The sequence below is a fragment of the Cydia amplana genome, chromosome 23 (assembly GCF_948474715.1).
Source record: "Cydia amplana chromosome 23, ilCydAmpl1.1, whole genome shotgun sequence".
Taxonomy (NCBI): domain Eukaryota; kingdom Metazoa; phylum Arthropoda; class Insecta; order Lepidoptera; family Tortricidae; genus Cydia; species Cydia amplana.
This window is the reverse complement of record NC_086091.1, coordinates 8556196-9633156: the sequence shown is the minus strand read 5'-3', so window position 1 is coordinate 9633156 and position 1076961 is coordinate 8556196. Positions and strand designations below refer to the sequence as shown.

The 1076961-nt window shown below is 38.1% G+C and overlaps 23 protein-coding genes, 5 long non-coding RNA genes, 12 other non-coding genes and 1 pseudogene across 53 annotated transcripts; 21 read left to right on the top strand and 20 right to left on the bottom strand.

Moving 5' to 3' along the window:
- The first annotated feature begins 31510 nt into the window (after positions 1–31510).
- On the top strand, positions 31511–35621 carry LOC134658607 (uncharacterized protein K02A2.6-like; annotated as a pseudogene).
- Positions 35622–64065: 28444 nt separating this feature from the next.
- On the top strand, positions 64066–66287 carry LOC134658902 (uncharacterized). Its single transcript, XR_010097770.1, has 3 exons — positions 64066–64146; positions 65187–65393; positions 66089–66287. It is a non-coding gene; the product is annotated as an uncharacterized LOC134658902 (long non-coding RNA).
- Positions 66288–69713: 3426 nt separating this feature from the next.
- Positions 69714–73614, bottom strand: LOC134658885 (uncharacterized). Its single transcript, XR_010097762.1, has 3 exons — positions 73576–73614; positions 71252–71417; positions 69714–69764 (listed from the first exon to the last, which is right to left on the bottom strand). It is a non-coding gene; the product is annotated as an uncharacterized LOC134658885 (long non-coding RNA).
- Positions 73615–163003: 89389 nt separating this feature from the next.
- Positions 163004–168198, top strand: LOC134658877 (uncharacterized). The gene is made up of 7 exons (XR_010097754.1): positions 163004–163116; positions 163741–163797; positions 164263–164296; positions 165353–165373; positions 166487–166549; positions 166758–166790; positions 168178–168198. It is a non-coding gene; the product is annotated as an uncharacterized LOC134658877 (long non-coding RNA).
- An 18058-nt stretch (positions 168199–186256) lies between these two features.
- On the bottom strand, positions 186257–187182 carry LOC134658738 (spherulin-2A-like). The gene is made up of 2 exons (XM_063514385.1): positions 186987–187182; positions 186257–186652 (listed from the first exon to the last, which is right to left on the bottom strand). The coding sequence occupies exons 1-2, from the start codon at positions 187128–187130 to the stop codon at positions 186257–186259; spliced, it is 540 nt and encodes a 179-aa protein (XP_063370455.1). The 5' UTR covers positions 187131–187182.
- Positions 187183–193946: 6764 nt separating this feature from the next.
- On the bottom strand, positions 193947–206512 carry LOC134658606 (ADP-ribosylation factor-like protein 13B). The gene is made up of 9 exons (XM_063514259.1): positions 205980–206512; positions 204699–204798; positions 202019–202257; positions 201549–201726; positions 199236–199356; positions 198015–198141; positions 196952–197095; positions 195356–195461; positions 193947–193991 (listed from the first exon to the last, which is right to left on the bottom strand). The coding sequence occupies exons 1-8, from the start codon at positions 206329–206331 to the stop codon at positions 195361–195363; spliced, it is 1362 nt and encodes a 453-aa protein (XP_063370329.1). The 5' UTR covers positions 206332–206512; the 3' UTR covers positions 193947–193991; positions 195356–195360.
- A 2734-nt stretch (positions 206513–209246) lies between these two features.
- On the bottom strand, positions 209247–217211 carry LOC134658736 (tubulin-specific chaperone E). The gene is made up of 7 exons (XM_063514383.1): positions 216770–217211; positions 215972–216078; positions 214423–214602; positions 212651–213065; positions 211095–211226; positions 210578–210734; positions 209247–209707 (listed from the first exon to the last, which is right to left on the bottom strand). Exons 1-7 carry the CDS (start codon positions 217115–217117, stop codon positions 209394–209396), a joined length of 1653 nt encoding a protein of 550 aa, XP_063370453.1. The 5' UTR covers positions 217118–217211; the 3' UTR covers positions 209247–209393.
- Positions 217212–264810: 47599 nt separating this feature from the next.
- On the top strand, positions 264811–306582 carry LOC134658666 (protein enabled). The gene is made up of 14 exons (XM_063514319.1): positions 264811–265491; positions 280858–281023; positions 281518–281673; positions 282265–282383; positions 283918–284029; positions 285354–285505; positions 286566–286662; positions 287144–287194; positions 288658–288837; positions 290894–291070; positions 298678–298780; positions 300624–300715; positions 302950–303073; positions 306435–306582. The coding sequence occupies exons 1-14, from the start codon at positions 264971–264973 to the stop codon at positions 306461–306463; spliced, it is 2079 nt and encodes a 692-aa protein (XP_063370389.1). The 5' UTR covers positions 264811–264970; the 3' UTR covers positions 306464–306582.
- A 9521-nt stretch (positions 306583–316103) lies between these two features.
- Positions 316104–394122, bottom strand: LOC134658792 (uncharacterized). 9 transcript variants are annotated; one of them, XM_063514440.1, is made up of 22 exons: positions 393893–394122; positions 365787–366568; positions 339565–339657; positions 336951–337054; positions 336329–336478; positions 335411–335537; positions 334645–334756; positions 333341–333458; positions 332608–332697; positions 331857–331980; positions 330861–330990; positions 330036–330139; positions 328706–328726; positions 327836–328030; positions 326797–326891; positions 324592–324695; positions 323828–323915; positions 322294–322506; positions 321619–321771; positions 319538–319567; positions 318761–318857; positions 316111–316252 (listed from the first exon to the last, which is right to left on the bottom strand). In XM_063514440.1, the coding sequence occupies exons 2-21, from the start codon at positions 366399–366401 to the stop codon at positions 318830–318832; spliced, it is 2694 nt and encodes an 897-aa protein (XP_063370510.1). In that variant the 5' UTR covers positions 366402–366568; positions 393893–394122; the 3' UTR covers positions 316111–316252; positions 318761–318829. The 9 variants fall into 9 exon arrangements, with proteins under 9 accessions (XP_063370511.1, XP_063370510.1, XP_063370515.1 ...); XM_063514438.1 differs by having other exon boundaries at positions 316113–316252; positions 318771–318857; XM_063514442.1 differs by having other exon boundaries at positions 316113–316252; positions 318771–318857; positions 322294–322494.
- Trnac-gca (transfer RNA cysteine (anticodon GCA)) lies at positions 325419–325490 on the top strand. The gene has a single exon. It is a non-coding gene; the product is annotated as a tRNA-Cys (tRNA).
- Positions 325600–325671, top strand: Trnac-gca (transfer RNA cysteine (anticodon GCA)). The gene has a single exon. It is a non-coding gene; the product is annotated as a tRNA-Cys (tRNA).
- On the top strand, positions 325779–325850 carry Trnac-gca (transfer RNA cysteine (anticodon GCA)). Its single transcript has one exon. It is a non-coding gene; the product is annotated as a tRNA-Cys (tRNA).
- Trnac-gca (transfer RNA cysteine (anticodon GCA)) lies at positions 325958–326029 on the top strand. The gene has a single exon. It is a non-coding gene; the product is annotated as a tRNA-Cys (tRNA).
- On the top strand, positions 338137–338208 carry Trnac-gca (transfer RNA cysteine (anticodon GCA)). Its single transcript has one exon. It is a non-coding gene; the product is annotated as a tRNA-Cys (tRNA).
- On the top strand, positions 338304–338375 carry Trnac-gca (transfer RNA cysteine (anticodon GCA)). Its single transcript has one exon. It is a non-coding gene; the product is annotated as a tRNA-Cys (tRNA).
- Positions 394123–396800: 2678 nt separating the features above from the next.
- On the top strand, positions 396801–397324 carry LOC134658696 (DNA polymerase epsilon subunit 3). Its single transcript, XM_063514350.1, has one exon. The coding sequence runs from the start codon at positions 396863–396865 to the stop codon at positions 397214–397216; it is 354 nt and encodes a 117-aa protein (XP_063370420.1). The 5' UTR covers positions 396801–396862; the 3' UTR covers positions 397217–397324.
- An 8131-nt stretch (positions 397325–405455) lies between these two features.
- LOC134658858 (mitogen-activated protein kinase kinase kinase kinase 5) lies at positions 405456–486171 on the bottom strand. Its single transcript, XM_063514529.1, has 21 exons — positions 485925–486171; positions 451444–451647; positions 449940–450046; positions 449309–449447; positions 448200–448463; positions 446077–446184; positions 443662–443820; positions 440709–440748; positions 439506–439623; positions 438371–438409; positions 433916–434760; positions 430900–431024; positions 426847–426928; positions 425124–425246; positions 424232–424366; positions 422760–422884; positions 421428–421560; positions 419273–419388; positions 418171–418306; positions 414417–414543; positions 405456–405555 (listed from the first exon to the last, which is right to left on the bottom strand). The coding sequence occupies exons 1-21, from the start codon at positions 486033–486035 to the stop codon at positions 405456–405458; spliced, it is 3336 nt and encodes a 1111-aa protein (XP_063370599.1). The 5' UTR covers positions 486036–486171.
- On the bottom strand, positions 416596–416788 carry LOC134658911 (U2 spliceosomal RNA). Its single transcript, XR_010097777.1, has one exon. It is a non-coding gene; the product is annotated as a U2 spliceosomal RNA (small nuclear RNA).
- LOC134658678 (uncharacterized) lies at positions 471202–475679 on the top strand. The gene is made up of 2 exons (XM_063514331.1): positions 471202–472136; positions 474341–475679. Coding segments are annotated over exons 1-2 (873 nt in total). The 5' UTR covers positions 471202–471265; the 3' UTR covers positions 474343–475679.
- A 5093-nt stretch (positions 486172–491264) lies between the features above and the next one.
- Positions 491265–514190, bottom strand: LOC134658665 (ribosomal protein S6 kinase alpha-4-like). Its single transcript, XM_063514318.1, has 14 exons — positions 514116–514190; positions 513903–514066; positions 512767–512848; positions 511383–511545; positions 511054–511166; positions 510543–510662; positions 506603–506707; positions 505446–505613; positions 504406–504524; positions 501774–501873; positions 500142–500244; positions 497135–497277; positions 494156–494377; positions 491265–491978 (listed from the first exon to the last, which is right to left on the bottom strand). The coding sequence occupies exons 1-14, from the start codon at positions 514188–514190 to the stop codon at positions 491295–491297; spliced, it is 2361 nt and encodes a 786-aa protein (XP_063370388.1). The 3' UTR covers positions 491265–491294.
- Positions 514191–514709: 519 nt separating this feature from the next.
- On the bottom strand, positions 514710–630778 carry LOC134658816 (ribosomal protein S6 kinase alpha-1-like). Of its 2 annotated transcripts, XM_063514479.1 has the most exons (8): positions 630009–630778; positions 616396–616464; positions 587469–587602; positions 586256–586340; positions 568424–568539; positions 564585–565150; positions 564358–564390; positions 514710–514898 (listed from the first exon to the last, which is right to left on the bottom strand). In XM_063514479.1, exons 1-6 carry the CDS (start codon positions 630718–630720, stop codon positions 564941–564943), a joined length of 1326 nt encoding a protein of 441 aa, XP_063370549.1. In that variant the 5' UTR covers positions 630721–630778; the 3' UTR covers positions 514710–514898; positions 564358–564390; positions 564585–564940. The 2 variants fall into 2 exon arrangements, with proteins under 2 accessions (XP_063370549.1, XP_063370550.1); XM_063514480.1 differs by lacking the exon at positions 564358–564390 and having other exon boundaries at positions 564552–565150.
- Positions 542143–542215, bottom strand: Trnaa-agc (transfer RNA alanine (anticodon AGC)). The gene has a single exon. It is a non-coding gene; the product is annotated as a tRNA-Ala (tRNA).
- Positions 630779–631897: 1119 nt separating the features above from the next.
- Positions 631898–656222, bottom strand: LOC134658860 (CCAAT/enhancer-binding protein zeta). Its single transcript, XM_063514531.1, has 21 exons — positions 655958–656222; positions 655716–655827; positions 655443–655543; positions 654983–655070; positions 653490–653663; positions 651888–651997; positions 650497–650642; positions 649063–649198; positions 648265–648470; positions 647308–647482; positions 645748–645843; positions 644521–644662; positions 641659–641858; positions 639834–639969; positions 637584–637757; positions 636338–636422; positions 634888–635003; positions 633366–633527; positions 632640–632708; positions 632360–632449; positions 631898–632217 (listed from the first exon to the last, which is right to left on the bottom strand). The coding sequence occupies exons 1-21, from the start codon at positions 656114–656116 to the stop codon at positions 631898–631900; spliced, it is 2997 nt and encodes a 998-aa protein (XP_063370601.1). The 5' UTR covers positions 656117–656222.
- A 471-nt stretch (positions 656223–656693) lies between these two features.
- LOC134658866 (actin-related protein 2) lies at positions 656694–680666 on the top strand. The gene is made up of 10 exons (XM_063514536.1): positions 656694–656865; positions 656963–657073; positions 659401–659472; positions 660616–660759; positions 663901–664110; positions 666310–666459; positions 673376–673501; positions 675505–675657; positions 678948–679076; positions 680262–680666. Exons 1-10 carry the CDS (start codon positions 656818–656820, stop codon positions 680301–680303), a joined length of 1185 nt encoding a protein of 394 aa, XP_063370606.1. The 5' UTR covers positions 656694–656817; the 3' UTR covers positions 680304–680666.
- LOC134658912 (U2 spliceosomal RNA) lies at positions 675839–676031 on the top strand. The gene has a single exon (XR_010097778.1). It is a non-coding gene; the product is annotated as a U2 spliceosomal RNA (small nuclear RNA).
- A 3707-nt stretch (positions 680667–684373) lies between the features above and the next one.
- Positions 684374–718343, bottom strand: LOC134658804 (transmembrane channel-like protein 7). 3 transcript variants are annotated; one of them, XM_063514462.1, is made up of 5 exons: positions 718065–718343; positions 704965–705159; positions 703466–703573; positions 695984–696084; positions 684374–686390 (listed from the first exon to the last, which is right to left on the bottom strand). In XM_063514462.1, the coding sequence occupies exons 2-5, from the start codon at positions 705140–705142 to the stop codon at positions 684384–684386; spliced, it is 2394 nt and encodes a 797-aa protein (XP_063370532.1). In that variant the 5' UTR covers positions 705143–705159; positions 718065–718343; the 3' UTR covers positions 684374–684383. The 3 variants fall into 3 exon arrangements, with proteins under 3 accessions (XP_063370532.1, XP_063370531.1, XP_063370530.1); XM_063514461.1 differs by lacking the exons at positions 704965–705159; positions 718065–718343 and adding an exon at positions 704273–704380; XM_063514460.1 differs by lacking the exons at positions 704965–705159; positions 718065–718343 and adding an exon at positions 704100–704207.
- On the bottom strand, positions 687475–687667 carry LOC134658910 (U2 spliceosomal RNA). The gene has a single exon (XR_010097776.1). It is a non-coding gene; the product is annotated as a U2 spliceosomal RNA (small nuclear RNA).
- Positions 718344–718731: 388 nt separating the features above from the next.
- Positions 718732–774096, top strand: LOC134658664 (tyrosine-protein kinase receptor-like). The gene is made up of 29 exons (XM_063514316.1): positions 718732–719897; positions 738251–738339; positions 738843–738958; positions 740139–740343; positions 741032–741113; positions 741391–741457; positions 741863–742172; positions 742865–743031; positions 743533–743720; positions 744517–744661; positions 745294–745441; positions 746182–746325; positions 747457–747616; positions 748153–748388; positions 749536–749721; positions 751192–751303; positions 752767–752868; positions 753536–753752; positions 756163–756375; positions 758701–758868; positions 759933–760127; positions 761119–761237; positions 762287–762393; positions 763870–763953; positions 766618–766682; positions 768456–768550; positions 769034–769163; positions 769822–769942; positions 773420–774096. Exons 1-29 carry the CDS (start codon positions 719336–719338, stop codon positions 774065–774067), a joined length of 5181 nt encoding a protein of 1726 aa, XP_063370386.1. The 5' UTR covers positions 718732–719335; the 3' UTR covers positions 774068–774096.
- A 7705-nt stretch (positions 774097–781801) lies between these two features.
- Positions 781802–862840, bottom strand: LOC134658857 (uncharacterized). The gene is made up of 10 exons (XM_063514528.1): positions 860819–862840; positions 851320–851390; positions 799133–800261; positions 791362–791536; positions 789371–789602; positions 788160–788485; positions 785916–785967; positions 784949–785096; positions 784125–784236; positions 781802–782450 (listed from the first exon to the last, which is right to left on the bottom strand). The coding sequence occupies exons 1-10, from the start codon at positions 862599–862601 to the stop codon at positions 782339–782341; spliced, it is 4140 nt and encodes a 1379-aa protein (XP_063370598.1). The 5' UTR covers positions 862602–862840; the 3' UTR covers positions 781802–782338.
- Positions 797152–797255, bottom strand: LOC134658908 (U6 spliceosomal RNA). The gene has a single exon (XR_010097774.1). It is a non-coding gene; the product is annotated as a U6 spliceosomal RNA (small nuclear RNA).
- An 18656-nt stretch (positions 862841–881496) lies between the features above and the next one.
- LOC134658663 (WD repeat-containing protein 43) lies at positions 881497–894372 on the top strand. Its single transcript, XM_063514315.1, has 12 exons — positions 881497–881679; positions 881859–882188; positions 883260–883426; positions 884510–884648; positions 885677–885825; positions 886448–886595; positions 888111–888287; positions 889610–889731; positions 890590–890718; positions 893248–893370; positions 894054–894166; positions 894287–894372. Exons 1-12 carry the CDS (start codon positions 881506–881508, stop codon positions 894370–894372), a joined length of 1857 nt encoding a protein of 618 aa, XP_063370385.1. The 5' UTR covers positions 881497–881505.
- Positions 894373–898639: 4267 nt separating this feature from the next.
- LOC134658713 (rRNA 2'-O-methyltransferase fibrillarin) lies at positions 898640–906955 on the bottom strand. Its single transcript, XM_063514368.1, has 8 exons — positions 906798–906955; positions 905665–905823; positions 904841–904916; positions 904392–904494; positions 902282–902452; positions 901126–901247; positions 900066–900189; positions 898640–898810 (listed from the first exon to the last, which is right to left on the bottom strand). Exons 1-8 carry the CDS (start codon positions 906808–906810, stop codon positions 898640–898642), a joined length of 939 nt encoding a protein of 312 aa, XP_063370438.1. The 5' UTR covers positions 906811–906955.
- Positions 906956–907280: 325 nt separating this feature from the next.
- LOC134658845 (uncharacterized) lies at positions 907281–908910 on the top strand. Its single transcript, XM_063514516.1, has 3 exons — positions 907281–907584; positions 907986–908142; positions 908660–908910. The coding sequence occupies exons 1-3, from the start codon at positions 907384–907386 to the stop codon at positions 908899–908901; spliced, it is 600 nt and encodes a 199-aa protein (XP_063370586.1). The 5' UTR covers positions 907281–907383; the 3' UTR covers positions 908902–908910.
- A 2654-nt stretch (positions 908911–911564) lies between these two features.
- Positions 911565–948187, bottom strand: LOC134658821 (uncharacterized). 2 transcript variants are annotated; one of them, XM_063514484.1, is made up of 6 exons: positions 947870–948187; positions 915369–915525; positions 914463–914991; positions 912808–912870; positions 912236–912397; positions 911565–911744 (listed from the first exon to the last, which is right to left on the bottom strand). In XM_063514484.1, the coding sequence occupies exons 1-6, from the start codon at positions 948063–948065 to the stop codon at positions 911643–911645; spliced, it is 1209 nt and encodes a 402-aa protein (XP_063370554.1). In that variant the 5' UTR covers positions 948066–948187; the 3' UTR covers positions 911565–911642. The 2 variants fall into 2 exon arrangements, with proteins under 2 accessions (XP_063370554.1, XP_063370555.1); XM_063514485.1 differs by lacking the exon at positions 947870–948187 and adding an exon at positions 927934–928188 and having other exon boundaries at positions 911580–911744.
- On the top strand, positions 929748–931486 carry LOC134658740 (uncharacterized). The gene is made up of 2 exons (XR_010097723.1): positions 929748–930128; positions 931278–931486. It is a non-coding gene; the product is annotated as an uncharacterized LOC134658740 (long non-coding RNA).
- Positions 948188–961815: 13628 nt separating the features above from the next.
- LOC134658844 (methylosome subunit pICln-like) lies at positions 961816–968670 on the top strand. Its single transcript, XM_063514515.1, has 6 exons — positions 961816–962113; positions 962993–963133; positions 963934–964029; positions 964537–964667; positions 966238–966345; positions 968516–968670. The coding sequence occupies exons 1-6, from the start codon at positions 961992–961994 to the stop codon at positions 968542–968544; spliced, it is 627 nt and encodes a 208-aa protein (XP_063370585.1). The 5' UTR covers positions 961816–961991; the 3' UTR covers positions 968545–968670.
- A 5112-nt stretch (positions 968671–973782) lies between these two features.
- Positions 973783–973975, bottom strand: LOC134658906 (U2 spliceosomal RNA). Its single transcript, XR_010097772.1, has one exon. It is a non-coding gene; the product is annotated as a U2 spliceosomal RNA (small nuclear RNA).
- Positions 973976–978793: 4818 nt separating this feature from the next.
- Positions 978794–1009814, bottom strand: LOC134658865 (regulator of chromosome condensation). Its single transcript, XM_063514535.1, has 14 exons — positions 1009654–1009814; positions 1009286–1009381; positions 1007983–1008094; positions 1006334–1006421; positions 1002666–1002845; positions 1001856–1001987; positions 996160–996256; positions 994359–994496; positions 992411–992573; positions 990278–990399; positions 985775–985926; positions 983140–983334; positions 979848–979899; positions 978794–979148 (listed from the first exon to the last, which is right to left on the bottom strand). The coding sequence occupies exons 2-14, from the start codon at positions 1009374–1009376 to the stop codon at positions 978850–978852; spliced, it is 1821 nt and encodes a 606-aa protein (XP_063370605.1). The 5' UTR covers positions 1009377–1009381; positions 1009654–1009814; the 3' UTR covers positions 978794–978849.
- A 15111-nt stretch (positions 1009815–1024925) lies between these two features.
- LOC134658839 (homeobox protein SIX1-like) lies at positions 1024926–1052482 on the top strand. The gene is made up of 7 exons (XM_063514511.1): positions 1024926–1025601; positions 1034588–1035257; positions 1040567–1040777; positions 1041798–1041925; positions 1043956–1044060; positions 1045823–1045881; positions 1052263–1052482. Exons 2-7 carry the CDS (start codon positions 1035153–1035155, stop codon positions 1052405–1052407), a joined length of 753 nt encoding a protein of 250 aa, XP_063370581.1. The 5' UTR covers positions 1024926–1025601; positions 1034588–1035152; the 3' UTR covers positions 1052408–1052482.
- A 3548-nt stretch (positions 1052483–1056030) lies between these two features.
- On the top strand, positions 1056031–1060382 carry LOC134658662 (uncharacterized). Its single transcript, XM_063514314.1, has 4 exons — positions 1056031–1056153; positions 1057167–1057385; positions 1060049–1060078; positions 1060347–1060382. Exons 1-4 carry the CDS (start codon positions 1056079–1056081, stop codon positions 1060380–1060382), a joined length of 360 nt encoding a protein of 119 aa, XP_063370384.1. The 5' UTR covers positions 1056031–1056078.
- An 11020-nt stretch (positions 1060383–1071402) lies between these two features.
- LOC134658770 (uncharacterized) lies at positions 1071403–1076139 on the bottom strand. Of its 2 annotated transcripts, none has more exons than XR_010097729.1 (6): positions 1076111–1076139; positions 1075515–1075582; positions 1074898–1074975; positions 1074360–1074410; positions 1072295–1072368; positions 1071403–1071491 (listed from the first exon to the last, which is right to left on the bottom strand). It is a non-coding gene; the product is annotated as an uncharacterized LOC134658770 (long non-coding RNA). The 2 variants fall into 2 exon arrangements; XR_010097730.1 differs by having other exon boundaries at positions 1075515–1075577.
- Between the last annotated feature and the right edge of the window lie 822 nt (positions 1076140–1076961).

Genomic DNA, 1076961 nt, shown 5'->3' with positions numbered 1-1076961 from the left:
AAGTTTCAAAATTTAAGTTTTTTTTTTACTTCCAAAAACGATAAAAGTAAGGGTACCATTCGATTCCTTACATTTCATCCAAAAAAATATTGTACAGCAACTATATACATAAACGCAATATTTCACGGACAAAAACGCAATTTTCTTGTTTTGTCCATACTACAAGATGGGCAATGACGTCACGGCCCCTGGCCGTTTTGTATAGGGCGTTTCGCGAGTGAAGTGCGACTGTCGGCATTTGACTACAATTTCTGACTTTTGTGTTACTTTAATGCAATGGGTCCCATATAGACATTTGATCCTAAAAACAAACCCGATCGATTGATACCATAAATGAAAATTAGTCATGTAGCCTATTATTGCTGTCTGCCTAACAACACTGGAAATATAATGTTATTCAAAAAATTTACAACCTTATAACTAAATATAAAGATTAAGGATACTATATGCTAGGGTAGGGTAGGGTAGGGTAAATGTGCCTAGCACGCTGCTGGCGTTGCTCTTTGAATGGCCAGCGAAATATGCTGGATGCGCCGGACCTGGCGGCCTAGCCAAGGTGACAATCGCTATCGCTTCGCCATCGAATCGCTTTGTGTCTCTCTATCACTCTTCCATATTAGTGCGACAGTGACAGTTACGTTTCGTTCGTTACGTTTCGTTAGCGATTGGCATGTTGTCTAAGGGGCCTGCATGGGGTCGCCGCTTTTTTCTCGGAGGCGTTGACCTAACTTTCTTATATATTTGTTTGCATCAGCACATTTTATTCTAATGTCTAACATAATAATATCATATATTGGTATCGATAAACTATTAAAGGTTATGCGACTTTCCTGTGGACACCATAAAATAAAGTGACTGGAAAGCCAAATTTTCTCACGGAACCTTATTAAGTATATGTGCCACTTGCGCATTCTAGGGTTAGCCAACTAGAGTTAGTTGGCTAGCCCTAGAACGCGCAACGAGAACCCTACGTTGGCTATAATAAACGGTTAACTCAGAGTAGTTAACCGTTTATACAGTAGGTACAGTTTAACCCTGTGTCGGTTAATGCTCAGTTCACATCTATTCCGAGGTCCCTATTCTTCTAACTGTCAGATTTCGCGTCCACTTCAATTTAACAGTGGAATGAATCGCATGTTCATCAAGTGCGGATAATATCATTTGATACAACCAAAAATCAACTTTGGTAATACTACTTTAAGGTTTATACTACTTAAATACGAGACTTCTCTATAACGGTTTGGTTTGGTTGTCACCTAACTGTGGATTGCTAATGTCAAATTTTGACACAGGATTGTTCCGATTCAACGGGAATTCTACACGATACGTCAAACGTCGCTTGTCGAATTTTCTAGTAATCATTCCAGTCCAGTGACTGAAATGAGGGTCTACATTTGATTCCAGCTGGCCCAATCCAGCGCCACTGGAATAATGTAGACCCTCAATCCAGTGCTGGATTAAAGGTAAAACTAACACGTTATGGACTTTCTTCGAATGGATGTTTTTAGTGTACCGCACAAACTTTGTTCGCGGTACACTTATGGGATCACATCGGTCTTGCAAATCAGTTAAATGTGTTTTTCTCAAAAACCGTTTGACGTAGATAGCTGAAATTTGGAACAGTTATAGCAATTACCATCACTGAAATTATAATTAAGTCGAAACCGCTTACTTATTGTTTTAGGGGAAAATTTGGGGGTTGAAAGGGGTCAGCTGAAAATATTTTTTATTTGTAAGTATCGTGTCGGGAACCATTAGAAAGCTTGCAAAAAATTGAGCCGGTGGACTGATTTTGACTTCATTTTAGAGTGCAGTGGTTTCGCTAAAAAATGCTTTTAAAGTTGCAAGTTTTCATACAAAAAAATTTCACCTCTGTCCTGGCGATTTACGCGAAAACTATAGCTAACAGGCAGCTGACCAGTCAATACCCAACTAAACCAAACATGAGGACGGCGGGAAAATTATCACCTTAACTTTATCTTTATTACTTTTTCAACTGCAGCCTGATCTTTGGTTGCTTATGGTTAAGGTTACTAGCCAACACTGGTCATTTCATATAAAGAAGTAGTTTTAGCGAGAAAGATCCTTACTTCTAACTTTGGCATTTACAATTTATGACTTATGTGCTTGATACAAAGTTTAATTCTCCTTGCCTATTTTTGTGGGATATAAATGATATAATTTTTTTTCTGAATAGTCTAATATAAGTATGAGTGAGAAAAAGATCTACAAAATACAACCTTGTTAAAATGCTAATAAGTTTAAATTTCGAACGGGCTTTCCAACCAAAAGACTACCTCAATGTGCTGAGTAAGAATCCTAATTATTATTGGAGTTTATTTGTAAAATTTTAAATTAAGAATTTTGTTCTTCACTGTCGTTGTGTTTTGTCTTTTCACAATAAAGGACATAGAGTTAGTAAGGCGTATAGTATAGAGATAACAAAGTCTAGACTTTGAACGAGCAATTCTTGTATATTTATATATTTCGGGGATCTCGGAAACGGCTCTACTGATTTTGATGAAATTTGCTATATGGGGGTTTTCGGGGGCGAAAAATCGATCTAGCTAGGTTTTATCTCTGGGAAAACGCAGAATTTTGAGTTTTTATATGTTTTCCGAGCAAAGCTCGGTCTCCCAGATATTTTAACCTATGAATGCATTTTATATTGCATTAGAAGTACATTATAAAAACTGAATTACCAAAACTCGTACTGAATTCAGTATCAATTAAACGTAGTTTAGCGAAAAGAAATCATCCATAAAATGTCATATAAATACATTTTTGCTTACACTCTCTCACTTTATTAGCTTAAACGAAACGAACTCTACATTTTAACAGTTCTATATAATATTTAAGTCTATGTATACATATATGGTATGGAACTAGAAACAAAATCAAATCAAAATAATAAGTACTAAATTTAATTCAAATTGAAGCAGTATAGAATACCGAGCTAAATGGTGAACCGTAGAATACTAAGGACCTATCGAATCTGAGCGCTTCGATGTAACGCTGCACTGTAGTTTTGCCATTTTGACTCCTATAACTCCTACTAGCGACCCGCCCCGGCTTTGCACGGGTTAACAAATTATACGTAAACCTTCCTCTTGAATTACTCTACTCGTATCTATTTAAAAAACCGCATCAAAATCCGTTGCGTAGTTTAAAAGATCTAAGCATACATACAGACAGACAGCGGGAAGCGATTTTGTTTTATACTATGTAGCGACAAATTATCTCCTAGGTTGTTGTCGGATATGTGTAAGTATCTAAAAACAGGGAAACAATCTCTGTAAAATATAATGATGCGTGCGGTACACTAAATGCCACGAGCTATGACTCGGGCTTGGCCAATTTTTTTTTATTTGATATGATATATCGAAAATTCAGTTTCATGACTAATTAAACAGACAGCTGTAACACTGCTAACCAATTTTGTGTTCTTAGATATATAATAATATACATAGGTATACCTTTTTGGTACGGAACCCTAAAAAGAAGCCATATCTAATTAAAGATAATTTAATCAGAAATATTGAGTTTATTATGTCGGAACCAATATGTTATTATATTGTTGATGACGTGAAACATCCTTTAGTCTACCCATGAAGGTGAGGTTCATTTGTAGCCCCAGTACGATCATAATCAGCGTCATCGGCAACAGCGTCATCGGCAACAGCGTCATCGGCAACAGCGTCATCGGCAACACGTTCATTGGTAACGTCATCGGCAACGCCATCGGCAACGCCGTCATCGGGCGGGTTGAGCTCTTCCTGCAGGTCCGACCTGGAATGAGAAATAGTAGATTGTGTCACTAGGGAACAAAATGAGTTAAGTGACATATTTACGGCGTGGACGTACATTCGCCATCAGATAAATCGGAGCGGCTAAAGCGCTAACAAATATCTAAACACGCCTCTATTGTCAGGGACCATGGTCTAATAAAACATGGTCTTCTCTTCCCAGAGTGTCACTTGCCTACGTCACAATAATATTGCCACTTTATTTCAACATAACATGTTACATGGGTACGTTATATCTATGGTTAATAAGTTAAAATATTTCTTTATAATTTTATAATTTTCATTTATATGTATTTTATCTTAAATTTTACAATAACACGTCATTTTTAATTATTCGTTAGCAATATCTTCCGATTCACGAAAGAAATTTCAGACGTTCGGGTAATTCTGTTTACACTACTGGCAACACAGGATAGCGCTGTCACATTTGACAATCCGCCATGTTGTCCCTGACCGTCATCCTTGTCGAACGCGTGTTAATTGTTATTTCCTTCTCGCTCAGTGTCAGCAGTCGCAGTGTTTTCCAAACTTTTCACGTCGTAAGCTTGGTAATTAATGTTTTGTTACGAAAATGGTTGGCTGTTCTATTCGGAACTGTAAGAGTAGGAGTGAAAAGGGCAGTATAGATTTGTTTTATTTTACTATGTTTCTACATGAATAACTTAAAATTAATGCCGTTAAAATAATTTTCACCGTTAGTTAAAATTCTCCCACATTTTAAAGTTTGAGAACCTGTAAACAGCATGATGACGTAGGCAAGTGACAGTTAGGTCATTCGCGAATCTCGGAAGAGAGTACCAGGCGGAGTATATTATTATACCATGTCAGGGACGTTAGAGTGCGTGTTCAGATATTGTGAACAACTTAGCCACTCCGATATAATATATTATCTGATGGCATTTGTAGAAATAGAAATATCGTTTATTATTAATACCAAACTAAGTTCATTATTTAAAAAAAAAAACATTTATCCATCAGCCAATGTCGAAGTTTACGTAAAAACTGATTTTTAGGTAACAGTCTTAACTCTAAAGGGATATTGTTATATACTTTCCCTGACATCATGAAACAGTTTTTGTTGTACAGGGCTAAATTAACACTCTGCTATTTTACTCGACATACATCTCTGTCCCTGAGTCTTGGATTTTAGGATCGTTTTTCAAACAACTCAGGATTGCTTAATACGAATTTCGCTTGCTCGTAAATATAAATACAAGGCAAGGTCAGGGCATTAAACTTTTTAAAAAGAGGTCTACAGACAGACAGCAGCTGCCCATCCCCCCTGTGCCTGCCTACGCCCATGGCAAAGAGGATGATGACCAACCTGGATGAGTCCTTCGACTGAACTACGCAGTACTCCTTGGGTGGGGAGAAGATGCACAGCGTCTTCTTTGACGACGGTTTCCCGTATACTCTGTCAATGAGCCCTTCCTGATAAATGGGCCCCCTATTGTCTATCCGACCTTTTAATTGCGGTTTCTATGAACATACAATATAATAGTTATTTGTTTTACAAGGGGGCAAAGATGTTGTTTAACCGCTCGTGCTATTGATACCCGAGCAAGCGAAAGATTCTAAAATAGATTCGAAAAATGGAATCTTGAGCGTTGCGAGGGCTTCAAAGCGCGAGGGTTAAACAAAATTTTCCCCCGAGTGAAACACAACATTTTTCACCACACCAACCCGAAGCAAATATTAAAATAAATATCAAACAAAATAAAATTCAAATGAATGGTATTAAATATGTGTCATCCAAATCCATGATTTAAAAGTCAATTCTACCAGCAAACATAAGAAAACAACTCAAAATTTGCATTTAATTAGTTTGCCTCACATGTAAATTACTAATATAGCAAAGAGCAACATGGCTATCCGTTTTTGAAGTGCAAAGTAAGCCTTTCCGAGCTGGTGTGGTGAAAAAATTAATGTAATGTGCCCAGCAATGTGGGACACTGAATTAGGCTAAAAAAAGTTAATATGACATTACAGTACAAGTGCTAAAAGTAGTGAATTCGCAAATTACCTCTTCGCCCGTGTAATGTACAACGTTTCACAGTATTAAGTACACATGGTCCTTTAAATTTTCGACATTAGCACGTATGTAGGTAATAACTGCACTAGGGCGGTAAAGTAGCACCATAATGTAGTAGCTTAGGTACTGTCATCTATAGGTATAGTAAGAGGGCTAGCTATTATCAAAATAACAATTCTTACATTATTTGATGCTGCTTCTAGTTTTGCAACTCCAGTCTTGGATACTTCCTGAAAGCGCAAGTACAGAAAATACAAAATTGTGACATTATCTATGAAAAGGGACCTTATTGTCGATGGCGCTTACGCCGCACAGCGTCGCGCGGCATTCTATTTATATCGGAGTATCGTTAATAATGGCGTAAGCGCCATCGACAATAAGGTCCCTTTTCATAGATAACGTCATAATTGCGAAAACATACTTTCTATAATGTTAATAGTCAGAGAGGAAAATGGTAAGTAATATAGTTTATATGGAGCAGCAGTGGTCCCCGTTCATCAGTTTTACAGTGGCCTTTTGTTTCTCATATAGTTTTAAGTCATAATGTATTGTTTGTCATATACTCAACACTACATATGTAGTATAAAACAAAGTCGTTTCTCGCTGTCTGTCTGTCCCTATGTATGCTTAAATCTTTAAAAGTATGCAACGGATTCTTATGCGGTTTTTTTAAATAGATAGAGTTATTCAAGAGGAAGGTTTAAGTTTTTTTTTACCCGTGTGAAGCCAAGGGGGGTCGCTAGTTAGTCATAAAACTGAAACCGTTCACTTTTCAGGATTTTCGTCAGGTTATCCTATAGAAGGGTTCGGTTAGGTTAGGTTTGTTTTATAGCAATCCTGAAACGTGACGCGTTTGTGAACCAAATAAATTATGACTAACGAAAATGCGGGCAAACAATACAATTACGACTTTAAACTATTTGGGAAACAATAGAGACCCTTCTACAGTGCTTTGGGGATGTTTACAGAAGCTCAGGGGCCTTAAAATTGTTGCCCGAGCAATTTAATGACAAACCAATGCAAAGTATATTATCTAGTTCAGCCATACTCTAAGTGTGTTCCGCGGAACCCTAGAGGGTTCCGCGACACCCCTGCAGGGGTTCCGCAAGGATTTAGAATTATGTTTATTAATAAAAAAATATACTTCTAAAAACTATTGTTTTATTGTAGGGTTCCATCAAGTATTTCGCTTTCCAAAAGGGTTCCTTCAAAAATAAAGATTGAGAACCGCTGATCTAGTTTATTTTATAATATCGAGTGTTTGTTTTTTGGAATTTTTAGTCGGTTCAATTCCTGGGAGGAGACAAGCGAATATAAAAAATCTTTGAATGTAGTTTTGTTTCTTTTTAAAAATGAAAGGATATTTTATTTTTGAGTAAAATGAGCTAACTTAGGGTTTTAAGGCACTTTCCCTCCAGGGCCCTTATTTGTCCCATAATGTATAATGTAATAGGTAGATAATTATCAAGTACGAGTAGGTTTATGACAACGAGGCGAGGGCACGGCACTTTGTTTACTCGTAGTTTAATTTAAATTATTACCTACTTAAATAAATAAAAAAAAACTTCAGCTTTAGGCTTGAAGATACTAGTTTATTATTAATAATATTAATTAATATTATACTTACATTCGCAGTTACTTCTGCCACCTACAATATAATAAATTATATATAAAACTTTAATAAATTATTGATCACAGCTAAACCATGGAATGTGTATTTCCAGACCGATTCGACCTTCAAAAACTTTCAATAAAAGAGCGTAGGTATTCGCATCTTAAATGCCGGCAACGCACTTATAATGGACACCCGCAACACCCCTATGGTGTTGCGGGTGTCCATGGGCGACGGTAATCGCTTACCATCAGGCGATCCGTCTGCTCGTTTGCCTTTTACTATATCATAAAAAAACATGCGTAAAAATAATAAGTTTATTTGTTTTATAATTTTTTTAGGGTTCCGTACCCATAGGGTAAAAACGGGACACTATTACTAAGACTCCTTTGTCCGTCTGTCTGTCTGTCACCAGGCTGTATTTCATGAACCGTGATAGCTACTAGCTAAACAGTTGAAATTTTGCACAGATGATGTATTTCTGTTGCCACTATAACAACAAATATTAAAAAGTGCGGAACCCTTGGTGGGCCGTGTCCGACTCGCACTTATCCGGGTTTTTTAGGGAATTATTTGCAGAAAATAAATAAAATTTACAAACCAACTGAAAAACAAATTTTATTATTAGTATTAGACAAAAGAAATTAGTATTAGTAAAAATTCCCCCTATTTATTGTCACTATTGCCAGTAGGTATGTTAATTGCAAAAAATTGTAGATCAACAAATTATTTTATGTTTTATGTAAGATTAAAATAGGGTAATTCGCCAGTAACTGGCCACTGGCCAATAACTGGCCACCCTAAACTAAAAATGAATTCTATTTACCTATAAACAGAATTCATTTTAGTATAAGGTTTCAATAACTGGCCAGCCTTCAATAACTAGCCACCTTATACTAAAATGAATTCTGTTTATAGGTGAATATAATTCATTTGTAGTTTAGGGTGGCCAGTTACTGGCGAATTACTACCTATTACCAAAATACAATAGCAAATCATGGCGCCTCGAGGCCGATCCAGATTTCAGATTCAAAATTACCTCGACCATAGAGAAAAAAATACATAGAGTGCTCACTCCATACATCAGTTTTAGTACCAAAAAGACTATTAGCATCTAGCATCGAGTAGCGGAACTATCAGTACTGCTACTTGACAATAGATGTCGCCACCGACCGGAAAGTCTTATGCTATTGAGATAAGACTTTCCGGTCGGTGCTAATACATCTATTGTCAAGTAGCAGTACTGATAGTTCCGCTACTCGATGCTAGATGTAGATACTGAAATTAATAGTCTGAACTGATGTATGGAGTGAGCACTCTATGTATTTTTTTCTCTATGCCTCGACACGCTCTTATTCTTTTAACAATAAAGTCGCGTCAAGATCATTTTGAACACCTGCCCCGCTTAACAACTTCTGCTGCTGAGTAATGTTTTGTTAAAGAAATATAGGTATACCTGTAACACTTCAGGCTCTACACCTTTTCCCTTCTGTAATGTAAAATAATGGTACAGTGGTTAGTAAATAAATATACTTAGTTTGGCCCTGGACTGCGTCATTTCTAAGGCTCGGAAAAACGCCCGCCATTTTGAAAACATGACCATAATTTAGAGTCCATTTATGAGTAGAAAATGTTCGTTTTTTTATTCCATTATAGTTTGAAATTTATTTCTATTATTTTAGAAAAGCATCGATACTTATGAAGTTATAAAAACATAAATTGTAAAATAAAGATAATATTATTGCATAAAAACAAAAGCACGCACAGACTCCAAGCTTTGCCAAATTTAAGCTGTATAAACGATTTTTTTTATAATTTTTTCAGTCAAAATATATTTCCGCGTTTAATAACTTACCAATTTTTGAGACAGCTTTTTGTGAATAAATGTTTCTAACTTCATCCCAGTGCCCTGAAAATGAAAAAGTAATCAAAAAGGAATCCAATTTAGTCTAGGTAAAAGCTGTGGTGGCGGTGGTGGTGTGGTAAAACTGTCCAAAAATTACACGATTATCTTGGTTTAGGTGTTATTAGACATCAAAACTTGCCAAGACAAATGCAACTTTGATTTGCCAATTTAAGGACTCAAATTAAAATGGAACGGGAGATCTTTTTATAGGACTTTGGGCGGCTAGTGGATATAAAGGCATCGTTCGGTTTCTGGACTATACCAGCATTAACGCAGCAGTATTGCAGCGCGATATTACTGCCGACTGTATTGCTACCGCAAATGTCAAAAATCCGAGCAGTCTCGTTTTATGGATGCCTAAATATAATTAAATTTTCTATGAATAGAAATCTACCAACCTCAGTTGCCACTTGACTGAGCTAAAATAAGACGTATTCATAAATTTAAAAATAAAGATAAGATAATAGTATGTATTTTATGCAACAGGTACATAATGAGGGTTCTTAAAATTCAAGAGCCGAAGTTTTCTTTTGATAATGTTGTCATTCTTTTAGTAATAATCTAAATATTACTAACCGCGTGTATTTTTAATACGACCTCAAGGGTAGAGTACCAGGGGGTAAGGGGGGAAGGGGGATATTCAAGGGTAGAATTAAAATTAGAAAATATTTTAGGGTAGTTAGTATAGGTAGGTCATGATTAATTAACTTTTATATGACTATAGTTTGCGTATAAATACATATTGTATTTGCAATTTTGCATCGTCTTTATTAACAATGACTTCATTTTATTATAATATTAGAAAATCAATATCAACCTTTTTAGAACTCTGAAATATGACATGGAAACAATAAGTTAATAATTGAAGTAGGTAAGCAATGGTAGATTGATGTTTTTGTTATGTAAGCAAAGTACGTGCTCAGCAAAAATATTGTCAATGAATGCATATAGGTTGCTGCAACGGGCTCATTTAGACGGTGCGAGAACTCGCATGCGAGTTTCATTACATTGCGTCATTTGATCGGTCGGCTGAATTGATGTAACCTCAATGGTCCGCAATGTAACTAAAATCGTATACGAGTTCGCGCGCCGTCTAAATGAGCCCTATGTACAGCACTGACTGATCAATTTAAAAAATCCACTCTATCTGTATTAGTAGGAGGTATAAACATTCGAAAGATACACGCTGCTTTTTACATTCGTTTTTACAGTCGGGGACCTGTGAATGGAAAAATTTCAATATATCAAGGTCCCCGACTGCAATCGAAATAAAATATGCAGGTACAGTCACGATCCTAAATGAGCCTAAACTTTTCCGATTGCTGTTTATGACCCTGACTGAACACTTATATTCTATTTTACATTCATTATGTTGAGTACCTAACATAACTAAAAATTATTTCTAGCTTTTCAGTTCGCTTTTAAACTGCAGTCGTGTTTTTAATTTTTAATTTATTTATTTTATTTTATACATTTTAGTGACCATACAAACCAACCACATTTTTTATGATTTAAGACAATTCAGTTGCTTCAAGGAGATTTCATCACGTTGATCTTTGATATGTTAGCATAAAACGTGCTTAAAAACCTAACTAGGTCTGACCCAAAAACCAGACGTATTGAAAAGTGCTATATGGCTTAATATCTCTGCAACTACATAATTATTTCCTATTAGTTGGCTTTCGGCCTTCGCAATTAAGATACTTGGGGAAGCTGCAGAAAGCGTGCATCTTTCTTACGCTCCGGGCCTTCGGCCTTCGCAATTAAGATGCTTGGGGAAGCTGCAAAAAGCGTGCACCTTTCTTACGCTCCGGGCCTTCGGCCCTACGCGAAGCTCGGCCTTCGGTCTTCCCAATTAGTATACTTGGGGAAGTTACAGGAAGCACGCACCTGCCTTACGCTTCGGACCGTCGGCCCTAAGCGAAGGTCGGCCTTCGGCCTTTGTAATTAAAATACTCGGGGAAGTTGCAGGAAGAGCCCATCTGTCTTAAGTTTTACTTACGTACGTACTACGTACGGACACAGTTATACTACAGAATGAGAGATGAATATCATTATCTCATTCTAACAAATAGCTTTGTCCCTACATACGTAAGTAAAACTTAGAAGTGTATCTCGAGCTTTATATAAAAATACGTATAAAAAGATACGGTTATAATTACACTTTCACACTTTGTTCCGTCAAAGTCGATGCAGAGTTGTATCTGAAGACGGACTCTACAATCTCAGACTCTCTACAAATAACTTATTTACACTTTTCTATTCCCTTAGCGCAATTTAGAACATATTGGCTTGGTTTGAAAACAAGTAAAATATGATTAATATAATACCTATGTATAATTTTTTTTTTTATGATCAGCGGTCAAACCACTTCCTTTTAATATCCCAACAATAGGATAATATTTGGTTTTATGACATTAGCTTTTCTTAATATATTTTGTAAATTTTTACTTTCTTAAAATTGAACTTAAACCCTCATATTGTATATATATTATTGATCGTCTTTCAAAGCGCTTCATTTTGATGCCCTACTCGATGGGTTTGCAAGAAATTTTTTTCTTAAGGTTGTGTAATATGGCGTATGAAGTCCGCCATATTGATTTTGTAATGACGTCACATAGCCTATGTCACCCGGGATGACGTAAGGATTCTAATGATGTATCATACATCTAAATCGGTTAAGGCATTCTGAAGTTATCGTGGAATAAAGAAACTCACATACATCATACAAACATGAACGCTGAAAACAATACACTCTTTTTTTTGGGCAGTCGTGTAACAATACACTCTTTTTTTTGGGCAGTCGTGTAAAAAAAGATGCGAAATTCAAATTTTCTATATCTCATCGCGCCTACATTATTCAAATTTGCCGCCTTCTTCTACTGACAAGATCTGCTTGACCAGCTATATTATCTTAGTAGAACGTATCTGAAATTAATGTACCTACCGGATATGGTAAGTATGATGGAAAGGTTTTTTTTTCAGTCTTGGTTATTCTAATAGTGATAAAAAGTTGCATTTGTGTTCAATTTAAAAAGTTATTACCGCATCTATTCAATCAGACAATCACAAATAGTTAGGTAACTGCCCGCGCAAAGCCAATGAACTTTCTTATAAAAAAAAATTGCCCCTAATTTTTTATCCCCATTCAGTATTATATTTTTCAGTTTCTTTCATATATTATTTTATTAAAAAAAATTATGGGATATTAACCTCCATAAGTTGAAACAGCTGGAAGCCATATTGCTAAAAACTCTAAAAAGCGCACGAAATTACTAGCGTACTGAAAAATAAATTACCCGCCACGTTTTATACTGACTTTGTAAGGCGACTTTTGAACTTGAAAACTGTGATTCGTAATATCAAAATAAGATCAAACCTGTAATAAATTGTTTATTTAGAGTCGGGCTCCATGAGTGCAATATTTGCTTGTAGTAGAAATACCTTATTAGCAGACTTATTTAAGCAATTATCGGTCTTCCAGTCTAGGTATAAAAATGCAAATACTGACGACAGAAATAACATTAATAAAATACCTTTTTGCCCCCGATAAGTGTCGTAGGCTAAAAAAAAGTGTATTGAAATTAAAAACTAGTAAGGTACATGCACTAAGAAAGGAACATCGTTATTTTTATTTTTTATTTTTGTTATGTTTAATATGAAATGCAAATTTGTCTATGGTACTAGCGAGTATGGACGTAAAATTAAAACCCATTCACAATAGTTATAAAAGTAAAGTATTAAATTTAGAAATTAGGCAAGCCGAGCCTTCTTTGGCGCAGGTATTAAAGATAAAGTATTCAAACATGTATATAGGTTTTTATAGTGGTACCTTTTCTATAAAAGGACCAAGCATATATAGAAAAAAAAGGTACCACAATTAAATACAACCCTATTTATATCTTTGCGCGGATTCGTAACCTAATGTAAAGGTTGGCCATTGCTATCCAACGTGGTAATGCGCCAAATGGGATGGGCACCTTTGCACCCGGTACAGCTCGCGGAGGTCTTTTTAAATAGTTTAATTGTAGTTTATTTATTAATTTTAGTTTTTCATTAAGGATTGTAAGGTTGTGTTTCATAAAATATGGTGAATAAATGATTTTTTTCATTTACATCTTTTGATACTTTTTGGTTTATATAAGAAAAAATATGAATAAGTTAGATACTAGATACTTACTCCTCTATTCACAGCGCCAGATAATTTAGATATTATTTGAACTTCGCCTCCCTGAAAAAAAATTTAAATATAAAAGCATCCTACATTCTAAATCCAAAAAGCAATCGACGCCAAATTCATTTTGTTTCCAAAAAACGTACCGGTATTTACATCATCTTTATATTCCGCCAAACTGTGCTCAATTTTTATATTATTAGCAATTTTATTAGCAATCTTGAGGCCTTTCTGTAGTAACTTCATCGACTCGAAACCTGATCTCTTGACTTTCGCTCAATAAAAAAAATCACGAAAATTTGTAACAATTTTTGCACAAAAGCTGAAAATATGAAAATTGGTTCTAAAAATGCGCTATTTCATTTTTAATCGAATACATTGATTACTTTTTTTAAACTTAAAAAAAAACTTTGAAAAACATGATATCCGTGATCCAGGGCACGCATAGCCACATTTACCTCGCTCACATTTACACTCAGTGAGAGTGAAAGAAGAACTGGAATGTGTTGGTTATTTAATTTTTTAAGGCCTAAGTGTAACTGTTATCTAAATTTTGTGGTTCTGAGGCAAAATATTGTTATAAATGGAAGAAATAACTCAGACAAAACCAAAAAGGACATTGGTGTTCTAATTTAATTATTTATTGAAGTTGTGGATTAAAGTTGCAGTACTTTACTGGACTTTAGGTTGGGTGGTTTAACGGTACTGTCAAACATTTGGCGATATATTATATTAAATTTTTTCTCTATTCTTTATTTCATTGTAGTCATGTTCGTAATACAGTAAGGTGTTACAAGCATAAAAAGATAGGTACATGACACCCTGTAAGGGCACACAATATTATTGTCCTTAAGACTAAAAACATACCTACTTACATTAATCATCATGTGGTGCACAATAAAGAATATATTATTATTATACACTTTATTTATTTCTGATCTTAGGTTAGGTTATTTTATAATATGGATATAAAAATAAAATACAAAAACACTTACAAAAACAATACAAAATACATATAAACACATTATAAAAAACCTAACCTAGGGTGCCGCCAGCAGCGGGGCAAGGCCCAAGCTACCGGTGGTCAGGGCTGCAGAGACAGGAACCGGCGGACTATCCGCGCCGTGTCCAAGATCACCGCCTTCTGCATCTGGCCCTTGATCCAACCACCTAGCGAGAGTCTCTCAAGATGTTGGTCGAGACTCTTCGCTATTAGACCGTTCGCTGAAACAACTATCGGAACAATGATCGTCGAATCAACATCCCACATGGCGGTTATCTCGTGAGCCAAGTCTAGGTACTTACTGGACTTGTCCTTCTCGGCTTTCACGAGATTCTCATCATGGGGGATGGTGATGTCAACGAGCACGGCCCGGCGTTGCGCTCGATCTATTATCACAATGTCAGGCTTATTGGCTACAATAGTCCTGTCAGTGATGATAGATCGATCCCAATAGAGCGTGGCACGACCATTCTCGAGAACTGGCGCAGGTGAATACTTGTAGTACGGTACTTCGCGGTCCACAAGGCCGTATAGGAGAGCAAGCTGCTGGTGAATAATCCTGGCTACGAGATTATGTCTGTGCAAGTACTCGCCGTTAGCAAGATGAGAACAACCGGAAATGATATGCCTGAGTGACTCTCCGGGACGGCGGCATGCCCGACAAATGTCGACCGTACCGTCCTTCAGGATATATTTCCGATAGTTGTTCGTCATCATTACTTCGTCCGCAATTGCACAGGCAAAACCCTCGGTTTCTCCGAAGAGGTCCCCGAATCGTAACCAGTTCACCGACGCGAGCAGGTCCACATCGGGTCCCGTGAGGGCCTTGTAGAACCGCCCGTGTAGCACCTTACTCTCCCATGCCGCCTTGCGATCCGCAGTACTTAGTACCACAGGTTTGCGCCAGTTCTCGTTTGCCAAGGAGAGCGGCGTGAGGTTCCTGTCTACTGCCACCACATCACGATGCATCCCACACTCGTTGTTAAGGAAATAATTCCTGAGATTGTACACCTCGCGGTTGTGGAGATCCTTGGCGTTTAGGAAGCCTCGGCCTCCACATTTCCGTGGAATGTACAATCTCATAACTGACGAGCGTGGGTGTAGCATGCGATGTGCGGTGAGCAGTGATCGGACTCTCCGATCCAGGGCATCCAACTCGGTCTGAGTCCACCTTAGTATGCCAAAGGAGTATGTGAGTAGGGGCATTACCCAGGCGTTGAAGGCGCGCACTTTGTTGCCTCCTGACAAAAGACTGTTAAGGACTTTTGTGAGCCGACTGAAAAAGCGCTCCTTCACCGACCGTCTAATACCCTCGTCCTCAAAACCCAACGACTGTGACATACCAAGGTATTTATAGGTTTCTGATTCAGAGATAGATCTGAAAGACATTGTCTCAGAAGGTTGTAAATTTGTTGAATTTACAACCCTCCCCCGCTGTACATGCATAACCGCACATTTATCGACACCAAACTCCATGTTGATGGCACTACTGAAGACTTCGGTGGTTTTCAGTAGCTCCTTCAGGTCTTGGTTATTTGGTGCAAATAATTTGAGGTCATCCATGTACAGAAGGTGAGAAATGACTTCACCCTCTCTCCGAAGCCGGCAACCTAGTCCCAAATCCTTCAGCAGGGTGCTGAGGGGATTCAGAGCTAGGCAGAACCATAGGGGACTCAGACTATCACCCTGAAATATTCCTCGCTCAATCCTTATGAAATCCTGCGGGCCAGGGCGGTCATCTCCGCTTCCTGGTTGACGAAGGACTGTGGTCCACTGCCTCATACACGCGCTTAGAAAGGCTCTCAAAGCTGCATCAACTTTATACAGCTCTAAGACCCTCCCCAGCCATGAATGAGGCACCGAATCATAGGCCTTCTTATAGTCAATCCAAGCGGCTGAGAGGGCCTCCTTGTTCCGCCGGATTTGTTGGCAAATGGTCATGTCTATGAGGAGGAGCTCTTTAGTACCACGGGACCCAACCCTACATCCATTTTGAGCGGGGGCCAAAATATTGTTAGCGATAATGTGCGCGTTGATTTTTGTCCTCAAAATGGATGTAAGGAGCTTATAGAGTGTAGGTAAGCACGTGATGGGTCTGTAATTCTTCGCTTCCGTGGTACTACCGGACTTATAGAGCAGGAAGGTAACACCAGTTGTTAAGGAAGGTGGGAGAGAACCAAGCTCGAGGGCTTGTTGAAATTGTGCTGCCAAGCACGAGTGCGAGCATCGGAACCATTTTAGCCAGAAGTTGTGCAATCCATCCGGCCCAGGACTTTTCCAGTTCTGGGACGTGCGGATGGCACAACTTACGTCATCGGGGGTGATAGTGACTACCCCCATAGGTTCGATGGACTCGCACTCACGCTCGACAACATTCATCCAACTCCCCTCGGTGTGTCCGACAGGCACCGACCAGATGCTACGCCAAAAGTCAGTCATGACAGTAGGATCCGGCGGCTGCATGTCGGACACACGAAGGTTGGTTTCCTCCCACCTTCGGTACACCTTCCTTTGGTCACTCTGGAAAAGACGATTCTGCTGGAATCGATCCACACGCTCTCTGTAGCGGCGAATACGGTTTGCCCATGCATAGACTTTCTGCTTTAGAAAGTCGATACGCTCCATAACGTTGGCCATGTAGTCGCGGGGCCTGATATCCGTCCCCGCGAACGCCTGGTTTACAAAGCGCATTACTCGGGGGCGATTGTTGCCCCCCCTGAAGCAGATCAGCTTTGCGATAAGAGTCCTAAAGGAGCTGATACGTCGCTCGATCCGTATTTGCCATGCGGGGGCACCTCCGGCGGTCCTAGGTGCACGTTCAGAGTCCGGAAACTTGACTCGTGCAACACGGCACGCCGCGATGGCTCCGCAATACATGATCGCGTGCGTATCATCTAAATCTTTACTAGTCCGTAGATATGGCTCTAGTAAAGCATTTAGGGCTCCCATTAGCGCTAGATTGCGTCTATTCATAGGCAAACGTGGTAATCGTGGCCTAGTGTTGGGAGTGGAGCGATACTGCGTAATCGCCTCATCCAGAGTCCTCCTCAGATGCTCATTGGCTGTACTACTCTCACTCTGCGCGATCTCCTCCTCGTCGGCGTTGAGATCCACCCGCGCTACCCCCGGCGCCCGGTCGGGTGTGGGTACCGGATTCGGCGACGTCGCGGGCGGGTCCTGCGCCGAGGTGGAGGCCGCGCAAGCAGAGAGAGCCTCCAGGCGAAGCCGATCAAGTGTCGAGTCATCCAACCGCTTTAGCCGCTGAATGACGCGCACCTGATCCGATAATCGTTGCTCCGACACGGTGATGGTTGGTTCAAGTGCCTGAAACAGTGGAAGCATTCGGACACGATAGGCGCATAAGTTGGTTCCCCCCTCTGTAGCCCCATAGTTATTATTAATTTGTTTTAATTTTATTTTAAATTTTATGTACATAATAATTTTAAATAAGTATCTTATAAGTAGCATGAAAGTGATTAATATAAGTATAGTTGCTAAAAGATCATAAAGCTATTCATACTTTACCTGGTCTGCTAGGAGTCTGTCTATTTCCTAATGTAACAAAAATTGTATAAACATATTAGTATTTTTGAACTGCTTCATATTATTATAAGTAATGAAACAATAAAATTGATCTTCGCACTAATTTCTAAGACAGGAAAAATACAAAATAGTTGTACTGACATATATTATAACTAAACTAGTACCAAAATCTCGGACTTTATGTAATCTTGTTATGCACCAGAAATTTATTAATCATTATTTACGTAAAATATAATGCTTTAATTATTTACTGAATGTGTACTTACCATCTAAATAAATGAAAAATCATGCCATTAATATATTTATAAAATTATAAATTAAATATTCGAATACAAATAAATTACCTACTTTAATAATATATATTGATCAAAACTACAATTTTGTCGGAGGGGGCTGACCTGCAGTGCTTTTTGGCAAAAAAAAAACATTTTTGATACAAGCTTTGTTAACTATAATTATGTCTAGTTATTGATATTACGTTTAATTTTCATCTTCGAAATCATCATCATTGATTCATAAGTAAATAAATTTTCATTTACTTACATCCACCTGAAATCAGTATTTTATGTCAAATGAAATAACTTTAAAATATAGAGATTGAGATTGAGATTGAGATTGAGATTGAGATTGAGATATTTATTTATAAAATCATAAATAATTTTACACGTCACAAAGCTATATACATAATTATCAATTTATCACTAAATTAAATAATATCATTTTTGGACATCGGCAGTTCTCAACATAAATTCACTTATAGTGTAACAAGCCAAACCAATTAACATTTTCTTAAGTCTACTTACAAATATTGCCTCACTAGCTGAGTTAATGACCTCTTTCGGAAGTGTGTTATAAATTTTTACACCCATGACACCGAGTGATTTCCGCACCTTGGCCAGTCGGCAGCGCGGGACTAGCAGAAGGTGCTCGCCGCGCGTGTTGCGGCCGTGGTTCTGCCCACGAGTTGTATATAGCCCCAGATTAGACCTTACATATTTGCAGGCTGTTAGTATGTAAACACATGGTAGCGTAAGTATTTTGTGTTCTATGAATAATGACTTAGCTGGATAATCATAGGGTTTCTTTGAGATTATCCTTAGGGCACGTTTTTGTAATCTAAATAGTCTATCACATTCAGCTGCAGTAGCCCATAGTTCTACACCTTGAGTTAAAATTGAGTGGAAGTACCCATAGTATGCTATTCTGAGGTTTTGAGGCGTTAGGGATGGCGCGAGTCTGCCAAGGGCGAAGCACGCTGACGCTAGCCTGTCAGAGACCACATCTATATGGGGGGTCCAGGTTAGTCCCGAGTCTATAGTAAAACCCAGATATTTTGCTTGCTCAACCTGGGGGAGTTTTACATTGTTTACGACTATATCTAGTGGACATATACCAATTTTACGAAGTTGAAAATGCATAATATTTGTTTTATCAATATTAAGTAGCATGCCGTTTGACGAGAACCACTTGGCAATGTTATTAATTACTTTATTCGTTTTTATTTTTAGGTTGTCAAAATTATCTGCGTTAACTATTATGCACGTGTCATCTGCGAACATAATATATTCAGGCTCAGGGCACGCCGTCATAATATCGTTAACTAGTATCAAAAAAAGGTTATTGCCCATCATCGATCCTTGCGGTACCGCACAAGCCCCTACGGGTTCGAGGTTTGACTTCACGCCAAGAACAACGGTGCTTTGCTGTCGATTGCTGAGAAAAGAGGCAATCGTGTTGAGAAAGTTGCCCTCGAAGCCGTAGCGTGCCAATTTCGAGAGGAGCAATGAGTGGTCGATCATCTCAAAGGCGCGCGAAAGGTCGCAGAATATCGCTGCGACCTGCCGCCCGCCCTCGAGATGCACCATCACTCGCGCGACCACATCGCGCGCCGCATCAGTCGTCGAACGACCTGTCTGGTAGGCATACTGCTGGCTATTCAAAAGATTATTTGATATAATATGATGCATCATCCGCGTACTTAATAGGCGCTCAAAGACCTTGGATATTGTAGGTATAAGGGATATCAGCGACGATATTTTATATACATAGCACAATTTTATTTGAACGTGACTGAAACGATTTGATACGATCGGAATCGATTCGGTCGATAAGTAGAGTCAAACTCTATTTATTGCAATTAAGATCCGTTTTACATAATGAAACAACAATATTAAAATTTCTCTTTTTATTTTAATAATATAATAATATATGTTTTGGAAATATGTGTCTTATATAATGAGATATTCTAAGTTACGAAGATACTTATGTATTTTTTCTCCTAAAGGAATCTAACTTATTTTTGTTAAAAAAGGATCGGTCTGAAACGTCAGTGGCATGAAAAAAAAAAAGCAAACCCTTCGCGTTTAAAAAATAATGAGGAGAGTATTTTCAAAAGGGCTTATTTATCTATGAACACCATACAAAAATAAGCCCTTTTGAAAAGACACTTCTCATATTACTCGACCTCCTTTCTGCTCAGAGAACAAAAAAAATCCGGTCGAACCAAACAAAAAAAAATATTTTTAATAAGGCACCTTATTTTCATGCATGAACGCGACGGCTTTCTGAAAAAAAAACGTTATTTATCATGTACCTATCGTTAATTTGTTATAATTTACATTACAATATACACACTTGTTACATTATAATATACCTACTACTGAATGGGTATGAAATTTGCTTAAGTTACCTACTTCAAATAAAAAAGGATTCCGTGATAAGGCCAACCTTCACTAATCTGCCTTCCGGATGAAATATTTATTTTATGAAATAATAGTTATATACGATACAAGTGCGGAAAAGAGGAAATTCGAAACGAGTGGCGATAAATTAAAACACGACCGAACGAAGGGAGTGTTTTAAATCGACACGAGTTGCGAATTACCTATTCGCACGTGTATCGTACAACGTTTTACAGTACGTAATTTACTTTAAACTTTAAACTTTCGACGTACGCACGGAAAGTGCTATTTCCTGCACTAGTTCGGGAAAGTAGCACCATATGTATGTACTGTAAAACTTGTTCCTGAACGTAGGTAGGGTTGCCTACAAAAATATAAAAAAAAATCTTCAAATTATACTTACTGACTTGCCTACCGAACGAACTAAGTTCCAATGGAAAGTATACGAGTACAACATACATAATTAATGAATCAGTTAGGTTGCCTATGTTTTTCCGGTCACTATTGCCTGGTTGCCCTGTTCAAACAGGTGAGTTGATATCAAAAATTGCCCTACTCATTCATCTTTGTCCCGGCATTTTGCCACGGCTCATGGGAGCCTGGGGTCCGCTTGGCAACTAATCCCAGGAATTGGCGTGGGCACTAGCTTCTACGAAAGCGACGTGCCATCTGACCTAAAAATTGCCCTATATGGACTAGGAACAAAATATCCGTGCTCATCTTAAATATAATATGCCGTCACCGGGATTTGAACCTTGGACATCCAGAGGGCCTACCGCGAACCACGTTCGACGTGTTGCCTCTCTGTCGCACTTGTAAATTCGTACTTAAGGTGACAGGGAGGCAACACGTCGGACGTGGTTCGCGGTAGACCCTCCGCTTCGTAGCAGGGTCACTATGAACTAGGTTAAGATAAGATAAGATAATTTATTGACCATGATACATTTCATTTTTGCAAGGAAAATAAAAAAAAAACATGTTTTTTTTCTACCGGATGGGACCAAACTTTGGGCTAAGAATCCGAACTATGAGTCAAAATTTGAATTGGATACATACCGTTGCTACTTCTTGGACCTCTTCTGCCTATAAAGCCAATATTAAGAATAAGAATAAATTCAGTGGAAAGGTACCCTTAGCGAGGTTAGAGGTAATGGTTTTGATGGGACTTATCAGAAATCGTTTATTGCGAACCATGGTACTTATTAGGTACTTACAATAAAAATATAGAATCACATGGCATCCTATAAAGGGTATATTCGCTATGTGCACGACCGTGCTGCCCTCATTTTGTCGGACGTTCTACGTTAAATCTTATGGAGTAAAATTAGTTCAAGCGGCTGCCGCTAGTACTCATGTCGGACATTCCATAAGATTACCTGTGTTTGTGACGATCAGCGCCCCTTCCCCCTCCACCGACTTCGCACCTTTCCAATAGCAATTAAGTATTCTTCATGGTCTAATAAAACATGGTCTTCTCTTCCCAGAGTGTCACTTGCCTACGTCACAATAACATTGCCACTTTATTTCAACATAACATGTTACATGGGTACATTATATCTATGGTTAATAAGTTAAAATATTTCTTTATAATTTTATAATTTTCATTTATTTGTATTTTATTTTAAATTTTACAATAACACGTCATTTTTAATTATTCGTTAGCAATATCTTCCGATTCACGAAATAAATTTCAGACGTTCGGGTAATTCTGTTTACACTACTGGCAAGACAGGATAGCGCTGTCACATTTGACAATACGTCATTTTGTCCCTGACCGTCATCCTTGTCGAACGCGTGTTAATTGTTATTTCCTTCTCGCTCAGTGTCAACAGTCGCAGTGTTTTCCAAACTTTTCACGTCGTAAGCTTGGAAATTAATGTTTTGTTACGAAAATGGTTGGCTGTTCTATTCGGAACTGTAAGAGTAGGGGTGAAAAGGGCAGTATAGATTTGTTTTAGTTTACTATGTTTCTACATGAATAACTTAAAATTAATGCCGTTAAAATAATTTTCACCGTTGGTTAAAATTCTCCCACATTTTAAAGTTTGAGAACCTGTAAACAGCATGATGACGTAGACAAGTGACAGTTAGGTCATTCGCGAATCTCGGAAGAGAGTACCAGGCGGAGTATATTATTATACCATGGTATTCTTATAGCTAGGTAGGATTACTTTGTATTGGATCGAAGCGTCGCGACCTTTCGCCTCCCTTTGTATTTTAACCGACTTCAAAAGTATTTTTCTTTTTTTTTTTTAAAGGTCATTTAACTATACACAAGAAGCTGGGCCCTCGACCTTCGTTCGTAGTACTTACCGCTCATGCATAAAAAAACCGGACAAGTGCGAGTCGGACTTGCCCGCCGAGGGTTCCGTACTTTTTAGTATTTGTTGTTATATGTAGCAACGGAAATACATCAGTGAAATTTTCAACTGTCTAGCTATCACGGTTCACAGCTTTGTGACAGACAGACAGACGGACAGACGGACAGACGGACAGACGGACAGACGGACAGACGGACAGACGGACAGACGGACAGACGGACAGACAGACAGACAGACGGACAGACGGACAGACGGACAAACGGACAGACGGACAGACAGACAGACGGACAAACGGACAGACGGACAGACAGACAGACAAACGGACAGAGGAGTCTTAGTAATAGGGTCCCGTTTTTACCCTTTGGGTACGAAACCCTAAAAGCCTTCAGAATGGGCATTAGCCATTTTTTTTTATCCATGAAGAGTGGATGCAAAACAACTACAGCTAGTACTTACAGTTCTTCCTGGCATTTCTTGTGGATTTGCCTAAAACATACAAAATTATGTTAGGTATACATACATTCTTATCTTATATTATCTTATCTTATGTTATTCCAGCATCGCTCTTTCACTTACACATTATTACGTTACACTACATTTTTCTAGCACACGGAGTGGAAGTGTTACTTTTAAACGTCAAACTTCTATGAAATGTGACTTTCTCAATCAAAAGGTACCACATGTAAGTATCACGCACGTATAAATAATGCACTGCGTGTGCTATCAAAATCGTTGCAGACTTATCTTGGTCTAACTCTAACTATAACGTGACGTGGAATTACAAAAATTTAAGGGCGATATTCAGACCCAAACTCGAAGTGTTATCCATAACGTAAACTACTTTTAAAAAACTAATTCTCCTTTACTGACAAATAAATAATTAAATCTATCGATGGCAAAGACATCGCCGCTGCTACACACATCACTAACGCTCGCCATAAGCCCCATGAGTGCGAGCGAGAGAGACCGATAAAAATGATTTATGGCCCGGATGCTCAGTTCGTATGGTCTTTACTATAGGGTCGTCATGTGAAACAGGCAACCCGTTATAGGCCAGTCAAATTAGATTTTTTGGAGGAATTAATTCCCAGCAAGCTGGAAATCGTCGTAATACCTTCATTTGGTTCTAAATTAGTGTAATCCGAGTTTGCGCCGTTCCAGGAGTTGTAGATTTTTTTTTTGCTATTGTCAGTTTTTTGCTTGTCATTCAAAAACGGTACGTCGGACGGAAAATTTGCTCCAATCATGATAAAAATTGATATCTGAGGAACCGAAAGATTTCTTAATATGAAATCGTGGTCAAAGACTGTAAAAAATGGCCGCCACTTAGAATTTCTTTTTGGTGCAATCGTGCTAAAATCCGATTTTTTTCACCGGTGTCTGATCCACAATAACCTTGCTGGTAGTGACATTGTTCATTGCTATTGATGGTGGGTTCCTTCTACAACGAGCGGTTTGGTTAATCCAAAGTAAAATGTATCTCCTAAGGCTCCCAAAATTTATCCACACCTCCTGGGATGGAGCAAACTCGGATTATACGCATTTAGGACCAAATGAAAGAATAAAAATGATTTCCAGCTTGCTGGGAATTAATTCCTTAAACGCTTTTTTGGGGCTAATTTAACTGGCCTATTAGAATAAATAGGACCAGACCAGCTATCATGGTCGCATTTTTATCACCTGTCATGCTATGCGTTACTTTCGCACTTACATATTTGTTAGAACGTGACAGCCATAGTGACAAATGATAAAGAGCCGGCCATCTTAGTCCTACGGTTTGATGTTTTGGGGTTCTTGGGTTATATTTATTTATAACGATTTAGTTAAATACTCACGGCCAGCTAAAAAAATAATCGATTGAATAACAGTCACAATTTTAATCTCCTGTAAATCACATTACAACTCAAAAACAGAGGGTATTATTGAACCTACATAAGACTAAAACAATAGTTGATTATTATAGGGTTTTAATGCACATAGCACAAAAAAAAGTTCATGCCAAATCGGGACACATAATTATTTTTGCCATCCGGCAGGAAAAAGTCAACTTTCGGCCCACTGTGCTAGTTACCGCTTTATGGCTCCGTTGAACAGAAAGATTGTTATACGAAAATTCCATACGTGTTCTAGCACTACGCACACCGCACGACCCTGAAAACATAAAATAAATCAGATGACTTCTGAATATATTATCTTGCACATAAAAGCTGCCGTATGCCGTACAGCTAAAGCTGGTCAAGCAGATCTTGTCAGTAGAAAAAGGCGGCAAATTTGAAGAATGTAGGTCCCATAGAAAATTTGAATTTCGCGCCTTTTGCTTTGCTTGACCAGCTATAATATGATAGTTGGTATCCATTGTTCGTGCAGGCGCACCTTGCATGTGCATGCTAAAAAAAGTGACGTACTCAGAAAGTGTCGTACTCAGAAAGTGACGTACTCAGAAAGTGACGTACTCCGAATCCGAATGTGACGTCCTCAGAATGTGTCGTTCTCAGAAAGTGTCGTACTCAGAATGTGACGATCTCAGAAAGTGACAAACTCAGAATGTGACGTACTCAGAACGTGACCTAACTCGAAAGTGACCTCCTAAGTGTAAGGCCTGAGTGGACGCTCGAAGCGGAGCGTTCGGCGGGGCATGCAGCGTGGCGTCGAGCTCCCAAGGGATTTGAGCAGCGTGCACTAAGGCCGCTCCTATACGTTTGCATTTGTTTAACATGCACGCCGCACGCCCCGCCCCGCTGCACGCCCAACTCGAGCGTCCACTCAGGCCTTACACTAAGAAAGTTACATACTCCGCCTAAACCCCGATCTCCCCTACTTAGATTAGAAAGTAAAAATACTTACAGTACCACCCCTCCGGGCAAGAGCACAGGCAAATAACAAACACACAAGCAGCCGTTTGAACATAATGGCAGTCAAATATTGTGTAGGAACGTATTCTGCCTCTATATACTCTTATTATAATCGCGCCAAAATTTTATAATTGCCATGGAATCAATTTTAGGCATGTTATTCGTTTTGAAATTTAATTAATCAAGCAGTGTAAGAATGTTAGGCATACCTATAACTAGATTTTTCATACTTAGTTAATTTTTAATTCATAAATATAAAAAAATGATTTATTTGCGAGACGGCCCAATTCGAAAAATGCTTATAAGATGTCACACCTATACGATACTGATCTGTCAGTGTCAAAAGTGTTTAATCTTAGAAGCATTATTAGAATTGTCTCAACTTTAAATATAAGTTTATCAAGTCTCCCCAAGTCCCCAGTTTCCCCTACGCCATTTTTATTATCAATCTAGGAGATACAGTCGGCCAAGGTGCTTAACAATATCTTAACCTCCTAAGGGCCAAGGTCCTACCTATAGTACCTATTCAGTTCGATGTAATTTAAACCATGTTCAATTGGAACAGGGTCGCTTTTGCTTTGTTTCGTACAATTTTCAAACAACGCAAAATCAACTCTATTTCCTACATTTTAGGTTCAAATTTCAGTGGCAACTTTTATGTTAGGTTTGTATGGTCGGGCCTTAGGAGATTAACAAGCACTTACAACGCCCTGACAATACAGGCGTGTTCAGATTATTTGTGAGCGAGCGCTTTGGCCGCTCCGTAACATATAAGTGCCTAGCCAAGGTGACAATCGCTTGCGCTACGACAACGAAACGCTTTCTCTGTAACTTTTCCATATAAGTGCGACAGTGACAGTTGCGTTTCGTTCGCTACGGAGCGTAAACGATTGGCATGTTGGCTATGCACCCTAAAGGCGACTGTTCAAGTGAACTGTGCTTTAAAAGTAGCATTTTCTAAAGTAATTAATTGCTAGTATTGAACCCTACTTTGTAGCCAAAGTCGATATTATGCATGTGTTTTATTGGTATTATTGTGATTATGTTCGAAGCCAATTTTTAATTATAAGCGTGGATTTATTGTTAATTTAAGTTCATGAAATTCCTTTCGTAATGGGATACAACGTGAAGAATTACAATTAACAAACTTGTTAATTACTAAGTATTTTGGAACAATAAGCAATTTTTTTTTATGCAGGCTTAGACCTAGCCCGGGAGACAAAGGCTCGGCCCTAATTATAATACCTATGCTTTTACAGTACATCCTGCGGGCTTAGCACGGTTCCATTTTTATCGACTATCACTATGCCCGTCACTTTCGCACTTACATACTTGTTAGAACGTGACAGGCATGGTGATAAACGATAAAAATGCGACCGTGCTACTAGGGCTGGTGCTACATTAGGATACCGGTACTATAATAAGCACATTACGTAACTACAAGGGCCATATGTACTGCAAAACGTTGTACGATACACGCGCGAATAGAATTTCCCTATTTTTCGCCTAAATAACTATTCGGTATCTAGCACAATATCGACACTATGCTGTACCTATTCGGTTTTAAGTGAATAAATATTTAAATTTTTATTTTTTTTGTTTTCTTTTTACATTGTTATTTTACATTTCACACTCGTATTTTAATGCCTTTCATTACGTAACAGTTACAGAAACTACTACTCAAGTGCGAATAGGAGAATTAAAACAGTATTTAAATCCAGACACACGTTTATTAGAGACGTGTTTGTACTTGACGCGGCGAATAAAGATCCCTATGACAGTTCATTTTTGTATTGAGTAAAAGGTACTTTTGGTACTTAAACACGTTTGTTTACTTAGAAATTTAACAATAAGGTAACAAAAATACGGCATAGACCATTTCTTAATTTTTTTTTCTAATTCACTTTATTGTTAACCTTTTGTAGGCAAAGAGTATCCAACAGTTCAAATCTAGACTTAAAAAGTTGTACATGAATAATCAAAAATAGTTTGAGAATATACACGTGACCAGCCCCGTGAGGGATGCGTTCATAAAGTTAACTTTTAGGTAAATACTAACCACACGAAACATATGCTATACTGTTCCTGTATTAAGTACCCCGTAAGGAGACTATTGTTACATACTAATGTTTTGTTTTTTTTTTTTTATTGTGAATTTCATAATTTAAAAATTATTTAATCTTAATACCATTCCAATTAGCTGACCAAGGGCGGGTTTAAATTCAGCAAGCTGTACCCGCACCTTTTTCATTACTTACACAATTTGTTGCACAATTTTTAGATAAATACTTACCTACTTACTTCATATACCTAAGATGGACTAATTACCTACCTAACCCTTATATTATACCTAAGAACTGATGTAAAAAGTAATGAAATAAATGCATTTGTATTTGTATTTGTATAATAAAGGCTAGGAACAAATTACCCTCCAAAGTTGTGAACTCTACTAGTGCGAATCAATTTAAAGATAGACTTGACATACTAATCTAATCAGTGTCTAATTCTAAACAGTGGAATCGTACCAGCATCAGCTGCCTGTCTAATGGCTCCTCTACACGATGGGCCAACGCCGGCCACTCCAAGGGACGTATTTATGCGTTAGAGGGAGCAAGTGATATTGCTATCTCATTCTACCGCATGGCTGCGTCCCTTGGAGTGGCCGGCGTTGGCCCATCGTGTAGAGGAGCCATAAAACGGCATAATAAAAAAATAAAATTAGGTCCATCCAAAAGCTAAGAGGAACTGTCATTTGGGTCATCATTAGCCTCGTCACGATGTTGCGGTTTCTATAGATGACGCCCTCTGCTCGACGCCTTCCAACCGGTGTGGGGCTGAAAAAAAAATGACTAGACTAAAGCATGTCTAAGGAATAAAAAGGCGGGTAAAGTAGTGTAAATACATATTTCATAGGTACCTAAATAGCTAAATTAGGTGGTGCAGACCTATCAATGGCTCCTCTACACGATGGTCCATTATACTGGCCCACTAAGATGGGCCAGCGTGTAGAGAGGGGATGGCTTATGGGCCATAAGCCATAAGTTATGGCGCGGCGGGATGGCGATGGGATGGCCGCGGTATCGGTTTTTCGTCCGCACATCAAAGGGAGAGGGCCAGCGATGGCGCGTACGCATCTACACGTGGCCCGTTCCATAGTGCGTTCTCTCAACCATCGCATGGCCATCGCGCTGGTCCAGCGCTGGGCCACCGTGTAGAGGAGCTATAACCATCGCATGGCCATCTCGCTGGTCCAGAGTTGGGCCATCGTGTAGAGGAGCCATAATAGATTCAACTGGACGTTGATAATTTGGCACGTTTCTGGTAAGTCTATCAACAAGCATAGGTACTTAAAAGTAGGAACCGTAAAAGTATAAAACTTTGCCCATCGCATCACAGTTCAGTAAAAGCGAGATACACTTTCTTCACTTTCTTCAGAAAGTAACATAAAAAAAAGGAACTAAACTAGAGTGAAATAATTTAAAAGTAGTTACAGATACACTTTCTAAAGAAAGTCAAGAAAGTGTATCTGTAACTGCTTTCACTGAACTGTGATGCAGTGGGCAATGTTATGTTATAGGGTAAAGTTTTATACTTTTACGGTATAGTTGTAAAAATATTTTTCGACAAATAACATCTAAAATAATCTAGTTCTAGATACTTACAAATTTATCCAGACGATTCATGTTCAGAGCTCTCGATGAGCCTGGAAGGATTTATAAATATTTATTTTACTTTGGGTCATTTATCTAAAAGATGTGGATCATTCACAATTTTAACAGAAATATTATAGTAACACTAGCTTTTGCTCGCGACTTCGTCTGCGTGGAATCAATAACATCAGCTAGAGTAAGAATAGCGCCTGGATAAAATGTAATAGCAATCCTTCAATTTGAGCATTGCTTGCACCAATCAACAGGCAATTCTTTAATTCTCTCCTTTCCAACCCCACTTTTCACAAAAACTATCCCATGACCTTCCCCGGGACTCAAACTATCTATTCTCTATGCCTTTAAACTAAATCCGTTCAGCGGTTTAAGCGTGAAGAGGTAACAGACAGATAGACAGACACACTTTCGCATTTATTCGCATTGCTTGTATGTAAATTCAATGTTGACGTGTAAAAGTGCCCTTGTGGCCTATTTGCTGAATAAATGTTGAAGTTGAAGTTGAAGTATAATATTAGTATGGATTTATTATTATACTAGCTTATGCCCGCGACTTCGTCTGCGTGGAATTAGTTCCAGCAGTTAAAGTATAGCGCCTGGATAAAATCTAATAGCAATAATTTTGAGAATAATGCTTTATTGCTTACACCAATTAACAGGCAATTCATTTGTTTTCTCACTTCCACACCCTCGTTATAGAGGCTTCCGACATAAAAACTACCCCATGTCCTTCCCCGGGACTCAAACTATCTCTATGCCAAATTTCAACTAAATCGTGCACCAGCGCCGGTGTTACACCGCACGGGCGAGACAGTTCCTATCGACAAAGTTTGTTATGCAGTTGTTGTTAAGTCCCCATACAAAATTTCATCCCTTTAAGTCATGACTTCTGGGATAAAAACTATCATATGTAATTTTCATCTAAATCGATTCAGCGGTTTAAGCGTGAAGAGCTAACAGACAGACAGGCAGACTTCCTTTTATAATATTAATAAAATAATATATTTAATATATTAGTATGTATTAGTATGGATATACTTGAGTCGATTGTCAGATGGGAAGTTCTCAATAATTAGAAAACTATTCTGCAACAAGGTAATAATGTCTGCAACTTTCCTTACCTGCTGGTATCAGGGATCTCCCCTGGTTCAAAGCTTTGATTAGGGGCCTGAGTTTTGGTAGTTCTTGGACGTTTGGTAGGCGTGGGACGTTTGGGTGGTTTGGGGGATTTGGGGGGTTTTGGGGGTTTGGGGGGTTTGCGGGGTTTGGGAGTTTTTCTCGGTTTGGTAGGTCTTCTTTTTTTAAATCTGTAAATAATAAACAAACAAAATAGAGCTTCGATAACGATACGGAGTTCTAGAACAATGAGTTGATTATGATTAGAGACTTCCGCGTCTGTTACAGTAGACATCAAAATTTTCCATAATTTTTGCTACAGTATTTTATTGCTGTTAATGTCAATTAGTTAACTTAGGATATTTTCTTATGTTCCTTATAACGGCATTAATCGTTCCCTATAATAATCAAGCCCTATAACATTATAGAATATATCAATCAAATAATGCAAAACAAATAAACAATCTCATGTTTTATTGTTATGGACGTTATGGTACTCGCTTGGTTTCCACAACTCTACCACAGAATAAATAACTGTACTCGGTACAGAATATTCACTCTAACAAAACGCGTCTATTACGACAGATATGGCCGCTAGGTGTCGCAAGCGCGAGCAGTCGTCCGTTCAGTAGCGGTGCACGGCAACTACTATGGCTAGACTGTTCTGTATGCTAGTTTTGTGATCTACCTACCGAGTTAGTAATAAATCAGACGTCAATGCAAACGGTCGTTTTACTTGCTATCGCCCCGGTTCCATATATATCATCTGGCTAACGAGGATAATTCGCGCGTTTAAATCATGTCGCAGTCGTATTTAGGAAATTTGCCTATCTTCGATCATAAGACTACCGAGTGGGCGATATTCAAGAGCCGGTTAACGAAGTTTTTTCTAGTGAACAGTATATCGGAAGCAGATAAAAAAAAGTGCTATAACGATTACACATTTGTCGGATGAAAGTTATCGGTTAGTGCGCAATTTAGCTTATCCGAAGGAAATAGATTCCTTAACGTATGACGCGCTGGTTTTATTACTCGACGAACATTTCAAACAAAAGCAGTGTACTTTTGCGGATAAGGCGAAATTTTTCGGAGCGATGAAGAGTGCAGGCGAAACGCTGAGCGAATGGGCGGCAAGACTAAGAGGTCTGGCAAGTTATTGCGATTTTGGTACTGCCCTGGAGACGAACCTCAGGGATCGTTTCGTGCTCGGTCTGGGCTCAGGTTCCGTGCGCGATAAACTATTCGAGCAAAAGCCATCATCATTAACCTTTGCCAAGGCTTTAGAGTTGGCAGAACAGACGGAGAGTGCCCGAGAAGCGAAATTAACTACAATTAAGGAGGAGCCAGTTTTTCGAGCGCAAACGGAGGGTGGATATCGCGGTGGCGCGAGAGGCGCGCGCGGTCGCGCGAGCGGCAGCGGTCAGCGGGATCCACGTTCGACGCCCGAGCAGTGTGCGGTTTGCGGAATGAAAAATCATACGGAGATCAATTGTCGTTATAAATCGTACAAGTGTCAAAAGTGCGGCAAAAAGGGTCACTTAAAGAAAGTTTGTGGTGAAAGTGCGCGAGTGCATAACGTTTCCGTTGGCGAATCGTCGTCGTTGAATCGCAGCGAGGTAGATGACTGTGAGGAATGTCAAATGTTTAACTTAAGGTATGTAATTACTAAGCCGATAGAATTAAATGTATTAATTGGAAATAAACAATTACAAATGGAACTTGATTGCGGGTCTGCTACCTGTGTTATGTCAGAAGAGTTATATAATCACATGTTTTCCGAGTATAAATTGTTAGATAGTGATATTAGGATGTGTTTGTATGACGGACATAAAATTCAACCTCTGGGATGTTTTTTATGTCACTTGACCTATAATGGGCAGAAAAAGGAATTAAGGGTTTTTGTAGTCAAAAACGGAGGCCCGCCCCTATTAGGAAGGGATTTTATGTCCGCATTTAACTTGACATTAACGCAAAATGTAAACAATAAAAACTTATCAGCTGACGGCGATGTGGCTACATTATTGGAACAATATCCTGAGTTGTGGCAAGACGAGTTAGGAACGTTTAATAAATTAAAAGTACATTTACAATTAAAGCCTAACAGTGTTCCGAAATTTTTTAAGCCTCGCGCAGTTCCATTTGCATTAAAAGGGCAAGTTGAACGTGAGTTGGACAGATTGGTCAGTTTAGGTATTTTGGTACCGGTTAGCTATTCACAATATGCCACCCCTATCGTACCGGTATTGAAAGAAAACGGAAAAGTTAGGATTGCTGGCGATTTCTCGGTGACTCTTAACAAAGACCTGATTATCGATAAGTATCCCCTACCGAAAATAGAGGAAGTATTTGCAAAACTAGGAGGAGGGGAGCATTATAGCAAAATAGATCTAAAAAACGCGTATAATCAATTTGTACTAAGTGACGAGTCACAAGAGCTCACGACCATCAATACACAGAAAGGTTTGTATAAATATACTCGTCTTGTGTATGGATTGGCCAATGCGCCTGCTATATTTCAAAAGTCTATGGAGATGTTACTTTCAGGTATCGATGGAGTAAGTTGTTGGCTCGACGACATCTGTATTACCGGGCCCAATAAAATAACACATCTGGATCGGTTACAAAAAGTATTGCATAGGTTAAATGAAGCAGGGCTTAGATTGCAAAAGGAAAAGTGCGAGTTTTTCCAAAATTCTGTAACTTATCTCGGCTACTCAATTAGTAAAAGTGGTTTGCAAAGTAGTTTCGCTAAAGTCAAGGCCATATTGGACTCGCCTGATCCTACCAATGTTGCAGAGGTTAGGCGTTTGGTAGGGATGATTAATTATTATAGGAATTTCATCCCTAATGCGTCTAGTTTGTTGCGGCCCTTATACGATCTGCTCGGAGCGAAGGCTCAGTGGGAGTGGGGCGTGCGTCAGCGAGAGGCTGCGCAACGCGTAAAACGTGAGTTGGCTTCGGAAAGAGTCCTGGCCCATTTTGACCCCACAGCACAACTCGTTTTGGGGGTAGATGCGGGACCCTCAGGCTTGGGAGCGGTACTTAGTCAACGTGACGTCACCGGAGTCGAGCGGCCGCTCGCTTTCGCGTCAAGGTCACTTTCGGCTAGTGAAAAAAATTATAGTCAACTTCACAAAGAAGCGACGGCTATAATATTTGGAGTAAAAAAATTTCATCAGTATTTGTACGGTCGAAGCGATCCATTTATTTTGAAAACTGACCACAAGCCGTTGATATCTATATTTAATAATAAAACGGGAATTTCAATGACGACAGCGCTGCGGTTGCAAAGGTACGCAATAATTTTATCCGCTTACAATTACAATGTGCAGTACACGTCGGGCGATAACAATGTAGTGGCCGATTATTTTTCCCGCGCACCATTAGCGGATACTTGTTGCAAAAGTGACCATGAGCATGATACCTATTCTTCATTAAAGTTTTTGAATTCATGTTCACCGGCTGTTTTACATAAAGACATTCAGCAAGCGACCGAAACTGATAATGTATTACAAACCGTTATTAAGTACATGCAACGGGGGTGGCCTAGGAAAATCATATGTACATCGATACTTCCTTATTTTCGTAATAAGGCAGATTTACAGTATGAAAATGGGTGCTTATTGCGGGGCCACAAGGTCGTAGTTCCCGCAGCACTCAGGGTACGCGTATTAGATGAATTGCACAGTTCCCATCTGGGAATTGTAAAGATGAAAAGTAATGCACGAAGTAGGATGTGGTGGCCAGGTATAGATAACGATATTGAGCAGAGGGCCGGCTCGTGCGCGACGTGCGCCGTTATGCGCGCCGCGCCGGCGCGAGCGCCGCCAGCGTCGTGGCCGCGCCCGGGCGCACCCTTCCAACGCGTTCACATCGACTATATGGTAATCGGTTCTCGAACGTATTTGATACTGGTAGATGCGTACAGTAAATGGATAGAGTGTTGTCATATGGAAAATGGAACGGCAACTAAGGCGTTAATTGGCAAGTTAAAGCAAATATTTTCATGTTTTGGCATCCCTAACTTGCTTGTATCTGACAATGACGTAAAAATTGCTTCCGCGGAATTTAGAGAATTTTGTTCCAGTAATGGTATTAAACACATGACGTCACCTATCTATCACCCGTGTAGTAACGGCCAGGCGGAAATAAGTGTAAAAATTTGTAAAAATATCCTAAAATCGATATTAAAAGAAAATTTGCCAATACAAACTGTACATGACTCTTTACGAGAATATTTGTTTACATACCGAAATACTGTACATACTTCTACTGGGGCGACACCTGCAAAATTAATGTTTGGTCGCGAATTAAGGACACGATTAGACTTATTACTGCCAAAAGATAGTGACCCAACATTTTTGTTGCAGGAAGCCTCTAATATTAGTCGGGAATTTTGCACCGGCGATTTAGTATGGGTTAGATGGTATATTGATAGAAAAGAAAGTTGGGTAAAAGGAAAAGTGCTAAATTCAATAGGCCGCAGAATGTATAACGTATTTGTAGCTGATTATAATACCGAATGTATTCGTCATGTTGACCAAATGTTTAAGCGTCAGGAAACAGAACCCGATTTAATAAGTGAAACCGTTATGTCACGGTCACAATCAATTTCACCCCCACCTGCTCCACCTTCGGCTACCATTGAACCTGAACCGAGCAGAGAGCTTCCAGAAATTGAGTTAAGTGAGAATAATGAACCCGCAGAGGGCAGGGAGGAGTGGAATGACTGTGAGGACGCTGACACAGAGGGTGAACGAGAAATGCCTCATGTGCCGCCAGCGGAGGCTCCACCTCTGCCGCAGGCAGCCGCCGGTTCTGATAACACGGCTGATCATAATGAGGATTTGCCGTCCGCCCAACAACGCTTGCGTCCCAGGGTCAACGTAGATTTTAAGAAGTATTTTTAAGTTTAAGCACCTGTTAATTAGTGTGTTTGTTTGTTTAACAGGTTCCCAAATTAATGTTGGAGGGATGTTCTGTATGCTAGTTTTGTGATCTACCTACCGAGTTAGTAATAAATCAGACGTCAATGCAAACGGTCGTTTTACTTGCTATCGCCCCGGTTCCATATATATCCAACCAAAAACCCACCAAAATTTCTGAATAATTTAGATGTAGGTTAAAAGATGTAGGTTACTTACAGACTTTTCAGTTCCATGTCTTGATCCTCCGTATAAACGGGACCAACCCCGAGAATGTGACCTATAATTCTGCCATCTAGCAAGGACCTTCTGATCTGGGCCCCAGAATTTTCTAGAGCCTCTGATTGTGCCAAGTTATCTTGTAGATGCCTGTGAATCAGAATCCGTAGTGCAGTTTTAACCCAATGTTTATAAATAATAAATTGTCAAGTATATCTCAACTGGCCTTACGTGCAATAAGAATGGGGCACGAATGGGGCCAGTACAGCGGTGTGACATCGCTACAACGCGATTGGTTGATGGGTTCGAATCACGCGCGTAATTGGTCGCAACTAGTTGCGTTAGACTGCACGATTGGCTCGAATTCCAGTGACACCGCCGAACTAGTACCACTTTTAGCGCCCGTAAGGCCCGTCCTGAGATTATAGATTAGTACGCCGACAAAGCCACCATGAGAAACATCTAACCTAATTACTTACCAGGGGGCACACTGTAATGATAAAATATTGATTTTATTAATATGAAAACCGATTTCTTTTCTCATCTTAGCGTTTTATCTGTTGTATTCTAAAGGATCTCAACGATGCGAGGGACGACATACGTGCATTGGTCTCACGAACTCTGAAAACTGTATATTATTCTATTCTATATTATTCTATTCCATTCCATTCCATTCCATTCCATTCCATTCCATTCTATTCTATTCTATTCCATTCCATTTTATTCTATTCTATACCTACTATTCTATTCTATTATATTCTGTACTCGCATGGGCACGCTAAAGATAGAGAGTATACCGAGTGGCCCGGTGGCCGAGTGGCAACAGGCACCTGCCGCGATAGCAGAGGACGCTGGTTCGATTCCAGCCTGGAGCACTGGAGGTCTGGGTCACTTTTTCTTATTATATGAAATTTATTAGAGTATACGTATGTGAAATATGTATCCTTACCTGTATACCAACAGCTAGCAGCACAATTAAAACCAGGGGTCTATCCATGGTCGTCGCCAAATATAAAGTGGGTGACGAACTCACGGACCCGAACGTCAAGCTCAGAGTGACTATAATCGCCTTTAATTCCGTTCAAGCCTGATCAATCAACAAATTAACTTTTGGTTTAATTGAAGAATCACTTGAGATATGTTTTTTAATTAAAATTGATACCTACGGCAAATTTATGACGCACGGTTGATATCGCTACCTACTTACATCTTCTGTAATAGCATAGAGAAATATAGTAAGACAAGAGTGCTCACTCCATACATCAGTTAGACTATTAATTTCAGTGTCTACATCTAGCATCGAGTAGCGGAACTATCAGAACTGTACTTGACAATAGATGTAGTACCGACCGGAAAGTCTTATCTCAACAGCATAAGACTTTCCGGTCGGTGCTACATCTATTGTCAAGTAGCAGTACTGATAGTTCCGCTACTCGATGCTAGATGCTAATAGTCTTTTTGGTACTAAAACTGATGTGTGGAGTGAGCAATCTATGTATTTTTTTCTCTATGGTAATAGGTACCGACCGTATTTTAATCAGTTGGTTTGATAGAGCCTAAATATTACGTTACTCACCCGCTTCCCCTTTTCGGATATTAGCGGAACCAAATATCTTGACACAGAAAAGGTCCTGTTTGAAGATAGAGGGGGCCAAAAGATAGTACTTACTCTCTCAAAGCGGGTGCTATGCCTGAGAACCAAAGTCCAATGTGTTATGTGCCATTTCGTGGCACTTTATCCTTATATATTTCTCTGTTATGTATAATTTTCTATTTTGTGTTTGTGCTCATGAATAAAATTATCTTATTTCTATTCTCAATGAGAGTTGGTCGAGAGTTTTATTTATAGTAACTGACTCCGTAAGCGTGATGTAGAACATGCTAACGCCATCTGTTACAATCTTGTGGCACGACGTTGTCGGTGACAGAGGACACGTCACAGTCTCACTATTAGGCGAATTCTAACACCCATGTCTAGCCCTTAAAATTCGTACAAACTGTACAAAGGTGTTTTCTACTAGTTTTTACGAAAGCGACTGCCATCTGACCTTTCAACCCAGAGGGTAAACTAGGGCTTATTGGGATTAGTCCGGTTTCCTCACGATGTTTTCCTTCTCCGAAAAGCGAATGGTAAATATCAAATGATATTATATTTCGTACCTACATGAGTTCCGAAAACCTTATTAGTACGAGTCGGGGTTTGAACCCGGAACCTCCGGATTGCAAGTAGCACGCTACCGCCAGGCCCCCAAAAGGTTAACAAACTATAGATAAACCTTCCTCTTGAATCTGTCTATCTATTAAAAAAAACCGCATCTAAATCCGTTGCGTAGTTTTAAAGATCTAAGCTTACATAGGGACAGACAGCGTCACTTCCGACTTTGTTGTATTACTATGTACTGAGGCTTAATTAATCTGTTTTTTTTTTAAACACATGTGACGTTTGACGCACGCTTAGAGATGGGTCGCGGGTATTTACCCAATTTACCCACCCAGGTAAATACCCGGTAAATACCCATCTACCCGGTATTTACCCGTATCTACCCAAATGGACGGGTAGATTCATTTCTTATTGCACATGTCGATTTGTGTTAAAGTGGAGATATAAACCGAGTTAATGGTTGTAATTAATGTGTGTCATTTAAAATGAAAAGGTTTAGTGAAACCTGCAGTTGTAACTAAGGAATTTTTAGTACACTTTTGATAAATATTAAAAAAAGACCGTCATAAGAGTATTTTTTTTAGATTTTAGTAAATTATCATACTTATACGTTGATAATACACATTCGAACTTCAGTCGGCGGGGGGTGTGGTTGGGGGGAGGGGGGTAAAAGTGAACTTTTTTTCAAATATTTATAGTATCTACAAATACAAATACATATAAATACATATATATAAATATATACGTATTTCATACATACATCGACTGGCGCTGCACTGGTCGTTCATTACTGTAGGTTTATTTAAGGTTCTGACGGAAGATCAGCGCTGCGGTCTCCGCAGTATCTATGCTGAGTCAGCGCCTATTCTTTACCACAACACATGACCCTCTACTTAGGTAAAATAAATATGTAAATTGCTATTACTGCTATTAGTGTCAAATTGTATGTTGCTTTCTTCTTTTTGTCTCTTGTCAACTTTCTTTTTGCCTCTTGTTATTTATTTATTGTGTCACAAAACATGTAAGTTGTGGTTGAATAAAGATTTTATCTATCTATCTATCTATCTATCTATCTAACTTTTTAATATTTCTTGGAATCTCTCATTAATATCGAAAAGTGTTGTATGTACAAACTAAAGTACACAGAATTTCCTACAAAAAAGGTTATATACATTTTTGTCCTAAAACTAACTGTATTTGACTTATGAGCTTCCCAAGTTGTGACACTGCACAATTTTTTTTTCTTATCATTCATAAGTAGTCTTTATTTTCATCTTTCTAATGTATATTAAAAGCGTTATAAAACATTTCCGGAAGCCATGGAATGATTTTACACGATATTCATAATTTGACTTACCTATATGTTAAAATCGAACTTTACCTCATAGCAACCTTTTCGTAATTAGTTTGAACATACATTTTATGTAGCATTATAAAAAATTACCTTAATTAATCTTATTTATACTCACATACCATTAAACACATCAAATTTAGAAGAAAAACGAAAATACCCGCGTATTTACCCGCGGGTAGGTAAATATCGGGTATATACCGGGTAAATACCCACTCTCAGGTATTTACCCGGGTAGTTACCCATCTTTACGCACGCTGGTAGGTAGATAGATTATAACAGTATTTAAATTCAGAAACACGTTTAATAGACGTTAGTTGTAGGTAGATGACGCCCCCTGCTCGACGCTTCCCAACCCATGTCCAACTGAAAAATAAATAAGCATAGACTAAGTGTAAGGCCTGAGTGGACGCTCGAGTTAGGCGTGCAGCGGGGCGGGGCGTGCGGCGTGCATGTTAAACAAATGCAAACGTATAGGAGCGGCCTTAGTGCACGCTGCTCAAATCACTTGTTAGCCCGACGCCACGCTGCACGCCCCGCCGAACGCTCAGCTTCGAGCGTCCACTCAGGCCTTACACTAAGGAATAATAATAGTGCAAAATGTATGTCATAGGTAGGTATCTTCTGAATTAGTGTTTTCACATTTGTCACTGTTTTAAATCGACACGAGTTTCGAATTACCTATTCGTACATGTTTACAGTACGTATGGCAATTTAAATTCTCGAAATAGTTACGTACTTAATGTGCTAATAATTGTCGCACTAGTGCGGTAAATTAGTACCTTATGTACTGTAAAGATACTTACAATTTTATTTTAATGAATAACTTTCACTTTCAGTAGTAGTTTCTTTTGAATCCAATTTTGAAACTTCAACATTGACTTCGACAGTAACACCGATTCTGTAATTCGAAAAATATTATAACAGCATAATTAATTAATTATTTTTTCATGAAACAAAAATTTGATAAGTAAACGGATTAATTATAAGTATTACAAGGTGTTACACCAGCCACTGAAAGTGGGATGGGTACAGTTGTATAAGTCATATCGAGCAACTTTTACTATGGGATCAACCGCGAAATCGCGAAAAAATATGGACCCATACATTTTGGCTGGCTGATGTTGATAGCAGATCTTGTATGGGAATGACAATTTTCTTATCGCAAATTCGGGGTTTAAAATAATCGTTGCAGACTTATCTTGGTCTGACTATAAATATATTTTTCATCCCCCGTTGACAACGAACGCTTTAAATTAATCGTAAGTGTAAGGCCTGAGTGGACGCTCGAAGCGGAGCGTTCGGCGGGGCGTGCAACGTGCTCCTATACGCTTGCATTTGTTTAACATGCACGCCGCACGCCCCGCCCGCTGCACGCCCAACTCGAGCGTCCACTCAGGCCTTACACTATACTTCGTTTTTTTTTAGGATTAGAAATTTGCTAAACAATCTTGATGTGTCTTTTAATTGAAAAACACTTTTTAAAAATCAATAACTATTACTTATGAAAGCAGAAGACTATAAAAGATCGTATTAGATTCATAATTGTTACATATTTACCGTAACTTATTTTTAAAATGTGTTTTTCAATTATTAAAAGACACATCAAGATTGTTTACCAAATTTCTAATCCTAAAAAAAACGAAGTATAAGTGATATAATCCGTTTTATTAGAAATATCTATAGGTATCTGCACTTAAACCATTTTGTTTCATTTTATATTATTTAGTAGTAGTGTTTAGTTTTAAGAGTAGGTACCTATAGTTGATTTTAATGTAATTTTTATATTAAATAAATGTTATTAATATTATGCTTAACGTAAGCAAATTAGCTCTTACGATACATTAATGTGATCTCATATATATAATGTTATGTAAGTCAGAAGAAACTACTGTAGTACTTAGTTTGTTATTTATTTATAAGATTGCTGCGCCCTTGCAGGGTCCATATTATGTATAGGTACCTACCTAATATTATGTAATATGTTTGCAATAAATGCTTTTGACTTTTGACTTTTACACAAGTAACCTGAAAGTACCTTAAAAATAAACCTTGATTTATCAAAGTCCTGGGCCCGTGGGGCTCCGAGTGCCATCAAATCCAGCTTGAATTAACTTTTAAATTTAGGTTTAAATCAAATTACCTTAGGTTCATTTGAATGAATATATTTTTGCCTTGTAGTTGATGCAAGACAATATTAGTATTATTTTATTTATTTACTTTATTTTATATTAACACTAGCGGCCCGCCCCGGCTTCGCACGGGTTGACATTATACATAAACCTTCCTCTTGAATCACTCTATCTATTAAAAAAACCGCATCAAAATCCGTTGCGTAGTGTTAAAGATCTAAGCATACACACAGACAGACAGCGGGAAGCGACTTTGTTTTATACTATGAACGCTAATGGTTGGAAGTCAAAACATGAAATTGCAGCGTTTCATGATTTGACGGATTTTACGATCGGCCGCCGCCAACATACATATAGGTACTTAAGTCGATTGTCAGATTAGAAGTTCTTAAATTAGAAAAGATATCTGAGGGTCTACCGCGAACCACTTTCGACGTGTTGCCTCCCTGTCACACTTACGTACGAAATCACAAGTGTGACAGAGAGGCGACACGCAAGACGTCGAAGTTGGTTAGCGGTAGGCCCTCTACGTGTTTCCTTACGAGTTTTTCTTTGTTGTTTTCCCATCACTTGCTTCTTTGGGCGGTTTGGTAGTTCTCCTTCTGGTGGTTTTAGTTTTGGTTTTGGTGGTTTTGGTTTTGGTTTTGGTCGGGCCTGGTCTTTTAAGTCTGTAAATATAATAATCGTATTAAACTTGAGCTCCGATAGAAATACAGATAAAAAAAAATAAGTTTGTTATGCAGTTGTTGTTAAGTCCCCATATAAAATTCCACACCTTTAAGGGATGATTTCTGGGATAAAAATTATCATGTCCTTCCTCGGGACTCAAACAATCTCTAAGTGTGCCAAATTTCATCTAAATCGGGTTTAAGCGTGAAGAGGTAACAGGCAGACTTCCTTTTATAATATTATTAGTATGGATAGTATGGATAGTGGGCTGGCTGAGATGCAGGATCAGTATCGCTGTTATACGCGCATGTGCATCCGAGGCACACGCCACCGGTTTAAGACGAAACAGGAGCTGAGATTAAAATATTTTAGGTAAATATACCCGTCTCGCTAACGGAAGCGGCTCCTAAAACTAGTGCGATAAGGACAAGGCGAAAAATCCTTCGTAAAATTCTCAAAAATCGAGGTTTCGTACTCGACTGTTTCCTCCTCCAAAACTTACCCAATCGTAACCAAATTTGGAAATCTAAATGATTATGAAATTATCTGTGTCGGACCGTTTTGCTTTTTTGGCTAATTGATATCAGTTTTGAATACCACGCCTCTCATTGCGGCATAGTCAATTAAGCAATTTTGGCCATTTTTGAAGGGCACTAGCGCCTTATAAAACAGATATATCAAAAAAAGCAAAACGGTTCGACACAGATATTGACAATATTAATCTGTGTTGAAAAAATCATTGCTCTTGCTTCAAAACCCACGGAGGAAACAGTCGAGTACGTTTGTATGGAGAAATGACCACTCCTGTTGGCTCTTAAGTCCACAGCCAGGTGGCTTGGATTCAACGCCGCGCCGGTGCCGCCCTGCCACACATCGATTGACACCTATTTTCTACCCTACTATGTATTATCTACCCCTTTGCTTATGTAATTGGATTACAGATTATTACAAAAAGTGTTACACACAAATGTATCTCCGTGGTAGGCTCTCCCGTATATACGGGATCGACACCAAGCACGTGGCCTGCATTACCATACTGCAGCCTCCTTCTGTGGGGATCAACATTCTCTAAAGCATCTGACCGTGCCAAGTTATCTTGTTGAGGCCTGTGAACCGAAGAAACAAGTCATATGGTGCTACTTTCCCGAACTAGTGCGGGAAATAGCACTTTCCGTGCGTATGTCGAAAATTCAAAGCGCCATATGTACTGTAAAACGTTGTACGATACACGTGCGAACAGGTATTAATTCGCAACTCGTCCCTTCGGTCGTGTTTTAATTTATCGCCACTCGTTTCGAATTTCCTCTATTTCGCATTTGTATCGTAATAGTTATTTTCGATACAAGTGCGAAAAAGAGGAAATTCGAAAAGAGTGGCGATAAATTAAAACACGACCGAAGGGAGTGTTTTAAATCGACACGAGTTGCGAATTACCTATTCGCACGTGTATCGAACAACGTTTTACAGTACATATGGCACTTTAAAGTTTCGACATACGCACGAAAAGTGCTATTTTACGCACTAGTGCGGAAAAGTAGCCCCATATGTACTGTAAATAACTATTTCATTTCTCATGCTCTGAAAGAGGGTCATTGTTGTTCTAAAAACTGTGCAGAAACTGATACGGTTCTGCACTAGAGCATTTTACGTTCCAAGTACGATTTTTTTACGATAAGGAATTGAAATTTGGGTTTGAATGGATTTGTTACACAATTTCCATTCTGATATTTAACTCCCCATTCCATTGTATTTATGTAGTTGAAAGTAGCCACCCTCAAGAAATACTATAAATATTTATATTTAGGGCTCATTTAGACGGCGCGCGAACTCGTATAATGATTTTAGTTACATTGCGGACAATTGAGGTGACATCAATTCAGCCGACCGATCAAATAACGCAGTGTAATGAAACTCGCGAGCTCTCCACGGCAAAATGTCTTGTAGGTTTGTAGAGTCACCTGCGCCCGTACCATGAGTCATTGACAGTGTCAAAACTGACATATACGCTATCGAAAAGGTATTTTACTTTCTATATATCAAGCTCGCACTAATATGCGAATACGAGCGAGATGCATAGAAAGTAAATTACGTTCTCGATGCCGTTTATGTCAGTGCCTAACTGGTGGTATACTGTACGGCTACCATCAGTTTGGCACTGACATAAACGCTATCGAGAAGGTAATTCACTTTCTATACATCTCGCTCGTACTCGCATGTTAGTGCGTATATGTCAGTTTTGACACTGTCAGTGACTCATGGTACGGGTTCTGCAATAATAATTATGTTACATAACGAGGGCCGCAAAAATATCTGACGCAATCATATTTGTAGAGCCATAAGAGCGTGTCACATATTTTTGCGACCTTCGAAGGATAACATATTATTATACAGATAACTATACTGTTTCTTTTTCTGTTTATCTTATTGTTTGTTTTTTTATTTTTTTATCTCTATAGGTTACATTTTTGAGGCAGAGCATATTATTAATGTTAGTTAAATAGTATGCCGAGGCAATATCGGCACCATTGAGAAAATCCTAAATTAAATGATTATACTTACAATGGCGCACACTGTAACGAAAAATTGTTGTTTATAACCCCATTTATCTATACATTTATTTAATTCATTGATTTCATATAAGCAAACACCGTTATCAGTGTTGCAGTAATTGAGAAATAGGTGTTCTACATCTAACATCAAACATCAACATTAAACATCAAAATAAATTTTATTCAGCAAATAGGCCACAAGGAGGCCACAAGGGCACTTTTACGTCAACATAGAATTTACATACAAGCAAAAAACACATCAGCAATTATAAAATGCATCTAAACCGCAAATATCATAGAGATGTATAAAGTCTCTAAATGTCGATGTACAAAAAAACTATAATAATAAAAAAAAAACACAAACATACCTACAAAACAAAAATCTAAAATTTTACGCTGATTAACGCTGAAAGAAAACGTTATCTATGAAAAGGGACCTTATTGTCGATGGCGCTTACGCCACTATTAACGATGCTCTGATATAAATACAATGCCGCGCGCCGCTGTGCGGCGTAAGCGCCATCGACAGAAAGGTCCCTTTTCATAGATAATGCCCCATATTCATATATAATATTGTACCTGTGCGCTAATGACAGCAGCTACCAGCACCATTAAAACTAACGGCGTATACATTGTCAAAATAGTTTTTAAGATGTTGCAGAATTAACGGACCCTAGTGTTAAGCTCGAAGTGACTACGTGAACTTTAATCATGTTCTCACTTGATCAATCGTAGCAAATTGATTTACGACAAGATATTGCTTTGATTGAAGAATCATTTGCGAGATATTTTTAGGGTTCCGTACCCAAAGAGTAAAAACGGGACCCTATTACTAAGACTCCGCTGTCCGTCCGTCCGTCCGTCCGTCCGACCGTCCGTCCGTCCGTCTGTCAGTTGAAATTCTCACAGATGATGTATTTCTGTTGCCGCTATAACAACAAATACTAAAAACAGAATAAAATAAAGATTTAAGTAGGGCTCCCATACAACAAACGTGATTTTTGACCGAAGTTAAGCAACGTCGGGCGGGGTCAGTACTTGGATGGGTGACCGTTTTTTTGCTTGTTTTGCTCTATTTTTTGTTGATGGTGCGGAACCCTCCGTGCGCGAGTTCGACTCGCACTTGGCCGGTTTTTTATTTATTAAAGTAGCTAAAAGCAATTACTGTGATTACCTTTTGGATACATGATTGATATCGCCGTCTACGTTTACCCAGATATTGTTAAATTCACAATACCGTGCATCACCATGAAATGTAGTATTAAAAGTATACAATAATACTTTGTGTGTTTTAGGGGGTCTTAAAATGATATAATAAAGGGGCCCACTGATTAACAGTCCGGCGGACGGTATCGGCCTGTCAGTTGTTCGGAACTGTCAACTTTTTGTTCTAACTGATAGGCCGGTACCGTCCGCCGAACTGTTAACCTTTTCGACGCTGTGTCAAAAACAAAAGCTGTCACGCTGACGCCACGTCACCGAAGTGTCAAAACTGAAATTGAACTTTATGTATATGCACGTAGGTCTATGTTGCTCTGTGATCTGTGACCGATTAATCGGTCTTTGGCGTTGAACCTACGGTGCGGATATATCGGTCATTGGCGTCCAAAAGGTTAATCAGTGGGCCCCTTTATTATGAACTTAGGCCATTTGTCAAGCACGACATCTTTCGACAACCAGATTTACCGCATAATCCGCATAATGAGCCTTACAGCGCCCTCTATCTACATTTAGACATAAAATTCGAAGCACGAAATTGTCCTAATTGTGTAAAGTACACATGTAATTTTATTATTCTAACATTGGGTGTGTCAAAACTGATATCTATAGCCATGCCAGCATATTCACTACTTGATTTGTTATTTTATTGTGTTTTATCTCTGCATCAGCGTCATTTTAATTTGACACGTAAAAAAATGCATTTAGCGCATTTAAGTACATAATAAATTTACACATCGGTAACTCGTGGCATTTAGGTTAAAAGATTAGTGATGAGCACACATCGGTAACTCGTGGCACTTAGGTAGCACTTGACAGTTTCTAACAGACTAGTGATGTGACAATGTTCTTCCTATACGAGTCGAGAAAAAGAAACCACTAAATAAAGGAATTAATTAAACTAATCTTTTAAGTGCTACCTAAATGCCACGAGTTATCGATGTGTAATATTCGATATTTTGACCAACTTATCGATGATTTAGATTTTTCTCCTCGTAATATTAAATCATACAAAATGTGTCCCGACCCCGGTCGTCCTGCCATCATTATTTTGATCTGCCTCTCTACATTCATTAATTTGTATAAGGTCAATGTGGCTAACTCCGTCATAGGGACTATTCCATCCATTAGTGTTTTCTCTCGAACAACGAACATAATTGATAAACTCATCGACTAAGCACCGATTGCTTTTAGTTTCAGCAATCAAAAGCAAATGGATTTTTCCTAAGATTAAAAATCAAAGAAATATACGCTCGTGGACGGAATAGGTAGCCCCTGAATTAGCTACATTGACTTAAATATTACTTTTTTTAGGATTTGCTTCAAACTATACAGTACTAGCTGTTGCCCGCGACTTCGTACGCGTGGATTTGTATATTGGTGGTTATATATTCTACATTAGCTTAGAACATTATGCAGCAAAATATTGCAGTAGGACGGTTAATCATTTGTTAATTATTAATATTATACAACGCATGAGACTTGTCTTTCACAACCTACGAAGTTTCCAGCCCCTAACTGAATAAAATTGTTCTCAACATAATCCCTCTCAAACCCCTTAGAAGATTTTCATGTCCTCTATTTACCTAACTACCTATTTTCGAAGTTTGAAGTAAATAAAATTTGAACCCTATATATATATTTTTTTTCCACACTTACAACTATCTTTACAGGTAAACCTAAGACAATAGTGTAACTATTAACCATACATATCTAAAGTAAGCCATTACGTCTATAACATAATATATTTAATGTTGATATTGTCAACTGAATATAAACTTTCAACCCCTTTTAAACCATTTTAGGGGATGAATTTTAAAAAACGTTGAAATTATTTTTCTTGTATTCTAATAATATGCCTCTGTACAAAGATTCAAGCCCGTTCTCACAAAAATGTTTGAACTCCATACAAACTTTCAACCCCTTTTTCACCACCTTGAGATATAAATTTTCAAAAACGCTGAAATAATTTTTTTTCCGTTTTAAAATAATACCTTTTTATGAAGTTTCAAGTTCCTAGCTTAAAATAAAATTTGTACCCTGTACAAATTTTCAACCCCTTTTTAAACCTGTTAGGGGATGAATTTTACAAAACGCTGAAATTACTTGTATTGTCTTCTAATAATATTCCCAAATACAAAGATTCAAGTCCCGCGCTCAAAATAATTTTTTTATATCCATACAAACTTTCAACCCCTTTCTCGTCACCTTAGGGGGTGAATTTTCAAAAACGCTGAAAATAGTTTTCTTGTGTTTAAATTTAATATCTTTTTGCAAAATTTTCAAGTTCCTACGTTAAAATAAAATTTGCTCCCCAAGACGAACTTTCATCCCCTTTTTAAATCCCTTAGGGGTTGAATTTCCAAAAACGTTGCAATTACTTTATTTTGTAATCGGCTATTATGCCTTTCTAAGAAGTTTCAAAGCATTTGTTATGGATTCAAACTTTCAACCCCTTTTTAACCCTGTTAGGGGATGAATTTTCAAAAACGCTGAAATTACTTTTCCTGTCTTTTAATAATATCCCCAAATACAAAGATTCAAGTCCCGCGTTCGAAAAAATGTTTGATATCCATACAAACTTTCAACCCCTTTTTTACCAACTTACGGGATGAATTTTCAAAAACGCAGAAATTAGTTTTCTTGTATTTTAATAATATATCTTTTTACGAACTTTCAAGTACCTAGCTTAAAATAAAATTTGAACCACATACAAATTTTCAACCTCTTTTTAACCCTGTTAGGGGATGAATTTTACAAAACGCTGAAATTACTTTTCCTGTCTTTTAATAATATCCTCAAATACAAAAATTCAAGTCCCGCGTTCGAAAAAATGTTTGATATCCATACAAACTTTCAACCCCTTTTTTACCACCTTACGGGATGAATTTTCAAAAACGCAGAAATTAGTTTTCTTGTATTTTAATATTATATATTTTTACGAACTTTCAATTACCTAGCTTAAAATAAAATTTGAACCACATACAAACTTTCAACCTCTTTTTAACCCTGTTAGGGGATGAATTTTACAAAACGCTGAAATTACTTTTCCTGTCTTTTAATAATATCCCCAAATACAAAGATTCAAGTCCCGCGCTCGAGAAAATGTTTGATATCCATACAAACTTTCAACCCTTTTTTCACCACCTTAGGGGATGAATTTTCAAAAACGCTGAAATTAGTTTTCTTGTATTTAAATTTAATATCTATTTGCAAAGTTTCAAGTTCCTAGCTTAAAATGAAATTTGCACCCCAAGACGAACTTTCATCCCCTTTTTAAGCCCCTTAGGGGTTGAATTTCCAAAAACGTCGCAATTACTTTATTTTGTAATCGGCTATTATGCCTTTCTAAGAAGTTTCAAAGCATTTGTAATGGATTCAATCTTTCAACCCCTTTTTAACCCTGTTAGGGGATGAATTTTACAAAACGCTGAAATTACTTTTCCTGTCTTTTAATAATATCCCCAAATACAAAGATTCAAGTCCCGCGTTCGAAAAAATGTTTGATATCCATACAAACTTTCAACCCCTTTTTTACCACCTTACGGGATGAATTTTCAAAAACGCAGAAATTAGTTTTCTTGTATTTTAATATTATATATTTTTACGAACTTTCAATTACCTAGCTTAAAATAAAATTTGAACCACATACAAACTTTCAACCTCTTTTTAACCCTGTTAGGGGATGAATTTTACAAAACGCTGAAATTACTTTACCTGTCTTTTAATAATATCCCCAAATACAAAGATTCAAGTCCCGCGCTCGAAAAAATGTTTGATATCCATACAAACTTTCAACCCTTTTTTCACCACCTTAGGGGATGAATTTTCAAAACCGTTGAAATTAGTTTTCTTGTATTTAAATTTAATATCTATTTGCAAAGTTTCAAGTTCCTAGCTTAAAATGAAATTTGCACCCCAAGACGAACTTTCATCCCCTTTTTAAGCCCCTTAGGGGTTGAATTTCCAAAAACGTCGCAATCACTTTATTTTGTAATCGGCTATTATGCCTTTCTAAGAAGTTTCAAAGCATTTGTAATGGATTCAATCTTTCAACCCCTTTTTAACCCTGTTAGGGGATGAATTTTCAAAAACGCTGAAATTACTTTTCTTGTCTTATAATAATATCCCCATATACAAAGTTTCAAGTCCCACACTCACAAAAATATTTGATCTACATACAAACTTTCAACCCCTTTTTCACCACCTTGGGGGATGAATTTTCAAAAACGCTGAAATTAGTTTTCTTGTTTTTTAATATAATACATTTTTACAAAGTTTCAAATTCCTAGCTTAAAATAAATCTTGTACCCCATACAACCTTTCATCCCCTTTTTAACCCCCTTAGGGGTTGAATTTTTCAAAATCGCTTCTTATCTCTTGTACACTTTATAAATGCAACCTAGTGTGCAAATTTCAACTTTCTAGCTTTTGTAGTTTCGGCTCTGCGTTGATGAATCAGTCAGTCAGTCAGTCAGTCAGTCAGTCAGTCAGGACACTTGCATTTATATATATAGATAACCCAAAAATATTAATAAAACTCGGTATAGTGCATTGGGGTAAACCCGAAGACGGGATAATTTTGAAAATGGCAAATATCTACTAAACTAGAGAGACTTTCTACTGTAGCAACAGTACGCAAGATGCCATGTAAGCGTTACAGTGGCTTAGGTGTTGCTATTTGCTAAAGTATGAAGTGGTTCTAGTTTAGTAGATATTTGCCATTTTCAAAATTATCCCGTGTTCGGATTTACCCCAATGCACATCCAAAATATATTTCTTGTTTAATTATTTATTTGTTTTAACTGCTCTACACAATATTCTCGTACCGGAGATAAAATACACAATTTCTTCTTGGTCGGTAAAGTCATTATTCTCGGAACTAAGTCAGCAGCCTCCTCAGTTTTACTATCATCCCAATATGAAGCGCCGATTAATGTTTCAGCTGAATTTTCGGAAGATGTCTGTAAAGATAGAAGATAAAATAAGATATAGTTTAACCAAGTAGGCATATTACAATGCGTTTAAGAACGTCAAATAAAGCTACACCGGCTCCAACCCTACACCTCTGCCTCAAGATTTAAATCCCTCCTCAATTGGAGGAGGGTATCCCAATATTCCCAATATGGGACCGGCAACACACTCGGCGGGACACATCTTTTCAAAACATTACATCTTCTAATTAACATGCATTACGAGTAAATAAGAAAAATACATTTTAAATTACTATTATCGTGAAAGTTTAAAGGCAGGGACACACTTATCCCACGTACGCAACGTATGCAATGCATTATGACAATCTGAACCCTGAAAGTTGTATGCTTAGAAACATACTTGTCATGCGTTGCGTTGCGTATGACAAGTATATGTTTCTAAGCATACAACTTTCAGGGTTCAGATTGTCATAATGCATTGCATAGGGGAGGGTGGGGAGGGTCGATCCCTAGGGGACACTTGGTAAACTTCATTTTTTATTAAACCAAACGAAATATTTTTTTTTACGCTAGTAACACTCATTCATTCGTTCCTAACTTCACGTTCTGTCATGGCGCTGTATCGAAGAAGTCAGTGGTTTAAAAATGGCGGACGGTGAAAGATTTTCTGCGTATTATATTCAATTTTCGGTAAGCTTTACGTGGATTTTTTTTTTATTTTTTTTTTTATTTGGAAATTTAATTCAGGCAACAAGGCCCATATTACAAATACCTTACAGACTAACATACATATGTATTTTATAAACTTAAAACTAAACACTAGCTATTTAGTCGATAAAACGGCGTGGCTCCGTTGCATCGGCTGCTCCTGTGTCGGATTCGGCAGTTTGCCCCGGAACCTCCGAAACACGACACCCTTCGGCCAGAAGTCGGCGCACTCGATGGTCCCCTGCAGCGGTCGCGGCACGCGCACCACAAAAGAGTTGAAGTGCACGTAGTGGCGCGATCGAAGCGGGAACACCCTCAGCGTGTAACCGGTCTTCTGGTGCACATACTCCACCAGTTCAGCAGCCGTGGCGGTGTAATGCAAGCGCGATACGTATAGCGTCTTACTCGGTGTAGCAACCCGCAAGCCAGAATTAGCCGGTTCGGCGGTACCACACTGAGTCTTACGAGGCGCCGTGCGCGCCTTCTTCTTTCTTGATACCAGTGTGAAATCCTCCTCATCCACACTGGCAACAAGGAGCTTCTCCTTGGGAGCCGCTCGCTCTTCAGTACCCTTTACAGGTACACTAACCCGGTTCGATGCGACTTTCGGACCGGCGACGACATCCGCGTAAACACGATGACGAGATGATGATTTGGAGGAGGCGGGGGGAGGGCGCGCGCGCGGGAGGATCGCGCGCGGCGACACAGCTGAGGCGACACATTTTACAGTGTCAGCAACTCGCAAACTGACCGACTCAGCGCTCGTGGTTTGCCGGTCATCGCACTTGAAATTCGACGCCGCCGACCGAGTAAGGGCAATGTTTCGCAAACTGATGACTTCGTTGCGTAACTCGGTTATAGTGACCTGGGCCGCATCAAACTTCGAAATGACACCCGCTGGACTTGTTTTTAGGGCCACGATTTCCTTCAACAAGCAGCTAACGTCGACATGATCCGGAATATAGGACGGCAGGCTGGAGGCACCCGTCGTCGCAAACTCCGGAATCCGGTCTTCATTCTCCCTTAGAACTCTGATGATGTCCTCTAGGGTCTTCTTCCCGGTTTCATCTCCTCTCCGGTGAGGTACATACGTGCCGGCGATCCCGAGGGCCTCGTGCAGCACCTTCTTTGCTGCACAGATATCTTCGACGGAAAAACTCGACGAACAGATCTGGACAGCAGAAACCGTATCCATCACTCCTTCCAGCAGCAGCTTCTGTTGCAGAAAGGCGAGGAGCTCGTTCACAATGGGTGCACTCTGTCCGGTGGCACTCATCGCGTTACTTCGCTAGCTGCGGCCGAGCCGCGCTAATTTCGCAAATAATTAAATTAATTGGTCATCAATGCGTCTATGTCGCTGCGCGCATTGGACACGACTCGATTTTATAGCATGGGATGGAAATGATGTTAGTGAGTGTGCTTATTTTATTTGTTGTTTATTGAAGTGATGATTAACTTGGATTACATTGAAATACGCGAACACAAGTTTCGAGTACGGCACGTTTTATAATCTTGCTATGTTTGGGGAGACTTAGTCCTTTTCTCCAGGGGAGATAATGATTCCGGGATCCTTACATAATATAAATGCCTAATATCTTGGTAACGTAGTTTAGACCGGTGTACAACCAGTGTACCTCAACAGACTCAGAGTCTTCTAACGGTTCTTCTAAAACCTCTTTAGTAGTGTCATCGTAATAGTCCCGGGAAATAAAAGGTTTTATCTCTCCAGATATCTGTAAGGCAACAAAAAAAACGTTAAACTTTCAGGCTAATAAGTCAGTTCAGCTATCGTGCATTTCGCTCGTACTTATACGTACATGTATTGGCGCGGGTGAGATGCAAGATAACTTAATAGCGTGATTCAAATTAATATCATTCTGATGTCAGTGTATGTTTGAGTTTGCCTGTTTCTCCATCTCAGTATTGTTTTAAAAACCGTACCTACTAAATATTTCATAAAACACACTTGTTTTATGAAATATTTACCGCTGTGTGTGTTCCCCATCACTATGGGGATGAACGTTTTAGAGCCACCCCCCACAGTGTCTGCCGAGTCACCTCCACTAGTCAACTCTATCTTTGTGCCGCCCACCATACAAAATTATAGCCAACGGAGTTTGAATCTTGTTGTGTTTTCAATTGGGTTGAATTTCATTTGTTCGAAAATTTTACGAAATAAATGAAATGCTATCTACTTTGCTTTTAATTAAGGTTGACATTCCATCGAAACTGAGTGTACATCCTAATGTACATTGGGCGGCACGAGGCTATGGCTGCTGCATGGCGCAACGTTGGCGGAACTGCGCAGCAACGCCATTTTCCATAGCGCTGACTAGACGCCGACGCTCATAAGACGCTAGCGTGACGCTAATATGACAACCAATTTATTAAGGAAACTGATAACGACATCGCCCAAGTCCCTCTGCAGCGTGTGCTGCAATGCTGCACTATAAGCAACGCAGCTGCACTCACAATAAGAATGTAGTCTTTATGGTGGTATTCGGATTGCGACCGCAGAACGTTAATGTTGCAGCGTCACTGTTGCGGCGATGACGCAGGCGATGCTATAGTCAATCGTCTTGATGAAATGAGTAACAGCTACAATTTATCTAGGAAATAGTTGCTGCAGTTGCAATAAGAATGTAACCTTGAAATAAAACTATTAAAACGGATTATATCGCGTATATAGAATTTATACTACATCCCGACGTTTCGAACCCTTTACAGCGTTGGTGGTCAACGGGTGACTGAGGAAAAACTACACTGTGCAAAAGTACCCATTTACAAAATAATGAACCATCATAAACTATAAACTTTAAGGCCAGTACTATACATGCAAAATTGGTTCATAAGACTAGTTCTACATTACAACTATTTTCAAGTAAAGATAAAGATACGCGATAAAGCTACGCCGGCTCTAACCCTACAACTCTGACCAGAGAAGATTAAGGCTTGATTTAGACGGCGCGCGAACTCGCATGAGATTTTAGTTACATTGCGGACTGTTGGTTACGTCCAATTCAACCCAACGATTAAAACCCGCAATGTCATGAAACTCGCATGCGAGTTCTCGCATCGTCTAAATGAGCCCTTAATTTCCTCATAAATTGTAGGAGGGTAGGTATCCCAATATGGGATACGAACGCTGTAAAGGGTTCGAAACGTCGGGATGTAGTATAAATTCAATATACGCGATATAATCCGTTTTAATACAGTTTTATTTAATGAGTAACTATCGCGGTAACCGAAGACAATGTTAAGAATGTAACCTTTAAGACCTTTTGTTACGCGCAACTACAAATTGGATTAAATATATCATCTTAGAATGTACCTCACACACACTAGCAACGAACAAACTCATGAGTAATCCTGTGTTATACATGGTGGCAATCAAAACACTATAAGATGAAGATGCCTATACATTACTAGAATGCGTCTAGGAATCAATTATAAGCGTAGCTTTAAGCGATGTTTACAAAAAAAACAGTAGGTTAAGTAAATATTTACATGTCAGTTAAAAAAAATCAGTTTTGTAACGCATTTTCACATACATTATGTATGGACCGTTACAAAACTGATACCCAAAATTTGTATAAAAAACTGGGGACACTTTTTTCTTTGTCTCATTCAACAGTAATCGTGATTCTGAGTATAAATAACCCAAAAATAGATGGTTTTTCGAAAAAAAAGTCCCATTTTTTCTGAAAACCCCCAAACTACGACTATAAGCGCTCCGTTTTGCCATTGCCTCCTGGAGCCCTAAAATAGGTTTATTGATAATTTGTATGGAAGCGCTGGTGACCTAACGGTAAGAGCGTGCGACTTGCAATCCGGAGGTCGCGGGTTCAAACCCCGGCTCGTACCAATGAGTTTTTCGGAACTTATGTACGAAATATGATTTGATATTTACCAGTCGCTTTTCTGTGAAGGAAAACATCGTGAGGAAACCGGACTAATCCCAATAAGGGCCTAGTTTACCCTCTGGGTTAGAAGGTCAGATGGCAGTCGCTTTCGTAAAAACTAGTGCCCACGCCAATTCCTGGGATTAGTTGCCAAGGAAGGAAGAAGATGATTTGTATACACCTCAATAGGAGGAGGAAGAAGATGATTTGTAATATACACCTCAATAGAAATAAAAACCTACAGCACGTGTGACAGTAGCTGAACAAATTCACCCCAGAAGTTAATTATGATAGTCATCGGTTCAATTCGTCCTGCCATGGAAACAGAATTACAAAGTATTTGTTTCTTGATGTAGGTATTAGGAAAATGAAATCCTGCCATTATGTTGCCGTATTCTGCGTAAGTTTTTCGTATAGGTAGGTAGTTAATATAGGCCCTAATCTTATACCTTTAAACACGAGCAATTCTTGTATATTTATTTATATATATTTTGAGGATCTCGGAAACGGCTCTAACGATTTCGATGAAATTTGCTATATGGGGATTTTCGGGGGCAAAAAGTCGATCTAGGTCTTATCTCTGGAAAACGCGCATTTCTGAGATTTTTATATGTTTCGGCTCGGCTCGGTTTCCCATATTGCTTAAAATAAGACTTTTATATTTTTCATCAAATAAATCAGAAAGCAATGTACCTATCAGTTTGTTATTATTTATTCAAAACGCACTTACTGACGCGACGTCACAATCAATCTGATTCTATTATTCAACATTGTTTTTGCTATTAGTATACGTTACCTATATACCTATAGGTAGTACCTATACAATTTAATTTATTTTATAGAAGCACTAGCGACCCGCCCCGCCTTCGCACGGGTTAACAAATTATACAAAAACCTTCCTCTTGAATCTTGAATCACTCTATCTATTTAAAAAACCGCATCAAAATCCATTGCATAGTTTTTAAGATCTAAGCATACAGACAGACAGACAGACAGCGGGAAGCGACTTTGTTTTATACTATGTAGTGATTGTCAAATTAGCATAGGTACCTACAAAAGAATGACCACTTATTATTAATTATAAATACTTACATACACATTTTTAGTAATCGCTTATTTTGAAACGGAGTCGAATTAGCCAACGACGGCGTTTTCTAATAAAAACGACAATTCAGTTGCAGATGATGATTATAGTCGCGGCTTTTGGGTATCCAGGAGAAATAACTGAAAGTAAGTATAGTTGGTCAAACTAATTTGTCAGTAAATAAGAACCAAAAAAATACTATACTCATCCTTTTCTTTTGGATGCTAAAAGAGAAAGATAGTATGATTATCTCTGTCTATGTTTGAAATGAGACAGTCCTTTGACAAACTAAAGTACTGTTATACTTATTATACGTACATTAACACAGTTTTAGAAAGCATTTTTCTAAAAAAATGTTTGTATTAGGTACTATACTTTATTTTCTGGTACCATGATATTTTTTACTTCTCGACTATGATGATAGTACAAATGATGATGGTTCTGACTAAAAAGTAACAGATATAACAGTTCGTTAATGTTATCTACATTTTAATACATTCGCTATATACTAATACAAATTCCCAGTTGCTCCAGAAGAAGAAGAACCTATATATGCTTCCGACGAGAACAATAATCAAAAAAGAAACATTACAAATCTAGAAAATGTAACTAACAGCGCTAATCTAACTGAAACTGATGCCGCAGTCACTTCAGAAAACGTCACTGACAATAGTACATCAGTAGACAGCAATTACACTTCAGAATATTCTAATGACAATATTACATCAGTAGAAAGTAATTATACTACTGAGTATGGACATGAAAACAATGACGATGTAGAATCAGCAACATCGCAAGAATATGAAGAGGAAGAGGAAAATGAGAATGAAAACAATGACAAAGTTGAATCAGTGACACCGCATGTTGACGAGGCGGAATATCTGAGTTCAGAAAAGCATAAAGTAAATGATGAAGTAGTAGTGATACCCGAGGAGCGACGGAAAAAGCGTAAAGGTAAATTGAGTCAAGTAATATAAAATATCTGGGAGACAGAGCTTTCGCCCCCAAAAACCCCCATATAGCAAATTTCATCAAAATCGTTAGAGCCGTTTTCAAGATACCCGAAATATATATTTAAATGTAAATAAATAAATAAATGTACAAGAATTGCTCGTTAAAGGTATTAAGATGTGAGGCAAAGTAATGAAATGCAAATTTGGAGTTGTTTTCATAAGTTTGCTGGTACAATTGTCTTTTTAAATGATGATTTTGAATGATAAATATATTTAATAACATTCATTCATTCATTTGGATTTAATTTGGTTCGATTTTGTTTGATATCTTACAGTTAATAGTTTCTTCGGGTTGCATGGTGTGGTAAAAAAAATTGTGTTTCACTCGGGAGCAAATTTTGTTTAACCCTCGTGCTCTCGTGCTTTGAAACCGTCGCAACGTTCAAGATTAAATTTTTCGAATATTTTGCTTGTTCGGGTATCACTATTAGCACGAGCGGTTAAACAACAACTTTGCCCCCGAGTGAAACAAATAACTATTATCACAGATTTTGTCTCGAAATGCGTGTACACCAGATACGTGCGGATTCAAGATGAGTACGGCTGCGAGATGTGCACGTGTATCTACGAGAAGTCGATAATGCTGTGCTCGCCGTTCGAGTGCAAGGACCACGGGTTACTGGCCCAAGAACTCGACCCGATCACCTATAACGATTATGTTTTAGGCGTTGAGACGCATTTTAGTGGTGAGTTTTATGTTAGTGTAAGGCCTGAGTGTACGCTCGGAGCGTAGCGTTGGGCGGGGCGAGCAGCGTGGCGTCGGGCTCACAAGTAATTTGAGCAGCATGCACTAAGGCCGCTCCTATACGCTTGCATTTGTTTAACATGCACGCCGCACGCCCCGCCCCGCTGCACGCCCAACTCGAGCGTCCACTGAGGCCTTACACTTAGTGATGGTTCAGTAGCTGCCCAAATTAACCGTAACCGAGTAGCATACGTGAAAGAGATTATCGCATCGCGAAAGCTGAAGATATAGACTCGAATCGGGCCTTGATCTCCTGATCACTGGAGGGCGTAAAATATTAACCCTTTATTAAATTTAACCCTATCACAACGAAACGAAGTTCAAAAGTGCGAAATATATCCCTCTGCCTTATTAAGACTTCGTTATATGTTAACACCTGTTTCAGAATACAAATGCGACCCCGGAGAAGTGATTCAAGCCAGGCCTCTCTGCGAGTGCAAGTGCGTTGGGAAGGACATTCTATCCTGCCCGCTGTCGTGCCAAGTCGGCAGACCGCTCAACTAGTGCGCCAACCAGATCGCTCGACCAGTCCGAGTTCAATAGGGATAATGGCAGGACATTGATTTTTTAGAAATCCTAGTGAAATTAATAGAAAATGAGCAATTTGTCACACTGTATTGGACATTAATAAAAGTGTTCAAGTTAAGTTAAAGTTTTTTTTACATCCAGAAATGAAAAAAATAATATAATGGTAGAATTAGATTCATAGAAAAATAGATTACAACTATATACGAGTAAACGCATTATTTCACTGTATAAAACGGAATTTTCTTGTTTTCCGTACTTCAATGCGACTTCTCAAAGTCAACGTGACGTCACGATCACTTGCCGTTTTGTTAGGGGCGCTTGATGAGTAGAAATGATTATGTATGTATGTATGTCACTTTATTGCACTTTATATATATATACATACAAAGTATTCAGTTCTAACTACATCAGAAGTCTAATAACCTCAACTTTTTCAACCTCTCCTCATGAGTGAGGCAACAGATTGCGATTTCCTTACGTCCACTGGTAGATCGTTCCACAGCTTAACTGAGACTTTGCTGATTTTGCTTTGCTTTGCTGATTATCAGACTTTAACGATGATTTATGTTTATGACCTTTTTATTGCTTTCATGCAATGGGTCCCATACAGACATTTGATTCTCAAATTAAACCTGAGCGACTGATACCATTAATAGAAACTTGTCATCTAGCCTATAACTACATACAGAATACAGATGCGACCCCGGACAGGTCATTGGAGGTGAGCCTGACCTGCGAGTGTACGTGCGTACGGCGGGACATCCTGTCCTGCCCGCTTACGTGCTAGTGCCAGCCAGGTCGGCAGACCGCTCAACTAGACTAGTTGAGCGGTCTGCCGCACACTAAGTGTGCGAACATGGCGCTCGAGCGGTGCCATTACCATGTTAAACGCAAACCTTCCTTTTAACAGTAAGAAATACCTCATCGCCTCCTTAAAGTCCTAAACATTCTACATAAGAAAAAACACAAAGAGATGATATTATAGGTATTTTTTTCAAAATACGCAAATTGCAAAAAATGCGCGGACGTGGCATGCCCAGACAGAGATGGCGGGACGACTTAGACGCCTTCACCAGTAACTGGCCGGAAATAGCACAACAACGGGAGCTGTGGAGATCAAGGGGAGAGGCCTTTGCCCAGCAGTGGGACACTGAAACGGGCTATTAAAAAAAAACAAAAGAAAACGCAAATTGCGGGGATCTTTTTCTTTTACTTCAATTAAGGCGTAATCTGTGTGACAGAGAAAGATGCCCTCAAATTGCGAACTTCGATTTTCGCGGTTATAGCCTGTGGTGTGTGTGGTACACCACGTGACCAAAACGTCGTAAGCGCCGTAAAATTCATGGCGCATACGCGTTTCGTCGCGAAATTCACGCTCCGCTTCTATGGTTTGTTGTCAAAACAACAACTAATGGCGCAATATACTGGTTCTCTGTGCCTGTGTAAGGCCTGAGTGGACGCTCGGAGCGGAGCGTTGGGCGGGGTGCAGCGTGGCGTCGGGCTCACAAGTAATTTGAGCAGCGTGCACTAAGGCCGCTCCTATACGCTTGCATTTGTTTCACATGCACGCCGCACGCCCCGCCCCGCTGCACGCCCAACTCGAGCGTCCACTCAGGTCTTACACTTACTCGTATTGTATTAGTTAAATATACATTTATCGTAAAAATTGAAAACGAATTATCTGGCCAAAATAATAGCTTTGAAATCAATTTAATTCGCTCAAACGATTATTTCAGAGTCGTAATAAAGTGGATTGTGCGCATTTTGACGGCCACCCGTAAAGATGAAATCTATAATCATCTTAATTTTCTCCCGTGTAAGTAATAAGTATAATAATAACATAGTTAATAATTGTTTATTCAAAAATGTAGAATCTCAATAGCATAACACACTTATACAAATTAAAACTAAACTACAACTAGCTTAACCTATGGGGTCTACATATAATATGTACAAATATCTCCTATACCTAGGTATGTATAGCTGGCACTTGGGAGTGTGCCCACAAGACTGGCCGCGTTTCCTCGCTGGATGGCAGTGCCAATGCGCTGAGCGAGGAACGAGCCGTAATATATTGTATTGTATATTGGACGTCTTATTATATGTTGTAGAGGTTGGCCCAAAAACACGTTGACAACGTTTTTAACTTATGAATCCGGGAAAATTAGCAGTGGTGCAAGATAATTTTCCCGAATTCATAAGTTCAAAAGAGTGGCCACCCTACTCGCCTGATCTAAATCCAATGGATTATAGTTTGTGGTCAATCTTAGGGACACAGGTATATGCTACTAAACACAAAAGTTTAAATGCTCTAATAGCAACACTTACCAAAAAATATCCTTTGAGGTGCTGCGGCATATCGTTGAAAATTTTAACAAACGTTTGCGTTTGTGTATCATAGCGAAAGGAGGCTATTTTTATGACAGTTAATTTTTGTTGCATAAAAATACTGTATATCTTATATTGTACGTCCCACTGCTGGGCACAGGCCACTTTACATGCGCGAGAGGCCACGCTGTAGGTACGCCGGCCCAATGCGGGTTGGGGACTTCACAATACACCTTTGCATTTCTTTGCGGATAAATTTATGCAAGCGGATTTCTCACGATGATTTCCTTCCTATTTGATATTCACCACTACCCCCTTATTCATAAAACTTTACGGGCCCGATTTAGTTAAACTATGTTTTATCCCTTTCTTACGAATAATTGCTAATAAAATTGAGGTTTGTAGCACGTTTATGAATAAGGTAAAGGTACTGGTGCTTGACGCACGGTGGGACAGCAGAGTGACATCTATTGGGCATAAGCATGTCGAGCGTCGAGCACTAGTACGTTTACCTTATATGTTTATTTTTTATTTCAGGTATTATTAACTGGCGCCTTGCCCTATTTTTATAGAAAGGGCAATTACGATTGGTTTTGGGACAAAGGTTCGTATAAACGCGAGTTATTCCTGTATCACAATTTTTCATTATTGACTATTGTAATAAAAAAAAGCCTAACTAGTGCCTCTGTGAGTTGTAGACCTCGCAACGTGCGTAAAAGATTTACATAAACATACATAAAGAATACTTGAATGAGTCATTATCACAACGAACTCACATTTTAGTCTTAGTGTAAGGCGTGAGTGGACGCTCGAGGTGGGCGTGCAGCGGCGCGGGGCGTGCGTCGTGCATGTTAAACAAATGCAAACGTATAGGAGCGGCCTTAGTGCACGCTGCTCAAATCACTTGTGAGCCCGACGCCACGCTGCACGCCCCGCCGAACGCTGCGCTTCGAGCGTCCACTCAGGCCTTACACTTAAGCGCCATCACCTAATATTATTAGTGATTTTACAAACAAAATCACGAATATTATTAGCTTGTATTTTATTAACATGATTAACATTTTATTTCAGATGCCAAGGATAATACAGAACACGACACTGACCGTAAATTAACACTATTTATATTATTTTTAACTAAGTAACTAATGTTGTACCTATAATATTTCTACCTGAAAACTAATGTTGTATAATGTTTCATATGGTGGAAATATTAGCTGTCCTTGGGTGAGGTCTTGGTAGCTCAGATGGCAGAGCATTGGGCTCGTGATCCAATCGTCGTGAGTTCAAGGCTCACCCGAGGCAGTAAATTTTTCCACTTTTTGAATTTACACAGCTTGATAGCGTCGTTTGTGGACGTTTCTGCTTATCACAACATTAATTCCACAGCGGCTAGAGAATTCTTTAGGAGGAGCACTACACGTCGCTCTCGTGAAGTTGTCACACAGAAACCAGATTACGACCACACTGCCGGACCAGAGTATACCACACAAGGCGGTAATATTTCTGTACTTGGCCCATTGAGTTATTATTACTATAGATAAGCCATACCACACAATGAAATTGTCGCAATCACAACCTGTACCACGCGACCGAAACGTCGTAAGCGCCGTAAAATTCATGGCGCTTACGCGTTTAGGTCGCGAGATTTACGCTCCGCTTCTAGGGTTTGTTGTCAAAACAACTCGTGCCGCAATATACTGGTTCTCGGTGCCGGTTCTATACGTAGTAATAATACCTAGTTCAATGAATCACAATGGTCTCTATTGTTTCCCAAAAAGTTTTAAGTCATAATGTACTTATTGTTTGCCCGCATTTTCGTTAGTCATAATTTACTTGGTTCAGAAACGCGTTACTTTTCAGGGCTGCCATAAAACAAACCTAACCTAACCTATCTATAGGAAATACACCTTACGAAAATCCTGAAAAGGTAACGGTTTCAGTTTTAGGACTAATGATAATATGACAAACAATACATTATGACTTACAACCTCATGGGAAACAAAGGGATCCATCACAATAACTCTTTTGTTTCGTTGTAGTTGAGTAAAAAAACTAACTTAGTATAAACTCTAATATGGTAGACTTTCAAAATTAACCTACGTTTCTTTACATTTTTAGGGTTCCGTACCCAAAGGGTAAAAACGGGACCCTATTACTAAGACTCCGCTGTCCGTCCGTCCGTCCGTCCGTCCGTCTGTCACCAGGCTGTATCTCACGAACCGTGATAGCTAGACAGTTGAATTTTTCACAGATGATGTATTTCTGTTACCTCTATAACAACAAATACTAAAAACAGAATAAAATAAAGATTTAAGTGGGGCTCCCATACAACAAACGTGATTTTTGACCGAAGTTAAGCAACGTCGGGCGGGGTCAGTACTTGGATGGGTGACCGTTTTTTTGCTTGTTTTGCTCTATTTTTTGTTGATGGTGCGGAACCCTCCGTGCGCGAGTCCGAATCGCCCTTGGCCGGCTTTTGGTTCCATTCTCCAACGTTATCCTTCATTTTCTGTAACTCTAACCGATAGTTTTTTTATGTTTTTCAAGAATATAATTATCACAAATACAAATAATTACAGATCTTACATCATATTATTATACCACAGAGGAATATACAACAGAACCGTATTATAATCCAGAAGAAACTTCATACGCACCACACTATAACACGGAGGCACCAGTGACAGAATTCAATTATGATAACACAGAGGCACCGGTGACAGAACCCGATTATTATAACAAAGAGACACCTAAAAAACCCGAATATGATAACACAGAGGATCCAGTGACAGAACCCGATTATTATAACAAAGATACACCTAAAGAACCCGATAATTATAAGACAGAGGATCCATTAGTCACAGAACCTGATTATCATAATACAGCCCAACCAGACTATGAAATCACTACAGTACCAGATAACGAAGATGTAGACATACGAAACAAAGCGTATTATGAAAAACGCAAAAGTAACTGTAATATAGCCATTATAGCCCATTGAAATGTTAGATTTCACTCTATGAATTTTAAGCTAGAGTTAGACCAAGAAAAGTCTGCAGCGATTTTGATAGCCCACGCAGTGCAAGTGTTATTTACACGTCAAAAATTCATAAAAGTTTGACGTTTCAAATGACACTTGCACTGCGTGGGCTATCAAAATCGCTGCAGACTTTTCTCGGTCTGACTCTATTGAATATTTACACCTCAAGTGTCATTCTATGGAACTTGCTAACTACTCGTATGTAAACAAAAGTCACTAGTAAATTGATCATTTTTGACAATTTTAATATGGGGGTTTGTTTACATAGTTAGCAAGTTCCATAGAATGACACTTTAATAATATAATTAATATCTAAAAAAAAACGGAGTTACCTGCATACTTTATTCATGAAAATTATATTGTAAAGCGACTTATTAACACTTTATAAAGCGTATAAAGTAGGTATACTGGGTCAACCAAATCTTGTCAGTAAATAGGAACAAAAAAAACTATACTCATCCTTTTCTTTTGGGTGCTAGTACTAGTGTAAGACAAAGATAGTATGATTCTCTCTGTCTATGTTTGAAATCAAACAGACCTTTGACACACTATAACTTTACGTAATTTGTTCTGCTTTTAGCATAAATATAAATCCATATTGGCTAATCGTTTGATGAATTTGATTTGTCAATTAAATACCTTATTTTAATAATCTTCATATAGTCTGTCAAGCCGGATATGTCAGTAGCAATGTAAAGCAAACTAAAGTATGGTATCCCTAGGAAACGAACAAAAAGCAGCAATGTACATCGAACAACGATGAAAATGTAAACAAAACAGAAGAACTGGTTCCACAGATAAAATATAAATGACACGCGATTTTAGAAAAATTCAAACGTAGTGTTGCTAACCCGCGATTTTTCAAATTTGCCGCATTTTTCTACTGACAAGATTTGATTGACCAAGTATAGTTATGTGATATACTTTTATAATAATACTGTAAATATAATTTTCATTTGACATTTACAGAACAGGCCCTAAGCTGTAAAGGCAACGAACACGTGACGTTCAAGATGGATAAAATCGGCAGACCGGATTGTCAATTTTGTACGTGTAACGGTGAAGGAATATTGCTATGCTCCAGTGTCCCGTGCTCGGATGGTGGTTTAGATGTTGGGGAGCGACATGAAAGATTATTGCACAACTCTGATAGCACGCTCAGTCTGATCTTGCGCGGTAAATTGCAATTTCATACTTATTTTGTACTTATTTTTTAATTTATTTACAAACAAGATATATACAGAGTATTACTAAAAGAAATTAAAAACTTATTTTTAATTTTCTGTTTTGAATATTCGGTGAAACAAAATTCGGTTAGTCATAACTGATAACATCATTTTTTTTAATATAACATTATTCTTAGGGAAATGTATAATATCTTATACCTTTAAACGAGCAATTCTTGTATATTTATTTATTTAAGATAATATGTAGGTATGTAATACCTAATTACTGGGAAAATGCTGACAGGGTCGAGTGGGGTAAACGGGTGGCACTTGCCCAGCAGTGGGACACCAAAGTAGGCTAATAAAAAAAAGTTATATACGATTATACGTAAAATAACGTGATGTTAGTTAGTGCCGACCCGTGGCTCAATATGCATAAGTATATTATTTTTTAATTACTATAATTTTTTTCTTTATTTTTCCCATAATCTATACAACATTACCTGTTTATTTCAATTTATTAGGAAATTATACAAAAAAAATCATGCATTTAAGGGTTAAAGATGTTGCGAATGTCCTGGTAAAAGTATTTTCCGAATTATGGCCCTAGCATGGTCACATTTTCGAATTTGGCGTGCTTTAGCGTGTTCGGACTATTTATATGTAGTCCAACCTTTTTATTTAAATCATAATTCTACTTGACAGAATACGCGACTGACTGTAAGCCAGGGGCAACCGTGCACGCTCAACAATGTACTTGTTCGTGCGTCCTTCCGAGCGTCATGTCTTGCCCGAAAGAATGTTTCTACGCGGGCACCGACGACGCTACCGCCGCTAGTGACGTCATAGGTTACGGGATGACAATTATTTAGGAAGAAGAAGTGTTTAATGGTGTCCACGGAAAGCGAAATTTTTCGTACTACAGCGTAAAAACGCCATTTTTTATTATTTGGGAGTCGTTTTTTTTTCATTTTAGTTCCTTATTCTGTACAACATAAACGCAATTTCACTGTACATGTACTCGTACTACAAAAACTTCCACTGAGTTACAGAAAAAAACTCTACCAATTTTTATCAAAATCTGACAAAAAAATAAAAACGACAAAAAAAATGTCCCAAAATACGATCGACTATATATGTGCGCACAATCTGCAATTAAATTGGTTTGTGTCCGTCTACGGTCTTTTTTTTTACCCTAATTATAAGTACAATAAATCCAATATGGGTAAATACATAAATACCTATCAATCTCTACAGGTAGGTACCTACATATCTTAAGTGTAAATTTAGCCTTGGTTTAGCAATTAAACAGTAAACATTTGTACATGAAATTCAAGTACAATTTGAAGAAAGGCTTGATTAAGCTGCCCACGTGTATAACGAATATGCCGTAGCCAATTAAAACTAATTAGATATTTCGAATAGTTTATTTTTATCGCTTGTCACCATGCCTGTCATTTCGCAAGTTTACATACTTGTTAGAACAGACCAGCTATCATGGTCGCATTTTTATCACCTGTCATGCTATGCGTCACTTTCGCACTTACATATTTGTTAGAACGTGACAGGCATGGGGACAGGTGATTAAAATGCGCGCAGAGCAAGCGTAACATTTCAAAATTAGTACCTACTACGAGCGTAGCGAGCCTATCCTCTAAAAATCCAGTATAAAAATTTTGAAATATCGATCCGTTATTCCGGTATTTTGTGATTTCGGAATTTTGATATTCATTCCTTAGTCGGCAAACTTTTTAGGGATCTTAAATAGCCGCAAAGGTTGTTTTCTGTGGTCTACGAACTGATATGTTGGTCCCTTGAAGAGCCGCAATCATAGTTCTAAAGCAGCGATTTGCCGACCCCTGCCCAAGTCTGTACAGGAAATTCCTAATACACGTGTTAAAAAACTGTAGGTATATACATTTAGTTCTACACATTTGGCAAGACACAAACGTGAGAAAATTAAAAATTGTTTATTTCTAAGTTATCTTAGTAACTCTACTGTATTTAGCTGGTAGCTGCGCGCAACTACGCTCCCTACAGGTGTTCACGGAAGACCAGCGTCAGGTACTACTCCAGTAGGACCCGGCATCATGCTGAGTGTTCACCTTTTTCAGTGTAGTAACAGTGTACAAGTTAGTTAAAAGTCTTTTCTTTCTTCCTGTGTCATCATCTTCCTCGCGTTGTCCCGGCATTTTGCCACGGCTCATGGGAGCCTGGGGTCCGCTTGGCAACTAATCCCAGTAATTGGCGTGGGCACTAGTTTTTACGAAAGCGACTGCCATCTGACCTTCCAACCCAGAGGGTAAACTAGGCCCGTATTGGGATTAGTCCGGTTTCCTCACGATGTTTTCCTTCACCGAAAAGCGACTGGTAAATATCAAATGATATTTCATACATACGAGTAAGTTCCGAAAAACTCATTGGTACGAGCCAGGGTTCGAACCCGCGACCTCCGGATTGCAAGTCGCACGCTCTTACCGCTAGGCCACCAGCGCTTTTTTTCTCTCAACTCAATTTCAAACAAATCTAAATTTTGAAAGCCTTTATCTCGGAAACTATTCAATCTACACAGACAGTTCTAATCGAATATTGTAGCAAATTTAGTCTTCTTAAAAAATGTCTAAGGTAGGTACTATCAAAAACTAGTCCTTTAGGGTTAGAATCGCTCAAAACTAAAAAAAAACTAAATTTTCGCGGTTTTTTCGATTTTTGTCAAAGTTGCGTTCGGCGCTCGAGGTCACAAACTTGGATTATTCATTGGGCCAACATCATAAATAAATCTGCAAAAAATCAGAACTAACGGATTTGACGCAAACGCTAAATGTATAAATTTACTGTAGTATTAGTTAGTATTAGTTCCAGCTCAGTTCGTAATATATAGTAAGCTCAATGTGGCTAATTCAGTCATAGGGACTATTGCGTCTAGCGTTCCGTTAGCGTTTTCGTCTAGCGTTTTTCTCGAACAACGAACAAAATTGATAATTTCATCGACTAAGCGGCGATTGCTTAAGTATAGTTTCAGCAATCTTTTGAGAATTGTCCTTAAAAGTCACCTTCTGTGTATGAAAAAGAAGTAGACGGCCTAGCCAAGGTGACAATCGCTTTCGCTTCGCCATCGAATCGCTTTGTGTCTCTCTATTACTCTTCCATATTAGTGTGACAGTGACAGTCGCGATTCGTTCCCTACGGAGCGATAGCGACTGGCATGTTGGCTACGGGGTAGCTTCATTTGATATCTTCTTGAGCAGCTGAGGCGTGTTTATGCCAGGGATCGGAGCCGGATTTATTGACAAAAACTTCGAAATAACAAATTTTCAGTTCTTTTTAAATAGGTACTCGAAATGTAAAACTCTGTTGTATTTAATAGGTATATGTAACGACTTCGTATTATTAGATTGCCCAATTAGAAATGAAATAATTAGCATAGAACGAAAAAATACCGTTTTCGTTCCCATATACAAAATAACCGGTATCCGATCCCTGGTTCATACCTTGTAAAAGCACCGTTCTGATTCAGACTACACCGATTCCTACAGTCGAGTATGACATTTGCGGTTAAACCGTTAACCCAGTGTGTAATTTTTCTGGTAACCATGGTTACTCCAGGTTTAACCAGTGGTGCAAGTGGCTGTAAGTATATGTCGTGCCGCATTACTGCAGCAGTAATGCTGGTGCAGTCTAAATTCGAACATCACCTTTTGAACAATTTTGTTCAGGCTTCTTTAGGATGCAACCAGGAATAGGAAAATGAGGACGGATTTTTTCTGAGTTAATGATAAAAAGCGGCCAAGTGCGAGTCGGACTCACCCATGAAGGGTTCCGTATTTAGGGGATTTATGACATTAAAAAAAAAACTACTTACTAGATCTCGTTCAAACCAATTTTCGGTGGAAGTTTGCATGGTAATGAACATCATATTTTTTTTTAGTTTTATCATTCTCTTATTTTAGATGTTACGGGGGGGGGGGGGACATTTTACCAATTTGGAAGTGTCTCTCGCGCAAACTATTCAGTTTAGAAAAAAATGATATTAGTAAAAATTTTTGAGTTTCAGTTTTAAGTATGGGGAACCCCCAAAATTTATTGTTTTTTTTTTTTTCTATTTTTGTGTGAAAATCTTAATGCGGTTCACAAAATACATCTACTTACCAAGTTTCAACTGTAGTTCTTATAAGTGGCTGTGACATACGGACGGACAGACAGACGGACAGACGGACAGACGGACAGACAGACAGACAGACATGACGAATCCATAAGGGTTCCGTTTTTTGCCATTTGGCTACGGAATCCTAAAAATGGGTTATAAAAAAACGAAATAGACACGAAAATGTTTATTAGTTTTAAAATTGGATGCTGGACATGTTGATGATGTCATCAGGCACTGAAACAAAATTATATTTGTATTAAAACTTCTACTCGCTCTTATTTCATTTAAAACGAGAACTTTGATTGTATGGGAGCGGTTTTTTGGTGGTAGGTTCGTGTGACTCTTAATGCCCGTCAAACACCAGATCTATCAGATTTTACAGACATATACAACCCTAGCTAGATCGGGCCTAAAAATAGCTTATATCTGATGATACATGTTAACTCAAAGGTTGTCCAGAAAAGTGTTTTAGCGATAATATCGCCTGTTGTTACGTAGGTAGTTATATTTTTTTAATATAATCTTTAATAGAAAAAACCGACGTCTCTAACTACTAACCTAACCCACTTAACGGCGCCTCTACTTTATTTGGTAATATATATACGCATGCCTTTAAGATTGGAGGAGTTCCCTCGATTCCTCATGGGACCCAACATCAAAACTCGAGCTTGACAAAAATGTGGCTTAAAAACTTAACTTGCTTAACAAACATAACGAAGAGGACAAATCGCCAAACTTGAACTATACGTCGTTAAAGAGTTCCGTTCTGATCATCATCAACAGTTCCACTTCCTCAAATGTTACTTTTTTGAATATATATGCTTGACAGTAATGACGGAGATATGGAGTAACAAACATTTAAACAACCGCCTCGCATATTAGCCGCACAATGCGGTCTGCAGGAGCGGCTGCTGAGCACGCGGCGTCCCTTAAAAAAGATAAATACTCGGCGCTGAGCGGGTATCTGTTCGTTCCCCTCGCCGTGGAGACCTCAGGTTGCTGGTGCGCGGAGGGTAAGACCTTCCTCCGCGAGCTGGGTCGTCGCCTGAGTGAAAGGGGCCTTGACCCCCGCTCCGGGTTCTTCCTGATGCAAAGGCTGTCCATCGCGATACAACGCGGCAACGCAGCGAGCGTGATGGGCACCTTTGCGTCAGGGACAGCCCGGGACGGGTTTTAGTAAGTATTTATTTTTTATATTTTTAGTTTGTATTTATATTTAAGTTTTTGCAATAAATGTTCTTCTTCAATTGATAACCTCCTCCTTTTGAGATTTGGAAGTCGGTTAAAAACTATTGTAACAGATTATATAGCGCATAATGTATTTAAAATATATCCCGACGTTTCGAGCCCTTCACAGCTGCGTTTCATGAGTTCCCGAAGACATTAGTTTTTTGTTTAATTTTGTTTGTTGTTTTACATATAAAAAGTTGTATGTCAAAAATTACATTTTTGATACAAGCTTTTATCGCTGACTACTTTTCATTCAACAGGCAACTAATTGATACTAATCGAGACAATTGTAACAAACCCAAACACAATTAAGGTTCGTTGTTTTATCACATAATATATCCTATTATGGTGACATCCTGCGTACATAATGTCGAATATCTGTGAGGAATAATGGGAAGTTGTCTAATTTAGCTTGGAAGATTTAACCCGAAAAACATTGCAAGGTAAATAAAAGCTTGTTATTGGTGTAATAGAAATATTAACTTACTTACTCAATACTCATAGCTCCTTTGCCTGACTAACGCAGTACTGTAGATTATCTGGGGCGTAGATGCACAGCTTCTTTTTGGTCCCCTTTCCATTTCCATTTCCTTTCCCCATTGTCATCGGTTCTGAACCAGCATCGTCGTTTAATGATGCCTCGTCATCATCAACACCCTTGGAGAAATAAAGTGTTACTTATTAGCTGGGATAAAAAAGTTGGCATTTGATCAAAAAGTTCAATAAAGGATTTAAAAACGATATAAACGGATTATGTCGCCGTTCGTGGTGAGCGGAAGACTGGAGTAAAATATAAATTCTCCTCTATCAAAATCATAGTTTGCAAAACTACCCAGCTAGCTAAGTACATTCATAAATCTATAGTTTGTGTATTTTTTTCTACATTGTAACTTTGACAGAGGTGTAGTATTTATGCTTTTCTTCAAAAACGAACGCTTGAAAGGGTTCAAAACATAAATGTTGCTGATTGTAATTGAAGACTACCTATGTTTTTTTTTAATTAAGGAGGTAAAAACAAATAAATAAAAACAAATTAGCTACCTGGTCACCGTCTGCGTTCAACTAAAATATGGAAATAGTTATTTGTTTTAAAAAGTTGTTGTTTACCCTTTCGTGCTAATATTGATAATACTACCTAATTGTATAATTTCATACAAAATCAAAGAAAATCAATTTAAAATGAATGTTACTAAATATTTATCATTCAAAATCATCATTTTAAAGTCAATTCTACCAGCCAACATAAGGAAACAACTCATGCATTTAGAAAGAAAGAAAAAAGAAAAGAAAGAAAAATCATTTATTCGATAAATCACACATACTTTCATACACAGGACAAAAGATGAAAAACAAAGCAAAAGAAAAGGGTAACAACAATAATACATAGACAGCAGACAAAGTAATATTCACACAGACATAAAAAATTATTACACTTGAGTCCAGCAATGTGTGCCATAAGGAAAGGATTTGAATCAGCATATTGTCGCAATTTGCAAGAGAGGCAAAATTACAACGCTGTTATTTTGCCAAGGCCTGAGGGAGTGACTTTATTAATATGAAGTGGAGTGACTTAGTAAATTTAGTAATAAGTACATTTAATTACTTTGCCCCACATGTACTCGTAGTTAAAGTGCAACTTAGATAAAATAAGTAGATAATACCAAATCTTAAGACGAATTAATTTACCTGATCCACCGCGTCGTCCTCGCTGACACCCTAAAATTAAGTAATAAGAAATAGTTATACATTGGTACAGTATATGCGTTATTATTTTTTATAATGTGATATTGTCACAGCTGTATCTGTGGGCAGGGGCACCCCAGTACCAGATTCTTCCTCTAAACCGCATCCAACGGAGAGCGACTCGAACTATCGGCTGCCAGCGTATTTCAGATCGGCTTGACTCCTTGGCGCCGCGTAGAGATGTACCCTCGCCACCGGGCGGACACGCCATACATCAAAAATCATTTATATGCGTGCACGGCACGTCTGTACACGCGTCATTGTGTATGTGTGGGTAAGTCGCTTTACTGAGAGGACGCCAGAAGTCTGCCAGATTCATGTCGCGGCCAGTCGCGGGGCGAGGTAATGCGAGTCGGGGCGGGGCGGTGCGTGGCCGTTCTGTATGATAATACTATTACTTATTCTGTGCCCTCGCTCTCCATTTTCGGGGAGTGCTTGGACAATACAAATTCCATACCCATTTTTAAAAGCTTCCAACTCTTGTATTTATGTAAGGGGTCATCCATTAATTACGTCACACGTTTAGGGGGAGGGAGGGGGTGAAGAAAATGTGACATGTTGTGACATGGGGGAGGGGGGAGTCACAAACATTGTGATGTCACTTTAACTTCATCAGTAACCGAAAATTAATTTATATTTTTTTATTCGCTGTACAGTTAAATAATGAGATTTTGGATGTAACTTTCGTTGTGTTATACAATTACTAATATTCATATATCAAAATTTTTTTTCATTAAAAAAATAATGCCGAGTTAATATTGTCGATTTCGTTGAAAACAAAATTGCCTAAAATGTGACCTCACACCAGGGGGGGAGGGATTTGCAAAACGTGACCAAGTGTGACAAGGAGGGGGGGAGGGGTAAAAAAAACCTAGAAATTCGTGTGACGTAATTAATGGATGATCCCTAATAATCAACATCAAAAAAAAATGGCATAGCTGTTGCTAATATGCGTAAAAATATATTCTATAATGCTAATTTTAAGACGGACGGTCATCAAATACGTTTGTATGGAGAAACGGTAGCGTGACTTCGTCCCCTTTTGTCTTAAAAAATAATACATTGTTAATACCTCGGCATCGTCTGCGTCTGGACCGTCCTCTGGGCCCTTGAAACAAAAGAATAATTTCATACATTTTGTAATTAAACATTATTTACAACACGTGCGCGCGCATGCGTGAATGTATAGGTATGCATGTGAATGTAAGGTTTTCAGAAAAAGTGTACTTACTTATTATTTTTTACATGAGGACTATTGATTACAAATTTAAAAAAAAATGTAGTGTCCCCAGTTTTCCTTACAAATTGTAGGAGTCAGTTTTGTGACAGTCCTTAAAAATGTATGTGAAAATGCGGCATGAAACTGTCAATATCCTCCGGACACTTTCTCGTATAAAAAAAGCAATAAAAATGTTTTCGACCGGCTACGCAACGGATTTTGATGCGGTTTTGTTAAATAGATAGAATGATTCAAGAGGAAGGTTTATTATGTATAATTTGTTAACCCGTGCGAAGCCGGGGCGGGTTGCTAGTAACTTATAAATCACATGTTCAAACGGTGTAAAAATTACATACCTAAAGCAAAATCAGAAAAATAATTACCTACTTTATTATTTTGGTCTTTGAGCACTCTTTTCTAGTAGAGGTAAAATTACAATCTAGGTGTATTTATTATCAACATAATAAGTGTAACAAAATAAGGGGTCTTCTAGCTAAAGTTTGAGATTTTTTCCCATACAAACGTGAACCACCTTTACATAGGTACCATGGATAAATATTTGTGGTGTTACCTCAGTTACTCGTTTTCTGACTTCCTGTAAAAGACAACCATTTCTTAAGCAGGTTACGAGTAAGCAGCAACATTTTGGAAGGACTATTATATATTTATATAATCCTCTATTTTAAAGACTTAATTTTTTTTAGATTACATTACAAAATACAAAATACAAATACAAAATCGTTTATTTGTCCAACATAGGTATGAATAGTACATAAGTACAGATCTTATAATATTACTGTATCACTATGTTGTGCCGTGAGGCGTACAATTTTTATTATCATTAATGGATATTTATCATTAATCTGATATAGAGATTTTTTCCGACTAAGGAACAAAAAAAGATTCAATTAATTTTATATATCATCAATATGCATTTGGAATGTAAAAATTTCAAACATTTCCAACATGCCATACCTATGACCTTAGTATGTTTGAAAATTTCTTGCGTGCAGACTCCTGTTTTTAAATTTATTTGAAGGAAAAATATATATAATCTGAAGATAGTAAGCCACTCAATAGCAAAAGAATAAAGTGCTCTATCATTTCGTACCTATATCAATTGCTTTGAGTATAATTTTAATAAGAAACCAAAATTGTAAACTACTAAAGTTGGGCTTTCTAAAGTGTATACAATGTACCTACTGAAATCATAATCAAATATTTATATTTGTTAGCCTAATTTCGCGTCCAACTGGTGGACAACTTTCTACCTCCCCTTGTGTCCTCGACCCTGTTGTTTGTAGTTTCCCGCCAATCCGGATAAAATGCGTTCATGTAGTCCCGACATCTCCTTTTCGGCCTGCCCCCACTCGGTAACCATTTTGGCCCAATTTAATAATTATACCTATAATTATTAATATTTCTCAAATACCCTACCGCCTTGATTACTTCACCCAATTTCTGAAATGTTTAAAAAATTAATTTGATTTTCACTTATCTTGCTCGTAAAGTTCGACTATTCGGTCTTAGTGGACGCTCGGAGCGGAGCGTTCGGGGGGGTGTGCAGCGTGGCGTCGGGCTAACAAGTGATTTGAGCAGCGTGTACTAAGGCCGCTCCTATACGCTTGCATTTGTTTTGTTTAACATGCACGCCGCACGCCCCGCCCCGCTGCACGCCCAACATGAGCGTCCACTCAGGCCTTACACCTTACTTACGCCTTAGGGTCGGTTGCACCAAACTGTTCATATCGTTAAAGTATTCGCTAAATTTTTATGTATGGAAAGTTTCATAGTAAATACCCGGGGCGCGCCGACTGACGTTGATCGGTCTGTCAAATGTGATTGGTGCAACTGGCTTTATGTCGTGCGTAGATGACATAAAGTTGCTTATTATATTCTAATGCATAAAGTATTGCGACCCTTATTGACTTAGCATTAGAGTCCAAAATCAGCCATACAGCCCCTGCCGGCGCGAACCTGACCGAGTGGCCCGAGTACAATTTTCTTTAGTCTTGAATAAATACTACTTTTAATAGTTTTATTTCATGAGTAACTATCGCGGTAACCGAAGACAATCTTGAATAAATGGTACGTTAAAATAACCTAAAATATTGGATGTTTTTGTATGTAGGTATATTTTACTCATAATCGAAGTGAAAAGCAGCTCAGGCATAAATTTTCTCTGATAAAAATGAATTACTTTATACCCTTGTTATCCAATCTACTATTATATTTAGGTTTATTTTAGAACAAATATATGTAGTAGAAAAAACACAAAAATAGACATGGATTCCGCCATAATGTGCATTATTTTTGCATTTTGTCAATCTTGTACAATACAGGTCCAAACTATAGAACAACTATAATAATGTATTCCAAAAATATGAATATCATACCATTGTTAGAACTTGCGCGAGCTATTGATAACAAAAAGAAACGAATTAGAATCTATTTTAAACATTTTTATACGTAAAAGTTGTTGTACTTTTGAAATTTTGTGTAGATAGGTAGATACATTCCTAACAACAAAACTTCCCTGAGACACACTGCCGTATTCGAACTTCAAGATATTCACAAGAGACGACACGTACAAGATCCATTCTAGATACGTTATAGTTTAGATTTCAACTAGTTCTCTTTTGCAGCGCAATTCGGGCAACCAATGTCACTTTTACGATAGATCGTGTTAGATATCTATTAGATGTCTAAGTAATATCTTGTGGAAATCGTTCAAGAGTATCTCCAGAATCGCGGAAATGTCAAATTTGACAGATTAGATCTGAAACATATCGTTATCGTATCTTGACGATGTCTAAAAAATATCTAATAGATATCTATTCCAAAATCCGAATCGGGCCCACAGACCTGTTAAAAGCCCATCAACGTGCACAGTTAGCGCCACTGCTAAATAGTCGTGATTATTTAGATTTAACGACAGGTATTTAAGAAAGAAGGCTGCTACGTACTGTATCTTGTTTTACAGTACACTAGTGCGTAAAATAGCACTTTTCGTGCGTATGTCGAAACTTTAAAGTGCCATATGTACTGTAAAACGTTGTTCGATACACGTGCGAATAGGTAATTCGCAACTCGTGTCGATTTAAAACACTCCCTTCGGTCGTGTTTTAATTTATCGCCACTCGTTTGGAATTTCCTCTTTTTCGCACTTGTATCGAAAATAACTATTAAAGTACCTTTTGAATACATCAAACAAGTTTTTATGTTGGGGGCTGTTCAAAAATGACGTCATCTATTTTTGACGATTTTTGACCCCCGAATGACCCCGTTTCCTCCTACGTCATGCTACCATCATCCGATATCCAGATCCCAACGTTTTGATATGACGTAATTTATGAATAGCCCTTTGCTGGATTTGTCGATATATGAACTCAAAACAAAAACGGCCGTTTTAACTTTGGACGCATAGATTGAAGAATCCAGCAACATAAAAACTAGTTTGATGTAGGTATTCAAAAGGTACATTTGAATATTTCTTAAAGTCTCAATTTTTTTTAGATTACATTAATCTGATAAGGATATTTTTTTCCGACTAAAGAACAAAACAAGATTAAATTAATTTTAATCAAAAGTTACAAACCAGCTGTAAAAAATATATTCGTTAGCACAACGTTCTGATAAAAGCGTGAAATTTATAACTAGAGAGTTTATGCAGTAGGTTCAGCCACCAGTTTTTGAAAGATTGGAGCGCTTTTTTAAATCATATTTAATACGGTGGCCAAACATTTTATTAGCAATTTTAAGGATTTTCTCTAGTGAGCGCTTTTACAAGAAAAGTTGAAATAGTGCAAAATTGAGAAAAAAAAATAAAAATTGCTTCAAAAAATTCCCAATTTTATTTAAGATCGAAATCGTCGATATTTTTTTTGGGTTAAATTTCCAAATACTAATTAAAATTCAAAAACATGATAACGCCATTGGGTGAAACAGCATGATTGGTGGTTGACTTGACAGCGCCGTTTCGAGTGTGCTGTTTTGCTATATGTATATCATTTTTAGGGTTCCGTACCCAAAGGGTAAAAACGGGACCCTATTACTAAGACTCCGCTGTCCGTCCGTCCGTCCGTCCGTCCGTCCGTCTGTCACCAGGCTGTATCTCACGAACCGTGATAGCTAGAGAGTTGAAATTTTCACAAATGATGTATTTCTGTTGCCGCTATAACAACAAATACTAAAAACAGAATAAAATAAAGATTTAAGTGGGGCTCCCATACAACAAACGTGATTTTTGACCGAAGTTAAGCAACGTCGGGCGGGGTTAGTACTTGGATGGGTGACCGTTTTTTTGCTTGTTTTGCTCTATTTTTTGTTGATGGTGCGGAACCCTCCGTGCGCGAGTCCGATTCGCACTTGGCCGGTTTTTTTCTGTCACACTACTTAATAATTATTTTATAAACGAGACAAAGTTTTCAGGAATAATATAATATAATATTGTTGGCAACACCAAGTCTACCCCACCCCGCATAGGGTATAAAAACCGGTGCAAACTGTTGCTCTGGACATTTTGCCTTCGGCCGCCGTCGTGTTCGAGTGAGCTATTTTGGGTATCGTTCCATTTTCTAATTTATGTTTCTTTATGCAATATAAAATGCGTGATTTGTTCCTTTGCTTATGTGATATTTAATAAAAAGTTTAATAAAATTATTGTGATTAGTTATTCTGATTGTTTGGTTCTAAAATCCACCCTGAGACCTTAAATCAGAAGTTGGATAAAGAACGTCGCAGCCCACATTAAAAAGGAACAAATTTTGCATTTCACTACTTTTATGGTGTATTAGTTAATACGCGTGCCATTTTTATGCGTTGTTTACGAGGTAATTCCGATTACGTGCGGGTAATTTTAAAAAGCATTCCGTTGCATTCGGCGTCGTATTTCGGCAAATCGTTATCACTCGTAGTTTTGTCGTTCCGTAGTCTTAGATATCGTTTGTGTGCGGTTACCAAAAGCGAGTTCGTTTAAATTGATTGTTGATTAGACGCATTGGACCGACTAGTGTTGTTTTTTGGTTAAGTGATTAAGGGTCATCCCTGCGACATTGGGGAAGTTGCGCGATGTCACGAAGTAGATCGTCATGTTCCTATGTGTAGTAGTAGTTCCCGAATTGGCTCACGCGTTCGTTCTCGGCATCAATTTTATTGCAATCTGACTCGCAGGAACGCAACTATTCGCGTACTAGGCGTTCTAGATCGCGTCTTCGTCGTGATTACTAGCGTGTTCGATCGCGTTACCGGTCTTGGAGTGCGCATCATAGTCTGTCTCCGCGATCTTATCGATATTCTCGTAGCAGGTCTCCAGACGATCATAATAGACCTCCAAGACGTTCGCATAGTTCTCGCGCTGGCAGCAGTTCTCGCACACGTAGGCGCAAACGAGACGAAAGCAGATTTGCTTATTTGAGGTGATTACCTCAACGACCTTTTCAGGATGACGCTAATCGTAATGAGCCTAAATGCTACGGTTGTAATCAAAGGGGACACTTAAGTCCTAATTGTTCTAAAAGGCCTAATCAGGCCTCGAACTGTGTTTCACCTTCAAAACCGGGTAGTCAATACTGCGGCCGTATACTGACTGATAATCAAATGAGGTCCTACGTTGCTTCATAGATTGCCGGAAACACGATTTATTGCATCAAACTTCGGAAGTGCTCTTTCCTGGTAATTGAGGTCGCATACCTAGGCAGGTTAAGGTCAAGGTCAGGTTAGGCCGAGCCCATGTAAAGTAAAGCCCTCGCTAAATCCTTGCCACCGTAAAACTTAATGTAAGTACGTCAGTTCCATGGCCCTACTGACATGGCGTTCGTCGCCTACTGATATGGCGTTCGTCGCCTACTGACATTGACATGGCGTTCGTCGCCTACTAACGTTGACATGGCGTTCGTCGCCTACTGACATTGACATGGCGTTCGTCGCCTACTGACATTGGCATGGCGTTCGTCGCCTACTGACATCGACATGACGTTTGTCGCCTACTGACATGGCGTTTGTCTCCAACTGACATCGACATGGCGTTTGTCGCCAACTGACATGGCGTTTGTCTCCAACTGACATCGACATGGCGTTTGTCGCCAACTGACATCGACATGGCGTTTGTCGCCAACTGACATTGACATGGCGTTTGTCGCCAACTGACATTGACATGGCGTTCGTCGCCTACTGACATGGCGTTCGTCGCCTACTGACATGGCGTTCGTCGCCTACTGACATGGCCTTCGTCGCCTACTGACATGGCGTCCATCGCCTACCTACTGACATGGCGTTCACCGCTTACCTACTGACATGACGTTCACCGCTTACCTACTGACATGGCGTTCGTCACCTACTGACATGGTGTTCGTCGCTTACTGATCATGCGTTCGTCGCTGGTCTAGCTCGTACGTCGAGCCTATCCGTTCGTCGGAGTACACCCGAACAAGCATACATTTGTTATTGCGTTTGGGCATGCCACAGGTGGGTAAAGACTTGATGTACGTCATCGTCTTGCCTAAAGGTCCTGTGTAGGTGTTCGTCACCTGGCTATGTGTTCGTCACTGTCTAACTTGTAGGTCGAGTTAAACTGTTCGTCGGTTACCCTGTGCATTCCGTCATTTAGATCAAGCTCCATACCCGGCGGATGCTGCTCTGAAGGAGTCGTAAGGTGAAGATCTGATGGAGCTCGCACCTGAAGCCCGTACGAGCTGCTTGGAACCGGCAGCACCAGCCCATCTGACCCGGCGCGAGCGGAGTACAGCTATCCTTCAGCCGTCTACTGCGGGCAGCACCACAGGCTCCGTCGATGTTACCCAAGAGGTCGTGGACGACCTCAAGTCAGGAGAAGCCGTGTTGGCAACACCAAGTCTACCCCACCCCGCATAGGGTATAAAAACCGGTGCAAACTGTTGCTCTGGACATTTTGCCTTCGGCCGCCGTCGTGTTCGAGTGAGCTATTTTGGGTATCGTTCCATTTTCTAATTTATGTTTCTTTATGCAATATAAAATGCGTGATTTGTTCCTTTGCTTATGTGATATTTAATAAAAAGTTTAATAAAATTATTGTGATTAGTTATTCTGATTGTTTGGTTCTAAAATCCACCCTGAGACCTTAAAATATATATTGTGAACATACAGCATCACATAATTAAGTTTATTAAAAGAAGGAAGAGGAGGAATATCTTTCAATTGAACTGTTAGAAGAAATTCACCTTTGTAGGTACCTATTGTTTATTCTGTATAATATTAGAGAGACTTAATTATTGTTTAATAAATATTAGTTACTTGTTATTTACTTTTTATTATATTATATTATTTCTGATGTATGGGTGTGAGGCTTGGACACTAACTCTCAAGGAGGAGAATATAGTCTTGTAGTCACAGAACGTAAGATGTTAAGGAAGATTCTGGGACCCGTCATAAGAGACGATGGCAGTTGGAGGATCCCAAAGGATGCCGAAATAGAACAGCTAATAGCCGAGCCGAACATAATAGGTGAAACCAAAGCGCATCGTCTCCGGTGGCTTGGCCATCTCGAAAGGATGGATGAGGATCGGGCAGCCAAAAGGGCCTGCTTGGGTCGACCAACGGGACGCCGTCCTGTTGGTCATCCTAAATATCGTTGGGCGGACAGAGTGGAGGCAGGTCTCCGTGAGCTCGGCGTCGGCGAAAGCTGTCGTGATACCGCTCTGAACCGAACAAAGTGGCGTGCTCTTGTGTTGGAGACCAAGACTCATTTTGGGTCATCGCGCCAGCCAAGTAAGTATTTTAAAAAGGTTCTAATAATATAAGCGTACCATTTTTGCTGGCATAGGAGCATTTTCTTTATCCTGAAAGGTAAAGATTTTTTTATAAAGCAATATTTATAAAATAGTTAAATATATAGATATTTAACTATTTTATAAATATTGAATTGAACTGAAGGTTTTTGTTGCTAGAAATTGTACGAGTAGAAGTGTTACATACAAATAAGTACACAATAGGTGTTCGTTTGACTCTAAAACTTAATTGTATTTATTCCGCCAAAATGTACGTACTTATTTATCAGCAATTCTCTAAAACCTCTTCAACCAGCTGCAAAAATCATGGCCTCTTTATGAATGAATTCATTCATAATATGATCATGACATTTTGCAACTCGCTGTACTGATGTACAGCTATTAAACTTACCAATATTTTCATGAACCTTTCTTGCAAAACCTCCGTCGACTTCACTGCCTCATTTGTTATTCCCTGAAATGTTTTATTATATTCAGGTGTTGTAAAAATTTGGTATTCGTAAAAAATAAAGTTAAAAGACATTTTAATGACATGAGTGTTTTATTAGAATATTAAAATAGAAATAGAAAACTTAAAAAACATTTACTGTACAAAAGAGGTTATAAACGACAACAGCAACCCTTAATCAAAGTTCAACACAAAACAAAAACTTAAATTTCTAATCCTTAGTTAAGTATACGTACACCGTTTATGTACTCTCCAAAGATCCAAAAGATTTAACACAGCTTTTAGCCGAATATTTTTTGATTTTAATGGACCATATGTTTATAATATATTTATTTATTATTTATTTATTTAAACTTTATTGCATAAAAGAAAAACTTATCGTACAAAAGGCGGACTTAATGCCAAAAGCATTTTCTACCAGTCAACCTTAAGGCAAAGCAAAGAGATTGCTATATTGATATACTTAATAACTAAATATTTATAATACAACTAAAAGAGAATGTCACAGACTGGCTATTGTTACAGACTGATTTTTAGATCAAAATTACGGAAATACGGAAGAAATTCTGAACATAATTACTTAACTAACATTTTAGTCAATTTTTCTGCATATATTCAAGCCGATAATTGGCAGGAAACGGCGCAGGATGGGGAAAAGTGGTGGGCTCTCGTTTACGAGGCCAAGATCCTCTTTGGGTCGCTGAGCCGTACCTAATAGTTAGTTAAGACTTTTCTTCTCTACCACAGATAATCTTCTAATGTAATAATTATTTTTTATACATACCTCGACGAGCAGATGATTTATCTACAGAAAAATTGTTAAATTACAAATAAATATTCATAATATGTACCTACAGATCTAGTACATAATAAATTTTCATTATTTTTTCACGGAAACATACGAACGTGTCTTGCTATTTAAGTTAGTCTCGCTACAAAAAGTACATTGTGTGGATCATGGAATGCTTAATTAGAAATTAGATCACTATATGGTCTGTCAGAAAATGCCCTAAACTTTATGTCTTCTTACCTTAGCAATAGAACACAAACAGTTGTTGTAAACAAAATCCAGTCTAGCGGAGCTGTAGTCCAATTAGGAGTGCCACAAGGTTCTATTTTGAGTCCATTCCTGTTTTTGGTTTATATAAATGATTTGCCATGTGTAGTAGAAAATCTTTGTGAAATACACATCACTAGGTACTTTTTAAGGTTGATTGGAAATCTACCGATTACAGTGTAATTAACAGCACACTCATTGATGTACTTAACTGGTTTACTAATTACAATTTGCTTCTAGAAGGGCGGCACCGTCGTCGAACCCAAGCCACCTGGCAGTGGACTTAAACCGGTGGCGTGTGCCTCGGATGCACATGCTGGTGGCGCGTATAACGGCGATACTGACCCTGCATCTCAGCCAGCCCAGTATGGTGCTTAGTGAGCGGTTCCACCGTTGAGATATAGTTTGTGCCATATGTTTGTTAAAGGAGGATATTTGGGGTGCATAGACGCTATCAACAGATGTTATATTAACATTACAAGTGGGGTGAACATAAAAATAAAATAAAACACTAAAATAAAATAAATAGATACTTTTGAATAATGAATGCTTAGAGGTGGTAGATAAAGCACCTATGATCGATAAACAAAGAATTTGTATTTTTATTATTGTTTTTTTGATGTGATAAATAAACAATTTGTCTAATAACCGGTTGTGTCCTAACCAGGATTTGAATCCGGGACCATCGGCTTCATAGTCAGGGTAACTAACTAGGCCATGGCCACCAGACATTCCAGACAGGTCTTCAAAATATAATTAGTACCTAAACTACTACATATTATCATTGTAGGTAATAAATAATCTTACAATCTGGCACCGTGTATAAGTTGGTCCCACTCTTGTGGTGCAAAATACACATGAGAAAAACATAGTGTCACATTTTTCTGCCTCTTTACGAATCGATATTTTTGAACATCAGTGCACTAATTTGTATTTGTGTTCCTTCCTACTAATTGGGTATTCTGTTTTTAAAATTTGGTAAGGAACACAGATACAAAATAGTACACTCGAGTTCAAAAATATCGATTTGGCAAAAGGCCAAAAAATTTAAGCAAAAATTAGGGCTGGCGCTTATCTCGCCCACCGTATATTGCTGGCAATATAGAAACGTAACGCAGCCAGCGTTTTGGGTTCAATGCTGCAGGAGGAGGTTTTAGAACGGGTTACATGCATTCTTTATATAACTTCTTTTTTTTAATTTATTTTATTTTATATTATATTACCTACTTTAATTTTTAACGAGTTTTATTTAAATTTTAGTTTATAGTTAGTTTTAATGTTTTTTGTACTTATTAGTTAGGTATTAGCGTGTTTTTAACTCTGAAAATAAATGTTTTAATATTATATTAAAATCAAAAAAATTTCCTCAAGTGTATTTTGCACCATAAGAGTGGGATCAAGCTAATTTTTCATATACATATTACATGGTGAGAGGGTGTGAAAGTGTAATAAACGCGAGCTCATATCAAAAGATGTGACATGATCGCTCGCGCTTAGGGTTTGCACGTCGGATCCGAAATGTATGGGAAGATCCGCGGATCCGGATCCAGATCCGGATAATTTCATACATTTCGGATCCGGATTGCAAACCCTACTCGCGCTCATTGTGTCACGCACACAATTATTTGGTCATGTTCATGGTCATTGTTTGGTCATCAAGGTCATGTTGTAAAAAAATATATGCGAAATACGTACCAGCTGAAATAAAATAAGTATATTTAGTCATTTTACTATCGAAAAGTTATTTTGCAAAGTTTACCTGTATCAGAAGAAGAAAAAAATATTAGAGTCAAGCCACTCTAACTCTGCAACATATTTTATAGCACCAAGTGTATAAGTATTGGGTATTTCAAACGTCCTAATTTTATAGAAGTTTGACGTTTATTATGATAACATTTCCACAATCTGTGCTATCAAAATAAGCTGCAAAGTTTGCGTAGCCCGATCCTGATTATCATAGGTACTTTTAATATAATGTAAACAAGCAAAAATTAAAGTTCGAAAAGCACGTGGAAAGTTAAAATGGAAAAAAAATACAAATAGATCTCGAACTTCAATCCGATCGCTCTTAATTAACTGAGCTACAGAAGCTTATTAGGTACTAGAAGCGCGCGAATCTTTCCATTCCTTCCATTTTTAGGGTTCCGTACCCAAAGGGTAAAAACGGGACCCTTTTACTAAGACTCCGCTGTCCGTCCGTCCGTCCGTCTGTCACCAGGCTGTATCTCACGAACCGTGATAGCTAGACAGTTGAAATTTTCACAGATGATGTATTTCTGTTGCCGCTATAACAACAAATACTAAAAACAGAATAAAATAAAGATTTAAGTGGGGCCCCCATACAACAAACGTGATTTTTGACCGAAGTTAAGCAACGTCGGGCGGGGTCAGTACTTGGATGGGTGACCGTTTTTTTGCTTCTTTTGCTCTATTTTTTGTTGATGGCGCGGAACCCTCCGTTCGCGAGTCCGACTCGCACTTGGCCGGTTTTTTTTATACGCCTTAGGTAGGCGCATAGCTCCATCCACCTACTGTAAGAATTTTCTATCTTAACTGGAATGGAGTCCCAAGTTATATTGAAATTTTATCAGTAATAAGGTGCTTACTCACAGTAAAGTAATTTTTATCCAGCTGATACGTCTACTAGCGATAATACAAATAACAGCTGCTACACAACTAGTTACTTAATAACTCTAAATAAATACCTTTTTTTCCCCGTTGTTTAATCGGTCCATCTGAAGATTAAGCAATAAGATTAGTTATTTTAGAAGATTTGCTTTTATATGTAGGTTTATTCTGGTGTCTGTCTGTAATCACATCCTACATGTCTTATCATCATCCCGGTTCTCTGAACCCATGTAACTTCACCTTGACCACACTAACCCGAAGCAAATATTAAATGTAAAATATCAAACAAAATCAAACCAAATCAAATCCAAATCAATGTTATTAAATATTTATCATCCAAAATCATCATTTCATTACTTTGCCTCATATGTGTATAAAATGCAACTTTGCTATCGGTTTTTGAAGTGCAAAGTAAGCCTTTCCGAGCTGGTGTGGTGAAAAAGGCTTTTTTATTTTATTCTATACATAAAAACCATTTTTTTTTCATCCGTTTTGAAGTCGGTTTACTTATTTTTGTAAAAAAAAAATATTGAACTTAGCCTTGTAATTTGAAATTGTATCTGTCTACCCTAAAATAGAAAAGTTACAAACGAAATATACTTACATTAAGTTTTGATCCGATCGAACTAAGTCTGTTATTATATATAATCTACAACAAAAAAAACATTAAATTTATTTCTCATTCAAAACTAAGTTTTGTAACGATTACATATTGCAATTAATACTCCACCGTAAATTAACAAAAAGGATTATATTTGAGAAACGAAATCGGGCAGCTTAAAGGGTTCTGTAATGGAGATACAGAACCCTTTAAGCTGCCCGATTTCGTTTTAAGCTGCAACGAAAAAAAATTTGCAAGTAAAAACAATTATAGATCGACGCTGGGAAGGAGAAATGAGATAAACGATACGCAGCTAACTTTACAGGGAGCCAAAAAACTGCAATACTATCTAAAAAAATCAAATTCGGAATGAAGACGAATTTAATATTTAAAACTTGTGCGGTTTGAACACATATTAACTCACATTTATAGACGGGTCTATCGCGAAATGTATCCTTTAACTTATGTCGAAACAATATCGGTAAATAAAGGAAATAAAATAAATTTCGCGCTAGACCCGTCTATAAATGTGAGTATACTTATGAAGATGAATTTTTTAAATGAACAACTTTATATGGTTGTAAGTAGTGATATGAGTAGTATCTACATTATCATATATATTATTAATTTACCTTGAAATAAATAAATTAACAGGTAAATGTACAATCTGTCAGCTCCCAGTGGCTCTTATATGAGCCAGAACGCTTATGGGTGACGTCATATCGTGGGATTCGACAGGTTAATAAAGAAATAAACTAACATAACTAAATAAAACTAAAAACTAATACTAAATAAAATTAAAATAATGTATGTTATGTGTGTACCTTCGGTATGTGTTTTAAATAAAATTAAATTTACCTTTAAATGAGTTATTTTACAATTTAGTTTCGCTTAAGCAAAATAATCGTAACAATAAACTTAGGTAGTTACAGTCAGTCAAAAATGTGGTCGACCAACCTACGGTTGAGGTTCGTTTGGACGTCATGAGACAACAAGGTCGATTTAATATTATGTCAGTGACAATTGTCAACCTTAGCGATCGTTAGATCTCGCAGAAACTTTTGTCAAAACTGGTAGACTACTTTCTTGGCCCACGTACAATATAATATATATTTAGGTACATAATCAATTTCCGACGCTGGCCGAAATTGGCTGCGATATTTTATATTTAAGGTTTTTTTAAGATTGTTTAAAATGTGTTTCGTGGAAAGTATCTATTCATTTTTTTTACTCAATTGTTTTCATAACTTTTGTACTTAACTCCCAGTTCAAAAGTTAGAGAGGGGGTACCTACAGTATTGTGGACTATCAAAGAGATTATTTTCAAAATCAATTATTTTTTTAGAAACACCTGAAAGTTATTTTAAAATATCAACTACGGAATGATGTTCTCCTACCAACATCGGCATGACGTTGACGATTATTTTTTCACATTTGTTATTAGTTTGTATGAAGTGAATAACCACACACTTACACGAATGAATACTTACGTTGTTATAATTTCCTTGTACGAAAAGATTCTGAAATTAATTATGTTTATATTACGTCATAAATTTAGAAACAACGAGTAAATAACAGTTTTAAATTATTCACGGTTAGTCTATAACACTGACACCCACCCGCGCATCTTCAGCTACCCGTGAACAAGATGCATGTAACTGCGTCGAAATATCGGGAGCTCGAAAGAGACAAACAAAAGATAATCACGGTTCGTATCCCGGTCGATATAAGTCTAACGTGTAAATACATATACATATACAACTCGTATGTGTTAACAATAATATTCCATTTTGTAACTCAAGTGGGTTATGAAAATACATATTTAGAACATTTATGTACGTCGTAACTATATGGACAGGAACTTCGCCTGATGTGTATCAAGTAGGCAAATAGCCTATTAATCGAAAGACTCAGATGATAATGATTATTTTTTATATAAGAGTTGAATCTAACTTTAAAAAACCAGACAAGTGCGAGTCGGACTCGCAGAATGACCTTTGCAAGACTACTGGACTCTGATATTACCTAGTTGGTTAGGTACTAAGTTCCGTTACCAAAGTTTTCACGGAATAAAAGGAAATAGGTAGCGATTTTTAATTATTCGTGTATACAATTGTAAAGCTTATTTATTAATGATAAGCTTACAATACAACCTAATAAACATATTTGTTCTGGTTTTGCAGAATTCCTTATAGAACTCGGAAAAATGGCGTAAAAAAAACCGTCAAAAGTACGCTCCCTGTTCGTGTCGTTTTTACATGCTATTTATTTCTAATCATATTAATAATGTATCAGCTTTGCACAATTCGATAGCTTGATTATTCATCTTTAATTTAACACATAGTTTACGTGGGTTTCTTTGATTAAACACATAGTCTATTGAGTTTTCCAAGCCTGCTTCCTGCACAATTGTCTAAATCTATACGTTTTCGTGCGAAACTGAAAAATATACAATGTTTGGAGGGGAATATCTTAGGGTATAAACTAGTAAAAAAATAAACGGTCATCACAAAATTTACGGTAACTTAGAGGTCTCATTAAAATAAGCAATTGAATCTTCTGGCAAAGTTGCAAGATTGCATTAGACACACTTCTGTAAAGTATAATTTTCATAAATTGACCGCGTGTTTACGCCTTCACGTAATCTGGAGCTTTCCAAGGATTCCCATGAATTCTCCAACTGAATTTTATAATATTATATCATGTTTTAATCGTTACAAAATAAGCTATCAAACTGTGCCTAACTTTTTTTATTTTAAGCTTTATTTAATATTTAATGAGTTGGAAAGGAGGTTTTAGAACGGGTTACATGCATTCTTTATATAACTTCTTTTTTTTAATTTATTTTATTTTATATTATATTACCTACTTTAATTTTTAACGAGTTTTATTTAAATTTTAGTTTATAGTTAGTTTTAATGTTTTTTGTACTTATTAGTTAGGTATTAGCGTGTTTTTAACTCTGAAAATAAATGTTTTAATATTATATTAAAATCAAAAAAAAATTCCTCAAGTGTATTTTGCACCATAAGAGTGGGATCAAGCTAATTTTTCATATACATATTACATGGTGAGAGGGTGTGAAAGTGTAATAAACGCGAGCTCATATCAAAAGATGTGACATGATCGCTCGCGCTTAGGGTTTGCACGACGGATCCGAAATGTATGGGAAGATCCGCGGATCCGGATCCAGATCCGGATAATTTCATACATTTCGGATCCGGATTGCAAACCCTACTCGCGCTCATTGTGTCACGCACACAATTATTTGTGATTCATGTCAAGGTCATGTTGTAAAAAAATATATGCGAAATACGTACCAGCTGAAATAAAATAAGTATATTTAGTCATTTTACTATCGAAAAATTATTTTGCAAAGTTTACCTGTATCAGAAGAAGAAAAAAATATTAGAGTCAAGCCACTCTAACTCTGCAACATATTTTATAGCACCAAGTGTATAAGTATTGGGTATTTCAAACGTCCTAATTTTATAGAAGTTTGACGTTTATTATGATAACATTTCCACAATCTGTGCTATCAAAATAAGCTGCAAAGTTTGCGTAGCCCGATCCTGATTATCATAGGTACTTTTAATATAATGTAAACAAGCAAAAATTAAAGTTCGAAAAGCACGTGGAAAGTTAAAATGGAAAAAAAATACAAATAGATCTCGAACTTCAATCCGATCGCTCTTAATTAACTGAGCTACAGAAGCTTATTAGGTACTAGAAGCGCGCGAATCTTTCCATTCCTTCCTTTTTTAGGGTTCCGTACCCAAAGGGTAAAAACGGGACCCTTTTACTAAGACTCCGCTGTCCGTCCGTCCGTCCGTCTGTCACCAGGCTGTATCTCACGAACCGTGATAGCTAGACAGTTGAAATTTTCACAGATGATGTATTTCTGTTGCCGCTATAACAACAAATACTAAAAACAGACTAAAATAAAGATTTAAGTGGGGCCCCCATACAACAAACGTGATTTTTGACCGAAGTTAAGCAACGTCGGGCGGGGTCAGTACTTGGATGGGTGACCGTTTTTTTGCTTCTTTTGCTCTATTTTTTGTTGATGGCGCGGAACCCTCCGTTCGCGAGTCCGACTCGCACTTGGCCGGTTTTTTTTATACGCCTTAGGTAGGCGCATAGCTCCATCCACCTACTGTAAGAATTTTCTATCTTAACTGGAATGGAGTCCCAAGTTATATTGAAATTTTATCAGTAATAAGGTGCTTACTCACAGTAAAGTAATTTTTATCCAGCTGATACGTCTACTAGCGATAATACAAATAACAGCTGCTACACAACTAGTTACTTAATAACTCTAAATAAATACCTTTTTTTCCCCGTTGTTTAATCGGTCCATCTGAAGATTAAGCAATAAGATTAGTTATTTTAGAAGATTTGCTTTTATATGTAGGTTTATTCTGGTGTCTGTCTGTAATCACATCCTACATGTCTTATCATCATCCCGGTTCTCTGAACCCATGTAACTTCACCTTGACCACATAATATTCCATTTTGTTACTCAAGTGGGTTATGAAAATACATATTTAGAACATTTATGTACGTCGTAACTATATGGACAGGAACTTCGCCTGATGTGTATCAAGTAGGCAAATAGCCTATTAATCGAAAGACTCAGATGATAATGATTATTTTTTATATAAGAGTTGAATCTAACTTTAAAAAACCAGACAAGTGCGAGTCGGACTCGCAGAATGACCTTTGCAAGACTACTGGACTCTGATATTACCTAGTTGGTTAGGTACTAAGTTCCGTTACCAAAGTTTTCACGGAATAAAAGGAAATAGGTAGCGATTTTTAATTATTCGTGTATACAATTGTAAAGCTTATTTATTAATGATAAGCTTACAATACAACCTAATAAACATATTTGTTCTGGTTTTGCAGAATTCCTTATAGAACTCGGAAAAATGGCGTAAAAAAAACCGTCAAAAGTACGCTCCCTGTTCGTGTCGTTTTTACATGCTATTTATTTCTAATCATATTAATAATGTATCAGCTTTGCACAATTCGATAGCTTGATTATTCATCTTTAATTTAACACATAGTTTACGTGGGTTTCTTTGATTAAACACATAGTCTATTGAGTTTTCCAAGCCTGCTTCCTGCACAATTGTCTAAATCTATACGTTTTCGTGCGAAACTGAAAAATATACAATGTTTGGAGGGGAATATCTTAGGGTATAAACTAGTAAAAAAATAAACGGTCATCACAAAATTTACGGTAACTTAGAGGTCTCATTAAAATAAGCAATTGAATCTTCTGGCAAAGTTGCAAGATTGCATTAGACACACTTCTGTAAAGTATAATTTTCATAAATTGACCGCGTGTTTACGCCTTCACGTAATCTGGAGCTTTCCAAGGATTCCCATGAATTCTCCAACTGAATTTTATAATATTATATCATGTTTTAATCGTTACAAAATAAGCTATCAAACTGTGCCTAACTTTTTTTATTTTAAGCTTTATTTAATATTTAATGAGTTGGAAACCTTGTAACAAAACTTAGTAACCGACTAGGTACAAGTCCTGCGGCGATGGAGTGCTGGCAGTGGCATTGTTGCGAGCCATATATGTGCTCATCAGAGAAAAAAGTAAAGGATGCCGTTGTCGGATACCTACGACACGAAAAGGCTCATTCATTTTTTCCACAATGTATAGGCACAATAGTAGGCAGTCGATAGATGTTATCAATGGATTTGTTTTTTATATAAGAGACGGAAAAGTTACCAATTATGTTCTAAACATAACAATCAATCAATCCATTTTTATTATCTAACAAGAAATGAACACGTAAAAATTAAAACAAAAAATGACTTACATCGGGACCCTGAAAAAACAAAGGTTTTTTTTTATTATAAATGTATTTGTTACGTCATTCCGAAAAAAAAAAGTTAGCTTGCCTAGGAGGTTGAGGAGGGTCAAAACAATACGAGTAGGTACATTATGAATTTTATGACTTAAAACTTTATGTGAAACAAAGGGATTCCGATCTAGGAAAGTAACATAAAGGCTGCCATAAAATAGAATTAAAAAAAACGTGGCTCTATCTGTATATGATGGCGAATCATATAAAGAAATCGTCATATTATACTTCTTCAGAAAAATCCTCTCATCGATAAAGCATTTATGGTGGGTGCAAGTATTACATTGACGCAGTAGCGGAACCGACGCGGATTGCGCACAGTACCGCGTATCTGGGAATGCACAGAACGTTATGAGCTACGTCACATTGCCGAAGCGCGGCACCGCGTTCAATCCGCTCTCGATAGGTACGCCGACCGAATGCGGAACCGACGCTGAGCGTTCGCGGGGCGGAAGCGGCACGGTCGCGGTCACTCGCCCGTCACATTGGCGCGGATTGAAGGCATGGTGGTCTGTGCTGCCTGCGCCCGCCTACCCGCAGCCGTAGGTAACGTACAACGTGGTTGCAACGCGGTTTCGCGATCAAAACGCTTTCCATCCACCGACCCCGCTCAATGTGACATCACCGCCGTGCTACCGCGCCGCTCCACGGCCTTTCCGGAACGCTTCCGCGTCAATGTGACGAAGCCTTCAAACTTTTTTTTTTGATTCCCGGGTGTTAAATCAATTATAAATTTGTTTTCCCCACCCTTCAATTTAATACAAATTTGATAATAAAACCTTTAAATCCCTTCCTGTCAAGGAAGGGTATACTCGTACCTACTCATATTTAAATGGAGACCCAGGCTCTCAGAAATATTTTGCGCGAGTGATAAATAAAATACGTAAGGTGCAGGGGGGCAATTTTGACGGGGGGATAATTTCAACTTATTGAAATATCTTCCATGTTTTACATTATTAAGGGGCTACCTGCGGTTTTCATCGATTTTTGACAAGTTTTGAATCGTATCTGCTACTTTTGCACCACAGATAGAATTATAACGCTACGGCTTACGTAGGCGAACAACGCGCGAACTCGGCGCGGCGCGGCGCGGCGAGGCGAGGATGAAACAAACCGTTGATACGTATAGGTATGTCCTACTCGTACGTGAGCGATTTAGACGCGAAGCGGCGCGGCGGCCGCGCCGCGTTCGCGCGTTGTTCGCCTACGTAAGCCGTAGCGTAAGACAAAACGGCTATCAGCCCTAGTAGCACGGTCGCAGTTTTATCATTTATCACCATGCCTGTCACGTTCTAACAAGTATGTAAGTGCGAAAGTGACGGGCTTAGTGATAGTGGATAAAAATGGAACCGTGCTGAGCCCGCAGTTCTTCAATATTTTATCTCCATTTTTGCCGACCGGATTTTGAAAAAAATGAATGTTTATTTTTTTAATGATTTTATTAAACATTGTCTAAAAAAGCTCTTTTTTCGTACCTATTTAGTTTGCTGTGAAAGATCTTAAATATACGAAATGTACATATTTGGGTTCATTGACCGAATCGTAGCGAAGGTCTACGTTTTGACTCGGGAATTTTGCTTTTGTATGTCCGGATGTTCTCCTCTACAGGTCGCAATTCTTAACCGATTTTCGTGAAATTTTGTGACCGAATTCTACGACTAAATAATTTTTTTTTGTCGATCCGGTTTTTGGAAATTTTTCAAAATGGCGGAGTCGTGATAGCTCCCGCCTAAACAAATAGTCGTATCGGTATCATAAGAGTTTTTTCTTTTTGAGATATGTTTATAGATTAAATGGCCAAAAATTCACAAAATTTGTATCGCTGGTTTTGGCGGTATTTAGATATTTAGTTTTTACTTGAGAATGAGTAGCTAAATTTCGTCAGCTTTAGTAAGAACTATAATGGCGTATTTTCCAAACGTTCGCTTTTTTTGTTTGCATCGGCAGGTCCCTGGTTCCATCCCCAGTAATTGTATACTGCTACATAACCTTTTGTTTTTTTTTTATACTTAAATTTCGTATACCTAGTTGTTTTTTATTTTATATTTTTATTTTGGAAAAATTAAAAATTTCGTATTTTTTATTTATCAAGCGCGGGTTAAGCGTATTCGTTTAATTTTTGTTTGTAACTTTATGTATTTTTAATTTTTTTGTTTATATTACATGTACTATACCTATATTTTAATAAATATTTTTGCCATAAATTTATTCAGTTTTAAGCTCTGCTCGCGAGGTCTACAACAGCTCACAGAGCCACTAGTCTTTAACGTCTCGAAAAACGAGGATTTTAATTTTAAACTAATTACCTACTTAACACAAAAGTTATGGCCAGAAACCAGTTTTTGGCCTAAAATTTGATGCCAAATATCTCGACATCTATGAACTTTGAAGTAAATATGGGATACTATATTGCTTAAAGCCGTTGCTGTTTATATTCATATTTATTTATTGCAACCATGGTATTTTTATAGATATTACAATGTTTGGGTAGTTCCACATGGACCCTGGGAGGGCATAGCAAACATACATGCTTAGGATCTAATCTTAAATCTATGTGTATAATATAAAAGTAAGTATATAAGTATATAAATCTATGATTAAGTAAGTATATGATTATTATAAGCCTATACAGTGTCCCACTGCTGGGCAAAGGGCTCCCCCCTCGATCTCCACTCGTCTCGGTCTTGAGCAATCTCCGGCCAATCGTTGAGATATGCGTCCAGGTCGTCCCGCCATCTCCGTCTGGGCCTACCAGATCCTCGCCCGTCTTGCGGCACCCATAATGTGGCTATTTTGGCACACCTCTGTGGGTGCATACGGCAGACATGGCCGGCCCAGTTCCACTTCAGCTTGTCGGTCTTAGCTCCAACATCAGTAATGCGCGTTTTTGAGCGCAGCGTAGAGTTACGGATTCGGTCAATCCGTTTTACTCCTAGTATGCTGCGCTCCATATCTCTTTGGCAAACCTTCAATTTGGTCTTTTGCGCTTCGGTGAGTGACCACGTTTGAGCACCGTAGGTTAGGACAGGCAGAATGCACATGTCGACGAGTTTCCGCTTTAAGGTCAGAGGAAAAAAAAAAGAAACTAAGGTCACCCTTCATCAGCTTCTTCATAGATCAATAGCTCCTCCAGGCGTCTTGGATCCGTCTTTCGATTTCTTTATCCTGTCTTTGGCTGAAGGAGACTAATTGGCCATACGGGTACTCGTCGACATAATCTATTATTGTCTGCCCGTCTACCTCAACCCCACGTTTTGTGCTGTTGGTCATTATTTGCGTCTTGGTCCTGTTCATTTTAAGACCAACTTGGATGCTTGCTGAGCTTAGGTCTTGAAGCATTACTTGGAGTTCTCGGGCTAATGAGGACAACAGTACAATATCATCGGCGAAGCGAAGATTTGTTAGTCTTCGGTCGTCGATGTCAATGCCCTTGTTTTCCCAAAGGACCGCCAAGCTTCTGAATACGTGTTCAAGGGTGCTTGTGAAGAGCTTTGGGGATAACGGGTCTCCCTGTTTTACGCCTCTCTATTTTGAACGGCTGACCGGAGGATTGTAGTTTTATATTAATTAGCGGTACTGTTGTTGTAAATGGAATTTAGTAGATCTATATATGTGGACTCGATTTCTTGATGGCGAAGTGCTGTAAATATAGAATCGTGGATAATGCCGTCGAAAGCCTTTGTATAGTCTACAAAGGCTAGATACAGGGGTCTATTGAATTTGTGGGACTTTTCTATGATCTGATTTAACGTGTGTAGGTGATCGGTTGTTGAGAACCCGGGACGGAATCCGGCCTGTTCAGGGGGTTGGTGTTTGTCTAGTTGGCCAGCCATGAGATGCTCTATTATTTTAATGAATGCTTTGTATAGGTGTGACACTAGGCGTATAGGTCGATAATTATTAATATTGCTCTTGTCCCCCTTTTTTTTGTATGAAGCAATATTATGTTGGCGTGGGTCATTTCTTTATAGTTGCGGAAGAGTACTTCGGCGTTCCTGGGATTTGTTTAGAGATTTTTCCGGTTTGTAATATATTATTAAATAAGCCAAGACAAATCCTTTATAATTTCAGGATTTTCTACACAGCACAGAACTTGGCACCCATATAGATCTCAATTCTTTTGTCGGCGAGTCAACAACGACACATATTCTTAATGCCTATTGAACTTGGCTTCATTGGTTCAAAAGTTGAGGGAATTAAAGAGGAAAACACAACTTTTTCTTTCAGATCGATTATTCCCAAAAATATGAAGTTGATCAAAATATGATTCTTGAAGACCCTTATTCGTTTTAAAAGACCTGTCCAACGATACCCCACACTATAGGGTGGAAGCGAAAAAAAAATTTCCTCTCCACTTTAATGTAGGGCACAGCCACCATAAAAAAATATTTTTCCAGTTTTTAACTGGAAAAAAAAATTTAGGGTGGCTTCCCTACATTAAAGTGGGGATGATTTTTTTTTTCGCTTCAACCCTAAAGTGTGGGGTTCGTTGGATAGATCTTTTAAAATGATTAAGGGTCTTTAAAGACCATTTTTTGATCAACTTAATATTTTCGGAAATAATCGATCTGAAAGAAAAAAAGTTGTGTTTTCCACATTAGTTCCCCTAACATTTGAACCATGGGTCCAAAATATAAGAAAAAAATCTTGAAAGTAAAACTTAGTAAATACTTTTAAGGAAAAATATAACGAACCTAATCGATCTAGCAGTTTTTGAGTTTTTGCAAATAGTCTATTTTGACGGACGGGTAACTACGGAACCCTACACTGAGCATGGCCCGACATGCTCTTGACCGGTTTTTTTATATTATATCAGCAGGTCGCTTAGCTTGCTTATTCTAAACTATTTTATTTATTTATGATGAACAATTACGAAACAACGATTTTTTTTACTCTTATCTAATCTATCTAATACCTTTAAACGAGCAATTCTTGTTTATTTATTTATTTATTTATTTATATATATATTTCGGGGATCTCGGAAACGGCTCTAACGATTTCGATGAAATTTGATATATGGGGGTTTTCGGGGGCGATAAATCGATCTAGCTAGGTCTTATCTCTTGGAAAACGCTAATTTTTGAGATTTTATATGTTTCCTGTGTCTCCCAGATATTTTAACTTTAACAGCCTGTAGCTCCTAAAGTATTGATCGCAGAGTAAAAATAAACATGGAAATTTTATGATAAAACTTTTGTCCGAAGTAATTATAATGCTATTCGTATAGGCATTCGAGATATTAGCAAAAATATGGTACCTTCAACCCATTAGAAAACTAAGGGATTCAGATCGAAGGTCATTGGCGTGGGGGATCACCTTAACTAGAGTCACACAGAACACACACAACACATATTTTTCGCTATCTGGACATACATATAGGTATGGCACTCTAGTTAATAATGTAAAACATGGAAGATATTTTGACTAGTTGAAATTATCCCGCAGTCGAAGTTGACCCTTTCGTTAAATGGGTCAAAAATCTTTTCGTTTTCTTATTTTTGTCCCCAAAAAATGTGACGGAGTAGAACTTTTTGTATGACTTGAAATTTTGCTGTTAATTTTTTTCATGTAAAATATATTATAATTAGCTACAGTTACAAAGTCAAGCTCTCGACATTTTTTAAATTATTTCATAGAATACAGAAAAACAAGCGTAGCCGGTTAGTAGATACAAGACGACGAAAAGAATTTTGGCTCAAAATCAACATTCGACGAGATATGATTTAAATAAAGCTTAAAGCTTTTATTTTATACGTACACACAGCTGCAATAAATATTCATAAGAGTAAATTGATTGTATTATTATGTCTGTTGTACCTAAATTATTAGTCTACTTTTTCAATATTTTGTACTATCAGCATTAATAATTGATCGTTCTAATGGTGACAGTAATGCGGTAAGGATATAAAATAGCAGTAATATTCTGCAGTTATCATCAGAATGTCATCTGTATTATAAAATGTCGGACGTTCGTACTAAAAAAACTACCTATTTTTTCTCATTTAAAATGGTTAGTTTTTAGAAAATTATTTTATTCTCCGCCACTCGCTTGCCACTATGCCTGCCATTCTTGAACCTGCGGGCATTGCGAGAGACGATAGCAAACGACCTGATGGAGCAACAGTGGTGCTAGGTAGGCCTTTGATGTGGGACGCCACATGCGGATACCTTTGCGCAGTCCCACATCCAGGCTACCCACGGCTGTTGCCGACCAGACCCAACTACTCAAGCGCCGCAAATACTCATCTTTACTGCAAGACTATCGGCCATATTCGAACTTTAAGATACGTCAAATACTAGGGATTGAAACGATATGGAATGGATATGTCAGTGTCAAACAAGTGTCAAAAGTGACGTTTCTTGAAACAAACGCGACACTTTTGACACTTGTTTGACACTGACATATCCAATCCATATCGTTTCAATCTCTAGTATTTGACGTATCTTAAAGTTCGAATATGGCCGTATGAATTTGCGGCGCTTGCAGTGGAGACAATGGGACCTTGGTCGGCGGACATGAAAGTGTTTATGAGGGCCCTGCATGTCGACACTGCTGGCGGTCTAGCATGAGTTGCGTTCTCGCGCGCGACTCAATACATCTAGTGTAATGTGGGTATGGTCACCCTACAATGCCTTGTGCTACGCCTCTGTGCGTTCACAAATACATGGGAATCGTTCCCTAGGGCATGGTCACCCTTTAAAAAAAAAAACACGGCATATCAGGCCTGTCCTTTAGGGATATCCTGTACCTAGGCACATCTACATCTATATATGGTTTCGAGCGGGTGATGGGAGTAGAAGTCAAACACCTTATGTGTGATAGTATAAGAACATTCTGAACCTTTATTCTCTAAATGCCTATTGTTTAATACACGTTAGGTTGCGCTGACACAAGCAATATGCGTTTATGTCGCAGTAAACTAAAGCGTTACTGCTAAACACTAAAAGTGGACATTCACCACATTACACCTCCCCCGAAAGTTCCTCTCACTAGTGCGACTTCAAGTATGGACTCGCGCGCGAGAACGCAAGTCATGCTAGACCACAGAACAAGTAGAACGGCGATGCGAGCAGGGTACGTGTCGCCGCCGGTTATGAGCAAACGCTCGCATGCTAGTACTCGCCCGCGCTGACCGAAAAACGTAAACATGCCTTTTGCGCCACAATAACATTCAGATTAAGAAGCCAGACATCAAAATCTGTCTAAAGGAGGCGTATCCATTCACCAGGCACATAAGTTTTTACTACCGTTGCGCGAGAAATGTGGAAATGTGGAGAGGAACGAGCGGCGACACCGGTTTCGATACTAAGTGCGCGCGATAGCCGTTCTAACCTCTTTAATATTTTCTGTGTGCTAGACCGTCTGGTCGACGCTTCAGACCATAGGGCTGGCGCTTACCTCTTACAGTCAGGGTTATGGGATCAATGCCGCAGGCGGAGCTTTTGGACGGGGTGTTCTTTTTATAACTTTGGTAAATTTTTTAGGGTTCCGTACCTAAAGGGTATAAAACCGGACCCTACTACTAAGACTTCGCTGTCCGTCCGTCACCAGGCTGTATCTCAAGAACCGCGATAGCTAGACAGTTGAAATTTTCACAAATGATTTATTTATTTTATTTATTTTATGATGTTGCCGCTATAACAACAAATACTAAAAATAAAATAAATATTTAAGGGGGGCTCCCATACAACAAACACGATTTTTTGCTCTATTTTTTGTTGATGGTGCGGAACCCTCCGTGCGCGAGTCCGACTCGTACTTGGCCGGTTTTTTTGTATATCTTAGAGTTCTTCTTTTTATATTTTTTTCCTGCTAGCTCTATTTTAATTTTAATATAGTTTTATTTGAGGTTCATTTAATTTTTGAAGTAGGTAGTTAGGTATACATATATATATGTATACTAGCTGTTGCCCGCGACTTCGTACGCGTGGATTTGTATATTGGTGGTTACATATTCTACATTAGCTTAGAACATTATGCAGCAAAAGATAGCAGTAGGGACTGTTAATCATTTGTTAATTATTATACACAACCTGGCTACGAAGTTTCAAGCCCCTAACTGAATAAAATTGTTCTCGATATAATCCCTCTCAACCTCCAGCGTATTTTCAAGTCCACTATTTAGTAAAACCTACTACCTAACTACCTATTTACGAAGTTTGAAGTTCCTAGCTTTAAATAAAATTTGATCTCTCTACCAACTTTCAACCCCTTCTTAAACCTTTTAGGGGATGAATTTTTAAAAAAGCTGAAATTACTTTTCATGTATTCTAATAATATGCCTTTATACAACGATTTGAATCATGCCGCACTCAAATAAATGTTTGACCTCCATACAAATTTTCAACCCCTTTTTTACCAGCTTGAGGAATGAATTTTCAAAAATGCCGAAATCACTTTTTTTGTATTCTTATAATATGCCCTTATACAAAGATTCAAAAAAATATTTGATGTGCATACAAACTTTCAACCCCTTTTTCACCACCTTGAGAGATGAATTTTCAAAAACGCTGAAATAACTTTTCTTGTATTCTTATAATATGCCTTTATACAAAGATTCAAGTCCCGCACTCAAAAAAATATTTGATGTGCATACAAACTTTCAACCCCTTTTTCACCACCTTGGGGGACGAATTTTCAAAAACGCTGAAATTAGTTTTTTCTCTTTTATTATAATACCTTTTTAGCTCAAAATAAAACTTGAACCCCATACAAACTTTGGACCCCTATTTCAACCCTTTAGGGGATGAATTTTGAAAAATCCTTTCTTAGTGGACCCCTAGACCTTATAAGGAACCCACTTGCCAAATTTGGACTTTCTAGTCCCAGCGGTTTGGGCTGTGCGTTGATTTAAGTCAGTCAGTCAGTCAGTCAGTCAGGTCTTTCACGTTTATATATATAGATTATATGAATTAGTAATTTTAAAACTAATCTAAATTACAATTAAAATTAAATAACATAAAACTTAATAATTAACTTAATTATAAATTATAAAAAGAACACCCCATCCAACAGGTCAGCCTGTGGCATGGACCCCATTATATTGTTTATTTAGTTTTTATTCGCGTCTTGTAAACATTATGTGTCTATAAAAGCACTTTTCCAGCTTAGATACTATAGATAAAATCATAATAAAATAAAATAGTTAAATTAAAAACACACAAATATGAACATTGCTCTAGGTCAGCGGTCGGCAACCTTTTAGCAGCCAAGGGCCACATAGTAGTTACCTAACGAAGTTGACGCGGGCCGCATATCTATATATATAAATGCAAGTGTCCTGACTGACTGACTGACTGACTGACTGACTGACTGATTCATCAACGCAGAGCCGAAACTACAAAAGCTAGAAAGTTGAAATTTGCACACTAGGTTGCATTTATAAAGTGTACAAGAGATAAGAAGCGATTTTGAAAAATTCAACCCCTAAGGGGGTTAAAAAGGGGATGAAAGGTTGTATGGGGTACAAGATTTATTTTAAGCTAGGAATTTGAAACTTTGTAAAAATGTATTATATTAAAAAACAAGAAAACTAATTTCAGCGTTTTTGAAAATTCATCCCCCAAGGTGGTGAAAAAGGGGTTGAAAGTTTGTATGTAGATCAAATATTTTTGTGAGTGTGGGACTTGAAACTTTGTATATGGGGATATTATTATAAGACAAGAAAAGTAATTTCAGCGTTTTTGAAAATTCATCCCCTAACAGGGTTAAAAAGGGGTTGAAAGATTGAATCCATTACAAATGCTTTGAAACTTCTTAGAAAGGCATAATAGCCGATTACAAAATAAAGTGATTGCGACGTTTTTGGAAATTCAACCCCTAAGGGGCTTAAAAAGGGGATGAAAGTTCGTCTTGGGGTGCAAATTTCATTTTAAGCTAGGAACTTGAAACTTTGCAAATAGATATTAAATTTAAATACAAGAAAACTAATTTCAACGGTTTTGAAAATTCATCCCCTAAGGTGGTGAAAAAAGGGTTGAAAGTTTGTATGGATATCAAACATTTTTTCGAGCGCGGGACTTGAATCTTTGTATTTGGGGATATTATTAAAAGACAGGTAAAGTAATTTCAGCGTTTTGTAAAATTCATCCCCTAACAGGGTTAAAAAGAGGTTGAAAGTTTGTATGTGGTTCAAATTTTATTTTAAGCTAGGTAATTGAAAGTTCGTAAAAATATATAATATTAAAATACAAGAAAACTAATTTCTGCGTTTTTGAAAATTCATCCCGTAAGGTGGTAAAAAAGGGGTTGAAAGTTTGTATGGATATCAAACATTTTTTCGAACGCGGGACTTGAATCTTTGTATTTGGGGATATTATTAAAAGACAGGAAAAGTAATTTCAGCGTTTTGTAAAATTCATCCCCTAACAGGGTTAAAAAGGGGTTGAAAGATTGAATCCATTACAAATGCTTTGAAACTTCTTAGAAAGGCATAATAGCCGATTACAAAATAAAGTAATTGCGACGTTTTTGGAAATTCAACCCCTAAGGGGCTTAAAAAGGGGATGAAAGTTCGTCTTGGGGTGCAAATTTCATTTTAAGCTAGGAACTTGAAACTTTGCAAATAGATATTAAATTTAAATACAAGAAAACTAATTTCAGCGTTTTTGAAAATTCATCCCCTAAGGTGGTGAAAAAAGGGTTGAAAGTTTGTATGGATATCAAACATTTTCTCGAGCGCGGGACTTGAATCTTTGTATTTGGGGATATTATTAAAAGACAGGAAAAGTAATTTCAGCGTTTTGTAAAATTCATCCCCTAACAGGGTTAAAAAGAGGTTGAAAGTTTGTATGTGGTTCAAATTTTATTTTAAGCTAGGTAATTGAAAGTTCGTAAAAATATATAATATTAAAATACAAGAAAACTAATTTCTGCGTTTTTGAAAATTCATCCCGTAAGGTGGTAAAAAAGGGGTTGAAAGTTTGTATGGATATCAAACATTTTTTCGAACGCGGGACTTGAATTTTTGTATTTGAGGATATTATTAAAAGACAGGAAAAGTAATTTCAGCGTTTTGTAAAATTCATCCCCTAACAGGGTTAAAAAGAGGTTGAAAATTTGTATGTGGTTCAAATTTTATTTTAAGCTAGGTACTTGAAAGTTCGTAAAAAGATATATTATTAAAATACAAGAAAACTAATTTCTGCGTTTTTGAAAATTCATCCCGTAAGTTGGTAAAAAAGGGGTTGAAAGTTTGTATGGATATCAAACATTTTTTCGAACGCGGGACTTGAATCTTTGTATTTGGGGATATTATTAAAAGACAGGAAAAGTAATTTCAGCGTTTTTGAAAATTCATCCCCTAACAGGGTTAAAAAGGGGTTGAAAGTTTGAATCCATAACAAATGCTTTGAAACTTCTTAGAAAGGCATAATAGCCGATTACAAAATAAAGTAATTGCAACGTTTTTGGAAATTCAACCCCTAAGGGATTTAAAAAGGGGATGAAAGTTCGTCTTGGGGAGCAAATTTTATTTTAACGTAGGAACTTGAAAATTTTGCAAAAAGATATTAAATTTAAACACAAGAAAACTATTTTCAGCGTTTTTGAAAATTCACCCCCTAAGGTGACGAGAAAGGGGTTGAAAGTTTGTATGGATATAAAAAATTTATTTTGAGCGCGGGACTTGAATCTTTGTATTTGGGAATATTATTAGAAGACAATACAAGTAATTTCAGCGTTTTGTAAAATTCATCCCCTAACAGGTTTAAAAAGGGGTTGAAAATTTGTACAGGGTACAAATTTTATTTTAAGCTAGGAACTTGAAACTTCATAAAAAGGTATTATTTTAAAACGGAAAAAAAATTATTTCAGCGTTTTTGAAAATTTATATCTCAAGGTGGTGAAAAAGGGGTTGAAAGTTTGTATGGAGTTCAAACATTTTTGTGAGAACGGGCTTGAATCTTTGTACAGAGGCATATTATTAGAATACAAGAAAAATAATTTCAACGTTTTTTAAAATTCATCCCCTAAAATGGTTTAAAAGGGGTTGAAAGTTTATATTCAGTTGACAATATCAACATTAAATATATTATGTTATAGACGTAATGGCTTACTTTAGATATGTATGGTTAATAGTTACACTATTGTCTTAGGTTTACCTGTAAAGATAGTTGTAAGTGTGGAAAAAAAATATATATATAGGGTTCAAATTTTATTTACTTCAAACTTCGAAAATAGGTAGTTAGGTAAATAGAGGACATGAAAATCTTCTAAGGGGTTTGAGAGGGATTATGTTGAGAACAATTTTATTCAGTTAGGGGCTGGAAACTTCGTAGGTTGTGAAAGACAAGTCTCATGCGTTGTATAATATTAATAATTAACAAATGATTAACCGTCCTACTGCAATATTTTGCTGCATAATGTTCTAAGCTAATGTAGAATATATAACCACCAATATACAAATCCACGCGTACGAAGTCGCGGGCAACAGCTAGTTGTTAATATTTATGACTTTATCAGACATTGTCGTTTGTCAATACATATTACATACAAAATAGCCAGGGAGGCTCGCGGGCCGCAGGTTGCCGACCACTGCCCTAGGTCATGAGGTCGTTTTGTTTTCATAACGGGACATATGTAAGGTATAATTATATTATATTTATATACATGTTAAATATAATTAGCTAAGTAGGTGACTACCTTCTTTTTAGTTTTGCTTAAAAGTTTTTTGGCCGCCTGAAAAACAAAAAAAAAATAAAGTTAAATAAATGTTGTTCAATTGCGTGTTTTTTTTTTTTAAATTATGTATTAGTGTCAGAGACCAGTGTTCGTACCATGAGTCACTGACAGTGTATAAACTTTGTGTACTATTGGCGTTATTCATAAACGACTGCTAAGTTAATCAGTAGTTATGCCATAGAGAGGGACAAACGACGATCATCAGCTGATTAACTTAGCAATCGTTTATGAATAACGCAGTAAGTCAATACACCTACGCTAACGTCTACGTAATTTACTTTCTATACATCTCGCTCTAATATGCGAATAAGACCGAGATGCATAATTAAGTTACGTTCTCGATATCGTTTATGTCCGTACCAATGCCAAACTGGTGTTAGCCGCACTGTTCTGAGCGAGCAAAATTAGTTCGTTTGGAAATTTTAAACACTTGCTCAAATGGTAAGAGCAAATATTTGCTCAAAACAAAATATTTGCTCAGAAAACTAAGTGAAAACGTGGCTTTAGTAATCAAGTAGAAGTAGCCTTACCACGACTGCCATATCAGTGTCAAACTGACATGTTCGCTAGCGTCTGCGTAACTTACTTTCTTTTAGTCCATCTCGCACTAATGAGCGAGAGCAAGCGAGATGCACAGAAAGTAAATTACGCACACGCTAGCGAAGATGTCAGTGCCAAACTGGTGGTAGCCGTTGTGGTGATCTGGCCTCCTTTTAGCTCTTTGGTTGTGGAAACATTTAAATTCAATGTCATTATTCTTATGATTGTCAAACAGATGGTATATACAAAATACATGCATGATTATTATAAATTGAGTATATTTCAGCCGTATAGACATATAGGAACATATAGGCATATGTTATCTATTATGCTCCGATTGCATTCATACTAAGATTTGTTGACATAAAAGTACTTAATTAATTTAATATTAATGAAATCCCCATGATATTAAGCACATGAAATAAATATTCAAAACCGTAAAAAGAATGCAAAACTATATTTTTTGACCCCAGGCCGCGTAGCCAACATGCCAATTGCTTTCGCTCCGTGGCGAACAAAACGCAACTGTCACTGTCGCACTAATATGGTAGAGTGATAGAGAGACACAAAGCGTTTCGTTGTCGCAGCGATAGCAATTGTCACCTTGGCTAGTCTAGCAGCGGTAGTTGTATTATAGGTACAAGTTATTAAAAAAAAAATTTAAAGTAAACACTAGAACGATATTAAATCGAGTGCATTAAAGTAGACAGACAGACAGACAGAAAGCGTGCCGCCGCGACGCGTCGCAGAGTGCTTGACAGTAGCAACAGTATCCTGAGTGTGATAGCGGGTAGGCTCGATAGTAGCTATATGCAGCACTGGTCGAACCTGCACCGTTCCTTAGCTCCCTATGAAATGTAGTAGGTAGATAGGGTAATCAGTTAATTTTAAGATTTTAAGTACTAACATAGTATAAATTACAAGTTCCTGCATGTACATGTTCGACTAACATATTATGGATTTTTTGTGGTCCGAAATAAATGTTTTTTTTTTTTTAAGTAACATGCAGTGAGGTAAGACAAAGGGCCCGCTTCGGATTTTGAACTAGATATCTATTAGATATCTATTAGACATCACCAAGATACGACAACGATATTATGTAAGATCTAATCTGTCAAATTTGACATTTCCGCGATTCTGGAGATACTCTTGAACGATTTCCACAATGTCTAAAACGTGTCGTTATGTATTTTTAGATGACAAAACGATTTTGAAACGATCTTACTACGATAATTTAACGTAAAAGTGACATTGGTTGCCCGAATTGAGCTGCAAAAGATATCTAGTTGAAATCTAAACTACCAGACGGTCTAGCATGAGTTGCGTTCTCGCGCGCGACTCCATACAGCAAGCGCGACTTCAAGTATATACTAATGTCACTCAGGAATCGCTTAATAAACTAGACCGTCTTCTCAATAACTGCATTAGATTTATATTTGGTCTTCGTAAATACGATCATGTCTCCTTTTACCGCCGGCAGCTCAACTGGCTTTCCATCCGTCGTCGTAAGTCCTTCCGGATCCTTTGTGTCCTATTTTCGATCCTGTTTGAGCCTTCTGCTCCAGGATATCTCAAAAGTAAATTCGTGTTCGACACTCCGCGCCCAGGATGTGAGCTGCGTACCTCCCGCATTCTCAAACTGACCATACCTTCTCACCGTACTGGTTTCATGACTCATTCTTTCGCCGTCCAGGCTAGCCGTCTTTGGAATTCACTCCCTCTAAATATTAGACAAGCTACTAGTAAGTTTTCTTTCAAGCGGATGTTACGTAAGCATTTGCTAAAGCAAGAGTTCGAATAATATCCATCATTATTATATTTATAGTATGTATTTTATAAATATGTGGTAGTTTATATATATTTAATTTATTTATGTAATTTATAAGTATAGTTTGCTTTTTTTTAACTCACTCAATATATTTTCTCTCTCTGCACCAATTGAAGGTATCTCTGTTTGGCCCTATGGTTGACTGGTAGAGAATGCCATTTGGCATTAAGTCCGCCATTTGTACATTGTTGTATATATTTTGTGCAATAAAGTTTAAATAAAATAAATATATGGATTATGGACTCGCGCGCGAGAACGCAACTTATGCTAGACCGCCAGGTATCTAGTACATATCGTATCGTTATCTTCTCTAGAACGGATCTTGTTTTCCGAATACCGCGGTAGTCTTACCCCACCTTACCTTAATACTTACCACTGCAGTATCTTTTGATTCTCGCAGCGTCTAGAAACAGAAATGCAATGACACTATTATAAACCTCTGGTATAGTTTGTAGCTTTCTAATAGACCCCGAAGGCTAATCCTATTGTCTATTGTTAAGAAAAACCGCTCGTGCCACGTGCCACAACCACCTGCATAAAAAATCGGTACTTCGGTTACTGAGTGCCGGCGAGTCGAACGCTACAGAACCAGTCTAAAATGTGTCATCGAGATGCGTAACAAAGGCGCGTTATCGGAGAGCGCACCTACACTGGTTTTTTGAGCGTTGGACTAGCCCGCGCTAAGGTGCCAAATAGAATAATTAGGACCCTTTTTTGCAGGTAAGTAGCACGTGCGGTTTTACTGAACAATAGACAATAGGATAAGCCTTCGGGGTCTACTAGAAAGCTACAAACTATAATAACAATATGAAGTAACACTAATGGAGGTTTGATTAGATTCAACGTTGAGTTATTATTACTACTTATAGAAGCCAAACAATGAAATTGTCGTAGAGTCTGTGCGGAAAGAGAAGAGTCGTGGGATTTGAGGGCGCGCCAGTGCTATTTTATGGTTTTTGCTATGCTGACAACACTGGTCACGTGATTATAGTACGACACTAAAGGTCATGATACTAGAATCCCTTTTGTTCCGGTTTTTTGCCACGGCTTACTAAACGGAGCCTGGCGGTGGTGTCGGTGGTCGGCTCGTCAACTCAATCCTCTGATTTAGCGCAGGCACTAGTTTTCTTTTTAAAACACACTCTTGTTTTTATGTCTCAGATACTAAAAAGTGACAGTGCGATTGACAAAAATGCTAAAACTAGTTAAGAATCTGCCCAATACAATAAAACTGTCATTTTAGTACCAAACAAGATAGTCTCATTTATGTACTACCTAATCTGTGCAGTCCAACAGTTATTTTAATATAAAACCAGGTAGATCGCGGGTAGAAATTGGGCAATTAGAACTGTAATTTTACTATCTGGGATATAAAAATAGTGCATAAGTAGGTAGGGCTTATTGGGATATGTCCGGTTCTCTCATCTCACGATATTTTACTTCGCCGAAAAGTCACTGCTAAATATGAAATATAATTTCGTAACTAACAGAGTCTAGTTAAACGAACTTACAAATAAAGAAATATTTTATTAGAAAAAGTTTTATTATTTCTAATCGAAGTCTGAATTAAAATATTCAATGTCACTTATGTTTGATCTAGCTTCAGAACAACCAGGGACACTCATAGAACTATCTTCATCTGATTTGGATGTGCTTGAATCCGGCACGTAGATTACAAATTCTTGCATATCACCTACATAGCGGTCTTTTAGATACCATAGGTACTTTTACTCAATACTGAAAAAAAACATAAATAGGTATGCATAAAATGGCAAGTATCAAGACTATTTGTCAGTTATTTTAAAGATCATGAATGACCACCATATTTATGAAAATGAATATATTTTGAATGAATATACTTACCGATTATGTACCGGAGACAAGTTACTTAGGGGGCTTATTAAATAGGTAATTATTTAATATTAAATACAACATCAATACCCGTGAATAGCGGAAACACGTTCCGCGACTTTTTGTAAGTCGATAGTCGGCTTTTAGCCGTTTTCTTCCCGCTGACAAAACCGAACAATGTTAAATATAATTTTCCTTGTGGTTTTATGTACGGTTTTATCGTGTTTTGGAAATATTTCATACATAAAACTTGCGGTTATTGTTAATAAAAATATACAATGACAGAAGTTTGTTTACTTTTTACAAGACAGGTGTCAAAGGTTTGATTGCCATATAAAATTGAAAATGTTAGTTCCCGTTTCTGCCACGACTCTTCTCTTTCCGCACAGACTCTAATCGCAACCTGTACCACATGATCGAAACGTCGTAAGCGCCGTTAAATTCATGGCGTGGCGTGGCTTACGTGTTTACTGTTTAGGTCGATAGATTCACGCTGGTTTGTTGTCAACATAACAAATACTCATGGAGCAAAATACCTACTTGTTCTCTGTGCCGGTTCTATACGTCACGACCAGCTTTTTTTTTCATAATAGCAGCTTAAGTATTATCTGACAAAGTATCAATCGGGAGGCGACGACAAACATCTTTTTTACATACGGCAAGAAGACTAAACTATATCATTTGAAGTGCTCAAAAGCAACGAAATAATGACCAAAGATACATATAATATGTATAATATGTAAGTAACTCCATATACTCTATGTTCTTCACGTCTACTCAATTCAATATATTACCTTTGCGTTTTCCGATCCTGTCAAAAGTTGTGGTTTGCGCTGTAAAGTGAAACAAACGAATAAAATGAATTATAGAATAAAATGCAAAATACCTACATACCATGTACACAACTTATTTAAATTAATAATGTGTACCGGTCGATGAGAGATGTGGGAGAATTAAAAATGCAGCGTTCATGCAGATAGGCAGTGGAAGACTTTATTTAAGTAAACAAGTATGCTTGATCACTTTTAGGACCCGTAAAGTCATCTATTCGAAGCAGGGATATGTATCCCTGCTTCGAATATGACATATGTTGCGGATGCCGATTTTTTGACATCCGCGGATGCGGATGCGGATTTTTAAAGGCTCACATCCGCGGATGCGGATGTCAAGATAGGTACATAAAGAACGTCAAATATTACATTTTAGTAATTTTTATTTAAAAATACCGGCCTAGTGCGAGTCGGACTCGCGTTCCAAGGGTTCCGTATATTAAGTCCCACTCACGCTTGACTGCTAATTTCTAATAGGTTTTTTGGCTAATGACTATAAATTACCTAGCAGTCTAGCACTTACGCCGATGCTAAGACGTTCCTGTACCGACCTGTTCCACATCCGCATCCGCATTAAATCCGCATCGATTTTATGCGGATGCGGATGCAGATGCGGATGTTGAAAATAATGCGGAAGTTACGCGGTTGCGGATATTCGCAACATCCCTGATTCAAAGTAATGAGTGTTATTACATAAGATTTATACGTTCAATGGTTCACATGCAAAATTAGGACTTTAAAATTATTGTGAATACATAGTAGATGGCGTAAACGACTAATAGTATTAATTAATTTGAACAATGGCAAATAGGTACCTATGCATAATTAGAGTTACATAAATTAAGTTCTTAGTTCATGTACGTATTTGTAACTAAAGTAAGCAACTAGCGTTAAATTAGTAAGTACTTACATAACGACAGAAGTGCGAAGATTAGGAAATTCGCAACGAGTGGCGATAAATTGAAACACGACCGAAGGGAGTGTTTTAAATCGAGACGAGTTGCGATTCGTTAGAGCCTGTACTGTAAAAACTATTTTACTCATATGTAACATAGGTTATAGGTACCTCTAGTTTTCGAACAACGTAAATAGTACCTATAAGACTATACAATTGTTGTCATTTTTAAATATATAGTACTATGTTTGTATCAATACTAGCAGAATTCTTACCGCCAACTGTAAAATGGAAATATATTAAATTTAATCAGATGTTGATTAAAGGGGCCCACTGATTAACAGTCCGTAACAGGAAGTCATCCAAGAAGTAGCAAAGAATGGACGTACCGGGCGGGAAAAGAATGAATGAAATAAAAAAAACATGTCTATTATGACTCATCTGTCAGAGATGACAATTAAAATTAGGTTGGCAACAATGTATTTCATACATAATTTTTTAAGTGGTCATTACACGAAGTATCGTAAAAGGGCCAAAAAGATACTGTGTGTATGCACAAATACTTTTTTGGGGAATAGACTAAAGACTTGTCTTGACAACTATAAGATAGGGGTTTAAAGGTGTGAGCACGACCCTTTAAATGACAAATAAAAGTACGGGAGTAGTAAAATTATTATATATTATATTATAGTAGGTACCTACTATTTTGTTATTATATAACTTACTCTATCGAGTTGGTTCTCACATGCCTCAACTGCTGCTAATGTAAGTTTTCTTATGTAAGCTGCATCGTCTTTTCCTCCCTACACAGACAAAAATATTTAGGCATAAGTATATTATAATTCAGCATATATACGCCCCACTTCTGGCCACAGGCCTCCTCTCACGCGCGAGATGGCTTGGGCTAATATGTATAGTCCCCACGCGGGCCCAATGCTGCTTGGGGACTACACATTTAAATTTCTTCGCAAATGTGCACAGGTTTCCTCGGGATGTTTTCCTTCACCGAGAAGCTAAAACAAAATAAGTATGTGACGTTATCTATGAAAAGGTACCTTATTGTCGATGGCGCTTACGCCATTATTAACGATGCTCCGATATAAATACAATGCCGCGCGCCGCTGTGCGGTGTAAGCGCCATCAACAATACGGTCCCTTTTCATAGATAATGCCCCATATTTGTATACTGATACTTCAAATGTAAGCCAAACAACGAGATACAGTGTAATCCATCTGACCGTTTCTAAGTTATTATAATTTGGTAGGATTTCATTTATTTCATAATAATAAATTACACTGTCAACACGAATTTATATTATGGTCGTCAATATCGTAACAACAATTATAATTCGCCTAATATAGGTACAATAAAAATGACAAAAATTAAAAGGAATACAATATATTATAAATATAAAACAAAATTCTAACGATTTCGATAACATTTGCTATATGGGGGTTTTCGGGGGATTATCTCTGAAAAACGCACATTTTTGAGTTTTTATAATACCTATACTAGCGACCGGCCCCGGCTTCGCACAGGCATAGAGAAAAAAATACATAGAGTGCTCACTCCATACATCAGTTTTAGTACCAAAAAGACTATTAGCATCTAGCATCGAGTAGCGGAACTATCAGTACTGCTACTTGACAATAGATGTAGCACCGACCGGAAAGTCTTATGCTGTTGAGATAACACTTTCCGGTCGGTGCTACATCTATTGTCAAGTAGCAGTACTGATAGTTCCGCTACTCGATGCTAGATGTAGACACTGAAATTAATAGTCTGAACTGATGGTATGGAGTGAGCACTCTTGTCTTACTATATTCTCTATGGCACAGGTTAACAAATTATACATAAACCTTCCTCTCGAATCACTCTAGGTATCGATTAAAAAAACCGCATCAAAACCCGTTGAGGAGTTTTAAAGATCTAAGCATACAAAGGGACAGATTGACAACGGGAAGCTACTTTGTTTTATATTATGTAGTGATGTTTTCAGAGGAAAGCTCGGTCTCCCAGATATTAATAATAGGTAGGTACTAATTTAGGTGGTGTAACGAAGTAGGTAATGTGTAAAATAATTAGCTATTAGGGTATATTTAAAACATGTAAACGTAAAACTAACAAAGTATCTTATAATTTATTGTTTAGATTATTATTCTATTAATTATTATTATTGATATTGTGTTGTGACGATCTTTTTGTGAATGCATTTTATTTTGACATGCAAAATTTAATGTTTATTTTCAATAAGAAATAAATGAATCTAATCTAATGATCGTTAGGTATATTAACCAAGAGCAATAAAGATTACGCATAATAATTCACAGAAGAAGTTTTTTGGAACTTGGATTTCACGTCGCTTTATCCGAAAGGTCGCTACAAGCAAGGTGGTAATAAATGAAACCCACTGTATTAAATTTTAAAATATGTAGTAGGTACTATGTTTATATCAAAAACAGCAATATACTTACAATCAACTGTAAAGTAAAATAGATATAATTTAATCAGATCCCCTCGTGTACATTTCATTCGATAACGTGACGAGCGTTCGCGTTTGTATTATGTCTATTTTAGCGTCTAGGTATCTACAATTAGGTCACTCTTATTACCTACATTACAAGCTTTTATTTAACTTGCAATATAATTCAACTTAAAGGGTTAGTACTGGAAAACTCCTAGAATGCACGTCATTGGTCAGATTCACTAGATATGAAATAGTAAAGATATGTGACGTTCCACTGCAAAAGGTACCATTGCCCCGGCTGAATATTGGAGCGGCGTTAATAATAGCGTAAGCGCCTGCCGCCATAAGGTACCTTTTGCCGTGGAACGTCACATATATTACTATTTCATATCTAGTGAATCTCTAATTCATATCCCGAATCGCGCCGAAGTGCGCAGCATGCGCATATGATGGGTTTACATGGCATTTAAATTTTAGTCAACATCTGTCTTCGTACGGTGAGGACGCGTTTTAGTGCTCTTCTTTTATTTTCTTTTGACAGGCCCCAATTTCACCACGGTGACAGGTGCGACAATTGTAAAACATCACTGTTGCTGACGTCACTGGCATCCATGGGCTACGGTTACCGCTTACCATCGGGCGGGCCGTATTCCTGTTTGCCACCATCAGTGTATTATTTAAAAAAAAACTTTATTATATGGGAAAAAACAGACATTTCTCTTACCAAGTTTCTGACAATTGTCACAAGAAACACAAAAATTGTCACATAATTCCGACACAGAACTCATTTCCTGTCAAGAATTGCCGACAATTCTTTTAAATCTTGGACAATTGTCAGAAACTTGGTAAGAGAAATGTCTGTTTTTTTCCCATATAATAATGTTTTTTTTTTAATAATACACTGATGGTGGCAAACAGGAATACGGCCCGCCCGATGGTAAGCGGTAACCGTAGCCCATGGATGCCTGTGACGTCAGCAACAGTGATGTTTTACAATTGTCGCACCTGTCACCGTGGTGAAATTTGGGCCAGGCTCTATTATTGTAATTGTACTACTATTATCCAAACGACAGCCGGGACTGCTGGTGAGGTGCGATGGTTCACGCCCATTGACTTTTTCTTGTCCCTTTCATTTGCATACAAAAGTGCGAAAAAGAGGGCGCTTTGCTAACTCTTTAAGTTGAATGAGGTATATACCAGGTATGTACCTATATGTAGGATAGGCGGACCGAACGCCACAGAATAAGTAATAGTATTATCATACCAACGCGGGCAAGCTATACTGGATCAACCAAAAATTGACAGTAAATAGCAACAAAAAACAACTACATATATTCATCCTTTTCTTTTGGGTGCTAGTACTAGTGTTAGACAAAGATAGTATGATTCTCTCTGTCTATGTTTGAAATCAAACAGACCTTTGACACACTATAACAATAACCGTCAAAAAATCTATGAATTAATAGTATTAATGTAGCGAATATGCAGTCATTAAATAGTTAGGAGATTTATCGAACTTCGATTTAGGACATCGTTTTTTAAGTTTCCGCTTAAAATCTTCATACAATGGAAGAAAAGCCTCTGCTTGACCCTCTGGTCTCCTAAAATCCCCTTTGCCCAGACTTGGGCCTAAAGTGGCTTTCCGCTTTGGGCAAAACAGGTTGTTGTAGTTGTAAAAATAACTTACTCTCTTTTTAGAGCGATAACGTTGAGCCTGCGCGAACGCGACAAGAATAAGACACAGCAACAAACTCACGCGCATGTTGACAACCAAAAACAGGTAACCCACACCTAAGCCATTTCAGTTTATATACAATTGAAAACTTAATTGGATATGTCAAATTTTACAGCTAATAATCAATTCCTTATGAAATTTTCAACTTTAATAAGCGACTACTCAAATTATAAATCATAATTAATTACGTGGTAGTTAATTATTAGACATACATAGGTACATTGCAAGTTAATAAAAATCTTGTAAAAGAAAATATTAATGCGCGCTTCATTTGTTTATAAATTGAATAACGAAATTTTGGTTATAGAAGACGAATTGTTTCGTATACGAATGTTATAGTAATACTACCGTAGAAACCCGTTTTAGATGAATATGCGATTTCCGTAGTTAAAAATTGGATAAACGGTACTGGTAGTTGTACTAACAACATATTTAAAAAAATCCGAACTAGCCCTTAGTTTGCAATTTTAATGTTCGATGACTGGCCTAAGCTTCGAGCAACACCGGGAAGGGAGACTGTATTCATTCGTACATTTTCCTACCCTCTGCCGAAGCATAGGTACAACAGGATGCTGATAAGCAACTCAAAAAATGGATGCTTAATGATGACATTTTATTGAAAAATTATTGTGGGTTGACACATTTTTGATAAACATAATACAGTCCGACGACCGGTCTGGCCTAGTGGATAGTGACCCTGCCTGTGAAGCCGCGGTCCTGGGTTCGAATCCCAGTAAGGGCATTTATTTGTGTGATGAGCACAGATACTTGTTCCTGAGTCATGGTTGTTTTCTATGTATTTAAGTATTTGTATATTATATATATCGTTGTCTGAGTACCCACAACACAAGCTTTCTTGAGCTTACCGTGGGGCTTAGTCAATTTGTGTAATAATGTCCTATAATATTTATTTATTTATTTATTTTATTTACAGTATGTACCCATGGCGGTGCGTGTTGCGACACAGAATAAGTAATAGTATTATCACAGGTATTATCATATGGTTACGACTCGACCGTACACAAAAAGAGATTGTAAATTTTACTAGTAACTTTTGTTTACGCATTTAGCAAGTTCTATTGAATGACACATTACAGTGAAAGGGATTGAGGTGTGCAAGATTTGTCTTTGACGTGTGTCATTTTCTATGTATTTGTGTCGTCATTACAGATTGGATTTTGTATGTAGTGAGTGAAAAGTGCGACTGTGTGCACGGGTTCCCCCCGCAAAAAATTGCAGAATTATTTGTACGCTAAGATATCGCTGGGGTCCTCCCTTCCGATATGTCGCAAGCCGGTGTTACTCGAAGGGCCTGAGCATATTCAGCTTGTTTAACTGGCAGCAAAATGCCAGCCTTTTGTGTTTTGTCACTTCATTGAATGGCTTAGTTCAATAATGGACTTTTTCGGCTAGTCTTAATAACCGTCACAATAACTTCTATAAATTCTAAACTCTATTCGAAATATTAATTAATTTTAATTGGCTATGGCATATTCGTTATACACGTGGGCTGCTTAATCAAACCTTTCTATGTATAATTGTACTTAATTTTCACACTGTTTAATTGTTAAACTAAAGCTAAATTTACACTTAAGATATGTACCTATCAGTAGAGATTGATAGGTATTTATGTATTTACCTGTAGATAAGTATATGTCTCGCAATAGGTGTCGTCATTTATATAGTTGCGGCGGAGTTACACACAATTAAAAAGACAGGAATTCTAATTTTAAAATGCAACTAAGTAACATTACGAGTATAATATAATATCTGGGCGACCGAGCTTTGCTCGGAAAACATATAAAAACTCAAAGACCTAGCTAGATTGATTTTTCGCCCTCCAAAACCCCCATATAGCTAATTTCATCGAAATAGAAATCGTTAGAGCCGTTTCCGAGATCCCCGAAATATATAATATAAATAAATATACAAGAATTGCTCGTTTAAATGTAGGTATTAGATTGTTTCGGGGGTCCTTGCGGATACACTTCCACTCATGGGGATCTTTTTGTGTAATCGCCCCCGCAAGAGCTATACAGTGTGTGGCCTACAACACGGGTGAAAAATTAAAACGTAGATTCTACTCCTCAAACAAGACAATGTTTGTTCAGCGACTTTTAAAAATAACTTGTGGTTTGTATTTTAAAACACTTTAAAATTTATTCGAACACGCAATGTATTACGAAATTGATTATGCCTGTACGGTGACAAGGCTGACGGGCAATGTCAATTAGACGGAATTTAAAGTACATTGAAAATATTATTTAGTTTGTTTGAAAAAGGGACAATTTTAAGACTACATCATTTCAAAAAGTTGTTGAACAAAAGTTTTATTGTTTGAGGAGTAGAATCTACGTTTTAATTATTCACCCGTGTTGTAGGCCACACACTGTATACCTTGCGGTTTTGACCATATCCATGTGTCGGATGATGGAGTTCAAGAACAGTGCTGGTGACTCCTTCGGTTTCAGATAGTAGCAGGACGTTCTGCTCCAAAAGTTCTTTATTTCTGACTGGCGTGGACCTGGGGCCCGATTCTGATTTTGAAATAGACATCTACTAGATATCTTTTAGACATTACCAAGATACGATAACGATATTTTTAGGATAGTTGAAATCTAAACTAGTTGGTAATTTTGGTATCTAGTACATATCGTATCGTTCTCTTCTCTAGAACGGATCTTGTTTTCCGAATACCGCGTCTGCTCGCGTCGGTGAACAGGTTACGATTCGGGGACGACGATTTTCTCGTTATTCAGAGCTTGGTTGCCGTTAACTTGTGCAGTTAACAGCGCCATCTATCTGAACTTTTAGATACTTTATCGAACCCTAGATTGCTTATCGATCTACATAAAGGTACTTTGTTCTCCAGTAAGGTACTTAGTTCCCTTTATGTGCTGAAAGCTGCAGCCGAGCTGTAATTAGTTATAATTATTTTAGGCTAGCGAATTTGTAATGTACTCATGACACTTTCTCAATATACGCCATAAGAAACACGCGCTGTTTGTCTCCGACTCCCCTCAAGATCCTCCGACCTCCGCCCACGTGTAACCAGTTGCCATAAGATAAGATAAGATAAGATAAAAGATAGTTTATTCAAGTAGGCATAATTACAATGCGCTTATGAACGTCAAATAAAGCTAGGTAGACCGGCTCCAACCCTACACCTCTGCCCTGAGAAGATTTAAATCCCCCCTCAATTGGAGGAGGGTATCCCATTATGGGACCGGCAACAAACTCGGCGGGACACATCTTTTCAAAAATAATTACATCTTCTAGCAGTCCAAAGCGCCCATTTTATTAAAAGTTAGAAGAAAACCTCCTCAGCTTATACAGTGTGTGGTACTCGTAAGTCCAATAAATGCAACCAGATCAACCAGAGATAGAATTTATCCGTCTTACGCTACGGCTTACGTAGGCGAACAACGCGCGAACGCGGCGCGGCGCGGCGCGGCGCGGCGCGGTGGCGGCGCGGCGCGGCGAGGATGAAACAAACCGTTGATACGTATAGGTATGTCCTACTCGTACGTGAGCGATTTAGACGCGAAGCGGCGCGGCGGCCGCGCGGCGTTCGCGCGTTGTTCGCCTACGTAAGCCGTAGCGTAATAATTAATTAAGAAGTAGAATAAGAAGAGATATAATGTATCCGTCTAATCATTAATATAGAAGTTTTTTTTAAGTTATACTTTATTATGGCCCCGTAATTATTATTTTAAGGGTTCCGTAAAAGGAAAAACGGAACCCTTATGGGATCACTCGTGCGTCTGTCTGTCTGTCTGTCACAGCCTATTTTCTCCGAAACGACTGGACCAATTAAGTTGAAATTTGGCACACATATGTAAGTTTGTAACCCAAAGACGGACATGTAATGTAAATAAATGAATTTTAAATATGGAGGCCATTTTTGGGGGGTAAATGAGAAAATTAAAAAATAAAGTTTTTCAAATTATATTGTGTTACATATCAAATTAAAGATCTCATGGTAAGAATCTCAAATATTTATTTTTTATCGTTAATGGATATAATATGGATAAAAATAGGCAAAAAATGACATTCAGACGGTAATCAATCGGGCTTTCAAAGCTTCGTACTTGTTAGTTTCAGGTGGTTTTAGTAAAATGTCGCTTACTTCGTCCAAATCCTGACGTTCTAGTTTTGCTATTGCGAGTTCATGAACATTGCCTGGTCGCCTTTCTTGGGGGGGTGACGATATATTCAAATTGCACGAACCAAAGTCTTATTTGGTCACGCTACACTGACTACAAGTTCACAAACGAAGCAAAAAGCTGTTTCGTCAGAGGGGAGAATAAATGGACCTCCATACATGCTCCAAAATTAAATCCCGGAATGGAGTTTCCGTAAGGCGCGAGTAGGGTCCAACGTCCAACGTAAAATAAGCGGCAGATTCCTGCAGCCTCCACACGTATTGGCTCGCCATTCTTGTGAGAAAAGACAGTGAAGCTGAGAGAGTAAGTAATGCAGATGCTGGGCATCCCTGCGTTTCCTTAATTCCGTCCCAGGCGGTGTAATGTATCCGTGGAGAGGTCATTATTTCTCCGGTATTAGACCATAATCGTCTGTAATAGGCGCAAAGTCCAATGATATAAGTATGTATATCGTCGCCTAGCACTCACAGTACAACCTTTGCTTAGTTTGGGGCTAGGCTGATTTGTTTAAGATGTCCCCTAATATTTATTTATTTATGAAAAATATGAGGCACTACTACATTTTTCTTAATTTTGTGTCGTAGCTCATAAGCTACGTACCTATTAATTAATAATTTTAATGGTTGCAATAATGTCTCATTAAGCGATTAATTAATAATTTCATAAACAATTGATTATTTGCTGAAAGAAATTACACATTCAATTAAGATTTGAAATGCTTATAAAGGCAAGGTTTTGTAGACTTGATTGCTGTTTTTTACCTGTCACCATGCAGTTAGTTTGGGTTTTGTGTCTACTGGTCGCTCTAACACAGACCCAACCAGCATCCCCTAAAGTCGTAAGTTTTATTTAACCCTTTAACCGCCGTAGACTGATATATAAGACATACAACATCGGGCTCATTTCGCCGCTGTCTGATAAATAAGACAAAACTTCGTGTAACCTCGTACCCCCCGGCGACACGAGCACGCTCGATGACGTATTCTATGGCGGTTAAAAGGTTAAATGCAAAATTATTTTTGTTGATATTTTTTTTTAAGCATATCTCACCAACCACAATACAGCGTATATGACAACTGTCGAGGCTAGCGACTTTTGAGGTATTTGGGTCGGCGGCTGATGAACAGGGGGTGCGACCCTCGGTTCGGATCATACTTGCCGGCTTAGCCAAGGTGACAATCGCTATCGCTTCGACAACAAAACACTTTGTGTCTCTCTATCACTCTTTCATATAAATGCGACAGTGACAGTTGCGTTTCGATCGCTACGGAGCGTTAGTGATTGGCAGGTTGGCTACTCGGCCTGGTCCAACATATCTCAAGGTCAAACGAAACGTATCCAGGAGAGAAAATGGACGACCATGATTAAGCTTTAATAATTTACTTGGAGGATGAATTGGACGTAGTTACAGGTAAAAAATCCAATCCACAAAAAGTTGAACAAAAGTTATGGCAGTTTAAAGTTTGAATCGGTATTCCTCTATACTGGTAGATATTTTATACTATGTGTTTGGTTGAAAAACGAGCCAATTCGCCTTTTATATATTTATACATACATTGTTCAGTTTCATGCCACATTTGTCGAGATATTTGACCAAAATGTGGGTTGGATCCTTTTCATAAAAATACACTTTTCATGGACTCTCGTTTTTTTTTTAATTATGCAATAAGGATCCATTCAATAAAATTGGATAAAAATCATAAATATATTATTATTAAAAACAATTGAATTAATTATTATGTATTATTTTACCATAAAAAATGAAATTAGTTTTGCTAAACAGCTATGGTCACAAAATTTCTTAAAAATTACCTATTACTGTTTTAAATTTAGAGTTCATAATTAAAATAAGTCCGACTCACGCTTGCCTGCACATTTCTAATAGGTTTTCCTGTCATCTATAGGTAAAGAACTATTTTACCACTTTGGAAGTGTCTCTCGCGCAAACTATTCAGTTTAAAAAAAAAATGATATTAGAAACCTCAATATCATTTTTAAAGACCTATCCATAGATACACCACACGTATGGGTTTGATGAAAAAAAAATTTTGACTTTCAGTTCTAAGTATGGGGAACCCCAAAAAATTATTGTTTTTTTTTCTATTTTTGTGTGAAAATCTTAATGCGGTTCACAGAATACATCTACTTACCAAGTTTCAACAGTATAGTTCTTATAGTTTCGGAGAAAAGTGGCTGTGACATACGGACGGACAGACAGACGGACAGACGGACAGACAGACAGACAGACAGACAGACAGACATGACGAATCTATAAGGGTTCCGTTTTTTGCCATTTGGCTACGGAACCCTAAAAACGTAGTCACGGAGCGTTATCGTCTCATAGAAAATTTGAATTTCGCACGACTTATCTTTCTGCACAGATTCTACCTACTGTTAATTTTTTGCTAATCTATATTGAGCCATATCACAAAGCAAGGTAGGAAACAAGAAAGAGAGCGTCAAATCCGGAGAGTTAACTATAGTATGGCAAGCCCAATTTTCCAGTAAATAGGAACAAAGAAAACTCTACTCATCGATTTCTTTTGGGTGTTAGTTGCAGGACAAATATAATATATGTAATATGATTCTCTCTGTCTATGTTTGAAATGAGACAGTCCCTGGCCAAACTATATTTTCCTAGTGTACCTATGTGTTTTACTGCAATTTATTTGTTTTATTACTAGGGGCAAAGCTTTGTTTAACACCAAATTGATTCACAAGAGAAGCAAATGGTTTAAAAATTAAAATATTGACAGTTGCGGTGGTTTCAAGGCTTGAAGGTAAAATAAACTTTGCAGAGTACCTACAACACGGTAATGGGTCAAACAGATTACTGTGTTATCGTCTTTCCTGTAGACATACACAAGAGTTAAGGGCTATAAAGGTTAATTTTCTTATTTAACCCTTATCCACGTGAAAAGGTCCTCCTTTTATTTAGAGAACTATGATAAAATCATTACTTACATGCCCACAAGCTGTTAACTATTGCCCACAGGAGAGAAAACTAGTGTGTTAGCGCGAACTGTACATTTTTCTCTCCCGTGGGCAATAGTTAACAGCTTGTGGGCATGCACATGCGTGGGCCAGCACGTTTCTGACGGCCGAGTACCTACTCTCCACTGACTGACACTGCCGGCTGGATTTGGCTGGATCACGTACCTACGTGATGCTGGTGGATCAAGTGCACATCCCGTATACTTCACAAGCTACATGAGTCCCGCTCACGTCGGGTTGCTGTGTGCTGTTGCGGTCGTCACGCATTTAGCCAAAAAGATGGGGAAGATAATTTCAAAATGTTAGCTTACCTTAATTAATTTTTCCTCTGCATTAATTTCATTTGGGTAATTTCATTTATTAATATTGGTAGCTGTCTTCGACTGCCTCTGACTCCCGTAGAAAGGCAATCTGGTCTTCCTTTTTGTTAGCATGTACTCGTAGCATTATCGTAACTTGCTTTTTCTTGTAAAATATACGAAAGTAAATTAGTATTTTTATTTAAACGTCTGACACTGACATTGACAAGCAACTAACGAATGCTGCTGCGACTGCACGACGCAACAGCAGCAGTCGCCGCCGCTATCGCCGCTGCAGTAATGTCGCGCCAGTAACGTCGCAGCGGTAGTGCAGCTGCAGTTGGAAATGGACTGTCACCTTTAAATAAAAATAATCGTAGTGCGGAAGATCATTTATTCAAATCTCGTGGTACAGAAGGTGCGTTTGAGATTTTAGTACAAATGGCTTCACCCCTATCAAGTAAAACGTTCAGGGAACTATCGAGATCATGACGGCCGTCATGCAAATGGCGGTACAGCGGTGCCGCCATTTGCACGGCCGATATGAATGACGGCACCGCTTTCCTAGGAAACCAGAACTTAAACGCCAGCTTCGAAAAATGGCGAGCTTTACTGCGGTCTTGCGGCCGGAAGTTCTTTAAAACCCTAGCTTATAGTTGTCAAGACAAGTCTTTAGTCTATTCCCCAAAAACGCACAAATGTGCATACACGCAGTATCTCTTTGGCAATCTTCGATACTTCGTGTAATGACAACTTAAAAAATATTGTACCTATTCATTATTTTAGGTAGATACCGTAGATCGTAGGTAAAAGTCCACTAGATGACATGATAATTATCTATTTTTTTAATTTACAATTTTATTACAAAGTGCTTGGTCGTAGAAAAAGTGACAAGTGAAAGTAACCGCGAATCATTCAAAACTGTTATTTAATCGTTGTTTCTAAGTTTTTAACGTAATATAAACATAATTAATTTCAGATGATTATACCAGGAGACGCAACAGAGCGTCAATATAACAAAGTAAGTATTCTTTCGTGTAGGTAAGTGTGTGCCTGTGTGGTTATTCACTCCATACAATATTATTACAAATGTGAAAAAATAGTCGTCAACGTCACGCCGATGTTGGTAGGAACAGCATTCGGTATTTGATATTTTAAAATAACTATGAGGTGTTTCTAAAAAAAATCTTTTGAAAATAATCGCTTCGATAGTCCACAATACTGTACCCGGGGTCTCTAACTTTTGAACTGGGAATCACAAAAATAATGAACTTAACTATTTTTCGTTCAGTAATATATACCTATATATTTTTTTAGATTATCATTAATGACAGGCTCAGTTCGAGCAGATTAGAACGTAATGTAAGTATTTTTCGTTTATAACTTTATTTTTATTTTAGGGCAGACAGATAGAATTTGAAATTACAAGACTAAGTTCAATAATGTTTTCACAAAAAAAGTAAACTGACTTCAAAACGGCTGAAAAAAAAACTATTTATCTACACACATGTCATTATTGCTCTATAATGCGTTCAGAAACCGTAGGAAATGACCAGCTTAATTACAACCAATTTTACTATGAGAACATTTTTATCTGTGGTGGTAGGAAAATTTGTACTGTAATGTTATAACGTTACATTTTTTTTGTATCGTTATGAGTTTAAATTTGGAACAGCAGTCAAAACTCAACTGGGCCTCTATTCTAGTATCCACCATAGATATTAAAACAGTTATCGGTACGAAACGTCAATTTAGTATGTTTTTAGGGTTCCGTACCTCGAAAGGAAAAAAACGGAACCCTAATAGGATCACTCGTGCGTCTGTCTGTCCGTCCGTCTGTCACAGCCTATTTTTTAATATAAACCGCACGATATTTGATCTCGAGTAACATGAGAATAGGGACTTCATTCTTTTGTCTAGGAATTAAAAAAAACTATGGATGCGTAATATGCGTTAAAAAAGTTTTCATTCACCGCCATTTGACGTACAGTTTATCTTTTAATTAGTTTTAAGTATGTGTTTAGATAAAGTAGTGTATGTAACTGTACATAATTAGGCATTAAAACACTCGTGTGATCCTATTAAGAAACTCACTAACGTTCGTTTCTTAAACCCACACTCGTATTTTAATGCCTCTCATTATGTAGCAGTCACATAAACTACTATTTTCTACTCCCGTACTTTTATTTGTCATTTAAAGGGTCGTGCACACACCTTTAAAGTCTTTAAACCCCTATCTTCCCTATAGTTGTCAAGACAATAGTCTATTCCCCAAAAATTTGTGCATACACGTAGTATCTTTTTGGCACTTTTACGATACTTCGTGTAATCACCACTTAAAAAATATTGTATGAAATACATTGTTGCCAATCTAATTTTAATTGTCATCTCTGACAGATGAGTGAACCATAATAGACATGTTTTTTTTAGTTCATTCATTCTTTTCCCGCCCGTACCCTCCATTCTTTGTTACTTATTGAATGAAAAATATTTGTTAAATTTACAATTTTATTTCAAAGTGCTTGATCGTAGAAAAAGTATTGTATGCAACGTTGTTAAAACAAGCAACAATGGTTGCACTCCAGGAGTGCCGATAGAAGTGAAAACTCACCTTACTATGTTACCGACGCCCGGTAACACGATACATACGTTTAGCGGAGGTATTCTATTTATTTATTATATATTATTATCATTCTCAAATAAGATCACACTTTTTCATTGACATGTTTATTTACATACTTACTGCCATGACAGCGTCAAATTATTTTAACATAGGTAAAGAGTCTTGAAAAGGTGTCCGCAACATAAATGTCAAATATCATTGAGTTTTTTTTTATTGATTTAAATGCCATTTAAATTTATGAGTGGCCACCTTACGGGGCTTACGGTCACGTGATCGCCTTACGCTGTCTCGTCTCGAGTTTATCATTTTTTCCCCACCTCAAAAAGTGCCCAGCGCCGCTAAAGAAGTTTTCACTTCAAAAATACTCGTGGCGTCTTTATTCACGCCACTCGCCTTTTTTGACTTCTATTAAACAACGGTTGCATAAAATACTATTGTAATTCCTTTCCAATTAGTCATTCTTATTGTATATATTAATTAGGCGAATTATATTGTTGTTACGATATTGACGATAATAATATGGATTCGTGATGACAGCGTAATTTATTATTATGAAATAAAAGAAATCATATAAAATCATAATAACTTAGAAACGGTCAGATGGATTACAAACCGACGACTGTATCTCGTTGATTGACCTACACCTACATTTGAATTATTAGTTTCTTAATATTTAGTTTTAGCCTCTTGGTGAATGAAAATATTCCATTGAAACCCAAAAAAAAGGCCGGCAACGCGCTTGCAACCCTTCTGGTGTTGCGGGTGTTCATGGGCGGCGGTAATCGCTTACCATCAGGTGATCCGTCTGCTCGTTTGCCTCCTATATCATAAAAAAAAACCTGCATAAATCTGCGAATAAATTTAAATGTGTAGTCCCCAGCATTGGGCCCGCGTGGGGACTATAGCCCAGGCCCAGTGGGGTGTATAGAGGCTGAATTATATTATATTACTAATAAATATTTATTCTGTGTAGGTTGGAAAAAACAATGGATATCACATACCACTTGCAACATTACTTGGGGAATGTGAGGAGCAACTGGAAAGAGTAAGTCATATAATAACAAAATAGTACTTTTCAATCATTTTCATTTCTCATGCTCTGAAAGAGGGTCACTGTTGTTCTACAATGTGTGTAGAAAGTGATACGTTTCTGTACTAGAGCATTTTAGTTACCAAATACGACTTTTTATTTTCGATAAGCAACTGAAATTTGGTTTTAAATGGACGTGATACAATTTTCATTCTGATGTTTAATTTACGATTCCATACATAACGATAGGTACTTTTGCTTAAATTGTTAGGTAATTGAAAGTACCCTCAAGAAATGCTATAAAAAAATTATAGGTTCCAAGTCATGTTATTAAAAAACACATGTATCTTACTGTCCTCGTATTCGAAATGAAAATTAGAGTGTTTAACTCGGGTGAAAGGCATCATTTCAGCCTCGGACTATTGACGGCTATAAACTACCTGGGCAGAAATGAGTGTCTTTCATCCCTAGTTTAACAATCTACTATTAGGGCGTTATTTTTAAAGTTGTCCCCTACACTTTTTTTTCAAATTGGGGATTTTTATGTTATTTCTACTCAGAATCACGAGCTCTTTCTATCCTAATAGGAGAAAAAAAGTGTCCTAAGGTTTTTATTTCCATTCCGTCACCATTTTTCATAGACTTTGTATGGCGGTCGCGGAATGTAAAGATCGAAAAATGTATGGAAATTTTGGAACACTTTTTTTCTCCTATTAGGATAGAAAGAGCTCGTGATTCTGAGTAGAAATAACATAAAAAATCCCAAATTTGAAAAAAAAGTGTAGGGGACAACATAAAAAAAAAACGCCCATTAATAGCTCTATCGTTGCATTGAGTTGAATAAAGTTTCTTTAACCTTATGAACGCTAAGAACTGAAAGCGTAAGTTGTCTAAGTAACTTGCAACATTTCCAGTAGGTAATTACTGTTTATACTAGGTAGCGACCCGCCCCGGCTTCGCACGGGTTAACAAATTATATACATAAACCTTCCCCTTGAATCACTCTATCGATTAAAAAAAACCGCATTAAAATCCGTTGCGTAGTTTTAAAGATCTAAGCATACATACAGACAGACAGACAGCGGGAAGCGACTTTGTTTTATACTATGTAGTGATTTGCTAGCTGAAGCTTATATTATCGTGTGTCTTACGTTCTTGGGTGACGGGTGACAAATGGCGTTCAAAAGGTTAAAGAGAATCTGAGGAAAGAAATGCAAAGTAATGAGTCTACAGATTGATTTTGTTATCTCTGGCCAAACTCTGAGGGGTGAATATGTACATATTTAATACTGAAAAACTACGAAATCGCGAAAAAAATTCTGCTGTCTCATACATTTCGGTGAATCCGAGTCAATGTTCTAGAACAGCAAATTTTTTTTTCGCGATTTAGGGGTCGCCCCATTGTAAAAGTTGTTCAGTAGGTATGACCTAAATATTATTTACCCCTCAGAGTTTGGTCACAGATAACAAAATCACCTTGTATATTGCGCCTCAAGAAATTTAATTAAGTACTAGGATATCTAGCTCTAGTAAAAAAACCATGCCTTAAATTAATCTGTATAAATTTGATTTATTTCATTTTACAGTTGGCAGTAAGTATTCTGCTAGGTATTGATATAAACATAGTAATAAATAGATATTTCAAAAAGGTAACAATTGTATAATCTTTATACTCTTAACGTTTTGTTCGAAGTCTAGATAGAGGTATACCTAATAAATAAAATAGATTTTACAGTACATAATGGTGCTACTTTCCCGCACTAGTACGGGAATAAGCACTTCCCGCGCCTATGTCGAAATTTTAAAGGGCCATATATTATGTACTGTAAACCGTTGTACGTTTCACATGCGGAAAGTAGGAAATTCGCAATTCGTGTCGATTTAAAACACTCCCTTCGGTCGTCTATTAATTTATTGCCACTCGTTGCGAGTTTCCTACTTTCCGCACTTGTATCGTAATAGTTATTTTCGATACAAGTGCGAAAAAGAGGAAATTCGAAACGAGTGGCGATAAATTAAAACACGACCAAAGGGAGTGTTTTAAATCGACACGAGTTGCGAATTACCTATTCGCACGTGTATCGAACAACGTTTTACAGTACATATGGCACTTTAAAGTTTCGACATCGCACGAAAAGTGCTATTTTACGCACTAGTGCGGAAAAGTAGCCCCATATGTACTGTAAATGACTATTGTACGCTAATAGTTGCTTACTTTAGCTACTGAATACGTACTACGAACTTGTGTAACTCTAATTATATTCATTTATATGTTTCCATGGTAAACATAAGTAGGTATTTTTCATTTTATTCTAAAATTATTTAATTTTATTCGCTTTTAGCGCAAACCACAACTTTTGACAAGATCGAAAAACGCAAAGGTAGTATAATACTTTAGAAACGACTTTGTTTTATACTTGGAGGATACAACTAAACGGAGTAGCCATTAACGGGCTTTCCCCTCTGTCGAAAATAGGCGGCCAACGGTCATACACAATGTATGGACTGACGTTTATCTGACATGGCTATTTTTACGTTACGCATACATTTGACGTTCCCCTCCCCCGCAGAAATCGGCAGACTGTTTTGTACAGAAAATTTTAGACGATTAAAAATTACAGATGGCGTCTCCGTTTGATTATATCCTCCAAGGTTTTATACTATGTAGTGAAGTGATAGTCCCAATGCATTTCTGTTTCTAGACTATGCGAGAAGCAAAAAATACTGCAGTGGTAAGTATTAAAGTCCCCGTCAATAGAACTTGCAAACTATGTAAACAAACCGCCATATTGAAATTGTCTCTGAATGATGAATTTACTAGTGATGGGCAAGACTCTTACTTATTAATTTACTAATGTCAAACCATATCGAATAATAAAATACCAAAAGTAAAAAACAAGTAGCTACTTATTTTTAATTTATCTAATCACGATCAGAAGACAAATTGGTACTTAAGAATGATGTATTAATGTATTTTACAACCGCGGCGGTAGGTACAGAGCGTGAGTTGGGTAGTGTGTAGCGGGTTTAATATCACAAAGTTTGGTCACAACACTACCCATCATAGACAATTGTAGAATTTAAAAGAAACAAAAACGTCATTCCATCAGGTCCTAATAACCTAACTTATGAAACCATTTTAAACTTTTAATTAAATATCCAAGATACAGTTATATATGTATGTATTTTACGGAACGGACCGTTTCCATAGTGTATATGTGTATGGTTACAATGGTGTTTGAGGAGGTGGTGTGAAAATTCAAAGAGAAACAGTGATAAAACAAAGTTACGTTGTTTGTTTACATAGTTTGCAAGTTCTATTGACGGGGACTTTTTAAGGTAAGGCGGGGTACGACTATCATTTAGGTATATGAAATTCTCATATTGTTTGTCTCGCCCCGAGCAAAATAAACTATGTGGGTATGTTAGTCTTACCTTACCCCACCTTACCTTAATGCACGTGATTTGAAATCGTTCCAGTGTTTACTTTAAATTAGTATAATTATCTTTCTTAGTAAAAACTAACTGATTATCGATGTTACGCAGACGTTAGCGAATATGTCAGTTTGACATTGATAAGGCAGTCGTGGGAAGGCTACTTGATTTCTAAAGCCACGTTTTCACGCTTAACTTTAAACTCGGGTAAATCCATATGTCAGATTAAGCGATTTTGGTATAAAAAAGTTAAGCGACAGTAGCGACACAGTGTTCTGAGCAAACATTTTGTTTTAACAAATTATATTACCATTTGAGCAAGTGTTTCCAATTTCCAAACGACCTAATTTGCTCGCTCTGAATAGTGTGGCCACCACCAGTTTGGAAACGCGAATTAATAATTAAATTAAAATTAAAAAAAAAAACAACGCTATTGAACTACATTTATTTAATATTTCATGTTTTTGTTTTTCAGTCGGCTAAAAATCTATTCGCCAAAACTAAAAAAAAGGTAGTTACCTACGTACTTAGCCAATCATAATTTATATATATACTAGTGACCCGCCCCGGCTTCGCACGGGTTAACAACTTATACATAAACCTTCCTCTTGAATCACTCTATCTATTAAAAAAATCTCATCAAAATCCGTTGCGTAGTTTTAAAGATCTAAGCATACACACAAACAGACAGACAGCCTGAAGCGACTTTGTTATATACTATGTAGTGATTTGCCATCAAATCGTAAATATCGTAAATTGTTACAGTGTTACATTACATTATTACATTACAGTGATGTTTCAATATGTGACGTTATTTATGAAAAGGGACCTAATTGTCGATGGCGCTTACGCAATTATTAACGATGCTCTGATATAAATACAATGCCGCGCGACGCTGTGCGGCGTAAGCGCCATCGACACTAAGGTCCCTTTTCATAGATAATGCCCCATATTTGTTTGTAACAAGTGTGAACGCCTAGATTGTCCGATAACCAGACACTGGCATAGTCTAGGTACATGTTCCTACATTTTGAATTTAAATTAAAATTAATTTAAATTGATTGATAAAGGTCATTGATACTACTGGTGACCAGAGAGCTGGCAAATTTCTCACAGCGCATAAATATTGCGATTCAGCGAGGGAATGCTGCCAGCATCTTTGGCACAATGCCGCGGGGGCATTTCTTAGATGTATTTTAATTTAGTTTTTAATTTTATTATAAGAAATTTATAGTAAAATAAAGAATTACGAAAATTTAAGTTTGACATTTTAATTTATTTTTGACTGCGCATTATTATTTAATTACTTAAAATCTTTTAGCTTTAATTTTAGAGTTATTTATAATCTGTATTTAATCTATGTTTTATTAATAAATATATTTTACTTTCTAAAACCAAAAAAATCTGTTCTAAATAAATAAAATCCTCAATTAATTAAATTTTAATGTCTAGATTTATCGTTTTTAATTTTTATTTTATTCTTATTATAAATGTTATATGTATATGGATCAATGCTGTCTGCAATGAATGTTATAATTATAAAGAAATAGATAAATTTAATGTGAAAAAATAGGTAGTTTTTTTTAGTAAGTACGAACTTTTGACATTTTATAATAGAGATGAAATTCTGATGGCAACTGCAGAACATTACTGCGGAACATGCGACACAACAGAAAACCACCGTGTCGCCGAAATAATTTTTAGCTTGTATGATTTTTTTATTGTACGTATGTTAGTTTGTAAGGTAAATGTATCTATGGGCCTTAGTTGCCTGATAATACATTATATTTAATATTAATTTAATTTAATTACCTACTATTTCTAAATTATATCCTAACCGCAACACTGTCGCGATTAGAACGATCAATTATTATTGCTGATATTACAAAACATTGAAAAAGTAGACTCATAATTTAGATACAACAGACATATTATTATTTAGATACACAAATCGATTGAATTTATTGAATTGAATTTGAATTTATTTATATTTTGTGTTGGCAATTGTACCATAATTGTTGTAATTGTAAATATGTATATAGGTAATCTTAAAATGCTAGACTGTAAGTAAAATTTGCATGCCTACACTCTCGGCGAGATGTGATGTTCGATTTATTCAAGATGAATGTTACCACCTAATTTATGTACCACATTTCTGGCAAATAAACGATATTTCTATTTCTATTTCTATTTCAAACAATTTACCATTAATACCATTATGCATATTTATTGCAGATCGGAAGTGTACGTATAAAATAAAAGCTCATTATTTTAATCATATCTCGTCGAATGTTGATATTGAGTCAAATTTATTTTCTTTGTCTCCTTTCTGACTACCCGGCCACGCTTGTTTTTCTGTATTCTGTTAAAAAAAAAGTCGAGTATTCGTAACTCCAACCTCTGAACATCTTCAATTGAATTGATATATGATAATATCGTATTATGTCTCGGCGTAGGCAGTATTGTATATGTAGGTAATTACAAAACTAAACTGACTTACCTGTAAGTGAAGTTCCATTTGTATTATATGATATGCCTATAGCCCGAGACACGAGGCGCTCTCCTGCCCTGTACATTCCTGTACAATGTTTTTCCCCTTTATTGGAAGTTGGAGTTCTCAGACAAGGCTCAGTGATTGCAGGAGTGCTCTAAAAGTATTGAAGTTGTCAGCCATCGAGTTTTGAGCTTTTATTTGCAGCCAACTCTCTGAATATCACGTTAAAAGGGCTTGTTATGAAAAGAAGAACAACTGCATGTCGAGCATCACCTGCACAGATGCATGTCTATTTGAATTGGACATTGATTAATTTATCATTAGAGCAGGATCTCTAGAACAGTGTCATATGCATAATTGTTAGACCGCAGTTTGACTCGAGTTCCTTGTAGAGGTGCTCCCAGGCTACAAGGAACTCGATGTTGCCGGGCTGAAAAGTGGTGCCGTTTCCACCACCAGCCCCTTGAATTTCCCCCTTACAATTCACAAACAGGACAAATAGGAAAAATTACACCGTTTTCAAAAATAGGACTTCGGTGGGGCTAGCTCTTAGCGTATTTGCACTACCTAATTAAGATTGATATAAATTGAAAGTACGTTTAATTACCTTTAAAATGACATATTTTGTGTTTGCATAAAACATCGAGTTCCTTGTAGCCTGAGACTCCTGAGAGCACCTCTACAAGGATCAGAAGTCAAACTGCGGTCTAACAATTATGCATACGACACTCTTCTAGAGATCCTGGCCGCGTAGCCAACGTGTCAATCGCCAACGCTCCGCAGCGAACGAAACGCAACTGTCACTGTCACACTAATATAGAAGAGTGATAGAGAGACACAAAGCGATTCGATGGCGAAGCGATAGCGATTGTCACTTTGGCTAGGCCGCCGGTCTACATGTTCGGTTATAATAAAAAAAGAGCAATTCTCAAAATTAATTTCAGACAGTATGGTACATACCAGTAAACCAGATGAATGTGAGTATTCATTCGTGTAACTGTATAGTTATTGACTCCACAACATACGAAATAATAACAAATGTGAAAAATTTATCACCAAGATCACGCCGATGTTGGTAGGAACATCATTCGGTAGTTGATGTTTTAAAATAACTTCAGGTGTTTCTTAAAAAATAAATGCTTTTGTAAATATTAATACTGTACCGCCCTTTTGAACTAGGAGTTCAGAGTCTGTTCGGAAAGAGAAGAGTAGTGGGATGTGTAGGGCCCAATTGGCAAGGTGCGAAGTCGGTGGAGGGGGAAGTGGCGCTGATCGTCACAAACACCGGTAATCTTATGGAATGGCCGCCATTAGTACTAGCGGCAGCCGCTTGAACTAATTTTACTCCAAAAGATTTAACGTAGAAAGTCTGCCAAAATGAGGGCAGCACCAGTCGTGCACCTAGCGAATACATTCCACGACTCCTCTTTCCGAACAGACTTTACAAAAGTTATGGAAACATGAAAAAAAAATACTTTCCAGGTTTCTTGGGAATTGGATGATGTAAATATATATTTAGTTTGATTGTAATTTTAAGTTTTTGTTATTTCTTGCTTTGGTTATGTTTTTGTATCTTTTATATTATGGATATGTATATTTAAAAAAAAATTGTACTTAATAAATCCTTGAAATACGTAAAAGACATGTTGACATAGTCAATATCCAGCAGCCAATTGATTAAACTAGCCAGCTAATTTGACGCCTAGCCCGTTCACTAAACGTCGGCATCTAAAAATGGCTAAAGAACAATCAGCCAAGTTATTGATTGCAAAATGTAACCAGATGGTTGAACGTCGTGTAACAAGTCATCTAGTTAAATTGGACATTGATTCGGTTAACTTGTGTTGTTTGAAAAACTAATTATAGCCAGCTTTTTATTAATGTAGTATGATACCTTTGGTTATGGTGCTCCGTTCAGTTTTGTGCATTAATTTTCGCACACGGGGACTTCAAACAAGAGCAGTCAAAAAAAACTGTAAAAACTGTAACATTTCTTTTTGGTGCCTAATATAATTCCGCGTGTTTAATTTTTACCATGTAATAATATCTAATTTACTCATGACACCTTTTTAATAGAAAACGGTTAATGGACTGAGAAGTAATTACTAAATGAACTCTGCAAATAGGGGTCATTTTAGCTCGTATTGCGTCGTTTCTGGCGTAGAATCAGCGACATCTATGTAAGTGGCACATGAATTTCCGAGTAATGGCTACTTTCTTCTATACATTAATGTCAAAACTATACATATAGGTACTATAGTTACAGAGATATAAGCCACCGCGCCATAACACTTTTCGTTACACCTGGTTTTTGGTTCCGACAACTCTACTACGGGCTTTTAAAGACGTTTACCTAACGTTTCACGTCAAAAGTTGCTTTGTTTCTCGCTTGGAGGATACAACTAAACGGAGTAGCCATTAACAGGCTTTCCCCTCTGTCGAAAATAGGCGGCCAACGGTCATACACAATGTATGGACTGACGTTTATCTGACATGGCTATTTTTACGTTACGCATACATTTGACGTTCCCCTCCCCCGCAAAAATCGGCAGACTGTTTTTGTACAGAAAATTACAGACATGGCGTCTCCGTTTGATTATATCCTCCAAGGTTTCTCGGGATGAAAACGCGTTCTTCTTCAGTATAAGCCGCCATTTTTACAAACCCTTTACATCCAACTGTCAAATAGTTTTTTTTACGGTTGCCAGCACTAAAATGCAAATTAAAATCTTGCGTTCTTTTTGGGACACCCGTTATTGTGTTTACTCGTTGTTTCAAAATGTTTGACGTAATATAAACATATACTGGATCAACCAAATCTTGTCAGTAGTAAAAGGCGGCAAATTTGAAAAATCGCGGGTTAGCAACACTGTGTTCGAATAATTCCAAAATCGCGTGTCATCTATGTGTTATCTGTGGAATGTGGATCGTGAACTTGGAGGATACAACTAAACGGAGTAGCCATTAACAGGCTTTCCCCTCTGTCGAAAATAGGCGGCCAACGGTCATACACAATGTATGGACTGACGTTTATCTGACATGGCTATTTTTACGTTACGCATACATTTGACGTTCCCCTCCCCCGCAAAAATCGGCAGACTGTTTTGTACAGAAAATTACAGACATGGCGTCTCCGTTTGATTATATCCTCCAAGATCGTGAATGACAGCCATCATCTTATTGTTTACATTCTGAATCGTTTCTATTTCAAGAGAAATTTCTGCTGTCACCATTAAATACCAAGATTATGCATGACCTCAAGCAAAGCTAAGGTGCCTACAATGTACAATCATGCTCGTTGACGGTAAACATTACTAAAATTTGAGATTATGATAATTCATGGATAATTCACTCGAACATGAAGGGCGGAAAAATAAACACGTTTTGGTTCGATGTACATTGCTGCTTTTCTTAGCGCAATTCTGCTCTTTGAGTGTTACTTTAATTTGCAGTACATTGCTACTGACAAGATTTGCTTGACGCACTATAATAAAAAAGAGCACTTATCAAAATTGATTTCAGACATTACATATAACAGGAAACGGGGAAGATGTAAGTATTCATTCGTGTAAGTGTGTGGTTATTCACTCCATACAAAATATTATAACACATGTGCCGATGTTGGTAGGAACATCATTCGGTAGTTGATATTTTAAAATAACTTTTAGGTTAACACTGATTTAAACTTTCACGATTTTTACACATTATTAAATTATATTATACAACGGGACTTAATCGCGTATCTAAGTTTTAAGATTTACCTCCGACGTTTCGAGGACGGCGTTGTTCCCGTGGTCTCGGAGAAGACTGGCTTAAGTTGACATCAGCATCGTCTAACCGCGCGAGTTTTTCGAACTACCCGCACTTGGTCTTGTTTATCCGCTTGAACGTTTTGCGCACTAGGGATGTCACTCTGTCGACACACAACACTAACGATATTCGATTTATCGACTGTCGATATTCGTTTACGCTTACATTTACTAATGACTGGATTCCATGTGGATGAGATCTTGAAACCCTCGTCCCGATTGAAATTACTATGTTTTTTGATTTCAATGGCTTCCCGTACTTTCCTGCTGTAGAAATGACGATCCGTGGACAGGATTTTAGGGTTATGCAGCTCAATCCAGTGGTTTGGTCCTGACTCCAGTAAATGCTCAGCCACGGCAGACTTGTTCACCTGACGATTTTTGACAGCTGCAATATGTTCCTTAACTCTTTCTGCTTCCTATATCGGAGAAACAAAGCGCACAAGCGCTTTGTTTCTCCGATATAGGAACTACCACAACTGCAATCAATTTTGTAAACGCGAGGTGACTGATACGGAATAACGTGCTTCGGTGACCTTAGGCTCCCTGCTACTTCCTCGAAACGTCGGAGGTAAATCTTAAAACTTAGATACGCGATTAAGTCCCGTTGTATAATTTGATAACTTTTAGGTTTTTCTAAAATAATAAATGCTTTTGAAAATAATCGCTTCGATAGTCCACAATACTGTACCCGGGGTCTCTAACTTTATGGAAACCATTGAGAAAATAAAACTTAATGAATACATTCCACGAAACACAGTTTAAGCATGATCAATTTAGCCATATTGAGTTTTGTTTACAAAAACTTTATATAAAATATCGCAGCCAATGTCGGCCATTGTCCTGGCGAGTAGTGACATTAGGTTTCGTCGGAAATTGATTATGTAAATATATATTTTAGTTAATCCTTGAATTACATAAAAGACGCGCTGACATAGGTCAATATTCCAGCAGACATGCGTTCTTTTTGGGACAACCGGTATACATATGTGTTTAACTGTTTACTCGTTGTTTCAAATTTTTTGACATAATATACCTCAACATAATAAAAAAGAGCACTTATGAAAATTTATCACAGAACTCCTCCATGCCAGGACAATGGGACACCGTAAGTATTCATTCGTGTAAGTGTGTGGTTATTGACTCCATACAAAATAATAATAAATGTGAATAAATAATCGTCAACGTCACGCCGATGTTGGTAGGAACATCATTCGGTAGTTGATATTTTAAAATAACTTTTAGGTTTTTCTAAAAAAATAAATCCTTTTGAATATAATCGCTTCGATAGTCCACAATACTGTACACGGGGTCTCTAATTTTTGAACTTGGAGTTACAAAAGTTATGAAAACCTTTGAGAAAATAAAACTTAATGAATACTTTCCACGAAACACAGTTTAAGCATGATCAATTTAGCCATATTGAGTTTTGTTTACAAAAACCTTATATAAAATATCGCAGCCAATGTCAGGCAGTGTCCTGGGGAGTACTGATATTAGGTTTCATCGGAAATTGATTATATGTAAATATATATTTTAATTAATCCTTGAAGTACATAAAAGATAAGCAGACATAGGTCAAAATTCCGAATGCGTTTCTTTTGGGACACCCGTTATACTCGTTGTTTCAAAATTTTTGACGTAATATATAATAAAAAAAAAGAGCACTTATGAAAATATTTTCAGAGTTTCTCCATGCCTGGACGATGGGACACCGTAAGTATTCATTCGTGTAAGTGTGTGGTTATTCACTCCAAACAAAATAATAACAAATGTGACTAAATAATCGTCAACGTCACGCCGATGTTGGTAGGAACATCATTCGGTAGTTGATATTTTAAAATAACTTTTAGGTTTTTCTAAAAAAATAAATGCTTTTAAAAATAATCGCTTCGATAGTCCACAATACTGTACCCGAGGTCTATATCTTTTGAACTAGGAGTTACAAAAGTTATGGAAACCTTTGAGAAAATAAAACTTAATGAATACTTTCCACGAAACACAGTTTAAGCATGATCAATTTAGTCATATTGAGTTTTGTTTACAAAAACCTTATATAAAATATCGCAGCCAATGTCGGCCAGTGTCCTGGGGAGTAATGGCATTAGGTTTCGTCGGAAATTGAAATAACTAAAGCTAAAAAAATTCAAAATACCTTTCAAAATTTTGCGCCCTTGGTATGGTGCCCATCACGTCCCCGCGCTGGATTGCTATGGCCAATCTTTGCGCGAGAAAGCTGCCTGCGCGAGAGTCACCTGTGGCGGCCCACTGCCATACTGTCTGCCCTTTGCAAGGTGTCTGAGATGATTCTCCATAATTACCTTCTACCACAGTGCTTGCCATATATCGTTAGCCAACAGCATGCTTTTCTACCTAAGAGATCGGTGGCCACCAATCTGATGGAACTAGTGGACCTTCTCTCTAGTAAGATGGACGATCACTGTCAGGTTGGCATCGTCTATCTCGATTTTCAGAAGGCATTCGACAGGGTGGACAACGACGTACTGCTACTTAAACTGGGAAAAATGGGATTCACCCCCCGCCTATTGCGCTTGTTTTCTTGTTACCTTAAGGACAGAAAACAATTTATTAAGTATGGCCCATATATTTCCAAGACGTACACAACACGCTCAGGTATAAGTCAGGGATCAAACTTAGGGCCATTGCTTTTCCTGATTTGGCGCGGCTTATGAATGGAGTTCGGGAAACAAGCTATTATTTAACATTGCAAAATACGAGGTAATGACCTATTCTCTTTCTTCCTTGCCTCTCTGCCATGACTACCGCATGGCAGGGAGCACAATGGCCCGCGTCGAAGAAGTTCGTGACCTCGAAGTAATCGACTCACGGGTCATTCCGGCCACACATACAGGATGTCACCCGCAAGGCGTTCCAAAGGTTGGGCTTTGTACTACGCAACGCTGCCTCGCTCACTATAGATGCGACGCGAGCACTATATACGGCACTCGTAAGAAGCATACTCGAGACAAACGCGATAGTGCGGTGTCCACACGAAAAGAAGTATATCCTGGCACTCGAACAAGTCCAAAAGAAATTCCTTCGCAACCTGTATAAGAAAATACATATATATTACCCCTTCATGTATCCAACTAGATTTCTGCAGGGACACTTAGGCTACGATCCACTAGAGCTGCGTAGAAATCTAGGACTGGGATGCTTTATAGTTAAGGTTTTGAGGTGTAAAATAGATAGCATTGGCCTCTTAGAAAAGTTTCTAAAACTTTCTGCACCTGATGCGTACTGTACTGTAGTAGACGAAGGCGCCCGCCCCTATTGGCCATAAGCTGGAACTAATTCCACGCAGACGAAGTCGCGGGCAAACGCTAGTTATAAAATATCGCAGCCAATGTCGGCCAGTGTCCTGGGGAGTAATGACATTAGGTTTCGTCGGAAATTGATTATGTAAATATATATTTTAATTAATCCTGGTGACCGAAGAGCTGGCGGCTACCTCGCACAACGTATCAGCATTGCGATACAGCGAGGAAATGTCGCCAGCATCCTTGGTACAATGCCTCAAGGGCCTATTTTAGATTTAAGCTAGTTTTTAATTTCTTTTAGTAATACACTGTATATATCTTGTTTGTAAATAAATGATTTTTCATTAATCCTTGAAGTGAAGTACATAAAAGATAAGCTGACATAGGTCATTATGCCCAAACGCGTCGCGTCCCTGATGCGCCGTGTGCGTGGCAGCGTCAACAGCCTCTTGACCGCGGTCGCAGGGGCTCATGACAGCCCGATATTTGGCCACTGGGCGAAGTCTCATGCGCGACATGCGCACTATGACAAATGAGAATGTGGAGAATAATAATAAATAATAAATATTTGATAATTGTATTTATAATTTAATTTAATTTATAATTTTTATTTAATTTATAAAATTTAATGTAAGTTTGGGATAATGTGCATGTTGATTTATTGTTTGTGTGTTTTGTAAATTTATTTGTGTTGTCTAATTTTTGTAATATGGATACGCTGTCCGAAATAAACGCATTTCATTTTATTATTTATTAATATTCCAGCAATCATGCGTTCCTTTTGGGACACCCGTTATATTATTATTGTTATTACCCGTCATTTATTCGTAGTTTCAAAATTTTTGACGTAATACAAACATAATTAATTTCAGACAATCAATGTGGTGCACGGCAGCAATAACAACGTAAGTATTCATTCGTGTATGTGTAAGGCCTTAAGGTGACAGTCCATTTCCAACGACAGCTGCACTACTGTTTTTTTTACCATGGAAATTGACAGTAACAGCGACGCGTTCAGTACCAGTAGTGCAGCTGCGGTCAGAAATGGAATGTTACCCTTAGTGGACGCTCTAGTTGGGCGTGCAGCGGGGCGTGGGTGCGGCGTGCATGTTAAACAAATGCAAGCGTATAGGAGCGTCCTTAGTACACGCTGCTGAAATCAATTGTGAGCCCGACGCCACGCTCCACGCCCCGCCGAACGTTCCGCTTCGAGCGTCCACTCAGGCCTTACTTACACTAAGTGTGTGGTTATTCACTCTATACAAAATAATATAAATAATCGTCAACGTCACGCCGATGTTGGTAGGACTAGGAACATCATTTGGTAGTAGTTGATATTTTAGGTGTTTCTAAAAAACGAAATGTTTTTGAAAATAATCGCTTCGATAGTCCACAATAATACCCTCTCAAACTTTTAACACAAAAGTAACAAAAGTTATAAAAACATTCGAGAAAAAAAAACTTAATGAATACTTTCCACGAAGCAAATTTGAAACATGATCAATTTAGCCATATTGAGTTTTGTTTACCTTTACTTATTCAATTATCGCAGTAGTCAGTCTGTCTACTAGTGACAGTCGTGCGAGTGAGTGAGTTTCATCGGAAATTGATTAAGGCAATATATATTGTACCTACCTAAGTTTAATGTTAGGATTATTTTGCTTAAGCGACACTAAATTCTAAAATAAAGATAAAGATAAAGATAAAGATATTTTATTGAGTTAATAAAGGTGCTTAAACTACTTACATAACTTACATTGTTTTATGGTACAAAACCAACAGGCAAGTAAGTGTCATCTGACCCCCGTACTAGTGTGAACTGTATCACGGTGGGTCAGGATTCACCGTCCTTACATTTTGTTTACAACTCGTAGGTACCAATCGCTTTATTTTATGCTTAACAATTATAATTATATTTGTATAGATACGTAATATTTAACATGACGACAAGGTAAACAAAAGTTGAATATTGAGCAATTTCTTAACATCTGGACTGCGGCCGTTGCCGGGCCGTATTAGAAGTAAACAAGTAGTATATGTAAAAACTTAAGATTATTTTATTTATTTATATTAAATTTAGTTAGCCTTAAATAATTCACTTTAAATAATTCATTTAAAGAAAAAATAATAATAGGATAATGTAGATACTCATATCACTACACAACCATAAAAAAATGTTAATTTAAGAAATTCGTTTTCATTCCGTATTTGATTTTTTGGGCTACCCGTAAAGTTAGCTGCGAGTCGTTTATCTCATTTTTCCTTCCCAGCGTCGATCTAAATTATTTTTGCTTGCCTATCGGCGCGATTCGGGAAATGAATTAAACATTCACTAGATATGAAATAGTAACGATATGTGACGTTCCACGGCAAAAGGTACCTTATGACCGCAATAATATTGGAGCGGCGTTAATAATAGCGTAAGCGCCAACCACCATAGGGTACCTTTTGCCGTGGAACGTCACATATTGTTACTATTTCATATCTAGTGAATGTAGGGTTTGCAATCCGGATCCGGGATGTATGAAATTATCCGGATCTGAATCCGGATCCGCGGATCTTCCCATACATTTCGGATCCGTCGTGCAAACCCTAAGAAGTGAATGTCTTCATTTCCCGAATCGCGCCGTATGGATATACGGAACCCTTATGATGCTGTTGCGGCTGCCGAAGCACTGCAGTGCGTCCGGCATGTTCGCTGAGGCGCGAGTAGGTGACTTTTTCGCCATTAGGCGGAAAAGAATCGCCTCCATGCCATTCCATGCTGAAACGGGTGCGCGGCAGCAGCAACAGTCTTCTCAGTGTAAGGCCTGAGTGGACGCTCGAAGCGGAGCGTTCGGCGGGGCGTGCAGCGTGGCGTCGGGCTCACAAGTAATTTGAGCAGCGTGCACTAAGGCCGCTCCTATACGCTTGCATTTGTTTAACATGCACGCCGCACGCCCCGCCCCGCTGCACGCCTAACTCAAGCGTCCACTCAGGCCTTACACTCAGGGTGTTGGCCGAGCGCCTCGACTGCCCGGTTACAAAGCTTTGGGTGGAGGTGGCAATTGGGAGAGCTACCTGCGCTCCTCATCTCGCAATGGCCACACATCTGCCAAATACAGCTCTCAGTTTTTTAGTCACTAGTTTTTTTATATTATAATTTAAATTCGATCTTTAATTTTTATTTTCTTTAGTAATTAACATACGTTTTTTAAGTTTATACCTACTTATAACGTTATGGATAATATGGACCAATGATCTGAAATAAACGAGTTTATTTTTTATTAGGTATCATAAGCAACCCGATTTGGTTTCTCAAAAATAAACCTTTGTTTTTTTTTTTGTTATCAAAATCATCTAAGGTCAATGTGGCTAATTCCGTCTATTCCGTCCATTAGCGTTTTTAGGGTTCCGTAGCCAAATGGCAAAAAACGGAACCCTTATAGATTCGTCATGTCTGTCTGTCTGTCCGTCTGTCCGTCTGTCTGTCCGTCCGTATGTCACAGCCACTTTTCTCCGAAACTATGAGAACTATACTGTTGAAACTTGGTAAGTAGATGTATTCTGTGAACTGCATTAAGATTTTCACACAAAAATAGAAAAAAAAACAATAAATTTTTGGGGTTCCCCATACTTCAAATTGAAACTCAAAAATTTTTTTTTCATCAAACCCATACGTGTGGGGTATCTATGGATAGGTCTTCAAAAATGATATTGAGGTTTCTAATATCATTTTTTTCTAAACTGAATAGTTTGCGCGAGAGACACTTCCAAAGTGGTAAAATGTGTGTCCCCCCCTGTAACTTCTAAAATAAGAGAATGATAAAACTAAAAAAAATATATGATGTACATTACCATGTAAACTTCCACCGAAAATTGGTTTGAACGAGATCTAGTAAGTAGTTTTTTTTTATACGTCATAAATCGCCTAAATACGGAACCCTTCATGGGCGAGTCCGACTCGCACTTGGCCGCTTTTTCTCGAACAACGAACGAAATTGATAAATTCATCGACAAATCAGCGATTGCTTCTAGTTTCAGCAATCAAAAGCAAATGGGTTTTTTCCTAATATTGAAAATCAAAGAAATATACGCTCTTGGAAGGATTAACCATGACAGAATTAGCCACATTAAATTTACCTTACCAAACTATTACATTTATTACAATACAAAACAAATACTCTTTATTGCACACCTCATTACAGAAAAAATACAGATAATACAGGAAGAAGACTACTAGGGGTTATTACTTTGGGGTTATTAATTACATTTATTAAATTAGGGTGGAAAATTGCAAATAATCGTTCCAAAACTTATTGTTATTACTGAATCGCGATTAGAAAGGGATTAGAAATAACAGATTTTCATACACTTGCGTCAAAATCAATATGAATTGACAGCTATCTCAATCCCTTTCTAATCGCGATTCAGTAATACTTACTTCAATGAGAAATAATTTTAATGTAGGTAATACCTAAGTATTTTTCGTTCAGTAATATTTTCTTTTTGTAGATTTTTATTAATAAAAGGTTACCTTCGCTCAAATTGAAACTTAATGTAAGTATTTTTCGTTTATAACATTTTTATTTTATTAAGTAAGTTGACAGATACAATTTCTAATTACATAGGTTCAAAAAAGTAAACCAACTTAAAAAAGGATGAAAAAAATAATATCCTGTTTTAAGTACCTATATGCGTTACCAAAGTCGGTGCCAAGCAAAATTTTGAAGCACACCATGATTTTGGTGCGATTCGATGCCTTACGCGACGACAATACACGTACGTAAGTACGTACACACTCGTCGAGAGCCTCTCGCTGAGAGTCTCGGCACCGCTCCGATACAATCGAAAAAGCGCGAGACGAGACAAGGAAGAGCCGAGACGAGACAAGGAAGAGCGAGTCGAGACAAGGAAGAGCGCGTCGAGATAAGTAAGAGCAAGACGAGAATGGAGCAGCATGTACACACTCGTTCTCGGCCTGTCTCGGGGTCTCTCGACAAGTGTGTACAGCATAAGGTTCAAATAAGATGAAAACCGTAGGAAAATGATTTTATCTGAATCGGGCAATACCTACTCGTTGTCAGTCATTAACTATATTCTTTCGGTTTCCATTATTTATCATTAAAGTTAAGAGAAGAGAACCGAGAAGATGGTAAGACATGTAGGATGTGATTACAGACAGACAACAGAATAAAACTACATATAAAAGGACATCTTGTAAAATAACTAATCTTATTGCTTTATCTTCACAAATAAATATTACTTACTTACTTACTTACTTACTTCAGACGGACGAATTAAACAACGGCGAAAAAAAGGTATATATTTAGAGTTATTAATTTACTAGTTGTGTAGCAGCTGTTACTTGTATTATCGCTAGCAGACGTATATCAGCTTGATAAAAATTACTTTAGTATGAGTAAGCACCTTATTATTGGTGAAATCTCATGTAACTTTGGAACTCCAATCCCGTAAGATAGAATATTCTTACAGTAGACGTCGCTATGCGCCTCCCTAACGGCCTAGCCACGACGTTGCGCGACTGGCTTCGGCTAAGGCGACAACCATTGATGTAGGTGGGAACGAAAGGTCTGATCGCTAAGTCTCGCCTTAGCCGAAGGCAGTCGCGCAATGTCGTGGCCAGGCCGCAAGGCGTGTAAACAAAAGGAAGGAATGGAAAATTTTGCGCTTATAGTAATAAGCTTCTGTAGCTCAGTTGATTAATAAGAGCGATTGGATCGAAGTTTCGAAATGTATTAGTTTTTTTTTTTCATTTCTTTCCACGGGTTTTCCACTTTAAGCTTGCTTGATTTTCGAACTTTAAGTTTTGCTTGTTAACATTATATTTAAAGTATAATAATCTGGATCGGGCTACGCAAACTTTGCAGCTTATTTTTATAGCTTGTTTTGAAAGTGTTATCATGAACGTCTAACTTCTATAAAATGATGACGTTTGAAATACCTAACACTTAAATTGTATACTCGGTGCTATATAAGGTAAACTGTGCAAAATAACTATTTCAAAAATAAAACGTTTAAATACATATACTTATTTTATTTCAGCTGGTACATATTTTGCATTTATTTTTTAACAACATGACATTGACACGAAACACAAATAATTGCACACTCTGTCACCGTGTATATGCAAAATGAGCTCTTGTGCAAAATACACTTTAATAACATTTTTGCTTACATTTTTTTGGCCTTTTGCCGAATCGATAAATTTTTACTTGAGTGCACTATTTTGTATCTATTCTGTGTTCCTTACCAAATAAAAACAGAATACCCAATCGGTAGTAATTAATATATCACACGGTGCCAGAGTCCGAAAGTATTAAATTATAGGTACTTAATAATAATATATTACCTACATATGGTTGTCTAAGTACTTTCAATACAAGTCTATAAGCTTATTGTGGGATTTGGTCAATTTGTGTATAGGTAATTGTACATTAAAAAAAATAAACTTACGTATCTATAAAATAAAACTTTAAAATAAATCTAAGAAATTGGGCCCCATTGGCATGGTGCCCAGGACGCTGGCAGCATTTCCCCGCTGTAATAAAATAATAATATGTATTATATATCGTTGTCTAAGTACTCTCAATACAAGCCTTATAGAGCTTACTGTGGGACTTGGTCAATTTGTGTATAAAGGAGCCCACTGATTATCAGTCCGCCGGACGACATCAGCCTGTCAGTTAGAATAAAAAGTTGACAGTTCGGAACAACTGACAGGCAGAATAAAATTTTGTTAGAAGGACACTACAGCACTTCTTATATTTTAAAAATATGTACCTACATAATAATGTATAATTTATACGCAATTTTTAATTTATAGAAATAGAAAATAGAAGTATGTATATATAATCTAACCTTTTTTCTGTAGTTAAATCATCTGCTCCTCGAGGTATGTTTAAAAAATAATTGTTACATTAGAAGAGTTATTGTTTGTAGTAGAGAAGAATAATAGTCTAAGAAAGAATTATACCTCAAAGTTTGACAGTCGACCTAGATGGTCCATACACTGCAACATAGGTTTTATGCCACTCTTGTCTTACATTATTATCAAATTACAGCAAAATCTCCCGCGTTAACAAACAACTACAATCGTTTTTCGAATATCAAAAAATAAAATAAGTTCAGATAATTTTTTTTTGCTGTCCGAAATTTACCAAATAAAATAAAAAAACAGGCAATAGATTTTTTTGCCGTCCTAAATTTACCAAATTATGTTTAGTATTTGAGAGACGTAGAATCATCTGCCTTTTTATCAGTAAATATCTAGTTGATACAATCAGAAACATTGCAAAGACGCGTGTTTTAGATAAATACCTAATAATAATAATACATTTCAGGGAATAACAAGTGAGGCAGTGAAGGCAACGGGAGATTTCCAAGTGAAGTTGATGAGAATATTGGTAAATTATATGTATATATCTACACTAAGTTGCAAAATGCCATGATCACATTATGAATGAATTCATTCATAAAGTGTCCATGATTTTTCGCAGCTGGTTGCACAGGTTTTTGAAACCTGGGAATCCTGGGAGACCTGGGTTCCAATTTTTAAAATTGGGACAACTTCAAAATCTAGTGAACATTGCTGCTTTTTCAACCATTTCGACGGAATAAATACGTATAAGTTTTTAGAATTTTAGAGTCACAAGGACACGTATTGTAGCTATATTTGTACGTATGTAATATTTCTATTCACTACTCTAATTCGCTTCTTTTTAAATCTTTGTATTACAATTTCTACTAACAAAAACCAAGATATTTATTTTATATTTTTATACATTGCTTTAATACTTTTTGACGTGATAACGTCTTATAAATCGATGAACACCGGTAGCATGCACGAAAAAGTGTCACGTTGTGGACAGATCTCCATAGTGACGTTGTGGACAGATCTCCATGGTAACGTTGTGGACAGATTTCCATGTTAACGTATAAGTATGCAATTTTTCATGTGCAAATAAATGATTATGATTATGATCAATGTTTTCTTATGACGTTATCACGGAAAATTATCGTCCGTAAACCGACTTTACAGACAACCATTTTTTTCAGGATAAAGAAAATGCTCCTATGCCAGCAAAAATGGTACGCTTATATTTTTAGAACCTTTTCAATATAATATAATAAAAAGTAATTACTAGATCTAAAATATCATACCTACAGAATAAACAGTACCTACAAAGGTGAACTACTTCTAATAGTTCAATTGAATGATATTCCTCCTCTTCCTTCTTTTAAATATACTACGAGTAAAATAATAAGGTGCTATAATTCGAGTTAGACCATGAAAAGTTTTGATAGCATACGCCATTGAGGTATATACAAGAGACGACATCTCGAACAAAATGTTTCCGCAGCTCATTGAAGTGCATGCACTTCTTTGCTTTTAGTACGTCACCGACCACTGACGAGATGCCACACATGTACAAAAAATTGAAGACTGACCTGGGCCAACCACATCAAGACGAAAAGAAAAGAAGCGGACATCAAATGCAGGAGCTTATACTGGCTGATTGGAAGACAATCAAATCTAACACTTAACAACAAACTACTCATATACAAATGTATTATAAAACCGATATGGACCTACGGAATACAGCTGTGGGGATCAGCCAGCAACTCAAACCTAGAAATACTTCAAAGATTCCAAAACAAAACCCTAAGAATGATCACGTGTGCACCATTATTGGTTAGAAATAGTGAAATACATGAATACACAGAAATGCGAACTATAAAACAAGAGGTAAACAAATACTGCAAAAAGTACAAGGAAAGACTTCAAAACCTGTTCGAGATGTCGTCTCTTGTTATATACCTCAATGGCATACGCACGCAGTGCAAGGTGCAAGGTATAAGTTTTGGTTATACGTCTAGTTAAGATCTCTTAAACTCTCTAGTTAAGATTAAATAATAGATTTCACGCTTTTATCACAACGTTGTGCTAATGAATATAATTATTATTTTACAGCTGGTTTGTAACTTTTGATTTTTCGTTAGTCTGTACAAATCTTCTTATCATATTAATGTATTCTAAAAGAACTACATTAGTGACTTTAAGATAGAAATATTCTAACGTAAGTCATAAATTATACAAAAGGTTAATGGTATATAAAAAATCATACAAAAATAACTTAAATATATCTAAATATTAAAATATTTTAATCTAAAAGACCTGCGCGAGTTGTACCGGGTGCAAAGGTCATAAATTAATATTATTATTACCTATAAGTAGGAATGTATACAAAATTTCATAGGTGTATGATTAAAATAAATTCTAATTCATTTCTGTTTGTTATCTATAGGTCGCGCAAGTTGTAACACAGGTATGACATTTATTTATTTAATCTTCATTGCACGTTTATAAAAAAACACATTACAAAAGGCGAACTTAATGCCATAAGGCATTCTCTATCAGTCAACCTTCATCCCCAGTCTCCAGCCTTCTCTATCAGTCGACATTCATATATTTGAAACACATTATTTTAGTTGTTTTTTATTGTTGACCTTTATTGCATAAAATTGTCAGAATACAAAATATAATGCACATAATTACGGCGAACTCAATGTCTAATTTTGTTTTTTTTTTTAATTATATTTGTTCAAAAATAAACCTATAAACCTAAAGAGATAAAAATAACTTTTAAACATTTCAGAAATTAAATGACGCAATCAAGGCGGTACAGTATTTGAGAAATATTTATCATTACCTATATAATTATTAATCATGGTTCTAACTTTAGCCAGCACAAAATTACAGGACGTCGAAAATGGCCTGAATCGCTTCGAGAAAACGATGGTACGGCCGTGCCTCTTTGTTGTGGTCGACTTGACGGGGGCACTACCGCCCCCAGAAATAGGGCCAAAATGGTTATAGAGTGGGGGCAGGCCGAAAAGGAGATGGCGGGACGACATGAACGCATTTTATCCGGATTGGCGGGAAACTACAAACAACAGGGTCGAGGACACGAGGGGAGGCCTTTGCCCACCAGTTGGACACTAAATTAGACTAACAAATAAAATAAAATATTATTTCAATACATTGAACACTTTGGAAAGCCCAAAAGTGAACAATTTTTTTAATAGTCTAGCTTACAATAAATTTGGTTTTTACGTGATAACGGCTTATAAATCGATGAACATCGGTAGCATGCACGAAAAAGTGTCACGTTGTTGTGGACAGATCTCCATGGTAACGTATAAAAGTATGCAATTTCTCATCAATGTTTTCTTATGACGTTACCACGCAAAATTGTCGTCCGTAAACCAACTTTACAGACAACCATAATTTTTAACTTTTATTTTGTTACGGGAAAATAACTCATTTATTGCATAATAAGTGTTATAAAATGAATATAAAACTAAAATTAAGTACAACTAATACTAAAGCTAAAAGTTACTATTTTTTTTATTTATTAAAATTATACTCAAGATAAATTAATATTGGAACGAAACGAAAGAACACTTTATTCTATTGCTATTGAGTGTAAGTATTAATACTGTCTTGAAATATTTTAGTTTTCATTCAAATAAAAGAAGTGGCTTAAGCAAGCAAGAAATTTTCAAATATACCAAGGTCGTAGGTATGGTATGTTGGATGTTTGAATTTTTTACATTCCAAATGTACGATAGTCCTTCCAAAATGTTGTTTACTCCTAACCTGCATAAGAAATTGTCGTCTTTTACAGGATATCAGAAAAAGAGTAACTGAGGTAATACTACAAATAATTATCGTTGGTATGTAAAGGTGGTTCACGTTTGTATGGAAACATTCTCTCAAACTCTAGCCAGAAGACACGCCATCCTCTTATTTGGTTACACTTATTATGATGATAAATTTAATAGACATAGAGATTTTTCTAGCGCGAACGTCATGTTGTCAGTGCTTTGCTTGACAAAATAAAAACATCGACAATCCTGCTATCGATAAGTACAACACTTCAACGTTAATCATTTTCAATATTTCTGCTATGCACCTATTACATCAGTGGAAGTTGATGAATCTTTTATTCAATTTATGCGGATTTTTTCAAAAAGGAGAAGAAGTTTGATACACGAAAATATGGAAATTACAATGTTTTTTTTATTTCAATGGCTTCTCGTACCTTCCTAATGTAGAAATTTGGAATTTTCTGTTTTAGATTTATGTATTTCGTGTGATTTATAAGTCGAAAACATTTTTATTTCTTTTTTTAACAAGAGAATGTGTCCGGACGATATTAACAGTTTCATGACGCGTTTTCACATACATTTAGGACTGTCACAAAACTGACTCCTATAATTTGTATGAAAAACTGGGGACTACACAGTTCTTTTTATATTCTTAATCAATAATCCATATGAAAAAAATAGTTAGTAAGTACACATTTTCTGAAAACGTTACGTACACATTCATATGCATTCACGCTTGCGCGCGCACGTGTTGTACAGTATTCGTACAAAATGTATGAAATATTTCTTGTTTTGCTCCAAGGGCCCAGACTACGGTCCAGGCGCAGACCATGCAGAGGTATAACAATGTGTTATTTTTTAACTTTAAGAGGAAAGGGGACGGACGCTTCTCCATAGTCCCCATTTTCCTCTCTGTATATTGACATTATGGAAAATATTGATACATAATTTGATGTATTTAAATCATAGCTATGCCGCTACGTTCGACTTCTTTAGATTTTTTGATTCTTTATTCTTTAAATAAATACAGGTATAAGTTTACAGCTCTAGATATGCCAATAATAGCAAAAATTAGGATTTCGCATGCGGGCAAACAATATATTATGACTTAAAACTTTATGGGGTACATAGGGACCCCTTTCTGCCCACACATACAGCTGCTAGTGACAATATATTATCACATAAGTAATAAAAAAATATAACACATATACTCTACTAATGTAATGTATTATAACTATTTATTATTTAATTTTAGGGTCTCAGCGGTGATGAAGGGGTGGATCAGGTAATCCTTTTTTATTTTTGATTATTATTTATTTAATCTTGTTATAAATGATAAACGACTTCTGCGCAAACGAAAGTGCGCAAAAATTCTAGCTCATTAATGTTTTATTGCATTTTTTAATATTTTAGTTAGACGCAGAAAGCGACCAGGTATCTAATTCGTCTTTATTTATTTTCCCCTCTTTAATTATAAAAATAATATTTAACCTTAATTAAAGGATGACTCACGTTAGACCGGGCTGATCGGAAAGACATTTCAGTCACGTTTCACATAAAAAAAAGCGGCCAAGTGCGAGTCGGACTCGCCCATGAAGGGTTCCGTATTTAGGCGATTTATGACGTATTAAAAAAAAACTACTTGCTAGATCTCGTTCAAACCAATTTTTTAGTTTTATCATTCTCTTATTTTAGAAGTTAGGGGGGGGGGGGACACATTTTACCACTTTGGAAGTGTCTCTCGCGCAAACTATTCAGTTTAGAAAAAAATTATATTAGAAACCTCAATATCATTTTTGAAGACCTATCCATAGATACCCCACACGTATGGGTTTGATGAAAAAAAAATTTTTGAGTTTCAGTTCGAAGTATGGGGAACCCCAAAAATTTCTTGTTTTTTTTTCTATTTTTGTGTGAAAATATTAATGCGGTTCACAGAATACATCTACTTACCAAGTTTCAACAGTATAGTTCTTATAGTTTCGGAGAAAAGTGGCTGTGACATACGGACGGACAGACAGACGGACAGACAGACAGACATGACGAATCTATAAGGGTTCCGTTTTTTGCCATTTGGCTACGGAACCCTAAAAAGACATTGTTAAAAATTGTGTACTGTAGGTACGAAACCCTTGAAAAGCGAGTCCGACTCGCACTTGGCCGGTTATTTTAATGAATCACTAGCGACCCGCACCGGCTTCGCACGGGCTACATAATACCAACCAATTATGCACCTAAAACCTTCTTCAAGAATCACTCTATTGATAGGTGAGAATGAAAATTCGTTCAGTAGTTTTTGAGTTTATCGCGAACATACAAACAGACGCGGCGAGGACTTTGGGCCCGATTCGGATTTTGAACTAGACATCTATTAGATGTCTATTAGACATCATCAAGATACGACAACGATATTTTTAAGATCTAGCCTGTCAAATTTGACATTTGTGCGATTCTGGAGATACTCTGGACCAGGGATGTTGCGGATGCAGATTTTTTGACATCCGCGGATGCGGATGCGGATGCGGATATTTAAAGGCTCACATCCGCGGATGCGGATGCGGATGCGGATGTCAAGATTAGGTACTTAGAAAATGTCAAATATTACATTTTTAGTATTTTTTTATTAAAAAAAACGTAACGTTTAGTATTTGAGCAAGAATATAGGTGCGTCATATTTAATAAACAGTAACTTGGCCGACTTTTCTGGATCTAGACGATTTCGTTATAGGTAATGACGAAATTACCTAGCACTTACGCCGCCGCTAAAACGTTCCTGGGCCGACTTGTTCGACATCCGCATCCGCATAAGCTCCGCATCGATTTCATGCGGATGCGGATGCGGATGCGGATGTTGAAAATAATGCGGAAGTTCCGCGGTTGCGGATGCGGATGCGGATGTTCGCAACATCCCTGCTCTGGACCGATTTCAACAAGATATTATTACGATTTTTTAACGTAAAAGTGACATTTGTTGCCCGAATTGAGCTGCAAAAGAGAACTAGTTGAAATCTAAACTACAACGTATCTAGTACATATCGTATCGTTCTCTTGTCTAGAACGGATCTTGTTTTCCGAATACCGCGGTCAGTTTTATAACATGTAGTGATAGTGATATCCCGAGGAGAATTAAAAAGATGTACGCGAAACATGAGCCTTATAGAAATAAAAGCATGTATCAAGAACATTTTTGATAGTTATTTACACAGACAAGACATCCTCTAGAAGTCTAGACTGAGCATAGTAGCGCTACCCCTTCTGCCACAAATATACGGTAGTTTTACTCCATCTTCGAGTCAAAGTGTCTTGTGTGACGTCCGTGTCTTTGAACGGACCAATCACGGCACGGGACTCGCTCACCTCGTCCCGCGTACCCCAGTATTTTTGGCAGCATCGGTTTCATGAAATAATTGCTCTAAACTCCGTCTAGAGGATTCCTAGTCTATGGTTATTTATTTTAATTTACAGCCAGTTGAAGATTATCAGGTAAAAGTAATTATAGAATTTAAATGAGGGTATTCCAAGTGCGGTCGCGGTAATTTTTGAACGTATTGGGCCTAATTTTGATTCACCGAAAGTCCGTTTTCTTTTCAAATGCTCACTTTTTTATCCCAGCTAATAAGTAACACTTTATTTCTCAAAGAGTGTTAATGATGACAAGACATCATTAAACGACAATGCTGGTTCAGGAGCGATGACAATGGGGAAAGGAAATGGAAAGGGGACCAAAAAGACGCTGTGCATCTACACCCCCGGCAATCTACAGTACTGCGTTAGTCAGGCAAAGGATCTATGAGTATTGAGTACCTACAAGTAAGTAAATATTCTCTATGTAATATTACGAATACGATGCATTTCACAGTCACACGAATCCACCACCAAAAAACCGATTCCATACAATCCATTGATGGTAGGATCCTAATAGATGTGGTAGGTATACGCGTGCATCCATGAGGGACAAAACATAGACAATGCGACAATACTAATTTATGGTGGGGAATAAAAAACAGTGAGACTGTGACAAGGACAAACAATAATAGCGTTTTCACTTCTCATGCTCAAAAAGTGCACCTTTATGTCCTGCGTAGACGACATAAAGTTGCTTATTATGTTCTAGAGCATAAAGTAAAATCATCTATTGCGACCCCTATTGATCTAGCAATAAAGTCCAAAATCTGCCATACAAACTGCCAGCCTTGCCGGCGCGCCCGCGCCCCACCGGCGCGCTCCCGCCCGGCGTGCCTCGCGCCCCCGACCGGCCCGAATAAAATTTTCTTTAGTCTTGAATAAATACGGGAAAATAACCTACAATATTGGATATTTTTGTATGTATATTGTCCTCGCAATCGAAGTGAAAAGCAGAGTGTACAACAAGGGCATAAATGTCCATTTTTACCCTCGTCTACTATTTTGGAAATTAAAAATTGCCTCGGGTAAAAATGGGCCACTTTATGCCCTTGTTGTACAATCTACTATTTGCTGCTACTCCTACTGAAAGATACATAAGAGTCATAAGACTATCCCGTTCGGTCATTTCCCCCCACTCCTTATGCCTGATCCAGTTAAAATAGTAGATTCATGATACAAAGTTCTCGTTTTAAAATGACATGCAATTACATGACATTTGACAGTAGTATTCAAATATAGGTATCTGTGTCTGATACTAGATTTCGTTGCTAGACATTGCAATACAAAGAATATAGATCAAGTAGAAGTTTTAATACAAACATAATTTTGTTTCAGTGCCTGCTGATGACATCATCTACATTATGTCGAGCATCCAATTCTTAAAATAATAAAATTTTTCGTGTCCATTTCGTTTTTAATATCCCATTTTTATCATTTACCCAGAAGAAATCCGTCCATTTCCCTATTCCTGGTTGCATCCTAAAGAAGCCTGAACAAAATGATTCGAATGGTGATGTTCGAATTTAGACTCCACCAGCATTACTGATGCAGTAATGCGGCACGACATATACTTACAGCCACTTGCACCACCGGTTAAACCTGGAGTTACCATGGTGACCAGAACAATTAGACACTGGGTTAACAGTTTAACCACAAATTTCAAACTCTATATTTAGCTGTAGGAATCAGAACGGTGCCTTTACAGGGTATGAACAACGCCTCTGCTCAATCTCAAGAAGGTATCAAATGAAGCTGGCCCCGTAGACAACATGCCAATCGCTAACGCTCCGCAGCGAACGAATTGCGACTGTCACTGTCACACTAATCATCATCCTCGCGTTGTCCCGGCCATTTGCCACGGCTCATGGGAGCCTGGGGTCCGCTTGGCAACTAATCCCAGTAATTGGCATGGGCACTAGTTTTTACGAAAGCGACTGCCATCTGACCTTCCAACCCAGAGGGTAAACTAGGCCCGTATTGGGATTAGTCCGGTTTCCTCACGATGTTTTCCTTCACCGAAAAGCGACTGGTAAATATCAAATGATATTTCGTACATAAGTTCCGAAAAACTCATTGGTACGAGCCGGGGTTCGAACCCGCGACCTCCGGATTGAAAGTCGCACGCTCTTACCGCTAGGCCACCAGCGCTTTTTTCTACTGTCACACTAATATGGAAGAGTGATAGAGAAACACAAAGCGATTCGATGGCGAAGCGATAGCGATTGTCACCTTGGCTAAGCCGCCTGATTATTTTCCTAAAGGGAGGGTTGGGAAGGGGTGGGGGAAGGGGGGTTAATCAGTGGATTAACAGGGCGCCGGATGGTATCGGCCTGTCAGTTGTTCGGAACTGTCAACTTTTTGTTCTAACTGACAGGCCGATCGATACTAGTGTTGAGTCGCTCACTCGTGAGGCACCTCATTTGTACCACTCATTTTGTTAATTTGTCGCAGTACTTCGTACCGCAAAAATGTCTTACTTCACTCCTCTATTCATTTTACTTGATTCTAAAATTATCTTTCTCCTAAAAGTTCTATTCTTAACCTCCAGAATTAAATTAAATGTTACTATTTATTTATTTATAAAGGAAGTGATGAATACATAAATATGTATATACATTAAATATTTTTGTCGCCGTTGGAATTAATGGAATAGTCGACGCTAAAAATATGCTAGTACCTCACCTCATTTGAAGTAAGACATTGTAACACCTCATTTTAGAAAATGAGGTACTCATACAAACTCATTTTAAATTTATGTCCTACCCATCACTAATCGATACCATCCGACGGACTGTTAATCAGTGGGCCCCTTAACACAGGACGCCTCCTGTGTCGCCACTTTTAAGGACAATACACAGTAGCAGCATATACGTACTCTCTCTCTTCTAAGCTATATATCCCACATGGTGATGGGGTCAGAGGGCCTACCGCGAACCACGTTCGACGTGTTGGCTCTCTGTCGCACTTGTAAATTCGTACGTAAGTGTGACAGGGATACAACACGTCGAACGTGGTTCGCGGTAGGCCCTCAGCTTTCCGTATCTTTCGCTTCCACTTCGCCCTATCCTCGACGTCGCTTTCGGATACTCTGCACTCAATCATATCTTTTAGCACTACGTCCTTCCACCTTGTTTTCGGTTTACCTCTGCCTCTTTTACCGGGGATGGAAAGTCGTACTGCCAAATTTCCAACGTAGTCTGGTGGTCTCCTCTTTACGTGGCCATACCATCGCAGCCTACTCCTGCATTTTGTCGGCGATGTCGCGCACGCCCAGGCTGCCTCGCACGTACTCGTTGCGGATGTTGTCGAGCCTGGTAACGCCGCACATCCACCTCAGCATCTTCATTTCGGCAACTTGAATGGTATGCACGTTCTTTTGCGTAACTGCCCACGTCTCGCTGCCATACATCAGTACGGGCCTTATGATAGTTTTATATATCAAACCTTTCAGTTTGACGGGCATTCTTTTGTCACAGGTGACACCAGTTCTTGGAGGATACAACTAAACGGAGTAGCCATTAACAGGCTTTCCCCTCTGTCGAAAATAGGCGGCCAACGGTCATACACAATGTATGGACTGACGTTTATCTGACATGGCTATTTTTACGTTACGCATACATTTGACGTTCCCCTCCCCCGCAAAAATCGGCAGACTGTTTTGTACAGAAAATTACAGACATGGCGTCTCCGTTTGATTATATCCTCCAAGCACCAGTTACTTCCCGTCAGCAGCATATACGTACAATACATTTATTTTTAAATTATCACCCTTGCTCGTAAAAAGCGTTTGTTACACGTAGGCGATGCGGTCCATAAATCCTAAACTAAGGTGTACCACCCCTACGCGATACAATCCGTTTTAATAGTTATTCATGAGTAAAGCTTTGGTTTCCTCCGATAGCGGTGCCGTCATATAGCGGCCGTCTCCATACAAATACTACGACATCCATATTTAGCACTATTATTTAGTATGGAGACGGCCGCTATATGACGGCATCGGCACCGCTATCCTAGGAAAACCGATCTTAACTATCGCGGTAACCGAAGACAATATTAAACTACTTAAGTTTAAAGTGTGTTATTTGATTAAAAGGAGACACTTCTACAATTTCTTTGTTTTGTGTCGTAGCTCATAAACTACATACGTATTAATAATTTGAATGGTTTTTATTGTTGCGATAATGTCTCATTAAGCGATTAATTGATAATTTCATAAATAATTGATTATTCGCTGAGAGAAATGACACGTTCAATTAAGATTTGAATTGGTTATATAAAGGCAAGGTTTTGTAGAATTGTTTGCTGTTGTTTAACTGTCACCATGCAGTTGGTTTGGGTTCTGTGCCTACTGGTCGCTCTAACACAGACCCAACTACCTAAGAAAGTAAGTTTTATTTAAATAACGACCCGCCCCGGCTTCGCACGGGTTAGCAAATTATACATAAACCTATCTCTTGAATCACTCTATCTATTTAAAAAAACCGCATCAAAATCCGTTGCGTAGTTTTAAAGATCCAAGCTTACATACGCACAGACAGACAGCGGGAAGCGACATATGTTTTATACTATGTAGTATGTAGTGATAGAAAATTACAGTTCTTTATAATTTGTTTAAAAGCATATAATTATCTTCAACAACAACAATAAAGCGTACAGGATAACAGTACCTAAAGGATTAAATAGAATACTTAATAGCACACTCCTAACAGCTAATCGTTTTTGAGAAATTGTAATAAAAAGTAAAATAAAAATTTAATCTCTTTATTTAGCTAAAACAAAGTACACTAAGTCTAAGTACATACAAATGTCTGCCTAATCTCTAGTATGAGATTATGTGCGCGACCACTAAACTCGCGTTTTATTGTTACCTAATAATTCTAATAAACACACACATTTACATATCTACTTTCCTTAATTTAGCTAATGGTTTTTTAATGGTGTTTTTGGTATTGGGTAAGATAAGTAAGATTTACGTAACAGATTTTAACGGTTCCTTAAAATAAAAAACGGAACCCTTCTAGGATCAGTCGTTTGGCGTTCTGTCTTATCCGTCTGTCACAGTCATGTTTCTCTGAAACTACTGGATCAATTAGGTTTAAATTAAGTACACATTGGAAAAACACAAAATAGTTCTTTATCTTAATATAGATAATAAGAAAAATATAAGAAGGCGGTAGGCAAATGAGCATCATCGTACATAAGAAAAAAAAACATGTTAAATATAATTGATACGAGTAAATTATATCCTTTAAAAAATAACATGAAAGTAATATTTTTATTTTCTGTTTTCTAGCTGGTAAGTTTATCTATCTTTTTCTAATATTTATCAGTAACCAATTTTTTTTTTCCTATTCATATTTTGTAGAATTTACCATGAGAGTAGAGTAAATAAACTCTGACCACGACAACGCTGCCAAATATCTTGTTACTTTATAAACTGTTTTTTTTTAGTAGCTAGCTGTAAGTCAAAAATGATTTTAATTAATATTTTTGTATGTTTAGGATTACACCGCTTTTCTTTCCGGAGTCAACAAGCAACTTAATGGCGTAAGTACAAAAATATTTACAGTACATATGTACTTTTCCGAACTAGTGCGGGAAATAGCACTTTCCGTGCGTATGTCGTAAGTTTAAAGTGCCATATGTACTGTAAAACGTTGTACGATGCACGTGCGAACAGGTAATTTGCAACTCGTGTCGATTTAATTTGTTGCCACTCAGTTCGAATTTCCTCTTTTCCGCACTTGTATCGTAATAGTTATTTTCGATACAAGTGCGAAAAAGAGGAAATTCGAAACGAGTGGCGATAAATTAAAACACGACCGAAGGGAGTGTTTTAAATCGACACGAGTTGCGAATTACTTATTCGCACGTGTATCGAACAACGTTTTACAGTACATATGGCACTTTAAAGTTTCGACATACGCACGAAAAGTGCTATTATACGCACTAGTGCGGAAAAGTAGCCCCATATGTACTGTAAATAACTATTTCATCCTAATACTTACATAAAATAGTCGCGCTAAATATACATCAGCACCAACTTAAATCAAAATTAATACTATTTCCCGCGCACCATTTAATAACTTTCCATACATTTTATCACGGATACACTTTCCCGCTTGAGACGCGTTTTGACGTGATTACTTGTATGTATATTAAGGTCAATTAATTCCGACATAGGGCTATTCCGTCCATTGAAGTTTTTGTCGAATAACGAACAAAATTGATAAATTCATCGACAAAGCAGCGATTGCTTTTAGTTTCAGCAATCAAAATCAAATAGTATTTTTCCTACGAGTCTAAGAAATATAAGCTCAGAAAAAAAAGTAAGCTCAAATCTACTTTGTCCCTATGCAATTTCAAATATTAATTTCATTTTATTTTTTTATATTTTACAGCTGGCAGTATGTACTCTTTTGCACTTACAAGAAATAAAATAGTAGTTTATGCAACAGTGATATAATAAGGGTTCTTAAAATTCAAGGGTCGAAGTAAAAAAAGACCCGAGAATTTTAAGAACCAATTATGAGCTGTTGCATACATTACTTTTTCTATGACAGCTGCAGCAAAAAAAAAAAAAAAAAAAAAAAAAAAAAAAAAAAAAAAAAAAAAAAAAAAAAAAAAAGAGTTGTTATTAAAAAAAAAGAGTTATTATTTAAAAAAAATTGAGTTATTATTTAAAAAAAAAAAATTATTATTGTAAATGAAAACATACCTCTTTCAATCAAGATGATCGGAACTTGTATCTTTAAAAAAAATAAAGCAGTTGTATTATACTCATAAGATGACTGCTAGCAGTCATCTTATGAGCCTATAGACAAATCATTCAAATGACATTGCTTTAGATATCACTGTCAGTCATTTAATTGACACATTTAAGTGCTGGAGTAGAAAAATATATATAGGTACATTGTAACATTACAAATCATATACCTAATACAGTATTTTCGAATTTTCATGCTCGTAACATTGATATTAAATAATCAAGATCGAATGATAAGTACCTAATAGTGTAAAGTATATTTGTAAGTAGGTAAGTAGTTTTGTTAAACATGCCATACGACTATAAATAATATCAAAGGGGGTAAATACATTTTTATTCATTACAGAAAAGACCAGTTCTCCTGTCAGGGGGTTCAAAAGATAAACAGGTAACTTTACCCTATCTTTTCCACTTTACCTACTCCTACCCTAAGAAATTTAAGAAACACCAATTTAATTATTAATTTTTTATTTTATTTATTTATGAATTTAAGATTTAATACATTTATAAACAGTATTCCTACCTACATCTCTAGGGCAGTAAAGTGAGAAAAGTCTTAGATCACATGAACTGGGCTTCTTCTCGGGAGAATATTTATTTTTGAACTGGAAAAATCTTTTCTTAGTCCGTTTTTTTAATAACCACACAAGTCAAGTTACTATCGACATATTTAAATGAGTCTGTAGTACATATTTAAAAAAATCTATGTGTAAAATGTCACGTTAAATTTAATTCTTTTTCAGACTCTAAAAGAGGCACAAAACATTGCATCGGTAAGTATATAATTATAATGAAGCATGATAAAGTTAAAATTATATAGCTACCTAAGAACAAGGTGGTTTCAACAAACCTTATTTTTAAAAGTTCTCAACCCTTTCTTTTATCATCATGTTAAATATTACCAAAATTCTTATAATACATAATTATTATACTTAATTTATAATAAAAATCCATCATTGTTTCATTATTATAAAATTTATAAATACAATTCAATTAAAATTAATTTATTTCGAGTATATATAATGACTCATACATAATTTGCACCAGTAGACTTAAACACTAGACTTAAGCACCACTTATACAAAAACATAAAGAATGAGCGTAAAGAACTTTGAAGACGCTTGTGTCATTGATCTTGATGCGATACGGTAAAAGATACGAAAATCCTACCAAAAACCGCCTCCTCTATAATTACACCTATCTGGTCTACTTTACTATCCCACCTGCGACAGAATTTTATGAATGAGTAAGTTCGGCATTGCAAACCTATTAGAGCTCTGCTCTAGCGTTTTAAGCGGAGTATGTCACTTTCTTTAGGAGGTCACTTTCGAGTTAGATTACATTCTGAGGACGTCACATTCTGAGTTCGTCACTCAAATCATATGTATGTATTATATTGCTGAGGAATGAAGGATTTTCCCCCATCAATTTAGTTTCATTTAAACGGATTCGAGTCTCACGGGACTATAGTATAGTTAAATTTGTGTTCTTTTATATTTTATTTTTGTATTTTGTTGTAACTTTTCAGTCAGCCAAAAAACTCTTAGCGAAGACCCATAAAAAGGTAAGTAATACAATCTCTTATAATCCATTATACAAAGGCAAAATAAACCATAAATCAATTCCAACAGACATTGTGTTTTATCATTCATTTAATTCATTTCAGTATTACAATTTTTTTTTTTTCCCCTTTTTTGAATCTTTATTTTATTAATATAATAACTAACTATAAATTAAATATTTAAAAACTAAACTAAAATTAAAATAAACCTACTTAAAAAAATAAACTAATACTTACAATATTATATAAAAACTAAAATATACTAATAAAAAAAGATGAATATAAAAAGAAGTTATAAAAAGAACACCCCTTCTAAAACGTCCGCCTGCGGCATGGAGCCCATAACGCTGGCTGCGTTACCTCTCTGTATTGCCAGCGATATGCGCTGGGAGAGGTAAGCGCCAGCCCTATGGTCTCCCGAGGCGTCGACCAGCCGTGTCGACAGGTCCCCCATGAAAGTTTTCATGTCCGCCGACCAAGGACCCATTGTTTCTACTGCAAGCGCTGCAAACTCATAATCGTGCAGTAAAGATGAGTATTTGCGGCGCTTGAGTAGTTGGGCCTGGTCGGCAGCAGCGCCAGCCTGTGCCCGGGTAGCCTGGATGTGGGACTGCGCAAAGGTGTCTACGCATGTAGCGTCCCACACCAAAGGCCTACCCAGTCTCCACGGCACCAATGTGGCTCCGTCCGGTCGCTTGCCATCGTCTCTCGCCATGCCTGAGGGTTCTAAAGTAGCAGGCACAGTAGTAGTATTACAATTGAAATTAATTTCAGCTCTCTGTGAGTAGTCAAGAATAATTTATTACATTTGAGTTCATTTTTAATTTTTAGATTTGAGTTCATTTTTAATTTTTAGTTTTAGTTATTTTAATTGTAGTTAGTTTTAGTTTTGTATTCCGGTCTATGTCTTTTAGTAATTCATTATTTATTCATTTAATTTTATAATAATTATATTTTTTTACAAATAATTATGTTCTCTACATCAAATTATTTTATTATTTCAATTTTTATTTCTTTATTCCAATTAGTTACACAGCATTATGAACTGTATTATTAACTAGGCACTGCAAAACTACAACATGAATTAAATTAAATAATATAATAAATATTTATACATAGAAAACAAAAGAAAAAAGGTAATTTGACTTAAGCGACGTACTGAGTAGCTCTTGCGAAAATAAATATTTTTTATTCGACTTGGTTTTAAGATTTTTTTAGTGTTGTGATCGTATTCATAATATGATATATTATAGTTAAATTAATTATTTTTATACGAACTTTCAGGCGGTAAGTTAAAATTTTACATAGGTATTTAACAATGTTTTAAAATTTAATTAATAAGTATGTAAAGTTTGAAAATAATCCGTTTAGGGGAGACCGAGGGGTGTTAAAACAGAGAAACTTAAGTTGAAACAACGTCAATTTTGCGATATTTTGAGGCAAGGCGCATATTGAAGGACCAGGCAGCAGACGTTAAAAGGCGCCTCATCATCGTTTTTTTTTTTCAGCTCAATAACATTATTAGTTATCTTAGAATTGGCGTTGTTTCAACCTACCTCTGTTTTAACTCACCTCGGCCTCCTAATATTTGATTAATTTCTACAAACTAATTTTAGCACATCGGCGATGCAACAGCTAAAGATGTAAGTATTTATTCGCAATAAGTTAAGTACTTAAGATCAATCAGCAACCTATTTATTTTTTGTAAAAAAATAAAAATAACTATTTTTCCCCAAAAGCCAACAAAGCCAACATAAAGACTATAGGTATATACTTATTGTCTTGAAAATCATTCATAAATGACTGTATCACTGTTTGTATGTATGACTGTTTGTTTCTTAATAAATAAAAACAAGAGCGCGTGGACAACAGAGGAAGCGCATATAGTGATTTTTTTTCTGACAAAGTTTAATTATAACGATTCTGCTCCTTCTTTAAAAAAAAAAGTTATTTCAGCGGTCACTATTTTTATTTTTTATTTTAGTAGTCCAATGACTATTGGCTCAAAACTCAAACTCAAACATTTGTTCAGCAAATAGGCGACACCCGGGGCACTTTTACATGAAATTTTTGACAAGCAATAAAATAATCAAAAATGACAAAATACAATTACAATTATGGAATGAATGAAATATTAAATACCTATTATACTTTTAGTGTTTTTCTATTTAAAAATAACCAATTTATTTAGATATTAAAATACTTGGTGGACATATTCTAGGGCTAAATTGCGTTTTATATTTAAGAAAAATACCTAATTATTTCAGGGTGGGAAGCTACAGATCATTGTTCAAAAACTAAGTGAATTGAGTCAAAAAGTTAATGTAAGTATTATTTTTAGTATCGAAAAATATAAACGTAACTGTTTTTATTATTCATAAAATTTATTTTATTTTCAAATCTATTAAATGAACTTTTCATAATAAATTTGTGTGGTGGTCAAAATCGTGGGTTCAAACCTCGGTTGATATGTGCCTATAGAGTAAAAAAAGGTACTCGAAAAATACAAAAATATTACTTAAATTCGGTCTAGATACTTATTACACACAGACAAAAGGTTAAGAGCAGCTATATTTTTTAAAAACAATAAATTAGTCATTTTTAATTGCTTTCTTCTGATATATATTTATAAATGTCTAGATTTTTAATCTCTATATAAAAAAAAAACATTTATATTTATTTTTGTCTCATTTTTATTTATAATTATTTGTAAATTACTCACTATTCGATTGTTTAAGAAATTAAATTTTAGATATAAATATTAAATTTTATATATTTTAAATTTACAGAGTAACAACCTAAGCAATGATGAAAAAAAAGTAAGTTTGTTTGACATTCATTCGCCTTTTCTAAGTATCTCTATTGCACGCGTATATTGGTGTCCCGCTCGCATAGTGTCATTGATCGCTAGCATCATAGGCAGGACAGCAATAATATAATTATGTACCTACGTATACCTATTTAAATTCACCTTTATTGCCTGTTTCTTAAAAAAACGGAAAGTACCTATAACAACACCATAATGTACCCATCCAATAGGGGTGATGATACATGTTGAATTTTATAACAAAATCTAGTAAAATAGATAGCAAATGAGAAATGTATCACAATATTGTGGATATTAAAAAAATATATGGAAATAATACAAAAATACAGCACCTGAAAGTTTCAAAATTTAAGTTATTTTTTAACTTTCAAAAACGAAATAAGTAAGGATACCATTCGATACCTCACATTTTATCCAAAAAAAAGATTATACAACAGCAATAAACGCAATATTTCACCGACAAAAATGCAATTTTCTTGTTTTGTTCATACTTCAAGATGCGATCTCAGTTACCTTGACGTGACGTTCACATAGCAATTTGTTAGGGGCGTTTTGCGAGTAAAGTACGACTGTCGGACTTTGACTATCATTTCTGACTTTTGTATTGCTTTAATACAGTGGGTCCCATATAGACATTTGATCCTAAAAACAAACCTGATTGATTGATACCATAAATGAAAATTTGTCATCTAGCCTATTGTTTTTTTTCTACGTGTCCTTTTCCGAAATAATTACAAAGAAGGTAAAACTGAATTTTATTTATTTACAAAATACATATGTATATATACTTTGTTGCAGCTGGTACGTATTACCATCTATTATTAAATTATGGAAAAAGTCAAATTTGTACGAGTATAATAATATTAGTAGCAACCGTATTACTTTATGAATTTTGTTTAGATTACAGTACTTATTAAGAATCATGTAACGTCTGTGGCCAAAATAAACATTACCTACATTAAACAAAAAATATAAGTTACATCAAACAGAGATCTATTTTTTCAGGCGTCATAAAAAATACTTTTCATCAATATTTTACTTGTTTTCTTTAGTTGAATCACATGGTCAGTCAGGTACGTATTCGCCTTAACTGAAAGGTATTAGGTTTATTTAATATTATCTGATGTAGACGTATAAAGTCGTATTTAATTAGTATTTAGTATTTAATTTATAGCTTTAATTTTAGTTTAGCTTAGAGTATTTTTAATTTAATAATTTAAATGAATATTCTGGCATGTAATTTCAATTTAATGGGTTGATAAATATTTTTTTTATTTTTATTTATTTATTTATTTAAAGGCAAAATAGAAAATAATAGATTATTGCCCAAGGGATTAAAGGCGCCCATTTCTAACGAGGTGTTTGAATATAGAACGGAGTGTGAGCGCCAATAATTCGAATCAAAATGGGAGCTTTTTACCTGAGTTAAAAACTCTACTACTTTTCATTTCATAAGGGAAGGAATGGAAAGATTTGCGTGGTCCTGGTAGGCTTCCGTAGCTCATTGGTAAGATCAACACACGGATTGTGGAGGATGCGGGTTCAAGTCCTGCCGGAAGCGTAACTTTTTCCATTTTTTCCTTTAATATAAAATTTTTCATTTCGGATACGAGGAAAGTAAAATACATGTGTATTTTACATTGTATAAATTTTTATAGTATTTTTTGAGGGTACTTTCAATTAATATTTTAAGTAAAAGACCGTTATTTATGAAATCGGAAATTAAATATCATAATGGAAATTAACAACCAATTAATTAAGACTAAGTTGACTCGATGGAGTTTAACTTGGAAAGTAAAACTCCATAGTGCAAAAACGTATCACTTTCAGCCCGCTTCATAGAAAAACAATGAGCTACTTTCAGAGCATGAGAAATAAAAAAGTTTTTCTTTGGAAGCTGTCAAATTTCGGTTTGTGAAAAATACTAAGGCCAATATGGCTAATTCCGTCATAGCGTTTTTCTCGAACGACGAACAAAATTAATAATTTAATCAAGAAAACAGCGATTGCTTTTAGTTTCGGCGATCTAAAGCACATGTTTTTTTTTTCCTGCGTTTGAAAATCAAAGAAATATACGCTCCTAGACGGAATAGCCCCTATGACGGAATTAGCCACATTGACCTTATATGCTCTTATATGTACCTAGACGAAGAGAATGAAATTATCTCGTTTAAAATTTATTTAAGGGGCTTCAACATGAGGCAACAGAGGCGCTGGCAAAATTACAAGGCAAGATAATGAATACACTGGTAAGTTCTGCGGGCGCAGCATGGTTCCATTTTTATCGACTGTCGCCATCTGTCACTATGCTCGTCACTTTCGCACTTACATACTTGTTAGAACGTGACAGGCATGGTGACAAGCGGTAAAAAGGCGACCGTGCTACCACCGCTGTACACAATCGTTTATTTAACTAAGAAACATTCTGTTAATGTTTTTTCTTTTTAATATTTTTAGAGTAATGAAAACGCACCTGCTGCAGCTAAATTGGTAAGCTTTTAGTGCATAGAAATAAAGTGTAAGGGGCTCGATTTGTCGGGATGTGTTTTATCAAATCTTTATACACGATATAATCCGTTTACATGCGTACTTTTATTGCATACATTATTGAATTTATTTATTTATTGAATTAAACACATGCATTTATAGTACATTACATACCTAGGGAGGTGAATTCGTGAATGCTCCAGATCGCAGGTGTTTGTGGCCCGAACCGAAGGTGAGGGCCATAAAGTTGCGATCTGAGGCTTTACGAATGACCGCCCATGGTTTGTCTAAAGTTTTACGTCTTGCCTTGGCCAGGAACTCCAGGAAGTGAGATTTGCTCCTCGCGTAGCGGGGAAAAAATCCCACTTACGGGGTGACGTAAAAAATACAGTGTGTAAATCCAATACGGGCGAATATTTAAACGGTGGTTAGCATAGGACCTAAAAAGTATATTGAGATAGATTTTGCTTAGAAATGCATTGAAAATTTTAACCATACAAAATAATTCGGCCCGCAATGTAATACACCACACAAGTTACGGGATACGAGCTTTTTAAAGTAACTGTCAACGCTTGTTGGCAGTTACTATAAAAAGTTCGTATCTAGTAATGTCATGTCATCTTCTGTTTCTTAATGTTTGCAGTACATTGCTGCTCGGTACATGTGGAAAAAATTAATCACGGGGTCATAATTAAGTGTAACTTTAAAAAACATTTTAATTAATGATAAGACGGGTAAATTCTATATCTGGTTTAATTTATTGCCCGTATTAGACTTACAAACTGTATAAAGGACCCAAGAAAAAAAAGTAAATAAGTACCTATATGTACCTGTAACTATATACATATATGTAAGGATTAAAACATACGTTCTAGTCGCAAGGACATGTAACTAAAATAACAAATATATAAGTAAATAAATAAGTAACTTATATAATAACCGATTATTACTAAAATTGAAATTTTGTTTCAGCTGGTTGGTAAAATTGTATTTCTTAATATTTTCATAAAATATGTTTTATGATATAAAATAATTATTAAAATACTTCCATGCTGATAGAATGTTGAAATAATATTAATTTAGTTCTTTTGTTGTATATTTTCAAACCTCTTTGATTTATTCTTATTGCAACTGTAAATATTTGATATCTGACATTGACTCAAGTTAGTGACAATAATAAAAATATGTAATAAACAATTTGGTTCAAGTACATCGCTTTAATGATTCTACAAACCTTATTTCATCAACTAATTTATTTGACAATCACTTATTGTTTAGAGTCTGTGCGAAAAGAGAAGAGTCGTAGAATGTATTGTATTCCATAAATTTTGCTATAGTATGTATGTTAATTAAAATTAGATTGTATGTTAATTAAAAATATAATCAACAGCTATTTCAAGTCATGGCGAAGGTACGACACTATTTATTCATTAAGTTTAAAACCTTTTTTATTTCAAGTAACTTATCATGTACATATTCACACTTTTTAAAGAGGTTATTATACTTATTATAGTTGGTCATACCAATTTGTCAGTCAGTAAGAATCAGGAAAACTATACTCATCCTTCTCTTTCGGGTGCTAGTACTAGTGTAAGAAAAAGATAGTATGATTCTCTCTGTCTGTGTTTGGAATGAGACAGCCCTTTGACAAACTCTTCGCTATTATTATTATTATTATGCAATTTTCAATAATGAATTTTATTTATATTTAAATTAAGACTATGCGACGAGGTAGGTGAAGTCTAAAGTGTTTGCGCCACGTATTAAATACTTAACCTATGAATTCTGACCTCCTTGTCGGGTTTTCAATATAGACGGCAAGGCGATAATAAAAAGAGAAAAAAATGTCACATGTCACATCAATACATGTAAAATAAAACTCGATTCGATATATTGTGTGTTGAAGAAAATGAAACCAAAGGGATCCCTATAATTAAGTATACATACAACAAAATAAAGTGCCGCCGAATCAGTGGAGACTGGAGACTCTATAAGGAGGAAAACGCAGAACCAGTGCATGTAAGTTTTTCCGCACCCCCATTTTTGGCCTTTGAACCGGATTCCAAATTTACCTTTAAAAATATTACATAATAACCTTGTTGCTCACTGAATCGCGTAGGTACAAAATATAATTTCGGATTTCCTTTCGGTTTCTTAATTTTCAAAAAAATGTTCCCGTCATAATTCTATTTCAAAGTACGGTCAGTAAACTAATTTATTTTTATTGTCTGTTATTTTATTTAATATTTCATTTACGCGTAGCGTGTGGGATTATTCATCACGCTACCTTATAAATGCGTTACAAATAAATTTCGTATTTTATAACTGTCATATTGTGACATAATTTTCACGGAACATTTTCTGCATGCCATTTTCGTTATATAATTTCAGTGTATTTTAAGTTACTAAATACACTCAACTAAACTGAAAGCTACGGGTAAATTATTCCTAAAAGCCTCAGTTTTTCATAAACTGTAATTAGCCTATTGCGAAGGTTACACTTGTATTAAGGTATTATACAAGCGGAACGTTCGTATTTACTTCATTTTCCTTCGACTTGCATTAAGGTATTATACAAGTTGAATATAATTTATAATTATTTGTGCATCTTAGCACAAATTGTTCATATTTTTTCGTGCTGTCATAGTAATAACTAGGTAACCATGGCAACGCGACTTAAGCTCGCGGAAGCAAAACGTGCTCAATGTTTCATGCGTTTACAAAATATTTATGACATGATTCCAAAGTTAAGCAGTGACAAGAAGGCTTTCTCGCAGTTCATCGCGCAAGCTCGATTGGTCGATCAACTGAGAAAAGAATTTATAGAGTTGATGGATGAAGTCAATCTTCTGAACTTGGAGTTGGACCCGGAGTACATCGTCAACTACAACGCAATGAATGCGTTTGAAGATCTCTACTGCGTAATAAAATGTCAAATTTCAAAAATTGATGCACCTGCTCCGAGCCCTTCGACATCCAGGGATTCGAGCCATTCATGTAAGGACGACTCCATTAAAATCCCTCGGATTGAACTTCCTTCTTTCGATGGAGATATTCAAAACTTCCCATTCTTTTATGAAACATTTAAGCGTGTCATACATGAGAATAAAAAACTTACGGATTCTGAGCGTGTTCATTATTTGTTTAGTCATTTGACAGGAAAGGCAAAGTCGATCTGTGCGGGAGTTATACCTGCCGCAGAAAATTACAACACAGTTTGGGAAGCATTGATCGCGAAATATGATGATAAACGCGCATTAGCTACGTCATATTTAAACCAGCTGTTTTCGATGAAACCTGTCAACATCAACGGTCCTTCGGCATCTAATTTAGAAAAAATAATTGATTCGTTTGCTGCTACTATTTCAGCAATAAGACAACTCAAGCTCGAAAACTTAAGTGACTTTATTTTCATTCACCTGGGTCTTAAGTTATTAGATTCAGATACCACAAAGAATTTCGAGATGTCTATTCGGAATTCTTCTACAATGCCTACATATGACGAATTCATTTGTTTCGTTAGGGAACAAGTGAAGATTTTATATCGGACATCGCAACGAACGCCAACTAAGGCTGAAAGCGGCTCCGCTGCCAACACTAGCAGCGTGCGAGCTCCCCTCCCTCGCACGCCCCAAGCGTATGTTAGCACGCAAGGGCATGACAACGGAAGTTCATGTGCTATGTGCAAGAGTAATGATCACTCGCAACTTTATAATTGCAATAATTTCATGAAACTCACGCCTAACGAAAAATTTAATTTCGTTAAGGAAACTCACGCGTGCACTAATTGTCTGAACACGCATCATACTGCATCGAAATGTTCCTCGAAGAAAACTTGTCGTAAATGTAAAGGCAAACATCATACAACGTTACACTTCGAAAACTCAAAACCTGCAATGAATAACAACGAGTCCAAGTCTTCATCTAAGGATGATAGTGAAGCTAGCACAAGTTCATCCGTAAAGGACAACGGTGCCTCTGTATGTACTCATTCGGCATCGGGACAGACTACATCACCCTTGACGGAAATTCTCGCCACTGCTCAGGTACTCGCTAGTGGGCGTAACGGCAAGGACAAGGTTTTGAGATGTCTGCTGGATCCAGGATCACAGAAACATTACGTTACATTGAAGTGCTGCAAGAATTTAGGTCTTCCTGTACACAGCAGCCCAGTGACGTCAATAAATGGATTAGGTGGAACAACGATAACACAACCCATCCGAGGAAATGTCAACTTAACATTTAGGTCAAGATATGATCCTAAACATCAATATACTATCGAAGCGCTTGTTTTAGATGAGATCACGCCTGATTTACCGACCTGTCATATTGATCAATCTGCAACTGATCTGTTTGATAATTTACATCTAGCAGATGACTCTTGGGCGATTCCAGGTGAAATTGACGTACTTCTTGGTGTTAAGTTATTCACCAAATTGTTAATGTCAGATAAAATTGAAAACGAGCCTGGTTTGCCTGACGCTTTAGAAACTACACTGGGGTACATCATACTAGGCGATGCTCCCGCAGTTAACGCTTCCTACTCAGCAGCTGGGTATTTTACTTCGGTTGATGTCGGAAATTTAATGCAAAAATTCTGGGAAATTGAAGATTTGGATGGAGGAGTGATTCATAGTCCAGACGAGAAAAAAGCTGAAGATATTTTCAAGAATACAATCAATCGTTTGGAAGACGGACGTTATGAAGTAGCACTTCCGTTTAAATTGGACCCAAGCAATTTAGGCGATTCTTACAAGACTGCTGAACGCAGATTTTTAGCGCTTGAAAGAAAATTCGTCAAGCAACCTGAATTAAAACCAGCTTATGATGAAGTTATCCGTGAACATATTGATAAAAAATATTTATCTGAGGTTCCAAATGATAAGTCAAATGATGCTTATCACATACCCCACCACGCAATTGTCAAAATTGACAGAATAACCACAAAGGTTAGAATTGTGCTGGACGCTAGTGCACAGACCACAAGCGGTTTATCGTTAAATGACATACTTCACGCAGGACCAAGTCTTCAAGCTGACTTGTTCTGCATTCTCCTAAACTTACGATTGTTTGGTATTGCTATCACGTCTGATGTACGTCAAATGTATCTGTGTATTGACGTACGGGGGGAGGATCGTCCTTATCAGCGTATACTTTATAGGTTTAATCCTGAAGAAACTATAAAGGTATTTCAGTATAATAGGGTAGCCTTCGGTCTACGTAGCAGTCCTTTTCTGGCACTGCGAACTGTCAAACAGTTAGTAGCTGATGAAGGTAATAAATACCCACTCGCAAAGGAAATTGCATCTCGTGATATTTATATGGATGATGTAGCCAGTTCCGTTATTGATGAAGACCAAGCTGTGCAAGCGACTAAACAACTGCTGGATTTGTTCTTGAAAGGTGGATTCCAACTGGCAAAGTGGTCGTCAAATTCTGCAGCTGTTCTGAAAGAAATACCGAAAGGACTACATTTATCCCAAAGTGTCACCTTCGACGATGATACAACATTGAAGATTTTAGGTCTGCGTTGGTATCCTGGTGAAGATGTATTCAAGTTCCAGGTTAGTCCCGACGATCGACCGTGTAGTAAAAGAAACATTCTTTCATCGGTAGCTCGACTATTCGATGTTCTGGGCCTAGTTGCCCCTGTAATTGTGTTCGCTAAGCTTCTAATAAAGGAGTTATGGCTTATGAAAATTGATTGGGACGAATTGCCGCCTGATCATATTGTACGCCAATGGCAACAGTTCCAAGGTGAACTACCGCTACTATCTAACATTAGCATTCCCAGACATATTGGTGTCATTGAAAACTGTTCATTAACTATAGTCGGCTTTTCAGATGCTAGTGAAAGAGCTTATGGTGGAGTGGTTTATGCCTACGTCACTTTTCCTAATGATGACCGAGGTGTCATTAATTTAATTTGCGCTAAATCTAAGATAGCGCCCGTGAAGGTTGTCAGCCTAGCAAGACTGGAATTATGCGCAGCATTGCTATTGTCACAACTTATAAAAAGGGTGGTTGATACCTACTCAACCAGATACCCAATCGACTCTGTGTTGGCCTTCTCCGATTCAACAGTGACACTCTGTTGGATTCATTCGTCGCCTCATCGATGGCAAACTTTTGTGGCCAATCGAGTTACCAAGATCCAAGATAACTTATCAAGCGGTCATTTTTATCATATTAAGGGAACAGAAAATCCAAGCGACTGCCTGTCTAGAGGCTTAACTCCAGCTCAACTGGTGACCCATCCTCTATGGCTATCAGGCCCTCCATGGATGAAACTCCCGAAAAACGAATGGCCGATTCAGGCGTTTATACCAGACGAAGTCAACGTTCCTGAAGAAAAAACGGTTTCTTTAGTGACTTGTGACAATTCGAACGACAACTTAATTTATGATTTGTCTAAACGGTTCTCGTCATGGGTTAAATATGTACGCACAGTTGCCTATATCTTAAAATGTATAAAACGATTACCTAAAGGCCCTATTAGTGCTGATGACTTAACAGCAGCCGAATTAGAAATCGTACGAGCTCTACAAAGAGTTTATTTCAGTCAACATATTTTAGATATGACCCTGAAAAAAGGGTTTACAAAAGCTTTAGCAAGCCTGAAGCCATTTATTCAAGATGGAATCCTTCGCGTCGGAGGACGTCTCAGTAATTCTGATGAAGATTACGATTATAAACATCCTTTGTTATTGCCACGTCGTGATCACATCATTAACCTACTGGTCGATTATTATCATCGACACCATTTACATGCAGGACCTGAAACTCTTATATCTATTATGCGACATCGATTCTGGATCATAGCAGCTCGATGTATTATTCGTCATCGCATTCATTTATGCAATTACTGCTTCCGGACCAAGCCAAAGGCTAACTCCCCAATGATGGCAGATTTACCAGCATGCAGGGTAAATCAAGTTGAGAAAGCCTTTATACATACTGGCTGTGATTACGCTGGTCCGTTGTATTGTACACCTGTTCGACGAAGAGGCGTGAAGAGTCAAAAGGTTTATTTGTGCTTATTCACATGTCTCACAACGCGAGCAATTCATTTAGAACTTGCAACTGACTTAAGTACAGCAAGCTTTATGTCAGCATTTAAGCGGTTTTTATCCAGACGTGGTCCTGTAAAATATATGTACAGCGATAACGGAACCAACTTCCAGGGAGCCAATACATATTTGCAAGAACTTCATAATTTCCTTGCGAATGAGTATCGAGACGCTTGGGAAACTGAACTATCAGCCAATAAAATAATTTGGCGATTTATTCCCCCCAGTGCTCCACATTTTGGAGGATGTTGGGAAAGTAACGTTAAATGCGTCAAATCACATTTGTTTCGTACGATAGGTAAACAAATCTTGTCATTTCAGGAATTAATGACAGTTCTATGTGAAATTGAGGCTTTATTAAATTCTAGACCGCTATCCGTGTTAAGCTCTGATCCAGCTGAACCTTCCGCATTGACGCCAGCTCATTTTCTTAATGTTACTCCATTGAAATATCTTCCAGCTGCGTCTGTTGCGGAGGTAACATCTGATCATCTTTTGCAAAGATATCAATTATTAGATCGCTTAACGCAATCATTTTGGAAGAGGTGGCGCGATGAGTATTTGCACGCGTTGCAAACCAGACAAAAATGGAATACTCCTTCTCAGCCTATTAAGGAAGGAACTGTTGTAGTCATCCTTCAAGATAATGTTATGCCTCTACATTGGCCGTTAGGTCTTATAACTAAACTCTTTCCAGGCAAGGACGGTATTGCCAGAGTTGCTTTGGTTAAAACAAAATCAGGCACACTTAAAAGACCTTTGGTCAAATTATGTCCTTTGCCTTCTCAATAATATAATTTCATATTTCTATTAGTATTTAGTTATCTCTCTCAAGTTATGGAGGCTTCATATGTTTATGTCAATTTAGTTTTCTCTGAGCAATAAGGATGCTATTATGTAGTAAATGATTTATTTTAAATAACTTTTTGAAAGCTATTCCTTTCAAGGCCGGGGGAATGTTTGCGCCACGTATTAAATACTTAACCTATGAATTCTGACCTCCTTGTCGGGTTTTCAATATAGACGGCAAGGCGATAATAAAAAGAGAAAAAAATGTCACATGTCACATCAATACATGTAAAATAAAACTCGATTCGATATATTGTGTGTTGAAGAAAATGAAACCAAAGGGATCCCTATAATTAAGTATACATACAACAAAATAAAGTGCCGCCGAATCAGTGGAGACTGGAGACTCTATAAGGAGGAAAACGCAGAACCAGTGCATGTAAGTTTTTCCGCACCCCCATAAAGTTTATTTTCTTAATTATTTAGGAGAGTCGTGCTAAATATGAAGAAATGGCAGGAGAATACGGAGGAGCAGTGCCAGTAGATGATGATGATGGTGTGGCAGACAAGCCTAGCATGCTGCAGGGGGTGAATGGAGGCAGTGGAGGGAAAAAGAGGGTTTGCTTGTTCCAACCTAATCGCGAGTACTGCGTATCTCAGGAGAAGGCCCTATGATTGTTGAGTAGGTGCGAGTTTCCTTCCTTTTTAGAATAGAATAGAATAGAATAAAATATAAATAATTTTATTCATGAGCACAAACACAAAATAGAAACAGATATAACAGAGATGTAACAAGAGATAACAAGAGATATAACAGAGAATAAAAGGATAAAGTGCCACGAAATGGTCTCACCTCAGCATATTGCTGGCGACTTCCAGCTGATCTTCCGATGAGACCATCCGGTGAAACAATCACGATAGGTAACATGAATACAAAACAAAATTAATATATAACATACAAAAGACAAAGGCAGCAAAAAGATAAAAATACATTTCAATAAATTATAAATTACTATGTACAATGTTGGGTTTTTAGGGTACCGTACCAAAAGGAAAAAACGGAACCCTTATAGAATCACTCGTTCGTCTGTCTGTCTTTCTATCCGACCATTCCCCCCCTTTTCTCCGAAACGACTGGGTCTAAAATTTTGAAAAAATTACACAAAATAGTTGTTTACCTATTAGAAATGTGCAGTCAAGCGTGAGTCGTACTTAATTACGTAGTTTTTGATCCGACCCCTACGGGTGTTTAAAGACATCACGTTCCACATAAAAAAACATTGTAAAAAATTGGGTAATGTACCTACGGACGGAATCCTTGGAACGCGAGTCCGACTCGCACTTGACCGGTTTTTTTGAGGTTTCCTTTGGTTTCTTACCTCAGTCGTGGTTGTATGATGACGTATCTGTTGTGGATACATACATACATACATACATACAATAAAGAACTTGAACATGATAATGCAGTGCTCGCAATTGCCACGATCTCAGCGTCACGGGAACATTGGAGTATGGTGGTTTGTGTCGCAACTTTTATTTCGCTTAGCGCCACTTGCACCATTCCACTAACCCGGGGTTAACCGGTTAAACCTGGAGTTACCATGGTTACCAGTACAATTTGACATTGGGTTTACGGTTTAACTGCTTAACCCCGGGTTAGTGGAATGGTGCAAGTTGCCCTTACTTACTCTGTAGGTATGAAGTTTGTGTTCCCGATGTTGGCCCACTTGCACCATCTCACAAACCCGGGGTTAAGCGATAAAACCGTTAACCCAGTGTCAAATAGTACTGGTAACCATGGTAACTCCAGGTTTAACCGGTTAACCCCGGTTTAGTGAAATGTGCACAAGTGGGCCTAAGAAACAGCTTCCAAAAATTGACCAGATATTACCCTGACCATTTTTTTTATTTTTTTTGGCTGACGTAAAAAATTTTTTTCAGGCCTAAAAGGAAACATTTTTATGTCCCGTCAGTCCGTTTTTAAAGCAAATTAAATTGTTTGTGTGTATGTTGACTTTTATTTCTGTACTTTTATTACCATTAATACCTGTACCGACTTCAGGAGAAATGTAGAATAGTGAATTCCTATAATCATATAAATAATGTACAAATATTACTTAAACTAATTACCGTACTATATACAAATACAGATACAGATATGGGCGTGAGTTATCTGGCTTAATGCCAACTGACAATATTAAATATCGATACATACGCCTTAAACTACGTTGGCCAAAAAAATACTGTGGCATAAGTATTGATGATAATTTCAACAAAAATGTGCGTTTGCGTATCAAAACCAAAGGAGAATATGTTGAAATTAATTCATATTGTTATAGTTAGTATATAAACTCATTTATTATACATATAATAAGTGGTATAAAACTAAAAGTAACTACAATTAAAATAACTAAAACTAACAATTAAAAATGCCTACCAAAATTTTGATATTTAGCCTAATGTTTGCAGGTTTAATGTTTATTGTCATTTTGTTAAAGACTTGCAAATAAGAAAAATATTCGTATACAATCTTTTTACATATTTATGGGCTTTTCTGTAATTTATCTGTGCGCGGGTTTTTTATTTCGATGGGATACGTGTAAATGATTTAAGACAAACTAACAACACTCTTTATTTAGGCTGTTTAGTTTTCTTAGTTGTACGCCTTCTCCTGCATAACGCAATATTTTCTATTCGGAGTGAAAATGCATAAAGATTTCTTCTGAGATTCTTGTAACTCTTCATATCTGCCTGATGTGGGCCGCTTTGCCTTGGAAATGAAAAAGTTAGGGTCTCCCCAAACTTATCGACGCGGAATCGGCAATGCCAATAGAAATAAAACTTTATGTCCACGCAATAAGAGCGAAAAAGACGCCGACGCGTCGGCCGTCGACGGCCGAACGGAGCCGAACCGAACCTTACCTGTTTATGCTGTTTACTATCGGCTTTCGCCGAATCCGCGTCGATAAGTATGGGGAGACCCTTAAGCTCTAGTTTAACCTTTTAGACGCTTTACGTCATAAACAAAAACGTCACTTAAGGGGCCCACAGATTACCAGGGGCCCGTTTCTCAAAAGCTTGTAACTTGTAATACAAGCGGATGTCACTTTTTGACAGCTTTTGTTAGACAGGGAGTTCCACTTGTACTACAAGTTACAAGCTTTTGAGAAGCGGGCCCCAGTTCGCCGTACGATATTTATCAGCCTGTCAGTTGTTCGGATCTGTCACCTTTTGCGTTTAACTGATAGGCTGATATAGTCCGGCGAACTATAATGGTAATCTGTGGGGGCCCACACGCGGGTGCAAGTGAGCTAATGTACCTGAACCTTACTTGATAGTACTATGAAAGTTACTAACAGCGTACGCCATTTTGTGTAAGGCCTGAGTGGACGCTCGGAGCGGAGCGTTCGGCGGGGCGTGCAGCGTGGCTGTGGGCTCACGCGTGATGTGAGCAGCGTGCACTAAGGCCGCTCCTATACGCTTGCATTTGTTTAACATGCACGCCGCACGCCCCGCCCCGCTGCACGCCCAACTCGAGCGTCCACACAGGCCTTACACTTATAGTTATCCATGGATCTGTGAGCACTAGTAGTTACGACGCCGTCGTGTTCTTGGCGTTGAAAAGGTCTGTGATGTGATGTGAAAAGGTCTAGTGACCTCCTAGTGAGTATTATATTCTTTGCTAATGACATTCAGATGCATCAGAGGGCCTACCGCGAACCACGTTCCACGTGTTGCCTCCCTGTCACACTTACGTACGAATTTACAAGTGCGACAGAGAGGCAACACGTCGAACGTGGTTCGCGGTAGACCCTCAGCATTGCTATTAAAGAAATTGAAGGGATGTTTACAAAAACAACATAACTGACTACAGTGGTTGGCACCTGAAACGATTAACAATGTTCTTAAAAAAGTGTCAACCGCTCTAAGCAGTTATGTTGTTTTTGTAAACATCCCTTCAATTGTAAACATAAAATGTTTTTTTTTGTTATTTTCAGGGCAGCGGTAGCTCTAGCCAATGGGTACGAAATTGTGTTATTTTACTATTTTGAAGTAATTAGTAATATATGTCGGCGTTATTGACATTAGCGCCATCTGTAATTGATTATTTTCATGTTTGTCTGCGCCATCTAGTGGCGGACGGTGAAACTATGGTCTGATGATTTACGTTGATAAGCGGCTTAGCTTGTTACCTGTGTTTGCGCGCCATCTATTGGCGACTTTATTAACCATTCGGTGAATCAGGTGACCGTTGGCAGACCGGTTGGCTTGTTTTGAACGGAGGAGAGGTTACTTTCGCTCGAGCCGCCGGCTTGTCCACGCGTCCTAAGGGTGAGCTGTATCACACCTGAATCACTTTGTTTATCTTTCTGTTTATGTGTTTATTCATCTTTATGTGTTCCCTTTAAATAATTACGTGATTAAATACCGTATAAAGAAAACAGTGTATTGATAAATTAACGGCAACATCATGGAGGGCCAGGGCGAGCTGGATGATGATGGCTCGGTTTCTCCTATAATATCAACCTATAAATCCGACATCAGAAGTGGGATAAGATTGCTTAACGCGTCCGCGACTCAGCAAAACCCTGACGTAAACAAAAGAGACTTGTCGATTTCTACCACGTTAAATAACAAGAGCTTGACGCTTTCAACTAGCAATAACAACCTGTTGGTACCCGCTGAGATAACTCAAAATAACGTGCCGATTTCTTCTGCGACCATGCAAAATATTGTGCAAATTCCTATAGCAACAGATAATAATAACGTGTCTAATCCTGTCGTTATAAATGAAAATATGGTGTCGTCTTTTGCCGCGATAAATAATCATATACCAGCTTCTGCCGTGATAAACAATAACGACATGCAAACTTTTACTACGACGAACGCTCCTAACAATGAATCTAGTCGAATCTTATCGTCATTAGCGAATATATTAGATAGGTTGACAAACCAACAACAAACAAATATGAATACAAATAATGAACTGTTAGCTGGAATATTGTCAAAAGCTGTAACTTCGTCACAACGTCCAAGGCTAAGCGATATTTATATTGCGCCATTCAACCCTGATGGAGAAGTTCCAGTTAGAGATTGGTGCGAGCACGTAGATAGAGCTAAACAACATTGGAATCTAACAGATTACGAGATTTGTACTAAGATTGCGGGTTTATTACAAGGTCGAGCGAAGACCCTCGGAGATACGTGGCTTGTAAAATCCCCACTTTGGAGCGACATGCGCGATGCTTTAGTGCAGACGTTTGAGCCTGAAGCACGATATTCAAATGATATAGTGAAATTACGCGACTTCAAGTTCGATGCGTCAAATCCGTCAGAATCTATTACACGGGCATGGACTATTTGGAAAAGAATTATGAACGGTGATAAGGAAAAAGATGCTGTCGAAGCGATTATAGGCTGTATTGATAATGAATACTTACGATTACGTCTGATATCTAGTAAATGCACCACCGTTCCTGAATTGATCTCTGTTGTGGCAACTACAAAACCCCGTGAATCTAAGAGTGGTGAACCACCAGCTAAACGGCCTAGGCTTCGTAACAGTCGAGACGAATCACTCCTCTCTTGTTTCAAATGTGGCAAGCCTGGCCATGTTCAATCTAATTGTCTCAACAGTAAGGTTAATGAACCCAAGCCTCTGTTAACAACTGATGACTCAACATTGAGCACAAAACCCTTAGAAAAGCAACCATCAAAGTGTAATTATTGTGGGAAATTAGGTCACACCGAAACGGTATGCTTCAAAAAACTAAGGGATGATGCTGACAAGACAGCTTAGGTTATAGTTAAATCTAACGTATACTTATCCGTTGCAATGCAAAATGTGGTTAATGAGCGTAAACTTAGTGGTATTTATTAGCGGAACAGATCTTTCCCTATTAGGAAGATCATAGGTCAAACTTTACCCGGAAACAAGTTACCTTTAATGCTATTCGGAGAAGGCGGTCCTAGCTACGAGTAGGAACCTATAGTGTCAAACCAACATACCACAGTCCTGTGCATTATCAATAGTATATTCATTAAAATATGTTATTATGTAAGTAGAAGATCACAAAATACCAATCGAGCTTATATTATATTGCTTAGAGTAGATAGAGCTTATAATTGGATTCGATTCGGTGAAAGGGACCGGCTTACAGGTCATCATTACTTACTGAAAGTGGTACTGCTCAAGTACTCGTAGTTACGTCGATGATAGCAATGTGTAAGTTATAGAGCGTTCTCAGGTTTCCGAATATTTCTAGAATATTTCATGGATTGTTCTTATGCAGTTCTTAACTTTTGATGGCCGTTTCATTTAGCACTTGTGTCGCTCATTGTCGTCTTTCTCTTGTGTCACTGAGGCCGAGACTAGCTGTGGAAAGATTTGGCAATAAACGTGCAGAGAATAAAAACACCGAGAACATTTCGTGGGAGATCTACAATTTTTGGAAATGTTCTTTGGCAAATTGCTAAGTTCCTAAGTCGATGAAGATTTCATACAAACCATTGATACCAACAGATTTGACTAACGTAAAATAAATTTGGAATTAACTTAATTGACTGAATTGCGGTCTTGAAAAATAATAGGGATGTCTTTTGCATTTGAAATACCCAAGACTGAAGTTCCTACAGGGTAGGTATATAGATATTGAACTTGAAGATCTCGAAGCGGTTAGTATACCGTAAATTATATGACTTGGCACCTATTAAGCGATAAAAGGTAAAAAATCATAGTCGATGATCTTATCGCTAATGGAATAGATCAAGAAAACAGTTCAGAGTTCGCGAGCCTGTGTATAAAAGAACGTGTATAAAAGAATGGCGACGATCGCATGTGTACGGATTATACGGAATTACACGAAAATAGGTACTGTCCTCGTTAAATTCCCCTTGCCTACAATTTCAGACCAGATAGATAGATTAACTAATGCCTCTTATTTCATCTGTCATGATATGGCCCAGGGTTTCTATCAGAGAAGAGTCTATCACAAAAACAGCTTTTATTACTCCGGACAGTTTGTTTGTGATGCAATTTGAGCTTATGAACGCACTAGCAGTGTCAACATATGATAATGGCGTTTCTGCGCCCATTTTACAACTACATACTGATTTTTGTGGATGATGTTCTTAGTCCTTATAAAATGTAAAACTTTCAAAGAGTGATTCCAAATGTTGGATCAAGTGCTGAGGGTGGCTTCTCCACCAGTCCTAAGATTTGGCTAAGAGAAATGCAAGGTCTTCTGTCATTTGTGAGAGTGTGATTTTTGGCTTATGAGCAATAATGATTGAAATAAAAGATGGCCGGCAACACATACGAACGACACGCGACAGAGCCAGAAAGAATCCATTATTGAATCGTTTCGTCATCGTCATTTGTCTAATATCGTCAATGGAACCGCATGAATTACTCATGAGTTCTAATTATTGTCGCATATACGAAGTTCACGATGTTTACATACCTGGTCTATGTTACAAATAAGACTAATATCTATGCTTAACGCTCTCAAAACTCCGGTATCCATGCTTCCAGCACGTCATCAAATAATAAGTGACCAGGATACTGCTTTCAAAGCTGAATTTGAGACATAGTGTAAGGAGCACGGTATTCAACAATATTTCATAGCGCCACCGGGCTACCGGGAGTAAATCGATCCAATGTTCAAGTGCAGCGAATGATGGCAGTTTTGAGAAAAGGAATAGCTAGTAATCCGCTATTATGTGATTAATCATTGATGACTTCTTTAAAAACCTTTACATATGCTGCAGGTTAAGTCTTGTACCCGCTTAACTATTGTGCTTAATTGATGATGCTGAAGGTATCGTTGATCGCAACCAACCCGTACATAATTAATGAATCGTGGAGTTAAAGATAACCAGAGATTTGACGAAGAAAAATCGGATAAGTAAATAGATTTCAGAAAGACATATCTCGCCAAATATGTGCTAATGAACGTTATTAGATTAACAAAGTGACGGGCCAAAAGCCATAAAAAAAAAGCAAAATTAGCTTCTTGCACCCAACCCCAGAAATAGTTACAGTTGTCAAGAAACCATGTCGGCGTTCTGAGAAGCAGACGTTGTACAAGCCTCAACATTTTAATTTTATAAAACAAAAAAAAAAACATTACAATTAATCTTTTTGAATTCAACGTGAAGTAAATGTGTAATCATTAATAACTTACAACTAACAGTAAATTCTGATCAAAAAAAAAAAGGAAAAGGTTTAATCACTGATTTTAATGCATTGCTACAAGTATAATTTACAAATCACTATACGCTAAGTAAATGTACTGAAAATCACCTGTCACGAGTAACAATCACGAGTTGTTAAATTATTTGTATTTGTCGAGCTCTTGGGGTACCAAGCTAGGTATAGCAAGATCCCTTTTTGTAAAACATTTAATCTGACATATTCACTGCAATCGCAAGTAAATATTTAAATTTCAATCTTATACTGCGTTACCGTTGTTACATAGTTGTCGAGGACAGGGGCCTCCATCTATGACAGTTGTCAGTAATGTCAGTGGAACATAGTTGTTGAGGACAGGGGCCTCCAACTATGAGCTCGAATGCTTGAATTTGTAGAGGACAGGGGCCTCCATCTTTAGGATTTGATGCTATCGCATGGTTGTTGAGGACAGGGGCCTCCTTCTATGAGATTTCCTACTGATGCATAGTTGTTGAGGACAGGGGCCTCCTTCTATGAAATTGTTGATGCATAGTTGTCGAGGACAGGGGCCTCCTTCTATGAGATTTTTGGTGATGCATAGTCGTTGAGGACAGGGGCCTCCTTCTATGAGATCACTTATGGTTGCATAGTCGTTGAGGACAGGGGCCTCCTTCTATGAGGTTTTTGATGATGCATAGTTGTTGAGGACAGGGGCCTCCTTCTATGGCATCTCTTATTGTTGCATAGTTGTTGAGGACAGGGGCCTCCTTCTATGAGACTTCTTATTGTGGCATAGTCGTTGAGGACAGGGGCCTCCTTCTATGAACACCATAGCTTGCAATGTCAAATTGGCCGAGTGGCTGATGATTGGTTTTGTGTGATAGTTACTGTAGAGCATGTCGAGCGCGACCTGCAGCAGGATGGTCGTGTCGGCGTTATTGACATTAGCGCCATCTGTAATTGATTATTTTCATGTTTGTCTGCGCCATCTAGTGGCGGACGGTGAAACTATGGTCTGATGATTTACGTTGACAAGCGGCTTAGCTTGTTACCTGTGTTTGCGCGCCATCTATTGGCGACTTTATTAACCATTCGGTGAATCAGGTGACCGTTGGCAGACCGGTTGGCTTGTTTTGAACGGAGGAGAGGTTACTTTCGCTCGAGCCGCCGGCTTGTCCACGCGTCCTAAGGGTGAGCTGTATCACACCTGAATCACTTTGTTTATCTTTCTGTTTATGTGTTTATTCATCTTTATGTGTTCCCTTTAAATAATTACGTGATTAAATACCGTATAAAGAAAACAGTGTATTGATAAATTAACGGCAACATCATGGAGGGCCAGGGCGAGCTGGATGATGATGGCTCGGTTTCTCCTATAATATCAACCTATAAATCCGACATATACATATTAGTATTAAAGAAATTGAAGGGATGTTTACAAAAACAACATAACTGACTACACTGTTTGACACCTGAAACGATTAACAATGTTCTTAAAAAAGTGTCAACCGCTCTAAGCAGTTATGTTGTTTTTGTAAACATCCCTTCAATTGTAAACATAAAATGTTTTTTTTTTGTTATTTTCAGGGCAGCGGTAGCTCTAGCCAATGGGTACGAAATTGTGTTATTTTACTATTTTGAAGTAATTAGTAATATACATATTAGTATTAAAGAAATTGAAGGGATGTTTACAAAAACAACATAACTGACTACACTGTTTGACACCTGAAACGATTAACAATGTTCTTAAAAAAGTGTCAACCGCTCTAAGCAGTTATGTTGTTTTTGTAAACATCCCTTCAATTGTAAACATAAAATGTGTTTTTTTTGTTATTTTCAGGGCAGCGGTAGCTCTAGCCAATGGGTACGAAATTGTGTTATTTTACTATTTTGAAGTAATTAGTAATATACATATTAGTATTAAAGAAATTGAAGGGATGTTTACAAAAACAACATAACTGACTACACTGTTTGACACCTGAAACGATTAACAATGTTCTTAAAAAAGTGTCAACCGCTCTAAGCAGTTATGTTGTTTTTGTAAACATCCCTTCAATTGTAAACATGAAATGTTTTTTTTTTGTTTTTTTCAGGGCAGTGGTAGCTCTAGCCAATGGGTACGAAATTGTGTTATTTTACTATTTTGAAGTAATTAGTAATACATATTAGTATCATTAAATTTCATTTTCTTCATAAAATCTTTAAGTGCAGTAGTTTTAGTTCATTTGGCTAATATGTTTCACCTTAAATATATTACAACGGATCACTCACATATTTTACGCCAAAGATTGACACCTGCATCGGTCCGCCAACGCGTGTTCCCGTTGAAGCTCCTCACTATCGAGCGAAACATTTCGAGCCATCCTCTACTTAAATATGTGACTGCATGATGTCGTCTGCAACTACTCGTAGTAGCAGTTTTTGCCTCCGCAGGATTCAAGAAAAACATTCCAATATTTGCCAGTGAAATTTGAACCTATGGTGTAAGATAAAGAGTTGATTTTGCTTTGTTTGAAAATTGAATGATTGAATTTATTTCACAGGGTGGTGAATACAAGCAGTCGAAAAAGATGTGCATGATCACTTCCGGCAGTACCTACTACTGTATGCAACAGATGAAAGGGCTATAAACAAATAATACAAAGTGAGTTGACTTATATTACCTACATACATATTTCTTGAAATACCATAAATTATATTCACCCAACTCATCATCATCATTAGCCTCGCGTTATCCCGACATATTAAGTCACGGCTCGTGGGAGCCTGGGGTCCGCTTGGCAACTACCTATACCAAGAATTGGCATAGGCATTAATTTTTACGAAAGCGACTGCCATCTGACCTTCGCCAGAGGCGAAACTAGGCTTTAAATATTAGGATTTGTCCGGTTTCCTCACGATGTTTTTTTTTCACCGAAAAGCGACTGGTAAAAAATATAATTTCGTACATAAGTTCCGAAAAACTCATTGGTACGAGCCGGGGTTTGAAACGGGACCTCCGGATTGCAAGTCGCACGCTCTTACCGCTAGGCCACCAGCGCGGGTGATTACCAATTGATTTTCGGTAATGTCCGACATACAAAATTACCCAAATACATTACGGTTGTTAGTTTGATAAGGTCTAATTGTTTTTTTTTTTTCATTTTTTCAGAATCCGGCCTTTTTTTCGACAATATTGAATTGAAACAGTAAACCTATGTTGGCAAAATAGTGGAGTTTTTTTATACATATATCAGAATCAGAGAGACTGACAGATGATTCATATCTTCCCACTTATAAAATAAAAATATTTTATAATATATAATCCAATTAAAAAAAAACACATAAAAAAATTATATTGGGTTTGACACCCTGAGGTAAGATTGACACAACGAAATCAAATGAATAGTCATTTTATTTCTGTCACAAATAAACATCAAACAATACACGATCATAAATCAAAACGTTATATCCGCCATAAGCACACGCTTCTTACCAGTCTTCTCTTGCAACACAATCTCCACGTCGGTGTAAAAACCGACTTTAAGTATCTCCGTAACTTGCAAAGTGCGGGGAAGACCGCCCGCCTCCATGACAGCGTTGACATCGTATCTCCAGAAATAGTGTCCGTTCCAGCCCCCGTCGTAGTTCAGAGCGACGTCGCCGTACAATGAAGCTTCGTATACGAGTTCTATCTCCATGGTGCCTTGGGATGCTGTCATGATGGCTTCGGCTGTGCCGCCAGGCTCCACTGAGACTGTTACGCCCGAGCTCGCCGCTACAGTCACTGTGTGAGAGTCGCCGCCGCTCTTGCCCCATTGGTGGTTGTAAGATAGTGTCGTTTTTCCACCGATCTAAAAAATACAAAATATAAAGGGTTAGGCTAGTGGACGTACAGTGAACTGAATACTATCCAACAATTCCGTGGCCCTAGTAAAAAAGGGTACAAGTGTCGCGCAGGTGCAAAGGGGCATGGCGTGGCTCAGTCCGCGATTTCGTCGCTACAAGTACATGCGGCCCACACCAATTTTGGTGTCTAGCCATAGTAGTTGCCGCGCACCGCTACGGAACGTAGGCCTGCTCGCGTATGCGCCATCTTGCGGTCATATCTGTCGTAATAGACGCGTTTTGGAGAGTGAACCTTTTGTACCTACCTAGTACTATTATTTATTCTGTGTGTATACAAACCTTCCCAACGGGAATGACGAATTCCGCCGAGATATCCTGCCCAACATGGATGGTGTGTTTTAGGTCCCAGCTGTTGCTAATAGTATTGGAAACTGATTGGCTCAGCTCGGCCTTGTACTGGGCCGTTTTGGTCCCGTTGTTCATGAAGCGCTGGCTCGCTATGATCGCTGGCTCGCTATGGATAGCTGAATAAACATAAAATAAAACATAACACATTTATATTAAATTACGAGTAAATACCAAATAGAAATCTTACAAACATAACATTAAAAATAACACACAACACGATAACGAACGAACAACATAACATATATTTATACATCTTTACAAATTTCGGTTGTTCATACACAATATTGATGAACTATGGTACAGTCAGGAGCAGAAGTTGCTAAGCGGGCGAGGTGTTCAAAATTCTTATTCTCTTAATAATAAAGTCGCGTCAAGGTCATTTTGAACACTTCGCCCGCTTAGCAACTATTGCTACTAAGTAACTGTTCAAAATTTGAAAGAAAAAGGTTGTCCCGTTTTTTTAGGGTTCCGTACCCAAAGGGTAAAAACGGGACCCCTACTAAGACTCCGCTGTCCGTCCGTCCGTCCGTCCGTCCGTCCGTCCGTCCGTCTGTCACCAGGCTGTATCTCACGAACCGTGATAGCTAGACAGTTGAAATTTTCACAGATGATGTATTTCTGTTGCCGCTATAACAACAAATACTAAAAACAGAATAAAATAAAGATTTAAGTGGGGCTCCCATACAACAAACGTGATTTTTGACCGAAGTTAAGCAACGTCGGGCGGGGTCAGTACTTGGATGGGTGACCGTTTTTTTGCTTGTTTTGCTCTATTTTCTTTACAAGGCGAGGCCTGTCCCGTAGGAAACCAGCTTTAGAGTTTAAAATTTTGGCGCGAATTGGCTCAGAAAAAGATGTAATACTTATCTAAGTCAATCTACGAATAAAAATAACGTCGACAAATAAAATTAAGCGCATGGCACAATATAGAAAATGCGTCTATATTGTGTAAAATTCTAAATAAAAAAAAATGTATCTGCGGGTCTTAAGAGTTCCTTCTTGTATTGCAAATTATACATATGATGGGCACACTCACCGCCCCATTTACAGATAAATTGATTTCAATTGCTGATAATTCTAAATGAAAGGTAAACAAACATATTGATTTCCGATAACTCTTTAGTGCACATTCAGTAGGTACACAGTTAAATACCTAGTTATGTTTACGTCTAGGTATAATTTTATCATTCTGACTCACCTTGAAACCAGGGATGATTTATTCCTTTAACAAAATTGCCCAGTATAATCTAGACTTCGATTATACACATTTATAACGAAACTACAGGTCAAGTAATACTAGTTATTTTTCAAAACTACCCACGGCTTTGTGACGTAATTTTGCGGGACATGATGACTGTTTTCGTCGAGTGCAGCACAGACTCGTTAGCTCAGTAGGTTAGAGCGCCGATATACAGCAAAACTTGACCATCGGAGGGCGGAGGTTCAAATCCTTCACGAGTCAGACTTTTTGTATTTTTTTACCAACTCACTCAATTCGATTGTTAGTTATTTTGTTTTTTTTTTTATGTTTGTTACCTCAGAACTCCGTAATTTCTTAACCTATTCCGATTTTTATAGCATATTCAATCCTGACGCTAATAAATGTCCCAAAAATTTGTATGGAAATTTTAGCTCCATGCAAAATTTTTTTTAGTCACGCACATGCAATAAAATTATTTTCACTAAAACGTGACGTGATTAGGGCTTGCAATTCGAATATTCGAATATTCGAATTTGTCGAATATTCGACCTGTTTTGATATTCGAATATTCGGCCGCTCAGGTTTCGAATATTCGAATATTTTTTATTACTATAAAAAATCTATGTCATCCGCTGTAGTTACAGTTTCTGTGTGTTTTACGGGTATTTACAGTGAATGAGGAACGGTAGGTACCCAAATACGAAGGATATAATATTTTTACTGTATTCCTCTCGATAGACTTCGTGAATACAGTGAAACCTAACTCAATTTAAAAGAAAACGAAATCAAAAAGTATGTTATTTTTACGGTGCGTAAGTTTTAAGTTAAAGGGTCATTCTGTTTATTCAGTACAAGCGTACGTTAAGCGAATTTTTGAAGTCTAAACCTTGCCATTTATCGCAATTCTCAAAATTAATCATACCAAACCTGCCCAACTTGGTAATCTAACCATGCACCTTTAGCTGACGAATAATCCACCCAGTGCTCAACTAACTTTTTCCCTTAAATATTCCAATATTATATAATTAACCGACCATTAGGAATAATAACTTGCCAAAACAAATAAAGTCAATAAAGATTCAAAATACAATGAAATTAAAGGCCTTTTTACAGGCCTCTGAGTGATTACAAGTTAATTTAAATCGGAAAATAATTACCTACTAAAAAAAATATCTTACATACCTAGGTGTTTGGATGGTTAGTTATATTATTTCACGCAACGACGCATTTATAATAAGTTTTATCTAGAAATATTAAATACGTTTAATTTTGGCGTTTTACTTGTTTTTATACATAAATGTGGGCATCTTATAAATAGTAGGATGATAAAATCTAGTCAATTAAGTGGATTTCTGCCAAATATCCTTAGTTTTAGCAATATGTGAAAAAAGCTTTTGAATAAAACGATAATAAATCGATTTCTCGTTCCTTTTCTCATTTTTTATAATATTCGAATAATTATTCGAATATTCGAATACGTCGTCAGAAAAAGTCGAATATTCGAATATCTGAAAGTTTCGAATATTTGCAAGCCCTAGACGTGATGGAGCAGACATCTTGGGACATATTTTTTAGGGTTCCGTAGCCAAATGGCAAAACACGGAACCCTTATAGATTCGTCATGTCTGTCTGTCTGTCTGTGTGTCTGTCTGTCTGTCTGTCCGTCCGTATGTCACAGACACTTTTCTCCGAAACTATAACAACTATACTGTTGAAACTTGGTAAGTAGATGTATTCTGTGAACCGCATTATGATTTTCACACAAAAATAGAAAAAAAAACAATAAATTTTGGGGGTCCCCATACTTAGAACTGAAACTCAAAAAAATTTTTGTCATCAAACCCATATGTGTGGGGTATCTATGGATAGGTCTTCAAAAATGATATTGCGGTTTCTAATATCATTTTTATCTAAACTGATAACTGACACACAAGATAATTATCAAGTTTATCATTTATTATTATAAATATTAAGTTATACAAAGTACAAAATTACCGTAGGTAAATACTATGTATTTAAATCTATTATTAATATTTATTCATCATTAATCAATAGGTAAAGCGTAACTCTTTCTTGCGCTATAGTAGGGTAATTCGCCAGTAACTGGCCACTTTTAGTAACCGGCCACCCCAAACCTAAATAGTAGTTTGTGTTACAAGACTTACAAGGGATCAAAATGATATATTTCCGTCAAGGGCGTACATTGAATCCCGAATGAAGGGATGGATTCTACAATCCTAAGCGTAATGAGGGATTCAAGTGTTAACGCCCAAGACGAAATAATTTTGATACCGTGTGACACATACTGCTTTTCACATCGATTATGAGGAAAATAAAAAAAATCTTAGTGTTGACACAATCTGATGCTTAAACAGATTATTTAAGCTAAAAAATAATGTGCAAAAAATTTAAAAAAAGTTTGCTAGAAAAGAAAAGTGTTACTTTCATCCCTCCTAGCAGGGAGGAAAAGTGCCACTTTGATCCCTCCTAACAGGGAAGAAAAAGCTCTTTTCTGAATAGGAGGTGTGAAAAATAATTCTATTCACCTATAAGCAAATAGAATTCATTTTAGTATAAGGTGGCCAGTTATGCAACCTTATACTAAAATGAATTCTGTTTATAGGTGAATAGAATTCATTTTTAATTTAGGGCGGCCAGTTACTTTATTAAAGTCAACCTAAGCGAAAGTAAGGCCGCTAAGCACGGAAGAACTTCGTATATTGACCCGCGATATTGCTGTCCCACTCGCACCACATTGACCGCCAATCATAGACTAGGAATCCTCTAAACGGAGTTTAGAGCCATTATTTCATGAAACCGATGCTGCCAAAATAAGGGGGTCCGGGGGACGAGGTGAGCGAGTCCCGTGCCGTGATTGGTCCGTTCAAAGACACGGACCAATCACGGCTCGGGATTCTGACACTTTGACTGGAAGATGGAGTAAAACTACCGTATATAGTGGCAGAGTGGGTAGCGTTACTATGCTCGGTCTAGAGGATGTCTTGTCTGTGCCGCCAATGTACGAAATTATTCATGCTCAGTATACTTGTTTAACTTGTTATAAAGTTTAACGTTAGAATGACTTACGACAGTTTAAATTCGATGATTGGTGAAATTGATAATCATTTTTTGCGTTGTAGCAGAGGTCTTCCCTTTCGGTCTTTGAATTCCTCGCAACGCCCAAGATTCTACTTTTTGAACTACATACTTATGACGTGTAAGTACATTACAAAGTAGTTCCAACTATTTCACGACTTTGCATTACAAACTAATAAAAATAGAGTTATACAAATACTTATTGCAAATTACGCCATATAAAGTGAAATTATTGTTGTGAATAACGCTCATTTCGAGGCTTAAAGACTCGAAAGTCGAGCCGTTAAGACTCTCGAGGAGACGCATCAAAGGCGACAAAGACGATCTCTTACATCCATACGCGTAAAATAAATAAATACAATTCTCAAATATAGTCGAGTCTTCAAGACTTCGAGTCTTGAGGGCTCGAGTCTTTAAGCCTAAAAATAAGCGTTATTCACAACACTGAGTGAAATACTACGTAACTACTGATAAAATTGTTATAACCAACAATAAATCTATAATATAAAACTACAATACAATACAAGCTATATCATGTATGTTTTAAAATCACATTATGGCAGTATTTAACTAGAATGGACTAGTATAAAAATATGTTCCCTAGTTCCATATGTTACATATTTTTCGGAAACTATGTTTATATTTCTATGTCGGTACTAAAATCATATGTCTACTAGAGCAAGATCAATGCGGGTAAGACCGGCATACAACATTGATTGTAGGGAAGATCGTCATAGGACAAGAACTTTCGTATCGGTATCAATGATTTATAACTCAATATTGGAGACAAATTGGACAAGTTTCCTTTAGACGCGGCTGGAGAAGCGAGAAACGTGCACGTGCTAACGAGCTCCCGCACACCGAAAGAGAAAGAGACGACCTTATGTTTAACAACGAGTGTGACAAAGATGGATGTAATGAGAAAACTAATCAAAAATAACAGATTTCTTCGTAGGCACAGAAATAAATATGGAAGTATTTTTTGTGCTCCAAGTGCTGCTTGTAAGTATGAGTATAACGTAACTATTATATAATATCATTGATCTGTATACGAACGTCGCTTTTACCCCTTCTGCTCTACCGACCTTCTGTAAGTGGAGTGTGTGTGCAAACGCAATAGTTAACCTTTTGGACGCCAATGACCGATATATCCGCACCGTAGGTTCAACGCCAAAGACCGATTAATCTGTCACAGACCACAGAGCAACATCGACCTACGCGCATATACATAAAATTCAACTTGAGTTTTGATGATGTGGCGTCTGAGTGACAGCTTTTGTGTTTGACACGGCGTGGAAAAGGTTAAAAGCGACGAAAGAGCTTGTAGACGGTCTTGCCTTATAGACGATTTTTCCACATTGACCTTAATGAAATAACTACGTATAATTTTATGATTTATTGTATCCTAAGGCCCAAGGTCCTACCTAAAGTACCTATTCAGTTCGATGTAATTTAAGCCATGTTCAATTGGAACAGAGTCGCTTTTGCTTTGATTCGTTCAATTTTCAATCAACGCAAAATCAAGTCTATTTCCTACAATTTAGGTTCTAATTTCAGTGGCAAATTTTGGATGTTTCGTTTGTATTGCTGGGCCTTAGGAGGATATGTAAGATATGGGTGACTCAATCTTTATTGTTACTCGTTGCCATGGTTACAACTTTTTAAAAGGCGTTTTAGTAGAACTTGAAACAAAACTAACAAACTACGTCTGCTATTATAGACTAGACTAGACAGAACAACACAAAAAGTAAACATTGTGAACGTATGCCACACTAATTAACAAGCTTTTATTAGGTCGACCTGTATGTAACTATGTAATGGAATCTTGCAAGTTAAATTTGATCCACTTCCCGGTTTCCGATTGAGCTGAAACTTTGCATACACATGTAAGTCGGGTGACAATGCAATATTATGGTACCATCGAGCTGATCTGATGATGGAGACAGGAGGTGGCCATAGGAACTCTGTGATGAAACAACGCAACCTAATTGTGTTAGGGGTTTTTAGAATTGTCTCGATGAGTATTAGTTGTCTGTCGTAAGAAAAGTACAGTCAGCGATAAAAGATAAAAAAATGTTTTTTTGCCAAAAACTTATTTTCCAAATACTTATATTACTTTTATAACTAATTAATTTAAACTGTTCTTATTATTCCCGCTTCTATATATTAAACCCTGTTTTACTAACCTTTGGCTTCGTCCATATGTCAACTTGGTGAGAACTTGACGATTTAGGTACCTTTTATAATTATAATGTCCCTTACAAATAAAGGCTAATAAATGTAATATTTCTTATTTATATTTAACACAAATTCCTGCTTCGAATTTGGCAGCCCTGTACAGCTTCGTACATTTTGCGGTAACCTTGGTAACCAAACGTTAGTGCCGTACAGCTCCATCTATTTCAGCGATTTTTTTAGATTCTACTTTTAGAATCATTGCCAGTATGGCACAAAGTTTAAATTCTTGATTTATCTAAATGAAATAAATCAAAATATGTGTTTTCTTTATAATATTCATTTAAATTCATTTTAACAAAACAAGGAACGTCTGTTTAAAGAAAAAGATATGCATACAACCTTTTTATCATTAAAACTATTTGTCAATCAGTGGTCCCATCACAGCGGAAACTTTTTACTACCTGTAAATAGAAACGAGACCTGTAGATAAAATCATCGAGTCCGACTCACGCTTGACTGCACATTTCTAATAGGTTTTCCATCTATGAATTATCTCAGATGATTTTTTCGGGCTCGAGCACTAATCTGTTAAACAAAAGCCTTTCGTTTCTTTTAAGAGCGGTCTTCAGCACGTGCCAAAGTAACCATGTCGTTTAAAAAGCAACTATCGTGATAGTATTAAGGTTCAAATTTATGTGACAGCTCATTCTGAGAACAAATGGGTTGTTTCATGAAATTGAACCATATAAATAGAATGGTAAATTTGCTTTTCTCAAACATGCAATGAAATGTCGTCGCTCCGGGCGTTATATCAGGCTTCGAAGTATCACGTTTAGGGCGGAGCAACTCCAGAGAACTGTAAAGGAATTTCATACGAAATTGAAGGCCTAGGCCGGGAAGTATTTTTTTTTTAAATTCTAATGTAAACATGGGGTCTGTGTCCATGAACAGACTAAACAGCCGAATTATATTTTTTTTTTATATTTTTGGTGAATGAATGGTTATCGGACCAAAATATCCGTGTTAACGCCTGTTATACACGAACGTACTGATATTAAGAATACGAATCTGTATGATTCAATGTGTTGATGAATAAATTTAAAATTTTGTCTATACGTAAGTCACCAGAGACCATAGACAATATTTAAAATCCTCTGCATTTATTTTATTTATAGAAATTGAGATTCTTATTATCAGATTGTGTATAATGGCCCTAATAAGGTCTATTCGAACACTACACACGCGAAATACGGACGACTTCCGTAAAAAAAAAAAAACAACTATAGCGGGATTGGAAGAAAAATTAAAAAACTTTTGTTGTGAAGTTGGATTTTTATTATAAAGATTATAAATTTGTTTTTTTGAGTGGTGTATTTTTTTATTTCATTGCATGTTTGAGAAAAGCACTATACATGCCTAGCCGTGAAAAGGTCTTGCCGGCTTCGTATCACTATCCGGCCTCCCTACGGTCGGCCGGCTATACCTACTCACCCGGCAAGCCCTTCTTTCCCGGCGTCTGCAGTAATGTACTATTTTAAACGGGTTTGTTCCCGTTACTTATGTAGGGCCTATTAGCAGTAAACAGGTGTAAGCACTGTATAAAGGAAACCTTTTGTTTATTAGACTAGGGCCCGAGCCCGAAAAAATCATCTCAGATAATTCATACTATAACTACTTTGTGTATTTGTTTAAAATTTTAGACCCAGTAGTTTTGGAGATGAAGGGGGGGGAATGGTCGGACAGACAGACGCACGAGTGATCCTATAAGGGTTCCGTTTTTTCCCTTTGATGTACGGAACCCTAGGGTAAATGTACCTATACATACCGGCGTCAGTTGGTGGCGTGCTGAAAGTCCCCCTTGTCGAGGTGTCTCTTTTTCGGTTCGTACACCATCATGGAGACACGTTCCGGGCTCGTCTTGTTACGCACGTCTGCAAAAATATTACAAATTATACGTATAATTTATCATATCTGTCAAAGAGTATTTTTTTAAGAAACGGATGTTTCCTCTTCTTAAAATAAATTATTTCACAGCGTTATTTTTAAACACAATTTATGTTTAATAAATCAGATTGAAATATAAAAAGTAGGCGAGTTGACCGTGACGTCATTATACTCGTCACTAAAGTCTATTTTTTTATTCGGTAGACTGAAATGACAGTTCATAGTATGAACATAAAATGTCATTTCATACTATGAAATGTCATTTTAGTCTACCGAATTAAAAAATAGACTTTACACAGTATAAAACAAAGTCGCTTCCCGCTGTCTGTCTGTATGTATATATGCTTAGATCTTTAAAACTACGCAACGGATTTTCATGCGGTTTTTTATAATAGATAGAGTGATTCAAGAGGAAGGTTTTTGTATAATTTGTTAACCCGTGCGAAGCCGGGGCGGGTCGCTAGTTTTCATATACATTCCATATTAGCAAATCGTTTTGACAGTTCTAAAAATGAAGCTGATTTGACTAGCAGGAAAGTAGCCTATTGACAGTGCTGCTGCGCTGCTGGTAAGAAACAGGAAAAATGGTGGAAAGAAATCTCACAATATTGTTAAATTCCGACGAATTTCTTAGTTTAGATTAGAGTTAATCAACTTTTTCTTGTCACACGTTGCTATGGTTACGGTCTCCTAAGTCACTCTTAAAACTCTAGGTTTTTCGTATTTTAAATGAACCAAACTTGCATTTTATGGTAGTTATAAGACCTTTCCATAATGGGAGATCTACTGAGCATGTTAGTAGAACATGGTACAGCAGTTCTTCTAACAATCTACGCTACTATTGTCTCCTCTCGGATGGGACAGAATAACAACAAGAAATAGATGATTGACCCATTAACCAGAACTAGTGAATGTATGTAGTTACAGTCAATCAAATCAGACCCATGATAAAATAGTATTTGTACAACAAGAGATCAAAGTTTGATATTTCTTCAAGTGCTTATTTTGAGTCCCGTGCAAGCGAAAGATTCTATACTAGATGAATCTAATTTAGAATCTTGAGCGTAGTAAGGGACTCAAAAGCGCACGAGATGTAAATAACTTTGATCTCGTGTAGTTCATAAAACTTTTCACCTCAGCAGTGAGAACATATTAGAGAACCCGAAAAATGTATTCCTTCTTCATCACTTACCTATTCACTCATGTTTTCTTAAGATATACCAACAATTAAGTTTTCACCTCAGCTGCTGAGGTGAAAAATAAAATTATTTGTAATCATCAAATGCTCAGAAACACGGTCTTCGTATTTAACAACTTTCCAAGAAAACATGTCAAAATGAAATATAGTGGTTTGCGGTTATTTATGTTGTGTTATTTTTCTTTTTGGGTAGGCGCAACAGATATTCGGCAAAATGGCCGAATAGGCCGAATACCGAATAGTTGTCGAATATTCGTGGCATCTCTAATTAGCACTCACATCGCAAGCTAAGGCGCCGCCTGTGCGCCGACACCTCCAGCTGGCGGCGCACGAGCTGCGAGGCGGAGGCGGGCCGCCCGCCCGCCGGCAGCGTGGCCGCGTCCCGCAGCGGGGTCACGTCTGAAGACGCCGTTTTGTTGACATCTGAAACATTAATGCACATTTTAGGGCATTTTCGCAAGTCCTAATAGCGTTTGCACAGGGTCTCTATTTCCCCAAAGAGTTTTAAGTCATACTGTTTGCCCGCGTTTTCATTAGTTATAATTCATTTGGTTCAGAAACGCGTCACTTTTCAGGATTGCCATAAAACAAACCTAACCTAACCTATCTATAGGATAACCTTACGAAAATTCTGAAAAGGTAACGGTTTCAGTTTTATGACTAATGGTAATATGACAAACAATACATTATGACTTAAAACTTTATGGGAAACAAAGGGACCCCACTCCACTGACAGTGGGTTTGCCAGAGTAAAATATACCTCGGTCAGCGAGTAATATTTCTCTCCGCATAATTTCCCCGTCTCTGATAACATGCCGTGGTCGCTCCGGCTCTCGAGCAGTTTTCTCTTCAGAGATGAGTTCTGACTCATATGACTCAACCTGCAAGTGCTGTGGTCGCAACATACCTCGGTCAGCTAGTAATATTTCTCTCCGCATAATTTCCCCGTCTCTGATAACACGGCGTGGTCGCTCCGGCTCTCGAGCCGTTTTTTCTACAGATGAGTTTCGACTCATATGACTCAACCTGCAAGTACTGTTGTCACAACATACCTCGGTCAGCGAGTAATATTTCTCTCCGCATAATTTCCCCATCTCTGATAACACGGCGTGGTCGCTCCGGCTCTCGAGCCGTTTTTTCTACAGATGAGTTTCGACTCATATGACTCAACCTGCAAGTACTGTTGTCACAACATACCTCGGTCAGCTAGTAATATTTCTCTCCGCATAATTTCCCCATCTCTGATAACACGGCGTGGTCGCTCCGGCTCTCGAGCAGTTTTCTCTTCAGAGATGAGTTCTGACTCATGACTCAACCTGCGAGTACTGTGGTCGCAACATACCTCGGTCAGCTAGTAATATTTCTCTCCGCATAATTTCCCCATCTCTGATAACACGGCGCGGTCGCTCCGGCTCTCGAGCCGTTTTCTCTTCACACTCTAGAGATGAGTTTTGACACAATGGCTCGACCTGCAAGAAATACAAGTTGCTATATTTAATAGGTATTAAAGGTTTTATTAACTAGGTAGTGCGAGGGACTTAGGGCCCATTTAGACGATGCGAGAACTCGCATGCGTGTTTCATTACCAGAGCTCGGATTTTTCACGGCAAAACAAAACACTAGCGTAATCTAGCCAGTGCTAGAAATATTATTTTATCGATATCGAGTATTACTAGAGTATATGACAGGTATTGCCTCAATACATTTTTAGGGTTCCGTAGTCAACTAGGAACCCTTATAGTTTCGCCATGTCTGTCCGTCCGTCCGTCCATCCGTCCGCGGATAATCTCAGTGACCGTTAGTGCTACAACGCTGAAATTTGGTATGAGCTGTGGTATGAGTATGTATATTTTCCACGCCGAAAAAGTGGTACAATAAAATCTAAAAAAATATGTTTTTTTGGGGTACCTCCCATACACATGAAGTGGGGGAAAAATCTTTTTTTCGCCCCAACCCTACTGTGATAAACGAAACTGTTTACTCCCAGAGAATGTTGAAAAGCTAATGATTATCTACTCCTATCACTATTACACAAATAAAATGCCATGTGCTGCTGTGTGTACTGACGTAGATTTTGAAGAAGAAATTGCGTCTGTTTCTATTATATAACTTCATACAAATGTTTTTATTACATATTTATTTTATTTGGTGACGTATTTTCTTCTAGTACTGAATTATCGATATCGATAAAATAATGTTTCTATCACTGGCTAGATTCCGATAGTGTTTTGTTTTGCCGTGAAAAATCCGAGCTCTGTTCATTACATTGCGGGTTTTGATCGGCCGGTTGAATTGGACGTAACCAACAGTCCGCAATGTTACTAAAATCGCATGCGAGTTCGCGCACCGTCTAAATCAGCCCTTGTCTAAAATTCTAATTATTTTTATTAAATGTACTTTTAATTGCCTTCCACCCCTACCCGTAAGTAGTATCTTAACTAAAGTTGTTACCGTAAGGTACGATTGTTTAATAAAATTGTGTGTTTAGTTTACTGGTACACTGTTCTCGTTATCTTATCTTATCTGCATTGACGTCATCGGCAAATTTCGAGCTAATAATTACCTTCATCTTTTTCGTGGGACTAGAATGTGGCCTGTTCATAAAGTCGATGTGGTTGCCACCGCTTCTGTTGCGAGCGATTGGTGAAAGCTTTCTGAATTCCGCCCGAGGCTCCAACTCCACCCTTCAAAACGAAAATACCCTTTTCACCTCAGCAGCTCGAACAAGGGTACTTTGCTACTTAAAAACAGTGAGCAAAATCGCATTTTGCTCTCTGAGTGAGACAAAATGAGCAAAACGCGATTTTGCTCACTCAGTGAGCAAAATTTGATTTTGCTCACTGTTTTTAAGTAGCAAAGTACCCTTGTTCGAGATGCTGAGGTGAAAATTTAATTGTTGGCATATCTTAAGAAAACATGAGTGAATAGAGGTAAGTGATGAAGAAGGAATACATTTTTCGGGTTCTCTAATATGTTCTCACTGCTGAGGTGAAAAGTTTTGTGAACTACACGAGATCAAAGTTATTTACATCTCGTGCGCTTTTGAGTCCCTTACTACGCTCAAGATTCTAAATTAGATTCACTCGCTACGCTCGTGAATCTATTATAGAATCTTTCGCTTGCACGGGACTCAAAATAAGCACTCGAAGAAATATCAAACTTTGATCTCTTGTTGTACAAATAACTATTTTCTACTCCCGTACCTTTATTTGTCATTTAAAGGGTCGTGCACACACCTTTAAAACCCTACCTTATAGTTGTCAAGACAAGTATTTAGTCTATTCCCCAAAAAAGAATTTGTGCATACACGCAGTATCTTTTTGGCGATTTTACGATACTTCGTAAGTGGTCATTACTTAAAAAATATTGAATGAAATGCAGTGTTGCCAACCTTATTTTAAATGTCATCTCTGACAAATAAGTGAACCATAGACATGTTTTTTTTAAATTTCATTCATTCATGCATTCTTTTCCCGTCCGTACCCTCCATTTTTGCTACTTCTTGAATTAAAAATATTTGTTAAATTTACAATTTTATTTCAAAGTGCTTGGTCGTAGAAAAAGTATTGTATGCAACGTTGTTTAACTGAGTCAAAAAATACTCGTGGCGTCTTTATTAACAATTTTCGGCTTCGCCTCAAATTGTTACTAACGCCACTCGCCTTTTTTGACCTCTCTTAAACAACGGTTGCATAAAATACTATTAAATAACTTCTTAATTATTATGAATCCCCATTACAATCCAACCAGTTTTTAATGGATAATGCATAACTGCATACCAACTATGCAACTAGAGTTGAAAGCGCCCATAGCCACGCTGTCCGATTTGATAGAGGTCGACTATATTTATACCATAAGTCCAGGTTTAAACTTTATTTTCGTATAAGAGTGGATCAACTATTTCTTGTTGTTATTCTGTCCGCATAGTTTGTTAGAAGACATTGTACACCACCTTCTTCTGACACGCTTGGTAGACGACCCTCAATGGAAAGAGTTTATAAGTATCACAATAAAGCTTGTTTGGTGAATTTAAATGCCTAAAGATCAGGTTTTAAAGAGTGACCCAGGAGAACGTAACCATGGCAACGAGTGACAAGAAAAAGTTGATTCACCCATAAATACCTTGCTGTTGGCATTGCCTCTGTACTAGCTCGACCAAAAAGCGGCGATAATTTTGGCTTGTCAACACTCTCGATGGTAACTGTGGTGTCCACACTGTTTTGATTGAGACCGGCTTAACAACTATGAGTTCTGGTTTTTGGTTGGTAACTATAGTCACCACACTTTAAGATGTGTATAAATACCTTGCTGTGGGCATCGCCTCTGTACTAGCTCGACCAAAAAGCGGCGATAATTTTGGCTTGTCGACACTCTCGATGGTAACTGTGGTATCCACATTGTCTGTTTTGATTGAGACCGGCTTAACAACTATGAGTTCTGGTTTTTGGTTGGTAACTATAGTCACCACACTTTAAGATGTGTATAAATACCTTGCTGTGGGCATCGCCTCTGTACTAGCTCGACCAAAAAGCGGCGATAATTTTGGCTTGTCGACACTGTCGATGGTAACTGTGGTATCCACATTGTCTGTTTTAATTGAGACCGGCTTAACAACTATGAATTCTAGTTTAGACTATTTTGGTTGGTAACTATAGTCACCACACTTTAAGATGTGTATAAATACCTTGCTGTGGGCATCGCCTCTGTACTAGCTCGACCAAAAAGCGGCGATAATTTTGGCTTGTCGACACTGTCGATGGTAACTGTGGTATCCACATTGTCTGTTTTAATTGAGACCGGCTTAACAACTATGAATTCTAGTTTAGACTATTTTGGTTGGTAACTATAGTCACCACACCTTATACCGTATAAATACCTTGCTGTGGGCATCGCCTCTGTACTAGCTCGACCAAAAAGCGGCGATAACTTTGGCTTGTCGACACTCTCGATGGTAACTGTGGTGTCCACACTATTGGTTTTCATGGAGATCGGCTTGACCACTATGACACCTTCGGAATCCTTGCTTTCGAGATTGAAGTTTGGATTTTCAAAGCCTGTGAAAGAGACCAAGAATTTTAAAACACTATACCACAACAACTGTTTTAAAGTATTTAGGTACGACTATTGTTTGTTAGATATAAGTTAAGAAAATGTTTTAATTAAATGTAAAATTAGGAATACTCCTAATGTTCATAAACTACCTAGATGTAAGATTTTTTTTCAATGTCCTAACATGGTGCCAATGTGCCATGTGTTCTGTGTCTTGTCTTTTTAATTTAAGTTTTAGAACCGTTTGCGGAGGCCTTAGCAAGCCTCGAAATAGTCGAAATGCAGCGTAAAACCTACCAGTTTGCGTGTTTTCGCTGTCGGCAGTAAAAGTCTGGCTCGCTTTGCTTTGCAGCCGCCTCCTCTCCAACTCTGCATGTATGTCTGTCTGCACGCGCAGGTTTATGTCTCCATAACGACGCACGATGTAGTTCAGGAGCCAGTGGTAACCCTTTTTTAGACCTGGGTCGATTTTAGGCTTTTTTTTCTTCGTTTCCGTTTCGGCGGTGTAGGATTCCACTAGGGTTGGACATCGGTATCTGAAAAAAATAAGTTCTAAGCTAAAAGGAATTTCACTATCGTTGTTTGGGGGCCCTTGCCAAGATGACAACCGTTTGCGCTACGACAACGAAACGCTATCTTTCTATCGCGTACGCCCTATCCGCTAGCTGGCGCGGTTACACGGAGCGGGCGAGCGTGTTAAAAAGGTATCAGCGTAATTCGTCCCATTCGTTTTTCGTTCATTTCTTATGTCCGTCTCATTCTGTGTTCGTCACTCATTCTTTATTCGTCTCAATCGCTATATGTCCCTATCGTCTTAAGTACAATTATGTAACCTGTCTCTTTCTTAACAAGTCTTTTTCGTTTTTCGTCACGGTCTTCCTAGGACTATGTCTTTGTTTGTGTCGGTTTGTTTTTAGGATCAAATGTCTATATGGGACATTAAAGTAACACAAAAGTCAGAAATTCAAGTCAAAGGCCGAGACAGTCGCACTTCACTCGCGAAACGCCCTAAACAAAACGAGAAGGGAACGTGACGTCAAGGTCTCTGGGAGCCCATCTTGTAGTATGGACAAAACAAGAAAATTGCGTTTTTGTCGGTGAAATATTGTGATAAATTGCTCGTTTGCTATCTATTTTAATAGTTTGTTATAAAATTCAACATGTGTCATCATCCCTATGGCACCCGCATGCGTGCGCCCGCTCCGTGCACCCAGCCAGCGGACGCCCTTAGTTGGAAGCTCATATGTAATACAAAAGTCTATAATGTTCTGTGTTAGTTTTTCATCCTATGTACTAAGAACTTTACGATCTTTACGCATTATATATTAATTATAAAATGTAACTTCATTGCGCGTATAATTAAGTTTTCAAATTTAACTCCGACTTTTTGATGACGTCATTGTCTTGGAGAAAGACTGAACGTCGGAGGTAAATTTTAAAACTTAAGTACCTGTACGCCATTCAACCCATTTTTATGATTAATGATGGGAAAGACAAATTTTCATGAATCAACGCAAAAAATCCCCAGTTTATAAAATACCTATAATAATAAAAAAATGCTGTGTGTGTGTGTGTGTGTAATAATGTCAAGTGTTGTAAGCCTATCTAGTACCCGTATGCTTAAGTCTTGTAAGTCTTCAGCCTATCGGAATAGGGGCAATGTCAATGTCACCAAGGAATATGGAATACAGTTTATGCAGTGGAGGTGACATTACGTTTTTTGTGACAAATTTCGACAGACTGCGAACTTACTTGTTAACAAGCGGTTCTATGTTCAGTTTCTCGACTACATCGATGTCGCCAACGCGCTTGTCCTGCTTGTTGGCCAGCACCAGTATTGGTTTGTTTACGTACACACTATAGTGTGAACTTACTTGTTAACAAGCGGTTCTATGTTCAGTTTCTCGACTACATCGATGTCGTCCAGCGTGCCCGACTTGTCCTGCTTGTTGGCCAGCACCAGTATTGGTTTGTTTAGATACACACTATAGTGCGAACTTACTTGTTAACAATGGGTTCTATGTTCAGTTTCTCGACTACATCGATGTCGTCCAGCGCGCCAGTCTTGTCCTGCTTGTTGGCCAGCACCAGTATTGGTTTGTTCAGGTACACACTATACTGCGAACTTACTTGTTAACAAGCGGTTCTATGTTCAGTTTCTCGACTACATCGATGTCGTCCAGCGCGCTTGTCCTGCTTGTTGGACAGCACCAGTATTGGTTTGTTTACGTACACACTATAGTGTGAACTTACTTGTTAACAAGCGGTTCTATGTTCAGTTTCTCGACTACATCGCTGTCGTCCAGCCCGCCAGACTTGTCCAGCTTGTTGGCCAGCACCAGTATTGGTTTGTTTAGATACACACTATAGTGCGAAATTACTTGTTAACAAGCGGTTCTATGTTCAGTTTCTCGACTACATCGCTGTCGTCCAGCGCGCCAGACTTGTCCTGCTTGTTGGCCAGCACCAGTATTGGTTTGTTTAGGTACCTACCCACTATACTGCGAACTTACTTGTTAACGAGCGGTTCTATGTTTAGTTTCTCGACGACATCGATGTCGTCCAGCGCGCCAGTCTTGTCCTGCTTGTTGGCCAGCACCAGTATTGGTTTGTTCAGGTACACACTAAACTTGGCTGGACACGCTACCGCGTGTCTAGATACTGCGAACTTACTTGATAACAAGCGGTTCTATGTTCAGTTTCTCGACTACGGGTGGAATCACATCTGTCAGCATCGAGCCGCATTTTATATATGAGAAATTGCTCGTTAGTATGAAGATGCGTACGCATGCTTTCAGCTTTCCGATGCGTACGTATCTTCATACTAACGAGCGATTTCTCATATATAAAATGCGGCTCGATGCTGACAGATGTGATTTCACCCTACATCGATGTCGTCCAGCGCGCCAGACTTGTCCTGCTTGTTGGCCAGCACCAGTATTGGTTTGTTTAGATACACACTATAGTGCGAACTTACTTGTTAACAAGCGGTTCTATGTTCAGTTTCTCGACTACATCGATGTCGTCCAGCGCGCCCGACTTGTCCTGCTTGTTGGCCAGCACCAGTATTGGTTTGCCTATGGAAGTGTAACCATAAAACACATTAAGAAATTTTCATTGCCCCTAACCCTAAGTGGGTTAGAAATAGCCCAAGGCTAGAAAAAGTAAAGAAAACATAAAATCAGAGTGCATAGTTTTGATAGTTTGCATTGCGCTATAGTTTTCGTCCAGCTCTAGTTTTCGTCCACTTGACGGAATTTGAATATAAACCTACATTGCTACACAAATTACGATTTATTGTAATCCTTAATGTCTAAACAATATATCTACATAAAAATGATATTTCGCAAGTAGCTAATTAAAAATTATATTATTTGCTTATCCGCAAAGTGGACGAAAACTAGAGCAATGGACGGAAACTAGCGCAATGACCTTATTTATTTAATATGTTATGTTTATTTAAATACACTATCAATAACATGAACAATCACTGATCATCACTGATGCAACAAGAGGTCTATGAATGAATTTGTCAAGTATGATTTTTTTTTACATTATTGACAATATGTGAAACTACAATTGGCAGACTTAATACAAGAAGACATTCTCTACCAGTCAACCATGATATGTAGTTAATAAACCATTGATATGCATGTGAAATTTGCCTACAAATTGAAGAATTTAATAAGAAAGAATTTGGAAGTACATTTAACAAATGTTACATTTAATGTCTCAAATGGTCTCAAATCTTATTGAAACTAATCAGATTCTAAGAAGATTTTAATTGTAAATTGAATGCAGAAACCCACACATTGACAATAATAATATGCCAATTTCCTAGTAGGTTTAACTATACTCAATGTTTATAAAGAAATATGAAAAGTACATGTGCCAAATCAAGCCTGGACACTTAAATTATAACTCTATAATTTTATATGGAAAGAAGAGGAAGTAGGTATGTAAAATTGGTTGAAGATTATGAGGATAAAAACCAGTAAATTTACTATTATCATTGTACAAAAATCTACTTTGAAACGAAACCTAAAATATTTAAGGATAATATCAAGAAAAAAGCGTGCTTTTACCAATCTGATTTTTTAAATTAAATAAATCCACACGAGCTCTTCGCTGTCTCGTTTTAATTATTAGCTACAGCTCAGAATTGATCAATTATACACGCCACGGTTCGACGACGACGCGTCGGCCTGCTTTATCGCCAATATGCGAATTTAATTAATAATTAGTTCCACCAACTCACCTGATATTTTATCATGCGATAACACTTCTTCCAACACGGCACGGCATTCATCCAGCCGTGAAAAATCACTCGAGTCGATAACAAATATAACCCCATGTACCTCGCTATAGTACTGCGACCATATTTGCCTGAAATGCGGCCCTCCTCCCAAATCGTAAATAGTCACCGGGGTGTCCTTATGAATCAAATTAACAGCCTTAAAACCTACGGTCGGCAGAACTTTATCATCGTTCTCTCCTGCCAAATTGTTCACGGTTTTAGTCTTTCCCGCGTTGTCTAAACCTATTAATATTAACACTATACGTCTACGCACGCTCCGGCGGCGGGTAACGTACGCCCAACAATTACCCATCACTGAAAACTAATATTAAACTAAACAAACACTCTCACATCTTATGGGCCTTATGGCAGAGGAACTTTGAATTTATCGCCAGTGGCCATTTGTAAACAAAAGTTTTGTTGACACAACCGTTACCAATGGCGATCGAGGTGAATGTGGCCAGTATCAAAATGGGTTTGTTTTCGTTGCGCGTCTAGTTGTGGTCTAGTTCATATGGTTGTAATCGAAGGGCACGTCCGAGGTTACAGCTGTTTTCATTATTTGTATAAGAATGTAAAGAAACATAACGTCACTACTATCATCAATGAAAAATAATGTGATAAAGATGACATCTAAATTTCAAGGCAATGTTAGAAACTAATAAATAAAATATTTGGAATTGTAAAGTTATAACAGACGGGAGTACCTGTCGGCGACCTTAAACGGTCAGCATATTATTATAATCAAATTTAAACTATCGTGAGATAATACTAACATTAAGCTAATTTTCGGTCAGCATATCTTTCTCGATTTAATTTATTAGCTGTGTCTTTAAAGTGGAGTCCAGACGAGACTCTTTTTTCGCCAATCTGATGAAATTGTCCGATCGAATCAGCAGGTGCGGACACAAAAATGCCAATTTTCGAAGTAAGTATCTATGGAATGCAAATTGGTGATTAAATTTGTGTACGTGTGGACGCTAGATGAGATTGGCGCCAATTATTTTCCTGATCTAATCAGTCGATTTGCCCAGCTCGTCTGGACTCTACTTAATGGACGTACTAATACGGCGGACCACCTTACACACGGTCGAACGGGCCTCGAACCGGACCAAGGTCGAGATCCTGTGCGCCCGTCTGTAAGGACTTTTACAAAACAGGTCATAAAAGACGTGCAGGTGGCAGCACTATAGCCGAGCGAGTCAAGAGCGAGCGTGGTCGTTGGTCGAGGCCTCCTAGAGTAAGTAGGCTTAACTTTTTTTAAATCTAGATGGCTGAGTTTCAAATGTTCTACAGGAAGTGTCACAGCACTATTTGCTGACCATTAACCTTTTGGACGCCAATGACCGATATATCCGCACCGTAGGTTCAACGCCAAAGACCGATTAATCGGTCACAGACCACAGAGCAACATCGACCCAGCCCATCGACACCCCATACTATGATAACTTAGGAACGTACTTGTTACCAACGTTGAGGCATAGTAAATAATCTTATCGAATTAAAATGACTGCTGTTGCATTTTGGTAACACATACCATACTTGCTTTCAAACATAGACGTATTATACCTACTTTTCTTTAGGTTGGTATGATCGGTAAAACGTCTACCGTCATTCTAAATTGTGGTGAAAGCGGTTATGTTACGTGTTTATTTTTGTGTTTAGACCAAATAACTTTAGCTTTTATTTAAATGGGGGGCAATTCTTTAAGAAAATGTGAAGTTTGTGGGGTCAGGCGTGTAAGGAAACTTACTTCTGATATATTTTTAGCAAGATTTCCTCTTGATTCGAACAGGTCGGTAAACTGATGTTTTTGTGCGATATTTTCATTTTGAGTCGTTCCCAGATACTAATTTAATTAGTTTGGAGTAGTTTTTATCGTTTACCATCCTTGATTAAAACGAAAACATTCTGTGAATAGATTCTTCTTGTAAAAACTAGGTAACCTAAGACACGAATAGTGTGCGAACAACTTATCGATAATCCCTTTATTTCAGATATCGACTATGGGTAAAGGTAACAGGTAATGAGGATTTGGAATATTTACCTATACAAAGGCTGAATGAAACTCCAACCTCTGAATATCTACAAGTGAATGAGCCTGACAGCTTTTTCCCTTTGTGGGAAGTTGGAGTTCACAGCCTTCACAGGCAAGACTCAGTGTTTGCAGGAGTGCTCTAAAAGTAGATTGTAGCTTTAGTTACGTTCATAAGCGTATTGTAATATGCCTACGTAAATATAAAACTATCTGTATCTTATCTTTATTATGTAAAATAAAATTATTTTTATATTTTGCATTTTTTTTATTAATCCACCTGATTTTCAATATTTACTTTTACAGTAGTACAGTACAACAGCACGTATCGCACATTTATCGATATCGATAAACAGTAGGTACCAGAAGTGTCGAGCCCTAGCGTTGTTTTTTTTTGTGTTGGCAGTATTGACATGTATTTGGTGTGTTGGCACAATGTACGTTCTTAATTCGGTTTAAGGCTTGTTCGAGAGTGCCGACTCTTAAAACGTAGTGATTTAATACTCTTTGCATCGACCTACGTGCATATACATAAAGTTCAACTTCAGTTTTGACACTTCAATGATGTGGCGTATGAGTGACAGCTTTTGTGTTTGACACGGCGTGGAAAAGGTTAATAAAAACAAAATAGGGCAGTGTTTTTCATTCTGTAGGACGTGACCATTCATGCCAAGGAATCCATGGGCTGCGTCATGAAAAACACTGCAATACATTAGTGATTGTCAAAAACCTTCCAGCATCCAATAATACACCGCCCAGTAATGGCAGTAACGTTAGCGATGGTGGTATGTAGTGCGATTCTGATCATAAGAATTATAATTAGGTGTCTAGATAGGGTAGAAAATCATCTTTAAATAATCAAAACCTAGTCAAACTACATGTCAAACAGCAACACTCTTAACTGTCCATCGGTGGACCTTATGCCTTTGTAATAAGGTTTACCGACGGACATTTAACCTTTTCCACGCCGTGTCAAACTCAGACGCAAAGAGTAGTATAATATATATCATTGAAGTGTCAAAACTGAAGTTGAACTTTATGTATATGCACGTAGGTCGATGTTGCTCTGTGGTCTGTGGTTAATCGGTCTTTGGCGTTGAACCTACGGTGCGGATATATCGGTCATTGGCGTCCAAAAGGTTAACAGTGTGGGCGACGGTACCTAACCTAACCCTCCAAAACTAAAACAACAATAAAAATACAATAAGGATATTTATTTGTGAAAACATCAGCAATAAATACAGGTACAATTTGGACATAATGTTATTTACAAAGCCGATTTCGAAAATAAATAAATGCGCCAATTATTTTAAGGGTTGCCATGAGTAAAAATACAGAATTTATCTGAACTTAACAAGAATATTGTCTCCATTTTTCATAGAATAATAAGCCAAGTCTTTCATGTAGTTGTCTAGGCATATTTCGGCACCTTTCATTTGGTCATCGATTAGATAGAGTTTGGGTTTTCCGGTGTTGCCATTCGCGAAGAGTCTTTGCGCGAGTGTGACCAGTTTTTGGACGGCCATAGTGTTGGGGAACTTCTTTTTGAGTCGTTTTCCGGTTTCGTCTTGGAGCGTGATTTCTAGGAGCTGTGAGGTGAGCGTGGAGGATTTCGTTTGCTGTACAAGGAGACTGTCGTCTGGAATGCCGTATTCTGGAAGTAAAGAAAGGTTCATGAAACTTCCGATTCATATTTGAGGTGAAACTATCTTAACCAGTACAGAGGGTCTAGGCAAGATTCCAAACGTTTCTATATTAGTGCGACTGAGTTTCACATTTCGACATTTCAAGCACTAACAGTGACTTAGTAGCGTTCACGATGGCCGCGCGCCGAGAAATACGTGAGTTACACCGTATTAGCTTAAAAAATCTAGTCATGTGTAAAAATATGGGTGCAGAAATCATCTCAAAAATATGTCCCTTAGCTCTTATATCAGCGAATTAAGAACATATTTTTAATTTGATTAAGAATGGGACATATTTTTGAATAAGTTGTCTACACCCATATAAGACACAATTGACTGTACAACTTTAACCTTTTGGACGCCAATGACGGATATATCAGCACCGCAGGTCCAACGCCAAAGACTGATCAATCGGTCACATACCACAGAGCAACATAGACCATGCGTGCACATGCATAAAGTTCAATTTCAGTTTTGACACTTCGGTGGCGTCCGAATGACAGCTTTTGTGTTTGACACGGCGTCGAAAAGGTTAAATAACATGGCTGAATATAAATAAATAAATAAATAAATATTATAGGACATTATTACACAAATTGACTAAGTCCCACGGTAAGCTCAAGAAGGCTTGTGTTGTGGGTACTCAGACAACGATATATATAATATACAAATACTTAAATACATAGAAAACAACCATGACTCAGGAACAAATATCTGTGCTCGTCACACAAATAAATGCCCTTACCGGGATTCGAACCCAGGACCGCGGCTTCACAGGCAGGGTCACTACCCACTAGGCCAGACCGGTCGTCTATATATGAGAAGTAATATATGCTTACTCATAATGAGTTCCTGGAACCGGCAATGGTCTATATCAAAAGCGGCCTGCGCATTCAGATCTGTCTGCGCGCGTTTCCATTCCGCCCCGTAGCGTTTCATGTAGTCGTATTCCGCTCCCCGGCGTAATTCACGGGTTATTTTCGACCCGTTCAGTTCCTGTAAAAACAAACATTTGAAAATTTTCTCAACTAGTGTTTTTCATCACATAAATCTTGGTAAAGTAGGTTAGAATGTATGTATGTGTGTATAAAATCTTTCCTTGTTTTCCATACATTGAAACGGCTTCTAACGTTACATGGTGACGTCACGATGTATTGCCATTTTCTTAGGTGCGTTTCGTCAGTAAAGTGCGGATCATCATTTGTGACTTTTGTATTGCTTTAAGACAATGGGTCCCATACAGACATTTGATCCTCAAAACAAGCCTGATCGACTGATACATAAAAAAATCTCAAATACCCTATTGTACATTATAATGCACATCGGGCGTTACAAGGTTAAAACCAGTATAGATACCTGTAGTGTGCCAATTTTCGCTATAATCAGCTGAGATCCAGTGTCATAGTCCTCGGTGGCCTGTATCGGGTTCTTCAAGAAGTAGAGCTTCCGGAGACGGTTCAGCTTGTCTAGCTCGCTTACTGACCGCCACTAGAAATAATATGCAGGTAAGTTACGTATGACGACAGGTAGTCGGACGATATTAGAACCAGGGATGTTGCGGATGCCGATTTTTTGACATCCGCGGATGCGGATGCGGATTTTTAAAGGCTCACATCCGCGGATGCGGATGCGGATGCGGATGCGGATGCGGATGTCAAGATAGTACCATAAAAAACGTCAGTTATTACATTTTAGTAATTTTTATTTCAAAAAACCGGCCAAGTGCGAGTCGGACTCGCGTTCCAAGGGTTCCGTACATTAAGTCCCACTCACGCTTGACTGCTCATTTCTAATAGGTTTTTTTGGTTAACGACTAAATTACCTAGCAGTCTAGCACTTACGCCGATGCTAAGACGTTCCTGTACCGACCTGTTCCACATCCGCATCCGCATTAAATCCGCATCGATTTTATGCGGATGCGGATGCGGATGTTGAAAATAATGCGGAAGTTCCGCGGTTGCGGATGCGGATGCGGATATTCGCAACATCCCTGATTAGAACAGACAGATAGACGTTCAACAGTGGGCGCAAATATGCTTAGAAGAGAGAGCGAGAGGGAAGAGATGTTATCTAGGTATGTATAGGTAAGAACAATACTACTTTTGTTTCACTGATTTTTTTACCATAACTATTCAAAACCCCATTCCTTCAATTCAATTACGGATAAAAGAACCGTCTCGGTAAATAAGGATTAATTAAAAAAATCCATCATTTGAGACAAGTCACATTTCCAGAAAGTGCAATCTAGCGTCGAAAACGAAACGTCTGAGATAATTATAAAACTTAATTTTGCGCGATTAAGTCCCGTCGTTGTAAATAATAATGAGTAAAAATCGTGGCAGTTTAAATTAGTGTGAAGTGCAATCTAATTTTGAACTTTAAATCCGAATGTTAAAGTTCAAAATTCTATTGGCGTGTATGTGGTCGATAAATCTTACTATCGTAAATAGTTTAAGGTTTTCCTATGTACAGTCAAGTGTAAAAATATAGGTGTATCTCATCATACTAAAAATATGTCCCATAACTCTTATGTCAGCTATTTAAGAACTATGGGACATAATTTTGAGTAAGTTGCCTACAACCATATTTTTACACTTGACTGTACAATATAAAACAAAACCGGCCAAGTGCGAGTCGGACTCGCGCACGGAGGGTTCCGCACCATCAACAAAAAATAGAGCAAAAAAATCGTGTTTGTTGTATAGGAGCCCCCGTTAAATATTTATTTTAATTTATTTTTAGTATTTGTTGTTATAGCGGCAACAGAAATACATCATCTGTGAAAATTACAACTGTCTAGCTATCACGGTTCGTGAGATACAGCCTGGTGACAGACGGACGGACAGCGGAGTCTTAGTAATAGGGTCCCGTTTTTTACCCTTTGGGTACGGAACCCTAAAAACCATACTTACATCATTTATCTTGTTCCTGTTCAGAAACAGCAACTCCAAATTCTCAAAAACATCCACTTTAGCATTCCCCGGATTATCGTTGAACCTGATCTGTTCAATCTGACAATCGTTCAGACTTAGCACTTTCAGGTTCTCCAGCCAGCCTAGATTCATGACGTCGTACCATGAGTCTATCGGGTTCCCATCCAGTCTTAGTATGGTTAGTGTTCGGAGAGTGACCGTCGGTGGTGATATGGTCCTGACTCGGTTGTAAGCGGCAATGATTTCTTGGATCTTCGGAGTAAGGTGAGTTAGAGCGAGTATGTCGGACCATTCGTAGTCACAAACGGAAATGTTGAGTTTTTCCAAGTTGGATAGATTGATGGAAAGCTGGTCTAGAGTTTCTTCGGGCAAGTTGATGGCCATACGGTTTTTGCTGTAAGAGATTACTCAATAATCACTACCATAGAGAAATATAGTAAATAACAACATAAGATTTTCCGGTCGGTGCTACATCTATTAAGTTAAGTGAATAAGTAATAAATAATTAATATTGTCCTTTGCTGCCTGAAACACAGGGAATCCTAGTTCATGCATTTGTAAATCACTTGTCTTTATAAATTATTAGTCTTTAAGAGCAACCACTGTACTATACTTTTCTCAATAAATTATTTGTATTTGTATTTGTATTTGTATTGTCAAGTAGCAGTACTGATAGTTCCGCTACTCGATGCTAGATGTAGACACTGAAGTTAAGTCTTTTTGGTACCAAAAACGATGTATGGAGTGAGCAATCTATGTATTTTTTCTCTATGTCATTACATAGTATAAAACAAAGTCGCTTCCCGATGTCTGTCCCTATGTATGCTTAGATCTTTAAAACTACGCAACGGATTTTGATGCGTTTTTTTTAATAGACAGAGTGATTCAAGAGGAAGGGTTATGTATAATTTGTTAACCCGTGCAAAGCCGGGGCGGGTCGCTAATTATTATTAAATGAAAGGACGCTTAGCATGAGCAATTTCGTACAGTCGCCATCAAATACATCGGAGCGGTCAACGTGCTCACAAATATCTGAACACGCCTCTATTGTCAAGGTGTTAGTGTCAGATTTTGTGAGCACCTTGGACCTTGGCCGCTCCGATATATCTGTTGGCAACTGTACATTAGCCTGCCTGTTCTTATCTCTATCGCACGCGCATAATTATATTGCTATCCCGCTCGCACAGTCATTGACCACTGTCATCATGGGCGGGACAGTAATACAATTACGCGCGAGCGATAGAGATAGGAAGGCGGGTCTATGTCCAAATTTTTTTATATATAAAATAGACCTTATTACAAAAGGCATAAGGTCGACCAATGGACAGTTAAGAGTATTGTTGTTTGCAAGGCTCGGAACCGATTTATTCTTCATATAAAAAATACCGGTACTATTTCGTTCTTTGGTTTATTATTTCATTTTTAATGAGACAATCTAATAATACGAAGGTGTTACCTAAATACATGATTCATGCCTACGTAAAGAGCATAAAATAATTAAAAATTGATACTTTACAATTATAATACCCACATTCTTAATAAAAAAATAATTTGCTTTGCTTAGTCCTAGAATATATTTTATGCTATTCGTGCACTCTGTAAATAATGTATATAATGTTTGTTTGTATTTCTCTATGTAAGTGAATGTAATATTCTTTTGGAGAAATAAATTCTTAAACCATAACCATAAAAATACTGGGCTATTTTGGGTTTTACAATAAAAACCGGTTCCGAGCCCTGGTTGTTTGTACCTGACATCTAGTTCCCTCAGATCTGGCAACTGCGCGCTCAGCTGTATGACTTCGCGCCAGTTGCTAAACAGGTTGCTGGATACGTCGAGCGAGCGGGCGCGCGGGCACAGAGCGGCAACGTCGCCCGCGCTGGATACGCAGCGGTCGCGGACGCACACCTCCACTAGACGGTCGAATTTTCTGCAATATGAACAAATAATGAATAAATATTAGGGGACATCTTACACAGATCAACCTAGCCCCAAACCATAGAGAAAAAAATACATAGAGTGCTCACTCCATTCATCAGTTTTAGTACCAAAAAGACTATTAGCATCTAGCATCGAGTAGCGGAACTATCAGTACTGCTACTCGACAATAGATGTAGCACCGACCGGAAAGTCTTATGCTGTTGAGATAAGACTTTCCGGTCGGTGCTACATCTATTGTCAAGTAGCAGTACTGATAGTTCCGCTACTCGATGCTAGATGTAGACACTGAAATTAATAGTCTGAACTGATATATGGAGTGAGCACTCTATGTATTTTTTTCTCTATGCCCAAACTAAGCAAACCTGTACTACCCATAGTACAGGTTTGGTAGCACCCATGCTAGGCGACGATATACATACTTAGGTATAAAGATATAAAGGAAACACCCATGACTCAGGAGCAAATAGTATTTCACACAAATAAATGCCCTTACCGGGATTCGAACCCAGGACCATCGGGTTCACAGGCAGGGTCATTACCCACTAGGCCAGACCAGTCATCAACAAAAATCAATGAATATGAATTGTCTTTCTTCTTCAGTGTGTTTGCCTATTGTTCGGCATAGGCCTCTCCTAATTTCTTCTATATAAATAAATAAAATAAATAAATAAATAAATATTATAGGGACATTCTTACAGAAATTGACTAAGCCCCACGGTAAGCTCAAGAAGGCTTGTGTTGTGGGTACTCAGACAACGATATATATAAATACTTAAATACATAGAAAACAACCATGACTCAGGAACAAATATCTGTATCATCATACAAATAAATGCCCTTACCAGGATTCGAACCCGGGACCATCGGCTTCATAGGCAGGCTCACTACCCACTAGGCCAGACCGGTTGTCAACCTGACCTAGCCTGACCTGATATAGCCTGAATTACTGTGTGTCTTCTTCAAAGTGTGCCTCCAATCTTTCTGATATCATTCATCCTAAGGCTCTAGGCCTATTTTTACCAAAACTTGTAAGCACGGACCAGGGGCCCGTTTCTCAAAAGCTTGCAACTTGTAATACAAGTGGAAGTCCCTTTCTAACAAAAGCTGTCAAAAACTGACATCTGCTTGTATTACAAGTTAAAAGCTTTTGAGAAACAGGCCCCTGGAGACTTCCACTTGTAATACAAGCGGATGTCACTTTTTGACAGCTTTTGGTAGAAAGGGACTTCCAGTTGTATTACAAGTTACAAGCTTTTGAGAAACGGGCCCCAGCATTCAACGCAAGATAGCAGTCTGGTACACCCATGTGTTGACCACTCTGCGATACAAATATACAAAGTGAAAGACAAAGATCTTACTGTTTCTGATGGATCTTCTCAAAGCCAACCATCTCAATGAACGGAGCACCCATCTCCCTCTTCCATTCATTGATCACCGTGCGACGGTGAGCCGCCACTGTCTCATCCTGAAAATAATGGTTTTTGTAAAATGTAACTTGCTATTGTCTCTGGTTACCATGATTGTTGACTTTTCGGGCGGAATGCTTAATTTTTGTGTGAATTTATAACTTTTCGTCAATTAATTAAATTAAAAAAATTATTGACTACAACCGTTTTCTGGTATTTTTTCGCTCCATCGAATGGTTGGAAAATATAATAAAAAGTGCAACACTTCTGGGCTAGAGCTCAAACTCATAAATCGTCATATTATTGTACAAAGTTGTTAAAGGCTTTGTCACACAGGCGCATTTTCCGGGCGGGGCGTGAGCATTTTATATGTAAAAGCGGCGCGCCCCGCTCACGCCCCGTCCGGAAAACGCGCCTGTGTGACGAAGCCTTTATACTTTTGATGACATGTAAATAAACTTGTTTGTAAGGTCATTTGTAGCAATTGAAATACTACACTGTAACTTGAATCCAAGTTATGCTTATGTAAGAATACCGTTTATACAAAATATGTCTCCTTTACAAGTTTTGACCCATTTTGAACATATTGTATTGCTTTGTTTACCTTGAGTTCTGACTAAGCCCACCCAAGTAAGTGCCTTTACTTGTGTGGGTGGATGACCTAATTTGTTCACAACATTGACTCAATAAAAACAATATTTTACATAGAGGCCTAAATATAAAAAAACGAACAGAACACTTGCTGCGTACCTCTCGATCTCCGTAATACTTCTTGATAGCATCAGCGCAAGTGATACTTGGTGCAATTTTGTTCGGGCGTATAAAAGACCCAGCGCCTGGCTTCGATGTCTTAAAATACTGAATATCATCCAAAGACCCGTCATGTTTCCCTCTCGCAGGATCATCCCATTCCACTCCGTACCAAATTCCTTTGTATCCTTGCACTTCTCCGATATATTTTACTGTGGCGAAGTCGTCATTACACTTCACACGACTGCCGATTCTTACTTGCGACTCGCCTTCCTCGGTACCATTCCGGCTATCCATGGTACCGTTGCAAAATTTTGGTATCAAATTAACAGGCATTGCGCCCACCATTCTCTTGAAATTTTCGAAAAAGGAACTGTTTATGAAAAGAGAAACAGGCTGAATTTTCCCCGAAAACAAACTGTCAGGAGTGTTTGCTGCTGGCCTGCTGTCAAAGAGGTAACAATGGGTGTTGCCGTTCTAATGTCCAAAACGTAATATTTTTATATAAAAACCAATAAATACTCATTTATAATGTTATTCTCGTATAGAACCCATAAAGTAATTTTTATTGGTAGTGAGTTTTAAATTTTAAACAGTTTTATTAGAACAATTTTCCAATACGAAATTGCCAGTGCAAATATTCGTGACTCATACAACTATATTCTTACGGTTCGCCGATAGATGGCATTAGTTGTATCATTTCAGAAATATGGAATAACCTAACGTGATTGGTCCTTGCACTGTCGTGTATTATACGCCCAAGAATGGCAGTCGCACCGCATAAGGACGAAAGTTCGGATGACAGGTCCGAACCGTACGTAAAAGCTTAATCCCACAACCTTTTTTGCTTGGGAATGTATGAGTAAAGTTCAAAGTTTAGTCCTTTTGCAGGCAAAACTCAGTGACGTAGCATAGTTCGGACCGAGTTTGCACCGGCAGTCGCCGGTTCAATGATCCATTTATTTTTATTCCTTCGTCGAGTCGGTACGGTGCTAGCGTCCTCTCGCTCTCCTCTTTCCGAAATGGGGATCGGGGTCGGGACGTAAAAGTAAAAAATTACTTTTTGACAAAAATGGCTACCCAATGTAGTGGCCCGGACGTGTGCATTAGTCGATAATAGAGAAATGTTCTGTTGTGCCTGTGGAAATATGCAGTTTTTAAGTGAACAATTGTTGCGTGCTGTGCATTAGTGTATACGGATTGGTCCCTACAAAGGATCGAGCGTCAAAATGAGGTACGTAGAGTTCATCGCTCGAGCTTTCCTTAGCAAAACAAATAAATAATTACACAGTTAGCCAAGCAGGCGTAGTACTATTTTTAAACGGTGATAATTTACTGCATCGATGAGCTTTTGATCGGTGTCCGTGTATGTACGCGCGATATAAAGAAACGTAAACACGGGCGTGTGGACGTCACGGGTGATCGATTATTTGATTACGAACGTAAATTTAGCATTTTATGAATGACAACGCATCGAAGGCTGTAGTAAAAATGCAGTGCAAAGCCTCTGCTACACGAACGTAATATTTAAATCAAGATCGGCAAATGTTATCGATTTTTCTTAGCGTATTCATTTCGGCCCCACACGATGTTTTGTAGCGGTTCCTGGGCTACCCTTATTTGAAAATAGAATTCAGAGCTGACCTTGTGGTAGGTTTAGAAATAATTTATTATATAAATTGGGGCTTTTCGGTACTCCTTGTGGGGTAGGTGTGTAATAATTCCTGGCCATGGGGTGGCGAGGGTGTCCCTAGGGGAGGACTTTTAATATTGTTAGTGCAAGTGACTAATAAACACACCCTACCCTAATTTCGCAATTAGAATAATATAGAACGATTCTGAATTATTTATTTTTGGTGATTCATATACATATTAATGTAGATAAAAGCCACTATCTAGTTCAGAAGTTATTAATTACAACTGTCTAGTAGCATACTAAAAAAGTGGCTGACATAATATTAATGAATCACTATATGTGAACTTAAGTCCCTAAAAAAGTTGGCCACTATACTTAATAGATTATAGATTATAACTTCATAGATTATATTAATATTATTTGTAATTTTTTAAATAAGTTTCGTTTTAATAAGTATGACCTGCAATAATCTAAGCCTGATTGTGTTAACTACGTTCTACATGTCGTTTGAATACTCGTAACTGTGTCGACTACCTACGGGACAGGCACTGCCTAGTGTAGGAACCATGTATAATTTGTTCTTGGTTTATGTTATTCGAGTACTTGCTTAACCTCTTTGTTTAATACTTATGCTCAATATCAAATATGTACTGAAATAAAGATTTACTTTACTTTACTTTACTTTAATATAAGAAATCTGCTTCAATTCTTGTGGCTGCTTCAAGAACATCTTGTTATAATAACTCAGATATAAATATAAATAACCAATTATGTGCTAAATATACTAATGCCTACTCTGCTAACTGCTGTCTAAAGAATAACACCAAGGTTTTTTTTTAATTTAGTTGCACTTAGGAGTTAGAGTGTTGACTCACTTTTATTATTTTTTATCTTATAACTTCTCTCTAGACTTGTTATAGATAAGAATAGGTACTATTATTGATTTTTTTTAATGAAATTCGAAAACATACTGCAATATGGTTTGTATTTGGCATGTATAAACATGTAGATATCTACATAACAAATTCCATAACATCATAATCTTGAAGATAACAATAATCTTATTTGCATCATAACACCATTAAAAAAGTTTAGGTATCTTACAGATAGTGAGAAAACTCAACACTATTATTATCTTAAGTTGGTTAAAGCTCTTAACAATAATTAAAACAACACCTGGCTTAAAACACCTGTCCGTTGTCCCAACTGGTTTAGAGAAAAAAGTATGAAGCTCAACATCTGCTCTGACCTTCAGGGGGCCTAGCCAAGATGACAAATGCTCTCTTTCACTCTTTATTAGTGCGATTGAGACCGATAGCCTTTCAATGGGTTCGGTGCTAATGTTTGTCCTAATATAGGCCCCCAGGACATTTGGGTTGTTTCTGAATTAACTTTCATCAATAATTATGATTAGTTGCTGCTATTCTTACTAGCATTTTTTTATTTAAACTTTGTCACACAAAAAAGTGGTACAGAAGCTGCATTAAATTTTATAAAGCCTTGTGAAAGGTATCATCACTACATAGTATAAAACCAAGTCGCTTGCCGCTGTCTGTGTCTGTCCCTATGTATTCTTAGATCTTTAAAATTAGAGTTAAAAAAATAGATAGAGTGATTCAAGAGGAAGGTTTATGTATAATTTATTAACCCGTGCAAAGCCGGGGCGAGTCACTAGTAAACCTATAAAACCCCCTTCGGCGAAAACTCCTACTTGGTGAAGGTGACCGTTTTGTCTGAAGGCTCACCATATGCATAAATGTAAACAACTTATAGCAATTGCAGTTGCAAGGAATGCAGCGTTGCAATAAATTTTCCTGTATAGCAATAATCTATAATCATGACTTTTAGAAGTCATAAAATTGCTAATGTTGCTGGAAGAGATCCCTTAAAGGGATAAGTTCGCCTTTGTACTAATGACAAATGTTATTTTTCCTGTTTTGTTCTGATTTTTGTACAATAAAGTGTTTTACTACAATTAGTACTACTAATATTCCTACTACATATTTAAATAAGGACATGCCTGTGATTTCCTCATGCAAAATGTACTATTTCTACACCATTTATCAATAAGGGTCAAAACTAACTGCATCTTCATGGTGACATCACTTTATTGACAATCAAGGTACAGTCACCTGCAATAATATGTTAATCTTCGAAGTCCGCTAAAATATGTGACACGCTCTTATGGCTCTACAAATAAGATGGTGTCAGATATATTTGCGGCCTTCGTTGCAGGGATGTTGCGAACATCCGCATCCGCAACCGCGGAACTTCCGCATTATTTTCAACATCCGCATCCGCATAAAATCGATGCGGAGCTTATGCGGATGCGGATGTCGAACAAGTCGGTCTTAGCGGCGGTGTAAGTGCTAGGTAATTTCGTCATTACTTACCTATAACGAAATCGTCTAGATCCAGAAAAGTCGGCCAAGTTACTGTTTATTAAATATAACGCACCTATATTCCTGCTCAAATACTAAACGTTTCGTTTTCTTTAAATAAAAAAATACTAAAAATTTAATATTTGACGTTTTCTAAGTACCTAAACTTGACATCCGCATCCGCATCCGCGGATGTGAGCCTTTAAATATCCGCATCCGCGTCCGCGGATGTCAAAAAATCTGCATCCGCAACATCCATGCTTCGTTGTGTGACATATTGCAGGTGACTGTAAGTACATACCTCTTTGAGAATGGAACAAGCCCTAAATATAATAGTAGAAGCACCGCGAACACCGAAGTTCGCAAATTGCGTGCATCTTTTTCTGTCACTCTAATTACACCTTCATTGGAGTAAAAGAGAAAGATCCCCGCAATTTGCGAATTTCGGTTTTCGCGGTAGCCCCTCTGGGTGGCAGATACTTTTAGCTCGTTGTTTCCTATGCTATTTACTATTGATGTTAACATTACCTATATGTACAGTCAGCAGCAGAAGTTGCTAAGCGGGCCAAATGTTCAAAATGATCTTGACGCGACTTTATTGTTAAGACTTAAGAGAATAAGAGCGTGCCAAGGTCAGGAACACCTCACCCGCTTAGCAACTTTTGCTGCTGACTGTACACATACGGGTGCATTTTAGTACGTTTACAAACTGGTAATTACAATTACCAACTTCCCCTCTAGTTTAGGAAGGATGTGTAATTGGTGACAATTAACATTGTTTTACATATGCTGGCGGTTCTTGTGCCCGTATGCTATTAGGGACTACTATTTTTAGGGTTCCGTACCTCGAAAGGAAAAAATGGAACCCTTATAGGATCACTCGTGCGTCTGTGTGTCTGCCCGACCATTCCCCCCGCCTTTATCTCCGAAACTACTCAGTCTAACATTTTGAGAATACACATAATATGTAGTTCTTTACCAGGAAAACCTATTAGAAATGTGCAGTACAGCGTGAGTCGGACTTAATTACTTAGTTTTTTATCCGACCCCTATGGGTTTTTAGGGTTCCGTACCCAAAGGGTAAAAACGGGACCCTATTACTAAGACTCCGCTGTCCGTCCGTCCGTCCGTCTGGTACTTGGATGGGTGACCGTTTTTTTTGCTTGTTTTACTCTATTTTTTATTGATGGTGCGGAACCCTCCGTGCGCGAGTCCGACTCGCACTTGGCCGGTTTTTTTAAAGACATTTCATTCACGTTCCACATAAACAAAAAACATTTTTAAAAATTGGGTAACGCACTTGACCGGTTATTTTTTGTAACAAGAATAGGCTATTGGTTAGTTTTGGGGCTTTCTAATACATAGTTGCACTGCACGAAACCGTCTGTCACAGTTAAGGTGTCGTAGGTTCAGAGAACGGAGTTTTTGAAAAACCGTACCTCCTTTTTAGATCACAATACGGTTGCCAAAAATTTTATTAGCATTCTTGAGGATTTTCTCTAGTGACTTCATCGATTCGAATCCTGATTTTTTAACTTTCGTTCGATAGAAAATGCACCTTAAGGGTTCATTTTGTACCTTTTTGATACGGAACCCTAAAAATTACGAACATACTTGACTTTATGGTTAGTCAAAATTGTCAAAAACCAAAAGAATTATGCGAAGTCTCGCAAAACTTAACACCTACATGTCTAAGTACCTAGAAATCTTCAAATTCTGACTCATACAAGTTCAGATGATGCATTGCACCTAATTCGATAAACGCTTGTACTATGAGTACTATACTATAATACAACGTTACGCAACTGACACATAATGGTTGCCGTAACAATGACATCCGCGGAGGTACAGGTGAGTGCGAAATGCATAAAAAAATAAAGGATTAAGACAATAAATTCGTCGACTTATATAACCTTATGCAGTTCTTAAATCTTTAAAACGTGACTGATTGGGGATGCGGAAAAACTTACATGTACTGGTTCTGCGTTTTCCTCCTTATAGAGTCTCCAGTCTCCACTGATTCGGCGGCACTTTATTTTGTTGTATGTATACTTAATTATAGGGATCCCTTTGGTTTCATTTTCTTCAACACACAATATATCGAATCGAGTTTTATTTTACATGTATTGATGTGACATGTGACATTTTTTTCTCTTTTTATTATCGCCTTGCCGTCTATATTGAAAACCCGACAAGGAGGTCAGAATTCATAGGTTAAGTATTTAATACGTGGCGCAAACATTCCCCCGGCCTTGAAAGGAATAGCTTTCAAAAAGTTATTTAAAATAAATCATTTACTACATAATAGCATCCTTATTGCTCAGAGAAAACTAAATTGACATAAACATATGAAGCCTCCATAACTTGAGAGAGATAACTAAATACTAATAGAAATACGAAATTATATTATTGAGAAGGCAAAGGACATAATTTGACCAAAGGTCTTTTAAGTGTGCCTGATTTTGTTTTAACCAAAGCAACTCTGGCAATACCGTCCTTGCCTGGAAAGAGTTGAGTTATAAGACCTAACGGCCAATGTAGAGGCATAACATTATCTTGAAGGATGACTACAACAGTTCCTTCCTTAATAGGCTGAGAAGGAGTATTCCATTTTTGTCTGGTTTGCAACGTGTGCAAATACTCATCGCGCCACCTCTTCCAAAATGATTGCGTTAAGCGATCTAATAATTGATATCTTTGCAAAAGATGATCAGATGTTACCTCCGCAACAGACGTAGCTGGAAGATATTTCAATGGAGTAACATTAAGAAAATGAGCTGGCGTCAATGCGGAAGGATCAGCTGGATCAGAGCTTAACACGGATAGCGGTCTAGAATTTAATAAAGCCTCAATTTCACATAGAATTGTCATTAATTCCTGAAATGACAAGATTTGTTTACCTATCGTACGAAACAAATGTGATTTGACGCATTTAACGTTACTTTCCCAACATCCTCCAAAATGTGGAGCACTGGGGGGAATAAATCGCCAAATTATTTTATTGGCTGATAGTTCAGTTTCCCAAGCGTCTCGATACTCATTCGCAAGGAAATTATGAAGTTCTTGCAAATATGTATTGGCTCCCTGGAAGTTGGTTCCGTTATCGCTGTACATATATTTTACAGGACCACGTCTGGATAAAAACCGCTTAAATGCTGACATAAAGCTTGCTGTACTTAAGTCAGTTGCAAGTTCTAAATGAATTGCTCGCGTTGTGAGACATGTGAATAAGCACAAATAAACCTTTTGACTCTTCACGCCTCTTCGTCGAACAGGTGTACAATACAACGGACCAGCGTAATCACAGCCAGTATGTATAAAGGCTTTCTCAACTTGATTTACCCTGCACGCTGGTAAATCTGCCATCATTGGGGAGTTAGCCTTTGGCTTGGTCCGGAAGCAGTAATTGCATAAATGAATGCGATGACGAATAATACATCGAGCTGCTATGATCCAGAATCGATGTCGTATAATAGATATAAGAGTTTCAGGTCCTGCATGTAAATGGTGTCGATGATAATAATCGACCAGTAGGTTAATGATGTGATCACGACGTGGCAATAACAAAGGATGTTTATAATCGTAATCTTCATCAGAATTACTGAGACGTCCTCCGACGCGAAGGATTCCATCTTGAATAAATGGCTTCAGGCTTGCTAAAGCTTTTGTAAACCCTTTTTTCAGGGTCATATCTAAAATATGTTGACTGAAATAAACTCTTTGTAGAGCTCGTACGATTTCTAATTCGGCTGCTGTTAAGTCATCAGCACTAATAGGGCCTTTAGGTAATCGTTTTATAAATTTTAAGATATAGGCAACTGTGCGTACATATTTAACCCATGACGAGAACCGTTTAGACAAATCATAAATTAAGTTGTCGTTCGAATTGTCACAAGTCACTAAAGAAACCGTTTTTTCTTCAGGAACGTTGACTTCGTCTGGTATAAACGCCTGAATCGGCCATTCGTTTTTCGGGAGTTTCATCCATGGAGGGCCTGATAGCCATAGAGGATGGATCACCAGTTGAGCTGGAGTTAAGCCTCTAGACAGGCAGTCGCTTGGATTTTCTGTTCCCTTAATATGATAAAAATGATCGCTTGATAAGTTATCTTGGATCTTGGTAATTCGATTGGCCACAAAAGTTTGCCATCGATGAGGCGACGAATGAATCCAACAAAGTGTCACTGTTGAATCGGAGAAGGCCAACACAGAGTCGATTGGGTATCTGGTTGAGTAGGTATCAACCACCCTTTTTATAAGTTGTGACAATAGCAATGCTGCGCATAATTCCAGTCTTGCTAGGCTGACAACCTTCACGGGCGCTATCTTAGATTTAGCGCAAATTAAATTAATGACACCTCGGTCATCATTAGGAAAAGTGACGTAGGCATAAACCACTCCACCATAAGCTCTTTCACTAGCATCTGAAAAGCCGACTATAGTTAATGAACAGTTTTCAATGACACCAATATGTCTGGGAATGCTAATGTTAGATAGTAGCGGTAGTTCACCTTGGAACTGTTGCCATTGGCGTACAATATGATCAGGCGGCAATTCGTCCCAATCAATTTTCAAAAGCCATAACTCCTTTATTAGAAGCTTAGCGAACACAATTACAGGGGCAACTAGGCCCAGAACATCGAATAGTCGAGCTACCGATGAAAGAATGTTTCTTTTACTACACGGTCGATCGTCGGGACTAACCTGGAACTTGAATACATCTTCACCAGGATACCAACGCAGACCTAAAATCTTCAACGTTGTATCATCGTCGAAGGTGACACTTTGGGATAAATGTAGTCCTTTCGGTATTTCTTTCAGAACAGCTGCAGAATTTGACGACCACTTTGCCAGTTGGAATCCACCTTTCAAGAACAAATCCAGCAGTTGTTTAGTCGCTTGCATAGCTTGGTCTTCATCAATAACGGAACTGGCTACATCATCCATATAAATATCACGAGATGCAATTTCCTTTGCGAGTGGGTATTTATCACCTTCATCAGCTACTAACTGTTTAACAGTTCGCAGTGCCAGAAAAGGACTGCTACGTAGACCGAAGGCTACCCTATTATACTGAAATACCTTTATAGTTTCTTCAGGATTAAACCTATAAAGTATACGCTGATAAGGACGATCCTCCCCCCGTACGTCAATACACAGATACATTTGACGTACATCAGACGTGATAGCAATACCAAACAATCGTAAGTTTAGGAGAATGCAGAACAAGTCAGCTTGAAGACTTGGTCCTGCGTGAAGTATGTCATTTAACGATAAACCGCTTGTGGTCTGTGCACTAGCGTCCAGCACAATTCTAACCTTTGTGGTTATTCTGTCAATTTTGACAATTGCGTGGTGGGGTATGTGATAAGCATCATTTGACTTATCATTTGGAACCTCAGATAAATATTTTTTATCAATATGTTCACGGATAACTTCATCATAAGCTGGTTTTAATTCAGGTTGCTTGACGAATTTTCTTTCAAGCGCTAAAAATCTGCGTTCAGCAGTCTTGTAAGAATCGCCTAAATTGCTTGGGTCCAATTTAAACGGAAGTGCTACTTCATAACGTCCGTCTTCCAAACGATTGATTGTATTCTTGAAAATATCTTCAGCTTTTTTCTCGTCTGGACTATGAATCACTCCTCCATCCAAATCTTCAATTTCCCAGAATTTTTGCATTAAATTTCCGACATCAACCGAAGTAAAATACCCAGCTGCTGAGTAGGAAGCGTTAACTGCGGGAGCATCGCCTAGTATGATGTACCCCAGTGTAGTTTCTAAAGCGTCAGGCAAACCAGGTTCGTTTTCAATTTTATCTGACATTAACAATTTGGTGAATAACTTAACACCAAGAAGTACGTCAATTTCACCTGGAATCGCCCAAGAGTCATCTGCTAGATGTAAATTATCAAACAGATCAGTTGCAGATTGATCAATATGACAGGTCGGTAAATCAGGCGTAATCTCATCTAAAACAAGCGCTTCGATAGTATATTGATGTTTAGGATCATATCTTGACCTAAATGTTAAGTTGACATTTCCTCGGATGGGTTGTGTTATCGTTGTTCCACCTAATCCATTTATTGACGTCACTGGGCTGCTGTGTACAGGAAGACCTAAATTCTTGCAGCACTTCAATGTAACGTAATGTTTCTGTGATCCTGGATCCAGCAGACATCTCAAAACCTTGTCCTTGCCGTTACGCCCACTAGCGAGTACCTGAGCAGTGGCGAGAATTTCCGTCAAGGGTGATGTAGTCTGTCCCGATGCCGAATGAGTACATACAGAGGCACCGTTGTCCTTTACGGATGAACTTGTGCTAGCTTCACTATCATCCTTAGATGAAGACTTGGACTCGTTGTTATTCATTGCAGGTTTTGAGTTTTCGAAGTGTAACGTTGTATGATGTTTGCCTTTACATTTACGACAAGTTTTCTTCGAGGAACATTTCGATGCAGTATGATGCGTGTTCAGACAATTAGTGCACGCGTGAGTTTCCTTAACGAAATTAAATTTTTCGTTAGGCGTGAGTTTCATGAAATTATTGCAATTATAAAGTTGCGAGTGATCATTACTCTTGCACATAGCACATGAACTTCCGTTGTCATGCCCTTGCGTGCTAACATACGCTTGGGGCGTGCGAGGGAGGGGAGCTCGCACGCTGCTAGTGTTGGCAGCGGAGCCGCTTTCAGCCTTAGTTGGCGTTCGTTGCGATGTCCGATATAAAATCTTCACTTGTTCCCTAACGAAACAAATGAATTCGTCATATGTAGGCATTGTAGAAGAATTCCGAATAGACATCTCGAAATTCTTTGTGGTATCTGAATCTAATAACTTAAGACCCAGGTGAATGAAAATAAAGTCACTTAAGTTTTCGAGCTTGAGTTGTCTTATTGCTGAAATAGTAGCAGCAAACGAATCAATTATTTTTTCTAAATTAGATGCCGAAGGACCGTTGATGTTGACAGGTTTCATCGAAAACAGCTGGTTTAAATATGACGTAGCTAATGCGCGTTTATCATCATATTTCGCGATCAATGCTTCCCAAACTGTGTTGTAATTTTCTGCGGCAGGTATAACTCCCGCACAGATCGACTTTGCCTTTCCTGTCAAATGACTAAACAAATAATGAACACGCTCAGAATCCGTAAGTTTTTTATTCTCATGTATGACACGCTTAAATGTTTCATAGAAGAATGGGAAGTTTTGAATATCTCCATCGAAAGAAGGAAGTTCAATCCGAGGGATTTTAATGGAGTCGTCCTTACATGAATGGCTCGAATCCCTGGATGTCGAAGGGCTCGGAGCAGGTGCATCAATTTTTGAAATTTGACATTTGATTACGCAGTAGAGATCTTCAAACGCATTCATTGCGTTGTAGTTGACGATGTACTCCGGGTCCAACTCCAAGTTCAGAAGATTGACTTCATCCATCAACTCTATAAATTCTTTTCTCAGTTGATCGACCAATCGAGCTTGCGCGATGAACTGCGAGAAAGCCTTCTTGTCACTGCTTAACTTTGGAATCATGTCATAAATATTTTGTAAACGCATGAAACATTGAGCACGTTTTGCTTCCGCGAGCTTAAGTCGCGTTGCCATGGTTACCTAGTTATTACTATGACAGCACGAAAAAATATGAACAATTTGTGCTAAGATGCACAAATAATTATAAATTATATTCAACTTGTATAATACCTTAATGCAAGTCGAAGGAAAATGAAGTAAATACGAACGTTACGCTTGTATAATACCTTAATACAAGTGTAACCTTCGCAATAGGTTAATTACAGTTTATGAAAAACTGAGGCTTTTAGAAATAATTTACCCGTAGCTTTCAGTTTAGTAGAGTGTATTTAGTAACTTAAAATACACTGAAATTATATACTTAACGAATATGGTGTGCAAAAATGTTCCGTGAAAATTATGTCACAATATGACAGTTACAAAATACGAAATTTATTTGTAACGCATTTATAAGGTAGCGTGATGAATAATCCCACACGCTACGCGTAAATGAAATATGAAATAAAAATAACAGACAATAAAAATAAATTAGTTTACTGACCGTACTTTGAAATAGAATTATGACGGGAACATTTTTTTGAAAATTAAGAAACCGAAAGGAAATCCGAAATTATATTTTGTACCTACGCGATTCAGTGAGCAACAAGGTTATTATGTAATATTTTTAAAGGTAAATTTGGAAACCGGTTCAAAGGCCAAAAAATGGGGATGCGGAAAAACTTACATGTACTGGTTCTGCGTTTTCCTCCTTATAGAGTCTCCAGTCTCCACTGATTCGGCGGCACTTTATTTTGTTGTATGTATACTTAATTATAGGGATCCCTTTGGTTTCATTTTCTTCAACACACAATATATCGAATCGAGTTTTATTTTACATGTATTGATGTGACATGTGACATTTTTTTCTCTTTTTATTATCGCCTTGCCGTCTATATTGAAAACCCGACAAGGAGGTCAGAATTCATAGGTTAAGTATTTAATACGTGGCGCAAACACTGATATTGCAATATTTTTAGGTTTTCTATAGCTTGATAAGCTGCACCCCTATAGCACATGATTGGCGCGACAGTATCTCGCGGCGAGAAAGACTACCCGTCTTTTTCTAACTATGTTAATAAAAGAGGGACGGGTAATCTATGTCGCCGCGAGATACTGTCGCGCCAATTCCCGGGAGTTCCCGGTTCTCGCCATACAAACTCAGTACCGGGAGCAAACCCTAGAGGGTATGCTACCTTAGAATTATGATGAACGGTGAGTGAGTGTGTCAGTGTCGAAATGACACACTCGCTCACCGTGGAACATTTTGACTACAGATATCGTGTCAGTAAGTTTTAAATAGAAATATATGCAAGGAATTAATTGCTTACTTAAGAGGGGGCAACAATATAGTCGCTAAAAAGTAGAACGACCGAAGCACTTGTGTACGCGACGACGCTAAGTCGACGTAGGCAGAATATTATCTCGTTGCCGCTCCAGTTCCTAGCATAGTTTATAGATGACACCTCCGCTAAATGCCTGGAAAATTGCAATTCTCTGACCCGCATTGTTGCTACATTGGGGCATAGTTAACAAGCTTATTCATCAACCAACTGATGATCAGAATAGCGATCCAAAGGAACGCAGCAAGTCTTAGTGCCAATACAGACGGACTGCAATTTGACTACAACTGGACGTCAACTGCAACCCTTCAGCAGAGATCGGAATTGGGTGATCTACGCATCTAACACTGCTCTGCTAAACCAATTAGCGGTATCTCCAATCAAAATTGATTACAAAAATATACCTTAAAAGATATTTTCAAAATTATTGGTTTTTGAGTTAGGTACCGCTAAAATTGGGCTTATAAGGGCATTGAGGGCAGAACATACCGCTAAATGAACTTATGAAAAACTTATCTGCTTTGTACATATAGAGGGACCCACTGATGATCAGTCCGCCGTACGATATCGGCCTGTCAGTTAAACGCAAAAGGTGACAATTCCGAACAACTGACAGGCCGATATCGACCGGCAGACTAATCATCAGCCCCTTAACGGCCTTAACAAACCTATGAAAACACAATCTATAATCGTCTCAATAAATCTATAAATATCATCATGTAACATAACTTACACTCGCATATATGCAAATGCAAAACAAATGTCTATTATGCGGTGTTGATCGCCGGATATCGGAGCCAAATGGCGAAGGAAGCCAATTGTTCAGCCCGAATTAGGAGAGGCATTAGCCATCGTGCCTGTTATGTGCAATCGCTGCAATCCGACTCTATTCGACTCGTCATGATATCGTCGGCTTAGGACCAGTTGCACCAACCACAATTCTCATACAATAAAAATTTGCGAACGTTTTAACGCTGACTGGCGGTTTGGTGCAACCCACCCTTAAGGTTCCGTCACACAGGCGCGTTTTCCGTGCGGGGCGTGAGCGTTTTATATGTAAAAGCGCCTCGCTCACACCCCGCCCGGAAAACGCGCCTGTGTGATGGAACCTTTACTGTACTACGGGCTACTATGGCCAGATGTAACGCAACGATTGCAAAACTGGTCTCTCTCTATTTCCAGCTACGTATAGTATACGGCTATTTCGAAAGTTCTTACTGCTCTCATTGTTGATATGATTGATGGTGATGTGCCAACCGGCCGCATCATCAGACTCGTGAGAAATACCAACGTACGGACTTTTTGAAAACCTTATTGCAAGAACATAAAATTCATCGTTGGTCAGTTAAGGAGTTGTTGTACTTGGGAAGATTACTCGTACTTATTGCCAACGGCGAGTCTAACGCTAATAGTTTATGGTACACTTCATTCTGTTAACCGAAAATTCGAAAACCTTATTGCACAGACATTAGGTCTACCGACGATCAGCTCAGAGTATTGCAATACTTGTAATTAGCAAGTGCAATCACGGCAATAAAAGCTGTATACATCTTATACATATTTTATAACGATAACAATGGTTTTGTGCAGTGTAACAAATAGGTATTGTAAGTAAAAATCAAGTGTGTGGAATTTAGCTAACAGATTTTGATTATTATAAGCCGGCATCCGGTACAGGTTAAACCTAATTGTAATCTTTAAAATACAGAAAATAAATAAAATACATAAATAATAGTGTCCCATATTCTAAGCAGAACTAATCCAAAATATCTCAAGTTAATTTAACTTCTTAAAAAAAGTAAATATTTAATAATATTTGGTATTATATTATGTTAGATCTGTATTACACTGCTGAGTTTATAGATACAATCACGTATGTCTATTATCGTGTATTAATTACATTTACAATGTTATTCAAATTCAAAATTCAAAAATCTTTATTCAACAAAACACGTACAGTATGATCAAAGGGATCCCTCCCTGTAAGCAAAATAATCGCTTTGTGGAGACACTGCTCTTCCTTACATTATACGTTATATTAAATTTAATCCTATTAATTAGTTTAATTACAAATCATTTACGCTTAATTAATCCAAACTATTATTACCGCGCTATTATTGCCCATGACTCAATGTTTACCAGCACCGGAACGGAACGCCGTGACTAAGTTACCGAGATTCAACCAAATAAACGAACAAACTAACAGAACGGCCGAACGAAACGTGACTCAGGGCTATCGAAATTAGAAGATCGAATATCTCTCATCTCAATCGCTCTGCCATTGTGTCAGGGGTAGGGTTACCAGCGTCAGGATTTTTCCTGACATGTCAGGAATTTTGGCCGTTTGTCAGGAATGCGGCCGGAATAAGAAAATGTCAGGAATTTTAGTGATTTAACAATATATACCTCAAAAGGTCCATTATTCAAATGTACTTATCAAGCATATATAGATATCGCATACGGCTAGACCCCCCCGTCGCCCGCCGATACGAGCGTCAGGAAAATGTTTCGCAAATCAGGAGTTTTGTCAGGAAATTCCCAATTTGGATCTGGTAACCCTAGTCAGGGGGGGGGGGGGGCGAATATACGAAGTTACCTCCTTAGCTATTGCTATTTCTAATAGCTTCAAAACTATTTAATCGGACTTGGTTGTTGCCATTCAAGAACCAGAGGGCTTACCACTTAATCGAAATTTCGTTATTCTACTTCTCTATGCATGGTTAAATTAACACCAAGAAAAATAAACTTTAAGTTACAACACTTAACTTATACGGTTATCTTTAACGGGTCTCATCTGAAGATAAGTCTGCTGTTATCAGAGACAGATCTTTTAATTACCTGGTTACATGGTGCGCGAACACGCTTGGCCAATTTTTGTACCATAAAGGTTCCGTCACACAGGCGCGTTTTCCGGGCGTTGCGTGAGCGGGGCGCGCCGCTTTATACATAAAGTGTCATTCAATAGAACTTGCTAACTATGTAAACAAAAGTTACTAGTAAATTGACATTCAGTGTTAGTATGGCGGTTTGTTTACATAGTTAGCAAGTTCTATTGAATGACACTTTATAAACCGCTCACGCTCCGCCCTGAAAATGCGCCTGTGTGACGGAACCTTAAGTATACTTGGGATTGGGATGGTCCAAGTCATGGTTGCCATGATACACCATGATTAAGCGCTATTAAAAAGCGTTATCTGTCATCTTTAAAAGATGTCTCTTAATAGTTCTCAAATACAAGCTCTGACAAAACAAAACTTCTTGAACTTCTTCTTTCTTTTCTTCTTCTTCTTTATTTTTGAGCTTGTATTTGAATTTGGAAGAGTCCTACAAATCTATCCTCTCGTGTCTTACACCACCGAAACTCATCGAAACTCGCAACTCTCCCAATATGACGCACTGCATGTCTATCGAATTTTATTAAAGTCAGTTGCGATATCCTCTAGGTACCTATAGTATAGTGTAGACATTCTAACTTATCTACTCATTGCTCTGGTATCCACAATTCCACAAGCACTAGACTCTTAAGAGACACATTGTCAAATTCTAGTTATTTTTCGCAAATATAACATTAAAAATAATTTATTGTAGACAAAGCCCAGCCTATCCGTCTTTTTGCCATGCCCCGCTGCAATGTGACGAAGCCCCCACTATTCCGCCCTCCTGACTGACCTAACTGACCGCTAGCTCTCATGTCTTACGCCACAACATTTACAGTTAGTGTCCGTGACCACGCCGCATCATTTGGTAGACTCATCCGTTGACATAATGATTAATAATGATTATAGAGAACATTCACCGAGTGCACCCGAACTAAGTCAGTAATAATTTATTGCCCTTAAATCTGCAACTCCTAACTAAAGGGGCCCACAGATTAACTGTTGGCCGGACTACATCAGCGTGTCAGTTAAATGCAAAAGGTGACAGTTCCGAACAACTTACAGACTGATATCGTCCGGCGAGCTGGTCATCTGTGGGCCCCTTAAAACTACGAAGACCACAGCCGATCAATTAAAGTGTATATTAAATTGTGTGTGGTCGTAGAAACCTGTAATATCCTATTTATATATTACGTATTAAGGTGTACATTTACTCAATCACGCAAACGTACGAAAACGCAGATATCTAGTTTGTATTGGGTATTAAACAATAAACTTTTTATTGCTTGCATTATTCCTCACGGGGGTGAAGCATTTAATATTAATGACGAGTGTTATAGCCTGACTGGAATATAGCATCTCATTTAAATGCAGTTATTAATACGAGTAGCGTCGCGTCATAAGATGGGGGTGCGACGCCTCGGTATGAATCATACATCCGTATCCGTAATTCCGTACTATAATTGTACAGATCTCCATTTCATATAATATCGGGGCGTCCGAGTTACTCACAAATATCTGATCAGGTAGTCTCTAATGCCAGGCGTTTGTGTACATTTTTTAATACTTTTGAGCAACTTGTAGTACACTCTGATATATTTGATGGCAACTGGAAGCACAATCCGAGAAGTACCTAGGTATGTACGATGTTCAGTTACCACACGGGATTGTTATGTCATTTAGGGTTCTTGCAAAAATTGGAAATTCTATAGCGTAATTATTGAACGACCAATTTAGCTAGAACCCTAAAAGCTTCGTCACACGTCAGCGTTTTATATTTAAAAGCAGCGCGCCCCGCTCACGCCCCGCCCGGAAAACGCGCCTGTGTGACGGAACCACAAATGGCGCAACAATCGCGGAGCGTGATTGATGGTGCATATTTGTAAAACTGTAATTACTTAATTCGTAAATGCCTGTTAAATCTAACAATGCCTTAATATTCAATCATTATTCCAGATAGATTAGTAGAATATTAATCTTAATCTCCAAGGGCAACTACAGTCACGTCACTATTTCAGAGAATCGTCGATTCGTCGATCAAACAAATTACACAAAAATGCGTCATCGGTGAAAGGGCGGTTGACCAATGGCTGACGTTCCCTTTGATGGCACTGGTTACCTTCGCTTCGAGCAACCAGTATTTGAAGAATCATGGTGACCTGTCGATTTGTTAGCATTTTAAGTTTGATTGTCCCGTGGTTACCATCGCTCACAGTATTAACTGTACATCGGTGGACCTTATGCTTTTTGCAATTAGGTCCACAGATGTACAGTTAAGAGTGTTGCTGTCTGTATTATTATATTCTATAGTATCAATTAGTAATCGTAATTGTAATTAGCCTTTATTATGGAAGTTAATTGGTACATAGTATATATTAATTCGGTTTCATAACTTTAACTTCAACTCGTCTTTGACGTAGGCCTCCTCCATAGCTTTCCAAATGTTTCTTTCTTTTGCTGTTTGCATCCATTTACCTCCTCGGCCTCTTCCTATTCTTTTTCCTAAGGTTACTTTTACTTACCTATGTATATTATTATTCTTGCGATCCATTTTAATTTTTCCGATGTGGTAACAAATACTATACAATATACATAGTATACACACCCACCCGCGAATGGGCCTTTTTACCATCATTTATAAAATTATCTGTTAGCTGACGTCCACTGCTGAACTTATAATATAAGCCAGTACCAATTAATGATTGCCACAATATTCCGTCCATTTATCCATCACACCATTCACACCACACTGTCCCAACCTTCACCTTTTCTTAATGTATTAGTTGATTTACAAGTTTTACAACCACTAAATTTAATACCCCAAACACACGTAACTCCATAAAGATTGGTAGTGTGACAGTGTGACAGGGATAGTAGAAATATAGCATAAGTTAAAGTTTCATAACACAGCATGTTCAATATAAACCATCCGTTCAGCGTTGGCGGGCTGGTGTTTATCTCATTATGTCAATGTCAACAGCTTGCAGCTGGTCTACATTCACAACACTAACTCTTCACTATAACCAACTATCTAAATAATTCTTGACCTCTGATCACGCACACTTTCTACTATTCCATAGCTCAGGTTACGCTAGATACTAGATACGAAGTTTTCTATGATTATGCGCAAGAGTCGATTTTGGCGGGCGTCGACGCGTCGCGCCATCTATCGGCATCATCCGGAACTAAGTGAGCGCTTGTGTTGGTTAATGGTTCATGAATTGGCCACACAAGCTCACTGTCAAATTATGGTACGATTGATTCAGATGACACTTGTTTTGACAGCCCATATGGAAATGCAACGGTGTCAATCAAGACTCAAATCAGAAGAGTTCGGAAGAGGGGTCGCTGTATATTCTGAAGCAATCCGTTTTTTACGCATACGAAATGATGTTTCTAACAATGTATTTCAATATTTTCAATGCTTTAGTTTATAAGAATGACTTTTGCTTATATTAATTGAGTTAACATTATTGTGTTCTTCATGCGACAAGCGTTTCTAATTTTTACCCGCAAAATGCATCCTACCCAAAAAAAAACCATTTCTATATACTTTAGAGGTTATGTGACAAAACTCTAGCAAAAACTATTCACAACATTTGTTCAACTTTAAATATTTTAAAACATTCTTCAAATTCTAAAGATGTTCTTTCTCGGCACATCTGTCCTAAGAAACTCTATACACTGCCACATGCGCCTGATCAAGTGATGTGTAAAATCTTTACTGAAGCCCTATTGCCGCTCGGTGCCAACCTGCTGTCTAAGGACTTGCAAACATCGGTGACTTATCTTATCAATAGTCCTGAAACAACTGACACGCTATTACCAAATAGTGATTGCCAAAGGAAAACAAACTTGCGAAATCGTTCTGGGTCTCTTTCCGTAAAAGCGACGTCACGCAGTGGTTCCGTTTCCAAGTTGTTATAAAAAGATACAATAAGTTTTTGTCAAATAGATTTTTTATTTTTGATACATTTTTATTACTGAATGTACTTTTATTTCAACAGGCAACTAATAGTTATCAAGACCATTTTTTAACAAACCAAACCCAAACACAATTAGATTGCGTTATTTTATTACAGTTTCAATGGCCACCTTCTGTTTCCATTATCAGATCAGTTCAATGGTATCATGACATTGCGTTTTCACCTAACTTACGTATATGTGAAGTACCGGCTCAATTGAATAATGGGATATTGGTCTAATATAGCTTGCAAGATTTGACTCGAACATATACGTAGATAAACATTGCAAGTTAATTAAAGGTGGTAAAAAAAACTTCTATCGTTATCAGCCAGAAGTTATGAACTGGTCGGTTGTCAATAAAGACGCAGGTGTTGGGATAAACTTGCAACTCTTAATCCATTCCATCTTGTAGAAAACTACACTTCTAACATTGTTCAACGTTAACAAAACAAATGATAATCCCACGTTCAGTCTCGGTTTATCCGTATATAGGTTAAAAGTCGAAAAGCCTGCTCGAGCTAGAGCCAGTTAAAATTTTAAATCGGCGCATTAAGCATCGCTTCGCTGGCGGAAATTAAACTCGGGAACCAGGACGCGGGGACGTTGCCCTAGATACGGGCTAGGTATTGCTAGGTGGGAAAGACGTAAGTACCAATATCAGTGGAACTCATAGGATTCGGCTATTCGAAATTTGTAACAACGCGAGGAAGACCCAAACGGAGGCATTCTGTATAGAGTGGCGGGAATGTGCATTGGACAGGACCAAATGGCGGGAAGGAGAGGAGGCCTTTGTCCAGCAGTGGGACACTTTAGGCTAGAAAAAAAAACAGAACAGGTGTAGTGGTGGCCGGTTATCATCCCATAGTCACGGGCAGAAGCTAATATAGTACCTAATGTGACAAGATAAAGATAACCATGAAAAGATCAACACTAACTGAACGATAATTGGTGCAACGAAGGCTCGACGCTGAGGTAAATCCCGAACGTTCCATATTCACAGGAAATCAGGCCAACATACGCCTTCTTGGCTTTGAATAGCAGTATTGTTCCTAAAGCGCCTAGCTGAATAGCGGAGCAATATCCGCAGATATTGATAGGTGCTCAATAGGCGTTGAATAGCGGTCAACCAACGGCTCAGCGCTTCGTCAAGTTTCATTGAAAACTATGTTGATGAGTTTGGCCTAATCAGTAAATATAGACCTGTCCTCTAACCTAAATAAACCTATGTCGAGGTTTTCTCGAGGGACTTTAATATGAGGTGGTTCAAAAAAAGGAGGGAACTTTAATTGAATGAGCGTAGATCAATACCTCAAGTTCCTTATTCATAGCAAAATCAGGCCTTCTTGGTTTTAAGTAGCAGTATTGTTTCTAAAGCGCCTAGCTAAATAGCGAGGCAATATCCGCTGGTATTGATAGGTGCTTAACAGGCGTAGAGGTATTTTAGGTCTAGCAGCGATTTAAAGCTTAAGCGCTTCGTCAAGTTAGGTATCTTTCCGTATTTTTTTTGTAAAACATTTCTCTTTTGAACCTAACTACTGAGCTACATTATAGTAACCCAGTAAACAAAAGCTTTCTATCTTGATTGATTAACGTATATCTAACATATATTGTATAGTTTATAGTTTAGTAGACAACCCAAAGTGCCTTCAGTATTGTTTAGTTTATTTTAGGTGAAAGGCAATAGGGTCGAGCTGTAGGTGCCGCATTGAAAAGAGTAAAGAAACGAAACAGAATAACCTGCTTTAAATTTCGTACAGGACCCCTAGTGTATCATTCGATAGCGTGCCGTGACGTATGTACACGTTTGTACACCCACAAACGCCAAACGAATGTTAACGATATTACTCTGTTTCGTTTCCTTACTCCCATGCGGCTACTTTATAAACGTTTAATTTATAGCTTCACTGTTGAGGAAATTGATTTAGTTCGGGCTCTGAGGTTGCCGTGATTGAAATAGTTTTTTGAGGAGTTAGAACACTAAGATCCAGATTTGCTTCGGGACTTAAAATGTATTTGTAAACTAAAACGTAATTACGTAAAACTAAAACTTTCCTTCTGTTTGCTGGTAATTCTTCACCAATGATGGATGTGCGTTAGTAAGTTAGCCGTAGCAGAGACATGCAAGTTATACAGACTGCCAATCATTGATAGTCAAGTTGTCATTAATGTACATAGATGGCGATGGCGCCACCATAGAAAACTCAGCGAGATCACATACTCATTTATTTTTTATAACGTTTTGACGTTTCCTTAAATTTTTGTCGTAAGTTTGCACACACACGACTCCACTGGCTCGGTCATCTGGAGAGGATGGGAGAGGGTCGTGCTGTGAGAAGAGCGTATGTGGGGCACCCGGGCGGAAAAGTCCGTCTGGGCGTCCCAGATACCGCTGGAGTGACGAAGCCCTAAAAGACCTGTCCGCCCTCGGAATACCCAACTGGCGTGAAGTGGCGCAGGATAGGGCAGTGTGGCGCTCTCTTGTGTCTGAGGCTAAGATCCTTTGGGTCACTGAGCCAGTGATGTAAGTAGGTAAGTAAGTTTGCACACATTTTTTTAGTCACTTTTTTGCATTTATTTTATATTTAACGACTTTGGCGTCATGCATGTATGTGCCGTCATATACAAGGAAAAAAGGACTTGGTATAAATATAGGCTACCTGTCTTAAGTTTATTGGTCTCTGGTCGTAGGAAATGCGGCATTAAGCAAACTTTAGGAAAGCTCGAAGTTTGGCTGCATTAGCTAAAAGGTAGAGCTTTTTGCTTGGTGTGGATTGGGCGATTTTTATGTAAGTATAGCCTCGGAAACTTTGATATATTATTATTGTAAGGTGAAACCACACCGTGATATAAAAGACATGAAGATCCAAACACACAAAACGCGTAAAGGTGCCAGATGCATATACTGGCCGAACACACACCAGTACCCGTACCACGAGTCACTGACAGTGTCAAAACTGCAATTTACGCTAACGTCTACGTAATTTACTTTCTATACATCTCGCTCGCACCAACATGCGAGTACGAGCGAGGTGCATAGAAAGTACCTAAGTTACGTTCTCGATAGCGTTTACGTCAGTGCCAAAAACTGGTGGTAGCCACATAGGACGAAATACACCAGATTACATTCGTACATCGACAAACGCAAAACGAAAAGAAACATGTATCGGGATGGCAGAAAAACGCTACGAAAAGTCACGTGACTATTTCCATACGTTAAGTTTCGACTGGCGCTTTCTATCAACGATTGCCAGGTGTTGTGGCAAGGCGCCCTGGCCCCGTAGACAACATGCCAATCGCTAACGCTAAACGCAACTGTCGCTGTCACACTAATATGGAAGAGTGAGAGACAAAGCGATGGCGAAGCGATAGCGATCGTCACCTTGGCGAAATAGGAATGGTTGAACTCCTAATGTGGTTTTCATCTCTACATTTAAATCTTTATCGCAGACAAATTTTACGTCGTGCGATAGCATAATGTCACTAAACGTCGTTACTTAATGACCGTGGTAATTAGACGCGACATACAGATAGGGAAGGTATTTGCCGTTTCTTTAACCTTTAAGGCAGGTGTTCTTTTCTTGAAGGCAAGCGAGTTGACGAATCGCCTGATGGTAAGCAATTAACGTTGCCCATAGACACCTACAACACCAGAAGAGTTGCAACTTGCAAATGCGTTCCCGTATTGGAGTACGCTCCTGAAGGTGTGAAGGTCGTGTGGATCCGGAAACACCGCGGATTTTTTTAATCACGATCGTGTTCCATTTTAAAATCCTTCAATAACTCGTCTGAAATATCCGTAAGCATTTTATCAGCACAGATTGTCCGTAAGCACAGAGAGCCATGGAGCGCGCTATGCTCGGCATCAAACTTCAAGACCGAGTGAGGAGTATTGAGATTATTGAGATATTGAGATTAAGGTGCAAGACGTCGGATACGTTTACCAAACTTTAATGGAGTCGGGCGGGACTAGGGCTTCCAATACCGGGATCCCGGTATTTCGGGATCCCGGGATCCCGTCTTTTTAGACGCATTTTTCAATACCGGTATTTTTAAAGGCAATACCGGGATCCCGGTATTTTTAAAAATGAGGGAAATACGCAGTATAAACTCTTTAAATCCAATATATTCGGCTGTATCAAATAATTCAAAAAGCTTACTAAACGTCAGACGCATCTAGAGTTAGACCAAGAAATGTCTGCAACGATTTTGATAGCACGCGCATTGCAAGTGTTATTTTAAACGTCAAAATTCTATGAATTTATGACGTACACTTGCACTGCGTACGCTATCAAAATCGTTGCAAACTTTACTTGGTCTAACTCTAACTGGTCTCTAACCCTCATTTTATTATTGAAACAAGATCGTTGCCATGCGTCAGATAAATATTTGGTGGTTGGTGGTGGATGAATCCTGAAGTTATGTGAGTGATGAATATGATGATAGTGATATTAACATTAACATAATTAGTTCTTATAACTTTATCAAAAAATAAAACGAAAGAGCAAGGATAACTGTAATAATGGCAAACCAATTTTGACGGAAATTTGAAAAAATGTTGTCTGGTTGGTTAAGTTGGACTACAAATGTGACTGGTGAGGTGAAGTCAACAAATTGGATAAAATTATTGCCAACCTGGAGTGCGAAATAAAATTATTGCAGATGGCGGCATTGATTGTTTATTGTTGTAATAGCTTTTAGGACATATCTGGTATTCCAGTGAGCCTTTCTAATTCCCCTTTTTAATAAAACAATATATTTTAAGCGGTTCATATCCAATACCGGGATCCCGGGATCCCGGTATTGATGAAGACAGTTTCGGTATTAATACCGGTATTGTGAGAAGTCCGGTATTTGGAAGCCCTAGGCGGGACATGTTGCCAGGCAGAGTGATGGCAGGTGGGCCAAAATGTTAACGGGGTGGTGGCCGCTTTCAGATGAAAGCGCCTGGCGTCCGTTGGCTCGTTAGGTGGACGACATTCGGAAGATTGATTGTCACTGCTGGATGAGATTGGCTCTGGGCCGGGATGAGTGGCGTACTCGAAGAGGCCTATGCTCAGACCAGCTACCATGGTCGCATTTTTATCACCGCTATGCGTTACTTTCGCACTTACATTATTTGTTAGAACGTGACAGCCATGTTGACAAAGAGCCGGCCATCTTAGCCCTACAGCATTGGGCGATAAAAGGCTGATATGGTATGATGATGATAAAGCATTATATTGCTACAGGAGATTAAAACAGTAATAAACAGGGGTCGGACAAAAAGTGCGGATGACGTAAAAATGACGTAATCTTGCACACAGGATGATGTTTGAGTTTGTATTTAAACTTCCGTGTGACATGTAGTAACAAGGTAGTATTAATGAAGTAACAAAATAATCGTAAATAAATCCATGGAATTAATAATACAGGTGGTAGGGTGATGTAGTGAATAAAATAAATTTCACGAAACTTGCCACAATATTCGAGTAAAGATGACATTTTAGAGCGTTTTCTTATACATTAGTAAATATAAATTTTAGCTAAATATAATCATGAAGATACAATAGCTAAACAATAACGAAGTCAATTTATTGTTCATCTGATTGACAATGTGTCAGTCAAAAACGTACTTACTCATTTCAAGTGGCGATATCGTTTAATAAAGAGGTTGATAAATGATAAGTGATAATTGTTTATGAAAATCAAAAATACTATTTGAAATCATCCTATAAGTGGTTTGACGTCATCCGCACTTTTTGTCCGACCCCTGGACTAATAAACAATCAAAACAAGTCCCTATATATTGAAACATCCATAAAAACTGACTCGTTCTCATCACTCCAGATTATATATTTACACCGCAATCTCCTACCGGAAACAATCACGCATATATTATAAACATGACATCGTACTGTCTCATTCCCTCGATGTTTACAATTTTACCGCAACCATCAGTCGCTCGCGGGGCGCGCGCGCAGGCAGACGCGATCTCATGATCTATGGAATCATATCTACATTTGGTGAGATTATGGGTAAATAACTTGGCTAAAGCTCTTGGATGTAGTTGTGCAGTCAGGATCAAAAAGATAGTGACGGCCAAAGTGGCCAAATTTATCTTAACACACTTCAGGACCATAGAAGGAAGGATGTGTATCGATATTATTGGCTATTTTGGCCGTCACTATCTACTCTACTTGATTCTCACTGTAGAAGAATAATTAAATAAATTACTTCGGTGACTATTCCTGTTAAATCTTCATGAAAAATAAACTGGACAGAATCAAACATTTGAGGAAAGTCTGCAAACTTACGTCGTATTACTAATTCCAAATTCTAGTATTTTAGTTTTCTATCTGAACATTTAATTACTACATACAATACAAAGAGGGATTTAGCTAAGTTTTTTCCTCTTGGAATCTGGATATCGGTATAAGTGATCAGTATAGTGCAGTGTTAACTACTGTGACTGTTAAAGGAACGACAGTGCATTGTCTGTGACGTGATTATGCATTGTTTATGGTATCGATGGGTAGATCGCCAATTTGAGCCCTAAGGTGGTATATTATGTCCTGGAAATATGTACAGAATTCCAACTCTTATTACCGACTTCAAAAGCGAATATTCTTTAAAAACCAGTCTTTATATTTTTATAAAAATAGTCATTTTTATTTACAACTGATTTAATAAGAATTAATAACGGAACAAGATTATTTCAATTTACAGTATGTATGCCTATATAAAAGTACTTATCCCGGAAAATTTATTGAGTGATTTACATAAGGAAAAATGTGTATATAGGTACAAAATATAACAATTTAACATTATAGTGGAAATCAAGAAATAAAAATTGGTTTAAAGCTAATTTTCGCGTCTCTTCTGTAGACATAGCAAATTTAAGGGAATATGAAGCTAATTTTCGCTGTAAATATCTAAAAAGCAGGTCGAGCTTTTCAAATTTACACAAAAGAATCCAAGTTCTACCAATAGGTACTAATAAACTACGTGTATACAACGAATCAAAGTCGTGACGCTATACCATTCATTAAAATCATGCTCAATCAAGAAGCGGCCCAGTTCTAATTATTTTCTCAACCTTGTCCACTTATTAAACAAAATATTATTCAAATTTAAACTGTAATTGTAAACAGTAAGGTTGATATTTACTATTTCCAGCTAAAATAGTATAGGAGGTTGTGAAATACCAATTTAATTGTTGAAAGAAAGAGCACATTATTACAGTTGCTTTCAGAGTCGAAGATGCAGAGGAAACAGTTTAATTTCTCTCCTTAGTATATTCGTAATGGTAATATAGTCTGTCAAGCCGGATATGTCAGTAGCAATGTGAATCAAACTAAAGCATGGTATCCCTAGGAAACGAACAAAAAGCAGTAATGTACATCTAACAACGGTGAAATGTAAACAAGACAGTTGCACAGATAAGATATAAATGACACGCGATTTTCGAACAATTCACGGCATGTTGCTAACCCTCGGTTTTTCAAATTTGCCGCCTTTATCTACTGACAAGATTTGCTTGACCAAGTATAATTAAATATATACTTACACGATATCTGTAAGTTTTGTGGACTTTTGTGTACCATCGCCCACACTGTTAACAGTTCGTAAACCTTATTACAAAAGGCATGAGGTCCACTGATGGTCAGTTAAGAGTGTTGCTGTTCGTACGATGGCAAGCATGTACCGTCAGCAAAACAATTTGCTTAGCAACCCAGCATACAAATCTGTAGGTATGCAGGGGTGCCAAGCTCACAGCTTTGCTGAGTGTATAATGCACATACAATATAACTTCCACACACAGACAAGACATCCTCTAAACTGAGCATAGTAACGCTACCCCCTCTGCCACTACATACGCCATATACGGTAGTTTTACTCCATCTTCGAGTCAAAGTGTCAGAATCCCGTGCCGTGATTGGTCCGTGTCTTTGAACGGACCAATCACGGCACGGGATTCGCTCACCTCGTCCCCCCGCACCCCCGTATTTTTGGCAGCATCGGTTTCATGAAATAATTGCTCTAAACTCCGTCTAGAGGATTCCTAGTCTATGCTTCCACAAAACTGCTTTGTATACATAGATTTTTATACATTGCACCTTATTAAAAAAATTACACTTGTTCACTTAACGTTCGACTCGCAGCACCGGGAACATAGCCTGGAATTGAGCCACTGTATAATTATGTACACAAGTGCTATGCAATTATATTCGTTCTCATAGACACAGGCCCTTAGTGTTCTTTTGAAGGAATGCGGTAGTTTTCATCACAAGGGTTCACGGGTTTGACTTTAAAATTACGAATTACTCAATAAGGGAAATACGTAACTGCCTAACTGGTTACTAAATATAATATACTGAATTTCTTTCCTATGGTATGGTGTGAGTAATTTAATTCTATCTATTGATAGTGACAAAATTTCCCTTGAGTTAGGTATTTTTTATTAGTTTAGTACCTATTAGTTACTGATATAATATTATAGTCTGGAAAACCAATGTGTCCGTAGAAAAGGCGGCGATCTTTAATATACATATCCCTCACCTTTTCTTTCAGTTTTCTTAAAGAATTAGGTCCTATTCATTTCTCCGACTTCCAAAATAGAAGGTTCTATCGACTACTACTAGAATAAATCGTAGGCAAGTTTCCAACGGAATTGGGGTACCTAATACTTTTTTCTCTACACACATTTTTCCTGAGCCCCAAACATGCATAACTGATAGCTTCCAAAGCTTTCAAAAGCGTTTCGTTATTGCAATATGAATGCCAAAGAGAACTAGTCCTCTACAGGGCTGAATCGCCCGTAACTGGGTCGCGGCTTGAAACTGTCTCAAACAACGCTAATTAGTTCAAGCTTGCTGTTGCAGTTCTGCCTATTGCGAGTAGTTGCAAGGCTGTGTTGATTGAGGGCTATATATTCATACGAAAACCGACTACAAAACGTATAAAATAAAAAAATATCCAATTTAGTATATGCGTTAGCATTACCAAATTATATGTTTGAAGTCGGTGCCAAGCCATTAATAAAAATAATACCGGTCAATAATAATCAACTTTATGTAGGTATTGGCTAATAATAATCAACTTTATGTGCTGTATTCTTGTAGTTTTGTACCAAAATTGAAAAGAATGAAAATTTGAAAAAATGCCGTTCATTAACAGTCTAAAAGCCGCATTTTTCGAAATCATGGCAGTTCCATTCCACTACACCCGTTTCACACGATATGGAATTGATTTTATGACCTAGGCTAACCGAGCGTGAGGTGAGCGGATGCGGCTGGCTCCCGGCACAGACAAATCCATTAAATTCTATCCCATACTCATACCTAATAGGTTTCTAGCTTGTTTTTATGTATTCTGTACAAGATATATGTTAGTGATGCACAACTCAGCACAGTGTTGAACAAACACATGTTTCAAATCGGAAAGAAACAAGATGCGACATGCAGGTTCTGCTAGGAGTCAGAGGAGACTGCTGTGCACATTCTCTGTTCCTGTGGACCACTAATGTCAGATAAGATAAGATAAGATAAAAGATAGTTTATTCAAGTAGGCATAATTACAATGCGCTTATGAACGTCAAATAAAGCTAGGTAGACCGGCTCCAACCCTACACCTCTGCCCCGAGAAGATTTAAATCCCCCCTCAATTGGAGGAGGGTATCCCAATATGGGACCGGCAACAAACTCGGCGGGACACATCTTTTCAAAAATAATTACAAAAAGAAGTACCCTAGATTATCAAGAACATATTCACGGCTAAATTACGGAACTATAAAATTTGGCATATAGGAAAACTTAAATTCTGAAAATGAACGTAGTCTATGTAGGTACAACTTTATTTTCGGAAATACACCCAGCGGCCAACGGTAATGCCGATGACAAACCGAATCGCACGCGTACCGAGCCGTGAACCAGCTAATAAATCACAACTTAAAACTTGTGTTTGCGATGTTACTTTGCATTGTATCCGTTGCTAATAATTGACTTCGCATTTTTGAGCCAAATACCCATCCGGGACGAAACGGAGCGTTGCATTTTTGACCGAAATCGAAACACTTGACTGACCATTGATAGACTTTATCTCGTTGTATTAAAGTTCAAGATCAGTTAACTGTGAAAACAAAGGGAGGAATGCGTTTGTATGAGAAGTGTCTTTATTTTGCAAGACAGTAGTGCATAATACATTGCTGACGTACGAGCTTGAAATACGGGAGAGTCAACAGCTGCGGAATTTCTCTAGAGTAAAATAAAAGTGTGAATTGTGTCGCAGTTAATACTCTTTAAAGAGAAAGAAATTGCCAGACTTATATCGACCGGAATATTGACGGTGATGGCTCATTATCTACCTTTTGTATTGTATCCGAGTTCCCGATATTTCGACGCAGTTACATCACATAATAATTAATAGTACTACCGTACGGAAAGGAAACTTCCTACAAAACCGAAGTTCGACAGCGGTTCAGGGTTGAATCATGCTGTCCCTTTCTAATATATGGCACTACCCCTTTCGGCTATTTATGGTTGTCAAAATTCAAGTCTGTGGTCGTGCACGCAAAGAAACGTCAAGTTGTGCCAACCCTAATAATTGCTCGAAGCAATGCTGAGCCGAACGGAGCCCGAATTGACCGAAGCGAGGAGTATCGCACCCCTGGTTACATACATCTTGTTCACGGGTAACTCAAGGTAATGACGGTCCCATAATCCGATCGATATAAGCCTAGTGAAACTAACCGTGTGAATCATTCAAAACTGTTTTTTTATTTTACGTCCAAGTCCAAGGGCACTTATGTATCGTCCGATTTTGAATTCCGATACCATGGTGACAGACTTTAAGTCCTAGGTAAACAAACTTAACTATGTAATGTTGCCAATTGTGTACTTAATTTAGCTTCAGCTATGTGTTGTTTTTTATTTTCATTGTCTCCACCACGCAATAATTGTTTGAAAGAGATTACTTTTTAGAGATAAGACCCCATTTTGTCTATGCATTTTTTATGTTTAGTTTAATTTAAGCTAAACAATAAAAATTGGTAGACGAAAAGCGTTCTTAAAATAGGAACTTTCCCGTTTTTGTACAATTTATTATTGCTGAACAATAAGGTAGGTAGTACATTTAATTTATCAAACAGTAGTAATAGGTATTAAAATGCGAATCAAATATGTACCTATATTGATTATAAATAGTTTGTTATCTTGACTTAAACCTATAAAAATAAATATGTCGTCTTAGTCTACATTTTTCTGTTTAAAGTTATGAACGGAATCGTCCCTTTATATTTAGACAGTCACTTTGTCGCTTGCCATAAGGACGAGGTTTGCTTGTATCTTTATACGAACAACCTGACAATGCGTCCTTATGGCAAGCGACACAGTGGGACGTTTTGCCGGCCGCGGTCACATTTATAGGCTGAATCCCTTGAGCGCAGATTTTTAGGGTTCCGTACCCAAAGGGTAAAAACGGGACTCTATTACTAAGACTCCGCTGTCCGTCCGTCCGTCCGTCCGTCCGTCTTGTCACCAGGCTGTATCTCACGAACCGTGATAGCTAGACAGTTGAAATTTTCACTGTATTTCTGTTGCCGCTATAACAACAAATACTAAAAACAGAATAAAATAAAGATTTAAGTGGAGCTCCCATACAACAAACGTGATTTTTGACCGAAGTTAAGCAACGTCGGGCGGGGTCAGTACTTGGATGGGTGACCGTTTTTTTGCTTGTTTTGCTCTTTTTTTTTTGATGGTGCGCGAGTCCGACTCGCACTTGGCCGGTTTTTCAGTTGCATTTAGAATTCACTGACCTATTTCGCGCGGAATACTTGATGTAAGTACATATTAAACCGTGGAGTGCAGTAAGTTTCCGTCTTGCCTCGCTCGGAGTTTTCCGTTCAAACTTTATGCTTGTCTATTCCAATCTTCAACAGACCACGAGCGAGTCGAAGACTCGGACAAAACCAGGGCCCCTATTCGACATGTACAAATTGTCAGATTTCGCGTCCACTTCAATTCAACAGTTGAATGAATCGCATGTTCATCAAGTGCGGATAATATCATTTGGTACAACCAATAATTCAACAAATATCAACTTTGTTATATTACTACTTTAAGGTTTATAATGGTTTGGTTTGGATGTCACCTAACTGTGGATTGCTAATGTCAAATTTTGACACAGGATTGTTCAGATTCAACGGGAATTTAACACGATACGTCAAACGTCGCTTGTCGAATAAGGCCCCGGGATTACTCTGCTCAATGTGTGCACAGACGATCAAGCAACCTTGGCTAGCGCATGATATACGACTACGACGTAGGAATATGTACGTAATTTATTAAAGCTAGATGGTAAACGATCAATCGCAATTGTAAAGCAGTCTTGATTATCTACTCAACGCATAAGATTACATATTTGTTACGGTTCTAGCGAGTGCGTTTACTAGATTCCCAAGCTCGTCTCTTCGCCGGAATCATTAGGATAGGAATGCACGGTCAGACTGGATAACTTTCTACGACTACCTTCCTTAATTTTTTTAACTGTCGCGCCAATTCCTAACTTTGAAATGGAACGTGACATTTTTCATCTTGAAAATGTAGAGCGGATCACTTTTTAATCTATTTTGCAGATAAGATCCTTGTTTTATTACATTTAGGTTGTAATTTACAAATTATGTTTGGATTGGTTCATCCATCAAGTAAAAATATGGCTCAACAGATTTTGAGGAAAATTGCAATGGAACACAAATAGTTTATAACCTGGAAAATGACATATGTGATATTTTTGTCACGGATTTAATACTCTAAATATGGTGCCATGGGGGTTGAAATTTAGTACAAGTTCTAAGAGTTCCATCCCGGTTTTAACTACTTCTACACGGACAAAGGCTAATATTTAGGTATTTTAGATAGATACCTAGATAAAAATCCATTTTTTGTTTAGGTCGGTATTGGTTTCATAAAACGCCTAAACAATATCGGTCGCTAATATAACTACTTCCCGGCCTCTTGGTTCAACTAAATCATGAATTACGATTATTATGTTATAACAACCTCTCGAATCAAGTCAAATATAATATTAATTTTAATTAACCACCTTATCACGTAGCAATAAAGTCTACATTCTCTTATCATACCCATATAGCCACATATTTGATTCGATTGTTAGTAAATAATTCCTCTGTCCGATAGCAATGTTTCCTCTATTACGTTATGTGTATTTACTATGTAAATTATAACTCAATTAGTAACTGAATGGGGTTAATAACTCAATTTGATAATATCCTGTGGTTTGGCTTTAATTTTATCTACTGTACCATCGTCCGTACCTAATAGACAATTTATAAACTTATTGGGAAAACATGAGGTCCACCAATGTTTGACCTTTTAACCGCCAGAAATTTTTGATCGAGCGTGCTTCGTGTCGCCAGGCGCCACCGACAGTAATTGTACCACGCAGAGTAAGGTTGGCATAGTTACGGGAGTTATAAATGTGCTGTAAAAACCAAATGAGATCTTTGTCTTATTTATCAGACTGTGGCGAAATGAGCTGGATATGTAATGTCTTATATATCAGACTCTGGCGGTTAAAGGGTTAAAAATGTTGCTTTAGTAAGGTAAACGTGGGGAAGACCGGCATTTAAAATTGTTGGTTGATAAGACCGTTATATAGGGAACTCTCGTATTTGAATATGTACTCCGCTCAGACACAGAAAGGAAAAGATTCACTTCTTCAGCTCTATCGACCTTCTTAAGTGAAGTATGTGTACAAACACAAGAATTAGAAGCGACGAAAGAGCTTGTAGACGGTCTTAGCTGATAGACTGTCATCTATTTGTTGACCTTAGTTATGTTATGTTATGTCTTTAATGTCTACTAGGTTTTGTCCTTGTGTGTCGTGACTTGGCCGATATAATTTATTTCATTGAAATGATAACCTCTGCACTTGAACACCCCAAAGTTGAGATATCGATATCGTTTGTTCAAAGTTAAACTTGAATGAGATCTTGAATGTCAAAACATTCCTGATAATAGATTTAGATTTAGATATTTATTCTCATAATATGAAATTACATTATAAATTATGCTAAACTAATCTACATGAATTTATATTATGATCGTCATTAACATTAACATGATATTATTTATTAGATACAAATTAAAAATGTCTTAAAAATAATCAATCTTCAATACATAAACTTATATTCTTTTTCTACTCCAGCACTTAAATGTGTCAATTAAATGACTGACAGTGATATCTAAAGCAATGTCATTTGAATGATTTGTCTATAGGCTCATAAGATGACTGCTAGCAGTCATCTTATGAGTATAATACAACTGCTTTATTTTTTTTAAAGATACAAGTTCCGATCATCTTGATTGAAAGAGGTATGTTTTCATTTACAATAATAATTCTTTTTTTTTTAAATAATAACTCAATTTTTTTTAAATAATAACTCTTTTTTTTTAATAATAACTTTTTTTTTTTTTTTGCTGCAGCTGTCATAGAAAAAGTAATGTATGCAACAGCTCATAATTGGTTCTTAAAATTCTCGGGTCTTTTTTTACAAAACTCGACTACGTCTCGTTTTGTAACTTCGACCCTTGAATTTTAAGAACCCTTATTATATCACTGTTGCATAAACTACTATATTATGACAAATTATTGGAAAAACGTGAATGCGTTCAAACAATATCACATAAATAAAATAAATATTGGGGGACATCTTACACAGATCAACCTAGCCCCAAACTAAGCAAAGCTTGTACTATGGGTACTAGGCGACGATATACATACTTATATAGATAAATACATACTTATATACATAGAAAACATCCATGACTCCGGAACAAATATTAGTAGACAATTTAGTAGTAGATAGAACATAGTATAGATAATTTGAGCGTAGGGTCACACCCAAGTATATAAATTATAAACTCCGTAAAGTCGAACCCCAAAGTGTGGCAATGTGACGTTTATAATGACACTCCCATACATTGTTCTGTCCAAGTCGGTGTAAAATAAGCGTAGACGGAATCTAGCTTCGTTTTGACAATTCGAAAAAAGCATCTGGTTTGACCTGTCAGTCAACCCTATTCCAAAGTCGCCTGCCCACAGAATAAATCATAGTACTAGGTACAAAAGTTTCACTCTCTAAAAAAACGCGTCTGTTACGATTACGACACATATGACCGCAAGGTGGCGCAAGCGCCACGCGCGGCCTATGCCTAGCCACCAAATTGGTGTGGGACGGATGTACTTGTAGGTACTTGTTGCGACGCGACGAAATCGCGGAGTGAGCCACGCCTGGCCTGCCAAAGATCGATATAGGCTTTACCTCTATCTAAATCACTTCTGTCACCTCCCAACACCAGTCACGGGGGACGGTCACGAATCCGTCTTTATCTATGTCTCCGGCCCTCCGTGGGAAGCGATCTTGTACCGTTTTTACATTGTTTGCCCTGTACCCACGCGATGGTACCTACCGAGAAAATAGAAGTAAAGATTGCGAGTATCAGTGGCATAGTTTGTATAATAGATTTTTGTAATCCTACTGCTTAACATTGATTGTCCTGTACCCACGCAGTGTTGAAAAAGGAGAGTCTAATTTTGAAGATGAGCGAAAATTGCTGCGTCAATGACATTCAGCCAAATTCGTACTTTAAGATACGTCAATTATTAGATATAGGTAGAAACGATCCATATTGTTTCTATATCTAATATTTGACGTATCTTAAAGTTCTAATATGGCTGATAGTTTTTTGAGTTGATAATTTTTTGTGTTTGTTTCTTCTTCACGTGATCTCCGTTACTTGATGAAATTTGGCACAGTGATAGTTTATAACGTAGAAAACGAGACAATCTATATTTTTATTCCGGAATTGATGTTCTAAGAGCGAGGGTTTGCTGTTTAACAATTTCTACGGTGACGAAATCGCAGTGGGCAGAGGCAATTTTCTTAAATTTACGGCAGATATTGTCAAGAACATAACACTCGAAAATGTCGAAAATAGAGCGTCCCAGGTGTTTTTTATGTGCCCTCCCTTGCGTGTTGGGAATGGCTATCTCGACTTCGTGGCATTGGTCGTTTTGCCCCTCAATGAAGCCCCCTTATTAGGTGAACGCGCATCTAGTTTGGAAACCTAAGCTCTTAAAAGTTCTAAACAATAACAGTAATTTACAAAATCTAGGCAATAGTTTCGACTTACACGGATGAAACTTGTAGGTGTTGGCCATTGTGTGACTTAATCCAAACACCAATAAGGCTCGAGCCTTATGCAATGCATGCAAAACTTCTTCCTACACAATCTAAATTTGGTTGTTATTGCGGCAAACTGGAACGAAATACAAAAGAAATATACTAAAAATATATTCTAATTTATAAATAAAGTTTGTGTCATTTCTAAATTTTGATAATAAATGGGTCGAGAGTTTTTTTTTGAAGTATCTGTAAGTTATTCCGATGCGTATGCATTACGGCTCCCTACGTTGTCACGCGTAAGCTACGTGCAAACGTCGCCCGTAATGTTTGGAATTATATCTACATATTATGTAGCTTACGTGCCTGTCATGTGAAAGGCACGCAACGCAAGCGATGTGACAGATGACATATAATTCCATATTGCTACTGAAGAGTGCACGAACGGATCTACCCTGGGAACCTCATCCACACCACCTTACGAAAATTAGATTTAAAGACGCCACGCACCCAATGCCATCAATTTGATAATTGTCATCTGACAGTGCCAATTCGCAGTACACTGCTGGTCCAACAGCAAAAGCTGGTCTGCTGGTTGCTCTAACCGATCCAGCAATGAACAAGAAATAACAAAATGCATTGCTCTTATACTCTATGGCCTCTGTTTACACTTCGATACTTCGCTACTACACCGTTAATTTGTTTGTTTACACTTGTTTGAACAAAGCCGCTCGTAAAGTTTGTCTAAATTTATGTTTGGTGTTGGAAAAGCTGCTTGGCGAGAGCAATTATCAAGACTTGCTAATTGTGATTATACTTATTTTCGTTGCTCATTCTAACAATGTAGACTCTGTGCGGAAAGAGAAGAGTCGTGAAATGTATGGGATCTAATACATTCTACGACTCTTCTCTTTCCGCAGACTAATTAGTTCTTCACCTAGGTACACTTTATTTACGTTCAATGTTATGTTCAACGTTCAACGTTGATTTCGTTAAGGAGTACCTATTTGGGTAATTCCGAATGTCGAAAATCGTCGGATAATTCCGAAAAGGGACTCTTATTATGACGGATTTTTGGGTGATTTTCGGAATTATTCGACATACGAAATGATCCGATTACACCTAAACTATACACCAAACTTCTATTTTCGCGGGCAGCAAAGTCCAAATACTCGTACTTACAGTCAATTTCACTTTATATGTAATGATTTTTCGGGTGAGTCTTTCTTCCGGTGCTTTTTTATCAGGATTGATGAAGCCTTAAGTTTTAATTTTAAGCATTGGAATTGGGTACTAGAATTTGCATTAAGTCTCTAAGGTGTATACAGATTTCCCGAATCTGCCGCTGGCAGTCAAGTGTAAATCGGGTAGGTTATGTGTATTTATATGTAATGAAACATCTGCACAGTGCATTTGTTGTATTGTTATGAGACGTTTACGCGTTCGTAATGCGGTTGGTTCGACCACAAACATGATACTGTCATTGACAGAGACCTACAGGCTTCTCGTTTCACCTCGTATTAGTTATCTATTTATATCCTTGTCTGACGATTTTATTCTAACTAAAGTATAGTCCTACAACTTAGTAGAATTGTGTTGATGGTGTCCAACTGTCCATAAAGTGTTATTCTATGGAACTTGTTAACTATGTAAAGAAAAGTCACTAGTAAATTCATCACTCAGAGACAATTTCCATATGGCGGATTGTTAGCAAGTACCATAGAATGACACTTTACGACTTAAACGATCTTGGCAACAAAACTACGATCTTGCAATCCATGGCACGCGTTTATAAATGGCCCTATTCACCGAGGTGTACCTAATCGTGCGCGGTCTCGCATCGTTTGCCCGACTATAACTTGTAATAGTCTCAGGATTCCCAGCATTTCTTTCCAACGTCCACCGCGACCAATCTGCCATGGTGTTGGGAGTTTTTATCGCTTTGACGATGGCATGAGTCTAAAGACGAAAGCGGGATTAGTGTGATGATCGTTGAGAATCCTCCAGTTTTGAAGAAAAGGAGTTCAAGTTGCACTGCAGTACAGTTATACAGTCGCCATCAGATATATATATCTGAGCGCCCAAGGTGTTCACAATATCTGAACAGGGAGTCTAACGCCCTGACAATAGAGGCGTGTTCAAATATTTGTGAGCGCCTTAGCCGCGCCGATATATCTGATGGCGACTGTACTGACTTTGCTCTTATTTCTTGATTTATTTAATGCTATGACTAAAATACAAATTTAAATCTGTGCGACATGGCTTCTCTTAGTCAGCCACGGTGTGAATACTGTAAATGTTTTCACAAAGATAGTTGATGAGCGAAATGGAGACATCCTGGTCATTATTCATCCGGAAAAAATTACGGTAGCAAAAAGTACGGTATCTTGTATGATATTTACTATATCTTTGGCAGCTAGTAGCTCCAGATACGGAAACTAACTAACAAAAGCGGCCAAGTGCGAGTCGGACTCGCCCATGAAGGGTTCCGTATTTAGGCGATTTAAGACGTATAAAAAAAAACTACTTACTAGATCTCGTTCAAACCAATTTTCGGTGGAAGTTTACATGGTAATGTACATCATATATTTTTTTTAGTTTTATCATTCTCTTATTTTAGAAGTTACAGGGGGGGGGGGACACACATTTTACCACTTTGGAAGTGTCTCTCGCGCAAACTATTCAGTTTAGAAAAAAATGATATTAGAAACCTCAATATCATTTTTGAAGACCTATCCATAGATACCCCACACGTATGGGTTTGATGAAAAAAAAATTTTTGAGTTTCAGTTCGATGTATGGGGAACCCCAAAAATTTATTGTTTTTTTTTCTATTTTTGTGTGAAAATCTTAATGCGGTTCACAGAATACATCTACTTACCAAGTTTCAACAGTATAGTTCTTATAGTTTCGGAGAAAAGTGGCTGTGACATACGGACGGACAGACAGACGGACAGACAGACAGACATGACGAATCTATAAGGGTTCCGTTTTTTGCCATTTGGCTACGGAACCCTAAAAATGAGTTTAAATCAACTATTACCCACTTGTCTTCTTCTTTCAGTTTGTGGAACTTCTTTAACTTTGACCATAACCTAAGTTACGCATCACCGCGCCAGCCTGCTCGGTCACGAAGCTATGTCACAATCACAACACGCACACTGGCACCCATAGCTTAGACTTCACAACTTCACACACCAGCGAGTGTACTTAAAGAGCTGTTGTTGTTGATCTAGGGAGCGTTCAAGTATTACGTAACGACATTTTTGATCCCCCTCCCCCATGTAACGCGCCATAACGTTTTTCTGTACCCTCCCTCCCCCTAGTAAAACGTTACGTAACCACCAAGTGACCATTTTTTTACCTAGAGGCCACAATTATGTGGCGTAAAGTACCGTAAAGTGGCGAACTTGAACGCTCCCCTAGAATCTTTGTGAATCTGTCGGAAGTCGTATCTGGTTTGATTTTCGCCTGATTATTTTCTTCTTTAACTTTGGCCATAACCTAATTTACGCATCACCGCGCAAGCCTGCTCGGTCACGATGCTATGTCACAATCACAACACGCACACTGGCACCCATACCTTAGAGTTCATACTCCAGCGAGTTTGCTTAAAGAGCTGCTGTTGATCTAGCATCTTCGTTATTTTGTCCGAGGTCTGTGTGGTTTCATTTTCGCCTGATTATCTTCTTCTTTAACTTTGACCATAACCTAAGTTACGCATCACCGCGCCAGCCTGCTCGGTCACGAAGCTATGTCACAATCACAACTCGCACACTGGCACCCATAGCTTAGAGTTCATACTCCAGCGAGTTTGCTTAAAGAGCTGCTGTTGATCTAGAATCTTTGTGAATCTGTGGGAAGTTTATCTGGTTTGATTTTGGCCTGATTATCTTCTTCTTTAACTTTGACCATAACCTAAGCGTAACTGAGCGTATTTGAGCGTAACTTAACGCATCGCCGTACCAGACTGCTGAGTGACGAAGCTATATTACAACCACAACGCACACTGTCACCCATAGCTTAGAGTTCATATTCCAGCTAGTTTTTTAGGGTTCCGTACCCAAAGGGTAAAAACGGGACCCTATTACTAAGACTCCGCTGTCCGTCCGTCCGTCTGTCACCAGGCTGTATCTCACGAAATTTTCACAGATGATGTATTTCTGTTGCCGCTATAACAACAAATACTAAAAACAGAATAAAATATAGATTTAAGTGGGGCTCCCATACAACAAACGTGATTTTTGACCGAAGTTAAGCAACGTCGGGCGGGGCAGTACTTGGATGGGTGACCGTTTTTAGGGTTCCGTAGCCAAATGGCAAAAAACGGAACCCTTATAGATTCGTCATGTCTGTCTGTCTGTCTGTCCGTCTGTCCGTCTGTCTGTCCGTCCGTATGTCACAGCCACTTTTCTCCGAAACTATAAGAACTATACTGTTGAAACTTGGTAAGTAGATGTATTCTGTGAACCGCATTAAGATTTTCACACAAAAATAGAAAAAAAACAATACATTTTTGGGGTTCCCCATACTTCGAACTGAAACTCAAATTTTTTTTTTTCGTCAAACCCATACGTGTGGGGTATCTATGGATAGGTCTTCAAAAATGATATTGAGGTTTCTAATATCATTTTTTTCTAAACTGAATAGTTTGCGCGAGAGACACTTCCAAAGTGGTAAAATGTGTGTCCCCCCCCCTGTAACTTCTAAAATAAGAGAATGATAAAACTAAAAAAAATATATGATGTACATTACCATGTAAACTTCCACCGAAAATTGGTTTGAACGAGATCTAGTAAGTAGTTTTTTTTTATACGTCATAAATCGCCTAAATACGGAACCCTTCTTGGGCGAGTCCGACTCGCACTTGGCCGCTTTTTTTTGCTTGTTTTGCTCTATTTTTTGTTGATGGTGCGAAACCCTCCGTGCGCGAGTCCGACTCGCACTTGGCCGGTTTTTTAAAGAGCTGTTAATCCAGAATTGTTGGGAAACTTTCGTCTTAAACTACTTAAACCTGCTTCTTAGCTCGTGTAGTTATACATGAATTACCTACCAGCCTAGGTATATTCGCCACCCTATTTCCCTCGACCTCGTGCGACCTTAACACCTGAATGACACCGGATGTATGCTATTAAGCTAATTTCCGGCAGCTTTCAAAGCGATAAAGAACTTCATTTTTAATTGCGAAAAGAAGCGCTTTTATTGCAAAATTGGTCTGTAAAGAAATAAAATGTTTCTGTTTCTTAATCGTAAAACATACCTACTTGGTGTGAAGAATGGGTAGGAAATTAAATTAATTGACAGTACATACATCTTTCGCATTTATAATGTTTACGTTAGATTACATTGTTCTGGGGCAGTAGAATTAAGAATCATTCCATTGTTTATATAATTTTTGTTGTTACCAATAACGGTTAAGTACTAATATGCATATTGCAAACTGAGAATCTTTGACAATCATTGCCTAATGAAATAATTGGCTAAATGTTAACATCGACTGTCATCTCAACCAATCATTCACCTCCGTGACTTCACGGGCCAGTGGTTCTCAAACTCAACACGTGATTTTTCAGTTAATTATTAGCTATCCCTATCAACGTGATTAGACTGATTAGCCATCAATGTTCTCGGATTAATTTCTGCATCGAAAGTATCGTCATGGTTCGTTTGGTCTTATTTATGCTTTCTTTATCGTCACGCTCCGCTTGTTGGTGTTAATTGTGGTTTTATTACGTAACTGTATTTATCCATCGTCAGGATAGTTATTCCCATATAAATCTAAAACCAGAATAAGTGTGATCTCACCGTACATGTATTTTTTACGGATCTTAGGGTCGTATTAGACTGGTCTTATTGAGAAAAGTGTCGGAAATGTGGCAAGTTGTATAGTCAAGTTTTAAGAACAAAAAACAAAGGCCGAGTTTCCATACAATTTGCTACGGATATCGGGCTTCCACCTAATTTCGATGTTTTGTTGACCGTCCATTGTAGAAAAGATTACGCCATATTGTACTGTAACTAAACTGTATTGAGTAGTAATTTCCGTGCAGTCATGGAAATATACCTTTTTTTTAACACTTGAATTATTTTAAGGGTAATCATGTTTTATCTTAGCCACTATATACAATGAGAGCATTGTTATATTATCAGTCGTAATCCTTTTGTTATTGTTTTATCTTATTGCCTAGTTAGTTCTTCTCGTAATAAATTGTTCTTGAAAGCTGTGACTGGTCTACATTCAGGTAATCGCTAATATTTTATAATGCTTTTAAGACAATTATTATTTGATCTTGTATTGATCTAAGATGCCGCCAAATTTAGTGTATTGTCCATTTTGTTTTTACGTATAACGTGCATCACAGTAGGTACACAAAATTAGTTTATCACAATTGTTGAAACAGATTTGAAAAGCTGTATTTTATTCTTAGTATGGTAGGTATAATAATGGTGGTGCATCCTTTATTTGCTACTATAAAGCGTTCCAAATGCTTGAATCACGTACGCCCTCTCAAACCTCTGCACAATGTCATAGGTGCACCCTACACGTGCAAAAAACGCGAATTTCCTAAGCGCCGGTTTCCGCGATCCACTCATGCGCAAGCGTGCACTGTATCACTCTGCGCGGGCGCTTATCTGGTCGTACCTACATTCCCAATGCTGCTTATTTTCATGCGGACCATTGTAACGTGAACTCCAGTGGGGCTAACATGGCCTCTTTATCACCTGTCGCTGTCACGTTTGGACAGTGCGAGAGTAACGCTGATGCATGATACGACAGGCGATAAATGTGCGGTGAGGCCGTCTTATCGGACGTCCGACCAAGCTAGGCATAAGCTTATAAGCACGGCATTCGCCAAGTGTGGTATGTCATCATAAACAAAATTCAAGACAAAATTCTATTAATGACACCTCCACACTTGTCTAATAAGCTGGAGCAGAGTTAGGTATCTTAAAACAGACAGACTAAATGGTACGCTTGAGTCGTTGTCTCGTCTGTGTGGTAGTAGCACATGGAATACTCGGTTTCGACACTGCTTCCGCCATCAGCTGATAACAAAAAGCGCTGTTAGGCTACCACTTGTACGGGCTGCGTACTGTATATATGACAGTAAATTATGTAGGGTATCTTGTTGTAATGCCATTGTTTTATCACCACGAGTATGATAGCGTTTAGCAGTTACCAACGTAGGTATTGTACCATTCAAACTGTTAACTGTTTTAAGGCCCTACAGACCAGCTAGCATGAGGTGCGTTCTCGCGCGCGACTCCATACGTCTAGTGCGACTTCAAGTATGGACTCGCGCGCGATAACGCAAATCATGCTAGACCGTCTGAGAAATGTATGAATTCTTAATCCACTGAGATAAATAGGTATGTACTTACTTAAATCGTAAGCCTTCTTATGCGCTGTGATACCAGCGAGGTTGGCGAAGCGTAAATAAATCAATATTGATCAATGATGGTCACGTTTTTCGTTTTATGATACCACAGAGAAAGTCAGAGATTTTCTTAATAATATTTTTCCTTTCACGTGATGAGGGAACTAAAAGCGATGGTCGAAGATCTGTAAAACGGGTTTCAATGGGGTTGGCACCTGTCAAAGGTTTGCGTAGATGGCGCCATCTTAGCTTGCCCCTTTATCTAGTTTTGTTCTAGAGTCTGTTCGGAAAGATAAGAGTTGTGGAATGTATTATTTAGGCCCCATACATTCCACGACTCTTCTCTTTCCGCAAAGACTCTATGAAATTTGGCTTTAAATGCAGGCCATAATATTCCAAAAAAAACCGGCCAAGTGCGAGTCGGACTCGCGCACGGAGGGTTCCGCACCATCAACAAAAAATAGAGCAAAACAAGCAAAAAAACGGTCACCCATCCAAGTACTGACCCCGCCCGACGTTGCTTAATAACTTCGGTCAATAATCACGTTTGTTGTATAATGGGAGCCCCACATAAATCTTTATTTTATTCTGTTTTTAGTATTTGTTGTTATAGCGGCAACAGAAATACATCATCTGTGAAAATTTCAACTGTCTAGCTATCACGGTTCGTAAGATACAGCCTGGTGACAGATGGACGGACGGACGGACGGACGGACGGACGGACGGACGGACGGACGGACGGACGGACGGACGGTCGGACGGACAGCAGAGTCTTAGTAATAGGGTCCCGTTTTTACCCTTTGGGTACGGAACCCTAAAAAACAAGAATTTCACACCATTCTAGGGATTGACAGGGCAAGGCTATCTAGTAAAAGACTTTGACCGGCCAACCCCATTGTATTTAGTGCAGTGATTGCATAGATAACTGTGAACCCGTTGCATCCAAGCTGCCAGTAATTTCACCACAATTACACGACGGATATGCGACAGGATGCGGCCAATACAGAGCCGGGCGGCCATTGGCTCCCAATTAACATTGTTAGCACTGGTTCCTGTGTCACCGCATAATTAGACAGGGTAGGGCTTAAGCGCAAGTACAGTAGCCGTCAGATATATCGGAGCGGCCAAGGTGCTCACAAATATCTGACCACGCCTCTATTGTCAAGGCGTTAGAGTGCGTGTTCAGATATTTTTGAGCACCTCGGCCGCTCCGATATATCTGATGCGACTGTACGAGATTTTCAAACAGCGCAACCTAAAGGACGGTACAGCACTCGAAGGGTGACACGATATGCCTATTTACCTGTCTACAGTCACTTTCCATTGTGTCACACATTTGTATCAGATATAACGAGGTGGTTACTAATCGGAGAACCTAATTAACGTTTAATTACCAATCATTATTACTGGTAATGAGTGTATGACAGATTAACTGAATCTTCGTGGTAGTGAATCGCTCTTATCTCTTAATATTATTTAATTACTCATTAAAAAAATTAACACGTGAGCTGGATTTCAAAATCGAGGTAAGTGGTGCAAAAATCAACAATTTTATACTTTATGAAGTCTGGAACACAGCTTACACAGTTTTACTCTACTTATGTGTCACTTTATCCGTATGCCATGCTTCACACTGTGAACTTGTAATTCGTAAATCCTATTGCAAATATAAAGTCCACCGAAGTCACCGAGTAGTAGTAGTAGTACCCTAGCCCAGACTCAAAAGTATACTAACACCATTTCATTGAGACATGACCTCATCATGACAGCGTAGATCACCGTACTTTTGCCATAATGACTCCTCGCGGAAATGGCGTTCTACAGTAGAAGCCGGCCAAGTCGGAGCTTCTGAATTGCCGGCTCTGAGCACGGCTATTATCGATTGTAGGTGAACCTTGACGGCTAGATGATTCATGATGCATCGGAGAAAGTTTTTACTCGACTTACGTAGGGTTATACTTTTAATGGTCTATCTATACTTGTATTTTGGTATGTAGGTACAGCCTTATTACAAAGGGGTCAGGTGTCAACTTATAAACATATTTTTGACGTCGACTGTACAAAGTTCGGTCATTCTGCAATCTGTCAACTCTAGCCCCATTGAAATCCTGCTTTAGGTAGGTCTGCTTTTAATGTCTGCATGATCTTTTGGTCATTCAGGGTTGGTAGGGTCATGTTTTGTAAACATCAATTATATACTTCCCATTTCCAGTTATGTAAACACATGACGAGTATGAAGTGTAGAATATTATCACTTTATCACTTATTTTCTTTTTATCTCCGTGCGAATGTATCGGTTTGTTTTGAGAACGAATACTTATTATTAGAATTCTCGAACTGCACGGAAATCATGGTCGCATTTTTATCACTTGTCATGTCACGCGTCACTATAGCACTTTCATACTTGTTAGAACGTGACAGGCATGGTGACAGATGATAAAAAGGCGACCATACTAGCCTTGCTGAAACGTGTTTCTCTCAATTAGTTAATTGAACGTTAGTCTAGATCCCCATTTCGCAAATGAAAAGGGCAATCGTGGCAATAGGATCATTGTCCCAACAAATCCAAGCCTAATTGGCTTGATTACTTGTTACGTACTATCTTGGCTCATATCTGATGTGCCTAATGTAGTTTGACCCCTGATATTTATGACCTTACAACAAATTATAGGTAGGTACTGTCGCCTTCAGATATATCGGAGCGACCAAGGTGCTCAAAAATATTGGAACACGCACTCTAACGCTTTGATAATAGAGGCGTGTTCAGATATTTGTGGGCACCTTGGCCGCTCCGATATATCTGATGGCGACTGTACAATGTCGGCTAAAAGTAGCATCAACGAATTTGATTGATCAAACGCCGCAACGTATCAGAAATTGCATACGGTTTGTTGCAAGGTGAGTAGAGACAGAGACCTTTAACAATGACGCGTAATCGGACCAAGCTTATGCACAGACTATGCATTGTAGCAATGTGTATATGGAACTGTCACCATAAACTTCAAATTTGGGTGAAAATATGACGTTCTTCTGTTAGTTTTCCTAGGATTTCCCGCAAATCGACAGCCATTGTGCCTGTTTTAGGTGAAAAACGGGGTAGCACTACTCACCACACTTCAACTCAATTCCTGCGGCATTTCCACAACGATGTGGAGGATTTTAATTTGTCAAGCTAAAGTAAATAGGTGCAGAGTTATTTTGGACAGACTCTAGTCGGTGCAAGTTATACTGACCAAATGTACATACCTAGATGCAATAGATTTGTTAATTGCAATTCAGAATATGGCGTCATATAGCAGTTAGCAATCTCTTAAATCTGATTGTACGTGTTGTGAATACGCACATGACTTAATAGAATAGGCTATGGTTTATTATTTCTAATATTATAGCCAGAGGGAAATCGCAAAGTGCTGTAACGCGGTCAAGTAAAATGCTTGGTAGGTAGATGACCCGGGCTTGTAACTTTAAACAAAAAACTAGGGTTTAAAAGGTGATTCAGGCCAGGGAAACGTTACCATGGCAACGAGTGTCAAAGAAAAGTTGATTCACCCATATACAATGTTAAACTAAACCACGTAATACCTAGTATGTTTTATATTATAAGCTACATCAATCAATGTTTTGTCAGGTGCTACAGATAGGTAAGGCGACATGATGACGGATACGGCATAGAATGTGTATATGACAAACGTTCCTAAGTTTCCTAACCAAGATTTCCTAAAAATAGATAGGTCAGTAAGCAACAGTAAAAGGCTTTCTAGACGAGTTAAACCAATTGCAGGTAGGCTACATATTATTAGAAACTATAAAAAATATGATTAACAAGCCATATAAGCTTACAACAAGTTTTCACCGTAACCCGCTTTCATGCAATCTTGGAATACCTATTCGTAGGTTCAGAAAAACTGCGCATGTTTTAGAAAATCCTGGTTAAAATTTCCCCCGTATTACGGTGTAGTAAGGTTGAGAATGTGACGTGTAATAATAATATGATTCTGTCAAGTTATCTGTATCGGGTGTCAAGATAACGGGTGATGTGCATCGAGGTTAACTCGCCTTTGTTACTGGAGATAAACATAGGGATAGGCTACATAAGGGATTATCTTTTTTTGTAGGTAGTATAGGTAGGTACCTACCCAGGGAATTATCGTTCAGTGTGTCCTATTTTACCTCAAAAGGTATTCTTAACCTTACTTATCAAACAGTGTCAACAGGGTCTCTATTGTTTCCCAAATAGTTTTAAGCCATAACATAATGTATTGTTTGCCCGAATTTTCGTTAGTCATAATTCATTTGGTTCAGCAACGCGTCACTTTTCAGGATTGCCATAAAACAAACCTAACCTAACCTAACCTATCTTTAGGATAACCTAACGAAAATCCTGAAATGTTAACGGTTTCAGTTTTATGACTAATGATAATATGACAAACAATGCATTATGACTTAAAACTTTATGGGAAACAACGGGACCGTGTCAACATGATGTTAATAACATTTACCAAATTATTGTATGTATATCATATTATTTTTAGATAAAAGCAACGTAAACTATTCAAATATAAAAATCGTGACAAAGAATACATTATTACCAAAATTACATTGCCTTATCAGAGTAGTTAAAAGAACTGCAATCACAAATTAATAAATTATACAGTAGTTGCGCTTGCGACGCGTGTAGCCTTGCCCTTAATGTCCGTCAATCATACAATTACAATCAGTAGCACTCGAGACATCGACGCGCGCGCACGTCTCCCCGCCATCCGCCTTCACAATGTGACTCGCTCAAATTGACGAAACCCATCGATTTATTGTCATATTTTTTTAGTGAAAGTGAACTGTGATACACAAAACGTTACATTCCAAAAGTGATAATGCGTCGTGTTAAAATGAACATAGACCCCGATTTGGGGGATCTAGAGGAGATGCTGGCTCACGTACAAACTCAGCTGGAAAACGAGATAGATTTGGAGATGGAGAGCAAAATGACCTCGCTGATCAACGTCCAAGAGTCCCCAAAGATGGTTAAGAGGACCAGTTCCTTCAGCAGAGGCGAAAGTTTTGAATACAGACGACCAGCCCCAAGACCGCCTTTAGCTAGAATTAACAGCGAAATCAACTCGGGCAGTAAATCCCTAAACGGGGAGTATGGAGTTTTAGAAAAATACCACAATCAAAATGGTCGCGGATCCCAAACGAGTCTAAAGTCAGATGAAATGGGATCTCAGATCTCCTTTCAATCATTTCGCTCGGAGCCTGTACAACGACATTCTGTATTAAGTCTGCCGGATAAGAGAGGGTCGTGTGCGTCTCTCAATGGGAGACAGAAGACTGCAACGCTGCCGAGAGGATATGGTTCGAGTAAGGAGAAGAATTGGGAGGAGTATTGGGCACAGTAAGTTTTTTTTTAAATAATAACAACATTAAATAATAAAGCTGCTTAATAAGCTATCATGAAAGGGATTGGGCTACATACCCCCTGCTGCCCGAGGGAACGGTACTCTACGTACACCTTTGATTTTCATAATTATGCTTCATTGTAACTTAACATCATAATTAACCTAAACGATTTGAATAACAGAACGACGGGGTCTTCAGTTTTTAGTATGCGTCTGACACCTGTCATTTCAATACAATTTATGACAGCTGTTACAGTCGCCATCAGATATATCTGAGCGGCTAAGGCGCTCACAAATATCTGAACACGCCTCTATTGTCAGGACGTTAGAGTGCGTGTTCAGATATTGTGAACACCTTGGCCGCTCCGATATATCTGATGGCGACTGTACAACACCTTACAGTCGTGATAAAGATGTAAGATACTTAATTAATTTACGTAAACTATAAAAACGCAAACATGTTGTTACTTAATCTGTCAAAGTTATCTTAAGGTTGCAATTAATATCGCTCTTTAATTTTTTCTCGCAGCAATTTTAGATGTGAAAGTGAAGAGATGAGGTTTTGAACGTACTTATAATTTCCATCTACGTAGCTTTAATGTCTAAACTACAAGTATTTTCGTCATTTTAGAAAGTTCGCACTCTAAAAACAACATGCGGGCGTCTGAATGAAATGACAATAATGATCCCTCAATGTCGTTCCAACCACTACCAAAGTAAAGCACTCAATCATGAATCAAACCAGTATAAGTAGTCCCTGATAGCAATACTTGTTACGAATAAGTTCGGGTTGCATTCCGTCTGTATCGGCCCTAAAGGCGATACGATTTTAGTTATATACATTGCGCACTATTGAGGTTACATCCAATTCAGCCAACCGATCAAAAAGCGCAATGTAATGAAATTCACATGAGAGTTCTCGCACCGTCTAAATGAGCCCTTACAAAACAGTGTAATGGACCACCATTTGAGAACTCTACTCGCGCGATCAAAAGCAATAGCACGGCCCTTTCTGACGGCCCTTTCTGACGGCCCTTTCTTAGAAATCTGTTGTTCCCGGAAACGCATTACCCTAATAAATGTCGCAGAAAAACGTGACTCAATTTTGGCATTTAAGTTATAATGTTAGTCATAATAATTCTCCCTATATCCGATTCGTAGTGACGTCAATTGTTATCAATTTTCCTTCCGCGTGATAGACAATTCTTAAAAACATCTTAGTGTGTAATAAAATAACGATTACTACATTTATAAAAGTACTATCGTTTACGCTAATAACTGGCATTTCATAAACATTATTACAAAGAAATAAAATCCACCGATGGACATTTAAAAGTTAGTAGGTACCATTGCCCACACTGTCAACTGACCATCGGTGGATCTTTTTACAAAACGCATAAGGTTAATGCGATGGACAGTTAAGAGCGTTGCTGTTAGTACTTATGTATGTATTTTAGATAACAGTTGACACATATAAAAGATATTATGTTGACACGGAAATCACGTCCAATCATATAACACTATCAGGCCATGTTAGTCATTGCCTTGATTCCTATTGCATCTAGTGTCACCAGACTATAAGCACCGCATTGCAAGTCAATAAGGTTTATTTCTACTACATACAGGCCAATTCCAATAACGTACTTACACTGATATCAGAATGACATGACATTTGCTTGTAATATTAGTTTAGTATTTTTTTACGGAACTGCTTTCCACATTTTTATATACTCATGGACAAATTTAGAGGAGTGCAAATAAAAGGTTTAATTACTGGCCAGCACCTAAAGTAATTTCAAAATTAGTAATTACCTAACCCTTTTTTTGCGATACTCTAAATTTGTCCATGAGTGTAAGTACCTAGCATGGACCTAGAATATTACGGACGGACTGTCACCTAAGACAAACTGTGACACTGCAATGGCGGACGGTTTGAATGTGTGCGTGTAGACGAGTGTTACCATGTAACACAAATTCTCCCCTAATGGTGAAACAATTATTTTTAATATCGTCCTTGTTTTCAAATAAAAAAATTAGGACAGTTTTACGTTAGACAATAAAAAAGGTGTGTACGTATCTGATTTTATAGGTCTTGAAAATGCGCAATATTGCACAATTACTTTGTGCAAACATTATTTTCAATACCTAATGATACTTAGCATCGTAATGAAATCAGTTCGTCATGTTTTTTTAATTTATACATTTAACTTGAAACATATCTGGTTTTCAACAAAAACATTATAATACATAACAAACAAACGTTAACTATCAAACATGCATGTAAGCGTCTAATCTCCTTAGTATCGGGAAATTACCATAACGACCTAGTTTGAAATGCACAATTAACAATTTAACCATTTACCTAAATGATCTCTTATATAATACATAATGATTTAATAAGAAGGGTATCAATTACCCTACTTTCGGGAAATTACCCTATTCATGTTACTGGTCACACTCCTGTTTTGCAGTTTGAGAATTTATAAACAACAAATTATCGTGATTTTACGTACTTATTGATAAACTTAACTATGAAAAGTTATTCCGGGACTTTTTTTTCTTTCGATCGGTACAATTCTAGCAGGATTTAACTACGCATGCCATATTTTATATTTTTCTTGGACATGTTTACTTCAATGACGTTTCGATTCGTCTGACGGCAAACTGGTGGATGTGGGCTGTCAATGTGTGTGTGTGTCACGCGTAAATACTATGAAACTGGTGGATGTTGGAATCACAGTTGTGTTGTAAGCGAAACTCTGTCCGTAATATTATAGGTCCATGGTACCTAGTAAATCCGCACCAGCTTTCGTGAACCGATCTATAGGTACATTACTTACATACAAACCTCTTCAATGTTTTGTGTCGCAATGTTTAATCGACTCTAAATAGTTTCCTTTGCGTGTAGGATGTGACTGTTTACATGTTTTCGAACAAGATTTGTGTAATAGATAACATACCAGTTGCCAATTATTGGCGTTTTGTCTGGTCGGGTCGCGAGGCTAGATGGAGTCTTGTAGAAAATACAAACTTTGAATTAATTTACTCAATTATTGTCTGGAAGGGAACCAATACATTCTATGACTCTACCTTCCGCGCAGACTCTATAAAAAACTGGCCAAGTGCGAGTCGGACTCGCGCACGGAGGGTTCCTCACCATCAACAAAAAATAGAGCAAAAAAATCGTGTTTCTTGTATGGGAGCCCCCCTTAAATATTTATTTTATTTTATTTTTAGTATTTGTTGTTATAGCGGCAACAGAGATACATCATTTGTGAAAATTTCAACTGTATAGCTATCGCGGTTCATGAGATACAGCCTGGTGACAGACGGACGGGCGGACAGCGAAGTCTTAGTAATAGGGTCCCGTTTTATACCCTTTGGGTACGGAGTCCTAAAAAAAATTCTACCAAGCGAGCGCATAATGTATTCGATTCAGCTTGGGTGCATGAAAACGCTTTCTTGTGTAATTTTATTTCAAAATGGGTTCTTCAATTGTTCATAGCGTTACGTTACGTACCGTAAAACGGGGTGAGTAGGTTTCGCGGGGAGAGGTGGGTTATGAATGGGGAGAGAAGATTTGAGAGGGGGGTGAGAAGGGATTTTAATGCTACTGATAGAAAAATAATATATTCCAATTTAAAATGGAGCTATAGTAATATTAGTAATACGCATAATAAAAAAATCGATCGAACAATCTTCCAAAATCACCTTTGTATGAAACCCCCTCTCACCCCAAATACGAGGCACTACGGGGTGAGGTGGGTTTTCCTCTTTATCGTCAAAGTTATGAAATGGAACTACCCAAAATAAAATAAAAAACTTTTATAAATACAAACGTCCGGAACACTTATTATATACACCATTGAGTTTTCATATGTATAAATAAAATGTTATCGAGGTTTGAATTTCAGTTTTGATCCTACTCACCCCATTTTACGGTACCAACCTAATGTATGTTGATGTGAATTTTACTTCGTTTGTGCCATATTTATTAATTCCATTTTGACGATTTTACTATTGACTATCCTTATCTATTTGGCTCGCAATTTGATATCCGTGGCAGATTGCTGTTCGCATTCCAATAAAAGCTGGTGTTTTATTTATTGCTACAGTGTTCAAAATTACCTTGAAGCGCTCTTATTCTCTTAACAATAAAATCGCGTCAAGATCATTTTGAACACCTCGCCCGCTTAGCAACTATTGCTGCTATGGACATATGTTTTTGCGAATTGATTCAGAACAGAATATGTTACAGTGGCATGGCGTATTTAGACTAGGGGTCTCCAAAATTCATGGCCAGGGGACAGCTAAATGGCATACAATCCGGTCCCCGAAAAGAAAAGCCGACGGCCTGGCGCCCGTTTCTCAAAAGCTTGTAACTTGTAATACAAGCACTTTTTGACAGCATTTGTTAGAAAGGGACGTGGCACGGGAGTCAAACAGTAGTAGATTATTGATTTGGCCAAGATTGTCATAGATCAATGGGCCAGACCAGGGTACCTAACCAACATGCCAATCGTTTACGCTCCGTAGCGGACGAAACGCTAATGTCTCTGTCGCACTACTCTGACTACGCTACGGAGCATTAACGATTGGCATGTTGGCTAAACACCCAGAACCTCTTTCGACCTAGACTAAGGTTAGACCAATTCTAATTTTCAAAATTTTAACGTGACCTTTTTTCTTTATTCCTCCGACTATGTGCAAACTGTATGATATGTCAGATGTAAGCAATGTGTGACCTCTATAGATAACAGGAAGCGTAATAAAAGATAACAGATGTTTTTGTTTACGCATAGTACGCGCCCGTTTTTGCGATGACGGATAATTGATAACACGTTCTCAGTAGTAAAAATCGTACGTAATTAATTTTGCAGGAAAGTTTGTAAACAGTCGACTTTAAATAAGTATAGAATAATATATCGCAACACAACTGGATTTACTGTGATTACAAAGATGTGTTGCAACTTGTAATATATTTGACCACTTTGCCGTTATTTATTTAATACTGATGGATGTAGATACACTAGGTACATATAATGCTTATTCATCTTCCTCGCGTTGTCCCGGCATTTTGCCACGGCTCATGGGAGCCTGGGGTCCGCTTGGCAACTAATCCCAGTAATTGGCGTGGGCACTAGTTTTTACGAAAGCGACTGCCATCTGACCTTCCAACCCAGAGGGAGTAAACTAGGCCCGTATTGGGATTAGTCCGGTTTCCTCACGATGTTTTCCTTCACCGAAAAGCGACTGGTAAATATCAAATGATATTTCGTACATAAGTTCCGAAAAACTCATTGGTATGTTTAACTTATAAAGATAAGATAAGATAAGATAAAAGATAGTTTATTCAAGTAGGCATAATTACAATGCGCTTATGAACGTCAAATAAAGCTAGGTAGACCGGCTCCAACCCTACACCTCTGCCCCGAGAAGATTTAAATCCCCCCTCAATTGGAGGAGGGTATCCCAATATGGGACCGGCAACAAACTCGGCGGGACACATCTTTTCAAAAATAATTACAAAAAGAAGTACCCTAGATTATCAAGAACATATTCACGGCTAAATTACGGAACTATAAAATTTGGCATATAGGAAAACTTAAATTCTGAAAATGAACGTAGTCTATGTAGGTACAACTTTATTTTCGGAAATACACCCAGCGGCCAACGGTGTTCTAATTTCAAAATGAGCGTTCCATGATCCACTATGATATATAATGCTGATATATAATGCTTATTATGAACTTATAAGTTAGTTTAACAAACCGTGTCGGCATATTACTGATATCTCTCTCTCTCTCTGCAAGTGGAGTATGTGTATAAACGCAAGAAGTTAAAGTTGACGTGGACGGTCTTTGCTTATAGACAAACGGTCTTACCACATGGACCTTACAAAACTTTTAAGAAAATAAAAAAGCAATTGTCACTGTATGTAGTCAGTGTTTATAACTAGCAGAGGCGGTAGCACGGTCGCATCTTTATCGCTTGTCACCAGCCTGTCACGTTCTAACAAGTATGTAAGTGCGAAAGTGACGGGCATAGTGACAGACGATAAAAACGGAACCATGCTGCGCCCGCAGATCATATTGCTAACCATGTAACATAACATAATACCTATCTATGTCACATTACCATTTGAAATGTCGAGCATGCACGTCCTTTGTTCGGCAGTTGAACTAAACGGATGATAATATCTCGCGTAGGACAGAATACAATCGGCCTCTACGTAACGTTATTCGTAAAAATGTATTCAAAGGGCCTTCTTCGTCAGTCGGTTAGGAAATCGTTACACTGGCGATTAGTCAACGAATACGAGCCGAGCCGAGATTTAAATTTACTAGTATCAATTCTTCGACGCAATGACTTGTCGATGAAATGAAAATACTTGAAACGTTGTCTTCGAAATAACATTCGATGAAATGTCTGTCGGCAATTCAAGGGTAAACCGATATTTTCGTGTGCACCAAATATGTAATTTTATTTATTTGTAAAGAAAACACATTCTTCTTTAAAATCGGCTCGTATATTTCGTTGACTAATCGCCAGTGTAACGATTTCCTAACCGACTGACGAAGAAGGCCCTTTGAATACATTTTTATGAATAACGTTACGTAGAGGCCGATTGTATTCTGTCCTACGCGAGACATTATCATCCGTTTAGTTCAACTGCCGAACAAAGGACGTGCATGCTCGACATTTCAAATGGTAATGTGACATAGATAGGTATTATGTTATGTTACATGGTTAGCAATATGATCTGCGGGCGCAGCATGGTTCCGTTTTTATCGTCTGTCACTATGCCCGTCACTTTCGCACTTACATACTTGTTAGAACGGGTTTACCCTTGAATTGCCGACAGACATTTCATCGAATGTTATTTCGAAGACAACGTTTCAAGTATTTTCATTTCATCGACAAGTCATTGCGTCGAAGAATTGATACTAGTAAATTTAAATCTCGCACTTTTAATTAGTACTCGAGTTATTATGCATATAGTTTATATCGTGGTATTTCTTTACGGGTTTTCTTATTTAATTTTGGATTGCATTTAATAAAATTTATTACGCATAATATTATTTCAATTTGTAATATTTCATATTTATTTAATATTTGTAATACTTTGAAAGCCGTTCGTTTCTGTATGGGGTCGCAGTTCTAACCTAACCTAAACCTACTTTGGTAGGCGTTCGTTTCTGTGTGGGGTCACAGTTCTAACTTAACCTAAACCTACTTTGTGAGTTTGATAGCCGTTCGTTTCTTTGTGGGGTCGCAGTTCTAACCTAACCTAAACCTACTTTGGTAGCCGTTCGTTTCTGTGTGGGGTCGCAGTTCTAACCTAACCTAAACCTACTTTGGTAGCCGTTCGTTTCTGTGTGGGGTCGCAGTTCTAACCTAACCTAAACCTACTTTGAAAGCCGTTCGTTTCTGTGTGGGGTGGCAGATCTAACCTAACCTAAACCTAGTTTGATTGCCGTTCATTTCTGTGTGGGGTCGGAGTTCTAACCTAACCTAAACCTACTTTGAAAGCCGTTCGTTTCTGTGTGGGGTCGCAGTTCTAACCTAACCTAAACCTGCTTTGAAAGCCGTTCGTTTCTGTGTGGGTTCTCAGTTCTAATCTAACCTAACCGAAACCTACTTAGTTTTATTATACATATTTGTATGAGATAATTATATACATAATTTTAAAATTCTTACAACAGAAAAATGTATAAATTTGTAGTACGACATATAAAAATGTATTAAAGTAATACGTCGAACAAATGAATTGCAATGTTTAGTAGTTGAGTCAATTTAAAATAATTTGAAACGAATCAGCGATCAAGTAATATTCATTAAATAGTATTTCTACGCAGTAAGAAAAATTGAAATAAGTAGTATATGAAACAAAATAACGCCAAACAATATTACGAGTACTAATGTTTCGATGAATCGTTGTCGATGAAATAATATTCGATGAAAAGTTTGTCGTAAGTGTTTTGGCTTGTACACCGAAAATATCAGTACCTATCTAGTTTGGATCCCGGTAAAAGCTTATATTCGTATAGGAAATTTTTCAAAAAATTGGAAAAATTCTCCGAAATTATGTCGGAGTTATCGAAAAATATGAGAATTTTCCGATTTTTTTCTAAGTGGAAATGTCACATTTTCGGAAATTTTCCTGCACACATAAGTATTCATCTGCAAATTGACAAAGGCACCAGTTTTCATTGTCCTTCAGTGTATTCGATCCCGAGTCACATAATACTCGTATGTATGTGTTTATCAATGTATCTTCATCAGTACCCATACTACAAGCTTTTGGCCTAGATTGTGACATTTGTGACTTGAGTCCGTTTTGAATACCCCAAAGTGTGCCTTTAAGCCCTTTTTCATCACATTGCGAAACCAGCAGCTTTACTGTTATTATTTCTCTATTGTTATTCTTAATTTACTAACCTTCATTAACACATTTCTTCGCTGGAAACTCAACCTTATTTTATTGGAATAAAGTTTGAATTAGTTTAGCGAGAATTTGCGGTTTTGTGTGGGCCCGGCATGGCGAAAGATGCGGGCCACATGTGGGATGACTAAAGCAACGACTGCATGTATAGTTTTTATTACAGTGCAATAAAGTGCATAATTGTATACATGTTAATGATAAGATGAGGTTGATGTTGGTAAACAATGCTTGGGGGTGCGTGATGGATTGCGGAGATGAAGATGCTCGTTTATAGTAGGATTTTGTTCAATTATCCGCTTAATATTAACGAAATTAGTGTGTGAAAAGTCAACTCAAACATTTACATTTTGGTTCATAAAGAAAAAAAAATTGTAGGTACCTATTTTAAGATTTTAATTAGTCTAGATTTGAAAAAGAAAACAGCTAACGATTCTATAAGTAAATATTTTATAAAACTACTTAATTATTCATCAAAATATCTTATTCCTTTTTAGCGCCGTAATGGAATTTGCACATCAGCACTTATTTACGGGTTTCTATTTACTTACTACAGTCTATAGGAACTACGTCTGACTTTACATAGGTATTCATTTCGCGCCGCCCCGGCTTCGCACGGGTTAACAAATTATACATAAACCTTCCTCTTGAATCCCCCTATCTATTTAAAAAAAACCGCATCAAAATCCGTTGCATAGTTTTAAATATCTAAGCATGCATAGGGACCTAGACAGATAGCGGGAACCGACTTTGTTTTATACATGTAGTGAAGTGATCCGTCAGGCCGCGTGTATCCAAAATTCCATACTCTGTATACAGTCTGTACTATCTTCATAGTTTCACGCTTATCCATCGTATTAGTAATAAGTAAGACTAATGACCTCCTGCCTACGTATTTCCAAACTAGGCCAAACCCGAACCTTTTTTATGTCGCAAAAGTAAAAGTGAAGTGTAGGACGGCGAGCCCACACGCCGAAGGTAATATGTTTGCATTAACCCCGGATTCGTTGATAACGTAACTTGTATGTTTGATAGGTGTTGCAATAGAGTTTTTAAAGGGGCACTGATTATTGTCCGCCGGACGATATCGGCCTGTCACAAAAAGTTGACAGTTCCGAACAACTGACAGGCTGATATCGTTCGGCGGACTGGTAATCAGCGTAACGTTGTTGTGTTTTTGATCATTATAGGTTTTCATAAGAGCGCTGGTGGCCTAGCGGTAAGAGCGTGCGACTACTTTCAATCCGGAGGGCTTCAAACCCCGGCTTGTATACCAATGAGTTTTTCGGAACTTATGTACAAAATATCATTCGATATAGTTGGTCAAGCAAATCTTGTCAATAAAAAAAGGCGCGAACGGGACGATATTCATCGCGCCTACATTTTTCAAAATTGCCGCCTTTTTCTACTGACAATTAAGATCTGCTTGATCAAGTATATTCGCTTACAGTCGCTTTTCGCTAAAAGAAAACGTTGTGAGGAAACCGGACTAATCCTAATAAGGCCTAGTTTCTCCTTTGGGTTGAAAGGTCAGATGGCAGTCGCTTTCGTAAAAGCTAGTGCCTTCGCCAATTCTTGGGATTAGTTGCCAAGCGGACCCCTAGGCTCCCATGAACCGTGGCAAAATGCCGGGATAACGCGAGGAAGATGATGATAGGTTTTCATATGTCCCTGGGCCGGAGTGGTTATAGCTATGTATTTGTATTGTTTTGTTCCTATACCGTGATCATTTCACGGGCCCCTGCTTTTGTGCCTGTCACTCTATAGGGCACGTATAATTTACTACCAATTTGCTCTTCCGTTACATATATTATACTCGTATGTAGCGAGTGCGAACTGTAGGTCGTAAATGTAGGTGATTTATATTTCTCACGTTAAGCCGTTGAAAATTAACATTAGACTAAAGAGATTCAGTACAGATGCGATTTTTAGAGGCGAACAGCCGGACATAAAGTGTCATTCAATAGAACTTGCTAACTATGTAAACAAAAGTTACTAGTAAATTGTCATTCAGTGTCAATTTAAGTATGGCGGTTTGTTTACATAGTTAGCAAGTTCTATTGAATTGAATGACACTTTACCAAAGCATATCTGCCCAAGCTAAAGGGCGTCCGCTAGCTGACGAGGGTGCACGGAGCGGGCGCACGCACGTGGGTGTCATTGTAGGAAAAATTCTCCGCACGCGTCCGCGCCAGTTAGCGTTGCTCACACTATTTTTCGTTAACCCGCTCACCCGCTCTGTGCAACCGCGTCAGCTAGCGGACGCTTCGTGACGTTTCGGAAGCAAACATCATCATCATTGCTTTGCTAGTCACACTCATTATGCAAGCTCTTTCTATTGCCTTAAGAATAAAACTAATAAATGGTCCCAAAACTCTATGAAATATAAAATAAAAGAATCTAATGAATACATGTTATTTGAGCTATTCGGACACACGGTTTTCTTTGTGTGAAAAGGCGACAGTTTAACAATGCGACCTTTCCCTTTTATGACTTATATTGTCATCGTTTCTCGACCCTCCCTTCAGGGTGCGTATGACATTATGATTAGGATAAAAGTTTTTCTATTTGCTATGGATTTTATGTACCTATTCTAACGTTTTATTTACAGCATATAATAATTTATTATATTGGTGTTTCAGAAAGAGTAGATAACTATACCCACTTTATTAATGTAATTTAACAATGACTATAAAGTATAAATTAATTCAAAAAATGGGTAGTACCTAAGCTCCAAATGTGCTACGGGTTAGGGCCACTTGTGCCCGCCAGGGTTAGCCACTGACCCGGGGTTAACAGTTAACACAGTGTTAAATTGTACTGGCAACCATGGTAACACCAGGTTTAACCGGTAGACATGTTAAAAATTTCTGATTTACAGGTTTTATCTACTCTTTTTTGGCTAGTGTAAAACATTCCCCCAAAACCGTATGATAAATAAAGTATGTATTAGCAGTTAAACACTGGCCTTTAAATTAACAAACACAAATTAAGAACGATATTACTCGTATCAATGAAAGTGACCAATTGACATTTGGCTATTTGTCAATATTGAGCCCACTCGTAGTAGGCGGCGGCCTTCTTCGGCAATCTCACGTCCGTTGTGTTACGTAACGTAACGAAATGGACACTCGAGAAAACAGTATCAAGCTAGGCTTGAAAATTAACACTTTCATATCTAAATTATATTAAAAGTGCGTAAGCGATGTGACATGACATGCTACATGTAATTTCATACAATACAAACGGCGTGTAAACGTGCGTTTCTACGTGGGGACTCGAAGCCGTTTTGCATCATTGGACCAGAGCTAGTCAGTCAAATCTCAAATAACTCTTACTCTTTAATCTATGGAGCGCCTTAGTATCACACGTGTGATACTAACTCAATTTGGGTCGCAGCGACTCAGTATCAGACGTGTGTTACTACAGATCAATATGGGTCAAATTGCTTTGCATCAATTTGTTGTACGGTGGTCGTTCTACGGGTTAAACAATACCTCTACAGACGTTGCAACAAATGCCATGCGGTTGACTTTAGTATTCTGAGAATGCATGATGTGACGTCACAATAAATCTAAAGGCTTCGTCACACATGCGCGTTTTCCGGGCGGGGCGTGAGCGTTTTATATGTAAAAGCGGCGCGCCCCGCTCACACCCCGCCCGAAAAACGCGCCTGTGTGACGAAGCCTTAATTCCTCTTCATATTTTTTAGGGTTCCGTACCCAAAGGGTAAAAACGGGACCCTATTACTAAGACTCCGCTGTCCGTCCGTCTGTCCATCCGTCTGTCACCAGGCTGTATCTCACGAACCGTGATAGCTAGACAGTTGAAATTTTCACAGATGATGTATTTCTGTTGCCGCTATAACAACAAATACTAAAAACAGAATAAAATAAAGATTTAAGTGGGGCTCCCATACAACAAACGTGATTTTTGACTTAAGTTAAGCAACGTCGGGCGGGGTCAGTACTTGGATGGGTGACCATTTTTTTGCTTGTTTTTTGTTGGTGGTGCGGAACCCTCCGTGCGCGAGTCCGACTCGCACTTGGCCGGTTTTTTTGTTGATTTTAAAATATGTAATTGAAAGCGCAACAAACTCTTTGATCTTGTTTTTCCTAAGTACCATAGGAAGTTTTATGTCACGATTTTCCTTACTGTGACATAAAACGGACTTCTTCCTCTTTATAACGACATTACTATCCGTGTCTTACTTGACTTTATCGCATACTCCGTGTCCATAACATATCAGGTTCAGAACTCATTTTACATCCATCGCCATATACCTAAACGAGTAATCATTTGTCGACCTTATTTCCACTGCATAAGGTGTATAACCACTTAAATGTTTTCGTTTGTACATACCGCGTTAAGCATACCCTATTCCGGGTAATCTCTAGTACATTGCATTAGATCAAAAAAGTCGTATGTCTAGATGAGATCGAGATGGACTTACAGCGTTTTGTGGTTTGTAATGTTAGACGTCCATTTTAGGAGCGTTTGCGCATACTTGGCTCGTTGAAAACAAATGCGGGTCAAATTATGACAGTTGCCTTTTAGTATGCATAATTTAACACCCATGAATTCATGATGATAATGTCTTTATAAATGAAAATTCAGGGCTTTGACTACTGTTTATGGTCAAATTGGTCAAGACAAATTTCCATGGCCATATTCATTTCCGTAGGCAATGCTATCTGAAATATTCACGAACCGAAGCCATAGTGTTGTATGAGGTCCCTTAAAGTTTTCTTGTTTGAAAATTATACTTTTTCACATTTATTTTCATGTTACTATTCTATTCATTCGTATTTTTCCGAAAACCATGAATAAAACAATATTTTTAACGTCCGTCGCTTTAATCTGTTCAGTCTGGTCTAATCTGGATGTTTAGCATATTGCAGGAGCAATCGCAGTTCGTATTTCTGCTACAAAACACAAAGCATCTATTTATAAACTGCGTCCTGCCGAGGCCATACATCAACCATCATAACCGAGATAGTAACCAAGTGTACAAGTAGCAGTAGTAATCACTTTATTGTACACAACACAGGTACACGTCAAAGATATGTTTACATTTTTCGCCTTATTACAAAGGAGTAAGGTGCAAAAGTGTAAACATATCTTTGACCTCGACTGTAGAAGTAAGATAGTAACTAACATAAGACAATCACGGGATGTGCACGCGACCGCTGCCCAAATTCATGAGATGATAGTCTACCTCCGGTGTTATGGGGTCAATGATTGGACCTAATTTTAAGCTCCTTGAAACCAGTAGGAACCGGGAAACAGCACTAAAAGAACGTCAGTTTTTAGATCTAGACTGCACCGAATAGAACTATGACACAATTATACACAAACTTAGACAGATCTAATGCGAAATCAACCACATAATGTCTTGGCCTGTGACATAAGATGTATACTTTTATGAAAAAAGTCCTTGCACCTGTATCTTCTCGGTCTGAAGTGTAGGGTTAGAGCCGACAGTGGCGATCTTTTTTGTCATTTTAAAGCCTCGTAAAATGCCTAAATTGAATAATAAACGACCTCAATTCTTTCCCATTCTTCCCAACTTCATAGGTTAGAAATCAGTACGGTTACCATCAGTTTGTCACTGACATAAACGCCGTCGAGAACGTAATTTACTTTCTATACATCCCGTTTGCACTAATATGCGAGTGCGAGTGAGATGTATAGAAAGTAAATTACGTTCTCGACGGCGTTTATGTCAGTGACAAACTAATGGTAACCGCACAGGAGTCTTAACGCAATCGTTCATCGGGAATTCTTGCACTTCGGCCTTAAAAACTGTAGAATGTTTGATTTTCCTGCTTACGCAAGGCTGAACGCATACATCACTGTTCTAAACGGATCTAAAAGGTAACGACATGACGATGGCAGCCATGTCATGTGTGTCACGTACAGATTTGCATTGAAGATAATAGTTTTCCAATTAATTGACATTGTATTGAACAATGAACTTTGTAAATATGAGGCCTGGCTACGCATTCGGCTACGCGGCCTGATTTTACGTATATCACCAAACAAAACGCACCAAAAACAAAACATTGCGACTTTTAAATTGAAAATCCTCTAAAATACTCTAAATCCTTAATCCGCCTAAGATCAACGCTGAACCGAAATGCAAAACCGTCTGTCATCCCTGCATTTAGTTGACCCAGATCTCGTGTTTGCTCGCAATTCGCCATGATCCATTGGCTAATAAAGCACTTTATCCGGTGGAACTGTTGCGAATCGCAAATACTAGTTCAGGTGCTCGATTTGCAAACGGAAAAACCTTTGTAAATGGACTAATAGAAAGTTTCCATTGCAGTAAAGGTATACTCGTAAACTCGGACTAAACTATACACTAATCAATATGTAATACTAATAAACAGGCCCTTAAGTTTTGTGAATTAAGTTTCATTTTAATGATTTCTTATTCTTGTGTAATCTGTGAATTTTGTGATCAATATGATGAATCAAGTTGCATCTTAATCGATCACGAACGACACGCATCATAGTTATTTAAGTAAATGACTTAAAGTTAATTTGTATTTTATGACTTCAATCCGTTCAACGTGATAGTCTCCTGATCACTTTATACGAGTATGGAACGAATAATTAGGTATTGCATTAATAAACTTAAAACATTTGAAAATAATACTATAGTGTCGCGCCGTTTTATAGCATTAGGTATAGTGTCATTCGTATCCCTGATTTGGTCGACAACTCTCTCATCTCTTTCAACAGTTTTTATCCCTGTTTCATCCTCAGCAGCTACTTCGGAATCCAGAGGGTCTTTTTAATTTTGTCGATTTCTGCGTCAAGGCTAGTCTAGACAAGCACTTTAACCTACCCTGGCATAAAAACCTTCCACATTTGTCTCTTTAGTCAACTTTAACAATGTTTTTGTCCACAGCGAACAATCGATAAGCAGCGCGCGCGCCTCCGTCATGGTGTACGACGACGGCCTGAAGCGCTGGGTGCCTTCAGGCAGCAGCTCGGGGCTGTCCAAAGTCCACATCTACCACCACACCCAGCACAATACCTTCAGGGTTGTTGGGAGGAAACTCAACGACCATGAGGTACGACATGTTCTATAGACTTTTTGACTCTTAATCTGAGGTTGTTATCATCTTTATTGTGTCATATACATCGTGTTTTAGCAAGTGAGTTAAAGTCTGTATACTGTGTTCAGTAAAGGTACAGTCTTCCCCAAGCACATATATTGAGTAGAACAAATAGTTCCAAGATAATAAATAAACCACGATGAATTATAAGGGTGAGCAACTCGAGATCTAAGCGAAGTAGAGTCGCGATGCGTAAGGCTAGGGCTCATTTGACGGTGCGAGACTCGCATGCGAATTTGATTACATTGCTGTAGCCTCAATAGTCCCCAATTTAACTAAACTCACATGCGAGTTCGAGCCCAGTCACCACTAAAAATGTTCCTCATACAGCTTAGATCTTAAATCTGGTAAATGGAAACGATTTAGTGGCTGCTGAAGTGTCTTTAGAAAATTTTCTTCACGAATGCCTTTCTATTGATAATATATGGATAAATTTTCCACTCTTCCAGGTGGTGATAAACTGCGGCATCGTCCGCGGGCTCAAGTACAACCAGGCGACGGCGACGTTCCACCAATGGCGAGACGCGCGACACGTCTACGGCCTCAACTTCTCGTGTCGCGAGGACGCGGACAGTTTCGCGAGGGCCATGATGCATACACTCGAGGTACTTAGACTTTTCTTACAGGTCAGACCAGCTATCATGGTCGCATTTTTATCACCTGTCATGCCATGCGTCACTTCGCACTTACATATTTGTTAGAACGTGACAGCCATGGTGACAAATGATAAAGAGGCGGCCATCTTAGCCGTAGGGGAGTCACCAAATGGCGGACAGCGGTCCGCACTCCGCAGCCGGTCCGAAGACCAATTTTTTTTTGCTTATTTTATAAACTCAAGGAGAAACGGACCGCGATGGTCGTTTTGTTTTAAGAACTGGACCCCTGAAGAAACGAATTGGTGACCCCTGTTATAGGCTAAAAGAGACAAGTCGCGTAGGCCACAGCCACAATTGAGTTCATCTGGCTGTAAATCGAAAAAGCTAATTTCAATAAAATCGACTTAACTTCTGTATTACTTCGATTTTTTAATATGTATTTACTATATTTCTATACAATTGAATGGATGTTTACAAAAACAACATAACTGACTACACTGGTTGACACCTGAAACGATTAACAATGTTCTTAAAAAAAGTGTCAACTGCTTACAGTTATGTTGTTTTTGTAAACATCCCTTCAATTTTCATTTGTTCTAGATTCTGGCAAACAAACCGATCGGAAACTCAGCGCCGCCACCCCCACAACCGCCTAATCCGCCTGTACCTTTTAATGGACACAACAACACCCAACACTACGATGAAGATATGGGGTACAGGTAACACTCAATTAGTTCCTTATAATGGACTCACTTGCGAACAGGACTGCTTACTTCCGACCATTATCCACAACCGCTTTATCCGCCTGTGCCTTTTAATGGACACCACAACACCCAACACTACGATGAAGATATGGGGCACAGGTAACACTCAATTAGTTCCTTATAATTGACTCACATACGAACAGGACTGCTTCCTTCAGACCATTATCCACAACCGCCTAATCCGCCTGTACCTTTTAATGGACACCACAACACCCAACACTACGATGAAGATATGGGCTACAGGTAACACTTAATTAGTTCCTTATAATGGACTCACGAACAGGACTGCTTCCTTCCGACCATTATCCACAACCGCCTAATCCGCCTGTACCTTTTAATGGACACCACAACACCCAACACTACGATGAAGATATGGGCTACAGGTAACACTCAATTAGTTCCTTATAATGGACTCACGAACAGGACTGCTTCCTTCCGACCATTATCCACAACCGCCTAATCCGCCTGTACCTTTTAATGGACACCACAACACCCAACACTACGATAAAGATATGGGCTACAGGTAACACTCAATTAGTTCCTTATAATGGACTCACTTGCGAACAGGACTGCTTACTTTTGACCATTATCCACAACCGCTTTATCCGCCTGTGCCTTTTAATGGACATAACAACACAACACTACGATGAAGATATGGGCTACAGGTAACACTCAATTAGTTCCTTATAATTGACTCACGAACAGGACTGCTTCCATCCGACCATTATCCACAACCGCCTAATCCGCCTGTACCTTTTAATGGACACACCACCTAACACTACGATGAAGATATGGGTTACAGGTAAGAACTAAGAACATTGTCTGATGTGTACCAAACCGAGCGGATTTTACTTAAATTTTTATCGTTTTGGACTAATACTTAAAATGTCTTTCATAAACGGCTGTTAACTTAATCAGTTGATGATCGTCGTTTGTCCCTATTTGTCGTTATGCCATAGACAGGGACAAACGACGATCATCAGCTGATTAACTTAGCAGACGTTTATGAAGGAGGGGGTAAGTTGTTACGTAAGAAAGTTGCTTTTGACAGCTCTTAGTCCAATACATTGTGTCGCGTTATCCGTCTTCCTCTTCGTTTCCTACCCTAAAATTTATCTAATACCTTTAAACGAGCAATTCCTGTTTATTTATTTATATATTACTAGCGACCCGCCCCGGCTTCGCACGGGTAAACCAATTATACACAAACCTTCCTCTTGAATCACTATATCTATAAAAAAAACCGCATCTAAATCCGTTGCGTAGTTTTAAAGATCTAAACATACATAGGGACAGACAGACAGCGGGAAGTGACTTTGTTTTATGCTATGTAGTGATGAAATTTACTATATGGGGGTTTTCGGGGGCGAAAAATCGACCTAGCTAGGTCTTATCTCTGGGAAAACGCGCATTTTTGAGTTTTTATGTTTTCCGAGCAAATCTCGGTCTCCCAGATATTTTTAAATAATTTAAAATATATTTTCCTCAGAACGATGACGCGCGAAGACGCAGCCATACTGCAACAACCAGCGTACCACGCGCCGCAGCACCAGCACCCGCAGTACCACCCGCCGAGCCAGTACCACGCGCCACACCACGCGGTAACACATCCTCATTTAACGTTAACTGTCCTAATCTGAATTTTTAACCTTACAGCTTTGTGATAGAGGCTTGCTGTGATGTGACCCATATACGGAGCACGGACAGTAAACAGCAAGGCTCGGAACCGGTTTTAAAAATAGCTGTAAATACCGGTTTATACCGATTTTACTCCAAACTTTCATAAGAACGCGAAAGTTTTAAGAACTTTATTGTAACCTAAATAAACCGGTTTATTCGACGAGTGACGAGACGGCCGGCCGGCCGTAAATAAAGACACCGACATAGTAAGAAACCGGTTTTTATTGTTCAAAACCGGTTAACCCAACAAGAACTTTATGAAAACGTTCACCTAAAAACCGGTTTACGAACAAAACTGAAATTAAAAGATTTTGCGCTAAATTCATGATGACGGTTTGGAAATTTAACCGGTTTCCTAGCCTTGGTAGACAGGTTAACCTTTTCCAACTCTCGGGACCGACAGCCAGATTATCGGGATTCATTTAGATTCTTTCGACCGTTCGTTCGCTAAAAAAGACCCAGTTATAAAACTCTCCCGGTAAACGTGAGAACTATAATCTTTGTTGTTTTCGACTGAATAAAAAATTATATTGTTAAAGAATAGTAATAATTTCATGTTTAGGCGACTCAGCTGGTCAAATAATAATTAAGGACTAATTAGTACCTACTACAACAAAACGAAATATATTAACAAATGGTGGCTAATCTATTTGTGTATCTTGGCTAATTAACATTTGTGTTTATTTTACGGTATAATTAGTATTTGACTGTTAATTATACTCAACTTCGTTAAACATCTGTCCAAGTCGGGTTCAGTGTAAGAAGTGGCTCGGTCAGTGACAGTACGTGTAATGTATATTAATGTACGTGTGTATAACAACATTAACCTATAAAACTTAAAAAAACTAAATCTAAAAATAAGTAAAACTAATCTTAAAATAAATAACTATAAACGACTTATTCCGTGTGTATACAATTTTATATTAATATATTTATTCGAAATTTATTTTAAAACAGTAGCTATCAAGAATTTCACTTATCGTCTTTTTCTACTTCTATTTGTCCATATACCTGTTTATTTGTCAAACTATGTCACCAACTCAAATAATATACTGCTACTTTCCCGTACAAAAATTTAAAGGGGCATATGTAATGTAAACCGTTGTACGTAGTGCGAAAAGATAATTCGCAATTCGTGTCGGTTTAAAACACTCCCTTTGGTCTTGTTTTCATTTATCACCACTCGTTGTGAATTTCCTACTTTGCGCACTTGTATCCTAAATAAGTATATATCTATATTTACAGCACCAGCAACCAATCCCGGGCGCGGCGGGCGCGCCGGCCCCGCCCCCCCACGCTGCGCCCGCGCACGGCACGCCTGCGCACGCGCACACGCACACGCACACGCTGCCGCACCAGCCCTCGCAGCCTGCGCACACGCACCATCGCACCTCCAGGTACATACTCGCACATATACCTAACTAATACACTACTATACATCACAATCGAAGTCAGTCGGCGAAGAGTTATGACACCTAACGGTGACAAACGTTTTGGTGCCGACCCTAAGGCCCAAGACACACAGCTATACTACAGAATGAGAGATAATTATCGTTATCTCTTTCTAACAAATAGCTTTGTCCCTACTTACGTAAGTAAAACTTACCAGTGTAGTTTATAGGCGCTTTTTTCTACAAAGCCACGAGCGTAGCGCGTAGCTCGAGCTGGCCGTAAATGTGCTGAGGAATGATTTCCTTTCACATCTAAGCACTCACATTACCACAATTACACTATAATAGTGTAATTGTGGTAATAACAGGCGTGTCTCACTCCGCGATTTCGTCGCTTTGCTACAGGTAGCTAAAAGTACATCCGTTCGGCCCCAATTTTGGGGAAAGCCATAAGCCGCGCGTGGCGCTGTCGCCACCTAGCGGCCATATCTGTGCTGATCGTAACAGACGCGTTTTGTTAGAGTGAGTCTTCTGTACTTAGTACTATTATTTATTATGTGGTAATAATAAATGTAAAACTGTCCGAATTACACTATAATACACTATAATTGATGTTTTCGCTGATCATGTTGGTGAATTTTGCAGAAAATGTCTCCAAAGCTTAAATAGTATTTTATCTGATTAATTTATTTTATTGTTTATTTTTTATTGTCTTATTGTAATTCGATTGGTCTAATTTAATTTAAGTGTCTCAAGTTTGATTATTTAATGGCAATGACCTGACATTTTTTTATTGTTGTAATTATTTTATTTTAATCTATAATTTTAATCTATAATGATTATTCATTTTATCATTTAGCTGACATTGTTTCTTTATTTAATTTTCTTTCTTAGATATAGGTATAACTCATAATGTAACCTAATAGTCGTAAGTCTCATGTAAACGTTTTGGTGCTACACTGTAAGTTTATATTGAAATAAATAAATGAAATGAAATAGAAATAATGGTGTAATTGTGGTAATAATTAATGTAACACTGTCCATATTAAATGTTTATTTTTACTAGTGCGCCGATGCCGCCTAATATGTGCCTAACGGCAGCGAACAATGGCCCGCCCGCACCACCGCCCGTGCCGCCGCATCAAAATCTACCCGCACCTAATGTGAGTACTCCGCAAATATAGCCAAGTGTTATTTGCATACCCCGGCCGGCGAGAGCAAAAATGCGTTGACAGCTTAATAGTGCGAGGACACACACTTTGGTCGATGTCGATAAAAACAACACGATGTACTGGACCACCGTTATGATATGCAGAAGTATTCATTATTGTTGTAAACAAAATTAAAACCAAGTGTTTGTATTTATTCAGTTTAAAATTGTTTTAGGGTTATTCTTAGAAACGCGTGGAGGTATCAAGTTGAAATAAATAACAAATACTAATGGCTCAGTTTAAAAAAAAAATGTGCTTAATTAAAAGTCGACTATTCTATCGACATCCATATGTCGATAGAATAGTCGATATTTAATTAAGCACTAGGAGCAGACGCATTTTTGCTCTCGCCGGCCGGGGTAAACTAATTTGAAAACTAATAAAATCCCAAGTATGCGGTGCACCAGTTTTGTTAATATTTTTTTTTCTATAGGGTCCCGTAGCGCCACCAACGCCCCCTGCCGCGCCTCAACCACCTCCAGCGGTAAGTATTTCTAATTATATGTATATTTATTTATTATATTAACTACATAGTATAAAACAAAGTCACTTCCCGCTGTCTGTCTGTCCCTATGTATGCTTAGATCTTTAAAACTACGCAACGGATTTTTATGCGGGTTTTTTTAAATAGAGTGATTCAAGAGGAAGGTTTATGTATAATTTGTTAACCCGTGCGAAGCCGGGGCGGGTCGCTAGTATTTTATAAACCTATTTATGGGAGGGAGCTTACGCTAAAGTCTATACTTTCGTATACATGTGTGTATCACCTATATGAACACTTATGTCCTAAAATATACTTATTTAATGTTTAAATTTTTCGAATTGTCAGATTAGGTATGTTTCAGAACCAGAGAAAGGATTATGCGTCAAAATGGTCCCAAAACCAACAGAGTTGAGAGTTAGGTCATTAGATAGGTATTTCTCTGTACTTCATTTCGTTCTATGAGCACCAAGCGGAATTCCATTGCAGAACTGAGATATTGGTATTTTAAATGTCGTCACCATAGACTAGGAATCGCGCTACCCCCTCTGCCACTTATACGGTAGTTTTACTCCATCTTCGAGTCAATCCCGTGCCGTGATTGGTCCGTGTCTTTGAACGGACCAATCACGGCACGGGATTCGCTCACCTCGTCCCCCCGCACCCCCGTATTTTTGGCAGCATCGGTTTCATGAAATAATTGCTCTAAACTCAGTCTAGAGGATTCCTAGTCTATGGTCGTCACCCATCCTGTCAATTCCATCGCTGGTTGAGCGCGGCAAACTATTCGCTGCGCTCGCCCGGCGGTGCGCTAATATCTACCCTGCAGCAATTATTTACTTACTTGGACTCTATTGCCTAGGTAATAAGGGTGACGACATTTTGGCTAAAATACCAATATCTCAGTTCTGCAATGGAATTCCGCTTGTTGCGCATAGAACAAAATGAAGTACATAGAAATACCTATCTAATGACCTTGCTCTCATTTCTGTTGGCGTTGGGTCCAGGCTCCATACAAAGTTGCCCATGGTCCTTTATGTTCTACTGTTAGTACACTGGGTCTTAAGAGGTTAAAAAAACCGGCCAAGTGCGAGTCAGACTCGCGCACGGAGGGTTCCGCACCATCAACAAAAAATAGAGCAAAACAAGCAAAAAAACGGTCACCCATTCAAGTACTGACCCCGCCCGACGTTGCTTAACTTCGGTCAAGAATCACGTTTGTTGTATGGGAGCCCCACTTAAACCTTTATTTTATTCTGTTTTTAGTATTTGTTGTTATAGCGGCAACAGAAATACATCATCTGTGAAAATTTCAACTGTCTAGCTATCACGGTTCGTGAGATACAGCCTGGTGACAGACGGACGGACGGACGGACGGACAGACGGACAGCGGAGTCTTAGTAATAGGGTCCCGTTTTTACCCTTTGGGTACGGAACCCTAATGAAATACTTATTTCGTTTTCCAGCCGGCCGCCCCGCCAGCGCCCCCCGCCCCCTCAGCCGCGGGTCCGCCCCCGCCCCCGCCCCCGCCCGGCGCCGCAGTGGCGTCCCCGCCCCCGCCCCCTCCGCCCCCGCAACCCCCGCAACCCGACCTGTCTGGGCTGGCTGCACAGCTACAGCAGGCGAGGCTCAAGCGACAAGCCAAGGTAACATGTCACTGCTCACCCGGGCCCTCCTATGTCAGGATGCCCGAATATCACCAAGGACTAGTTTAGGTCAGGATGGCCGAGTCGCGCCCCCGCCCGGCGCCGCAGTGGCGTCCCCGCCCCCGCCCCCACCGCCCCCGCAGCCCGCGCAACCCGACCTGTCTGGGCTGGCTGCACAACTACAGCAGGCGAGGCTGAAGCGACAAGCCAAGGTAACATGTCACCGCTCACCCGGGCCACAAAACAGATACAGTACAGAAATCAATCTACATACAAAGTGCGCTCGAGCAACGCACACATAGACACTGCTCACGGACACGATATCTCGGACCGGTTGGGACCAGTCCGAGCGCGAGTGCCATCCGCTTGAGATACGCGTCTGTGAACTTTTTTGTGCAATAATGGAGAAACAAAAAAAAATTATTATAACTGTTCAGCGGACGGTTGTTTAAATTCAACATTAAATGGTGAATTGTCGTTTTTTAAGCTACCAGTGGTTTCAGAGAGGTAAGTAGGTATCTGCTTGTATTTCGATGGTTCGTTTTAACGTTAAACTTCTGTTTAACTGTTCTCAGTTAGGTAGGTAGGTAAGCACCCCGCCCCGGCCACTACTAGATACGAGTGCCACTACCACGATAGTTTTTTGTGCATAAATCATAGTTGACAACCCTAGAGCGACCGCCGAGCGTAGGTATGAAAAGTGAAGTACATACATGTGATTGCCTTCTGTACTGTATCTATTTTGTGCCCGGGCCCTCCTATGTCAGGATGGCCGAATATCACCAATGACTAGTTTAGGTCAGGATGGCCGAGTCGATAGAATTCATATTACCGAGAACTACTTTAAATCGGGATGGCCATATTGTTATAAGAACTATCATCGACGCTGGCTAAGTTGATCCTCCTAAGGCCCAAGGTCCTACCTATAGTACTTATTCAGTTCGATTTCAATTGGAACAGAGTTGCATTTCCTTTGTTTCGTTAAATTTTCAAACAAATAAAAATCAACTCTATTCCCTGCACAAATTTCAAATTTCAGTGGCAAATTCTGGGTTTTGCATTTGTATAGTTGGGCCTTAGGAGGTTACAGTAAAATACTATTTGTTAGCTAAATTTTAGCTGTCACACAACAGTTGTGGAATTTTAATGAATTATCATGATGTCGACAAATGATATGATGCAACCGGACCTAAATGTTTTCTCAGACACGTCTAGTCTAGACTAGACGTGACACTAGAGTGACACTAGTGTTGTGACATTTCCTTTACTCATTTCTCTGTTAATTAACGTGTGTATTAAATGTATAGTTTTAGGTTTAATTAATTTTCGGTGTGTGTGTTTATGTTGTTGACATGTACGTTTACACCGTATTAAACGATCTGAATCTGAACCCTTAATGTAAGGCCTGAGTGGACGCTCGAGTTGGGCGTGCAGCGGGGCGGAGCGTGCGGCGTGCATGTTAAACAAATGCAAACGTATAGTAGCGGCTTTAGTGCACGCTGCTCAAATTACTTGTGAGCCCGACGCCACGCTGCACGCCCCGCCGAACGCTCCGCTTCGAGCGTCCACTCAGGCCTTACACTTATAGTTTGTAGCTTTCTAGTAGAGCCCGAAGGCTTATCCTATTGTCTATTGTTCAGTAAAACCGCACTTGCTACTTACCTGCAAAAAAGGGTCTTTTTTATTCTAATTTGCACTTGAGCGCAGGCTAGTCCAACACTCAAAAAACCAGTGTAGGTGCGCTCTCCGATAACGCGCCTTTGTTACGCATCTCAATGACACATTTTAGACTGGTTCTGTAACGTTCGACTCGCCGGCACTCAGTAACCGAAGTACTGCCACACACATCGGTACAAAAAACTTATCCATTAGTTCATTTTGAATCTTATTGCAGTTTCCATAGGAGTTGTAATTCAATTACCTGGGTAAAGTGAACGAGCGATTTTTTATGCAGGTGGTTGTGGCACGTGGCACGAGCGGTTTTACTAACAATAGACAATAGGATTAGCCGTCGGGGTCTATTAGAAAGCTACAAACTATACCCTTACACTTGCAGCAAGCGGTGGCTGTCTCGGCCCAGTCGGACGCCTCCCCGCCGGGCGGCGCGGAGCACTCGGGTTCGTCGTCGTCTTCGGGCGGCAGCGCGCGCGGCAACAACAGCAACCTGCACTGCATGATGCACGAGATGCAGCGCACGCTCGCCCGCCGCCGGGCGCATCTCGACCGCGCCGAGGTAACTGGACCGGTAAATACGATCTTAGTCGGAGTAAAATTAAAAAACGACACATAAAATAAAAGATGATTAAAAAAAAACATTTTGTTGTAGTTTTTTTTTTTTTTCATTTTTCTCAGATTTTTTCAAATTAAAAGATGATTATGTTGACGTTTTTTCATTTTTCTCGGATTTTTTCAAATTAAAAGATGATTTTGTTGAAGTTTTTTTTTTTTTTTTTTTCATTTTTCTCAGATTTTTTCAAATTAAATATGATTATGTTGACGTTTTTTCATTTTTCTCAGATTTTTCAAAAGATGATTTTGTTGTAGTTTTTTCATGTTTTAGTTACTGACCAGCAGTAACTAACACTTGCAGCAAGCGGTGGCTGTCTCGGCCCAGTCGGACGCGTCCCCGCCGGGCGGCGCGGAGCACTCGGGCCCGTCGTCGCTGTTGAATGTAGTAATGTTTAGTTTTTACAGTTGCCCAATTTCACAATAGATGTCGCTGTTCTGTCGGCTACTTCGCGCTGTTAAGATTTTTCCACAGCCCCGTATATAGTCAATTTGGTTTCGGAATAAATGAGTATTAAGTTGTCAAGAAAGTGTTTCATTACAAAAGGTAGGAAGTGCAGTGCAGTGAGTGAACAGTCGTCGTCGGGCGGCAGCGCGCGCGGCAACAGCAACCTGCACTGCATGATGCACGAGATGCAGCGCACCCTAGCCCGCCGCCGGGCGCATCTCGACCGCGCCGAGGTAACTGGACTGGTAAATGATTTTGGTGATGATTTTGTTGAAGTTTTTTTTTTTTTTTTTTTTTTTTTTTTTTATTTTTTTTTTATTAGATTTTTTCAAATTAAGGTGACGGTAGAGGTGGGTAAATTTTCAGATTCTGTCAATTTACCCCATTTCACACACAAGCGCACTTCACGCACACTACCTCACTTTACTGGGACAGGTCACTGACCCATCAAGTTTTTTTTAAAGATTGCGTTTTGAGTTTAGTGGCCTCCTTTTAGGAAAAGCGTTCCATTGAAAGAAGAAAGAGAAACAATACATTTAATCTTGCTTTCCTTGTCTGTTCATGTCACACGTGACGTATTTAAATTCTAATAATTCATGTGGTTGTTGACAATTTTCTACATTATGGCTTTGTCGAGATACGCGTTTTCTAAAGTTAAACCGAATAAAACCAGATGTCATTAAGTCAGATGTAAAATTTTATTTACTACTCTATACGACTTTTCATAAGGCTCAAAATCAATTAAATGAGAATTTAAATAAATAAAGTTCCGGCAGGGTGCAAAATTTAATTAAGGCGGACAAAATAAAATTTGAAAATATATGGAAACAGTGTTGGCTAATGTACCCCTAATATCTTTACCGATTTACTTTTATGTGGTATATTCGCCTTTTGTTTCACTATTAAATTAATACAATTAAAATAAAAAGTATTATACCGGTATTCCACCGGTATTATTTCAGTGCTGAAGCGATTATCTTCGATCGTAGCCTTGATAATGTAGGTGTTGATAGTTACTTACGGCGGTAGGAGCGGCAATGAACCCCGTGCAGAGTAGAACGTGAGGTGCGTTGGGATAAGTGCATATATCTACTTATAATTCTTTGGCTGGTTGGTAACCCTCTATATTTTATTTTTTGTTTTACTGTTATTAGGTTAAGGGAGTTTTAGGGAGTGAAAAAGAAATGATTTTCGTTTTATGCGCTCGCGTGATTGCCGATGGATTATAATTAGACAAAAGAACTTGTTTTCCACGCATCGAATGTAGATCCGTATGACACTTCCTCCAAGTCTTCTCCAATAATGTTTATACCGTATTTTAATTACCTACCTTAAATGTTACATTTCTAAATATTTTTTTTGTGCTATACATACTTCAAAAAAATCGCTGGAGGCCTAGCGGTAAGAGCGTGCGCATTGCAATTCCGGCTCGTACCAATTATGAGTTTTACGGAACTTATGTACGAAATATCATTTGATATTTACCAGTCGCTTTTCGGTGAAGGAAAACATCGTGAGAAAACCGGACTAATCCCAATAAGAGCCTAGTTTACCCCCTATGGGTTGGAAGGTCAGATGGCAGTCGCTTTCATAAAAATTAGTGCCCACGCCAATTTATGGGATTAATTGCCAAGCGGACCCCAGGCTTCCATGAGCCGTGTCAAAATGCCGGGACAACGCGAGGAAGATGATGATGATGTGACACATACTTCCAAAAAAATCTACAAATATTTTACGTGACAACTGCTTATAAGTAAATATTATGTAGGTACACTTATAAAGTATAAAGTAGAAAATATCTTATAGGTACATAATATAAAAACCGAGCATGTACGAGTAGGATTCACTATGGGTTCCACAGTTACACATTTTTATTGCATATTTTTTGTTTAAGACCAACTCACCTATTATAGGACATAGGTCTTCCATTAATCTTTTGGCGTTGAACTATTTTTTGTATATGTATTTATGTAATACAATTCTGAGTTAGGTTATGGTACATTTTTGCTCACCTACTTATAATTATATCTGATATGTCACATGATACCAAAAATCGCCGCAAAGTTAAAAGTTCATTTATTTACGTTACTCATTTTCGGATCACCGACTTACTACTTCCTTACTTGACATATGTGTACTAAATTTCAATTGAACTAGTCCAGTAGTTACGGTGAAAATTGGATGGCAGACACACGAGTGATCTTATAAGGGAGATTATTTTCCTTGAGTGAATGGTATGCATTTACCCCAATGCACCTCACGTTCCACGCGGCGCGGCGTAATCTGGCCCCTATTTCACCACGGTGACAGGTACGACAAAAACATCACTTATTGACGCCATAGGCATCCATGGACTACAGTTACCGCTAACACTGATTTAAACTTTCACGATTTTTACACATTATTAAATTGTACAACGGAACCGCAAAACGTTCAAGCGGATAAACAAGACCAAGTGCGGGTAGTTCGAAAAACTCGCGCGGTTAGAAGATGCTGATGTCAACTTAAGCCAGTCTTCTCCGAGACCACGGGGACAACGCCGTCCTCGAAACGTCGGAGGTAAATCTTAAAACTTAGATACGCGATTAAGTCCCGTTGTACAATTTAATAATACAGTTACCGCTTACCATCGGGCGGGCCGTATTCGTGTTTGCCACCGTCATTGTACCTATTATTAAAAAAAAACTTTATTATATCGGATAAAACAGACATTTCTCTCGCGAAAAAATCTTGTGACAATTGTCACAAGATTTTTCAAAGAATTTTCGGTAAGTCTTGACAGGAAATGAGTTCTGTGTCGCAATTTCGATACAGTTGCCGTGTTTCTTGTGACAATTGTCATTAGCTTCGCAAAATAAGAATTTTTTAGTGGCAATATAATGGAGTTTATTTATTTATTAAAATGTTGGTGGCAAACAAGCACATCGCCCGTCCGATGGTAAGCGGTTACCGTAGCCTATGGAGGCCTGTGACGTCAGCAACAGTGATGTCGACAACTGTCGCACCTGTCACCGTGGTCGTGGTGAAATAGGGGCCAGTAAGTACCTAATAATCGCAGTGGTCTTAAGTGTCACAGACCCTACTGGCGCTTAAGTCCTTTATGACAATTTCTGCCTATTTTAAATTGTTCAAAAAAAAAAGAAACCGAATAATTATATCGGACTACCGAATTTTCACGAGAATCAGTTGAGAAATGTGATATGCAAAGGAGAAGAATTCGGACATACGAAAGCATTTTTGCCCAAGTTGAAACGGAGACCTTCGCCAACGCTCGGTCAATGATGGTTTAGGTACAGCTAGCTGCAGAGAAAAGGTACCACCCCTGCATACAATTATCTATCTGGTCGTACCTTTTCTCTGCATCTGACTGTACACCTATAAAAATGGTTGTCCCTGCTGTAATTTTATACCGGTACCGTACTTTGTATTTCAACCGGTATAGTTTTACCTTCAAAACGAACCGGTATTGATAAATAATAACGGTACCATACCGCTTATACCGTAAAGAAAGCATGATGCAGTCTCTGCTTTGCACAATTATTGTGTGGACAAAATTCTTATAATCACCGAAACATACATACCTACGCACATAATGTCATTGAAATAAAACATTGTTATTTTATAGTAAATTTATATAATACTCGATATATACACATAACAATAACCAGACCGCAGCGGTATTAGCCTGTAAGCTTCATCTCTTGTCTCCAAATCCGCAAAAACTAGTTAGTACTAAATGCTGGTCTTGCTGTTATTTTATTCTTGAAGATTATGGCTTGTTTCTTGATTATTGAGAACAGCACGTAATCACACACATATAGACGGAACGAACGGCAACAAAGTAGGTGTAGACACTAAGACTTTCAGGTATTAAACGAATTACGCTTCGTATTAATAGGTAAGTAATATTTAAATGAATATATAATATTCTCTAACGTAAATACAAGATTACAATTGACATCAAATGTCATTGACGTACAGAAGTCATATACTTTTTTTTAATGACGCAAAATTGATACCAGCATAATGAAAATCAATCCCAATCAGTAAAACGAGTCTTTAAACTTTTTTCATTTTAAGCGGGTCTTGAAGGAACAAGTTACTTAAATTCAATTGTAATCGTATTGTTTTAGGATAGTTTACTGCTGTTTTCGATCGTTACGACCTGTAAATAACAACAAATCAAATTTTAAATAAATTTATTTACCCTATTTTTTGAAATACAATTTATCTACTGGTATACATTTTCGTATGCGTATATGATGAAATGTCTAAATAACGTCAAAAACGAGCTACGACGACGTACACGTCTGCTTCGATCCAAGGCCAGCGGCCATCTGACTCGAAGAAGAATTTTGAGTGATGTCGTCAATGTATGGAAATTGTACGAAAGTTTACATTTGGGATTGAATTTCTGTGTTGTATTTGTGAGTAAAAATATAAGTAGATAATAATTTGCTAGTTTAGTTATCTAGCTTTCAAAATCACACAACAACTCAATTACTGTTAAAGGCAAAACTGTAATGCGTGTTGCTCAAACGGAACTCCATATTTTGATTTTTGGATACTTTTAGTGTCGATTTGTAGAGAATTACAGGAAATAAAAAATATTATGCCGTGAAGAGCCGGTACACGGCTTCTTCGTGATCAAATTTACGTATAATTTAATGCAGTTATTAAACATTTCTTGAACAAATTGATTGTACAAAGTGAGCTCTAAATCGAAAACGTCATATACCGTCCCCTTAAATGATGATTATGTTAACGTTTTTTCATTTTTCTCAGATTTTTTCAAATTAAAAGATGATTTTGTTGTAGTTTTTTCATGTGTTAGTTACTGACCAGCAGTAACTGACACTTGCAGCAAGCGGTGGCTGTCTCGGCCCAGTCGGACGCGTCCCCGCCGGGCGGCGCGGAGCACTCGGGCCCGTCGTCGCTGTTGAATGTAGTAATGTTTAGTTTTTACAGTTGCCCAATTTCACAATAGATGTCGCTGTTCTGTCGGCTACTTCGCGCTGTTAAGATTTTTCCACAGCCCCGTATATAGTCAATTTGGTTTCGGAATAAATGAGTATTAAGTTGTTAAGAAAGTGTTTCATTACAAAAGGTAGGAAGTGCAGTGCAGTGTAGTGAGTGAACAGTCGTCGTCGGGCGGCAGCTAGCGATGTGACGAGTCCACTTTTTTTCAATTCGAATCATTGGAATTGATTCGGCCGCTGATTCGAATTCAAAATCGAGTTGACTCGACGATTCGCGTGGTTCGCGACAAGGTCACAGGCACAGGCGCGGAGCGAGTTGAGACGGCGAGTTACGCGGCAGTTGTTGTAAAAAGAACCTTCAGGGCACGGAATTAAGGTTTATTTTTGAATGGCCATACTAGCAGTGAACTCGAGTTGGTATACTTGGAATAGCGAATCAAGCGGCAGTTGTTGTAAAAAGAACCTTCGGGTTACGGAATTAAGGTTTATTTTTGAATGATCATAGTACCAACTCGAGTTGAGATGGCGAATCGAGCGGCAGTTGTTGTAAAAAGAGACTTCGGGCTACGGTATTAAGGTTTATTTTTGAATGGCCTTAGTAGCAGTGTGATAGCGTTGGCTCGGCGAGTTGGCGATTTCGCCGAGTTAGCTAGTGGTCGAGTTGATTCGAATTGCCAATAGTCTTGATTCGAATTAACTCATCTGTAGACTGATTCGAATTATTCGAATCAGATAACTCGACTCGCCCATCGCTACTGCATGATGCACACAATCTTAATCGGAGTAAAATTAAAAAACGACACATAAAATAAAAGATGATTTTGTTGTAGTTATTTTTTTTTTATTTTTTCATTTTTCTCAAATTTTTTCAAATTAAAAGATGATTATGTTGTCGTTTTTTCATTTTTCTCAGATTTTTTCAAATTAAAAGATGATTTTGTTGTAGTTTATTCATTTTTTTTTTCAAAATAAAGAGAATTTCAAAAAAAAGATGATTTTATTGTAACTTTTTCATTTTTCTCATATTTTGATTAAATTTGGTGGATAGATAAAGTTCCCTATTCTGTACAACATCAACATAAGCGCATTTCACTGATGTTCTACAAAAACTTCTCTTGAGTTACGGAAAACGTATGGAATTTTCCGTAACTCGGTCGGAGTTTTAATACTTTTTTTTGTTCCCAATTTGGATTTCGTGATTATTTCGACCAAAATAGGAAGCTTTTCAACCTACCAATTTTTTTCAAAATCTGCCAAAAATATAAAAAAATGCCCAACTACAAATGTCACATGGGAACACCCAAATATTCCGAAATATGTTTTTCCGACTTTCATAACCTCGGTTATCATAATCCCGATTTTCGATTTAGATATTCTAAAATTCGGTATTAAATATTTCGGAATTATGTAGTGTACCCATGTCACATATACCTAACGGTGACAAACGTAGATTACTAAGTCATCGATGTTATGTAACCTAACGGTGACAAACGTGGAGGACAGAGTCCTCAGTGCCAAGTATGGCTTACTTTACTGTAATAGAGCTATAACAAAAGGCTGCGTTTCCACCACAGATGAGCGTGCCACCAGGATGCGTAGCGAGGGTTGTGTTTGTTAAGAACCGAAAGAATCAATTCATGCCGAGAATAGTTAAATGAAGTGATTTTATTGGTTTTTCACAAGCACTCCGGCTCCACTAAATAAACTATAAATTGCCAGTGTTTTTTTTTTCCTTTTGGTAAAAATTGTAACGTATAGTTTGTAGGTTTCTAGTAGAGCCCGAAGGCCCATCCTATTGTCCATTGTTCAGTAAAATCGCACGTGCTACTTACCTGCAAAATAGGGTCCTAATTATTCTATTTGGCACCTGAGCGCGGGCTAGTCCAACGCTCAAAAAACCAGTGTAGGTGCGCTCTCCGATAACGCGCCTTTGTTACGCATCTCGATGACACATTTTAGACTGGTTCTGTAGCGTTCGACTCGCCGGCACTCAGTAACCGAAGTACCGATTTTTTATGCAGGTGGTTGTGGCACGTGGCACGAGCGGTTTTACTTAACAATAGACAATAGGATCAGCCTTCGGGCTCTATTAGAAAGCTACAAACTATACCTGTAAACCTGTTTCAGGAGTCATCAGGCGATAACAGCGCCAACTCCACACCTCTTAAAACGTGGGAGCGCGCCGCCACGCTACCACACCGCCTTCCTAACACCTGTAACGGCACTACGCGTAAGTTTACACGATTCTAAACACATTTATTGATAAAAAAAAATATTAAAATTTAAACTGTTTATTTCAGTAAAAAGACATTGTATTACATACTAAACTTAACTACTAATCTTAACTTAAAAAGATTTTTGAGTTAAGGAGTCTTAAATTATTTACAAATTCAATTTTAATGATTAGGTACATAATAGACAAGACCGTAATTAAGTGATTTCGGTGCACTGCCCTCTCATTTTAACTAGGTATTTTTTAATAATATTTCTAGCTTGTTTCCTCGTCCGTCCTTCTATAAGTTTTAATAGTTCCAATGAAATTAGAGAATTAGATATGTGTCGTTCGCATGTGAGTGATTTAAATGAGCTCTTCAACTTACTAATGATCTAACTATCGTAGTAACTAGTTAGAATCCCACTCATGATTCGAATGAGCCGGCCGAGCGTGACGAGCGAGTGAGCGAGTAAGACTATGCGAATAGGTTTCGGAGCCGTTCGGAAGAATTCGGAGGCTGTTGGAAAAACGTGGCGGGATTGTATCGCGTGATTCGCCATCTTGGTCGCACTTATGGCTGTGTGTATCTGATTGATTGACATTCCCCTCTACTCATTCGTGAACAATATAGTGTACAGATCCACTGAGCGAAGTGAGCGAAATGAGTGATATAGCGGAAGATATGAATCAATATTTTCAACTCAGTGAAGCGTTTTGCGCATCTCTATATCAATCTATTAAATTAAGTTCAAAATTAATACATCAAATATCAACATTTATTCAGCAAATAGGCCACAAGGGCACTTTTACACGTCAATATGGAATTTACATACAGCAAAAAAAACACATCAATAATTATAAAATACAACTAAGCCGTAAATATCAAATCAAACTAACATAGAGATGTATAAAGCCTCTAAATGTCGAATTACAAAAAACGCAATAGTATTGAAAAAAAAACACAAAGATACAAAAACTATAATCTAAAATTATTTAGAGATGTAAATGTCTCTAAGTGTCATCATAACTAAAAGATTACAATATATAGTAGTTAATCAAATTATCCTTAGAGATGTATAGGGTCTCCAAGAGTCAAAATCCTGTATACCTAATTAAAACATTCATTAAATTAAAGAAAATGATAGTAAAAATAAAATAGCATACGAGAACCGAATGAGGTGTGTCCATGTAATTATACTCAAAAATAAAGTTACTAAATATAATAGCTCGTGTTAGCTTAAACAGACCCGTCTCCACAAACGGCACCCGTTCACGAGTACGACGCGTATCTCAGCCATCGCCTCCATCAACCTTCATTCGGGAAAGTGGCGACCCGATCAACGACACGATTCTAAAGGGCGCGAGCAGGGTCCAACCAGATTCCTGGAGCCACACGTATTGGCTCGCCTTTCCTGTGGGATAAGACAGTGAAGCCGGGGGGGGGTTGAATGCAGGTGCTGGGCATCCCTACGTTTCCTTAATTCCGTCCCAAGCGGTGTAATGTCCGTGGAGAGGTCATTGTCTCTCCGGTTTTACACCATAGATCCTCTGCAATAGATGCAAAGGCAAATGATGAAACACATCTATTACGCACACACGACGTCACGTTCAAATTAACTCCTCCTTCTACATAGTTATAGTTAAACATATATATATTTATACAGTCAGCAACCTTATTGGACTTATGTGCTTATTGTGTCTTTTTTCTTTTTCCTTGTTTGTTTTATTTTGTTACTGTGTTTTGCGACAATAAATGACTTTTTTTTTTTTTTATTCTATTGACGCTAATCAATCTAATAAAATAAGATAGAAGTACTTTCTATACAAATGTGAAATTGTTTTTTATTTATGTTTACAGCCAATTCCGAGTCGCCAGCCACGCAAGCGCCTCAATCGCCGCGTTCGGTGCGCAAGCGCTTCGGCTCCGCGAGCGAGGAGACTATACTTAAGGTATGTTTTATTGTACTTTTATAATCATTTTCTCAATGCGACCTGAGGTGACGGCTTCTAACAGTTCTGACGTTACATGGTGACGTCACGATGTATTGCCAATTTGTTAGAAGCGTTTCGTCAGTAAAGTGCGGGTGCCAGACTTTGACCATCATTTGTGACTTTTGTATTACTTTAAGACAATGGGTCCCATACTGACATTTGATCCTCAAAACAAACCTGATCGACTGATACCATTCATAAAAAAATGTCAAATACCCTATTATAAGACGTCAACCTCTGGACATAGACCGTCTCTAAGGCAATTTTGGAAGTGAAAACTTCTTTAGCGGCGCTGTGCACTTTTTGAGGTGGGGAAAAAATGTTAAACTCGTAACAGGTGTCACGTGACCGTAAGACGGACACGTGACCTGATCGAAAAACTGTAAAGCTTTGGATTCCTCCGAAAACGGTGCCGTCATATTACGGCCGCTATATAGCGTTGACTGACGACACTAGAACGTTGTCTATGTAAACAAGATGGCGCGGTTTCCTAGACGGCGTTACGTTACGTTGATTGTCAACGTAACGTAAGATGACGGCCGTCATGACCTTGTCGATAGTTTCGTGAACGTTTTATTAGATAGCGGTGACGCCATTTTGAATAAATGACACGAGATTTGAATAAATGATTCCGTACTACGATTATTTTCCTTGTCTGATGATATTTCATCCTTCAAGTGAATTATAGATGATCAAGCAAATCTTGTCAGTAGGAAAAGGCGCGAAATTCAAATTTTCTATGGGACGTTATCCCATCGCGCCTACATTTTTCAAATTTGCCGCTTTGACCTTGGTGGCTGACGGTGTGTTATGTCGCCGTGGTACTTTCCACATGTCGCCACCGTAAAGACGGCCGTCTTTTGCTGCCGCTATATGACGGCCGTCATATGACGGCACCGTTTTCGGAGGAATCCAAAGCTTAACAGTTCTAACGTTACATGGTGACGTCACGATGTATTTCCAATTTGTTAGAAGCGTTTCGTCAGTAAAGTGCGGGTGCCAGACTTTGACCATCATTTGTGACTTTTGTATTACTTTAAGACAATGGGTCCCATACTGACATTTGATCCTCAAAACAAACCTGATCGACTGATACCATTCATAAAAAAATGTCAAATACCCTATTATAAGACGTCAACCTCTGGACATAGACCGTCTCTAAGGCAATTTTGGAAGTGAAAACTTCTTTAGCGGCGCTGTGCACTTTTTGAGGTGGGGAAAAAATGTTAAACTCGTAACAGGTGTCACGTGACCGTAAGACGGACACGTGACCTGATCGAAAAACTGTTACAATGCATTGTAATGTCATTGAGTTTTTCTTTATTGATTTAAATGCCATCTAGTGAGTTTCCCTCTAACTGGTATTAATATAACTCGAATACTAACAGTGATGTGCTTAGGGGTTTCAAGTAATGCGACGAAATAACGCTAGATGGCGTTAACCTCAATTGTACATAGTGCTGCAGACATTTTGCACTAGTCATTGAGTTTTCACTTCTGCAGGCACTCCCGGAGTGCAACCTGTTGTTTTTAGGGTTCCGTAGCCAAATGGCAAAAAACGGAACCCTTATAGATTCGTCATGTCTGTCTGTCTGTCTGTCTGTCTGTCTGTCTGTCCGTCTGTCCGTCTGTCCGTCTGTCTGTCCGTCCGTATGTCACAGCCACTTTTCTCCGAAACTATAAGAACTATACTGTTGAAACTTGGTAAGTAGATGTATTCTGTGAACCGCATTAAGATTTTCACACAAAAATAGAAAAAAAACAATAAATTTTTGGGGTTCCCCATACTTCGAACTGAAACTCAAAAATTTTTATTTCATCAAACCCATACGTGTGTGGTATCTATGGATAGGTCTTCAAAAATGATATTGAGGTTTCTAATATCATTTTTTTCTAAACTGAATAGTTTGCGCGAGAGACACTTCCAAAGTGGTAAAATGTGTCCCCCCCCCCCCCGTAACTTCTAAAATAAGAGAATGATAAAACTAAAAAAAATATATGACGTACATTACCATGTAAACTTCCACCGAAAATTGGTTTGAACGAGATCTAGTAAGTAGTTTTTTTTTTATACGTCATAAATCGCCTAAATACGGAACCCTTCATGGGCGAGTCCGACTCGCACTTGGCCGCTTTTTTTTTGCAACACAAGGCGGCTCATTCAGAGTGCTTATTTATTTGTTTTTGTACAGCAAGTGAATGGCGGCGGTGAAAGTGGCGGCTACGTGTCAGCGGCCGAGTGGGACGCTTTCAAGCAAGACATGCTGCGTGAGATGCGCGCGCAGCTCACACAGATCAAACGCGAGATACTAGACGGTATTTATTTTTTATTTATTTATTTTATTCGTCAAGCGCTGGTGGCCTAGCGGTAAGAGCGTGCGACTTGCAATCCGGAGGTCGCGGGTTCGAACCGCGGCTCGTACCAATGAGTTTTTCGGAACTTATGTACGAAATATCATTTGATATTTACCAGTCGCTTTTCGGTGAAGGAAAACATCGTGAGGAAACCGGACTAATCCCAATACGGGCCTAGTTTACCCTCTGGGTTGGAAGGTCAGATGGCAGTCGCTTTCGTAAAAAACTAGTGCCCACGCCAATTACTGGGATTAGTTGCCAAGCGGACCCCAGGCTCCTATGAGCCGTGGCAAAATGCCGAGACAACGCGAGGAAGATGATGATTCGTATGGCATTTACAGAGTCGCTAGTTATCATACAGACCCCGGACTTTTGTCGCAATGACGTCACAATAGGGTAGTCTGGGGAGTTAATGGAGCGGTGTTAATTAATACGCCTTTGTTAATTAAATTAAAAAATCAGGCATCCACGGTATAAATTACCTATAAGTTAATTGTCAATTGATTGTTGATACATCGATATCGACGTTGTTCTTTCGTTAACTGACTCTCCGTAACAGATCAAGAGTTTTTTTAAATGACTCGCGGTTAGGCTACGTCTTCTATCAGAACATATCCACTTCAAAAAGGAAAGCTTCTATCCACCTCGATGGGATGTTATTGGTGCATATTTGAAAAGTATGTTATCAAAGCAGGTATTATAAAGGTTGCTTGGATTTATTTGTATTGACTTATATGTAATTGATATCGTGAATGCCTGATTATTAAATTTTAATGAACACAGCCGTATTAATTAACACCGTTCCATTTACTCCCCAAACTACCCTATTATGACGTCATTGCGACAAAAGTCCGCGGTCTAGACTTATCAATTACAATACAATATCTAAATTCTTCACCCATTGGGCAGCACAAATTTCCGTATCGGGCAATTATGTATAATGTGGTGTATAGTCTGTACCATAGAGAAAAAAATACATAGAGTGCTCACTCCATACATCAGTTTTAGTACCAAAAAGACTATTAGCATCTAGCATCGAGTAGCGGAACTATCAGTACTGCTACTTGACAATAGATGTCGCCACCGACCGGAAAGTCTTATGCTGTTGAGATAAGACTTTCCGGTCGGTGCTACATCTATTGTCAAGTGGCAGTACTGATAGTTCCGCTACTCGATGCTAGATGCTAATAGTCTTTTTGGTACTAAAACTGATGTATGGAGTGAGCACTCTATGTATTTTTTTCTCTATGGTCTCGCCAACCACACTTAAACAGGTAGCGGTGTACTAGACGGTGAGTACTGGGCACTGACAATCCAACCTCTAGACTGAGCTTAGGCCAATTTTTTCATGAAACCGATGCTGCCAAAAATACGGGGGTGCGGGGGGACGAGGTGAGCGAATCCCGTGCCGTGATTGGTCCGTTCAAAGACACGGACCAATCACGGCACGGGATCGAATAGGAATAGGAATTATTTCTAGTGATAGATATTACAAGTATCTTTGATACTTTTAAACCACATCGTGTATATTTGTATATATACCGATTTTACTTGCGAGAAAGAGAACGAAGCTGTTCTCTTGTATACACACACACATAATTAAGAAAATGATTAACACATTTTGCCGAGATTTTCAAGTACTGATATTTCAACTTGGTTACTTATTCTGTTAGTTTAAAATATGTCATATAATTTGGTTGATATTTTGAGTTCATATAAATTTGGAGTACTTAATTGTAATATGCAAATAACAGTTAATTCAATCATCATAAGATAATAATAACTTAATAAGAGTTTAAATTTCATTCACTGTTCAAAAATAAATTGCATAGAATACATAACTGATTAATTTCTAAAATATAAATAATGGAAATTATACTGAATGAATAACATTCTCTAGTAGTACCTACCTATAGTATACACATAGATTGCCAAGTAGTTTGAGTATTTACATATAATACCTAGTTAAAGTATTGAAACTGCAACCTAGTTTAAATATTCAAATGATACTTTATTCTAAGAAAGACACGACACGGACCAATCACGGCACGGGATCGACTCGAAGATGGAGTAACGCTACCGTATGTGTGGCAGAGGGGGTAGCGCGACTATGCTATGTCTAGAGGTTGGATTGTCTGTGGTACTGGGCTATAACTAGAGATGCCCCGAATTTGCTTTTGGCCGAATACCGAATATTCGGCATGACATGCGAACATTTTGAGTCACAATTATTATGAAAACTGATCGCTAACAAAGCTCAACGTTAGATGACGTTAGCTAAGATATATTTTTGTTGAACAGCATTAATGAATAGAGTCAAACAAAACGTACTCATGATAAAAATAAAATGTTTTTTAATCAACAAATGCTCAAAAAGGGGTCTTCGTATTTAAAAACTTTCCAAGAACATCTAAATATACCTACATAGTTATTGGTTAGTTTTATTGTGCAATTTTTCTTTTTAAGTTGGTGCAACAGATATTCGGTATTCGGCCGAATAGTAGGCAACACTCGGCCGAATACCGAATATTCGGCAAAGTGGCCGAATAGGCCGCATACCGAATAGTTGCCGAATATTTGTGGCATCTGTAGCTATAACCTTGAAATTCGCAATTTGCGGGTATTTTTCTCTTTCACCCTAATTACGCCTTCATTGAAGTAAAAGAGAAAGATCCCCGCAATTTCCGAATTTCTGTTTTCGCGGTAGCCCCTCTGACTAAGGACTAGTTGCACCAACTACAATTAGCTGACTGATCTACGTCACTCAGCAGCGAACTATACAACTTCCCAAAGAAAATTTTGCGAACGCTTTAACGGTGACAAATGGTTTGGTGCAAGTGTTGCAACAGATTTTAAGTAATATGAGATCGGAGTTAACATATAACGGTGACAGATACCTATAGACTACATAGAGTTATCTATACTAGGTAACCTAACGGTGTTAAAAGAAACATGGCAACTGTAGTGTAGTGTACCTATAACTTAGAGAATATAACCAAACGGAGACGCCTTGTCTGTAATTATCTGTACAAAAAAGTCTGCCGATTTTTGCGGTGGACGGGCACGTCAAATGTATACCTACGTAACGTAAAAATAGCCATGTCAGATAAACGTCACTCCATACATTGTGTATGACCATTCGCCGCCTATTTTCGACAGATGGGAACGCCTGTTAATGGCTAATCCTCTAAGACCTATAACGGTGACAAATGTTGACTATATAAAGTCCTCGACTGTAAGTAACCTAACGGTGACAATACTTTACTGTAGTGGATCAAAAACTAAAAAATACATTGCTCTAATTTAAACCTTATTGTTACAGCCATGAAGGCGGAATTCGCGCGCAGGTAAAGCACGCCACGACGCATCGAGTGTTAACTAGTCCATCGCAGCCGCATACTGGTGAACAACGTGTTTTATCCCGCTCCCTCCTACTCAACTAGAGCAGGACAACTGCGTATGTTCGTGAAGTAAGGAAAATAATATTTTTTATGTTTTTTATGTTAGTTTGATCCATTATTATTTCCAGTTTTTACAGCGAATGAGGAATAAGAAAACGTATTAACAGATCGGTTATTGATTAACCAGTCGAAAGAGGCTTAATTAACATTGGTTAGATGTGCCATTTCCAACCAAAAAGTTATTTATCGTCGGTTGTCAATAAGGCGCTATTTCCATATAGCTTCAATTCGAAATCAACCTTATCGACAACCGACAACGTGGTAGCTTTTGGTTGAAAAGTTCACATATGATGTGATCACCTATGTAAAATATAAATTATTGCGAAATTAACGATTAAGTTTCAAAACTGCGAAGTGATTTTATGTAAAGAGATGTAACGAACAACGCTTGCTCTCAATTCTTTGTGATATTTATCACTTGTACGTCTATTACACCATAGAGAAATATAGTAAGACAAGAGTGCTCACTCCATACATCAGTTTTGGTACCAAAAAGACTATTATTTTCAGTGTCGACATCTAGCATCGAGTAGGGGAATTATCAGTACTGCTACTTGACAATAGATGTAGTACCGATAGGAAAGTCTAATACTTTGGTTTCCCCCAAAAGCGGTGCCGTCATATAGCGGCCGTCTCCATACAAATACTGCGACATCCATATTTAGCCGTATTATTTAGTATGGAGACGGCCGCTATATGACGGCACCGCTATCCTAGGAAAACCGATCTTTATGTTGTTGAGCATTAAATTTTGCTACATCTATTGTCAAGTAGCAGTACTGATAATTCCCCTACTCGATACTAGATGTCGACACTGAAAATAATAGTCTTTTTGATACCAAAACTGATGTTTGGAGTGAGCAATCTATGTATTTTTTTTTTCTTTATGATTACACTCGTGTTTTGATCTATTTGTGTATTGAAGCATTGATGTCACTTTGAAACGTGATGACTGTGAACAAACCCTATATAATGATAATGAGCCTGATTTACAATATTTCGCCGGTCTATTATATTATATTATTACTAGCGATCCGCCCCGGCTTCGCACGGGTTAACAACTTATACATAAACCTTCCTTTTGAATCACTATCTATTTAAAAAAACCGCAACAAAATCCGTTGCGTAGTTTTAAAGATCTAAGCATACATACAGACAGACAGACAGCGGGAAGCGACTTTGTTTTATACCGTGTAGTGATGGGGTTGACTTGTTCACCAGTAAACGCGGTAACTTGTGATCGTATGACGTATGTTCGTGTAATGTTAATTAGCACCGCGGACTCGAGGTCATACCGCAAAATCCGTGTCTCTGTCACTCCATAAGAAAACGATAGAGATAGATGATTTCGTGATAAGGCGCCAGAGGTTTAGAGCATTTAAGTAACTAATTAAAAAAAAACGATTGTAGTAAAATATTAAAAGTTCTAAGTCCGCGGACGACGTTGCATGTTAAGGGGCGTTCAAGTATTACGTAACAAATTTGGGGGGGGGGGGGGGGGTCTTGTAAAACGTTACAATGCGTTACAGGGGCGGGAGGGGGGGTTTGAACTACGCGTTACGCAACATTGTTTTTTTAGCCCTTCAGAACTTTTCGCCACTTTATGGTACTTTACGCCACATAATTGTGGCCTTTAGGTAAAAAAATGGTCACTTGGTGGTTACGTAACGTTTTACTAGGGGGAGGGGGGGTACAGAAAAACGTTACGGCGCGTTACATGGGGGGAGGGGGGGTCAAAAAAATGTCCAAAAATTGCGTTACGTAATACTTGAACGCTCCCTTAAATCGGTCTATAAAGCCATTCAGTGTGATTTTATTGTGTAACAATATTTAAATATAAACCAGTATTTTTCAAAAAATAACGGTTTAATGTTATATGATAAAATCGTTAGTATCCTATCGAGCGATTAATAATGAATAATGTAGAATTAGCGCACGGATATCGAAGCAGAAAGCAAGTTGTGTTTTTTTAATTTTATACTTAAATAAATATTTATTCGGATACGTATAATGTACGTAGTTATAAGGATACGGAGGCGCCCTCGCGACATTTACTATTGATTATTATATTACTAACCCTCTTTTGTACAAATGTCTTATTCACTAATTTAAGATTGTAATATATAAAATAACTCGTACGCACACTTAGCGTCGTTCATGTATCATTCACTATTCGTATATTATTATAAACTATAATCCTAGCCCATCTTAATGTCTTTGTCTTTTGTAAATGAGATATAATTTATTATAAATTCGTTACGTAATCAATAGTAAATATTGCAAGGAGCTTAAAGTATGTGTAATATTCATTTAGCGTCAAGTTATACCTAGTATTATTCGATATTTATTGACTATAAACGCGTATTTTGTACGCGTCACCTAGTTATAAATACTTTATACATAATGTGTAATGAATGTATGTTACTGGTTTTTTTACTCCATTGCCGGTGTTTTATATAAACGTAACATTGACATCCAAATCTTCCCATAATAGTATTAAGTCTTCCATAAAACATAAGTTTCAGCAGTTTTTCATAGATAATTACCAAATGGCACGCATATATAATAATCTTACTTATTTAGTAAACTGCTTGCTTACCTAAAAATGCAAATTTGGACAAAAAGTACTTCAAAAAAATCACGTACAGATATATGCATAATTAATATAATTATTTTCCATCTGATTTTCACGGAAACGTACGAAGAGCGTACTAACTTGTCTTGCTATTTCAGTCAGTCTCGGTACAAAAAGTACTGAGGTTGACTGAAGTAGCATGACAAATACGATCGTTTCCGAGAAAATACGATGGAAAACAATTATGCAATACATCTGTACCTTATACCACAGGGCGGACACGCCATACATGAAAAATGATTTGCGTTTATATGTGTGCGCGGCACGTCTGTACACGCGTCATTGAGTTTCTGACGGAATCCTGACGGAATCTCAGTAGAGCGACTTACGCACACATTCATGTCGCGGGCGAGGTAATCCGAGTCGGGGCGGGGCGGTGCGTGTCCGTTCTGTATGATAATACTATTACTTATTCTGTGCTTATACTATCCTGAGACAAAAAGTTGTAAGTGCCAGAAAATATTATGTCCTGTCCTATTTCTATCCATGGTTGCAAGATATATTTTTAAACAACGACTACTTATAAATTCAGATGTTCTAAAGTAGTCTACTAAGTTAAATATATATAAGAATTGTTTTGTTGCATCGATATTATAAAGTCATATTATTATTTTAGAATTCAGATATTCAACATTTATAACGGTATTTTTAGTTATGCTTATGGGAATTTATGTTGAAGGTCAATTTTATATAAATAGCGGATCTCATTTAAATAAAAAAATAGAACAATCTCTTTTTAATATGTTGGCATTAAATATGTTATTTTCCAGTATTATGTTTATTGCCACTTAGAGTCTGCTTAAGGCTTGTGATTTTCTTTTAATTTATCCAGTTGTGTAGTACATTCATAGGCCAAACTAGACTAAGTGCTTTTAGATTTCTAGGCAAGCTTCTAACTACCGGCAATGGACTAAAAAAACTTATATTACGAAAATGTATCACATATTATTAAAAAAAACGACGAAAATTCAAAAGTACATTTCGGTACAGTTTTTTTTTAGTTAAAAAATCGGCTCGAGGCACGACTTTTTTAGTTTTTAAGAGTACTTTAAAACTGACTGATATATCATTCCACTATAAAATGCCAGGCACAATCGGCCTATTGATTTCTCGTACAAAACGAACACCATGCAATTTAGAAGAATTTTACACATTTTTTTTACTTTTTTTCATAGCGACCACGTCCTTTTTGGGATTCTGAAAATGTAATTAACCAATAGATGTTTTAACTCTGGTGCTCGCAGTAATACATATTACATTTTGTATATTAAGTATACAGGATGTCACAAGACACAATGAAAAAGTATGATATCACAATATCACCTCGCGTCTCCAAAATCAACCAATGTGTCTTGCTATTTTCATTCGAGTCGCTATAATTTTCTTGCGACATTCTGTATAGTGTAAAACGACCCGAGTATAAATAACCTGTTTTGAATAACGACTGATAAAAGCATTTAAAGATGTTGCCATAAGTATACTGTATCGTGTAGAAGCGACATTATCAAATAGCAATTTTACAGACGAAATTCAATCCTGTATATTAATCATAACCCCTCAACTTCCATGGGTCTGAAACTGTCACCCAAAAAACGACTTTAAGTTTTAAATTTAGAATTCAATTTGAAATTGGAAGGAACTAAAGCCACATTTAGACGGTTTAAGAACTTGCATGCAATATTCGATACATTTCTAACTACAGAGTACAATTAATTCCGTCGATCTACCAAATACCGTTAACGTAACGAAAAAGGCAATTTAATGAACCGTCTAAATGGAGCTTAAGTAAACAACATTAGGGCAAAATAAACCTTATGAGATTTCAATTAATTTGTGATCACAGTACCTAATGTAATGTCGCCTCTACACGTTTGATTCAAAACGGCCTTAACCTTTTCGACGCCGTGTCAAACACAAAAGCTGTCACGCTGACGCCACGTCACCGAAGTGTCAAAACTGAAATTGAACTTTATGCATATGCACGTAGGTCTATGTTGCTCTGTGGTCTGTGACCGATAAATCGATCTTTGGCGTTGAACCTACGGTGCGGATATATCGGTCATTGGCGTCCAAAAGGTTAAAGTGGTTTAAAAATCGTAGAACAGTTTTCTTGTGGTGTCATCGCTTTTTAATTTTGTATTGACGCCGGTGCATAATTTGTCAACTAATAAAAAATCATTCATTCACTAGAAGTGATTACACTTAGTGATATTTATAATATTGTAATATGTAAGATAAAAAAAATATTAGTGATAATTTTTTTAATTAAAACAAACTAACCAAATTTAGTTGGATTATAATGTTCATTGAACTATTATTTTATATTGGTCTCAGTATGTCAAAGATGTGTATTTATTGTATAACGTAATAGTTGGGATTTTTTTTATGCCATTTCGATGAAGATTATAGTGAATTTTATGATACACTGCGCTTAGAGAATTCCTCTTATGTGTATAATCCTTGGAATGATTGTGATTTTGGAACATTATAAAAATATATACTTACACTTAGGACAATGAAATCTGGTCACTTTGCATAAAGATTACATTACAGATTTTATTGCCGAGTTACATTCTGATTTAGTTTGCCTGTCAGAAAGTTGTTAATGAAGTTCAAATTCAATGTAACAAAAATAAGTTCATTCACGGCATAAAAATGATTTTTTTATTTAATAACACTAGCAATCATATTTTAGTCTAATATTGCTTATAACAAATTGGTAACTTAAATATGTTGATTATTCCTTCATATTTACGCAGTGTTTTGATTGACAATTTATGTATTATGTTTTTTTTTGTGGTGCGACACTAAGTGATCTATTACTGGCCATGCACTGTCAATAATAATGATACATACATTTCCCACATCAATATGAAGAAAACATCTTTGAGAAAATAATTAAGAAAGGTACCTATTGTTAAAAGTAAATAGAGTTAGACGAAGAAAAGTCTGCAGCGACTTTGATAGCCCACGCAGTGCAAGTGTTATTTTCACGTCATAAATTCATAGAAGTTTGACGTTTAAAATGGCACTGCGCGGGCTATCAAAATAGCTGCAGACTTTTCTCGGTCTGGCTCTATGTACCTAAACCGTCGAGCCTTTCCTCATATTTTTGTTGTTGTTTAAGTAATAGTAATCGGCTTTGTATATCGAGTATAAATACATCTCTACACATCTTCACCACCAGCATAGCATCAGCATTAGTCACCGCAACAAAGTTAATGTGATCATTATTTATTGACAGTGTCGGGGCTGCTTTATGTATTAAATTATTCGAGTGCTTGTACGTCAGTAGGTGCCGCTAGCTTAGTGTTACCATGTAGATTTACAATGTCCTATTATTTTTTTGTAGTCACTCATGATTGTAAATAGTGGTAACAAATTATATTTTTTTGTGATCATACACTTTTGTTTTTTTCTTTCATTTTACACATGGAATCGGAACCTTTTGCTTTTAACCTTTTTCTTGGCAACAAAAAATTGAGTTCTATCCTTTCAAACCTAGCTCGCTTCAAGAATTATACAAAAAATAATGAAAACGTATGTATCTTTTAAGGTATGTTGCCAAGAATAAAGTTAAAATCATATTTTTATAATATGATTTACCTTTTCCGCTTTCCTATCAAAACATACTATTAAATGCACTGCCGTACACGATTTTATTTTAACCCTTTATAGGGCAAGGGTCTCAAAAAAGACCACCCTATAACATCATCCTTTTTGTATTTTTTTCTTGTACAATTTTTTTTGTGCTATAGATTGGCGATGAGACTTGAATTGAGGATTTTTTTGAGCCTTGCCCGCTAAAGAGTTAAACTGTAACTTTTACAAATACTAATAATAATCGAAAGATACCGTTTTGGTTTAAACCAGTACCAGAAATGTATAGACATGATTATTGTAATATCAACCTAATGTTTTTGGCAATAAGGCGGATTGTTCGTTACGTTGGTCAGCGTCTGGTTAACTATTGTAATGTTTTACATGCGCTGGAGTCAATAAATCGATAAGTGAAATGTATTTGAGATTTCATTTACAAATTTCCTTTGTTAAAATAATATGTATGTTGGTCTTACGGTCTGATTATCTTCCAAGAGGTGCATTAGGTTTCATATATATGTGGACCAGACACTATCAGTAAAAATGACGATACTTTTGAGTAATGACATTACATGTGAAACAAGATAATGCAGTATTGTAAATCTATTCTCATGAGTTCCAGAAGCAATTTTGTTTTTGAATTTGAAACCTTCTATTATTAAGTAATAGTGCTCACGAGGATAATAAGTATAATAACATTTTTACTAATTGTGTTTGGCCCGTATTATTGTGATAATCAAAACACAGTTTAAAAAAGGCATTTCTTTTATTAAAAAAAGAGAAAATAAAATTACAGAAAAAACACATTGCGCAACATTTATAAATAATATCTATCGGTCATAACCACATATTATTATGCGTCAACAATTATTGAAAATTACAGTGTACATTTAGTTTATACAAAGTCAATTCACTGGATACTACAATTTTAGAAATAAATTGGGATAAATAAAAGTTGTATGCACGCTAAATTTTATAAATTGGATAGGTAATTCAGAAGATCTGTGCAGTATCCAGCGAAAAACGTAAGTCTTAGTAATAATGAGGCCGCAATATTGAATAAATGGTGGTATCTTGAGCTATCCTCAGGTTATTTTACAATAACCTTAATAGGAGGAGGATAGACAATAAAATGTTGGTTTAATTTACCCTATCTTTAAATCTCGTTTACATTCGTTAACTTTATTTTACAGCAAACATTATTACGCGATTAGGTCTCGGTTCTCCGAAAGAGAGTAAAAAATTTCTTCACATAGGTACTTCATTACGTGTATTAAAAGGAATATCAGTAATATCACACATTAGTGATAAATCACTTGTGAAAATGTCAAGCTATCTCCCTATTATTCAGGAGTACTAGGTCATTTGAGAATAGAGATTCTGAAGGTATAAGCTACTTTAACCATGTCAAAGGTTTTTGATAAAATATGTAGCTCCGACTTTTCCGTTTTTATAATCCCTTTGACATCAAACACGCCTAAAGTTGCCAGTAAACATGTTAAGATCGCCCGAACGATTTTGACGGACGCTATCAACATAACCTTAATGCTTTTACATAAGGTTCATATTAGCTCGCTTGCGCCCATGATCTTGGCGTATGAGTGAGTTTTTTATAAGACATATAGCGTTTTTTAAAGGCTTAACAGCTAGTATTTCTAGATTTGTATGTTGCCTTTGACATGGTTAGCTTTTAAAGGGCCTTTTTAAATTAATTATTCGAGTTAAAGTGGAATATTTTAAACATATATGAAGGTATGTATCGATACTTAACAAAAAGTATTACCAACTTAAGTCACTTTTTGGAGTTCTTTGTAGTTAAGTTAGCGATGAAAGCTAAAGCGAGTGAATGTTTTAAGTATTAATTATTGCACTTTAACATATCAGATCACAATTTGTGCAAAATAGCACTTAGTACACTAAGTTTAAGGTTTAATTTACCATTTGTCACAATTCCTCCGTAGGACCTTATTTAAGTTAGATAACAATATTAATAAATTAACAAAAATGTGATGTATATTTCGGTAACTAAATGTTTTTTTTTTAGGTTTGAGGTAGAGATAAATAGAAACATCTCTGATATACTTTGGTTGGCTTTTTAAATGGGTCCTTGGCTGAGTGCATTCGCCTTTAATGTGAGGCAGGTTTGATGATATTTTCGATTTGATTTTTTTCTACAGAGCAAACTTTATGAAACCGTAATTATTTAGTAATGTCACTACGTATCGTTGAAATTATCAGCATTAATATCAATACATAAAGTTCATTTACTACAAAATTAAATCCAAAATACTACAAATCGACCTGGGCACATTTTAACATTTTTTCATCAGCAGAGCACACTAAGATTTTAGAGGTTTCACATGATTGTTATAATATTTAGGTTAACCCTTTGATCGCCACGCCTATCATGTGCGGCGCGTCATCGTGAACCTTGTCGGAATGCACGAAGGTTGATATTGGGCTGAAGCGGCGCGCGTCAGTTGACGTCTTTGGCAGTCAAAGTGTTAAGCAATCATAGTTATGCACTCAGCCATATTGGTATAGGTCTATCGCTTAACTGAGACGGTTGGTAACTTTATGTTTCGATATCTGGCTTGGTGCAACTGGTTTTTATTATATTCGTCAGGTAAAAATTTAATATTTATCTAGAATTACCAAACTAAGTTTCAATTAACTGTGTCCTCACCAACCGTCTGAGTTAAGTGGTTTTTAGATTATTTTCAATGCTGGGTGGGCTCTAGCGATACCTAAACTAAATCTAATTTTACCAAAGAAAGCGGGTATCAATATCAATGGATAACGTTCAAAAGATTTTAACACTTATATCCATTAAACAAGGTTGGTTTCGCTATGACACAGTTTATTACGAACGTTACCCTCCAGGCAGTGTCTGAACCACTAATACCTTATAAACTAGTTTATAACATTAATATTGTAAATATATTTGTAAAAAAGCCTATACATATACAAAGTACAGAAGCGTACACAAGTGTTGTACTTAGAGAGATTTGTGGTTTTATATTCTGTTTAAAACTTGTCGACATTAATGTACAGAATACCTACTTTATGCTTATTTAAGTAAAAGTCAAGTCGCCATAATAATTTTGCATTATTTTCATCTCATTTTGCTCTCGGCGTATTCACCTAATCAAACCATTTGTAATTTTCGTACCTTTAGAACTTATAACTTATTGTAACTAATTCATTTAAGTTTAAAAGTGGTTAGATGCAAACTAAATAACTATAGTTTATGAATTATTATTTGCATAATAAGATATAGGTACCTAAGTTATGTATTATTTGTCGACAGGTTTAAAACAGACAGATTAAAATAAGTATTTGTTGGTAAAACTTAATGCTTTGTGCATCGAAGCGTTTTAATATAGTCTGAAAAATCACAACATCCTTATATTCTTGTCGGTGTACGGAGATGAGATGTAAGCCCTGGAAAAAGATAAATACGTTAATTATAAATATTGTAAACTAATTTACTTTTAATATCGTAGTAATTAAAAAAAACACAAATAAAAAAGATAGCTAGATAGATAGATAAACCATTTATTAGCTTGCCACAATACACACATTGACAGAAAAAACAGAAACAATAACAATATCAAACTAAAGCTAAAATCAGGAACAAGAAACTCTTTTTGCAATGTTAACACTAAAATCGAGTAGGTAAATAAAGTGGATTATCAGGATAACATCTTAGCTGCCTAATGAAATGTGTTTACTAAAAATATCAGAAGGCACAAACAATCGCAAGCATTAAAAAAAATACAAAACATCTGTGAGGTTATTTTCCTAGCTTACATGTATAGGTGAACCAGGATCTATTGAGGGTGCGCCATGTTGCGGAATTTCACTGGAACTAATTTTTTCATACTACACTGAATTGTCACCCTATACATGAGAATAACAGCGCCCTCTTGACAATTATCATATATTACTGGTCAGGCTATAATTTCAGGCAGTTACAACATGCTTTAAACTAGAACAAACAACCTTAGGAATAAACAACCTTGTTCATAATTTGAAATCGAGTCGGAGTAGAATAGTAGGGCTAAGATGGTCGGCTCTTTATCATTTGTCACCATGCCTGTCACGTTTTAACAGGTAAGTGCGAAAGTGACACATGGCGTGACAGATGATAAAAATGCGACCATGATACCGCTGCAGCACCCCTAGCACACGATTGGCGCGACAGTATCTCGCGGCGAGATAGACTACCCGTCTTTTTCTAACTATGTTAATAAAAGAGGGACGGGTAGTCTATCTCGCCGCGAGATACTGTCGCGCCAATCATGTGCTAGCCCGGCAGGTAAGTATAGATGAGGACGGTTTATCCTTATTATGTAGGTGCAACGAACACAAGATGACAAGACATCCAAAGCAAGACAAAACAAGGCAAAAGCTCTCAATACATTAGAATTAATAAAAGTGCCATGCATCGTACATCAGATCAAATGCCGGAACCACACTTCGCTATGCGTTATTTGTTATGCGCGTTATTCGGCCGCATACGACGAAGTGTGGAGGGTTCATTCGTCTATATTTGCTATATTTGCCCGCATAACGCATAAGCGCGAATAGCAAATACGCCTATCCATCCACCTGTCGGTTTTTGACACACTTCAAAGGACACGAATAAGCCGAATATGCGTCTCGACTGCCCACACTTCGTTCACTCATTCACTCGCTTACGCTTTTCAAAGTCAAAACGCACCACATATGTTTGGCACACCGGCACCAAGTTTGGCACACCGGCACGAAGTGTGGATGCCGTGTTTGTTGTTCGCTCACATAACAAATATTTGAGCGAATACAGCGTAGTCGCATAACAAATAACGCATAGCGAAGTGTGGTTCCGGCAAAACAATACTTTGAATTCAGGTCCAGGTCTAGGCGTCGGTAAAATATTTAATGTGTGCTCAATCGAATTTAAAGAAAATAGAAAATTCACAGCGTCGTGCAGGAGCATGTGACTTTTTTTTTAAACTATATTAAGTATTATTATTTTTTCTTCATTTACAAAGTGGTAAATATTTTAGGGTAAAAGAAGGTACATAAAAATGTATATTTTTTCATAAAAATCGGCGGGTGTTATTAACCAGCCTATCAATCATCAATCATTTCTGGATCTGATATACGAAACTACAAAAGTGCATGTTATTTTCATCGATAACTACGTTAAAAAAGTGCTCCACTTGTTTATGGGATTCTGCACTTCAACCATGCATGCTAAACTAACTGAAGAATGTGAGACACTGTGCTTAACAACGCATAAATATACGAATGTGACATAATTGCAGTTAAATAGAGCAAGTATTTAAAAAAAGGAACTTTACGCAGTGTAGGCTTATTTGAAATTAAAACTCATTTCGTAAATTTCTGTTGCTATTAGGAATTTTTATAAGCTGTCTTCTGATTGGTAATTTAGTTTACTATATTTTAGTTAAGAACATTGTATTTAAATTTTAAATAAATTTAGCGACGGAAGTTGAGGCTGAATTTTGTGCTAAATTAGATTTTAAAGATTCTTCGACTTCCGCCTTTGCTACATGCTTTCGTCACCCTAAAACCATTTCGGCTATCAGGTAAGTAAATTTTGAATCCCAATGTATTTTATTTTAATTTTAATGTGTCTCACTCCTCAGGTCAACTACCTATACTTCGTTTTTTTTAGCATTAGAAATAAGGTAAACAATCTTGATGTGTCTTTTAATTGAAAAACACATTTTAAAAATAAGTTACGGTAAATATGTAACAATTATGAATCTAATACGATCATTTATATTCTTCTGCTTTCATAAGTAATAGTTTTTGATTTTTAAAAGGCGTTTTTCAATTAAAACACATGTCAAGATCGCTTACCTTCTTGCAAGTTCTTTCTAATGCTAAAAAAAACGAACTATACGAACAACAAAAGCCACAACAACGTACAAACTTGACTAGTTTAAACCTTAGTGGAAATTGCTTGGTCTATAAAATTCTGTTTTCTTGCAGTCTTCTCACGGCTTGCTATTCGTTTAGCACTGGGAGCATGGATCTAGAAAAATAAGTTTAATACTAATGTTAGTAGTTTTTATAATACAAGGCTAATTTAGTTAATAACGTGGGAAATATATAATACCTAAAACCGGTTCGGAGGACCATTTTAGGTGTTTCTTTTCAATCTAAGATTAAATACAAAAAAATACGTTTACGCTATAAAATAAATTGAAAATATATATACTACTTTTACAGATAAAATTATTATTGACATATGATTTTTATTATGAAAGCATGCTCGGTCTACCAATTTAATCATCATATGGTCCAAAATAATTCATAGCAGAATTTAGGGTATAATATATCAAATTAATCACTTTTCACTATATGGACTAAAAGTACAATAAACATAAACTACATCTTCCTAATCATCTATACCTGTCTATGTTGCTGTATCATAAGAAAATAATACAATTAATAATATTTTTCTCTTGAATGTCATATACCTAGGAATTTTGCTAGCTCTGTTATCCCAGTAATAGTTATGTATTGGATCTAGCTAATTATAAATAGTGATTGATATTAGAACTAATGATTTGGTACCCCCAGCGTATTAGTTAATCTAGAATTCTAGATTTATTATGGACAGTACATTGTTCTCATTGAAATTGGTATACCGATCTGCCGAAGCGCGGACGAAGCACATGACAACGACATTAGTAAATAAAACATAGATACCTTCCGTTTCCAAAGCTATGGGAATGGGACCTGGCAGCAATGGAAGTAAACATACATATAAGCGATACTGTATAGTTAGTTACGAGATTGGCGGAGCGAGATTTGATATTGCTACGATGAGAGTTGAAAATATTTTTGGCATAAAAGCAAGCACTGCATCCGATGGTCAGAATATGTAAAATTTTGTTAACGCCTCGCTCGCCTCAGGAAGTCTCAGAGCGCATATTAGTTTTCCACCCTTGCTTTCACGTCGGGCGTCAAATGTACCCAAGGAAGTCTTTACCCTACCATACACGGTTAATTGTAACTAAATATAGTTAGTTAACAATAAAACCCTGCCTGCGATATATAAAAATGTGGAATAACGTAAATGTAGGTACGTACAAAATTTGTAATGGTTGTTATTTTGAATGAAAAATAACGTCAGAAATTACTTCTGAAAAAATTTCAAGGTTCACTTCTGTTCTGACAAACAAATTTTTTTTTGAGGATTTCTTTCAATTTGATACCAATAAGCTTGCTAGCCAATCTCGTAAACTCTTGAAAATATTTCCGTACAAACCTGATTTTCAAGAAAATTCTTTAACTTGATTATCGTTCATTTAAGAAATAAACTATTTGATAACCGCTCTTGATGTAGTGCAACATAATTAATCAATTAATTAGGGCTCATTTAGACGGTGCGAGAACTCGCATGCGAGTTTCATTACATTGCGTCATTTGATCGGTCGGCTGAATTGATGTAACCTCAATGGTCCGCAATGTAACTAAAATCGTATACGAGTTCGCGCGCCGTCTAAATGAGCTCTTATACTTTGTGCTTGATAATCTTATTATTATAGAATCTCCTTCTAAAACTGGCCATAAATGAGTATGTAACTACTAATAAAAAGTAGGCGACTACCAAGAATGACAATAACAACTAACATGAAAGATTATATAATATACATAAGTACTTATTAACCACATGTTACTCAAAAATGTTTTTTTTAATAAGCACGTTATTTTTGGTATATTCACCCTGTAATCACGTGAGTTGTCATTTAGTATATAAATATTATGAAGATGAAATGCATAGTTAAAATTTTTAGGTACAAAATGTAAGCAAATTAGATTGAGCTGCAAGCATGAATTGGATTAATTATTATTTATGTTAAGTAATTTTTGAAGTACCATATTTGCAACATTACATGATAGAGACCATCGTATTTGCAGTCTTTATTTTTTTGCTCGTACCTACTCGTAATACTCAGGTACTTTAAAACGAGTAGGTGAATTATGGCTGCATTTTCATTATTTCAAAGGACGGGTGAACTTATCGTCTTGCCCCGTATTGACCTAATTTGTCAAATTAGTATTAGGTACAGATTTCTGGACAAATCACCGACGAACACATCACATCTGTGGTTAATTCCCGATACACTTAATTTTTCCAGATACACCTGAGTCACCTGACCTGTATCTGCCCCTATAGTTCGTTTTTTTAGCATTAGAAAGAAGGTAAGCGATCTTGACATGTCTTTTTATTAAAAATCACCATTGTAAAATAAGTCACAGCAAATATGTTAGAATTATAAATCATATACGATAATTTACATACTTTTGCTTTCATAAGTAATATAAACTATTTTTTAAAGCGTTTTTCTATATTAAAAAAAGACACGTCATGATTGTTTACCTCCTTTCTAATGCTAAAAAACCGGCCAAGTGCGAGTCGGACTCGCGCACGGAGGGTTCCGCACCATCAACAAAAAATAGACCAAAACAAGCAAACAAACGGTCACCCATCCAAATACTGACCCCGCCCGACGTTGCTTAACTTCGGTCAAAAATCACGTTTGTTGTATGGGAGCCCCACTTAAATCTTTATTTTATTCTGTTTTTAGTATTTGTTGTTATAGCGGCAACAGAAATACATCATCTGTGAAAATTTCAACTGTCTAGCTATCACGGTTCGTGAGATACAGCCTGGTGACAGACGACGGACGGACGGACGGACGGACAGCGGAGTCTTAATAATAGGGTCCCGTTTTTACCCTTTGGGTACGGAACCCTAAAAACGAACTACTCTAGCTACTCACAGCTCCATATTCTGCACGGAGGACGAAGGGCAGGAGGTGGCGGCCTTGACGTGGCAGTGCTTGTGGCACTTGAGCGCGCAGTCGCGGCACTCATAGCCCTGCTTGCCGAGCCGCCGCGCGATTGTCTTCTGGCAGATTTCGCACGTCGCGCCGCTGAGAAACGAATTTATTTTTGATACACATCACATACTTATGTTATTATTACAGTAATTGTGCCTATATACGTCCCACTGTTGGGCACAGGCCTCTCATTCGCGAAAAGGTTTGGGCTATAGTCCCCACGCTGGCCCAATGTGAGTTAGGAACTATAATACTTCTTTGAATTTCTTAAATAATTATTAAACATTTATATCAGAAAACAGGTTGAACAGGTTCCATAATATTGTTAGTAACTCTTAACTTAAGAACTATGTTAGACTATTTTTAAAAGGAAAGGAAAGAAAAATAAAGCACATACAATTCAATAATAATGTGCAGGTTGCCTCACAAAACATCATGACGAAACCTGCAGTGCACGTGGTAAATATTGATCTACCGTATTCCAAATGAAACTATCAAATAGCACGAACCAGAATCTAGTTAATAGTATGTATAGGTTTATTACAATTTTGGTCTTGATAACCATATCAAGATACGTCTCCGTTTGATAACTTTCTTGGCAAAAAATTAACTTACCCGCTCAAATGCTTAGCGATGAACGTGTGCTCGTTGTAAATGTGTAGCTTGACGCCCTTCCGCCGCCACCTCGACCGCTGGGCCACGGCCAGCGGCACCAGGTAGTGCTTCCTGATGCCCGCCTCCAGCGTTTCTAGCACCAACGTGGACGCCTCGTGCACGAACGTGCGCGCCGACGCCGTGCTGAACCCGGACATCTCGCTGAGGGAGGATCTGATAGTTAGTCCATCAAGTGACGCGTGGAAACGAACGTGATGCGATTAAAATGCGCGTCGTTTTCGATGCCGCCAAAACCAAAGAGTGATGTTAGGTGAAGTGTTTTGTTCACAATTTCCATTACGGACATTGTAATATTGGCCATATAAAACGGCATTTACATGCATTGTTTTCCACGTTTGTAAAGTCATTTTTACATAAGGAAGTTAACAATTAAAATAATATGTAAATAAATCGAGTTCCAATGAGATAGAATTATTTGAAAAGTGAATTAAAAACAGTGATAACATTCGTGTGACAAAAAAGCGTGGGTAAGCGTTTTGAACACGCCATTCAGGGAAAGAAAGTTTAGTATGAAAAACCAGTGTTACCAGATTGCAGTGCGATTACCCCCAGCGCATGAGTGTTGACAGATAGAAAGAAAGAAAATTTACCATTAGTGCCGTAATGTTACCAGCTTATATATAAATATTCTAAATAATTTATGGCAAGACAGCATTACTTGTCAGTTATAAGCGTATTCAGTTAGTAGGTATTTAATTGTGTAGGTAAAATATCATAAACATAAATATATTTTAATTTGAACGTTAGATAATATAATGTAGTCTTGCCATGCCAGAGCCATCAATTATGTAATAATTATTTTGATTACTGATAAAATACAGTGAGTTCATAATTACCCACCAACAATATGTACCTACATTCTGTATCTTTGATCTTTCTAAAGAACGTATATCGAATTACCTATATTTAATTATTGGCCAGTGCAAATAAATAAGCTTTTATCATTCCAGCCAGTGCGTTTTGCTCTTCTGTAATCCTTGAAACTTCTCAATTTTTAAAATCTCCAAATAACATTTTGTTACATATTATATACATGTTGTTTTTATTAATAGGTTAGGTACTTTTACTTTTGAATAACTCAGGTTTTGTGTAAAAAAAATTGGCTCTTCGTTAAAAAAGACCGACAGCTAGTCAACCAAAATGTATGAAACATACATTTTTATTGCTATTTTGAGGCTGGTTGGGTTGTAGCAAAAGATTCCATAGAGAAATAGCCTAAAGTGCTCTTTCCATACATCAGCTTCCTTACTTAATAATAATGAGTTGTATGGGAGGCGTGGTAAAACGTATTAAGTACTGTTAAGTTTAAAACTCGCTTAATACTTATCAAGCTCATAGCTCGCTTAAGATTGATTAGAAATGGGTTTATTTATGTATGTATAGAGTGAGCACTGTAAGTTTACTAATTTCTCCATGGATACCTATAGATTCACCTAACACTCAAAGAACAGCTCGCATGGTTATAATAACGTACCTTCTAGATGTCCTCGACTCGTCGCCAGATTGCGCTGGTGACGCGCCCGCCGAATACACGTTTCTATTGGGGACGGACAGGGCTTTATCTGAAACCGCAACAAGTTATATTTTCATAAAAGTCTCAAGAAAGACAGTCTCAAATTTGTACTGGTTGGCAGTTGATGATATTTAGCTAGAGTTAGACCAAGAAAAGTCTGCAACTGGTTTGGATTATATTCGCTAACTTATTGCATTTCAAATTCAGAGAAAAATTCAGACTGAATTCATGAAAACAATTATTTAGTTAAAGTTAAACAATTAGTTAGGTACAATTATTGTGGACATGCGACGTAGCTGAGGGTATCCGGGTATCCATGGAACATGAAATGTTTTTTTGAAAGATTAACGATTAGTTTCACTAGACTTATATCGACCGGGATATGAACCGTGATTACCTTTTGTATTGTCTTTGAGCTCCCGATATTTCGACGCAGTTAGGTACATATGCATCTTGTTCACGGGTAACAATACAAAAGGTAATCACGGTTCATATCCCGGTCGATATAAGTCTAAGTGTAAGGCCTGAGTGGACGCTCGAAGCGGAGCGTTCGGCGGGGCGTGCAGCGTGGCTGTGGGCTCACGCGTGATGTGAGCAGCGTGCACTAAGGCCGCTCCTATACATGCGCATTTGTTTAACATGCACGCCGCACGCCCCGCCCCGCTGCACGCCCAACTCGAGCGTCCACTCAGGCCTTACACTAAGTGATATAAGTGTGCACTGACCTTGGTGGTTTCTCTCGGCGCTGATGCTGCGCACGCGGCTCTGGTCGACGTCGCTGTCGCTCGGCAGATCCAGCGACGTGCCGCGCGTGCGCGACCGGCCCAGCCTATAAAACGTTACGGATTTTAGGATACATGTCAATTAGTTAATAACGTAGCAAATAAAATTTGAAATTATGTAGGTAGTGTACCTACAGTGAATTCGGGTCATGTCGGTACACTCAAAATTACAGTGTTAATTAGTGAATATGGCAAATACATTTTTAAAGTCATGTAGGTAGATGATTGACTACATGTCTGTGACGAAATGTACTAAATCAGAAATATAATAAAAATCGCACTGAAAATTATTTAATGTATGACGCAAGACTTTGCTTACTGGCTAACCAAACGTCAAATACGAATAATAGTTAAAGTTAGTGTAAAACATAACAAATGTGGTTAAAACGAATGCATGTATTATATGTAGGTATCTAAATGAGCAATAGGTACTTTAAATAACTTATCTTAATCATTCATAATTTGTGCATGGAGTGCAATATTCTAATAAACCGAACGCTTCGATTAAAATAGCTGATTCAACATATAGTTGTCGGTACACTATTTTTTTACAAGTCATTATTTTTACCAACAATATAAGCGATTATTTTCAAGATCAGGGTCGTAAACGTAAAATACTGATTTTTAAGCAACAAATAAGCAAGCAAGCAAATATTTAAAGTAGAAATATATGGACCGGACGTGACAAATGCTACATTATAAATTATTATCAATCGTACACAACGTTTAGTGTTAGTAACCGATTGCATTTTTTACTAGCCCTTTCATGTGGGGATATAGCTCAGTGGTAGAGCAATCGACTGCAGATCGATAGGTCCCCGGTTCAAACCCGGGTGTCCCCTAAGCAAAAAGTATTTTTATAATTTTTTAGTGAGTTACCTACAATTGTTTTTAAAGACGCAACTTACGTGTTAATTAAGTATTAGAAATTATTCAACAATATTGTCAAGTGGGGATATAGCTCAGTGGTAGAGCAATCGACTGCAGATCGATAGGTCCCCTGTTCAAACCCGGGTGTCCCCTAAGCAAAAAATATTTTTTTATAATTTTTTAGTTAAATACAATTGTTTTTAAAGACGCAACTTACGTGTTAATTAAGTATTAGAAATTATTCGACAGTATTGTCAAGTGGGGATATAGCTCAGTGGTAGAGCAATCGACTGCAGATCGATAGGTCCCCGGTTCAAACCCGGGTGTCCCCTAAGCAAAAAATATTTTTTTATAATTTTTTAGTTACTTACAATTGTTTTTAAAGACGCAACTTACGTGTTAATTAAGTATTAGAAATTATTCAACAGTATTGTCACGTGGGGATATAGCTCAGTGGTAGAGCAATCGACTGCAGATCGATAGGTCCCCGGTTCAAATCCGGGTGTCCCCTAAACTCACTCTTTCTTTTTTCACAAAACCTATAAAAACTTTATTTTTTGGTTAACTACAAAACAAAAATAACTACATAATTTTAATCGCATTTTTTTATGCAGATCGCCAGAAAATTCGGCAATTGTATTTTCAGCAATTTTTATGGAAATAAATACGATACGTAAATTAAATGAATAATTTAAATATCACAGAGAAAAATACCTAAAAACATGTTTTAAACGGGCAGTGTACCTATAACTTGGTTAGAAAAACTATAAAAAAACACGTCGGGAACAACGCACAACACATTAAAAACATTTTAACACTTCTAATCTAGTCACCCACAGATACTTATTAATACAAACATTAATAAATATATAAATATCTAGCAATGTAAAGCAGAAAATACTACAAAGAATATAGCTTGAATGTTCTTTTAGTCAAAATTTGTGTTTTTCCCTAAGCAAAAAAAAATCATTTTTCGCTCCTCTTGGCATGAAAAGCAATTTCGCAACCCTTCGTTTCTGTTTCCAACCTGGGGGCCTAGCCAAAATTACAATCATACATTTTTACTTTCTGTTTGGCGTTTGTCGAAACACGATTCTCATCTTCGCTAATAGGCCGTTGTTTTGTTTTTTTTTCTTTATATGTACTAACAGGGGCTTCGTATATTGAAAAACACTGTGCTAGCAAACATTAATAACTTATAATATCATTGTCTGGTAGTAGGTACATACTTGGCAGTATATAATACACTATATACAAAGGATACACAGTATATTTCACCTTCTTTTAATAGTTCCGAAGAAGTCTCTCCTTCTCTTCTGCCGCGGTGCAGGTTCTGGTGGTGCGTCCTCTGGTTTCTTGACGTAGTCTCCTTGCTGAAAATATAAGCTTGGTTAGACCACAGAATAAGTAATAGTATTACCGTACAGAAAGGACACTTCCTACAAAACCGAAGTTTGACAGCGATTCAGAGGGCCTACCGCGAACCACGTTCGACGTGTTGCCTCCCTGTCACACTTACGTACGAATTTACAAGTGCGACAGAGAGGCAACACGTCGAACGTGGTTCGCGGTAGGCCCTCTGGGTCGAATCATGATATCCCTTTCTAACTTATGGCACTGTCCCTTTCGGCTATTTGGGGTTGTCAAAATTCAAGTCATTATGTTATCTGTGGGCAACGGGACGGGAATAATTGCTCGGAGCAATGCTGAGCCGAACGGAGCCGAGTTTACCCGAAGTCAGGAGTGTCTCCCGACTGATTAGACCTACCTTAATGCTAGAAAAGTTGGAAATTATACGCTTTTGAGCGTCGGTTGCACCATGCACCACACCTCTGTCACTGTTAAAACGTTCGCAAATTTTTATTGTAGGTACCAATGTCACTGCCGAATGACGCTGATCAGTGCTGGCTGGTGCAACATGGTCCTTATTTTTTCTTTGTTTTGCAATGGGATTCATAATCATAACAATATTAAACATAATTTTAATCATCATTTAAAATGTAGGTGCCTTCAAATTCGTATACCTAATATTACGTCAAGCTGAAGCCTACTTGCGGATTAAATATTTTAATATAAAGTGTCATTCAATAGAACTTGCTAACTATGTAAACAAAAGTTACTAGTAAATTGACATTCAGTGTCAGTTTTAGTACGGCGGTTTGTTTACATAGTTAGCAAGTTCTATTGAATGACATTTTAAGTACCTACATTATTTATACATTTTGAGACCCCGCCTGATTATATATTTCTGAAAGCGCTGAAACTCTAACATGCCTAAATATGCAAAAACACGTGCGTGTTAACACAACAACCGTACCTCCGTGTCTCCATTTGTCTTAGCACCATTCTCCTTAATCCGAACTTGCCTCGCCGGCGAAGAATTCGGCGACACGTGCTGTTCTGTTCTGTTCTCGTCTATGCTTTCCATGGTGCTGGTGAGGTCTGAGTCTACGCTGTTGAGGGTGTCTTCGCGATCCACTTCGATGAATTTACCGGAGTCGGTTAGTTCGACCTTGGGGTATCATAGGGTTAGTAGGCAACACGGCACAAATTTAAGAAGGCGTTTCGCATTTTTTTCATTCTATTTAATAGTAGATGGCTCGATAAATTGGTTTGAGTACGTCCAAAAGACTGCTTGGTAGCGATAAAGTGAGAGAACGTATTTAACTAATATACGAACGTATAAAACTTAAAAAAGTTTATTTTTTTTATACGGTAGACTAAAATGACATTTCGTAATATGAACATAAAATAAAATTTCATAATATGAACTGTCATTTTAGTCTACCGAATAAAAAAAATAACTTTAGGTACCTATAAACATAATATGGTCATAAAAAAAATAAGTTTATGTTGACGCTTTCACAGTCTTGTTTCTACTAATGTGAGTGCAGAGGATTTAAGACAAACTCTTAACTAAAAAAAATAACTATAAATTATTTTTTATATGGCCTAGCTAGTGTAAGGATTGAGTAAAATTAAAAGAATGCTCGTAAAATATCAGTTTTTGACTGTTAAAACGCCTCCTTAATAAAATAAACATCCAAATCAAAATCTAGGTTAAAATTAAGTAACTAACTTCTAGCAAACGTGCTGACATGTCTAAACTAATAACGAACTCACAACTTAAACATGATATGTATATCAAATGTAAAATATGAGAATTTTGTATTGAATTTTTTCTTACCTTGATCGACTTCTTTGGCTCCTGATTGTATAAATCCAATCCAAATCATGCATCATGGTAAAACGCAGGCAGGATGAAAAAAAAAGTTAATAAAAACAAAATCAAACTTTCAATATGGAACTCATAAAACAAACAAATAAAACACACAAATTGTAGTAATTTTGAACATTACGAAAATCGATTGTAGGTAATTGTAGTTACTAATGGTTGAAATAGGGTAACGCAATAGCGAGCTAGATACAATAATTATTTTTGGAAAACATTATTTTAACACTATGTCTATGAGAATATATACTAATTAAGTACTTAAAAATTACTAAGCACGATTCACATTTCTTGTCCAACAAGCAATATTGACGCTAATATACCGCCATTACTTGTCTTACTGACCCAGAAATACACAAGAAATTGTCAGTATCAGGAGTCAATTTTCAAGTTGGTCAAAACAAGGGCTAGAGTCGTGGAATGCATGGGGCCCGATATATTCCACGATTCTTCTCTTTCCGAACAGACTCTAACTCTAAGGGCTCATTTAGACGGCGCGCGAACTCGTATACGATTTTAGTTACATTGCGGACTGGTGTAACCTCACCGAGGTTACACCAATTCAGCCGACCGATCACATGACGCAATGTAATGAAACTCTTTTAAATGAGCCCTAAGTGTTAATGAAAGAGCCAGGGGGCCTTAGTACCGGTTGTACCAAGTAGGTACATGATAAGGGGACGTCTGATGGGCCTGAATGAGAACTATCGTATATGAACAGAACCCGGAATTTTCGCGGCAAAACAAAAGACTGTCGTATATACAACTTATATAGGTATAAACAAAACTGTTTACTCCCAGATAATGTTGAGAAATTAATGATTATCTACTCCTATTAATATCACAAACCAAATAAAATATCATGTGCCGCTGTGTGTACTGACGTGTATTTATAAGAAAAAAATGCATCTGTTTCTATATAATTTTATACAAACCTGACGCAAATTTTCTTATTAAATATTTTTTTTATTCGGTGGACCGTTTTTTCTTCTAGGTATAAAACAACACACCTACACAAGTACACAACTATCGATATCGACAAAAAATGTATCTCACTCTAGTAAGATTGCGACAGTCTTTTGTTTCGCCGCGAAAATTACGGGCTCTGGTTCAAAATATCAAAAAGGGTAAGGGTAAGGGCGGTATTTCCGGACTGATACGACCTTCAAACCTTCAAGAAAAGAGCGTACTCTCATCTTAAAGGCCGGCAACGCGCTTGCAACCCTTCTGGTGTTGCGGGTGTCCATGGGCAAAAAAAAAAAAAAAAAAAAAAAAAGCGTCTCACCCGTTGCACGGAGTGTATGATGAGGGTGGACTTGTTGGCGGCGCTAGTGGGGCTCAGCTCCAACTCTCGCAGCGCCGACTCTGTTAGTGCCGAGTTTTCGTGCCCTGAAACATATAGTTGGTCAAACCAAATTGTCAGTAAATAAGAACAAAAAACTATACTCATCCTTTTCTTTTGGGTGCTAGTACTAGTGTAATGTAAGACAAAGATAGTATGATTATATCTGTCTATGTTTGAAATGAGACAGACCTTTGACAAACTTTAAATGTCATATTTACATCAGTTCCCGGGTAGCAGTAGGAGTTAGTATCAACACTATAGTTCGTTTTTTTAGCATTATAAAGAAGGTAAGCGATCTTGACATAACTTTTAACTGAAAACGCTTTTTAAAAATCAGTAACTAACTTATGAAAGCAGAACAATATAAATGATCGTATTAGATTCATAATTGTTACATATTTGCCATTATTTATTTTTAAAACGTGTTTTTCAATAAAAAGACGCGTCAAGATTGTTTACCTTATTTCTAATGCTAAAAAAAAAGAACTATACCTATAGACCCTAATAGGTATATTGATGTGGTCAGCCAGCGTTAATACAAATCCTGAGGGAATAGCAACAACTTTTGTTTCGTTCGTTAAATAATTACTTACGTGCAACTTGAAGCTACTGAAAGACTGGTACAGTCAGCAGCAGAAGTTGCTAAGCGGGCGAGGTGTTCAAAATTACCCTGACGCACTTTATTCTCTTAACAATAAAGTCGCGTCAAGATCATTTTGAACACCTCGCCCGCTTAGCAACTTCTGCTGTTGACATGGTACTGACCGTTCTGTTTGAATATCGTCTTGGTGGTGGTGGTAAGGTGTCCCTGCGGCGACATCGTACGTAGGGATTCTTTAATCTTTACGGGTCGAGAGCCGAGGTCTGGTATGTCGGCACCCTCGATGAATAGGAACTGAAAACATTTACACATGTGAGGTTAAATGTATGATATCGATTCACTTAGCACCGCTGCAATAAAGTTCATGATTAATCAACAGCAGTAAAAAATTAGATTTATTATTTACTAGCTTTTGCCCGCGACTTCTTCTGCGTGGAATTAGTTCCAGCAGTTAGAGTAAGTACAGCGCCTGGATAAAATCTAATGGCAATAATTTTGAGCTATGACGATATGACGTCACCCATAAGCGTTCTGGCTCAAATATGAGCCACTGGGAGCTGACAGATTAATTGCTTACACTAATTAAAAGGCAATTCATTAATTTTCTCATCACCCCCCTTTTCACGGAGCAGCCGAGGCGCTCACAAATATCTGAACACGCCTTTATTAAGCTTAGAATAAATTTAAAAGTGGAAAAATTACTGTCTTGGTTGAGACTTGAACTCACGGCCTCTGGATCGATACTCCAGCGCTCTGCCATCTGAGCCACCAAGACCTCATCCGTAGCCAGCAAATCTTTCCACCATATTATGGATCAAGGGGACCCTAGCGACATCTACCGTAAGAGTGTTACACTTCTTAAACGGCTACCGGAGTTCCAAGTCATATTACACGCCTTTATTATCATATTATCAATATAAAGATAAGATAAAGATAAAAGATAGTTTATTTAAGTAGGCATATTACAATGCGCTTATGAACGTCAAATAAAGCTAAACGGCTCCAACCCTACACCTCTGCCCCGAGAAGATTTAAATCCCCCCTCAATCGGAGGAGGGTATCCCAATATGGGACCGGCAACAAACAAGCCGTTAGAGTGCGTGTTCAGATATTTTGATCATCTCGGCCGCTCCGATATATCTGATGGCGACTGGACATACCTCAACAGTGAGTGTGCCCGAAATGTCGTGTTCTTCCATAGGGCGTGTCTGCAGCGCGATTTGTTGTCGCTGCGAAGGTGCCGCCAGCAGCTCGTCTATACCCACCAAACCCAGTCCAAGGAACCTGTAACATTACTCAAGGTCATTTACGTATTAACGATTAGATATATCTTCGAAATTATCGCAAAGAAAACAATAAGTCATAAAATTAATGTAATACCTTTGTAAATATTGTAAATATATATATATATCAAATAAGTCATTCACCGCAGGAGTTAAGTGGAACTGAAACTTTATAATTATGTTTATAGTCTGTGCGGAAAGAGAAGAGTCGTGAAATGTATGGGTTCCAATACATTATATGACTTCTCTTTTCGCACAGACTCTAGATGTTTGTTCCTCCATTAAGCAAATATGGCAGGATGAATTGGCAAATAAGTTGGTTATGAACTTGTGGTAGGTATAGATTACGTACGTTTTATCCCAGATTTTTTCCTTCAAGATGGTGAAATAAGACCCGTAATTTAAAAGGTAATAGGTACAATAAGGGAGTGCATGTAGGCAGTTTTATGACGCATACGAAGTAGCAGATTGAAGCTAGTTTAAAATACTCGTCTGTCAATAAACTTTGTCAATTAGGAAAACGCGTGAAATTCAAATTTTATATGGTGGATTGCTCTTCGCGTCTACGTTTTTTAAATTTGCCGCTTTTTTCTACTGACAGAAATGGCTTGACAGATTATATTTGTACCTGTGTGTGGAGGGGCCCCCGCCGGGGGAAGGCGGGCCTGTGCGGTCATACACTTCGAATAGCAGCTCCGCGGTTTGTGGTGACAGATCGCTGTAAGAAATCGGCACAAAATTACTTCTGTAAACCCAACACTTCACCTTTTTACTGTTAGATATACTATGTATTAAAAGGTTAAATGGAAGTTTCTGTTTACACGTTTCTTTTTTGCTACTTATAAAGAGTTTATACCTACAGCCACATATAACATTTAAATTGACAATTAAATCAGTGCTCTCTTCTCTTTTATTAATCTTCTGCTAATAATCCGCCTCAAAGGATCAATGGATTGGTTAGAAATTAGACCAAAAATAACAATAATTAGTATGGATAGGCCGCGTCTTACTTGGCGGTAAGAAAACTGTGTTAGCTATCTTCCTCGCGTTCTATACCAAATGTGAAACAAGAAATGCTCTTTTCTTTTTCTTAAAACCCCTTCTCCTATCCAAGGGGTCCTTGGATTGGGTTTACAGCTTGCAACGCCTACGACGAGGTGTTGCGCAGAAACGCTTGGATCATGTCTCGAATGCTGATGATGTACCACGGTTCTATCTACCTATGCGGCGCTATGTGGGGGATCTCCCCGCTGGTTACCAAGATTTCAGGTCAGATAGAACTCACTGGGTACTTCCCGTTCGACAGCAGTGACTGGATAGGGTGAATAAATACTGATTAACTAAATTGATTCCATACTTACAATAGGAAGTGTTCCTCCCACTGCGGTTGGTTAGTGTCCTTCTTAAAGGCGGTCTGGTTCTTCTGCGGGGGCTCATCCATCTCAACCACGCAGTATGGTGCACTGCAACCGGCCTTGCCTGAAAATAATCCAGAGGCCGTGAGTTCAAGTCTCACCCAAGACAGTAATTTTTCCACTTTTAAATTTATTCTAAGCTTAATAATAAATCCGTCTAAGTTTAAGCTTGTGGCGCGTCAGTTGATGTCTTTTGTGGTCAAAGTGCCAAATAGCCACTTCGAAAACGAGTGTCGGGCGCATTGGCCCGGACCCTTGGCCGTTCTAGCGCGAGTCGTCCTTTACAGCTGTAGCATTGCTGGGATATGGGATATGTCATTGTCGATTTCCATGACAAATTGATCCGTCACTTTTTTTATCAACTAAGGGTAACATTCCATTTCTGACCGCAGCTGCACTACTGGTACTGAACGCGTCGGTGTTACTGTCAATTTCCATTGTAAAATGAACAGTAGTGCAGCTGCGGTTGGAAATGGACTGTCACCTTAAATGACATTCACTGACAACAACGGAAAGATAGAGGTCCCAAGCTAACATGAGGATTGAGGACCCAATGAGCGTCCAAGCAAGGTTCGCTTTCTTGTGAAGTCGGGGCCAAGTTGCAGCAAAACAAAGCTCACGGATTGATTTCTTAATAGGAATAGAGTCTGTGCGGAAAGAAAGATCTATGGGGCCCAATACATTCCACGACTCTTCTCTTTCCGAACAGAGTCTAGTAAACAGCTTTTTAATTTCATTTTCAAATAACACGATGAGGCTAGTTATATGTGTTTCGAGCAGGTGATGGGAGTAGGTATTGAAACACCTTATGTTTGATAGTATAAGAACGTATATTCTCTAAATGCCTGCCTATATAATACATGTTAGGTTGCGCTGACACAAGCAATATGCGTTTAGACTGCAATGTTAGTATGTCTCACAACAGTTTAAATTCGAATATGCGTTTGTGTTATAAACCAGAGTGCTACCGTTAAACACTGAAAGGGGTCATCTAGAAATCATGTGATCGTTTAAAGGGGGGGTGGGGGTAAGAAAAGTATCACGAATGATCACGATTGGGGCCCCGGTCAGAGAAGATATCACGTGAAAAACAACAATATAATTCAAGAATTTAATTAGGTCAAATAATCCGCTCTATTTTATATGCGATAAAATCACCAAATATCACTCACACAAAAATAAATCAAATATGATCGCATGATTTCTGGACGACCCCAAAGTGGCTAATTGCCATATTCCAATTTCCTTACCTCCCAAGTCCTTAGCGCCGACGACCTTGACGAGCAGCCTCTTCTCGCCGAAATGCACGTTGGATAAGGACGCCGACGTCGGCGTCGACGCGTACATCCGGTCGTGTGACAACTGGAACAGAACGTAAACATTTGTGGGCACAGATAAGACATCCTCTAGACTGAGCATAGTAGCGCTACCCCCTCTGCCACAAATATACGGTAGTTTTACTCCATCTTCGAGTCAAAGTGTCTTTGTGTGACGTCCGTGTCTTTGAACGGACCAACTCGCTCACCTCGTCCCCCGCACCCCAGTATTTTTGGCAGCATCGGTTTCATGAAATAATTGCTCTAAACTCCGTCTAGAGGATTCCTAGTCTATGTCTGTGGGTTCCCATCAGAGAAGGGTTCTTATGCTTCATGTACATGAGGAGCCATAACAACATCTTTTCAGATAGGTACGAAAGCACTCAAATTACACATTTGATAAGAGAATAAGAGACTAGAGTTGGACCAAAAAAAGTCTGCAGTGTGTTTGACAGCACACGCAGTGCCAGGGTTATTTATACGTCATAATTTCTTAGAACTTTGACATTTACTTTGAGTGTTCTGTCAAAATCTCTGCAGAATTTTCTTGGCCTAACTCTACCCCTTTAGGTATGTCAGGTATGTGGATTGCAGACACAGGCTTAATCAGAAAATGAGGCTATATAGTCCTTAACCTTTGGGTCCACAGGAAAGTCGTGAACCAAATTTCTGTGTAGATAGGTACCTATATTGTACTCACCATGGAATCATAGTGGAGGGGCAGCCGCGGCGACGTATCAAAGTGTCTCCTCAGCCGCGGACACGTGGGGTAGTGCGATAAATTAAACGACAGTTGCGTGCTTCGGAGCGCATTCACCACGATGTCACTGAAAACACATATCAAAAACATTTTTATAAAATCGTCTGTGAAATCGATAATATAGCTGTAGGTTAATAGGTAAATCAAGATACTTGTTCTTTATACCTACTGAAATACACCTAACGTGTCAGTAGGAAAAGGCGTGAAATTCAAATTTTCTACTGATGTTCTCTAATTAGTTACTAGCTAGACTAATCACGCCCTCACTAGACAGAGAATGAAGGACTTTTGAGCAGACTATCTAGAACCGAAATAATTCAAAGCTCTGCCCTTGAGCTCCATCATCCGACACATTGAGATGGTCGAAAAGGCTCTTGAGTAGGAAAAAGGTAGTCGAGGGGGAAATTACACAAAAAAACCGGCCAAGTGCGAGTCGGACTCGCGCACGGAGGGTTCCGCACCATCAACAAAAAATAGAGCAAAACAAGCAAAAAAAACGGTCACCCATCCAAGTACTGACCCCGCCCCGCCCGACGTTGCTTAACTTCGGACAAAAATCACGTTTGTTGTATGGGAGCCCCACTTAAATCTTTATTTTATTCTGTTTTTAGTATTTGTTGTTATAGCGGCAACAGAAATACATCATCTGTGAAATTTTCAACTGTCTAGCTATCACGGTTCGTGATATACAGCCTGGTGACAGACGGACGGACGGACGGACGGACAGCGGAGTCTTAGTAATAGGGTCCCGTTTTTACCCTTTGGGTACGGAACCCTAATATCCCGATAGGTAGAAATGTACCTAATATCCGCAGGGGACCCTGGAATAACCAGAGATGATGGTAAGTAGGCCCTTACCTGACTAGTTGCTGTAGGTTTGCCTCGTTGGAGGACGTCTTCAGAGGTCCAACGGGGGCCAGCGCCACTTTGACCTCTGGCCAACCGTCGCATCGCAGTTCCCCCGTCAACTTCTCTGTTATACAGACTATGTTGAGGCGAGCGCGGAACCTGGAATATGTAGAACACGTGTTTGAGTGTGTTGGTTAAAATATGTAGATTTTAATATTTAGCGCCTATTTTTGTATTTTTTTATGTTTGAGTCAAAAGTTGTCCTTAACTGCTATTCTTTTTAATGATCATAGTTTAAAGTATATTCTGTCTTCGTAATACTAACTTGAGAACAACCTCATAAATACTAATATGCAATCCAAGCAAGAGCGTACGCAGGACCAAGTACCTCTTTTCCTGTGTATCCCAAATTGCCCGACCATTAAAGTTTCAGGGTACGATGTTGGTACGATGACCTCCGCTGACCCTAAAGGGGCCCACTGATTAACAGTCCGCCGGACGATATCAGCCTGTCAGTTAGAACAAAAAGTTGACAGCTCCGAACAACTGACAGACCGATACCGTCCGGCGGACTGGTAATAGTGGTAATCAGTGGGCCCCTTAAGTCGCATATCATACACATACATCTTACCTATTCACATTGACCCGGTAGTGGGACACTTCCACCTTCTCCCCTCGCTGACTGAAGGCTTTGAGTTGGAACGCCGGCGTTGCCTCACAGTCACACGTGATGGTCTGAAACATTTACATTCTGATTCATCCTTACTAGTACCAGGCGTGTCTCACTCCGCGATTTCGTCGCTTTGCTACAGGTAGCTAAAAGTACATCCGTTCGGCCCCAATTTTGGGGAAAGCCATAAGCCGCGCGTGGCGCTGTCGCCACCTAGCGGATCGTAACAGACGCGTTTTGTTAGAGAGTGAGTCTTCTGTACTTAGTACTATTATTTATTCTGTGCTAGTACTATACCTACAGAACTTCGCTTCAGGTTTTTTATGATACAGGAGGCAAACGAGCAGACGGATCACCTGATGGTAAGCGATTACCACCGCCCATGGACACCCGCAACACCAGACCGGGTGTAAGTGCGTTGCCGGAATTTAAGATGGGAGTACGCTCTTGTGTTTTGTTTTCGCTTCGCTTCAGGGAAGCAAGCACTTGGGGCACTTTGTTTGCAAAAATATATGGTTGTGTAGTAATTAATGTAATTATCTTATTTATGGATAATGTTAGAGCATCAAAGGCGGACTTAAGTTACATGGCAATATTTGCCAGTAAACCTAAGGGACAGAAGGGACTGATATCAGTTGATTCAGATGATCAGATGATTTGAGCAATTTCTACACCTAAGTCTGATCGAATCAAAATAAATTGGTGGAATTTTATGTTTTTTTGCAGTTCAGTAACCTGAAACTTCTAATCATAATAATATATGTATGTTCAAACAATCCTCACATTTGGTTTTATTTGTAATCGATGGAAAGCACTAATACACAATACACAATATTAATAAAAAATTATTATCACTAACCAGTCCGACGTGACCCTTCTGCTTTCAAACGCTTTCTAAATAAAGATCAGAATGTCAAAGTTCAACGTAATCTGGGCAGTTAGAAAACTATCGAACCAAACTTTGGATACATCGTATCTCACTAGTGGGTAAAATTCAATAATCAACCGTGTTGCAACCTAATTAGGTTCAAATTTAGAAAAGTGGTTTCGAATTGATAGGCGTTATAGGAATGTCATCCGCCTACGTGCCTACGATAACCTTTTGTTATTTAGAATATAGTCATATTTTTCAATATAAATGTCAAGTGGGGATATAGCTCAGTGGTAGAGCAATCGACTGCAGATCGATAGGTCCCCGGTTCAAATCCGGGTGTCCCCTAAAATACTTTTTAGTGCAATATGCAACTCAAATCATTTTAATTATTGTAGCAAATATTTGTTAACTATACTTTATTTTCAAGAGCATTACCAAGTGGGGATATAGCTCAGTGGTAGAGCAATCGACTGCAGATCGATAGGTCCCCGGTTCAAATCCGGGTGTCCCCTACGTACTAAGTATTTTTTTTTAATTGGCCGTTATTATTTTTAATTATTAGGCGACGCGACAGGCGACGGGAACGATCGGTTTTTAATTTAATCAAATTGTATTTATAATAAAATAATAATCTCGAAAATTTTACTATTTATAAAAGATTTACTTTTTACTTTAAAGTAACTTTTCCGGCCATACAATTCTACGTCAATTTGTTTGCCCATTAATGCTAACTCCAATTAGGTACCCAATTGTCTGTTCCGCTCAAATGGGATTGCGGCTGAATAGGGCACTCGTTTATATTAAAATACATCCTATTATAAAAATAAATATTAAACTGACATACTTTCACTTTATTTTGATTGCTGTATGAAACTAATAAGTTTTAATTTTATTTTGAATTTAGTTTGGGCATGTTTGGGTCAGCTTGACAACTTCTACATTATCGACACAGACAGGGCATAACCGCGAATTTCGAAAATAAAAGTTTCATCTTTCTCTCTAGTGTCCTGTTCTGGCTATCGTTGGGATCTGCAGAAGTGACTGAGCGGAAAATAAATGAAACTTCGATTTCTGATGTTCGCGGTAGCTCGCCTAGTGTGGACTCTCTTTAATGATATAGGAGGAACGAGCAGATGGTAACCGCCTGATGGTAAGCAATCACCTGAGTCGACGTTTGTGCGGTTATTCTAACCTCCATTCCAAAATTTTTTTTGATATTTCCTTGAGTAACCAAGTGTAAGGCCTGAGTGGACGCTCGAGTTGGGCGTGCAGCGGGGCGGGGCATGCGGCGTGCATGTTAAACAAATGCAAACGTATAGGTAGTAGCGGCCTTAGTGCACGCTGCTCAAATCCCTTGGGAGCTCGACGCCACGCTGCACGCCCCGCCGAACGCTCCGCTTCGAGCGTCCACTCAGGCCTTACAAAGGTCGCTGTGCGTTTGAAAATATTTTGGCATAACCAATGTTGTCAAGAGTCACATAAAAAGTTTTCAGTGTCGGTTCTGGCTAAGTTTTCTTGCCAAGCTACGTCAAGGACCTATGGCACTCGTAATATATGCTGTGCCATGGCCGTCAGTGAAATCTTTGCGTAGTCTGCGGCGTTTGTTACCCCAAGTGGTCTTTTCCACGTCATTAGAGACAGATTACATCTCTAGCAATAAGTGAACGAGAAGAAAATATATGAGTAAATAGGAGGACTCACCACGTCGTCTTTGGAGTCGCACTCGCAGAAGACGTTGGACACGCTGGGCGGGTTGCTGTCCAGCGCGCGCACCAGCTCCACTCCGATGCCTTGCTGGAACAAGCAAACGATTACTTAGACACGCACTCATTGTTAGTTAAATCATACAAATAGAATGGACCTTAATTAAGGATAATTATTAAGGATTTTATAATTATAAGATTTACAAGCAAGGCCAATGTGGAAAAGATCGAATATATAATGTACAGAAGAGAAGAGTTTTGCGATATAACGCCCTACCTGTCATTAAATGATCTTTAAAATCCCATGTCTTATTAATAATAAAGTACTGCCGGCCTAGACAGCCGGCCTGAGTCTCAATAAGTCCCGATTTGCGACAAAATTCCGCACCCCACCCTGTATAGTCTTTGAATAATTAAAGTAACAATCAGTAGTAATTATTGTCATCGTTGGCAGGTTGCTATGGTTTACAACGTCATAACAAACACCGAAGTGAGGGTTCGTCACCACCTAGTAGGGTCGCCCCCTTACAAGTTACAATAAGGGAAAATAATTTACTAGAATATTTACTTAACATTAGGGGTGTATACAAGTAAATTGTTTCTATTTGTGGTTGTCTGATGGTGTTTATAATTCCAATTCCAATTGATTTTCTACAAAAACAGAACTAAGTAGATGTGCACGCCGCCCAATAGTATGTTGTTTATTGTGATTTGAATAATAAAGGAAGAAAATTCAACGTATGCCTACATGTAACTGTACTCGTACTAGTCAGAATCATAAACTACCTAAGGATAAATACCTAATTATTAATTATATAACTTAAATAATATTCAAAACAAGTTTAACCTTTCAAACACAAAAATCAAAATGACAGATTAAGGCAAACGGTGAATAGCTAATTTGAATTTGTAGCGCGTTTATGATTAACGCCAATAGTAATTTTAATGATCTGCCTGATGAAATGTACCTATCATTGTGTAGTACTCAATTATTATTTTTAGCCAATATAAATAAATAAACCCAAACAGGTAGGCCTTGCCTAAACAGTCCGTCGTTATCAATCAGTCTAAAAGCTTCGCCACTCAATGTCAAATTACGCACGAAATGCTCTGACTCTGACTAATGAGCGTCGGCCATGATTTAAGTAGCGTTTTAGGATTACGAAGATCACGCGGAAGAAAAATTTTGTTTTGCTAGAAAACATGGTAACCTAAAAGAAAGGTTGTCTGAAACAAATTGCTTTCTAGCTATAAGATCGCCTGTTGTCTGCCTCTATCTTTAGTCAATTGTTTTTTCGTAAATGTTTTCAAGACATTTTGGAAATTTTGAGAATTATAAACTGAAACAGCGAGGAAATGTCGCCAGCATCCTTGGTACAATGCCTCAAGGGCCTATTTTAGATTTAAGCTAGTTTTTAATTTCTTTTAGTAATACCTACCACTGTATATATCTTGTTTGTAAATAAATGTTTAAAAGAATAAACTGAAATAGATATTATACAATAAAGAAAATGTGACCAAATCCACCAGGCGGGAATCAAAACCGCGTCTTCTGATCTGATTACGCAGCTAAAAAAATATTATAATAAAATAATTTGATTTGTTCCCTAGTTGAACATTTGAGAATGTTCTTCAACTTGCATATTGGTAGTCTCATGTCTGAAAACGTGGTTGAATTTAAGAGCCCATCAACGTGCACACTAGTCACACGTCAATCTATAAACTCAAAACAAAAACGGCCGTTTTAACTTTGACGCATAGATTAACGAATCCAGCAGCATAGAAACTTGTTTGATGTATTCAAAAGGTACTTTAATACAAGATACAGTACGTAGTAGTCCCCTTTTTTAAATATAATTTGTTGAATTTAAATAATCGCGATTATTTAGCAGTGGCGCTAGTGTGCACGTTGATGGGCTCTTAATTATATTTCTCCATATAACACCATTAAACCTTGGTGATAAGCCTCACGTTTCTTATCGACATGGTTACGATGGTAATCAAATTGTTTTATTATTTGGTCACGAAGAACTATTGTAATTATTGGAATAGCATGTTACATGTTATAGCATAATGTCTACTCGCATCAATTTATTGGCTATTATGATTAATTTTGGATGTAAGAATACCTACTTTAAAAGTTTAATTAATATTTAATTTGATCGTGTAATGCAAAAACTCCAAATGCGTGTTAAAATGTTTTCTTTGATTTTTTTTTAATTTCATCGAGAGAACTTACAGTTCGAATCTTTCGTACGAGATATTTTTTTATAAATATCAACACAGTGTATAAAAGACCATTATAGATATGAAAACAACCTCTACGTATAATGTATGGATAATCGCATAGAAATAGGAAAAAAAACTATACCTGAATTAATATTTAAGTACAATATTCGCCTTGTATTGTAGTGAGCATGTTTGACATGCACTAGAATGACAAATTGAATGTCAAACAATTTCAATTAAACTTGCATAACATCATTAAGGGACAAAAATATCGTCATGCATCCGTCAGACGGTTATCACAACACCAGTTTCGGTATAAAAGTCGAATATCTCAAGAATAATCTAATGCACATACAATGTTTTGAAACAAATTCGCTATATTATATGTAGATGTTTGCCTCAGCCAATAACCTCTGTAGTTGCTGCTATTATTTACAAATCTTCCCAACGACAAAACCAGCATATATCTGACCTATGATTACAAACTGTTATTATAAATCTGTAGATAAAATTGTATTAGAAACGAGTTCAAAAGAGTTTATTGTGAATAGTATTTAGTTGGCACAAAAACTAATACATTGGCGGTTCGCCAATCGCTAAGTCCATTGTTGAGAGTTATTTATTGAGGGACGCTAAACGTTTGCGTTCTTCTAGGTCTTAGACTGGTTGGTTGCTAAACAGGGAAGTGCAAAATATTGTAGTTACTTATACCGTAAATCCGAAATCCGACAGATGAAGTAAACACCTAGATGGGGGCGCCATTACGTTTGTAAGCATCTTCGAGGCCCTTTTCTTTCACTGTGCCCGAAGGGACCTCGCGCGAGGCCCCTCTTAGGGGCGCGAGGCCGTGACTTCGCCCACGCTTAGCTACGCCACTAGTGAGGACTTGAGGAGGCTGTTCAGGCTGTCAAATTCAAACGTTAACTCTCGGTAAAGGATACAGCCGACAACTAACTTCGGCCGTCAAATTTTGGTCACAATATTTTACTATAGCTATACTGGCTTGTATCTAAGCATAAGTAATTCATTCAACCAATGGGTTATAAAAATACAAAGTAGGTAAGTGATGTAACGCGGCATCCCGATTCCCGACCTTGTCTCGCGGCCTTCACCCGCCGCCGCGGGCGCGCCGCCATCGACTCTTTTATCGACTTATTGCTACTTATGGGACCAATGTACAAACCATACCGTAAAAGTATAATATACCATACTGTGTCCTTGAACATAACTTTGCCCACCGCGTCACAGTTCAGTTAAAGCGAAATAACTTAACCTTTTCGACGCCGTGTCAAACACAAAAGCTGTCTCTCAGACGCCACGTCACCGAAGTGTCAAAACTGAAATTGAACTTTATGCATATGCACCTAGGTTTATGTTGCTCTGTGGTCTATGACTGATTAAAACGTCTTTGGCGTTGGACCTGCGGTGCGTATGTATCGGTCATTGGGACCCTATTACTAAGACTCCGATGTCCGTCCGTCCGTCCGTCTGTCTGTCACCAGGCTGTATCTCACGAACCGTGATAGCTAGACAGTTGAAATTTTCACAGATGATGTATTTCTGTTGCCGCTATAACAACAAACACTAAAAACAGAATAAAATAAAGATTTAAGTGGGGCTCCCATACAACAAACGTGATTTTTGACCGAAGTTAAGCAACGTCGGGCGGGGTCAGTACTTGGATGGGTGACCGTTTTTTTGCTGGTTTTTTCTTTCTTTTGCTCTATTTTTTGTTGATGGTGCGGAACCCTCCGTGCGCGAGTCCGACTCACACTTGGCCGGTTTTTGTTTAACGACTTGTTAGATTTGACAGATGTTTGTTTATTTTATGGATACAACAGATTTGAGCTTAAATTACCGCTTGCAGGACAACTCTCGGTCTACAGTCTCACACATACAAAAAAGACACATACACATACGAGGGGTATTCAAAATATTCTCGGTATGAGAATGAAAACAAACAAGTACGAAAAGTTTGATATTTTTATTTTTCAATATACTCCCCCCCTATGTTCATACACTTAAAAGATCGATCAATTATTTTTTTTAATCCCTCGTAAAAATATTTTTTATCTTTCGTGTAAAAATGCTCCTCCACTGCCGCCTTCAATGCTTCATCGTCAGAAAATTTATTTCCACGCAGATCCCTTTTAAGATTGGGGAGCAAAAAGAAGTCGCTGAGGGCTAAGTCCGGACTATACGGTGGGTGAGTAACAGTTTTAAACCCACATTCAACAATAGCTGCCTTGGCAATATGAGCAGTATGGACGGGGGCGTTGTCATGCAGAAGCAGAATACCTTTGGTTAACTTTCCTCGCCTCTTTTCTTTAATTACATCCTTTAATTGACGTAGAATGTTAGCGTAGTACTGTCCTGTGATATTTACACCTTTTTCTTTATAATCGATTAGTAATACTCCTTCACAATCCCAAAATATCGTGGCCATGACCTTGCCAGCTGAAGGGATGACCTTGAACTTCTTGGGATGAGCTGAACCCTTAATGTGCCACTGCATGGACTCTTGTTTACTCTCTGGGTCATAATGATGAACCCAGGTTTCATCTCCAGTAACTATTCTTTGCAGCACCTCATCAGGATTTTCACCGCACAGGTCAATAAAATCGGAACAACAAGCTACACGCATGTCTTTTTGAAGCCGAGTCAGCATTCGCGGAACCCATCTTGCACTTACTTTTGACATATTAAGATGGTCATGTATAATATCATGTACGGTACCAATAGAGAGATTGGTTACTTGTGCTATAGATTTTACCTTCACTCGACCATCTTCCAATATAAGTTTTTCCACTTTATCAATATTTTCTTGTGAAGTAGCTACTACAGGCCGGCCAGGTCTAGGGTCATCTTCAATACTCTCCCTTCCGCGTTTAAACTCGCTTGACCACTTTTGAATGGTAGATAAAGAAGGAGCAGACTCACGGTAAACACAATTCATTTCCTCTTTTATGGTTTTTTGATTTTTACCCTGTTTTGTCAAGAATTTTATCACGCATCGATGTTCTAATTTAGTTAACATTGTCAATTCGCACATGATGTTCATGTTTGTTCAGCAATTGCAGAAAAACAAAAGACCATCTCGGTTCGAATTATACTTTTTTTTAATGTCAATGAATAAACCTTAGCGGCCAGTAACGAAAGAAATTTTAGAAGAGGTCGTAAGATATCAATACCGAGAATATTTTGAACGCCCCTCGTAGTCTGACAAAAAAGATTGATTTGAAAGTGACGACAGTAAGTACAGTATTGCCACTTTTTAATTTCTACTCTTCTTTGCCAGGGTATAAGTATAGACGTTCTCGTACTAAAATTAATTTAAGATTTATGAAAGTTTGCTTTGCTTATTTCAGATGCTTGCATAGTTATTAGATTACCTATGATATTACGACCCGAGGGCCGAGAGGACTACAAACGTCGATAATCGTATCGTTATCTGCTTCTATACTGCTGAATATGCCAGAGCATAGGTATTCGTTTCGATCACCTTACGTTTATAAATAAAGACAGATAAATATTTAAAAAAAGTTATATACATACATTATTACATTTATGTATAAAAAGCTGTAGGTATCCAAAACATGTTGTTGATATCGGCGGGAAAGCTTGAGAGGCGACCGTGAATCTAGCGTGTCGTCGAATGCTCGGAAAGGCCCTAATAATAAATTCTATTTTCTTTTCTTTTTTAATAAGCTGAATTAAGCCCTTGCTACACGGTCGCCGACAAGCCTTCTAACCGTCTGACCTTGGTCTGACCTTGGTCAGTTTTGGTCAAATTTTGTTGGAAACAACTGTCTACACGGTCCGTCCAGACCAAGGCCACGCGGTCTGAGGGGCTAGTCGGCGACCGTGTAGCAAGGGCTTAAGCACAAGCTCAGCAAAGTTGTAATTGCTGGTTGAAACAGAGAAAGATGATTTCTATATAGACGGCGTTTTTCTCAATAAATTCACTTTGTGAATTATAATTTCTACGGTAGGATAAAAGTAGTAGTAGTAGTAGTATTGTACAAAAAGACATATTAATAAAAATAACAAAAAAATAGTAAGAAATACAAAGGAGAACTTATCCCTTTGAGGGATCTCTTCCAGTTAACCTTTGAGTAAACGAGAAAGGAATGATGAATGATGTGATGAAAGGAGAGACTGAAAAGAGGGTGACAAATGCAGCAAAATGTACGACAAGGTACCAGAAAGATAAAGGATATAAATACATACAAAATGTATAGGATAAACATACATATATTACACAAAAAGGAATGGGGAAAATACACTAAACATTGGAAAGAAGTAGAAAAATAGAAAGCAAGTATACAACAGAAATTTAGGCAAATTAATCAGTCAGATAACCTCTCCTTGAGCGACGCAACCGATCGTGCCTGAGTAGTAAATGGGCAAGGCCGATAAAAGCTACTTATTAGGCGCGTCTTTATGTATAAAATTCTATAGTACCATAAACAGTTCAAATTTAAAGGTTAGTTTCCACAAACTCATGAAAATAAACAAATACTAAAACATTAAAACACAAGACCGACCTTGCTTTTTCAAAAAAAAAATGTGCATTTATCAGGAAGTACACCGACGTCAAAAAAATGTATACATTTTTCGCCTTATTGCAAAGGTGTAAGGTGCAAAACATATATGTTTACAGTTTTGACGTAGGCATCAAAACCGATGTCAGTTTCAGTTCCGACCGTGAATTCGCACGTGTCACCCAATGCACGGAAACTACCTAATAATAAACACAAGCTCAGCGTAACGTTGTCAATGTCAGCTGTTATTTAATTGCTAGCTGAAATAAAACTCGTCGGCGCACTGCCAGCTGATTTCTACACACGCGGCGTTTTTATAATGAGTTTTCAATTTTCAAGTTCAACTACGCTCATTACATAGCTTGGGTTGAGAAAAAATAATTAGTTGTTCCTGTTACATGAACATTAACTTTAAAACACAAGTACTTTAACTGAATGAGACAATTGCAATAACTTAAAAACACCACTTATAGTAAAGAATAGGGTTTGCTCCCGGGAAATACCGGAACCGAAAGTACCGGGAATTCCCGGGATTTAGAGCCAAGCAAAGAACCGGGATTTCAAAATTTAAATCCCGGTACTCCCGGGATTTTCGTGGACTAAAATTTCCGGTACAATATTTGACTGCTTTCTGTTACTTAGCATGAAATATCATGTTTTATAAAGAAAATAAATATATTTTATCAATCTAAGGCTGATGGTAATACTTTTACGGCTGACCACTACATTAAAATAAAATTTTAAAAAAAGTCAATGAGTTTGACAATGCCAACAATATAAAAATGCGTAATTTGATACTTTAAGGGCATAAATGTTTGTACGATAAATAATTTTATACGAACAATTAGTTATTTTTTATTAACTACTAACTAGAACCAAAAATAGAGACAATTTTGTAATGAATAAAATACTACTTTTAATTCAAATTCAAACACGGTATAAGAAACTCACATATGATAATGATATTTTAAATGAATTAATAATTCTGGCTGAATAATTTCTTGATTTGTCGTATTGATTTCTGTTATTATATGTTCGAAGGTCCACAGCCCATTTTGAACGCATGCGAAAATTATCATTTTTTTTATCCTTTTTTACAAAACGTCTTACATATTTAAAAAAATGATGATATTACTGAGCCACAATTCAGTTTTTGCCGATCAACAAAGATAGTAAAAATATCACATGTAGTTTAGGAAAAAAAAACTAAATATATGAATGATTGTGTGACTTAGAGACACATATTATGGTACAAAAGAAGTGTGTACCTTCACTGGGCTACTTTTTTATTGTTTTAAGAGAGATTCGTCGTCGTTTTACGCTTTTTTTTACTGAAAATTAATGTGAAAACTGATTTTTGAAGGCAGTCTCGAAAGTACCGAAAATACCGGGAAATCCCGGTTCCATTTTTGCCCGGTACCGAAAATCCCGGTTCTTTTAAACAGTACCGGTTCTGCAATCCCTAGTAAAGAACAATCAAGCGCATAATGAAGCAAGTCGACAAAATAAAATAGGTATATTTTTTTATCCAAAATCCTAAGATTTTCCGATTACTGAAATAGATTTTAATTAAATATTCTCAAGGTGAGAGTAGGTAAACAGGTAAACGTAACGTCATGAAGGTACTCGTAAACGCAAGCTGGCCAGTATTTCTAGAGGAACAGCGCATGCATCGCCCACTGACGTTAAGTTCTAGATCCTAATAATAGACCTGTATTTAGCTGACGAGACGAGTCTGGTGTCAATATGAAAGTCACGGTGTGTCGGGTGTGTCACCGTCACGCGGTACGCATGCATTATTTTAATAATCACTTTTATTTTTAGTCAGGTTGTCGATACAAATATTTTTTATGTCTCACATCGTGTGAGTCACACGTTAAATGTGAATATCATTTTCAATCACACCTATTCTCTTATGATAGGTAAGAATTCGGAGTGCTTCGAATATCAAAAATCGAAAATGAGTTATCTGTGTCTCTATTGCTCCTACAATTCCTACATATTCGAGTGTGAAAACGGTACTCTGTAAAACTTTATGCTGTGGCTGTAATTTAAGGCATTATTGGTGTAAGTAATATGTGTTCAACAATAATAGTAGATTTTGATTCATTCTATTAAAACATTAAAACACATTTACAAAACATAATGCTAATAATTGCATATTCTCAACGTGAGAGTAAACACGTAAACGTAACGTCATGAAGGTAAACGCAACCTGCCAAGTAATTCTCATTCAATGTCTGAAAAATATATAAAAAGTAACTATATCATTACACGCACCCTAAAACCAGGGTACATTTTTTACAATGAACGTACACAACACTACATTAAAGAAGATCCATACAATCTCACGAATAAAATAATGTATTCTTTCAAGCGACCGTTGGATGTAAATTCACGATTAGCATATTTTATTAGTTCGATGACGTAACGCGTGTGAAGGTCGTCTCTCGGGCTAAATTCCACGCTTATCTCCAGACTTCTTTGATTTCTAATCACAACACTAAATCGAAAAGTGAATTCACGTGCATGAAACCTTTTCGATTGTTTTCTCTATTGTTTTTGACGCATTGGTGATATAGTTTTGAACGATATAAACGTAAATATGTGCCGATTGTTATGCTTTATATGGTATAGACGGCGACCCTAAATAAATATTATCCTGAATGTTGTATTAGAACCAATTAAATTATTTTCAGAAAATATTTTAATTTGTTTTTATTTCAAGTAGACACACTACTATATAAATTATAAACTTTAAATAAATGTCATATTTATTTAAAGTTTATCCTGAAAGGGTCGCCGTCATCGAAATCGATGAGGACTATAACTACTTACTTAATAGCATTTATTCAGGACATAACCTGCGTGATGGTCGTCTCTCGAACTACATCGCCCTCCTATCGAACGCCCGCCAATCTAGCAGACCTTTGACTTCCAATCATCAGCTAAATTGAGACGTGAACTCATCTCGCGTCGAAACATACCTACATTGATTCATACCATTGTTTACATAAGATAGAAATAACATATTGAGATCATAATAGTACCTTCGTAATGGCTTGAAGTAGTGGAAATAATCGATATTTTCTCTCATATCTTATCGTCTGCATCTATTTTCATAGGAAATAGACGTTGGAAGCAATTCCCTCTGTTACTGAAAGCCTATGTAAAATCAACAAGCTATGATTCCGCACCGACTTAGAAAGCAAAAAAGTTAACTAGTATAACTAAGTAACCTATCTATCTGAGGGCCTACCGCGAATATCGAAATTTGCAAATTGCAGGCATCTTTCTGGATTGGAGTAAAAGAGAAAATTGCCCAGAATTTGTGAACTTCGGTGAAGTGAGACTTTGGAACAAAATTTCAACACACCACACATCATTGTTACCTAAGTATTTCTATAACATTTCATTGGAAATGTCCATAGAAAGTTGCTTATTTTATAGCTCAGTGTAATAGTGGTGGCAATATCAACCCTGCAAAAACTGCAAAGATCTATCAAAGGTCGGTCGGTAGATCGGTGCTTCGCTAGGTGCACGACTGGTGCTGCCCTCATTTTGGCAGACTTTCTACGTTAAATCTTATGGAGTAAAATTAGTTCAAGCGGCTGCCGCTAGTACTAATGGCGGCCATTCCATAAGATTACCTGTGTTTGTGACGATCAGCGCCACTTCCCCCTCCACCGACTTCGCACCTTGCCAATTAGCACTTTCATAATTTGACCCGCAATTACGTATAGTTTCTACAAGTCTGTGTATGAAGTTATACTAGAGATGAGCCCACCGAGTTTACGAGTGTATTATGACATAATAACCCGCCACGTGACACGAACCTTTTATTTATTATTATTATTATTATTATATAATTATAGGCGAGCAGCTATTGAGCTGATGAGCCTATGTCACACAGTGTCCAGTGTTATATAGTTCAAAGTTTGTATAGTCATATCACTTCACTAGTAATCATCAGTCTAACTTATTGCTTAAAAGCCAATTGTCCAATCTGTTTTTAAACACATTGACCGAGGGGGCAGTCACAACACTATCCGGTAAACGGTTCCAAGCCGCCACGACACGGTTGGACAAGGAATGATTTAGATTATCATTTATCAACAATCATTTCATTAGCCGCAAAAACGGTTAGAAAAATGTATAGGTACCTAACGTACGAGTAAATAAATACTCTTGGGACTAGAGATGGGCGCCGGCGGGTAAATACCGGGAAAATACCCAAAACTACCCAATCTACCCGATATTTACCCGTATCTACCCAAATTGTTGGGTATTTAAAATTTGTTCGTATAATTGAAGAAATTTATTATATAAATAAGATATATCAGCATTATTATCGTATAAATATGAAAATAAGTTAAAATAAAGTACACAAATCACAATCACACAACTTTTTTGTACACAATTAATGTAAAAAATTTTCGACGAGTGCATTTTGTTCACTGATTTGTGTAATTTGTGTTGTAGGAATGTTAATTTAATTAAGCTATTGTATACCGTAATATTATCTACATTTCTTTGTTAATTTGTGTACCTATTATTATTTTATGTATTTATATTTTTCCTTTTTTTTTTACCTACTATTTTTAAATTATTTTCATAATTTGGATTTGATATTTCTACATTTTATTTTATTTATTGTTTAATACAGTAATTTTATCGTTAGGTATATGGCCAAATTTGATTTACTGAAACCGGTATGGATGAAATTTTGTCTGTATCTAGATTGTTTGAAAACACAATATGATCCAGTAGGTGGCACTGCTATAGGTATATAGCCAATTAGATATGAGCGCCGATAGGCATTTAGCCGCCGGCGGCGCGCCGGTCAAAATTGGTCGGCGGTGGCGGCGAAATGGCGGCGTGGCCTTGAAACACCTTCGATTAATGAAAAAAGAATTCAAACCAAAATTTTACCGAATAAACATGTCTTTGCTGTAAGAAAGTCATTAAATAAATGCATTTTTTATTTTCAAGGATAATTTATTGAATAATGGTACGGAAAAAATTGATATCTTATAAACTGTGGATAAGCGGTATCGCGCGGCATCAGAGGCGGTCTTAATCTTGGCGAGGCTCTCCGGAAGATCTTAGCGAGGCCCTTATCTTTTGTGCTAAGTTAAAAATTGCGGATTGACTGTATCAGGGAAACGTCTTGTCGACAGTCCAAAGAAAATCGAGATCCGTCATTAACCAATATCGATTCAACAAAACCGATTTATGTCAAAAAGTGAGGCCCAACGCCGAGCTCCATGTAACACCGAAGACTTGATCTCGACGCCTCCCAATGCGAGGCCAGAGGATGAGCTGAAGGTAAGCATACAGCTAAGAATCTAACGTCAAGTGTAAGCTTGGCTGACGGCCGAACGCCTGGAGCGCCGATTGCGGCGCGCTTCTGTGCGAGGCCGAGCTGCAAGAGAGCAGAGCGAGGGCGCAGGCCGATAAAGACTGAAGCCATAGTGTTAAAGATCTGGAGCTTTCCTGCGGGCGCATTCGTGCGACGCCAAAGGCCGAGCTGCAATGGAGCTAAGATCGGATAAGGACCAATGCTCAAGCGTTTTAAAACAGGCCGAAAGTTGAGCTCCAAACAGGGCCAAAAACTTGCAGGTTCAGATAGCGGCTTAATTCCATGCGAGCGATACAAGGCCAAAGATTGAGCTGCGAAAGAGCAAAGCTTGAAATTTGAACAGTGGCCAAGTTTAATTGAGACCCGATTCCGACGCTCTTCCATGCGAAGCCAACGGCCGGACATTTGGACGTGGAAACGCTTAATATCTCAAAACTAACCCCATTTTATACCTTTTAAAGACGTTTAACCATGCTTGCAATGGTTAAATTCGCGGTAAATGTAAATGACTGACGGCGCCGCCGCCGCCGACAAAATTTTGTCGGCGGCGGCGGCGGCGCGCCGGCGCGCCGCTCATATCTATAGCCAATAGTGTTTTCAAACAATCCAGGTACCGGTTGAAATATATGCACAAAATTTCATCCAAATCGGTTTCATTAAATAAAATTAGGTGATATACCGACAGCAGCGCCACCTACCGGGTCCAATAGTTTTTTCAAACAATCCAGGTATCCGTTGAAATATATACACAAAATTTCACCCAAATCGGTTTCAGTAAATCGAATTTGGCTATATACCGATAGCAGCGCCACCTACCGGGTTCATTTGTTTTCCCAACCCTTCAGGAGCCCATTGAAATATACACACAAAATTTCATCCCAATCGTTCCAGCCGTTTAAGAGGAGTAGAGTGACAAACACACGTATTGTAGAATGTATGTATTAAGATATTAAACATTTGACAAATTCCTTAGTCAATACAAATATTATACATTTTATAGAACTACATGAGTATCAAAAAAACTGTTATTTACATTATCTCAATTCAATTGATTACTCCGTTTCCAACTTTTATTTATACCCACTCATTTGGGTAGAAAAGGTAAATACCGGGTAGATTGCTGGCAACCCCAGGCTAGCATACACAAATTACTCGGAGCTCTGCGACTTTTTATTCGAAATTAACATGTAAAATCATATAAAAAACAGTGTTGGTGAATTTAAAAGATATAATAGCCGAAGGACTTCAATATTATAAGGATTAAACATCTAGCTGAGACGGATTAACATCAAAATTAGATCCCGGTAAGAATTAACATCTGACCGTTTCACTTCGAAGTTTGACAACAAATCTTACGTATGTGCCATACTCATTTTTGATTGGACGACACACTTGACAGGCGTGCACTACTACCAACCGCACAGGCTAAATTAATATTACCAATACAAAAAAAAAACAGTGTTCGTTCAGAAACTGCGAATCGATTCTAAGTATCGATTATACACTCGATTTAATAAGTAATTGACGCAGAATAATAATGAATTGTTCCGAATGTGGTTTAATGATCGCCAACAACTCGGAGTTATTGAGTTGTATATCTTGTAAAGAAAACTATCATTACAAATGTCTGCATATTACCACAGCCGTTTATATGAGAGCAAATTATGAAATTAAACGCGACTGGCGCTGCTCCATCTGCACAAATGTTACATCCCGACGCAAAAATAATATCAACCCGGTGATGGTGCACGATCAACTGAATAATACATTCCTGAATGAAACAAACATGTCTATAGATCATCTATTACATATGGACCAAATCAACTTTACCCACTCGGACGATACTCAGAACTTCCAACTATCCCAACGGAACTTTCAAAATTCCTGCAGCATGACCGGCAGCACCAGCGGCACCGGCGGCAACAGCTTAGAACAAATCGGCGCTCTATTAGATGTTAAGCTTAGAAATAACAACATTTCAATTATAAATGAACTGAAGAGGATAATTATATCAGAAATAAACACTACAATCAATCAGCTCAAGCACGAGTTCAACCAACATAGCTTACAGCTTACTAGTCGCCAAGATCATCTGGAACTGCAATTGCAAGAAACAACCGCTCAAATAGATATGTTACAACAGGAAAATAAAGTCATTAAAACACAGCTACAAGAATTACAAACGCGCCTGGATCAAACGATGAATGTAAATAATAATAACAATCACAGGACAATCGTTTTATATGGCTTGGATGAGTTTTACAATGAAAACGAGGATGACATATGTTATCGACTCAATAATATGTTCTACGACTTGTTAAATATTAACATTAACGGGTTTATTGAAAGTGTAAAGCGAATCGGAAAACGAGGAAACCGTCGTCCTCTTGTCATCGAGCTAATTAGCAGACGCATGAAAAATTACATCATGAAAAATTCTAACGCATTTAGGAATACTGGATATTCTATTTCGGAAGTGCTAGATGGACACGCTCTAAAGTATAGACAACACCTAAGAGATTGTCTCCACAATGCCCGCGAAAGCGGAAAATACGCTGTCATCCGTAATAATAAACTATTTATTGATGGTAAAGAATTCATACCGATACCTCCGGTGCAATCAACGGCAACACCTACGACGCTCAACAACATAATTCAACCTTCGTTGGACAAACGCCCATCTGAGGAGGAAAATATCACAGTTCGTGAGACATCTGAGGTAGAAGACAACATAGGACGCAGCAATATCACAATTCACCACACACCTGTGGCAGAGGACAGTGCACAACACAGCAACATTTCGGCCAACAATCCAGCAAACAATCAGGGCGCAACCGGCGGAAACGATAATCTTTTTCGTGTATAACACCGTATATATACTCCACCAAAATATAAACGGCCTTATAAATAAGGCGGATATGTTAACTGTTCATTTACAAACATTAATGGAATCGAATAGGCTTGTAGACGTACTATGCATTACGGAACATAATATGAAATCTGGTGACGAAGTACATCTCGCTGTTTGTAATTATCAATTAGCTGCACATTACTCAAGGCCTAACAGGAATGGAGGGTCATGCATACTAGTCAGAAATACCCATAAATATGTAGTTTTACCAGATATTGCCCAAGCCTCCGTCTCGAATATTATTGAATGTTCGGGTATAGAACTAGTAGAACATAAGATCATAGTAATCTGTGTATATAGAATACCTAATAATAACTTATCAAGATTAGACGTATTTCTAAATAAATTACATAATATTCTAACCAAAGTCTGTTACAAAAACAAAAAAGTAATCGTTTGCGGTGATTTTAATATAGACCTGTTACAAAGAACGAAACAATCTATTTTATTTAAAAGCCTCTTAGAGAGCTTCAATCTAAAAATAGGAGTACTAGAGCCGACACGTCTTGGTAGTAATACCTGTATAGATAATATCCTACACAATGTACCCGGAAGTAAAACTGAGGTGTTAGAATTTGCTATATCTGATCACACAGCACAGTTAATGCGATGCCCGGTCAAAAAAACATGTAGGTTTTCTCACTGGTATGTTGTGAAGAGAGATTATAGTGATGAAAATGTGTCTAAGTTTGTAGAGTGCTTAGAAAAACTCAGTTTTAATGAAGTTTATATGACAGATGATCCCAACATAGCATTTAACTATTTCATGGACGAATTCACTCTATTTTACAATATGTGTTTTCCTTTAAAAAAAATTAAAGTAACCTCGCACAGTCGCCCTAGATGGATAAGTAAGGGTATAAAAAAATGTTGTAAGAGGAAGCGAGATCTCCTCTGGAAATATAGATTGCAGCCAGACATAAACAATAAAAATAACTTTCAGCGTTACTCCCGTCGATTGAGAAACATCATATTGTTAACACAAAAATCGCAAAACGACCATTATATAAATAATTCTAAAAATAAATCAAAAGCAACCTGGCACATTATCAACAACCCGAAAACGAGACGCCCAAAGGAGACTATCGAAAAAATAAAAGTTGACGGCAAAGTTATCACAAATCCAAAAGATATAGCTGAAGCATTTAATAATAATTTTATCAACCTAGCATCTTTGAATAGTAATAATGACAAGCTGAATTTAGAGAATAATAGTAATAAATATAATAACAATAGTAAAATTAATAATACAATGACGTTTAATTCAATTAATTCAATATTCATGGCACCAACAACTTGCGATGACATCCGTATAATTATAGATTCATTAAAAAATACACATAGTACAGGAATCGATGGACTAACAACCAATGTCATTAAAAAAGTAAAGCACACTATCTTGAAACCTTTGACTTTCATAATAAACTTAAGCATTGAAAAAGGGATATTTCCAGACAGGTTGAAAACATCTATCATTAAACCCCTCCATAAGAAAGGTGACAAACTGGATATTAATAATTATCGACCGATAGCGTTATTATCAATACTTTCAAAAGTTTTTGAAAAAGTTATTTATAATAATATCAGTTCGTACTTTGAAAAGAACGATCTATTTGCCAAAGAACAGAAGGGGTTTCGGAAAAACAAATCAATAAACATGGCTATATATGAATTACTACAGATAATCATGGCAAAAGTAGACAAAATAATACCAGTCTGCGCAGTATACATGGATATGACGAAGGCTTTTGACTTCGTCGACCATGAATTATTGTTAAGTAAGCTATACAGATATGGTATACGAGGTAACGCTTACGATTTGATCAAATCCTATTTAAGAAATCGGAAACAAATTACTCAAGTGAATAGAATATGCTTAGACAGTAAAACTGAATTCACGTTTTCATCAGATACACAAGAAATAATACGCGGGGTACCGCAGGGTAGTGTTTTAGGTCCTTTACTGTTCAACGTATATATTAATGACCTCCCACTAGCCGTTGAATATCCTATGATACTCTTTGCTGATGACAGCACAGTAATTATCTCAGGAGAAGATTCAGATTTAGAGACATACCAATTGAACATTAATAGAACGCTTGAAAGGATAATTGAATGGATGGACAAAAACAATTTAAAAATTAATTTATCTAAAACACAAATAATGAATTTTAGACAAAGAGTTAATAAAACAATTGATTTAAATATTAATTATAAGAATACACAGATTGACGAAACTGAAATGACGCGCTTTTTAGGATTACATTTAGACAATAAATTGACATGGAAAAATCAAACCGATATAGTATGTAGTAAACTAGACCAATATTCCTACGCTTTATATAACCTAAGGAAAGTAGCTAATCAGGCTACTGTGCTTACAGCGTATCACGCATATGTAACGTCCACTTTACGGTATGGAGTTATATTCTGGGGAAACTCCACAGATAGGGAAAGAGCGTTCAGAGCACAAAAGAAATGTCTTAGATCAGCATGTAATGAAAAATTTTTAGAGTCATGTAAACCCCTGTACATAAAACATCAAATATTAACTTTACCTTGCCTTTTCATCTATGAAGTAGCTATACACGTAAAACTTAACATCGGTCAATATACAAAACTTAATAGCATTAGACATCAAGGAGAAATATACGCAAAACCATTCAAAACGGCCTTACTTTCTAAAAGTGTTTTTGGAATTGCACCGAAATTGTACAATAAACTCCCAAAATCCATCTTATCAGACTGTAATAATTTACAACGTTTTAAGAACATTTTGCATGACTTTTTATCAAAAAAAGCCTATTACTCCATTCAAGAGTACCTCTGTGATACATTTTAACATATGAGACCGCTTTTGTTAACTAATAATGTACTTAAAAATATTGTATTCTGCATGACTTATGTATTAAGTAGTAATAAGTAGTTATAGTTATAAGTTTGACTGTTTGTACGCCTAATGGCAAGACCATGGTGATTCTATATTTTAATGTTCCATCATTGTATATACCCATGTTCTACAGACAATAAACGAATTATGAATTATGAATTATGAATTGGGTAAATACCCGATAAATACCCGATATCTACCCCAGGTATTTACCCGCCGCCCATCTCTACTTGGGACTGGTAAATATCAAATTATATCTCGTAGTCTCGTAGATAAGTTTCTAAAAGTTCATTGGTTCCGAACAACTTAGTATGCCGTATGCCTAATAAAATCAAGATCTAGACTCAGTTTTAGTTATAGCAGTTTGTTTTGATAGTGCATACCGCCGCGGCGCAGTGGTTCCGCGTTCTAAATTTGAAATCTCCCGCATTGACCCAGATTCACGGAGTCTGCAGCGCGGATGAAATCTTTTATTGTTGTATGTATGTGTTTCTCTAATTTTCGGTAGGAATACAGTAGGTCTGTCCTTATGTATGCTTAGATCTTTAAAACCACGCAACGGATTTTTAAATAATTTTGATGCGGTTGTTTTTAATAGATAGAGTGATTCCAGAGGAAGGTTTATGTACCTATATGTAATTTGTTAACCCGTGCGAAGCCGGGCGGGTCGCTAGTAATTGCCATAAAGGATGACTCACGCTAGACCGGATCGTGCCCGGGCGTCCGACATGTCATTTTCTATGACGGCTGATCGGTGATCACGTGGTGCTTTCCATGGAAAACGAAGCTCCGGCCCGGCCCTGGCCCGGTCTAGCGTGAGTCATCCTTTAAATACGTATTTAGGTACTAGTCTCCTCCCGTGACTAGGTCTATTCAGGCTTTAAAAAATCCTAAACATTTTTCACCGCCCTTAGAGCGTTTTCACGTTATCTGAGGGGCTACCGCGAAAAGCGAATTTCGCAAATTGCGGGCATTTTTCTCTATCACTCTAATTACGCCTTCATTGGAGTAAAAGAGGTAGCCCCTCTGGTAACTGGTCCGAAAAGGGAATTAAAATTTCGTCGTCATTAACGAATCAAATTCTTGAAAGTGTTTTATTCGAAACGATTTATTATCGATATTTATTACTACTTACAAGAAAAATCATGATTTCCTTCAATATTTTTTGTGCCTAGTCACATCCGTATCCCGGCACGACTTTTGGCAAAATTTAACCGTCATAATGTCGTCGTAAAACGGCCATAAAAGTGTCATAACGCGAATTCCAGGTCGCTGGCCAGAACAGAGTAGTTACCGTGTTTTACGGCCCCGAGAACGTTGCATTGCTTTGCTTGCAATACAAGCTAAATTGCTATTTCATATTCATGTTTGCCTATATGTTTTTTAGGGTTCCGTACCCAAAGGGTAAAAACGGGACCCTATTATTAAGACTTCGCTGTCCGTCCGTCCGTCCGTCTGTCACCAGGCTGTATCTCACCAACCGTGATAGCTAGACAGTTGAAATTTTCACAGATGATGTATTTCTGTTGCCGCTATAACAAAAAATACTAAAAACAGAATAAAATAAAGATTTAAGTGGGGCTCCCATACAACAAACGTGATTTTTGACCGAAGTTAAGCAACGTCGGGCGGGGTCAGTACTTGGATGGGTGACCGTTTTTTTGCTTGGTTTGCTCTATTTTTTGTTGATGGTGCGGAACCCTCCGTGCGCGAGTCCGACTCGCACTTGGCCGGTTTTTTACTCCCTCGGGCCTCGTCGTAGCGTAAGTCATCCTTAATCCACAACTGCTGCAAAAAACGTTACGTGCATCTGTTTGAGCGCTCACCCACATCCCGAATGCCATTTTCATTACATCATGAGAATTCATGTGTCATCTTTTCATGTATGATAAATTCATCAATAGGGAGACGACAAAAATTAGTGGGATCGTCGACGTGATATTTAGTATTTTAGCTGGCCAAAATACTATCACGTCTGGCTGTCACGGCTGGCTGGGTATTCCTAGGAATACTCAGTGGGGGGCACGCATCGTAAACTTGAAAAGCCTTAAAAAATATAGGTGTTTAGGTTCTAAGAATAATAAAATAAGAAAGAATAGGAATACGGCCACGTCTACTATTACTTATACTCGTACCTTACTACTAAATACTAGTTCGGTTGTGCTCTAGTTTCGGCCGAAGCCGAACGTTTGGCCGAAAGATCATTTTTATGCATAAACCTACCGACAACGAAACTGAAACCAAAACTTCGGTCAGACAATACTAAATACACAGTTGTTGAACTTCTTAAAAGACAGTCATGCAGGTTACCTACCTGCAATCCATAATATATCGTAGGTTTTAGCAAAAACGTTGATGAGTCAGTCACTGTCCACAGTCAAGGGTTCTCAATTTAAATATTTTCCTCCATGTTTTCCTTCATGTGTATAATTTAGTTACGCTATATTGTCATTCTGGTCACACGAGATGCCATCTTAAGTCTTATTATTGTATAGGTACCTACTTATGGTGCCATTCTGGTGGCAACTGCAGCTGGTTAATAGCAGTGTTGCTGGTGCAGCGTTGCAGTAGCGAGAAATGGTTTACACTGTCAATCCTGTCGTTGCCATCGCTAGGGTTGCCAAAGAACTATTTTTTGGTGGAATATAGTATTTTCCAGAATAAGGCAGGTACATTTCAAAAAAATATAGTACTTTTAGATAAAATACTAAACATTGTAATATACGTTTAATCGGAAGTATAGTATTTTAGCGTGCTATATATTTTTCCAAAAGTATAGTACAGAGAGACAAAATATAGTACAATATACTATATAATATAGTACGGTTGGCAACCCTACGTATCGCTGTCGTCTGTCGTTTTTAAAACTTTCAATGATTCACTAAACTTATCAAGCAAATTGACAATGATCGTGTCAATATCAACGCTGCATCAGCAACGCTGTTGCAGATGTAATCCGAATCTAACCTTTATTTAGCTAATGGACATAACATGACCTTTAATGCATTGTCAACACTCTTCAATGCGCTTGCGGCATTGGTTGTTTAATAACAAACATAAAATATGAATGTTGAACACATTATGCAAATAATTATGTTGGGCGAGCCTTTATATAAACACATAGTATTCCGGTGTTTATGGTCCAATGAGTACCTAAAAGCTACGAGCAGGTACATAACTATTTTTAGATCCTTCTACATAATTATATCCTAAACACTGTCGCTAATAGAAGCAAAAACCGGCCAAGTGCGAGTCGGACTCGCGCACGGAGGGTTCCGCACCATCAACAAAAAATAGAGCAAAACAAGCAAAAAAACGGGCACCCATCCAAGTACTGACCCCGCCCGACGTTGCTTAACTTCGGTCAAAAATCACGTTTGTTGTATGGGAGCCCCACTTAAATCTTTATTTTATTCTGTTTTTAGTATTTGTTGTTATAGCGGCAACAGAAATACATCATCTGTGAAAATTTCAACTGCCTAGCTATCACGGTTCGTGATATACAGCCTGGTGACAGACGGACGGACGGACGGACGGACAGCGGAGTCTTAGTAATAGGGTCCCGTTTTTACCCTTACCCCTACGACATGACTTCTTAAAACTATCATGGAAGGGCGGATAGGACGCAAGCGGGGTAGAGGAAAACTCAGACGCAGCTTTTTAGAACAAGTGAAAGAAAAAATTAGAGGTCGTGTCGTATCAAGAAGTCAAAGAGCTGGCGCAAGATAGGGAATGCTGGAAGATACTCCACCGACAAGAGGATAACTCTTAAGTTGATGATGATGACATAACTAGTGTTTATGAATGCAATTTAGTGCACTGTTTCATTGGTATAAGAGGTTTCCATTGATCCATCTTTGTATTCCTGATTTAAATCTGCTTGCTTTTGTTTTCCTTCAAGAACGCTTCGACCGTTGGATGAAACTACCAAGTTTTTTTCAAGAAACTATGGTAATGTGGTGCTTATTAATTATTAGGTGGGTTAGAGACATTATGTATAAGCGTCTCCCTGGCAACAGCCAACGCATTTTGGCAACGCACAGCGCACATTACGTAATAGCGTCTTGTTGCGCGTGGCGCGGCGACTACGATTGTCTGCTATACACTACACCACACTATATGAATCTTGTCTAAGTTGTACCAACTAAGTGCGCAATCTAAAGCAAATATCGTACGATGTGGCGACTTGGTAGTTGGTTCGCGAGGCGCAAGCCGCCTGGAACGGCCATATGCTGTATGAATGGGCTAGGATTATAGCGGGATTGTTATCATTGTCGTATGACTCGTATGATTACCATTTAACATAAGAAATCTCTCAGATCAGATGTATCTCTGTAACATGTAACATACATGTATGATCTGAGGCTTTCTTATTTACTGGCCGACTTAAAAATTTTCTGTTCGACGGAGCCGAAAAGCGGCAACTTCTTTCGGCGAAGCGGGTCGAAAATAGACGCTTTCGGTGGAGTTGCAAACGCAGACAAAGAAGTAATGAATCAATAAAGTCATTACCATCATTACGCTATAAAACCGAACGCCAATTGCTCACAGCATTGTTAGACTTTATAGTCAATTGTATCCTGGGAAATCGGATATGCTTAGCGTTACGACTTTGTGAACAATCGGTAAATCATTTCTCAAATTAATCTCTTGGAAATATTCTCACGTGCAATTGGGCTGGATACCTGGCGACTGACCATATTTAATATGGACAATGCTAACTTATTAGCTACCAAATCCTAGGGATCATTTAGAAGGTGCGAGAACTCGCATGCGAGTTTCATTACATTGCGTCATTTTATCGGTCGGCTGAATTGGCGTAACCTCAATGGCCCGCAATGTAACTTAAGATCGTATACGAGTTCGCGCGCCGTCTAAATGAGCCCTATAAGATGGTTACTAAAACAAATGCACATCGAAAAAACAAATCATCTCTCGCAAATAAAGCAGATATGTCTTCAGTAAACAAGCTCAGTAAATCTGACTGGTATGCACGTGGCCACTTTATTACCCGACTAAGGGGAGTGGGTTATGAGACTTATGAGTTTTGCTTATTAAAGTAGTTTCTATTTTACTACTGTTACATGATGTGTTGTGTTGCTAACATTGTTGTTTCAGTTAACCTTTGTTATATGTTAGGTAAGCAGTAAGCACAGCTTTTATGTACTTAGCTTTGAAAAAAAAATGCCTCGCCATTTTCTTTTTACAACTCGAGGATATTAACTAACAACAAAGTAACAGCAATGACATTTTAGCCCATAAGGGCCACAAATGCAACTTTCCACTAACCCGGGGTTAACCGGTTAAACCTGGAGTTACCATGGCTACAATTTGACACTGAGTTAACGCTAAGTATGTAGTATAACTATAACACAAAAGCGTGCTTATCCTGGAAGTCAAAAGCGTTTGGAATGGATTATCTAATTTAAAAAAAAAAAAAAAAAAACAAACCGATTTTCGACCTCGTAGTAGCAAAAATGTTTAAAGCTATTATAGTCCACAGCACACAGCACAGCAGTATCTAGCTTCACAGGTACCTACAATAATTAAGAATTAAGCACAGTGTAGAGATAGGTAACCATAGAGAAACAAACAGGACATGCGAAACTTCAGGAAAACGTAACTCAAAATACATATTTTACCATTTTTACCTTTCAAACACAAACTTAGCTTGATCCAAATATTCGGAGCCACGACAATAATACCTCGATTTACATAAGTTAACCATAAACTATACGTTCTTGATCTAGATTTTTTACACGACCTAATAATACGGAAGCCAAGATTGCCACCCAAGCAAATAAAAACTCTATTACAAAAGCATAAAGTCTTATTTAGTTTAGACAGCTATATATAAGATTTGTTGATCTACACTCTACAGGAAATGCCGGGAAGTTATTTTGTTCATTTATTTCAGTTTGTCTTTGAAACCATTTCAGAGTTTCGTAACGTGTTTATGGAGAGAGTTTAGTAGACATTTATTTATGTACTTAATAGAGTAAGTTTCGGTGTTTCGTGATGGTTAGAAATAGTATGCTAATGGGAATCCATTTAGCGTTCCGGCTGAAATAGGTATACCTAAAGGATGACTCACGTAACTCACGTTAGACTGGGCCGTGTCCGGGCCGGAGATTCCGAAGCTTCGTTTTCTATCGTTGCTAGAAAAGGTCAATCAAAACTTAAATAATGTATGGAAATAGTCACGTGAGTTTTCGTAAAATCTGTCGTTCATTTGTTCTTTTAGTTTGGCGCTTGTCGGTGTATGATTGTCATCTTGGCTAGGTCCCTTGGTTCCCTGCTTGGTTGGTGTCGCTGACCTATATACTAAGTACATATATGCATAAATAGGACGTTGACATTTCGCGCGACTATGCAGCAGGCCACAATACGGCACGACAATGCCGTGAGATCTAGAATGTAACCTATACGGTGTTGAGCACCATAGATAAGCTAACAGTTGCGTCATGTGTAGATAAGCAATGCAAACGCTTGCGCATTCTCAAAGTGCAGTATTTATAGATGTAAGTAGTGAATAATCCTTTGCCATCGTATTTTCACGGAAACGCATGTTATGTTATTTCAGTCAGTCAATAGTACTTAAAGTATTGAGGTTGACTGAAGTGAAGTAACATGACAAATACGAATATGTTTCCGAGAAAATACGATGGCGAATTTAAACAGCCACAAGATTTGGAAATAAGTACGGAACTATTTAATAAAGAGATATTTTTAATCGTCGTTCAAATAAAATACGTCAATCAAAAATTCTGATTTGCACAGCAGAATGCAATTTTGCTGTGATATTAGTTTTTTCCTGTGCAGTTCGTTTTTAGGTTAGGTTAGGTTAGTATTATTTTGCTGATCATATAAAAAAGTAACCTTTAATAAACACGTAAAAGTCGTCAAAATCTGCTTAATATAATTTGCATTGACAAGCTGATCATTTTAAACTATAAATCAAGTAGAGTCTGTTTGAAAACAGAAGAATCGTGGAATGTATTAACCCCCATACATTCCACGACTCTTCTCTTTCCGCACAGACTATATTAGACAAATACATACATGAATATGTACAAACTTTTTTGAAGATAATTAGGGTAGATATATGTAGGTATTCTGTAAAGACCAGTAGCCTATTAAGCTTTAAATCGTTATAATTAATCAGCGTTTAAAAACAAGGACGAATACCTATTAATAAATATTGAATTTATTCCAAAAAGAACTATCGTGGGAGATGTACAACAATTAAGCAAATGGTTTTTAAACACAATAAAGTGGCATTTTTAGCTTTAAAACTTTTTCAATTTATTATGGACTGGAGGAACGATTAGGTGAAGTTAGTTAATTGTATTTTTATTGACAAAGTTTTCAAATCACTAAACTTCGAATAAACCCATTTAAATACTGTGAGTAGTGAGTTTTTTTTTTAAGTTTTTCCTCGTAAACTTTTGAAATGAATTTTAGCTGCTCAAACACGTTTTCTCAGAATACTACATGTTGTCCACATCAAAATTGAATGTTCGGGGCAGTGTCATGCATTGCTACCTACATTTACATTTAAATGCGAATATCTGATGTTAGATAAACATAAAGATAGAGTCAGACTAAGCTAACTCTGCCTAGACTTTACAGTGACAATGTGTGGAAGTGTCAGCATGAATGTCAAATTCTTATGAAAATACCCACCCACCATATAGGTACACACACTTCCACATTTACTTCTGTCAAATTCAATGATTTCAGCAGTCAAAGAAATGCGTTTAGTGGCAATTTATAGGTCTACCATTTAACTGAGGTGGTTGTTAAGAAGTTATATGGTCAGTTACCGTCAGTCTGAAGACTTGGTTGCATGAAGCTGGGTTGCTGTTAAGTAAAAATTTAATATATAAACACTAGTTTTAATTCAATAACAGCTACCTTCTGCCAGAAAACCGCGGAACTTCTTTACTCTTACCAATCACTTGATCGGCGTCTAGTCCACTCTATGGCTGCTGCTCGACGCAACGTTGGCGCAACTGCACAGTGACGCCATTTACCATAGCGCTGACTAGACGCCACACTCAAATGACGCTAGTGTGCTCAAATAACTTAGGTGGCCCTAAGCGCTACTTGCACCATCCCACTAACCCGGGGTTTACCTGTTAAACCGTTAACCCAGTTTCAAATTGTGGTAGCCATGGTAACTCCGGGTTTAACCGGTTAACCCCGGGTTAGTGGAATGTTGCAAGTGGCGCTAAGTGGTAGACCTAGTAACAAAATTAGGTGGCAAAATTAAATCCCTTACCTCCTCCACGGACTTTTTGGAGAACTCGTTCATGGACACAATCCATTGCTGCACTAGTTCGTTCACAATAACCAGATCATTATATAACCACGTCAACAAGTCGTTCACCCACTGCACGCTCGGCGGGTCCGGGCCCGTGCACGTCGGTACTATGATGCTTTGGTGCTTCTTGTGCAAAGCCTCGGGCCCTGGTGACATGCGTCCTAGACGACGCTTGTTGGGAGGCGTTGCTGGCACAAACCCACTAGGCTTAGGCTTGAACGAGTTAAACGCAGCACTTTTAACTTTAGCAGTAGTCGCCAACACCGCATCAGCGCTGTTAACGATCTCAGTGGCCGTAGATTTAGCTGTTTTCGGTTCTTCCTTCGGCTTTTCTGGTTCAACAGCTTTCGGTTTGTAGCGGCCGTATGCCCATTTGGCTATGCCGAGAAGAACTATGGAGAAGAGTAGCCAGATGAAGATAAGCATGACTAGGTTATCCATGGCTGTGTCCATATAATCGAAGCTGCATATCAGATCGTCGACCGCCTCGGCAAGGTCAGCCATGGCACTCCATGTTGTCGTCCACCACGAGCGCTCTATGCCCGCCGCCGTCCCGCCACCAACTGAGGCCATTTTTTTTCTATTTCCGAACGCGCTATTTAGAGAACCAGCTCCGTCTCTTTCTCTTAGGGCGCGTTCATTTTAAACAATGAACACAGTATTAATAGTATGTTTGGTCGTTCGTTCGTTCGTGTTTAAATGTTGTTTCTGTTCGTGATCTTAGATGACATTGTTTGAGGCTGAAACAAATGAAAAACTGCGTTAGAATACTTCATTGCCATGTCATAGAATTCAATCATCATTGCTATCTCATAGTCCTAAAAATTATATGTTCTTACATAAGAAATACAAGAAGATGTTACAGGGTGATCATTTTTGCCTTATAATGCGAATTGCCCTTTGCCCTATAAAATATTACACCGACTGTTATCTATCTCCACTGTTATTTTTATTGTCTTGAGCAATAATATAGTAAAAAGTATAACTATTTATTTTGTATTGTATTACAATACGATCATTAAATCGATTAACAATAATTATTTATAATAATTATAGTCATAATAATTAACCTTGAGGTCCTTGAGTAACTGACTACTAAGCAGGACAATAAGGACATCCATCACATAATTACACAAGTGAAAATCTATAATTATTATATTATTCATAGCAAGATAGTTAAAGTAGCAGTCGATGGAAGTTGGATCCTACCAGCTGCAAATTTCTGCCATTTCTGACCAACTGAGTAGGTACCTTACCCTAATACAAGTCTCTAAGAAAAGCAAGCCAAATACAGTAGGCTACACAGTAGGACCAGCATAATGCGATCACGTTTAATATTTTAGTATTTTTCAAACAGTACGGCAACCACGAGCTTGACACTGACATATTCGCTAACGTCTGCGTAACTTACTTTCTATACGTCTCGCTCGCACTAATAAAACCAGTACGAGCGAGCGTGTCAAACCACGCAATTTTGCGATATTTTGCGTTTTCAGGTTATAAATTGCATGGAAATGTCATCAAGCTTTCTAAAAAATACTATATTTTCTGCGTACCTACCTGATATATGTACTAGTTTTCGTACATTAATTTCCTAGCCTAGCATTCAATCAAAGTTAAGTTCTCATTTTTATAATGACATTCTGAAATAATGTGAATTATATTCGACGTGCCGTCTGGTAATAAACCGTACCAATAGAAAGTCGCCTTTACTTTCGGCGATTTTTAGAGTTCTTTACAACCCGATCATAGCACGGCAACGACACGTGTGTCGCGATGCCTGCACGTTTTATCCTGTGAATAATACTAGCCACTGCCCGCTACTTTGTGTATGTATATCCCTCTAGCCACCCAGAAGGCTTACCGGGAAACGAAAATCGAAATTTCGTTATCTGCCTATCTATCACTCTTGCATATTCGAACGATAGAAAAGCAGATAAAGAAATTTCGATTTTCGTGTTTCGCGGTAGACCCTCAGAAATCAAAACTTGCCAAGAAAAATGCAATTTTGATGCTCCAAAATAATGAACGAGAGACCTCTTTAAAGGCCTCTGGACTGCAAGCTTGCTAGGATAATGATGATTTTTGTGAACAAAATTATCTCTACCCAGGACTCATTATCTCCATATCAAATTTTACTTATAATAACTGTTTTAAAACAGCCGTTGAATCATGAAGAAGTAACAGAATGTTCAGATTTAACTATTTGTTTTGAATTGGTTTTGACACGACCTTGATTCGTCTTGCTGACTGGCGCCCATCTCACGGACGACTTTCGACTCATTTCGCATGCACCAATAAGCGTGAGCAATCTTCAGTCGTGTCAAAACCAGTTCAAAACCATAAAAAAAAATTCTGAATCTGAATCTAGGACATTTGCGTTTAGTACGATTACCACCGACCGGCTGGAGTCGGGCCGCGCCGGAGCGCATTTTTAATGTGCCTATACATTATATTATATGTATGGCATAAGCGATGGAGTCCGTCCGGAGCAGTCCGCGTCCGCCAACCGGCTTGTGGCCGTAAAGTGCGCTCCGACTCCGCCCGTTCGGTGGGAATCGTAAGTACATTTCTATACGTAATATGGTGTGTTCAGATGCCTCTATACGAGTAGTCAGCTAAATAATTAGTGTACCTTGACAGTTTCCTTGAGATAACTACTAGTCTCGTAATGGTACGGAAGACGCGGCTAAGTATTTATAAGCCTTATTAGTGATGACTTAAGGTATACAAATGGTAGTTTAAGCATATCATTAGTCTAGGTAACACCAACTTACTACCGTAAGTCACTTCTGACGACTTTGACCAGTCTTTCTCTTGAATCACTAGGACAATGTCGAAACGTCGGGTAAATTTTAAGCTAAAATGTGAGAGTAAAATGTATACCTACGCGATAGTACCATCTTAGTCAGCGTACCTGCCGCCAGTGTCATTTCAGCATGCCATTTTAAAATAAGGGCGTAACTATACGATTGTATGGAGGCGGCTAGGGTCGAGAGACTCTTAACTCTTAACAAAGTTAATGAATACGGTTCTCCAATTACTGATACGGCTTGCGGCTGTTACGTGTGATGCGGCAGAAACACGGTTAACACTTAACAGGCATGGCAAATGATTGAAGTCGTTAGACATGATTAGTTGGTTATTACGTTAATGACACGAATAATAGTGTTACAGTAAGTACTGCCATGTCTTTGCACATGAGCGTTACCCGCCATGTGACTTGCCAGACAAAGTGCATTTTGATAGCTTAGACCAGTGGTTCCTAACCTTTTCAGTCCGGTCACCCCTATGACTAACTAGGGAACCTGATTTTACCCCTCCTCCCAATGGTAATAAAAAATAAAACGTGTATGTTTGCTGTATATTAGGTTAGCTTATTACCCCCGTAAAATACCAGTTTTAACCCCACGGGGGTAATTACTCCCAGGTTAGGAACCACTGGCTTAGACTGTGCAAATGTTATTTAAACGTCATAATTTCATAGAAGTTTGACGTTGAAAATAACACTTGCGCAGTCTGGGCTATAAAAATCGCTGCCGACTTAGCTTGGTCTAACTCTGTTTCTTGTTGTTTTTCAGTCCCGTCAGCCGGGCGATAATACTCGTAGTTTAGTAACACAGTTTCATAGAAGAACTCTTGTGCCACGTTAATCACGTTATATTCTTATCCTCCTGAGACCCAGAAGCATTTGTTTTGTTTTTGAATTTGGAACCCTTAGCTACAAACTAAAATATTTTTTGGAATATGTACAAAAATTTGTACGTAGGGTCTTAGAAGGTTAAAACTATCACAAAAATGCATGTTTGATTAATTTAAATGCCAGATATAACGAAATAAAGTTTAATTATATCGATTTATAATTCGAGTATTACAACAGCTTAGTAACCCACTTACATTTCAAATGAATAGCTCTATCATGCAAATGCTCGCCATAAGCTATAAGCTAATCGTCCATTGTCTACGTACCGATCGATACATCTTCAGTACTCGGCCAACCGCGACTGTAATGGCAATGGCTTGACCTATTTATTAGTTTATCAGCTGATAAACTGATTGTTAGCAGACTAGAAGCTCCACATTTGGATATCTCCTTCTTTACCTTCTTCTATACCTAGTTAAATAAGGTAAACGTACTAGTGCTCGACATGCTAATACCCAATAGATGACACCCTGCTGTCACCTCTATTGACAATGACTTAAGTTTCAAGATGACATGTACTGGGACCGCGTCGAGCACCAGTACGTTTACCTTATCTACGTCTAACTTTTATTGCAATTGCTAATAAAACTGCATGTTGCTTCTCGAATTTAGAAAGCTATACATGGTGATTTTAGATAAATAAAAACTTTATTCATTCGTTTTCAACCTTTCGTAATCATGCTCTCTTCGAGGTGAATGTGTAGGTCTTACTGAACTACTTATTATGTACATATTTTCATTATGGATCTTATGGAAAAAATTGAAGTCGTAAAAAAAACCTTCTTCACTAAAAAGTTATAGGGTAATTCACCAGTAACTGGCCACTTTTAGTAACTGGCCACCCCACCCTAAACTAAAAATGAATTCTATTCACTCATAAACAGAATTCATTTTAGTATAAGGTGGCTAGTTATTGTTTTCAATAACTTCGCCAGCCGAGTTATTGAAACCTTATACTAAAATGAATTCTGTTTATAGGTGAATAGAATTCATTTGGTGGCCAATTACTAACAGTGGCCAATTACTGGCGAATTACCCTAGTTTTACAAGGTAAAATGTAGATTTAAATTAAGTATTTTTAAATAGGACAACACGAAAACTTTTCCTCTTGCATCCAAGGCAGCCCAAACTAGTCTCTCTTGTAGACTTTAGACCTCCTCCTGACCTCCAGCTCGCCTTAAGTTTCGTAAAACAGACCCGTGACCTGACTGATAATGGAGCAATATGCAGAGAATACATACTAATTAACATATTAATAACTAGCGACGCGCCCCGGCTTCGCACGGGTTAACAAATTATACATAAACCTTCCTCTTGAATCACTCTATCTATTAAAAAACCGGCCAAGTGCGAGTCGGACTCGCGCACGGAGGGTTCCGCACCATCAACAAAAAATAGAGCAAAAAAATCGTGTTTGTTGTATGGGAGCCCCCCTTAAATAATTATTTTATTTTATTATTAGTACATCATTTGTGAAAATTTCAACTGTCTAGCTATCGCGGTTCATGAGATACAGCCTAGTGACAGACGGACGGACGGACGGACGGACGGACGGACAGCGAAGTCTTAGTAATAGGGTCCCGTTTTTTACCCTTTGGGTACGGAACCCTAAAAAAACCGCATCAAAATCCGTTGCGTATTTTTAAAGATCTAAGCATACATACAGACAGAGAAGCGACTTTGTTTTATACTATGTAGTGATCAGATGTTCAAGGCGCTGACTAGATGGGCCCCTGAAAGTCCTGAAACTACCGTCGTGAAGACGACCAGGCGGCGTAGCACGGTCGCGTTTTTATCGCTTGTCACCATGCCTGTCACGTTCTAACAAGTATGTAAGTGCGAAAGGGACGCGCATAGTGATATGCGATAAAAATGGATCCGTGCTGCGCCCGCAGGAGCAACACCGGTGTTAGCGGCTCGGGGGTGTCGAGAGTCGAGAGGTGTGCGCCGCTTTTTACGCAGTGGCTGTTAACAGCCACTGTGCCAACTCGCGTCTTATGCATGTTTCATTTCCACCCCTGGAGCATATAGCTCTAACAACTCCTCTCCATGTTATAATTATTAGGTTAATTATCGTAATAAACAATAGTAGGAGCAACAAATTAATCGCGTGTGCCCGGCACGCGGCGCCCTCGTGACTCATCGTCTGCGATTCTCTAATATTTGCTGACCTTTCCACCTCGTACAATTACCGGGTGTCAACTGTCAAGCCGATTCAAGCCTATAACATATGATATAGTTATTTGTTTTAAAAGCCGTTTGTTTAAAAACCCCTGGTGACTAACCTTTGATACCCCTGTAGGGCTAAGATGGCCGGCTCTTTATCATTTGTCACCATGGACCATGGCTGTCACGTTCTAACAAATATGTAAGTGCGAAAGTGACGCATGGCATGACAGGGTGATAAAAATGCGACCATGATAGCTTATTGATAGCTGGTCTGCTGGTGAAAACAACTGTGAACTTTTTACTTACCTACTTTCTGTCCATCTGTCGCAATGAGCACGTTCATTCATTACTTTAACAAAGAGCATATAGGTCAAAGGGGGCAACTGAAAGGACTTTGTATGTAATGTAAGGGGCATTCACATCACCTCAGACTTACGAACCCTAAACTTCTTGTATTGCATTGCTTCTAACAGGCCAATATTAGATATAGAAGAAGAAAGACATTTATTCCATAAAGCATACATACACATTACAGGACAGGACAATAAGATGAAAAAAATAAGATAAACAGAAAATAATTAAAAACAACAAAATAAAGATAAACCTACCTAAGCATAAGGAGATTTTTTCTCAAAATGAAATGAGATTAACATCAACATTGTAAGGTCGTAGTAGTAGTAGTAGTAGTAGTAAAATACTTTATTGTACAAAAATAAACATAAAACATGAAAGTGTGTTCTTTAGTACAAAGGCGAACTTATCCCTTTCAGGGATCTCTTCCAGTTAACCTTGAGCAATTGAGGGAGAATTAGAGAACGGTAGACATAAAAGCTCCAAAGTCGTACCGGCCTCCAATTTCTTCACGGTTCACTTATTAAAAATAAATAAAACTGCTCTTACCGGGAATCGAACCCAGTGACCAACATGACTATAGTAACCATTAATTTAATTGGCGGTGTAATTATTACTAAAATTATATTAAACAAATTTGTCCCGAGCATGTCCGACCTTGCCCAAATGACATCACTATGCGGTCACCCGATATCGGACGCCTATAAATGCATTCCCAACCTTGTTCCTTCATAACAGAGTACAAATTCGCTGGGCATAACCTATTAAAACTTGATTTTTTAACCCTGTGACTTTGTACCCTGGTGATAAGGTCTGAAATGGCTTGGCACGGTGCAGAAAAGCGTGTTGAGAATACAGAGGTTAATTAATAAGTGTAAAAAAAATGTAAATTTGATTCAGTGTCCGACGTTGTCAAGTCGGGGCTAAGATTTGTGCGAAATTGGTCGCATCTGTAATATATCTAATTTTCTAAAAATAAGGTTTCAAAAATGTAACCACACTTGGCACGAAAAGTTAAGTAACGGGTTGAACTAACTTTGCTACGACTGAAACACGACATTTTTCACCACACCAACGCGAGGAAATGCTAACTAACTGTAAAGGGGCCCACTGATTAACAGTCCGCCGGACGGTATCGGCCTATCAGTTAGAACAAAAAGTTTACAGCTCCGAACAACTGACAGGCCGATACCGTCCGGCGGACTGTTAATCAGTGGGCCCCTTAAAACATTACAAATTTAATCCAAAAAACGCTTTTAAAATTTAATCAATATATATAATAAAAGAAAGTGTACAATGTGCGTGCCGCTAAAACTCAGAAATGAGTCCCGATACGATCAAGGAAGCTATATGGGGTGGTAGCCCTCTATCTGCCGTCCATGAAGAAGTTTTCCGTTTTTACCTGAAGGGTGTGCTTTTGATGATATAAGGGCTGAAAGTTTCGCCCTCTGAGACCAAGAAGCAGTTGTTTTTGTTTTTGAATTTTGAACCTTAACTTAATAAAACAAAGTTCAGAATAGTGAATACCTACAAAAATGTGTACCTGGTGAGGTGTCCCGGGTCTCGGAGGCTAGATATTTCTAGAACAGTCCAGAACATTCGAGAGTATTCGAGATCATTCCACAGCATATCAGAACATTTTGGAATGTTGGCGGATATTCGAGAACATTCTAGATTATTGTGAACATTCCAGAACATTTTCGAATGTTGTGGAATATTCTGGAACATTCGAAGCCGCCTCGGAGGCTAGGCATTTCTGGAACAGTCCAGACCACTTGAGAGTATTCGAGAGCGTTCCACAGCATTTCAGAACATTCTGAAATGTTGTCGATTATTCGATGACATTCTATATCATCGCGGAACATTCCAGAACACTTTCGAATGTTGTGAAATATTCTGGAACATTCGATCTCGTAGGCTAGACATTTCTAGAACAGTCCAGACCATTTGAGAGTATTCGAGATAGTTCCACAGCGTTTCAGAACATTTTGGAACGTGTCGAATATTCGAGAACATTCTTGATCATTGTGGAACATTCCAGAACATTCGAAAGTATTCGAGAGCATTCCACAGCATCTCAGAACATTCTGGAATGTTGTCGAATATTTGAGAACGTCCAGATCATTGTGGATTATTCTGAACTATTCGAAGGTTTTTTGTAGGATCATAGCTACCTATTGTGGTAACGTCGTGAGGTTCGAATGTTCAAGAACATTCCGGAATATTCTGGAATGATGTCAGATATTCAGAAATAGCCTAGAGTCTAGGATACCAGATCATTGTGGAACGTTCCAGAACACACTCAAATGTTGTGTAATGTTCTAGAACATTTTGGACTATTTGAAGCCTTTTTTGTCTTTACATAAAGAAGATTCCCGTTTTTACCTTAGGGGCGTGCTTTTGAAGTTAATTACACCCTCTAGACATTTCTAGAACAGTTCAGAGCATTCGAGAGTATTCGAGGTCATTCTACATAATTTCAGAACTTTTTGGAATGTTGTCGAATGTTTGAGAACATCCCAGATCATTGTGGAATATTCTAGAATACTCTCGAATGTTGTGGAATATTCTGGAACATTGTGGCCCATTCAAAGCCTTTTTTGTATGGGTGGAGCTACAGAACATTCTGGAATGTTGTCGAATATTCGAGAACATTCTAGATCATTGTGGAACATTCCGGAACACTTTCAAATGTGGAATATTCTAGACCATTCGAAGCCTTTTTATAGGGTTGGGGCTACCTATTGGTAGGGGTACATATAGGTAAGGTAGTAGGGGTAAGCAAGACAGTTGTGAGGTTCGAATGTTCAAGAACATTCCGGAATATTCTGGAATGTTATAAAATATTTGTAAATAGCCTAGAATCCAGGATCCCAGATCATTGTGGAGTGTTTCAGAACACATTCAAATGTTTTGGAATATTCTAGAACATTGTGGACTATTCGAAGCCTTCATAATCTCAGGAGATTTTCGACAAACACTTTCAGTTATCCCTGTTCCCTATGCTTTTCTCACGGTCAACTATAGGTAAGTACGGGTCGTAGGTTGTTCTCGAGTTAGAAATAAAAAAAATGTACGTAGAAGTAGGTACAGGTATTGTAGTAAAAAAAAAACCTAAATATATTTTAAAGTTGTTCCTTTTATTACAACCACCACACAATTCTCATGTCAGCTCCCTGAGCGAAGCCGGGTACCTCAGCTAGTACTTACTAAATGTGAAACTGAATTAAGGTTCCCGTTACGAAATGGTGGAATTGACTTATCTTATATAACTTACCACTTGATATATTTAAGTCAATTCCACCATTTCGAAACAACTCAAAAGGATCAAATTACTTTGCCACTTTTGTGGACAAAATGCAAATTGCTCTCCAGTTTTTGAAGAATAAAAAGAGACTTAACTATTAGCCGGTATGGTGAAAATAAAATACGATTTTAGTATGTCTCATTGTTTGTGTAATTTGCAATAAATATAATTAAATATTACCGTAATTACCACAAACAGAATAATGATGATTGTATGACCTCAACTCAACTATAAATGACGTAAGAAACCTTAATTCCGTTTCACACTTAGTAAGTAAATTTTGTGGTAAATCGTATTGAAGGTTGATGATACTACTATATTGTACTACTTTAAATGATTCATTAGAGGTGTTAACATGGATCGATAAAGTACGCAATATTGTGTCAGTAGGTACAGTCAGCATCAAAACAACACGCCAAAACTCTGGAATACTTTTCCAAGTAGAGATACATACTCTAACAGTCTAATAGTTCTACATATAGAGTCCTATATAATATATATATTTTTTAAATAAAGAAAAACTCAATGACATTTTTTTTTGTTTTGTGTGGGTAGCAGAGCTGTCTATAAAAATAATAACAATTTTAGAAATATAGGAAAAATTCAAAATCACGAAACTATAGTGGACCAAATATGCGCATGTTCGCTACCGTCGTAATTCAAGAAAAAAATTCCATAGCCATTGCTAAATTATGTTTCTTTGTACTAAAATACTGAACTCAGTTGGTCTTTGTGTAAATGAAATTGAAATTTCTGCTGCCGACTGTACATTGTTGGTTCCAATTATAATTATAGTTCCGCCAAGGGCTCGTTGTGATAAGGCGATAACAACGCAACTCCCACGCTGATTGGTCATTACGTTATTTACATTTCCTGAAATTTTACATATCGGAGCGGAAATTTTACACGAAATACTAATTAAATTCTGCATGGTAAACCAACAAGATCAATTAGATTAATAATATATAATATCTGGGAGACCGAGCTTTGCTCGGAAAACATATAAACTAAAAAATGCTCGTTTTCCCAGAGATAAAACCTAGTTAGATCGATTTTTCGCCCCCGCAACCCCCCATAAGCAAATTACATCGAAATCATTAAAGCCGTTCCCGAGATCCCCGAAATATATATACATATAAATAAATAAATAAATAAATATACAAGAATTGCTCGTTTAAAGGTATAAGATAATATATAATGCCAAAGAGAATGGTAATACATATCAATAAAATTATTTTAGGATGACCAACAGGACAGAGTATCGTTGGGCGGACAGAGTGGAGGCAGATCTCCGTGAGCTATATGAAAGCAATAAATATTATTATTATTATTATTCTCTTTATTTATTTTTGGTCTTAAGTTAGGTTATTTTATAATATGGATATAAAAATAAAATACAAAAACAATTATTATTCTCTTTATTTATTTATCATCTTAAGTTAGGTTAATTTATAATATGGATATAAAAATAAAATACAAAAACACTTACAAAAACAATACAAAATACTTATAAACATATTATAAAAAAACCTAACCTAGGGTGCCGCCAGCAGCGGGGCAAGGCCCAAGCTGCCGGTGGTCAGGGCTGCAGAGAGAGGAACCGACGGACTATCCGCGCCGTGTCCAAGATCACCGCCTTCTGCATCTGACCCTTGATCCAACCACCTAGCGAGAGTCTCTCAAGATGTTGGTCGAGACTCTTCGCTATTAGACCGTTCGCTGATACAACTATCGGGACAATGATCGTCGAATCAACATCCCACATGGCGGTTATCTCGTGAGCCAAGTCTAGGTACTTACTGGACTTGTCCTTCTCGGCTTTCACGAGATTCTCATCATGGGGGATGGTGATGTCAACGAGCACGGCCCGGCGTTGCGCTCGATCTATTATCACAATGTCAGGCTTATTGGCTACAATAGTCCTGTCAGTGATGATAGATCGATCCCAATAGAGCGTGGCACGACCATTCTCGAGAACTAGCGCAGGTGAATACTTGTAGTACGGTACTTCGCGGGCCACAAGGCCGTATAGAAGAGCAAGCTGCTGGTGAATAATCCTGGCTACGAGGTTATGTCTGTGCAAGTACTCGCCGTTAGCAAGATGAGAGCAACCGGAAATGATATGCCTGAGTGACTCTCCGGGACGGCGGCATGCCCGACAAATGTCAACCGTACCGTCCTTCAGGATATATTTCCGATAGTTGTTCGTCATCATTACTTCGTCCGCAATTGCACAGGCAAAACCCTCGGTTTCTCCGAAGAGGTCCCCGAATCGTAACCAGTTCACCGACGCGAGCAGGTCTACATCGGGTCCCGTGAGGGCCTTGTAAAACCGCCCGTGTAGCACCTTACTCTCCCATGCCGCCTTGCGATCCGCAGTACTTAGTACCACAGGTTTGCGCCAGTTCTCGTTTGCCAAGGAGAGCGGCGTGAGGTTCCTGTCTACTGCCACCACATCACGATGCATCCCACACTCGTTGTTAAGGAAATAATTAATTATTATTATTATTATAGCTTGGCGTCGGCGAAAGCTGGCGTGATACCGCTCTGGACCGAGCAAAGTGGCGTGCTCTTGTGTTGAAAGCCAAGACTCATTTTGGGTCATCGCGCCAGCCAGCATTTTAGCAAATAAAATGATTTCACCGGGGACCGTAGGGCTGGCCCGTTCCTCGCCCAACGGATCGGCATAGTCATCCAAAGGGGGAACGCAGCCAGCCTTATGGGAACCCTTCCACAGGGATCGGTCTTGGGAGCCTAAATATATCGGTACATATTGGGCTAGGTCACCCACAATACCCACGTCATGTTTTAGCAGAATCCAGAGTTCTATAATAAAAGGTGTTACCTTAGGTACTTTATGTTTAAGATTTTCCAACGTTATCCGATATGCGATATCGGATCGGACAGTGTGCAAATGCTCTTACTCAGACTTAGGTACCACAATGATGAATAGTGCACGTTGTTATTAGTAACTTTGTTTTGTTTACTAAATAATGTTTATTATAATTTATCTAGTACTTCAAAAACACTGTTTCAAGACCACGTTGTATACCTTAAACTAACTACCTACTACTAGGTACTAATAATTATTTGCATATGAGCAATAGTAACAACAACGCAATGTGTCATTGCATTGTAAACAAATTGTCACTTCATTGATAAATGCTTTTGATCTGCGACTTATCAAGTTATCAGTATAGGTATATCGATGTCGCTCACTATAATATGTATATATCTAGTGGCTACAAACAATATTGATAAAAGGATTTATTGATAGTGACAGTGAACCACGGAACATAGAAATAAACAAAAGTTGTCAATTTGGTTCGATCAATATACATACTTAGATACATAGAGATAATACTTAAATACATAACTCAGGAACAAACATTCATTTTAAACACAATCGAATGCCCTTACCGGGATTCGAACCCCGTATGTCCTGTTTTGTCGGCAAAGTGTCTACTGACTAGGCTAGGAGGTCCTTTTACGACAATTACGACAGATGGGTTGAACAGATTGGGTAGAGTAAATTGGCCTATGGTCATAGAACTTTGGAATCTAAAGATATAAAAACTAAGTTTAAATACTTACAACATTATTTACATTAAAATATTTTAACTCACCTATAACACTTGAAACTATAGCTCACAATATCACACCTAAAAATGCTAAGTCCTAGTTATATGTTCGCTAAAAACACATTTACACAGAAGACCGCAGGCTTAGACACACTAACACAGACTGACTCAACCTCCTCGCAAACACTAAGTTATAATTTATAACTACAAATTACGCTAATTTATACTCTATACTATTACACATAGTGTATATGTTTTGCATTGGGTGTAAGAATTGATAGTAAAGTGCGAATTGAGATGTATCAGTTAACGCCAGGTAGAGAAATAATTGAAAATTCCAGAAACGCACCAATTTGAGTTACTGACACGGAAGGGAGTGTAATGAAGTTGCAAACAAGTGTACAGCCTGATGGTAATCGTAATCACGTTCTTATAAGGGTGTGACGGTTAAGAACATGTATAGTATCATTACACCTTATAAAACAAAGTCATCCGCCGCGTCTGTCTGTCTGCATCTGAGCGATAAACTCAAAAACTACTGAACGGATTTTCATGCGGTTTTCACTTATAAATAGAGTGATTCTTGAGGAAAGTTTAAGGATGACTCACGCTAGACCGGGCTGGGGCCGGGCCGGAGCTTCCGGAGCTTCCGGATGCACCAATGAGACTGAGCGATCTTCAACGTCGTATATCAAAATAAGATCGAGGATTAGTTGACCCATATTAGGTTTTCTATCTTTGGCTAGCTAGTTTAAAAAATATGTAAATTGGATCTACCATACTTACGGTAGATCCAAGCCATGTCGGCTTATAAAAGTAAATAAATTCACTAATCCTTATCGCATATTTCAGTGATGAGCCCATGACTCATTGCTACGCCATTGTTATAATAAGCATGTGCACTGGATTTTTCACACACTGCATGTGTTTACACTTCTCTTTAGATCTGGTCATGGATTCTCACAAACTAGGGTTTTAATTGTAAAATGAAATGCCACCAGCATCCTTGGTACAATGCCTCAAGGGCCTATTTTAGATTTAAGCTAGTTTTTAAATTAATTTAATATAGTAGTAGCACTGTATATATGATTTATGTAAATAATTGTTCTATATTGTAAAAATGACTCACGTTGTTCCGTAAATCCGTTTAAGAGAACTTTATTCGGAATATGGAATATCTCTCTTTGTATGTTCGAACGATAGCAAGACAGATATAAAAAAAAATCCATCTTAATCTAAAGGTTAGTGTACACAAAGAAAAACAATGAAAAAAAAAACTTTTTACAAAAAAAAAACGACTTCAAAAAGGATGAAATAAAATATTATCCTTTTTGAAGTATATGCGTTACCAACTGATATGTTTGAAGTCGGTGGCAAGCCAAGTAGTAACAATACCAGTCAAAAATGGGATTTATATTTATAGCCATAAAGCTGATTATTTTTGACTGGTCATCATCCCCTATTTTCCTACCCTTAAGGTTGGATTTTTTTTTTTTCAAATTTATATGGGACCAACTTCGAGGTATACCCTTTCCAATAAAAAAATAATTATCATAATCGAACTACTCTGTAAAAAGTTATGCGTTGTCATACATAAAAAAGTATATATATACGCGTCGACTTGAGAACCTCCTCCGTTTTTTTCGTCGGTTAAAAATTAAAATAACAACAAATGAAAGATAAAACTACCTACTTAGGCCATTGATATAGAATAAAGAACTGGATACCCAATCAGCCGCAAAAAATGGCCCCACAAAAGTGATGTTAAAACAGATCACGCATTACTTTTTTGTTTAGTCTTGTTTGAAACGCTCAAATGTGAAGTTGTCAACAATTACGAAATGTGCCGTCGAAATATGTAAAAATAACAATGATAAAACAAGGAAAAAGGATGGAATGTATTTCTTTCGGTTAGTTCTTGGGATAGCATTACATAATTTATGTAATCTGGTGGTAATTTTATGGTTTTGAATAAATTAATTTGTTACTACCAAAGAAGGGATGTCAAGGAACAAAAATCTAATGAGTCGATGTGAGGTCAATATTTTTTTATATTTTTATATGGCATTCGTAACGAATAACATTATGTTCAAATTCAAGATTTCCAAGAAAACCTATGACACGTGCTCAGTGTACTGCTATTTAATTATAGCAAGAGATAGGGGTGATGCAGTTTTATACAAGGCAAAACGGCACTTGTGTGTTCGGCCCATTTCCCTGTTTCCTACATAGGTATACACCACCAATAAGGGCTTATATCGACTAACTGTAAATGCTAAACCTGTCTGAACACAGTGACAACCACAGGATTTTTTTTATAAAGTATGGACTTTATAAAAACAAGCAACAATGGTTGCACTCCAGGAGTGCCGATAGAAGTGAAAAGTCTTGAAAAGGAGTCCGCAACATAAATGTCAAATAACATTGAGTTTTTCTTTATTGATTTAAATGCCATCTAAATTATGAGTGGCCACCTTACGGGGCTTACGGTCACGTGATCGCCTTACGCCCCTTACGGTCACGTGATCGCCTTACGCTGTCTCGAGTTTATCATTTTTTCCCCACCTCAAAAAGTGCCCAGCGCCGCTAAAGAAGTTTTCACTTCAAAAATTACCCACTTCTCAAAAATCCAATCAGTACCAATAAATGTCCCCGTGCACCCGTGCGATGAGTAGATCTAAAATACACAGTTATTTTATTTAATAAATTGTTTTTATATTTAATAAGTTATCTGATTAGGTTTTTACAGCACATTTATAACTCCCGTAACTATGCCAACCTTACTCTGCGTGGTACAATTACTGTCGGTGGCGACACGAGCACGCTCGATCAAAAATTGCTGGCGGTTAAAAGGTTGAAGAAGTATACTTATTTATTAAAAATTAAATTTGTTTGAATTTGAACCACGATTTAATTTTATTTGAGCTCCCGATTAAATTAAATTTGTTTTATTTATTACTTCAATTGATTTACTGGTACTGTACAGTAATACCTAATAAAGTGTACCAAAGTGACTCCATTCGTTCATTATTCTCGTTTGACGTTGTTTGACGTAAATACGTTACGTTAGTGCCATCGGACTAAATTTTTTAACAGTGTTGGTACCTCTGTTTGCAAATTTGACACTTAATGCTTACGACATTAAGCTCTTTTATGTACGAAACATTTATCTTGACTCAATATTTACGTAAGCGTTTTTATCATCAATGCAAATGGTGCGAAACGTCATTGGGATCCACATTTGTTGACGTTTTTGTTCTGCTTTGTGTGTCTATTTCTTTTATATTAAGTCAGTGACTTAGGCCTACTGTCCACGGAAGCGTACACCAAGCGTACAATGACGAATACGCGTCTATGCAGCTACGCTTCCGTGGACAGTAGGCCTTACTATTAGGTATACCCCGACTATTAGGGCTACTTGTCCCTCCCTACCGTGACCTCAACCCAATACTCTCAATATGTGAAACTCTTTTCGTTTTAGGCAAAAACTCCTCGAAAATTAGTTTTTTACCCGTTTCAAAATTTTTCGGAAAAAAATTACGTTGACCAATTTATATTTCTCGTTTTTCCCTCACTCGTTGGAATAAGAACACACGTCTCGGTCGAGGCCTCCCACAAACACAAGGCTCTTATGTCACGGACTAAAAGGTTACTTGTTTCAGATGATGTAGTGTAGTCAGAGTCACTCTGTAAACACTATGATTACAGTGTGTTTATAGATCCTGAAATAAATTCGGCATCGACTGTAGATGTCAGAGATTGGGTTTGCTTAATTTAAAACCGGCCAAGTGCGAGTCGGACTCGCGCACGGAGGGTTCCGCACCATCAGCAAAAAATAGAGCAAAAAAATCGTGTTTGTTGTATGGGAGCCCCCCTTAAATATTTATTTTATTTTATTTTTAGTATTTGTTGTTATAGTGGCAACAGAGATACATCATTTGTGAAAATTTCAACTGTCTAGCTATCGCGGTTCATGAGATACAGCCTGGTGACAGACGGACGGACAGCGAAGTCAGTAATAGGGTCCCGTTTTTTACCCTTTAGGTACGGAACCCTAAAAATATTTACCTTTCCTCATAATAACTAGCTTACAAACAACATCTTAACGTAACGTATTACGTCAGGTACGACTACGTAATTCCATAATTTTCTTAACTTTAAAGCTTTTTTAATGGCATCACAAACCAAGCACGTAGCCAAACACTCAATGCGATGCTCTTCACGTCTTTTTGCCTAATAAAGCACCATAGAAATCCATAGACACGACTCCATTTTTTACCACAAGCAGTGCACGCATAAACGAGTGACGTAATGCTGACATCAGGGATACAAAAGTGGCGTCATTGCAAAAACGGGGTCTGTGACCTCAGAATTAACTCAGTTTGTGCCAAATTGAATTCTAAGATAAAATGTACCTACTTTGTTTCGATTAGCACAATTTGTACAGATGTAGACTACATCTGTACAAATTGTGCTAATCGACTACTACATCATGTAGTGCTTAGTGCATAATTGTTTTCCCTCGTATTTTCTCGGTAACGTTCGTATTTGTCATGCTACTTCAGTCAACCTCAGTACTTTTTGTATCGAGACTGACTGAAATAGCGGGTGTTATATGTTTGACGCCAGTCTGTCTGTCTGTGGCATCGTAGCTCTCCAACGGATGGACCGATTTCGAAACGGTTTTCTTCACGTGAAAGCGAATTTCCTTTCAGTGGTTCTTAGATATGTTTGATTGAAATCGATCCAGCAGTTTGAATGGTATCAGCTCTTTTTAGAAATGATGTAAGTAAGGCATTTTTAGCATTGGTAAAATAGTCGATTTTTGTCATATAGCGTAGGGGATTTTTAGAATTTTTAATACAACATGATGTAGGACCGCGAAAAAACAAACTCTCATAAACTCCGGAGTTCGGAGAAATGGATTAAAATTCAATGCCTGCGTACGTAATGTATTTAGTAACATTATGTATCTATTCCAAAAGATCTAAAGTAATGGAACGTCAGATGGCAGTCACTTTCGTAAAAACTAGTGCATATGCCAATTCTTGGGATTATCTTGCCGAGCATATTACAGACTCCATAAGTGAGCGTGAATTCTGGAATAGGAGGATGATGGATGAGACGTCTTATTGCTAAACAGCGATCTAATCCAGACAAATTATATCTGAGCTCATTGGCTTCGAATTTCACACTGCGCCATTCATTAGTCAATTCATTCTTTATTTGTAACGATTGAAACATGTGCGTTTGCGTTCCTTGCCCATTGGCTAATCCAACACACATTATTTAGTAAACCTTTCGTCAGGGAAAATACTTGAATGTTTTAGACCGAATACATTGAGTGCAATATTTGGATAGAACAACGCGACAAAATTGTCAAATAATTTATACTTATCTGTCACACTTAGATAGGTATAGGTACTATACTTAATATAATATCATCATCATCATCGCGTTCAAATGTTGGATCTACTGCACTCTGAGCATTTCTCAAATAATTTGTACATTTCGATCACATCTTAGATTTCTATAAAAATTGGTATGCTGGTAAAGTACATGAAGCTGAACAATTTCCACCATATTTCCCAAAATGTCCGAGAAAGTTTGTATGAAACATCCTTTTTTGTTACCAGATTTCCTTACACATTTGGTAACATAAAAGGAATGTTTCATACAAACTTTCTTGGACATTTTGGGAAATGTGGTGGAAGTTGTTCAGTTCATGTACTTTACCAGCATACCAATTTTTATAGAAATCTAAGATATGATCGAAATACTGTACAAATTATTTGAGAAATGCTCCTCTAATAGTTTTGGAGATCTTTTTTGCAAATATATTACAGACTAACGATTATTAAATTTTTTGAGTATAGAGAGTTTGAATACTATTGCAGCTGGCTGACTATACCTAATCGGTACCTACGTAAAGGGAACGTTATACGTATTAAGAGCCAACAGGAGTGGTCATTTCTCCATACAAACGTACTCGACTGTTTCCTCCGTGGGTTTTGAAGCTAGAGCAATGATTTTTTCAACACAGATTAATATTGTCAATATCTGTGTCGGACCGTTTTGCTTTTTTTGATATTTTTGTTTTTTAAGGCGCTAGAGCCCTTCAAAAATGGCCAAAATGGTCTAATTGACTATGCCGCAATGAGAGGCGTGCTATTCAAAACTGACATCAATTAGTCAAAAAAGCAAAACGGTCCGACACAGATAATGTCATAATCATTTAGATTTCCAAATTTGGTTACGATTGGTTACGTTTTGGAGGAGGAAACAGCCGAGTACGAAACCTCGATTTTTGAGATTTTTACGCAGGACTTTTCGCCTTGTCCTTATCGCACTAGTTTTAGGAGCCGCTTCCGTTAGCGAGACGGGTATATTTACCTAAAATATTTAAATCTTAGCTCCTGTTGGCTCTTAAGTGTTTTTATAGATAATATATAAAATAGACCAGCCAAATAAACATCAAAGCAACAATGAAGTCAAGTCGTTAAATATCAATAAACTAAACGTTCTAGTTAGCTATATAAGTTATAGCTTGAGTCAGATATCTATTATCCATTACACATTACACCTTTTGTGTGGTTTGTGCGAGGGTGACATCAGACGAGGGTTTGGTAGACTGAGTGTAGGTAATATTGCAAGAGCTGGCATATAACTGAGTAAGAGGTACCTACCTATAAATAATCTTTCAGTTTTTGATAAGATTAACAATTCACAAAATTGCTTACATATTTATATCGTCACCAGTTAATAGACATCATTTAAACTAAAGTACTTAATTTAAAGTTGTATTTAAACCATTTTTTATTTATGTTTTTTCCACCCGAAAGTCACGAGCATTAGGATCGAAAGAGCTCGCATTTCAAAATCCAATAGAGTAATGTGTACAATTTTGAATAAAATGACCAGCAAATAACAATTTTAAATCATATTATAGTTCCCTTTTTGCTGTTCGTACCTACATTAAATCGCTCGATCTTACCGGGCTGTCGCGTGAGATGAGATGAGGAGGATACCTTTTGGCATGCAAATTAAAGAGACGATGTAAAGATTGAACGGGAAATGCTAACGGGGCCCCGACGCCTCGCTTATTCAAAGAGACTATTATTGCATGCTCAGGTTATGTATATTTTTCCTATACATATGTACGTATAACAAGTACGTAGGTACAGAGATGTGACTTATTTGAAATACTTGTATTTAAAATGCAAATACTAAATGCAAAATACCTATTTTGTATTTTGTATTTAAATACCTTTTGAAGAAAACTATTTTGTATTTTATTTGAAATAGTTTTTGGGACCTATTTTCTATTTTCAAAATACAAAATACTTTATAGTAGGTAATGTTGGTAGGAGTTACAATCTCTTCTGATGTTACAATCCTGGCAACTCTCTCATACTGTTGAATCTGTTTAGTAACGTCGCACATGACCACAAGCGTAGCGAGTGGTTAAAAAAGTGGAATCTTGAGTGTTGCGAGGGTTTCAAGGTACGAGAGCAGAACAAACTTTTCTGCCCTGATGAAACTTTTCTGCACAAACGAGACGTTTTCATCACACTAACGAGAGGCATTATACTAGCTGTAAAACATTACAAATCTAAATTAATGCTTTTAAAAATTGTCCGTTATAAACCATCATCCATCCATCCTTCCGGTTAATATGAGCAAACAACTAGAAATTTGCACTTAGAGGACTGATTGACACACTGTTTTCAAAGAATGAAGAGAGTCTTTTCAATTCGGATATTTTGAGTAATACTTTTTAATTCAGACTAGGTATTCACTATTCAGAGTACCTTTTATCGCAAAGTATTTGTATTTTTAAAAAGTATTTTGAAAATACCTATTTCGTATTTTGTATTTTAAATACAAATTCAAAAACTATTTTGTATTTTGCATTTGAAATAGTATATCAAGGAAGTATTTGTATTTTGTATTTAAATACTTTTTATAAAGTATTCACGACATAGCCGATTTACAAGAAAAATTTCCACTCGACACACATATTGCCGATCGGTGTTGCACCTTAACATCTAAATATAACGCTATGTTAAAACGTAAACGTACTGAGTATTACAGCGAACTTATAAGTAACGCCTCTAATAAATGTAAAAGTATGTGGGGAGTTATTAACAAAGAGCTGGGTCGTAAGTGCCGCGAGCGTATGGACTACACGGAAATCATAAGGGACGATCACGGGCTTAAATTCACATCAAAAAAACTCGCGGTCGACGCTCTAAATATGGAATTTATAACAGCTGCTACTAAGTGCGGTGCACCCGCGCCTGATACTGACTACTCGATGTCCGCAATATTGAGCAATATTGCCGAATGTGATCGCTCCTTGAGGTTTAAACCTTTCTCGCCTAACGAAGTGGAGTCCATACTTCGCATACACATTGCTCCAAAAAACAGCACTGATATTTATGAAATTTCAGCCAGCATTCTTCAGTACGTGGGCCCAGCGTTGTCCTATGTACTTACAGAGTTATATAATACCTGTATTCGTCAAGCTGTAATACCAGTAAGTCTCAAAAAGGTAAAAGTCACTCCGCTATACAAAGGAAAAGGCTCCAAAGCGGCCCTAAACTCGTACCGCCCCATATCGCTGGTACCCGCCATCAGTAAATTATTAGAAGTCGGGCTTAACAATAGACTTTTATCATTCTGGATACCACAATCTACCTTGTCAGATAGACAATTCGCATACCGTCACGGGCGCTCGACTACCGACCTGGTACGCGAGGTGGTGTGGGACGTGTTGAGCGCGCGAGAGGCCGCGCTGCAGGTAGCCGTGGTGTGCTGCGACCTCTCGCGCGCGTTCGATACCGCCGACCACCGACTTATCGCGCGCAAACTAGGGCACTATGGTGTTCGTGGGCCGGCACTAGCATTACTTATGTCTTTTATGTCCGATAGATGCCAAGTGGTCGTGGGTGATGGCGGTCGCGCTCGGTCGGAGGAAATGAAATGCCTACTCGGGGTACCTCAAGGCTCGTGCCTCTCGAATACCCTATTCAGTATTCTCCTCAACGACCTCCCGCAGGTCATAAAGGGTCCCAACATTTATATGTATGCTGATGACGTGACAGCTGTCGTCACAGGCGCATCCCACGAACAATTGGAAACAAACGTCAATAGTACCCTTCACCAACTGAGCCAATGGTTTAACGCGAACGGGTTAGCCCTCAACAAAAGTAAGACTTTCTGGATGAAGTTTAGGCTTAACGGTCACGTGACCCAACCATCGACGGTGTGCGCCGGTGATGACGCTGTCCAGCAGGTAGCCGAAACAAAACTTTTGGGTTTCACTATAGACAGCGGGCTACGGTGGGACGCACACATCGACCAGCTGTGCGCCAAGCTGGGGAGCGCGTGCTACGCGCTGAAGCGCCTCGCTAGTACTGCGACCAGAGATGTTGTCAGGAGCTGCTACTTTGCTACAGTACACGCGTATATCACGTACGGTACCGAACTTTGGGCTACAGCAGCAGACTGGCATAGGGTATTTGTACTCCAAAAGCGAGCCGTTCGGGCGATAGCAGGTGTCCCTGACGATGTCTCTGCTCGCGAGTACTTTCGACAGTTTAGCATACTAACACTTCCATCTTTACTAATCCAAAATGTGGCAATATTTACGTACAATAATAGCAAAGAGTTTGCAACTAAATCAGCAAACACAAAATATAGTCTGCGTAGCAATAAAAACGCGGGCCAGCTTGCCCCCGTGCCCCACAAGCTCGCGAAATCCAAACGGTCAGTCTATGTCCTCGGCCCTCTAATATACAGCAAGATACCGGACAGTATCAGGGATGCACCTTCCTCACATGTATTTAAAAGCAAACTTAAAAAATGGCTCCTACAGGCGCAATTTTATGATGTAAATGAATTATTAAACAATAAATAAATGTATGAAATATATGTACAAAATGTAATATCTAAATTAATGTTGATGTTATTTATACACTAATAACGATATGTTAGTTATAAGTGTTATAACTATATAATGCTTTAAATGTAAATTTATAAACCTGACTTGTAACGATGTTACTAATAAATATTTTCTTTTCTTTCTTTTCTTTTCTTTTCTTTCTTATTTTTCACATCTCTGCGTAGGTATAGTATGTCTTAACATCGTCATAATTTAAATACCGATAGAGGACGGGTTTACAACATTATTAGTGCCTAAAAATAGTAAAAATAAGTGACGAACGTTTGCCATCTTTTGGTCTAAATGGGAATTAATTGTATTAATAAGTAGTTAAGTAGGTGTACCTAACTTATCATTGAATATTCAAGATTTTCAAATCGGGCTTTTGAACCGCCCCCTACATTTAATCATGTATGACATACATACATCATCATGCATGTACCTATAGGACATCTATGACATATATTGTTAAACTGAAATAATTGATATTTTAAATCTAAAATAGGCCCTTGAGGCATTGTACCAAGGATGCTGGCGACATTTCCTCGCTGTATCGCAATGCTGATACGTTTTAGATTTAAGCTAGTTTTTAATTTCTTTTAGTAATACACTGTATATATCTTGTTTGTAATTAACTAAATGATTTATTAAATTGATATTTAAAGTAATGTCTGTACTTTACCCGTGGGTACGACAAGTGTATGTAATTATATACAGTTGACAGTCACCTTGACATCCAGTTAACGTCTGTAATTTGCCTCGGCATTACCTTCGAAGCCTTCGAGAAATGTGAGGGTGACGGGAAAGGTTGCCCAAGTGTTTCTGTGACGAAACAAAATGGAAAAATGTACACCGGTTTTTAAATTTCGTTTTATTTGGGATTAAATAGTAACTACCGATTGCGATAATTCATTGAGATTATTTAGAGTTTATCAACTGGATTTCATGCAGATGCTGCGACATTTCATGTAGGTACCTATACTTGACTTACCTAAAATATGAATTGATAGATTGCGATACAGCGAGGAAATGCCGCCAGCATCCTTGGTACAATGCCTCAAGGGCCTATTTTTAAGATTTAAGGTATTTTTTAAATAAATATAGTAGTACCACTGTATATGTAATTATGTATATGTTTTATGTAAATAAATTATTCTTTCATTGATAGAATCTGTGCGGAAAGAGAAGATTCTTGAAATGTATGGAATCTAATGCATTTTACGACTCTTCTCTTTCCTCACAGACTCTAGATATCCTCGTATGTCTAGACACTATAGAAAACCATCGTCAATAAGTAAATAAGGCGACATAAAATGTACCTACACGGGAGGCTGATCAAGTGACCATGATGACCCATAAATAGTTATTTTGAATTAGTAAGTATTATTTTGAAAATTAACTGTTCTGTATACAAGTACTCAAGTAGGTACCTAATAATAATTTAGGATTTACTTTTGTAACTAGATCTACCAGTCTTTTTATCTTCTAGTAAATCTAGACTTATTAAAAAAAGCAAATGGGCGTTTTTAGGGTTCCGTAGCCAAATGGCAAAAAACGGAACCCTTATAGATTCGTCATGTCTGTCTGTCTGTCTGTCCGTCTGTCCGTCTGTCTGTCCGTCCGTATGTCACAGCCACTTTTCTCCGGAACTATAAGAACTATAAGTACTCTTGAAACTTGGTAAGTAGATGTATTCTGTAAACCGCATTAAGATTTTCACACAAAAATAGAAAAAAAACAATAAATTTTTGGGGTTCCCCATACTTCGAACTGAAACTCAAAAATTTTTTTTTTTTCATCAAACCCATACGTGTGGGGTATCTATGGAAAGGTCTTCAAAAATGATATTGAGGTTTCTCATATCATTTTTTTCTAAACTGAATAGTTTGCGCGAGAGACACTTCCAAAGTGGTAAAATGTGTGTGTGTCCCCCCCCCTGTAACTTCTAAAATAAGAGAATGATAAAACTAAAAAAAATATATGATGTACATTACCATGTAAACTTCCACCGAAAATTGGTTTGAACGAGATCTAGTAAGTAGTTTTTTTTATACGTCATAAATCGCCTAAATACGGAACCCTTCATGGGCGAGTCCGACTCGCACTTGTTTTTTTGTTGTCCCAAACACTTTTTTTTCAAATTTGGGATTTTTATGTTATTTCTACTCAGAATCACGAGCTCTTCCTATCCTAATAGGAGAAAAAAAGTGTCCCAAAATTTCCATACATTTTTCGATCTTTCCATTACGCGACCGCCATACAAAGTCTATGAAAAATGGTGTCGGAATGGAAAAAAAACCTTAGGACAACCCAAGTGTTTGGGACAACAAAAAAAAACGCCCAAATACATAGTCGAAATTCGTTTCTGTAGCTCATGTTTTTACTTAAATCCCCGAAAGCAGGTGATGATCTAACCGAAGGTCAAGGCTGGGGACCAGACATTCAGGTTCGCCGGGTGACACCAATCTAGACCCAAACTCAAGAAGGGCACAAGTACAGGTTGTTTCAGGCGATTATACTCCTTATAGCTACTATGCGTAAACCAAAATGACGACTGAGTTCATATTACCATCTCTTTCACTTCTGTTACCACTAGGCAAGTGTGAATGCAGTCTTACGACCCCGGTCGTCAGTTTAGTTTTTGGATAGTATAGTATACTGTGGTGGTAAATTGCGTGGTATGGATTTTGGAGGTTGTTTGTGGTGTTTGGAGGGTGTTAGGTACAAATGTTAAAGCATTTGGACTCGTATCGTAACGTCTTTTCAACTGTAATCTGCTAGGGTCAGTTTGGACAATCTGGGGTTTGAAGTTTGAACTACTACTCGCAGCAGTACTTTTAAAACTCTATGGATTTAGAGAACAGAACCCTCGCAGACAGCGAAACGATTTCAGTTCCTAAAGCTAGGTTTTTCATGGATCACCTAGGTCGTCCCGCCGCGGCGCCGCGCCGGCGGCCGCCGGATTCATTAGCTTTCGTGAGTCCGCAATGCGAAAATTTAGTCAATAATCGAATAAACGGTCTCCCGTCCCGTTCCATTCTCATTTGAATCTTTATTTTGACAAATAAAAAATTCATTTATAATATTTCCATCAGGACTTGAACCCGCAACCTCTGCAATCCGCGTCTTAACACTCTTAACCAACTGAGTTGTTAAAAGCTTGGGCATTAGCACATTGTTATTGGTGAATTCTCAATACAACTTGAGATTCCGGTGCCATTAAAAAAATAGCCTAGGCGTTAAATTAAATGGTTAATTTAACCAGATGGCTGCGACATATAGGTATGTATGATAAGCTAAGACCTACACAAGAACATAATGTCGGATTAATGGCAGCCAATCATTATATCGAGCAATGACACCCGCCTCACCATTGGTACCTACTCGTATTGTTTTGACACACGCAAGCCGGATGGGTTAATTCGATTTAAATGTAAACATTTCTTAACTTAATTACTTACGGCAGGTGTACGCATTTGACTGATTTAATTAGTTAACCTGCTAACTGTTCTTGGCACGTGTTACTTGCACCATGACGGTACCGGTACATACAATACGCACATATCTACGTAAATACATCCCATAGATCATATCAAATCAAATTATGACTCCAGGCGGCCTAGCCAAGATGACGATCGCTATCGCTTCGCTATCTAATCGCTTTGTGTCTCTCTATCACTCGTCCATATTAGTGTGACAGTGACAGTTGCGTTTCGTTCGCTACGGAGCGTTAGCAATTGGCATGTTGGCTACGGTGCCAGTACGGGTACCACCACAGACAATCCAACCTCTAGACATAGCATAGTCGCGCTACCCCCTCTGCCACATATAGGGTAGCGTTACTCCATCTTCGAGTCAATCCCGTGCCGTGATTGGTCCGTGTCTTTGAACGGACCAATCACGGCACGGGATTCGCTCACCTCGTCCCCCCGCCCCCGCGTATTTTTGGCAGCATCGGTTTCATGAAAGAATTGGCCTAAGCTCAGTCTAGAGGTTGGATTGTCAGTGGGTACCACTAGTTCGACATTAATATAGGTATTCGCTAGTATGTGCGTAACTTACTTTCTATGCATCTCGCTCGTACTCGCATATTAGTGCGAGCGAGATGTATATAGCTAGGCTAAGTGTACCTATATGTATTTATTGATTTGAGAAACTTAAGGCGAGGTAGACCTACCTACCACAAGTCGCATGCCGACACCCATGCGAGGATGGAGCTTCTCTTACCTTAATACAGTTTGATAAATTGATAAGGTTATCAGAGGTTGTAAACATTTAAATTTAAATGGTTCGAGTCTGCTTTTTTAATACCACGTCGGTGGCTAACAAGCATGCAGCCCACCTAATGGTAGCCAATTGGAAGCCTGCAACTCCAGGGGTGTTACATGCGCGTTGCCAGCTATTTAAAAAAGATCTGTGTCTTCGGTCTGCTTTTTAAAGCAAATTTAATTATCATTGTTTTCTATTATTACAAAGTGTTAATGATGAAGGTGTATATATATAGATACCTACCCAATGAATGTAATAATGATAGGGATATATCGGAAGCTATTTTGCTATCGGTTAACGCATGCTAGTAGGTACCTATTCATGTTATCGGTTCGCATAACACAATGTAGGTAAGTATTCTACATGAGGTTTATTTATTACCCTTTCAAATATTGACCTCTATTGCAAACGTAATAAAGTCCAAAATGTTAACAAACATGTGGTATGAATCTTACGCAGTTTCAGCGAAGCATGGAAAATTGGGAAAATCAATGAATTCCTTTAATATTCATCGCTTTTCTTTAATGAAAAGTTCTTAGCTAGGTACTGTGTAAGAATATCATTTTACATTTAAAACATAATAATAAGTAATAATTCTGTTTTAAAAGGGACGATGTTTTGACTAAAACATTGTAATTACCTATTTATTTTTATATTTCACGCATACACCACTATTGCAGTAAATAGTGTTGTGACAAATTAATTTTAAATTCAATAACTTATCGATAAAACACTCACCTCTATTGATGTCCGAAAAATAATCCAAAAGAGTCGCTCAAAATCACGCACAACTCATTAAAACAAGAAACAGCTGAAACACGACCGAATCTAGACCAAATTAGTGTAACGACGATGCACTATTAATCATGTTTTTGTTTAAAAAACATCACAATAACGCGGTGTTCAGGAAATCAATAGGAAGAAGCGTAGAAAACGTCCCTGCCGCGCTGCGCTTGGTACCGCACTGACAAAAGTGACAAAAGTAAAGTAAAACGAAACGTGCATATTGGAGTTTGCGCAATACGAACCCAGCCATGCTTGTGCTTAAATCTAACTTAACCATGTAAATTAAAGATTTAAGTAAACGGCTTTTTCTTTCTGTGATTTTTTGGTTCCTTCTAATCTAATATTCAACTTTAAAGATTGAAATTAGGTTTGTAGGTTTAGTTAAATAAAATTAAATAGGTAAGTATATTCTTTCTTAGTTTGTCACTTCGAGTCATTCACTTCACCGTCCACCGATGATAAATGTAACTAAAGGCCTTGACTAAGTTATCATCATCGATTTTAACACGCTAACCACGTGAATACTTGCTTACCTATTTATTTAACCGTTTTAACTACTTATAAATTGTATTTAATATATTTTAAAATAATTTACCGGTTCAATTACAAAATTATTAATTTATCGATAGGTACGACTTGTGAAATTGGCAAAAGCCCTTGAGGCGTAGGTTGCAGAATATTTTTTTTTAATTTTTACTTAAGTCATCCAGCCGATACTAGAAAAACTTTGCATGAGGGCGGCGCACGAACGGCCGTTGTGGAGATCCTAGGGTACCTAGGGCAACCTTTGTTCGCCTGTGGAAGCCTTTCAGATATGATTTATGATGATATAAGCAGCATCGGATCTCGAAGACGCAGTAATAGACCGAGGACCAGAGGGCCTACCGCGAACCACGTTCGACGTGTTGCCTCCCTGTCACACTTACGTACAAATTTACAAGTGCGACAGAGAGACAACACGTCGAACGTGGTTCGTTGTAGGCCCTCAGACCCTCATTTTGTCGGTCATCGCATACCGGGCGATAACTTACTTTCCGCAACTTACAAATCTAACATTACAAATAGGGAGAGAGAAACAAAGAAAACTTAATTTCATTTTGTAAATGAATTATTTAGATTCCAATATATAAGAAATTTCCGATATTTTCGTGCGTATATTTTCACAAGTAGCCTTAGAAAAGCATATTCATAAATTACATAAATCAAAGTAATCAAACACCTAAAGTCTCCTCCACACTCGTGCGCGAATCGCGAACGCGAGTGTGGAGTCGATTATCACCATAGATATAATATATTTAAAGATGGACTCTAAGCGAGCTGTCACTGTTACCACTTTTGTTTAGTGTACGATTAACAATGTGAATCCACCTTGCTGTAGCCATGTCGATAAAGTCATATCGATAAACTATCGACATTTCTTGCAATTTTAATTTTACTTGAAAGGTAACAGCTAAAATAAACAAAAAACGCTTCTATTCTTTATGGAGGTTATCAGATCACGATTTTAGATTTGTTTAGATTTTTAATTACAATACACAAATACCTACAAAAATATGTGTTCCGCAATAATTGAATTATATTATGATATTATAATATATTCATTATGTTAGCATTTCAATTATGTTTATTTTTAACGAAGTTATTGAAGCTTCAATTAATCGCTATTTCGTTCCGCTGTGTAGCGTTTATCGATATATAACATGATTAAAATCGACTTTTCACATCCCTAAAAGAGCACACATATACGTTTTTCCGCACACATACCTAAAACGGTAAGACCTTGATTTGAAGTCCATCTTGTCAACAGTATGGTTGTCCTTTTTTGACAAACGGCATTTTTACAAGAGCGAGGAGAGAGAAATGATACTACTTGCTGCGCCGTCAAAGAGAACAGATAACGTTGGGGCCATAGATATAATATATTTAAAGATGGACTCTAAGCGAGCTGTCACTGTTACCACTTTTGTTTAGTGTACGATTAACAATGTGAATCCACCTTGCTGTAGCCATGTCGATAAAGTCATATCGATAAACTATCGACATTTCTTGCAATTTTAATTTTACTTGAAAGGTTTAACGACAACTAAAATAAACAAAAAACGCTTCTATTCTTTATGGAGGTTATCAGATCACGATTTTATCGTCACGCCACAGCAGGGAACAAAGGGAAAGTTCAGATTTTTAATTACAATACACGAATACCTACAAAAATATGTGTTCCGCAATAATTGAATTATATTATGATATTATAATATATTCATTATCCATTAGCATTTCAATTATGTTTATTTTTAACGAAGATATTGAAGCTTCAATTAATCGCTATTTCGTTCCGCTGTGTAGCGTTTATCGATATATAACATGATTAAAATCGACTTTTCATATCCCTAAAAGAGCCCACATATACGTTTTTACGCACACAGACACAACTTGACACCACCTAAAACGGTAACACCTTGATTGGAAGTCCATCTTGTCAACAGTATGGTTGTCCTTTTTTGACAAACGGCATTTTTACAAGAGCAAGGAGAGAGAAATGATACTAGTTGCTGCGCCGTCAAAGAGAACAGATAACGTTGGGGCCTTGATTATCACAGACAGCGAAAGCGACTCCACACTCGCGTTCGCTGTGTCGCCCGCGATTCACGCACATAGTCTGGAAGGGGCTTAATAAACCTGAAACCAAATGTCTCAAAAATCGCACTGGAAAACGGCACCTTGATGGCACTTTTAGATATTATTAACACTGGTCACCCTGCCAGTTGACAGTGACAGAACTGACAGACGTCAAAAAACCGACATTGGCGAATTTGGCGATATTATTTTGGCGGTTCATCTTCATGACAATTCGCATTAAGCACGCGTGTTGTTAATTTTGTTTTTGTTATAATTTCTGATCAAAATAGCAAACAAATCTAGACAATGGCAGAAAAACTAGAAGATTTGAACCTTCCGTTAACTGTAGTCACACGTATAGTGAAGGAAGCTTTGCCAGAAGGAGTCTCAATCTCGAAAGAGGCCCGGACGGGGCTCGCAAAAGCCGCGTCGGTATTCGTTCTGTACGTTACTTCGGCGGCAACAAACATTGTCGAAAAGAAGAAGAAGAAGGCCCTAACTGGTCAGATAGTGCTGGACGCTATGAAAGATATAGAATTCGACAGATTTATAGAACCGTTGACGGAGTCTTTGGAGCAGTACAAACAAATGATGTCGGCGCGTAAATCGGGCGGCAAGAAGAAAGACGGGGAGGAGCCCGAAGTTATTGAGGACGATTGATGCGTTTACGTGTGTGACTACATCTAAGTTAGTAACAAAGTTTACTGTAGTACAATAACACAACTCTTAAGTACTGAACTGCTCCTGTTTCCATGATATATCTGCCGCTTTTGGAATGCGTCCTAAACCCAGTGCCGGATTGAAACTTAGATACCTTACTTAAGTAATTCTATACATGAACCCTGTTCTCTATTGTGAGTCATCCATTGGATTCAATAAAATCTTGAGATTTTGGTGTACTCCTTAAGCAACTTTAACATTCACATTCAGTGCCGAAAACCCGACTATCAGGTATTTTATGATTTCGTTCCCAGGCCGGACGACCCGATATTCGGGATCGTGGTACTACAGCTTTATATGAAGAAATTTTTGCGGCCTGGCGCAGATGTTTTGTTTGGCTGGGTGGTGCTTTTATATCTGCAAAGTGTTAACTGGATTTTCTTATGCTGCTGCAACTAAATTTGTATGAAACTACTTTTGTTTGTATAATCATTCAAGACTTTACTCATGGAAAATCATAAGTTATTTTGTAAGATAGTAGTTATAAGTTTTTATGTGATTGAAATACATGATTCCTGTTTTTTAATCATTGTTTTTATTATGAACAGTCTGAAATCCAAAATAGGTGTTTGGCAGTGGTTAGTAAAACAGTGTAAAATTTCTAAAGGAGATTTTGAAAGTTATTTTTATACCTTTTTAATCATGTTTTCTTACTATTCATGACTGATAATCTTTTTTTGAGCTCCTATTATGACTATTTAACCTTTTGTATGCCATTTGTCACTGTTATAAGTTACAAGTACATATAAACTTTGCATCAGGTTTTTTGAAAGCATACACCATGACTAACAAGAAGAGAAGGGGCTAGAACTAATGAATTTAATAATAAAACCACACAATATTTGTCATCACTTTATTCGGGAATAAAATCTGCTTAAACAATCTGTAATTGTAACATGAACCGCCGCACCCTCCGTGCTCTACGCTAGCCTATGTACACCAGATGACTCCCAACTCTCCACATAACGAAAATAAATATCATATCTCTATCTCCTATTCTAATTTATAATCTTTAATTGCAAGAATTTAATTTTTCATATTTAATACTAACAATAAACTTCATCAATAATATTGACGAAATTTATTGACAGCCAGTTTTAATACTATATTTTAATTTTATAGAGAAAAATCGGAGAGACTTAATCTATGAAAAATATTTTTTGTATGCTACGTCTGGTCAACATGCAAGCTATAATCATTTTGTATTGTTTTTACAAGAAAAAAACACAAAATGTAGCTAGAAAGCATCTTGGACCATGTACTTATTGAGAGAGAGTAACATGTTTTACTATGTTATCTAGAAGATCATTACCAAGTACAGGCCACTTCAAATAATTTATTTGATGTGTCCTGGCCATGGGTCTACCATACTGACATGATACTACGATGTCTACACTAAAGATCTATTAATTGTTTGTTACAAGTTATTCTGGCTAGTATACTCAAAAAAATTACTATGCAGCCAATGTTTTAGTAGTTGCTGACATTTGTATTTGTGTTGTTTAGCTGACAACGGTCCAAAATGATCTGAAAAACAAATATTGACGCCGAAACGGCAAAAAATCGTCCCGTGTGGAGAAAGGACAAGAAAAGCTAACCCCAGATAATGGGAAAAACTGTAGGTGGAAGATAACATTTAATAAAATGACACCTTAGAAAATTTACAAGTAAAATAGAGACTCTAGGGTCTGTACGGTGAAATAATCGCAGGAGTTGTGGGCTCTAGTCTTTACCAAAGTAACTTATAATCTTTAACAAAGCTAGTGGTGAACACAAACTTGCTTGATAAATATAAAACTCTATAGCCTTCAAAATAAGGTCGAATCTGACATCATGACAGCATACATATCCTACAAAGAAACAAGCTCAGGTAAATAGATTACATTTTCATTACTAATTTAATACTTCTTTAACATTTACTTTTGCAATTTTACATTATAATAATAGACTCTTTATTCCAGACTTTGATTTGAATAATTTTTAATCTCTAAAAAGGTAATTATTAATATTATTATCTAAGTTAATATAATTTAGCATCTTGCTGGTGTTAAGGACTTGTTTAATTTAATCTGTCAGCTCCCACAGCTCATATATTATGAGCCAGAACGCTTATGGTGACGTCATATCGTGGGATTCGACAGGTTAATAAACTTGAAATTATGCTTGACCATAAGCAGCATAAGCTTTTAGTCCAAATATTAGTTTCCATAATAAAGCCCCACTTCATCTCAGTTGTGGGTACCTAGGAATTATGTTTACCTACTTTTCCCCATTTTGAAAAAAAGGTAAACTTTTTATTTAAATCCTTTGCACCAGCAGACTGCACTAATGGTGTTCTCACAGTCGCTTCCGACCTTATAGACCTATAAATTCAAAACGTATATCTACAAAATACATAATCATAATCGGTATCAAGCCTATCCTACAGTTATCAACCATTAGGTACCAATTTATGCCAAGAAATTAGATTTCCGCGCCAAATTGTGCGTTGTCACTCGGCAACTTATAACAAAACACAAAAATTGCAATTTCGTTATTTGCCTCTATCGCTCGAATATGCAAAAGAGAGAAGCAGAAAACGAAATTTCGTGTTTCGCGGTAGGCCCTAAGGAGTCCAGAGAGGAGTAAGGAGAAAGACTATGTCCCTGCAAACTGCCTTGGCCTAAACGGCTTCCTGCCATCATCACTACGCATCCTCAGAGGTCTTTTTATATTAGTTTCATATACTTACCTCTATGTAGGTAATTTAACTTCTATTTTGATTTTTGGTCATCGATCAAAGTGGTTGACAACTGCAGATCAACTCATGTCAGAATCATACGATCCGGAACTATACAGCCCTTATTCAGTCCGCGCGAGCTGTAAAGGTGTCATACCATTTCTGACAGGCACCGCACGTTCTGCCGCGCTCCAAAATGAACCTTAATCGTACGTTAAATTGACAAGAGACGCGACATGATGCAGATTTCAAATTGAGCCCTTTGGCCTTGGTAATATGGTGCAATTTAAAGTGCGACGGAACGTGAAATATCTGCCAGCCAGATATGGAATTAAACCTTAACGCTAAGTAATTCATTTGGCAATCAGGAAACTACGAGTTTAGAAGCGAAGATATATAGTTTCTTATTGAATATACTATAAGATTATTAGATATTTATATCGCGAATAATCATAGGTAATGGAAAGAAAATAATTTTAGGATATTTTGATCACGTATTGGTGACGTTTTATTTTCCAATCCAAGATTTGAAGTTGAATGTGTCTTTACGCGTAAAAAGGGACCTAGGATAATTGGCGCCTAGGCATTACTGGAGCATCTACGTCTTAAGATCCCTTTATACAACAAAAAATGATTTATTGAAAATACTGGCCTGTTCTTTGTGAAAACTAATTTGTGATGTTAGGTACCTACTGCTTTTTGTTAACAGCGTTCAAGTGAGTATCATTTAATCAACATTTAAATCAATAAAATAAAAGTTTAAGGTAAACCTAGAGACGAGCAAACTTTAAAGACTGCTAACGTGAGGTGACGATGAGGAAAAAATGTTTTTAGTCTTTAAATTTTACACGTCTTTGGTAAACCAAGAGGTGCAGAAATAAAAAACAAAAATGTACAAAATAATAGTTTATTACGGGAGATAAATAAACGGGATTATCGAAAGCAAATCTGTGATGGAAAAAATATTCTCAGTTAACGTTATAAAACTTATCATAAACAAATGTTAAATACATAATAATCTCAAATCATACGACTGATGGAATACACTGATAATAATATTAAATTACACATTTAGGTACTTTTATGACAGCCGAGAAACATCATGTTCTGGATAAATATTAAATGAAAGAAAAGCATTTAAGACCGATAAAAAGCTAGCATTGTAAAAATCCTCTTGATAAAAACTTTAAAACGCAATATTTCATAAAAGCTATGTTTTTAATCCATTAACTGTGTCGACCGCATTGATCATTGGCGTGGCTAATATGTCTGTGGCTGCGTCTAATTGCCACGACTTCATACATTTCGTATGGGTCGTGGTAATTAGACTGCAGACATATTTTTTAAGAATGACCGTCAAAAGGGTAACCCAAGAGCTTCGCGTCAAAACCAGTATTAAAATGAGGTTATCATTAAAAAAATTAAATACATTTTAAAATTACAATAACTATGCTATCCATATAATACAATCGGCTAAAACTAGTTTGGAATAATCGTAATTATTTACAAAAAATACACAAGCGAGTTTACTATATTACCGATGCCAGACTTGCCTTAACTTTTTTTTTAATGCTCATAAAATTTTGTATAACTTGCTTTTTTTTTAATTTAATCGTTCATTAACTAAAAAAATGCAGGTGAATCGTTGTTTTCTTATCATTTTGCACAATATTTGAGCAAAAATTAACGCTTTTAGAAAAATACTTTAAATATGATTTTTTATACCACATCGGTGACAAACAAGCATACGGCCGGCCTGATGGTAAGAAGTCACCGTGGACTATGGACGCCTGCAACTCCAGAGGTGTTACATGCGCGTTGCCGACCTATACTTACCTAATTGTCTTGCGTTTTCATTTTCTCACATACTCATACGTGTAAATTTGAATAAATAATACGCAAAGCTGCCTTTATAGGTACGAATTCGAATAATGAGTAATTTTTATCGAATGACTTAAAATATTTCACCTCATAGTCATACCACTGGTTTCGGTAATATACGTACAACCTAAATTTATAAGTCTATGTTAAACTATGTATATATATCACAAATAAGACAGTATAAATAACACCTCACTAATTTTCAGACTTGGTCAAAACTATTGTTATTTTAGAAACCGTTTTAAAAAAATTCAGCTGTCGAAAGTATGCTAAGATTTTTTTTCCCCTAATTCTCACTGGATCTTATAATGTTTTTATACTGTTTTATTTATGTACTAAGTAATGTCTTTTTATTAGATGTTACTACCCCTTACAATCCGATATTATTAGAGATTAATAATAATCACAATTATTTGGTTGTTACACGCTTTACGAGGTACTATTAATAAATAAATATTTTCACTATTAAATGCTTATTGCATCAAATAAGGTCTAGATTGCTTAATTGCTCTAGGTCTTCTTCATTCAGTTAATAAATCCAGAGACGACTATATACTTTAACCCTTTGACCGCTTCACTACATAGTATAAAAAAGTCGCTTCCCGCTTTCTGTCTGTCCCTATGTATGCTTAGATCAGAACTACGCAACGGATTTTGATGTGGCTTTTTAATAGATAGAGTGATTCAAGAGGAAGGTTTATGTATAATTTGTTAACCCGTGCGAAGCCGGGGCGGGTCGCTAGTTATGTCATAATAACAAACATCACTCAAACGCCAACATCCCGTGCGCGAGCGTAATCGTAAGTGTGAAGCAGGGATGTTGCGAACATCCGCATCCGCAACCGCGGAACTTCCGCATTATTTTCAACATCCGCATCTGCATCCGCATCCGCATCAAATCGATGCGGAGCTTATGCGGATGCGGATGTCGAACAAGCCGGTACAGGAACGTCTTAGCATCGGCGTAAGTGCTAGACTGCTAGGTAATTTAGTCATTAGCCAAAAAAACCTATTAGAAATTAGCAGTCAAGCGTGAGTTGGACTTAATGTACGGAACCCTTGGAACGCGAGTCCGACTCGCACTTGGCCGGTTTTTTGAAATAAAAATTACTAAAATGTAATATTTGACGTTTTTTATGTACCTATCTTGACATCCGCATCCGCATCCGCGGATGTGAGCCTTTAAACATCCGCATCCGCGGATGTCAAAAAATCGGCATCCGCAACATCCCTGGTGTGAAGGTTACTTTGACAGCGTCCGCCATAACACCTACAGTAGTCCTTGGTACTGTGGGCACGATTAGTAACGACACCTTTAGGTGTTCTTGGCGTTCAAAAGGTTAACAAATTTTATTAGTAGAAAAATGCCGCAAATTGGAAAACCATGCGTCCTTCCCTGCCGGCAAATTGGTTTGGCAGATTTTAATTAAAAATGCAAGTACATACATACAAACAAGTTTGCTCACTACAAACTTTTCCCCCTAAGGCTTGAAGGAGATCTTTGTCATATAAATCAGTCCTGAAAAGTGACGCGTTTCTGAACCAAATAAATTATGACTAACGAAAATGCGGGCAAACAATACTTTATGACTTAAAACTTGTAAGTATATGTTCGTTTTTTACGTTTAGACACCCGTACACTACCTAATGAGGAGTATGTATATGGGTTAATTAACTTTTTCTTGTCACACGTTGCTATGGTTATGGTCTCCTGAGTCACTCTTAAAATTCTAGGTTTTTCGTGTTTAAATGAACCAAACTTGCATTTCACGGTAGTTATAAGACCTTTCTATAATGGGACATCTACTGAGCATGTTAGTAGAACATGGTACAACAGTTCTTCTAACAATCTATGCTACTATTGTCTCCTCGCTGATGGGACAGAATAACATGAAATAGTTGATTGACCCATATGTTGATTACTTTTTAGACATGTATCGTTCACGAGTGAACGATTTAAATAAACTGTATCATTTGACTGAACTCACTCACTCTTCAACTCAATGCAGATTCAACTCGCTCATTTTGCTCAGTAAAGCTTTGGTTTCCTCCGATAGCGGTGCCGTCATATAGCGGCCGTCTCCATACAAATACTACGACATCCATATTTGGCCGTATTATTTAGTATGGAGACGGCACCGCTATCCTAGGACAGCCATTCTCAAAGTGTGTTCCGCGGAACCCTGCAGGGGTTAAAATAAGCATAATTATTATGCTTATTAATAAAAAAATACACTTCTAAAAACTATTGTTTTATTGTAGGGTTCCATCAAGTAAGTATTTCGCTTTCCAAAAGGGTTCCGTCAAAAAAAAAGATTGAGAACCGCTGTCCTAGGAAAACCGATCTTAATTCATATATCTCAGTGTTCCTTGCTCGCTCTTTCCCACTCATGATTCGAATGAGCCGGCCGAGCGAGTGAGACTATTGCGAATAGGTTTCGGAGCGGTTCGGAGGAATTCGGAGGGTGTCGGGAAAACATGGCTGGATCGTATCGCGTGATACGCCATCTTGGTCGCACTTACGGCTGTGTGTATCTGATTGATTGACATCTCTCTCTACCATAGACTAGGAATCCTCTAAACGGAGTTTAGAGCAATTATTTCATGAAACCGATGCTGCCAAAAATACTGGGGTGCGGGGGACGAGGCGAGCGAGTCCCGTGCCGTGATTGGTCCGTTCAAAGACACGGACGTCACACAAAGACACTGACTCGAAAATGGAGTAAAACTACCGTATATTTGTGGCAGAGGGGGTAGCGCTACTATGCTCAGTCTGGAGGATGTCTTGTCTGTGCTCTCTACTCACTCGTGAACAATATATCTTATAGATCTACTGAGCGAAATGAGTGATCGCGAGAGAAATATATGAATCTTTTCAACTCAGTGAAACGTTTTGCACATCTCTATTACTTTTTTTACACCTACCAAGTCTGCCTTCAAAAAGGATGAAATAAAATATTATCCTTTTTGAAGTCTACCAACTGATATGTTTGAAGTCGGTGCCAAGCCAAGTAGTAACAATACGAGTCAAAAATGGGATTTATAGCCATGAAGCTGATTATTTTTGACTGGTATTGATATTACTTGGCTTGGCACCGACTTCAAACATATCAGTTAGTAGACTTCAAAAAGGATAATATTTTATTTCATCCTTTTTGAAGTCGGTTTTATTTTTTTGTAAAAAGTTTATATTTTTCCATTTTTAGTTTCAATCAGTGAGTGAAAAATCAATCATCCCCTATTTTCCTACCCTTAAGGTAGGATTTTTTTTCCAAATTTATATGGGACCAACTTCGGGGTATACCCTTTCCAATAAAAAAATAATTATATAAATCGAACTACTCTGTAAAAAGTTATGCGTGGTCATACATAAAAAAAATATATATATACGCGTCGACCTGAGAACCTCCTCCGTTTTTTTCGTCGGTTAATAAAACACTTCGTTACGATGGAATAAATCAGTCTAAGTATACCTGTCACGGTACCTTTTACCCAGCCACATTCGTCTAAAGTATGTATGTGTGTCTACCACGGGTGTTAGTTAGCTATATCAAGTTAGCTATCAATATGTACGTGTGTTTAGTAGGAGGCCTCGTGTCCCGCCAGTATGTAGAGATCGTTTCCGTCGTCGCCGGATAGAGTGTTGCTCTGCAGCAGGTGGGACTCCAGTACAACCACCCTGGAAACAAGCCATATGGTTTAATAAGCTTGTGTATAGCAAACAAGCTTTTGCTTAATGAGACTTTGCTTGATGCTTTTTTTGCGCCGTCACTAATAGTAGTTTATGTGACTGTACATAATGAAGGGCATTAAACACGAGTGTGGGTTTAAGAAACGAACGAAGTGAGTTTCTTAAAAGGATCACACGAGTGTTTTAATGCCTAATTATGTACAGTTACATACACTACTTTATCTACCCACATATCATAAGCCGTCATGATGCATTCAGGAGCCGCATATTATGACCGGCATCGCGGTGTTGTTCAGGGCCACTAACAACAATTATTAGTAAAATAAAACAGAAAACAAATGCGAAAATGAAGAAATTGATTTAGAACAATAATGATTATTTACCTACAGTTTGGATGGTGCAATTATTATAATTCACTTGCCCAGCTCGGACAGAAGTATGTTTCTTTGTATTGTTTCCTTGACTTAGCTGGTAATAAGTCATTTATAACGTTAGTTGCTTTGTCACGGATATCAGGAGGCGTCGCCGAAATATCTATATCATCTTGATCACTCATTTTATGGTTTAAATTCAACAAATTGAACAATTTTATGCAACAAAACAAATAATGTAATGTAATGGCAGTATTGAAAAGTTTTCTGGCAGCTGTCATAGTTTTTTTTTTAATTCAGAGACAAACTAGAGTCTGCCCCAACTATCATATCGTTCGATATCTTACTTACGTGCGACATTTGTCAAATTTGTTTGAAAATTAACAATTCATTAAACAACTATACCGATATTCGGAACCTAAAGTAATATATTGAGAGTGGCAACACTGTAGTTAGTCGTATTGTCCTTTTCTAGCATATACGTCCATCTCTCTCCCACACCCCCACCACTTCAGGCAGTTGCGTTTGACAATTTTGCCAGTTAGAAACAAACGCAAATTACCTCATTGGCTTGCTGTTTTTCCATCTGGAAGGTCGTGAAGCTAAACTGCTGGTGAGTTTTTGAATTTGTACCCCAGTTTAGCTGACTATATTGAAAAACAGTTTCTAACGGCTTTTGCCGTTCGAAATAAATATTTAAATTTAGTTGTCCGTTAAACTATCTAGCAAATAAAAATGATCCGGAATAGTGATGTGCAAGTGTTTTCAAAGGCTGCCTGCGCGCACAGTGGCTATGCCAATGAAAATACTAAAACACATGGTAGAAAACACATCGAGCTGGTAAAGCGTGCACGTGTCACCATTATAATTTTATTTTATTAAGTCTCTTCCGAGTCTTGTTAGTTTAAATCTTTGTGTGTGTATAATAACGGTTGAAATTATATAATACTTAAATGGTGATGTGTGGAGGTATACCCTTTCAAGTGATTTGTGTTTTCGAATACGAATGGATCGGATAGTTAATACGTGTTACGTAGAACCTACGTATTAAGGTAGAAGCTTATAGAGTATCTATCAGCAATTTATTTATTTTTTATCCCGTTCCGGGTTAATATAATATTGCAAAATTAATTTTTTGGTAATAAACTTGCTGATAAATAACGTGTACCCGAATAGGAGTCGACGATATTTCCGCTCTAAGGGACACAAGGTAACGAACAAACCTACATCGCAAATTATTTTTGTGGTTTAAAGGTTAAGGAAAAGAACTCTTGCATGTAGGTGCTATATGTGCTTGTGTTATTTTGAATTTGAATAACTTGATTATTAATTCTATACGTAACTACATACAAGAGGGTCAATTCTTAAGCCTACTTACCTACCTACATAAATAGTACACTTAAATTAAACATTTCAAATAAAATCGGAAGCCTGTGACATGGAAGGGCATTAACGATACGGGAATCTTTAGATTGATTCATTGACGAAGACGCATGGTTTGGTTCATATTGTCAAATTATATTAGTTAACTGTAGAGTTAAAGTTTAGTTTTGGCAAATCTGCGCGTCACCGTGAATGACACTTTCTAAAAGTGCCTGTTAAAGCCGGCGTAAAGCCTTTCACCTTGTCGAGCAAGGAACCCGCAACTTAGGGAATATTACCCATAAACTCGGGGTATTTGATTTGAATGATACTTATTCTTAAACTTACGTTTGTTATGGTTCCACCTGCTAAGGTGCGCCTAAGAGAATCTTTTATTCGTTCACAAACTAACGTCAAGTTATTTGTGATGAAACCAATATATTATGTACCTATCTAAACCTGCGCAAGGCTGCCATGTTTACACCTGCGTAAGGTGTGCCAAAAGAATCTTTGATTCGTTCACAAACTAACGTCAAGTTATTTGTGATGAAACCAATATATTATGTACCTATCTAAACCTGCGCAAGGCTGCCATGTTTACACCTGCGTAAGGTGTGCCAAAAGAATCTTTGATTCGTTCACAAACTGACGTCAAGTTATTGATGATGATATTATAACCTATGTAAGCCTGCGCAAGGCACGTCAGACATATTCACAGAAATATAAATGATATGGTCATAACACAGGCGTGCGAGTAGACCACAATCACAAAAATATTACAAAGATTAAGTTGTAAATCTCTTTTTAGAGAAAGTAAAAATGGTTTAAAATAATGTTTTGGGTAAAAATCAGTCGAAATAGGCAAGGCTTCGTTATTAGAGTTTTCATTTTTGTTTACCAATCTATTTCAAGGGTCCCGAACACCCTATTGGCTAAACCCGAAATTGGGCTAATTAACTGTGGTAAAAGTGAAAACTGCTTTCCATTTACATAACATTTCTAAAATTATAATAGGTAAAATAAAAACCTAAGATTCCAGGCCTATCTCGACTCATTTTTATTTTAAAGATGAAAAAATCTTTGCACCCTAATATAAAATTGTGGTCTGGAGACGCTAAGCCTCATAACTTGGGTGGCATAGATAATACTAAGAGATTTAGTCACCTAATTTCGACTATAAGCCCAGGCAGAATATTGATAATTAGAATAAGGAGTGGTCAATCCTCCAAGGTCCATACAATCTGTGGACTCTAATTAAATCAGGCTCGGTAAGCTCACGACACGACAGAGCTTACGATTCCATTCTGAAATAAGCTATGTTTACAATATATATTACCCATGGTGTGAAACAAACAGCCTGCTCAAGGTGTACAAAGGGTCCGTTTAACGGCCCTATAAACATCTACAAACCTTTGAAGTCTAGGCCTGCTACAATATGACAGACTAGAAATAAATACATATGATCCCAATGTAAGAGCAGCTCACAGTTGCATAAATTATATTTGGCTGGAGAGCACTTGTCTTTCAGTTAACATGTTTACGAGTACCTACCTATGTACACGACATGACCAAGGTTACCTACCTTTTTACATAATTATTATATCCCTGACTGCCATGGTATATTAGGAAAATTACCATGTGCTGGCGGTGCTGCACAAGCATGTTTGAAATAAAATATACAAAACTGGCCTAACGGGCGTTTATGAATTATGTATTTTACACCCTTGTGTCTGTATTGTGACCCTGGAAGTTTTAAACCACCTGTATCGTAAGTGCTCCTATGCACGGATTAAGTTTATAATAAACTACCCATGCCTTAACCTCAAGGGCAAGTGCTTCTATGCACGGACCAGATACTGTTATCACTTATTTCACTTATCATGACTTGTCATAGTTTGATACTACACGTTTAATAAATTTAAGACCGTGGAATGTACCCACTACAAAAGGTTTTTAAAAATAGTGACTGAATGGTTTGCACGAACGGTTCTAGCACAGTTTCTGGGCGGTCACGTCTAGGGCATGACCCTCTAGTTCTCAATTTATACAAAATTATAGCATTGTGATACTGTTCGCTTTGCACAATAAAATAGGGGAACAGGAGCACGCCTTGCGAAAAGGCGAAGCTATTTTGAAACGCAAACCTTTCAAAAATAGATTTAAATATATAAATAATTATGTTTTTGGTGTGGAACATGTAATTGTACACCCAAACAAATGCAATAATTTATTATATGTTAGCAAAACTCTGCCAAAGTGTTAGTCTGTCTCTACAGTGTAACCTGAAGGCATGAATGCACATGAATCTCTTGAAACATGGTGGATTAACTAATTTACACCCCGTCTGTGTCTTGCTCCTACCAAATCCACAAGTTGAGGACCTCAACCTATCTAGGCACCCTTCTTGCTCGAGACCTGAAAAAATAATCTCATGCAGTCAAGTGTCGGAAAACCAGGTCCACACTCTTAGCACTACCGTGAATATATCTAAGAAGTCTGTATACTGCCTTCCAGGAGGCGGGATGTTAATAGACTAGCCTATATAGTAGGCCAGAGATATAGTATACAAAAGCACACTGGCCCAAATCCAGTAATATTATATGCACTTCAGAATACAAAATAATTGACTATTCTGCGTATATTTGATATCAAAAAGTTACAATTACCTACCCTTAGGTCATAAGGAGGATAAATATACATAAATATCAAATATATTCGACAAAGTGTTGACCCTAGCATTGAATAAAATAGAGGTTCCTCTTAAACGGCATCTGCGCTGTTGGCTTTGGGCCCACGGGTGCCCGGCAAAAGGTCGGGGACCCCATGGTTCCGCACAGTTATTGCAAATAATGTAAAATCACAAAATAAACACAAATTTTCATTTTGGTTAAAAACACATATGCGATGAGCTAAAGTTTCGAATTAAGTACCTTATTCTTAATCTGGAAAGAGAAGACTGAATATTCAGAATTAAGCTATGTCTATGAATGGTTTACATAAATTAAGCCACTTTAGCGTTCAGAAACAATCAAGTTTATGTCTACTAGTAGGCACCAGATAAGGTAAACTACTCATACTGCATATATAGACAATAATGAGTACAATTAAGGTCACTTGATGATAGCTAAACATGAATATAAGCAGAATGAGCTGCACCTATACAAATATCATTGATAAAGCTCTGTGGCAATTCTACATTTACCATTTGAACGCCAAGAACACCAAAAAGCGTCGTAACTAGTGCCCACATGAGTATTATGATATGGCTTAAGCTCTCAAAGTAACCTTCACAATTTTAAGTAAGGTTTGTTTAGGTCCATTAGCTCGCGTTCGCGTTAGTAAAGCGTACAAACGATTAAATGCATTTTATAGCTATAACCAAATAAATAGCTCACACTGGCTCACAGTCATTAAAATAATTCAGTAAAATCATTAAAAGTATTCCCTATGACATTTTATTAAGTACCTACCCAATATTAACTTTGTGGGTAGTGATAGTGATATAACGAATATTTAAAATATTCGTCTACTTAATCCTGAGGGATTCTGGAAATAAGAAAGGTCTTGTCCTTGTTATATCCTGCAACTGCTTACCTTACTAGATAATTATTATCAAATTTGTCAATAATTGGGAGTTATAAATAAAAACTACTCGAGTACTTTATGATTTTTATCTTTTCATATTTTAATTACATCACTCCATATCACAGATGTTGTATGCTCCCTGAAGAGTAGACTGACTTATCTTCTTTTACATAGTCTCACATACATATAATTAAGTACTATAGCACCCTTGTGGTGACTCACTTATTTTCGTTGAAAATTTATAAGTACCTACATTAAATACGTATATAAAATGGAAAGTTAGTATCATAATATAATGGTATATAAAATTGTATGCTTTACTAAATACCTCTCTCCTCACATGTATTAAAATAAAGGGTGTACTACATAATTAATTAATTAATTAAACACTCCTAATATAATAATATTACATATACATAATATGTAAGTACATGTATAATCACATTGGCTTGGCGTCTTCCCACCACCAGGCGATAACAAACACGTCTCAATATATTACTTTAGGTTCCGAATATCGGTACAGTTGTTTAATGACAGCGTTTTACACAAAAATAAAACGCTAATTAAATAACTTACCATATTCGGAACCTAAAGTTTTAATCCTGCCTGGTGTAAATATGTATAATTTTGAGACAATGAGGTAATTTGCGTTTGTTTCTAACTGGCAAAATTGTCAAACGCAACTGCCTGAAGTGGTGGGGGTGTGGGAGAGAGATGGACGTATATGCTAGAAAAGGACAATACGACTAACTACAGTGTTGCCACTCTCAATATATTACTTTAGGTTCCGAATATGGTAAGTTATTTAATTAGCGTTTTATTTTTGTGTAAAACGCTGTCATTTCGAACTAAACGTCATCTCGACTGATATTAGAATAGAGGTCAAATCAAATTTCTTTGTTTTTCAAAGATGTTCGAAATTTGAATGCATAATATTATCGAAATCGATGTTATTATTTAGCAATAATAACATTGTTACAGATAAGAAATTTGTTCTAACAAATTTGTTCTAATTGTAATTTGTTTGTTTGTTGTGTTTTGTGTTGTAATTGTAATTTGGTCTAAGAAATTTGTTCTATTATGTGTGGTTCTTGGACGCATCATGGAGGGTTTATGATATTTGGGTAGATAAACAGTTTTAAATACAGGTTAAAACGATGGCTTATCGAGCACACTTTCTACAGTTTTGCAGATTTCGCTAATTAAGTAATTAGGGACCTAATGTAACTGTAGGTATATGTAAGTACTTTTATTTGACATTGTATTTTATTATGCTAATTTTAATTAACTTAATTGTTAATTCTTATTTTATTTTTTTAATTTTTAATGTAATTATGAAAAACGACATGTAATATGAATTATTATGAATATACGAATATGAATATGAATATGAGACTGTGAGGCAAAATGTGAGACGCAAATACACATTGGACAGGTGCAATACCAACTTTTATTTTCGACAAGAAACAGGGTAGTAAATGAATTTCATAACAAAAAAAATCTCTTAGGAATCGGGCTGATTATTATTTTTTGTCGATTTTTTGACATTGCATTTGGATAAAACTTGATTGGTTTGAAGAGCACCCCATACGAGGCGGAATAAATACGAAATCACAAGTTAACTTTTGAGTTCGTATTTAAGAAGAAAATATCATACGTTTTTGTAACTCAGACGAAGTTTTTTTTAGGTCATATGGTGACTGTCACCAAATCAGCATCAAAATTTACCAAATCAGCATCAAAATTTACCAAATCAGCATCAAAATTTACCAAATCAGCATCAAAATTCACCAAATCAGCATCAAAATTCACCAAATCAGCATCAAAATTTACCAAATCAGCATCAAAATTTACCAATCTTCTACTTACCTACCCTCTATATTATTTCACACAATACTGATTTTGTTTCGAAGACTGGTAAATATAATTTAAGTAGGTATGGCTCATAATTTCTAATTTCTTTTTCTTTCTGCGGTTATTATGTATGTTAACATTATGTACTCATTAATGAACCTCCAGGTCTGTTTCTTAAGCATGTTTAGTACACTACATTGTACTAAAAATCCACTGTTTGTGTTCTAAATAAAAAAAAATACTAATATTAATTTATCGAACTAAAAAAAAGATCGGTCCATTTAGACTATTTTAGACGAATAAAGCTGTTTAAAAACAATTATGAAATCATTTATCCGGAGAAAAAAGTCGCATATGCGTATTTGCACAAAATTCATCCACATATTACGTCACAGCAACAGGGGGAGGGGGTGGTTATTTATAAATGGACGACCCCATAGGTAAATTAGGTAAGTCGCTCACTTGTACCCGATCGATTGATACCATAAAAAAAAATTAGTCACGTAGCCTATTCACAATATCAAAAGTATGAAAGTGTAAGCAGGGTGTCACACTCACTTGTAATGGAATCTTTTAAGTTAAATTTGATCCACTTCCCGGTTTCCCATTGAGCTGAAATTTTGCGTACACATAAAGTAAAGTAAGTCGGGTGACAATGCAATAATATGGCACCATCGAGCTGATCTGATGATGGAGACAGGAGGTGGCCATAGGAACTCTGTGATGAAACAACGCAACCTAATTGTGTTAGGGGTTTTTAGAATTGTCTCGATGAGTATTAGTTGTCTGTCGTAAGAAAAGTACAGTCAGCGTTAAAAGCGTGTGCCAAAAATGAAATTTTTGCCAAAAACTTATTAGTGCACGTAAGGTCAGTCCTGAGATATAAGCATACCCCGGCCGGCGAGAGCAAAAATGCGTTGACAGCTTAATAGTGCGAGGACACACACTTTGGTCGATGTCGATAAAAACAACACGATGTACTGGACCACCGTTATGATATGCAGAAGTATTAATTATTGTTGTAAACAAAATTAAAACCAAGTGTTTGTATTTATTCAGTTTAAAATTGTTTTAGGGTTATTCTTAGAAACGCGTGGAGGTATCAAGTTGAAAAAAATAACAAATACTAATGGCTCAGTTTAAAAAAAAATTGTGCTTAATTAAAAGTCGACTATTCTATCGACATCCATATGTCGATAGAATAGTCGATATTTAATTAAGCACTAGGAGCAGACGCATTTTTGCTCTCGTCGGCCGGGGTATGGATATAAGCATAGAGAAATAAAGACAAGAGTGCTCACTCCATACATCAATTCAGACTATTAATTTCAGTGTCTACATCTAGCATCGAGTAGCGGAACTATCAGTACTGCTACTTGACAATAGATGTAGCACCGACCGGAAAGTCTTATGCTGTTGAGATAAGACTTTCCGGTCGGTGCTACATCTATTGTCAAGCAGCAGTACTGATAGTTCCGCTACTCGATGCTAGATGCTAATAGTCTTTTTGGTACTAAAACTGATGTATGGAGTGAGCACTCTATGTATTTTTTTTTCTCTATGATATAAGTCAATGATCACTTGTACCCGATCGATTGATACCATAAAAAAAAATTAGTCACGTAGCCTATTCACAATATCAAAAGTATGAAAGTGTAAGCAGGGTGTCACACTCACTTGTCGCTGCCCCGCAGCCGGTACGCGCGGCTCCCGTCCGTGATCTCCTGCGTGACGTCGGCGTGGCGCAGCGAGCGGCCCTGCACGCCGTGCCGGTGGAACGCCAGCACCGAGTCCGCCAGGCACACTGGACACACATACACACGTGGTTTTTTGTTTAGATTTTTTTTTAACCCGCATAAATGTCAATGTGGTTCAGTGAAGGGGACGGACTGAAAATCAGCGCTGCGCAGGCAATTTGTAATGAAATGACTGACGCAGCGTATGCTGAGCCCGTTCCTTTTGCCGCACAATTATCCTTATTTTTTCAATCCTTATGTTTTGTAACCTGTATGCTTTTTGTGTTGCAATAAATGGTTTCTTATTCTTATTCTAAGAGCCAACAGGAGTGGTCATTTCTCCATACAAACGTACTCGACTGTTTCCTCCGTGGGTTTTGAAGCTAGAGCAATGATTTTTTCAACACAGATTAATATTGTCAATATCTGTGTCGGACCGTTTTGATATTTTTGTTTTTTAAGGCGCTAGAGCCCTTCAAAAATGGCCAAAATGGCCTAATTGACTATGCCGCAATGAGAGGCGCGCTATTCAAAACTTATATCAATTAGCCAAAAAATCAAAACGGTCCGACACAGATAATGTCATAATCATTTAGATTTCAAAATTTGGTTACGATTGGTTAAGTTTTGGAGGAGGAAACAGTCGAGTACGAAACCTCGATTTTTGAGATTTTTACGCAGGATTTTTCGCCTTGTCCTTATCGCACTAGTTTTAGGAGCCGCTTCCGTTAGCGAGACGGGTATATTTACCTAAAATATTTAAATCTCAGCTCCTGTTGGCTCTTAATATGTGACGTTCCACGGGAAAAGGTACCTTATGGCACTTGGCGCTTACGTCGCATAGCACCGCAATTGTATTGGAGTGGCGTTAATAATAGCGTAGGCGCCAACCGCCATAAGGTACCTTTACCCGTGGGACGTCACATATTGTCACTACATAGCAGGGATGTTGCGAAATCATCAAATGTCATCAAAGACTCGACTAGCGATGCAATATTCAAAAAGAAACTTAAATCCCTTCTAATAGATCAGGCATACTATCGTATTGCCGACTTTATGAGTGCGCCGGTGAGAAATTGACCCAGCACCGTTTGAGAAACAGGTTCTAGTACCCACCTACCTACAAATGTTAATACTTGTTTATTACTTGTATTTAATGATAAAAACATAATGTACCCAGTAGTTTTAAGTTTATGACGTGTAAAATGTAACTATGTTTATATTTACCAATAAAGTCTATATTTCTGTATTTCTGTATCCGCATCCGCAACCGCGGAACTTCCGCATTATTTTCAACATCCGCATCCGCATAAAATCGATGCGGATTTAATGTGGAACAGGTCGGTACAGGAACGTCTTAGCATCGGCGTAAGTGCTAGACTGCTAGGTAATTTAGTCATTAACCAAAAAAAACCTATTAGAAATGAGCAGTCAAGCGTGAGTGGGACTTAATGTACGGAACCCTTGGAACGCGAGTCCGACTCGCACTTGGCCGCTTTTATGAAATAAAAATTACTAAAATGTAATATTTGACGATTTTTATGGTACTATCGTGACATCCGCATCCGCGGATGTCAGCCTTTAAAAATCCGCGTCCGCGGATGTCAAAAAATCGGCATCCGCAACATCCCTGCTACATAGTATAAAACAAAGTCGCTTCCCGCTGTCTGTATGCTTAGATCTTTAAAACTACGCAACGGATTTTAATGCGGGTTTTTTTTTAAATAGAGTGATTCAAGAGGAAGGTTTATGTATAATTTGTTAACCCGCGCGAAGCCGGGGCGGGTTGCTAGTAAGTAGTAAATAATAATCTTGAAACGTGAATGTGATAAAATAGATCTCTACTCGTAAATCCTAGAAATAATATGAGTTAGGGCTCATTTAGACGGCACGCGAACTCGTATACGATTTAAGTTACATTGCGGACCGTTGAGGTTACATCAATTCAGCCGACCGATCAAACGACGCAATGTAATGAAACTCGCACCGTCTAATGAGCCCTAGGGTATTCCACTTGTCCAATGTGTATTTGCATATCTCATAAATCTCATTTTGCTTGAATGAGAGAGTGAGACGCACTGACAGACAGGTGTAATATCATAACAGCATATTTTCATGTATATATGTGGGCCAATCCCGGCGGCACTGCAATGCCGGGCCGACCCGTGACGGGAGTGGAGCGAGCCCCGAACATCCCGTCGGTTTACAAAAATCAGTTTAATATACTGGTCCCTCAGTGAGGGAACTTTCAGATATTAAGCTGAAAAGAACAGATACTACACTTTGATCTTAGCCAAAAGGCCGAGAAGCGATAACGCGACAAACTCGCTCCAAGAGGGTCATTGAATCAGGAAAAATCTTAACACCGCGATGTACGATCTCCACTGGAGTAGCGCACCGACATCTAGCGGCAAATAGGGTAAACCAGTTACACTGGCGCGTCCAATCAATTATGCACCGTAAGTTATGGAAATAAGGTATAAAATCAAAAGCAGTATTCGTGACAATTATTGGTACAATGCAAAAGGCAGGTAATGAAAGAGTTCTTAACTCGGGGGTACATTTGTCTTACATTTTATACCTACAATTAAAACTTTTCAGTACAGGTTTGTTACAGGTAAAGTTATTCAATTTAATTTCATTATTTTTTATATGGTTTTTGTATGAAAGCATACACATTTTATAATTATCGCTACTAAAACTGAAATTATGATGAAACTAAGAATTGACACTGAAGAAAACCAAAAAGAATTAAGAAGACAGAGTGCTCACACCATACATCAGTTTATCAAAACGACTATTATTGTCGTAGTCTACATCTAGCGTCAAGTAGCGGAATCATCAGTACTGCTACTCGACAATAGATTGTGTATTGCATCTCACTCTCACATTAGAGTGCTCACTCCATACATCAGTTTTAGTACCAAAAAGACTATTAGCATCTAGCATCGAGTAGCGGAACTATCAGTACTGCTACTCGACAATAGATGTAGCACCGACCGGAAAGTCTTATGCTGTTGAGATAAGACTTTCCGGTCGGTGCTACATCTATTGTCAAGTAGCAGTACTGATAGTTCCGCTACTCGATGCTAGATGTAGACACTGAAATTAATAGTCTGAACTGATGTATGGAGTGAGCACTCTATGTATTTTTTTTCTCTATGGTATTGCCGACTATGAGTACGGTGAGAAATTGACCCAGCACCGTTTGAGAAACAGGTTCTAGTACCCACCTACCTACAAATGTTAATACTTGTTTATTACTTGTATTTAATGATAAAAACATAATCATAGAGAATAAAATACATAGAGTGCTCACTCCATACATCAGTTCAGACTATTAATTTCAGTGTCTACATCTAGCATCGAGTAGCGGAACTATCAGTACTGCTACTTGACAATAGATGTAGCACCGACCGGAAAGTCTTATCTCAACAGCATAAGACTTTCCGGTCGGTGGCTACATCTATTGTTGAGTAGCAGTAATGATAGTTCCGCTACTCGATGCTAGATGCTAATAGTCTTTTTGGTACTAAAACTGATGTATGGAGTGAGCACTCTATGTATTTTTTTCTCTATGACATAATGTACCCAGTAGTTTTAAGTTTATGACGTGTAAAATGTAACTATGTTTATATTTACCAATAAAGTCTGTATTTCTGTATTGTATGAAGAAGAATGACTCGTGTACTCACATATGCTATCAATGTTGAAGTCGAACTCTATCCTCGGCAACAGTTTATTCTTCCGTTTGTCGTCCTCGCGTCGCGAATCCAGCGCGGCCGGCAACACGGGAATTATGTCCACCACGTTTTCGTGACACACCAACACCTGTAACATAATAGTTATTTACAACACCTATAACATAATAATACAGTCACTGATTTAAACTTTCACGATTTTTACACATTATTAAATTGTACAACGGAACTTACGTCTGAGGTAAATGTTAAAACTTAGATACGCGATTAAGTCCCGTTGTACAATTTAATAATAGTACAGTCAGCAGCAGAAGTTTCTAAGCGGGCGAGGTGTTCAAAATTACCTTGGCGCGCTCATATTCTCTTAGCAATAAAGTCGCGTCGTAAATTCGCAACGAGTGATGATAAATTGAAACACGACCGGAGTATTTTAAATCGACACGAGTTGCAAATTACCTTTTCGCTTGTGTATTGTACTTAGCCACTTAACCGTCCGGCTCGCGAGACTGTTTTCCTCTCAACCGTCCGGGTTTTTTTAGCGTCGCACGCCCCGCGCTGCGCATCCACAACTTTCTACAAAACCCTAGCGTACACTGCCATCTAACTTTTTTAGAGCTAACTATTTAGTTAGGCTACGTTGTTGCATCAAGAGAATTAGTAAATAATACCGAAATATTCCGTTAGATGGCTCTGAAATCAATTCTTTCTTCCACCCCTTTGGATAGTAAGGTTCCCGCGGACGGTTAAGAGCATATTTTTTCGGATACTATGCTATCGTCGGACGGTCAAGTGGTTAGAGGGTATAACCAAACGGAGTAGCCATTAACAGGCTAACACCTTTTAGAGAGCTATAGAACATTTTTTTTTAGTTTTTTTTTATTCAAACATATTAACACAGTATTACAGTGAGAAACTAAGGCACTGTGGAATGCATACAATATGATTATTACTTATCCTATAACGTTGACATAAAGTTGTGTTTATACAATAACAATAATCTTAAATACTAACTGAAGACGAACGATCATCCATCGCCTCACATAACCTCTTACATTCGTCACATAACATCGTCAAATATTTCTGGTGATATGTTTACCGTGTCCTTGTCTAGCTGGTGTACGGCCCGCAGAGTGTGCAAGCGTTCCCCGCGCGGCACCACCGTGTTGCTGCCGCCGCATATGTTCAGCTCGTCCGAGTGGAACCAGGTCGCACCTGCGCCGTACAAGACACCAGGGATGTAACGGATGTGGTTTTATCGGAACCGAAAGCGGAACCAGACCAGCTATCATGGTCGCATTTTTATCACCTGTCATACTATGCGTCACTTTCGCACTTACATATTTGTTAGAACGTGACAGCTATGGTGACAAATGATAAAGAGTCGGCCATCTTAGCCCTACTGATGTTTTAAATTTAGTTTATCGGAACCAGGGATGTTGCGATCATCCGCATCCGCAACCGCGGAACTTCCGCATTATTTTCAACATCCGCATCTGCATCCGCATTCGCATAAAATCGATGCGGAGCTTATGCGGATGCGGATGTCGAACAAGTCGGTACAGAAACGTCTTAGCGGCGGCGTAAGTGCTAGGTAATTTCGTCATTACCTATAATGAAATCGTCTAGATCCAGTAAAGTCGGCCAAGTTACTGTTTATTAAATATAACGCACCTATATTCTTGCTCAAATACTAAACGGTTCGTTTTTTTTTTAATACAATAATACCAAAAAATTTATATTTGACGTTTTCTCAGTACCTAATCTTGACATCCGCATCCGCATCCGCGGATGTGAGCCTTTAAATATCCGCATCCGCGTCCGCGGATGTTAAAAAATCTGCATCCGCAACATCCCTGATCGGAACCAGAAACGGAATCGGAACCGAAAACGGAACCGGAACCAGAACCGGAGCCTGAGTCAGTACTATCAGTAGGTATACATTACACAACACAACACATACGAATAGGTACTTTAAATTCGAGAACACGGATAAACCAGCGGGCTCAGCACGGTTCCATTTTTATCCACTATCACTAAGCCCGTCACTTTCGCACTTACATATTTGTTAGAACGTGACAGGCATGGTGATAAATGATAAAAATGCGACCGTGCTACTAGGGCAGAACATGTAATTACTGCATCACGTGGCAAGCGGGGCTATGAGCGAATGACTGGTATAAACCTGTTTGTTTTTGATGTACACCGCTCATGTCCCGCTGCCGCGCTAAGCATTGACATCCGATATAACTTCCGTTTCAAAAGTAACGGAACCGAAACAGAAACGGATGTGTAATACCAAGCGGAAGTTCCGACTTAACGGAAACGGAAACGGAGCTCTGTAACATCCCTGCAAGACACATGTTAGTATTCATGTATCACCTCCATGTGCGACAGAGATGAGGCTAGTTGAACAAACCAGACCCAAGTTAAGATAGCCCCCCATAATCAGTAATATCTGATAGTAATCAAATCGGCTTCACAGTTTGACGAAACATTAAATTAAGGTACACAGTGTTGTACATTTGTTAAAATTTCAATAAAAAAAATTGCGAAGTAGAACCCGTTAGAGTTAAAATGTTAGTTTGGTATGCCAATGGGCTATATAGTAACGCCATCTATTGGTAGCTATAGCGCGATTTAAAAACAATTGACTGAGACGCTGGATACTGCAAAAATAAAATGAAAATTGTATTTTAACACCTCAACTTGAAAATTGTTTTTGATCGATTTTTAGGGTTCCGTGCCGAAAGGGTAAAAACGGGACCCTATTACTAAGACTCCGTTGTCTGTCTGTTTGTCCGTCTGTCTGTCTGTTTTGGCCGGTTTTTTATATTTTGCTGACCCGATATCAAATAGATCGAGGGGTTAAAACACTGACAATCCAACCTCTAGACTGAGCTTAGGTCAATTATTTCATGAAACCGATGCTGCCAAAAATACGGGGGTGCGGGGGGACGAGGTGAGCGAATCCCGTGCCGTGATTGGTCCGTTCAAAGACACGGACCAATCACGGCACGGGATCGACTCGAAGATGGAGTAACGCTACCGTATGTGTGGCAGAGGGGGTAGCGCGACTATGCTATGTCTAGAGGTTGGATTGTCTGTGGGTTAAAATGGTTAAATGAAACAGTGCGTACCTGATGTCTGTCTGTCTGTCTGTTTGTCCGTCTGTCTGTCTGTTTTGGCCGGTTTTTTATATTTTGCTGACCCGATATCAAATAGATCGCGGGGTTAAATGGGACAGTGCGTACCTGAGTTAATGTTCAGCAAGCACAATCGCAGCGGGCGGCGGGTTGCGCCCACGCAGACTAGAGGGTACTCCAGCTCGGGGGTAATGATCAGTTCGAACACCAGAAGAGGGGTCGGAAGCACGCAGTCTATATTCTGGAAACATTATAAAAAAAAAAAATTCAGAAATCTTGCTTACAACTAATTACATATATTCTTCTGCCAAACCACAGAGTGGTTTGTTGGCAGACATCAAACAAACATCAAACATCAACATTTATTCAGCAAATAGGCCACAAGGGCACTTTTACACGTCAACATGGAATTTACATACAGCAAAAAAAAACACATCTACAATTATAAAATACAACTTTCTAAGCCGCAAATATAAAATCAAACTAAAGTATTACATAGAGATGTATAAAGTCTCTAAATGTCGAATTACAAAAAAAAAACGCTATAACAATAGTATTGAAAAAAAAAGAACACAACGATACAAAACTATAATCTAAAATTATTTAGAGATGTAAATGTCTCTAAGTGTCATCATAACTACCAAAAGACGAGGCTCCTCTATGTATATGCAAGCTAGGTAGTTGATAGGTAACTTAAACTTAGGTATCTACTTAACCCTTTACCGCATGCGCAGCCCTATATAGCAACTATTAAAGTTCATTCTTAAACAAATACTTTTTATTTATGACTGGGTTAACTCTATATTCTTAGCGTACAGTAAAAATGTAACGTATTATTGACTTTGTATTTTGTTTAATAAAAAATTGCTTAGGTTCTTTTTTAATAATATACAGGGTGAAATTTTAACCACCAGCCATAATCTGCGTAGTAACTTTATAGGTCATATTGAACAACTTTTATTATGGGACCAATGCCGAAATCGTGAAAAGAAAGGCTGATGTGATGCCACTGATTTTTATGGGGTATGACCATACACACTCTGAAGGTTTAATGTGTAAAGTGTCATTCTATGGAACTTGCTAACTATGTAAACAAACCGCTATATTAAAATTGTCTCTAAATGTCAATTTACTAGTGACTTTTATTTAGATCATAGACTAGGAATCCTCTAGACGGAGTTTAGAGCAATTATTTCATGAGACCGATGCTGCCAAAAATACTGGGGTGCGGGGGACGAGGCGAGCGAGTCCCGTGCCGTGATTGGTCCGTTCAAAGACACGGACGTCACACAAAGACACTGACTCGAAAATGGAGTAAAACTACCGTATATTTGTGGCAGAGGGGGTAGCGCTACTATGCTCAGTCTAGAGGATGTCTTGTCTGTGATCAGTGTAAGAATGTCCTATAATATTTATTTTATTATTTATTTATTGTCATACCTTGAGCAGCATGAACTTGTGCAGTGGATCATACCACTGCATCAAGAAAAGACCGTGAGGCGTAGCTCCGCACAAGTATTTATATCCGTTGTATGGGTTACGAGCTACAGCGCAGCGGATACAGCCTGTAACATATATAACAATTGGTAAGCATAGGGTAGTAGAATAGGCTACATGACTATTTTTTTTTATGGTATTAATCGATCGGGTTTGTTTTTAGGATCAAATGTCTATATGGGACCCATTGCATTAAAGTAAGACAAAAGTCAGAAATTGTAGTCAAAGGCCGACAGTCGCACTTCACTCGCGAAACGCCCTATACAAAACGGCCAGAGGCCGTGACGTCATCGCCCATCTTGTAGTATGGACAAAACAAGAAAATTGCGTTTTTGTCGGTGAAATATTGCGTTTATGAATATAGTTGCTATACAATATTTTTTTGGATGAAATGTAAGGAATCGAATGGTACCCTTACTTTTATCGTTTTTGGAAGTTAAAAAAAACTTAAATTTTGAAACTTTCAGGTCCTGTATTTTTGTAATTTTTCAATATTTTATTTTAATATCCACATTATTGTGATAAATTGCTCGTTTGCTATCTATTTTACTAAATTTTGTTATAAAATTCAACATGTGTCATCATTATTAAAATATATTTAAAAAGATTTTGAGAAATCACATAAATGTCTACAATAAAATGTGATGTGCATAATCTTGTATATTATATTATATAAAAACACTAATTTTTTTTTTAACTAGACTACAATACTAAAGAAGACCACAAAATATGGCAGTATCAATGACACCTACTTAGACCGTTAGACCTAAAACTTGTCCATGCAATAGATAACTTTTACAGTACATATGGTGCTTCTTTCCCGAACTAGTGCGGGAAATAGCACTTTCCGTGCGTATGTCGAAAGTTTAAAGTACCAGTACTGTAAAACGTTGTACGATACACGTGCGAATAGGTAATTCGCAACTCCTTTCGGTCGTGTTTTAATTTATAGCCACTCATTTCGAATTTTCTCTTTTCCGAACTTGTATCGTAAATAACTATTTTGACGAAGTGTGGCTATATTTTTATGCATGCATAAATAATGAGTATGTGATACGTATAGTTTGTAGCTTTCTAGTAGAGCCCGAAGGCTTATCCTATTGTCTATTGTTCAGTAAAACCGCACGTGCTACTTACCTGCAAAAAAGGGTCCTAATTATTCTATTTGGCACCTGAGCGCGGGCTAGTCCAACGCTCAAAAAACCAGTGTAGGTGCGCTCTCCGATAACGCGCCTTTGTTATGCATCTCCATAACACATTTTAGACTGGTTCTGTAGCGTTCGACTCGCCGGCACTCAGTAACCGAAGTACCGATTTTTTATGCAGGTGGTTGTGGCACGTGGCACGAGCGGTTTTACTTAACAATAGACAATAGGATTAGCCTTCGGGGTCTATTAGAAAGCTACAAACTATACCTCTAGTGTCGGGCACGCGTGTAGTTAGCGAGAATCGTCGCGGCAGAAGACGCGGTGGTAAGACTCGCAATGATTTGTTCCCCCGCGCACCAATGAGTGCAAGCAACTCATGCCGATACAGAGATGGCGTTTTGCCTGTAAACAAAAAAAATGGTTGCCTGTAAAGTCGGTTTACGGACGATAATTTTGCGTGATAACGCCATAAGAAAACATTATGAAAAATTGCATACTTTTATTTAACGTTACCATGGAGATCTGTCCACAACGTTACCATGATCTGTCCACAACGTGACACTTTTTCGTGTAGGCTACCGGTGTTCATCGATTTATAAGACGTAGACTTTATCACGTCAAAAGATGTAATGAAAATGAGTGTTCGGTATTAAAACCCACTAGGAAACAACTTCTCGGACTAACTAAAATTGAGGAAAACATATGAGTATTTATTTATTTATTTAAAATTTATTACACAAAGATATACAATTACATATGTACAAATGGCACTTAATGGTACAGTATGACACTTTTGTGGATATTGTTTTGGGTAAATCACGTAACTTTATCATATTTAATTGACCTGTTAAACTGTTTTATTTACATACATATATTGACATAATAAATAAATTTTTAGGTCCTTCAAGTCAAATAAAGCCGAACATAATTAAGTATAATAATATATTGTAAAATTTTCTTAACAATATATAAAAATCCAGTCTTTTTGTGTGTATGTATGTTGGCGATAAACTCAAAAACGGCTGAACGGATTTTCACGCGGTCACATATGTATAAATAAAGTGATCCTTGAGGAACGTGTATACTTTGTAAAATTTTTGTGTAACCTGTACGAAGGCGGAACGGGTCGCTAAAAGTATTATACTTATTAAGTTATTACCTGATAGTGACATTAAAACGTCCTGTATGACGTGTAGCCATATAGTCCGCCGCGGGCACAGCTGGTCCATCGCGGTCTCGTGCAGTTCGTTCAGGTTGAGTGTGTATATACCCTCCTCCGCACCTGGAAACCAAAACAGTTTCAAGAAATGTGAGTAAAAAAAAAAAAAAAAAAAAAAAAAAAAAAAAAAAAAAAAAAAAAAAAAAAAAAAAAAAAAAAAAAGGGTATTTGACTACTACTACTTGCATGTGACGTCACGATAGTTTTATACGGTTTTTAAAATAGATATTGTGTCTAAAATTAACTGCTGTCTACGTTTCTCTAATAATCTTCTGGTGCTTTATCTCTTGCATGGTGTAAAATCATTTATTTTAAATACAGTCAAATACCCCATTGTGTCGAGCATTGTCACTATTTAATTCTCAGATATGATTTTCGTGACAGCGGCCAAGCTTGATCAATTTTACATACTACCAAAGAGAATGTAGTATAGAGGCGAATCGACAAAGTAAATTTTGTAGTCACAGTACTGCCATCTTTCGACACAGGATTAAAACTTTTGGGTTGCCATTTGACTTTGACCTGATATTCTTTTATTGATATGTGTTAAAATTGTTAAATATCAAACGGTGTTGGTGTCGCCATCTACACGAGTATAGGCCAAAGGTATGGCGCCATCTTTTCTAGCATCAACTTTTCTTGATTGTCGGAGGCACGTTTTTTTCTTAGATTTTATTTGTCTTAAGTATACGGAGTTATAAATATATATATATATATATATATATATATATATATATATATATATATAATACCTAACAAAATTCAAGTAATAGATAATTTATAAATCAAACAAATTAATTAAAATTACAATTATAAATTTAAAAAGACAAAACGCTTCATGTCGTTCCTGGTGCAAAGGTGCCCATAATGCTCGCAGCGTTGCCACGCTGGATCACCACGGACAGCCTTTGCACGAGGAACGACTCAGAGCGGGGGCCTTTCAAGTTCTAATTGAAACAAATAATTTAGAATTAAGTAAAAGTTTAATAGTATTTTATGCAACCGTTGTTTAAGAGAGGTCAAAAAAGGCGAGTGGCGTGAGTAACAATTTGAGGCGAAGCCGAAAATTGTTAATAAAGACGCCACGAGTATTTTTTGACTCAGTTAAACAACGTTGCATACAATACTTTTTCTATGACCAAGCACTTACTTTGAAATAAAATTGTAAATTTAACAAATATTTTTAATTCAAGAAGTAGCAAAAATGGAGGGTACGGGCGGGAAAAGAATGAATGAATGAATGAAATAAAAAAAAAACATGTCTATGGTTCACTTATTTGTCAGAAATTACATTTAAAATAAGGTTGGCAACACTGTATTTCAATCAATATTTTTTAAGTGATCATTACACGAAGTATCGTAAAATCGCCAAAAAGATACTGCGTGTATGCACAAATTCTTTATTGGGGAATAGACTAAAGACTTGTCTTGACAACTATAAGGTAGGGTTTTAAAGGTGTGTGCACGACCCTTTAAACGACAAATAAAAGTACGGGAGTAGAAAAAAGTTATAAATAGCGACGCGCCGATAATCATCATCTGCCTCGCGTTGTCCCTGCATTTCGCCACGGCTCATGGGAGCCTGGGGTCCGCTTGGCAACTAATCCCAGTAACTGGCGTGGGCACTAGCGACGCGCTGATAATATTGAGCCGGTATACTCACCAATGAGTATGTGTTGGTCTCTGGTGTCCGGGTTGATCCATGAGGCAGTGCAGTTTATCCTCAGCGGACAACCGTTGAACACCTGTAATATACATTTATTTCAGTTACTTACTTGCGTTCATTTATTTAGATTTCATTTTTACAAAAATAAGACGCGTCACAGATTTATTTATTTATTTATAGTTCGTTTTTTTAGCATTAGAAAGAAGTTGAAAGAAGGTAAGCGATTTTGACATGTCTTTTAATTGAAAAAACACTTTTTTTAAAATCAATAACTATTACTTATGAAAGCAGAAGACTGTAAAAGATCGTATTAGATTCATAATTGTTACATATTTGCCGTAACTTATTTTTAAAATGTGTTTTTCAATTAAAATACACATCAAGATTGTTTACCTTATTTCTAATGCTAAAAAAAACGAACTATAATACAAATATTCTTTAATGCTCACCAATACGAAAAATAACATGAACAAATTATAAACTATGGTAGACAACAGGCGAGTTTATTGCTAAAGAGCGATTTTTTCCAGCGCTAGGACTGTTATTATTCACATGAACAAGGTTTGAAGTCAATTCCTTATTTTTAATGTTACGCATCACAGACAATCCAACCTCTAGACATAGCATAGTCGCGCTACCCCCTCTGCCACACATACGGTAGCGTTACTCCATCTTCGAGTCAATCCCGTGCCGTGATTGGTCCGTGTCTTTGAACGGACCAATCACGGCGCGGGATTCGCTCACCTCGTCCCCCCGCACCCCCGTATTTTTGGCAGCATCGGTTTCATGAAAGAATTGGCCTAAGCTCAGTCTAGAGGTTGGATTGTCAGTGTTACGCATAAATGAGAATAATTCAAAACATGTGTATTCGATCTATATATATTGTCGACATTTGGTGCTATTTTCTGCTGAAATTGAGAAAAAGTATGCGTCATTTCATTTCCCTGTCGTTCCTATGGAAAAAGAGTATGTTTAACAACCCTTTAAGGTAAACGTAACGGTGTTCGACGCGATCCCAGTATATGTCATTTTGAAACTTAAGTAATTGTCAATAGAGGTGACAGCAGGGTGTCATCTACTGGGCATTAGCATGTCGAACACTAGTACGTTTATCTTATATTGTAACATTAGTCGATTATGCGACTAGGCGAGTAGGGTCCAACCTGAAATAAGCGGCAGATTCATGCAGCCGCCCTGCCACGACACGTATCAAATATCAAATATCAACATATATTCAGCAAATAGGCCACAAGGGCACTTTTACACGTCAATATGGAATTTACATACAGCAAAAAAAAAACACATCAATAATTATAAAATACAACTAAGCCGTAAATATCAAATCAAACTAACATAGAGATGTATAAAGCCTCTAAATGTCGAATTACAAAAAACGCAATAACAATAGTATTGAATGAAAAAAAAAACACAAAGATACAAAAACTATAATCTAAAATTATTTAGAGATGTAAATGTCTCTAAGTGTCATCATAACTAAAAGATTACAATATATAGTAGTTAATCAAGTTATCCTTAGAGATGTATAGGGTCTCCAAGAGTCAAAATCCTGTATACCTAATTAAAACATTCATTAAATTAAAGAAAATGATAGTAAAAACAAAATAGCATACGAGAACCGAATGAGGTGTATCCATGTAATTATCCTCAAAAATAAAGTTACTAAATATAATAGCTCGTGTTAGCTTAAATAGACCAGTCTCCACAAACAGCACCCGTTCACGAGTATGACGCGTATCTCAGCCATCGCCTCTCTCAACCTTCATTCGGGAAAGTGGCGACCCGATCAAGCGAGTATCGGCTCGCCTTTCCTTAAAGCTTTGGATTCCTCCGAAAACGGTGCCGTCATATGACGGCCGTCATATAGCGGCCGCAAAAGACGGCCGTCTTTACGGTGGCGACATGTGGAAAGTACCACGGCGTCATAACACACCGTCATCCACCAAGGTCAAAGCGGCAAATTTGAAAAATGTAGGCGCGATGGGATAACGTCCTATAGAAAATTTGAATTTCGCGCCTTTTCCTACTGACAAGATTTGCTTGATCATCTATAATTTACTTGGAGGATGAAATATCATCAGAAGAGGAAAATAATCGTAGTACGGAATCATTTATTCAAATCTCGTGTCATTTATTCAAAATGGCGTCACCGCTATCTAATAAAACGTTCACGAAACTATCGACAAGGTCATGACGGCCGTCATCTTACGTTACGTTGACAATCAACGTAACGTAACGCCGTCTAGGAAACCGCGCCATCTTGTTTACATAGACAACGTTCTAGTGTCGTCAGTCAACGCTATATAGCGGCCGTAATATGACGGCACCGTTTTCGGAGGAATCCAAAGCTTAAGTAAGACAGTCATGCAGGTGCTAGGCCTGCCTTTCCTTAATACCGTTCCAGGCGGTGTAATGAGACGGTTTTACACCATAAATCGTCTGCAATAGACGCCAAAGCGGGCATTACATTTTACAATTTGCAGAGCGCTAATTAAGTGTCGCTAGGCGAGATAAAAAAGAGCTTGTTCATTACACTACACAAGCTAGCGACGCTAGTTAGTTATTTTCATTTCGGCAGTGATCATCGTTCGAATCGAACCGCATCTACCGAACAGAGCTAGTATATCATGGCACCATCAAAACATCAAAAAGTTGGCATTGTTTTAACACTGTTGTGTAGTTCAATTTTCACGAATAAATTTTTTTAATTGTAATCTTTATGTTTTTTATCCCATAAAAATGGCATGTTTTTGTAAAGTTCAATCATGTTTAGCGGTACTTCCTTTTCCCTAGTCTGCGACTGCGTCATTTTGAACCGAAATACAATGAATAAAACATCCATACGTTCGAGTGCGTCGGTGGCGTGCCGACAACTGACCTTGCACAGTAAGCGCTAAGCGCGCTAAAACCATTTACACTATGCGTTCTAGTGCGCTAGTTAGCGCTAGTGCGGCAGAGCACATGCGATCGCACTAGATCGGGTCACTAACTGGCTAGCTGCCTTTACACTATGCTAAATTAGTGCGCTAACTGAGCTAGCGCTCTGCAAATTGTATAATGTAATGCCCGCTTCAGACCAATGATGAGTCGATTATGAATATTATGCCGGAACCACACTTCGCTATGCGTTATTTGTTATGCGACTACGCTGTATTCGCTCAAATATTTGTTATGTGAGCGAACAACAAACACGGCATCCACACTTCGTGCCGGTGTGCCAAACTTGGTGCCGGTGTGCCAAACATATGTGGTGCGTTTTGACTTTGAAAAGCGTAAGCGAGTGAATGAGTGAACGAAGTGTGGGCAGTCGAGACGCATATTCGGCTTATTCGTGTCCTTTGAAGTGTGTCAAAAACCGACAGGTGGATGGATATATTTGCTATTCGCGCTTATGCGTTATGCGGGCAAATATAGCAAATATAGACGAATGAACCGTCCACACTTCGTCGTATGCGGCCGAATAACGCGCATAACAAATAGCGCATAGCGAAGTGTAGTTCCGGCATTACAAGTGTGTGTGTGCGCGTGCGTGTGTGTGTGTGTGTGTGTGTGTGTGTGCGCACTTCGTCGTATGCGGCCGAATAACGCGCATAACAAATAACGCATAGCGAAGTGTGGTTCCGGCATTACAAGTGTGTGTGTGTGTGTGTGTGTGTGTGTGTGCGTGTGTGTGTGCACTTCGTCGTATGCGGCCGAATAACGCGCATAACAAATAACGCATAGCGAAGTGTGGTTCCGGCATTACAAGTGTGTGTGCGTGTGTGTGTGTGTGTGTGTGTGTGTGCACTTCGTCGTATGCGGCCGAATAACGCGCATAACAAATAACGCATAGCGAATTGTGGTTCCGGCATTACAAGTGTGTGTGTGTGTGTGTGTGTGCACTTCGTTGTATGCGGCCGAATAACGCGCATAACAAATAACGCATAGCGAAGTGTGGTTCCGGCATTACAAGTGTGTGTGTGTGTGTGTGCGCGTGTGTGTGTGTGTGTGCGTGTGTGTGTGTGTGTGTATGTGTGTGTGTGTGTGTGTCACCTTGGAGAAGCATGCGCCCATGTGGACCTTGGGCGTGGGCGGGAGGCCGTTGGGCGCGGGGCGCGGCGGCGTGTGCGCGCGCCGCGCCCGGGCGCGCCGCGGCGGCACCGGAGGCGTGTCCAGACCTGAAATGTAGACCTTATTACAGGAGACCGTCCAATAGGAAAGCGCTAATTATTAGAGATGCAACGGATAGTTGTTTGGCCGGATACCGGATATCCGGCCTAGACACTGGCCGAATATCCGGTATCCGGCCGCCTATATTTTGAGTTTAGCAGGTGCGCGTCGTGCAGGTTTCGACCTGTTTCGTAGTGAACGTTCGCGCGGACACATTTCTAGGATCGTAACGAGTTATTTTGTTCGTAGTTTTTACAATATTGGTGTCCTGTCACCGGTAGAAGGTTTGGTTTATGTAAGTGAATGTTGTTAGTTCTGTTTAGTTTTGGATTGAGTCTTATCTCTTTCATGTTTGCAATGTGTGTGTGTGTGTATGTGATGCGTGTTACTTAAGTATATGTTTTTATTACATATCTATTTGTGAGTTCCTGTAATTGGCTCTATATATCTATTTAAGATTCCATTGTCATTTAGTTAGCTGTTGGATCTCCTTATGTAAATAAATAAATAAATAAAAATTACGTAGTAAGTTCGTTTATAGTTACAAGTGCGCGCGCGTATTTTTGTGTAAACAAATAAGTGTATTGTGTGACATTGGTTACGTATTCATTTCTATCTACTGTGTCGTTAGCATTATGACCGTGACTGTTTTTTAGATTCCAGTTTTTACCCCAAAATGTGTTAATTTTACTATCCGGTATCCGGCCGGATACTAAAATAACGGCCGGATAGGCCGGATTACCGGATAGTAACCGGATATCCGGTGCATCTCTACTAATTATGTAATAGGCTACATGACAATTTTTTTTATGGTATCAATCGATCGGGTTTGTTTTTAGGATCAAATGTCTATATGGGACCCATTGCATTAAAGTAACACAAAAGTCAGTAATGGTAGTCGAAGTCCGACAGTCGCACTTCACTCGCGAAACGCCCGCCCTATACAAAACGGCAAGAGGCCGTGACTGCTAGCAGTCATCTTATGAGTATAATACAACTGCTTTATTTTTTTTAAAGATACAAGTTCCGATCATCTTGATTGAAAGAGGTATGTTTTCATTTACAATAATAACTCCTTTTTTTTTTTAATAATAACTCAATTTTTTTTAAATAATAACTCTTTTTTTTTAATAATCTCTTTTTTTTAATAATAACTTTTTTTTTTTTTTTTTTGCTGCAGCTGTCATAGAAAAAGTAATGTATGCAACAGCTCATAATTGGTTCTTAAAATTCAAGGGTCGAAGTTACAAAACGAGACGTAGTCGAGTTTTGTAAAAAAAGACCCTTATTATATCACTGTTGCATAAACTACTATTTATTGGATGAAATGTAAGGAATCGAATGGTACCCTTACTTTTATCGTTTTTGAAAGTTAAAAAAAACTTAAATTTTGAAACTTTCTGGTCCTGTATTTTTGTAATTTTTCAATATTTTATTTTAATATCCACATTATTGCGATAAATTGCTCGTTTGCTATCTATTTTACTAGATTTTGTTATAAAATTCAACATGTGTCATCATCCCTATTCGCACAGACTTAGCGAGCGACAAAGTATAGGCGTGCCCCTGTATACGTCAAATTGCTATGATAATACGAGAGACCGCGTTGACGCGCGTGATTGCGTTTTGACGACCGGTCTGGCCTAGTGCGTGGTGCCTGTTAAGCCGCGGTCCTGGGTTCGAATCCCAGTAGGGGCATTTATTTGTGTGATGAGCACAGATATTTGTTTCTGAGTCATGGTTGTTTTCTATGTATTTAAGTATTTGTATATTATATACATCGTTGTGTGAGTACCCACAACACGAACCTTCTTGAGTTTACTGTGGGACTTAGACAGGACTTAGTCAATCTATGTAATAATGTCCTATAATATTTATTTATTGTAATTCTAATTCTACACAGATTTAATAAACGACCGAATATGAAAACGCTTGCTACGATAAACGTGTCTAGTCTAGTGTGTACTCCTAAAACTAGTCTTATACTTGCTGATTCCGACGAAACTTTTAAATAGAATTTATTGTTTGAAATATTTATCATTCAAAATCATATAACACATGGCACAAAACCCGACTATCGGGTATTTTATGATTTCATTCCCAGGCCGGCCGACCCGATAGTCGGGATCGTGGTACTACAGCTTTATATGACGACATTTTTGTGTCCTGACGCGAATGTCTTGTTTGCCTGGGTGGCAATGAATGCGTTAAACGTAAATTCTACCAGGCGACACAAAAAACCAACTCAAAATTTGCACCAAATAACATTACCACAAATGAACATGACAAAATACAACATTAACATTAGTTTTTGAACAATCTAGAGAGCCTCTACCAGCTGAAATAGTATTTTATGCAACCGTTGTTTAAGAGAGGTCAAAAAAGGCGAGTGGCGTGAGTAACAATTTGAGGAGAAGCCGAAAATTGTTAATAAAGACGCCACGAGTATTTTTTGAATCAGTTAAACAACGTTGCATACAATACTTTTTCTACGACCAAGCACTTAGGTACTTTTAAATAAAATTGTAAATTTAACAAATATTTTTAATTCAAAAGGTAGCAAAAATGGAGGGTACGGGCGGGAAAAGAATGAAAGTGTGAATGAAATTTAAAAAAAACATGTCTATGGTTCACTTATTTGTCAGAAGATGACATTTAAAATAAGGTTGGCAACACTGTATTTCATTCAATATTTTTTAAGTGGTCATTACACGAAGTATCGTAAAATCGCCAGAAAGATACTGCGTGTATGCGCAAAATCTTTTTTGGGGAATAGACTAAATACTTGTCTTGACAACTATAAGGTAGGGTTTTAAAGGTGTGTGCACGATCCTTTAAATGACAAATAAAAGTACGGGAGTAGAAAAAATAAATTAATAACCTAAATTTTTAAACTCACCTTTCGTCTCCACCTTGGCTTTATCCCTCTGGCTGTCTGACAGACTCCTCTGCCTCTGGCTATATTTGTCCTCTTCCAACACTTCCTGTTTCACATCCCCCTCCGCCATCTTGAATATCTCATCCACAGAGGACGTCTTTCTTTTACTCTCCAACTCACACTGACAGAACTGACTTAGATCTATACCTGTAGATTCAGAATTATGCCTATTATGCCGCTTCCTGTGTTCTTGAGTATCATTCGTCATACTAATATCGATCTTTCGACATAGATCATCGTCTGATGTCGACCCATTTTCGACTTTATCCGCTATTTGGAGTCTATTAGCTATCTGTAGCGCTTTAAAGTTAGATATAGATATCTTTTGCTTCTTACAAGTATCACAGTAAACTATACCAGAGTCGGAGTTGTGATTGGAACAGTTTCTGTAATAGCTTAATATGTCTGCGTTTGAGTTACAAGCGTCGCATGAGCATTTAGATGCGACAGATCTCTGTAAGTCGCTTAAAGTGTTATTGTCTCTAGGTTCCGGTTTGGGGCATAGACCACATTCGCAGTTGCTATTTCTTATCTGTGGTGATTCAACTATGGATTCGCTGCCCGGTTGGTCCGCGAACATTATATCAGTTTCGCCCATTCGTCTGCATAATGGATCGTCTATGGATACCCTGGAAGCGTTTATCGGAGTTTGATAGTTGGAAGCTAGATTCTGGTATATGTTTGTGGTAGAATTGTTTAGGAAGTTTTGTTTTAGCTGGATACATTGAGAGAGGTGTTGGTCGTGTACGGACAGGCCGGCCGCTTGCGACATGGCTGCCGTGTCCGCTGTCATCGGTAGTGTTGCCCTGTCAAAATTACCAAAGTTACCATGTTGGTAGAATTTTATGGTAAAGTGAGGACGATAAGCACGTAGAATTTCGTACATTCGAAAGTTTTAATTTATGACCCATTGTGTACCGTGTCACAGTGACAATAGTACGAGGTCTCGAGCGACTTTTATGTTGATTGTCACTGTGACAAGGTACGAAATGGGTCATAAATTAATACTTTCGACCGTACAACCTACCAATTCCTAACTCGATCGCATGCGAGAAATTACAGATGTAGTGCATATCTGCATAATCCTTTGCCATCGTATTTTATGAGGTTGACTGACGTAGTGTTTGTCATGCTAATTCAGTCAACCTCAGTACTTTTTGTACTAAGACTGACTGAAATAGCATAACAGTTTCGTGCGTTTCCGTGAAAATACGATGTTCAATGATTATTAACTACATCTGTAATTCTGTATATTGCTGTCCCGCCCATGATGCTGGCGATCACTGCCACTGTGCGAGCGGGACAGTAATATAATTATGCGCATGTGTTAGAGATAACAGATGGCGGGTCAATGTACGACATTCTTCGTGCTCAGCGTCGTTACTTTAGCTTTAAAGCTTGGGGCAGCAGTGCGGTTAATTTAAAGCTTGGGCCTGTGCTGTTAGACACAATTTATTCAACAAGCATTTCATTTGTGACGTTATCCATGAAAAGGGACCTTATTGTCGATGGCGCTTACGCCATTATTAACGATGCTCCGATATAAATACAACGCCGCGCGACGCTGAGCGGCGTAAGCGCCATCGGCAATAAGGTCCCTTTTCATAGATAATGCCCCATTTATTTATTGGTGTTAAATAACAAGTGGTGCTGGTGGTTGATAACAATGAAAACATTTGGTTTAAAATTGTGATAATTTTGAAAATGGACGACACTGGATTTTCGGATAAAATTTGCATATTTTAATACATTCTGGGATTTAGTGCTTAATTTTTATTGGACAATACGTCTAAGCAAGCACTAAAATATAATGCTAAATAAAAAAACAGATTTTTATTTAAATAAAAAAACTGTAGTGTTAAAAAAGGTGCTTTCTGTCTATTTATATTCTAATTGCTAGATTTATATAACACTTTAAACTCTCGCGTTTTGTACACATATTTAATTACACAAACGGGTCTACCGCGATATAATTTCATTGGGCTACATAAACCCAAAGTCCTCTCCAACGAGCGACACTATTATCCGCGGGTCGTGAGAGAGGCGATTGAAATTAAAAAACACCCTAAAAATTTCAATCGAGAGGACGGGTACAAATTATCGTCTACTTGGGGACCAGTGATTCAAATGTTGAAACCAGCGGATGTATCTTCGGACCAGTGTGCGGATACTATGAGTGTTGCGTGTCGTGCCGTGGACAATAAACATTAAACTTTGACGGGTAGCTGCAATTTCTTCGTCTACCCCGAACATTTTTATTAATATCCCCGTTGACATTTGCTGGGACGTCAGTCTTTCCGTGACCACAGCTGGTGCAACTCAGCTGAAACGTCGGAATTTAAGGTAAAAACAATGAAACTATATCGCGGTAGACCCGTTTGTGTAATTAAATATGTGCTAGATTTATGTTGAGGTAATTATTTATTTCTACATTTTATATAAGTATTTATAAAAATATTAACAAATAAGTTCAGCGTGTGTTATTATTTCTTATTATTTATTAACTATGACTAAATACAAATCCTCTATAAAATGCTCTAAAACTACATAGATAAAATCCTTATAACACATAAATCATAAAATATTACAAATATTATACCATAGATAGCTGTCCGGAAAGTACTAATTTATACCAGAGTTCAACTAATTTTAATTTATAACAAGCAGAAACGTCTGCGAACGATGCTATTAAGCTTAGAATACATTTAAAAGTGGAAAAAATACTGTCTTGGGTGAGACTTGAACTCACGGCTTCTGAATGGATCCTGAGGCCGTGAGTTCAAGCATAGAGAAAAAAATACATAGATTGATCACTCCATACATCAGTTTTAGTACCAAAAAGACTATTAGCATCTAGCATCGGAACTAATCTATTGTCAAGTAGCAGTACTGATAGTTCCGCTACTCGATGCTAGATGTAGACACTGAAATTAATAGTATAACTGATGTATGGAGCACTCTTGTCTTACTATATTTTTCTATGGTTCAAGTCTCACCCAAGACAGTATTTTTTCCACTGTTAAATTTATTCTGTTAAGAATTCAACTAGTAAAGCGATGCACACACTGATGTTGAGATCTGCCGCAGCCAGCGGAGCGACATTAAAAACCAGGGTTCGAATGGATAATTATCAATGATAGTTATCTTGATAATTATCGTGATTTTTATGCCTGATAATTATCGATTTGATAATAACGTAAAATTTAAAACCTAAAAATATAAAAAACGGCCGTAATTATTATTTTTTACTATCAAAGAATTCAAAGAAAATAAATATAGCATCCCACGGAATTCTTAAGTCACAGACATCCTCTAGAAGTCTAGACTGAGCATAGTAACGCTACCCCCTCTGCCACTATATACGGTAGTTTTACTCATCTTCGAGTCAGTGTCAGAATCCCGTGCCGTGATTGGTCCGTGTCTTTGAACGGACCAATCACGGTAAGGGATTCGCTCACCTCGTCCCCCCGCACCCCCGTATTTTTGGCAGCATCGGTTTCATGAAATAATTGCTCTAAACTACGTCTAGAGGATTCCTAGTCTATGTTTTAAGTATTACCATTTAAGCCAAAATCATATCAAACACTATTAAATACTCGTAGCAGTTAAAGTTATAATTTTAAAGGGATTATTTTCAAAAGAATACAACTTATTTTTGAGCAAAACTAAAACAAATAAAAAATGCAACAACGTCACGCCGGACATATGAACAGTATTAAAATCCAAAAGCATTAAATAACAGCGGGCAGCAAAAACGTAGTAACTCCGAAAAAAATAAAACTGAAATATCGTTAATATATTAAAAAAAACCAGTCACTCCCGAAATTTTTGTCTAATTTCCTACTATAGTTCGTTTTTTTTTAGCATTAGAAAGAAGGTAAGCGATCTTGACACGTCTTTTAATTGAAAAACGCTTTTTAAAAATCAGTAATTATTACTTATGAAAGCGGAAGAATATAAATGTTCGTATTAGATTCATAATTGTTACATATTAGCCATTATTTCTTTTTAAAACGTGTTCTTCAATAAAAAGACACGTCAAGATTGTTTACCTTATTTCTAATGCTAAAAAATAGCACGAGTCGTGAGTAGTAACTCCAGTGCTCTGTTTATCAAAAGCTTGTAACTTGTAATACAAGTGGAAGTCCCTTTATATAGTCTGTGCGGAAAGAGAAGAGTCGTAAAATGTATGGGATCCAATACATTCTACGACTCTACTCTTTCCGCATAGACTTTAACAGAAACTGTCAGGGACTTACATTCCACTTGTATTACAAGTTACAAGATTTCATGAATGACCAGTTTTAAATGTTTCAACATGTTAGAGTTTCATGTGAGTTTTATTGTTGTTTTTTTTCCGAACAGCTATACACTACACACATAGGTACATGCGGAACATGCGGGTGTCCGGTTTACCTGAGCATTAATTCTTCGTCTATATATTGCAAGAGGCTCCTAAAACAAACGAGACGACATACAGAGGTGTGCACACTTGCGCGAATATACCTGGGCAGGATATGGCCTGAAGTCTTCTTGAACTGTTCAAAAAGAACTAGATTTTTTTCAGCAGTTTTCTAACCTCAAAATGCAGCTTTTATTCCATACTAACGGAGTCAGACATCGTCATTTATAAGGCAAAAATCGTCAAAGAGATTTAAAAATGCCCTATGCCCCCTTCTAGGCTATCAAATTGCCCTCCCCTAGCCTATTGACTTACGACGACTGATAATTTTGTATAAAATTGTTTGAATTACAAGATTATCGCCTATTTGAAGTTAGAAAGTTAATCACAAAAAATAAGACAATTAAATATTGATTGAATTCACGAAATAGAGCAGTTGCTATACATTCATGCATTATTTTATCCTACAGGGAAGGTTTTTACCAATTGCCTTTACTAAAGCAACTGATATCTAAAATTGTGAACTATCTTGAGACAGTCATTATTTCATACAAGAACTGCCAAAATATCTTAATAGTGAAATAGGTTGATTGAATGATGGTAGTTTTTTTGTAGTTGCGTTCCATGCAACTACAATGGAAATAATTCAATAGGAAAAGAGCATAACTTCAGACCATATACTAACACAAAACAATAAAAAAACACTTTTCAACTGCAAATTCGTCAAAAACTTACTTTCCACGCTTTACACACTCCAAACCTTACCTCGCTCAAATTTCATTTTTCACAATAATGTACATTAAATACATAACGGAAAGCCAAACATAGAAATCGAGACAAAACATGCACGTATAGACGAAAAAACACATTTTTAAAACATTGTATATCTACTTATAGTGCATATGTCACTCGAAACTTAAAAACCTGATACACACATTGAAAATCGCCAAAACACGCTTCAAAATTTTGTTAGAAAATAACCGCAACAAATGTTAACAGAAAATAACTTTTTTTTTATATACCTCAGACTCATTCTCATAATATCATCACCCGTGATCACCCGACACCACTTGCTATAACATAATAACGAAATTAAAGTAAATAAATAAAATAATGAAGCTGGAAATTTTGAAATTGTGGGTTACTCACTTTTCGCTGTTAGGCATGGTGTCGTTGGCCATTTCTGGAGTTAGGGGGTTGTGTTTCGGGCAGGTCATGAGGGATTTCACGCTCCAATCTTCGCTCGTTTGTCTGTGGTGCACTGCAACTGAAATATAGTTGGTCAAACCAAATTTGTCAGTAAATAAGAACAAAAAAACTATACTCGTCCTTTTCTTTTGAGTGCTAGTACTAGTGTAAGACAAATATAGTATGATTCTCTCTATCTATGTTTGAAATGAGACAGTCCTCTGACAAACTATAGATATTTTGTATTTAGGAAAGTATGGGTGATATAGTAGTGTGGCACAGGATTAAATTTTTGTTCGTTGGAAGTGGAGATAACAAGTTTATTTTTAGGCACAGAATAATTAATAGTACTCGGTACAGTACAGAAGATTCACTTTCTAACAAAACGTCTATTACGACAGATATGGCCGATATTTAGGATGACCAACAGGGTTAATAGATTGGCGTCTGGATACCGCTCTGGACCGAGCAAAGCGTGCGTAACAAGTGTGTTCAAAAACCGGCCAAGTGCGAGTCGGACTCGCGCACGTAGGATTCCACACCATCAACAAAAATGAGCAAAACAAGCAAAAAAACGGTCACCCATCCAAGTACTGACCCCGCCCGACGTTGCTTAACTTCGGTCAAAAATCACGTTTGTTGTATGGGAGCCCCACTTAAATCTTTATTTTATTCTGTTTTTAGTATTTGTTGTTATAGCGGCAACAGAAATACATCATCTGTGAAAATTTCAACTGTCTAGCTATAACGGTTCGTGAGATACAGCCTGGTGACAGACGGACGGACAGCAGAGTCTTAGTAATAGGGTCCCGTTTTTACCCTTTGGGTACGGAACCCTAAAAAGTAAGTAGTAAGTAAGTCCTTGTCATCTATTTGATGAATAGGATGATATTCATTCGAGAATTCTGTGACATTTAATTTAAATTGAATTTACTTTAGTTTAATTTTTAAATTTATGGCTATTTCTTATTCTAATTAACCTGACATTGTATAATTTGTTTTAAAGTAAACTTTGCTCATTATGTTATCAATAATGGAAAATGTAATTAAGAATAAGTGTTAATTTAATCTTATCTGTAAGTACCTACAATGTTTTGACGTGTAATGTATCCGTGCATATACGAAATAAAGAAATATGAAATATATTCCCAGTGCTGGGCTCACCTCGTTTGACGGTGTCAGCTCGTTCCGGCTCGTCGGTGAAGTTGAGAAGGCGGGCCCTAGCTGCCCCGTGACCTAGGTCCTCATCTGCGTCTAGATCTATGATGGGAGAATCGTCGTAACCTGCTCGACGTGCCCGCTCTTCTTCCATACGGACCTGAAAAGAGATAGAAAACTAGAGTCAGACCGAGAAAAGTCTGCAGCGATTTTGATAGCCCACGCAGTGCAAGTGTCATTTTAAACGTCAAACGTCTATGAATTTATGACGTGTAAATAACACTTTCACTGCGGAGGCTATCAAAATCGCTGCAGACTTTTCTTGGTCTAACTCTATTTTATTTGAAGAAATTATGAATCGTATCTGTAACTTAACATATCAGTTGTCAAATAGAATTGATTAAAAAATGGCGGCTCAACGTTAATGTCCTTTGTGTTGACAGCCACGACCATAGACTAGGAATCCTCTAGACGGAGTTTAGAGCAATTCTTTCATGAAACCGATGCTGCCAAAAATACTGGGGTGCGGGGGACGAGGTGAGCGAGTCTCGTGCCGTGATTGGTCCGTTCAAAGACACGGACCAATCACGGCACGGGATTCTGACACTTTGACTCGAAGATGGAGTAAAACTACCGTATATAGTGGCAGCGGGGGTAGCGTTACTATGCTCAGTCTAGAGGATGTCTTGTCTGTGGCCACGACACACTCGACAACAGTCATCGTCAATCAAACGAACGGAGACATGTCGCAACTTTGAAATATGTCTGCCCGATGTTTCATTTGACCGAATCCGTTTTTTTCAAAAACCGTATAAAATTTTCCAAACTTTAGAAAATTCATTCATTTTTTAGAAGCGATCGGGTTAGGTTAGGTTAAATCGGTGACGGTAGGTTTTCAAAAAACGCGTTCGGTCAAATGAACATTACCGGGTTTTAATAATCGGCTTTAAAGTTTTCGGAGATGAGCGAGGTAACCCAAAGGAACAAGTAATATAGCTGGTCAAGCAAATCTTGTCAGTAAAAAGAGGCGCTAAAATTCAAATTTTCTATGGGAAGATATTTTTCAAATTTGCCGCCTTTTTCTACTGACAAGATCTGCTTGACCGGCTATAGTTAACTTTTTTCACGCCGTGTCAAACACAAAAGCTGTCACTTAGGCGCCACATCATTGAAGTGTCAACTGAAGTTGAACTTTATGTATATGCACGTAGGTCGATGTTGCTCTGTGGTCTGTGACCGATATATCGGTCTTTGGCGTTGAACCTACGCACGGTGGGCTGGATGGCTCGAAAAGAGGACATTCGTACTTTTTTCAGAAAATCATTTTTTGAAAAATGCTATCCGATAGAGAATTATATAAGGAACAATAAATGTAGTATACATTTTTTCGAAATAAGGCATATTGACAGCAGAAAAAAATAAAGTCTGTTTTTTTGTATGGGACCCAAAAATAGGTATCTTGTTTCTCAGAAACTATTAGAGGTCCCGTCTTCTACCTTTCAAGACTTTGTTTTTCTACTTTTATAGAGTAGGAAACGATAAGCAGATTTTTTATACAGGTGCTGGTTTTTTTAGTACAGTAAAACGTCCACAAATTTTTGATTTTTTCGTTTATGTCTTGTTTGGGATTTATTTTATTAAGTTATGAAAAAAATCATAAGTAATAACTAACAACAAATTTGAACCAAAATCAACTCTTTCCCAAAAAAAAATGTTAATATAACGTCGCATGTGTAACTTTTTATTATTATTATAGAATTAAACTATCGAAAAATAATGTGGAATCCCAAAAAAGACATAAACGAAAAAATCAAAAATGTGTGGACTTTTTACTGGACTAAAAAAAACCAGCACCTGTATAAAAATCTGCTTATCGTTTCCTACTCTATAAAAGTAGAAAAACAAAGTCTTGAAAGGTAGAAGACGGGACCTCTAATAGTTTTTGAGAAACAAGATACCTATTTTTGGGTCTCATACAAAAAAAACAGACTTTATTTTTTTCTGCTGTCAATATGCCTTATTTCGAAAAAATGTACACCACTTTTATTGTTCCTTATATAATTCATTGTTGGATAGCATTTTTCAAAAAATGATTTTCTGAAAAAAGTGCGAATGTCCTCTTTTCGAGCCATCCAGCCCACCGTGCTACGGTGCGGATATATCGGTCATTGGCGTCCAAAAGGTTAATAAAGCTGGTCAACCAAATCTTGTCAGTAAAAAAGGGCGCGACATTCAAATTTTCTACGGGACGATATCCCTTCGCGCCTTCATTTTTCAAATTTGCCGCCTTTTTCTACTGTCAAGATCTGGTTGACCAAGTATAGTCACCCGTCCACTGGAGTGGTCCCTGGGTACCACGTGGTCCGTGAGTAGAGACCTCGGCCGCGCGCGCGCCGCGCGCCCCGTAGGGTTGCCAGATCGAAAGGCGCTATTATCGGGAAAAAATATAATTTTTTCGGGATTTTGGGACTTAAGTCGGGAAAAAAAACCATCGCTCCTTCACCGCACAATTTCTCGCCACGCACGCCCCGCGCGCTTGTTCGACGGCAGTTCGGAACTTGGAATTATTGTTTTATAACGTGAACCTGTTTTTCGGGACAATTTGCACTTGTTCGGGAATCGGGAACACATGCTAAAAATCGGGAGAATCCCGCCAAATCCCGACCATCTGGCAACCCTAGCGCCCCGTGTGCTTCGAGGCGATGCGCTGCGGCACGTTCGACACGGCCTGCGATCAACATGTGTCATCATCCCTATAGTTGATAGTCACCCGTCCACTGGAGTGGTCCCTGGTGGTCACGTGGTCCGTGAGTAGAGACCTGGGTCTCGCGCGCGCCGCGCCGGGCGACTGCTCGAGCACGCGCCGCCCCGCCCCGCGCCCCGTGTGCTTCGAGGCGATGCGCTGCGGCACGTTGGACACGGCCTGCGATCAACATGTGTCATCATCCCTATAGTTGATAGTCACCCGTCCACTGGAGTGGTCCCTGGTGGTCACGTGGTCCGTGAGTAGAGACCTGGGTCTCGCGCGCGCCGCGCCGGGCGACTGCTCGAGCACGCGCCGCCCCGCCCCGCGCCCCGTGTGCTTCGAGGCGATGCGCTGCGGCACGTTGGACACGGCCTGCGATCAACATCAACAAGTCATTCATTTTAAACACATAAATAGTATAGTTTGTAGCTTTCTCATAGAGCCCGAAGGCTAATCCTATTGTCTATTGTTAAGTAAAACCGCACGTGCCACAACCACCTGCATAAAAAATCGGTACTTCGGTTACTGAGTGCCGGCGAGTCGAACGCTACAGAACCAGTCTAAAATGTGTCATCGAGATGCGTAACAAAGGCGCGTTATCGGAGAGCGCACCTACACTGGTTTTTTGAGCGTTGGACTAGCCCGCGCTCAGGTGCCAAATAGAATAATTACGACCCTTTTTTGCAGGTAAGTAGCACGTGCGGTTTTACTGAACAATAGACAATAGGATAAGCCTTCGGGCTCTACTAGAAAGCTACAAACTATACACCTTAAAGACATACATACACGATGCGAGAACTAGAGGCACATCCCGACCGACCAATACGGCGACGTAAGAAACTCGCATTCGAGTTCTGCAACAGTCTAAGGGCTCGTTTAGACGGTGCGAGATCTCGCAAGCGAGTTTCATTACATTGCGTCATTTGATCGGTCAGCTGAATTATAGTTCGTTTTTTTTTGCATTAGAAATAAGGTAAACAATCTTGATGTGTCTTTCAATTGAAAAACACATTTTAAAAATAAGTTACGGCAAATATGTAACAATTATGAATCTAATACGATCATTTATATTCTTCTGCTTTTATAAGTAATAGTTACTGATTTTTAAAAAGCGTTTTTCAATTAATGACATGTCAAGATCGCTTACCTTCTTTCAAGTTCTTTCTAATGCTAAAAAAAACGAACTATAGTGTAACTTCAATGGTCCGCAATGTAACTAGAATCGTATGCGAGTTCTCGCACGATGACAAACAGTTTGGTGCAATCGACCCTTAGCCGTCTGTCATCGTTAAAGCGTTCGCTAAATTGTATTGCACGGGAAGTTTCATAGATCTCTGCTGCGTGACGTTGGTTAGTCTGTGTTACTTGTGGTTGGTGCAACTGGCCCTTAGGGCTTATTTAGACGAATTAGACGGTGCTAGAACTCGCATTATGCGAGTTTCATTACATTGCGTTAGGCTCATTTAGACGATGCGAGAACTCGCATGCGAGTTTCATCACATTGCGGGTTTTGATCGGTCGGTTGAATTGGACGTTACCAACAGTTCGCAATGTAACTAAAATCGCATGCGAGTTCGCGCGCCGTCTAAGGGCTCATTTAGACGGTGCGAGAACTCGCATACGATTCTAGTTACATTGCGAACTGTTGGTAACGTCCAATTCAACCGACCGATCAAAACCCGCAATGTAATGAAACTCGCATAATGCGAGTTCTAGCACCGTCTAATTCGTCTAAATAAGCCCTAAGGGCCAGTTGCACCAACCACAAGTAACACAGACTAACCAACGTCACGCAGCAGAGATCTATGAAACTTCCCGTGCAATACAATTTAGCGAACGCTTTAACGATGACAGACGGCTAAGGGTCGGTTGCACCGAACTGTTTGTCATCGTTAAAGAGTTCGCTAAATTTTATTGTATGGAAAATTTCATAGTAAACCGCCGCGGCGCGCCGGGTGACATTGGTCAGTCTGTCAAGTACGGATGGTGCAACTGGCACTTAGTGCAACCTAACCTCAATGAAATAAAACATTAGAAAACTACAAAAAATATAACCCAGTTCTTTGTTATATACATTGAGTATTGACACTAAAAGGAGAGGAAGAAGAGAGAGGAAAGCAAAACGTTAAAATAGTTATTTGTACAACAAGAGATCAAAGTTTGATATTTCTTCGAGTGCTTATTTTGAGTCCCGTGCAAGCGAAAGATTCTATAATATTCATATTCACGAGCGTAGCGAGTGAATCTAATTTAGAATCTTGAGCGTACCAAGGGACTCAAAAGCGCACGAGATGTAAATAACTTTGATCTCGTGTAGTACACAACATTTTTCACCTCAGCAGTGAGAACATATTAGAGAACCCGAAAAATGTATTCCTTCTTCATCACTTACCTCTATTCACTCATGTTTTCTTAAGATATACCAACAATTAAATTTTCACTTCAGCAGCTCGAACAAGGGTACTTTGTTACTTAAAAACAGTGAGCAAAATCGCATTTTGCTCACTGAGTGAGCAAAATCGCATTTTGCTCATTTTGTCTCACTCAGTGAGCAAAATGCGATTTTGCTCAATGTTTTTAAGTAGCAAAGTACCCTTGTTCGAGCTGCTGAGGTGAAAAAATCGTTACCCCATCATCGTCCATTTCCGAGTTGTTACACACGCTGGGCGGGTTCGAGTACTTCTGTAACAAGTCTATGGCCAGTCGCTTGTTCATGTCTTGCTGGAAGAACGCGTGCTGTGGACAAAAACATATTGAAACCTATACCAGTTTCTATTAAACACAATGTTATTCGATATTCAATAAAATACATGCCGCAAAGCCCTCTACATGCTGCTTTGTACACCCCTGTGTGTGTACCAGGGATGTTGCGAAATTCCGCATCCGCATCCGCAACCGCGGAACTTCCGCATTATTTTCAACATCCGCATCTGCATCCGCATCCGCATAAAATCGATGCTGAGCTTATGCGGATGCGGATGTCAAACAAGTCGGTACGGGAACGTCTTAGCGGCGGCGTAAGTGCTAGGTAATTTCGTCATTACCCGTTATAGGTAATGACGAAATCATCTAGATCCAGAAAAGTCGGCCAAGTTACTGTTTATTAAATATAACGCACAGCTATATTCTTGCTCAAATACTAAACGTTTCGTTTTTTTTAATAAAAAAATACTAAAAATGTAATACTTGACGTTTTCTAGAAGTACCTAATCTTGACATCCGCATCCGCATTCGCATCCGCGGATGTGAGCCTTTAAAAATCCGCATCCGCATCCGCGGATGTCAAAAAATCGGCATCCGCAACATTCCTGGTGTGTACAACATTTTTGACAAAAGGGCGAGTTGCATCTTATGCCGTGTGTACACAAGCATCGAAAGACTCCAAGACAGGCCGAGAACGAGTGTGTACATAATGCTCCCCTCTCGTCTCGGTCGGGTCGGAGCGGTGCCGAAACTCTCAGCGAGTGGCTACAAACCAGGGATGTTGCGAATATCCGCATCCGCAACCGCGGAACTTCCGCATTATTTTCAACATCCGCATCCGCATCCGCATAAAATCGATGCGGATGTGGAAAAGGTCGGTACAGGAACGTCTTAGCATGCTAGACTGCTAGGTAATTTAGTCATTAACCAAAAAAACCTATTAGAAATGAGCAGTCAAGCGTGAGTGGGACTTAATGTACGGAACCCTTGGAACGCGAGTCCGACTCACTTGGCTGGTTTTTTGAAATAAAAATTCCTAAAATGTAATATTTGACGTTTTTTATGGTACTATCTTGACATCCGCATCCGCATCCGCATTCGCGGATGTGAGCCTTTAAAAATCCGCATCCGCATCCGCATCCGCGGATGTCAAAAAATCGGCATCCGCAACATCCCTGCTACAAACACATAAATCCATCAAACCCAATCTTGGCCTATTGTGGTTTTCGCGAACTAGACCTTCGGCTCTCCCGCTTCTTTTTCGCGGGCCAGTAGTTTGGAAACTCCTTGAGGCACTAACAGCACTCCAGGCTACAGCGAACGGTCATTTTACTGCCAAAGTACGAGGGTTGTTTGAGAAGTAACTTGGTTTCATATCAAAAAATAATAATATTGCAAATGTATTTATTTTATTTCTCTACGTAATCCCTCCGAAGTTCTACGCACTTGTCCCAACGAGTCTGCAACTTCACGGAAGTGCGTTTCTTCAAGGGCCTCGAAATACGCATTGACCTCCCATATAACCTCCTCATCGGACTTAAAATTTCGCCCTAAGAGAAATGTTTTCAGTTTCGGGAAGAGGTGATAGTCCGACGAAGCCAAATCTGGTGAATAAGTAGGGTGTGGAAGAAGTTCCAATCGTAACTCCGACAATTTTTGTGCAGCGACACGACTTGAATGCACCGGAGCGTAGTCATGGTGAAAAATCACATTATTTTTTGCCAAACCTGGACGTTTTTCAGCTATTGCCGCCTGTAACTGATCCAAAAGTGATGCGTAGTATGCTCCAGTTATAGTTTTTCCCTTGGCCAGGTAGGCAATTAAAAGTATCCCTTTGCGTCCCAAAACACAGACGCCATCACCTTTCCAGCAGACGGAATGCATATGGCTTTCTTTGGAGTTGGCTCACCATGACCAGCCCATTGTTTCGACTGATGTTTCGTCTCCGGGATGTAGTGATGGATCCAGGTTCCATCCATAGTAACAAAACGGCGAATAAAATCTGTTGGATTACCCTCGTATGTAGATGAAAGAGATAAACAGTGTACCTGAAGCAACTTGTCAGCTGTCGGCCTCTTCTTCGGGTTTTTAGTAAGCGCCAACTTGAGGAAAGCGTGGAAGAGTTGCGACCAGCGCTCCCGTTCCTTCAGCTGCGGCGGCTTGAAGCCAGACTTGGACATCAGGAAGAGCACCCTCATGGGGTGCAGCTCGAACATCGGGGGCTGGAGTTCTGCCAGCTCTATGGCGGTGATGCCGCACGCCCAGATGTCACAGAGCTGGTTGTAGCCGCCCTTCCTTTCTACTGCTGCCACCTGGAAAACCAAAAGAGATTATAATCTATATAAACTCCTCTCCAACTATAGTTGGAGAGGAGTTTTATGCGCCGTTGGATACTGACACTTTGTGCTGAAAAAAGGGTATATGGGTGAATCAACTTTTTCTTGTCACTCGTTGCCATGGTTACGTTCCTCTGGGTCACTCTTTAAAACCGGATTTTTAGGCATTTAAATTCTTCAAACACGCTTTTTTGTGAAACTTATAAACCCTTTCCATACAGGATCGTTTACCAAGCCAGAAGAAGAACAAGGTGGTTTAGTCAGAAGAAGGTGGTGTACAATGTCTTCTAACAAACTACGCTACTATTGTCTCTTGGCTGACCGGACAGAATAACAACAAGAAATAGTTGATCCACCCATATAGCTCAGACAAAATATTAATCGAATTGATTGTTTGTTCTTCTTCCTCCTGTCCTTATCCCGCGTTATGTGGGGTCGGCACAACATGTTTTTCTCTTCCATGTTTCTATCTTGCGTCACATCAGCACTCACACTCGAATTCAGTGTTTGTTGAGATCGATAAATAGATAGGGATAGGATACACTCTTTACAAAAACTCTGATCGATTAGCGTGGTACCGGCATAGCAAGCGAAGGAATGCGAGTCATTTGGCGCAAATGATAATGAATAAATGTGGAAAGGAAAACCAAGGAAAAGGTAGATGGACTATGTAAGAGATGAGATGAAAGGAAATCGAACAACAGAGAGGTATGGAGGAAGAAGATGCTGCGTCGACCCCTAAGTGTTGGGAAAAGGGCAAACGAATGATTATGACTATTGGGTATTTGAAATAAATTGTAGTATAGTGTGGACTATCATACCTCCGGCGCCATCCAATATGGCGTCCCGATGAAGGACTTGCGCTTGTTGATGGTGGCCGTGATCTGAGCTGAGACCCCGAAATCCGCCAGCTTGACATCCCCGCACTCCGTTAGCAAGATGTTTGCCCCTTTTATATCCCTAGAAAAGAAAAACATTGTTTATATTTAGCTGTGAGACCAGGCCCCAGTTTGACCACGCTGACAATAGGTAAATTGCTGGTTCAACAACTTTACATCCAGCTAGGTTCCGTCGTTACTTACTGATCCAAATATGTACCTACAGGATTTTTTTATTGTCAGGTGACATTTGTCAAGTTGGTGAAATAGGCGTCTAGTATAGCTCTAGGACTAGGCTGAACAGCACAGGGCCAGATAGCCTGGAAAAGCTCGTAATTACTGGCCGCATGGCAAGGAAGCGTAGGCATGGACGTATGGCCACGCGTTGGGTGGACAGAATAACGTCAGTGACAAACGCCACACTGCAGGCTAGCATGCACTGGGCCCAGGACAGAGCGGCCTGAAGAGCGCTGGTGAAGAGTGTCCACATTCGTCACGTCCCTCAGCCATGACGTGACGACAAGGAAGAAGTCGCTCTAGGATAGCGGATAAAACTAATAGATGAAGAGCTCACCGATGCATCTTGCCCATGCTATGCAGATAGGAGAGCCCCATTAACGTCTCTCGACACATGTAGGCTATCTGCAGCTCGGTCAGCGGGCCCGTCACGTGGTAGATATCCTGGAATAGGACAAATGTGACAATTAAGGACGATTCTGTATTACATTTAGACAGCATAGTCGTCTTAGATGGCTTAGATAGTCGCAGCGCGTTAGAGGGAGAGATAGTTTTGTTAGCCACAGTCTCTTATGAACTGCACATACCTTGAATGTCGTCTCGCAAACGGGGCACATCGGCGACTTCTTGCAGTTGGCCTTGATTCAGAAAACACTGTTAATTTACGACGGTTTCAGACTAGCGTTTTATACGCGTCTATAAGCTCGTGTAGACCAAATAACGCTAGTCTGAAACCGCCCTTAGCCCCACTCGACCATCAGTAGGGCTTTGTCAAGTAGCTAGTAGGGGAAATTATGAGAAACTTTAACATGAAACTGACCTGCAAGCTCCCCCCTCCACAGTACTCCATAGAGATCCACAGCTTGTCTCTCCCGAGTTAGCCGTAGTAGGCCACTATGTTGGTATGTCTGAAGAGGATCTCTTGTAGACCACTGACCTGCAAGCTCCCCCCTCCACAGTACTCCATAGAGATCCACAGCTTGTCCCTCCTGAGGTACGAGCCGTAGTAGGCCACTATGTCGGTATATCCACAGTATACTAAGAACAGTAGTGAATCTAAGGCCGCTCGGCAAGTTATTTACCTACTCTTGCGTTGGCGCTTAGGGTTGTCACTTTTATTTTTAGTTAAATATTATTTGCGTATTATGAGTAGCACTAGGTTTCTATTTATATAATATAATGAAATGTTCTGTCAATTCATAAATAAGGTATAAATTAAGGCCGGTAAGAGCAGGTAAATGCGAGCGTACTCGAATGCGCGCGATCACAGTCGCGGTACGGCCCACACTGCCGCCACCGTATTCCCCCGTATATTATGCGAATGTGTGCGTGGCAGCGCGTGCGTACACGGCGCCCGGCGCGCACGCACACATTCAAGCCGTCAGCGGCACATTTATATGAAGATTCACTACTGTTCTTGTACTGTGGTATATCTGAAGTCATTCATCTAGAGAATCTCTTGTATATCACTAACATGCAAGCTCCCCCCTCCACAGTACTCCATATAGATCCACAGCTTGTCTCTCCTGAAGTAGCCGTAGTAGGCCACTATGTTGGGGTGTCTGCAATCCTTCATCAAGAAGATCTCTTGTAAACTACTAACCTGCAAGCTCCCCCCTCCACAGTACTCCATAGAGATCCACAGCTTGTCCCTCCTGAGGTACGAGCTGTAGTAGGCCACTATGTGGGTATGTCTGAAGAGGATCTCTTGAGACCACTAACCTGCAGACTGCCTCCCCCACAGTATTCCATAGAGATCCACAGCTTGTCCCTCCTGAGGTACGAGCCGTAGTAGGCCACTATGTGGGTATGTCTGAAGAGGATCTCTTGAGACCACTAACCTGCAGACTGCCTCCCCCACAGTACTCCATAGAGATCCACAGCTTGTCCCTCCTGAGGTACGAGCCGTAGTAGGCGACTATGTTGGGGTGCCTGCAGTCCTTCATCATCAGGATCTCCTGCTGGATGATGGCGAAGTCATCGCCCGGCTCGAGCTTGATCACCTTGATGGCCGCAAGCTCCCCGTTCCCGTTGAGACGTTTCGCCTGGAACAAAGGAAATACTTTTTAATATCATCATCAGCACATTTTTATTTTAATCCAAATGCAGAATAGATGTACGGTTATACAGATTTGATTTCTGTGCCACTTCGTACAGCCAAGTTCACAAACTTGTTTACACGACGTTATTGTCAGTGCCATAGAGGCGTGTAAATATATTTTTGGAACGTTGGCTTGTAAAGATGTTTGTGAGCTCGACCGTACCATGTCCCAAAACAGAAGGAACAAAATATTTCACGAGTGACCCGACCCGAGTCGGTATTACGTTCGCAAACACAATATTTATAGGTAGCAGAAGCAAAACAAAAGAAAGCATTTATAATTCAAAGCAAACATTGTTGGGGGCCGACCACAGACTGCCCCGCATAGACTTTGCAATGTGAAATATACATTCCATGCCCCATAGATTGGGAAAAATAAAGAAGCGTACATGTCAACGCCTTCCTTAACAACTGGCCGGAAGAAGCGCTGAATCGGGAGTCATGGAAAACCAGGGGAGAGGACTTTGCCCAGCAGTGGGACACACAAATAGACTAAGAAAAAAAAAACTAGTCAATTAGTTGTCGTTTCTGCTTGCCAAATTTCATCAAGTATAATAGTTTGATCCGATGCCTATTTACAAAATAACAATTACCTACTTTGGCATATATTATAAGTGTGAAATGCGAGCGAATAAATGTCTCAATTCCGTCTTTCCATCGATTCTCCTCTATACTCTCTATAGGTCACATTTCTCAACCGATTCTAGTGAAATTTTGTGGGAAAGTTCGACAACGATTGGAAATAAGTTCTTATAATTAAAAAAAAAATTGAACTATGATTGTTCGCGAGGTCTAACAGCTCACAGAGCCACTATCCATCTAGGAACAAAGACTTAACTAACACCTTCAACATGCGCTGTCTTCGAAGTATACCATATAAACCATAACATGGGAAGTCAGAGTTACTGCATTACCGCGCTACTGAAACATGCACGATGAGGGTCGCTTTGGTGCGGACCCTCATTACACTTGTCAGAAATGTGGACGATTATCAGTACAAGAATTGGGTTATATAGCCACGAGCGGCGCTGTCGATGTCGCTTGATCAGAGATGTTGCTTTAATCATCTGAAAACATGAACAAGGCCTGACGCACCATCTAGTGGCAGGATCTGTAAGGCCGACACATTGTTCCGAGTTCCAATAGGAAGCAATTTGGTTTAATAGCAACCCGAGAGGAACCTGTAATAATAACTAGTAATGTGAAACTTGCCGAAACGACCTACAGTTAATGAGAAACTAATTGTTAAAGCAACCTCGATATTGGGTAAGTACAGTCGCCATTCGCGATCAGATATATCAGAGCGGCCAAGGTGCTCACAAATATCTGAACACGACTCTATTGTCAGGGCGTTAGAGTGCGTGTTTATGCGCGTGCGTGTGCATGTGCGCGCAGATATTTCTGAGTACCACGGCCGCTCCGATATATCTGATGGTGACTGTACACAAAAGTATGTAAGTGGAGTCCATCTGTGCTAACTTTGCACCGTCGTGAACACAACAAAGTCTGTCTGTCATATTTTCAATTATGACATTGCCACTTAGTTACTTGCCGATTCCAGTAGGTATTTTTATAATGCCGTGGAAAATCTAATTAATTAGAGAAATTTGGTACAAACAGACAACGGGACAGGTGAAACTAAATAAAAGCTCGTAAAAATTAGAGATGCCATGCACGAATATTCGGCAACTATTCGGTATTCGGCCACTTTGCCGAATATTCGGTATTCGGCCGAATGTTGCCTACTATTCGGCCGAATACCGAATATCTGTTGCACCTACCTTAAAAGAACAATTACACAATAAAATTACCAAAAACTAGGTACATATATTTAATAATTATAATGTTTTCTGGGTAAGTTATTAAATACGAAGACCCTTTTTTGAGCATTTCTTGATTATACAATATTTTATTCTTGTCATCATGTCATGGTCCTGATTTGCAGACTCTATGTACATTCATTAATTCTGTTCAACAAAAATATCTTAGCAAACGTTGGCTGAGTTTTCATAATTTGTGACTCAAAATGTTCGCATGTCATGCCGAATATTCGGCGCTGCGGCCGCGAGGGGCCGAATATTCGGTATTCGGCCAAAACCACTATTCGGGGCATCTCTAGTAAAAATGCCATTTTACATTAAAATTCTAAAGCACAATATTCCGTTCTCTTGGGCAGTGTCGGACGAGTTGAGAGGTCTCCGACCCGATACTAATTAGGCTAGCACCAAACTCGCCGCGGCTAACTGTAAACTTTACTGAGCATAGGTGAGCCTTATGTGTGTGCAGTAAGGCTTATGATATGTCGGATTGTGATGTTGACGCGCAGCGAGTTATAGTTATGATGACACGTTGCTTTAGGCAAAGATTTTTTACTTCGGCACAATATTGCATTGATATGATTTGTTTACTATCTATTGATCACATGTAAGTATGTTAACACATTCATTGCCACCCAGCCAAACAAGACATCCGCGCCAGGCCACAAAAATGTCGTCATATAAAGCTGTAGTACCACGATCCCGACTATCGGGTCGTCCGGCCTGGGTACGAACTCGTAAAATACCCGATAGTCGGGTTTTCGGCACTGAATGTGTTAAAAACAGTAGGGACAACTTCAATCGCCGTCATTTTACTGGTTACTTTTGTCAGAAACCCTTCTGACGTGGAATAATGATGATGATTGATGATGGCTGATGTAAAAAGTAATGAAATAAATGCATTTGTATTGTATTGTATTGTATGATTGTTTTATATCAATCATCATACTCTATCATCCTTCCTTGCGCCTCAAACAATCTCCATACCAAATTTCATCTACTTAAATCGTTTCAGCGGTTTAAGCGTGAAGAGGTAACAGACAGACAGGGTTACTTCCACATTTATAATATTAGTACGGATGGGTTCGTGAAAAATGTAAAGTTAGCGGTACACCGAGTCTATACCTATATTACCTAATGTTATATTTTTCTAGTGTCCATTTTTACTCAGCGCAAGGGTGACTGAGTGACCCATTTGACCACCAACGGGGCCGATGATTAGATTGTTTGGACCAGTGGCCCTTCCACACGCTTCCCGTGCTCAATTATTTCAATTGGTAAGTGTAAAACATGAAAAGTGAAAGATTAGATTTAATTTGGTATAGGATATAATATAATCTATATCATATAGGTATTTATAGTTAACTGAGGATAAATGTTGTTTAGAGATATCCAGATTTTTGCGATAAACTGAGAGGAATGGAAGTCTACGCCTTTTCACAACAGTGTAGGGCACTTTATAGGCTTAAAAAGTATGTAGTAACGTAAAAATAACCATGTCAGATAAACGTCAGTCCATACAATGTGTATGACCTTTGGTCATAGAGTTTCGACATAAAGGCTTGGCCAAACACAGAGCGCGACGCAACGCCGCGTCCGCGCCGCGTGATGCCGACGCGATGACTATTCAAACCAGAGATGTTGCGGATGCAGATTTTTTGACATCCGCGGATGCGGATGCGGATGCGGATATTTAAAGGCTCACATCCGCGGATGCGGATGCGGATGTCAAGATTAGGTACTTAGAAAACGTCAAATATTACATTTTTAGTATAAATAATAATAATAATAATTTGAGCCTGATACGTCCCACTGCTGGGCACAGGCCTCCTCTCATGCGCGAGAGGGCTTGGGCTATAGTCCCCACGCTAGCCCAATGCGGATTGGGGACTTTACATACACCTTTGAATTTCTTCGCAGATGTATGCAGGTTTCCTCACGATGTTTTCCTTCACCGACAAGCTAGTGGTTAATATCAAATGATATTTCGTACATAAGTTCCGAAAAACTCATTGGTACGAGCCAGGATTTGAACCCGCGACCTCCGGATTGAAAGTCGGACGTCATATCCACTCGGCCACCACCGCTTTGCTGCTTATTTTTAGTATATTTTTATTAAAAAAAAACGAAACTTTTAGTATTTGAGCAAGAATATAGGTGCGTTATATTTAATAAACAGTAACTTCGCCGACTTTTCTGGATCTAGACGATTTCGTTATAGGTAATGACGAAATTACCTAGCACTTACGCCGCCGCTAAGACGTTCCTGTACCGACTTGTTCGACATCCGCATCCGCATAAGCTCCGCATCGATTTTATGCGGATGCGGATGTTGAAAATAATGCGGAAGTTCCGCGGTTGCGGATGCGGATGTTCGCAACATCCCTGGTTCAAACAGGGCGCGCGCGGACCGCGCTCTCAACGCGCCCTCTTCGCGCGCGCGAACGCGGCGCGGCCGCGCGCCACCGCTCGCTGCCTAACGTCCGATCCGACTGATGTGACCCAGCGCGACGCGGCGGGGCGCGTCCCGCCGCGTCCGCGCGGCGCAGCGCTGCGCGGACGCAACGGGCCGCGCGGCGCGGGGCGCGACAGAAGCGGGGCGTGATACCGGCGGGACGCAGTCTGTTTGACGTCGGTAACCTGTTAGCATTTGCCGCGGTCGCGCGGACGCGGCGCTGCGTCGCGCTCTGTGTTTGGCCAAGCCTTAAGGGAACGCCTGTTAATGGCTACTCCGTTTGGTTATATCCTCCAAGTGTTGACTGCACGAAACCGTTTAAACCTTCAGCGGACTGTATAAAAGGCGCTTGCCAAATTCACCCGTTTATTCCCAACCCCAAATTAGAATAATTTTACATAAACATGTGACATATTATGAACATCATCAAGCACCATGTTTACATAATTGTCACAACTGCCGACCGAATAACTAAATAAATACATTTATCACGCTTTAGAAGCGTTAAAGCGTATGTCCAGTGCTATCGAAGCGTTGACTGATGTTTTAATCGTATAGGTAATAATCGTATACTGTAGGTCTACAAATTGTCAGATAAACTCTTCTAAATTTGACGTAAGTGTCCGACAGCCTGTACAAAAACTTAACTCTTTTGCGTGTTAATTTTAAGGTTTATTTTTGCCTGCAGCTTTAGTATGTCTGACCAATCGGTTTTGAGGGGAAAACTCCAAGTGACCCAATTTCAGTGGAATTGGGCCGATGGCTGACCGCTACAAAGGGCGTAGGGGGATGGTGGGACTATTTAATGAAGTCCCTTAGGATTCTTAGGAACTATTTGTTCTGTGAAGGGACGATTTCGTCTATAAATACCTAGTTAACGACCGTTTTTTTTTGTTTTATACTTTGTCTCGTTTTCGAAGTTTTCATAAGTACACCGTTATACACACTACTTGTAGTCTGTGCTATACCCAGTAGATATGAGCGCCGCGCCGGCGCGCCGCCGCCGCCGACAAAATTTTCGCGCCGCCGCCGCCGACGCTGCGCTATCGGCGTGGCATCGGCGTGACCTTGGTAGTTACTACTGCTCTCAGAATCAGATAATATATTTTTAATCGAGTTTAGATCATTAACGGCGCCACTTCGAATAGTTTATAGGCATTCAAAAGGTATTTTAGGCCCATATAATTCAAAAATATCGAAGGCAAATGCAAACTTATATGTGTAGTGACCGCGCTACTAGTCTTGGGGAAACGAAATTATTTAATATCAATATTTCGGCCTGTTTTAAGCATTGGTCCTTATCCGATCTTAGCTCCATTGCAGCTCGGCCTTTGGCGTCACACGAATGCGCCCGCAGGAAAGCTCCAGATCTTTAACACTATGGCTTCAGTCTTTATCGGCCTGCGCCCTCGCTCTGCTCTCTTGTAGCTCGGCTTCGCACAGAAGCGCGCCGCAATCGGCGCTCCAGGCGTTCGGCCGTCAGCCAAGCATACTAGTGATGGGTAGGACATCAATTTAAAATGAGTTTGTATGAGTACCTCATTTTCTAAAATGAGGTGTTACAATGTCTTACTTCAAATGAGGTGAGGTACTAGCATATTTTCAGCGTCGACTATTCCATTAATTCCAACGGCGACAAAAATATTTAATGTATATACATATTTATGTATTCATCACTTCCTTTATAAATAAATAAATAGTAACATTTAATTGGAGTGCAATTCTGGAGGTTAAGAATAGAACTTTTAGGGGAAAGATAATTTTAGAATCAAGTAAAATGAATAGAGGAGTGAAGTAAGACATTTTTGCGGTACGAAGTACTGCGACAAATTAACAAAATGAGTGGTACAAATGAGGTGCCTCACGAGTGAGCGACTCAACACTAAAGCATACACTTGGCGTTCGATTCTTAGCTATATGCTTACCTGCATCCTCTGGCCTCGCATTGGGATTGGGAGGCGTCGAAATCAAGTCTTCGGTGTTACATGGAGCTCGGCGTTGGGCCTCACTTGACATAAATCGGTTTTGATGAATCGATATTGGTTAATGAGGGAACTCAATTTTCTTTGGACTGTCGACAGACGTTTCCCTGATACAATCAATCCGCAATTTTTAACTTAGCACAAAATATAAGGGCCTCGCTAAGATCTTCCAGCCAGAGCCTCGCCAAGATTAAGACCGCCTCTGATGCCGCGCGATACCGCTTATCCACAGTTAATACGATATAAAATTTTTTCGTACCATTATTCAATAAATTAACCTTGAAAATAAAAAATGCATTTATTTCATAACTTTCTTACAGCAAAAACATGTTTTTTCGGTAAAATTTTGGTTTGAATTCTTTTTTCATTAATCGAAGGTGTTTCAAGGCCACGCCGCCGATTCGCCGCCGCCGCCGACCAATTTTGACCGGCGCGCCGCCGCCGGCTAAATGCCTATCGGCGCTCATATCTAATACCCAGATCCCACACATATACAGTGTTAGAGTATATGGGGCATTATCAATGAAAAGGGACCTTATTGTCGATGGCGCTTACGCCGCACAGCGTCGCGCGGCATTGTATTTATATCGAAGCATCGTTAATAATGGCGTAAGCGCCATCGACAATAAGGTCCCTTTTCATAAATAACGTCACATGTATAAAAGGCTACACATGTATCATTTGACGCGCATTATGCCAATGTCATAGCAAGCAGTTGTTTGTCTAAATCTACCTCACATGACGACCCTGCCAGGATTCAAACCTGGAATCTTCTAATTGTGTAAAAAAATAGAAAATTTACAGTAGATAGAGGTCTACTACCTATAGTAGGAGTCGATCGATTAAGGAAGACAGCGGTTAGTAGAACATCTGATAAATAAACAATTTGAAATAATTACAATGTCGGAATAATATATAGAAATATGGTTTTGAAATAGGTATGTTATCAATAAAATTGCACTCTTGAGAATATAAGAGACCCCCAGTGCGTGTGGTGTAAATCTATGATAAAATGTATCACCTGTTTCTATGAATAGTGTGATGCTATCAGATCAAACTAGCCAACTGGCACAAACGAGGAAAATCTACACCAACACTCACCACAAAGACCCGCTCGATACAGACAGACATACAATACAAAAGCTTCGAAACAATGACCTGCCGTTTGATTCAACTTGACGCGACAGATATTACTTAAATGTAGACCTTATAGTTTTACGACAAGGTTGTCAATGCTCCGTGGGTGGTAATTGGTGTCTTCCGTCTAGACTTTTAGTCGGATTGTTGACACTCAGCCTAAAGTTGAGTAAATACTGTCTGGGCGATGGGGTTGCGGGGCGATGTAATCGATCGTTTGATTTTGCAGTTTATTTCGCTGATATATATCTTATCTTATACCACTGAACGAGCAATTCTTGTATATTTATTTATGTATACTATGTATTGTGTGTTGTATTTGTTTTATACTATGTAGTGATATTTCGGGGATCTCGGAAACGGCTCTCTCTAACGATTTCGATGAAATCTGCTATATAGGGGTTTTGAGGGACGAAAAATCTATCTAACTATGTCTTATCTCTGGGAAAACGCGCATTTTTGAGTTTTAATATTCCCAGATATTAGGACTGATATCTGACTTCGTTCTGTCTATTAAATCAGCAGAATGTAAATTAAAACCCGTAATCAATGCAATCGTAATCTGGAAAAAGGTTCCATCTATTTAACAATATCCCTTAAATTGGGCAACACAAAAGGGTAACAAATCAATTAGAATGTAAGCATATATGTTTGGTACTGACTGACTCCCTTTACATTAACTGAACAAACACGCTAATGAGTAATTGCTCCAATTACCTGTGTAGGCTTACCTTCCAAATGGCACGGGTTTCCGTATCTGATCATTGATCAAACCTAGGTACATTCCTAACAAAACTGTATAACGACTCATAATTCCATACAAATAAAGAAATAAACCAACACAGTCAAACAAAGACTCGAAGTTTCTGCAAATTCTTAATTCTACTCATTCTTACACAAATAATACATTCTTTGGAAAGGACTCGAGTCTCTACTCTAACAAGTTGAAAATATCTCGATCGAATTTCGACTTATTTGTAAGAGTTATAAAAACTAAGTCGAGTCTTAAAGCAGTTATTCATAAGTCTAAACTGGAGTAAGGGTATTAGTCAAATGTAGCATAGTATGACTAACTAATGATACTCATTCACTAGACGTTTATTTATTTACACGATGTTAAATTCCGAGCTGATAGTAAACGTAAACTAAAGAAGCCGTGGCTTGTAGTAAAGCCAAACAAGTGCATATTATTTGCACTCTTGACCATTGACATTTCGAAGACTGAGCACCGGATTTTATCACTAACAGAGTTACTCTCCTATGTCCCTAGAGGTGATTTGAGGTCACCTATAATATATTCTGTCCGCTTTCCTAAGATCAAGTAAGGTGCAGGGGGGCAATATAGACTTAGACTGCGGGGTAATTGAAACTAATCGAAATATGTTCCATGTTTTACATTATTAACTAGAGTTACACACAACACATCCTTTTGGCTATCTGGACATATATGACACTCTAGTTAATAATGTAAAACATGGAAGATATTTCGATTACTTTAAATTATCCCGCAGTCTAAATTGCCCCGCTATTGCTAAAATATTATGTGCGTTCGGGAGATCTGGCGGCCTAGCCAAGGTGACAATTGCTATCGCTATGCCATCGAATCGCTTTGTGTCTCTCTATCACTCTTCCATATTAGTGCGACAGTGACAGTTGCGTTTCGATCGGTACGGAGCGTAAGCGATTGACACGTTGGCTACGCGCCTTGGAGCTTTACCGTTGAACACTTTATCAGAGCGAGAGAGATGATAAGCGTGACGGAAACACCTTAACCACGTTAAACGTAGGATCGGATTCCTCTGTAATTGGATTAAGTGGCGGCGCTCAATCTTGCCTCATTATTTGTTAACTGGTTTACACTCGTCTTCAAGATCTAGTTTAATTTGACCCCTGAATTCTGGACAACTATGTGTGACCGGGGGGGTTAGGCTTATAATGGTCCATGTCCATTTTATAAACAATGCAACGGTGGAAAGAGAATGTGGAATTCGAGAGAATTCCTATGTACCTGAGAGCCAAAACCATAATGTACAGTCGAGTTCTTCTGCTAATCTGGGAATTCTGGGATATAAAACATGGTTTATAATTTATATGTAAGTAGTGTGACTACTTAAAAGACACAAATCAAAATATTTAATAAAATAATTTGTCGGTTCCCAAAGTTGTGTATAGATGACAGCACCAGTCTCTCTCGCTATAAATTGTAATTCCGTAAGGAATTCGTATAGATAAGAGGTGCAAGCGCATATTGCTTGCCCTTAGAGTTGGTCAAAGACGCCTAGTCTTAGTAAGATGGCATATAGTCGGGAAATTGGGACGGGTTCCACCGTGGCGGGGTGGCCAAGGGGTTCAAGGCGTTAGCCCGCATTGCTAAATACGCCGGTTCGAATCCGGCCTTCACCACTGGTGGGATTCGTCATTTTTTCTTTAATATTTGACATCTATGTTCAGTTTATAAGGTTTACCTATTTTATGTTGAAACAGCGTAACAATAACAATAACAAACAAGTACCTAACTGTTGTAAGAATCCGGTTCGAGGCATTGTCACGAAGGCAAGGTCACCAAAGTGAAAGTGACGTAGTGACGTTAGTCATAGTTGGCAAGTTAGATCATTTACTGTAACCTGGCCCATTAGTCTCATTACACTAATTAGGTAATTAGTGGATGTATACTTTCACAGTTTTTACGATATAAATAAGCGCATTATGATTACATTTTTATCACTTGATGTATTATGTACCTATATAAGACGTCGTACTAACATACCCATTTGTTAACATAAAATTAAATTTGAGTGAACATGAAACACACTTATATGACAGACTCGTATATCAAGTGTGGGACTTACTCGTAAATATATCAGTTACATCTTTTTTTATTTCATTAATGACACTGCAATTTCCGTCATATTTTTTTAGGTCTATGGTAATTTTTTTTGTAGAAATACGGTAGGGCGTTGGTCATCGAAATCGCATATCTATACTTAAATAATAAATAAATACTATGTGTGGTATATTATATATAATTTAAATAAATAATCAACTTCTTAATTGATGTATACACATTTTGAGCAAATTTCCGCCCAGCGACTTTCTATTTAATTCTTTCCCCGATTAAAAATGTCGTATCATTTGTTAAACGATTTCATAAAAGCGCTATAAATAAATAGATGAAAAGGAATTAAAACTCGCTCCCGGCCACTTAAGAGGATGTGATACTTTCGGTCTTTTTCCTTTCTTTGTAATTAAGCTAAAAATACACAACCCATTCACGCAAAGGGACGGTTACGCGCGATCTTGAGGCCTATTCGAACTTAAATTTTGATGTCAAAATTGTATCTAAATGATGTCATTATTAGGGTTCCGTACCCAAAGAGTAAAAACGGGACCCTATTACTAAGACTCCGCTGTCCGTCCGTCCGTCTGTCACCAGGCTGTATCTCACGAACCGTGATACCTAGACAGTTGAAAATTTCACAGATGATGTATTTCTGTTGCCGCTATAACAACAAATACTAAAAACAGAATAAAATAATGATTTAAGTGGGGCTCCCATACAAAAAACGTGATTTTTGACCGAAGTTAAGCAACGTCGGGCGGGGTCAGTACTTGGATGGGTGACCGTTTTTTTGCTTGTTTTTTTTTGCTTGTTTTTTTTGCTTGTTTTGCTCTATTTATTGTTGATGGTGCGGAACCCTCCGTGCGCGAGTCCGACTCGCACTTGGCCGGTTTTTTTGTTATCATACTTATCATTCGTCCGTGAGTCTCGCTCGCGCCAATATATGTAGGAACATCATCATCATCCTGGCGTCAATCCCAGCTGTGCCCCCGCGCGGGGCGCGAGGACCCGGGGTCCGCCTTCCGACTCCTTCGTGTCCACTTTGCCCGATCTTCGGCGTCCCTGGTGGTGAGTCCGTTGGCACGCATGTCCTCCTTAACGACATCAAGCCATCGCTTCCTGGGCCGGCCTTTTCTTCCCGTACCGGGAGGAGGCGGCATGGCCAGGCATTTGTTACCCACGTAACTTGCCGGTCTGCGCGAGACGTGGCCATATCAACGAAGGCGGCACTCTTGCAGTTTGTCAGCGATGTCACGGACGCCAAGACTACCCCGGATGTGGGCGTTTCGGACGCGATCCTTGCGTGAAACTCCGCACATCCACCGCAGCATCTTCATTTCCGTGACACGCAGTTCCTGCTTGTGCCGTTCTAGTAAAGGCCAAGTCTCCAATATATGTAGGAACAGTATGAATGAAATGCGCGCGCTAATCATAACAAAATTATATCATTTTGACATCAAAAAGTAAGTTTGAATTTGCTTTCTTTTCTTAAAGTTCTTAAAAAACAATCAAGGTTCCGTATACGTCACGTATCGTTTTATTATACACTATTTAAGTTTTTAAAATTATAAAATTAAGGTTAATAAACAATATTATGAGGATATTGATTTCCTTACCTATAATATCTAATTGTATAATTATACTTTTCACTCAACTACTTCATAATTTGGAGTAAATTAATGAATTAAAACAAGTATAATCGTTGCACAACCGTTCAATTAAAGTAATTATAAAAAAAATATAAACGCACGCGATTTTGAAATGAGTATAAAGTTATTATAAAGAAGTTTGGTCATTTCCGACTGTGAAATCAAGGTGTTTGTCGTACATTTGTACTAGTAAGCAGCATAAATGTTTTTTTGGAAAAGTTCCTTATCGGTCGGTTTGCGGATGGGGGCTAGGCGAAAAAGTATAATATTTTGCCGTCACAAGCCATACTAGTGCGAAATATGTAATGAGCAATGATCGGAATAGGTAGTGTCATTTGGGGTGAATGACCTCAAACATTGTACTTAACATGGATAAGACTCGGGATTCCAAGACTCTTATTTTTTCACGAAAATATTTCTTGGCATGTCTTTAATAGGCTATATGACTAATTTTCATTTATGGTATCAATCGATCGGATTTATTTTAGGATAAAATGTCTATATGGGACCCATTGCATTAAAGCAACACAAAAGTCAGAAATTATAGTCAAAGTCCGACAGTCGCACTTCACTCGCGAAACGGCCCTCACAAAAGGATAAGTGAACGTGACGTCAAGGTCATTGAGATCCCATCTTGAAGTATGGGCAAAACAAGAAAATTGCGTTTTTGTCCGTGAAATATTGCGTTTATATGTATATAGTTGCTATACAATATTTTTTGGATAAAATGTAAGGAATCGACTGGTACCCTTACTTTTATCGTTTTTGGAAGTTAAAAAAAACTTAAATTTCGAAACTTTCAGGTCCTGTATTTTTGTAACATTTCCGTATTTTATTGTAATATCCACATTATTATTTTAAATTGCTCATTTGCTATCTATTTTACTATATTTTGTTATAAAATTCAACATGTGTCATCATCCCTATTGAAGTAGGTAATATGAAAACCCGGGGTGAAAAGGTATATCCATACTAAGCTTACGCACCGAAGTCCCGTGAAATGGCACTACCAATTCCGATCACTGGTAATGAGACTAATGAGAACAGAACAACAAAACAAAACAAAGTGCATGAGCATGAACACACCACCAGCCTTTCTTTTTTTTGGCATGTATGGCGCTATATATATCGCGCCTGCACGTTTCCGCCACGGCTGATGATGTGGTGGAATATGTTCGCAAGAAGATCCGGTACGAGCTGAAAGTGTTCCAGCTGTGATCGCGCCATTACGTGCACTTCACCTCGTTCGTGGTGCGCGTGCCGCGGCCGCTGCTTGCTGGAGACCATCACCAGCGCGGACTTCTGGCCGAAGGGTGTAGTGTTTCGGCGGTTCCGTGGGAATCTGCCAAATCCTACACCGGAACATGCGACACACCAGAAAACCACCGTGTCGGCGAAATAATTTTTAGCTTATAAGATTTTTATTATTATATGTATGTTAGTTTGGAAGGTATGTATCTATGGGCCTTAGTTGCCTGACAATAAATGATATTTGATTTGATTTGATTTTAACTTCGTTCCAACCGAGTGTTCCACGACACTCACCATTTTTAGGGTTCCGGACATCAAAAGCAAAAAACGGAACCCTTATAGGATCACACGTGCGTCTGTCTGTCCGACCATTCTAACATTTTGAAAAAATACACAAAATAGATGACAAGAAAACCTATTAGAAATGTGCAGTCAAGCGTGAGTCGGACTTAATTACGTAGTTTTTGATCCAATCCCTACGGGTTTTATAAAGACATTCCATTCACGTTCCACATAAAAAATACATTGTTAAAATTGGGTAAAGTACGGAACCCTTGGAACGCGAGTCCGACTCGCACTTGGCCGGTTTTTTATTATTATTTGACCATATTGATACACTCATCGTCACATCGAAATCGAAATGTGGGACGTCAACTTGTGTCATATAGAAATCACATCCTCGATGTAAATTGCCCCGGTAGTTAGACCACTTTCCGTACGATGACATTTCGAGGATGGCGGCTCGTCTGCAAGCGTCTGCCGTGACTCATATCAATGCGAACTAAAAACAACACTTAACTGACCAATGGCGATCCTTAGGGCTTTGTAATAAGGTACATAGGTCATCAACAATATTTAAGAGCTATGCTCTTGTCGATGGAGTAATCGCCACCATCTTCTCTTTGCTGGGCCAGCCTTTTGACTCCCTCGTACGACACGACAGAAATCTATCTATAATATCTTTTATTTGGCTGAGATATGTGATCCTGGGCCTTCCTCTGCATCTTTTACCCTTAATCTTGCCCTCCAGGATGTTTAAAAGTATACCTGCAATAATATGTTACACAACGAAGGCGGCAAAAATATCTGACACGAACTTATATGTAGAGCCATAAGAGCGTGTCACATATTTTTGCGGCCTTCGAAGAGTAACATATTATTGCAAGTCACTGTACTAGTAGTAAGGAAGCCCCTTTGATGACTGATGACGTGACGTCACGATGATGCAAAGGTACACTAATGTGACTAATGTAATGAGGTAAGTGAGATGATTTTACAAAATTCTCGTATATAAGTAAGTATTATCTATTTGTTTTATATGTTTAAAGTCCTCGTGTGGTTCGGGCTTAAGTTTCTTCCCATCCATTTAAAAAGGGTAATTCATTTTTTCCTCTGCTATATACTCGTATGGATATTAAATGTCCAAAGAAATGTTGACTATTATGTATATATAATGGCACTCTAGTTAATAATGTAAAACATGGAAGATATTTCGATTAGTTGAAATTTACCCGCAGTCGAAATTGCAATTGCAACTTAAGGGGCCCACTGATTACTAGTCCGCCGGACTATATTGGCCTGTCAACTTTTTGTTCTAACTGACAGGCCGATATCGTCCGGCGGACTGTTAATCAGTGGGCCCCTTTAGGTACATATTAAGTTAACGAGTTTAACTTCACCAACGTACCGTTAAAGACAACCAAGATTTCTGATGACAATATTTTATAATTTCAATTATAGGAAACTAATGTAGATCATTAGCCTTGCCTTGTCTCTAACATAATTATCGCAGGTGGCTAGAGCACGTAAATAGAATACCCTAAAAATACCTCGCTGTTACGCTTACCGTAAGTGTGTAACTGGGTAAATAAACAAGTTGTCAACTCATTCAAGTAAAAATATACTTTTGGTATAAACTAGTGCCTACATCCATTCTTGGGATTAGTTGTCAAAACGGACCCCAGGCGCCCATGAGCCGTGGCAAAATGCCGGGATAACGCGAGGAAGATGATGATGTATAAATCGGATGACAATGCAATATTATTATGACATAGAGCTGATCTGATGATGGAGACAGGAGGTGGCCATAGGAACTCTGTGATGAAACAACGCAACCTAATTGTGTTAAGGCCCCAGTACACAATGGACCATCGCCGGCCGCTCCAAGGGACGCAGCCATGCGGTAGAATGAGATAGCCTGGGGTCCGCTTGGCTTGGTCATCCGATTTATACATGCATGCAAAATTTCAGCTCAATCGGAAACCGGGAAGTGGATCAAATTTACGCAAGATTTGATTACAGACCGACAGACAGACAACGGGACAGGTGAAACTAAATAAAAGCTTGTAAAATTATGTCATTAAAGTTTCAAGAGGATTTATAACATTATTATGGAATTAACAAGATACAATTAAATTTGCAATTCACTCGCCATTATTTTAGAACCGAGAATGTTGGTCGTGCGTTCACTGTTTGTTATTCCAGCTGTGTGACGTCACAGTCCGATACTGTTATTGAAAACAATTTTATTGTACACTTACTAAATAATAAAGAGGTACAACTATACTAAAAATATCAAGAATTCCAATAATATTACTTGAAACGTGAGTAACGTGACACAATTGATGTATTTACCTAATAAGTTTTTAGCAAAATTTTCATTTTTGGTACAAGCTTTTATCGCTGACTGTACTTTTTTCTCCACAGGCAACTAATACTCATCGAGAAAATTCTAAAAACCCCAAACACAATTAGGTTTCGTTGTTTTATCACAGAGTTCCTATAGACAAAATCTGCTCGACGGTATCATAACATAATATTGCATTGTCACCCGACTTACATATGTGTGCAAATTTTCCGCTTCGTTGGAAGTCGGGAAGTGGGTCCAATTTAACTTGCAAGATTTGACTCACACAAACATACATACGTACATTACAAGTTAATAAAAAGCTTGTAGGCAATAAAAATAAAAACAAGAGTTATTTTGTGGAACCTTCGCATTCCAAACATACCAAATGCATTGCCAACTTAGAAAACGAACTCATCTACGAGTACCTACCTATGCCAGTGATTACAAGGACCATCCAGAAACAATGCGCCAAGAAATGGCAATTTTTGGAACACAGACAGTATTTTTATTGCAAGTTTTTTGGCTGCATTTTAGTTTGTAGTCGAACCTTATCCTCGGATTATCTCTTTTGTAATATAATTGGCTCAATGGCTATACACCTTCAAAATGACTACCTACAGACTACATTGCCGTATGAATCTTACAGAACTTGGTGAAGACCATCTATGAAGGGGCCCACTGATTACCAGTACCAGTCCGCCGGACGAGATCGACTTGTCAGTTGTTCGGAACTGTCACCTTTTGCGTTTAACTACAGGTTTACCTACCCTACTTACAGAAGGTCGGTACCTAAAGGTTGTCTGGAAGAGACCGCTCTTTAGCGTTAAGACCGCCTGTTGTTACATCTGTCTTCGTGTACTATGTGTGTCTCTCTGCATGAAATAGTGCATCAGAAGATTAATAGAGAAACGTAGACAGCAGTTATTTGTAGACACAATTTCTATTTTAAAACCCGTATAAAACGATAAAGGTGTATATGAATTCCATAGTAACAAAATCGTTTTGACAATTCGAAAACAGAAACTGATTTGACTAGTAGTCAAATACCCTATTGTCGGTAGAGCAGGAGTGAAGCTTATCTTTTCTGAATGTGTCTGAGCGACGTAACAATACAAATACGAGTAATCAATTTTATATGCCGGTCTTCCCCGCATTGATCTTCAGCAAGTAGGGTGTGCTCTATGAGCAAACATTTCTTTTTTCCGTGAAAGAAAATTGTAACATAAAATAACCTAATTTTGAAGCTTGACGTTTTTATTACAAAGCAAAATTATACCTTTTTTTAGGTAAATAGGTCACGTAAAGCTTTAAGGACCGTATTTTGTAGAACTACTATGAATAGTGCCAGATGTGTACTCTTTTACAAATAAGTTGCGTTGGTATTGTTTCAACTAGTTGCAGAGAGAAATCCCTTTTTTTTTTTGAGCGGCAGATGTGGATATTTCGGGCTTTACGGGGAGCAATATGCCTTCGGGTTATTGTGAGTAAAGTACCTAGGTAATACTAAAGATCGTTCTTGTTATATGTAAGTAGTTACGATATAGTTTGTTTTATGATAATTGATTCTCTGGAATACAACATATATATATTATTCTGTACCTATACGATTGATATCTTGTTAAGGTAGGATAATTTACCATTTCAGGATATCATTTAATATTGAACAATGGCACCAAACTAAATTCGTGAATAATAAAAACGGACTAAATTGGCTATGAGATCAGCTTTCCTACTAAATAATCGCGCTTTGGGCCAAAGCTAGCTCGATGGTGGTAGGCTAGAGGTACTGGAATTAAGGCTGGCAAAATAAGGCGTTATTAATAATAGACTAGGTAGATGAAACTAGATATAACTGAAATCAACTGGTAGGTAAGTGATCTGCCTTCCTTTTATACCTAAAACGATATGAGTCGGTAGAAGCCAACAGTGGCCTGTTGGTGCTGGTATAAATTAAAGCTGGGAAAACTATGTGCAATACTTGATCTATATACTATACCGTTTATGGAGTACTATCCAACAATTGGTAGTCGGTTGAAGGTAAATATGTGTGCCTTCCTATGTTATTTATTCGCTTATTTAAGGCTCTTTAGGATTAACAAGCGGCTATCGAAGAGTAGACCTGTCAAAATATGTCTAGTTATTATGTAGATTAGGGTAGTATTATGGGCCTAGCTTTAGTCGTAGTTAGGTTGCCTACCTAGGGTAGGGATATAGGTTTAGGGCCTGATGGGCGCCTTTAGCCTATGAGCAAGCAGATTCGGAGCGATCTCACCAAGTTTGGCCGTGGTGTAGGCGGGGACGACAGACACCGCGTCTTGACGTTGGACCGCTGATGAAGCAGCGATCGCACCTACGATCGTCACGGTGGGCTTGCGCAGGCACGGACCGCACACAGATTAACGCACTTGTACACGTAAATATTTTATAATTGGGGTGCACTGATAACCGTAACTATAAACACTTTCACGGGATTTTGTAATTTAGTAAGCAAGCGACCCGAGAGCTTTAGCGCGAGATCCTTCATGAAGCAAATTTCATGTGATATTTTCATATAATGGTTAATTTATTAGCTTTGGGAATTTGATCTCTAACTAATCGACATAAGGTCGAGTTTTCAATGGCTTAAGTATATCTATATCGCTAGTCGAATGCCATGGCATAATTCAGCAGCTCTCTTAATGACTCGCTGGACCAGCGGTACGACGATGAGACTTTAGTGCAAGAGGTCGAGCGTTCGATCCCCGGCTCGTGTAGTATCTTTTTCTATTTATTTATTTTTAAGTTTGTATTCCATACTGCAGTTTAGATTCATGACTTTAAAATAACAACCGTCTCGGGTCGTAGGCCATTCCCGCTCATCTCTTAGATGTGTTCACACCGATGTAGAAACGGCGATGTTATGTGTTAAGTTTACCCTCCAAAATGGAGATGAAATTGCAATGGTATAAATGACATGCAAATTCGAGCATAATTGAAATGTAAAACCTGTGTTTTACCTGTGTAATTAATAGACATTTTTTGCAATTTGTTTGTGTTTTATACGGCGAAGGGGTAAGTGCTATTATTAAGCTAAAAACAGAATCTGTAATTAAGCACTATAGGCATTACAATAGAATTAAATGAGTGCAATTGTTTTAGCCTCTGGACATGCCCTTCAAGTTCCGGGTTACAATTTGATGTCATATAACGATTGGACCGAGGACTATTCAGAATTCATTTTACGTCGCTAGCCGGTGGCAACTGGATAGGCAGGGTTCCAGATGTTGTAGAAAATCCCTCCTGGCGCCTAACAAAACTTAGATTAAGATAATTAGACTTAAGGATCTCATCCGCTAATTTGTATCTTACTTAGTATAACACTAGTTTTTAATTAAATTTATATAAACGTGATAGTTGGTTGTGTTTCTTACCTCAAGAACCCGTAATAAATAGCGCCCAACGTAAAAACAAGATACGGGTTGAGGTTACGTTAGTGTTAGACATTGTGTTCGTATCATAGTGCTTAAAAGGTTAATTATTATTGTTTTTTTTTGATATTTTGTTTTGGTTGCAAATAACATATATGAATAAGTTTAACATGAAAATAGCTTTGTAAGTAATTGAACGTTTATATACCATTATAATTAATGATATCATAGTGCGTAGTGTTGTAAAACTCGTAGTGCGTTACCGCTTATAATTTTATTTCTTTTCTTTCTTTCTCATGATTTTTTAACGGTTTTTTTTCCCCTTATGTTCCTGATTAGGCAGTAAGGACGAGTTGTAGTTTGTGGAAATAAATAATTTTAAGATAATTAGTGAATATGGATCCGAACTTTTTACTAAAAGATGAGCTGGAATTTGAACTTGCGTGCCGTGGGGTTACCATTAAAAGTTCTGTACCGGTATTGAAGAAGCTTCTCAGAGAACTCATGTTAGGTGATACGTCGGGGGCCTCCGGGACAGGTAATAAGACGGTGTTAGGGGTCAGTGACAAAGTAACCGCCGAATTACAAACATGTGCATCGAAGTTAACAGTTTTGAGCAATTATATAACAGAAGTCGTAGGGAAGCCTGACCGAAATTTATTTAAAAGGTTGGTGTCCAGATTATATCATGTTATTAACAGGTTAAGTCTCGTATCGTCTGGTTCAGAAGCTGAAAATGAGTGGCAGGCAGAATTAACACAAAAAGCATACTCCCTCTTAGGTAAGTTGGAGGAACAAGATGATTTGACAGAAAATGAAGACTTAACAGAAGAGGACAAGAAAGTGCTGCAGGAGACATTAGGAGACGTAGGGCAGCAGATTATAGTAAAGTTAGACAGCGAAAGAGAAGGCACATCTAAGCCAAAGGAGGTAGGCCTAACCAAGCAGGTGGAAGAGGAGGCACGGGTTAATAAAGGTATAGACATTAGAGAAGGTCAGTTGGGGAAGGCGGGGAGTAGCAGAGATAAACTCATACGAACATCTACCCTCGATGAAGACTTTTCCACACGTAAGCTTGTGCCAATCGCAAAATGGGGAATAAAGTTTTCAGGGAGCAATACCTCGAGTGTAAACGCCTTTATTGAGCGGGTCAGTGAACTTAAGGAAGCAAGAAATGCGTCTGATGACGATCTATGGAGGTGTGCGATAGATTTCTTTGAGGGTGACGCGTTGATATGGTATAGGGCTAACAAGGAGTATGCCACTTGTTGGGAAGAGTTAGTGATCCTTCTCAAACGCACATTTCAGCCACCGTTTTATCAAGAGGAGTTGCTGACGGAAATTAAAGCGAGAACTCAGGGCAGAGATGAATCGGTGGTGATTTACATTTCAATTATGCAAAATATGTTTAACAGACTACCTACAAAGATCACGGAAAAAGAAAAAATCATGATAATACTACGTAACATTCAACCCTACTACCAGCGAGCAGTTTGTAGAGATGATTTTTCTTCACTTATGGATTTATTTAATGTATTGCGGGTGGTAGAGCGAACCAAGATACATTGCGACAATTTTAAGGAACCTCAGGTACCTAAAAACTTGCTTGAACCAGACTTAGCTTATAAACTACCACAGGTCGCTTCTGGGGTTACGGAGGTCAGTGAGCTGGTTCATATGTCAAAAACAAAGGTGGAACCGCCGGTGGCTCAAAGGAGGTGCTGGAACTGCCGTGAGGCTGGACATTTGTTCAGAGATTGCACTATACCAAGACAACGCTTGTTTTGTTATCGTTGCGGACGTTTTGGTATTTCTTCAAAGGATTGTAAATGCACAAAGGGAAACGCTCCGGGGGAAGTTTCAAAACCTGCCCAGTAAACTTACCCCATGATAAAAATACAGAGTGGCAGGAATGGTTGTTGGTAATAAGAAATTTTTTTTCGCAGGGACATAGGGAAATGTGTCCGGTGTTAGTCAATAAGGAAAATGATAACAGGACATATGTATACGTAGATATTATGCAGGTGCAGTTGATTGGCATGCTAGATGGCGGGGCAAGTCGGACAGTAGTTAACGAGACATATGCAGAAATTTTAAGTTCCCTAGGATTGAGGCCTGTTAAAGTTAACAATGTGCAGGCATCCACAGCGGGAGGAGAAAATCACGATATCACTCAGATATTCCATGTTCCATGCAAGTTTGATAACCAGTACAAAGTCATCCCGATTTTAGTTATGCCAACTTTGAAACAAAATCTGATATTAGGTAGAGATTTTTTTATTCAATTTGGAATTGTAATAAAGTTTAGAAGCGAACTTATGTTAGATCAAACTGCAGTAGAGTCTTTGACACTAAGGGATAGTGCGGTGATTTCCAGAGAATGCTTAGAAACACATCAGCAAGCACAGTTGGCGGATATTATAGACGAGATGAAACGAACAATTGGGACAGGTAATCTTGGAAGAACGGATATGTTAGATCACACAATAGATACAGGGGAGGTAAAGCCAATCCACCAAAAGCAGTACAATTTTTCTCCGGTGATAAAAAAAGAAATCGAGAGGGAATTGGATGACATGCTTTCTAAAGATGTAGTTGAGCCCTCGGTTAGTGCATGGTGCTCGCCTGTACTCATAGTTAAAAAACCCAACGGGGAGAACAGGTTGTGCTTAGATAGCAGGCAATTAAATAAGGTAACAAAGAGGGACACATATCCACTGCCACGAGTGACTAATATCCTAGATAGCCTTCGAAATGCAAAATATCTAAGCACTATTGATTTGAAGTCAGCTTTCTGGCAAATACCCCTGTCAGAAGGAAGTAAAGAGAAAACTGCATTTGCGATAGCAGGCAGAGGCCTGTTTCAATTCAAAGTCATGCCATTTGGCCTGGTGAATGCTTCTCAAACCCAGCAACGACTAATGGATATTCTTTTTTGCTCTAATGAAGATAAGGTGTGGTCTTACTTGGACGACATAGTGATATGCTCAGCAGATTTTGAGGAACATTTGATCCTGTTGAGGAAGGTAATGAACACTTTGCAAAGGGCCAAGTTAACAATTAATGTTGAAAAATGTCAATTTGCTCGGTCTAGTTTACGATTTCTTGGCTATGTCATAGACAAGGATGGGTTAAGGACAGACCCTGAGAAGGTATCGGCAATATTGAACTTCCAAAGACCTAAGACCTTTAGAGAACTAAAGCGTTTTATTGGGCTAGCGAGTTGGTACAGGCGCTTTGTACAAGATTTTTCAACAATAGCAGCGCCACTTCACGACTTAACAAAAGGCAATAAGAAAAAGCTCCTAGACTGGAATAAAGAGGCCGAAGCAGCATTTATCAGGTTGAAAACCTTACTTACAACAACGCCAGTAATGACATGCCCAGACTATTCTAAGCCATTTATTATACAGTGTGACGCCTCAAACACGGGCGTAGGAGCTGTATTGTGTCAAAAGGAGGGCGATGTAGAGCAACCAGTGGCGTATTTGAGCAGGAAACTTACGGATCAAGAATGTCGGTATTCTACGTCTGAAAGGGAGTTGCTGAGTGTGGTGTATGCGGTCGACAAATTTAGGCCATATATCGACGGTACACATTTTACGGTCATAACAGATCATAGTGCATTGCAGTGGTTGCACAAAATGAAGGACCCTCACGGTAGACTGGCCAGATGGGCGATGAAGCTTCAACAGTTTAGTTTCGACATCATTCACAAACCAGGTAAAAGTCACACAGTCCCAGACGCGTTATCAAGATCCAAAGTAATTTCTGAAATAAATAATATAGAAATACTAGATCATCATAAAGATCAATGGTATAGAGATAAGGTGAAACAGGTTAGTGACAGTACGGAAGCATCAGATTGGAAGGTGTCTGGGGGGCAATTATTTAAGAAGATGAGTTTGAAGTTGTACCCAAAGTCAAGTGCTTGGAAATTAGTGGTACCAGAAGTCTTACGGAAAGAAGTATTTAACGAATGTCACGACAAGCCCACAGCAGGTCATCTGGGGGTTCGTAAAACATATTTTAAAATTAAACAGAAATATTTCTGGCCAAATATGTTACAAGAGGTTAAAACATATGTAAGTAACTGTGAGACTTGCGCAAAATATAAAGTGTCTCAACAGGCACCCTATGGTCTAATGGGCCAGCACAGAGACGCTACAGGACCTTGGCAAGTACTGTCATTAGATCTGATGGGACCATTTCCAAAAAGTAAGAAATGTAACACGATGCTACTGGTTATTACGTGCTGGTTCAGTAAATTTACACTACTCTTCCCATTGAGAACCGGAAAGGTTGAAAAAATATGTGAAATCCTGGAGGAACAGTTTCTGTTATTTGGAGCACCCCAAGCCATAATCTGTGATAATGGTAAGCAATTTGTTTCACATTTATTTAAGGATCTGGCGGTTAGATATAATTCGAAGATATGGTACACCCCGAATTACCATCCCCAAGCAAATCCCACAGAACGCGTGAATAGGGTCATAGGGACTATGATAGCATCATATACTACGGCAAAAAAACACAACGAGTGGGATGTACATTTGCAGGAATTTGGCAATGCCATTAGGACAGCTAGGCATGAAACTACGACATATACACCCTCTTACCTATTTTATGGCCGCGAAACGGCAGTTCCTAACCCACACACGGTCAACTTTGGAGATGAATCAGATGCACAAAATATGCCGCCACATCCAGATGTAACGAATTACATAAATGAACTAGAACACAGGCGCAAGGTATTCGCCGTGGTGCGGGAACGCTTAAAAAAGGCACACGAAAGCAGTACAGGGTATTACAACAAAACTAGAAGGCGTTGTGAGTTTCAGGTGGGAGATGTGGTATTACGTAGAACAAAATATTTGTCGAACGCTCAAAAAAAGTTCAAGGCGAAGTTAGCTCCTAAATTTGAAAAGGCCGTTATTACAGCAAAATTATCAGAGAACGTTTATCGTCTTAATAATGCATATGGCAAAGATATTGGAGTGTGGCATGCAAAAGATTTGAAGATGTAAAAAAAAAAAAAAAAAAAGAAGGATTTTTTTTTTTTCAAGAGGGAGAGGGCATATATAATGGTTAATTTATTAGCTTTGGGAATTTGATCTCTAACTAATCGACATAAGGTCGAGTTTTCAATGGCTTAAGTATATCTATATCGCTAGTCGAATGCCATGGCATAATTCAGCAGCTCTCTTAATGACTCGCTGGACCAGCGGTACGACGATGAGACTTTAGTGCAAGAGGTCGAGCGTTCGATCCCCGGCTCGTGTAGTATCTTTTTCTATTTATTTATTTTTAAGTTTGTATTCCATACTGCAGTTTAGATTCATGACTTTAAAATAACAACCGTCTCGGGTCGTAGGCCATTCCCGCTCATCTCTTAGATGTGTTCACACCGATGTAGAAACGGCGATGTTATGTGTTAAGTTTACCCTCCAAAATGGTATAAATGACATGCAAATTCGAGCATAATTGAAATGTAAAACCTGTGTTTTACCTGTGTAATTAATAGACATTTTTTGCAATTTGTTTGTGTTTTATACGGCGAAGGGGTAAGTGCTATTATTAAGCTAAAAACAGAATCTGTAATTAAGCACTATAGGCATTACAATAGAATTAAATGAGTGCAATTGTTTTAGCCTCTGGACATGCCCTTCAAGTTCCGGGTTACAATTTGATGTCATATAACGATTGGACCGAGGACTATTCAGAATTCATTTTACGTCGCTAGCCGGTGGCAACTGGATAGGCAGGGTTCCAGATGTTGTAGAAAATCCCTCCTGGCGCCTAACAAAACTTAGATTAAGATAATTAGACTTAAGGATCTCATCCGCTAATTTGTATCTTACTTAGTATAACACTAGTTTTTAATTAAATTTATATAAACGTGATAGTTGGTTGTGTTTCTTACCTCAAGAACCCGTAATAACTTGTCAATTACATTTAACGGATAAACTGTTTTGATTGTGATTTATTTTATTTACTTAATAACGCTAGTAGCTGGAAAATCATGATAGAGAAATGTCACCTACTGCTCCACAGAACACCTCTTATTACAATAGTACTCACAGATGTACATAGGTAGTAATTTTGTGTTCTGTGATAGAAATCATACACACTGGCTATTCATACATACGAAAAAAAATCAATCACTTTTTCTACTATGTATTTCCAATTCCAAGTTTACAGTCTACAATTGAATACTTACGAAACTTGAACTTGAAATCAATTAATTTTGCAGCAACGTTGAATATATGACTACAATACCAACGCGTGTGGTGGCTCTCTACTACTTCGAAATTAAACTCTAATTACATGTACATAAAGCCAATATTGCCCTGAAATTATTGAGCACCACACATGGTCGCGTCATGTTCTGATACAATTTAGTTTTTTTTTACTGTTAATTACTGGTATTAGTATAACTTAAGCTCACACTCACAGACTATCAACCAGACTCCGCTTATGAAGTGATTTCCAAAACGCTGGATAATACAGTCTAAATGTTCCGTCACACAGGCGCGTTTTCCGGGCGGGGCTTGAGCGTTTTATATGTAAAAGCAGCTCATGCCCCGTCCGGAAAACGCGCCTGTGTGACGGAACCTTAAGAGCCTATCACGAACATCGAAAATTCAATGTCAAAAATCAATATCATTATTTTATTGAAAAATTCAGTTTTCAATGTTCACGGTAAGAACTCTTAGAGTCTCTCTAGACTCTAGTCTGTGACCGGAATACTGTGTGTATAAACACTTAGAATATTATATTGACCCATTTATGGATGGAAGCGCGTCACAATACCGGTGATATGCGTAACTAGAATAGTTGACATAATCTATATATTCTTACAGAGATAAAAATGTGGACCACACGGTTGCCTATGTTAGTTAAACCTAATTATCTTGAGTACTTCAGTTACTAAACGATTATTTATATTATTTTGTACCAATGTACGTACAGTCAGCTACAGAAAAAAGCGGCCAAGTGCGAGTCGGACTCGCCCATGAAGGGTTCCGTATTTAGGCGATTTATGACGTATAAAAAAAAAACTACTTACTAGATCTCGTTCAAACCAATTTTCGGTGGAAGTTTACATGGTAATGTACATCATATATTTTTTTTAGTTTTATCATTCTCTTATTTTAGAAGTTACAGGGGGGGGGGACACACATTTTACCACTTTGGAAGTGTCTCTCGCGCAAACTATTCAGTTTAGAAAAAAATGATATTAGAAACCTCAATATCATTTTTGAAGACCTATCCATAGATACCCCACACGTATGGGTTTGATGAAAAAAAAATTTTTGAGTTTCAGTTCGAAGTATGGGGAACCCCAAAAATTTATTGTTTTTTTTCTATTTTTGTGTGAAAATCTTAATGCGGTTCACAGAATACATCTACTTACCAAGTTTCAACAGTATAGTTCTTATAGTTTCGGAGAAAAGTGGCTGTGACATACGGACGGACAGACGGACAGACGGACAGACGGACAGACAGACAGACATGACGAATCTATAAGGGTTCCGTTTTTTGCCATTTGGCTACGGAACCCTAAAAAGGTACCACCCCTGCAAAGAAGTTTGTAATAGTGTCCGACCGAAGGTTCGGTTTCGGTTTCGGTTTCGGCCAGTTTCGGCCAAAAAATCATGTTTCGGCTGTAGTTTCGGTTTCGGCCAAAAAACGGCCGAACCTTTCGGCCGGGCCGAAACTTACGAAATGGTACTTCGGACAAAGACCAAAAGTTGGGGAATAAGTAGGACAACAATATTAATACCTACATATACTGATTGATGTATATTAGGTACAGACATTAATTGGTTTATTATAAAACACAATTCCACTAATGAGGGCGCCACTGGACGGTTGACGTAGTCTTAAGAGGCTGTCAATACCTATAAGTGAATGAGATAGCACTGTCGCATGTTACTGGGCACTGGGCAAGATAATAATAAGAAAACTAGCCTCACTTTTTACCTCAATTTACCATTGGTTTGTGTTTCACATGTCCTCTACTTCAGCTTAGCCTTTGGCCTCGCTGCGCCATGCTCGGCCTGCGGTCTCGCTTTTGAATACAATGGACATTGGTTGGAGTCTGTGCTCAACTACTTATCCTGAAGCCTTAAGCACGGCTTTGACTTCGCATGAAAGTTCGCCTCATTGGGGCACTTCGGACTTTTCGGCCCAGGTGAAGATCGGTACCCGGCCTTGCGATATTGTTAACAAAAAATTTCGCGCTCGCTGCGCTCGCGTTTTTGGTTGACCCTGTGTCTACATGTTAGCTTGACTGGTGAATGAATACAGTTAGACCAAGAAAATTCTGCAATGATTTTGATAGCATACGCAGTGCAACTATGTAGTGCAAATGTTATTTATACGTCATAATTTCATAAAAGTTTTGACGTTTAAAATAACACTTGCACTGCGTGTGTTATCAACTTATCAAAATCGTTGCAGAATTATCTTGGTCTAACTCTAGTAATTTTCATAAAAAACTGCTTAAGTAACATAAATTTCAAGGACATTAGGTGTTGACAGCCCCATAATATGTGTGTAAAAGCGGTTTTATGTCATTTTTTCAACGATTTTAACAAGTCTACAAAAGTTTCGGTTTCGGTTTCGGTTTCGGCCGAAACTAGAGCCAAAGCCGAACATTCGGTTTCGGTTTCGGTTTCGGCAAAAAAACATGTTTCGGTCGGACACTAGTTTGTAAGCATCAGGGGTGGTACCTTTTCGCTGCAGCTTACTGTACGTAACGAATCTGTCGCACGGCAAAAAGATCTACTTTTTCAGGCTTGGTATAATATATAAGTGCAGTCTATGACATACAGTAGGTATATATAGGTAGGTGATAAGAGTAAATAAGTCAATATCAATATCATTATTATAATAATCTGTGCCCTACGCCACGGTCGAATAAATTATCTAATTGATAAAACATCAACATATAAAACTCGCAGTGTATATGTATACAGATACGACATACGCTTATCGACAAAGTAAAAAGAAAACTAATGTTCTTTTCTTTTGTTATCCTCTAGCCGCCCAGAGACCTATAAAAAGGTCTCCTGTTCCATTCTAATTTGAACTTTGTGTTGACAAAATAAAATCTCATTTTGCTTGGCAAGGTTTGACGTAGGGTCGGCTAAAGGGTAAATATTACCTATCTGCGTTATCGGCCACTGCATAGTAATTGGTTTTTCCTAACAAATCAGAAAGAAACAAGCCAATGGAAACCTTATTGTTAAGAGCGGCCAATAACTTTATCAAGACACCCTATTACATACGAAACGCACACTTAAATAATCAACACAGATTACGACAGGTACAGTGTACAGACTTTATGAACATAGTTATAGCTATGGCTAACACAAGACACGAGTCGAGCGCTCAGAGAAACTAGTGTAACATGGTCTTTACATTTGATGCTAATCTATCTACACGACATTATGATAATCGTACATACATCTAAAAACTCCAAACGAAAATAAAAAATGTAAACCTTATTGCAAAAATATAAGGTCTACTGATGATCATCTAAAAAGGCTTCGTCACACAGGCGCGTTTTCCGGGCGGGGCGTGAGCGGGCGAGAGCGGTTTATATGCAAAAGTGGCGCGCCCGGAAAACGCGCCTGTGTGACGAAGTCTTAAGAGTGTTGTAGGTAGTTGTAAAAGTGAACGAAGATTTTGAGACATATTTTTAGTGATTTAAACGAGTCTAAAGCGATATAATTACATCATTTTAATTAATATTATAATTTCTCCACTACCTAAAGGTTGTCTCGGAGAGATCGCTCTTTAGCGATAAGACCGCCTGTTGTTACCTCTGTCTTCATGTATTATGTGTGTCTTTCTGTAAATGTTTTATTGAGGTTGTGCAAAAAGGAGGCTTTGTATTGTATTGCATTTTTGTCGTATCCGACGTTTCAGCTGGGATGGAAAGGTGAAAATAAAAATAATTAGAAAACGCATTTTTTTATAAAGAGTTTGGGATTTTTAAGGACTCTCTAAACTGGTCTACTATGTTTAGTTGAGCGTTAAGAATAACGCAGTGAGTCAGTGTCTGAGTCAGACACATAGGCGCATTTAAAACTACTGTTAGGACTATTCTAACAGCAACAATAACTGACTATCGATGAACCTTGTGCCCTTGCAATAAGATATACAATCTGTCAGTTAACTGGACGATAGTGCCTTAGAACAATAAGCCGTATATGTATAACAATTGACATGTTATCATCCTGATCTTTTATGGAATAACACCCAAGTCTTAATGATGACAAATATTTGTGTAAAAAAAGTTTTAACAGTTACGTTCCTGAGTGTACTTGCTAATTGTCGATATGATCTTTTATTTGCGTAATCGATTTATTAGTCATATTTACCTCATGACTGTTTTATTTTAAGAGTGGCACGGGAGGGAGTTAACCTGTCACCACAGTGAATGTACAGTTGTCAAAGAAGTTTGCATTTTTCGCCTAATATTACAAATAAATAAGATGCGAAAGTGTCACATATCTTTGACGTCGACTGTACAACGTACAGTTGGGACTCCTAGCGTTGCAACTCTTACAAGCGTCATATTCTGCGCTGGCCACTTACGCGGGCCGTACGTTTGTTTGCCACCGTCAAAGTATTAAAGTTCTGCAGGGTTATTCGGGTCTAGCCAACGTGGTAATGTTTTTTTACTACCAAGCTATTTGGATTTGAACCCTAATTATTCTCTACAGCTAACCTAACTTCAGTTTATGTTTATTTAGACATATATGCATCAATGTAAACACGGACATTAACATGCAGTGATAATGTGCCATATCAAGGTCACTAGGATTAGCATAATCCAGGTTACCTATCGCCGTAGGCTTATGCGGCGTGACGTAACTTTTAACAATATAGTTGTTTGATAGTGCACGACACCTTGCATTTTGTGACTATGAGCTGAAACTTGGCACAGTTAATTATTAGATGGTTTTGAGTAGATTCAGACCGGGAGCCATCGAGAGCCACCGGACATTTAGTGGGGGGAGGGGGGAAGTTCGACGCGAAAAAGCAAAAACGTGATGCCATTGACATAAGTTTAGGTTTTTCAATTAATGGGTTTGCATGCAGAACAGGAACAAGACTTCAAAAGGAGGTTCTCAATAGGGTTGGCCGCTCGAAGTATTTTACAGATGGCGGAAGCATAACTTGCCCAGTCAATCCCTAGAATTGTGTCAAATTCTTGTTTTTTTTTGGAATATTATGGCCTGGATGCCAGTTGTTTAAGCCAAATCTCATAGAACAAAACTAGAGAAAGGGACAAGCTATGATGGCGCCATCTATGCAAACCTTTGACAGTTGCCAACCCCATTCCCATTTCCCCGATTTCCTGTGATAATTTAGAAAAAAAAATCATCTTTCAAAAGACAAGGTTTTATTCCCAGGTAATCATGTGGATGTAATGTCAAAAAATGTTAAATACATATATAAAGGTTTCCTTTTATTGTTTTCTTTTTCTCGGAACATATATAAGAACATTTACTCAAATAGATGAAGACCTGATGATGAATTGAAACAATCGTAAACTGTTTTTATAATAAAGATTAATATAATAAACCTACAGCTATAAGCTGTAAAGTTATTCATAACAGTGTAATCATTGCTTCAGTCTGCATACACGTCTTGCATAAGGCCTTGGTAATAATTGTCTATCCGGTGGCGAATGCACTAGTCCCAAAACGCACTATTAGTCAATACACTCTAATTTCGAAAGCCCCTCTTCTCATAAGAAACTAGGCCCAAAATACCATATTTCCAAAAAGGCTCATTCTCGATTTACACGAGAACCATTGAGAACTAGTCCCAAAATACACCTTTCCCAAAATACCCCAAATTGTGTTCACCTGTGCGTGGCGTAATACTTTATTCTCATAATGCGTAGGTCTCAAAACACTCTAGTTCCAAAATACCCTATTTTTTTGGAATGTCTCTTTGTGACTGCTTTCAGCCGTAATCATTACCCGTTTGATGCCTAAAATTTTTTTTTCAAAAATAGGATTTATTTAATTATTATTTTGAGCTATACAGGGTGTAATCGTTAAGTGTTGCTCGGCGATAGTTCCGTAAATATTGCAGATATCAGAAAATTTCAAATTGATATCGAAAGTGCATATAGTGAAAGTGAAGGGCAATATACACACGAGTGTTTTAATGCCTGTGTTGATAAAGCAGTGTATGGAACTATCATAATTAGGTGGGCGAGAAACTACCCTCATTTATGGCATTAAATAATTAAATAATGCCATAAATGAGGGTAGTTTCTCGCCCACCTAATTATGATAGTTCCATACACTGCTTTATCAACACAGGCATTAAAACACTCGTGTGTATATTGCCCTTCACTTTCACTATATGCACTTTCGATATCAATTTGAAATTTTCTGATATCTGCTATATTTACGGAACTATCGCCGAGCAACACTTAACGATTACACCCTGTATAGCTCAAAATAATAATTAAATACGTAAATCCTATTTTTGAAAAAAAAATTTTAGGCATCAAACGGGTAATGATTACGGCTGAAAGCAGTCACAAAGAGACATTCCAAAAAAATAGGGTATTTTGGAACTAGAGTGTTTTGAGACCTACGCATTATGAGAATAAAGTATTACGCCACGCACAGGTGAACACAATTTGGGGTATTTTGGGAAAGGTGTATTTTGGGACTAGTTCTCAATGGTTCTCGTGTAAATCGAGAATGAGCCTTTTTGGAAATATGGTATTTTGGGCCTAGTTTCTTATGAGAAGAGGGGCTTTCGAAATTAGAGTGTATTGACTAATAGTGCGTTTTGGGACTAGTGCATTCGCCACCGGATAGATAATTGTGATTTCAGGCAACTCTTACTAATTAGGTATTTAGGTTAATTAGCGATGTTTAACAAGATTCAAATTTCAGCCTTTACACTTAAGTAAAGATAGGTTTAATTTTAGATAAAATAAGTAAAGTATCCAAATTTAAACAGTCTGAAATGTCTCTTCTTCTTCCTCGCGTTATCCCGGCATTTTGCCATGGCTCATGGGAGTCTGGGGTCCGCTTGACAACTAATCCCAAGAATTGACATAGGCACTAGTTTTTACGAAAGCGACGGCCATCTGACCTTAAAACCCAGAGGGGAAACTAGGCCTTATTGGGATTCGTTTGGTTTCCTCACTATGTTTTCCTTCACCGAAAAGCAACTGGTAAATATCAAATGATATTTCATACATAAGTTCCGAAAAACTCATTGGTACAAGCCGGGATTTGAACCTGCAACCTCCAGATTGAGAGTCGCACGCTCTTACCGCTAGGCCACCAATGCTTAATTAGTCTGAAATGTAAAGTGTGTTATTAAAAATGTATGAAAATCAGGGTGTCATATATGCATCTACTGTAGGTACTTGTATCCCACTGGCTTGTATTTTTGTGCTGTTTTTTTTATTACAAGCTTTTATTCAACTTGCATTGTATATACAGTCACCACACGGGATAACATTTTATACCAAAATTTTCAACACGGAGCATGATGGTACAATACTAAAAACTCGGTCAAATTTATTCTCATCGTTGTAATTTAAACATCATTAGTACAATGTAACTCTTAACCATCTAGACTTGCAAAAATGACCTGCTAGTTTTGTAAGCTTAAACGATATGTCATTTGTTCTCTTTTCATATATAAAACGTTATTCAGAGGCTAAAATATAGCCACAAGTCTCAATGATGATAAGCGTATGGGTAAATCAATTTTTTCTTGTCACTCGTTGCCATGGTTACATTCCCCTTGGTCACTCTTTAAAAGCTGATTTTTAGGCATTTAAACTCTCCATACACCCTTTTTTGTGAAACTTATAAACCCTTTCCATAGAGGGTCGTTTACCAAGTGTGTCAGAAAAAGGTGGACAATGTCTTCTAACAAACTATGCTACTATTGTCTCTTGGCTGACTGGACAGAATAACAACAAGAAATAGTGGATCCACCCGTAAATAGTGTGATTAGAGCAGGCATGACGGATAAAGATAGTTTATTATTCATGTAGGCACATTACAATGCGCTTATGAACGTCAAATAAAGCTACACTGGCTCTAACCCCACACCTCTGCCTGAGAAGATTTAAATCCACACTCAATTGGACGAGGGTATCCCAATATGGGACCGGCAACAAACAAATTAAATAGTACTCTTTATAAATTCGGTATCACTTAGATACTATAGCCTAAATGCCTGGTCAATGTATTTTTTTGTATTTAATACAATTAGCCTGATAATTCATTGTCCTTACCTAAATATCTGAGAAATATTGCATATGCAGGGTGATGTTTTGATATTTGGTAATACCAAAATTGACTTCTGGATCAATTTTTTTTTATACCGCTACACAGTTCAGTGTGATCAACCATTGCCTACAACTTGAGAAATGGGTATAACAAAGTAGAAATTCCAACAAAATCCTATTATAAAGGCAAATTAACTACAACATGCAACATGACAAAGTTTTTGAACAATGAAATTGTTTGTGCCTTCATAGAGCCATTATCAACCACTTTTAAAGAACTTCAGAAATGAACCTTTCATATATGTATATTAAAACCTTGGTTGAGCTGTATAGAGCAGAAAAAATCGTTTTCGAAAAAAAATTCTAAGACAACTAAAAATTTGGTCATATCCTGACCTTTATCATATAGAATATAGAGACAAGAAGTTAAGACTGGTAAGCAAAACTGATTCATTTGTGAGACACTTGAGAAAACAACGAATTTCCCTGCTTCAACTTATTAGTAATCAATTCTTGCTCGCGCAAGAACGAGGGCTTGTTTTTCATTGATAACAAACGATTAAAATAAATAGCAAATTCTTTTTATTCAAATCAGCTGTGGCAATAACGAAATGAGACATGCATAGCAAAAAAATGTATGAATAAGACTAATTATTCCAGATAAATAACCGAGTCTATTCGTTCGTAAAAGGTAGAACAAAGCTCCCTAAATGGTTTAAAAGAGATATATTCCAGTTTAAGACTAGTTCCTACCTTATAAACGTCCCCATAGGTGCCCGAACCAATCCTTTGAATGAGTTCGTATTCATCCTGCGGATTCCGTCGCGATATATCCGAGCTCAACACACCACCACTATGCGCCATAATCACTACCAGACACTATTCTAACATTTATTCACACTTTCATCTCATTATTCACATAATATTATCACAAAACTCCGAGATATTAATTATTTTTGTTACACAAACTCCGACATCGACATCGTCTGACGTTTGCCACTCTGCCAATTTGCTTTTCACGTTATTTCTGAAGTGGCAACATTTTTTATTCGTAACTTTAAAAAATATAACTTTCTAAATACATTTTCTTTTTTAAGCAATTTTCTGCAAGATTTAATTGATTTTTTTTATGGTAGAATATTAGCTAAAAATAATGCAACTTAGAGGCACCATAGGACGTTTGTACCAAACATATCGGCGAATCGTAACTTTATATTTGTAGTACATCACTAGTAAAGGTCATTGCACACGCGCGGATTTTAAAGCGGATGATGTGCGGTGCGGAGTGCGGACAGAAATTGAGTATTGCACGCATTGTACTGATAGAAATACATATAAATATTCTAATCGAAACTGTATTCATTCTTATCAGTGTTATATACTCTGGCACAGCCAGTTTGTCAGTAGAAAAAAGCGGCATATTTAAAAAATGAAGGCGCGAAGTGGTGAACTGCCATAGAGAAAATTTGATTTTTGCGCCTTTTTCTACTGACCAGTAGTAGTGAAGTAAACTCTTAAGCTTTGGTTTCCTCCGAAAGTGGTGCCGTCATATAGCGGCCGCGCGGCCGTCTCCATACAAATACTACGACATCCATATTTAGCCGTATTATTTAGTATGGAGACAGCCGCTATATAACGGCACCGCTATCCTAGGAAAACCGATCTTTACCAAGGTACTTGAGGGGAACACAATGGTCAATGCTTTTCCTCCTGAGAACCATCACATGGTGTCGAGTGTAGACTTGTAGAGAATCTAGCCATAGGCTCTTTTAAATATTTTTGCTGTCCTTAGAACTTATAGTGAAAAGAAAGAGGGACAATCATATGTATGTACGCAAATAGGTACAGTGAGACGGCCTGAAGTAGCGCCCTATAAAACTTTTGAATACATTTAGCGTAGCTTATCGATTTTAGGGCAAACTACCCTGTTATCATCACCCCACCACTGGTTGGCGCCAACAAACTATTTATAAGCAAGCATCCTACAAAAATAGGTGCCAATGAAAGTACAGTCAGCAGCAGAAGTTGCTAAGCGGACGCGGTATTCAAAATTACCTTGACACGCTCTTATCTGAACAATAAAGTCGCGTCAAGATCATTTTGAATACCTGGCCCGCTTAGCAACTTCTGCTGCTGACTGTCCCATCATCACTATCATCAGTATCATTGAGGTAGAAAGGTAATTGAAACAACATAATTAATGTTAAAATGGTATATTATTACAATCAAATATCTCCGTCCGGCATAGTGTAACATTTTACAAAATTTGTCTGTCGCCGACATCAATAGTAACCTCTAACTTTGTTATAAAATTATATAATCTTTTGGTACATTCCATTAAGTGCACTTTAACACGTTACGATAGTGACGTAAAGGCTATCTTTTACATTTTAAGCTGTGGAAATTAAATTTCCTAAAACGAAAATTCGTTAGTTCGGCACTGATTTGTAATTATGCGTTTTGTGGGTGGTTTTACGTGAACTTTGCGAATTTTGCTCGTAACATTTAGCCGCCATGACAGTATTGATGTTTTCGTTCAATATTATTTTACTAAAAGAGATATATTTAACTGTTACAATGACACAAATTACCTAAATCTGATGAATTGATTTAATTTTGTATTTTAATTTTGTGTAAAAAATATTACCTCACATTAAATTCGCATTGTACTTGTAAAAACACCCGTACATTCATATGTTTTCTGACTAAAAGTAAAAATAAATTTAATGTCAACAATATAATTCATCTTACACGGTACTCTTCACCTTGGTCTTCGATTTCCTTAAAAACAAAAAAGATTTGAAATCCAGTTTAATGCAAATAAAGTTCATTATGTCCCATGTACTTATTTTTCTCACTATTGTTGTAAAAACATATAAATATCACGAAGCAAGCAATTTGACTGTTAAGGTTTACTGATTTAGATTTCGCTTAAGAAAATATAATTATTATGTTGGCAGAACTGAATTTCGATATAATTATCACTAAAGCTTTGGTTTCCTCCGATAGCGGTGCCGTCATATAGCGACCGTCTCCATGCAAATACTACGACATCCATATTTAGCCGTATTATTTAGTATGGAGACGGCCGCTATATGACGGCACCGCTATCCTAGGAAAACCGATCTTAAGCCACGCCTCCCAATGATATGCCGCGGGCCCTTCGTATTGAGATTATTCTTAATAATTTATATTTATATAATTAATTCTTCCACCGATTTTGTACTAAATGCTAAATTATTTACAATGAAATAATCAAAACAATAGTTTTATTTGGTAGAAGCCCTTAAAACGAGAAGGAAAAGTTTGACAAATTCATTGAATTCAAACACGCAACCTTAGCGGGCGGCTCAGGCATGCTTTGGCACGAACCGCTTAGCATTTCTTAAGGCCCTAGTACACAATGGGCCATCGCCAGCCACTCCAAGAGACGCAGCCATGCGGTAGAATGAGATAGCAATATCACTTGCTCCCTCTAACGCATAAATGCGTCCCTTGCCGGCCGGCGATGGCCCATTGTATACTGGGGCCTTTACTCGTAGCTCGCTCGTACACGTACAGAAACAATGGAAGATAAACAATACTCCAAACAAACTGCTATTACATTATTTCGAAACACATTTACAAATTTAACCTATTAAATCTAATTCCCAAACAAATATACACAAACAACCTAAGTTCATATGGAAAGAGATCTGTTCAATGTGTCTGCGCGGCGCCAAGGCGCGATATGGCGCCTCATGGCGCTATATGGCGCTGCGTGGCGCCTTGTGGCGTTGCATGGCGCAACATGGCGTCGCGACGCGACGGTGCAAACAAAATACAGATAGGACTCGTATATTCCAACTATGGGCCAAGTGCGCACTCACACACAAAATTACCTATTTATTATTATATCTACTGAAATACATAATAACCAACATCAAAGAATTAACTCTAATGGTAATAATAAGGAAAAAAGGTATCGTAAATATTTTAAAGTAACATTAAATAGAGGGATTAACAAATAAAAACAGGTTCTATTCTTTATCGAACTAGGGTGGAGCTAACTACGATATAACTTACTCGCCAATAAATAATTTCATCCCATCACTACGCTGAGCAAAGCGCCTGTTTTTATTCCATCACTATTCTGTCGATATTTGGAGTGGGAGGTTAGGGGGCGCTAGTGTCCTGCCTTACACTGGCAACATTGTGCTCATTAAAAATAAAAAAACCAAATCGTATAAATTGAGTACTACAAAGTACATTTATGCGGATTTATTCACGATTCATTTATGTTTTACCAAGAGTGCAACTTATCTTTGTTAGAATGAGAAGTGTATTACCATTTCATTCTAGCAATGACAAATATTTTTAACTTTATTTCGGTATAAATATAAGTCGATCACGAAAAGCGATTTATTACATTTACTTGAAATCGTTTTATCTAGAGCAGTGTTTGTCAACCTTATTCATTCATGACCCAACACGTTTTAGTAAGAAAAAAAAAACAGGAATCAAAAGATAAAACAAAATAAAATTAAAAATAAAGTTAAGTCGAAGAAGTGTAAAGTTACCACAACCGAAAAGAAATCGTCATAAATTAAAGGTTAGATTCGATATTTCTGCCTTGAAAATATTTTTAATACACGAATGCTGTCTGTGTAAGGCTAAAGTAAGGACGCTGATCACGAAGAATTTCTTACATCCCGCCTGTTCCTATCTCTATCGGACGCGCATAATTATATTGCTATCCCGTTCGCACAGTAGCATGGACCGGTATCAGTCCGCGTAATTATGCGTGTTAAGATCGGTTTTCCTAGGATAAAGATCGGTTTTCCTAGGATAGCGGTGCCGTCATATAGAGGCCGTCTCCATACTAGGGAGTGCCCCCGGTACTGGTTTTCTATACAAATACTACTACAAATACAAATATTCTACTCAGCACGGAAAACTCTGTTGATGACTCTGGATACAGGCATTATCAGTTATTTCAACTGCCTGCCTGCTTTATAAATAATAATAATAATAATAAATACAGTACCGGAACCGGGAATTCCCGGTTCTCGCCATACAAATTCAGTACCGAGAGCATTCCCTACTCCATACTAAATAATACGGCTAAATATAGATGTAGTATTTGTATGGAGACGGCCGCTATATGACGGCACCGCTATCCTAGGAAACCAGAGCATAAGCGGTGCCGTCATATAGCGGCCGTTTCCATACTAAATAATACGGCTAAATATGGATGTCGTAGTATTTGTATGGAGACGGCCGCTATATAACGGCACCGCTTTCGGAGGAAACCAAAGCTTTAGAGAAGGAACAGGCGAGTCAACTTACGAAATTCTTCGTACTTAGCGTCTTTACTTTATCATAACTGTCCACGCGATTCTACGCACTGCTAATATTATTGTTTCATCAGCCAATCGTGGCAGCGGAAAGTTACTAAGGCTACAATTACTATTCCGGCTTATATCCTCAGTTACTTTCAGTTGTAGCTGTACCACGAGTTGACACTTGACGTTTACGTTAGCGACTGCGTAAACTCGATAGCAGTCCATCTGGCTCGCACGGATATAATGGATCTCTCGATACGATACAGTCATTGTTACAGTGCGAAAATCGCGGTCAGTCATACTAGCTTAGCCCTGCTATACTATTGTAGGTCAAACACTAAAAACACTCCAGCTTACCTTGTAAACCTTATATTAATTCGCATAAGGTCTTCAACAGTACAATCGCCATCAGATATATCGGAGCGGCCGAGGTGTTCAAAAATATCTGAACACGCACTCTAAAGATCGGTTTTACTAAATAATACGGCTAAATATGGATGTCGTAGTATTTGTATGGAGACGGCCGCTATATGACGGCACCGCTATCCTAGGAAACCAGAGCATAACTCCTTGAGAGGCGTGTTCAGATATTTGTGGGCACTTTTGCCGTTTTGATGGCGACTGTACAGTCAGCAGCAGAAGTTGCTAAGCGGGCGAGGTGTTCAAAATTACCTCGACACGCTCTTATTCTCCTAACAATAAAGTCGCGTCAAGATCATTTTGAACACCTCGCCCGCTTAGCTGCTGCTGACTGTACAATAGTCTGGAAAGTTTAGCGTGTACCTATAGCATCCAACATTCACCTCCTGTTGGCTCGGGAGCGCGTAGCTCGGACGGTAGTCTTACCTTTACTCGCTTTGGCCTTACGCGTCTTTTTAGTAGAGTTACTTTCCGACGAATCAACTCTCTTGTCCGACTCGAACGAGAAAGCCGGCACGATGGTTTTGACCTGAGAGGGGGACAGACTGACCTCTAGCCGTCTCATTCTGGAGCGTGTCATGCGAACGTTAGTTGGCTGAACGTCTATTTTTAAGGGTGCTAGCTTCTTCCGCCGCGCGACTTTTCTAGTAGCCTCTTTTTCCACGCTATTTTTAGATTGTCTCCCATTCTGTCCTTTTTCCCTAAGCACCGGTTTCGAACTGGCCATCTCATCGTATTTCCGTTTCCTAGTGACCCTTGTGACTGCTTTCTCGTTCTCTATAGATTCTTTAGGTCTGCTAGGGCTTGGTTTTTCCTTAGGTTTTTCCTTGCTACGCAGCGTCCTAGTATTTGTTGTTTCTTTAGGTTTAGGTTCGGGTTTGTCTACTTTTCTACGTTTCCTGGGTACTGGGGAGGTGGACTCCTTGGCTTTCTTGGCGCGACTAGTTTTGGGGAAAGCGACTTCTGTGCCGTCGAGACCTTGGCTGCTCTCGATATAGATGTAATCGTCTAGTTTTGATCGGGATTTGGAGTATGTTTTTTCTACGGGTTTGACGCTCGGTACCTGGAAAAGAAAAGAAACAGTTAAATATAATAAGGAAGATTATAATTAAAGTAAACTGTAGCAATGACGTACAAAAATAGGGGTCATAGTATGTACTTTAAAAATTCAATTATTGTTTACTTGTTTAGTCCCTTGAACGAATTCTATAAAAGGCATATTACAGAACTAATGAATATACAGGAATACATGAAGTGTCATTTAAGTTTCGGAAAAATAACGGTCACCATTCGCCTCTCTTTAGGTTTCATTCGTTACAGCTGTCCTAATTACTGAGCTGTAACGAATGAAACCTAAAGAGAGGCTAATGAAACGAATGACGAATTAAAGACGATTACACGCAAGTAAAAAGTAAGATTTTTTTAATTAAAAGTGCACTATAAATGTAATGTCCGTACACAACGTGTCGTGTGCGTGGCCTAAAGGTAAACGGTGAAATATCTCCAACGTGTTAGCTTTGATCAGGGCTCTCCAAATAATGGCCCTCTGGTAAAAAAGTTTGGAGACCTCTGGCTTTGATCAACTTCACCATAGAAAAATAAGTAAGACAAGAGTGCTCACTCCATACATCAGTTCAGACTATTAATTTCAGTGTCTACATCTAGCATCGAGTAGCGGAACTATCAGTACTGCTACTTGACAATAGATGTAGCACCGACCGGAAAGTCTTATCTCAACAGCATAAGACTTTCCGGTCGGTGCTACATCTATTGTCAAGTAGCAGTACTGATAGTTCCGCTACTCGATGCTAGATGCTAATAGTCTTTTTGGTACTAAAACTGATGTATGGAGTGAGCACTCTATGTATTTTTTTCTCTATGACTTCACATAGTTCTCTATGGAGGTATTGTCTCTGCTCTTTAGTGTTTATGGTGTGCATCAACTATTGACTGTATTCTGTAAACAACTGAACCTACCTCATCTGTATCCTCATTACTGCCTTCTTCAGCCACCGGCATATCCAAAGTGTTAGCTTTGATCAGCTCCACATCTCTATGGAGGTGTTGTCTCTGCTCTTGATGGTGTATATTAACTATTGACTATATTCTGTAAACAATTTAACCTACCTCATCTGTATCCTCATTATTGTCTTCCTCTACCACCGGCGTATCCAAAGTGTTAGCTTTGATCAACTCCACATCTCTATGGAGGTGTTGTCTCTGCTCTTTAGTGTTGATAGTGTGCATCAACTATTACTATTGACTGTATTATGTAAATAATTGAACCTACCTCATCGGTATCCTCATGATTGCCTTCCTCTGCCACCGGCGTATCCAAAGTGTTAGCTTTGATCAGCTCCACATCTCTATGGAGGTGTTGTCTCTGCTCCTAAGGTGTGCATTAACTATTGACTCAATTCTGTAAACAACTGAACCTACCTCATCTGTATCCTCATTACTGCCTTCCTCCGCCACGGGCGTATCCAAAGCGTTAGCTTTGATCAGCTCCACATCTCTATGGAGGTGTAGTCTCTGCTCTTTAGTGTTGATGGTGTGCATCAACTATTACTATTGACTGTATTATGTAAATAATTGAACCTACCTCATCGGTATCCTCATGATTGCCTTCCTCTGCCACCGGCGTATCCAAAGTGTTAGCTTTGATCAGCTCCACATCTCTATGGAGGTGTTGTCTCTGCTCTTTAGTGTTGATGGTGTGCATCAACTATTACTATTGACTATATTCTGTAAACAACTGAACCTACCTCATCTGTATCCTCATTACTGCCTTCCTCCGCCACGGGCGTATCCAAAGTGTTAGCTTTGGTCAGCTCCACATTTCTATGGAGGTGTAGTCTCTGCTCTTTAGTGTTGATGGTGTGCATCAACTATTACTATTGACTCTATTATGTATACAACTGAACGTACCTCATCTGTATCCTCATTATTGCCTTCCTCTGCCACGGGCGTATCCAAAGTGTTAGCTTTGATCAGCTCCACATTTCTATGGAGGTGTAGTCTCTGCTCTTTAGTGTTGTTGGTGTGCATCAACTATTACTATTGACTCTATTATGTATACAACTGAACGTACCTCATCTGTATCCTCATATTGCCTTCTTCAACCACCGGCGTATCCAAAGTGTTAGCTTTGATCAGCTCCACATTTCTATGGAGGTGTTGTCTCTGCTCTTGATAGTGTGCATTAACTATCGATTCCATTCTTAAAACAAATGAACCTACCTCATCTGTATCCTCATTACTGCCTTCCTCCGCCACGGGCGTATCCAGAGTGTTAGCTTTGATCAGTTCCACATCATTTTCAATGGAGGTGTTGTCTCTGCTCTTGATCGTGTTGATGGTGTGTATCAACTCGGACTCGGGGGCGTCGCTGGCGGCCGTCTCGGAGGACGATCGTTGCTTGTTCTTGCTTCGGCGTTTGTACAGTTCGGCTTTGGTCATGTCCTGGGAAATACGAAATATAACAAGTTAATTTTTTTTTAAACACACCTTAAAAAAAATATTAATTCTACACTTAACCTAAAATAACCCCCCTGTATCATACCTGTTCTGTACAAGTTAATACATATTAGAACAAATTAAATTATTTTTAGAAAATATTTTAATTTGTTGTTATTTCAAGTAGAAACACTACTATATAAATTATAAACTGAAATAAATGTCATATACTAAGAAAAAGTGACCCAAGCCTCCAGTCTCCGCCAGGGGGCGCCATAAGCCTTCAGTATGAAGTGCATATACTTGGAAAATTCGACCTATGCTGCTGTGGCCCGGTGGCCGAGTGGGAACAGGCACCTGCCGCGATATCAGAGGACGCTGGTTCGATTCCAGCCTGGGGCACTGGAGGCTTGGGTCACTTTTTCTTAGTATATGACATTTATTTCAGTTTATTACAAGTTAGTTTGTGGAAAAAATTGTGAAAACTTTAATTCCTTATAGGTTTCGATTTGTATTTTAATCTTGATATTGTTATATATACACGCTGTAGGTTCACGGGCTTCACGGCATCGTAACAAAAACGTGATGAATTTCTTTTCTAACTTTTCGTTTCAGGAATCGAGTGTTGTAGATTGCAGAAATGAAGTATTCATAACAGTTTTGAACGATTCACGGTTAGTTTCACTGGACTTAAATCGACCGCATAGACTAGGAATCCTCTAGACGGAGTTTAGAGCAATTATTTCATGAAACCGATGTTGCCAAAAATACGGGGGTGCGGGGGACGAGGTGAGCGAGTCCCGTGCCGTGATTGGTCCGTTCAAAGACACGGACCAATCACGGCACGGGATTCTGACACTTTGACTCGAAGATGGAATAAAACTACCGTATATAGTGGCAGAGGGGGTAGCGTTACTATGCTCAGTCTAGAGGATGTCTTGTCTGTGATCGACCGGCACGCGACGCGCACGAATGAGTGTAGACCGAGCGCGGTCTACACAACTTTGACACCCACCAACTATCTTCAGTTACACGTGAACAAGATGCATGTAACCGCGTCGGAATATCGGGAGCTCGAAAACAATACAAAAGGTAATCACGGTGCATATCCCGCTCGATATAAGTCTAATGAAATATTAATGTTTTAGGAGAGAGTAATGCAAGAGGAAGGCTGCTCTTCCATCCGTTAGTGTAAGGCCTGAGTGGACGCTCGAGTTGGGCGTGCAGCGGGGCGGGGCGTGCGGCGTGCATGTTAAGCCGGCCACACACACTAGGTTATAACCGATGGTTATGCCTGCACAGTTTACTTGTGCAGGCATAACTGAACGTGTGTATGACATGACTCCTTGCCTGCGCAAGCAAACTCCTTGCCTGCGCAAGCCAAATTGAAAATATCAAAATTTATATTTTTTGCCTGTCGGTTGTGCTTGCGCACTCCGCTTGCGCAGGCATAACTGAACGTGTGTGGCTGGCAGGCTTGATAGGCTTCAGTTATCCAGTGACTCGATAGGTCGCAAGTGGCTGTGCAACAATGTCGTCTCGCAAACGAAATGCAATTGTAGAGGATTTTTAGTAGATTTTTAGGGTTCCGTAACCAAAGGGTAAAACGGGACCCTATTACTAAGACTCCACTGTCCGTCCGTCCATCTGTCACTAGGCTGTATCTCATGAACTATGCTAGTTAGACTGTTAAAATGTTCACAGATGATCTATTTCTGTTACCTCTAGTACAACAAATGGACTCCCATGATTTTTTTTCCGTTTTTATATGTAGATAATGGTACGGTACCCTTCGTGCGCGAGTCCCACTCGCACTTGGCCAGTTTTATTATTTTTTAAGTGTGGAGTGGATTCATGGTTTGTATGCGTGTATGGCTGACGAAATATAAACCTAATAGCGCTATTGCGTCGACGTCAACGACCGCTACCGGTGCCATGATGGTTTGAACTGAGAGTTTGTGCAGGTTTGTCGTTACGTGTGTGTGCCCTATGGAACTCGGTCGTGCCTGTTGGTTTTGCTTGCACAAGCAAAACCAACACGCAAAACCTAGTGTGTGTGGCCAGCTTTAAACAAATGCGCACGTATAGGAGCGGCCTTAGTGCACGCTGCTCACGTCACGCGTGAGCCCACAGCCACGCTGCACGCCGCGCCGAGCGAGCGTCCACTCAGGCCTTACACTTAGTGACCTAACTCTCAGGTGTGTTGGTTTTTGGAGCAGGTTCCGTACAAAGTTGGTCATAGTCCTTTGAGGATGGTATGTTGTATAGGCTTGGGTATATATAGCTGGTCAAGCAAATCTTGTCAGTAAAAAAAAAGGCGTGAAATTAAAATTTTCTATGGGACGATATCCCTCCGCGCCTACATTTTCAAATTCCCCGCCTTTTTTAGGGTTCCGTACCCAAAGGGTAAAAACGGGACCCTATTACTAAGACTCCGCTGTCCGTCCGTCCGTCTGTCACCAGGCTGTATCTCACGAACCGTAATAGCTAGACAGTTGAAATTTTCACAGATGATGTATTTCTGTTGCCGCTATAACAACAAATACTAAAAACAGAATAAAATAAAGATTTGAGTGGGGCTCCCATACAACAAACGTGATTTTTGACCGAAGTTAAGCAACGTCGCAGTACTTGGATGGGTGACCGTTTTTTGCTTGCTTTGCTCTATTTTTTGTTGATGGTGCGGAACCCTCCGTGCGCGAGTCCAACTCGCACTTGGCCGGTTTTTCTGCTGACAAGATCTGCTTGACCAAGTATACTCACGGCGAGTTTGAAGCTGCCCTGGTCTGTGTGCACGCCGAGCGCGGTCAGGACATCCTCAGGCAACGGGCGGCGCGCGGGCTCGCGAGTAAGTAAGGAGGCGACCAGGCGCTTGCTGTCGCTCGACACGGCCTCCCATACCGGACCTGGAATAGGGATGATGACACATGTTGAATTGTATAACAAAATCTAGTAAAATAGATAGCAATTGAGCAATTTATCACAATATATATTTTTTTTTAATAGCCTATTTTGTGTCCGGAGGTCGCGGGTTCGAACCCTGGCTCGTACCAATGAGTTTTTCGGAACTTATGTACGAAATATCATTTGATATTTACCAGTCGCTTTTCGGTGAAGGAAAACATCGTGAGGAAACCGGACTAATCCCAATACGGGTCTAGTTTACCCTCTGGGTTGGAAGGTCAGATGGCAGTCGCTTTCGTAAAAACTAGTGCCCACGCCAATTACTGGGATTAGTTGCCAAGCGGACCCCAGGCTCCCATGAGCCGTGGCAAAATGCCGGGACAACGCGAGGAAGATGATGATGATGAGCCTATTTTGTGTCCCACTGCTGGGCAAAGGCCTCCCCTGTCTTTCGCCACTCGTCACGGCTTTGTGCATGTTCCCGCCAGTCACCACAGAATGAGGCCAGGTCGTTTCGCCATCTCATTTTTGGTCTGCCTCTGCCTCGGGTGATCTGTGGTGCCCAGTCGGTCGCTATTTTGGCCCATCTGTCCGGGTGCATCCGACAGATATGTCCCGCCCAATCCCACTTGAGCTTGGCGGCCTTCACACCCACATCTGCGATACCAGTTTTGGAGCGCAGCTCTGTGTTCCTTATCCCATCGGTTCACAATAATGTGGATATTAAAATAAAATACGGAAATATTACAAAAATACAGGACCTGAAAGTTTCAAAATTTAAGTTTTTCTTAACTTACAAAAACGATAAAAGTAAGGGTACCATTCGATTCCTTACATTTTATCCAAAAAAATATTGTATAGCAACTATATACATAAACGCAATATTTCACGGACAAAAACGCAATTTTCTATTTCAAACGCTGTTTGGTCCATACTACAAGATGGGCTCCCAGAGACCTTGACGTCACGTTCCCTTATCGTTTTATTAAGGGCGTTTCGCGAGTGAAGTGCGACTGTCGGCCTTTGACTACAATTTCTGACTTTTGTTTTACTTTAATGCAATGGGTCCCATATAGACATTTGATCCTAAAAACAAACCCGATCGATTGATACCATATATGAAAATTAGTCATGTAGCCTATTCAATAGAATAGAATAGAAATCATTTATTCAGACAACACATCAACACAAATAAGACATAGCAAATACAAGGCAAAGATAAACAAAGCTGAAAATAGAGACGTGAAGCCGAAATTGTCTGCACTCAGCAATGCAGCTGGCACGACTAGCGTAGCCAACGGCGCTGGTTTTCTAATCATGGTTTGGTTGGAAATCAGCGTTCATTATACTATTCATTGTTACAAGGGTGAATCATCTTTTTCTTGTCACTCGTTGCCATGGTTACGTTCTCCTGAGTAACTCTTTAAAACTTGATTTTTGTGGGTAGGTTGTGATTATTATGAATATGCATGTGGGTATGTACTAGATATACACCAGTTGGCCTTGATCCGAGCACGTAGTTTTATTGACGCATCCCTATACCTTAACAATTTTTAGGCATTTAAATTCACCAAACACGCTTTTTTTGTGATACTTATAAACCCTTTCCACAGAGGGTCGTCTACTAAGCGTGTCAGAAGGTGGTGTACAATGTCTTCTAACAAACTATGCTACTATTATCTCTTGGCTGACGGAACAGAATAACAACAAGAAATAGTTGATACACCCACAAGCTTAAACAGTTAGTGAGCTCAAATAATTAAATATAACCATTTGGGCAATAAAGATAACTTAAAATTCAGAAAAAAAAATACAATAAAGTCAAACAGTAGCATTAAAATTGTGAGTCCATTTATATTCGTTCCCTGAATATAATGGATCATAATATAATGGAAAAAATCATCAACTGACGTTGAAATGTTTCTACAGCTATTTCAGTTTGTAATTCGGCGGATAGACGTTCGTATTGTAATAAGAAAATAAATTCTTAATAAAAAAATTATTTGCTTTGCTTAGTCCTAGAATATATTTTATGCTATTCGTGCACTCTGTAAATAATGTATATGTCATAATGTTTGTTTGTATTTCTCTATGTAAGTGAATGTAATATTCTTTTGGAGAAATAAATTCTTAAACCATAAACCGTAAGTCGGGCCGGGCCTATCATGAGTTTTTACATGAAAGTGCCATGTGACGTGGCTCTGTTCGCAGTTTTCCTGTTGACCATCCACATCATGACGTTTCGACGTGGAAAAGATTTTTCTAAAGGACATCAGAACTTAAGCCTTTATAAGGCAAAAGGAATATTTCCCACCTGATTTTGAACTTTATTTCAAAAAGATATTGTTCAATTTTGCATAATTTTTAACACCCTTATGACTTATAAAGTATTAATACTCGTATTAGGGATGTACCGACTAGTCGGGAAAACCGACTATTCGGCCTCATTTGTAGTCGGCGATTAGTCGGCACTTTATAAGTGACAGAAAAATAGGGCAAAAAGAAATAAACAGCACATATTTTCATAAGCTTTTTACCTATTTTACCCAAATTTTTATGTATGGTGCTTACGAAAACTTCTGTTCGAAATTATTGACCTTGTGGTCGCTTTTTTATGTCCGATTATGCGGTCGCCGTATGAAATATAACCTTAGGATTTTTTTTATTTAATTTTTTAGCGTTACTACATGATAAATAGCGCGACAAAAGGGTAAAACGATTGTTTTTTAGTGCATTTGAACCGAACTTAACCAAACTAATGATCTGGCCGACTAGCCGACTAGTCGGCCGACTAATCGGCTCCGATTAGTCGGCTAGTCGGCCAAATCAATAGTCGGTACATGACTAATTAATATGGAATACTGACCGTCCATAGAGAAGCTGCCTTGTCGGATGCGGTCCATGTACGAAGTGATGGGTTCCTTCTTGGACGCTGGCTGGAAAGGCGCCTTGCCGCACAACATGCAGTACTGGAAGACAATCGTACACAAACATTATGAAATTTATGAAACTATAATATCATTAAGTGTAAGGCCTGAGTGGACGCTCGAGTTGTGCGTGCAGCGGGGCGGGGCGTGCGGCGTGCATGTTAAGCAAATGCGCACGTATAGGAGCGGCCTTAGTGCACGCTGCTCACATCACGCGTGAGCCCACAGCCACGCTGCACGCCCCGCCGAGCGAGCGTCCACTCAGGCCTTACACTTACTCTTTGGAAGGTAGCACACGGCGACTTTTTGCAGCAAATCAGTCATCTTCCTCGCGTTGTCCCGGCATTTTGCCACGGCTCATGGGAGCCTGGGGTCCGCTTGGCAACCAATCCCAGTAATTGGCGTGGTCACTAGTTTTCACGAAAGCGACTGCCATCTGACCGTCCAACCCAGAGGGTAAACTAGGCCCGTATTGGGATTAGTCCGGTTTCTTCACGATGTTTCCCTTCACCGAAAAGCGACTGGTAAATATCAAATGATATTTCGTACATAAGTTCCGACAAACTCATTGGTACGAGCCGGGGTTCGAACCCGCGACCTCCGGATTGCAAGTCGCACGCTCTTACCGCTAGGCCACCAGCGCTTTTTAAGCGCAGCAATTCAGTAGCGAGATATTTTACGAGTGCAACGGTAGGTATATGATATAGGACCAGCGTTAGCATCGCAACTGTATTGATACTGTATAAAATCGTCTTCATTCGTGTGATACCTTAATTTACAGTACCTAATCCGAAAAACGTCCATGGGGACGGGATATGGTGTATGAAACAACAGTCAAAATATGAGCCTTCAAGGTTGTTTTTGAATAGCAAATTTACTTCTAGGAGTTCTGGAACTTAAAGTTGAATCGGGCTGGACGATTCTGTACTTAAAAGAACCTAACCTTGTTATCAACAGTAAACCATCTGTAAAAGTACACGACACGTATTTCGCCTCTACAAAGCATCATCAGGAGCCCTCGATTTCGCGGATTAGCAAAGTAATACATATATTCGTTTCCGTAAAGGAACGCCTGATTGCATTGATTATTGTATTGTACGTGTACTTAGGGCATACTGAAAATTCTTGGACTGGCACCTTTAGAAAAAATAAGTCTTCTCATATATCCCAGTAAGGGCATTTATTTGTGTGATGTGCACAGATATTTGTTCCCGAGTCATGATTGTTTTCTATGTATTTATGTATTTGTATATTATATATATCGTTGTCTGAGTACCCACAACACAAGCTTTCTTGAGCTTACCGTGGGGCTTAGTCAATTTGTGTAATAATGTCCTATAATTTTATTGGACTTAAGTTTCTGTCTTTTTTAATTGGAGCTAGCCATTAAAAAAGACAGAAAAGTTCAATTATCTCGAAAACCACGAAACTTTTACTAGACCTATAAGTGCATTTTCTGGACCAGCCTAAGGTGCTCTGTCGGTGGTTAGAAGGTTATCCACAAATTACCGGGCACCCTGTATATCAGAATCCAGAAACTTTCAGTATGGCCCATAGTAGAGAATACTCACGAAGATGACGCCGAGGCTCCACATGTCGCAGCTGGCGCTGTAGCCCGGCGCGGCGCCCGAGCGCGCGCGCGCCACCACTTCCGGCGCCGCGTACGGCAGGCTGCGGAAACACACATCATCAATATAACTTAAAGTTTAAACAAACATTTAAAAAGAAACTAAGCAATTTTTTAAGCAATTTTTTATGAAACAAAATACAAAGTCAATAATACGTTACATTTTAATTTTATTTTGATTTTCTTTTACTGTACGCTAAGAATATAGAGTTAACCCCTTACTTCATGTCATAAATAAAAAGTATTTGTTTAAAAATGAACTTTAATAGTTGCTATATAGGGCTGCGCATGAGGTAAAGGGTTAAGTAGATACCTAAGTTTAAGTTACCTATCAACTACCTAGCTTGCAAATACATAAAGGAGCCTCGTCTGCCAACAAACCACTCTGTGGTTTGGCAGAAGAATATGTGTAATTAGTTATAAGAAAGATCTCTGAATAAACGTTTTATTTATTATTATTTATTTATTTATATATGTTATACGACTACTGTACACACATCCACCTAGTAAGTTCATTAAAGCTTCTGTTGTGGGTAGTACACGACGATATATGTAACATATATAATAATAATAAAGCTTTTTTATTTGTCCATGCGAAAAATAAATACATTGCAATATGATATAGATAAATAATTAGAATTACGTAACATTCAATAAGTAGTTAATTTAACATAATTAGATTAATTAATATAACAAAATAGTTATAATTGATTAATATTTAAATCTAGATTAATTTTTGAATGGACCCCCTTTGGGTAAAAGCCTCCTCCAAGGTATGCCACTGTACGGCCAGATGTAACATATAGTACTATATAAATATGTACTTATATACATCGATAGGAAACATCCATGTAAACTCGCGGACTGGGACCATGCGGCGCGCGGCGGGTTCAAGTCTATAGGCACCCTTTTAATCGTGCGGCGTGCATCCAGTCCGCAGCCTAACCCAGAAACAAATATCTATAGAACCTAAACACAGAAATAAATGCCCTTCCCAGGATTTAAACCTGGAACCTCTCGCTTCGTATATAGGCAGGCAGGGTCACCACTAAAGATGGGCCGAATATTCGGTATTCCGCATATTTTTCAATGTTCGTATTCGGCCGAATAATTCGGTTCGAACTGCCGAATATTTACCGAATGGACAAATTCTTTTTTAAGGGCGTCCGCTCGCTGGCACGGGTGCACTTTGCGGTCAAGCATGAAACTGTTCCGTTTCTTTTCTTAAACATTCCCGACCGGTCCAGAAGGGGGGAAAGGTCAAAAACGCGTGGAGTGCAGATCGCAGACCTTGTTTTCAGCGTTTTAGGCATTTTTAGTCCAACCGAACGTTCGTATTCGGTCCATCTCTAGTCACTCCCGACTACGACTAGGCCAGGAGACCGTCTATAATGTAGAGCAGTAATCACCTGAAGCACGGCGTCATCATGCGCGAGCGCTCCTCGCACTCGGGCGTGCGGCGCGCGAACCCGAAGTCCACCACCTTCCCTTGGCCTCGTGCAGCCATCTCTAGTCACTACTGACTACGACTAGGCCAGGAGGCCGTTTGTAATGTACTCGTAGAGCAGTAATCACCTGAAGCACGGCGTCATCATGCGCGAGCGCTCCTCGCACTCGGGCGTGCGGCGCGCGAACCCGAAGTCCACCACCTTCCCTTGGCCTCGTGCAGCCATCTCTAGTCACTACTGACTACGACTAGGCCAGGAGGCCGTTTGTAATGTACTCGTAGAGCAGTAATCACCTGAAGCACGGCGTCATCATGCGCGAGCGCTCCTCGCACTCGGGCGTGCGGCGCGCGAACCCGAAGTCCACCACCTTCACTTTGGCCTCGTGCAGCCATCTCTAGTCACTACTGACTACGACTAGGCCGGGAGGCCGTTTGTAATGTACTCGTAGAGCAGTAATCACCTGAAGCACGGCGTCATCATGCGCGAGCGCTCCTCGCACTCGGGCGTGCGGCGCGCGAACCCGAAGTCCACCACCTTCACTTTGGCCTCGTGCAGCCATCTCTAGTCACTACTGACTACGACTAGGCCAGGAGGCCGTTTGTTATGTACTCGTAGAGCAGTAATCACCTGAAGCACGGCGTCATCATGCGCGAGCGCTCCTCGCACTCGGGCGTGCGGCGCGCGAACCCGAAGTCCACCACCTTCACTTTGGCCTCGTGCAGCCATCTCTAGTCACTACTGACTACGACTAGGCCGGGAGGCCGTTTGTAATGTACTCGTAGAGCAGTAATCACCTGAAGCACGGCGTCATCATGCGCGAGCGCTCCTCGCACTCGGGCGTGCGCCGCGCGAACCCAAAGTCCACCACCTTCACTTTGGCCTCGTGCAGCCATCTCTAGTCACTACTGACTACGACTAGGCCAGGAGGCCGTTTGTTATGTACTCGTAGAGCAGTAATCACCTGAAGCACGGCGTCATCATGCGCGAGCGCTCCTCGCACTCGGGCGTGCGGCGCGCGAACCCGAAGTCCACCACCTTCACTTTGGCCTCGTGCAGCCATCTCTAGTCACTACTGACTACGACTAGGCCGGGAGGCCGTTTGTAATGTACTCGTAGAGCAGTAATCACCTGAAGCACGGCGTCATCATGCGCGAGCGCTCCTCGCACTCGGGCGTGCGGCGCGCGAACCCGAAGTCCACCACCTTCACCTTGGCCTCGTGCAGCCGACACGTCGTCAGCATTATATTCTGGAAAGATTCACAAATTATTATTAAATTGTACAACGGGACTTAATCGCGTATCTAAGTTTTAAGATTAGGTTCTTAGATACGCGATTTAGTCCCGTTATACAATTTAAAAATGTGTAAAAATCGTGAATGTTTAAATCAGGATTAACAAATTTATTCATAAATCCATACATCTTAGAGTTTTCGCTACAGCATCCTCTAGTATGAAAGGCCGGAGTCCGCTTTAAGGTGCAGTGGATTCAGCCAAGTTGTTGAAATATCGTAGCGCTTTTACAGAACAAGTTTTTAGGGTTCCGTATCTAAAGATTAAAACGGGACCCTATTACTAGGACTCCGCTGTCCCTTTGTCTGTCACCAGATTCACCAGGCTGTATCTCATGAACCGTGGTAGCTAGGCAGTTGAAATTTTAACAGATGATGTATATTATAAGTTATAATATAACAACAAATACTAAAAATAGAATATAATCAATGTTTAAGTGGGGCTCCCATGCAACAAACGTGATTTTTTTGCCGTTTTTTGCGTAATGGTACGGAACCCTTCGTGCGCAAGTCCTACTTGCACTTGGCCGGTTTTTTTCTCAGACCTTTCTAACGGAACGGAACGGTAAAGATCGGTTTTCCTCGGATAGCGGTGCCGTCATATAGCGGCCGTCTCTATATTAAATAATACGGCTAAATATGGATGTCGTAGTCGTAGTATTTGTATGGAGACGGCCGCTATATGACGGCACCGCTTTCGGAGGAAACCAAAGCTTAACGGAAGCGAAAGAGTATGTCAGGATCGTAGCAAATGGAAATCCGTGGTCTCTGCCTACCCCTCCGGGAAATAGGTGATTATATGTATGTATGTATGTATGTATGTATATTTACCTTTCTATCATATCATATCAATAACTCTTTGGTGTATAGTATAGTTACCTCTGGTTTAAGGTCGCGGTGCACAGCCCGCCGCCGCTGCATGTGTCGGACTGCGCAGGCTAGTTGCGCTAACAGTCGTCGCGCCACTCGCTCGCCAATGCCGCTCGGGCCGATATGGGCGAGCAGTTCCCCGCCCGTGGCTAGCTCGGTTACTATGTACGTGAATGCCTGTGGGACACAATTATTCCAGTTAACATTTTGATCAATATTCTGGTTAAAGACATTTATTTACTCAAAAGAAACGTTACATTTCACTTAATGAGTAGGTAGTTTACAATGTAAACAAGTAGAAGTTATGACGATTTGTGAGCGTCTACATAACTACATAAATATGGGTGTAGCAGTAAAAACAATATATCAAAACGAAGTAACTAGAACTTATAAGTAAGTGAGAGTTTGTTAAGTACATATATTCATATTATTTATTTATTTACTTATTTACTAACAATATTACTGATTGGTGGCCTAGCGGTAAGAGCGTGCGACTTGCAATCCGGAGGTCGCGGGTTCAAACCCCGGCTTGTACCAATGAGTATTTCGGAACTTAAGTACGAAATATCATTTGATATTTATCAGTCGCTTTTCGGTGTAGGAAAATATCGTGAGGAAACCGGACTAATCCCAATAAGGGGCTAGTTTAGCCTTCTGGGTTGGAAGGTCTGATAGCAGTCGCTTTCGTAAAAAATAGTGCCCACGCCATTTCCTGGGATTAGTTGCCAAGCGGACCCCAGGCTCCTATGAGCCGAGGCAAAATGCCGGGACAACGCAAGGAAGACGCGACGATACTGATTTTAAATAACTCTTTAGGTAGTTTTCCAACTCACCCCGACTTACTGGTTGAACACTGAATGATTGATCGATAAAATATATGTATTTTCCAATTACTCCAATAGGGGAAAAGTCTCAAATCATGACTCTTAACTCGTTGCTTCCCAGGAATGTGATATCGGGTCAGAAATAATGATGTATATTCAATTCTAAATTTCAATCTTCAAGGTATTTTTTACTTTTAGCAAACTTAGAACCCTGAGAGTGATGTTTTTCAAATCGCCAGTGTGATAAGGGTCTGAGAGTTGAGGGGTTATTTCTTGTGTGGTATATCAAAGTCTACCTTTATTTACGATTCAATAGTAATATAGTAAATAGGGTAATCTTACCGAATCCTGTACGACTTCGTGAAGTGTTATGATGTAGGGGCAGTCTTGGCAAGCTTTCAGTAGTTCGATTTCCTGTTTGATGTCTTTCTTCTGTGTTGAGATTATCTGCAACCAGAACAATTGTCAAATTAGAACTCTTAATAGAAAAACAAGCAACAACGGTTGCACTCCGGGAGTGCCGATAGAAGTGAAAACTCACCTCACTATGTTACCGACGCCCGGTAACACGATACATACATTTAGCGGAGGCAGGGCCGGATCTAGGGTGGAGCGAGTGGAGCGGCCGCTCTAGGCGCCGGATGGCAAGGGGGCCGCCAAAATGGCAAAAGAGAAAAAAAAAGTTTTAAAAGACGCGAGTGTTACGAGGGGGGGGGGCTTGAAAACTTCAACGAAGGGCGCCAATACCCGATTTCGCTCCACCCTGATCAAGGGCTCGGACCGGCACTGAGCGGAGGTATTCTATTTATTTATTAATTATATATTATTATCATTCTCAAATAAGATCACACTTTTTCATTGACATGTTTATTTACATACTGCCATGACAACGTCAAATTATTTGAACATAGGTAAAGAGTCTTGAAAAGGAGTCCGCAACATAAATGTCAAATAACATTGAGTTTTTCTTTATTGATTTAAATGCCATTTAAATTATGAGTGGCCACCTTACGGGGCTTACGGTCACGTGATCGCCTTACGCCCCTTACGGTCACGTGATCGCCTTACGATGTCTCGAGTTTATCATTTTTTCCCTACCTCATAAAGTGCCCAGCGCCGCTAAAGAAGTTTTCACTTCAAAAAACTAGAATTATGCTCAAGCTATGGTCAATATAAAATAAATTGTGTAAAAATATAATCCATAATGTCAATAAAATATCCCCCAAGGAAGAAAATCAGGACTACGTTTCTACGTTCTTCGGTTATTTTTGAAAAGATGTGTCCCACTGAGCTTCTTGCTGGTCCCATATTGGGGTACCCTCCTCCAATTTGTTGTTGTCTGTCCTAGGGCACCCCGGAGGTGTATAGGACCTCCACAAGATCCTTTTACGTCTTTCTGTCTTGAGCAACCGTCTTGGCCTCATTCCAGCTCAGTCCTACCTCCTCCAATAGGGATGTTGACACATGTTGAATTTTATAACAAAATCTAGTAAAATAGATAGCAAACGAGCAATTTATCACAATAATGTGGATATTAAAATAAAATATTGAAAAATTACAAAAATACAGGACCTGAAAGTTTCAAAATTTAAGTTTTTTTTAATTTCCAAAAACGATAAAAGTAAGGGTACCATTCGATTCCTTACATTTCACCAAAAAAAATATTGTACAGCAACTATATACATAAACGCAATATTTCACCGACAAAAACGCAATTTTCTTGTTTTGTCCATACTACAACGTGGGCGATGACGTCACGGCCTCTGGCCGTTTTGTATAGGGCGTTTCGCGAGTGAAGTGCGACTGTCGGCCTTTGACTACAATTTCTGACTTTTGTGTTACTTTAATGCAATGGGTCCCATATAGACATTTGATCCTAAAAACAAACCCGATCGATTGATACCATAAAAAAAAATTAGTCATGTAGCCTATTGGCTACTTTCCTACTAGTCAGATTAGCTTCTTTTTTAGAACTGTCAAAACGATTTGCTAATATGGAATTTATATGAAAACGTGTGTAGTGACGTCACGGTCAACTCACCTACTTTTTATATTTCCATCCGATTTATTGAATAGAAATTGTGTTTAAAAATAACTGCTATCTATGTTTTTCTGATAATTATCTGGTGCTTTGTTTCGTGCACGGTGTGAAATAATTTATTTTAAGTAGAGGAAAGTACCCAATTTAGGAGTTATTTAAGTCTTCTCAGACAGAGGTGTAGGGTTAGAGCCGGTCACTGACAATCCAACCTCTAGACTGAGCTTAGGCCAATTCTTTCATGAAATCGATGCTGCCAAAAATAAGGGGGTGCGGGGGGACGAGGTGAGCGAATCCCGTGCCGTGATTGGTCCGTTCAAAGACACGGACCAATCACGGCACGGGATTGACTCGAAGATGGAGTAACGCTACCGTATGTGTGGCAGAGGGGGTAGCGCGACTATGCTATGTCTAGAGGTTGGATTGTCTGTGGAGCCGGTGTAGCTATTTGACGTTCATAAGCGCATTGTAATACGAGGGGCGGCTGAAAAGTTCGCGGCCTTAGAAAAAAAATGAAAGAGGGTATTAAAATAAATGTTTTTATTTTTCAATATAGTCCCCATGGAGTGATAAGCACTTTTCGCTTCGAGCAAACAATGCTTTAATACCGCCGAAAAAATAATCTTTTTCCTTCGCTTCAAAATGGCTCTCTACCGCAGCCTTGATCTGATTGTCATCGGCAAACCGGCGACCACGTAAGTCTTTTCAAATTTGAAAAAAGGAAATAATCGCTCGTAGCCAGGTCTGGACTTTAGGGTGGATGATTGATTTCTCCAAAACCAGTGTCTTTTAGTGCCTGCCTAGTAACACGGGAAGTGTGAACTGGTGCGTTGTCCTGTAAAAACAACACTCCATGGCTAAGTTTCCCACGTCGCTTCTGGACGACTGCGTCACGTGCTTGAATCAATAAATTTGCATAATAATGACCGTTCATTGTGGTCCCTTTTGGCAAATAATCAACTAATAAAACTCCTTCACTGACCCAAAACACGGTCGCCATAAGCTTCGAAGCTGACTTTACCACTTTAAATTTCTTTGGTGCCCTCTCGCCCTTTTTTAACCATTGCATAGACTCTTGTTTTGATTCTGGATCGTATTGGCGAACCCACGTTTCATCTACGGTTACGATTCGGTTGCAAATTTCGTCCAGATTCCCTTCAGCTAGATCCAAAAATTCTTTGGAACTTTTACGTCGCCGTTCTTTGTCAAGCGGTGTCAGCATTTTTGGTACCCAGCGCGCAGTAATTTTTTTCATGTGTAAACGTTCATGTAAAATGTGTCCAACCCTTTCTTTACTAATTTGTAGTTCCTCCGCTATCTGCCAGATTTTAATTCTTCTGTCAGCCAGAACACATTTCTCCACTTTTTCAACATTTTTGTCAGTGACCACCGTGACAGGCCGCCCATGGCGGGGGTCATCTTCACAGCTCTCTCGTCCTTGTTGAAATAAACGAGCCCATTTTTTTATCATAGTGTACGAAGGGCTTAAATGATGGAGAGTATCCGTCATATCATTAAAAATCTCTTTAGGCGATTTTCCTTTTTTTACAAGATGCTTAATAACCGCGCGATGTTCAAATTTGTCAACATTTCCGCATTCAACAGACATTGTTAAGTATATCCGCGCACAGAACGAAAAACGAAATTTTTTTTTTAATGGCGGCAATATTTAAACTGCCAAAGAGGCGGGGGAAAAAGTAGCATAGTTTTTTTTTAAATCTTTCTTTTTTTTCTAGCTTAGGCCGCGAATATTTCAGCCGCCCCTCGTATGCCTACTTTAAATTAAATCTTTATGGAGAAGCGTTGGTCCAGTATCTTCTTAAGTAAATCTGTAAGAAACATGTTTCAAAGGTATTGTGTTCTACAAAAGTAGGTAAAGTCGGCAGCAGAAGATGCTAAGCGGGCGAGGTGTTCTAAATCAGGGATCGGAACCGGTTTTTTGCAAAAACTTAGAAATAACCATATTTTTCGAATTATTTTATACTTGAAATGTAGGATTCAGTTGTGTTTGTAGGTTACGACTTCGTATTATTAGATTGTTCAATTAGAAATGAAGTAATTAGCAAAGAACGAAAAAATACCGTTTCCGTTCCCATACAAAAAATACCGGTATCCGATCCCTGTTCTAAATTACCTTGACACGATCTTATTCTCTTAACAATAAAGTCGCATCAAGATCATTTTGAACACCTCGCCCGCTTAGCAACTTTTGCTGCTGACTGTACAAAAGCAAGCGATAGTTACCTTGACAGCATATTCTTTTCCGGTGTCCCGGTGTATACATTTCCTGCAGACGGAATAGGTCCCGTCGCCTAGCAACGGCGTGCTTAGGTCCACGGCGTATTTCTTGAAGAACGGAGAGTCCTGCAACAAAGACAAACCATGGTTATGGTCATTCCCCCAATTCCCCCAAATAAGAATACACCGAATAGGGTATACATCGGTTGGACGAGTGCAATTTGGTTTTAAGATTTTTAAAGTGCGAGGCCCAGTAAAACATTAAATATAACGGACCCTCGTCCTATCTCAATGGTCCTCACCAGTGTACCTATAAAATGACTTATTACACGGAAAATCGTATTAAGTGTGCGATTTCAGAAAAAACAAAGTAAAGATTCAGAAGACGCCATGTTCGAATCCTGGCAGGGTCGCCATGTGAAGAGTGGCGTTACACACACACACACACTACACGTTTTCGTATCGAGAGGGTTCTACGTACTGTACTTGAATGCTAACAATTAACTTCATTAGCTACCTTGGCAACCCATCCTTTGAGTTTGTCGTGCCTCTGTCCCGTAGCCTGCATCCATATCTGGTCTGATATCACGTTTTCAGAGAACAGGATACTTGGAGCCACGTACGAATATCCTGGAAAAAAAGGATCGATTAAAATAAATACAAAGTATGTGTAAGACACGTCTCCAGTTAATATTATAGTACCTATCTAAAACGTCCAACGCGCTCAGCTCAAGCGTGTCACGGTGTTGAAATTGTGGTCACTGGTAATCGGCGCAGTTGCGCGTGTCTCGTGTCGGACACGGTGTAACTCCTCGCCTCGCTGCTGTCGACACGTCGGACACTCACCGAGGAACAGCTTGTCGCTGTGTTTGGGCGCCTGCGCGGGCGAGTCGGTGGGCGGCATGCGCGTGAACTCGTCCGCGAAGTTGCGCGTGTCCGCGGCGTGCTCGAGCGCGGGCACGAACGGCGCGGGGATATCGCGGCGCGCTACGGCGTCCCAGTCGAGGTTCTAGAGTTAAATAAACAGACGTACATTGAATAATGTATAAAAAAGCATGCGCTAAAATTAATAAGTATGCATTCATTTTAAATATACAAACAGAGCCGAGCCGCATAATACCAATAGAATATGCCCCTAACTGGCCATTGGCATTTGGCAGACAGTTTACTAAAATCACTAACCGAAGGAAGCATTTCGTTTAGTCTTGTGAATAACGCTTGTTTCGAGGCTCAAGGACTCGAACCCTTAAGACTCTCGAGGCTTAACGCCTCGCCTCTAAGGCGGCAAAGACGATTTCTTACATCCATACGCGTAAAATAAATAAATACAATTCTCAAATATAGTCGAGTCTTGAAGACTTACGAGTTTTGTGGGCTCGAGTCTTTAAGCCTAAAAATAAGCGTTATTCACAACACTGATATCGTTGCCTTGCTATGAAACGCTTTCTCAGTACGTGCATTCGCTAGATTATCATTAGACACTTAGAAAACGCTTTTGACTTTGTAGTGACAAATCATTTATTTATTCACAAGAACGGTTTACACCAATTACGGTTTTGTCCCGATTCCTACATCATACCTATCTCGTAAATATGTAGGGTATATGTGTACCTACTTATATCCCCATTGACAATAACACTTGAACGCTCACTGCGGCACTGGGCCAAAAGGATCGATGCAAATGCTTAACTACGTGTTGCACAATTGCCGCAGCGAGCGTATCATGACATTTCAATTTTTCTACGCTTTGGAAACTACACTCAAGATATTGTCCAATAAAATGCCGCCAAACTTTACAGCCAATCCACTCTAGCATCTTTTGAGTGTCGGGGTCTAGTCAGCGCTACGGAAAATGGCTACGCTGCGCAGTTGCGCCAACGTTGCGTCGAGCAGCAGCCATAGGGCTCATTTAGACGGTGCGAGAACTCGCATGCGAGTTTCATTACATTGCGTCATTTGATCGGTCAGCTGAATTGATGTAACCTCAATGATGAATTTGCACGCTTGCATGCAAGCTAGGTACATGATAGACTATAATTATATTGTAACATAACATCCCCATACTGTATCAATGCAAATAAATAATTTCTGATTTCTGATTTCTGGTCCGCAATGTAACTAAAATTGTATACGAGTTCGCGCGCCGTCTAATTGAGCCAATAGACGACGCTCGGAAGACGCTAGTGTGCGGTGGCCCTTGTGGACACGGACCTGATAGCAAAGATCTAACCTGGAAAAATGGATGTCTCTTCAGTTCGTCGGCATCGCCATCTCCGCCTCCGAGGCGCCGCCGCGGGTCTTTCACTAGCAATCTGAAATTATACACGACTGTTTAGACACGAGTTGTTAGTAGCTCGGAAAGTGAAGTAGGTCAATAAGTATGCCAGATGCGGACAATTTCCTCATCATCATACGCTTGCCATCAGTGGCGGATTTGCAGTGTTGACCGCACTAGGCCCCAGGCCCTGTAGTAAGAACAGCCGCCCCTTTCTCTGCACCCAGCATGTAGTTGCCGTCCCTAATATGTGGCCGCCTTATGGGGCCTTAGAGCAAATCCGCCACTGCTTGCCATTATCCTATTCACTTGGGATCGACGCAGCATGTCTTTTTCTTCCATACATCTCCGTCGTCCGTCATCTCGCTATAAACTTGTGTTCGGTTCATATCATCTCTCACACAGTCCATCCACCTTTTCCTCGGTTTCTCTGTTCTCTTACTTCCGAACAGGGATGTTGCGGATGCCGATTTTTTGACATCCGCGGATGCGGATGCGGATTTTTAAAGGCTCAAATCCGCGGATGCGGATGTCAAGATAGTACCATAAAAAACGTCAAATATTACATTTTAGCAATTTTTATTTCAAAAAACCGGCCAAGTGCGAGTCGGACTCGCGTTCCAAGGGTACATTAAGTCCCACTCACGCTTGACTGCTCATTTCTAATAGGTTTTTTTGGTTAATGACTAAATTACCTAGCAGTCTAGCACTTACGCCGATGCTAAGACGTTCCTGTACCGACCTGTTCCACATCCGCATCCGCTTTTTATGCGGATGCGGATGTTGAAAATAATGCGGAAGTTCCGCGGTTGCGGATGCGGATATTCGCAACATCCCTGCTTCCGAAGAAGGAGGAAAAGAAGAGCCTTTTAACATTTTAACCGCCGTAGACTGATATATAAGACATTCAAAATCGGGCTCATTTCGCCGCTGTCTGATAAATAAGACAAAACTCCGTGTAACTTCGTACCCCCAGGCGACACGAGCACGCTCAATGACGTATTCTATGGCGGTTAAAAGCTTAAAGAAAAGGGATGCAGTGTGAGCATTACATAAGTCCAACCACCGACAAATATAATATCAAGACTCACTTTTTAATAAAGTCCTGGACTTCGGGACTGACTTCCGTGGGCACGGGGTAGCTACACCGCACTATGCGTTTGGTGATTTCCTGTTGCGTGTTTTTCTCGCCTTCCACTGTGAACGGTGAAGCCCCCACGAGGAGTACCTTACGTGGGTCCGACCACCGACAAAACTTATATCAAGACTCACTTTTTAATAAAGTCCTGGACTTCGGGACTGACTTCCGTGGGCACGGGGTAGCTACACCGCACTATGCGTTTGGTGATTTCCTGTTGCGTGTTTTTTTCGCCTTCCATGGTGAACGGTGAAGCCCCCACGAGGAGTACCTTACGTGGGTCCGACCACCGACAAAACTTATATCAAGACTCACTTTTTAATAAAGTCCTGGACTTCGGGACTGACTTCCGTGGGCACGGGGTAGCTACACCGCACTATGCGTTTGGTGATTTCCTGGATGCCGTGTGAGGATTACTAAGTCCAACCACCGACAAATCTAACATCGAGACTTACTTTTTAATAAAGTCCTGGACTTCGGGACTGACTTCCGTAGGCACGGGGTAGCTACACCGCACTATGCGTTTGGTGATTTCCTGGATGCCGTGTGAGGATTACTAAGTCCAACCACCGACAAATCTAACATCGAGACTTACTTTTTAATAAAGTCCTGGACTTCGGGACTGACTTCCGTGGGCACGGGGTAGCTACACCGCACTATGCGTTTGGTGATTTCCTGTTGCGTGTTTTTCTCGCCTTCCACTGTGAACGGTGAAGCCCCCACGAGGAGTACCTTACGTGGGTCCGACCACCGACAAAACTTATATCAAGACTCACTTTTTAATAAAGTCCTGGACTTCTGGACTGACTTCCGTGGGCACGGGGTAGCTACACCGCACTATGCGTTTGGTGATTTCTTGTTGCGTGTTTTTCTCGCCTTCCACGGTGAACGGTGATGCCCCCGTTAGGAGCTCGTAGGTGAGAACGCCGACCGACCACCAGTCCACCGCCTGTGGACAAAAGAGACTAGGTTTAATAAATATTATAGGACATTATTACACAAATTGACTAAGCCCCACGGTAAGCTCAAGAAAGCTTGTGTTGTGGGAACTCAGACAACGATATATATAATATACAAATACTTAAATACATAGAAAACAACCATGACTCGGAAACAAATATCTGTGCTCATCACACAAATAAATGCCCTTACTGGGATTCGAACCCAGGACTGCGGCTTCACAGGCAGGGTCACTACCCACTAGGCCAGACCGGTCGGTCAAATTAATAATGGTGTTTTAAGAATTACAAGTCCTAAGTCTAAAGTACTGAGCTAGGTATACTAATGTTGGTCCCGGTCCAAGATGTTGGCACTTTCAAGCAAAAAAATGTTCACCACACCAGCTCGGAAAGGCTACTTTGCACTTCAAAAACCGATAGCAAAGTTGCATTTTATTCACATGTGAGGCAAAGTAATCAAATGCAAATTTTGAGTTGTTTTCTTATGTTTGCTGGTAGAATTGACTTTTAAATGATGATTTTGGATGATAAATATTTAATAACATTCATTTGGATTTGATTTTGTTTGATATTTTACATTTAATATTTGCTTCGGGTTGGTGTAGAGAAAAATGTTGTTTCACTTGGGGGCAAATTTTGTTTAACCCTCGTGATTTGAAACCCTCGCAACGCTCAAGATTCCATTTTTGGAATCTTTCGCTTGCTCGTGTATCAATATTAGCACGAGCGGTTAAACAACAACGTTGCCCCCTTGTAAAACAAATAACTATTAAATGGAGGAGTGAGGACTTTCCTTCAAGACTATAGGTACCAATGGCAGTGTTTAAAAGGGTCGGCCGTTGGGTATTCGCCCTAAATATACAGAAAAACTATATCTTAATACCTACATTACAATGTTATATAAATGTAATTTGAAAGGATCCCGATTTCCGGGCTCGTTATACGCTTTTTTTATATTGAATTGTGATAAAAATACTACGACAGAAAAATGTCAAACCGTATAATTGTCGATCAATGTCTATCGTCAATATCTAAGCATAATCTAATCTGCTATATGTATGTAGGTGCCCTGAATTCACGTCAGATCAAGCCTACATAAATGCGACCTACTTTACTTATGGCGATAATTATTCGCCATATTCACGACCTTTGCTATTTTATCTTATGGAGCCGTTGTTGGTACTTTATAGTCAGCAGCAAAATATTCTATAATAAAATCTAAGCGAATGCAATGTTCAAAATAATCTCTACACGCTCTTAGTTACTCTAATAACTCAAAGTGTAAAAACTTCAATAAAAATATATCGAGGCTCTCTGTTGAGCTCAAATCTATCCCATTGTGTATGACAAGTCTTTCACTGAAAAGAAAACCAATAAAATCGGTCTTTCCACGTTGGACATAATTGAGAACATTCACAAGCACAAAGACACTAAAAAAAAAAAAAAAAAAAAAAAACAAAACAACCTCTTGGCTTAGCCGTAAATGCGTTCCGTCAGTAGAAACACTAGAAAGTAGTGTCCAGCCGAAACATTATATATTTTTTGCCGAAACTGAAGAAGGTTCTGTTTTTGTAATTCGGCCGAAACATGATTTTTACGCCGAAACCGAACCTTCGGTCGGATACTACTAAAAAGTGGAGATCATTTTGAAGAGTTCGTCCGCTTAGCTACCATTACTACTATACTGCTGTATTATAAAATAACGGATATGACAACGAATGGATGTAGCACCTTTTTGCAAGCAATACGCTCCATTTGTTTAGTAGGGCATGGTTCAAACGAGTCAGCTGATCGATCCAATCATGGCCGCTTTTACATTTACAACTAATTATGTATGTATAACATCATGTTCTTCTGGACTCTATCATAAACCCATAAAACGCCTAAAACCGTTGCAAACATTTCAATTAGTTCATTCAAGTGTTTTTGTGATATGTGATATAAATTTTATTCTATTGTAAAACTATGACCACTTTCGCACCCATAGTGCGTGCAAAGAACGCTTCCGTTTTATGTCGTTTACGTGTTCGTGCTCAATAATAACTGAACATGGGAATGTGAACATGCACCAACGTCTTGATAATACTTTGTTCAGATATTTGTGAACACCTTGGTCGCTCTGATATATCTGATGGCGACTGTACAAAGTGACGGTTTTGTTTATTGCATTTAATTCAAAGGGCCAGAATTGAGCATGTCTATGATTGGTCTTGGATATACTATGATTTGTCTATTTCACACTATATTTAAAAGAACGAATTGATATTAAAAGTTTCCCTATTTAGCATGATTAGCTAATTATTAATTTCAGAGAATAAAACCAAGTAGATATCATAGATATATGAAATATATGAATAGCTACTTCCTTCATTCGTGCATAAATTATAACCTTATTGGCAATATAATCAATCGCACAATAATATCTACAGTCACGATCTATTGTCTATAAAAAGCCATTGAGCCAAGGGGCCCAAGGCAAGCGCTACATAACTTAATATTTACACATATGATCAATATGATAATTGATATCGTACCAAACATAAGCCCAACATAATAAAATAAACATTAGAAGAAGCTATTTCCTTAGGTACAAAAAATGTCGTTTTTCTACAAGCCGAGCATAGCCGAGCGGAGCCGACGGCGACCGAACGACTGGCTTCCGTGGCCGACCACAGTACTAATATAATCAGTTCATTGATTTTATATCAAATTTTAATCTATTTGATACTGTAAAATGCTGAGTGCAACTGTTCAATTTTGTTCAAGTAATGTAAACCCAGCCGCCATGTTGACATGACCACTTTATAAATGAATGAATTCATAATTTGCCCCTGTAATTTAGTACCTGGCTGTAAGTTTAATAAATAAATAGTAACATTTCGTAGAAACCGACACATATTTTTATATGGAATGAAATAAACAATTCTCTACACCTATATTGTTAACTGAGAACTCGCAAAATTGATTGTAAATACGTAAGGTCTGCCTATGGTCAGTTAATTGTTGTTATTAGTAACTGTCTACTCCTCATAATTAGGTATGTCCTCATATAAATTAATTTCGAAACTTCATTGGCACAGTAACTAGTTGTTGTCAAGTGTAGATTTGTGTGCACAAATTCTAATGAACTCATTCATTCATAGTTAAAAACTCTGGTCCTAGTTGGATTTTGATTTGACAACAACAATACATATTTTTTAAATTAAAATGACTTCGACTGGCAATCGCATAGAACCAGGATTAGTGTTGTCAAAATTTGGCTCGTCTCGTAAGAAAAATATGTACCTACTAATAAGTAAGTGTAACGTATACTGTGATAGAACCTTGGCGACCGATATTGTTCTACCGTGTATCAACGTTGTGTAATGAAAGAGTTGGAGCCGATTATAGGTTTGTTTATCAAAGGCAACCTTTGCAGTATTACTTACAAATAGAAAGTAACAAAGGGAACCGATCAATTGCTGTTATTGTTGTCTTACTTGGTCCTATCGGTATTTTTTTTATAAGAGTGATTAATTTCTGCTTTTCGTATACCTACTTCTTTTTTTTTCTTAAATTCCTAGTATTAGAATAGCTTGGTAGGCACGTGATTGACATGACCATATTCTTATCTAAGCGCAATATTTTTGTTTGTTTTATTCGTAATTCATACATATTATGTATGTATATAGGTATACCTACTCTTAACTAACAGTTATTTACGATACAAGGCGAATTACCTATTCGCACGTGTATCGTACAAAGTTTTACAGTACTATGGCCCTTTAAATTTCCGATGTACTTACGTAATGTGCTTATTACAGCACAGGGTGTCGTAATGGAGCACCAGATGTACCTACTGTAAAATTACTTTTCACCACACCAGCTCGGAAAGCCTTATTTTGCACTTCAAAAACACTTTGCTATCAGTAATTCACATGTGAGGCGAAGTAATCAAATGCAAATGTTGAGTTGTTTTCTTATGTTTGCTGGTAGAATTGACTTTTAAATGATGATTTTGGATGATAAATATTTAATAACATTCATTTGAATTTGATTTGGTTTGATTTTGTTTCATATTTTACATTTAATATTTGCTTCGGGTTGGAAAATTTTGTGTTTCACTCGGGGGCAAATTTTGTTTAACCCTCGTGCTTTGAAACCCTCGCAACGCTCAAGATTCCAAGTTTCGAACCACTCGCTACGCTCGTGGTTCAATTTTGGAATCTTTCGCTTGCTTGGGTATCAATCATTCAATATTAGCACGAGCGGTTAAACAACAACTTTGCCCTTATATAACAAATAACTATTAACATAGGTAGGTACGATCACTTCATTTATTCAAACTTTTTCTCTTAGATAGCTACATATTTGACTGTTCCATAAAAGTAGTAGAAACGATGTAGGTATGTACTTTTGTTTTGGTAGTAAGATAATTATCTTCATCACTTTTCATTTCGCTCTTGAGTCAGGCGGCTCAAGCAGTATCATTACATATTGCCTTCCGTAAGTTTTAACTAGCAAATACATTATCCTCATTATACGTTCATCAACAAATTTCTTATTTCACCACGGTCAACCTCTGTCAAACCAAACTGAATCTTATATCAACCACTTTAAAGTCTAGTTTACATGAAACGTCACACTGGATCGAACCTTGAACGTGGCAGGAGCGAGGCCGCAACCACACGCGGAAGGTTACTACGGTAAGTAAACGTTTCAGACAAAAATGGACTTTAATAAGTTTAGAATAAACTTTAAAATTTAACAGCTGTAACTTAAGTAAGTATGTGCGGAAGCAATTTGCGCTTTGAAGGCTTGTAATAAGGTGCGAATTTGATTAGCGACGCTCAGTAGGTCAATTATAACGCTTTTTGCGAACCGCATGGCAACTAATCTCACAATGTACGAATTGCTTCATTGAATAGGTTGCTATGTCGATAGGTCGATAATGATTTTGAACTTTATAAATATCAGTACAAGGTTGCAATTCGGTTGAGGATGCGTGTAACTGTACATTTAATCGGAGGAGATAAGTCAAGACTAGAAAGAATCGGAAAGATGTTCTATGCTATTTTTTAAATTTGCAATATTGAGGCCTAAAGTTCAAGCGTTAGATAAAAGAGTATGTCAGTTACGCCAACCTCCTTTTTATAGGTATGCAAAAAAATTGACATAACGGAAATGTGCCGCCAGTTAGTCAGCGATTCAGATATGTATTTATATTTACTTTCAAAAATGTTATGATCTATTGAATATTCTAGCTAGACAATCTAAAAGATCCAAAATTTGTTTACAAGGGTCAAGAATACAAGAAATCATTAAGATCATTAACTATACATAATTTAACTAAACTCTGCGTATTTAAAACTCTCTAGCTAGACCAGGGGTCAGTTTCTCAAAAGCTTGTAATTTGTATTACAAATGGAAGTTCCTTTCTAACAAAAGCTGTCAAAAAGTGACATCCGCTTGTCTTACAAGTTACAAGCTTTTGAGAAACGGGCCCCAGGGGTCAACATTAACCATGGCTCGCGAAACACATGCGGCTCGTGGGAGGTACGATTGTGGCTCCCCCTACTGGCTCAGCCGCCCAAAGAGTTTTTAGACCATTGAAAACCACATTTGCGACTCTTTCACATTCCTAGAGCGGTGATTTTTATTGCGGTTCGATCTTCTTCAAGTTTTCCGAGGGCCTACCGTGAACACCGAAGTTTGCAAATTGCGGGTATCTTTTTCTGTCACTCGAATTACACCTTGATTGGAGTAAAAAAGAAAGATGCCCGAAATTTGCGAACTTTGGTCTAAGACTATATTTAAGATAAAGTAGCTTTGCAAGCTCTTTTTTGAGGCTAAATTGCAAATCCATAACAAAATAACAAGTACGAATCCCGTATGTACAGAAATTATGAACATTTTCAAAAAAATCGGAGCCATTCGAAACTTAAGATTACGCTAACCGCCATAGTTGCATACATTTGATATTCAACCACAGAATAAATAATAGTACTAAGTACAGAAGACTCACTCTCTAACAAAACGCGTCTGTTACAATCAGCACAGATATGGCCGCTAGGTGGCGACAGCGCCACGCGCGGCTTATGGCTTTCCCCAAAATTGGGGCCGAACGGATGTACTTTTAGCTACCTGTAGCAAAGCGACGAAATCGCGGAGTGAGCCACGCCTGATTCAACTAGTTACTATGTTTATGCAACATACTGTCAACATGCACTTGGTATGTATATGCAACAAGAACAAGACAAATCATACGTGCACAAGCTCCTTGCACGTGTGGGCATTGTTCTCTGAGAAACGACTTGTTTGTTCTTTTGTTATGATTATCTGAAAACATGGCGGTGTGCCGAATTTAACATCTTGTGTGGGTAAATACTAATTGATCGACTTTAAGATATGAACTAAAGTGTCATTCAATAGAACTTGCTAACTATGTAAACAAACCGCCATACTAAAATTGACACTGAATGTCAAATTACTAGTAACTTTGGTTTACATAGTTAGCAAGTTCTATTGAATGACACTTTAGAAACAACTAGACCGCAATGTCAGCAATTAGAATAAAAATTAGATATCATTTGGTGTGTTTACAATGTGTATTAAATGTTTTTTTTTTTCAATGTTAATGGATGTGACTAGTATGTAAGCACTTTGGTATGACACTGTAATGCTTATATATGCTGAAATAAATGAAATGAAAAATCATCTAATAAAACTATTTGCACCGATACAAGCCGGGGTTTGAACCCGCAACCTCCGGCTTAGAGTTATGACGTTCTCGAGAACGTTTTCCATTTCTATGGGAAATATTCACGAGTGAGAACGTTCCATACAATACGGGGAACATTCTCGAGAGCGGCACAACACTACTCCGGATTGAAAGTCGCACGATCTTATAACTAGGTTACCAGCGCTTAAGATATCTAGGTATATTTGTCAACTACCGACCCGTACCGGCTTCGCACGGGTTAACAAATTATACATAATTTACATAAACCTTCCTCTTGAATCACAGTATCTATATTAAAAAAAAACGCATCAAAATCCGTTGCGTAGTTTTAAGTCTAAGCATACATGGGGACAGACAGACAGCAGGAAGCGACTTTGTTTTATACTATGTAGTGATGATAGTGTTAAGTATATAAATTTTAAAGTCACTATACGACACATCTTTTAAATTTCATTCTATTCCGAACGTTATATGAATGCACCTACATAATTTGTGCCATTGTCGGACAAATCTTATTGATTGCTAGAATTCTCAGCAGACTTATTTGGTCGAACCACCACAAATGCATGACATATAATTGCTAACTTAGGTAAACACTAGAACAATCTAGACTGCTAAACAATAGGTATAAAGTTAGCAGAACAAAGCCTAATTATTATGTATTGTAACCGGGTTAGCGATAACCGAACTCATTGGCACCAACACGTTTATTTGCCTTAATTATTACAGTTAATGAAAAGCCGGTAGGTATCAGTATCATACTTTCCAAGAATGTGGCCAAAAGTGATAAATCTATACGAAGGTTGCTCATAAGTTATTTAGAGAATCTATTACAATCACTACATAGTATAAAACAAAGTCGCTTCCCGCTGTCTGTCTGTCCCCATGTATGCTTAGACTTAAAACTACGCAACGGATTTTGATGCGGTTTTTTTAATAGATAGAGTGATTCAAGAGGAAGGTTTATGTATAATTTGTTAACCCGTGCGAAGCCGGGGCGGGTCGCTAGTACAGTATAATAACTCTTTTATTGCAAAGCTCAAACAACAAAAAATGTGATACAGCCAATTTAGACGATTTCTTTAAGAGTTTTCTTTATTATGCACACTGTAACATCTCCGACTTAATATTAACAAAGTACCTATCATACATTTTCTTGTAAATAAAGTTGCAGCGGTAACTGTAAACTTAATTAATACTAATTATGATTGAAGAAATATAATTTGCACCGATCTCTCGTACTACTTGTATGTATGCCGAATCGGTGCAAATTATGTTTTGTCAACTATACAACATTTTTCGATTCAAAGTCAAACCTTTTCATCCTTGAGGCCTAGCACATTAGAATAGACAGTTACAAACATCTCATTGATTCAATACCCAGCAACACATGTAATGCACATGTAGGGTAACCAAATACATTTTTTTTGTATTTGGTAAGTAGGTAGAATTTCCTGACAAAATTCCTGATTTCCGAATATTATTCCTGACATTCATATTTTTGACGACGAGGACTTGTCTAGCCGTTAGCGATGGGATTTAAGTGAATAAAAAGGTACTTTATACAGAAGTCTATCAATTCAAATCTTCGATCAACACGGAAGGGATGCGGCATTCGCACTATTTCCCCTCTGCCTAGGTACAAGATCAACTGATCTAGCGCGGGTAATAAAACTAGTTGCGCTCGGATTTTTAACTAGACCGAATCCAGACGCGCGAGTGAACACAGCAGCAGAAAAAATGCCTAATTTCTCGGTTTTTTCTTGTAAAAAGAGGTCGGGGACATCAAATTTACAAAAAGAAGGTGTTACATTTCACATGTAATATTTTTTTACATGTCATACGTTTAATTACATTTAAACACAATTATTATATTTTAGTCTCACGTAATTGTTGGATTTATCGATTTTGTTCGCCCAGTACAAATTGCGGATCGGTCGAGCGACAAATCCGACTTCTCATCTTTCAGAAAACAATAAAATTCTTTGACGAAAATGTGTTAGTATGCGTGTTGTGACACTTGTGACTCGTCCGTACACAAAAACAGATCGGGGTGTGCAAGATTTTTCTGTGTAGTGTGTTATTTTCTATGTATTTGTGTCGTCATTACAGATTGGATTTTGTACGAAAGTGTGTGAGAACTGCGACTGTGTGCACGTTCCCCCCGCGAAAAATGGCTGAATGATTTGAATGTTAAGACATCGCTTAGGCCTATCCCTTCCGACGTGTCGGAAGCCCGTGTTGATCGAAGATTCAAATAATTCCTGACATTTTCGTGTTCCGTCCCCATTCCTGACAAAAGGCCAAAATTCCTGTCATTTGGTAACCCTATGCACATGTAATCCGATTTATACTCATAACTTATAAGAGTTATAACGCACGACGCATAGCATAGCATGATCGTAAAGCCAGAAATGCATGGTATGTCGCAGTTGACGACGGAGCTCCATCGTCGAATAGCGAACTTGATATGTTTTATGTTATAATATAACGTCATTTCGTACGCAATTAATAGTGCAACATGCAGGTGAATTGTATGTATGTATGTATGTATATACTTTATTGCACATAGAAATAAAAACACGAGAAACATAGTTACAGAGTAAATTAAATACAACAAAGGCGAACTTATCCCTGTATGGGATCTCTTCTTCTTCTTCTTCTTGAATTCTACGTCATATCAGTTTTTTTTATATAAAAATATATAAAATGACGCTCGCAATGGAATGCTTCGACCAAATCATATGCGTGAAAACAAAGTTACTAAAATACTCGTTTAGATTGGTTATGTTATGGAGTTGGTCCGATATATCTTATAGCGGATCGCCTTTGAGTTATTATGTTTTCTAAAGTGGCATAATGTCAAGAACCCGTGATGAATATATCCGGTTTTGTGATAAAACGTCCGTATAATAAATAGTAGGTATTTTGCGTACATAAGGCCTACTTGCACCGTCTCGCTAACCCGGGGTTAAGCGGTTAAACCGTAAACCCAGTGTCAAATTGTACTGGGAACCTGGGTATATCCAGGTTTAACCGGTTAACCCCGGGTTAGTGGAATGGTGCAAGTGGGCCTTAGTTAGCCAAGCTGATGGCCATAGTAAAGGACACAGCAATGCGTTAGATTTATATCTATAACTATATTATACATATCGTCGTCTAATACCCGCAACCCACAACACAAGCATTATTGAGCTTACTGTGGGTATATAATATATATATATATATATTGGTGTAAGATTGTCCCATATTAAATATATTAAAAACGGATCACTCACGTATAATATATTTAATATGTCTTTGTCTCACGGAAGTTTTGTTGTTAAGATTGTCCCATAATATTTATTTTTTTCAATGGGGTTGGCCGGTCGAAGTATTTAGCAGATGGCGCCATCATAGCTTGCCTTGTCAATCCCTAAAATTGTGTCAATTTTTTGTTCTTTTAATGCCCTGGATGCCAGCCAGATCTCATAGAAAAAGAGGCAAGCTATGATGGCGCCATCTATGCAAACCTTTGACAGTTGCCAACCCCATTGGGCTGACGTTGGCCCATATATGCAAGTTGCCTTTAGATATACTGAGCTTCCTTAAGCTGCATCGAGGAGTTTAAATTATCAATTACTGTCACAATTTGACAATCCGGTACAAATGAATCAGGGCTTGCACAATGCCCAAACACGACCACATCCTTCGAGACAAAGCCGGTGAAAGTAAACAGGGCACAGACAAATCAGAGACAAGCAACTAGATCATAACTCACGACGTCCGCAGGTTTCAGGGCTGACGACTAGGATGATATGATTTAGAAATTTACCCAAGAGTGAGGAATTATTTGAACAAGGTTTTTCTCCAGGTTTCTTAACCTGTCGAATCCCACGATATGATGTCACCCATAAGCGTTCTGGCTCATATATGAGCCACTGGGAGCTCACAGAGATATCTATTCCGTAAACAAATGAGAGGACGGAAAACCATCCGTTGCTTCGAGGAAAATAATCATGAAGACTACACGAACCTACAGACATCCATAGTATCTTTGTCTTATGCCTTAGTTTCTCATATGCCTCAAGGTAACCGAACCGACACACATCAGAAAAGGTGTTCTGCCGAGCGACGCAACACAAATTTCTTTAACACTTACCCTGCCAGCGCGAGCTACGCGCTACGAGCGTAGCCGTATGTAGCAAAAAGCGCCTACGACCCCGGTCGTTTCTCAAAAGCTTGTAACTTGTAATACAAGTGGAAGTCCCTTTCTAAGAAAAACTGTCATAAAGTGACACATAGTTACAAGCTCTTGAGAAACGGGCCCCTAGGGGTAGGAAAGGTGTCGCTGCCGATATCGACTAAGAACGCCTAGCTAAGACGTGTCAATTACACGTTTAGTCTCGTCGACAACCCTGCGAATCTATGAAGCAATGCGACTCAGTAGCCCATTTCCATTGTCTTATGCAACGGCCAAGCGGCCGACAAATAGGACGGCGCATTCGACACACAAACCTGAATTCGGCATTTGATTTACATTGATGTACTTAAGTAATTCTTGTGGATGATTTCTAATGCGTAAATCGTTATCAATCTGGAGATTTAAAACCCTATTATACGGGCTGCGACCTTGGTAATTAGCGACTGTGTAGTAAGTGGTTGGCAACCAAATTGTATTGCACCCCACCAAGGCCATTTCCATTGTTTTATGCAGCGGCTATGCGACCTACAAATGGGATGTCGCAGTCGACACACAGACCTGAATATGGCATTTGATTTATGAAGATAGGTAAGTTGGTCGGATGATTTGTAACGCGTAAGATTGACAATCGTTATCAATCTGGAGTTTTAAACCCCTGTTATATGGGCAGCGACCTTGGTAATTGCCAACTGTCTAGTTTGGTTGGCAACCAAATTGTATTGCACCCGCCCGACTAAGGCCGTGTATTGTTTTCGAACTCCCGATATTTTGACGCAGTTACATGCATCTTGTTCACGGGTTACATCTAGTGAAACTAACCGTGAATCATTCGACAGTACCGAGTCAGTCTGTCACCTACTGTACGAAAGTTGTACTATAACCAGTTAATTTCTAATGTCACCGCATAGGCGGGCAGTGGCCTTGTACTATTAGCATTTAATTATTTCAATCATTTACGTAACGAGATTAATTAGCTAATGGCTTTTAAAGTTAAATATATCAATAGAGCCTCGTGTGGATTGATTGGGTTATTAATTTTATAGCTCAGAGAATAAGAAAATCAAGTAAGTAAGTCAATAAGTAAACATCATGTAAGTTTATGTTTAAGCACTTATTTATATCAATTATCGTTAGGTACTTTCAAACAGAGAGTTCCATTGAACTGGTATATATTTTGCTCAAAATATGAGCCCTACTTGTTAGTGATTTATTTGGTTCGTGGGTCTCTTTCTGAATGTCTAACAGACATTAGATTCATTAGATCAGAGACCAGAGATATACTACTTTTTAATTTATGGTCTGTGTGGAGCAATCCTTACAGTCGGAAAAATTGAAAAATTGCTTCAGTTGTTATGTGTATGTAGGTACAAATAACAACACTCTTAACTGTCCATAGGTGGACCTTATTACAAAAGGCATAAGGTCCACCGATGGACAGTTAACAGTGTAGGCGTTTGTAGGTAAATGGGTTTGAAACACATTTCAGAGTAGATATATAGAAAAGGGAATAAATAATAGTTTCCTTTGGTACGCCATCTCTTTTGCGACGTTTCTCAAAGGTTGTATCGTATTACAACAACAACAACATAGCTTATCTACCGATTCACACAATTGACCTTCAATACTTGTATTTAGATCTTATCACAATGACATAAAGTCTACTTACTGGTCAGCAAAACGGTTAGGAAGAAAAACACGAGCCCACGGTACTAACATTCCTAATTGACCAATGGTGTACTCTATGTCCTCGCAATAAGGTTGATGAATTATGAGTCAGTATGGACATTGGCACAACCCGAGAAAACCCGGAAGACGCCACTTATATCCAGTGGCTAGGTTACGCAATAGCTCTTCAATTTAGTTCTTTGTATCATTAGTCAAAATCGCGGTGACAAATCACGGACTTGGAAACTATTATTTATTACCTTCTATTAACAGCCCATATTGTCCCAATTCTGGTCAATTTACTACCCCACCTGCGATAGGTTTTTAAAAGTAAGTTCGGCTTTGCCAGCCATATCAGAGTTCACGCTCGTAATTATAGCCAGGGTCGACGTTGCCGATTACAGCATAGATAGCTGTATATGCATATATATCCCATTGCTGGGCAAAGGCTTCCCTCCTATTCTTCCACGTATCCCCTGATGTCACCCACCAGTCTCTGAGATCAAGCTCGTCGTAGAGAATTTGTAAGATATAAATGTGGCTTTGCATCACAGAAGGGTCCTTATGCTTCATGTGCAATAAGGACCTTTCTATCAGAATTTTTGTTGGAATTTCCAGCTTCCTGTGTGGGCGTAGCATTTCAGTCGTCACGTCACTGACGGAATATGCTCGGACTATAAGCCCATAAACGCTGGCGTACCCCAAGGATCTGTACTATCGCCTACCCTCTTCCTTCTGCATATCAATGATATGTTATTGCATAAGTAAGGACCCTTCTATGATGGAAAGCCACAAATGGTCCTTAAGTTACTCTGTCACGCTAAAGAATGCGATCTAGACCTGTTCAAGGCAAGGCAAGATTAGGTTCAATTGCTAGTTAGCTTGTAAGAAATAATAAAAAGGTAATCGATTTTTCATTGAATTAATAAAGTCAAGAGCAAGAACAAAGAGGCACGCTTTATGAAGATTCTTTACAGTAGGTAAAGAAATCTGATTTATATACCATTTCGTGCCTATAATAACATATGTGTTGTCACTTGACAAGGTACAAAATAGAATAGAATAGAATATAATTTATTCGTAAGCACAGACAATATGAAAGAAAACACAAAATAAGATGAAAGTGCCACGAAATGGCCTCATCTCAGCATGGTGCTGGTGGCTTCCAGCGTTGGTCTTCCGATGGTACAGAAATCAAATTTCTTGACCATGTTGTATTGATCGTAAGTGTAAAACCATTTGATTTTCATGAATTCATTTAATTTCAGGGATAAGACCAAATTCAGTTCAGGTTTTAGCAGTAAAAAAGTTTTAAAATAATGTCCTCAATGGCCCTTGGCCCATATATTTCAGTTATCATTATCAGTTAACGTTAGTGCGTCTTACGAGTATTATCTATCTAATCTAATATATAATTTATCGACATACGAAAGAATACAAACACTATAAGGGCAGCATCACTGTTATATTGAACTAAACATGTATTATAATAATGAAAATAAATATATACTAACAAATATACATTATAAATTACTAGTAAGTACATAACGTACCTACTCGTACCTAAATTTGTGTACAAAACGCGACAGTTTAAAGTGTTATATGTAGGTACCATAAAAATATCAAATACCATAGTAAAGGTTTCATATTTCCCCACCACATAACGTAGGACACACTGTACGTAAATGATGCGCCGTACGTCCGTATCACGCACCGGTACAACTTGATTGATGGTACAGTAAATCTGGCTGTATTGTTTTGTTTATTTCCTCGCGAATGCGTTCCGACGCCGCGTCCTTTGTTATTGTTTACGCTGTTTCCAGTCAATTGATAGTCGGTCGGTTATCATGAGAGTAAAGTCGCATTTTGTTGACGATTATCAAGTGGAACAACCGAAGAGATATTTGTTTGCTAAAATGTAAGTTTACGAATGAGACAACCAGGGATATTCCAACCTTTGTTGCTCCCCCTTGCCATCTCAGTAAGTCGCACTAGAGAGTCCAACTGGTAAGGGTATTCTACCCGGTTTCACCATATGACTTCAGCATTCACCATATGCCTTAATTGAATTAAGGTCAATGTGGGGAAGAACGGCAAAATTATTGCTGTGGAGACCGTCATAGGACAAGAACTCTCGTACGTCTCTCAGACACGTCAGAAAGAAAAACTTTACTCCCACTGCCCTACCGACCTTGTGCAAGTACAAATGCAAGATTTAAAAGCGACGAAAGAGGCTGTAGACTGTCTTCACTGTCCGTTTAAATCTGTTTGATTGTTCTACGTCCAAAAGACAAGAGTACAATTGGAAGAAAACCTTTGACCGATAGTGGAACAATATGTGTTCTCAAATGCGTTACCCTTTGAGCTTTAAGTTACAAATACTCTCAATCCCCTAAAACGTCCTTGACAAAATCACATGTGTACTTAAAGAGAAGCCACGAGAGAATGTCACGTATCAGTGCATGCAACGTGCACTCACGTGCCGGCGATCACGTGACGAAGAACTCGAAACAATGTGGAGTGAGTTGGGTTTTAATTAGGTCATAACTCACAGTAAATCATTGCAAACAATTCCTAAGGACATATGAGATTCGAAGGTATAAGCTTTGCATTATATGAAGGCTGAGAAAAGATAAAAAAATTGCGATATTTAAAGTAGTTGATAATACAGGGAAAATTGTCTAGACCACTATTAGGTAGTGTAAAATGAAGGTACATTTTAACTTGCACAGTTAGTCAGGCTCTTGTGTTCTTTTTAGAAACGAATGAGATTTTTAGGTGTTGGTTTTAGCAGATAACATGGGTTTCCCGGTATGTAGCGAAAATGCTTTGTAAAGGCAAAACGACAACGTGCCGTGAGTACTAAATAGTTGTCAAAGGATCCGCGCTGGCAATCGAATGGCAGTAGACGATTGAATACCGGCTCAACTGGTATCAGCTAGAAAGAGTTGGAACCTAGCCACTCAAGAGACTTTAATGCCGTATAATAGGAATACATCATCAAGGTAAGATACCTATGAAGCAGAATCTCCGTCAACAACAGCAGGACTCGTTAACTATTGGGTGAACCTTATGTCTTTGCAATAAGGTTTACTAAATGACATCAGACGACTGATTGTTAACATGGAATACGCTAGAACCAGAGGGCCTACCGCGAACACCGAAGTTGCGAGCGTCTTTCTCTGTCACTCTAATTACGCCTTACGGCCTTAATTGGAGTAAAACATCGATTTAGCCTCAGATTAGCCAACCATATCGATATCGTTCGTCCTTGTTATACGCGGAAGATGGCAGTTACAACCTATAACATCCAGACAATGAATTGCACGCGATGTCGGAGCGTGTGTAAGATGAGCATCCTTTTTTGTTTGACCTTTATGTTTTATTTGCATTTACGTATTATCGCTGATTATACGTTTCTTCTTCTACATTAGATATAATGACCCGTGTAAGACATACACAATGTTACATGCAAGCAATATGTTTTTTAACGTTCTACACATTTCTAACTCCCATCTCGTTTTACAATTACGCGATAACTCATTGTAAGACCAGGTACACTCCAAATGCAACTTGTATGGGAACTATACGCTTAAATGCGTAGTTCTCATGGCCCCAATTACCTAGATTGGTCTAGTTTATCGCGTGATAAAGGTAAGATAAAGCATTAATGTCTCCCCGACATTTTGACAGAAAGAAACTAGATTTATTCTCATTATGTCTAAACAAATCAAGTATACGAGCGGTATGTCTCACTGTTTAAGCTGTTTTCATAAGTTACGTGGAAACTGCCAAATATAATAGAAACCTTAGAAGAATATCTTGAATAAGTAAACTGAAACGCAAAGGTTATAGAACTATTACAAGAGTTAACCCCCCTATTTGAAATAAATCCATTGTAACCATGTAGGTAATGAAATGTTCAATGCCTGTACAGAGTAGGGCAAAGTTTATATGTCAGGAACATTCCGCATAACATGTTAGAAGCCATGAAAATATGTTTTGTTTAGTTTATATAATTGTTTATGTTTTTAGCTGCCAATTAGTTGCCAAGCGGACCTCTGGCTCCCATGAGCCGTGGCAAAATGCCGGGACAACGCGAGGAAGATGATAGCTAATGATCATGTAAGTAATATATATTTAATCAAACAGAACCAGTGAATATGACACAAAAAAACTTTCTAGGATGTTACGTCAGTTACGTGTGCTTTATAAATAAATAAAAATTTTGTGGCGATTATACAGGGGCCCATTTCTCGAACGGTATACAGTGTGTAAATCCAATACGGGCGAATATTTAAACGGTGGTTAGCATAGGACCTAAAAAGTATATTGAGATAGATTTTACTTAGAAATGCATTGAAAATTATAACCATACAAAATAATTCGGCCCGCAATGTAATACACCACACGTTACGGGATACGAGCTTTTTAAAGTAACTGTCAACGCTTGTTGGCAGTTACTATGAAAAGCTCGTATCTCGTAATGTCATTATCATCTTGTTTCTTAATGTTTACAGTACATTGCTGCTCGGTACATGTGGAAAAAATTAATCACGGGGTCATAATTAAGTGTAACTTAAAAAAACATCTTAATTAATGATAAGACGGGTAAATTCTATATCTGGTTTAATTTATTGCCCGTATTTGACTTACACACTGTATATTAGATTCTAGATCTTTAGGTAGGGACAGACAGACATCGGGAAGCGACTTTGTTTTATACTATGTAGTGATACAGAAATTCAAATCCCTTGGTTATTCCTATCAATAACCCAGCCCAAAAGTTAATAACGATATGCGGGCGGTCTATTACAGACAATTATTTAAATTATGTAAAATTTTACCAGTGGGATTAAAACATAAATATATGTTAGCTATAAACAGTCATGGCAGCCAAGAACACAGGGACCTAGTCAAACATACTCATAACACCAGAGCATTAACGGCGGGCAAATATGAAGTACCTAGGGTGTATAATTATTATGGCGATAGGACACTTAAGAAACGGTTACCCTATTTACTGAATACTTTGCCCGCAGACATAGTAAAATAACCCAAAAAAAGTAGATTAAAAAAGAGTCTTAAAATGTATCTCTTGAATACACTATAGGGGAATGTGTTGCCCTATAGAGTATTCATGACATTACCTAGTATTATAACTCCCAATGTAAGCCTATTACTTATAACATAAATTTATTTAAGTATAGAATAATGCGACTCCACAGTCAAACAAATGTAGTTTTGTGGAGCTTTGTCCTTAACAAAAAAGTTGTAACTTTTGTGTAATAAATAACTAAAATAAATAAATAATAAATATTAAACGGCCTCGTATTGAGAAACGTAGCAAAAGGCAATCTTTACCGTATTGATGTTCTAATTATAGGACTGTCGACGGAGCTCTGGATTTATATAGCCACGTGTAACGCGTAGGAGGTACTTATGTACAATGTAATGTAATGTTTCTGTATACGTATGGATATTTGGGTTCGAACCCTGGTAAGGGCATTAATTATTTGTTCCTGAGTTATTAATAACTAGCGACCCGCAACTAACAAAAAACTACGCAACGGATTTTGATGAGGTTTTTAGGGTTCCGTACCTCAAAAGGAAAAACGGAACCCTAATAGGATCACTCGTGCGTCTGTCTGTCCGTCTGTCACGGCCTATTTTCTCCGAAACTACTGGAGAAATTAAATTGAAATTTGGCACACATATGTAAGTTTGTCATTAGCTTCGCAAAATAAATACTTATTTATTGGCGATATAATGGAGTTTTTTTTTAATTAATATGTTGGTGGCAAACAAGTTCACCGCCCGTCCGATGGTAAGCGGTTACCGTAGTCTATGGAGGCCTGTGACGTCAGTAACAGTGATGTCGACAATTGTCGCACCTGTCACCGTGGTGAAATAGGGGCCTAAAGAGCGTGGGCAGATATTAGGGGTGGCGATCTTCGCCGACACTGGGGACCGAAATTCGCAAATTGCGGGGAACTTTCTCTTTTACTCTTATTGAGATGTAATTAGAGAGACAGGGAAAAATATCTAACTTTGATTTTCGCGGTTATACCGATTCTAGTTACGAGGAAGAAAGTAGTACCTGAAAGAGATAGGACTTAGCATATTACTGAATCGCGATTAGAAAGGGATTGAGATAGCTGTCAATCCATATTGATTTTGACGTAAGTGTATGGAAATCTGTTATTTCTAATCCCTTTCTGATCGCGGCATGATAATACATAGACACATAAAGTTGACAGTAAGTAAGAAGGAAAAAGTATAATTATTTTTTATAAATACAACGGACTGTATATTGAAAATACACATATTTTGATATCACTACATAGTATAAAACAAAGTTGCTTCCCGCTGTCTGTCTGTCCCTATGTATGCTTAGATCTTTAAAACTACGCAACGGAATTTGATCCTTTTTTTAATAGATAAGAGGAAGGTTTATGTTTATATCATTTGATATTTACCAGTCGCTTTTCGGTGAAGGAAAACATCGTGAGGAAACCGGACTAATCCCAATACGGGCCTAGTTTACCCTCTGGGTTGGAAGGTCAGATGGCAGTCGCTTTCGTAAAAACTAGTGCCCACGCCAATTACTGGGATTAGTTGCCAAGCGGATCCCAGGCTCCCATGAGCCGTGGCAAAATGCCGGGACAACGCGAGGAAGAAGAGAGGAAGGTTTATGTATTCATAATTAGAGCGTGAAGATATTAAAATACATACACACTGAGTTTGCAGTTCGGCTACTTACCTGTAAACAAAAAAGACAATATTAGTAAGGCCCGTTATTTACACGTTGGTTACGTACGACATATTTACTTAATTATGTTTCACTATGGAAGAAGTCAATAGGTATGTAATAATGAAGTTAGCTATGAACACATAGTAACACCGCGGTAATTAGGTATCTAATGTCACATAAGAGCCCGTACCATGAGTCACTGACAGTGTCAAAACTGACATTTACGCTATCGAGAACGTAATTTACTTTCTATACATCTCGTTTGCACTAATATGCGAGTGCGAGCGAGATGTATAGAAAGTAAATTACGTTCTCGACGGCGTTTATGTCAGTGCCAAACTGATGGTAGCCGTAAAGACTAACATAACCAGGCGTGTCTCACTCCGCGATTTCGTCGCTTTGCTACAGGTAGCTAAAAGTACATCCGTTCGGCCCCAATTTTGGGGAAAGCCATAAGCCGCGCGTGGCGCTGTCGCCACCTAGCGGCCATATCTGTGCTCATCGTAACACGCGTTTTGTTAGAGAGTGAGTCTTCTGTACTTAGTACTACTATTTATTCTGTGACATAACATACAATTAATAAACATGAAAAACATTATCCAATCCAATGTCCTTTCATTTTTCATTAGCTTAACGCGATAAGCCAAATAAAAACAATCTATATAAAAAACTCATTCATTTAAACAATAGAGTATGTCTAACGTGACTTACGTGACGGACAGATATTAGGATGGAAATAATTTATCGATCCGACCATTTCGTAATTGCATGTAGCTATTGCGATTACATTATTCGATATTCACACGTACGGGATACGATTAATCGGTCGATAATCAGTTCAGAGAGGGACTGGGCAATCGTATCTCACGTATTGATACTATAGATGGAAAGTAATGTAATGTCACCACCGTTGTCACGCTATTAGAGGCAGAGGGGCTACCGCGAAAACCGAATTTCGCAAATTGCGGGGATCTTTCTCTTTTACTCCAATGAAGGCGTAATAAGAGTGACCGAGAAAAATGCCAGCCATTTGCGAAATTATAGGTTTTCGCGGTAGCCCCTCATTTGTCCGACAAAAGGCGGAAGAGACTATTGACTAAGTATTTTCTCGCCCTTGAAACATACAAAAAGCAACACAAGTTATCTGACCGTTGGAGGACCTTATGTCTAAGTAATAAGGTTTAAGAATTATCAGTAATAGTAGTACGTAAACCTCATAAACCAAGGGAAGACCGGTGCCTCCCAACACACGCATCTTTTGCTTAACTGGGTGGTTCCATCCCCTGCATGTTGTATAAAATAAAGAATGTTGAATTCAATTTGAATCACAGAACAGTGTAGCTGTAGACGATGGTACAGTCGCAGCAGAAGTTATATATCCCTTGCAAATTGAATAAATCCATATTTATATTAATCGCTAATCTTGTTCACAGTTCACACCGCCGGCGAGTACTGTCAAAACCACTCGCCTGCCGTTACTCGCACTAACCGCCTACTTGTAATTCTAGCTAGAAGCAGCGCATTTGGTATGACCCAGTTGACCTCTTATATCCAATTATTGTGAGCCTATTGTGTCCCACTGCTGGGCAAAGGCCTCCCCCCTCTTCCATTCTTCCCGGTTTTGAGCGATATCCAAAGAAACCAATTATCACCGGTTTGTCTTATACAACCTACATTTCAGCATAATTCAGCTGGTTCAAAATTTCAAATGGCGAAAGCCACGATTGCCAGCCAAAAGGCCAGTTCAAAAAGGCTGTAAATAATTTCGTCATCATCCTAGTGCCTTCGTGACGTACTGGACACCGTCACAGGCAGCAGTGATATAACAGCACCAAGTTCAATGCTGGGCCGTCACTCACCCACTTGCGGCGTCCCACTGACCCGCTTATACGACCTCGCGAGTTGGCACACTTTTATACGGCACACGCCAATATCTACTCTATAGATAAACGGTTAAGGTTGTCAATAGGTTGGTTTTTGGGTTGCTAAAGGTATTTAAGAATTGCTTTTTGAGAGGCCTTATTGACAGTTTTTGGGTGTTGTGATCTTCCATTGTTTTCTGAGTGCTCGCGAATTTTAAATATGATCAATGCAATATCTACTCTATACATAACTAGGTAAGGTTGTCAATAGGTTGGTTTTCTGGTTGCTAAGGCGATTTACACACTGACATTGAGATATTTCGCTTCACGTGACATTGAGATCATAAAAGGTGCTAAGTTCTTTGAGGCTTTTTGAATATACACTTGAATTGACCTTAGGGTTAGTTTTTGGTGTTATGCTACTTTCGATGTTGTATTCAGAAGACTCACGGATAATAAATTAATAATAGATTAGCCTTGTGTTCATACAATCGATACTTTAACTACCGTAACTGATCAATTAGAATCTGTTGAGGGTTAGAACTAGCCTTGAAGATCATTAAATACAAAATGCACATAAATACATTAAATCTAACATTTATCGAACAGACGCGATAAATGTGCGAATTAAAATAATTAAGGTTGTCAACCGGTTGATATATTGTCAGTCGGTTGGCAACGTGTCAAAACTCGGTCAATCTTAACCACTATATCATCCAAACGGCGTGTGAAATCGTATCAAACACTGCTTACAGAAGTTAATCATCAATATACATATATAATTTAAAACAGTTCCATTGCGTTTCAGGATTCTGCTAATAAGAAATATTTATTCAATTCTAAGGGGGTGAATGTGCAAAGTTTTGAGGCCTTGAACAAGGATGAAGTTGCGGGCAAAGTATAGTATTTATTATAACACGATGAATGGTATTTTACTATCAAGGAAATACCACCCTAAAGTAAAAGCCTAAAGAGGAGTACAATAGTTGTCATACGTTGAGAAACAAAATAGGAGATAGGTAATATAAAACAAGAATTCATTGAGACAAAGCCCGTTTCTAGACTTGTAAGTTTTACTTACGTAAGTAGGGACACAGCTATACTAGAGAATGAGAGATGAATATCGTTATCTCATTCTAACAAATAGCTTTGTCCCTACTTACGTAAGTAAAACTTACAAGTGTAGAAACGGGCAAAGGCTAACTATTATAACTATGACAAAGGCTAATCATAGCATCGGCTATTTTCACCCTCGAATTAGAATTCAGATTGACGTAAACAAGGGTTGACAACCCTGAGCCTTAGGGTTTTCACCTCAACTCTTTCCAATTTAAACTTACGAGATTAGGTTTTAAATTAAGTCTATCTCTGAAGGACAGAAATAGCTTAGCCCTCGGGGTTGTTAAATAGTTTTTCAGGGAAAAGCATACAAAAAAGGAAGACAAATCCACTTTATTGAGAAGTTTTGGGAGGAGACACGTGCCTGCTATCAAACGCAGGGTATTTCATCAAAGAAACATTTGCCTGCCCTATTAGATCTAAGCCATTTTTAGAGAATTTGTTACAGAAGAACGAATCCCTTTTAGCTCATTTTGTTTTCATTCGCCCGTGTATCTCAGTCATATTCGTATGATGGTTAAAGAAAATGCGCTTCGAGCATTAAAATACCAAAAATAGATTTTTAAAATTCGAACTGGTTTCTGCGATCTTGAGAAAATCCGTTTTTTACACGTGATTGAGATTGTCGCAATAGGGTATTTGACTGCTAAGTGAAATCAGTTTCTTTTCTCGAACTTTCAAAACGATTTTGCTACTATGGAATTTATATGAAACACTAGCATGACACGTCACAATCAAATTACCTACTATTTTTAGTTTTATACGGGTTTTAAAATAGAAATTGTGTCTAAAAATAACTGCTGTCTACGTTACTCTTAATCTTCTGGTGCTTTATTTCATGTATGGTGTAAAATTACTTATTTTGAATACAGTCAAATGCCCTATTCATACATCATACAAGGAAGTGTTAATGTTTACTAAAGTATGGGTAGGTAGGTTAGCTGATGACCCTAGGTAAGGTAAGGTTAGATGCGTCTATTTCTGTCTGTGAGAAAATGTTTGTTTATGTAAGTAGATACGTTATAATTATAATGAAGGTGACACAATAATAGACGTAAAAGGTGTGCTTTTACACGTTTTGAGTTGCGTGTAAAGAGAGCAATATGGTTGATTCCTCAATCAATACATTTTATGGCTCCAATATGTATACTCAGGTATTTTTTAACACCCTAGTACAGTCACATGCAATAATATGTTACTCTTCGTAGACCGTCCAAATATCTGACATTATCTTATTTTATAGAGCCATAAGAGCGTGTCTCATATTTTTGCGGACTTCGAAGAGTATAACATATTATTGCAGGATTTGCAGGTGACTGTACAAATATTTTAATAGAGACTGCAAAGATAGGTTTTGTAAATCACAACAGGATAGTTTTCGTATTTGCGAATTTCAGTTAAAATAGAAGTTCGAAGATACGAAAACTATTTGCTATTTTGATAAGATCTTCGATAAGTAATACTTTTTCTAGTAATCGCATTTCACGATTTGATAAGTAAATAAAAATGGTAACGATAAAAATAGATATGATTACTTAGATATTAAACTTTTCGTACGTCCGTATAGCATTTAAGATTGCTAAAGAAATTTTATATTTTATAAGTACACGTCAAAGATTGGTCTTCTGTAGATATTAGCACAAAGACACCAAAAAACTAGGAAACCTAAATAAAAGCCTGTAATGAAGAATGTTACCTATAAATTATTTTTACGACATGAACTACAATCCTAAGGGACCTCGATACAACGGGGTGAATTGCTCTTACCTGGCAATCTAGTTTTTTATCCCATGTAGCGGTACCTAGTGTGCCTGCTATATTATACTAATAGACAGTACCGACCGATAATATTATATACCCAGACTGAAAATCACTACATAGTATAAAACAAAGTCGCTTCCCGCTGTCTGTCTGTCTGTCGGTATGTATGCTTAGATTTTTTAAACTACGCAACGGATTTTGATGCGTTTTTAGGGTTCCGTAGCCAAATGGCAAAAAACGGAACCCTTATAGATTCGTCATGTCTGTCTGTCTGTCCGTCCGTATGTCACAGTCACTTTTCTCCGAAACTATAAGAACTATACTGTTGAAACTTGGTAAGTAGATGTATTCTGTGAACCGCATTAGGATTTTCACACAAAAAAAAAAAAAAACAATAAATTTTTGGGGTTCCCCATACTTAGAACTGAAACTCAATTTTTTTTTTATCAAACCCATACGTGTGGGGTATCTATGGATAGGTCTTCAAAAATGATATTGAGGTTTCTAATATAATTTTTTTCTAAACTGAATAGTTTGCGCGAGAGACACTTCCAAAGTGGTAAAATGTGTCCCCCCCCCCCGTAACTTCTAAAATAACAGAATGATAAAACTAAAAAAAATATATGATGTACATTACCATGTAAACTTCCACTGAAAATTGGTTTGAACGAGATCTAGTAAGTAGTTTTTTTTAATACGTCATAAATCGCCTAAATACGGAACCCTTCATGGACGAGTCCGACTCGCACTTGGCCGCTTTTTTTTTTAATAGATAGAGTGATTCAAGAGGAAGGTTTATGTATAATTTGTTAACCCGTGCGAAGCCGGGGCGGGTCGACTCGCTAGTCATGGATGTACGTACAGTCACCAGCAAAAATATATGACTGTGGGCAGCCGTGCAAAAATATCTGATGCTCCATTGGAGGCATAAGTATATGACGACACTACCTCGGTAAAAATATGTGATGCTTTGTGGCCGGCAAAAACATCGTTACTCTGTATCCGCATAAATATCGGATCGGATCCCTTAAAAATATTTGATTACTCATAAAAATCAAAATTATGTGATTATTCTCATCTGGCATAAATATCTCTCCAATGTGAATGCAAATACATCGGATGGCAGACGGACCGCCTATATATCTGACACGAAATTATCAAATATGTCATCAATCGGCAAAAACGAACCATACCTGGATAGCACATAGAGCCTTACATTGTTTAAAGTGATTTGACAATTCACGAAAAGAGTGCAGACTTGTCATTGCATATGTCTGTCTCACATATTTCATTTGCAATTTTAAATTGTGACATAATTCAGGTAGACTTTTAATAGACAATGTGTAATAAACCTCCTTCTTACCAAAAAAAGAATGATGGAGAGGTCAACCTGTGAGACTGACAAGGACAAACAATAGTAGCGCTTTCGCTGCTACTCCTACTGAAAGATACATAAGACTATCCCGTTTTGTCATTTCCCCCACCCCTCATGCCAGATCCAGTTATATACTAGATTCATGATTGCAATACGTTACAATTCAAAATTATATCCAGTTTATTCCGTCAAATCGATGATAGAATATAATGTGAGACAGACATATACAATGACAAGTCGGCACTCTTTTCGTGAATTGTCAAATCACTTTATACAATTTACCGCTCTATACCAAACATGTATGGTTCGTCTTTAAAGGTCGATAACATATTTGTGATTTTCCAACGTGTCAGATAAATAGGCGGTCTGTCGTCCATCCGATGTATTTGCTTTTACAGTGAAGAGATATTTATTCCAGATGAGAGTAATCACATAATTTTGAATTTTATGAGTAATCAAATATTTTTAAGCGATCCGATATTTATGCGGATACGGACTAACGATATTTTTGCTGGTCACAAAGGATCACATATTTTTACCGAGGTAGTGTCGTCATATACTTATGCCTCCAATGGAGCATCAGATATTTTTGCACGGCTGCCCATAGTCATTTATTTATGCTGGTGACTGTACATCTACAGGGTGCCCGGTAATTAGTGGATAACCTTCTAACCACCGACAGAGCACCTTAGGCTGGTCCAGAAAATGCACTTATAGGTCTAGTAAAAGTTTCGTGGTTTTCGAGATAATCGAACTTTTCTGTCTTTTTTAATTGGAGCTAGCCATTAAAAAAGACAGAAAAGTTCGATTATCTCGAAAACCACGAAACTTTTACTAGACCTATAAGTGCATTTTCTGGACCAGCCTAAGGTGCTCTGTCGGTGGTTAGAAGGTTATCCACTAATTACCGGGCACCCTGTATATCATATCTATTGGCGAGGCCGAAAGGCACGATGAGTAAATAATATGATTAAAATATCATTTTGATGTCAGTGTACGTGCGAATTGGTCAGTATAGGTGTTAACAAAGTTCGTCAGAATTCATGTTATAATAAAAACGGTTAGGAAATTGTAACGTATGAAACGTCACAGTTTTCTAACGGTTATTTGCTATTCATTGCTAAAGCACTACCTGGTCAATATTATCATAGGTCATGTAGTGTACAACAGTGACCGGACGTTAAACTTATAATTTGACTTCCGGTTTCTTTCCTAACTGTAACTATACCAAATTGCTTCCAAAATAGGCAACCGAATAGGAATCGATTATAATGGGTTATTGTATATCTAGGCAACCATACGCTGAATATTTTTGTAGATTTACACCAACGTCAAAGGTTGATGATAACCAAAGTACAGTAAGTACATTTCGGACACCTCAGGAATGTCAAGTGAATAAACAATTAACGTGCAAACGAATCCGTTTCCCGCATAACGGAACGGAACGTCGAAACCGAAACCTATCTCGGGCCCCGCGGCCAACTAACCTACATACCCGCGCGGCGTACACTCCTGCACATTTCTTAGGCCTTGGTTGCATTGGCAAGTTTTTAAGGATTGTCACTACATACACCTTAGCACGCGACTGGTCTCTCTCGCTGGTAGTTATTGTCATGCGCGAGATACTGTCGCGAAACCGTAGTGTTAGGGGCTCAAGATTCTTGTTTGCTTTTAATGTAGTCGATACGCACGCCCGCGTACACTCCTACACCTTAAATTAATTTTGTATTAAGCAGAAACGTCTGCGAACGATGCTATTAAGCTTCGAAATAAATTAAAAGTGGAAAAATTCACTGTCTTGGGTGGGACTTGAACCCACGACCACTGGATCGCTAGTACAGTGCTCTGACATCTGAGCTACCAAGACCGTACCCAATTCAGCGAATATTTCCACCATATATGAGCCCTAGGGAGGCTCATAGCGACATCTACCGTAAGTCCTATACTTCTTAAACGGCTACCAGAGTTCCAAATCATACTGGAAATTCACCAGTAACGATGCGCTATCCCATACTAAATTAATTTTGTATTAAGCAGAAACGTCTGCGAACGATGCTATTAACTCCTATTGCTATTGACTCATACACCTTTCTTAGGCCTTGGTTGCATTGGCAAGTTTTTTAAGGATTGTCACTACGTGAACCTTAGCACGCGACACGCGACATTATGTCGCGCGCAAGTTACCAGTCTCTTTTGCTGGTAGTCAATATCGTGCTACTCGTGCGCGAGCTTGGATCTATATTTTTTGAAAACGTGCTAAAATGGGAGAGGTGTTTTATGTGTACTTATAAATGTTTATATATACAATACAATAAGTTTTCTGCAATACTTATATCACCTATCTCAAGCCTCTTGTTCAACTAACCTACTTAATCGCATGCCGTGACCACGTGACTTATGCCTCTTTCTTAGGCCTAGGAACTATGCAAGTTCTCTCTTCCCTCTCTCTCTTTCAGTCATCAAAAAGATCGTCTTCATTACTTCCGGGCATGTTTGAAAAAGGGCTCACCCCTTGGATGTAGTCATATATTGTAAGAAGCAATGAAGAACATATCGTTTGTAATGAATATCGGACTATACGAAGTACCTTGTTCAACGCGTAGTAGAGTAGAAGTACTTTACGAGGCTATATAAGCAAAGTATGCGTGCATATATAAACGTTTCGCATAATTATAATGTTGTTGATGTTTGCGACCGACCGTGTACCTAGAAACGCCACGAGGAAACAATTACGAAGATTACACCGAATAGAGATAACCGAGTTAGCCAGCCGGATGGCTGAAAGGGTCCGGGTTCTGTTTTGCGAAGGCCCTTTTTAATGGAAAGTGTATGTATTATAATGTATAATATCACACGTATAATAAATCTATACATCCATTTGTCATCCTGGTCACGACACCAAATTGTAACACCCCTTGCTACCTCACAAATTGGGATCCGCACGCCGCTCCGGTGTGTGAGCGAGAGCGCTATGCACGTATATAGCAATGACCCGCTCTCACACTGGAGCGGCGTGCAGGTTAGCCTTGAATGTGAAGATCGCTTAACTGATACCGAGTTTTATGAAAGTAAGAAAGAACCGAAATCATTCACGAAAGCAGAAGTTTTTTTTTTACTGCAGGTAATTAAATTCAACTACAAAAGTACAACCACTATCTGTTTTATATTGTATTCGCACTACTTTTTCCTGTTTTATAAAGCACAACCACATTATATTTTTTTTTTGTATAATTTTAAGTTCTACAGGAAATTCCGCTTGCTTATAAGGAAAAATATGTACCTTAAAAACGTATACAGTTAAGCTTCCCTTTAACAGAAGGAAGGACGAAGTTCAAATTCGCCGAAATGTTTACAAATATAAGTAAGCTCATATAAACACAAACACGAGAAAAGAGCCCACGTACTTTCATCAAGTCATGATTTTTTATATGTCATGTTAACAAAATTAACTTTAAGTAATTAAACCGCTGAATTCACCAACTATCATGTCACAAAGCCGATGATTTCAAAAGCCGTAATCAAATATCAGAATTACATCCACCTAGGAGCATTCATTTTCATTCATTCCCAGATTGAATTGCCAAGGGTCAGTCGGTGTGGAAACAAAAGGTTAATAGACACTGGGGTCCGTCTAGCCTCGAGATGACCTTACAGCATCCCACAGCGTCCTACATGCCTGAGTGACTACTGGTTTCCAATGTCAAGGCTGCTGAAAATCATAGATATAAATAGGGACGGCATATAATATAATTAATAAATATTTTTGCCTATTTTCTTGAATAACTGCTAAACTACGAGGGGCGTTCAAAATATTCTCGGTATTGATATCTTACAACCTCTTCTAAAATTTCTTTCGTTACTGGCCGCTAAGGTTTATTCATTGACATTAAAAAAAAGTATAATTCGAAGCGAGATGTTCTTTTGTTTTTCTGCAATTGCTGAACAAACATGAACATCATGTGGGAATTGACAATGTTAACTAAATTAGAACATCGATGCGTGATAAAATTCTTGACAAAACAGGGTAAAAATGAAAAAACCATAAAAGAGGAAATGGATTGTGTTTACCGTGAGTCTGCTCCTTCTTTATCTACCATTCAAAAGTGGTCAAGCGAGTTTAAACGTGGAAGGGAGAGTGTTGAAGACGACCCTAGACCTGGCCGGCCTGTAGTAGCTACTTCACAAGAAAATATTGATAAAGTGGAAAAACTTATATTGGAAGATGGTCGAGTGAAGGTAAAATCTATAGCACAAGTAACCAATCTCTCTATTGGTACCATACATGATATTATCCATGACCATCTTAATATGTTAAAAGTAAGTGCAAGATGGGTTCCGCGAATGCTGACTCGGCTTCAAAAAGGCATGCGTGTAGCTTGTTGTTCCGATTTTATTGACCTGTGCGGTGAAAATCCTGATGAGGTGCTGCAAAGAATAGTTACTGGAGATGAAACCTGGGTTCATCATTATGACCCAGAGAGTAAACAAGAGTCCATGCAGTGGCACATTAAGGGTTCAGCTCATCCCAAGAAGTTCAAGGTCATCCCTTCAGCTGGCAAGGTCATGGCCACGATATTTTGGGATTGTGAAGGAGTATTACAGATCGATTATAAAGAAAAAGGTGTAAATATCACAGGACAGTACTACGCTAACATTCTACGTCAATTAAAGGATGCAATCAAAGAAAAGAGGCGAGGAAAGTTAACCAAAGGTGTTATGCTTCTGCATGACAACGCCCCCGTCCATACTGCTCATATTGCCAAGGCAGCTATTGTTGAATGTGGGTTTGAAACTGTTACTCACCCACCGTATAGTCCGGACTTAGCCCCCAGCGACTTCTTTTTGTTCCCCAATCTTAAAAAGGATCTGCGTGGAAATAAATTTTCCGATGATGAAGCATTGAAGGCGGCAGTGGAGGAGCATTTTTACACCAAAGATAAAAAATATTTTTATGCAGGATTAATAAAAATAATTGATCGATCTTTTAAGTGTATGAACATAGGGGGGGAGTATATTGAAAAATAAAAATATCAAACTTTTCGTACTTGTTTGTTTTCATTCTCATACCGAGAATATTTTGAATACCCCTCGTAGTCATCCTAAAATTATAAAAAAATATATAATTGAGGTTCTTACAATGAGCTCTTTCATTTGATATGTAACACGATATAGTTTGAAAAACTTTATTTTTTAATTTTCTCATTTACCCCCCAAAAATGGCCTCCATATTTAAAATTCATTTATTTACGTTACACGCTATCTTTGGGTCACAAACTTACATATGTGTGCCAAATTTCAACTTAGTTGGTCCAGTAGTTTCGGAGAAAATAGGCTGTGACAGACGGACAGACAGACAGAAAGACGAGTGATCCTGTAAAGGTTTCGTTTTCTCCTTTTGAGGTACGGAACCCTAAAAACGATAGGTGAAATCAGTTTTTGCCATGGCGTGTCGCCGCCTAACAAGCAGTTTTCCCGAGCGGCGTTCGACGATAAATTGATAGCTCTGTAATCAAGGTCTGCAACTCATCGTGGATTTAATCATGGCGGCACAAGGAAACAAGCCAACCAAAACGTGCAAAAAGATTCTTTAACTTTCTTTAAGATATGTAAAATAAAAAAAGCCAAGTGCAAAGGCTAGATTAACCAGTAACTTCTCTAGCGTTTCCTCGGTCGCGATTTTTTACGCCAATCTCGAGTGAATTGCGCCATTCTAAATCATCCGTTTCACTTTTGCTAGAGCACTTTCACTGCTAACGGTACGACGAGTGTAAACAATACAAATTCGACTTAAAGACGATGTGATAACATTAAGATTGGAACGGAGGGTGTGTGAGGTAGCAAAACCCAGAATTTGTGCTCGAGCATTAAGGGAAAAGAGATCGTTCCAAAAAAGGAATAAAGATCAAATCGCCGGTTATTCGTGTCTTTTAGCGGGCGGGGCCGAAGACGGCCGAGGATAGCCGAGCGGCGTCCGAGCGCACGAGCAATGGCTCTCGGCGCAAGAGTTTGAAAGTCGAATGCTCCCCACCACGTCTCCGGTACCGTAACCGCTTGTGTCATCCGTTACCGAGCGGTGAAACTCTTGTTACGTTGGTCGGACCGCTATATTATGCTTACGAGCCGGTGCGTTCCATTTAGAATTCGCGATACTATTCAAATGAGGGCAATCTTGGAAAAATACCTGACCTTAAATAGCATAGAAATAGCTGAAGGTGTTAATAATTAGCAGGTTAATGATGTTACTATTGTCTATGCAGGTAATAACAAATGAAATGACACAAGGCATTGAATTACAATATGATGCAGGCGGAAATCATAAACGATATAATGACATAAATAGCTTTTAACTCTGAAGATGTTTTTCTAGAACTAGATAGTGATCCACTGGGAAGTTACCACGCCTACTATATATACAGAAACTAGAACATTGATAAAGATAAGATAATGGAGGTGTGCCTGTTGTATTAAAAAGACGGAAATTAGACCGTGGGTAAGTTCAACTCTATGATAAACCTCCGGGCATCGATTAAGAGAAATGGACATTAATTTAGTTAATGCCACGTTCTGTGAAGAGCAAAGAGCATAAATCAAGCGAATCGCTTTCGAAAATATTTCACTACTGGTATTCCGTGCCGAGAATTGGTTTAAGTAAACATTAATAACAGTAAAGACAAATCGATTACTGGCGACCGTGTAGAAACTTAGAGAATTGAGGTCGCCAAGAGGATGATTGCAAAAAAATAACCTTTTATTCATATGCGATTACAATATACGACACTCAAATTGACTGTCATCCTACCGTTTAGTGCAATAGTCAGTTAACTGTCAGAGACTCTACTATTAAAGTTTAAACTGACAGTAAAAGAGTAAAAGAGAGGTAATCAACGTCATAAATTGTAGTCTTAAGAAGGTAAAAGGCTATGTATACCGCATTCCTCAGGGTCCGATACTAGGTCCCACACTATACATAGAAGGAATATAATGAGTATACTGTGAAGTTGCACACGTTTAAGTATAGGATGTTGTGATACGGTTAAAGTAAATGGTTTAAATAGCTCTCGGCAACTTAAAGACGAATCGAGGCATTTAATCAACCTCTCGAAAAGGGTAAAGCAAATTGCAATGTCATGCCTCGTAAGAGTATAATCACAGACCCTTCAAGCAATTATTGGAATTTATACTTTAACTAGAAGAAGTTAAAGTGGTTATTTGAAACATCCAATATTCGCATGTCGAGGAAAGTGGAGGCGCTTTACGGGGAAACCCGAGCCGTGGCACGCGAGTGCACAGAAACAGGTTAGTTAGTAATTTTATCTTTATCATCCAAGTGCAGATACGGTCGGGTGGAAGAGGGACAGAGTCAAATGGAGTAGCGGAACTTATCTCTATTTATGTATAATGGAGCGATGATACTGGGTTCATAACAGGACCGCGATGTGTCATCTGGGTTACTGTTTACAGTGATAACGTGGATAGCGGTTACATAAATGGAAATAAGAATAAGTTTTAGTTAAAATGTTTGCCCTTGTTAAGTCTAAAGCTAGTAAATATAGCGGTGTTGAAGTTGTAAATAAACTAAATAAAATATTAAATGGGTTAACGAGGCAAGATCGGCAGTATAATGGCCAGTTAATTACATAAAAAGAACATATAAAAGACGATGCACAATAAGTCTTCGTTCACGAGCCGGATCTAAAAGGCGGAACAGACTCTACAAAAGACCTCTAGGTAATGACGAAAAAAAGTAAGCTACAGTGAAAGTGACGGTATCAAGCCTCTCTGACAATCGAAATTTAAAATTGGAACAAGCCGCCCCCATTCCGGGCGCGTCTTCGCCGCACGGGTAGTGCGAAAATAAATAATTAAAATTAGCCTGTAACGATTATCCCCTCATTAATAAACTCCTGTATTTGAATGTATCAATGGCGGTTTTCTTTTTTGGCAAAAAGTGGTTCCGCTCTGATAAACGCAATTATTTTGCCAGCTTTCACTTCTAGAATGGCGTTCTGCAATTGCAAAATCCAATAATGGTCCTATGTATTTTGAAACTATATCGAATCGTAGAAACGTGGGTTAGTTATTGAATAACGTGTTGTTCGCGTCATTAAGTGAGATAAACAAGTATCGAGCGCAGTGCATTCATTGGGTTGTTTCTCCCGAATAGCCATATGCAAACCAGTATAATGCTGAACTGAGATTACTCACAGTAGTTACGAGTCCCGTCTCGTCGTAACACTAGTTCGCATACAACGATACGTTTAAAAGTGATAGGTGTAATAGCTCTGTGTTTTGATACGACAGGTTGATTTGCATATTGCATATAGGGCTTTAGTAGTTAAACGTCACAAGTTGCATTATAATGCATATTAAAGACGTCAGTTCTTCAGTAAGTAGTTCTAATGCAGACGTAACTCCGGCGTTCACACAAAAAGGCTTCAGTTATTGTTTTACATAACATGTTGTTGTGTTTAAGAGCAAGTGCACTGAACATGTAACAACTCGGCTGATTGAGCGTTTATATCCATATGCATGTTTCTAAGACAGACTGCATTCTAAAGCCATATCGCATGTCCATATTGGCATTATGATTGATACATGACAAGTCGTATTATCATGAATCATGAGGAAGTCCTATTTTCCGTTTCTGGACGGGCTAAATTCCAATTATTTACCTTGTTTATCCTTATTAAAAGCTTTTACAGAAGGTGACAAAAACAGTAATCTATTTCAGTCCGATCCGTCCTCTTGTGCAGACTTTGCAAGAGAACACTCACTCACATCTGATGAGTCTGCAATATTTCTGATAATTTCCCGAGAACTACATTTATGGTGTGCTACCATTTAGGAGCCAAGGAGACCAACTTCTTTCTCTCTCCAAGCAGATTAGCAAACAAGCCGAAAAGTTTTGAAATAAAACTATGGAAACGGATTATATCGCGTATAATGACTTTCGGGCTAACCGACGACAATATTAAACTGAAAAGTTATTAAGCTGTTGTCGTTGAAACAAAATTTATCTAGTTCTGAGGTGCCACAGAGCAGGCTATATTTATTTAATCTTTCCAATAAACTGCTAAACTACAAGACAAGACTCACCATGCGGAGAACCCCGTTCTGTTTATCACAACGTCCTAGAGCTTGGCAGTATGGCTAAAGGGAGTGTCCTAGTGTCCTAATAGACCAACATTATATATATTAATTAGGGCACAGCTAAGAATATAAATGCGTTAAGTAGCACGAAAGGCTTGCGGAACTGAGTGCGTGCGCTTTCACTCGCTGGGAACCTTCTTGATACCGTGGAAACATTCGGCAGTTTCGCAATACGCCGCAATATACAGTTTTGCATAAATGTGAATGGTGACTTTCACTAGGCTTTAGGAGTTTATGTCAGGATGGAACTATTTGATTAATGCACCAAAATAACTTGACTTACCAGTCAGTTTTAGGGCAATTGAAGAAATATTTAATCCCTAAAGAAATTTCTAATGTCATCAACATAGCCAGAAACCTGGGAATATTTGCAGAATATTGCGTCGTTCTCGTTAGTAAATTACCAGTTACTTAAATTCTCTACAATGAATAGAATTGTGATATATTTCATCAGCTGTCAAGGAATACTAATGATGTTAATCAAATCAGCGTTGATAACCATCAACCGACAATCAGTCTTAGAAAACCTGCGATTTCCTATAGGTTTATATCGGAATGTTTGATGCTAAGGAATCTCTCCTCCATTTTTTCTATTTCCTAAATGTATTCAGACTCAGATTCAGTAATTCTATCCATTTTTGCTTTAATGTTCTAACTGTGTTATAGGTCTGAATGTATAATCTAAGAAACAGGGTTATCTGTTACGTTAGTTAACCTCTCATTTCGTCAGCGTAACGGGACAACCCGTTCGGTCGTAATGTCGCAAAACGGACACGCTTAGCCCGGTTAGCCTCGCTTACTACGCCGCGATTTCAATGCGAACCGTTTATTAATCTTACTCGTTAAGGAACTTGGAACCTGTTTTTATAAATCGTTTTTTTTTTATGTAAAGTTATAGGCTCCGATTTCCGCATTGAATCCGGGAAATTAGTACCACCTTGCATGTTTTAGCTAGGGGTCTATCCTGCCATTCCTGCCTGACTCCATCTACTAGCGCCCCGCTCTTCAACTGTTTCGAATCGAAATTCGGAAAAAAGTCTATGTCCATCTCTACCACTCTCGCAATATTCTAAAACGTGGGACGCAGATAGTTTTCGAATTTCGATGTTCGCTGTAGCATCCAGGTTTCCCAAACTGACTCAATATAATTCCAGGATGACGAGAACTTTGTAGCTGATAGGTGTGAGTCAGTGAGTGTTAAGTACTTCATTTAAATAGCACTTATTTATATTTTATCGTCTGGTTCCGTCCATTGAGTTTTGGTGATATTCTCTCACAAATTATATGTGTTTTAAACAGTTACTTTTACTGATCCAATTGTGAACAGTCTCTCACATCTAAGCTCCTTTTTAGTTGCATCTTAAATGAGTCCAGGCCCCGCTGGGCGCCTAATAAAAACGCATCATAACATATGCTTCATCTGCAACTCGTATCATGACATATATGAATAGCATGCAATGACGAGCGAGTGAGAGTTCTTTTAAACTCCCGGCATGCTTATTGTAAACAACAGTGCTTTGGTAATAAAGAATAACAAATTAATCATGATCACAATATTACACAAATACACGCAATTGTTGTCAAATTGCGGAGTTTTGACGCCTTAACAATAACCTTCATATCATAACTGGGAGTTTTCGGGGAATTCCCTGTATTATTATATGTTATTGGACGTTGGTATAAGTACCTACTCGTAAGTGTATGTTTACATAATATTGTGCAATGAGACGTTGTTTACACTTCTTTTGATTGGATTTTATAATCTACCTACTTCAGTTAATTTAGGTATAGGTTTCATTGTGATCAGAGTATCGATAAAGCGTTTCATGTGTTAGTGATTTTATGATATGTTTAACAAGAGTCTAGGTCCTAGGAGATTACTTATAGTAATCTTAACCTCTAAACTAACTTATCTCTAAATTAACTAACTTAGTTGTTTAGAATTGGCTTTGTAATTTTTGTATAATGATTAATTATCCTCTCCTTAGTATTATGTTAGTGTAAACATGTATTTCTCAGGAAGTGATTATTCTTGTAATCTTTTGAGAAATAAACATCTTAAACCTAAACCTAAACAGGTTACTATACCTACTACTATTCGTTTATCTCCCTGGTTGTTATTACAAGCTTTTATATCGTCACAAAATACTCTCAATAAAGTATATAGATATGTGTCGCGCCGAATGATGGTCCCTAGGACAGTTCATTTGTATACGGAATATACGGAATAGCTATAACGTAAAATGTTTGTAGAAATTTTCTTAAATTATAAAAATAAAAATACGGTAAAATCATATTTCTTAATTTATTTTTTAGATTAAGCCCATTCAAAAGAGACTCGTAGTCTGTCATAGGGGCCATCATTCAACGCGAGAGGTGTAGTAGTAGATGTGAGGTGACTGAAAGAAAAGTATAGTCTGTGATAAAAGCTTGTGAAGTTTTTGACAACGCTGCCGTTTGAGTGCGCCCGCGCCAACATGGGCAACATGGCGGACATCTGGGTCACGGCGACTCGGCTGCGGCTACTAATTTTTAAGCCGAAATCACGATTTGCATTGCGAGTATTGCTACGTGTTCAATTTTGTGTGTAGGATATACGTCAATGTGTGTAGGTATTTGTACGTTTAGAGCAGCCATACTCTAAGTGTGTTCCGCGGAACAGTGTTGGGCAAAAAGTAATCAAATTATAAATTAACAATTGCGATTACAAAATGTAATTTCAACAAATAATTTCCATTACATGTAGAAAGTAATCACGCATTCGATTAACGATTACAATTACAAAATGTAATTATTAATTACATTTTTAATTCCATTTTGAAATTAAAATTTTAAATTAATTACTTTGCTCAATTACAATTACTTTTATTGAATGAAAATTTTCAAACTTCTTTATTTCCAAAATCAGATGAACATTTTGAATAAACTTTAAATTTGTCAATCGTGCATTACTGACAATGTTTTTATATTTAAAAAAATGCAAATGAGTATTCTTGCAAGAATTTGTACAAGGGAAAATAATGTAATGAGAAATCCATGCATTTTTTATAAAGAGACGTCACGTGTATTTTTCTAACAGTGAACGAAACTAAGAAAAAATATCTACCACATGAGTAGATACTTTGGTTGGACTGTAGCAAAGGGGGGGCTAGGACTTTAAAAACATCAATCTTTGGTCGCGTCTAACTCGGCCATTTTTTATTTTAGAAAAAAGTTTCTCCAATAAAAGATGCTTATTTTGACGTGATCTACACATTACAATCATTTAAAAATAGGGTCATAATGATACCACTTTGTCAAAAAAAAGTCCCAGCCCCCCCTTCGTACAGTCTGAAAGTAGCCGAAAATACCTCGCGTGATTTGTGCACAACCCCTATCCAGGTAAGAGTGGATTTTTAAAAAGTTCTTCTTTATAATTGCAAATGAATAAAAAGGTTAACGAAAAGTAATCGAATAATTAAATTACGAATTAATGTAATCGCAATTGCAGATTACACAGCAAATTGAATTACATGTAATCAAATTTCCATGTAATTAAATTACAAAAAATTGAATTACATGTAATTCAATTCGTAATTAAATTACACAAGTAATTAATTACGCCCAACACTGCCGCGGAACCCTGACACCCCTGCAGGGGTTCCGTAAGAATTTAGAACACTATGCTTTAGTCGCCTCGAAAAATTTTACTATGCCGCCACCGTATTGTAGGGTTCCATCAAGTATTTCGCTTTCCAAAAGGGTTCCGTCTGCTGAACTGCTGGTTTAGAACAAGGCTTGTTTGTTAGGTCATAAAAATATTTATTTTATGTACCTAGGTAAAGTAGGTAACCTCCATACTTGTCGTCTTGTTTATTACTTCTTAATCTACACAGGTACCGTTGTTCATATCATTATTTCATTTATTCATGACTGCACATTGAAAGTTAGATACACGGTTACATATGTATATTTAGTTTAGTGCTATTTATGATATGTAAGGTAACTTCATGCAACAAGGATTATCTTCCTTAAATCGCTACTTATGGGGATGAAACATTAAATGGGAAGTGTCCCAAACTTGGAGGATAATAATTAAATTGACTCACGTTGTTCACCGGTATTAACGGAAATCTATGACGATGCGAATGGTGTTAAACATACATCAGCTAACTGATGAATAGGTATTAGAGATGCCCCGAATAGTGGTTTTGGCTGAAATTCATACCGAATATTCGGCCGCCGAATATTCGGTATGACATGCGAACATTTTGAGTCACAATTATTATGAAAACTGATCGCTAACAAAGCTCAACGTTAGCTAAGATATATTTTTATTGAATAGCATTAATGAATAGAGTCAAACAAAGAGACTCATGATAAAAATAAAATGTTTTTTAATCAACAAATGCTCAAAAAAGGGTCTTCGTATTTAACAACTTTCCAAGAACACATTCTAAATATACTTACCTACATAGATTTTGGTTATTTATATTGTGCAATTTTTCTTTTTAAGTAGGTGCAACTGATATTCGGTATTCGGCCGAATAGTAGGCAACAATTGGCCGGATACCGAATATTCGACAAAGTGGCCGAATAGGTCGAATACCGAATAGTTGCCGAATATTCGTGGCATCTCTAATAGGTATCACAATTCAGAACAATTTTCGAGTGGTGACATTGCCGATTTACAAAGTCCATCCGACACGTGATGTGAGTCATATTGTCCCTTACACGTGTGGAAGCGAGCCCCTGAAATATATTAACGAGCTAAAAGTGACATCTCCGGACGTCACAGTCCACATTCTTTTTCGCTAAAACAATTACGATTTCGTCTGTCTATTTTCCGGCGGGCCTACGCAAACGTGCATCTATCCCTGTCTCTCCGACAGTGGAGCTATATTTAGCGTCGCGCTCTATTTTAATGCGTACGCGCAAGGTGACACGGACGGGGATAAACTCGGTTGATTTACGCTGGGTCAGTGGGGGTTTTCGCTGTGGTTTTAATATCCGTGTTACACTACTAGTGTTGCTGGCAGACATATAGCCTGTTTAAAGACCTTGAATATAGACCGGATTTAGAGACTTAGGGGCCCTAGGCACTGATTGTGGCTCTTAGAGTTTAGGGGGGCCCCCTTCTCCACCTCAAAAGCATTGCTAGGTTGTCTGGGCCTGTAGGCCCGGGTCTTGACTTCTTGAGGGCCTAGACACAGTATACACAGTAGAACCTCAATCATCCGAATCTCGATAAACTGAATCATCAGTTATCTGAACATTGCAGCCCTTCCTCAATCAAAAATTTACGATTCTATAATTTTTTTTTATAAAAAAGTATTCGTATTTTTTATTAAAAGTATTTTTCCAGGTGTTTAATATTTCAACGTTAAATATCTGGGAGACCGAGCTTTGCTCGGATAACATATAAAAACTCGAAAATGCGCGTTTTCCCAGAGATAAAACCTAGCTAGATCGATTTTTCGCCCCCAAAAACCCCCACATAGCAAATTTCATCGAAATCGTTAGAGCCGTTCCCGCGAGATCCCCGAAATATATATACATATAAATAAATAAATATGCAAGAATTGCTTGTTTAAAGGTATAAGATAAGATATGTATACGTCAAATTTTAATGTACTGTATTAGGTACTGTTTTTATGTAAAAAGTAGTTCTGAGAAACTTTAAACGTTGTCACCGATTGCCTTCATATTATACCTATGGACATTTGTAAACAATGCTAGTTCAATGCACTACTACTCAACAAAGAACTATTTTAACTGTTCATCAATCAAAACCCAGTCCAGACCTATCGGAATAAAGTCTAAAATCACTTAATCATCACAATTCGGGTTTACAACAAAGTCGGTTCTATAAACATATTGAGTTTATTGGAATTGGTACCTTATTTTATAGATTGAAGGTTGTTTTTTGATTGTTAGGTACGATTGTGACACATAGGTCATCGGACGTAAGATTGTTTATATGATATTGGGCATCGGAATGGGTTTGGTATGCAAAAAACTGCCTTTAAATGGCGGTGTTAGTTAATTAGTAAGCCGATCGAAGATGTTAACCTTGTAAGCCGTTTTGGACACAGAGTAGACTTTTTGCAATATGTTGACGAAGACTGAAACATAAATAACGTATGGAAATGATGATTGTTTATTTCCATTAATGTTTGTCGATAAACGATTACGGCCACTGTTTCAAGATTGGGTTCGACTGAGGCCGGATTCGAGACAGCGATCACAGTATTCGCGGCTGATGCCATAACCAGCAGGCAACCCGGCCATTGAGTGTATATGTTCCAAATTTCCTGCATAGAAATTTGTATGCAAGGGTGCTAAGCTAATGGTTTTGCTGCCTGTAAAGTCGCCATCAGATATATAGCAGCAGCCGAGGTACTCAAAATATCTGAACACGCACTCTTTCGCCTTGACAAAGGCGTGTTCAGAGGATTGAAAGGAGGACTTGGCCATATTCATGGCTAAATGGCACGGTTTGTAAAATAAAAATTTAATTCATTTATTAATAGAGTTATGCTTGTTATGACTGACAGATTTCTAAAATTACGAGTACTAAGTAAATTTATGAGTTGGTCCATATTCGTGGTGAACCTACTAATTCAATCACCTACAATCATTTGCATTGAATTTACTATTAATAAGGCGCATTTATTAAGCATCCTTGACTTCATTGACTTTAATTTCTACAAGAAGTTATAATTTTATATCGTTTGCATTTATTGGCTCTACAATATAAAGGTACAGGTTGGTTTTTCAATATTTAGCCATACTTTGAGGTGATAATGTAGGTCATATTAAACAGTAAACATCCTATATGCCTAGCCCTATATGATACGAGTAGCTAGATTTTAACTTTTACCCCTAGTTTAGTGCCGCTAAGTGTCAATGTCAAGTTTAAGTTTCCTAGATGGCAGAACCTACAATGCACAAGAAAACGTACGTGAACTGTAGAGGGCAGTACTTGCTTTGGCGTGAAGTGTTAATGTACAGTTTATGATTCCGATCCAAGCCACAAGATGGCAGACCCAACGCGCAAGGCCCCTATAAAGGTTTACGGTAGAGTAGCCTATCTAACCTTGATATTCTAACTAAGAGAACTGAAAAAACTTCATCCCTACAAGTCGTCCATACATGCCAAAAAAATCCTCATCGGCTATGAGTTAGAGAGGGACAGCGTGATTCCTGAATTGCTGTCAAGCATCGATTTTGTTAGTTAGACAGTGAGAATTCTGTACGTACTGACCTATTCTGTGTAAATTACAATATAAGTGTAGGTCAGTAACTACCTTGATCTATAAAACCTTGATAGTTAAACTACAGAACTGAAAAAAACTTCATGCCTACAAATAAGTTAATGAACAAAAAACTCGTTATCGGTATCAGTTAGATAGGTACAACGTAGGTAATGCCTGTTGCTATCAAGGTAGTAGTGACTGTAGTGAGTATTATGTACAGTCAGCAAAATTATTGATTGGCTTAGCATTATTTATTATTATTGGGGTGTTTTGGGCCTTTGAATGACACTTCGACCAAGCTATGATCTATTGTGACGGCCCTTTAAAGTTCATTACTAATGCCCGTTGAATCCAGGAAGTTCCAGATTCTTTGGGCCGTAATTGGCTTAGCAATCTTAGCATTAGCACCCCTGCTTATAAAAATGTATGACATAGCAGCGGATGAAACAACGAGCCAAAAGTGTCTGTCACCTTGGAATACTTTTCGAGATGCCGATATTTTTAGGGTTCCGTAGCCAAATGGCAAAAAACGGAACCCTTATGGATTCGTCATGTCTGTCTGTCTGTCTGTCCGTCCGTCCGTCTGTCCGTCTGTCTGTCCGTCCGTATGTCACAGCCACTTTATTCCGAAACTATAAGAACTATACTGTTGAAACTTGGTAAGTAGATGTATTCTGTGAACCGCATTAAGATTTTTACACAAAAATAGAAAAAAAAACAATACATTTTTGGGGTTCCCCATACTTAGAACTGAAACTCAAAACAATTTTTTTCATCATAGGATCATAGGATAGGTCTTCAAAAATGATATTGAGGTTTCTAATATCATTTTTTACTAAACTGAATAGTTTGCGCGAGAGACACTTCCAAAGTGGTAAAATGTGTGTCCCCCCCCCCCCCCTGTAACTTCTAAAATAAGATAATGATAAAACTAAAAAAAAATATTATGTACATTATTACCATGCAAACTTCCACCGAAAATTGGTTTGAACGAGATCTAGTAAGTAGTTTTTTTAATACGTCATAAATCCCCTAAATACGGAACCCTTCATGGGCGAGTCCGACTCGCACTTGGCCGCTTTTTTTTACAATTCGCATTCAAAAGTATTCTGTTACAGTCTAATTTAACACTCTAATTGTATATCTATACGTATAAGTATATAGAGACATATCTCTTTTTGTTAAGCTATTACAGAATGTAAAATGAAAATAATATATCTACATTGTACCACAGAATAAATAATAGCACTGGGTACAGAAGACTCACTCTCTAACAAAGCGCGTCTATTACGGCAGATATGACCGCTATTAAATGGCGCAATCGCGAGATGGCGTCCGTTCCGTAGCGGTGCGCGGCAACTACTATGGCTAGACACCAAAATTGGTGTGGGCCACTTGTAGCGATGCGTCGAAATCGCGGAGTGAGCCACGCCTGATTGTACATGTACACTTGTACAGGTACTTTTGACGCATAGTTGATTCGCTCCTTTTGATGCCGACTGTGACTGTGACAAATACTAACGTATTCTGTGTAAATTAGAATATTAGTATAGGTCAGTAGCTGCCTTGATCTCCGTGTATTGTTTAGTGCGCGACCTAGATATTTGCATGAGCGTGTTTTTGTGACACAATCGTCCGCTTCCAACGACCTTGTCCAAAATTTTCCTGTTTTTGAATTTTCAATTTTACATTTTCTCAGGTAATAATCTGGGGCATTATCTATGAAAAGGGACCTTATTGTCGATGGCGCTTACGCCGCACAGCGTCACGTGGCATTGTATTTATATCGGAGCATCGTTTATAATGGCGTAAGCGCCATCGACAATAAGGTCCCTTTTCATAGATTACGTCACATCTAATGATTTTTAGCTAATTTATTCGCGATTACGGGGTTGGTTCTATAGTAAAAGTTGCTCAGTATGACCTATATATTCACATCGTAAAATATTGCAGGGGCCCGTTTCTCAAAAGCTTGTAACTTGTAATACAAGCGGATGTCACTTTTTGACAGCTTTTGTTAGAAAGGAACTTTCGCTTGTATTACAACTTACAAGCTTTTGAGAAACGGGCCCCAGGTCATTAAAAAAGATCCTGCATGTATAGATACAAAGAAATATACGCAATGAAGCAAAATAAATGTGTGTAAGTATGTAATAAGAAGCGTGCGCACAGTATACAAATACTTACAATATGATATTTTATTTAGAAGGCCTTGTCCGTCACTACCCGACTCACATATAATTAGACTGGCAACTATTTTGTCCGCATTGCCGGACATTTGGCTCTTAAACTGGTAAATGTTTGTGCGTCTGCCGGTTTTGCAACTCGAAAACTAAATAACAAATAACAATGGCGTAAAATGTGCTTACTTTGCTCTAAAATTCGAGATTATATTATGTAAATTGTAAAATTATTATACCATTAGACATGTTGATATATATGCCGATTTAAAGTAGACCATCTCTACTATCATGCACTTTTTGCACTTTGCTGTAGCAGGGAATTTTACACTACTTTATATGTACCTATACTTAATTGTATTGCTTATCACTGACCACTACAATTTTAGGGACTAGGGGAGCCTCGCTTGCCAGGCTCAAGGGCTACTTAGAAAAATATACAGATATTTCTGAGCACCTAGTTCGCACAGATATATCTCAATCTGCATACCACAAGCAACATTATTACTACATATAGTACTCGGATTTCGGAGATAGCACCGAATTAGCGCCGAGCGACCGCGGAGACATGTAGGTCACGGTCCAATCGCAAGCGACGCAAGATGCGATATTAAAAAGTATGAAAGAGATGCACAATGCAGTTACCACATTCGACTCTAATACTGTATTGAGTTGTCCGATATATCGTGACCTCGAAAGTCGAAGAATTTTGCCTAATCGCGTATCAGTTAGTACTGGTTGCTTGTAGTGATGAGCAGCGAGTGCAAGCGCAGATTTTTATGCTTATAGGCAATTTAGTGTTGGATTTTTGTAAAATTCTAGTCAGATTCTGGCTTGTATCCAAGGTGTCGCGCTCGTAGAGAAATCGGCTTGATATTTGTGAAACTTCGCCCTGTCAGCTGCAGCGTTCTGTATTTGTCGGCTTGTGAACATTTCGTTTGTTTTGCTATTTTAAAGTAGCGTTGAAGAGTTTGAGTTATCGATACACAAAATTGATTAAGTAATGCCATTGGTTTCGTAAACCTTATTTTAAAATGATCAGACCCCTCAGAGTCCAGGGCCCTACATTTTCAAAAACACAACCTTGTTACTTTAAATTTAGTGTCGTATTTTGATTGTTTTTGATGACTCGATATCGAGTAGCTAGGAAGCGATGGGTAAAGAAAAGAGTTGCTGTGCGGCAACGCTATTAGTAAGTAAAACATAAAAAAATGTTTTTTTTTTTACAAAAAATGCGTCCATGTTAAAACTGGTAGACTGAAGTAATAGTACATTATTGTCGAGGTTCGGAAGTAGCTACTTGCAGGCTGAGGATTCGTTTTAAACGGACGACCTTGGGAGTCCGTTTAATTGAATCCGAAGCCAGCAAGTAGCCTTCCAGCCGAGTCATATATAGTGCTTTTCTCAAAAATGGTGCAAGAAATAGAAATATTTTACAGAACTTACAGAAGCAACGTTCTAATTTTCCATTAATTTTCACAGAAAAAAATACAACCATTAAAAAAATTAGCTTGCCGCCTTTAAAAAAAAAAGAAGTGTATTTTTCTGCTGAAAATACGCCAACCTATTTGAGACACCTAAATAGTCGCGGTACCAACATTAAGCCTGTAACAGACTATCGCACCGCACCGCGACCTTGGAGCGTCGCACCCATAAGTGAGAGCGAGAAAGAGATATCTGTTTCTCGCTCTCACTTATGAGTGCGACGCTCCAAGGTCGCGGTGCGGTGCGATAGTCTGTTATAGGCTTTATAATAATAAGTGCTGATCATGTTTGGCTGTTTAAGGGACCTATGCCTTCATTTGATATGGCCATTTGAAGTTTTAAAAAGTTTGGAACTCGTTAAATAATGGAATTTGTATGCGACATTGCAGTCCCGAAATCGAGACTGCAATGTTTTTAACTTTTTAATTTTTTGAATGACCATAAACTACGCACTTCGCGACCTATTTTTTAACCGGCAACGTCGACTTTGCCGTCCATTTTTGAGAAAAAGTAATAAAATAACTAAGGGCCAGTTGCATAAACCGTTAGTAATCGTAATTACGTTCGCTTTTCAAACGAATCGAAAGTTTGACAGGTATCTAATGGATGACAGCCGAGTTACCTTGCTTTTATCGAAAGTACTAAAAGCAACACGAACTCAATGCTGGGCCTTTTTTGATTTCCACATGTTTAATTCTATATGCCCACTACATATAATATAAATAATATATATGTTACTTGTTAGAATTTAATTTTATTGAATTTTTACAGCAAAATTAGCAATTAAAGCATTGATTCTAAAAGATTCCACTATCTCTTGCGATTACATCTAATTACTACCTTGAGCGATCCATACATAACAATGAAAACAGGCAAACCAAGACCACCCTTATCTCGTCGTAGTAAAGTTTTTACTGCCTGGGCATGTTGTCTAAAGTACACAATAAGGTGAAATAATTCTTAAAACAAAGGTATAAAGTGTGAAATAGAGTGTATTGTTGCGAATACGTTAACTTTCTATTAACAGATTGGTTTCATTCACACCGCACAGCTGGTATGATGTTCCAATAGCCAAGCTCATTGAACGCTCATACTCATACCATATTCACAATTAACTGACAATTTTTAAACCGTATTTTAAAGATATTAAGATCGACCAATAGACCAGTTAAGAGTGTTAACGGTCAACACAATTTGTTGGTCAATCGTAGACTTTATTGTCAAGACTTTAAGGTCTACCATCAGTGAAATATGTGTACTGCTGTTGGTAAATGTACTCAATAGCTGGTTTTAAAATCGAGAAATGAAAACATGGGCAGATTAGATGGTATGGTTACAAACACCGAGCATGCTCTATTGTCGGTACAGGAACATTGTACAGAAATGTGTAACAAACAATAATAGATCTTCTTACAATTACATGAGAACTGTATAGAGAATTGTTAAGTCGAGAACCAAACCGATGAGCGTGTGTGAAGAATACTATAAAAGTGAATGAAGCTAAAAAGTGTGTCAGAATTGTATCAAGTGGAAATCAACAGCAGGTAAATAGGCGCAATTAAAGTTGTAATTGCACGGATGACAATGCCAATATCAAAAAGACGTGCAATATTACAAACTTGACGTTTTTATATCCCTTTTATGCAAAACAAAGATAAGTTTGGTATTTTCTAAATCCATTAAGCCTCTTATGGGTGCAAACATAGGTCTATGTAGCTGCATTTTTGACCAACATACTTATATATTTTGAAAATATGTACCTACTCAGAGTAAAGCACGACTCCACGCAATTATGAGTACTTACATATAACAATTGTGTCCAATAACAATACAAGCCTAAAAGTTAAAGCATATGCTTTTGCTATAGCTAAAATATATTTAAAAATACGCATAAGAAGTAAACTGAGAGTATTGTGAGGTAAACGCGGTAAGAAAAATGAAAGCACCGGCGAAAGGCATTTGAACACGACCTGACCCTAATGGCTTTAGCCACTGTCATTTGTATTTTAGTGGTTGCCTACATTTCAACTAAGTTTGTTGCCGAATTTTTTAAGTTTTGTTGTATTTTTTAAGTGAAAATTAATCTGCATGAACAATCGTTTCTCATCCGAAATGGTCCATTTGCCTTGTCAGTCAATATTTATAATAAAATTCCAAAGTCAATACAGGTGGAAACAAACATAAATAGATTTAAAGTGCAATTAAAGCGATATCTAATTAGCAAAGCATTTTATGAAATGCAATAAAATATATGAGTATGAGTATGAAACACATGGAATCCTAGTTGAGGCACATGTAAACCCTCACTATTTATCTCTGATTTGTACTAATGTAACCATGAATACGTGTTTTTTGAATTAATTATGTTTATGTAAAAAGAGTGCTGTAGAATATTGTGAATCTTTAAGTTGAGAATCTTGTTTACTTTTGTGATCGTAAAAAACGCAATCATATTCTTATTTAGAATGTCTGTAGTTATTATTTTTCGAAAAACGTAACTTTGAAAAATGTGTTTATACAAATAAACACCAAATTCTGTCATGAACTTTATAAACATTTCATTTTACCCGACATGATATATAGAGTCTGTGCGGAAAGAGAAGAGTCGTAAATTGTATGGGACCCAATACATTCCACGACTCATCTCTTTCCGCAAAGATTCTACCTAAAATAAACATAACATTTGAACACGTCAAGATGCTAAAACAAAAGTAGGTCAAAATAAAACACATAATTCACTCCGGACACCGTAACAGAGACGAAAATACCACACCGTAATATTCGTTTTAAAGAATGTTAGAAGCAACATAATATGGCATATTTGTGTCTCGATTTCTTGAATTCTTGTCTCTACCTTGATTTCTTTATTCAAATTATTTCATTATTAGACTTGAACCGCTTTAATTTTTAGTTGCATAACGAAAACGTACAACGACTTAGTTTTATTTAAGTATAATTTTACCATTAATGGTACCTAAATATTTATCGAAGCGACATATGAAATCAAAATGGCAAGGTTCGAAAAACGGACCCGATTCTCAAATTAGTTAGATAAATATTATGTTAATAAAGCTCTTGATAATTCGTCGTATGTCGGTGTAAAGATATTTTGGAATGCGTGAGTAGTATAGATATTTCTGCGCAGAAAACAGTTCTTAAAACAGTTCCACCGGAACACTGTACTACCGTAACTAAATGGTTACGCAATGTTGCTATTAATTTTACTTCCACGTTTAAACTGGCTGTTTGAGAGTCGAAACAAGTAAATGCTTACGATTTAGTGTTAATTATACGCTGTTTCAGCTTTTCTAAAGTAATACAAGTTGCGTAACTAAGATACTTTGCTGATATACCATTTCATTCGATCGTCTAATTTGGCTGGGTAATATAGTACTAACAGCTACATTCTTAACTGTGAACATTCTGAACATCAGTAAACTTTATGTGTTTGCTATATGATCTAAGAATTGTCAGTTAAATGTGTGGACGATGATACACGTTTTAGTCCTAAGTCTGAGTATAAGAGACAACATAACGCACATATTTTAATTTATTAGCTACTTTCAGCTATTAATAATTAATTAGCATAGCAATACAGACTCTCAGTGGATATAATGATTGCATAATAAATGCATTCATTAAATGTCGCATTACAATTTCTATGTTGTTTTGTGATCGTTTGCTATTCTGTATATTGCTTCATAATAATTTGTCAAGAATTTTGGAAATAATCTGACATTGTGTACGAGTTACGTTTAGTTAAGTTTAAGTGATATTTTTCATTTAACACAGGTTCTATTTCTGAGATTATTTTTAGGTCGGTTGACTGGTCTACTGTAACAGAATAGGATTCCAGAATAGGAATACTAAATGCACTTATCTTTTCTAGACATTTCAGAATTTCTGCCTTGCAATTTTACAGCACGCACTTTTCCAAGTTGCCTAATGGTACTCACGATATCATGCCCCTGACTGCCGCTCCTGACCACCTCAGGGGTCATATACTCGATGGTTCCACTAAAGCTGTAGGCTCTGCTCTCTTCACAGAACTCCTTGAACCACAGTCAACACTATGTAGCTTTCGTCCAGGAGAATATTCCCCAGTTTACCAGCCATAATCTCCCTTAAGTTAATATATGAAGGTACTCACGATACCATGCCCCTGACTGCCGCTTCTGACTACCTCAGGCGCCATATACTCGATGGTCCCGCAGAAGCTGTAGGCTCTGCTCTCTCCGCCGCAGAACTCTTTGGAGAGGCCGAAGTCAGTCAACACTATGTAGCCTTCTTCCAGGAGAATATTCCCCAGTTTACCGGCCATAACCTCCCTTAAGTTAATATATAAAAGTACTCACGATATCATGCCCCTGACTGCCACTTCTGACCACCTCAGGCGCCATATACTCGATGGTCCCGCAGAAGCTGTAGGCTCTGCTCTCTCCGCCGCAGAACTCCTTGGAGAGGCCGAAGTCAGTCAACACTATGTAGCCTTCTTCCAGGAGAATATTCCCCAGTTTACCGGCCATAACCTCCCTTAAGTTAATATATAAAGGTACTCACGATATCATGCCCCTGACTGCCACTTCTGACCACCTCAGGCGCCATATACTCGATGGTCCCGCAGAAGCTGTAGGCTCTGCTCTCTCCGCCGCAGAACTCCTTGGAGAGGCCGAAGTCAGTCAACACTATGTGACCTTCAGCGTCCAGAAGGATGTTCTCCAGTTTGATGTCGCGGTAGATGATGCCGAGCTGGGGAAGAAAACTGTTGGTTAGGATTACTAATGACTTGGTTGTGAACGATAGAAAGCGTTACAGTAAAAAAAGACGTGTGTCCAAAATCTTATGCAACTTGCGACGAAATATGGTCCTCCAATGATCAGTTAAGTGTAACATAACGTTGCTGTTTGCTTGTGCGGCGTTCTGTTCAAGAACTTCAGACTATTAAGCACAAGTGGACGCAAACTAGTTGTGGTCAAACATGTCTTAGTTTGTGGTGAATTGGAAAGAATTACTCGTACTTCCAGTGGCCATCTCCAAATTAAATGATGACACAGGAGGAATAAACTGGTCTTTCCAGCAACACTCAGGTCGTGTGCCAAATCGGATGACAGGTAAAACTCCTAATACGCAGAATTGAAACAAACCCAATGAGTATTCATTACTTGTATACAACGTAAATAATTCTAGACCTTATTCAATGGAGATAAATGCTAACCTGTTGGCACTCGCCGCACTCGTCTTTGTTTCACCACAAAAATAATTAGTCATAAAATTCACATTAAAATAACAAACATAATTCCTGAATGAAGTTCACTCACACTGTACTAATTATCTTGTGTACAATTTTAACATCTTGATACTTTAATATTTTTTTCGTATTTTCTTTTGAAGTAAGTTGCCTTCTAAGAATCTTATAATTATTATTTTGTTAACTCAATAATGAAATCTGTTTCACAGCGGTGTTTTTGACCGTGATTTCTTAAACGATATTACATCAAAGACTTCGTTGTACTAAATCATTAACATTAAAAAACACCACCTTATTTATAAAATTTTAAAAGTCTGAATTAGTTTATTTATCATTCACTTGCCCTTTTCCCATCACTGTCTAGGAATCGGCGCAGGATGTCTAATATATCTGTTTCCTTCATTTCTATGTCGGTTGTCATCTCATCATTCACCTGCTTTCTTTTAGTTTATTTATGTTTTATCCCTTTCTTTCAAAATGACATGTTTATGACCAACGCATAAGTTAATCAAATACTTCTAATAACAGCTAAACTCTTGATTATCGGTGAACTTTATGTCATTGCAATATGGTTTAAGAATTGTCCGTTTACAGTGTGGATGGTACAGTTGATACACACTTATCTGAACACGCCTCTATTGTCAAGGCGCTAGAGTGCGTGTTCAGATATCTTTGAAGACCTCGGTCGCATCAATATATCTGGATGGCGACTGTAACTACATTCACAAAAGTTAGTGGGATATAATTTCATATGATGAAGCACTACGCGTATAATGTTGCCAACATTTTTTTCAGAGCCGGGCAGACAGGGAATGAGTTTTTTAAATTACCATTTGACAATGTTGGAAAATTTGGCAAGTTTTCAGCGGTGGTAGATCTGAGTAGTTCCCTGTGATATAATAGTCGTGTATTGGTGAACTTGAAACAAATATAGACTTGAGAAGTCCAACTGAACCATAGATCTATATTTATTTGGTTCATACAAACACAAAATTCTTGTATATTTTTGTAAGTTACACGATAAATATAAGCTAAGGAATGGTCATAATAGGTGACGTCCCACTGGTAAGGTACCTTATGGCAGTTGGCGCCTACGCTATTATTAACGCCGCTCCAATACAATTGCGGTGCTATGCGACGTAAGCGCCAAGTGCCATAAGGTACCTTTTCCCGTGGAACGTCACATATAATCAAGTAACTAAAATATCCCTTCCCCTCCCTCCGTGTTGTATTGTATTGTATCCCTCTTTTTTCCACTACATTATATATTTTCTTTTAAAGCAACTGTTTAATAAAACTAACTGATTCACCCCACGGAGTGTCCTACTGACCAACTTCGGCCTGAACCATTAATTATTTGACAGTTAGTTGGACAGATGTCATGTTATACAAATTCAGAAGTGAAAAGTGTTACACTGTGGGATTATCGGTTACTAGCTTTTGCCCGCGACTTCGTCTGCGTGGAATTAGTTCCAGCAGTTAAAATATAGTGCCTGGATAAAATCTAATAGCAATATTTTTGAGAATAATGCTTTATTGCTTACACCAATTAACAGGCAATTCATTTATTTTTCTCACTTCCACACCCTCTTTATGAATGACTTCCGACATAAAAACTACCCTATGTCCTTCCCCGGGACTCAAACTATCTCTATGGCAAATTTCAACTAAATCGTGCACCAGCGCCGGTGCTACACCGCGCGAGCGGGACAGTTCACAGTTCCTATCAACAAAGTTTGTTATGCAGTTGTTGTTAAGTCGCCGTACAAAATTTTACCCCTTTAAGGGATGATTTCTGAGATAATAACAATCCTATGTCCTTCCTCGGGACTCAAACAATCTATATGCCAATTTTCATCTAAATCGGTTCAGCGGTTTATGCGTGAAGAGGTAACAGACAGACAGACAGACTTCCTTTTATAATATTAGTATGGATTGAAATCTGTTTATGAGAGAACCTTACCTTTTCGCCAAAAGCCCCGCCCCTAACACACGAAGTCTCATTTTAAAATGACTTGCTTTTCGTGAATTTTGGCATGAATATTTGAGTAACATACGTCTATGTCTGGTACTAGTTTTTGTTGCTAAAATTTATTAAGGTCAATGTGGCTAATTCCGTCATAGGGACTATTCCGTCTAGCGTTTTTCTCGAGCAACGAACAAAATTGATAATTTCATCGACAAAGCAGCGATTGCTTTTAGTTTCAGCAATCAAAAGCAGATGCTTTTTTCCTACGATTGAAAATCAAAGAAATATACGCTCGTGGAAGGAATATGACAACACTATACAAAGAAAATAGAGTGGGTATAAGTTTTGTATTTCATATATATTTCATTTTCATATTTGTATGTAAAACTTAAATTTATTTATTTGAGAATGTAGTTTTAAATTATATGGTGGCGGGCGGCTAGCTTCGCGTGACTGTATAGTGAGGACGATGGTAGTAGGTAGGTAGATTGTGGTGTGTACTGTACGTTACACACACCTTCACATAATCTGTCTATATATTCCGTAGGTTAAGGATCATATTTCAGAATTTAATCATACTTTCAACCAACAAGTTGTATCAATTGACGCCACACCTTACATGGCGATCCTGCCAGGATCCTCTTGGACATATGCGGCTAATATTAAAGGGCTACATTGGAATTTCCAATCGCTCAATCAATTCATTTCAATTTGTTTTTTCTTTTTGATTTGATTTGAATTTTCAATCTCTGTCAGGATCCTCTTGGGCATATGCGGCTAATATTAAAGGGCTTTTGAATCTTACCTTATGTAACTGCTCGAGCGCAAGTATGATCTCGGCGATGTATATCCGGACTTCATTCTCGTAGAAATGCTCCCTTTGGTACAGGTGTGTGAACAGCTCCCCGCCAGCAACGTAATCTGGAAATAAACGTACGAGTTACAAAACATACAAAAATAACATATATTTTAATATAGTCAAAGGGGCCAAAACGTCTGCGGGAAATTCCGCACACGAGCGAATTTTTTCCGTATTTGGCCGCATTAACTAGATGCAGATTTCAGATTTAGTTTATTCAGAAATAATAAAAGCATTTCTAGCTAGCTATTTGCTATTAGGTAATCTGTATAATAAGCAATCATCCGAGACCTAGGTAAACTTACAACAATGTAATTTAGGGCCAGTTTCACAAGCCACAATTGACAGAGTGATTAACGTCACCGAGCATTGTCATTTGTCATGTTGTCGTTGGGCTATGAAATTGGACATAAAATAAAATTCTGCGATTTTTTTAACGGTGACAGACTGTTTAACGATGCTTGAAGTGACGGTTATTTTAACACGTGGGTAAAGCAATCCATAAAACGCCTGATGTTTTGGATATAAGGCGCCCACTACTTAAGATTAAGGTATAGGTATAGCATCGGAGGGAGTCACGGTACAATCTCAGATCTCTCATCTCATGGTTCCTTCAAAACGGTAAGAAGGGTAACATCGGAGTGGGTATACCTCCTCACCTCTTCTCAGTAGGAGAGGATGGCTGCAGGAGGGAGTCCCACATATCCAATGGCTCCCCAGGCCGGGGAAATGCGTAACGTATTTTACCGCTCCGTCAACAACAAAAAAAGGTATATACTCGTAGGTATAGCATGCAGTGCAGCGAATAATTTTCCGTTTTCTCAACAAAAAGACAAGGCTAAGAGTCTGAACACGAAACCACCTGAGATACATTAAAGTTAATACTATTGATCTTGGAACGGCATCGTAATTCGCCGGTATGTAGGTCGAAATATCGGCTGGCCTAAATGCACTAATGCAGTACGAGGGTTCTTTTTGGAATGCCCCAGTTTGGGCACTAGATGGTCATTAGTGTCAAGTGTTGTTTATTTATATTGGTTAAGTCTTATGGCTTAAGAATAAAAAAGAAGTCTTTACACAAATGGAAATCAATCATAATAAATTTAGCGTTATCATATGAATAGGTCAATCGATTGACGTTGAAGCGATAGTCATAACCATAAAAATCAATCAATAAATTGATAGAGTAACATTTTTAAGTAAGGTGCGTTAGGGTAAAATGCGAAAGAGGAATAATTTTGAAAATGGCTAATATCTAAAATCGGAAGAATTTGACACTTTAGCAACACTGTTAAAATTCGTTTTGACAGAAATACGACTAGTCGCGATAAAAAGCGTGTACGGACGGAATAGAAATATCGATTTGTCCTCTACAACAACAAGTACTTATATTAATTTTATTTTCTATAATAAACTCATTAAATATAAGCAATTAAGTACAATGCGGGCCCTATTTATCTCCGCCATTATGCACGCGGTTCTATCGAGTGTTTCCCAACCTCTTAGTGCACCCGTGCTTGGCGACGGTGCAATTGATAAACTACACGAGACTCACAAGGTACATATAGTGTGTCAAAGGTCTGTTTGATTTCAAACATATACAGAGAGAATCATACTATCTTTGTCTAACACTAGTACTAGCACCCAAAAGAAAAGGATGAGTATAGTTTTTTTTGTTCCTATTTACTGACAAGATTTGGTTGACCCAGTATAATAAATAGTATCGACAGATATGACCACTAGGTGGCGCAAGCGCGAGCAGGCATCTGTTCCGTAGCGGTGCGCGGCAACTACTATGGCTAGACACCAAAATTGGTGTGGGCCGCATGTACTTGTAGATGTAGATACTTGTAGCGACGCGACGAAATCGCGGAGTGAGTGAGCCATGCCTGACGAGACTCACGTGGTTGATACGCATTGAAGGGAACTGGGAAGTTCATAAAACGCAGTGCAGACCGATAAAGCGAGCAACGATCCCAATGACGGCGTGATTAAAATTCCTTAAAAGAGCATTGATAAAAATACTACAGGAAGTTGAAAATTAACTTAACACTAGTAAAAGTCAGGGTGAACAAAACAGAAATAAGCGGTTTTGACTTCTCTCTACTTTACATACAGCTGGTTGTTCATTAAAATCATTAACCCCATTGACGTATATGTATATCAGGACTGACCCTACGTGCAATAAGAATGGGGCATGAATGGGGCCAGTACAGCGGTGTGACACCGCTCCAACGCGATTGGTTGATGAGATCGCATCACGCGGTATTGGTTGCGTTAGACTGCACGATTGGCTCGAATTCGTGAGTGACACCGCTGAAGTAGTACCATTTTTAGTGCACGTAAGGCGAGTCCTGTACGGCTATCATCAGTTTGGCACTGACATAAACGTCATCGAAAACGTAATTTACTTTCTATGCATCTCGCTCGTACCCGCATATTAGTGCAAACGAGATGTATAGAAAGTAAATTACGTTCTCGATAGCGTAAATGTCAGTTTTGACACTGTCAGTGACTCGTGGTACGGGCTCTTAGATATAAGTCAATGATTAACCCGCTATCTCCCATAACTTGACGTCGGCGGGCTCAAACGCACGTGCAAGCACCACAATGGCGGCGGAAAAAGCGTCCGGCGGCGGGTCAAGGCAACGAAAAGCGTTATGAAATGACTTGTTTACTGAACGGTGGTAATGAATTGATTGCTAACGGGTAGGAATTTGGGCAAGTAAGGTATGTTGGGATAATGCCGGATGAGGGTGGAGACCGTAGGAAATTCACTTAAAAAATTCTCCAGGTCTCTCAACTAGTCCCAAATTCGTCCGGTATTACCCCAACATACCTTTTGCCTGATTATCGGTACATAGCGGCCGTTGTCCTGTACAGATTTTAACGTTACAGGACGTTGTAGTCAGTCGTGGTAGTACGAGGGGCGTTCAAAATATTCTCGGTATTGATATCTTACAACCTCTTCTAAAATTTCTTTCGTTACTGGCCGCTAAGGTTTATTCATTGACATTAAAAAAAAGTATAATTCGAAGCGAGATGTTCTTTTGTTTTTCTGCAATTGCTGAACAAACATGAACATCATGTGGGAATTGACAATGTTAACTAAATTAGAACATCGATGCGTGATAAAATTCTTGACAAAACAGGGTAAAAATCAAAAAACCATAAAAGAGGAAATGGATTGTGTTTACCGTGAGTCTGCTCCTTCTTTATCTACCATTCAAAAGTGGTCAAGCGAGTTTAAACGTGGAAGGGAGAGTGTTGAAGACGACCCTAGACCTGGCCGGCCTGTAGTAGCTACTTCACAAGAAAATATTGATAAAGTGGAAAAACTTATATTGGAAGATGGTCGAGTGAAGGTAAAATCTATAGCACAAGTAACCAATCTCTCTATTGGTACCGTACATGATATTATCCATGACCATCTTAATATGTCAAAAGTAAGTGCAAGATGGGTTCCGCGAATGCTGACTCGGCTTCAAAAAGACATGCGTGTAGCTTGTTGTTCCGATTTTATTGACCTGTGCGGTGAAAATCCTGATGAGGTGCTGCAAAGAATAGTTACTGGAGATGAAACCTGGGTTCATCATTATGACCCAGAGAGTAAACAAGAGTCCATGCAGTGGCACATTAAGGGTTCAGCTCATCCCAAGAAGTTCAAGGTCATCCCTTCAGCTGGCAAGGTCATGGCCACGATATTTTGGGATTGTGAAAGAGTATTACTGATCGATTATAAAGAAAAAGGTGTAAATATCACAGGACAGTACTACGCTAACATTCTACGTCAATTAAAGGATGCAATCAAAGAAAAGAGGCGAGGAAAGTTAACCAAAGGTGTTATGCTTCTGCATGACAACGCCCCCGTCCATACTGCTCATATTGCCAAGGCAGCTATTGTTGAATGTGGGTTTGAAACTGTTACTCACCCACCGTATAGTCCGGACTTAGCCCCCAGCGACTTCTTTTTGTGCCCCAATCTTAAAAAGGATCTGCGTGGAAATAAATTTTCCGATGATGAAGCATTGAAGGCGGCAGTGGAGGAGCATTTTTACACCAAAGATAAAAAATATTTTTATGCAGGATTAAAAAAAATAATTGATCGATCTTTAAAGTGTATGAACATAGGGGGGGAGTATATTGAAAAATAAAAATATCAAACTTTTCGTACTTGTTTGTTTTCATTCTCATACCGAGAATATTTTGAACACCCCTCGTAAGTGGCATACAAGCGTAAGCTGAGAGTGGTATGGACAAGCGGATACCGAAGCATAAGGACTCTTAACCGTTGTCTAAGTGTAATATTATACGTGACTCTTAATAATAACATGCCAATAAAATCAACGATTGCATGGACCGGAAGTGCATTAGTACTATTAGGTCTTTATCATGCTGCCAACTTATCCCAGATCTGACACGTGTTTAGGATTCCAAAACATATAGTCAAGAGATGAGTCATAGTCAGAAATCGCTCATGTCAACAACCCAGTTTTTTTCCTTTCGAGAGCGTAGGAGACAAGTAAAACATTGCCAGTTTGAGCAAGCCGATTTTCAGCAAATTAATTAGTAAATATTTGCTATAAAGTACAGTCAGCAACAATAGTTGCTAAGCTGGCTAGGTGTTCAAATTGATCTTGACCCAAATTTATTTTTAAGAGAATAAGAGCGCGTCAAAGTAATTTTGAACACTTCGGCCGCTTAGCAACTTCTGCTGCTGACTGTACCTGGAATTCCTTTTACTACTTAGAAAGGATTGCAATAAACATAACACGAGCATGCTTCCACGCGAATCGAAGTGAAAACATAACTTAGTTAAATTCCCTTGTTTATGAGAGCTCGCGTCGATTTTGTTTTATTACATGTTTTGTTTTATTACGACGTTACGCTGTTTTATTCCACGCGCGGCCTGGATGCTCTAAAATTAGAATAATATACGCGTAATTGGAATATGCCAAGAAAATAACGACGATTTCATTTTCATTAGATGAACAACAACTTAAAACAAAGTATTTGTAGATGTTTAAGTTTTATTTACAATGTTAAATATCTGGGTGACCGAGCTTCGCTCGGAAAACATATAAAAACTCGAAAATGCGCGTTTTTCTCAGAGATAAGACCTAGCTAGATCGATTTTTCGCCCTCGAAAACCCCCATATAGCAAATTTCATCGAAATCGTTAGAGCCGTTTCCGAGATCCCCGAAATATATATATATATATATATATATATATATATATATGTATATATATATATATATATATATATATAAATAAACAAGAATTGCTCGTTTAAAGGTATTAGATTAGATAGATAAAACATTAGATGAAGTTGGTTTAAATAACTTTAGACAGCCTAATTTCGTTAAGTCTTTCCTTACTAATTTTTGAATTTAATCATGTGTTAATTTACTACACGAGTTCTAAACTCGAGAATCGTTTGAGTCAGCTTCAAAATATCGAAAACATTGTCTTTAATTTTTTGAGCGTTTATTAGTTCAATAAATATTTTGACAATAAATTTTCATGTCCAATGAAAAATTAATAACGACAATATACTTATTAGTGCGCTAAGGGCCACTTGCGCGGCCAACTAACTAACTAACCAGGGTTAAACTGTACTGTATAAATGGTTAACTCCGCGTTAGTTGGATTACCGTGGAACGCGCAAGTGGCCCTAAAACAATCTAACAATAGGAACATACTTCGCAAGCCTACTTCTAAAAACGGTTTTGAAATTATCATACATTACAATATCAGGGCATAAGTGTCCTAACCCGTTCGTGTTCCAATTCACCAATATCAGGAATTCGTATAATTCCCATTATGCAACGGAGAACTTGCCAAAAATCAATTAGTCTGAAATTAACATAGACTGCAGGTGCTTTGTCGTTCTGCAGAATATTTGGGCGTTTAGTTTTACTCCCAAAGAGGATCAGAGTGAGATCTCAGTATTAATTTCAACAATGCTTGATGTGGTTTGAATTGCATAAAACAAATGGTATCATCAGCATCGTGAAGCCTTTGCTTAATAGATCAGTGGCTGATTAGACAAAGACGTCTGTCTCTTCTAGTACGATAGATACTTAGACAAAAATTGGTGTTTTGTCCGGCAGAGTCGACAGATAGACAGGTTTGCTAACATAAACTGCGGCATCATGACAAGTTGATTTCGCACGCATACATAGCTCACTTATCGCCAGAGACGCCAGTGTGGGGTGGCTCTTAGCCATTCACCGCATCTTTTAACTTTAAACCCTATGCTTTGAGCTTTATTTGTCATCGAAAAGAAAAACGTGAAATGAATTGCACGATGTTTCAATAACAAGAACTGTATAGTGGTCAAATGATGTGTTAAAAGACCCATATGAACCAACAATGTTGACCGTTACCTAAGGTCAGTTTAAAGGTCGCTTTACTTTTGACAGATACTGATTTGACATACTCAAATTGAAGCGTATTGTTATGCCAAAATGAGCCAAATGTGTAGCAACTCTTGGAAAACACAATAAAAGTCAATGCAACGTGATTTCGTGTGAAGTTTGTATTCATTCTTTTGCATGAAATAATATAGCATAATATGACACACGTCTTACATTTTTATTGATACTTGCGATGTTTTTAAACCTACTATATAGACTGTTTCGGCTTATCATTTCTAATTTGTTTATTAGGTAATTTACTTTCTACGAATTCTCTTATAGTAATTATGTGTTGTCTGAAATGTATTTTTTTATAGGTCATGACGCTTTCGGCGGTTAGGGCAGCGAATAAAACGTAACATCCAAATCCGCAAACCAATCGAACCACACGCAACACAAGAAAGCAAGAGACATGAAGTCGATTTCAACATCAGCGCATCGCGCTCACACACATCTTACTGAGCTTAAGAAAGAGCGTGACATACGTAAAATATGATATCAATAATTCTCAGAATAGGTACTCATCCAAGGCAAGGGCGCGCGAAAATCGTGAGTATCGTGACTATTGTAATAATTTAATTGCCGCGTTGCACAATATGTGATGTGAGATGGGTCGTTATAAATGAGTTGGTGAAAACACTTATCAGTTAACTGAACATTGTTAAACCCTATTACCAAGACATACAGTTCATTGTAAGTCAGTGTTGATTTCAGTACTGTAGGCGCAGTGGGTCAAGGCGTTTGAATGTGGGTCCGCAAATGTTTTCGCGTTTATTTGGCAATTGTTGGCAACGCGCGTTTTATATGAGAATTTTTTTGTATTTGAAAATTATTTTGGTATTTGCACAAGTGCAATTGCGAACAAGGCCTTTAAAAAATATCCTAAATACCTATCTAAAAAACAAAAATCACCTTATACTTTAGCAACAATATCGCCTTTTCGATGCGTGGGTTTCTTCAGTTTCTTACTAACACACATATCCTGGGTCAAGTATGTTTTTATTGAAAATATGTGATTTCCGGTATTGCTTACTTAATATTTATTATACTTATTTCAAGTTTCTATCGTACGGATATAGTTCAACCGTGATTTCGTCCATTTCCTTTTTATGTCAGTTTTTCGCTCTAACTTATTATATTAGCCTATTTACTGCATGTGAAGTTCTAATCGATGCCGAAGTGGGTAAAGGTCACATATGCACTCGTACTCAAACAACTGTTATAGGTAGGTTGACCAGGCATCCACTATTTTTTGAGATATTTGATTCTCAGTAACTGGATTTGTGGTAATGTCCCGATTTTGAGGAATCCAATGTTCTGTACAATGTCTCGAAGTTTGATCATTAGACACCTAATACCTAAATTACTAAGCCCTTTTTTCCAGTATCTAGAAAACTTTTTCAAATAAATATTATTAACTCTATGAGTGAGTATGTTGATGTATTTTCCTATCTCTCAAATGGTAAAATGCACTGTCGTTAGGTTGTAATGATACGTTAATATGTTGATTTCAAACAAATACAATTTCTGTACAACCCGCTTAGGGCCGGTACAGACTACAGACGGACTGGAACTGCAACCCGACTGCAATTTGTATTGGAACTTTGTACAGTCAACGTGCAGTCCAATATAAATTGCAGTCGGGTAATCGGGTTGCAGTCCGTCCACCTACTGTAATACGATTTCCAGAATTTTAACCCCGAATTTTGAATGGGACTGTCCCGTAGGAAATCTGGTAACCCTAGTTACAGGGCACTTTATTTGACACGTGTAAGGTGACCGTGCCACGAGTATTGTATCGAGAGATTATCCTTTACAAAGCCCTTTGTGGCTAGTTACATCATGTGTCGATATTTATTTTTGTTTCCTAAACATTTGTGTCAACATGCGCGAAAATTGCATGGATTTTTTTTATCCCGGCTCACCTTGTGGCCTGTGAATGCTATGACTCAGCAATAACCGCCGTAACCGGGCACAAGATTTGATCTCATTTTGACGCGACACGATGTCTACCAGGAATGAATTAGGTTGCAGGGAGGAGTCAGACGCGTTCATTGGATAATCAGCAATTTATTGTTAGTAGAAATAGCTAAGCGTGCCATGAGGTATCTAAAGTAATCTGATGTGTAGATCATTTTGAATACCCGCCCGCTTAGCCACTTCTGCTTTATATTCTGGCGTCGACATTGACGTAAAGTCGCCTTCAGATACTACTCACAAATATTTCTTCACTGTACAAATTGGATTCCTCGTGAGCTCGTGTTTTTATGTCTCACTTGACGAGTGACTATAGAAACTATGATGAAGGTCACTGGTATAGTAGTAGACTATTTCTACTTTTGCTTTAACCTTTTAACCGCAGTTGACTCGACATAATGACAGTGCACTGTCAATACATTTATGAGAATATTCTGTATGTACATAAAAATATTGTAAATTTTAGAAAAAATTGTGAAATTCATAATATTAATACTAGAAATAAACATAAGCTCGCAGTGCCCTTCACTCGGCTCCATAAAATTAAAAAATCATTCATGGGTAATTGTGTGAGATTTTATAATAAACTTCCAAACCATATTACTGAATTATCTATTAATAAATTTAAGAATTATGTAAAGCGTAAACTTATATCTAAAGCGTATTATACCACACAAGACTACATGAATGATAAAACAACGTGGGATTAATTGTTATTCGAAATGATTATTAGGTATATTTGATTAATGATGAGGAAATTGATATTCCGAATATTCCGATGTTTGTACTTCTTTTGTGTTTTTTATTTATTTATTTGACATTTAGATTTTATTCTAGAAACATTCTAGACTAGTATTTTTTATACAATTTTTTTTTCATGTTTGACGATCCTTTTGTGAAATTCTTAAATTTGTGTTAAATTTGATTTGTATAATAATCCAATATTATTATGGAATAATAACATCAATAAATTGCTCTGATAATTAGCTTAAGATAATTTATAAGTATGTTACGATTCATAAGTGCTTGTTGCTAGGCCTACATGAGTAAAGATATTTTTGACTTTTGACTTTTGACTGATATATAAAACATACAAATTCGGGCTCACTTCGCCGCGGTCTGATAAATAAGACAAAACTTCGTGTAACTTTGACCGGCGACACGAGCCCGCTCGATGAAAAATTATATGCGTTTAAAGGCTTCGTCACACAGGCGCGTTTTCCGGGCGGGGCGTGAGCGTTTCGTATGTAAAAGCGGCGCGCCCCGCTCACGCGCCGCCCGGAAAACGCGCCTGTGTGACGAAGCCTGAAAAGGTTCATGTCAAACTTTTGCCATGTTTGCCTTAAACCTGCAGTCTCAAGACTTACAATTTAAATTACTAGCAGCTAAAAACTCCACTTTAGCACTAGAATCCGAATTAAAATTCTCAAGAGAAGTGACTCTTTTCGAAGCTAATAAACGTGAAATTCGTGCGGCACAAGTTGTTCTCGGCTTGACCCAGTTTCGGAAATATTGCAGTACAAGTTTGGATATTATGTAGACGTGCTGGCATTGGGATTAAGTGTTATAGTGCTTTATGATCTTCAACACTGGTTGTCCTTTTTACATGCTTTTATTTTTACCGCGATGGTTTTTTGTTTAGATTGTATATCAAACTAGCGACCCGCCCTGGCTTCGCTCGGGTAAACAAGTTATACATAAACCTTCCTCTTGAATCACTCTATCTATTAAAAAAACCGCATCAAAATCCGTTGCGTAGTTTCAAAGATCTAAGCATATACATAGGGCTGTACAGACAGCGGGAAGCGACTTTGTTTTATACTATGTAGTGATGAAGTCACGTGACCATCTGACATCTTGGAAGCACGATTTGAACTAGTTCCCGATATCCGACTAATATTCGTTACGTTACTTAGTTTGAAAAACTTTGAAGACAAGACAATGCAGCCAAAATCGTATAAAAAAACCGGCCAAGTGCAAGTCGGACTCGCGCACGGAGGGTTCCGCCCCATCAACAAAAAATAGAGCAAAAAAATCGTGTTTGTTGTATGGGAGCCCCCCTTAAATATTTATTTTATTTTATTTTTAGTATTTGTTGTTATAGCGGCAACAGAGATACATCATTTGTGAAAATTTCAACTGTCTAGCTATCGCGGTTCATGAGATACAGCCTGGTGACAGACGGACGGACGGACAGCGAAGTCTTAGTAATAGGGTCCCGTTTTTTACCCTTTGGGTACGGAACCCTAACTAGCTCAGTGCACTCTAACATCTCGTGTCTATTTACCTTTTACTATACATATTATATTATATCTAAAATTATATATCCTTCACAAGGACTTAAATAATTTAAGTATTCAAATATACCATATTACCTATATAACGCCATCTGCTGTCTCTGTTATAGACAGTAACGAGCGAAAGAGACAGTATGTTTCAGCTATGTACCCAGACAAGTGTAATTTGCGGGTCACCTTGCGGAGTCAAATAGGACAGATCCGTAATTTTTATTAACACAGGTAAATGACACTATAATTATATAATGTTCATACATATTTGTAAATGAGAATTTGTGATATATAATTAACTAGCGACCCGCCCCGTCTTCGCACGGGTTAACAAATTATACATAAACCTTCCTCTTGAATCACTCTATCTATTAAAAAAAGCGGCCAAGTGCGAGTCGGACTCGCCCATGAAGGGTTCCGTATTTAGGCGATTTATGACGTATAAAAAAAAACTACTTACTAGATCTCGTTCAAACCAATTTTCGGTGGAAGTTTACATGGTAATGTACATCATATATTTTTTTTAGTTTTATCATTCTCTTATTTTAGAAGTTACAGGGGGGGGGACACACATTTTACCACTTTGGAAGTGTCTCTCGCGCAAACTATTCAGTTTAGAAAAAAAATATATTAGAAACCTCAATATCATTTTTGAAGACCTATCCATAGATATCCCACACGTATGGGTTTGATGAAAAAAAAAATTTTGAGTTTCAGTTCGAAGTATGGGGAACCCCAAAAATTTATTGTTTTTTTTCTATTTTTGTGTGAAAATCTTAATGCGGTTCACAGAATACATCTACTTACCAAGTTTCAACAGTATAGTTCTTATAGTTTCGGAGAAAAGTGGCTGTGACATACGGACGGACAGACAGACGGACAGACAGACAGACATGACGAATCTATAAGGGTTCCGTTTTTTGCCATTTGGCTACGGAACCCTAAAAACCGCATATAGGGACAGACAGCGGGAAGCGACTTTGTTTTATACTACGAGTATGTAGTGATATATCTAAGATTCGTGCTAAGAAAATAAAAATAAGCGACTGGTAAACAATTATAGCATTTATGGAAAATACTAAAGTGTCCTCTCTTCCTTCATTTACCTAAATAAGTAACCAATTTCTAATGTAAGGTTTTGTTGTAAAACTAATAAGTAAACTCATTAGGATTGTCGAACTATGTGAAACTATTTATTATTATTATTATAATGACTTAACTTTTGTCTTCAATTATTTCCAATTATGCATTGCGCAACTAAAGAATAAAATAACTTAGTTCCCTAGCCCACAGCAATTTGTTATAAGTACCTAAACAACCTAATACAATTGCAAACTAAAAAGAATCGTTACCAGACCAGCGACTTAGGCCTAACAATTAGAAAACTCTATCCGACCCATCCAAAACCAACTCTAACTCCAACTACATAAAGTTGCAAATCACTTGAAGAGTCAAAGCCGCATCATTTACGCAAGGCACTGCGATATTCCCAACGCCTATTTAGCACAAACGAGTCTAAGTCTCACAAATAACAGTATAAAATCATATATAGCCTACTTATACCTTTTAAGATTCCACGGGTCTAGTTATGCTGGTTATACAGAGAGCTTGACTCGCTAAGGTAAGGTAACGGCTTGTTCCCTTGACCTGTTTGCTTGGACTAGAATCGAACCCCTAATAGAGTATTAGTCATATCATTACTGATGTGCTTTAGTGCATGTAGATCGTGTTGTGGACTAGTCGGAAGACAAGTCGTGGTAAAATGTATGGCATTTTAGTTTCCAAGCCGTACCTACATAGATTTTTTTTAAAGTTGTTACGTTGCCACTCCTGTAAGCAATTCAACAAAAAAGTGAATTCAGAAACATCAGAAAATTATATAGTCCATAACCAGAGAGATAAGGAGAGACGTGAACCGAAGAATTGCGGTGGGTGCATAATAACTGCTTGACTGGCTTGATTTGTCAATTATAACTACTCGTAACATTGGTTAACTAATCTGAAACATTTATTAACACTTGCGAAAAAAACACCGAAAAACACTTTCAATTCGGTGAAGAGAAAACGTTTGGAAACGCCACTGCATCTCGCTCACTGGGTCAAAACTGTCAAAAGTATATCATTTTCATTCATCATTCGCTTGCCCTTGCTTGTCCCATTCACTTGGGGTCGGCGCAGCATGTCTTTTTCTTCAATACTTCTCTGTCGCCCGTCATCTCATCGTTCGTTTCATATCATCTCTCACACAGTCCATCCACCTTTTCCTCGGTTTTCCTCTCCTCGTACTTCCACATTCATTCGTAATACCTTTCTCGTCACATTACTTTCATCCGTCCGCATCACACGCTAAATAACTAAGGGATAAGTCACCTCGCTTGCTGAACTGCCTACTTCTTTTTTTATAATATAGTAGGCAAACGAGCAGACGAATCACCTGATGGACACCTGCAATGCCAGAGGCAACCTCAAATTGCCGGCCTTTTAAGGGGCCCACTGATGATCAGTCCGATATCGGCCTGTCAGTTAAACGCAAAAGGTGACAGGCCCCGTAGACAACATGCCAATCGCTAACGCTCCGTAGCGAACGAAACGCAACTGTCACTATCACACTAATGTGGAAACATGATAGAGAGGCACAAAGTGATTCGATGGCGAAGCGCAAGCGATTGTCACCATGGCTAGACCACCAGCTCCGAACAACTGACAGCCCGATATCGTCCGGCGGTCAGATCGTCAGTGGGCCCCTTGAGATGAGAGTAGGTACCATCGCACACACTATTAATTGTCCATCGATGATCCTTAAGCCTTTAGTAATAAGGTCCACCGATGGACAGTTACGATTAGGAGTATTGCTGTTTGTACGCTCTTTTCTTGAATGTTTGAGGCTGGTTTTAGTGTCACGCGGTCCGTCCGTGCGGATCGCTCCGCACCGGACCAATATGTATTAAGTTCAGGGAGCGTTTTAGAGTAAGACTGACGGGTCCACGCGGACGACCGTCCGCGTGAACAGCTTTGTCATACAATTTGACGGTGCGGAGCGATCCGCACGGACGGTCCGCGTTACACTAAAACCAGCCTTAAGGTCGTATGGTTCGGAAATACTTCTTCTGTTGTAATACATATTACTAGTAGTTGACAACCTGACAGCGATATGATTTAGCGACCAAACATAGCGTTCATTAAGAAGTATTGTCTGTGGGTTTGTAGATCATTCAAACGTGTACGTGTAAACGTGCTAGTAGGTCAAGGCAAGGCGATAGCGATGGCGATCATCGTTTCAGACTACGCCGATTAGACAAATAATTGCTATGTTGTCTAACTTAATAGAATTCTACATAAAATTCAGTCAAGCAAAAATATCGAAGATGTAAGAAAAATTAACTCCAGGTTGGCCAACAGATAATTCCGACTCCATGCAATATACTAAATACTATGTCAAATCAGGTCATTCCAATACAATATTGTAAATACCACATACAGACACCCAGATAGTGGTTTGTAATTGTGATATTAGATAGCGGTTTGTAATTTATCACAAAACCAACCGCAATAATAATATTGAAACATCTAAGTATAAGGGCCATGATTAACTGCTGAAAGTCTGTTGACAGCATTCTACAATCCAGGTCCGTCAGTGAAAGTGGTGAAAGGTAACCCGAGATTTTTGCTCTGATAAATACGCTGGTTAGATTAAACCGATTGTTTTCTCATTTATCTAATAAACTTGAATAGCATGCCGAATAAAATAGATAAGATCAGATAAGCTGATCTGACGACATGACAATTCGATTGCATATTAAAACATATTTATACCGGGTCTATCGCGAATTTTCAACGCAAGTTACACAGCCCTAGTAGCACGGTCGCATTTTTATCGTTTATCACCATGCCTGTCACGTTCTAACAAGTATGTAAGTGCGATAGTGACGGGCATAGTGATAGTCGATAAAAATGGAACCGTGCTGAGCCCGCTGGTCGTGCATGGTCGCGGATAACTGGACAGTGTTATGAAATAAGTGATCAAGCAACAGTTAGTTCGCTAGCGCTTAGTTCGCTATTCCATAACGCTGTCCAACTGTTCGGCTTCCAAGAGGTTGACTTGACACTGACATATTCGCTAGCGTGTGCATAACTAACTTTCTGTACACAGCCGGGCTAGCACATGATTGGCGCGAGAGTATCTCGCGGCGAGATAGACTATCCGTCCCTCTTTTATTAACACAGTTAGAAAATGACGGGTAGTCTATCTCGCCGCGAGATACTGTCGCGCCAATCATGTGCTAGGTGACAATTGACAAGTAGGCGAAATAGGCGCCTGACATAAATAGTGAAAGGTCTCTAAACCCAACACGAAGTTAACACACATTTTATATCCTTTGTTTGTCCTCATCATAAACCTCCGCAATGTCAACATGACCCATTACGCAACTCGGGTCGTTAGACCTTACCTGACCTCAGAGGTGGTTCGACGGCCGAAGGACCTTAGAGGTCTGGAGGTTCAACGGTCTAGCGGTCGCCCTATCGATCAGGCCTAGGCCCCACTAAAGTAAAGGCACCCACTGGTGGATATTGATTTGACACACATTCATCCTAATCCCTAATTTTGTCAAGAATAGGTCATCATTCGTGATGTAGTGTCTTGCCATTATGAATAAATAACCCGAGTTAGTGTTTATGAGTTAATACATTTTATGAAAAGTCTAAGCAAAAATACAAGTTTAAATACGTTAATTGACAACATGGCAACAATCTTGAAAACACTCTTAATTCACTTGAAACAGTAAATATAGCGACCCGCCCCGGCTTCGCACGGGTTAACAAATTATACATAAACCTTCCTCTTGAATCACTCTATCTATTTAAAAAAAACCGCATCAAAATCCGTTACGTAGTTTTAAAGATCTAAGCATGCATAGGGACAGACAGACAGCGTGAAGCGACTTCGTTTTATACTATGTAGTGATGATTATACATAAATATAGTAACAAAGTGTATTTTTTACTTGAGTTTCCTGCATACTATAAACACGAATGGCGTAAAAGTAAAAATATGTCACAATCGTACATATTTGTAGCGCCATACAATACAATACAAAGCGTGTCATTGCGTGTCATACAATAGGGTATTTGACTGTATTTAAAATAAATTATTTTACACCATGCATAAAATAAAGCACCCGAAGATTTATAGAGAAATGTATAGACAGCAGTTATGTTTAGACACAATTTATATTTTAAAACCTGTATAAAACTATAAAGAGTAGGTGATTTGATTGTGACGTCACATGCCAGTGTTTCATATAAATTTCATAGTAGCAAAATCGATTTGACAGTTCGAAAAAAGAAACTGATTTGACTAGTAGTCAAATACCCAATTATTGCAATTGACTGTGACTGTGTCTGTAGCTTATTAGGACAGATGAAGATTACTTAAGTACGAAAGTAACCCAAAAACTTAGAAAACCACTTACAATGAGTCAAAGGTCTCTTTAAAAGGGCGAATAGATTATATTACCATAAATACATGAAGTTGGATGAATTAGCATTAATATGTCAATTTATTGGGACACTGTGACAGATTTACAGGTCCCCGGGGAGTAATATATTAGTCGGGTAAATAGGCCTTGGGAATAACGTATTGCGAATATCCTGTAACATTTACCTAAATCCCAGTATTTTACTGGAGCGTAGATTTATCATTTACGTAGTGAAATCGGATCTAAAACGTAGTTCGTTAGTTTAGATACCGTAAACACGCTCAACTTTGCCTAAAATGTCAAACTTTGCCTGGCTAAAAGACACAAAATGTCTCACCACACGTGAGAAAAATACTTACTGTAAAACGTTACAATACAAAATCATCACTTAATAAGTCGATTCTACCAACCAACATCAGGAAACAACTCAAAATTTGCATCAGATTACTTTAAATGTGATAACTGTATACTGATGACTGTAATTTTGATTTTTTTTAGTTTTAGTGTTAAATTTAAGCTTTAATGTTATGTGATATAGTATGACTTGCTTACAAAACTAATTCTGTTGTAGAAGTTGTAACTGGTTCCCCGCGAGGTGTAACCTAGTGCGGGGCCCCTGGTAACTATTATTTGTAATTTTAGAAAATAAACTATTCTTATTCTAAACTAAATGCAACTTTCTCGTCAGATTTCGAAGTATAAAGAAAGCTTTACGGTGATGTGAACAATACATCCTCAATTCAAACCCTTTTTATTATGTACTGTCCGACCTTTATCCATTTCAATGTCCAGATCCCTTCACCAAACCCAAATGCCCTAGTCCAACATGCCTTCCTTTTCTTTCTTTAACACTCAGAGCAGGAGGGATGCTAAATAAATGACGTATAATACCAGTTGCGAAAGTCTAGACAGCTAAGCTTTTTACAGTATTCAGAGAAACGTGTCAAGGGCATCCTTTGTACTTGATATAACTAATTATTCTTTAAGGTTCGTTAGCTATTATCTAAGGATAAAATGTCAGGTTCATCTCAATAAGTAAGTACCTTTTTCAATAAACTTATTTGAGCATGAAATAAAACCATGGAAACGGATTATATCGCGTATAATGAACAACGAACGCTGTAAAGGGTTCGAAACGCCGGGATGAATTGTAAATTAAATTAATTATACGCGATATAATCCGTTTCCATGGTTTTATTTCATCCATAGAAGACAATATTATTTTGATGACTTTAAACGAAATTGGCTTAACTAACCCTCTATTTATTACTTTGCAAATATTCTCCATATTAATGAAATAAATGTCACGTGACCGAAAATATAATTAGCATGCAATAAATTGTTTCCATGCCTAACAAAGGTTCCGTCACACAGGCGCGTTTTCCGGGCGGGCGTGAGCGTTTTATATGTAAAAGCGGCGTGCCGCGCCCCGCTCACGCTCCGCCCGGAAAACGTAGTGGGTTTCCATCAGAGAAGGGTCCTTGCTTCATGTAATTAGGACCTTTCTATCAAAGAAGGGTCCTTATGCTCCACGTGCATTGAATAAGAACTCGCAGCAAAAACCAACTTTGCTCACCTGTTGCACAAACAACTGTTTCAAGGATATGTGAGACTTACCAAGTATGAGGTGTAGTTTGGAGTCTGTCTGGAAGGCGTAATGTAGCGTGACCAGGAACGGGCACTCTCTCACCGCTTCCAGGACCTGGAGAAACCTCGCCTTAATACACTGGTCTCCAAGACTTATAGAAGAGTTAAAGATAGGTACCTAGAGATAGAGGTAGCGTCGCTAAAGGTGACGTTCGGATTATAAACTGAAATAGACGTCATATATTCAAGAAAAAGTGACGAAGACGAAGTGGTGAAGGCCGGATTCGAACCGCCGTCTTTAGCGATCCGCCTAGCTAACGCCTTTCAATCCCTTGGCCACCCCGCCACGGTGGTACCCGTCCCAATTTCTCAGCTATATGCCATTTTACTAAGACTAGGCGTCTTTGAGCAACTCTAAAGGCTTCGTCACACAGGCGCGTTTTCAGGGCGGCGCGTGAGCCGCTTTTACGCGCCTGTGTGTGACGAAGCCTTTAAGACAAGCAATATGCGCTTGCAACTCCTATACGAACTCCTTACGGAATTACGATATAGCGACATAAATCAAAATATTTAATAAAATAATTTGATTTGTTCCCAAAGTTGTGTGACGTTCGGAGTCAAGTTCTTATCAAGGAAATTGACAGTGACAGCGCCCGCGGCAACGCCGCAGCAGTAATGTCGCAACAGTGATGCTACAATTCGCTACAGTTGATATCCAGACGTCACATTAAGACTGAACTGTGATTTCTTAACATGCCAATTTCCTTTTGCTTACACGAGACATGCACACATTTACAACTCGCAGCTGAGCGGTGATGATTCAACCCGAATAAGTATGTGTGCGTGCGAAATCGACTTACCGTGAAGCCAAAGTTTCATCTTTAGCGACCCTACCTGTTGTAGTGTGTACTATACCCTAGTATACCCACACATATACAGTGTTAGAGTATAAAAGGCAACACATGTATCATTTGACACGCATTATACCAATATCATAGCAAGCAGTTTGTCTTAATCCCCACCTCACATGGCGATCCTGCCAGCTTCGCCATGTGAGGTGGAACGTTGATTGAAACAAGTAGGTTCGAGTATAGACGTTTAATGGCTTAAATAACACGTACATGCACTTATATATATTAAGGCTATGCTTGTGTGTGGGAGAGGCATAGCGCACACTACACTGTCAACTCTGTGGGATTTCGTAATACAGATTCGTCAGATGTGTACAAATATGAAAACCAACCTGTCTCTCCGTCCTGGTGTGTTCTGCCGTTTTTAGTTTCTGCACTATGGAAGCCTTTTTGAGCACCTTCATCGCGTATAGCTTTCCCTCGTCGACGCCGCATCTCTTTTTCACTAGAAACACTTTGCCGTACGCTGGAACAAAGAGAAAATAAAATTAGTCAGTGAAGTAATAAAGAAAATTAAATTTAATTGAATAAGCTCTTAAGTGCCACACACTAGCGTCTTTTGAGCGACTAGTCGGCGACGCTCGGGAGACGCTTGTGTAAGGAGGCCCTTAGTTATTGGGTTTGGTTACTTGATATTTCATGTACTGTAATGTGATTTTGTACATGTAGGTTTTTCTTTAAAGCGTACTAATTAACTTAGTAGTCATTTTTGAAGATGCGTGTGATATCTGTGACATGCTAGTCAGTCCATTGAAAATCCCACCAATGCACGCAGTGTCACAATAAATACACCGCTTCGATATTTTTCTGTGTGACTATAACTTAAAATCAGGGATTTCAGACCTGTCTTTTATTAATTTCACCCTTTATTCCAATCGCCTTAAGCCTAATGACCGCATATATAATGCCACAAAATCAATCAATACTGCACCAATGCGTCAACGAGCTGAGAAATACTGGATATACGAGTATGAAAGGGTTATCACGCTGACTTATTAAACTGATAAGCTGAGCACACGTTGATTTGATTATAAACATATAATACATAATTATTATCTATGCAAGTGATTGGCAATATCTGTAGGTAAATAACCCTGAAAGTCTAAGTCTAAAGTATCTTAAAATCGTAATCATTGCCGACTGTACTTGGTATCAGATTATTGTATTGTTTATGTACAGTCAGCATCAATAGTAGCATTAGTAGCGTATGAAACAACGCGCCAAAAGTAATTCACGACAGTTCACGTTTAATTAAATGTATCTGCAACAGTTTAAAGGTTCCGTCACACAGGCGCGTTTTCCGGGCGGGGCGTGAGCGGGGCGCGCCGCTTTTACATATTAAGGTGGTTCGACTAGGTTACTCAAAGCTTAACCCTCGCTAGATGGTGCCACTTTCGCAAAATTTCATGTTTAATTTTTTTATGGAATGGTCTTGGTATTTGTATACTTAAAACTATGTTTAGCGAACTCTTTAAGTAAATATTGAACTATTAATATAAACATTGAATACTTCATTGTGCAAAAACCACCCTTTAAAGTCGACGGAGTGTTGCTGTCATGTCATTCCTACTATAACTCACACATGCAAGCAGTGTTTCCGTGATGCTTATAGTAGACAATTTCACACAACGTAAGTATACTGCAATAGCGTTACAGTATGTTCGTGGAAATACGTGCAAGAGGATTGGGGTTCAAGACTGGTGCGAGTAGGTTATTTCTTTTTGTTTATTTTTGTCCTTTTTGTGTTATCTTACCTTTAAACGAGCAATTATTATATATATATTTATTTATATATTTGGATGATATCAGAAACGGCTCTAACGATTTCGATGAAATTTGCTATAAGGGGTTTGATCTCTTAGCTAGGTCTGATCTGTGAAAAAACGCGCATTTTTGGGTTTTTATATCTGAGCTGATATTTTCTGAGCTTTGGTCGGTCTCCCAGATATTCAATCTCTTCTTCCTCGCATGGGGTCCGCTTGGCAACTAATCCCAGAATTGGCATGGGCACTAGTTTTTACGAAAGCGACTGCCCTGACCTTCCAACCCAGAGAGTAAACTTATTGGGATTAGTCCGGTTTCCTCACATTGGTTTCTTTCACCGAAAAATAGGTATCGGTATATAAATAGGTTCCGGTAAATAGGTATCAAATGATATTTCGTACAAAAGTTCCGAAAAATCATTGGTACGACGGTACGAGCCGGGGTTAGAACCCGCGACCTCCGGATTGCAAGTCGCACGCTCTTTCCGCTAGGCCACCAGCGCTTCCCCCAGATATTCAGTATCATCATCATCACTATCACTACATAGTATAAAACAAAGTCGCTTTTCTGTCTGTCTGTCTGTATGCTTAGATCTTTAAAAGTACGCAACGGATTTTGATGCGGTTTTTTTAATAGATAGAGTGATTCAAGAGGAAGGTTTATGTATAATTGGTTAACCCGTGCGAAGCCGGGGCGGGTAGCTATTATCAATAAATTACATTATCAACGTTTTCAAAAAAAAAAAAATACCTGATTTTCACAGATTATGATCTTTTTGGGTTCTTCCAACTCAGAATCACTAGCATATTCTTGTTGAATCCTGAAGCTAATATAAAAACTATGTCCCAAATATTTGTATAGAAGTTTTAGTTTCCGCTACGTCACGCAGGCTGGGAAACATTTTTGATACTAAAACCTGACGTGATGACCGACATTTTAGGATATCTTTTTATGCTAGGATGGAGAATACCTACTGACGATTCTTAGTAGAAAAGCCCAAGGAAGTCCAGTTTGTAAGTGTCAGGTATCAGTTTTTTTTAAAGCGCTAATAGTTTGTTCTACAAGTAAAGCAATCCCTTACTGCCCAGCCTCTAATAAAGTAGTAGGTAATTGTAAAATAAAATAAAAGGAAATCATTTTTTTTTAATTCAAGTACCTACAGTAAATTTTTTTATATTTGTTATCCGTAGTAGTCCCTGTACCTGAAAGAAATATAATATCATGAATCATGATAGAAAAAAATATTAGGAAGAAAGATGATGCAACAATATGGATTTTAATAAAGTTATAATCAAGTTATAATTTACATACCTGGTAGTAACTAGTAATAATTGTGTTTTTCATTCATAGACAAAATTCCATTATTTTCAACCACAGGAAATTTTATACATTTCTTTTTAGGGTTCCGTAGCCAAATAGCAAAAAACGGAACCCTTATAGATTCGTCATGTCTGTCTGTCTGTCTGTCCGTCTGTCTGTCCGTCCGTATGTCACAGCCACTTTTCTCCGAAACTATAAGAACTATACTGTTGAAACTTGGTAAGTAGATGTATTCTGTGAACCGCATTAAGATTTTCACACAAAAATAGAAAAAAAATTATACATTTTTGGGGTTCCCCATACTTCGAACTGAAACTCAAATTTTTTTTTTCATCAAACCCATACGTGTGGGGTATCTATGGATAGGTCTTCAAAAATGATATTGAGGTTTCTAATATCATTTTTTTCTAAACTGAATAGTTTGCGCGAGAGACACTTCCAAAGTGGTAAAATGTGTGTCCCCCCCCCTGTAACTTCTAAAATAAGAGAATGATAAAACTAAAAAAAATATATGATGTACATTACCATGTAAACTTCCACCAAAAATTGGTTTGAATAAGATCTAGTAAGTTGTTTTTTTTTTATACGTCATAAATCGCCTAAATACGGAACCCTTCATGGGCGAGTCCGACTCGCACTTGGCCGCTTTTTTATTGCTGTGAGGATGTCCTGATTGTAAAAATCAAAAAGATTAGGTAGAGTATAATTTCTAATTATCTTTGTAAAAATTAAACGAATACGCTTAGCCCATACTTAATCCATCGATTTTTGAAAATAAGAAAAATTAAATAAAAATAAAAAACACAACACGAAATTTAGGTGTAAAAATAAAAATACAAAAAGTTATGTCCCAGCATACAATGACTGGGGTTTGAACCGGGAACCTTCCGTTTGTAAGCAAAAAAGCGACTGTTTACAAAACGCGCCATGATAGTTCTTAGCTAAGCTGACGAACTTCGGGTACTTATTCAACAAAATCGGGTAGTGCAACAAAATTGCGCTAAACATGACGGCACTTCAAATTCGCGCCGTGGTCAGCCCGGCAACGTCGGAAATGGTATGGCAACGTCGCAAATGTATCCGTACACGACATTTGTGACGCACACATACGTAAAATTGATGAAAAGTTAACTATGATTTTTGCATGATTTCTGTATGAAACATTGTTTTCCTATTCATTTAGCGAAAATGAATATTCGAAAGAAGATAAATGCGGAAATATTTATGTAGTAATAGTGTGTAGTTACTTAATGAAAGTCGATTGAATTTTGTATGAAAATCGAACCACCTTAAACGCTCACGCCCCGCCCGGAAAACGCGCCTGTGTGTGACGGAACCTTAATATTTCTACATTATAGAGACATATGTCTTTTTGTTAGGCTATCAGATTCAGATAACGGTGGGTAGATACTTTTGACGCATAATAGTCTGATACACTATTACTTTTGATGCTTACTATACTTGCAAAAGTTTCTAAAAGGAACGGCAAATCATTAGACGTAGGTTAAAATTGACTTGCGAGATTTTATAATATTGTTTGTTACAAGTGAAGTGTGTTAAAAAACCGGCTCAATAGGAAATAGGAAAAGACTCAGCGTGAGCTAGATGGGATAAGAATGTTTCACACCAGGGAGGCAAATAAACAAATTCCATAACAATATAATAAATCTAATATTATTTATTCACTAGCGACCCGCCCCGGCTTCGCACGGGTTAACAAATTATACACGTAAACCTTCCTCAAGAATCACTGTAGCGATAGGTGAAAATTGCATTAAAATCCGTTCATTCGTTTCTGAGTTTATCGCGAACAAACACACAAAAAGACAGACGCGGCGGGGGACTTTGTTTTATAAGATGTAGTGATATTGTCACGTTTGCTATTGAAATAAGCGAAAAAGAAAAAAATATTATCTCTTGCATTTACACTTGGCTCAGATGAAATATCAGTCTGATAAATGACTTTGGTACAGGTCGATTCACGAAATCTGGCACGAGTGGAATGAATGAGTGAATGGAAATATCTATGTGTCTCAGATTAACCAATAAAATTATGCTACTGGCTGTATACCGACACGTGATAGTCACACAATGACAGATATAAATAATTCGTTTCGTTCATTCCATACGTGCCGCTTTCATGAATCGACCAAAGGGCCTACCGCGGACCACGTTCGACTTGTTGCCTCCCTGTCACACTTACGTACGAATTTACAAGTGCGACAAAGAGGCAACACGTCGCGGTAGGCCCTTTGTACTTGTACTGTCACGAAGCTATATGTAGACTTTAAACTGGTAGATTAGAGCTAGCGATCGGTAATCCTTTTATATTGAATTAGTGCACTTGATACTTTAGCGATGCACGTGACTTGCAGTGGAACAGTGGACAAAAATAAATACTAAGGTAGTATTAGTCGCCATTAGATATATCGGAGCGGCCAGGCTGCGCATAAATATCTGAACACGCCTCTATTGCCAAAGCGTTTAGAGTGCGTGTTCAGATATTTGTGAACTCCTTGGCCGCTCCAATATATCTGTAGGCGACTACGACTCTACAGTAAAACTTGCTACAGATTTAGTGAATAATCTTTTCTGCTAAAGATCATTCTTCGGAGATGGCATATACATATATGTATGTATGTATGTATGTACTTACAAGTACATTGTCTGACGAATCTGAAATGTAGCCGTTATGCCACCTACATTGGTATCCTTAATACCTACATCAATATATAAAATAAATGCAGTAAGATGTCCGATTCCACAAAACCTAGAACAGTCAGCAGCAATAGTTCCTAAGCGGGCGAGGTGATCAATATGATCTTGACGCGACTTTGTTGTTAAGAGAATAAGAGCGCGTCAAGGTAATTTTGAACACCTCGCTCGCTTAGCAACTTCTAAATAATTAGTAGAACTTTAGTACACAAAAAGAACATTAAGAATGAGTGCGTACCAACTAGGATGTTTATCCACCGGAGCATTGTTCAAATTGCAAAATAATGGCCGAATTCTCAACACGACGCAGATATTATCAGGCCAATTCGAGTTTTAGTTATTCGATCTGTTTCCGATATGATACTGAACTAGACTTATACAGACCGTGATTACCTTTAGTATTGTTTTCGAGCTCCCGATGAACCGTGAATCGTTCAAAACTGTTATGATACTGATCTGTCAGTGTCAAAAGTGACATTTCTGCAACCAAAAACGTCACTTTCGAGTCTTTTGACACTGACAGATCAGTGTCATATCGGAAACAGATCGAATAACTAAAACTCGGAATTGGCATGTATTTAGGTATACTTTTGTTTTGTACGACTGAAATTAGTTTAAGTATACGTCATTTGCATTGAGAAATAAGGTCAGTTAATGAGGAAGAAGTTTATAAGTACTATTGAGTAGGTACGGTGATGATTTGTCACAGTGACAATAATATGATATCCCTAAAGGCTCCGTCACACAGGCGCGTTTTCCGGGCGGGGCGTGAGCGTTTTATATGTAAAAGCGGCGCGCCCCGCTCACGCCCCGCCCGCAAAACGCGCCTGTGTGACGAAGCCTTAAGGGACTTTCATATTGATTGTCACTGAGACAAAGTACGATATGACACAGAAATCTGAGAAATCCAAATACTTGACTTAGGCGCATTTGCACCATGCCATTAACCCGGGGTTACGCGGTTAAACCGTCAACCCAGTGTCAAATTGTACTGGTAACCATGGCAACTGCAGGTTTAACAGGTTAATCCCGTCCTAGTGAAATGGTGCAAGTGGTTATGGGTTAAAAAACTTTTCACTGGCGATCACGCCCGAGCACGAATCATAGCGAATATACATTAAAAAACAAAAGATTTTAATATGAGAAACTGCAAACAGAATTATAATTATACAGAAAAACAAAAAATTAAGTAATCCTGCAGAAAACAGCAAGACTTAAAAATTTAAAACACTCGCAAATTAATAATTACCTTCGAGCGACCTTCAGTACAAATGACATAACGAAGTGCGAACGAAAATTAAACATAAGTACTGACAAGTCTAACATTGTACGAGTGCATTGCCTGGTTGACCTAGAGGGGTCGTTGCTCTGCCATTTTCAAGTAAATAACAGTTCAATGCCGAAAATACGTGGCGGAAATGTACGTTACGTACTCCAGATGATATATGTATACAATTAATTTAAATTAGTGCACAACCCTATTATAAGACGAAGTTCATATAAAGTACGGAAGAGCACGAAGAAATTCGTACATTCACCTGCCTGTTCCTATCTCTATCGCACGCGCGTAATTATACTGCAGTAGATTAGTTAAGTGCCATTCTATTTCTATGGAACTTCCTAACTATGTAAACAAAAGTCACTAGTAAATTGACATTCAGAGACAATTTTAATATAGCGGTTTGTTTATATAGTTAGCAAGTTCTATAGAATGACACTAAGTTAAAATTCAAACAACAATTGTGTCCCGACTTTACAAATTAAAGTTTGTAGGTCACCGATATCATAAGTCGGCAAGTCTGAGCTTATTTTCCACCTCATTTATCCCGATAACGCACCTAATACAGCACTTAGACGATCAATAATGTGTTTACTCAGACAAAAAACTAATAAAACCGTTATATATTCGCAAACGATTAAACAAAGGTGGAACCAAATTGAAATATATAACAGCCTGTTAAAATGCAGGTATAAAAATCCTATGCGTAGGTAGAAGGGCAATAGACAGATCACCGGGCTTACAACCCCGTGTAAAGTGCAATGAACTTGATTTTAGAGGAATACTTATTCCGGAAGTCGCCTTTCACAGACATTTTGATCAAACCAGAATCCTTGCCCCAGAGGTTAAGGTGGCTTTTAAGCGGAAACCACTAGACCAGAAGTTTCTTATTAGCGCCCTCTACCTAAATATAGGCGAGTAACAAGTGGGCGCGGTATGCTTTATAGTCGGAGAAACGTAAGACTTGACTTATATAACCGACTATAAAAATGAAGGATGGCAAGGAAATCTTTACATCAGTAGTTTTTGACCTTTAAGTGATAAGGGACCTACAATTTTTTGGAAACCTATGACGAATTAAGTCAACAAAGGGTTTATATTCGCGTACCACTTCAGATGCTCCCAGAAACCAAAAGTGGTCCATCGGTTAAGAACCACTAGATCCAGCTGAATCCCACTTATGATATCGGCGCCTGGCTATACTATTACGATAAGTGTGCATTAACAATTTGACAATACCACCATAAACGTCAAACTTCTGTGAAAACATGAGTGGTGTTGGTGTTGCCAAATTATTCCAATTCCGATGTCAGCGGCCGATAGTATAATCAGACAGATCATGAAAGTCCTAAGCATATCTTAAAACGTCAAAATCATTGTCTCATTCCGAGTCGACGAAGCCCCGCTACGCGGGGCTGCATGCGGGCAGCGTACGTTTCATACAATCAATGTCGGTTTTAAAATAACATCTTAATAATTAATATACAGGCCTCATCTCCCCGGGGAATGTCCTGAAACGTCCTATCGTAGCACTAGGACGATCGTTGAACTATCTAAGCCGCTTTTAACGACAGTTTCCTTTGTTTCAAGTGTAATTAAGATTTCTTAGAACGAAAATTTGTTTAATAAGTAAATTTTGAGGCGCGACTTAAATACCCTAATGAACGCCTCGTCATTAAAATTATTAAAACATGTTTTTTCTAACACTTATCTGTAGTCTGTACTGTGTCTACGATGGAACCGAGACGGTAAGGGCTCATTTAGACGGCGCGCGAACTCGTACACGATTTATTTACATTACGGACTGCGGGGGTGACATCAATTCAGCCGACCGATCAAATAACGCAATGTAATGAAACTCGCATGCGAGTTCTCGCACCGTCTAAATGAGCCCTAAAAGAGTCGTGGTGAGAGGCTGTTTGTATTTGCTGGTCATTGTACACATATGAATTAAATTCGTCTACATATAATATTAACATGAGCGTCCTGGTTTGTGTCAATGTAAACCGACAGCGTACGTCATTACACGCGATTATGACGGTTTGTTATCATATTAAGGCTACAATTACGTCACTTACGTCACGTCACGTTACATTTATGCAAAAAAAGATCTTTGACGTAATGATAGAATATTTGCATTGTAGATTATATTTCCGTAAAATAAAAAGTATCAATATTATGTGTCATTCGTTTGTTGGCCATATATGACGCATAGGGTGATTCATCGGCGACTAAAGTACAGATCTACAGATTATATACTTACCTAATTATTTTGATTGATATTTTAAAAGACAAGTAGAAAATACGATACTTGGACAAAAATTACGATGCACCGTATGACAGTGAACCTGATCACTGTGATTTGATTCGTTTCACAAGTTTCAAATGCAGGACTGCCACACCACACAGTGCATCATAAACTATGTATTTCGTTGTATTTTCTTTTCGGCAATACTCGTTTGATTCATATTAGAGCTGGCGGTGGCGTGGCGTGTCAACAGTTTGGAGTAACTGATAAAATGCAAATTCGTGTTCCGGCGGGCCGATGAACCCGAACAATGGCGAATAAAATAATACCTTATGCTGGAATATTATGTATAATTAAGCAATAAAACGTAAGCAAAGGGTGTTTCGTCCGTCATGAGTGTCATACGTCCTCGTCTTCTATAAGTACTAAAATAAGATACTAATAAGCAAAGTTTCGAATGCCAAATGAAAGATTTCCACATTCCCACTCCCACAGAATAAATAATAGTATAAGGTACAGACGACTCACTCTCTAACAAAACGCGTCTGTTACGACAGATATGACCGCTAGGTGGCGCAAGCGCGAGCAGGCGTCCGTTCCGTAGCGGTGCGCGGCAACCACTATGGCTAGACACCAAAATTGGTGTGGGCCGCATGTACTTGTAGCCACGCGACGAAACCGCGGAGTGAGCCTCGCCTGACATTGGGCCGAAGGTTTGGAGCAATTGGAGCGTCTGAGCGGATTACTTGACCATTAACACAGGAATAATTTTAATGTCTGTATGAACTAACTACTCATAAAGTCAACGAAATCGAGTCACAATACATAGAATTCCAATTGACCCGACTTGAGTGTACATTGAATGTACATTTCAAATGAAGTTAGATCTATGACATCAAATAACTTCGCATTCCAACTACATACAAATAACTTTTTATACAGCCATTAGTATTTGGAATGTTATAATGGATGTATGGTATTATACCAAACATCTTAACTTATTGAAGATACAATAGTTAAGTGCTATTCAGCGCACCTGACGACAGTCTGGCCAGGGCGTATAAATAGCGACACTAACTAACCACCGATGGACTCTATGCCTTCACAATAAGGTTTACCTACCGGCTGTTAACTGTAGACGAGCGTATAAATAGCGCACGATTTATAATTAACCAGCTGTCAATCCTGTCTGTCGATGATTGTACATCTGTTCGTGGACCGTCAAGTGGGTAAGTGTGGCAGCATCCCTATAATCCTGTTTTATCATAATTATCATACAAGTTACTATTTTACAGGTATCAAAACGTGCCGGGCCAATGATGCAGCTTTTTTTTGATAAGTTTTGCCACACAAAATGTTGCCAAAAATGCAAGATAAGATGTAATTTTAAATAGATTAAAGCTATCTATCGTGTTTTTAAAATTTTAGAACCTGTCGATCTGGAAATGCTAAGATAATATCAACAGTCAAAATCAATAAATGTCAAATATGGCGGCGGCATCTCATTTAGTACTGTCACACTTTTCAAACAAGTAAATTTTATCAAACTACGATGACAAACGGTACAGTGAAACCGGTCCTAACCTAAGTACGTAAATAAGTAGTGTTTGCTATCATTCATTATCAGTCCACAGTCAACATAGATGTACCTACGTACTATGTATTTCTAAATATTTCGTAATATAATTATGTATATCAGGTTCAAGAAACTAAACAAGTGCAAACGCCATACAAATACAAGTCGCTCTCGTAATTCTCAGGGTGCATTGACGATCACAAAATCCATACTCCGTGAGGTAAATGCCCACACAACTGAACATCTGTCCGATAAAAAACGTGCCACCTGGCAGCGGGTTCAGCGCGACCTCTAGTGCACCCAATGTGTTTTCGCTATGATTGCTAAGTATAAATCAACTGTATTACGCATAGATAAGGTTTATTTTTGGCTGTTGAGGAATTTGTCTAAAATTGCACCCAATGTGTGTCTGATAATAATGCTAAGGATAAATAAACTGTATTACGCATAGAATAGGTTTATTTTTGGTTGTCGAGGAGATTCTGTAAGATGTGGCTCTGAAATGGGTTTGCAGAACGCGTCATATTTAGATCGATATTAGCCTAGACGATTTAAACTAACCTGACCTATTATTAAAATAACCATGACAATCCTGGAATTTTGCCGCTCTAGCCGGAAATACTAGGACTATTTCTGAGTAATAATAGGTAGGTAGGTTAATACAGTTGCCATCAGATATATCCGAGTGGCCAAGGTGCTTACAAATATCTGAACACGCCTCTATTGTCAAGGCATTAGAGTGCGTGTCCAGATATTTTTGAGCGAGTCGGCCGCTCCGATATATTTGATGGCGACTGTACAAGTCTTAAAGAGGACCAGAAGCCGATTTACCAAATGGTACGACGAAAAAATAAGGAAAATAAACAATTAAGCGGTTATCACACCGTCGTCGGCGCATCCGGATTCCGGAAACCGAATCAGTCCCGTGTATCTTTACTTTCTGTACAGTCGCCATACATCGGAGCAACCAAGGTGCTCAAAAATATTTGAACATGCGCTTTAACGTCTTGTAGAGACTTTTTTTAGATATTTCTGAACACTAGACTAGACCAGTCACAAGGAATTATTTTACGTAATATGCACATTCATTTATGATTCAATAGGTACCCGTTTTAGCATAAAAAATCTTGCATTAAACGCAAAATCAGCGCGATAACTTTTGTCAGGTAATTAGCAACATTATAACCTCAAAACGTACGCAAACGCAAGGCAAACAGCTCAATGCACTTTATATTATTAAACCAACTAAAGGTTGTTAACATTATCAGTGCACGATCACGTGCGTGATAAAAGAAACGATGTCGTGCATCTTTAAATATTATTAAACAAATATCCGTTATCGTTACAGTTTTAAATTGCAACAAAATGGCGTTTCTTGCAATTGAATTGCAGTCGCCGTCAGATACATCGGAGCGCTCGATGTGCTCAAAAATATCTGAACTCTTGCGCCTTGACAATAGAGGCGTGTTCAGATATCTGTGAGCATCTTGCCCGCTCTGATATATCTGCTGATGGAGACTGTACATTTTAATTCTATAGATGACTCCGGAGATAGGGTCTGGAAGAGGCGCCATTTTCTAGACTAGATGATAGATTATATGTTTGAAACAATTAACCTTCTCTCTCACACCCTCAAACCCCATCAAGAGTGGAAGAGACAGCAATATAACCTATCAGTTTGCTACTAACTTGTGGTGATCGTGTAAAAAACGGTGTTATCCGGACGTCCTCTTCACACCCATTTAACATCCGGCGCGCAACGTTTGAAAGGGTTAGACGATCAAGGACCAGTTTACCCCAGAAAAAAAAAGGGAACCGCCTTCAAACAACCAACCCACTGAAAAGTACAAAATAATTTTTATATGGCACCCCTTTACGTGTCCAGTCCCTATCCCGTCGTAAAGCAAATTTTTGCCAAAAAGTAATTAATATCTAATAATAAGAAAATTAATAATCATCCGGGTAATTACTTAGTTTTTGAAGTCGGTGCCAAACCAAAATTTTTGAGAACCGATATTTTAGACAACGAAGAATGCTGCACTTACTTGCATTATAAAGACATACTTAGTTTACTCATTAATTTAGTTTTTGTAGGTACTACGTAGGTACTCGTATTTTTTTTTCTGATTGGTAGTAAAGAATGTTTTTGTTGGTTTGGCACCGCCTTCAAAAACTAAGTAATTACCCGGATGATTATCATTTTTCTTATTATTAGGTATTAATTACTTTTTGGCAAAAATTTGCTTTACGACGGGATAGGGACTGGACACGTAAAGGGGTGCCATATAAAAATTATTTTGTACTTTTCAGTGGGTTGGTTTTTTGAAGGCGGTTCCCTTTTTTTAAAAAAGATATTATATTAAGTTATTTTATTTTGGTTTTATTTTTGTTTATTTTTAATTTTTTAATTCTTTTTTATTTATTTTATTTTATTTTTTACTTTTTAGTGATAGGTAGGTACTTCATTTATTTTAGGTTTTGGGCTAAAATATGTTTGTTAGGCTCTCCATTTAATATTGGGCTAGTAACTACCTACTAATGTTGGTGATGGCCTAACTCGACGATAATCGCGACACAACATAATATGACGTTTTGGTGCTAAACGATTTGTATGTATATTCCTCCCACTCCCATTCCCAGTCCCAGTCCGAGTCCGCCTCCCTCTCCCACTATTTTATCTAAATCGGTTTCAGCAACTTAAATTTGTTGGTAGGTATACGGATAGCATGGCCACCTACGGGGTCCAATTGGTTTTTCAAACCATCCATGTACTGTACACTAAAACCTTCTGCAGAATGTAACACTTTTCTGAAAACCGCATCAAAATCGGTTCAGCCAAACGCAAGATAATCACGAACAAACATACATACATACATACATACGGGTCAAACAGAACGTCCTTTTTTTAAAGGCAGTTAGAAAAAAGTTTATCGACCCACCTAGTGGAACTCTGCAACATAGGCACACGACGACAAGTCGGTTAACCAAAACAAAGTGTGCCTATGATGCACCAAACCTGAGTTCCACTAGGTACAGCAAGGGTTCAGCGTCAGCTTTATCTTGGGTACTGCTCTCCCAAGTGCTCATCAAGATGTGACGGATGACCAAAATAGCGTGGGCCTATGTTGCACCAAACCTGAGTTCCACTAGGTACAGCCAGGGTTCAGCATCAGCTCTATTTCGGGTACTGCTCTCCCAAGTGCTCATCAAGATGTGACGGATGACCTAAATAGCGTGGGCCTATGTTGCACCAAACCTGAGTTCCACTAGGTACAGCCAGGGTTCAGCATCAGCTCTATCTTGGGTACTGCTCTCCCAAGTGCTCATCAAGATATGACGGATGACCAAAATCGCGTGGGCCTATGTTGTACCAAACCTGAGTTCCACTGGGTACAGCCAGGGTTCAGCATCAGCTCTATCTTGGGTACTGCTCTCCCAAGTGCTGATCAAGATGTGACGCAGGACCAAAATAGCGTGGGCCTATGTCCACCAAACCTGAGTTCCACTAGGTACAGCCAGGGTTCAGCATCAGCTCTATTTCGTGTACTGCTCTCCCAAGTGCTCATCAAGATGTGACGGATGGCCAAAATAGCGTGGGCCTATGGTGCACCAAACCTGAGTTCCACTGGGTACAGCAAGGGTTCAGCATCAGCTCTGTCTTGGATACTGCTCTCCCAAGTGCTCATCAAGATGTGACGGATGACCAAAATCGCGTGGGCCTATGTTGCACCAAACCTGAGTTCCACTAGGTACAGCCAGGGTTCAGCATCAGCTCTATCTTGGGTACTGCTCTCCCAAGTGCTCATCAAGATGTGACGTATGACCAAAATCGCGTGGGCCTATGTTGCACCAAACCTGAGTTCCACTAGGTACAGCCAGGGTTCAGCATCAGCTCTATCTTGGGTATTGCTCTCCCAAGTGCTCATCAAGGCGTGTCGGATGACCAAAACAGCGTGAGCCTATGTTGCATCAAACCTGAGTTCCACTGGGTACAGCCAGGGTTCAGCATCAGCTCAGATCTATGTATACTAAAACCTTCTCCAGAATGTAAGAAACACTTTTCTGAAAACCGCATCAAAATCGGTTCAGCCAAACGCGAGATAATCGCGAACAAATATACATACATACATACATACATACATACATACATACGGGTCAAACTGAGAACCTCCTTTTTTTTTTGAAGGCGGTTAAAAACGTATAAATAACTTTACTTTTATTACATAATTGACTCGAGAAAGTCATCTATGCTGTACCTACACAGAAAAATCAAGCGCTCGGCAACGAGAGGTTAGCCAGAGAGTCTTTATCCTGTTGACTCCCAGAGGCCTATAAAAAGTTTCCTATTTCATTTGATTATGAATCGTTATTTATACAAATCAAAATTGCATTAGTCTTGGCAAGTTTTGATGTCTGGGTGGCAAGAAGATAATTTTTTTACATTATAATATGGCAACAAATTAATGTATCAAACAAGATATCAGTTCCACACTGACATTTCATTTAATAGTAGTTTATGCAACAGTGATATAATAAGGGTACTTAAAATTCAAGGATCGAAGTTACAAAACGAGACGTAGTCGAGTTTTGTAAAAAAAGACCCGAGAATTTTAAGAACCAATTATGAGCTGTTGCATACATTACTTTTTCTATGACAGCTGCAGCAAAAAAAAAAAAAAAAGTTATTATTAAAAAAAAGAGTTATTATTTAAAAAAAAGAGTTATTATTAAAAAAAAAGTTATTATTTAAAAAAAAGAGTTATTATTTAAAAAAAATTGAGTTATTATTTAAAAAAAAAAAGAGTTATTATTGTAAATGAAAACATACCTCTTTCAATCAAGATGATCGGAACTTGTATCTTAAAAAAAAATAAAGCAGTTGTATTATACTCATAAGATGACTGCTAGCAGTCATCTTATGAGCCTATAGACAAAGCATTCAAATGACATTGCTTTAGATATCACTGTCAGTCATTTAATTGACACATTTAAGTGCTGGAGTAGAAAAAAGTAATTATATTGTGAAAAATATTGTCCCAAAAGGGACCATTCACGACTTTCACTAGTTCAGAGACGAGAAAAAAAACTTGTGAACAATCAGAACTAATAAAATTTCCCGGCAATTTATTATGCAACGTGACCCGATCGCATCTCGAGTGTAAATTGAGGCCGAAGACTGCACAGGTGGCCCGAGGCTTGCATTCCCGACGACACGCAACCGGCCGGATGTCTACGAGCAAAACGCTATAAAACTCTAATCAAGCCATTTTAGGACCATCTTTGACACAGTTTGATTGTGTGTGAACCTTATTACAGTGAGATAAGGTATATAAATGGTTAGGTAGATGTGTTGTTGTTAGTACGTTATGGATTAGCATTCGCAGAACGACTGGGACATCGTTATTGTCATAATCATAAAGCTTATATTTGATGGTACTAATTGCTGTATCACCGGCCGAGGACAAGAGAGCATCAAATGTCTCTGACAGCAATTTAGAGGTAATTCAGAGGAATAACGATAAAAAATTAGAGCGGCTTAAAAATGTGTTAGAAATTTAAACTCTAAGTCGATTGAGGACAATTTATTTTACTTTAGCAGAGCTTGATGTGCTAATTTGAGATATCTATCTCACTCAGATTGTGACTTTGGTCAAGGTCTTGATAAATTTGAATACGTAAATGTTTTATACACGTCATCTCATAATCATAGCTATTATACACGGTCTACGTCGAACGAGTTGACCTGCCCGATAACAGATTAGATGCAGTTTAAAGACTTTAAAGTCACATTAAACATTTAAATGAAACTATTATTTAAATGTAGTTCACTGACTTGGATATCCTTTCTATACAAATCTGCATTACATTAAAGATGCATGAATGATACCAATATTTAAAAAGTTACGTTACGTTATTGAATAGACTGGCCGGTGAATATTTCAATTTCGAAATTTTAAAAGTAAACGCGCTCGTAACAATCTTATCTCGACATATGGGTTGCCAGTGTCAACGGCCTGAGCCCCTAGTCTATGGTTTCGAAAAAAAAAGAAAGGGACAAGGGGACTGTGGCAAGTAGGTACTATTTATAGAAAAATCAATCAATGCTTTTTAAAAACGTTTCATTTCCTTCCTGTTACAATTTTTAAAGACATCATTAACATTATAAAAAAATTAACTCATTTTTTTTTTTATATTAACATTATTATAGAGATCCGATCAATGTTATTAACAACCACTAAATAAATCACCTACTTGGGATTGTTGTAAACATGACGTCAAAACTTTGTATATAGTTTGTTTATTATCAATTGAAATGGCATATCATATGTGATATTTGATTTAATGAAAAGACGTCACTACTACGAACTCTACGAAGATATCAATCAATATTGAAGTAAACAAAATCATTGTACAGATCATTATAATATAAGAGCTAGCACCGAGTGTATATAAAAATATTCACAGGTGTAATATTGTAGTTTTTTATAACTTACTTTGCCTCCTTGTTGTGTACAGTCAAAGATATGTTTACAATGTTTAATTTTTCGCGTTATTACAAAGGAGTAAGGTGCAAAAGTGTAAACATATATCTTTGACGTCGACTGTACCTACTCTTGTTAAGGACCACACGTCAAAATTCTATAAAAATATGAGAGCGTCACATGCGCGTTCCCGATCTTTAAACGCAAGACCCTACAAGTCAAACTCCAAGCTACTATCGAATCATCTATTTCGCAATTGGAAAGGCAAAAGCGCAAACAATCCTTCGGTAAAACTATAAAATACGAGTAACTAAACTCAGGTGCTCCTAAGTCTAACGATTATGTTCAGATATTTATGACCACCATGTCCGCTCCGATATGATGACTACTCACATACGTTACATCCGCAAAACCTGCGAAATTAAAAAGCTTAACCACCCGTTCCGGTGTTACTCGCGAGTACATTTTTTACCGCGACCAGCAAGGGTAACAACCTCAAATTCCGGTCAACTATCTGATCGCCCATTTTTATAACGACCAATTTCTGTGTTATCAATTAGGCAAACAATGTATTGTTCATATTTAGGTTAGGATAAGGAGCTTAGTATAGCTATTGACCCAAAAGTTTGGCGAAAAGTAGTACATACGCTCAAGTAACAGTTGTCGTTCTAGATTTTATTGGGCTTGGAATTATTTGACAATGCAATCAAAGTAAACCAATAACTACTTACTACTTTTTATGATGAAGTTGCTTAGTGATTTAATTGACCTAAAAGTTTGGCGAAAAGTACATCTAGGCTCTTTGTCAAGTCTGTTAAACGTTTAAAGCTAGTTCTAGATTTTATTAGGCTTGGCAATCATACAAATGACAATGGAACTAAATATCAATAAAACTCATACTTTTTATGATTTTTAAAAAACGAGTGAACGCTCTATGTACCAGGGCCGCATAAGGTCAGAAGAGTAAGGACGGGCGGGTAACGACCGGGCACCGCTACGCGCCAGTTTTCGGGGGTCGGCGACCGCGGCGTCCTGAGACAACCTCCTACGTTTGCATTACGCCCTGGTACCGGAGCGTTTTCGCATATACGAGACTAGTTAATTAATTTGTGGGAACAACAGATCCCGTCCGATCTGAAGATAATTTTCCTAAAGTAAGCAAACACATGAGTTTCATAAACAAACTATTAATTTTTGTAAATACTTACGTCAATTCCCAAGTCTTGTAATTACTCAAGTCACGCCAAAAGAGCTCTTCTGACCGAAATTGGATTATGACAATTACTCTTGAGAGTTCCCATAAAAGTACAGTCAACTTTAAGAACCTTATTTAAGAAGGTCGATTAAAAATAAAACCAATCCAACAACATTAAAGAATCCAGACAAATATTACATTGAAGTGGTTCACTGCTTTCAAATAATCCTAGAATTTAAGGTACCGTTAAAGTACTGTCGTCTCAAAACCACGGTTATAAAGATTAAAAGCCAACGGTAATAAAGTTTAATTGACTCGTCCTTAACCGAAGAACCCTATGATCACAACCAGTAGTGACGTTGAACTTGAATAGGACATTAACACCGCGTCAAAAATGAGCGTGCTTGGCGGCAGGTGCTACGCTGGCATAGGGAACTTGCAAAAATAATGTTTACATGACGTGTGGCTACTTAATCCTATTACAAAATTGAAAAATATTCTATTTTAGGTATTTAAATGGAGTTTTAGGGGAAAAAATACTATAGATAAATCTTATTTAAATTTAAAAAATATTACAAATTTACTGATGTGACGCGTGAGCGTGACGCCATCGCTGATAAAAAAATTCAAACATGGAAGTCACATTGTAACGTTTTTAACTTTCGTATCCCCCGACTTGATACAAAACGAATTAGCAAAATTATAATAATAATGGTATACCAATTAATCCAAACCGTGCTATTGACGTAACCGTACGATAATAAGATACAGATTCATATTCAAGTTTAAATGAATTCCTAGTAACAGTACAAGAGACCAATGACCATCGTTTGCTACAGTTTTTGCAAGAAAACTCATAAAGATCACGAATATCACGAATTCTGTGCGCCGTGTTAGAGAGTCATGCATGGTTGTTATAAAAAAGCATTCCATTTTTATGAAGTTTATTGAAAATTACCAAATTGATTACATTGTTTCAATCTTTTTTTAAAGAAGAGACACGGAGAACGATTCGAACCTTATAATCTTGTTATGAAAAGGTTATAAATGTGATCGTACGCGATAGTGTACTGTTTTGTGCTTTTTGCAATTTTTATTTGTTTCGCAGGTTTCTAAATTAATAATATGGTTTTTCAGAAAATGGAGGTAACTCAGCAACACCCCAATTTACTGGTCATTTTAAAATAAAGGCAAGGAAACACACACACAAGCAAACATTTTGATTGTTAAAAACGTTACCTATGTAAAATTAAAGTATTTCTTTCATTGGGTATGTCAGCAGGGCATGCAGAAGCGGTGGATGAAATAATAACAATCGAATTGAAATAATAATAAAAATAATCAGCAACTGAAACTCAAAAGTGTGAAATACTATGAAGCGAATCGAAAGTCATGTCAAGATCGTAGTAAATAAAAATCTATAATTTGCGTATCCATTCTGGATAAATGCAATATTACATATGTATGACGTGGACGATGTAAAATTGCATATGCCTATTGAAATAGGAACAAAAGTAATAACCATAACACATGACGGCGGAGTACGACCGACGTTGACGCTTGACGCACTGATTTCATCGCTTGACACAGTGACGATGACGTGTGCGTTAGGTAACGTATCTAAGGTCAGTTGGACAATCGCATGTATGCAATAATGATTGGTACGATTGCATGTAGGTACGAAACTGTTCCGTATGGCCTTCTCTTCAATCAACCGTGAGCAATGTTATGATGGGAAAATGTTATTTAACTTCTTTCAGCTATAGTTTAATACAAGATAAGGGGAAATTTCATAATACCTCGCCGCCAATATACCTATCCTTTGAAGTTTTGGCAAATTTTCTCAGCTCTAGCAATACAACACGGTGTTCTATTATGGTTTTAGTACAATCGTCTGTAAGAAGTCTCTCTATCCTACAGTTAGCCCTTTTCCAAGTCGCACCAATCTACATAGTTTTCCCAAAAAATCCAAATATTAATCCAGCTTTGATTATTCATTTGAAGACATGTCACATCGTCACATTTCCCGAAAGTGAAATCTAATTTGAACCTTAAATTAGAATGCTAAAGTTAACGTTCTATTGGCGTGAATGCAGAATATGGTCGATAAATCGTACTATGCCTGGAAAAAGGTTAGGGAAAAGCAACCTGATTTTGTTATAGTCCCTATCTGACAAAAGAACATTACTGTTTATGATGGCCACGTGTTAAATGTCGACATAATTAGCATCGATAAGATAAACGTTGCAATCGGACAGCCTATAAAAATCGGTGATAAATATAATGAGTACCACCGATAGTTTATGTCAATAGTGCAGTGATATCGAAAGTTAACATTAAATTAAACACCATAGTATTTATGCTAATGATGTTAGTTAACGAAATCAACAGATGTTACCAGAATTGTTTACAAATCTTGACAAAAAAGATTTTAACACTTTACTGTAGAGTTAAGTCAACATGAAAACAAATACCATAATTTTATGCTGCATGTATACAAAAATTACACAGATGTCACCAGAATAATGGTTTACAATACTTGACAAAAAATGTTGACCATTTAGATTAAAGTGAACATGAAACCAAGAGGCACCACAGATTTTATGCTAATGATAGTAATGATCACACAGATGTTTGCAGTAAAATCTACAACACATGATAACAAGGATTTTGACAATAGACTAACTTTTATTGCAGAATAAAATGGTCATGAACCAAACATTATAAATGCAGATGGTTAGATATACAATTCTGGTAAATCTGGTAGTTGGCATTGCAGGACGGGTAGTTTTTAGATTGATTTGGTCTTTTTCATTTCCATTGATAAGGATTTAGTCAAAATTGAGACTTGGATGGCTAAATATATAACGCAAAAAAGATTATGAAGATTTACGTTTGGTGTTTAAAGTCATTCAGTTTATATTATAATGATAATTAAATACATATGTACAAAAAGCATAAATTGAATGTGAAAACTATCCGATAAATAAGCAATCGGTCAAACATTCAGAATTTGTAGATTGACATCAATCAAGATACCATAGTTCCGCTCGCCAGATTTAATCGACTTTCGATCAAAATACCAATCGGTCACTATCAGATTTGGTTCTGAGTTGTACTTGTGAGAACTTTCACCTCTTAAATTTAATGGTATATTTAAGTCTTCAGTTAGAAGGCAAATGATCGCGTTCGCCACATGATAAATTCAAAATGAAACATCCTTGGTGTTCTATTAAATAGTGTCAGAAGAAGAAACGTGCTTTCCTAATCGCATCCAGTGATAGATAATATTAATAGTCGTAAGAACTCCCAATACCATTTACATCCCTTTAGATTGAATTTCCAAAAATCCTTTCCTAGTCGAGCGCTGTTTCAAACTTCAAAATCCTACCTTCAATTATCCTACCTTCAATTAACTAGGCTGTCCGTTGTCTGTCAGTATCTATGTAACGCTACTTGTTATATATATAATATATTTTGATTATATAGGAAATTAGTGGTGGTAATTGCTATAACTGTTCCAAATTTTAGCTATCTACGTCAAACGGTCTCTGAGAAAAACACATTTAACCGAAGACCGAAGTGTTCCCATAAGTGTTCCGTGAACAAAGTTTTGTACGGAACACTAAAAAGGTCCCATTTCAAGGTAACACGGGTTATAAAAGTAGCAATATCACGTGTACTCGTGCCCCGACCGGGTCACGTGTTGTATGGCGTCGATATAGCTACAGCGCCTTTCCGACACCTTCAGCTCTTTGTAGCGAAATCGATATTAAATAGAAATTACCCATATAAATACGTTATTATTATATTATAGTCAATGTGCAAACTTAACCAGCATTAAACTAGTTAATATGATCGATTGACACTTTAATAATCAAATTAATATGACAGATTTCCAGTGTATTTCAATGCTTTCCGTCTGAATGACGTTTTTAGCTAAGTACTCCTACTTAAAGTGTCATTCAATTCAATAGAACTTGCTAACTATGTAAACAAACCGCCATACTAAGATTGACACTGAATGTCAATTTACTAGTAACTTTTGTTTACAAAGTTAGCGAGTTCTATTGAATGACACCTTTGTCGAATTCGAACGTCGAGTCGAACGTGACGAACGTTTTTGTAACCAAAATTATACATAGTATGATGAAGTCTGCATTAGCGCGAACGAGAGATGATATTTTCTCGTCATTATTTCCGCGAAATTGTCACGATTGTCATTCTGTGTGTCGAGTACAACAGAGCACCCTAGTATTGCGTATGGAACTTATAAAACCTTTACTCAAACAGTAGAAAAAAAACCGGGAATTATACCCTTAGACCGCGTAGTTATTTTTAGTTGCTGATATAACTTAAACAATTTTAAAACTACAAAAAGTGAAGCTGATAAGGGTTCGTTACCAATAAATCAATAAGATAGACTTGTTAGTAAATAGTAGTATTATGTGGTATTATTTAGTATTATTAACACATCTGCTTTTAAATGTCATGGGAACAATACAGTGGGCCTACCGCCAACGCCAACATCGAAATTTCGTTCTTCCTATCGCTCTTGTATATTCAAGAGGTAGGCTAGATAAGGATAGATAATCGGTCAAACTGTTTTTATAAAGATTAATATATGTACATACCATAAGAGTCATGTGTTTACCACTAGGCAGGAAGTAAAGGCTGATGATGTATCGGTTTTTGATCATGCGTGGAAGCACTAGGCATTACAGATTACGCGGCTAGCATACCTAATAGCGTGCGTACTAATTACCGCAACCGTTATGTCAGGTATTACTTAATACACGTTTCACAGTACAGTGGCCACCCTAGCCGGGAATTTGCAAATAACACTGGATATGGCTAGTGTACAGTCGGCACCAATAGTAGCGATTTATTAGTTTGAAATTAAGCCACCTATTGGTTCCTGCCTGAGTCATGGGTGTTTTCTATATTTTAAGTATTTATGAATATTTATTTAAATATCTTTGTCTAAGTACCCACAACATAGACCTTACTGTGGAACTAAGGACCTGTACAGACATACTGCAACCCAACTGCAACTTGTATGGGAACTGCACGGCGACGTTGCAATGGGGTTGGCCGGTCGAAGTATTTAGCAGATGGCGCCATCATAGCTTGCCCTGTCAATCCTTAGAATTGTGTCAAATTTTTGTTTGTTTTAATGCCAGCCCTTTAAGCCAAATCTCATAGAAAAAGGGGCAAGCTATGCAAACTTTTGTTTCCATACAAAATGCAGTCGGGTTGCAATCCGTCTGTATCGGCCCTTAGTCAAATATTTATGAATATTTATTTAATTAGACATCTAATAATAATTCGTTCAATGAAAACTGAAAGGCAATGGCGACTGAGCATTACTGCCAACGTGACCACACCGCTCGGGCTTCGGTACCCAACTCCGCCCAAACACGGGAAGTTCGCACGATCCATCTTAACAACTAATTCATCATGAACCTTAACGTCAAAGACTTAAGATTCATTTTAAGAGTGTCGCCGTTTGTTGATTCAGGGAAAATGGAACAGCCGTTGAGCAAAACGTTCCAAACAATGTTGTTTATGTTCGGAAATAAATAAGTAAACAGATTTTCAATCTAAAAGTTCTTTTTAAAATAAGGTTTTGGCAGAAATTTAATTTTTGGTACAAACTTTTATCGCTGACTGTACTTTTCATACGACAGACAACTAATACTCATCGAGACAATTCTAAAAACCCCTAACACAATTAGGTTGCGTTTTTTCATCACAGAGTTCCTATGGCCACCTCCTGTCTCCATCATCAGATCAGTTCGACAGTACCATATTATTGTATTGTCATCAGAATTACATACAGCTGCCAGTTTTCATGACGCTACGATCCTTGGAAGATGGTTAAATTAGTTACCTTAGATTCCATTACATAGTTACATACAGCACGGCTAGCACATGATTACCCGCGGGATAGCTCGCGCCGCGAGAGACGGCAGTCGCCCGTCACAAATTTCTATCTCTATCTGTCAATTCCTCGATTTTGGCAGCATGAGTTCGCACATCGAGAAAAGAGTTCCACGAGAGAGAGCCATCCCGCGCGCGACTTAGCCAATGTGGCCATTTATACATGGAACAAACTTTTCATTCGTGGCAACACTGAATCGGTAAAATAATAATCGGATAAGTAATGAATAGTCAGCCTTAGAAACGGAGCGTCCCTAGTCACGATAACTTTGTCTCTTTCTCGCAGTATGAAGAATAAGAAATAGCAAATATTATTTTTAAGTCGAAAATGTCAGTGTCAATACTGTCAATCAAAATTTGATTCGCTTTGTCGTTACAAGTTGGGATATATTATTATAATTATCTAAAGATTACCTACCTAATCATTAAAATACAACTCCTTACGAATAATTGGCGTTTTGTTAAAAGTTTTGGCTAACAAAATACCATCTTTACGAAGAAGTCAAGTTGTAAGTACGTACACAATTCAATCTTCATAAAGCTCTTTTCCGTTGTCTTTTGCAAAAAAATTACATTCCTTTTAAATCTTATTTACAGACTAAATATCTTATGCTAATCCCCGACATATCTCCCTTATGGCTTCGAAGATAGATTGAATGATAATCATGCACAAGCCTGTCATCAAACACGGAGGTATTCTCTACACCTAAGCATGCTGCTGCTAACCGCAGCCCTCCTGCCTAGTGATGGGTAGGACATCAATTTAAAATGAGTTTGTATGAGTACCTCATTTTCTAAAATGAGGTGTTACAATGTCTTACTTCAAATGAGGTGAAGTACTAGCATATGTTCAGCATCGACTATTCCATTAATTCCAACAGCGACAATTTTTCAGCGATATTCAAGTACGTCGCGTGTCTGTCTCACTCCCTCTTTGGGTATTTCTAATTCATTGTTTCATTTGGAAAGGACTTTTGAGGGGTTCATGTCACAGAGAGGCGGTGAGTGGTACAAACTCAACGCATTTCTCGGTGGACCTTTTGTCGTTGCAACAAGGTTTGTAGTTCGGCAGTTGACAGTGTGAACCATTACTCGTTTCTTCATTTGAGACATTTGAGTTTTGAGTGTCGGCGAGCAGGCGAGCACCTAGCGCCTCGCGCGATCCAGTGACTCTCTTGCGAGTTGTACGAGTTTTGAGGATCGCGAGACTCGCGAGTGAATTTGAACGGATAAGAGTTATTTGAAATTTGAAGTGTGTGAATGATTTGTCTGATGGTGGCAAGAGGTGTTTGTGATGCGCGCGAGTAAAGGAGTAAAATTAATAGAGGAGTGAAGTAAGACATTTTTGCGGTACGAAGTACTGCGACTAATTATCATAATGAGTGGTACAAATGAGGTGCCTCACGAGTGAGCGACTCAACACTACTCCTGCCATCACGGAGGACATAGAAGGGCTCAAGTTGGGAACCTACTCCGTGCAAGGACAGTCGAGTGTTGATAACACTTCTCAAATAATGTGACTTTTAAATAAATACTACCAAAAACTTTAAATGATTTTATTTACTTTGACCTTTTTGAGATAGGTACTCAGATTTAAGTACGATTCGTCGGAGTCGGAGCGCATTTCACATTTGTATGCCCAAAGCCGGTCGGCTGCTTGCGGATCGGATGGCTCCGGACGGATTCTATCGCTTCTGCCACACATTATGTAATAGGTACACTGAAAAAGCACTCCGGCGCGGCCCAACTCTAGCCGGTCGGTGGGAATCGTAACTTAAGGATTAGGCTAGTACCAACTCGTACACTACAAAGTAAGTATTACGGCTGTGGTCTTCTGTGAGGTGGAGGTTGAGTTGAGCTGCCAGATTCATTATTTGCATTCTTTGTGGAATGATGTTTCACAAAATTTCGTCTAAATCGGTTCGGCGGATTAAGCGTCAAGAGGTAGCATATAGTCAGCAGCAATAGTTGCTAAGCGGGCGAGGTGTTCAAAATTACCTTGACGCGCTCTTAGTCTCTTAACAATAAAGTCGCGTCAAGATCATTTTGAACACCTCGCCCGCTTAGCAACTATTGCTGCTGACTGTACATAGGTACATATTTACTTTTGCATTTACTTATTATAAGTAAGGTTGATCGCAATATTCAGGTCGGGATTGTGTTGTTTATATCCCGCAATGAATGGAAACACCTAAGGAGCGACATAATATAGGTTGTCAACAATAATTGCATGTAAAAATACGCGTGTAAGTAAATATAACGGGTTAGCACTGATTGATAGCACGTAATTGTTTCGCGGATTAGCAATGTACTATTTTTGTATCAATTATTTATGTTTCTATTAATTATCCCCCAGTCAATTCGCCACCAAAGGTTTGCTTTGTTGATGAGGTCGTGGTCGTACAATCTTAGGCTTAGATTTTTTTCTGTCGGATTTTCGTTTAACTTAAGAGAACAAACAAGTAATTGTGAAAAAATATAATCATTTTGATATTAATGGCATGATCATGAAACTCAAGATTCAAATTATACTTAAACAAAAAAGTGTTGTAGTATGAAATAAATATAAAATATGGAAAATTATCTTTCTTTTAGAACAAAAGTCAACAAAACTTCGACCAAATGCGCTTGTCGCGACCCTCTAGCCTCGAAGACAATTTCTCTCATTTTGACGTTCAAACGCGGGACATTTTGTCTCCCATAGTACACTCGTGCTACGATTTTCGAGAGTATCCCGCGTGGAACTGTCAAACGACAAAATTATGTCGCTTTGACATTTGTCCGCGAGACAGCGGGTTGTCGCGCGGTTCTTATGCTACCGATTCGCGAGAGAGCTCTATGTCGCGGCATTTTCTCGCCTGTCGACTGTCGCGCCCATCATGTGCTAGCCGTGCTGGTCGACCTAATAAAAGCTTGTTAATATTGTTTAATTTCTTATAACTTATAAAATTAGTTTTCATGTAGGTACTAGCTACATCTACTCTACAGGAATCAAGAAATAGTTCACGCCAAAAAGCGCGTCAACATACAGTCAGCAGCAAAAGTTGCTAAGCGGGCGAGGTGTTCAAAATTACCTTGACACGCTCATATTCACTTAACAATAAAGTCGCGTCAAGATCATTTTGAACACTATTGTTAAACACTTAAGGCTTCGTCACACAGGCGCGTTTACCGGGCGGGGCGTGAGTGGGGCGCGCCGCTTTTCCATATAAAACGCTCACGCCCCGCTCACGCCTAGCCCGGAAAACGCACCTGTGTGACGGAACCTTAAGTGTTTAATAAACTATCGAATGGGGTTGAAACTTTCGTTTTGAAAATAGAAAATTTCAATTCCTATACAAAAATATGAGAATTGCCGAAATTTTTCGAGGTAAACATTTTGCAAGTTTGGAAATTTTCGGCGGCAACTCGGACGTCCACCTTAATAGGTACTTAAATTCACCCAAAACTAATACAGAATTAAATAAATTCATCTACATGTCCATTTAAAAATGTACCTTAAATACTAAGTGATAAAGTCCAATCTCGCAGACCACCGCCTTATTTAATAATACACTAACTCAAAGAATCAGCTGTCTTAGTAAAGCTCGGAACCAATTATCTAATAAACACCCCATGAGGTCATGCGACAGGTCAACGACCTCCGTCCATAGGCATGCAGTTCTTGTGAACCGTGAACGGTACTCCAGTCAAATAGGAATAAATTTAGTCTAATTACTTAGCGTATTTTTTTGCGTTGAAGGGTAAATTTACTTTTGAATACATAACGGATAAAATAGACAGTTGTAGGATATTCATATTATTCATTCAATTAACATAAGTATTAATGATTAATATTTACTATCTACCTACCTGCATAAGTGCATATTAATGGAATGATCACTAGTCCGTGTAAGCTAACTATGCATCGAATTTATTAGAACAAAGTGAGAAAGTGTCATTATAAACGTATGTTTCCATTGAAATTTGACATTAATTATGACATTTAAACACTTAGTCATTGCAAATGCCATGCAGAGTTAGCTTGGTCCAACTCTATTTCTACCGGTTCTCAAACTCTTTGATAGATAATATTCATTTGTATAAACATTTAGTTAGGCCAGTGGTGGGCAAACTTTCCTAATGAAAGGCCAAAACTTCAAGGATTTCAGAGGAGGGCCTGATTAACAGCAAACATGCATTTTTATTATATTGCTTGTCATATATGTACCTATACCACAGACAAGACATCCACTAGACTGAGCATCCCTACCCCCAACGCTACCCCCTCTGCCACTTATACGGTAGTTTTACTCCATCTTCCGAGTCAATCCCGTGCCGTGATTGGTCCGTGTCTTTGAACGGACCAATCACGGCACGGGATTCGCTCACCTCGTCCCCCCGCACCCCCGTATTTTTGGCAGCACCGGTTTCATGAAATCATTGCTCTAAACTCAGTCTAGAGGATTCCTAGTCTATGACCTATAGCTACCTACACATTTTTTCGAAGAAATCCTTTCGCCGGATAAAATCCTTTCGCGGGCCGTTCTTTGCCCACCACTGACTAAGGCCAAGGCAAAATTAAGGTTCCGTCACACAGGCGCGTTTTCCGGGCGGCGCGTGACCGGGGCGTGAGCGTTTTATATGTAAAAGCGGCGCGCCCCGCTCACGCCCCGCCCCTGAAAACGCGCCTGTGTGACGAAACCTTTAGACGATTTCACGTTATTTTTAAACTATTTTATAAAATTAATGACTTACCTCCTGTACCGAGAACTTTGAGCAGGTCGAAATGTGATATGTCCACTTTTGATTGGCCGTTTAGATTGACTGAAACAAAAAATCCTAGGTTAGTTATTTGACAACTGGGGATGTTTAAATATACGGCTATAACTGTCAAAAAAGGAGGAGGTTATCAATTCGACCGTATTTTTTTGTATAAATGTATGTTACATCAACATTTGATTATATTAAAAATCATTTTTATCCGCCATTGGGGCATTAGTTTTAATTTAACTTAAAGATAAAAAAAAAACAATTAAAAGTGATTTTTTCTTCGTACTATACTGACATAATGTCTCAAACAATTTGTCATACTAAGTAGTTTTTTTATTTTTTTATTACAAAGCTGCTGTAGGCATTCTTTGCTTTCATTCACATAAATCATATCTTTTACAAAATATCATGGGAACTTTAATAGGTACAGTTAAATATTTGCCTACTTGAAAATCAGCGCAGGCGCATGTTAAGAATGGATAATTAATATAAAATATACATTATGCACTCGGTGTGAGAAATAACTGTAGGGGACGGTTTTCAAGCCATTCTATGCGCAGCTAGAAAATATACAGTATTGTAAGTTCATATCAGTGTTGTATTTAAATTTATGATAAATTCTAATGAACTCTGACGGTCTTAACCTCTAGCCGTTTAGACTGTCACTGTCACATTAATATGGAAGACTGATAGAGAGACACGAAGCTACTCGATGGCGAAGCGCAAGCGATTGTCACCTAGGCTAGCTAGGCTGGCTAGGCCGCCTGGGCCCCTAGCCAAGATGACAATCGTACATCGACAAACGCTAACGCCAAACGAAAAGAAAAAAAATATTGGCATGACAGATACAACGAAAAGTCACGTGGAAATCAGTGTTAGGCGGTCTCATAGCAATGTCAGTGCAAATAATACTAAAGTGTCATTCTATGGAACTTTGACTATGTAAAATATTCATCTATTTTATTAGTATATTTTAGTTTTTATATAATATTGTAAGTATTAGTTTAATTTTAAGTAGGTTTATTTTAATTTTAGTTTAGTTTTTAAATATTTAATTCATAGTTAGTTTTAATGTTTTTTTTATTATTACCTTTTAAGTTAAATAAAGTTTCTCTATTTTGAACAAACCACCATACTGAAATTGTCTCTGAATTATGAATATGGGTCAATCAACTATTTCATGTTGTTATTCTGTCCCATCAGCGAGGAGACAATAGTAGCATAGATTGTTAGAAGAACTGCTGTACATACCATGTTCTACTAACATGCTCAGTACATGTCCCAGTATAGAAAGGTCTTATAACTACCATAAAATGCAAGTTTGGTTTATTTAAATACGAAAAAGGTAGAATATTAAGAGTAACTCAGGAGACCGTAACCGCAACGTGTGACAGGAAAAAGTTGGTTAACCCATTTACTAGTGACTTTTGTTTACATAGTTAGCAAGTTCCATAGAATAACACTTTAGATAATAAGCGTAAAATAAATCGTTAAAATACTGGCATCTTCAGTTTCACAATAATGTTTGTAAATATAAAATAAATAAATAAATATTATAGGACATTATTACACAAATTGACTAAGTCCCACGGTAAGGTTGTGTTGTGGGTACTCAGACAACGATATATATAATATACAAATACTTAAATACATAGAAAACAACCATGACTCAGGAACAAATATCTGTGCTAATAGCTCAAATAAATGCCCTTACTGGGATTCGAACCCAGGACCGCGGCTTCACAGGCAGGGTCACTACCCACTAGGCCAGACCGGTCGTCACTTCAAAAATCACACAAATATGTACTTCTGTACGTATTGTTCTTATGAAATATTTATTTGTTCCGAGGTTTTTGCACCTTGTAATAATACTCCCAACATTGTGAAATGTTATTGTGTTTATGTGTATATAAATAAATGAATAATTACATCCTTAGCTTGGAGCTGAGGTTCTATATGTCAGAAAAGGACGTAAACACATTGTAAACATTGTTTAAGGATCATATAAGAATTGATTATAGCTAAACATGCCACGATCACTGTCCATATTTCTAAAATATACACGGAAATTACCCCAACGCACTCAAACGATCGATAAGCAAAAATCCGGAAACCATCACTACATCTTATAAAACAGTCCCCCGCCGCTTGTCTGTTTGTATGTATGTATGTTCGCGATAAACTCAAAAACTACAGAACGGATTTTCATTTGGTTTTCACCTAAATAATAGGGTGATTCTTGAGGAAGGTTTAGGTATATAATTTAAGGTTTCCCCGTGCGTAGCCGGGGCGGGTCGCAAGTTTAACATAAAACAGACTTACATACACAAGTTTTCAGTATAAGCAGCTATAACATGAAACAAACGAATACAAGCCATCACAATATTTACTTTGAAATACAATTAAGATAAACATACCAACACTACCAACACTACCAACACACTCGAAAAATAACATGCCCTCTGATGTACAATCGACGTCAAAAATATGTTTACATTTTTCGCCTTATTACAAAGGAATAAGGTACAAAAGTGTAAACATATTTTTGACGTCGTCTGTACACTACACACCACACACCAGTGTTTTTAAAAACATTTGTGCCCAGATAATCATTTACATGACAAGTGATAATGATATTTTTTGCCTTTACAATATTTACAATGACGTAAGTTCGTTGAACTTTCTTTATGAATTGTCTAAAGGTGAGAATTGTCATACATAATTTTCCACAATGTATACATATTTATGGCCTACATTATTGGATAATATGTAGTTGCGTTTACACAGGCTGACAGTTGGCAATTATCTGCCTGGATGCGGATGTTGAAAATAATGCGGAAGTTCCGCGGTTGCGGATGCGGATGCGGATGTTCGCAACATCCCTGATGCAAACCTTTGACAGTTGCCAACCCCATTGCAAGATAATTATTTGTGCGCCTTGTATATTACAATTTTTGCAAGAATAATTACTTAAAATGCAATTTTCTGTATTTATGTAGTGTTTGTGGACCATGTTATATATGAACCGCAATAATATATGGACCACTCTTTTTGCTTAATAATGGAATTGTATCTGATATTATTCCATGTTTCATTGTTCAAGATATGTTTGCAAGTGACTACAATGATGAGTAGGGAAATATAATTAAAAAATGTTAAGAATCGCATAAACATATAATCATACCTATTATGGAAAAAATATTAAGTACAAACAAACAAAATACCAATTGTATGTTTGAGAGGTCATCAGTTCATTGCCTTGTTCAGACTGCTGATAATATAAACGGCAAGTGATATGATGTAATGTTACATAAGATACTGCTTACCTGCTTTGTGTACTGGCGCTGGGTTGAAAAATGCAATTGTACATAGTAAGTAGCCTGGAGCCCGTTTCACAAAAGCTTGTAACTTGTAATACAAGCGGATGTCACTTTTTGACAGCTTTTGTTAGAAAGGGATTTTCACTTGTATTACAAGTTACAAGCTTTTGTGAAACGGGCCCCTGGTCATCGAGAAACTGTAGTTTATTGTTTTAAATGTTTTATAATGTAACATTCCTAACAGATTTATCAGGATTGGCCTGATTTGTCCTTTTTGAAGTTTCAGAAGCCCATGTAGGGCACTCAAACCACTAGAGGTTTTGTAAAAGTATGTATATATGGGTTTCCCCAGATTTGTCCCAGTTAAAAGATTGGGAGCCCATCCAGGGGGACCTAACGGGATTTTTAAATGTGTCTAGTTTAAAGCCGAACTGGTTTCCTCACTGTTTTCCTTCAATGAAACTGATAGTTTTTAAATGACATTTGATTCGTAAGCTAATTGTTATTAAAAGTCATTATTGTTTTATTGCTCTTTGTGTTAGGGTTTTGTTACTAAATATTTTAGTACATTAAGTTACAGTTAGGTATTATGTTTTATCACTGACAGTCACCAATAAATACATAGTGATACTGGCGGTCTAGCACAACTTGCGTTCTCGCGCGCGAGTCCATACTTGAAGTCGCGCCAGATGTATGGAGTCGCGCGCGAGAACGCAACTCATGCTAGACCTGATGTAATCCTAAGTATAGTCTGCTGGCCAAACTTAATAGCATCATAAACAATACTAATGCTATCAAAACCATAATAATGCAATAGACTCAACACCTTGTAACACTTTCATTTCATGGCAACACAAGCCAATGGCGCCCATGCCTGATAACGGCTATCGCGTAAAGGCCTGATAGTGAGGCGCTATTTGCAAAACAATTGCGGTTTGTAAAAAACGTTTTATTTTTTTATTGATAGGTGCATGTATAAACAGATGAGGGAAACAAATAGTATTCAAAATATATTATTTACAAAGAGAAAGGAATACTTTTAACTATTAGGTGCTATTAGCTTAGCATCCCTGCATACATATTTGTGCAACAGTGGCTGCCCATCAATAATAAGTATTCATAGACAAGCCAGACCTAACTAGGCTTGTCTATGACACACAAACACTTCTCCTGGGACAGAAATACTGATCAACCAGGCATGCTGACTGTTTTTGTATGTAGGGGTAGGGGTTATACTGTTATAAGATCTACATTTTAGCACTCTGCTGTATGGCTGAGGTGATTTTTAAATTTGTCTCTACAAACGTACGTACTGTCACCCTATACATGAGAATAACAGCGCCCTCCTGACAATGATCATATATTACTGATCAGGCTTTACATACGTATGTAGTAGTTACTTTTAAATTAATTATAAAAAATGTTGTCATGGCAAATTAAGACTTTCATATTACATAAAGAAAAATTGTCTTGATCTATTTTAAAAATTCTACCTAAAAGTAGTTTTCTGTGTGATAGGTACTTATGTTGTTTACAATCTATATAATAACATCATCTAATTGTGATAATATTACATAATTTATCTGTTTGCATGAAATAGATAATTGTTATGTTGTTGTGATACATAACAGCATAACATGGTTTTCTGTTATAATTTTCCACTACATAATTAAATCTGATAGCTCAGGGGTTTTACTTTTTAACCAAGTATAGTCAGCGAAAGTTACAAAGCAGCGTTTTAAATTGTTCTGAGCGTGACATTATGTTTATGAGAACAACACCTTATCGAATACTGCATTGTCTTTGGTTATTTTAATTTTTCGCCCAATTAATCCAATTTTAGGTATTATAATAGTCTATTGTTAACATTAAAAATAATTTTACGGTTTAATACGCGTGTTATAAGTCTTTTGTTAATTAAGTGACATAGAAAATTAAAAATACAATCAGAGGTTAAGAAATTAATCAGAGACAAAGAAGAAGCATAACTTGTAATAAGTTTTTTTAATTAACATTGTTGTTTTACTGGTTGTGCAATAAAGAGGATTTGTATTGTTGTGTATTGTTAATAAATAAGTGAAAATAAATGTCGCCACCAGATATATTAGTGCGACCGAGGTGCTCAAACAGTGCTCAGGTATAGATATTTTTGAACAGTAAGTGTGTATCTGATGGTGAATGTACCTAGTAGGAGATAAATTGTATGAATTTATCTTAGCTTCTTTAGAATTAGAAGACCATACCTATGCAATTCATTCTTCTTCTTGGATATCACGGGCCTATAATCCCGGTTTTTTGATAGGCTTGCGTGGGGACACAGATCCAACACGTAGAGGCCCCTTGGAGAGCTTTTATGTCATGTAGAACGCCTGCTGTAACCCGTTCCCAGGTGCAACAATAGACACCCATGAACCGGTCTCAGCAGGCATTGGGACTATTGTAGAAAAAGAGAAAAGTATACTGGTCTATGGATTGAAGTTTGGGTGGACTATGAGACTGGGTTATTACAAAGACGTACGGACACCTGCCAAAACAATGTGTTCACAAGTTATCGAGGCAGGTGGTGACTTGCCGCGCACTAGATGGGCCCCTGAAACTGCCGTCGCGAAGACGACCAGGAGCAACATCGGTGTGAGCGGCTCAGGGGTGTCGAGAGGTGTGCGCCGCTTTCTACCCAGTGGTTGTTAACAGCCACTGTGCCAACTCGCGTCTTATGCATCTTTCACTTCCACCCCTGGAGCATATAGCTCTAACGACTCCTCTCTGGACGGCCAATGAAGGCAAGCCAGAGCTGAGAGTCCTGCAGGTCTCCTTGGGGTCCACTCCGACCGACGAAGACACGCCTGAGACGGAGACCTTGACCGACTCTCGGGAGCACTCGGGTCCGTGGGGTCGTTACTCCCCAACAGCTCGCCACAAACTGCCCTGCCCCCATTCTTCTTATTATCCCTTTATTTATTTTTCCTCTTACGTTAGGTTATTTATAATATGAATAAGTACTACTTCAACAATTTGAAATTCCATCATTTTATCACTTATCAGCAACTTAATTTGTGCAAATGATGTTGATTCTATTTTGTTAAAATTACTTTAGCATAAATTTAAAAGTGGAAATTACTGCCTTGGGTGGGACTTGAACTCGCAGACCCTGGATCTATACTCTAGCGCTCTGCCAACTGAGCCACCAAGACCTCATCCATAGCCAGAGAATCTTTCCACCATATGATTCAAAGCTTAAGAGGATTGTTCAGACATTTCTGCTTGTTAAAAATTAAAATTATGTTATAGGTGGGTGGATCAACTATTTCTTGTTGTTATTCTGTCTGGTCAGCCAAGAGACAATAGTAGCGTAGTTTGTTAGAAGACATTGTACACCATACACCTTCTTCTGACACGCTTGGTAGACGACCCTCAATGGAAAGGATTTATAAGTATCACAAAAAAGCGTGTTTGATGAATTTAAATGCCTAAAAATCAAGTTTTAAAGAGTGACCCTGGAGAACGTAACCATGGCAACGAGTGACAAGAAAAAGTTAATTCACCCAGGTATGTAGTTGAATTATTGATGTCCTTTATGTATTCAAATTACACAAATGGCAATGACCCGAGTCATTGCAATGACATTTTTTGCATCATTATCAATGTAAATTAGGTATGACACAAACTAAAATAGAGATATAATTTAGAGATAATTCAACGTCGAGAACAACAAAAAAATATGCAATAATAAGAACCAATCAATATCTATCTATAAATCATCTTTTATCTGGTTACACTGACAGAATTTTATCCTGCTCTTTCACAAAATAGTAATTATAATGAGGAAATTTGGGTAAAAGGAAAATTTTAAAAGTTAACAGTTTATGTTCAAATACTTGTTCAATTTCCCTATAAACCCTTCAAAGTCAATTACTTCAAGTTTTATAATACATATAGTTTAGTTTTATTCTTTAGTTTGTCTTTTTATGTCTCAATAAGAAAGATTTATTTTACATTATAAGTATAATAAAAATAACTAAAATGAAAATAATAAAACAAACATACCTTTATATCTTTTCCTAATTTTACTGGCATCCACTAGATTCCAGTCCACAGAGTGCTGAACCGGAGCGGGGACAGTCCCACCGATCAGCTCAACGGAACTGCTCCGCTTTTTGCTGGGCCCAGCTACCGGAGCTGGCTCCTCTTTCTCCTTCGCTGACGGTAAACTAGCACTAGAACACTCCACTATTTCCACACTCTTGTCCCTTTCATGTCCATTAGGCTCAGGCCTGGCTTTCTTCACAGGTGCCTTCTTGTGTTTCTGCCCCGTGTGTCGACGCTTGGTCGAGTGGGAACTGTTCCTACTGCTAATAGGGCTCGGGCACCCGCATTCCATGCTGCCTTCCTGGTCGCTACCTTCGTAGTATCCTGACTCGTGCTCAGGCTTCTTGTCCGGCACACTCATCTCGGCGGTCGCCATGGCTCAGCCGCGCACCAAAACCATGTAGGCTACTAGCGAGCGGGTAAACAATTTACAACAGTTCACAACTTCACTCTCCAAGTTTGTCAGCGAAAGTACGGGACACGTCGAATTTTGCGAACATTATTCGGCTCGCGTTGATGCGACACGAGCTCCAGATGGCGCGGCGGCGGCGGCGAGACTAACCGCCCGATTTCGGGAGTCCTTCACACCCAAGCCGACTCCTCGCGCAACTCGCTCGCTCGATTCGGTCGTTGGCGAATTCACTTGCGTCTACTTTCACACCTCACAAACGTCAATTTATTATTTTTACCTCTTTGTATGCTTTCGTTACAAATTCACAGCCTAATTCGTAGTCCACTTACTTGGGGTTACGCACAATAATGTATTTGCGTCAATCCATCTGATTCGTATAAAAATTTCACTACACTGTCTGTACAGACCACCGCATAACATCCAAAGCGAATCCGTTTTGTAACCTTTCACTATTCACTAATTATATTAGTCCTTTAATGTCTAAGTACACTAAATTAATATAAATAAGAAAATGCTCGCGCGAATGAGACACGGACTCACTCAGCGCGGTAAAATAACTGAAATTGAATCGAGAAAAGCAAAATAGAAACCGTGCGAGTAGCGCTTCCCCCACCACGATTTACGAGGCCAAGTAGGGCAAGCAAAAGAGCCACATCAATCGATGAACCGTCAAAATGACTAATACCTGACTTTTAGTGTTTTATTCATCCTTGTTTTAATGAAAACCAAATTAAAATTAGGTTTCTAAACAGAAACTTTAAAATTAAGTCAATAAAAACCCTTTTATTACGAAATAAGCTGCGCAGTTTTACTGCTGCTTCGTTTCTCTTTGCATATACTGTGAAGTCACCGTTTCATGGACGTAAATAAAGAGAGACAACGCTATCGGTTATCTAAGAAGACGAGCGAGATGCCAGATAAGTGTGAGTGACGAAACTCTCCTCGTCTCTTTCTACATACTTTAGCTTTTTAACTACCGATAGACTGGATTATGACAATTCATAATCGAAATGTTGCAGATATAATTTAATTGTTAAAATAAAAAAATAAAAAATTTAATTGTTCAGTTAATCATTGAAGGCTTGTTAGAAAATAAAAAAAAAGCGGCCAAGTGCGAGTCGGACTCGCCCATGAAGGGTTCCGTATTTAGGCGATTTATGACGTATAAAAAAAAAACTACTTACTAGATCTCGTTCAAACCAATTTTCGGTGGAAGTTTACATGGTAATGTACATCATATATTTTTTTTAGTTTTATCATTCTCTTATTTTAGAAGTTACAGGGGGGGGGGGACACATTTTACCACTTTGGAAGTGTCTCTCGCGCAAACTATTCAGTTTAGAAAAAAATGATATTAGAAACCTCAATACCATTTTTGAAGACCTATCCATAGATACCCCACACGTATGGGTTTAATGAAAAAAAAATTTTTGAGTTTCAGTTCGAAGTATGGGGAACCCCAAAAATTTATTGTTTTTTTTCTATTTTTGTGTGAAAATCTTAATGCGGTTCACAGAATACATCTACTTACCAAGTTTCAACAGTATAGTTCTTATAGTTTCGGAGAAAAGTGGCTGTGACATACGGACGGACAGACAGACGGACAGACAGACAGACAATGACGAATCTATAAGGGTTCCGTTTTTTGCCATTTGGCTACGGAACCCTAATAATGCTCTGATCGTCACCTAACCATGCCTACTTGTTTTGATGACGCTATGATTTGAGCAAATTAAGATAATAGAGAGGAAAATTGATTATTATTTCATGTTAAAGCTGTAACAGACTACCGCACGTAACGTTGCGAATGTAGTGTGTTAAGGACGCAGCTATTTAAGTTAGAGCGAGAAAGAGATATTTTGATCACACCTAGGTTGCGGTGCGGTGCGGTAGTCTATTATGGCTTTTACCGCTGGACGCTGGTAACTTCAAATGGGTAAAAAGACCAGCTGTATACCGGTGGTAACACTGGGAACATTTGGGATTAACCTAGAAAACGAAGACAGGAAATAATAAACCCGGATTTAGAAGGAAGTGAAATAAAGGATTAAGGAAATGGTGGCAAATGGTAAGCTTATAATTATGATTTGCCGCAGGCCGAACTGTTGGACGGGGCATTTCTTTTATGATTGGGTCTTTTATAGGTTTTTTGTAATTTAGTATTAGTTTTTAGTTCTAGTTTTATTTTATAGATAAGTTAGTTTATTTAAGTTTTTTTTTGAACCTACATATAAATAAATAAATAACTATTATAACAAATTGAACTGATCGTAATTTGTTCGACTAATGATGACTTTTGAGCGGTGTTGCAGAATAAACTTGTATTTTAATCTTTAACCCACCTTTAACCCGTGGAGCGCCCTAGTATCACACGTGTGATATTAACTTAACTTTTAAATATTAACTTTGAAGAAAATTGACATGGCAATAATCAATGAGGAGATTGTACGAGGGCCACACTGAAAGTTTTGCATAACTTTTAAATAAAACCATTTATAACAATAATAATACATTTACTGCTTCTCAAAATATTCCCCCTTACATTTTATGCACTTATTCATTCGCTCGAACCATTTTTGGAAGCATAAGGCCCAATCACTTGACTGCATGGTTTCGACGTGGTGATTAAACGTAGTAACTGCCTCTTCGGGGGTTTTAAATGTCAAACCCCTCATTAAATCCTTAATTTTGGGAAATAGATAGAAGTCACAGGGTGCAAGGTCTGGACTATGAGCCGCATGAGTGACATTCTCAACGTTTTCGGAATTCAAAAATGCTTAAAAGTTTTTTTTGCGGTATGGGGGGACGCATTGTCATGATGCAGGCGGATGCGGCTTCTTGGTCGTCTCTCGCGAACTTTGTCAATGACTGTGGGAAGACAAATGGTAGTGTACCACTCAGCATTTACCGTTCTTTTATTATTTAGCAGTACGGTACAAATATGACCCGTTTTAGAAAAAAAACAGGCGATCATTTGTTTGGCAACGCTTTTAGCTTGTTGAACTTTTGTGGGCCTACTGTCACCTTCAAAGACCCATTCACTGGACTGTTGCTTTTTTTCCGGATAAGTAAGGATTTCCAGATAAGGTAGCAGTAAATCCAGGTTTCATCTCCTGTTACGATGTTATATACAGCATTTGAACTCCCGTGCTTATATTTTTGCACCATTTCTCGGCACCAGTCAACACGTGCCTGTTTTTGGACTGAAGTTAATTCATGAGGAATCCACCGACAACAAAGTTTCCTGACTTTTAAATATTCATGTAAAATCTTTTGTATTTGACTCATACCTATCCCCAATTGACAAATCTAACAATTTAAGATCACGTAGTTCGCATATAAAACTGGCACGTAATAAACTCTAACGTTCGTGCAATAAAAACTAATCAATTAAATATTCCCAATAACGATTACTCGGCAAGTCGGCACGTTGTGAAATTGCCCTTTGGCAGACGTGTAATTACCGCGGTTATTCTATCGCGATAATAGGAAGGCTATTTAAGACACGGAAGCGCCGTGGCCTCGCGGGTTGAAGAATCACGTAGATATTTGTTTAAGTTCGTCTTGGAATCGGAGATAACAGTCGCTAAAGCGATGCGTGAGCGTGTAAATGGAAAACTATAATTCGAGAAAAGGATGGTACGGCCGTACCTCTTTGTTTTGCTCGACTGCCGTGCCGTGCCCCCAGAACTGAACTTCGCAATATTTTCTTCATTCCTAATTGCAGTAGTACCTAGTTTCAGGCTGAAGTGGGACTGGGCAGGTCACGTCTACCACATGCACCCGGATGATAGGTGAGCTAGTAAAGCCACCATGCCGCAAAAGAAGCGCAGACGTCGCAGGCCCAGACGGAGATGGCGCGTGGCGAGACGACTTACACACCTTCATCAGTAACTGGCCGGAAAAGCACAACAACGGGAGTTGTGGAGATCAAGGGGAAAAGCTACGAAGAAATAATTTTATTTCCGTTCACTGGGGAGAGGCCTTTGCCCAGCAGTGGGACACTATAACGGATTAAGAAAAAAAACCCTTATCCAGGGGTCCCTAGACTAGAGTCCCTTATAGGGTTGCCAGATCGAAAGGCGCTATTATCGGGAAAAAAATTAAATTTTTCGGGATTTTGGGACTTAGGCCGGGAAAAAAACATTCAAATTAAAGTAATGGTATTAAAAACAACGATATTTTACATTATTGGCACTACGTTAGCTGCTCTGTCCATTACGGCTCGACGCGGGTCGCTCGCTCGCTCGACGACAGTTCGGAACTTGAAATTATTGTTTTATAACGTGAAGCTGTTTTTCAGGACAATTTTCACTTGGTCGGGAATCGGGAACACATGCTAAAAATCAGGAGAATCCCGGCAAATCCCGACCATCTGGTAACCCTAGTCCCTTAACATACCAGCGGAATGAAAATGACAGGCCCAAGACTATACCGGGTATTTTTATGTAGGTTTTTAACCGACTAGGTCTGGAAGAAGGTTGGTTGTTGCTATCTTGTGCATGTTTGTTCTTCTTATTTTGAACTTATTTCGCACAACAGTGTAGGAACTAGATTCGATTTTATACATTATTATTACATTTCCATTTTTCGATCTTATAACTTGTGGCTTATCAATCATACCATATGTATCAAATCGAACAATTTCCTCCCATGGTAACTATGGTAAGCCATTATACTTCTTCAACAATAATTTGGTTCATAAAACTAAACCTTTGTCAAGTTTGTCGACTATCCTGTAATTGTTACTTGCATCAATAGCAAAAGAACACGTGTCTGGAAAATTTATTATTATTTAAAATGTCTAGTTTGTTTTATAATCTTCTTTGTTACTAGTTCACGTCACGTTTTGTATCGCACGATAATACCTACTTAGTATCGAGTGAGATGTCAGTGAAGACAAACATTTTAATTATCATCGCCATTAACAATCATTATCTCTAATGATAATTAACGTTAACTATGTATATGTTTGGACCTTTCTCGTTTTACACGACGCGTGGTATTTATCCTTAGCTCTTCTTATCGGAGCCAATATGGTTGAAGATAGTTTGCAGATGTTTATATAATCTGATCTGAATCAGATCATCTGATCGTACATCTGAAGAAATTCCTCAGTTGCTCTTGGGATAAGAGTAGAGTATATACATAATATTATAAAGGGGCCCACTAAATTAACAGTCCGCCGGACGGTATCAGCCTGTCAGTTGTTCGGAACTGTCAACTTTTTGTTCTAACTGACAGGCCGATACCGTCCGGCGGACTGTTAATGAGTGGGCCCCTTAACATTAAATTTGACCTGTAAGTATCTGTATCTGTATAGCTGGACACCCCTTTTAAATACTTACTAATAATTCCAATTCCAATTCCAAATAATCAATATAAAATACAATCATTATTAATGATGCAGCATCATTCAGTCGGTAATTGAGAACATTCAATGGATTAGTAGGCACGTAGGCAGGTACCTAATATCAATCGTGATAATAGGTATATAAATGAATATTCGATATGTCCTAATCAGGTCTTTGATATCACATGCGGGTCCTTTGCTAGTGTGAAGATGTATAATCCTGTAGGTAGATTATGAGTTAGGTACCTTTTCCTACCTCACTTTCATTAGTTCCATTGTGAGAAATTCTGCAGTTCTACATTTTCGTACCGATTTGAAATCAACATAAACACATTTTAACTCCATCGACCTTGTAAACAATATCCTCTGTTAAATAACTTGGAAAAATATGTATAAGTAAACGCGTTATCTCTAGTTATCTACTTACCATAACCAATTTCATGTCGTACAATGTCCTTGGCCTTCACGATAACGGCAGCCTCTTCAAACGGCTTCTCATTTGGATTAGGATCTTTAGAAACCTCAATTGTTTCCTTCTCTTCCATTTCTTCTTTAGGATCGTCGTCAAAGTATTCATCAAAATTGTTCTGTTTAAAGAAATCGAAATTGATTGCAGCTCTTTTCATAGTCGGCGTCGCGCACGCGTCCACCTCGAACTGTAGCATTCTTGCCGGCGACATGACCTCCATAACTGGAGACGGCTTAACGAAAACATCATCGATGTTTTTAATGAGTGACAACTTCAACAAATTCTGCGTTCTTTTTATTTTATCTTGCTCGTTTATCTTCGGTGTTTCTACAATAACCGGGGACGGTTCTGGGGGTGGCGTGCAAGGATCAGTTATCAGAGTATCAGGAGGCGGAGTAAACGGCTCAACAATTGGAGTTTCAGGGGTTTCAACGGCCGGCGTTGCAGCAGAAGTTTTAGCCAAACCAGCTGGCTTTATATCTATGGAAGAGTTCCTGTCTCCTATAGTTACATTTTCGCCGATAACTGAATAACTATCCAGACTCATACGAAATGTGTCGTCAGGCAAGTCCAAACTGTCTGCTATAAATAGTTGATTAGAACTTGAGGAAGAAACTCTTGCAGAAGCCGGTTCCTCAGTTTTTTGACTATCAGGTCTAGTCGTCTCCATAATTATATCAAAATAGATTGTTCTCTTACTCAATTTGTATCATTCAATGTTACTTGTTGTTACATATAATCCCACCAATATTAACAATCGTCCTTGAAAAATGTTTAAAATCGGACTGAATCGATAAGATATTCACATCACTAAATTCACGACGCACCCGCGCCAATGCCCGCACTCACACATGCGCAAAGGCGCAATCTGTGTTTGTGTGCATCCGTGAGCTGTCAAACTAGTTTCGCGGTTTCGTTTTCTTCATAGAAAAATAGTCTAATTAGAAATGAAATCACACTAATAAAGTCACGACAACAGTCTACAATGTTCATTTCTCGCCACACACTCCTTATATCAATAAATACAGCTTTATCTTGCCTCGCGTCCGTCTATAAATAGCCTCGTAATCGTCACTTGCACTGATTTTTGCCCGCCTTTTTGCTAAATCACAATGTTCACTTGCAGTACGCTCGTAAATACGTCCAATAATGTCAACAGAGCACTTAAGCGATAGTATTCACTGTTATTTCGGATGAAATACGTCTCGAATCGCGTTATAAATGCTTGATGCGATTTGCGCGCAGCCACTATCCGACTACGCGTAGCTATATGATAGTTGTCAACAAACAAGAAAGGCGCGTTGCGCTGTGCTGCCCGGCCGGACAGGAAAATATTCACTGCGACGCGAGCCGAAATCTGTTGCAAACGTTGCATTAATTATTAAATTACGTAGTTAAATTCACTAAATTCGCGAACACACGTCAAAGTGTATTTCGATGACGCTGCATTGTATTGTAGACGGCTAAAGGTGGCTCAAGGTCAGATCGATAAAGCTCGGCGAGCCTTGGATTTTTTTCGTATAGCGTCCAACTTAGGTAATTGGAAATCTTGTTCACGGCGTAAGTATTCAGCTTTGGCCTTTAGCTGTATGTTTTAGTCTTTTGTGTGGTTAATAAATATGTATTATGGCAGTTATGTACGAAATTAACGTCTCGAGTGTTTTGTTTTGTTGGGTTAGCAACAGGTTGCATTACTTGCATTTGACAGATGACTCATAACAAAACAAGGACAATTCAAAGGCAATTAAAACAACATTTTTTATTCATGTAACTTACATAATTTTTTATAGTCTTATAGAATCCTAACAGGGAATAACACAAAGTGTTTTTATTAGAAAAAAATCAAATCATTTGAACTTTTTTTTCTTGCCGCCGACGCCACCGAAGTTGTCGCCTTTTCTTTTCCCGCCTTTTTTGTCTGCCATTTTATTGGGCCGGCCATTTTGTTTGTTCTTGCTGAACTTTTTGTTTTTAGCGCCGTGGACTTTTCTGTTATAGCCCTTCATCCATTGATTCCTCTTGTCTTCCCATGCGAGTTGTTTCATGCTGGAATTGTCTGTGTTGGCTACGGCTTGACTGGAGCCCTGTTTCTTGTTTGCAGCTGTCTCTTCTAGAAGGCTCGAGAATTCTTCTGCTGATGCAAACAGGGAACCAAGGTCATCTTTACCTGTTACAGAAACATATTTTAGTACTCATATAGGTACACAGATATTGGTGGAAAGATATTGTTGTATGAATATCATATACTTTTAAAAGGTATTGTATTTATAACCCCCGATGCAAAAATATGATTGTTTTGAAGTGCTAACCTTTGAGTTTCAGTTTCATCTTGTTCTTTTTAGACTTTTCGCCAGGTACGCCAATCTTGTCGTCTTCATCGCTGTCTTCTAAAAGTAATTCTGTAACAAAAGGCAATGTTTGAAGAATAAAAAATGGCAAGAAAAACTCAAAATAGGTGTCCTATATCAAATCATCTGAATGGGTCTTAATCTCTTGATTTAAGTGTGTGGTTGACGGTTATCTACGGACCACCCACTTGATCTGCGTATATTTAAGAGATTGTTGGTTTATAAAATCGAGTCGTCTTACCATCTTCTTCGCCTGAGAGTACGGGTTCATCCTCGTCTCCAGATATATTCAGCTCACCGTCTTCACTATCTGTTAACAAAACGAAACATCAAAGTACTGATACTGTTTATCATTGAAGGGTGGGTGGTATTCCATCTGTCTAATATGTTTGTCCAATCTCATGGCGTCTTACTCTCTCTCTGAAGCAAAATGTGAGACAAAACACAAATTGGACAGATGGAATACTACCCTAAGGTCAGTCTACTTTTGTTAGTCCTTTTGCGAAAATTAGATATTTTGTACACTTACGCTTGATAACAATTGAAGTGTACAAAAGGGTTCTAAAATGTTTGTAGATTTTTTTTAACCTAACCTAACCTAACAATTTTTCTTAATTTAAGCTCCACCAAAGGCTTGAAGGACCTATCATAGGGACCATGTGTAATTATAGTTGGTCAAACCAAAACTTCAGTAAATAAGGACAAAACAAACGATACTCGTTCTTTTTCTTTTGGGTGCTAGTACTAGGTAAGACTTAAGCCCTTGCTACACGGTCGCCGACAAGCCCCTCAGACCTCGTGGCCTTGGTCTGGACGGACCGTGTAGACAGTTGTTTCCAACAAAATTTGACCAAAACTGACCAAGGTCAGACGGTTAGAAGGCTTGTCGGCGACCGTGTAGCAAGGGCTAAAGATAGTATGATTCTCTGTCTATGTTTGAAATGAGACAGTCCTTTGACAAACATACCTCCACTATCATCCCCGCCCTCGGGCACGTCTTCCACATCTTCATCATCATCATCATCATCGCTGCCAAGCTTGTCATCATCTTCTCCCTTCTTCTTTGGCCGTTTCTGCTTCGTGGTTTCCAATTCCGCCAAGAAGTCTAGCTCTTCCTCGTCGACGTCGGCTGTTAGAAAAAGAAGACATTACAGACAGCAATATAATAGGGATGATGACACATGTTGAATTTTATAACAAAATCTAGTAAAATAGATAGCAAACGAGCAATTTATCACAATAATGTGGATATTAAAATAAAATATTGAAAAATTACAAAAATACAGGACCTGAAAGTTTCAAAACTTAAGTTTTTTTTAACTTCCAAAAACGATAAAAGTAAGGGTACCATTCGATTCCTTACATTTCACCAAAAAAAATATTGTATAGCAACTATATACATAAACGCAATATTTCACGGACAAAAACGCAATTTTCTTGTTTTGTCCATACTACGTGGGCGATGACGTCACGGCCTCTGGCCGTTTTGTATAGGGCGTTTCGCGAGTGAAGTGCGACTGTCGGACTTTGACTACAATTTCTGACTTTTGTGTTACTTTAATGCAATGGGTCCCATATAGATATTTGATCCTCAAAACAAACCCGATCGATTGATACGATAAAAAAAGCTAGTCATGTAGCCTATTGTGCGCGTGCAATAGAGATAGCACTAGGCGGGTCAGTTTACGAAAATCCTTCTGGAAAGCGTCTTTTCTTTAGCTCTTGTTGCGACCAAGTCGTGATATTTCTCGGAACCATAGATGGTAGGATCCTAATAGATGTGGTATACGTGTGCGTCCGTGAGGGACAAAACATACGCAATCCGACACTATGATTGGTCGAATTTATTTGTTGGCCACCATAAATTCAAACAACAAATTAATTTGTGCCTATTTAAGTTTAATTCTAAGGCTTGTAATATTTTGTAGCATTGCCTGTAAACATTTTTCAATGTGGTGTTAAATAAAAATTTTCTATGTCTATGTATGTTCTATAATCCATAAGTACTAATTTACGGTGGGGAATAAAAAAAATGTGACAATAATAGAGCGTTCGCTGCTACTCCTACTGAAAGATACATAAGACTATCCCGTTCGGTCATCTCCCCCCACCCGTAATGCCTGATCCAGTTAAAATACTAGGTTCATGTTCCATGGCCAATTTACTACCAATGCAACCAACTTTGTACTAAAATGACGAATTGTGTAATTTAGTAACTATTTAAGATATAAAAACAAAGTGTATGTGTGGTGACCGGAAGTTATCTTATAAGCACCATCATCGGTATCATCACTACACTACATAAATAGTATAAAACAAAGTTGCTTCCCGCTGTCTGTCTGTCCATTACGCTTAGATCTTTAAAACTACGCAACGGCTTTAGATGCGGTTTTTTTTAAATACATAGAGTGATTCAAGAGGAAGGTTTATGTATAATTTGTTAACCCGTGCGAAGCCGGGGCTGGTCGCTAGTATTTTTATGATCTTACCAGTAGCTCGGGTGCCTGTGACCGAGTCGAGATATTTCTCGAAGTCCTCACTGGTGACGGAGTCAGCATCACTATCGGAATCTGATTCATCTGCGTCGCGACGTTTTTGGAGGAAACTGAAACAAATAATAATATTTTAAGAATATTTCCATATCCCTGATATTAAAATGACATTTCGTGTGTTGCCAGCAATTAATAGTTACTTAACAATAGAAAAGTATACATATACTCTGACAAGCAATTACCGTCAGTAAAAAAGAGCGGACAATTTTCAAAAATGTAGGCACGAAGGGTTATCGTCGCATAGAAAATTTGAATTTCGCAGCTTTATCTACTGACAAACTTGTTTGACCGGCTATAGTAGTAAGATTTTGTTTTGCCTCGAATTTGACAGCAGAAATATATGTACGGACGCGTGGTACATTTAATAACCAAAATTGAAGTTTGATAATTCAACACTTTAAATTCTCGCGTTTTGTACACATATTTAATTACACAAACGGGTCTAACGCGATATAATTTCATTGTTTTTACCTTTAATTCCGACGTTTCAGCTGAGTTGCACCAGCTGTGGTCACGGAAAGACTGACGTCCCAACAAATGTCAACGGAGATATTAATAAAACACCACTAAACTACCCGAAATTAGTTAATAAACAATGAAATTATATCGCGTTAGACCCGTTTGTGTAATTAAATATTTGATTATTCAGTTGCACCACAAATCTTATGGCGTTATATAGCGCCGTCTAGTGTTAAACTCGGTGAAAGATTTATAAACAGACAGGACAGAATCAAGATATATATGTCAGGACTGAACCTTTTTAGGGTTCCGTAGCCAAATGGCAAAAAACGGAACCCTTATAGATTCGTCATGTATGTCTGTCCGTCCGTATGTCACAGCCACTTTTCTCCGAAACTATAAGAACTATACTGTTGAAACTTGGTAAGTAGATGTATTCTGTAAACCGCATTAAGATTTTCACACAAAAATAAAAAAAAAACAATAAATTTTTGGGGTTTCCCATACTTCGAACTGAAACTCAAAAAATTTTTTTTCATCAAACCCATACATGTGGGGTATCTATGGATAGCGCTTCAAAAATGATATTGAGGTTTCTAATATAATTTTTTTCTAAACTGAATAGTTTGCGCGAGAGACACTTCCAAAGTGGTAAAATGTGTGTCCCCCCCCCCTGTAACTTCTAAAATAAGAGAATGATAAAACTAAAAAAAATATATGATGTACATTACCATGTAAACTTCCACCGAAAATTGGTTTGAACGAGATCTAGCAAGTAGTTTTTTTTTAATACGTCATAAATCGCCTAAATACGGAACCCTTCATGGGCGAGTCCGACTCGCACTTGGCCGCTTTTTAAATAATATTGTCTTCAGTTACCGCGATAGTTACTCATGAAATAAAACTATTAAAACAATTGTTTACTCACTCATAAAGGAATCTTTCGTCTACTGGTATTTTACTGGCGTCCTCGTTCAGGTAGGACGATGAATTCACTGGGAGACTCTTCAATCCTGCAATGACAATATTCTTAATAAAGATAACCAGTACAGAACGACTGATTAGTTATGTTACGTCGGAATTTTCTCTGTCCCTTAAAGGCGTATCAATGTTAGTTCGAATTTCATCCCATGGACCGTTAGTCCCACGGGACGGAAATGATATTCAGAATTTATGAAAAACTCGAGAGTTTAGAGTCTGGCTAATGAAAGTTGAGCCTGAGATAACGCGGGAATTTCAATAAAAACCGCACCTGGCAATAAAATTACTATGAAATTAAATGACAGCTTGAAACTGACAGCTTATTTGATAGGAAAAAAAGATGCCATATAAAAAGTTTTAAATAAATCTCAGGCTCAACTTTCATTAGCCAAGCTCTAGTAGCGTTGAAAGAGCTCGTAGAATGTAGACGGTATTCCCCACATTGACCTTGTATTTTTTTTTTCAACCACGTAAAGGCTGTGGCAGAAATTGTTTTTTTTAAGTGAGTAATAAAAGAAAAATATCTGGGAGACCGAGCTTTGCTCGGAAAACATATAAAATCTCAAAAATGCGCGTTTTCCCAGAGATAAAACCTAGCTAGATCGATTTTTCACCCCCGAAAACCCCCATATAGCAAATTTCATCGAAATCGTTAGAGCCGTTCCCGAGATCCCCGAAATATATATACATATAAATATATAAATAAATATATATATAAGAATTGCTCGTTTAAAGGTATAAGATAATAGCAGGACCCTAATTTTTTTTCATTTGCCAAAAAGGAGGTCAGAGGTTTGCTGTTTTTTTGAATAACATATGCCTTTAATTACCTTTGGCGGTATAATTCTTCCTAACAGCGAACTTGGGATGCGACCCCTTGACTCGCTTGACGTCCCCGCGCTGCTCGTCCTCCCGTTTCTTCGGGTTCTTGAACACGAAGCAGTCCAGTACCCATACCACGAGTTTGACACTGACATATTCGCTAGCGTGTGCGTAACTTACTTCCTATGCGTCTCGCTCGAACTGGCATATTAGTCCGAGCGAGATATAGGTATAGAAAGTAAGTCACGCAGACGTTAGCGAATATGTCAGAGTCAAACACGTGGTATGGCTACAGAAAATCGATGCCGGAGAAGTCTTTCAGTGGGTCGCCGCTGTACTGGATTATTTGAATAACATATGCCTGTAATTACCTTTGGCGGTATAATTCTTCCTAACAGCGAACTTGGGATGCGACCCCTTGACCCTTTTGACGTCCCCGCGCTGCTCGTCCTCCCGTTTCTTCGGGTTCTTGAACACGAAGCGATCCAGGAAGCGGATCCCAGAAAAGTCCTTCAGTGGGTCTCCGCTGTACTGGATTATTTGCTCTGTGGACAGTTTTTGAAGAGAAAACTTATTGAGGTGGGGAAAAAATGATAAACTCGAGACAGCGTAAGGCGATCACGTGACCGTAAGCCCCGTAAGGTGGCCACTCATAATTTAAATGGCATTTAAATCAATAAAGAAAAACTCAATGTTATTTGACATTTATGTTGCGGACTCCTTTTCAAGACTCTTTACCTATGTTCAAATAATTTGACGTTGTCATGGCAGTATGTAAATAAACATGTCAATGAAAAAGTGTGATCTTATTTGAGAATGATAATAATTTAATAAATAAATAGAATACCTCCGCTAAACGTATGTATCGTGTTACCGGGCGTCGGTAACATAGTGAGGTGAGTTTTCACTTCTATCGGCACTCCCGAAGTGCAACCGTTGTTGCTTGTTTTTTATTAGTTACACTAGCCAGTAAGGGCATTTATTTGTGTCATGAGCACAGATATTTGTTCCTGAGTCTTGGTTGTTTTCTATGTATTTAAGTATTTGTATATTATTATATCTATCGTTGTCTGAGTGCCCACAACACAAGCCTTCTTGAGCTTACCGTGGGGCTTAGTCAATTTGTGTAAAAATGTCCATTAATATTTATTTATTTATTTATTTACTAGCGACCCGCCCCGGCTTCGCACGGGTAGTTCAAGTAATTTACACAAAACCTTTACAAATTATACACCTAAACCTTCCTCAAGAATCACTCTAGTGATAGGTGAAAACCGCGTGAAAATCCGTTCAGTCGTTTTTGAGTTTATCGCGAATATACAGACAGACGCGGCGGGGGAGTTTGTTTTATAATATGTATTGATATTTAATTTAGTCTTCGAACACACAATGGTGTTCCGGACACAATTTAATGAAATGTAAGGGGTACAATCAGTATATCAAATACATAGCGACGTATATAAGAACAAGAATAATATACAGGGCCGTCTTACTATGCTGGGGCCCCTGGGCACATAAGAATTTGGGGCCCTTTGGAAAGTAAAGAAAGCTAATTAAATTAACATTTGTCTACTATGATCTTCTATTTATTATGGGTAATCAAATATACTGTTACAGTCTGTCCTTGGGGGCCCCCTGAGGACGGGGGCCCTTTACCATAGGGCCCCGTGTGCCCCTATGGTAAAGACTGCGTATATAGTGGCCAAACATATCGAAAATCGTAACACACCTTTGTTAACATAGGTTCATTTCAACATGTGAATTAAGGATGTGTTCCGATATACAGGGTGATTCATGAGACGTGAGCAGCACTAAGCCTACACAATCAGTAAATGTAAAAGAATCGTTCACCACAGTAATTAAGTAAAACAATCACGCTTTTTTTCTGGTGTTATATTTTTTGGTAAGGACAAATTTCATTATCTACAATCATGGATACCCTACAATATTTAATTAACAAAGATAAAACCTTTTTAACCGTTATGACAGCACTTTGAGTATGAAGAAAATAAAATGTCACACTTTAGTGAGATACGATTTTTCAAAAGTAACCAGACTCCGATGACATTCAATTTAGCACTTGTTATGGATAAAAGAAAGAGGGTGACCATAAATGTCGTAAATAAATTTTAAACTTTTTTTTAAGCAGTGTAAAATAAATTAAAGTTAATCTCACACATACTGGTACGAAACAGTTGTTTATAACATACTGTATGCGTAGGCTTGATCCTGCTCACGTCTCCTGAATCACCCTGTATAAATAAATATTATAGGACATTATTACACAAATTGACTAAGTCCCCCGGTAAGCTCAAGAAAGCTTGTGTTGTGGGTACTCAGACAACGATATATATAATATACAAATACTTAAATACATAGAAAACAACCATGACTCAGGAACAAATATCTGTGCTCGTCACACAAATAAATGCCCTTACCGGGATTCGAACCCAGGACCGCGGCTTCACAGGCAGGGTCACTACCCACTAGGCCAGACCGGTCGTCAAATATTTGGCTACTTCGGCCGCCACTATCTAGTTAACTACTGTATACCGTGCTGCCCTCGCCCATTATTTTTTATATAGAGATACCAACAATACAGACAAGACAGGGATACCAACCGTGTAACAGTTTTTCAGCAAACATCTTCACTGAAGGATGGAAATGATTATATAGCGGTAGTAACTCGAAATACGCGCTTCTATCCGCGCCCGCGAACGCTGGATTGCGTGCGTAGGGATTGTATTCCGTTATTTCCTGACAAAAAATTTTTTTATTAGGTACGTTACTATAGTCCTGGGAAATTAGGGATTGACAGCCGAGTAATTAAAGATGGCTGGGGCCTGTTTGTCAAAAGCTTGTAACTTTTGTAATACAAACAAAAGCTGTCAAAAAGGGACTTCCGCTATAGTTCCGTTTTTTTAGCATTAGAAATAAGGTAAACAATCTTGATGTGTCTTTTAATTGAAAAACACATTTTAAAAATAAGTCACGGCAAATACGTAACAATTATGAATCTAATACGATCTTTTATAGTTTTCTGCTTTCATAAGTAATAGTTATTGATTTTTTTAAAGTGTTTTTCAATTAAAAGACATGTCAAATCGCTTACCTTCTTTCAAGTTCTTTCTAATGCTAAAAAAAACGAACTATAGTATTACAAGTTACAAGCTTTTGAGAAACGGTAAACGGTATAGATAGGCATACAAGGTTCATAATGTAATATTTGAAGGAAAACATCATGTGCCCATCGGTGGGACGTATTGGGACGGTTGATTATTAAATGCCATTTTTGCAGAAAACCGCACTGTACAATGATTTTCGCAATAAATACGGCACACAGGCACACTTATATTAAGACTTAAAATTTACTATAAGCGTCGTTATGCGTTTCTTGCAGCGTCTAAAAAAAGGAATTTACAAAATAACTCATCATACTCATAGGTCACTCATAGGGCCACAATCTTCGCTAGTTCAATGGGGTTGGCAACTGTCAAAGGTTTACATAGATGGCGCCATCATACCTTGCCCCTTTATCTATGAGAGTTGACTTAAAGGGCTGGCTTCCAGGGCATTTAAAATTCAAAAAACATGACACAATTCAAGGGATTGACAGGGCAAGCTATGATGGCGCCATCTGCTAAATACTTCGACCGGGCAAACCCATTAGTTGTATTGGTTCTTGAATTTTCTTACCATTTTTTATATATTATAAATGGGCTTACTCATGGCCACAGAGTAGCCGAGGCGAAGACGTGGCCTACGATGGAGCGAGTCTGCCCAGAAGGTGCCTGTACACCCTTGATTTGAAGGTTGCCGGGTTATATGAGCACGGAAATATAGATGCCGGCAAGGAATTTTTTAAAATTACTATACAGGTTGCTTCCTGTAACAGGAGCAATAAATTAAACTGAAGGCTGTACTCCTCAAACTGACCAACATTTGTTCAGCAACTTTTGAAAATAACTCATATTTTGATTTTTATTACACTTTAAAGTTTATTCTAAGACGCAATGTATTGCAAATTTTGTGTTGTGTAAAGCGTGACAAGCAACGTCAAACACACTGATGTCAGCGTACATTGAAGGCAATATTTATTTTGTATGAAAAAGAGGAAGTCTAAAGATTCTAGGAAATATAATAACACATACTATTACTATTGACTTTAAATTAATAATTATACGTCAAACCGTCTACTTCATTGAAGAGCACCGAATTATCCTACACATACAATATAATAATAACAGCATAGGTACCTACAGATCCACAGCGCAGGCTTCGTCATCATACAGAAAGCTCATCCACCTCAGGTTTCGTCAATAATAGTAATAGTCTAAAGGTTTCATAATTTTTCAAAGTTGCTGAACAAATGTTGGTCAGTTTGAGGAGTACAGCCTTTAGTTTAATTTATTGCTCCTGTTACAGGAAGCACCCTGTATAACTCACCTTTTCACTATTAATAGTCTTCTTCAACTGTATCTTAGCAGCCACTTCCTTATCCCCCGTATCCTGTTTATCCTGTATATCCTCGTTTTTGAGTCTGGCGTGGTACCATCCAGCGACGGCGGCGGTTGGTTTACGTTTCTTCGGTTTTATGTTGCCCTGGTCATCTACCTTGAGGTCCACATACGTTTCATCGTCGTCGTCTGAAAATTACAGAAATAGGGATGATGACACATGTTGAATTATATAACAAAATCTAGTAAAATAGATGTACTTGGTCAACCAGATCTTGACAGTAGAAAAAGGCGGCAAATTTGAAAAAACCGGCCAAGTGCGAGTCGGACTCGCGCACGGAGGGTTCCTCACCATCAAATATAGAGCAAAACAAGCAAAAAAACGGTCACCCATCCAAGTACTGACTCCGCCCGACGATGCTTAACTTCGGTCAAAAATCACGTTTGTTGTATGGGAGCCCCACTTAAATCTTTATTTTATTCTGTTTTTAGTATTTGTTGTTATAGCGGCAACAGAAATATATCATCTGTGAAAATTTCAACTGTCTAACTATCACGGTTCGTGAGATACAGCCTGGTGACAGACGGAAGGACGGACGGACGGACGGACAGCGGAGTCTTAGTAATAGGGTCCCGTTTTTACCCTTTGGGTACGGAACCCTAAAAATGTAGGCGCGAAGGGATATCGTCCCATAGAAAATTTGAATTTCGCGCCTTTTTTTTACTGACAAGATTTGGTTGACCAGCTATAGCATTTAAGCAATTTATCACAATATTCTAGATATTCAAAAAAATATGGAAATAATACAAAAGTACAGCACCTGAGAGTTTCAAAATTAAAGTTTTTTTTTAGCTTTCAAAAACGAAATAAGTAAGGATACCATTCGATTCCTCACATTTTATCCAAAAAAATATTGTAGAGCAACTATATACATAAACGCAATATTTCACCAACAAAAATGCAATTTCCTTGTTTTGTTCATACTTCAAGATGCACTCTCGGTGACCTTGACGTCACGTTCACATAGCGTTTTGTTCGGGGCGTTTCGCGAGTGAAGTACGACTGTCGGACTTCGACTATCATTTCTGACTTTTGTATTGCTTTAATGTTTAATGCAATGGGTCCCATATAGACATTTGATCCTAAAAACAAACCTGATTGATTGATACCATAAATGAAAATTTGTCATCTAGCCTATTGCGGAGTCAGCAAATAAAGGCCAAGATATTACGAACAAAGCATGGATACTTGGATAGCATATCGAACTATTTATACAGTCGCCATCGGATATATCGGAGCGGCCAAGGTGTTCACAATATGTGAACACGCACTCTAACGCCTTGACAATAGAGGCGTGTTCAGATATTTGTGAACACCTTGTACGCTCCGATATTTTTGTTGCCCGTTTGCCTACGTGTTTTAGTTGACCATTTGCCTACATGTAAATAGGGAGTATTACGCGAAAGTCTGCGTAGGGGGCGCCACTCCCACGATAAGTCACAATCTAAGGGTCTACCGCAAACGAGAGAGTAGAACTTTTGTTATCTAACCTCTCTATCACTCTTGCATATTCGAGCGATAAAGAGGCAGATAGATGAGTTTTGATTTCGCGTTTCCCGGTAGGCCCTTTGTAAACAAACCGCCTTGATGTATCAATGTCATATTTGATTGTCTGTGAAAACTGGTAAAAAAACAGTTTAAGGTGCAGTACGAGTATGTATAAGTTACTCTATAGTATACTTAAGTCACTAGTGCTGCACTCTGGCGGCAAAACATTGCAGTAATACTCCCTATTGCAAAAATATATTTGACAAGACATCTGGTGTTTCCTAGATAATATTTTTAACTCTTTTTAGGGTTCCGTACCCAAAGGGTAAAAAACGGGACCCTATTACTAAGACTTCGCTGTCCGTCCGTCCGTCCGTCCGTCCGTCAACAACAAATACTAAAACTAAAATAAAATAAATATTTAAGGGGGGCTCCCATACAACAAACACGATTTTTTTGCTCTATTTTTTGTTGATGGTGCGGAACCCTCCGTGCGCGAGTCCGACTCGCACTTGGCCGGTTTTTTTTGTTAGACTAAATCATATTATAGAAAAAATATGATGAAAACCCAAAATTTAGGTTTTATTACCGTTTTTGCGTAATTCTGGCTCGCCTAAGTTCCTTATATACAAAATTGAAAAATAAGGAATATCTTACCCATTAGCAAATCCTTCAGCAGGTCTATTATTTTCTTTACGCGTTGGAGGGTGTGGTTTCACTACATAGTATAAAACAAAGTCGCTTCCCGCTGTCTGTCTGTCCCTATGTACGCTTAGATCTTTAAAACTACGCAACGGATTTTGATGCGGTTTTTTTTAATAGATAGAGTGATTCAAGAGGGTTTATGTATAATTTGCAGTGATCGGGGATTTCTATGCCACACCGCGGGATATCAAGTCGAAATGGTAATATGGATACGCCACTTGGCCCGCGATAGGAACAAAACTGTTCGAAAAGTAAACGCTATTTCGGTGTTGGTAATTCGTTTATAAAGGACTGTAAAAAACAGTGTTGGTTATGATTTAAAGAAAAAAATATTATCCAAAAAATTATTAAGTTTTCAATTTTTCAATTTAAAATTTTCAATTATTAATATTAATAATATATAACATGCCAAAACACTCTCCTATATCGCACACGAATCCCGGAATCCCGCGGCATATCCATACCAGCATAATGATTGAGGTCATTCACCCCAAGTGGCATAGAAATCCCCGATCACTGATAATTTGTTAACCCGTGCGAAGCCGGGGCGGGTCGCTAGTTCCTAATAAAGAATGAGAATTATGTGGAATCTCTTACCCATAAGCAAATCCTTCTTATCCCCCTTGAGCAGGTCTATTTTCTTCTGCTCCACTTGTTCTTCTGTCTTCTCTACGCTGTCTGCTGTCTCGTTCTCTTCTGTATCTGTTTCATTTAACTCTTCAGGTTCTTCCTTTGGTTGCTAGAAATAAACATGATAATATCTAGCATAAAATGTAATAAAAATCTTCATTTTAATTGAAATAATGTTAAAACGAACTTATACTTACAGGTCTCTTGTGAGAATCTTAGTATACTAATAGACTACAGCAGTGGTTCCTAACCTTTTCAGTCCGGTTACCCCAATGACTAACTAGGGAACCTGATTTTACCCCTCCTCCCAATGTGGTAATAAAAAATAAAACGTGTACGTTTGTTGTATTGTTAAATTAGGTTAGCTTATTACCCCCGTAAAATACCAGTTTTACCCCCACGGGGGTAATTACCCCCAGGTTAGGAACCACTGAACTAGAGGATATAAGCGTGTACCTACTGTAGGGGACAGCACATGCTTATTGACATTAAATATCAATGTGAAGTTGTAAGTTTTCGTTTTATGCCACAGGGTGTCAGGACGACGCGCACTTTGCAAGCATATTTTAATAAAAAAACCGGCCAAGTGCGAGTCGGACTCGCGTTCCTAGGGTTCCGTACATTACACAATTTTTAACGATGTATTTTTTATGTGACACTTGAGTGAAATGTCTATTAAAAATCCGTAGGGGTCCGATCAAAAACGAAGTAATTAAGTCCGACTCACGCTTGATTGCACATTTCTAATAGGTTTTCCAATTTTCTGTCATATGTAAAGAACTATTTTTGTGTTTATTTTTTCAAAATTTTAGACCCAGTAGTTTCGGAGATAAAGGGGGGAATGGTAATTTTTTGCCTATTTTCTTGAATAACTGCTAAACTATTTATCTTAAAATTATAAAAAAATATATATTTGAGATTCTTACAACGAGCTCTTTCATTTGATATGTAACACGATATGGTTTGAATTATTTTATTTTATTTTCTCATTTACCCCAAAAGTGGGCTCCGTATTTATAATTCATTTGTTTACATTACACGTCCGTCTTTGGGTCACAAACTTACATATAGTGTGCCAAATTTCAACTTAATTGTTTTTTTTTTTTTTTTTTCATTTATTTTTCAAAGGTGGATATTTCTAAAAATTAACACAATGTGTCAATTTGCCATGTTGCGTAGCGTGTTGTTGTTTACCTCTTTAATTTCTCTTTCAGTCCACACCAGCCTGGCCGCCTCTTTCTTCGCGCCATCCTTCAACACTTGCGACACCAGGAAAAGCATACCGCAAGCCTGCAACAATATAAAAAAAGCTAAATCAACTTTTCAATAGGGTATTTTCCTACTAGTCAAAACAGTTACTTTTTTAGAACTGTCAAAACGATTTGCTAATATGGAATTTATATGAAACATTACATCGTGACGTCACGGTCACGGTCAACTCATAAACTCACCTACTTTTTAACCGACTTCCAAATCTCAAAGAAGGAGGTTATCAATTTTTTTAGGGTTCCGTACCCAAAGCGTAAAAACGGGACCCTATTACTAAGACTCCGCTGTCCGTCCGTCCGTCCGTCCGTCCGTCTGTCACCAGGCTGTATCTCACGAACCGTGATAGCTAGACAGTTGAAATTTTCACAGATGATGTATTTCTGTTGCCGCTATAACAACAAATACTAAAATCAGAATAAAATAAAGATTTAAGTGGGGCTCCCATACAACAAACGTGATTTTTTTACCGAAGTTAAGCAACGTCGGGCGGGGTCAGTACTTGGATGGGTGACCGTTTTTTTGCTTGTTTTGCTCTATTTTTTGTTGATGGTGCGGAACCCTCCGTGTGCGAGTCCGACTCGCACTTGGCCGGTTTTTTTAGAACTGTCAAAACGATTTGCTAATATGGAATTTATATGAAACATTACATCGTGACGTCACGCGGTCACGGTCAACTCATAAACTCACCTACTTTTTATATTTCTATCCGATTTATTAAATAGAACGTGTGTTTAAAAATCACTCCTATCTGTGTTTTTCTAAATATTATCTGGTGCTTTATTTCACGCACGGTGCAAAATAATTTATTTTAAATACAGTATAATACCGTATTCCGTGGAAGAACGCTTATAGTTGAAGTAACGTCAGCAATAAAAGTGTGTATCATAAAATATGTGAAGGTAACTTCAGTGTATAGACTAGGAATCCTCTAGACTGAGCATAGTAACGCTACCCCCTCTGCCACTTATACGGTAGTTTTACTCCATCTTCGAGTCAATCCCGTGCCGTAATTGGTCCGTGTCTTTGAACAGACCAATCACGGCACGGGATTCGCTCACCTCGTCCCCCGCACCCCCGTATTTTTGGCAGCATCGGTTTCATGAAATAATTGCTCTAAACTCAGTCTAGAGGATTCCTAGTCTATGCTTCAGTGACTTGGGTTTTCTTTAGCCATAGAGAAAAAAATACATAGAGTGCTCACTCCATACATCAGCTTTAGTACCAAAAAGACTATTAGCATCTAGTATCGAGTAGCGGAACTATCACTACTATCAGTATTGCCACTTGACAATAGATGTCGCCACCGACCGGAAAGTCTTATGCTGTTGAGATAAGACTTTCCGGTCGGTGCTACATCTATTGTCAAGTAGCAGTACTGATAGTTCCGCTACTCGATGCTAGATGTAGACACTGAAATTAATAGTCTGAACTGATGTATGGAGTGAGCACTCTTGTCTTACTATATTTCTCTATGCTTTAGCTCACCTGTGCTGGCGTCATCTGGCAACACAACTGCAACAATCTTTTTATAATGGCCGTCACTCGTGGCACGTTGTTGTCCTGCTTCAACGACTTGTATATGAGCGAGAAGAGCAACGCCGAATGGGACGTGGTGAATATGTCAGGGCTGGTCAGCTTGCGGTATAGGGATGTGTAGTATCTAAAAGTTATTTTACAGTACATATGGGGCTACTTTTCCGCACTAGTGCGTAAAATAGCACTTTTCGTGCGTATGTCGAAACTTTAAAGTGCCATATGTACTGTAAAACGTTGTTCGATACACGTGCGAATAGGTAATTCGCAACTCGTGTCGATTTAAAACACTCCCTTCGGTCGTGTTTTAATTTATCGCCACTCGTTTCGAATTTCCTCTTTTTCGCACTTGTATCGAAAATAACTATTATTTATTTAATTATATTTAATATTAAAAAATTTAAACTTTGTATGAAACGAAAATGTTGTATAAAATGTTCGTAAAATTAGGCCACACCACACCGACGTTTTAAAAATTTTAATATGTTTTTAATAAGTAAATTTAAAAAGAAAGTAAATGTTTTCCGGCCAAACATTGTCTATAGAAATATAGTTTTAAAAAGTATATGTGATAGTGATAGACCACCACTTTTGCTTCATATTTGTCTATATTGCAAAACTTATCTAGTGACCTATGTACAGTCAGCAGCAATAGTTGCTAAGCGGGCGAGGTGTTCAAAATGATCTTGACGCGACTTTATTGTTAAGAGAATAAGAGCGCGTCAAGGTAATTTTGAACACCTCGCCCGCTTAGCAACTTCTGCTGCTGACTGTATATAGCGTCTATATTTTTAACGATGATAATTTTGGCAATGACGCGAAAAACAATAGTGGAAGGTAATTATGATGGGGGATGGTAATGATAACGGGGGATGGTAATGATGATGAAAATGGTAACAACGTTTTTACCTGTCAGAAGTTCCTTTAGAAGCATCACTAATATGAAACAGCAGCGCTAACGCATGAATAGCAATATTAACTGTAGCTAAATGCACCAGTTTGTGTATAGCGTCGATGTGCGCGGGAGTTTCGGCCAGTCGTGCCTTGTCCGCGAACGGGTAGGCGCGCTTCACGCCGGTCAAAATGGCTGACATCAGGCGAGAGTCGATGTCGCCCTGCAAACAGTTCAACATTAATTAATTCTCGTTCGTCATACTGCACTTATGAAAATCCCTACTCATATTATAAACCCGAAAGCAAGTCTGTCAGTTACCTCTTCACGGTTAAACCACTTAACTAGTTTAGATGAAATTTGGTACGGATATTTTAAGTTCCGGGGAAGAAGACAGTAATAGTTCCTATTAAGCAAATCATCATTCTGCCTCGTATTATGCGGTTATTGGGTTATAACACGTTAGGGTTGGAGCTGGTCTACCTAGCTTTATTTGACGTTCATAAGCGCATTGTAATTATGCCTACTTGAATAAACTATCTTTTATCTTATCTTTATCATTAAAGCTTGATAATCAAATTACCGCAAAATTGCGAGGAAAAGCGTGCACCCTGCCCGTTGACGGCGATTTAGGGCAATTTTTTTACCTGTAGCATAGTGTAGTAGGTTTAGTAAGTGTTATTATGTTGTTTTTATTTTTATTTTTGTGTGTTAATATACCGCAAAATGTATGCTTCACATATACTTCAGCCGTCAAATTTGTGACCACAATATTTCACACTTATTTACGTGCCTCAACATCTTAAGTATCTTACTTTCTTGATAGAAGCCTTGAAGAACGAGAAATATATCCTGATAAGGTTCTCCGCTATCCTCGCGTCGTCTTTGCCCAAGAAGAACTGATTCAGGAAACAAATGCCGTAGTACTGCGCTCGCGGAGATATGTTCGTTCTAGAAAGAAGAATATGAATTAAATTAATTTAAGGAGTAAATCATAAACTTAGTATAATAAGTGGTTGAAGCCAGTTTTTTCGAGATTTCGGACTTAATCTTATAGTGAAAGTAGTTCAGGATGAGTTATATATGGTGGAAGGTAATTATGATGGCAGATGGTAATGATAATAGGGATGACAATGATAATGGGGGATGGTAATTATACTAATTATGATGGAAGATTGTAATTATGAAAATTATAATAATGATTCTACTTGTCAGATGTACTTTTAGTTAGAAGCAGGGATGTTGCGGATGCCGATTTTTTGACATCCGCGGATGCGGATGCGGATGCGGATTTTTCAAAGCTCACATCCGCGGATGCGGATGCGGATGCGGATGTCAAGATAGTACCATAAAAAACGTCAAATATTACATTTTAGTAATTTATATTTCAAAAAACCGGCCAAGTGCGAGTCGGACTCGCGTTCCAAGGGTTCCGTACATTAAGTCCCACTCACGCTTGACTGCTCATTTCTAATAGGTTTTTTTTGTTAATGACTAAATTACCTAGCAGTCTAGCACTTACGCCGATGCTAAGACGTTCCTGTACCGACCTGTTCCACATCCGCATCCGCATTAAATCCGCATCGATTTTATGCGGATGCGGATGCGGATGTTGAAAATAATGCGGAAGTTCCGCGGTTGCGGATGCGGATGCGGATGTTCGCAACATCCCTGGTTAGAAGCATCACTTTGAAAAAGTAAAGCTTACATATTCATTGCTTAGGAGTACAGCTAGGTCGTAAAATCACTCGTTATACCTCATTAAAAAAAGCCAGCCAAGTGCGAGTTGGAATCGCGTACGAAGGGTTCCGTACGATTACGCCAAAAAATCGCGTTTGTTGTATGGGAGCCTCACTAAAATATTTAATTTATTCTGTTTTTAGTTATAGCGGCATCAGAAATACATCATCTGTGAATTTCAACTGTCTAGCTATCACGGTTCATGAGATACAGCCTGGTGACAGACAGACAGATTGACAGTGGAGTCTTAGTAATAGGGTCCCGTTTTTACCTTTTGGGTACGGAACCACATAATAAATAATAGTACTAGGTACAGAAGACTCACTCTCTAACAAAACGCGTCTGTTACGATCAGCACAGATATGGCCGCTAGGTGGCGACAGCGCCACGCGCGGCTTATGGCTAGCCACCAAAATTGGTGTGGAACGGATGTACTTTTAGCTACCTGTAGCAAAGCGACGAAATCGCGGAGTGAGCCACGCCTGACGGAACCCTAAAAAGAACATTACCTGAAAAGCATCTTCTCAATATCGGCCAACACAACAGCCTTCATGTTGGGATGGTTGTACAGCAACTGGCAGAGATGGTAGATGACCTTCGAGGCTACTGACTGCGCTGGGTCTCCGAGCTTGTTTATAATACTCGTTAACAGCATCTGAAAAAACCGGCCAAGTGCGAGTCGGACTCGCGCACGGAGGGTTCCGCACCATCAACAAAAAATAGAGCAAAACAAGCAAAAAAACGGTCACCCATCCAAGTACTGACCCCGCCCGACGTTGCTTAACTTCGGTCAAAAATCACGTTTGTTGTATGGGAGCCCAACTTAAATCTTTATTTTATTCTGTTTTTAGTATTTGTTGTTATAGCGGCAACAGAAATACATCATCTATGAAAATTTCAACTGTCTAGCTATCACGGTTCGTGAGATACAGCCTGGTGACAGACGGACGGACGGACGGACAGCGGAGTCTTAGTAATAGGGTCCCGTTTTTACCCTTTGGGTACGGAACCCTAAAAAGAATTAAACTTTCATCTATCGGTCGGCAACGAACGTTAGGGCTCATTTAGACGGCGCACGAACTCGTATACGGTTTTAGTTACATTGCGGACCATTGAGGTTACACCAATTCGGCCGACCGATCAAACGGCGCAACGTAATCAAACTCGCATGCGAGTTCTCGACCAGTCTAAATGATCCCTTACTCTCTCATAAAGATGTCGGACGTAAAGTGTCATTCAATAGAACTTGCTAACTATGTAAACAAACCGCCATACTAAAATTGACACTGAATGTCAAATTACTAGTAACTTTTGTTTACATAGTTAGCAAGTTCTATTGAATGACACTTTAGAACGGAACACATAATAGTATATAACACATGGAATTGGTGGCCGAGACGAAGCCGAGTTCGACAAACATGTGATCTGAAGCTTACTTATTCTGGCCGAGGTGTGTGTTTAATTAAATTATGCTACTTTTCTGTTCGACGGAGCCGGAAAGCGGCAACTTCGTTTAGCGCAGCGTGCCGAAAATTGACGCTTTCCGCATGGAGGACAAAAATAAGTATTTAAAGTTTTGACTGTATTTTTTACATACATGTCAAATGTAAAATGTAATGAGAAAACAAGGATGACAGATCGCACCAGCTTTTTTTTCTAGCTAAAGTACATTCGCCGTCAGATATATCGGAGCAGCCATGGCGCTCACAAATATCTGAACCCGCCTCTATTGTCAAGGCGATAAAGTGCGTGTTCAGATATTTTTGAGCACCTCGGCCTCATTACTTTTTCCCTTTGGATAACAAACAAAGGGAGTATATTTCCCACAATGATTTTGAACTTTATTTTAACGTGGTAAGGTGCAATTTTGTGTAATTTATGACCGTTAAAGGGTTCATACCTTTTCTCGTTCAGGATGATGCATGAGCAGATAGGACATGGAGCTGACAGCTTTTTCCTTGTTGGCCTCCACGGAGTCGTGAGCGAACTTGTTCAAGGCCTCCACATACGCTGAAAACAACATTAGTACATTATTGTCGAGGTTCGGAAGTAGCTACTTGCAGGCTGAGGATTCGTTTTAAACGGACGACCTTGGGAGCACTTCGCGACCTATTTTTTAACCGGCAACGTCGACTTTGCCGTCCATTTTTGAGAAAAACATATTTTTCTCAAAAATGGACGGCAAAGTCGACGTTGCCGGTTAAAAAATAGGTCGCGAAGTGCGTAGTTTATGGTCATTCAAAAAATTAAAAAGTTAAAAACATTGCAGTCTCGATTTCGGGACTGCAATGTCGCATACAAATTCCATTATTTAACGAGTTCCAAACTTTTTAAAACTTTAAATGGCCATATCAAATGAAGGCATAGGTCCCTTAAACAGCCAAACAGATGATCAGCACTTATTTTATAAAGCCTATAACAGACTATCGCACCGCACCGCGACCTTGGAGCGTCGCACCCATAAGTGAGAGCGAGAAACAGATATCTCTTTCTCCCTCTCACTTATGGGTGAAACAGATATCTCTTTCTCGCTCTCACTTATGGGTGCGACGCTCCAAGGTCGCGGTGCGGTGCGATAGTCTGTTACAGGCTTAATGTTGGTACCGCGACTATTTAGGTGTCTCAAATAGGTTGGCGTATTTTCAGCAGGAAAATACACTTCTTTTTTTTTAAAGGCGGCAAACAATTTTTTTTAATGGTTGTATTTTTTTCTGTGAAAATTAGAACGTTGCTTCTGTAAGTTCTGTAAAATATTTCTATTTCTTGCACCATTTTTGAGAAAAGCACTATATATGACTCGGCTGGAAGGCTACTTGCTGGCTTCGGATTCAATTAAACGGACTCCCAAGGTCGTCCGTTTAAAACGAATCCTCAGCCTGCAAGTAGCTACTTCCGAACCTCGACAATAATGTACTATAGACGTATATGTAAATCATAAATCTTGTGTAGATGTTGTTAGTAATAAACTGAAATAGGTGTCATATATTACAGTAAAAGTAACCGAATCCGGCCTTCACCAATGGAGGGCTTCGTCACTTTTTCTTTAATATATGACATCTATTTCAGTTTATAATTTATATATAGTAGTGTGACTACTTAAAAAACACAAATCAAAATATTTAACAAAATAATTTGATTTGTTCCCAAAGTTGTGTAGTATTTAAGTAATTACAGAATAGTATTCTAGGCCACCTAAAAACAAAGTCAAAGTTAGGAATTATTGGATAAATACACAGTTCGCTGAGCCTATAGCATCAGTTCACTCAGCATGCAAGCTATTTAAAATTATTCTGTCATAACTTTGTTATGTGAAGACCAATTTAGCTCACTTGGCTACTATTGACAGACCAGAAAGATGGCTGAAGCCGCTGAAGGTTGAAGACTGGCGACGCAAGCACAGGACCGGGATCAGTGGCGAAAGTTGGAGGCCAAGACACACGACACACATTGGGTCACTGCACCAGAGGAGTAAGAAAGATGGCCTGCTAACGAAATAACTTACTTCCATAGAGCTCTTTAAGTTGGTCTTCATAAAACCAGAGCTTGAGAATATTCCGGCGAGCCTGCTTGTTGCCTGAGGTCATTTCGTCAACATGTCCTAAGGCATGTTGCTCAAATGTGCGAAGTTTCACGTCTGGGATTAGTAGATCTGTGATCAGGAGCTCAGAGAGGGCATCTGTAAAGAAATGTATACCATAACTAATCTTTTGCTACTGTCACATGGGCGTAAAGTGAAAATTTGATTCATTGTTAATTACTTTTCTGTTATACAATCGTTTTTAGGGTTAAAAAACGGAACCCTTATAGATTCGTCATGTCTGTCTGTCTGTCTGTCCGTCTGTCCGTCTGTCTGTCCGACCGTATGTCACAGCCACTTTTCTCCGAAACTATAAGAATTATACTGTTGAAACTTGGTAAGTAGATGTATTCTGTGAACCGCATTAAGATTTTCACACAAAAATAGAAAAAAAACAATAATTTTTTGGGGTTCCCCATACTTCGAACTGAAACTAAAAAATTTTTTTTTCGTCAAACCCATACGTGTGGGGTATCTATGGATAGGTCTTCAAAAATGATATTGAGGTTTCTAATATCATTTTTTTCTAAACTGAATAGTTTGCGCGAGAGACACTTCCAAAGTGGTAAATTGTGTGTCCCCCCCCCCCCTGTAACTTCTAAAATAAGAGAATGATAAAACTAAAAAAAATATCATCATCATCATCATCATCATTGGCCACAGCATCTGTTGTAGATGTTTGTTGCGGCGCTTGTGGGTTTACGGGGTTACGCAACGCCGTCGATGGCTATAGAGTCCTATAGCCGCGCGGCATTTCTTGCCACATCGATCGCACACAAAACGCGAGTCCGCTGGAGGTGGTAGAGCACGACGAAGACTTTTCTGCTTCAGGCTTTCAAGCCAGTCGTCGTCATGTTTTGAAGTTCCGACTTTAATGTCGTGACGCCATTCGGGTCTCATCTCGGCGCGTTTCTCCCAACCATGTAATCTTCCACCGAAAATTGGTTTGAACGAGATCTAGTAAGTAGTTTTTTTTTAATACGTCATAAATCGCCTAAATACGGAACCCTTCATGGGCGAGTCCGACTCGCACTTGGCCGCTTTTGTAGTAAGGAAACGGCAGAAGTTAGGGCTTCCATAGTTAAAAGCCTGGCTCTACATGAGATCTAAGGCCATATAATCTCAGCCTGGCAAAATTTTACATGAAAATTTTTTTTGGTGGGATACAGCCAGCAGCAGAAGTTGCTAAGCGGCCGCGGTGTTCAAAATTACCTTGACACACTCTTAGTCTCTTAACAAAAAGGTCGCGTCAAGATAATTTTGAACACCTGGCCCGCTTAGCAACTTCTGCTGCTGACTGTACAGTTTAATCAAACATGAGTGTGGAATAGTATCTATCCAGGATGGTTTTTTTGACCTTAGCCGTAATATTTGAGAATTCTGAGAAGGTTAAACTCAGTAAATGATTGTTCCCTTACCAATAATGACAAGCCCATCTTTCTTCTTGGCTGGTTTCACATTATTCACTAAGTTCCTTAGCGCTGTCATGTTGTAAATAGGGTTGTCCTGAAAACACATTTAACTTTATAATTTAGCAAATCACATAATCTTCCAAAAATAATACTAAATTAAGAACCACCACAAAATATAACAGTGGCATCAGTTGAAATTAAACCTATAAAAGTGCCAAAATTGGCTGGTGTATCAAAAATACAAAGTTATTTTATTTATTCTTTGTTATTTTTACTCACAGCTCACAGGCCTTTGCCCAAAGGCACACAGAAACGGTTATCGTAGATTAAGGAAAACTTTAGATATAGTATTTAAAAAAAATGTATTTCTGATATAAGGCTATAAATAAATAAATAAATTTTTACTCACAATGCTAATCATTTAGCTTAGGTTAATAACTCTAAAAAGAAGTTATCACAAGTTTACCTGAATTAAAATAGTAGCTGCTGCGACTCTGTCTCCGATGGCTCCTTTGTTCAGTAAAGTGCGGGCCCACTGGTGGTCCGATGAACCATTTCTGCTTGATTCTGAAACAAACATTCACAAACTTTAAACTGAAATTGATGTGATACATGAAAGAAAAGTTGCCTGTACCATTAACTTAACTGCTAACACCAGCCGCTAAATTTTTAATAAAAATGGAATTTTAATCATGGTTAATAAAAATAGAATTTTAAATGCATAGTCTTGATTACTTACTAGTTTCATACGCTAAAGTGTCGCCATGTAAAGCACTGTTTGCCTCTTTCCGCATCTCCTCTATCTTATCCTGACTTAATGTCTTAGTTATTGTAGCTGGTTCCTCTGGCATCTGAAAAAATGTATGTAAGGTAAGTCGTCATTCTTGATAGTAGCATTTCGTTTTATTTCGACTTAAATTCTTCAAATTTCTATATGGTATGATAAAACTAGTTTTATAAGTATGCGTTAACATGATTTACCTGCTGGTACCACTTCTTTTTCTCCCCATATTCGAGACTTTCAGCAAAATTCTTCGCGATACCAGTTCCCTTTTTATGGTCGGCATTTTTATCCTCTGTTCCGTAATTTGTGTATGCCTCGTCAACTAATATATTCTCCTCAAATCTTTTATGCTTCATTTTGAGTTATATCGTAGTAAAACACATTTAAACTATATTTTTCCCAATAAAACACGTGCGTTGCGGTTCATAAGAACACACACAGCATGACATTGACAGTCAGTTATTTGACACTTGACATTGACAGCTAGCAACCACGGGTCCGAATTTTACAGATAAGTTACTTGCACTAGGAGCTCGATACTCAAAAATTAGAAATCGTTTTTTGGTAACCATATGTGATTAGAAAAATATGATATGATCAAGTTTTTATGTCAAAATTATGTGCATGTGCCCGTTATTTGTTTATCTGTTCACTGCCTCAGACGCACAAGTCGCGCGGGCTACTATGGATATTGGAGGCTCTTTCTAGTTCATGTTCGAGCCGCTGGACTTGCGCGCTTGTTTTGGCTTCAACATGCAAAAGCTATAAGCTCCTTGTGCAAGACTAATTGACATGTCCTGGTTTTTTTGTTCTGGCAATATGTGGCAATACGAGGTGTGTCATATAATGATACACAAATATGCACTTTATTATAACAACTTAAAGTTTTTTACCGTATAACACACCCATATCTTTAAGGATTTGTCAGATACCATTAAAAAAAAGTGAAACTTGGGTTGGGTTCGGTGCGGGTGGCATTGGTAAAGTTTCGTTTATATTATCGTATTTGGCAGTATATTTACAACAAATCCGGTGATATTTATATTAAATCTTAACCATGGACGACCAAGGCAGGAAGGTTATCGTCTGCGACAACGGGACCGGTGTAAGTAACAGTGAAATACTTTGTGTTCTGTTCCGCGATTGTATCATTGTAGTGATATCACTGAATCATCAGATCCTCATATTCTGTTGGTTTTTAGTTCGTGAAATGCGGCTATGCGGGAAGCAATTTTCCGGCTTTCATTTTCCCGTCGATGGTGGGCAGGCCCATCATTCGAGCGGAGAACAAGATTGGTGATATTGACGTTAAGGTATGTGCCCAAATTTTGTCTAATCTTATTTTGAATATAAGTTATCACGCTACCTCGTTTAGACAGTTTTCAAACTACAAGTTCGCACCTTGTGTTTTTATCATATTTAAGAAACAAACATCTGGATTGGAGAATATAAATTACATGAACTAGCAGGGACTAAATTAATGATTCATATTCAGGAAGTACTTGTTAAGGAAAAATATAATCATTCTATAATTAATATTGAACCATATTTGATGCTTTGTCTACAAGGCAATTATTATTTATTTGTTTATATACACAGTGTTTTTATTGAATTCCGTTAACTTCGGGGTATGGTTAAGTACGTATAAGAGAACTAAATGGCATAGTTAATTTAAAAAAAAATCTTTTTTTTTGTTTTTTTTTTTACAAAAAAATATTAAGTTTAAAAACTAATTAAATGTAGCATATAGCGTTGTTGTAACACGGGCATTTAACTCAACCAAACAATTGAAATCTGTGACATATCAATGTTATTTCGAACATCGATTGACCGAGATTGTACTTAAGTTTAGTAGCAAATGTATGAACTCATTCTAAATACTAATCAATATGTAAACCGGCCCTAAGGCAAGTGTACACGCTTGTAGAGGCGTTATAGGAAAAATATCGGTGTCTTTGAGAAAGTTACTTGATTTAAGCTCAGGAATGCACCCTTGAAATTAACGGAAATAAAAACACGGTGTATATGTACATAATTTAATTATACAGTTGATATGTTTACAGTATAGTAGTCATAGATATGTTTACACTTTTGCACCTTACTCCTTTGTAATAAGGCTAAAAATGTAAACATGTATGTATAAAAAATATGTTTAGTTATTTATGTTTAAAGTAAAAATATAATTTGCAGTTGCGTGACATCACTATAGGAGTGAGTCCGTAAAGTATTAAGCATGTGTTTATGAAAATAACATTTGTGTTTCCGAGCTAACAAAATGTTTTATGTGAATTTTGTGTTCTGGTAGGATTTGTTAAAAATAAGTATTTGTGTGAAATAATACAACTTATAGTAGGAATAGGAATAATTGATGTTTAGGGGTGTTGTCTCTTACCAATATATATGTCTGAGAGGGATAGAAATAATGATACATTTATTAAAACTTTCATAGTACACCTATCTGGTCCTTTCTCTCGTAAGTAACGATGTGTGTGTAAATGTTGACGTTTCACGCCCGCAGACGTCTGAGCCGGAAGTTGTTCAGGTAAAGGTATCAACACGGGCACCTAGCACATAGACCATGTATAGATTAGACATAGTGCTTCCATGGCCTGCTTTTAGGGATTTCTTTTTAGACAGCAACTTTAAACATTATTGAGACACGCTACTGCTACTTAAATACTTTTTTTTTTGTTATTTTATAAAAGTGTCCCACTGCTGGGCAAAGGCCTCCCCTCTTTCCCGCCATTTGGTCCTACCCAATGCACACTCCCGCCATTTTTACAAAATGTGTCAAGGTGGTCCCGCCATCTCCGTTTTGGTCTTCCTCTGCCCCGAGATCCATCCTGGGGGACCCAGTCTGTAGCCAGTTTTACAATACATGTTATAACTATTAACAGTCATCTTTGAGGATAAAAAGTAATGTGTGTTATCCTGGTCACAAATAATTGTTTTTCCTTGATTTATCAAACTTTATTTTAACAAGAATTTAAGTGGCAGTAGCGTTTACACAAGCAACGAAACTTAGCTTGTGGATTTGTGGATTTTTTATGTTTTCTATAAGCTATACTATAGTTTGCATAGCCTATAATTAACAAATTCTTTCACTTCTGTTGCTGCTGTTTGAGTGAAACAGAGGGCCTACCGCGAAAATCTAAATTTTGTTATCTGCCTCTAGTAGTGGTTCACGTTAGGCTTTCTGACTACAGAGAAAAAGTGTCACAATTTTTTATCCCGTATAGGGGATCTCGGTAACGGCTCTAACGATTTCGATGAAATTTGCTATATGGAGGTTTTCGGAGGCGAAAAATCGATCTAGCTAGGTCTTATCTCTAGGAAAACGCGCATTTTTGAGATTTATATGCTTTCCGAGCAAAGCTCGTTTATTACTTATTACAATGTTAAATAAAATGACACATATGCTACACGCAACATTATTGAGTCGCATCCTACACCATTTTATATTTTTAATTTGCATGAGACAATAAGTAGGGAATCAAGTATTCATATTTATCTCCGACGGCAGCAACTATTTCTACCCTACCCTATTTTGTGTCGTTTTTCAGACTTGCATTAACTAAGCCTGTTGTTTGTTCCTATCCCTTATTTGGCTGTGCTCTAATTGATGTGATGCCTGTTCCAGGATTTGATGGTGGGGGATGAGGCGTCTCAACTCAGGTCTATGCTCGAAGTCAGTTATCCCATGGAAAATGGGGTAAGTATATAGCCTCCTAAAGCCCAAGGTCCTTCCTATAGTACTTCTTTAGTTCGATTAAATTTAAACCATATTCAATTGGAACAGAACTCTGTTCATTCCTTTTGTTTCAATAACTTTTCAAACAAATAAAAATAAACTCTATTCCCTGAACTATAGGTTCACAGTGGCAAATTTTGGGTTTTGCATTTGTATGGCTGGGCTTTAGTTGAAGAGTTTTTTAAATCTTTTTTTAAATTATTGATACTACCCTTAAACATCAACGTTTTGAAGCGGTATCAAATGCCAAAAATACGTATACACAATCTTATTGCCCATAAAGGTAATACATATGTTTGGCACTGTCCGTATTAGTACGTATCGATATTTTCATACGTGATCACGTGAGAGAATCGTCCATCTCTCAAACGTATAAGGGTGTATCAACTATTTCTAGTTATTCTGTCCGGTCAGCCAAGAGACAATAGTAGCATAGTTTGTTAGAAGACATTGTACACCACCTTCTTCTGATACGCTTGGTAGACGACCCTCAATGGAAAGGGATTAACTATCACAAAAAAAGCGTGTTTGGTGAATTTCCTCCCGCGGACGCTCCGGCTGTGGAATGAGCTCCCTTCCGAGGTTTTCCCGAGGGTCTACGGTATGGGGTTCTTCAAAAAAGGTGTGTACAGGTTTTTAAAAAAAGGTCGGCAACGCGCATGTAACACTACTGGAGTTGCAGGTGTCCATAGGCTACGGTGACTGCTTACCATCAGGCGGCCCGTATGCTTGTTTGCCACCTATGTGGTATAAAAAAAAATTAAATGCCTAAAAATCAGGTTTTAAAGAGTGACCCAGAACGTAACCATGGCAACGAGTGACAAGAAAAAGCTGATTCACCCATAAAACATATTATTACTATTTTTTTTTTATTATTTATAAAGCAGGCAGGCAGTTGAAATAACTGATAATGCCTGTATCCAGAGTCATCAACAGAGTTTTCCGTGCTGAGTAGAATTTGCGTTGTGCTTATCTAATTTGTTCTTGAACTCATTGACAGTTTGGGCCGATACTACGTCTTCTGGGAGTTTGTTCCAAGCTTTGACCACTCTGTTGCTAAAGAAGTGTCTAAGGATTATTGTAGGACATATGTGTCCGTTCCAGGTGGTCCGTAACTGGGAGGACATGTGCCACGTGTGGGACTACACGTTCGGGCCGAGCAAGATGGACGTGGAGCCGGCCGACACCAAGATCCTGCTCACTGAGCCCCCCATGAACCCGACCAAGAACCGCGAGAAGATGATCGAGGTAGGTCTCTATCTGTGCCAGGTGGTCCGTAACTGGGCGGACATGTGCCACGTGTGGGACTACACGTTCGGGCCGAGCAAGATGGACGTGGAGCCGGCCGACACCAAGATCCTGCTCACTGAGCCCCCCATGAACCCGACCAAGAACCGCGAGAAGATGATCGAGGTAGGTCTCTATCTGTGCCAGGTGGTCCGTAACTGGGAGGACATGTGCCACGTGTGGGACTACACGTTCGGGCCGAGCAAGATGGACGTGGAGCCGGCCGACACCAAGATCCTGCTCACTGAGCCCCCCATGAACCCGACCAAGAACCGCGAGAAGATGATCGAGGTAGGTCTCTATCTGTGCCAGGTGGTCCGTAACTGGGCGGACATGTGCCACGTGTGGGACTACACGTTCGGGCCGAGCAAGATGGACGTGGAGCCGGCCGACACCAAGATCCTGCTCACTGAGCCCCCCATGAACCCGACCAAGAACCGCGAGAAGATGATCGAGGTAGGTCTCTATCTGTGCCAGGTGGTCCGTAACTGGGAGGACATGTGCCACGTGTGGGACTACACGTTCGGGCCGAGCAAGATGGACGTGGAGCCGGCCGACACCAAGATCCTGCTCACTGAGCCCCCCATGAACCCGACCAAGAACCGCGAGAAGATGATCGAGGTAGGTCTCTATCTGTGCCAGGTGGTCCGTAACTGGGAGGACATGTGCCACGTGTGGGACTACACGTTCGGGCCGAGCAAGATGGACGTGGAGCCGGCCGACACCAAGATCCTGCTCACTGAGCCCCCCATGAACCCGACCAAGAACCGCGAGAAGATGATCGAGGTAGGTCTCTATCTGTGCCAGGTGGTCCGTAACTGGGCGGACATGTGCCACGTGTGGGACTACACGTTCGGGCCGAGCAAGATGGACGTGGAGCCGGCCGACACCAAGATCCTGCTCACTGAGCCCCCCATGAACCCGACCAAGAACCGCGAGAAGATGATCGAGGTAGGTCTCTATCTGTGCCAGGTGGTCCGTAACTGGGAGGACATGTGCCACGTGTGGGACTACACGTTCGGGCCGAGCAAGATGGACGTGGAGCCGGCCGACACCAAGATCCTGCTCACTGAGCCCCCCATGAACCCGACCAAGAACCGCGAGAAGATGATCGAGGTAGGTCTCTATCTGTGCCAGGTGGTCCGTAACTGGGCGGACATGTGCCACGTGTGGGACTACACGTTCGGGCCGAGCAAGATGGACGTGGAGCCGGCCGACACCAAGATCCTGCTCACTGAGCCCCCCATGAACCCGACCAAGAACCGCGAGAAGATGATCGAGGTAGGTCTCTATCTGTGCCAGGTGGTCCGTAACTGGGAGGACATGTGCCACGTGTGGGACTACACGTTCGGGCCGAGCAAGATGGACGTGGAGCCGGCCGACACCAAGATCCTGCTCACTGAGCCCCCCATGAACCCGACCAAGAACCGCGAGAAGATGATCGAGGTAGGTCTCTATCTGTGCCAGGTGGTCCGTAACTGGGCGGACATGTGCCACGTGTGGGACTACACGTTCGGGCCGAGCAAGATGGACGTGGAGCCGGCCGACACCAAGATCCTGCTCACTGAGCCCCCCATGAACCCGACCAAGAACCGGGAGAAGATGATCGAGGTAGGTATTTATACCTGGTCAACCAGATCTTGACAGTAGAAGTACTTAAATATATACATACAAACATGAACGCTGAAAACAATACACTCTTTTTGTTTGGGCAGTCGTGTAAAAAGGCGGCAAATTTGAAAAATGTAGGCGCGAAGGGATATCGTCCCATAGAAAATTTGAATTTCGCGCCTTTTTTAACTGACAAGATTTGGTTGACCAGCTATAATTCTTCATGTGAAAAAAAAAACTTCATATTAAACCATAGAGTAACTTATTGGGTCGATCAACTATTTCTTGTTGTTATTCTGTCCGGTCAGCCAAGAGACAATAGTAGCATAGTTTGTTAGAAGACATTGTACACCACCTTCTTCTGACACGCTTGGTAGACGACCCTCAATGGTTTATAAGTATCACAAAAAAGCGTGTTTGGTGAATTTAAATGCCTAAAAATCAGGCTTTAAAGAGTGACCCAGGAGAACGTAACCATGGCAACGAGTGACAAGAAAAAGTTGATTCACCCTTATACATACACATACTGTAAGGCCCCATTCACACGAGCGCTTTGGAATGACACAAATGGATACATGAGTATTTATTCACACGATGGCGGTGGCATTTTTTAACAAGCGTTGTTGGATTTTCGACTTTAAGCGTTGGTCGTTAAATCGAATTTAGCGTGTGGACGGATTCAAGCGCTTTTTAACGCACCTTGAAAAAGCGCTCGTTAGTAGGAGGCCTAACTGCCTCAAACTGTTTTTTGACAAGTTTTCACAGACAATAACATATGACATTGATAAATCAAGGCGGTTTGTTTACAAAGAGCCTACCGGGAAACGCGAATATCGAAACTCAGCTATCTGCCTCTTTATCGCTCGAATATGCAAGAGTGATAGAGGTTAGATAACAAAAAATCCACTCTCTCGTTAGCGGTAGACTCTTAGATTGTGATGGATTGTGGAAGCGCCCCCTACACAAAGTTTCGCGTAATATTCCCTATTAGGTTGCGTTGTTTCATCACAGAGTTCCTATGGCCACCTCCTGTCTCCATCATCAGATCAGCTCGATGTTACCATACGAGTTAAGACTCATTTGTGACGTTATCTTTGAAAAGGGACCTTATTGTCGACGGCGCTTACGCCATTATTAACGATGCTCCGACATAATTACAGTGCTGCGCTACGTTGTGCGGCGTAAGCACCATCTGTCTATAAGGTCCCTTTTAAAACCTTTGCGTTTTGAATACATTAACTCACATTTATTTTTTTATGTGATGTCTACCCCAAACTTTTTCATACACTTTTCGTCGGGTGGTTTCACAAATCTCTGTTTTGACATTTTGCTGGGACATCAGTTAGCCGCGACCATGACCAGTGAAACCTGTGTCGAAACGTCGGTAAATAAAAGGTAATTGAATAAATTTCGCGTTAGACCCGTCTATAAATGTGAGGTCCCTTTTCATAGATAATGCCCCATTTTAACTTGTACTTTATATACTTACAGGTGATGTTCGAAAAGTACGGTTTCGACAGCGCCTACATCGCCATCCAAGCGGTGCTGACCCTGTACGCCCAAGGCCTCATATCTGGGGTGGTGGTGGACTCGGGAGACGGGGTCACCCACATATGTCCGGTGTATGAGGAGTTCGCGCTGCCCCACCTCACGAGACGGCTGGATATAGCGGGCAGGGATATCACGAGGTATCTCATCAAGGTAGGTTTCGACAGCGCATACATCGCCATCCAAGCGGTGCTGACCCTGTACGCCCAAGGCCTCATATCTGGGGTGGTGGTGGACTCGGGAGACGGGGTCACCCACATATGTCCGGTGTATGAGGAGTTCGCGCTGACCCACCTCACGAGACGGCTGGATATAGCGGGCAGGGATATCACGAGGTATCTCATCAAGGTAATCCTTTATCAAGTTAACAGTTTTGAATGATTCAAGGTTAGTCCGGTCACCCCTATGACTAACTAGGGAATCTGATTTTACCCCTCCTCCCAATGGTAATAAAAAACAAACGTGTACGTTTGTTGTATTGTTAAATTAGGTTAGCTTATTACCCCCGTAAAATACCAGTTTTACCCCCAAGGAGGTAAGTAATTACCCCCAGGTTAGGTACCACTGCACTAGAGTTATATCGACCGGGATATGACCCGTGATTACGTTTTGTATTGTTTTCGAGCTCCCGATATTTCGACGCAGTTATAGGGAGCTCGAAAACAATACATAAGGTAATCACGGTTCATATCCCGGTCGATATAAGTCTAAGGTAATCCTTGTTTTTATATGCCACATGCTTTCTAGTCGGCCCCATTGTCATCATGTCAGGATCTGATCTCGAGAAATCGTGGGAACTCTATTGGAACATATTTTTTTGATGTGTAAGGTATACTTAAGTTAAGGGGCACCGTACATTAGCTTCTCGCGAGCGTCGGCGTCTAGTCGCTTCTATCAAAGATAATAGACAGTATAGAGGAGTCCTGTCATAGTAAATTTTGTAGTCACCGTAAATTTACTGCCACACGATTAAACCTCAAAATAAAAATGTGTAAAACTATCCAAAAAATGTGGATAAATGATTTTATTATTTTTATATCATTTTTACCCATGTTCTTTCACTGATAGACTGATACGTATGTGTTAAAATTGTCAAATATAAAACGGTGTCGTCAACGCCATCTAGCCGAGCACAGGCCAAAGGTATCCGACAATGACTTTTTCTTGATTTCCGAGACACATTTTTTCCTTAGACTTTTTATTCATCTTATACGGAGTTACATATGTCTTTGCCTCTATGCTGGTCGACGCAACGTTGGCGCAACTGCGCAGCGACGCCATTTTCCATAGCGCTGACTAGACCCCGACACTCGAAAGTTGCTAGTGTGGGGTGGTCTTAGGACGACGAAATGTTTATGAAAAACTCCACTAGGGTGTAAAGAAATATCTGATTGGTTAAGTTAATAATGACTCCCGTTTCTTTTTTCCATTTCAATGGCCTTATCCCGTCATATAGAATGTCGAATTTGGAAAATATTCCGTTTTAAACTTTCTCTTTCTATTCTTAATATCTGGGTGGGTGACCGAGCTTCGCTCGGAAAACATATTTATAAAAACTCGAAAATGCGCGTTTTCCCAGAGATAAGACCTAGCTGGATCGATTTTTCGCCCCCGAAAACCCCCATATAGCAAATTTCATCGAAATCGTTAGAGCCATTTCCGAGATCCCCGAAATATATATATATATAAATAAACAAGAATTGCTCGTTCAAAGGTATTAAGATTTGCAGCAGGTTCCGTAAAACACCGTTTTCGGTTATGTGTTTCAAAGAATTTACTGATTTTGTTTAACTTACTGTGGAACTTAGTCAACTTTTCACTAATTTTCAAGAAACAAATTAAAAATACCAAACTCTAAATTAGCCATCTATAGAAACGGGCCCCACTTCGTATGTATCCAAGTAGTAAACAAAATACCCGATGAGATCAAATTAGAACCAAATGACAAATTGTTTCACAAAAAATTAAAAACTTTGCTCATACATAAATGTTACTACTCAGTGGGCGAGTTTTTGAACGATGAAACCTTATAGTAATTAATGTAATATACAATTGACATTTAATCTAAAGCCTAAATTATTTGCAACTCATAAACTATACAAATTTTATTTAATTTTATACGAAATTGGCTCTGACCAATTATTAATTATACATAAATTCAAATATTATACATAATAGCATGCATGACCTGTAATATAATTTAGTATTAAGCTAGATATAGGACAATTTGTGTGCCCTAACAGGGTGTCATGGAAGCTTCCTGAATAACTGTAACAACATCCTATGTACATGACTATACAAATAAACATCTTATCTTATCTATAATATGTATTTATTCATTGTTAATTACAGTTGCTACTCCTCCGTGGCTATGCGTTCAACCACTCCGCCGATTTCGAGACGGTCCGTATGATGAAAGAGAAGCTGTGTTACATTGGCTATAACATCGAGCAGGAACAGAGATTGGCTTGGGAAACCACCGTACTAGTCGAGCCTTATGTTGTAAGTATACTTAGTATATTAAGAATAGAATAGTTTATATATATCTAGGGTTGCCATAATTAGTTGGTACTGATAAGGGACAGTGGTCTAGAGCAGGGGTCTCCAAACTTTTTTACCTGAGGCCCATATTGCGCCTCAGAAACTTTCGCGGGGGGGGGGGGGGTATGTATGGTTGCTGCTGTTTGGATAATAAATAAATAAATATTATAGGCAGGGTCAACAAAATACGGGACCAGTAAAATTACGGGACGTGATACTTAAATACGGTGACAGTCCCGTATATACGGGACGTATGGCAACCCTATATATAACACACAGACAATACACAAAAAGAACATAGTGAAAATAAAGTGTCACGAAATGGCCCCATCTCAGGCACAGAATAAATAGTACTACTAAGTACAGAAGACTCACTTTCTAACAAAACGCGTTTGTTACGATCAGCACAGATATGGCCGCTAGGTGGCGACAGCGCCACGCGCGGCTTATGGCTTTCCCCAAAATTGGGGCCGAACGGATGTACTTTTAGCTACCTTAGCAAAGCGACGAAATCGCGGAGTGAGACACGCCTGTCTCAGCATGATGCTGAGATATTCAGCGATATTCTGTTAGAAATAAAGAAAATGTTACTTTGGCAGTGGGGTTTGGTATGCGTACTAAGGTGTTGGGATTATTGTAAATAAAAATGTAGACTCCGGAAAAATAATTACTCTATTTAACACTACTCAAAAACTAAACTAACAAAAATTACAATATTAACTAGTAGTAGTAGTAGGGAGCGATATAAAATCAAACTCGACCTGTGATAATAAAGGTACGAGACAACTCGACGAGTTGACGTCTAACTCAGAACTATCTCTGACTCCCCGCGATTCCGATGACCATAACATTGCAGGTAAGCATCAGGCTCATCGGGATAGCGGTACAGGACCGATAACGGTTTGCACATGGATCCTAGCGTTTCTCACGCTGGCTACAAATTAGTTTATTACTTAAGTTTACAATAGGTATTCGGACACCGACAAAGAAATAAAACAAAGATGGACAAACAAAGAGTCAGTGCCGACAAGGAAAAGGAAATGCATTTTACAATACTTTTACAAGCTTATTCCTAACGGCAATAAAGAAACAAAGTTACCGTTACGAATGCTATGCACATTGCGTATAACGGGAAAAGCTAAAATTTAATTTATTTAATTATTTATTTAATATCATCTAAGCTTGGGCGAATGTAGGACGCAGTCCCTACAGTACCCCCTTACTAGTGATGAAGTCACGATACGAGTAGAAAAACAAAAATAAAACAACATTCGGTAAAAACACACAAATGGAAAAGGGTAAACATATTACAATTATTACAAACTAAAAAGGAATAAAGTAAAGCTAAACGCAAATAATATACATACAATTCTAGATGTACAGTGTATAAATTTGTTAGTTACAATTCGCTTAAGTGCTATGTTAGTAACATATGACATATGTGCTAAAATAACTACAACAATATTTATTGACAATACATGGAGAAAAAATAATAACAATATAAAAATATATTACAGAAAAAGATAAATTAAGTAAACTACACACATTAACTATTCGACACCTGCCCGGTAATAATCCGGAAAACGGACTCGTCTACCTGATCTGGTTCTGGTGACGTTATCATTATTAGGCGGCGCTTGTTGTACAATCGGTGCAGGTGCTCTAGCTGTACTTGCATTGTTGTTTACAATGATCTGTGCTGAGTCGTCTTGGAACTCGTGCGACGGTTCAATGTTATCTGCTAGTACGTAGGCTGGCTTTAGTCGGTCCACCGAAACGGTTACATGATGTCCTCGTCTGTTAATGACGAATGTTTTATCGTTCCTTGATATAACGGCGAATGGACCTTCATACGACGATTGCAAGGGTCGTTTAGGGGCATCAACACGGACAAACACGTGATTCGTTGTCTTCAAGTCTTTGAATATAAATATTTTATTACGTCCATGCTGAGTTCCTGCGACGGGTTGTAGATTAGAAAAATTAGTTTTTAACTGTTTGACGAAATCCGATGCATCACAATCGCTGGTTGTTCTGGGTACTAAGAACTCTCCAGGTAAGCGAATGGTTTCACCGTAAACTATTTCGGCGGGTGTAGCTTGCAGATCGTCCTTGAATGCTGCGCGAATACCCATCATAACTGTAGGTAATACTCGTGTCCATTGTTCATTTTGATGACATTTAATCGCAGCCTTTAATTGGCGGTGAAATCGCTCAATCATTCCATTTGCAGCCGGGTGATATGCAGTTGTTCGCAGTTGAGTCGTACCAATCAGATTATTTAAGCTTCTAAAGAGATGCGACTCAAAGTTTCGGCCTTGGTCTGTAGTGACTCGTAGAGGTACGCCGAATCGTGCGATCCAATTTGAGTAAAATGCCCATGCTACAGTTTCTGCTTCCTGGTTCTCAATAGGTATAGCTTCAGGCCACCTAGAGAAACGATCAATGCAAGTTAAAATATATCTGCATCGTTCTGAAATTGGCATTACAACTATGTCTATATGCACGTGTTCAAAGCGAGTAGAAGGCGGTGCGAATGATCCGACAGGGGCTGACACGTGACGCGTAATTTTAGCACGCTGACACTCTAAACAGCTTCGAGTCCATTCTCTGCAGTCTGATTTGATAGACGGCCAGACGAATTTCTGCGTAGCTAATTTGATAGTAGCCTTGGCTCCTGGATGAGAAAGTTGATGAACCGAATTGAAAGCGGTCTTTCTGAAAGGCTCAGTAATATAAGGCCGGACAGACGGAGTAGAAACGTCGCAATAAATACTTTCTTCGAGCCCAGGTAACTGTACAAGCTTAAGCTGTAGCGTCGAATCAGTTTTGTTTAGTAGCGATGATAAAATGTCGTCCGATTTCTGAGATAAGGCTAAAGCCTTCCAATCAATTCCTCGTTCAATTGGATCAATTTCTATGCGAGACATTGCATCGGCAGGTATATTTTGCTCTCCGCTAATGTGTCGGATGTCGGTTGTAAACTGACCGATAAAATCCAGGTAGCGGAACTGTCTCGGAGTGCATTGTTTATCTTTCTTCGCAAATGCATAGACAATAGGCTTATGATCGGTATATATTGTGAATGGTCGCGCTTCCAAATTATGTCGAAATTGTTTGACGGCGGCATAAATAGCGTATAACTCTCTGTCATAAGTAGAGTACTTCTTTTCGGCACTTGACAACTTTTTAGAGAAGAATGCTAACGGTTGCCACGCGCCATCCACACGTTGTTGAAGTGCGGCGCCAACCGTGTTATCTGACGCATCTGTGAATAGCGCCAGGTCAGCGTTATCTTGAGGATGGGCTAGCATTGTTGCGTCGGCGAGACATTGTTTGCAGGCCTCAAAGTCCTTAGTGCTATCAGGTGTCCAGTAAATCGGCGCCTTACCTTTAAGGTTTCCTTTCAGTAAGTCGTTTAATCTAGCTTGATGCGATGAAGCGTTAGGTAAGAAACGTCTGTAGAAGTTTAGCATACCTAAGAACTGTCGCAACTGCTTCGCTGTGGTCGGGAGTGGAAAGGAGCGTATAGCTTCTACTTTACCAGGTAATGGGCGAGTGCCCTCCGCAGACACTAAATAACCTAGGAATTCAACTTGGTCCTTACCAAACACACACTTAGAAGAGTTAATCACTACACTATAGTCACTTAATCGCTTAAACACAGTCTCTAAATGTTTTAAGTGTTCATCACTGTCACTGGAAGCTATCAAAATATCGTCTATATAACAATAACAAAAGTCTAAACCACGTAACACTTCGTCCATAAATCGTTGAAAAGTCTGAGCAGCGTTACGGAGTCCAAAAGTCATATATGGAAACTCAAATAATCCAAATGGCGTAGTTATAGCCGTTTTGGGTATATCTTCCTCCGCCACTGGAATTTGATTGAACGCACGCACTAGATCTATGGTTGAAAACACTTTTTTTCCACTGAGAGTCTGGGCAAAATCTTCTATGTGCCGAACGGGATATTTGTCCGGTAACGTGCGGTCATTAAGCGCGCGATAATCTCCACATGGTCGCCATCCATTGTCCTTCTTCTGAACCATGTGAAGCGGCGATGCCCAGCTGCTTTGTGACGGGCGCGCAATACCTAACTTTAGCATTGCGCCGAACTCCTTCTTCGCGGCGATAAGTCGATCGGGCGCTAACCTTCTTGGTTTTTGAGCTACGGGCGGTCCCGGTTTCGTCACAATGTAATGTTTTGTGTTGTGTTTCTTTTGTGATGCCGCGGCACCGTCGGGCTTAGTAATCTCACTGTATTTCCTTAAAACTCGGTGATAAGGCGAGTCCCCGGTTATTGTTTTAATTGATAGCGCCGGCTCGGACTCGGCTACCTGACCGGTGACGGTAAGGTTTGTCGTGGCGTCTATTAGTCTATGCCGTTTTGGATCGACTAGTAAGTCATAGTGGCCTAAAAAGTCTACACCAATTATCGGCTTAGCCACGTCAGCAACAACAAATCGCCATGGGAAATCTCGGCGTAGTCCAAGGTTTAGGGACATCGTGGAGAAACCGTATGTTCTAATCGGGGTATTATTTGCTGCAACTAGCTCGTACAAAGATTCTTCATTGTGAGGAGCTTGGCTGCGAGGATATACACTTACCTCCGCTCCAGTATCGATCAAAAACCTGGTCCCTGAGTTTCTATCCACGATGACTACTCGTCGTGACGTTGTTGTTGAGTTTGGGCAACCATTCGCCACTAATGGCTCCCGCTCGCGTTTCCCGCATTCTCGGCTGATTTAAATGCGCAGGGCGGTATGCATTTATGCGCTTCATGACCGTAATTATCGTGGTACCAGCACATACCGCTTGCTGAGTTGCTCCTCGAACGAGGTCGAGATCGTCTGGAACGCGAGCGTGATCTGCCTCTGTGTCGCGCACTTGCATTGAGGGACGAAGCTTTCATTTGTTGCCGCAAGTCAGCAATTTCACTCCTTAAAACTTCTATAATTTTCATCACTGGGTTTTCCGTAGTCGCGATGGCAGGCGTAGGCGTAGTGCTGTCCGCTATTGCATCCGCGACGTCTGCAACTTTGTCCAGGCTCTGCTCTGCCAGCGTAGCTAGGACCATCTGCATCGGGCGCGGCAACTGCTCCAGCCACATTGTGCGAAGCAACGCGTCTGGCACCGCGGATCCAGCGAGACTTCTTAGATGCCGCAAAAACTGTGAGGGCTTGCGGTCGCCTATGTGCTCTCGCTCGAGCAACCTGCGCGTGTTCACCTCTTGTGATGCACCTAACCTCTTAATGATACCGGTCTTAAGGGCATCGTATTTGTCGTTTTCTGGCGGGGCGATCAGTATATCTCGCACTTCTGTGGCATCATGTGGCGCTAACGCACTCGCCACATGAAGGTATTTGCTAACGTCGTCGGCGACGCCGGCCTTGCTAAAAATTGTCTCTACCAATGAGAACCACATCACAGGGTCGCGAGGCATGAAGGCGGGCAAACGAAGCGCACTTTCGCTAGCCATTTTAAAGGTTCCACTAAAGTCACTTTACACGAGAAGTCCACTAATAGCACTAAAGTTTATGTCCACAACACATGTACTAACCAATTCTGCCGTTAATAGCGATCACGTCGGGGTCACCAATTTGGCAGTGGGGTTTGGTATGCGTACTAAGGTGTTGGGATTATTGTAAATAAAAATGTAGACTCCGGAAAAATAATTACTCTATTTAACACTACTCAAAAACTAAACTAACAAAAATTACAATATTAACTAGTAGTAGTAGTAGGGAGCGATATAAAATCAAACTCGACCTGTGATAATAAAGGTACGAGACAACTCGACGAGTTGACGTCTAACTCAGAACTATCTCTGACTCCCCGCGATTCCGATGACCATAACATTGCAGGTAAGCATCAGGCTCATCGGGATAGCGGTACAGGACCGATAACGGTTTGCACATGGATCCTAGCGTTTCTCACGCTGGCTACAAATTAGTTTATTACTTAAGTTTACAATAGGTATTCGGACACCGACAAAGAAATAAAACAAAGATGGACAAACAAAGAGTCAGTGCCGACAAGGAAAAGGAAATGCATTTTACAATACTTTTACAAGCTTATTCCTAACGGCAATAAAGAAACAAAGTTACCGTTACGAATGCTATGCACATTGCGTATAACGGGAAAAGCTAAAATTTAATTTATTTAATTATTTATTTAATATCATCTAAGCTTGGGCGAATGTAGGACGCAGTCCCTACATTACCATAAGGTAACCATCATATTCTTTGACACACTAATTTCAATAATTGACAGGCTGTTTGTCATTATATTGCTTGAAGGTGGCAACTATTGGGACAATGTCCAGCATTAGGACATTAGAAAATCAAGAGATGATATTGTAAGTTAGCGACTACTAACGCCATCTATGTTCAATATCTGAAACTTAAGTAACGTTTTGCGCATTGCGTTGGTTTTTTTATACCGCAATCCACTTCGTGATTTGTTACTGTGTTGCGTTGTATAATGTGAAGGTATGTTGTCGCATTAGGTATTCCATCTTTCCTATATTCTATGTAACAGTAACGAGTATCTGTAGCATAGAGAAAAAAATACATAGAGTGCTCACTCCATACATCAGTTTTAGTACCAAAAAGACTATTAGCATCTAGCATCGAGTAGCGGAACTATCAGTACTGCTACTCGGCAATAGATGTAGCACCGACCGGAAAGTCTTATGCTGTTGAGATAAGACTTTCCGGTCGGTGCTACATCTATTGTCAAGTAGCAGTACTGATAGTTCCGCTACTCGATGCTAGATGTAGACACTGAAATTAATAGTCTGAACTGATGTATGGAGTGAGCACTCTATGTATTTTTTTCTCTATGTCTGTAGTTAATTCCATGTTTTTGCTAGTTACCCGATGGGCGCGTCATCAAAGTTGGTGGGGAGCGTTTTGAAGCACCCGAGGCGCTGTTCCAACCGCATCTGATCAACGTGGAGGGGCAGGGCATCGCCGAGCTCGTCTTCAACACTATTCAGGTTGGTACCACTAGCGCCATCTAGTGGCGAGTAGGAAGACTCCAACACTATTCAGGTTAGTTAGTACTGCTAGCGCCATCTAGTGGCGAGTAGGAAGACTCTTTTTAATGTTAAGTGTTGAGAATTCTAGTGCCTAGGGGTGGGTCCTATTTCTCTGCCGCGACGGTCAATGCTGCCGGTTTACACATTAAAATTAGGCTTTTAAAAAAAATAATTTGACAAGGAATTTTGATTACACAGGCAAGTCATTATTCATCAACTGAAAGTTTATACCACTAACGTACATTTATACCTAATAAAAATAAAACCGGCCAAGTGTGAGTCGGACTCGCGCACGGAGGGTTCCGCACCATCAACAAAAAATAGAGCAAAACAAGCAAAAAAACGGTCACCCATCCAAGTACTGACCCCGCCCGACGTTGCTTAACTTCGGTCAAAAATCACGTTTGTTGTATGGGAGCCCCACTTAAATCTTTATTTTATTCTGTTTTTAGTATTTGTTGTTATAGCGGCAACAGAAATACATCATCTGTGAAAATTTCAACTGTCTAGCTATCACGGTTCGTGAGATACAGCCTGGTGACAGACGGACGGACGGACGGACGGACAGCGGAGTCTTAGTAATAGGGTCCCGTTTTTACCCTTTGGGTACGGAACCCTAAAAACTGCTAACATACTGCAATAATTTTAAATATTGTCATGGCAATAAGTTTAAACTCAATAATATTAAGGATAAAGAATAATATACGATTACTTGCTTGTTAAAATCTAAGGACTTGAGCTTTATTACTAAGAAATCTAAGAATGCTACTTATTATTATATTAGATATAGAATATATATGTAGTAGTAGTGGTAGTAGTAGTAGTAGTAAACTCTTTATTGTACAAAAAGACACATTAAAAATAACATACAAGTAGTGAGAAGTACAAAGGCGAACTTATCCCTATGAGGGATCTCTTCCAGTTAACCTTTGAGTAGATGAGAGGAGAAAGTGAAAAGAGGGTGACGAATGCAGCAAAATGTACAACAAGGTACCAAAAAGATAAAGGATATAAATACATACAAAATTTATAGGAAAAACATACATATATTACACAAAAGGGAATGGGGAAAATACACTAAAAATTGGAAAGAATTAGAAAAATATAAAGCAACTATACAATAGAAATATATAATACCTCAAAAACTATATATGTAATATTGAAATACCTCAAAAACTGTCTGACGTCCTCATTGGCAACAAACCTCCTCGAAGGTTTAACTACGATGGGTCTTGTATTATATTGTAACTTTTGTTTGCTTATTTTATATATGATTTTTTTTCCTTGCGCCACCTACCGTATATTCTTAATTCTATTGTCTCCGATACCCAAAGGTCTGGAAGAGATCGCTCTTAAGCGATAAGACCGCCTGTTGTTACCTCTATTGTCTTTGTTCATGGTTACTGTACATTTATTGTAAACTACGAGTATGGTGGTGGCAATAACTGTAATTGGCTAAATGACTAATTTTCATTTATGGTATCAATCGATCGGGTTTGTTTTTAGGATCAAATGTCTATATGGGACCCATTGCATTAAAGTAACACAAAAGTCAGAAATTGTAGTCAAAGGCGGACAGTCGCACTTCACTCGCGAAACGCTTCATACAAAACGATAAAGGGCCGTGACGTCAAGGTCTCTGGGAGCCCATCTTGTAGTATGGACAAAACAAGAAAATTGCGTTTTTGTCGGTGAAATATTGTGTTTATGTATATAGTTGCTATACAATATTTTTTTGGATGAAATGTAAGGAATCGAATGGTACCCTTACTTTTATCGTTTTTGGAAGTTAAAAAAAAAACTTAAATGTTGAAACTTTCAGGTCCTGTATTTTTGTAATTTTTCAATATTTTGTTTTAATATCCACATTATTGTGATAAATAGCTCGTTTGCTATCTATTTAACTAGATTTTGTTATAAAATTCAACATGTGTCATCATCCCTATTTAAATTGTTTGCAGGCGGCGGACATAGACATGCGCAACGAGTTATACAAGCACATCGTCTTGTCCGGAGGGTCAACCATGTACCCCGGTCTCCCCTCGAGACTGGAACGCGAAATAAAGCAACTCTACCTAGAGCGCGTACTACGGAACGACACGGACAAGCTCGCGGTTAGTGCGATTTTATATCTTATATCCTTCATATAAGGTGCATAATAGATTGGGCGCGCCAGTTAAGTGGTTTACCCAATTTGCCGCTAGATGTCGGTGCGCTACTCCAGTGGAGATCGTACATCGCGGTGTTAAGATTTTTCCTGATTCAATGACCCTCTTGGAGCGAGTTTGTCGCGTTATCGCTTCTCGGCCTTTTGGCTAAGATCAAAGTGTAGTATCTGTTCTTTTCAGCTTAATATCTGAAAGTTCCCTCACTGAGGGACCAGTATATTAAACTGATTTTTGTAAACCGACGGGATGTTCGGGGCTCGCTCCACTCCCGTCACGGGTCGGCCCGGCATTGCAGTGCCGCCGGGATTGGCCCACATGAAAAAAACACTACATACACTTGGTCAACCAGATCTTGACAGTAGAAAAAGGCGGCAAATTTGAAAAATGTAGGCGCGAAGGGATAACGTCCCATAGAAAATTTGAATTTCGCGCCTTTTTTTACTGACAAGATTTGGTTGACCAGCTATATATTATAACTAGTGAAAGGGACTAGACATGGGTAGTTCGCGAATGAAAGATTCAATTGAAGTACTTCACTCATAGATGGTAGTATTTCTATAGATGTGGCCTACCGCGTGCCCCCGTAAGGGATAGACATAGATGACGTCACAAACCCGGGGATCCCATATAGTTAAAAATTACCCCAATATTTGATAATATTGGGGTAATTTTAATCACGTTCGCGAGTTGTTCGCCTACGTAAGACGCAGCGATAAATAAAATATCAATGGGCCAATTTTCTTTTTTTTTTATTTATTTAGAAAACAAACAGCCTTTTACAAATAAGTCTTACAAAAATGACTAAAAATAGGCCTAAAGTTTCATACGTTACTAAGTTGACTATTACAATGAAAAGTAAATAGGTTACTTAATTATAAATTACCCGTAGGTATAGTTGTGAGTACAACACGCAAATAAAGTAAGAAAACAATGCAAAATATTTACTTAAAACAATTTTTCAATTACTCGTAAACAAAATATGCCGAACTTTGTTCTTGAAAACGGACAAACTATGAACAAAAATGTCTATATCATTAAGCGATTCATTATACATATTACAAGTACGCATAAAGAAAGAATTTTTAGCATACTGTGTGCCACAGGAAGAAATAGAAAAGGTAGGTTTTCGTAATATGCTTTGAATATGCATTCGGCAGTTTTGCGTCGGTGCCCAGTTTCTCCTTCCGGTTGCTAAAATCCATTTAGCACGCGTGCCTGCATCTTGTGGAAATCTGGAGGTAATAAACGAAATATTCATTTTGTAATCTGTCACTCTTATTGCAAAATTAAGAATTAGTGCCTGCAGCATATCAATTAGATTCTCTGAGTCGTGGCAAAACCCCCTATAACGTTAGAAAGAATCCGTAATGCTTAAATAAATATAATTTACATTCTAATTTAAACACAGTTCTATTTTATTGTTCGTATATGTCCAGTTCTGCAGCAAAATTATTTATAAAAATACCCTAATTTTGGGGTAATTGTATGCATCACGGGCTGGTATCCCTCGAATAATAGCAATGCGACTAAATTGAATACACGTTATTAAAAGGGTGACGGCTTACTGTCAATATGCGTACGTAATTTGGTCGGTTAATTTATCAGGAAATATTTATAGGTTAATTTTTTTACCCGAGTTATTATTTACTGTAAATGCTTTTTCTACTCAGATTTTAATTGATATAGATTGTAGGATGCTGTTACTAAGCATGATAATGTGACCGAAGTATAAAATACTGTATTTACCTGTGAAAAGTTACGTTGTCCTGTTTTTGCCGGCAGTCACTTGTACAGCGCAAAACTGAGCAATTCACCATATTTGTTGAATTGTTAAGTACCTACTACATGCACACGAAACACTGATTTCAATATTTTTCCTGATAATCTTTGCACTGTTCATATGTTTCACACCAATTTGACGTTTACGCATTGTTTGTATCCCACCATAAACTACGGTGGGGAATAAAAAAATATGAGACTGTGACAAAGACAAACAATAATAGCGCTTTCTCTGCTACTTCTAGTGAAAGATACATAAGACTATCCCGTTCTGTCAGTTATCCCCACCACTCATGCCATGCCCTCGACTTCACTTGATGTCACTCGTTCATTCACTAGTTCAGTTCGGATTCATTTATTTCTTTACTTCAGCAGTTCAGTTTAAAAACCTTTCCATTTACTTGCTCATTTGCTTAGAGAGTGACAAGGACGCCATGTTAAACCTAAGATTCATAAATTAATTTTTTTGAGTGATTCATATTGAATGAAATTATCTATCAAATTCTTCACTCAGCTCAATATATCCGCAAATGAGAGAAATGAAAGCAGTACTGTTGATGTAGATGGATCTGTTGAGCTACTGAACTAGTGAAGTACGAAAGATGCATATCAATCAATCTTTTCTTTTTAGTGACACATTTTGCGCATGACTAAAAGGGACTGTCTCATTTCAATCATAGACAGAGAATCATACTGTCTGTAAGTGTGTCTTACACTTAGCACCCAAAAGAATAGGATGAGTATAGTTTTCCTGGTTGTTACTGATTGACAAATTGGTTTGACCAACTATATTTAGTGCCAATGATTCTATTCTAGTGCTACATTTCAGTTTGCCCTACGTTCTTTCCTCAATTCCGTCCAGGGATCGGATACCGGTATTTTTTGTACGGGAACGGAAACGGTATTTTTTCTTTCTTTGCTAATTACTTCATTTCTAATTGGGCAATCTAATAATACGAAGTCGTAACCTACAAACACAACTGAGTGCTACATTTCGAGTATAAAATAATTCGAAAAATATGGTTTATTTCTATGTTTTTGCAAAAAACCGGTTCCGATCCCTGCGCTCCGTAGCGAACGAACTGTCACTGTCACACTAATATGGAAGAGTAATAGAGAGACAGAAATCGATTCGATAGCGAAGCGCAAACGATTATCAGCTTGGCTAGCTTATTGGCTATGTGCGTAGTGTGTGGTGTAGGAACTACAAGCAACGACAACGCAAGGCGTATGAAATATTGGCACTGTGAGTGGAGTTACCAGTACAATTTGACACTGGGTTAACGGTTTAACCGCTTAACTCCGGGTTAGTGAGATGGTCCTAGTGGCGCCATCTTCAGTTTCAAGAAATGATTATACCCGCTTAATGATGCGACAGTTCATTTTTATATGGCTGTCTACGGCATAAAACGTTGGTACCTAGACGCTAGACGAAATTTTCGTCATCATAATTGCAGAAATTCAAGATCCGCATAGAGGACCCGCCGCGGCGCAAGGACATGGTGTTTATCGGCGGCGCCGTGCTGGCCGAGGTCTGCAAGAACAGGGACAACTTCTGGCTCTCGAGGGCAGAGTATCAGGAGCAGGTATGACCACAGAGTAGTGATGGGTAGGACATCAATTTAAAATGAGTTTGTATGAGTACCTCATTTAATAAAATGAGGTGTTACAATGTCTTACTTCAAATGAGGTGAGGTACTAGCATATTTTCAGCATCGACTATTCCATTAATTCCAACAGCGACAATTTTTTTATGGAAGGTTTATATATAATTTGTTAACCCGTGCGAAGCCGGGGCGGGTCGCTAGTTATTATATAGAAGTGACTAACTTACCACCTCAGATTAATGTGATGCGCGCGAGTAAATGAGTAAAATGAATAGAGGAGTGAAGTAAGACATTTTTGCGGTACGAAGTACTGCGACAAATTAACAAAATGAGTGGTACAAATGAGGTGCCTCACGAGTGAGCGACTCAACACTAAACCACAGAATAGATAGTGCAAGTGTTATTTTGCAAGAACAGGGACAACTTCTGGCTCTCGAGGGCCGAGTATCAGGAGCAGGTATGAAATACCACAGAATAAAAAAAACAACGGGTTGCACTCGGGGAGTGTCGGCAGAAGTGAAAACTGACTGACTAGTGCAAAATGCACTATGTATAATTGAGGATAACGCCATCTAGCGTTAGCGTTAATTACTTGAAACCCCTCAGCACATCACTGTTAGTACTCGAGTTATATTAATACCAGTTAGAGCGAAACTCACTAGATGGCATTTAAATCAATAAAGAAAAACTCAATGACATTACATGTAACAGTTTTTTATGTAATTGAGTTTTTCTTTATTGATTTAAATGCCATCTAAATGAGTGGCCATCTAAATCTTACGGTCACGTGATCGTCTTACGCTGTCTCGAGTTTAACATTTTTTCCTCACCTCAAAACGTGCACAGCGCCGCTAAAGAAGTTTTCACTTCAAAAATAGTGCAAGTGTTATTTTAAATGTCAAACTTCTATGAAAATATGATGTTCGCTGCCAACTTAGCTTTCTTTCCCTAAGGGCCACTTGCACCATCCCACTAACCCGGGGTTAAGCGGTTAAACCACTAACCCAGTGTCAAATTGTAGTGGTAACCATGGTAAATCCAGGTTTAACCGGTTAACCCCCGGGTTAGTTAATGTTCCAATTAGCCCTAAATATCAATGGTCTTATTCTCGATTGCCATTAAAATCTGTAAATATATAATTATTGAACTTTATTTTGGTTTCAGGGTCTGGCGTGCTTACGCAAACTGGGGCCCCGCGCAAGTTAATACAATGACAATTAATTTATAATGTAAAAATGTATGATTCCCTTACTATTATTGTGATTTCAACTTCAGGTAGGACAATTTAACCGTATTATTTTATTTAAGAGATTATTCAAATAACAATACTATTTAAAAACCTATCCACGTAAAATAACCATTTAACCAAGCAAATTTCGCTCAAAATATTATAACTTTCACAAAAATGTACTTAGCATGAAAAAATATAAAATGACAAGACATGTATTTGATAAAGACTGTTAATTCTTCTGCATTTATTGTATTTAAAATTATGAGTTTATGTATAATGTGACATTTTCACAAATTAATACGAAATCGTGTATAGTCTAAATAAAATTAAGAAAACAATATGTGTTTGTTTTATTTGCGGCCACTAGGACGTTTACCTTAAACCCTAGTAAAAATTTTTTTACATCGACAAGAGGTTTTTGGTGCTGATTTTGACTCAAAACAATATAACGGGAAGAATTTTATTTACTTATTTATAACGGTATTATTAAAAAACGGATTCAGTACTAAACATTTTTATTATGTATAAGAACAAATACAGTGTTACTGTTGTATGTACATAAATACACATAATAGGTTACACTTACATTTAAAAATGCTAACTGAAGTCTATTTTATTTCATGGAATCGTGTATAAAAGTTACAGTAAATAATAAAAATCTATTGTTATTACAATGGTTCAAAACATTACATTTCATGTCTACTCACTACATCTAGCGGACGTTTTGGGAAGCTAAATTATTTTTAACACGTTCGGTGCCACCTGAATTTGACTACCACATTTTATTTATTTTAACTGTATTGCACAATAAAAATACATGATACATGGAATAGAAATTATTGGCGAAGTAAATAAAACAGCTAGTAGATCGTATGGCGCTATAACTTTTGTGGTATCTAATTTAATTGCTAAACGTTAGCGCTTGACAACCTAGGACACAGTAATTTGCCCTACATTATGCAATTTTGAGTAAAATTTAGTTTGGGTGAAATGATTACGCATAAGTGAGTCTTTTTACTCAGCAGCCCCGAACGTATTAACACTTTTATATTGCCTGTACGTACTGCGTCTTAAAATATATTACTATTATATTTATGCTACTGTATCTGGCACGTTATGGCAAATATTTAGTAGTTAGACCAGAAATATATGTACCTACATACAAAAAAATCTAATATTTGAGCAATAATAGACTTGTGCATTTGAAAAAGTGTATGGTAGTGCTCTGGTTAAATTCAAAATGTAGACTACACAGAGGCAAGTAAACAGAGAATCACCAATTACCATACAACGCCGCGTGCCTCGTATTTTGTAAGTGGCGCTATTCTGCATTCTCTATTTAAGTATCTGTCTCTGGTAGTGCTTATTAATTATTATTTTTTCAACTAAGTATATTGTCATAGAATTATCAGTTTTGTGTTTATACATTTCTGTTTTCATACATGTACGAATATGAAATGAACTGTACACATTATGCTTTAAATGGTAATCGTTTCTTAAATTAACATTTTCTGTGACCGTTGCTATAACAGAAATACTAAATAAATAAAGGAAGACTTAAAACAGATGGGACTAAATACTGGGCTAGATGAAAACCAGGATTCCTACATTATTACTAAATGCCATCGTACAAAATCATTTCAGTAACTTTTATGAATAAATATACATATGTATAATCTGTCCGTTATTGTGTCATGTTTATCAACTATTACTTTACTGTTAAAATGCTATGCTCTGAGTATTTTATTTGTTACAACTCAGAAATATTCACTAACAAAATATTTATTTAAAACGTATAAAAAAATCTAACAAAATTTGGCACTAAATAAAAGCACGTATTAAATTATTAATTTGTGCAATTTAAAATTTAATAAAATTCAAGCCTCGGAAACAAAGTATGAATATTTTAATACCAATTTTGTTATAAATATGTACATATTGGTATTAAAATAAACACAGGTAAGTATACTATTTTATATTACTAGTAAAACATTGAAGAATGTGTCTTAAGTATTAAAAAAATCTCATAAATCTCATAATATACATCTATGTCGGTTATGATAACCAGTAGATTTAAAATAATTAATTCATATTTATAATTTTAACAATTTATGTTCAAGTAATACATACATAAGAGATCATTCAGTATGGATCCATAGGAATATAATTGTGTTCAGTGTCTGGGATTACGTTTTAAGATTAATAATGAAGACTTGCCATATAAAATGTCTACTAGTGAAACTTAAGCAGGTTATCAGACCGAGACAGTACAAAACTATATTGGAAGAACGCAATGTCTAGTCTTCATTTTTACATGGTCTCTGGTTCTGTCAAACCTCTGAGCATTTCAAATATTTGTGACGGTTTCAGAAAAAAGGTTATAATGTCCGTTACCTACCGATATAGAGGATTTTTAATAGAATTTTTATGGCATTAATACTTGACTACCAACAGTACTCTTTTGCTTGGTAACGTCACATTTGTCCCAGACACTGCCACATGGTTAATCTTATTTGACTAGCAGCCTTTTATTTATAATTACAGTAGTTATCGTACAAAATTTACATATTCACTATAATTACAATAAAACATTAAAAAGAACATTCACTAAGAGAAAATGGAAGATAATGTGAGCTAAAGTTTATAATAAAAGGACAATTTATAAAAAAACACGCATTATAAATAAATAATTTATATTATAATAAATTTGGGGCTTTAGTCAAATCGATGTTTGACATAATTTCGATAAGAACAAGTCTTCAAAATCATCTTATTACATAATATACACCGATATTTCATTTAAACGATATTTTTAATTATTATTGCATGTATAGTATATCTGTATACCTTTACGTTAGTTTGTAAGGTATGTATCTATGGGCCTTAGTTGCCTGATAATGTGATAATAAATGATTTGATTGATTGATTTAATTCAAATGCTTAGGTAGTTAGATAATTTTTCTGATATTACCTACGTATCTTACAAATATTTAAAAGAAAACATCCATCCATACAATAATTATGTTTGTTATACAGTCGACGTCAAAGATATGTTTACATTTTTCGCCTTATTACAAAGGAATAAGGTGCTAAAGTGTAATAGTTATTTACGATACAAGTCCGAATAAGAGGAAATTCGAAACGAGTGGCGATAAATTAAAACACGACCGAAGAGTGTTTTAAATCGACACGAGTTGCGAATTACTTATTCACACGTGTATCGTACAACGTTTTACAGTACATATGGCCCTTTAAAACTTGACATTCGCACGAAAAGTGCTATTTTACGCACTAGTGCGGAAAAGTAGCCCCATATGTACTGTAAACATATTTTTGACGTCGACTGTACATATGTATTGGTCTACCCTACCTATCTCTTTTATTTTTTAGCAATGCAAAAATGTTTACCATGTGATTTATAAATTATAATTCATCAAACATTCATACCTTCATAATAATTTAAACTAGAATACATACAACAAATCTTGAAGTAAACAATAACGAATACAAAACACTTTAATTTCGATATTTTGTGTAAAGTGTCATTCCATGGAACTTGCTAACTATGTAAACAAAAGTTACTAGTAAACTCATCATTTAGAGACAATTTCAATATGGCGGTTTGTTTACAATGTTTACATAATCAGCAAGTTCCATAGAATGACACTTTAGAACTTTTAGCGCCGATATTACTGTACAGTCAAAGAATTTAATTTCCTACCCATTTTGTAGTTTGCCACTGTGACAATAGTATTAGGTCTTTAGCGACTTTCATATTAATTGTCACTGTGACACGGTAGAAAATGGGTAGGATTTTTTTTTATTACTGTACTATAAGTCTTAACCTTTTGGACGCCAATGACCGATATATCCGCACCGTAGGTTCAACGCCAAAGACCGATTAATCGGTCACATACCACAGAGCAACATAGACCTACGTGAATATGCATAAAGTTCAATTTCAGTTTTGACACTTCGGTGACGTGGCGTCAGCGTGACAGCTTTTGTGTTTGACACGGCGTGGAAAAGGTTAACATCATCGTTAAAAAACCAGACTACCTAGAGCTCTGCCTAATAGACGAATCATCGTCCGCAAAACTAGCTCTATTCCTCCTCTCACACCTCTTCTGATGCTGTCTAATGAAAGCGCTCAATCTGTTCAGCAAGAATTGCTTATCATGTCCTTCGAGGACTAGTTGATTCTTCAGTACTACCACCATGTGCCTATTAGCTGCCGCTACAGCCCAATAGTAGTACAAAGCGAAAAGCATTACAGCGAAGGCTGGGATAGCGAAAGTTGACGTTCCTATGAAGAAAACGACTTCTCTTACAGCGGGCGGTAGATTTATAAAAGTGCTTACAGCGAATGACCACACAGTTGTTAAACCTCTATAAGGCCCACAGTTAACTGAAGGATATATTTCAGCGATAGAATAAGCTACAGGTACGATAGAAACAACGAAACCTAGTAGCAACACTGACATGAACAGACTTTTAGATTTGGACGCTTTATACACAACCGGTGAAGGCGTGCAATTTACCAAGCAAGTGAATTTTTTCACGTAAAATATTATAAAATAAAACACAGTCCCGATTATAGGTAGAAATGGACAGAAGAAAGTACCCATCCAGATGATAGTTTGCGTGTAAACTATGTCTAAGACATGTTTAGGCAAATAGAAATCTTGTTCGCCAATCATTTTAAAGCACCGACTAACAGTATGCCGCGCTATCAAAGCTCTAGGTAAATTGATGAAGAATGTTGTAAAGAATTGCAACGCGAAATCTGTAAGTATCAGTTTGTATAATTGTTGGCCGACGTATGTCTCCCAGCATTCTAAGGCAAGAGAATTATCGTTGTTATATGCACATACTCCACCATGATTCCCTGTGATTCTGTGATATATCTGGCTTAAAAGGACGCCTAATGAAGATAGTCTGAGCAGAACTGTCCTGAGCAACATCACTATTATAACGCTATCCGGAGTATAATCTTCAAATTTAATCAAATAGCTGAATAATTCTGGTACAATAATGTTCAAAGCGACGATGCAAATGTATGGAAGGAACTCTAGTAAGGTGGTTTGCAGCTGGCTAAAGGAATATGATCCTTCTCTGAATAGCCTTAAGGTTATAGGTTGCGCTTGTGTTGCGTTAGCGGATTCGAAATTCGATGGCAAATTCGCGTCGCTTAATAACTCTCCGAGTTTATCTATAGTATAGTTAAATGTTAGATAGATAAGTATGCCTGAGGCTAATAATATGGCAAAAACGATCAAATTGATGAGAATTCGTTTTAAATGCAATAATATCTGAGTCTCTCTGCTTCGAAGCTGTTTTTCTTCTTTAAATCTCTCCTGTTCAAGACATCCTTTGACCTCGTTATATATCGCCTTATGTTTTATTTTCGCCGATTTATCATTATGTATACAGAAGTCCCATCCACCAAAAACAAGATTGCAATACATATAGAATTGTCCTTCGCTTTCTACTAACCTTTCTTTGAATCCTTTCGCTCCAGTTTTGACTATAGCTATCAAAGATAATAGCGCCCAAGATATAGGTACTAATATATAAGCCAATGGCATGTTATAATACATTTGTGAATTCAGCAAACCCTCTAAGAAGTACGTATATATTTGGTTGCTATACACACCGTAGAACAAGATAGTCCTTTCCATCCAACCAGTGCCTTGTATTACGTCGAAAAAGATATTACTGTCAGTTAAATTCTTTTCCAAATACGCTTCGGAGCAACATTCAGTAGAGTTAGGCAGGTTCTCATTACATTCTTGAGGGTCCTCGACTAGTAAAGTCTTTGGTAATATTAGGAAGGTGACTACTAGTAGTGATATTACTAGGTTTAGGAATAGTAGCCAGCGTAGGAATAGGAAGTATGATACTACACCGGTGCCGAAGCTGCCCTCTATTTCTCGCATGGGGGACTGCCATAGTTCTAGTTTGCCCATGACTTCTGTGAACCGGATGCGGAAGCGATGCCACACTTTTCTTTGACGCCATTGGAGCTGCTCGAAACCCACGAGACGGAGTTTTGTAGCATTCTGGAAGTTTAAAAAAATAATTAGCACAAAATACATGTATTAGTTAATAGTTGTTTACGATACAAGTGTAGAAAAGAGGAAATTCGAAACGAGTGGCGATAAATTAAAACACGACTGAAGGGAGTGTTTTAAATCGACACGAGTTGCGAATTACCTATTCGCACGTGTGTCGTACGTTTTACAGTTTACATATGGCCCTATAATTTATCGCCACACGTTTAGAATTTCCTCTTTTCCGCACTTGTATCGTAAATAACTATTTCGCTTCGGGCTTATTTTATACACACTTGAAAACGTCAATTCTCTTCATCTAATTAAGAGGCCGGTATCGATTTTTGTCGCAAAAATGTAAAATTGATAGATAGACCGGATATACGAAATCAATTTTCACCAAAAATTACTTCAAAACAAGTGACTATTTTTCGTGAAAATCGACCTAATTTCAACGTAATTTTGATACTTAAACAACCTACAACATTTCCTGAAACTGTTTTTATACATCATTTTGTATAATTTTTTGATGAATTTTTAATAACTGATAAAAAAGAGTTAAATACTAATAAAAACAGTATAGTATAAATAACGAGTGATTTAATATATAATTATAAGTCGATTAGAGTTTTAGTAAACTGCCTTAAAAGTGACCTAACCTATTGAAACAGTTTAACCGGTACTAGTACAAAAACTATAATATATGTAAGGAAAAATTTAATAATCCATTTAGATTATTTTTCAAGTGATTTTATTAGGTAATTCAAAATCACTCTATATTTATACTGTATGTATTAGTATTTAACTCTATTTTTCCCAGTAGTTACCAGTGGTAATAGGTGGGAAAAAATTCCCAGTAGTTACCACTGGGAATAACCAATCTATATCGACTAGATCAGTGGTTCCTAACCTTTTCAGTCCGGTCACCCCTTGACTAACTAGGGAACCTGATTTTACCCCTCCTCCCAATGGTAATAAAATATAAAACGTGTACGTTTGTTGTATTAGGTTAGCTTATTAGTAATTACCCCTAGGTTAGGAACCACTGGACTAGATAGTTCACACAATATAGAATCAATAATTTTCAAGTATATATATGTGGGCCAATCCCGGCGGCACTGCAATGCCGGGCCGACCCGTGACGGGAGTGGAGCGAGCCCCGAACATCCCGTCGGTTTACAAAAATCAGTTTAATATACTGGTCCCTCAGTGAGGGAACTTTCAGATATTAAGCTGAAAAGAACAGATACTACACTTTGATCTTAGCCAAAAGGCCGAGAAGCGATAACGCGACAAACTCGCTCCAAGAGGGTCATTGAATCAGGAAAAATCTTAACACCGCGATGTACGATCTCCACTGGAGTAGCGCACCGACATCTAGCGGCAAATTCAGTAACTGATAACAAGTACAATGCTTAGTCATTCGTGTAAGTGGAAGATATGTTTTTAGAATGGATGGTTTTTAGGGGGTAGATTGGAATTCGAGCTGACAACACGCGAAAATAACAGCTCCGCGTTAATTAAATCGAAACAGTGGAAATAAGCCCCCGAAAATCCGGAAGCGGGCATATTATTTAGTTTAAGGTGCATGTGAATCGATAGTGACGATATTTACTCATAAAAGTATTGTTTGATGTGAAAATAAGTGCAATAAACGTTAACGGCTGTGTTGAGTCATTGTCCATGCGCCATCTCTGTCGCGCGCGTGGACATGCATATGGGACTCGCCGCTCGCACGCGCTGACATCTACACCTACCCAACGCATGAACAAACCGACTGCACAGCAAGTATAATTAGAGATTAAGAACACAAGATACAATAAAAACATTCAAAAATGAAGTGCTTTGGTTGTGAATTAGTTATAAATGTTCGCTTAGAGCTATTGACATGCGTCACCTGTCGGGCTACTTATCACTATTCGTGCACTAGTATGACTTCAGCTTATTATAGAGAACACGGAAAGGATCTAAAACTATATTGGATCTGCCAAAACTGCGATAACATTACACGCAGGAAAAAATACCCCTGTACGAAACCGGTACTTACCCCCAGCACCGCCATCGGCCCCGTGCCTCGACGACACCACCATGTCAGTCGATGATCTGCTAAATTTAGACGAAGATACACACTCTCAAATATATAATAAAACTGAATCAATCAACAACATCACAGCACAAAACTCATCCACAAATAACGCATCCCCAACTAATACAAACGACCGGCCGCTCACACTAGATCAACTTAGCGCCCTTCTGGATAAAAAATTGGATCGATATAAAACAACCATGTTGGCTGAGATGAAAGCCACGATACAAAAAGAAATAAATACAAGTATACAGCAACTAAAACAGGATATAACTCAAGAAATCAATACACTATCATCACAACACGAAATTCAAAAAAGTGAATTACTGAATACTAAGGCAAAAATAGAACAATTAGAGAAGGAAACCCACCAATTAAAGACAGAACTGCGCGAGCTAAAATATAAATTAGGGACAGAAACAAACACAACTAAAAATATCGAACAAAATAAAACAATAATTCTGTATGGCCTAGACGAGTATGAATTGGAAACGGAATCAGATCTATGTCGCCGTGTTGATAACATGTTCGCCGATGTTATGAATATAAATATCAACGGTTTTATAGAACAAGCCACTCGAATAGGTAAAAGAGGGCACCGTCGCCCTTTACGGTTAGACCTCTTAAGCAGACGAATGACCAACTACATACTTCAAAACGCACACTTTTTTAAAAACACGGGTTACGCAATTTCACCCTTCCTAGATAAAAAAGCATTAGAAGAAAGAATGTTACTTAGAGAAAATATGAGAAGAGCGCGCCAAGAGGGCAAATATGCCACCATTAGAAACAACAAGCTTTATATAAACGGCATAGAATACGTTAACCGTGAAAATAGACCACGAGAAGTGCAAGCGCAGCAGTTAGATAGCGCACCGATCACGTTATCATGCATACAACAACAAACAACCCCGAACGCACCGAATGAAAAAATAATACCCATAAGTACACAAACAGATAACGATCACAACAAAACTGATTCCTTTCGTGAATGAACTTACCATTCTAGTTCAAAATGCTCAAAGCCTAAAAAACAAGATCGACATTATGGAGACATTTCTACTAGACAAAAAAATACCAATAGCATGTGTCAGTGAAACCTGGATATCCGAAAACCAAAAGGAATTTATTACATTCATCAACTATGATTTCGCAGCCTCATTTAATAGGAGCCAACGCCAAGGAGGAGGAGTGGCAATTCTGTTACAACAAAACATCGAATTTACGGAAAGAATAGATATATCTAAGCTATCAATAGAGTTCATTTTCGAGTGTTGTGCCGTAGAAATTCCTAATGAAAACATACTTTTAATAAACATTTATAGACCAGATCGCGACGTTGAAACCTTTTTTGACTGCTTAAATAGGCTACTTTGTAAAATACAGCAAATAGAAAAAAATAGACAGACTTTTATAGTTGGTGACTTTAATATAAACATGTTGGGTAATTCTCCGTTCAAATACAGATTAATTGACACTATGTTATGTTATAATTTTAAGCAAATTGTAAAACAACCTACAAGGGAAATAAATAACTCATCTACATGTATCGACCTAATTTTTACTAACCAGTCAAAGTGCAATGTTGAGGTAGAAGATAACGGCATATCGGACCATAAAAGCGTTCTGCTGACACTCCAAAGACAAGATACACAAAAAGCTCAAAACCCGTGGTACACATATAGTAGAATCTTTAGCGAAAAAAACATGTTACTATTTAAACAAGAACTAGCCAAAATAAATTGGAACAGCGTGTTGTTGGAAAAAAATAACTTAAACCAAAACTTTCAGGCATTCCACAATACATTACAAAACATTTTAAATACCTATTTACCGAAGAGACGTATAAAACTAGTACCAACCCATAATAAAACATGGCTAACGAAAGGCCTAAAACTCGCTTGCCGACATAAACGACAACTGAAAAGCTTCGTCAATACTACAAATAACTTAATAATTCATGATCACTATAAAAAATACGAGAAAATTCTCAAAAAATGTATAAAAAAATCTAAGAAATTAAATCATATTAATCAAATAAAACGATCAAATAATAAAGTAAAGACTATGTGGACACTTATAAATAACATAACCCGCAGAAACAAGAGAAACATCCACAAAAATATTACATTAAAAACGGACAGTATTATTTTAGAATCGTCCCAGCAAATAGCAAACCTGTTTAACGAGCACTTTGCATCGGTGGGTGAATCATCGGCTCCCGCGCCGTGCTCGCCCGCCGCGGGAGCGACAGCACCGCGCATCGGACGCCCTGTTATCTATCCTACTATCAATTCAATCTATATTAGTCCAGTCAATGAAGACGAAATAATTAAATTGATACGTAAGTTAAAAAATAAAAAAAGTTATGGTATTGACGAACTTCCACCCGCCTTAATAAAAAAATGCGATGTTGAACTAGCAGCCCCATTGACTAGACTGATAAACCAATCGTTTGACGAAGGTGCTTTCCCAGAACTACTCAAAATAGCTAAAATTAAACCAATCTTAAAACCAGGCGGTACTGCAAATAATCCTAATCAATACCGACCTATTGCTCTGCTACCATCTGTGTCAAAAATTTTTGAAAAAACTATGGCAAATCGATTGTATAACTTTCTCGAAAAATATAATATCTTAGACCCAAATCAACACGGATTTCGAAAATGCCATTCAACAGCTTTAGCAGTATACAAACACATATTTTAGAGAACTTAAATATAAAACAATATAGTATAGGGCTACTCTTAGACATGACTAAGGCATACGACAAAGTATCCCATGAGATCTTACTAGCTAAACTCTACGGCCTGGGAGTACGCGGCATGGCCCACAAATGGTTCCAATCATACTTACAGAATCGGAAACAATACGTCCAAATAGATTATTACGACCATCAGAGCCGTGAGATTACGAGCGCAAACTCTCAACTACGTCAGACCACTTGCTCCCTCCCTCAAGGCAGTATTTTAGCCTGCACCCTATTCTTAGCGTACATCAACGATCTGCCTAAAGTTTTAGATAAAAGTACAAAATGTGTCATGTTTGCAGACGACGTCTCTTTGCTATTTAACGCTACGGACAGTACCGAAGCCAACCTAAAACTTTCGACCCTCTTACACACTGTCAAAAAATGGCTTGCCGAGCATAATTTAGACATAAACCTACAGAAAACAAAAATCATTCAATTTAAACCGACACAGAAAAGACCATTAGAACTAGAACTACAAATAAATAACAATACAATAGAAGAGGTTAATGATTTCAAACTATTGGGTATAACTATAGATTCAGGGCTAAACTGGAAAGCGCACGTCCAAGGCCTTAAAACAAAAATAGTCAGATTTATTTACGCTCTTGGCATATTAAAAGCAAACACGGATTTTGAGTCGGCTTTATCGGTATATTTTGCATATATTTACTCTGGCCTCCGATATGGCGTACTTCTCTGGGGTGATAGCACAGACGCCAAAGAAATATTCATTTTACAGAAAAAGTGTATACGAATCTTAGCGAATGTACACATTCCTAACAGCTGCCGGCCTCTTTTTATCAAATATAAGCTGTTGACACTACCAGGGGCGTATTTACCCTAGGGCCAAGGGGGCCATGGCCCGGGGCGGCAGGCCTCGGGGGGGCGGCGAAGCCGCCCCCTCGCGGCTTTTTCTGGGCGCCTTTTATAATCAAACTTAGCTATATTTTTTATTATATTTTATATTAATTGACATTTAAATTAATAAACAAACGAACGCTTCAAACCCCACCAATTGCTTAAAATATCTACCAACAAGTACCTAAATTAAGCAACATTTTCGTTCAAGAAGTATTAGTATGGTATTAGTATGGTAGAAATTCTTAAAAGTAAAATAATTAATTTTGCGTGATGATCTGTGTATTTTTTGAGTTCATTATTTTAATTTTTTTTATTATTATTTTATTTGATACACTAGCAGCTCTTGGAGCTGATGCGTGTATATCGAAGCACTTGTATTTTATTTTATTTTGCACTTTTTAAAGTTCTAAAATGTGTATCCAGTCTATTTTTGAAAGTGTTGACCGATGGTGCGCTAACAACAGTTTCTGGTAGAGAGTTCCACACATTTACCACACGATTCGGTAAGAAGTGTTTTCTAGGATTACTAGCACACGGAGGTTTGACAAGTTTTTTGGAGTGTCCTCTTAACCTTACATTCTGGCTTGATGTGTATAGGTCTATAATATTAGGAACATTGTAGTGTCCAGACAAGATTTTGTATGTCTCGATAAGATCGCCTCGCTTCCATCGGTCCTCCAATGTTGTAAGACCTAATTCCTGAAGCCGTTCTTCGTATGGCTTGTCTTTCAATGAAATAACCATTTTGGTTGCTCTTCGCTGAACTTTCTCCAGCAATGTGATGTCCTTTTTAAAGTAGGGGGACCATATCTGAAAAGCATACTCAAGTAAAGGACGAAGGTATGACTTATATGTTCTAACTAGCTTTTGCCCGCAGCTTCGCACGCGCAGGAGAGTTTTTTTAATTGGACCCCCATTTCACCCCTTTAGGGGATGAATTTTGAAAAATCCTTTCTTAGTGGACCCTTAGACCTTATAAGGAACCTACTTGCCAAATTTGGACTTTCTAGTCCCAGCGGTTTGGGATGTGCGTTGATTTAAGTCAGTCAGTCAGGTCTTTCACGTTTATATATGTAGATAAATAGGTCCTTAGTAATTACATGGAATGCTTTCCGAATCATAAATATACAGCATAGAATTTGCTCTCTTGGTGATTTTGGTTATATGCGTGTCCCATTTCAAATTATGTGAAATAGTGATACCCAGGTCTTTTTGACTAGCTACAGCTTGGAGGGGAACAGAGAATTGTAGAATACCTAAAATATAGTATTTTATTAGTTTTTATCAAATCTTAAACTTTATTTTTATTAATTACTTATTAAGAATTCATACTCGTACGTGGTTTGAAACGATGCGGTCTGAAGTTTTTCGGGGGTCTATTATAAACCGTGAATATACCGTTGAATGTGGTTTTAACATTTTTTTGTCTGTTTCTTTTTGCTAACAGTGTGAAAGTGACAGAGATAATAGAACCCAAGTATTTCGAACTTGTATTTAACCCCGCATGTTGAAATGACATTTGACTATAAAGTCACTTGAACGTCATTTTGTCTCACTCAGTGAGCAAAATCGCATTTTGCTCACTGTTTTTAAGAAGCAAAGTACCCTTGTTCGAGCTGCTGAGGTGAAAATACTTTTTTCTACTCCCGTACTTTTATTTGTCATTTAAAGGGTCGTGCACACACCTAACACACCTTTAAAACCCTACCTTATAGTTGTCAAGACATGTCTTTAGTCTATTCCCCAAAAAAGAATTTGTGCATACACGCAGTATCTTTTTGGCGATTTTACGATACTTCGTGTAATGACCACTTAAAAAATATTGAATGAAATACAGTGTTGCCAACCTTATTTTAAATGTCACCTCTGACAAATAAGTGAACCACAGACATGTTTTTTTTAATTTCATTCATTCATTCATTCTTTTCCCGCCCGTACCCTCCATTTTTGCTACTTCTTGAATTAAAAATATTTGTTAAATTTACAATTTTATTTCAAAGTAAGTGCTTGGTCGTAGAAAAAGTATTGTATGCAACGTTGTTTAACTGAGTCAAAAAATACTCGTGGCGCCTTTATTAACAATTTTCGGCTTCGCCTCAAATTGTTACTCACGCCATTCGCCTTTTTTGACCTCTCTTAAACAACGGTTGCATAAAATACTATATCGTCACTGATGAAGGGAGGCGGCAAATCAAAATGGCCCGGGGCGCCAAATTTGTAAATACGCCTCTGGACACTACCCTCAATATACATAATGGAGGCTGCACTTTTTGTCAGACAACATACAGAACTATTCCCACCGAAAATCGATACGTATAAAACTAGAAGCCAATATAGAAATAAGCTGTTAGTGCCAAGATCTACCTTAGCTATGTATAAAAAAGGACCGCAGTACAAATGTATACAAATTTTTAATAATATCCCTAATGCTATCAAAGCCGAACCAGATGACAAAATGTTTAACACTAGACTAAAAACCCTGTTAATAGAAAATTGTTATTACACAGTCAAATCGTTTCTCGAAGATAATACGCTAGATAATAAGTATGACATTGAATTAATTTAGGATTTAATTATTATTTTTTTTAAATTATAGCTTGACCTACTAGTACCAACAATAAATCTACTATTAACTATACGATTAGAAAAGACGTCCGGAAAATAAACTATACTATATTTTGACAAAATAATTCCATTAACTATTTAATATTCCAATTTATTTATTGACATTGTAATCCTGAATTAATTTATGTGACTATGTAGATGCTATTTTATTAAATAATTGGTAACTTTAAATGATTATGTTATATAACCTGATAGAATCGTATAAAGTCCTATATAACTGTAAATATAAGTACCTACTATTGTGTGCCCTTACAGGGTGTCATGAACTGACCTCTTAAATTGTAACACCTTATTATGTACATGACAATGCAATATTGAATAAATGACTAAATGACTAAATGACTAGAATTTTGCAAACCATGACTCATGGTTACACACAGTGGTTTCGGTAAGATTATGATTGTAATTAGCAACTGTGATATATAACTAGATAAACTAATTAATTGTCAGAAGTGTTCGCCGTTTCGCTAACACGATCTATTTAATTAACAGAATCAGGCGTTACTTAGCGGGACCCCATATTAATCAAAACAAAAGTATCCCCCCTCCCCCTGTCACACTTTTTCATAGGAAAAAGGTCGTTAATACGTACTTTCACACATAGATTAGTATATGTTATTACTGTAATAGATAAGAAACTTTCGGACATTTCGCTGTCACACTCGGCATGACCCCCCCTCCCCCCCTGTTGCTGTGACGTAATATGTGGATGAACCCTTTCTGACTCGTTCTGAACGAAGTAGGTACGTATACATTCTTGCAGGGTCTTCCAACCAAAAATGTTATATGTCGTCTTCCTCACATTGACATTAATGAAATTGAATGTTTTACCCATAACTTTAACCTTTTGGACGCCAATGACCGATATATCCGCACCGTAGGTTCAACGCCAAAGACCGATTAATCGGTTACAGACCACAGAGCAACATAGACCTACGTTCCTACGTGCATATGCATAAAGTTCAATTTCAGTTTTGACACTTCGGTGACGTGGCGTCAGCGTGACGGCTTTTGTGTTTGACACGGCGTCGAAAAGGTTAATAACAAAACTTCCGTGAGACACAGACATAACGGGTCAAAAAACGGGTCACTTACGTATTTTAAGTTGAAGACCGCTCATCATCCTCATCGGGCGCGGAGGGTTGCGGCTCGTAGTCTATGCCGGTTTGCCAACGCAAGCTCCTGACGACACTCCTCGATACGGAGTGAAACATGTCGTGCGTTCTTCGCGTGAGTGACCCGTTTTTAATATAGGTACCTATATTTAATAAGTTTTACCTGTAGCCTGGCCTTGAGGTCCCTCTTTTGGCTCATGGGCACCGGCATGGCCTTGATCTGCATAATCTCCTCCCATGTTCGTTCCTCGTTTGACAGGTTCTCTGTAAAACATACATCTCAATAACAAAACTTTCGTGAGACACAGACATACCTATGAAATATATTAAAAACGGGTCACTCACGTATTTTAAAAGTCGAAAACGCTCGACTTTTCGACTTAAAATACGTGAGTGACCCGTTTTTAGGGTTCCGTAGCCAAATGGCAAAAAACGGAACCCTTATAGATTCGTCATGTCTGTCTGTCTGTCTGTCCGTCCGTATGTCACAGCCACTTTTCTCCGAAACTATAAGAACTATACTGTTGAAACTTGGTAAGTAGATGTATTCTGTGAACCGCAATAAGATTTTCATACAAAACTAGAAAAAAAAGCAATAAATTTTGGGGGTTCCCCATACTTAGAACTGAAACTCAAAATTTTTTTTTTATCAAACCCATACGTGTGGGGTCTATACCCCAGCCAGCAGGGGGTATCTATATACCCCACACGTATGGGTTTGATGAAAAAAAAAATTATAGGATAGGTCTTTAAAACTGATATTGAGGTTTCTAATATAATTTTTTTCTAAACTGAATAGTTTGCGCGAGAGACACTTCCAAAGTGGTAAAATGTGTGTCCCCCCCACTGTAACTTCTAAAATAAGAGAATGATAAAACTAAAAAAAATATATGATGTACATTACCATGTAAACTTCCACCGAAAATTGGTTTGAACGAGATCTATTAAGTAGTTTTTTTTAATACGTCATAAATCGCCTAAATACGGAACCCTTCGTGGGCGAGTCCGACTCGCACTTGGCCGCTTTTTAATATATTTAATAAAACATACATCATTTTAAATAACATTAAACTGAGAAAGGTATGTTGATATGGTTTGGACACGTTGAAAGAATGAGTGAAAGAAGACTGACAAAGGGAGTGTATAAGGGAGAAGTAGAAGAGGGAGTTGGAAGGGTCAGACCTCGGCGGACTTTCTCCGATCAGATCTGGGAAATCCTGAAGGAAGGCCAGGTCAAGAGCACCCTAAACCGGTGAGCGTGTATGAGGAATGTTATGAAAGTGAAGGAAGCGAAAGAGGTATGTCAGGATCGTAGCAAATGGAAATCCGTGGTCTCTGCCTACCCCTCCGGGAAATAGGCGTGATTATATGTATCTATGTATGTAGGGGCCCCGTTGTTTCAACTATTTGGGAAACAATAGAGACTTATCATGTAGGTATGTATTAAATTAAGATGGTCGGACGATCGGACCGGTTTTTCAAAAGATTGTAAGTTTGAGTTTTGGCCGGGGCGGTGAATTTTTGTTTTCTTTTTCTTTAATATAACATTTGTATAGATAGTATCGCTCGCAGACGTATCTGCTTCACAGCTTGATAATATTAGTAAAACCAATTAATAACACAAAAAATATTAAAATAAAATCTGAAATACGGGAATTGATTAGTCCTACCATCCCTTTCAGGTATTTATGTTATCTTGGCACGGTGACATATTTATGAAGCTAAACATCACAAATATAAGCAGCGCTGGGAGTGATAACAGGTCAACGACTTCGCTCAGCGGTAAGAATCTCGTTCATTAAAAGGTGCACGGCCTTATTAAACTGCCTTGAGTTAAACCCCGATTAGTCACTCTGAGCTTCGTCTGGGCAGGACCATGGTTCTTAAGTGGAATTTCCGGAGGTAAAAGGGGGAAATGGTATTATGTCTGTGGATGGGTAAAAATATTTCATCGGGTATTTCTAGTACAGGTCGATTCACGAAAGCTGGCAAAGGCAATGGAATGAATGAGTGAATGAAAATATCTTAAATATGTATGTATCACATTAACCAATAAAATGGTAGCTGTGTACTCTTACAGTGAAAGTTTTGTTCATTGCATTTGTGCCAGCTCTTGTGAATCAACCTGTACCGTCAGAGGGCGGACACGCTTCTATCTGTGTGTGTGATTAAAAGTATATTTTTAGGGCAATCAATTGAAAGGTCCAATACAAGGCACGTCACAATACACCTGCATTTTGAACGTTGCTAATATAACTTAAATAACTCGATACTCAAATACAGGGTGTCCGTCCGGTGGCAGATTTCTAATTTCAAATAAAAAACTAAACAAATACATTTTGACGTTTGATGGCGTTAGAAAATTCAATGTTGCGGATTTTCTTTTCAATATGTCTCAGTGTTCAGTATTTCAGCGTGTTTACGCAATTGAAGCATTTTTTAAAGCCAACGATTCGCTAGTTTTTGCACCGAAAATTTTGTTCACATTACAATATTCGTCGTGTAAGTGATGGGCCGAGTGTTAATTTGATTCGGTCATGGGTGCAAAGGTTTCGCAAAACGTCTTCGATCCAGAATATCCCAAGACCAAGCCCCAGCCGGTACACTCGGACGCCGGAAATCATATTGAGTGTGCAGCGGAGTTTGGAAAAAAATCCACGAACTCTATTTTTTTGAGAATTCCAGAGGCTAAGCAGGGTCAATAGTGAAGACTCTAGACAAATGATAGTGGATTACTTTTTGCCAAATTTGCTAGCACATCCCTCATACTTGTCACACACCTAGTTTCAGCAAGATAGTGCTACGCTCCATACTGCCGGAGTGTCCATGAATGTGCTTCGCGAAAAATTCCCTAGAAAATTGATATGCCGTTTTGGTGCTATCACGTGGCCACCGCGATCGCCCGATTTTACCCCTATGATTTTTTTTCTATGGGGGTACCTCCAAAGCAGAGTTTATAATAACAACCCACAGTCTATAGCTGATTTAAAAAAATATCACCAATGAAATCCGCAACATTTCGCCGACTATGCTGCAGCGTGTAGTGCTAAACGAGAGGTTCCGCTTCGAAGAACGCGTACGTGTTCACGGAGGTCATTTAGAGGATATAATTTTTAAGTAACTAAATCCGCATTTGTGCTCTTTTCTAACAGATGTAAATACATTTTCTACCTTAAGCCGTTGTTTTTTGTCCATGAGTATAGTATCTCAAACAGTATAACTTCCAAATTTCACCAGTAAAAATTACCTGTCCCCATATCAACAATAACACTAACGCACAACACCTATGAAGTTTACTGTAACTCCAGCACACAGGTAAAATCTCACTCGACTGAAAAGATCGCGTAGAACCGTCTCACCTAAGGTCAATGCATTGGATATCGTGAGATTTCGCAGGTCATAATGAGCATAATTATTGATCACGTTCACGATACGCGAACTCTGAAAAATTGAGTGAGTCCAGTTTTCTTTAAGTACCTTCTTCTTCTTTGTATATCTACTTAAATTGTGTTCGCACAATATTGTGAAAACGGTCCACGATTTTCACCTATTTTTAATGGGTAAGGAATATAACGTAGGTTTACAAACTTATAGGGCTTCCGATGTCGGAAGCCCGTGTTGCTTTAAGCTTATGATCATGCAGAAACTATAAATTCAATTTAAGGTAAGAGGTCACAGTTCTAACCTATCCTACTTTTTTGGTAGCAGTTTCTTTGTGTGGGAGTCGCAGTTCTAACCTAACCTAGCGTACTTTTCTCGTAGCAGCTTCTTCGTGCGGAGGTCGCAGTTCTAACTCGGATTTCTAACCCAAACTACTTTTTATAAATTAAAATCATTTATTTACAAACAAGATATATACAAAGTATTACTAAAAGAAATTAAAAACTAGCTTAAATCTAAAATAGGCCCTTGAGGCATTGTACCAAGGATGCTGGCGACATTTCCTCGCTGTATCGCAATGCTGATACGTTGTGCGAGGTAGCCGCCAGCTCTTGGTTGCAGTTTTTTCGTGTGGGGGTCGCAGTTCTAACCTAACCTACTATTCTGGTACAAGTTTCTTCGTTCATTTTAGTAGACAAGACCTATAGTAAGTATCGCCGGAATTGAATAATCCATTTAGATATAAATTAATGCCACGAGCCGTCCCGTAAATTACCGCCGCCACAGCCATCCCGAACATAGCTTCTGAGTCAGGGGAAAAATGTTGGAAAATTTGCTCACAATGAGTTTCCCTCTTTTTGCTATGGTATTCATTTTATTAAGCAGATAACTAACCATATAAACTGTATACCTACTTCTGTATAATATCAATATTCCAATCGGTAAGATTTTGTGTAGGAAAACCAAATGGAGGTTAAAGTCTAAGCGCTGTGGGAATTCTGAAAATAGACACAACTGTTAACGTCGACTGTGCTTATACGCCTGCCCGAGCCCCGTTTGACTGTGATCCGTGCCCACGCTTTAGTCTGTCCCCTTGAACTTTAACGGATTAAACAAATGTTCAGATAAAAATAAAACTACCAAATAATTCCATATAATTATCGAATCTGCTCATTAGATAAAAATCTGTTGAGAAATGCGACATGTACAGAAGAACAGCCGGACATAGTGATGCGACCCACATGAAAACGAAACTTTGGCAGAAAATAGGGTTAGCTTAGGTTAGAACTGCGACCCCCATGAAAACAGAATGATGGCAGTAAAGGGGGTTAGGTTAAGTTAGAACTGCGACCTCCATGAAAGCGAAATCTTGGCTGAAGTGTGGGCTAGGTTAGGTTAGAACTGCGACCCCCGTGAATACGAATTGTTGGTAGATAAGTGGGTTAGGTTAGAACTGCGACCCCCATGAACAGGAAATGTAGACAGAAAAGTGGGTTAGGTTAGAACTCGACCCCCCATGAAGACGAAATGTTGGCAGAAGTGTGGGCTAGGTTAGGTTAGTACGGCGACCCCCATGAAGACGATTCTTGGCAGATAAGTGGGATAGGTTAGAACTGCGACTCTCATAAAAACTTTAAGTTTGGCAGAAACTCGAAGTTGTGTTTACATTAGATATGAGCGCCGCGCCGGCGCGCCGCCGCCGCCGACAAAATTTTCGCGCCGCCGCCGCCGACGCTGCGCTATCGGCGTGGCATCGGCGTGACCTTGGTACGAGGGGCGTTCAAAATATTCTCGGTATTGATATCTTACAACCTCTTCTAAAATTTCTTTCGTTACTGGCCGCTAAGGTTTATTCATTGACATTAAAAAAAAGTATAATTCGAACCGTTCTTCTGTTCTTTTGTTTTTCTGCAATTGCTGAACAAACATGAACATCATGTGGGAATTGACAATGTTAACTAAATTAGAACATCGATGCGTGATAAAATTCTTGACAAAACAGGGTAAAAATCAAAAAACCATAAAAGAGGAAATGGATTGTGTTTACCGTGAGTCTGCTCCTTCTTTATCTACCATTCAAAAGTGGTCAAGCGAGTTTAAACGTGGAAGGGAGAGTGTTGAAGACGACCCTAGACCTGGCCGGCCTGTAGTAGCTACTTCACAAGAAAATATTGATAAAGTGGAAAAACTTATATTGGAAGATGGTCGAGTGAAGGTAAAATCTATAGCACAAGTAACCAATCTCTCTATTGGTACCGTACATGATATTATACATGACCATCTTAATATGTCAAAAGTAAGTGCAAGATGGGTTCCGCGAATGCTGACTCGGCTTCAAAAAGACATGCGTGTAGCTTGTTGTTCCGATTTTATTGACCTGTGCGGTGAAAATCCTGATGAGGTGCTGCAAAGAATAGTTACTGGAGATGAAACCTGGGTTCATCATTATGACCCAGAGAGTAAACAAGAGTCCATGCAGTGGCACATTAAGGGTTCAGCTCATCCCAAGAAGTTCAAGGTCATCCCTTCAGCTGGCAAGGTCATGGCCACGATATTTTGGGATTGTGAAGGAGTATTACTGATCGATTATAAAGTAAAAGGTGTAAATATCACAGGACAGTACTACGCTAACATTCTACGTCAATTAAAGGATGCAATCAAAGAAAAGAGGCGAGGAAAGTTAACCAAAGGTGTTATGCTTCTGCATGACAACGCCCCCGTCCATACTGCTCATATTGCCAAGGCAGCTATTGTTGAATGTGGGTTTGAAACTGTTACTCACCCACCGTATAGTCCGGACTTAGCCCCCAGCGACTTCTTTTTGTTCCCCAATCTTAAAAAGGATCTGCGTGGAAATAAATTTTCCGATGATGAAGCATTGAAGGCGGCAGTGGAGGAGCATTTTTACACCAAAGATAAAAAATATTTTTATGCAGGATTAAAAAAAATAATTGATCGATCTTTTAAGTGTATAGGGGGGGAGTATATTGAAAAATTAAAATATCAAACTTTTCGTACTTGTTTGTTTTCATTCTCATACCGAGAATATTTTGAACACCCCTCGTAGTTACTACTACTTTCAGAATCAGATAATATATTTTTAATCGAGTTTAGATCATTAACGGCGCCACTTCGAATAGTTTATAGGCATTCAAAAGGTATTTTAGGCCCATATAATTCAAAAATATCAAAGGCAAATGCAAACTTATCTGTCTAGTAACCGCGCTACTAGTCTTGGGCAAACGAAATTATTTAATATCAATTTTAACATTGTAATAAACATACTGATTTCCTTCCATTTTTATTGTGGAACGTTCCACATTACAATATTTATAGATTGTATATATACACTAGACATGTCAATCACAATGAAAAAATCGCTCGCATAGAACTAAGCCGCTATCTGAACCTGCAAGTTTTTGGCCCTGTTTGGAGCTCAACTTTCGGCCTGTTTTAAAACGCTTGAGCATTGGTCCTTATCCGATGTTAGCTCCATTTCAGCTCGGCCTTTGGTTCGCACGAATGCGCCCTCAGGAAAGCTCCAGATCTTTAACAATATGGCTTCAGTCTTTATCGGCCTGCACCCTCGCTCTGCTCTCTTGCAGCTCGGCCTCGCACAGAAGCAATCGCCGCAATCGGTGCTCCAGGCGTTCAGCCGTCAGCCAAGCTTACACTTGGCGTAAGCTTATTCTTAGCTGTATGCTTACCTGCAGCTCATCCTCTGGCCTCGCATTGGGAGGCGTCGAAATCAAGTCTTCGGTGTTACATGGAGCTCGGCGTTGGGCCTCACTTTTTGACATACATCTGTTTTGTTGGGTCGATATTGGTTAATGACGGAGCTCGTTTTTTTTGGGCTGTCGACAAGACGTTTCCCTGATACAGTCAATCTGCAATTTTTAACTTGGCACAAAAGATAAGGGCCTCGCTAAGATCTTCCGGCCAAAGCCTCGCCATGATGAAGACCGCCTCTGATGCCGCGCGATACCGCTTATCCACAGTTTATACGATATAAAATTTTTTCGTACCATTATTCAATAAATTATCCTTGATAATAAAAAATGCATTTATTTCATAACTTTCTTACAGAAAAAACATGTTTTTTCGGTAAAATTTTGGTTTGAATTCTTTTTTTATTAATCGAAGGTGTTTCAAGGCCACGCCGCCGATTCGCCGCCGCCGCCGACCAATTTTGACCGGCGCGCCGCCGCCGGCTATATGCCTATCGGCGCTCATATCTAGTTTACATAAATATTAAAAATCATACCTGATAGGTCTGGCAACATAGACAAATGTATGTCTCGGCTCTGCGTGGTGCGCGCGTACGTGGATTGTCTTCGTTCATTTTGAGACCTTACGCGTTTCACTGTCGTAGCTGGAACACAAAACATATTATATTAAGACGGACCGAAAGCCAGAAAATCTGAAGGGAACAAAAGATGTGTCATGTGAAACTTGCGATAGAATAAATGACGTTTTAATAATTATCTCAATTACTCTGAAAATATACTTCTGTTTAAAATGTTTGCTGGTCAGATCGGCCGGTACCTCGGCAATTACACCAGCTATTATAAATCCTAACAATAGCGTCGCCAGCTTATTTGCATCTCGCTATCGATTGTCAAATAGCTCTTGCTCAGCCCCAGGATATAACTCTTGGTAGAACTCGCCCTAACCACCCTAAAATACTTTTAATCCCACTTCTGAACACTACTACATAGTACACACTATACTTACTTCTAGCTTGTTTCGATGGCAATGACGTCGCTAACTTGTTAGCTCGCTGTAGGTTATCGAATAGTTCTTGCTCAGCCCCAGGATATAACTCTTGGTAGAACTCGCCCCGACCACCCTAAAACACTTTTAATCCCACTTCTGAACACTACTACCAGATTACACACTTCTCGCTTGTTTCGATGGCAATAGCGTCGCTAGCTTGTTAGCATCGGCTCGTTGAAGGTTATCGAAGAGTTCTTGCTCAGCCCCAGGATATAACTCTTGGTAGAACTCGCCCCGACCACCCTAAAACACTTTTAATCCCACTTCTGAACACTACTACAGATTACACACTTACTTCTCGCTTGTTTCGATGGCAATAGCGTCGCTAGCTTGTTAGCATCGGCTCGTTGAAGGTTATCGAAGAGTTCTTGCTCGGCCCCCGGGTATAACTCTTGGTAGAACTCTCCCCGACCACCCTAAAACACTTTTAATCCCACTTCTGAACACTACTACAGATTACACACCTACTTCTCGCTTGTTTCGATGGCAATAGCGTCGCTAGCTTGTTAGCATCGGCTCGTTGAAGGTTATCGAAGAGTTCTTGCTCGGCCCCCGGGTATAACTCTTGGTAGAACTCTCCCCGACCACCCTAAAACACTTTTAATCCCACTTCTGAACACTACTACAGATTACACACTTACTTCTCGCTTGTTTCGATGGCAATAGCGTCGCTAGCTTGTTAGCATCGGCTCCTTGAAGGTTATCGAAGAGTTCTTGCTCGGCCCCCGGGTATAACTCTTGGTAGAACTCTCCCCGACCACCCTAAAACACTTTTAATCCCACTTCTGAACACTACTACAGATTACACACTTACTTCTCGCTTGTTTCGATGGCAATAGCGTCGCTAGCTTGTTAGCATCGGCTCGTTGAAGGTTATCGAAGAGTTCTTGCTCAGCCCCAGGATATAACTCTTGGTAGAACTCGCCCCGACCACCCTAAAACACTTTTAATCCCACTTCTGAACACTACTACAGATTACACACTTACTTCTCGCTTGTTTCGATGGCAATAGCGTCGCTAGCTTGTTAGCATCGGCTCGTTGAAGGTTATCGAAGAGTTCTTGCTCGGCCCCCGGGTATAACTCTTGGTAGAACTCTCCCCCCGCCTCCTCCCAGCCGGAGTGGCGGGCGTGGGACTTGCCCTTTGATGAGTTGCCGCCTGACATGGTTACGTCATTTTATGCTGCGAAAGAAAATTTTACTTTAATGATAATAAATTAATAGCCACAATTGCTGAAAGCTAGTGTTTCATACTTTGAATTCCAGTAAGAGCGTTTATTTGTGAGATAAGAGCGGGTCTTTATAAGTTACGGCCTAAAATCAATCTCAAAGTAAATCTTTAAGTAAATTCATCTTGTGCCAGCGCCAAAACCGCATAAGTAAAAAATAGAATTGGATATTTTACTTATTAAAGACCTGTTGTAAACGAACTTCATTTCATTTTAATCTAATTATATGATCCCGCAGCTACTCAATATTTCAGTTTAGCCCATGGTTGACTGGCAAAAAATGCCTTCTGGCATTAAGTCCGCCATTTGTATTTTCATGTACCTATTGTGCAATAATGCTTAAATACATAAACGTACCTAATAATATTAAGCGGGTTATAATTTTTTGTGTGATGCGCTAAAACAATTCTTTTGTATGTATTTTTGCTTACGTACATACCTATGGCTGTAGAAATAAGCGGTTATCACACAGATACGATTCCCGGATGCCACATATAAGGAAATATTTACAGCGAATGTAAAAACACATTTACCGGTTACATCGCTTCAGTAGCTCACTTAGTAGAGCTTGTGTCTCGGAGTCGCGACTTCTAATCTCACCCAAGGCATTATGGTTTCAAATATTCAAGAATACAATAGTTGATTTAAGCAGAAATGTTTCTAATCAACTCTAAAAGTACAAAAACACTCTTCTCTCAATTAAAACTATAATAAGACTAGAACTAAGTATACTGATATCGATGTGTTATCTAGAATTATCAGTATTACCGTAAATACGTTATGTTTATGGAAGAAATCGAATCATGAGGTATTAATTATAAGTGCTCTGGTATTACCAGTGACAATGACGTTATTTAGATAAAGCAGGTATTGGCTGTGTGTAGACAGAATTAAAGAGTCAGGCCAATCTAACTTCGCAGCAATTTGGATAGCACAGACTGCAAGTTCAAGTGTTATTTTAAACGTCAAACTTCTATGAAATTATGACAGTCTGCTATCAATATCGCTGCCGAAGCTTGGTCTGACTCTAGTGACGGCCTAAGTGGCCAACTTTACTTGGCCACATTTTTGCCACGTACGCTGGTTTAAATGTACGTCTGTAAATCAACCATTAATCCCAATACTTTTATTTTTTATCCGACAGAACAAGGGATTTTACTAGACAGAGTAACAGCATTAAAGAAAACTACAAACTTAACTAAGCAAAGTTAAGCATCCTAATTAAGCAGGTACACATTGAGGCCCTATATCATTCTAAATGCGCTAAGTGGACCCACAATGAATGATTGGAGCATAATATTGGCTTGTCAGAAATGACTCCTGTATCATTCAGTTAGACCAGCGGTCGGTAACCTTTTAGCAGCCAAGGCACAGAATAAATAATAGTACTAAGTACAGAAGACTCACTCTCTAACAAAACGCGTCTGTTACGATCAGCACAGATATGGCCGCTAGGTGGCGACAGCGCCACGCGCGGCTTATGGCTTTCCCCGAAATTGGGGTGGAATGGATGTAAGTACTTTTAGCTACCTGTAGCAAAGCGACGAAATCGCGCAGTGAGCCACGCCTGGCCAAGGGCCAAATAGTAGTTAACGAAGTTGACGCGGGCCGCACTTTGTTAATATTTATGACTTTATCAGACATTGTCGTTTGTCAATATTACATACAAAATAGCCAGGGAGTCTCGCGGGCCGCAAGTGACAGGTTCACGGGCCGCAGGTTGCCGACCGCTGAGTTAGACCATTAAGTTAGGTACTGTGTGTCCTAGGACCCACTTTGGGACATCAAGCTGAGTGAGGGCCTTTTAGGACAATGTTCTGTTCGTCTTAATGAAGTATATTATATTTGTTATTTGTTTATATCTGTGCTAATAAATAATACTTACTTACTATTATATGAAACTATTAAATACATTAAAAACGGGTCACTCACGTATTTTAAGTCGAAAACGCTCCGTTTGTAATATATTGAATATGTCTGTGTCTCACGGAAGTTTTATTATTAAAATGATATGAAATTATAATAGGAACAAACATTTTATAACATTATAACAAATATATGTATAGGGACATAAAACTTATTAATTTTTTTAGGTGAAAAGTTGTATTGATAAATTTAAATAAGTTAATTAATAAGTTTCTGCTAAAAAGATAATTTTGTTTGATGAAATGTGTTAAAAATAGTAAAATGTCAAACAAAATAATGGGTTAGCCTCAAACAGCACCAAATTAATTAATTAAGATATACCTGACTCAACAGGAAACTATGAATCACTACTTTGGACAGGAAACAAAGACTTTACTGTAACATGTACCTTATAACCACAGCAATAGGGTTTGAATTTGATTGGCATATGGTTATTTTTTCCCTTAAGTGTTTTTACTGACAGATTGTAGAAAAGTATTGTTAACTTTTTGCACAAGTTCATTGTACCTATTATATGAGATATTATTAAAAGTTTAAATAAAATGTGCCTATATTTGGAATATTTGATTATTATCCCATGTAGGTATTTAGTTGATTTGATATAACAGCGTGATTTTTGATGAAACAGGCATATATGTAATTGTATTGTACTATATCAATTCAATTATGTATTTTACAGGTCTCTATTGTTTCCCAAATAGTTTATTTGATATAACAGCGTGATTGTTATGTATATATGTAATTGTTTTGTACTATATCAATTCAATTATGTATTTTATGGGTCTCTATTGTTTCCCAAATTGTTTTAAGCCATAATGTATTGATTGCCCGCATTTTCGTTAGTCATAATTGCTCTGGTTCAGAAACGCCTCACTTTTTAGGATTGCTATAAAACAAACCTAACCTATCTATAGGATAACCTAACGAAAATACTGAACTATTAACGGTTTCAGTTTTATGACTAATGAATGATAATATGACTAACAATATGACTTTATGGGAAACATGGGGACCCCATTACATTACAATTTTATGATTAAATTACCCCTAATTTCTGAATACCGTATTGTTGTACCCCAATATGACACATTAGAATTTTACAAGCAGAAGGAGTTGAAAATAGAGTTCCGGTTAATCCGGTCATAATACTAGCTGAAAATCGTTGAGCATTAGAATTTTTGTTCATCGCGACATCTATTGTCGAGTAGTAGTACTAATAAATCCGGTACTTACTAGATTTCGACTAAGAAAATAATATGCATTTTAGTAATAATACTGATGTATGGAGTGAGCACTCTATGCTTATTTATTTCTCTATGGTAAAACTACCTAATCGAAGCTAGTTATTCCCTATCTATGACAAGTATTTGATATCATATACTTTGTTTTATCGACATCCTTTAATCTCTGAATAAACATCTAATATGTATGTATTTATTTTTATTCAGCTGATAAGATATAGGCAATTAATCATGATGCATAAGACTTGTTATCTATTGAAACATAGCCAGAAACAATGTTTATGTTAATGAGATATAGATTTTTGAAGTGAAAACTTCTGTAGTGGCACTGTGCACTTTTTTGAGGTGGGAAAAAAATGTTAAACTCGAGACAGCGTAAGACGGACACGTGACCTGATCGAAAAACTGTTACATGTAATGTCATTGAGTTTTTCTTTATTGATTTAAATGCCATCTAGTGAGTTTCGCTCTAACTGGTATCACAGACTACATATATACAGACGCTGCTATCCCATACATTCAAATGTGACCGCCTAAAAGCGCACCATTACCAGATGGCGTCACTGAAAAAGCACTGTTGCCTATCATGGATACAAGATGGCGCTGTGTCACATCCAAATCATAGAATTCCTAACGACATCTATACGTCTTCATTGAAAGTTAGTAGACATATGTCGTTGCCAACGATTAGAAGTAATCAACAGATGTCGCTTTATAGCGTATTGAATAAATCATGAATCTAGTTTAAAACTGGATCAAGCATGAGGGGTGGAAGGAAATGACCGAACAGGATAGTCTTATGTATCTTTCAGTATGAGTAAAGAGAGTTCGGGCACTTAAGGAGTACAGGGAGGGAAGGGAGAGGCAGGGTACAGAGAAATAGCGTAGCCAAACGGTATAACCATAAAGTAATTTCGGAAAACGATACTGTGGTGATGATAATATTTATATATTATAAGAATGCTACATAAGTCTTACCGAAACTATTTAAACCGGCTGAAAATAAATACCTGTCATAATAATTTTGCGCATGCTACCATTGGTGCATGGCAAAAGGATTAGACATTACTACTGGCGTAAGTCCGTCTATATGCCACCATGCCACTGGTACTTGAGCGTTTCTTTATATTTTTTTAATCCAATTGCTCAAAAAGTTTAGTTTTTGTAGCTGCAAATCGTGCGTAAAGTTTGATTTTTTTACACTAGTGCTAAAAAGTAATCTGATTGATACATTTTAAATAAATGAGTATTATGCGAGACCCGCTTATAAATGACCCACCTGAACAACGCGCGATTGGGCATAAAGGAGTATTATTCGAGACCCAATAGTATTACTTGAACAACGCGCGACAGAATGAAGCTGACGTTCGTACAATACACTTTATACACTTAATATAAATGTAATTAATTAGATATATATCAATATAATGAAATAACAAAAGATTCATGTTTTTTTACATATAGCTGGTCAACCAAATCTTGTCAGTAAAATAAAGGCGCGAAATTCAAATTTTCTATGGGACGATATCCTTTCGCGCCTACATTTTTCAAATTTGCCGCCTTTTTCTACTGTCAAGATCTGGTTGACCATGTATAATTATATGTTCTGAAAATTAATTTTATTAATTTTAATAATACAATTTCTCTTCAATTGGCATAATGCTGACAACAGTGACAACAGAATCCAGATTGAAAAAAATGGCAATTAAAAGTAAAACTTTTTTTATTCCCTTCCCGCCTTTTTTATTCAACATTTAAAGTGATTTATGTTTGTAAGTAATTGCCAAGAAAGCATAAGTTATTAAATAAAAATGAGTGATTCAGACGATTTTGGAGTTAATTTTACGCCACCAGATATCAAAGCAAAGGCATCCGTTGTAAGTGACAGGGCTATAACCGCGAAAATCGAATTTTGCAAATTGCGGGCATTTTTCTCTGTCACTCTAATTACGCCTGCATTGGAGTAAAAGAGAAAGATCCCCGCAATTTGCGAATTTCGGTTTTGGCGGTAGCCCCTCAGTATATTTCCGGAAAAATCGAAAGCTCGGTACTCGTGCAAAATGACATAATTCTCGCACTTATATCGAAAACTACTATTTTTTGCCATTTTTTATATTGTGATCTTTTTTGCCACTTTTGTGTTATTTGTACTCAAATTCACGAGCTCTTTCGATCCTAATGAGATAAAATACCTCAATTCATGCTCAATTCACTCTTATCGTGCCTTCTAAAAATTTACGATACAAGTTGCATTGCAATAACTATAAAAAAGTAACTGATTTGACTAGTACGAAAATACCCTATTGTAACAATACGATGCGACGTTGTCGAGTTAAACTGGACTCGCTTCGCAGTAACTCATAGCAGTTTGGCAACGTCGCGTCGTGCTTTTATTTTTAAGCAACAGATTTGTACATGATTTGTACCATCTTAGTACCTATACATACAAAGATATGTTTTCATAACGTTCCTTTTCAACTTCTCCCATGGCAAAACCCGTACCTATCAAACCTGAAATTATTATACAAAAGCATTTAATGTTTGTTTTAATAAACTTTTTCTGTTATAATTAGAATAAATATATCTAATTTTGCGTATATTGACCAGGCAGGTGTTTGTATCACTAATTATGTGACCTATAAGTATAGACAGACAACAGCGTGCACAGAAACGTCAAAAACGGCATCAAGTAATGATTATTGCTATTTTAAAATTAGTCCCCTACTTCAGGGTAATGTTATACGCCTGTTCCTTAAAAAAGCTGAGGGCCTACCGCGAACCACGTTCGACGTGTTGCCTCCCTGTCACACTTACGTACGAATTTACAAGTGCGACAGAGAGGCAACACGTCGAACGTGGTTCGCGGTAGGCCCTCAGAAATGGACACTGAGGCATAATTATCATTATTTTGGAATTTAAGTACTATATAATATTATTTGTAGTCTTTTGGAATATCATATTTTATTTGAACTAATAATATTGTATAATAATAAATCATAAAAGCTCTATTTAGGGACAAGAAAGAACTTTCAACGGCAACACTAAAAATAAACTGTCAAATAGTCAAGTCGCCACAAAGCGGCACCGCGTTTGTTGGTTGCCTTTGCTTTGTTTCTGTTTATACAAACTTATTAATTTCATATTATAGCTTCATTTGAACTATAGTACAAGTACGTGAATAGAATACCTAGACGTGTCTTGCTTGGTGCAGTTGCGTAGGTATGCTAAAAGGAAAGTTGGAAGACCGATGTGGCGCTTTAAAGACTGTGCTAAGCGTGACATGTGCCCAAAATGTGGGAGGTCGTGCCGCTCACGCATCGGCCTCCACAATCACCAAACCCGTTGTCTAAACAGCAATGCATAAATCGTCTGCAATAGACGAAAAGACCTGTGATGATGACGTGAATTGCCGATGTAGTAACGGAACACTACTAATGGTAAAACCTACATATTAATCTGACAGTGTCTACTGTTTGCCAATAAATGATAAAATTGATAAAAAATTAACACTTCAGGTAAGTTTGTTTTGAATACAAAGGTTAATTAAATAATTTATCACCACACCAACTGGTAAAGGCCCCCTTGATTGTTCAAATACTAATGAGAAAATTGCATTTATGATTTATCCCACATGTGGGGCAAAGTAATCAGATCTAAATTTTGAGTTTCCTTATGTTAGCTGGTAGAATTTACTTTTAAATGATGATTTTGAATTATAAATTCTTTATAATGTTCATGTGGATTTGATTTTTTTGGTATTTTATAGTTGGTATTTTCCCTGCATTGGCATGGTGATAAATTCTGTGTTTCATTAGGTGGCAATGTTTGTTTAACCCTCGTGCCTTGAATTCTCACAACGCTCAAGATTCCACTTCTCGAACCACTCGCTACGCTCATAGTTCAAATCTTCTGCTTGCCCTGGAATCAACATTAGCATGAGCGGTTAAACAACTGCTTTGCCCCCTTGCCCACTAATAACTATTGTCAAGTTTTATTTTAACCCCCCATGCTAATATTGATACCCGAGCAAGCAAAAGATTCCAAAGTATTTAGAGTTAGAGCAAGAAAGAAGAAAGGTACGTCATAATTTCAAAGATGTTTGACATTTAAAATAACACATGTACTGCGCAGGCGATCAATATCGCTGCATACTTTTCTTGGTCTAAATCTATACAATGGTTAGTGTTTGCAAACAGACTCCAATGTGAAGGCAATGTGTATTAAACTTTATTGTGATATTATTACATTTTATATATAAAAAATATGTTTCTGATTTCAGGACCCAGCCTCTAGCCACTAGAAGTTACAATGTATGCAACAAGAGAGTGAAGATGAAATAGTCAATGCATCTCTGTACAGTCGCCATCAGATATATCGGAACGGCCAAGGTGTTCACAATATCTGAACACGCACTCTAACACCCTGACAATAGAGGCGTGTTCAGATATTTGTGAGCGCCTTGGCCGCTCCGATATATCTGATGGCGACTGTACCACAAGTAAAATATTTTGAGTGGAAGATGGTTGAGATTGATTCCTGTTTCAACGGACAGACACATGCTATGAAGATTCTCTTAAAAATAATAAAATACAATTAATAAATTCAATGTTTAACATGATAGTGACTTTATTTTGTCTACCCACTAACAACCAATTTGTTCAATGCTGGCGGGCAATGGCGGTAAACTTAAATATTTGATGTGGTATGAAGCTAAATGTTTTGAACATAATGGCAAGCCACTAAAAAGTTTTAATCCTAGATTAGCCATTAAACTGTGGCTGCCAGTCTGATTTGTTAATTGTTATATAAGTACAGTCAGCGTCATATAGTAGGTAGCATCCAAAGTATTCAAATAGTTCGGTACACCATATTATTTGTATGGCGTACTGAACTATTTGAATACTTTGGATGCGACCTACTATACGACGCTGACTGTACTTAATTTAAATATATATAAATTGTATATTATTTCTACGGCCTCCTAGCTAGTCAGTAGTGACAGTGACCCTGCTCTGCTATGTGCTATGAAGTAGGAGGTCCTGGGTTCAAATCCTCATAGGACATTTATTTGTTTTTTAATTGTGTGTGTATATATTAATGGTCTATATCTATTCCCATCTGTCCACACCTCTTGTATGGCGGCGGGGACAAATGGGCCACCACCATGGGACACCATATTAATACACTTTTAGGGGGATCCGAACCTAGGACTTCCAGCTTTGATATGATCATAAAATATAAGATATGTATGTATTTACATTTACACATTGTATTATTGCTCTCATACATATAGGGATATTTTTTTAAATGTCGGATGTCTCTTCTCTTTTGAGCATGAATAGAAGCAGGGGATAACTGACAGAACGGGATAGTCTTATGTATCTTTCAGTAGGAGTAGCAGCGAAAGCGCTATTATTGTTTGTCCTTGTCACAGTCTCACATCTTGTTTTATTCCCCACCGTAAATTGACCACCGTGATTGGTCGAATTCATTTGTTGCCCACCATAACAAATAAATTCGACCAATCATAGCGGCGCAATGCGACGCTATGATTGGTCGAATTTACATGTTTTGTCCCTCACGGAGGCACGCGTACACCACTTCTATAGGATGCTACCTTCTATGCTTTTGAGCAAGTTTTTGTCACCTGCCCTGCTATTCAAACTACTCAAGAATTTACAATGTTTTGTTACCAAGTAGGTCGATTAGTGTAAGACTGTCCTAAAATATATGTATAGCTATATGAGGACAATTTTGTAATGCGTAAGGTTAAGTAAATTAATATACAAACAGCAACACTCCTAACTGTACATCGGTACAGTTAACACTTAACAGTGTGGCTGATGATACCATGTAGGTTTAATATATTTTAATTATTATCACGTTTCTAAGAACAATAGTACATTATTGTCGAGGTTCGGAAGTAGCTACTTGCAAGCTGAGGATTCGTTTTAAACGGACGACCTTGGGAGTCCGTTTAATTGAATCCGAAGCCAGCAAGTAGCCTTCCAGCCGAGTCATATATAGTGCTTTTCTCAAAAATGGTGCAAGAGATATTTTACAGAAGCAACGTTCTAATTTTCACAGAGAAAAGTAAAACCATTAAAAAGATTTGCTTGCCGCCTTTAAAAAAAATAGAAGTGTATTTTTCTGCTGAAAATACGCCAACGTATTTGAGACACCTAAATAGTCGCGGTACCAACATTATATTAATAATAAGTGCTGATCATCTGTTCGGCTGTTTAATGGACCTATGCCTTCATTTGATATGGCCATTTAAAGTTTTAAAAAGTTTGGAACTCGTTTAATAATGGAATTTGTATGCAACATTGCAGTCCCGAAATCGAGACAGCAATGTTTTTAACTTTTTAATTTTTAGAATGACCATAAACTACACACTTCGCGACCTATTTTTTAACCGGCAACGTCGACTTTGCCGTCCATTTTTGAGAAAAATTATATTATTTATTACTTAATAATGTTGATATGTTGTCTGTGATATGATCATAAAGTATGAGGATTTACTACAGTGACATCTATTGATAGTCTTTCTCAAACAATCGAGCTATTTAGTGTGTTACAACGGCAAGAAACTAACTGTCTAGTAATGCGATAGATGGCGCTTAGAATAGTTCATGCCATTATTTATTTATTTTTTTCTGCGTCGATTTACTATGTGTAAATGGATGTTTTAAAAGGTTTTTGTTGTAATATGCTAAATAAATTAGAACTATACATGTTAATTTAAAAATTGGCAAGATTTGAAATAACACAAATATATATTTAGGCCCAATGGTGCTCTGAGTGACATCTCTTGGATTTTTGTGGAACTAAGCGAGGCTTGTATGGGCCGATTACTCTATACTATACTTACTTTATGCTGGTATTAATATAACTAGAGTACTAACAGTGATGCGCTTAGGGGTTTCAAATAATTAACGCTAACGCTAGATGGCGTTAACCTCAATTATACATAGTGCATTTTGCAATAATCATTGAGTTTTCACTTCTGCCGGCACTCCCCGAGTGCAACCCGTTGGTTTTTTTGCAGTTTCTGACACAAATGCCCTTCCCCCCACAAAATATTGATAGTACATCAGTTTTACTATAGAATTCAGTATGGTGCCTTTAGGAGGAAACAATGTAGATATATACCTAACTCTATACTGTTGGTTATTGGAACATTTTGACACATTGTCCTTCCATCAAGCGGGCCGTGTGCTTGTTTGCCACTGACGTAGTATAAATAAAATAAAAAAGGTAAAGCGAGACTCATGAATCTGACTTAACATTAGAGTTCCAATTATTTCAAACATAATCACAATGATTAAGATGCAGGTTTAATTCATAAACTTAATTTAGGTTTTGTTCTTCCTAAACGGGATTATTTAAACTAAAACTACTTATTAATGTGTTCAGTTATAGTTCCAAAACCTCCAAAATAGATCGGTATTTGTGGAACACAGTTTTGTTTATTTATTTCTGTAAGTACGTGGAGGTTTCTAGCTATAGAACACAGAACAATAGATTGCGAAACAACTGTAACACGTACCGCACAATAGAATAGCACAAATCCATGTAGAACACATTTTTTCACCGTCACCGACTTTATCACAATATAATTATTTATTTTTTGCAAAAAATAACTGGAAATCACAAAAGAAACCGCAAGGAGTGGTGCGGCGTTCTGAAACTAATCTGCTACATGGATTGTTTACGTTATGTCACGAGCACGGATTTAGAGTTAATAAACTGGATCGTGTACATTGACCAAAAAGTGTGTCCACATGAGAAGTCAAACTAGAGCCCTGCATCTCGTTCTAATTAGGGTGACCATAAGACATCTGTATGTGGGATATTAGGATAACATAACATGGAATATATCAGTAGGGTGTGTCATTTTGTAAATAAAGTGAAATTTTAAGTAGTCAGGGTTTTTTTTCATTTGTAGTCGGCCTCTTTCGCACTCACTCATGGTATGTTCATAAAGGTAGGCTTCCCTTTTGTCCACTTCAGCTTTTTGAAGTGAAAACTTCTTTAGCGGCACTGGGCACTTTTTGAGGTGAGGAAAAAATGATAAACTCGAGACAGCGTAAGGCGATCACGTGACCGGAAGCCCCGTAAGGTGGCCACTCATAATTTAAATTGCATTTAAATCAATAAAGAAAAACTCAATGTTATTTGACATTTATGTTGCGGACTCCTTTTCAAGACTTTTTACCTATGTTCAAATAATTTGACGTTGTCACGGCAGTATGTAAATAAACATGTCAATGAAAAAGTGTGATCTTATTTGAGAATGATAATAATATATAATAAATAAATAGAATACCTCCGCTAAACGTATGTATCGTTTTACCGGGCGTCGGTAACATAGTGAGGTGAGTTTTCATTTCTATCGGCACTCCCGGAGTGCAACCGTTGTTGCTTGTTTTAAGTGTAAGCGTCATTGAAGATCTGTTTAGCAAATATGACATTTTTTTAAAGTTGGTGCCTTTTTTCTATTGACGGAAATGTATCCTATCTATAAAGAATCGATTGCATATATTATATTAATTATATAAACAATTTGACACACCTTTTCCGTAACAAAATATTATGTATAAATGAGAGTCTGTAATATTTAAGGAGTTATGCACTTTGGTTTTAAATTTTGGCAATGTATTCTATAACAAATCTTAAATTAAACATGCCGAAATAAAGACATAATACCTATTAAGTTAAACTTACTTTTACATTACCTACGTTAATAATAAGAATTCTGTGAGACCGATTCACAACGTGCCGACATCATAGTCACCCTAATGAGTTTGACAATGTTGTCTTGTATTTTTATAGTAAAATGTAATAATTGTGGCTTTCTTGTGAAACAATATTCCACAATTAGCAATTATTTCACTCCAACAACCTTTAACACAACATTTCTTCACAATTTTTAAGAAATTTCGCATTCACGTGTTTTGAAGAAATGTTATCAAGTTGGGGATACCAATTAATATTTAAAGTTACTACAAATTCTACCATACTAAAATTTAGGTTTTTTTTGCTGTGTATGCGCTTGGTTTAATCAGTTAATAATATTGGCATCATAATTATTTACAAATTACTTAAAAGATATCAGAACTGTAATCTGAATAAAGCACTAAAATTGTATAAGAAGGTAATTAAATTCAGTAGTTTATTGATATAATTTCTACCACTATGGTATCTTTTTAACATTGGCAACATGTGCGAGTGAGACACAGGGCTCGGGTTTTTCTATCTCAAGTGGACCGTTTTCTCTAGTCTGGTACGAACAACTTTCTGTCTCGGTGATAAGGTTCAAATTAGTATGGCAAAAAAAGTGACAACTCGCTCCAGTTTAAAAAATATAACTTCATGGTCACGAGAAGATTAAACTCGGACATACTTCGATAACATAGTGTTCTTGTAGTTTCCATTGTTATTTTTAGTAAATATTTTTATAAGGAAATATCTTAATGATAATTATGAAACTGTCCTGATATTTATTCAGTTTAGTTAAGTTTTAATAAAATTAAATTGCTACGATGGTTTCAGAACGCTTGGCCCTAATCTAGTGAGCTGTCAGTTCGCTGAGTTCGCTCACATTCTCACATACACACAGTTGATTGTTCACTTCGAAATGCCCTCATTTTCATTCATTATTGTATTTAGACATCGATACCACTTACCTCTCAATTGCACACACTATTCAAGCGCATGTAAATTAGTAATCATTGTAATCATAATTGATTCGCTACACTTTTTGTTCTTTGAAAAGAAAAATATTATCGATCACTTTTATTTAGGAACATGATGAATGAAACTACTGTAAAACTTGTTTCAGCATTTTTTAAATCCTTGTTTCAAATTGAGCATTTTTCAAACGGAGATAAGCCTATTGAGGAGATAGGTAATAAGAGATTCCGATTTAATATCCGCAGCTATCGGAACTCTGTGAAAAACGACAACCTCCCACCGTTCGCGTAAACAAATCTCTGAGGAAATTTTCTTCATGCAATATCCGGTGGTGCTCACCATTGGTTCGTTTACGCGGTAATTTTAGCACCAACCAATAAGGAGGACCAACGATAGGACGGGCCAATGGGAGGCGTTTGACGTGAACAGTGATCCTAATTGGACCAATGTGATATCCGGTGCCGGACGCAGCGACATCCTGCGCGAAAACCCGGGAAAGGGCTGAATTGTCTGAAGGCGAGTTGACACCTGCGCAGCATCAGTCGCTCTAAGATCACATCTCGCGAAAAGTAATGATTATTTCGGTCCTCGGGCGTTTAGTTCCGCATACTCCCACCGCGGCGCTGCGCTCCGGGAGTGGGATGGCGATGTATCTAGGTACCATGTTATACTGAGCTGTTAAAACGTAATATTAGTGCTGAAAATTGAATTTAGGCGATATATTTGGAAAAGTGGTTTTTATTATAGTCCCAGTGTTATATTGCGAGCTGAAAATGTGCGTAGTGCGGTTTCAGATGCCGCGAAGCCGAGTTTTATAGACATCGCCTGATCGTCCATTTGACTGTGTCGTTCGTTTTTCCAGGGACCGCCGGGCAAGTTTTGTAGTTGTGGAATATTTGCGAATTTATTATTATGTGCTTATGTAGTGCGTTAGGTAGTGAATCAATGTTCCGCCAGTTTCGGCATATCGCGTAGTTTGTAATGATGTATCCGGACGTCGCTCGCGTATCGACCGACAAAGACGAATCTTGTGGACTGTCCATATTGCACCTAGGAGCGTGTGGTTGCTGACCAGCTTGATAAGATAATCGGTGGGCGAGGGCCGGGCCCGACGAGGGCGTGAGGACATTAGCGCCTTTGTTATGAATAATTTACAAAGCAACGACAATAACACCCCATATCTGCGTAACGCACAAAATGCCAGTTCGAAATCAGACCGCCGCGAGCGGCAAAAAGATAGCCATCTGAAAACTCACGGTCACTAATGGCGCTTGGAAGACTATTTATCCTTCTCGTCATAGTCGCGATCGTGATCGGCGATCAACATGAAGTCAAAACAGAAAATAAAACGAAAAAGACCATGGCGGCGGAAAAGGAGACCAGGTCGGCTAATCCGAAAGACCGCGGCTCTTTAAAACAGATATCGAGTTTGCTGAAAAACAATACGAAGCCAGGGCGGAAGAAAAATATATTGAGACAATTGAATATTGATGATATGATGAATGACAACGAAGGAGTATTAACTGTGCATGAGAAGCCATCGAATGATTCGCTAGCGCGTAAGATTGACGCGCTGAGGCCATCGGGTCCAAACTATACTCCTGCATCGGTGAATACGTACACCCCACAAGTGGTAGGAGTGTATTGTAACTTTGAGAACGCGTCGAACGTGACGGACATGTGTATGTGGCAGTGGAACGCGTCTGTGTCGCGACACGGGCTGGGGTTCTCCGTGGCGACGGCTGCGGACCTGGTGCTGCTGAACAAGACTACGCGGGGGCTCAAGTTTTCGGGACCTCCGACGGATGCGGATGGAGATGTTGATGGTGAGATTTTTTCTTCACTTTCTAGATTTTTATTTTTATCTACCTATTTTTATCTACGCACATGTCATTAGTGCTCTATAATGCGTTAAGAAACCGTAGGAAATGACCAGCATTATTACAACCAACTTAGTAAAATATTAGGCGTTAAAACACTCGTGTGGGTACACTCGTATGTTAATGCCTTTCATTATGTATTATGTTATATGTAGCAATCTCATACACTACTATTCCCAGGCATTCCCAGTCAGATAGGTACAAACAAAGTCGTTTTACCGTAAAATTATATACTCATTTATGAATTACCTAGTATAGTTGAATTGAATAATGAACCGCCGTTGAACCTTGTCACAATAACAATATTATGCTAGAGTCCTTCTAACTAAGCTAACTACGCACCGACTTTAATACAACAAAGTGTGGGGGTGTCATTATATCCGTCATATTTTCAAAGAACTGACTTTTTTATTGAAATAAATTAGGTATGACATTCCCACATATTACAAATTGGTCCGACTCCTCAGTTAATTTTAAAAATGAACCGCCGTAGAACCTTGTCACAATAACAATATTAAGACGCTAAACGCTAAATACATTGTGACAAGGTACAAACAGCAACACTCTTAACTGTCCATCGGTGGACCTTATGCCTTTTGTAATAAGGTTTACGAACTGTCAGTTAACAGTGTGGGCGATGGTACTCATTCTTTTCATTCTTTCAGTTTGTAAATATCAACTGTCATAGTTTGAAAAAGTTACCTTACCTTACCTCTTGTCTGTATAAGAAATTATCCTCTTAGCTGAAACTACGAGGGTTCGAAAATACGACGAAACGGGCCGAGAAAAGATATACATTGCCTTTTGCCCTTTGTCTCGTCTTGGCGGGGACACGGCCGTGCCCCTAGATTAAGAATTAATCCTTCCTAACCGAATTTTTAGTCCAATTTTTTTTAACTACGAGTTATTTGCGAACCCACCTACGTTTGAATTCTAATTATTGAACTAAGTAGGTAGTACTTAACGCCTAAGTTTGGTGGAATTAAGATTTATGTACTAAAGGCGTATTTAAAAGGTACGCGTTAAATTTTTGCCTACTCTTATTTTCAATGAACTGCAACATTGATTGAAATAAGGATATTTTTGGTTACTCTGGCCACCATAGATAGACCGTTCGATCATTATCAATATCATTATCTGGGATATAAAGCCGAGCTTAGTACAAGTATATACACCGTGTTTTTATTGAATTCCGTTAACTTCGGGGTATGGTTAAGTACGTTTAAGTAACTAAGGGCGACTTGCACCATCGCACTAGCCCGGGGTTAACCGGTTATACCTGGCGTTCCCATGGTTACCAGTACAATTTGACACTTGGTTAACGGTTTAACCGCTTAACCCTGGTTTAGTGGGATGGCCAGAGATGCGATTTATTTGAAATACTTCTATTTAAAATGCAAATACAAAATGCAAAATACCTATTTTGTATTTTGCATTTAAATGCCTTTTAGTAAAAACCATTTTGTATTTTATTTGAAATACTTTTCGAGATGTATTTTGCATTTTTAATATTCATTTCAAAATGCAAAATACTTTGTGATTAAGTTTAGCCAACATTACCAGTCAAACAAAATGAAATGAACGAATGACGCTTGTATTGCCGAATTTGACCGATAGAGGCGCCTGCTAGCCATGCGCGCCCTTTTTTTCTTCTTTGGTCAGAGTGCGCGTCTTATAGCCGTTTAGAGTTTAGACTCGCGGCTCGGCTCGCGGCGCGTCTCGTGGCTCGCCTCGACACACTCGCATTCGGCTTGTCATTCGGTTATAAACATTTTGCCGTGCCGTTAGTGTTTAAATTATATTAGCTCGACGAGCTTGCGAACCACGAGAGTCTAAACCGGCTATTTATGTCTGACTAGTGTCAATGTCAAACGAAAACGACGAACATTATCTATTCTATGGCTATTCTCATGATAAATACCTAAAATAAATAAAAATATCTGAGATTTGGTCAAAAGGTATTTTATTTTGAAAAAGTATTTTGAAAATACCTATTTTGCATTTAGCATTTGAAATACAAAACGCAAAACTATTTGGTATTTTGTATTTGAAATAGTAAATCTGAAAAGTATTTTGCATTTTGTATTTAAATGCTTTTTTAAAACCATTTTGTACATCTCTGGGGATGGCGCAAGTGGCGCTAAATGACATAGTTAACTTTCATAAAAAATATTTTTTTTTGCTTTTTTCAAAAAAAAATGAGTTTAAAAAGTAATTAAATGTAGCATGTAGCGTTGTTGTAACACGGGCATTACATTTAACTCAACCAAACAATTGAAATCTGTGACATATCAATGTCATTTCGAACATTGATTGACCGAGATTGTACTTAAGTTTAGTAGCAAATGTATGAACTCATTCTAAACACTAATCAATATGTAAACCGGCCCTAAGGCAAGTGTACACGCTTGTAGAGGCCTTGTAGGAAAAAAATGAATTATTGATTATCTCCGAATTGGAATTAATTAGAATATCGGTGTCTTTGAGAAAGTTACTTGATTTAAGCTCAGGAATGCACCCTTGAAATTAACGGAAATAAAAAAAAACACGGTGTATATTATTTAGGTGGGTCTTTGCCTCTATGACACTATCTAAGCGTGGGCGGACAGTTAGTGTTAAAGGCTTGGCCAAACACACAGCGCGACGCAGCGCCGCGTCCGCGCCGCGCGACCGCGGCACATGCTAACAGAGGGCCTACCGCGAACCACGTTCGACGTGTTGCCTCCCTGTCAGACTTACGTACGAATTTACAAGTGCGACAGAGAGGCAACACGTCGAACGTGGTTCGCGGTAGGCCCTCAGGTTACCGACGTCAAACAGACTGCGTCCCGCCGGTATCACGCCCCGCTTCTGTCGCGCCCCGCGCCGCGCGGCCCCTTGCGTCCACGCGGCGCGTGCGCAGCGCTGCGCCGCGCGGACACGGCGGCCCGCCGCGTCGCGCTGGGTCACATCACATCAGTCGGATCGGACGTTAGGCAGCGAGCGGTGGCGCGCGGCCGCGCCGCGTTCGCGCGCGCGATGAGGGCGTGTTGAGAGCTCGATCCGCGCGCGCCCTGTTTGAACCAGGGATGTTGCGGATGCAGATTTTTTGACATCCGCGGATGCGGATATTTAAATGCTCACATCCGCGGATGCGGATGCGGATGTCAAGATTAGGTACTTAGAAAACGTCAAATATTAAATTTTTAGTATTTTTTTATTAAAAAAAAACGAAACGTTTAGTATTTGAGCAAGAATATAGGTGCGTTATATTTAATAAACAGTAACTTCGGGGACTTTTCTGGATCTAGACGATTTCGTTATTCGCTAGGTGCACGACTGGTGCTGCCCTCATTTTGGCGGACTTTCTACGTTAAATCTTATGGAGTAAAATTATTTCAAGCGGCTGCCGCTAGTACTAATGGCGGACATTCCATAAGATTACCTGTGTTAGTGACGATCAGCGCCACTTCCCCCTCCACCGACTTCGCACCTTGCCAATAGGTAATGACGAAATTACCTAGCACTTACGCCGCCGCTAAGACGTTCCTGTACCGACTTGTTAGACATCCGCATCCGCATAAGCTCCGCATCGATTTTATGCGGATGCGGATGCAGATGCGGATGTTGAAAATAATGCGGAAGTTCCGCGGTTGCGGATGCGGATGCCGATGTTCGCAACATCCCTGGTTTGAACAGGCATCACGCGGCGCTGCGTGGCGCTGTGTGTTTGGCCAAGCCTTAATACTACGAGGAGGTTTACAGTCATAGGCAGTTTAAAAATAAACGGCGTTATTTTTATAAACGTCTGTTAAGTTAATCGGCTGATGATCATCGTTTGTCCCTCTGTATGGCATAACGAAAGATAGGGCCAAACGACACGATCATCAACTGATTAAGTAATAAGTTAGCAGCCGTTTATGAATAACGCCGAAAGTTGCTATTAGTTTGCCATAAGTGCCATGACTATAACCCTGTCTTCGTTAGGCGTGTCTCACTCCGCGATTTCGTCGCTTTGCTACAGGTAGCTAAAAGTACATCCGTTCCACACCAATTTTGGTGGCTAGCCATAAGCCGCGCGTGGCGCTGTCGCCACCTAGCGGCCATATCTGTGCTGATCGTAACAGACGCGTTTTGTTAGAGTGAGTCTTCTGTACCTAGTACTATTATTTATTCTGTGTCTTCGTAGAGAGTCAGACCAAGCTAACTCTGCAGCGATTCAGCACAGACTGGGAAAGTGTTATTTTAAACGTCAACATTTCATAGAAGTTTGACGTTAAAAACTTAAAATAAATAGTTAACCCTCAGACCTCGTCGTGCTTTACAATGGCGACTACGACGGTTCACCTTCTAAACCTAATTCCTATTATTTTATACAAAATACGTTGAGAAACGTCGGTAAATAATAGTATTTTATGCAACCGTTGTTTAAGAGAGGTCAAAGAAGGCGAGTGGCGTGAGTAACAATTTGAGGCGAAGCCGAAAATTGTTAATAAAGACGCCACGAGTATTTTTTGACTCAGTTAAACAACGTTGCATACAATACTTTTTCTACGACCAAGCACTTACTTTGAAATAAAATTGTAAATTTAACAAACATTTTTAATTCAAGAAGTAGCAAAAATGGTGGGTACTGGCGGGAAAAGAATGAATGAATGAATGAAATAAAAAAAAACATGTCTATGGTTCTCACAAATTATGTTGGCAACACTGTATTTCATTCAATATTTTTAAGTGGTCATTACACGAAGTATCGTAAAATCGCCAAAAAGATACTGCGTGTATGCACAAATTCTTTTTTGGGGAATAGACTAAAGACTTGTCTTGACAACTATAAAGTAGGGTTTTAAAGGTGTGTGCACGACCCTTTAAATGACAAATAAAAGTACGGGAGTAGAAAAAGGTAATAAAATAAATTTAGCGATAGATCGGTCTATAAATGTCAGAAAAAGGGTCTTTTGCTCCATGTGCAATAAGGATAAGGACCATTCAGACAGAATTTATGTCGGAATTTCAGATAAAATGGTCCTTATTGCACTTGAAGCACAAGGTCCCTTCTGTGTTCGAAAGCCACAAATATGACGAAAAAACAAAAACCGGCCAAGTGCGAGTCGGACTCGCGCACGGAGGGTTCCGCACCATCAACAAAAAATAGAGCAAAACAAGCAAAAAAACGGTCACCCATCCAAGTACTGACCCCGCCCGACGTTGCTTAACTTCGGTCAAATATCACGTTTGTTGTATGGGAGCCCCACTTAAATCTTTATTTTATTCTGTTTTTAGTATTTGTTGTTATAGCGGCAACAGAAATACATCATCTGTGAAAATTTCAACTGTCTAGCTATCACGGTTCGTGAGATACAGCCTGGTGACAGACGGACGGACGGACGGACGGACGGACGGACGGACGGACGGACGGACGGACAGCGGAGTCTTAGTAATAGGGTCCCGTTTTTACCCTTCCAAGTCCCAACACCCTCGGGACGATATGAAAAGCAAATATCCACTTAATATTCAACCTTTAAATGCCAGAGGTCCGTTTTAGGTTAAATTAATTTATTTATGAGACTTCTTTCGAAACATGGATAGGTTAAAAATGTTTTTCTTTTACGCAGAGGAGGCGTAAAGCTAAACTATAATAGTTTGGCAAAGGACTGTCTCATTTCAATCAAACATATATAGCAGAGATAATCATACTATCTTTGTCATACACTAGTACTAGCACCCAAAAGAAAAGGATGAGTATAGTTTTTTTGGTTCTTATTTACTGGCAAATTGGTTTGACCATCTGAACTATATGTTTGAACTATATGTATACTAATATTATAGTGTCTAAGGCCCGAGATACATTTGTAAGCTTTACTAACGTAAGTAGAGACAAAGCTATTTGTTAGAATGGGACAAGTAGACAACGATATTCATCTCTCCTTTTTTCTGTAGTATAGCTGTGTTTCTACTTACGTAAGTAAAACTTACAAGTATATTTTGGGCCTTACAGAGTATAGTGAAGGAATTAAACTTTACTTATAGGTATGTTATGGGCCAAGTTAAAATCGGGCATTTTTCATAGTGCCCGGGCATTATGAAAAATGACCAATATGAGATGGCAATTTGATAATTAATTAAATTGCCCGGGCTTTTTACATAGTGCCCACCTATTGGGCAATTTCATAATTACTATTCAAATAATGCTGATGCTATAAAAGTAGGTTTAGGTTAGGTTAGAACTGCAATCCCACACACAAAGGAACTGGTTACAGAAAAGTAGTTTTAGGTTAGGTTAGAACTTAGAGGATATAATCAAACGGAGACGCCTTGTCTGTAATTTTCTGTACAAAACAGTCTGCCGATTTTTGCGGGGGAGGGGAACGTCAAATGTATGCATAACGTAAAAATAGCCATGTCAGATAAACGTCAGTCCATACATTGTGTATGACCGTTGGCCGCCTATTTTCGACAGAGGGGAAAGCTTGTTAATGGCTACTCCGTTTAGTTGTATCCTCCAAGGGTTAGAATTGAATCCCCCCACAGAAAAGAGCTGTATTTAGAAAAGTAGGTTTAGGTTAGGTTAGAATTGCAACCCCCCAATGAAATACCACGACGCGACCGAATTGATCACATCTTGATCACATTGCCCGGTTAGAAGTAGGAAAGTATTCATACTGCCAAGTCCAACTGATAAATTCAAGGTATCTCAAGCCTTGATTTATTAACTGGACCACGGACCGTCGGGCATAATTAATATGGACCGGTCCGATGCCAAAGGAATAAATTTATCACTTTTCCCGAAGCTCCTGGGCATTATTCGAATTACCCGGTCATTATTAATACTGCCTGCTCATGTTTTATACTGTCCGGTCATTATTTATAAGTACTGCCCGGTTAATCAATTTGCCCGTAACATATCTTTATTATCAAATTGCCCAATGATCACTTAGCAATATTCATAATGAATGACCAAACATTAATATTTATATTAATTCTATGTTCGTAATACTTAATAAATGTTGAGACCATAGTAGAGACGTCTACTTAATATTCCAAACAATGTATAACTACTTATGCCTAGACGTCTCTACTAATGGTCATGACCAAACAATGTGATTAATAATGAATTTAAGATAATAATTAATCACTTGGCCCGATATAGCTTGTCATTATACATAATGCCCGGGCATTATACATAATACCCTTATTAATCACTTGGTCCATAACAGGTACATAACATAACCTCTAGCCGCCCATACGTCAAACTTTGCCAAGCAAAATTAAATTTTATTTTGTCAACACAAAGTTCAAATTAGAATGGAACAGGAGACCTTTTTATAGGTCTCTGGGCGGCGGATAAAGTGTCATTCTATAGAACTTGCTAACTATGTACACAAACCGCCATATTAAAGCTGTCAATAAATATGAATTTTCTAGTGACTTTTGTTTACATAGCTAGCAAGTTCCATAGAATAACACTTTCTTAGGTAGTTATATATTAGGTAAAATCAACCATAAATAACATTTCAGCAAGCAAGGGTGGCAAAGGCACCCGAAGAAGCGAAACTGATTCAATCGGACAAGGGATTTCCTAATCGTAACCAATTCATTTCCCATCATTATTAGCGCTAGCGGTTCGCCAAAAAAACGCTGCAAATGGTGTTAAAGGCATGTAAATCGGTACGATTGATCTTTAGGCCATTTGAATCAATTTGACCGAAGCAGCAGAACAAAACAAAAAATGGAGAAGATTTATGACTTCATTTTTTTTTATTTGTCAATTTTACAAAGTATGATTTATCAATAAAATATTTAAAAATTAAGCATAAAATTTTGGTCTGTCGTCATCTAGTCCTGACTCACTAGCTCTCCCACCTTTCACACACACACACACACACACACACACACACACACACACACACACACACACACACACACACACACACACAAACACACACACACACACACACACACACACACACCCCCTAGTTATTATAAATAAAATTTATTCTCTTTATTTATTTTTTGTCTCAAGTTAGGTTATTTATAATATGAATATAAAAATAAAATATAAAAACACTTACAAAATAATAAAAAATACATATAAACACATTATAAAAAACCTAACCTAAGGTGCCGCCAGCAGCGGGGCAAGGCCCAAGCTGCCGGTGGTCAGGGCCACAGAGAGAGGAACCGGCGGACTATCCGCGCCGTGTCCAAGATCACCGCCTTCTGCATCTGACGCTTGACCCAACCACCTAGCGAGAGTCTCTCAAGATGTTGGTCGAGACTCTTCGCTATTAGACCGTTCACTAAAACGACAAAATGTATTCTTATTCTTATAAAATTAATATAGGTACATTATACTATATCTTGAAGATACGAAAAGGCACTGAAATTAAATTCCTTGATCGTACATAGCTATCAGTTCATTGAAAATAATAAATCTTTGCTGAAACATTTTTGTTGTGGTTGTTTTGATCGTTTGTTGTAAACACACGTAACCGGAAGTACCTACTTAGAGAACAGGAAGACGGTAAAAATACTGTCTATGACGTCGTTACCATTTCTTTTCATTAGCTTATTCCCGACGACCACATTTTATTTCTCGCCAGTGTACAAATAGCAAACCAAATCGAGTTTAGGACTCTTATAAAAATTAAAGGAATGAATTTCAAAAATCGCTCTATAAACATTATAAACCTATAGTAGTTTATGCAACAGTGATATAATAAGGGTTCTCGACTCGTCTCGTTTTGTAACTTCGACCCTTGAATTTTAAGAACCAATTATGAGCTGTTGCATACATTACTTTTTCTATGACAGCTGCAGCAAAAAAAAAAGAGTTATTATTAAAAAAAAAGTTATTATTTAAAAAAAATTGAGTTATTATTTAAAAAAAAAGAGTTATTATTGTAAATGAAAACATACCTCTTTCAATCAAGATGATCGGAAGTTGTATCTTTAAAAAAAATAAAGCAGTTGTATTATACTCATAAGATGACTGCTAGCAGTCATCTTATGAGCCTATAGACAAATCATTCAAATGACATTGCTTTAGATATCACTGTCAGTCATTTAATTGACACATTTAAGTGCTGGAGTAGAAAAAGTAAGTATTGGTATGTCTTGCAATTTTCTCTTAATGTATGGAGTATTTATTTACATAATTTTTTTCAAACAATATATCTTAGCTAAATGAAAATATTGCAGCGGGCAGCGATGTATAATATGCTCAATTAAGGTGACAGTCCATTTCCAACGACAGCTGCACTACTGTCAATTTTACTATGGAAATTGACAGTAACAGCGACGCGTTCAGTGCAGCTGCGGTCATAAATGGAATGTTACCCTTACGGTTTGAACCAGGCGTTCCCCTCTGTCGAAAATAGGCGGCCAACGGTCATACACAATGTATGGACTGACGTTTATCTGACATGGCTATTTTTACGTTACGTATACATTTGACGTGCCCCTCCCCCGCAAAAATCGGCAGACTGTTTTGTACAGAAAATAACAGACAAGGGGTCTCCGTTTGGTTATATCCTCTAAGGTTTGAACCCATTTGGAACCTCTTCACCACAGTCGCAGAGCGCAGAGTCCCGCCAGCCCCTTATGGCGAAAATAGTTACAGCGTCCGCCTGCTGTGACCGGGCTGGGGCCCGTTTCTCGAACGGTATTAGACTAATATTATTAGTCCACGAACTGTCAAGTCGTATGGGTTACCATGGCAACACCAACACACGAATAATATTAGACTAATACCGTTCGAGTTATGGGCCCCTGTCCTCAGTCTGTTTACACGACACCAGTGTTTCTGATGTCATGTTGGATTTTGGTCCTTATTTTTCCAAAGATTGTTTTTTAGGAGCACGGTGTTTACTCTGGAAATGTAGATGTTACACGTGCTGTTTCTTTTATTTTTAACCAAGGGATGAGTTAATTTTAGAGTCCGTTATGGCTGAATATCTTAAAATAATATTTTTAATCGTTTTCGTTACAAACAATTTCAATTTTAAATCTTCAATTTAAATTATTTTTAGGAAAATTCAGCGAAGTGCGTGAAGTTCGCTACAAGGCCTCGGACAGACTACGGCGAAACTATAAGAGTTAATTTAGTTGACTACGAAACCCTAAGAATGTCATATAATTTACGCTGGGTTCAGCTTAGTTTTTGAGACATTTCCATTTTTGTTCAGACAAGTTGTCATGAAATCACACCTTTATGATTGTGACGTCGTTGTTGCGAGACTGATAAATCTAATTTGGCTGGAAAGTATATCGAACAAGTACAGAATTACAGATATACAAATTGCCGAAAATTTCCAAAGAAATTAAATTTTACTCGAAAATTTTTGAATTTTGCAGAAAATAATAAGGAAACTTTATTTTGGCACTGGTACATTTCGATTTCCATATTAAAACATAACATTCATAATAAGAACAGGTTCCGAAATTTTACCATTTCGCCGAAACAACTTTACGAACTACGATTTTCACGGTTATTGGTGATTTTACTAAGCACGAACTAACGCACTCGCTCGCGCTGTGCAATTGTGCATTCGCAATGAGTCCACCGACTCGACTATTCCGGGACGCAAATAATGCAAAATGGAAGAAAACGGGCGGCTTTGTTGTTATTTCAGAGACAAAGCCCTCACGATTAACATACTGTGAGATATTCACTAAAGTAGAGACGCTTATCATATATAGCTGGTCAACCAAATCTTGTCAGTAAAAAAAGGCGCGAAATTAAAATTTTCTATGGGACGATATCCCTTCGCGCCTACATTTTTCAAATTTGCCGCCTTTTTCTACTGTCAAGATCTGGTTGACCAAGTATAGATTGTCGTACATTGACACGCCTGTTGCTATCTCTATTGCACGCGCATAGTTATACCTACTAGAGCAGGGTCGAGGCAACACGTTGAACGTGGTTCGCGGTCCTCTGGTCTAAACCCAATAAATCACGGACGTATCACGACGGTATCAGCAGGAAGTTATCAAAGTCTATTTCCATCTCATTGAGTTGTGGCCATCTAACATTCGAATGACATGCCATTTTAAACCTTACTTCAACGGCATAAGGTGCTTTTAGTAGTTACCTACATGAATAGAGGGAGTTAACTGATTGGTTGGGTCTTACACACGCAGGATACAGTTGTCTCTTCTGGGGGCTTAGCTAAGATAACAATCGTTGATAACGCCAATAAATATGGAAATAGTCACGCGATTATTCGTAGCATCTGTCATCCCGATACATACTTGGCTAGACCCCCTTCTCGAAAGTTGAAGATAATGGAGTCTTGTATTATGAATATCGCATGAATCCGGTCCCCGTGAACTGACCAACAAACCTAAATTAGGTCAATGAATAAAATTAAATAATATAGTCGCATATGTCTTCTAACCGGGCCTCCTTATTGTCCCTCTCTATGGCATAACGACAGATAGGGACAAACGACGATCATCAACTGATTAATTTAACAGCCGTTTATGAATAACGCCTTAAGTAAGTGTATATATAAGTAAAATGGTTGGTTAAACAATAGAACGTTAATTGTTAACCAAGGGATGAAAGGCACTCATTTGTTCCGATGTTCCGAGCCAATGATGCCTTTCACCCGAGTTAAACACTCTACTTTTCATTTCGAATACGAGGAAAGTAAAATGCATGTGTTTTTTTTACATAAGGCTTAGCACGCACTGCGGTTTTTAAAAAGCGGTTCCGCTACCGCAAAAAATGTAACGTACGGCATTCTATATAAGCGCACGCACGCAACTTGCTACATTTTGACCGCAACCGCAAGAAAAAAACCGCAGTGCGTGCTAAGCCTAAGATGACATAAGTATGTTTTGGCTAGACTTTGACACATATGTTTTATCATTGTTAACTAAATTTTCAACGTGATTAGTTTAGTTTAGAACAAAATTTAAAATATTACAAAGCATACGAGTATAATATGAACTCAGGGGCGTATTTACCCTAGGGCCAAGGGGGCCATGGCCCGGGGCGGCAGGCCTCGGGGGGGCGGCGAAGCCGCCCCCTCTTGGTGCTTTTTCTGGGCGCCTTTTATAATCAAACTTAGCTATATTTTTTATTATATTTTAATTGACATTTAAATTAATAAACAAACGAACGCTTCAAACCCCACCAATTGCTTAAAATATCTACCTAACAACAAGTACCTAAATTAAGCAACATTTTCGTTCAAGAAGTATTAGTACGGCGTAACTAAAATAAAATGTGACTCTGGCAACCAAACCGTGTTAATGAAAAATGAAGCTAGGGTTGATTAAACAGCTAAATTCCCTGGAAACGGCCATCTTGTCAGAATTTTGGGGAGCTATTTTGAAGCAATTTAACATAGCTTCAAAAGTTCTGCAAGGGGTTGACTCAGACCTGGAGGTTGTTTCTAACCTTTATGACTCCTTAATTAAATTTATTCAAACTAAAAGAGAATGTTTTGACGAGTTTGAAGAGGCAGGTAAAAAGAAATCAACCGAAGACTACAAGCACAACCAAAAAAGAGTTATCAAGAGGAAAAAACGTGATGGCGAGAGTCGCGAAGAAGAAGTGTTACTTACTACAGGGACGTGACCACTTTCGACTCAATAAGTACCTTTTTCCCAATTTATGATCAATTGTTAGCCGAGTTGAGGAAGCGCAAAACGTCATACGACGTAGTGACGGCCAATTTTGTCTTCTTAGGTAAATTAGACACAATGTCTGAGGCAGAAGTTAGGAGTGCCGTAAACCTTCAAACAGTATACCCGTTAGATCTCGCGGTAGACCTACAAGAGGAATGTGTTTTATTAAAACATTTTTTGACCGCCTACGAAAATAAAATAAGCTTAAGGCAACTAAGCTTAGGTACTCATAAAAAATAAGGGCCTTAAAGAAGCATTCCGATATGTAGAAATTGCATTGCGCATTTTTCTTTGCACCGCAGTAACTAATTGCAGTGCAGAACGATCATTTTCTGCACTCAAAAGAATAAAAAAGCGGCCAAGTGCGAGTCGGACTCGCCCATGAAGGGTTCCGTATTTAGGCGATTTATGACGTATTAAAAAAACTACTTACTAGATCTCGTTCAATTCAAACCAATTTTCGGTGGAAGTTTACATGGTAATGTACATCATATATTTTTTTTAGTTTTATCATTCTGTTATTTTAGGAGTTACGGGGGGGGGACACACATTTTACCACTTTGGAAGTGTCTCTCGCGCAAACTATTCAGTTTAGAAAAAAATGATATTAGAAACCTCAATATCATTTTTGAAGACCTATCCATAGATACCCCACACGTATGGGTTTGATGAAAAAAAAATTTTTGAGTTTCAGTTCTGTATGGGGAACCCCAAAAATTTATTGTTTTTTTTTCTATTTTTGTGTGAAAATCTTAATGCGGTTCACAGAATACATCTACTTACCAAGTTTCAACAGTATAGTTCTTATAGTTTCGGAGAAAAGTGACTGTGACATACGGACGGACAGACAGACAGACATGACGAATCTATAAGGGTTCCGTTTTTTGCCATTTGGCTACGGAACCCTAAAAATTATCTACGTTCCACTTGACAGCGAAGAGCGCCTGAATAGCTTAGCTGAGCTGACAAACGTTTAAATTACGACAGCGTCATTGATGATTTTATCAACCAATTTGTACATAGGAAAACAATATAAATGCCTATGTGAGTAAATGGTAAATGTTTCGTTTTTTTTTTATTTCACACCCCAAAGGTACCTACTTGTTACAGGTTTTTTTTTCTTAAGTAAAATACTTTTTTCTACTCCCGTACTTTTATTTGTTATTTAAAGGGTCGTGCACACACCTTTAAAACCCTACCATATATAGCTGGTCAACCAAATCTTGTCAGTAAAAAAAGGCGCGAAATTCAAATTTTCTATGAGACGATATCCCTTTGCGCCTACATTTTTCAAATTATAGTTATCAAGACAAGTCTTTAGTCTATTCCCCAAAAAAGAATTAGTGCATACACGCAGTATCTTTTTGGCGATTTTACGATACTTCGTGTAATGACCACTTAAAAAATATTGAATGAAATACAGTGTTGCCAACCTTATTTTAAATGTCATCTCTGACAAATAAGTGAACCATAGACATTTTTTTTTTTATTTAATTCATTCATTCATTCTTTTCCCGCCCGTACCCTCCATTTTTGCTATTTCTTGAATTAAGAATATTTGTTAAATTTACAATTTTATTTCAAACTAAGTGCTTGGTCGTAGAAAAAGTATTGTATGCAACGTTGTTTAACTGAGTCAAAAAATACTCGTGGCGCCTTTATTAACAATTTTCGGCTTCACCTCAAATTGTTACTCACGCGACGCCACAGTTAAACAACGTTGCATACAATACTTTTTCTACGACCAAGCACTTTTAAATAAAATTGTAAATTTAACAAATATTTTTAATTCAAGAAGTATTTAGCAAAGATGGAGGGTACGGGCGGGAAAAGAATGAATGAATGAATGAAATTAAAAAAAAACATGTCTATGGTTCACTTATTTGTCAGAGATGACATTTAAAGTAAGGTTGGCAACACTGTATTTCATTCAATATTTTTTAAGTGGTCATTACACAAAGTATCGTAAAATCGCCAAAAAGATACTGCGTGTATGCACAAATTCTTTTTTGGGGAATAGACTTGTCTTGACAACTATAAGGTAGGGTTTTAAAGGTGTGTGCACGACCCTTTAAATGACAAATAAAAGTACGGAAGTAGAAAAAATACTATATCGTCACTGATGAAGGGGGGCGGCAAAACAAAATGGCCCGGGGCGCCAAATTTGTAAATACGCCTCTGTATGAACTTTCAGCAGGCTTATATTAACTAGGTAAGTACTAGTTTACGTAATGCCTACGTCGCATATAAACCATGCATTTGACCATGCATTTTAAACCTTACATCAACGGCATAAGGTGCTCTTTTAGTAGGTACCTACATGAATAGAGGGAGTCAACTGATTGGTTGGGTCTTACACACGCAGAATACATCGATATTTTTCCAAGTCTTTCCCACGCAACATTGCCAGATCTACTGAAATATCGGTAGATTCCAGACTTTTAACCTTACTCGGATACAATAATACAACAAATAATGCAAGCTTAGGTATACTGAAACACACCCAATAAAAATAGAAAAAGGCGCGAAATTCAAATTTTCAATGGAAGTTCAACTCTTGGCGCTTATAGGTATTTTTTTAATTTGTCGCGTTTTTTCTACTGACAAAGTCGCTGTGCCAGATTATAAATTGCTAAGCGTGATATTACACCTATCCAATTGAATTCTTGGTCCAATGTTGCATTTCTCTCTCTCATTAAGCAAAATCATCATCTTCCTCGCGTTGTCCCGGCATTTTGCCACGGCTCATGGGAGCCTGGGGTCCGCTTGGCAACTAATCCCAGTAATTGGCGTGGGCACTAGTTTTACGAAAGCGACTGCCATCTGACCTTCCAACCCAGAGGGTAAACTAGGCCCGCATTAGGATTAGTCCGGTTTCCTCACGATGTTTTCCTTCACCGAAAAGCGACTGGTAAATATCAAATGATATTTCGTAGGTACATAAGTTCCGAAAAACTCATTGGTACGAGTCGTGGTTTGAACCCGCGACCTCCGGATTGCAAGTCGCACGCTCTTACCGCTAGACCACCAGTGTCGATTTACCAGAGAATTAAAGCAAATAAAAAATATTACGGCATGAAGAGTCGGTACACGGCTTCTTCGTGAACAAATTTACGTATAATGCAGTTATTAAACATTTATTGAACTAATTGTTTGCGCAAAGTGAGGTCTAAATCGAAAACGTCATATACCGTCCCCTTAATCGTTTGTCTTAATTTGTCATGTTGATTGATTTATGCATTTGTAAGAAAGGGATAAAACATAAATGAACTACTTGAGGCATTAAAGTTTTATGAATAATATAGGGTAAGTACATATTTGGGTGTACTTCCGTTTGGCCCAAATACATTTCGCCAAATTTCACTTCGCAACAAACTTATCGCAATAGTTTCATTTCCCAAAGGAACCTTTAGCAAAGTTACACTTCGCATATAACTTATTTGGTCAAATTATCATTTGGCATGATTTTACTTTGTCAAATGTTATTAGGACAAAAACTTATTTAGCAAACGTTTTTTATTGGCTAATATTATATTCCAAAAAGATGTTTGCTCAAATTGTCACTTCGCAAATTTGGCAAATAGGCATCTCTATTTAAATTTGAACCTAATTTCATTCTGTTAGAATTTTGAATTGGTATAATATTTCTACTCAGAATCAGTAGCTTTCTCCATTCTAACTGAGAAAAAATGATTTGTATGAAATTTTGGGGACACTTTTTTTCTCGTATTAGGGTCGAAAGAGCTCGTGATTCTGACTGGAAATAATACAAAAAAATCACAGTTCTGTGTAATGCACATTGGGGCTTCATAAATTAAGTTATAGTAAGTACAATGCAGTACCAAAAAAATTACTATGTTTTTTAAATTTTTAATCATCAAAATGTCAAAATCAAGTCAATTTCACTTCTGATCAAATCGATCGATTTGATCATCCCGTCTGGATATCGCTTTACCAGTTACACTACACTGAATAGGATTGGCAACTGTCAGTGGTTTGCATAGATGGCACCATCATAGCTTGCCGGGGCTTGCCCCTTCTCTAGTTGAGTTCTGTGAGATTTGGCTTAAAGGGCTGGCATCTAGGGCATAAAATTCTATATAAAAAACAAGAATTTGACACAATTCTAGGGATTGACAGAGCAATCTATGCTGGCGCCATCTGCTAAATACTTTGACCGGCCAATCCCATTGATTACCGAATCTTAATTACGTAATTTTTATTTTAGGACCTTATATAATTCTATAAAATATTATTGCAGAAATATTATTGTTCATGGTTCAACAAATTACATCCGTTTGCGTAAAACATAACCAAAATGATAAAGTATTTCAAATGAAAGCAAAAATAAAAATACTGCAGGCCCTCTATTGGTATGTAAATGGTATGCCATGTAATATTTTGGGACATGTAAGTTATGCTTAATGATACATTTGACTAAATAATACTTGGTAAAATGAAACTTGACCAAGTAATTATTTGCTAAACAATAACTTGCCAAAAAAGACTATTGCTAACTGAAAAATTGCGATAAGTTGTTTTGCCAAATATTTTTTTGGGAAATGATAATTTGGGAAACATAGTTTGGGATGTGATACTTTGGGAAACGTTTTTGGCCCATTCATTAGTAAACCACATATTTGGTATTCCTAAGGTACGTATCCAACCGACTGCGCCAAATGATATTGGCTATTAGAGTCAAACTAATTTTGCACATACTTTGTAGCGAGGTGTGGAAATGCTACCATAATCCAAATAATATGACGTTTAAAGTGGCTTTGCCACACTTTTTCGCAAAAAGTTTTAAATGACAATCAAGCGTGTGGCCCGCCGCCATTAAGCTGTGCAGAGGAGTCATACGCATCACTACATAGTATAAAACAAAGTCGCTTCCTTCTGTCTGTCTGTATGTATCCTTAGATCTTTAAAACTAAGCAACGGATTTTAATGCGGTTTTTTTAAATAGATAGTGATTCAAGAGGAAGGTTTATGTATAATTAGTTAACCCGTGCGAAACCGAAGCGGGTCGCTAGTTTTATAATAATTTAACTATGCTATTCATAACTCTTTCGCGTCTTTCCTGTAGGCATGGCAAATCGGGAATCTAGGAAAGCTATTTTTTTACGCTGCTTTACGGAACAGATACATTTTTCAGTCTTAATAGAGCATAGAAGGTAGGATTCTATAGAAGTGGTCTATACGCGTGCCTCCGCGAGGGACAAAACATACGCAATGCGACACTATGATTTTTCGAATTTATTTGTTGCCCACCATAATTCTAATTTATGGTGGGAAATAAAAAAAATGTTGACTGTGACAAGGACAAACAATAATAGCGCTTTCGCTGCTACTCAACCCTTGGGTTAAAGATAGGTACATAAGACTATCCCGTTCGGTCATTTCCCCCACCCCTCATGCCTGGTCCAGTTTAAATACTAGGTTCATATAATAGAGATTCCAAAAGTTTCGCCCTAGCAACACCGAGCCCACGTACTTGCAAAATGTCGGAGTTCGCGCCAGTTCGCGCGATAATCCGAAGTTGCCACGGCGATTCTAGCGACGGCTATTACCTAGGCCGCGTTTACACTGGTTTACTGTACCCATAGTGTAAATTTCATTCGATACCGTACAATTTTATTTCGACAATTGGATCACACGCTGATTGATGTTTTCTTCCCCAGGTCACTTCCTGTACCTTCCGGTGGACCCCACGATGGAGAACATGGTCATACGGTCACCCCTCTTCCGAGGACTATGGGAAACTTGCCAGGTACCTATTCAATTAACCCAACTTTGGGAACAAATAAAATTATTTCATTAAATATTAAATTGTGTATAGATGGCAGCACCAGTCTCTCTCGCTATTCTCGCTATATCGTAATTCCGTAAGGAATTCGTATAGGAGGTGCAAATGCATATTGCTTGCCCTTATAGTTGGTCAAAGACGTCTAGTCTTAGTAAGATGGCATATAGTCGAGAAATTGGGACGGGTTGCACCATAGCGGGGTGGCCAAGGGGTTCAAGGCGTTAGCTCGGATTGCTAAAGACGCCGGTTCGAATCCGGCCTGCACCACTGGAGGGCTTCTTCACTTTTTTTAAATATATGACATCTATTTCAATTTATAGGTACCTATTCAATTTATTTCTTTACTTAGGGGACTAAAGCGGGTAAGCTAACGGAGAAGGCCTAAAAATTATAGTCTTTCGTTGGTTTTACAAACAAATTTCATAAGACAAAATGACTGTGTAATTATGTGTGTCTCCCTCCCACAGTTCGAAGCCTGGCTCCACCAGAGCAGGATGCAAAACGCCAGTATACGTCTAGTCTCCGAGTCAGAGTCGGGGATCCAGTGGATTTTGACTGAAGTCACCGGGAATAACTATGAAGAGTAAGTACTAATGCTTACAATTGACCTAACTAATGCCGAGACCTTTCCCACAAAGATCCAGAAGGCCTAGTCAAGATAACAATCGTTGATAGGATAAACACGGAAACACCAATCGAAATTAAAACAATCTTGAAACCACTGACAATCCAACCTCTAGACTGAGCTTAGGCCAATTCTTTCATGAAACCGATGCTGCCAGAAATACGGGGGTGCGGGGGGACGAGGTGAGCGAATCCCGTGCCGTGATTGGTCCGTTCAAAGACACGGACCAATCACGGCACGGGATTGACTCGAAGATGGAGTAACGCTACCGTATGCGTGGCAGAGGGGGTAGCGCGCGCGACTATGCTATGTCTAGAGGTTGGATTGTCTGTGATTGAAACATGTCATGTGCCTTTTCGTAGCAAATGTCATCCCGATTCGATACATTTTTACTTAGCAAGGGAGGTGGCATTCGCACTATTTCACCTCTGCCTAGGTACAAGATCAACTGATCTAGCGCGGGTAATAAAACTAGTTGCGCTCGGATTTTCAACTAGACCGAGTCCAGTCGCAGCAGCAGAAAAAATGCCTAATTGCTCGGTTTTTAGGGTTCCGTACCCAAAGGGTAAAAACGGGACCCTATTACTAAGACTCCGCTGTCCGTCCGTCCGTCCGTCCGTCTGTCACCAGGCTGTATCTCACGAACCGTGATAGCTAGACAGTTGAAATTTTCACAAATGATGTATTTCTGTTGCCGCTATAACAACAAATACTAAAAACAGAATAAAATAAAGATTTAAGTGGGGCTCCCATACAACAAACGTGATTTTTGACTGAAGTTAAGCAACGTCGGGCGGGGTCAGTACTTGGATGGGTGACCGTTTTTTTGTTTGTTGATGGTGCGGAACCCTCCGTGCGTGAGTCCGACTCGCACTTGGCCGGTTTTTTGTTGTAAAAAGAGGTCGGGGACATCAAATTTACAAAAAGAAGATGTTACATTTCACATGTTATATTTTTTTACATATCATACGTTTAATTACATTTAAACACAATTATTATATTTTTCGTCGATGTACGTACCCCTTAAACTGAAATAAGTACATAAGTTACAAACTGAATTACTCGTAGAAGATACCGTTTTTCCTATATTATCCTAAGCACCTAATAATTATAAAATTGTAATTGTATTTCTTTACAGATGGCGATATTTCAAAGTGAAAATCGCCAAAATCCAGCAAGAGGTCAACATTATGGTGGAGATCACTCGGCCATCGTTCGTCAGTCTGAACAGTCCGCTGCCTCACATCGCCATAGACAACATCAGGATGGTGGACTGTGTTCCTGAACCACCTATTTATAATGGGCAGTGCAAGCCGCCGCAGCATAAATGCGAAATCATGGGCGTAAGTCAGTCAAACTTACGTCAGTCTGAACAGTCCGCTGCCTCACATCGCCATAGACAACATCGGGGTGGTGGACTGCGTTCCTGAACCATCTATTTATAACAGGCACTTGTATGTTTTCACAAGAGCTGGCACGAATGGAATGATGAGTGAATGAAAATATCTGTAGGTATATCTACACTTTAACCAATAAAATGCATGTCTCTGACTGAACGTGTCACTTATAAAAGTTTCATTCATTCCATTCGTGCCTGCGTTCTTGAATCAACCATGGTGTCCTTCGTTTTTCCATTTGTAGCATTTGCATTAAACGCGGAGTCGAAGCATAGAGGCCCTTTAGACCATATATATTTGAATGTCTCAGGCCCTTACGATAAATAGAAGTAAGTATTTAATTAATTAACCCTTTAACAGCCAAAGACGTCAGCCCAATATCAACCTTCGTGCATTCCAACAAGGTTCACGATGACGCGCCGCGCCCGTTCAAAGGCACGGCGTTCAAAGGTTTAAAGTAATATTTGTGACGTTATCTATGAAACCTTATTGTCGATGGCGCTTACGCCATTATTAACGATGCTCCGATATAAACACAATGCCGCGCGACGCTGTGCGGCGTAAGCGCCGTCGACAATAAGATCCCTTTTCATAGATAATGCCCCATTTTTGAATGATTGTTTTTTCTTTGCAGAAGGAATCGTGCATCAAGCTACAGCAGGTGTGTGATCTGGTGAAAGATTGCGATAATGGCAGCGATGAGAACCAAAACTGCGGTAAGTATCCCGGTTGTCCATAAATATAATTATATCTCCCAAAAATCAAAACACTCTCCAATTAACTCCAGTTTTACCCCTCGAGAGTGAATTTCCATAAATATTTTTCGTAGAATTTTACAACATTCGAAGAATGTCTTCGGTCCCTTAACGGTGTGGGTTGTGCATTGTCTGGAAGTATAATATTTTGTACGACTACGGCTGTTTTAACATTTGTACCTATACTATTTTTAGTATCTGGGAGTAGCTGATATAATATTTTTTGTGATTTTTACAGATAAAATGCCCTATGGCTCGTACTGCGACTTCGAGCAGGACTTTTGCGGTTTTGAAAATATACCTCAGTAAGTATATTCTCAAACCCTGGTCTATTCCGATACCTACCATAAACAGTATTAAATAATAACATTATGAAAACATTTCTTTCGCAACTATCTATTTATATGTAGGTATATTCAAATTCTGAAAGCTTACAACACAAACAAACTTTACTATCTGTATTAAAATAAAGTTTTTCAAGAGACTATGTCTAGGTATATACCTACTGCACTTGGTATTATTATATTTATACTCATGTCAAAAACATTTTATTTTTATGGATTTTGAATATAAATACTTAAGTGCCTGCATTTGTTTAAAAATCCTTAAGCATTAAATTTCAAGCTCTCAGTGAAACTGCATAATTTTTTAAAACTTGGTGTCGTGATGTGTCTCGTATGTGAATCTAAAAGGTTAAACATCTTCCACAGACCAATCCTACAATGGGTTCGCCACAGCGGCCCAACGCCAACCGACAAGACAGGCCCGAACCACGACCACACATGCGGACCCCCAGAAACCCACTCCCCTATAAAAGTCATCCCTCCCCTCTTCCCAGCCCACATGAACTATACATTGACCCACTGTGTAGGGTATTATTTATTTGTGAACATGAACGTGACTGGACCTAATCAGGAGAAGGCGGATTTCGCTTCGACGGCGGTGATGAAGTCGGTGGTGTTTAATCCGCCTCCGAGGCTGCATGGGCGACCGTCCTCGAGATACTATAATTGTTGTATGGTGAGTTATTTTATTAACCTCGTCTATCTGTGAAACCTTAGAGACGCATGACCCAAATAAATATTTCATGTAAAAAGTTTAAGAGGCAACAGGAGTGGTCATTTCTCCATACAAACGTACTCGACTGTTTCCTCCGTGGGTTTTGAAGCTAGAGCAATGATTTTTTCAACACAGATTAATATTGTCAATGTCTGTGTCGGACCGTTTTGCTTTTTTTGATATTTTTGTTTTTTAAGGCGCTAGAGCCCTTCAAAAATGGCCAAAATGGCCTAATTGACTATGCCGCAATGAGAGGCGTTCTATTCAAAACTGACATCAATTAGTCAAAAAAGCAAAACGGTCCGACACAGATAATGTCATAATCATTTAGATTTCCAAATTTGGTTACGATTGGTTAAGTTTTGGAGGAGGAAACAGTCGAGTACGAAACCTCGATTTTTGATATTTTTACGCAGGATTTTTCGCCTTGTCCTTATCGCACTAGTTTTAGGAGCCGCTTCCGTTAGCGAGACGGGTATATTTACCTAAAATATTTTAATCTTAGCTCCTGTTGGCTCTTAAATCTTCACTTGAACTTTTCTTGCTGTGTCCATCGATAGTAAGGTAGTTAATAGTCGCTTAGTATTTTTTGCTAATATGTCAGGAATTCTCTACTTAAGTATTAAGTACGTCATTTTAAAATATTTCCACAGATTCGTTTCTACTATCAACAAAATGGCCGAAACACCGGGTCTCTGAGCGTAAACGTCGTAGAACTGTCCACGCGCGGCAACATCTCGCATCAAGTCTGGTTCTCGCACAGAGACAAAGGCGAGAACTGGTTACGAGCCATTATATTCCTGCCTAATATTACTAGACGGTAAGTTTAACAGTAACATTTCATCATCTTCTTCATTTATCTTGGGAACTTTATTAGCAATTAAAGTAATGGTCATAGGATGGTGCCTTGTGGCACGCCTGTTGTTGTAGTAGGTAAACACAGATTAGATGTTTGAAAACGACTTCGTGTTTGAAGATTCGTGCTTAAATATTGCAATCAGGCTTGTTAATCATAATTTGTTGTCGCTATAACTATAAACAATCAGTTAATTTCTAAGGATCGAGGAGTCAGAAGCCTATTGAAAAACAAAATCATGTTACTTATTTATATAACGTTATTAATTTTACGTTCTGTATGCTACAGTGAAGTACATTTCAGTAAAATTATTCCTCATAAAGGTGCATCTAATGCATTAATTATACATAATTCTTTAACTTTCTATGCTACTGAGTAGTCAGTAAAAGTGGTAAAAGGATTCCTCGTAAAGCAACTCTACCAAGCAATGTACAACTAGAGGGTTTTCATAATTTGATTTCGCAGATATTACCTCGAATTCAAAACTCGGAGAGGAATGAGGATTTACTCGGACGCCGCCATCGACGACTTTTCTATGGCGCCCGAGTGTTTCGGGCTCAATATAGACCCCGACGAGTTAGGAGACTATAATTATTACGATCCTGTGTTCGAGGAAAAGACTACGCCCCATCATGCCTTTGCTGATAAAACCTGTGAGTGTCTACTATTTACAAACTTTTATTTAGCTTACACTGTTTATTATTTATAGTTTGTCAAAAGACTGTCTCATTTCAATCATAAACAGAGAGAATTATACTATCTTTGTCTTACACTAGTACTAGCACACAAAAGAAATGTATGAGTATTGTTTTTTTTTCTTATTTACTGACAAATTTGGTTTGACCAGTATACTTATTATTTGTTTGTTTGGGTCAAATCTCGCAAGCTAAATTATAAGATACAGATTTTTTTGCGATTTGATGTTGACTCGCACCGTTGTAAAAGTCATATTCATCTCGAATAGTACCGTAAAATGGGGTGAGTAGGTTTCGCGGGGAGAGGTGGGTTATGAATGGGGAGAGAAGGTTTGAGAGGGGGGTGAGAAGGGATTTTAAGGCTACTGCTACAAAAATAATGTATTCCAATTTAAAATGGAGCTATAGTAATATGCATAATAAAAAAAAATCGATCCAACATTCTTCCAAAATCACCTTTGTATGAAAAGCCCTCTCACCCCAAATACGAGGCACTACGGGGTGAGGTGGGTTTTCCTCTTTATCGTCAACGTTATGAAATGGAACTACCCAAAATAAGATAAAAACTAAAATACAAACGTCCGGAATTCTTATTATATACACCATTCAGTTTGCATATGTAAAAATAAAATGTTATCGAGGTTTGAATGTCAGTTTTGCGCCTACTCACCCCATTTTACGGTAGTATGGCTAGGAAAAACATTCTGTATTGTACAAACTACATTTCATGGTACTAAAAAATCTCTCGTTTCAGTCTACCGATTCACAACCTGCGGTGCCACGGGCCGCTTCGGGCCCAACCAGACGTTGTGCGACGCGGCGTATAACCAAACAGGCTTATCTGTCAACGTCCACAGCGGCGTACAAGTGTGGCAGGTCCCTCATGAAGGGCTGTATACGTAAGTTATTCACTGATTCCAGCATACTTATGTCAACTAAAACAGGTCGTATTATGACTATCTTTAACAGTTTAAAAATTAACTGACTTGACTTGTCTGTCTTTATCCCTAACTGTTGTTATATCTCTCACATATGCCAATAGGGATGATGACACATGTTGAATTTTATAACAAAATCAAGTAAAATAGATAGCAAATGAGAAATTTATCACAATAATGTGGATATTAAAATAAAATACGGAAATGTTACAAAAATACAGGACCTGAAAATATAAAAAAAAAAAAATTAACTTCCAAAAACGATAGAAGTAAGGGTACCATTCGATTCCTTACATTGTATCCAAAAAAATATTGTTAAGCAACTATAAACATAAACGCAATATTTCACGGACAAAAACGCAATTTTCTTGTTTTGTCCATACTACAAGATGGGATCTCAGTGACCTTGACGTCACGTTCACTTATCCTTTTGTGAGGGGCGTTTCGGGAGTGAAGTGCGACTATCGGACTTTGAATATCATTTCTGACTAATGCAATGGGTCACATAGGTATAGACATTTGATCCTGAAATCAAACCTGATTGATTGATACCATAAATGAAAATTTGTCATGTAGCCTATTGTTCTTTGCAGGATAATAGCATTAGGTGCGAGTGGGGGTCTCGGTGGGAGTTGGGTAGGCGTAGCCCATGGAGCGTCAGTAAGAGCTCTCTTCGAATTACACAAAGGGGAGAAAATTCATATGTTGATGGGGCAGCAAGGACTCAACGCTTGTAAGAAGGTACGTTTTTTTAAGCAAAGAAAAATTTCTGATTTCTAATTTGTATTTCATAATTGATCTTCGGTGGAAGAAGTGGTGGGGTATGGTCCACTCCACTGCGAGTCGGAAATATTTTTTGAGCTTTCCAAAGGGGAGAAATTAAGACCATAAAATATAATAGATTTTTTTTTATCTAGTGCCTATGCCAATTCTTGGGATTAGGTGCCAAGCGGACCCCAGGTTCCCATGAGCCGTGGCAAAATGCCGGGATAACGCGAGAGATGTTGAGAATATTTTTAATACAAAACGTAGAAAGAATAAAGTGCCACAAAATGGCTCTCAGCATATTGCTGGCGTCTTTTAGCGCTGATCTTCCGATGAGACCATCAAGTCAGTAATGGTCAAGGAACCATAATGTAACACTACGCTAGCCATGTTTAGACTAATTTAAATAGTTATCCAATATGCATCTAGGTATGCCTAGAAATGGTTTTCTGAAATCGCTTAATAGTTATTTACGATACAAGTGCGGAAAAGAGGAAATTCGAAACGAGTGGCGATAAATTAAAACACGACCGAAGGTAGTGTTTTAAATCGACACAAGTTGCGAATTACCTATTCGCACGTGTATCGTACAACGTTTTACAGTACATATGGCCCTTTAAACTTTTGACATACACACGAAAAGTGCTATTTTACGCACTAGTGCGGGAATAATTAATATGTACTGTAAATTAATATTTGTTTCATTTATCCGACAGGGTCTATCGGCTCAGGAAACGCAAGAATGCAACAAGCGTGCCAACGACTCGGCGATCATCTTCACAAGCAAAACGCACGAGGTCCGGAACACGCATGTCCAAGATGGCGGCGGCGGCGGCGGTGGCGCCACCTACGTCTTCCTTGTGAGTAATATTAACTACCGTCACTGTTTTAATTCCTAATATTCCTATAGGGTTTTTCAGGGAAGGTCTCTCCCTTCTAGTCTTGGAAGGTCAGGTCAGGGCCTGTACCTTCTAAGCCAGCAAGTAAGAATGGTATTTGGCGTTAATGTTTACTTGTTGGTTTAATATTGTACAGCGAATTATTATTGTCAGAACAGATAAAAACCAAAGAGGACAGTTATAGTCTGTCAAGCTGGATATGTCAGTGCATGTAAAGCAAACTAAAGTATGGTATCCCTAGGAAACGAACAAAAAGCAGCAATGTACATCGAACAACGATGAAATGTAAACAATTCCACACAGTCCCACAGATAAGATATAAATATAAATGACACGCGATTTTCGAACAATTCAAACGTAGTGTTGCTAACTGCTAACCCGAGTTTTTCAAATTTGCCGCCTCTTTCTGACAAGATTTGCTTGACCAAGAATACTTTCCTAGAAATAAGTACTTGGGTTGGGTTGTCGCAGAACCCCATTTTCTTTTGCACCTGGAAAAAGATTGAGACAGTGTAGAACAGTGTATGGTTCCTAACCTGAGGGTAATTACCCCCGTGGGGGTAAAACTGGTATTTTACGGGGGTAAATAAGCTAACCTAATATAACAATACAACAAACGTTCACGTTTTATTTTTTATTACCATTGGGAGGAGGGGTAAAATCAGGTTCCCTAGTTAGTCATAGGGGTGACCGGACTGAAAAGGTTAGGAACCACTGGTGTAGAAGAAGAAATTTGTTTATCGATTCAAATGGCAAATAGAACTGTATAGATAAATAAAGGAATAATAAGATAGAGCTCTAAAGTTTATGTCGTTCACTAACCACTTACAATAAGACGACTGGTCTGGCCTAGTGGGTCGCCGATGGTCCTGGGTTCGAATCTCGGTAAGGGCATTTATTTGTGTGATGAACACTAATATTTGTTCCGGAGTCATGGATGTTTTCTATGTATATAAGTATGTATTTATCTATATAAGTATCTATATCGTCGCCTAGTACCCATAGTACAAGCTTAGCTTAGTTTGGGGCTAGGTTGATCTGTGTAAGATGTCCCCCAATATTTATTTATTTATTTATTTAATTCCCTTCTAGATTGACAAAGAAGGCCAAGAGTTCCCCCTCCTAGTGGCAGGTGGTGGTGGGGGTATTTCTCTAGGCACTTTCCACGACGATGGTTCACAGCATGCTCGGCCTGCCACCAACGCTACTCCCGAGTCAGGTTACATGTACGGTCAGCCTGGACAAACTCCTGGTGAGTGCTGAGATCCTGGTAGATTGTAGATGAGTAAAAGAGAAAGTTGCTCTAGCGGCAAAAACTTTGTGAAATCTGCCCTGTACGGGTCATCATGCCTGGCACGTTCTAACAAGTATGTAAGTGAGAAAGTGACGCATGACGTGACAAGTGATAGAAATGCGACCATGATACCGCAGCTGGTGTTCTTAAACTTTGATAGAATATTTTCGTTTGGCTTGGTAAGGTTCAATGCTAACCTCACCTCGCTATTTTCACCAATACCTATATATAACATACGCAATAAACATAGTTATACGATAAGCCTAATAAATTAAATACAGTAAACATTTTAAAACTAAATATGTAACTACGTAAATAAAATTATAATGAAATACATATTACATAATGTTAAGATAAGTTAAGAAGTATAAATGAAATAAAATGAAATCCATGTGTTAGCATATATGCAAGGTTTATCTGTTAATGCTAATATTACATTATAAATAAATGAAATGAAATTCTTACTGAATTTAAAATTTAACTTCTGTCCTCAGGTGCTGGAGGTGGATGGGTAGCCGGCGCGAAACCCATCACACCTGGCTTCGAGTTAGTTAGAGGTGGCGCGCTAAAAGATGGCGCTATCGGCGGCCTTGCGTGTGTTGGGCAAGCTCATGGCGGCTTCGGAGGGGGTGGGGGTGGCTGCAGGAGGGGGGGCGGGGGAGGAGGATGGATAGGTGAGTTTACTAGTAAAACCAGGCGTGTCTCACATATTGGCCACATTGTAGCTAGGGTTTGCTCCCGGGAAATACCGGTACCGAAAGTACCGGGAATTCCCGGGATTTAGAGCCAAGCAAAGAACCGGGATTTCAAAATTTGACTGCTTTCTGTTACTTAGCATGAAATATCATGTTTTATAACGAAAATATATATATTTTGTCAATCTAAGGCTGATGGTAATACTTTTACGGCTGATCACTACATTAAAATAAATTAAAAAAAAGTCAATGGGTTTGACAATGCCGACAATATAAAATTGCGTAATTTGATACTTTAAGGGCATAAATGTTTGTACCATAAATAATTTTATACGAACAATTAGTTATTTCATATTTGTATACTAACTAGAAGCAAAAATAGAGACAATGTTGTAATTAATAAAATACTACTTTTAATTCAAATTCAAACACGGTATAAGAAACTCACATATGATAATGATATTTTAAAAATTATAAATGAATTAATAATTCTGGCTGAATAAGTAATTTCTTGATTTGTCGTATTGATAGTTATTATATGTTCGAAGGTCCACAGCCCATTTTGAACGCATGCGAAAATTATCATTTTTTTTATTCTTTTTCACAAAACGTCTTACATATTAAAAAAAAAATGATGATATTACTGAGCCACAATTCAGTTTTTGCCAATCAAATCAACAAAGATAGTAAAAATATCATGTAGTTTAGGAAAAAAAAAAAACAAATTATATTAATGATTGTGTGACTTAAAGACACATATTATGGTACAAAAGAAGTGTGTACATTCACTGTGCTAATTTTTTATTGTTTTAAGAAAGATTCGTGGTCGTTTTACGCTTTTTTTTTTACTGAAAATTGATGTGAAAACTGATTTTTGAAGGCAGTCCCGAAAGTACCGAAAATACCGGGAAATCCCGGTTCCTTTTTTGCCCGGTACCGAAAATCCCGGTTCTTTTAAACAGTATCGGTTCTGCAATCCCTAATTGTAGCCCTATCTCTTTTGCTAAATACAGAATCTCTTTTAACCTTTTCCACGCCGTGTCAAACACAAAAGCTGTCACTCAGACGCCACATCATTGAAGTGTCAACACTGAAGTTGAACTTGATGTAGGTCGATGTTGCTCTGTGGTCTGTGGCCGATTAATCGGTCTTTGGCGTTGAACCTACGGTGCGGATATATAGGTCATTGGCGTCCATAAGGTTAACTTCGACCAATTTTCAGGTGGCAGTACAAATGAGGGCCATGGTCATCACAGTGAAGGAGGGTGGTCATATGTGGACACGGCACGGGCTATTAGAGATTATAGCGAAGTGACTGTCGGACAGAGAAGCAGTCCTGGAGAGGTGCTGATCATACCCGCTATACACGTGAGTCTACTCTCCTAGGTCCCTGTATTAATGGTCCCGGTTTTAGTATTATCTGACGAACAACATGATAAACTATCATGGATTCTCATCGGGGTCCCGTTGTTTCCCATAAAGTTTTAAGTCATAATGTATTGTTTGTCATATTATCATTAGTCATAAAACTGAAACCGTTAACATTTCAGGATTTTCGTTAGGTTATCCTATAGATAGGTTAGGTTAGGTTAGGTTTGTTTTATGGCAATCCTGAAAAGTGACGCGTTTCTGAACCAAATGAATTATGAGTAACGAAAATTCGGGCAAACAATACATTATGGCTTAAAACTATTTGGGAAACAATAGAGACCCTTCTTCATTAGCTCAAAAGACTGAATATAGTCCGACTTCTGTTAGATGCACAGCCTTGACCTGAAAGACCAAGATAACGTATTTTCTCACCTATTTGATCTTTGATATTTCACCTGAAACGTAAATGATAGCGAACTGTGGGTTTGCAGAAGAATTTCTTATCATGAACGCTCCTGCCGCTGACTGAAATTCCTACAAAGGATGTTTACAGATTATACAAGAGAGTTACAGGCTAATTTGCTACCGACGTAGACAGTTTGAGAGATACTACTCAATTCAATACAAGTTTCAATTCAACAGTGGTTACTCATAGGAGTACGTCTGAATGTCTGTCAAGTTAAACCAGTTTGACAGCACTGGCTTCCCTCGAATGCGGCTGACCCAAACTGCCAGAGAAGATACTGACACTGACTGAAGATACTGACTGCTGATAAATAATAATAATAATTTGAGCCTATATACGTCCCACTGCTGGGCACAGGTCTCTCATGCGCGAGAGGGCTCGGGCTATAGTCCCCACGCTAGCCCAATGCGGATTGGGGACTTCACATACACCTTTGAATTTCTTCGCAGATGTATGCAGGTTCCTCACGATGTTTTCCTTCACCGAAAAGCTAGTGATAAATATCAAATGATATTTCGTACATAAGTTCCGAAAAACTCATTGGTACGAGCCAGGATTTGAACCCGCGACCTCCGGATTGAAAGTCGGGCGTCATATCCACTCGGCCACCACCGCTTCTGCTGATACTGTCAGAAAAGTCAATCTAATGAAGATATTTATTAGGATATTCCTAAGTATAACCATAGAGAAAAAAATACATAGAGTGCTCACTCCATACATCAATTTTAGTACCAAAAAGACTATTAGCATGTAGCATCGAGTAGTGGAACTATCAGTACTGCTACTTGACAATAGATGTAACACCGACCGGAAAGTCTTATGCTGTTGAGATAAGACTTTCCGGTCGGTGCTACATCTATTGTCAAGTAGCAGTACTGATAGTTCCGCTACTCGAAGCTAGATGTAGACACTGAAATTAATAGTCTGAACTGATGTATGGAGTGAGCACTCTTGTCTTACTATATTTCTCTATGGTATAACGTATGTGTCATGTTCTCCAGGACTGCGGTTGCGCATATCGCTGTGTGGCACTAAACGAGCACCGGAGCGAAGTTCGTTGCTACTGCCCCTCTACTTGGACCACTGATGTCAACGACCCTACCAAGTGTATACGTAAGTTATCCCTGGATATTCTAGTGTCGATGGTTTTATTTCCTCACAACTAGGGTTTGCAATCCGGATCCGAAATGTATGAAATTATCCGGATCTGGATTCGGATCCGCGGATCATCCCATACATTTCGGATCCGTCGTGCAAACCCTATTCACAACCCTTTAGCCGCCTTCCAGGTCAGGATCTCGACGACTCAAATAAAAAGCTTCGATTTAAAGTAAACTGATGTAATCTTCCAAAGATACTGGTTACAAAGCGTTCTTGCCAAAACGGTTAAATGTAGAAGTGGTGTAGTTATTGTATGGAGGCTGATGAGAGAGTGATTTGCAATATTTGATCAGTACAAAAGGTGGTTTAAATTTAGGTGCCTCTAATTGGCCGCGATACAAAGTATGTGGAGCGCTCCTATTGGTGCTTAAGAAAAAGCTTCCGAATACTAGCCGAGTCCGACGGCCGCGTTTAGCTACTGCATTAGGAATATAGGTATTGATATTTTATACAAATATAAAGGTTGCGTTTGAAACACCTTTCTTGATAGAATAGTGATGGTGTTGGTATGGTCAGCAGCGAAGTTGCTAAGCGGGACAGGTGTTCAAAATGATCTTGAAGCGACTTTATTGCTAAGAGAATAAGAGCGTGTCAAGGTAATTTTGAACATCTCGCCCGCTTAGCAACTTCTGCTGCTGACGTGTGATCAGATAAAATGCGCAACAATGATTTCAAGTGCGTACATTGTCAGTTGATTGAATGATTATAAGGAACAGAACTCATTTATTGTATAATAAGTGTTATAAAATGAATATAAAACTTAAATTAACTACAATTAAGATAACTAAAGCTAAAAAATTAAAAATTTCTATCAAAATTTTGCGCCCTTGGTAGGGTGCCCATCACGCAGGCAGCGCTGGATTGATATGGCCAATCTTTGCGTGAGAAAGCTGCCTGCGCGAGGGTTACCTGTGGCTTCCCTTAGGCGTTTACTCAGCGCCTTGTGGAGTCCCCGAGCCCCCTTAAATTATTAATAGTAGATTGTACAACAAGGGTATAAAGTGGCCCATTTTTACCCGAGGCAATTTTTTGGTCTGAGCTTCGCTCAGACCAAAATAGTAGACGAGGGTAAAAATGGACATTTATGCCCTTGTTGTACACTCTGCTTTTCACTTCGATTGCGAGGAAAATATACATACAAAAATATCCAATATTTTAGGTTATTTTCCCGTATTTATTCAAGACTAAAGAAAATTTTATTCGGGCCGGTCGGGGGCGCGGGCGCGCCGGCAAGGCTGGCAGTTTGTATGGCAGATTTTGGACTTTATTGCTAGGTCAATAAGGGTCGCGATAGATGATTTTACTTTATGCTCTAGAACACAATAACTACAATAAGCAACTTTATGTCTTCTACGAACGACATAAAGGTGCACTTTTTGAGCATGAGAAGTAAAAAATGTATTTTTCTGTTACAGTGGAAGAATCATGGACAAACATGTCCAATATGCTGGTGTGGGTGCTCGGAGTATTCTGTTTTATCTTCGCGCTGATATTCGTCATTGGATGTCTGTACATGTGTAAGTAACAGACATTGACAAAGTGTGTTTATTTAACAATCATGCTAAAACTGAACTCTACCTACATAGGTATAAATGGTCAAGCAAATCTTGTCAGTAGAAAAAGGCGCGAAATTCAAATTTTCTATGGGACGATATCCCTTCGCGCCTACATTTTTCAAATTTGCCGCCTTTTTTCTACTAACAAGATCTGCTTGGCCATCTATAAATGGTTTGTCCGTCAATCTGTCGCAGAGTCCAGAAAAATACCTAATTAATGACTCGTTTATACAAATAAAGAATCACTATTTTATGACATACTGGCGCAAAACGAGTTGATGTATTCTAAAATCTTCATCCAAAATCCTACTGTCATTAAGTCCCAGAACCTCTCGAAAATGGCTTGACATTTTATTTTAATAGTGCATTCCAATAAGTGTGTGTACGTATTGCCATACGATAAAATATATTTTTATTACAATATATATTATTTACAATATTTACATACACTTCATCAATCTTGTTGGAGTGTCTAGGGACCTACGAGCAGGGTCGTATTTTGCCCAAAGGCTGAGCTTAACCAATTTAACCATACAGCGGGGAAATGCGGCCAGTGTTCTGGGGACTATGCCCCAGGTGACATTAGGTTTCATACGATAAATAAATAAATTCCATCCCTCTCCCACAGACAACATTTACCAGCGTCGGAAAGAGTCGGAACTCCGTCAGAAGCACCTCCTCGAACAGGAGGTCCAGTTGCACCGGCTGAGGAACGCGCCTGGAGGCACTGAGAACCCTCTGAGCATGGCGTTCAACCCCCACTATGGGAGCGAAAACATTCTGCCGCAAGGCATCGATGTTAGGGGACTGCCGCAAGTTTCAAGAGAAGCCTTGAAGTTGGTCAAGTGAGTATTTAATTCATATCAAAAGCACCTCCTCGAACAGGAGGTGCAGTTGCACCGGCTGAGGAACGCGCCTGGAGGCACTGAGAACCCTCTGAGCATGGCGTTCAACCCCCACTATGGGAGCGAAAACATTCTGCCGCAAGGCATCGATGTTAGGGGACTGCCGCAAGTTTCAAGAGAAGCCTTGAAGTTGGTCAAGTGAGTATTTAATTCATATCAAAAGCACCTCCTCGAACAGGAGGTGCAGTTGCACCGGCTGAGGAACGCGCCTGGAGGCACTGAGAACCCTCTGAGCATGGCGTTCAACCCCCACTATGGGAGCGAAAACATTCTGCCGCAAGGCATCGATGTTAGGGGACTGCCGCAAGTTTCAAGAGAAGCCTTGAAGTTGGTCAAGTGAGTATTTAATTCATATCAAAAGCACCTCCTCGAACAGGAGGTGCAGTTGCACCGGCTGAGGAACGCGCCTGGAGGCACTGAGAACCCTCTGAGCATGGCGTTCAACCCCCACTATGGGAGCGAAAACATTCTGCCGCAAGGCATCGATGTTAGGGGACTGCCGCAAGTTTCAAGAGAAGCCTTGAAGTTGGTCAAGTGAGTATTTAATTCATATCAAAAGCACCTCCTCGAACAGGAGGTGCAGTTGCACCGGCTGAGGAACGCGCCTGGAGGCACTGAGAACCCTCTGAGCATGGCGTTCAACCCCCACTATGGGAGCGAAAACATTCTGCCGCAAGGCATCGATGTTAGGGGACTGCCGCAAGTTTCTAGGGAAGCTTTAAAGTTGGTCAAGTGAGTATTTAATTCATATCAAAAGCACCTCCTCGAACAAGAGGTGCAGTTGCACCGGCTGAGGAACGCGCCTGGAGGCCTTGGAGGATACAACTAAACGGAGTAGCCATTAACAGGCTTTCCCCTCTGTCGAAAATAGGCGGCCAAAGGTCATACACAATGTATGGACTGACGTTTATCTGACATGGCTATTTTTACGTTACGCATACATTTGACGTTCCCCTCCCCCGCAAAAATCGGCAGACTGTTTTGTACAGAAAATTACAGACATGGCGTCTCCGTTTGATTATATCCTCCAAGCTGGAGGCACTGAGAATCCTCTGAGCATGGCGTTCAACCCCCACTATGGGAGCGAGAACATTCTGCCGCAAGGCATCGATGTTAGGGGACTGCCGCAAGTTTCTAGGGAAGCCTTGAAGTTGGTCAAGTGAGTATTTAAAGGCCTGTGCACACCGGCTGCGTGTGCGTGACGTGCAGCGTTGTAGTATACAGATCCTTATGAGAGACGGCACACGGCGTGATGTGTGCGTGTGCGGCTCCAACATTTTAGCGCACGCGCACGTGCACGTCACACGCAAGCCGGTGTGCACAGGCCTTAATTCATATTCCCGAAGTTGGTCAAGCCTTAATTCATATTCCCGATAGCACAATCGTTATCTAGCGGCAATAGTTACCTATTTGTTTTACAAGGGATAAAGTTTGTTTAACCCTCGTGCCTTGAAATCTTCGCAACGATCAAGATTCAATTTTCGAACCACTCGCTACGCTCGTTTTTGCAATCTTTCGCTTGCTCAGGTATCAATATTGGCACGAGGGGTTAAACAGACTTTGCCACCGAATAAAACATAAAAAAATCTACATCTACGATGTCAAAATCAATCAAATGTGAATAAGTATGAAAGCCAATTGTATATTAAAATATTCTGTCATGTTTTAATTCATAAGAAACTACCGATTAAATCGCCAAATCCAATAAAATATTAGATACTATATTATTAAGTACTGAAGAGATGAAGGAGAAGAACTTATTGCATGCTCTGATGGGTAGATTATTGTGTTCTGATATAGTTATTTGTTTTACAAGGGGGCAAAGTTGTTGTTTAACCGCTCGTGCTGAAATTGATACCCGAGCAAGCGAAAGATTCCAAAATCGAACCACGAGCATAGCGAGTGCTTCGAAAAATGGAATCTTGAGCGTTGCGAGGGTTTCAAAGCACGAGGGTTAAACAAAATTTGCCCCCGAGTGAATCACAAAATTTTTCACCACACCAACCCAAAGCAAATATTAAATGTAAAATATCAAACAAAGTCAAACCAAATAAAATCCAAATGAATGTTATTATTGTTATTAAATATTTATCATCCAAAATCACCATTTAAAAGTGAATTCTACCAGCAAACATTAGCAAACAACTCAAAATTTGCATTTGATTACTTTGCCTCACATGTGAATAAAATGCAACTTTGCTATCAGTTTTTGAAGTGCAAAGTAAGCCTTTCCGAGCTGGTCTGGTGAAAAAAACATTGTAACATCTTTACTATTGTAAATGTAGCATAATCTTGCAATAAAGCCATTTTTGATTTTGATTGATTTTGATTTTGAAATCTATATTTCCAGGGCCCTCGGACAAGGCGCGTTCGGTGAGGTCTACCAAGGCCTCTACCGCCACGGGGCCAACAACCAAGAGCTCCCTGTAGCAGTCAAAACCCTCCCAGAATTATCTACGGGGCAGGCGGAAAGCGACTTCCTCATGGAAGCGGCCATCATGGCCAAGTTCAGACATGCTAACATTGTGCATCTCATCGGAGTGTGCTTCGATAGTCATCCCAGGTATAGTGTTTTGGGTTACAAGGGATCAAAATGATATATTTCTGTCACCATCATGGCCAAGTTCAGACATGCTAACATTGTGCATCTCATCGGAGTGTGCTTCGATAGTCATCCCAGGTATAGTATTTTGTGTTACAAGGGATCAAAATGATATATTTCTGTCACCATCATGGCCAAGTTCAGGCATGCTAACATTGTGCATCTCATCGGAGTGTGCTTCGATAGTCATCCCAGGTATAGTATTTTGTGTTACGAGGGATCAAAATGATGTAATTCTGTCACCATCATGGCCAAGTTCAGACATGCTAACATTGTGCATCTCATCGGAGTGTGCTTCGATAGTCCTCCCAGGTATAGTATTTTGGGTTACAAGGGATCAAAATGATATATTTCTGTCACCATCATGGCCAAGTTCAGACATGCTAACATTGTGCATCTCATCGGAGTGTGCTTCGATAGTCATCCCAGGTATAGTATTTTGTGTTACGAGGGATCAAAATGATATATTTCTGTCACCATCATGGCCAAGTTCAGACATGATAACATTGTGCATCTCATCGGAGTGTGCTTCGATAGTCATCCCAGGTATAGTATTTTGTGTTACGAGGGATCAAAATGATATATTTCTGTCACCATCATGGCCAAGTTCAGACATGCTAACATTGTGCATCTCATCGGAGTGTGCTTCGATAGTCATCCCAGGTATAGTATTTTGTGTTACGAGGGATCAAAATGATATAATGTAAATTTTAGTTTAAAATGTGTACCTAGCGTACCTACCTTGACGATCTCACTATGTGTGCATATTTTTGTTTGTATTAATGAAAATTTTGTATCGCTATTGAGAAATAAATAAATCTGAATCTGAATCTGAATCTGAAGGCAGCCATCATGGCCAAGTTCAGACATGCTAACATTGTGCATCTCATCGGAGTGTGCTTCGATAGTCATCCCAGGTATAGTATTTTGTGTTACAAGGGATCAAAATGATATATTTCTGTCAAGGGCGTACATTGAATTCTGAATGAAGCGATGGATTCTACAATATTGTAGAATCCTGAACGTAATGAGGGATTCAAGTGTTAACGCCCAAGACGAAATAATTTTGATACCGTGTGACACATACTGCTTTTCACATCAACTATGAGGAAAATAAAAAAATCTTAGTGTTGACACAATCTGATGCTGAAACAGATTATTTAAGCTAAAAAAATAATGTGCAAAAATATGAAAAAAGAGCGTGCTAGAACAGAAAAGTGTTGCTTTGATCCCTCCTAGGAGAGAGGAAAAGTGTTACTTTGAACCCTCCTAGCAGAGAGGAAAAGTGTTACTTTGATCCCTCCTAGCAGAGAGGAAAAGTGTTACTTCGAACCCTCCTAGCAGAGAGGAAGTGTTAATATGATCCCTCCTAGCAGAGAGGAAAAGTGTCACTTTGATCCCTCCTAGCAGGGAAGAAAAAGCTCTTTTCCGAATAGGTGGTGTGAAAAGGTCTTTGGTCCTATTTCTTGGCCTCCCCACTGTTTTTCCACTCGACCGAACAGGTTGAACATTTTACTCTGCGGAATGCGTCAAAGTTGTCCCAACGTCTTTTGTTTAATTTGCCTCTGCCTCGATTACGAGGGACAGGAACTAACATGTGGGAAATTGTAAAACGGGACTTAAACGCGTATTTTTTAAGATTTACCTCCGACGTTTCGAGGACGGCGTTGTCCCCGTCGTCTCGGCGAAGAATCACCACTTCAAGGGCTTTAAGTCCTGTTTTACAATTCACAATCGTGTAAGTTTCAAACAGTGTATCCTGTGGGAAGTCATTCCGTTATTTTTTTAGTAATGTTATACCGTTAAACGAGCAATTCTTGTATATTTATTTATATATTTCAGGGATCTCGGAAACGGTTCTAAGGATTTCGTTGAAATTTGCGGGGGTTTTCGGGGGCGAAAAATCGATCTAGCTAAGTCTTATCTCTGGGAAACCGTGAATTTTTGAGTTTTTATGCTTTCCGAACAAAGCTGGTCTCCCAAATATTAATAATAATAAATAAATATTATAGGACATTATTACACAAATTGACTAAGCCCCACGGTAAGCTCAAGAAAGCTTGTGTTGTGGGTACTCAGACAACGATATATATAATATACAAATACTTAAATACATAGAAAACAACCATGACTCGGGAACAAATATCTGTGCTCATCACACAAATAAATGCCCTTACTGGGATTCGAACCCAGGACCGCGGCTTCACAGGCAGGGTCACTACCCACTAGGCCAGACCGGTCGGTCTATATTTACAGACTATTGTTCATAATTCAATTTCTCCTCAGATTTATAGTACTCGAGCTCCTCGCGGGAGGAGACCTCAAGAATTTCCTTCGAGAGTCTCGACCGAGACCAGAGAGGGCCAGCGTGCTCACTATGAAAGACTTGCTGCTGTGTTCAATAGATGTGTGCAAGGGCTGCAAATATCTGGAGTCCAACCGATTTATACACAGGTTAGTGAAATTTTCGAGACGAGACGTGCGTTTTTGGATCAAGCCAAAGAGAAAATCAACGTAGTGACGTATCAGGAGCTAGAGAGAACAGAATGGCGATTACTCCACCGACAAGAGCCATCAGGCTCTTAAAATTGTGATGATGATGATGATGATAGTGAAGTTTTTACTGAACTTGATGAAGTGGAGTTGATTAAATATTGTAGAATCCGTGATGGAAATTAGATGGTCTGCAAAAAGAGGTCGGACTTTATAAAAATGATGTTGAATTCACAAGTGTAGTTCTCCACATGTGCGTTTTTATTTTTATTTTTATTTATTTATTATTAATATACAGTACAAGGCTTAAATCTATACAGATCCCTGCAAAACTGTATTTACAGTTTGTTTATTTTTTATTGTTCTACTAGGGGTTTCTGGGGACAAGGTTAACAGAAAATATCAATTTTCCACGATAACGATTATTTCTAAGACCGGTAGTTCCAGATTATAAGATGTGAACAGTACAGTACTGTCAGCCGTAAGGTTTATTCGGGTTATTCCGAATGTCGAAAACCGTTGGATAATTCTGAAAAGGGACTCATATTATGATTGAATTTTGGGTGGTTTTTAACTGATTTTCGGAATTATCCGACAAGGTAATTTCGTATTAGGGCGTTTTCTAAAATAAATATCGAAAACCTGATTCTTTCAAATCTGGACATTCTTGGGCTCATTCTACTCAGAATCGACAGCACTCTCCACCCTTCCATTAAAAAAAGACGCCCCAAAATGTCCATTCCATTACGTCACGTTTTATTATGAGAAATTTTTTCACTTGTATGGACGTGACGTAGTGGAATGTACAATTTTCATACAATTTTTTTTATCATCAGGATTGAATATGCTAGTGATTCTGAGTTGTAAGAACCCAAAAACACCAGGATCCGTGAGAATCGGGTTTTCAATATTTATTTTAGAAAACGCCCATTAACCAATACGCCTTATTTCCCTTGTTTAAACCTTTATGTCCTCAATTATTCTATTGGACTGTACCAAAATCACACACTTTATCCAAATAACAGGGATATCGCAGCACGCAATTGCCTGCTGTCTTCCCGCGGGCCGGGCCGTGTTGTCAAAATAGCAGACTTCGGGATGGCGCGAGACATATACCGAGCAGATTACTATAAGAAGGGTGGGAAGGCCATGCTGCCTATCAAATGGATGCCACCGGAGGCGTATATAGATGGGGTGTTCACCATTAAGACTGATGTCTGGTGAGTATTGATTGATGCCATAATATTGAAAATAGGGTTTGCACGACGGATCTGAAATGTATGCGCAGATCCGCGGATTGCAAACCCTAATTGAAAATATGATTAAGGAGGTAAATGAGTTGTGGAAGTCTGTATCCTGTAAGTGTGAATGAGTCTAATGAGAACAATGAATATTGTAAATATTGTCGTGATAATCGAGTTGAAATTTTGGGTTGCCAGTTGCTATTATTCTCAGAGCTATCACAGACACGTCTGAATTCAGAGTCAAATTCAATGGTCATGGAAGTATGTCAGAAAGAACTTGACAGATCCTTGATCCCAGACAGTTAGATTTCAAATATCTTTCCTGTTCAGCCTGTTTTAACACTTTCCCTGTCCGGGTGACCCCAATGTGGGGTCAAGAAGCTTTTGTTCAGGAGTCCGTTCACACCTTCAAAGTGCAAGCACACTTGACTTTGTCAAGTCATTTTGTGTGGGAACAGTGAACATTTTAAGTGTTCATAATGATAATGTACCTTTGTAAATTTTTTAACAAGCAGATAGTCTGCGAGCGATACTCCAAATTTTATATTAAAGGAAAAAATGGAAAAAGTTACGCTTCCGGCAGGACTTGAACCAGCAACCTCCGCAATCCGTGCGTTGTTCAAGTCCTGCCTGGAAGCGTAACTTTTTCCATTTTTTCCTTTAATATAAAATTTTTAATGTACCTATGGCACAGACAGGACATCCTCCAGACTGAGCATAGTAGCGCTACCAGAGGGGGTAGGGGGGGGGGGCAGCCACAAATATACGGTAGTTTTACTCCATTTCCAAGTCAAAGTGTCTTTGTGTGACGTCCGTGTCTTTGAACGGACCAATCACGGCACGGGACTCGCTCACCTCGTCCCCCGCACCCCAGTATTTTTGGCAGCATCGGTTTCATGAAATTATTGCTCTAAACTCCGTCTAGAGGATTCCTAGTCTATGACCTATCGGTGACACGTGTTCCTAGGTCGTTCGGAGTGCTTCTCTGGGAGGTGTTCTCATTAGGCGTGATGCCGTATACTGGCTGCGCTAACAGAGAAGTCATGGAGATGGTCTCTAGCGGCGGCCGGCTCGAAAAACCCTACGGTCAGTATTTTATTGTTGCTGCACAATCTGTTGGTTCTGTTGGGCACTACGTCCTATACTCTTAATAGAGCGTTTTCCAAAAAAAATTACATTTCATTCATGTCTTCAAAATATTGACTTCTTGGGCTTATTTTACTCAGAATCATTTGTACATTCACGCCTCATACATGAAAAAATGTGTCCCAAAATTTTGTATGAAATAATATTTTTCCAGTGCGCCACGTTCATACAAATAAAAAAATTATTCACATAAAAATGTGACGATCTGGAAAGGAAATCTTGGGACACATTTTCATGTATGTATGAGGCGTGAATGTACAAATGATTCTAAGTAAAATGAGCCCAAGAAGTCAATATCTTGAAGACATTAATGAAATGATTTTTTTTTTAGAAAACGCTCTATAACAAACAGGGACCCTATCCCTGAACTATCTCTCTGCCTCGCAAAAAACTGAAAATAAAATAAATAAAATAATGTCAGACAGAGAGCGATAAGACATAGTACTTCTTCAAGAAACAGAGCCCTGGTAACTCTTTTAGGCAGATCTTACAAAAAGTAGTCACAACCCCTACTCTTTTTAGGGTGGCATTACATCTGTCCAATATATTTGTCCAATCTGTATATTGCGTCTCACATTTTGCTTATGATACAGTGAGACGCAATCCACATTAGACCAAGAAAGTGGACAGGTGATTCCACCTTACACAGAAAAAATATGCCGATGCTAGCAAGTTTGCTTTTGGTTTTAAACCATTGACGTATAATATCTAAGGACGGGCTAATGGGGCACTAAAAATGGTACTAGTTCAGCGGTGTTACTCACGAATTCCAGCCAATCGTGCAGTCTAACGCAACTAGTTGCGACCGATAGCGCGCGTAATGCGAACTCGTCAACCAATCGCGCGCGTGATGCGAACTCATCAACCAATCGCGTTGTACCGATTTCACACCGCTGTACTGGCCCCTGTCATGCCTCATTATTATTGCCCGTAAAGCCTGTCCCTAGATATCTATGTCAATGTTTTATACCTTATTTATCCGACTCCAGGTTGTCCTCATGACATCTACCGGCTGATGTGTGACTGTTGGAACCCGACGCCATCGGAGCGGCCCTCCTTCGCCAACATGCTGATTCAGCTCGAGTGTTTCTTAAAGGTTTGTTGACAAAGAAATTTCTTCATCTTTTTACCCTCTGTTTAAAAAAAAAGTAAATATTGACAACAGAAAATTATGGAGGTGCGCAAATTTCAATTTGAACTTCCGAGTCTCTAAAATGTTTATTTCTTTCTACCACTGGCGGGTATAATGGAGAATATTGTTTTGTTGTACCTATATTATTTATTTATCTTTTTCATATAAATATTGTAATATAACTTATAAAATTATACATAATTATATATGTCTAATATATAGTTTCTATGTATGTATGTATGTCTAGATGTATGTTTATGGTTATACGTATTTAAGTATGTTTATCTTTATTAATGTTTTGTGTTGTTTAGTTATATTCAATTCGACTTTTCATATTTTTTCTTTGCTCCACCTACCGTATATTCTAATTCTTTTGTCTCCGATATCCAAAGGTTGTCTGGAAGAGATCGCTCTTAAGCGATAAGACCGCCTGTTGTTACCTCTATTGTCTTTGTTTATGTTATTGTACATTTATTGTAAACTACGTGTATGTGAGGTGTGCAATAAAGAGTATTGTATTGTATTGTATTATGTGCGCATAGGGTTTGCAATCCGGATCCGGAATGTATGAAATTATCCGGATCTGGGTCCGGATCCGCAGATATTCCCATGCATTTCGGATCCGTCGTGCAAACCCTATGTGCGCATCACGAATTGAACCCAACTCAGCATAATGCTAGATCATAGTCTAATAAAACATGGTCTTCTTTTCCCAGAGTGACACAAGCCTACGTCACAATAACATTGCCACTTTATATAGCGCTATTGCATATTATTATATAGCGCTGTCGCATGATGACGTAGGCTTGTGCCAGTCATGTGGTCGGAAGAGAGTACCAGGCGGAGTATATTATTATACCATGTGCTAGATTCAGCGTTGATCTTCCGTAGGGCCCATTCGGTGTTCCTATTCGGCCCACGAGCTTGAATTTGAATTCTTCCACTGACTATGGTCCTGCCGGCCTAGCCAAGGTTATCGCTATCGCTTCGATAACGAAACGCTTTGTGTCTTTCTATCACTCTTCCATATTAGTGTGACAGTAACAGTTGCGTTTCGATCCCTACGGAGCGTAAGCGATTGGCATGTTGGCTACGCGGCCTGGGCAGATTCGGGTAACCTTATTTACTATTGGAGTGGAAAATTGTATGGGGAATCAATAACCGCTGAAGCGATTTACAAGAAATTTGCTATGGTCTACATCTTTGATTTAGTTGAAAACGATACCAAATATTAATTCTGCCAAAAGAATTTGGTTCAGAGGAAGCCGTGTTTGACCATTTTAATGTCGTGTAACAAACGCAAGTATGAGGTCGGAAGTAGGGTTTGCAATCCGGATCCGGAATGTATTAAATCCGGATCCGGATCCGTGGATCTTCCCGTACATTTCGGATCCGTCGTGCAAACCCTAGTCGGAAGTGAAACCGTCTCTTATGCACCAGGACCCGGAAATCGTGAGCGCGCCCCTCCCCGTGGTGCGCTCCCTGCTACCTCCCACCGAGGTTCAGCTCAACAATGGCCCGCAGGTGTGTATCAAGCTTTATGTCACACATCAATAGGTAAATGAGGCATTGATGGCTGAAAAATATTACAAAATCTTATAAATTAGAAATTTAGCGAACTTATTTTTTTAATGAAAAAATTGTAAACCGCTGCATATTTCATTTGTTAATTACGGGTATGCGTGTAAAAATAACATTTCTGTAAATTTATGGATGAACCTCAATTTAAAAAAATGTTCCTACAATTATATCGTTTTAGAGGTTAAAATCTGAACCTGTGATTTTATGTCAAAAAAGTTATGACACGACACACAATGTGTTGTCGAAAAACTGACTTTTAAGAAATATTATTATATACCTAGTTAGCAAAACATACTATAATTTAAACCACTACCTACGCACTTTCATTTTTATCATAAGAAATGAAAGTGTCAATCATTTCGTGTATAATTTTTCACCAACAATGCCTCATATTAAATAATGACAAAATAATCCAACAATTTTGAGGAAATATCTTTTAAATCGCCCCCTTGTACTGTCTTTACATTCATAAATACATGATTAAGGACAAAAATACCTACTTACATTACTATTTCAAGAAATAGATAATAAAATAAAATATCGTATGCATGTAAAGACAGACTAATATTTGAGTTCACCCCCCTAAATAAAAAGCGAATTCTAAAAAAAATACTAATTTGAGACTTTGTTTTTTCCAAACGTTTTCGCTCTGGCTACTAGAAGCAAGTAACTGGGCCCTTATTATTTAATCTGTTAAGTATCGATGTTAGATCCGTGAGAAGCCGTGCTTGGCATGCACCATTATGGCATTTATACTAGCTCATGTTTTTGTTTTTCCTCCCTGTCCTAGAATGGAACTTAGAAAATAGACCCTCGTAGTTAGACGGAGATTCATTGGAATGTATCATTCATGCATGTCATTTAATCTTGTTTTTAACATGACTAAATCATTTTCATCTCGAATCATGCTTCGGCGGACATTTCAAGGAATCTCTCTTGATACGATACTTCAATAAGTGTTTTACTTGCCTAGTAGCTATAGCGGGAATCTACCTATTTCTTGTCTTATTTACCTATCTCCCTTTTACGCTGGATTTTGCAAAATTGCGTGCCTTTGGGTTAAGTTAAATAAAAAACACACCAAGGCGCAGCGCACACGGGCGGAAATCATCAGAAATTAAGCACCGGAATCTCTAAGGCACCTGATTTTTGGATGATGCCATACCCTAATATATTCCGTGACCATAGAATTTGACCTATTCAATTTCTAATTATTTTAGCCCGTGGGGGATGCATCTTCATCGGAAAATGATTATTTAAACAACAATTATTTAGTAACTTCTTGAATAAAATATATCAAATATTTGGCAAATACAAATGAAATGAGAATAGTTTTGCAAGAGCCAGTGATTCTGCACGAGTAGATTGTGTGAGAGGCCCGGGGAGACTTGATGCAGAATTAATTGTTAAAATTATATCCATGGTCTTTGTTTAAAATTACAATTGTCTCCCGAGGTACGTTGATGAAATTAGATTGATTGGAAATACTAGGAAACAGATTTTTAGCCTGATAATCTTCCATGGCTGGGCTACAAAAATAACTGTGTCAATCCAACAACTTCCTCACATTCTTAGAAAAATACTAAAAGTATTTCGTAAATAGTAATCGACACTTCTAGATTCCTGGTTTAAGGGTTCTCGAATGAATGTTTCCCACGAGCAGCTGAGGTCGAGTAAAGTAGCTATGTGGGATAGGTTAGATTTGCGGCTTCAAGAAGTCAGGTGGCCAATGAATCCTGTGATTATAAGAAAAATTGCTACACCCCACTGGGGTCCATGTGCAACTTAACATAATTTGTAACATCTATGTACATACCATGGTTTGCAATAAAATTTTACTTACTTACTTACATTACCTACCTTATAGGACAGGTAGAGGGGAAGAGTAATTGCTAAATATAAATACTTAAATAAATATTATAGGACATTCTTACACAGATTGACTTAGTCCCACAGTAAGCTCAAGAAGGCTTGTGTTGTGGGTACTCAGACAACGATATATATAATAGGTATACAAATACATAGATAACACCCAAAGACTCAGGAACAAATATCACACAAATAAACGCCCTTACCGGGATTCAAACCCAGGACTGCGGCTTCACAAGCAGGGTCACTACCCAGTAGGCCAGACCAGTCATCAAAAAAGAATTTAAATAAATTATCGTTAATATATAGAGGATAGGTTAGGTTTGACGACTTGTGGGAACACACTTGGATAGCCAATCCCACTACGCAGCGATATTGAATCGCCGCGCGGGGAGTTTGGCGTCCATGTATGTTCTCACAAGCCCCGCCACTTCTTTCTGTAACATTATTGTGTGAACACGGAAAATAAATATAAAATTAGTACTTCTGATTTTCAATGGGTCACCACACCTAGTCTCCTAGACCTTGGGCGTGCGATATTAAGACCAAAAGTCGCACAGTGGTGACCCCGACGTGATTTCTTAAACATCAAGATTTAAGCCTCAAGCCTGCGGAAGCAGGTGTAGGAAAGGTTATCAAAGACCATGGTAGGCGTAGGTGTTGGTAAGGTCCAAAGACCACGAGTGCGGGGGTGGGGGCTGTCTCCCCGGGCCGAGACTGACGCGGGTGGTTTCGCAGCGCGCGCCGCCCTCGTGCGACTACCTCGAGCCCACGCCGCGCGCCGACCCGCCGCCGACCTCTAGGTAACCCCGCCGACTCCGACACTGGCTGACAAGCATATACGAATAAACCGATACGATAATACGATACTAAACCCTTTTATATAAAAGGAAAAGTTTAATAATTCAACGCTTCTGACATTTAAATATCATCTAAGGAAATTTGCGACGTTTTAAAGCTAAAGGTACTGCATACATCTTTTCTAAAAAATCTTTTTTGTGTTGTAACAAATTAAGTTGTTAATTGTTATAAGAGTCTAAAAAGTTGTGTATTTAAAATTTTAATTTAAAGTTTCTTAAAGTGGAATCCTAAGCGTAGCGAGAGTTCCAAAGCCTAAATCTACTTTAAACTCAGAGGCTTTAAATTGCATGGACACATTATGAATGAATTCATTCATAAAATGGTCACGCAATTTTGCTGCTCGGTGCACATACATAAAATACCACAAGTGTAAATACAAATTGACTAGGCTAGCCAAGTAATTTTTAATAAAGAATACCTATTTGCATATGGAAAAATTAGCTTGTAATTTGTAAATGTCTGTCAGCCCTTTAATCAAACTTTTACTAACAATTTCTGTTATATTTAATGTTTCTGTGATATTTATAATTCAATGTTGTTTAGTGATAAAATAATAGGCATATGGCATATGTGTTTGGTTGCCTAAATATTTTAGAAATTATTAATACTTAGGTATAACTTATACTGAGAAATTCGTGTTCGTTTGAAAAATGAAAATATTTATTGATAAATAAATAAATAAAATCTCTATTTACTTGAAACCTAATACATAAAGATTTTATTTGTTTGTTTGTGTTTTGATAAATCATCGCAAGTAAATTCTACAAATAGTTTTTAATTTTTAAATATTTAGACAATCATTTACATAAAAAGAAAAGTTTCCGAATCAGCCAAGAGACTATGGCTGGAGCATGATTAGTGTTAGTAAATTTTACCCCAAAGATTCTACTCCTAACCAATATTATTTCCTCTATAAAAGAATACTAAAATACTTAAAATTACCTAACTTAATTTAATTGCAATATTTAACATTCCAATGTTTTTTTTTCTACTTAAATACTTAGATTTTGCAAAGCACGTTGCTTTATAGATTTGCCTCTACGTTCACTGAAATAATAATTATCTGGAAAATGATAATCATCTTCCTCGCGTTGTCCCGGCATTTTGCCACGGCTCATGGGAGCCTGGGGTCCGCTTGGCAACTAATCCCAGTAATTGGCGTGGGCACTAGTTTTTAAGAAAGCGACTGCCATCTGACCTTCCAACCCAGAGGGTAAACTAGGCCCATTTAGGGATTAGTCCGGTTTCCTCACGATGTTTTCCTTCACCGAAAAGCGACTGCTAAATATCAAATGATATTTCGTACATAAGTTCCGAAAAACTCATTGGTACGAGCCGGGGTTCGAACCCGCGACCTCCGGATTGCAAGTCGCACGCTCTTACCGCTAGGCCACCAGCGCTAATAATATATATAATATAATAATAATATATAATATAATAATAATTATCTGGAAAATGATAATGATTTTTCAAAAAACCTATTTTGTGAAATAAATGTTGCTATCTCTGAAATTATAAAAATCATCTATGAAATGAAAAAGTATAAAATAACTATTTAAGTATTATCTGGAAAATTAAATTAAATTTCAATAAATGAAACAATGTTCTTATCATCAAAATGATAATGATAATCTTCAAAGTTATTTTTTTAAATATATAATTGGAAACTTGGGAAGTAAATGGGTGATTTTATAACGTGTTATATATATTTGTAGCTCAACGGATCAGCTGGTGCCTCATAGCAAATCGCCAACGGCGACGCCGGACCATCCAGGAATAGAGGATTCACAATATCCACCTCTACTGAAAGGTAGGATTACTATAACACTATAACTATATGAAATTTGACAAAATGTGAATCATGTATCTGTATCTCAGATCCTACCGACTGCGCCAAGATATTATACAGAATATACATAATAGAAAAAACTCATGCCCTTCATATTATATAGGCTGATTTTCCGTTCACTTGAGGCTGATGAAGAAAACCGTTAAAAAGTAGTATACAAAGTGTCACTAAATAGAGAAAATAATATCTACCCATATGTGATCTTGGGCTGGTCATAGGTCTCTTACTGTACAAGAGGGTTTTAAATACTTGAGGCAATAGATCCACGCGCAATGACAGACTGTAGACACATATACGGCATGTGCAAACATTTTTGCAATACCGTGTCACAAGTGGGTTTCCCCAGCTTCGGAAATCAGTTGAGGTTATCTTCAAATCAAAGAAACCAAATAAAAAAAGATAAAATGTTGTGAATGGGAGGGTAACTGGTTGTTTGTTCGACAGCATCACAAGGATATGGCAACATTCCAATGGCGTCGCGGCGCGACAGCGGCGGCGCAAGGCGCGAGGCTGCTACTCCCGCCGGCGAGATCAACACCACCACAAAGTTTCTGCCGTCTAACTCCACTGACAGGTATAGTGGGCGAACTCATGGCCACAGACTAGCTGAGGCTAAGACGTGGCCTACGATGGAGCGAGCCTGCCCAGAAGGTGCCCGTTCACCCTTGATTTGAAGGTTGCCGGGTTATATGAGCACGGAAATATGGACGCATAAGAAAAGAGGAAGCAAAGCGCTTCGTGCGAATTGGTGGAATATCTACCAAGTAAGGATGGTAAGTAACCGGCCGTGCGTCTAAAAGTCCGATGGTAGAATGGGGACGGTGGAATTCGGATTCAAACTTTTTGTTGTCAATAATCCAGCCAATCCCGGCAAGATCATCGATTTTGACATTTCCTGTAACACCGCACTCGGCAGGAATGCTGCACAGCAATACTATACTTATGCTTTGGAGCTGTCTCCATCGGACAGTTATATCAAAGGGGCGAAGGGGTCTCTATAGGTAGATGTTCTTCCAAAATTATACATTAGTTAATTCTCCTGCATTCAGCTGCTAAGCATATTCCGATTCGTGATTTGGTAATGAAGTTAATACACTGCGAAAGGTTGATGAAATGTTTCCAACGTTTCAAAAAGAGACATTGCTCACGGCCAAGTTAAATTTCTTATAAAAAATTTGATCGCCACATGTTAAATAAAGCAATAATGATTACAAATTTGATTATTTCCGCAGGTTACTAAGTTCAGTGGACGGCGGTTCAGTGGACTCAGACTCGGCGTCGGAAGACGGGCCCGCTGTGTGGGAAACCTCGTTTTCGGAGCGACCCGAGCGGCCCGCGGACCCGGGGCCGGCGGTAAGTCCAAATGAGCGTTTTCCAAAAAAAAAGTGTACATTTCATTCATGTCTTCAAAATATTGACTTCTTGGGCTCATTTTACTCAGAATCATTTTGTACATTCACGCCTCATACATAAAAAAATGTGTCCAAAAATTCCTTTCCAGATCGTCACATTCTTGTATGAAATTATTTTTTATTTGTATGAACGTGACGCACTGGAAAAAAAATTTTCCATACAAAATTTTGGGACACGTTTTTTCATGTATGAGGCGTGAATGTACAAATGATTCTGAGTAAAATGAGCCCAAGAAGTCAATATTTTGAAGACATGAATGAAATGTACACTTTTTTTGGAAAACGCTCAAATAATCCCTTTCCCTTATCATCATTTCAGTCCTCTTTCTCGTTTTCATGATAGAGAATGCCTCATAGCATTTAGTCCGCCTTTTGTAGGATTGTATTTTCTTTTGTGCAATAAAGATTCAATAAATAAAAAAATAAAAATGAAGGTTGACTGGTAGAGAATGCCTCATAGTATTAAGTCCGCCTTTTGTACGCTTGTATTTGCTTTTGTGCAATAAAGATTAAATAAATAAAAATCAAGGTTGACTGGTAGAGAATGCCTCATAGCATTTATTCCGCCTTTTGTACGATGGTATTTACTTTTGTGCAATAAAGATTAAATAAATAAAAATCAAGGTTGGCTGGTAGAGAATGCCTCATAGTATTAAGTCCGCCTTTTGTAAGATTGTATTTTCTTTTGTGCAATAAAGATTAAATAAATAAATAAAATCGACAACGTGATGTTGCTTGATGTTGCTTTATTCACTTTTCAATCTGCATTTTCAGTTTTTTTAAAGACTCGAGGAATTCTGCTTTCTGGATAAAACATGATTTTGGTTTTAGTTTTTTAGCCTCGGAAATTGGAGTCTTTATGATTAGATAGATAATAACTCGTAAAAATCACGGTACTTGTTAATAGTTCTCATGGTAAGCTAATATAACATAATACTCATTACATGTATAATATAAGCCAAACATGATGAAAAAAGCAATTAAGTGCCAAAAATATGTGTTAATAAGTTTATTGTCGCTCATTTCTGATTTCTGATTTGTGCCGCCAAAGCATTTTCACCGAACCTAACTAAATGTACGAGCGCCGATTTGCGTGATGATAAAAATAAATCCTCTACGAAAATAGAACGTTCAAGTTCATTCATCCGTCTACGCTTCTATATAGACAAAACGGATGATTTTATGAATTGAACTGCGTCACACTTTAAAAAGAGATAAAGCTTTAAAAGTTATTTCTAGATTTAATCCCCATCAAGATTGCGTCATAATCTTAATTCGGCCCATAATGCTTCTTTTTTTCCAGGTAAATTATTTTTACGTTTCATTGTATTAAAGAACATCTTCAATACCTACTTAGTTATATTTTAATACTCGAAACTTAATCATGCTGTAGGTACAGTTATTTACTTGGGCTAAGTTGAAGGTGTTTTCAAGACAGTCAACTCTTCAAGTGGCAGGAACCGGCTCCCAGACAATTTACGTCATTTAAATTTGAAGTTTGATTAATTCAAATAAAATCGAAATTCCAACTACTCAAAAATGACCTATGCCACTTTAAAGGATAACTGAAGGGTACACGGAAATAACATGTCTAGTCACTTTAGTAACATTTTGAGTAATCGCGGTTTTAAAATTTGGAACAATGTCAAACCGTATGGTAATTCCGTGACCATTATTTACCTAAAAATAAAGTTGTGTTACATTTATTATACAGTGGTAAGATATAACTAATAGTTCATTAAGAGCTCTTCATTTTGAGATAAAAATCTCATTTTCCGAAAAAAGTGACTAGACATGTTCTTTCCGCAGTGGCGGATTTCCCATAAGGCACAGTAGGCTCGAGCCTAGGGCGGCGAGATATTAGGGGCGGCAAATTGTGACAAAAAAATCGCTGATGATAACAAGAAATGACTTAAAATTAGGCCAGGCAACGAATTCTCAAAAAAATGTATAGAGGTAAATGCTTGGAACACAATTTTTGACTTCGTAACTTTGTTTGAACTAGTTAGGAGGTGAACATATCAAAAGTCCCCGGCCGTAGTGCTATGCTATGCGTTCTAACGACTGATCATTGTACAAAATGAAAGCTGATTAAATTTGCTACAAGTTTTATTTAGTACCTACAGTTTTTCGATATCTTGAGGGCCACAGTTATGCGCGAATCGCGGCGCGAAGCCGCGAACACGAGTGTGGCGTCGATTTCACAGATTGTTCACGCCTTCGCGCCTTGTTCCCCGTTTTTTGTCGGTTTTCGGCCAGCGTTAAAGGAGGCGCGAAGCGCGAACTTGCAAGTCTCCACAATACACACTATTTTGGCTCATCAGTTGCAAGATAAATATTAATTCTATTATATATAGCGGCTATATTTTACGGTTTTACAACAAAACAAAATGGAAAAATAGCTACAGCAAGTATGATGCCTTAGATAAATGACAGTTAAACTCGATTAGCTGATGCTTTTCAGCCATCTTGGCTCGGAACTAAACTGCGACCCGAGAACCGAGAAGTTTCACCGAGAAGTTTGCGAGTGTGGAGTCATACGTCAACGTCGCGATATGTTCGCTCGGCGAAGTCGGGCCGCGATTCACGCACAATAGTCTGGAGGGGGGCTTGTATAGGGCCCTTCACACTCGTGCGCGAATCGCAGAGCGAAGCCGCGAACGTGAGTGTGGAGTCGATTTCGCAGATCTGCTACACTGTTAAAATCTTTCGGGTTCCTTTCCTCGTGAGAACCGTGAATATTATTGATGGAAATTCAAGAGCGGCTATCTCAAAAACTAAACAAGATACTCTAGATCAGCCATTCTCAAAGTGTGTTCCGCGGAACCCTAGGGTTCCGCGACACCCCTGCAGGGGTTCCGCAAGAATTTAGAATTATGCTTATTTAATAAAAAAATACACTTCTAAAAACTATTGTTTTATTGTAGGGTTCCATTAAGTATTTCGCTTTCCAAAAGGGTTCCGTCAAAAAAAAATATTGAGAACCGCTGCTCTAGATCGAAAAACTCGACTGTATAAAACTTGTAGCAAATTTTATCAGCTTTCATTTTGTAGGTATTTATAATGATCATGTCACAACGACGCATAGTTTCCAAGATATTATAAGCGAAAAACCGAAAAATGGAACCTTCAAATCAAACCCCCCTACCCCCGCTCAAGGGCTACGGCGGGGGACTTTTGATATTTTCACCTCCTAACGAGTCCAAACAAAGTTACTAAGTTAAAAATGTGTCCCAAGCATTTCCCTCTATACCTTTTCGTTGCCTGACCTAAATGTAGTCAATATTATGGGTGCTGATGCTGAAGGGGCGGCTACAGGGTCTGAGCCTAGGGCGGCAAAGACTGCAAATCCGCCACTGTCTTTCCGTGTACACTTCAACTATAGTTATGTTATAACGTCTATATTATTGTTATCCAGGTCGACAAACTAATCAGCATAACCCCAACGTCACCCAAGCCCCCGGAGAACGCTCTCTCCAAAGCGATAGACGCCAACGTCAACATCATGGACAAAACCAACCACAGCAAAAACAGCCTCATGCCAGAGCGAAAGACTGCCCCCATAGCCTCCCCCGACCCACCCCGAATCACCGCCTGGGCCAAAGAACCTCCTAAACTTAAACCCAAACCCCTCTGCTTAGACGCAGCCCAACTAGAACAAAACCTAAACGCATTAAAAAAGAATTCAGGCTCAGTAAACCTGACGACGATGAACATCCTTCCACCCCCATATTTCAACGTAGTTACCCCTAACAAGATATCCGAATCTAAAACTATACAGATCGATCCTAAGAAAGCTGTCATCCAGGATCTAAGTCCAAGAGAAGAGCCTAAAGAGGAAAAAACTAAGCTAAAACAGTCAAATTCAGCAGCTAGTTTGCTAAACGGTCCTATGACGGATGTTCCGTACGCGGACAGTGATAATGCGTCGTCGAGTTCGGGCAGCAATGGACAGAATCAGATCAATAATCAGAAGAATAAGAACTACTCTGACGTCATCGTTGGTGAGAGGAAGCTTATTAAACAGGGTAGCAATGGGGTCGCCGAGTCTGAGATTAGTTGTTAAAGTGTAAGGCGTGGTGAAGCGAAGCTGGAGGCTTTACAGTGTTTACTTTAACCAAGGACCCTTATCTTACGATTTTTTTATAGCATTGCATTGGTTCCGGCAATGAAATTGTTGAATATTTTATATTTCATATTTCTTTATTTCGTATATGCACGGATACATTACACGTCAAAACATTGTAGGTACAGATAAGATTAAATTAACACTTATTCTTAATTACATTTTCCATTATTGATAATGAGCAAAGTTTACTTTAAAACAAATTATACAATGTCAGGTTAACTAGAATAAGAAATAGCCATAAATTAAAAATTGAACCAAAGTAAATTCAAATTAAATTAAATGTCACAGAATTCTCGAATGTCAAAAAAAGCATTATTAATTAGCCATTTCTTTAATTTCCTATAAAATGAGTTATTATTTTCTACGTTTTGTATGTCATATAATTTGTCTCGCACAGATAACATACCAAGACAAAGCAATTTAGATTTGACTAAAAGAAAGATTTAAAATACAATAAACGGAAGGCCTTTAAATAGGCCGTTGGGTGGCTAGAAATATCACTATTTTCCCCAGATCTACCTTGTCCAAAAAACAACTGACAATACTCAATAAGTTCACTAATAACTCTCACTCATTAATAACTGGAATGGCTTTAAAGCGGAACGAGACAAACTCTTATGTGGGTAAATGCCAATAACTTTTCCACTGAAAAATATAAGGATGCATCAACAGTTTCATTGCCGCCACTGTCTTTCAATGAAAAATAATTACGTCGGTTGATAACCAAAATTCACTAAATTTCAATAACCTTTACAATAAGTAATAGACTAACAACTACTAGTATTTGCTAGTGACTTTTGGTTGAAAATAATTTATTTCTGACAAATATAAAGAGTTGACTGAAATCAGTGTGTGATACGTGGCTTCAGGTTCGCTTCAATTCGCGTCTTGTAGTGGAATTATACGCCATTGGTTGTGCGGAGTGATGCGGCGTTGCCGTGACAGACTTTTAAAAGCTTTAGACTTTAAAAAACTATAGAAATAACTAAATAAGTCATTAATCTAAGTTGTACATATAAAATCTTTTACATCTAAATTAAGATTAATATAATTCGAGGTTAAGGGTTATTTCGAAAATGTATTTTTGTCGATGTGTACAAATTTGTTTTGTAATAAATGTATTTCTTTGACAATTGTAATGGCTTCCTGGATCGCTTATAGATGAATAGTTTATTGTTGCTCAATTTGCTCAATATTTTGCCGGTTGTAGGCCAAATAAAATATAAAATGTTAGGTTTTCTACGTAGGTAGCTCCAAGATAAGTTAAAATGGAATTTTATACTGAAACATTGTTTTTACATGGTTGTTGCTTGGTAGCATTTTTTTCTATGAGAATTGTTAAATGTATTTATATATTTGTATTTTAAATTGAGTTAAAGCTTTCTTAGTTATTTGCTTGTCCAGTGAGACAGTGCTTTTCCCCTATTAACGTCCTAAACAGCATTAGAATATAATGTTGGCTTGCATTAAAACCTATAGGACTACCCTTTGACTGAGGCGGTTGGTAAGCAGTTATTGTGGACAGCAACGGACACGTTGAACGATTGGCTGCATATAGACCTAGTTGGTCAAACCAAATTGTCAGTAAATTAGGACAAAAAAAACTACACTCATCTTTTTCTTTTGGGTGCTATAGTTCGTTTTTTTTATCATTAGAAAGAAGGTAAGCGATCTTGACATGACTTTTAATTGTATTGTCAATCAGTAACTATTACTTATGAAAGCAGAAGAATATAAATGATCGTATTAGATTCATAATTGTTACATATTTGCCGTGACTTATTTTTAAAACGTGTTTTTCAACTAAAAGACACATCAAGATTGTTTACCTTTTTTTAATGCTAAAAAAAACGAACTATAGTACTAGTGTAAGACAAAGATAGTATGATTCTCTCTGTCTATGTTTGAAATGAGACTCCTTTGACAAATTATAATTATGCGCGTGCAGTAAAGATAGGAAATGGCGGACTAATGTGCGAAATTCTTCGTGCTATAGAGTCCTTACTCAGTGGCGTAGCTAGGCGTTGGCGAAGTGAGTTGCCCGTCGCCCACGGCCTCGCGCCCCAAGAGGGGCCTCGCGCGAGGCCCCATCGGGCACAGTGAAAGGGCCTCGCAGGTGCGATTTCGCCCACGGCACAGAATAAATAATAGTACTAGATACAGAATACTCACTCTGTAACAAAACGAGTCTGTTACGATCAGCACAGATATGGCCGCTAGGTGGCGACAGCGCCACGCGCGGCTTATGGCTAGCCATCAAAATTGGTGTGGAACGGATGTACTTTTAGCTACCTGTAGCAAAGCAACGAAATCGCGGAGTGAGTCACGCCTGCCCACGGCTAGATTAGTTCACCTTTCGCCACTGTCCATACTTTAGTCTCAAAACTCGGCTACCTTCTACCGTCGCCTGAGAGAAGTGGTAGACCTAAAGATACGCGTAATCGTTTTTCTTTTCTCTTTGCCGGGTGAAGACGTAAAGCTGAAATTTGCGTCATCTTATAAATATACAAATACCTATTTTAATAATTACTTTATAAAATTAAACTCTTAATAAGTTTCGCAGAAACTTAAAACATATTTCGGAAATCGAACGCACATGGCACTTAATAATAAAAGATAGGTAGAATATTTTGAAATATAGTTAAGATCATCGAAACCTTTCTCTAATCAGTTTCGAGTAGAGTCGCGATTTTTTTTCAGACCGTGGTAATTAAATAATAGACTAATTAAAATTAGTTATGAATAACGAAACGAAAATATAAAATTAATAGAATGTAATATGTATATTAATGTTGACTGGAAATGGAAACTTAAGAAAGTTACCTATTAAATATAATGCTTTTTTATTTCATTCGCACTCTTAATTTGATGGAAAACCAAGCAGAAAGGGTGCATTAAACAGTTGGAAATATACCTACAAGGGTTAGCTAAAAGAAACTATATTCATTTATAAAACTGTATTTTCCATCAAACACGTTAATAAAAATAAAAATCAAGTATTCCCAGAACTTTTCTTTACTTTTCTACGAAATGAAACCTAAATTCAATTCAATAATTTCCTTATCATTTTGTTCAGAATAATAAATACTCAATCATTTTGTTCAGAATAATAAATGTAAAGAAAAATTTGGTTTAAAACATGATATTCTTTAATTTCAAATACTTTTTTGTTAGGTACTTTTCTATCTTGTGACTAGAAAAACAGTAATATTATGAAAGCTCATTTTTGGCCTGTTTAATAACCCTATGACTTGTTGAAAAACCCACAAAATAGAGATTTGAAGAAATGTTTGAACAAACTCAACCAGCATTACAATTCTAGAACAATTAGTATAAACGTAGTAATGCTTAAAATGTTTGTAAATAATATAAAAAGTAGACATTTATTACATAAATTCCGACCTTATGTATTCATATATAATTATAAAAAACCGTTACAATTAATGTAGATATAGAATAACGCATCTGTTTTTGTTGTAATAGTTTTAATTCCGTTAAGAATGGGTGTATGCTATATATATAATATATACAAATATATTTAAAAAAAATCACCCAGTATGTTAAGAATAGGTCACGTGACAAAAAATGAATGTTGTTTCATTAGAAAACAATATAGGATTATATCTATTTATATGGAATATAAACGTGTGTAAAATATAAGAGAATGCTTTAATTAAACTAAGAATAGTGTAAGATATAGCAAAAATTGTTTTTTAATCGTTGTTTTTAATCAGAGTAGTGCCAATTTTGATAGTTTACTGCCTTTCATTTTGCATTTAGGATATTATTTTTTAATTATTGAGGCATGAAATGACAGGGTATCATGATACGATTCGTTCTCTTTAACTTTAGTTTCTCGTTTTCTGTCGAGGGTCATGCTCATGGCCCTAAAGCCTCAAGGTACGTAACGGTGTTGTTTTGAACCGTTCGTGGACGAATTTTATGCAAGTGTTTAAGGCTATGTTCCCTGAATAATTTTTGAGACAGCGATTGCCGTGACAATATCGTTTGCGATATAGCGGCTGGGTCCCGTTTCTCAAAAGCTTAATTGTAACTTGTAATGCAATTTCTAACAAAAGCTGTCAAAAAGTGACATCCGCTTGTATTAAAAGTTACAAGCTTTTGAGAAACGGGCCCCTGGACTCACGTTTTATATTTCTTCATAGGTTTAAGTAAGTATGGTTCTAAAAACTATGAAGTCGAGTGTAAAAAGTGCAGATATACTTCAGGGAGCATGTGTATAGGTATGGGAATATTTGTAAACGCCTCGGGCTTAACGTAACATAGTTTCGATGGTTTTTGACATGAGTACGAGTGGAAATTAATGTATAACTTTTCATATGAAAACGTATGGACCCCGGAAAACTGTCACTAAAAATAAAAACAGTTTCGTTTGACGAATAACGTTTTACTGTCACTTCTGTAACGTTGCTCAATTTAGAATTATTCTTTTTGAATTAGATAAACTTTCTAAAGATTATGTTTTAACAAAAAAAAAGTTTAAATGTGGTTGTGAAGTATGTATATTGACGGAAAACATCCTAATAAGTTCCCTCGACTTGAAGCGAGTGACTCTGAAATGTTATTCTTCCACATCATTTCTTTTGAACAAAATGACAGTAGCTTGTCATTTCTCATGAACGAAATGATAGTGTTTACTTACACTGTTTTGAACAACGAAGTTGCAAATTGTCCTGAGCAAATTTTAACGTTTTATTTTTGAGACAAAAATCCACTTGTTGGATACGCGATGATCGTTTTAAGATATATAAATATGCTACATAGAAAGCACTTATGTCTACTTGTGAAAATATGGATGACACAATGAATACAAGTTGCATGTAAATTTATAAAGTACAGAACAAAAGTGTAATTGATATTCAAAAATAAAATCATTAATAATAAATGTACCTAAGGTGTCGTTTCATTTTATTTTAACATCCCAATACACTTAGTTAATAACAAAAATAAATCCCTGGAGGCAGGCGTGGCTCACTCCGCGATTTCGTCGCGTCGTTGCAAGTACCTACAAGTCATGCGGCCCACACCAATTTTGGTGTCTAGCCATTGTAGTTGCCGCCTTCTAGCGCTTGCGCCACCTAGCGGTCATATCTGTCGTAATAGACGCGTTTTGTTAGAGAGTAAATCTCAAGTCACGTCTATCGTGTGCGGCGTATGGTTGTGAAGTATGTGCATGGCCTAGTGTAGTACATTGTGAACATTAAAGTTTAGTTCATACTTTTACCGATACCGTTTTGTTTGGGGATTGTATTATAGTATTTTTCAAACTCGATGGGTAGGATGGCAGCTGTCATTTCAATAGTTTTGCGAGCTTTGGCGTTTTTAGGTTATAAATTATATGAAGATGACACCTGTCATCCTACCTATCGAGTTTGAAAAATACTGTAGTTGTTCTTGGTATCAGAAATATTAAAAGGTTTTAAAAATGAAAAACATAATTACTTCCAGTTTTTATTATTAATTTCCTGTTAAATATTATTCTTTACGAAATGCTAGACATCAAATTATTACAAATACTACGTGGCCTGCTGACACTGATATAAGTATATGATCATTCGGAGCCAAGTTGTAACACTACCCTAAAATCACTACTCCAAATTCAGAAAACTTTGTAGGGTCAATGCGCTAGTTTTCGTCCATGCTCTAGTTTTCGTCCACTTCACAGATTAGCAAATAACATATTTGATATTTAATTTGCTACTTGCGAAATATCATTTTTATGTAGATAGATATATTGTTTCAGCATTAAGGATTGCAATAAGGTTTATATTCAAATTTCATCAAGTGGACGAAAACTAACGCACCTACCCTATTTTGTAAGTACTCAGATCTTTTAAACGGAAAGAATAACCATAGAGATCATTTAATAATACATTATTATATTGGCATTTTGAACAAAATGAAGTAATATATTTTAGCCAACATTACATGAATAATACTTACAAATAATGATCATTTTTCTTAATTTCGAGTAGCTTATACATTAAATTTAGCGACGAACAGCAAAAATAATCTCTGTCTGAGAATAAGATTTTGCTCGGAAATATAATTAAATTCCTACACTTCTATATTGCAACATATTTATTCGTAAAGCTTTCCGCAACTATTTTATACAATTATTTTCAATATTTTATGAATAACCTGAGTATTTTACCGCATAAAATATATTAATCGCAACATACAAAAATAGCAACCTCGATAAAAATATTGTTACTATTTTTATTTCATTATGTACTTGATCAATGGAAAAAAATGTGATGAAATATTGCACTTACAAAAAATCTTAACATATCTAGGTTTCTACAACAAATAATACATAAGGAATATTAGCAAACAACATCGATGTATGTGATATGAGCAATAATGGATAAAACTCTATTCATAAATTTAACCTTTCACTATCCTCCCAGCGCCCATTGTCCTATCTATGGTACTAAAATTACTTCAATGAAATTTGAATCATTTAAAATTGGAACACGGTTGTATTTCATTCATTTCGATAAATATTAAAGCAAAAGAAATTCAGCCTTATTTCTTTAACTATTGATTTCAAATTCAAATGCATTTTTTCTGAGATAGGCTTTAGGAGGATATGTTGGCGCCCATACATTACTAAAGTCTATTTTTTTATTCGGCAGACTAAAATGACATTTCATAGTATGAAATGACATTTTATGTTCATAATATGAAATGTCATTTGAGTCTACTGAATAAAAAAATAGACTTTATACTACTTCTCAAACAGCTCGGGTATAGTGACAGATATTATCTCAATACAATGTTGCTAGATTTTGCATTTAAGGTTATACATTGTATGGAGATGACATCTGCCACCGTACCCAAGCTGTCTGATAAATACTATACTATACAAATACTGATGAAACGAATCCACTGACAATCCAACCTCTAGACTGAGCTAAGGCAATTCTTTCATTAAACCGATGCTGCCAAAAATACGGGGGTGCGGGGGGACGAGGTGAGCGAGTCCCGTGCCGTGATTGGTCCGTTCAAAGACACGGACCAATCACGGCACGGGATTGACTCGAAGATGGAGTAACGCTACCGTATGTGTGGCAGAGGGGGTAGCGCGACTATGCTATGTCTAGAGGTTGGATTGTCTGTGAACTAATCAAACAATAAAATTTTACAACATTACTAGAAAATGCTTAATTTATGAATAGAGCTAAAAAACTAACCAACTACATATTTTTGATACATGTAAGTATAAAAGGAATCTCTTACCTACACTTATAGTGATGCCAATGTATATTATCAAAACTTTTAAATTTAATTGCATTATATATAACAATTTAATACTTTGACAACAAAACAGGACGGTACTACTATACTATGGAATAATATTTTAAATTTAATAATAAATCACATTAATTATTACGATTATGATATTTTTTCCGAATCCATCAAATGAACATTTAAGGCGTAAATTGTACGTAATATAACAATGAAACACACTCCCGAGACCCAGAAGCATTTGTTTAGTTTATGAATTTGGAACCCTTAGTTACTCAATTAAAGTTCATAATATGTGGAATATGTACAAAAAAATTGACGCTGGGTCTTAGGGTAGGTAATTATAATTTAATATTAACTCTGATATACGATTATACAATGAACATATCTCAAAAATTTATCAATTAATTAATTTTATACTCAATTAAATCATTGTATTTAATATATTTCCATAGTGTAGTACCAAATGGTTCAAATAATTCCATTATCAATACCAATTTTAAATAAGCCTATATCAATTCAATTTGTAAATCTATAAATAAACAAAATTGCCTCAACCCCCAGCTTAAACTTAAATAATCGTCAAATAAAATATAAATGACTTGTATAATATGATTGCGCATCATTATATGTATTCTACGCAAAAAAATCTCAAATAAAAATCACGATTGAATTTGGCGCCAGAGGTTTTCAAAATGGCTACCGCACTTTGGAAAATACGTTCTACGACTAATAAAAAAAAATTGCATAATAAACGTTTCGCGCCAAAAACCACGCAATCAAACATTCGAATTTCAAAATACACTCACACTATCACATAGCTCCTAACTGAAGGCTCGTTTACACCGTTCAAGCGACTGGCGCCAGTGCCGCTGGCAAGTTGGAAATGCATGCCAGTAGCAACGTTCAAAGGAAATGAGCCTTTATGCCGTTTGGTTAGAAGTCGTTGTCGCTGGACGCGTCGTATGTCTCCGCGATGTGCGGCGGCGGCTGGTAGCGGCCCGCCGTCAGCACGGGCCCGTGGAACGACTGAGATCGCAGGACGCTGCTGTAATGACATTAATTATAAAATAGAAACTAATTAGCATTTAAAGTATTGCTGATTTAGCTTCTTGGAGGACAGTTAAGTCTCAAAAATGTGGACTTCTGAAAAATATGAATTAATATTTTTAGACCTTGTAAGCATACTGAAGGTTTTTTTTTTTGTTTAATTTTGTAACAACAAAATACTAAGGTTAAGTATAAATTTTGCCACGTAAAAAATACCGCAAATTGTAGTCGGAGGGATGAATAATTTTGATATTAAATTAAATTTTAGTGTTAAATAATACTGTATAGTAAATACTTACCGTGTTACCTACTCAGGTTAGAATTAAAGCATTCATAACAATAATTAGGAGCGTGCCAATCACAGTCAAGTAGGGTTAGCATTTGTTAATATTTAATTTTAGTGCACACTTGGGTTAGTAGTAGTCGAAGGTAATGTCGGTGCAAAGTGTTATTTACAGGGTTTTTATGTGACTGTAGACACAAAAATAAGTATTTTTGCAATAAACTACGTGCATATGTCTCATTCGGTAAAGAAGAAATAGGTCAGGGTTATTACAAATATTAAAAAGATTAAAGCGTTGTTAGCGGCCGAATTGTCCCAGGTTAGTAAGAATTTAAAACTAAAACAATCCAATCAAAAACAAAAAAAAGAAATATTTTGGTTATTGATTAAATTTTACTGTTTTGAAGTTTTGACAATCCAAAAAAAATTGAGATAATTTCGTTGCCTAAAAGCGCAAACAATAAGTTCAACAATCCTGTTTTCACTTTTAAAGTAAAAAACTGTTTACTTTGAAATAAAAGTTAATAAATAAAAAATAATAATTCTTAATAGTCTAATAAAATGCGCCCTTACAAAGCACACAGTAGATAATTATTCCGACTTGCTAATTGAGAAAGTCACATCTATATATTATGATAGAATGAGATAGAAATACATATATGATTCATTCTAACAGATAACTACACCCCTCGTCTAGCAATTAGCATCGTGTTATATAAAGTGCCTTTCAAGCGAAATTAAAGCCATAAACACCATAGGTATAGTTGGTGCAAAGTGTCGGACGCCACAACTGTCAAACTGACATTTCGACTGTCAAACTGTCAAATCGACTAACCTCACAGAAACGAGATGGCTTCCTTCTAGCAGTATTGCATGCACAATGACACGTGTCACGCTCTAGAAGACGTAATGACATGTTAACATTAGTTTAAATAAAGAAAATTTATATTAAATAAATGTTAATAAGAAATTATACTAAAATTACGGGTAAATTAAAATACTTTCTTCCTATTATGTTACAATGATGTGGTATGTTAGTACAACAACCAACATTATCAAAATATAAATATGTGTAAATTAAATAAAAATTCTTCTATCTTGCTTACTCCCTTGCAAGATTCCATTGTCGCCCGTAAAAAAAAAAACAAAAATAACTACTCTTGATTACCCACAAATATGACTTGGTTGACATAATTCTAGTGAGAAATTTAGTAGACAAGCTTTTTAGTTGAACTTGACATCTTAAACACTAAACTATTTTTTACACGAAGACTTGTACTTGAATACTACGTTCGTTGCTTGCTCACTAAGATCATGTGAACGAAGCATAACACCTACTCTAGTTACCTAAGTAAAAAAAGTTACCCATAGACAGTTTTTTTTTATTACCTGGCGGTTTTGGGCGGGGCTTTGGTGCCGGGTGACTTGCCTAGTGCCGCGGCTTTGCGCGGGTCGTATGATGCCCGTCGTTTCCACTTTTCTAATTCTTGTTTCTTTTGTTCTGTTAACAAAAGTTTTTCAATGAGAACGAATGCTGGTTATTGAAGAAGGCTGATTGTAGAGAGAATAGAACTAGCGAGGGGCTCTTACGTAGAAAGTCGAGCTTATTGAGTTTAGTGACAGACTCTAACGAGTCTAACGTAAAAAAAAATGTGAGCGATTTTAACGTGAAAACCCGAATATCGATCAGAATAAAATTGACACTTTAGTAAAGTATCCCCAGTATCTTACTGCGGAGTCAAATTGACCCCGCAGTAAGATACTGGGTCAAATTGACCCGTCAGTAAGATACTGGGTCAAATTGACCCGTCAGTATGGTACTGGGTCAAATTGACGTCACAGTTACGTACTGGGTCAAACTGACCCCGCAATAATATACTCGGTCAAACTGACCCGTTATACAAAATACTGGGTCTATCTTACCCATCTCAATTTGCTGTGCGCTTCCTCGCTGCGGTCGCTCAGGTAACACGGCCACGTATGTCTTGCTCGGGTCGCGGCGCAGGAAGTTCTTCGGGGAGGTGTCGCTCTTGTACTTGGATATGTCCAGGTAGCGCGGGGCCACGGGTTTCTTTACGGTGGATTGACTTATATCTAGTCTAGACGCCTTATGGGCAAATTTCATCCTAGAAAATGTTACGGGTCAAATTGACCGGTCAGAAAAAGTGACTGGGTCAAATTGACCCGTATAAAAAATACTGGGTCTACCTTACCCATCTCAATTTGCTGCGCGCTCCCTCGCTGCGGGCGCTCAGGTAACACGGCCACATACGTCTTGCTCGGGTCGCGGCGCAGGAAGTTCTTCGGGGAGCTCTCGCTCTTGTACTTGGAGATGTCCAGGTAGCGCGGGGCCACGGGCTTCTTTACGGTGGATTGACTTATATCTAGTCTAGACGCCTTATGGACAAATTTCACCCTAGAAAATGTATGGGTCAAATTGACCCGTCAGAAAGTGACTGGGTCAAATTGACCCGTCAGAAAAAGTGACTGGGTCAAATTGACCCGTCAGAAAAAGTGACAGGGTCAAATTGACCCGTCAGAAAAAGTGACTGGGTCAAATTGACCCGTATAAAAAATACTGGGTCTACCTTACTCATCTCAATTTGCTGCGCGCTCCCCCGTTGCGGGCGCTCAGGTAACACGGCCACGTAAGTCTTGCTCGGGTCGCGGCGCAGGAAGTTCTTCGGGGAGGTGTCGCTCTTGTACTTGGATATGTCCAGGTAGCGCGGGGCCACGGGCTTCTTTACGGTGGATTTACTTATATCTAGTCTAGACGCCTTATGGGCAAATTTCACCCTAGAAAATGTTACGGGTCAAATTGACCCGTCAGAAAAGGTGACTGGGTCAAAATGACCCGTCAGAAAAAGTGACTGGGTCAGATTGACCCGTCAGAAAAAGTGACTGGGTCAAATTAACCCGTCAGAAAAAGTGACTGGGTCAAATTGACCCATCAGAAAAAGTGACTGGGTCAAATTGACCCGTCAGAAAAAGTGACTGGGTCAAATTGACCCGTATAAAAAATACTGGGTCTATCTTACCCATCTCAATTTGCTGCGCGCTCCCCCGCTGCGGTCGCTCAGGTAACACGGCCACGTAAGTCTTGCTCGGGTCGCGGCGCAGGAAAGTCTTCGGGGAGCTTTCGCTCTTGTACTTGGAGATGTCCAGGTAGCGCGGGGCCACGGGCTTTTTCAGGGAGGTGGTTGAAGAGGACATTGAGAAATCGCCGCTGTACCTGTACGGAAAGATGTAAGGGTTAACTAACTATAATAATAATAATAATAAGCCCGCAGGGCAGCTTGTGGCGAGCTGTTGGGGAGTAACGACCCCACGGACCCGAGTGCTCCAGAGAGTCGGTCAGGGTCTCCGTCTGCGGCGTGTCTTCTTCGGTCGGAGTGGACCCCAAGGGGACCCGCAGGACTCTCGGCTCTGGCTTGCCTTAATTGGCCGTCCAGAGAGGAGTCGTTAGAGCTATATGCTCCAGGGGTGGAAGTGTTAAAGGGCATAACGCCGCGAGTAACTTCGGAGAAAGCGCAGCACACCTCTCGACACCCCTGAGCCGCTCACGCCGGTGTTGCGCCTGGCCGTCTGTACGATGGCGCTTCAGGTGCCCATCTAGCGAGTGGCGAGTCACCGCCTGCCTCGATAACACTGTATATCACAATGTTATGGCAGGTGTCCGCAACTCTTTGCAATAGCCCAGTCTTATTTTCCAGCCAAATTTAAACCATAGCCCAGGACTCTTTCCATTTTTCTACAATAGCCTCCAATGCCTGCTGAAACCGGTTTATGGGTATCTATTTATGTACCCATGAATGGGTTCCAGCAGGCGTTCTACATGACATCAAAGCTCTCCAAACGGCCTCTACGTGTTGGATCTATATCCCCACGCACGCCTTATAAATGACCGGGCTTAAAAACCCGAGAGTTTGTAACGGAGATACAAATAATAATAATAATAAGACTTGAGAGACTCTCGCTCGGTGGTTGGATCAAGGGTCAGATGCAGAAGGCGGTGATCTTGGACACGGCGCGGATAGTCCGCCGGTTCCTCTCTCTGCGGCCCTGACCACCGGCAGCTTGGGCCCTGCCCCGCTGCTGGCGGCACCCTAGGTTAGGTTTTTTATAATGTGTTTATATGTATTTTTTATTGTTTTGTAAGTGTTTTTATGTTTTACTTTTATATTCATATTATAAAAATCCTAACTTAAGAGAAAAGATAAATAAAGATAATAATAATAATTCAGCCTTTATACGTCCCACTGCTGGGCAAAGGCCTCCTCTCACGCGCGAGAGAACTAACTATAAAACTAACTATAAACTGAAATATATATGTATGATACACCAAAGAAAAAGTGACCAAGATGTAAGGGTTAACTATAGATGGTCAAGCAGATCTTGTCAGTAGAAAAAGGCGGCAAATTTGAAAATGTAGGCGCGAAGGTATATCGTCCCATAGAAAATTTGAATTTCGCGCCTTTTTTTACTGACAAGATTTGCTTGACCAGCTATAACTATAAAACTCCTATAGGTAAACTGAAATATATATGATACACCAAAGAAAAAGTGACCAAATTCACCGTAAAGGCTTCGTCACACTAGCGCGTTTTGCGGGCGGCACGTGAGCGTTTTATATGTAAAAGCGGCGCGCCCCGCTCACGCGCCGCCCGGAAAACGCGCCTGTGTGACGCAGCCTTAAAACCACCGTTAACTAGTAGTGTGACTGTGACTACTTAAAAAAAAAACAAATATAATCTATCTAATCTGATACCTTTAAACGAGCAATTCTTGCATATTTATTTATATAGAGTATATATATTTCGGGGATCTCGGAAACGGCTGTAACGATTTCGATGTTTGGTATATGGGGGTTTTTGGGGACGAAAAATCGATCTAGCTATGTCTTATCCCTGGGAAAACTCTAATTTTTGAATTTTTTTATGTTTTCTCCCAGATATTTTAAGCTTATAAAAATAATCCTATACAAAAAACGTGATTTTTTTGCCGTTTTTTGCGTAACGGTACGGAACCCTTCGTGCGCGTGTCCGATTCGCACTTGGCCGGTTTTTATTTCTACAATCGACGGGAATGCGCGATGTAGAAATAGCGTCGCCCGTAACAGCGATAGCGCCATCTCCCGAACAATTGAGTAAACAATAAATGAAGTGCTTACCTCATTGACTTATATCTCAGGACTGGCCTTACGTGCACTTAAAGTGGTACTAGTTCAGCGGTGTCACTCACGAATTCGAGCCAATCGTGTAGTCTAATGCAACTAGTTGCGACCAATCGCGCGGCCGCGCGCGCCTGATGCGAACTCATCAACCAATCGCGTTGCAGCGTTCTCAGACCGCTGTACTGGCCCCATTCATGCTCCATTCTTATTGCCGTAAGGCCAGTCCTGAGATATATATGTCAATGGCTTACCTCTGTTGCTTTGTCTGTGCCGCCGGTTTCTTCCCCTGTCTCATCACAACAGGAGCGCTCCTATCCTCCGTCCCGCTCTCTCCCTCCGTATCACTTGTCCCTGTCGTCATACTCTTCTCATGGCTAAATATGGACGAATTCCTCGGACTACTGCCATTGGTTGTTGACGTATCGCTGTCTAGGATAAAAGTTTTTCTCTTGTCTATGGCCTCGGCTTTGGAGAGGAAATCTATGTTCTCTTTGGTCGGCGTTATGTCGTCTAAGATGAAGGTTTTCCGTTTGTCTGTGTGTACGCTGCGTTTGAGCTTTTCTGCTGGTTGGTTGACCTGAAAATGGTTAATAAAATGTTTCAAGCTTTAAAAATACTCCAAACCTATGAGGAACGATAGGTAGCGGGTAGCGCGATGTAGAAAAACCGCCACACCTAGCACCGCCATCTACCGCACAATTGAGCAAACTTTTCTATAAGTCTGGAAATTAGTGACGTACGTAGCTAATCCCTCGTCATGACCACATCAATATTGACCGCCTGTTTTCTTAAGTCGCGGTATTCCTTCGGCCTGAGGTCCAGGATATCCGAGTGTGTTGAGGTGACCATAAGGAGGTCCTTAAAGGACACCACATATTCTTAAGGCCCCTGTACACAATGGGCCATCGCCGGCCAGTCCAAGGGACGCATGCGGTAGAATGAGATAGCAATATCACTTGCTCCCTCTAACGCATAAATGCGTCCCCCAGAATGGCCCACGCTGGCCCATTGTGCCTTTATGTAAACCCCCAAATGTTAAATAGCCAGTAATATTCCAAACCTTAAGTACAATCTACGGGAAACAAACGATAGCGCGATATACAGAAGGCGCCACCCCTAACACCGCCATCTACCGCACAATTGAGCAAACTTTTCTTAAAGTTACCTGGAAATTAGTGACGTAATCTCTCGTCATGACCACGTCATTATTGACCGCCTGTCTTCTCAAGTCACGGTATTCCTTCGGCCTGAGATCCAGGATGTCCGAGTGTGTGGATGTGATCATAAGGTCCTTAACTTAAAGGACACCACATAATCATATTTAAACCCCCAAGTCTCAAATACCAAGTAACATTCCAAACCTTAAGTACAATCTACGGGAAACAAACGATAGCGCGATGTAGTAAAAGCACCACACCTAACACCGCCATCTACCGAACAATTGGGCAAACTTTTCTCTTACCTGGAAATTAGTGACGTAATCCCTCGTCATGACCACATCGTTATTGACCGCCTGTCTTCTCAAGTCACGGTATTCCTTCGGCCTGAGGTCCAGGATGTCCGAGTGTGTGGAGGTGACCATGGGGTCTATGGGCAGGGTCATGGGGTCCTCTTCGGATGAGTAGTCGAGGGTCTCAAGGTCCGCTATGTTGGTGGTGTGGAAGGATTGCGAGCGGTGGACTGGCGATGAGTGGCTAGAAAAAAAAAAGTGGCTGTGACATACGGACGGACAGACGGACAGACAGACAGACATGACGAATCTATAAGGGTTCCGTTTTTTGCCATTTGGCTACGGAACCCTAAAAACAACGGGTTGCACTCAGGGAATGCCGGCAGAAGTGAAAACTCAATGACTAGTGCAAAATGCACTATGTATAATTGAGGTTAACGCCATCTAGCGTTAGCGTTAATTACTTGAAACCCCTAAGCACATCACTGTTAGTACTCGAGTTATATTAATAACAGTTAGAGCGAAACTCACTAGATGGCATTTAAATCAATAAAGAAAAACTCAATGACATTACATGTAACAGTTTTTCATGTAATGTCATTGAGTTTTTCTTTATTGATTTAAATGCCATCTAAATGAGTGGCCATCTAAATCTTACGTTCACGTGATCGTCTTACGCTGTCTCGAGTTTAACATTTTTTCCCCGCCTCAAAAAGTGCACAGCGCCGCTAAAGAAATTTTCACTTCAAAAACAAATAGATATTTGAGAATCTTACACGAATAGGGATGTTTCCTGTACTTAAAATAAATGATTTCAAACCGTGCACGAAATAAAGCACCAGATAATTATTATAAAAACATAGACAGCAGCTATTTTTAAACACAATTCGTATTTAATAAATCGGATTGAAATATAAAAAGTAGGTGAGTTTACCGTGACGTCACTACATTCGTTTTCATATAAATTCCATACTAGCAAATTGTTTTGACAGTTCTAAAAAAGAAGCTGATTTGACTAGTAGGAATGTAGCCTATTGTAATTACAATTGTAAAAAACCACGCAAAGTAATGTAATAATTGTTTTACATTTAGGGCCACTTGCACCCGGGGTTAACTGCTTAAAACTGGAGTTACCATGGTTACAGGACAATTTGACACGGGGTTAACGGTTTAACCGGTTAACCCCGGGTTAGTGGGATGGTGCAAGTGGCGCTAAGGCCAGACTATTTGTCAACAGTTGCTGAATACAACTCTTATTTTTCTTTCGGGTTTTTTCTTTCACACTTCTCTTGGGCTACTCTTGTGCAAAATTTATAAGATGCAATCGTATAACATACCTGGGAGACCTAATGTCGTCCTTGTTGCACTCCTGCCTCTTTGCCATCTGCTTTCTCCTTCCCTCCTGAGCCGCTTTCATGGGGTCGTATGAGAACCGTTCCTTCACGTACCTGGGAGAACTAAGGTCGTCCTTGTTACACTCCTGCCTCTTAGCCATCTGCTTTCTCCTTCCCTCCTGAGCCGCTTTCATGTGGTCGTATGAGAACCGTTCCTTCACGTACCTGGGAGAACTAAGGTCGTCCTTGTTGCACTCCTGCCTCTTGGCCATCTGCTTTCTCCTTCCCTCCTGAGCCGCTTTCATGGGGTCGTATGAGAACCGTTCCTTCACGTACCTGGGAGAACTAAGGTCGTCCTTGTTGCACTCCTGCCTCTTGGCCATCTGCTTTCTCCTTCCCTCCTGAGCCGCTTTCATGGGGTCGTATGAGAACCGTTCCTTCACGTACCTGGGAGAACTAAGGTCGTCCTTGTTGCACTCCTGCCTCTTGGCCATCTGCTTTCTCCTTCCCTCCTGAGCCGCTTTCATGGGGTCGTATGAGAACCGTTCCTTCACGTACCTGGGAGAACTAAGGTCGTCCTTGTTGCACTCCTGCCTCTTAGCCATCTGCTTTCTCCTTCCCTCCTGAGCCGCTTTCATGTGGTCGTATGAGAACCGTTCCTTCACGTACCTGGGAGAACTAAGGTCGTCCTTGTTGCACTCCTGCCTCTTGGCCATCTGCTTTCTCCTTCCCTCCTGAGCCGCTTTCATGGGGTCGTAAGACGATCGTTTCTTCCAATTGTTGAACTCTGCCTCTTTGGAGGCGAGCGCGGACGATGAACGGTATTGGCTGGGTTTCTTTTGACCTGAAAGATAATTTTTAAAACTTTAAAATTAAGGTTTAGGTATTGAAAAATTACTATACATATACCTAGTAGGCACATAACATGAGAGATTTAATAATCTTTTTTCTTGTAAACTTGTAAAGTAGGTTAATACCTACTTTACAAGTTTACAAGAAAAAAAAAAGTAAATTGAACCATACAAGTTGACTAATGTTGACAAATATTCTGAAATTGTTTTCTTTGTATCCAAAACTTTATGCCAGAAATTTAAAACCAGAAATTACGAGATCAGATTTAAAAACTTTGCTTGGGAGCGACTCGCACTTGGCCGGTCACACATGACAAGAAAAATATACTTGGTCAAGCAGATCTTGTCAGTGGAAAAAGGCGGCTGAAAAATGTAGGCGCAAAGGGATATCGTCCCATAGAAAATTTGAATTTCGCGCCTTTTTTTACTGACAAGATTTGCTTGACCAGCTATACATCATGATTTTCTCTGACTATGCTAAAGTGATGACCCTAATTGATGGCCAAATAGTACCCCCTCCATGCACATCGCACATGGCCTTTACAACCCTCACCGATTCCCCATACGATTTTGGATACATTGCGGAATTTGACCGGTCAATTGGTTTCGTTGCACCTCGGCGGCCGGCGATGTATCGGAAATCTCAGGCATTATCGTTGACGTCTATAGAGCCTAATAGCTGTAGCTAGCCAACATAATCGATTAGCCCTACCTGTTGCCAAACAACAACAAACTAACGACCTCGTGTTGCAACCGAGACGAATCCGACCGAACGTCGTTACTGTGATTACCTTTACATACATACCGACAGACGTCTAAGATATGCGAAAAAAAATAACCGAATTTAAACTGTTGTGAGACATACTAACATTGAATAATGACAGCGTTTTACACAAAAATAAAACGCTAATTAAATAACTTACTATATTCGGAACCTAAAGTAATATATTGAGAGTGGCAACACTGTAGTTAGTCGTATTGTCCTTTTCTAGCATATACGTCCATCTCTCTCCCACACCCCCACCACTTCAGGCAGTTGCGTTTGACAATTTTGACAGTTAGAAACAAACGCAAATTACCTCATTGTCTCAAAATTATACATATTTACACCAGGCAGGATTAAAACTTTAGGTTCCGAATATGGTAAGTTATTTAATTAGCGTTTTATTTTTGTGTAAAACGCTGTCATTAAACAACTGTACCGATATTCGGAACCTAAAGTAATATATTGAGACGTGTTTGTTATCGCCTGGTGGTGGGAAGACGCCAAGCCAATGTGATTATACATGTACTTACATATTATGTATATGTAATATTATTATATTAGGAGTGTTTAATTAATTAATTAATTATGTAGTACACCCTTTATTTTAATACATGTGAGGAGAGAGGTATTTAGTAAAGCATACAATTTTATATACCATTATATTATGATACTAACTTTCCATTTTATATACGTATTTAATGTATGTACTTATAAATTTTCAACGAAAATAAGTGAGTCACCACAAGGGTGCTATAGTACTTAATTATATGTATGTGAGACTATGTAAAAGAAGATAAGTCAGTCTACTCTTCAGGGAGCATACAACATCTGTGATATGGAGTGATGTAATTAAAATATGAAAAGATAAAAATCATAAAGTACTCGAGTAGTTTTTATTTATAACTCCCAATTATTGACAAATTTGATAATAATTATCTAGTAAGGTAAGCAGTTGCAGGATATAACAAGGACAAGACCTTTCTTATTTCCAGAATCCCTCAGGATTAAGTAGACGAATATTTTAAATATTCGTTATATCGCTATCACCACCCACAAAGTTAATATTGGGTAGGTACTTAATAAAATATCATAGGGAATACTTTTAATGATTTTACTGAATTCTTTTAATGACTGTGAGCCAGTGTGAGCTATTTATTTGGTTATAGCTATAAAATGCATTTAATCGTTTGTACGCTTTACTAACGCGAACGCGAGCTAATGGACCTAAACAAACCTTACTTAAAATTGTGAAGGTTACTTTGAGAGCTTAAGCCATATCATAATACTCATGTGGGCACTAGTTACGACGCTTTTTGGTGCTCTTGGCGTTCAAATGGTAAATGTAGAATTGCCACAGAGCTTTATCAATGATATTTGTATAGGTGCAGCTCATTCTGCTTATGTTCATGTTTAGCTATCATCAAGTGACCTTAATTGTACTCATTATTGTCTATATATGCAGTATGAGTAGTTTACCTTATCTGGTGCCTACTAGTAGACATAAACTTGATTGTTTCTGAACGCTAAAGTGGCTTAATTTATGTAAACCATTCATAGACATAGCTTAATTCTGAATATTCAGTCTTCTCTTTCCAGATTAAGAATAAGGTACTTAATTCGAAACCTTAGCTCATCGCATATGTGTTTTTAACCAAAATGAAAATTTGTGTTTATTTTGTGATTTTACATTATTTGCAATAACTGTGCGGAACCATGGGGTCCCCGACCTTTTGCCGGGCACCCGTGGGCCCAAAGCCAACAGCGCAGATGCCGTTTAAGAGGAACCTCTATTTTATCCAATGCTAGGGTCAACACTTTGTCGAATATATTTGATATTTATGTATATTTATCCTCCTTATCACCTAAGGGTAGGTAATTGTAACTTTTTGATATCAAATATACGCAGAATAGTCAATTATTTTGTATTCTGAAGTGCATATAATATTACTGGATTTGGGCCAGTGTGCTTTTGTATACTATATCTCTGGCCTACTATATAGGCTAGTCTATTAACATCCCGCCTCCTGGAAGGCAGTATACAGACTTCTTAGATATATTCACGGTAGTGCTAAGAGTGTGGACCTGGTTTTCCGACACTTGACTGCATGAGATTATTTTTTCAGGTCTCGAGCAAGAAGGGTGCCTAGATAGGTTGAGGTCCTCAACTTGTGGATTTGGTAGGAGCAAGACACAGACGGGGTGTAAATTAGTTAATCCACCATGTTTCAAGAGATTCATGTGCATTCATGCCTTCAGGTTACACTGTAGAGACAGACTAACACTTTGGCAGAGTTTTGCTAACATATAATAAATGATTGCATTTGTTTGGGTGTACAATTACATGTTCCACACCAAAAACATAATTATTTATATATTTCAATCTATTTTTGAAAGGTTTGCGTTTCAAAATAGCTTCGCCTTTTCGCAAGGCGTGCTCCTGTTCCCCTATTTTATTGTGCAAAGCGAACAGTATCACAATGCTATAATTTTGTATAAATTGAGAACTAGAGGGTCATGCCCTAGACGTGACCGCCCAGAAACTGTGCTAGAACCGTTCGTACAAACCATTCAGTCACTATTTTTAAAAACCTTTTGTAGTGGGTACATTCCACGGTCTTAAATTTATTAAACGTGTAGTATCAAACTATGACAAGTCATGATAAGTGAAATAAGTGACAACAGTATCTGGTCCGTGCATAGAAGCACTTGCCCTTGAGGTTAGGGCATGGGTAGTTTATTATAAACTTAATCCGTGCATAGGAGCACTTACGATACAGGTGGTTTAAAACTTCCAGGGTCACAATACAGACACAAGGGTGTAAAATACATAATTCATAAACGCCCGTTAGGCCAGTTTTGTATATTTTATTTCAAACATGCTTGTGCAGCACCGCCAGCACATGATAATTTTCCTAATATACCATGGCAGTCAGGGATATAATAATTATGTAAAAAGGTAGGTAACCTTGGTCATGTCGTGTACATAGGTAGGTACTCGTAAACATGTTAACTGAAAGACAAGTGCTCTCCAGCCAAATATAATTTATGCAACTGTGAGCTGCTCTTACATTGGAATCATATGTATTTATTTCTAGTCTGTCATATTGTAGCAGGCCTAGACTTCAAAGGTTTGTAGATGTTTATAGGGCCGTTAAACGGACCCTTTGTACACCTTGAGCAGGCTGTTTGTTTCACACCATGGGTAATATATATTGTAAACATAGCTTATTTCAGAATGGAATCGTAAGCTCTGTCGTGTCGTGAGCTTACCGAGCCTGATTTAATTAGAGTCCACAGATTGTATGGACCTTGGAGGATTGACCACTCCTTATTCTAATTATCAATATTCTGCCTAGGCTTATAGTCGAAATTAGGTGACTAAATCTCTTAGTATTATCTATGCCACCCAAGTTATGAGGCTTAGCGTCTCCAGACCACAATTTTATATTAGGGTGCAAAGATTTTTTCCATCTTTAAAATAAAAATGAGTCGAGATAGGCCTGGAATCTTAGGTTTTTATTTTACCTATTATAATTTTAGAAATGTTATGTAAATGGAAAGCAGTTTTCACTTTTACCACAGTTATAAATAATTATAAGACTTAGCATTAAGCACTGTATGTACCTGACGTGTAAAATTATGTTTTTATCAATAAAGAATTGAATTGAATTGAATTGTTAATTAGCCCAATTTCGGGTTTAGCCAATAGGGTGTTCGGGACCCTTGAAATAGATTGGTAAACAAAAATGAAAACTCTAATAACGAAGCCTTGCCTATTTCGACTGATTTTTACCCAAAACATTATTTTAAACCATTTTTACATTCTCTAAAAAGAGATATTTACAACTTAATCTTTGTAATATTTTTGTGATTGTGGTCTTCTCGCACGCCTGTGTTATGACCATATCATTTATATTTCTGTGAATATGTCTGACGTGCCTTGCGCAGGCTTACATAGGTTATAATATCATCATCAATAACTTGACGTCAGTTTGTGAACGAATCAAAGATTCTTTTGGCACACCTTACGCAGGTGTAAACATGGCAGCCTTGCGCAGGTTTAGATAGGTACATAATATATTGGTTTCATCACAAATAACTTGACGTTAGTTTGTGAACGAATCAAAGATTCTTTTGGCACACCTTACGCAGGTGTAAACATGGCAGCCTTGCGCAGGTTTAGATAGGTACATAATATATTGGTTTCATCACAAATAACTTGACGTTAGTTTGTGAACGAATAAAAGATTATCTTAGGCGCACCTTAGCAGGTGGAACCATAACAAACGTAAGTTTAAGAATAAGTATCATTCAAATCAAATACCCTGAGTTTATGGGTAATATTCCCTAAGTTGCGGGTTCCTTGCTCGACAAGGTGAAAGGCTTTACGCCGCCTTTAACAGGCACTTTTAGAAAGTGTCATTCACGGTGACGCGCAGATTTGCCAAAACTAAACTTTAACTCTACAGTTAACTAATATAATTTGACAATATGAACCAAACCATGCGTCTTCGTCAATGAATCAATCTAAAGATTCCCGTATCGTTAATGCCCTTCCATGTCACAGGCTTCCGATTTTATTTGAAACGTTTAATTTAAGTGTACTATTTATGTAGGTAAGTAAGTAGGCTTAAGAATTGACCCTCTTGTATGTAGTTACGTATAGAATTAATAATCAAGTTATTCAAATTCAAAATAACACAAGCACATATAGCACCTACATGCAAGAGTTCTTTTCCTTAACCTTTAAAGCTGTAAGTACCTGCTAAGTTATAGGTATATTTAAGTAGGTACCTACCTACATAAATCAAAGATCTAGTTGGAGAGATATAAGTTGATAGATACAGAGTGAAATACTTCACGAATTCGCATGTCATTCTTGCGCAGAGCCATGCTAATCTCTCTCTATGTCTAGTCAGATTTAAGTTTATGTACTGCCGAAGTACTCACTTTCCACAAAAATAAATGCAATGTTTGCGATGTAGGTTTGTTCGTTACCTTGTGTCCCTTAGAGCGGAAATATCGTCGACTCCTATTCGGGTACACGTTATTTATCAGCAAGTTTATTACCAAAAAATTAATTTTGCAATATTATATTAACCCGGAACGGGATAAAAAGATAAATTGCTGATAGATACTTGGACAGATAAAAAACCTACACGTCTATAAGCTTCTACCTTAATACGTAGGTTCTACGTAACACGTATTAACTATCCGATCCATTCGTATTCGAAAACACAAATCACTTGAAAGGGTATACCTCCACACATCACCATTTAAGTATTATATAATTTCAACCGTTATTATACACACACAAAGATTTAAACTAACAAGACTCGGAAGAGACTTAATAAAATTAAATTATAATGGTGACACGTGCACGCTTTACCAGCTCGATGTGTTTTCTACCATGTGTTTTAGTATTTTCATTGGCATAGCCACGGTGCGCGCAGGCAGCCTTTGAAAACACTTGCACATCACTATTCCGGATCATTTTTATTTGCTAGATAGTTTAACGGACAACTAAATTTAAATATTTATTTCGAACGGCAAAAGCCGTTAGAAACTGTTTTTCAATATAGTCAGCTAAACTGGGGTACAAATTCAAAAACTCACCAGCAGTTTAGCTTCACGACCTTCCAGATGGAAAAACAGCAAGCCAATGAGGTAATTTGCGTTTGTTTCTAACTGTCAAAATTGTCAAACGCAACTGCCTGAAGTGGTGGGGGTGTGGGAGAGAGATGGACGTATATGCTAGAAAAGGACAATACGACTAACTACAGTGTTGCCACTCTCAATATATTACTTTAGGTTCCGAATATCGGTACAGTTGTTTAATTTTACGGTTTAGACTCACTTGTTTTAAGTCACTCGCGCGACATGTTTAAAAAACAAAAAAAAACTGAGAAAAAAATTGAAACATATATCAAGAGATTTCAACTCGCAATCTTCTAAAACATGGTTCCAGTAATTCTAACTAAACTGTGTAACGTATAATGTGTGATTTTAAAGCAAAAGAGCGCGTAGACAACATGCCAATCGTAAACGCTCTGTAGCGAACGAAACGCAACAGTCACTGTCGCACTAATAGCAAGAGATGACTACGCTACGCTACGGAGCGTTAAAGATTGGCATATTGTCTACGCACTCTGGTATAAGTACTATAAAACACATCATACCTTAATACTCTAAATATAACCAAAACTACACATTCTCGCTATTTGTGGTTTATTTTGAATCGCTACACATCTTGCGTAAACGTGTTAATGGGTGGTTTACCATTGTCACTACCATTGTACTATTCAATGTTCCACCAAATCTAAAACGTAGTTATACCGAAGACGTGGTTACTGTTCACATAACTCCGTTGGTTCATTTTAGCGGTTTTGGCAATCACTACCGTAATCATTGTAATCAATCATTGACTTTCTTTTGTTATTTGTGTAGCGAAATGTTTGTTATAAGTTACAAGTCGTACTAAAACACGAAACCGAAACTTCTATTTACTATTTATGTAATGATTGTACGAGTATCTACTGTATTTTTTTGGAATTTGTTAAGTCAGGTTTGTTTACTATCTATGTCTCACGTTTGTAGTTTGTATACCTTATTATGGCGTTATTCAACGCCTGTCAAGTGTAACAAGCCCTTGATGATTGTTTGTCCTTATCTGTCAGATTATGTTTGTTAAAAAAGGGACTAAATTTAACCAAGTTTTATTAAGAGTCCGCAGCAAGCTCGGTTCTCCATACAAACGTAGTTACGCTATTTTAAAACGACTGGCTAGATTGTTATATATTCCCACTGTCTTAGTTATACATACCTTTATCTTGAGCTTTAGGCTGGAACTCTCTAGTCGAACTCCTAGACTTCGTAAGCCTGTTCAGCACCGCCTGTCTCGTCGGCTCTGATATCCTCCTACTCTGATGACCGACTGGCTTCTGCACCTCTCTCGGCTCTGACGCCCTCATTCGTTCCTTATTCGTCACTCGAACTGAACTTCTAACCAATCCCGGTCCGAATTTTCTATGCATCTCTGGAGTATTTGGACATTTTGGTGAGTTAGCTGGTGCGATCGATTTTAGGTCAGGAGAATCGATTCTACCGCGATGCGTGCGTTTATACCTATCTTGGGATTTCTCGTAAGATCCGTTGTCAGACTCATCGGATAGATAGTCTTTGTATTCCTCTGAATGTCCGCTCGATCTTCGAGAGGTTATCCTCTGCGGATCCAAATAGTTGTTATTCCTATTAACAGTGTTGAATGAGCTTGATCGTTTTATCGAGGAGCCGAACGGAGCGTAGTTAGTATAGCCAGGTTTTTTCCCATCGCTGGCTACCCTCTGATGTTTCTTGTCGCCCTGGTAACGGGTATCGATCCTCGGATATGCCTCAGCATTGTTCTTCAGTACCGTCTTGAGACAAACTAGATTTGCGTTGCTGTTATCAGTGTTACAGTAATCCGGTACGTCTAAAGACTTGTTCCTAACGTGTTTTCTATGCGGCGAAAGAATCGCGTCGACGTCGTATTGCGGACGATTGGATAAAGTTTTATCATCGGAACTGTTGCTTAATAAACCTCTTTCTGAAGACGGACTGTTCATGTTGGAATCTCGTTTTCGTTTATCCGTGTCTAAAGATCTTGAGGCGCTGTTGAGTAAAATCTTTGTGCTTTCTGGAATTTTGGCTGAGCCAGTAATGACATAGTTTCCTGGACTTCTCAAAGGACTGCTATCCCCTGAAGTATCTTTTCTTCTTAGCCTGTAGTTGAGTGAGTTGGAGCGGCTTAGTTGCGAGACTGGAAGCCGGGAGATGGCGGTCTTCTCGCTGATGAGGCTTGAGGTGAGTAGGGGGGGGATGGATGGGCGAGAGTTGAGCTTGGCCTGTAGGTTGGTGATGGCGTTTTGCGTTTTGAGGAGGTACGTCTCGGTATCTTGGACGGGGATGAGATCCTGTAACAATGAGAAATATGTTGTTATTATTTTATGCATATGGGACTACCGAAAATTATTGTAATATTCTCTAAGATAACAATCGACAAAGTATACGCATTGGTTAAATAACAATTGACAGCCATCAAATATTATTAAAGCCCACCAAAGATGACATTATTCTCATGTCGAGCGTGATAGCTTTTAGTTCATCCATAACGCACTAGACATATGAACTACCAATGGAATGCCATGCCAAAACATTTGATAGATTGAATAATATGTTATTTAATCAAATGATCACGATATTCGTATCAAAACGTAAACGCTCATAGACCCAAGCCTTCACGCAAGTAACAGTCATAAGTCATAACATAATATTTAACTGCAGTGAACGGCATTAACATTTAAACGGCCATTGTTCTGAACTACAGATAACCATCGACGAGATTGTAATTGTCTATGAAACGATTGAAACGTTGTTATAATTACTATTAGTACAAGACAAGGAGCTTCAGTTGTTACGTTTTAAGAAACCATTTTGTTGTTTAGTATACTTAGTCAGTTATGTTATATTACTTATATTATATCGGAGCTAGTAAGGTGCTCAAAAATAAACATCTAAACATCCCATAACTCCTTCAGCGTAGAGACATGTTTAGATATTTGTGAACACTCCGCTACGATATATACCTACCTTGATATGTAGGTAGGTACCAGTAAGAAGTAGGTGGTAGGAGAGTACTTGGCATCTATTTCAGGTTCGGATTATACTATGTATATAGGTAGGTATAATCGAATGTGTCTACTTAAAATAACAGAACAATCGGGTCTATCGCGAATTTATTTTATTTTATTGTAAATGTGAGTTAATATGTGTTCAAAATGCGAATGTTTTAAATGTTATGAATTAAATGTTATAAGAAGTAATAATATTTAATAGAAAATTAAATAATCCTACATTATAAATCGAGTTGTGAAATTCATAAATGCAAAAATCGTTAAGGTCCCTATCCCTACCTATTACTTAAGTTTAAAATGCTAGAAACTTTTACAGTAGTAAGTACCGAAAGAATAACCCACAGTTTCCTTGAAAATATCCGTCTGGTTGAAGTTACATAAGTCGATACAATTTATTTCAGTGCTCCGAAATGCCTCCGACGTCCGTTACTGTCTAGTGTCGGACAGACAGACGGCACAACAATGCACTTCTGTTATGTAACTCCAGTTTATTGAGTAAATAAAATGCATTTCAGGTCTAGAGAGTAGCTATTGTTTTCAGTTAAGACTAGCGACCCGCCCCGGCTTCGCACGGGTTAACAAATTATACATAAACCTTCCTCATGAATCACTTTATCTATTAAAAAAATCTGCATCTAAATCCGTTGCGTAGTTTAGATCTAAGCGTACATACAGACAGACAGACAGGGAATGACTTTGTTTTATACTATGTAGTGAAGTGGGGATTTCTTTCCCTACGATAAAGTACCAAACCTACCACAGTGTACATAATACCAGTCCAAAGGTGGTACTGTGTCATAAAAATACCTAACCACTTTTTCCTCTTGTTTTAACGTTGTAAATATTATTCACCATTCACGTTCGTCTGTTTACAAAGATTAAATTACGGAACCCTAAAAACAACTGCTTTGAAGCATTGACCTGTTAAATTTCACCACAGTAATCATTTAAAATTCTAAAGTCACTTGCAAGAAATATTTTTTACGTAGTCTAATTAAATGTAAAGTTCATAATAAGCAATTAACGCGTGGTGTTAATTAGTCGTTTACCGCTTCTCGTCTGTAATAAGTGGTTTGTGACCAGAATATTAGCGTTTTCCACTGCCGTGGGGTGAATTATTTCCAAAGTAAAAACTTTAAACATGCGCTTTGCTGGCAATTGTGTACAATTTATGACAGTAATGGAGTTGGTTTACTTACGCATTTTTTTAAATTACCCGTTCTATGTTAATTAGGCATTTTGACCGAGGGAAATTCTCGCCTAAATCGCATTTTTCAACAAACTATCGTGACATTTGGTGAGCAGGTGAGCACATTCGATAAATATATACGATTTTTTTGGAAATGGTAGAGCCATGGGGGTTTTCGAGGTTATACAGCTCACTATGAGCCACCTCCTTTTGTTTACATGCCTTAACGGATTATTCGGATGTTTATGCCATTATTGTTTCTTCCTATTCGCGATTCTGTACAATATGAATTCCACACAGCTGAATTTTATAAAGTTCTATCTTACCGGCGCCGGAGTCGCAACTGTCGCAAGTTATATTGAGAATTCAACAGTAACAATGTGCTAACACATACGAAACTGTATTTATCAGGCATCTGAAAAATACTAAAAATGTTTAAATTAATGGAAAAAGCAAGTTGGAATCTTGCCTGAAGTGGTGATAATTTTTTGCCTTCAATTTAATTCCCTTTCCATACAGCCGTATTCGAACAATAAGATACGTCAAATATTAGATATTGAAACGATATGGATCGGATATGTCAGTGTCAAACAAGTGTCAAAAGTGACGTTTCTTCAAACGAAAGCGTCTCTTTTGACACTGACATATCCGATCCATATCGTTTCAATATCTAATATTTGACGTTTTTTTTTTTCATTTATCTTTTATTAAATAAATAAATTAACAGGTAAATATTTGACGTATCTTATTGTTCGAATACGGCTGATAGTAGTCTTGTCCAAGATCCAAGGATTGTATTCAGCCTCTCCTTTCCATTCGCGACATTAGTAAATGTAAATCCGTAAACGTCGTATATTTAGCTCGGCCTTGTTTCGTACTGGCAAAAATGGTGACAATCACCCGGAAGGAAACCTTTAAGAGTGCTATTACATTTCGGGGATGAGCGAGTTTAGGTATTTTACGCGCTGCGGCAGGCCCCGCGATCTCAGGTCGCCGAACCCTTCCACCGCATTTTCCCTCGGTCGCACTACAATGATGGATTAAACATTCTTGATCCGATCGTGAAGCACATTGAAATCAATCATAACAACACTAACTGTACTTTAATATCAAAGTCCTAAAAATGTTATTTGGTACGAAAATACTAAATCCAGTGCAAATATACATACTTATGTAGGTCATTATTACTAGAAAGAAATTATACGTACTTACTTAGGTACTCGCTTATTTTCATTTTTCGTCATTGCATATGGTATAGGTTGTATAGTGAAACTATTTTAGCTATATAATAAAACCTTTAATTTGTATCTTAAGTTTAGAAACGAGCTGATACTAAGCATCTGATGATGAAGCCTGATGATGATGATGAAGGTGGTCACGGATACCAATCAACCATGTAGTAACATGATTAGGCTTTGATTCGTCTCAACAGGATCTTTGGCACTAGGTGACACTCAGGGTCTGATAATGGAGCTGGAAGGTGGCCACTGTTACCAGTCAACTATGCAATTAAACCACTTCGTGTTTGAGCTCGTTTGATTCGTCTCAACAAGATCTTTGGCACTAGGTGATACTCAGGGTCTGATGATGGAGCTGGAAGGTGGTCACCGGTACCATTCAACCATGCAACTAAACCACTTCGTGTTTGGGCTCGTTTTATTCATTTCAACAAGATCTTTGACACAAGATACGACTCAGGGTCTGATGATGAAGCTGGAAGGTGGTCACCGGTACCAGTCAACCATGCAACTAAACCACTTCGTGTTTGAGCTCGTTTGATTCGTCTCAACAAGATCTTTGACACTAGGTGATACTCAGGGTCTGATGATGGAGCTGGAAGATGGTCACCGGTACCAGTCAACCATACAACTAAACCACTTCGTGTTTGTGCTCGTTTGATTCGTCTCAACAAGATCTTGGACACTAGGTGATACTCAGGGTCTGATGATGGAGCTAAATGGTGGTCACTGGTACCAGTCAACCATGCAACTAAACCACTTCGTGTCTGGGATGACAACCTTCCAGCTGCACATCAGACCCTGTGAGTACTATGTTGTGTCAAAGATCTGGTTGAGACAAATCAAACGAGCCCAAACACGAAGTGGTTTAGTTGCATGATTGACTGGTACCAGTGACCACCTTCCAGCTCCATCATCAGACCCTCAGTACTATCTTGTGTCAAAGATCTCATTGAGAGGAATCAAACGAGCCCAAACACGAAGTGGTTTAGTTGCATGGTTGACTGGTACTGGTGACCACCGTCCAGCTCCATCATCAGACCCTCAGTACTATCTTGTGTCAAAGATCTTGTTGAGACGAATCAAACGAGCCGAAACACGAAGTGGTTTAGTGGCATGGTTGACTGGTACCGTTGACCACCTTCCAGCTCCATCATCAGACCCTCAGTACTATCTTGTGTCAAAGATCTTGTTGAGACGAATCAAACGAGCCGAAACACGAAGTGGTTTAGTGGCATGGTTGACTGGTACCGTTGACCACCTTCCAGCTTCATCATCAGACCCTGAGTTCTATCTCGTGTCAAACATCTCGTTGAGAGGAATCAAACGAGCCCAAACACGAAGTGGATTAGTTGCATAGTTGACTGGTACTGGTGACCACCTTCCAGCTTCATCATCAGACCCTGAGTTCTATCTTGTGTCAAAGATCTCGTTGAGAGGAATCAAACGAGCCCAAACACGAAGTGGTTTTGTTGCATGGTTGACTGGTACTGGTGACCACCTTCCAGCTCCATCATCAGACCCTCAGTACTATCTTGTGTCAAAGATCTTGTTAAGACGAATCAAACGAGCCCAAACACGAAGTGGTTTAGGTGCATGGTTGACTGGTACCGTTGACCACGTTCCAGCTTCATCGTCAGACCCTGAGTTCTATCTTGTGTCAAAGATCTCGTTGAGAGGAATAAAACGAGCCCAAACACGAAGTGGTTTAGTTGCGTGGTTGACTGGTACCGGTGCCAACCTTCCAGCTCCATCATCAGACCCTCAGTAATATCTTGTGTCAAAGATCTTGTTGAGACGAATCAAACGAGCCGAAACACGAAGTGGTTTAATTGCATGGTTGACTGGTACCGTTGACCACCTTCCAGCTTCATCATCAGACCCTGAGTTCTATCTTGTGTCAAAGATCTCGTTAAGAGGAATCAAACGAGCCCAAACATGAAGTGGTTTAGTTGCGTGGTTGATTGGTACCGGTGACCACCTTCCAGCTCCATCATCAGACCCTGAGTCCTATCTTGTGTCAAAGATCTTGTTGAGACGAATCAAACGAGCCTAAACACGAAGTGGTTTAGTTGCGTGGTTGACTGGTACCGGTGACCACCTTCCAGCTCCATCATCAGACCCTGAGTCCTATCTTGTGTCAAAGATCTTGTTGAGACGAATCAAACGAGCCGAAACACGAAGTGGTTTAGTTGCATGGTTGATTGGTACCGGTGACCACCTCCCAGCTCCATCATCAGACCTATATATTCTGATTCTGACATGTCATCAAAAGCATTTGTATTCAGCCATTTTTTTATTTAGTACCTATAAAATATCAGATCATTTCAAATATCTTTAATGCTGTCCGGTAGTTACATACTATACTATAAAACCAAATACACAGTACTAGGATCAAAGTTTCTCAGTCGCCGTTTACACGCACTGTCACGCACACAGTATAGCATTTTACACGGCGCCTGCCGCACACAATGATAAAAAACCTCGTCGTCGCCGTTGAAAACGTGCGGAGCCGACCGACACACGTCCTACCTCTACAAGCTCTGCCGCGGCACTGAGCTCACGACCGCGCGTCATCGGTAATATTAGAGTCGTTTTCAAAAAATTGCCAAAAAATTATAGTAGAATTTCATAAACACTAATGTATACCATCAGTATAAGCAAACGCTGCAGATTGCTTGAGTATGAAAATGACTTCGATATTAAGTAGAATTTCGTAGGAATTGACACTTGTTTCGGAGAGAAAATTGAGTTTGTTTTTCTTCGATTTTCTCTTTCTCAAAGGTATTTAGGAAAAATGTCAAAAGTAATTCCTAATGTACAGGGTATTAGTAATACAAAATAGCCAGCTTTACCAGAGTAAACTTCTCAACATTTCCAAATACGAGCTCACAATTTAGTGCTTCACGTGGTTTTTCGGAAACAACCATCAGAAAAAAAATCATTACTAATTTAATAAGCCCTTTTTCCAATATTTAAAAAGTAATTCCTAAAGATAAGAAGACGCTTTTACCGTAACAAGTACTCATTGTTTCTAATAATGACCCTAAAGTACTGAATGTCATCGAGGAATATCATCAATTTTGCATTATTTTGACTTTTCTTGTTGGAGCGCTCTTAACTCAATGCTCATTGGATTATAACAACTATTGTAACTATTAGTTAAAACGCAGGTAAACAATATAGTCAATATAAGAATCAAGTATATCGTTGGATATTTACTAAATACGTTAACTGTATGTCTCGCAAAATAGAATAAACAAAACTTTTTTAAGGGTAATAAGTTAAGTATTACCTACTTAAGTTAAGTAGGTAATACTTAGAACTTTAGAACAGAGGAAATAGTCTTGGAAACTTTAATCTAAAATATTTTCCGTTGAACCCTGAACGGATTACAGAAGAACTTGCATGCGATTTTCGTTACATTGCGGTATTTGGTCGATCGACTGAATTGAATTCATTGTATTATGTATCTGTAGTTAGCAGTTGCAAGTTCTTGGGCCGTCTAAATGGGGCTTAAGGCTCTTAAGGATCACCTCGATGAATAATAGAGTATTAAAATCAAACCACTGTTTCACTGTCTATAATTATAATTATATTTTCAATTTCAACCACAAGCACACAGTCATAGTTTTTCGCAGTCGACGCCATATTGGCCGCCTCCAAAAACAAACCTTTTAGCTTACGCCCTATGATAACTATTTAACGAAGATTACATTTATTACCTCTTTTGTTCATTCGTAAAATCTGATCTTGTTATCAAATGAATTATGGTGTATGTTCAACTTGCATAACTTTAGTGATTCTTTTAATAAGTATTAACTAAAACATAGAATTCTATACCGGATGCCTCAGTGCAATCCTGTGTTAAAATGCTACTCAATGACCTTATTTTGTTTAAAATTTATAAGTCTAATCAAAATAGAAATTATTTAATGGCAAAAGGAGTGTTTTACTAATAATATTGCATGTCAATTAAGCAGCATTTCTAACAATCGGCCATCCTGAGCTTTGCCTGACCCTAGGCAACTCGAATAAAAGAGATAGAAACAAAATATTTCCTAAAAAAAAATATCTAATACAATGACTTTGATCATGACTCACTAGGTATGCTGAACAAGTAATAACAATACATAACCTATTGTTTACAAATGCCCTAATACATTTTAAGAGAAAACTAAATGTTAATGGGTAATTATCACATTTTTTTTTTTATTTTTTTCGTAAAAACGAGTAATAATCTGAAATTACACTTAAACAACGCTGTGCATAAATAGTTTGTTTTAACATTCATATAACAAGCTTATTTTTACATTCATTGGCATCCGAGAATAACAAAAAAAAACAACTCAACAAATTTACTTATGACATTTTCGGCCATCCTACATCTACATTGGATGTCCTCATTCAATTATTTTTATTGTTATTAGTTACATATTAATAATTATAACATTGACTAATTATTTAAAATTTTGGTATGTATGCTTGGCAATCACTTATTACGCACCACCCCCATAAAATAATTGTCTTTCGTTTCATGGTGAACGGCGGTTTTGTACTTTTCAAATCCCTCACTTTCACTTATACACAAACTGGTGACGACTCCTCCGAGTTGTTGCTAACTTCATGTAAATACTCCCAGATGTCGCATCTAGTAAATTGCCATCTTGTGTCCGGTACACGCACCAGATCCAGCATCCTCCGGTATGTTATACACGTACAGGATGTAACGGCGTCAGATAATTCGTCTTCTCGCATAGTGCATGCCCTTGGTGTAACTTCATTTGAAAAGTAGTCTTCTTATCACGTGTCACACACACAGGATGTAACACTGTTCGGTCAGTTGCCGTCGAGCAGTAAAAATATTTGAAGTTTCCATCATGTCATATGTCACACATACAGTGTTTGGTAAGTTATTCTGTCGCATAATACACACACAGGGTGTAAGAAAGAACCTTGTCATGGCATACCCACACAGGGAGCATCCATCTTTAGACAAGCATAGTTGGTGCTGCTTGTTACCGCGTTCTCACACAGGGAGCTATCGGCCTCAAGCGAGCTTATTGGGTGACCCCTGTTACCGCGTTCTCACACAAGGAGCTATCGGCCTCAGAGGGTCCTAACGCTTGTTACCGCGTACCCACACAGGGGGTATCGGCCTCAAGCAAGCGTTTCAAGTAGATGATGCCGCGTACGCACACTGGACGTAGCAGCCTCAGCCGAACTAAGTGCTGTGAAGTGGTGGTGATTTATCTTCTTGTTGCCGCGTACACACACAGGGTGTATCGACCTCCAGACGCCACCACGTCGCCTCAGCGCTCGGACGTATGCACTCAGTTTCGGAATATAAATCGTTATACTTTTATATATACCATGAATATGAGTATAGATATGTGTACATATTATATATATATATATATATATATTAGACTTTGTGTGAAATTAAGATTAGATACATTATCTTTATATGTTAACTACTATGTAAGTATTACGTGGCGAATAATAATTTTATGTATATAAGGGAAAACGTACGTGTCTAAAAGTATAATTAGCGAGAAATAACTATTTATTCGTTATCCGAGTAACAACTTTCGTTTTCTGCATCAGATTCAGTAATAGGGCCTAGCCTTATCCAAGGTTTTATTTTATCCGCGGAGTACACGTTTTTATATTTTCTAGTCGAGAACCCATCTACACTACTAACTTCGTAACGGTCATTACCCAATACCGCGGTTACCTTGTATGGGCCACTATAGGGTGGGACTAGTTTGTTGCTACCCCCAATGTTGCGAGAGCTCTTTAAAACCATAACTAAGTCTCCCTTTTTATATTGTTTGGCTGAGCAGCGTTTGTCGTCGAATCGAGCCTTCATAGATTCTTGCTGTTTTTGTATGTGCGCAGACACCTGTTCCCGTGTAGTGTTAATATTTTCGTTCAGCGTTAGTTGTTCCGAAATGTCGTGTAAATGGTTTTCTGACAAGTTTACTGTTTCTTTACCGAATACTACTTGCACTGGTGTTTTCCCTATACCTTTGTTAAGGGTATTATTGAGGCTCCATTGAACCTTGTTAAGGTCTCTGTCCCAGTTACGATCATCTTTATCAATATTTAGAGCGGTCAAAGAGCTTAGTATGGATCTATTATAACGCTCAATTTGACCGTTCGCACGAGGTGTTGCTACAGCATTCTTCACATGTCTGATCTGATTAGATTCGATAAATCGTTTAAACTCAGCCGAAGTAAAACTGGTTCCACGGTCCGATACAATCACTTTAGGAGAACCAAACAATCCAACAAATTCACTCATGATTTGAATTGTTGTCCTACTTTTGGTGTTTCTAACTGCTCGCAAAACGATAAATTTGGTAAAAGAATCTATAATTCCTAAAATATAGGTATTTCCGCTTTTACTTTTGACAAAAGGACCAACATGGTCTATGTGTACGCATTCGAATGGTGTACTTGGCTTAGGAATAGGGTGTAGAAAACCTTGCTTTTTACCGGCTGGGTCCTTTGCATAGGCACACGGGATGCAAGCGCGAACATATTTACGGACAAAATGGGCCATGGCTGGAAACCAATAGTCTCTGCGCATTTTTTCTAACGTTTTCTCGAATGAAAAGTGACCACTTTCGTCATGACATAGCTGACAGATTTTCCATCGAGCATCACGTGGTACCACCCACTTCCATTCGACCCCAACCTTCCTGTATATTTTACCATCTTTCAATGAGTAATTCTCTCTTATGTCTTTCGCTTCGGTACAGTTTTTATCTAGGACGCTCTTGATTAGTTTCAGTCTAGGATCGCTCAATTGTGCAGCTATTAGAGAGTGCTCTTCAGTGACGATACTCATTATGCCAAGTTCCGTAATATTGTTGCTTTCGTTGGGTAATGGATTTCGACTCAAGCAGTCTGCATGTTGCATTTGTGTGCCTGGTCGGTATTCAATTACAAAATCGTAGTCTTGGACTAAAAGCCACCACCTAGCTATGCGGGGAATAAGATCACGTTTCGTGAGGGTCGTACGTATCGCATTACAATCCGTCAATATCTTGAACTGAATGCCCAGCAAGTATACACGAAAGCGATTTAAAGACATTACGACTGCTAAAGTTTCCAGCTCGAACGAATGCATATGCTGCTCTTCCGTGGAAGTTTGTCTGCTAAAATACGCAACGGCCTTGAGTGGTGATTTCTCATGTTCCTTCTGTAGTAACACGCCACCAATTCCCAACTGACTCGCATCCGTGTGAAGTTCGGTCAAGTTCTTGGGATCATATATAGCTAAAACCGGTCTGGTAGTAAGAATTTCTTTGATTAGACTAAAAGCTTTAATTTGATCTTCACCCCATACCCACGGTGTATTGGCCTTTGTTAGGGATGTTAAAGGTTTAGCTATCGTTGCAAAATTCTGGACAAATCTCCTAAAGAAGCTAGCCAATCCAATAAATTGACGAACCTCATGGCAGTTTTTGGGTACGGGAAAAGAAGCAACAGCTTCCGTTTTACGCGAACCCGGCCGTACTCCGTCTGAGGATATTTCAAAACCTAAATATTCAATTGTCGTTTTGAAAAAATGACATTTACTCAAATTCAGCGTCAAATGTGCCTCTCGTATTATTTCTAACACGCGGTGAAGCTTCTCGATGCCTTCTTCGAGTGTCTTAGAACCTATGATGATATCGTCCATATAAGCTAATACACCTGGCAATTTATTTTTATTTAACAATGACTGGACCATTCTTTGAAAGACGGCCGGCGCATTAGATAACCCGAACGGCATTCTGTTATATTCAAAATGCCCATCTGGGGTAATAAAAGCTGTCAGATGCTTTGAGTCCTCAGATACTGGTATTTGGTGATATCCTTGTGTTAGGTCCAACGTGGTAAAATAGCATTGTCCCTGTAGATTATCTATTTGATCGTCAATAAGAGGCATCGGATATTTGTCTTTGACGGTCTTTCGATTAAGAGCTCGATAGTCTACACAGAGACGTAACTCTCCATTCTTCTTAGCTACCAAAATTATGGGACTCGCGTATTCCGAGCTTGATTCGCGTATTATGTCGTTAGATAGAAGTTCGTTAATAATGGTGTTTACTTTTTCTCTCTCGGACAGGGATAATCTGTAAGGCCGATATGTTACCGGGGTTTTATCATGCAGCTTAATACGCAATTCCGCAAGTGAGGTCTTCCCCAATTCACTAGTCGAAAAGGCAAAACAATCCCTGTGGCTATTTAGTAACCTATGTAACTCAGATTTGACCTCCGATGTTAAATTAATGTCAACATTTATTTGATCGCTTGTAATCGCAGCGGCGTCGTTTTGAATACGTCTCACATTAACTATAAAAGAATCGTCATTTTCTGTAGACACTACCACTCTGGGTACTCCTATACCTCTAGCTAAAATTTTGTTTTTAGGTATCACTACTTCTTGGTTGTTTAGACTGATTGCAATCAAACGTCCTACACCGTTAACAAAGGGGTAAAGTCCTGGTAGTACTAAATATTCACGACCTTCGTCCAGTCTTATGTCTGGGTTAATGCTAACAAACCCATTATAGTCTCGTGAAGAGATCACCTCTACTATAGTGTCGCTTTTAATTCTGGTTTCGTTAATAGTTTTTAACACGATGGAATTAGATTCGTTGGACGTAACTTGATACAACGTTAACTCCTTGTCAGTCTTAAAAGCCCTAACGGATGGGAGCTCAGTAAGTGTTTGCCCTATTAGAATATCACTTGATAATAGTGAAGCCGGTACTACGTAAGCGACTACCTGTACGTCAACAAAGTCTACTATGACTCTAATTTGAGTTTTAGCACCCGGAGTAATTGAACTATGGCCAAATCCTCGTAGCTTCGGCAAGTCGTCTGTACTCAGATTAAGGCATAATTCTTTGCATTTCTCTTCAGTAATTAAGGTACACTCGCTGCCAAAATCAATGTACCCGGTCAATTCCACATTATTGACTTTGACTTGTTTATAATATTTAGAATCACTGTTGTAGGTACTTGCTATAAGAAAAACTTTTTTTGACGTGCTATTGTCATTGGCATTAGATGATCTTTGAGTTGTGCAATTGTTTTCTAGGTGGCCATATTTATTGCACTTGGTGCACTTAACAATACCTTTGGGGCATTTAGGTACCATATGCCCGGGCTCTCCGCAATTGTAACAAGTTACCGAACGGTTCTTTTGATTTGACGTATTGTCTTTTGAAGACTTATTATCAGACTTCCTGGAGGAGTCTTGGTAACGATCTGAATTAGTCTTTTTGAAAGTGGAACTATCACTGTTCTTATGTGTAATGTTTCGGAAATATTCAAGGACCTGATTGGGGTCATCGTAGTGAGCCCCTTCCACGTGCATACGAATATTATAATCATAAATACCGTGACTTAAACAATCCACTGCTTGACGACCCTTAAGTTGACACCGATTTATGAGCATAATTTTGTCGTAAAAATACTCGACTAGAGTTTCATTACGCCTACTCTTGCGGTTCAACATTTCTACTAGCTGATCAGCATAATTTTGGTCGTCTGGAAACGCCTTTAGTAAGTTTTGTTGCCACTCTGCCCAATTGTATTTAACTGTAGTCAGCCCATCGTACCACTTCTTTGCTAATCCCTTAAGTTTCGGTAAAGCATAATATGTAGTTTGGCGCTCAGACCAGCCGTATATTTCTGCTGTCTCGTTAACTTTTGTAAGCCAATTTTTCATGGTTTGGTTTCTCCAGGGATATGCGGAGCGTTCCCACGCACACCTCCATTTTGTAACATGCTGATTAGTTTTTCTACTATTGAATCGCTCGTCACCTCTGTACATTTGTCTTTACTGTCCGAAGAATGTACTGATTTCGAGCTATTTAATGAAGAAGCCCGGTGGCTTTCATTTCGTGCAATCCGCGAGGACGAACGTGGCGAACGAGTTGCATTCCGTCCTTCTTTAATAGTGGCCATATTACTGCGTTCTTGATTAGATCGGTCAATCACACGCGAACGGCTTCTTTCAGGCGATGGAGTATCTATGCGCGACCTGCGCTCTGTAGGTGCTTTACGTGAAGGAGAGCGGCTCCTAATTACTCTAGGTGACAATGACTTACTAAGATTCCGACGCGACCGGATTCGGCTCGTTCTTGTTGTCGGTGATTGTGAAACATCGCGGGAATACCATGATCGCAATGTAGAACGAGAACGCTTGATTGATGACGCCGAATGTGTGTCGCGTGAAGAGTACGACTCGCGTCTCAATCGTCGATTACGACGTTCACGGGTACGACGACGTGACTCTCTAGACTCCTTGGAGTCGTGGTTGCGTGAGCGTCGTCGCCGCCTTTTACGTGTTGAATGATCAGAGTTTTGTCGTTCACAGGACGTGTCTGTGCGCATAGGAACAGGGCCCGAAGGCGTGAAGCCTCGATCTGACATCTTACTTATAATAATAAACTATGTGTTTAAGTTAACAGTATGAAGCAATCACAACAATTATTTAATCAGGAATTTTTTGTTAGATCAGGTAAGAGTAATTGAATGAGTTCTTGACTGCACGACTGTACGTGGCAATTTTCTATTAAAATGTTAAGAGTAGTTGTAACACGAGAGAAGGAATAATAGCTAAGGTAACGTAATCGTTCTGTATTAGGTACAGGCAATAAACATTAAATATTAAAACTAATAACTCTTAACTAAATCGACTAAGATATTTACACTATTGTACATATAATACAACCGAAACCGAGCCATATATATGCCTTCTGGAATTAAAAGTTTTATTTTAATTCATGTATAGTCATTTGTGATTCCCAAAATAATACCAAAGAATAAGTAAGTACTTAGTGTTAGTAGTTGGGGCACTATTGCCTTATTATTTCAACTGGATCTCTTATCAACTGACATAGGTATTAAACTTTATTTTTTTTTTTCAATAAAACTTGAAATATATTACTATGAATAAACTATTTGATCAATGAAATGCATATAGATTAGGAAATGGTTATCAGTAAAAGTAACATTCATAAAATATTGTTTTAGGCAGGTACAATACAATACTGCATGCACTTAAGCGGATAGTTCTTAAAAAAAAACAATATTGAACAAATTTCATTAATAATGCCGGCTGTACCTTTTATGCACAATCTTACCAGAAGTCAAACAATTTCAAAATCTTCAACTAGGTAAAGTTGAAGCAGTTCAACTCCATATAGATGCACGCTGAGCTAAATTCAAGGTTATTAACAACACTATACTTATATGATATTTAGGTATATAACTAGATAAAACTTTTATCAAAATGAAATTTCATTTTTATGCCTAGTTTACTATTTTATAAATAAGTTTATATATATATATATATATTGTGTGTAAGGTCCGCTCCATAGCAAGCGAACACTCAATAACCATAAGCTTTTGCAACTTCAAAATTGACTGCCCACGGAAAGAATGCAGTGCACATACCCCGCTGTCAGCAATGTTTAAGTTCACCCATTTACAATGCATGGAAAAACTTCAAACAATATTAAACGATCAGTCCACGTAAAATGAGTAACGTGATCTGTCTCAATCGCTTAACCATGATAGGTACTGCCCGCATGTCATTATGCAAGCAAAACTAAATGTATCAAAATTTGTAACTCGAACAACAATTTTGACCCGAGACAGATTAGTGGATCCGCCTCCTCAATGAATTTTGTACACTAAAGATTAATGCAAAATAAATAAATAGACTTAGAACATACCATGTATAATGTCATGCGAAGTCAAAACTGCGATTGTTCTAATATCAAAATTATTTGACATTGTAACTTGAACCCTCCGGTCACAGCAATAAGATTCCTATTTCAGACTCAAGCTAAATTCGGCTGAGCGAATTAGTTTACAAAATTGGAACTGTCAATACGTTGCAGTTTGGTAAATATGCAAATAACTATGTAGCTTCAATTAGGTCTACTATAATTTCATGAACACTTGAACAGACAGTTTACAAAGAACGATTAGACCAACATAGCATTTTCCGAAATAAAGCTCGATAACATTTTCCGAAATAAACAAAAGGAAACATTATCACAACTGTATTTTAGATAATGAAATAAAATTGTATCTTTAATCAGCATATTAATTGAAAACAAATACTTATCAAACACTAGAAGGAGGGAAAAAGGTTGGTCGTTTTCGGTTGAACTAGCCGGTAGCCGGTTCATAGAAACGTAAACATAAACAATACAATTGTCACTTACCGGTCAAGACGCGGTTAATCTGCAAATACGTACGTGGACGTAGATGTTCCTTGTCACTTCTGATTTATTAAAATCAAACCACTGTTTCACTGTCTATAATTATAATTATATTTTCAATTTCAACCACAAGCACACAGTCATAGTTTTTCGCAGTCGACGCCATATTGGCCGCCTCCAAAAACAAACCTTTTAGCTTACGCCCTATGATAACTATTTAACGAAGATTACATTTATTACCTCTTTTGTTCATTCGTAAAATCTGATCTTGTTATCAAATGAATTATGGTGTATGTTCAACTTGCATAACTTTAGTGATTCTTTTAATAAGTATTAACTAAAACATAGAATTCTATACCGGATGCCTCAGTGCAATCCTGTGTTAAAATGCTACTCAATGACCTTATTTTGTTTAAAATTTATAAGTCTAATCAAAATAGAAATTATTTAATGGCAAAAGGAGTGTTTTACTAATAATATTGCATGTCAATTAAGCAGCATTTCTAACAAGAGCAATGTTTATTTACTTCGTATGACCAAATTTAACAAATTCAGTGCCAAAAACCCGACTATCGGGTATTTTATGATTTCGTTCCCAGGCCGGACGACCCGATAGTCGGGATCGTGGTACTACAGCTTTATATGACGATTTTTTTGTGGCCTGGCGCGGATGTCTTGTTTGGCTGGGTTGCAATGAATGTGTCAAGAGCACACTTTACACTGTTTCGTTCTTTAAATGCAAACATTATTGCTAAAACCACAAAACAAACGCACAATATGCGATAATATCGAATGAATTTGTTTCGAAAATGTTTTAACAAAAAAGTGCTTTTTTATATATTTAATCCTCTATTATAGAACTCGATAGAATGTATAAGATATCTGTGGCATATTATATCAGTGATCGCCACGAACTTTAAGTAATTATACTGCCAATCATACTCGTATCACCGAACTATTCAGATTAGAGAGAAAGGCGAACCGAACGTGCCGGAATGTTAAATAACCGCGGGCTAACTAGCGGATTGTTTTCGTGTTTAAGTGTTTGCACTCATTCATCATGCGCAGGAGTATTGCGCAGAACGACTGAGACCGTACCATGAGTTACTGACAGTGTCAAAACTGACATATACGCTATCGAGAACGTAATTTACTTTCTATACATCTCGTTCGCACTAATATGCGAGTACGAGCGAGATGTGTAGAAAGTAAATTACGTTCTCGATGGCATTTAGGTCAGTGCCAAACTGATGGTAGCCGTACTGGTCATAATCATAATCGACATAATCGTATACCCACGTGGCTGGGCTAGGTATACGTAGAAAAACTAACTGAAAAAAAAACTCGCACTTGGCCGGTTCCAAGGGTTCCGTACATTAAGCCCGACTCAAGCTTGACTGCACATTTCTAATAGGTTTTCCTGGCATCTATAGGTAAAGAACTATTTTGTTTTTTTTTTTTCAAAATTTTAGACTCAGTAAATAATTTCGGAGATAAAGGGGGGGAATGGTCGTGATCCTATAACGGTACCGTTTTTCCTTTTGAGGTACGGAAGCCTAAAAATAGTTAGCCGCACTCATTGAGTAATTCAAACTCTAAAGGGGGCCACTGATTACCAGTTCGCCGGACGATATCAGCCTGTCAGTTGTTCGGAACTTTCGCTTTTTGCTTTTAACCGAACAACTAGGCTAATTTACTAAACTAACTTTTAGATTTCGAAAGAAAAGGAATGGTCAGGATATTTGTTTATATTTTGTGTATTTTTTATCAGGTTGTAATTCCATTCTTCTTTGTCCATCTCCTTGTTCTATTCTAAATTATATAGTGCTTGCTATGGGACGCCACGTGCGTCAGCACTTTTGCCGCCTCGCATATTAGCCGCACTGTTGTATATCTATTAATTATATTAAATAATAGTATAGGAATTAAATGTGCTTTATTTGATAGCTAAATCAATAAGTCAAGTGAACTCAAATATGACAGTCTTCTTAGTCATCGATATATATACCATGAAGGTCTAACACTCTCCCTCGTTAATGAATTCAAGGTCAGGTTAGAGATTGAGACGTGTTGGTGCTTTTCTATTTCTTGTACTCCGGCGTAGCACGGGCTCTGTAGAGTTCTCAACCGTCTCTGGCATGGTAGTTGCCTGTGCTTTATCTAGGGTTTGAGGTTCTGGTTGTACGTCCATAGGTAGAGGTAAGGTTCCTAAATCAGACACACCACTTTGCCTTGTACTTGGGCTAGGTACATTCTGCGCATCATTAACACATTCAGGAGGTCCAGTTGTTTCTACATCCGGTTGATCTGGTGTAGCTATGTTTGTCGGCGAACTTGGCCTGGGTAAGTAGACGTATGGAACATTCCCGCTGTATGAAGTCTTTTTAATTTGATCTGTATGTCTCTGGTGTAATTTTCCTTCTACTTCCACCTCGTAGTGGAGCTTCCCTTTTCTTTCTGTAACTGTTCCGAATTTCCACTTGTTGTCGTCGTACATTCTTATTTGAACAGTATCACCTCTTCTGAATTCTTTATTTACAATCTTGTTATCATTATCATTTTTCATTCTTATCTCTGGTACTCTCTTGACTAAGTCTATTCTAGTTCTATACAATCTTTTAAACATCATTTCTGCAGGGCTCAAACCCGTAGCGCTGTTTGGTGTCTTTCTGTACATCATAAGAAATCTGTGTAGTTTGTCTTGTAATGTACCCTCTTCATTTGCCATTGCCTTCAGCTTTCGTTTTACTGTCTGTACGTATCTTTCTGCTTGGCCATTCGTAGAAGGATGAAAAGGAGCAGTAAATTTAGCCTGGATTCCATTTGATTTGAGAAATCTTTGCATTTCTTCTGACCGGAACTGTCTGCCGTTGTCTGAAACTTGCGTAATTGGTAGGCCAAATGTAGTATATAGCTTTTTAAGAATATTTATTGTTGCTGTTGATGTAATTGAATTTGTTGGTGTTACTTCTAACCACTTTGTATACGCATCCACAACAATAAGAAAATAATGATTCATAAACGGTCCGGCATAGTCTATGTGTACTCGACTCCATGGCTCTTTCGGATATTCCCAGGTATGTACTGGTACTTTGGTAGGATTTTTCTGCATCAAACAACATACTTTGCACTTCTTAACCGTATTTTCAATGTCCGTATCAATATGTTTCCACCAAATATAGCTTCTGGCTAAAGCTTTCATTTTAACAATGCCTGTATGAGCCGTATGAAGCTCTTCTAATATTTGAGGTTGTAGCTTCTTAGGTATGACAATTCTTATACCATAGAAAATGCATCCATTTTGCAGTGAGAATTCATGAAGTCGGTTAGGGTCGTCTCTACCCGATTGTATATCCATGTAAAGCTTTTGTAGCTCTGAGTCCTTCATTGTAGCGTCTTTTATTTCTTGTAAGGTTATTGGTATCTCTGATATTTGATTTAAGTAAAACGCGTCATCATCTGTAAGTGTATCTTTTGCTGTATCTGTAGGATTAGGTAGTCTTGAAAAATAATCGGCATTTGCATGTTCAGTTGTCTTTCTAAGCTTTATATTGTAATCGAACCCCGCTAAAAAATTTGCATAGTGTACTAGTCTGATAGCAGTAGTAGCAGGTGTCGCTTTTTCAGGGTGTAGTATTCGTGCTAATGGTTGATTGTCGATGATCAATGTAATTTTTCGTCCATAGCAGTATTGGAAAAATTTCTTAAGTCCCCATATCAGTGCTGCCGCTTCTTTGTCTAGCTGACTGTACCCTTTTTCCGCTTTAGATAGAGATCTTGACGCGAAAGCGATAGGTCGTTCAGTATTGTCCGGCATAATGTGCGATAAAACCGCTCCAAATCCTGTAGGAGACGCATCAGTGGCAAGTGTCACTTTTAAGTTGGCATGGAATGGTATTAATACTTTATCTCCGCATATCTCTTCCTTTAATTCATTAAAAACCTTTTCGCATTCTTTTGACCACACAAACTTGGTATCTTTTTGCAACAGCTTGTAAAGTGGATTTAGTTTTGAAGCAAGATTGGGAATAAATTGTTGGTAATAATTAATCATTCCCAGAAAAGTACGAAGCGATGAAACGTCTGTAGGCCGTGTACTATTTTTAATATCGTTTACCTTATCTTGCATTGGATGGAGGCCTTTTTCGTTTATTGTGTGTCCCAAGTATGTAATTGACTTTTGGAAAAATTGACATTTCTTTTTATTTACATGTAATCCGCATTCTTGTAATTTTTGGAATACCGCCTCGATCCTCTGTAGTAGTTCTGTATAAGTGCGACCTTGTATGGCAATGTCATCGAAAAAACAGGCTGTACCTTTCATTCCTTGCAGGGTTTGGTCCATGTATCGTTGCCAGATGTTCGGCGCTATTTTCACCCCAAACATTAACCTCTTCACCTTGTAAGTGCCTTTGCATGTACTAATAAAGTCCGTCAACCAAATCTTGTCAGTAGTAAAAGGCGGTAAATTTGAAAAATCGCGGGTTAGCAACACTGTGTTCGAATAATTCCAAAATGCATGTCATCTGTGTTTTATCTGTGGAATGTGGATCGTGATGGGATCGTGAATGACAGCCGTCACCTTATTTGTTTTCATTTGGTTTTCATTCTGAATCGTTTCTGTTTCAAGAGATATTTCTGCTGTCACCATTAAATACCAATACATTAAATAAAAATAAGCAAAGCTAAGGGGCCTACAATGTACAATCATGCTCGTTGATGGTAAACATTACTAAAAATTGAGGTTATGACAAGTAGGTACATACTGGAAGAACTCTTTCGAACTTTTAAGATTATGTTCAGTTTTTTTGTTTTAGGGTTAAAAGGCATAAATAAAATTAAAACGTATGCCTAAATCTATCCAACAAGATCATAAATTGTGTCCTGGAAACCGTCCATAGGCCCACATGTCTAATATTTTCAGCAATCAGTTGTGACTATTTACAAAGATGCAATAGAATACTACAGAGTATTATGCTTGGTTGAAGTGACCCGGTAACATTGATAACTTCATTATATTTTTTCAATTAATGACCTGAATTATAGTGTAAGCTAAAGTGACCCTTATCTTATTTACCTTTAAATTAAATAAACACCCAAATATCAGTTGTTTTATTTTTAATATGTAATCCTATTGTACAATATATACCAATCAAAAAAATTACACAGGTATGTCATATAGTCATATTCATCCAGAAGAGTACACTAATTTACATTAACAAGTGGCATATTATATTGTAAATAACAAATATATGCACTATCTAATTATCTGCATTTTGATATGATTTTATTTTAGTAAACTTAGAAGACATAGATAGGGAACAAAGAGAATATAAGCACTACGAGTTGGAGTGAGAGGCGAGGTGGAGTTGTTTTTGATATCTTTAAATTTGTTCATAATTTTGATTGTTTATCATTGTTTTAACATCGGTTTTAAATTGTCCGTCCATGTTTCAAATTTTTTCAATAAACCGCGAGTGACAATTTGAATTGACGTACGCAGGGCGCGCTCAGCGGAAAAAAAAATCTTTTGGTTCGATGTACATTGCTGCTTTTCTTAGCGCAATACTGCTCTTTGAGTGTTGCCCTACTTTAGTTTGCTTTACATTGCTACTGACAAGATTTGGTTGACGGACTATAGCTTGCATTGCGGCTGTTTCTTCATTCGTCGTATTCGTATTCGAAAATACCTCTTCTATTCTAGGGATCGGATAGCTGTCATCTTCCAGGTTCTTATTTAATGTAGCCCTAAAGTCTGCGCATAAGCGTACCTTGCCAGTTGGTTTAATCACAGGAACTACTGGTGTGCCCCACTGAGAGTACGTTACTTTTTCTATTATATCTTCTTCTTCTAATCGGTCTATTTCTGCTTCAACCTGGTCTTTGAGAGCAAATGGTACTGGACGTGGCTTCAGAAATATAGGTATAGATCCTTCTTTTAACTTAAATGCAACTTTAAAGTTTTTTATTTCTCCCACTTTTTCCGAAAATAGCTCTTCATGATCTTGTATTAATTTGTTCAGTTTATCTTTAAATTCTTTCTCTGTAATATCTTCTTCTGTAATTGTTTTTATATCAAAGTCTATATTTAGCGCTCTCAGCCATTCTCTTCCAACAACTGTGTCTACGTCATCATTGATTACGAATATTCTTCCCACAATCTCTTTATTTTTGTATATGATTTTGACTTTGCAGATTCCGATAGGTTCCATTATTTGTTTGTTGTATGCACGCAGTTTTATGAGTGTATTTTGAAGCTTCACGTTTTTTAAATGTTTTTCATAGTATTCTTTAGAGCATGTAGTAACTGCAGCTCCTGTATCCATTTCAATAGTATGCATTTTCCCATTTATCTGTAGTGTAATGTTGAATTTGTCTGTAGATGAATTATTATGTATTTTCTTTATTTCGTATATTTCTTCTTCACTTTCGTAGAATGATAGGTTATCCATATGTAGTTGTTTTTGGTCTTTGAAACAGACTGACTGTACATGTCCCTTGGTGTAGCATTTCTTGCAGTATAATTTATTTCTCAGCTTACATTGATTAGCTTTATGGTTTTCTTTTCCGCATCGGAAGCAAGTGATGTTTTCCTTCGTATTACTATTTCCGTTGTATGTATTTTTATTTTCATTTTGTGTATTCGCATCTCTATTATATGTATTCCTGTTTTCATTGTATGTACTTGTATTACCATTGAACGTACTATTTCTGTATCTATTCTTTATTGATATTTTGTTTATGTTAGGCTCTATTTCTTGCCCCATTTCTTTCGTTTCAGATTTGGATGTTTCTATAGCCAAGGCAATCTTGATTTACCTCCTATTTCTTTGAGTCCGGCTACGTAATTGGCAATACTTTCGCCTTCATGCTGTAATCTCAAGCAAAACTTGTGTTGTTGTGCTACTTCACCGGGTTCGGGTGCAATTTGATTTTTCAGTATCTTCACTAGGTCGTCGTAAGACTTTGATTCAGGTGTATTCGGTGCTGTTATATTTTTCAACACTTGGTAGTATTTCGGCCCGATGCAGTTTAAGAAAATTTGTAACTTTATATTTGCATCCGTAACGCCTTTAAGAGTAATGTAATTTTGTAGCCGTTGTAAATAACTATCGAATGATTCGTGTAATTCATCGTAAGGTTGGAGTGTAATTCCGCTTACTGGTTTTGTATTGGCGCTTTGGTTAAGTAATGCGCTTTGCAAAATTATTTGTTGGCTTTGCATACCTTTCATGGTTTCCATCATCTCAGTGAGAACTTCTGCTAGCTTTTCCATTGTAAAGGAAATAGTCACCTAGCTGTAACTACAGTGAGGTACCGCGGATATAACTTCGCGTGGAATCGTATTTTTATTCAATCATAACTCGTCGCCATTCTGTTGTATATCTATTAATTATATTAAATAATAGTATAGGAATTAAATGTGCTTTATTTGATAGCTAAATCAATAAGTCAATATGACAGTCTTCTTAGTCATCGATATATATACCATGAAGGTCTAACACGCACAATGCGGTCTGCAGGAGCGGCTGCTGAGCACGCGGCGTCCCTTAAAAAAGATAAATACTCGGCGCTGAGCGGGTATCTGTTCGTTCCCCTCGCCGTGGAGACCTCAGGTTGCTGGTGCGCGGAGGGTAAGACCTTCCTCCGCGAGCTGGGTCGTCGCCTGAGTGAAAGGGGCCTTGACACCCGCTCCGGGTTCTTCCTGATGCAAAGGCTGTCCATCGCAATACAACGCGGCAACGCAACGAGCATGATGGGCACCTTTGCGTCAGGGACAGCCCGGGACGGGTTTTAGTAAGTATTTATTTTTTATATTTTTAGTTTGTATTTATATTTAAGTTTTTGCAATAAATGTTCCTTATTTTAAAGGTTGGTCAAACCAATTTGTCAGTAAATAAGAAAAACTATATATACTCATCCTTTTCTTTTCGGTGCTAGAGTACTAGTGTAAGACAAAGATAGTAGGTATGATTATCTCTGTCTATGTTTGAAATGAGACAGTCCTTTGACAAACTATAGTTTAAATACAATATCTATAACTTCTGTAGTAATGTATACTTTTTCACAAATTATGTCTGTGAGTGAGATACGTTTTTTATTTGAAAAGTTCAGAATATTGCAAAGCGTTACGTTACACAGACAGACAGGCAGACAACAACTCAACTTGTTACATTTCCGCATTGTTACGAGTTACAAGACACATCGCTTAGTAGGTGTCGCATTTGCATTTAGAACACAGACCAAATATCTAACTAGACACAGCAAGTGCCCCGTACTTCATTTGTCATTTTATTAGGGGCGCGACTGAGCGATATGACCAATGACTAAACGCTGCTAAGTCACGCTTCTGTTCCTTGCTGAATTTCTAGCTGACAGAATGTAATGTGTTATTGCGCCAAATTAATAGTAAAATTGTATTCCAAAATTTTACTAATTTGCCTTCGTAGCTCTAGTCTGTAATTGAACCTGACTTGAAAGATAGAGGCCCTGGGTTTGAATCCTGGTATGTAAGATAATTTATTTGTAAATAATTTATCTAGTACCTACTTAGTAAGCTGTACTTACAAACTAATCGTTATTCAGCTTGTGTCAGAAATCATGCATAACTCGTGTTACTTGCTGGACCTTAGTGTGACAGAAATCATGCAAAATCCGACACCTTAAAGTTGTAATACATAATACCTAATACCTACTACTCGGGTGCTTGCTGGATCTAGTACAATCAATGGTCTGTGATTTAGACACTTCAGTATTTTTAAAAACAGATCTTTGGTTCACAAAATCTAGATCTTATTCATAAAACGGTAAAGGGGCATTCCACGAGAATGTCGCTTACGTAACGCTTTCGCCTTGTATGGCAGCTACCTTAATCAAATCCCTAAAGTTCTAGAGTATACTGCCAATTTCTTAGCCAAGTCGTGAAATATTAACAGACCCAATATAGCTTACTCAGCATTTTCAGAAGTATTAGAATAATGTCGTTACGTAGCGACATTCTCGTGGAATGCCCCTAAAGTCTTCATACAAACTGTTTTAGACGAATCTTAGACAATACGTGACCTCTAATTTCCATATTAAATTTAATTGGTTTTCGTTATCTTTACGTATCCTCATATCCAGGTTTAAGGCACTTAGTTATAATGAGTGTAATCCGGCTCGAAGGACCAAATAGTCTAGGCTATTCGGTAACCGCTTACAATCTGTAAGCTTGTTTGCCACCGCCATGCTATAATAACTCTCCTTGGATACTAATATTGCTGTCTTTCTAAATATCGCCATATTTTCTCTTTCACTAGAATGATTAGTAAATGTCAAAAGCTAATCAATCAGAGAGTATTATAACAATGTTGGCCTACTGCCGCCATAGACAATTAATTTATTCGTTTAGTGACCCATTGACTCTGGCCCTGTGACACCAATTTTAGGCAGGTGTCAAATTGTCATTAGACCAAACAAGAATACACTTTCTTTTATTATTTTTACGTCACCCTAGGCCTGTAGGTGGGATTTTCTCCCCGCTACGCGAGAAGAAAATCTCACTTCCTGGCCAAGGCAAGACGTAAAACTTTAGACTAACCACGGGCGGTAATTCGTAAAGCCCCAGATCGCATTTTTATGGCCCTCACCTTCGGTTCGGGCCACAAACACCTGCGATCTGGAGCATTCAAGAAATCACCTCCCTAGGTACCTATGTAATGTACTATAGTCCATCTGTCTGTAGTCAGTCGCGATTCTTAGGAATTTATTTTTATAAGTAGTTATTTGAATGCCGTTTTCGAGCACAGAATTTAATCATAATTCTCATAATTAACAAGTCTCATAATTTTTGTAAATATTAGAGAATGTCATAGCCAAATAAATCTAGAATAAATATTAACCAATGGACCTAATGGTAAATAAATTATTAAATGAAGACTAAAATGTTTTGTTATATATTTATAATGTGATCATTGTTTAAGTGATAAAAACAGATTAATGTTAGTTTGTTAAACAGTACGCAAACTACACGTACAAAGTATTACTTAAACAAAATAAAACCGTGATTGCACTGGACAATTAAATTAATTTAGTTTAGCGGTCTGTTGATATGGCCCTGTGTCCTCAATATTTTGGCACCAGCATCGGTATGCCGGCTAGTGAAAGTTGGTGACAATATAGGTTTAGATTAATTAAACAGACCGACGACAGTGTGTTTGGATCCTTGACTACATTCCTTGCATATATTTCGCAAATTTAATAAGTAAAGTAAGTAACTTAAAACCAGTGAATTAGAAATATACCTATAATAAATAGACAGAAATATCGAGACTAATGCATACTCGAAATTAAACACTTATTTACATATTTGAACTAAGTTTATTGTCAAATTTTATTAGTATTGGATAAAGAATTCTGAAGATTGGAACATACAAACATGAAAGTAGGTTCACCCCTAGTTGAGCCTTAAGGGGCCCACTGATTACCAGTCCGCCGGACGATATCGGACTGTCAGTTGTTCGGAACTGTCAAATTTTTGTTCTAACTGACAGGCCGATATCGTCCGGCGGACTGTTAATCAGTGGGCCCCTTTAGACCTCTCAGCATATCAGGATTTAAGGATGACTCACGCTAGACCGGGCCGGGACCGGGCCGGAGCTTCCGGCGCTTCGTTTTTTATGGAAAGCACCACGTGATCACCGATCAGCCGTCATAGAAAATGTGCCATGACGGACGCAAATTTAATTAAAAACATAAATATCTACCCTGGGGAATCTTATACATATTTGTCTAGATTCCAAAAACAAAATATCTTTATTCCAACAAAATCTGCAAAACAAATAGGGCGTTCAACCCAAACCCTCCGAGTAATAGAAACTCTTTTAGCCATTACCATGCCTATACTATACAGTGAGAGCCCAAGTAACCCGACTATAGTTTGTCAAAGGACTGTCTTATTTCAAGCACTGACAGAGAGAATCATACTTTGTCTTATAGGTACTAGTACTAGCACCCAAAAGAAAAGGATGAGTATAGTTTTCCTGGTTCTTACTGACTGACAGATTGGTTTGACCAACTATAACTTTAAGCAACGATTTTATTTTAATGCTTAGAATAAACAAATTTAATTTACGAGATACATATTACTTATTTTCAAAAATCAACAAATGTTCTGGGCTCTGTGTGTATGTTTATGCCGCTTATTGTCAAAGAGTGATTTTTTATTTTATTGGATATGATACTATGATGTTATTGCAAAAAGCTACTAAATGAAATTATCACGCCCAGAAAAATACTGAATTTAACTGCGAAAACGGAATCCATGTATATGTTGGCATAGCATTTTAACTCGTAATATGATAAGGAATGCGTAGTTAAAATACGGGGTTATAGTCTTTTGGGTTTATTGACGCCCACCTTGTATTATATTGTATATTGGATTTGATTGGATGCAGCAGACAGTCAACGAACCTCAGAGAACCCGCGTCAGGTAGTCTGGATGTCCAAATACTTTATCCTCTAGTTTGAAGAAGAAGAAGAAATACATTTATTTAGCATCAGGTACAAGTAACACACAATACAAGTAACACAGACAACTTAGATGCTAAACAGGATCCCCACTCAGCATAATGCCACGGCAAGCCATGACGCTGATTTTCAGTGGGTACCTGACTTAAAACTAATCTACATCTAAACTAAGACTAAACGAGTTTGAAACAAAGACGTAAAGAAACTCAATTTTTACGCGACTGCTCCGAATTAAGTACCATGTATTAGAAAACCATACCTACCGTTACTGCATTAGAGTAAAATCCCAGTTAATGACATCCAATAGTAGTAAAACCATAACTAAACAGCACTTAGCAACCATAAGTAAGTAAAACTATACATATGAGGTAATCTCCGACACTATGTTGATGTTGATGTCATTATGAGTCACCTCACATGGAGATTTGAGATGAGTGAGGTGACCATATATCATTGTTTGCTAGTCAATGATTCACCGAGGAAAATGTATGTTTTTACCAAGTTTTTACTTATGAAAGAATTGATGATGAATAAGTGAATAGATATACATAAGTTTAGGCTAAAAGGCCTATTTATGTGTAGCCTACGTACTCTCACGATATTTCCATTTTCCAATCATGTCCAAAAGGGATCAACCGATTTTCTGAAAATCCTAGCCATGGTTCTCGACTAAACCCGCGCCGAACCGAGATGCTTTTTACTAGGCCTTATTGAGATAAGTCATAGGTATGTATATCCTAATACAATAACATAACGTAAGATAGCTTGCAAAATAAGTATTTAACATCCAAAATCACACAAATTACGTAATTTATTACTACGAATCCACACTAAATCGCACTATAACAACATAATATCCACCCACTGCCATATTTACACTTGCTCCTATAAAAAGCCACGTGTGAATCACAAACAGACTTGTATACTCATTCTCCAGGAAATTACTGGCAAATCAACCTTATCACAATGACATAAGAATAATTTTTGTTTGCAACAGTTGTCGGAGCAAACTCGAACCCACGACCTTGCCATATTCAACTCCCACAGAAAGCTATAACCTGCATATTTATTACGTACTAGCTGATCCCGCGGCTCCGTCTGTGTGGAATTCCTTTTTTTGTTTTACTTCGCTTCCCCTCCCTTCCCCAGGAATTAAATTCTAAAAATTAAGTAGAGTCAACGGAATGCAGTAATATGCATTTAACCATACAAAGTCAACCAAACCAAATTGTGTAAGTGTAGTTTGAGCAACAAAAATTTTATTACTCTATAAGTGGAAACTGTTATGGCTGGCTTATGTGTTTTCTGTATTTGTTTAAACATATGTATTTTTTCCGCTGTTTGTTTCCCAATAATAAATAAATAAATATGTTCAGTAGTAGAGTCCGTCTCTAAGCTAACTTGGCATGGACATTTCAATGACAAAGTGATACCATATACTCGTACGTCATATTTTCTTAGCCCATCACTTAGCCATCTAAGCCATCACTTGTCATGTGTGATGAGCATATTTGTATATAATTTATATCGTTGTTTACACAAGCTTTCTTGAGCTTACCGTGGGGCTCAATTTTTGTAAGAATGGGGAAACAGCAACGAAGCAACGAGGTTGTAGGTTCAATAAAAATAGTAATCAAAATTGAAGACGTCTTGAGAATTGGCACAGGAAAGACATTAAATAGGGCTGTTACATAGACCAATCCAAAAAACTTCGTCTGTTCTGGCTTCTAAAGCCAATAAACTATTGGATTGCTATTGTCATGGCTTGGAATAAAATTGTTGCAGACGTTTTCTCAAAAGGTTGTAGTAACGGGCGACGGGTTCTTCAAAAAGTATTAAAGGATCGGGTTTTAAATGCGTAATACCCCACCTGCTGGCGTTCATAGGCTATGGTAACGCTTACGATCAGGCAGTTTATGCGTAGAAAGACATTTCGCTGTTAAGTTGCATTGACATAATATACTTACATTACTCAATTTAAAAAAAAATGCTTGCAATGCATTCTGCTAACTTACGGAATATGAATACTCCTGTTATCCAAGTTTTAGAACAAAGAAATATTATTTATTACACATAAATGAAGAAACACCTAATCTTATCTTTTCACACTTTCAAATTTCAATAAAATTCATAATGGCCGTCCTTCACAGACAAAAACCACACACATCATAATTAAATTTAGTACCCTAGTCTAAGAATCGGCCTTGTCTTATTTAAGAACTAATATTTACACAGCTCTTTAAAAGGTTTCTTTTTGATAAACTGACAATAAGAAATTAACCTTCCATACTTTCTATTCAAGACGACAGAACAAACATAGGAAACCTATTGGGGCCGCGCACACTAATTCGCGCCAGTATTGCAAACATATCCTTGAATAACCGTCTGAGTCTACAGAGGTTCTGGGTTAGGTCATGCCCATTACCGTTTTGCTAATTGTGAGTTAATTAGGGTGAATTACTGAAATTTGTTACGGATTGCGGATAGTTCCTCTATTCTAATTATGTTTCAAAATGTCTTCGCAACTAATCTTTTCATTTATGAACCTCTGTTTTGACACGGACTAATCGTGTCAGGTTTTGCGCTGTTTGTGTCCACAGCGGATTAAGTTTCTAATATTTATGTTAAAGATAATCAAAGAAATGTAATTATATTGATGCAGTTTTTGGGAACGCCTTATCAGCCATATATTTATTTTAATTTTGGCAGTAGAGGCGCGCGTGCATGTGAATTCAATTTATTTTTCTGAATTTACGCGCGCTATGAACGATTGTGTAATTTGGCTATGGTGATGCAATATAAAGCTCTGGTTTCCTAAGATAGCGGTGCATATAGCGGCCGTTCTCCATACAAAATACTACTCCATCCATATTTAGCTGTATTATTTTGTATAGAGACGGCCGCTATCCTAGGAAAACAGAGTTTAAGTGAGCCCATATCCCATCTGCTCACTTGTCATTAAAACGCCATGGACAATCGAAGGACATTTCGACACTCGGACTGTGGTAATTGCTAATTATTTCGTGCATGGTGCGGCGCAAGACCCCGAATCAATGTTCCCATCACCTAATAATCGCCTCACCAAAACCAGCACTATTAAAACCCCATCACTAATAGGTACTACATTAAATCAAAGATCAAATTGACTAATTCTCCTGCACTTAGGAAGAAGTAAGCGTCGGCGTCGGAATAGTTCTGTGGTGCCCGAAGTCCGGAGTCACGCTTGGCCGGTCACGACAAGTGTATCCTGTCTCACAGGGTCCAAGCCATTACGTTATAGCGTTAAAGTAGGCAAAGGACAAAGGGTTAATTCAAAAAGAGTTTACAGAATGTACCTACTTACATAAACTTTTGCATCCTAAGCAACTGATATATGCCTTATTGCCTATATGAGGTGTTGCCTAAGTATTAGGTATTACTTAATTAAAAATGTATAATGAGATTACGTACGTAGATTGCAATTCTGGCAATCAAGACCCCTTCGGATCTCCGATCGAGATCTTAATTAAAAGTAATCATGCGAAGAATTAATCTTCGACATTGTAAATTACCGTTGCCTTCCAAGACCCCAACTTGCTTAATAATTAAATTTTTTGACGTTTTCATTTTCGTGGATAGATACATATATGGTTCCCTATTTTGTACAAAATAAGCGTAAATTTCACTGTATTACCTACAAAATCTTCCACTGAGTTACTTACATATACTCAAATGTATGGAATTTTCGTAAATTTTCTATGTCCCAAATTGGGTATGGTGGTGATAATTGTCTATCTTCCTTCTACAAAACTTAACCATCTAATGCTGGTCATAAAACCTAATGAGCTATAAGCCGCACGTTACTCGTGTGGAAATGGGTTAAATTCAACAGACAGCTTACGGGAATCTTACATTCAGCAACTACTTACGAAAAATAAATGTTCAACATTATTATTCCACATCTTGCAGTCACCTTTCTTAAAACATAGCCGACCTTTGCGGCCCATAGACAATAATTATTGTTTTAATTCGCGGCCTTCTGTGGCGCGCAGCTGCGTTGCACCTGCGTGACGTCACTTCCTGACATTGTCAGTAAACAAAGGGTTTTTGACTTTTTTGAGGGTGTCTATTAGGTAGGTAATCAATAATATATTGTTTTATTGAAGCTTCCTTATTAAAGTATTCCAATGGTACAGACTCGCGTCCATTCTAAAGAAAACTTAAAACCATTACAACAGTTTTCAAAGGTGTGTGAAACTGTGAAGTGCACGTCGTGTCGCATTCATTTACACCAAAACACCGGCAAATTCTGTCATAAAATTTTTCAATTTGTATAAAATAAGCAGTACCTATAATTATATGTCTGCAACTCTGTACACGTAAATGCAGGATATGTGTCTGGTTTTCCTGCCAGTGATTTCATGGCTAGTTAATCATCAGGCAATCAAACTCAAACTGTTTTGTGGTAGGGGTTTGGTCGTAGTTTGAATTCGAAAACAAATGTCCTATGTATTTAAATATTGACACTCTGTTCATAATACCTTTAGTTCATATTACCTGGCTATCACTACATAGTTTAAAACAAAGTCGCTTCCCGCTGTCTGTCTGTCCCTATGTATGCTTAGGTCTTCAAAACTACGCAACGGATTTTGATGCGGTTTCTTTAAATAGATAGAGTGATTCAAGAGGAAGGTTTATGTAGAATTTGTTAACCCGTGCGAAGCCGGGGCGGGTCGCTAGTAATATTATAAATGCGATAATAACTCTGCCTGAAGATTTACCCCGGAGCGGAGAACCATAGCAATAAGTTACTAAGGAAAGTTTACTCTGGATTTACTCTCTTATCTTTAATAGATCATCTAATATGCCGCCCGCCAAAATCACCAAAATGCCAAATTTTACGTGAAATATGGCGCAGACATATAGGGACTGTCACAGCCAAGAGTGTCTAGTCAGAGCAAATTTAGCGTGGTAAAATACAACCGGTAATAAAATACATTTTTTCAGCACACCCTGTCACGTTATCTATACGTGATGGCCATGCCATGTCATCACACGATACTAGGGCTCGCCAAATTGACCTTCTGGGGGCTGGGCGTGGCCCTGTAATTTTTATTTAATTTGATAGCACCGTAATGTAACCTACTTAGGAAAATCAGACAGCAAAAGAAAGCAAAAAGCATTTTCTTGGCAACCTTCGCATCCCATCTCATCTGCGTTGAACTTAACGCATTTTGTATGCATTCCTATTAAAATGAACAGAACCATAACGAGTTTTGACCTCACAAAAGGGCAATGTACAGTCAGCAGAAGTTGCTATGCGGCCTAAGTGTTCAAAATTACCTTGACGCGCTAAAATAATCTCTTAACAATAAAATCGCGTCAAGATCATTTTGAACACCTCGCCCGCTTAGCGACTTCTGCTGCTGACTGTAATACGTATACCTAAGTGTTTTTATGTTAACTTTTATTACCAAAACGAAGGTTCGTTTGCCATGGAGGTTGGGCTCACATTTGGCAAATGCATGGAATGCATATCATATTTTTATTGTAGTTTGTAACGCGATTATTACGACTAAAGACAACGTTCGCTTAATAAAAATTTAATAATTTAACTTTAAATTTAAAAATTTACGTTGTTATAGTTGTGCAAAAATACCCTTAGTAGGTAATTAATTTGGGTATCTCAGCAAACTTATTTTATCTAAATGACACTTTGTGTAAAAGCACAGGTTGTTTAATACTACTTGCTCTGTTTGTTGCAGACTTCGCGAACCGCTTGTAGCTCTGTCAATACGAAATAAAAAAAAAAAAAACAAAATAGCTATATTAATTATCGAACCCACTCATAAAAATTCACGTACATCGGTTATATGATGAAAACTGATGAAAAGACAATTAGGTACGAAGAATTGCGGCTGAGATGAGAAATAAAAATTATAGCAAATTAAATAAGACCGTAGTCTTAAAAACAAAGTAAAATTCACGGCTCTATGCTCAGCCACCGGAAACAGCGTGAATCTTGACAGTCATCAAATGATCAAATCAAAACATAATTGCGCAACCGTTAACTGCTCAAGTCCATAAAAAAAAACCGTTAACTGATTGTTGCAAAAATACTAAGATTGACTAATCAAATCAAATAGAGCTGTAATAGACACAAAATTATTTTGTTTTTCTTTATTATATTACTTATTGCAAGTTCTTTAAAAGAAATGAGGAACGTCTAGCAATATACCAAGTAAAAGTTTACAAATATTACTGAACTACTTAATTTCTTTACCTATTAGATTAGATCTTACTAAACCTTTAGCTTACGAATAACGAATTCGGCTACCACGTGACAGGCATAGCCTAGTGTGGGGCCACAGGACATTGTTAATTGTTAATAAGGCTTTCTGTTAAATAAAAAAAATAAAAAAATATTCTAAATATTTAAATGTTTTGAATGAAAAGTTGAAAACTGAGGTTCTATCGCGAACATCGATATGAAATTGTGCTATCTGTTCCTCTCTATCTTTCTAGCATATTCGAGCAGGTAGGTAACGAAATTCGAATGACTATACTATGGTGATACTGATATATAAGGCCCTAAGCTCAGAGTTAACATTTTCTGAATATCTATTGAATGCCTTATCATTTGCTTATCAATAACTAAACCTCAAAGGACTCTATAAAGAACACGAGCTTTATTTTACGTTGTTAAAAGCGAATTTTAGATACATTGACTGCATTAAGAGCATAATAAATTGTACGGTTTAAACGCCATTTCATCATTGCATCAAATCGTAAAAAACAATGTTGCTATTGAAAACATACTTACCAAGAATGAGTAAAAGAGTTATGACACATTTCCTCTCTCAAGTGTAATAAACGCATAAATAATGAGGATATAATTAATCTTCAAGATAAGTGGATGCGTTAATATGTATTATTTAACCGTTAAGGATACTAAATCGCCATCGACACGAAAATTTATGAGAATAAATTGGCTAACAAGCTTTTTCTGTCTCCGTTGTCTTATCAATTTAGGAATCACACCACATACCTACACATTTAATAGCAATTAGTAGTCGATTTTTTTACTGGATTATGTGTAATAATCTAAGTTTTCCTCATAGAAGTAATTCTTATTAAAATATAATTACTTATTTAATAATACATTAAGGAGCGTCTACACAACTAAATCCCACGACCTTAATCTATGATGAAGGCAACAGAAAACCTCAATTCATACCATTTGAAGGTGCAAAGTGCACAATATTTTCATACCAAGATCGACTTTACAGTTCACACAATAAAGTTAACAACTCTATGGATGTTTTTTTTATAATTATAGGTCGCATCCGGGTGACAATGACTTTAAAAAGCGCGGGAAAGTCATTTTTCCCGCGTTCCTTTGACATTCAACTTTTTTTACTCCTAGTTGCTCTTGAACCATAGACAATTTTATATTTCTCCCAACGTTTGAAGACCTTTATTTTCGGCCAGTGTTTTTTGTAAAACTCGATTGGGTTAAGTACGGCAGTAATACAGTTACACAGTTTTTTGACGGGTTTTGCGAACGTTTTTTTATTCACATAAAATTAAGCACATTGAAGTAGATACGATGAGTGTCGTGTGGGTTTTTAGACCGTAACCAAAACCTCGACGGCAAATCGTTGGAAAGTGACAGTAATTTAAATGTAACTTAAAATACTATCAAGATTAAACCTTATTATAAACACAGTAAATGTTATTTTGCATAGCTCAAAACTAACTGCAATAAGTAAACAACGAACGCAACTATTTCGCAGGATTACTATCGCGAGATTGTATCTCATTCGAATAATGTTATTAGAATCACGACTCTATTCTCAAAGCCATTAAGATAAAGTTAACAGCATACGTACAACGAGATCTGCCCATTCGAAAGATAGACAGATATATGCGATGCCATAGTGTTCTAATATCAAACCTTAATGTCAAACGAGAAATACCATTCCATTTTCAAATTGCAAACAGCCAACACACCTCGTCTAGTACACGATAAGCGTCAAATTAACATTATTCACCTAAAAACAGAGTTCAATTTTAGTTAAAAACAAATATAAAGGTGATGTCAGACTTTTCAAATAAGGCGTCAGCCACACCTTTTCACCTGTTATTGCTAATTAAATAAATTTACGTATAAAACGGAACCGCTGACTCGTTTTTGTGGGTTATCCGTTATTAGATGTTGTTGCGATTAATTAAATGCTAGAACGCCTTCATGAATTATTGGGGTGTAAATGGGTAAAGCACACGGCATGCAAAAGTTGACCTTAAAAAACATCTCTCACTTCTAACAGTCAACGAACTAAACTCTACTATATCTACAACTTCTACAAGTAAAGACTCAATGTACCTACCTACGTTAAAAAAATTACGTCCAATGCGTAACTAAAAGTTGCCTTTCAGCCTGTAAGAGTATCATATAACTATTAGATGTAATGTTTTGAAAAAATGTGTCCCGCCGAGTTTGTTTCCAATCCCATATTGGGATACCCTCCTCCAATTGAAGGGGGATTAAAATCTTTTGGAGTCGGCGTAGCTTTATTTGACGTTCATAAGCGCATTGTAATATGCCTACTTGAATAATAAACTATCTTTATATAACTAGATTTTAGATCAAATAAGTAAGATTACCAGACCTAAATACCACACTAAGACTTGAACCACGATTTATGTACCTAGCGAAGTTTTGTCAAACACAACCGGCTTTGGTTGACCTAGGTCATACACACAGACAAACAATTAATTGAAAGCGAGAACGACAAATTTCCGATATTCATCCGACATAAGGTATAAATCGTCAGAATTGGAACGCAATCTTTAATTTCTACATTTTTGGTCTGATCACGTTGAAAATTACTATCTGCGGACTTCCATCCCTAAATGATACTGTACTAAAATTGTATAAAAGTCTAAACTGACTAATAGAAATGATAAAGGAGGGCATTGTACGCCACTCCTAACTGTACATCGGTGGACCTTATTACGAAACGCATAAGGTCCACCGATGTACAGTTAACAGTGTGGGCGATGGCACACGTTAAAAACTTTAATAATACCTTCTCGTATATTTAAGAGGACGTGTGTCCATTTATTTGGCAAGCATATCAACTCCAAACATTGATACAAGCACTTGTGCATTTGCATTTAATGTATTACGTTCGTTTTATCTCATAATGTTTACATTACATCTTTGATCTTAAATCGATTTAGCGTATGCTATGTAAATGTAAATACTTTCCACAATACAAGTGAATCCCATTACATCCCTGTTCATCAAAAGCTTGTAACTTGTAATACGGTGGAAGTCCCTTTCTAACAAAAGCTGTCAAAAAGTGACATCCGCTTGTATTACACGTTACAAGCTTTTGATAAACAGGGCTCAGAACTCACTCCCATCCCAAGGTCGCGTTCTAAATTTAAACAGAATTAGATGGAATTAAAATCCGTTACGATCAGCATTGCATCAACCTTTTGATGTCTCTAGGTCACGATCGCTTCAATCGAGTTTGAACGATGTCGTTTGTTTGTAATTCGTTCATTTCGTTCATTCTTTTTTTGTCAATCATAATTGATTACCATTGCATAAACAAAAGTCCGCAATAAGTTCAAAACGAAAATTATAAAACTAGTGGTTTAGTGAGCTTAAGAAATCGCGAGACCTAATAATTTATAGAATTTCACGAGTGAGAAATGCGAACTGTATAGATAGAGAACGACCAGACAACATACGAAAACATTTTTTGCTAGAACTAACAGTTAAGCACTTTTTCTATAGTTTATGAAGTAAAAGAAAGAAAATTAAAAGTACAACACTTTTTTAAATACTTACATTAAGTATCAGCCATTTAAAAACAGTAACAGGCAAGGGAGATCCTATACCTACACTATAACATTTAAACTAAACTTAAAAAAATAGAGATTTATTACAAATTAGGTACAACTTCTACACGCCAAGAAAATCTTTATTGCCATCAATTCGTTAGAAAAACAGACACGCAATCAATCTCCCACATAGTAACGAGTGTTACATTGGATCTGCTCCAAAATCTACCATTCGTTCTAAAAGAACTTAAGTATCACACATTATTTAGGTAAAGAAATCATTTTGTGCATGAGGGTTAAATATATTCGCTCTAAATAGTCTAAATGGACTTACGACTTCAAAATTTCATTATGAAATCGAGTCATTTCATACTGGGTGTTTTCCTTCAGCCCTCGCTTCTAAAGGGACTTAAGATCAATGAATATCCTATATAAACAAGTAATTTTGTATAAACAGGGCCGTTTCCGTCCGTTGGCATGGTAGTCACCCTTTAACATTCGCTAATACGGCCTAATAGTGTATTTTTAAGCCAAAAAGGTCTATGACATTACGGGGTATCTGTACGCCGGTAGCTTTAGGAAAGCATCCAACAGCCATATTCGAACTTTAAGATACGTCAAATACTAATATTTGACGTATCTTAAACTATACCACACTATACCTAATATGTCCGTCAAATACTAATATTTGACCTATCTTAAACGTATCTAAAAAAAAGTGACGTTTCTTCAAACTCTGGAGAAAAATGTATAGTTGTCGGTAATTTATTAATATTTTTAGAAAAAAGTTTGTAGTCAAAACCTCAGGCACCTCTAGTCAACTCTAGTGTCTCATCGTATTACTAGTAGAGTCATCATCAGATATACTATATTAGTCTAATATTATTCTAATATTAGTCTAATATTAGTCTAATATTATAGTGTGTTGTCAAGGCAACCCATACGATATGACAGTTCGTGGACTAATAATATTAGTCTAATATCGTTCGAGAAATGGGGCCCAGGGGCCCGTTTCTCAAAAGCTTGTAACTTGTAATACAAGTGGAAATCCATTTCTAACAAAAGCTGTCAAAAAGTGACATCCGCTTGTATTACAAGTTACAAGCTTTTGAGAAACGGGCCCCAGATGTATCTTCTCAGGATATACCTACATCTGGTCTTATTCTTCTGCTTAAAACATGGCGCTCCAAAAACAATTGTCCGAATACATAAATATAGAAAATGTTTGGCACGCGAATCCAGGTCGGCAAAGTAAGTCGAGGCCACCACCATCAGTTAGCTCAAATTATAATAACTTTCTGGAGCACTTGGCGAATAAGGTATCAATTAGTCTGCACTTTACATTATAACCTTTATTAACTAGGACATCGAAGCGTAATGTAGGTTTTACGTATTCAGGAATGGCTAGATGCACTAGGTATTACATCACAATGCAAGTGCAATGCAACCAACATACGGGATACGAAAGGAGTTTAATACTAAATTAGGACTATTAGGCGAGACGTAGTCTCACGGATGCGTGTTTCATGCGCTTAGTTTAGTCGCAGGGAAGAATGACCTCACACCTGTACAAAAATATAGGGCCCAGGAATTTTTTATACAAAATAATGTATTTTTTAGACAAAGGATAATCACTTTGTCAATGTCGGCGGCGGGATCAGGCAGATCGTGAAATTCCTAATAGACATTGAAAATCTTTGTCTCGTTACCTCGGACGATATTAGACTAATATTATTAGTCCACGAACTGGAGCCCATTTCTGGAACGGTATTAGTCTAATATTATTAGTGTGTTGCCATGGTAACCCATACGATTTGACAGTTCGTGGACTAATAATATTAGTCTAATATCGTTTGAGAAATAGGCCCCTGTTAAATCGTATGGGTTGCCATTATGACACCGCACTAATAATATTAGACTAATATCGTTCGAGAAATGGACCCCTGGACACTTTGCCTTTCGGGCATCTGAAGCAACCTACATACATATTTCCAAGTAATTTATATATAAGTATTGTATTATTCCCGATTCCTAAAACTTATCCCAAATGCAGCTTGTATGACCACTTTAAATATTCTTTTCTTAAGTAATTCTTATTCCCAGAATTGTCTACTGAATATTTATACTTGTCCTGTTTTCTGCATTTCAAACTGAAATCAACCTTAACATCACGTAGTAGAGTATATTCTTATATTTAAATCTTCTCTTGAGACATCTGAATAGAATGCAACTGACTTCTTATTAGAAAACAAACTTTAAAATGATGACAAAAGGGTTCCAATTGGAATGTTTCCGGACTAGTCGCGTTTGTTAATTCAGCTTTGGTCGATATGTAAATTCTTACGTTTCAATGCATCTTTTATGAGCAGGGTTACCAAAAAGACGCTATCGAAAATGAACATTTTATGTAAAAAGATAAATTTGCGAAAATTTGGTACAATACGCTATTACAGTCGCCATCAGATATATCGGAGCGGCCAAGGTGTTCACAACATCTGAACACGCACTCTAACGCCCTGACAATAGAGGCATGTTCAGATATTTGTGAGCGCATTAGCCGCTCCGATATATCTGATGGCGACTGTACAAATTGCCTGTTTTTGTAGATTTGACAGGAGTAAAATGTACGATTTCTACATTCAACCATAGAGAAAAAAATACATAGAGTGCTCACTCCATACATCAGTTTTAGTACCAAAAAGACTATTAGCATCTAGCATCGAGTAGCGGAACTATCAGTACTGCTACTTGACAATAGATGTAGCACCGACCGGAAAGTCTTATGCTGTTGAGATAAGACTTTCCGGTCGGTGCTACATCTATTGTCAAGTAGCAGTACTGATATTTCCGCTACTCGATGCTAGATGTAGACACTGAAATTAATAGTCTGAACTGATGTATGGAGTGAGCACTCTATGTATTTTTTTCTCTATGATTCAACCCAACTTCAACCACATAACATAACAGTCATCATAATCGCCATGCATGTTCGATTTTTGGATAGTAAGTATGTATTTAAGTTTAGCATTTAGTGCATTAGTGCATAGCATAATATATATGTTTAAAACTTAAAAATGAGCGCGATCTCGCCAACAAACTGCAATCGCAGTTTGGCGAGGAATATAAATTGTTAAAAATTGTTGTGTACTTTGTGATGAAAAAAGTGTTTATACATGAAAAGGATCAGAGTATATTAATATAATTAATTTAAAAAAAAAAACATATGTGTATTTTTTCAGACTGCATATAAGCCCAATTATGATTACAGGCGTCTTAGAATTTATTGCAAACTAGCTTCTACCGGCGACTTCGTCTGCGTGAATTGATGACGATTGATATAAATATAAACTATCCGATGTCCATCCAATTGTCCATCATAAATCTTTTTTAGCGGTTTAAAGGGCCAACACAGATACTCACGATACGACGTCGTATCGTGGGACGACAGAGTAAGTTACGCATTTATAATATTAGTAGGGATAATTGGATTTCAGCGCTAGGATACTGGCATTAAGGGCCACCCTACACTAGCGTCTTTTGAGCGTCGGCGTCTAGTCAACTCTATGGCTGCTGCACGACATCATTTTCCATAGTGAAACCATAGTGCCATAGTCCAACCAAAAGACGCTAGCGTGGGGTCTCTCTAACACAGCGGTCGGCAACCCGCGGCCCGCGGGCCGCATGCGGCCCGTGAACCTGTCACTTGCGGCCCGCGAGCCTCCCTGGCTATTTTGTATGTAATATTGACAAACGACAATGTCTAGTCTAGTCATAAATATTAACTAAGTGCGGCCCGCGTCAACTTCGTTACCTACTATGTGGCCCTTGGCTGCTAAAAGGTTGCCGACCGCTGCTCTAACAGAATAGAAAATGTGCGCTGATGACCCTAACAATTCTTAACCAATCGAATTCCGATCCGATAGGCCAACAAACCCCACGAAGTGACTATTCTGAGCGCACGACGCGATTTCAATTGTAAACCATTCATTAAGGCAGCCGATATGATGAATGACAAGCGTGGAGCGGTGTATACATTTCATTTAGAATAGAATACCGGCCAAGTGCGAGTCGGACTCGCGCGCGAAGGGTTCCGTACCATTACGCAAAAAACGGCAAAAAAAAGTTTGCTGTATAGCAGTCCCAACTTAAATATTTATTTTATTTTGTTTTTAGTATTTGTCGTTATAGCGGTAACATAAATACATCTGTGAAATTTTCAACTGTCTACCTATCACGGTTCAATAGCTACAGCCTGGTGACAGACAGACAGACGGACAGTGGAGTCTTAGCAATAGGGTCCCGTTTTGACCCTTTGGGTACGAAACCCTAAAAATGAAGGTGCCAAGGGTTGTGTTTCCATAGAAAATTTGAATAGCACGCCTTTTTAACAAGCTTTTATTAGGTTGATGTGTATTTAACTATGTAATGGAATCTTCTAAGTTAAATTTGATCCACTTCCCGGTTTCCGATTGAGCTGAAATTTTGAATACACATGTAAGTCGGGTGACAATGTAATATTATGGTACCATCGAGCTGTTCTGATGATGGAGACAGGAGGTGGCCATAGGAACTCTGTGATGAAACAACGCAACCTAATTGTGTTAGGGGTTTTTAAAATTGTCTCGATGAGTATTAGTTGTCTGTCGTAAGAAAAGTACAGTCAGCGATAAAAGCTTGTACCAAAAATGAAATTTCTGCCAAAAACTTATTCTACTGACAAAGTGCGTTTCCCAGAGTTGATCAGCGACATTACCAATCACCCAACAAAACAGTTTCCCAACGTTGCTCGCGCCGATTGGTCATCAACTGAAATAAGTATTATAATGAAAACTCCGTTAACTACGCTTACATTACTTACTGAGACGTGATTAGTTTAGTTAGGGTTCCGGCAAAATGGTTTGGTTTATGAAATGAAATGAACAAGACAATAGACCTACTAAGTTATTTTGCAAAGATATTTGGTTTTACACATTAGGAACACGTTATTTATTTAGCGCTCAGTGCAGTGGTGTCGGTTGTTGTAATTTAAATGATAGATTAAGTTGAGCATGTCATGAATGTAAGTAGTTTCTTAAGTTAAAAGATATTCTATTGTTGTATAAAATCTACCGCGGATGGAGTATCGTTTACCGGTACTTTTGTAATTAAGTTTAGATATTGTGTTGTAATTACCTGAATAAATAAAGAAAGAACCGAAAAAGACTGAATTATTGTCAGTCAATAATTTAATTAACAAACAGATTGACAGACATTGAATAAAATACAGAAACAGACGAAAACAACGTGTTATTGTGTAACTAAATCAAATGTACTAGTTGCATAATATAGAGTTGTCATACGTCAGGAGGGTTTTCAGGGTGATCCGGTAGTCCGAACTTTCGTCAGGATCATGGTATAATAATATACTCCGCCTGGTACTCTCTTCCGAGATTTGCGAATGACCTAACTGTCACTTGCCTACGTCATCATGCTGTTTACAGGTTCTCAAACTTTAAAATGTGGGAGAATTTTAACCAACGGTGAAAATTATTTTAACGGCATTAATTTTAAGTTATTCATGTAGAAACATAGTAAAATAAAACAAATCTATACTGCACTTTTCACTCCTACTCTTACAGTTCCGAATAGAGCAGCCAACCATTTTCGTAACAAAACATTAATTGCCAAGCTTACGACGTGAAAAGTTTGGAAAACACTGCGACTGCTGACACTGAGCGAGAAGGAAATAACAATTAACACGCGTTCGACAAGGACGGTCGGTCAGGGACAAAATGGCGGATTGTCAAATGTGACAGCGCTATCCTGTGTTTCCAGTAGTGTAAACAGAATTACCCGAACGTCTGAAATTTCTTTCGTGAATCGGAAGATATTGCTAACGAATAATTAAAAATGACGTGTTATTGTAAAATTTAAGATAAAATACATATAAATGAAAATTATTAAATTATAAAGAAATAAATTAACTTATTAACCATAGATATAATGTACCCATGTAACATGTTATGTTGAAATAAAGTGGCAATGTTATTGTGACGTAGGCAAGTGACACTCTGGGAAGAGAAGACCATGTTTTATTAGACCATGGTCAGGATATTAATTTTTTCGTATGGTACCTAACCCTAGTTGTATGACTTGTATGTATTTGAATACCTTAACTACCATGAGGCCTAAATTTGCCAGCCAAACGAACTTGAAGTCTTAATTCAGAAATGAATTTTGAGTCTCATTAGCTCATTACTGACCCGATAAGGCATCGATAGGAACTAGGAAGCGATGGGTTAAAACCAAGATTAATTAAAGATAAGTTATCCTTTAGCCGCCCATATAACAAAACTTGCCAAGACAAATGCAATATTTTTTTGTCAATATGTATGTAATGGGAGCCCTTTTTATAGGCCTCTCGGCGCGGCAGATGTTATTAACTGAATGGATGAATCCCTAATCAGATATTTGAGTCCATCCTGTATTTTTTCACAAAAACCACAAACCTCAAGAACGACCAGAACCCTCCCATACCCATGCGTAACTTTTTGAACGTCATTCATTTCGTGAGTCATAGAACTCATAGATCGTTGACCGACTCCCGCGCCGAACTTCCTCTTGTCTCTGGCTTCTCGTTCCCATTGGTTGGCTGACCGAGTGAACCATTCTAACGTGATCTTTGGATTACCAGGGAACGGAACCTTTGGAAAAAGTATACTATGAAGACCACATCTTTAAGACCAACACAATTTAGACTACAAAATAAGTAAATGTTTCAGTATTTTAATAGTTTTAGTCACGAACCCTTCCTAAAGAAGACTCAAAACCATTACAAAAATTTCAAAGATGTATATGTGAAGAGTCATAGCTAGCATCAGAATCATAAGATCTATGGGCCATACCATACCCTTTTGTGCCCAACGGTGGGAGTAAAAAAGACGCGCGTGTGTGTGTGTGTGTGTGTGTGTGTGTGTGTGTGTGTGTGTGTGTGTGTGTGTGTGTGTGAGTGAAGTTTAAGTAGTTTATTTATTTATGACATACATGGAAAACCAACAGCTATAAAGGGGTTGTGCACAAATCACGCGAGGTGTTTTCGGCTACTTTTTGACCCCCTCCCCCTTGGTGATATTTGGTGAGGTTTTTGGCTACCCCCCCTCCTCACGTGTATTTTTTTGATTTTTTCTCATTCGACCTAATTTTTAGGGTTCCGTAGCCAAATGGCAAAAAACGGAACCCTTATAGATTCGTCATGTCTGTCTGTCTGTCCGTCTGTCCGTCTGTCCGTCTGTCCGTCCGTATGTCACAGCCACTTTTCTCCGAAACTATAAGAACTATACTGTTGAAACTTGGTAAGTAGATGTATTCTGTGAACCGCATTAAGATTTTCACACAAAAATAGAAAAAAAACAATAAATTTTTGGGGTTCCCCATACTTCGAACTGAAACTCAAAAATTTTTTTTTCATCAAACCCATACGTGTGGGGTATCTATGGATAGGTCTTCAAAAATGATATTGAGGTTTCTAATATCATTTTTTTCTCAACTGAATAGTTTGCGCGAGAGACACTTCCAAAGTGGTAAAATGTGTGTCCCCCCCCTGTAACTTCTAAAATAAGAGAATGATAAAACTAAAAAAAATATATGATGTACATTACCATGTAAACTTCCACCGAAAATTGGTTTGAACGAGATCTAGTAAGTAGTTTTTTTTTATACGTCATAAATCGCCTAAATACGGAACCCTTCATGGGCGAGTCCGACTCGCACTTGGCCGCTTTTTTAAGTTACGCGCTGCTAAATTTCGTAAAATAAGATACCTAATAGCGAGCTATTTATTTTCAGCTATTTTGAAGTGCGGAGTGAGATTCATGTTTAACGAAACGGAGAAAAGGGATCTATCTACTCATGATGTGATAGGTATTTTTTCCCAGTTTCGTTCACTGTAGACAAATACATGTGAGGTCTCCTTATGCCCCCCTCCCTCGAACGTCAGCACAAACATGTCTAAGAGCTACAATAGATTATCCGGGCCTTTACTCGCTCGTGCTATTGGAATGACACTTTTTTCTGGTGTTAATTATGACTTCTCAAATTGACGCGTTAACTTGATGATCTCATTGTTTTCTGTTAGTTTTAAAATGTAAACCGGGTATTTATGTAAAGCTGTTATATAGTATTATGGCGATTAGATTATATGACTTAGATAATGAGTGTCGCAAGTTTGTTGAACCTAGCTAGTTTATAGAGTTATGTATTACTAATACGTTCACTTACACGCATATGTTTAAGTTACGAGTTCGTTCACGTAGACATTTAACTGATGCCTTCTATCCGCGTTCCCCTTAAACGATACTCCGAATCATTTTTGCTTTACAGGATAAATTCGGGATTAAGAAAATCTCTTTTCCCTAGGTGAAAACTCACCTACCTAAACCCGTTCGGCTATTTTCATATGATTGAGCAAAACCATTTTAAATATTTTAATGTAAAGAGTAAAAATAAAATTACTACTTAATGTAAAAAGTCACTATTTAAATAATTCCATGACTACACCTAACATTTTGTTCTTTAAAAAGGCACATGGGTAAAACAATTTAAACCCAAACCAAAGTCGTAACTGCAATTGTGTAACAGTATTAAGTAGTAAAACACTTAAACTAATATTGTTAGGGGACAACTATCAACATTGACCTTTCATGTTATACGTACTAATACTGGTAAGTAGTAGTAAATTGTGATTTAGGGGCTACCGTCGTGTTATTAGTTTTAGTATGTAGCCCTCATGACAGGAATATTACGTGTTTTATTAGATTATCGTTTATAAAACTTGAGTACGAGGGGTATTATTATTTTTATCAAACAGTAAAGAATCCCTGTCTAGTTGCGTTTAACTTTTCACCCTGTTATTAATAATGTTTAACAAAAATAACAACATATTCGGAAAAAAATAGTTATATTTAAGGACTTAAAAATGTGGACTTATATTAAAATGACCAAACTAGCTGTTTATACAACATGGCAACCCAACCCATGTAAATCCTGATCAATCGAAAATGAAAGATATCGTTATGTCTAAAGCTAAATGATAAAATCCATTTCGTTCTTTTAGAAGGAACCTGAGAATCGAGGTTAAATTAGACTCAAATTACACAGAGTGCTTCCTGTAACAGGAGCAATAAATTAAACTGTAGGCTGTACTCCTCAAACTGACCAACATTTGTTCAGCAACTTTTGAAAATAACTCAGGTTTTGATTTTTATTACACTTTAAAGTTTATTCTAAGACGCAATGTATTGCAAATTTTGTTATGTTTAAAGCGTGACAAGCAACGTCAAATACACTGATGTCAGCGTACATTGAAGGCAATATTTATTTTGTATGAAAAAGAGGAAGTCTAAAGGATTCATAATTTTTAAAAGTTGCTGAACAAATGTTGGTCAGTTTGAAGAGTACAGCCTACAATTTAATTTATTGCTCCTGTTACAGGAAGCACCCTGTATATGTACTAATTCACAAACTTCGAAGCAGTTTAAGTTTGTCAATAGCCATGATTTAATTTTAACCGATGACACAGCATCGAACAATCCTCTCAAACTATCACATTAGAAATAGGTATGCGAAGTTGCTAACCTACCGGCCAACTACATAAGACCTTCCTTGTATTAAGTTTAATACAGAAAATAAGTCCAAAATATAATGGTCAGTCAAAGATGGAATGAGTCATTCTGTCGCAATGTAGAACAATGCAGTGTTACATTTGAAAGCTATAATTTGCATTAAATTCAAGGGTCGTAAATATTTATGAACTATGAGTTCGTGTCATGACTTAGGCCAGATATTATTATAGATAGGCGGGTCACTGTGTCCTCGTAGCTTAGGCGTTGGTCTCCGGATGAAGTCCTCCGTACGCCAGGTATGTTGACACGTTGTAGGAAGACACAATCTAGACATGACAAGTGTAGAGCGCAGCGTATGGAGTCAATCTCTATCAGCAGCGTATGAAACCATGTATACACATTGTAAATAAGTCTTCAAATGGGTTAAAAATAAATTTAAATCTGCGACGTTTGAAACTCAGTTTTTTAGCTCATACTTTTGCTTTACCCTGGTTCTATTGCCGATCCGCTAATAAGTCATTTATAATAAATTACTTTCCACTATCGGTTATATCATTTTTAACATCCGTTATGCAATTTTTTTCCTCGTTTTCACTTCATCGATCAAAATCAACCGTGAAATAAGTTCGGCCTAGGACATTAGAATTCTTTCAGTGAAAGTTTTCACAAAAACATTTTCGCATTGTGATTTTACGAAAATAGTTTAATGTCCCGTTTTTTTTTCTGACTTACTTCCTATATTCTGTCAAGTTTTTTTGATAGAAATCATGGCAAGACTTTCGTTTAAAAAAAAGGATTTTTAGTTGTTGGAATTTAGATATGTATAACCATAAACTCATGCAATAAACACACATGAATCACCTTTACGACAAATCTAATGTAATACCTTTAAACGAGCAATTCTTGCATATATATATATATATTTCGGGGATCTCGGAAACGGCTCTAACGATTTCGATGAAATTTGGTATATGGGGGTTTTCGGGGGCGAAAAATCGATCTAGCTAGGTCTTAACTCTGGGAAAACGCAAATTTTTGAGATTTTATTTGTTTTCCGAGCAAAGAACTCGGTCTCCCAGATGTTGTATTTAATGGCAGTAATTCAGTTTTTTTTTTTGCCCAACATCCGTATTATATGTATTTCTTTCCTTGGGCCCGTTTATACAATTATTAGTGTTTAGTACGAGTTCAATAGTTCATATATTTGCTACTTGCGTTTACTAGCAAAAATATGATTTCGCGCTAAACACTAATATCCTCATCGAACTTTCTTTTATTTCTATAAGAGTTCGATACTCTAATTTAATTTGTACTTGTACAAGTACGCCGGGACTTGTGAAGACAAATATGTTTCCTTAATATTGCCTATATGCAATTGTAGTCATAGTCATACTTCAGTTGACACATTGTCAAATAGAATGAGAATTGGAGATAATTGAGCCGACGAAACTACTATTTTTTGCCGTGACCAGTGTAAGAAATCATCGCTGTTAGTCATCTAACATACTCAGCAGAAAAACAAAAGAAATGCCGAGTGCTATTTATCCAAACAAGACCTACAAAGTGATTTGCCACTACGAAGCTTGTGGCCAAAACTGTAGGTGGACGTAGGTACTGATGAAAAATATTCAATACCTTCAGTTACTATGCCATTGCCCACCAAAGAAAAAACAACACACGATCAGTAGTGATTCACCGTACACCGTTCCATCGCCATTTTAGTCGGCCATTTTTTACCGCGTAATTTTGACAGGTGACTCATTCGGAATTTCGTACTTGATCTTATTTTTTTTCCAGCACACTATGGCATCATTCATTCAGCCAACCGTTTTAAGATGCTATCTTTTCTTTGTTCCAATGTTAATTCGTGAAACAGGTGGATCGAAACAGTAATTTATCTAAATATCTATTTAACTGTAGTATGACTAATCCATATACAGTTATTTTAATCGTGACAGACTAATAAATAAGTGGAAAAGACTTCCTTGTCTGTGGTTTTATTGAAAAAAGGCAGCATGAATTTACTGAAATAACTCAACTTTTCAATTTATCTTAGTATTTATTTCCTTAGTAGTAAGATTGATTTTGCCTTGTTATATGTGTTTGTGTGAAGTTAGACACGTGTTGAGCGTCTGCTTGTCTACAGAAGAGTTATTTGGGTGTATTTGTTTAAATGAGTAATGTATTTACATTGTAACAAGTTAACAGTTGGGGTTAAAAAACTTTTATATAATTTCAATGTGGTTCCAATTACATTTGATGGGTTCCGCATAGGAGCTTATTTAGTTTTCTTTTATTTCTGGTTCCGGTAGGATACGGTGCTCATTGTCTCAAATAGACAAACCAGTGAGAATAGAATTCTGGCCATAACAATACATATCGAAACCTGTCTAGCAAAGTGCGAGATAAATTATTTAAAAACTTATTATGTACGAGTATGTATATCCTCTAGCCAAGCAGAGGTCTCCCATTCAAATCTATTTTGAATCTTTGTTTCAACAACTCAAAATGCAATTGCGTTGTCGTGTCAAGTTTTGATGTCTGGGTAGCTAGAAGATAAATACATTTTTACAAGTATTAGTAGGTAACGTAAGTATAGGTCTTACACATTGAAGTGCTTTCAGTTTTATTTTAAACTCAATAACTGTTAGCTAGGAAGTCGCTTCTGCAATCCATTAAATTGAATTCCAGCTCGCTTTATTGCGAGAGCACTAGTCGCCCGGTAAGTATATTAAATACAAGCACTGTGTTCTCGAGTTCAAAGGAATTATAACCTTTTTAAATTGTTTCAATAACGCAAGAAGTATATTCAAATGGGGAAGTCAACTGTGGAAATGATATTGCCATAGATCACATAGATGGTAATTGAAAAACTAAAACTGGTACGACTGAAGTTGTTTTTTATTTGGGAAAATAACTCATTGCTTCGTCCCGAACTGTTCTTCCACTGATACCACCTAATAACTCTTCCCTCATAAGTTCCAGAGTAATTTTTGATTTCATGACAGTTTAAAATTAGATTTGAAATTTGTCCTTTTAAAAGGACATTAGGTTGCTATAGTTGAAAGGTTCCGGATTAAAACCATGGAATCACTTACTTCTGTCTGTTTCTCTAATTACATTTTTAAAATCGTCATCTTCAAAACCGCTAAAATGAGGAGTTCAGTACATTTTCCTTTGCAAAACCAAAACGGCGAAGAGAAATTTCCCTCTCTGTTCCACTCCACATACCCCTTGCATAATTACCTCGCAGAGAAACTTCAATTATATTAATCTGGTTAAGTAATCTTAAAACAATTGCTTTTTATACCCCCGCGGTGGCAAACAAGCATACAACCCACTTGTAAGACAGAGTCGTACTTTAAAGGACGATAGATTTTTTCAGCTCGCTGAAAACTAAAGTAATATATAATATTTACTACACAAAAACTAGAAGTACGAAGTTAATTATAAATATTTATTAAGAAAATAAATGTTTAACAATTAAATCAGGTAGTCAGGTACTAAATTGCTTTCCTTCTTGCTACTTGAATGGCACAAACATAGTGAATATTTTGAGACTTCTTGGGCTTGTTTCCTAAAATCAATTGATGTGTTAGTTTCTGTAGTAAGAAAGTATCTAATACAGTGTAAACTCTATATAGCGACACTCAAGGGACCGGAGAATTTTTGGCGTTATAGAGAGTCTTCGTTAAATAGAGAGAAATTAATATTAAAGTAAATCAACTATAGGCAAAAATGTCGACGTTATAGGGAGTGAAACGTTATATCGTGTGACGTTATATTACATGGAGTTTACACTGTAATTTTAAGTTTATTTCTATAACCTTGAGCGACCCCAGGAAGCCAAGGACAACGACAAAGATTCTCTACAACTTTTCCTATAAATCCCATGATTAAAAGCGTTCTTGAAGAACACAACTCCTCTCTGTATCTGCCATGCGTCACAACCAACAAAATTGACATTCTGTTGCGATGCTCTATTCATAAGTGCTTGTTGCTAGGCCTACATGAATAAAGTATATTTTTACTTTGACTTTGCTCCGGCACCGGCAAGCTCTTCGCATTGCTGGATACGTTTAATATTGAAGAAGATACGTAGCTTACATAATGTTTAACGCAGTAGCATAATAGAGTGTCGTGCGTTGCACTTTTGAACTTCGTTCTACAGTCAGCAGCAGAAGTTGCTAAGCGGGTGAGGTGTTCAAAATTACCTTGACGCGCTCTTATTCTATTAACCATAAAGCCGCGTCAAGTTCATTTTGAACACCTCGCCCGCTTAGCATTTACTGCTGTTGACTGTACTTTGCCTGGGACTGCTGTGTGCAACCGAATAAGTTCGTACGTTGCACATGCCCAAGCCAATTCTTAGAATTATTTCCGTTATATACATCTTTTTGATCTTTTTAAGGTATGATTTATTGTAATAATATTACAAATGTAGTATAAGTATAAGCATTGACGTCGTATATCTCGGGACTGGTCTTGCGGGCAATAAGAATGGGGCATGAATGGGGCCAATACAGCGGTGTGACACCGCTACAACGCGATTGGTTGATGAGTTCGCATCACGCGCGCGCGGCCGCAACTAGTTGCGAGATTGCACGATTGGCTCGAATTCGTGAGTGACACCGCTGAACTGAGCTACCATTTTTAGTGCACGTATAGTCCTGAGATATAAGTCAAAGGTACAAGTATGTACTGTAATAAAAGTAATGGACTTACCGGTGTATGCCTGCGCAGTAAGGTCCCCACAGGGCTGGGGATCTTGGTCGCACTGCCATGCGGGCTGCGGGCTGCAAAATAATACAACAGTTAGTTCATCCATTTATTTATTTAACCTCCTATGTCCCGGCGATAGGACAACTACAAATAAAATTCATGTTTTTGAACTCTTATAGAAATAAAGTTCGAAATTCAAGTTAAAAAATTTTGACCAATTGAAAAAAAATCGCTCTCATCCAAAAATTTATGTAGAGAACCGGTAACCCCAGGAAAAATAATTACGGGCATATACATATTGGTTAAAACAATATCTAAGTTAATATCTATCGGCATATTAATAAAATATGTTTCGTCACTTTCGTCTTAAAGAAAGACATCACTCATATGCTCAAGAAGAATGACAGCACTGTTCATTTTTAAAGATATTTCCATACTACACTATATGACTGAATTCGTGGCATTTGAGTGTTTCTCTGCCCACCTGATATTCGGTGTTACAAAGGCGAAAATCGATTGTTCCATTTGAACCCGGAATCACACGCGCGGTCATTTACCGCGTGAACTTCAATATTTCACCGACCACGTGCGTGTACCACACTTCCTTACTTCAGTTACTTCATTCTAACTATTCTAAGTTTAGTGTAGGAAGACAGTTACTTCATTCCGAGTTTAGTTTAGGAAGACGCTATGCTTCCACTTCTGAGCACAGGCCTCCTCGCACAAGAGGATTTCCCAATTTCATATTTCACAACTTAGAATTTCTGGCTCCTCTACACTATCGGCGATGATAGACGATGACTGGAGGGCACAATTCGCTAGGTGCACGACTGGTGCTGCCCTCATTTGGGCGGACTTTCTACGTTAAATCTTATGGAGTAAAATTAGTTCAAGCGGCTGCCACTAGTACTAATGGCGGACATTCCATAAGATTACCTGTGTTTGCGACGATCAGCGCCACTTCCCCCTCCACCGACTTCGCACCTTGCCAATAGCGTAGATAGGGTTGCCAGATGGTCGGGATTCGGCGGGATTTTCCCGATTATTAGCATGTGTTCCCGATTCCCGATAAAGTGAAAATTGTCGAGCGAGCGAGCGACCCGCGTCGAGCCCGTCCGCGTGGCGAGATCGGGCAGAGCAGCTGACGTAGTGCCAGTAATGTAAAATATCGTTGTTTTTAATACAATTAATTTAATTTGAATGGTATTTTTTCCCGACTTAAGGCCCAAAATCCCGTAAAATTTATATTTTTTCCCGATAATAGCGTCTTTCGATCTGGCAACCCTAAGCGTAGACTCGTAGAAGGCATACTCGGCAGTCCCCGCCAAATTGTGACAATATTTTAAACCTTACTGCTAAGACACAAGGACTACCAGTGAATCAGATAGTCAGTTAAAAGTGTTGGTCTTAAGAAGTTACTAATACCTACCTAACCTAAGTACCTAACAAGCTCTGCTTTGGGTCTACATATATCGTTCTGTGTGAGTTGTCCCACTTGTCCCCAAAAACCTACACCACTCGTAAGAAAAAGTTGATTGACTCGTATTTACGTCAGTCAATTTTACGTCATGCTTACAATATTAATATTAAATATCTGGGCGACCGAGCTTTGCTCGGAAAACATACAAAAACACAAAAATGCGCGTTTTCCCAGAGACAAGACCTAGCTAGATCGATTTTTCGCCCCCCAAAACCCCCATATAGCAAATTTCATCAAAATCGTTAGAGCCGTTTCCGAGATCACCGAAATATATATACATATAAATAAATAAATAAACAAGAATTGCTCGTTTAAAGGTATAAGATTACAAACCACAACCCACAAGACCCACATACATACTCTATGTACACTACGATTAACATATGTGACGTTATCTATGAAAAGGGAGCTTATTGTCGATGGCGCTTACGCCATTATTAATGATGCTCCCATGATGCTCCGATATAAATACAATGCCGCTCGACGCTGTGCGGCGTAAGCGCCATCGACCATAAGGTCCCTTTTCATAGGTAATGCCCCATATACCAACATATTACCATGAATAGCTATTAAAATAACTTTGTAAGAGTATTGCAAGAATTTAGAACATTACAAGCCGCGATTGTAAGAGTTGTAACAGTGTAAAACGATGGTATTTATACTTATTTGAAATGAAACGCTATAGTGTTATTTAGTGCAGAAAAAACATTAATTAGGCAAGTGGATAATCTATTCATCTATTGTAACCAAATGTCGTAAGGGCCGTCACAAAAAGAAAAGAACGGTCTTTTGTTTATGATCAACCAATAGAATAAATAAAAGAGACCCCACACTAGAGTTTCCCGAACGTCAAGGTCTAGTCAACTCTATGGCTGCTGCTCGGCGACGTTGACGCAACTGCGCAGCGACCAGCGACGCCAATTTCCATATACGGCTGACTAGACGATGACGCTCAAATAATGCTAGTATATAATTATAGTAGAGCCTTTGCCCACAAGGCTCTACTATATGAAAATTTGCCATGGTTAAGGCAAAATATTTTCAACTGCTGTTTCAACACATGTACATTGATGCGTATAATATGTACCACAATGACACAGACACGTAGTGCGCACATATACACTAAAACGATTTTTACATTTTGTGTCATTAACTAAAACAGAACTTACCTAAATATGTAATGGCTATTTACTATGAATTTCGAGGCGTCTATATAATCCGATTGGTTTGCCTAAACAAAGCTACATAAGCGGCTTATTACGTAGGACTTAAAGTAAAAGTAAGTCAAAGCCAAAAATGTATCGGCTTATCCATGAATATCTTTAAGACACGTGCCATCGCCCACACTATTAACGGACAGTTCGTAAACCTTATTACAAAAGTCATAAGGTCTACCGATGGACAGTGTTGCTGTTTGTACTTAGAAGATTTACTTACTTATTTAACCTCTAGCCGCCCAGAGGCCTATAAAAAGGTCTCCTGTTCCATTCTAATTTGAACTTTGTGTTGACAAAATAAAATTTCATTTTGCTTGGCAAGGTTTGACGTATGGGCGGCTAGATCCGCTAGATGTTAAGTATTAATAACAAACTGGCTGCACTTTACAATAAATGGATGTAATGGATGGTGGGGATGGAAGGATTCGGCCTTGTGTGAATGCGGCGAGGACATCCAAACCATAGAACACATAATCGAACGCTGCCCTCTGCACTAGAGAAGACCTGCTGCAACTCACACCCGACGCAGCAGCGTGGCTCAACTGTTTAAATGTTGACCTAATAATTGTATTGTTTTGGACATCTTTTATTGTTTCGCGATAATTGTATATATGTAATTGCCTATTTTGTAAAACATGCCATACGACTAAATAAATTTACAATAAATAGACTTGTGTACTGTGTCATTAAGTCTAAATAGTTTAATGAAACGTGGAAATAAACGTAACATGGGGACGATTGGTGGGTATTACGTGCCAATAAGGACAAGCACTATCGAATTTGGGGTCATCCATTAATTACATCACACGAATTTCTAGGTTTTCTGACCCCTCCCCCCCTCCGTGTCACACTTGGTTACATTTGTCAGACCCCTCCCCCCCTGGTGTAACGTCACATTTTTTCAACGAAATCGTCAAATATTTATGTAATATTTTATCAAAATATTTTTCACAAAAGAAATATTAGTAATTTTACAACCCAAAACTGATTGGGACAGAAATTTAAACGAATAAAAACAATTATCGTTCCAAAAACTTGTTTTATACCGTATTTATCAATGATAAAAAATAAAATAATTTAAATATTTTTTTGTTACTGATGAAGTTAAAGTTACTCCCCCCTCCCCCTTGTCACAGCATGTCACATTTTCTTTACCCCCTTCCCCCCCTAAACGTGTGATGTAATAAATGGATGACCCCTTTCATACAAATAAGTAGGTACTATTTACGTTTAGTTTTAGTCTGTCGAATTCAAATCAAACACATCGTCATAAAGCAAAGTTGTTGAGTTTTCTTGGCCACTTCTTTCGAGCTTCTTACAATATAAGCCATTTAATGTAACCGTCACTCATATCACGGCCTGTTAATAAACAAAGTCGAATAGTAAGTAGTAACAACATTCGTTCACATGTTTTAGAATACGCATATCATTCACAGATGCGTATAAAACAATAACCACACATTAAACCACATGGTTCAGTTGGCAACTAGAAAATGGTTCAAATAAAATTTGCTTTCTCCCTAAGTGGCCAATCATAACGCATTACCTATGCAAACTATTCTAAATCGGTCAAACATTTAGAAAAACATGCTATTTCGAAATGGTTATAAACAGGGCTCTTAAACAAAATGATTCTTAGGCACGAAATGATACGTGATGGATTTTAGGTCGCAATTTTAAACATAAAAAGGATTTTTGGAAACATTCTTGGCATTATTCATAGCTTGCAGGCCCAATACTCATTATAGGTATATAGGTATCCATATAGATAGGTATTAAATATTGTAGTAGAGAAGGGTTAACAAGTATTGGCTATCGTATTTGTAACATTGCTATAAGTGAAACTAAACCAACTCAGACCCTTGGCAAATTCATTAAATAAGGGGCAATGGGGGGCCTGTGCTCACGGCCTCTCGGTCCAATTGGGGCCTCTTTCGGAGCTGGTCCCGAATGAATGAATGAATGATCGTTTATTTACATATGCGTTAAATTTTCATTTACAGAACGATTATTGTTTTACCGTAGGGTTTTGCCCGCTTTGCGACCCTGACTGAATATGTAAATTCATGACGCCAAATGATGATATTATATAGTGTGTCAAAGGACTGTCTCCTTTCAAACATAGACAGAGAGAATCATACTATCTTTGTCTTACACTAGTACTAGCACCTAAAAGAAAAGGATGAGTATAGTTTTTTTTGTTCCTATTTACTGACAAATATTATACATATTGCCATGTGAGAGAACCCTTGAGGCCAAAGCCCATAATAAATGTTTGCGATACTTTCTAATTTAGGCTAATCAGAAAGTACTAATGAAACCTAACCAATCCTTTCGTACCAGTGCTAATTGTCATGTAACATACAGCTGCCCTCATTTGAGCAGTTACATAACTCCCTCATCTTGAATGCGGCAGTAGGAGTAGTGCAACGTTCAATCTGGAGGTCGTGGGTTCGAATCCCGCCTCGTACATTGACGTATATGACAGGACTGGCCTTACGGGCTATAATAATGGGGCATGAATGGGGCCAGTACAGCGGTGTGACACCGCTACAACGCGATTGGTTAATGAGATCACATCACGCGCGCGATTGCTCGCAACTAGTTGCATTAGACTGCACGATTGGCTCGAATACATGAGTGACACCGCTGAAGTAGTACCATTTTTAGTGGTCGTAAGGCTCGTCCTGAGATATAGGTACGTCAATGGCCTCGTAGCAACAAGTTGTCGATCGAATTATATTGAATTTATAGAGATACTATACAGAGTTAACCTTATTCAAATTAGGAGATCTAAGTACCTATCCTGGCATATAATGAATGGATATTTATTATTCCAGTTCCACGCGTGTAACAGTTGGAAGCCTTCCCCATTCCACACTGTTATGACTGTTCCCGTCTTTGAAGCAGCGTATTTCATTACTGTTTACGCTTTAGAGCAAACTAGCGTGAACGACTGGGCGCGTTTGTAACTTTGTACTTTGTAGGGATGTATAAATTACCGTAGTAGACAAAGTATTGTGAAGCAGTAGTAATTACGAAAAACTGACTTTAGCCTCGTGAGTGCACGGTCCAGTACCTACCTAAATTTATGGAGAATAAAGGAGCCCACTGAAGAAATTATCCCTTTCTTCATAAATTTTAGTCTGTCAGTTAGAACAAAAAGTTGACAGCTCCGAACAACTGACAGGCCGATATCGTCCGGCGGACTGGTAATCAGTGGGCCCCTTAGGAGATAAAATTTATGAAGAAAGGGATAATTTTCAATGTCAGTCATATGGGCCGTTTTTCGATGTCAAAAATGTACTGAGAGCTTCGCCTCCACACAGCACGATAACAATTATAAGAAAGCACAAATTCAATTCGAATGCAGTCCGAAGTGAAGACAGCCTCGGCAGCTCGTTCAATTAAAACATAAACGTGAAATGTGCTCATAAAAATGGAGATTAGTACATTTATTACCAACATCCTTACGGGATAAGGCAATAAAATATTGAAGTACAAACATAAGATTCGGTTTGAAGGCTGCCTCTAATGTTACACAGTATATGAGTATACCTACTAGGTTTATTTGCGTAATTATATTGCCCTTGCATCTGGTTTTGTATATGTAAACCATTTAATTTTATCTTTATTCCGCAGATGAACGAAGCTGAAGACATGTTAAATAATCTCTATCACAATCTCTACCGGTGTGAGAGCTAAAAGTAGGTTAAAAAAACCGGCCAAGTGCGAGTCGGACTCGCGTTCCAAGGGTTTCGTACATGAAGTCCGACTCAGGCGTGAATGCACATGTCTAATAGGTTTTCCTGTCATCTATACGTAAAGAACTATTTTGTGTATTTTTTTCCCATTTTAGACCCAGTAGTTACGGAGATGAAAAAAAAAATGAATAAGTTTATTGTATAAATTTAGACATACAGTAAATCACGCCCCTGTGTCCTGATCTAGGAAACCCTGTGTTACAGGACCCAGTTTCGTTACTTATACTAGTTTCTTAATCTATATATTGGTAGGTACAAATTGTACACAGAGTTACGCTGAAACTTACAGATAGCGAGATTAGCGAGGCATTTTAACATATACATTATTTTTATTTGTGAACTGCATGTGTGTGTGTGTGTGTGTGTGTGTGTGTGTGTGTGTGTGTGTGTGTGTGTGTGTGTGTGTGTGTGTGTGTGTGTGTGTGTGTGTGTGTGTGTGTGTGTGTGTGTAAAGGGGGGAATGGTCGGACAGATAGACAGACAGACAGACGCACGAGTGATCCTATAAGGGTTCCGTTTTTCGTTTAAAGGTACGGAACCCTAAAAAAGCAAAATTTTGTATCCAACTTAGGGCTTGAAACGGTTTTACAGCAATGTCTTCTCAAAAATGTAGATGATTTAAGTACAGTCGACATCAAAGACATGTTTACATATTTTGCCTTATTCACAAATTCACATTTTGGCCACGTCTACCTCAATTTTAATATTTTATTTTTAGTTTCCCCGCCACACACATACAGCATAAGTATTATCATGCCGCGATCAGAAAGGGATTAGAAATAACAGATTTCCATACACTTACGTCAAAATCAATATGGATTGACAGCTATCTCTCCAATCCCTTTCTAATCGCGATTCAGTAATATTACTTTCCTTACTTATTCCTAAATCAGAATATTTCTATTTGTTTCTATGGTACGATATTTTAATAGCTTCAAATTATAAACAAATAAGTTATACGACCTAATGAAATCTTAATTGCTTCCATTTGATAACGAGTATAATTAATAAAAAACGAATCAAGTTGTATAAACAACGATCCCATTAGGTACTCTGTCTATGGCCAGGCGTGTCTCACTCCGCGATTTCGTCGCTTTGCTACAGGTAGCTAAAAGTACATCCGTTTGGCCCCAATTTTGGGGAAAGCCATAAGCCGCGTGTGGCGCTGTCGCCATCTAACGGCCATATCTGTGCTGATCGTAACAGACGCGTTTCGTTAGAGAGTGAGTCTTCTGTACTTAGTACTATTATTTATTCTGTGCTATGGCCCACTTTTTCTACGTTTGTGCTATCATTAAAATTTGAAACAAGATTTTCTTATCAAAATATTTAACTGTTGATTAAGATACTGACATTAAAAAATAAATGACGTTCAAAATATACACCTAACTTATCGGTGAAGTAACGCATGACGTCACGACGGTGCATTCTTATCTCGTTGCAGATAACGTGACGCAATCCATTCTCAACCTTACTGTAAACATTTAAGGTGCAATTCCGAAGGGAGCCACCCCGTTGCGAAATTAAGATATAGTTTAGATATGACTGATATGAGTAATTGTTGTAAACAGTAAATGTATAATAAATATGAAAGTTTGTTACGCTTCCGTGGACAGTTCACGAGCATTGGCAGGAAAGCACTGATGGCACGCTATTCTATTTCGTTTTTTTATGATCTGTTTTTCTACGCCCCAAATAGGACCATTACGCTAGTTTTCGTCCACTTGGGGGATTAGCAAATAATATCTTTTAATTTTAATTTGCTATTTGCGAAATACCATTTTTATGTAGATATATAGAGCTGGACGAAAACTAGTTCAATGACTACCTAGCTCACCAAACGAAAACCAAAAACTGCCAACTAGGGGAAATTATTGCCTAATTGTATTAGGCATCGTCCTATTTCCTGAGACATATATTATTACGCAGAAATAGGTACCTATTTACATAACATCCCTGCATACAATTAATACAGCAAAAAATACAATTTCATAATTTCATAATAAACGAACTTAGAAGGTTATCCTAAAAACGTACTGTTCTGAGCCAAAACATTATCCAAGTGGGTTAAGTGTTAAGTGATCAAAGATAAAGTAACTAGATTGCTCAATTCTAGGGCTGTAGACCATTGACGTATATCTCAGGACGGGCCTTACGGGCACTAAAAATGGTACATAAGTGCTATTCAGCGGTTTCACTCACGAATTCGAGCCAATCGTGCAGTCTAACGCAACTAGTTGCGACCAATCGCACGCGTGATGCGAACCCCATCAACCAATCGCGTTGCAGCGGACAGCGGTGTCACATCGCTGTACTGGCCCCATTCATGCCCCATTCTTATCGCCCGTAAGGCCAGTCCTGAGCGTATATCTCAATACTGTGTAGACGCTGTGGTTCGACAAAATACGAACAATAGTTGTTTAATGTTCTTGACATTTTGCAGTTAAAAAAATTACCTTTGACTAAGGTAACTGACCTTTCTAAGACCTTATTAAGGTCTTCTATTGGGCACTTCTGCGCGTCTTCATATGTGTCTTAACTCTTTTAAGCTTCTGAACTTGTTCTTGCCTAAATTAAATTACTTATTTCAAACGATTAGTTTTCAAAAGGCTGCTTGTTGCTTAAGTGATAATTATATAACTATTATACCTAGGTCTGTAGGCTTAGCACAGGAGCGCCGCGACAGTTTCTCGCCAGTAAGATAGATCTGTCCCTCTCTAATTAATACAGTTAGAAAAAGACGGGTAATCACGGCGTTACTGTACTAAGCCGTCTATTTCTTATGCTGTATGTATACAGATACAGGGTGGGTTTTTGAAAAGGTCAGCGTCAGCGCGGGTCGAAGCGACCTGCACGAGGACCTACTTACTAGGTTTTCAGTGAATAATATTGCATTTCCATGCATGCTAATCTACGGCAAACCTACAGGATGCAAGATACAGTGGAATAAAATAGATAATGTGGCCTAAAACCTTTGAAACGTACTAAAACATTCGCCAGACGAAATTCAACCTTAAACAAACATAATAAGGTCTACTCACGTTTAACGTGTCGCGGGCTGATAGGCGGCCGCACGTCGTCCACAGTAAAAGTCCCATTCAAGTCCTCCTTCCTCCCCAACGTGTGGTTATTGTAATTCTTAACACTCTCCGCCCAGTCCTGTATCCACGTCTTGTCACCCTTGCATCTGTTCAAGCTTAAATAGGACAGTCCCACTACTTGGTCAGACATTTGGTCATCCCTTACAGCTTTTTGAGCGTTTTTAAGGGCAGTGCTCTCAAATTTGGCTTCTAGAGGCTTGTTGGTTGGCAAAGAAACTGGTACTGAGGATTCTCTGGACAATCGGTGGATGTAGTCCGTTTGATCTATCTCGGATTTGGTTAGGCTACAACGTCTACGGACAGGGATTTCTAGTTTCGCTGGATATTTAGAGCTTAAAACACCTGAGGTAGTGACTGAGGTGAAGCTACCAACATCCCCGTCATCACCATGCTTCGGAGGCGACTTAGCAAAAGTCTTCTCTGTTATTGTTCGGACCCGATTCTTGATTTTCTCTAAGTAACTACGAGTAGATTTGATCTGTTTGGAAGTTTGTGCGGCCAAATCGGTATCTGAAGGCGATTCGTAGCAACATGAGATTTCTAGAACGTTTTTATCTTTAGAGGCTTTCGGGAATTCGAAAGTTTCATTTAGATTTGGACTTCGCAAGGAATCTCTTCTAGGTTCTTTCGTTATTACCCTGTTTGGATAGTCAAATACTAGCTCTGGGTCTCTTTCGCTACTCGGCCTGAAGATTTCCTCAATCGTATCATTCATTGAGCTTCCAAAAGTCCTGTCTATGCTCATTCTAGCTTTCTGTTCCTCTGTATAATTATCTCCTTCAATAGTGTATGTACCGGTAGAAGAATTTGAATGACCGTCAACCTCATCATCAATATATAAAGGCTCAACTTTAGGATTACATTTCTTAAACAACAAATCTGGCGTTTCAGACTGGGCTCGGACTTTGCGTAGTGGACTCTTCTCTGGAGTTGACAATCCATTATCCGGGGTCAAAATATCTAACTCTGGACTAGAAATATCAGTTAACAACACGCCTTCAGGACTCTGGTCTATTATATTTGGCATAGTCCGCTGATAACTAGAAGATAGATTCAAGGTACCATAACTTGGTGTTCTATGGACGTCTCTCAAGTAGGAACTGTTTGCATTTTTCAATGGCAGATTCAAACCTTGTCGGGACGTGAAGTTGTCACTCCTGGACATGATACTATCAACTATAGGACTTTTGGACGTTTTCTTAGGCTGAATATCATGGATGGGCGACTTGATATGTCTGTTTGTAATGGGACTGGTGATGAATTGGGCTTTATCTTGGGCTAATGGACTACTCCGGAGCTTTACTGAACCAGACAAACAGCTGTCTTCCTGGTCTGAGGAGAAGTAGCCCTCAGAGTTGTATCCTTGGGCTTTCCGAGGCAGCTTAGCGCTCATGGGAGGCTTCTGAGCCGTAGGGCTGGGTCGTGTCAAGCCAGCTGACATGGACTGCACCCTCTGGTGTCGTGCCTGCGATTTCTTCGCCAGTTCCTCTAGCCTGCGATTATCAACTGGCTTGGAAGCCCCGAAGTCGATCGTGAAGGCCATGGGGTGAGGCTTGGGCGTGCTCGGCTCGGATTTCTCGGCGCCCTGACCTGCCTCACCATTCTCGGTCGTCGTATCGAGACTTGGACTATCTGATGATGACTTCGACCCAGTATGATCCAACCCCGCGCTCTGACCCTCCGACAGAGGGCTGGACGCGTCCGCTTCAACACTAACACTCATATTTTCAAGGATTCACGCGATATAGTTGTGACATCATACGAACTATCAACGATTAGCACAGCCTTTGTTTCACTTCACCGTCGACGTAACGATCACAGCACAAAACGCGGAAATTATATATCATAGAATATTATCGAAAAGTGGAACGAGAACATTGTTAGAGCTAAAAAATTAACAATTATAAACTCTGCCTGTCGCGATAGTGGCCAGCGGATAAATATATACGACATGACAGATGTTTGTGACCAGGGGCCTGACAGCTTTAGTTCCATCACTGTAGTATTAGCGCTGGTATCGCACCCTGTTTTACGTAAACTGTGGTCTTTAGCTGTCAACAGTGTCAATTGAAAAAAATTGAATTTGACAATTCTCACTTTCAGTTGTTTTGTAAACTTTGAGTTGAGCGCCGCTAATCTTGTGTCCTCCTGCCGTCTTGGTTCAGTTGAGTACCCTGAGAAGCCACCCTCCTCTGGTTTGCAATACAATTGTCCTCCTCCCGTCTTGGTTGAGTTGAGTTCCTTGCGTCTGCCTAATATGGCACCGTTAAAGTGTTGTGTTCTCGGTTGTGAATCAACAAGTGCCACACATAGACTATTTTGCATGCCCATGAACGACCATTTGCGAAATTTGTGGATGTCGTTTCTGGTTCCAGTTAATCCACATTTACTTGGACTGTCAAAGGGTCAGCTAATGACTAAACGTGTTTGTCAGAAACATTTCGACGAAACTCAGTTTAGCCAAGGGTCCAGAATTCGTTATTCTTACCCCTGCCTTTTCACAGAAAAGGATTTTTTTCACGGCGTCCCTCTGTCTCCTGAATCTGAAGGTAAGTTTGTATTCAAATTATTAGTGCGTAACACTATTTATGTCATGGTATTTTTGCTAAATATATTATTATGTTTGTTATTATCTAGCTAGCAATATGATTTTATCAGCGTGGTATTTTAATTTACGCTTAAAATAATAAATAATCTCTAAATATTACACACGTGGTATTTTTGACGCACAACGAATAAGATTGATTAAACATTTCATTATCTTATTTTTGTGTATATTTCAGAATACAATGTTCTCAATGAACATAACTACTGCACAAATCAAGAACGAGATGATACTGCAGTGCAAGTACCAGCTATACTCATGGGCATGTCAGGTACTTATGTGGGCATTTATTTAGCTTGCTAATTTGTCTGTATTTTGGCTAGCTTAAGAACTATAATCTAATGTCCTGTTACACACTGGGAGGAGACTGTGCTCAGCAGACATATTTAGTTTTCAATGATATTGGGCTCCCATAGACGGACCGCATGAAGCAGTGGGACAGCTACGAGCGGCCCGTGTATGGTGGGTTTTAATGACCCCTGTATAGTTGTAGCAGTAGGGGACAACACAACTAGGGAATGCTTCTGGTACTGAGTTTGTATGGCGAGTACTGAGAATTACCGGTTCTGGTACTGTATTTGTATAGAAAGCCAGTACCGGGAGCACTCCAACCCAACAGAAAAACATCATATCAGAATGTTGCTTGATGGTACCATCATATTGCATTGTCACCCAAATTACATGTAGATATGAAGTTTCAACTCAATTGTTTAATAGTATAATAGGAAGTGGGTCTAATTTAGCTTGCAAGATTTGGCCCAAACATACATTCATACACATCCATTGCAAGTTGGATGAACACACTCTGATATTGACTCTTGTACGTATCAGACACTAGCTTCTACCCGTGACTTCGTCTATGATAATGCTGATTATGTCCTTTTTCTCTATATCAAATTTTGCCCAAATCGGTTCAGCGGTTTAAGTGTGAAGAGGTAACAGAGAGACATACTTTTGCATTTATAATATTAGTAGGGAAGTATGGATAATTCGCTGATACCAAGCTTGGTGGGCGCGCATACATCTGACTTATAGGTAGACTGATGTATGCATGCAGCCCACACAGCTTGACCCATCATCCGAACACACCAAAACATTATCTATTTATGCATCAAAAACTACTAGATGGCCTATATTATCATCATATATTTTGCAGGTGATGTTCATTTACATGAACATCTTTATGCACTTCCTTCTACGAGTCAAGAGACTGCCGCACCAAAACCTAATGAAGGTGAGAATTCATTTTCTTTTGCACATAAACTTTTGTCTACAGAAAGAGAGTTTAGTCATAACATTAACTGAAACTCATATGGCTATGATCAGTGTGGTCTTTCAATCAGTTTATACATATAATATGTTTCACTGTGTACTCTATAAAAGAGTTTAGTGAATTAATTTTGAAAAAGAAGTGTCTAAAATATTATTAATATAAATTTTGAATAAACTGTAATGTATGACGTGCTAAATGTAATGTATATTACATGGTCAATAAATTATCTTATCTTATCTTATCTTATTAATAGTCCGCCACATTGATTTTGATGATGACAACTTTAAGATTTATTGTAATGTTTTTTATGTGGGCTGTGGCCAGGACTTTTTTAGTTTATTTTGTTGTTTATATTTGTGTGATGTGTATTATGCAATGTAGCTGGCACTGGTGACAAAACTGATACAATACACAATACACTTATCTACACCTAATTCATTAATCATATAACATGGGCGTACCCAGAATTTGTTAAGGGGTGTTAAGGGGTGGGGCAGAAGTAAATAAACTTATTAATCAAGATTCAATGAACCAAGGTCCAATTTTTAAAAATTCTTAACTTCGGGTCAGACAGCAGGGTGGGGCAACTGCCCCACCTCACGGGCGTACCCAGGGGGAGGGTTTTGGGGGTTCAAACCCCCCCCCGAAAAGTTCAGAATATTAACATTCATAGAATTAAAATAAGAACAGGCGTGCGGCATATTTCATTGATTACTAACTATTACCTAGTATATGGTGGTTTGGATTTTGTATTTCTCCGCCATCGTCGATTATCGGATCGAAATTGATGCGAATGAAGTAGTGGATATATTTAAAAAGAAAAACAGAAGATTAATTTTGTAATAATCTGTCTGTCTGTTTGTCTGTCCGTCTGTCCGTCCGTATGTCACAGCCACTTTTTTCCGAAACTATAAGAACTATACTGTTAAAACTTGGTAAGTAGATGTATTCTGTGAACCGCATTAAGATTTTCACACAAAAATAGAAAAAAAGTGGCCAAGTGCGAGCCGGACTCGCCCATAAAGGGTTCCGTATTTAGGGATTTATGACATATTAAAAAAACTACTTACTAGATCTCGTTCAAACCAATTTTCGGTGGAAGTTTGCATGGTAATGTACATCATATATATTTTTTTTTGTTTTATCATTCTCTTATTTTAGAAGTTACAGGGGGGGGGACACATTTTACCACTTAGGAAGTGTCTCTCGCGCAAACTTTTCAGTTTAGAAAAAAATTATATTAGAAACCTCAATATCATTTTTGAAGACCTATCCATAGATATCCCACACGTATGGGTTTGATGAAAAAATGTTTTTTGAGTTTTAGTTGCAAGTATGGGGAACCCCCAAAATTTATTGTTTTTTTTTCTATTTTTGTGTGAAAATCTTAATGCGGTTCACAGAATACATTTACTTACCAAGTTTCAACAGTATAGTTCTTATAGTTTCGGAAAAAAGTGGCTGTGACATACGGACGGACAGTCAAACAGACAGACATGACGAATCCATAAGGGATCCATTTTTTGCCATTTGGCCACGGAACCCTAAAAACAATAAATTTTGGGGGTTCCCCATACTTAGAACTGAAACTAAAAAATTTTTTTTTTCATCTAACCCATACGTGTGGGGTATCTATAGATAGGTCTTCAAAAATGATATTGAGGTTTCTAATATAATTTTTTTTGTAAACTGAATAGTTTGCGCGAGAGACACTTCCAAAGTGGTAAAATGTGTCCCCCCCCCCCTGTAACTTCTAAAACTAGTGGCTCTGTGAGCTGTAGACCTCGCGAGCAGAGCTTAAAACTGAATAAATGTATGGCAAAAATTAAACGAATACGCTTTAAACCCGCGCTTGATAAATAAAAAAGACGAAATTTTTCATTTTTTTCAAAATAAAAAATAAAATAAAAAACAACTATACGAAATTTAAGTATAAAAAAATACAAAAAGTTATGTAGCAGTATACAATTACTGGGGATGGAACCAGGGACCTGCCGATGCAAACAAAAAAAACGAACGTTTGCAAAATACGCCATTATAGTTCTTACTAAAGCTGAAGAAATTTAGCTACTCATTCTCAAGTAAAAACTAAATATCTAAATACCGCCAAAATCAGCGATACAAATTTTCTGAATTTTTGGCCATTTAATCTATAAACATATCTCAAAAAGAAAAAACTGTTATGATACCGATACGACTATTTGTTTAGGCGGGAGCTATCACGACTCCGCCATTTTGAAAAATTTCCAAAAAACCGGATCGACAAAAAAAATTTATTTAGTCATAGAATTCGGTCACAAAATTTCACGAAAATCGGTTAAGAATTGCGACCTGTAGAGGAGAACATCCGGACATACAAAAGCTAAATGCCCGAGTCAAAACGTAGACCTTCGCTACGCTTCGGTCAAATAGCATCGCCAACTTCTCAGGCTGCGCTTCCAACAGAGTCGTGATCATCATGTACCAATAGGAACACTTCATTTACCTATCCTCGCTCAGCACATCACTAATGGATACAGCTCAGCGTGCAGCGGAGGTCAATAAGAGAATGATAAAACTAAAAAAAATATATGATGTACATTACCATGCAAACTTCCACCGAAAATTGGTTTGAACGAGATCTAGTAAGTAGTTTTTTTTAATACGTCATAAATCCCCTAAATACGGAACCCTTCATGGGCGAGTCCGGCTCGCACTTGGCCGCTTTTATTTTCTTGAACCCCCCCCCCCCCCGATACTAAAACCTGGCTACGCCCGTGCCCCACCTTGCCGCACCGTGCGTACGCCCATGTCATATAATATGATGTAGTGATTCCAGTTACATGTAAGATACTCCGTGCAATTTTAAATTATATGCAAATAACTAAAAAAATATATAATAATATATTATATGTCATCTACAAAAAATTACGATTCTCGCGGCTTTGTATTAAGGTTGTCGGTCTTATTTATTTATTAGACTGTACACAGTACATAGTACATTATTTAGTTATATTATGGACAGCATCATAAATATTATTAATATTATGTTCAATTTCTTTTGCAGCTGATGTCTCGTTACAAGAGGTTCAACACTCAGTTTCTCCAGTAATAATACAGTCAACAACAGTACCTGCTAAGCTTGAAATTGAAGGTTAGTACCTATATCTGCCGTTTAAGTTTTGGGTCGAAATAAGTATTCTGTCAAAAATTTAATTATTGATAGATTTTATTTGTGCTTTTACAGCTGAATTTACTTTTTTAGGGTTTCGTACCTCAAAAGGAAAATCGGAACCCTTATAGGATCACTCGTGCGTCTGTCTGTATGTGTGTCAAGCATTTAGTACTTATTTATCGAGACAATTCCAACAAAATCAAACATGATTAGATTGCGTTGTTTTATTACAGTGTTCCTATGACCACCTCCTGCCTCCATCATCAGATCATCTTGATGATACCATAATGTTGCATTGTCAAATTGTCATCCAATTTACTAGTGATAGTGTAACTGTGATAATAATATAATAATTGCTTACACTCTGATTCATTGAAGATTTGGATATAAGTACTCAACTTATTTTTCAGCGGATGTTTCTTTACAAGTACGTCAACACCCAGTTTCTCCTTCAACAGTGCAGTCAACAACAGTCACTGCAGTACATAGCGTTGAAGGTCAGTATTTAAAGTTTTGGCTTTGAAAAAGAAAACTGAGTATTTACCTCATTATTCTATTTACCTAACTGGACCTGGCGCCCACAGCATTTTCAAAGAGCTGGCGATGCGCCTCGTGTCAAGCATTTAGTACTTATTTATCGAGACAATTCCAACAAAATCAAACATGATTAGATTGCGTTGTTTTATTACAGTGTTCCTATGACCACCTCCTGCCTCCATCATCAGATCATCTTGATGATACCATAATGTTGCATTGTCAAATTGTCATCCAATTTACTAGTGATAGTCTGATAGTGTAACTGTGATAATAATATAATAATTGCTTACACTCTGATTCATTGAAGATTTGGATATAAGTACTTAACTTATTTTTCAGCGGATGTTTCTTTACAAGAACGTCAACACCCAGTTTCTCCTTCAACAGTGCAGTCAACAACAGTCACTGCAGTACATAGCGTTGAAGGTCAGTATTTAAAGTTTTGGCTTTGAAAAAGAAAACTGAGTATTTACCTCATTATTCTATTTACCTAACTGGACCTGGCGCCCACAGCATTTTCAAAGAGCTGGGGTTGCGCCTCGTGGAGGCGACGGCTGACAGAAGGGCTGGCTCTTACCTCGCGCAAAGCATTGGCATTGCCGTCCAGCGCGGCAGTGCCGCCTGCCTTCTTGGCAACTTGCCACAAAGCACCGAGTTGGGGCCAGTTTTTAGGGTTCCGTACCCAAATTACACATTAAAATAAAAGTTGCGACTCTCCCCCCCCCCTCTGCCGCCTCATGCATCCCATGAACTCCGCATAACATGCAGATCCATGAAGCGACCGAGGACGGGCGAGTCCAGCCTGTCCGCGATCATCTGCAGGATACTGTTGATGCTCCCTCGCACACGTCGTATAACGGACGCCGACGTTTTCCGTATTATTGCACAGAAATCGTCGACGGCCGCGTCGGCAAACATACCCGACGCGCTGCAATAGCGAGGGAGCCGCAACAGGGCCCTGAATGCGTTATTGTATTGCACTCTTAGTGCATTGTACGCCCGCTGCGTAAAACTGACCCATAGACCACTCGTGTAGAAACTTTGGCAGTACGCTCTAAAAAGAGATAGTTTTACAGGCTCACTACAACGAATGAATCTATGAGCCAGCATATTGCCGCGAACGGACAATGCCCTTCGCTCACGTTCTATATCTTTATCATCTTTAAGGTCTTCGGCTAGCACATGGCCCAGATATTTAAATTCTGTCACTCGTTTCAAAGGCGTACTGTTTAAAAGAAGTGGCGGAATGTATAGTGGCAACTTGTTCCTACCTTTGAAAATCATGAACTCACTTTTCTTCACATTATACCTTAAGCCATGCGCATCCGCATACCTTTCACATATTTTTATCAGCTTTTGACGGGCTGAGTAGCACCATATCATCCGCATAACTTATATTATTTACGCTGATATTATCCAGGCGGCAACCGATATGCATGCTACTCAGCTCGCCAATCAGCTGATCAACATATAGGTTAAATAACCTTGGCGATGTTAACCCTCCCTGCCTTACACCACAGCTGAGTGAGTACTCGTCAGAATACACATTTGCCCACCTCACTTTGTTCTTTTGATTACCATACCAATATGAAAAAAGACTGACAACCTCGGGTGCCACGCCTGTCTTCCTTAACTTGTTCCAAAGTAAGTTTGGACAAGTCCAGGAAGCATGCGTATATAGGCGATTTTCTATTGATATTGTAATCAACAGTGGTTTGAACGAGATCTAGTAAGTAGTTTTTTTTATACGTCATAAATCGCCTAAATACGGAACCCTTCATGGGCGAGTCCGACTCGCACTTGGCCGCTTTTTATGGCAGTTGATCTTACTTTTCTGGTAGCCGTTCGTTTTTGTAGGAGGTCGCAGCTCTAACCTAACCTATTTATCTGACAGCCATTAGTTTTTGTAGGAGGTCGCCATTCTAACATAACCTAACCTTCTTTTCTGGCACACGTCCAATTTTGTTGGGGTCGCGTTCTTACTTAACTTAACCCACTTTTCTGCTAGCAGAAAAAATCATTATGCCATAAGAGTATGCTGCAGGATGGTTATGGTACATAAAATTATGCTAAATGAAAGTCGGCAACAGTAATCTTCTGCTTAATGATATGCTGCAAAATGTATTGTATGCGTAGTAAATAGTAATGCCAAGTAATAGTTATGTAAAATTATCATTCGACTAAAAGTGTTTCTGCGATACATGTTATGCGAAATGTATTTCTGACAAACAATATTATGCCAGATGAGGGGAACCCGTATTAGGGGCTATTCCTGCAATGTTCTGCCACCAGAGTGCAGCACTAGCACCTATCGTAAACCATTTTGACAAGTTTTCACAGACAATAAAAATTGTGACATTGATACATCAAGGCGGTTTGTTTACAAAGGGCCTACCGGGAAACGCGAAAATCTAAATTTAGTTATCTGCTTCTGTATCACCTTCAGATTGTGATGGATTGTGGTAATAGCGCCCCCTACGCAGAGTTTCGCGTAATGTTCCCTATTAAAAAGTAAACTAGATCATGCATGGTCGGCTGTTATCGTGCAAGGTCTGTCTATGCGTTTTTCGAAACCTAGCACGAAATAATAGTTTCATTTGATATTCATTTTTTTGCTTTACGTTTTATTTAATGTAAGGCTCCGTTAACGATTTTAGAGCCAAAATGTAAAATTGATAGATTTAGTCGTTGAAATTGTACTCCTTTTGTTACGTAATATCTAAATAACAAGTATTGGTTTCTATTAACACGTCTTCTCATCTTGCCTTTTAATAATAAGGTCCCGAGCGTGCGTCACCGGCAATAGGTGACGAGAAGGGGCAGTTTTTAAAAATTCATCATAAAATTATAGTTAAAAATTATAAAAAATGATGTATAAGAACAGTTTCAGGAAATGTTGTAGATTGTTTAAGTATCAATATTACGTTGAAATTAAGTCGATTTTCACGAAAAATGTTCACTTGTTTTGAAGTAATTTCTGGTGAAAATTGATTTCGTATAACTTTCATTTACTCTCGTTCAGTATCATATAACAAAAATGTAGTCTATGCAAATTGGAGTATAGGATATGTGTAATACAAAATCACCATATTTAGTAGTCCAAACTTTACGAAATTTACAAATAAGATCGACTAAATCAGTACTTCACGCGCGTTTACCTAAACGTCCATCAGAAAAAAAAATCATTACTAATTTAGTGAGTCAGTTTTCAAAAAAATGATCTGTACAAATGCAAGATAAGAAGACGTGCTAATAGATACCAGTACTTGTTATTTCTATTACGTAACAAAAGGTGTACAATTTCATGGACTAAATCTATCAATTTTACATTTTTGCGACTAAAATCGATACCGGCCTCTTAAACGTGAAACTACTTTTGCAGCTGACGTCTCTTTACAAGAACGCCACCCATTTTCTGCGTCGACGGTGCAGACAGTGCAGTCAACAACAGTCAGTGCTAAACATAGCATTGAAGGTTAGTATTGTCATTGTGCTTATTTTTTTGTTAAATATAGTTTGAGCCAAAATAACAAAACACGTGTCCATTATTTTTTCATGTTCAAGATATATTCAAACCTTTAATTAACTAGCAATTTGCTTGAACAAAACTCTCTACAGAAGTTAGAGCGTTTTGTCACTTTTCACTATTTTGGAGGCCAATTTCTCCCAGTGGGGTGAGTATGGACAGCTAAAAAAAATACGTGTCTGTTATTTTAGACTACTCTATAACATATATAAAAATAAATCAAATCGGAGCCGGACAGTTGGGTACCCTTCCGTTAAACAAATACTCTGTTGAGGTACAGAATAAGTAATAGTATTAACATACAGAACGGACACGCCCCGCCTCGACTCAGATTACCTCGCCCCGCGACAGCAGATTGCCGAGCTTTTGTCGAGTGTCAGCCCTAAGTAACTTACTCACACAATGACGCGTGTACAGACGTGCCGTTCACATATTTAAACGCAAATGATTTTTGATGTATGGCGTGTCCGCTCTGTGGTTAAGGCCTCTTTTATTGTTTACTTTTTTCTTAATGATGGATTAGCAACAAATTATTTATTTTACAATATTTATTCAATTCGACTTTTCCCATTTTTTTTATTTGGGCCATCTACCGTATAATCTACATAATTCTATTGTTTCCGAGACCCAAAGGTTGTCTGGAAGAGATCGCTCTTAAGCTATAAGACCGCCGTCGTTACCTCTATTGTCTTTGTTTATATTACTGTACATTTATTGTAAACTACGAGTTTGGTGAGGTGTGCAATAAAGAGTATCGTATCGTATGGTATGTTTCTCGTCGAGAACTTTGTAGGTACCGGTATTTACTACATCTTTTATCTTTTTCAGGACTCTCTCGCTCCAGAAAGCCATTGATGGACATCACCCACCGGTACAATGTCGCCGGTACAAGTAAATTCTCCGAGGAACATATTTCAGCAGGTGCGTTTTCAAACTATATTTTCACTGAAGTCAAATTAGGGAAGCTGAGCAGTGCGTGAATTCGTAGCGCGGCTTGGGTGTGTAGTGTGTAGTGTGCATCAGCCCTCGGGCTGCTCACACGAGCGAGGGGGCGCGGGCGCGGGGAGGCGACACATTCTTCCCTTGTTTGGTTGTACATGTACATAAATCTCTCCGCTGCACGCTGAGCTGTATCCATTAGTGATGTGCTGAGCGAGGATAGGTAAATGAAGTGTTCCTATTGGTACATGATGATCACGACTCTGTTGGAAGCGCAGCCTGAGAAGTTGGCGATGCTATTTGACCGAAGCGTAGCGAAGGTCTACGTTTTGACTCGGGCATTTTGCTTTTGTATGTCCGGATGTTCTCCTCTACAGGTCGCAATTCTTAACCGATTTTCGTGAAATTTTGTGACCGAATTCTATGACTGAATAAAATTTTTTTGTCGATCCGGTTTTTGGAAATTTTTCAAAATGTGATAGCTCCCGCCTAAACAAATAGTCGTATCGGTATCATAAGAGTTTTTTCTTTTTGAGATATGTTTATAGATTAAATGGCCAAAAATTCAGAAAATTTATATCGCTGGTTTTGGCGGTATTTAGATATTTAGTTTTTACTTGAGAATGAGTAGCTAAATTTCATCAGCGTAAAGCCCTTGCTACACGGTCGCCGACAAGCCCCTCAGACCGCGTGGCCTTGGTCTGGACGGACCGTGTAGACAGTTGTTTCCAACCTTTGACCAAAAAGCCCTTGCTACACGGTCGCCGACAAGCCCCTCAGACCGCGTGGCCTTGGTCTGGACGGACCGTGTAGACAGTTGTTTCCAACAAAATTTGACCAAAACTGACCAAGGTCAGACGGTTAGAAGGCTGGTCGGCGACCGTGTAGCAAGGGCTTTAGTAAGAACTATAATGGCGTATTTTGCAAACTTTCGCTTTTTTTGTTTGCATCGGGAGGTCCCTGGTTCCATCCCCAGTAATTGTATACTGCTACATAACTTTTTGTATTTTTTTTATACTTAAATTTCGTATAGTTGTTTTTTACTTTATTTTTTTATTTTGAAAAAGTTAAAAATTTCGTCTTTTTTATTTATCAAGCGCGGGTTAAGCATATTCGTTTCATTTTTGTTTGTAGCTTTATGTAGTTTTTAATTTTTTGTTTAAATTACATGTACTATACCTATATTTTAATAAATATTTTTGCCATACATTTATTCAGTTTTAAGCTGTGCTCGCAAGGTCTACAGCTCACAGAGCCACTAGTATTAAATACTTTACACGGATGTGCATTTGCCTATACGATTTACCGAACACTACCGTGCGCCAGTTAGAGTTAGCGACGAGGATATCGAAATATTAATAGGTAACGAACAAAAAATCATTAAATATTCTGCCTTTTTCAGAACAACATGTCACTGACAAATTGTCAGACCCTGTCACCGGCAAAGAGTCCACGAATGCCCCGTTGGCCCACACGTCAAAGCGACTTACCACGAAAGGTGTGTTTCGATCCATTTCCATATATATTATGTAATTTTCTTACAATAGGCTGTTTGTTTTCTTTGGGAATGAATATCGTGAAAAACCTATTGCATTAAGAGGAAAGGGGACGGTTGTTTCTAAATACAAACATAGTCCCCATTTTCCTCTCTGGATATTGACAGTGTACATTTTTTTTACACTGTTTCACTGTGTTACTTTTGTTTAATTTTTTTTTGGACGACCGGTGTGGCCTAGTGGGTAGTGACCCTGCCTGTGAAGCCGATGGTCATGGGTTCGAATCCCGGTAAGGGCAATAGAAAAAATATGGACATCAATCTTACACAAATCGATTTAGAGTATGCTCAATAAGGATTGTAGTGTGTTGTGGGTACCTACTAGACGACAATTATATGAATAATAGATATAGATAAATACTTAAATACATAGAAAACATCCGTAACTCAGCAGCGAATATTTGTGATGAACTCACAAATAAAATGTCCTTACCAGAATTTGAACCCGAAACAGAATTAAAACCGGCCAAGTGCGAGTCGGACTCGCGCACGGAGGGTTCCGCACCATCAACAAAAAATAGAGCGAAACAAGCGAAAAAACGGTCACCCATCCAAGTACTGACCCCGCCCGACGTTGCTTAACTTCGGCATAGAGAAAAAAATACATAGAGTGCTCACTCCATACATCAGTTTTAGTACCAAAAAGACTATTAGCATCTAGCATCGAGTAGCGGAACTATCAGTACTGCTACTTGACAATAGATGTAGCACCGCCCGGAAAGTCTTATGCTATTGAGATAAGACTTTCCGGTCGGTGCTACATCTATTGTCAAGTAGCAGTACTGATAGTTCCGCTACTCGATGCTAGATGTAGACTCTGAAATTAATAGTCTGAACTGATGTATGGAGTGAGCACTCTTGTCTTACTATATTTCTCTATGACTTCGGTCAAAAATCACGTTTGTTGTATGGGCGCCCCACTTAAATCTTTATTTTATTCTGTTTTTAGTATTTGTTGTTATAGCGGCAACAGAAATACATCATCTGTGAAAATTTCAACTGTCTAGCTATCACGGTTCGTGAGATACAGCCTGGTGACAGACGGACGGACGGACGGACAGCGGAGTCTTAGTAATAGGGTCCCGTTTTTACCCTTTGGGTACGGAACCCTAAAAATGGAAACATATATTTGACGTCAATTAAACCATTAAGCTGGCCCGATGATGGTGACTGAAGGTGGACATAATTATGATCTCTGTAATAAAACAACGCAACTTTATTGAGTTTGTAAAATGCTCTCGATAGTATAGGTAGTATGATGTATGTATGTCAGATAACTATTGCAAGAATAGTCGAAATTTAAAGCTAGTATCAATAATGAAAAGTTGGACATATAAAATTTATAGTTAAAATTATTGTTCATCATTCGAGTTGTCAATCATATTTTTGAATATACCTAACCATTCTATAGATATGTAAATAAATATGTAAATCATTAATTAATTTAATTTATTTCAGATACTTCGTCAGTACGAGAGTTTAACTCAAAAACTCGACGCTTCATAAAACAGACGAAACAAATCGCTGCAGAGAGTCTCGGCCAAACAGCAGCGGAGAGGCTCCAAAGTGCACATGAACATGCAAGCCTAGATATTCTTCAGGATTTTGAAAAACTTAACAAAAAGGCTAAGGCCTTTTTATTAATGCAACTGAGACTTGCAAGAAAAAACAAGATGGCAAGAAGATTTACTTTTCAAGACAAATTATTCGCGCTCGCGTTGATGAAGCAAAGTCCCAAGGGATATAAATTATTAGAAAATATTTTTGCTTTACCGACGAAAAGAACATTAGCGCGTCTGTCGCAAAAAATTGTATTCGAATGTGGAATAAATGAAAAAGTCTTCGATCACCTTAAACAGAGCACGAAAAACTGGGACACGTCAAAGAGATTGTGTTCATTGGTTTTTGATGAAGTAGCACTGACGCCACATCTGATCTACAATGAGAATAAAGATGTTATAAACGGCTTTGAAGAAATAGCGGGAGAACGCAAGCAAAAATTTGCCGACCACGCTCTTGTCTTTATGGTTAGAGGCATCTGCTCATCGTGGAGACAAAGCATAGTCTATTATTTTTGTGCCGGAACTGTCTCTGCACCAGATTTGGAAAGGATATTAAAAGAAATCATTCCAAGGCTTTCTGAGGCTGGCCTGATACCTCTTGCCCTAGTGTGTGATCAGGGGTCAACATTCCGGTCATGTTTTAAAAATCTTCAAGCTACAACCGCTCGACTACAAACACCCGAAGAAAGACCATGTGGTGGGTTTTACCAAATTTTTTGTTTTTCTTACAATAGGCTGTTTGTTTTCTTTGGGAATAAATATCGTGAAAAAACCTATTGCATTAAGAGGAAAGGGGACGGTTGTTTCTAAGTACAAACATAGTCCCCATTTTCCTCTCTGGATATTGACAGTGTAAAAATTTTTTTTACATAATTTGGTGTATACTAAGGAAAGCTATGGCCTCCTACGTTTGACTTTTATAATTGTTATAAAAAGTAGGAGCGCAAAACAGATTTCATAAAAAAACAATTAATACTCCTATCTAACAGTCATATCCTAACTCTTATACTCAATAATAAAAGTTAGTTTTACCGTTATAATAACTTCGTAAAATAGATTGTGACATTAAAAACACATAGATTATGGTTCTAAATTTTTAATTTCACTCTTTTCAGATACAGTACATGTAGCTGGACATGATTTATTTATATTTCATGACCCACCACATTTATTAAAATCCATCAGGAACAATTTTCTGGACAAGGATATTGTCTACAATGGGAAAATAGCGTCGTGGAAGGACATTTTATATGTGTACGACACGGACATGCAAGGCGGTCACACTAGAGCGCTACCAAGACTGACGGCAGATCACGTCGACCCAAAGAAGATAAAAAAGATGAAAGTAAAAATGGCGGCTCAAGTTTTAAGCGCCCGAACTGCTGCAATGCTGAAATTTACCGACAGTGTTCGTAAGTCTACCAAGTTATATTTATGTATTTGAACAACTTTATTTTTATTATATCGTCCAAAAGTTTTTATAAGGATTAGGGATAAATTGTGACTATTAAAAGTTATCTTCTCTTAAAGTCGACTATGTGACATATTTTGCTAGAAAACGACGCATTTGAATACATCATGCACAGCCGCTACCACCAGTTTGGCACTGACATAAACGCGTATTAGTGCGAGCGAGATGTATAGAAAGTAAATTACGATGACGTTAGCATATATGTCAGTTTAGACACTGTCAGTGACTCATGGTATGGGTTTTAGTCCTAATCTCATAACTTTTGAATAGCTTGAGTATGGTGATAGCTGTCATCTTGTAAAATTGTATTGAGTTGACATCTGTAGGTATCCTATTTGAAAAATCACTTATAAAACAAAGTCCCCCGCCGCGTCTGTCAGTATGTATGTTCGCGAAAAACTCCTGAACGGATTTTCATGCGGTTTTCGTGCTATCAATACTCTGTTGATAATCTTATCTAAGAATCACTGATTGACGATTTGATTGAAGAATGACTGATTCTTGACGAAGGTTAAAAATGTAAATGTTTCGTATAACCCGTCCAAAGCCGGGGCTGCTCGTCAGTACTATAGTAATGCTATGTCCTATGGATACTTGTGACTATTATGACATGTTTCCACTTACATACACAACGAGTTTCATTATTTATTTCGCATATTTCTAGTATAGTTAAGAAGCCGTCTTTTTGTTTTTTTTCCACACTTACAACTATCTTTACAGGTAAACCTAAGACAATAGTGTAACTATTAACCATACATTTTAATTTAATTTAATAGTTAATTTGGTTACTTAGTAACAGAATTTAACCAATAGGGCAACGCAAAAATCTGCGTAGGGGGCGTCATTAGCACAAACAGTAAACAAAACCTCCCGCTAACAAATACCTCTACCTTCCATGGTAACTAATAAATAATAATCTGTGAAAACTGTCAAATAACTGTTTACGGTATAGTACTGTCAGCAGCAGAAGCTGCTAAGCGGGCGAGGTGTTCACAATTACCTTGAGATCATTCTGTAAAGTGTCATTCAATGGAATTTGCTAACTATGTAAACAAGCCGCCATACTGAAATTGTCTCTGAATGTCAATTTACTAGTGACTTTTGTTTACATAGTTAGCAAGTTCCATAGAATGACACTTTACACCTCGCCCGCTTAGCAAATTTTGCTGCTGACAAGACATTGCAGATATTAAATAATAATGCCGTCAATGAGCATTATTTGCATAGCATGTTTATAAAATCTAAATAAGGTAAACGTACTAGTGCTCGACATTCGAATGCCCACTAGATGACACCCTGCTGTCACCTCTATTGACAATGACTTAAGTTTCAAGATGACATGTACTGGGACAGCACCAGTACGTTTACCTTATAATATAATTGTATTTTACATATGTAGTTTTATTAGCATCATTGTAGATACCAATTTATTATTTCAGACAAACGAGTGAATAGTCCACAAGAGACGATGGAGACGACAGCTGAGGTCGTCTTGTTTTTTGACGAGCTTTTTGACAGCGTCAATGGATCGCCGGGCCAAGGCAAAGGCAAACTCAGATGTGCCGTCAAAGAAACTTCAAGCCATAAGGATTTTTGGCTAAATGCTATAAGAACATTGCAAAGTATGACATTTTTGGACCGTAACAGCAAACTAGCGATACGTAATGGCCAGCCAAGGCATGTACGCGTTCCGTGCTTGGAAGGGTGGATAACCACATTAAAAAGTTTCCTAGGATTATCAAAAATATTATTTTCTACATACAAAGTCAAATACTTTTACCCTCGTTTTGTCAATCAGGATCCGATCGAAAACTTCTTTGGTCGTATAAGAGCAATTAATTACAGAAATGTAAATCCCGACGCAAACACTTTTATATATTCTTTTAAATCTATAGTCCTCTCAAATATCTTGACTCCACAGTCCACATCAATGAACTGTGAAGATGATGACGGCGAAACCCTAATCAATTTAAGTAATCTGTTCTTCACTACATCACCTCAGGATGAGAAAGAAAACTGGCCCAGAAATGTAAATACGCCATCATCGTCTTCAGTCACCTTGTTCCGTCAGGACAAAATGAATTATAGAGAAGTTGTAACGGAGAGAATGAACGTCCAAACGTCCGCGTATACGGCGGGATACATATGCCGAAAAATAACAAAAAAAGCAAACTGTAATGAATGCGCAAAAAGTTATACAACTGAAGAAAAGCAAGGGATCCATGAATACATAAAACATAGGGAGTATAAGAGATTGAAAAATGCCAATTTGAAATACCCAAATTCGCGAATGGTATGTTTGTATAGAGAATGTGCCCAAATAATACATAATTATTTAAACGCGGCATGCCATTCAAATGATATTTAAAAAAAAATCATTGCTATAATAAAATCACGCTGCGAGTTGTCTTGGCTGGGCTGTAAAAGTCATAAAATATTAATAAAAAAATATTTTATGACTTTAGTAATACGGTTGCAAGTACACAACTGGTGTAATATCATAAACAGAATTTTAAATGGTAAAATTGAGGAGAAATACATTTTAAAAATGCATACTTTGCATGTTACTGCGTATAAAAAATACAAAGCTCACCGCTTACGACAAAAAGCAACTAAAGATTAAAAATAAATATTGTTTAAACACATTCCTTCTCTAGTTTTATTTTTATTATCCTTTTTGAAAGTATTTTTTAAAGACCCTCCTGTCATTCATCGTATTATTTATCGTAGTCACAACACTAAAGAATATCGATATCGACAAGTTCCATTCTTGAAATCCCTAGTGTAGACTGTCAAATAAGTGCCACAGATTATAAAATTTAACAGCGCCACAACTGTAGTAAAGGGAACTAACAAAATGGCACTGTCCCATCTGTAGCTAGCTACATATTAATAATCTGTGTTTGTGACGTTCAAAATGAACTAGCGATGGGCGAGTCGAGTTATCTGATTCGAATAATTCGAATCAGCCTACAGATGAGTTGATTCGAATCAAGACTATTGGCAATTCGAATCAACTCGACCACTAGCTAACTCGGCGAATGAATCGCCAATTCGCCAACTCGCCGAGCCGAGTCAACGCTATCACACTGCTACTAAGGCCATTCAAAAATAAACCTTAATACCGTAGCCTGAAGGCTCTTTTTACAACAACTGCCGCTCGATTCGCCGGCTCAACTCGAGTTGGTACTATGACCATTCAAAAATAAACCTTAATTCCGTAACCCGAAGGTTCTTTTTACAACAACTGCCGCTTGATTCGCCATCCCAAGTATCCCAACTCGAGTTCACTGCTAGTATGGCCATTCAAAAATAAACCTTAATTCCGTGCCCTAAAGGTACTTTTTACAACAACTGCCGCGTAACTCGCCGTCTCAACTAGCTCCGCGCCTGTGCCTGTGACCTTGTCGCGAATCACGCGAATCGTCGAGTCGAGTCAACTCGATTTTGAATTCGAATCAGCGGCCGAATCAATTCGAATGATTCGAATTGAAAAAAAGTGGACTCGTCACATCGCTAAATGAAACTGGGAAGTGTTTTCTTTTACTTTATGGTTTTATGTTGTAGGCAACCCTATTCTTTATTATAACCGATATTATTGTATTATGACTTTGTTTTATTTATTTTATAATTTAAACCATTTTTATACATGTTGTCTATCGTTAAATATGTCAAAATTTTATATATTATAATATATGAAACCTCTTTTTTCGATTCCATTATACTAGTAACATTTACAAATGTCAACTGTCAAAAATGTGTCCAGGTCTACGCAGCTAATGTGTTCAATGGCGATATTCTATTACTTATTATTGATTTTTTACTCACACTAAAATTGAAATGTCTGTATAAATATGTTTTATCATATAATTAGTGAAATTTTATTCATTTATCGTATGTATTTTCAGTTTCCAGCTTTAACAACAAACTTACCAAGTCACGTGACCTCACACGTTGTTTATAATCGGCATAACGGAACAGTCGCATAACTCTTGACATGTAAAGATGGCAGAGGCGGCATTTTCTGAAGACGGAAAATATTATTCTGCGATTAGCCAAGATGGTAGATTAAGGATATGGGACACAGAAACTAATGTACTCAAACAGGAGTACACGCCAGACCTTCATTTAACGGCCCCGCCATCATGCTTGCAATGGATAACTATTGCGACGTCCAAGGTAAGTCAATTTACACGTGGTTTTCGTTACTAAACTTTACGTAAACACTATAGTTATGACTTTTAAAACTCTAATTGAGTTCTGTACTAACTTATGACACTTACTCACTTAGTACTCACTTAGCGAACTTAGTAGTCTATAATTTTTTTATCAAAGATAACATAACCTTAAAATTCCAGAGTCCTGTGAAAAAAGAGAAGCGAAAATCAAGTGTTTCGGAGCAGGAGGCACAATGTATAGCCATAGGAACGACCAGCGGGAAGATTTTAATATATTCAGTAGCACAAGCAAAAGTGCAAACAGTTTTAGAAGTGAAAGTTGGGAAGGAGCAAAAGATAACAGCCCTGGACTGGAACAGACGAGATGGTTTATTTAGTTGTAATAAGAGTAACTACATTTGTGAGTGGCAGTTGGGCGTGGCCCAGACTAACAATTATCATATGAACATGGATAGGAAGAATATTGCAGTCAGCACTATCAGTGCCATCAAACTTATACCTCATAGTCAGGTGAGTTTGTTTAACCTGTCATATGCGTGTGGTGGTCTAAAATCGTGGGTTTAACTATAGTTTGTTTTTTTTAGCATTAGAAAAAAGGTAAACAATCTTGATGTGTTTTAAAAATAAATATGTAACAATTATTAATCTAATACAATCATTTATATTCTTCAGCTTTCATAAACAATAGTTACTGATTTTCAAAAAGCGTTTTTCAATTAAAAGACATGTCAAGATCACTTACCTTCTTTCTAATGCTTAAAAAAAACGAACTATAACATATTTAGAATAGAATAGAAAAATGTTTATTGCAAAAAAATATTTGTCAAATTATTACAACAAAATTAAGCAATACAAAACAATGTCAGGATCGTAGCAAGTGGAAATCCGTGGTCTCTGCCTACCCCTCCGGGAAATAGGCGTGATTATATGTATGTATGTATGTATGTATGTACAAAACAATAATGTGGATAGTAAGCTACAAACAAGTTTCTATGCAGGGGTGAGGGGGGGGTTGTTTATCTCTGCAGCTTACTGCACAAAGGATACTGAAACAACAGTTCTATATCACTAATAATTTTACACAATTCATTATGAATACTTTTGCTTTAAGCTCTTGTCCTGACCAAATTTCCAAGTCAAAATTTGCACTTTTCGACAAAAGTGTTTCAGCTATATACAGTTTAACCTTGGTTGTGCTGTATATCGCTTGTTGTATTGCTTAATTTTGTTGTAATCACTTGACATGTTATTTAACCAAATTCACAAAGAAATTTAAATTTACTGCATCGTAAATAAGCTTTTTAATATTTCTTGAAACATATCTTTGACATTAAAAAACAATAATTTCTGTATCTTCCACAATTCTAATTTACTCACAAGTATGCCGTGGTCTGAAGCAAAAAGTGCCTACGACATAGTGCCTAGCTGGTTGCAGGCAGTGAATGTGATTTGACTTTTAGCTGATTTGTTATCTGATGATATTCCATGGCTTTGCTGACAAATTAGCAGTGTCAACCAAAACTTTTCTCACAAAAATAAGAAAGATTCTGCTAGAATACTCCATATCTACATTTTTTTCAGGAAACCAGTTCAAAGTACATAATAACAGCGTCATGGCAGCTCCGAGTGTGGAGGCTCCAGGGTGGAGAGGCCACAGTTATAAAGTGCCTCGGACACAACGCCTCCAAACAGTCCCTGCTCGCGATCGCTGCCACTAGTGAGAAGACATGGGTCATTGAGGGATCACAGTAAGTTTGTCTCATAATAATACTGTAGAAATTGTATTGTGGGAGCTTCATAGTGAGGTAGCAAGGATAAACAATGCCTCCAAACAGTCCCTGCTCGCGATCGCTGCCACTACTCGTAGTGAGAAGACGTGGGTCATTGAGGGATCACAGTAAGTTTGTCTCATAATAGTACTGTAGAAATTGTATTGTGTGAGCTTCATAGTGAGGCAGCAATTATAAACAATGCCTCCAAACAGTCCCTGCTCGCGATCGCTGCTACTAGTGAGAAGACGTGGGTCATTGAGGGATCACAGTAAGTTTGTCTCATAATAGTACTGTAGAAAGTGTACCGACATTCTGAAGTATTATTAACCCTTTAACCGCCACAGTCTGATATATAAGACATTACATATCCAGCTCCATTTCTCCACAGTCTGATAAATAAGACAAAGATCTGATTTGGTTTTTACAGCACATTTAAAACTCCCGTAACTATGCCAACCTTACTCTGCGTGGTACAATTACTGTCGGTGGCGACACGAGCACGCTCGATCAAAAATTGCTGGCGGTTAAAAGGTTAATATAACCGTTACCCAAATACAGCTACAAGCTTGTCCCTATAGTAACAATCGTAACATCATCATCATCTTAGCCCACAGCAGTCCACTGCTGGACATAAGCCTCCCCGAAGGCACGCCACAAAACCCGGTCTTCCGTTTTCTGCATCCAGTCGCTTCCCGCCCTCCTGCAAAGTTTTTATTTGCTCTTCTTTGCTCTTTAGTGAATAAAATGCAACTTTGCTCACTGTTTTTGAAGAATAAAACAGCTCTTTCCGAGCTAGTATGGTGAAAATGTATTTTCGACCTCGACTGTACATCGTATAGCTCATTGGCGAATAGCTGAGCTAGTGCAGCGAGTAATCGCCCGTCGCACGCAAACACTCGCTTATCGCCGAGCGTCTAAACTAGCAAAACTATACTCGCTTCTCGCCTCTCGCCCACTAGTTTGTAGTTTATAGTTTTACTCGCTAATAGTTTGTAGCCGCCGGTAGGACCAGTGCCTTAGATATATAAACAAAAACAAATTAATAACTTCCTTCTTTAGAACGGAACGCCTCCTCGCGTTTTGGGACGTGACTGTGACTTCCGATTTGGCGCCGCACACAAACGGCACAGACGAAGACATCACGCCAAATAAGAAAAAGAGGAGGAAATCTATATCGCAGACTGAAAAAGAAATCAAGGTGAGTAACATTTCTCTTGCTGTCCGTCTGTCTGTTACCGGGCTGTATCTCATGAACCGTGATAGGTAGACAGTTGAAATCTTGATGTATTTCTTTTGCCGCTATAGGGCGTTTTTTTTTTAAGTTGTCCCCTACACTTTTTTTTTCAAATTTGGATTTTTTTATGTTATTTCTACTCAGAATCACGAGCTCTTTCTATCCTAATAGGAGAAAAAAAGTGTCCCAAAATTGTCATACATTTTTCGATCTTTCCATTCCGCGACCGCCATACAAAGTCTATGAAAATTGGTGACGGAATGGAAATAAAAACCTAAGGACACTTTTTGCTCCTATTAGGATAGAAAGAGCTCGTGATTCTGAGTAGAAATAACATAAAAAATCCCAAATTTGAAAAAAAAGTGTAGGGGACAACTTTAAAAAAAACGCCCTATAACAACACATACTAAAAACAATAGATAATAGTACGGAACTCTTCGTGCGTGAGTTCGACTCGCACTTGGCTGGTTTTTTGTACGATAAATGTCGCTATACAGACTCCTTCACGCATGTCATTTGGTAGAGCGTTGGGCTGGTGTCTCAGACGCAGTGAATTCTCTCATATATTATTTCCTTTACTCATAAAATTGTAACCATTGTATGTACCCGATTGATGAAAAGTTTACTTAGCTGTGAATCCGCGGCCCTGGATTCAAATCCCAGAAAGGGCATTCAGTTGTGTGATGAGCACAGATATTTGTCCTTGAGTGGGTGTTTTCTATGTATTTGTATATTATATGTGACGTCCCACGGGTAAAGGTACCTTATGGCCGTTGGCGCTTACGCTATTATTAACGCCGCTCCGCCGCCGCGCGCTATTATTATTGCGGCGCTATGCGACGTAAGCGCCAAGTGCCATAAGGTACCTTTTGCCGTGGAACGTGCACATATATATTGTTGTCTGAGTACCCACAACACAAGCCTTCTTGAGCTTGCTGTGGGACTTAGTCAATATGTGTAAGAATGTCCTATAATATTTATTTATTTTTCAGACGGTGAACATTCCGACATACAACTTCGTGTTAGAGGATGCACCCAAAATGATCGATGTGGGGGTGAAAGGGGAGGGTGAAGTAAAGTTGACCCTAGCAGCGGTTACAAGGAGTGGAGTGGTGCATTATTACTCGCACACGCTAAATGGGTGAGTATCAAGACGTCAAGTCCTTTCTTAATGTTCTGGTGAATATTATACACCGTGGGCCTATTAAACCCGACAGATTTTAATTATGCTTTCCTGAGGTCATAAGGAGTAAAAAATGTTAAAATTAGTTATTGCCGAAAAAAAAATTTTTTGCATCTTATGCACACGAGTTATGCACATGTTATTTATTTTTAGATCTTAACGAAAAAAAAAATTGCAAGTAATTATCTCAAAAGCAAGATTGGTATCAGGAAACTTTGTACGACATTTTAGTCTCTAAATTGAAGAATAAAATTATTATTCTTGGTTAATCTCAGTTTTATTATAATAATCGTTTGTTCACAAGAAGAAAATTAACGTTATCTCTTTTACAGTCTCGCCTCTGAAACGCTATCTGACAGGTAGAAAAAGTCATTTTATGATATGATGCTTACAAAATGCTTTAAAATCTGTCTGGTTAAATAGGCCCACGGTGTATATAAAATATACCTTTTAATTTGGACAATAGTCTTCTACAATCATTAATACTTCCATTTAGATTGAGTGTGACATTAGCTGAAACTATACAATGTTTTTCCCATTTAATAACTGACAGAATAACTATGTCTTTGTGTATGTTTAGGGCATCAGCGAAACCAATCAAGCCGAACCTTACGGTGCATATAACGACGGGCGAGGCCACGCCCCTCCCCCTCGCCTGCTGTCGCCTGTTGTCTACCAACTTACAAGTCGGATATATCCAGGGACCCACACTGATCTTCGAAAAGATCGTAAGTTTAAGCCTGCATGACTAAATTCATAGTATTTTAGTGTTCATAGTATGGTGTGTTTGACATTTGATGACTAGGCAACTAGCCTATTTTTTATTTAGAGACCATCTCATAATAAATAGTCGACCAATCTATCAAATCACATCAGTTTAGGTATCTAAGAATCCCTTGAGAGTAACCATTCTGGTATAAATCGTACTAAAGCCATCGATAGGCTAAATAAGGCTAACCTAACGGTGCATATAACGACGGACGAGGCTACGCCCCTCCCTCTCGCCTGTTGTCGCCTGTTGCCTACCAACTTACAAGTCGGATATATCCAGGGACCTACGCTGATCTTCTAAAAGATCGTAAGTTTAAGCCTGCATGCCTAAATTCATAGTAACACGGTGTTTTGACATTTGATGACTAGGCAACTAGCCTATTTTTTATTTAACGACCATCTCTTAATAAATAGTCGACAAATCTATCAAATCACCTCAGTTTAGGTATCTAAGAATCCCTTGAGAGTAACCATTCTGGTATAAATCGTACTAAAGCCATCGATAGGCTAAATGAGGCTAACCTAACGGTGCACATAACGACGGGCGAGGCCACGCCCCTCCCCCTCGCCTGCTGCCGCCTGTTGCCTACCAACTTACAAGTCGGATATATCCAGGGACCTACGCTGATCTTCGAAAAGATCGTAAGTTTACAAGCCTGCATGACTAAATTCATAGTATTTTAGTGTTCATAGTATGGTGTGTTTGAGATTTGAGGGCTAGGCAACTAGCCTGTTTTTTATTTAGAGACCATCTCATACTAAATAGTCGACAAATCTATCAAATCACCTCAGTTTAGGTATCTAAGAATCCCTTGAGAGTAACCATTCTGGTATAAATCGTACTAAAGCCATCGATAGGCTAAATGAGGCTAACCTAACGGTGCACATAACGACGGACGAGGCTACGCCCCTCCCCCTCGCCTGCTGTCGCCTGTTGCCTACCAACTTACAAGTCGGATATATCCAGGGACCTACGCTGATCTTCGAAAAGATCGTAAGTTTACAAGACTATTACACATTTAGTGTGTAATAGTCTTGTAAACTTACGATCACACATACACATACACACAAAGTACACATAAAGAAATAGTTTCATGAAATAATTTAAGAAGTGTAAGGGCTCATTTAGACGCGCATGCAAGTTTCATTACATTGCGTTATTTGATCGGTCGGCTGAACTGATGTAACCTCAATGGTCCGCAATGTAACTAAAATCGTATACGAGTTCGCGCGCCGTCTAATTGAGCCCTAAGACACGGTAGATGTCGCTAGAGCCTCCCTATGGCTATACCGCAGTGTGGCCGAACCTTAAAGTGGAACTGAGTCGTTTGCGACGTATGTGGGTGAATCAACTTTTTAGTCTCACTCGTTGCAATGGTTCCGTTCCCCTGGACAACTTAGGTTATCCATCGTAGTCCCAAAAGACATCTACGTTTAACCCATAACCTTATACACATTTCACATTGTTTCAGACTCCGGACCTCTCTTCGAAGACCCAAGTCCTGATCCGAGGCGACAGCAAACCGAAGAAGATCAAAGGCAGCACTCCGAACGAGATCAACAAAGTAGCTGCGACCAGCAGCAAGGATACACAGTACTTGGAGCCCATGGGAGGGGTCACTAGGAAGCGAGTCGCCCCGGGCGCCAAAGTAAGGTTTTTGTTTAAACCCGGGCCTCTGGTTAAGTTTATCATATGTAGCATAGCAGCGACTCAACAAAGTAGCTGCGACCAGCAGCAAGGATACACAGTACTTGGAGCCCATGGGAGGGGTCACTAGGAAGCGAGTCGCCCCGGGTGCCAAAGTAAGGTTTTTGTTTAAACCCGGGCCTTTGAGTGGTTAAGTTGATCATATGTAGCATACCAGCGACACTCTGACCACTGTTGGTCCTTATTTCTTTGCAATAAGGTTTACCAATTGTTAGTGTGGAGGAGGATTTAAAATCCCATTCTTTTATGGTCTTCATCAGCAGTTCCATTTTATCAAATGGATCCCGAAAGCAAATCTGGTACGAGTTATAATAAAAAGATACCCTATGATCACTATGGAGATGTTTATAATAGGTATTTCCACCATATCTCCAAGATCCTATCATCAGATACTCGTCTAGTGGCAATGCAATGAAACTAACATATGCTAGATGCTAGATCATCATCTTCCTCGCGTTGTCCCGGAATTTTGCCACGGCTCATGGGAGCCTGGGGTCCGCTTGCCAACTAATCCCAGTAATTGGCGTGGGCACTAGTTTTTACGAAAGCGACTGCCATCTGACCTTCCAACCCAGAGGGTAAACTAGGCCCGTATTGGGATTAGCCCGGTTTCCTCACGATGTTTTCCTTCACCGAAAAGCGACTGGTAAATATCAAATGATATTTCATACATAAGTTCCGAAAAACTCATTGGTACGAGCCGGGGTGTGAACCCGCGACCTCCGGATTGCAAGTCGCACGCTCTTACCGCTAGGCCACCAGCGCTTACAATACAACATAACATGCTAGATACAGGCTTTTTAGGGTTCCGTACCCAAAGGGTAAAAACGGGACCCTATTACTAAGACTCCGCTGTCCGTCCGTCCGTCTGTCACCAGGCTGTGTCTCACGAACCGTGATAGCTAGACAGTTGAAATTTTCACAGATGATGTATTTCTGTTGCCGCTATAACAACAAATACTAAAAACAGAATAAAATAAAGATTTAAGTGGGGCTCCCATACAACAAACGTGATTTTTGACCGAAGTTAAGCAACGTCGGGCGGGGTCAGTACTTGGATGGGTGACCGTTTTTTTGCTTGTTTTGCTCTATTTTTTGTTGATGGTGCGGAACCCTCCGTGCGCGAGTCCGACTCGCACTTGGCCGGTTTTTTTTGTTGCTTTGTTCTTATCGTATATCGTAGGTACGGAACCCTCCATTATGCGTGGTCCGAGAACAAATTGGTCGGTTTTTATGAAGTTTTTTTAAATGCTTTCTTTTTAGGTCGAGGTTCCAATGGAGCGGCGACTCGCCAACCTCACCCTGGACACGACGGCCGACAAGACCGCCGTCAACCAGAACCTCACCAGACTGTTGATACAGGGTCTACAGTCTAACGACACCAAGTATGTACATACAAAGTTACAAACATATACTATCAACAATTATTTTACTGGAGTTTGCTCCTTAATCATCGATAACAAGTAACAACTGTCAATTTGCGGAGTTTGGATCTTAAATTTTATAATGAAGCTTATGATCGTTCGTAAGTGTTCGTGGTGAATTTTTTTGTGTTTCTGTGGCAAAGTTTGTATAACCCTCGACCCTTGAAACCCTCGCAACGCTCAAAATTCCATTTTTGAATCTTTCGCTTGCTCAGATATCATAATAATACATAAAAAATTGCTTAACTACATAAAAAAAAGACAGAAATTGAGAAAAGATTTTAAATTGCGAAGGCTAGGTGGTCAAACCTGATAAATCAAAATATTTTATCATTCAAATAAGAATCCTACGCATGTCACATATAGTTAGTTCTAATTTCAAAAACCCTTTTACGGGTTTGACCACTTACCCCTTGGTAGGTATCAATATTAGCTCGAGGGGTTTATCAATTAGTTTACCCCGTTGTACAACAAATACATAAATAAATAATTTATTTCAGACCAAATTGTTCCATAGTTTGTTAGTTACAGAATATTTTAATAACTATGTTATAGTTCGTTTTTTTAGATTTAGAAAGAACTTGAAAGAAGGTAAGTGATTTTGATATGCCTTTTAATTGAAAAACTCTTTTTAAAAATCAATAACTATTACTTATGAAAGCAGAAGACTATAAAAAATCGTATTAGATTCATAATTGTTACATATTTACCGTAACTTATTTTTAAAATGTGTTGTTCATTTAAAAGACACATCAAGATTGTTTACCTTATTTCTAATGCAAAAAAAAACGAAGTATAATAAGTGTTGTTGTTGTGTAGTATCCTGGAGATGGTGGTGCACGAGTCTAGCCGCGCAGCGGCGGCGCGCACGGCGGCGCAGCTCCCGGTGGAACTCCTCGCTCCGCTGCTGGATCACCTCGCCGCGCTTGCCACCAAGCGTACCGCCACGTAAGTACCCCTCCCCATATTTACGGAGAATCCAAATACAAGTAGGTTGATGATATACAGGGTGTAATCTAAAACGTGATACAAGATAATCAAACCTGAATCTTTTCATGATTTTGAACAACTTTTACTATGGGCTCAACTTTGTAAATTAACAATAAAAAAATCTTTGCCATACATTTTTGTCTACCTCTCCTTGACCATTTCTATGGAACAGCTCGATTTTTTTTTAATATTACAAAATTGACCCCATAGTAAAAGTTGTTCAAAATCATGAAAAGATTCAGGTTTGATTATCTTGTATCACGTTTTAGATTACACCCTGTAGTATGTCAAGCAGGATATGTCAGTAGCAATGTAAAGCAAACTAAAGTATGGTATCCCTAGGAAACGAACAAAAGCAGCAATGTACATCGAACAACGGTGAAATGTAAACAAAACAGTTCCACAGATAAGATATAAATGACACGCGATTTTTTTTGTATTTTTGTATTAAACGCGTTAGCAACACTTCATCCCGCGATTTTTCAAATTTGCCGCCTTTTTCTACTGACAAGATTTCCTTGACCAAGTATATTTGTCATATGTGACGTCCCACGGATAAAGGTACCTTATGGCCTTTGGCGCTTACGCTGTTATTAACGCCGCTCCGCCGCCGCGCGCTATTATTATTGCGGCGCTATGCGACGTAAGCGCCAAGTGCCATAAGGTACCTTTTGCCGTGGAACGTCACATATGGTCTATGTGATATAATTTTACATTACTTACTTTTGGCTTTACACAAAAAAGTACAGATGTAGTAATTATTTTCCATCGTATTTTCTCGGAAACTTTCGTATTTGTCATGCTACTCCAGTCAACCTCAGTATTTTATGTACCGAGACCATAGAGAAAAAAATACATAGAGTGCTCACTCCATACATTAGTTTTAGTACCAAAAAGACTATTAGCATCTAGCATCGAGTAGCGGAACTATCAGTACTGCTACTTGACAATAGATGTAGCACCGACCGGAAAGTCTTATGCTGTTGTGATAGGACTTTACGGTCGGTGCTACATCTATTGTCAAGTAGCAGTACTGCTAGTTCCGCTACTCGATGCTAGATGTAGGCACTGAAATTAATAGTCTGAACTGATGTATGGAGTGAGCACTCTTGTCTTCCTATATTTCTCTATGCCGAAACTGACTGAAATAACATAACACGTTCGTACGTTTCCGTGAGATTACGATGGAAAATAATTATGCACTACATCTGTAGCCACCATTTGCCGTTTAGATAGAAAATAAAACTATGTGAGAAATACCAAAAGTTGGGGAATCAGTAGGACTTATACAGAAATGAATTGGTTTATAAGAAAACACATTCCCCCTAAATGATGGCGCCACTGGACGGTCGGCGCAGTCAATCAAAAACTTTTTCACAAGTATGTCTATAGATTTCCGCTTTTCAACGATAGATGGCGCTAGTAGTACCAACATTCATAAGGGTGGTATTCCACTTGTCCAATGTGCATTGCGTCTGACTCTCTCAAAATGACACATTAGACCAAGATATTGGACAGATGGAATGCCAGCCTAATTTCTAATATTATTGCCAACAGATGTGCCAGAGTATGTGTATAGGTTTCCGCTTTTCAACGAGAGATGGCGCCAGTAGTCCCAACATTCATAATTTCTAATATTATTGCCAACGGATGTGCCCCAATATGTGTATAGATTTCCGCTTTTCAACGAGAGATGGCGCTAGTAGTCCCGACATTCAAAATTTCTAATATTATTGCCAACAGATGTGCCAGAGTATGTGTATAGGTTTCCGCTTTTCAACGAGAGATGGCGCTAGTAGTCCCGACATTCAAAATTTCTAATATTATTGCCAACGGATGTGCCCCAATATGTGTATAGATTTCCGCTTTTCAACGAGAGATGGCGCCAGTAGTCCCAACATTTATAATTTCTAATATTATTGCCAACGGATGTGCCACAATATGTGTATAGATTTCCGCTTTTCAACGAGAGATGGCGCTAGTAGTCCCGACATTCATAATTTCTAATATTAATGCCAACAGATGTGCCCTAGTATGTGTATAGATTTCCGCTTTTCAACGAGAGATGGCGCTAGTAGTCCCGACATTCAAAATTTCTAATATTATTGTCAACGGATGTGCCTCAATATGTGTATAGATTTCCGCTTTTCAACGAGAGATGGCGCTAGTAGTCCCGACATTCATAATTTCTAATATTATTGCCAACAGATGTGCCCTAGTATGTGTATAGATTTCCGCTTTTCAACGAGAGATGGCGCTAGTAGTCCCGACATTCAAAATTTCTAATATTATTGTCAACGGATGTGCCACAATATGTGTATAGATTTCCGCTTTTCAACGAGAGATGGCGCTAGTAGTCCCGACATTCATAATTTCTAATATTAATGCCAACAGATGTGCCCTAGTATGTGTATAGATTTCCGCTTTTCAACGAGAGATGGCGCTAGTAGTCCCGACATTCATAATAATTATATTAATTATTCACAGATGTGCCACAGTATGTATATGGGTGTCCGCTATTCTCCGCTCGCACGCCGCTCTGCTACTAGCCACCATGAACGCCAACAACGCCGAGCGGCTCGGCAGTCTACTAGCCACATTCACCAACAGGTATGAAAGATCAGTCTTTCATTTGTTTAAGAGGAAAGGGGACCTCCGCTTCTCCATATAAAAGTAGTCCCCATTTTCCTCTCTGTATATTCATATTATAGGAAACATGTTTATGCAATTTGTAGTATGTATATCAATCATTACTATCATTAGCTATGCTTCTTATATGCGACATAAAATAGTAGAAATTAAATAAAATGGAACAAAAAAATCCATACTAAATTGTTGCCATGTTTAAGCATTTTACATCAAAAATGTGACAATTACGTAGTAAGTGGCGCCCTCATTAATTTCTTTTCGGATTACAGTCAGATTTTTTTCAATTTTTTTGTTATTATAAAAGAGTTAGGGGTATTTCAAAATTTGTTTTACGTTCCTAACTATAATAATAAAGAATAAGAATAAAGATCATTTATTTCAGCAAAGGTTACAGATATACCAGGGATCTCCGCACTAGGCAATGCCTGTATCGCGGGGAACCAAATTATAATGAAATATCGGAGCTATTACATTTAGTCTAACATTTAGTAAGAAACTACTTACGACTAGTAATCTTAACTACAAACTAAGGCTAACCCTAGACACAGTATTGAAACTAAATCCTGTCAAATATGGCTTCTGTCTCGGCATAATTTTGTGGTTTTGTGTGTGTGTATATAAACTATGTCCGTATGTTTGTCCAGACGCGCGCACCTGTGCCAGCTCCTAAACGTGTCAGGAAGGCTACAGCTCACGCTGGCACAACAGGCAGAAAAACATACAGCACCAGCCGAGGAACCGGTCATCGACTACAACGGTATGTGAATGTTACTAGCGCCCTCTAGTGTAGGATAGCGGACACGCAGCGAGACTAATAAGCATGGGTGTATCAACTTGCCACTCCGTTGCCATGGTTACGTGCTCCTTAACGTGTCAGGAAGGCTACAGCTCACGCTGGCACAACAGGCAGAAAAACATACAGCACCAGCCGAGGAACCGGTCATCGACTACAACGGTATGTGAATGTTACTAGCGCCCTCTAGTGTAGGATAGCGGACACGCAGCGAGACTAATAAGCATGGGTGTATCAACTTGCCACTCCGTTGCCATGGTTACGTGCTCCTTAACGTGTCAGGAAGGCTACAGCTCACGCTGGCACAACAGGCAGAAAAACATACAGCACCAGCCGAGGAACCGGTCATCGACTACAACGGTATGTGAATGTTACTAGCGCCCTCTAGTGTAGGATAGCGGACACGCAGCGAGACGAATAGGCATGGGTGTATCAACTTGCCACTCCGTTGCCATGGTTACGTGCTCCTTAACGTGTCAGGAAGGCTACGCTCACGCTGGCACAGCGGGCAGAAAAAAAACCGGCCAAGTGCGAGTCGGACTCGCGCACGGAGGGTTCCGCACCATCAACAAAAAATAGAGCCAAACAAGCAAAAAAACGGTCACCCATCCAAGTACTGACCCCGCCCGACGTTGCTTAACTTCGGTCAAAAGTCACGTTTGTTGTATGGGAGCCCCACTTAAATCTTTATTTTATTGTTTTTAGTATTTGTTGTTATAGCGGCAACAGAAATACATCATCTGTGAAAATTTCAACTGTCTAGCTATCACGGTACAGCCTGGTGACAGACGGACGGACGGACAGCGGAGTCTTAGTAATAGGGTCCCGTTTTTACCCTTTTGGTACGGCACCCTAAAAAAATGTATATCTTTTAACTTCTCAGTTCTCCCTAGCCGAACAATGAATGACGATGAAATTTTTTTTTCTTTTCAATTGATTATTATAACTAAAAACTTATTCCACAGATACTTCTGACGAAGAGATGGAAGTCGAGCGGCAGTCAGCGAGCGACGCTTCCTTCGACGAACAAGAGTTTGAGGATGATGATGATGATGATAGCGACGAGCGTCCGCGGCGTCGGCAGGTCCAAGACGGCAGTGATGACAGCGGGGGGGAGTGACAATATATGCTATGTTAAATGTTATATGGCTTTTATTTACCTTTGATCACAAGAATCTTTGAACATAGAGAAAAAAATACATAGAGTGCTCACTCCATACATCAGTTTTAGTACCAAAAAGACTTAGCATCTAGCATCGAGTAGCGGAACTATCACTGCCACTTGACAATAGATGTCGCCACCGACCGGAGTCTTATGCTGTTGAGATAAGACTTTCCGGTCGGTGCTACATCTATTGTCAAGTAGCAGTACTGATAGTTCCGCTACTCGATGCTAGATGTAGATACTGAAATTAATAGTCTGAACTGATGTATGGAGTGAGAACTCTATGTATTTTTTTCTCTATGCTTTGAACGAGCAATTCTTGTATATTTATTTAGACGATCGAAACGGCTCTATGAAATTTGCTGTATAGGAGTGCAAAAAATCTATCTAGCTAGGTCTTATCTCTGGGCATATCTGGGAAAACGCGCGTTTTTGAGTTTTTATATGTTTTCCGAGCATGGCTCGGTCGCCCAGATATTAAATAATAGTACTAGCACAAAATAAATAATAGTACTAAGTACAGAAGACTCACTCTCTAACAAAACTCGTCTGATCAGCACAGATATGGCCGCTAGGTGGCGACAGCGCCACGCGCGGCTTATGGCTTTCCCCAAAATTGGGGCCGAACGGATGTACTTTTACCTACCTGTAGCAAAGCGACGAAATCGCGGAGTGAGACACGCCTGGTACTAGGTACAGAAGATTCACTCTAACAAAACGCGTATGTTGCGATTACGATAGATATGACCGCTAGGTGGCGCAAGCGCCACGCGCGGCCTATGGCTAGCCACCAAAATTGGTGTGGGACGGATGTACTTGCAGGTACTGGTTGCGACGCGACGAAATCGCGGAGTGAGCCACGCCTGGCTTTGATTAGTTAATGAACCTATTAAATTGGGTATTTGACTGTATTTAAAATCAATTATTTTACACCATGCATGAAATAAAGCACCAGAAGATTAGAGAAACGTAGACAGCAGTTATTTTTAAACGTATTTATTTTATAACCCGTATAAAACTATACAGAGTAGGTCATTTGATTGTGACGTCACATGCTAGTGTTTCATATAAATTCTAAGGTTTATAAGGTGAAAAATAAAACAGTATTTGTCATTCGCACCATCGTCTATATTTTATCATTCTCTTAAAACTTACACATACATCTCACGTATGTCCATAAAGCTTACTTAACATTATACTTAAACTAAAACATGACATATCGGCAGTATATCAAATACATTTCAACTTCATATATCTTTTTAATAGCGACTAAATTAGAAACGGTAATTGTACATGACGTGTGAAAGCTAGATACAAAGCTTTAAGAATATAGATTTAGAACAAGTTAAGTTGGCACAGAATTTAATAATCCAGACTGCAAGTGTCATAATAGGGTATTTTATTTGTCTGTATTTAAAATAAAGTTCGGAAAAAGAAACTGATTTGACTAGTAGTCATTCTTTTAAAATTATGGCTTCAGTCCAGTGGGACTATTTCGCCAGTATCTAGGTATTAGGAGCAAGTTATACGATTAAAATTGTACGGTTAAGCTTTGGTTTCCTCCGAAAGCGGTGCCGTCATATAGCGGCCGTCTCCATACAAATACTACGACATCCATATTTAGCCGTATTATTTAGTATGGAGACGGCCGCTATATGACGGCCCCGCTATCCTAGGAAAATCGATCTTTAGTACAAGACAGTGTACGGTGATTTTATTCGCTCTTGTAAAGCGATAGCGGCCTTTACAATAAGCACGTGGACTACCGGCCGTTGACCCCAAAATGGTGGTTAAACGCGTTTCAAGGTGAATTCTCCATTCACTGAACATCACCACATTAGTTTACTGTATAATAAGCTATCGGTATTACACTTTAAACACTTAATGAGCCAAAAACACAGGAATTAATCACGAGGCTAACTATCAAGATGGCGCTCGACCCGGTAGTCCCTAAACTAGCAGTTAAATACCCTATCTTCATAGAAGTTTGACGTATATAATATCTTTTGCAGTCTGCTTGCTACCAAAATAGCTGCCAACTTATCTTCTAACTCTAGTAGTTTAAATCAACCTTTTATGTCGTTACAATGCTATATCAACTACTTCATCATAGCTTTTCACCTAGCTTCCAGTGTGTATGTACACAGATGCAGATTATAGTTAAAATTCCAAATAAATTTCAACCTTATTTTAAGTAATGGAATCTAATGTAACAGAAAATAAATCAGGCACATTATTTTTCCCTTAATTTCATATCATAGACTAGGAATCCTCTAGACGGAGTTTAGAGCAATAGGGATGATGACACATGTTGAATTTTATAACAAAATCTAGTAAAATAGATAGCAAACGAGCTATTTATCACAATAATGTGGATATTAAAACAAAATATTGAAAAATTACAAAAATACAGGACCTGAAAGATTCAAAATTTAAGTTTTTTTTTACTTCCAAAAACGATAAAAGTAAGGGTACCATTCGATTCCTTACATTTCATCCAAAAAAATATTGTATAGCAACTATATACATAAACGCAATATTTCACCGACAAAAACGCAATTTTCTTGTTTTGTCCATACTACAAGATGGGCTCCCAGAGAGCTTGACGTCACGTTCCCTTATCGTTTTGTATGAAGCGTTTCGCGAGTGAAGTGAGACTGTCGGACTTTGACTACAATTTCTGACTTTTGTGTTACTTTAATGCAATGGGTCCCATATAGACATTTGATCCTAAAAACAAACCCGATCGATTGATACCATAAATGAAAATTAGTCATGTACCCTATTATATAGCGTTTAGCGGGGGACGAGGTGAGCGAGTCCCGTGCCGTGATTGGTCCGTTCAACGACACGGACGTCACGCAAAGACACTTTGACTCGAAAATGGAGTAAAACTACCGTATACAGGGTGTAATCTAAAACGTGATACAAGATAATCAAACCTGAATCTTTTCATGATTTTGAACAACTTTTACTATGGGGTCAATTTTGTAATATTAAAAAAAAATTGAGCTGTTCCATAGAAATGGTCAAGGAGAGGTAGACAAAAATGTATGGCAAAGATTTTTTTTATTGTTAATTTACAAAGTTGACCCCATAGTAAAAGTTGTTCAAAATCATGAAAAGATTCAGGTTTGATTATCTTGTATCACGTTTTAGATTACACCCTGTATTTGTGGCAGAGGGGGTAGCGTTACTATGCTCAGTCTGGAGGATGTCTTGTCTGTTCATATTGACCTAAATCAAATTAAAATCTAGATTTTGATAGTCAATTACTTGTCTTTCTTGGCCGGGGGCCTAAAGACCCCTACAACGACCGCGTGGTCTCGCTCATAAGGCTCTAAGGTCAACTGTTCTTGAGGTTTCAGCTTATCCGCTTGTAGTTTCTTCACTTCGGCCGCGAACACGGCTTCAGGTTGGGCTGTTGAGTCGATACAGGAGGCCTGACGAACAGACAATGTGTTAGTAGAGAACTAGAGAAGTTGAAGAGGTGAGAAAGGGCGGAATCCTCAGTGAGAGAGTTCTTTATCAACATGAAAGATTTAGCGTTTGGTTGTCATCATAAGATTGAATCATAAACTAGACTAGATGGGTTAATCAACTTTTTCTTGTCACACGTTGCTATGGTTGGTCTCCTGAGTCATTCTTAAAATTTTAGGTTTTTCGTATTTAAATGAACCAAACTTGCATTTTATGGTAGTTATAAGACTTTCCCATAATGGGACATCTACTGAGCATGTTAGTAGAACATGGTACAGCAGTTCTTCTAACAATCTGTGCTACTATTGTCTCCTCGCTGATGGGACAGAATAACAACAAAAACTGACCCGCCTAATCCTAACAAATTTAATAGGTCTCATGAGTAGGCACATTTTGAATTTTAATATGCTTTCTCTACCCGGACTAACTTTGGAAGACAGTCTGTAATTAAATTACATAGTGTTTGAAACATGCAATCTATTTTTAGTGATTTAATTGATGTTAATATTGTCAATACTAGAACAGAGATTCCAACAGTCATTTGTCATTTGTTTTGTTTCCATGGTATATCTTCTACTCTGCTCAGTTACGACCCATGGCAGAGTGGCTTCGGGATTCATGGTGTTGGCGAAAGATGTCAGTTCGAATCCGTATAGTTGATTGACCCAGATGCTGTGACTTGTAGACCTGCCGCCTAAACTAGGCCTCTTTAGAGTAAGTCTAGTTTTCTCTTGATTACACTGAATAAAAGATTAGAGGCTCTGTGACTTGTAGACCTGACGCCTAAACTGGGCCTCTTTAGGGTAAGTCTAGTTTTCTCTTGATTACACTGAATAAAAGACTAGAGGCTCTGTGACTTGTAGACCTGCCGCATAAACTAGGCCTCTTTAGAGTAAGTCTAGTATTCTCATGATTACACTGAATAAAAGACTAAGGCTCTGTGACTTGTAGACCTGACGCCTAAACTGGGCCTCTTTAGGGTAAGTCTAGTTTTCTCTTGATTACACTGAATAAAAGACTAAGGCTCTGTGACTTGTAGACCTGACGCCTAAACTAGGCCTCTTTAGGGTAAGTCTAGTTTTCTCATGATTACACTGAATAAAAGACTAGACTAGAGGCTCTGTGACTTGTAGACCTGCCGCATAAACTAGGCCTCTTTAGAGTAAGTAGTATTCTTATGATTACACTGAATAAAAGAACTGTTATATCAATACATACCTTGATGGAAATAACGAAATGCCCTCCGTTCTTCAGAAAGTGTTGCGCGTTCAGACTGACGATCCTGGCCTGGTCAGGTTGCGCCACGTCCGCGAATATAGTGTCCACCATACCAACCAGCATCCTGAAATACGGACCTATTAGTGATGTGGCTGATATAGTGTGATTGAAACTTTAATGTGATGTGCAATCAGAGAGAGAGTTCAACGTATCAACATGAAAGATTTAGAAGAACGAAATCATCATTTAGGCAGATTTTATATTCATTGTTTTTCATTTTCATTAATGGGGTTGTCCGGTCGAAGTATTTAGCAGATGGCGCCATTATAGCTTGCCCTGTCAATCCATAGAATTGACAAATTTTTGTTTTTTTAATGCCCTGGATGCAAGACCTTTAAGCCAAATCTCAAAGAAAAACCGGCCAAGTGCGAGTCGGACTCGCGCACGGAGTGTTCCGCACCATCAACAAAAAATAGAGCAAAACAAGCAAAAAAAACGGTCACCCATCCAAGTACTGACCCCGCCCGACGTTGCTTAACTTCGGTCAAAAATCACGTTTGTTGTATGGGAGCCACACTTAAATCTTCATTTTATTCTGTTTTTAGTATTTGTTGTTATAGCGGCAACAGAAATACATCATCTGTGAAAATTTCAACTGTCTAGCTATCACGGTTCGTGAGATACAGCCTAGTGACAGACGGACGGACGGACGGACGGACAGCGGAGTCTTAGTAATAGGGTCCCGTTTTTACCCTTTGGGTACGGAACCCTAAAAAGGCGCAAGCTATGATGGCGCCATCTATGCATAATTGCATACCTTTGACAGTTGCAAACCCCATTGTTTTGTACAGTCAAGTGTAAATATGGGTGCATATAACTTAATCAAAAATATGTCCCATAGTCCTTAATTCACTGTCATAAGAGCTATGGGACATATTTTTGAGTATGACGTGTGGACTCATATTTTTACACTTGAACGCACTACTTCAGCAATTTTTTTTTGCTATTTTTTTCATACATATTTTTCGTATGAAAAAAAAGTTTTTTATCTCAAACCAACCTGTATTTAAGCGGGTGCCTGGCGTCTTCAATGATAGGTATAATATTGGTCCGCTTCTTGGCAACATTGATAAGGTCACGCCCCGATCTGTGGGAGAACTCCACAGCATACACCAGACCCTCCTGCAATAGAAATAAGGTTCAGTTTGCAAAGTAAACGGTGAATTATTTGTGAATTTTTGAGGGTTATCAGAAGTGGGTAAGTGGATATAGTCTTCACGAATAGGTCAGGTTAGAGGGACCACTGATCATCATTTAGACAATTTTTAATATTTATAGAGTATTTATAGTAGCATGATAAATTACATTACGTAACTACGAGGTTTATTTTAATGTTGCTAACTTTAAACCATGTTTTTTATATCCTCAGATACTAAAATAGATTGATTGGTGTCTAATTAACTGATCTGCTATTTTAGTGCAAAGGAATAATTTGATAGTAAATAGAAAAACATGGTTTAGTTCACTAAACATTGCATTGTAAATTTTCATTGCACTATTTTGTCAAAATAACTATATATCAAAACCATTTCTTACAGAAACTTTCACTTGCTTCATATTTTAGGAATGAAATGTGACGTCCCACGGGTAAAGGTACCTTATGGCGGTTGGCGCCTACGCTATTATTAACGCCGCTCCAATACAATTGCGGCGCTATGCGACGTAAGCGCCAAGTGCCATAAGGTACCTTTTTCCGTGGAACGTCACAAATGTATTCTTATATCAACTATCAACATTTCCTGCTAACTGAATTTCGACAACATAATCATCATAAGGCATAATTTCGTGATGCACACTTATTGATTTCTTCTTTTCTTGCTTTATCTTTATAATACCATAGAGAAAAAAATACATAGAGTGCTCACTCCATATATCAGTTTTAGTACCAAAAAGACTATTAGCATCTAGCATCGAGTAGCGGAACTATCAGTACTGCTACTTGACAATAGATGTAGCGCCGACCGGAAAGTCTTATGCTGTTGAGATAAGACTTTCCGGTCGGTGCTACATCTATTGTCAAGTAGCAGTACTGATAGTTCTGCTACTCGATGCTAGATGTAGACACTGAAATTAATAGTCTGAACTGATGTATGGAGTGAGCACTCTATGTATTTTTTGTCTCTATGATAATACTAACAAACTATCAATCAACTCACCGGTCCAACAACATCGGAGACATGGCTGACTGTAGTTCCACTAGCAGCCCCAAGATACAGCACTCTAGAGCCCGGAGGCATGTGTATGACATCCACACCTCCCATGATTGCCGCTGCCAACTTCGACCTGAACGGGTTCCATACTCTATACTCCACTTTCTCTCCGTCGGTCTGTAAAGAAGGACTTAGTTAGTAGAGGTAAAGAAAGGGGAAATTAAAGGGGGGTTGATGGGGAAATCAGAAGTGGGTAAGTGGATATAGTCTTCACGAATAGGTCAGGTTAGAGGGACCACTGATCATCACTTTGGTTCACTAACTAGTAAAGTAGATAAACATATCACATTGCAAATAGATAAAATAGTTTTTTCACTTAAAAATCAAGTCAAAGGGCCACAAAAATCTACACTGGCGATAAGTGTAGAAAAGTTTCCCCATTTTTAATGTGAACCTTGTTTTTAAGGTGACCTGCGTTTGCTTTAGAAAACAATAAAACAAAAGAAATGCTAACTTATTTAGTTTTTCAAAGGTTAAAGTTAGATTGAAATAGACTGTACATTGTAATGCACATTGGACCTTATGAGGACAGTATTATATTGCGAAATAACTATTTTCACAGAACCATTTATCCTGTGTTATTGTACAATTACTACTGAATACAAATAAAATATCAATGTCCGTAACTAAAACCATGGACCTAGAATATTACGGACAGAGTTTCGCTTACAACACAACTGTGATTCCAACATCCACCAGTTTCATAGTATTTACGCGTGACACAGACACATTGACAGCCCACATCCACCAGTTTGCCGTCAGACTAATCGAAACGTCATTGAAGTAAACATGTCGAAGAAAAATATAAAATATGCCGGCATGCGTAGTTAAATCCTGCTAGAATTGTACCGATCGAAAGAAAAAAAGTCACGGAATAACTTTTCATACTTAAGTTTATCAATTAGTACGTAAAATCACGATAATTTGTTGTTTATAAATTATCAAACTGCAAAACAGGAGTGTGACCAGTAACATGAATAGGGTAATTTCCCGAAAGTAGGGTAATTGATACCCTTCTTATTAAATCATTATGTATTAAGAGATCATTTAGGTAAATGGTTAAATTATTGATTGTGCATTTCAAACTAGGTCGGTATGGTAATTTCCCGATACTAAGGAGATTAGACGCTTACATGCATGTTTGATAGTTAACGTTGGTTTGTTATGTACATACCTCGCAACCGAGCTAGCAAATCTGTAGCAGTTGTACGTCAGGGTTATCACTACTACGCATAAACTAAAGTACAAAAATTATTTTTTCTTTGTTTTCAAACACACCAATATTTTCAAGCAGTGAAAATTCCATGTTAATATTTGAAAGAAATGCGTAAAAAAAACGTGATTTTATAAAAAAAATACAGATACATTGAAACGCATCTAATATTGACATTGACCTGTTAATTTATATTATTTTGACAGTAAATTAAACCGGGTTATATCGGAAGAGGGTCAACAAGGTTCTCGATCAATTTTATTAATCTTACATACAATAAAGTTAAAGCAAAATGGTTCATCAGAATCGCTTACCCTGGCACAAAACTGTCATATGCTACGGTTTTGCTAGCTCCGTTGCGGGGTATGGTTATGTATTATAATTTTTTTGTTGAAAACCAGATATGTTTCAAGTTAAATGTATAAATTAAAAAAACATGACGAACTGATTTCATTACGATGCTAAATATCATTAGGTATTGAAAATAATGTTTGCACAAAGTAATTGTGCAATATTGCGCATTTACAAGACCTATAAAATCAGATACGTGCACACTTTTTTTATTGTCTAACGTAAAACTGTCCTAGTTTTATTTATTTGAAAACAAGGACGATATTAAAAATAATTGTTTCACCATTAGGGGAGAATTTGTGTGACATGGTAACACTCGTCTACACGCACACATTCAAACCGTCCGCCATTGCAGTGTCACAGTTTGTCTTAGATGACAGTCCGTCCGTAATATTCTAGGTCCATGACTAAAACTAATAATTTCAAGGCTGCGCTGTTCTTTTTCTACAAAAGCCAGATTAAAGTTAAGGTTAACATAATAAATATACAAACCTCAACAGATATTCTCTTTTCACCATAGACTTCAGACCCCGGCACAAGATTTTTGGTGACCAGCGCATCCTCTTTGCCTCTGGCTATGAAGACTCCAGGGTGTCTATTAAAAAATACAATAATATTAACTAAATGAAAATAAGGAAAACAACCGATAGTTCGATTTGTAGTTGATCAGATACAAATGTTGCTTCAAGCATTAGCTTTCAGAAGAACGAAAGTTTTGTAGAAAAACATCATTTCAGACACAAAAGGTTATTTTATTTAACTCAATTTTCCTTATTGAAAGGTGTTTTTAATTCTAGCCCAAAGAAGCCATGAAATTGGAAGTTTTAAACTTCCACACATGTCCTTCTGTTGAAGACCAGGTTTTAAGACTATACCTAGATTAAAAAATGATTACATACTCCAGACAAAGACATCATCACATATGTAGAAAAAGGACTAACCTGTGTGGTTCGATGATAACTTGCTTGCCTCCCTTGAAGCCACCACCACCTCTGCCGCCACCACCACGACCGCGGCCTGTCAACAGAAACATTTATCAGCACGGGAAGATGATGAGCCAAGCTGCAAGTCTGTGACGCAGCATCAGAAGTGGGTAAGTGGATATAGTCTTCATGAATAGGTCAGGTTAGAGGGACCACTGATCATCATTTGGAGTCCTAATCCTAACAAATTTAATAGGTCTCATGAGTAGGCACATTTTGAATTTTAATATGCTTTCTCTACCTGGACTAGCTTTGCAAAACAGTCTGTAATTATAATTACATAGTATTTGGAACATGCAATGCAATATTGTATTTTTACTGATTTAATTGATGTTAATATTGTCAATACTAGAACAGAGATTCCAACAGTCATTTGTCATTTGTTTTGTTTCCATGGTATATTTTCTACTCTGCTCAATTATGACCCATGGCAGAGTGGCCTCGGGATTCATGATGTTGGCGAAAGATGTCAGTTCGAATCCGGACTTCACCACTGGTGGCTTAAGTCAATTTTTCTTTAATATGACATCTATCTAAATATACCACCATATTCTTAAGCCCCGTCTCCATATCGCGCGGCAAGCTATCGAACATTGGCTCGCGCGGCAGCCGCGCACAATGGATACCGGGCTGGCTCGCGAGCTAACCCGGTATCCATTGTGCGCGGCTGCCGTGCGAGCCAATGTTCGATGGTTTGCCGCGCGATATGGAGACGGGGCTTTACATGTTCACACTCCATAAACAAATAGCTAGTATATAAAAAATGAGTAAAAAAGTCTTACCACCACCAGGTGCTCCTCTGCTAAACCCTCTGCCACCGCCCCTCTTCTCAAATCCCCCGCGGCCACCGCCGCCGCGACCTCCAAAGCCTCCCCTACCGCCCCCGCGGCCCCGGCCGCCTCCAAAACCACCGCGCCCGCCGCCACGGCCTCCGTTGAACTCTGGAACATGTCTGGTGTTATAGTGATGTTTGGTATACGGTTGATAGTGGAGTTTGGTGCGGTGATCAGAAGTGGGTAAGTGGATATAGTCTTCACGAATAGGTCAGGTTAGAGGGACCACTGATCATCATTTTTGCCATCGTAATATGTTGACAGCTAACCTAATATGTAATTACCTATTTGTAAATGGTGCTAAATGTTCAGTTATTTTTATCTGATGTTTCAATTCCCTTAATTTATCATGGCTTATTTTTTAACAGTTGGTTTAACAATTCTTTTTTTCTTTATAAACTTCATTTTGATAGTCTATCTCTAATCTAAAGCAAATTAGACCTCAACAAATCAACAATGGCTGTAAATGTAAATAGAACGAAATCACATGGTTCTCATACTCGTATTAATTTAGACAGCATGTCGATACGTTATTAAAACATAATGTAAATTAAAAAAAAAACTTTTATAGGACTGTATCTTTCATGTATCAATATGGAATGCAAGAAATATTGAACTAATATTAATGAAATATGACCACCACGTACAGGCATGGGTGTTATATCAATATAAGTTGTTCCCGAACTGGAAAATGAGGTTAAGTTTGCTTGTATGGGCGATAAGACGCCAAGCATGCCTACACGTGGGGTTAAAGAAATTAACTGAATAAAGAATATAACCATTACGTAATAAAACCATTACTATAATCATGATGTAGAGTTAAAGGCAACGTGGACCACCATGTGGTTATTTTATAAGAAAAATCAAACAAATGCTACGAACATAATCCAAACCTAACCTAAAATACCGCATGTGATATTTCATATTAAATCCGAAGTTATAGTGTAAGTATTAATTATAAGCTGTTTTAGGTGTAAAAACATATAAATTGATACAGTAAAATAAGGAATTAACATAAAAACGTGATAGTTATCTGGACGCAAAGCGTACATGTCAAAGCGAAGATGTAAAAAATATCTTACCTGGTTTGCCCATTTGAAGCTCAGGAACTTATTATTAAAAATCCAATGTTTTATTATTTTTTGACTATCTATACACAAAAATAAACTTTATTTTCTTCATAAACCACGCGAGCCCATGACGCCGGTGTGCACTTGACGGAAGTGAGGCCATTTTGAATTTTGAATCTGCGTAGAGTTGGGAGCGTAAAAAAAAACTTTTGACATTTTTAGTGTTGCCATATTACTTTCTTAAATACCTGCTAAAGTTTCTAGGAAGTAAAGTTATTCTTACCAAGTTACGTAATCCTATTACAAACTGAAGTTGGAATGTAAATACGACGTTGATAACGATCACTTTACTAAAGGGCTTGAAATTGCACACCAAACTCTCCAACTCCAGGATTTTCTACATAAATACTTAGAAACTAACAATCGCTGATAAACAAACCGTATGATATACATATTTGTAGACCAATCACTTTCATGCTGATCTAATCCTACTGTCCGTTTCCTGCCACGTACTTGTTAATTACGTTACCCCCTGGTTCATATAAATATATGTGTTTGTAATATTTACACTCCAGTAATCTTTAGTTACCTATCTATAATGAAGTCGTCCGCTTTTAGTAAAGTTTCCTTTACCAATTTCAAATGGCTCAATGAGCCGAAACATTGGAAAGCTAACAAGGAAGTGCTTGAATTTTCTACTGATAATAAAACTGACTTTTGGCAGAAAACTTTTTACGGTTTCGCTTTTAATACCGGACATCTGTATGGAGTAGAAATAAAAGATGACTTCACTTTGGAGGTAAAGTAAACCATATTTAATAACAGCTTTCTTTCCCTCTCTACCACTAGGTAAACCACTCCTAAACGAGGTTTACTTTTGAAACTACCCACATCTCTCCCAATCTTACATTCTAGTGATGCTTGTTTAAAAGAAATGTTAAATTCCTTACAAAAATAGCATTGCCATTTAATTATATTTCATGATATCTGATTTTTAATTATTTCAAAATCATCATCTTTCTCGCGTTGTCCCGGCTTTTTTCTAGGAGCCTGGGGTTTTAATTTTAATTATTTTAAAATTTTGGCATCAATTGGTTTTTAGCGGGATTTTTTAAACCAGCTGCGTAGAGAAAGGTACCTTGAGCGATGTAAGAGAAATACAAGTTTTTCTTTGGTAATTTTGTTAAATGCACCTTTCAGATTTGCGTCGAAGCAAACTTTACAACTCTCTACGATCAAGCGGGTCTTATGATCTACATAGATGAGCACCATTGGTTGAAAACCGGTATAGAGTATAACGACGGACAGCCTATGATCGGCAGCGTCCTTACCAATGGAGTTTCGGACTGGGCTACGGGTATGTTATAAAATTTAAAACTACCCCAATTTTGTTTAGTCTTCAATGGTAGTGGCATATAGTCTGTCAAACAACCTTGTCAGTAGAAAATGGCGTTAAATTCAAATTTTCTATGGGACGATCACCCTTCGCACCAAATTTTTTTAAGCTTGCCGCTCTTTACTACTGACGGAATCAGCTTGTGAGACTATAATTCACGAGATTTTTTTCCATAGAAGGTAGGATCCTATAGAAGTGGTATACGCGTGCCTCCGTGAGGGACAAAACATAGGCAATGCGACACTATGATTGGTCGAATTTATTTGTTGCCCACCATAATCCATACTAATTTATGGTGGGGAATAAAAAAAAATGTGAGACTGTGACAAGGACAAACAATAATAGCGCTTTCGCTGCTACTCATACTGAAAGATACATAAGACTATCCCGTTCGGTCAGTTATCCCCACCACTCATGCCCTATCCAATTAAAAATACTAGATTCATGTTTTTTTCCAAAATTTGTTATTTTTTTTCAGGCATATTTCCTGGCAACCCCAAAAAGTTCTACCTCCGCCTCACCCGCCTCCGCGACGCCATGTGTGTCAAATATTCCATAGACAACCAAATTTGGACTTTACTCAGACTTTGCCCGTTTCCTTCAGCCAGCAAGTATTTAGTGGGGCCTATGGCATGTACCCCGCAGAGGGAAGGCTTGGAAGTTAAATTTAGTAATCTTAGTATTAGTAAACCGGCGGATGATGTTTTACATTCAAATTAACGTATTCAATAATGGGTAATCGCCTTTACCTGAGGTTCCAAGTCTATAAGAGCCGAAGCCAGATTTGTACTAATATTTTCGCAGACATTCGGGAAACCACTTCAAGGTTTTTTATTACGTTGCGTCCCTTTCTTTTGACTTACTGAGGAATGAGATGATAGATGCAAATGTCGCAACTTAACACGTTGGCTGCCATGAGCATCATCGGTGGGAGCAATACTGTCGATGTATACTTGGTCAAGCAGATCTTGACAGTAGAAAAAGGCGGCAAATTTGAAAAATGTAGGCGCGAAGGGATATCGTCCCATAGAAAATTTGAATTTCGCGCCTTTTTTTACTGACAAGATTTGCTTGAAGTGAAAAGGAATTATTGTTTAATATAAGGATAGAATACAATCACAAGTAAGTAATATACTGGGTCAACCAAATCTTGTCAGTAAATAGGAACAAAAAAAACTATACTCATCCTTTTCTTTTGGGTGCTAGTACTAGTGTTAGACAAAGATAGTATGATTCTCTCTGTCTATGTTTGAAATCAAACAGACCTTTGACACACTATAATTAATAATTCACCACATCACAAGTTGATTTTAAATAAAACAATTATATTGCAAAAGTATTTATTCCTTCTTTACAGTCCTTTTTTATTGTCTTATTTTACGTGGAATGTTAACGACAGACAACATATAGTTGGTCAAACCAATTTGTCAGTAAATAGGAACAAAAAAAACTATAATAATCCTTTTCTTTTGGGTGCTAGTACTAGTGTAAGACAAAGATAGTATGATTCTCTCTGTCTGTTTCAAACTAGACAGTCCTTTGACACACTATAGTATCCAATATCAATACTATAGTTGGGCAAGTCATTCCCTCAGTAGAAAAAGACTACAACTTTTAAAAAATGTCGGTGCTAAAGGTTGTCATCCCATTAAAAAAAAATTTCGCGCCTTTTTCTACTGACTAAGTGGGTTTGCCAGAGTATATGTATATTACGGCCTAGGAGTTTGATGGTTGTACCATTTTATACCTTCACAGTAAAAATCAATAGGAAATGTTACAGAAAACAAATTCCTTGACAGAAAATTCAATTTATCCTTGATTTATTTTTCTTTTACATATCCTACTATATGTATGTGTTCCTAACTAATATTTACCATTTACTGTGGCTTCTATAAAAATATTTCTTTTACGTTTATTTGGTAGCGACCAGCAAAATGAATGTTTTGAAAATGTATATATTTTCATACTAATTGTTCTGAGATCGACAAATGTGCTGTGTTAATGTTAATAGCCTTAACTTTGAAATGTGGTTTCCATAGAGAAGGGCCCTTTTACTTATAGGTACTTCATGCGCAATAAGAACCTTTCTATCAGAATTTCTGTTGGAACTCCAGATAAAAGGATTTTATTGAACTTAAGCATAAGGACCCTTCTCTAATCGAAAGCCACAAATAATCGTCTACTACAACCTTACAAGTAATTATGTTCATATCCTTTGGATTGGCAAGCGTTCACAGGCTACGGTCATCACTTACCAACTGGTTTATTGTTAGTACGCTTGTTAACCACATTATAATTTTTTGCTGGCCACAACCAAGACCTACTTAACATATAACTTACATTCTAAATATGAAATGCTCTTTTATAACCGATTCTACGAATAACTAAATAAATGGCGAAGCATAACTATTACATTTATCACAATCAAACTAACAAATAATACATGTGACGTTATCTATGAAAAGGGGCCTTACTGTCGATGGCGCTTACGCCATTATTAACGATGCTCCGATATACAATTCCGCGCGACGCTGTGCGGCGTAAGCGCAATCGACAATAAGGTCCCTTTTCATAGAGAATGCCCCACATATTCTTAATAATTAAACATGAAGATTTTTTAAACTGTTTGTTTGAAATAATAATAAATCAATTAGTTTGAAATCAACATAAAATGTATCACACGTAGATTAAATTTTAGTGCTTTTCAAGATCCTTTTAAATGAACAAATAATTTTGTTTACACGTTTACAGCTAGATATTCAATGATATGATATTATCCCAGAGATTGTAACATTGTTACCAAAGTACAAACTACATTAAATCTTAACCTTTTCAACGCCAAGAGCCACTAAAAAGGCTATGACGGACGCTGTCAAAGCAATTTTCCTGCTTGGCGTATAAGCCACATTTTAGCACGGGACGAAAAGCGTTGAAAAGGTTAATTCTCACAAACAAAAGCGTCGGTTACACGGGTGAACCCGTGTACCCGTAACACGTGTAATATGAAATCACAATGAACTTGTCGTGTTAGAGTCAAATAATACAAATAAGTCCTCGGTTACACGTATGAATGTACCTCTAATACGGCTTTTCAAATTTGAACCTTAACCCGTCGAGCGCCCTTGTATCACACGTGTGATACTAAATCAGTTGGGTCGTAGCGACTCAGTATCAGACGTGTGTTACTACAGATCAATATGGGTCAAATCAAATAGTCAAAAACTTTGCATCAATTTTTTGCATGGTGGTCGTTCGACGGGTTAAATTCATAGTCTAATACGGATAACAAGGCATTGGGTACACGGGTGTTGTGATATCAATATAATAATGAAATTTGAACCTTAAGCTCATTGTAGAGTCTAATACACCTGGATTAAGTTACACGGGTGAAATCCGTGTACCTCCAATAACAATAATGTGAAATCACAATCAATTTGAGCCTTAACTCATCGCATTAGAGTCTAATAACCTTGATCGTCCACCGGTTCCGTTTTAATGGAAACTTGCATGTTCTGTGGATTGGGGAGTGCTGTGGGCGTCTTTGAGCGTTCTAGGTTATACATCTGAAATAGATGATAAGAGAAGTATTTAAACACAGGGTAAGGTAGAAATCAAAATAGGTGCAGGTAGGTAGACGTGTAAATTCAAACGAATAATTATGGTCTGAATCAAATTTGAGGGTAGAAATCTTGTAATATGGCTATGTTTATAATTTTATAGCCTAAATACTAAAATAACTGTTCAATTGACCACCTTAATCCATCAATGCTTTTATATTAAAAAGCTTCATAAAACAATCGGTTCAGAAACATTTCACATCAGCTTTCGATCGAAATAAACTTCCTGGGATCTTCAAATAAGGAGTATGCGGTATGCGTATATCAATAGGTCGATAGGCTAAGGCAGGAGAGCAGCCCTAGTAGCACGGTCGCCTTTTTATCGTTTGTCACCATGCCTGACACGTTCTAACAAGAATGTAAGTGCGAAAGTGACGGGCATAGTGATAGTCGATAAAAATGGAACCGTGCTGAGCCCGCTGTATGAGTGTTCTTACCTTCATGAAGAGTGGTGTGGAGAGCTGAGCTACGCTAGTCGCTTTACTGAGCGACTCGTCCATCTCTGACATTCTAGGGACCTCTAGAGGGACCACCTTCATCTTGGGGCCGCGTTTCTTTGACAATTGCTCTTCATCGGAATCAGACGGAGGCGGGCGGACCTGAAAAATAGATATGCGGGTTACAGGTAGAGTCATAAGAGCTGACACGTGGTTTGTAATAAACTGTCAAAGTCACACATAAAATCCGCGCCAGCTTTCGTGAATAAACTTATAAATCTTGGAAGCATAAGAAAGTTTGACGTTCGAGCCACTTCGAGGTGATCTGACAATAAAGACCGGCCATAGGAAATAGGTAGGTGATAAAACAACGCAATCTTTAGGTTTGTTAGAATCGTTTTGATGAGCAGATGATGTAGAAAAGTGCAGTTAGCGATAACTTATTTGGACAAAATAACTTATTTTGACTTTATTCCAATGCCGTGAAGGTTTAGTAGTGCTATTAAAGCTAACCATATCGTTCCGTGATTGTAACTACGTATATCCAACAACTCCAACATACGATAACTTACCTTTCTAGGGCGGCCGGGTCCTCTTCTTTTCGCTGGCATTGGCAGTGGAGACGGAGAACGATTCTGTTAAAATAAATTATAAATAAAAGTCTAACTTTCATTCAAAATAAAAAAGAGCGCTGTGTATGATATCAAAACTAACAAAACGTTGATAATTGTTGACCCTGTTATTTTGACTTTTGTTACATACGAGGGGCGTTCAATATATAATGAGAATGAGATGCAAACTCTTTAAATATTAGGAAAGTAAATACTGGCCGGTGAAGCTAATCTACCTAGCTGATTGCCATGAAAAAAAACTAACTGTTTTTTGTTTAAAAAAAAAAATACGGCGATTTCTTTGCGATGCTGTTGAGTACGTTAGCGAAAATGGAGAAAATTGAACTGCGCGCCGTTATTAAATACTTGTGTTTGAAATTTTTTTCTACGGACCAAGTCAATTTAGATTTACGGGACACTTTAAGGTCTAATGCTCCTCCGTATTCGACAGTTGCACGTTGGTGCGCCGAATTTAGACGTGGAAGAACATCGACCATGGATGACCCCCGCTCCGGACGCCCTACTACAGCAGTAACTGAAGAAATTGTGAAAAAAGTCGAAAACTTAGTTTTGGCGGATCGTCGTGTCACGGTTCGTTTTATTGCTGAAAATGTAAAGATTCCAACGGGGAGCGTGCATAATATTTTACATGAACGCTTGGGTATGAAAAAGGTATCAGCGCGTTGGGTACCTAGAATGCTTACTGACACGCAAAAACAAACTAGAGTCGAGATTTGTCAAGAAGCTTTGGACCTGATACAGCAAGACCGGGAACTTTTTTTGGCGCGATTTATAACAATGGACGAAACATGGCTCCATCATTACGACCCTGAAACGAAACTGCAGTCTATGACATGGAAAAGGCCATCATCTCCAACTCCGAAGAAATTCAAGGTGGGCCCATCTGCCGATAAGGTCATGGGCTCTGTTTTTTGGTATGGTAAAGGGGTCGTAGTGATTGAGTATCTCGAGCATGGAGCCACTATTACGGGCTCTTTATATGCCAAACAAATAGCAACATTGCGCAATGAGATCCGTGAAAAACGGCGAGGTAAACTCTCGAAAATTGTGTTGTTCCATCAGGACAATGCACCGGCACACAAGTCCGCCGTTGCAATGGCTGCAATACGTGATGCTGGGTTCGATATCCTTAAGCATCCTCCGTATTCACCAGACCTCACCCCTAGTGATTTCTACCTATTTCCGAGATTGAAGGAATACCTAAGAGGCAAGAAATTTGAAGACGACTACGCGGTAGTCGCTGCAGTACAAGATTTTTTAAGTACTCAAGATGAAACCTTTTTTAGAAATGGAATATTAAGTTTAGAATAAAGATATACTAAGTGTATTATGCTAAAAGGTGACTATGTCGAAAAATAAAATAACATTTAATAAAAGTTGTATATAACATACTCATTCTCACTTTTTATTGAACGCTCCTCGTAAGAGACAAAATTTAACAGAGACTAATTTGCAGTAGTATTGGTTAATTAGATTGATCCCCATTGCCTTTTAATTATTTTAAGAAAGTATACAGAACTAAGTTACTGAAATTCGCATTAATTAGATACTATACAGTATACTATATATTTAGTTAAAAAAAAATTAATACTTACTCTTCGTTTCCTAACCGGCCTGCTACCATCAGCTGACCGAGTAGTCATAGACAACGTAGATTTAGGCGCGTTAATTTCTTCCATAGCCTCCTGCTTAGCCAAAATCCCACTCATTCTGTCTCTGAAAAAACTATCCTCCGCTATTCTCAACGCTTCAAAACACTTATGACCCTTTAGGGCGTATCTTATTATTTTTAAAACTTCTATGCGGCATAATAATCTAGTGTCATCGTCCATCTTTTTAAATAGAGGAAGTAAAGAGTTCATAAACAGCTTGTCATCGTCAAAATGGTCGTCAGGTAATATTGAGTTGGCGTCTATTTTGATTTCTAAAGAATTTTTCTCTTGCATGGTAGCCTGATTGCTTTTGTCCTGTGTAGGTTTTTCAGGTCTAGTTTTGAGGTCTAGAGGTCTGTCGATGACTTCGTGCTTTATTTTAGGCAACGGCGGGTCCTCTGGAGGCGGGTGCTGTGGTGAATTGGAGATTTCTGAGAACGACTCGTACTTGTCTTGGGAGTATCTTGGTTTTCTGGAAAATAAATAGATAAGTATTTCGTTAATACAGGAATAATTGCTGAATAAAAAAGAATCGAAAAAATTTCTTAAAGGATTGATGATTCGTTGTTGTAGATGTTGCTTTAAAAAAAATTTAAAAGACAAGTAGAGCTTCGACAGAAAAATAAAGATTTATATAAAACGGGGACTATACATATTTACTCTTCGAATAATACAATAGATCTTGATACTGATGTGTTATTCGCACACCCGTGTAGTGTAGCTGTGGGTGCAGTTAACGTGCGCTAACAAGAATGACCTCTGATATTTTGCATAATATTGCTATGGCCGACATTTCTCGGCGGGTACCCACACCCGTGTACCCTATAACCCGTGTACTCAACTACTCACTTGTTCTTCAGCGCTCGAAGCAGGAACGACATCTGGGCGTGGTACTGGTACCGCCGGCTACCGGGTGTACACTGTTCCGCGGGTACGCATTTACCCTGGCGGTACGCCTTGGTGTAAGAGTCTCGTATGGAGCGCCATCTTTTTTGGACTTCTTTGCCTGTTGACAATAATTATTTAATGAGTTTTTTTTTAAATTATAGGTCGAATAAATGTTGTTTGGCTAATTTATTATTACACCCCGGGGTAAAGTGCGATAATGTTTTACACTAGTCAAAAAATAGGTAAAAACTGTAATAATAGAAACTATTTTTACATTTCTAAACACATTTTGAGATTACTACCTATTTTTCATAAGTACATGGTTTGGGAACTATTTTACAATAAAAAAAGTTAAGTAGGTATAAATACACGTACCTAATCATTACCAAAGCCCCGAGGTATCGATATTTGTTTATAGATTTGCAGTTTGTTACAAAATTACATAAGGTATATAATAAATACAATAACAAGCGAATTACGAGGGCTGTTTGATAAGTACCCGTTTATGAAAAAAATAATCAGTTGTTTTTATTTATATGCATTTATTTTTCTTCATAGTCTCCTTTTAACTCTATACACTTGTTCCACCTATATTCAAGCTTCAATAAACCATCCAAAAAGTATGATTTCGGAAAGTCATTAAAATAGGCCTCTGTGGCGGCAATGACTTCGTCATTTGATCCAAATCGCTTACCACCGAGCCATTTTTTCAGGTTGGGAAACAAAAATAAATCGCATGGGGTCAAATCTGGAGAATACGGGGGGTAAGGCAATAGGGCGTAGCGTAATTGTGTTAATTTAGCCATCACAACTCTAGACGAATGAGCTGGTGCGTTGTCGTGATGAGACAGTACTTTTTTATTTTTTAAATGGGGTCGTTTGTCCTTCAACCCAGCGTCAAATTCATCCAATAAATTGGCATAGTACTGCCCTGTTATCGTTTTCCCCTTTTCTAAGAACTCAATATGTATAATACCCTGCGAATCCCAAAAAACGGTCGCCATGACCTTTCCAGCCGATGGAACGATTTTTGCTATCTTTCGCGCAGGTTCACCCGGTAAAATCCACTGCTTCGACTGCCCTTTCATTTCCGGGGGGTAGTGGTGACCCACGTTTCGTCTACGGTCACGAAACGACGCAGAAACTCCTTCGGGTTACGTTTGAACACGGCCAAACACTGCTCCGAAGTAGTCAGTCGGTTCCGTTTTTGCTCCTCCGTGAGTAAACGCGGCACCCACCTCGCCGATACTGTCTTCATACCCAATTTTTCTTCTAATATGTTTTGTACCCGCTCGATTGGAACATTTACAGCATCAACGATTTCTCGAAGTTCAATTCGGCGGCCGGCTAAAACGATATTTTCAATTTTCTTAACCATATCGTCTGTAGTCACCTCAATTGGGCGGCCTGGGCGATCCTCATCAAAGACGGTTGTTCTCCCCCGCTTAAACTCGTTAAACCAGTATCTGACGGTTGTCATAGAAGGAGCACATTCATGGTAAACCGCTTGCATTCTTACTTTTATTTCATCACATGGTTTTCCTTCCAAAAACAAGAATCTAATTACAGACCGATACTGCTCTTTCTCCATTTTCACAATTTTAAGTTCACGCTTTCACTGAATCGCTGTCAAATGAGAAAAAAACAAAAGAATGCTGTTTTTTTTTTAAATTTTCCCACCTCTGAAAAATGGCTTAAAACGATTGTATACATATTTTCGGCCCGTGATATTAATACATTTGGAAAACGGGTACTTATCAAACAGCCCTCGTATGCTTGTATGTATTTATAAATGCGATACGATTAGTTAAGTGACGTTTCAATGCTTTATTTAGGTATCTTGTTGTTATCCTATGATATTAAGCTAGGAGTCATGGGCACAGAATAAGTAATAGTAATATCATACAGAACGGACACGCACCGCCCCGCCCCGACTCGGATTACCTCGCCCGCGACTGCCCGCGACATGAATGTGTGCGTAAGTCGCTCTACCTAGATTCCATCAGGATTCCGTCAGAAACTCAATGACGCGTGTACAGACGTGCCGCGCACACATATAAACGCAAATCATTTTTGATGTATGGCGTGTCCGCCCTGTGTCATGGGTGACATGACATGAAAATTACCTAATAAGAGTAATAAGTGAATTACCTACCTATAAGTATCTAAACAGAAAATCAGTCAACTTTCTTCGTTGTTTTTTTTTCTGGAATACTATATGTTTATAAGGAAAAATAAAAACCCACTATTAATAACTATCCTTCCGGTCAAAACCGGCCAAATGCGAGTCGAACTCGCGCACGGAGGGTTCCGCACCATCAACAAAAAATAGAGTAAAACAAGCAAAAAAATCAAGCAAAAAAACGGTCACCCATCCAAGTTCTGACCCCGCCCGACGTTGCTTAACTTCGGTCAAAAATCACGTTTGTTGTATGGGAGCCCCACTTAAATCTTTATTTTATTCTGTTTTTAGTATTTGTTGTTATAGCGGCAACAGAAATACATCATCTGTGAAAATTTCAACTGTCTAGCTACCTATCACGGTTCGTGAGATACAGCCTGGTGACAGACGGACGGACGGACAGCGGAGTCTTAGTAATAGGGTCCCGTTTTTACCCTTTGGGTACGGAACCCTAAAAAGTACTTGATCAACTTTTTCCTATTTCCTTGTTAATCATTGGCAGCAGACGAGTTACTGGTGCGAGTGGCGAGTAGCTCGACCTTCAACTTGAACGTTCGGGCGACCTCGCGATATTATATGCCAAGATACTGACGTAGCCCCAAGGTCGGTTACGTTAAATCATTTCTGTTACGTTACGTACACTCACAGAATAGATATTAGTACGTACAGTATACCCACACACTAATGCTTGTTCTTATACCCCAGTACGTGTACCATGAGATGAGTCATTGACAGTGTCAAAACTAAAATATACGCTAACGTCTTCGTAATTTATTTTCTATATCTACATCTCGCTCGCACTAATATGCATAGAAAGTAAGTTACGTTCTCGATAGCGTTTATGTCAGTATTAAAATGGCGGTAGCCAACTAGCCACACTGATACTAAATTAACAAATAGCTAAACCGATCTGTCGTTAAATTAAAACTAAAGGTACATACCTACAAGTACAGGAGGATTGATTTTTTTGTTTAAACTGTCAAAACTACTTATATAAGCAGATAGAGTTGGACCACGCTAAGTTTTCATACTAAGTGCTATTTGCTTAGGTATATGGATATGCAATTATGCATAAGTATTATTAGGTACATATGTAGGTATTTTACTGCCAAGTTTGAGCAAAGTTAGCGTCGTTAGAGATTAAGGAGTTTATAATTATGAAATACTTACCTATATAATAATGATTAATACATAATTTGCGAAAAGTTATTTCGTAAATGGAAATCGTATCCTGCTGACTGCGGACTGCGATTTACCTTTTATCGACAATTTTCTAGTGTTTTACATACGACTAAGTCTGTCTTATTACATGCTTATACAAATAGGTCAGTATGCATGACATAATTAGACCTACTCTATCTCGCTCACTATTTGACCCGAACAAAATGATAATTATTATTATATACCACCGTTTATAATACACGGTTATATCGGAACGACCAGCGCGCTCAGAAGTATCTGATCCATCTTAACACCATTTGGACAAAAGAAACATTATATAAAAAGGGGGCCTATACAAATCTCGGCGATGGGGACACAAAGGGACCCTGAGTTAGGCAAAGGTCGGCCTTTTAATCTACACAGTACATATATTATTTAAATACTTATATATAAAACAATAGCGTTATATATACGTTAAACCGTTGATGATAGGATCCTTAAGAAATATATTCATATGTTGTACAAAAGTTGTAAACTTGTAACTTTAGCTATAAATTATAAACATATTTTTTGAAATTCACATACCCCGTTTTTTTTTCAGATTCAAAATTTTATAACTTCAAAACAAAATGGTAATTTTCCAGGAACCCTAACATTTTGGAAGAAAAAGCTAAATATATCTACTTTTGAGGTTAGCACAATTCTAATCTTTAACAAAAACGGAGTAAGTACCTATAGTGATCAAAATTATGTGACCGTTACGCAGGTGGTATGCAAACGTTCGCATAACTACTATAATTATTTGTCTACGATAACGATAAATGATAAATCCCTGTCAGCTGTTTAGTGACGAATCAACCGTCATACAATACTAACAGCGACGTTCTAAATCAAACCCTGCTATCAATAAATAAATAAATAGTATAGGATATTATTACACAAATCAATGGTGCAATAAATTGAAAATAAGGGTGGCCAAAATTACGTACCAACCCTAAATTCGCCTTTTGTAGGGGTACCTACATAACATAATATGTACATACTTAACTTTGCTCTAAATTACCTATGTATTAGTATGATACTACCTACAATTTTGTTGGAGCAGATGCAGTAGTTATTACTAGGTATAAAGTCAATAGAGTGGGATAGACAAGTCAATATAATTTAAAGATTTTTATTTGTTTTTCTTATTTCTATAGCGACTAATACAATGTATAGGTATTAGAATTCTCTAAAATCGCGTTACAAACGCTGTATTACGAAACACATCCCACATACAAACCTTGGTCGTATCTTCATAACACCCACATTCCACAAAACCCCAAGTATTATATATGTTCCTTACTTTACTGTAGGTACTATTGCCCAACGAGTTTATATTAGGTATTATTGTACTCGAGTGGATCAAAATGTGTTAGAAGAAAATGTCGTAACAGAGGAAGGTTGCCCGTATTTATTTAATTGTGGTAATGTTATTATTAATATCAAATTCCTGAGAAAATAACGTTCAAAGTTTTTGAAGTGAAAACTTCTTTCGCGGCGCTGGGCACTTTTTGAGGTGGGAAAAAAATGATAAATTCGAGACAGCGTAAGGCGATCACGTGGCCGTAAGCCCTGCAAGGTGGCCACTCATAATTTAGATGGCATTTAAATCAATAAAGAAAAACTCAATGTTATTTGACATTTATGTTGCGGACTCCTTTTCAAAATCTATACTTACCTTTTTACACACTCTTTACCTATGTTCAAATAATTTGACGTTGTCATGGTAGTATGTAAATAAACATGTCAATGAAAAAGTGTGATCTTATTTGAGAATGATAATAATATATAATAAATAAATAGAATACCTCCGCTAAACGTATGTATCGTGTTACCGGGCGTCGGTAACATAGTGAGCTGAGTTTTCACTTCTATCGGCACTCCCGGAGCACAGTATAATAACGAGTACTGTACTAGCATTAGGGTTGCCAGATGGTCGGGATTTGGCGGGATTCTCCCGATTTTTAGCAGGTGTTCCCGATTCCCGACAAAGTGTAAACTGTCCCGAAAAACAGCTTCACGTTATAAAACAATAATTTCAAGTTCCGAACTGTCGTCGAGCGAGCGAGCTGACGTAGTGCCAATAATGTAAAATATCGTTGTTTTTAATACAATTACTTTAATTTGAATGTATTTTTTTAGAGATGCCCCGAATAGTGAATTTGGCCGAATACCGAATATTCGGCCCCTCCCTCGGTCGAATACCGAATATTCGGCATGACATGCGAAGATTTTGAGTCACAATTATTATGCAAACTGTTCGCCATCAAAGCACTACGTTTGCTAAGATATATTTTTATGTTGAACAGAATTAATGAATGTATATTAGTCAATCAAATCAGACCCATGATAAAAATAAAATATTTTGTAATCAATAAATGCTCAAAAACGTGCCTTCGTATTTAACTACTTTCCAAGAATACATTTTAAATATTAAATATACCTAGTTTTTGGTTATTTTTTGTAATTTTTCTTTTTAGGTAGATGCAACAGATATTCGGTATTCCGCCGAATAGTAGGCAACATTCGGCCGAATACCGAATATTGGGCAAAGTGTCCGAATAGGCCGAATACCGAATAGTTGCCGAATCATGGCATCGTGGCAATCGTGGCATCTCTAATTTTTTTTTTCCAGACTTAAGTCCCAAAATCCCGAAAAAATCATATTGTTTCCCGATAATAGCGCCTTTCGATCTGGCAACCCTAACTAGCATACAGTATGGACGCTCCCTGCCTCCCGTTGAAAGTGCCGCCCACCCGCTCTCGGTTACCTCACTGTTACCCTACAATGTCTTATCTCACTCACACAAGCATGGTACGCATTCACCTACACGAGCTTAGGCTGTGTGCGTAGGAACGCGTTTGTTTCATACATTTAATCGCCAGTGTCCGAGGTGTGCCCGGAGTGCAACCCGTTGTTTTTTTTTATTTGCGAGAATCATGGTCAGGTACTTACAATGTAATGCACTTAAAATAACATGGCTGAACACAATTCATCATGTTAGTGGCATGCAATGCAAATTAAAATGTACAATTTAAAATAAATAAATTAAAAAGAGAAAATAAAACGTTGAACGTTTTTTTGTTGTCCCCTACACTTTTTTTTTAAATTTGGGATTTTTTATGTTATTTCTACTCAGAATCACGAGCTCTTTCTATCCTAATAGGAGAAAAAAAGTGTCCAAAAATTTCCATACATTTTTCGATCTTTCCATTCCGCGACCGCCGTACAAAGTCTATGAAAAATGGTGACGTAATGGAAATAAAAACCTTAGGACACTTTTTTTCTCCTATTAGGATAGAAAGAGCTTGTGATTCTGAGTAAAAATAACATAAAAAATCCCAAATTTGAAAAAAAAAAGTGTGTGTGACAACAAAAACAACGCCCTTATAATGACACTTTCACTTGAGCTGACGGACTTTATGGCGTTCAACACTGTTTAGTTAGCCCAGTTATTTAACTATACAATAGTGTATTTTATTTACCTGCCCGTCTGTGCATTGTTCAGTTAATGATATTATAAACAACTGCCAGTTAGCGTAATATGAGATCGATCTTACGACGGGCATTCGGTACGAACGTGAATGGAACTGCTACAAAGCTGCTTTAGAACGCTTTACTGTGTTATTGGCAGTTATTTATAAAAAGCGGCCAAGTGCGAGTCGGACTCGCCCATGAAGGGTTCCGTATTTAGGCGATTTATGACGTATAAAAAAAAACTAATTACTAGATCTCGTTCAAACCAATTTTCGGTGGAAGTTTACATGGTAATGTACATCATATATTTTTTTTAGTTTTATCATTCTCTTATTTTAGAAGTTACAGGGGGGGGGGGGGACACACATTTTACCACTTTGGAAGTGTTTCTCGCGCAAACTATTCAGTTTAGAAAGAAATGATGTTAGAAACCTCAATATCATTTTTGAAGACCTATCCATAGATACCCCATACGTATGGGTTTGATGAAAAAAAAAATTTTGAGTTTTAGTTCGAAGTATGGGGAACCCCAAAAATTTATTGTTTTTTTTCTATTTTTGTGTGAAAATCTTAATGCGGTTCACAGAATACATCTACTTACCAAGTTTCAACAGTATAGTTCTTATAGTTTCGGAGAAAAGTGGCTGTGACATACGGACGGACAGACAGACGGACAGACGGACAGACAGACAGACATGACGAATCTATAAGGGTTCCGTTTTTTTGCCATTTGGCTACGGAACCCTAAAAACAACTACAGTATGTCAAAGTCAAAATATACTTTATTCATGTAGGCCTAGCACTAGCAACAAGCACTTATGAATAGTAAAAGTAATTAGGTGTTACATACATATAGGTATATATATTATCTTAAGCTAGTTTTAGTAGGTAGTTATTTTTTATATACTATTTAGTTTGTATTTATATTTAAGTTTCTTTAAGCTAATTATCAGAGCAATTTATTGATGTTAATATTATTCCATAATAATATTGGATTATTATACAGATCTAATTTAAAACTAAGAATTTCATAAAAATAAATAAATAAATAATAAATATTAGGGGACATCTTGCACAGATCAACCTAGCCCCAAACTAAGCAAAGCTTGTACTTTGGGTGCTAGGCAACGATATACATACTTATATAGACAAATACATACTTATATACATAGAAAACATCCATGACTCAGGAACAAATATCTGTGCTCATCACACAAATAAATGCCCTTACTGGGATTCGAACCCGGGACCGCCGGCTTCACAGGCAGGTTCACTACCCACTAGGCCAATACCCAATAGGCTAGGTCAAACATAAAAAAATTGGTTGGTATTAGGACGAATGGCGTTTACGTTAATATTTAATATCTGGGTGACCGAGTTTCGCTCGGAAAACATATAAAAACTCGAAAATGCGCGTTTTCCCAGAGATAAGACCTAGCTAGATCGATTTTTCGCCCCCAAAAACCCCCATATAGTAAATTTCATCGAAATCGTTAGAGCCGTTTCCGAGATCCCCGAAATATATATATATTTAAATAAATAAATAAATATATAAATAAACAAGAATTGCTCGTTTAAAGGTATTAGATACCTATTACAAATGCGACGCTTTATGACGTAATCGCCATAAGCTCCCTTTTTATCAGGGGAAAACACACAGTTAATTGATATTATTTCTGTGATAAAAATGACATGTCACCGTGTTTGATGTGATGTGGCAACACTAAAATAGGGCTCAATCATAGGTACTGGCCTGAAAAACCTGTGACAGTTTAAAGTTGAAATAAACCGTAATTAATTGTTTATTAACTCCAAAATACAATAATTTATTTTAAATTTAAAAACGAAGAATTCATAACGGCGTCCATAGGCTGCTTAATAAGGCGTAGACGTGGTATAAAAAAAAAGTAGGTACATGTGTTATTTAGGCAACCGATTAGGTACTTTTATAACGTTATAACAATATCGCCACCAAAACCACAATAATATGTACCTTTATGAATCATTTGAATCCACACGTGACTTTACCGTCGTCGTTGATACTCATATTCATACAAACCTACCTGCCTATTATTCAAAAAGACTATTATTCGATATAAGTCTTCTATGGAAATACGACCTTTTGTTTTAACTGTACTGGTCTTCCGAAAATGCTAGCTAAGCTACGATATAATTTAGCTTACTTGTACAGCAACACAATTATCTAACTATTGTATGTACACCTAATATCGTTGTAATAAGAGTATTTAATGGTCTCTTAATAATGTCGACGAGTCTGGTACAAGAACACATCTAGCACGGTTTATACTTATGGTTTGACCTTGAAGGCTCAATGTACGCTCAGTCGCACGCCTCCATTTCTCTTAAAGGAAACGCGAACAGTAAACGTGTGATTTATTAAATTAAATTAACTAATATTCTGGGTGACCGAGCTTAGCGCGGAAAACATATAAAAATTCAAAAATGCGCGTTTTCCCAGAGATAAGAATTTTCACTTTTTTATACACGGAACGACCAATATACGTTATTCGTTATTATACGTTAATAATTTGTAAAATGGATTAATTATTTTACATTTATTTTATATCAAAGAATTATTTTCTCCATTATTGTCATAAATGCTATAGCAAAAGTAAACAATACCTAACGTGCAAAACCATTCGTGAGAATTGAGAATTCAATAATTATTTTCAATTCTGAGTTTGAATATGTAATGGCATATTTTTTATTTATTTCTCTTCATAGGTTAGGGTTTTTTACAATATGGATATAAAATCAAAATATAAAAACACTTACAAAAACAATATAAAAAATATTATAAACACATTATAAAAACCTAACCTAGGGTGCCGCTAGCAGCGGGGCAAGGTCCAAGCTGTAATGCCATATTATTATTACAATATTAATAATAATTATAAATAAACAACGGGTACCTATATATTTAAAATTATGCCGTCATCGTCACATGGCAAAACGCAAAATAACAACATCTTTTATATATCTTAAAAATACGCAGTTGCCATTAAATATAAAGGCAATAATATCGGACACGTTGTATGAAATATCAGAAATATGAATGAGTAACTTTTCACAGCAATAGGTAATAACTGATGACATTGTGTGTAAATATTTTTCAGACAGTTGCAACTAATCGCAGTAATCGCTAACCAAAAATGTACTATCCCTATATAAGCTGTAAAGCGACTTACTGCTTTTTAGCCTCAAGGGGCCCACTGATTAACAGTCCGCCGGACGGTATCGGCCTGTCAGTTAGAACAAAATTTTGACAGTTCCGAACAACTGACAGGCCGATACCGTCCGGTGGACTGTTATTGTTAATCAGTGGGCCCCTTTAAACTGCTGTACTTATAGACCAAAACCGACCTCCGCGGAGGTCGACGAGCGAATGGGACTCCATACCAGGGATGTTGCGGATGCAGATTTTTTGACATCCGCGGATGCGGATGCGGATGCGGATTTTTAAAGGCTCACATCCGCGGATGCGGATGCGGATGCGGATGTCAAGATTAGGTACTTAGAAAACGTCAAATATTACATTTTTAGTATTTTTTTATTAAAAAAACCAAACGTTTAGTATTTGAGCATATGGCACCGTGCACGATGGCAGCGCCGCCTAGCGTTCGCAACGTGGTCGGCGCTGTCAAATAGCGAGCGCAACAAAATAAAAGATTATTCCTTAAAAATATTTACTATAATGTACTTAACAATGTGCGGAATCTATTCGTATTTAATGTTAAATACACCTGGTTGCTTGCTTTAGTGAAAACAGTAAGAATTATCTGTGTATTTTATATTATTCGGTCAATTTCCTTTGAAACAATTCAATGAAAAAACGCATGTTTCACTATGTTTTGATGACTCACTTAGTGATCCTCTTCCTGGGGATACGTACGATGCTTGCAATTATAAAAACTTTGACCTTTTTCACAGGTTTTAATCGACACATTTTATGTTAAAAATGTATGTTCTCCCGCTTAATAGGCACAATGTCTGTTGTGACACTTGTGTGACTTGTGACAGACGACAGATAACCGTACATGCCAAAAGTGTGCTTTTGATGGGCTTTCAATAACTAATATTACAATCACTTAATGTTGGTACACTGTATTAGCCATACTATTTTATTAACATACAAGAAAAACTCTGTGTTGACATAGACTAGATAAAATGTTTAGCCATTACGTTGTTAAGCCTGGAATAGTACTATATGGTATAAAAGGCTAATATCTAGCTCGGCGTTGAAATATATAAAATTTACTATTACTGTTTCGTCCAGTATTATTGCAGTTTACCACAGAATAGCTATCGTGACCCATTTTTATCGTAAGTATGATTTTATAGCTAAAATAACTGAGAAGTATGGGAATTGACAGAAACACGGTTACCAATCTTGTCATTATTGGCCACATCAAGCGCTGCGATCGTTTCGGCTTCCCCAACCACCCGCTTTGCACGGAGCGAATAGGTGCGTTATATTTAATAAACAGTAACTTCGCCGACTTTTCTGGATCTAAAGTCTATTTTTTTATTCGGTAGACTAAAATGACATTTCATAGTATGAAATGACGTTTTATGTTCATACTATGAACTGTCATTTCAGTCTATCGAATAAAAAAATAGACTTTAGACGATTTCGTTATAGGTAATGACGAAATTACCTAGCACTTACGCCGCCGCTAAGACGTTCCTGTACCGACTTGTTCAACATCCGCATCCGCATAAGCTCCGCATCGATTTTATGCGGATGCGGATGCGGATGCGGATGTTGAAAATAATGCGGATGTTCCGCGGTTGCGGATGCGGATGCGGATGTTCGCAACATCCCTGCTCCATACGACCGTCCTAAGTTGAAAAGCCGTATGTTTGTATAAAAATTGTATGTACATACGGCCTTTTTGACTTAGCACGGCAGCTTACCGGTTGGAAACAACTGTTTACTTCTAAATTACCAGCCGATAATTGTGTAAATACATTAGGTTCTGAGTTACTTTACTTATCTAAAGAGGTATTTTATTATCTGTTAGTAATAAGAAGCAGGTAATCAATTTTAATTAAAGACATTATTTTTATCGGCATAAACCTACGCTATAAGATTCTAGATGTTATTGTTATGAAAAATTCATTTTAAAATAGGTATTCATACGAATGAAAATTTTAAATTAGCTATGATATTTTTTTACATTTTTAAACAGTGACAAAGCACTTATTACTTAGTTGTGTTCAAAATAGGGTTGCCAACCGTACTATATTACATATATAGTATTGTACTATATTTTGGCTCTGTGTACTATATACTTTTGGAAAAATATATAGTACCTACGCTAAAATACTATATTTCCGATTAAACGTATATTACACTTATGTTTAGTATTTTATCTAAAATTACTATATGTATTTTATTGAAATCTACTATATTTTTGATGCCTTATTCTGGAAAATACTATATTCCACCAAAAAATAGTTAGCAACCCTAGTTCAAAACAACGTAACAAAGAAAACCCTATACAATAATTTATTTCTAATTAGAAAACGTTATTCATATTTTATACCTCAACTCTATTGACCACATTACTCAGTAAATATCATTAAAATACAACAACTAATTAACTAATTCTATTTTCACAAGTAACTAGTTTACGTACCAGCCATTTCGACGACGAACAACAACTGAAAATACGAATGATCACTGCATATTTTTATTTCAAACAAACAAAAGGCATTTAGCAGTAACAATTATTTAAAAACCAGTTTAACACTGTATTTATCGGTTTTAATCACGTCACTAGCGCATTGACACTGGCCACAGAAAAAGAAGAAAAATTGTTTATGACCAAAATTCAATTACATTATATTAAATTTAAACATGGAACGCTTGCGTTCGGTTTTCCGTTCTGCAACGGGCACTCGATAAAGATTCTCTTTTCAAATAGCTCGACTGAGAACTGCTTGCGTATTCCCACTGCTTGAGCAAAGTTCTTGACCATCCAGTTTAACATGAGCCCCAATAACTAAGCGTAGTCAAGAGGACACTTATACTGATTTGCTGGAGCCATCGGCTCGTCTATGTACAAAAAGCAATAGCAGTAACGCCTCTGAGACCGACTCAAACTAGTCTTGCCGCGGCAGCGCCAATGAGAGGTTTCGCTGCGGACAGATGTGCTACAAATACAATAAAACCACTATCTAGCTCTAGCATTCTAAAAGCAGTAATTATGACTATAAATGTTAATGGCTCTTTGCGGCATGTACAGATTTGAAACAGGCGAATTCACATCACTAATTAGCACAGACTACGTTAAAGTTATGCATATTCGCGTAATTACAATAGAAAAAGGTCCAACAAAAATCTTACGATTGTGAGCTCCGTTTATAAAATGTAGCGTTCCTATACTTGGGTCTATTATAGATAAATATTTTGAAGCTACTTTGAGTAAATATTCGAACGAACAGATAAGAATAAGAACGAACCTACGATTTTTGTGACGGGACGGGACTTTAGCCTCTCGCAGTTGGCGTATACGTTATTTTTAAAGGGGTTGTAATTAAAATGTGAGGCTTTTTAACGTAAGCCCCAATGGGATTGGCTGGTTGAAGCATTTTACAGATGGCGCCAGCGTAGATTTTACCTATCAATAGTATCAATCCTACCAATAGTCTCAAATTCTTTTTTTATTTTTTATTTTATTCATTGGATTATTTGTATTGTATGATGTTTGTATACATTTTACGTAACTCTTTATATACAAATTATAGCGCTCCTAAGCGTTGCTGTTATACAGATAAATATTATGAAGCAACGTGTTCAAACAATTGAATATTCGAAAAGGCACAGATAGAGAATGTTACCAAGTTTACCATCGCAGCGATATGTAGCTGTAGACGACGGAACGTTTCTGGACGGAGTCACTGGCTGGCCGAATGACTAAGCGCCTTGGGAACGTCATTCCAAATATGAATTTAAAAAGCGTTATATGCCTATGCCTCGTGAATCCATGAAGAAGTTTTACAATACTTACCATAAAAACTGACGATTGTTATTTATTTATTCCTTATTTAATAATAATGGAAATTACGAAATCCCATTTCCCGTTGTTATTTTCGTGTCAAAAATCCTGCAGTAGTGGATTAAGAAAAATAGAGTTAGATCACGCTAAGTTTTCATGCCCAGTTCTATGTCAAGTACAAAGCTTATAGGGATATGTATTCCTTCATACTGCCAAGCTTATACAAAGTTAGCGAGATTAGGGTCTATTAATTTTTTAAGAACATTCGGGGTGGTGTAAGTAGCCGCAATAAAATAAATAAAATAACTCGTCGCATGCATCCAGAGAGGTGGGCTAGTATAACCACCAAGTGGATACCGCAAAAAAAGCGCGGACGTGGCAGGCCCAGACATAGATGGCGCACGGTGGGCTGAAAATCGGCCTCCATAGAAATAGAAACCAAAGTCTTAAATTTGAACTTTTTTTTATTGGAATAGCTTTTGTTAGGTTTTATTATGTCCCAAAATTAATCTTAGCTAATTTGGTTGGAAAAATAATTAATTATAATTTTTTTTCAAAATCTTTGTATGGCGCGTATCAGAAAAAACGAGTTTTCTCCGAAAATAAAAAGTTAACCGTAATATCCTGACAGATGATTTTAAAACCAATTATTCTTGATTTTTCCACATAATTAGAATTTTCCTACGGGGTGCACTTTTTTTTTTTTAAATCGATATATTTTTTTATTTTTATTATCTTATTTTTTTATTTTAATACGGTTATACTCGTTATTTTGACTACAAAAAATGAATTTGAGTTTGATCGAACCAATAACTTACGCGTAGTGAATTTTTGTTCTAAGCAAATGTATGGAGCGTACGAGTAAAACGGATTTTTTTTCAAAAATTAAAGGTATACCGTAATATCCTTGCAGATGATTTAAGTACCAATTATTAATGATATTTTGACATAACGCGAACTTTTCTACCGTGTGCACTTATTTAATAAAAAATAAAAAACTTATTTTTTCATGCTGAAATAGCTTTTTCTCATTGTTTTAATCAAATAAATAATAAACATACAACAGTTACAAGTAGAAAATTGAAAATAAAACCATTACATCCTTTACATTATTACCATTGTATCCTCTTTATTACATTATCTTTGTACTTAATGAAACAGTATTTAACAAATGACACATTGACAACTTATGAGTCTAAAATTAATGATCATTAATGAGGTCCGGTTACAATCGTTAGTAGATATTATGAATGCAGTTTAATCATTAAGGTTTTAATCATTATGCTTATAATTAGACGTAAAACTAATTATAATAGCAATGATATACTCGTAGAATGGTGGTGTTCATTAGTACTAGCAATAAATAGGTAAGGGGTACATTTTATATTTTAGTTCATCTTGAGCTTCTTAACCGCTAACTTACACGACCATAAACCATGGACAGTCTTATTACGAACTTGGACTTACAAAAAAACGAGACAAGATTCGAACAGGGATGTTTTTAATATGTTACTTTTGTCTTCCGATCCTGTCCTTTCTTCAATGAGGCCAACAATAAGTGGAAAAAAGAAACAGGCTTTCTTCCCTGAAACTTTAGAATTATTCATTTGTCTGGAACCTCAAGAAGAAGAAGTGACAGATACCTCAAATGTGTACCCTGATTCTGAAATGGACACGGATTCGGAAGTAAGCGACCAGGAAAACTAAACTTTCAGGATTCCAATATTAGCATTAGAATACTTTTAATTAGGATAGCATTACATATACTTATTTCTGTTTTTATGTAAACCAATTATTGATAATGTTACTGATATTTATTTAATTAAGTAAATTCGTAGTATCTACTAATGATTGTAACCGGACCTTATTAACGATCATTAATTTTAGACTCATCAGTTGTCAATATGTCAAATTTGTTAAATATTGTTTCATTAAGTACAAAGATAATGTAATAAAGAGGATACAAAGGTAATAATGTAAAGGATGTAATGGTTTTATTTTCAATTTTCTACTTGTAACTCTTGTATGTTTATTATTTATTTGATTAAAACAATGAGAAAAAGTTATTTCAGCATGAAAAAATAAGTTTTTTATTTTTTGTTAAATAAGTGCATACGGTAGAAAAGTTCGCGTTATGTCAAAATATCATTAATAATTGGTACTTAAATCATCTGCAAGGATATTACGGTATACATTTAATTTTTGAAAAAAAATCCTTTTTACTCGTACGCTCCATACATTTGCTTAGAACAAAAATTAACTACGCGTAAGTTATTGGTTCGATCAAACTCAAATTCATTTTTTGTAGTCAAAATAACGAGTATAACCGTATAAAAATAAAAAAATAAAATAATAAAAATAAAAAATATATATCGATTTTTTAAAAAAAAAGTGCACCCCGTAGGAAAATTCTAATTATGTGGAAAAATCAAGAATAATTGGTTTTAAAATTATCTGTCAGGATATTACGGTTAACTTTTTATTTTCGGAGAAAACTCGTTTTTTCTGATACGCGCCATACAAAGATTTTGAAAAAAAATTATAATTAATTATTTTTCCAACCAAATTAGCTAAGATTAATTTTGGGACATAACAAAACCTAACAAAAGCTATTCCAATAAAAAAAAGTTCAAATTTAAGACTTCGGTTTCTATTTCTATGGAGGCCGATTTTCAGCCCACCGTGTGGCGGGACGAACTGAGGTCCCTTGCACCATCCCACAAACCCGGGGTTGAGCGATTACACCGTTAACCAAGTGTCCAATTGTACTGGTAACCATGGTGACTCCAGGTTTAAGCGGTTAACCCCGGGTTAGTGAAATGGTGCAAGTGGGCCTTAGACGCCTTCATCAGTAACTGGCCGGAAATAGCACAACAACGGGAGTTGTGGAGATCAAGGGGAGAGCCTTTGCCCAGCAGTGGGACACTAAAACAGGCTATTTAAAAAAAAAGAGTGTTGAGACGGATTTTTTCTTATTTTTACATTTAATTAATTAACGGTTATTTCGAAAGTGGCAGAGTCGAGCTCACACCATTGTTAGAAGCTTGAATTAAATATATGTTAATAGCTCATTAAAAAGCCTATTATAAGTAAAAAAATTGGAAGTGTCTCTGTTTCACAAGTTAGAAAAAAAAATATTGAAAAATGTTGACACATACATTTTTATTTTTTTATATGGAGTGTTATCCGGTTTATAGGGACAAATTGCGGGTATTAACTAAGTGTACTATATGTGCAAAGCACGACGTAATAATTAGTTGCATTTAGGGCTTGCAAATATTCGAAACTTTCAGATATTCGAATATTCGACTTTTTCTGGCGACGTATTCGAATATTCGAATAATTATTCGAATATTATAAAAAATAAGAAAAGGAACGGGAAATCGGTTTATTATCGTTTTATTCAAAAGCTTTTTTCACATATTGCTAAAACTAAGGATATTTGGCAGAAATCCACTTAATTGACTAGATTTTATCATCACACTATTTATAAGATGCCCACATTTATAAAAACAAGTAAACGCCAAAATTAGACGTATTTAATATTTCTAGATAAAACTTATTATAAATGCGTCGTTGCGTGAAATAATATAACTTTAATCATCCAAACACCTAGGTATGCAAGATATTTTTTTTTAGTAGGTAATTATTTTCCGATTTAAATTAACTTGTAATCACTCAGAGGCCTGTAAAAAGGCGTTTAATTTCATTGTATTTTGAATCTTTATTGACTTTATTTGTTTTGGCAAGTTATTATTCCTATAATGGTCGGCTAATTATATAATATTGGAATATTTAAGGGAAAAAGTTAGTTGAGTACTGGGTGGATTATTCGTCAGCTAAAGGTGCATGGTTAGATTACAAAGTTGGGCAGGTTTGGTATGATTAAATTTGAGAATTGCGATAAGTGGCAAGGTTTAGACTTCAAAAATTCGCTTTTTTAAACGTACGCTTGTACTGAATAAACAGAACCCTTTAACTTAAAACTTACGCACCGTAAAAATAACATACTTTTTAATTTCGTTTTCTTTTAAATTGAGTTAGGTTTCACTGTATTCACGAAGTCTATCGAGAGGAATACAGTAAAAATATTATTTCCTTCGTATTTGGGTACCTACCGTTCCTCATTCACTGTAAATACCCGTAAAACACACAGAAACTGTAACTACAGCGGATGACATAGATTTTTTATAGCAATAAAAAATATTCGAATATTCGAAACCTGAGCGGCCGAATATTCGAATATCAAAACAGGTCGAATATTCGACAAATTCGAATATTCGAATATTCGAATTGCAAGCCCTAGTTGCATTTAAACGGAACTATTCATGAAAATTATTTTTTCTTATTTATTTATTTTGTTCAAAAATAAGACGAATCGAATACTGAAATTTAGTATAACACTTACTAATGGCGTGACCCATCATCAGAAAAAAAATCAGGCCGAAAAGCTGTTAAGGCACAAGATGGTCCCTTATCCTGCCACGGCCTTTAAGTTTTCCAATAAAACCTTTTCAATAATATAATATAATTAAGGTAATGTACACGTGTCTCTCATTAAAACAGAATCAATAAAGCGTTTTCCGGGAAAATGCTCCAGCCCCGGTGCCGAGCTACTACGGCCCAATTCGAACAATGCTTATATACGATGTCACAGCGATACGATACCGATCTCTCAGTGTCCAAAGATGATTTCATGATTGATACTAACAGATCGGGATCGTATCGCTGTGACATCTAATTATAGCATTGTTCGAATTGGGCCGAGTTAAGCTTCCGCGAACATAATAAATCACTTTATTATGTTCTTGTTAATTTTTCGTTCTCGCTTAGTTGCATAATTGTATCTTATGTTATACCTTTAAACGAGAGCAATTCTTGTATATTTATTTATTTATACATATTAGTATTATATTATTTATATTATTTATTATATTATTTATTTATACATATTCGGGGATGTCGGAAACAGCTCTAAGTTTTCGGGGGCGAAAAATCGATCTGACTAGGTCTATCTCTTGGGAAAACACGCACTTTCGAGTTTTTATGCTCGGTCTCCCAGATATTAATGGTAGCTTTAGATGGAGAACGCGATTCAATAATAGCACTTACAACATATTAGTTACTTCCTCATATTTTCTCTGCAGAATTCACGACAGCCGCAGGAGGGAGTGAATTAAAGATCCGAGTTTGCAATTTGTTTTATTACGTAATAGGTATAAATCTAAGAGAGAGAGAGTTTAGATTTTATTTTCCATGTATCTGTTTTGTTTTTATTTTAATATTATTATTATAGTTTTTTTTTATGTAATTCGACATTAAGAGACCGTCTCTAAGTAATTGTATTAACGTTAGTTTGATTTGGTAGTTGCAGTTGTATTTTATAATTGTTGAATTAGTATTAGTATTAGTATCAGTGTCATATTTTAGTGTCTGTGAAAACTTGTCAAGAAACAGTTTAAGGTACAGTATGTATCAGTTACTCTATAATCTATGGTATACTTAAGTCGCTAGTGCTGCACTCTGGCGGCAAAACATTGCAGTAAAACTCCCTATTGAAAACAATACTCAATTAAATTATGATCACAATAGTAAATAAGTAACAAGTTTATATTATAATAGAAATGCTACCACGTTAACGACACTCATTTAGAACTAGAAATACTTAGATTACGTAGTACAATACCACGTCACCGCGATAAGCAACCTAAATACGTTCGCTCGACTGTAGAACGTATCTAGTATATATCGGTCCCTTCATTCATAACATCTCTTTGCATTCGGAGCTCTGTGTTAAACTGGTTCTTAGAAACATCGTTGTCACATTTAAATGATCATTTGTAAACCTTATTGTGTATACATAAGGTATATTATTGGCCAGCTGTTAATATAAAGGTGGGTTTGTTTGTTGAAGAGCAAAGCTTGTGTAGAACCGGGTCACGACTGCATCGTGTTACGCTGTTTAATACATTTGAGTGAATATCTGAGTATTTTGGCTTTACGACTCATTTATATTTATACTCATTTTCAATTCATTACTATTTTCACGTCTTTGGAGTTACCCAAGAACGGAATTACTATGAAACCAGGTTCCCAATTTAATATTGGTGTATATAAGCAATGATTTATAACTCAAGATAGGTTATAGGCGTTCCAAAATTGAAGCGCTTAACTTGTGACAAATTGGACAAGTTTCCTTTAGACGCGGCTGGACAAGCGAGAAATGTGCACGTGCTAACGAGCTCGCACACCGAAAGAGAAAGAGACGACCTTATGTTTAACAACGAGTGTGACAAAGATGGATTTAATGAGAAAACTAATCAAAAATAACAGATTTCTTCGTAGGCACAGAAATAAATATGGAAGTATTTTTTGTCCTCCTCAAGTATGAGTATAACCTATCTATGGTCATATAATATCATTGTATATAAGTAGATATAAAGTAATACATTATTTATAAGCGAAATATTCGATTGAACAAAAATATGGGGCATTATCTATGAAAAGGGACTTTATTGTCGATGGCGCTTACGCCTCACAGCGTCGCGCGGCACTGTAATTATATCGGCGCATCGTTAATAATGGCGTAACCGCCATCGACGATAAGGTTCCTTTTCATATATAACGACACATATTGTGGAGAGATTAGTGTACCTAGGTGTAAAAGGTGATTCGCCCATGTTAGATTAAACAATTCATATGAAATTCTATAATTTATGAAGTCCCACATGTAATTTTTTTTTTACCAATACTGAGATTACTGAGCATGAAATACATAGTATGAATATACCTAGGATTGGGACCTTTAAACATGTGAAATCTCGACCTACCTACACTATTTTATATAAAAAACGGTTACAAATGTTTAATTAAAATATCTATTGCTTATGTTATGAATAATATATGAATAAATGTTGTGTGGACTACATTAGAAAAAAACTACAGCTTAGTTAAAAACCCGTAAAAACTACAGTTTAGTTAAAAACACATAATGTGACATACGACGTTTTGCCCACGTCGATTTGGAAAATGACATATATGTATATTAAAATGTAAGTGTACGGTTATACATATACAAACATCTATATCGAAATTAGTATACTAACAGACATATGTAATTATTAAACACATTACACACTTAATTAAAACTACATAATTATAAGTATAATATTTAAACATATTCGCACTTATAACCCGTAGAAATCAAAATCACGCGTCTCCTTTCATTATCCTCCAACTATAATTATTGCGTGTTAATTCCACCGGATAGTCAACAAGTGCGTAAATAAAATTTGTCTCCAAAAGAATACAATGTCCTAGCGGCAATATGGCACTTACGTCCACTTACGTAGAATACAATTAGGCGGGTCAGCACAGTTCATAATGTATGAGAGCTCTACATGAATTCTCACACTAGAGATTTTTTGAGATGTGATAACCTATGTTGCAAATACTATATTTAAAAAAAAATCTCCACAAAATATGTCACATGGTTTTAATAAATCCAAATTATTATTAAAATAGAAAAAATATATCAAAACATGAATCCGACACTCGAGATTTTTTAATATGCAGTTCTCAAACATATACTCATTATGTATTTATATTTTCTCCCAGCTTGACACCAAAACCAGCTCCCAATAATTTTCTTTATTAAAAATATTTTTTTATATAAAAATAACAACTATGTGTACATAACAATTACATGTTAATTAAGCTCTGTATATTTACTATATCCTACAAAAAAATCTCTCACGTAAATTAATCCATTTAATTACTATTAACCATTTTTGTTTTGAAAATGTTTTCGTTGCTTCGAGAAAATGGACAGTGGGTTTGTTTTTCACTTTCTCAAATCTCTTTCTCATGTTAGTGTAACAACAAAAAATCTCCCACGTATATGTAATATTGTATGGAATAAAACCATTATTAAATCATCCAAGCTATTTAAATTACCCTAAATGGCGGGTACTGATTCACTGTAGAGAACGTTTTATCGACTTCCATATCTCCGTCTCACTTCAATGTTCGCGGCAGACGATTGTTCCGCTTCAACAGCCGAGAGTTCGCGATCCGGTCGACCGTTAATTCTCCCATGACTATCTTACCCAGTTTCATCGGTATGCGTTGCGCGCTTACTTAACACACCTCAGGCCAAGCTCCTATAAAACGCGCAATGCATGCATGCATTGCGGTATCTCCTATACGTCACATATGTCAGCTATGAGGCTATGACATGGCTATGACAGACTATGGCAGTTAGTTCCAAAGAAGTATACAGACTTGTCTACCCACCATAAAGTTTAGCGTAAAGAGAATATATCACTCCTTAGTGAAAAACCATACGGTTTGTGCGAAGTTGAGCGTTATGTCAATGCTAATAAAGATGATGGTTTGACTTACGGAAATGAATAATATAATATCATTTTATTTTATATTTCCAATTCCCGTTTCATTTACACCCAATATTAAATCTTTTTCCGTAATAAAATGCGTATATAATTACTGTCATCATCTGTATTTATTTTATTTCTTTAACCCCCGTTATTCATAAACGCGCTACAAACCTCAATTAGCTAATAATAGTAATAATCGTTTGTCCTTATCTGTCACTTTAACTTATGTATTTGTAAGTAAGGGATAAACATAATTGAACTAAATCAGGCCCGTAAAGTTTATGAATAAAGTGGTTAATCTTTATTGCACAAAAGAAAAACCTTATAGTACAAGAGGCGGACTTAATGCCATAAGGCATTCTCTACCAGTTAACGATGGCTTGTCCTCCGGCCCATTTGATCGATGACCTCCTTTGATTATTTATTTTTAATGGACGCCAAAATCCAGATAGGAACTTCGATTTTGACATTTACCACAGTAATGCAGTCGGTAGCAATGTCGCGCTTCAAAATTGCTGCAGTCGACTGCATTGCTGTAGAAAACGTGAAAAAGGTCATTCAAAGGGTAATAGGGTTATATACACCGCGGGATTTAATAACCCGAAAGATTTAAACCAACGATTTTAGAGCCTAATTAGAGTATATAAAGTTATATAACACATAGTCCAAAAACCCTTAATTTAAGAGATATTAATTATTTAAAACAAATCACAAGTAAAAAAATCTCAATTCTAACACACCCTTATGCGTGACGTAGCCACCAACTAATTTTACACGCAGACGCACTAACTACATGGTTATTAGCCAGTTTCACTTAATTAAGTTTGATATCCTACAAAAAGGTTTCACTACCGAAATTTTGTTCTGTTCTCAATCACGAGAGTACAAACTATTTACCTTTATGATAACTGGCTGATAGTTTGACGAAAATGACGAAATTGATGTCAATAAAATGACATATTTCATATGTCACACAAGATATGCGCAAGATAACATCTTTAAATTTGATTGACTGTAATAAATAAAATTCATTTAGCGGATATTCACTTTGTGTACGGATTTGGAAACCCGAAGAACTATGTGCTTCCGGCACGACGGACCCACTTCAGCCTAGAAGTTCGTAAATTGGCTAGACGAACAATACCCTGAGAGGTGGATTGGCCGTGGAAGCAACGTCCTAATCTGGCCCGCCCGGTCACCCGACTTAACGCCATTGGTTTTTTTCTATGGGGAACTCTGAAAGATAAGGAAGGAATACTCAACACCAGTGAACTCTGGAGAAGAATTATTAATAAAAATTCGAACGGCTTCCGAAGAAATAAAGAACACTTTTGTAAACCTAAATAATGAAATCCGTTTAAAATTAAATCTTTGTGCTGAAAACGGTGGTACACACTTCGAAAACCTAATTCATTAAATTAATAAAAAAGCGTAATTGTTTAACATAGTTGTTTATTTTACTTTACTCAGTATAAATCAACACATCGAGAATTTAAAATACGTACTGATAAGCATGATCGATATTTTAACAAAAGGTCATTCAAGTAATCATCCCTTTCCAGCTGTAGTATGAGTTAAAACAATAAGAGGCATGATTTCTTTCGGATATAATTTTGGTTAATGGCATTGGTTACCTCAAAGGAAAAGATTTTATCGCAAAGTTTCAACAATAATAACTGCACTATACCTACTGTTGTAGTAATTAATAAAGTTTTGATACAATTTGTGGTATTTTGAGGTGCCAATCAATTGAAATAATTTCAACGTAAACATGATCCTAGACATAACTTGACACTTCTTGTCATGGAACACATGTCACTGCATTCGCCGTGCATCGTATGATATCGGAGTGATTCATGAAATGTCATGCTCGCTCTCTGTTTCTCTACTTGAGATTAATTAAACTCGCTCACTCTCTGAATAAAGGTTTGTTCACAAAGAAGCGGTAAATTAATATGATTTAATTTGTACTGAAATAGTAGTTTAATTAAAATATATAATTGGACCCATGTTGATATAACATTATTTACTCGTACTGTCGTCAAAAATACGTGATTTAAATCTTTCGGGTTATTAAATCCCGCGGTGTATAAAATGAAATGATGCATTAATAAAACTTTAGTTAATTAACAATATTATATTAAATCATTAACAACTTTGACAGCACGATCTCTTCGCAGGTAGGTGCTCTACAAGGAGTTTATATTACAACATTATTTCCAAGAAATAATCTCTCATTGTTACGAAAATGTTGGTAGGGTGGCTTTAGGTTACTTTTCGTTCATATCGTCTTGGATATGGGTGAACATGGTGTTAATACACTCAGTATCAATCAACCTGTAAAGATATTGTAGCCTGGCCTTTTCTCGAAAAGTCTTCTAGAAAAATTTACGCTCATGTCGTCTCGGATATGAGTATATTTGGTATCAGTGCATTCAGTATAATATCCTGAACACAAATATATGAGATGACAAGCGCGAAAGTGGTGAGGGTAGTTGCTATGACGCAAAGTTTTTACCATTTTTCTTTTAAACATACCATGTGGGGTACCAAATGAAAGGGCCTTGTAAGTAGATCACAAATATATAACACACTGTAACACTTTTACTACTTAATCCAACAAATTATTTGAAAACGTTCAAAAATTTCACAATGAGTTGAATTCCAACTGCTCTAAATTGACTAAGATAACTTGATCCCAAGTTTCCTTGCAATTATACGTAATCGAGGGCCAGGCTCATACTAGTTCTCATGTCGCGATGCGCTAACGCTAACAAAAACTACGCGTTACGAATTGCTGACATTTGCTTCTTTTAGTTTCACTCTACTCAAGCATCGGATGACAGGATCGTTGAAAAGGGACAAACATATCCTTTGACGTTACGTTACTCTTCTCGTGAATTGTCAAATTTTAAAATTCGAAATTAGCTTTGGAATTTGTCCGGGTGGCTATTCGAAGTATAACTTGGTGGACGGTACTTACTAACCAAATAAGCTTGAGATCCAGTATCATAGATAGTTGTAAGACTTCAAGGGTCGATTTATATCTGACTGTGCATCCTGTATTCTAAACGTTTTGTGAATAGATATAAAAATTGACACCTATCATTTTTCACATAAACACAGACACTTTATGCATTGAATTATTAAACCTTAACGCAATGCCATAAGTCATAAGGTATATTTTCCTAATATACCTTGATGCTAATTCGAACTTTGTTATAAAAGATGTCATTTTATATCATTCGCGCGTGCATTTCACTCGTACTAGATGAAATATGTATTGGTGCGAGCGAGACGGTTGGGCGAATGATAACAAAATGATATCTTTTTGACATCTTAAACAAAGTTTGACTTGGCCTCTGTGGAAGCCTGGAAATACAGCATACTTCATTGACCTTTTATGCTGGAAATTGATTTAATAATTGCGAGAAAAATAAGTATGTTATTCTTCAATAACTTGTACACTTACTGTCAAAAAACTAGAAGTGTCCATTAATTGTGTAGAACATTATTTGCTGTTTGTTTCCAATATCATGCTGCTATTCTGCGAATATAGCAGTTCCTCAGGCAGATAAATTAAACATGATCGAAACAAATACTATTAACCACAATAGTAAACTTTTCTCTCAGTGTGGGATATTCTCGGTCATGAAAAACTTACAAAGTTATTGTTTTTTTCATTAAATCTATAATTAATATTATTGTCGGGAGCAATTTTGACCGTGTAGTCGTGTAAGCTTCATAGCCCATTCTTCAAAAAATCTCTAGTGTGAAATTACTGTTTAGGTAGTATAAAATATAAAATTAAAAAAATGTTATTTCTCAAAAACGGGAACAGATATCAAGTTGTTAATTCGCAGCCGGGTATTCAATATGATATATAATTCACCCGTGTAGAAACATTTGACTGTGCAATTAATGTAACTTTAACTTTATATTGACTCCACTAAATGGCTCAGTGGCATTAAGTCACTTACGTCATTTGGGTTCGGAGGTTGTATCGTCCGAATCAAAGTGACCCGTCATGTCCTTTGTTAATTCGCGAGTAAATAATCGAATTACGGATAACGCCTTGCAATGTTGCGTACTTTTCACGAAAATTCGGTTCTTTTTTAATCGACTACGTAACAGGAGATTATCGTAGACTCAATACGATTTTTATAGGTCTCCGTTTTGACTCGGACAATCTGCTTTCGTATGTCCGGATGTTCTCCTCCACAGGTCGCAATTCTCAACCGATTCTCGTGAAATTTTATAATTTTTCTGTCGTTTAGTTTTTAAGAAAATGTACAAAATGGTAGAAATTGGCATAAAGGACTTAAGTGTCATTAGGGTCTATGGCACTTAAGACCAATGTGAGTCAAGCATTAATGATGACTCAACTCAATGAAGTATTTTTTTATTTTAATTTGCGAGGTCTATATACAGCTCACAGAGCCACTAATTAAATATTTTCTTAACACTGTCTATTTAGAACACTTCGATTTCTTTGTAAATAGACCCTGGCATGGAAGTTGGTCGGTTACTAGAATATTTTATTTATTAGACATATTATTGCGTAATAATATAACGTATAAGTAAACGAAAAAAGTGAGTGGGCGCTAAAGCCAATCAAGGCTGTTTTATTCCACATAAACAAGTTGCCCTACTCTGCTTAGAAGTATGCAAAACAACGTTTTCGGGTAAAGCCTCAAATATGTAAAAAATAGACTACTTAAATTTGATAACAACTACCAAATGACAAACCCGTATATTTTCATGTGGAAACAAATGGTATAGGTAATGGATGAATAATGATAAAATGTTTCCATCTTTGTTTAATAAATTATACGATTTTTTTGGCTTGCATAAAAACCTATCCGCAGAATAATAACAACAGAAAATTCCGTAAGAATTTCCTTATAAAATGCAACAAGTGCGATCTTATTTCTATTTAAGGAAAATACGGCGGTGAACCTGACTGGTATCATCCGTATTTTTTCGAAAGCCTGAGCCTGAGCAAAATAGGCAACCCTCAATGGGGCATTCCACCAGAATACGTGTGGCGGATACGTTCATAAAATTCAAGTTCCAGGGTACACAGTCACCTGCAATAATATGTTACTCTTCTAAGGCCGTAAAAATATGTGACACGCTCTTATGGCTCTACTAATAAGATCGTGTCAGATATTTTTGCGGCCTTCATTGTGTAACATATTGCAGGTGACTAAAATTTAAACTTATTTTAATTATAATCAAATCAAGTAAACAACCGCATTATTAGAACAGAGTAATTATACAGTTATTTGAATAGAAATATTAAAAGCCAAACATAGTATCAGACTGTACAATGGATGCATAATTATGGCTGTAATCAAAAAGCGTACATAGTTGCATAAGTCCATATTTTTATGGCACTTACGCTCTTTTTAAAGAAAGCTGTTCGACGATGCTTCGGCGGTTCGATTACATTTATGTACTCAAAAAAGGGTACTATGACTGCAGTGTTCTTTTAGAAATAGTTTTCATGTAAGTGGAGATTTTATTTGATGTAATTGGCACTTACGCCATTTTTAACGATGCATTAAGACACATATGACGCATAGCACTGGCAGCGTTAATCGATCAAAGATTCCTTTTTACACAACGTCGCGTAAAATAATGATATGTACAAAAAATACGTGCGTTTGTGCATATTAGTTTTTTCCTTGCGACGATATATTTACCGCACGCAAGTAATTAAGTCAAAGTACTGATATTTCAATTTAAACTCTATTCATATAAACATAAAAACGCTTTCTCTATGAATATAATTAATAATTTCTGTGGCATGATTGTACACTTGGCGTTCAATTCAGCCATTTTGTGAGCGATTCGTCATCTGAAAATGAAATTATGTCGATTTGCTCATCAATTCTTCCAATTGGACAACAGAATTATAGTCTTTTTTATTATAACTTGGATATGAAATAAGTGTCACGATTTGTTATTATCATCTTTGAAATAGGTACATACTACGGTTTCGTTTAACACGAAATGTTGTTTGTGCCGTAAGGTAAGTACCATACCTACGCAAAAATGACGCAAAAACTTATTTTATTTTCCGTCCCAGCCAAGAGAAGAATTAAATTTGTTTACTAAATGTATATTGGTTATTAAAAAAGTACGATATAAAAAGTCTATTGTTAATTAAACTAGTGCCCATTAAAAGTATAAAATATACCTACATATAAATGTAAGTAGGAATTTTATCTACCCTTTTGTTAAAGATTCCGTTTCAAGCTGAGTATCGTACTGTCCAATTAAATATTCGGATATGTTGAATGAAAACCCTTCGAAATACCTATATACGCGTTTGATGTTCCTAATTGAAAGAGGTTGTAAAGGCCAAATTTTCCAATTATTCATCGACGTGTTTCCTTGCAGAGACTCCAATAAAGGTCGTGTAGAACGAGCATTGTATAGATTAGCGTTGAGACGTACAGTACATTACGTGTTATATTATACACTCTTCACTTTCACACGCTCATATCTATCCTCTACATTGTTTTTAAATTGTGCTCTATATACAAGACAAAAGGTGTATTTTACAATAGAATGATAAAGATAGATACGAGGTTTCGATAGTATATGTTCGATATGAGAGACGGGCGGGCCGGCCCCTTGCGTCTATTGAGTCACGAACACCGCACCGCGCACCAATGCAGCCAACTTGATAATTCAGTTGACTAGTACATCGCTGTGTATTCATACATTGCGTTTTTACCTTGGCTACTTTATTGAAAATGCTGAGATATACTTACAAACCGCGCAATGTATGTAAGATTAATTTTATGATTGGTTCAAGATAGTGGTTCTTGGTAACACATTGACGGTTGTTTTTTTTTCGAGCGCGAAGTTTAGATTATTTTATTCTCGCACTGCATTGATGAGTAACAAGTGTTGATGAAATATCTTGCAAATTTGCTCTAGTATAATTTTTGCAAGTAAATTTGATAGCTGTAATTTAATTTCCATTGTAATTCAAGTCGACACTAACCACGGTCGTTCTCTACTTCCTGTTAGTAACAACTTAACGAGACTAGTAGGTACCTTTTGCCTTAATAAGCAAAAACTTAATAACAATAACTTAGGACCACAGTACCCTAATGTACGTACATGGTACGTTGCGTACCTTAAATTTTACGTATTTTATAATAGCTAATTGTACTGTTTATTTAAATAAATTACATAAGTATACTTAATTGGCGGTTACGTTAATTTGTCATAGATGTTATAATTAAAATTTGTACCTAATTTTTTTTAAATAATAAAATTGTTTAAAGTTCATAAGAAAACACAGAATGTAAAAATTACCTGGGTATCGGTATGAATGGTATAACAATTATTTCGGGTCGCGGTTTGACGGATCATATCCGGGAGACGCGCGGAACGGGTTTACTCTCATAGACGAATTGGTTTGTAAGGAGTAAAGATAGGTACAGTCAGCTGTATTACGGAGCCATAGAAGTCTTTAAAATCTTAAAATTTCGAATACGTAACACAATATTTCTATAAACTGAAAAACGTCAGAGGGTAACTTAGGTAAGTACATTATATTTTAATGCTTTTCGTAGGCATTCACCATCTACCATCTACTGCGTATTATGCCAAACGTGTTTAAATACCGATATAGACGAGTACAATAAATTATTAACTATATTTCACCATTATATGTAGTAATATGAAAAAATATAACACATTTCTTGTATATACCTGATGTATCCGTTTTTTTATTAAATAAACATTTTCAAAAACAATAATTTGTAAAATTGCATTTTTTTTTAATTTACTTTTACATATTTTTTGCGGCAAAAACCCAAACGTCGTATGTCCAAGTCTCATCTGATGTACGATACGACGTTTTGCGTTTGGATGGATGGGATAGGTATCGTAAGCGGAAATGCCCGTTTGCGTCTGTCTGTAGGTATAGGTATACGATAAAGTCAGAAATAATTATTGCGTTATTTTTTTTGAAGAATGTTGAATTTATTACTAGAGACAAACCAAAGAAAGTCTGCAGCGCTAGATTAAAAGTAGTTTTTAAAAATCAGTATGCGACAACACCACAGAAAATGGATTAAATAGTCTTGATACTTGTGAAATTTCTACCATATTTACCGTCTATGAAAAAATTAAGTAAATTTCATTCCAATAATAGATGTAACTATTAATATGTAGACATATACTAATATTGATAAATAATATTGGGAGAATGTGACATTTGGCTTCATCAAAATTAATAAGCTTTTGTAATATCCGCGACGGCGGTAAATAGGTACAGAGGGCTTACCGCGAACACCGAAGTTCTCAATATGCGAGCATCTTTCTCTTTTACTCCCATTAAGGCGTAATTAGATTGACAGAGAAATTACCCGCAATTTGCGAACTAAAGTTTTCGGAAAAACGAAATAAACCATTAAAACAATAAACATATATTAAAAATTAATTTTAGCTTTAACTAGTAGGTACCCATGCCGTGAGCATAAGCATGGAGGTTGTGGGTTCGAGCTCAAAACCCGGCTAGTACCAATGAGTTTCTCGAAATGTTAGAGGAAGTTCATAAGTATGCCTATACCTATTAGGTGTGTTCAATTTGCTGTGAAACCTTAGTCTAAACCAATATTATATTATCTAAGTAGGTACATATGGTGAAGTATTAAGATGTTTCATTCCACTTACCCGTCATCAACTCCAAATTTTGTAAACATTGTCGTTTTTCAGCTTGAATCGCCTCGTGCTGACTTTTTACAAGTGTAAAATTATTCGTCATGCGGAAAAGTAACTCCCGCACGGTTTTGTAAGGTTTCACCATGTTTATTCCGTTCATCACAAAACACAATGAATATTTAAACGATTTTGACAAACACATACCATAGTGCATGACGTTTACTGACTGCTTAAAAAACATTGTCATATGTAGTTTTTTAATTCGATGTCAAATTATTGCGCTGCAGACTTTCTTTGGTTTGTCTCTACGTATTTGTATTTACTATAAGCGATTCGTTTCATTAAAGAACTGATTAGCTTTATCAATGGGTAATTAAAAACAATGATAAATTATTTAATTATCACATTTGTGTCGACCCTTTAAAAAGGGTCCTTTATGTACCTAATAGCGCTTACGACATTTTAATGACGCCTACATAAATGCTACACTACGCGGCGTAAGTACCAAACTGCCAATTAAACATGTACCTACTTAAAAAAAAACAAGAACTCTTTATGGTTGTCATTATCAACCTATTTAAGAATGCTGCTTAATTAATATTAAGGGCATATCGTTAACTAATTATTTTTATCTGTACCTAAATCGTAATAGTCACGAAAATTTCTAAAAATTCTAAGACTCAAGAAGGAGGTACAGCTAGTTAATTTAATTTTAGACTTAATACGCATTAACTCGATTCTAAGTCAATACGTGTGCTTAAGCAGGTAGCCGCATTTTCCTCACGACAGGGGTAGGTTAGGTACTCATTAGTTATATAAAACGATGACGTAACATCAGGTAATAACATTCTCCAATTTCTATAATTATTCTTAAACTAGTACATTACATACATAAATAACTTGTCCATACAAGTAGTTTACTGCAATTTTGTTTACGAGTATTTTCATAAGTTATATTGCTACGCCGGGCAAGTCACGCAAGTTGACGCCCAGCGATAATACATAGTTATACCATTTACGTATATAGCGACGTTATCGTCGAGATTATAACGAAATACTATGTACTTTAAAACTCCCGCAAGCAAGTTGCATATTGTGAAAAACAAAACATTTTTAGATAGGTATATTCCTAAGTCATTTGTTTTTCACAAATAAGTAGCGAAAAACTGAAGATCTAGGAGGCGGCGAAAACAAATGATTCGTAATTTAAAATAATACAAAATGGCGGTGTGATAACATTTTCATAATAGCGCAAAGATACACCACGTGCCGGTACAATCGGACACGGTACGGAGCGTTATTTCGAAAGCCGTACTAAACGACGGTTCGAACAAAGAACACGCAGCGACAGAAGTCGACCGGTTGCGGAACGCCGCGCCCGCATGCGATAATAATCCAAAAATATGTATACACACTTCGCCTTATCACAACGGAATAAGGCGCAATAATGTGGACATATTTGACGCGGATAACTCGCGTGAACATACCAGCCGCAAACTTCTCCGTGAGCCCGAGAGCTGCGTACCCAGGAACCACGCTCGCGTACACCTCATCCCAGCACCTTGCCTTTTCAGCCCTGTCACCATTATTAGGATGGTTAGAATCAAACAGGCAAGGCCTCTTTTGTACTTCCGTTATAATCAGGTTGCTTTTTATCCCGTCTCCGTCTTTGGTTTTGACCATTTTTGTAATTTAAAATTCGGAAGTTCCAATTTTCACGCGCGTTCGAATTTCGAATTGCGTGCGTTTCGTTCGCGCAGGCACAGCGGTAACGTCCGAGCGCCCGCGTTAAACTGGCGGGACTAGCAAGTAGCAGCAGTTATTCTTATCGTATACAGAGCGCCAGCGAGTCTTCGCCTTCTGACTGACCAGTATAAACATGGCCTAGAAATCCTCAATAACTCGGAGCTCATGCTTATAATGGTTTATTCAAGGAGAGTAGCTTGTCAAGCGATGGGAAATCGTCTCAGCGCATCGGTCTCAACATGGCCGCGCCTGGGACGAAACAAATACTACCGTGATATGGCAAAATGGCGTATGTCTCTATAAAACCTATAGGCGGATACGACATTTTTGCTTAGAAACTCAGAATAGGTGCGAGCTCAGAGTTCGTTGCGATACCATCCTGTTAATAAATAAATAATAAGTACGAGCATTTGATTTTTTATTTCCATATTTTATATATTTTTTTAAATGTACATATGTACAAATTAACGTAAACGTAAAACGTAACGTCCAATGATGTGTAAAAATCTTATTTTTGTAAACACAAAAACCTTTGTGTGCGTAATTAAAATACGAATTTGGTTCCAAAAACATGTATACAATTTTCGCCTTATTGCAAAGGGTTTAGGTTGAAATTTGTGGAGATACCTTAGACGTAAACTAAAACGGAGGTGTTATGAAACGACGTTACTGGCCTTGATCAATTCGCAGGTTATTAATCGAGTTCTCCTATCGCGGCGTATATATTTTAGTTTCAATGGGCGGTGACCGAGTACTTATGACATGCGAACACCTACCTACTTATAAGAATAATCAACTTCATATTATGTCTTAAATTAATGTGACGACGACGAGGTTAAGTTTTACTTATATCACGCGTCAAATAAATTAGTAACGCGCACGTACACGTCACGCGTAAATTTAAAAATACTCATCTTAAGGTAGGTCTAAGTATGTACTAACTTTTTAGGGGTTACAGTACAGACATACAGAGAACGATATTTTGTATAACATCTTATCTTATAATTTAGGTACAGTCATAGAGAAAAAAATACATAGATTGCTCACTCCATACATCAGTTTTAGTACCAAAAAGACTATTAGCATCTAGCATCGAGTAGCGGAACTATCAGTACTGCTACTTGACAATAGATGTAGCACCGACCAGAAAGTCTTATGCTGTTGAGATAAGAGTTTCCGGTCGGTGCTACATCTATTGTCAAGTAGCAGTACTGATAGTTCCGCTACTCGATGCTAGATGTAGACACTGAAATTAATAGTCTGAACTGATGTATGGAGTGAGCACTCTTGTCTTATTATATTTCTCTATGGTACAGTCAACAAAACTATTAGTTTAGTACCCCTGCATACAAATAATATGCAGGGGTGCCAACTAGTAGCTATGCTGACTGTACTTTTGCATAGCCATCGTGAATTTATGTGAATTTTCATATCGACGGTGGAAATTTCAAATGTCGTAAGGGACATGTTGTCGTATGTCCCTTACGACATTTGAAATTTCTACCGTCGATATATTTTTGATATGCCTAATTGGCGACTACATGCTAATAGATAGTTATTCGTATAATAGCTAAGTATTTGACATTTTATGAATGGTATCAGTCGATCAGGTTTGTTTTGAGGATCAAATGTCTGTATGGGACCCATTGTCTTAAAGCAGTACAAAAGTCACAAAATGATGGTCTAAGTCTGGCACCCGCACTTTACTGACGAAACGCTTCATAGAAAATGGCAATACATCGTGACGTCATCATGTAACGTTAGAAGCCGTTTCAATGTATGGAAAACAAGGAAATTGCGATTTTGTCAGTGAAATATTGCGTTTATATACATGGTTGCTATACAATATTATTTTTAATAAAATGTAAGGAATCGAATGGTATCATTATTTTTTTCCTATTTGGAAGTTTAAAAAAAATATTTTTTTTTTATATTTTAAGGCCTTGTATTTTTTATTATTCCCATGTATATTTTTAAATTTCCAATGTATTGTGATAAATTGCTCATTTTCTATCTATTTAACTAGATTTAGTTATTAAATTCAACATGTGTCAAATACCCTATTATCAAGAAGGCACAGCGAGCTGCAAAAAATGTATGGCCACTTTATTAATGAATTCCATTCATAAAAGTGTCCATCAGTTATTTTGAAAAATATCTGTAATCTAAATCGAGTATCGACCAATCAATTCTAGACCTATAAATATCTAAACTTGAAACTTAAAGTTGAATAATAATTATAAATATCTAAACTTAAAGTTGAGAAATGCGACCTGCAGACTAGAAAGACATGCAATAGCACTAGACTTTTTTTTATTTATTTGATAGAATAGGGTGACTGTTATAGTTATTGGCCACTACATAGTAATTGGCTTTTCCGTAACAAATCAGAAAGAAACAAGCGAAATTAGCGAATATAGTGGCAGGCGTGGCTCACTCCGCGATTTCGTCGCGTCGCTACAAGTACATGCGGCCCACACCAATTTTGGTGTCTAGCCATAGTAGTTGCCGCGCACCGCTACGGAACGGGGACGCCTGCTCGCGCCTCTCATATCATATCTGTCGTTTTAGACGCGTTTTGTTAGAGAGTTAATCTTCTGTACCTAGGTACTATTATTTATTCTGTGATATAAAGTCTATTTTTAGGGTTCCGTACCCAAAGGGTAAAAACGGGACCCTATTACTAAGACTCCGCTGTCCGTCCGTCCGTCCGTCTGTCACCAGGCTGTATCTCACGAACCGTGATAGCTAGACAGTTGAAATTTTCACAGATGATGTATTTCTGTTGCCGCTATAACAACAAATACTAAAAACAGAATAAAATAAAGATTTAAGTGGGGCTCCCATACAACAAACGGGATTTTGACCGAAGTTAAGCAACGTCGGGCGGGGTCAGTACTTGGATGGGTGACCGTTTTTTTGCTTGTTTTGCTCTATTTTTTGTTGATGGTGCGGAACCCTCCGTGCGCGAGTCCGACTCGCACTTGGCCGGTTTTTTTATTCCGTAGACTGAAATGACATTTCATAGTATGAACATCATGTGTCATCTCATACTATGAAATGTCATTTTAGTCTACCGAATAAAAAAATAGACTTTAGTGGTCAGAAACAAGACAATGAAAATAATTCTGACCCGGCCTAACTTCACTTTGGGCCAGCGTGGGGACTATAGCCCAAGCCAACGAAGTAAGTACCTAAATATAAAAGTCACTCATTCTGACGAAAAAGTTACGTATCTTGTAATCACGCCAGATACCAACCATCCTGTTGCGAACGCAACCTTTATTTGTATAAAATCTCAATACCTATATTCCTAATGCAGTAGCTAAACGCGGCCGTCGGGCTCGGCTAGTATTCGGCAGCTTTTTCTTAAGCACCAATAGGAGCGCTCCACATACTTTGTATCGCGGCCAATTAGAGGCACCTAAATTTAAACCACCTTTTGTACTATTGAAATTATGCAAATCACTCTCTCATCAGCCTTCATACAATAACCACCACTTCTACATTTAACCGTTTTGGCAAGAACCCTTGTAAACCAGTACTTGGAAAATTATATCAGTTCACTATAAGAATTGAAGCTTTTTATTTGAGTCGTCGAGTTCCTGACCTGCACGGCGGCTACAATCCCTTTTCATGTGAAGATTACTGTAGATAGAGATAGTGAGTGATATCTACACAATGTGTGGAACTCGGGTAATTTTTAGGGTTCCGTACCCAAAGGGTAAAAACGGGACCCTATTATTAGGGTTCCGTACCCAAAGGGTAAAAACGGGACCCTATTACTAAGACTCCGCTGTCCGTCCGTCCGTCCGTCCGTCCGTCCGTCCGTTCGTTCGTCTGTCACCAGGCTGTATCTCACGAACCGTGATAGCTAGACAGTTGAAATTTTCACAGATGATGTATTTCTGTTGCCGCTATAACAACAAATACTAAAAACAGAATAAAATAAAGATTTAAGTGGCGCTCCCATACAACAAACGTGATTTTTGACCGAAGTTAAGCAACGTCGGGCGTGGTCAGTACTTGGATGGGTGACCGTTTTTTTGCTTGTTTTGCTCTATTTTTTGTTGATGGTGCGGAACCCTCCGTGCGCGAGTCCGACTCGCACTTGGCCGGTTTTTTAACTACTTATGTATAAAAATTACGTTAGCGACTGCGTAAATTCAATCGTAGTCCATCTCGCTCACTCTGATGTAGGTATTGGTGCGATAGAGCGGGAATGCCATCGAGTTCACGCAACGCCATCTGGTGTTAACGTACTAAAATGAAATAATGGAAACCTCTTTAGAGAAATGTATGTTGTACAATAGGGGGTATTACTGCAATGTTCTGCCGCCAGAGTGCAGCACTAGCACTAGCACCCATCGTAAACCATTACAGTAATTTATACACACTGTGCCTTGAACTGTTTTTTGACAAGTTTTCACAGACAATCAAATATGACATTGATACATCAAGGCGGTTTGTTTACAAAGGGCCTACCGGGAAAGCGAAAATCGACTCTCAGCTATCTGCCTCTTATATGCTCGAATATGCAAGAGTGATAGAGAGGTTAGATAACAAAATTTAGACTCTCTCGTTTGCGGTAGACCCTTAGATTGTGACGGATTGTGGAATTGGCGCCCCCTACGCAGAGTTTCGCGTAATATTCCCTATTCATTAGATTTTTCGCACTTAAAAAATAAAAAATAAAAAAAATAAAATAATTAAAAATAATAATACAATATTACGGCAAAACGGTAAAAAAGTATGAAACGATGATTACGAGGAGTCAAAAACGTGCAGCGGAGTCGACCAACAACGCACGCCCACCACCCCCGCCCGCCTCGTCCACTTCCTCGTCCGCATCGTCGTCAGGCGACGAGTTCGCAACGGCGCCTGACACAGACGGGTCCAGTGACGAGAGCGGGCCGCCGCCGCCGCCGCCACGACCACCTGCGCGACGAGGGCGGCCACCGCTGCCGGCACGCTTGGGGCCTGCGGGACATCCTGCCCCGCCCACGGCTCCCGCTGCCGGTGGTATAGTGCGACGCATGAGATGGACTCAACAAATGAACGAGAACGTCATGCGCGCCTATTATGGGGCTACAGAGGGGGGAACACAACTATCCGCCTATCGTTCAAGAATACTGCCTCTGTTTCAGGCTCTTGAACCCACCATCACCGTGTCGGAGCAGCGATTATCGGATCAGGTGCGCGTCATTCAGCGGCTAAAGCGGTTGGATGACTCGACACTTGATCGGCTTCGCCTGGAGGCTCTCTCTGCTTGCGCGGCCTCCACCTCGGCGCGGGACCCGCCCGCGACGTCGCCGGATCCGGTGCCGACACCCGACCAGGCACCGAGGGCACCGCGGGTGGATCTCAACGCCGACGAGGAGGAGATCGCGCAGTGTGTGAGTAGTACAGCCAATGAGCAATTGAGGAGGACTCTGGATGAGGCGATTACGCAGTATCGCTCCACTCCCAACACTAGGCCACGATTACCACGTTTGCCTATGAATAGACGCAATCTAGCGCTAATGGGAGCCCTAAACGCTTTACTAGAGCCATATCTACGGACTAGTAAAGATTTAGATGATACGCACGCGTTCATGTATTGCGGAGCCATCGCGGCGTGCCGTGTTGCACGAGTCAAGCTTCCGGACTCTGAACGTGCACCTAGGACCGACGGAGGTGCCCCCGCATGGCAAATACGGATCGAGCGACGTATCAGCTCTTTTAGGACTCTTATTGCAAAGCTGATCTGCTTTAGGGGGGGCAATAACCGCCCCCGAGTAATGCGCTTTGTAAACCAGGCGTTCGCGGGGACGGATATCAGGCCCCGCGACTACATGGCCAACGTTACGGAGCGCATTGACTTTCTAAAGCAGAAAGTCTATGCATGGGCAAACCGTATTCGCCGCTACAGAGAGCGTGTGGATCGATTCCAGCAGAATCGTCTTTTCCAGAGTGACCAAAGGAAGGTGTACCGAAAGTGGGAGGAAACCAACCTTCGTGAGTCCGACACGCAGCCGCCGGATCCTACTGTCATGACTGACTTCTGGCGTAGCATCTGGTCGGTGCCTGTCGGACACACCGAGGGGAGTTGGATGAATGTTGTCGAGCGTGAGTGCGAGTCCATCGAACCTATGGGGGTAGTCACTATCACCCCCGATGACGTAAGTTGTGCCATCCGCACGACCCAGAACTGGAAAAGTCCTGGGCCAGATGGATTGCACAACTTCTGGCTAAAATGGTTCCGATGCTCGCACTCCTGCTTGGCAGCACAATTTCAACAAGCCCTCGAGCTTGGTTCTCTCCCACCTTCCTTAACAACTGGTGTCACCTTCCTGCTCTTCAAGTCCGGTAGTACCACGGAAGCAAAAAACTACAGACCCATCACATGCTTGCCTACACTCTACAAGCTCCTTACATCCATTTTGAGAGCAAAAATCAACGCGCACATTGTCGCAAATAATATTTTGGCTTCCGCTCAAAATGGATGTAGGGTTGGGTCCCGTGGTACTAAAGAGCTCCTCCTCATAGACATGACCATATGCCAACAAATCCGGCGGAACAAGGGGGCCCTCTCAGCCGCTTGGATTGACTACAAGAAGGCCTATGATTCGGTGCCTCATTCATGGCTGGGGAGGGTCTTAGAGCTGTATAAAGTTGATGCAACTTTGAGAGCCTTCCTAAGCGCGTGTATGGGGCGGTGGACCACAGTCCTTCGTCAACCAGGAGGCGGGAATGACCGCTCTGGTCCGCAGGATTTTATAAGGATTGAGCGAGGAATCTTTCAGGGTGACAGTCTGAGTCCCCTGTGGTTCTGCCTAGCTCTGAATCCCCTCAGCACCCTGCTGAAAGATTTGGGACTAGGTTGCCGGCTTCGGAGAGAGGGTGAAGTCATTTCTCACCTTCTGTACATGGATGACCTCAAATTATTTGCACCAAATAACCAAGACTTGTTGGACCTACTGAAAACTACCGAAGTCTTCAGTAGTGCCATCAACATGGAGTTTGGTGTCGATAAATGTGCGGTTATACATGTAGAGCGGGGGAGGGTTGTAAATTCAACAAATTTACAACTCTCTGAGACAATGGCTTTCAGATCTATCTCTGAATCAGAAACCTATAAATACCTTGGTATGTCACAGTCGTTGGGTATTGAGGACGAGGGTATTAGACGGTCGGTGAAGGGGCGCTTTTTCAGTCGGCTCACAAAAGTCCTTAACAGTCTTTTGTCAGGAGGCAACAAAGTGCGCGCCTTCAACGCCTGGGTAATGCCCCTACTCACATACTCCTTTGGCATACTAAGGTGGACTCAGACCGAGCTGGACGCCCTGGATCGGAGGGTCCGATCACTGCTCACCGCACATCGCATGCTACACCCACGCTCGTCAGTTATGAGATTGTACATCCCACGGAAATGTGGAGGCCGAGGCTTCCTAAACGCCAAGGATCTCCACAACCGCGAGGTGTACAATCTCAGGAATTATTTCCTTAACAACGAGTGTGGGATGCATCGTGATGTGGTGGCAGTAGACAGGAACCTCACGCCGCTCTCCTTGGCAAACGAGAACTGGCGCAAACCTGTGGTACTAAGTACTGCGGATCGCAAGGCGGCATGGGAGAGTAAGGTGCTACACGGGCGGTTCTACAAGGCCCTCACGGGACCCGATGTGGACCTGCTCGCGTCGGTGAACTGGCTACGATTCGGGGACCTCTTCGGAGAAACCGAGGGTTTTGCCTGTGCAATTGCGGACGAAGTAATGATGACGAACAACTATCGGAAATATATCCTGAAGGACGGTACGGTCGACATTTGTCGGGCATGCCGCCGTCCCGGAGAGTCACTCAGGCATATCATTTCCGGTTGTTCTCATCTTGCTAACGGCGAGTACTTGCACAGACATAATCTCGTAGCCAGGATTATTCACCAACAGCTTGCTCTTCTATACGGCCTTGTGGACCGCGAAGTACCGTACTACAAGTATTCACCTGTGCCAGTTCTCGAGAATGGTCGTGCCACGCTCTATTGGGATCGATCTATTATCACTGACAGGACTATTGTAGCCAATAAGCCTGATATTGTGATAATAGATCGAGCGCAACGCCGGGCCGTGCTCGTTGACATCACCATCCCCCATGATGAGAATCTCGTGAAAGCCGAGAAGGACAAGTCCAGTAAGTACCTAGACTTGGCTCACGAGATAACCGCCATGTGGGATGTTGATTCGACGATCATTGTCCCGATAGTTGTTTCAGCGAACGGTCTAATAGCGAAGAGTCTCGACCAACATCTTGAGAGACTCTCGCTAGGTGGTTGGATCAAGGGCCAGATGCAGAAGGCGGTGATCTTGGACACGGCGCGGATAGTCCGCCGGTTCCTCTCTCTGCGGCCCTGACCACCGGTAGCTTGGGCCCTGCCCCGCTGCCGGCGGCATTCTAGGTTAGGTTTTTTATAATGTGTTTATATGTATTTTTTATTGTTTTGTAAGTGTTTTTATATTTTACTTTTATATTCATATTATAAATAACCTAACGTAAGAGGAAAGATGAATAAAGGAATAATAATAAAATATAAAAAAAAATAATTAAATAATTAAAAAATAATTAAAAAATAAAATAATTAAATATTATAGGACATTCTTACACAGATTGACTAAGTCCCACATTAAGCTCAAGAAGGCTTGTGTTGTGGGTACTCATACAACGATATATACAAATACATAAATACATAGAAAACGCCCAAGACTCAGGAACAAACATCTGTGCTCGTCACACAAATAAATGCTCTTACCGGGATTCGAACCCAGGACCGCGGCTTCACGGGCAGGGTCACTACCCACTAGAGCAGATCAGTCGTCAAAACCATAGAGAAATATAGTAAGACAAGAGTGCTCACTCCATACATCAGTTCAGACTATTAATTTCAGTGTCTACATCTAGCATCGAGTAGCGGAACTATCAGTACTGCTACTTGACAATAGATGTAGCACCGACCGGAAAGTCTTATCTCAACAGCATAAGACTTTCCGGTCGGTGCTACATCTATTGTCAAGTAGCAGTACTGATAGTTCCGCTACTCGATGCTAGATGCTAATAGTCTTTTTGGTACTAAAACTGATGTATGGAGTGAGCACTCTATGTATTTTTTTCTCTATGGTCAAAACTTAGCTTCAAAACTTACCTTAGCGCTTGTGAGCTCTACGGTGCTGACTCCACAATGTCCGTGAGGCAAATCTGAAAAAAAAAATCAATGTTATTATATGTTTATCTGTACACTAACCTAAGATGATAGTTCCATTGTATCAATTACTCGACGACCGGTCTGGCCTAGTGGGTAGTGACCCTGCCTGCTAAGCCGATGGTCCTGGGTTCGAATCCCGGTAAGGGCATTTATTTGTGTGATGAACACTAATATTTGTTCCGGAGTCATGGTTGTTTTCTATGTATATAAGTATGTATTTATCTATATAAGTATATATATCGTTGCCTAGGACCCATAGTACAAGCTTTGCTTAGTTTGGGGCTAGGTTGATCTGTGTAAGATGTCCCCCAATATTAAAAAAAAAAAAAAAATTATGTACTGAAATGACACTTCAGACAAGACATACCTAAGGCGCACTGACAGTCAAGTAAATACCTGGCATGACAGCGATCGCAGGCCAAGTCCCCGTCTCGATGGACGAACTTCTGGTGACGCCGCAATGACGCAAGCCGCAGGAACCGCTTGCCGCATGACGCACATGCGTGTTGCCGTGTCGCACCGTGTGTACGCATGTGAACTGACAGGCTGGTGACAAATTAATGAGTTTAAAACTGACAATAATGGCACCAACTGCTTTGGAACAAAACAAAAGTTATGGTTTTTTTGGATTTTTAAGCGATGGCAGCGCCATCTGCGTCATAATTATATTAAAACTTCTGTAAACTCATACTTACTTAGTATACACAGAATAAATAATAGTACTAGGTACAGAAGGTTCACTCTCTAACAAAACGCAAGGACAGATATGACCGCTAGGTGGCGCAAGCGCGAGCAGGCGTCCGTTCCGTAGCGGTGCGCAGCAACTACGTCTATTACGACAGATATGACCGCAACTACTATGGCTAGACACCAAAATTGGTGTGGGCCGCATGTACTTGTAGCGACGCGACGAAATCGCGGAGTGAGCCACGCCTGGCGGTCTAGCATGAGTTGCGTTGCATCTTGGCCATCTTGCGCGACTTCAAGTATGGTATGGAGTCGCGCGCAAGAACGCAACTCATGCTAGACCGCCTGGTAATACTAAGGTATAAGGCCCATCCATCACTGATCTGATGAATGGAGTCAGTGAAGGACTATGTTTTGAGCCTACACCCTGATTAACGTATATAGTGTATACTAAAGTCTATTTTTTTATTCCGTAGACTGAAATGACAGTTAATTGTATGAACATGAAATGTCATTTCATACTATTAACTGTCATTTCAGTCTACCGAATAAAAAAATAGACTATAGGTATAGGTAGGCCCATGACTGGAGTCAGTATACGAATATGTTTTGAGCCCTACACCCCAACAGACCCTCAGGATGAAAAGAAATTATACTTACTCAGTCCGCCGACTGAGCCACTTGTCACAAACCGCACACTGCACCTTACTCCCGTGAACAGCGGAGTGCCTCTTCAATAGATATGGTGCTGTGAAACCCGCTCCGCACTCCTCACAAATGTACTTGGTGGTGGCGCAGTGGACTTTGCGAATGTGAGCCTTTAGAAGTGTTTTTGTGTTGAATGTTTGTGAGCAGGTTGACTAAAAACATAAACATATTAAAAGTTGATTATGGTAAATAAAGATGTGTAGAATAGAAGGGATGGTTAAACAAATGTAATCTAGAGATATTAAGGCTCTAAAATTTGACATCAATATGAAGTAATAATTAATGTAGATTTCGTCGCGTCGCAAGAAGTACGTACAAGTACATCCGTCCCACACCAATTTTAGTGGCTAGCCATAGGCCGCGCGTGGCGCTTGCGCCACCTAGCGGTCATATCTGTCCTAATCGTAACAGACGCGTTTTGTTAGAGAGTGAATCTTCTGTACCTAGTACTATTTGAGGAGTGTCTTTTCAAAAGGGTTTATTTTTTCTTAGCGGTAGTTCTAGAGAGAACCTTGCTCAAGAAAACTTAAGGTCCAATTTAGAAATAGATTCCCAGAAAAAATAAACCCTTTTGAAAAGACACTCATTTTATTCTGTGGTTAAGGCACTTTTTGGCGACAAAAAACAATGTGAAGAAATCAAACTACACTCAATAAGGCCTAGTTCTTAATTGTTTTTTTTTTATTAGAAAGTCAGATGGCAGTAAAACTTTTGTATAGACCATAACTAAAAATATTAAAAAAGTAGTGCCTATAATTTGTTGTTGTTTAATATCTAATATCTGGGAGACCGAGCTTTGCTCGGAAAACATATAAAAACACAAATATTCGCGTTTTCCCAGAGACAAAACCTAGCTAGATCGATTTTTCACCCCCGAAAACCCCCATATAGCAAATTTCATCGAAATCGTTAGAGCCGTTCTCGAGATCCCCGAAATATATATATGTACATATAAATAAATAAATATGCAAGAATTGCTCGTTTAAAAGTATTAACTTACCATGGGACACTCCAAGCAGCCATCTTTGATATCCATAAAATATTTATTCCTTTTGCCAGGTCTAGTCTTCACTATGACATTGTCAACAAATTGTATTTCTCCCAAATCTTCCTGTTCACCTGTTAAAATCAATTACTAATTAGAAAATACTTCATGCAAATGTATATTTATCACTACTTTAAATTTTATAAGTATTATAACATTCCCACACTAATTTCAAAACTAGAACTGAGATACAGTGGCCAACTTTAATGCCTTAAAGTTACCCAACAAAGTGAAAAAAAGTTGCTCAATCTCTTTAGCGCCACTTGCACCATTCCACTAAAAACCTGGGCTTAACACCGGGTTAGTAGTGTGGTGCAAGTGGCCCTTAAACAAATAAAATGTTTTTTAATAATAATTTGAGCCTATATACGTCCCACTGCTGGGCACAGGTCTCTATGCGCGAGAGGGCTCGGGCTATAGTCCCCACGCTAGCCCAATGCGGATTGGGGACTTCACATACACCTTTGAATTTCTTCGCAGATGTATGCAGGTTTCCTCACGATGTTTTCCTTCACCGAAATGCTAGTGGTAAATATCAAATGATATTTCGTACATAAGTTCCGAAAACTCATTGGTACGAGCCAGGATTTGAACCCGCAGTGTCCGGATTGAAAGTCGGACGTCATATCCACTCGGCCACCGCCGCCGTTTTTTTTTAATTCATCAAAAATTAAACTTAACATAAGAACATGTTTGTTATTCCAACTTTTTATAATTACATTTACCCGGTTCTTCTGTATTAGTTTCCCCATGGTTTATAGACTCAGCAAATACTACTTGGTCCAGCCGGTAGTATTTAGCTTTTGAGATGTCCTCAGAATTTTCAGTAAAGCAGCTAGAATCCTGCTCCAAAATTGATAGCTTCATCTCCTAAATAAATAAAGAGAACAATAATTCAACAGACAAGACAGTAATTTTTCCACTTTTTAATTTATTCTAAGCTTAATAATTCAACAGTTAGTGAGAAATGGTTACTTGGGATTCTAGTTGGTAAATAAGGGAACTTACATCTTTATTTTCAATATGATTTTCAGAGCTACTTTTGTCTTCATCAATTATTTCCTCAACATTCACGAAATGATAACTTGAGTCCTTCATTTTAGTATCTTAGGAACAGTGTATTTGCTTCAGAAAATACTTTATTTATGAATGTAATACATAGCAAATCGCTGTTAGCAATTCTGCTGTTTGTTTGGATGTTCAATATATTATTTATATTTGTATTTCTACATTTTCTTGATTTTCTACTTCAGCAAATTCGACAGACGAATATTGAGATTATGAGGCGAATGACACTTCGACTTGACAACTAAAAACTCATGTTACCAACTTACCACTGTCTAAATATGCTAAAAAAATCAAAACAAAAATTAAAACCACTTACATTACTTGAATAATTAAAATGAAAATAAATTAAATTATAAATGTCAATGCTTAAAAAGAAAATAAACATTAGAAAACTTTATTATACAGTTGATATATGACATAGTTCGACAAGAAAAGAGTTGAGAAATATACTTGGTCAACCAGATCTTGACAGTAGAAAAAGGCGGCAAATTTGAAAAATGTAGGCGCGAAGGTATATCGTCCCATAGAAAATTTGTATTTCGCGCCTTTTTTTACTGACGGGATTTGGTTGACCAGCTATATTTTAGAATTCCGGTATATTTCAAATTATGGCGACACAGAAACGGAAGTGCGTTCTCGTTGCCGGTAATGTAGTTTACGCTTTAAACTTTTTTTGATTGGTCATTATTTTTCGGCGTTTAGTTAATGCTTTACGTAAATCACGTATGCTTAATCAAGAATGATATATAATATTGGATATAATATTTTATTTTTAAACTAGATAACCTAATTACGCAAAACCATATTTTTTGTTTGTTTTTATTGTATTTTTATTTATTTCTTTTTATTTATAAATGCAAAACATAAAACGAACAAATAACTAAACGTTTCTAAGACAAACAAAGAAACGAATAAAAAATGACTTTTTAACGTAATAGAAAACATGCTTACTATTATTAACAAAAACTATTGATGCAAAACGATAATCGCTGAGAGAAAAACGTGTTCCCACGAATTTGTGAAAGTTTACACGCTTTTCTATTGTTCACGATCTTTTAAACTTACTTACCTTATAAGTTGTTCATTTCACCTTATTGATATAACACTCAGTGTGGTCAAAATGGTTGTAGTTTCCTCAACCTTTTCGGCTCCCGTTGAAGGGGTACTGTCTCAAACTCCGGGCACGAAACTCCTGGTTGATGGTCAAGAACTAGGCACAGCTACATTATACATCACAGAACAGTAAGTTTTCCTCTATACGCTGTACTGTTTGGTCTAGGTGTTCCACGTTTTCTTACATATACCGATTTGTTTATATTAACCTTAATTGAAAGAAAAATCAAGTGTATTTTATTTTGAAGTATATGAGACATGGAGACCATGTAGTTAAACAAAGTATTTTTTTGGATGGCATTAAACTAAACTTTAGAATAAATAAATAGCAAATTCATCAAATATTGTAAAATAGAAAAGAAATCCATCATGTTGTTATTGTACTTCAATCCCAAAATAACAATGTCGTTATGCCCCTTTGTCTCGGAAAGGAAGGACATTCTATATTTATGTATATTATTTACCTACAGTATTATTTTGCCAAAACTCATTTGTCATAGTAGTGTGAGAAACAAGGATGTTTTAGAGTGTTTCACTAAAGTGTCTCTTATTTGATTTTACATTGAGAATGTAAAAAAAATTAGGTGTAGAACTTTATTTTTTCTCAAAGTAATTAAACATTTAGCTTTAGAGAAACTTAACTATACCGTGTGCGTGCATACTCACTTACAAAGCTCTTAACAGTCTTAACTAAAACTTAAAAAGAAATAAATTGGCTTTCTTATATCAATAGTTTGTTAACAGTACCACAGAATATATAGTACTAGGTACAGAAGATTCATTCTAACAAAACGCGTCTGTTACGATTACGATAGATATGACCGCTAGGTGGTGCAAGCGCCACGCGCGGGCTATGGCTAGCCACCAATATTGGTGTGGGACGGATATACTAGTAGGTAATTGTTGCGACGCGACGAAATCGCGGAGTGAGCAACGCCTGACAGTACTGACACTGGGGGTATATGATGTTTGTTACAAGTTACTACATTTTTGATGTTTTTTTATTAGTAATGTAGTGTGGGGTGGCGGAGTTGGCGCCAATGGTGGAGCGTCGGCCACCATCTCCCTGCTGTACCCCAACATATCGCTGCACGCCATCCAGCGGGAGCCTGTGCCTGCGCTGTTTGTGGTGCTCGGACATGAACTCAGGTATGATCAAGCACATTCAGGCAAACACTAAGTATAAGTTTACAGCTATAGCCAAGACACTTATACTGTTAATAGATATGTAGTCAATATGATAAAATTAGTACACTTGTATTACACACATTATATACTTTTCGAACTATCTATATAATTAAACATAAGTACATAGTATGTAGGTATTACTAAGTTACATAGAGATTTTAAATAATCCTGATACTACGTTGTAGGGACGGCCACTTGTCTGCAAATATGTCTGCGTTTTGGACTGTAGCTATGAAGTTGTTTAGTAATGGCTCCATAAATACTGGTGGTTGACCAGTATATTTTGGAATGGTTGCTTAATATAGGATGGCGTGGAAGGATCTTGTGGTGGCCCTATGCACCTCCGGGTGCCCTAGGAAAACAACAAAGCCTTTTGAACAATATCAAAATGAATTCTCACTGTTGAACAATTTGAGTGAAATACCTCTGGTTTCACTTATTATACAGTATAAACATACAATCATTATAGTATTTCTACAAAAAAGTGAACAAATGGTGTACTGAGCAAATTACTTTAAGAAAACCGGCATAATTAAAGAACTAGCATGAAATATTATATAGAGTAGCTGTTTTTTTAGTTAATTTAGTTAGTACAGTCAGCAGCAGAAGTTGCTAAGCGGGCCAGGTGTTCAAAATGATCTTGACGCGACTTTATTTTTATGTGAATAAGAGTGTGTCAAAATAATTTTGAACACCTCGCCCGCTTAGCAACTTCTGCTGCTGACTGTACACTCTATTTCTGACCATTTATATTTTCCCAGGCTTCCAGAGTTAAACCAGGCAGCAGGTGATGCCAATGAGGAGGACGATGATGATGATGAGTTTGATGCTGACGACCCGCCCTCCACAAATCTGCTGTGAGTATACACCATACCATCTCTTCTTATTACCCAACTGTGGCTAAGCCAAAAAAGGAGCCATGTATTTGAAAAAAAGTTTTACATACAAAAATTCTACTTGCTATATTTTTTTGTGTAACGATTTTTAGTAACGAAAACTAGTATAGCCTGTCCGTTTTCTAATATCAAGTTCGCCATAGATTTACTATGGCGTAAGTACTTGATCTTAGAAATCGGACAGACTTATTATTACCAGACATGGATGTATGTTAAGTACGTATACGTAAATTCAAGCAAAGTTTCATATAATTTAAGTATGTATTTCATAGAATCGAATCGAAGTCAGCGGCTTTTTGGCGGCGGGATCGCGTGACTTAAATAAAATTTAAGCAAATAGCAGATTTTTGCCCAAAAAGACATTAAACAATGGATCAAAAGAGAGTAGATACAACATAAATTTTTTTAACCTATTAAAGCGGCGTGTCCTTAAATCTGTTAAATAATTACCATTCAAATCAAACCCAGGTTCGTCCCTCAGAACGAGTCAGACCTCCAGCCCATGTACCAGGCCATGATTCAAGGACAGACCCTACACCCGGACCCTGAAGCTGACCTCGACGAGGACCCTTACATGGACGGCGAGGAATTTGATGAAGGTATGTGCCATCTGACCCCTACTGCTCTAGGATCCTCAGAACGAGTCAGACCTCCAGCCCATGTACCAGGCCATGATTCAAGGACAGACCCTACACCCGGACCCTGAAGCTGACCTAGACGAGGACCCTTACATGGACGGCGAGGAATTTGATGAAGGTATGTGCCATCTGACCCCTACTGCTCTAGGATCCTCAGAACGAGTCAGACCTCCAGCCCATGTACCAGGCCATGATTCAAGGACAGACCCTACACCCGGACCCTGAAGCTGACCTAGACGAGGACCCTTACATGGACGGCGAGGAATTTGATGAAGGTATGTGCCATCTGACCCCTACTGCTCTAGGATCCTCAGAACGAGTCAGACCTCCAGCCCATGTACCAGGCCATGATTCAAGGACAGACCCTACACCCGGACCCTGAAGCTGACCTAGACGAGGACCCTTACATGGACGGCGAGGAATTTGATGAAGGTATGAGCCATCTGACCCCTACTGCTCTAGGATCCTCAGAACGAGTCAGACCTCCGGAAGAATGCCATATGACTTTGACCCATGTCCTTTCACTGATATGTGTTAAAATTGTTAAATATCAAACGATGTCGCCAACGCCATCTACCCGACTATAGGCCAAAGGCGTGGCGCCGTCTATTCGAGCATAACTTTTTCTTGAATTCTGAGGCACGTTTTTTCCTTACACTTTATTATACTAGCGACCCGCCCCGGCTTCGCACGGGTTAACAAATTATACATAAACCTTCCTCTTGTATCACTCGATCTATTAAAAAAAACCGCATCAAAATCCGTTGCGTAGTTTTAAATATCTAAGCATACATACAGAGGGTGGGAAGCGACTTTGTTTTATACTATGTAGTGGCGGAACATATTCATTTCATTTTCATTTATTTATTTCTTTAACAATAATACATTGTGTTAGAAAACTTATGAACTAATTACATGCTTATAATTTAATTAAACTTAGTATGATGGGACATGTCAGCAAATAAATAAATTTCAAATAATAATTTAAACAATGAATAACAAGTCACAAGTAAAAATAAAATAATATAATGTCAAATATAAAACGTTGAAAACTCATAATTTTTAATACTACGTACAATTAAATAAATATTTGATAACATGTCAATTCATACAAAAACAAAATACTTAACTTAACGAACCACATGTCAAAATTAAATTAAATAGATTCATTGTTGTATTGGAAAAACTCTTCGACTGAATAAAAACATTTTGCTAGCAAAAATGACCTTAATTTATTTTTAAATATGAATAGGTTAGAAACTGCTTTGAGTTCTGTGGGTAGCCTATTAAAAACTTTGATAGCCTGGTACCGAGCACAGTACTCCGTGACCTTTAGCTTTGGTGTAAAGGGGCGGTTCAGGTTTTTTGTCCTAGTTGCCAGTCTGATCGCCCGAGCCTCTACAGTTTCACTACTTGTCAGAGATTTTACTAAGTCCGTACAGTCCATCCGTACATATATCTTTGATGGAACTTAAAAACATGAAACGTGCTTCGCTCGGACGATAAATAAGATGTAATATATTCTTTACAGGAGACGAGGAGTTTGAAGATGCCGAAGAAAGCAACGCGACCCCTGAAGACGCCGCGGCGAGACTCCGGACGCTTCGCTTAGAGCACGCCAACGGAACACATGCAGATGGTAAGCAAAACGCTGTTTTTAGGGTTCCGTACCCAAAGGGTAAAAACGGGACCCTATTACTAAGACTCCGCTGTCCGTCCGTCCGTCTGTCACCAGGCTGTATCTCACGAACCGTGATAGCTAGACAGTTGAAATTTTCACAGATGATGTATTTCTGTTGCCGCTATAACAACAAATACTAAAAACAGAATAAAATAAAGATTTAAGTGGGGCTCCCATACAACAAACGTGATTTTTGACCGAAGTTAAGCAACGTCGGGCGTGGTCAGTACTTGGATGGGTGACCGTTTTTTTGCTTGTTTTGTTCTATTTTTTGTTGATGGTGCGGAACCCTCCGTGCGCGAGCCCGACTCGCACTTGGCCGGTTTTTAGTATTTGTTGTTATAGCGGCAACAGAAATACCTACATCATCTGTGAAAAATTCAACTGCCTAGCTATCACGAGATACAGCCTGGTGACAGACAGACGTACAGAGGTTTTGTAATCGTCAAATCATCAAAAATCGTCAAAAATAGATGACGTAATTTATGAACAGCCCCAAAGGAAAAAACGGAACCCTTATAGGATCACTCGTGCAGTTGTCTGTCTGTCCGACCATTCCCCCCCCCCCCTTTATCTCCGAAACTACTCGGTCTAAAATTAAAACAGGAAAACCTATTAGAAGTGTGCAGTCAAGCGTGAGTCGAACTTAATGTACGGAACCCTTGGAACCCGAGTCCTACTCGCACTTGGTCGGTTTTTTATTTTATAAAATTGGGCTGGGGAGCGTTCAAGTATTACGTAACGAATTTAGGGGGAGGGGGGTCTTGTAAAACGTTACGATGCGTTACAGGGGCGGGAGGGGGGGGTTTGAACTACGCGTTACGTAACATTGTTATTAATAATATTAACGCGATTAAAACAATAACAAAGGTATTTTAGCGACTTTCCGGTACTTTACGCCACATAATTGTGGCCTTTAGGTAAAAAAATGGACACTTGGTGGCAGTGGCGGCGCGTCAAACATATCCATAGGCAAGCCGGGGCTAATTTGGCTTACATATTTCCTTTTAGGGCTTCCAAATACCGGACTTCTCACAATACCGGTATTAATACCGAAACTGTCTTCATCAATACCGGGATCCCTGGATCCCGGTATTGGATATGAATCGCTTAAAAATATATAGTTTTATTAAAAAGGGGAATTAGAAAGGCTCACTGGAATACCAGATATGTCCTAAAAGCTATTACAACAATAAACAATCAATGCCGCCATCTGCAATAATTTTATTTCACACTCCAGGTTGGCAATAATTTTATCCAATTTGTTGACTTCACCTCACCAGTCACATTTGTAGTCCAACTTAACCAACCAGACAACATATTTTCAAATTTCCGTCAAAATTGGTTTGGCTTTATTACAGTTATCCTTGCTCTTTCGTTTTTTTTTGATAAAATTATAAGAACTAATTATGTTAATGTTAATGTCACTATCATCATATTCATCACTCACATAACTTCAGGATTCATCCACCACCAACCACCAAATATTTATCTGACGCATTAGGCAACGATCTTGTTTCAATAATAAAATGCGGGCTAGAGACCAGTTAGGCAACGATTTTGATAGCATACGCAGTACGCAGTGCAAGTGTTATTTGTACATCATAATTTCATAAAAGTTTGACGTTTAATATAACACTTGCACTGCGCGTGCTATCAAAATCGTTGCAGACTTTTCTTGGTCTAACTCTAGGTGCGTCTGACGTTTACTAGGCTTTTTGATACAGCCAAATATAATGGATTTAAAGGGTTTATACTGCGCATTTCCCTCATTTTTTAAAATACCGGGATCCCGGTATTGTCTTTAAAAATACCGGTATTGAAAAATGCGTTTAAAAAGACGGGATCCCGAGATCCCGAAATACCGGGATCCCGGTATTGGAAGCCCTATTTCCTTTACAACTCTGCTCAAGCCTCAAACGTCCAAAAACGGGCAAGCCGGTGGGAATCGGCTTTTATGGACGCGCCGCCTCTGCTTGGTGGTTACGTAACGTTTTACTAGGGGGGGGGGGGGTACAGAAAAACGTTACGGCGCGTTATATGGGGGGGAGGGGGGTCAAAAATGTCCAAAAATTGCGTTACGTAATACTTGAACGCTCCCCTGTCAAAAATACCTTTTTTTTTTCAGAGGCTGAAGATGAAATAGCAGACGAGTGAACCTAAAAAGGTTATTAGCTTTTTTAATTTTTCAATATAAAGTTAACAATGATGTAGGTGTCAGTAACTAAAGATTACTCTACGCAGTCGTTATTTGACTGGAAAAACATGAAAACTTTTTAAAATACCTCTACATCCATTCGGATCTTTAAAAAATGTAATTTTAACACATACACTGCCAGCGCTACGGGCGTAGCGGATTACGTGGTTTATCTGCTTTGTAGCGGAAAGCATGGCGAAGTGGAAATTATGTCAAGTTCGGCACAGAGTTTACTTTGAAGGAAGACACAAAAATATCAACTGGCAAGGGATACGACCATACTACTGATTTACGATACTAGTGCGGAAAAGAGGAAAATCGACACGAGTTGCGAATTACCTATTCGCACGCGTATCGTACAACGTTTTACAGTACATATGCCACTTTAAAGTTTCGACATACGCACAAAAAGTGCTATTTTACGCACTAGTGCGGAAAAGTAGCACCATATGTACTGTAAAATAACATTTTGTATCTATGGAATTTACAGCTACTAGACAATCAAGTGTTTTTGTTGTTTACGTTTCTTTTAGATCCGGATGGAATAATCAATTCATTTATTTATTTAAATCGAATCCATAATTGATCCAATAATGTTGAGGTCGGAACGAAAGATATTCACAAACGATTTAAGAGCCCATCAACGTGCACACTAGCGCCACTGCTGAATAATCGTGATTATTTAAATTTAACGAAATATATTTAATAAAGGGGGCCGCTACGTACTGTATCTTGTATTAAAGTACCTTTTGAATACATCAAACTAGTTTCTATGTTGCTGGATTCGTCAATCTATGAACTCAAAACAAAAACGGCCGTTTTGACTTTGGACGCATAGACTGACGAATCCAGCAACTTAGAAACTAGTTTGATGTATTCAAAAGGTACTTTAATACAAGATACAGTACGTAGCGGCCCCCTTTTTTAAATATATTTCGTTAAATTTAAATAATCACGATTATTTAGCAGTGACGCTAGTGTGCATGTTGATGGGCTCTTAAATTTCAATCGTACAAGCTACAAAAATAGTTGTTACTGTAGCGCGTATAGTGGTTACAACAAAGATGACTCACATTACTCAATATGTGACGTTATCTATGAAAAGGGACCTTGGCCTATGGCGCTTACGCCATTATTAACGATGCTCTGATATAAATAAAATGCCGCGCGACGCTGTGCGGCGTAAGCGCCATCGACAATAAGGTCCCTTTTCATAGATAATGCCCCATATATTTTTGAGCGTGTTACAAGTATGTATTTTTCAGCATTTTTTCGAATCTTAAGTTTTTTTTTATGTAATTGGCTTATAAATGTAGTTTTCTGAGGTTTTGAAAACCGTAATAATAGCTTATTTGTTGTTTTAAGTTAGTATAAGGTTGTTAATTTGAAGCGTTTTATGAACATAGGTATGAGAATGATTTGCTTTATAATAGGAATACTTTTTGTTGAATACAAGGGCTATTCCATTCCATAATTTATGCTGCATAAGCGCAAGGGTATGTATGTATGTATGTCAGTTTATTGCACATAAACAGGTTTACATAAAACGGACAAAAACAAAACGAAAATAAAAATGTTATGTACAAAGGCGAACTTATCCCTAAAAGGGATCTCTTCCAGCTAACCTGGGTAATTAATGTTATTATTGTTGGTAGTGTAGGTGCTAATGCACTAATGATTCGATTAGACATACCGAACTTTTTGACACCCGACACACTAAAGCCTGACCAGTAATATATGATCATTGTCAAGAGGGCGCTGTTATTCTCATGTATAGCGTGACAGTTCAGTCATAGAGAAAAAAATACATAGAGTGCTCACTCCATACATCAGTTTTAGTACCAAAAAGACTATTAGCATCTAGCATCGAGTAGCGGAACTATCAGTACTGCTACTCGACAATAGATGTAGCACCGACCGGAAAGTCTTATGCTGTTGAGATAAGACTTTCCGGTCGGTGCTACATCTATTGTCAAGTAGCAGTACTGATAGTTCCGCTACTCGATGCTAGATGTAGACACTGAAATTAATAGTCTGAACTGATGTATGGAGTGAGCACTCTATGTATTTTTTTCTCTATGGTTCAGTATAGTATGAAAAAATTAGTTCCAGTGAAATTCCGCAACATGGCGCGTGATCATATATTCCTGGTCAGGATTTACCTTTTTTCTGAAAACATCAAATTTGATTGTTCCTTAACTTTGACTGCCTAATTATACTTGGAAGTAGGTACTTCTTTTATATTTGGGGCATTATCTATGAAAAGGGACCTTATTGTCGATGGCGCTTACGCCGCACAGCGCGCGGAATTGTATTTATATCGGAGCGTCGTTAATAATGGCGTAAGCGCCACCGACAGGAAGGTCCCTTTTCGTAGATAACGCCACATTTGATTCCATTTCGTAACCAGTTGAATGAAAATGTATTAGATTATAGCATAATAAAATGTTGAGCCAAGTAATTGTTTTCTGTGTTTTTGTACATACAAATAACATTATTTCGATTGTAGTTTAGAATCTTATGTAATCAAACGCTAGAAAATAGACATTTTCTTTAGTACAAGGCCTTTTTTTTTTTGAGTCCAGAAATATCCCGAACGTTGCCAATTGGTATGTGCTATATCAGGGATGTTGCGGATGCAGATTTTTTGACATCCGCGGATGCGGATGCGGATATTTAAAGGCTCACATCCGCGGATGCGGATGTCAAGATTAGGTACTTAGAAAACGTCAAATATTACATTTTTAGTATTTTTTTTATTAAATAAAACCAACCGTTTAGTATTTGAGCATGAATATAGGTGCGTTATATTTAATAAACAGTAACTTCGCCGATCTAGACGATTTCGTTATAGGTAATGACGAAATTACCTAGCACTTACGTCGCCGCTAAGACGTTCCTGTACTGACTTGTTCGACATCCGCATCCGCATAAGCTCCGCATCGATTTTATGCGGATGCGGATGTTGAAAATAATGCGGAAGTTCCGCGGTTGCGGATGCGGATGTTCGCAACATCCCTGTGCTATATTGAGAGTGAATGTGATATTTATGTATGTACAGACGTAATGTATAATTGTTATCCATAATTTTTTCACGGAAACGTATGAACGTGTCTTGCCATTTCAGTCATAACGGTACAAAAAGTACTGAGGTTGACTGAAATAGCGTGACAAATGCGAACGTTTTCGAGAAAATACGATGGAAAACAGTTATGCTCTACATTTGTATTTAGAGTTGGCGCCTTTTTCATATGTACGATTTAATATTTATAATTTTTGATTTGAGATGATAATAAAATACTGAAATTGGATAAATTCCTTCATAATGTAAAAGGTATTATTAAATACTAAATCCTTGTCACAATTATTTTGACATAGCTCGCCGCGTCGGCTATAGACGACTATAGAATGTGCCACTTTCTGTCGGCGATATTAGACTATTTTGTCGACTATCTTTTCTGTTCAAAATGTTATGAAAAGTTTTGTACTATAACATAAAGCAATGTATACCTACTAAATACTGAAATAAATATTTCTTCATGGATATAATAATGAAAATGTATGCGTGCGGATTTTTTTTAGACTCCTTATAACGAATGATTGTTGAAATATGGATTAAAGTTTGTATCTGATGATTAAAGCTTGATGTCAGATGTGAATTTCATTCATGAAATAATACGGTTGATTGATACGTGGGTCATACTGAAAATTCCTGGACTGGCCACTTAGAAAAAATAAGTTTTCTCATATATCAGAATCCAGAAACTTTCATTATGACCTAAGTATTTTGTAACACTAACTGTACTCCTAGTGTAAATTTCATTAGATAGCGTGACGTGACGCGTTTGCGTTTAGTGTCATTTTGTATGGGATTTTGAGTTTCCAAAACGACCCGCTTGGCGCGCTGTTCAAAATCCCATACGAAAATAAACATAACGCCAACGCTCGTCACGCTATCGAATGAAATTTACAATAGGGGTACTGGGCTCTAAATAATAGAATAGAATAATAATAAGAAACCATTGATTGCAACACAAAAAGCATACAGGTTGCAAAACATAAGGGGATTGAAAAAATAAGAATAATTGTGCGGCAAAAGGAACGGGCTTCATACGCTGCGTCAGTCATTTCATTACAAATAGCCTGCGCAGCGCTGATTTTCAGTCCGTCCCCTTCACTGAACCACATTGACATTTATGCGGGTTAATAATTTTCTAAACAAAAAACAACTACAACAACTAGTTAAAGTAGGTAATAATAGTTTATAAGTCTTGTTATCGGATAAGTCTTATCTCAATTTTACAGTTTGCAATTAATCAGAAATACTTTTTTAACAGTTTTAATATAGGTAATTTCATTAATTTTACTCTTTGGTAATTACCACAGGTCCGGGTAGTGTTGTATTTTTATTTAACTGAGAATTTCGTTCACGAATTTTCCCATAAAAGTTACCACAGCAGACTACGTTCGCTTTTTTTTATACCGCATGACAGTATTTTTTTTCCAAATCGACATTTATCAAACTATTCTTGATGATTATCCTTTCGAACCCTGGCCGCGTAGCCAAAGAACCAATCGCTAACGCTCCGTAGCGATCGAAACGCAACTGTCCCTGTCGCACTAATATGGAAGAGTGATAGAGAGACACAAAGCGATTCGATAGCGATTGTCACCTTGGCTAGGCCGCCAGTTCTGTATACGCTCAAAGTGCGTAGTCTTTGTAATCCAAATAAATTCTGGTTCATGAAACCTTTATTAATAAACCATATCATAAAGAAAATGTATTTTAACTTCTTTTGCGCCCTTTAACAATATATTATTTCTCTTTGACTTTACACCCCTCCTCCTTTCTTGAGAATGAAATGTCATCCTTATTGAATTATTTTTCTTGAGTTATTATTAAATAAGTCATTGTACATTCGGTTGAAAAGGTATAGTTTAACCTTTTGGACGCCAAGGACCGATATATCCGCACCGTAGGTTCAACGCCAAAGACAAAGACCACAGAGCAACATCGACCTACGTGCATATACATAAAGTTCAACATCAGTTATCAGTTTTGACACTTCAATCACGTGGCGTTGAGTGACAGCCTTAACAGCCTTTGTGTTCAACATGGCGGCGTCGAAAAGGTTAACGGTTAATTACGTACTTTACATATTGGACGTGAATCAAATCAATTCGTTAGTTTTTAGGGTATTATGTGGGCCAATCCCGGCGGCACTGCAATGCCGGGCCGACCCGTGACGGGAGTGGAGCGAGCCCCGAACATCCCGTCGGTTTACAAAAATCAGTTTAATATACTGGTCCCTCAGTGAGGGAACTTTCAGATATTAAGCTGAAAAGAACAGATACTACACTTTGATCTTAGCCAAAAGGCCGAGAAGCGATAACACGACAAACTCGCTCCAAGAGGGTCATGGAATCAGGAAAAATCTTAACACCGCGATGTACGATCTCCACTGGAGTAGCGCAGCGACATCTAGCGGCAAATTGGGTAAACCAGTTACACTGGCGCGTACATTGAAGTATGCACCTTATGGTAAGGTAATAAGATATAAAATCAAAACTACTAACAGCGAGCTTATCCGTGTGGTTCCTTAGTAGGCGCTCTATTATTGCACGTTCTGCCTTATGACATAGAAAAAAAAATACATAGATTGCTCACTCCATACATTAGTTTTAGTACCAAAAAGACTATTAGCGGAACTATCAGTACTGCTACTTGACAATAGATGTAGCACCGACCGGAAAGTCTTATGCTGTTGAGATAAGACTCCGGTTGGTGCTACATCTATTGTCAAGTAGCAGTACTGATAGTTCCGCTACTCGATGCTAGATGTAGACACTGAAATTAATAGTCTAACTGATGTATGGAGTGAGCACTCTTGCGATTGATTTTCCTAGAGGAATTATTAATAAAAGTCAAATATTTCCACTACGTTTTTATTATTAAAACACAATCATTATAACTATAGTTCATTTTATCGTAACAAGTAAACATTAGCGTCGTGAAATTGTACTCTTGTACTTTAGAATCATGCACGAAAATATCTATAAAATAAAATAAACAATTCAACAAATAGTTTACTAAATGTTACTGTGAAGTTCTGATCCCTGATAGTCCAGAATTTGTACCTACAATCATACATTTGACGAACTTATTATATTATAATAGCAATCTAGCAAACTCATCTACTATTTTTGATTACTAATGTAACCACTTCCAATCTGACAACATCTGAAGTCTGATTTGATTGGCTTAAAAATCAGACCCTGTAAAAGGTAGCGAACCAATGAAATTTAAGGAAAACCTTCATAAACTTACACCGAAATCACATTATTATGTCAAAAACGGAAATACACAAATTATTTTAGCTTAAATACAGGTCAAAGAACGGGCGTCCCAGAACTCTTATGATTAAATCTCGTCATAAATTTATGAAATATACAACAATTTGATTATAGTGAACATTAATTAATGTAGGGAAAAACCGGTTTTATTTTAACAACCGGATTTAATAAAACAAAGTTTTATCTACAGTTAGCGCCACTGCGAAATAATCGTGATTAAAATTTGAAATTTAACGAAAGATATTTAAAAAAAGTACTGTATCTTGTATTAAAGTACTTTTTGAATGCATCAAACTAGTTTCTATGCTGCTGGATTCGTCAATCTAGAAACTCAAAACAAAAACGGCCGTTTTAACTTTGGACGCATAGACTGACGAATCCAGCAACATAGAAACTAGTTTGATGTATTCAAAAGGTTCTTTAATACAAGATACAGTACGTAGCGGGCCCCTTTTTTAAATATATTTCGTTAAATTTAAATAATCACGATTATTTAGAAGTGGCGCTAGTGTGCACGTTGATGGGCTCTTAAGGCCTCTACTTACCTTGCGACAAATCGCATGCAATTTTGATACATTGCCGACTTAGCCGCAACGTATTAAAAATCTTATGCGATTTGATGCAGTAGCCTTAAAAACAGACCATAGACAAAACCGCGTTTTAGCAGACAAAACCGTTTTTAATCCTTACTGATCGAAATACGGTATTAACTAATTTGCTATTTAGAGAGAATTGAACTATTGAATGCAATTACTGAATTACTGTTTGATATGAAACACTTCTAATATATTAGGCGGCCCGCACACAATAATTTAAATTCTATATGTATTGACATTATACCTTATTCCGAAAGTCTTACAAAAATAAACCGTTACTTTTAAATACCTGTTTTTAGGATTGGTAGTGTGCAAGCAGCCTTACATTAACCGAATTTGACAGCATTTGTGACAAGAACGAGTGTAAATCTCCTTTTTATTGGACACGGACTGATGAAAGCTCCTTATTGAATAGTTCCCGTTCAAAAATCTTGATATTATCTACATTATAGAGAAATATAGTAAGACAAGAGTGCACACTCCATACATCAATTTTGGTATCAATAAGACTATTAATTTCAGTGTCTACATCTAGCATCGAGTAGTGGAACTATCAGTACTGCTACTTGACAATAGATGTAGCAGTACTGATAGTTCCGCTACTCGATGCTAGATGTAGACACTGAAATTAATAGTCTTTTTGGTACCAAAACTGATGTATGGAGTGAGCAATCTATGTATGTCTACATTAAACTTAGGTATCTAAGTTCACTTTGGAGTCGCATACTGAAAAATGAAATACATTTTGTTTCAAATTCTTCTGTATATTCATGATCATGACCAAAGAATTATTGATGAAAAATCAATCCCCCGAATTTGACAGCTGAAGTAGATGGCGCTGTAAGGTCTACGGTCTACGCAACAAACGCTTGAAGGAGCTGGACAGTTACACCGAAAATGCTTGCAGAGTCCGTCTAAGGTAACTTTGCATCGATTTTGACAACAAATTGTGCAAGTGTTATGAACGTCATATTTTCATAGAAATTTGACGTTTATGACGACATTCCACACTTTGTGTTAGCATTGTTAGCAAATGCCGTGCAAAGTTAGCAATTATATTTTTTAAAATTTAAAATTTTCAACCTATGCCGGGAACCACGCATATTACAACAGTAAGAGTTAGACCGAACTTAGTCTGCAGCGATTGCGATAGCACAGACTGTGCAAGTGTTATTTTAAACGTCAAACTTCTATGAAATTACGACGTATAAACAACACTTGCACAATCTGTTCTATCATAATCGCTGCCAACCTAAAGCCGTAACAGACTACCGCACTTATCGATAGCATAGAGAAAAAAATACATAGAGTGCTCACTCCATACATCAGTTTTAGTACCAAAAAGACTATCACAACAGCATAAGACTTTCCGGTCGGTGCTACATCTATTGTCAAGTAGCAGTACTGATAGTTCCGCTACTCGATGTTAGATGTAGACACTGAAATTAATAGTCTGAACTGATGTATGGAGTGAGCACTCTATGTATTTTTTTCTCTATGTCGATAGTGTGTAAGGTTGCCGTACGTGCGTTAAGGACGCAGCTACAAGCTAGAGTGAGAAAGAGATATTTTGACTGCACTAAAGTCGCGGTGCGGTGCGGTAGTCTGTTACAGATGTAGTGCATAATTATATTCCATCGTATTTTCACGGAAACGTACGGACGTGTCTTGCTATTTCAGTCATAACGGTACAAAAAGTACTGAGGTTGACTGAAGTAGCATGACAAATACGATAGTTTCCGAGAAAATGGGATGTAAAACAATTATGCACTACATCTGTACGGCTATTAGCTTGGTATAAGGGCTCATTTAGACGGCGCGCGAACTCGTATACGATTTTAGTTACATTGCGGATTGGGGTTACATCAATTGGGCGTTTTTAGGGTTCCGTACCCAAAGGGTAAAAACGGGACCCTATTACTAAGACTCTGCTGTCCGTCTGTCACCAGGCTGTATCTCACGAACCGTGATAGCTAGACAGTTGAAATTCTCACAGATGATGTATTTCTGTTGCCGCTATAACAACAAATACTAAAAACAGAATAAAATAAAGATTTAAGTGGGGCTCCCATACAACAAACGTGATTTTTGACCGAAGTTAAGCAACGTCGGGCGGGGTCAGTACTTGGATGGGTGACCGTTTTTTTGCTTGTTTTGCTCTATTTTTTGTTGATGGTGCGGAACCCTCCGTGCGCGAGTCCGACTCGCACTTTGCCGGTTTTTTTTTTGTTGTCCGAAACACTTTTCAAATTTGGGTCTTTTTATGTTATTTCTACTCAGAATCAAAAGAAAAACAGAATCAGAGAAAAAAGGGTCCTAAGGTTTTTATTTCCATTCCGTCACCATTTTTCATAGACTTTGTATGGTGGTCGCGTAATGGAAAGATCGAAAAATGTATGGAAATTTTGGGACACTTTTTTTCTCCTATTAGGATAGAAAGAGCTCGTGATTCTGAGTAGAAATAACATAAAAAAACCCAAATTTAAAAAAAAAGTGCTTGGGACAACAAAAAAAAAACGCCCAATTAAGCCGATCAAATGACGCAATGTAATGAAACTCGCATGCGAGTTCTTGCACCGTCTAAATGAGCCCTAAAGCTTTGGATTCCTCCGAAAACGGTGCCGTCATATTACGGCCGCTATATAGCGTTGACTGACGTCACTAGAACGTTGTCTATGTAAACAAGATGGCGCGGTTTCCTAGACGGCGTTACGTTACGTTGACTGTCAACGTAACGTAAGATGACGGCCGTCATGACCTTGTCGATAGTTTCGTGAACGTTTTATTAGATAGCGGTGACGCCATTTTGAATAAATGACACGAGATTTGAATAAATGATTCCGTACTACGATTATTTTCCTCTTCTGATGATATTTCATCCTCCAAGTAAATTATAGATGATCAAGCAAATCTTGTCAGTAGGAAAAGGCGCGAAATTCAAATTTTCTATGGGACGTTATCCCATCGCGCCTACATTTTTCAAATTTGCCGCTTTGACCTTGGTGGATGACGGTGTGTTATGACGCCGTGGTACTTTCCACATGTCGCCACCGTAAAGACGGCCGTCTTTTGCGGCCGCTATATGACGGCACCGTTTTCGGAGGAATCCAAAGCTTAAGGGCCTATTTAGACGGTGCGTAAACTCGCATGCGAGTTTCATAGTTTGATCGGTCGGCTGAATTTATGTAACCTCAATCCGCAATGTAACTAAAATCGTATATCAGTTCGCGCGCCGTCTAAATGAGCCCTAACTCTATAGCTTTTCACAGTCTATGCAATAGATATCTCGTCACAAACACAGACTAAAGTCTAAGATCACGCTGTGGTGGCCACAACTGTGTCGTTTGGTATCGCTTCCTGCACTTTCTTCGCTTCCACTTCAGTTTTGTCTTCCTCCGGTGCCCCGTTTACTTTCTCTTTCATTTCAACGTCTGTCGGTTTGTCTGTCTCTTGGTCTTGGCTGGAGTCGGAGAGTTCTGGTTTGGTTTCCTCGGGTTTCTCTGGTGTTGGTTCCGGGGCTTTATCTGTGGGTTCCGCTTCCGTTTTTTCCGTTTTTGGTGGCTCGACAGCTTCCGTGTCCGGTTGCGTGTCTTCTTTCTTGTCTTGTGAGTTGTCTGTAAATAAAAATAAGGGGTTAATAAGGCTGCCCAATGAAAACTCTATATTTAAATTTGTTTGACTTATGACTTTGATGGAATAGTCTGAAAACTTATTACGAAAAGTATGTTTTTACATGACCTATTCGAATAAGGGCTTATTTTTCCCTTCTACGAGGGATCAAAGTGGCACTTTTCTGTTCTAGGACACTTTTTTTTACATATGAGTTCCTGAGAAAAAAAAAATACCCAGATAAGTAATTAATGTAATAACATAAGTATAAAATAATAAATATTAGCTTTTAATCTTATACCTTGAACATAAGTATCAAAATGCGTTTATTTTAAATTATGTACCTAGACATGTGCCTGCACTGCACCTCCTAGTTATAGTTTAGTTTTAAGAAACATTTGCTGTGCCCTAACAGGGTTCATGTGTGAACTTACCCTGATGTAATATCTGTCCTGTACTCGTACCACATGATTATTATGCAATAAATTATGAATTATGATAGGTGATGTGAAAAGCAGTATGTGTCACACGTTTCCACCTTGAGCGTTAACACTTGAATTCTATTATAGAATCCTTCCAGGATTAGGTACACCCTCGCTGTAAATATGTAATTTTGCTTCCATGTGACAACACAAACTTACCAGAGCTTCGGAGAAAAAATATCATTATACTTAATCATAAGAAGAAAAATAATAAATTCTTACCAGATTCGTCTACTTCCATTGGAGTTTCTTTCTTCTCATCGCCATTTACCTTCTAGAAAACAAATTAAATATTACTCTCAAGTAAATTAACTAAAGTACGACAAAATGGACGAACACAGGACATCACTAACTAGCTAAATACCTCGAGCTACCCAACATAGTAATACTACAGCGAATATTATAGTAATTTAATTATTTACTCGTAACTTATACAAATTACTATTGGTCGCCTGTCGACTCGCCTTCAATTGTCCCGTTCAATTTTAATAAATAATATCCTTAACCTTTTGGACGCCAATGACCGATATATCCGCACCGTAGGTTCAACGCCAAAGACCGATTAATCGGTCACATATCACAGAGCAACATAGACCTACGTGCATATGCATAAAGTCCAATTTCAGTTGTGACACTTCGGTGACGTGGCGTCAGCGTGACAGCTTTTGTGTTTGACACGGCGTCGAAAAGGTTAAATTTTTAAAGTATGGACAACCAGAGTCCTGTAAAGGGCCAATCATTGGTTAGTTTACCCTAATTACTACTCTATATAACCTTTAAAAATAAATACCACTTATTTGTCAAGATTATTACTTTCTACAACCCCCCAAACCACCAATATTCAAATGTATAAATCAGGGATGTTGCGAACATCCGCATCCGCATCCGCAACCGCGGAGATTCCGCATTATTTTCAGCATCCGCATCCGCATAAAATCGATGCGGAGCTTATGCGGATGCGGATGTCGAACAAGTCGGTACAGGAACGTCTTAGCGGCGGCGTAAGTGCTAGGTAATTTCGTCATTACCTATAACGAAATCGTCTAGATCCAGAAAATACTGTTTATTAAATATAACGCACCTATATTCTTGCTCAAATACTAAACGTTTCGTTTTTTTTTAATGAAAAAACACTAAAAATTGAATATTTGACGTTTTCTAAGTACCTAATCTTGACATCCGCATTCGCGGATGTGAGCCTTTAAATATCCGCATGTCAAAAAATCTGCATCCGCAACATCCCTGGTATAAATGTTACCAAACCCTTTAAAATGATGTAAACTCTACTGTACGGCTACCATCAGTTTGGCACTGACATAAACTCCATCGAGAACGTAATTTACTTTCTATACATCTCGCTCGTACTCGCATATTAGTGCGAACGAGATGTATAGAAAGTAAATTACGTTCTCGATAGCGTAAATGTCAGTTTTGACACTGTCAGTGACTCATGGTCGGGCTCTGTAGGGTTGTTATTAGACTTAACCGTCCGGTATCTTGGTGGCATTTCAAACTGTAGGCAAACGATGTACCAAACACCCTGTATATACATAGATTAGGTCATTTTAGTATTTGGGACATAAGAACAGAGTTTAAACAGTTTTTATATAGCCTAAACTAAAACATGTTTTTCTAACATAAATACAGGGTGATTCAGGAGACGTGAGCAGTTATAAACAACTGTTTCGTACCAGTATTTGTGAGATTAACTTTATATTATTTTATACTGTTTAAAAAAAGTTTTAATTTACTTACGACATTTATGGTCACCCTCTTTGTTTTATCCATAACAAGTGCCAAATTCAATGTCATCGGAATCTGGTTACCTTTGAAAAATCGTATCTCACTCGAGTGTGACATTTTATTTTCTTCATACTCAAAGTGCTGTCATAACGGTTAAAAAGGTTTTATCTTTGTTATTTAAATGCTGTAGGGTATCCATGATTGTAGATAATTAAATTTGTCCTTACCAGAAAGTATAACAACAGAAAAAAAGCGTGATTGTTTTACTTAACTATTGTGGTGAACGATTCTTTTACATTTACTGATTGTGTAGGCTTAGTCCTGCTCACGTCTCATGAATCACCCTGTATATATGAGATGTCATGACAGTTTATGCTGCCACCAGTACCCCGGTTTCATAATAAATGTGCATCCGTGCCTATAAATAAGTATTTCTTGTCCTATGCGCGCCGCTACTGCTTTGGTTTGCGTCCCCGCACTGAAGTTGACGATGACGATTTTTGCCGCTTTTTTACCTAAATACGTTAAAGAAAATTAAAAAAAAATCTGTGCCAGCCTTCAAATGTACCTATGTTCATACCAAATTTCATTTAAATCGATTTAGCAGTTTAAGCTTGAAGAGGTAACAGACAGGTGCAGGCAAAGACTCAAAATGTTCGTATGTCATGCCGAATATTCGGTATTCGGCCAAAACCAGTATTCGGGGCATCTCTATACTTCGTTTTTTTAGCATTAGAAATTTGGTAAACAAAGTTGATGTGTCTTTTAATTGAAAAACACATTTTAAAAATAAGTTACGGCAAATATGTAACAATTATGAATCTAATACGATCTTTTATAGTCTTCTGCTTTCTTAAGTAATAGTTATTGATTTTTAAAGTGTTTTTCAATTAAAAGACATGTCAAAATCGCTTATCTTCTTTCTAATTCTTTCTAATGCTAAAAAAAACGAACTATAGCGTTAACCATAGGTTGTAGCGAGACACAGCGATCGGACCTTTGTGACCGGACCTTTGAATGTTGTGGTCGAGCCGTTAGGAATGAAGTCGTGGGCATAAGGTAGCTAATACAGGGTGGCCAACTTAGAGGTATACAACTTTTTTTGCCGCCATTTTATTTTGGCGGTAAATATGACAGTTATTGCATGAAAATTAGTTTGTGTAGATACGGCGAATTTATTATGGAGCGTTTTACGACGGAACAACGTGTTTTAATCATTAAAAACAATAGAAACATTAAAAATAACGTTTCCCGGTCGATTAATTTCGAGAAACGGTGACATTGACTGGCCCCCAAGATCGCCTGATTTAACAGCTCCTGACTTTTTTCTGTGGGGCTATCTAAAGGGACGTGTCTATGCCAATAGGCCAACGAACTTTCAGCAATTAAAACAAAATATTCGAAACACTGTCGCTGAGATAACGCCAGAAATGTGTGAAAAAGTGATGAAAAACGCGATGTTCGCGGGTTCGCATCTGCCATGCTGCTAGAGGTGGACATTTGTCTGACATTATTTTCCATGTGTAATTGCTGACCCTACATATTATATTTAACAAGGAATACTTAATATTTTTTATGTTTTATAGAATAAAATTTCAAAAATAAAGTGTATACCTCTTATTTGGCCACCCTGTATAAGTAGCTACATACCTGCGGTTTGGCCTCCTCCGGTACCTCGGGCTGCGCGCTCGACGTGGAAGACACCTCATCCTCCTGATCGCCTCTCTTCAGCTTGTCTGCCCTTCGGCTTGTCCTTCCCTTATACAAGTACCTGCGGTTTGGCCTCCTCCGGTACCTCGGGCTGCGCGCTCGACGTGGAAGACACCTCATCCTCCTGCTCGCCTCTCTTCAGCTTCTGTCTGCCCTTCGGCTTGTCCTTGCCTTTGGTCTCTTTCACTTCTACGGGCTGCTCTTCCGTCTCCATTTCTGGTGTCGGGGACTTTTCTTTGACCGGAGATGTGTCTAGCTGTTGGGAGGAATAACTTTTTAGTAGTAATGTTATACTCTATTTAATATTTTTAAAAGTAGGACTAAATTGATACGCATTGATTTGTAGGGGCCTAAGGGCTTGTTTAGACGGTGCGAAAACTCGCATGCGACTTTCATTACATTGCGTTATTTGATCGGTCGGCTGAATTGATGTAATCTATGGACCCAATGTAATTAAAATCGTAACGAGTTCGCGCGCCGTCTAAATGAGCCTTAAGAGTGTTAACCATTTGACCGTCAAAGACGTAAACTGACGCGTTCACTTACAGTCCAATATCAATCTTCGTGCATCGTGACAAGGTTCACGACACTGACAATCCAACCTCTAGACTGAGCTTAGACCAATTCTTTCATGAAACCGATGCTGCCAAAAATACGGGGGTGCGGGGGGACGAGGTGAGCGAATCCCGTGCCGTGATTGGTCCGTTCAAAGACACGGACCAATCACGGCACGGGATTGACTCGAAGATGGAGTAAAACTACCGTATGTGTGGCAGAGGGGGTAGCGCGACTATGTTATGTCTAGAGGTTGGATTGTCTGTGGTTCACGATAACGGCCCTATACAATATGCGTGGTATTCGAAGGGTTAAAATGTTCCGTGACGGGGGGGTGTTCGTCGATGTTAAAGCGGGGTACGATCTTCCAAATTCCAACAATTACCTTTAATTTTTGTCAAACTAGCACAAATTCGAATAATATGCATAGCCGTCTCAAGACGCGGCACCTTTTGGCCCTAGGGTGGTATTTAACCTTTCAGTGATTAGGGATTACTTTTCATACGGAATCACCGACCGCCGGGAAGGTAACCTACTAACCTAGGGCAAATAAAGTCAACCTGGTGGTCTAGCATGAGTTGCGTTCTTGCGCGAGACTATACATCTGGCGCGACTTCAAGTATGGAGTCGCGCGCGCTACTCATGCTAGACCAGGCGTGTCTCACTCCGCGATTTCGTCGCTTCGCTACAGGTAGCTAAAAGCGCGTGGCGCTGTCGCCACCTAGCGGCCATATCTGTGCTGATCGTAACACGCGTTTTGTTAGAGAGTGAGTCTTCTGTACTTAGTACTATTATTTATTCTGTGGCTAGACCGCCTGGGGTCGTTTTGTGTCTAAACAGTGCCTTAGGGTAAACGTCTCTATAATAGGCTACATGACTAATTTTTTTTTTGGTATCAATCGATCGGGTTTGTTTTTAGGATCAAATGTCTATATGGGACCCATTGCATTAAAGTAACACAAAAGTCAGAAATTGTAGTCAAAGGCCGACAGTCGCACTTCACTCGCGAAACGCCCTATACAAAACGGCCAGAGGCCGTGACGTCATCGCCCATCTTGTAGTATGGACAAAACAAGAAAATTGCGTTTTTGTCGGTGAAATATTGCGTTTATGTATATAGTTGCTATACAATATTTTTTTTGGTGAAATGTAAGGAATCGAATGGTACCCTTACTTTTATCGTTTTTGGAAGTTAAAAAAAAAAACTTAAAATTTGAAACTTTCAGGTCCTGTAATTTTGTAATTTTTCAATGTTTTATTTTAATATCCACATTATTGTGATAAATTGCTCGTTTGCTATCTATTTTACTAGATTTTGTTATAAAATTCATCATGTGTCATCATCCCTATTCCGAATTGATTAGAAACTTTAGAAAGAGGTAGAATAAATAACTAATAAATAAACTAATTTTGCCAAAGCTCCCGAGTATGCAGTGCGTTGGGCAAAAAATTACATATTTTTGAAATTTTTTAATATTTTATTTTAATATCCACATTATTGTGATAAATTGCTCGTTTGCTATCTATTTTACTAGATTTTGTCATAAAATTCATCATGTGTCATCATCCCTATTCCGAATTGATTAGAAACTTTAGAAAGAGGTAGAATAAATAACTAATAAATAAACTAATTTTGCCAGAGCTCCCGAGTATGCACTGCGTTGGGCAAAAAATTACATATTTTTGAAATTTTTTAATTTTTTTTTTTAATATCCACATTATTGTGATAAATTGCTCGTTTGCTATCTATTTTACTAGATTTTGTCATAAAATTCAACATGTGTCAACATCCCTATTTACCATAGAGAAAAAAATACATAGAGTGCTCACTCCATACATCAGTTTTTGTACCAAAAAGACTATTAGCATCTAGCATCGAGTAGCGGAACTATCAGTACTGCTACTTGACAATAGATGTAGCACCGACCGGAAAGTCTTATGCTGTTGAGATAAGACTTTCCGGTCGGTGCTACATCTATTGTCAAGTAGCAATACTGATAGTTCCGCTACTCGATGCTAGATGTAGACACTGAAATTAATAGTCTGAACTGATGTATGGAGTGAGCACTCTATGTATTTTTTTCTCTATGCCTCTACTGACACATTTCGCCCATGTCTAGTGATATCGGTGGTGTACTGACCGCAAGTAGCGCGGTGTGTTGCGCGCCGGCGGCGACCTTTCCGGGCCGGCGCGGCTGAAAGGCGGCGACGGCAGGCGTGGGCGCCGCCGCGTCGGTAGCCGAGCCCGTGCCCAGCTGCCCCTCGCTGCCCATGCCCCAGCCGAGCACCTCACCTGGAATGTACATACCATTAGTAATACAACTATTTAAATAAACCGACCAGGTGCGAGTCGGACGGACGGAAAATACACCAGTATTTTTATACCAGTATTTTTTTGTATTTTTGTCTATGTTTATATGTTCTTTCGTTCGTGTGTACGTATGTACCTAGCTTTGTCTATTATCTGTCGTGGCATCACCGAATGGGCCCTACAATACAATTCAATACAATTTATTTTTCTCATATAAGCCTACAGTAGTTTACCAACTCGCTTACACGGTAAAATAGAAGATATGACACATTCACAAATTATAAATTCAAAGAAGTAAAACTCAAATACAGTGAAAACAAAACAAATATATAGCAGATAGGAAATCAAATACAAATAACCATAGCCTTAAAGGTAAAAATTTAATATTAACTACCAAATTCAGTACGGAAGACCACAACGCTAGCTTTTATAGCATTATGCTGAGTTGGGTCCATTTCGTGATGCACACCCATAGACTAGGAATCCTCTAGACGGAGTTTAGAACAATTATTTCATGAAACCGATGCTGCCAAAAATACGGGGGTGCGGGGGGACGAGGTGAGCGAATCCCGTGCCGTGATTGGTCCGTTCAAAGACACGGACCAATCACGGCACGGGATCGACTCGAAGATGGAGTAACGCTACCGTATGTGTGGCAGAGGGGGTAGCGCGACTATGCTATGTCTAGAGGTTGGATTGTCTGTGGCTGTAGACCTCGCGAGCATAGCTTATTGGGACCGTGCACGATGACAGCGCCACACAGCGGTTTGATCAATCAACAATACAAAGATTTTAATTTATTAAAAAAAAATACGAAGCTTAAGTGAAAAAAAAAAAAAATACAAAAAGTTATGTCTTACTGGGGATCGAACCCAGACTTTCCGTGTGCAAACAAAAAAAGCGATTGTTTACAAAATGCGCCATGATAGTTCTTAGCTAAGCTGACGAAATTCGGCTACTCATTCTCGAGTACAAACTAAATATCTAAATACCACCTAAACCACCAATACAATTTTTCTGCATTTTTTGCTATTTACTATGTAAATATATCTCAAAAAGAAAATACTCTTATGATATCGATACGACTATTTGTTTAAGCGCGAGGTACAACTCCTCCATTTTTGAAAATTTCCAATAACGGGATCGACAAAAAAATTTTATTTACTCATAGAATCTGGTCACAAAATTTCACAAGAATCGGTTGAGAATTGTGACCTGTAGAGGAGAACATCCGGACGTACAAAAGCAAAATGCCCGAGTCAAAACGTAGACCTTCGCTACGCTTCGGTCAATTAGGCCCACTTGCACCATTCCACTAACCCGGGGTTAACCGGCTAAACCTAGAGTTACCATGGTTACCAGTACAATTTGACACTAGTTTAACGCTTTAACCGCTTAACCCCGGGGTAGTGGGATGGTGCAAGTGGTCCTTAGTAAAGTAGTGCCTAGTGCGCAAAACGTCCAAGCGGATAAAAAAACCAAGTGCGGGTAGTTCGAAAAACTCGCGCGGTTAGAAGATGCCGATGTCGACTTGAGCCAGTCTTCTCCGAGACCACGGTGACAACGCCGTCCTCGAAACGTCGGAGGTAAATCTTAAAACTTAGATACGCGATTAAGTCCCGTTGTACAATTTAATAATGTGTAAAAATCGTGAAAGTTTAAATCAGTGTAATACTATTAGTAATACAACTATTTAAAAAACCGGACAGGTGCAATTCGGACTCCGGAAGGGTTCCGTACCATTACGCAAAAAACGAAAAAAAAAAACATGTTTGTTGTATGGTAGCCCGACTTAAATATTTATTTCATTCTGTTTTTAGTATTTATAGTTATAGCGGCAACATAAATACATCATCTGTGAAAATTTCAACTGTCTAGCTATCACGGTTCATGAGATACAGCCTGGTGAGAGACAGAGAAGTCTCAGTAATAATATGCAGCTTCATATGATACGGTACTTCCGTTGTTTTTTTTTTTATTATACTTTAGATTAGCCTATTTATTTATATATTTAATTCAGATAGAGTCTGTGCGGAAAGAGAAGAGTCATGGCAGAAACGGGAACTAACATTTTCAATTTTATATGGCAATCAAACCATTGTCACCTGTCTTGTAAAAAGTAAACAAACTTCTGTCATTGTATATTTTTATAAACAAAAACCGCAAGTTTTATGTATAAAATATTTTCAAAACACGATAAAACTGTACATAAAACCACAAGGAAAATTATATTTAACATTGTTCGGTTTTGTCAGCGGCGAGAAAACGGCTAAAAGCCGACTATCGACTTACAAAAAGTCGCGGTACGTATTTCCGCTATTGACAGGTATTGATGTTGTATTTAATATTAAATAATTACCTATTTAATAGGCCCCCTAAGTAACTTGCCTCTGGTACATAATCGGTAAGTATATTCATTCAAAATATATTCATTTTCATAAATACGCAGGTCATTCATGATCTTTAAAATAACTGACAAATATTCTTGATACTTCCCATTTTATGCATATTTAAAAGTATTTTTTTTATGGATTGAGTAAAAGTACTTACGGTATATCGAATAAAAGACCACTCAGTAGGTGATATGCAAGAATTTGTAATCTACGTGCCGGATTCAAGCACATCCAATTCAGATGAAGATAGTTCTATGAGTCTCCCTGGTTGTTCTGATGAAGCTAGCTCAAACATACGTGACATTGAATAATTCAAACTTCGATCTTTCAAAGAATAAAACTTTTTCTAATAAAATATTTATTTATTTGTAAGTTCGTTTACTAGGTTCTGTTAGTTACGAAATTATATTTCATATTTTAGCAGTGACTTTTCGGCGAAGTAAAATATCGTGAGATGAGAGAACCGGACACATCACAATAAGGTCTACCTACTTATGCACTATTTTTATATCCCAGATAGTAAAGTTACAGTTGTTTTGCCCAATTTCTACCCGATCTACCCGGTTTTGTATTTAAATGAGACTATCTTGTTTGGTACTAAAATGACAGTTGTATTGGGCAGATTCTTAACTAGTTTTAGTAGTTTTGTCAATCGCATTGTCACTTTAGTATCTGAGACATTAAAACAAGAGTTTGTTTTAAAAAAATAAGAAGAGGGTAGAAGAAAACTAGTGCCTGCGCTAATTCAGAGGATTGAGTTGACGAGCCGACACCTTCACCAGGCTCCCTTTAGTAAGCCGTGGCAAAAACCGGAACAAAGGGATTCAAGTATCATGACCTTTAGTGTCGTACTATAATCACGTGACCAGTGTTGTCAGCATAGCAAAAACCATAAAATAACACTGGCGCGCCCTCAAATCCCACGACTCTTCTCTTTCCGCACAGACTCTAACAAGATCCATACATTACAAATTAAATTAAACTAAAACTATTTCTTAAATAACTTAAATATAGCTGGTCAACCAAATCTTGTCAGTAAAAAAAGGCGCGAAATTCAAATTTTCTATGGGACGATATACCTTCGCGCCTACATTTTTCAAATTTGCCGCCTTTTTCTACTGACAAGATTTGATTGACCATCTATAACTAAATTAGCCTAACAGCACCTCTATCATAGAAAAAAAAATACATAGAGTGCTCACTCCATACATCAGTTTTAGTGCCAAAAAGACTATTAGCATCTAGCATCAAGTAGCGGAACTATCAGTACTGCTACTTGACAATAGATGTAGCAGTACTGTAGCCGCCGTGCAGGTCAGGAGCTCGACGACTCAAATAAAAAGCTTCAATTCTTATAGTGAACTGATATAATTTTCCAAGTACTGGTTTACAAGGGTTCTTGCCAAAACGGTTAAATGTAGAAGTGGTGGATATTGTATGAAGGCTGATGAGAGAGTGATTTTCATAATTTGAATAGTACAAAGGTGGTTTAAATTTAGGTGCCTCTAATTGGCCGCGATACAAAGTATTTGGAGCGCTCCTATTGGTGCTTAAGAAAAAGCTTCCGAATACTAGCCGAGCCCGACGGCCGCGTTTAGCTACTGCATTAGGAATATAGGTATTGAGATTTTATACAAATAAAAGGTTGCGTTCGCAACAAGTACTGATAGTTCCGCTACTCGATGCTAGATGTAGACACTGAAATTAATAGTCTGAACTGATGTATGGAGTGAGCACTCTATTTATTTTTTTCTCTATGCCTCTATTAAGCACCTATACATACATATATTGTTCTTACAAAATTTAATCAAATATTAAAAATACACCAGTATAACAAAATGAAAGAGTATATACCTGTATCGGTTTTTTTTTTAAGTCTAATCTGCAATCGGCTGTTCTAGCCATAATCTGATGGTTTATGTTTTTTTTTTTAATTATACCTGTATCGGTGACGGCGAAACTGTTACAGGTGCCCGCGGCGATGCTGACGCACTTTTTACCAACAAGCATTGGTACCGGCTCCAGAGTTTCCGCATCGCCTTCCCTGTCACCCAGTCCTAACCTGCGAATTAATCAGTTTATTAGGGCAATACCAATAAATTGGTAAATTTATAGGGTTCCGTACCCAAAGGGTAAAAACGGGACCCTATTACTAAGACTCCGCTGTCCGTCCGTCCGTCTGTCACCAGGCTGTATCTCACGAACCGTGATAGCTAGACAGTTGAAACTTTCACAAATGATGTATTTCTGTTGCCGCTATAACAACAAATACTAAAAACAGAATAAAATAAAGATTTAAGTGGGGCTCCCATACAACAAACGTGATTTTTGACCGAAGTTAAGCAACGTCGGGCGGGGTCAGTACTTGGATGGGTGACCGTTTTTTTGCTTGTTTTGCTCTATTTTTCGTTGATGGTGCGGAACCCTCCGTGCGCGAGTCCGACTCGCACTTGGCCGGTTTTTTATATCTCTGGGATCCCCTAACATGGTAGGCTAGTCAAAATCGCAGGAAACCAATAAATGTGGCTATAGCATTAGAAAGAAGGTACCTTGATATCTTTATATTAAAAATCACAATTGAAAATAAGTCACAGCAAATATGTTAAAATTATAAATCATATACGATCTTTTATTTACATTATAATAATAAAATAAATAAATAATAAATATCAGGAGACATCTTTCACAGATCAACCTAGCCCCAAACTAAGCAAAAAGCTTGTACTATGGGTGCTAGGCGACGATATACATACTTATATAGATAAATACATACTTATATACATAGAAAACACCCATGACTCAGGAACAAATATCTGTGCTCATCACACAAATAAATGCCCTTACCGGGATTCGAACCCAGGACCATCGGCTTAGCAGGCAGGGTCACTACCCACTAGGCCAGACCGGTCGTCAAAACATTCTAAGTAGTATCATAGAGAAATAAGTAAGACAAGAGTGCTCACTCCATACATCAGTTCAGACTATTAATTTCAGTGTCTACATCTAGCATCGAGTAGCGGAACTATCAGTACTGCTACTTGACAATAGATGTAGCACCGACCGGAAAGTCTTATCTCAACAGCATAAGGCTTTCCGGTCGGTGCTACATCTATTGTCAAGTAGCAGTACTGATAGTTCCGCTACTCGACGCTAGATGCTAATAGTCTTTTTGGTACTAAAACTGATGTATGGAGTGAGCACTCTATGTATTTTTTTCTCTATGGTAGTATAAACGAAATTTTAAAGCGTTTTTCAATATTTTTTAATAAAAAGACGTCAAGATTGTTTACCTTCTTTCTAATGCAAAAAGAAACGAATTATAGATCTCCAGGAGGGACTTTTGAACAAGAATGGTATATCGGTGGCTGATCCTATGGATGTAACGTGACAGAGTATTCCGATTTTTAGCCCTAGAATATCGCCATGTCCTGAAAGTTTAATATAGGGCAGTAGATATAAAAAAAATATGTCCATAATTTTCATTCGGCAATCTCGGAATCACTAACATGTGCGATGGTACATAAGCTGCCCAAATAACAGACGAAATCGCGGACTAAAGCCAGTTTTGATATATTGCGTATGTTTTTATCTGTTTAATATATTACTTACCGTCGGTACTCGCACCGACCAACAGCAAAGACCTGCCCCTTGGAGTCCAAAGCCAGCGAGTGGTGCTGCCCGCAAGCATAGAGAAAAAAATACATAGAGTGCTCACTCCATACATCAGTTTTAGTACCAAAAAGACTATTAGCATCTAGCATCGAGTAGCAGAACTATCAGTACTGCTACTTGACAATAGATGCAGCACCGACCGGAAAGTCTTATGCTGTTGAGATAAGACTTTCCGGTCGGTGCTACATCTATTGTCAAGTAGCAGTACTGATAGTTCCGCTACTCGATGCTAGATGTAGACACTGAAATTAATAGTCTGAACTGATGTATGGAGTGAGCACTCTTGTCTTTATTTCTCTATGCCGCAAGCGACTCTCTGCCACCCGCTACCCTGAGTGAAGGCATCACACTCTGTTGGCGCGTATAAGCCTGTCTTGCGTTTTTATTTGACAGATACGTACCGTCCGTACTCGCATCGTCCAACAGCAAAGACCTGTCCCTTGGAATCCAAAGCCAGCGAGTGGTGCTGCCCGCAAGCGACCCTTTGCCACCCGCTACCCTGAGTGAAGGCATCACACTCTGTTGGCGCGTATAAGGCTGTCTTGCGTTTTTCTCCTGTTATACCTGTTACAAACAATTAAATGGGCCATTTTATTTAAAGTTTTCCCCTACACTTTTTTTTTAATTTGTGAATTTCTATGTTATTTCTACTCAGTATCTCTGTTTGGCCCTATGGTTGACTGGTAGAGAATGCCATTTGGCATTAAGTCCGCCATTTGTACATTGTTGTATATATTTTGTGCAATAAAGTTTAAATAAATAAATAAATAACGAACTCTTTCTATCCTAATAGGTGAAAAAAAGTGTCCCAAGGTTTTTTCCCCATTCCGTTACCATTTTTCATAGACTTTGTATGGCGGTTTCGGAATGGAAAGATCGAAAAATGTATGGAAATCTTGGGACACTTTTTTTTCTCTTATTAGGATCAAAAGAGCTCATGATTCTGAGTAGAAATAATATAAAATATCCCAATTTTGAAAAAAAGTGCAGGGGACAACTTTAAATAAAATGGCCCAGATATTACATAGATATCATCAAAAAAATATCCATACTAGCAAAAAGTCATTGGTATAAAAGACGTATAGTTTAAGAAAAATACGTGCATTATAATATGGAAACTCAACTTCGTACATTGCGCGGTAACTTAGACTGTTGACGTTTGACAATTAATTAAAATACATAAAATACATACTAACGTGCATAAATAAGGATGTATTCCGACATATTTTGGCCATCATTGGGTCTCTATTGTTTCCCAAACAGTTTTAAGTCAAAATGTATTGTTTGTCATATTATCATTAGTCATAAAACTGAAAAAACGGGACCACGCCATCATTATGTGAGGCCACAGACAAGACAACCTCCAGACTGAGCATAGTATCGCTACCCCCTCTGCCACAAATATACGGTAGTTTTACTCCATTTTCGAGTCAAAGTGTCTTTGTGTGACGTCCGTGTCTTTGAACGGACCAATCACGGCACGGGACTCGCTCACCTCGTCCCCCGCACCCCTGTATTTTTGGCAGCATCGGTTTCATGAAATAATTGCTCTAAACTCCGTCTAGAGGATTCCTAGTCTATGTGTGAGGCTGACTGTACCTATATTATTACTATATATATTATTATTCTCTTTATTTACTTGAACTCTCTAGGCTAGGTGATTTATAATATGAATATAAAAGTAAAATATAAAAACACTTACAAAACAATAAAAAATACATATAAACACATTATAAAAAACCTAACCTAGGGTGCCGCCAGCAGCGGGGCAAGGCCCAAGCTGCCGGTGGTCAGGGCCGCAGAGAGAGGAACCGGCGGACTATCCGCGCCGTGTCCAAGATCACCGCCTTCTGCATCCGGCCCTTGATCCAACCACCTAGCGAGAGTCTCTCAAGATGTTGGTCGAGACTCTTCGCTATTAGACCGTTCGCTGAAACAACTATCGGGACAATGATCGTCGAATCAACATCCCACATGGCGGTTATCTCGTGAGCCAAGTCTAGGTACTTACTGGACTTGTCCTTCTCGGCTTTCACGAGATTCTCATCATGGGGGATGGTGATGTCAACGAGCACGGCCCGGCGTTGCGCTCGATCTATTATCACAATGTCAGGCTTATTGGCTACAATAGTCCTGTCAGTGATGATAGATCGATCCCAATAGAGCGTGGCACGACCATTCTCGAGAACTGGCGCAGGTGAATACTTGTAGTACGGTACTTCGCGGGCCACAAGGCCGTATAGAAGAGCAAGCTGCTGGTGAATAATCCTGGCTACGAGGTTATGTCTGTCTATATATATTATTATTATTATTACTTATAAGTCTGAATTTTTTTTTTTTTTTTTTTACCGAGTTGTCCGTAGTTGTTGAGGCCCCACGCAAACATCTTGTCTGCGGCGGTGTCTAGAGCGACCGTGGCGTGGTAGCCCGCCCAGATGTGGGACGCGGCCCACTTCAGGGTCACCTTCGCTGGGGCCAGCAGGGCACCTGGTGGGATGATGGATTTTGTTACATCCTGTCCGATTGCTATGATCAAGTTCGCCATTTACCATAGAGAAAAAAATACATAGATTGCTCACTCCACACATCAGTTTTAGTACAAAAAAGACTATTAGCATCTAGCATCGAGTAGCGGAACTATCAGTACTGCTACTTGACAATAGATGTAGCACCGACCGGAAAGTCTTATCTCAACAGCATAAGACTTTCCGGTCGGTGCTACATCTATTGTCAAGTAGCAGTACTGATAGTTCCGCTACTCGATGCTAGATGTAGACACTGAAATTAATAGTCTAACTGATGTATGGAGTGAGCACTCTTGTCTTACTATATTTCTCTATGCTATAACTAAATTAACTAATTCTATTGGAAATTTAAATAAAAAGACAAAAATAAAATAGCATTCACAAGTTAGTGGACTTAAGTACTCGTACTAAGCCATAGAGAAAAAAATACATAGAGTGCTCACTCCATACATCAGTTCAGACTATTAATTTCAGTGTCTACATCTAGCATCGAGTAGCGGAACTATCAGTACTGCTACTTGACAATAGATGTAGCACCGAGCGGAAAGTCTTATCTCAACAGCATAAGACTTTCCGGTCGGTGCTACATCTATTGTCAAGTAGCAGTACTGATAGTTCCGCTACTCGATGCTAGATGCTAATAGTCTTTTTGGTACTAAAACTGATGTATGGAGTGAGCACTCTATGTATTTTTTTCTCTATGACTAAGCTGTATTTTTATATCCCTAGTATGACATTAAAAATAACTGTTTGGGCAATCTACTTACTACCCAATCTGCATAAACACACTGTCATTTATTTTAATACTTAACCAGTCAGAATGGCCAACTGGGAGCTTAGCAAGTTGACAATAGTACATCGACAGACGAAAAGTAAAAATGTATCGAGATGACCTTAGACTTTAGAGGATATAACCAAACGGAGACGCCTTATCTGTCATTTTATGTACAAAACAGTCTGCCGATTTTTGCGGGGGAGGGGCACGTCAAATGTATACGTAACGTAAAAACAGTCATGTCAGATAAAGGTCAGTCTATAGATTGAGTTTGACTATTGACCGCCTATTTTCGACAGACGGGAATGCCTGTTAATGTCTACTCCTTTTGGTTATATCCTCTTAGGGCCACTTGCACCATTCACTAACCCGGGGTTTACTGTTAACCCAGTGTCAAATTGTACTGGTAACCATGGTAACTCAGTTTAACCGGTTAATCCGGGGTTAGAGGAATGGTGCCAGTGGGACTTAGCCCCTTAGGGGATGACAGATGCTACGAAAAGTTACGTGGCTATTTCCATATAATTATTAAATTACGATAGGCGTTTTCTATAAAGGAGTATCATCTTGGCTTGGTCTATGTTTATGGCATAGACTAGGAATCCTCTAGACTGAGCATAATAACGCTATCCCCTCTGCCACTTATACGGTAGTTTTACTCCATCTTCGAGTAAATCCCGTGCCGTGATTGGTCCGTGTCTTTGAACGGACCAATCACGGCACGGGATTGGCTCACCTCGTCCCCCCGCACCCCCGTATTTTTGGCAGCATCGGTTTCATGAAATAATTGCTCTAAACTCCTCAGGATTCCTAGTCTATGGTTTATGGTAATAATTGTTTGTATACTCACTGAAGCCCTGCCGCGAGTCCCTGGAGGCAGAGCGTTGCGCGAGGCGCCCGAGCTGTCCCTGCTCGCCGCAACCCATCGTGTAGACCCCGCCTGTCGTCTGTCAACAAACATACAAACATTCACCCTTTGGAATTGAAAATATTTATTACATATAGATGGTCAACCAAATCTTGACAGTAAAAAAAGGCGCGAAATTCCAGTTTTCTATAGAACGATATGCCTTCGCGCCTACATTTTTAAAATTTGCCGCCTCTCTCTACTGACAAGATCTGGTTGACCAAGTATACATACATTATGGTACATTATTTATTAATATCTGGGTGACCGAGGTTCGCTCGGAAAACAAAAAAAAAACTCGAAAATGCGCGTTTTCCCAGAGATAAGACCTAGCTAGATCGATTTTTCGGCCCCAAAAACCCCCATATAGCAAATTTCATCGAAATCGTTAGAGCCATTTCCGAGATCCCCGAAATATATATATGTCGGAGCGAGACACCAGAAGGACGTATTGCAGCATTACAGTTCATAGTTAGACGCCTGTATAAAATCCATTAGCAATGTTTGGCTACGTAATACTTGCTTGTAACTAAATAATAAAGTTGCGCAGAGAGTATAACGCCATCTATTGGTGTATTGTTGAACGAAAATGACAGGTAGAAGGCTTTGGAACGTCAAGAGGGGTATCTTGAGTGAACGTAGGCACGAGCAGGCATTTTTGTCGTTATGTTGGTAGACTGGTCAGGCAGGTTTACCAACTTGAATTGGAGGCGGGAGCGGTTGGCTCCGCCGCTGGAACTGGCTTCTTTCTTCTTGATCGGACCGCGCTAGAGATCGGACGTTAGCCAAGCTCGTGCCTAATTCGCTACGTTCCTGAAGGCTTACACCTGAAGGATTATTCTGAAAGCTTATAGATTCTCACGTTGTTTAACCGTTTAGCTAAGTGTTTTATTCCAAGTGTTATTTTGATTTCTTATGTGCCATTAGAAGCTTACTTTTGTAAAATAAAGAAACTATGTGTTGTTTTGAAAAGATGTGTCCCGCCGAGTTTGTTGCCGGGTTAAATCTTCTCGGGTCAGAGGTGTAGGGTTGGAACCGGTTTAGTTTGACTGAAATAAAGATTTGAACGATTTCATGTGATCTTTTTATTTGCAATTTAACCAGTCAACATTCTAATAGCAATTAGTTCTTTTCATCATTTAGTACTGAAATATAGCAGGCACTAGTATGGTTAATGAGTCCGAATATTTATTTCATGCGTTGGTAGCATACCTACTATTTTGGCTGTGAAGTAATACATCTAGGTACTACCCCCACGCGCCCACCGCCATCGGGACCATCTGTCCCCGACATCAGCAAGTGGGATCGATGCGTAGTTTCATGTATTGCTTACACAGCCACCTGGGAGCGTGGTGTATTTCTGGTGACCTACATTCCATAATCTGGACACTTTGTAATGGTAAGCTTACGTGTCTAACCTTGATTGAATGGTGAGTGTAATTCATTGTTATTTGGTGAGAATTATTGTGAAATTGTGAATTATGATTGAGGCAGTCGAGCATAGCGGTCGTTACGTGACGTCATCTCTGGTATCGCCGCGTTTCTTTACAATTAATTTTTGTAATCCATTTAGATCGAGGCGATCTCGAGTTATTTTGATTTGAAATCCATACTGTTAATTAAAACCAAGTATTAGCTATCACGACGTGATATTATTTTATCGCTCACTTGTGAATCTACCCTCAATAATTGATTTGAAAATACAATTAATTTTTAAAATCCGTTGAAATCTAAGTGATCTTAAGTTATTTTGATGTGAAATCCATATTGTTAATTAAAATCAAATATTGGCTGTCGCGACGTGATATTATTTCATCGCTCACTTGTGCATCTACCCTCAAAAAATATTTTTTTTTTCATGAAAATACAATGCACCGTTAGAAATTGATCCTGCTGATTTGCCAATGCATAGGATTATGTAATCTTTACCCTGTAACGTTTAGTAATTATAAAATTGCGACAAATTATTGCTCGTAATGCCGTGATAGATCACAAATCGTGCATACTATGGAAACATGAGCTACGCATATGAAAATTAATGTTACAGTGTCCTGCAGCCAGAGCCGAGCGAACTTGCAGACACCATTACGCCCGTGACACAGAAGCAGCTGTGCAGTATCTTCTGTGCTGGAGATTTGGAAATAAAAGGACAGGTTTCGTTCTAATTGTTTATTAGTGAATTTTATTTTGAGTGTAATGGCGAAGCATAACAGTCGAACGTAACTAATATGCTGTCACTTTTCGTATTGGCCCATTTTACCGTGTTACTTATTTTTGGAACACGTGTTTGTTCATAGAATGAATTAAAGCGCACTCATTGAAGTTTAAATTTTATTCTGAGATTTTTGAAGCCCCGTATACATTGAAAACATGTTTTTTTTGTGTCTGCCACCTTGCATTTCATAAACCTTTTGAGTTTAGCCTGCATACATGATGAACCTGATACCGTGCAAATGATGATTTCAGTAACAGCCAGCTATGTTGAACCACATCGTGTCTCTCGCAATCTGCCACAGCAACGGCAACGGCAAGCGGAAAGGATCAGCCTCCGTGCATGGGTTGGACCTCACCACCACCACCTTTGACTTGGTCGCGTGCATCATACTTTATTAAGCTGGTGAGCAGTTCCCATTTCGTTGGGATTATTTTGAGATGTTTTACTTCTGCATAGAAGTCTTGAGCGAGTTTCTGTTGTTAAAGCTAAAGAAGAAAGCTATCTTTAGTGATTTTGATCAGTAATGTTCAGTTTCAGTTAATCAGTTGACGCTGATAGTACCAATGGTTCTGAGTAACATGATTTAAAGACCTGTTTTTATTTTCTTTTTTTGGAATTCACTGTTAACATTGTTTTGCTTTCGACGGACTGAAAGCTTGTACTTTCGAAGGACTGAGAGTACGCCCGATGTACTGGGCAATACTGTTTTGCTTTCGATGGACTGAAAGTATGCCCGATGGACTGGGTATGGGTATTGTTTAGTGACCGCATCAGAAGTGCCGGAGCATGTAAGAGGTGCACGTGGTCTGCTTTTTATGTGCAGAATGCTCTTTGCGAGGAGTAGCACTTACGCGGCTGAGATGGTTACTTCTGACGAGGGTCTGGTATCTGCCGAAGGACTGGCAATGCACCGAAGGACTGGTGTTGTTTTGTTAAAAATGAATTCCTGTTTATGTACTGTGTTCATATGAGTAAAATTGGAACTATCAATTCAGAATGTTATTTATTTTAAGATGTCTTACAAACATTTAGATCACATATGACCAAATTTTTTTTTTTAATGCCAGATAATTTCCCCGTAAATTGATATTGACGACAATAGTAGTGATACTGTCGAGCAATGAATTAGAGCTGTTGTGATTTGTGTTTTTGATGTTTGGGATTGTTCTGTTTTTACATAAATTTCAGAGTATCCGCCAGATGGAGGCGATGATTATTGGAGTGTATCCGTTAGATAGCGGCGATGATTACTGATGATTATTTTTATTTAGTCGTTGCTCGATGGACTATTTTTGACTAGAGAATTGAGGATTGTTAAAGTAATTTTGAACAATTATTTTTTCTGGTTTGATTGATAACAAAGTTTGATTTTAATAGTAATTTGGGTGAGAACCAAATTGTTGGTCAGGAATGACCGAGCGATGAGATACTGTGCTGTATGTTTTGTTTCAGTATCAAATGCATACACCCACACACGAGGACGTGTGTAACGCAGGACGGCCGTGTCGGAGCGAGACACCAGAAGGACGTATTGCAGCATTACAGTTCATAGTTAGACGCCTGTATAAAATCCATTAGCAATGTTTGGCTACGTAATACTTGCTTGTAACTAATAAAGTTGCGCAGAGAGTATAACGCCATCTATTGGTGTATTGTTGAACGAAAATGACAGGTAGAAGGCTTTGGAACGTCAAGAGGGGTATCTTGAGTGAACGTAGGCACGAGCAGGCATTTTTGTCGTTATGTTGGTAGACTGGTCAGGCAGGTTTACCAACTTGAATTGGAGGCGGGAGCGGTTGGCTCCGCCGCTGGAACTGGCTTCTTTCTTCTTGATCGGACCGCGCTAGAGATCGGACGTTAGCCAAGCTCGTGCCTAATTCGCTACGTTCCTGAAGGCTTACACCTGAAGGATTATTCTGAAAGCTTATAGATTCTCACGTTGTTTAACCGTTTAGCTAAGTGTTTTATTCCAAGTGTTATTTTGATTTCTTATGTGCCATTAGAAGCTTACTTTTGTAAAATAAAGAAACTATGTGTTGTTTTGAAAAGATGTGTCCCGCCGAGTTTGTTGCCGGGTTAAATCTTCTCGGGTCAGAGGTGTAGGGTTGGAACCGGTTTAGTTTGACTGAAATAAAGATTTGAACGATTTCATGTGATCTTTTTATTTGCAATTTAACCAGTCAACATTCTAATAGCAATTAGTTCTTTTCATCATTTAGTACTGAAATATAGTAGGCACTAGTATGGTTAATGAGTCCGAATATTTATTTCATGCGTTGGTAGCATACCTACTATTTTGGCTGTGAAGTAATACATCTAGGTACTACCCCCACGCGCCCACCGCCATCGGGACCATCTGTCCCCGACATATATATATATAAATAAATAAACAAGAATTGCTCGTTTAAAGGTATTAGATTATAGCACTTTTCGTGCGAATGTCTAATTTTAAAGGGCCATATGTACTGTAAAACGTTTGTACGATACACGTGCGAAAAGGTAATTCGCAACTCGTGTCAATTTAAAACACTCCCTTCGGTCGCGTTTTAATCTATCGCCACTCGTTTCGAATTTCCTCTTTTTCGCACTTGTATCGTAAATAACTATTTCCGAGCACGAAAGGGGCTATTCATAAACTTCAAATGGGGGGGGGGGGGGGGGGTCTGGTCATCGGATGATGGTAGCATGACGTAAGAGGAACCGTGGTCATTTGAAGCATGATTTTTGGATGATTGGGGTGTGGGGTCAAAAATCGTCAGAAATTGAACAGCCCCAAAGATAATTTTTTTTTTTTTTAAGTCTAATCTGCAATCGGCTGTTCTAGCCATAATCAGATGGTTTATGTTTTTTTTTTAATTATTATTTAGGGTGGTGTTCCACTGAGCACCATCACCAGTTTGCGTGGGGGCTTATTGTCTCTGATCTAGCCCTAGAATGTGCCATCTTTTTAGCCTCGGTATGTAGTCTTGTTCGTGTAACAGGTTTCTGGCTAGTTCGTTACAGTGGTTTTGAAGTCTTTCCTTGTACTTTTTGCAGTATTTGTTTACCTCTTGTTTTATAGTTGTCATTTCTGTGTATTCATGTATTTCACTATTTCTAACCAATAATGGTGCACACGTGATCATTCTTAGGGTTTTGTTTTGGAATCTTTGAAGTATTTCTAGGTTTGAGTTGCTGGCTGATCCCCACAGCTGTATTCCGTAGGTCCATATCGGTTTTATAATACATTTGTATATGAGTAGTTTGTTGTTAAGTGTTAGATTTGATTGTCTTCCAATCAGCCAGTATAAGCTCCTGCATTTGATGTCCGCTTCTTTTCTTTTCGTCTTGATGTGGTTGGCCCAGGTCAGTCTTCTGTCGAGGTGGAGTCCTAGATATTTGACAGTTTTAAAAATAAAATGACATACATAATGAAGGTACTCACAGACAGGATGACGAGATGGTCTCCGCCAGAAGCCACATCGGCAGCAGGCTCACCGATATCGATACGGACAGGCTCTCGACACGCCTTTCCTTCGCGGCCGCGGACTACTAGTCCCATGCTGCCGTGAGAGTCCTAGAGACAATAGTTATTTATTTAAGTATGTACTAGTAAACTTTGTCTTATACTAGTACTAGAGTTTTTCAAAAAACGTGTACATTTCATTCATGTCTTCAAAATATTGACTTCTTGGGCTCATTTTACTCAGAATCATTTGTACATTCACGCCTCATACATAAAAAAAATGTGTCCAAAATAGTTATGAATAGTATAGAGATCAAAGTTTGATATTTCTTCGAGTGCTTATTTTGAGTCCCGTGCAAGCGAAAGATTCTATAATTGATTCACGAGCGTAGCGAGTGAATCTAATTTAGAATCTTGAGCGTAGTAAGGGACTCAAAAGCGCACGAGATGTAAATAACTTTGATCTCGTGTAGTTCACAAAACTTTTCACCTCAGCAGTGAGAACATATTAGAGAACCCGAAAAATGTATTCCTTCTTCATCACTTACCTCTATTGACTCATGTTTTCTTAAGATATATCAACGATTAAGTTTTCACCTCAGCAGCTCGAACAAGGGTACTTTGCTACTTAAAAACAGTGAGCAAAATTCGATTTTGCTCACTTTGTCTCACTCAGTGAGCAAAAATCGATTTTGCTCACTGTTTTTAAGTAGCAAAGTACCCTTGTTCGAGCTGCTGAGGTGAAAAAAAATTAGTAATGTAGCCTATTAGGATTCGATTCCCTCTCACCCTGAAGGCCCCCCAAGCGTACACGTGTCCATTCTCCAGCAGTGCGGCCGAGTGCGAGTCCCCGGCCGAGATGGCGACAGCCTTGGCCGGCAGCTTCACAGCGCCCGCAGTTCCTTCCTCGGTCTCCCCGGACGTAGGCCGCCCCAGCGCCCCCTCGTCATTACAACCGAATGTCCACACCTAACAAGTTTATTCATATATTATTTTAATAACAAAACTTCCGTGAGACAAAGACATAGTAAATATATCAGTCTGCGCCGGTCCGTCACCGTAAACGCAAGCTCCTGATGACACTTCTCGGTACGAAGTGAAACATGTCGAGCGTTTTTCGACTTAAAATACGTGAGTGACCCGTTTTTAATATATTTATTATTCATATATTATTCTTCGTATGTCAGAGTAAAAAAAAAAGCGGCCAAGTGCGAGTCCCCGGCCGAGATGGCGACAGCCTTGGCCGGCAGCTTCACAGCGCCCGCAGTTCCTTCCTCGGTCTCCCCGGACGTAGGCCGCCCCAGCGCACCCTCGTCGTTACAACCGAATGTCCACACCTAAGTTTATTCATATATTATTTTTCATATGTCAGAGTAAAAAAAAACCGGCCAAGTGCGAGTCGGACTCGCCCATGAAGGGTTCCGTATTTAGGCGATTTATGACGTATAAAAAAAAACTACTTACTAGATCTCGTTCAAACCAATTTTCGGTGGAAGTTTACATGGTAATGTACATCATATATTTTTTTTAGTTTTATCATTCTCTTATTTTAGAAGTTACAGGGGGGGGACACACATTTTACCACTTTGGAAGTGTCTCTCGCGCAAACTATTCAGTTTAGAAAAAAATGATATTAGAAACCTCAATATAATTTTTGAAGACCTATCCATAGATACCCCACACGTATGGGTTAGATGAAAAAAAAAATTTTTGAGTTTCAGTTCGAAGTATGGGGAACCCCAAAAATTTATTGTTTTTTTTTCTATTTTTGTGTGAAAATCTTAATGCGGTTCACAGAATACATCTACTTACCAAGTTTCAACAGTATAGTTCTTATAGTTTCGGAGAAAAGTGGCTGTGACATACGGACGGACAGACAGACGGACAGACAGACATGACGAATCTATAAGGGTTCCGTTTTTTGCCATTTGGCTACGGAACCCTAAAAAGCGCTGGTGACCTAGCGGTAAAGCGGGCATTACATTATACAATTTGCAGAGCGCTAATTAAGTGTTGCTAGGCGAGATAAAAAAGAGCTTGTTCATTACACTACACTAGCTAGCGACGCTAGTTAGTGTCTTATTTTAATTTCGGCAGTGATCATCGATCGAATCGAACCGCATCTTCCGAACAGAGCTGGTATATCATGGCACCATCAAAACATCAAAAAATTGGCATTGTTTTAACATTGTTGTCTAGTTCAATTTTCACGAATAAAAATCTTTAATTGTAATCTTTATGTTTTTTATCCCATAAAAAGGGCATGTCTTTATAAAGTTCAATCATGTTTAGCAGTACTGGTTTTTCCCTAGTCTGTGGCTGCGTCATTTTTAACTGAAATACAATAAATAAAACATCCATACGTTCGAGTGCGTCGGTGGCGTGCCGACAACTGACCTTGCATAGTAAGCGCTAAGCGCGCTAAAACCATTTACACTATGCGTTCTAGTGCGCTAGTTAGCGCTAGTGCGGCAGAGCACATGCGATCGCACTAGATTGGATCACTAACTGGCTAGCTGCCTTTACACTATGCTAAATTAGTGCGCTAACTGGGCTAGCGCTCTGCAAATTGTATAATGTAATGCCCGCTTAAGTGTAAGGCCCAAGTGGACGCTCGAGTTGTGCGTGCAGCGGGGCGGGGCGTGCGGCGTGCATGTTAAACAAATGCGCACGTATAGGAGCGGCCTTAGTGCACGCTGCTCACATCACAAGTGAGCCCACAGCCACGCTGCACGCGTCGCCGAGCGAGCGTCCACTCAGGCCTTACACTGAGAGCGTACGACTTTCAATCCGTAGGTCGCGGATTGTATGTATAGTTTGTAGCTTTATAGTAGAGCCCGAAGGCTTATCCTATTGTCTATTGTTCAGTAAAACCGCACGTGCTACTTACCTGCAAAAAAAGGGTCCTAATTATTCGATTTGGCACCTGAGCGCGGGCTAGTCCAACGCTCAAAAAACCAATGTAGGTGCGCTCTCCGATAACGCGCCTTTGTTACGCATCTAGATGACACATTTTAGACTGGTTCTGTAGCGTTCGACTCGCCGGCACTCAGTAACCGAAGTACCGATTTTTTATGCAGGTGGTTGTGGCATGTGGCACGAGCGGTTTTACTTAACAATAGACAATAGGATTAGCCTTCGGGCTCTATTAGAAAGCTACAAACTATACCGATGAGTTTTTCAGAACTTATGTACTAAACATCATTTGATATTCACAAGTCGCTTTTCGGTGAAGGAAAACATCGTGAGGAAATCGGACTAATCCCGACAAGGCCTAGTTTACCCTCCAGGTTGGAAGGTCAGACGGCAGTCGCTTTCGTAAAAACTAGTGCCTACGCCGATTCCTTGGATTAGTTGCCAAACGGACCCCAGTCTCCCATGAGCCGTGGCAAAATGCCGAGACAACGCGAGGAAGATGATGATGATGATGTCAGAAAGAGTCACGAGTCTTCAGAGACAAAAAACTTTTATCAAGAGTTCCCTTTATCAATTAAAGGATAAAAACCACTAGCGTAAAATTTATTATTTTTTGTAAAGCAGACAGACAGTTGAAATAACTGATAATGCCTGTATCCAGAGTCATCAATAGAATTATCAGTGTAGAGTAGAATTTTCATTGTGCTTATCTAAATTCATTCTTAAACTCATTGACACTTTGGACCGATACTATGTCTTCTGGGAGTTTGTTCCAAGCTTTGACCACTCTGTTGCTAAAGTGTCTATGAGGATTATTGTAGGACCTGCGAGACACCAGCTTATACTGATGACCTCTCAGACAGTTGTTATTATTGCGTTCTAGCATCTTATGGAAGTCTTTTTACAAATAAATTCTGGAATTAATAGTACATTATTGTCGAGGTTCGGAAGTAGCTACTTGCAGGCTGAGGATTCGTTTTAAACGGACGACCTTGGGAGTCCGTTTAATTGAATCCGAAGCCAGCAAGTAGCCTTCCAGCCGAGTCATATATAGTTCATTTCTCAAAAATGGTGCAAGAAATAGAAATATTTTACAGAAGCAACGTTCTAATTTTCACAGAAAAAAGTAAAACCATTAAAAAGATTTGCTTGCCGCTTTTAAAAAAAAGAAGTGTATTTTTCTGCTGAAAATACGTCAACGTATTTGAGACACCTAAGTCGCGGTACCAACATTATAATAATAAGTGCTGATTTGATATGGCCATTTAAAGTTTTAAAAAGTTTGGAACTCGTTACATAATGGAATTTGTATGCAACATTGCAGTCCCGAAATCGAGACTGCAATGTTTTTAACTTTTTAATTTTTGGAATTACCATAAACTACGCACTTCGCGACCTATTTTCTAACCGGCAACGTCGACTTTGCCGTCCAGTTTTCAGAAAAAGCTAATAGTCATTACTACAGACGTATCTTGTCCAAGTTTCATAACATTAGTACATAGAGTAACTTTCATTATATGACGAAGATTATATATTATTACCTTTCCATCAGAGTCCAGAGCAATAGTATGCATGCCACCGGCACACACATCCACAATTCTGTCTCCGAGACCTGACACATACTTGAATCTGAAAGTAAAAAATAAATTATATTTTAAAATTGTATTAACCGCATAACATTATTATTTTTTCGTTTTATATCTTAGATGTCAAACCAAATTTAGGCCAAAGGCAATACATTTTTTTTTTCATAATAAAATGACAGATCAAGTGGCCAATTTGCTACACAATCACATTGAGGTAGTGTGTGTAGAGAAGTCATGGAATGTATGGGGCCCACTACATTCCACGACTCTTCTCTTTCCGCACAGACTCTAATTAAACAGTCATATCTGACCTGCTAGCGTGATAGTTGCTTTCTAGCATGCAACTCCATACATCTTGCGCGAATTCAAATATCGCGCGCGAGAACGCAACTCATGCTAGATGTGATAGAGGTCTGGGATAATAAATAATAAATAAATAAAAAAGCCATTTATTCACACTAAGTTTGGTTTACATTTTTGTGTTTTAAATTTAGTTGTCCTGTACATAGTGGTGAACCCCGCTTTGGGTGAAGGCCTCCTCCAACTCAATCCATTTGCTTCTGTCTAAAGCTATTGGACCAAGCTTGTGGACGCCCTAAACAGACACTGCGTCTAAAATGGCAATGGGCTGGCCATGTGTCAAGATACACGGACAAAAGGTGGACTAAAATTGTGACTGAATGGACAGGACCACCAGGAAAAAGATATAAGGGTAGGCCACAAAAGCGCTGGTCAGACGACATAGTTGAAGTAGTTGAAAAAACGGGAAAAAATTGGATGAAACTAGCTACAGACAGAGAACAATGGAAGGGACTCGAGGAGGCTTTTACCCAACAGGGATCAGTGAAATGAAGTAATAAAACAACATAATAAAATAAACAAAAATTATATTATCGAACCCTGAATCGAGTAGCGATTGAGTTAGATTTATTTTTCTGTTCTTTGAACGAATTCACAAAGGCCACTTTATATGTTCTGTGTTACTGTAATTTGTAATAATGTACCTATGTTGTTTTTTTTTTTTTTTTTATTCTCTTGTGTGTCAAATTCCATACTGTCGAATTAGGATACCTAGCCTGTAACGATGGTTGTGTGTATGTAATAAATAAATAAAAAAAATATTATATAAAAAAAAAAACTGCTATATTACAAACTACACATTTCGCTGAAATAAATAAGGCTGTAATATATATATATATATATAAAGCTATTGACATCCATTGCTTTCCCAGAGCCTGGGTTAGGTCATCAGCCCAACGTTGCTGCGGCCGGCCAGACCGTCGCCCCCCTGGTGATCCCTCTCCATTTTGTTGTTTCTATGGTCCACCTTTTGTCAGTAGAGCGTGATATGTGGCCAGCCCAGCGCCATTTTAGGGATAGAGCTTGTGTGAGAGCATCAACTACTCTGGTCTTTTGCCTAATTTTTACACTGTTAATTTTTTGTATCTTTCTTACTTTTAAAATACTTCTCTCCATTGCTCTTTGAGTTCTTATGATTCTGAGTTTTATTGCTTTTGTGTATGTCCATGTTTGTCCATGTGTAGGTCTGGGATATTATTGAAATATTAAATCAGTCAATAAATAATACATATATTCACACTTACTTAGTGGTCTCAATGACATCTTCCCCAAGTCCAAGTTGGCCTACATCGCCCTGGCCACATGTGAACACGGAACCCCTCTTTTTGGGTGCGCTCGGTATTTCAAGCTGGAACGCTGGAAATTTACAATATTTGTTAGAGGATATACTGTAATTTTGTATAAATGATTGGCAAATGAAATGACAAACCTAAATGCTACAAAGGTGTCGTGTTCTCTTTCCGTTTTTACTTTACAAATTTTGATATTATTTCTTAGTGTCATTCTATGGAACTTGGTAACTATGTCAACAAACCGCCATATTAAAATTGTCTCTGAATGTCAAATGTTTACTAGTGACTTTTGTTTACATAGTTAGCAAGTTCCATAGAATGACACTTTACAAGTGCAGTTGTTGAAACTCTCTGCAGCCTAACCCAAATGTGTGTAAATAAGACAGATAATAGTAGTCATTTACCACTACATGTGTGTGAGACAGATGGTTAGTCATTCTACTGTAGATCAAGGTCATAAACGTTTTTTCAACAGACAAAGTTGAATTATGCTGAATCATTCTTTTAAATAGATTTGCAGGAAATAGTAATGTTCTTAAATAATAAGGAAAATATATTATAGAGGATTAAGAATACATTAATACACCATAGATATTTTTTTCAACTTAACGGCTCAATAAAAATGTGACAAGTCAGTAAAAAAAAAATATTTATGGATGTATTGTATTTATACATACTATAATTTTTTCATATGGTTATGAGTCATAGTCATAGATAACACTTAGTGTAAACATTGCGTAACCCTGAATTTATTTATAGCTTGTTATTATTGTGTTAAGTAATAGGCCGGCTGCATGTAAACTTTCCATGATTTTATCGTTTTTATCTATGGTCTTGCTTATCATGGAGTTTTTTTTATAGCCAAGACAAAAAAATTAAACATGCCTACATTTAGAGAGTTGAGATTATTACGTATGTAGCAGTAACATACAACTAGTTATACTAATTAGAATACTTTATTCATTCAATGTTAATGTTTACGATTGATACATTTTAATGCATAACCTCAAAATCTTATAAGTGGTTCAATAATCCAAATAAAATTAATACAGTTACATGTAACATACATTTGATTTTCAATTAGACTTACTTTGTTATTAATAAGACTATACAAAGCTTTGTACATAAGTAAAAATAAGAAAAGTAGAAGACCGACGCATTTCCCGCCATCATACTTTGACAGGTCATTGACGTTTCATCGAAGAAAAAGGTAAAGAAAAGAAAACAACTGCAAGGGAACACTTCCAAATCTTACCTGTGCGTTTCTTCTTATTCTTCGGGACTGCGGCTGACGTGGCAGAGTTGGTCTTCGACGCCGTGCGTTTTACGCCCCGCGCGGCCGGCATTCTGCCTGCAATACACCAGATGCGTCAGTATCAGTGGAGGTCGAAACGCGCGAAACGATCACAAAACGAAGGCTTCGCATCGATGACGTGCTCACTGACTATAATCGCATTACGCTATTACCACTTACACTTCATCTGCATCAATTACAAGGCTACACTCTAACAGATTTATGCAAACCGAGAATAGGTTATATTATGCATTTGTATAGAGATACCGCGAACCAAACAACGCATCAGTGGCGTGTGGACGAAGCGATTCAGCACTCGGATTACTTACTGTGTTTTTGTTTGTTACAACTGTGGCCGAACTACTTGTATGATAAAATATCACTCTATAATGGTAGATGACGTATTAATTTATCTGATTGCGAATTATTTGCATCTCCGTTTGCTGCGCTTGGCCAACGACTAGGGGGGAGCGAGCGGTGTTGCCCACTTCAATGTCAAATTAGCATGTCGGAAGTTACCGGTTTTTCGATTACATCACATCCAATTGTCTATGCTCGGCAATATAATTCAGAAAATTGTTTTATAAAATCATTATTTAGGGCATTGTTATAATTAAATGCAAATTAAATTACTTCACAACAATTTCATATAAAATAAAATAATACTTTGCTACCCGTTCCAGTATGACCGTCGCGGAGCGCCATCTATCAACCACTAGTGTAATTTGCTAATGTGAGTGTCACAATTTTTCTCTTCTCTTCTTAACTAGATGTCGCTAGGCGTCATGAATATCTTGGTGCTTTTTCGCATTTTTCGTCATAAAAAAAACCGGCCAAGTACGAGTCGGACTCGCGCACGGAGGGTTCCGCACCATCAACAAAAAATAGAGCAAAACAAGCAAAAAAACGGTCACCCATCCAAGTACTGAACCCGCCCGACGTTGCTTAACTTCGGTCAAAAATCACGTTTGTTGTATGGGAGCCCCACTTAAATCTTTATTTTATTCTGTTTTTAGTATTTGTTGTTATAGCGGCAACAGAAATACATCATCTGTGAAAATTTCAACTGTCTAGCTATCACGGTTCGTGAGATACAGCCTGGTGACAGACGGACGGACGGACGGACAGCGGAGTCTTAGTAATAGGGTCCCGTTTTTACCCTTTGGGTACGGAACCCTAAAAATGCTAAACACTGGGACTCGGACGACACAGAATGAGTAATAGTATTAACTCGGATTCGCGACGAGGGTTCCGTAATTGTAATTGCACCAAGTTAGGTACTTAATAGGTCTGCACACGGTAACGGTAAACACGGTTGACCGTTAAAGATGGATAAAGGTAAAAAATAGCTATTCTTAACTTCGGTCAAAAATCACGTTTGTTGTATGGGAGCCACACTTAAATCTTTATTTTATTCTGTTTTTAGTATTTGTTGTTATAGCGGCAACAGAAATACATCATCTGTGAAAATTTCAACTGTCTAGCTATCACGGTTCGTGAGATACAGCCTGGTGACAGACGGACGGACGGACGGACGGACGGACGGACAGCGGAGTCTTAGTAATAGGGTCCCGTTTTTACCCTTTGGGTACGGAACCCTAAAAATGCTAAACAGCTAGCTATTATATAACGAAAAAAAACTTCGCTAACAGATTGATGGACAAACAGCTGAGCACCTATCGCGAACCACGTTCGTGGTGTTACCACGGTTGCACTTGTAAATTCGTACGTTAGTCATTACGTCAAACGTGGTTCGCGATAGGTCCTCAGCATAGACTAGGAATCCTCTAGACTGAGTTTAGAGCAATTATTTCATGAAACCGATGCTGCCAAAAATACGGGGGTGCGGGGGGACGAGGTGAGCGAATCCCGTGCCGTGATTGGTCCGTTCAAAGACACGGACCAATCACGGCACGGGATTGACTCGAAGATGGAGTAAAACTACCGTATGAGTGGCAGAGGGGGTAGCGTTACTATGCTCAGTCTAGAGGATGTCTTGTCTGTGGTCCTCAGGCTCGGATCCTAAAAAATAGCTACTCGTACTTAGATATAGCTACACAGTAAAAGCTTGTAGTAAAGTATGGTTGTAGGTATCAAGCTTAATACATACATACTCGTATAGTATTGTGATGAATTCACTTTTATTTATTGTTTTACGTTGTATTTTCGTAAATTAGATGTAGATTTCATGTCAATTTAAATCAGGTAATTTGTTTGTAAACCACTATTACTCGTATCATAGCAATTTTTGTTCACCCTTCCAAAAACACAAATTGCACTCCTAATCTAAATGCAAATCGTGCATGGTGCAGTCGATTTGTGCAAGCAATTTCGGTGCCACGCCGTGCTATGCGCTACAGGTAAAACACTAAAAACCGGCCAAGTGCGAGTCGGACTCGCGCACGAAGGGTTCCGCACCATCAACAAAAAAACGGTTACCCATCCAAGTACTGACCCCGCCCGACGTTGCTTAACTTCTTGTATGGGAGCCCCACTTAAATCTTTATTTTATTCTGTTTTTAGTATTTGTTGTTATAGCGGCAACAGAAATACATCATCTGTGAAAATTTTAACTGTCTAGCTATCACGGTTCGTGAGATACAGCCTGGTAACAGACGGACGGACGGACAGCGGAGTCTTAGTAATAGGGTCCCGTTTTTACCCTTTGGGTACGGAACCCTAAAAATAAAGTTTTTTAAACTACAATATCATATTTTATATCAAATGAAAGAGTTTATTTACAGAATTTCAAATATATTTTTTTATAATTTTAAAATACATAGGTCAGAAGTTATTTAAGAAAATAGCCAAAACAATTATCTCCGAGACTACTGGGTCTAAAATTTTGAAAAAAACACACCTATAGATGACAGGAAAACCTATAGATGGTTAAGCAAATCTTGTCAGTAGAAAAAGGTGCGAAATTCAAATTTCCTATGGGACGATATCCCTTCGCGCCTACATTTTTCCGCGCATACTTTGCCGCCTTTTTCTACTGACAGGATCTGCTTGGCCATCTATATTAGAAATGTGCATGTGGTCAAGCGTGAGTCGGACTTAATGTACGCAACCCTTGGAACGCGAGTCCGACTCGCACTTGGCCAGTTTTTTTATAAAATGAGTGACGAAGGCGCGCGTGTCCAACTCTACAAATTCACAAAACAATGAAAATGATTTCCACCACCGCTTAGTGGGCGTGCCGCCCCGCCCACCTCGAAAGCCTTATGCGCCCTCTCATTGTCCGTCTCACTTGTACTCGTGCTGGTTTTTTAAGTTTTTAAAAGTTGGAAGTTAGCTTTAGGTCTGCTTTGGATTCTGAGTTAAATTAAGTTTTGATTATTTCTTTGATGTTACGTATGGTTACGTAGAGATAGGATAGATAGAACACATACAGAGCAACACATATTGTGAAGTATTAAGTATTAGGTGAAATTTAGACATTTTTACACGCGTGAAAATTTTAATTGCCGCTGCGCTGACAGAAATCGGAGATAGATATAGCTGGTCAACCAAATCTTGTCAGTAAAAAAAGGCGCGAAATTCATATTTTCTATGGGACGATATCCCTTCGCGCGTACATTTTTCAAATTTGCCGCCTTTTTCTACTGTCAAGATCTGGTTGACCAAGTATACTTTTGGAAATTTAAACAAAGTAAAAGTCAATAAACAGCTATTTACTTACCTAATGGAAACTATAGTTATGATTTAATACTATACATTTAATATGGCTAAGATATTTTTTTTTTATTTCATTCGAGTTTAGGCCCGTGACGAAGTGCGGTGTCGGAGGGCCTACCGCGAACCACGTTCGACGTGTTGCCTCCCTTTCACACTTACGTACGAATTTACAAGTGCGACAGAGAGCCAACACGTCGAACTTGGTTCGCGGTAGGCCCTCGGGTGTCCGCGCGGTGGGCCCGTCCGCTATCTTCGTAAGGCCCAGTGTGCAATACAATGTACCCACTCTGTTACATCGTAATTGGAACCTTTCATAACCCAAATATAGCAGTATATTTCAAGCTAACAAAATTCATCCTAATTTAATGTACAACAAGGTTCAAAATAAAAATAGGAAAATTTTGAGTACCCAGTTACCTATGGGAATTACAGTTTACATGAAAAAAAGTTCTCTATGTTTATTGTTTATTTCTTGTGAAACTTTCGAGGACTATTCCAACTTTGAACTATCTCACATAGAGTCCACATTACCTATGCATATTCCCGGGAACTTAGGGCTCTTTCCCACTAAACATTCCCGTTTTTTGCGGGAAAAAAACGGGACGTTCAGTGGGAAACAACCCTGAAATCAAACGACAATTGTCAACATCACTGCGGAGTTTATGAAGACAAAACTATAGATTTAATAAAATAACCTGTAGCTTAAGTATTTTTATTTCATTCGAGTTTGGGCCCGTGACGAAGTGCGGTGTCGGGTGTCCGCGCGGTGGGCCGGTCCGTCTACACGACACAACTAAGAGAAAGTACAGGCCCTTAAAGTAAGTATAACTCTAGCTAGAGCATGGAAGTGCAGCGAGATGAGAAAGAAACCGTAACTTTGGCTGAAATCCACGATTATCATTTTGGCTAGGCCCCCAGGTAGTTTATTCTCAATTTTTTTTTTTAATCTGTTTTTATCAACATCAACATTTATTCAGCAAATAGGCCACAAGGGCACTTTTACACGTCAACATGGAATTTTCATACAGCAAAAAAAAACACATCTATAATTATAAAATACAACTTTCTAAGCCGCAAATATAAAATCAAACTAAAGTATTACATAGAGATGTATAAAGTCTCTAAATGTCGAATTACAAAAAAAAACGCTATAACAATAGTATTGAAAAAAAGAACACAAAGATACAAAACTATAATCTAAAATTATTTAGAGATGTAAATGTCTCTAAGTGTCATCATAACTAAAAGATTACAATATATAGTAGTTAATCAAATTATCCTTACTATCCTTAGAGATGTATAGGGTCTCCAAGAGTCAAAATCCTGTATACCTAATAAAAACATTCATTAAGTAAGAAAATGACAATACAAATAAAATAGCATACGAGAACCGAATGATGTGTGTCTATGTCCATGTAATTATCCTCAAAAATAGAGTAACTAAATATAATAGCTCGTGTTAGCTTAAATAGACCAGTCTCCACAAACAGCACACGTTCACGAGTATGACGCGTATCTCAGCCATCGCCTCTCTCAACCTTCATTCGGGAAAGTGGCGACCCGATCAACAACGCCACCGTAAGCAAAGCGAGCATGACATATTCAAGCTGCCGGGCCATATTCATATTTAAATTGTAATAACGTATAACTGTGAGACACAACATTTTGTTCTTGTATGTTACACTAGCTGTTGCCCGCGACTTCGTACGCGTGGATTTGTATATTGGTGGTTATATATTCTACATTAGCTTAGAACATTATGCAGCAAAAGATCGCAGTAAGACGGTTAATCATTTGTTAATTATTAATATTACAACGCATGATACTTGTCTTTCACAACCTACGAAGCTTCAAGCCCCTAACTGAATAAAATTGTTCTCGATATAATCCCTCTCAACCAGAAGATTTTCATGTCCTCTATTTAATAAAACCTACTACTTAACTACCTATTTACGAAGTTTGAAGTTCCTAGCTTTAAATAAAATTTGAACCCTATACAAACTTTCAACCCCTTTTTAACCATTTTAGGGGATGAATTTTTACAAACGCTGAAATTACTTTTCTTGTATTTTAATAATATGCCTATATACAAAGTTTACAACGATTAAAGTCCCGCACTCAAATGAATGTTTGACCTCTATACAAATCTTCAACCCCTTTTTCACCACCATGGGGATGAATTATCAAAAACTCTGAAATTAGTTTTCTTCTCTTTTGATGAAATACCTTTTTACGAAGTTTCAAGTTTGTTTGCAACTTTACAAACTTTCAACCCCCTTTCGACCCTTTAAGAGATGAATTTTAAAAACGCTGAATTTACTTTTCTCGTATTATAATAAAATGCCATTTTACAAAGACTCACAAAAATGTTTGATCTCCATACAAACTTTTTACCCTTTTTCACCACTTTGAGAGATGAATTTTCAAAAACGCTGAAATAACTTTTCTTCTCTTTTAATAAAATACCCTTTTAAGAAGTCTCGAGTTCCTAGCTTAAAATAAAATTTGAACCCCATAAAAACTTTCAACCCCTTTTTAACCCTTTTAAGGGATGTACTTTTAAAAACGCTGAAATTACTTTTCTTGTATTCTAATAAATGCCTCTGTACAAAAATTCAAGCCCCGCACTCACAAAAATATCTGATCTCCATACAAACTTTCAACCCCTTTTTCACCACCTTGAGATATGAATTTTCAAAAACGCTGAAATAAATTTTTTGCAGTTTTAATTTAATACCTTTTTACGAAGTTTCAAGTTCCTAGCTTAAAATAAAATTTGAAACCCGTACAAACTTTCAACCCCTTTTTAACCCTGTTAGGGGATGAATTTTACAAAACGCTAAAATTACTTTTCCTGTCTTCTAATAATATCCCCAAATCCAAAGATTCAAGTCCCGCGCTCGAAAAAATGTTTGATATCAATACAAACTTTCAACCCCTTTTTCACCACCTTACAGGATAAATTTTCAAAAACGCTGAAATTAGTTTTCTTGTATTTTAATTTAATAACTTTTAACAAAGTTTCATGTTCCTAGCTTAAAATAAAATTTGAACGCTATACGAACTTCAACCCCTTTTTAACCCTGTTAGGGGATGAATTTTACAAAACGCTGAAATTACTTTTCCCGTCTTCTAATAATATCCCCAAATACAAAGACTCAAGTCCCGCGCTCGAAAAAATATTTGATATCCATACAAACTTTCAACCCCTTTTTCACCACCTTAGGGGATGAATTTTCAAAAACGCTGAAATTAGTTTTCTTGTATTTTAATTTAATAACTTTTTACAAAGTTTCAAGTTCCTAGCTTAAAATAAAATTTGAACCCTATACGAACTTTCAACCCCTTTTTAACCCTATTAGGGGATGAATTTTACAAAACGCTGAAATTACTTTTCTTGTCTTCTAATAATATCCCCAAATGCAAAGATTAAAGTCCCGCGCTCGAAAAAATATTTGATATCCATACAAACTTTCAACCCCTTTTTCACCACCTTAGGGGATGAATTTTCAAAAACGCTGAAATTAGTTTTCTTGTATTTTAATTTAACACCTTTTTGCAAAGTTTCAAGTTCCTAGATCAAAATAAAATTTGCACCCCAAGACGAACTTTCATCCCCTTTTTAACCCCCTTAGGGATTGAGTTCCAAAAACGTTGCAATTACTTTTTTTTGTAATCGGCTATTATGCCTTTCTAAGAAGTTTCAAAGCATTTGTAATGGATTTAAACTTTCAACCCCTTTTTAACCCTGTTAGGGGATGAATTTTCAAAAACGCTGAAATTACTTTTCCTGTCTTATAATAATATCCCCATATACAAAGTTTCAAGTCCCACACTCACAAAAATATTTGATCTCCATACAAACTTTCAACCCCTTTTTCACCACCTTGGGGGATGAATTTTCAAAAACGATGAAATTAGTTTTCTTGTATTTTAATTTAATACCTTTTTGCAAAGTTTCAAGTTCCTAGATCAAAATAAAATTTGCACCCCAAGACGAACTTTCATCCCCTTTTTAACCCCCTTAGGGGTTAAATTTCCAAAAACGCTGCAATTTTTTTTTTTTGTAATCGGCTATTATGCCTTTCTAAGAAGTTTCAAAGCATTTGTAATGGATTCAAACTTTCAACCCCTTTTTAACCCTGTTAGGGGATGAATTTTCAAAAACGCTGAAATTACTTTTCCTGTCTTATAATAATATCCCCATATGCAAAGTTTCAAGTCCCACACTCACAAAAATATTTGATCACCATACAAACTTTTAACCCCTTTTTCACCCCCTTGGGGGATGAATTTTCAAAAACGCTGAAATTAGTTTTCTTGTTTTTTAATATAATACATTTTTACAAAGTTTCAAATTCTTAGCTTAAAATAAAACTTGTTCCCCATACAACCTTTCATCCCCTTTTTAACCCCCTTAGGGGTTGAATTTTTCAAAATCGCTTCTTATCTCTTGTACACTTTATAAATGCAACCTAGTGTGCAAATTTCAACTTTCTATCTTTTGTAGTTTCGGCTCTGCGTTGATGAATCAGTCAGTCAGTCAGTCAGTCAGTCAGTCAGTCAGTCAGGACACTTGCATTTATATATATAGATAAAAAAACGGTATATCTTCACATAATTACCAAGCTAAATGCCCTATATTGACTTAGAGATGTATAGGTCTCTAAGTGTCGGAATCATTAAACATACAAATAAAATAAAAATAAATTTAAAACTAAAACTTAGCGCCACTTGCACCATTTCACTAACCCGGGGTTAACCGGTTAAACCTGGAGTTAACATGGTTACTAGTAGAATTTGACATTGAGTTAACGATTTAACCGCTTAAACTCGGGTTAGTGGGATGGTGCAAGTGACCCTTAGAGATGTATAAGGTCTCCAAGTGTCAAAAACTAAAATTAAATTAAGCAATACAATATAATTAATCGAGAACATGATGGTCTCATGTGTCAATTCTACTGGACACTAGCATGATTAATTTACAATGAAAAGAAAAAAAAGAAAAACAATACATACCTATTTATTTAACTCTTATTATACTATCGAAATCAAGCTGCCGGCTTAAAGGCATCTCTATCATCTATAAAATCATTTACAGTGTAGTACGCCTTACTCAACAAGGAGCGCTTAATGTGTGACTTAAATTTGTTAAGTGGTAAATTCGCTATATCAGTGGGAACTTTGTTATAAAAACGTGTACAGTTCCCGACGAAAGACGTACTAACCTTACGGAGGCGGTGGACGGGCACAGCAAGTTTATGTTTGTTTCTAGTGTTATAGTTATATTTACCTGTAATCAGTATCAATTCTGTTCAATAAAATCAATAACCTAATTGACCTAGCTATTAGTTTGTTTACGTAATTATGTTTTTATAATAGTACCTATTCCTCTGCCTCGTTTTATAGGTATCCAAGAATGTATGGAGCAACGAGCCTGCGCGTTGTCTACTTTCCTCCCCATCAAAGTGCACACTAGCGCCACTGCAATCACGATTATTTAGCAGTCGCGCTAGTGTGCACGTTGATGGGCTCTTAAGACACATTGTGACAATGACTGAAGGTACTTCACCCCACCCGTACCTATCAAGATTTACTCGAAAACAGTTTATTGAATGTGTTACAAGCCCCAGGAATCCCGGGAATCCAGCTAACGACACCAGAACCGAGTTTACGGTCGTAGAGACCATTTCCATCGTTTAATGTTTGATGTTCCAATCGCTTAAGAAACGGCCGCGGACTGGACGCAAGCGGCGAGCGGCTCGGCGAGCGGCAAATCAAAGCCATATAAGGGGCCCACAGCCCACAGCTCACTGATGATCAGTCCGCTAGACGATATCGGCCTGTCAGTTGTTCGGAGCTGTCACCTTTTGCATTTAACTATAACAGGCTGATATCGTCTGGCAGACTGATCATCAGTGGAACCCTTTAGGCCGCGGACGGGACGCAAACGACGAGCGGCAAATCACGGCCATTCATACATTGCGTCCAGCCACAAAATAAATAATAGCACAGAAGAAGAAGGTACAGAAGATTCACTCTCTAACAAAACGCGTCTATTACGACAGATATGACCGTTAGGTGGCGCAAGCGGGAGCAGGCCTCCGTTCCGTAGCGGTGCGCGGCAACTACGATATGGCTAGACCAAAATTGGTGTGGGCCGCATGTACCTACTTGTAGCGACGCGACGAAATCGCGGAGTAAGCCACGCCTGGCCCAGCCAAATATATGATTGATTTGCCGCGCGCAACCTCCAATGCTGTAGCTTCTTAAAGTCTATTTTTTATTCGGTAGACTGAAATGACAGTTCATAGTATGAAATGACATTTTATGTTCATACTATGAACTGTCATTTCAGTCTACCGAATAAAAAAATAGACTTTAGGTACCTAATACTGGTTATTTTAACAGTTCGGCTCCATTCAACCTTAAACCAAAGGGCAATGGTAATATACAACCAGAGACAAATAAGACAATCTACCCCCGAGTTTATGACCCGAAAGCGCCATTATTTTTTTACGCGCTTATCAGATGTGTAAGGGTCACGATAAAGGGACCGGGAGTAGAAATCAAAATAAATTAATATCGGTAGATAATCTTGTAGTGTGCTTTCTGGTTGAATTTGAATAGAATAATAATCCAAATTGTTTTAGCAAATCGTCATCTAAAAGCCTCTTCTGCCTCTACTTGTTTTCTATTTTATTTCTATGTCTATTGGTAGAGTCTGTTCGGAAAGAGAAGAGTCGTGGAATGTATTGGGCCCCATACATTCCACGACTCTTCTCTTTCCGCACAGACTCTAGGCTAGGACTCTAGACTAGAGGAATTGTGAGGTGTCGACAGGGTAGTGTTTTTATTAACATCGTATATTATTATTTAAATTTAAAGCATTCGAATTTCAATTATACGTTACTTACTACTTGTTTACACTCAAAATCAATAAAAACAATACACTCTTTTTTTTGGGCAGTCGTGTAAAAAGGAGCTTGTCTATTGAAATTTTCATACCCAATAATTCATTTTCATTACTCCTCAAGTATAACCAACATATTATTTTAAAAACATCAAGCATTAAGGTTGTAAGAAAGTAATACATTCAAATTACGCCTCTATCGTAAAGCTAGAAAGTTCAAATTGTAACCACATATCATTGAAACAATTTCCAGCTAAACAGGGGTTAACAAATTGGTACCCTATTAAACGAAGGGCGATAACAATGTGCTGACTAATGGTCTAAAGATGGTCAATGATTTCTGGGTGAAATTCATTGAGTTATATTTACACGATCGTCTTTTGTGGTCGATTATTGTGAATGAATGTTAGAGAATTGCCTAGGAGGCGTATTCTTATTGTAACATTAGAATAGAATAGAAGAAAATTAAGAAAACGCTTAAATGAAAGTATTACATGAGACAACAGAACTGATTTATTATTAAGCGTCACTGGAAAGGTCTCCTCAGTTTAATGTCAAGATACCACCTAAGGATATCTACGCTCAAGTCAAAGTCAAAAGTGAGATTTCGTCAATCAGAAACGTTACTTTTGATAGTTTTGATACTGACGGATCATATCCATAACAAGTCCAGATCTAATTCATAACCTAACCTACTATTACAATCAGAATTCGCCTCTTCGTTTTACTTATACCTTTTGTTTTTTCTAATTTGGAACTTTGTCTTTTTAATACATTTTATTTATTCATACGTATCAGCATTGCGATACAGCGAGGAAATGTCGCCAGCATCCTTGGTACAATGCCTCAACTCAAGGGCCTATTTTAGATTTAAGCTAGTTTTTAATTTCTTTTAGTAATACACTGTATACAGGATGGATTTTCTTTTTGGGTCAGTGAGGGCAGCTACCAGATCCCGTGCTGCTACGAGAAAACGGTCTAAGAAGACCTTCCCTCGATTTCAAATTAATGAAGATTGGTTTTTACAGATTTTGGAAAAAACATACAGGGTGCGAGAAAAAGGTCATTTTTGACAAACTTTTTTTTTGATGCCAATCGATCCCATTCCTATTAAGGATCAAAAGCTTGTATGGAACCAAAAAAAAATTTCCGGCTAGAAAAGCCACAAATCGAGGAAAACTTTTCCCATACAATTTGTATGAAAATGAAAACTTTTATTTTTCACATGCTGTTTTTGTATGCCAATCAATTCCATTCCTATCCAGTATCAATAGTTTCCTAGGGGTCAACTTACGGTAAAGTACTAAAAAGCCACAAATTAATAAAAACTTTTTCCATACATTTACTATGGGGAAAATGTGAAATGTTATTCTCAATTTTCTCAATTTTCTGTCTCGCCCATCAGTCCTACAGCAATGTCCTCATACAGTATTATGGTCCTTAAATGTAACAGGATTGTTTGTAAATATAGATGGTCAAGCAGATCTTGTCAGTAGAAAAGGCGGCAAATTTGAAAAATGTAGGCGCGAAGGGATATCGTCCTATAGAAAATTTGAATTTCGCGCCTTTTTTTACTGACAAGATTTGGTTGACCAGCTATAAATGATTTATGAAATTAAAAAAGAAAAAAAAAAATTAAAATAATTGTTGTTGCTATTTTGTTTTTGTTGTTATTTTTATATTAGTTAACTCATACGGGCAAGTGGCCGTACACTTTTTCTAATAAAATAAATATGAAAACAGAATCGGTTTTACAAAATATCATTTTAATACACCCCAACGACTTTTACGACTTGAGTTGAGTTGAGAACCACTTCCTTTAAAATTTTAAAGAATTAAAAAAGAACTTCATAAAAGTAAAAAATCGGCCCGAGGCTGACTGACTGCCGTATTTGACAGATCGTTAAACCGTTATAGTGGTGTGAATAACATAAATTACTGTCATTTTATAGGGCATGGATTTATTTTGGGGGTATTTTTTTGGTGGAATATGTTATTTAATTTATTTAGAAGTTGAAACGAAGATCTCCGTTTCAAATTGGGAAAAAATGCTTTCGTATTTCCAATGTTCTCCTCTAAAGGTTGCATTTCTTAAACTTTCACGTGAAATTTTGTGAGCATGTTCAATAATTGACTGGTATTTGACGTTTCAGTTTTTGAATTTATTTTAAATGGGGGGCCATGGGGATTCCCGAGGTCTACAGGCCTATAGCTCACAGAGACAGAGCTACTTAGTGCCAGTTGCACCATCCGCACTTGACCGATTGATCATCGTCACCCGGCGCGCCGCGGCGGTTTACTATAGTGTGTCAAAGGACTGTCTTATTTCGAACATAGACAGAGAGAATCATACTATCTTTGTCTTACACTAGTACTAGCACCCAAAAACAAAGGATGAGGATAGTTTTTTTTGTTCCTAATATTTACTGACAAATTGGTTTGACCATCTATATGAAACTTTCCATAGGTACAATAAAAGTTAGCGAACTCTTTAACGATGGCGTGTAGATTCTGTTTTAAAAAAGTTGGCTGTTTCATACATTTTGGCTGATCATAATTTCTATGCTAGCCAAAATCAAAACTATCACGGAACTAACTCCCAAAAGCATAGTTTAATTAAGACGCACTCATTAAGAGTGTCTCAAATAACCACATGTTTAAATATTTGAATATTTGCCACACTATTTAAAAAGGAACTTGAACTACCTAAAAACAAATAAAACATTAAAGAGGCGGCAGTCTGTTTGCTCATTTCGGTCTATTCTTACATTAAAAAACACCTTTAAAAAAATCTCCAACTCGAAAAAGAAAAAAGTGAAATATGCTTTATGGATATGAGGGTAAGGTTGGTAGTATTGGCATTGTTATGTTGGTAGTGAACATAAAGCATTGAATATAGGTGATTATACGCTTATTTGCCGGCTTTTGTGCTTTTGAGAGCTTTTGTGGCGTTTAGCGGTAGACATCTTGTTTTTAATGACAGATATAGGGGTGCCGATTTAGGGATGAATAGGGGCTATACAAGATATATTAAAGAAGAATAAGGTATGAAATAAAAATCTCTACCACTTTAAATGAACGTAAATAATTTAAATGAACTATATTTTTCTACAGCCTCGAAACGGTAGATGCTTTTCAAGAACATTACCGTTTAGAACATTTAGGTATCCTACCAATGAAGCCTAGGCCTAAAGTGAGCAATATGAGCAATTATACTTGGTCAATTATACTTGACAGTAGAAAAAGGCAGCAAATTTGAAAAATGTAGGCGCGAAGGGATAATGTCCCATAGAAAATTTTAATTTCGCGCCTTTTTTTACTGGCAAGATTTGGTTGACCAGCTATATATGTCTTTTAAGTTAAAATAAAATTACAACTCAAAAGTACTAAATTATTAATATAAAAAGTTACTATTTTTTTAATATGCAGCATTTTTCTGACAAAAGGTCCCTCAGGTTAAATAAAAAAAATACTTTTACATGTTACTTAAAGATTAAGGAACCCTCTCGTCTTTTTAAAATTCGCTCTTCACCATCACCAGTAGTGCTGGCAGTCAAGCGCTACTTCAATAGACCAATCCACCATTATCCTCTATTCATCGACAATAGCCTTTTTTATTTTAAAAACATCCGCAACTACATAGACAAACTCAGATCTTACGACCTTTCTCAGTACACATAGTGATGTAGAAATGCCGGTTTTTTTTATCATAGACACCTTGGCTGTTACGACGTTTTTTTTTAATTTTAGTATAATCCACTGATCTTGAGATAATGTTATGCCATTGTTATGCTCTTGTTATCTGCTTTCAATACAATTAGTTTGAGAAAGATTTACGATTTTCAATAGTTAAGTGAAATGTATGAGTTTGGCAAAACTGACTCTACCTAACTGTACGAGAGTCGGCTGAAAATTTCGCGCCCTGAGAAAAAAAAGAGTATTAAAGTAAATGTTAATTATTAATCGTTAATAATAAATAAATAAAAAGTCATTTATTGTCGCAAAACACAGTAACAAAATAAAACAAACAAGGAAAAAGAAAAAAGACACAATAATCGGTAGTAATGGCGGCAATATTTAAACTGCCAAACTGCCGTATTCGAACTTCAAGATATTCACAAGAGACGACACGTACTAGATCCATTCTAGATACATTCATTTCATTCATTCATTCATTCATTTCATTCATTTTAGATTTTAACTAGTTCTCTTTTGCAGCGCAATTCGGGCAACCAATGTCACTTTAACGATAGATCGTATTAGATAATTTAGATGTGAATTAGATCTCTAAGTAATATCTTGTGGAGATCGTTCAAGAGTATCTCCAGAATCGCGGAAATGTCAAATTTGACAGGTTAGATCTTAAACATATCGTTATCGTATCTTGGCGATGTCTAACAGATATCTATTACAAAATCCGAATCGGGCCCAAAGAGGCTTGGAAAAATGTAACGTTATCTATGAAAAGGGACCTTATTGTCGATGGCGCTTACGCCATTATTAACGATGCTCCGATATAAATACAATACCTCGCGACGCTATGCGGCGTAAGGTCCCTTTTCATAAATAATGCCCCAAATAAGCATAGTTTTTATTTTCTTTTTTTCTAGCTTAGACTTCGAATATTTCAGCACCCTCGTACTAAATGTAGTCATAGTTTAAGGTAGGTAGGTGTATTAAGGTCTAAAAAAATGGTTACAACATCGCACAAGAAAGGGGACTACGTTCGTAGAATATGGAAAAGGAACGTCCAATATTAACTCTACCTAAAAAAAATAATTCGAGATCTATTCGAAGTGGCGAATTTATACTATTTATAGCGAAGTTTGCACTTCCCTGGTGAATAGACAGATTTTAAAAAGTTTTGGCTACCGAACCCTAAAAAAATATATAATAAAAGTATATTTTTTCCTAAATACAAGAAAACATTTTATTAGATAATTAAATAGGAAAACTTATCTTAGGAATCAATTCAGAAATAAATTATTTTGAGAAAATGCAACCCATCCAGTTCCTTGCTCTACAAAACTGCATTTCCAGATACAGCTTCAGATGTCCATTTCACGATTTCACAGAAAGCATAAATTCAAGAACACCGTTTCCTCTCACATAAACTGCTAAAAACGACGTAAAATTCACTTAAACCAATTTATTACAGCATCGGATGATTTAATCAAGTCAGCTGTGCCCCATTACCCTGAGTAGGACGCACGAAAATACCTTACACAATTTCTGAAACCGTTGCTGCGGATGGACCGAATACGCCTACAAATAACAGTTCCAATTGTTTCACAAACTGAAAAATGGCGATCCCACGCGGAGCCAATAGAAGGCGGTGCCGCACGACCTCCAAAAAACACCCCATTGGTCCATTCAAACCCCACAGTACCACTCGACCAATCAGAAAGCTTAGAGGAAGTTCGAGTCAAACCAGTTCCATTTTAGCTCCGACGGCGCGCGCACGCGTTTCAAATTTGGAACGGCTGGCATTCAAATTCGAATTTTCTAGCGCCTTTGAGTGTTTGTTTTTAAAAAAATGTTTTATAGTGTCGTATTCTGATTTTGCCGGTTTTTTACGGTTATTGTTTTAAGTAGGTGTGTTTCGTCACTGCAAGGATATTTTTAGCATTTAGCTTGTTAAAGCTGTTGGCGTGAGACGGATCTTAATATAGCTGTGCGCACTTGTGTGAGTATACCAACCGTGCCTTCCTTATTTTCGCCCGCGGCCGCCGGCTGAACTTTGTTTGGCGCTAAAAAAAGCTGCTCTGAATATTTTTGTTGATTTCCTGTCACTGACTGGCCTGTATCGAGCATTTACTGTGGTACGAGCGCATAACTTCACGACTCTTGTCAACGTATGTCGAGGTAGAGCAATGGCTCCTGTCTCTATCATTCCCTTTACTGATCTGCCGACTCTACCACGTACCATGAACCCTCTCTTATTAATACAATTGAAAAAAGACGGGTAGTCTAAAAAGCGATGGTGGCCTAGCGGTAAGAGCAACCCGGAGGTCGCGAGTTCAAACCCCGGCTCGTACCAATGAGTTTTTCGGAACTTATGTACGAAATATTTGATATTTACCAGTTGCTTTTCGGTGAAGGAAAACATCGTGAGGAAACCGGACTAATCCCAATAAGGCCTAGTTTCCCCTCTGGGTTGGAAGGTCAGATGGCAGTCGCTTTCGTAAAAACTAGTGCCTACGTCAAATCATGGGATTAGTTGTCAAGCGGACCCCAGGCTCCCATGAGCCGTGGCAAAATGCCGGGATAACGCGAGGAAGAAGAAGAGGGTAGTCTATCTCGCTTGCGAGACACTCGCGCGCCGCGGCGCTCCTGTGCTAAGCCTAAAGGTCTTATGACATGACTCTACCATGAAAAGAAGGAGCCAAGATATATAATAAGGACCCAAAAGTTTCGCGGTGATAAAAGACAAATGTCTATCAATGGGTTTTCGCGCCCCCCTTGCCAACTCTGTCCCATGGGAGCATGAACCAATACTTGAAATTTTCTGTAGGTACCCGTAGTAGTAGTACCCGCACCATGGGTCACTGACAGTGTCAACACCGACATATACGCCAACGTCTACGTAATTTACTTTCTATACGTCTCGCTCGGTACAGAATCTGTACTTACATATTAGTGCGACATATGATGTAGTTAGTGCATAGTTATTTTCCTTCGTATTTTTACGGAAACGTATGAACTTGTCTTGCTATTTCAGTCAGTCTCGGCACAAAAAGTACCTACTAAGATTAATTTGACCGGTCTGGTCTAGTGGGTAGTGACCCTGCCTGTGAAGCCGCGGTCCTGGGTTCGAATCCCAGTAAGGGCATTTATTTGTGCGATGAGCATAGATATTTGTTCCTGAGTCATGGTTGTTTTCTATGTATTTAAGTATTTGTATATTATATATGTCGTTGTCTGAGTACCCACAACACAAGCCTAGAGCTTACCGTGGGGCTTTGTCAATTTGTGTAAAAATGTCCTCTAATATTTATTTATTGAAGTAGCATATACGAACGTTTCCGAGAAAATACGAAGGAAAACAATTATGCACTACATCTGTACGAGCGAGATGCATAGAAATTATAAGTTACGTTCACGCTAGCGTTTATGTCAGTGCCATACTGGTGGTAGCCACACTGGTAAGCTATAAACTTCCTATGGATGCGGTTAGATTCCTTGTTTGTGTGAGTGTGCTTGTTTGTTTCACAGCAAGCAAAAGGAAACCTTCATTTTGGAAATTACACATTTCGTTTCCCAAACAAAAGCATTAGAATTTTTCCGAAATTTTTCCATGTTCACAACATGTTGTCGTGTATAAACATTAGTCTGTCAGCGCTTTGTAATTTAGAATCACTGTACTATTTTAACCTGTTTGTGTAATTCCGTTCATTCACCGTTCGTTCCATTCGCATTTCTTTAAATTGTTAGATTAGACCTTATACGTTTACTATCTGGAGCCCGTTTCTCAAAAGCTTGTAACTTGTAATACAAGCGGAAGTCCCTTTCTAACAAAAGCTGTCAAAAAGTGACATCCGCTTGTAGGTGTATTACAAGTTACAAGCTTTTGAGAAACGGGCCCCTATTGTAAAAGGCCCCAGCGAGCATGGCGAAATACTGTCGCATTTTCCTGAAATTTCCTACTTTTTGCAAACAGCAGTGCAAGTGTTATTTATATACGTCATAATTTCATAATTAGAAGTTTGACTTGACGTTTAAAATACTTGCACTGCGTGTGCTATCAAAATCTTTGCAGACAGTTATGGTTGCACTTGCAACCCTTCTATTGTTGCAGGGGTCCGTTTCTTAAAAGCTTGTAACTTGTAATACAAGCGGATGTCACTTTTGAGAGCTTTTGTTAGAAAGGGACTTCCGCTTGTATTACAAGTTACAAGCTTTTGAGAAACGGGCCTGTGGTGTCCGTGGGCGACGGTAAATTCCTAAAATCAGGCAATTCGTCTGGTCGGTTGCTTCCTATACCTATCATAAAAAAGTTATCTCTCTTTTCTCTAAAAGTTTTGTGAATATACTAGATTGCCATCTGTTATTCAGGTATATTATTAAAAAAAAACAGATAGATACGATATTATAATTTTGCCGGGAGTTTAAAAAATAGGGAATATTTGCACATCTTTTTTATACCTACTTCTAATGCTTGCCAGCTTCTATTGTGACATTGTCTCGGGGTCATTCTTATTTATCGTAAATCGTAATCGTTGTGAAATCCGTCCCGATTTCGTATTTTTTGCTTTTTTTCTTATAAATATTTTGATTCTCTTACCTATAACTTACTTCGTTAATTCTCCTTAAATACCATTAAATATATGTTTATTAAGTTTATTAAGTATTCACGTTTTTTATCTACTCCATACCATAGAATTTCATGTTTAGTTTTATAATAGGTATGTTTAATTTCTTTTATAAGTACCTACTTTATTTTCACACATACAAATTGCAATACGTATTGCTTTATATCCGAGATAAACGTGATACTGAGTATACTGATTGATGAGAATTGAGATGTTTTTCAGCAACTTGTAAAAAAACCATACATCTAATTAATAGTGGTGATTGATAGTCTACTGTATCGACCTCTATATGTGACGTTATCTATGAAAAGGAACCTCATTGTCGATGGCGCTTACGCCATTATTAACGATGCTCCGATATAAATACAATGCCGCGCGACGCTGTGCGGCGTAAGCGCCATCGACAATAAGGTCCCTTTTCATAGATAATGCCCCATTTTTTAATTGATTCTAAAAACCAACTAATGATGTGACAAACTCACACGCAAAATGCATGACCGACCATATGGCTGCTGGGCTGCACTGAGCCATGTGTTTGTCATGTAATAGTCAACAAATCTGTCAATGGTTTTGACATGGTTTTGACATTTGTGATTAGATATCTTAACAAGAAATCATAGAATTAATATGACTAGAACAACTGTCAATCTTCAAAAGTGCGACCAAAAATGAAATGCAAGTGTGTGCGTAAATTGTCTATGTGAGATCGAAAATAGTGATGTCATGTTACAACATATTAATAATCTGTCGATGTTTGATTGCTTTATCGACTACTTTTTCAAATGTGTTATTTTAAACGTTAAAATTCTACGACATTATGATGTATAAATAACACTTGCACTGCGTGTGCTATCAAAATCGTTGCAGACTTATCTTAATGCAACTCTTACTGTGTTGGAAAGTGAAGTTTAAATTTACCGCTAAACATGAGCACCTTCAATAAGGTATAACAATCGTTATTATTTGAAGTCGGTTATAAAAGCTAATATCTTAATGATGTCTTGTGAAGAAATAATTACATAGCTATTAATATACTGACAAGTTATCGATACTGTCATATGAACATTTTGTCAAGCCCTAGCGTAAAGTAACAGGTTATGTTTTTACACAAAATATTTTAAATTATAGACTAATATGATAAAATATTAGCACACAAAGGAAGAAAAACTTATAATAAACTTTATAAACCGACTTCTTACACTTTTTACGCTGTTATTTTGACAAAATATCGTTATGAAAATTTCGCTAGGAATATCATAAATCCTCTGAAATTTGTGTTTGCTTGGATTATTTGGCACTGTAACACTGAAATCCGGCACACTACAAGACGCAATCTTCACTGAATTACTTTATTTAATACTTTTCGTCCTAATCCGTGTATATTTTTCAATTTGAAAATTACTGTGATACGCTCTTGGCCGTCCGCGGCCGTCGTCAAAGTCAAAAGCGGTCACGTTTTCTCATTGGTAGTCTGACTCTTTCGCACTCATGGTATGTTCATATACGTGATGGCTTCCCTTTCGCACACTTCAGCTGTCTGTCAAGCGCGAGCGCGAAAATGACAAGTCTGTGCAAGAAATCTATATAATTAATAATTATACAAGCACGAATTAGCGGAGGTCGCCGGGCCTAGATGGCGACTATTCTTCTACATGCAAATTCTCAAATTTGTTAGGTCTAATAAGAGCAATAAGGGCAATAAGTCTTGTATTTGGATATGATTTTTTTCTAGAGTTTAGGTACACGAGTTTTAAGGTCTTACAAAGTTTTATGACTTTTACCTCAAAAATGGTGTACCTATATCTGCTGCTGTCGCATAAAAAAAACATCATATTTCCCGTACCTACTGTCATAATGTGCAGTCGACCCTTTAAAGGGGCCCACTGATTACCAGTCTGCCGGACGAGATCGGCCTGTCAGTTGTTCGGAGCTGTCAAATTTTTGTTCTAACTGACAGGCCGATATCGTCCGGTGGACTGTTAATCAGTGGGCCCCTTAAGAGTGCTAGTTCTTTATAATAATTTTCTATCTTAATACTAAATTTCGTTAATCAACAGATTTGCCAACGAATATTTACTATATTATACTTAGAGTGGATTTACTGTAAGTACCTACAGACTTTGAAGTGGTGATAAAGTGTCACTATTACAACGCGTCATATTTTCATACGAAATTTGACGTTTTTAATTGCACCGCCACACTCTGTCATTGCAAAGTCTGTGCAGATTTGGCTTGGGTCGACTCTATGTTGCTAAGTTAACCTTTCCTAAAAGCGATTTTACTTACACAACATTAGAATCATTGACATATATCTCAGGACTAGCCTTACGGGCAATAAGAAAGGAGCATGAATGGGGCCAGTACAGGCAGTACAGCGATGTGAAAACGCTGCAACGCGATGGTTGATGAGTTCGAATCACGCGCGCGTGGCCGCGCGATTGGTCGCAACTAGTTGCGTTCTACTACACGATTGGCTCGAATTCGTGAGTGACACCGCTGAACTAGGACCATTTTTAGTGCACGTAAGGCCAGTCCTGAGATTATAAGTCAATGATTAGAATATTTTGACTATACTAGGTCAACAAATTTGAAAAATGTAGGCGCGAAGGGATATCGTCCCATAGAAAATTTGAATTTAGCGCCTTTTTTTACTGACAAGATTTGGTTGACCAGCTATATCTAGGATTTACATACTATCATGACAGTGTCCGTTTTCTTTAATACGTAGAATCAGTAGAATCCCGGCCGCACACTGCGCAGTCGCAGCAAATCGATAAAAAAACAACCCGATCAAATTTAACGAGCGTTCCAAAACCAATAAAATTATCACAAAACACATGTCTCAAATGTAACTGAGTTTATTAGACCTGGCAACCGTAACTTTTGTGTGAAATGACGGTACAACACTATTAATTAACCCCCCGAGTCGAGACCATAAAAGACCCTTTTTATTGAGCACAGATAGCATCAAGATTTTGAACTTAGGCCTATTATGCCTCTAGATTTAAAAGGCGTATTTACGCGCGTTTGTAAACTTAATACGACTTTTTAAAATAGGATTTGAGATTTTGTTTTCTTAATTGTTGAGCTTATCTAATAAACGGTTATTTTTATTATCGAGTTTGAATTTGGAATTGTTTGATATCTAATTAAGGGAATCATTATATCACGTAGAATTAAAAATGCAAAGGAACATTAATATTAATTAAAATATTCGTGAGATAGAAAACAACGTCCGTTGTTGCATCTATTAATAAGATTACGTCTCCCGCTAATCACTTCATCTTCCAAATCTAAAATAGTCTTAAATCAACGTTCTTATTTTAAAAATGTTTCCAAACGATGCCGGAGATCTGGGGCCTATTGCATAACAACTCATCACTCATTTTACAAGTCATAATACAAGCGGAAGTCTCTTTCTAATAAAAGGGAATGAAAAGAGGCGTCCGCTTGTATTATGAGTTGTAAAATGTTATGCAATAGGCCCCTGGCTCTACGAAAATACTGTAGAGTCGGACCAAGCTAATTCTGCATTTCAGACAAAGTGTGACAATGTCACCATTAATGTCAAATATCTATTGAAATATGACGTCTATAACGACACTCCTCACTTTGTTCTGTTCAAATCGTTGTAAAGTTATCTTAGACCATCGAGAAATAATTAGGCATAAGTGCTCAGTGCTCACTCCATGTTACATCAGTTTTCTTACCAAAATGCTTATTAAGGGGAATGTAGTCGTATTTAAATCAAACAATAAGTTACTTCATCTACTGTTATACATATTAAAAACAAATGTAGTTAACAAAGTAAATATATCACCTAAAATTCAAAAATCGAACCAAAACAATAACGTTCGCACCCACCGGCATGTTTCGAATGCCTTCGAAAATCAAATCGCTAATAGTGAGGCGATTTGTACCGTATCGTGAATCGGTAATCTGTCGATAAATCTTGTGTTTTACAGCTGGCCCGCCTGATAGGGATCGCGCCACGTGGGGTAATAGTGATGTGCTGTTGATATCGAGGTCTTTAAACATATTTTTATGACGATGTCAGTTCGTAAAATGGCGTGTGTTATTTAATAAGCTTATGGGTGTTGGTCGTTAACCACTGCGTTTAATATTTGATACGTGAATGTAATGGCTGTATAGGCATAAGGAATACTGATAATTGCGAATGGAATTTCTTGTTTTAAAATATAGTTCGACAGCGAAACCTTTTTATTGAGAAATAAAAGATTCATGGTTCGCACAAAGCGTTGGATTGAATTGTAGAGTCTAAAAGTATATATTTTTTATCTTATAATATTAGAGTCTGTGCGGAAAGAAAAGAGTCGTGGAATGTATGGGGCCCAATACATTCCACGACTCTTCTCTTTCCGAACAGACTCTAAACACACAAACATAGTTATGACATATTTAAATAAGTATACCCAAGAATAAAGTACCTAAGTGCAAGCAATATGACTATGGCATGATTTTGAGCGGCACAAATTGGTACAATACGAGTTACAATGTGTAGGCGATCAATGTACAATGGACAACCTGTAGTCATTACGAAGTTGACTTACCAAAACATTACCAATCCAATGTTAATAATAGCACACTACCGTAATATGGTGGGCGTCTGCATAACCTTATATAGAAGACAAACAGATCACAAAACCCTTATCTTAAAAATAATGTTTTTACGTAAAGAAAAAATGTAAACAGGATAATTATCGATTCAGTTACATCACTGGTAACCCGTCAACTCCATACATCAGCCCCTTGATCGTGTCGATGATAAAAATTACTTAAAACGCCAAACATTTAACATCTCGCTCTCCTTTCCTTCTCACTCATCCGGACTAAACTTGACACGAAAAGAGATAGAGCTAACATACAAATTGACTACAAAACTAAAACGTTACAAGATTTAAAATGAGAACATTCGAATTTGAGTTTCACAGGCGTTTTTACTAAGCTTAAACTCGAATGAGTTTCGTTATTTAAAAAAATAAAAGTTTGTTTGTGGTTTTTGTTTTATGAAGTTTTATAGTAAATCTTTGTTGTCTTGTCAGTGCATCTTTGTAATGATTCAAAGTACGTGATGGTATGTTTGTTAAATATTAAATTGATGGCGACCCTTTCAAAGATTTTGGGCGAGATTGTGTTAGGATCTGATTAATGTAGGCCTGTTTTAGGTGTCATTATGTGACAATCGGTCGAGTTTGTTGTATTTGGTTTGTTTTCAACGGTAACTTCGTACATACATGCCCGTGGCATTGGTCCGTGGTAGAGTCCTTCTAATCTAACGGCCTGGCCACGCGAGACACAGCGATCGGACCTTTCGTTCCCACCTATGGTTGTCGCCTTAGCCGAAGCCAGTCGCGCAATGTCGTGGCCAGGCCGTAAAGGCTTTTTTATGGAAGAGTGCAGCTAATGCTGCTAATGGAGAATCATTTTGAAACGCATTTAACCATTCTTTGGTCAACACCCGGCAATTCGTAATGACTCTTTGTATAAACCAGCTTTCTATCGCTTCACTAAAAGCAACTCCAGAACATCGTCATGCTCTACGTTCTCTATCACCAACCGTGTCTGCCTAGGGCTCTAGAGGTCTAGAGACCATCATTAAAATGTATAATGTAATAAACTTATCTTGTCTGAAAATAACATTAAAGGGAATATAATTCGAAGTTGGATGCAACCAGCCTTAAGACTTCTAAAAAAGTTTCGACAGTTTAAAAATTCCTACCCTATTTTAAAAAGCTTTTCGAAACAATTCTAATGTATGGAAATGTTGCTGTTATGTGACAGAATGCAAGAAACAGTGAAACGTCTGTTATGTCTGAGACAAAAATACACTGAGGAGACACGTGGGCGCCATATTTCATAATAAATTAAAGAGTTTAATGACGTCAAACGTGTAGAATTAATAAGCGCTTTACATTAATTTATACTGAAGGAATATTAAAAACGATATTAAGACAAATGGCCTTTCTGCCTTTTAAATCATAAAACAGTAGGTATTGAATAAGGTATGTATTGAAAAAAATATAAGATCTTTCCCTCGATTTCATCCGTGCAGAATTCGTAATTTAATTTTACTTTAATTAGGGTCGGTTGCATCAAACTGAGAGTTCGCTAAATTTTTATGTATGGAAAGTTTCATAGTAAGGCGCCGGGGCGCGCTGGCTGACGTTGATCAGTCTGTCAAATGTAGTTGGTGCAACTGGCCCTAAGTATAAGCTTAATCATCAACATCCAGCTGCGCGAGTTTTTAGCGATCTTTCACGATCATCAGCTCGCCACTGTTTAATATTTGTTTTATAAATAAATACAGAAAGGTATTAACAAAAGCTTCTTTTGTTACAGGTATTCGTCGGTCCGAGACTAAAATGAGAAAGAAGAGAAAAAATAGATTCACGTGCGATTAATAAATAAAACTCAAAACGCATTTAAAATCCATTTATTAATTGTGTAAGTGAACGTTGAGCCAGACAGAGACTGGGTACTAATGAGAGGAAAAATTAACATTTGAAGTGACCAAATATTGACTCTATTTACCGGTAAAAAGAAAACCAACTCGGATTCAATACAAACTTCGGCGCTTTTCGAAATCCGAAAACAAATAATTACCGCTTCAAGGTGCCCGGTTTTGTTTAAACATTTTTGGGACTGCTGCCTTTCCCTGTTTGTATAGCTGCCTTTAAAGGCTTTTTAAAAACAAAACGGTGAAACAAACACGGTCGCATTTAAGACTAATAAAAAACGCCTCAAACAAATGCATTTTAGTGCGCGTCAAAATCGAATTCCAAATTCGAATCGCATAAGGCTCGCCATTCTTTAACTTTGATGTGGATTGTTTAGCACCGCTAAGTGGTGCTAATTTGTGGTGTCAAATTGTGGTGTCAAAGTGGCAGGAGACGAGCATTTGGATATGTTGGGGGGCCCCGAGTGGGGGCAGCGGGAGGCCACCCCCCCCAGAGACGCTCCCCTGCCGAGTTTCGGCTTCACACAGGAGCAGGTTGCCTGCGTATGCGAGGTGAGTGTTCGTGTGTGGTAACCTTTATTCGTTCTTTTGTTTTTAAATTTATTGTTTTGATGTTGGTCATACGCAAAGATAAACCAGAGACAAATAGATTCCCTTTTTGAGGATAAATGGGAGTTCTTTATCTTTTGATTTGATATAAATTTATAATAAAAGTTGAGGTAATGGCCTTATGCGTAAAGTGTCATTCAATAGAACTTACTATGTAAAGAAAAGTTACTAGTAATTTGACATTCAGTGTCAATTTTAGTATGGTGGTTTGTTTACATAGTTAGCAAGTTCTATTGAATGACACTTTACCTTACCCTACCTACGGTGGCTACGCATTTTATTGGATAAGCTTTTTGAATATTAAAAATATTATGAAAGTTAACTAAAATTATAAAATATTCCCATAGAATTTACTATAATAGTACATTAATTACATTATATATCTATACCTACCGTTTGCCAAATTCCTTCCTTTTTGTAATACAAAGAAGATAGAGCGACTTGAAATTTTACATAAGTATTCTCACAAGCCTAGCCTGGTAACTATATAAGGTCGTAAGTCTATTAACAACATCGTTGTGAAAAGAACTTTAATATAGCGAACTTAAGGTTTCAAATAGATTTAAGTAATCTTATCTATTTATGTAGTAGGAGAATTTGCAACACTGCAGTAACAATGCATTGCACCTTGGTGGTCTATTAGTCTAAGATACGATAAGGCATTGCTACCGCCATCTGTTATTTGATTCAAAAACAAGACTACACCTATGTTAGATCAGCGGTTCTCAATCTTTTTTTTTGACGGAACCCTTTTGGAAAGCGAAATACTTGATGGAACCCTACAATACGGTGGTGGCATAGTAAAATTTTTCGAGGCGACTAAAGCATAGTGTTCTAAATTCTTGCGGAACCCTAGGGTTCCGCGGAACACACTTAGAGTATGGCTGTGTTAGATAAAACGTACAGTCACGCTCCGTGACCCACATGTACCCAGTACCGACCTTTTGGAAATGGAAGAATTAGAAGCGACGAAAGGGTTTGTAAACGGATTTACCTGATGGACGGCCTTCGCCTCCACATTAAATGTACATTGGTTAATTTACCTAGGTAAATCAGATACATAATTCAAGTGTAAAAATATGGGTGCACTCATCATTCTCAAAAGTTTGTCCCACAGTAAGTATGTCGGCGAATTTTTAAGTAACTATTACGGGACATATTTTTGAGTAAGTTGTATCCCATCAAACACATTACATGTAAAAAGATACAAGTCTCGCAACGCAATTCTTCAACTACAAAAAAGTTATGAGATGTAATGTGAAACCAAGTCGGTTATTTTAGTCAGTGCCAGGGGGTGTTAAAACGGTATCAATAAGATATCTTTAATTTTTAATACGTATAATGACTATAACACGAGAAACAAATGAGTGTAGAAATTTTAATATAACGGATCTAAAGTAAAGTTCAATAGGAAATGGCAAATAATGTTAACAAATATAGATTAGCATTTGTCATATTTTAACCTAACGTTTTTACGAAGGTTGTTTTTACTGAAATATTCTCTCTCGATAATTTCCTGAAATTTCATACTTCACCTGTACTGCCTCCAATGGTGCCACTACACGAAAACACCGTAATATTTGTAAAGGTTCCATTTGTAGGCGTGTCCCGCCCCGCCCAGTAACCGGATATCCGGTCGCCATGGCCACTGTTTGTTTTGAGGGTTCCGGGCAAATTGGAAATGGATCCGGGTACAACGGGGTTCACGGCCCAGAGTCCGTGAGGCGTTTTTAAAACAAGTGGTTATTTTCATCAAGTCCCATTTAATAAGTTTTTTAAGGTTCCGTAGTTTAAAAACCGGCCAAGTGCGAGTCGGACTCGCCCACCGAGGGTTCCGTACTTTTTAGTATGTATTTGTTGTTATAGCGGCAATAGAAATACACCATCTGTGATATTTTTTACTTCATTTATGAGATACAGCCTGGTGGGTGACAGACAGATAAGGACGGACAGATGGAAAGTGGAGTTTTAGTAGTAGGGTTCCGCTTTTTAACCTTTGGGTATGGAACCCTAAAAAGCGATCGGGTATACTTATTAGGTAAGTGTTTTATGTATTAGACGGAAGTCGCTTTCTTACAAACTACATAGGTACTTAACTATGCAAATTCTTGGAATTAGGTCCCCGAGCGGACTCCAGGCGATTAGCGCCAGTTGCGTTTCGTTCGCTACGGAGCGTAAGCGATTGGCATGTTGGCTACGCGGCCAGAGATGTTAGCGTCAACAATAATGTCAACAAGATGGGCAACTTTAATACAGCTTGCAAGTGCATATTGTTTACTTAGGACACCGGATGGCACATGTGTGTTCAGCAAATAGGCGAATATTTGTGGCCACCTCGGAGACAATACGCCAAACAAAAAGCCCACGCGATGTCACGTCAAGCCCAGGGTGTCAAAAACTGGCAAAAAACGTCTTACGTAATAAATGAATGGCGCAAGTCGGTTGACAATGCAATATTATGGTACCATCGAGCTGATCTGATGATGGACACAGTAGGTGGTCATAGGAACTCTGTGATAGAACAACGCAACCTAATTAGTGCTAGGGGTTTTGAATTTTCTCGATGAGTATTAGTTGCCTGTGGAAAGAAAACTACACTCGGCGATAAAAGCTTGTACCATTTTTTTTTTCCAAAAACTTTTTAATATTCGAAAATGCCTCCTCAGTGTTGCCAGGGCGCTAAAGAGGAAATCCCATAACGATTGTATAGAAGCCCCCTAATGGATGGTATCGGTTACTTCCATAATTGGAGGGTTGGAACCGAAATAATGGGATTTGCCGGGGCGAAATATTAAGTGTGATAAGGGATGTTATTAAATAATGTGGATTTGTTATTGTACTTGTTTTTCACGGCCGGTAGTGTTTTATGTAAGAAAAATTTTTAGCCGAGTGCTGTAAATTACGTTCTCGATGGCGTTTATGTCAGTGCCAAACTGATGGTAGCCGTACTGGTATTTAATTTTAAACTTTCGCGTTTTGAACACATTAACTCACATTTATAGACGGGTCTATCGAGGTTTCGCAAAAGACCCGTCTATAGGTAAATGTGAGTTAACAATTTTATTTCATTTTATTTATTACATATTTAAATGTCCCCTTTTGATCCTTTTGCAGACCAGATCATAAATAAAATAATTAGGTACACTCACCACACCGGATTGTTGTCATTTAGGGTTCTTACTGAATTGGAAATTCTATAGCGTAAGTATTGAACAACCAATTTAGCAACCCTAAATGGCGAAACAATCGCGGAGCGTGATGGGACTAAGTATAAACGGTCTAATGAAAAGTGATTGAAATTAAATGGAATAATATGAGTTACAGAGAGACCATTAAATGCATTAAAAACGCAAACACATACAATATCACATGTATTAAAATATATAAATCAAGGATTATTTTAAAATGCATCAAAATAATTATATAACACAAAACGTGCATTATAATTATGTCTATCATTGCTCCCTGCATTTCGCCTCTAATCTACCTGTAGCCGCATGAACCAGCATAGTATGACCCCCCACGCGTAATTGTTACCAGATACATTAATTCAATCAATGACCTAACTAAATTTGCATGGCATTTGCAAAGTGTGGCAATGTCATCATTATCGTCGTTAGTCGTTACACGGACTCCGGGGGGCCTAGCCAAATTGACAATCGTTTGCAAAAAACGAAGCGAAACGCAATCATTTCCTTACATTATTTACGTTTATCTTAGCGTTTCGTTTTCTGCAAGCGATTGTCATCTTGGTTAAGCCTACTATAGTTCGTTTTTTTTTAGCATTAGAAAGAACTTGAAAGAAGGAAAGCGATTTTGACATGCCTTTTAATTGAAAAACACTTTTTAAAAATCAATAACTATTACTTATGAAAGCAGAAGACTATAAAAGATCGTATTAGATTCATAATTGTTACATATTTACCGTAACTTATTTTTTAAATGTGTTTTTCAATTAAAAGGCACATCAAGATTGTTTACCTTATTTCTAATGCTAAAAAAAACGAAGTATAGATATAGTTGGTCAAACCAATTTGTCAGTCAGTAAGAACCAGGAAAACTATACTTATCCTTTTCTTTTGGGTGCTAGTACTAGTGTAAGACAAAGATAGTTTGATTCGCTCTGTCTATGTTTGAATTGAAACAGTCCTTTGACAAACTATACCTAGATTTACTACGAAGTCATTTTAGAATTTATTTATCTTTTGGTTGTTACTGAGCTTGAGGTCTCACTTACACTGGTCTGGCTGGTACTGTAAGACATGGAATAACAGCAAAAATTAAGCCATTATTTCACTAACCCTCTAATTTTTGATGGCGCGTAAGCCATCCGACCGTTTGAAGGGTTAGGAATTGGGAAATAATTATTATTATTTCGTGCGACTTTTGGGCTTTTGATCTAAAATGTGTTATTGGGAATTTCAACCGTCATCTGTTATTTGACTTTGACAAGGTTCTCCACGTTTTTGACTGATGACTAAGACGAGGAAAGAACTCTTTAGCACCATGTTGAGTTTGAGCTTTTTGCTGACACACTTAGACAATGTATGTATGTATGTATAAACTCTTTATTGTACAGAACACAAATTTATGGCACAGGATAGGCAGTAAAAAGCGAACTTATCCCTTTAAGGGATTTCTTCCAGTTAATCTTTGAGTAGATGAGAATTGATGAAGAACGGTAGACAAATATAGCACCGAGTACAAGCAATAATTTATTGTTTTATACCTTATTGTTAGTGTTTATGTGTGTTTGCAAATAAAATATTTTTCTTTCTTTCTAAACATTCAAATACTCAAACATTAGTTTCTCATAATATTAGTAAAGAAAGGACACTTAGCACAAGGAATTTCGTACTTTTACCCGCCTAGCTGTTCCTATCTCCATCGCACGCACGTAATTATATATATCGCTGTCCCGCCCATGAACCAACAATGACACTGTTCGAGGACAGCAATATAATCACGCGCGTGCGATAGAGATACGTAGATAGCTTCCTTTCACGGATAATGGATGATGTTTCACGGATGGTGTTTCGACGGTTCCGGGGCAACCTGCCGAACCCTACACCAAGTCAGACGACGCAACGGAGCCACACTGTTATGTCGTCGCCCAAATCTAGCATTAAATTTGTTTTTCTTGTTTTCTTGTTTTTTAGTTTCACAGTGCATTGGTTTTACCTGTAATGCTGTGACACTTATTTGAGTAATAAATAAATAAATAAATAATGACCGTGTTCTCTATTGCGCAGGTCCTTCAACAAGCCGGCAACATTGAGCGGCTCGGCCGCTTCCTCTGGTCGCTCCCAGCCTGCGAGCGTCTCCACGCCCACGAATCAGTGCTCAAGGCCAAAGCCATGGTCGCCTTCCATCGGGGGAACTTCAAGGAGTTGTACAGGCTGTTGGAGTCACATACGTTCAGTCCACATAACCATGCAAAACTGCAAACCTTATGGCTTAAAGGTAAGCGTAAACCAGCAGACCAAATACCAAGACCAGAAGTTCATGCTCAAGAATCGGTGCCGAAGGCCAAAGCCTTGGTAGATGGTGATGGTACCCTCCCATCGGGGGAAGTTCACTCGTTTGGCGAAAAAAACATGTATAATGAATATTGCTGTGAATTTTGTATTAAGTAGGTAAATAGATTTAAAAAATACAAATAAAAGAAGACGAGGAACAAACCTTCATTTAAGGTTATTTTTGGAATGATTGTGTATAATCCCAGCACCTCCACCATTTTTTTAAACTGTTAGTTTAAGGGGTTTCAAACGTTTTAACGACGCTTCATCAAAAATAATAGTTATCGTGTCTCTGGCCAGAGATACGATAATAACTAAAAAGTTTGAAAACCCTTTAGTATACTTGGTCAACCAGATCTTGACAGTAGAAAAAGGCGGCAAATTTGAAAAATGTAGGCGCGTAAGGATTTCGTCTCATAGAAAATTTGAATTTTTTTACTGACAAGATTTGGTTGACCATCTATACGATAAAAAAATTATAAATGGTGGAGGTGCTGGGATTATAATAGTAGTTATTATGGAAGTTTCGTTTTAGTATAATATTTAACCTAAATTTACTAGGTGTCGTTTCGTGAAGCAAGAGTAGGGTGTATTGAGAATGGGGTGAGAGAAGACAAGACAAGACAAGACAAATTATTTATTTGTAAACATAGGTAACAGTGTTGGATAGGTACAAAAAGTATTTGAGAACGCTATGTTTGGAAGGGTATCCAACCAAACTGCCCAGGACCGGAGATAGCGGAAAAATACGATAAGTCCTAAACCTCAACAGAGGGTCTTCTTCTTCTTCTTCCTCGCGTTATCCCGGTATTTTTGCCACGGCTCATGGGACCCTGGAGTCCGCTTGACAACTAATCCCAAGAATTGGCGTAGGCGTTACTTCTTACGAAAGCGACTGCCGTCTGACAACAGAAGGGTAAGACGATGAAAAGAAGAAGATATTAACGGAATCTGTTTGTTCCAGCGCACTACATGGAGGCAGAGAGGCTACGCGGGCGACCGCTCGGAGCCGTCGGAAAGTACCGAGTCAGGCGCAAGTTCCCGTTACCGAGGACGATATGGGACGGCGAAGAGACTAGCTACTGCTTCAAGGTTAGTGTGAACTATAAGGGACGGCGAAGAGACTAGCTACTGCTTCAAGGTTAGTGTGGAACAAGTGTAATGGCTGAAACGTACAAGGATTTACTCACGTTAGGCCGCGGGCCGCAGCTTCCGGGGCTTACTTTTCTATGACAGATGACCGGTGATCACGCGGCCCGGTCTAACGTGAGTAATCCTTAAGGGTCGGTTGCACCGAACCGTCTGGCACCGTTAAATTAAATTCAAATTAGTATGTTTTTTTTTTTCGAATAAAAACTCAATAATATTATTGTTAGTAAGCGTACACAGCAAAACTTATTATAAGTTTTAGTTAGTTACGTTAGTGGTACTTATGTTACTGATAAAAATAAAATATAAACTAATTAAAGGCGTGGTGAGGCGAGCGGCGGCGCGTGCGCCGCACCCAGCGCGCGAACAAAGGCGAGTCCTAGCGCTGCGCCAGCACGTTTAGAACACTGTTTGGGCTGTCGCGAAGACGGTTGACTAATGACGCACACCGTTTTCTAACTACACACATTTTATTGTATGGGAAGTTTTATACTTCACACGACTGCACACCAGTACCAACCAGTACGGTTACCATCAGTTTGTCACTAACATGAACGCCGTCGAGAACGTAATTTACTTTCTATACAACTCGCTCGCACTCGCATATTAGTGCAAACGGGATGTATAGAAAGTAAATTACGTTATCGACGGAGTTTATGTCAGTGACAAACTGATGGTAACCGTACAGTACTCTCCAATTGTCCGTTCCCGGACACTCCTTAATATTTTTTTATCTTTTGCACCTGACTGCGACTTGTTTGCCGACCAAAATCATAAACTTTTAAAAGATTTTTTACGTTTTTGCGAATCAAACATGCAATAGGTAGCTTATTAATCGCTTACTTACTTAATTTTACTACTTAATTTTACAGTGCATTGGTGTTAGCTGTAATGCTGTAAAATTTGATTTCAATAAATATCAAATATCAATAGGTACTTAGGTACCTCTCTGCTGATTGACGTTGATCAGTCTGCTAAATGTGGTTGGCGCAACTGGCCCTAAGTATATTCGTGATTCAGTAGATTTGCCGCGAGTGAAAAAAAAAAGAAACTTATTCGCTTGCGAGATCATTCGGGTATATCTAATGTCAACATTTTAAAGTTTAGTGGAGTCTATGTAACGATTGGGATTTTTTATTGTTTTAAAGAGCATAGTTTCACGGGTCTCTATTGTTTCCCAAATAGTTTTAAGCCATAATGTATTGTTTGCCCGCATTTTCGTTAGTCATAATTCATTTGTTTCAGAAACGCGTCACTTTTCAGGATTGCCATAAAACAAACCTAACCTAACCTAATCTATCTATAGGATAACCTAACGAAAATCCTGAAATGTTAACGGTTTCAGTTTTATGACTAATGATAATATGACAAACGATACAATATGACTTAAAACTTTATGGGAAACAACGGGACCCCTACTTTTTCACAATTAGTCTAATGTAAAAGTATGGACTAACTGTGAAAGAATGCTCTTTAAAACAAAAAAAAATCCAAAACGTTATATACCAAGAGGCCACTAAACTTCACAATTTCGACATTAGATATTAGATACCCGAATGATAATCCATTGCCATTATGTTCTTCTTCAGTCGATCCATTAATACTGAGGATCGTGACATCATGTCCTTCCGTTGAAGACCAGGTTCCTCCATAGGCCTCTATTCCTCGCCAAGCGCATGGTCTCGTGCAGTTTCACTTGCATATGTGCAGAAATTTGAGCACACCATCTAGTAGGCCCTGAGGTCTGGTGCCTTCAACTTTGCCCGACATGACATTATGTTATCACTTGATTAAATTCTGGAGAACTCCAGGTTTTTTTTTTGAATCTTAGTCACATTAACAACTCTTCAACAAGATTATTCATCATCGATCATCGTTACTTTATCTTTGTGCGAGATGCTGAATAAAGATTAGGTGCCTAATTTATAACTAAATCTTTTTCAAAAGTAATAAACCTATTTTATTTGTTGCAGGAAAAGTCGCGGTCAGTTTTACGAGACTGGTACATACACAATCCGTACCCATCTCCACGCGAGAAGAGAGAATTAGCGGAGACAACAGGTCTCACTACTGTACAGGTATAACTTTACCCGACTCACTATTCGCTAGGTGCACGACTGGTGCTGCCGTCATTTTGGCGGACTTTCTACGTTAAATCTTATGGAGTAAAATTAGTTCAAGCGGCTGCCGCTAGTACTAATGGCGGACATTCCATAAGATTACATGTGTTTGTGACGATCAGCGCCACTTCCCCCTCCACCGACTTCGCACCTAGCCAATAGTCTCACTACGTAGTACCTACGTATCACTAAAGGCTTCGTCACACAGGCGCGCCGCTTTAACATATAAAACGCTCAAGCCCCGCTCACGCCCCGCCCGGAAAACGCGCCTGTGTGACGAAGCCTTAATACTTCCAGCAGGTTTTGGGACTAAATCTATCTATGTATATCTATTCAGAATTCAAATTCTCAAAAAATATTTTGATGAGAACAGAAAGGCATTCAGAATTAATAAATGTTCGAATTTAAACTGTCGTGAGACATACTAAAATAAATAAATGTTCTAAATGTGCAAATCTGTTATTTAATATATTTTGACACGATTTGATGTAAGTACCTACATCAACTACAGCTATGCCCATTTGTTTGATTTTTTACGAATTTTTAATTATTATAAGAGTAAAAGCATTAAAAATTTTGTACGGAATAAATATACAATTTACACAATAAATATTTCTGATTTCTGAATGAAAAATATACATCTAATTATATAAAAATATTTTCCATAATGTCAATATCCAGAGAGGAAAATGGGGACTACGTTTGTATAGAGAAACGTCCTTTCCCCTTAATCAACGGTCGTCTTCCCACCATTGGGCTGTGGTGGGCTGGGTATCTGACACCGGGTATTGTGTTACCGGTAGTAACTACGATCAATATTGACATCAGCATGATTGAGGGCATCGCACTGAGGGCAAACAGAAATTAATATAAGAGACTTAGGTACAATAGGTACCTAATCAGAACTGCTAGTGACTGCTACCAACCAACTACCGTAAAATGGGGTGAGTAGGGTCAAAACTGACATTCAAACCTCGATAATATTTTATTTTTACATATGCAAACTGAATGGTGTATATAATAAGTGTTCCGGACGTGTGTATTTTAGTTTCTATTTTGTTTTGGGTAGTTCCATTTCATAACTTTGACTATAATCAGGAAAATCCACCTCACCCCGTAGTCCCTCGTATTTGGGGTGAGCTGGGTTTTCATACAAAGGTGATTTTGGAAGATTGTTGGATCGATTTTTTTTTATTATGAGTATTACTATAGCTCCATTTTAAATTGGAATACATTATTTTTGTAGCAGTAGCCATAAAATCCCTTCTCACCCCCCTCTCAAACCTTCTCTCCCCATTCATAACCCACCTCTCCCCGCGAAACCTACTCACCCCGTTTTACGGTACTTAAATTAGGTACAGATGTAGATAATTAATTTACATCGCATTTTCACGGAAACGTTGGAACGTGTCTTGCTATTTCAGTCAGTATCGGTACAGAAACGTTTCCGAGAAAATACGATGGAAAACAAGTACATATGCACTACTAACTGTAACTGTGTTACCCTATAGAGTATTCATGTCATACCTACTTATGTATCATAACCCCCAATATAAGCCTCTTATAATATTTTAATTAAGTATAGAATAGTGAGACTCAAACAAAAAATAGTCAAACAAAATAATGTAGTTTTGTGGAGCAAAGTTGTAACTCCTTGTGTAATAAATAACTAAAATAAAGAATCACTTCAAATTGTAAATTTTCATACATTTTCTTACAGGTTTCAAATTGGTTCAAAAATAGACGACAAAGAGACAGACAAGCAGAACACAAAGATAGGTAAGTCATTTCATTGTTATCAGTTTAAAATTAAACCATAGGGAAATATAGTAAGACAAGAGTGCTCACTCCATACATCAGTTCAGACTATTAATTTCAGTGCCTACATCTAGCATCGAGTAGCGGAACTATCAGTACTGCTACTTGACAATAGATATAGCACCGACCGGAAAGTCTTATGCTGTTGTGATAAGACTTTACGGTCGGTGCTACATTTATTGTCATTGTCAAGTAGCAGTACTGATAGTTCCGCTGCTCGATGCTAGATGCTAATAGTCTTTTTGGTACTAAAACTGATGTATGGAATGAGCACTCTATGTATTTTTTTCTCTATGCTTAAACTGACGAAAAGGACCTTACATTTAAACTGGACTGGACCTGACGTACATTCTTTTGAGGAGCAAAATATGACCTTGAATATCCACTTAATACATTCACTGCCAGGAACACGTAGGGTGACTGCTATAGTTATAATTAGCCACTACATAGTAACTGGCCAGTCCTAACAATAAGACTTCTTTTCGCTTGTTTATTTCTGGTTTATTTGCTTGGCACTAAAAGTGTTAAGGAACCTCCTCATAATGGGCCGTCAATTCATTGCTTGAGGCGTTTTACCCCCCCTTCCCCCTCTGTCGTGAAGGTTGCCTCGACCCCTTAAGTGAGATCTATCCAAATTAGTAGGTATTTAAAGTAAGAGTTAGGGCTGAATTATACGACGCGCGAACCCGCATGCGATTTTAGTTACATTGCGGATTGTTGGTTACGTACAATTCAACCGACCGATCAAAACCAGCAATGTAGTGAAACTCGCATGCGAGTTCTCGCATCGTCTAAAATGTCTAAATGATGAGCCTTTTCTATGAGAATATGACGATTATAATTAATGAAACTTCCTCACTTTATTTTTTTCACATCGGTGCAAAGTTAGCCTAGACGGACTCGATGAGTTACTCTTGCCCCAGTGTTTGTCTTACCCCGTCTGACCTTATGACACTTCTTGTGAGCCTAGTGTACAAATATTTTAAGCTTTCATACTTCTCAATACAATAGCTCCCAAAACCGGCCTACCTATCTTTAAAATCAGATCGCATCTTATCTGGCCGATCCGCATCTGTTTCGGCTCAATGGCGCGGAAGTCCCGGGCCCGAAGAATGAAAAAAAAAAAGAAAAAAAAACAGTGCGTTCAGGGAGGCATGAACTTTTTTGTTTATTTGAAAACGTGTTGAGTTTACAAAAGATAAGTACTTACGTATAAGTTAGTAATATGTAAGTAGTTAATAGTTTTGGGCTCCGTTTAACTTGACTATTATCACTTGACAATGGTACTAGATAAAGTGTCATTCTATGGAACTTGCTAACTCTATACATATAATCATAATCAAACCGCGGCGCCATATTGAAATTTTCTCCGAATGATGAATTTACCAGTGACTTTTGTTTACATAGTTAGCAAGTTCCATAGAATGACACTTTAGTAAAATTACAGTTCGATTATCCAATTTAGTAGGTACCCAATGTTACTGGTTTTGTTTCTGCAAAATGACAGGTCTTCGGACAAAATGAGGAAATCAAGCTGTAAGTTTAGAAGTGAATTATGAGGGAATCGACTTTTACTTGTCATTCGTTGCCACGGTTACGGTCGCCTGGATCACTCTTGTCTTGAAATAATAACTGATATTTTAGTTTCATTCAATCAAATTAAGTAAAATATTTATGAATTGAAATACATTTTGTTATACGTATTGTTTTTAAACGAGAGCGAAATAGAATCGGTTAGTGGGCAAGCCAGGGGCCCGTTTCTCAAAAGTTTGTAACTTGTAATACAAGCGGATGTCAATTTTTGACAGCTTTTGTTAGAAAGCGACTTCCACTTGTTCCACTCTATTACTAGTAGTTCGCCCCGAACTGAGAACTCGCGGTTAACCAAAAATTATAATAGCGATCGACTTTGTTGCACCTACTTAGGTACTCGTATAGTGCGACATAAAATAATAGAAAATAAATGAGAGCGCCACTTTCTACGTAACTGTCACATTTTTGACGTAAAATGCTTACACATGGCAACAATTTAGTATGGACATTTTTGAGTTCCATTTTATTTAATTTCTACTATTTTACGTCGCTCTATAGGCGGCAATGGATCAAAGATCGCGTGGATTTATTGCAAGGTCTGTGGAGCCCTTAACTAAGTAATTGATTTAAGCAAAGAGTAGTATGTATATATAATATAGTTGGCCAAGCAGATCTTGTCAGTAGAAAAAATGTAGGCGCGAAAGGATATGGTCTCATAGAAAATTTGAGTTTCGCGCCTTTTTCTACTGACAAGATTTGCTTTTTTGCATCAATTTTGAAGCGCCATTTACAAGTTTAGCGTCAAGTAATATAGATGGCGCTATTTTTTCGAATAAAGGGCTTCGTATACGGCTGTCCCTACCCTGGATTACAGTCGCCACCATAGAGATTAAAATAAACTGTATCTGTGCTAAGCCGAAATATTTCCTGTCAAATGTCAAATACATATATTATGTTTATTCTATTTTATTTTTATCTTGCTAATTATTTCAAAATGGTATATATTAAAAACGATATTATAAAAGTGTAAGTCGAGCACTTTCATTTGATACTAAACTCGACCATGTTTCTTGCAAAAAAATGACCAGAATAGCAAGACCTCTCACAAACAGCTTTTTGGCCTTCTAAGCTCTTCTAGCTCAATAACCTCTTGATCGGGCCTGCTCATAATTTAATGACTAAAATATAATGCCCTCGACTACACGTTTACCCAGTTTCATTTAAATTAGAACAAATTTACTTAAGTTATTGAGTATCAAACTATCTTCTGACAGTTCAGCTTAAAAACATCGAAATGCCGAGACGTGCCGCTAGCCAGCCGCGTGTTCAAAGTCGAATTTAAGAACTTCGCTTCGCTTCGCTCGCTCGTTCGACAAGTTACAAGCTTTTGAGAAACAGGCCCGGTCGTAAAATATAAAAAAAGATAAATAAATTAAACATGCGCACTAAATAAATTAAAAAATGCTGCTGCTAAAATTGTGATTGTTTATTACAGGAGGGTGCTTTTTTAACTTATCATTTGTCTGATTTTGCGACCCTGAGGCGTATCCTAATTGTAATAAGTAATAACAGGTTATTAATTTTTCTGTATTTGTTATGGATTTTCGTGGATTATAACAAATCCAGATCAAATTCGTAACCTGTCATGACAATCAGAATTCGCCTACTAGGTAATCTACTACTTCTCATTCACTCCCTATCAAACATACAGTGCGCGAATTGAGATATTGTCAGCCTCTTATTTAAAGTCTCTCTTGCACTTAGGATAAACAAAACTGTTTAATACTAATACTTAGAATAAAACGATAGCAAAATTGCTGCTAACTCCATATTATATACACTATATATATAAAGGGGCCATACGTTTGTCTATCCATTTGGCTGGCTTCAAGTAACCTGATATCCCATTCCCATCTCCGAACGAAATTCAATTCTATCTTTAATAAATTTAGGTTCAAATTCAAATGAACAATAATACCCACAACAATAAATTTTACTGCTATTGAATTCTCGATTTTATGCCATACATATAGGGTTCATTTTAAATGTGTGTTTTGACCTTTTGTTTCTTGGTAAACGAGGTAGTAATTATTGAGATGTGGAGCGGTTTTGATATTGTTTGCGAGTGTTCCTTCGGCTTTTTAAATATAGAACGCTGACCAGTGACATTTAACGGTCACATTATGGTCAATGATTCCTTTTAAGGGGATGCATTCACAATAATTCGCATAACATAACGAAAATCACTTTTTAAGTATAATATGTTTTAAAATTATTGTATGAATACATTTTATATTTCAATATTTATAACGACGAGCTAAGTACGTCTTTATACTTTTTTATGGGTAATTAAGTTCAATTATCAATTAATTTAGTTAGTATTTTTGTTGGTCGCCAATCTTATTCACCTATCAACCGTTTAGACTCGTTTGCTAATGTAGTCAGTAAAGAACCAGCCAAATAGTGAGAAAGATGGGAATTAATGACGCCGCTAATCATAATAAATATTTTATATCCAATTAAATACCTACTACTACCAAATACCTGCCTGAGCCCTGTAACTATAGTTTCGCGCGCCCGAGCGAGAGAGCGCTACGTAGCCGAGCGAGACGGCCGTATGTAACCTGACACCGTCACATCTGCGTTTGTAAAAGCGGGCAGGGCCGCATTGGGATGATTATAATAATGTAATATTTTTGACATGATTAAATTTTAGATACAGCCAAGGTCTAAGTCGTTGAAATTTGATGTAATTTTGTATAGCTACGTGTAATCTTATAGGGCAAAAGTCAAAAACAACTATTTATACTCCTGGTTGCATAAATGCTAAAAGCTGTAATTTTAAACCGTGACTGAATTAACTGTTATTGGAGTTTATGTTTTGGTAAACAACGTCATTTTATTATCGCGTCGAGTCATTCTGAACTGAATAATACTGCATTAGATAGTGTAAAACTACATTTGTGGGGGAGTATTTAACGGAATTAGGTACCTATTACGTTTTTAGGGTTCCGTACCCAAAGGGTAAAAACGGGACCCTATTACTAAGACTCCGCTGTCCGTCCGTCCGTGCGTCTGTCACCAGGCTGTATCTCACGAACCGTGATAGCTAGACAGTTGAAATTTTCACAGATGATGTATTTCTGTTGCCGCTATAACAACAAATACTAAAAACAGAATAAAATAAAGATTTAAGTGGGGCTCCCATACAACAAACGTGATTTTTGACCGAAGTTAAGCAACGTCGGGCGGGGTCAGTACTTGGATGGGTGACCGTTTTTTTGCTTGTTTTGCTCTATTTTTTGTTGATGGTGCGGAACCCTCCGTGCGCGAGTCCGACTCGCACTTGGCCGGTTTTTATTATATTGTTGTAGATGTTAAACCTCCTCTTAAACTTTTGGAAGTTGCTTAAAACATATACATATATGTAGTCTACAATACGCTCTATTTACACTTCATTAAACATCAACAGTACAATTAGAAAGAAACTGCAAAATATCGAGTTACACTACAAAGTATCGTGTGTCAGTTATTGACGTTTCATTAAGGCGCGGCTTGTTTTTTTTCTGTTGTTTTTTCTTTTTTCTTTGTGCCCTAATCCTGGGACGTCCGATCATGTGGAAGGAAGCATCTTTTGTCGGTGTCGGAGTAGATTAATCCCGTTTGGGAAAGTTTTTTTTTGGTAATGGTGGCGCATGGTTCGTATGATAGCAGCAAACAAAATCAAGAGTGATCGCGATAACCCTTAGGTACTAAAGGAAGCCTTTTGGAAGAGCGAGGGAGCTAAGGCCATCAATCCGCTTACCATCAGTCGGGAGGTATGCTTGTTTGCCAACGATGTATAGAAAAACAACGAGCCGGGCCAGGCTAACTCTGCATGGCATTTGCAATGACGAAAGTGTAGCTTGCCATAATTAATGTTTCTATGAAAATATGGCGTTTATAATGACACTGTCTCACTTTATTTTGTTCAAGTCGGTGCAAAGTTAGGGTTACCGGTTTCTAACGTTCTCTATATGTATGTATACATGTCAAAACTAACCTAACAGCTCCATAACCGATGGAGCATAAACCCTATTCTAAAAAGAGTGGTCGACCGAGCGCGCCATATCAGATTACGTCAGTAGGGGCTGTCAGCGCGCCTCAACGAGTCCACGTCTGTTTGACGGGGTAGTCTCTCAATGAAATAATAAGTAGGTATAAGGTCAATGTGGCTAATTCCGTCATAGGGACTATTCCGACCATTAGCGTTTTTCTCGAACAACGAACAAAATTGATAAATTCATCGACAAAGCAGCGATTTCTTGTAGTTTCAGCAATCAAAAGTAAATGGATTTTTTTCGTACGATTGAAAATCAAAGACGTATGACGCTCGTGGACGGAATGGTCCCTATGACGGAATTACCCACATTTACCTTAGGGTAATTCGTCGCCACTGTTTAGTAACTGGCCACCCTAAAATAAAAATGAATTCTGTTCACCTAATTACATACTTAAACATAATTCATTTTAGTACGGTGGCTATAGTTATTGAAGGGTGGTTAGTTATTGAAACCTTAATTATACCTACTGGCCTTATACCTTATACTAAAATGAATTCTGTTTATAAGTGAATAGAATTCATTTTTAGTTTAGGGTGGTCAGTTATTGACGTTTTACCCTACCTATAGAAGAGTATAGAATGAGACCAGTAAAAAACAAGCGGAGCGAAGATATATCTTAGACTACATAATTTACTAGGGTTTAAAAAAAATACCGGTATGTTATTATTTCCCTAATTTTCTAATCCTTTTTTTTTCTTTTTCCCAGTGGCAACCCCAACGAGAAGCAACTAGACTCCTCATCTGACGACGACAGTGACGCCGCCCCCACGCACGCTCTACCGGCGCACGCGCCGCAACCGCTCTACCCACTCTACGACCATCCTCTACATCTACACTACCACCACTCGTGACCGCACTAACTATAGTAAACATGACCGCTCCTCTGTCTATCGTGACCGTACTAGCTTCAAACCCCAACGAGAAGCGTAGACTTCTCATCTGATGACGACAGTTGACGCATCCTCTACTCATACATCTACACTACCACCACTCGTGACCGCACAAACTATAGTAAACCTGACCGCACCTCTGTCAATCGTGACCGTACTAGCTTCAAACCCGAACGAGAAGCGTAGACTCCTCTGATGACGACAGTTGACGCATGATCTACCAGCGCACGCGCCGCAACCGCTCTACCCGCTCTACGACCATCCTCTACACTCTAAATCTACACTACCACCACTCGTGACCGCACTAACTATAGTAAACCTGACCGCGTCTGTCAATCGTGACCGTAATAGCTTCAAACCCGAACTAGAAGCGTAGACTCCTCATCTGATGACGACTTGACGCATGCTCTATCCTCTACTCGTACATCTACACTACCATTACTCGTGACCGTATTAGCTATAATTATGACCACGCCTGACCGTACCTTACCATCCTGACCGTATATTACGAGTGACCATGCTGTCAGCAGAATCCTTATCCTACAGAGAAAAGTGGTCAATGAGGATAAATTGAATTTGATCACATAATCACTTTTGGTGGTGTTGTTTAATATAGGAACACACATTTGAACAGATTTTTGTAACCATAAGTCATTTAGCTCTGAAAATATTCAACTATGGTTTTGATAAAGCGATGATTCAATACAATTATACCAAACATACATACCCGCGTCAAATACATAAAAATAAAAATGTGTAAAGTGTCATTCTATGGAACTTGCTATATAACTATGTAAACGAACCGCCATATTGAAATCGTCTCTAAATGTCATTTTACTAGTGACTTTTGTTTACATAGTTAGCAAGTTTCATAGAATTACACTTAAGTTTATAAACTTACAAATGTAAATACAATTTATATGCACTTTTAGCCAAATATTTGTAATATAATCTTATTGTTATGGTTATAAGTAGTAAGGATGTGGAAAAAAAGGATTTTGATAGTAAATGAGTAACTTTAAAAAATACTGGGTTCAATTTGACTGGAGAAAGTGACAGAAGTTACCTACCGTAGTAGCTATCACCTTCCTCGTCAAGTTATTAAATTCTCACTCATTTCCTTTGTTAAAAATTTTTTTATAAAATAAATGCAAAGTATAATCAGTACGTTTATTTGCTAATTTTATAAAACCCGTAATTGAGTTTAATTCCTCTATGTTGTTTTTAATTAAATGTGAAAATCATGGCTTCCTTTTACTACCTACATATGTGTATATTTTATATTTGAAAAGGTAATAAAAAATACATGGATACAAATTACAGACTAATCTAATAAAAGAAAATAATTGGAAAATATAAAGTGTGATAAACTTTTAAGATATTTATTAAAACGTAATATTTATACACCCAGCAACAGAAATATTTCAACGGGTCTGGTGTTCAAATTGATCTGCACACAATCTTATTCTGATAACAGTAAAGTTAGGTATGTGTTTTAAAAATTCATTTTGAACTCCTCGCCCGCTTACCAACTTTTTAACCGATTAACTGTAAAAATGTTTGTAATTGCAAAGAGAATTTGAAATAGAGGCGTATTATCAAGTAAAATTTGTAGCCACAGAAAATTTACTTTGACAATCCGCCTCTATACTAAATTCTCTTTGATAATAGTAACAAGTGTAGTAAAAAAAACTAAAGCTTGTGTTAAAGTTTTGTAAATAAACCTGCATATTTTGAATGTAATTATGTGTACGTACTAATTACTTGTACAAATATAAGATGCTAAAAATTCAAATTTTTAAATGTACTTTTAAATGAAGGCACAGAAAAATAAGACTTTATGCACTTGTAAAACATTGTAAACATTTGTTTTATCTGCAGACTTGTAAACAAATATTTTTTATTAAATCCTTATATTATTAAGTAACATTTGCATTGCGAAATTATATTAATTATAAGTAAAATATTAAGTCATTTGAATTAATAGCCATTAAATCCAACTGTCATTTAACTTAAGAGGATATCACTCTGCACTTTGATGTGCCAAAGTCTGACAGTGCCATTATTAACGATATGTTTTCATAGTAATTTGATGTTTATGGTGTCACTCACACACTTGTTCAATTTCCTCTATTATTTTCATAATTAGTTATTTGAATATAAAAATGAATTCTAGTTATATTATGATTTAGTTGCTATTAATTCAAATTTTGGGCAGTAAAAATGCTCAAAGCTGTTAACATTATACATAGTTTTATTTATTATTTAAATGTATTTAGCTCGATAATTTATTTAGTAAACTTGCGTGTCTCTTGTACTGTAAAAATAATTTTAATTTAAGGACCTCGCATGTTTGTAGTTACTTTTATTTATTAGTAGTTAAGTAGCATTTTTAAACAAACGTGTGTTTTTAATAAAATTGTCGTTTTATTTCAATCTTACAATATTGGTGTGATTTATTTGGACTGAATCTTTGAAAAATATCCTTGAAAACATACCTATGAAAAATGAAGAAAGCTTAGAGTTCATTTAACTTACATCCTTCGATGTAAAACTTAGAGGTCATCTTATTTCCATAGTCGGCAAACAGCGCAAATTCAGTAACGCCATCTGGTAATCAACAAGGCGGTTGCGTTTGAATATACCTATGGGATGGACATATCTTTACACAAAACACACTCATGTCTTTAATGTACCGTAAAAGTATAAAACTTTGCCCTTTATCATTAATTCATTACTTTGCCCACCGCGTAAGTATCAGTAAAAGCGAAATAACTTAAAAGTAGTCACTTACTGAAGAAAGTGTGTCCGTAACTACTTTTAAGTTAATTCGCTCTTACTGAACTGTGACGCGGTAGGCAAAGTTTTATACTTTTACGGTACTCGTTTTATAATGGTTTAATAGCAGACAGTCATCTAGCGGCCGTTACTAGAACTATTTCGGCTTGTAGCATAGCATAGTTAATTTGATGTGCGCCGTTCATATTTACTCGTATTTACTTGGAAGTTGACTGCTGTCTCGAGAGAGGGCGCTATCTTCGATGCGTTTATTCAAAGCAAAGAGACATTGTTAGTACAGTCAAGTGTAAAAATATGGGTGCACTCATTCATACTCAAAAATATGTCCCATAGCTCTTTAAATGTCAGTGAATTATAGTCAGACAAAAAAGAGTAGAAATTAAAAAGTGGCAACACTAAGACTGTAGTGTCGTCTTGTTTTTTGAAAGGGACGATACTACAGTATTGCCACTTTTTAATTTCTACTCTTTTTTGCCAGACTGTAAGATCTATGGGACTAGGTATGTATTTTTGAGTAAGTTATATGCACCCATATTTTTACACTTGACTGTACAAGAAATAAGTCTCCATCATCAGATCAGCTCGATGGTACTAATAATATTGCATGACTAATAGACGCGTTTTGTTAGAGAGTGAGCCTTCTGTACCGAGTCATACAGAATCCTATTATTTATTCTGTGTTGAAAGTAAGAAGTGCGAAAGGAAATTTAATCACGAGACCAATTATAGAATGTCTAATTGCTGCACGCTAAGCTTAATCAATTTGTGTGCACCCAATCGATTAATTTCCTTGAATAGTAGGTGCCAGGTGCTGATGCTGCCTCAGCGTCGCCATGAGGACTGCCCTCCTGGTCTATTTTCTGGCCCTCGGGCAAGGGTGGGTCACATGCAACCTCTTTGACCCTAAGGTAAGCCCTATTTGGTTATATAATAAGTTATGTCGCCTGACGATTCCCTACAAGTGTTTCTAGGTACCTACAGTCAAGTGTAAAAAATGGGTGCATATTATAACTTGTTACTCAAATATGTCCCATAGTTATAAACTGATATATATATATATATATAAAATTTATATATAGTAGTGTGACTGCTTAGAAAAACACAAATCAAAATATTTCATAAAATAATTTCATTGGTATAGTTGGATATGTAGAATAGAATAGAATAGAATAGAATATAATTTATTCGTAAGCACAGACAATACTATGATAATATGAAAAAAACACAAAATAAGATTAAAGTGCCACGAAATGGCCTCATCTCAGCATGTTGCTGGTGGCTTCCAGCGCTGGTCTTCCGATGAGACCATCAAGTGAGAAGAATCACGGAGGGTAATAGACAAGAAGAAAAAGACATCAAATAACGTAAAGTGAACAAATAGTAAAATAAAAATTGCACAGAAGGAAGATACAACATAACGACTATATTAAATTAAATTAAGACTAATTTATACATATAAAACAACATTAAAACAAGCATCGTGCTCGCAACACCCATTAGATCCCATTAGTTCTTAATGAATTAATGAAAACCTTTATTTCAGGCAACTAGTAGCCCATAGATAAATACCTTAGAACTAGCATAAATACATATTACAAACAATATATTTTAAAACTAAAAACTGCAAAACACATCATGGTTGCGATGTATTACGCAACCCCGCAGTGTCAGGGATTAATTTGCTGACATAAGAGCTATGAGCTATGAGTCATATTTTTGAGTATGATGTGTGCCTACACCCATATTTTACACTTGACTGTACCTACAAATAAAAAATGATACATCGTATGAGGAAATTAAAAGACTGGCACAAGTAAGGAATGATTGGCGATTACTCCACCGACAAGAGCAAAGCTCTTAAGTTATGATGATGATGATGATGATGATGTAAGTACCTACATGAGAGATACCTTTGTTACAGAACGGCATGGACAAACACGACAATGTTTTAAGAAGACACAGCAAATTATCATTCGTCAAAAATACAGATATCAGCCGTAAAAGGGAATTACAAAATAAAGAAAAGCAGCTTATTGCCTTTTTTAAGGACGCGTTACATCAAGAACATATAAAGTTAAACCCAAAACAGACAAAGACTAAATTAGGTTTCAATTTAGCTGGATTCGCTAGAGGAGTTCAGGTAAGTTATAATGTAATTATAAGTACCTACCTAGGTTTTAGATTTTAAGTTTTTTTTTTCTCAGCCTAATCGGTTTTTTTTACATTATTATGAACCGAATCGACGTTAAATTAAATATGTAACGTAATGGACCCTATAATGGACGTGGAACCGGTAATGGGATATAAAACCACAAATCCCCTAAAATAAGTATGTAAAAGTAGTTTATAAACACTGGCAATATTTTACCGTAAATAAGAGTCATAGAGCTGTTTAAGTTCGACTTTTTATTAATTTCGGTTAATTTTTAAGAAATTGGCGCCAACCCAAAAGTTGTCGTGTCACTGGAAAAAATAACCAGTAAGAATTCTTAACAACTTCGCTAAGAGAGGTGAGTTCATATATTAAATTGTAATTAATTATTACTTGGTGTAAACTAGAATGTGTTTTGTTAATTGCATTTACCATGAGATAAGGTATACAACACATTATGTTGTGACTCTAGAGATGTATAAAAAATAGTGGTATTTTGCCCAATCCCATTATAGGAGCTGTAAAACTGCATACCTCCTATGATGGGATAATTTACATAATGATGCTTGCCATGGCGTAATTTCATGTTTAAACAATACAGAAGTATAATGTAGTTACTCGTACGAACTATGTCAGGAGGTCTACTCGGACTTCGGATAAATTAATATCGTTTTTACAAAATTTTATTTAACTTGCCCTGTTAGTTTGTATACAGGGTGGATTTTCTTTTTGGGTCAGTGAGGGCAGCTACCAGATCCCGTGCTGCGACGAGAAAACGGTCTTAGAAAACCTTCCCTCGATTTCAAATTAATGAAGATTGGCTTTTACAGATTTTGGAAAAAACATACAGGCTGCGAGAAAAAGGTAATTTTTGACAATCTTTTTTTTGATGCCAATCGATCCCATTCCTATTGAGGATCAAAAGCTTGTATGGAACTAAAAAAAAAAATTCCGGCTAGAAAAGCCACAAATCGAGGAAAACTTTTCCCAAACAATTTGTATGAAAATCAAAACTTTTATTTTTCACATGCTTTTTTTCTATGCCAATTGATTCCATTTTTATCTAGTATCAATAGTTTCTTTGGGGTCAATTTACGATAATGTACTAAAAAGCCACAAATTAATAAAAACTTTTTCCATAGGTACATTTACTATGGAGAAAATGTGAAATTTAATTTTGACCCCAAAAAAAACTATTGATACTGGATAGGAATGGAATCGATTGGCATACAAAAATAGCATGTGAAAAATATAAGTTTTCATTTTCATACAAATTGTATGGGAAATGTTTTCCTCGATTTGTGGCTTTTCTAGCCGGAATTTTTTTTTGTTCCATACAAGCTTTTGATCCTCAATAGGAATGGGATCGATTGGCATCAAAAAAAAAGTTTGTCAAAAATTACCTTTTCCTCGCACCCTGTATGTTTTTTCCAAAATCTGTAAAAGCCAATCTTCATTAATTTGAAATCGAGGGAAGGTCTTCTAAGACCGTTTTCTCGTAGCAGCACGGGATCTGGTAGCTGCCCTCACTGACCCAAAAAGAAAATCCACCCTGTATTAGTTAGTGTGGTTCAAATCTTGGAAATGGCATTTGAGCCACTTTCGGATTTCCGATTGAGTTGAAATTTTGGATACGTATGCAAATCGGATGACAATGCAATCGGGTGACAAAAATGACTAATAACTAGTTTTTTGCCAGAAACTTATTCCCTATTCCAATATCTTATACTGATAGGGTATGCCCATTATAGGGGGCCCATTACTGGATCCACGTCCATTACCGGGGTTCCATTACTGGAGCTTTGGTGTCCATGACTGGAGAAAAAAAACATACTTTTAATTTATTAATTATGTGGAAACTAACTGCAGTATCTTTAATACAACACGCCTGAAACATAAAAGAAGGATAGGATATTCATCTTTTAACAAGCTAAGCGGTAGAACTTTTACATGTATCAGGGAAATATCACAAATACTCCAAATTTCCTCTTAAATGTCCCATGACTGGTGCCGTTACTAGGTATGTTTTGTGTTTTCTTTATGAAACAAAGTTAAACATTAAATGATAGTTTAAGACAGTGTTTTTCAAACCCTTGGGGGTCGCGAAGCCTCTGCCAGCCTTGAAACAATACATAAGCGGAACAACACTGGTTTAAGACATGTAGTCTAAAACGACACATTATTGTCACTAATAATGAACACACATAACACTGGCTGGCTGTCAAAAGTTGATGTTTGACAATTCAGCTCCCGTAAAATACATGGCGTTGTACAGCGCCACCTAGTTTGGCTGTTAAACTTGTACGTACGATTTTCTTCGACGATATTTCTTTTGTAGGTTTGTTTGTAAGTATATATACTTGGTCAACCAGATCTTGACAGTAGAAAAAGGCGGCAAATTTGAAAAATGTAGGCGCGAAGGGATATCGTCCCATAGAAAATTTGAATTTCGCGCCTTTTTTTACTGACGAGATTTGGTTGACCAGCTATAGTTTAGGACCATTAATCTTGTCTCTCTCTCACTCCCTCTTGTCTGTCTCGCTCGCAACTAGTGTCGATTCTACCTCCGGTCTTGTATAAATTTATCGCCACTCGTTACAATTTCCTACTTTTCGCACTTGTATCCTAATGTATTTGGTATTTGGTTGCAGTTCATAGCTGACGTGGTCAGTATTGTATCAGTAAGTTGTTGCTGCCAGTTTAACCTTTTATCTATAAAATAATAATATCTAAAGCGTGCCCCAGCACACTTGGAGTTAGGCCAAGATAAGTCTGCAACGATTTTGATCAGTGCAAGTGTTATTTTAAAACGTCAAACTTCTATGAAATTATAACGTATGATATAACACTTGCACTGCGTATGCTATCAAAATTAATAAAGAATATTATTTTATGTTTTGTTAGAATTCTCATTTGAAATTAAACTTAATATTTTTTTTCAAATTTTAGTCGGACTTCTGGAAGTGGATACGTAATAAGAATTAAAATCAGGTGACACGGCAACATTCTCAAATATAGGCTAGGGCAGTGGTTCCCAAACATTGACATACCTATATCTCAGGACGGGACTTACGTGCACTAAAGCCAATCGTGCAGTCTAACGCAACTAGTTGCGACCAATCGCGCGCGTGCGCGTGATGCGTACTCATCAACCAATCGCATTGTAGCGCTGTCACACCGCTGTACTAGCTCTATTCATGCCCCATTCTATTGCCCGTAAGGCCCGTCCTGAGAATTGGGATATACGTCAATGGTTCCAAAGTTGACTGAGCTCCGACCCACCTAACACCAACTGTCAATTTTGGGACCCAAATCTGGCCATCATAAACGGGGGCATAAAATAATTGGTTACGCTCAGATTTTCTAGTATAGTTTCAGGTCCCCCTCAATCCACAGTTTGGGAAATGCTGGGTTATTAGGGATCAATTAATAAGGAGTTACAACCCCCACACGAATGATATACCCTTAAACTCCCGTGTCGAATGATTGGACCCTATTAATTTAAAAAATAAAGAAAGATATATGTTTTACCGTATTTTTATTACTTGAACGTTACATTTCTAAATTAATAATGTGAAAAATTTCCAAAAATGTCTAGGTACCAACGTTTTATGCCGTAGACAGCCATATAAAAATGAACTGTCGCATCATTAAGCGGGTATAATCATTTAGTGAAGCTGAAGATGGCGCCACTAGGACCATCTCACTAACCCGGAGTTAAGCGGTTAAACCGTTAACCCAGTGTCAAATTGTACTGGTAACTCCACTCACAGTGCCAATATTTCATACGCCTTGCGTTGTCGTTGCTTGTAGTTCCTACACCACACACTACGCACATAGCCAATAAGCTAGCCAAGCTGATAATCGTTTGCGCTTCGCTATCGAATCGATTTCTGTCTCTCTATTACTCTTCCATATTAGTGTGACAGTGACAGTTCGTTCGCTACGGAGCGTTAGCGATTCACATGTTGTCTACGGGGCATATTTAAGTAGTTTTCTTTTAACTTCGCTTGTCTGCAGACTCTGAACGTCACTATTATGCCCAATAATATTCACCGCACTTGGAATAATTGTACAGCACGAAAAAGCAATAGGTATTGTAAACTGAAAATAAAATTAACTTTCAAACATTGTCTTGAGACCACCACTTAAACACTAGGGGCGACTTGCACTATCCCACTAACCCGGGGTTAAGCGGTTACACCGTTAACCCAGTGTCAAATTGCACTGGTAACCATGGTAACTCGTTCAACCGGTTAACCCCAAGTTAGTGGAATGGTGCAAGTGGCTTTAACAGGCTAATTCGAACCTGACATCAAAACAATATTGAATTATTATTATAGTCATAATACCTAACATGGGTTCGCCGTAGCGAACGATACCCTAATATATGTCTCTCTGTCGTACTAGTATGAAAAACTGATAGTGTTTACCATTTCGTTCGCTAGGGCGTCAACGATTGGCATCTTGGCTAGGAGCAACTTCCTTGGCAGGATGGATACCTGAGAAGGTGCACGTTCGAATTGACCTGTATGTCTGAGAAAAAATAAAACTTACCTATCAAAAAAACTGCAATAAACACAGCGGAATAGAGAAGAGCAGGATTACCGGCTCTCATAACCATTAGTATGCAACAAGACAGGAAATCAGCGAAAATTTTTATCTTAAATATTTGTGCATATAGTTTTTTGGCCCATTTCCAGTCCTGAAAAAAATCGCATTAAACTACATTTTATTAAATCTAGAAAATGAATTAGGAACACTAATGGCCACCGCAGACATAACTGAATTTACACCCTGAGTGACTATACCTAACATAGACTTTTAAGCTATTACCTTCTCGACGCCATGTCAAACACAAAAGCTGTCACTCAGACGCCACGTCATTGAAATGTTAAAATTGAAATTGAACTTTATGCATATGCACGTAGGTCTATGTTACTCTGTGGTCTGTGACCGATTAATCGGTCTTTGGCGTTGAACCTACGGTGCGGATATATCGGTTGGCGTCCAAAAGGTTAAGGCATACCGTGGTGGCCGTGTTGGTCGATAGTCTACTAGACTTCCTAGTGAAACTAGCCGTGAATCATTCAAAACTGTTACTATAAAGCCATGAGGGTTATTACCTATTGGATATTACGTTACCAGTCTAATTCCAAATATGAGGAACAGGATGCTGCTGGCTCCTGCGACACCAACATTCAAGTATATAAAATATGCAACCCAGCCACCTGAAAATATTACATTTTTATTGTAAAACTGGCGACCCGGGCTTGCACGGCTTAACAAATTATACACCTAAACATACCTCAAGAACTGAGCGACCATTCGTTTTACATTTTAAATTGAACAGTGGCGTAGCGTGGCGACCCACGTCTTGGCCGCTCTGGGCGGATGAAAATTTTGCCGCCCCCTAGCTTACGTATTTCAATATAATAAGTGCGACTGAAATAGTTCAAATATTTATACGATATTATTGGTATTTATTCTGAAATTTTGCCGCCCCCTAAAAGTGCCGCTCGCCGTACCTAACCGCCCAGAAATAGGAGCCCCGCAAAGCTTACGGTTTTTACGTTTTATCGGCTACGCTCGTAGTGCGTAGCTCGCGCTGGCACTGAATGTGTTAACTTGGTCTAGTTGGCGCCCTTAGAAACAATTTACTTTAGATTATTAAACGTATTCATACTGAATTCGTCGATCATTTGATACCCGTAGGCGAATATGGGCGTCGTTAATGTTAGCAACGCTATTATGATACTGCCGCACCGCAGACCAAACGTGTAGCAGCATCGCTCCATCACAATCAAGTCAATCCTGCACATGGTCACTGAAACCAGAAGATTTCGACGGGGTCCCTTTCTTTCCCATAAAGTTTTAATTCATAATGTATTGTGTTTCATATTATCATTAGTCATAAAACTGAAACCGTTAACTTTTCAGGATTTTCGTCAGGTTATCCTATAGAGCGGGAAGGTTAGGTTTTAGGTTTGTTAATTTTATGTCAATCCTGAAAAGTGACGCGTTTCTGAACCAAATCAATTATGACTAACGAAAATGGGTAACAATACATTATGATTTAAAACTATTTGGGAAACAATAGAGACCCGATTTTGACATATCCTCCTAAGTCCCGATGTAAGGGTAATGTAAGGCTAATTCCGTCATAGGGACTATTCCGTCCACGAGCGTATATTTCTTTGATTTTCAATGGTGGAAAAAAAAAACATTTACTCTTGATTGCTGAAACTAAAAGTAATCGCTGTTTTGTCGATGAAGTTATAAATTTTATTTTATTTTATTTTTAGAAAATTAAATCAGACAACAAGGCCTATATTACAAAACAAATACCTTACAGACTAACATATATCCAACGGCGTGGCTCCGTTGAATCTTCTGAATTTTGTTCGTTGTTCGAGAAAATCGCTAATGGGGAATAGTCCCTATGACGAAATTATCCACATTGACCTTACAGCACAACCGAGGTTTGTACTCACGATTTTTGACCACCACACACCTATGAAAGGTTAATAGAAGCTTGTTAAAGGACACTCATGTACTTACGTTCTGTAAATCTTATATTTACTTTGATATTTATATAATCTGCTATAAAAAGTACTTTGATCTGAAAATTTTATATGAAATTACATCTATGATCTCTGATAATGACACATGAAAGTTTATGTCAGACTTACTTTTATGACTTTCCTGAAATGTTTCTGAACTTTCATAAACCTTATGCTTTTACGTAAAATCTTATATTTATAAATTTTATAATAAGAGAACCCGTACCATGCACAGACTTGTCATTCTCGCGCTCGCGCTCAAAACTGACATAAACGCTTTCGAGAACGTAATTGACCATCTATACTTTAATTTTTTTAATAGGTATTAAAAAAAAGATGAAAGGAGGTTAATGTTTTCACCTTTAGTTTCGCGGATCGATTCGAAGATGATTAACTTTCTGTAAAATTTGGAATGTAGGTAGTCTTATGGTGGCGAGATGGTGGCTATGCCGCAATCAAATAATATATTATAGAAATTTATTTAATTTACACTCTTAGCGCATAGAAGATACATTTCTTAATGTATTTTATTGTCTACATTTCACACATAAAACTGGGCAAACTGGCAAGTTATATCACTTTCTTCGATTTTCTGTTAAACTTCTGCATTTTCTTTTTTGTATATTAGGTACATTTAATACACTTTCCTTCTGTGCCGTTGGTGATCACATTAATCGCAATAAAATTCATTGCAGTTGGAATAATCGTACACAATCAAAAAACAGTAGATGTTGTAAACTGGAAGAAAAAACTGGATTAAAGTTGGGTAGAAAGAAAACAATTAGACTATGTTAAAGTTGGGAAGAAAGAAAACAATTAAACTATGTTAAAGTTGGGAAGAAAGAAAACCATTAACCTTTTCGACGCCGTGTCAAACACAAAAACTGTCACTCAGACGCCTCGTCATTGAAATATCAAAACTGAAATTGAACTTTATGCATATGCACGTAGGTCTATGTTGAACCTACGGTGCGGATATATCGGTCATTGGCGTCCAAAAGGTTAAACTATGTTAAAGTTGGGAAGAAAAAAAAAACAATTGAAGTATGTTAAAGTTGGGAAGAAAGAAAACAATTAAACTATGTTAAAGTTGGGACAATTGTCTTTTGCATCTTTCTATACTGATATATAATAGTTGGATTGTCAGACTATACTTATCAATACGTAATCATATGCAGCAACTGACAGAGACGCAACTACTGTTGGAATGACACAGCGAAATATATACTTGGTCAAGCAGATCTTGTCAGTAGAAAAAGGCGGCAAATTTGTAAAATGTAGGCGCAAAGGGATATCGTCCCATAGCAAATTTGAATTTCGCGCCATTTTTTACTGACAAGATTTGCTTGACCATCTATACATATATATATATATATATATCCCCTTAATAACAGAGAGCTAATCGTACACTCTCAATCTCAGACTTCAGGCGTGTCCAGACGAAGACAATTTTTCGTCAATCTGATTAAATAGTCCAATCAAATCAGCAGAATTCTGCGAGCCAAATTGGCGTTTGCACGTCCTGATTTGATCGGACAATTTAGTCAGGTTGGCGAAAAATTGTCTTCGCCTGGACAGGCCTTCAGGGGTAAGAGCCGTAGCAGTAGTGTCTTTTCCGTTGTAGTCTATACAGTCTTAGGCAAAATAAAGCTAGAGCTTAATTTACCTAAGACCTAGACCTAGACCTAGTGGCCACGGACTGGACGCCGCGCCGCACGCCTTGTTCAAACTTTTATTTGAATAATAAATTCAAAGTACACTCACGTGTAATAAAAATTGGGGCACATATCAGGTAATACCAAGGAGCACTCGGTGCTAATCTACCGGGGGCAGGACCCCGTATTTTAATTAACACTATTGCACAAGCTATTAAATCACCAAAGATTTTTATTCCGAGTACTTTTGCATATGCGTTTTTCGCCCATGCCATATCCTGTAATTACAAGGTAATTAAAAAATACTGTACAAGTACCTACTAATTTACCACGAAAAATAGTATAATAGTTATTTTCGATACAAGTGCGAAAAAGAGGAAATTCGAAACGAGTGGCGATAAATTAAAACACGACCGAAGGGAGTGTTTTAAATCGACACGAGTTGAGAATTACTTATTCGCACGTGTATCGAACAACGTTTTACAGTACATATGGCACTTTAAAGTTTCGACATACGCACGAAAAGTGCTATTTTACGCACTAGTGCGGAAAAGTAGCCCCATATGTACTGTAAAAGTTATTTTTAACGTTTTGTGCTATGTTTTCTGAAGTGTCGGGAACCCGCTTAGCTCGGCGGGCGCTCTGTTCGTAGTCGCTTTCCTCTACAAAGCGGGACAACGCTTAGAATCTGCTACGCGTGTACCGCTACCAAACGTTGGCAGTGAATGCGTTAATTTTTAGGATATTCCAACTAGTTTTCTTAAATAGGGTTGCTGCTACAGATAAAAGAAATTGTTTCACTTCACCCCGATCATGAAGAAAATTTTATTCGCATTTTGGCATCACGGCCACTGTCTAAATTAATACTAAAGATGTGATCGTGTAAGTATTAACTATGAGACTGGGTTCAACAAAGCACCACCTAATAAATTATAGTACTAGGTACAGAAGGTTCACTCTCTAACAAAACGCGTCTATTACGACAGATATGACCGCTAAGTGGCGCAAGCGCGACCAGGCGTGTCCGTTCCGTAGCGGTACGGGGCAACTACTATGGCTATAGACACCAATATTGGTGTGGGCCGCATGTACTTGTAGCGACGCGACGAAATCGCGGAGTGAGCCACGCCTGACAGCACCCACCACCTACAGGGTTATTACGTTATTAGGAGATTACCTGAAAAATCCCAAAAAATAGGAAAATGCCGCTGCAGATTGCGGGAAACGCAACATAAGAGTATATAAAAAAAACCCGCCAGCCATCTGAAATCATTACATTTCAAGAGAAAAGAGGACGACCCCTTCTTTATACAAATGTACGTACTTAGTCCTCATTTTCCTCTCTGGATATTGACATATTAAGTTATGGAAAATATTTTTTCACCTCAGCAGCTCGAACAAGGGTACTTTGCTACTTAAAAACAGTGAGCAAAATCGCATTTTGCTTGGTAACACGCGGTGGCAAACTTAATTGGTGGTATATCTTAAGAAAACATGAGTGAATAGAGGTAAGTGATGAAGAAGGAATACTTTTTCGGGTTCTCTAATATGTTCTCACTGCTGAGGTGAAAAGTTTTGTGAACTACACGAGATCAAAGTTATTTACATCTCGTGCGCTTTTGAGTCCCTTACTACGCTCAAGATTCTAAATTAGTATAGAATCTTTCGCTTGCACGGGACTCAAAATAAGCACTCGAAGAAATATCATACTTTGATCTCTTGTTGTACAAATAACTATTGCATAATTTGATGTTTAACCATAGCTTCGTTTGGCTTTTGAAGATTTTTTTATTATTATAAGAATTAGGAGCGAAAAACAAATTCCATACAAATTTTTAACCTCTAGCCGCCCATACTTCAAACCTTGCCAAGCAAAATGAAATTTTATTTTGTCAACACAAAGTTCAAATTAGAACGGAACAGGAGACCTTTTTATAGGTCTCTGGGCATCTAGAAGTTAAATGTTCCTAACTCTATTACTTACTTAATTTTACAGCGCATTGGCGCCCCTTAGCTGTAGGTAACCTACCTAATGCTGTAAAATTGTATTTCAATAAATATCAATAATAATTAAAAATCCGAAATAAAATCTAACGGAGGGGCATATCTGTGGTTGATATGTACCTACATAAAAGAGTGACGAAATATTTTCAATAATACTAACCAGAGGAAAATAAGGACTACGTTTATATGAAAAGGCGATTCCGGAATTCCGGAATTTCGAAATTCCGGAATCTCGGACAAATTTTCCGATATTACAATTCCGGAATTGAGACCACTGAATATCGAAAATTCCGGAATTAGATTTAAGTACTTTTATTAGATTTTAATACGCATACTACTGAAAATTTCCAAGAAAACTACAATATGCTGGTGTTATTAGCCGTCACTGATAAAAGTGAAGTCTAGCAGCATGCATTAACATGCCCCGTTAACGTAACCATATTTTTTGACTTTTGATACTTGAAGCAAAGCCATATATTTACTTGCCCAGAATCCTACCAACGCGAAACTTTTGATTTAAAATTTATAAACATTTGGATATTTTATTCTCAATTCAGAAAGAAGTTTCCTCGATGGAATTTTTGGATCCTGTAGAAGCTTATATTCTGAATTAGGAATTTAGGAACTAGTAAGGAAAAAACCATACTTAAGCGTAATCTCAATAAGGCTGGCGTTTTTGGCACTAGTCGGCAATGCATAAAGGTAATATGTACCTATAGCTGAATACCTACTTTAATGCATAGAAAACAACCTTTACTCAGAAACAAATAATCGTCATAGCACAATAAATGACCTTACCGAGATCGGAACCCCAGGACCTTCATCTTCGTAAACAGGGCCACTTCCTACATACCTACTAGGCTACGAAGCCGTTATATTTAGACATTATATAAAATTGGGCATGTAACCGATTTCTAGCATCCGTAGTTTCCCCAAATAAATACACCGTATCATTGAAGTGAATAAAAGTGACCATAGTAATAAGGTGCAAAGACGGCACTAAGTACTCAATTTATTGATATTTTTCGATTAATAATACGTCAGATTAAATTTCTCTAAAACAATACTTTCTTTAATAAATGTCTAGTGTCAGTATTTCGTATTTTTTGTTGTTTTGGATTAAAAAATGTAATAAAAATATGATAAACCAGTTCCGGAATTCCGGAATTGGGAACGAATATCGAAAATCAGTTCCGTCCGATATTGCAAGCCCTAATAGTTACCGCCCTAGTGCGGTAACTAGCACTATACGTGCGTATATCGAAAATTAAAAGGGCCATATGTACTTACTGTAAAACGTTGTACAATACACGTGCGAAAAGGTAATTCGCAACTCGTAGTGTCGATTTAAAACACTCCCTTCGGTCGTGTTTCAATTTATCGCCACTCGTGCGAATTTCCTACTTTTCACACTTGTATCGTAATATACTATGTATTACCTATTGTAAAACTTGATCTATTATGTGGCCACATCTTCGATTTAGAAACTATAAAAAAATGACCTGCTAATATTTCCTACTGACCTATACAAATTATTCTCATATGTGTACAAAAACGTCTTAATACCTAATCCATCGAACTTTTGAATAAAGTAGACCCACAACGGTACTAGGATCGTTAAGATCGCGATTACGATACTGCCGGTCCGTAAGCTGAAAGAGTAACAGCATTTTCCCAGCCACGGCATGACTGAAATCAGACGAGTAAAGGTATCATTCCATTTGTGACAGCAGGCAATGGCTGCATGATGACGATGTACGATCTTTCGACAGATTAGAGTCTGTGCGGAAAGAGAAAAGTCGTGGAATATACGGGGCCTAATACATTCCACGACTCTTCTCTTTCCAAACCGACTCTAGATAATTCTCATTTATCAATCGGAAAATTGTTGGTTTTAAAATATGATGGCACAGGCACAGGATACGTTGTTTGTTCTTTCTAAATTTTCTAGTTAAGATTATAAGTAGTGATGTGTCTACATATCTTCTCTAGTTATGATTTAAGTACTTACGTTAATTACAAAATCCTTTTTTATATTAATTTGATATAAAAAAGTACTCTGCTTCTGAAAATCATCTGAAAATGTTAACCAACATCTACCTATTATGTCTACCTAATAATGCCATGACAGGTGGAAGTTTATGTCTATTTTGTGTCGCTGTCGCGTCGTTATGGTTTATGCCAAACGTAGTTTATGACGTTCAGAACACAGAATATAATACTCACTAGAGTAATATAATTAGAATATTCGATGACCATCCCACACTTCGTTATTGCAAAGTCTGTGCAACGTTACATTGCTCCGATGTTTATCACACCTGAGGGGCTAATCAAGATGCCAATCTTTTGCGCCGTAACGTAGCGAACGAAACGGATTTATATATAAGTGCGTCAAGCAAATCTTGTCAGTAGCAATGTACTGCAAATTAAAGTAGGGTAACACCATGTAACATTCAAAGAGCAGAATTGCGCTAAGAAAAGCAGCAATGTACATCGAACCAAAACGTGTTTATTTTTCCGCCCTTCATACGTCAGTTCGAGTGAATTATCATAGCCTCAAATTTTAGTAATGTTTACAACGAGCATGATTGTACATGTAGGCACCTTAACTTTGCTTGAGGTCATGCATAATCTTGGTATTTAATGGTGACAGCAAAAATTTATCTTGAAATAGAAACGATTCAGAATGTAAACAATAAGATGATGGCTGTCATTCACGATCCACATTCCACAGATAACACACAGATGACACGCGATTTTGGAATTATTCGAACACAGTGTTGATAACCCGCGATTTTTCAAATTTGCCGCCTTTTACTACTGACAAGATTTGGTTGATCCAGTATAGTCTGTTCGGAAAGAGAGAGACGGGGAATGTATTGGGCCCCATTATACATTCCACGGCTCTTCTCTTTCCGCACAGACTATATCACTTGATCACTCTTATGTCTTTCATAGTAGTGCCAGTAATAACATATACTAATCTATGATTAGTGCGACAGAGAGACCATAGATTAGTATATGTTATTACTGTTTGGTATATTTTGTTTTCTACCATCTACATACAAGAATTATGTCTAGCCACACTCAGCCTTCCTTATGCTAAAAGGCGGTACTCAAAAACTAATGAACTGGAAATTGAACTTTATGATTAAAATTTTAAGGTACTTGTTTGCATAACATTTTCAATTCAGATACCGCTTTTTAACTAAGCAGGGCATCACGGCTGAGGAATAATAAACTTGGAGCATAACCCAGAGATGGCGTTATTATCAGCATTACATTACTCGTCTTCAGAGATACTATACCATGAGAGGGACATCAGTGTTTCGTTTGCTTCGGCGCAACGATTTGCATCTTGGCTAAGCACCCAGCTCGTGAATCTCTCTACGCCGCTCTCTACACTTCAAAATCTTCAAATCGATGAGGGGATGAGAAAGTGACATTTTATCGACAAAATAGTAGGCGAAGTAGTTGGATGCAATTTTTTTGTAGTTTCTAACAGCACAAAAAAGGCATTCGCCTGAGAATTGACTTAATTTATTTATTTAAACTTTATTGCACATAAAAAAGACAATAGGGGGACTTAATGCCGCTATAGGCATTCTCTACCAGTCAACCATAGGGCCAAACAGAAAAGCGTCAAGGTGGGACTTTCGTCATGATTTTCATTGTAAACAGCTTTGCCCCCTCGTAAAACAAATAAGTTAAAAATTCATTATTTATTTGTGGTTCGGGTTAACTATTATTTAATTATTATGACGTCTATAATAAATAAAACTGTTTTATTAATGTTTAACATTTTATTTTACTCTACGCTTGCTATGGTTTCACTCAGAGGTTTGAGACGAAAAGCTCGAGGATAATCCCGCCTGTAAAAAATGAATAAAAAAAAATGGACACCCAGCCAAAGGTTGCAATTTGCAAAACGCCTCCTATACATTATACATAAACATCACTAGGTACATAGTATAAAACAAAGTCGCTTGCCACTGTCTGTCTGTCCCTATGTATAGGTACTTAGATCTTTAAAACTACGCAACGGATTTTGATGCGTTTTTTTAAATAGATAGAGTGATTCAAGAGGAAAGTTTACGTACAATTTGTTAACCCGTGCGAAGCCGGAGCGGGCCGTTAGTATACATACATGGGCGCCGCCAGGATTACTTTCAGGGAGGTGCATATTGCATATGTGAAATAGAAGCACTCGATGCCGTCATTTAAGTACGTGTCAGTGTTATTGTTTTTGTTATTAACAATATTTAATAACAATGCAATTTTTTGATGGTTAAAATTGGACGGTAAAGTCGAATTTGCGGGTTAAAAAAAGGTCGCGTAAGTGCGCTATTTGAGCAATTCTCAAAAAGTTTGTATACATCTCGATCACATCTTAGATTTCTATAAAAATTGGTATGCTGGTAAAGTACATGAAGCTGAACAACTTCCACCACATTTCCCAAAATGTCCCAGAAAGTTTCTAAGAAACATTCCTTTTTTGTTACCAGATTTCCTTACACATTTGTTTTTATTCAAACAATAACATAATAATGCTGGCGCAGGAGGTAAAAAATATATATATTGTTTTTTTCCTACGTGTTTTCTTTCCTGCCAGGTGGGTGCAAGTGCACCCCCTTGCACCCCGCTGTCGGCGCCCATGTTAGTATACCTATTATACCTTGTCCGGGAGTCCCAGCAAAGTGTAGCTGCGGAGCGCCACCCGACGGCAATGTTTTTCAGAATGCATTCCACCTAGAAATGAAGTCACCATAACTACTACATTTAAGGATGACTCAAGTTAGAACAGTCCGGGCTCGGGCCGAGGCGTCCGATACCTCAGTTTTCTGGGCTTTTTCTAAAATAAATATCGAAAACCCGATTCTTTCAAATCTGGACATTCTTGGGCTCATTCTACTCAGAATCGACAGCACTCTCCATCCTACCATTAAAAGAAGATGTCCCAAAATGTCCATTCCGTTATGTCACGTTTTTAGTATGAGAAATTTTTTCACTTGTATGTAACGTGACGTAGTGGAATGTACAATTTTCATACAAAATTTTGGGATTTATCATCAGGATTGAATATGCTAGTGATTCTGAGTTGAAAGAACCCAAAAACACCAGGATCTGGGAGAATCGGGTTTTCAATATTTATTTTAGAAAACGCCCTTCTACGTTACCACGTGATCGGTGATCACCCGTCATAAAAAACGAAGTGTCGGAAGACTCGGCCCGGATTTTTTTACAAAATTTGCCTGTGCCTTTATTGTATATATGTATGTATGTCACTTTATTTCACATTAAACAACTGATCTTGTTAAAACCAGAGATGTACAAAATGGTTTTAAAAAAGCATTTAAATACAAAATGCAAAATACTTTTCAGATTTACTATTTCAAATGCAAAATACCAAATAGTTTTGCGTTTTGTATTTCAAATGCTAAATGCAAAATAGGTATTTTCAAAATACTTTTTCAAAATAAAATACATTTTGAGCAAATCTCAGATATTTTTATTTATTTTAGGTATTTATCATGAGAAATAGAGACACAATGCCGAGCCGAACAAAAACGTCTAATATCATGGCATGGCACCTTATGCATGACATTTTGGTCATATTTATCAGTACGCGTATCAATAAATTCTGTTATGGTATTAATAATAGTCCGTCGGTTCCTCTCTCTGCGGCCCTGACCACCGGCAGCTTGGGCCCTGCCCCGCTGCTGGCGGCACCCTAGGTTAGGTTTTTTATAATGTGTTTATAATATTTTTTATATTATTTTTGTAAGCGTTTTTATATTTTAATTTTTTATACATATTGTAAAAAACCAACCTAAGAAGAGAAATAAATAAAGGAAATAATACTCACTTAAAATAATGTAAAAAACTAGACTAACGAAAAGAGAGCCATGGCTCCATTTTGTGACTTGTGTGGCCATTTATTTCGGTTGATTGTGCATCTAGTTCTTATTTTATTATTATTACACTTTTCTTTTATTAATAACAACTGGACTGGTATTGTTAAAAAGTGAAAAAAAAACATCAGTTTTTATTTATTACGCTTTTTAACAATACCAGGGGGCCGATTTTTGAATTTCGATCGCTCGATTTCGTCACTCGAAAATCGGTGGAAAACGGCAAGATGCTGATTTTTGAAATACGAGCGATATAAATTGTGAATTTAGTGGTATTGACCACTAGTTTTTGATTCTATTAGTAGAATTTACATGCCTAGTAGTGGAGATATTACTGAACGAAATACACGAAATCGAGCGGTCGAATTTCAAAAATCGGCCTCCTGGCGCTGGCGCCAGGCGCTAGCAGGCGCCTCTATCGGTCAAATTCGGCAATACAAGCGTCATTCGTTCATTTCATTTTGTTTGACTGGTAATGTTGGCTAAACTTAATCACAAAGTATTTTGCATTTTGAAATGAATATTAAAAATGCAAAATACGTCTCGAAAAGTATTTCAAATAAAATACAAAATGGTTTTGACTAAAAGGCATTTAAATGCAAAATACAAAATAGGTATTTTGCATTTTGTATTTGCATTTTAAATAGAAGTATTTCAAATAAATCGCATCTCTGGTTAAAACGACGTATGTGCCGCGAAGATACCCTCTTTTGCTTGTACGACTTTTTGTATTGTATGAACCCTCCATTATGCGTGGTCTGACTCGCACTTGGCTGGTTTATATATTTTATCGGCAGCCGCTAAGTATATTTATCAATATATATGTACCAGTTCTAGTTTTCCTTTAATTTCCGATTTTTCATGTTGTGGGTGTGGCTTCTGAAAATTTCAAAAACTTCATTAGACAGGGACTAGGTGTAGACAAAAATACAATTATTATAAGTATGAATTTAAGATACTTTTTAAATCTAATAAATTCAGTTGCTCGCGCACCGCATACATTGTGCGATATATGTGTGGGCCGAGGTGATCAAAATATCTGAACACGCACTCTAATGCCTTAACAATAAAGGCGTTTTCAGTGCTGCAAGTGCTGCATTCTGGCACAGGGCGGACACGCCATACATCAAAAATGATTTGCGTTTATATGTGTGCGCGGCACGTCTGTACACGCGTCCAACACGCGTCATTGAGTTTCTGACGGAATCCTGACATGCTCTCAGTAGAGCGACTTACGCACACATTCATGTCGCGGCCTGTCGCGGGCGAGGTAATCCGAATCGGGGCGGGGCGGTGCGTGTCCGTTCTGTATGATAATACTATTACTTATTCTGTGATTCTGGCGGCAGAGTGTAATTATCCTTACCCTCTGTACGGTGACGCAGTACTCCCTTCCGAGGCTAGGCAAGCACAGTTCTAACTTCCCATCGCCATAATCCTTTACCTGGTAAAAAACGTAAAATAGTACGGATATGATGGTCGTTCTTGTCTACGTGACAGCGTGATAAAACGGCGTCCGTCACTTTCTAGCCCGCGGTGTTAAAAGGTGACAGTTTTTTTATCACGTGGTTATCCACCCATAATACGCCTGCAGATCTCTTACTTTTCTTTCAGCAATCTGCTGCAAGACAATTTTAACTAGCCAAAAGTCAATAAGGTCGCGAGGGTTGTCTTATCACTTTATCCATGCCTAATTTCAGCTCAATACGATTTTAGATTAACATTTATGAGGGAGTTGACGAAGATTCGTAAAAACTACCCTAAGGTATATCCACGGATAGTGATTTTAATGTGAAGACAGACAGACAGAATTACTTTTGAATTCAAAATGTTATTAATAGAACTTTGCGTTTTTATGTACATGCAAATACAGTAGGGTTTATAATTTTTTTTACAATATTAAATATTATTTGCTTATTTCGAGGTTGAATATAATTTATACAAAAAATGTTAGTAAATGGTACATAAAATATTAGTACGTACCTTGAGTGAGCTATCGTCCGGATTAAAATTAATTAGTTCTTCACTGTCGTCTTCTATCAGAAACTATTCTTAGGAAAAAAGAGAATCAAATATTAATTCGGATCAAGCTTTTGATTCAGAAGGGCTAAGGTGGCCGGCTCTTTATCATTTGTCACCATGGCTGTCACGTTCTAACAAGTATGTAAGTGCGAAAGTGACGCATGACATGACAGGTGATAAAAACGCGACCATGGACAACGGTCCAGGTTTAGACCGAGCCGAGGCTTCCGACATTTCGTTTTATGTGATGGCTGATGGGTGATGCTTTCTGTAGAAAACTAAACCTCGGCCCGGACCCGGACCGTTCTGGTGTAAGTCATCCACAGACTCGGCAGGGACAGTGTGTAAAGTGCTATACGATTTATGTCATGCATGCCATATGTCATGCACCATATAAAGCACTAGAGTCTGTTCGGAAAGAGAAGAGTCGTGGAATGTATTGGGCCCCATACATTCCACGACTCTTCTCTTTCCGCGCAGACTCTAGTAGAGAATTATTGGAAATTCAAGCCACTCAAGGAATAAGTGTATTACTTTTAATACACTTATATACATACCTCTTCCTTGGAATCCAACAATTTGAGCTAAAATTACAAAAATATAAAACGGTTTATTTTAGTAACGAGTAGGTATACTCGCGTAGCTCCTCTACGTACAACGGCGTAGCACTTTGTAGAGACCCTTGGAGGCCAATTCAGTCTATATCATTTCAACAGAAACGATACGAGTTTGACACGACCCGTAGTACCGTCATGCTCCGTGTTACGTCATTTAGGGTTCTAGCTAACTTGGACATTCCATAGCGTAAGTATGGAACAACCAATTTAGCTAGGACCCTAAATGGCGTAACAATCCCGTGTGATGACTGTACATCACAGGATACCGAAATTCAGTCTTGTCAAGTACGTATCACATCAAATATCAATAAAAAATTATGTTGAGAGTTCGAAAGTTGAAAATTTGTGATATCGAGATTGGTCCCATGATAGAATAAGTTCAGTTTCACTGCAGAGTATGGTTAGTAAAAAAGGGAGGAATAGGAATGTTCACAAACCTTTTGTTTGATCATCTTTATCTGAAAAATAACTAAATGTAGAATTACGAATTTAGCTACTTTAGGTACAGCTTTAGAGTGCATAGTTTCGAACTTTAGCCGTTCCCATATTTCTGATGGTAGGTGTGCTTGAGTACATTAAAAGTTTAAAACCATGCTGTTAAAACATTTCGTAACTTCAATTATCTTGAAATCCCCAGAACTGTTACTAAACCTAGAAGTGAAGTAGGGAGTATTACTGCAATGTTTTGCCGCCAGAGTGCAGCACTAGTGACTTAAGTATACCATAGAGTAACTTATACATACTGTACCTTATACTGTTTTTTGACAAGTTTTCACAGACAATCAAATATG

Bases quoted from the DNA above. Each gene is read 5' to 3' on its own strand.
- LOC134658738 (XM_063514385.1), bottom strand. From the start codon at position 187,130: ATGAACAACGGGACCAAAACGGCCCAGTACAAGGCCGAGCTGAGCCAA. The intron at 186,653-186,986 runs GTTTGTATACAC...TGTATTTTTTAG, and splicing joins TCGTCATTCCCGTTGGGAAG to ATCGGTGGAAAAACGACACT.
- LOC134658606 (XM_063514259.1), bottom strand. From the start codon at position 206,331: ATGGGTAATTGTTGGGCGTACGTTACCCGCCGCCGGAGCGTGCGTAGA. The intron at 201,727-202,018 runs GTAGGTTTTACG...TCTCTTTCACAG, and splicing joins CAGCGAAAACACGCAAACTG to GCTTTGAAAATCCAAACTTC. The intron at 198,142-199,235 runs GTAATTATTAGC...TATTTCTTGCAG, and splicing joins GTCCCACGAAAAAGATGAAG to GTCGAGCCATTGTGTCAAAA.
- LOC134658736 (XM_063514383.1), bottom strand. From the start codon at position 217,117: ATGGTGGGCGCAATGCCTGTTAATTTGATACCAAAATTTTGCAACGGT. The intron at 213,066-214,422 runs GTACAAACAACC...AATCTCTTACAG, and splicing joins CTGAGGGAACTAGATGTCAG to CAAAAACCGTATGGCCATCA. The intron at 209,708-210,577 runs GTAAGCATATAT...CTTTACTTCCAG, and splicing joins GTTCCAGGAACTCATTATGA to AATACGGCATTCCAGACGAC.
- LOC134658666 (XM_063514319.1), top strand. From the start codon at position 264,971: ATGCGTCGTGTTAAAATGAACATAGACCCCGATTTGGGGGATCTAGAG. The intron at 288,838-290,893 runs GTAACATGTCAC...TTACACTTGCAG, and splicing joins GGCTCAAGCGACAAGCCAAG to CAAGCGGTGGCTGTCTCGGC. The intron at 300,716-302,949 runs GTATGTTTTATT...GTTTTTGTACAG, and splicing joins GCGAGGAGACTATACTTAAG to CAAGTGAATGGCGGCGGTGA.
- LOC134658792 (XM_063514440.1), bottom strand. From the start codon at position 366,401: ATGGCCTCAGTTGGTGGCGGGACGGCGGCGGGCATAGAGCGCTCGTGG. The intron at 337,055-339,564 runs GTGAGTCCTCCT...TAAATGTTTCAG, and splicing joins GCGACTCCAAAGACGACGTG to ACCATCACGTGTGACTGTGA. The intron at 336,479-336,950 runs GTAAGATGTATG...TACATATTCCAG, and splicing joins TACCGGGTCAATGTGAATAG to GTTCCGCGCTCGCCTCAACA.
- LOC134658696 (XM_063514350.1), top strand. From the start codon at position 396,863: ATGGCAGAAAAACTAGAAGATTTGAACCTTCCGTTAACTGTAGTCACA.
- LOC134658678 (XM_063514331.1), top strand. From the start codon at position 471,266: ATGGATCCGAACTTTTTACTAAAAGATGAGCTGGAATTTGAACTTGCG.
- LOC134658858 (XM_063514529.1), bottom strand. From the start codon at position 486,035: ATGGCGCATAGTGGTGGTGTGTTGAGCTCGGATATATCGCGACGGAAT. The intron at 440,749-443,661 runs ATCAACTATAGG...CGCCTTCTCAAC, and splicing joins ACTCCAGTGGACGGGTGACT to TTCACCGACGAGCCGGAACG. The intron at 424,367-425,123 runs GTAATAACTTAA...TTTTGTTTACAG, and splicing joins CGTTTTAATGTCACTATCAG to GCAAAACGCCATCTCTGTAT.
- LOC134658665 (XM_063514318.1), bottom strand. From the start codon at position 514,190: ATGGAAGGCGAAAAAAACACGCAACAGGAAATCACCAAACGCATAGTG. The intron at 504,525-505,445 runs GTAACTATACTA...GAATCTTTCCAG, and splicing joins ACCGCGACCTTAAACCAGAG to AATATAATGCTGACGACGTG. The intron at 501,874-504,405 runs GTGATTACTGCT...GTGTTTCCGCAG, and splicing joins ATGATGACGCCGTGCTTCAG to CCTGCCGTACGCGGCGCCGG.
- LOC134658816 (XM_063514480.1), bottom strand. From the start codon at position 630,720: ATGGAGACGACTAGACCTGATAGTCAAAAAACTGAGGAACCGGCTTCT. The intron at 616,465-630,008 runs GTAAGTAGATAA...TTTTTGTTTCAG, and splicing joins ACGACATGAAATTGGTTATG to TCAATCTAAACGGCCAATCA. The intron at 568,540-586,255 runs GTAAGTCTCACA...GTTTATTTCCAG, and splicing joins CAAACTACACCTCATACTTG to ATTACGTTGCTGGCGGGGAG.
- LOC134658860 (XM_063514531.1), bottom strand. From the start codon at position 656,116: ATGAAGCATAAAAGATTTGAGGAGAATATATTAGTTGACGAGGCATAC. The intron at 655,071-655,442 runs GTAAACTTGTGA...ATGTGTTTTCAG, and splicing joins CAGCTACTATTTTAATTCAG to GACAACCCTATTTACAACAT. The intron at 650,643-651,887 runs GTATGAACCCTT...CGGTTTTTTCAG, and splicing joins ATCATCCTGAACGAGAAAAG to ATGCTGTTAACGAGTATTAT.
- LOC134658866 (XM_063514536.1), top strand. From the start codon at position 656,818: ATGGACGACCAAGGCAGGAAGGTTATCGTCTGCGACAACGGGACCGGT. The intron at 657,074-659,400 runs GTATGTGCCCAA...TGCCTGTTCCAG, and splicing joins TTGGTGATATTGACGTTAAG to GATTTGATGGTGGGGGATGA. The intron at 666,460-673,375 runs GTAAGTATACTT...TGTTTTTGCTAG, and splicing joins TACTAGTCGAGCCTTATGTT to TTACCCGATGGGCGCGTCAT.
- LOC134658804 (XM_063514462.1), bottom strand. From the start codon at position 705,142: ATGTCAGGCGGCAACTCATCAAAGGGCAAGTCCCACGCCCGCCACTCC. The intron at 696,085-703,465 runs GTATGATTTTTA...TATGTTTTACAG, and splicing joins TATGTTGCCAGACCTATCAG to AGAACCTGTCAAACGAGGAA. The intron at 686,391-695,983 runs GTAAAACTTATT...TTAAACTTCCAG, and splicing joins ACCTCAAGGCCAGGCTACAG to AATGCTACAAAACTCCGTCT.
- LOC134658664 (XM_063514316.1), top strand. From the start codon at position 719,336: ATGGCGCTTGGAAGACTATTTATCCTTCTCGTCATAGTCGCGATCGTG. The intron at 741,458-741,862 runs GTAAGTATATTC...CATCTTCCACAG, and splicing joins GGTTTTGAAAATATACCTCA to ACCAATCCTACAATGGGTTC. The intron at 742,173-742,864 runs GTGAGTTATTTT...ATATTTCCACAG, and splicing joins GATACTATAATTGTTGTATG to ATTCGTTTCTACTATCAACA.
- LOC134658857 (XM_063514528.1), bottom strand. From the start codon at position 862,601: ATGAGTGTTAGTGTTGAAGCGGACGCGTCCAGCCCTCTGTCGGAGGGT. The intron at 800,262-851,319 runs GTAAGTCCATTA...TCATTGTTACAG, and splicing joins TACTGCGCAGGCATACACCG to GATCTCATCCCCGTCCAAGA. The intron at 785,097-785,915 runs GTGGCCCCGCGC...TCCACCGTAAAG, and splicing joins CCACCTCCCTGAAAAAGCCC to AAGCCCGTGGCCCCGCGCTA.
- LOC134658663 (XM_063514315.1), top strand. From the start codon at position 881,506: ATGGCAGAGGCGGCATTTTCTGAAGACGGAAAATATTATTCTGCGATT. The intron at 885,826-886,447 runs GTGAGTATCAAG...GTGTATGTTTAG, and splicing joins TACTCGCACACGCTAAATGG to GGCATCAGCGAAACCAATCA. The intron at 893,371-894,053 runs GTATGAAAGATC...ATGTTTGTCCAG, and splicing joins CTAGCCACATTCACCAACAG to ACGCGCGCACCTGTGCCAGC.
- LOC134658713 (XM_063514368.1), bottom strand. The intron at 904,495-904,840 runs GTTAGTCCTTTT...ATTTTTTAATAG, and splicing joins GTTATCATCGAACCACACAG to ACACCCTGGAGTCTTCATAG. The intron at 902,453-904,391 runs GTTTGTATATTT...CCTTCTTTACAG, and splicing joins AAAAGAGAATATCTGTTGAG to ACCGACGGAGAGAAAGTGGA.
- LOC134658845 (XM_063514516.1), top strand. From the start codon at position 907,384: ATGAAGTCGTCCGCTTTTAGTAAAGTTTCCTTTACCAATTTCAAATGG. The intron at 907,585-907,985 runs GTAAAGTAAACC...TGCACCTTTCAG, and splicing joins AAGATGACTTCACTTTGGAG to ATTTGCGTCGAAGCAAACTT. The intron at 908,143-908,659 runs GTATGTTATAAA...ATTTTTTTTCAG, and splicing joins AGTTTCGGACTGGGCTACGG to GCATATTTCCTGGCAACCCC.
- LOC134658821 (XM_063514484.1), bottom strand. From the start codon at position 948,065: ATGGTCAAAACCAAAGACGGAGACGGGATAAAAAGCAACCTGATTATA. The intron at 915,526-947,869 runs GTATGTTCACGC...TATTGTCAACAG, and splicing joins CACGGAGAAGTTTGCGGCTG to GCAAAGAAGTCCAAAAAAGA. The intron at 912,398-912,807 runs GTAAGTTATCGT...TCTATTTTTCAG, and splicing joins GACCCGGCCGCCCTAGAAAG to GTCCGCCCGCCTCCGTCTGA.
- LOC134658844 (XM_063514515.1), top strand. From the start codon at position 961,992: ATGGTTGTAGTTTCCTCAACCTTTTCGGCTCCCGTTGAAGGGGTACTG. The intron at 964,668-966,237 runs GTATGTGCCATC...TATTCTTTACAG, and splicing joins CGGCGAGGAATTTGATGAAG to GAGACGAGGAGTTTGAAGAT. The intron at 966,346-968,515 runs GTAAGCAAAACG...TTTTTTTTTCAG, and splicing joins CAACGGAACACATGCAGATG to AGGCTGAAGATGAAATAGCA.
- LOC134658865 (XM_063514535.1), bottom strand. From the start codon at position 1,009,376: ATGCCGGCCGCGCGGGGCGTAAAACGCACGGCGTCGAAGACCAACTCT. The intron at 1,008,095-1,009,285 runs GTAAGATTTGGA...GTAAATTTCCAG, and splicing joins GAATAAGAAGAAACGCACAG to CGTTCCAGCTTGAAATACCG. The intron at 979,149-979,847 runs GTAAGAATTTAT...TTTTATTTACAG, and splicing joins AATGGAAGTAGACGAATCTG to ACAACTCACAAGACAAGAAA.
- LOC134658839 (XM_063514511.1), top strand. From the start codon at position 1,035,153: ATGTTGGGGGGCCCCGAGTGGGGGCAGCGGGAGGCCACCCCCCCCAGA. The intron at 1,035,258-1,040,566 runs GTGAGTGTTCGT...TCTATTGCGCAG, and splicing joins AGGTTGCCTGCGTATGCGAG to GTCCTTCAACAAGCCGGCAA. The intron at 1,041,926-1,043,955 runs GTTAGTGTGAAC...TATTTGTTGCAG, and splicing joins AGACTAGCTACTGCTTCAAG to GAAAAGTCGCGGTCAGTTTT.
- LOC134658662 (XM_063514314.1), top strand. From the start codon at position 1,056,079: ATGAGGACTGCCCTCCTGGTCTATTTTCTGGCCCTCGGGCAAGGGTGG. The intron at 1,056,154-1,057,166 runs GTAAGCCCTATT...CCTTTGTTACAG, and splicing joins GCAACCTCTTTGACCCTAAG to AACGGCATGGACAAACACGA. The intron at 1,057,386-1,060,048 runs GTAAGTTATAAT...ATTTGGTTGCAG, and splicing joins GATTCGCTAGAGGAGTTCAG to TTCATAGCTGACGTGGTCAG.